General features: G+C 42.3%; 2 protein-coding genes, 1 non-coding gene and 1 pseudogene across 5 annotated transcripts; 2 read left to right on the top strand and 2 right to left on the bottom strand.

Moving 5' to 3' along the window:
• Positions 1-142,684: 142,684 nt before the first annotated feature.
• On the bottom strand, positions 142,685-696,016 carry LOC126247339 (beta-arrestin-1). 2 transcript variants are annotated; one of them, XM_049948472.1, is made up of 13 exons: positions 695,860-696,016; positions 463,497-463,624; positions 254,033-254,063; positions 209,463-209,523; positions 196,008-196,201; positions 195,742-195,920; positions 180,562-180,697; positions 175,260-175,344; positions 167,886-167,958; positions 159,491-159,631; positions 147,056-147,142; positions 145,866-146,018; positions 142,685-142,813 (listed from the first exon to the last, which is right to left on the bottom strand). In XM_049948472.1, exons 2-13 carry the CDS (start codon positions 463,529-463,531, stop codon positions 142,726-142,728), a joined length of 1,263 nt encoding a protein of 420 aa, XP_049804429.1. In that variant the 5' UTR covers positions 463,532-463,624; positions 695,860-696,016; the 3' UTR covers positions 142,685-142,725. The 2 variants fall into 2 exon arrangements, with proteins under 2 accessions (XP_049804429.1, XP_049804428.1); XM_049948471.1 differs by lacking the exon at positions 159,491-159,631 and adding an exon at positions 159,060-159,203.
• Trnas-uga (transfer RNA serine (anticodon UGA)) lies at positions 393,721-393,795 on the top strand. Its single transcript has one exon. It is a non-coding gene; the product is annotated as a tRNA-Ser (tRNA).
• Positions 696,017-767,016: 71,000 nt separating the features above from the next.
• LOC126247313 (ras-related protein Rab6) lies at positions 767,017-843,295 on the bottom strand. Of its 2 annotated transcripts, none has more exons than XM_049948470.1 (7): positions 843,071-843,295; positions 840,703-840,761; positions 819,724-819,777; positions 816,702-816,807; positions 812,175-812,380; positions 790,260-790,326; positions 767,017-768,449 (listed from the first exon to the last, which is right to left on the bottom strand). In XM_049948470.1, the coding sequence occupies exons 1-7, from the start codon at positions 843,138-843,140 to the stop codon at positions 768,379-768,381; spliced, it is 633 nt and encodes a 210-aa protein (XP_049804427.1). In that variant the 5' UTR covers positions 843,141-843,295; the 3' UTR covers positions 767,017-768,378. The 2 variants fall into 2 exon arrangements, with proteins under 2 accessions (XP_049804427.1, XP_049804426.1); XM_049948469.1 differs by lacking the exon at positions 767,017-768,449 and adding an exon at positions 771,027-772,272.
• Positions 843,296-856,623: 13,328 nt separating this feature from the next.
• On the top strand, positions 856,624-857,381 carry LOC126235292 (RNA-binding protein squid-like; annotated as a pseudogene).
• Positions 857,382-1,063,274: the final 205,893 nt, after the last annotated feature.

Raw genomic sequence — 1,063,274 nt, 5'->3', positions numbered from 1 at the left:
TTCTTTTAGCAAAAATTGAATTCTGCAATGGAACTATAAAAAAATCTCTTTTCAAGAAGTAGGGAGATCAGTAGCATTGGGTTTGAACAACTCTGAGAGCAGATGACAAGTGTGTGGGGTATTGCCAGTGTGAGGAGGTAAAAGGTTCATGCAGCAGGTTTTGGGATGGACCTAATGTTTTGAGTTGTTGGACGTCATGGTGGAGTTCTCAAATGTTATTATAATGGTAGGTTCATGGTGGAGATGTCAAAAAGTTGGCAGAAACCTGCTCAAATCTGCAGGGGTATCAAGCTTGTCAGCAGGGGGGATGTAATGTTATTCCAGTCTCTCAGTACTTCTCTACTCCCATCATTTGTCCTGCATGTCTTTGATACCTCACAGCTGCCACAACCTTCCCCTACCTCCTCCCCCCCCCCTCCCACATGCACAAAAATAATCTTATGACACTATATAGTACCGACTGGACCAGCTTGTAGTGGCCATAGTGTCAGGTGGGATGGGTAGAGGGAGATGGAGGCAGGAAGATGGAGTGGGGGTAGGTGACTAGTAGCTTAGGAGGAGGCAGCCAGTTTGCTGCCTAGGAATAAGGGAAGGAAGGGTGGCAGGTACACAGGCTACACATGTGATGCATGGCTGTCAAACCTGGTGGGTAGTGACACATGCTGAAGGTGATGTGGGTGCATGAATCAGGTTTGGGGGAGAGGGGGGGATGACAGGATGGAGGAAGAGGAAACTGTTGGGGTGAAGGGTGTGAGGGCAGTTGGCTATTGGAGATTGATGAGGCCTGGACAGTTGTGGGAGCACAGTATGTGTTGTAAGGATGACACCCATGTATGTAGTTCAGAGAAGCTAGCAGTGATAGGAAGGATCCAGATGGCCTGGGTTGCCTTCGAAACTGAGCATGTTGTGCAAAGCCCCATGTTGTGCCAGTGGGTGGTCAACTTTGTTGTTGGTAACAATTTGGTAGTGGCTATTCATGTTGGTGGGCATCTGATTAGTAGTCATACTGACATAAAAAAGGATGTGCATTGTTTGTAGCAGAGTTGGTGTATGACATAGCTGCTTTCACAGGTGGCCCAGCCTCTGATGGCTTAATGGGGTAGACCTGTAGCAGGACTAGAGAAGGAGGTACTGGGTGGGTGGATTGGGCAGGTATTGCACCTTGATCCGCCACAAGGATCATATTCCTGTGGCAAGCTGTTGGGAGTGAGAGTGAAATAGGGATGGACGATGATATGGAGTAGGTTGAGTGGGCAGTGGAACACCACTTTAGGAGTCAGAAGGATTTTGGATAGGATGCCCCACATTTCAGAGCATGATGAGAAATATTCAAAGTTCTGATAAAGATATGTTTCAGTTGCTCCAGTCCAAGATGATACTGGGTGATGAGGGGGAGGGGGAACCACTCCCTTGTAACTGATTCTTGTGGTGGTGGGAGCAGGGCAGTTGTGGCATGGCATATGCCATAGCATGGGAAATCTGTTTGTGGACTAAGTTTGCGATGTATTGCCTGTCTGTAAAGGGCATTATAAGACCTTCAGCATAATGGGCAGGAAAGTTCTAGTCACTGCAAATATGTTGTCCGTAGGTCACTAGGCTGTACAGGAGGGACATTGCGGTGTATAAGGTTCAGCAGTTGTCAAAATGAAGGGACTGTTGATAGTTGGTGGGTTTAATGTGGACAGAGGTGTGGATGGAGCCATCAGAGAGGTGGAAGTCAAAGTCCTGCAAGGTAGTGTACGGGGAAGATGTGGACCAGGTGACGTAAATGAAAGAGAAGTTGATGAGATTGTGAAGGAATGTGGATAGGGTGTCTTGGCCTTGAGTTCAGGTCATAAAAACATCATCAATGAGTCTTAACCAGACAGAAGGTTGGGAGTTTTGGAAGGCCAGGAAGATTTCCTCTAGTCGGTCGGGGTGGCCGAGTGGTTCTAGGTGCTACAGTCTGGAACCGTGCGACCGCTACGGTCGCAGGTTCGAATCCTGCCTCGGGCATGGATGTGTGTGATGTCATTAGGTTAGTTAGGTTTAAGTAGTTCTAAGTTCTAGGGGACTGATGACCTCAGAAGCTAAGTCCCACAGTGCTCAGAGCCATTTTGATGATTTCCTCTAAATGGCCCACCAACAAGTTGGCATAGGAGGGTGCCATATGGTTATTCTCCTACACTGTCCTTTCTTCTGCTGAAAGGTTTGTGTTCCATGTTTGGATTATCCTTGCCTCTCCCCATTCATAGTACCATCCAACTGTGACCCTCCACCCCCACCCCTTCCCACATAACCACACCCCAGTCCCCTTAGAGTAGTTCCTTACCTCTAGCTTGGCCTTGCCATCACTCCTCAGCTCCCTTTGTAAGAACAGAAAGCTTCACCACAAGAAAGCACAGCTGTACACATCCTGAAAACAGATCCTGACCAAATCATCCTCCCTGCAGACAAAGGACCCACTACAGTTCTGATGAATCACAGTGATTGCCTGAAAGAGGGCCTTGACCCATTGTCTGACTCCACCTGCAAGCTCTGACTTTGTCAACTGATCACAGAAGTTCAACAAAATTTCTGATCTCTACTGACATCCATAGGCACTTCCCAGAATGTCTCACCCAAATTAATCTCCCTCCTCACCCTAACACCACCTTGCAAACCCACCTTCTGCATGCTCCCTAAAGTCCACAAGCCCAACAATTATGAATGACCCATAGTAGCTGGATATTGTGCTGAAAGGATTCCCACACTTGTTGATCAGCACTTTCAATCAGCTGCCTGAAACCTATGCTTCGACGTTAAAGATGACAACCACTTCCTTCACTGACTCTCCACCATCCCTGTTCCTTTACCTCCTGGTTTCCTACTCATCACTGTTGTTGCCATCTCCCTATACACAAACATTCCTCACTTCCATGCCCTTGCCACTATCAAACACTGCCCCTACTGAACTCCTTCAGACCCACCACATCATTCCCTGTATACCTTACCACCTATATCCTGACCCACAACTACTTTTCCTTACTGCCTCCCAAGTCCATGGCACAGACATGGGACCTTCCTATACAGTACCAATCTGTTTATGGGCTATCTAGAGGAAACTTTCCTAACTCTGTTGCCCAGTATGCCGAAGGTCACAAAAAGGCTTTCAAAGACAGGTAATACTTCCAAAAACTAGTCCACAAACAGATTTCCCATGCCATTTCATCAGAAAACCGCATTTCTCCCCCCTCCCACCTATATTCAGCTACCAAGGAGTGTCCCTCTCATCATCGAATATCATCCTGGAGTGATATAACTGAACCACACCTTTTGCCAGGGTTTTGATTATCTCACTCCATGCCCTTAAGTGGAGGACATTCCACACAAAATCCCCCCCCCCCCCATCCTAAAGTCATGTTCCATTGCCCACCCAACATACACAACATCCTACTCCATCCCTGTGCCAGTCCCAACCCCTTGCCACTGGCATATGATCCCTATGGTAGACCAAATCACCCACCCAACAATTCCTGCTCCAGGTCTGTCACAAGCCTGTCCTACCCCATCAGAGATGAGGCCCACTGTGAAAGCAGCTATATCATATACCCACTCCACTACAAATATTGCACAGCTTTCAATTCCAGTATGACTACTAACCAGCTGTCCACTGTGATAATGACCACTACCAAACTGTTGCATAATATGCATCTGAGCGCAACATGCTCAGTTTCAATAGCAGCTTCTCAACTTGGGCCATCTGGATCCTTTGCTCCACCATCACCTTCTCTGAACTACACAGACTGGTGTTATCCTTACAACACATCCTCTGCTCCTATAATGATCCTGGCCTCAAACTTGTAACTGTTCCTGCTGCACCCTCCACCCAGCAGTTCCCCCTTCCTCCATCATTTCACCCCCTCCCAATTCGTATCTCAACATCACCTTTAGCATGCATCACTCCTCATCAGCTCCGACTGCCATGCATCACCTGCCTAGCCCGTATTCCTGCTATCCCTCCTTCCTGCATTCCTAGCCAACATACTGTCTGTCTCCCTCTGACTTGCTACCCAGCTACCCCTCCCCCCAAAATATCTCTCCCTGCCTCCCACCTCCAGCTCCCTCTGTCCACCCTACCCAACACTACCCCCACCACAATCTAGCTCACTTTCCAAATCCAACTGGCATGACGTAAAGGTGTAGGAGTATGTATGCTTGCGACAGTGCATTCCCACTCACATGCATGTGTGTGTGTGTGTGTGTGTGTGTGTGTGTGTGTGTGTGTGTGTGTGTGTGTGTGTGTATGTGTGTGTGTGTGTGTGTTACTTTAGCTCATAAGAGTATTACTCTGAAGCTAGACAATTCTCTTTCTTTTCATGCGTTCCTATCAACAACTCAATGCTTCTGTTTTTCAGTAACTGATCCCCATTCACCCAAAAGTGTGTACATTCTACAAAAACTTTCCTAGAACTTTGATACTGTCTAATCACATAAAATTTGTGATTTCACTGACAAACCAATCGCTTTTGCCTCAAAAATGTTGTCATTGCTCCAATTTAATTACTTCAGAAATTTTATATATGAAATGAAAATTTACCTAATGAGAGATCATAAACTACTCAAGCCTCTTTTCCTCTGTCTGAACCTGTTGAACATTTTCTTGAGCAACCACTCTACCTATTGTAGGCCCACCTCACAACATGCCACTGAAGAGGCATAACCCATGCCCAATGCGGTGATTATCATACTGACCCAAGCAGAGGAACCCTCAGCAGCAGGTGCATAAGGAAGTGTGATAAGACTGTTACCGATAACAATGTATATAAATGGTGTAGTAGATAGTTTTGGAAGCTCTTTAAGACTATTCACAGATAATGCAATCGTTTATAAGAAAGTAGTAAAGCCAGAAGATAGTACCAATTTGCAAAATGACCTGTAGAGAATTGATGAATGGTGCAGACTCTGGCAGTTGAATCTGAATGTAAATAAATGTAACATATTGCACATACATAGGAAAAGAAATCCACTACAACACATCTATACTACTGATGTCAAATTGCTGAAAAGATTATCTACCAAAAAATGTCTAGGAGTAAGTATTCAGAGTGATCTTAAGTGGAATGACGACATGAAGCAAATTGTAAGAAAGGCAAATGCTAGACTTAGATTCTGTTGTGACTCGCTGATCTTTCAAAATGCCGCCGCGCAGTTACACGCGTCCTCTATATGTGGCGCTGACTACCAGCCATGCAGCACCAGTGCCACCTAAGTGGCCAGTCAGCCAGCGGCTGCTAGACTTGGACTCAGTTATGATTTGACTGTTAAAGTGTACACACGTCTTACTCTGTTTACTTGATCTGTGACTTTCATGTATTGTGTCTTCCTTGAAATATACTTGTTCAACTTGAAGTTATTACAATTGTCGACGAGGTAGTGATTTTTCTTTTCCATCATTGACCCACATGTTTTCATGGTTACTTTAGAGCAACTATTGCAAGGTCTCATAGAACAGCAAACGCTTCTCACAAATGTGATTCGTGATTTCGTCACGGCATCAAATGCGGGGCATCTCTTGTCGTTGTCTCTACCTACTTTTCCTCCTTATGACAAGATGGCGGAAGACTTGTCTGATTACGAAAAACATCTTCAACAGCACTTCTTGGCAGTTCATGTCGCGGACGAACAAACATGTAAGTCTCTATTCCTTTCATGGATTTCACCTCAAACGTATCGATTGTTGTCGCAATTGGCTCCTTTGAAAGATCCTGCGTCTTTGTCCTTTGCTGAAATGTGCTCACTTCTGTCCATCTATTTTCAAAAGCAAATGCATGTGGTAGCCTCTCGTGTTGCCTTTTATCATTGTCAAAAACAACCAAATCAATCCTATCATGCTTGGGCTGCTGAACTTCACGACCTCAGTAGAAAGTGTCAGTTTGATACTGAAGTTCACAAAGAATCCTATGCCGATTCCATGGTACGAGATGCTATTATCCGATTGGACAAAGAAGTTAGGCAACGTGCCCTTCAGTTGGCAAATCCAACTCTAGATGAAGTCCTATCCATCGCTCAGTCTTTTGAAATTTCTTGTGCTGCTGGAGCGCAAATAGAGGCATGGGGTGACGTCAGGGAAATACAACCTCTGTGCGATGTTGACGAAGTGTGTGGAGTGTCCCCACCAGCCGACGTGGCCGCAGTACACTCCCAAGCGCAGCCTAAGCCTAACCATAAACAAACCTCTAAGAAACTGCAGCAAAACCCACGGCAACTTCCTTCATGTCCGCAGTGTCTTACGAAACACTCACGAGAAGATTGTCCACAATGTTGTGCCGTGTGTCACAAATGCAAAAAAAAGGGTCATGTGTCATCCATTTCCAAATACGATCACATCCATGATTTCATGAACATGACGCTGATTCTGATTCCGTGTTGTCTGTCAATTGTACTTCTTCCCTTTCACGAAAGTTATTCCTCACTGTCCAAATACTTGGTCGAGATGTTCGCATGCAGATGGATACTGGTTCTGCTGCCACTATCATCAATTCTCATACGTATCTTCAGTTGGGTTCTCCAATCCTGTCACCTGTCACTAGGCAATTACGGACTTACAATAAACAGAAGATTTCTCTCTTGGGACAATTTGATGCTGAGGTATCTTACAAATCTGTCGTTCGCACTGTACCCATATTTTTGGTCGCCCGTAGTAACGCGGAGAATCTTTTTGGTTTCGATGCCTTTCGCGTTTTTGGGTTCTCCATAGATGACTCTGTCAATATCGTCTCTGATGCTATTCCTTATGCTCAATTGGATTCCTTGTCGACAACATTTTCGTCCCTTTTTTCTCCTGGGTTAGGCCGTGCAAAGATGGCGTCAGTTGCGGAAGTATTGAATATAGAAGGTCGCGAAAATAGTGTTATACAGTGTCAATCTCGCAAAAAGTGCACGAAACCTGTTAAAAGTGGCTTCGTCTATGTCCAGTGTAACCATAAATTTTATTTTCATTGCGGAGAGGTTGATCCTTCCCTGAGATGCGACGATAATTGTGCGACTATGTGGAACTGTGCGGATTGTAAACAAAAGGCTGCATCCCTTAATGATCAAGAAACGTGTACGTGTGATGCAGCAAGGAAGACCGACAGTATCAAAAAGGAAAACTTATCATATATTACAATTATTGGACTCTGACAGGACGAATTAAAAAAACTGTACGAGAAATATGAATTAAATACACACAAGTCGGAGCACTCATTTGGTAAAACAAAAACCAAAGATGTGAAAATCGGTGCTTCATCCTCCGAAAATGATCTGTTGTTAATTATTGCTGAGCTACGAGAGGACACAAAAATTATGAGTGATGAAAACAGAAGACTCAAGCTTAAATTGGAAGAGAGTGGTCATCAGGTATGTCTTAATATCCCCAAACCTATGGAAGGATTGCCAGAAAGTGAAGCTACGACTAAAACGGCTCACAACAGGCCTAGCAGTAGATGGGTAACTGTAAAATCGAAGGGGAGCGCTTACAAACATATCAACAATAAACATAGGCAGGACTTTGTGTTACCATTAAATAACAAATATAATTCGCTTCAAAACACAGATGACATAGAAACTGTATCAGCACACTCATCTGATAAGGTGGTGCAGGACTCTCAAAACTTAGCGAACAGCCAAGTAAGGCATAAGAAAAAACGTAAAATCAAGATTTATTCAGACAGTTACGCCAGAGGATTAGCAGCTACGTTAACGGAAAGCGGACCTCGTGTGATTAACGAGTTTGAAATAGAAGGTACCGTTACATCAGGAGCTGGTTTACGAGATGTTTCAACATCAATCAAGAAAGAAAGCACAGTCCTCGCGGACAGAGACTTTGTAGTGGTAATGGCCGGAGCAAACGACTTCAGCAGAAACGAAAGGAAGATTGCTACCTCGACACTGAAGAAGACTCTCGGAATGTTAACCCACACCAACGTGATTGTTGTTAATGTGCCACATCGACATGATTTGCCCCAGTGGTCATGTGTGAATAAGGAAGTGGAGCAGACAAACAAGGAGTACAAAGCTATCTGTAAGCACTTTAAGAATGTTTCCTTAATTAACACCAGTAGTTGTAGCAGAGAGTGGCATACCAAGCATGGTCAACATTTCAGTTATCTAGGTAAACGTGTTTTAAGTGATACAATTATCGGAATAGTATTGGATAAGCTAGAGAAGGAAAAAAGACCAGTAATGTGTTTGGATTATGTTTCAACTGAGATGACAAAAAACTTGTATGCATAGACTAGGTTGAGTGTTCTGGTAACATAAGGACACACCCTGGTCAACTTTCATGCAGTAACAGTAGGTCATGTCAACTAAGAGGCTATGCAGAAAAAAGAAATGTCTAAAGTAGAGTTTAAAATATGCTACCTCAATATTCAGGGCATGGCAGATAAAAACTTAATTGTCAACGAATTTTCAAATGAAAACGTGATAGATATTATATGTTTAAGTGAACATTGGTGTAAAGAGGATGAGCTTGGGTACAAAGTATTGGATGATTACATACTACTTAGTTGCTATTGCAGAAAACAGCACTTACGTGGTGGGGTAGCAATGTATGCAAAAACACCTCTTGCACCAAACTATGGCAGGATAGATCTCAATACCCTTCGTGATGAAATGCACTTTGAAATGTCAGGTCTAGTAATTGAGAGCCTTAAGCTAATGGTAGTAGTAGCGTACAGGCCACCTAGTGGTGACCCCCATATCTTTCTGGAGAAACTTGAGGAACTCTTAATGTACGTATGTATACCGAAATGGAAAAAATATAATGTAGTCGTTGGAGGGGATATCAATTCAAGTTTTGATATCCTGCAGGACAGAAAAACTGTGACAGAGCTCAAAAATGTGCTTTGACAATTTAACCTGTACTATGCTAACTGCAAACCTACCAGAGGCTCATCCTGTCTAGACAATATATTCACAAATATTAAGAGAACTTGTATGTCCACTGATGTAATTAGTTTCCCTTTCTCAGACCATGATGCAGTATATCTTAGTCTTAATAATGTAACTTCAGACTGCACCAAACCAGATTCTAAAACTGTGATTACTAGACCAGTGAGCAGATAGAGGATGGATAGGTTTAGACATGCCCTTACTTATTTCAGTTGGGACACATGTTTTATTAGGCTTCAACACTGTTCAGCTGATATTGTATTCACAAAGTTTTTCTCCGTCTTTTTAAATGAATTTGAAAATAACCTCCCTCTGAAAAAATGTACAGTGAATATTAGTAGTAATTACGAGAAAAGGAAAACGAAGGAATGGTATACTCCACAGTTAGGGCAACTGAAAAATACTGTTATGCTGTATTCTAGTCTGCACAAAACCAGTAAATCAGAACTGTATAAAGACCTGTATGCTAAAGCTAAATGCAAGTATAGGAAGGCAATAAATGAAGCAAAGAAACTGCATAACATAGTAAACATTGAAAAATCTAACAATAAATGCAAGAAGGCCTGGAGTGTAATAAACTCCATTGCACACACTAAACACAAAGAGGAAATTGCCATTACCCCAGAAGAATTTAATAAATATTGCATTCAGTCCATTGAAGAAATTAGTAGTTCAATAATCAAACCACCTGAAAATGCACTTAGTATTATGGACAGCTGCTTTGAAAAGCTTCCCCCAAGCACCTTCACTTTCACATGAGCCCAAATAATATCCTAAAAATAGTGAACAATTTCAAAACCTTCTGTTAGTGTTGATTACTATGATATGTCATGTAATTTGTTGAAAGATGTTATTGATTGTGTGATTTATCCTTTAACCTTTTGTGTTAACAAATGCCTAGTTGAAAGTAAGTTACCTGAAATACTAAAAATTTCTAGAGTTGTGCCCAAAAGGGGAAAAGAACTGTCCCGCTAGTTACAGACCTATATCCATAACCCCAGTTTTTTCAAAAATTTTACAAACGATTATGTATGAGCAAGTTAGTGCCTACTTGGGTAAACTAAATATAATTAGTGATAAACAGTTTGGATTTAGGAAAGGTAAATCCACAATGGATGCAATGGACTCCCTCGTAAAATTAGTCCTAGATGTGTTCGAGGCTAGGGACTATGCCCAGGCTACATTTTGTGACCTGAGCAGAGCCTTTGACTGTGTAGAGCATGACACTGTGCTGAATAAGCTAGTTTACTATGGTTTTGATGACAACAGTATAAATATGTTCAGGTCTTTTCTAGAGAACCGTCAACAAGTTGTGTGCATTGGTAGGGAGAAATCAAATTTGGTTAATGTTAGGTACGGAGTGCCTCAAGGGTCAGTGCTTGGACCTTTACTGTTTATACTAATGATTAATGACCTGCCCTTATTCATAAATTCTCATACAATATTCTATGCTGATGACACAACTTTTCTGCATAAAAGCTCTGATCAATGTACACTGAAAACACTGACCGAAAATACCCTTGCTCAGTCCTCTTTATGGTTCAAAGCTAAAGGCTTCTTGCTAAATGAAAACAAAACCCAGACACTTTACTTTAGCCTCAAAGAGATTCCTAACTACCAGTAATTAGAAACTGCTAAATTTTTAGGTGTTACTATTGACAATAAATTGACGTGGGAACCACACATTAAAAATATATTGGCTAGGCTTTCAAGAGTTATTTATCTAATTAGAAATTTAAAAAGACATGTTCCCAATGACTATGTGAGATCAGCATATTTTGCCTTCTTCCAAAGCATAATCTCTCATGGAATTTTACTGTGGGGTAGTAGCTGTCATGTAAATGACATTTTCGTTTTACAGAAGAAAGTAATAAGAATAATAACGGATTCTGATAAAACAGAACATTATAAACCTCTGTTAATTAAATTGCAGTGTCTTACAGTAGTAAACTTATTCATCTACAATGTTTTAAAGTACATTAGAAACAATGTGTCTAATTTTGTGTTGAGAAGTGATATTCATAGCCATAATACTAGAAACAGAACATCTGTATACGTACCATATCATAGATTATCAAAATTGCATAACTCTTACCTAGTTCTTGGACTAAGGATGTTTAATAGACTAAGTGCTGACTTTAAAGAACTGCCTGTAAATATATTTAAAGCTAAATTATACAAGCTTCTAGTGAAGGAGTTATGCTTGGGGAGCAAAATAACTGATGATGGTCAAAGTAGAGAGGATATCAAATGTATACTGGCAATGGGAGGGAAAGCGTTTCTGAAGAAGAGAAATTTGTTAACATTGAGTATAGATTTAAGTGTCAGGACGTCGTTTCTGAAAGTATTTGTATGGAGTGTAGCCATGTATGGATGTGAAACATGGACGATAACCAGTTTGGACAAGAAGAGAATAGAAGCTTTCGAAATGTGGTGCTACAGAAGAATGCTGAAGATTAGATGGGTAGATCACGTAACTAATGAGGAGGTATTGAATAGGATTGGGGAGAAGAGAAGTTTGTGGCACAACTTGACTAGAAGAAGGGATCAGTTGGTAGGACATGTCCTGAGGCATCAAAGGATCACAAATTTAGTATTGAAACGCAGTGTGGAGGGTAAAAATCGTAGAGGGAGACCAAGAGATGAATACACTAAGCAGATTCAGAAGGATGTAGGTTGCAGTAGGTACTGGGAATGAAGGAGCTTGCACAGGATAGATTAGCATGGAGAGCTGCATCAAACCAGTCTCAGGACTGAAGACCACAACAACAACAACAACAACAACTAGTGAACAATCCGTTTTACACCACTGATGAATTCTTTGAAGATGAAAATACTGTATTCTAATGTGTACCTATTTTATGCAAACCAATTTACATCGATATAGTAGTTTATGTGGAAATATATGCTCTTGACTTTGTCTATTACTGTAATCAGCTGAACGACAGTAAAATTATTATTATTATTATTATTATTTGAAGGTCATATCACGCTCAATCCCACTGCTTGCTCTAAGTTTTTTGGGCTCGGTCCATTCCTGTGGCCCTTCGTGATCAGGTCAAACGGGAGCTGGATGGTCTCACTGCTGCAGGGGTCTTGCTTCCTGTCACTTCCAGTAAGTGGTCCTGTCCTGTCATTGTCGTTGCTAAGCCAAATCGTGATATTCATCTCTGCGGCGATTTCAAAGCCACTGTAAACGCTCAATGCCTTATCAACACTTACCCTATGCCTCGACCTGAAGAATTGTTCACTAAACTTGCTGGAGGCCAGTATTTTTCTAAACTTGACCTGTCAGAAGCTTATCATCAACTTCCTCTCGACACTGCTTCCCGGCAGTTTCTGGTCCTTAACACGCCTTTCGGCCTCTATCAATACCAACGCTTGCCATTCGGGGTTGCCAGCGCCCCTGCTCTCTTCAGCGATTCTTGGAACAATTATTGCTCACTGTCCATGGGTGTATCAATTACCAGGATGACATTGTTGTCACTGGCTCCACCACTGACGAACATCTTCAAAATCTCTGCACACTTATTCATATCTTATAGACTGCTGGTCTTAAGTGTAATCTTCAGAAATCAAAATTTTTTCAGGCATCTATCACGTACTTGGGGTTTCAACTCTCTCGGGATGGTATTTGTCTGCTTCAGCAAACAGTCACTGTGATTGATGCCCTTCCTCACCCTACATCTGTTAAGGAACTGCAGGCCTTCTTGGGGAAAATAACATAATAACACAAATTTTTACCATCTGCTGCTTCGGTGGCTGAGCCGTTGCATCGCCTGCTGCATAAAAACGTGCCTTTTCACTGGTACGCATCATGCGATGCGGCTTTCCAGAAATTGAAGACTATGCTGAAACAGGCCCTGTGCCTGGCTACTTATCGACCTGGCCAACATCTTGTTCTTGCCATGGACACGTCTCAGTACGGAGTCGGTGCAGTCCTTGTGCACCGTTTTTCTGACGGTTCGGAACAACCCATTGCTTATGCCTCCAAAACGCTCACGGATGCCCAATAAAAGTATTCTCAAATTGAAAAAGAAGCTTTGGCCATTATTTATGCTCTTCATAAGTTTGGTGTTTTTGTCTATGGATCCAAATTTCATCTTGTTACGAATCACAAACCACTTGTTTCCTTGTTTCATCCATCAACGTCACTTCCCAACAAGGCTGCACACCGCCTCCAGTGTTGGGCTCTTTACTTGTCTCGTTTCAATTATGAGATTCATTTCCAGCTGACGGCTCAACATGCGAATGCTGATGCACTGTCTCGCCTTCCCATGGGTCCTGATCTGATAGGGACATTCGATAGGGACGAACTTTTGTGTTTCCACCTGGATGTTGCCGAGCAGCGGGTTGTGTACGGGTTCCCCATCACCGGGACCGGCTAGCGGTTGCTACGGGTTCTGAACCTACCCTCTTCCAGGTTTTACGCTGTATTCAGAAGGGTTGGCCAGATCAGCTGTCCGCTAAGACTTCTGATCCGTTGCGGAACTACTACGCTTTGCGTTACTGCCTCACGGCTAGGGATGGTGTTATCCTCCTTTCCACTGAAAATGCTTTGCCGCATGTTATAGTACCTGCGTCTTTGCGTGCTTCAGTCTTGCGCCTCCTTCACCAAGGGCAATGGGATGTCTCTCGTACAAAATCTCTGGTGCGCTGTCATGTGTACTGGCCTGGCATGGGCTCTGAAATCGCAGACATGGTCGCCACCCTGAAGTCATCGTTGTCACCGTGGCCTTCGCCTGAGGTGCCCTGGGAGCATATTCATGCTGACTTCGCGGGACCTTTTTTAGGTACTTATTGGCTTCTCGTTATTGACACCTACTCTAACTTTCCTTTCATTGTCCGTTGCACGTCGCCTACCACCGCGACAACCACCAATGGTCTAGCTTGCATTTTCTCTTTGGAAGGCCTTCCCTCTGCTCTTGCTACTGATAAAGGTCCGCAATTTGCCTCTTCCGATTTTGCGGATTTTTGTGCCAGTCACGGTGTCATGCATGTCACGGCCCCTCCGTTCCATCCACAGCGAAACAGTGAGGCTGGATGACTGGTCCGCACATTTAAGGCTCAGATGAGGAAACTCCTGACATCTGCTGATGATGCGCTTCTCCAATTTCTGGCTTCTTACCGTTTCACCCCCATGGGTGACCACTGCCCGGCTGAGCTCTTACATGGCCGACAGCCCCGCACGCTACTTCATCTTCTGCGGCCTTCCACCTCACAGCCGCGGGTGCCTTCGCTTGGCCAGTTCACCACCGATGTCCTTGTATGGGTACGGGGATATGGCAGGCAGCCAAAATGGAGTTCTGGCCACATCTTACGACACTGTGGCCGACGTCTGTCACGGCCCCTCCGTTCCTTCCACAGTCAAATGGTGAGGCTGAATGACTGGTCCGCACATTTAAGGCTCAGATGAGGAAACTGCTGACTTCTTCTGCTGATGATGCGCTTCTCTAATTTCTGCCTTCTTACCGTTTCACCCCCATGGGCGACCATTGCCCGGCTGAGCTCTTACATGGCCGACAGCCCCGCATGCTACTTCATCTTCTGTGGCCTTCCACCTCACAGCCACGGGTGCCTTCACTTGGCCGGTTCACCACCGATGACCTTGTATGGGTACGGGGATATGGCAGGCAGTCAAAATGGAGTCCTGGCCACATCTTACAACACCGTGGCCGACGTCTGTATGAAATCCAGACGGACACAGGTGTTGCAGTGCGTCATTCGGACCAGCTTTAGCCTCGTGTGCTGGCAACGCCTATTCCAGATGCCGCTACACCACCTTCAGCTCTACCTGACGCTCGGGATACTGGAATCTCTCATTACTCACAATGCAGTCCTCTCACCATCATATCAGTGCCAGCACAAGAACTGACGCCACCAGGAGACATGCCCATGCAGGAACCAGATGACCATCATCTGTTGGAGCAACTCTACTCGCCTCCTTCTCCTACGGATGCGAACACATCACCCATGTCTCCTGTTATAACAACCAGACTTGCCGCAACGGGCAGATTGGTGCATGGGGCCCCAGCAGATTCGACCCCCATGTCTCCTGTTATCTCGACCCATTATCATAGGGGACACTTCCGTCCGTACGGGAAGCCTCCTCCTCAAGACATTATGGCCAGTCAAACAACACCTATGGACGTTATCAATCTACAGGCCACCTCCATCAAGACTTGTGCAAAAAATTCAAAGGGGGGAAAAGTGTTGTGACTCTCCGATCTTTCAAAGTGCTGCCGCGCAATTACGCACGTCCTCTACATGCAGCACCAGCGCCATCTAAGCGGCTAGCCAGCCAGCGGCCGCTAGACTTGGACTCAGTTATGATTTGACTGTTAAAGTGTACACACATCTTACTCTGTTTACTTGATCTGTGACTTTCATGTATTCCGTCTTCATTGAAATATATTTGTTCAATTAGAAGTTATTACAGATTCATAGGAAGAATCTTAAGAAAATGTAACTCATCCACAAAGGAAGTGGCATATAAGGTGTTTGTTTGACTCATTCTTGACTATTGTTCATCTGTCTGGGATCCTTACTAGGTAAGACTGGTAGAAGAGAGAGAGAAGATCCAACATAGACAATTTCTTTCACGGGATCGTTTAGCCAGCAAGAGAGCTTTTAAGAGATGCCAAATGAACTCCAGTGGCAGATGTTATAACAAAGACATTGTGCATAATGAGGAGGTTTACCATTGAATCTTCCAGAGAACACTTTCTGGAAAGAGTCATCCCACACACAACTCACGAAATGATCATGACAAGAAATTAGAGCTAACACAGAGGCTTGCTGACAACCATTCTTCCCACATTCCATTTGCAAGTGGAACAGGGGACAAGGGAACAGTTAGAGGTGCCAGAGGTGCCCTCTGATGCACACCATTAGCTGACTTGTGGAGGATGATGTAAGTGTAGATGCACCTTATATGCCTATTCAAGTGAACAATTTGACTGGCGGTAGCAGATGCTCTTTCAGATTTTCCTTGTGTGGCCTGCATCACTTAAATCACTGTGTGGATGATCTCAATACTGTCCAACATTTTGCATCCAGGGAGCACACCACATAATAATTTGTGGTAATGGACCACAAATGGTCTCCTCAGAGATTGAGGATTTCTATGAAAACTATGGTAGTTGGTATCTGTCTGCTGTTCCATTCCACCCAGTATCTAATACCAAAATGGGACAATTGGTCAGAAAGTTCAAGTAAGATGGTGCCATTGACAACAACTGAGGAGCCCTGACAAGTTTTGTCACAACATATTAGTCCACCCCCATTAATAGTGCACGCTCTCTACCTACTGAGCTACCCAAGCACGACTCATGACCCTTCCTCACAGCTCCAGTTCTGCCAGTACCTAGTTCTGCTAGGTTTTCAGAAGAGCTTCTGTGAAGTTTGGAAGGTAGGAGATGAGGTACTGGCAGAACTGAAACATCCCACAGGCTGTGGCTAAGCCATGTCTTCCTAGTATCCTTTCTTCCAGAAGTGCTAGTTCTGCTAGGTTTGCAGAAGAGCGTCTGTGAAGTTTGGAAGGTAGAAGATGAGGTACTGGCAGAATTGAAGCTGTGGGGATGGGTCTCATGCATGCTTGGGTAGCTCAGTTGGTAGAGCACTTGCCTGTGAAAGGCAAAGGTCCCGAGGTCGAGTCTCAGTCTGACACACAGTTTTAATCTGGCAGGAAGTTTGAACCATTATTGTTTTCAGTTGTTTCCATGAAAATGACACAAGTGCACTCTCTTTGAAATGTCAAAAATTAGTCTTTTGACAGCCACCAAAGAGGCTATCCATTTATTAAGTTGTGGGAAACATACGAATCATCCACTATCTCAACTGCTGCACCAATGTAATCTGAAACGTTGTAGCCACTCCACATTATGGCAATAGTTAAGTGACAGTGAATCACTTTAGTTCAAGCCAGTCAAACTGCCTAAGAGCAACTATGATCAGAATCTTCAAAGACAAACCATCGTGCAATTCCACACCTAACTATTGTACAGGCATTTCACCCTTGTTGCCTTCCCCAAATTATGCTGTCATCTCAATCTTGTTATTACCATCTATGTTTTCTGAGATCCTTGTAAAGACACTGCCATCTCCAGCACACCTGTGCCATTGGTCCTACGCTTGCCCTGACCATTACCAGCCATTCTGGCTGGCTAAAGGTGGGAAGTACTTGATATCCTCACCAGACAAAGATTAGAAACAAAATCATTCAGGATCCTGATTTTTATTTATCTACGAAACAACAGTATTGAGCTAGACTAAGAAAAATCGACACTTAAAAGGGTGTCGAGGTATTCCAGGCACTCAGTTATGTGGAACCATTATGACAATGGCCACCACAAGTAGGTCCAGTGCCTTTTCTTGCACTCGTTGTGAGATTCCAGGTGGCTCTCAAACTCCATACTCAATTTGCAGAATTATGTGAAGTCGTTAGTAATGTGCCACCCAATTGTTTATGATTAAGGCCCGTCTGTGCTTGTGGGTACTGTCTTGGTTACAGTCAAATTGCTTGTGAGTGGCTTAGGATGACTTTGGCTTTACAGTCATAATAGTTACTGGTTGAATGTTGAAATATGTTGCGTGGCGTTCAAGGCATAGATTAAGTGAACGAGGCATTGCAGCAATGATTATAACAGAGAAGACACTTGAAGGAGTTTGTGGAATTCACTGGATTTAAGTCAATTAACGAGTTCATGTTATACCACCATTGTTGATGCAGCGTCATGCCACTGTTGGCTTGCAGTAATGAAAACGGATTATTCGAGCACGCAGGTTTCACAGTCGGATTCACACACTGTCCATATTGATGCTGCATTGCATTCCTGTGAGCTTCGTCCATTGATGGAGGTAAGGTGCTGGGTGGTGTGGTGCACGACCACCACACTGTCACTATGAAGCAAGCATGATCGATTTTGGAGACGAATTTGCGCGTATTAGCGGGTGACATGGGATCACCAACGTAGGATGTGGATACAATGGCGATAGTAAGCCACCAGTAGTGACAACACAATCATCAAGTTTCCTCCGCTGGCGAATAGATACGAGATGGTAAATGCAGTGCTGTTAGAAGGACACTCACATATGACGAAACAGCAACTTCAAGAGGTAATGTGTGAGTGACAGTATACCATCACATTTCTTGCACAGCTACTGCACCTCAGCCCCCTCCCTATGGGCCCTGTGGTTGATCAAGCTACTGACAGAACTACAGGTCACCATGATCACGAATGTGACAGACCCAATCAGAGGCACTTGGCTATGGCTGACACAATGTTCACTGCCATTCGCTATAGTCAAAACGTAACAATGTCCCAAATTTCAGCCCAGCAGCGTCCTTGGTGGACCCCACCTGCCAAGCCACATGAATGCAGTTGGTCTGACTTGAAGGGCCACACTCATGGCAGATTGCAGCAGTCCTCATCATGTGTGCAGCAACATTCACCAGTGCCTGAAGCTATGCATGGCAACAAGGTCATGCAACCTACAAGAGCTCCAGGTCCTGCTCCCTGCTGCAATTTGGTGATGCTGCACACAAATGTTGGGACCCTAGCGAGTACCCAATAACTATAAGTGGGCCACAATAGCTCCTGGAGCCTCATCAAGTCACCTCCAGCACACCAGAATATAAAACACACATATCCCTGCCTCAGCCATTGCTCCTGATTGTCTCTTTGTCTTGGACGAAGCATCAAAAATGATTCCAGGAAAAAAAAAGTGACGGCACTGGCTGTTACAAAGTTCCCACATAAAAAGGTCCTCGAATAATTCTTCTGTGTTGTTGGCTCTTCCTCTGGAACAAACATATATTTAGGTGCAAGAAAAGTGGCAATATGTACCACTCGGAAATGAAAGCTGCCATTTTCAAGAAGTGGTTCATAGAAAAGTTTCTGCCATAACCTGCTCTTTAACTGGTCATTGTAATGGACAATGCCAGTTGTCACTCAGCTGTTACAGAAAAAAAAAAACACTGAATACAAACACCACGAAAACGGATAACGTCCTCTGACTAAAAAATAAAAATATTCCACACAGTATAAGCCACACCCTTGCCTTACTCCCGCAGCTAATTAATTTAAAGAAGTCATGCAAGAAAATGTACAATCTTGATTTAATTTGTAAGTGAATGTGGTCACACAATTTTCCGTTTACCACCATACCACTGCCTGTTTTGAATCACGTTCACACTTTTACTTATAAAATACTTTATTAAAATATACATATGTTCACTTTACAAAAGACACACGAAGACTATCTATTACGCCTCATCACTCACGCATATATACACAAACATAGCTGTCACCACAATCGATACTTCTCGAACATACTCGATATAACTTATTCTAGAACGATGTTCTGGAACTTTCTCATATCCGATATAAATGTATTACATAATTCCAACACACCTCCTTACATTTATATCGCGATGTTTAACATATTCCTAATTTTAATGAATTTTTCTTTACATAACGACTTTGTGAATATATCTGCAACATTTTCATTTGAATCTACTTTAACAATATCAATGAGTCCCTGTAAATAATACTCATTCACAAAATGGTAATGCACTTCTATGTATTTTGAATTCTTTGTAAAATTACCAAACTTCGCTATATTTAATGCTCCTGAATTATCTTCATATATGACAATAGGTTTTTCAAATTTAACATTAAAAATGTCTAAAATATCATGTACAAGTTTCACCTCGCTTACAGCTTCAGACAATGCTACGTATTCTGCGAAAGTTGAAGCCTTTGTAACACTCGCTTGTTTTCTTGACTTCCAAAATACAACATTACCAAATAATCTAATTACATAACCAGAAGTTGACTTTCTATCCACACTATCACCTGCCCAATCTGAATCCACAAAACAATCTAATATCTCAGCACTTTCATTCCTACAATAGTTTAATTTCAAATCTTTAGTTAAATATAAATATTTCAAAATTCTCAAAGCATATTTAAAATGAGTACTACTGTAACAACTTTGGAATCTGCTCAAGTAATTCACACTATAGCTAATATCTGGTCTAGTACCCAACTTACGTACAAGAGTGCACCTACCAAGTTTCTATATCTAACGTCATTACAATCTTCATACGCTGGTTCTATCTTTAAATTTACTTCCATTGGAGTTTTGTACAAGATCGAATCTTCAATTTTATATTTCGCAGCTAACGAATCAATATATTTTTCTTGACTCAAACTCATAACTCTTGTTTCACAATCATAATTAATATCGATGCCAAGATATCTTTTTACCTCACCTAAATCTTTTATATTAAATCGTTTTGACAATAAGTTCTTAATCTTAACAATTTTTTCTTTTCTCACACAGCAAATGAGCAAATCGTCGACAAAAATAATCAAATAAATCAAGACATCTCCATCTCGCAATACATAAAGACAATAATCGTATTTACTCCTTTTAAAACCTAAACTTCTTAAAAACTCGTCAAGACAATTGTACCAAGCTCGTGAGCTTTCTCACAAACCATACAATGCTTTATACAATTTACAGACTCTATCCGTACCATCATCATATCCTCTTGGCTGCTTTACATAAACTTCAGATAAAACTTTACAATTTAGAAATGCAGTCTCTACGTACATTTGTTCTATAACCAAACCTTCTTGACAACAGTATGACAACAAAATCTTTAATGTTTGCATATTGGTTACTGGAGAATAAATATCCTCAACGACTTCTTTTTGTTGAAACCCCCTGACAACTAATCTTGCTTTGTAAACACTTTCTGATTTCTTTGTGAAAACCCACTTTACATCAATGGCTTCTTTATCAACTGGTTTATCTACTAATTCCCATGTTTTGTTTTTGTTCAAACAATCAATTTCCTTATTCATCGCTTTTTTCCAATAATTTGATTCGGCGCTGTTAATCGCCTCCTCAAAGCTTTCCGAACTATTTGCACTGCAAAATTTTACATAAATAAAATTGCTGTAAACATAATCATTTAATATTTTTGGTTTTCTTTCTCTAGATGATCTCCTCAACTCAAGTACTTTCTCTGGTTAATGATTATCAGAAAGCTTTTCATTTTTCACAATTTCCTTCTGTTTTTCTATTAGTTCAGTTTCATTTTCTATCCTTTCGTGTTCAGAATCACTAGAATATTCACTTACTGAATCATAATCTTTAAACTCAATACATTTAACACCACTTTCAACAATGTCCACATGTCGAGCAACAACTATCTTATTATTTATTAGCACACTGTAGCCTACTTCACAATAACCCATTAAAACCCCCAAATCGGCTTTCCTATCCCATTTCGACTTCCTCAGTTGCTCAGGTACTCTTACAAAAACTCTACTCCCATACAACTTCAAATGATTAACATTAGGTCTTTTCCCCAGTAATATCTCATAAGGAGTTTTCTTTTCAATGGTGTTAGCTAAAGTTCTGTTTTTGAGGTACGCTGCTGCAGAAACCACTTCAGGCCAAAATCTCTTGTCTACTCACGCTTCGGCTAGCAGACACCGAGACATGTCCATGATGGATCTGTTATACCTTTCAGCAGTACCATTAAGCTCATGCACATAAGGTGGACAAGCATTCAATACAATTCCTTTTTGTCTCACAAATTCATAGACATTTTCATTTAAATATTCCTTCCCATTGTCGCATCTTATCTTTTTAACAGTTTTCCCAGTGAGATTCTCAACTTCATTAATATACTCTACAAAACAATTGTATACTTGATCTTTAGATTTTATGGTGTAAACACGAGCTGCCTTACTGTAATCATCAATGAAAGAAAGAAAATATCTTTCCCCATGCATTCCAGTAGTTGAGTGAGGCCCATTTAGATCTGTGTGAACAATTTCTAAGATTTCTTTTGCTTTGGTTCTATTATTTTTAAAAGGAACATTATGCATTTTGTTTTCGATACAGATTTTACATTTCATAAATTTTGATTCTAGTTCTGAAGGAACCCCATCTAACAATTGATGTTTACATAAAGTATTTAGATAATTGAAATTAACATGTCCCAAAATGCGGTGCCATTTTTCCTTTGTTGTCATATTATTGTCTTTACTCATAACATTAACATTAACTTCTCCTTTATTAATAGTACTACTCATTTTATACAACCGACTCTCTTTCCATGCAATCGCAATCAATCCATTAGCTTTATCAAAAATTTTAGCATTATTCCCTACCGATACAATTTTGTGATTATCTGTAATTTTGGCATAACTGATCAAGTTTTTGTCTATGTCTTTTACAAAGAAAACATCTCGCATATTAATTGGAACCATTTGATCATAGACAGGAAAATTACTAATTACATTACCAACTTTAGTAGCTTGCAAAATTTTTCCATCAGCAATTTTTACATTTATAGGTTGTTTTAAAGTTATACTCTTAGAAAAATATTCCTCATTATTAATAACATGATCAGTACAGCCACTGTCTAATAACCAATTGATTTGAATTTGATTGTTGTTACTTGACTCTACTGTTCTATTTTGACCTATCATAGAATTAACCTCTGTTATAAAACTACTCATACCATGATCACTCTGATGGTAACCTTGCTTGCTGTGATGCCGACCGCTGCTAAAACCATGCTGCTCTCCTCGACCACATTGCCTGCTGCCATAACCTCCACGCTGCATGTTGCCGTAATTTCCACGCTGTACATTGCTATAGCCTCCACGCTGCATATTTCCATTACCTCTGTCGCTACTTTGAAAATGTACTCCACGATGCCATGTGCCTCTATTACTTGTTCTTCCCTGGTTACAATCACGTTTGAGGTGACCTGCTTTGCCGCATCGATAACATACTTGCTCCTGATTTCTCGAATTCAATTTTCTTTCTGTGTGAAATGCATTTGATTTTACCTCTTCATTTCCAGTTTTTGCATTCAATAATTGAATCTTACTTTTAACGTATTCAACTGTCTGGTCCTCTTCCTTCAAGACGTCCACTAAGTCCCCAATATAGCTCATTGACTCAGGTAATGTTCGCAGCATATAATTTAACTTCTCCTTTTCCGTTACTTTAGCGCCTGCGGATTTCAGCTCATTTCCAGTTTTTTCAAATGCACTGAAAAATGTCCCCGTATCACTGTAATCACTTAACCTCAATTTGTCCAACTTGTTTCTGCATAATATTTGAAGGGCTGTAGACTCTTTCGAATCTAATTCATCAAATTTCTTCATAATCTCGAAAGCACTTTCTCTGTCACTCACGAATTCTAGTTGCTTATTTGTGATTGCACCATAAATATAGTTGATAGCCTTCAAGTCCTCTTCATCCCACGTTTCGTTGTCTGAGCTCACTTTTGCCCTCGTAGTCACTGTATGGCAATCCTTCATTTTTAGGTACATGATTATCCGCTGCTTCCAGTTCCCATAGTCCTCGCCATCAAATACAGGAATAGTTATATCAGCCATGTCGAACTTCCTGAATAACACGCGACGGCCACAATATAATATTTAACTTCTACTTTTCTTTTCAATAACCACGCTCTGCTACCATGTTTTGAATCACGTTCACACTTTTACTTATAAAATACTTTATTAAAATATACATATGTTCACTTTACAAAAGACACACGAAGACTATCTATTGCGCCTCATCACTCACGCATATATACACAAACATAGCTGTCACCACAATCGATACTTCTCGAACATACTCGATATAACTTATTCTAGAATGATGTTCTGGAACTTTCTCATATCCGATATAAATTTATTACATAATTCCAACACTGCCAATATAACTCCACTGAATTAATTTGAGCACAGGTTAAAAGCTGTGTGGTAGAAAAGAACAAATATAGATAAGACAGCAGATACTGTATCGTCAATGCATGATGCAGTAGACCACATCTCCCCTCCGGCGTAGGCAGACCGTGCAACAAGCCGAAAAACTTCAGAATGACGACTTTTACAGGGAAGTGAAGAAGGATACAAGGACACCAGTCTTCATCTCATCATGGTAAGTTTATATTCAGGTGATTCGGCAGAAGCCGAGCCGAGCAGAGGAGCCAGCAGCGGAAGCAGAGCAACAGTTGCCTGATGCACAGTAATTTACACTGAAGCGCCAAAGGAACTGGTATAGACATGCGTATTCAAATGCAGAGGTATGTAAACAGGCAGAAAACGACCCTGCGATTGGCAACGCCTGTATAAGACAACAAACGCCTGGTGCAGTTGTTAGATCGGTTTCTGCTGCTACAATGGCAGGTTATCAAGATTTAACTGAATTTGAACGTGGTGTTATAGTCGGCGCACAAGCGATGGCACACAATATCCGAGGTAGCGATGAAGTGGGGATTTTCCCATACTACCATTTCGCAAGTGTACCGTGAATATCAGAAATCCGGTGAAACATCAAATCTCCGAAATCGTTGCAGCCAGAAAAAGATCCTGCAAGAACGGGATCAACAACGACTGAAGAGAATCTTTCAACGTGACAGAAGTGCAACCCTTGCACAAATTGCTGCAGATTTCAATGCTGGGCTATCAACAAGTGTCAGTGTGTGAACCATTCAACGAAACATCATCGCTATGGGCTTTCAGAGCCAAAGGCACACTAGTGTATCCTTGGTGACTGCACGACACAAAGCCTTACGCCTCGTCTGGGCCCATCAACACTGACATTGGACTGTTGATGACTGGAAACATATTGCCTGGTCGGACGAGTCTCACTTCAAATTGTATTGAGCAGATGGGCATGTACAGGCGTGGAGACAACCTCATGAATCCATGGATCCTGCATGTTAGCAGGGGACTGTTCAAGCTGGTGAAGGCTCTGGAATTGTTTGGGGTGTGTGCATTTGCAGTGATATGGGGAACCTCTGATATGTCTAGATACGATACTAATAGGTGACATGTACGTAAGCATCCTGTCTGATCGCCTGCATCCATGCATGTCAATTTTGCATTCCAATGGACTTGGGCAATTCCAGCAGGACAATGCGACACTCCACACGTCCAGAATTGCTCCAGAGTGGCTCCAGGAACTCTCTTCTGAGTATAAACGCTTCCCCTGGCCACCAAAGTCCCCAGACAAGAACGTTATTGAGCATATCTGGGATGCATTGCAACGTGCCGTTCAGAAGAGATCCACCTCCTCCCCTCTTACGGATTTATGGACAGCTCTGCAGGATTCACGGCGTCAATTCCCTCCAGTGCTACTTCAGGCATTAGTCGAGTCCATGCCACGTCATATTGCAACACTTCTGCGTTCTCACTGGGGCCCTACACGATATCGGGCAGGTGTACCAGCTTTTTGGCTCTTCAGTGTAGTTTAGTTTCTGTTCTTTTTTTTCGCGTGCTTCTGGCATAAAACAATAGATGCATAATACTCAGCTTCTTTTCAGCACAAATGGTTGTGACCTACAAGAGAGAGACAGATCGTCAGTCATTGAACGAAGACTCAATGAAACAAGCTATTCAAGCTATTGAAAGAAAAGATATGGGATGGCTAAAAGGTTCAAAGACATTTGGTGTTCCAAAAGCTACGTTACGTCGAAGAGTTATGGGAAAAAACAAACGTATCAGTGGAGCAGAAAAAGGCTTGGGACGATTCATCCTTACATTTTCTAAGAGACTTGAAACATTGCTGGTCGATCACATAAAAGATTTAGAATCCCGAATGTTTGGTCTTACATGTAACGATATAGGAAAATTAGCTTTTCAGTTAGCAGAGCAAAATAGAATACCTCACAGATTCAGCAAAAAAGATGAAATGGCAGGCTGGGATTGGCTTAGGGCATTTCGAAAGAGAAATCGAGACATTTGTCTCAGAAAAACAGAGCTCACTTCAGCAGCTAGAGCCCAGTCTTTTAACAAACCGCAAGTAGAAAAGTTTTTTAACATTCTTGAACAAACATTACAGAAAAATAATATTGAGCCCGCTAGAGTATGGAATGTTGATGAATCAGCACTTTCAACAGTGCAGAAACCTCAAAAAGTGTTTGCGGCAACTGGTAAAAAACAAGTTGGAACAATCACCAGTGCAGAGAGAGGACAGCATGTTATTGTTGTATGCTGCATGAGCTCATCAAGAAACTTTATCCCGCCAACTCTACTTTTTCCAAGGAAAAGATAGAAGTACGAGCTTTAAGATGGCGCACCAACGGGATCACTAGGGCTGCCTAGTGAGTCTGGCTAGATGACGGGAGATTCATTTCTCACTTGGCTTAAACATTTTCAAAAGTATGCAAATGGAAGCAAAGAAAACAAGGTTTTATTACTATTAGATGGGCATAGTGCGCATGAAGGCCTAGAAGTAGTCACGCGAGAGAAAACTGCATAATTATGATTTCTTTTTCTCCTCATTCCACACACAAGCTGCAACATCTACACAGATGTTTCTATAGTCCCCTGAAGACTTAATATGGTCAGTCCGCCACAATGTGGTTAAAAAATCATCCTGGAAGAGTCATAACTCAATTTCAGGTAGCTGAAATATTTTGTGAGGCATATGGGAAAGCTGCTACTATTAGTAATGCCTTAAGTGGTTTCAGGAAAACCGGAATTTGGCCGTTCAACCCACAAAATTTTCCGGAGCACGAATTTTTGCCTTCTTTAGTAACAAACATTGATGAAGAGCTCAAAGAGACTGACAATGAAGAAGTTACAGAGGAGAATATAGTTGAGCGAGCACATTCAGAAGAACAACGTATCCAGAATGACTCGACTTCAAAAGAAGACGTTACACTTCCATACAGTTCTAATGAAAATAGTGAGAATAGTCCAGATACCCCTCTACCAGATCTAAGGAAAACATACTGTTCCGAGACCCAACATATCCGAGTTTCACCACAGGATATATTATCAGTCCCATCAGCTTCTGGATCTTATGTTCGAAGCAAAAGAAAACGGGATGATTCCCAAATTTTAACCAGTAGTCCATATCTATTAAATTTACAAGCAAAGGTTGCGGGAAAACGAGCATTAGAAGAGAGAAAGGCGGGAAGAAATTCAAAAAGACAGCTGACATTCAAGGATGAATGTGAAGACGAAGCAGATATTTTCGGTGGAGATGCTAACGAGGACGGTGCTCCTTGTATTTACTGCAAAGACCTTTTTAGTCATTCTAAGCCTAGGGAGACTTGACTGCGGTGTGTAAAATATGCCATGTGGGCACATGCTGAATGTGCAGGTCTTCCTAGAACAGCTAAGAAATTTGTATGTGACATATGCAAAGACTGAATACTTTATAGCATGATATTTTTACTAGGGTAAAATAACCTACACGTGTTTCATTTTACCCCAGTAACTAGGGTAAAATGAAACACTGAAGTAATTTTGCAGTGCTAATTTTCTGCAAAATATATTTTCTTTTTTAAAATATCTTGTGTACTAAAACATGTGTTTGTTAGTTACCTTTGTGTTTGCAACTTTGTACAAACAAATACACATAAATATCGAGTACAGAGTCAGTTTTGCTTAGGGGGTGTTATTTTAGGCCAGGTTCCCCTAAACTGCAGGAGCATCCAAGGAAAGGTTCCAGAATTAGTATCGCTTACTGAAACTTATAATGCACACATATTATCAGGAACAGAAAGATGTTGATGACAATGAAATCCTACGTTCAAATTGGAAATTTACTCCTAAGGATAGGTTAGTCGCCAATGGTGCTGGCATGTTTATCGTAATAAAGGATTCGACAAAATCTAGCGAGCATATCACGGATCTCGATTGTGAATTGATCTGGCTAAAGTGTCTCGCGCTCTAGTGGTACAGCGCATTGGACAGAACGTGCAGAATATCGTTAATAATTATCCTGATAATGCCGTTGTAATAGAGGGTGACTTCAACTTGCTAGGTATAGTTTGGAAGTGTCATGCTATCGAAACTGGTGCCTGAGACAGGGATTCGTATGACATTCTCCTGGATGTCTTCTCCGAAAATTAGTTTGAGCAGACAGACAACCAACACGTGAGGGTAATGTCTTAGACCTTCTGGCAGCAAAAAGGCCTAAACTTATCGAATCAGTTAACGTAGTGGAATGTATCAGTGATCATAAGGCTGTGATAGCATCTATGAGAACGTGTCTGACGAAGATTGTTAAGTTAAGAAAGATAGGAAGGTATTTTTGCTTAGCAAGAGTGGCAGGATACAAATTGCAGAGTATCTGAGCAGTCAGCATCAAATATTCGGTGAGAGGACGAAGATGTGGAAAACAAAAGGAAAAAATTCAAAGGAATCATGAAATATGCCCTAGACAAATATGTTCCTAGTAAGGTTTTAAGGGGCGGGAAAGACCTACCATAGTTAAATAGCCGCATTAAAATACTTCTATGTAAACAAAGAGAACTTCATCTCAGATTCAAGAGAAGTAAAAACCTAGCTGACAAACAAAAGATGAACGAAGCAATAATGAGCGTAAGGACAGAAACGAGAGGAGCCTTCAATGACTTCTGAAAGTAAAACATTTTCAACTGATCCGAGTAAAAATCCTAAGAGGTTTTGGTCGTATGCAAAATCAGTAAGTTAGTCAAAATCATCCATTCATTCACTCAGTGACCATAGAGGCACGGAAGCGGAAAATAACAGAGAGAAGGCCGAAATACTGGTTTCGGTCTTCTAAAGTCACTTCACCGTGGAAGATCGTTATACGGTTCCTCCTTTCAGTCTTTGTACGAACGTCGAAATGGCAGATACTGAGATAACCGACCGCGGAATAGAAAAACAGCTACAGTCGCTTAATAGTGGAAAAGCGTCTGGACCAGATGAAATATCTGTAAGATTCCACAAAGATTATGCGAAAGAACTTGCTCCATTTCTAGCAGTGATTTATCACAGATCGCTTGAGCAAAGGAAGGTAATTAGCGACTGGAAGTTCTCTCCCATTTATAAGAAGAGCCGTGGGATTGATGAATACAATTATAGTTTTATATTGTCTTATGTATCTGTTGTAGAATTATGGAGCATCTTTTATGCTCAAAATTATGACATTCGTGGAGAAGAGAAATCGCTTCTATAAAAATCAACATGGAATCTGCAAACCAGAGATCCTGCGAAACTCAGATCACTCTGTTCCTCCGTGAGGTCCACAGTGTCTAAGGCCGGTAATACACTATCAAATTTCTTTGTCAAAGATTTGATCAAAGATGTGATCCAATATTCCGTCCAATATATTTGACAAAGATCTTTGACGTAGCGCTAGAAGGGGTATTACACTGTCATCAAATTTTTCGTCAAAGTTCAAGATGGCTGACAACAACTTGTTATTAACCACAGCAGTTGTACGTACCCCAATTGCATTGTGTGCACATGCGGAAAAGAAGTGGGGGAAAAATGGAACCATACATACGAGGTTGACAGTCTTAAAAGTCCTGGGATTACAACTTGATAATAAATTCAGTTGGGAGGAGCACACCACAGAATTGCAGAAACGCCTTAACAAATCTGTATTTGCAATTCGAGTGTTAGCAGATATAGGCAACATAAAAATGAAAAAGCTTGCATACTTTGCCTACTTTCATTCCATAATGTCATATGGGATAATATTTTGGGGTAAATCTTGAAGTCAAACAAAAGTTTTCAAGAGTCCAAAAGCGAGTAATACGTATTATTTGTGGAGTAAATTCACGGACGTCCTACAGAAACCTCTTCAAAGAACTGGATATACTAACTACTGCCTCTCAGTATATTTACTTCTTAATGAAATTTGTCTTAAATAATATATCTCTTTTTCCAACAAACAACTCAGTTCATACATACAATACCAGGAACAAAAATGATCTGCACAAGGACTTAAAAGCACTTAATATAGTTCAAAAAGGGGTCCACTACTCAGGAACACTCATCTTCAATAATTTGCCAGGAAACATAAAAAATTTAGTTAGAAATAAAGATCAGTTTAAAAGGAGCCTGAAAAACTTACTACTGGCCAACTCCTTCTACTCCATTGGCGAAATTTTTAATAGAAACAAATGGTGTATTGTATTTATTCATACTATTAGTATTGTTATTTCAGCTTAAAAAAAATCGACATGTTCCACATCCACGAGGATCTCCTCAGCACGGATCTATGGAACGAAAAACTAATCTAATCTGGGTGAAGCCGTGGGTTTTACGACGACACGATAAAAGCATTCAAGAAAACTTGTTACGTGAGCTTACAGTGGAAGACGTCAAGTCGTACATCAATTACTTAAGAATGGATGAGCATACATTTCTGTATGTGCTCAATGAAGTGTATCCTCATATCACAAAGCACAATATTCACTTAAGAACTGCTACATCTTCAGAAGAAAGGCTCACTGTAACACTCCGATTCCTTGCTACAGGAGAGGGTTATGTTATGTTAAGTTAGGTTAGGTTAGGTTAGGTTAGGTTAGGTCAGGTCAGGTCAGGTCAGGTCAGGTCAGGTCAGGTCTCCAATCTTCTTAATCTATTTTTGTATTCAGGGTGCCTCACGTTGTAAAGCGCATCAGCGTCAGACATCTTTATTAATTTTGTAGTTGTCGGCACACACCAATTTTATTTACCGGCAATGGTTATAGAAACACTACAGACGACAGAACGCTGCAGCGATGCTAGCGCTCCATGTGGTAACATGTCACATTGCAGTGAACAGAAGACAATCAGTTTCTTTGATCAAATATACAGCGAGGCCCTAGATTTGATCAAATATTGGACGACATTTGACAAAGTCCCTATTACACTATGAAATATCTTTGACAAAGATATTGGACAAAGATATTGGACAAAGAAATTTGATAGTGTAATACCGGCCTAAGCAATGGCGCTCAGGCTGATACCGTGTTCCTCGACTTCAGGTAGGCATTTGACACCGTCTCCCAATGCCATTTAGTAAAAAAAAAAAATTCGAGCTTATCGAGTATCGGAGTAGATATGCGACTGAATTGAAGACATCCTTGCAGACAGAAGTCAACATGTCGCTCTTTATTTATTTATTTATTCATCTGTAAACAAATTTCTTTGTATGGATGTCGTCATTATACATACATATGTACATTATTTTGTCATATAAGGTAATGATATACAAGCTATATATAATAAATTCATAATATATATATATGTATATTACACACACAATTTATCATCGAATTATATAATGCTGAAGAACCTGCTTCAATCAAAAGAAATATATCACAAGTCTCCTGTAACACTTGTATGGGTAAATTACAATCTAGATTGTCCGCTTTATAATTGATTAACCTGATTATTTATTTATGCCAATTTTATGCTGCATGAATTCTCTAATCGAGTAAAAACTATTTTTTAATAAATATTCTTTAAGGAATGCTTTAAATTTACATAGTTCCTTTATGCTTTTGATTTCTTTTGGCAATTTATTGTATATCTTGACACCTTGGTAAAACATACTGATTTGTGTTTTAGTTTTATTCATTCTGTCTAGGTGCAAGCAGTTACTGTTTCTGGTTTGGTGATCATGTATTCAACTGTTTGCTAAGTATTGCTCAATATTTTTATGAATAAAAACTGTAGTTTCCAAGATAAATTCACTTGGGATAGTCAGAATACCCCACTTTTTAAATAGCTCACTGCAGTGTGCTCTTTTGTGACTTTTGCTCATTATTCTGATAGCTCGTTTTTGCAATCTGAACACATATTTCATATTTTGGGCATTTGCACCCCAGAATGTTATGCCGAAACTTATTATAGAATGTATGTGTGCAAAGTATGTCATTCTCTGGTATGAACTATTGCACACAGTTACTAATATTCGTAAGGCATAGCATGCTGTACTAATTTTTTCCCAAGCATCCTAATATGTTCATCCCATTTTAATTGTTGATCAACATACATACCCAAAAATTTTGTGCTGGCTACACACTCTACAGTTTCATTTTGAACTTGAAGTTTTGTCACATTCGGTTTTTTCTTTATATAGAAGTTTATGTTATTAGTCTTCTTCACATTAAGGGTTACTTTGTTGTTATTTGACCAGTTGTGAACTTCCTTAAGTGCCTTTTCAGCTTTTACATTTAACATTTCTGGTGTCCTGTCTGTAATTATTATATTGCTGTCATCAGCAAACAACACTATTTCTCCTTGCGTTACCCACCGTGGGAAGTCATTAATATAAATAAGAAATAGTACTGGGCCTAACACACTCCCTTGAGGAACTCCAATGTTCAAATATTCTTCATCTGAAAGATGTTTCACTAAATAATTTGAGCTACTTGAAATTTGAGATATCTCCATCGTCTGCACTCTGTCTGCAAGGTAAGATCTAAACCGTTTATTTACAACCCCCTTGATTCCTAGTGCTACAAGTATACCTAGTAGTATTTCATGGTCAACTGTATCAAATGCTTTGCTGAGATCTAGGAAAATGCCTGTTACTTGTTCTCCTTTATCTAGGGCTTCCAGAACTACTCTTGTAAATTTTTCTATAGCTGCTCCTGTTCCCTTCCCAGTCCTGAAACCAAACTGTTCTTTGCGTAGGAGTTGGTATTTATTTAAGTAGTCCATAAGTCTGTTTTTCATAATAGTTTCCATTCTTTTTGAAAAAGAAGACAGCAATAAAATTGGTCTGTAATTCTCTATATTTTCTGTATCACCTTTTTTGTGTATGGGAAGAATTTTTGCGTGCTTTAGATAATTAGGGGAGCAACCCGATGAGAAAGACTCATTTATAATGTCTGCTAAGGGTTCTTTTATGCTGCTAATGCAGTCTTTTAGTATACATATTGGAACTTCATCTAAACCTGTGGATGATTTACCCTTGAATTTATGTACAATGCTACTGATTTCATCTCCATTGGTGGGTAGTAGTAGCATTGTGTGAGATACATAGTTCTTTGCCATTGTGTGTTGTGTTTTAGGAAGCCCTTCTTGCAGTTTTATTGCTATATTACTAAAGTAGTTGTTTATAAAGTTAGCCAGGCCCTTAGGATTATCTATTAAACTACCTTTATTTCTAATTTTTATGTCCATCTGCTTTGATTATGAGTTACCGGTTTCTTGTTTTACTATATTCCAAATGGCTCTGCTTTTATTGTTTGAGTTCTGTATGGTCTTTTCATTTTGGATTCTCTTTGCTTCCTGCAACAGTTTTCTGTATGTCCTCTTGTACCTAAGAAAAAACTGTAAGAAGGCTGGGTCACTCTTATCATTTTTGAGAGATCTCAGATATTTGAGTGTTTCAGAGGATTTTCTGATACCTTTTGTTACCCAAGTCTTCCTACTAGATCCCCCAACAGAAAGTACTACTTTACTCAAATTTTAACTTGAATATATTCATGAATTTGTTGAACTTTTCATTTACATGTGTTCCTGACCATATCTGGCCAGTCATCTCTGTTGTAAATTCACACCTTTTTGATTTAGAAAAAACCCTTCTGTAGCTAAGCACTTTTGGTTGTAATTTTGTAGATATTTTAAGTTTTGCACTTTGACCAAAGTGGTCTGATATCCCAAGGTTTTTAACAGTTACTTCACAGCATTTATGGTTAATATCTGTTAGAATATGGTCAATTATTGAAGATGAGTGTTTGGTTACTCTTGTGGCATTTGTTACCCGTTGTGAGATACCATAACTGTACAAGATATTCAATAACCTGGTGCTGACTTCACCCATTTTCAGCGTATTGATATTTAAATCTCCACAAATAATAATATGTACTTTAGGATTACATATTTTGTCCAACACTTGTATTAATTTAGTGAGAAAGGCTTCAACATCACCATTAGGAGACCTATATAAACACAGTATATACAATTTTTAAGGGTATTTTGTTCTTTTAACTCTACTACTGAAAGTTCAAAATGTTTTTCTTCACTCAAAGAAATCATATCACTCCTAACTATGAACTGTAGTCCTTTTTTCACATAAATACATGAGCCCCCACCCCTATTTAATGTTCTGCTATAATAACATGCTAATTCATAAGAAGGTAAAACTATGTATTCAAATTCAGATCCTTTGCACCACTGTTCAGTAATGCAGACTATCAAGCTATCTATGGCTTCTATTTCAATTTCTAACTGTTGCACTTTGTTCCTTATTGACTGAACATTCTGGTGAAATATTGTTAAGTAATTATAGTTACTTATCTTGGGCGCTTCTTCTTCCTTCCTTCTATTAAAAAATCCTTTAGATGAGATGGAGGCACAGACCTTCTTTTGTTCACACTGTTACATGATATATCTTCTACTGTTGCCGCTTCTGTAGCTGTTGCTTCCTGACTTGTTTGTGGCAATGAACTGCTCCCATCACCACTGTTGTTCTTATGTTCACTTCACTGCATCCTGCATCTTCTGTTACTACTGGTTATGCATTCCTTGTTGTTAATGTTGTTGTAGTAGCTGTTGATGGTGACACTGATGCCTCTTCTGCCAATGTTATCAAAGCTTCTCCATTTGCAACTGTTTCTTCTGTGGCCTCTAAATCCTCAAAATCTTCAATGGCCAGTTGCTGTTTGAATGTTTGAGTGGAATGTCTTCTGTCTGGATGTTCTGCTGCCTCCAGTGGAATTGGGTCATGTATTTCACTGTTTATGGAAATAGTTTTCATTAATTCCCCAAGCTTTTCACATAAATAGGACTTGCCTTTCCTGTTTAAGTGCATTCCAGGTTTTGTGAAGCACATTCTTTCCATATCAGTTGTATGAAGAAAGAAAACATTGTCCATGGATCTGCAGATTTTTTTTGGTAGATCCTGTTGGCTTTCTTGATCTCTTTATTTACACATGACCATTCTGGTAGATCATGCCTGTGAGTTAACCCTATAACAATAACATTTTGATTTTTTATTCTGTTTAGGACTGTCTTTAGTAGAGGTGGGCCAAACGGTTATTCTGGAGTAACCGTTATCACAGTTCCAGTTATTCTTTGATATCCGTTATCGTTAACGGTTATTAATAACTGTCAAGTTATTTTTCTCTAGCGAATACCGAATATCCGACAGTTGAATAACGACATAGTTGAAATCCATCAGTTTAGTTAATAGTTATCGGTATAACTGCGTGTAGTGTGAAATGGCAGGAATGTCGTATGAATCGTGTCATAACCTTAGCTAATTAACTCCGGGTATATTTTAGTTGATGTTAGAACGATTATTAGTGTTTCATATTATATGTATGTAGGTTATCGGTCGCTATTAGAAATATTATCCTCGCAGCTGCAACAGAAAGTACGCGGAACTTCGCCACAGCGCTGTTTAAGTAAAATGTTAACAACGTGCGTTTTTAAATTTGAAGAAATATGTAAACTGAATACTTTAGGTTAAATTCCAAGCTTAATTTCTTGTATGTTTACTTAATAGAATAAGTGTACTGCCTTGTAATACAACACAAAAATATACTTAATATGAAAGATTCGTTTACTCCTCTACAAGATAGTCATATGGTTGAAAGTGTGAGTACGCTAGTTGGAAAACTGCTCAATTTCTCCAGCTGCAGCATGTCTATAACATAGGATGAATGGAAGCGTCCGATTCCACACGTCTGCTTTGACCCGTGACGTAAGGTTCTGTAATCCTACAACATATAAAGACATGCAGATCGAAAAGATTGACAGTGTTAAATTTCTGGGATTATAACTCGATAATAAATTCAGTTGGGAAGGGCTTACCACAGAATTGCTAAAGCTCCTAAACAAATCTGTATTTGCAGTTAGAATGGTGTCAGATGTAGGAGACACAAATGTAAAAAAGTTAACATACTTTTATTCTGTTATGTCATAAGGGATCATATTCTGGGGTAACTCATCAACGGAGCAAAAGTATTTAGCATGTAAAAGCATGTAGGCCTAATAAAAATCGTTTGTGGTATAAATTCAAGAACACCATGTAGAAACCTGTTCAAGGAACTTCATATTCTAACCACTGCTTTATAGTATATTTATTCTTTAATGAAATTTGTTGCAAGTATTTCCAACCAATAGCACAATACATATGTGGCGACTATCGACCAAGTCGCGATTAATATCTTTGTTTTTGGCAAGCTCTTTGCCTAGTCTGTGGTCGCGCGCGAAAGTGTACGGACGTGTACCGAGAATTCAGAATGTAAACAACTGTATATGTGTGCTTACGAGAAATAAAAACAGTGTTTATTACATGTGGTGTAGCGTGCATCATTGGAATCGGCAACCCTACAATGCTATCCCCATACTGGTGACCCCGAATTTTGTTCGCGAGTGCTACATCGAAATCTTATACCGTCGAACAGTACACAATGGAGCGCTTGCCGCCTGCTACACCGACCACGTGCCAACTAAGTGTTCCAACGGACGCTTCGGCATGGTTTTACAATTATCCACCGGGCGTCCGCAATAGTTCTACTAGCTGTACTCAACAGGACAGTGTTTATACAATTCCACAGCCACGTGTTCCGAGTGCTCAACAGCCGACACAATGTGCTCAAACCCCAGTGACTATGTTTACAGGTTTCCCAAGTGCAAGAGTGAATTTTCCACCCGAATCAGTGACGGTACAAATCGAGCCGGATGCTCAAGACAGGAGAGTTCATATTTCTGCCGGAACTCCGGATTTTGCACCAACCCCCCCTACACCACCAGCGTCCGCTTTACGAGTGTTTCCGACGGCACACGCCGTTCCTGCCGCGTGTGTTCCACAAACATTAGGTGATTTTAACTATTTTAATGCACCTGTAGGGGAGGGGCCCGGAAACTGTATTCTGTCGTTCGCCGCACATCGGTCGACTACGGTCGATTCTACCGCGCCGGTCCATTCTACGCCCGTCGGCGTTACTCCGTCGACCGCCCGATTCGTTGATTTCTCGACCAAGGTCGAGCCAGCCGCGCCTACCGTGCCGCGTGCCACTGACAGTGGCGGAAGCTGGTGCGCCGCTACTGCACCCGAGACAATTACGTTGCAGAACTATGGACAGGGAGAGACAGTTTCTGATAAACATTTACGTCAAGACTTTCCCACCCGTTGGCCGAAGCTACCACCCCTTCGCAAGGATCACCCACGCACATGGTTTGCCTTGGTCGACCACGTCCTGCAGCTACACGGCGTCGCCGACGACAATTCGAAGTTCCTATGCTTACTGTGTCACCTCCATGACGAACTGGATCTGATCTGCGACATTGTGGCTTCGCCCCCCGCTACGGACAAATATGCGTTCGCCCGACGCACCATCCTCGAGCGACTATCCACATCGCCAGAGGAAGCTATCCGCCTCATCAGTCAGGAATCGCTGGGATCCAGGTCCCCGTCGCAACTCTGGCGTCATCTCCGCGCTATGATTGACACGCATCACATGCCGGACATTACGCTTTGGACCATCTGGTTGCTGAAACTTCCCCAGCAAGTTCAACTTCACCTTCTACATGTAACTTCGGCCTCACTAGATGCCAAACTGAAGATCGCAGACCAGGTTTACAACATTCTGCCCCCCCCCGCATACCCCCCCAGGGTGCCCTCAGGCTTCAGGGGTTGGCACACCTGCGCGGCAGTTCCCATCCTGCAGTACAGAGTGCACACGACTCGCTCCACGCATGCGCGCGGAGCCAACGCCGCCTGGCAACCGCCGCAGTAACTCCTCTCCTATCAGCACTACTGCAGCATCGCCATCGGAGGGAACTACAAACAAGTCCCCCTCCACTGCCGCTTCGACCTCAACCAGCACGACGGGCGACGCCACGCGCCGCCACGCTTGGTGTTATTTCCACTCCCGCTTTGGCGATGCGGCTAAGAACTGTCGTTCTCCATGCGCGTTCCCAAACTAATAACGCGACCCAATTCAGGCGCTACGGGCCGCGTTGAACCGCACAGACGCCTATCACTAAATACTTCTTCTCCTCACGCGCCAGGACGCTTGTACGTGAAAGATGCAGTGTCTTGCCTTTCATTTCTAGTCGACACGGGGGCCGAGGTTAGTGTGATACCTTTGTCCGCAGGTATTAAATTCGAGCTTCAGCCTTGCCCCCCGCTTCGAGCCGCCAATAATTCCCTGATCCGCTCTCATGGAATAACGAATTTAAGCCTTAAACTGCAGGACATTAATACGCCCCTACAGTGGACTTTCGTTATCGCGGATGTGGATGAACCCGTGCTTGGGGTAGATTTTCTCTTAGCCCACGCACTGTCACCCGACCTACAACGAGGTACACTAACCTTTAACTCGGGAGACCGTACCACCGGTTCAGATATCTTACCCCTCTCATCCGAAAGCGCCATTCTGCTGTGTGAGCTAGCGGAAACTGCTGTTGCAGTGCTTTCTCTTAGATCACACAACGACGAACTTCGGGACAGCAATGGGGCCCTCCGCTTACGCATCGCCGCCGTGCAAGCCAAGCTCACGGACACGCGTAAGCGGACCGCCCAGTTGTCGCACACGGCCACGCCCCCAACCCCCGCACCACTTCCTCGCACCGGCAGCCGACGCCGCGTGACATTTCTACTGCCGGATGGAAGCTGTACCCGCGACACTACCAGGTACCCCACCGAGCTCTTCGACAAGGACTACCAGTGGATCACCGCCACCGCTGCTGAACTGCCGGCCTTGGACACACACACGTGTGCATTACAGGTTAGTCACAGTGCAACGGGTGCTGGTCCAGCATCCCCATCGGTGTTCGCGATCAATAACGGTACTGTCCACAGAATAAATACCACAGAAGGCCCACCGGTACGTGCAAAGGCTAGGCGTTTAAATCCGGAAAAACTTAAACACGCTAAAGCTATTGTTCAGGAACTTTTAGATAATAAGACTATCCGCCCTTCTTCTAGTTGTTGGTCGTCACCCATTCATTTGGTGCCTAAGAAAGATGACACTTTCCGCCTCTGCGGTGACTATCGGGCGCTTAACGCCAGAACAATTTTAGATAATTATCCCGTCCCAAATATTCAAGACTTTGCTTCCCAGCTGCATGGGGCACAAATTTTCAGTGTAGTCGATTGTCATAAGGCGTACCACCAACTGCCAATGGCACCTGAGGACGTTGAAAAGACCGCTATCATCACCCCGTTCGGGTTGTTCGAGTATTTGTTTATGCCATTTGGCCTTAAAAATGCTGCACAGACGTGGCAACGGTTCATCGACTCGCTGGTTGGAAAACTGGACTTTGCATATGCGTACCTGGACGACTTGTTAATTTTTTCTTCCTCCCTCGAGGAACATGAACAACATTTAAATACAGTGCTCCAACTATTAAAAGCAAACGGTATCGCAGTGAACAATACTAAGTCACAACTCCGCCGCACCAGTGTCACTTTTCTGGGCCACAGAGTTTCTGGCGACGGCATCCGCCCCCTAACTGAACGGGTGGAGGCCATTAGTACGGTGCCTTTGCCCAAAGATTTTCAGGGTCTCCGCCGCTTCCTTGGAACGGTAAATTACTACCGTAAACATATTCCCCTCGCCGCCGACATACAAGCCCCACTGACGGATGCCCTCGCAGGAAAAAACACATCAGGGTCTCGGGCGGTCACGTGGACTCCAGATATGCGTCGCGCATTTGATAATCTAAAGTCAGCCTTACAGACAGCTGTTACGCTTGCTCACCCCATTCCTGATGCTCCCATCTCGCTTACTACAGACGCAAGTGATACAGCAGTGGGGGCAGTACTTCAGCAATCCGTGGGTTCTGTTGTACAGCTGCTCAGATTTTTCTCCCACAAACTGACCGCTTCCCAACGTAAATGGTCGACCTTCGACCGGGAACTGTTTGCTATTTACGCTGCTATCAAATATTTCCAAGACGATATCGAAGGTCGCCATCTCGTGGTATTTACCGACCACGAGCCATTGGTTTACGCTTTCCGTAACCCAGGTAAGGACTCATCCCCGAGACGTTTTAGGCATATGGACCTTATATGTCAGTTTATGAATGACATACGTTACGTCAGAGGCGCAGACAATGTCGTCGGTGATTTTCTGTCTCGGGTGTCGGTTTTATCTTCACAACTGGACCTCAGTGAGCTCCCTAAATTGCAGACAGAGGATACTGAACTCGCAGCATTGCGTTCCGATATCAAAACAGGACTCAAACTAGAGTTACGGACACTTCCTGGGTTTTCATCACCCATCTGGTGCGACATTTCAACAGGACGCATACGCCCGGTGATTCCTGCACCTCTCCGCCGGGACATATTTAATAGTATCCACGACTTGGCACACCCTGGCATTCGCGCCTCCACACGTCTGGTATCTGAACGTTTTGTTTGGCCCGGGGTGATAAAACAGTGTCACAGTTGGGCACGAGCATGTGTGGCTTGTCAGCGCGCAAAAGTAGGACGTCATGCACAGCCCCCCATGGGTACGTTCGATGTGGCAAAAAGAAGATTCCAGCACATACACATCGATATCGTCGGGCCCTTACCCCCCTCAGGCCCCTTCCGTTACATACTGTCCGCAATTGACAGGTTTACCCGCTGGGTAGAGGTAATTCCTCTCACTAATATCACAACCGATGCAGTGGCCCGAGCCCTGCTGTTAATGTGGATCTCGCGCTTCGGCTGCCCAGTCTCTGTCACCACCGACCAGGGCCGCCAGTTCGAGTCTGCCCTCTACCGACAGCTTTGTGAACTGTGTGGGGTGAAACGATTTAGGACTACAGCATACCACCCCCAGAGCAATGGGCTTGTGGAACGCTGGCACCGAATGCTTAAAGCTTCCCTGATGTGCCACGGAGGTGAGTGGGCCGATGCCTTACCATGGGTAATGTTAGGCGTTCGGGCCGCGTACAAAGAGGACCTTGGCGCATCCCTGGCAGAGGTACTGAATGGAGAACCCCTCACACTCCCAGCAGAGTTAGTCGAGCCTTCACTTCCTCCAGATCAAATCTGCGACTCGACATTCGTCGGGCAGGTCAAGGAGCTAATTGCTAACATCCGCGTGCCGCCTCCTCGACCACACACGCCCCCTCCCGTATTTCTGCATAAGGACTTGGCATCGTGCACTCATGTCATGGTGCGAGATGACACCATCCGACCGGCACTCAGACCCCCATATACGGGCCCGCACAGAGTCATATCACGGCATACCAACACGTTCGAAGTGCTCATTAACAGCACGCCTCAAACGGTATCCGTCTGCCGCCTCAAACCTGCATGGACTCTGGGAGAACTGCCCGATACCCCACCCAGTCAGACCCCATCCCCTGCTGCACCCACCTCGCATGAGGCATCTACCGACAGTCCATGGATGAGCGACGCCCATTCCCACACGTGTGACGTTCCCCACTCCCAGTCGTGTGACAGTGCTACAGGTGCGTGTGACATTCCTATGCAGAGTGATGCGTGTGATGACTTACCCTCCTACAGGCAGCCCCTCGCCTCTCCCCTGTTAGGATTCAGTGATGTATCAGGGACCAGCCTCAGAGCGTGTGATGTCACCGATGACGACTCGTGTGGAGATTCTGTCAACCCGTATCAGGAAGTGGTAGTGAATGTCAACACTGATCTTATTTGCAGCTCTAATGTGTTTTTTGTTATACAGCCGGGTAATGTGTACATCTTCTACGAACAAGCCAGCTTCCCCAGTGACAACTTAACTCACATTCATCTCCTCCAGTCTGTCCCCTTGCCTGTTGGTACTGACCCATCAACGGTCAAAGTCCTACGTACCGCCACAGGCATTCAGATCCGCTATCCTGGCCCCTCACAACCCACCATCCCCTTCCCAGATCCCTCAACTGCTGTACGAGGATTCACCTGGTCAGGCAGGACCATCCGCCCCCCTCGCTGGCTCGAAGACTTCAATTACTAACGTAATGTAATGTAAGGTATGGTTTCTGATTAAACACCCTCTCCCTCCCCCCTGGGTGTTCCCTTTACATGTATGCCCCAATATTTATGTTTGTGCTCCACACTCTAGGGGGGGGGGGGGGGGGGGGCTAATGTGGCGACTATCGACCAAGTCGCGGTTAATATCTTTGTTTTTGGCAAGCTCTTTGCCTAGTCTGTGGTCGCGCGCGAAAGTGTACGGACGTGTACCGAGAATTCAGAATGTAAACAACTGTATATGTGTGCTTACGAGAAATAAAAACAGTGTTTATTACATGTGGTGTAGCGTGCATCATTGGAATCGGCAACCCTACAACGCTATCCCCATACATAGTATCAATACTAGGAATAAGAACAGCTATCTACATAAAGATCTAAAATCACTTACCTTGGACCAGAAAGGGGTTCAACATTCAAGAACACACATTTTCAATAAACTGCCAGCAACCATTAAAAACTTTGTTTCAGATAAAGCACGGTTTACTGAGAGTTTGAAAGACTTTTTGATAGGCAACTCCTACTTTATAGATGAATATCTTGACAGGGACTGTTAGACCAGCTTAAGTAAAAATTCTGCTACCAGCATATTTCAGTTTTGACAGCACTTGGTCACAACAGTCAAGATCAGGTATTCTGTGTGTGATACATTTATTAAAAGTGCATAACTATGTTTTGTTCCGGCAGTATATTAATACTGTACATATTATCAGCTCCAGTTTACTGCAATATACTCACATATTTTGACCATCTTGTGACAGATGATGATGGTGGTAAGTATTATATTCAAATGCTTTATGTTATACTTTGACATGTTGCACATCCATGAGAATCATCTCATTTTTGGGTCCCTGGGACAAAAACAAGTTAATCTAATCTACAGTGAGGGTTTTGATTTTGTGGTGGGAGAATGACTAATGCATATGTCCAAGCCTTCAGTTTGTTGTGTATCTGTCATGTTTGGCATTATTGTATACAGAATTCCAGTGCTGAATGATTGATTAACAACTCATAAGGCTTAATGTCTCAGATGTCATTACAATACCTTTTCACTCTTTTTATACAATTCTTCTTTGGATATCCAGATTGTGAGAGTATGAATTAATGGTATTGTGTAGGTAATACAAATTTGCAGCAAGTTTTCAGATATCTGATCTTGACTGTTGCAGTAAAGTGCTGTCGAAACTGAAATAATACTTTTTACATAAGTTACTCTACCAGTCTCTGTTAAGATATTCATCTACAGGAAATACAAAATTTCCTTTCCTGGGGAGTGCTTTACCTGTGGATTCCACGTTTTGCTTTTTTTCTGCCTCACACGAGGCAATATCACGAATCCTTTCGAAACACTTCATCTGTCAGTGCCAGCTGCCTGCTTTGATCTTTTTGCAGTTTAATATCATGACAGTTAACTGTCGGGAATAGGTAAGACTAATTCATGAACAAGACAAGATGAGCACTCAAAATGAAGGGTTACGTCTTGCATATAACAACCTCAACGTAGCAATGAGTGCACCTAACAGTTTTTCAGTATTGCTTAGCATAATAGAAAATGAACTGACTTGAACTCTTTGAAAACAAAAAAGCATATTTTATTCAAAAAAGTTCATGTAGTATGCACAAGTGCTAATAGGCCCAAATGTAAGTAAATCTATACTTTTATTTAAATACACTGACAAAGTATCTGACGTGATTATTGTTGTAAGCATATTGTATTCATGCCAAATATACCTCCGTGAAATGCTTCAATTGCAATACCTATGTTTGAAGTGTACACTGGACAATGTTCCCGCATAAAAGTGATATGCTCCAAACTATGTATAAAATGTTTCAAAGTCAATGGCCAAAAACTAATTAAATGAAAAAAAGCCTATTTGCAGTGGATGTGTACAAATTGAGAAAACTCATTTTTCTCTCGCTAATGCCACAAAGCTAAGTTTCACCAAATTACATAAGTTTCTTTGTATTCAAGTTGACCTGATACAGCACTGGCACTTTTTCATCATGATGCTACCAAGCATTAGTGATGGCGTATACTTGGAAAAGATACTCAACTATGTTCCATTTTTAGATCACCGCCAATACTCAAGGCATTTCAGTAAGTTTAAAATCCCTAGAAAGTATTAACATGTTGCATACACACTACTACACTTCATAGCTTTCGATACTATGTATGAGACAGCAAGTGTTTGTGCTCACAGTAGTCCACAAATTTTGACATTTCTTGAGAAGGTAGGAGATGTGATACATGTATCACTTGAGATGAGTTTCCTATCCTGCCCCAAAATTAAAGTATATTCTTACAAGATTACTGCACAGCTGTTTAATTTCTGTATGTTCTATGTAAGACACCTATGTTCATGAGACAGTAATATCACCTCAACAAAGACATTACCATGCCACATGGAGAGATTACCTTATTTGTACATAAAATATATCCTAAAATGGTAGTAAGTGCTCGTCTTTGAGCTCATGGGTTTTCAACAAATTACTTAAGAGTACAGGGAACAAAAGGAAGATAAGTTAAAATAAAAAATGGTAACCAACACAAATGTATGTACATGTGAGATGATCAATTTTATTCTGACTTTTCCACAATGATATGGAACACTTAAAACATTGCAGCATTATAAAGAGAATGAATAAATAGTTAACATGTCAGAGACTGAGCAGAAACTCAGATTGGAAATGGCAGGTAATCTGCCATGGCCTATTCAGTGGAACCAACAAAAGTATTTGCCTAAAGGAATTTAGGGAACCCACATAAAATGTAAATCAGGATGTTCAAAAAGGCGAAGGATCCCAATGCACCTGAATGGAAATTCGGTGCCATAACCACTCTGCAATTTTCTCAGTAATTTAACATATGACCACAAATACAAATGTATAAACTTTTTTTATTTCATCCAAGAATATCTCAACATAATACAACAAACATCAATAATTCAAAATATGGGTACACACACAATGTTTAAAGGATCTCTTTAAGGGCGGGACAGGTGGTCAGCCATGGCCTTGATGAAGGAACCATCCCGGCATTTGCCTTAGCAATCCAGGAAAACCCGAATCAGGATGGCCGGGCAGAGCGAACCCCATCCTCCCGAATGTGAGGTCAGTGCTGTTAATAGCTACACTGCCTCATTCGGTTGTTACCTATTATACAATGTTCTGATTTACATGAAAATAGATCTTACAACTAGCAAAAATAATGATTAAATATATACACAATTACATATGCAATTACACTTTAACATTTTTCTTTATCACTTTACACAAACAGACCACACAACACTTTGTTCACGGAACTTCAATAAACTGCCAGAGGCTGCTTCAGCAGTTGCTGCATATATGAGTAGTTATCTGAAACAGAAGAACAGGAAACAAACAGCAGAAATATCCTTGTCTAAAGACACTTTAGAAACAACATAAAAACTTGCAGCAACTACTTAGCTGACTCACATTAGTAGTAAACATATTCACTTAAGGCATGTCTAGCAATTAATTTAAAATGTTCTTCAAACTTCTATATGTATGCTGATAACACTACGCTGTAGAGTGTGACCACAATGAAACTAACAATGTAAGGGATATCTTCTACACAAATTCTGGGATGTTAACATCTGAATAGCTGTTCTCTGCAAAACTGTTTTTTATAGTTGGAGGGTCCAGCATGTGAAGCAAGATACTGAGACTTGTTAAAGACTTACTGAAATTTATCTTTTGATGCAGTTTTAGATTTGAAGTTAACATTTAAATACCTCAAATAATGACTGACTTTTTCAGTAAACAAAATGTCCATGAAAGCATCTAATAATAATTCCATGTCCCACAATGTAATTTTATTTTTTAAAGAGTGGAGCCCCTCCACACTGCCACTAGCAAAAGTTCTACAATCACCTCTGCATTGATTAGTTTTTTAATCAATACAGGTCCATCAGGAGATAGAAAATGGATGAAAAATGTAACAAGAATTGAGATTTTAAGGGCAGAGGGCAAAACATGTCATGGCAAGCACCAAGGGGAAAAAATCCTCCACTACTGTTGGACAGGTAGTAAGAGCAGTAGCGGATTTCTTGCTGTCTGCAGCAGATCATGCAAGGGTAGGTCACATTAGTAAGTGGGTACCATGCATTTTGATACTAGTGTTATAACCACCTGCACATCAGTACAAATGCATGTTGGAGCACATCAGACTACAGTGGGGAAGGCCAGTTGCACCCTTTCTGTACTCCAACCTACTTACATTTAATGCCCGATTTAATAAAAATTATACTCTTCCATTTCTGGCACCCTTTCTAGAATACAAACTAGCAAAATTATGAGAATTTGTTGTGTTCCACCACAAAGATAGGAAAACTTCCGTGTTTTGCAAATGAAATTTAGTATTGAGCACAAGATGTTTCACCAATTCACGTTTGGCATTTTCAGTGGTTTTCCTTTCGGTCCTATTCAAGAAACCATTTCTTCCAGTAAATATTTCTCAGCAGGTAACCTATACTGCAAGTTTGCAAAGGCTGAAGTGTTGTTATCATTACAATAAAACAATTTCAGTTAACATCTGAGGAAAATAGCAGCATACATTAACAATAATATACGGATTAGTGTTAACACACATGAAACTGATGTCAGTATCATTTTAAGAAACTTGAAATTCAAAATAATTGAATGTCAGAATGGGTGCTACAGCTAACGATTTTTAAGTAAAGCAGAAAACAAAATGCTACTGTACTTACAAACTTTGAGGTGCCACATGCCTTGACACAGGCTACCAATAACCCACAAGTATTTTTGACATCTCATGCCTCACGGGTACTTAACTGGATTGCAATCTGATGATTGCTGCTATCAACATGAAAGATAATATAGTTGTATCCAGTGACCAAATTTCAAAGCCGATACTGAAATTAAGTTCTAAGTTACAAATTCCAGTATTTACATATACATCACTGGTAATCCATTCACGTGTCATAACATTAAACTCAGTGCAAATGTACCTCCATTTTAAGCGAAAGGTCAAGTTTGCCATTGTATGCAAAACACTATTACCTTATACTTCAAGTTTGCCTCTATAGGACTGTGTAACATTTGCTGCTGCTGGAAGACTATCGGAGCCATAACTGGAACAAAGAGCTCCGAGTTACCACCTGCCAATATAAACAAACTTCAATTTTAAACTGAAGGTGAAATATGTCATATGTATCCAAACCACTACCACATTATTCTTCAAGCTTCTCGCATTATGGCTGTGTGATGTCTGCTGCTGCTTCTGCTGCTGCTGCTGCTGCTGCTGCTGCTGCTGACTTTTGGAGCTGTAACAGAAACAAAGAGCTTTGAGTTACCATTTGCCAGTATACTCTTAATGACTGTAACTGTACCTTCATTTTAAGTGAAAGGTGAAATTTCCCACACATGTATCCAAACCACTAGTACCTTATTCAAGTTTCCCATTTTATAACTGTGTGACATCTGCTGCTGGTGACTGACTTCTGGAGCTATAACTGGAACAAAGTGCTCTGACTTACTGACTGACAATATACATTAAACACTTCAACACAAAACCACTAGTACTCTTTTAATGTAGCATAACAAATATATGCTATGCCCTACAGTTATATCTCCATTTTAAGGGGGAGATCAAATCTGCCAAAAATGTACCCAGACTAGAATTACCTTACTGTTATAATATCCCAAGTATTAAACGGAGACTCATCTGCTGGTGTTGGTGTGCCTCTCGAATCCACTACTGAAACAAATATCTTAAGATAAGAAAAGCATATTTTGGGGTATAAATCACCAGTAATCTCTCATTAAATACAATAAATAACACATACCCTGTAACAGGAAATTCAGGAGTTAGTACTGTCCATATTTAGAAATATAAGTTTTTCAACTTTGGACACCTTCAGCCGTGTTCGCCTTTCATTTATAATGATACCAGTTTTAGAAAATATTCTTTCACATGGCACAGAAGTGGCCACTATGTTGAATTTTTCCCTCACCACTTTAGAAATATTTGGGAAAATATATTGATTTTCACGCCACCATGCCAGTGGATCCTCACTTCTACTAATAACTGGGCTGTCCATGTACCTTTGTACTTCCACAATAGCAGCTGACTGAGGAGTGCCCTGGGGCTGTGTTGATTTTACAATTGCATCATAGACACCCCATACTGACAAGGGATCAGTGGTGGTTGAAGTTGACACAGTTTCATGGCTCTGGCCTGTGTTTGTCAGTCTTCTGTCACCCATCTTTTGCGCTACTAGTTCAATAAGCTGTTTCTTTGCATTATCTGCTGCAACTCGGCTTTCAAACACAAGAGATTTAAAGCGTGGATCTAGTAGAGCGGCTACTCCTTTAGACTTGCTCATCTCTACATTGTGGAAACGGTCCTTCAGGCCTTTTGTTAATTCTTCAATGACAGTCCTTGTCACACTGTTAAATGGCCTTTTCAAAAGTTCTGCACACACTGATAATAATCCCCTTGTCAGAACAATAACCTGAAAATTGGAATAAGTTCTTCAATATAACACAAACAGTACAATATCTCAGAAATGATTATGCCATAATACCACAGCTAACATTTTAGCAAGAAAAAAGCTGCTTAACTTACTTGGCTGCCAGTAGGATATGACTCAGCACTAAGCTGTGTTGAAACCTGTGCAAATGGCTTCAACACAGAGCAGAGTTCTGAGCAGATGTTCCATTCCTCGTCTGTCAGTTGTTCAAAATCAACTGTGAATAGTACAAGTGAAGTATTCACTGCATATTTAATTTCAACTATTCGCTCTAACATACACAGAGTAGAGTTCCACCTTGTTGGCACCTCCTGCACCAGTTTTTTAACAGGACCTGCCCCATTATTTTGTTCATATGTCAGCAGTCTTTCTGTTGCCTTGCAGCTTCTCTTGAAGAATGCTACAATAGTTTTGACTTTCTGCTGAATTGGCACAAAATGTTTTAGTGCATTCTGCACAATAAGATTTAGTGTATGTGCATAGCACCCAAAGTGTTTCCACTGTAAAATGGATACTGCATTTTTAATATTTGGTGCATTATCCGTCACAACCAGCAAAACTTTGTCTGTCAGCCTGAAGTTATCTGTCATGCCTATTAGAGATGCCGACAGATTCGAAGCAGTATGTGCACCAGAGAATTGGGAACATCCTAATAACACAGATTGCAAGGTGAAATCTTCAGACACAAAATGCCCTGTCACCGCCATGTAACCTTCATTTGCTGCCAATGTCCAGCAATCTGTGGTCAAACAAACTGTCTTCGCAGCTGACAATTTGTCTACCATTTTCTCCTTTGCTGCTGTGTATGCTGCTTGCAGCATTACATCTGAAATATGCTTCCTGCTTGGTAACTCATAACCAGGATTAAGGGCCCGCACAAAACCCCGAATCTTCAACGACTGAAAATGGTTGGAAGTCTTTAGTGAACAGCTGAAGAAGTTGCCCACATATCTTCTTTTCTGATTCACTCCGATCCTTTTGGAGAGGTAGGATGTCATAGAACTTTGAACACCCTGCTGCATTGATGGGGCTGGAGCAGCTCGCTCCTCTTCCACACTACTGGTGCCAAGGATCACCTCTACAGGAAGGGTTTCACCTACAGAAAAATAGGTTTCATATCAGCATAAGCACCATAGAAATGCCATATTATTTTTGGTGATATATATATTACAATGTTTGTGTACAGTATTTTACATGGTACTTGCAGCTTGAATATTTACTTCATACAAGTTGACAATTGACTCAGTTTTAGTAATGACTATAGCTTCAAGTTTCTTCTTTAATCATAGCAACACCAACACATTTTCAATAATGTGTATTGGGGGAAGGGAGGGTACTGTATTTCCACCCTAAAAAAATATCTTAATTGTTGTTGATATATCATATTTTAAACAAATACTGATGTATAAGTAGGGCCCTGAACTTCAAAATATTCAATATGACTGTCACTGTGGAAAGTCACATGTACTATTAACGTGCCAAATTTTTGGGTTAAGTTTAACCACAAAATTTAAAACATTTATGGAATTCAGTTGAAGACTCCATTAAAAACAATTATCCTTTTCAAAATTTTAAAATATGAAACAGTATCTAATCCCCCCCCCCCCCCCCCCCGCCATCGTCAGGGTTAAAAACAAATGATACACAGGAATGAGCACTGATACAATCTGCTATCCGATTAGTTACTAATAATTGCGAGACGACAGTTCATATATCACACAGTGGCATTTTATTAGCACTATCGTTATTACACCTGCAACAATAACTTCGAATTAAATAATTAAGTATTCCGGCACCACATGCAACATAATTTACTGTTTGAAAATGTCAAGGCAAACAGGTGCGATGGTATTGACAGCTTAAGTAGTCACAACAAATGAAAACCCGTGTGTAAAAATGCACAAAGCACCACACTGTATAGCATGCTCTTATTTTTTAAAAAATAATAAAATAAAAAATAAATGATTATGCATGCACTGAAATAACCGTAATTGCAATAAATATATTTTTTTCATTACTCACCCAAATCTAGCTTCGAAGGTCTTTGTGAAGAGAAATTCACAATTAAATTTGATTTCTGAAGATGTTTTTTTAAATTCGTCGTCGTCGATTTGTACGATAATTTCTTACCGCACAAAGTACATTTTGCAAACTCTCGAACAAGAGTTTCGAAATATGACCACATTTCGCTTGTCCTCGACCTCTTCGTGTTGGCAACTATTGGTAGTAATATCAACAACACAAAGAAAAACAAGAACGCGGTACGAAAGCCAATACACTCTAACACAAACAAAGGCCGGAAAGAGAGTGACACCTGTTCCGGAACACCAAGAAATGCAGAGAATGAGACAGTAGATTCCCGTTATTTGCCATCCCCTCTCCCCGATGGCCCACCGTCATTTCCGTAGCAGTACGAAAATATTTGTTCGCTCCAGTTACTATCCTCTCTGGAAATATCACCTGGAACTACGACCTTTAACTGGAGTCACTGAGTCAGGAACGTCTAGACACACAGTTATTCCGTTACCAGCTTCCAGGTTATCTGTGGTGGTAGCCCGATAACTGCCAGAGAACTAGAACTACGAGCCAATAACGATAACTGCCAGAGGAGAATACAGATCTCTGACAGTTATTTCCATAGTCGCTCGAATTCCTTAGTATCTCTCCTTGTACTACCCCTCCAAGCTAAATTAACACGTAAGGCGGTGGCTCAAGGGATCGACTGTACTTGTTAATGCCTGTACTGCAGCTCCTATCAGCCACGGCTCGGACATTGTGGTCTTCAGTCAGAACATGTCCTACCAACCGATCCCTTCTTCTGGTCAAGTTGTGCCACAAACTCCTCTTCTCCCCAATCCGATTCAGTACCTCCTCATTAGTTATGTGATCTACCCATCTAATCTTCAGCATTCTTCTGTAGCACCACATTTCGAAAGCTTCTATTCTCTTCTTGTCCAAACTATTTACCGTCCATGTTTCACTTCCATACATGGCTACACTCCATACAAATACTTTCAGAAATGACTTCCTGACACTTAAATCTATATTCGATGTTAACAAATTTCTCTTCTTTGGAAACGCTTTCCTTGCCATTGCCAGTCTACATTTTATATCCTCTCTACTTCTACCATCATCAGTTATTTTGCTCCCCAAATAGCAAAACTCCTTTACTACTTTAAGTGTCTCATTTCCTAATCTAATACCCTCAACATCACCCGACTTAATTCGAATACATTCCATTATCCTCGTTTTGCTTTTGTTGATGTTCATCTTATATCCTCCCTTCAAGACACCATCCATTCCGTTCAACTGCTCTTCCAAGTCCTTTGCTGTCTCTGACAGAATTACAATGTCATCGGCGAACCTCAAGGTTTTTATTTCTTCTCCATGGATTTTAATACCTATTCTGAATTTTTCTTTTGTTTCCTTTACTGCTTGCTCAATATACAGATTGAATAACATCGGGGAGAGGCTACAACCCTGTCTTACTCCCTTCCCAACCACTGCTTCCCTTTCATGTCCCTCGACTCTTATAACTGCCATCTGGTTTCTGTACAAATTGTAAATAGCCTTTTGCTCCCTGTATTTTACCCCAGCCACCTTTAGAATTTGAAAGAGAGTATTCCAGTCAACATTGTCAAAAGCTTTCTCTAAATCTACAAATGCTAGAAACGTAGGTTTGCCTTTCCTTAATCTTTCTTCTAAGATAAGTCGTAAGATCAGTATTGCCTCACGTGTTCCAGTATTTCTACGGAATCCAAACTGATCTTCCCCGAGGTCGGCTTCTACTAGTTTTTCCATTCCTCTGTAAAGAATTCATGTTAGTATTCTGCAGCTGTGGCTTATTAAACTGATTTTTTGGTAATTCTCACATCTGTCAACACCTGCTTTCTTTGGATTTGGAATTATTATATTCTTCTTGAAGTCTGAGGGTATTTCGCCTGTTTCATACATCTTGCTCACCAGATTGTAGAGTTTTGTCAGGACTGGCTCTCCCAAGGCCATCAGTAGTTCCAATGGAATGTTGTCTACTCCGGGGGCCTTGTTTCGACTCAGGTCTTTCAGTGCTCTGTCAAACTCTTCACGCAGTATCGTATCTCCCATTTCATCTTCATCTACATCCTCTTCCATATCCATAATATTGTCCTCAAGTACATCGCCCTTGTATAGACCCTCTGTATACTCCTTCCACCTTTCTGCTTTCTCTTCTTTGCTTAGAACTGGGTTTCCATCTGAGCTCTTGATGTTCACACAAGTGGTTCTCTTATCACCAAAGGTCTCTTTAATTTTCCTGTAGGCAGTATCTATCTTACCCCTAGTGAGATAAGCCTCTACATCCTTACATTTGTCCTCTAGCCATCCCTGCTTAGCCATTTTGCACTTCCTGTCAATCTCATTTTTGAGACGTTGGTATTCCTTTTTGCCTGCTTCATTTACTGCATTTTTATATTTTCTCCTATCATCAATTAAATTCAATATTTCTTCTGTTACCCAAGGATTTCTCCTAGCCCTCGTCTTTTTACCTACTTGATCCTCTGCTGCCTTCACTACTTCATCCCTCAAAGCTACCCATTCTTCTTCTACTGTATTTCTTTCCCCCATTCCTGTCAATTGTTCCCTTATGCTCTCCCTGAAACTCTGTACAACCTCTGGTTCTTTCAGTTTATCCAGGTCCCATCTCCTTAAATTCCCACCTTTTTGCAGTTTCTTCAGTTTTAATCTACAGGTCATAACCAATAGATTGTGGTCAGAGCCCACATCTGCCCCTGGAAATGTCTTACAATTTAAAACCTGGTTCCTAAATCTCTGTCTTACCATTATATAATCTATCTGATACCTTTTAGTATCTCCAGGGTTCTTCCATGTATACAACCTTCTACACTCCTGGAAATGGAAAAAAGAACACATTGACGCCGGTGTGTCAGACCCACCATACTTGCTCCGGACACTGCGAGAGGGCTGTACAAGCAATGATCACTCGCACGGCACAGCAGACACACCAGGACCCGCGGTGTTGGCCGTCGAATGGCGCTAGCTGCGCAGCATTTGTGCACCGCCGCCGTCAGTGTCAGCCAGTTTGCTGTGGCATACGGAGCTCCATCGCAGTCTTTAACACTGGTAGCATGCCGTGACAGCGTGGACGTGAACCGTATGTGCAGTTGACGGACTTTGAGCGAGGGCGTATAGTGGGCATGCGGGAGGCCGGGTGGACGTACCGCCGAGTTGCTCAACACGTGGGGCGTGAGGTCTCCACAGTACATCGATGTTGTCGCCAGTGGTCGGCGGAAGGTGCACGTGCCCGTCGACCTGGGACTGGACCGCAGCGACGCACGGATGCACGCCAAGACCGTAGGATCCTGCGCAGTGCCGTAGGGGACCGCACCGCCACTTCCCAGCAAATTAGGGACACTGTTGCTCCTGGGGTATCGGCGAGGACCATTCGCAACCGTCTCCATGAAGCTGGGCTACGGTCCCGCACACCGTTAGGCCATCTTCCGCTCACGCCCCAACATCGTGCAGCCCGCCTCCAGTGGTGTCGTGACAGGCGTGAATGGAGGGACGAATGGAGACGTGTCGTCTTCAGCGATGAGAGTCGCTTCTGCCTTGGTGCCAATGATGGTCGTATGCGTGTTTGGCGCCGTGCAGGTGAGCGCCACAATCAGGGCTGCATACGACCGAGGCACACAGGGCCAACACCCGGCACCATGGTGTGGGGAGCGATCTCCTACACTGGCCGTACACCACTGGTGATCGTCGAGGGGACACTGAATAGTGGACGGTACATCCAAACCGTCATAGAACCCATCGTTCTACCATTCCTAGACCGGCAAGGGAACTTGCTGTTCCAACAGGACAATGCACGTCCGCATGTATCCCGTGCCACCCAACGTGCTCTAGAAGGTGTAAGTCAACTACCCTGGCCAGCAAGATCTCCGGATCTGTCCCCCATTGAGCATGTTTGGGACTGGATGAAGCGTCGTGTCACGCGGTCTGCACGTCCAGCACGAACGCTGGTCCAACTGAGGCGCCAGGTGGAAATGGCATGGCAAGCCGTTCCACAGGACTACATCCAACATCTCTACGATCATCTCCATGGGAGAATAGCAGCCTGCATTGCTGCGAAAGGTGGATATACACTGTACTAGTGCCGACATTGTGCATGCTCTGTTGCCTGTGTCTATGTGCCTGTGGTTCTGTCAGTGTGATCATGTGATGTATCTGACCCCAGGAATGTGTCAATAAAGTTTCCCCTTCCTGGGACAATGAATTCACGGTGTTCTTATTTCAATTTCCAGGAGTGTATCATGATTCTTAAACCAAGTGTTAGCTATGATTAAGTTGTGCTCTGTGCAAAATTCTACCAGGCGGCTTCCTCTTTCATTTCTTACAAGGGAACCTCCCCATCGCACCCCCCTCAGATTTAGTTATAAATTGACACAGTGGATAGGCCTTGAAAAACTAAACACAGATCAATCGAGAAAACTGGAAGAAGTTGTGTGGAACTATGAAAAAATAAGCAAAATATACAAACTGAGTAGTCTATGTGCAAGATAGGCAACATCAAGGACAAGATAAGCTGAAGAGCGCCGTGGTCCTGTGGTTAGAGTGAGCAACTGCGGAACGAGAGGTCCTTGGTTCGAGTGCTCCCTCGAGTGAAAATTTAACTTTTTTTATTTTTGCAAAGTTACGATCTGTCCGTTCGTTCATTGACGTCTCTATTAATTGTAATAAGTTTAGTGTCAGTGTTTTGCGACCGCATCCCAAAACCGTGCGATTAGTAGACAAAAGGACGTGCCTCTCCAATAGGAACCGAAAACATTTGATCGCAAGGTCGTAGGTCAACCGATTCCTCCACAGGAAAACACGTCTGATATATTCTTTACGACACTGGTGACGGCATGTGCATCACATGACAGGAATATGTTGTCGACCCACCTAACTTGCACACTTGGCGAATGGGTAAAAAGATTCTTGTACCTTGCCCGTTTTAGGTTTTCTTGCGGATGTGATAATCACTCCCAAAAAAGTGATGAAAACATAAGAGTTTGTCACATAAACTGCAACAAATGAATGCAACAGTTTCACAGTCGCACAGTTTTCCCTGTGCTCTGTCAAAACATAAGTTTTTTACGTTTTCAAATGTTTCCATGCGTAGACGGTCAAATCCTGCATATGTCCAAGCAAATCTGAACATGTCCTGGAATTTAGGAGAGCGAAGTTCATTATGTGTGAGTGCCTGAACTTTGATAATTATCTGAAAATAAAAAATTAAAGTTTTCACCCGAGGAAAGATTTGAACCAAGGACCCCTCGTTCCGCAGCTGCTCACGCTAACCACGGAACCACGGCGCTCGTATGCTAACGCTCTCCTTGATGTTGCCTAGGTTGCGCATGGACTACTCAGTTTGTATATTTTGCTTATTTTTTTCATAGTTCCACACAACTTCTTCCTGTTTTCTCGATTAATCTGTGTTCAGTTTTTCAAGGCCTATCCCTGTGCCAACTTATAACTAAATCTGAGGGGGGTGCGATGGGGAGGTTCCCTTGTTAGCCCCAATCCATATTCACCTACTACGTTTCCTTCTCTCCCTTTTCCTACACTCGAATTCCAGTCACCCATGACTATTAAATTTTCGTCTCCCTTCACTATCTGAATAATTTCTTTTATTTCATCATACATTTCTTCAATTTCTTCGTCATCTGCAGAGCTAGTTGGCATATAAACTTGTACTACTGTAGTAGGTGTGGGCTTCGTATCTATCTTGGCCACAATAATGCGTTCACTAAGCTGTTTGTAGTAGCTTACCCGCATTCCCATTTTCCTATTCATTATTAAACCTACTCCTGCATTACCCCTATTTGACTTTGTGTTTACAACCCTGTAGTCACCTGACCAAAAGTCTTGTTCCTCCTGCCACCGAACTCCACTAATTCCCACTATAAATAACTTTAACCTATCCATTTCCCTTTTCAAATTTTCTAACCTACCTGCCCGATTAACGGACCTGACATTCCACGCTCCGATCCGTAGAACGCCAGTTTTCTTTCTCCTGATAACGACATCCTCTTGAGTAGTCCCCGCCCGGAGATCCGAATGGGGGACTATTTTACCTCCGGAATATTTTACCCAAGAGGACGCCATCATCATTTAATCATACAGTTTTTTTTTTGATTGATTTCTTTATTAATCCATGTAACAATTTACATTGTGCGGATTTCGTCAGCATGCCCTCGGTAAAAATTACGGCCGTAGTTTCCCCTTGCTTTCAGCCGTTCGCAGTACCGGCACAGCAAGGCCGTTTTGGTTATTGTTACAAGGCCATTAACTTTATTTAATTGTTTATGCTAAAAGTAGCGAAGGGCCACGAAATAGTACACAGTTCCTATCAACAGATGGCGCGCAGTCTAACAGTTATTCCCATGGTCTATAGAACGCCTTCCAAATGCGCAGTACGATCTTCGGTCAACAGATAGCGCGAGGCACTGTTGACACTAAACAGTTATTGAAATAACTGCCAGAATCAGAGGAACGGTTATCGCAGTAACCGTTACTTCTCAGTTATTTCTATCAGTTACGTTATTTTTTGCCACCTCTAGTCTTTAGTGTTTGAGTAGCTTCTCTTAGCTCGTTTTTATGGATATCATTTGCACCACCGAATATTACTATGCACTGATTTTGCCATGTGTGATGACTATAATTACAGTTCTTTAAAATTTCTTTCATACAGGCACCTGGTTTGATGAAACCTGTAGCTCTGAGTCCATTCTGATATCGTATTTTTTCTGCTAATCCTCTTCCATTACTGTCTGAATATAAAACAACATCTCTTGTTTTATTCCCCACAATGTTTTGCGTTATTTGATTTCTATTACCATGCTTTTCATGTCAAATGGTCGTTTGAGAGGATTGTTTTCATCGTGAATACACTTTTCATATCGTATCACCTGCGCAAAGTTTTTGTTTACATCACATCTAGATAGACCTAATCGTCCTTTTGCACAATCCTGACGGGGAAAATCGGGTATTCCATCGTTCACTATATCACGATTTGCTATCCCGAGAATTTCACTGTCTTTGTTTAAGCAATTTACTTTGTTTTTGTACGTTAAAACGCTCTCGTTTCGTAAACGTTTCCGGTTTAAATAGTTTGTGTTACCTTAACTGCAGTGGATATATACTTTCGAGTCTGTTTCTTCACAAGTTTCTGATAAACGTTATACCATGTGATTCAGCTTTCCAGCATATGCTGTTATTCCTGCAAGGTCCTGTTGCAGTACGTCTATCACATTGACTTCCAAACCGTTACCACATTTTTGCACTGCTGTCTCGCGACCGGCGCGGTATTTTTCACAATCACAAGATACGTTTCCTAGTTCCAGACGAGCGAAACATGATGTATGATACCATCTGTGTGTTGCTGAACATAGCCTAATACCTTTTGATACAATATCACCACACATACAACATTCAACTGACGCTAAATAGTCACAATTTATAGTAAGATGGGCTAGAGTATTATTTCTCGTCCCCATGTTGTGCTCACTTTCTTCTTTATTCTATCAAATGATGTACCTTAGTTATGGATTTTGTATTAGCAGCTTCTTCTATAATGATTTATAATTTCACACACAAACACCTTTTGCAGCTTGTTTTCGACAGTAACACTTAGGAGATCTTTCTATTCATGTTTTCTCAGTAACTGAACGGAGATGCAGACACGACACACATTGTCTCTTTTGCATTATTTATCTCGCTTACGCAGATTTCTTCCTCTGGTTCATTATAACAGTAAAGAAAGCACTTCCTGACACACTCATTAACCCTCATAACGAACAAAAGCGACAGACGTCAAGGTAATTTCCGGTGTACCCCAAGGAAGTGTGATAGGACAGTCACTGCTTACAGCAAATATATAAATGATCTAGTAGAAAGCATCGGATGTTCTCTAAGGGTGTTCGCAGATAACGCGGTTGTGTATAACAAAGTAGCAACGACAGAAATATTAACGATTTGCAGAATGTCCTCCAGAGAATTGAGGAAGGTGCAGGCTCCGACAGTCGACCCCGAACGTAAATAAAAGTAACATTTTGCGCTATTGTATAGTTAAACTGTTGATGACAAACTGCTGGAAACAGTATCTGCCGTAAAATATCTAGGAGTAACTATCCAGAGCGATCTTAAGAGGAATGATCACATAAAGCATATAGTGGGAAAAGCAGATCCCAGACTCCGATTCCTAGGAAGAATCTTTAAAGGAAACTAGACTCATCCAAGAAGAAAGGGGCTTATAAGGGGCTTGTTCGATCCATTCTTGAGTAGTGTTCATCTATCGGGGATCCCTACCAGATAAGACCGATAGAAGAGACAGAGAAGATCCAACGAGGAGCGGCACATTTCCTCACTGGATCGTTTAGTCGGCACGAGAGCGTTACAGAGATGCTAAACAAACCCCAATGAAACTCCACTGGCAGACGTTACAAGAGAAGAGTTGTGCATCACGGAGAGATTTACAACTGAAATTTCGAGAGAGCACTTTCCAGGAGCCGGTCCATGTGGTCGAGCGGTTCTAGGCGCTTCAGTCTGGAATCGCGCGACCGCTACGGTCGCAGGTTCGATTCCTGCCTCGGGCATGGATGTGTGTGATGTCCTTAAGTTAGTCAGGTTTAAATAGTCCTAAGTTCTAGGGGACTGATGACTTCAGATGTTAAGTCCCATAGTCCTAAGAGCCATTTGAACCATTTTTGAACTTCACAGGAAGAGTCGGAGAACATATTACTTCGCCCCACATACGGCTCGTGTAATGGCCATAAGGAGAAAATTCGATAAATTAAGAGTCAATGCAAAGGCTTACCGACAATCGTCCTTCTCATGCTCTGTTCTTGAGCGTAACAGAGTTGAAGGGCTCAGTTCGTGGTACAGAAAGTGCCCTCCGCCACACACTATTACGTGGCTTGCAGCATATGATGTAGATGCAGATGTAGATTGGATGGCAGCGACGATAGTGTTGCCGGCCGCGGTGGTCTCGCGGTTCTAGGCGCGCAGTCCGGAACCGTGCGACTGCTACGGTCGCAGGTTCGAATCCTGCTTCGGGCATGGGTGTGTGTGATGTCCTTAGGTTAGTTAGGTTTAAGTAGTTCTAAGTTCTAGGGGACTAATGACCACAGCAGTTGAGTCCCATAGTGCTCAGAGCCATTTGAACCATTTGACGATGGTGTTACGATGTAGAGTCCGGGGCTAGGTAAGACAATAATAGTTCTTGATTTTAATGACTACTGATTTAAAAATGTTTTTCTTTGTCAAAATATCAGTGCCTTTATTGATTGGAAATTCGTATCCTAAGAAATTCACTTGTTATGAGTGACATAACTATAATTTTCGCCAGATTGCCCAAGGAGAAGCAGCTCTTTAGTTTGTTAGTTCTGAACTTTAAGTTTTTCCCAGCATTTACTATGCTATAATAACTCGCGATAAATTTGTCAATAGCTCCGATATTCCGACAGGTAACCGCCTAATTTTCAAGGCACAATTTGGGAAATTTCTTGAAACTGGCGAGGGTGAGTTCGACTAGCGCAGTGAGGGTTCCGTAGAAACCTAATCTTTAATCTCTATACAAAAAGGTAATGTCCTGTCTGACTGACTGATTAACTGAATGACTCATTGTCGCCCAGCCCGAACCACTAAGGACAGAAACTTGAAATTTGGATAAAATGTGGGTCTTATACTGTAAGAGTCGTTTAAATAGAGTTTTGGAAATTCCGACCCTAAGAGGGTGAAATACGAGATGAACTTTTTTTAAAAAAAAAAAAAATTGCCGTTATTACGGAAATTTTGAAGCTATACCTACAAAATTTGGTATCAGGTTCCTCGGTCAGAAAAAAGGAATATATGTTTCAGCATTTCTGGAAATTTAAAACTATGGGAGTGGAGTAGTGGGTGAAAGTATTTTTTGAAAACATAATATTATTAAAGAATTACTGATTTATTGATTCACCCCATAAATCTTTCCAGATTGTGAGATACAGAACAGACACACACACACACACACACACACACACACACACACACACACACACACACACTACAATACAGTAATTATTTCAGCAGATACATGAATTCCAGCAGTATCCGCAAAGGTTCTTGCCATAGCTGCACTGTCTTGTTTAAAGTCTTTCGTATCTTAAATGATTTAGAAATTTAAGCAATGATCCAATAAGAATGCCTAGGGTTTTACAAAATAGTAAGAATGATGATATGTCTTTTACTTTATACGGAAGACTATTTTAAATTTGTATAGTGCTGTTAGTAAACAGGTTTTACAGGCTGATGTCCTTATTGACTGGACATGAAATTTTTCCTTTTGTCTTGTATCATGTTCATGGATATTAAAATTTTTATTTACTTCTTTTAAATTCTTTACAGTCTATTTACTGATTTCTAGTATATACTGAAGTATATTTAAAGCTACATGACCACTGGTATTTGACTTTTCGGTTACAAATAAAAAAATACGTGTTCCAATGTTTTTGGAGACTGAACCCCTAAAGGAGTGAAATAGGATATGAGGTTTTTTATGAAAATATTTTGCTCTGAAAGCATTTTTAAAGCTAAATATATGAAAATTTAAATTTGGCTTCTCAGTTAGAAATAAAAATAAGTGTTTCACTGTCTTTGGAAATTCAGCTCCTAAGGAGGTAAAATGGAGGATGAAAGTTTCATGGAAATATTTCATTGCGCAAGCATTTTTGAAACTAAATCTACGAAAATTTTTACTTGGCATCTCTGTTAGAAATAAAACATGTCACTGTTTTTGGAAATTCAAACCCTTTGGGGGTGAAACATTTTATGGAAATATTTCATTTTGAAAGCATTTTTAAAGCTAGATCGGTTTTTGGAAATTCAACGCCTAAGGCGGTGAAAGTGGGTCATACTGATGCACTGTCCAGCCCAAACCGCTAAGGATGGCATTATGAAGTTTGGAGAGGAAGTGAAGGTTATACTATAGGCACTGTTTAATCGTGAACTATCTTAAATTTCAATCTGAAGGGGGTGAAATAGGAGATGAAAGGCATTTTGAAAGGATGTCGCTGTTAAGGGAAATTTGAAGTTAGAACTATGAGAAGCGGTATTTGGTTCTCAGTCAGAAAATAAAAACTATGTGTTTCAGAATTTTTGGAAATTTAGCATCTAAGAGGATAAAATACTGGGTGAAAGTTTTTGGAAAATAATTACTAATGAACTACTAAAGGATTTTTAAGGCTACATCTTCTAGGTCATATATAAAAAAAAATGATTCAGTATTTCTGGAAATTTAAGTCCTATCGGAGGGCAGTAGGGAATGAAAAGTTTTAAGAAAATATTGCGTTCCATCAAAAAAATTTAAAGCTAAATTTATGAAAATTGGTTCACTTCTCAGTGAAAGAAATATTTGTTATGGGATGAAATATTTGTTATGGGATGAAAGTTTCTGTTGAAATATCTCCACAAGAACAAAAAAGGCGTGATTAACAAAAACTTTGAACTCCAGCTACCAGAATCACTTTTTAGTCAGAAGTTCATTCGAAAAAGACCGTGCTTAAACGGCCTTAATTAGCATGAAAAACTTAGAAGGTGTACCGTTTGTGAACAACATAAAAATTCGATTAAATAAAAACAAAAATTCTCTGCAAGCTATACAGTCGACGCGAGTGAAGGAGTGGGCAGTAAGCTAGTTGTGTATATAGACGGTTCGTCCATTCCAGAATCGAGAGTCTCAATGACTTTTTCTTGTTATCGAGAATGATACTGTCAAGTTATCAGTCGCAGAAGTTCCAACACTTTCGAGAATGTTTTAATTTCAAGTTTGAAGTTGGATAACAAATGAAAAAGAAATACTTTTTCATGTGATATAATTACAAATTAATATTTTTTTTTTCGTTTGCTTGCACTGTGAAACGTTTCTTCTTGCCAAATATCATGATTCGGTGTCAATGGGAGGAATGCTACCCTATAGGTTTTAATGAGTGAGTTTGCAATTATCAAAATCTGTGACATAAATGGCCATGTCTATTGATTGCATCGGTTTAGAAGCCTAATTTTCTTACGTCATCAAGGCACCATAGACTTTAGTATGTGACATAAATTTGATTCATCTTCTCATTCCTGAAAAAAAGGGTTTTGAATAGTCAGACAGACCAGACAGATAGACGGACATCAGAGTGATCCTGTAAGATTTCCGTTTTTACCAACTGAAGTACAGAACTCTAAAACATAGAGAGTTAGCTGTAGAGATTGTAACGGAACATATTAAAGGCTTTACTTTAATGAAGTATGCGATCCCTTCCAAATTCAACCAGTTTAATGAGTATTTATGATTATAGAAAAGTTATTGTGTATGTTAACAATGATTGCATAACATGTCTCGATAAACAGTCAACCCATTAAATTATACTGAATAACTGACCCACACAAAAGTTAATATCACTTGATCACTGATACAGCAAATGTCATCATGTAAAAACACTAAGTTCATCTTAAATAATTAATATGAAGTACGAAAAATAGTGGCCAACTTAGGTATTTTGGATCTCCTTAAATAAAAATCACCCAGTGAAACCTATTTGTTCACTAGGAGCGTTTTCACTCAGTATTCACGTAATCAATCCTATTTTAGACGAAAACCAATGTAATTCTTCATAATTCATGTTACTTACTTATTTATGCAAATTAGATAAGTCAATTGACAAACTTCTAAAAAACAGCCTTTTTGTAACAAAGAATTATTCTGTCAAGTCAACAAATCTGTCTGTCATTTTAATAACATGTTAAATTATGTCACTCGATGCAAATTAATAACTTTTCTGCACAAATTATGATAACAGATGTACATGTGACTCATAAACTATATCTCTTTTTAGTAGTTCTTTGACAATGTTATAAATACAAGCAGCGAGAAGGGTCAAAAGAGCAGTCGGAGGCAGTCAGGGGCAGTCGGAATGTCGCTTTGGTGAAGTGTGTTTCTGTGTTATTGTTTGGCAAAACAAGGCAAAGAACATGTAAAGGAAGTACTACTTTGTGTTGTGTTATGGTCTTTGGTGGACAGTGGAATTAATATGGCCACTAAAGTAATAAATATTTGATGTTTACATACGTGTTGGTTTCGCTCGTTCTTTATCATCAAAAGCACATGAAAAACATGGGACCTCATGTTTTTTAACCCTAGACAACCAGATTTAGAGCCAGCATCAGCATCGAGACACAGCAGTAATCCAGCAAGCAGCAGCGATTACTACAATACAATACATTGTAATGGCGCCAACCTAACATCAAGTGCTAACAAGCTCCGTAAATTGGAGTGAAATAGTGCGTTTACAGCAATTAGCGATATCAACGACGACCAGGTGGACCATTACAAAAGTGGGGGCTCGTCCGGGATCTTTAAGTGCATCGATGATAATAGTGCAGCGATAAATTTCGTAAGTGCTTAGCACTCCAAAAAAAATTTTATTTGTGCATTGTGTCAACAGTGAAAATATGTCAAAAATAAATTGTGTTTGTGCGACTACGAAAAACTATCATCACACCGCTCGGAAGATTAACGTCTGGATTATGTCAATGGATTTCATCAATCAAGACTTCAGCTTCAATAAAACCGAATATAAGTGAAGAAAGCCAACAAGAACACCGACCACGACATCATAGCATAGACATAAAGCAAGGTATTTTGTTGTTGTTGTCATTTAACATAATTAATTGTTAACATGTCTCTACCTGAGAGGGATGAGATCGCAGGAAATGTAAAAATTGAACCAGGGGGTGGTGAACAATTAAACTTAACAGAGTGGCTAGCAGAGTTTGCAACTCAAATAAGCTCGCAACTTAAACAATCAAGAGAAGAAAACACAGATAGACTGAATAAGTTAAGTTTGGATTTTAAACAATCAAGAGAAGAAAACACAGATAGACTGAATAAGTTAAGTTTGGATTTTAAACAATCAAATGAACAAGTAAGTTTGAAACTTAAAGAAAACACAGACAGACTGGATAAGTTAAGTTTGGATTTTGATCTATGAAGTACTCATCTCAATAAGAAGTGTGAGGAAATTAAAACTACCCTCAGTAAGGACACTAGCGAACAGTTGATACACTTCAGAAAAGAATTTCAAGTTAAAGTTGAAAATTTAAATGAAAACATACAAGCGAACACAGACAGCATTGCTGTCATCTACAACAGAGTAGATACTGAAGCTAAAAGATTAGATCAGAGAATAGACAAAACATCAGAAAACCTTAGACAGGAATACAACCTGTACACCACTAATGTAGATACAAAAGTAGAAAATATACACACTAAATATACACAATTGGAGGACGCATTGATGTCCAAACAAACGATTTACAATCAAAATACAATGAATGGGCACATCCAAGTGAAATGCTTTCCTGGTGAAAATCTGCACCCTATTGACTTTATTCACCAATGTAAGGATATGTTTGTTGTAGGAATGTCTGATAAAATAAAACTTAAGTTAGTAAAACGGTTTCTAGAAGGGGAGGCCCTATCCTGGGCAAATGAGAATAATGATTCTTGGAATACTTTTCAAGAGTTTGAAGCTAAATTTATTTGCAAATTTTGGTCACAATCCATACAAGCCAGATTAAAGTCAGAATTTCTAAATGGACCAGTGTATAGAGGGAAAGTAGGGGGAATGCAAAAATTTTGCAGAGATCAACTGAAAAAACTTGCTCATTTAAATAACTCTTTTGATATTATGACACAAATTGATGTTTTAAAAAGAAGATTACCAGAGAGACTGCAGTGGGAATTGGTCCATGGACCAGACGATTCAATGGAAGAGTTCCTGAAATTTGTAGATAGATTAGATAGGGCCTTGGAAAGAGAAAGTAACCAAAGTTTTGGCTCTGGCAACAACCAGTATGGGGGGTGGAACAGGAATGTAAATAGAGATTATTATGGGAGGAGAGACTTTGAAAATTCTGGAAATAATGCTCCAAATAGGGGAGATAGGAGATATGAAAATGATTTCAGAAACAATACGCAGGAGGGAGGATGGAGGAGAGATAACAGGAATGATAGAAATAGGTATTGGGGAAGAGAACAAGATAGAAGGGGGTTTGTTGAAACTAGTGAACAAAACGACAGCTACAAACGGACAGACCGAGGAAACCAGCCGGGAAACGGTGGACAGTCCCACTAGATGTCCGTAGTTTTGGGGCTAGACAATATTATGACAGGACAACACATAACCGAAACTGGAAAAGGAGAGGATACAATGTAAAGAGTAATTACCATGAAAATACTGAAGTTGTTAGAATGAATAAATTAGAATTTAATAAAAGGTTTTGGGATACTATGAGTAAAAGTGATACAGTTAATAAAAACTGTGTTCAAGCACAGGTAGTTAGTGAAAGTGCAGAAGTTGAAGGTATTGCAGAGTTCCATAGTTGGGCTGAAAAGGATACTGGTGTGAATAACAAGTCAGACACACCACAAGTAGAATCTATTTTGGGGGGTTTATTTGATAAGAAGGGGGACGACGAAGTGTTTAATGGAGCCGAAGACTCAGTTGCTGAGATTCAGATACATAGGGGGGAAACTGAAGATGGGGTTGTTGTTGTTGAGGAGGAGGAAGAAGTAATAGAGGGACATTTAAATAATGATCCTAAATCAAGTGATGTTATTGATGAGAGTGTGAAGGAAGAAATAAAAGTATTTGCAGAATTGAAAAGTGATTATGTGGTAAAGGTAAGTGATGTGACAAACATGGGTAATAATGAGGTTAATTTAAGTGAAATGCAGACTAGGGAATGTGTATCTGAGGACAAGCTATTGCCTATTGGGAACTATGAAACGCTAATCTATGAGAATGGTAATAATAATAATATTAAAGAAAATATAAAGGAATTGAATGTAAATGTGTATTTTCAAGAAAAAGGGGAAAAGTTTTTAGAAGTTTTGTGGAACAACTATGGGAACTGTATAAACAAAGATGCCTTTTGGAAAGAATTAGCAAAGGTAAGTGCAACCTTGTATCCTATATGGTGGACAAAAATCCGTAGTGGACTTTATAAAAAAGGGGGTGAAAACAGTAGGTTGTTAAGTGACAACACAGTGTTAAAAGGAACAGATGAAAACAAAGGTTTATGTTTAAATGTCAATGCTTTGCAAACAGAGAGGGATGTGGCTAAATGTAGGAAAGAGACATTAGACTTAGGAACTAAAGAAATTGAAAATGATCTATTGTTTGAAAATACTGAAATAGACAAAGATGTTGATCTAGGTTGGCTATATGTTAAAGTAAACATTGACATTAGTCCATTTGAAATAAAAGAAAGCCCACATCCAAATGCGTATAGACTTATCTTTCCCAGATCAAGAAGGTTATTTGGATTAAGAAACATCACTGAATTGAAACCATATAAACATGATTAAGCACATTTCCCTGTTTAAATACAGTTACTTACCCATTTTCCATAAAGCATGTGATCAGCAAAGATTTTTACTGGATGTGTCAAGTAGCAACTACCACTCATGCTACAGACCCTGGATCTCTGAGAGAATGTTTTTATATTTTTATTGTCACTATTGAATATTAAATATTGTGATATCCTCTTTACTTGCAATGGGCAAGAAGGTGACAAACATTTATTACTTTCGTGTTGTATTGTTGAATATGGGACATACTTGCACCAAATATAAAAGACAATGTAAAAATTGTTGTGCAAGACCCATCATTTTGTTACTATTCTTTTCTTAGGCATAAGATTTGTGTACAATTTTCTACAGCCAATCAGATGTTTACCAAGTTTGATGTTTGTGTTATGTTGTGACCAAATTAAGTGTGCAATTTTGGTATTAATATGTTCTTGTACTATCTTGACTGTATCTCAATGGGAGACAAGTTTTTTAAATATTTTCTTTTTTTTTAAATGCATATTATATTCATACATGTGACTTCTCTAGTGTTTGTGTTTATATATCATGTCCATACTTATAATTATGTTCTTTGTTTTCATTTCCTTTATGTGGCTCAAAACGAGCAGACAGTTGCAAAATTTTGCTATGGACATCTGACCTGTCCATCTATGTAATATATTTATGTTCCTTCTATTATCTTGACTAATCTGTGACTCAATGAGAGCAGACTTTGAAATAATTTACATATATATTTTTTATATATCTTAAAATCGCATGTGATATATTTGTGTCTGTTTTTTGATCATTTTCCATGTGGCTCACTGGGAGCAAAGATTAACATTTTTTTTACTTTCATGTATTACTAAATATTTTTATTATGCTGTCATACTGATTGACATAACACAAAGTGGATTTGAAACAACACAACTAAAATATTTTCAGGAAAAAGTCATTTGGAAACGGTGTAACGGTTGTTGTATACATACACATTATGCATAGTAATTGACACATTTGTCCTAGTCGGCTAATATCATTAACATTCTGTAAATGATATTACCCGAGGGGGGTATTGTAACGGAACATATTAAAGGCTTTACTTTAATGAAGTATGCGATCCCTTCCAAATTCAACCAGTTTAATGAGTATTTATGATTATAGAAAAGTTATTGTGTATGTTAACAATGATTGCATAACATGTCTCGATAAACAGTCAACCCATTAAATTATACTGAATAACTGACCCACACAAAAGTTAATATCACTTGATCACTGATACAGCAAATGTCATCATGTAAAAACACTAAGTTCATCTTAAATAATTAATATGAAGTACGAAAAATAGTGGCCAACTTAGGTATTTTGGATCTCCTTAAATAAAAATCACCCAGTGAAACCTATTTGTTCACTAGGAGCGTTTTCACTCAGTATTCACGTAATCAATCCTATTTTAGACGAAAACCAATGTAATTCTTCATAATTCATGTTACTTACTTATTTATGCAAATTAGATAAGTCAATTGACAAACTTCTAAAAAACAGCCTTTTTGTAACAAAGAATTATTCTGTCAAGTCAACAAATCTGTCTGTCATTTTAATAACATGTTAAATTATGTCACTCGATGCAAATTAATAACTTTTCTGCACAAATTATGATAACAGATGTACATGTGACTCATAAACTATATCTCTTTTTAGTAGTTCTTTGACAATGTTATAAATACAAGCAGCGAGAAGGGTCAAAAGAGCAGTCGGAGGCAGTCAGGGGCAGTCGGAATGTCACTTTGGTGAAGTGTGTTTCTGTGTTATTGTTTGGCAAAACAAGGCAAAGAACATGTAAAGGAAGTACTACTTTGTGTTGTGTTATGGTCTTTGGTGGACAATGGAATTAATATGGCCACTAAAGTAATAAATATTTGATGTTTACATACGTGTTGGTTTCGCTCGTTCTTTATCATCAAAAGCACATGAAAAACACGGGACCTCATGTTTTTTAACCCTAGACAACCAGATTTAGAGCCAGCATCAGCATCGAGACACAGCAGCGATCCAGCAAGCAGCAGCGATTACTACAATACAATACATTGTAATGGCGCCAACCTAACATCAAGTGCTAACAAGCTCCGTAAATTGGAGTGAAATAGTGCGTTTACAGCAATTAGCGATATCAACGACGACCAGGTGGACCATTACAAGATATTAATGATTTGCGAAGTAGTTGTCAGGCAACATTCTCTCTAATTACTCTAGGAAGATGCAAAATGTTTTTTTGTCCCATGGATAATAAACGCGATTTCTCACTATATAGTGAAATACTCAAAATACTTTTTGTCAGCGAAAAATAAGACAACATACTGACTATTTACATTGCAGTCTTTTGCATTAACCTTTGCTACCAATAATTCCTTTTTGAGACACTGACTTACAAGTAACAACAGGCAAACACGTCCACATTCACCCATTATAACATTACACTCTTTTTTTTAAAATCGATGGAGTGGAAGAGCAGTCCACCAAATATAGTGATTTCAGTTACTGTCTGAAATTAATTTTGTAACTGTATCACTTAGATTCTTAACTTCCATGAGTAAGTTCTCAAATATTTTTGTGTTGGGATGTGTGACTCATTTCTGTGCCTAATTATGAGTGGTTTATAATTAGTATAAAGAATTTCTCTTCGTATTATTGTAACTAATGACGAATGTTATCGGTGTTTTCGAATTGCAACAGACCACTGGAAACTGAACGTCATATAGTCACAGATATGGAAAAGATAACAGTCTGTAAGTGGATATAAGCTTTCAGCACATGTAAGTAGAGACACTATGGAGAGAGGAGGATTGCCACATATGTTAAAATTTACCATAGTGTGAAAAATGTGGAAACTAAAGTATTTGTGTAGAGCAACATATAGAAGCTTGTGCATGTGAGCTTAAACTGAGTAATGACACTTTTAAAATTGTACCAAAGTATAGGCCCCCATTGGGAAGTTTTCAGCTATTTTTTGAAAACTTGGATTCTTTATTGTGTGATCTGCCAGACAGAGGAAAATAAATTACTGTTTGTATGGATTTCAATGTAGCTTCTCTGAAAGAGTCCATTAATAAGCTTGACTTTGAAGTATTACTTAGTTCTTTAAGTTTAACGTCAGTTATTGGTTTTCCTACTCGGTTGGTACAGGAAAGCAGCACACTGATAGATAATTTGCTATAGACTGAAATAAATTTAACCAAATAAAAACTTCTCCTGTTCAGAATGGTCTGTCTGATCATAATGCACAGCTAGTTATAGTATATGGCATAGCTTCTACATCTACATCGACATGAATACTCTGCAAATCACATTTAAATGCCTGGCAGAGGGTTCATCGAACCAGCTTCACAATTCTCTATTATTCCAATCTCGCAGAGCGCGCGGAGTGAATGAACACCTATATCTTTCCGTACTAGCTCTGATTTCCCTTATTTTATCTTTGTGATCGTTCCTCCCTATGTAAGTCGGTGTCAATAAAATATTTTCGCATTCGGAGGAGAAAATTGGTGACTGGAATTTCGTGAGAATATTCCGCCGCCTCGAAAAACGCCTTTCTTTTAATCATTTCCAGCCCAAATCCTGTATCATTTCTGTGACACTCTCTCCCATATTTCGCGATAATGCAAAATGTGCTGACTTTCTTTGAACTTTTTCGAAGTATTCCGTCAGTCCTATCTGGTAAGGATCCCACACTGCGGTACAGTATTCTAAGAGGATGGACAAGTGTAGTGTAGGCAGTCTCTTTAGTAGGTCTGTTACATTTTTGACGTGTCCTGCCAATAAAACGTAGTCTTTGGTTAGCCTTCCCCACAACATTTTCTGTGTGTTCCTTCCAATTTAAGTTGTTCGTAATTGTAATACCTAGATATTTAGTTGAATTTGCGGCTTTTAGATTAGACTGATTTATCATGTAATCGAGGTTTAACGAATTCCTTTTATCACTCTTGCGGATGACCTCACACTTTTCGTTATTTAAGGTCAACTGCCACTTTTCGCACCATTCAGATATCTTTTCAAAATCGTTTTGCAGATTGTTCTGATCTTCTGATGTCTTTATTAATCGATAAACAATAGCGTCAACTGCAAACAACCGAAGACGGCTGCTCAGATTGTCTCCAAAATCTTTTATATAGATAAGGAACCACAAAGGGCCTGTAACACTACCTTGGGGAACGCCAGAAATCACTTCTGTTTTAATCGACGACTTTCCGTCAATTACTACGAACTGTGACCTCTCTGACAGGAAATCACAGATCCAGTCAGATAACTGAGACGATATTCCATAAGCACGCAATTTCACTACGAGCCGCTTGTGTGGTACAGTGTCAAAAGCCTTCCTGAAATCTAGAAATACGGAATCGATCTGAAATCCTTTGTCACTAGCACTCAACACTGCATGTGAATAATGCGATAGTTGTGTTTCACAAGAACAATGTTTTCTAAACCCATGTTGACTGTGTGTCAATAGACCATTTTCTTCGAGGTAATTCATAATGTTAGAATACAATATATGTTCTAAAATCCTGCTGCATATCGACGTTAACGACATGGGCCTCTAATTTAGTGAATTACTCCTACTATCTTTCTTGAATATTCTACACAAAATGGGTTAGAACACTGTTGCAGCAACAACGAAACTAACATGCCAAATTTAAACAGACGCAAAATCCCCAAGATTGGCGATCTTTTGCAGAAGCTCGAAGTTTAGCGCGGATTTGTGTAGAGCATGTGTACAGCTTCATACAGTAATGCAAATAGTGTGTTCAATTAACGATTTAACAGTTGCAATTTTTAGGGAAATCTTGCAACAGTTAGACTGAGGTGCGGTGTACAGGGAATCTGATGCTAATTTAAAATTTAATCAGTTTCATGATACATTTATGAACAAATTTGAAAACAGTTTCCCCTAAGAAAACAGTGACACAGAACTGTAAGAAACCATCTAAGAGGCCATGCCTTACTAGAGGGATATAAATAGATTGTAAACAGAAAAGGGAAATGTATCTCACAGCTAGAATGAGTAATGATCCAGAAATAGTCAAACATTATAAAAACTACACCGCTGTAAAAAGAAAAGTTATTAAAAAGTCTAGCAGTACGTGCAATATGCCTGAGATAAGCGCTTCTGATAATGAAATTAAAACGATTTAGAATATTTTTAAAATGGAAACAGAGCAACCGAGAGCACAGGAAGAGTTTATTTCTATTGAACTCAATGAAAAGTTTCTTAACAAAAGCCAGAACTAGAAAACATTTCTAACAATCATTTTTACGTGTTGTAGAGAAGATAGACTCCAGCTTTTCATTAGAAAATGCAAGGCAGTATATGGAAGAGGCAATACCTATGCAATTCGATAACACTGAAATTCAACCCACCTTCCTACTGAAATTAGGAGAACAATAAATTCACTCAAAAGTAAAAGCTCACGTGGAACTAATGGCATTTCCAGCAGAGTACTAAAAGCTTGTTCCCAACAGATACGTAGGATTCTCAGGCACATATGCAGTAGCTCACTGAAACAGGGCATTTTTACAGGGCGACTGAAATACGCTATTATTAAACCATTGCATAATAACGGGGATAGGGCCGATGCTAAAAACTACCACTCAATCTCACTTCTGTCAGTTTCATCCAAAATTCTTGAAAAAGCAATGTATTCAAGAGAGCATCACATTATTTGTAAAAGTGATGTACTAACCAAATGTCAGTTTGGTTTTCAGGAAGGCTTTTCAACAGAAAATGGTATATATGCTTTCACTTATCAAATATTAAATGCTTTGAATTGGGATATTTTGTTACCTCTCAAAAGCATTTGACTGTGTGAATCATCAAATTCTTCTACATAAGCTTAAGTATTGTGGTATGAGTGGGACAGTGCACAAATGGTATAACTAATATTTAACTGGAAGAATGGAGAAGGCGGAAATTAACAGTACAGATAGCAAAAATCAGCAGATTTCTCTAACTGGGGAGGTATCAAGAATGGTGTCCCACAGGATTCATTCTTGGGTCCCTTATTGTTCTTAATATATATTAATAACTTGCCACTCATGTTCTTATTGTTGATGATACAAGTATAGTAATCACAGCCAACAAACAAGAATCAGCTGAAAAAAGTGTAAATAATGTCTTTCAGAGAATTATTAAGTGGTTCTCTGCAAATGGACTCTTACCAAATTTTGAGAAAACACAGTATGTGCAGTTCTGTATAGTTAATGGCATAGCACCATTGATCATTATAGGCTTTGAACAGAGCCCTGTTGCTCAAAATTTTTGGATGTAACTGTTGATGAGAAATTGAATTGGAAGAAGCACACTGATGAGCTGCTGAAACAGTTAGGTTCACCTACTTATGCTGTTAGGGTTATTGCAAATTTTGGTGATAAACATATGAGCAAATTAGCCAACTATGCCTATTTTCATTAATTGCTTTCATATGGCGTCATATTTTGGGTAATTCATCATATTCATATTCATTCATCAGAGCGTGTAATCAGAATAAGAAGTGGAGGCCACCCAAGATCACCTTGCAGACATTTATTTAAGGAACTCAGGATATTCACAGTACCTTCACAATACAGATATTTGCTTATGAAATTTGTCATTAACAACCCATCCCAGTCCCAAACCAATAGCGAAGTGCATAACTACAACACTAGAAGAGGATGATCTTTACTGTTGTGGGTTAAATCTGACTTTGGCACAGAAAGGATGAATTATGCTGCCACAAGAATCTTTGGTCATTTGCCAAATAGAATTGAAAATTAATAGATTGCCAGCCAACATTTAAAAACAAATTAAAAATTTCTGAATGACAACTCCTTCTAGTCAATAGATGAATTTTTAGATATGAAGCAGTAACTGTAAAAAAAAATTGTAATGAAAACTTATATTAAGCTGACAAGTACCATATCATTATGAAATGTCGTATTCATGATCTATGGAACAAGTATAAATGTAATGTAATGAACCAAAGTTCAAGCAGTTGTAAATGTACTGTAAGACTGTTGTCATTATGCCTAACTGCTCAACGGGCTGTTTTCAAGAGATTCTAGAGTGGACATTACATATTATCCTTACTATACACTTTTGTACAAGGAACATTTTCTTCCTGTAAGAAGACCTACGAAAGAATATGATGCCATAATAAATTATGAACTAAAATAGAAAAAGTAAGTCACCTTTTTGACATTTTCATCTACAAAGTTGCTATTATATGTAATGGAAACGTCGCGAAACTTGGACGATTAAGATCTGTAAAATGTGGAAGTCATACTTTTGTCTTCACAGAGCTGCGTCCGACACAATGCAGACTAAAGCTCTGGACTAGCTGACGTATTGTCATGAATAAATGGATTAAGATCCAGAATGAGATTTTCACTCTGCAGCCCCCAGGCTGTGGCTAAGCCATGTCTCCGCATATCCTTTCTTTCAGGAGTGCTAGTTCTGCAAGGTATGCAGGAGAGCTTCTGTAAAGTTTGGAAGGTAGGAGACGAGGTACTGGCAGAAGTAAAGCTGTGGGTACCGGGCGTGAGTCGTGCTTCGGTAGCTCAGATGGTAGAGCACTCGCCCGCGAAAGGCAAAGGTCCCGAGTTCGAGTCTCGGTCGGGTACACAGTTTTAATCTGCCAGGAAGTTTCAAATGGATTAAGATTTTTCTCATACTAACGGTTGATCAAAGAATGATTATAATTTTTTATTCACATGCTAGATCTGAAGATACAATGACCAAAAAATCCCAACACCAAGAAATAATTAATGTAGAGTAATGAACTTTTGGGATTACATTTGTCTGTGTAAAATATTTAACTGATTAACGTTGCAAAATCACAGGTTAGTGTAAGCTTGAGAAAAGTCATTGTAAACGTAAAATGCTTGTACATTAATAACTTGTGTAACTGCGAGAATGCAAGCATGCAAACTTACATGCTTTGTGTCATACAGGCGCTGGATGTCAGTTTGTGGGATGGAATTCCATGCCTGTTGCACTTACTCAGTCAACATAGGAACGATTGACACTTGTTGCGGATGATGCTGGAGTTGACATCTCGTGATGTCGCATGCACGTTTCATTGGACATAGATTGGGTGATCATACAGGCCAAGGCAACATATCAACACTCTTGTATTTATGGCACCCTTCCCAAATGAGTCAGTGCAAGCATTAAGGCCAGAAGATGAGCATCATCATACTGATAAGTGACCTCATACTGCTACGTTCTCTATAAATTTGACTAGATTTTGTTATTTCAGTCATAACAATTGATACCCTCTTAACCCATGAAGTTTTATTTCAGTTACTCCCTTCCTTCTTAGTGCTTCACCATTTTTATCAGACAGTGTATTTCATATGAAAACTTTTTAATTAGTCCACATTTTTGCATCTGTTATCATCAACTTTTATCCGTGTTACTTCTCACACTAATTGTGATGCAACCAGTATACAGATGTTGCACTTGGATGAGTCTGGTGCCCCTCTCAGCTTTGTGCCCCAAGCAGCCAATTGTGTAGCTTGGTCTGCATATAGCTGCCAACTGATACTGCATACAAATGTGTGTAAATGATTAACTTCTGTCTAGTAGAATCGAAAGCAGCTGTTAACCAGTTTGGTTTAAATATTTTTCCTTCATTTAGATTCCAAGTCAAAGATCAGATTAACCTTGCGTCGAATTCAGTAGCTTTAAATACTTTAGACAGTTTGTACAGTAAGCGACAATTCAAGTTAACATTGGGTGAGCAAAAAAATTTCCCTGTCCACTCCACTCTTAAGACATCTGCACAGCGACAGTTCTCTGGGTCACGCCCAATATATTTCATTTTAACTTGCCATTAATTAAAAATTAATTTATGAACTTGCTGTATGTTGGTAGCAGTAGTGGATGTGACTGGACATCCTGTTCTTTCCTCGTCCTTCGTCCTTATTTGGCGCTTGTGAATTGTGCAGTCCATTGGTAAAATCTTCGCTGTGATAAAACACTGCCGCTGTAATGTGCTGAAGGTCTTCTGTGGATTTCAACACCTGGCACAACTCCACATCACAAAACAACGGATTACAGGACACTGTTCTTCATCAGTGAATATGGAGAGTGTAGCACCATTGTTCTCTGTGTTAAGATTGAAAAGCAGTCTAATGCAGCTCTGCTGAAAGCTGCCTCATGATGTATATACAGCGTAGTTGGTGAAGGATGGAAGTGCCATTGTCAGCTCTCAACTGCGGCGTGCAAATGGCTGCAGGCGAAAACAATGATCGTTAAGGAGACATGGACATCTTGGCCTGTAGTGTTACCAGTATTGTGAAATTTAGCAACTCAAAAACTTTGATAGAGTTTGGAAAAAAACTGTGGAGTAGATAGTGGATCAAATATTGATTTTTATGTTATGCACTGAATTACATGCAATTTTTATTTTAGGTACACTGCACTTCCACATTATTCAAAATAAAAGGTCAAAACAACTTTTTGAAACCGTAAACCAGGAATATTTACGACTTTACGTATTTAAAAAAAATTGTTTTTTTATTCTCCTGATAATTTAAGAACATATGACATGCTTTAGCTTAAAGCATTTAATGCATTGTTCGATAATGTGGTTCACTGTGTGGGCAAGCGCTATGTTATTATTCACACAATTTTTGTTTTGTTTTTGTAGATTTAATACTGAATGAAATAATAACACCTAAGTATGCAAAAACGTTTGTGCATGTCATCTTCTTCTCAGTGATAACATGTCAAACTCAGTGATAACATGTCAAAACATTCCAGCTCCATAATCTTGTTGATTCTGAGTGTCCGTTTCATTCTCTTTAGTATTCTTTCTTTTCTTTATTATTCTGGCCTCATTTGTCATACTTCACCAGTTTTTTCAGAGCTTAGCAACATGTTGCCCATTTACTTGCAGCAGGCCACATTTCCTGTTGTCCACAGTTTTGATGCCTAGTCTGCTCACAGTCTTTAATCTGGTTGCTGCTGCATCATTAAAATGTATCATGGCATCCATCACATCAATCTGAAAAGCTGACATGCCAACAAAACAATTTTTGGCAACTGTTCACAAATGCATATTTGAAGCTGTCATTAGGATTCTATGTTTTGTCTTGTAAATATTCCTCCATGAGTTTATAATCTGAAAGATCTCAATATAATGGGTTTAGTTCTCTCTCTCTCTGTGTGTGTGTGTGTGTGTGTGTGTGTGTAGTGAGTGAAGTGTTATGAAACAATGTGCGTATAGTGTTTCCAGTGACTGATACTGAGATAAGAGTGAACAGTGTGGCATTACATTATTTAATAAGTTATTTGTAAAAAAGTATTGTATACCAGGAGTAAATCTAATGATTGTCTCTAACTAGAAGTCTGTAAATATATGTCAATACGAATTAGCTTATTTTAAATTGGTCTAAACTTGTAAATTATTTGACATGTCCTATATCCTTCTAAAAAGAGATCTATGGGTGAATAAAGCTGCTACTACTACTACTACATGACCGTTTCTGGCATGGGGTGCGCAGGTGTATATTTTCGTCGATTTGTCACTCAGGCAGCAGTAACCAACCGAGACAGACCGAGCAACAGGCAAGTAACCGCATTTGTCATTTATGAGTTCTTAACCAGGAGCAAAATTTATTGTATCATCTGTGTGCTTGAATAGTTCCGTTTCTTGAGTTTCTGCGTGTAAATTTAATATCTAATAGCCAAAGTTGTCGCGTTTTTCGTTTGCGTCGGAAAGTAAACCGATTTTGTGACATATTACAAGTTCCAAATCAGGGTCAAATTATTTAGTTTCAACTGAGTGCTTCGGTAGTTAGGTTTTTGAATATCTGCGTATTACTAGACATAATTCATGCGTTTTTGTCAGGTTCTACAGTAGAGTTGAGCAACACATGCCAATAGTCCATTTATCTGCATAGTTTAGTTTTCCACGGTCTTTAGTATGGACAGGGACTGCAATTGTTGTGTGATGCGAGCTAAGTTGGTGACAGTTCGCTCCCAGCTTCAGGCTGTGATGGCTTCGGTTACACAGCTTGAGGCTGCAGTGGATGGGCACCACTGTTGTAGGCCAGCCGTGGGGATCCAACGGACGTCCAGCACGTCAGAGTCCTCCGATCGGTGAGAGAGTGTGGGAGAGAGTGTCACAGAAGTGGTACAGGATTTGGGATGGACATCACTAAAAGAAAGGCGTTTTTCGCTGCGACGGAATCTTCTCATGAAATTCCAATCACCAACTTTCTCCTCCAAATGCGGAAATATTTTGTTGACACCGACTTACATAGGGAGGAACGATCACAAAGATAAAATAAGGGAAATCAGAGCTCGTACGGAAAGATATAGGTGTTCATTCATTCCGCGCGCTATATGAGATTGGAATAATAGAGAACTGTGAGGGTGGTTCGATGAACCCTCTGCCAGGCACTTAAATGTGATTTACAGAGTATCCATGTAGATGTAGATGTTTCACAGCTATTACACTTGCACCATTAAGTGTTTCTTTTTGTGCAGAGGCTGTAATTGGATGCTCATCAGTGGATATTCTGCGAAACAGTGTTGCCCAAATTGCTTTGCCCATCTAACTGAAATCTACACTGTGTTTCTGATGGCTAGACCATAATATTCTGTGAGGTTTTCTATTTCTGATTTGGTTAGTTTGCTTTTTTCACCAGTTGCTTTGCCAGCAGAGAGGTTTTCTTCCAGTCATGTCGTTGCTGAGTTTCCTAAATCTTGCCCCTATCCTCTTCTGCACATCTCCTATACATTCTATTTCTTTAATTTTTGTTACACCATATGGTTTAGCAGCTACAATACTCTTGAAGGCTTTAGAGTCACGATCATCAAGCATATCGCACACCACATCTAGCAACTTAACTTGATTTCCATACCACCACTAAACCCTTCACAGTTTGTGTCATATTTGTGTTCATTTACCTTATTGGCATAACCTTCACAGTGTTTTGTCAGACAGTCATAGTACAGCATCTTAACTGTATCTACAGACATAACTTTGGCAACTCCATTCAGTGACGTATGGTGTCTCTTCTGCCAGGAACCATCCAATGTAGCAATAATGTTAGTAGACTGACAGATATCCACAGTTCCTTTCATTGCCCTCTGCATAGATGCTTCACTTGCTTCTGTTATGGCATTATGCATATGTTTATAATGTTGTTGTGGTCTTCTGTCCAGACACTGGTTTGATGCAGCTCTCGATGCTACTCTATCCTGTGCAAGCTTCTTCATCTCCGAGTAACTACTGCAACCTACATCCTTCTTAAGCTGCTTATTGTATTTATCTATTGGCCTCTCTCTACAATTTTTACCCTCCACGTTTCCCTCAAATACTACGTTGGTATTCCCTTGATGCCTCAGAACGTGTCCTACCAACCAATCCCTTCATCTAGTCAAGTTGTCGCAGAAATTCCTCTTCTCCCCAATTTTATTCAGTACCTCCTCATTAGTTATATGATCTACTCATTCAATTCTCAGCATCCTTCTGTAGCACCACATTTCGAAAACTTCTATCCTCTCATGCCTAAATCATTTATCGCCCATGTTTCATTGCTGTACATGACTACACTCCATAAATATTTTCAGAAAAGACTTCCTGACACTTAATTCTATATTCAATGTTAACAAATTTATCTTCTTCAGAAACGCTGTCATTGCCATAGGCAGTCTACATTTTATATCCTCTCTACTTCAACTTTCATCAGTTATTTTGCTTCCCAAATATCAAAACTTGTCTACTACTTTAAGTGTCTCATTTCCTAATCCAATTCTCTCAGTATCACTTGACTGACTACATTACATTAGCCTCGTTTTGCATTTGTTGATATTAATCGTATGTCCTCCTTTCAAGACACTGTCCATCCCTTTCAACTGCACTTCCATGTCCTTTGCTGTCTCTGACAGAATTACAATGTCGTTGGCAAACCTCAAAACTTCTTATTCTTTCTCCATGTATTTCAATTCCTACTCTACAGTTTTCTTTTGTTTCCTTCACTGCTTGCTCAATATACAGATTTAATAACATAAGGGATAGGCTACAACCCTATCTCACTACCTTTTGAACCACTGCTTCCCTTTCATGTCCGTCACATCTTATAACTGCCATCTGGTTTCTGTACAAATTGTAAATAGTATTTCACTCCCTGTATTTTACACCTGCCACTTCCAAAATTTGAAAGAGATTATTCCAGTCAACATTGTTTAAAAGCTTTCTCTAAGTCTACAAATGCTATAAACGTAGGTTTGCCTTTCCTTAACCTACCTTATAAGATATGCTGAAGCACCAAAGAAACTGTATAGGCATGCGTATTCAAATACAGATATATGTGGTGCAGTTGTTAGATCAGTTACTGCAGCTACACCGGTAAGTTATAAAGATTTAAGTGAGTTTGAACGTAATGTTATAGTTGCCACAAGAGCAATGGCACACAGTATTTCTGAGGTAGTGATGAAGTGGGGATTTTCCCATATTTATTTATTTATTTATTTATTTATTTTTTGCCCATGGACTCCAGCTGAAAATCCAGCTGAGAGTATTGGGTGTGTCATACAATAGGCTATTAACATCAAACTTGATTTCATTATATATAAATGAAACAAATAATTAAACAGAAATAGTCCATAATCATACAAAGGTATTACATGTTTCACATTATATGTACACACAAATCCAAACAACAAACAGAAATGATAATTTTTAAAGGTACATTTCAGTAATGATATAACATATTTAAACACCATCTTAGTATTCACTCAAACTGTATATACATTTCTCTGTGAGATATAGTTTCAAATGATTTTTAAAACATTTTAGGTCTGTTTCTTTTTTAATGATTTTGGAGAGTTTATTAAAAAACCTTTTGCCTGCTTCTTCTGGGGCAGTCATAGACAGTTTTAGATTTCTGTTTATCATGTAGCAATTTTCATTTCCTCTTGTACCGTGTTTGTGTACATCTTTATTTAGGTGGTGTTTATCGCTTGACCTTACTGCCATTATGCTTTGGTATATGTACAGTGAATATACTGTGATAATATTATAGTGTACAAAAGCTTGCCTACAGGTCTGTCTTGGTGGTATTTTTGTAATGCATCTCACTGCCCTTTTCTGAATTGTGAATATTCTTTTTAGGTAGCCAGCTTGTGCACTTCCCCATATATGAACTGAATAAGACAAATGTGGGAAGACAAGTCCATAATACATTGATATGAGGACTTTATCATCCACAGTCCTAGCTGTTTTATGCATGATGAAGATCTGTTTGTTTATCTTTTTACACAGTGCATCTATGTGCTCCCCCCATGCCAAATGTTTGTGTATTATAGTTCCTAGAAAATTTGTGCTGGTTACTTCTTTAATAGTCTTTCCATTTATATTAACATTTATATTATAATTTTCAATATGCTTGGTCTGAAATACTACATTCATTGTTTTAGACTGATTCATAAACAGGTTGTTTTGTGTTAAATATTTATTTGCATTTTCGATAGTCAGGAGTGCTTCCTTCTCAAGCTCCTCCTTTGTGTCAGCTGTGCAAATGATTGTTGTGTCATCAGCATACATTATAAGTTTCTGATTTATATAGCTAGGGAAGTCATTTACGGAGAGTATAAATAGTATTGGCCCAAGCACAGACCCTTGCGGCACACCGTGTTTAATTGTTGTAATTCTGATCTGTAGTTTGTTATATTTCCCCCACTAGTATGTCTGATTTCAGTGCATTGTTTCCGATTTGTAATGTATGATTTAAGTATGTCATAGCATTTTCCTCTAATTCCATACTGATAATATTTCATCATTAATTTTGAGTGGTTCACACAATCAAATGCCTTAGATAGGTCCATAAAAATCCCACATGTCTTTTGTTGCCTGTCAAGTAAATTAAGAATGTGCTCAATTATATCTGTTGATGCTGTTTTTGTTGACTTCCCTTCTCTGAAACCATGTTGTGATGAATGCAGTATACTGTACTTTGTTATAAAACTTGCAATTCTATTCTTTATTATCATTTCATAGATTTTAGCAAATGTTGATATCAGTGATATTGGCCTGTAATTTCCTAATTCATCCCTGTTCCCGTTCTTAAATATTGGCTTCACTTTACTTACTTTCAGTGAATCTGGAAATATACCTTCTTCTATCGCAGCATTCAGCATGTGTGTCAATGGTTTTAATATACATTCTCTGCATTCCTTTATGAGATGTGATGTGACACCATCCAAACCAGATGAATGTTTAATTTTAAGTTGTTTTATTAGGTTTGACACTTCTGTATCTGATGTAGGTATGAAAACCTTAGTATGATTTGTATGTGGGGGGTTTAACAATTTAATTACTGCATTTGTTTTATTTTGTCTTATTAATTTGTCTGCTACAGTAATATAATATCTGTTAAAAGTATTGGCAATTTCTATAGGGTTTGCGTTGCTTTTCCCACTCATCAGTGGGCAGATGTCCTCTGCCCGATTTGTTACTTTTCCTCTCTCTTCATTAATGAACGACCATAAACCTTTTGAGTAGTTCTTTCCCTTATCTATAGACATCTTGATGAATGATGCTTTAGTTTCTCTGATAAAACAACAGTACTCTTTCTTTTTTATTTTATACAGTGTGTTGTAGGCCTCAGTATTTTTTTGTTTGGAGAGGTCATAATACACTCTCAGATTATTTCTGGCATGGATTACTTCTCCAGTCACCCAGCTTTTCTTTTTTTGTTGCTGTTTGACAAGCCTTTTACTAACAGGACATGTAAAATCATAATAATAATTGAATAAGGAAAAAAACTGGTTCCATTTGGTGTTTGCATCTTTAGCTGCATATATTGTTTCCCAGTCTTCTGCCTCTAACATCTTTTTTAGCAGATTTATGTTATGTGGGTAGTTCTGTCTTCTCATCTCCCATATCTTCTGCACTGAATCACTAGTCTTTATATTTATGTCTATCATGATTGCAAAATGGTTTGCTAATGTGGAGTTTATTACCTGTGTGTCACAATAGGATGTAGGAATATTTGTTATTACATGATCAATTATAGTTTCACTATGCTTTGTTACTCTGGTTGGTTTATCTATTTTTATTTTTAGATTGTATATGCACAATAAGTCCAGTAGGGTCTTGGTATTGTCTGTATTTTTATTCGTGTCTAATTTTCTGGCTACCTACAAAAACACATGCTCTTCTGGTTGTGGTAAAGGACGATCTGTGTTCACAAAAAGCTGTAGTCTACAGAGTGCTGTGTTGGTGTGGATAAGCTTATATTTGTGATACTACACATACAGTACATGAAAGTGGCGTGTAACAGTTTAAGCATACCACTGGATAACATGCTTTTTATTGCAAATATAGTCAACATTTAGTCATGAAAGTATATTGAATGCACCTGAAAATCAGAGAAAAGTGTGACCTAGTGACAAAGCTGGCTATGTTTTGGGTCACAGGAGTGGCAGTACACCCTTATGTTTAAGCCCTTAAGTAAATCAACAAATTATACTTTGTGCAAACAAATCTTTTGAAGCAGGTTTATATTGACTATTGACTTTTGTAATGCCTCAGATGATCTCTGAGGTCTCTACAACAATAAAAATCAATCAATCAATCAATCAAATTATAAATAGATAATGTAGGACTAAATCACTAAAGGTTAATAATAGTAGCCAACACCACAGAAATCTGTTATTACTGAAATATCTGGAGAGTCACTGTGGAATTGTAGCCTCACAACAAGTGCAGATTCTACACAGTTAATAATCAATACTGATACAGAGAAGTCTATATAGTTGCAAGACATGTGTGTGTCAGAAAATGTGCAAATTTTTACAGATTGATGGCACTATATTTTCACTAAACCAAAAGTAAAGCATTAAGTACTATTCATCAGCTAAAATAATTATATGACTATCCACACAAAATGCGTGTCAATGTCGATCAAGCACACCAGAAACTAACAAAGAACTGCAGCAAATAATTCATAAGTCCAGAATTGCAACTGTCCCAATATAAAAAGAGCTTGATCCAAACAAGTGCTCAGAATCAAATATGAAACTGCCTGCAAAACTACGCTGAGCTAGACATACAACGATAAAGTACAACCAAGTTACGCACTGGGGTACAATGTTAAAGTTATGAACTCACACTCGAAGGCAGTCACTTTGCTTTCAAGAGATGTGCTAAGTCTCAAACTTCCACACAAAAAGTTATGATATTGAATAACATACCCAACCCATCACTAGAAATCAAACTCCTTAACATTACTTACAATGGCACAGACCTTGCCCCTGTCTCCAGCCATTCTTGTGTACTCATCTTTAGCGCACAGACCTATGGCCTTTTATGCTTTCACTGTGAGTTGAATGATAACAAATTTACCAATTTTAATAAAACAGCCACCATTCAAATTTACCAATACTTACATATGCAAACAGCCAACAGCCTAGCCCCAGTGGTAACATTGGTCTGCATCGAAACACCAAAGTTAAGTGCTGTTGGGCTTGGCTAGCACTTTGTTGGGTGACCATCTGAGTCTGCTGAGAGCTGTTGGCAAGCAGCCCTTGAGAGGTCAATTGAGGAGCTACTTGACGTAGAAGTAGCGGCTCCAGTCACAAAACTTGATAATGGCCATGAGAGCCATGTGCTGGGCACATGCCCCTCCATATTTGCATCCAGTGATGCCTATTGACTGAAGATGACACAGCAACTGGTTGGTACCATTGGGTCTTCCAAGGCTTGTTCAGACAGAGTTTTAGTTTAGTTTTGCATATATAAACAGTATATTTAAAGGATTGCCTTTCCTTGACTGTCATTTCCACCCTCACATAATACTAGAAGTACAACAGGGTAGTAATTATTCATGAAAATTTAATACATTATGAAACAGAATTTCTGGCCACTAATTACCTTCAGGAGGCAAAATGTGTAGTACTGAGGATGGACACATTATGTTACTTTTGGAACTAATGGTTCCTTCCTTGGTTGGGAGAGGGATAGGTTTGGTTAAAGAGGAAGGGTTGGATACTCAGATCCCAGGATCAAAGACTACCACCTATAGTGTGAACAAGGATAAACAAAGATCTTTGTTCAATGTTACATTTGTTGATGTTAAGGATTACTTGTCAACCTCTACACTAAGTGCTGATCCTCTGCAAACCTTATTGCGTTCTACCACTATTTTCTCTACCTATAACAGTGTCATCAGCAAACTGCCTCATGGAGCTTCTGATGTTATCCACTGGTCATCTACAATATCTGTCTCATGTATAATTATGCCCTGTAACATTCCCTTTGGGGTATGCTTGAAACTATGAGATTCATCCACTAAATATGTTTCCCTCCAGTTGTGAACAGAAAGAAAACTCAGTTTAATAGAAAGATTTACCGGAATGGATACAGGCAGTGTTGAGCAATTTTTCAACATATTCACAACCAGAATTCACCTATCTGTTAGTCTAAAACCACTGTCTCCAACCGAATAGGAATTTATTGAGGTTCTGGAACACATGAAAATCACCGGGAATTAGGTCTGGACTGTAAGCTTGATGATCAGTCGCTTTCCAGCTGAACGTTTGCAGGAACTCTATTGTCCAGCAAGCCATGTGTGGCCAAGCATCATTGTGCAGCAAGACAACACCTGCAGTAAACATCCTGCGTTGCCTGTCCTGAATGGCCTGTCACAATTTCCTCATTGTTTTGCATTAACATTTGGCATTAATCGTCTCACTGCTGGTAGGAATGTCAATATAAAGAACTCTCTGTCTGTCCCAGAACACTGAACACAGCACTTTCCACACCTACACAGTGTCCCTAAATTTCATCTTGCAGGGAGAGCCACTATGAAGCCAATACATTGATTGCTGCTTGGGTTCTGCAGTATTGCATGCAACCAAAGTTTCATCATATTTCATGATCCAGTTAGAAACTCATCACTACTTCATGGTACCACCGTAGAAAAGTCAAAGCTGCCCCCCTGTGCTTTGCTTTGTGTTCTGGAATTAGTTGCTTTGGCACCCATCTGATATGCAGTTCCCAAAAGAACAGATGCTCCCTTAAAATTTCATGCAACAGGGAGTGGTACACCAATGGAAACTGATAGGCGAGCTCTGCAATTGTGAAGCGACGATGCTCTGTAACACATTCCTGCACGAACTCCATAAGATTGCCTATAATAATTTTGGTGACCTGCTGCCAAGTCTCTGCACCAGTGATGCACCAGCTGCTCGCTTGTGACATTAGTACCACAGAGTTGGCATAGCTTTCAATTAATTTCATTTGGCACCCTGTTCTGTGTTCAAAAACTTTGTCAACAACTGTGCTTCACATACACCCAAAGCTGCAATACCAGATTCAGTTTTCAACTCCTTCTATGAAGGTACTGTGAGATCTTGGGAAGTTCTGTTAGTGTATGTACCATGCTGTGTCATTATTTTATCATGTACATGCAGTCACTTCATACAACATATGGCTTGCTAGCTATCAGACAGGAGGGAAACTTACTTTACAGATGTGCCTCATACTTTTATGAGAGAAAATTTTTCATCATGAAGAATAACATATTGTATTCTATTTGCTACAAGCTCTTCAATCTAAAATCTAATCACAAAGCTTGTCTAGTAGTCTGTATGCTCATATGTGATTCATTAGGTAACTGCAGAATTGTTTTTCCCAAATTGTGTTTCCCGAAGTCAAGGAACAAAGTGCCAGCCATAGTGCTGCTTGAGTCTTATTGATGAACAGAGGAAAGTGGGTCTCATAGGATTGTTGTTTGTAAAGTTCATGTAAATTGAGTATAAAATTCAATCCCAAGATGTACAACAGATTGGTGGCAATGATTTTGGCCTATTACTGAGTGCATCCATTACATGATCAGCCTTAAAAACAGGAATGACCTATATGTATATGGTCCTGTCACATTAATGTAACCACCATCTCTCACAGACAGCAGGTGGCAGCACTAACAGTAGAGGGTGTATGAAGTGTGTCCAGATGATGTGGAAACAGTGCACTCATTGTAATGCAGGAACAGAGTAATTTATCTTATGTCTGAAAGGGCATGATCACTGGCTTTGGGCCACAGGTGGAAGCATTTCCAAAATGGCTAAATTTGCGAACAGTTTGTGTGCCATCATGGTTAAATTACACTGCACTTGGCAAAATGATGCTGTCCACACCCAGCAATGACACAACTGTGGCACACCATGGGCCATAGATGGCAGGGTTGACCAACTGGTCACCTAGATGAACCAAGGGGCTGCCAACAATGACTCCCAAAAGACTGTTTAGCTAATGTTGCAGTGTATGGGCCTCCTCAGCATGTGCCTGGTTCATGCACCCGTGATAACTGCTGTTTGTCAGTGACAAAGGCTGGAATGTGCACATTAATACCTTAAACTGGACATCCAGTGCATGGCAGTAGGCAGCCTTTTCAAACAAATAATCGGTGTGAAAAGACTCAAAGCAAACATGCTGAACTATTACCGGAAAAGTACAGGAGGGAGCATCATGGTCTGGGAAATGTTTTCACAGCATTCCCTGAGTAATCTCATCTTTCTGGAAGTACAATAGATTAATAAATTAACACAAGTATACATCTATCCTCGTGGACAAAGGCCACCCATAAATCCAGTTTATTTTTCCTCAGCAGTATAGCATCTACCATCAGGACAATGCAAGCATCACACAGCTTGTGGTGTATATCCATGGTTTGGAGAGCTCCAGGATGAGTAGTAGGAGAGAAGAAAGTTCTTTAGCATGTTCTATATAGAAGTTCTTCGACGTTATTTTCACTCTTTTGAGGGATTTTAGTTGGTTTTTTTATCCTGTGGTCATTTGTTTAGACATCTGTCTGTAACGAAGCAGGCTCGGATATTTTTACTTCCCCTCTTGTTTTGCCATCTTCCTCTTAATTTGTTTTTCATTTTTGACTTATTACTACTAAAATACATTAGTATAATCTGCATTTCCATAAAACAGAAAGGTTGGCCCTCAGTTTTAAAGAATATAACACCAGATCTAATTTCGTGCTTAGTTTTATGTATGTAATTGATTTTCTAATTTATTTCGATTATGCCTGGTTAGTATCTATTGTTATAGGTGAAATCAGTACTGGTTTTGTAACTTCAATTCTATTGTTGACTTATAAATAAATATAAATTCTATCATAATTATAAGCATTTGGAAGACAAAACACTAGCATTCTTAAAGTATTTATTTGGCTCTATTCGAAAACATGTTAGCAAAGCCAGCCCTTAATTAATTCCAAAGTAATTAACAGTTTTGTCATAAGTATTGTTTGTGTAACTACACTCCTGGAAATGGAAAAAAGAACACATTGACACCGGTGTGTCAGACCCACCATACTTGCTCCGGACACTGCGAGAGGGCTGTACAAGCAATGATCACACGCACGGCACAGCGGACACACCAGGAACCGCGGTGTTGGCCGTCGAATGGCGCTAGCTGCGCAGCATTTGTGCACCGCCGCCGTCAGTGTCAGCCAGTTTGCCGTGGCATACGGAGCTCCATCGCAGTCTTTAACACTGGTAGCATGCCGCGACAGCGTGGACGTGAACCGTATGTGTAGTTGACGGACTTTGAGCGAGGGCGTATAGTGGGCATGCGGGAGGCCGGGTGGACGTACCGGCGAATTGCTCAACACGTGGGGCGTGAGGTCTCCACAGTACATCGATGTTGTCGCCAGTGGTCGGCGGAAGTTGCACGTGCCCGTCGACCTGGGACCGGACCGCAGCGACGCACGGATGCACGCCAAGACCGTAGGATCCTACGCAGTGCCGTAGGGGACCGCACCGCCACTTCCCAGCAAATTAGGGACACTGTTGCTCCTGGGGTATCGGCGAGGACCATTCGCAACCGTCTCCATGAAGCTGGGCTACGGTCCCGCACACCGTTAGGCCGTCTTCCGCTCACGCCCCAACATCGTGCAGCCCGCCTCCAGTGGTGTCGCGACAGGCGTGAATGGAGGGACGAATGGAGACGTGTAGTCTTCAGCAATGAGAGTCGCTTCTGCCTTGGTGCCAATGATGGTCGTATGCGTGTTTGGCGCCGTGCAGGTGAGCGCCACAATCAGGACTGCATACGACCGAGGCACACAGGGCCAACACCCGGCATCATGGTGTGGGGAGCGATCTCATACACTGGCCGTACACCACTGGTGATCGTCGAGGGGACACTGAATAGTGCACGGTACATCCAAACCGTCATCGAACCCATCGTTCTACCATTCCTAGACCGGCAAGGGAACTTGCTGTTCCAACAGGACAATGCACGTCCGCATGTATCCCGTGCCACCCAACGTGCTCTAGAAGGTGTAAGTCAACTACCCTGGCCAGCAAGATCTCCGGATCTGTCCCCCATTGAGCATGTTTGGGACTGGATGAAGCGTCGTCTCACACGGTCTGCACGTCCAGCACGAATGCTGGTCCAACTGAGGCGCCAGGTGGAAATGGCATGGCAAGCTGTTCCACAGGACTACATCCAGCATCTCTACGATCGTCTCCATGGGAGAATAGCAGCCTGCATTGCTGCGAAAGGTGGATATACACTGTACTAGTGCCGACATTGTGCATGCTCTGTTGCCTGTGTTTATGTGCCTGTGGTTCTGTCAGTGTGATCATGTGATGTATCTCACCCCAGGAATGTGTCAATAAAGTTTCCCCTTCCTGGGACAATGAATTCACGGTGTTCTTATTTCAATTTCCAGGAGTGTATATATGTTAATTTCATGATTTAAACAAATATTACAGTTTAACCCTTGTAGTAAAAGAAACTGTTAACGACAACCAATTTTTCAGCGTATTCAGTTAATTTAATGAGTTAAGTTTTAATTGTAATTTCTGTAAATTTAACTTCAGACAATGTGTAGTTTCAGTACCTATTATTGTGAGGATATACACTCCTGGAAATTGAAATAAGAACACCGTGAATTCATTGTCCCAGGAAGGGGAAACTTTATTGACACATTCCTGGGGTCAGATACATCACATGATCACACTGACAGAACCACAGGCACGTAGACACAGGCAACAGAGCATGCACAACGTCGGCACTAGTACAGTGTATATCCACCTTTCGCAGCAATGCAGGCTGCTATTCTCCCATGGAGACGATCGTAGAGATGCTGGATGTAGTCCTGTGGAACGGCTTGCCATGCCATTTCCACCTGGCGTCTCAGTTGGACCAGCGTTCGTGCTGGACGTGCAGACCGCGTGAGACGACGCTTCATCCAGTCCCAAACATGCTCAATGGGGGACAGATCCGGAGATCTTGCTGGCCAGGGTAGTTTACTTACACCTTCTAGAGCACGTTGGGTGGCACGGGATACATGCGGACGTGCATTGTCCTGCTGGAACAGCAAGTTCCCTTGCCGGTCTAGGAATGGTAGAAAGATGGGTTCGATGACGGTTTGGATGTACCGTGCACTATTCAGTGTCCCCTCGACGATCACCAGTGGTGTACGGCCAGTGTAGGAGATTGCTCCCCACACCATGATGCCGGGTGTTGGCCCTGTGTGCCTCGGTCGTATGCAGTCCTGATTGTGGCACTCACCTGCACGGCGCCAAACACGCATACGACCATCATTGGCACCAAGGCAGAAGCGACTCTCATCGCTGAAGACGACACGTCTCCATTCGTCCCTCCATTCACGCCTGTCGCGACACCACTGGAGGCGGGCTGCACGATGTTGGGGCGTGAGCGGAAGACGGCCTAACGGTGTGCGGGACCGTAGCCCAGCTTCATGGAGACGGTTGCGAATGGTCCTCGCCGATACCCCAGGAGCAACAGTGTCCCTAATTTGCTGGGAAGTGGCGGTGCGGTCCCCTACGGCACTGCGTAGGATCCTACGGTCTTGGCGTGCATCCGTGCGTCGCTGCGGTCCGGTCCCAGGTCGACGGGCACGTGCACCTTCCGCCGACCACTGGCGACAACATCGATGTACTGTGGAGACCTCACGCCCCACGTGTTGAGCAATTCGCCGGTACGTCCACCCGGCCTCCCGCATGCCCACTATACGCCCTCGCTCAAAGTCCGTCAACTGCACATACGGTTCACGTCCACGCTGTCGTGGCATGCTACCAGTGTTAAAGACTGCGATGGAGCTCCGTATGCCACGGCAAACTGGCTGACACTGACGGCGGCGGTGCACAAATGCTGCGCAGCTAGCGCCATTCGACGGCCAACACCGCGGGTCCTGGTGTGTCCGCTGTGCCGTGCGTGTGATCATTGCTTGTACAGCCCTCTCGCAGTGTCCGGAGCAAGTATGGTGGGTCTGACACACCGGTGTCAATGTGTTCTTTTTTCCATTTCCAGGAGTGTATAAGGGCCCAATTTTTGGTCCCGAGACAGTCATTCCATGGCCGAGTTTCAGACGAGGAACCTGTATTGGTTAGATCAACAACAATGCATCCGTGAAATAAGAGTAACGCAATTAGGCCACATGTGAAAACAATGACAGTTTCTGTTCCATATGTACCTTGTTATTCTTCAAGAACTGTGTGGTAGTAAACTATTGTAGCAGGATGTGGAAGTTCGCCTGCAAACTATTAATGAGGTTTATTAAAAGTTAAACAATAGTGTACTGGCCATATTAAATGTGTATATGGGGTGGGGGCTGTAAACAGTGAAAGTGAACAACTGTGAAACACAAATGTGTATCTGTCAGCTACATCATTTAAAGTAGTCCGTGTTTGACTTCCACACCCCATTTTTCAGCCAGTATGGTAATGCAGTATGTCAACACCAAGGGGGGGGGGGGGGGGGGGGGAAGAGGGGCGGGCAAACCATCATATGTCATTTTGGCATCTGTTTGATGACTAAAATGGGGAAATGTAGTAATGGGTGGCCTACAGGAAATGGATGGTTTTAAAATGAAAAGGAGAAAGTTCATTTTTTAAAGAAAAATCTTCTACAGGGTTATTCAAAGTAATCTAGACACTTTCAAGTGATTGTAAAAAAGTTTGTATTGAGGTAATAAATATGATTAGACATATGGATAGTCCTCCCTACTAGCCTCGTGGTCTAACACGCTGCTTCTCGAGTGGGAAGGGGTGCTAGTGCCCAGCACAAATCCGCCTGGCAGATTAGTGTAGAGGTCTGGTGTGCCAGCCAGCCTGTGGATGGTTTTTAAGATGGTTCTCCATCTACCTTGGCAAATGCGGGTTGTTTTCCCCTTATTCCGCCTCAGTTACACTATGTCAGCGATTGCTGCACAAACACTGTCTCCAGGTATGCGTACACCATAATCTCTCTACCATGCAAACATTTGAGATTACACTCATCTGGTATGAGATGTTTCAGGAGTAGGGGGGAGGGGGTGGTTCACTGTGGCCGATCTACACAATAACCATGGATTTGGTGTGGGGTGGTGGTGGGATGGGTGGATTGCTGTGGCCTGTTGTGGGGTTGTGAACCACTGAGGGCTACGGCGAGTTGAAGCCTCTCTGTCATTTCTAAGTCTCCAGTTTAATTCACAACACACACACAATATGTGGGGATACAGTAGTTTTCTTGAATTTTTGTTTTCATACATATAATAATATATCAGCTTACCTCAATACAAACATTTTTACAAACAGCTGAAAGTATCTAAATCATTTTGAATAACCCAATATTTATACAAAATCAATGGTTAACATTTTCTGTTTGATTTTCGTGGTCACTTACAGAAAATTATATCATTCTAGAAGCAGATATTCTCTCAAATACAATTTTAGCTATTGACAGAAATTACTCATAACTTTGTGTGGAGAGTCAATCATTTTTTTATGTTTTGTTGTTATATGTTATGCATGGTGTTTATATATGTTTCCAATTTTTTAAAAATAATCATTCAGCTATTCTTGTGAAGTATGTTGTATGAGAATATGTTATATTAATGTGTACTTCTTTATAAAACCTGACCAATCATAAATTATCCAGTTTTAGACTTCTGTTTATCTGCACCCATAACCTCTTCAAAGAGGGTGACTTTATTAGATTAGATTAGATTAGATTTACTTTCATTCCAATTGATCCGTAGTGAGGAGGTCCTCCAGGATGTGGAACATGTCAGAAAAACAACAATAAATGACAAATATTTACAACTAAAACAAATAAGCTAATGTACCATTCCACAGGTCACAAGTGGAATGATCGTCATTTTTTAATGAACACTAAGAGTCATTTTACAAATACTAATGCACTGAATTTAAAATAAAAAACTTTTTTATTTATTTATAAGGTAATACAAATACTGTAATACTTATTTACAATGAAAACATTACTGCACTGAAATGGTGCAGAAGTTATGTTGTACTCATATACAAATCAGTCGGTTTTACTAAGAAATTCATCAATGGAGTAGAAGGAGTTGGCCACCAATAAATCCTTTAGGCTTCTCTTAAACTGAATTTCATTGGTTGTTAAACTTTTTATGGCTGCTGGCAAGTTATTGAAAATGTGTGTTCCTGAATAATGCACACCTTTTTGTACAAGACTAAGTGACTTTAAATCCTTGTGAAGATTATTCTTATTTCTAGTACTGATTCCATGAATTGAGCTGTTGATTTGAAAAAGTGATATATTTTTAATGACAAATTTCATTAAGGAATAAATATATTGGGAAGCAGTAGTTAGTATCCCTAGTTCTCTAAACAGGCTTCTGCAGGATGTTCTTGAGTTCACACTACATATAATTCTTACTGCACATTTTTGTGCCCGGAAAACTTTAGCTTGGCTTGATGAATTACCTGGAATGAAAGTAAGCATAGTATGCCAGCTTTTTCATTTTTATATCCCCTATGTCTGACAAAATTCGCATTGCAAACAGAGATTTGTTAAGACGCTTCAGCAGTTCTGTGGTGTGCTCCTCCCAGTTGAATTTATTATCAGGCTGTAATCCCAAGAATTTAACACTGTCCACTTCTTCTATCTTCTTGTCATCGTATGTTAGACATATACTCTTGGGACACCCCTTACAAGTTCTGAACTGCATGTAGTGTGTTTTTTCAAAGTTCAGTGACAAAGAATTGGCTAGGAACCAGTGATTAATGTCCACAAATATTTTATTGGCTGATCTTTCTATGACTACACTTGATTTGCTATTTATTGCAATGTTTGTATCATCGGCAAACAAAACAAACTTGGCATCTGGTAATGTTACTGATGAAAGATCATTGATATACACAAGAAAAAGTAAGGGGCCCAAAATGGAACCTAGTGGGACCCCACATGTAATTAGTTCCCAGTTGGATGATGCCTGATAGCTTGATACATGTCTCTTTCCTGATAACACCCTTTGTTTCCTGCAAGAGATATGAGATTTGAACCATTTTGCAGCATTTCCTGTTATACTATAATATTCTATTTTACTTAAAAGGATATTGTGATTTGCACAGTCAAATGCCTTTGACAGATCACAAAATATACCAGTTGCCTGCAATTTTTTGTCTAATAATTAAGCACATTTTCACTGCAAGTGTAGATAGCCTTCTCAATATCAGAACCTTTTAGAAATCCAAACTGTGACTTTGACAGTATGTTATTTGAGATAAGATGGTTATAAAGACGACTGTACATTACTTTTTCGAAAATTTTTGAGAATGCTGGCAACAGTGAAACTGGACGGAAATTTGATGCTATTTCTTTATCTCCCTTCTTAAACAGTGGCTTAACTTCAGCATATTTCAGCCATTCAGGAAATATTCCACTGATAAACGACTGGTTACACAGATAGCTTAATATGTTACTTAGCTCAGAATCACATTCTTTAATTAACTTTGTTGATATTTCATCATACCCACTAGATGTTTTTGATTTTAAAGATTTTATGATGGACATTATTTCTGTTGGGGTAGTGAGGGTCAAATTCATATTATGGAAGTTACTTGAAATGTCTGGTCTAAGGTAATCCATAGCAGCATCTACCGAACCTGACAACCCCATCTTTCCAGTAACAGTTTTAAAATGTTTGTTAAAAAGTTCTGCAACACTATACACATCTGTCACCAATGTATCATTTACTCTTAATGCTATCTGTTCCTCTTCATGTCTGGTTCTACCGGTCTCCTCCTTCACTATATCCCATATTGTCTTTATTTTGTTATCTGATATGACTATCTTTTCCTTGTAATATATTTGCTTTGACATCCGTATTACAGTCTTTAATATTTTGCAGTATTTCTTATAATACTGTTAGAACTTCTAGTTTAGCAAGTATATTTAGGAACGACACTACAACACATATATGTCACAGAGTAAGTTAACATGTGTACACGTTAGCGTTCAGATAAGCACTGAGTCTCAGTCTAGCAGCCGCTGCTCGGCTGGCCGCTTAGGTGGCGCCGCTGCTGCATGGCTGGCAGGCAGACAGCGCCGCACGTAGAGGACGTGCGTAATTGCGCGGCGGCACTTTAAATGATCGGCGAGTCACAACACTTTTCCCCCCTTTGAAATTGTTGCACTGGTCTTGATGGATGTGTCCTGGAGATGGCTGATGTCCATAGGCGTTGTGTGACTCAACATAAAGTCTCGAGGAGGAGGCTTCCCGTACGGACAGAAGTGTCCCCGATGATAACGGGTCGAGATGACAGGAGACGTAGGGGTCGAATCTGCTGGGGCCCCACGCACCAATCTGCCCGTTGCGGCAAGTCCAGTTGATATGACAGGAGACATGGGCGATGCGTCAGCGTCTGTTGGAGGAGGAGGCGAGCAGATGTACTCTGACACTGGTTGGTCCTCCGGTTCCCGCATGGGCATGTCGTCTGGTGGCATCCGTTCTGGTGCTGGCATCGCGATGACGGGTAGAGGGCGGCGTTGTGAGTATGGAGATGTGCCAAGATCCCGAGCATCAGGCAGAGTCAAGGGTGGTGTGGCGGCATTCTGAACAGGTGTTGTTGGCACCCGAGGCCGAAGCTGGTCCGAATGACGCACTGCAACACCTGTGTCCGTCTGGATTTCATACAGGCGTCTGCCACGGTGTCTTAAGATGCGGCCCGGGCTCCATTTTGGCCGCCTGCCATATCCCCGTACCCAGACGAGGTCGTCGGCGGTGAACCGGCCAAGTGACGGCACCTGCGGCCGGGAGGTGGGAGGCCGCAGAAGATGAAGTAGAGTGCGGGGCTGTCGGCCATGTAAGAGCTCAGCCGGGCTGTGATCGCCCATGGGGGTGAAACGGTAAGACGCCAGGAACTGGAGAAGCGCCTCATCAGCAGCAGAAGAAGTCAGAAGTTTCCGCATTTGAGCCTTAAACGTGCGGACCAGTCGTTCAGCCTCACCGTTGGATTGTGGATGGAACGGCGGGGCCGTGACATGCGTAACACCGTGACGAGCACAAAAATCCGCAAAGTCAGAAGAGGCAAATTGCGGACCATTATCAGTAACAAGAGTAGAGGGGAGGCCTTCCATAGAAAAAATGCGGGCGAGAGCACTGGTGGTTGCCGCGGTGGTAGGTGACGTGCAACGGACAATGAAAGGAAAGTTAGAGTAGGCGTCAATTACGAGGAGCCAATAAGTACCTAAAAAGGGTCCCGCAAAATCAGCATGAATGCGCTCCCAGGGCTTCTCAGGCGAAGGCCACGGTGACAAAGATGACTTCGGGGCAGCGGCCTGTGACGCACAAGGGCCGCAGGCAGCGACCATGTGTACGATTTCAGAGTCGATGCCAGGCCAGTACACATGACGGCGCGCCAGAGATTTGGTGCCCGACACACCCCAGTGCCCCTGGTGAAGGAGGCGCAAGACCGAAGCACGCAAAGACGCGAGGACCACAACACGCGGCGAAACATTGTCAGTGGAGAGGAGGATAACACCATCCCTAGCCGTGAGGCGGTAGCGCAAAGGGTAGTAGTTCCGCAACGGATCAGAAGTCTTAGCGGACGGGCGATCAGGCCAACCCGTCTGAATACAGCGTAAAACCCGGGAGAGGGTAGGGTCAGAACCCGTAGCAGCCGCCAGCCTGTCCCCAGTGATGGGGAACCCGTCCACAACCCGCTGCTCGGCAACATCCAGGTGGAAACACAAAAGTTCGTCCCTATCGAATGCCTGATCAGGGCCCATGGGGAGGCGAGACAAAGCATCAGCATTCGCATGTTGAGCCGTTGGCCGGAAATGAATCTCATAGTTGAAACGGGACAAGTAAAGAGCCCAACGCTGGAGGCGGTGTGCAGCCTTGTCGGGAAGTGACGTTGATGGGTGAAACAAGGAAACAAGTGGTTTGTGATCCGTAACAAGATGAAATTTTGTGCCATAGAGAAAAACACCAAACTTATGAAGAGCATAAATGATGGCCAAAGCTTCTTTCTCAAACTGAGAATACTTTTGTTGGGCATCCGTGAGCGTTTTGGAGGCATAAGCAATGGGTTGTTCCGAACCGTCAGAAAAACGGTGCGCAAGGACTGCCCCAACCCCGTAGTGAGAGGCGTCTGTAGCAAGGACAAGATGTTGGCCAGGTCGATAAGTAGCTAGGCACGGGGCCTGTATCAGCATAGTCTTCAATTTCTGGAAAGCCGCGTCACATGACGCGGACCAGTGAAAAGGCACGTTTTTATGCAACAGGCGATGCAACGGCTGAGCCACCGACGCTGCAGACGGTAAAAACTTGTGATAGTATGCTATTTTCCCCAAGAAGGCCTGCAGTTCCTTAACAGATGTAGGGTGAGGAAGGGCATCGATCGCAGCGACAGTTTGTTGAAGCGGACGAATACCATCCCGAGAGAGTTGAAACCCCAAGTACGTGATAGATGCCTGAAAAAATTGTGATTTCTGAAGGTTACACTTAAGACCTGCAGTCTGTAAGACAGTAAAAAGTGTGTGGAGATTTTGAAGATGTTCGTCAGTGGTGGAGCCCATGACAACAATGTCGTCCATGTAATTGATACACCCAGGGACAGGGAGCAATAATTGTTCCAAGAATCGCTGAAAGAGAGCAGGGGCGCTAGCAACCCCGAATGGCAGGCGTTGGTATTGATAGAGGCCGAAAGGCGTATTAAGGACCAGAAACTGCCGGGAAGCAGCGTCGAGAGGAAGTTGATGATAAGCTTCTGACAGGTCAATTTTAGAAAAATACTGCCCTCCAGCGAGTTTAGTGAACAGTTCTTCAGGACGGGGCATAGGGTAAGTGTCGATGAGGCATTGAGCATTTACCGTGGCTTTGAAATCGCCACAGAGACGAATAGCACCATTGGGCTTGGCAACTACAACGACAGGAGAGGACCACTCACTGGAAGTGACAGGAAGCAAGACCCCTGAAGTAGTGAGACGATCCAACTCCTGTTTGACCCGATCACGAAGGGCCACAGGAATGGGCCGAGCCCGAAAAAACTTAGGCCGAGCAGTGGGTTTGAGCGTGATATGAGCTTCAAAGTCGTGTGCACGGCCTAACCCAGGAGAAAAAATGGACGAAAAGGTCGTCGACAAAGAATCCAGTTTAGCATAAGGAATAGCGTCGGAGACAATATTGACAGAGTCATCTATGGAGAACCCAAAAACGCGGAAGGCATCGAAACCAAAAAGATTTTCTGCGTTGCCCTGGTCGACCACAAATATGGGAACAGTGCGAACGACGGATTTGTAAGATACCTCAGCATTAAACTGTCCCAAGAGAGAAATCTTCTGTTTATTGTACGTCCGTAATTGCCGAGTGACAGGGGACAGGAGTGGAGAACCCAGCTGAAGATACGTCTGAGAATTAATTATAGTGGCGGCAGAACCGGTATCCACTTGCATGCGAACATCGTGACCAAGGATTTGGACAGTGAGGAATAACTTCCCGGAAAGGGAAGAAGTGCAATTGACAGACAACACAGAATCAGAATCAGCGTCATGTTCATGGACGTCATTTATGCGGTCGGATTTACAAACGGAAGACACGTGACCTTTCTTTTTGCAATTGTGACACACAGCCCAACGTTGTGGACAATCCTCGCGTGAATGTTTCGTAAAACACCTTGGACATGAAGGAAGTTGCCGGGGATTTTGCTGCAGTTTCTTAGGGGTTTGTTTACGGCTTGGCCGAGGCTGCGCGTGGGAGCGCACTGCGGCCACGTCGGCCGGCGGGGACGCGCCGCGCGCGTCGTCAACAGCGCACAGAGGTTGTATTTCCCCGACGTCACCCCACGCTTCTATTTGTGCCCCAGCGGCGCGAGAAATTTCAAAAGACTGCACAATGGAGAGAACTTCATCTAAAGTCGGATTCGCCAACTGAAGGGCACGTTGCCGAACTTCTTTGTCGGGCGCCGACCGGATAATAGCATCCCGTACCATGGAATCGGCATAGGATTCTTTGTGAACATCAGTAACAAAGTGACACTTTCGACTGAGGCCGTGCAGCCCAAGCGCGATAAGATTGATTGGGTTGTTTGTGACAACGATAAAACGCAACACGAGAGGCTACCACATGCGTTTGCTTTTGAAAATAGACCGACAGAAGGGAACACATTTCAGCAAAGGACAAAGACGCAGGATCCTTCAAAGGGGCCAATTGCGACAACAACCGATACATTTGAGGCGAAATCCAGGAAAGGAACAGAGACTTACATGCTTGTTCGTCCGAGACATAAAATGCCAAGAAGTGCTGTCGAAGACGTTTTTCATAATCCGACCAGTCTTCTGCCGTCTCGTCGTAAGGAGGAAAAGGAGGTACAGCCAACGACGAGAACCGGCCCGCATTTGACGCCGCGACGAAATCGCGAATCGCCGCCATTAGAAGCGTTTGCTGTTCAAGGAGATTTTGCAAGAGTTGCTCGACAGTAGCCATGGAACCCTGTGAGTCAACGGTGAAAAGGAAAAATCCACTACCTCGTCGCCAATTGTTAGAACTTCTAGTTTAGCAAGTATATTTAGGAACGACACTACAACACATATATGTCACAGAGTAAGTTAACATGTGTACACGTTAGCGTTCAGATAAGCACTGAGTCTCAGTCTAGCGGCCGCTGCTCGGCTGGCCGCTTAGGTGGCGCCGCTGCTGCATGGCTGGCAGGCAGACAGCGCCGCACGTAGAGGACGTGCGTAATTGCGCGGCGGCACTTTAAATGATCGGCGAGTCACAACAAATACGCTATAGCATCAACATTGGAAATGTTTTGGATTGACAGATACAGTTTTCTTTTTGTTTTACAAGATACCCCTATTCCTCGAGTAATCCATGGCTTCTTTGTAGACTTTGCTCTAACCTTGGTAAGTTTTGGGGGAAAGCAGTGTTCGAATAAGGTAAGCACTTTATTAGCAAAAATGTTATATTTTTCATTCATGCCATGAGCACTGTAAACATCAGTCCAGTGAATGTCTCTGAGGAGTGTCCTAAAATAATCAATTTTTGGCTTACTGATTACCCTCTTGAGCTCAGATTTAACAGATTTTATATCCTGTTCAGTATTAACATTTAACAGAAGGAACTGCATGTCATGGTCTGAGAGGCCATTGACTATTGGTTTTGTAATATAATTTTATTCATTGGACTTTTCTATAAAGATATTATCAATGGCTGTTTGTGAGCGAGTGGCTATCCTAGTGGGGAACGTAACCATTTTTATGATGTTTAAAGGAGGAAACTTTTTATTTGATGGAGCATACAAACAGGCCAGTGATGCATTTCAAATCAGCAAATAATATGAAGTAACATCAACCCACAAGTTAGTGTCAGTAAATGAAAGAGGTGCATTCAATAAAATTGGTTACTTGCTGTAAGTTCACAGATACAAGGTGTACAACTTTGCTTCTGACGTTCGCCGATAGGTGGTGACAACGGTAAGTAGCAGTCGAAAGAAACAGATCGCAAACATCAGGCAGTTAGCTTGAACCTTGGTCAACATAACCTCATTCAAACATTAGTCAATTTGTGTTTGCATCATAAAGTTGTTCTTTATTGAAAATGTCAGTTAATGAGCCTTATTCTTGTCATTTGCAGGAGGTGCTACTGTTTTGTTTCAATATGAAGAAAACAGTGGCTAAGTCTCATCGAATGCTCTCAAGTATGTATGATAAGGATGCTATTAGTGAAAGACCGTGTCATGAGTGGTTTCAACACTTCAAGAATGGTGATTTTAACATCGTAGACCAACATAGTGGTGGAAGAGAGAATGTTTTCGAAGATGAAGAATTGGAGACATTGCTGAGTGAACACTCATGTCAAACTCAAGAAGAATTATTGGTGGGAGTGACAAAGCAAGCCATTTCAAAACGTCTCAAGGCTATGGGCATGATTCAGAAAGACGGAACTTGGGTCCCGTGTGAGCTGAAACCAAGAGACCTTGAACGGCATTTGTGTGTTTGTGAACACTTGCTTCAGAGGCAAAAATGGAAGGGATTTCTGCATCGCATTGTAGCCAGGGATGAAAAAGGGTTCATTATGATAACCCTAAACACAAAAAATCATGGGGATATCCCGGCCATGCTTCCACGTCAACGGCCAAACTGCCGCAATACAGTGAGAGGCACGATAAAGTGATTTTGCAGCACGACAATGCTCGACCCCACATTGCAAAAGAAGTCAAAACGTACTTGGAAACATTAAAATGGGAAGTCCTACCCCCACCACCATCACCACCATATTCTCCAGACATTGCTCCCTCTGACTATCACCTGTTTAGATCAATGGCGCATGGCCTGGCTGACCAATGCTTCTGATCTCATGAAGAAGTCACAAATTGGATTGATTGGTGGATCGCTTCAAAAGATGAACAATTTTTTCGACATGGGATTTGTACATTGCCCGGAAGATGGGAGAAAGTAGTGGCCAGTGATGGAAAACACTTTGAATGATACATGTGTAACCAATTTGTTTCATTAAAGCCTCAAATGTTGGGGAAAAAACAGTGGAAGCAAAGTTGTACACCTTGTAATAAGCCTTTGTCTGTTATCAATGGATTCTGTTGAATCATAACAGGAAATTAATCAGAGGATCATCACGGAAATGTTAATTATGTCTCTTGGTACCTATGAAATCTTTTGTGATTGGGTCCTCAGATAAAAAGCTCTTGATTTATTTGTCATATCAAATCTGGATAAAATAAACACAAGATTTTGTTTGAACAAATAAGATTTCTTGCTCACGTATCAAACTATTGGACTCTGTAACGAATGAAGCAGTTGAAATTAGACTACCGGTATGTGAAAACAACTTTGTTAGAGATACTGGCTACACACTTGGCATTGCATAGAAACGTGTACTTGACGATGAAAGAGCACAGAGGAAGACTTGTCATAGTTTACTACCCAGTTTACATCTATAGCTACATCTATACTCTGCAAACCACCATGAGAAGCATGGCAGAGGGTACACCTCACTGTACCAGTTATTAGGGTTTCCTCTCATTCCATTCACATTCTGAGCATGGGAAGAATAATTTTTTCAATGCCTCTGTGCATGCAGTAGTTATTCCGATCTTATCCTCTAATCCCTATGTTAGTGATACATAGGGGATTTTGATGTTGCTGAGCAACAGTCATACTATATTTTTAAATGAACACACTGCAATTTGACTGTTTTATTGTTTATTTAAGTACAATCCAGGTTTTGGTCTTTTATGACATTTTCAAGTATTTGATTTTATGTCTTTAACATATATTTAAAGATACTTAAGATGTTGTCAAGCTAAAAATTGGCCATAAATTATGAAAAATGTTGGCTCCCCACAAAATCCCTGCTGTAAAATCACCATCTTGTAACAGATCACTAAATAATCATGGGAGAACATGATATTTAGCAAAAACAGGCTTATGTTGATGAGCCTGTTTTTACCGGTGTAAGCCTGTTTTTACTAAATATGATGTATATGATGTAAATATGTACTCATCCATTACAAGATGGCATTTCATTGGGAACCAATATTGTTCTTAATTTGTGGCCAACTTTGAGCTTGACAACATGTTAAGTTTCCTCAATATATGTTAAGGACATAAAATCAAATACTTGAAAATGATGACATAAAAGGGCAAAACCTGGGTAGTATTTAAATAAACAATAAAACTATCAAATGGTGGTGTTTTCCTTTAAAAAACCTTTGAAAATTCATGCTGCCCTTCTCTGTGTATTTTCAATACCCCTGCTGGTCCTATCTGGTATGGGTCACACACTTGAGCAGTATTCTAGAACTGCACAAGTGATTTGTAAGCAATCTCTTTTGTAGACTGATTGCACTTTCCCAGTGTTCTACCAATAAACTGAAGTCTAGCACCTGCTTTAACCACAACTGAACCTATGTGACCATTCCATTTCATATCCCTACAAAGTGTTACTCCCAGGTATTTGTATCAGTTGGCCAATTCCAACAGTGACTCATTGGTATTGTAGTCATAGGATATTACATTTTTTGTTTTTTGTTTTTTTTTGTTTTGTGAAGCTCAAAATTTTACATTTCTGAACTTTAGAGCAAGCTGCCAATCTCTGCACCAGATTAAAATCTTATCAAGATGTGAGTGAATCTTTATGCAGCTCCTTTCAGACAGTACTTCATCATAGATAACTGCATCATCTGCAAAAAGTCTAAGGTTACTATTAATTTTGTCTGCAAGGTCATTAATATACAACATGAACAGCAAAGGTACCAACACACTTCCCTGGGGCACTCCTGAAGTTACTTGTACATCTGACAATGACTTTCCATCCAAAATAACATGCTGCATCCTTCCTACCAAAAAGTCCTCAATCCAGTTGAAAATTTCACTTGTTACCCCAATGTGAGCGATGGCACTGTGAATGGCACTGGATGGAGAGCAAAAACATAATTTATTGATGTAGAAGACACCACCTCAGTACGGGCAATTTCAGTGATGCCATCATGACATAATGCAGCCAATTAGATGCAATCTTCTGGCCATAAAAGTGAGAGCCTTACCAGTTTCAGGACCATTAAGCTCAGCTGCTGACAATGATGAGGGAAGCAATCATCAAAATGGTTCAAATGGCTCTGAGCACTATGGGACTCAACTGCTGAGGTCATTAGTCCCCTAGAACTAGTTAAACCTAACTAACCTAAGGACATCACAAACATCCATGCCCGAGGCAGGATTCGAACCTGCGACCGTAGCGGTCTTGCGGTTCCAGACTGCAGCGCCTTTAACCGCACGGCCACTTCGGCCGGCAGCAATCATCAAAAGCTTGGGATTTTATTTAAATTTGACATGGCAAATAAACCAAGAACTTCTTATCCATGTCTCTTGGTGATTTAGTTTCAGCTCTCTGAGACTGAAAAGACGTGTGTGCAAGTTGTGTTTGAATGAGTGTGTGTGTGTGTGTGCGCATGTGTGTGTGTGTGTGTGTGTGTGTCTACTGCTGACAAAGGCCTTAATGGTCGAAAGCTAGGAGTGTGTGAATCTTTTTATTGTGCCTATCACAACTCAGCATCTCCGCTATATGGTGAGTAGCAACTTTCCTTCTCTGGTATTGATTTAAACTAGATTTAGCATTAGAGTCAAAGACATTTCATTCAATAGCAACTGGACAGGAAATTAAATTAACAGGATGAGAAACTGAACAATGTATAAAGTCTTGGATTGAGAAAGATCTGTTGTTGTTGTGGTTTCAGTCTTGAGACTGGTTTGATGCAGTTCTCCATGCTACTCTATCCTGTGCAAGCTTCTTCATCTCCCAGTACCTACTGCAACCTACATCCTTCTGAATCTGCTTAGTGTATTCATCTCTTGGTCTCCCTCTACGATTTTTACCCTCCACACTGTCCTCCAGTACTAAATTGGTGATCCCTTGATGCCTCAGAACATGTCCTACCAACCGATTCCTTCTTCTAGTCAAGTTGTGCCACAAACTCCTCTTCTCCCCCATTCTATTCAATACCTCCTCATTAGTTATGTGATCTACCCATCTAATCTTCAGCATTCTTCTGTAGCACCACATTTCGAAAGCTTCTATTCTCTTCTTGTCCAAACTATTTATCGTCCATGTTTCACTTCCATACATGGCTACACTCCACACAAATACTTTCAGAAACGACTTCCTGACACTTAAATCAATACTCGATGTTAACAAATTTCTCTTCTTCAGGAACGCTTTCCTTGCCATTGCCAGTCTACATTTTATATCCACTCTACTTCGACCATCATCAGTTATTTTGCTCCCCAAATAGCAAAACTCATTTACTACTTTAAGGGTCTCATTTCCTAATCTAATTCCCTACGCATTGCCCGACTTAATTCGACTACATTCCATTATCCTCGTTTTGCTTTGTTGATGTTCATCATATACCATCCTTTCACGACACTGTCCATTCCGTTCAACTGCTCTTCCAAGTCCTTTGCTGTCTCTGACAGAATTACAATGTCATCGGTGAACCTCAAAGTTTTTATTTCTTCTCCATGGATTTTAATACCTACTCCAAACTTTTCCTTTGTTTCCTTTACTGCTTGCTCAATATACAGATTGAATATCATCGGGGAGAGGCTACAACCCTGTCTCACTCCCTTCCCAACCACTGCCTCCCTTTCATGTCCCTCGATTCTAATAACTGCCATCTGGTTTGTGTACAAATTGTAAATAGCCTTTCGCTCCCTGTATTTTACCCCTGCCACCTTCAGAATTTGAAAGAGAGTATTCCAGTCAACATTGTCAAAAGCTTTCTCTAAGTCTACAAATGCTAGAAACGTAGGTTTGCCTTTCCTCAATCTTTCCTCCAAGATAAGTCATAGGGTCAGTATTGCCTCACATGTTCCTACATTTCTACGGAGTCCAAACTGATCTTCCCCCGAGGTCGGCTTCTACCAGTTTTTCCATTCGTCTGTAAAGAATTCGCGTTAGTATTTTGCAGCTGTGACTTATTAAACTGATAGTTCGGTAATTTTCACATCTGTCAACACTTGCTTTATTTGGGATTGGAATTATTATATTCTTCTTGAAGTCTGAAGGAATTTTGCCTGTCTCATGCATCTTGCTCACGAGATGGTAGACTTTTGTCAGGACTGGCTCTCCCAAGGCTGTCAGTAGTTCTAATGGAATGTTGTCTACTCCCGGGGCCTTGTTTCGACTTAGGTCTTTCAGTGTTCTGTCAAACTCTTCATGGAGTATTGTATCTCCCATTTCATCTTCATCTACCCCCTCTTCCATTTCCATAATATTGTTCTCAATAACATCGCCCCTATATAGAACCTCTATATACTCCTTCCATCTTTCTGCTTTCCCTTCTTTGCTTAGAACTGGATTTCCATCTGAGCTCTTGATATTCATGCAAGTGGTTCTCTTATCTCCAAAGGTCTCTTTAATTTTCCTGTAGGCAGTATCTATCTTATCCCTAGTGAGATAAGCCTCTACATCCTTACATTTGTCCCTGCTTAGCTATTTTGCACTTCCTGTCGATCTCATTTTTTAGACATTTGTATTCCTTTTTGCCTGCTTCACTTACTGCACTTTTGTATTTTCTCCTTTCATCAATAAATTCAGTATCTCTTCCGTTGCCCAAGGATTTCTACTAGCCCTCATCTTTTTACCTACTTTATCCTCTGCTGCCTTCACTATTTCATCCCTCAAAGCTACCCATTCTTCTTCTACTGTATTTCTTTCCCCCATTCCTGTCAATTGTTCCCTTATGCTCTCCTTGAAACTCTGTACAACCTCTGGCTCTTTCAGTTTATCCAGGTCCCTTCTCCTTAAATTCCCACCTTTTCGCAGTTTCTTCAGTTTTAATCTACAGTTCATAACCAATAGAATGTGGTCAGAGTCCACATCTGCCCCTGGAAATGTCTTACAATTTAAAATCTGGTTCCTAAATCTCTGTCTTACCATTATACAATCTATCTGAAACCTTCTAGTATCTCCAGGGTTCTTCCATGTATACAGCCTTCTTTCATGGTTCTTGAACCAAGTGTTAACTATGATTAAGTTATGCTCTGTGCAAAATTCTACCAGGCGGCTTCCTCTTTCATTTCTTAGCCCCAATCCATACTCACCTACTACATTTCCTTCTCTTCCTTTTCCTACTGTCGAATTCCAGTCACCCATGACTATTAAATTTTCGTCTCCCTTCACTATCTGAATAATTTCTTTTATCTCATCATACATTTCATCAATTTCTTTATCATCTGCAGAGCTAGTTGGCACGTAAACTTGTACTACTGCAGTAGGCATGGGCTTCGTGTCTATCTTGGCCACAATAATGCGTTCACTATGCTGTTTGTAGTAGCTTACCCGCACTCCTATTTTCCTATTCATTATTAAACCTACTCCTGTATTACCCCTATTTGATTTTGTATTTATAACCCTGTATTCACCTGACCAAAAGTCTTGTTCCTCCTGCCACCGAACTTCACTAATTCCACTATATCTAACTTTAACCTATCCATTTCCCTTTTTAAATTTTCTAACCTACCTGCTCGATTAAGGGATCTGACATTCCACGCTCCGATCCATAGAACGCCAGTTTTCTTTCTCCTGATAATGACGTCCTCTTGAGTAGTCCCCGCCCGGAGATCCGAATGGGTGACTATTTTACCTCCGGAATATTTTACCCAAGAGGACGCCATCGTCATTTAATCATACAGTAAAGTTGCATGCCCTCGGGAAAAATTACGGCCGTAGTTTCCCCTTGCTTTCAGCCGTTCGCAGTACCACAACAGCAAAGCCGTTTTGGTTAGTGTTACAGGGCCAGATCAGTCAATCATCCAGACTGTTGCCCCTGCAACTACTGAAAAGGCTGCTGCCCCTCTTCAGGAACCACACGTTTGTCTGGCCTCTCAACAGATACCCCTCTGTTGTGGTTGCACCTACGGTACGGCTATCTGTATCGTTGAGGCACGCAAGCCTCCCCACCAACGGCAAGGTCCATGGTTCATGGGGGGGAGAAAGATCTAGAGGCACAAATTTTTGTAGGTTTGAATGGCAGTAGCAACATTGCCTGGAAAAAGAAGCAAATTAAAAATCGGCTAGTCAAATACTTAAAAAATGATTTATAGCAATTTTATGTTTTATAGCAAGAAACCAGATTTGAAAATTGAAGGTTTGAGGAAAAATTTCTTCAGTTACAAATATGGTACTAGTAAGTCAGCTATTCAAAAATTTATGCAGAGCCAAGAAAATGTGGAACATTTAGCAGCAGAAGGTGGAGTTGTGGCACAGAGTCCACAAATTCTTGGAATGTTACTATCAAAACTTCACCACTTTTGTTCTGCATGGCATAATGAAGTAGCAGCCAAAAAGGATCTTGAAATGTTATTGGATCTTTGTGTCTGGAAGAACCTGGATTAAAGGTGACAGAACAGTCAAACGTGACCTGAAATGCATGTATCTCAGAACAAATTAAACATTTTTTCAAAGCAATTCAGTAGAAAAAGTCTACAGTTCAGTTTTTCAAATGTGACAAAAAAGTGTGTATAAAGAAACATTGTAGAAATAAAAAATGTGCCAAATACTTTGCATATTGTAGAGACAATTATTCACATAACAACTACAAACAAAAGGATCATTTTGCCAGGGAATGTTCAAATGCAACATTAGACAGAAATGAGACAAGTGAACAATCTGATTGTAGAGAATTAAAAAGTTTCAAATGTATTAGCCACTGTTGGATTATGTATTGCTAATACAAATGACCTGATTTTTTTACCCAATCAAGAAAACATTTGGTAAAAAGGATGTGGTTGCCATGCAACACATGACATTTAGAAGTAACTGGTTAATAAATTTCATGACTTACCAAACGGGAAAGCGCTGGTAGATAGGCACAATAAAAAACACACAAACACACACACAAAATTTCGAGCTTTCGCAACCCCTGGTTGCTTCGTCAGGAAAGAGGGAAGGAGAGGGAAAGATGAAAGGATGTGGGTTTTAAGGGAGAGGGTTAATAAATTACATAAAACTGAATCAATATCCAAAAGTACTGATTGGTGATGCTACTGAAATAGAGGGAATTGGAGTAAGATACTTTGAATTAGCAGCTTTCAGTGGGGAATGATGGTATGTCATGGGTCTGAAGAACATTTTATATGCACCAGATATAACCTTTAATTTATTTTCTGTTACTGAAATTTTAAATAAAGGTTCTGTTCAAACTGCAAATGCAAACATCTCAGTTTTCAAAAGGGTTGACAGTCAGGAAACTGCAGCAATGGGCTGACATGAACAACAGCAGTATAAAATATTGTTTCATACAAAAGAGTCCAACAAATATATAACAGCAACCTCAATTAAAATGTGGCATGAAAAGTTAGCTCTTCAAAATGTCATATATGTCATACACATGCTAAAAATAAATGTCATTTGATTTTATTGATGAATGGAATGAATATACATGTGTCGGTTGTCCTTAAGGCAAACAACATCACAACCACAGCTCTCATCTAACGAATATGATGTTTGCTGAAAATACTTGGGATATAATTCATCATGACCTGTGTGAAATTAATCTCATATTGTTAAGAGCATCAAGGCATTTTTTGTTGTTTTAAGATGATTTTTCACATCTCCAAACTGTTTATTTTCTGAATGTGAAAGGTGAATCTGTTTTCCATATTTCTATCTTAATGAAAAAGGTATAAAATTAGTTTGGGATGAAAATAAAATGGGAACCATAAGACAATGAGATCAAAATCAAGAGTTATCTCATTAAGAGCTTCTAGATGAATTTGGGAGTTATTTACATCAAGACAAAACACATACACACCTCAACAAAATGAAAGAAATCAAAGAGAAATGTGCTTATTTGTAGAGTCAGCACCATCAGCAGTACATGTATGAAACCTGAATGAGATTCTGTAGGCTGAACCAACAAATTGTGCTGGCTTAATGCTAAATCAAACAGGAGAAGTTCAATAACCCTGTAGAATTGCACTTTGGACACAAAATATATATATCTCTCTAAGAGAAGTTTCAGGTGTGACTACTGTGTTCTCACTGAGGATCACAAACAGAGAAAGATTGAAAAGAAATCAATGAAAGGAACCTTTCCCAGATATGATTTGGATTTTCTCTGCTACAGACTACACCTTCCTGTTGTAAAAGACATTTATCTGATGAAAGACTAGATGATAAAGAAAAAGATATTGTAGTTAAGACTTTCACAACAGAAAAGAAGAACGAAATTGAGTATCGTAATAAAAGTCAGAACTTGAATTCATAGAAAAAAAGATACCAATGAGCACAAGGAGGGGTTAGACTACTGTATACCCACATTTACATCTACATCTATATCCATACTCTGTAAACGACAGGGAAATTCACAGCAGAGGATAAATCCTACTTTGTCAGTTATTAGGGCTTTTTTCCAGTCTATTCATATATGGAGTGCAGGAAGAATGACTGTTTAAATGCCTTGCTGTAATTAATCTGACCTTGTCCTCATAACCCCTACGGGAGTGATAAATAGGGGGCAAAGGACATGGTTTGGTTGTTGCAGTTCAGAATTATACTGGGAAACAAGATGGCACTCCTTTGTGATTGATTCTTGTGGGAGATGGGGAGATTAAAGGTGCATGAGGATACAGCATAGAAAATCTGTTTGTGAACTAGGCTTGGGGGCTAGTGCCTGTCTGTGATGATCCTTGTGACACCTTCAGCACACTGGGCAACCAAGTTCTCACTGCTGCAAAAACATTGTCCATGGATGGCTAGAATGTATGGGAGGGATTTTTTAGATTAAATTAGATTAGGGTATGTCAGGTAAATGCTTGTTCCATAGAGCATGAGCACAAAATTTCATAATGATGTGGAACATGTCAGTTTAACTGAAGTTTCTGTACATGTCATAATTCAATCCTTTTTTAAAATAATTTTGTGATTACTAATTACATTAAAATTTTATCTACTGAGTAGAAGGAGCTGTCATTCAGAATTTCTTTTAATTTATATTTAAAAGCTAGTTAGTCATCTGTCAGACTTCTGGTGCTATTTGGCATGAGATCAAAGATTTTTGTGGCAGCATAATTCACCCCTTTCTGTGCCAAAGTTAAATTTAACCCAGAACAGTGGGGATCAGAATTTATCCTGGTATTGTAGCTATGCGCATTGCTATTAGTTTTAAATTAGTGTGAATTATTAATATCAATTTTGTAAGTGAATATGTATGTATTGCAAAGGTAGTGTGATTGTCCATGGTTCCTTAAATAAATGTCTGCAAGATGATTTTGGGTGGGTTCTAGCTATTATTCTGATTTCATGCTTATGATGAGTTACCTCAAAATATGATGCCATAAGAAAGCAGTGAATGTAAACACGCATAGTAAGCTAATTTACTGTTATGTTAATCATCAGAATTTGCAGTAACCCTAATAGCATAAGTAGCTGAACTCAAATGTTTCAGTAGATCACCATTGTGTTTCTCTTTCATCAATGCACACACCTGAAACTTTGGAATATTCTGCCTTAGCTACATACTTCTGCTCAAACTCTATATTTATTGATGGTGTCATGCCATTTACTGTACAGAATTGTATGCACTGTGTTTTATTAAAATCTAATGGGAGTCCATTTGCAGAGAACCACTTTAAAATGTCTGAAAGTCATTATTTACAATTTCCTCAGTTAATTCTTCTTTGTTGGGTGTGATTACTATCATCAGCAAAAAGAGCTAGCTTTTCATCTTTATGAACTAAAGTGGCAAGTCATCAATACGTTAAGAACATTAAGGGACCCAAACTGAACCCCGTTGGACCCCATTCTTGATGTCTCCCCAGTTTGAGGAATCTGCAGATTTTTTCACATTATGTGAACTGTTTATTTCAACCTTATGCACTCTTCCAATTAAATTTGAATTTGTGGGAACTTGGGATATGGACAAGTGCAGGATATCAAATACACACTCCATACATAGAGTACACACTTTTTATTGAAGACAATTATATGAGACACTGCACACTGCACATGAACAGAGCACAGTGCTTACTCAACAGTCAGAGTGAGTCCACATAGCCACTCTCACTGGCCAGTGAGGTGGTTATGGATGATAGCCCCCCTCCCCCATGGCAGTTCGGAGCACAGGGCAGGAAATGAAGGAGCATCACTGAGGTCAATCAGGTGATGTGGCAGGCGGCTGATGTTGGGCACCCTGTATGGCCAGTTTGCCTGACCTGCTGCATCATGGCTGGCCTAGAAGGGAGGCATAGCTGGACCATTTCTTGCAGTTATGAATCTCTTCTGATCACCCATGTCTTGGCTGGGGTTGGAATCAGGCACAGCTGAACTGTTTCTCGTAGGCAACGAGCTGCATGACCAGTTGTGCCATGGCTGCCTCTTTCATGAGACACGTCTGGATCATTTCTCAAAGTCGTGGTGCTTATCATAAGACTACTGAGCATTGGTATGTCTGTGGCTGACGTGAGAAATGTCTTATGTGTCCACACGGGATGCTGGTGATTCAGCCAAAGAGAGGGGGGGCAGGCAGTGGGGTAAGGGTGTGGAGTGTCAATGGTGAGGATGTCGGCATGTGACGTCCATGTGTACCAAAGGGACTCTGATCTGATCAGAGTGATGGCGTATGTTGAGAGGGTGGTGCAATTGATGTGATACACTAATTGTGCAAACTCTGATGGGCTTGGCCTGTGCAGTGACTATCCATGATGGGTTGGAGGTTGGGAGGAGGCAAGAGTACTGGGTACCAATCTGTTTTGGGTTGTTGTTAAGTCAGTGTAGGGAGAGATGCAGTCATAGAGTCTGGTATTGTTGTGTTGAGGTCATCTCAGGAACTGGCACTGAAGTTATCAGTGACAGTTGGAGGTGAATAATGCAGTTGACAGTGGTCACACTGGCATTATGTTGTGTTTGATTCCTCTGATGTGTTCTAAATGTGACATTACAGACCATAATCAACCTGTTGTAGGTGTATGGTAATTGAATGTGGGACCAGGTGAATGTAGTCAATGAAACTGGTGATGTCATGTGGAGATTGGTAGTGGATGGTGATCGAGCTGCATTCTGGTGAGAGAGATGGTAACAGTGTGGTGTCCAGCCAGAAGGGCATGCCCAGAGATGCCAGTGCCAGAGGAGCCAGGTGGCAAGAAGAAACATTGTGTACTGTTGTGTGTGTTTTGTTGCATGTCCGGGATCAGTAACAGTGCAGATGCTGTGTGGTTCATGTGTGGTCAGACTTCGTGTAGGCATGACTGGTCGAAGGGACCGAGATTGCATGTGTGCTGCCATACTCATTGTCATGATGGTTGTTTGTTCGGCCCTTGAGCTGCTTGCAGACAATGGTAAGGGCAGTGGATGTGTCATTATTACATTGTGGGAACAATGTGATACCCATATGGAGTGTGTATGCTGACACATGGCAGTCAGTGTAGTGTTGATGGATCACCATGAACTCATCTGCTAACAAGCTACACAACTTGAATATATTGATGGATGTACAACTGTCTCAGTGCTGTCTGTCTTGAACAGTTGATGTACTAGGGAGGGGTGGAGGTGTCAGGGCAAAAGGTCCTGGGATTCAGTGACCAATATGATGTACAGGAGTGATGTACATACAAGGACAGGAGGAATTGGCATAAAAAGTCCATTTCTAGGTCTAGTTTTATGATGCCCTTACAAGAGAATGTCCATGTGAGGCTCCAAGAAGATGACACTTGTAGAGTTTGGGTCATGGATCTGTGAACTGTGATTGATGTGCTGGCATCTTCATGTGTTTGCAATGCTGTAGGTTTGTCCATTGTCAATGAGCTTTCAAACAGGGGTGAGTTTATATCAGTGCTGATGTCTGCTGGAAAATGGTTCATTGAAAGTGGAAAAAAGGAACAGGCAGTAATGGAAGCCTCTCAGAACACTCATCATAATCAAAGTTGGTGAAAAGATCCCATTCGCATGCACAGTCAGAGGTGTGAAATGCAGTAGCAATTGTTGTCACTGTAGTGAGGGAAGACTAACTGTCATGCAGAAGGATGAAGTGACTAGGATAGACTTCTCAAACAGATAAACCTGTTACGAGCACTATTGAGTAGTCACAAGCCGAGTGACAGTCGCATGTGGATGTGTCAGCACGAGAGGCTTGATCACACAGCTCATTGTTACTTGGTTTGACAGGCTGCAAGTCATTGCACTGGACTGCAGGGGGGGGGGGGGGGTAAAATGCCAGCTCATGGCCAAACCAATTCTGCTTGGGTGCGATGCAGTTGATTGCATGGAACTGCTGCGGAGGCGCAGCTTGGTTGATGATGTTCTGTGCAGTGAAGATCATAGAGTGCTCAGCAGCATTCTGCCCTGGCCTGGGTGTGACACTGATGGGGAAGTTCTGTGCAGGTGTGGGAACGACCTGCACAATGGAATTCTGTGCACTGGAGGGTGCAGAGCAGGTCACAGAGAGAAGGGGGTTTGTAGATGTGCGAAGGTTGTCGCTCCAGCCAGTTACTGTGACTTCAAAATTGGAAGCAATCAGGCATAGTTGGTTGGGCTCAGCTGCTGTGTGGAAGAAGGATACAGAGAGTGTTGCTGTGGCGCTTGGCAGTGAACAGTGCCATCAAAAATATTAATATCAAATTAGTGATTCATGAAATATTTTGTCTGGATTAACCAGTGTATGTTCTCTGGTCATTTTCAAATACTGGGCAACCAGCGGCAGCAAGGGCAGGTCGAATGACTTTTTGTGTGGTGCAGAAGACGTGTTAGATGTGCTGTCTGTGGTGGATGAAAGAGAATCCATGCAGCCAGAATGGTGCAGTCCAGTCATTGCATAGAGTTTCTCAAAGTAGGATGTGGCGATGAGGTTCCACAGTGGATCGTTTGTCGCTTTCAATTGTTTGAGACTAGTGTTGTAAGAGGAACCACAGTATTGAAACATTTCACTAGCACAATTGATGTCTAAAGATGGTGGAAGAGTCAGTTGAGAGTCACTGAACGGTCCGGAATGGGAACTATTGGTGTGGCACGCAAATTTTGGTGTTCAGCAGTTATGTGTGGGTCACATTGTCGTTAACTGTATTGGCATAAATTTTGCCTCATACACAGTTGTCTTGAGTCATCGAGGTCGAGGTCATCAATGCAGGAACTCAGGATATGGACAAGTGTAGAACATCGAATACACAAACAGTACACAGAGCGACACACTTTTTATTGAAGATGATAACATGAGGATTCAGCACACGAACAGAGCACAGTGCTTTCTCAACAGTCAGAGAGAGTCCACAAAGTCGCTGTCACTGGTCAGTGATGGTGATGGTGGTGATGATGATGATGATGATGATGATGATGATGATGATGATGATGATGATGTCATGGTCATGATGGTTGGTAGCCACCACATATTAAACCATTTGTGCACTGTCCACTCATATCACAATACTTAAGCTTATCTAGAAGAATTCTGCACTTTACACAATCAAAAGGTATGAGATAAAACAAAAAATCTCTGTGAGTGATCAGTTATTTAGAGCATTTAATATTTGATCAGTGAAAGCATATATAGCATTTTCTGTTGAAAATGCCCTTATTTCTTTTTTTCAAATAAGTGAAGCTACTATTGAATACACTACTTTTTTCAAGAATTTTGAATAAACCTGTTAGAAATGAGATTGGGCAGTAGTGGTTTGCATCAAATCTGCCTCCCCCTTTTATACACTGGTCTAACAATTGCATATTTCAGTCTATCAGGAAAAATGCTCTGTTTCAGTGAACTGTAACATATGTGGCTGAGAAGCCTAATTATATGTTGGGAATAAGCTTTTAGTACTCTGTTGGAAATGCCATCAATTTGATGTGAGATTTTAGTTTGAGCGAGTTTATTATTTTCCTAATTTCCAAAGGAGAGTTGGGTAGAATTTCAGTTTTAAAAAATTTCATAGATTTGCCTCTTCCATATATAGTTAAGAATTACATTTCACTGATTTCATAGGGAAACTTTTTCAGATATGCTTACAAACATATCATGAAATATGTTATATATTAAATTAGCATCAGGTTCCCCATACGCCTCATCCCAATCTAACTGCTGCAAGCTTTCCCAAAATTTGCAATTGTTAAATGATTAACTGAATGCATCATTTTGGAGAATTGTTTAGCTTTACTGTATGGAGCTATGTCATACACTGTAATTAGCATCATAATCAGAAAGACCATTCTTAACAGGATAAATGTTTGTTTACTTGCTTAAATTTGTCATGGTCTCTGAAAATGTTATCTATCAGTGTGCTGCTTTCCTGTACTATCCAAGTATAAAAATCAATAACTAATATCAAACTGAAAGACTTCAAGGTCAGTCTTCCTATCAGACTCTTTCAGAAAGTATAGGCTGAAACCTCACAAATAATAATTAAGTTTCCTCTGTCTTCCAGATAACGCAACAAAGAATCCAAGTTTTTCAGAAATGGCTGAAAATTTCCCAGTGGGAATTTATGCACAGTTACAGGTATAAAAGTGCCATTATTTAGTTTAAGCTCACAGACATTTGCTTCTGTATGCTGCTCTACACAAAAATTTTTTGTTTCTAAATTTTTCACACTATGATAAATTTTAACATATATTACAACTCCTCCTTTTTCCATACTGTTTCATATTGTTTCTAATTATATGTGCTGAAGGCTTTTAGCCACTTACACAAACATTTTCTGTATCTGTGACTTGTACAATGCTCAGACAGACATAGTACATAGTTTCTAAATCTTCCAAACAAACAATAAGATCATCTACTTTGTTCTTTATTCCCCCAATATTCAGAACAATATATTGACATTATTTTTCACTGTACTTTTATAAGAATCTTGCGATATGTTAACATCTTTAGTACCTGTCCATATGAACTTCTCATTAAGCCAAATTCCTTTCAATGTTGAAGCACTGTACACTGATCTTAGCCTAAAAAAGAGGTTGGTTCAAATGGCTCTGAGCACTATGGGACTTAACATCCTAGGTCATCAGTCCCCTAGAACTTAGAACTACTTAAACATAACTAACCTAAGGACATCACATACATCCATGTCCGAGGTAGGATTCGAACCTGCTACCATAGCAGTCCCGCGGTTCCGGACTGCAGCGCCTAGAACCGCACGGCCACCACGGCCGGCAAAAAAGAGGTACTCCCATAAATAATTCCTTAGGAATTTTGCTATTTAACTAGCCAATTGACCCTTCCCTTTCCTACTGAGATGAAGGCCATGCCTAGTGAAACCCATGTTTGACCCAGTAGTCACCCAAAGGAATCAGTCTAACTCCATGTTGACCCTCCTTACAGAGGTGTTCACAGCTGGGACTGATCATACAGCATGAAAGCAGACACTATTCCCACATTTCAATGGTTCGCTGTAGAAGCTATTTTTACCAAGTCACTCTCAACATTGTAACCTTGATCCCTAGTAATAGTGTTATACTGCTCCACCAAATATCACGACATGATCCTGCTTTGTAAATCTCTTGCACAAGGATCCTACATCCTCTACCACTTGCTGTACTGAGCTAGATCAAGTTTGTGACATTGTACGTGTCACCTAACTTTCCTCCTACTTTTCTTAAAACATCTGGTTTGCTAATGAAAAGTTTTATGGTATTGCCTAAACATACATCTACATGAGCCTCTTCTTATTAATTGAGGTAATGAGGCAACTCTATTTTTGTGCCACTGAAGAAACTGTCACATACTGTTCCCTTTCTGTGGCCTCTATTCTCTACTATCACTTTCCACTTATCTATATCCTTCTCCCCCTTAATGTCATCAGTTCCTCCCTTGCACTATCAAGTTCAGCCTTACATGCTCTAATCTTCCCTTCCTGTTCAACTATTTTCCTGTCTCTTGAACACACTCATGCCACTACATTCCCCCCCCCCCCCCCCCCTCCCCCATGCATGAAACCATCTGTCACAACAGCTGCATATAACACCAGAACTAACTTTCCTCCAGCAGCTCAAACACTTTGCATGCATGGTTGCTTACAAATTTCTGGTGTAGAGGTAATAGCAGCAGTTGAAAAGCAGATAGTGTTGATGGATTTAATGTGGACAGATGTGTGGATGGAGCAATCAGAGACGTAGTGGTGAACATCCAGAAAGATAGCACATTGGGTGAGGAGAACCAGGTGAAGTAGACAGGAGAGAAGGTGTTGAGTTTGTGAAGGAATGAAGAGAGGATGTCTTGGCCCCGAGTCCATGTCATGAGAATATCATCACTCAACCAGAACCAGATGGGGGTTTGACGTTTAGGGAGACTAGGAATGTTTCCTCTAGATGGATCATAAAAAAGTCAGTGTAACAGGGTGCCATACAGGTGCCCATGCCTGTGTCATGGATTTGTTTACATAGCATCCCCCCAAAGGAGAAGTTGTCGGGATATCTTTGGTAAGGTGTACAAGGGATGACGTAGTGGGTTTGGTATCTGAGGGACTTTGGGTGAGTTACTGTTTGATAGTGTCAAGGCCATGAGCATGACAGATGTTGAGTGTATGGGGGTGTAGCATCAACAGTGACGAATAGCTGTCCAGGAGGTAGAGGGATGGGGATCACAGAGAGTTGGAAAGAAAGTGCTTAGTGATCTGATGTGAGAGGCTAGGTTCCAGGCAGTTGGTTGGAGGTGTTGGCCAACAAGAGCAAAAATTCTTTCGATGGAAGCACAACAACCACCTTTAATGAACTGTTGGCTTTGTGGATTCTGGGGAGCATGTAGAAGGTGGGTGTGCAGGGTGTCATCAGTGTGAGAGATTCTGGGATGGGACTACAAATTTCAGTAGGGGATGGAAACTGTGTTGGACTCCTGGAATGCGATCACTACAGCAGAGCTTCGAGGTGGAGAAATCAGATAGTTGGCAAAAGATTTTACAAAGCAGGTGAATTCTTTCCAGCTGTTATGGAAGAGCGGGAAGCAGACTATATGCAATTAAAGAATTAATACCAGCTAGGGTGAGACATGAATGGGTGAAAAAGACATGAGAGAATAGTAAGGATAAATTAGATGACAACTGCAAGGAGATTTATGCAGAACATGAGTGGATAGTGGAGAACTGGCATGATGCTACAGAGTAGTATGAGACTGAAAGTCAGAATGAAAGAGTGTATGAATTAGTAACTAGTGACACAGATGTAAATGAAGTATAAGCAGATTAATCTGAAGTGAGTGAGGCTGAAACGGTAAGTAGGTAGATGGAGACTTAAGCTGTTGGGAAGGTAAATGATTTGGAACAGGAAGCTGACGGGAAAGGAACAGTTGAGTTATTGGTGATTATTACTGAAGTAAATGAAGAGCAGTCTATTGAGACCAAAGTAGCTGTGGTAACACGATGTGTTTATTAGTACTAAATGAAATGGTTCAGTCTCATTGATCAATTTATTGAGGAACAGATGTGGGGAAGCTTTGCCCATTAGAAATAAAATGAATGTGTTACCAGTGACTAAAATGAAAGTGAACAAAGTTGACCACTAGTGCCCATTAGAAATAAAATGAATGTGTTACCAGTGACTAAAATGAAAGTGAACAAAGTTGACCACTAGTGTAGGGATATGTGAAACTGTGAAAAAATGTGATTCTGTTGAGCACAAAGCTGCTGTTTGTGTGGACGTTGAGGGATAGTGTGTGGAAATAATGAATGATGTTCTTGACATACTAGATAATAGTGTGTGATGTCAGAATAAGAAAGAAGATGAAACTTTGATAATTAACAGTAATGTAGGTGATCTGCCACTAATTGAACCTAAAGAAAATGACACTGAAAACAAAATGTGGCAAAGTTTCAGGTAACATGCTTATCTCAGTCAATGACTTGGGCTAGTGCATACAAATATGGGTGTAAATACTGATATAAGTGGTGGTGGTGGTGGTGGTGGTGGTGGTTATGGATGCAGTGAAGTAAGTAATGTTAATATTCAGGATCTGGGGATCAATTAGAAAACTGTTGATGTAAATAATGGTACATCTGATGTTGAAACAGAATTTATACTGATAGTAAATGAAAATGTTGGCAAAGTTGATGGTCTTATCTACAAAGAATCCAAAGCCTTGATAATTAGTAATAAGGTATATGAAACACAATTGGTAAATGTCGATCGATGTAAATCATGTTGTGCTGAAATGTGAACTGAGAGGAGAAAAGTCACCAAATTAAATAAACTTGTTCACAAGTCATCAGTGATTGATATGTACAGAGTATTAGAGATACATTAAGTAGTGAACAGTTTGCAAACACTAATATTTGGTGAGAAACTGCAAGAAATTATTTTCTGTGTAAATTTGAAAAAGAAATTTTCAGTATCAAGCCCAACAATTAAATTTCAATTCTTGTGTGAGAAGAACATTTTTCAGTGAAGGTATACAGGAAGCAGTTTGTAGTAACAAGAATCAGGAATTAATCTGCAATGCAAATGAAAGGAGAATGTACATTTTCTTAAACACAAGTTTTGTTCTGAAATCAGCAATATAAAATTAGGCGGAATAGCAGAAGATCAAATTAATTGTGAACCTACCAGCAAGTAGGTGGTTCAATGCTCTGTATTGAATTCATTACATGGTGATAAAGCTTCCCTGAGCTGGGTGTCTCATACCTCCTTTTTCCTGAGGCACTCAACCTCTTCTAATATCCAGCAAGTAGCATGTAAGTTGGTCACTACATGTCTCCAACTTCTGTGTTACCTTCAGTATGGTTATATGACTGAGTGCAGAATTTATTCTGTGCTGTTGGACTGTATTGGAGAAATGATCAGAAGAAATGGAAGTACAAAAGGATGGAGGCAGGAACAGTATACAAGACATATATGGTATTTGGCAAAATTGATGAGGAGCTGTGTGTATTTTAGTTGTGAAGGTCATAATGAGAACACTTTTGTTTCATCGCTACTAAATTTCTTTCAGCCAAAAGGTAAGGTAAGTAGAAAATTAAAAGTGTGTCAGGATATGTGAGAAACGCAACAGTAGCTGAAAATCATATTTAAGATCTAAAGTAATGAGCTAATGTTTGTAGTCAGTAAGAGAGAACATCTTGAACACATGATTTAGTGCTATTTGTGGCAACATACAAAAGTTTCGTGCACAGTGAAATCATTTATGTAGAGGTTTGTCCATCTGTGTTGAAATGTGTCATGCTATAGCACTTCTGGCATTGTTAAAATAGAATAATGTTAAGATAGAGTTCCCTATAGTCATGTATGAGGAATTGAAAAGAAATGTTTGTATACGTGTTTCCCTTCAGGCCACAGTTAAAGTAATGTGATGGTATGAAGTACGTATATTGTATGTTATGTAATGAGAGTAAAGCTTGCCTATAATAATAGGGTTTGTTACTGTGAAGTGTAGTTCTGTAGATTCAGTTTTGTACATGAGGAGCAATCCAGGTGCTTATTTCTTAAATAATGGAGTAATGAGGTAAAGATGAAGGAAGGATATGAGGTATAATGATGCATCAACCAAATAATGAAGTAATAATGAGAAATGGTGTTAGGTAGGGTATTAATCATTTGGGGGAGGGGGGGGGGGGGGATCAGCCCTACAGTATGGTAATTATTGAGTATGCACTGCTCGGTATAATTTTGCTATAGCAAAATCTGCTTGAGCTAAGCAACATTTGCTAGTATTTATCTGTGTAATTTCATGACACTGAAAATGGAAAGTTGATGAAAGAGTAATATTTTGAAAAAGTACTAGTTATATATTGCTGCATGTTCCGTTCTACACACTATTGGGAAATTTTATTTTTGTTATGGGTAATGACTGACTTATGGTTACAAAGATACTTTAAAGAAAAAATAATATTGTTAAAGAACTGATAACAAGGGTTCAGAAGTAATGTGAATATTCTGACAAGAGTGGGCGATTTGGTGACGTTTGGGGAATTTAATAAGTATTTAATTTTCTGGTTGAGTGAAGGCAGTAATCTAATTTGAGTGAAGTAATTAATGATTTGCAAAGGCCTCTATCTCCTTAATTTAACTAGTGATTATGTCAGGGTATTGTGATCAGGGTTTTGTTCTCTTAGTAATATGTAAAATACATGCTTGGTTATTTGAAATATAAAATTAGATCTTTGTGTTTTGAGTCCAGAGAAATGAAACAATGATATGCCGTCAAGTATAGGACGATGTGAAACAGATTCCATTCTCTTTATATGTAAACTATTGTGACAATTTGAGAAATATTTAGCGTATATAATGGATGTCTCTAACAATGAAACATTTTCTTATAGGTTTAGTTATGACAATTGATTATATACTGAAGAGGATGTCTTGTTTTGCTTTCTGTGCACAATGGTGGATTATAGCCATCTCCAAAGACTCTGATGAAATTAGGAGACACGGGACAATTATTTGGAGCTGAAAAAGCTATGGACACAGTTTCAACTACATGTTACTGTGAAAAGTGAATTTGCAATCAAAAAGTAGTGAAGTGACTGGAAGCTGGGAAGTTTCTTTCTCTTGTAAAAAGTAATAAGTGTATTATCTTCCTAGTTTGTTTTCTCTTGCTATGCATCTTCTGATTTTCAAGGAAAAACATTTAACTACGAAACACAATTTTCTTCTGTGTTATGTTTTGACCAGTTTGTATTTTTTTTTTTGTAGGCTTATGTCCAGTTACAACAACCAAAATAATTTTGAATTTGAATGTGTGATTCCTCCCCCCCCCCCCCCCCTCCCCTCCCCATAATACGTATGAGGGCTATTCAACAAAAAATGATCATAATTTTTTTATGGTCATAATGGTCATAATTTCTCGCGCTAAAATTTAATCTTATGATATTCTGTTAGCTTAATGCACAACAAACACGCCTTAGTAGTTTCATTGTTGGGACTGCAGGCAAGGTCAGACATGTTCAGTATCACCTTCCGCTGCAATGGAGGTAAACGTGAGGAACAATACGCGGCTCTGAAATTCTGCTTTCGTCTCAACAAATCTTCAGCTGAGGCTATACAATGTTACAGGAGGCCTATGGGAAGTCTGTTCTTCCCTAAAGCACAACTCGAAGGTGGTTTAAAATGTTTAAAAAGGGGAGACAATAAATTTCAAAGGTAGGTGGATCCGGTGCTCCAGTCACTGTTCTTACGGAAGAAAACTTCAACACTGCTGCTGTCATTGTGAGAGAGAATTGATGAATTACTTTCTGCCACATGTTGGTGACAGAAAAATTACATGACACGAGTTTGTGCACGATGAGTTTCAAGGCTGTTGATTCCCAAACAAAAAGACATTTGCGTGCAGGTCTGCATGCAGTTAAAGTTGATGTCAGAGGAAGATCCAGAGTTTCTTTCAAACATAATCATGCTGATGAAACTTGGCTACATTCATTTTGATCCTGAGAGCAAACAGCAAAGCTCAGTGTGAAAATCTCCTCCATCAGCAACCCCCAAAAAAGCAAAAGTGGTTGCTTCTGCTGGGAAAGTTATGGTCATATCATTCTTTGATACTCGTAGAATGGATTATCAGAATTTGTACCTGCACACACATCAGTAACTGGACAATACTACAGGGATATCCTGAAAACATTGCAAGTCCATATCAGATGCAAAAGACCACATTTCCGTGAAGCAGGCTGGATGTTGCACCACGATAATACATGCCCACATATTGGCAATGTTGTTGCTGAATATCGTGCAAAACTCAACATGAAGTGAATCCCTCACCCTCCCTATAGTCCGGATTTAGCCCCATGTGACTTTTCTGTTCCCTAACATGAAAACAACTTCATGGGAGGCATTATCAATCATCAGGACCAATGGTGAAGGCTGCAGAGGTGATTTTGAAGCATCTCTCAAAAAATGGTTTCCAGCATGTATTTGAAGACTGGCACAAACACTGGGACAAGTGCATTGCATTCATGGGAGACTACATTGAGAAGGTCCATCAAAATTACAATGATGAGTAAAGGTATGTTGTCAAAAAACAATTATGATCATTCCTTATTGAACAGACCTCATCTATATTATATTAATTTTTTTCCAAATTTTGTGATATCTTCAATAATGGTATTTTTACGTCAAGTGAACAGTACAAAAAATCTCAAATACTGACGCAGGCCTTATCGACTTAATTCTGTTACCTATTACATTCCTTTGGTTGTAAGGAGTTATCTAGTTTGCCTAAAAGCTCTGCTTATTACAAAACATCATTACCGTATTTACTCGAATCTAATCCGCACCTGAAAAATGAGACTCAAAAGCAAGGAAAAAAAATTTTCCTGAATCTAAGCCGCACCTGAAATTTGAGACTTGAAATTCAAGGGGAGAGAAAAGTTTTAGATCACACCTACAAATCAAATCAAAGTTGGTCCATTGTAACATGAGACACAATTTGGGTTGAATGGATGAAGATACAGCTACAGTAGTTTGGTTCGAGTCGTAAGTTTAACATTTAAGTTTATTAAGTAGCCATTGTTATGTGTCAGGTGCTCTGTCCGTATTTATACAGGTACCCTTCCTTTTTCACGTGCTTCGTCTGGTTTGAATTGATTGCTTATTTTGCTTTGATCTGATGAGTGCCGTTCTCTTTGTTATAGGTGTTTACATCACTCTAAGTTGAAAATGCATTATTGTACTGTGTCATGCATTGTTTGTAGCATTCTGAAAATGAATGTTTATGACCTGTCGCTGCTCGTGGCAGGGCTTGCAAAAAGCTAGTCAGTTGCCGTGCTTCATTTCTGACTGTATCACTATACAGCATAAGAATAATACAAATATAAACATGACACAATATGTATATTCTTCCGAGTTTGCTGTTGTCTCACTCTAGTTTCGTAGTTTATTAGGCAGACAGGATTTAAATGAGATAGCAGCAAACACAAAAGAATACATGACATAATGTTTACATTCTTCTATCTTTTCTTTTAATTTATTTCCTGACGCAGAGGTTTTGGCGCCAGTATTTATCTTTGTGCCTGCAAAGCATGCCTGTGTAGCGCTACATATATTCGACGGCAGAAGTTAGTTTTGGCAGCACCTACCAACATTTTTCAGAACTTCCATTTACTCTGCACTCGATTCTAAGCCCAGGCGGTTTTTTGGATTACAAAAACCGGAAAGAAAGTGCAGCTTGGATTCGAGTAAATACGGTGATTATTGATTTGTTTGTCATCGTTTGTTGGTAAACATATACCTGATTACTAACTTCCCGATAGAGTAGACAAAAAAGGCATGTAAATGACTGTAGCATTTCTACAGCTAATGATGAAATAAGTTAGCAACTCTTGCACTTGTATAGTTTCAGAGTGAATAGCTTAGTGAAAACATTGTTACTGAAATAGAATCCTGTATTTAGGCAAATTAGCTAGTGTAATTCAACAGAAATTATTGTTCTATCTAAAACCAACCATTCAAACAAATCTTCATCCAGTATTCAGTCACTCACAAATATAAAACTTTAATTGTAATTTGTGAAAAGCTAGTAATCAACAATAAGTCAATTCAACTCTAATTATCAAAAATTTTTACAAGGTGTATGTTGGAAGCCACTTTAAATCACTCCGCAACGAGTTTGCAGGGAGCAACTTTTATGTCCAAAAATATAAGATAATTTACTGCAGATGGTGTAATATAAACTAAAAATCATAAATTGTACTGGAATTTATCTAGATTTCATACCCAGAACTTATTCAATAAACCAGTGAATAATTCAAACAATTGATTGGACAGTGAGTGTGTAACTATCAAAATGTAAAGAGCAGGTTACAACAATCAGTGTCCATGGATACAGTAGGATACAAAATCAAAGCCTCTGTGCCATTCATGCCACAGTTAGCACTGAATTGGAGAGTGCATGAGCCCTCTTTGACACTGGCGTTATTAGGTGTCGGTGACTGCTGATGGCCAGATGCCCGAGGTGGCCCCGCAAAGAAGTTATTGACGCTGTTAAAATTTTAGCTAATTAATTGTCATCTCTACTTGCATATGAACATAGTAATATTTATCTGGGGTCATCTGGCAACATTATGATAGCTGAGTCCCATTACAAGATATATCTAAGGTGTACACCTGTGGGGCAGCGCACCAAGCGTACAAGTTTGGGGCTGCAGACTGGTTCTACTAGGTCTACTACATGGCAGTAGCGCATGGAACTCTAAGGAGACTGTTTTGTTGTAAAATCTTCCATACAGACTAAAAAAAATTTGTACAAGACATCATTAAAGTGTATATTTAGAGAGGAAGCTGATTGCCATATTAAAGAAAGATACATGTTAAACAGAAAATACACTTACTTTTCTATATACCATATTCGCAGCCCACTTGGTATGCATAGTTTTTCTGAATTGACACTTTGATCCAACAACAAACAAATGCAACAATGCTCTGTGAAAGAGAGAATATAGGCAGGATCATTGTCTTATTCAGTAGTGACAGCTCTGAAACCAATCCTACCAAGAGACACTTCACTCTTTTTTTTCAAGTTATTGAACTGATACAAATGAACAAGTCATATCTGAAGGTGTGGTTGTATCAATTTCAGCCATACATACTAAAGGAACCCTATCCTATGGTAAGTCAGTATACAAATATATTTCTTGATGTATTTATTTGACTGCTGTCACACGACAGAATAAAAATATATATATTCTGCCATGTATGCTAATCGCACAGGCTATTCACTCTATATTATGCCTCTGAGTACTTGAAGTACCCAACAGTACTTATTAACGTACTTAACACAAAATGATTTTTAGATCATCATGTCAGGACACTCAAGAGACAGAGACATAGGAAGGAAATGGGAATCTGGTGCATCAAAAAGAAAAAGAAAGTCTGAGACAATTATATCCAATCAAGCTCTAAGTTTGAGTATGATGAAGTGTCTTAAGAAAACTTCCTTCAGGTGCAACTGCTCCACAGGCCTCCGATGAAGCTCTTATCCAAGTGTCTTTAGTTTCTCAAACAGAACCAGCTTCAGGGTCGAATGAATCTGTTACCCTTTCTGATACAGCATACCATTCAAGTAAGACAGTCATTTATAGAATTAGGTCCAGGAAAGTGGATATTTCTAGTCACAGATTTGCAGCATTATGATTTAATTCAAAATTGTCCCCAACACAATGTAGAGAAACCTGATGAAAGTTGCCCCAAAGATGTAAATAAAAGACATTTTACTAAATTTAATTTAACTAGAAAATTGAGTAACAGTGAAAACCAACGTCTAAGATGGTTAGCTTATGCCACATCTCAAGACAAAGTTTATTGCTTTCCATGTCGACTTTTTTCACATTTGCGGACACAGATGGTAATAGGAGGATGTTGTGACTGGAAATATCTGAGTAGGGAATTGCAAAGACATGAACAAAGTCAAGGATACATGGAGTGCACGATTAGATGGATGGAATTTTGTAAAAGAATCAAATATGGAAAAAACAATAGATAAGGGAAATGAGAGAGTGACTAGAGAATCACAAAAGTATTGGTACAGCTTGTTTGAAAGACTGATTAATGTTATAAAACACTTAGCTTCACACGAACTGGCATTTGGAAGGTATCAAGAATCCCTTAACTTGGGTAGTAGTGGAAATTTTCTAGACCTATTTAAACTGCAATCCAAATATGACCTATACTAAAAGAGCACTTGCAACATATTAATGAAAAGCAAATTTGTCAGCATTATCCGAGCCATGAGACACAAAATTAATTAATTACATTAATGTGAAATTCTGTTATCAACGAAATTACAAACAGAGTCAAACAAGCAAAATATTATGCCTTCATGCTTGACTGTACCAGGGATCTGAACTGTGTGGAACAAATGTCAATAATATTAAGATTTTGTAATTTCTCAACTGGAGAGAGAGAGGGACATTTCGCTGGGTTTATTGCCATCGCAGAAACAATGGGAGAGGATTTAACAAATGCTATTTTAAATGAAGCAGAAAATAATGCCCTAGACAGCCAAAACTGTAAGACAGGGATACGATAATGACGCCAATATGATTGGCATTAATAAAGATACTAGAACAAGAATACTCTATCTCAATCCATGAGCTTTGTTCACGCTGTGCAGATGCCATTGTTGGAATTTGCTTTTGCTAGATGCCGCTACACTTCTACAACAGCTAAAACGTTTTTCAACTTCATCAATAAAGTTTATGTCCTTTTTACACAAGCAATCATTGGGATCTTATAAAAACCAAATTGAAATTTACATTAAAACCTCTGTCTGAAACATTATGGGAAAGTAGAATCAGAGCTGTAAAAGAAATATTTTTGCAATTTAATGAACTGATGATTCCGAAACTCTTAGCAACTGTGAAGCTGTCATGAAGAAAAAGTTAACTTTTGAGATTATTGCTGCAATACATGGATGGTATGAGATTTTACTACATGTCAACAATATAAGTAAACTATGGAAATTGGTTCCAGTGAACTTGAAAGTCGCTATTGACACTTTATGTTTATTTCATGACTGGATTTAAGGAATTCCGTAAAACAGTATTTGAAACAAATGTTGCAGAAGCTCGATTGTTTGTAGAAAAATGTAGTTACAAAATCGAGTCTCAGTTAAAGAAATAAAAATAGTACAGAAAAAAACGAATGTTTGGTTATGAACAAATTCATGAACCTACACAATCTGCCGAAATGCAGTACAGAGTTAGCTTTGTTAACACAATAATAGATGCTGTAATAGTCAACATAATGTCGGTTCAAACCACTCAATGAATATTTTGACTAACTCCATTTTATTTATGATATGAATTATTTGAAATCGTCAACCAAGGATGACCTTCACAAGCATTGTAATGATTTAGGTACAATACTTCGAAAAGCTGAAAATAGTGAATATAGCCTTTCAAACTTTTAAAATCCAACATACGGGACCCAATAATGTGGTTATTTAGTGCATATTACAAAATAATTTGCAAGAATTATATCCAAATCTTTACATAACAATCAGAATGATGCTCACAGTTCCGGTAAGTACAGGTTCTGCCGAGAGAAGTTTCTCAAAGTTAAAACTGATTAAGACATACTTAAGAAGCACAATGTGCCAAGAAAGACAATCTGTGCATTGTCAGTACCATCAATTGAAGTGGCGATAGCAGTTGGTATTAACAATATCATCATCTTAAAAAAATTCAGTGATGCGAAAAGCCAGAAGTTTCGTTTATTTTAGTGTGTGTGTGTGTGTGTGTGTGTGTGTGTGTGTTTAATGTAATTTTTGTCGCTGCAATAAGCCTTGTGTAATATAATAAGTATGTGACACCACACACACACACACACACACACACACACACACACACACACACACACAAAAACTGCTGTCTCAGGCCACTGAAACCACACTCAATGTGGTTTCAGTTACTTGGTTACTTGACACTGCAGTCATTTGAGCAAATTGTGTGATTGTGTGTGTGTGTGTGTGTGTGTGTGTGTGTGTGTGTGTGTGTGTGTTCGGGTGGGGGGGTCCTTAATGGCCAAAAGCTTTCATTGTAAGAGTCTTTTTGTTGTGCCTATCTGCCACTCTGCATCTCTGCTACATGGTGAGTAGCAACTTTTCTTTGCATAATATTGTTACATTCCATGCTGGCTTTTCCATTGTTTTATTTTCAGTGTATAATTCAGCTCATTTAATTTAACATTTTCTTTCTCACTGGAAAGTGAAAGGGGCCTCACAAAGCCGATTCATTGCTGACATTCAGTTTTCGCCTAGTGCTGCCACTGCCCTTTGAGAATAGGAAACTTATGGAACCAATATGAGCACCAGTAATTGAAAACTGAGCAAGATCGAAAACTTCTTTAAACCTGTTTGTTCATACTCTTGTACCATTACATCCGCGATATTAGACTTTATGAAAGTATTAATTTATGTTCACTTCAATAAATCAGCCATCATATATATTCTTGCCTTAGTTCCAAGCACACACACGCACCTTTAAAAACAAAAAAACAAAAACACACACATTACTTCAGTAGACATCATTTTAACAGAATATTACATCTTCACATTCCCAATGCTCTTCATTGTAACTTCTTGTCAAAATAATGAAGTTACAGATTAAAGGAAGCTTATGTTTTAATGTGTCATTAGCAGTATCCTCCCATGAACCATGGACCTTGCCGTTGGTGGGGAGGCTTGCGGGCCTCAGCGATACAGATAGCCGTACTGTAGGTACAACCACAACGGAGGGGTATCTGTTGAGAGGCCAGACAAACGTGTGGTTCCTGAAGAGGGGCAGCAGCCTTTTCAGTAGTTGCAAGGGCAACAGTCTGGATGATTGACTGATCTGGCCTTGTAACAATAACCAAAACGGCCTTGCTGTGCTGGTACTGCAAACGGCTGAAAGCAAGGGGAAACTACGGCCGTAATTTTTCCCGAGGGCATGCAGCTTTACTGTATGATTAAATGATGATGGCGTCCTCTTGGGTAAAATATTCCGGAGGTAAAATAGTCACCCATTCGGATCTCCGGGCGGGGACTACTCAAGAGGATGTCGTTATCAGAAGAAAGAAAACTGGCGTTCTACGGATCGGAGCGTGGCAAGAGGATGTCGTTATCAGAAGAAAGAAAACTGGCGTTCTACGGATCGGAGCGTGGAATGTCAGGTCTCTTAATCGGGCAGGTAGGTTAGAAAATTTGAAAAGGGAAATGGATAGGTTAAAGTTAGATATAGTGGGAATTAGTGAAGTTCAGTGGCAGGAGGAACAAGACTTCTGGTCAGGTGACTACAGGGTTATAAACACAAAGCCATATAGGGGTAATGCAGGAGTAGGTTTCATAATGAATAGGAAAATAGGAGTGCGGGTAAGCTCCTACAAACAGCTTAGTGAACGCATTACTGTGGCCAAGATAGATACAAAGCCCACAACTACTAGAGTAGTACAAGTTTATATGCCAACTAGCTCTGCAGATGATGAAGAAATTGAAGAAATGTATGATGAAATAAAAGAAATTATTCAGATAGTGAAGGGAGATGAAAATTTAATAGTCATGGGTGACTGGAATTCGAGTGTAGGAAAAGGGAGAGAAGGAAACGTAGTAGGTGAATATGGATTGGGGCTAAGAAATGAAAGAGGAAGCCGCCTGGTAGAATTTTGCACAGAGCACAACTTAATCATAGCTAACACTTGGTTTAAGAACCATGATAGAAGGTTGTATACATGGAAGAACCCTGGAGATACTAAAAGGTATCAGATAGATTATATAATGGTAAGACAGAGATTTAGGAACCAGGTTTTAAATTGTAAGACATTTCCGGGGGCAGATGTGGACTCTGACCACAATCTATTGGTTATGACCTGTATATTAAAACTGAAGAAACTGCAAAAAGGTGGGAATTTAAGGAGATGGGACCTGGATAAACTGAAAGAACCAGAGGTTGTACAGAGTTTCAGGGAGAGCATAAGGGAACAATTGACAGGAATGGGGGAAAGAAATACAGTAGAAGAAGAATGGGTAGCTCTAAGAGATGAAGCAGTGAAGGCAGCAGAGGATCAAGTAGGTAAAAAGACGAGGACTAGTAGAAATCCTTGGCTAACAGAAGAAATATTGAATTTAATTGATGAAAGGAGAAAATATAAAAATGCAGTAAATGAAGCAGGCAAAAAGGAATACAAACGTCTCAAAAATGAGATCGACAGGAGGTGCAAAATGGCTAAACAGGGATGGCTAGAGGACAAATGTAAGGATGTAGAGGCTTATCTCACTAGGGGTAAGATAGATACTGCCTACAGGAAAATTAAAGAGACCTTTGGAGATAAGAGAACCACTTGTATGAACATCAAGAGCTCAGATGGAAACCCAGTTCTAAGCAAAGAAAGGAAAGCAGAAAGGTGGAAGGAGTATATAGAGGGTCTATATAGGGGCGATGTACTTGATGACAATATTATGGAAATGGAAGAGGATGTAGATGAAGATGAAATGGGAGATACGATACTGCGTGAAGAGTTTGACAGAGCACTGAAAGACCTGAGTCGAAACAAGGCCCCCGGAGTAGACAACATTCCATTGGAACTACTGACGGCCTTGGGAGAGCCAGTCCTGACAAAACTCTACCATCTGGTGAGCAAGATGTATGAGACAGGCGAAATACCCTCAGACTTCAAGAAGAATATAATAATTCCAATCCCAAAGAAAGCAGGTGTTGACAGATGTGAAAATTACCGAACTATCAGTTTAATAAGCCACGGCTGCAAAATACTAACGCGAATTCTTTACAGACGAATGGAAAAACTAGTAGAAGCCGACCTAGGGGAAGATTAGTTTGGATTCCGTAGAAATACTGGAACACGTGAGGCAATACTGACCTTACGACTTATCTTAGAAGAAAGATTAAGGAAAGGCAAACCTACATTTGTAGCATTTGTAGACTTGGAGAAAGCTTTTGACAATGTTGACTGGAATACTCTCTTTCAAATTCTAAAGGTGGCAGGGGTAAAATACAGGGAGCGAAAGGCTATTTACAATTTGTACAGAAACCAGATGGCAGTTATAAGAGTGGAGGGACATGAAAGGGAAGCAGTGGTTGGGAAGGGAGTAAGACAGGGTTGTAGCCTCTCCCCGATGTTATTCAATCTGTATATTGAGCAAGCAATAAAGGAAACAAAAGAAAAATTCGGAGTAGGTATTAAAATCCATGGAGAAGAAATAAAAACTTTGAGGTTTGCCGATGACATTGTAATTCTGTCAGAGACAGCAGAGGACTTGGAAGAGCAGTTGAACGGAATGGATGGTTTCTTGAAGGGAGGATATAAGATGAACATCAACAAAAGCAAAACGAGGATAATGGAATGTAATCGAATTAAGTCGGGTGATGCTGAGGGAATTAGATTAGGAAATGAGACACTTAAAGTAGTAAAGGAGTTTTGCTATTTCGGGAGCAAAATAACTGATGATGGTCAAAGTAGAGAGGATATAAAATGTAGACTGGCAATGGCAAGGAAAGCGTTTCTGAAGAAGAGAAATTTGTTAACATCGAGTATAGATTTAAGTGTCAGGAAGTCATTTCTGAAAGTATTTGTACGGAGTGTAGCCATGTATGGAAGTGAAACATGGACAGTAAATAGTTTGGACAAGAAGAGAATAGAAGCTTTCGAAATGTGGTGCTACAGAAGAATGCTGAAGATTAGATGGGTAGATCACATAACTAATGAGGAGGTACTGAATAGGATTGGGGAGAAGAGGAGTTTGTGGCACAGCTTGACCAGAAGAAGGGATCGGTTGGTAGGACATGTTCTGAGGCATCAAGGGATCACCAATTTAGTATTGGAGGGCAGCGTGGAGGGTAAAAATCGTAGGGGGAGACCAAGAGATGAATACACTAAGCAGATTCAGAAGGATGTAGGTTGCAGAAGGTACTGGGAGATGAAGAAGCTTGCACAGGATAGAGTAACATGGAGAGCTGCATCAAACCAGTCTCAGGACTGAAGATCACAACAACAACAACAACAACAACAACAACAACAACAACATTAGCAGTATTATTAACAACTAAGCAAAAATTCAGATACAAGACATGCTGCCATATGCTTTCTGTAGGAACCACCCCAGTATCTGCTTGAGGAAATTTTGGGAAACTACATGAAATTCAAATCATGATGGCAAATTGGGAATGCGAACCCTATTTCTCATTAACAAGACTTCACCAAAACTGTCATTGCACCATCTCACTATGTGAGGTGTAGGGAGAGTGGAGGCTACAAGATATACAACTAAAAATGTAAATGTTAGTTTAAAATCTCCTAAAGTTCTTCACAGATTGCTTTGAAATACTGACAGAACATTGCACTTGAATACTCTTTATGTACCTACTGGAATGCCAACTGGTATCTACATAATACGTATGTAATAAAAGGGAAATCATTATAGAAATTTAAATGTTGGTTTGTTCAAGATTGTTATCTCCTAAAAGTTCTTTACTGATTGCTTTTAAAGTTTGTCACAACATTGAATTCTAATACTGGTACTTAATTCTTTAATATACGTATATTTAGGGAAAACATTGTTACAAAAAACAAAACAAAAAAAAACTCAGAATGTACCTTTCCAACTTATTTACTATATTTACACATTCCTGTAATGTATTTTTAGACACAGACAGACTATACCCTTCCCCCATTAACCATGGACCTTGCCATTGGTGGGGAAGCTAGCTTGCCTCAGCAATATAGGTAGCTGTACCATAGGTGCAACCACAATGGAGGTGTATCTGTTGAAAGGCTAGACAAACATATGGTTCCTGAAGAGGGGCAGCAGCCTTTTCAGAAGTTGCAGGGGCAACAGTCTGGATGATTGATTGATCTGGCCTTGTAACATTAACCAAAACTGCCTTGCTGTACTGGTACTACAAACGGCTGAAAGCAAGGGGAAACTACAGCCATAATTTTTTCCAAGGGCATGCAGCTTTACTTTATGGTTAAATGATGGTGGTGTCCTCTGGGGTAAAATATTCCAGAGGTAGAACAGTCCCCCATTTTAATCTCCGTACAGGGACTACTCAGGAGGAATTCGTTATCAGGAGAAACAAAACTGGCGTTCTTTGGATCAGAGCGGGGAATGTCAGATCCCTTGATCGGGCAGGTAGGTTAGTTAATTTAAAAAGGGAAATGGATAGATTAAACTTACTTATAGTGGGAATTAGCGACGTTTGGTGGCAGGAGGAGCAAAACTTTTGGTCAGGTGAATACAGGGTAATAAACACAAAATCAAATAGCGGTAATGCAGGAGTAGGTTTAATAATGAATAAAAAATAGGAGAGCAGATAAGCTACTATGAACAGCATAGTGAATGCATTATTATAGCCAAGATAGACATCAAGAAAACACCTAACACAGTAGTACCAGTATATATGTCAACTAGCTCTGTAGATGACGAAGACATTGAAGACATATATGATGAGATAAAAGATATTATTCAGATAGTGTAGGGAGACAAAAATTTAATAGCCATGAGGCACTGGAATTCGATAGTAGGACTAGGAAAAGAAGGAAAAGTAGTAGGTGAATATGGAAAGGGTGTAAGGAATAAAAGAGGAACCTGCCTGGTAGAATTTTGTACAGAGCAGAACTTAATCATAGCTAACACTTGGTTTAAGAATCATGAAAGAAGGTTGTATATGTGGAAGAGGCCTGGAGACACTGTAAGGGTTCAGATAGATTATATAATGGTAAGACAGAGATTTAGGAACCAGGTTTTAAATTATGAGGCATTTCCAGGAGCAGATGTGGACTCTGACCACAATTTATTGTTTATGAACTGTAGATTCAAACTGAAGAAACTGCAAGAAGGTAGGAATGCCAGGAGATGGGACCTGGATAAATTGAAAGAACCAGAGGTAGTAGAGAGGGAGCGAAAGTAATACAACAGAACAAGAACAGGTAGCATTGAGAGATGAGATAGTGAAGGCACCAAATGATCAAGTAGGTAAAAAGACAAGGGCTAGTAGAAATCGGGGTGGGTAACACAAGCGATATTGTATATACTTGATGAAAAGAGAAATATAAAAAGGTAGTCAATGAAGCAGGCGAAAAGGAATACAAACGTCTCAAAAATGAGATTGACAGGAAGTGCAAAATGGCTAAGCAGGGATGGCTAGAGTACAAATGTAAGGGCATAGAGGCACATAGCACTGGGTGTAAGATAGATACTGCCTACAGGAAAATCAAAGAGAGCTTTCGAGAAAAGAGAACCACTTGTATGAATATCAAGAGCTCAGATGGGAAACCAGTGATAAGAGTCGAGGGGCACAAAAGGGAAGTAGTGGTTGGGAAGGGAGTGAGACAGGGTTGTAGCCTATCCCTGATGTTATTCAATCCACACATTGAGCAAACAGTAACGGAAACAAAAGAAAAATTCAGAGTAGGAATTAAAATCCATGGAGTAGAAATAAAAACTCTGAGGTTTACCGATGACATTTTAATTTTAATTCTGTCAGAGACATCAAAGGACCTGGAAGAGGAGCTGCACAGATTGGGCAGTGTCTTGAAAGGAAGATATAAGATGAACATCAACGAAAGCAAAATGAGGAAAATGGAATGTAGTCGAATTAAATCAGGTGATGCTGAGGGTATTAGTTTAGGAAATGAGACAAAGTAGTAGATGAATTTTGCTATTTGGGGAGCAAAATAACTGATGATGGTCGAAGTAGAGAGGATATAAAGTGTAGACTGGCTATGGCAAGGTAAGCGTTTCTGAAGAAGAGAAATTTCTTGGCATAGAGTATAAATTTAAGTGGCAGGAAGTCTTTTCTGAAAGTATTTGTATGGATTGTAGCCATGTAGGGAACTGAAACACGGACAATAACTAGTTTAGACAAGAAGAAAATAGAAGCTTTTGAAATGTGGTGCTACAGAAGAATGCTGAAGATGGGTGGATCACGTAACTAATGAGGAGGTAATGAACAGAATTGAGGAGAAGAGGAATTTGTGGCACAACTTGACTAGAACAAGAGGTTGGTTGGTAGGACTCATTCTAAGGCATCAAGGGGTCTCCAATTTAGTATTGGAGGGAAGCGTGGAGGGTAAAAGTCTTAGAGGGAGTCGAAGAGATGAATACACTAAGCAGATTCAGAAGGATGAAGGTTTGCAGTAGTTATTCACAGATGAAGATGCTTGCACAGGATAGAGTAGCATGGAGAGCTGCATCAAACAATTCTCTGGACTGAAGACCACCACCACCACCACCACCACCACCACCACCACCACCACCGCCGCCACCAACAGACTACATACTTTTTCATAAATAGGGATAGAGCACTACTACAGAATCTGAATTTTCAATAACAACAAACAAGGCTCAGAAAGATAGAGGAAGGAAGGAAGGAAGGGAGGGAGGAAGGAGGAGGAGGAGGAAGAGGACAAAGGAAGGGGAGGGGGAGATAGACAAAGACAGGGGAGAGAAGGAGATTAGGACTTATGTCCAATTCCCATACATATTAGAAGTATGTGCTTTCTCTTTTCTGCATTTTCCATTTAAGCAGACTGAGCCACAGCCAAGCTCGGCCGGGTAGTAGTAGTTTTATATAGAATCCAAACAATTAACATTTTTCATAAACTATTTGTCAGAAAGCTCACTGCAGGTTTTACAACCAGCAAGTTGCTTAACATACATGAGCCACAGCCAATGTTGTTATCCACAACCAACTGTTCTGCAACTGTGTTTAAAGGGTGCACAGTTTTCTTCTCAGGGCACAAGTGAATGAGTGATGCCAGACATTAGCCACAATGCATACATGTGTGTAGGCATGGGACAGGGAATGTATAGTAAATAATAAAAAATTTCAGTTGATTTGCTGTAACTGTACTTCTGTATAAAATAACTTACATTAAATTTTATTTACAAAATATGCTAAATTTATTCACATGTCACGTTTACATCTTACCCTTCTTTGTTAAAATAATCATATTAAAAAGGACCATAACATGGCAGTTTGAAATCAAATGATGAAAGTCTTTTCAAAGTTACAATTTTTTGCATACTGGGAGCTTTTAAGTTCAGTTATTATAGTGCAATCATGAGCAGTGAAATTTTGTTTTTAACACTTTCACAAAATAATTACGATACATAAATGCATAATTTAGCTACAGAATTTACCAAAAAGAAAAGATGTAAGATAACTTATCACCCTCATAATAAGAAATATATTTTACCTGAATGGACATTCACTCAAGTATTAAACAAAACACTAACAAATCTGAGGGATCAATAATCCTGCACTTCTATATACACACATGCACACACAACAAAAATACAGACACATAAACTTGCGACTATCGAACACTATGATTATACTTATGACATTTAATGTGTTTATCCAACACAACATGTGGTAATGCTGTCACTGGTACTTAGCAGTCACTTTCATTAAATAGGAACAACACACACAATGTAAAAATTTCAGGATAAATATCCTTAAAAAACATCAAGTTTCATTGTTAATACATTTTGCATTTTATATAAGTAACTGGAAAACTACGAACATAATTTTTTTTTTTTCAGAACATTGTTTCAGTTAGTTGCTTTGAGGTATGAATAAACCCGACCCAAATCATATTACACTTTGGCATGGCAGCCACAAGGGTAGCTATACATACACGCTAACACATTTAAAATACGCGAGATGATTTAAGTGTGACACAAACATACAACCATTCATTCTATCATAAGCACAAGATAAACAAAAGACTTTGAGCACTTGAAATATAACTTATGCTAAATCATTAACAAGGGATGCTACAAAATACAAAACTGCAAATTGTGCTACTAACAAAATGGAATAAATAACATGGCAAATGCCTCAGGATTAAATCATTTACACAAAATGCAAAACAATATTTCTTTGGTTGTTAGTTTAAAATGTTTACAAACATCAAAATATACATGTGTAGGCATAAAAGTAAAAAGTATAAATTAAGAATGTTGCAGCCTTATGAAACTTGTTGCAGAGAATGTTAATTCAAACAAATATTCCTTTAGAAATGAAGTATTTGACTGTATGACCACTAAGAGGTAACTTCATAGTGGCTTTTTGGTAACATTTTTGAAATCATATTCTAACTCTCTCCAAATAAAAAAAGTTAAGAGAAACCCGCACTTTCATAACAAAATCTCTCTGTATTTGTTCCTAATTAAGTGTATAAAGTATTATAAAACTGTACCAAAAATATATTGTGAAAACTGTGGCTATGATTCAGCCCATTAAAAATTATAGAAAAATGAAGAATTACCATCAAAAGCACATTGCTCAGAACATTATGTCTTCAAAATTGTGTGTATTCTGTCTATCAGAAATCACTATCTTCATTCACATACAATAAGGCAAGAAGGCATACAAACCATAAAAGCCTTAAGAATACAACAGAATCTGTCCAACAACGGGCAGAAACAACAACAGGTTAAATAAGCAATGGCAGAGAATGAAATTCATGCACTGACTAAGTAGGTAGGTACATTGTTCTAAACTGCAGTATTAAAAGAATACTTGTCATTATCCTTCCATACACTGTATCACATCAAATAAGCCTTAAAACAGAAATAAAAGAATCCAAGAATGCTCCATTCATAGTTTCACGAGATACAAAGGAAAGTGGGAAGGTTGCAACTCCCAGTTATTGTTGTAATGTTTTCCAATATTCAGGAATTACTTCAGCAGGTAATGGCAATACTTCACACAGAAATCCAACATCCTTAAACTTAAAGCTTTGTAAGTTATTTGTATTGGGCACTAATAACAAACAAAATGTAACTGACAACAGTATTATAAAAACTTTAAACCATGCCATACTAGCTGATTGAAGAGAGATGACACTACTACTATAACCTTCCAACTTATTAACCCAACATATCACACTGCCCAACGAAGTAATTAAATAGCAAGAATGGCCGACTTCATTGATCTGCTTACAAAGTTGTAGAAGTTGTCACAAAATTGTATGACTTAATCTAATAAAATTAATACATATCTTATATTTCACGAAGGCAGGCAAGTTTCTTGGCAGGATGCGCTTTGCAAAATAGATGAAAAAGGTAATGGAGAAATTGGCGCGCGCGCGCGCACACACACACACACACACACACACACACACACACACACACACACACAAAATCACTAGAATTAGTTCAAGTGTTGAAAGTCATTCAACAGTAGCCGAGTAGAATGTAATGAAGCAAATGATTAACACCAGACAGGCTACCACTGGTACGGTGAAAGTAAAGAGACAATAAAGCCATAAATAACTAGACTATACTTAAGCTTATCAAGGGAAGGAGAATATACAATAAATGTTAAGGATGATAAAGGATGATACACTAAACCAGCTGGACATTTAGCTACGAAATTAAATCAGCCTACTTGAGGAAAGACCATCTGAGTTACAAACAGTTATGGAAAGTACAGCAACTACATTAGAAGAGTGAGTGAAAATTCACAGGTGGACAAAATCTGTTTAACAGCAGACTTTTCACTTCTATGCAAAATTTTCATCACCTCACTATTAAAGGTAATATGAGAAGATAATTGTCAAAGTTAGCACATGGTCAGTCTGACATGACACTTTCAAACTGCTGAACATGGGCATGTGTAGAAAAATTGAGATGGAAATTATAAATGTGGTGGGCAAAGGTAGTTTGAATTCAAAAGGGCCTAGCGGTGCAATTTTGACACTATGCTTAGTAATGGAAGGAAGCATAAAAGAGGATGACGAAAAAGAGAAAGGAAGGAAGTTTTCAGATTTAACATCCTCTCAACAAGGTGGTCATTAGAAACTGAACACAAGCTGAGATAGGGCAAGTATAGAGAAGGAAATTGAGTATGATTTTATAGATAAAACCATCACAACATTCACCTTATGCAATTTAAGACATCTACATAATGGCAGATAAGAATTTAGCCTCCCCCCCTGCCTCCACCACCTCCAATAAATGAATGCTAATCCTCTATGCTACCAGCTGCATCTTTGCTTTCAGCAACCAAACAGAAAAGTCAGGACACTTTCACAGCATTGTATTTGTGAACCTAGAAAAATCTTCAGCAGTGTAAGTTGAAGTATGATATTTGAAATCATGGGGATCACTTACACCACCTGACTAACAATCTTTAACAACCACAAAAACCCAGTGATGAATAAAAATGTGCAAATCCTGCAAAGAAAAGTTGACGTCATAGAAGATGGAAATGCAGTATTGCAACTAACCAATGAAAGAGATTCAAGAGAAATTGACTATTAGAATAGGGAGGGAGACATAGGAGAATTACTGCACAAATAGACAGTCAGCCACACGATAACCAGCAAAAAAGAAACAAAGCATTTGATATGTGATCATACAAAATGAACATGTAGTAGACAGTGTATGTGCGAAAAGAATATATCAAAAATTCCTACCAGAGTAAGGAATAGGCTAGTGGGACATCCAGGAACAACCATCTTAAACAGTAGGAGTGGATGGGGAAGGCTTAGTGGCCTACATCTGGCAAAAAATAAAAAAATAAAAATAAAAAAACAGCAAACCTCACAGTGTATCACTTTTTGGGTATTGTGCAAAACTACTTCTACATTTCATATATACGAAGTTTCCATGGTGTTTGTGCTACAAATATTTCATAACACTGTGCTCATATTTCAGTGTATACAACTAGAACTAATTTCACCCTCTCACATACTGTAGTAGCAACCATTTTTTTCCAAAGCATTCTAAGTTGATCACCGAGTGTGAAGTCTCTCCTTGTATGTTTTACAAATGTAACCCAGACATAGAACAAACATTAACCACAATGGATTATATTCATTTTTTCCTTTCTTTGTTTCTTTAATAAAACCAAACTTCACTGAGCAATTGGTTTTCCTTTGTTTGAAATCAGAAGCTATTTCACACGTTATCAACAGATATCCACAGGTCTCCAATAAAACCCTGTCCTGGCACAGAGGGATGTTTATAATATATTAGCTTGTGAGTTTAGTATTGCCTGTGATGACCCTGGAAGGTTGTATCTGCACTTAAAGGATTTTCTCAGTTGCAGTTGGCTTGCTCTTATCTCATTTTCTTAGGTGTTACATTTACATGAACAATGTGTAAATGGTTACATTTTTTTCTGTTCAGCAAAAATGTTGCAGCACTATTATGGTGAAAGCAGTTCACAAGGATGACACTTTGGGAAAGACTGATGAGCACATTGTTTTCACAAGCCACAAATGTTTACATGTTAATGGATGACAAGTCATGTTCTGGAAATTTGTTAACTACCAAAAGAGACAAAAACATTGATTCAGTTTGTTAATTTTCTCGAGGACCAATGACTGACCACTGAAAATAAGACAGCATTAACTAGACTGTGTTGGGGCTCAGGTCAGTGAATTTTAAAAAAACTCTGGGAATGAGGATGATTGTTGCCAAAATTGTCCATTGACTTTGAATGGCCAGCCAAAAATGACATAATTTTCTTGCCACACCTATCTGACCTAGTTTTGTGCACTTACTTGTTGTTTCCATGTATGAAAAGGCAACAATATGATGACGTAATTGAGTCAAAGTTCATCATCATCATCATCATCAGAGAACAAATAATATAATTCTTGTGAGATTATGGACTGCTATACACAGTTCCAGAAGAAATGCACTAAAATGTATCGAACAGGAAAGTCAAATAAATATAAAAGGAAGAAAGTGACATCCCACAAAGAAAGTGATTGATTAAGATATTTACTGAGATATAAATTTAGGAAACATACGAATATGCCAACTGGGAGAGAGAATTTTTGTGCCTCAACCAAGAGAGCTGAGCACGAAAAACAGCATTTTCCAGGTGAAAAATAAGCTTTTTTTTTTATATAGAAGTCACAAATATTCTTTAGAATAAACACTTCCTCACACCATGGTCGGACTACACTATTACAGTGTAACACAAGCTTGTGCATGTGAGTGAGGGTTTTTTTTTTTTCTTTAGTTTTTGGAAAAAAAGATAATGTCTCTAAATATTACATCAAATGGTTCTCTCATGATTCCAATATTTTAATCTAGTTATACCCTAGTAAAAAAAAGGAAAAAAAAACAACAATGTCTCACCTAACAGATTTGATTTAAAAAGTTTAATGCGGGATGTTTACATGTGGTGCATACCATGAATACTGGCAAAATTTAAGGAACCAATATTCAATAACAACTGATAAACATTTCTACAGTTTCTTTTACATTCAAAAGTACACACAACAACAAAAAGAAATTGATCTCTGGTGACTGGATTAAAGAGGAACACAATCTATAGCAATACACAATGACCTCTATAGACTATCATGTACTGGCCTATGTGCACAGGCAAACAAGGTATTACATTATTGCAGGCTGCAGCAACTGGATTATTATTCCAGTTTAAAATAAGTCATTACCTACAGGATAAGAAATAACAACAGAATCTTGTCTATGGTTAAAAACTGTACAAACGACAAGTATCTTACAGTCCTTATCTCCTGACTAGGTCAACATATGAGAGAGAGAGAGAGAGAGAGAGAGAGAGAGAGAGAGAGAGAGAGAGAGAGAGAGAGAGTTCACTAAAAATACCAATTAAAATGCTCAGACTGATGACACGTAACTAAAATAATGTGTAGCAACATAAGGTAACGGTAGAATACGGTGAAGGGAGTGTTGTATTACTATGCAATACAAAAAATATCAAAATGAAAATGGCTATGTTGTTATTCAGTACCAATCATTCAACACCAGAAAATGCCACCCCACCTCACACGTATGCCATTATCACTTCCTCTATTGTCTGAAACCTCTGGTTACTTCAAGAAGCATATAAATTACAAGTGAAACCCCAGAGCTTCAAATGGAAGTTGCAACCTTCAAGTTAAAAGGATTCACTGCTGTGATTATTGCAGTGTCACTTATTACTCCACACAAAGTAATTTCTGTGCACAATGAAGAAGCGAAATGTTGTTTTTTTTTTTTTTTTTTTTTTCCAACGATGACCATTTTTAAGCATCTGTTTCTGCACCTTTCAATCGCAGTCTTGCAAAATCTTCAAAGATTATATCATCATCTTGATCAGGGCATATTCCTTCCCTGTGAAAATAATGACCAAATAACAGTTCAAATCATAACTACTTAACAATACAAGCAGTCAATTATAAAGTAAAACTCAAGTTATATAAGTTTTAGTTTAGATTTATGACAAAGCAGTTTGCTGCTACAAGGACCACATTATTATTTCTGTCCACTCAGTAATTCATAATTTCTAATTTCATCTCGTAATCTAATATAAAGAAGCAACTGATTTTGATATACAGTATAAGACTCTCATCAACATATTTAAGATAGTAATGGGAGAAAGGACGGAAAACGACAGGACAGATGCAGGAGAATTGAAGCTCTCTATTAAAAGCAAAAATGTAACAGTGACACACAACTAGAATGTTACTGCTTATAGTCCTAGAGACGAGTGATTGGTACTGACAGTTCCGGCGGGCAGACGACGCTGTTGCCGAATGTGGCTCACAGCACACGGCGCCCTGTCTGCTACACGCATTCTCTAGCAGCAGAAATAAAAGCGAGACAAAATACAAGTCGTATTGGTACGCGTGAATTTATTTAAAGTTGATGCTTGAAATATATTAACTCAAAAACTGATAAGAGCTATTTAGTACAAGATGCTGGAACATAATAAAGTTATTTGTTAAACTTCACAACTGAAATGAAAACTATTTTCGCAAGTTGTTGAACATTAGCAGTTTTGGTTTCCATTGTTAAGTATTAGCATTATTAATTTGTTCTACTACAAGCTACAGAATAATTGGTCAGTGTATTAAGAGTTATAATCTGAAGAAAGTACTCACAATATGATGATCTGGTTGTATATCGATAGCAAACTCCCTCCTTACATTCCTGAATACATTGTAGTTACTGTAATGGAAAAAACACCACTCACATCACTGTCAGAATCTGATTTGACATTTGCTTCCTCAGCACTACTCGAACTATCACTGCTCTCTCCCAGATGTATAATTAAATTTTCGATGCATTCTTCCACAACCCCTTCGGTTTTGGCCGCCTCTCTGATGGCACTTGCAGTGCTGTTTACAATTTTAGCCCACGTCTCGCTTGTCACTTTATTGATAGCTGCTGGAAGGAGAGTTTCCACTTCAGAGATCGTGAATTTTTTATTGTTTGCAGCAATGTAGTTTTTTATCTGCGCCCACACTCCTTCAATTGCATTGAAGTGACAGTGGTATGGAGGAAGCCGAACGATTTCATGCCCGTGCCTTTTAGCAATCTCGTCAATTACATACGTTTGAAATTGGGGTTTCTTTTGTGCCACAATTTCGAGCAGTTCCGCCTTCCTTAAATCTTCTCCGAAATCTACTTTTCGCCGTTTCAACCACTGAATGATATCGTCTTTTTTTGTTGCCAAGGTTGGTGCCTTATCGTGAACAACGGAATGATAAGACGCAATGTCCATAACAATCACTGATGGACTTGTCAGATTCGTCATAAGCGATGTCTCGAACCATTCTTGAAATACTACACTGTTCATTTCTTCATGGTAATCTCCCGTCTTTTTTGACCGAAACATTTTCAAGCAGTTTGGCACAAAACCTTTCGATGTTCCTGCATGTAAGACAATAATACGCCCTCCTTTGCCAACAGGCACTGCCATTGTCCCCTCGGGCGTTCCATCATTCCAGCCTCTACGTAAAGAATGGCTGGCATTGACCCAAGTTTCATCTAACCACACTATACTTTCGAATTCCACACCCATGATCCTGCGCAGAAATCTGCACCGCCATGCAACTACATCTGTCCTTTCCATTAATATTTTGTGTCCGTTAAACAGTGAATAGCTGAAGCCTATGTCTTTCAACACTGTACGCAATGAAAATTTGCTCCCTTTAAAAAGATCGTCTTTCTGAAGCGACACCTGTAATTTAGATAGAGTGGGATGTTCCCTTCTCTTATAATAGCTGTATATATGACGACGAATAGCGTCTTTCTGAAAATCGTCCAAAGCTGTCACCTGCTTATTTCTCGGTCGCTTCTTTCCTGGTGTGTGCAGCTTTGTTGTGCCACTCTCGTCACAACCTACACTATACTGTTCTTTCCCTATCTTTACAACAGTGTTCTTCCTTATTTTCAATGCTGCTGCAGTTCTCTTCACAACCTGAACAACAGGAATTAAGGGCTCACCTTTGTCCTTTTCTTTCTCAAAGTAATCCCTCACAGAGCACACGAATTCACGGGCCTGGGTGTGTAGCACACTCTTCTTCCTCCGTTTCACTTCTTGTGTTGGGCTGGTACTACCCGCCGCACTAGACATTGTTTACAACAAAACATAAACAAAGAAACACTAAAAACAACAAAAACGAAATAAACTGCGAATTCAACTTCAGACGAACGACCGCACCGCCTGCACGCGAGACACTGGTAAGTTTCATAAGCGCGCACGACCGGGTTTCAGAGCGGCAACGTGGCCCTTGCTACCCGCTCAAAGTCAGGCCGTCATTGGCTGCCTGCCTGCGGTCGCTAGGCAACGGAAAGATGCTACCGAGCTGTCAATACCAAAGACTCGTCTCCCAGACTATAGTCTCCATATTCAAAATTAATACTAATACATATACAAGGTTTAATCAATACCCACCACATAAATAATGAAAATTCTCACTGACACAGCAGCCAGGAGGCACAAGAGGTAGTGTGTGTGTGTGTGTGTGTGTGTGTGTGTGTGTGTGTGTGTGTGTGTTTTTTTTGGGAGGAAGGGAGGGAGGGAGGGCACGCATGCACGCACATGCATGCATCCATCCATTTGGAAAGCATTTCCACTGATCAGCATGGCTACCATATGCCTCAATATTTCTCCCGTAGTTCAACAAACAATAACACTCGTGTTCTCTTTCAGGTTATTAAAAAATATGATTATGAGGACTACAAAAAGAAAGAAGGGGGTGCATTTTTAAGCTGACCAAGTCCGCATTTGCCTTAATACATTCAAGCAAACCACAGAAAATCTAAATCTGTGTAATGGGCGAACATATGAATGATATAAAAGAAAAAAAAAAAACTTCTTTTTCTGGCCCGTTGGTGTAATTGTGCTATAAAACAAAGACCATAAGGAAATACTTACGTATCAAGTTGGATAAGGTTTGTGTCAACAGGCACAACATCTTCACCACCTTCCTTTACTGCATGTGATGGAGATGGCCGGGCTGTAGATGGTGCTGGCTCTTCTTCAGGTTTAGGATGCATCAGAATAAACGGCAGCTCGGCAATCAAGTCTCTGAAATTGAAATTTACAAAGTATATCCCATAACTGTAATGCTGTCACCCTCCCACCTGACAGACACACACACACACACACACACACACACACACACACACACACACACACACACACACAAAACGGCTGTCTAATAATTGGTACTGCCTCAGTTTTGTGATTCATTGTAAGCATTAATCTCCATTTCATCATTGCCTCAGAGTGTCACCTGTTTATCTCTCCCAAAACTAACAACTCCTCGTTGCCCAATCCCTCTTTTTGTCCCTCATCTGGCTGCAGCAGTGAGAGTGCACTTACAGAAAAGCAAATCCTCTTAACCTGCAGCAAAAATCTGTTACCAGTAATAAAATAAATTACTTATATTTCAGCAGCAAACTAAGTATACCATAAGAAGAAGAGCTATTACATGAAATTTATTTAAGCAGATATCAGACCAGGGTCTTTGGAGAATTATTTGAATTAAAATAAAACTTCAGACACCAAAAAAAATATCTTGCATTTTTTCATTAAGAAAACGTAAATCTAGTTCTGAACAGCAATATCTACTCTTATTTTAATACACTGTAACAACAACCAAACGTTGACTATGTTAGTTTTACATGACTATAAAATTTTCTGTAGATCTGAGGAATTTAAGGAACAAATGATCAGCACAAATAACAGTGATAAGAGGTTATTAACAATCTGTTTATTACATTAAAACAATACATCTGAAATTTATAAAATAAATCTGCATAGTAATGGAAACTTTAAAAAATATGCTTAAACATTTTAAGAATTACAAAGAAGGGAGAAGTGTAAAGAAAATCAAGAAAAGGAAAGCAGTTAATATCTTATTATAAACACTAGAAAATGCAGTACTTCAGTATTAAAATGACAAATTACAGGTACAGGAAACAGCACAGACTTGAGAAGCGTTGCTAGTAACAAAATGAATTTAGGATTATATACAAACAGCTAAGAACATAAGGGTGAGAGTAAGAAGTGGAAGGAAGGAATAAATGAAATTAGGAACTGTAAATTAACATTCAACGTACCCTCCAAGTGCACCCAGACAGAGCTTCACTTTGACCTTGTACTGCACAATTATTCCAAGATTCTCTCTTTGGGAAGGATCTGCAACTCTGCAATTTATGAAGGATCTTTAATGATACTACCGAAACAATCTTAGTGTAGTACAGAACTGTATTAAAATAACCCAGCAACTCATCTTTTACATTTTCTTTTAGTTCCACATCTAATCACTTAATAATATAGTGAGGAACACTGAAATTATGTGACCAGATATGAACTGGACAACAATTGAGGTTTTTGAAAGATTAACATTAAAAAAAAAATCTCTGTCCTCAATCTTTACCATGGATAATAGAGTCTTTCTACAATATTTAGAATGCTCACCACATCTTTAGCAATTTTCGGCATTAACTATTAAAAAAACAAATTAATTTTTACTACAAGGTCCATTGAGCAGACTAGCTTCATTCTTATTCCATTCAAAAACTCCATGCATCACAAAAACATGGAAAATTAGCAAAACAATTTTAATAGCAAGCAGCAACATGCAAGAAAAGAAGCAGCAATCCAAACAACAATTAAACAAACTGATTTCAAAAACAACAGTTGCAACTCAGTTTTAATGGGAACAACCTAATAAGAATTATACAGTCTATACAGGCAATGACATTCCTATAAATGTACATTACTTTGAAAATTTAACAGCAATGTCCTCAATTAAATCTTTCTTAAAAATGTCCTGAAGTCTGTTGTAAATGGTTTCTTTTGATAGTACATCTTTAGTGATGGACACATTTGATTTTTACTAACTCGATCAAAGTGAATTTCAAACTGGCGACAATACTGGAAGATTTCTCACAGACTGGTGCATTTTCACACAGTAACAATAAATGCTACACTTAAAAAACACTCAAGCAACCAACACACCCATATGGACACATACCTAATCTGATAGTGAAAATGGAACTTCTTTTGTACAAGGACTGTTCTCTAATTCTTTTCTGTAGTATAAATGAAAGAGTCTTACAGAGAAAATACTTCACAATTTTTTTTTTATTTTCTTTTTTATGCAATCAGACGAACAATGTTCTTCAATCACATTCATTATTTTGTTTCATAGAATTATTTATGCCTAGTCAGCTTATGTGGAGTACAGCTCTGAACTACGCAGGTGCTGAATATAATACTGTCCAAAACAATGGGGTTAGTTCATTTCGTTTTATGGCACAAAAACAAATAAGGTCATAGACGCCCATGTTAGAACCATAGAGCACTACAACAAAAAAGGAGTTAAAAGCGACTACACGTTACGCCCAATTGACAGAAAGAAAGAGAGCTAAGAACAAGGGCTTCCTCTTGGTGAAGAGTACACAAAAAACGCTGCATAGAAATGGATATCCCAAACTAAAGATTAAATGTCCTTTGCCATATTGCTACTCTACTTTACTCTTACTCTTCTGACCCCACAAACTGCAGTCTATTTTTGGCCTCGTCAAGGAGCCTCTTGCACAGTATTCCGTCTTCGGCATCATCTTTTCTTACTCCCAGTACCTAGAGATCCTTGGCGACCTGGTCTCTCCATCTCATTTTCAGCCTGCCTAAAGTTCTTCAGCCTTCCGTTTTATTCCTCGAGTCATCTCTCAGTAAAGATCCCTGCTCTCTTCTATAGATGTGGCTGGTCCATCTTAGTCTTCTTCTCTTGGCTCCCACAACTAAATCCGGTTCACTGTACAGCTCCCTGTTCTTTCTATCTTCACCATTCTCCTCCCTCATACATTAGTCCAAATATCTTTCACAGGATTTCATTTTCAAAAACTTATCTTTCTGTCCCTGTATTTATCTTTCTCTCCCTGCATTTATCTACTTTCCATATTTTACCCCATATAGTAATACTAGTCTGACTACAGTTTTATACATTTTTACTTCGGTTCCTCCTCAAAAAATTTTAAATGACTGTAGTTTGTTGAGTGTGTATGATGCAGAGTGTGTATGTAGCTTTTGATCCTCACCTCACTCTCTTGCTTCTCATTGTTTTCGTTGTTAACTACTACACCCAGATATTTAAACTCTCCTACTTCTTCAAACGTATAGTTATCCATCTACAGTGTTTCCCATCTTTTTGTTCTGTAATTTCATTTTAACCTCATGAATATTTTTTCTCGTCATTTACTTCTAATCCAGCTTCCTTTCCTTTTTGAAAGTCTTTTTGCTAGTATTTTAAGGTCACCAAGATATTCAGAGATTAGCGCTACGTCATATGAAAAGACCAGTAAATTTATTTTTGTTCCCATTTTAATTTCCTCTTCTGCTTCCCTTCAGCATGTAACACTTCCTGTATTACAATGATGAATGAGAGGGGTGATATTCCATCTCCTTGCCTGATTCCTGTTTTTATGTCAAAGGCCTTGAAATATTCTCCATCCATTTCCACTACCCTTTTTGAGACTTTCAGTGTCACTTTCAAAAGATTTATGATGTTCTTCGGTATTCCGAATCTCTGCATTTTCTCTCACAACTTATCTCTGCATATAGTATCACGGCTTTCTTAAAATCAACAACCTGTATTGCCATTGTTTTGTTGTACTTCCAATATTTGGATATGCCCTCTTTCAGTATTAATATATGGCCAGTGGTTGAATGATTCTTCATAAATCCCATTTGTTTCTCATTTATTATATCTCTTAAATATGGTTCTAATTTTGTCTGGAGGATATTTTGAGAACACTTTTTAGGTATTGCTAATTAATGAGATGCCTCTGTAGTTCCTGCACCGTTGTTTGTCATCCTTTTTATGAACTGGTATTTTTATCGCTTCTGTCCACTCCTCTGGCATTCTTTCTTCATTCCAGATGTTTGTAAGAACTTTGTGTATTTGTTTTGCAATTTTTATTCCTCCCTTTCTAAACAATTCAGCTGTTATATGCCATCTCTTCCTGGAGCTTTGTTGTTTTTGAGTATTTTGATTGAGTCTATTGTCTCTTTCATTGTCGATGGTTCCATGAAGGGATCTACCCTCTGATGATCATGTTGTTGCTCCATTTCTTCACTTCCATATTCAAAATTTAGAAGCTCCTCGAAATATTCCCTCCAAATTTCTATACCTTGGATCTTTCCAGTTCTGTACTGCCACTTTTATCTCTGATGCCACACATCTGTGGTATATATCTTTTTCTGAAAAATGTAACTGATCTGTAAAAACCTCTTTTATTCCCAGCCCTTTTATCCTTCTTTGGTCTTTTGATTACGCTACCCACATGTTCTCTCTTATTCCTTCTGAGAGGATTTTTAGTTTCTCTATTAACGTTTTCAGATGCTTCTTTACTTTCACTGGAATCCTCTTGTAGGTGTTTTCCTTTGTCACTCTTCTTTCTTTCACTTTTTGCTCACATTCTTCTGAAAATCTCGGATTTTTCTTCCTTCGTTTATCTAAGTACTTCTAGTACCACTTCTTCCACATTTATTTTTATCATTTCCTAGTGGTCTTCAATGCAAGGTTGCCTTCCCTTGTTAGAACATCAAATTTGTCTATGTCAATGCTGTAGTCTTTTATGCTGAGTTGCCCAGTATACTGCATGGCCTGAAACGAGGTGAGAGCTCTGCTGTAAATACTGAGCAGTGTTTCTGAAGCTGATACCAAAAATGCCAATGATGAAGGTATAGCTGACACCATGGTCAGGCTGAGAGACATGAGTGTACACAAAGGTACTATCACTAAGTTCTGTGTGAAGGTTGAGAAACTTGCACCATTAGATCGAATCTGGAGTAGTTTCCTCGGGAACAGTGAGTCCAAGACAATCAAGTGCTTGGCATTGTTCCCATCAAGATGTGTCTATGGCTAACATGGGATATCATGTATATATACATGGCAAGTAAGAATGAAGCCTTGACAAATCAGCAACCGCAGCTCAACTGACACCAAGCAGAAAACTCCTATGGATGAGCTTATTCATGCTTTGGCTGCTAATGGTTGCATCACAACAGTGTATTGACAGTTTGGAGCTTGACATCATCTGTCTCATAGTAAATGGACCTTGGTGAACAAGTTCAGACTCACCACAAGTAGGTCACTTCTTGGAAAAATGAGACCCACTTTCAAGTCAAGACAATGGCATTTTCTCCTTATGTTTCTTCCTTTCTTTCCTTCCTTTATTCTTTTTCTCTCTTGAAAATGCAATAGCAATGGGGTGAATGTTTTGGGCAAAGCACATAGTATCCTAGTCCTGAAAGAGATACCGATTGCAGATGTGCAGAGTTCACCTGACTATTTAGGCGTCTAATCTCTGTAGAGGCTTAAAAGTCCTGCTGCGCAACTCTAAAGCGGAAGCCCTAGGAGTTTGGGTTCCACAATGGTAGTCATATCAGACAACCATGCCCAAATGGCCAGTCGATTCCACAATTCAAAAACAAGTGACAACTGAAACATGGATTCTGAACATTATTAAACAGGTCAAAAAGAACAACAGACCACATAATTTATGAGCTGGCACTCCTCAACACTGATGATGCTGCCCTGGGCAAAACCATGTTACTGTATAAAGAAGATATTGTTGAGCGCAGTACAAATAATTGAAGGGAAAGGTAGAAGGAAGGTGGAGATGATGGCGTTGATTTTTCCTTTGAATAGCACTCACTTGCTCCATTTCGCAGTTCATGAACATGTAACAGTCTTTCATGCACCTCTCTCAGAAAACAACTGCAAGACATTTCTTTTCTTGTATGCCCTCCTTACATGACGACGACTTAAGATTCGTAATTATAACATCATGATACAGGACCTGAGGCCAGTTGGTGACAAAAGGGGCATTTTTTGAGTGATGAGATAAATAAATGTAATGTAATCATGAAACAAGAAAACCAATCACAGAAGACAATTACACCAACAACGACACTGCTACCAACAGACTCAGTCTTTTGCACAAATAAAAAGCATTCCACTAGACCTCTGTGATACCAAAGATAACTACCAGACAAAACAATAACAAAACGTTTTACATTATTAAATAATTTAGACAGTAATTAAATGGTGCTTCATTCTGAATTGAGTCTGAACCCATTTGGAAATTCTTAAAGACTTTTCATCCTAAACAAGACTGTGAGACAGAATGCCCTCAGAACTGAAAGAGAGTAATTCAACTCACGACTACCATTTCTCATTTATATAAAAATGAGGCACAGAAAAATATTGCTATATAAACACACACACTAAAGCAAAAACAAAATGAGGAGGAAATATTACATCCATTGAAAACACAAGGAGAGAAGTGCACTTATTATTAAGATTGGCAGTAACAGCAACGTAGCATTCCAAAATGATAATATTCATTACCAATTTTATGTACTGGTCACACACTTACTTTGCCCCTCTATGGTTATAGGAAGTTGCCCAACTTTGTGCTGCTCGGGAATGTTTATGCTCATTGCCTCACCACAGCAAAAGTGTGCGAAAAGACTGTACCTGGACCTTCTAGCACCTCACTATCCATACTCTGTCAATTCTGCGAAGTATTAATCCCTTACATCTTCATTTCTTTTATAATCTACAAGCTGGCTACTCTGGGAGAAGTGGGTGGGGCCTGTCTCAGCAACCAGTGAGCTACGAACCAATCACAAGCTTCCGCTCCCAGCATCTTTCACTCAGGGGCCAAGTAAAAGTGTGCCATCAGTATAACTGCCTACTAAAAATTTGTCAGGAGAAGGTGGTGAGGAAGCCACACTAAGATCATAATCCTATGTCAAAGCTACCACAGATCAAAAACAACAATAATGGAAAATCCTGGATGGAACAATACTAAAACAAGGCAAAGCTAACCACTAATGTGCAGTGCATAGACACACAATAGAAATAGAGCTCACAATAGCTTTTGAGTTCTTACTCTTTTTCTAGCAAAAGTACACACATTCAAATAAACAACCACACGGGCACTCAAACACTACCTTGCTTGCAGTGAGACTGATTACCGATTATCAATTAGAGCAGTTGCCTGGATGATGTACTTGGGGAAAGTGTTACAAGGAGAGTAGAGCAGGATCTTGCGAGACATGATGTCCAAACAGACAATTCAGCAGTTGTGTACCAAGACGAAATCAGTTGAAAGGGTAGAACATGTAAGGGGAAATGGCAAGGTAGGGCGGTGGCGGGGGGGGGGGGGGGGGGGGGGAACAGGGGTGTGGGCGGGAGAGAGAGAGGTGTGGGTGGGACAGAGAGGGGGCGGGAGAGAGAGGAGTGGGAGGGGTGGGAGAGTTGGCGAGAGGGGGAGGGGTGTGAGAGAGTGAGGGAGGGGTGGGAGAGTTGGCGAGAGGGGGAGGGGTGTGAGAGAGTGAGGGAGGGGGGAGGGGTGGGAGAGAGGGTGAGAGGGGGAAAGGTGGGATAGAGAGAGATGGTGGGAGGGAGGAGGGGCGGGGGAGAGAGAGAGAGAGAGAGAGAGAGAGAGAGAGAGAGAGAGAGAGATGGCGGGAAGGGGGAGGGGCGGGAGAGAGAGAGAGAGATGGCGGGAGGGGGAGGGGCGGGAGAGAGAGAGAGAGAGAGAGAGAGAGATGGCGGGAAGGGGGAAGGGCGGGAGAGAGAGAGAGAGAGAGAGAGAGAGAGAGAGAGAGAGAGAGAGAGAGAGATGGCGGGAAGGGGGAGGGGCGGGGGAGAGAGAGAGAGAGAGAGAGAGAGAGAGAGAGAGAGAGAGAGAGAGAGAGAGAGGGGTGGCGTGAGGGGGGACGGGTCGGAGAGAGAGAGAGAGAGAGAGAGAGAGAGAGAGGGGTGGCGTGAGGGGGGACGGGTCGGAGAGAGAGAGAGAGAGAGAGAGAGAGAGAGAGAGAGAGAGAGAGAGAGAGAGAGAGAGAGAGAGAGGGGGGGGGGGGAGGTGTGGGACAGGTGGCGTGATGGGGGGGAGGTGTGGGACAGGTGGCGTGATGGGGGGGAGGTGTGGGACAGGTGGCGTGATGGGGGGGAGGTGTGGGGACAGGTGGCGTTATGGGGTGGGAGGTGTGGGACAGGTGGCGTTATGGGGGGGGAGGTGTGGGACAGGTGGCGTTATGGGGGGGGAGGTGTGGGACAGGTGGCGTTATGGGGGGGGGAGGTGTGGGACAGGTGGCGTGGTGGGGGGAAGGTGTGGGACAGGTGGCGTGATGGGGGGAGGGGTGGGACAGGTGGCGTGATGGGGGGAGGTGAGAGATGGCGGGAGGGGGGAGGTGTGGGACAGATGGCGGGAGGGGGGAGGTGGTGGACAGATGGCGGGAGGGGGGAGGTGGTGGACAGATGGCGGGAGGGGGGAGGTGTGGGACAGACGGCGGGAGGGGGGAGGTGTGGGACAGACGGCGGGAGGGGGGAGGTGTGGGACAGACGGCGGGAGGGGGGAGGTGTGGGACAGACGGCGGGATGGGGGAGGTGTGGGACAGACGGCGGGAGGGGGGAGGTGTGGGACAGACGGCGGGAGGGGGGAGGTGTGGGACAGACGGCGGGAGGGGGGAGGTGTGGGACAGACGGCGGGAGGGGGGAGGTGTGGGACAGACGGCGGGAGGGGGGAGGTGTGGGACAGACGGCGGGAGGGGGGAGGTGTGGCAAAGACGGCGGGAGGGGGGAGGTGTGGCAAAGACGGCGGGAGGGGGTGTGTGGCAAAGATGGCGGGAGGGGGTGTGTGGCAAAGATGGCGGGAGGGGGTGTGTGGCAAAGATGGCGGGAGGGGGTGTGTGGCAAAGATGGCGGGAGGAGGTGTGTGGCAAAGATGGCGGGAGGGGTTTGTGTGTGGCAAAGATGGCGGGAGGGGGTTGTGTGTGGCAAAGATGGCGGGAGGGGGTTGTGTGTGGCAAAGATGGCGGGAGGGGGTTGTGTGTGGCAAAGATGGCGGGAGGGGGGTGTGTGTGGCAAAGATGGCGGGAGGGGGGTGTGTGTGGCAAAGATGGCGGGAGGGGGGTGTGTGTGGCAAAGATGGCGGGAGGGGGGTGTGTGTGGCAAAGGTGACGGGAGGGGGGTGTGTGTGGCAAAGGTGGTGGGAGGGGGGTGTGTGTGGCAAAGGTGGCGGGAGGGGGGTGTGTGTGGCAAAGGTGGCGGGAGGGGGGTGTGTGTGGCAAAGGTGGCGGGAGGGGGGTGTGTGTGGCAAAGGTGGCGGGAGGGGGGTGTGTGTGGCAAAGGTGGCGGGAGGGGGGTGTGTGTGGCAAAGGTGGCGGGAGGGGGGTGTGTGTGGCAAAGGTGGCGGGAGGGTGGTGTGTGTGGCAAAGATGGCGTGAGGGGGGGTGTGTGGCAAAGGTGGCGGGAGGGGGGTCTGTGGCAAAGAAGGCGGGAGGGGGGTCTGTGGCAAAGAAGGCGGGAGGGGGGTCTGTGGCAAAGAAGGCGGGAGGGGGGTCTGTGGCAAAGATGGCGGGAGGGGGTGTGTGGCAAAGATGGCGGGAGGGGGTGTGTGGCAAAGAAGGCGGGAGGGGGGTCTGTGGCAAAGATGGCGGGAGGGGGTGTGTGGCAAAGATAGCGGGAGGGGGGGGAGTGGCAAAGATGGCGGGAGGGGGGGAGTGGCAAAGATGGCGGGAGGGGGGGAGTGGCAAAGATGGCGGGAGGGGGGGAGTGGCAAAGATGGCGGGAGGGGGGGAGTGGCAAAGATGGCGGGAGGGGGGGAGTGGCAAAGATGGCGGGAGGGGGGGAGTGGCAAAGATGGCGGGAGGGGGGTTGGCAAAGATGGCGGGAGGGGGGTTGGCAAAGATGGCGGGAGGTGTTGGTGGCAAAGATGGCGGGAGGTGTTGGTGGCAAAGATGGCGGGAGGTGTTGGTTGCAAAGATGGCGGGAGGTGTTGGTGGCAAAGATGGCGGGAGGTGTTGGTGGCAAAGATGGCGGGAGGGGGGGGTGGTCAAGATGACTGGAGGGGGGGTGGGAAAGATGGCGGGAGGGTCCCACAGGCACTTTCACTAGAAAAAGACCACGAGCTCGAAAGGTACTGTGAATAGCCCTTTCTTTTACGCATTAATATTCTTCACACACTAGTTCGCTACAGGCAAGTGGTTTCGTTTCCTTTATTTACTTACTGGTTAGTAACACAGTTGCTACTAGACAACGAACAAACAGCAGCCATCTATAGCAAGGGAAACAGCCTCCTAAATGAGTCCTGAACTATTGTGAATGACATAAAACCAAATTTATGAAGCAATTAGTCAATGTTTTAGTAATATTTTTATGTGGTGGAAGGTCACTCAAACAGCTTGGAACTGAAAACTTATAAACAAAGAAATATATTCGCAGTTGTGAATATGGGAAACCATCAGTCGTATAATGGAAAGACGACAATGAAAATTTGTGCTGGTCAAAATTCGTACCCTGATTTCTCACTTATTGTGATCAGTTACATTGCCATTAGGCTATTCAAATTAAGTTTAAAGTTTGACATTTGAGAGCTCTTTGAAAGATGTAGTGACCTCCAGGACTTAACCAATGAAGGGGAAAGTTATACTGACGAAAGTTAATGTTGTCAACTTACACTCTCTCTCATTTTAGCGGGTAGATCATACGTAACAACCTAATTCTGATACAGCTCTCATTTTAATGTATCTTGTATTTTGGGACATAAAATTTTCATTAATATGTACATTTCCCGTATTACCAGATAAAAATTTCATGAATTTGAGGACAGCAGTTTATTAATACTGCCATTACACTTTAAGCTAACTGACAGTCATTGCTTCTCATAATGTGCTACAAAATGTGTTTAGAAGAGTAAACTTTATTATTAAGTATGCCTGCTGTTATTCCATAGTATTTTCACTTTGCCGATGTGCACTTTGAATCACAGTATTCACCCTCTGGGCTTCAGTTATCACCAAAGTAACATCATTTCAGTGTCAATGTGGCTTAAGCACTCACTTGAGGAGTTTTGAGACATTCATTATTGAAATCTTCAAATTTGTGGTGGAATACATTCCAAATATTTTCCATACAACTTCACGGGTTTCAGTTCAGAATACACTGCATATAACTTTCACAGATACTGTGTGCATTTCTGGCATGTTGACATTTCTATGAAGGTTCTTCACGATGTACCTTCGCAAACAGAAACGGAAAAGATAGCAGATGGACTTCATTATAAAATATTCCAGTCCTTTCATTGTCTCACTTTTGCCATGAATAGCTGCTATGGTTAACGTGACAAAAGAATTTAACTTCCTTGGTATCTAATGTTAGGAAAGTCAATAATTTCAACCAAACTGTTCATATTGGAGAAAAACTTGTCAGTGTCATTATTTCACAATCAAAATATTTCATTTTTAAATCATTTTGTAAGCTATGGAAGTTGTTATCTTGCTTTAATACTAATCACAGTCCATACATAGTGTCGTCAAGATTGCTTCAGGGTAGACAAAATCAACACAGTGGAATCTCAGAATCAAACTATTCTTCCACACAGTTTAAATGCTGACATTTCAAATCACTGTTAATATAATGAAGTGTCAATGTGAAGTATTCTCAGAGAGGCACTGAAAATTGTTTGGCAGTCAATTAGTAGTCACATGACCTTTAAGCTCTGTCTCGAGTTTTCCTCAGCCATGCTAACACTACTGTTCAATCATATATATCACTTCCACAATGAATTTTGACTCTGCAGCAGTGTGTGTGCTGATATGGAACTTCCTAGAAGACAAACTGTTTGCCAGACCAGAACTTGAAGCTGGGGCCATTGCCTATCACAGACTGTGAGAGCTGGCCATTAGTAATGCTTGGATAGCTCAGCCAGTAGAGCACTTGTACACAAAAGGCAAAGCTCAAACCCCGGTCCAGCACACAGTTTTAATCTGACACGAAGTTTCAAATCGAAGTACACTCTGTTGCTTAGTGGAAATTCATTCTGGAAGCAATCGCACAGGCTGAGGCTTCACCATGTCTATGCAATATTCTTTCTTCCAGGATCACTAGTCCTACAACACATACACAAGAACTTCATGAAGTTTGAAAGATAGGAGATAAGGTACTCAAGAAAGTAAATCCATGAGGGTGGGTCATAAGCTGTGCCTGGATAGCTCAATTGGTAGAGCACTTGCCTGTGAAAGTAAAATGTCCCAATTTCAAGTGTCAGACCAGCACATAGTTTTAATCTGGCAGACAGTTTCATTTAAATCACTATCCTTCCACAATTTCTGCTGTATCACATACATCCGTTTTGCAACATCTTGTTAATATTATCTCGTCAATTTTTCTCAATAATTACTTTGGCAAAAATTCAGAATCGAAAAAGGTTGTCAGAAAAGGAAACAAACATGGAGATATAACACTGAAATTTGTCTTAAAACGATTTCTCCATTTCTGTTCTTACATCTCTCTCTCTCTCTCTCTCTCTCTCTCTCTCTCTCTCTCTCTCTCACACACACACACACACACAGACACAGATATATATTAGTGATACCTTCAACATAAGTAAATGAAGATTTACATGAAATCAATGTCAATTATTTTTGCGTACTGCATCTCTACCCATTACACATTATCCTGCTGAGCAGAAGTGACAAAGTAAGCTTTATCATGCTCTAAAGTTTATATTATTTACTGACAAGACAATGACTCTAGGCACCTTTCCCTCTGTTTTAAACATGCGAAGCATGCTCAAATAAGACTTGGGAGGATCACAAATGTAACAAAAGCAAACTAATATGTCTAAAATGCCACAGTAATCATGTAGTTCTTGCCTGTCAGATGCATTAGCCAGCATTACAACACAATGTAGCAAAATGCAAGAAATGAAGCACATTAACATTAGAATCAAGCAGAGTAAACATCACAGAGGGTCTGAGGAGGCTTCAGTGTGTCTCTTATCATTCTGGTTCATTAAGAACTATGAAGGGATAGTTTCTCACTAGTTATATTCATATTCAACAGTGTGACAGTCTTTTCCAATCAATGAAGTCTACTTGAATCAACTCTTGCCATTTTTAAAGAGATTTCAGTTATGTGGAGAATCCATAGAAGCTTTCCCCGTGCAGGACGATAAACGTGATGACAAATAGCTAAGCAAAACAAAGAAAATTAAATATATGAAAGTCACATCAGACCCTGTTCAAATATTGACTTACAAAGTGCTGGAGGCAAGATTCGTGTCTTCATGTTTTAACTGTCCGTCAAGAGCTAAGCCCCACTTGTCCTTGTTATTGGCTAGGAGGGGCGTCAGCACAAACACTTTGCTCAAGGTGAACCCTGGTCCGATGGGACAGCCCTCTCTAGGCACACAGAATACAACCCATGATAAAACAATATATTTCAATCTCGGTGGGGCAGTCATGGGCATGTCAATGGGTGCAAAAAAATAAATTTCCCTGCCTGTCATTTACAGTATAAACTGAAACAGCCAACGGACATGTCTTGTGGCTTACAGTTTATATTTCAAAGGCTTCAAATGCAACTCAGTATTTTCCCAGTCCACTAGAAACAAAAATAAACAACTAATGAATAAATTCAACTCAAGAGCACCCATAAGTCATGCCCTTTCCTGCCACATCAAACTCACATGGTGGATGAGGCGAGGTTCGTGCCCTCATGCTTCAACTGTCCATCCAGCGCCAGACCACGTTTATCTTTGTTGTTGGCCAGTAATGGCTTCACCAAGAACACTTTCGACAGGGTGAAGCCTGGCCCCACCACGCATGCTCTGTAACGTCAACAAGGTCAGACCACTGTCCCCATTGAACAGATTCCAGTAACAACCATTTAGAGCATAACAGAGGAAAAAAATTATGTGCTTGACAACATAAAAAAAGTGTTTAATACATTTAATGTACAGCATATCCAGAAGTGAGGTGTTCAGAAAATAAGAACCACTTTTTATCAGTTACATTTCAACAATTTACTCAAAAGTGTGCAGAACTGCAGAAGCAAAGGAGAGTAACCTAAAAAGTAAATTTTATCACCAGATATTCAAATTTTATTTTCCAGCTTAAAAAGATTATGAAATTTTGTGTATAATTTGTTTTCTCACTCCATCTGAGAAACAGCTGATGAATAAATCCTACAAATAAAGTAATAAATAGATCGAAGGCTTTCCTACCACACCAAACTTTGTTTCTCTACGTTTTAGTGTTCATCATGGGGATTACGTACAGTATTAATCGATGACAAACAACTTGTCTCTCCAGCAAGAAGATATCAGATTTCTTCCCTAAATAAGACTTTACCACCAGGAAGTAACTGTTTCAGAAGCAAGCAAATTTAGAAACTTTATATTTAAAAAAAGAAAGAACCATCGCACCCCAGCATATATAAACACACACAGTCTAGTTCCTGCACACTCCACCAGAATGCATTCATCTCTGTCCACACCTGCACACTACTCTTCCTTCCGCTTCCTCTTCCTCTTCCCCTTCCACTCTTGCCATTTTTAAAGAGATTTCAGTTATGTGGAGAATCCACAGAAGCTTTCCTCATGCAGAACGATAAATGTGATGACAAATACACTATGTGATCAAAAGTATCCGGACATCCCCAAAATATGTTTTTCATATTAGGTGCATTGTGCTGCCACCTACTGCCAGGTACTCCATACCAGCAACCTCAGTAGTCATTAGACATCATGAGAGAACAGAATGGGGTGCTCCGCAGAGCTCAAGGACTTTGAACGTGGTCAGGTGATTGCGCGTCACTTGTATTATATGTCTGTACGTGAAATTTCCACACTCCTAAACATCCCTAGGTCCACTGTTTCTGATGTGAAAGTGAAGTGGAAATGTGAAAGTGAAGTGGGAATGTGAAGGGGGACACACACAGCACAAAAGTGTACAGGCTGACCTTATCTGTTGACTGACAGACTGCTGACAGTAGAAGAGGGTCGTAATGTGTAATAGGCAGACATCTATTCAGACCATCAGACATGAATTAAAAACTGCATCAGGATCCACTGCAAGTACTCTGACAGTTAGGCTGGAGATGTGAAAACTTGGATTTCATGGTCGAGCGGCTGCTCATAAGCCGCACAGCACACCGGTAAATGCTAAACGATGCCTCGCTTGGTGTAAGGAGTGTAAACATTCGACAATTGAACAATGGAAAAACATTGTGGGGAGCAACAAATCACGGTACACTATGTGGCAATCCGATGGCAGTGTGTGGGTATGGTGAATGCATGGTGAACGTCATCTCCCAGCGTGTGTGGTGCCAACAGTGAAATTCGGAGGGGGAGTGTTATGGCGTGGTCATGTTTATCATGGAGGCGGCTTGCACCCCTTGTTATTTTATGTGCCACTATCAGAGAACAGGCCTACGTTGATGTTTTAAGCACCTTCTTGCTTTCCACTGTCGAAGAGCAATTCGGGGATGGCGATTGCATCTTTCAACATGAATGAGCACCTGTTCATAGTGCATGGCCTGTGGTGGAGTGGTTAAATGGCAATAACATCCTTGTAATGGATTGGCCTGCATAGAATCCTGACCTGAATCCTATAGAACACCTTTGGGATGTTTTGGAACGCCAACTTCGTGCCAGGCCCCACTGACAGACATCAATACCTCTCCTCAGTGCAGCACTCCGTGAAGAATGGGCTGCCATTTCCCAAGAAATATTCCAGCACCTGATTGAATGTATGTCTGCAAGAGTGGAAGCTGTCATCAAGGCTAAGGATGGGCCAACACCATATTTAATTCCAGCATTACCAAAGGAGGGCAGCACAAACTTAAACGTCATTTTTAGCTACGTGTCTGGATACTTCCAATCACATAATGTAGCTAAGCAAAACAAAGAAAATTAAATATATGGAAGTCACATCAGACCCTGTTCAAATGTGCTGTGCTGGAGGCAAGATTGCTGCTTACATCCCATGCGATGCATTCCTGGCCCGAGGTGCAGGAGTTGGCCGTGTGTGTGTGTGTGTGTGTGTGTGTGTGTGTGTGTGTGTGTGTGTGTGAGGTGTGTTTGCTTGCGCTCTCTCTCTCTCTCTCTCTCTCTCTCTCTGTCTCTCTCGTGTGTCTGCAACTTGACATGTCTTCTTCAATGTAAATAGCGATCAGTCTTCTCCTACACTGTTGATATTCCTATCTGGTGTTTCTATTCTTTGATTTTTTCTGAACGGTATTCTTCCACCCTCCAACCCTGTGATTTTTTCCCTTCGTTGCTCTAATCTATAGCATTACTCTTCTCAGGGTCCAATTCTTTCTCTACTTTATTGTTGATGCTGCACCTAATGCCTCAGATTCTTTCCTCTGAAACTATAACCACATTTATTCCTATTGATCCCACTTCATCCCTCATCCTGACGTACTTAAGACTTTTGTTTTCCACACCTGCCCATGCCACATGAACTTTTGATCCTTGACCTAACCCATCCCCCCGCCCCCCACCCCACCCCAACCCCCACCCCCCTCCTCTCTTGGATTACCGGTCATCGTTCCTTTTCACCCATGTTTCTGCACGTTTTCAACGTATTTGTGCACAGTTTTACACGGTTTCCCACAATTTCATGTATTTTTGCATATTTGTATGTATTTTTACATATCTGTGCATATTTTTGCGTATCTGTGTGTGTTTCTGCATGTCTTTATGTATTTTTATGCACCTACATGCGTCTTTTCACTTAGCCAGATCCTATTACAATCAGCAACACCTATTTTGCCCATTTCTGCATCATTTCGATTTTTCTTTACACCATTCCTTCTACAATGGACCCTTGCTCCATCTTTCTGCACCAATTCAGAAAAGTATCCCTTACCCTAGCTGAAACGCAGTCCCACATCCTGTTTCTCAAATGCTGCCTAAACCACGAAATCCCTCCCCCCCACCCCCCCACCCCAAATAACCTAACTATAAAGATTCCTTTCTCTGGATCCCACCCCTGCTTTCACAATGCAACTTTTCAGATGCCACCAATCCCTGGTCATCACAAACCTGGTACTGCAAAAAACACATCTCCATGGCACAGGCATCCCACAACCACCTCTGCTCCCTCCACAAGATACTACATTCTGCAATCCTCACTCCATACGTCGCATCTCCAAAATTGAATCCCTTGTTCTCCAGCAGCTCGAGGAGTATTCCAGACACCACCTCCATAAATTATCTAATTTGCTAACAGCCTACTGCCATCTCAGAGCACACTATCTGACATCTATTGTACCCACAGTGTTCCTCCTCGTCTTCCCCTCATAGCGGCTAAACCCTGCCTCACTGACCTTTTCAACTTGCCACATCCCCCAAACTCCCTACCAACTCCCCACCAAATCCAGAGACAAAACATACCCATAACACTGTTGTTAACCTTCCCACCAAAGCCCTTAACTCCACAGATGTTTCAGTACTGTCCAAAGGCCTCAACTTCAGTCCTACACCAAATTTTAACCATGCTGGACTTGTCAAAAACCTACTCTCCTCCTCCCAATTCCTGCAATGAAAGCACTTCTTTGTCACCAATCCCTCCAACCAAACTCACCGTAATTCCAACACTGAACCCTGCCTCTTCCAATTCGTACCACCATCCAACCTTGATCACCCCCCCTCCCATAACCACCTGCTGGACACCTTCCATAAATTCCTTATCTCCAGCTTAGTCTCACCATCCTTCCCAAGGTCCCTTCCTCAGAACACCAACATTTCAGTAGAAGAAAGAACAGTCAAGTACAATCTCAAAACAAATCATAACCTCCTCACCTTACCTGCAGACAAGGGTTCCATCAATGTTGTTGTTAATCAATGTGACAACCTGGCAGAAGGCCTTCGCCAATTATCTGACTCTTCCAGCAACAAACTTTGCCAGAGTGATCTCATCCCAGAAGTCCAACACAAACTCCAATCCCTATTTAAAACCATAGGCCCTTCCCAGAACATCTCCCCTGAAACCATTTCCCTCCTCACTCCTATGACACTATGCACACCCACCTTCTACACGCTCCCCAAAAACCACAAACCCAAAAATCATGGACTACCCGTTGTGGCTCGTTATTGCACCCACTGAAAGAATTTCGGCTCTCACTGACCAATACCTCCTCCCAATTGCCCATAATCTAGCCTCCACATTAAAGACTCAACCAATTCCTTCATAAACTCCCCACCATCCCCACCCATTTACTTCCTTGGCCTCTAATTGTCAGTGCTGATGCCACCACCTCATACAACAACATCCCTCATGCTCATGGTATTACCGCTGTTGAACACTACCTTTCCCATCGTCTTTCAGAATCCAACCCCCACTACCCAATTCCTCATATACTTTACTAACTTTATCCTAAGTCACAACTACTTCTTATTTGAAGGTAGGGAAGGATGGGCACCTGAATGACACCCACCTTTGCCAACCTCTTTGTGCACGATCTCCAGGAGACCTTCCTAGCCAAACCCTTAGTTTCGTTCAGGTTCATTGATGATATCTTCATGATGTCACCCTATCTTTCTTCCTTCACAACCTGAAGACATTCTCTCCCATCTGCTTCACATTCTCCTCCTCAATCAAGTGTGCCACCTTCCTAGATGTTGACCATCTCCTCTCTGATGGCTCCATCCACATCTCTACCAACCTTAAACCTACCAACCACAAACAGTACCTGCATTTTAACAGCTATCATCCGTTCCACACCAAAAAATCCCTCCCATATAGCTTGGCTACTTGGGGACAGTGTATCTACGGCGACAACTACCTTGTTCAGTGTACTGAGGGCCTCACCAAGGCCTTCACTGACAGGCACTATTCTCCTAACCTAGTTTGCAAAAAAATCTCCTGTGCCATTTCCCCTCACCCTCCACCCACCACATCCAAAAACTAGCCACAAATGAGTGCTCCTTCATCACCCAGTAACACCCACACTAGAACAACTGAACCACATCCTTCACCAGGGCTTTGATTACCTATCATTGTGCCCTGAAATAAGGACATCCTACCCAAGATACTGTCCATCCCTCCTAAAGTGTTGTTCTGTCGCCCACCCAACCTCCACCACATCCTAGTCCATCCCTATACCATTCCCAATCCCAACCCCTTGCCACATGGATCATATACCTGTGGAAGACCCAGGTGCAAAACCTGTCCAATCCACTCACCAAGGACTTCCTATTCCAGTCCTGTCATAAGTTTATCCTACCCCATCAGGGGCCAGGCCACCTGTGAAAGCAGCCATGTCATTTACCAGCTCTGCTGCAATCACTGCACAGCTTTGTACACTGATATGACTACCAACCAGCTGTCCACCAGATGGATGGTCACTGTGAATCAGTGGCCAAGAGCAAAGTAGACCACTCTGTGGCACAATATGCAACTGAACGAACATCCTTCATTTCAATGGCTGCTTCACTACCCGCGCCATCTGGATCCTTCCTCCACCACCAGCTTTTGTGAAGTGAGCAGATGGGAGTTATGCATGCAACACATTCTCCATTCCTGTATTATCCTCACCTCAACCTATGGTACATACTGTCCCCACATCCTCCACCCATCAGTTTCCACCCCCTCTGTCCTATGATCTCTTCCTCATTCTCATCTCCCACCCTGCTTATTTGCCACCCTCTGCCAATGCACCCACCTGGCTTTCCACACTCCTCTCCTTTTTTGCTCCTTTTTCCCCACCTCCCTGCCCCATAACCTCCTGATGCTGCACCTGTTGGCGGTCTAGTCTCTGCACAGTCCACCAGACAGTGTTTGTCTCTCTCTCTCTCTCTCTCTCTCTCTCTCTCTCTCTCTCTCTCTCTCTCTCTCTCTCTCTCTCTCTCTCTCCACCAATAAACTATTACGTCTTCACCCCCCCCCCCCCCCCCTGCCCTTCCAGATTGCTATTTGCATCCCAAGTGATGCTGCATTCCGGCCCAAGGAGTTGGCAATCTTGTGTGCTTGAGTAGTGTGCATATGTGTTTGTCCCTTTTACTGATGAAGGTTGTGGCCAAAAGCTGTGAGTGAGTGTCTTTTAATTGTACCTGTCTGCAACTTGACGTGTCTTCTTTACAGTAAGTAGCAATCTATCTTTTTCTACATTGTTGAACACACACAGCGTGTTTCACAATTGATGTTATGCACTGCTAGAGGTTGTGGAGGGGACTTAATGGAGCAAGTTTTACACAGAAACCTATGTGCGGAAATGTCATCCAATGACACTACGGAGCATCAAAGTTATAGGCGCCAGCACCTTTAAATGTATGTACATACAGGATTATTCCGTGATGTCACGAACTTTCTAGGACAATGGAGAGGGATAAATGTGTCAATCTGAGGTAAGGGTCCCTTTACAAGAAATGAACTAGTCAAAAGTTATAAACAAAAACTGTTCCAATACTTCTGACAGTGGAATACATGTAGTGGTACTGTTGCTAAGATTGTAGGATGGGCAACTTTCAGGTGTGGTAATATGGACCAAAACAAGGAAAAAAAATATTTAGTAAACATCGGGTCTAAAATGCCTATCTTAAGAGTTATGAATACTTGTTCAACAGAGGAGATGTTTTCAAGCTAATGTTTACTGGATATTTTTACTTGTTTTGGTCCATACTACCACCTCTGAATGTTGCCCACACTACAATCTTAGCAATAACAGTCCAAGTACATGTAATCCAATGTCAGAGGTATCTGAACAGTTTTTACTAGTAACTTTCAACTCTTTTTGTTTCCAGTACAGGCTCCCTTGCCTCAAACTGATACATTTATTCTTCTCAGTAATCCTAGAAAGTTTGTAACAATATCATCATGGAATCAACCCTCGCATATGTACATTTACAGGTCCTGGCTCCTATAACTTTGAAGCTCTTTAGTATTGTCATTGGATGACATTTTTGGACATGGGTTCCTTGTAAGACTCATCTATTAAATCCCTTCTAAGGCCTCAAGAAGTGCCTAATATTAATTCTGATAGGGTGTTTCACAACCTCGAGAAGACTGTAATGTGAATTTTGAAACACATCAAGTCTTCTATAAAGAAGAAATTGGAGAGGTGTGTGTGTGTGTGTGTGTGTGTGTGTGTGTGTGTGTGTGTGTGTGTGTGTTTTCAATCTCGTTCATGCAGCTGTGAGGCACTCTGCATCTCTTCAGCTACACAGAGAGTGCTTATCTTCACTCCTTCCATTACAACTGAGACTTCCTTACCATAATCTAATATATAAGGGCTGTTGAAAACAAATTGAATTCCCCAGTATGTAAATGGGAGTTATTTTCTGAACACCTCTAGAGGAAGTAACTAATTGTTTTCAATTTAGTTAATACTAAGTGCAATTTAAATTATGTAACTAACAGATGATACATAAAAAATGGGAACATTTACAGAGTCATTTTCGAAGTTGAGCTAACTATCGCAATTGTTTTGTCATCAAAACTGGAACTTAAACACGTCTGTCACTTATAAGAAGATGAAATCATGCTTAATGTTAGCAGCATTGAGTCACTCATTTCTTTAAAGAGGTGATGTGTAAAACTGTGATGCATTCTTTACGATAATGTAGACGTATAAATTTCAGGAGGAAAAATATTTAAAACTGTCATAAAAGATATGTAGATGCATGCAACACTATCATAATTTTCAAAACTGCTAGTTCAGAGTGTGTGTGTGTGTGTGTGTGTGTGTGTGTGTGTGTGTGTGTGTGTGTGTGTGTTTACTGTTTCTCCTAGCTAACTGTTACACACATTTGAACTGTATTTCTTATTACAAAACACTTAAATGTTGAGTAAGGTGATAAATCATACTCAAAATTAACTTTAATTAAAGCATTATTTCCACCTTAAATGCCGGCACTTAGAATCAGATTCAGCATTCTGGAATTCTGAAAAAGAAATTATCTTTTATTTAAAAAAGTATTTTGTTTTAGCAAAAATAATTACTCAATGTGTCCTCCGACTACAGAGAAATGTCTCTCCATTGTAAGCATTTGTTTATCACTGCAGAAATGCTAAATATTACGTTCTACATCTTCACCTAACAGTACTATTAAGCGTAAACTAACTGTAATCACTTACTCGCTTTCTGCTTCTGCTACAGTGCATTTGTACTGTGCCGTTGAAAATAGACAGATATCTGCAAACTGCCGCACTGCAAAACAGAGACATCACTCATTTTAAAATTATGTTGCTCTAAAACACAGTTGTGTTACTAAAATTTATGGGCTGTGCAGGAGTATTAAAGAGGAATTTAAAATACAGGAAATTAAGCATAAAAATAAGTTGTGCACTCCATTCAAAATATTCAGTTAGTAATTTCCAAACGAAAAATGACAAAAAGCAGTAAATGTTTCCAGAAGTCTAACTTTTGACACCAGAGATTTATCCTCTCAAAACACTATGTAATTCATTGCAAAAACATTCAATTCTTGATGTTTTAAGTTAACGGGCGAGTTGCGCCGCCCTGAAAATATTCCAAGTTCGGAGTTGGCGTGGCCGCACGGGCCCACTTGGCAAGCCGGGGCTCGTCAGCAACCACGTGGTACCAAACATTAGCCGGAGCAAGAGGGGTAGGCCAGCACGTGGTCCAGGCCGACCGCGAGGCTGGAAATTCCATGTTGATGCTGTGTCGAGGTCTGTGCTTTGTGTCGATGAAGGGGATTTGTATGCCAGGAGTGCCAAAGATGGCAGACTTTGTGAAACCATAATGGCAGACATTTCACAGTTCATGTAAAAATTAATAATAGCAAAAGGATTCATGATACCTTAAAAAGAAACATGTATGTTACCATTATTAGCACTACGATTCTGATGGTATAATCAGATTTTCAATACCTTTATTAGTTTAAAGTTTACTATCTGACTGTAAATTAAAAAAGTAACTCCCAGACAGAAGTTCCCAAAATCTAAACAGTTCATCCAATTTTGTTGATCAGCATGTCTTTGGAAAGCTATTAGTGTAAACATGAATTGCTATGAATTACAGGCATGTAACTTGAATAGTACATGAGTTATTGGTGGTCAAAGTGGCCGATTACTATTGATCACGTCAGGCCATAAGTACTCCACAGTTACACGAAAAAATGGTAGCAGGATGCTTATAAATATATTTATTCATCTATGTCTTTGTTTATATCTGATATATACTATTCATGAAGAAATTTGTCAAATATTTACTGTGTTTTAGAAAGCACAGACACATTAGGCTACTGGCCTACTTTTGTTACTATTCCTTTGATATATGTTTATTTGTTTGTTTATGAATTTAATAATGTGTGTCAGAGCGTGTTTATGGTACAGTCATAGGAATATTTATTTAATTTCAAGCTATTTAAATGTAAATCCAGTATTTCGTATGTGTTTCAATATGTTTAAGAGAGTGCATTGGCTTGGAGACACGGTGGGAGCGCTCTGGCCAATCATAGTGCTTGTCACTATGGTAAGTGACTACCGAAGTAAATGGAAAGACTGTATGGAACTGGGGGAGGAGCATCGGGTCACAGAGGACACGAGAGGGGTGCTGGACGGGAAGGCACGACGGATAGTCGCAGGAAACACTTGGAGAGTGTTTAGCAGTTTGCGCGTAGTCACGGGAGATAGAAATATTTCGTAGTGCCAACTTGTGCACTTTTGAGATTTCCATGGCTTCTGCAGTGAAGACATAGAATGCATTTAGGAGTGAATATCTCACGAGCTATGTTGTTGCTCATAACTAATTATGTGAAGTAGGAATCTATTGTTTCCCTGTTACTCAACTTAGGGCCATCGACACCAATAGGTGTTTTGCAGTAATAAATGGCATTCTTAAAGGTACTGCTGCCATCATACTCATCATTTGAAGTTATTTCAACTCTGAGTCTGAGTGCATATAGTTGAGGACCACTGCGTTTCTTTTTAAGCCTGCGAAGTATACCATGTTTTGTGTCAATTCACAAGCATACACCATTGAATATTCAGCATATACCATTGAATAATCCTCTTGTCTTTCAAGAAAAAAAATTGGAAGATCACTACATCCTAGTGCAAGAAAAATTGTGGGCAACAATAAGTCTGTATGAGTCAGGAAGCTTTAAAACTGTGAATATGTATTACATGACATGACTGATGCAACATTCTGAACTCTCTGATGATCTCTTCCTGCAACTTCTTTTTTATTTCAGATATTTCCCTTTAGCTTTCTACCCTTGCTTCTTACATTACTCTCATTAGTAATATGTGTTCTATTTGTATACATAAATTCCTCTGTGCAGTCCACAAAATGATATTTGCACTGGTTGCCACTTCTTCATCTTAGGTCATATTTATTCTGTCACTTATCTGATGCAGTGAAACACTGTCATGAAGTAGGCTAAATGCCGTATATCAATTAGCATAATGTTGTTGAAAATCAATCTGACAAAGCATTTGCTGCATCAACATTTGGATTAAATTGTGCCAATCCAGTTTAATTTCTGACACATGTTATTGCACATTATGAAAGCAGGTGGGATTTCTCTTGGCAACAGTAGCTGACCTATTACAAAACAGTTTGTTATCCAGCTGGATGTAACGTATGATTAGGTGACAAAAGTCATTGGATAGCTAGATGCAAATACACTGATATAGTATAAGGTATGAAAGGACAGTGCATTCACAGAGCGGTCCCTTCAACACAGGCAATTCATATGAAATGGTTTCCAATGTGATTATGGTTGCACGGTGGCAATTAGATTAGATAAGATTAGATTTACTTTCATTCCAATTGATCCGTAGTGAGGAGGTCCTCCAGTATGTGGAACATGTCAGAAAAACAACAATACATGACAAATATTTACAACTAAAACAAATAAGCTAATGTACCATTCCACAGATCACAAGTGGAATGATTGTCATTTTTTAATGAACACTAAGAGTCATTTTACAAATACTAATGCACTGAATTTAAAATAAAAAACTTTTTTATTTATTTATAAGGTAATACAAATACTGTAATACTTATTTACAATGAAAACATTACTGCACTGAAATGGTGCAGAAGTTATGTTGTACTTATATACAAATCAGTTGGTTTAACTAAGAAATTCATCAATGGAGTAGGAGTTGGCCACCAATAAATCCTTTAGGCTTCTCTTAAACTGAATTTCATTGGTTGTTAAGCTTTTTATGGCTGCTGGCAAGTTATTGAAAATGTGTGTTCCTGAATAATGCACACCTTTTTGTACAAGACTAAGTGACTTTAAATCCTTGTGAAGATTATTCTTATTTCTAGTACTGATTCCATGAATTGAGCTGTTGATTTGAAAAAGTGATATATTTTTAATGACAAATTTCATTAAGGAATAAATATATTGGGAAGCAGTAGTTAGTATCCCTAGTTCCCTAAACAGGCTTCTGCAGGATGTTCTTGAGTTCACACCACATATAACTCTCACTGCACGTTTTTGTGCCCGGAAAACTTTAGCTTGGCTTGATGAATTACCCCAAAAAATAATCCCATATGACATTATGGAATGAAAGTAAGCATAGTATGCCAGCTTTTTCATTTTTATATCCCCTATGTCTGACAAAATTCGCATTGCAAACAGAGATTTGTTAAGACGCTTCAGCAGTTCTGTGGTGTGCTCCTCCCAGTTGAATTTATTATCAGGCTGTAATCCCAAGAATTTAACACTGTCCACTTCTTCTATCTTCTTGTCATCGTATGTTAGACATATACTCTTGGGACACCCCTTACAAGTTCTGAACTGCATGTAGTGTGTTTTTTCAAAGTTCAGTGACAAAGAATTGGCTAGGAACCAGTGATTAATGTCCACAAATATTTTATTGGCTGATCTTTCTAAGACTACACTTGATTTGCTATTTATTGCAATGTTTGTATCATCGGCAAACAAAACAAACTTGGCATCTGGTAATGTTACTGATGAAAGGTCATTGATATACACAAGAAAAAGTAAGGGGCCCAAAATGGAACCTAGTGGGACCCCACATGTAATTAGTTCCCAGTTGGATGATGCCTGATAGCTTGATACATGTCTCTTTCCTGATAACACCCTTTGTTTCCTGCAAGAGATATAAGATTTGAACCATTTTGCAGCATTTCCTGTTATACTATAATATTCTATTTTACTTAAAAGGATATTGTGATTTACAGAGTCAAATGCCTTTGACAGATCACAAAATATACCAGTTGCCTGCAATTTTTTTGTCTAATAATTAAGCACATTTTCACTGTAAGTGTAGATAGCCTTCTCAATATCAGAACCTTTTAGAAATCCAAACTGTGACTTTAACAGTATGTTATTTGAGATAAGATGGTTATAAAGACAACTGTACATTACTTTTTCGAAAATTTTTGAGAATGCTGGCAACAGTGAAACTGGACGGAAATTTGATGCTATTTCTTTATCTCCCTTCTTAAACAGTGGCTTAACTTCAGCATATTTCAGCCATTCAGGAAATATTCCACTGATAAACGACTGGTTACACAGATAGCTTAATATGTTACTTAGCTCAGAATCACATTCTTTAATTAACTTTGTTGATATTTCATCATACCCACTAGATGTTTTTGATTTTAAAGATTTTATGATGGACATTATTTCTGTTGGGGTAGTGAGGGTCAAATTCATATTATGGAAGTTACTTGAAATGTCTGGTCTAAGGTAATCCATAGCAGCATCTACCGAACGTGATAACCCCATCTTTTCAGTAACAGTTATAAAATGTTTGTTAAAAAGTTCTGCAACACTATACACATCTGTCACCAATGTATCATTTACTCTTAATGCTATTTGTTCCTCTTCATGTCTGGTTCTACTGGTATCCTCCTTCACTGTATCCCATATTGTCTTTATTTTGCTATCTGATATGACTATCTTTTCCTTGTAATATATTTGCTTTGACATCCGTATTACAGTCTTTAATATTTTGCAGTATTTCTTATAATGTGCTATAGCATCAACATTGGAAATGTTTCGGATTGACAGATACAGTTTTCTTTTTGTTTTACAAGATACCCCTATTCCTCGAGTAATCCATGGCTTCTTTGTAGACTTTGCTCTAACCTTGGTAAGTTTTGGGGGAAAGCAGGCGAATAAGGTAAGCACTTTATTAGCAAAAATGTTATATTTTTCATTCATGCCATGAGCACTGTATACATCAGTCCAGTGAATGTCTCTGAGGAGTGTCCTAAAATAATCAATTTTTGGCTTACTGATTACCCTCTTGAGCTCAGATTTAACAGATTTTATATCCTGTTCAGTATTAACATTTAACAGAAGGAACTGCATGTCATGGTCTGAGAGGCCATTGACTATTGGTTTCGTAATATAATTTTGTTCATTGGGCTTTTCTATAAAGATATTATCAATGGCTGTTTGTGAGCAAGTGGCTATCCTAGTGGGGAACTTTACAGTGGGAATTAAGTTGAATGATAGTGTTACTAACTCAAATAAGTTCTTATTGGGGGAGTCTTTAAGGAAATCTACATTGAAATCACCAGCAACCACTATTTCTTTGTTTTTGGTTGTTAAATGGGCCAGTACAGCTTCAAGGTGGTTGACAAACAGATTCAAGTTACCTGCAGGTGCTCGATATACACTTAATATTATGAAGGATTTTTTGTGAAATTCTAATTCTGTTGCACATGCTTCCATATGCTGTTCTAGGCAAAATTTATGAATGTCTATGTTCTTAAATTTATGACACTTCCTGATGAATGTGGCAACTCCTCCTTTCTCCATTACAAAAGTGAGATGCTAACCTAAACCCTGTAACACTTAAAAGTTCTATACCAGTGGTCACATGATGTTCAGAGAGGCAGATTATGTCAGCTGGGTTTGAAGACTCTAATTCATCTATGCAGATAGTTAATTCATTAATTTTATTTCTCAGTCCTTGAATATTTTGATGCAATAAAGATAGCTGACATTTCTCATTGACTGAGTTAAAATTGGGTGGAGTAAAAATATCTGCCGACAGTTGAAAATTCTTAACCAATGGCTGTTTATGCTGATGTAATAAGCTGGAATTGTTTTTTGATTTCTTTCTCAAAATGAAGGTTTGTCTCAGTTCTAACCTCTCTTAAAATTTGCTTTCTTTCTGTCCTCCCTACCCTAAAAAAAGACTACAAACACAGAATGGTAGTTGGAGCTAGACACATGGGACATTCCATTCTGGAAATCATTAAGGAATTCAATATGCTGAGATTCATAATGTCAAGAGCGTGCCAAGAATATCACATTTCAGGCATTTCCTCTCGCCACGGGCAATGTAGTGGCCATATCTGTTTAGAAAGTGCAGCAAAATTTGGTTTTAATGAGCTATGGCAGCAGACAGCCAACATGAGTGCTTTTGATAACAGCACAGTAATGACCTGCAGTGGCTCTCCCACAGGCATAGGCAGAGGCAGAGAGATGTTTTCCTTAGCCACTAATAAGAAAACCACGTGATTCCAGTGCTGGGTGTCTTGATTAGGTGTCTTGATTCTGACCTCCATTGCAGTGGTGTTAAAAGAAGGGATGAACTGTGGGTAAGAGGGGGGTGGGTATGACAACCTTCTGGTCATGCAACATGTACACAATGACATTGACAGAATTGTGGTGGAATGTGGTACCAATGTGACATCATCAGTAACTTATTTACATCTCCCATCAACTTCTGAGTTATAGCCTTTTTTTCGCATGTATCAACATCTTACTGCTTGAGGTGTCACAGAGCTTGAGGGTGATGTTGCAGGGTGTCATACTTTTGCACCATTACAGAGAATGTTGTAGGCATCTTCAAGCCAAATTTAGCAGTGTGTATTGTTTCAGTTTTCATGTGTCCTCACTGAGTCTCTCTTTAACTTACTTGCTATCTGAAGTAGAGATTTTCTGTTTTGTTTTTCTCACACCTTATTTCTTATTCTTGATGTTGTTGTTGTTGTTTGGCAGCATTGTCTGATCTTTTCCTATCAAGAAAAATACTCATTTTGGCAAACGGAGGTGTGCAACGACACCACAGCCTTCAACCGCTATTTGAAAATAGTTTTGTGCATTATGACAATAATAATAATAATAATAATAATAATAAACAATGAAAAGGTACTGTCTCACAAGATGATGTATGACTATGAGGAGATTAGGGTTTAACGTCCCATCAATAACAAGGTCATTAGAACTGCTGCTTAATCTTAGATTGCACAAGGATGGGAAACGAAGTTGGGCATGTCCTTCTCAAAGCAAGCATCCTAACAGAATAATGAAGATGATATGGACATGTTTCCTTATACTGCTGAATGAATAAGGGATAGTTCAGTTGTTCAATAGGCAACTGCAGTTCACAATTTTTATTTTTATACTTTGATTAAACTACAGAATATCTGATTTTCATAGTAGTTTAAACCAATCTGATATTTCTGAACCAATACAACAGAAGTGGTGCACTTTAAAAAAAGACAAGAGGGAAAACAACAACAAAAACCATGCATATTACCTGAAACCTTTATTTTCTTGACTGTTCTATTTGAGTTGTTGGCTATATGAACGTTCACGGCTATGTTTTCTCCATGATGATATAACTGAAAGAAAAGGCAATACACAACAAATAAATCAGTAATTATAGGCAGCAAAGAATAATTACATGCACACTGTGCAAATATTAGCATGAATAACACACAACATTATATAAAGAGCAAATCGCTGACTAATGATTTTGTATATTTTAAATCAACTTCTGTCAACCTTTTCCCTGTTGAGAACATGTTGCATCATACCTTCCCCAGAAGCTGTGGACATGTGTGACCATGCCAGCATGCCTTTCACAAAATGATTTAAGTGTGTTTACTTGTGCACTGCCTAGTTCCTGTGGAAACAAGTGATGTTTTAACAAGTACTGTGATATGTATAATGCAATCTAACATTTTCCAGCTGTTCAGATAGAATATCGACAAGCATTTGCTTTTGCGGTCTTGTGTTGATGTTTCAACTTCAGTTGTTTCAATATCGATATGATGAGAATGATCATTGTCCTCTTTTTCACAGGACAACACAATTTTGCTAAGAAAATGACATTTCATTGTAGCTCGTCCCATTGGGTCAAACAGGCTGCACGCAAAATAGTTCCCCATTCGGATCTCCAGGTGAAAACTAGTCAGAAGAATGTCATCAGGAAAAATAAAACTGGCATTTTATGGACCAGGGATGGAACATTTCATCCCTTAATGAGGCAGGAAGATCAGAAAATTTAAAATGGGAAATGGATTGGTTGAAATTATATGTAGTGGGAATTAGTGAAGTTCAGTGGCAGGAGGAAAAGGACTTCTGATCAGGTGAGTATATGTTTATAAATCAACATAACTATATTAAATCAAATTGGGGCAATGCAGGAGTAAGTCTAGGAAATAGGAATGCAGACAAGCTACTATGAACAGCACAGTGAACACACTGTCACAGTCAAGAGAGACATGAAGTCAACATCCACCACAACAAAAAAAATGGCTCTGAGCACTATGGGACTTGACATCTGTGGTCATCAGTCCCCTAGAACTTAGAACTACTTAAACCTAACTAACCTAAGGACATCACACACATCCATGCCCGAGGCAGGATTCGAACCTGCGACCGTAGCAGTCGCGCGGTTCCGGACTGAGCGCCTAGAGCCGCTAGACCACCGCAGCCGGCTCCACCACAACAGTACAAGTTTATATACAAACTAGCTCCACAGATGAAGAGAGTGAAGAAATGTATGATAAGATAAAAGAAATTATTCAGATAGCTAACAGAGACAAAAATTTAATTGTGATAGAGGATTGGCATTTGATAGCAGCAAAAGGAAGAAAAGAAAAAATATTAGGTGAATATTGACTGGAAGAAATGAACGAAAGAGTAAGCTGGCTGGTAGGATTTTGCACAGAGCAAATTTAATCATTGCTAACAACTAGTTTAAGAATGACGAAACAAGGCTGTACACGTGGAAGACACAGGGACACACCAGAAGTTTTCAGAGTGATTATCTGATGATGAGGCAGATTTTGGAACCGGATTGTAAACTGTAAGCTATTCCCAGGAGCAGATGTGGGCTCTGACCACAATTTTCTGGATGTGAACTGTAGATTAAAACTGAAGAAATTACAAAATTGTAGAAATAAAGGAGATAGCGCCCAGGTAAGTTTAAAGGACTCATGGTTGTGTGAGTTACAGAGGGAGCATTAGGCAACAGTTGACAAGAATAAGGGAAAGGAATAGAGTATCAGATGCATGGGTAGCTTTGATAGATGAAAACAGTGAAGACAGCTGAGGATCAAATAGGTAAAAAGACAAGGCCTAGCAGAAATTCTCAAATATCGCATGATATACTGAATTAATTGATGAAAAGCAAATATAAAAATCCAGCATACGAAGCAGGCTTAGGGAATGCAAAGGCCTAAAAAACTTACACTGACAGGAAGTGCAAAATTGCTAAGCAGGAATGGCTAGAGCACAAATGTAAAGATACAGAGGCAGGGGAAGATAGATATAGGAAAATTTAAAGAGGCCTTTGGAAAAAGGAGAAGCAATGGGAATATCATGGGCTCAAACGGAAAACCAATACTAAGCAAAGAAGTGGAAGCGCAAAAGTGGAAGGCATATATAGAGGGGTCACACAAAGAAAATGCACTTTAAGGCAATAATAATTAAAAGGAAGTGGACACACACACACACACACACACACACACACACACACACACACACACACACACACACACAAAGATGAGATGGGAGATATGACACTGCGAGAAGAATTTGACACAGCACCGAATGACCTAATTCGAAAATAGGCTCCTGGAGTAGACAACATTCTTTCACAGCTACTGACACTGCTGGGAGACCTAGCCATAACAAAACTATTCCACCAGGCATACAAGATGTATGAGATAGGCGAAATACACTCAGGCTTCAAGGAGGATGTAATAATTCCAATTCCAAAGATAGCATGTGCTTACATTTGTGAATATTACAGATCTATCAGTTTAATATGTCATGGATGCAAAATACTGACATAAGAAGAATGGAAAAACTGGTACAAGCTGATCTTAGGGGAAGATCAGTTTAGATTTCAGAGAAACGTAGAAACATGTTAGGCAATACTGCCTTTACAACTTCTCTGAGAAGATAGGTTATGGAAAGGTAAACCAACATTTATAGCAATTGTACACTTGGAGAAAGTTTTTGACATAGTTGATTGGGATACTCTCTCTGAAATTTTGAAGGTAACAGCGAAAAAATACAGGGAGTGGAATGTCATTTATAACTTGTACAGAAACCAGACTGCAGTTACAAGAGCCTAAGGACATGAAAGGAAAACAGTAATTGAGAAGGATGAGAGACAGAATTGTAGAAAATAGCTGATGTTATCTGTACATTCAGCAAGCTGTGGAAGACACGAAGTAGAAATTTGGAAAGAGAATTAAAATTCTGGCAGAAGAGCTTTGTGGTCTTCCGATGACTGTAATTCTGGTTGAAGCAGCAAAGGTGTTGGACAAGGATATGAATGGACTGGATAGTGTCTTGAAAGGAGGATACAAGATGAACATCAACAAAATCAATACGATGTTAATGGAATGTAGTCCACCTAAATAAGACAATGCTAAAAGAAGTGAGATTAGGATATGAGAACCTAGAAGTAGATGAATTTTACTATTTTGGCAGTAAAGTAACTAATGATGGCTGAAGTAGAGAAGATACAAAATGTAGACTGGCAATTGCAAGAGAAGTAGTTCTCACAAATGGATATTTGTTAACATTGGTTATACGTTTAACTTTTTAGGTACCGGGTGATCAAAAAGTCAGTATAAATTTGAAAACTGAATAAATCACGGAATAATGTAGATAGAGAGGTAAAAATTGACACGCATGCTTGGATGACATGGGGTTTTATTAGAACCAAAAAAATACAAAAGTTCAAAAAATGACTGGCAGATGGTGCTTCATCTGATCAGAATAGCAATAATTAGTATGACAAAGCAAAGATGATGTTCTTTACAGGAAATGCTCAATATGTCCACCATCATTCCTCAACAATAGCTGTAGTCGAGGAATAGTGTTGTGAACAGCACTTTAAAGCATGTCCGGAGTTATGGTGAGGCATTGGCGTCAGATGATGTCTTTCAGCATCCCTAGAGATGTCTGTCGATCATGATACACTTACGACTTCAGGTGACCCCAAAGCCAATAATCGCACGGACTGAGGTCTGGGGAGCTGGGAGGCCAAGCATGTCAATTGTCATGCACAGTCACTGACGTTTTGCTGCCCAGCGCCATCTGTCGGACATTTTGTGAACTTCATTGTTGTTGTTGTTGTTGTTGTTGTTGTTTTCTCCCCTAATAAAACCCCATGTCATTCCAAGCAAGTGTGTCAATTTTTACCTCTCTATCTACATTATTCCGTAATTTATTCAGTTTTCAAATTTATACCGACTTTTTGATCACCCGGTATTTGTCTGGGATGTAGTCTAGTATGAAAGTGGAACATGGACAATAAACAGTTTGTGCAAGAAGAAATAGAAGCTTTTAAAATGTGGTGCTATAGAAGAATGCTGACGACTAGTCAGTTAGCTAACTTAACTAATACAGAGGTACTCATTAGAATTGAGTAGAAAAGAAATTTGTGGCACAATTTGACAAAAAGAGGGGATCAGTTTATAGGACACATTCTGAGACATCTAAGGATCACCAGTCTAGTAATAGAGGGTAGAGTGAGTGAATGAATGTGTTTGTGTGTATGTGTTTGGGAGGGGAGGGAGGGGTGAAAATTGTAGAGGGAGACCAAGATGCAAATACGGTAAGCAGGTTGAAAAGAATGTAAGTTGCAGCAGTTATTCAGAGATGAAGAGGTTTGCAAGGGACAGAGCACCATAGAGAGCTGCATCAAAGAATTCTTTGGACTGAAGACTGCAACAACAAAGGAGAAATAAATTCCAAAGCGTAATTGATTTTCCAATATCAATAACTGTGACGACCCTTCTACATAAACTCGAAGTACCAGCTTATACTGTCACTCACTCATTTTTAGTGTGGCAAAGATACGAGTGAAGTCTTCAGCCATAAGCATCTCATCCTATCATTCCACCAAAGGAAACCAATTAGATGAGCAGCTTGTTTTAAAATTGTGTCTTGTTACTACATACAGTAGAGCAATCATGACGATATAAAAGTGGTCTCTCACAAATTTAGTAAACCTGTTTCTCCATTAGCTGACCAGGAGAAATGTAAGTGTGGCTGTGGGCAAAACGTCCATTTTATGCATCTTTCGAAGGCTAATTTCAAGGATGTTGTGACTTCACACCCAAAAAACTTTTACGTTAACTAAAGATAGTTGCGGAATGTTATGAATTTACATTGTGGACAATTCGCAGGCAATGTTTGTCAAACAACGCATAGGATCTTTCTGGGGAATATAGTAAGGAATGAGGTTTTCGGATGTACATAATTTTTTAGTTGGCGGAAGCTGCTGGACTGGACGTCCGCATTCGGTTCCCAGTGGTAAAACTTGTAAGTTGAGGCACTGAGCAACATAGTGTGGAGTGTGGCTGCACTGATAAGAGACCCTACCAGTGGGAAGAAGGTAATGTCAGTACAGTCTCCCACAACTTCTCTAGTCCCATCCTTTCTCCCATGTCTCTTCCCTTGTCCCAGAAGCTACAGACATCACATCACATCACATCGAAACTATTTTCATTGGCTGTAACAAAATTGTTTAATGACTTATAATAATAAAAGTGATTTTAAGTGCTTCAGTAATTAGGAACAGCAATTACCTCTTTGTCCAATGATGCTTCTAAGTGCAGTTTATTTGGGCTCATCATAAATTCTTTACTAACTTCTACAGATGGTTGTTCACCCTGTTTGCTTGGTGCATACATTATCTTCCGAATGGCAAGCCGTACTGAATTCCTGCCCAACAAAAAACACACTTTGTTAACAGCAAATCTTAATGATTCACATACTCCTGTTACTACTTTCAGTATCTGGTGTTGTTGTTATTATTATTATTATTATTATTTCCTCTTTCTCTCTCCCAAACTTAACACCAAGTAATTTCAAGTGGAACATACAGGATACTCACTTTTGGGTGGCATGCTTTGCATGTGAGAGAGGGTAGTAATACTGATTATCTGTCCGAAAAAAAAAAAAAAAAAAAAAAAAACCACACACACACACACACACACACACACACACACACACACACACACACACACACCACCACCACCACCACCACCACCAGTAATGCCAAGTCTGCTTCATATTTTTATCTACACTAACATTTTGTTCAACACATGTCCAATACTTTGAAGCCAGTTTTTTTTCCCAAATGAACTGTATATAATGCTCACACCTAGATTGCCACACAGTTTTCTATTAATGTTTGTAATTTCTCAGTTTCCTTTAATTATTCTCGAGGAACAGGTAGTCAATGAGCAAGCGTGTTGCCCATACTGTGGAGTGTCAAAAACTTTCTACAATCTGCAGAGGAACAACAGTTCGTGATGATTCTTGTTTTTACTTTTTTCAGTATCGAAAATTTCATTTTTTTCTGCAATATCACATACAAATGGAAAGGAATTCACCATCCTCTGATGCAACGGACCACAACAAGATGTGCCAAAGCCAGTCTCTGAACTTTGTTTACAAACTTTATCACTTTTGCTGTTTAATTCTGTATTGTCATTTTTTCCCCCGAATCAAATAACCCATTACTTCAGACTGCATCTTTTACCACAACAGAAATCCACCCATGTAAGCTATAATTTGAAGCGCCCAGACAGTGAGTTATCCAACTGACAATGACCACTTTCTAGCCAGTAGTCATGAAAAACTGAAGGAAACTTTATGACAAGTAACAAAAGGAATGGTGCAGTTGTTAAGTCAGAAAAATCATTCAGCAGTAGGAGATTACAAATTCATATCCAAAAGTAGGATTTCAATGTCTGGCTTAAACCATTCCAAGCAAAAGGAACAGCTCCTTAAACTCTTTCTTTCCCCAGTCCTTGCCAAAGCTCAGCTAATTCACTGCTCTAATGACTTCATTGTCAATTAGTCACTACCATCTACCTACCTTCTCTTTTGACAACCTACAAATGTGGAAAGTGAAACTAATAAATAGATAATCTAGAACGGTTGAAACTAGGCATTTCTGAACGGTTGTCTCAACAGAAGCACTGAACACAAAACCTTCCATACAGCAAATTCATGTTAAGAGTCCTCAAGCAGCCCATACACTGAAATACTGACTACACAGATAAAGGCAACGACTCACTGAAAGGAAGAAGTCCTGCATTGGCAATAGGTACACAAACAAAAAGTTACAGAGCTTGGCTAGCTTTCGCAATGCACTTCCTTTATCAAGCTTGTTGGAAAAACATGCTTGAAAAAGGAAGCGCATTCTGTAAGATAGCCAAGCTCTGTATCTTTTGTCTGTGTACCTATCGACGACACAGCGCTTCTGCCTTTCGGTGAGTCGTCTCCTTTATTCCTACATAATTTGTAATTCTCAACCAAAACTTTCCATACATTATTGTGACTACACAGGTATGTAGAAGTTGGCCAATAATGTTTTGGTTCTGATTTATCAATGTTCACAATGCATTATAATTCTTTATGTCTCCTCATCTTTTTTAAAATTTTGCCTTTCATCCAACAATTTTAAAATAGCATCATAATCGGAGAACTTTAGCACCAGGAAGTGACATCAGTATAATTAATTTATCAGCAATGAACAGTAATGTGTTTTCCTTTCAAGCCATATTTATGCCTTATGGACTGCATGAGACTACCTAGAATTAGGGTTTAACATCCTGTTGGCAAGGTGATCATTACATTACATTATCTAGGCACCAGTTAGTATATCCAACAGAAATTTAAGATTTGTCTCTCCATCCACAGCCCACCTCATGGAGTGTGGCAGAGATTACTTCGGGTACTATTACTCGAAAATTCCTTCCCCATTCCGTACATGAATGGCGTCAGTAAGTCTCTGTATGAGCTACAATGTATCTAATTTTACTACCGTGGTCATTTCTTTTCAGGAGATGTATGTGAGAGGAAACAGCATGTATGTTGTGTCATCTTTGAACAGAATACTCAAGTGGAGGATTTGTCATGAATTACACTTCCTTAGTAGTTTTCAACTGTATCTCTGGTTTCTGCTGACCTACGACGAATTCTATGTGGTCATGTCACTATAGATGTTGCATGTACCACACATGTAACACTTTTAACAATGGCGCTTCCAGAAACCACCCATCATACAGTTAAACAATATTGGGTCTTCCCCATGTTTATGCACAAACCTTAATTTTTTTTCTCTTCCACTGATGTTAACCTGGTATCCTTGCATCAAGTGCCAATCCTTTGCAGATCTTCCTACAATTTTTCGGCATTGCCACTACCCTATATACAACTACGGCCAGCCTCATGTACAGGGACCCTGTTAGTAGACACCCAAATCTGCAACTACAATGGATTTACTTATTTTAGTTCATGGAGTTTTGTCCAGGATTATAGGCCCATGGCCACATTTGTTTTTGGGGAGATACAGAGATTTTAAAGAATCAAAATTTTACAAAATGTTTGTTTAACAACAATAATCAGCAGCAACAAAAGCTTCTACTATCTGATGCCCTCCAGTACAGTTTCTATCTGTGTACAATTGTTCAAAAACGAAAATACAGTGACATCTGCAGAAATTCACAGCTGCAGCTGTCAGACTAATCACCACCATCACTCTGCTAATATTCTCTGAAACAGCTTTTTTATAATATTGTCCCTTGATGACATTTTTATGACATCAACCAAGCCATAAGTCAGAACTACTAAATGTCTTCAATTATGTTTTACAAAATTTCAAATTATGCTGAAGGCCAATTTAATGCAAGATGTAGTGCATCAAAATAAAAAATCAGAGCTCTTCACAGATTGTCGGTTCTAGTTCATGCGAATCATGCACAATATATTGATTGAATGGTGTTGACAGAGAGATACAAGGGCTAAAAACATACAAAAACAAAAATCACTATAAAAATACCAAAATAAAAATTAAACAGAATGTTGCTGAAGATTGAGTACAAATGTGAAACTTTTTTGTTTTTTGTTTTTAAGGCAACGTACACTGACAGTTACTTTTATCAATACTTTAATATTAATTAAAAAGAGTGTCTTTAAATAAAGCTTGTTATCTGAATCTATGTATTTTGACTCTCTATCTTCTCTCTGCCTCCCACCTCCACTAAACAGAGCCAACTATTGTGTTAGTTGATAATGGAAACAAACTACTCACAAGACCTATTATGTCAATGTGAATAAGGCTGGTTCTGATTTACAATAAATGTTAGTAATGATGGTTATAATTTCTAAAAAGGAAACCAAAAGCAAAAACTTGAATCAGAAGATGAAATCTGATGGAATAAATGCGGGTTAAAAGACAGATATGAAAACACACAGATGAAGTGTGAAATGTTAAGGTGGCAAGGCCTTCCCACCTGGTAAACTGGTCATCTCATTTTAAGTCCTTTTAGTTGATGCCAGTTTGACAACTTGCATCTTAATGAGGATGGAATGTTGAAGACAACACAACACCCAGTCCCTGAGTGGAGAAAATCTCTGAACCAGCCGGGAATTGAACCTGAGCCCCCCCACACGGCATTCTGCCATTCTGACCAATCAGCTATGGAGACAGACATGAGAGAGATAATTTCAAGCAATTTTATATTGTAGATGAACGCAACTGTTATGTTAGTTCTACCACATGAAAAGAGTACTCCAAACTGAAGCAACTAATTAAACTGATCAAGTGCTTACAACCGATCTTAGGTTGACAAGAAGTGTGAAAAACTGAATAGAATTATACCTGTAGCGCCAGTTGCCTTTCCTCTGCCATGGGATATTACCTTGTTTTTTACTTATTTCAATAATTATATGCCATTTTAGTGTATGTAAACCAGTTTAGAGAGAAGGAACTGTAGTACAAGAGCGAGTCAACTATAAACAGGGAAAATTTTTTATAATTTTAAATTTAAGCTTCAGAAAAATTCGTACACATGAATTTATTTTTCTACATAATCTTCTGAATGAGAAATAGATTTTTTCCCAGTGAATAGGCTGTTTATTGATCCCGTTTTTGTAAAATGAATGTGGCTGTGACAGCAGCCAGTTGGGCATGAACACTTTGACAGCACCTGCATTGCCAAATCTGTGTTGTCCTCTGACTGCTTCCTTTCGTGGTTGAAAGAAATGAAAATCTCAGGGCGATAAGTCCAGATTATGAAGCACATGGTCTGGAACAATCTCTGAATTTTCTGTCAAGTTTGGGCAGCTGTGTGGTATTGAGTGTTGGCATCCATCTTGCGGACACTTTCTGAAATCTGTTGTCAGTAACGATTATCTGAGCCCTACTATAGTTCATGTCAACCTCTGTAGAAATTTTTGCAATTGTTATTCAACGATCATCTTCAATAAGCTGGCTAACAATGCAAATATACTTTGTCATGTTGATCCACAGGTGACATGTGTTAGTTGTCAAATATTTCTCATCCTTGTAAAAACTGTTTGTGTCGTGCACACACCCTAGTCTTGCACTGGGTGGTGTCCCTGAACCGTGCCAAGAGTCTTTCCAAAATTTTGGACAATTTTACACCCTATTTTTTTTAGAAACTTTATTACAATGTGCTGCACAACAGATGACAGTACCTCTTACTCTGACACTGTGATTCTGACTAAAGAAATGGTATTACAACATTCCAGTTGTGGAGTAAGTTATTGGAAACAAGGAGCAGAGATTGCACTGCTCTGCGTTAACAAAAACGGTGTTTAAAATAAAAATTCCATCTTATATTTGATTCGCCTTGTACATTCTTCTTCAGTGAAGAAGATTTAATTATGGATTCTGGTCTTCCTTGTGGCATCCTCCATTCTGGTATAACCAATGCGTGAGTGTACAGACAATTTATCTACATACTGACTTTGAGTAAGACCAAAGTCTCTCTGGAGTTTTCTTCAGACTGGCAGATATAATTTTACTTTTCAATTCAATTAACACTTCTCAAATTGTTCGCCTTACATACATGCGAGATCAGTTCTACTTTTATTTGTCAACTAGGTTTTAGCTTTACTTAAATCTGTGAATAAGCTCTTCATTTCAGTACCAACTTTATAACATGTCTAACCCATCTCTTACATCTGCCTTAACCATATTTGTACAATAATAGTTAATTTTATCCATTGATATTCTACATTATTCTGCTACACACAGGAAATTTGATGTTAGGAAATTTGATGTTGACCCTGCAGGTAATATGTAATTCACTCCTTTTCACACTTGCTAATCAGAATTACCTTCCTCATTTCTTGATATTCTTTTTCGCACCTGTAGTTACCAATGTTATGTAATAACATTCAGTGATTCCCTCTTCTGTGTCTACTGAATTGAGAAGTTCACATATGTCTGTCATCAGGATATCCAAGACATTACCATTCAGAGTCCATTCTCTATCTGCTGAAGGTAGTTTTCAAGCAAGTACAAGATCACTTCATTCTCTGTCCCTGCCATTTGTTATATTTTTTGCACTCAGTGATGGGAAGAAAATGATGCTAAAAAACAAAGTTCGTACAATGGAAAGATGGAAGTTCACTTGAATTCTTTTCACTCTTATTTAAATTCATAAAATTATTAATGCAGGAGGAATGAAGGTTTAATTACTAGATACAAAATTGGAGCTGTCTGGTCACCAATACATGGATGAGTAAACCATTCATAACACGTTAAAATCCACTCCCCAAAAATTTAAGACCCCTTAACAATAAAGCAATGAGTGAGAGCGTAAGCTGGAGTGGACAAGGAGTAAGACATCACACTGAACATATATTACACACATCTACCGAATGTAAGTCTAGAGTATTAAACAATTCACTGAATCACTTGGTTTAAAAAGGGGGTGTCGGGGTTGGTCTCTCTCTCTCTCTCTCTCTCTCTCTCTCTCTCTCTCTCTCTCTCTCTCTCCACACACACACACACACACACACACACACACACACAAGTAAGAGAATTTTTTTCAACAGCTCTGATTTCAGGGTGTAAAATGTGAAATACTTAAATTTAAATAACATGCATCTCATACTGAGGAGTTCTGCACCTCATACTGAGGAGGTGCACAACACAGAATGTATGGTTTTCTATCAGGCATCAGATAGTAAGTGGAGATTCACCAAACATGGACGGAAGAGCAACAATCTTTTAAATTTCCTACTGCAAGGCTTATTTGCTTATATTGTACATTGGTATATCATAACTCCAATAAGTCCAAATCCAAAAGCATGGTCGTAAATGAAGAACAACATATAGCACTGAAATTATGTTTATTACAAATGCCAAAGTATGGACAGAACTGAATTCCTGTATGGAGAGTGCTGCTATTTATACCAACACTGAACTTCCAGACTAAGCAAACATTACGAACATCGTAAATTTTGAGAACTAAACAACAAATAATTCATTATGGTCACGTTTGAATTGGTGTCCCACAGCAGTCTAGCCAGCAATACTAATGGCTATGCCATGCTACATGCAGCCCATGTCATGGCACTGCTCCCTCTCCTGGAGAAATATCAAGATGCTGTTTCAGAAGCTCTCATTGGAGCCGACTACAGCACCCTTGATCTAGATCTTGTCAATGGTCCTCTGTACAGCAGTGTTGGCAGATCCTCTTCACTAAGGAGAAAAGAGAAGGTAGCCTCTCCTGTTGTTTCGCAATCATCTTTAGTTTCCTTGAATGAAAAACCCTCATCATGAGTCTGCATTTCACGATTGTAGTAGGAATTCCTGCAAGGAACAACAATATATGGTTCAAAGTTGCACAGTAGTAAGTTTTCTGATAGTCTCACTTTCCAAACAGGCATGGAAGTCCATACCAAGTCTCCCAGGTTTTATCTCACTGTCCTGTGCTTCACATTATAGTGCTATCAGTCCTCCTCCTGGGCATCCAGGGTCCATATGTGAGCTAGCTGTCTTGCTTCGTCAGTCTTGGTGATGGGGTGCTTCAAGTAGTCAACCCGCTTATAATACAGTTGAAACAAGAACAGTGTATCCACTTTCATTTTGGACTCACAGTCATGGAGCAGAAAAATGGAGTTAGGCCTGTAGTGCCTCACTCTGATGCGTCATATGAGAATGTCACGATGGGCAGCACTGCATCCTAATCTCTCTTTTGACATCAACGTGCATCAAGAGCATATCCAACAATGTCTTATTAAAGCATTGTACGAGGACATTTGCCTGTTGGTTGTAGGCAATTGTTATCTTACGGGTGATGTCACAATGTGAAATTACTTCCGTTACTAGTCTTGACAGGAAATTTGTTACACGATCGGAGATGATCAAACGTGGTGCTCCGTGCTTCAAAATAATGTCTTCTGCAATGACTCTTACAATTTCCAGAGCTTCAGCAGTGAGCGTAGATTTGGTGACAGAATGGAGAATGAGGTAGTAACTGCTGACTATTATCCACTGATTACTGTTCTCGACTTCAAGAACATCCCCAAGAGGCTGATTACACTTCAGTGAAATGGTGCTGCTGCAAACTGGTACCCGAGGTCCTGGAGGTAAGAGTGGCACATGTTTCTGTTGCTTCCATCCTTTCAATGACTCAGTGTATAATGGTTTGGTAGAGCCCTGTCCAGTGATACCTGTGTCTGGCTCTATCTCGAGTTTTCATGAATTCCATGTCATCAGATGTTGGAATGTTGTGGGAAAACTTCAGGATAGCTGGCTGTAAGTGAGCTGGGATGACAAGCAACCATTCCTGCATCACTGGATCATAGTTCCTTTTATACAATCTAGCAGTCATTGTTACGTGTGCTTGCTGGAACAGCTCTGTCAATCTGAAACCATTATTTTACACAGTCTATGACTGCTTGTGAAGCCTGAAGTAGTCTCATCAGAGAATAACATTATGGCTACATTAGACTAAAACAACAAATTCGAAAGGCTGTGTTCTGTTTTTGATAGTTATTCTTTAAATGCACGTTTGTGTTGGCTGGACGTATTGCCCATTACCAGCCATCAGTACAGTCATTTTCATATCACAAACAAAAGCCGCTGTGTCAAGTAGCACCCGGACAGGTTGGCCGTCATTAGTACATCAATTAGTTTTCTTGACGTCTTCATGACTGTTGTCCATGCAGGATTTTCTTCTGTGGTGGTCTCACATCGATAGCCTTGTTTAGTTTTCTCAATTCAGCAGCTAAGCATTAGTGGTACCTCTGTACGTCAAACGCGAACACCTTCAGCATGTTGAAGAGTGACGGCAATGAGCGTTGTCTCATAGGTTAACTACACTCCTGGAAATTGAAATAAGAACACCGTGAATTCATTGTCCCAGGAAGGGGAAACTTTATTGACACATTCCGGGGGTCAGATACATCACATGATCACACTGACAGAACCACAGGCACATAGACACAGGCAACAGAGCATGCACAATGTCGGCACTAGTACAGTGTATATCCACCTTTCGCAGCAATGCAGGCTGCTATTCTCCCATGGAGACGATCGTAGAGATGCTGGATGTAGTCCTGTGGAACGGCTTGCCATGCCATTTCCACCTGGCGCCTCAGTTGGACCAGCGTTCGTGCTGGACGTGCAGACCGCGTGAGACGACGCTTCATCCAGTCCCAAACATGCTCAATGGGGGACAGATCTGGAGATCTTGCTGGCCAGGGTAGTTGACTTACACCTTCTAGAGCACGTTGGGTGGCACGGGATACATGCGGACGTGCATTGTCCTGTTGGAACAGCAAGTTCCCTTGCCGGTCTAGGAATGGTAGAACGATGGGCTCGATGACGGTTTGGATGTACCGTGCACTATTCAGTGTCCCCTCGACGATCACCAGTGGTGTACGGCCAGTGTAGGAGATCGCTCCCCACACCATGATGCCGGGTGTTGGCCCTGTGTGCCTCGGTCGTATGCAGTCCTGATTGTGGCGCTCACCTGCACGGCGCCAAACACGCATACGACCATCATTGGCACCAAGGCAGAAGCGACTCTCATCGTTGAAGATGACACGTTTCCATTCATCCCTCCATTCACGCCTGTCGCGACACCACTGGAGGCGGGCTGCACGATGTTGGGGCGTGAGCGGAAGACGGCCTAACGGTGTGCGGGACCGTAGCCCAGCTTCATGGAGACGGTTGCGAATGGTCCTCGCCGATACCCCAGGAGCAACAGTGTCCCTAATTTGCTGGGAAGTGGCGGTGCGGTCCCCTACGGCACTGCGTAGGATCCTACGGTCTTGGCGTGCATCCGTGCGTCGCTGCGGTCCAGTCCCAGGTCGACGGGCACGTGCACCTTCCGCCGACCACTGGCGACAACATCGACGTACTGTGGAGACCTCACGCCCCACGTGTTGAGCAATTCGGCGGTACGTCCACCCGGCCTCCCGCATGCCCACTATATGCCCTCGCTCAAAGTCCGTCAACTGCACATACGGTTCACGTCCACGCTGTCGCGGCATGCTACCAGTGTTAAAGACTGCGATGGAGCTCCATATGCCACGGCAAACTGGCTGACACTGACGGCGGCGGTGCACAAATGCTGCGCAGCTAGCGCCATTCGACGGCCAACACCGCAGTTCCTGGTGTGTCCGCTGTGCCGTGCGTGTGATCATTGCTTGTACAGCCCTCTCGCAGTGTCCGGAGCAAGTATGGTGGGTCTGACACACCGGTGTCAATGTGTTCTTTTTTCCATTTCCAGGAGTGTATAATCGTCTGCAGTTGACTAGAGTGTAAAGAACAGTTGTGATGATTCAATGTCCAGTGATATAGCAGTCGTCAAACATTCATTTCAATCTGCAGTAGCATACAATGTGTCAACAGTGAGAACATATTGGCATATTGTCCTCCGTCCTCAAAATGTCTCCTCCTGCATGGCATTATACTTGGTGGAGATGGATGTATACGCACTGGTCAGATGCTGCATTGCGTGGCTGCAGCACGTGCCCAAGTTGGCCAAGTTCATTCTTATTGGTGCATTCGATTGTTGGCAGAGATTGGTCCTAAAGACTGATATATTACTTCTTCAACATTCTCTATTGCCTCCTGACATATGGGGTCGACATTCATGGCTGCTATCTCTCATTTACCAGTTACAATAGTTCTGACTGCCATAAACTTCTCCATCTCTTCTCTTACCAACTATCACGAGATATATGACATGGTGGTGATCTTACACAATTACCATAGGGACCTCATTCCTGAGGCAGTCATACTTTTTTTGTATGACTTTTTTTGTTGGATTTCCTTGATGTGCTGGCAACACTTGATGAATTCTTCAGTTCTTGTGACAGCCTCTACCAGAAGAGCTTAGTAATCATCTTCGATGACTCCTTTCATCAAGAGAGAGATTCTGTCATCTTCTGTCATATTTAGATTCGCAATGTGGCTTACAGCCAAAACATTCTGTATATAAGACTATTGTTTTCCTGTGAAATTAGGCCCTATTCTCCAATTGTTGTTCTGCTAAGCAGACTTGCTGCTGTTTGTTACCACGTTTTCTTCAGATCAGCCTGAGATTTGTCCAAGCTATTGACTATCTCTTCATTATTCTCAGACCAATGCTGGGCTGTGTCATCCAGCTGAAAGCAAACGTTTGCCAAACACTCAGGATCTCCAGTAAACTATGTCACATTGTAAACACGCAAAGTTCAGTTCTGAAAGCAGGGTCCTCAACTGAGTGCAACAATTAGAACTGAGAGCACATTTATTACAAACACCAATGTACAAACAGAACTGAATTCATGGACACAGAATGTTGCTGTTTACACAAAATCTGAATATCCCAGAATATGCAAACATTACAAACTTAATAAATTTCAAGAAACTTCCAAGAAATTATAAATAGTAAATAAACACTCCTATATTTCTGGAAGAATAAATCGACAGTAGCACGGATTACAGAAGTAAGGAAAGATCTAGAAAGAAACATCAAAGAATCAGAAATAACAGAAAGAAACGATTTTTAAAATAAAATACTGAATTTGGAAGGCTTTCAAAGCAGAAGAAATAAAAAAAAATTGGGAGCAACATGGGCAGAAGAAAGGAAGAGACTTCACGGGGAGAAAATGAGGGAATACCAGAAAAATGAAAACAACAACAAAGGAAGATGAGGAACTGAAGTTGTTAATGTGATCCTAGTTGGTCAATATGATAGTAAAAAAACTGGGTGGTGGTCAAGTTTGATGTGAAGACGGCAGCCAGCGACACTAACTGCTACACAGCAATGCATGCAGCATAGCTTGTGGCAGTGTCGTCGTGATCCTTGAACTGTGACCTTTTTGTGCATCCATAGATAATAGCGACCTCACGTACTGGCAGTCTGTGGCTGAGGAATTTTAATTTTTTCGAAGACTTTCATCTTTTCCTTTTTGGCCTACAGGTGGATGAAACATGTTAATTCAACTCTCAACTGAACAGGGCCCAAAAAGTGCATCAGAGTTTTGAAATTAAGTTTAGTCTATTTCATTAACAATGCAGATCAGTAGATCTCACATACGACAAGCATACTGCCAAATGGGGTGACATTGACTGAAAAGTTCAAAAAACATTTTCTATTAAATGACAAGGAAACTCTTATTTCTGTTATGATATTTACCATTCAAAAGTTAATTTGTGGAATGGCTAAATACATAATACTCCTTTACTCTATCTTCAAGGATTTTTTTCTTCACTTTTATAATGAGGTAAAACTTTTACTTGTGTGACCAGAATAAAACAGCTTGTATGCACTGGTCCTTCACAATGACAGATAAATCAATAACAAAAGATAATCTATTATACTTACTATTTATAGAACCATAAATTTAAATTTGAAAATTCTTGGTGAAATCAGGATGAAGCAGACAGTCTTGTCTCGAGCAGTTATTTTATGAACAAATGTCCAAAACTCATCTCTATTCTTAAGTTAAAGGTGTGTGGCAGTATGCAACCCCTAAAACAGATGGAATTATAGCTCTCTATGCAGTGTGCAACATATGTCTCAAAGGGGGGTTAAAATACAGAGCTAGCCGATTTATAATTCTATGGAAGTCTCCTGAACGATATGGAAACTAAACTGAGCTCATTACAAGCACAAATGGCATGCACTGTCATAGTGACTGCCTTAATTGGTGGCTAAAGGAAGATTATGGTTCAACATCTCAACAACACTGAGGTCATTAGAGACAAATTCTGATTTTGATGGATCCTGATCATGCCTTTTCAAAGGAACCAAGCCAGCCAATAACTTAAGTGGACTGCCAGACTGACATTTGATGGCTGTCCTCCTGAATACAAGTCCAGGATCTCAACACTGCACAACCTTTCTTGGTCCTTAATTGGTGGCACATAAGTGGGAGGTAGAATTTGTCACTTACAAATACTGCCACTCACTGGTTATTACCCCTGGCAACAGTACAGCTTCCATTTCAATGATGGACCCAACTTCTCAGCAGAGGTGGATGAAGAAGTTATGAAATAATTTCCTTGTGGAGATAGTCTAAGTGCAGAGACATAGCTCTTGGCTAAGCCCAGATAAGAAATGAGTTAGAATGAGGCTGGGAGTACTTTCATATGGTGGTGAAAGTAATATCTTAGTGCTGGTTTATCTATAGGTAATGAAAGCAGTGCAGAGCCATTGTATCCCCCAACAAAGTTAATATATCATATTAGATGTAAAAATCTTAACTCGTGCTGCAAAAATTATAGGTATCATCAATACCGAACTAAGTGTACTGTTCAGGTGAATAACATGAACGTATCAGGCAACTGATAGGATACAGTCTATAAAAATTATAGCTGTTTAAGTAAGGCATTATTTCAACAACACACATTACTTTACTCAAACAATCAAATACGTAAGGCTAAGAGGTTAAACAGAAGGTCCTTCACACATTATGCCCGGTGTATTTCTTGAGATGATCAAAGAAGTAGCTTGATTATGGCAGTGGAAATTAATGAAAAATATGCAAATTAATCCAGTATGCTCAAAATATAATATGCACACTTATTGCGGAACCAGCACCATGTATCCATCAATGACTCTTGTTACCCCACTTATCCAAAACTTAGATCTATGATTTTTTAGTTAGCAAATATATAACAATAAATGATGACTGATGTCATTCTGAAGTGGTGCACCTTATGTAAATTTTCAGAGCAGTACAACAGAAAGCATAATGTGTTGACTCTAAATAACTGGCTTGAGTATGTGTATATATCCATAAATTATTTGGAACATCAATATTTGTCACAATTAAGTCCTTCGTCATTTTTAATTTTGGAGAGCCGCAACTGATTCAGGGCCAGTAGTGGGCAGAGCATGTGCTTCTAAGTTCAACCGATGATGTCATGTGGGTCAATTTTTGCAGCTGAACTCTCAAGCAGTGCATGGTGTGACTACTTCATTTCTGCTCAAATTTTATGCTTGTTTCTGGGCACAAGTAAGCTAAGCCATTGTGGTGATTAGAAAATTTTGTAGACTGTGTTTTCATGAATCTTCAATGCTTTTTGGCCTTGTATGGGGTTTCAGCAATTAAAAAATTTGGCAGTACTGTAACATTCTTGTGGACTTTTGCATATGGAACATTCTGGTAGACTGTTGCATATGAAATACGATCCGCAGGTCATAAGGATGTGTGTGCCCCTCCCAAACCTCATCATGGTGAATTCTGAATGCAGAACCTAGAGTGGGAGGTCAACTTATTTTACCACAATTTCTACAATGAGATCGGTTGATTAGATAATTAATATTAAAACACTGAACAGAGAAGGTCACAAATAATAACCTCAGTTTTTCCCCCACAAATACAAACAAATGTGGGCCAACTCATTAGGTCAGAATGCAGTTCTAAACAAAGACCCTACTGTCTATTACGATCAAGTTATAATTCATAACCAACCAGTAAGTCCTTTATATCTCCCAGCATATAATCATTTTCTTATTTAATTATATGTCCCATACATCACAATAGCATGGACTGAGATGCATATAGGAAAGGAGAATTAGAACCTAAGAAGAAGTCAAGAGTAGTGTTTTATGAACACACAATTGAAGAAACTTTTAAAATTCGCAGGAATTTAATGTATGTTAACCTTTCAGTATCACATTTTATTGACATCAGAAAATGAATATACTTCAGAATCACAAACAGATGGAAAATATCAGTACAGCTGCATCAAAGCTAGTTTCATGGGATTTAGAAATTAAGAATTAAAAAAGGGTTTTATCCCAATAGTTGCTGCTGCGCAATTTTACTTCATACACATAAATTAACATTTCCCATACTTAATGCAAATAGTTTCACCATCATATTCAACCCTAATTCATCCTGCCACCATGTTCCCCCACCCCTCTTTTGTTGTTTAAAAAATCAAAGATAGGTGATAATTTACTATTTACTTTCTTCTGCAGGATATCATCACACACAGCATTCCACCTTAAATCATGCAGCTATGAAATTTCAAATAGCTACTTACTGAGGGCTGAGACTGAGTATTACAATAAGAAGAAAAGGATAAGAAGCTTCCCAAATGAATTTGAAACAAATCACTGTAAGAGAGTCAACCCATCATTTACTACCAAGGAAAAAGTTCTTGTTTTTAAACATTGCATTCATTTTATCACATTTGTTTCATAACATGCAGACAAAATAAAAATCCACATAAACATTAATATTAATAAACAGGAACTTAACATCACATGAAATACAAGGCAGAGTTTCTAAATGTTGGAGACTAGATAGGTTTAAAATACAGTTTTCCATCACTGCACTCACCACAGATGAAAATGACTGTACATCCCCTCAACAGTTGTCCGACTTCCAAGGAAACTTCAGTAAGAGCGAGAAAGTTCATTAAATGAAATACTACTAGAAAAAATTTAATATAGAATATTATTTCATTTTATACAACTTACCGCTTATGTGGCTTATCATCTTGAGACTCTCCGACAAAAGCTTTCAGTTCATAGTCCACGCCACAAGGTTTTCCTGTATCACCTGGTGCTGGCTGGAGAGTTACTGAAGCAGGACAGTGGGGAGGTAGTTCAAAATAAAATGGATATGCATTTGGTCCTAGTTTCTTGATTAAACGCTCCTGTAAAAGTGTAATTCTGAAGTAAGATAAGTAGCTCTTTAAAAAAAAAATTCATATAAAATCCTAAATACAGATCCACAACAATACCTGTAATCTTGTAAGTGGCCTCTTTGATGTGCTGCTATCCTGGGGATAAATCTGTTCTGATGCAAGGTACAAATCTTTCCTGAAAGTAAGTCCTAGGACATCCAGATCCTCACGACCATACCGAAAAGCAGCAAGAACATGACCAAACACCTTCCGGTCTTTAACGTAATCTGGGTCGATAAGTACCACTCCATCTAACATTAAAAAAGACATTACCAATATAAAGAGCATGAACATTGGGGTCAAGAATCAGCATGTGAGAAACACAGAAAATGAAAATACACTAAAAACATCAACACGTTAAAAGTATATGAAAGAAATTTTGGTCTTAATAACTAGTCAAAAAACACGAAAAATATAGAACAAGCATTCTATCTCAGAAACAATCCCACAATATTTGAATTCTTACACAGTGTCAATTACATACAATACTTTCAACATACTATGTGATATTTACCTAAAATATTACAACATTTGAAAGCAAATAGTGTGAAAAGAACACCGGCACTGTAATATGACAAAAGAATTCAACAAGTGGCGAATTGAAGCCCTCAGAATTTAGTAATAGAGACACACTAATTTTAATTTATTTTCCTTTAAAAATATAAAACCTAAGTACATAAGAGTTACACCTGCAATATATTCCACTAATGAGAACACAAGAAATTTATTTTAATTTATGGATGTCCATCTTATTGCATGGACCAGGGACTTCAGCTGGTGATGTATATAAGAAAGAGTACCACCACAGCTACATCTTCAGCACGTCTTTATTCTACCACATGACTAGTTTCGGTGGCACATTACCACCATCCTCAAGCTTGTTTACCAAAGGACAATAACAAAATGCCAATATTTGAAAACTAAACAACTATAAAACAACTAACATGCAATATTATGGTACGCTATTGTACTAGTTGAAGTAACCTTAAAGTAATATTCTACAAAGCACCAAAAGAGCACATATTTCAATACCTCCATTTTCTTTCTTGCACTAGTCCAGAAATGCATAAGTGTATAAAACACAAGAACAGAATAAGCCTGAACCACAGTCACAAAATAGAGGGCTGTTGTCATATGCAAAAACAATGGACATCTGAATAGGTAACTTTCGCTCCTTTCAAACCAAATCATTAAAACAACACAGTAAAAAATTTAACTAAGCGTTCCAAACATTAGACATAATCCAATGAAAAATATCCACTGAAGTTTAAAGACATATGCCAAAGGTGTATACATGATGTAAGAACCTAATGGTAAAAGCTAACCACAGACCCGTAGCAACTACACATGAACCACACAATTTTGTGACAACCTGTCTCCACGAACTATAACGTCCCTCCTCTCAAAACTCTTGATAACTGTGTACCCTTAAATAACCAAATACACTGGGCCGCAAATATTATGTTCACTACTACACCCTTGTGTGATAAACATGAACACCTAACGCCCATGAAACAAAACTAAAATATCCACTTGAAACAGTATATTCCTCCATAATAATGCCCTCCTAGAGATAAAACCTGGGAACCCGTATAGGTGCAATTCCTCCCCCTCCTCCCCCTCCTCCTCCTCCTCCACCATACCCCTACCCTCTGCACTGTAATGTTGATGTTATTTTTTGTTTGGTGTAGAGCAGATTTTTAACTATAGGATATACTAAGTCTGACATCGTATGATGATTGGTGTTTTGCTGGTAGTAGTCTAGATTTATGCAGAGATAAGATATGGAGTGCTCATAGCTAGTCCTGGTGCTGGTATGGTTTGATTTTATTTCAGTAGTGGTGTTTCTTCTATGGTTAGCATTATAGTTCATATGATCACACAGGCCCAAGTGTTTAGTGGTCATGGAACTAGTACTTTGGTACATTCCAGATATATACCTTTTTAGCTTGTGCTGTTATTTGGGTTAGCTTTTGTTTTATTACAACATGAAATTTTAACAGCGATGTCATTCTTCCACCAACCTCTTCAATATCTGTAGTTTTTGTCATTGGTTCAAGTATATAGTGTTATAAATATGGATCATGGTTTTAGACTCCAGGATGTATTGACATAACATATTGGTTCATTTGTATTGCATCATTCTCTCCCTCCATGTCTATTCCAACTTCCCTTCACTCCTGCCTTCTAACCCCTTAGTTCGTCAACATTACTTTCCCCCTCAGGTCTGCCTAGTTTTTTGTGCATAGAATTTTGTTGCTATTTGATGGTTAGGACATGGGTAGGATTGGCAGTTAAGGTGATAATCTACCATGATGCTGGCATGTGGTGAAGATGGAGGTCTATTGATGGTGAGAGGCTGCCTACTTTATGTAGGGAATGTTTGGCTTGTACCTTTGTGTAGTGATATCAGTTACTGTCACATAACTTCTGTGGTTTTAGTGTTTTTTCTTGTTTTTATGCCCTTTAGGTAGGGTCACCATGTGCTTTGATAATTGTATAAGTTAGTGTAATGTGGCATCACAACTTCTATACTAGTCCTTAGTACTTTCTACCTATGGTTGTTGCATTCTTGTGATTAGTTTTGGAAATGAAATGGTTGTTGTCATAGCAGTTCATTTTCATTATGACTATATTGGTACGGTCTTATTTCTTCTAAAGCATTGTTTATTTGTACAACAATGCTCCTTAGTCTACTTACCGCACATAAAATTTTGGGTTCTTTATCGTAATCCTAAGCTATGATTTTAGTATGCCTTTGGTGTAGTATTTACATGTTTATAGATATTTGATTTACTCTTTCGTCATCTGTGGGCAATTATGCATCAACCATGGGGTAATGCTTTGCTTTACTAGGTTTCTGTAAGTTTTTGACTGTATGGCATTTCCACTGGTTATAGCCTGTTGGCTATTGTAGGGATATGTGCTTAGGCCGACCCTCCCACATACTCATTTTTGGATATATGTATTAGCTTGCCTAATTTATTCATACTGGTCTCTGTGGTTCATAGTGTTTGGCTGTAGTAATGAGACCTGTCACATTGATACATAGGTCCACGAGTTTTTAGTAACCATGATCAATGGTGGGTTACCCACTGTTATTCCTGCTAGTGCTAATATGTCCTGCTATGTGGTTTTTCTAGATGTGTTTTTCTTTTGAAGTTATGGTATCTTCATATATAAAACTTCCTTCTAGAAACATCTTCATATATAGTTAGACATTTTAGTAACATTTGCAAGTACCAGCTGATAGGGAAAATGGACTGTTTTGTCATATATTCTGGATTTATGTTTCTTACTGACAACCCTAATTGGTTCTGGCTAGTATTTGGTTCTTATTTATCTACAAAAAATCCTATTGGAGGAACATCTGCAACTAAGCATTATACCAGAGGTTGAAAAACAATGCTACAGTTTTAAGGTTCTTTTATTTAGAACACGACCGATTTCAGGCTCAGGCATCACATCACATGTTTTACTGAAAATAGCAGGAGACTGGAGATGATGATAGCTTTTACCCGGAGTAACACACATAAAAAAGCAAAAAAGTTCCATAAACATTTTAGAAGCCACTGGTCGGGCTAGATGCTGTAAAACCTAAGTCAATGACAAAATGGCACCAGGCAGTACTACAGACGGCTGCCTTGGTAAAGAAATATGCAGTGAGTACCAGGATACTTACACTCAGTGCTGTGACCCCCAGCACCACGGTCGACGAGTACAGGACACGGTGTATGATCAGTGAACGCACAGTAAGGAGAAAGTGTACTCAAAGAGGGAAGCAAACTGGTAAACCAGAGTGGCGAAATACAGCCGTCTGTTAATATTTTCCTTTAGTGCTGTTGCTGCTAGCTATTAATTGGCATTATAGTTTCTGACAGTGTGGCTTGTAAGGTTTTGCTACCTTCCATTTTGTTCAGTACCGAGATGCCTTTAAATAGGAGCAGCACATGTGTATGCTCTTTTAACCGACTAAATTATAGACTCGCATGCCCATTGTGGAAAGAGAAAATTTTCACTGTGTTTTGCAATTTATACATAAATTTTATGTCACCAACTTCCACTCAGTTTTACTACAGTCCTGTAATGCCCTGTTCAGTATGTTCCTTTACCACTAGCAATGCACTTTTAATGTTTATCATGTAACTTTCTGTGTAATGGTCTATTTTTTATTTTCAATGTGAATCACTAATTCAAATTGTGAACGGCCTGGCTAGTCGCCCCGCGTTCTTCCCGTCAACAGATGGCAGTACTTTTGCCACTCTGGTTTAACAGTTTGCTTCCCCCTTCGCGTACACTACTCCGTGCTCTGCGTTTGCTGGTAATACGCCGTGTCCTGTACTCGTCAACCGCGGCACTTGCAGTCACAGCACAAAGTATAAGCGTACTGGTATTCGTTGCATATTTCTTTACCCAAGCAGTCGTCCATAGTACTGTCTAGTGTCACTTTGGCATTCACTTAGGTTTTACAGAACTTAGCCCAACCTGTGGTTTTTAAAATTTTTATGTATATTACAGCATGTAAAAACTATCACCACCACTCTCTTGCTGTTTGCAATATAACACTTGATGATGGGCGTATAAGAGCCCGAAACCGGTTGTGTTCTAAATAGAAGAAACTTAGAACTGTAGCAGTATTTTCAACCTCTGAGCCATGTTCTTGAGTATTTTATTGATGTGTCATGTCGCATTTTGCTAGTTCTTAGTCTTGCTGTCATGGTGTAATTCTGATAATGAGTTCAGCTGTGATTTGTATTTTACCAATCGTCGTATAATAATTACTAAGGATACTCATCCTGTGTTCCCGAGTTCAAAAAAGGTTAGCAGTTCTTATCAGGATATGCTGCACAGTTACTACAATAATGGGTTTGAACTCCCATCAAGTTGTTTGTGTCTACTTAGGCCGTAGATTTTCATTATGGGTTAGTCTTCCCATATGTTACTTCTTACAGCGTGATACTTTGTTATCTGGATTATGGAGGTAAAGGTCCAGTTTCCATTTCTCCTTTTCCCTTTGTCACCGCACACATTACATCAATATGTCAAGGCATGTGACGTTGCACATATCGTGCTCTACTGTTTTCATAATAAGTAATGGGTGTTTCAGAAGGGAATGTACCGCATTTTTTATTGTTGTTACGCCCAGCCCCGGATCTACAATATTTCCAAACCGGACCAAAAACTTCATAGAACGAACATCCCTCTCCCTCACCCGTTGAGCGCTTGAGATTTTTCAAACATATATTCATTTTGTTGCGCACATCATTCTGAAGAGATTGATATATAAAACATATATGTTCGAGGAAATGTAAGACATGTTATTATCAGTGGTCAAAATTGTGCCAAAATGCAATGCCACCCCTCTTCACACAGCATCCTTCTATCGCACTGCACTGTAGAACTCAAATGTGTATATTTTGTAATGAAAGCCATCAAACCTCTATCCAGGACAGTGGAAATTAAAATGTCCTGTGGCACCTCTCCGACTAACAGTGGACCAGTTTTGACATGCTATACCCCTAAATAAAAAAATTTAAAAAACCACAACTGATATTGGGTGGGATTATTTGTGACCAGGACAATAAGAACTCTTCAGAAAGTTTGCACTCTTTGGGATGGCCGATGTGGCCGAGTGGTTCTAGGTGCTTCAGTCTGGAATCGCGCAACCGCTATGGTCGCAGGTTCGAATCCTGCCTCGGACATGGATGTGTGTGATGTTCTTAGGTTAGGTAGGTTTCAGTAGTTCTAAGTTCTAGGGGACTGATGACCTCAAATGTTAAGTCCCATAGCGCTCAGAGCCATTTTTTTTGCACTCTTTATTGTCTGAGAGCTAATAACTCTCTGTTTCGTACGAGTTAAAATTAAATACGGGAAACACTAAACCATTAAAGACAAGAGATAAGCAAGACAGTAGACATTTCTTCATGGGAAACGATAAATGTAACGTAATGTAAGGTAATGGTTAAGTCCCAGCATTTTTTTCTCTCTAATCTTGCTACAGCTTCACACTGTGTGCTTTCCTTTACGTGAAAGAATCTATTATATCATAAAAGTTCGTCAAACATTTTGCTACATGAAAAATTTAAATGACGTTTTCTAATACTTAAAAAACTGTTCTTATTAACAGTAACCAAGACTGGTGTGGCTTCTTGATTTGATTACATCTATTTTGTCACTGTCTGGTAGATAAAACGAAATAGGCCTTTCTAATATTTCAGCAATTTTAACACACGCCAAATAAGCGAGACTGACTTGGAAAAAATGGTAATTTTTATCTACCTCATTTACATAAATAACACGACAAAACATAATTCAGGAAGTACCATTATCAAATGCCAACTAGACCTACTAAAAGCAAAAAGTTTTTTTGTTATGAAACAGTTTCATATGTCATTTGTATGCCCCAGTTTCTCAAGCATGAGATCGAAAAGTAGAAGTAGTAGTAGTAGTAGTAGTAGTAAACTTTTATATAACTCTGGAATCATAATATCCTTCCATGCAATTTGCGTGATGTCCTCATTTCTTCTCGTTACCCATTCTAACAAATAATCCTGTTATCACTAATTCTGCAAATATTCATGACGTGGTCAAAACTTAAAACTTATTCTCCGGTTAACTTCACTAACCCTGCCAGAATCACAGGTTCAGTTATCCCGCCTTTATTCTCAGGTTAGGTGTTATTACGCGTTCGTACAACCCGTTTTCCGCGCTACTCCGAGATTAGATTAGATTAGATTTACTTTCATTCCAATTGATCCGTAGTGAGGAGGTCCTCCAGGGTGTGGAACATGTCAGAAAAACAACAATACATGACAAATATTTACAACTAAAACAAATAAGCTAATGTACCATTCCACAGGTCCCAAGTGGAATGATCATCATTTTTTAATGAACACTAAGAGTCATTTTACAAATACTAATGCACTGAATTTAAAATAAAAAAGTTTTTTTATTTATTTATAAGGTAATACAACTACTATAATACTTATTTACAATGAAAACATTACTGCACTGAAATGGTGCAGAAGTTAGATTGTACTAACCCACACACACACACACACACACACACACACACACACACACACACAAATTTTCAATGAACACATTACTGCACTGAAATTGTGCAGAAGTTATGTTGTACTTATATACAAATCAGTTGGTTTAACTAAGAAATTCATCAATGGAGTAGGAGTTGGCCACCAATAAATCCTTTAGGCTTCTCTTAAACTGAATTTCATTGGTTGTTAAGCTTTTTATGGCTGCTGGCAAGTTATTGAAAATGTGTGTTCCTGAATAATGCACACCTTTTTGTACAAGACTAAGTGACTTTAAATCCTTGTGAAGATTATTCTTATTTCTAGTACTGATTCCATGAATTGAGCTGTTGATTTGAAAAAGTGATATATTTTTAATGACAAATTTCATTAAGGAATAAATATATTGGGAAGCGGTAGTTAGTATCCCTAGTTCCCTAAACAGGCTTCTGCAGGATGTTCTTGAGTTCACACCACATATAACTCTCACTGCACGTTTTTGTGCCCGGAAAACTTTAGCTTGGCTTGATGAATTACCCCAAAAAATAATCCCATATGACATTATGGAATGAAAGTAAGCATAGTATGCCAGCTTTTTCATTTTTATATCCCCTATGTCTGACAAAATTCGCATTGCAAACAGAGATTTGTTAAGACGCTTCAGCAGTTCTGTGGTGTGCTCCTCCCAGTTGAATTTATTATCAGGCTGTAATCCCAAGAATTTAACACTGTCCACTTCTTCTATCTTCTTGTCATCGTATGTTAGACATATACTCTTGGGACACCCCTTACAAGTTCTGAACTGCATGTAGTGTGTTTTTTCAAAGTTCAGTGACAAAGAATTGGCTAGGAACCAGTGATTAATGTCCACAAATATTTTATTGGCTGATCTTTCTAAGACTACACTTGATTTGCTATTTATTGCAATGTTTGTATCATCGGCAAACAAAACAAACTTGGCATCTGGTAATGTTACTGATGAAAGGTCATTGCTAATACCACCCTTTGTTTGCTGCCAGAGATATAAGATTTGAACCATTTTGCAGCATTTCCTGTTATACTATAATATTCTATTTTACTTAAAAGGATATTGTGATTTACACAGTCAAATGCCTTTGACAGATCACAAAATATACCAGTTGCCTGCAATTTTTTGTCTAATGAATTAAGCACATTTTCACTGTAAGTGTAGATAGCCTTCTCAATATCAGAATAGATTTAAGCGGCTGCTGACCGGGAACTGTACAATTGGCCTTCAGTAGCATAGCGATCTAGCAAAAATTGTCAAAATTTTCTTTCATACACCGAGAATATACGATGTAATCTTTCTTAGCTGTTTTTCTTGTTAGTGTCGTTTATTTCCACTCTGGTAGTCTGAATCTATGGATTTCACTAATAACTACACCTACAATTCCAACACCCAATCAACCACGTGAAACAAACAGTGAGTGGCATTCAGCCGCTCATGTTTATTCAGCTTCAGCCCCGTCCCCTTTTGTCTGCGGGAAAGTTTTTTCATTTCTAGATGTGACGGGGATTCCCCGGGCAGAGACATCACGTACACTATGCAAGCATTCGCATATCAACTTATGATTCATTCAGAAAGCAACTTAGAATGTGTTCAAAAAGGTTCAAAAACCAACAGTGATCCATTTCAATATCATATGAACAACCGATACACCAACGTGTGCTGGATGCTACTTGATTTGTAAATCACGGTTTTTTCTTGAAGAATATGAATTTGGTGCCCCCTTAATTTGACGCCCAAGGCAGATATCCTGCTTTGTCTTCCCTCCCCCTCCCCCGACTCAGTCATAGTTACAGCTCATCTGATGGTCTACTGGCCTACATATTTATGTATTGTGTACGATTAGAGATCAGAGAGTACCAGATTGTCTTAGGCACCCATGCCCAACCCTGAGACAATGAAGCTGTAGCAGTTAGGTTATAGGTATTTAAATCTGTTTTCGGGTTCCTTGGTTTTATTTCTAGGAGGGCTTTGTTACAGAGGAAAGTACTGTTTAAAGTGGGTATTTTAGTTTTGTTTCTTGCAATTAGGGGTCGGTGTTTATCACAGAAGAGTGTAATAGTGAAAACAATACTTGAGGTCTGGTACATCTCGTTATTGAAGGGTACATAGTTATGAAGAGTTTTCAGAGGAGGGACTTTTCAGTTTTTGAAGCTAGGTTGTCACAAAATTGTGTGGTTCATATACAGTTGCAAAGGGTCTGTGGTTAGGCTGTACCATATTAGTTTCACTTTCACCATTAGGTTCTTACAACATGTATACATTTTTGGCACACGTCTTAAACATTATTGGACTTTTTCGTTGGATCATGTCTACTATTTGGGACCTTTTGTTAAATCTATACCATGATACATTGTGTTATTTTAATGATCTAGTTAGAAAGGAGCGAAAGTTGCCATTTTAGATGTCCACTGTTTTTACATATGATGAAGCCATGCGTTTTGTGACTTTATTCAGGTTTACTCTGTGTTTACGTTTTATACATTACTGCGGGAAAAAAATGGGGGTACTGACATGTGTGCTCTATTGGTACTTCATAGATTATTACCTTAAGGTTACTTCAACTAATACATTAGAGTACCACAATTTTTTGTACTCATTATTTCATAGTTGTTTAATTTTCAAATATTGGCGTCGTGCTATTGTTTGTTTGTTGGTTGGTTGGTTGGTTGATTGATTCGGGGGAGAGGACCAACCAGTGAGATCAGTCACTGTGTTCTTATTATTTGGTAAACGTGGCCTGAGGATGGCGGTAATGTGCTGCCAAAACTTGTTGTGTGATAGAATGAAGACATTTCAAGATACAGCTATTGTGGTACTTTTTCCCATACATAACATTATTTTAGATCAAGGATACTTACTGTTTTATACACTCCTGGAAATTGAAATAAGAACACCGTGAATTCATTGTCCCAGGAAGGGGAAACTTTATTGACACATTCCTGGGGTCAGATACATCACATGATCACACTGACAGAACCACAGGCACATAGACACAGGCAACAGAGCATGCACAATGTCGGCACTAGTACAGTGTATATCAACCTTTCGCAGCAATGCAGGCTGCTGTTCTCCCATGGAGACGATCGTAGAGATGCTGGATGTAGTCCTGTGGAACGGCTTGCCATGCCATTTCCACCTGGCGCCTCAGTTGGACCAGCGTTCGTGCTGGACGTGCAGACCGCGTGAGACGACGCTTCATCCAGTCCCAAACATGCTCAATGGGGGACAGATCTGGAGATCTTGCTGGCCAGGGTAGTTGACTTACACCTTCTAGAGCACGTTGGGTGGCACGGGATACATGCGGACGTGCATTGTCCTGTTGGAACAGCAAGTTCCCTTGCCGGTCTAGGAATGGTAGAACGATGGGTTCGATGACGGTTTGGATGTACCGTGCACTATTCAGTGTCCCCTCGACGATCACCAGTGGTGTACGGCCAGTGTAGGAGATCGCTCCCCACACCATGATGCCGGGTGTTGGCCCTGTGTGCCTCGGTCGTATGCAGTCCTGATTGTGGCGCTCACCTGCACGGCGCCAAACACGCATACGACCATCATTGGCACCAAGGCAGAAGCGACTCTCATCGCTGAAGACGACACGTCTCCATTCGTCCCTCCATTCACGCTTGTCGCGACACCACTGGAGGCGGGCTGCACGATGCTGGGGCGTGAGCGGAAGACGGCCTAACGGTGTGCGGGACCGTAGCCCAGCTTCATGGAGACGGTTGCGAATGGTCCTCGCCGATACCCCAGGAGCAACAGTGTCCCTAATTTGCTGGGAAGTGGCGGTGCGGTCCCCTACGGCACTGCGTAGGATCCTACGGTCTTGGCGTGCATCCGTGCGTCGCTGCGGTCCGGTCCCAGGTCGACGGGCACGTGCACCTTCCGCCGACCACTGGCGACAACATCGATGTACTGTGGAGACCTCACGCCCCACGTGTTGAGCAATTCGGCGGTACGTCCACCCGGCCTCCCGCATGCCCACTATACGCCCTCGCTCAAAGTCCGTCAACTGCACATACGGTTCACGTCCACGCTGTCACGGCATGATACCAGTGTAAAAGACTGCGATGGAGCTCCGTATGCCACGGCAAACTGGCTGACACTGACGGCGGCGGTGCACAAATGCTGCGCAGCTAGCGCCATTCGACGGCCAACACCGCGGTTCCTGGTGTGTCCGCTGTGCCGTGCGTGTGATCATTGCTTGTACAGCCCTCTCACAGTGTCCGGAGCAAGTATGGTGGGTCTTTTTTCCATTTCCAGGAGTGTATTATGTATTAATTTCTACATATATTGCAGGGTGAAATCTTTTTTTTAACAAGTTGACAAGTAAACTTTGTATGATGGTGAACATTTGTAGCTACTATCTCTAACTTACAGTTATCTGAGAAATACATAGGTTGGATAAAAAGTGGTGACGACACCGCTACAATTCATACCAGATTTTATTGACAGATATCCACTGTATTACATGCCCTCAATATAATCGCTCAACATCTGTATCACCTTCTCCAACACATATGGAAAGCGTTTTACACTGTCAGCATGTCCATATCTATCAATGTCTCACAAAGACTGCCTGTCCTATGCCATGGATGATGTCTTCTCTTGTGTTGTAGCATGTGCCACAAAGAGGTTCCTTCATTTTGACGAACAGCTCATAGTCGTAAGGAGTCATATTGGGTGAATATGGTGGATATTCCAGTATCTCTCACTCCCATGTACGCAGGCACAGGGTTTGCCATGTGGCATCATGTATTGCCATGAGGGATGATGGGATGCAGTGCCAGAAGGTGCAGTCACTTTCCTCTTAGTATGAGATGTGGGGCATGTCTCAACAAATTTCAGTAGTAGGCTTCCAAAATATAATGTTATGGTGCTTGAACTGACCTCCATTACTATCAGACAGTATACACTGCAACTGACTGAAACACAGCCATCACACTCACTGCACTACTTCAAATGATCTGCTGCTATCAGCTACAGACAGCATGCATGTCATCTGACACACATCCTTCGTGTTACGGCAGTGTTGCTACCACTTTTCATCCAACTCTTGTACGAGGGCGGTTCAGAAAGTAACCTCCGATTGGTCACAGTGCGGGTTGTGGGGGGAGTAGCGACGCCATCTGTGCGTTCACGCACTCAACAGGTCAGTCGGCATCAAGCCGTGGTCGAGTGAACTTCGTACCTGCGCTAGTTTAGTTTTTGTGGCAGTTTGAAATGTGTGCTGCAATAGAAAACCCCGCCAAATGTGAAGTGCGTGCTGTCATAAGGTTTTTTTACAGCCAAAGGATATTCTGCAGCAGCTATTCATCGTGAGCTTTGTGCCGTGTACGGACCAAGAGTTATGAGTGAAGGAGTTGTCCGTGAATGGGTACGTTTATTTAAAAGTGGACGAGAAAACGTTCGTGATGAAGAGAGGAGTGGTAGACCATCATTGGTGACTGACGAACTCGTTCAGACTGTTGATGCAAAAGTTCGTGAAAATCGACGTTTCTCAATGTCGGAGTTGTCTACTGGTTTTCCACAGATTTCTAAGACTCTCTTGTACTAGATAGTGACAGCAAGATTGGGTTACCGTAAGTTCTGTGCACGATGGGTGCCGAAAATTCTTACCGACCACCACAAAACTCAAAGAATGGCCTCTGCATTAGACTTTCTGTCACGTTATGAGGACGAAGGAGAACCATTGTTAAACAGAATCGTGACCGGTGACGAAACCTGGATTAAGTACGTGAACCCTGAGACAAAAGAACAATCAAAGATGTGGGCACATTCAAATTCGCCTACCAAACCAAGAAAAGCCTCGCAAGATTTTTCTGCCAGAAAACTGATGGCAACGGTGTTTTGGGATGCCAAAGGGGTGTTGTTGGTTGAATTCATGGAACGTGGAACGACCATTAATCAAGACGTGTACTGTGAAACAATAAAAAAGTTACGACGGGCTATACAGAACAAACGCCGTGGTATGCTGACTTCCGGTATCGTTTTTTTGCACGATAACGCCCGTCCTCACTCTGCTCGCAGAACAACGGCCCTTCTTGAGTCCTTCAAGTGGGACGTTATCAACCATCCACCTTACAGCCCAGACCTGGCGCCAAGTGATTATCACCTCTTCATGCATTTGAAGAAATGGCTCGGGTCACAGCGGTTTGATGACGACGAAGAGCTCAAAGATGCGGTCACAGGCTGGCTCCAGGCACAAGCGGGTGATTTTTATGCAGAAGGAATTTCAAAGCTTGTGAAGAGATACGATAAGTGCCTCAATCGCTATGGAGACTATGTAGAAAAATAGTGCAAAGAGTTAGTTGTAAGATGTATATATTAAAATATTTTTATTTAACTTGGTGTATTTTTTTAAATCAACCGGAGGTTACTTTCTGAACGGCCCTCGTATATTTAATATACACATATTTAATAATATTTAATATACAAATATTTTCTCACCTATGGGATCCACGTGTGTTATATGATCAACAAAATCCCTTTTTCCCAAATATACAGTAATCTGAAAGACAAGAAAACATAACATTAGAAGAATCACATATACAATGTACACTGCAGCAACAAAATTAAATACCTATTACTAATAAATTAAAAATATAAAGCCTAACAATGGTGCAAACCACGACATTTACAATGACTACTTATAACTTTGGTTAAGCCTACTGTGACTATAAAAAATATTGAGGATGCAGTATCAATTTCACTTACAATATGGTTGCCATTTGTTTTCCTTTAATGGTCAGAGAGATATATATGAGAACATTACTGCAGAAGTTATCTTAAGAAACTTTTGATTGTAATTACTATCATGTTGATACTGGTATAATGTGGGTATAGACATAGTGGTGTACCAGAGCTAAGTGACAACCAACTATTAACTATTAATAAATCTGATATGAAAGCAAGGGCACATCAAAATGATTAAACCAATTGTATGGGAAAACAGAAGCTGAAACTAACACTTTTTCACAGTATTAGCAGCCAATTTTTTCTTTAAATCCTTATACCATTTTAAAAATCAGCTTCATTAGATGAGCAACTTTCCCAATGATTTTCTCAACTGTAATAATCTTGTTCTGACTAGTAAATCACCTTTAACCACTCACTTTTTTGTGATACTTGTATGTCAGTAATGGCAGTTTATTTCCTGTTCCCTCCAGTGAGCAATAAACAACATTTTTCTAAAATATAAATTTGTCTAGTTTTAAAACTACTAACCTTGTCAAATCATTATCAAAGGATGTCAACAACATGCTAAAAATTACAGTGAATAAGCCATGGTAATCATTTCAGTCCCATTACTTCGTTATTTTTAATTGTATTGACATAATGCTTTTTGTACACTGTTCCTAGACATCAATTTGTCATTTAGATTTCTTCCTTCAACAAAGAATTTTCGTTGACAAATATCTATCTATCTATCTATTTGTTTGTTTATTTATTGAAGTCAGAAACAATACAAAACATGGCAATTGTCAGCAAAACCAAATGAACCATTTGAACCAACCAAATGAAAGAAATGTTTATCAAGATACACTACTGATGACCAAAATTTTGCAACTTCAATTGCTCTCGGAGCTGCAAGCAAATCTTCTGTGCAAGCCGCAGCACATATTTGACATTCCAGTAGCTGTTCCATAGTGTGCGTTTCTATGCAGTAACAGTTTGCAGTATCCACAGGTAAGTGCCATTTCTGTAGAGTACTCTGGATCTTCCAATGCCAGAGCAAGTGAGTGACCTCCACATGATCGATTTCTACTCATGCCCAGGTTGGAGGGTTTCCAAAGGGAGAAGTCAGGTAGACTTACCCTCAAGTCAAAAGAATTACAATCATTTACTCACTACAGCTGCTGCTGTTTGCAGAACTGAAGTAGTGTTGAGGAAACTACTTCTGAACCTCAAGCGCTGCTGGAATGTGTCCATGTAACTGACGATTCTCCTGATGATCCTGATTTGCTATCTCCGCACTAGCAGCTACTTGATGATGAACATATGGTGGCACTATGCCTGCTAGCTGGTTCCAAACAACTTGTCAGAAGCCTCCATGTTTCATTCAGTGCCTTGTCAACTATGTTTATGTGCATACATTTGTACCAGATTGGCACACACACACACACACACACACACACACACACACACACACACACACACACACACACACGCACACACGCACACACGCACACACGCACACACGCTCACACGCACACACGCTCACACGCTCACACGCTCACTCGCTCACTCGCTCACTCGCTCACTCGCTCACTCGCTCACTCGCTCACTCGCTCACTCGCTCACTCGCTCACTCGCTCACTCGCTCACTCGCTCAGGGTTAGTGATTGAGAGCCCATTGTGCTACAACGAGTGATCTCTTGAAGGATACAATTTCTCACTTCCACCTTCATTCTTGTATTTCACAGTGCTATTTGTATGTCACATATCGACCCAGAGTGCTTCCACTTATTTTCGTTGATCGGTTGGTTGGATGTGAAGGGACTAAACAGCAAAGTCAACAGTCCTTTGATTCAGGGGTGGTTAATAAAGAATTTGTGATGTCCACAAAGCACATTATCTGATGATGGAAGTAGGTAGGCGAGGTAATACCAAGACATGGAAGGCACTGATGCCAAAGCTAGGAAAGAATTTTCAGAAAAGTGTATGGACTGGATCAGTAAGTAAGACAGAGCAGACAAGGAGTCTCTTGGGGCTCATCCAAGCACCAGACCCCCCCCCCCCACACACACACACCAGTCTGATGAAGGGCAAAGACAATTACAGAGCAAAAAACATTTTCTTGTTCACAGATTCAGAAGATGAAGTTAGAAGTCTAAAAATGTAATGAAAATCAGCTGGACCATCAGTGATAAAAACAAGAGGGGAGAAATAGGTAAGATAGTAGCTGGGCCTCTGCAAGGGAAGGGAGTTTTCCCACCCACAGCCAGCCTTCCCGTCCTTGCTCCAGTGTAGTCAAGGTGTTAATGAGCACCAACTATTTAACAGGGTGCTACCTCTAAAATATAAAATAGGGTGTGGCAGAAACAGAGAGAAACTGCAACAAAAACCAATTAAAACACATAAGACAGGGATGAAAGGGTGAGCTAGTCAAGGAGGTAGGGTCACAAGTACCCCAGACCCCACATGCAATGGGACATGCTCCAACCCCAACCATGCTGCCCCTGCCACAAAGGTAGTTTAAAACCTTGTATCTAAAATAAAAACTACTTTAGGGCTACAATGGAGAACTAGCTCAACTGGCAAAGAATCATGTCAATATTAGGAGCAAAGAGTTCGGGAGGCCACATTTACCATTGAGGGCCAGAAGAAGGGGTCATTCCACCAGGACATGAGCTACTGTCTAAGTCATCACTACAATGTGAGAGTGGCTTGTTATGCTAAATAAAACTATGGGTTAATCTAGTATGAACAACACAGAGGTGACATAGGAAGGTGGATTTCCTTGCAGGAGGAATGGAAAGGAGAGTGGCAGACTGTGTAGTCTCCCTGATGGTGAAGAGCTTATTAGAGGGGGCAGTAGCCAACCATATGTCACCCATCTCCTAGTGAGCAGGGGACTTATTTTGCACCTGCAAATCTAACGGCGACCTGCAAAGCAAACAGGGGAGGGGGTGTGCGGGGAACAGCGAATAATTGCTCCTTAAGCCAAACAATTTGCCAGTTCATTCTCTCAGATATCCATACAAACTGGGGCACAGAGGAGGACAACTGAGCAGTCAGTATGACTAAGTTCACTGAGAAGGTCATGGATAACAGAGAATACAGGGTGATGATAACATTGGTCAATGGCCTGAAGTCTGCTCACTGTGTTGCCACACATTGAAACATGGTCAAGGGAGGTCTGTTTAATAAAGTGTAGGGCTCTGCTAACGGCTATGACCTCCACTGTATAGACACTATAATGTCTTGGCAACAAATGGCGTTCCTGACCAGGTCTCACCTTATCCATAGTTTCAGAGCTATCAGTGTAGAAGTGGTAGCATCCTGATCCTGAATAACTGAATGTAACAGGCGTTGAAAGGCCATGAGGGCAATAGACCTTAGGACCTAGAAAATCAGTCCTAATTTGTTGTTTGGGCACCAATCAAAGAGGCATGCATGAAAAAACATGTGGAATACACTGCAGGGAGGAGAGGTGGACATCCTGTAAGATGGCTGCAAGATGCGTTCCAACTGCTAATTTCACCCAAAGGCAGGTATCAGAAGGTCAATGCTTCTCATATGGAAAAAGAATGGGATATGGTGGATGATCAGGGATTGTCGAATGGCAAGTGCATAGCTGACTCAAGCTGGTACTACCGGAACTGGAAAGGTAAGATCCTTGTTTTGGCAATGAGACTGTCTAATGAAGGACTTGCTCCAACAATTTTAAAGCCAAAGGTGCCACCAAGCAATAGAACTGGAACTATGGTCCAGTCAGGAGAACACCAGGACTCTGTAAATATGGAGGAGAGTAGCACGATCTGAACCCGGAGAGGTATGAACTAGAAAGCAAATAGCAGTAAGCTGCTGCATGCAACTAGTCTTTGGCTGAGCCATATTGGGTACCCAAGACAGCTTTTTATCAACAAGAAGGCCCAAAAACCGGGACTGTGCGTCAATTTCCAAGTGCTGCATACCAAGTAGAGTTATGGGTCAGAATGGACTGTGGTACAATGAAGAATGCATGACCTGTGTTTTTGCAAGAGAATTTGAAACCATGTGAAAGGGGCTGCACACAGGCCAGTCATATGGCGCCTTGGAGTTGGCGTTCAGCTGAAGCTACTGAATGTGAGCTGCACCATATGCAGAAGTCGTCACCATACAGTTCAGAGGTGACCAACGACCTTAATTCTGTCGTCACACCATTGATGGTGATGAGGAAGTGTGTGACACTCAAGACAGAGCCCTGTGAGATGCCATTCTCTTGGCTCCATGCAGATGCGAGTGAATTACCAACTCGAACCCAGAACAACCGTTGGGATAAAAACTGATGAATAAAAACTACTCTATATGCAAATCATCTGTAGCTACTGAAGGGAATCGTCATCATGAATAAAAATCGTCAGGGAGCCTCAAAATCCCCAGTCATGGCAGGAATGTTAAATGTAACGGTGCCAAGTGGTGTCTCATACGTTACATAGCTAAAAAAAAGACTGGAATGAGGTGTCAGCATTTGGAGAAAGCCTGTCAGATTGCTGTTTCCAACTACATCAGATGGCCGACTGTGGAGCGTACCTCCTGGAACTCACTATGATAGGGGGACAAAATGTTCCGGTACTCGAGAAGTGAACTTTATCTGTGGGCAACAAAGTAGTTTGTAGGGCATGTTGGTGATGCTAACTGGATAGTAGCTGTTGAGAGACACTGGGTTTTTGCCTGACTCCACAACTGGTACAATGACACTGTATCACCATTGCAAAAGGAAGACACCTTCAAGCCAAATAAGTATGACGATCTTAAGTAGGTGTAGCCTTTGAGAAGCATTCCACTGTTGAATCATCTGATTATGAATGGAATCAGGGCCTGGGGACGTATCATGAGACTAGGCAAGAGTCTGAAGCAGTTCCCTATCAGTGAAAGGTTCGTTATACAATTCAGCTGGGAGTGAAATATATGGGGGCCTTCAACTTGTTGTTTCTACAATAGAAAAGTAACCAGTTAAGAGGAGGAGGCCGATGCTCTCTCGAAGTGGGTCACAAGTTATTCAGCAAGAACTGAAGCATCAGTGCAAAGACTGTCCTCCACACCAAGACGTGGAACAATTTTTGATCATTGGCAGCCCAGAGGACCACAGAACTTCGCCCACGCCTGGACATAAGTTCCCAGGGAGAATACGCAGCATTCCCAGTATTCCTACTTAGTGAATTTAATTAGATAGTGAGCCTTAACATTAAGTCACTTAAAAGTGATATGGTTTATCTGCGAAGAATGCACTTAAAATTTTGCAGGGCTCCCCAAAAATCCTGAACAGCTATTGCAATATTTTGAGTTTACCATGGAACCAACCAGCAGTGGAGGGAGCATGTAAAAGGACAGTAACAGTTCCAGTAGCGCGCATGATGACATCAGAACCATCTGTCATAACCTCACTGATGCAACCTGACAGAGAGGAAGTGATGGTAACAATAGAGTAATACAACTGCCAACAGGCTCTTTGGAAACACCCAATGTGGTAGCTGAAAGGAGTACCACCATGGAGGAAACACAGATCATGGTCAGCACGAAGTCAGTCAACTAGAAGGCCACTACCAGAAAAAGTGGTACTTCCTAACAGGGGTGCTGCACACTGAAAACCCAAAAGAGGCAAGTGAGGGAGGGGGGGGGGGGGCAGTTGTTGGATTAATGTGGTCAACTCTAGGTAAGTAAGTAGCTTCCCTGTATGTATATAAACACTGCAAATGGTGATTACTGAAGTCATTTGCATTCCCACTGCTATTGCTCCCAATGTGATACAAAGGGGAATCCTCTAACTGACCACAGCTGTGCAGACCATGGTGGCCCTGACAGAATGCACAATTCAGTCCACATTACAGAAAAATGAGGAACATGAAGGTCAAACCCAGAAGGGGACCACAAATTATTTCAGCCAAAAGGTTGTGAACGAAAGAAAATCCAAAGAAAGGAAGGCAGAACCTATTGAATAGGCAGGCTTACATCAAAAGCTGCCAACATTAGAAAGGGAGCAAGAAGAGGGAGGATAGTTCGAGATTGCAGCACAGGCTAGGAAGTAGGTGCTGCAACAGCTTGGGGCCTGTGATAGTCACCACGTACCCACACACGTCGTAAGCTCTATGAGAGGCCCAGATATTTAGAGTGCGGTGTGTTTACTAACTGTATCCCTTGTCTGGTTGGTTGGTTTGTGGGATTTTTTCCATGAACTTTAAACCCCCACAAGGAATAAAAACAAACAATGGAGATGACAAGAGACGACCCAGGACAAGACAGACACAGAGAGAGACCAGACAAAAGAAATTAAAATCACACAGTGTGTGACAGTGGTTGGCTGACCATAGAAACAAAAAAGGAAAAGCCAACCACCAAAGAACGCACTAAAACCCCAGTCTAAAATCTTAGGCCGAAGGCCAGACTCAACACTAAAAAAAGGGACAAACACTTAGATCAAGAGATAAAAACCCCCTGCACGAATAAAACTCAAAACTAAATCATCCGTCCCAATGTCATCCAATAAAAGTGCAGGAAGCGTATCAGGCAGCACAAACGTCTGCCTGAGCAGAGTTAAAAGTGGGCAGTCCAACAAGATATGGACCACCGGCGAAGCTGACCTGCAGCCACATAAAGGTGAGTCCTTGCGGCGCAATAAATAGCTGTGTGTTATCCAGGTGTGGCCAATGCATAGGCGGCAGAGGACAACAGAGTCCTTGCGAGAGACCCACGCACAAGTAGCCTCCTTGATGGCTCGAAGTTTGTTGAGTGAAGGAAGGGTGCGCCATTCTTCACCCCAGGTGTGAAGTACCTTCTGCCGCAAAACTGAGCTGAGGTCACTCTCCGAAAGGCCAATCTCCAAGGCTGGTGCACCGACAGCCTGTTTGGCCAGCGTGTCAACACTTTCATTTCCCGGGATGCCAACATGACCCGGGGACCACACAGAGACCACAGAGCGGCCGCAACAGGCAATAGTATGGAGGGACTCCTGGATAGCCATCACCAGACGAGAGCGAGGGAAACACTGGCCGACAGCTCATCACTACAGATAAAGGACTCACCTGAGCAGGAGCAGATATACTCTAGGGCGCGAGAGATGGCGACCAGCTTGGCAGTGAAAACACTGCAACCAGCCGGCAATGAGTTGTTCATAATGACCCCCAAAGTAAGAGCATAACCGACACGACCAGCAACCATCGAACCGTCAGTATAGATAATGTCAGAGACTTGAAACGCGCCAAGGATTAAAAGAAATCGGCTGCGGAGGGCCTCAGGAGGGACTGAGTCCTTCGGGCCCTGTGCCAAATAGAGCCGAAGGCATGGGCGGGGCACACACCACGGGGGTATACGCACAGGGGCCCGCAAAAGAGGTGGAAGACAGAAAACCTCAAGCCCAGATAGAAGAGCTCTATTGTGAACCGCAATCTTACACCCTGACTGGGGTCGCCGTTCCGGAAGATGGACAACCGACTGAGGGAATAGGATACGATAATTGGGATGTCTGGGCAAGCTACAAACGTGTGTAGCATAAGCGGCCAGTAATTGTTGGCACCAGAACCGCAATGGTGGGACACCTGTCTCCAGTGGCGAGTTGGACCCCACTGTGAAGGATGGGGTCCAGCAACTGCAATGCGGAAAGGGATGCCAAACCGTAAGCTAGGCTCCCATAATCTAGATGGGACTGAATTAATGCCTGGTACAGCCGTAGAAGGGTAGACCAACTGGCACCCCCCAGCTGGTGTGACTCAAGGAACGAAGAGCGTTAAGATGCCGCCAGCACATTTGTTTAAGGATATGAGGCAACCAAGTCAACCAAGTATCGAAAACCAATCCCAAAAATCGATGCGTCTCCACCACAGCAAGAGGTTTACCGTTAAGATAAAGCCAGCACAAATGCATAACGCAGGTCTTGGCAGCCGAAAACTGAATGCCATGCGCTATAGCCCAAGAATGCGCCTTTCGGATAGCGCCATTCAGCAGCTGCAATGCCAGTGGAGCTACAGTATAGGCAGAAGTCGTCAGCATACAAGGAAGATGAGGCAGATGGTCCCACGACCGTAGCAAGCCCATTATTTGCAATCAAAAAGAGGCAATCTCTTAAGACAGATCATTGCAGTACCCCTTTCTCCTGAACTCTTGAGGAACTATGGGAGGCCGCAACTTGCACACGGAAGGAACGAAGTGAGAGAACATTTTGTATGAAAATCGGTAATGGATCCCACAGACCCCAACCATGAAGGGTAGAGAGGAAGTGATGTCACCATGTCATATCATATGCCTTCCGCATATAAAAAAAAAAGACGGCGACCAGATGCTGACGGCGGGCAAAGGCCGCACGGATGGCAGACTCCATGCACACCAGATTATCAGTGGCAGAGCAGCCCTTACGGAACCCACCCAGAGACGGAGCCAGAAGGCCCCGAGGCTCAAGTAGCCAACTCAACCTCTGGCTCACCATGCGTGCGAGCAACTTGCAGAGAACGTTGGTGAGGCTAATGGACCGGTAGCTGTCCACCTCCAGTGGGTTGTTGGCAGGTTTCAACATGAGGATTACGACGCTTTCCTGCCATTGTGACGGGAACTCACCCTCAACCCAGATATGGTTGAAAAGGTCTAGGAGGCGCTGCTGGCAGTCCACCGAGAGGTGTTGGAGCATCTGACAGTGGATGTGATCTGGCCCGGGAGCCGTATCAGGGCAAGCGGCTAGGGAACTTTGGAATTCCCACTCACTGAACGGAGTATTGTAAGATTCAAGGTGGCACCTGTGAAATGAAAGGCTCCGACGTTCCAACTGCTCTTTCAGGGAGCGGAAGACCAGTGGGTAATTCGCAAAAGCGGAACTCTGAGCAAAATGCACCGCTAAGCGGTTTGCAATTGTGTAGGAGCCAGCCAGCACAGACTGCTCCATACAGTGAAAGCGCAGGTACGCTGACGAGGTTCTGGCAGCCATAGAGTCGCCTAATCTTGGCCAAAATCTGCGATGGAGAGGTACAGAGGCCAATGGTGGAGACATACCTTTCCCAGTACTCCTGCTTGCGTTGGCAAATGAGGCGGTGGGCTTGGGCACAGAGCCGTTTAAAGGCGATGAGGTGTGCCACTGAGGGATGCTGCTTGTGACGCTGGAGTGCCTACCTGTGATCTTTAATAGCCTCAGCGATCTCGGGCGACCACCAAGGCACAGTCCTCCGCCGAGGGGACCCAGAAGAACAGGGAATGGCAGATTCTGCGGCAGTAACGATGCCAGAGTGGTGACCAAGTGAACCACCGCATCAATGGCGTCATTGGAAAGAGGCTCGATAGTGGCAGTGGAAGTGAGAAGAGTGACGCTATGGCAATGACAGAAAGATCAGAAAATGGTCAGTACCGCACAAGCCGTCATGCACACTCCATTGGACAGATGGTAATAGGCTAGGGCTGCAGATCGAAAGGTCGATGGCTGAGTATGTGCCATGCACCACACTGAAATGTGTGAAGGCACCATTATTTAAAAGAGAAAGGTCGAGCTGTGCCAATACTTGCTCAATGATGCTGCCTCGGCCTGTTGCCACTGATCCACCCCACAGAGGGTCATGGGCGTTTAAGTTGCCCAGTAACAGGAAAGGTGGCGGCAATTGGGCTATTAGTGCAGCCAGGACATGCTGCGGGTAATCACCATCCGGTGGAAGATAGAGACTGATGAGAGTAACAGGCTGAGGCATCCACACCCGACGAGAGACAGCCTTTAAAGGTGTTTGTAGAGGGAAAGACTCGCTGTTAATGGAGTGAAGGATGTAGATGCAGACGCCACCAGATACCTTCTCATAAGATGCCCGGTACCTATAATAACCCTGATAGCCATGGAGGCGGGGGTTCACATCGCCAGAAACCAAGTTTCCTGAAAAGCAATGCAGAGGAAAGGGTGAAGGCTGAGAAGTTGTCGGAGCCCAGCAAGGTGGTGGAAAAAACCACTGCAGTTCCAGTGGAGGATGACATTGTCCATGGCCGAGAAAGGAGTGAAAGGACCGAGGAGGCAGATTACGCTGCTGGGTCACCTGCTGCCACCGATTGAGTACCTATGTGAGTGACATCCATTGCGTCTGAGAGTCCGGCGAGATCTAGGTCCTCAGCGTACGCCAGAATCTCTACCTCGCCCTCAGACACAGAGCTTGTAGGTTGCGGTGGGCTGGGTGCCACCCTAAGTTCCTTCGTCTTGGACATCATCTTCCTGGACTTTTCTTGCTGCTCCTTGGGTTTCACTGGCTGGGAGGGCTTCACCGATTCAGTCTCCGGGACAGAGGAAGATTGCGAAGCCCTACGACCAGCTGCTTGTGTGCTCTTATGCCACTGCCAGGCGTCATCATTCCCACTTGTGGAAACCTGGGAAGGGAGGGACCCAAGGAACACCTTGGGAGTGAGAGGAGCCGAAGAAGTTGGATGCTTCTCCGGCTTAGAACTGGGGACAGACGTCCCTAATGGGTGGGGGGTGTTGCTCCCGAGGTAGGTGGTGCAGGAGCAACAGGGTGGGTAGTGCCCCCCCCTGGGCAAGGGCGCATGTGGTGTAGTATGGCCCAGTAAGCTGACTGGAATTCGCTGAACTGATGGGGCTATCACCGTTGTTGTAGCTGCGGCATATGAGGAAGTCATTCCAACAGGATGGAGTCGTTCATATTTCATCTGAGCCTCAGTATAGGTCATTCGGTCCAGGGTCTAATATTCCATGATTTTCCGCTCTTTCTGTAAGATACTGCAGTCTGGCGAGCAAGGTGAATGATGCTCTCCGCAGTTGACACAGATGGGAGGCGGGGCACGTGGAGTATTGGGATGTGATGGGTGTCCACAATCTCGACATGTCAGGTTGAAAGTGCAGCAGGAAGACATATGGCCGAACTTCCAGCACTTAAAGCACTGCATCGGGGGAGGGATATAGGGCTTGACATCAGAGTGGTAGACCATCACCTTGACCTTCTCCAGTAATTTATCACCCTTGAAGGCCAAGATGAAGGCACTGGCAACAATCTGATTATCCTTTGGACCCCGATGAACACGCCAGTCGAAATGAACACCTTGACGCTCTAAATTGGCGCGCAGCTCGTCATCAGACTGCAAAAGAAGGTCCCTATGGGAAATAATACCCTGGACCATATTTAAACTCTTATGGGGTGTGACGGTAACTGAAACATCCCCCAACTTGTCACAAGCAAGTAACATTCGTCACTGGGCAGAGGATGCCGTTTTTTATCAATACTTACCCAGAGCGCATTTTGGACAAGCCCTCCTCCTCCCCAAACTTGTCCTCTAAATTCTCTACGAAGAACTGAGGCTTTGTTGACATGAAAGGCTCCCCATCAGCTCTCATACAGACTAGGAACTGGGACAAATAGGTGTCACTGCCATCCTGAGCCTTACGCTTCTCCCACAGTGTGGCCAGGGAGGCGAACAATTTGGGATCTTATTTCTGAGCGTTGAATTGAGCCCAAGAACGCTTAGAGACTGCTGGCAGCTGGCCACCAGCAAGAGATGATGTACCACACTTCATTGTGGGTCATCCACCCTGATGCCACCCACTCCGACCAAGGGCCCTCCCCACCTAGCAGGATGGCCATTGCCGGGAGTCCCGATGCCCCAGGGAGATATGCAACTACTCCTTGGCATACGTGGCATCAGCGGAGCGATCCCTGTGTTGTCAGGGGGCTACAACCAACGGGGTACATGGCGGCCCCACCACAACGGACTGGCTACCGTGCTGGATATTAGGTGCAAGGAAGTCCATGGTCGTCATCTCCGCAAAAAGCAACACTGCACAGTGCATGGTGGAAATCGCACCCAGGAATGTATCCTCGCCCAAGAGATGGAGAACGAGTGGGACAGCAATGCGACAACGAGGAATGTGGCTAAAGGTCTCAATGCACGATGGACACAAAACACCATATAGGGCGCCCTTCCGCAATTGGCTTGAACTTCGGAAGAATTTGGAAATATGGAAGTCAAACCCAAGAGGGGACCATCAGCTATAAATCAAAACGTTTGAGACTCCTTTTAGTTGCCTCTTACGACAGGCAGGAATGCCGCGGGCCTATTCTAACCCCTGAACCCGCAGGGGGGCCTTATCTGGTAATGTTAAGTTTGTGACATGTCTGAACACGCCTAAGATGAAAGATACACAGTTGAAGTGGACTTCAGCATCTCCAAATGATTTGACTCGCTAATGCCAGATCACTGCCATAAAGGCAACTCCTAGTGTTTGACGGATGTGGTTGGTTAAATAACGTTAGGGGGGGAAAAAAAACACAAAAAGCCTTCCTTCTGGTACATCATTTCTGTGACATCTCTATCTACTATGCTGACCTGTAAATTGTGAGGGTTCATTTACATTTTACGTTACCCGACGGGAGGCCCTCGTCACACGCCATTATTATTATACCTTGTGATCTTCCGCTCTAAGTCTGCAAAACCCCCAACTTGTTAAATATTCTTTTTATCTGTAAAATAAGTTATTTTTACTAAAAACTAAGACTTAGCAATTCCGATATTTTAAGGTGTTTATTGTGCCTTTAAATACAACACATATTGGATGGTAGGTATCTTGTTACAGGGCACCGTCTTATGGTAGGCATCTTTTTACAGGACAGCTTCTGATGGTAGGTATCTTGTTACATACCTTCTGTGTAACAAAACAAAGAGTTTTTTTCAATACATACATACAGGGTGTTTCAAAAATGACCGGTATATTTGAAACGGCAATAAAACCTAAACGAGCAGCGATAGAAATACACCGTTTGTTGCAATATGCTTGGGACAACAGTACATTTTCAGGCGGACAAACTTTCGAAATTACAGTAGTTACAATTTTCAACAACAGATGGCGCTGCAAGTGATGTGAAAGATATAGAAGACAACGCAGTCTGTAGGTGCGCCATTCTGTACGTCGTCTTTCTGCTGTAAGCGTGTGCTGTTCACAACGTGCACGTGTGCTGTAGACAACATGGTTTATTCCTTATAACAGAGGATTTTTCTGGTGTTGGAATTCCACCGCGTAGAACACAGTGTTGTTGCAACAAGACGAAGTTTTCAACGGAGGTTTAATGTAACCAAAGGACCGAAAAGCGATACAATAAAGGATATGTTTGAAAAATTTCAATGGACTGGGAACGTGACGGATGAACGTGCTGGAAAGGTAGGGCGACCGCGTACGGCAACCACAGAGGGCAACGCGCAGCTAGTGCAGCAGGTGATCCAACAGCGGCCTCGGGTTTCCGTTCACCGTGTTGCAGCTGCGGTCCAAATGACGCCAACGTCCACGTATCGTCTCATGTGCCAGAGTTTACACCTCTATCCATACAAAATTCAAACACGGCAACCCCTCAGCGCCGCTACCATTGCTGCACGAGAGACATTCGCTAACGATATAGTGCACAGGATTGATGACGGCGATATGCAATGTGGGCAGCATTTGGTTTACTGACGAAGCTTATTTTTACCTGGACGGCTTCGTCAATAAACAGAACTGGCGCATATGGGGAACCGAAAAGCCCCATGTTGCAGTCCCATCGTCCCTGCATCCTCAAAAAGTACTGGTCTGGGCCGCCATTTCTTCCAAAGGAATCATTGGCCCATTTTTCAGATGCGAAACGATTAGTGCATCACGCTATCTGGACATTCTTCGTGAATTTGTGGCGGTACAAACTGCCTTAGACGACACTGCGAACACCTCGTGGTTTATGCAAGATGGTGCCCGGCCACATCGCACGGCCGACGTCTTTAATTTCCTGAATGAATATTTCGATGATCGTGTGATTGCTTTGGGCTATCCGAAACATACAGGAGGCGGCGTGGATTGGCCTCCCTATTCGCCAGACACGAACCCCTGTGACTTCTTTCTGTGGGGACACTTGAAAGACCAGGTGTACCGCCAGAATCCAGAAACAATTGAACAGCTGAAGCAGTACATCTCATCTGCATGTGAAGCCATTCCGCCAGACACGTTGTCAAAGGTTTCGGGTAATTTCATTCAGAGACTACGCCATATTATTGCTACGCATGGTGGATATGTGGAAAATATCGTACTATAGAGTTTCCCAGACCGCAGCGCCATCTGTTGTTGAAAATTGTAACTACTGTAATTTCGAAAGTTTGTCTGCCTGAAAATGTACGGTTGTCCCAAGCATATTGCAACAAACGGTGTATTTCTATCGCTGCTCGTTTAGTTTTTATTGCCGTTTCAAATATACCGGTCATTTTTGAAACACCCTGTATATACATATATACACATTATTGATGTAAACTTCTGGTCACTGCTATTCCTTGATAGTGTGGCTGGCGCAGAAGACTCTTTGCTGTCTTTGACAACTGTGTCCATCAAAGTTCCAAAGAGGTGTTCAATTCTCTTGTAACGGCACTGAGACAGGTGGAATACCTCATACAAATAATAAAATACACAAAACAGGATGTATCCCCTAATGAATCTTCTTATATAACAATTAAAACTTTAAAATCTAAACAATTATCCTGGATAACAAAAATTCATATAATTCTACTAATAAAGCTTGTACATTTATATTCAAAATTAGTATGAGATTTCACTTCCACTCAACGAGATTATTTACTTCCAAACTTTGGCTACAAAATGTCTAGAAAATCTCTTACCCTCACACCTGCTGTCCCTTACAACTGAACAAGTGTTTGGCTACTAAGAAGTTTTCACATTTTTTAAGGTATGTTTGTTACACATACAACTATATGCATCTCAAAAATTACAATCCATATACTGTTATGTTTGGTAAAATACTGTTCAAATCATCACTGCACACAATAAATGAAAATATGTCTTTCAAATCTTATTGCAGTACTGAATAATACACAATAGGTATCAACTAGCATTTGTACTACTATGGTTGGAAAACCTCTAGTGCTGCATTACCTTGGGCTAATCTTGTTATAAGAAGTTTTATACACCACATGTAAAGAAGGGTTCACGTGATGGAACTACTGCATGTGGAAGACCTGAGACTGTAAGGACCAAAGGAGGACAGAAGACAGACCCTCAATGATTGTTATCCTTTCCAAACAATAACTCATACAGTCCATACCATTTGAGTAAGAAAACATTACCTGTATACATTTCCCTAAAATAACCACTTACATCTACTTTCCTGTAAAAAAAGGTCGAAATTCGCCCCAGCATTCGAGAAAGAGTAAAACAATCTCTTATAAATCAAATGATTTTTACAACCCTCAAAATGACACCAAATTTTATCTTTTCTTTTGACCCAGTAATGGGTCTTGTTTAATATTCCATATTATCTGGCCCTTTAGGATAAAACTTCTATGGATCAGAGACCACAGAAAGGTTAAATTTTTATCCACCCACAAATCTTATAATCACTTTAGCATTCCGTGTAACCACGATCTATACTACATACATCATTTGTACTCTTCCCAGAAGAATGACAGATTCAAACATTTTCTACACCACAGATAGCCTCTTACCTACAAATTGCTGTCTCCATATACACTTTAACCTACACCCAAACAATACCTTTTGGATTCACCAACCCTTTAAACCAGACTTTAAAGTCAATTCGATTTGTTCACTCCCCAACACAACAGAACACAACAAAACATCTAAAAGTCGCATTGTATCTTGATTAACAAATTTTTGATGTCATAAAGTTTGCTACTTACACTAGACAATTTTGAAACCATTCTTACTGTTATTATCCTTTTATTCGCTGATGAATGGTTTTAAGTCTTGAACACTGTATATAACTTTATCCTTCCCTTTCACTGGGTCAATTAAAATAGCTGTTTTCTGGGTGTGGCATGGTAGTTATTAAGAACTGCCCCTGATATAAAGGGTGAAATTTGGTTATAACCTTCTCACATTTTTCAGTCTACTTGTGACTCTAACAAAAAACCAAATCACCCACTTTGTACTGTATGGGTGTACCTTGCTCCCATTTCTTTTTTCTTCTCTCACCCTCTCATTAGCAATTGCTCCGCAATTCCTCTGCAACTTGTGCGTGACCCTTCCTGCTGGGTTATTTTGTAGATGATATTTAGAAATTAATATACAGTTCACACTTCCCACACCAAATATTCCCTAATCTGCCTGGCTGGAAACTGTGTTCCATTATCTGACAGGAAGTTTTTTGGTTTACTCACATTTCTTAAATCATCTCTTAGTTTCATTATAACATGATGAAATGTTGCCTTCCGTAGTAATTTTATTAGTTTAGCCCAGCATTCCAACACCACACATATACACATCATTCCTCCCTACCTCTAAGCAGTGGATCGTAGAAGTCCACAGTCGAGAAGTCCCACAAATTATATGGAATGATGGGATACAATGCAGTGTGGATACTAATAGTTAGTACCTTAACTTTCCGACATATCTCACATGCTCACGATTTTCCTAACTAGGCGATTCATATTATAAAAGTAGCAAAATGTGTTCATATGAATTATAAACTTTTTTGGACCAAAATGGGCATATATCCTATGTGTGCATACCAAGATTTGTTATTTTGTGGGATGCATAGTAACCATCTATGTGAGTTGTGTTTCCTGTGAAACAGTATTCCTTTGAACAATTTCCAATAGTCCTTTGTATCACTATGACTTTCGTGTAAGGCAATATATAACTGGGAGTGGCTGTCCTTGCAAGGCTCACTTCCTAAGTTTTTACAAAAATGTTTTGTCTTTCTTGTATGTATTTACTTTTAGAAAATAAACAGCAAATTTAAATGTTTATGCACTATGATCTGCTTGTATTGCTATCTCATATCCCATTAACAGTTATTTAAATTGCTTGAATGCCCACACTACTTGTAATGTTTCCTTTCCTGTACCGATATAATTTTGTTCATGTTGTGTGAGTACTCTACTGGCAAAAACTCTTGGTTTTTGCTCTGATGCCTGATCAGTCACATATTCTTGGAATACATGACACCCCAATCCATAATTTGGTGCATCCACTGCCATATGGAAATGGCAAAATTCAAGTGAACCAATAGTTGACATGTTGCCAAGCCTGCTTTTATTTTTGAAAATTCTTATGACAAATTACATCCCATCTCCACACTGTGTTGTATTTTAATACACTTCTAAAATTTGGTGCATTAAGCACTGAACTGACGATTTTTCTGTAGAATCCTGCCATACCTAAAAATGATTTGAGTTTTTTTTATTAGTAGGTTCTGGGGACTTTGTAATCGCATCTCTGTATGGACCTGGCTGAATATCAATAGTATTTACAATGTGTCCCAAGAATTTCACCTCTTTTTCTATCAAATTGCGATTTTGGCAATTAAGTAGCGACACCTTGGCAACCTAATCTGATAAAAAATTCATCCAATGTTTGCAGGTGTTATTCCCATGTTGTGTACATTACAACTATGTTGTCAACATATACTAACACTTTATTTTTTAAGTCACTTCCCAATCCTTTATCCACATCCCCTACGAAAACTGAGACCTACATTTAGGCCGAACGGTATCACTTTGAATTGATATGACCTTCCTTCAAACACAAATTGCATGTACTTCCCTGACCCTTCATGCAGGGCAATCTGCTAGTAACCTATTGTGCTGATGTATTTTACTCCTTCAAACTTTGCAAGCAGTTCCTCTATTATAGGGGGGGTCTATCTCTCTCTCTCTCTCTCTCTCTCTCTCTCTCTATTATTCTATTTACAGTTCATGCTACCAACACTATATGTAGATTACCACATGGCTTTTTAACAATAACTAATGGATTGTTATGAGAGCCATTGGACATTTCTATAACATTCCATTGTAACATTCTATCAATTTCTTTTTGTACTATTGACTTTGTTGATACAGGTATGGAGTAGGGTTTGACACTAAATGGATTGTGTTGTTTAATCTTCAAACTACAAAGTCTTTAATAAGACCTGGGCATGTTGAAAATGCTTTTATATGTCTACATGATAAATAAATCATATCTCCCTTTTCCTTAATGCATTGATTCTTAGATTTTTTAATGTTATCAATTATGTCTGCCTCATTCAATTGTACCATGTCTGCCCCCAATTGGTGCCTGTCTCACTGTTCTAATGTTGCTTCTGTCAATAAAGCGAGTCCTAAATTTCCTGTGCTGGTTTGCTCAAAATAAATGACAGCCAAGTTATCTTGTTGTCTGCATGGGGATGGTGCAGTCCCCTGTTGGAAGTTCAACAATATGTTGTCCAACTACCAGTCTACGGCTAAAATTAATGGTAAATTTAAACCTTCCACTGCAAACATCGCTTGTTGAAATGTATGAGTGTTTAATGTACATTCAATAAACAACATATCTGTTACACCAATTATCTTTACTCCTGTGGCATGATTGAGGGAATGCATGTAATAAATTATCTAGCTGTAAAAAATAGTGATCTTCTACTGATATGTCACTACCAGAGTCTAAAATAACTTCCAGTTATTTTACTTACAATGCACGTCAGTTTTGGTTTCATATATTCTTTTGTTTGTTTGTTTGCTTCCTATAGTAAGACATCTGTTAAACTCTGCTCATAATTCTACCTAATTAAGCTAGAAAAGACTTGTTTTCTACTGCTGCAGGGCACTGAGCCTCTCGCCGGAAGAGTATTAGTTTACTGTCTCTGTATTGTTAAACGCATTATTGTAATAATTTCTATTATTGATCACATTTCTGTGTCTATTCCCTGAATGGTTATAGTAATGTCCATAGTGTTCCTGGTTTCATCCATTCATAGTATCTCTAGTGGGGTGAGGTCCTCTGTTAACATCACTCTGTTGATTATTATTGTTGGTGTTGCTGCCTGTGTGTCAAATTTCTCACTTCCTTTCCAGAGTGCCCACTTGTTCTAGATATTCCCATAAGTTTTTCACTTTCTCTCATCTTTTGGCAGGTTCATGGTTAGAGTGATGACACCTAAGTTTTCAGATCATCTGCATATCCAGTTATGCTGGCCACTCAATGAAAAATAGGGGTCGCTATGATTTTACGTATGGTGCATATTATATTATATAATATTTCGCTGCGTATGAAACCTGGAGAACGTATTGAATTTTGCTTTAGACTTGTATGATCTGTCATAAATCTCGAGAAAATTGATCTCACATAGTGCACTCATTTGGGATCACACTGCGCCAACGATAAAGCCAGAATGAAATATCCGTAACATTCCTTATACACTCCTGGAAACGGAAAAAAGAACACATTGACACCGGTGTGTCAGACCCACCATACTTGCTCCGGACACTGCGAGAGGGCTGTACGGATGCACGGATGCACGCCAAGACCGTAGGATCCTACGCAGTGCCGTAGGGGACCGCACCGCCACTTCCCAGCAAATTAGGGACACTGTTGCTCCTGGGGTATCGGCGAGGACCATTCGCAACCGTCTCCATGAAGCTGGGCTACGGTCCCGCACACCGTTAGGCCGTCTTCCGCTCACGCCCCAACATCGTGCAGCCCGCCTCCAGTGGTGTCGCGACAGACGTGAATGGAGGGACGAATGGAGACGTGTCGTCTTCAGCGATGAGAGTCGCTTCTGCCTTGGTGCCAATGATGGTCGTATGCGTGTTTGGCGCCGTGCAGGTGAGCGCCACAATCAGGACTGCATACGACCAAGGCACACAGGGCCAACACCCGGCATCATGGTGTGGGGAGCGATCTCCTACACTGGCCGTACACCACTGGTGATCGTCGAGGGGACACTGAATAGTGCACGGTACATCCAAACCGTCATCGAACCCATCGTTCTACCATTCCTAGACCGGTGCTGGGAAGGTGAAAAGTCCGCTGCAGAGGGGCTAGAAAAGGGCTGTCTAGCAAGATGTGGACGATAGTCATATGTGAGCCACAGTGACACGGAGGTGGATCCTCGCGAAGGAGGAGGTCGCCATGTGCTAGCCACGTATGGCCAATGTGGAGCCGGTAGAGAACCACAGAGTCCCTGCGAGAGGCCCGCATGGAGAACTTGCGCACATCCGTAGTCTCCTTAACGGCACGCAGTTTGTTGTGCGCACTGAGATTATGCCATTCAGTCTCACAAAGCTGAAACACCTTGTGGCGTAATAATGATCGCAGCTCAGTTACGGGGATGCCAATCTCCAGAAAAGGTTTCCGTTTAGTCTGTCGGCAAGTTCATTTCCTGGAATTCCGACGTGGCCTGGGGTCCACACAAACACCACGGAACGACTGGACCGTTCCAGGGCATAGATGGACTCCTGGATGGTCGCTACCAAAGGACGGCGGGGGTAGCACTGATTGATAGCTTATAGGCTTTTCGAGAAGTCAGTACACACAAGAAAAGACTCCCCAGGGCATGAGCGGAGGCATTCAAGAGCACGAGTAATGGCTGCCAGCTCTGCAGTGAAATCAGGAGTGCTGTTCAATATGTCCTCCATGAACATACGCTAAGCCAACGTGACCATCAGCCATCGAGCCGTCGGTGTAAATCACTTCATGGTCCCAGTATATATCAAGAATCGAGAGGAAGTGACAGCAGAGAGCCGCCAGGTTAACTGAGTCATTAGGACCATGTGAAAGGTCCAGGCGAAGTTTCGGCCTAGGTGCACACCATGGAGGTGTACGTGAATGGGATTGGATTGGATTGTTTGGGGGAAGAGACCAAACTGCGAGGTCATCGGTCTCATCGGATTAGGGAAGGACGGGGAAGGAAGCCGACCGTGTCCTTTCAAAGGAACCATCCCGGCATTTGCCTGGAGCGATTTAGGGAAATCACGGAAAACCTAAATCAGGATGGCCAGACGCGGGATTGAACCGTCGTCCACCCGAACCCGAGTCCAGTGTGCCAACCACTGCGCCACCTCGCTCGGTGTACGTGAATAGGCCTCGAGTATAGATGGTAAAGGCAACTCCACTTCACAAAGAAGAGATCGGACGCGAACCACAATCGTAAGCCCTAACCTGGGCCACCGATGCAGGAGATGAACTGCCGTGGGTGGAAAAATGAGACAGTAATTCGGGATTCTCAGGCGAACTACGAATGTGTGCAACGTAACTGGCAAGCAGTTGTGAATGCCTAACCTTCAATGGAGGGACTTCGGCCTCCACCAGGATGATGGTAACCGGACTCTTCGGAAAAGCTCCCGTTGCCAGTCGAATGCCACATTGGTACACTGGGTCGCAATGCTGAGGCCGCCGTCGAACCATAAACCAGACTGCCATAGTCACGGCGGGATTGAACAAGGGCTCTGCACCGCTGCAGCAGCGTAGAGCGATCTGCACCCCAGTTGGTGTTGCTCAGGCAGTGGAGAGCACTGAGGTGCTGCCAGCACTCCCGCTTCAGCTGACGAAGATGAGGAAGCCACGTCAATCAGGTGTCGAAAATAAGTCCTAAGAATCGATATGTCTCCACTATAGTGAGTGGATCGCCATTAAGGTAAGGTTCTGGTTCCAGATGAACGGTACGACGCCGACAGAAGTGCGTAACACACAACTTCGCGACTGAAAACTGTGGAGCGGTACGAAATGCAGAAGTCGTCTGCGTACAGAGAAGGTGAAACAGACGGCGCAACAGCTGCTGCTAGACTGTTAATGGTCACTAAAAATAGAGATGCACCCAGTACAGAGTCCTGCGGGACCCCATTCTCCTGGATATGAGGGAGAACTATGGGAGGCACCAACTTGGACACCGAAAGTACGGAGCGATGGGAAATTTTGGATAAAAATCGGGAGCAGGCCCTGGAGAACCCACTCATATACTGTGACAAGGATATGATGTCGCCAGGTCGTGTCGTAAATTTTTCGTAAATCAAAAAAGACGGCAACCAGATGTTGGCGTCCGGAATAGGCTGTTTGGATGCCAGACTCGAGGGACACAAGATTATCAGTGGTAGAGCGACCCTGTCGGAAAGCACCCTGGTAGCGAGCCAGTTGGCCACGTGACCCCAGGACCCAACACAACCGCCAACTTACCATACGTTCGAACAGCTTACAAAGAATGTTGGTGAGGCTGATGGGCCGATAGCTATCCACATCAAGCGGGTATTTGCCGGGTTTGAGCACTGGAATGATTGCGCTCTCTCGCCATTGCGATGGAAAGACGCCATCGCACCACATATGGCTGAAGATGACGAGGAGATGTCGCTTGTAGTCGGACGAGAGATGTTTGATCATCTGACTGTGGATCTGATCTGGCCCAGAAGCAATGATCGAGACGTACCTCTCCCAACATTCCTGTTTCCGTTTTTTTTATAAGCTGGCGAACGCGGGCACAGAGCTGTATAAAAGCTATTAGGTGCTCCAAGGAAGGGTACCGCTTACGTCGCTGTAGAGCTCACTGGCGCTCTTTAATGGCCTCAGGGGTTTCCGGTGACCACCAAGGTACTGACTTTCGCCGGGGCACCCTAAAGGGCAAGGGATCGTGTTTTCCGCCGCAGAAACATTCGTTCTAGTGACCCGCTCAACTACCACATCGATGGTACCCTGTGGGGTATATTCAGCGGTGACATAAGAGGTGAAAGCTTCCCAGTCTGCCTTGTTGAAAGCCCATCTTGGTGGAAGTCCGGGGGAATTGCGCTGGGAGGGGGGGGGGGGGGGGCGGTGACAGGAAGATGGGAAAGTGGTCACTACCACTCAAGTCATCGTGGTCTCTCCAATGGACAGATGGAAGGTCTGGGCTGCAGAGGGATAAATCAATGGCCGAGTAAGTGCCATGAGCCACATTGAAATGTGTGTGGGCCTTATTATTTAAGAGGCAGAGGTCGAGTTGAGACAGCAACGTTTCGACATCTCTACCTTGGCCAGTAAGCACGGTGCCACCCCACAAGAGGTGACTGTCATTAAGATCTTCCAAAAGTAGGAAAGGTTTAGGGAGCTGATGAATCAGTGCAGCCAATGCGTTCAGTGGTACTGCACCATCTGGAGGAAGATACACGTTGCAGACAGTTCTACATCTACATCCATACTCCGCAAGCCACCTGGCGGTGTGTGGCGGAGGGTACCTTGAGTACCTCTATCGGGTCTCCCTTCTATTCCAGTCTCGTATTGTTCGTGGAAAGAAGGATTGTCGGTATGCCTCTGTGTGGGCTCCAATCTCTCTGATTTTATCCTCATGATCTCTTCACGAGATATACGTAGGAGGAAGCAATATACTGCTTGACTCTTCGGTGAAGGTATGTTCTCGAAACTTAAACAAAATCCCGTACCGAGCTACTGAGCTTCTCTCTTGCAGAGTCTTCCACCGAAGTTTATGCATCATCTCCGTAACGCTTCCGCGATTACTAAATATTCCTGTAACGAAGCTCGCTGCTCTCCGCTGGATCTTCTCTATCTCGTCTATCAACCCTACCTGGTGTATCTGGTACGGATACCACACGGTTGAGCAGTATTCAAGCAGTGGGCAAACAAGTGTACTGTAACCTACTTTCTTTGTTTTCGGATTGCATTTCCTTAGGATTCTTCCAATGAATCTCAGTCTGGCATCTGCTTTACCGACCATTAATTCTATATGGTCATTCCATTTTAAATCACTCCCAATGCCTACTCCCAGATAATTTATGGAATTAACTGCTTCCAGTTGCTGACCTGCTATATTGTAGCTAAATTATGAAGGATCTTACTTTCTATGTATTCGCAGCACATTACACTTATCTACATTGAGCTTCAATTGTTATTCCCTGCACCATGCGTCAATTCGTTGCATATCCTCCTCCATTTCAGTACAATTTTCCATTGTTACAACCTCTCGATATACTACATCATCATCCGCAAAAAGCCTCAGTGAACTTCCGATGTTATCCACAAGGTCATTTATGTATATTGTGAACAGCAACGATCTTACGACACTCCCCTGCGGCACACCTGAAATCACTCTTACTTCGGAAGACTTCTCTACATTGAGAATGACATGCTGCGTTCTGTTACCTTGGAACTCTTCAATCCAATCACACAATTGGTCTGTTAGTCCACATGCTCTTACTTTGTTCATTAAACGACTTTGGGGAACTGTATCAAACGCCTTGCGGAAGTCATGAAACACGGCATCTACCTGGGAACCCGCGTCTATGGCCCTCTGAGTCTCGTGGACGAATAGCGCGAGCTGGATTTCACCGATTGTCTTTTTCGAAACCCATGCCGATTCCTACAGAATAGATTTCTAGTCTCCAGAAAAGTCATTACACTCTAAAGTAATACGTGTTCCAAAATTCTACAACTGATCGACGTTAGAGATATAGGTCTGCAGTTCTGCGCATCTGTTCGACGTCCCTTCTTGAAAACGGGTATGACCTGTGCCCTTTTCCACTCTTTTGGAACGCTACGCTCTTCTAGAGACCTACGGTACACCGCTGCAAGAAGGGGGCAAGTTACTTCGCGTACTCTGTGTAAAATCGAACTGGTATCTCATCAGGTCCAGCGGCCTTTCGTCTTTTGAGCGATTTTAACAGTTTTTCTATCCCTCTGTCATCTATTTCGATATCTACCATTTTTTCATCTGTGCGACAATCTAGAGAAGGAACTACAATGCAGTCTTCCTCTGTGAAACAGCTTTGGAAAAAGACATTTAGTATTTCGGCCTTTAGTCTGTCATCCTCTGTTTCAGTACCATTTTGGTCACAGAGTGTCTGGACATTTTGTTCTGATCCACCTACCACTTTGACATAAGACCAAAATTTCTTAAGATTTTCTGCCAAGTCAGTACATAGAATATACTTTCGAATTCGCTGAACGCCTCTCGCATAGCCCTCCTCACACTGCATTTCGCTTCGTGTAATTTTTGTTTGTCTGCAAGTCTTTGGCTATGTGTATGTCTGCTGTGAAGTTCCCTTTGCTTCCGTAGCAGTTTTCTAACTCGGTTGTTGTACCACGGTGGCTCTTTTCCATCTCTCACGATCTTGCTTGGCACATACTCATGTAATGCATATTGTACGATGATTTCGAACTTTGTCAAAAAATGGTTCAAATGGCTCTGAGCACTAAGGGACTAAACATCTATGGTCATCAGTCCCCTAGAACTTAGAACTACTTAAACCTAACTAACCTAAGGACATCACACAACACCCAGCCATCACGAGGCAGAGAAATTCCCTGACCCCGCCGGGAATCGAACCCGGGAACCCGAGTGTGGGAAGCGAGAACGCTACCGCACGACCACGAAATGCGGGCCGAACTTTGTCCACTGATCCTCAACACTATCTGTACTTGAGACAAAACTTTTGTGTTGAGCCGTGAAGTATTCTGAAATCAGCTTTTTGTCACTTTTGCTAAACAGAATAATTTTCCTACCTTTTCTAATATTTCTATTTACAGCTGAAATCACCGATGCTGTAACCGCTTTATGATCGCTAATTCCCTGTTTTGCGTTAACTGTTTCAAATAGTTCGGGTCTGTTTGTCACCAGAAGGTCTAATACGTTAACGCCACGAGTCGGGTCTCTGTTTAACTGCTCAAGGCAGTTTTTAGATAATGCACTTTAAAAAATTTCACTCGATTCTTTGTCCCTGTCATCCGTTATAAACGTTTGAGTCTCCCAGTCTACATCTGGTAAATTAAAATCTCCACACAAAACTGTAACATGGTCGGGAAATCTACTTGAAATATTTTCCAAATTTCAAAATCAGGTGTTCTGCCACAACAGCTGCTGAGCCAGGGGGCCTATAGAGACATTCAATTACCATGTTTGAGCCTGTTTTAACAGTGACCTTCACCCAAATTATTTCTCATTTCGGATCTCCAACAATTTCCTTCGGTACTATTGCACTTTTTATCGCTATAAACACGCCTCCCCCTTCACTGTCCAGCCTGTCTCTGTGGTATACATTCCAATCAAAATGGTTCAAATGGCTCTGAGCACTATGGGACTTAACATCTATGGTCATCAGTCCCCTAGAACTTAGAACTACTTAAACCTAACTAACCTAAGGACATCACACACATCCATGCCCGAGGCAGGATTCTAACCTGCGACCGTAGCAGTCGCGCGGCTCCGGACTGAGCGCCTAGAACCGCTGACCACCGCGGCCGGCTACATTCCAATCTGAGTTTAGAATTTCATTACTGTTTACATCTAGTTTCAGCTAACTTTCCGTCCCTAGTACTATGTGGGCATCGTGACCGTTTATTAATGAGAACAATTCTGGGACCTTTCTATAGACGCTCCTGCAGTTTACTATTACCACATTAACATAGTCATTCCCTGTTGCGTTTTGCCTACTGCTACCTTGCCGGGTCTCAGGAGGAGTCTTGTCGGGCCTAGGGAGGGAATTCTCTAACCTAAAAAACCTTTATGTACACTCCACACGTACTCCGCTACCCTTATAGCCGCTTCCTGCTTGTAGTGCACGCCTGACCTATTCAGGGGGGACCCTACATTTCTCCACCCGATAGCGGAGGTTTATTTCCTGTGTCGTCCTTATCCTAAGAGCCACAGCTTCAAGAGGGATTTCACGGGGCACAGGTTCACGGCATACTGAGTTCAGTACTCCACCTGACACTCTTATTATAGTCGCTACGGTTCTTGTAATATCCCCTATAGCCGTGGAGGGCATGGGTCCGCATTGCCGGGAACCAGGTTTCCTGGAGGGCAACGCAGAAAGCAGGTGTAAAGCTTAACAGCTACCGTAGCTCAGCCAGGTGGTGGAAAAAACAGCAGCGATTCCACTGGAGGATGACGTTATCATGAGGCTAGGAAGGCATGAAGCACACAAGAAGGCAGGTGACGCCTCAGGGGCACCTGTTGCCACCAATTGAGTATTTGTATCCATTCCTATTGTGGTTGAGGCATTAGTGAGATCCAGGTCCTGAAGGGACGCTAAGATCTCCACCTCATCCTCAGGGGCCACCGCAGGGTCCTTTTTCTTAGCAGACGTCTTTGTTTGCTTGCCCTCGCGCTTCTCTTTAGGGGCTTGCTGGGAAGAATCTAAAGTAGCTTCAGACACGGAGGAAGACCGTGAAGCTCTTGATCCAGCAGCGTTTGGCTCCTTTAGCCACTGGCGAGTGTCTGCCATGGCATTAGTGGAGATCTTGGGAGAGAGGGTGCCAAAGGACAACTTCTGCACAAGAGGAGCCGGAGGAGGCTGTTGTTTCTCCAGCTGGGGGGAGGGTACCTATGTCCCCTGCATCTGGAAGTATTGTCATGGGGGCGAAAGAGGCAGGAGGCAAAAGAGGAAGGTGACATACCCTGGAGAGTGTCCTTCCCAAATAGTTTAATTGCAGGTGGAGATGCAAAGCCTTGACAAAAGGTTCAGAAGATGGGCACTATGGAGGACTCATGCACCTCCTAAGGCGTTCTTCCCCTTATGGCCTGCACTTCTGTAGAATTTGCAAAATGGAAGGTCAAACCATAAAATCGTACCTGAACTTATAGGGCTGAAAAGTACGAGACTCCTTTTAGTCGCCTCTTCCGACAGGCAGGGATACCTCGGGCCTATTCTAACCCCCGGACCTGCAGAGGGGTTCACGATTCTTAAACCAAGTGTTAGCTATGATTAAGTTATTCTCTGTGCAAAATTCTACCACGCGGCTCTCTCCTACATCCCTTACCGAAGTCCAGATTCACTTACTAGCTTTCCTTCTCTTTCTTTTTACTATCAAATTCCAATTCCCCACGAGTATTAAATTTTCGTCTTCCCTAACTATCTCCATTTCTTTTATCATATCATACATTTCTTCAATCTCTTCATCATCTGCGGAACTAGTTCGCATATCAACTTTTAGTACTATGGCAGGTGTGGGCTTTGTGTCTTTCTTGGCTACAATAATGTGTTTACTATGCTGTTCACAGTATCTTATCGCGTTTTTTTTATTCATTATTAACTCTAATATATCTGATTTTGTATTTATAGTCCTGTATTCACCTGACCAGAAGTCGTCTTCCTCTTGCAACCAAACTTCACTAATTCCCACTATAACTTTATCCTATGCATTTCCCTTTTTGAATTTTCTAACCTACCTGTCCGATTAAGGGATCTGACATTCCACACTCCGATCCGTACAACGCCAGCTATGTTTCTCCTGGTAACGACGTCGTCCTGAGTAGTCCCCGCCCGGAGATCCGAATTTTACCTCCGGAATATTTTACCCAAGAGGACGCATCATCATTTAACCATACAGTGAAGGTGCATGCCATCGCGAAAAATTACAGCTGCAGTTTCCGCTTGCTCTCAGCCGTTTGCAGTACCAATTTCTCGGTTTTATTGTGAGAATTTCTATGTCGTGTTTCATTAATACTGGCGTGGAGAGAAGCTGAAAATTATGCTTGAAAAAGATGGCACTGCCATAGAGGCGGTGAGGATGTTCGATCACTAGGCTCATCCCTTTGAGAATGGAGTGGAAAAGATCATCATCATCATCATCATCATCATCTAAGACTGATTATGCCTTTCAGCGTTCAGTCTGGAGCATAACCCCCTTATAAAATTCCTCCATGATCCCCTATTCAGTGCTAACATTGGTGCCTCTTCTGATGTTAAACCTATTACTTCAAAATCATTCTTAACCGAATCCAGGTACCTTCTCCTTGGTCTGCCCCGACTCCTCCTACCCTCTACTGCTGAACCCACGAGTCTCTTGGGTAACCTTGCTTCTCCCATGCGTGTAACATGACCCCACCATCTAAGCCTGTTCGCCCTGACTGCTACATCTATAGAGTTCATTTCCAGTTTTTCTTTGATTTCCTCATTGTGGACACCCTCCTGCCATTGTTCCCGTCTACTAGTACCTGCAATCATCCTAGCTACTTTCATATCCGTAACCTCAACCTTATTGATAAGGTAACCTGAATCCACCCAGCTTTCGCTCCCATACAACAAAGTTGGTCGAAAGATTGAACGGTGCACAGATAACTTAGTCTTGGTAATGACTTCCTTCTTGCCGAAGAGAGTAGATCGTAGCTGAGCGCTCACTGCATTAGCTTTGCTACACCTCGCTTCCAGTTCTTTCACTATGTTGCCATCCTGTGAGAATATGCATCCTAAGTACTTGAAACCGTCCACCTGTTCTAACTTTGTTCCTCCTATTTGGCACTCAATCCGTTTATATTTGTTTCCCACTGACATTACTTTCGTATTGGAGATGCTAATCTTCATACCATAGTCCTTACATTTCTGATCCAGCTCTTAAATATTACTTTGCAAACTTTCAATCGAATCTGCCATCACAACTAAGTCATCAGCATACACAAGACTGCTTATTTTGTGTTCACATATCTTAATCTCACCCAGCCAGTCTATTGTTTTCAACTTATGATCCATAAATAATATGAACAACAGTGGAGACAGGTTGCAGCCTTGTCTTACTCCTGAAACTACTCTGAACCTTGAACTCAATTTACCGTCAACTAACTGCTGCCTGACTATCCATGTAAAGACCTTTAATTGCTTGCAAAAGTTTGCCTCCTATTCCATAATGTCGTAGAACAGACAACTTCCTCCTAGGAACCCGGTCATATGCCTTTTCTAGATCTATAAAGCATAGATACAATTCCCTGGTCCACTCATAACACTTCTCCATTATTTGCCGTAAGCTAAAGATCTGGTCCTGACAACCTCTAAGAGGCCTAAACCCACACTGATTTTCATCCAATTGGTCCCCAACTAATACTCGCACTTTCCTTTCAACAATACCTGAGAAGATTTTATCCACAACGCTGATTAAAGAGATACCTCTGTAGTTGTTACAATCTTTTCTGTTTCCATTTTTAAAGATTGGTGTGATTACTGCTTTTGTCCAGTCTGATGGAACCTGTCCCGACTCCCACGCCATTTCCATTATCCTGTGTAGCCATTTAAGACCTGACATTCCACTGTATTTGATGAGTTCCGACTTAATTTCATCCACCCCAGCCGCTTTATTGCACTGCAATCTATTGACCATTTTCTCCACTTCCTCAAATGTGATCCTATTTCCATCATCATTCCTATCCCATTCTACCTCGAAATCTGAAACATTACTGATCGTATTTTCACCTACATTGAGCAACTCTTCAAAATATTCCCTCCATCTGCCCAAGGCATCAACAGGATTCACCAGCAGTTTTCCTGACCCGTCCAAAATACTTGTCATTTCCTTCTTACCTCCCTTTCGAAGAGCGCTAATTACACTCCAGAATGGTTTTCCAGCAGCTTGACCCATAGTCTCCAACCTGTTTCCAAAGTCTTCCCAAGATTTCTTCTTGGATGCTGCAATTATCTGTTTGGCTTTGTTTCTTTCTTCAACATAACTTTCTCTGTCTACCTGAGTTCTAGTATGTAGCCATTTTTGATATGCATTCTTTTTCCTTTTACAGGCTGCCATGACTGTCATTCCACCAAGCTGTTTGCTTCATTCTACTTTTACACACTACTGTTCCAAGACATTCTTTAGCCACTTCTAGTACTGCGTCCCTGTACCTTGTCCATTCCTTTTCCAATGACTGTAATTGACTACATTCAACTAACTGGTACCTTTCTGAAATCGCTGTTATGTACTTGTGCGTGATTTCCTTATCCTTAAGTTTCTCCAGTCTTATCCTCCTACATATGGACCTGACCTCCTGCACTTTCGGCCTCACAATCCCAATTTCACTGCAGATTAAATAGTGATCAGTGTCATCAAAGAATCCCCTGAATACACGTGTGTCCCTCACAGCCTTCCTGAATTCCTGATCTGTTATTATATAGTCAATGACAGATCTGGTTCCCCTGCCTTCCCAAGTATACCGGTGAATGTTTTTATGTTTAAAAAAGGAGTTTGTGATTACTAAGCCCATACTGGCACAGAAATCCAAGAGTTGTTTCCCGTTCCTGTTGGCCTCCATATCCTCTCCAAATTTACCCATAACCTTTTCATACCCTTCTGTTCGATTTCCAATGCTGGCGTTAAAATCACCCATGAGCAGAACACTGTCCTTGTCCTTTACTCTAACAACTACATCACTGAGTGACTCATAAAAACTATCCATCTTATCTTGATCTGTCCCTTTACAATGCGAATATACTGACACAATCCTAATTTTCTTGCTAGACACTGTCAAATCTCTCCACATCAGTCGTTCGTTTACATACCTTATTGCAACTACGCTGGGTTCCATTTCTTTCCTGATGTAAAGCCCTACACCCCATTGTGCTATTCCTGCTGTGACTCCTGACAGGTAGACCTTGTATTCTCCCACTTCCTCTTCTTTCTCACCCCTTACCCGAACGTCACTAACAGCTAAAACGTCCAGCCCCATCTTGCTTGCAGCCTCTGCCAGCTCTACCTTCTTCCCAGAGTAGCCCCCATTGATATTAATAGCTCCCCATCTCATTACCATTTGTTTGCCAAGTCGTATCTTAGGAGTCCCTGGTTTGTCAGTTAGAGGTGGGACTCCGTCACCTCCAAAGGTCCTAGGCATTTTGCTCTGATTGTTGCCAGCATCATATTTAAAGTACCAGGGAAGCAGGCTGCTAGCCTTACTTGCCCCGAGTCCCATTGGGTATTACCCCTAACGGCTGAGGGACTAACCGGTGGATTTGGTAGTCTTTGCCGTATGAGCACAAAGGTGACCACGACTCAGAATATGTTCGAGATGCCCAGTCTTATTCCAAAGTAACTGGTATCCCGACTGTCGGGACCACTTACTTGGCCACTCATACGTTGCCCGTGGTTCATGAACTAGGACATGACTACAGGGACCCACACCATGGAAAAGGTAAAATAAAATATTATATTACTATTCTGGACATGGCACATCTGACTTAGTAATTCTCCTTTTCTACGTGTAAGACATTTAATACAGATTGAGATGAGTAGTTTGGGGTCTGAAAATAGCAGTTTTCTTTTAACCAATTTCAATTACGTGCCATTCTATCTAACACGATGTGTGATATGTCGACTTGAAAACCAAATTATGGTTCTACTCAGCTGACGGTTTCTTTCAACTGCTGGTTTACAATTTTAATATTATGCAACAACGTAAAGACTTCTTTATTCCAGCCTCACAATTATTCCATGTTTTCTCAACTGTTTGCAGCTACTACTGTAACAAGTGAGATGTTTGAAATCATATGTAGGGGCAGGTCTGTAGTACTCGTACCAACACTGTTCTCAGCCATCCTCTGCTTCCTGACTAGTTTTCTTATAACAAAATAACTACATGGGATGTAGTGAAGACAGACAGGAGGTGCCATAAAGGAAGAAGAACAGATGGCTCTAAAAATAAATGAGACTTTGGCAACAAATGCATGTAGTATTGCAAATCTCTTAAACAGGTACTTCATTTCTGTTACTGACAGCTTGGGGTTATCAGGTTTGGTGATCAGTGCAATGGAGTATCTGAGCCCATTCTTTAAAATTAACTTCAGTGAAATGGAAATGACACGTCTCCCAAAGAAGTTGCATCAATCATAAAATCCTCGAAATCTAAGCATTCTAGTGGTTATGATAATGTATCAACAAAGTTAATCAAAGAGTGCTCATGCGAGTTTTGTTCTGTCTTAAGTTATCTGTGTCATCAATCTCTTGTCAGCGGAAGATTTCCAGATGGGCTAAAATATGCTGAATTTACAAGATGGGGGATAAAGAGATACCATCAAACTATATATCAACTTCACTTTTGCCAGCTTTTTCAAAAATATCTAAAAAGGTTGTGTGTAAGTATCTCCTTATGCGTCTAACTTCGAAAAATATACTGTCCACGTCACAGTTTGGGTTTCTTAAGGACTCTGATGTAGATGTAGAGCTATTTACACGTTCAGTGAGAAAGTACTTAATTCATTAGATAGTAAATTAGAGGCTACTGCCATTTTCTGTGACCTGTCAAAAGGCTTCAACTATGTGAATCACAGCATTCTCTTAAGTAAATTAGAATATTATGGTGTCACCAGCAGTGCTGCAAAATGGTTCGAGTCTTATCTAACAGGAAATAAAGGGTGTCATTGCAAAATACCTGTGCAGTAAACAGTCAGTCTTCATATGATTGGGAATTAATTGTATGTGGTGTTCCTCAAGGATCCATCTTGGGTCCATTCCTTTTTCTTGTGTACGTTAATGACCTCCCGTCTGTTACATTGCCAGATGCTAAGATTGTTTTGTTTGCAGATCATACGAACAATGCAATAAGTAGCAAGTCAAGTACAGATTTAGAAATGGCTGCTAATAAAATTTTCACTGACATTAATTAATCTTTTAAAGCTAATTCACTGTCATTAAACTTTGCAAAGAGTCATTATATGCAGTTCAGAACCTATAAGAGATTTCCTTCCGGTATGTGTGTAACATATGAAAACATGCAGATCAAAGAGGCTGATAGCGTTAAATTTCTGGGATCACAACTCAATAATAAATTCAGTAGGGAAGGGCATACTGCAAAATTGCTGAAGGGGCCTAAGTAAGTCTGTATTTGGAAAGAGAATGATGTCAGATGTAGGAGATACAAATATAAAAAACTTGCATATTTTGCTTACTTTCATTCTATTATGTCATATGGGATCATATTCTGGGGTAACTCGCCAAACTGTGCAGACGTTTTTAGCATGCAAAAGTGTATGATGAGACACATCTGTGGTTTAAATTTAAGAGCATCATGTAGAAACCTGTTGAAGGAACTTTGTATTCTAACCGCTGCATCTCAGTATATTTATTTCAAAATGATATTTGTTGCGAGTAATAAGGTCTCTGCTTCGAACCAACAGGTCAATAAATAGAACCAATTGCGCGAATAAGAAAAATCTTTGTGAAGACTTAAAAAAATCACTTACCTTGGTCCAAAAAGGGGTCCAATATTCAGGAACACACATTTTCAATAAATTGCCAGCAGTCATAAAAAAAATAGTTTCAGATAAGGCACTGTTTTAACAGAGTTTGAAAGAGTTTTTGATAGGCAACTCCTCTTACTCTACCGGTATATATAAATATCGTAACAGAAACTGTTAGACGAGCTTAAGTAAAAACGTCTTTTAGAGTTCAATTTTGACAGCATTTGGTCACAACAGTGAACACTAGGTATTCTGTGTGCGATAAATTTATTAAAAGTGGAAAACTATCTTTCATTCTGACAGAATTCTGTAAATATTAGCAGTTCCATTTTATAGTAATGTATTAGCCTATTTTGACAATCTCTTGACAAATTATCACGGTAGTGGGTATTACATTCAGATGTTTTATGTTTTATGTTTTTTGCGTTATACTTTCTGAAGTTTTCCACACCCACGAGAATCCTCTAGTTTTTGGATCTATGTAACGAAAACTGAATCTAATCGAATAACTAACGAGCAGGCACTCAATCGAAGCGGGGAAGAAAAAAAATTTACAGCACAACTTGACTAAAAGAAGGGATCGGTTGGTAAGACACATCCTGATACACGAAGGAACAGTAAACTTAGTAATGGAAGGAAGTGGAAGGGAAGTGCAAAAATTGCAGTAGTTATTCATAGAAGGAAATGCTTGTACTGGATAGGCTATACCTGAAAGCTGCATCGAACCGATCTTCGGACTGAAGACCGCAACAACAATAATACACTCTCAGATATCTTTACAACCTGTTGCCCTAAGTAGTAAAAAATGCCAGGAAATCTGTCACAGATGTGCATAAATGGTTCACACATGACCCAAAAAGCTTAGAACTCTAGCGATGGTCTTTTTAATGTAAGTCAAGTAATTTTTAAGCAGAGAAAATCAATTATATTACACTGAAAAGAACACTCCAGATGAACGAAGCCACGAATTTGATAACATCCTGAATTTAAGTTATACTAACAGCTTTCTGGAGCAACGTCTTTCAATGGAAGGAGGTTTAAATATGTGATATCATCGCATCAGTAGCAAAGTCACGTCACTCAAAATCATAGTACCGGTACATTTATGGTCTCTCCGATTTTGTTACAATTTTTTTTTGGATATAAAAGCATATCAGCTACGTCCACTGATTTATTGGATATTTAACAGTGGCTGTTCCCTTCATCTTCAAAAAGTTACTAGTCATATCCTAATAGTTACCACCCAGTCTCTCTTGTACTCATCCTTACAAAACCAATACAGTACTGCGTCCAGCTAAAAATCTGTGAACTATCTATAAACAACTTTCTGTGAGACTTACAGTATGGTTTCAGATATCGTTTGTTCGACAGCAAAAGCAACTTACATTGTTTCATTTGTACTATCCTCATTTGAATCTCTGTTCTATGTTGATCCCACGATTATTGATCTCGACAAAACATTTGACCGTCGGCCAAATGCTTCTGATTTAAAAGCATTTATTTATTTATTTATCTGTAGTACAGCATTACATATGAACGGCGACTAGCAATCATGGATTACACAGTTTTACAAAATTTTACAAAAATATATTAATTTCATAGTTTATAATTCAAAAAATAAGTCGATTTAAAAGAAGCTCTACAGCTATGGATTTAGAAGCTCAGAGCGCTCGCTGATCAGTTCGTAAGTAATAGAAAACAAACAGTGCGGCTCAACAAAAGGAGATAAACTGTCACGCGAGGTGTGCCACACGATTCTGTGTTTGAAGCTTTACTATTCATAATCCACATTAATGACTTGCTTTTGTTAAGTCCACATTACATGCAGATGACACTATACTTGATACAACTGACAAAGACTTGTAGTTAGCACCTCTAAAGCACTAAGGTAAGAATCACCTTACAGGGAGACCATATGGCAATCGGATTTCTACGATTTTTTTTATATCCACAGTGGACCATTTTAATCCATAATGGGAAATGACTAGGGATATAAATGAGCTACAGCAAAATGTTTTGGACGAAAGATGTAGGTGGCAATGAGGGTCAGCATCATTTTCAAGGTTATTTGGAGGTTAAAGTGGTTTCTTAAAATGGGAACAGGAATATCTAAGATTTGAAAAGAGCGTAAAATTGTACATATAAAAAGATACATTGTTCAAGGTCATGGCAACGTTCAATGAAGGTCAAATAAGCAAGTATTTTTTTTAGTTCTAGTAGGGATTAACTCGAAATAGAATACAATCTATAATTGTTGTGATTATTTTGATATCTGGACTGTCCATTTTATGTTACAGGCAAAGTTAAGCAGCTGCCTTCTAGATGCCCGATGTGCTGTCATACTGACTTCAGTCCACACGTTTTGATCACTTAGAATTATTTGCAAATCGCAGTCTTAATGTCGGCAGTGTCTCTCTACCTGAAAAAAAGGGCATCTAAGAACATGATCAGTGGAACCTTCCTCTTCACATTCACGGACTGTTGTGTTACTACAACCCACTAGATGCAGATGTTTGGGATATGGAACGTGACTTGTTAATAGCTCCGTCAAGTAGGGGCAATGTCGCGCAGTTTTGAACCTGTCCCTCATGCTTGGGAATATATTGCAAACCCGCCTTGAAGTGCTTCTTGTGTCCCAGGCAGACTGCCGTTCATCTAACTTCCAGTCTCTTATATGTCTTACCAGTAACATGTGTTTCTGTGATGTCTTAAGACACGATCATAATGCTCACGCCCCAGCCAACACAGCGCCGCCCTGCAACGTGCCACGATATCCACTGGACACATCCCGAGTATTATCAGTAACCCCTCAATAGGTGTAGTGCGAAAGGCACCAGTGATCCTCAGAAGCACGCTCGATGAATTCGTCGCAATATTCTTTTGTAGGTGCCTAGCCTACGGCGATGCACCCAGAAGCTGGCAACGAAGCCCACAATGGCGTTGAAGGTATCTTCGAGGTATGACCGCACCACACGCAACGGTAATTTATAGTCAGCAGTGCCAGCACGGGCAGTCTTGTGCGTAACTTCGGCCGCTTTCTGAGCAACAGGTTTTACGTGTTCTAGAAAGTTTCTTTTCTCTTCTAGAAGAATGCCTAAATCTATAAGAACAGTGCTCCGTTTGACAGGTATTCCGTCAAGCTTCTGGAAATGCTTTCTGGTAAGAGAAAGTCTCCCTTTCAGAAGTATGTATGTGGTTTTATAAACAGCTAGAGTCAGTTTGCTGGTCTTGCACAACTGCTGAATATGAGGTAGCAAATTATTTGCCTTTTCCTCAAGTATCCCAGGAGTATACAGACGCAACTACTAGGATGCCATCTCCGTATGCGACAACACCTTGAACAGCACATGCCCCGTCTAACAAATGTAATAGGGGTTCTACACTAAGATCCCAGAACGGTGGACCATTTATGGAGCCTTGAGGACAGCCCTTGGTGACCTTTTTGATTACCTTGCTCATCCCCGCTAGCCACTGGACGCTATGTCCACTACAATAATCTACAAAGCTCTAATACAGACCTTTGGGGACCCTGACATCTCGAAGCCGTGCAGGCTACCAAAGATTGTCGAATGCGTCAGCGGCGTCAATCATGAGCGCGACTGTGTACGTCGTTGTCGGATCTTCTACAATCTGAAGAGCTCTATTAACCGCATCATCTACAGAGTTCCCTTTCTGAATTCCTATTGACACTGGTTTAGACCCAAGATCTCCATGTGCGTCTGCAACCGATCACACAGCAGACGTTAAACAACTTTGGCCAAGACGTTTAATATGCAAATAGGTCTGCAGATCTTCGGTGATGTCTGGTCTTCATCTTTTCCCTTTTTAATTACTATTGCTCTATCTGTTTTCCATATCGGCGAATCCTACCTATTCGCAAAGCCTCGTTTAGTAATGCAGTCAAATATTGCACTATCAGTCAACCTACCATTCGCACCAGTTGCCTTTCCAGTTTTGAGCTTGGAAATTGCGACAGCAACTTCTTCTTGAGCGACAGATATCACCAACGTGTATCTGTTGTATTAGTTATCTAGTTCATCTATAATTTGTGGATATATTTTCGTAACCCCCCCCCCCCCCCCCATGAACCATGGACCTTGCCGTTGGTGGGGAGGCTTGCGTGTCTCAGCGATACAGATAGCCGTACCGTAGGTGCAACCACAACGGAGGGGTATCTGTTGAGAGGCCAGACAAACGTGTGGTTCCTGAACAGGGGCAGCAGCCTTTTCAGATGTTGCAGGGGCAACAGTCTGGATGATTGACTGATCTGGCCTTGTAACACTAACCAAAACGGCCTTTCTGTGCTGGTACTGCGAACGGCTGAAAGCAAGGGGAAACTACAGCCGTAATTTTTCCCGAGGGCATGCAGCTTTACTGTATGCTTAAATGATGATGGCGTCCTCTTGGGTAAAATATTCCGGAGGTAAAATAGTCCCCCATTCGGATCTCCGGGCGGGGACTACTCAGGAGGACGTCGTTATCAGGAGAACGAAAACTGGCGTTCTACGGATCGGAGCGTGGAATGTCAGATCCCTTAATCGGGCAGGTAGGTTAGAAAATTTAAAAAGGGAAATGGATAGGTTAAAGTTAGATATAGTGGGAATTAGTGAAGTTCGGTGGCAGGAGGAACAAGACTTTAGGTCAGGCGAATACAGGGTTATAAATACAAAATCAAAACGGGGGAATGCAGGAGTAGGTTTAATAATGAATAAAAAAATAGGAGTGTGGGTAAGCTACTACAAACAGCATAGTGAACGCATTATTGTGGCCAAGATAGAGACGAAGCCCACGCCTACCACAGTAGTACAAGTTTATATGCCAACTAGCTCTGCAGATGACGAAGAAATTGAAGAAATGTATGATGAGATAAAAGAAATTGTTCAGGTAGTGAAGGGAGACGAAAATTTAATAGTCATGGGTGACTGGAATTCGGTAGTAGGAAAAAGAAGAGAAAGGAAACGTAGGAGGTGAATATGGATTGGGGGGAAGAAATGAAAGAGGAAGCCGTCTGGTAGAATTTTGCACAGAGCACAACTTAATGATAGCTAACACTTGGTTCAAGAATCATAAAAGAAGGTTGTATACATGGAAGAAGCCTGGAGATACTGGCAGGTTTCAGATAGATTATATAATGGTAAGACAGAGATTTAGGAACCAGGTTTTAAATTGTAAGACATTTCCGGGGGCAGATGTGGACTCTGACCACAATCTATTGGTTATGACCTGTATATTAAAACTGAAGAAACTGCAAAAAGGTGGGAATTTAAGGAGATGGGACCTGGATAAACTGAAAGAACCAGAGGTTGTACAGAGTTTCAGGGAGAGCATAAGGGAACAATTGACAGGAATGGGGGAAAGAAATACAGTAGAAGAAGAATGGGTAGCTCTAAGAGATGAAGCAGTGAAGGCAGCAGAGGATCAAGTAGGTAAAAAGACGAGGACTAGTAGAAATCCTTGGCTAACAGAAGAAATATTGAATTTAATTGATGAAAGGAGAAAATATAAAAATGCAGTAAATGAAACAGGCAAAAAGGAATACAAACGTCTCAAAAATGAGATCGACAGGAAGTGCAAAATGGCTAAGCAGGGATGGCTAGAGGACAACTGTAAGGATGTAGAGGCTTGTCTCACTAGGGGTAAGATAGATACTGCCTACAGGAAAATTAAAGAGACCTTTGTAGAGAAGAGAACCACTTCGATGAATATCAAGAGCTCAGATGGAAACCCAGTTCTAAGCAAAGAAGGGAAAGCAGAAAGGTGGGAGGAGTATATAGAGGGTCTATACAAGGGTGATGTACTTGAGGACAATATTATGGAAATGGAAGAGGATGTAGATGAAGATGAAATGGGAGATATGATACTGCGTGAAGAGTTTGACAGAGCACTGAGAGACCTGAGTCGAAACAAGGCCCCGGGAGTAGACAACATTCCATTAGAACTACTGACAGCCTTGGGAGAGCTTGCACAGATAGAGTAGCATGGAGAGCTGCATCAAAACAGTCTCAGGACTGAAGACAACAGCAACAACAACAACAATGCAACCCTTTCAAATCTCACCTATCGCCTCCTCCTCCGTCTAGCCCACGCTGTTTAACGATCTCTGGTACAGAGATCAACACATTATTTCCCACTCTTTTGGCTACAAAATCATTTTTTTAACATAATCTCCATTCAATGCGACGGCCTTACGCAACCTTACAGGGAGGGCTTGTGCGCCCGCAATGTCCCACTCTGCTCTTCGACGTCGGCGTCAACGTCTTGCTGCAGCAATAACCTCTTCCATCATCCAACTACTGCTGCTCGCGAAGTGCATCCTTCATTGGTCCAAGCAGATACAAGTCTGAAGGTGCGAGATCCTGGCTGTAGGGCGGATGAGGAAGAACATTCCAATAAATTTCTGTGAGCTCCTCTTGGGTGAGCAGGCTAGAATGCGGCCTTGCGTTGTTCGGATGATGACAGACGCCTCGCCCAACGATTCGCAGGGCTTTTGTTCAATGCCAGGTCTCTGTACACATTCTCATTCTGTTAGTGCCTATGAATATCAGAGATGCTCTCGTTTACCACCAAAAGAAACTCAGTGACAGTTCTCTGCTTGGAACACACCTTTGTTACAGACGCTATTTTGAAGGCTACGTATAAGGCCGCCACCTATCGGCAACTCCATGAAACTATAGGAGCTGAAGCAGGCATATTCCACCATGTCCCACAATAAATTCCGCATTGTTTCACCCGAAATTTGCCGAGAAAAAAAAGGTTGTTTAATTACTTATTGAACGCCTCTCGTGTGAACACACTGCAACGTTCACAGAACAGCTGCGTTAACTGCAGTTTCAATGACGCACTTACATCTTAGCGCGCGTTCTCTCCTACTTTTGGTAAAGTTGCTCTCCATAACAGAAACTTCGTTACCCAAACAGTAACGTGTCTACTCCAACACGCCTGACAACAGCCGTATTATCTCCTTTCCTTTGGGCGAGCTACTATTCCAAATGGCGGCGCAACTATTACAAACTGGGAGGCAGCATCACGAAACGAACATAATGGTGTAGCTGCTGCCGCACATTCGTGAAAGCTGCGATATCAAATGGGCGAGCGACGTATTCAAGTGATGAGCTCGTTGCTTATCACTGTGAGGTATAATAACTGTTCTAATTGAAACAGAAGCTCCGTCAACGTTCTCTCAGCGTCAGAACACAGACATTTATGAAAATACATGATCGAGGAAACTAAATTTAAAAAACGGGACGAGGACAAGTGGTGCAGAGACGTGCTAAACTTTGTATTTTTCTAATTCCGTAAAATTTGATGCTTATTCTGAGCGAATTCCGTAGACGGGTGGTAAAAGCCGTTTCTTCACACTATTAAGCGCTAATTAGGCGACATCTCTCGACAATTTTACCATATAAAAAAATTTGTGAAATTATTTTTTGTCGAGCAATGTTTTTCTTTAGCCCGGCTCATTGATTTTGCGGAGAACTTATAAGAATACCAGTACACACCTGTCTTTTCTTCGATATTCGAACTATCATATAACCATATGAAATTTATCCCAGTGAGTCAAGAATATTATATGGAAAGAAGATATTTTGTACAAAAGGAGGAACAGTTTCTCTTTCACCGTAGAAAGTGTCATTTTAGTAACACCCGAAACAGACATGGATAGATTCGTGGTGTGTGTGTGTGTGTGTGTGTGTGTGTGTGTGTGAGAGAGAGAGAGAGAGAGAGAGAGAGAGAGAGAGAGAGAGAGAGAGAGAGAGAGAGAGAAAGAAGGGACGGGGGGAGGAGAGCGAAAGCAAAGCTTGTCAGGCATCAATATACAGAATAGGCTCATGCGCCGGGAAACAACCTTTAGTGATTAGCGTACTGAGGCAGCTGATAGTGAAAATCGTGAAGTGTGTGTACTGTGCATTGAACCGGGGACCGAGAAACGACGTAGCCCTCAGTGGTTCACAGCCCCACAACAGGCTACAGCAGTCCACTCACCTCCACCTCGGTAACACTTACGTCTTGGTCGAACCTACTGCTAACAAATCTACCAGCCGCCTTTGAATTGCTTCGATGTCTTCCTTTAATCCAAGCTGGTAAGGATCCCGAGCACTCGAGAAGTGTTCAATCATAGATCGCATTAGCGTCCTATATGCTGCGTCTTTCACAAATGAACCTCACTTTTCCAAAATTCTTCCAGTACACCAAAGTCAACCACTCGCCTTCCTAACCACAATCCTCACATGCTCCTTGCATTTCATATCACTTTGCAATGTTACGCCCAGATTTTTAAACGACGCGACTGCATCAAGTAGGACACTGCTAAAGCTGTAACCGAACATATAGGGCTCGTTTTTCCCACTCATCTGCACTAACTTACATTTTTCTACTTTTAGAGCTAGATGCCATTCATCACACCAGCTTGGAATTTCATGTCATCTTGTATCCTCCTACAGTCACTCAACTTCGACACAATGATCAACAAACGATCCGAGATTGCTGCCCACCCTGTTCGCCAGATCATTTATGTATACAAGGTGTTCGAAAATTCCCGTTACGAACTTCTGCGAACTGTAGAGGGAAGTGAGAACATAATATTTAAATACGAAGCCATCTCCGGAAACTTACCGTTTCCGTTCTACGGCGGTTTCAATTTAGATGTGTAACGCGTCCACATCTGCTGAGGGATTGAGGAAAGTCTCAAAGCTGCTTGTGCTGGTAAGCGATAGAATGGACAGGATGAGATGTACGACGTCGGACGTTCAGCTGACGTCACTTAACGTCTGCCTTGCTGCGAGACTCCTGCACATACAAAGGAAGATCTGCTGGCACGGGTTCCGGCCGCTGCACTAGAAATTGAAGAGATACAACCTGGGACGGAAAGAGTGTACCAGGACATGCTTCGTAGATACAATGTCTGTAACAACGCTGGCGGTCGCCACATCGAGCCGCTATTGTAACGCATCAGTACTACTCTGTAAGTACAGTTCGCGCGATCCTATTTTGTCTTGGAATAATGTAAAGATGTAATGATTAAGTATTAATGCAATTAAATGTGCATATGCGTCCGCGGCTCGTAGTCTTGCGGTAGCGTTCTCGCTTCCAGCGCACGGGGTCCCGCGTTCGATTCCCGGCGGGATCAGGGATTTTCTCTGCCTCGAGATGACAGTGTTGTGTGTCTCATCATCATTTCATCCTCATTCACTCGCAAGTCCCCGTAGTGGTGTTAAAGAACTTGTGGAGCGGCGGCCGAACCGCCCCGCGAGGGGTCTCCCGGCCACCAATGCCTCCATTATCATTTAATGTGCTTATGTGATAAATTGACGTTTCGTTGTTTCCCTTCGAATTATTATCTAATAATTGTACTGTTTTACGCTTAATTCAGTTCCTCAAGCAGAAGTGGGTAAGTTAAACATCGGAACTTACACGGTCGTAGAATGGAAACGGTATGTTTCCGGACATGGGTTCCTATTTAAAATATCATGTACTCACTTCCCTCTACAAGTCTTAGAAGCTGTAACGGGAATTTCCTAACACCCTGTATCGCAGATAACAGCGGGCGTGTCACACTTCCCTGGGGCACCCCTGACGATGCTCTCGTCTCTGATGAACTCTAGCCGTATTTGGAAACCAATTCCATATGCTCGTACCTTCGTTAACAGTCTGCGATGAGGCACCATTTAAAATGATTTCCGGAAATCTAGAAATACAGAATGTGCCTGTTTCCCTTCATTCATTGTTCGAAGTATGTTAGATGAGAAAAGGGCAAGCTGAGTTTGCACAAGCGATGCTTTCTGAAACTATGCTGATGCGTGGACTAAGCTTCTTGGTCTCGAGAAAATTTATTATATTCGAACTGACAATACCTTCAAGGATTCTGCAGCAAACCGCTGTTAGGGATATTTTGGTCGCTCAGAAGTCTCGTTTTCAGATTTTCTGGGAGAAAGAGGGCTGTGGGAGCCGTTTTTTGGATAAACACCCACTCAGAAAAAATATGAACCGCCGACACTGACCTATAGTCGGGCCAGAAGCGCGGTCGCGGGCTTTGCGGGATATAACCTGAACAAAAGTATATCATGCGTGTCTTCATTGTGTCACTAATCAGTACCCTCACTTGATTTCCACGATTAGTCACTTCTGAGATCATGGCGGCTGCCAGACTGGTGAGATTCACCTGTAATGTCAGAACACAAGTAGAAGATAAAAATCTTGAATGCTTGGTCCTCCGCAGCTTTAACATATTTATTGTACGACACTATACACAATGAGCCGCACTGTAACTGTTTGTCAAGCCGGTATTCGGGGTATAGCTCCTCGTCAGAGCTTAGTCCACGCGTTTTACCCTCTACTCTGGTTCTGAAAGAAAGAAATTATGAGATCAATTTAATAAAAGAGGTATCAGAAATGAATTAATTATATAATATTTTGAACTGTTTCCACAGAAAATACATCTGCCATTAAAGACATATTTTAAAATCGCGACACTAAAGAACAATGTTGATTACGCTCAGTTGTCCGAGGACACGGTTTTTTATTTTAGAAAAGGAAACGTTCTATGGCTTTCGAATCTTTTCACTTGCCAAGAATCGTACCAATAACACGACTTCTCCACTTAACGCAATCTCACTTTACGAAATATAAATGGTTTTCATTGAACTATTATGAATGAGTGTTTGTTAATTACAGTTAATTAGGTGCTAATGGAAGTGAATTCTACTTACCTTCCCATTCGGCGAACTCTTCTTGAAAACTCTGAAACAGGAAAGAACTGCATTTCAGAAACATCTTTAAGATCTGTAACTAGTTTTACACGCACGCACGCACGCGCTCTCTCTCTCTCTCTCTCTCTCTCTCTCTCTCTCTCTAGTTTCTCTAGTTGCAAACCTTTTTCTTGGGAGCTAGGGTCTCTAGTACTGAACCGGCTTGTCTAAGGACTAGTATTTTGGATCCGCCTGAAGCCAACTTTAGTACTCACACGTAACGTTTGCAGTAGCGCTTTACTGCTGGATATAGTGTTCCATTTCGTTGCGCTTTATTCTGATTGACTGTCTAGAATGTGTGATGCAGCTGTTCCTGATCCATCGCGAAAGCTATCTGTGATTTTTGTAAACTAAAGCTCCTATCGACATAAATAGCAGTACAATGTTCGCCCCGGTAGGCGAATGGTCAGCATGACGGACTGCCGTCCTAAGGGGCCCTGGTTCGAATCCCGGCTGGATCGGGGATTTTCTACGCTCAGGGACTGGGTGTTGTGTTGTCTTCATCATCATTTCATTTCATCCCCATCCGGCGCGCAGATCGCCCAATGTGGCGTCGAATGTAATAAGACCTGCACCAAGGCGGCCGGACTTGCCCCGCAAGGGGCCTCCCGGTCAATAACGCCAAACGCTCATTTCCTTTTCCATAGCAGCACAGTAACTACTGGCAGCGACTTCAACGTGATTTAGTATTTCAGAAAAGGCTTCACAGTACTGACGACATTTGTACACTCATGAGATGTTCTCAGTCACTCTTCTGTATAAGCAAGAGTTTTGTCGTCTACGGACGGTATCGTAAGTCGTGAAAAGAGAACTCTGACTACCTTCAATGCAGAGAACGGTTGTGAGACAACCAAGTCTCGGCCTACATAATTTATGTCAGTTAAACAGAAGAATACTGAAGATAAAGTGGGTAGATCACGTAACTAATGAGGAGATTGTGAACAGAACTGGGGAGAAGCGGAATTTGTGGCACAACTTGACTAGAAGAAGGGATCGATTGGAATGACACGTTCTGAGGCATCAGGGACCACAAGTTGAGTACTGGAGGGAAGCGTGGAGGGTAAAAATCGCAGAGGGAGACCGAGAGGTGATTATACTACGCAGATTCAGAAGGATGTAAGTTGCAGTAGTTATTCTGAGATGAATAGGCTTGCACAGGATAGAATAGCATGGAGGGCTGCATCAAAGCAGTCTCTGGACTAAAGACAATTACAACAATGAGTTTTGTAACATTCCTTTTGGAGAATATAGTGATAGTTTTTAATTATAAAGCACAGTTATCTATAGATTTTCATTCGGTGCTGTACCAGGATTTAACTAACGAAATATGTTCTTAAGAAATTTCCGCCTAAATTAGTGAGGTCAGTACGACGGCGTCGACGACAAAAAGAGAGAGAGAGAGAGAGAGAGAGAGAGAGAGAGAGGAGGGGAGTGGGGGGGGGGGGGGGGCGCTCCATGGGATCAATATCTAAATCATTCATCAAAGCGTTTCCATCTAACTCTCGGTGGGTGGTAGAAAAACACTGTAAGCGTCGCACCGACTACACATCAGCGTTCATCGCAGCTTTTAGTTGTATGAAAGAAACAAGAAGCGTAGTTGCTTTTCAACACTTTCGGAACATACATAACACACAGCGTCGAAAATAACGATGATACGCCGTTGTCATAGTTGAGTGGTTCTGAAAACAGTTTTTTATTGATTGCGTGAAGTAGTACCAATTACACCAGCAACGAGGAATGTTCATTGAACAATAAACCAGGACAAGCTGATCATAATTTTAGCTCTACTGTCTTTTGTTAATTTGCTGTCGCTTTCCCAATCATTTCATGTAATTTTCAGATATTTCTTCAGTAAAACCGAAAGCATTTCTTTTTACCATCCCTTTTCTGCGCTAAAGTACTCTGGCCTTTTCAGATTGTTAAATAAGGTTACGCTGTGCCTTACTTTTTTGTTTGCTGCGTATTTATCGGTCTCAAACGATTTTAAAATCTTTGACGGGTTTTCAAGTTAAATATCTCATTGTTACACATGACATACGAGATTTAAAAAATTATTTATTAGGTGTTTTCCAAAACAAATACTGGTGTTTGAAATGTTACGTAACGTTGAAGCAAGCGTTTGTAATTGTCAGTATGTCCCATTAACGCGCCTCATGACATAGCTTTGAGAATGTTCGACTGCGAGCACTCACGAGACACGGTAGAACAGCCAAGGAATTTTACATGTCAGGTGGACTGGGACACTATCCATACAATAAAGGGTGACAATTTGTGCTTATTCAAATTTGAAGTAATAGCCCCATTGCTACAGCTAATATTAACATTCTATCACCGTCAGCTTATGACCCGTTCAGATGCACGATGCAAGTATCTATCAAAAGGTGAAATGTTCTATAGGACGATAGCGCCACCGCAATTAGCACTGTTTTACAATTTGTGGTCGCCTCCAGCTAGGAGTTAAATCGCGAAGACATAATTAATTATTTTCCTGAACATTTCACAACGTAAAAGCATGCAAATCCATTGCCCCCCCTCCCCCCCCACATACACACACAGTGAAACCCATCACCTCTACATCGTGCCACATATGCTCTGCCGTCACGACACTCAAAACAAGTTAATCCTGTTTGAAAAATCTAAAATCGTTGTGTATTTCGCTGAACCCATTTCAGTCGGAATAAGGAACGAGGATTCATGTCGCCGATAACATCATTAGCGGAGGAGCACATACTGGAACTAGGGAAAGGAATCGACCGTGTTGGTCTCGGTGGAACTATTCCAGCATTTGCATTTCAGCTGTCGTATTTTACAAAGGGAGTCTTGTTTAGACAACACTGCGTTACCTCTTTCGGTTTTAGTGGCGGCGTCTTTGGTCTCGCCCCACGAACATACACTGATGAGCGAATGACGGACACGTGACGTAAGTACACATGCGGAGCGGGTACAAATGATGATTTATTAGAGAGACGATACATACTGCAAAATAGGGAAATCCACTGACATACGCGACATGATGTCCACGCTTCATCACAGAACCTAGAGGTAAGTCACAGCAGAAAACTCTCATGTGTTTGTATTTTGCCCCACGAAATCGTCGACTGCAGTGAAACAACACATATGGGTACTACTACTACTTAAATTCCCTTAACACTCTCAAGCTCAGGGTATTCGCAATCTAGCCATTTCTTCCATTCCGCTATATTCTGGCACAATCTCTTCTTTTCCACGATTGTTTTTCCATGCCTTTGTCCCAGTTTCTCGACCCCGCCGTCCCACGTAATACAGGGTCTTCCACGCCCGGCTCCTCCCTGCATACGCATTTCAAATATGGTACTTGTTTAGCTCTTCTTTCCTCTCCCATCTCTTAACGTGCCCATACTATCTCAACTCACGCTTCTCAACCACCTCACTCACTGAGTTTTTCTGTCCAGCCTCTTCTCGTATTCTTCCATTTCTAACTCGCTCTCTCTTGGTCTTTCCTACTGCTCTCCTCATGAACTTCAGTAGCGCTACTTAGGTGTTTCTCTCGTAGTGCCAAACTCTCCATACCAGGCGCTACAATTGTTGCTATAATTGTACAGTATATTTGCATTTTTCTTTTCCGGTTGATCTCTTTCTGCCCTACTAATGTGTTATTTATCTGATACTGACAGTACGCTACGATTGTTTTCTTAAGTCTTTTTGGACCTCTTTACCTATGCTTCCATCAGTAGCTACTCAGTATGGTGCCAAGACAGTCTAATCTGTCCACTCTTCCACGAGGCTTTTCATTACAGAGTATACTGAGCTGTTCTTCCCGTCTGTTTTGAAACACACATTAATTTGCTTTTACTTGCATTCGTATCATTCCTCTCCAGTTCTTCATGCCATTCCATTACAGCTTGCTGAAGTCTTTCTAGTGTGTCAGCCACCAATATAATATCTGCGTACAGTCATGCTTGCAAGTAGACTGGTCATAGTCTCCACATTCGAACATTTGTTCTTTGGGTTCGCGTCTTCTACGTTTGTTACTTCATCTAGAACGCTGATGAAGAATAAGGGGCTGAGGCTATCACCTTGTTCGAGTACAATGGAATTCTGTTAATTTTTCACGATAAGTACGAACCACTTCCAATAATTATTCATACGCACTCTTCACAGTATTTATCAGTTTCATCGGTATCTTCTTGGCTGTCAGTGTTTCCCACCCATACTCCCCTGGCACGGAGTGAACTGTAGCTTTAAGATTGAGAAACGCGGGATAAAGATCCCTGTGCTTGGCTATGTTGTTCTCCATAAGCGTTTTTATAATTTGTAAGTGTGGTCCCGCATCTGCCGCCCTGCCGTAAAACAGCCTGCTCCTCCTCCACATCCTCTTCCACCGCCCTTCTCAGGCGCCTCTCCTGTACAGGAGTATAGACTTTATAAACTACTGACGATAGACAGATAGCCCCGTAGTTATCAAAGTCATGTATTTTCCTCTTTTTATGCAACTATATGATTAAATTGTTCTTCCATTCATTTGGGATACTATTATCCTCTCACAGTTACTGGAACAACTTAGTAATTCCTTTAACACCTCTGCATCACCATACTTCATTATATCTGGAGCTATCCCATCGGGTCCGCAGTCTCGTCTTTTCTAACTTGGTCAACCGCAGTTTCTGCCTCCTGTTCTTTTATCTCTCCTTATATTTCTTTGTTTTGCATAGTTTCATATTTTCCGACAATTCCTTCTTCGTGTACTATCTTTATTTCTTTTAACTGTTCTTCACAGTGTCTCCATCACAGCTCAAGCACTGCTGCTAACTGACATTTACTTTTCCTTGTTTGCTTCCCATCTTTCCCTCTCAGTTATTTAACGGTTTACCAGACGCTCTTTATACTTTTCTCTCGTGTCCTGCCCTCCATGTCCCCAAATTCCCTAAGATTTCCTTTTAGGTTTCTTCACTTTTCTTTTTCTTCATTCCTTCTTTCCCTACTCCATCCTGTCTTCTTCCGTATTATATGCCATGTATCTTTAACAGGTTTCCTTTCTATCCATCATCCGCTTTAGTTCCTCATTCCACAAACTAATCCTTGTCTTTCTTGTATCTGCTACTACATTCCAATAAACAATTTCTGCTCACTGCAGTGATACTAATTTCAACCTAATCCACATGGCACAAATATCTTCATCGTTACTAGTTCTACCTTGCAACTTTTTTCCTCGTTCTCCTGAAATTATTTCAGCTTGATGAATTTAATTGTTTGTTTTCAGGTTAACTGGTTTCCTGAACCTAGTGTCCGTCGCCAATAGTTCTGGTCCTTGTATAATCTTCAGATATATAGAAAACATGAAATAATTATGTTTACAGACCAACATAGCAAGCTATTCTAAAGTGCCAGATATGTACCCATGTTGAAACATAATACGAGGTGCATCCTCCATGAACGGCAATGGTGGCATTTTGGCATGAAGTCGATACAAGGCGAATACGAGGTCTGTTCAGATAATTCCAGAACTTTGCCACACAAATTTTTTCTGCGCCTACCCTTTGCTTATTGTGCGTGGTCTCCTTCGAAATACCGCTCCCAGCGCCGTTTCCACTTCTGGAAGCAGTTTTGGTAGGCCTCTTGATGGATAGCACGAAACGCCGTCTACGAATTTTCTTTTATCTCGTCTACGTTTCATATCTTCGTCTTTTCAGCGGGGTTTTCAACCTTGGAAATATAGAAGGTTCACAGGGGCCAGGTCTGGAGTGTACGGAGGATAAGGCAACACAGTGATTTAGATTTTTTTTTTTTTTTTTTTTTTTTTTTTTTTTTGCAGCAGTCACGTACAAATAGGGATGAACCTACGGGTGAGTTATCGTGATGCAAGAGACATGAATTGTTTCGCCACATTTCAAACCGCTTCCTTCTCACATTTTCTCGCAGGTGTCGCAACACGTCCCGATGGCACCCTCTAACACTTTGTCCCTGTGGCACGAATTCATGATGACTTATCCTTCAAGTCAAAGAAAACTATCAGCATGGCTTTGAAATTTGACCTGACCTCACGAGCCTTCTTTGGTCTCAACATCGTAACTGTAGACGCACGTCTCATCAACAGTTGTGATTCTCTTAAGGAACATTTAGTTCTCATTTTCCCGATCCAGAAGCTCTTCCCAGATTGCGAGGCGAAAGCCTTTCTGGTCGCGATTCATGAGCCGTGGGACGAACGTGGCGGCAACATGATGCATTCCAAGGTGCTGTGTCAGGATTACATGACATGATCCAACTGACATGTTATATTCTTCTGCAATCTCTCTGACAAAGTATTTGTAGTTTCACGAAAACACACACACACACACACACACACACACACACAGAGAGAGAGAGAGAGAGAGAGAGAGAGAGAGAGAGAGAGAGAGAGTTCTGAGCAGTGTACAGACACACAACGAGTGTGGCCGTTATGGTCCATTTTAGCATAGATCAGGTTTGCATTAAGATGTGCGGTATTAGCCTTAGAAAGCGATGACCCTGTGCAGGTCTGACTTATCAAACAACTCTTTACAGAGTAAAATCCCATTTAGGTCCATTCGTTGATTCGTTGGATGCAATACGAGGGATCGACTAAGAGTCGACGCCACTTTGCTCTAATCTGCCTTTAACGATCGTGGCGGCAGTTACCTATCAAACCGCATCTGCACGCACTTCCATGACAATTCCCAAGGGCGTAGCTCTTAATAGACTGTCGGCAGACATAGCAATATAGCATCGAACGCTCCCGTGGCGGAAGGCAATCTGGCGGTACCCGTCTGAGGCGTCTCAGTAAATGAACTTGTTAGCTTGGGCGGAAAATCAAAACACACACACACACACACACACACACACAGGGTTGACACATGGATGCTATGAGGGGTAATTAACATGTGGCTTTGGCAATAGAACGCGTCACCGCACTCCCTAAGCTATTAACTTCTGTAATACATTTGAGTCATGTAATAAGCGAACAAATAATCCATGCTGCCACGAAAAATGGAATAAAGATATTATTACATGCTGACACGAGGTCACAGAGTCCTGCAATTCATGCGGTTTTTGAACTTGCAAGTTTTACTCCCACGAAGACATTCGCATGCTGCGAATTTGTAGGACCTACGTGAGGTGGAAAATCTGCGTAAGACTTCTGTTGCCTTCTTCGACGTTTTAAATATTTTATTACAACTTCTTTCAGCCTTTTAAAGAGCACGTGGAACCACTTGTTAGCTTTAGTCTTCTTATTGCTCTTATCTTTCCAAAACTAGTTGAGGCTGTCACTCTGGATGTCTTCTTTCTGGTGTCTGTGTAATTGCCATTGGGTGTCTGTTAACTGTCGTACTTAGGTTTTCGGGGCAAAAAACGTGTCGTTCATTCGTTCGTCTTTTCCGTGCAATGAGACTACGTAGTTCCGTTAGAGAATACAACTCTTCTGAATTAAGATCATACTAACAAGAAAGGTGAAGTAAGCGCCGCTCAGTCCGTGAACGGGCTTCTGGTCGGGCTGCTGGCGGAGTACAGCATTTCCTTCGCCGCGATACGACGAGGAGTGGGGTAGCGAGCCCTTCACCACGGCCACGTATTACCCAACGGAAAAATCAGCAGTACTCAGTTTTATAAGGCTAAGTAGATCTGGGGCTGTCCTGGAGTGATAGGAATGAAGAAAATTGCTGGCTGCTACCCGAGATCTCAAGGGCCGGAACTAGTGCTTTACGTATCCCCTATACCGTCAGGATCACTAATATTAGACACTGATGTGACAAACGTCACGGGACACATCCTAATATTGTGTCGGACTATCCTTTTGCCCCGGGGTAGTGCAGCAACTCGACGTGCATGAACTCAAGAAGTCGTTGGAAGTCCCCTGCAGAAACACTGAGCCATGCTGCCTCTAAAGCCGTCTATAATTGAGAAAGTGTTTCCGGTGCACGATTTTGTGCGCGAAATGTTCGATAGCAATCATGTCAGACGATCTGGGTGGCCAAATCATTCATTCGAATTGTCAAGAACGTTCCTCCAATCTATCACGAGGAAATGTGGCCAGGTTTTACAACTATAAACATGTTGTTGTTGTTGTTGTTGTTGTTGTCTTCAGTCCTGAGACTGGTTTGATGCAGCTCTACATGCTACTCTATCCTGTGCAAGCTGCTTCATCTCCCAGTACCTACTGCAACCTACATCCTTCTGAATCTGCTTAGTGTATTCATCTCTTGGTCTCCCTCTACGATTTTTACCCTCCACGCTGCCCTCCAATACTAAATTGGTGATCCCTTGATGTCTCCGAACATATCCTACCAACCGATCCCTTCTTCTAGTCAAGTTGTGCCACAAATTTCTCTTCTCCCCAATTCTATTCAATATTTCCTCATTAGTTCTGTGCTCTACCCATCTAATCACCAGCATTCTTCTGTAGCACCACATTTCGAAAGCTTCTATTCTCTTCTTGTCCAAACTATTTATCGTCCATGTTTCACTTCCATACATGGCTACACTCCATACAAGTACTTTCAGAAACGACTTCCTGACACTTAAATCTATACTCGACGTTAACAAATTCCTCTTCTTCAGAAACGCTTTCCTTGCCATTGCCAGTCTATATTTTATATCCTCTCTACTTCGACCATCATCAGTTATTTTGCTCCCCAAATAGCAAAACTCCTTTACTACTTTAAGTGTCTCATTTCCTAATCTAATTCCCTCAGCATCATCCGATTTAATTTGACTACATTCCATCATCCTCGTTTTGCTTTTGTTGATGTTCATCTTATACCCTCCTTTCAAGACACTGTCAATTCCGTTCAACTGCTCTTCCAAGTCCTTTGCTGCCTCTGACAGAATTACAATGTCATCGGTGAACCTCAAAGTTTTTATTTTTTCTCCATGGATTTTAATACCTGCTCCGAATTTTTCTTTTGTTCCCTTCACTGCTTGCTCAATATACAGATTCAATAACATCGGAGAGAGGCTACAACCCTGTCTCACTCCCTTCCAAATCACTGCTTCCCTTTCATGTCCCTCGACTCTTGTAACTGCCATCTAGTTTCTGTACAAATTGTAAATAGCCTTTCGCTCCCTGTATTTTACCCTGCCACCTTTAGAATTTGAAAGAGAGTATTCCAGTCAACATTGTCAAAAGCTTTCTCTAAGTCTACAAATGCTAGAAACGTAGGTTTGCCTTTCCTTAATCTTTCTTCTAAGATAAGTCGTAAGGTCAGTATTGCCTCACGTGTTCTAGTATTTCTACGGAATCCAAACCGATCTTCCCCGAGGTCGGCTTCTACTAGCTTTTCCATTCGTCTGTAAAGAATTCGTGTTAGTATTTTGCAGCTGTGGCTTATTAAACTGATTGTTCGGTAATTTTCACATCTGTCAACACCTGCTTTCTTTGGGATCGGAATAATTATATTCTTCTTGAAGTCTGAGGGTATTTCGCCTGTTTCATACATCTTGCTCACCAGATGGTAGAGTTTTGTCAGGACTGGCTCTCCCAAGGCCGTCAGTAGTTCCAATGGAATGTTGTCTACTCCGGGGGCCTTGTTTCGACTCAGGTCTTTCAGTGCTCTGTCGAACTCTTCACGCAGTATCGTATCTCCCATTCCATTTCATCTTCATCTACATCCTCTTCCATTTCCATAATATTGTCCTCAAGTACAAGACCCTTGTATAGACCCTCTATATACTCCTTCCACCTTTCTGCTTTCCCTTCTCTGCTTAGAACTGGGTTTCCATCTGAGCATAACAAAAATTAAAAATGAGATTAAAATAAAGATAAGTGATGATTAGTTCTGATCAAAATAACGTCGAAACCGCCAATCATAATAAAGTGCCTACGCAATCAGTGACAAAATAATTGTATCAATAATGCACGTGTACTTCGCAGGTTACGTTTCGCACCTCCACTGGTCCTCTAAAGCAACCGATCTTAATCACATAGCAACTGTCTAAGGCTGTTTGGGACAAGGGATGAAAAGCAACGATCATCATCTCCGCAACTCTGTAGTTGTAGGAAATCTAATGGCCAGTAAGAGGCTTCAGCTGGATATGACGTAGCTTGCAAAACTTATGGATTCTCTTCCTCGCCGAATTGATGCCATTATCAATGCTAGAGCTGGTGTTGCACGGTGTTAGCGTGACGTCTCCCAGTTCCGACAAAGTTTATGTCCCATGTGCTTAGTTAACTTCGTGACAGCAAAAAAATTGGGAATAAATCTGGACAGTCATTTAGAATGGACTGAACACACAACTGCAGCCTGAAAACACGTGTCAGCATTACTTCATTCCCTGCAGAGATATAAAAAAGGTATTTCGTTTCGAGCTTAAAAAGAAGCTGGGAGAGTCACTAATGCTCTCCGTTACTTGACTATGGTGACGCTATTCTCTAAGGACTTTCGCACGGAACACACATCACCATCTGAAAAGCATAGCAGCAATTCTGTTTATCAACATAGTAAAATCCTCTGTACCATCACAAACACAGCCATGTTCTCTACATCATTTTCCGTTGAGGGAACCCGGCTTTAAACAACCTCCTTCAAAATCTCACAGAAATTAAATTCCTTCAAAACTCCAAAAGACAGCTAATGAGTCTCGTATAACAACAGCCATCTCTCCCATATAACAGTCTGCAGCTCACTCTCACCAATCCCTTCCCCATAACTACTTCGTCTTCTTATCGGCAGCTTCTACATTTAAATTCTATTCTTTCCTAACAGCCACTGTCACTTATATCATTTCCTCTTTCTATCCCTTCCGATTACGATGATACTAAACATGCTTTGAAATGTGCTAAAATAATATGTACCACTCTCAATGCCTATTACTACAATGAAGAGCCAAAGAAACTGTTACACCTGCCTAATATCGTGTAGGGTCCCCGTGAGCACGCAGAAGTGCCGCAACACGACGTAGCATGGACTCGACTAATGTTCAAAATGGTTCAAATCGCTCTGAGCACTATGGGACTTAACTTCTGAGGTCTTCAGTCCCCTAGAACTTAGAACTACTTAAACCTAACTAACCTAAGGACATCACACACATTCATGCCCGAGGCAGGATTCGAACCTGTGACCGTAGCGGTCTCGCGGTTCCAAACTGTAGCCCCTAGAACCGCTCGGCCACCCCTACTAATATCTGAAATAGTGCTGGAGGGAAATGACATCATGATTCCTGCGGGGCTGTCCATAAATCTGTAGGAGTGCGAAGGGGTGGAGATCTCTCCTGAACAGCGCGTTGCAAGGCATCCCAAATACGCCCAACAATATTCATGTCTGGGGAGTTCGGTGGCAAGCAGAAGTGTTCCTGAAGGCACACTGTAGCAATTCTGAACGTCTGGGGATACGCATTGTCCTGCTGGAATTTCCCAAGTCTATCGGAATGCAAAATGGACATAAATGGATGCAGGTGATCAGACAGGTTACTTACATTCCACATCTCTCCAACTGCACACGCACCACACAATTACAGAGCCTCCACCAGCTTGAACAGTCCCCGGCTGACATGCAAGGCCCATCGACTTATGAAGTTGTTTCTACACCGGTATAAGTCCATACGCTCGATGCGATCTGCAACGAGAGGCACTCGGCCAGGCAACATGTTTCCAGTCGTCAACAGCCCTATATCAGTGCTAACGGGCCCAGGCGAGACGTAAAGCCTTGTGTCGTGCAGTCATCAAGGGTACACCAGTGGGCCTTTGGCTCTGAAAGCCCAATCGATGATATTTTGTTGAATGGTTCGCACGCCGACACTTGTTGATGGCCCAGCATTGAAATCTGCAGCAATTTGCGGAAGGGTTGCATTTCTGTCACGTTGAACGATTATCTTCAGCCGTCGTCGATCCCGTTCTTGCAGGAACTTTTTCCGATAGCAGCAATGTCTAAGATCTGATGTTTTACTGGATTCCTGATATTCACGGAACACTCGTGAAATGGTCATATGGGAAAATCCTCATTTTATTGCTACCTCGGAGACATTGTGTCCCATCACACGTGCACCGACTATAACACCGCGTTCGGACACACTTAAATCTTGATAACCTGCCATTGTAGTAGCAGTAACCGATCTAAGAACTGCGCCAGACACTTGCTCTCCTATATAGTGGGAGGAGGACGACGGTTCAACCCCGCGTCCGTGATTTCCCTAAATCGCTCCAGGCAAATGCCGGGATGGTTCCTTTGAAGGTCACGGCCGACTTCCTCCCCCGTCCTTCCCTAATCCGATGAGACCGATGAGCTCGCTGACTGGTCTTTCCCCAAACAACCCACCCACCCCTCTTACTTAGGCGTGGCCAACCGCACCGCCGTATTCTGCCTGCTTCCATGTATCTGTATTTGAATACACATGTTTATACCAGTTTCTTCGGCGCTTCAGTGTATTGTGGTACGATTATTATTATTATTATTATTATTATTATTATTATTCTTTTCTCAGACGTTATGTCTGGTTAAAAATGGAAAGTGATGCGGACCTTGATCAAGCGTTACTTTCTTTTAAGTGTACGGTATATGTTATATTGCATTTAGGAACTTTCGGGTAACTGAACATGTATCAATAATTACAGATTTCTGTGGTTGTATTATAAGTTTGGATGCAGCTGTATTGCATTGATGTACTGGTGGATATTTTGTGGTATGACTCCTGTAGTTGATAGTATAATTGGTATGTCAACTTTATCCTGATGCCACATGTCCTTGACTTCCTCAGCCAGTTGGATGTATTTTTCAATTTTTTCTCCTGTTTTCTTCCGTATATTTGTTGTATTGAGTATGGATATTTCGATTAGTTGTGTTAATTTCTTCTTTTTATTGGTGAGTATGATGTCAGGTTTGTTATGTGGCGTTGTTTTATCTGTTATAATGGTTCTGTTCCAGTATAATTTGTATTCATCATTCTCCAGTACATTTTGTCGTGCATACTTGTATGTAGGAACGTGTTGTTTTATTAGTTTATGTTGAATAACAAGTTGTTGATGTATTATTTTTGCTACATTGTCATGTCTTCTGGGGTATTCTGTATTTGCTAGAATTGTACATCCGCTTGTGATGTGATCTACTGTTTCTATTTGTTGTTTGCAAAGTCTGCATTTATCTGTTGTGGTATTGGGATCTTTAATAATATGCTTGCTGTAATACCTGGTGTTTATTGTTTGATCCTGTATTGCAATCATGAATCCTTCCGTCTCACTGTATATATTGCCTTTTCTTAGCCATGTGTTGGATGCGTCTTGATCGATTTGTGGTTGTGTTAGATGATACGGGTGCTTGCCATGTAGTGTTTTCTTTTTCCAATTTACTTTCTTCGTATCTGTTGATGTTATGTGATCTAAAGGGTTGTATAAGTGGTTATGAAATTGCATTGGTGTAGCAGATGAATTTATATGAGTGATTGCTTTGTGTATTTTGCTGATTTCTGCTCGTTCTATAAAGAATTTTCTTAAATTGTCTACCTGTCCATAATGTAGGTTTTTTATGTCGATAAATCGCCTTCCTCCTTTCTTTCTGCTTAATGTGAATCTTTCTGTTGCTGAATGTATGTGATGTATTCTATATTTGTGGCACTGTGATCGTGTAAGTGTATTGAGTGCTTCTAGGTCTGTGTTACTCCATTTCACTACTCCAAATGAGTAGGTCAATATTGGTATAGCTTAAGTTTTTATAGCTTTTGTCTTGTTTCTTGCTGTCAATTCTGTTTTCAGTATTTTTGTTAGTCTTTGTCTAAATTTTTCTTTTAGTTCTTTTTTAATTTTTGTATTATCTATTCCTATTTTTTGTCTGTATTCTAGATATTTACAGGCATCTGCTTTTTCCATCGCTTCTATGCAGTCGCTGTGGTTATCCAATATGTAATCTCCTTGTTTAGTGTGTTTTCCCTTAACTATGCTATTTTTCTTACATTTGTCTGTTCCAAAAGCCTTATTTATATCATTGCTGAATACTTCTGTTATCTTTAGTAATTGGTTGAGTTGGTGATTTGTTGCTGCCAGTAGTTTTAGATCATCCATATATAGCAAATGTGTGATTTTGTGTGGGTATGTTCCAGTAATATTGTATCCATAATTTGTATTATTTAGCATGTTGGATAGTGGGTTCAGAGCAAGGCAGAACCAGAAAGGACTTAATGAGTCTCCTTGGTATATTCCACGCTTAATCTGTATTGGCTGTGATGTGATATTATTTGAATTTGTTTGGATATTAAGTGTGGTTTTCCAATTTTTCATTACTATGTTTAGGAACTGTATCAATTTAGGATCTACTTTGTATATTTCCAATATCTGTAGTAACCATGAGTGGGGTACACTATCAAAACCTTTTTGGTAATCAATGTATGCGTAGTGTAGCGATCTTTGTTTGGTTTTAGCTTGATATGTCACCTCTGCATCTATTATCAGTTGCTCTTTACATCCTCGTGCTCCTTTGCAACAGCCTTTTTGTTCTTCATTTATAATTTTGTTCTGTGTTGTATGTGTCATTAATTTCTGTGTAATGACTGAAGTTAATATTTTGTATATTGTTGGTAGGCATGTTATGGGGCGATATTTAGCTGGGTTTGCTGTGTCTGCTTGATCTTTAGGTTTCAGATAAGTTATTCCATGTGTAAGTGTATCAGGGAATGTGTATGGGTCTGCAATGTAACTGTTAAATAATTTAGTTAGATGTGAATGTGTTGAGGTGAACTTCTTTAGCTAGAAATTTGCTATTTTATCTTTTCCAGGGGCTTTCCAATTGTGAGTAGAATTAATAGCTTGGGTGACTTCATGTTGCAAAATTATCACTTCAGGCATTTGTGGTATCATCTTGTATGTGTCTGTTTCTGCTTGTATCCACCGTGCATGCCTGTTATGTTGTACCGGGTTTGACCATATGTTGCTCCAGAAGTGTTCCATGTCTGTTATGTTTGGTGGATTGTCTATTTTAATGTGTGTGTTATCTATTGTCTGGTAAAATTTCTTTTGGTTTGCGTTGAATGTTGTTTCCTTCTATTTTCACTTTTTTTGTATCTCCTAAGTCGTTTGGCCAATGCTTGTAATTTCTGCTTCTTCTCATCTAATTGCTCTATCGCTTCTTGTTGTGAGATTTTACCTAACGTTTTTCGTTTTTTTTCTGACATTTCATTTCTTATAAATTGCGTTAGCTGTCCGATGTCCTTTCTCAGTTTTTCTATTCTGATCTGTAGCCTGTGTTGCCATGCTGGTTTTGTGGGATTCTTCTGTGTGTTTGTTGGTTCTGATCTCTGCCTAGTGTGTATATTTAGTGCAGTGAGTGCTCCTATATAAACTAGTAGTTGTAACTCTTCCATAGTTGTATATTCATTTATTTTGTTGTGTATGATTGTGTTGATAGTTTTTATTGTTGTTTCGACTTGTGGGTTACTTGGCAGTCTATGCAAGAATGGTCTAATGTCTGTATTTGTGTCTTTGTATTCTATATATGTCAGCTGAAATTTTTCTTCTATATCTAACATGTGTGTCACTTCGTGTTCTATTTGTGCTTGTTCTGGTGGCTGTCGCAAGATTTCGTTTTCCTCTGATTGTTTAATTGATGCGTGTTGCTCTTTGTTTGTTTGCTCTGGGATGTTTGAGTCCATTACTCTATTTTCTTCTTCTGTTTGCACATTATTTTGTTCCAGTATTTGTTGTACTTGTTGTTTGATGTTTTCTAATTCTGACTGGGGTATCCTGTTATTTTTGATTATTACACGGATCTGATCAGCTAGTCGTTGTTCTGTTAAAAATTTTAATTCTGGGTATCTGGTAATAAATGTTGTGTATACTTGTGATCTGTATCCAGTTGTGTTGGTTCCTAGGTTTGTTGCTTGGTAATAACAGAACAAGAGGTGTCGATTAACTTCATCTGACCATTTCATCCTCTGTCTTTGTTTTCCTTCTAGGGTGGTTGCAGGAAGCATATCCTGCAAAATACCTCTATTTGGATTTAAATCATTTTCCAGTTGGCTAGCAGTGTCGTTACCATTGTGGGCGGGCATAGGGTTCAAGCGTCGTCCCCGACCATGACGGCGCTTGTCCGAGGCTTCTGTAGTTCTGTCCTGAACCAACTAATCACACTAAAAGGGGGGTTAGCCCTATTAGTGGTTTGTTCTTTTCGTCACCTTTTACGACTGGCAGAACATACATTATTATTATTATTATTATTATTATTATTATTATTTCTTCCTCTTTGCACTTTGTCCATCTGGGGACCACATTAATTCGTGTCAGCACATTTCTTCTGGTTATTCCCTGTGTCCAATATTCTTTCATTCTCATACTTTGCAACCTTGTTCACTATTCTGTCGAGAAATATTTTGTTCTAATTCTGTGCTCTAAGACTGAACGCCTGATTTTTTTAAATTCAAAAATCATCCTGTTGTATGTATCTGATTCCCGTATTCCCATTATTATTATTATTATTTCTTTCTTTTCTCAGACGTTATGTCTGGTCAAAAATGGAAAGTGACGCGGACCTTGATCAAGCGTGACTTCCTTTTAACTGTACGGTATATGTTATATTGCATTTAGGAACTTTCGGGTAACTGAACATGTATCAATAATTACGGATTATTATTATTATTATTATTATTATTATTATTATTATTATTACAATCACCACCGCCGTCATTACGGTATATCTCTTGAGTCTCTGACTGCGTTTCAGTTTCCTTTACTCTGTCCACATTTTCACGTTTCCTTCCTTTCCTCTACTTCAAATTTCATGCTCATAATTTTGTTTCTGAATGTGTCTCTCATTTACGATATACGTCTGATTCCTGCTTGTGTTAGGTCTTCTTCCATTTCTTGAAACCCTTCTTCCTTTTTATTAAGCGTTTATACATCACAAGTCCTCTTCGTGATTCTGTTATTGTTATTCTATGTATGTGCCGATGAAGTGTTAGTCGGCGTTTAATGTTCACGTTTGAGTTCGTACAATTCTTTGTTCGGTCTGTTCATACATATACCATCTTTGTGTACTGCTCCAAAAATTTTTCTTAGAATTTAACCTATCTTTTTCTGCGCCTGTGAAAATGGTTCAAATGGCTCTGAGCACCGTGGGACTTAACATCTGAGGTCACCAGTCCCCTAGAACTTAGTTAGGTTTAAGTAGTTCTAACCTAAGGACATCATCACACACATCCATGCCTGAGGCAGGATTCGAACCCGCGACCGTAGCGGTCGCGCGGTTCCAGATTGAAGCGCCTAGAACCGCTCGGCCACACCGGCCGGTGCGCCTGTGAAGCCTAATGCTTTGATTTATTATTATTATTATCATCATCATCATCATCATCATCATCATCATCATCATCATCGTTGTTGTTTTCGTAATCCCTTTGGCATGTGTTGTTCCACGTCAGATGTAAGAGACGGCCTTCGGGCCTTTATCTGGTCTGGCGAGACTGTCTTAATGTGTTAACAGGGAGACTGGCTCACCTACGTGTTTTGCATGTGGTCAGCTGGCCACATTTGCTTGAGCCGCTTTTTAGCTCCTCCGTCATTTATGTTTTAATCCCTTGTATGGTAGCCCTCACCCTTTCTCCGTTGTCTCAAGGCGCGTGAGATAGAGCGATTGTGTGAGTCAGCGCGAGTACGGTGGAACTGAGCACATGAGGTCGTTTTGTAGGTTTCCTCCTCACTGTATGGAACACACACACACACACACACACACACACACACACACACACACACACACACACACACACACCTGGTCAGGTTAAATAAGCAATAAACAAACAAGTAGTTATTTAAACGAATATTGCTACATCACTATCACGTAGGCGCGGCTAAGCTAATGCATAGCAATAAAAATGCACTGGGCGAGCCGCGCAACAGGCGTGACGCGTGCGTCGGACTGGGCCGGGCGGCGTGGCAGGGCAGAGGGGTACAGGAGTGCGTGTACAGCGTTCGCTTATCGATCAGCGGCGCGGCGTCTGCGGCCGGGCACCGGACTGTCTGCGGCCGACGCATAGACCAGTCAGCCGCACATCCGGCGCCCGCTGCCGCCGCCGCCGCCGCCGCCGCCGCCGCCGCCACCGCCGCCACCACTCCTGCAGGGGGGCGGCTGCTGGCCTTCCGTTATTAGCCGCACAGACCGCCAGGGAAGCCACAGCAGCTTATGAGCACGTTACCTGGTTCCGGCGCTACTGCCTGCACTACCAACACTGACCCACTTAACGCTCTTTAACAATGAGACGGTTGATGTCCGCCGCAAAGATTTCGCTATACGTGATGCTTACGGTTACAGGACACTTCCCTCTTAACTCGTCAACCTACAATTTCTGTTTCTATGGCCCGCGCCCAAACTGTAAACACGGTCGCCCAGCATTCGAGGCACTCCACGGTTCGGAATATCGGACCGGCGTTGTACCGATCGCGCACGACTTACGTAATGTAAGTACGTGAGTAAGATCCAGCTGGTTTAATTTTATAAAATAATCACTAGCTGATCTAATAATTGTGTTAGATTTATCGCCAATCAACACAATATAATACACTACTGGCCATTAAAATTGCTACACAAACAAGAAATGCAGATGATAAAAGGGTATTCATTGGACAAATATATTATACTAGAACTGACATGTGATTACATTTTCACGCAATTTGGGTGTATAGACCCTGAGAAATCAGTACCCAGAACAACCACCTCTGGCCGTAATAACGGCCTTGATACGCCCGGACATTGAGTCAAACAGAGCTTGGATGGCGTGTCCAGGTACACCTACCAATGCAGCTTCAACACGATACCACAGCTCATCAAGAGTAGTGACTGGCGTATTGTGACGAGCCAGTTGCTCGGCCACCATTGACCAGACGTTTTCAATTGGTGAGAGATCTGGAGAATGTGCTGGCCAGGGCAGCAGTCGAACATTTTCTGTATCCTGAAAGGCCCGTACAGGACCTGCAACATGCGGTCGTGCATTATCCTGCTGAAATGTAGGGTTTCGCAGGGATCGAATGAAGGGTAGAGCCACGGGTCGTAAAACCTCTGAAATGTAACGTCCACTGTTCAAAGTGCCGTCAATGCGAACAAGAGGTGACCAGACGTGCAACCAGTGGCACCCCATACCATCACGCCGGGTGATACGCCAGTATGGCGATGACGAATACACGCTTCCAGTGTTCGTTCACCGCGATGTCGCCAAACACGGATGCAACCATCATGATGCTGTAAACAGAACCTGGATTTATCCGAAAAAATGACGTTTTGCCATTCGTGCACCCAGGTTCGTCGTTCAGTACACCATTGCAGGCGCTCCTGTCTGTGATGCAGCGTCAAGGGTAACCGCAGCCATGGTCTCCGAGCTGATAGTACATGCTGCTGCAAACGTCGTCGAACTGTTCGTGGAGAAGGTTGTCGTCTTGCAAATGTCCCCATCTGTTGACTCAGGGATCAAGACGTGGCTGCACGATCCGTTACAGACATGCGGATAAGATGCCTATTATCTCGACTGCTAGTGATACGAGGCCGTGGGGATCCGGCGTTCCGCATTACCCTCCGGAACCCACCGATTCCATATTCTGCAAACAATCATTGGATCTCTACCAACGCGAGCAGCAATGTCGCGATACGATAAACCGCAATCGCGATAGGCTACAATTTGACCTTTATCAAAGTCGGAAACGTGATGGTACGTATTTCTCCTCCTTACACGAGGCATCACAACAACGTTTCACCAGGCAACGCCGGTCAACTGCTGTTTGTGTATGAGAAATCGGTTGGAAACTTTCCTCATGTCAGCACGTTGTAGGTGTCGCCACCGGCGCCAATTATGTGTGAATGCTCTGAAAATCTAATCATTTGCATATCACAGCATCTACTTCCTGTCTGTTAAATTTCGCGTCTGTAGCACATCTTCGTGGTGTAGCAATTTTAATGGCCTGTAGTGTATAAATCAATATCATTTATCTCGAATTTCTGGTATCACTAATAATTCACTTAATTAGCACTCTTACAATAGCAACAACACAAATCAGTAATCTTCAGGGGGTGTGTTATCGTTCGGAACGTACGGGTACACTATTTTTTTTCCGTGCAAACTACACTCGACCGACGTTCCACCATCCAGGACCGTGACCATCACATTTGGGTCAAATACCGGACCACGAGGCTCACAAGTCATTGTAGGTTAAGAAGGGCCCTGATAATGGTCTAACTTGTTTGTCAAAGTCGCTGTTTCCTACCCGCGGCTTTGTCAAACAAGCGCAAAGACGTATCAACAAATCTTGTCAAATTTAAGCTCACTTTTGAAGCAGCCGCCGCGAAATTACGTTGACACTAGAGGGAATGGCTATTAATGCAGAAAAGCGTTTGTTGCACTCGCTTTAACGATTCGTATAAAGCGAACAAAGAATACAAGACGTTAGTGGTGGGAGTGGTTGACATCGGGAGATGAATATACCCATGAAAATCTAACGAAACGTCTTGAAAATAACACAACGAGGAGAAAATTCACACGCGTCGACGAACTGGTCCGTTTTGCTGTTTTACTTTGTTGCATTCCAGCTTGCATGTAATGCCAAAATATTATCTTCCTCTGTCTTGCTGCATAATATATGGCTAGGAAAGAGAGAACACTTCTACCATTTTGGTAATTGCCAGTGTTCTTTCGCTTTTATCCATGTACTATACATGGTAGTTTCCAAAATTGTGGAAACATGTAAAAAAAAAAGAAAAAAAAAAAGAGTAAATGCTCAGTAATATTCATGCCTGGGGTGTTCGGTGGCCAGCCAATGTATTTAAACTCAGAAGAGTGTTCCTGAAGGCACTCTGTAGCAATTCTGGACTAGTGGGGTGTCGCGTTGTCCTGCTGGAATTGGCCAAGCCTATCGCAATGCACAATGGACAGGAATGGATGCAGGTGATCAAGCAGAATGCTGAAGTACATGTCGCCTGTCAGAGTCGTATCTAGACCTATCAGGGGTCCCATATCACTGCAACAGCGCGCGCCCCAAACCATTACAGAGCCTCACATGCTTTAACAGTCCCCTCTGACATGCAGGGTCCTTTGATTCATGAGGTTGTCTCCATTCCCGTACAAGTCCATCCGCACGATACAATTTAAAATGAGACACGTCTGACGAGGCAACATGCTTCCAGTCATCAGCAGTCCAATATCGGTGCTAACTGTTCCAGACGAGGCGCAAAGCTTCTTGTCGTGCAGTCGTCAAGGGTACACGAGCTGGCCTTCGGCTCCAAAAGCCTATATTGATCATGTTTCGTTGAATGGTTCGCACACTCACACTTGCTGATGGCACAGCATTGAAATCTATAGCAATTTGCGGAAGACTTTTACTTCTCTCACATTGGATGAATCTCTTGAGTCGTCGCTGGTCCCGTTCTTGCGGAATCATTTTCAGGCCGCAGCGATGTCTAAGACTAAGTTTTCCCGGATTCCTGCTATTCAAAGTACATTCGTGAAATGTGAAATGGTCGTATGGGAAAAACCCCACGTCATCACTACCTCGGAGATGCTATGTCCCATCGGTCGTGCGCCGACTATATCATCATGTTCAAACTCACCTATCTCTTGATAACCTGCCATTGTAGCAGTAGTAACCAACCTAACAACTGCGCCAGACACTTTTTGTCTTATGTAGGGGTTGCCTATACCAGTTTCTTTGACGCTTCTGTGTATACAAAGTGCCGGGCGACGCGGAAAACAGTGCAGTCGATGTCATAATAAAGAAACGGAGATATTTATCTCACGTCCAGAAGAGCACGATCATGGACTTTCATACCAATGGTGGAACCATTTGTGAAACTGTTCGTGTCCCGCAGTGGTTGAAATATATCGTGCGTGACAAAATGGAGCTATCCAAAATCGCTGCCGAGGCAATGGTGGTGCACTACGGGCCATAGATGACAGTGGTTAACGACGGCTGCAGAGATGTATACGGGCTAATACACATCGAACTGTTCAGAAACTGACCACCCTGTTGAATCAAATGTCTACTAATGTTGCTCCTCAACGACCGTTCAGCGAACGTTGCTGCCTATGGGTCTCTGCAGCTAGCGCCTGGTTCATGGGCCCATGCTGATTGCTTTTCATCGCTTGTTTAAACAACTGTGCAGTCCAACGTATAGAATGGACAAGGGAATTTCAGAGAAGGAAAACAGATAGTGCCTCATCAGCTGTGCGACAGATTAGACACGAAACGCGATGACGCATCGTTTAATGATGAGAACTCGAAATCAGGAAGGTGACTGTTCAAGCCCCTGTTTAGCCATCCAGACTTGGGCGTTTCGTCATTTCACCAATATCACTGAATGTCAATGGCGGGATGGGTATTTGACATCGACAAGGTTGATTTTTGTCCCCATCCTTCTCCAATACCACCCTGTACTCCCATATCTAACTACCTCGCTGTCAAGTATAAGTGCAGCCCATAACTAACTTTCTTATAAAGAACACAGCACGAAGGCATAGAAAAAAATGAAAGATCTTACCGCTTCTTTTATCTCTCTTCGGACCCCACACACTTCTCATGTAACATACGTCGTCACATTCCTAATTTCTGTCTCTCCATTTGGGACTGTCACTTTTTAAAAATCCCTGCAAGAAAGCTGGAAAATAACTCCAAATTACTTCAACAAACTGCAAGTATTTTTGTAGTAGGATTAGCCATCATTAGCATATGACCGTATCTGACTCCATATGAATAGTAATCGCTGTAGTTTTCCTGCATTTGTGACGTCCTATGACTTAAGAAACGGAGTGCCGTTCATCTTCTTCCAACGTAGGCGACGGTCCGAAGCGTCTGTTACGACAGGCGTCGCACAAACAAGCAATATCGTTAGATGATGCCTTGCTGCAATGCTAATCAGATTTCAAGCTGGTATCGGAGGGGGCGTTGCGCAACGCTAGCAGTAGCAACACGTTCGCGATAAATGTCACATTAATTAAGCGACTGAAGAGGTACAAAGAGCATACCGATAAGGCTGCAGCCTATTTTTCTCCGCCTTCGCTATCGTTTGCCGGCGGAAATACTTGGATGCAGTAATTGCCAGCAGTTATGTGGCTGTGTCACCTCGCGGCAGGCCGCGAAGGACATTCACAATAGCAGAGGCAGTTCTTTGGCTAATCGTACTACAAAAATAGTTGCAGTTTGTTGAAGTAATTTGGAGTTATTTGACAGCTCTCTTGCAGTGATTTTTAAAAAGTGACATATTCGCAAATGGAGAGACACACTAGGTACGTGACGACATAACGTACAGTTCACCGATATAATTTAGAAATCATGTTGTTCAGAAGGCATCATGACGAAACTGTTAGTGGATTAATCAAATCTGAAGATGGAAATCAACTGCCAAAACCAGAAACGGGAACACACTAATTATTAAGTGATCTTGACATAATGAATTATCATTCCTGAAAGGGAGTTCACCTGTTTACTATATCAAATTTTGGAAAAATGTATAGATTTCTCCAAGATTTACGACAACATCCTACGGCAGAGCATGAACAACACTCATAGAGAATATGTGGTTCCATGTAAGTTAATGGAGATCGTGAGAAAGGAACAAAAGCAACAGCGTTATAGTAGGTAGATTCATGTAGCTTGAGTAACATATGCACATGTTTGCACTACGATAATTCGTCTATTACGCTCAACATAATTCTTGAGAAACAAACGAAAGGGAAAATGCCAACCTGAATAGGAGCGCACTCTTCGAAGCTCATGTGGACGACATCAAGCTCCGCTTTAGTTGGAAACGAAGATAGGGAAATACGAAGAAGCCTAACCCTCAATGCTGTCAAAGTAAATCTGAAAGTCAATGTTGATAAGACGGTAGTGTCGGCGCTCTTCAGAAGGAAGAGACAGAGTGCCCTACTACAAGTTGGGGTTTGAGACTGGCTAGACAAATGGGCACCTTTTTCAACAACAGCGGCGGCGGCTGGTTACCGCGTGCTAGTGGGCTACAGCACACTGCAAATATTGCATTAAAATTAAGCCACAGCTCTCACAAAGCGAGCCGGTTAATCTCACTAAAATTACGTCATTTCTCTTTGAATGTATGAAGGTATGCAAATAAAAAGGACGAAAACCTGTTTAGTAGCGGGACCCAGTTGTCCTGTTTTCGACTGCGCATACACTAAAGCGATTTCATCCCAACTGGCACTACGAGTACGCACCAGGTCAATATTTTTCTTTGAAATTGAGTGTAACATTTTGCAAGCCTAAGAGTATGAAAGGTTTATAGTAAGAGGTGGTTGTAACGACTGCGTGGGCGAGTGGTTAACGGCACTGACTCGTAATTGGTTGCCCCAGGTTACATTCCTGCTGCTACTAAAATTTTTCTTCATTTTATTCTATTCCTCGGAATGTTAAATAATTGATTACAAAATTTAAATATATTTAAAATTTTATATTCAATGTAGTTACGATTACTAACCTTGCAAGTTAAAAGGCTGGCCAGGACAGTGTAACACATTGGTGAAATGTAGCACGATCCGCCACTGTTCAACAATCAACTTACAACAGGAGATAAACCCACATCCATATCCAGTGCAGCTTCAAAGAGTCTTTAAAAGACGTAACAGTGGAATAGTGTTATACAAAACGGAGGAAGTGGAAGCGGCGAATGGTTGTGGCTGTGCAGAAAATATTGACTTTATTGCTCTTTAATGTAACGACAACGCCCAAGCGTACATATTGATCTGGTAACGTTTACCAAGTGTTTTTTATATACGAATAGGACCGGATCACTAAAAAAACTGTAACTAAAAGATCAACCCATACAACGGGCACCCGTACTGCATAAGATGCAGAGAGAAACTAATAAATTGTTACCGTCTTATCTTCAGGAATAACCCTTATTACTTTATAGGTTCCCATCGATAAAGGAGCGTACCAATGGGCGAGAATAACGCCATCCACAGACAACACACTTTCCTGTCACCACGTGCGAAATAGCACAATTTAACGACACACGAGTCTTACTTCGCTTTTGTGTGGTTATGGCAGTGTCACAAAATGTGGACTAGGACACTCATTTTTCCCGATACAGCAACACCCGGTAATGAGAACAAATGACATGTATTTTCTATTTATTGATTTCTTTGAGAAGTAAGAACCGATGTTTCTCTTTGTTTCCTTATGTTTGGCTCAAAAATGGTTCAAATGGCTCTGAGCACTACGGGACTTAACATCTGTGGTCATCAGTCCCCTAGAACTTAGAACTACTTAAACCTAACTAACCTAAGGACATCACACACATCCATGCCCGAGGCAGGATTCGAACCTGCGACCGTAGCAGCCGCGCGGTTCCGGACTGAGCGCCTAGAACCGCTAGACCACCGCGGCAGGCTTCCTTATGTTTCAGTCCACCGATCGACACTGTGGTCGAGAGAAGTTCATCTCGCGCAACTGAAAGACAGTCCGCAAGTCTGTATTGTAATCTGAGTAAGGATAAAAAAAGTGCATTGCACGTTGTTTGTTATACTACTAATTATTACGAGGCTGATACAGGATCAATGCTGCGACGGAGTGCTGAGATTAATACATTAAGTCCATGCTGGAGTCCAACGGGCACAATATTTCGTCCGGCGACTACTTCGCACCGTCAGTTACTTTGATGAACTCATTGTCAGCGCACCTGATGATCGCAACATGGTCGCGTGCCGAAATATTGCGCTCATTGTACACTGATACCCGGCCGTTCATCCTTTAACTATTCCGTTACTGTTGGGATAGTTTCATAAAAAAAGATCACTAAAATAGCTTTCACCTCATCTTTCTGTAACGGTGCCAGTCCTTCGTGTTTCCTTTCGTTTGTTTTCCCTTTGCAAATTCTGCACTCATCTAACGTTTAGTTCCAGGTTTAGCTTTCGCCCACAACGTCAGGGTATCACAGCCGAACACTAGAAAGAACATACTCAGGTCAGAAAAAATAGTCATTTTGTCGTTTTCCGTCGTTCCTTGTTGTTGTTGTCTTCAGTCCTGAGACTGGTTAGATGCAGCTCTCCATGCAACTCTATCCCGTGCAGTATTTACTGCAGCCTACATCCTTCTGAATCTGCTTAGTGTATTCACCTCTTGGTCTCCCTCTACGATTTTTACCCTCCATGCTGCCCTCCAATGCTAAATTTGTGATCCCTTGATGCCTCAGAACATGTCCTACCAACCGATCCCTTCTTAATTGCATCTAAATTCATTAACGTATGTTCCGTCTTTGCAGCTAAATAAAAGTTACTTTTGACATTTCGCTTATTTTATTTATGAAACACCTTCAGTGGCGCATATATATGAAGAATCTAAATTCTCGAGGCCAGTCGTACCATCTGGATAACCCACTCTGCGTTCCTCAGATGTCTGGCGCAGGGTCTCGTGTGGCTTCGTGCTTCGTTTGATATTTTTCTCGAATATTGTGTTCTATTAAATGGAACAGCAAACAAACAAGGAGACCGCTTAGGACACACTATTTGACGTTAACCGGACGCCTCGTGAAGAGGTAGCCCGCGGCCGTTCCTTTGATGCTGCACGGCAGTTTGGCAGCCGCCGACTTCATTTTGGGCCGACAACAACCGCACAAACACCGCCGACCTTTGAACGGCGCGCCGCCGCAGCCTCTCCACAGCATACGCTCCGGGCACAGTGTTCTTTCTGCTTTTCATCTCCGCACCCAGGTCTTCCGTGCGGACAAACTTAATAGAACTACGTGGAGAAAGTATATGCAAATGCAGTGACGAAACGTGGCAAGCATCGCAACTCGGCTTTCCGGTCGTAAGTTAGTGTATTCACCGAAAAAGCATTTTCACGGAACTCCCAATTTTGCAACGTCTGGAATGAGACGTTTTGTAATATGAGCATTGCAGATATGAGCAACGATTTGGAGTTCAAACTATTTTGTGATAGCAGACCTGGGGGCACATTGCTACGCAGTACACATGCATGCATTCTGTCACCTTCCTCGAGGAACGGCGCCCACTGGAGGGGGGGGGGGGGGAGAGAGTGGCGGGCGAGAGAGAGAGAGAGAGAGAGAGAGAGAGAGAGAGAGAGAGTGTTCTCCTTGTCTCATTTTTTAGAAACATTCTGGACGGCCAAACGATGACTCTGAAGATAGTGAAGCTTTGTGTGAGCAATTATTGCAATGCTTTGCTATCAAGTAAAAAGAAAAAAATCATGGCTGCGTATAAAATTAAAGAGAATCCTCTCCATTTGACGAGCGCTGTTCAGTGCTATGGAATTCAAAACAGGGAATCTCACTTCCAATGTGGCTTAGACGATTTGCAAAAGCAGCCATCAAAGACTGATATCAAGTACTTGGTGCACAGAAAAATATGATCTAGTGAACCGAACATAATCAAAGCAGCGGGATTTTGCACCAGAACATAATTTTGCAAATTAACTGCGCCATGTCGCTTATTCCAAATGTTAACGATGTAATAAGAGTTTCTTATCGCGTGGTGCAGTGTTGTCTGTCATCTGAGGATGACACGGCGGTCGGTCGGTAACCGTTTGGTCTTCCGAGGCCTATTAGGAGAGAGATGAGTTTAGTTTTTAGTAGTTTTCTTATAGCGTACTTTACTGACTACAATCCTGGTATTTGCAATAATTAATAGTTAACGAACGCTAATGACGGAGATTTCAGTATGATTAAGGGGTCTTAAGATCCAATTGGTTTTATGTCAATATACCGAGAACACGTGTGGACCGAGTCCCGAACAACTCAGCTACTTTGCGTGACTGGCGCCCGCCATCCCAGCTTAGGTTAGCCAATTAACCAGGCTACGACACAAGTAACTGCCGCATTGTCCATTCTAATAATGTTTGGTGCAACAATTAGACCCTCCTTTTGCTGTAGGAATCGACAGATGAAACCTCTGCTTCATTTAACAGTTCTCCAGTGGCCAGAGCAGGTAAATTATTACTTATTTCCTCCTACGCCGGCCGCGTTGGTCGAGCGGTTCTAGGCGCTTCAATCCGGAACCACACGGCTGCTACGGTTGCAGGTTCGAATCCTGCCTCGGGCATGGATGTGTGTGATATTCTTAGGTTAGTTAGGTTTAAGTAGTTCTAAGTCTAGGGGACTGATGACCTGAGATGTTAAGTTAGTGCTTCGAGTCATTTGAACCATTTTTTCCTCCTACAGGACATACCTTCCGAGTCGTGAAAGTGTTACGCGAGGTAAAGTTTTAAACAAAACTCAGCCGTAATGCTCGTCTTATGTCGCTTGTAACGAACTTGCTCGTATTAAGAGACTTCTGTTCAACACAGGAGCAATGGTAAAATATGGTGGGGTATTGGGGCTGGACGGAATCTCTTCTTTCTGATACCGTATCTGCTTATTTTCCCCCTCTCCTTTCCGATAGTGAGACAACCCTGAAATCGAATGCTACCTTCAGAAAAGAGAGGTGTAACAAAAGCAAAGCGGAGAGTCAATAAAAACATTACGTCAGTTGACAGTGAGCTCATTGGTGACCAAATTACACTGATGCAAATTAAAACTGCAACACCAGGAGGCATAGAAAATAACTAAATGCTTACTGTGCGTATAAAGTACTATAGGAGGAATATATGGTTTAAATATGTAGGTGTTCCAGGGATACAAAAAGTGCAAAATTAGTAAAACAGCTGCCACCTCTGGCAGCCGCAGTGACTCTATCTGGGAACAGAGTCGAACAGAGATTGGAGGACAGCTATAGGTACATCATTTTAACGCTTTCGTTTACATTTTTATTGTTTAAGTTGAAAACAACATAGCAGCCTAACCTTTGACCTGTGTGGGAATAATGATTAATAAGTCTGGTTTTGGCGCAGGACAGGCTACAAAGAGTTCAAGCTGCTCAGTAACATGATATTTCTGAAATACAGGTTTTTCAATAATCAAGGCCTTTTTGAATTCGCACTCCGTAAAGTGACATCAATGGTAGGCTAAATTTTATAGGTAAAGCAGAAACGGGTTTTTAGAAAGTATATGATGTGATACACTCAAAGATCCTACGTGCGTAACTATATAGTAGAAGTCCAGTTACTGGCCGATTAGAGAAATCCATGCATTTCCAAATTTGTCAAGACATTGGAGTTACTGGTTCCTAGATTACGAGCACTCACAGCTAGAGGGAATTAATGAGATTTTCATTGCCTGCCATAGATATACATTCTCGTTAAACACAATGGGAGAAGCCACTACCTTTGTCTCCCACTTATAATCTCAACACTAATCCAATACAACGCAATATTCTCACACGCTATCATAGCAAAGGGCGCATGTGGTCCTCACTGCAATCCATTAGCTGTAGAGGTAAATGCAAATGCGTATATTCGGCACTCCGTATTTTTATATTCAATTTTTGGTGAAAATACGTTTGTCAGCTGTCGCTATCAGGCATAATTTTAATGATTTCATGAGAATTAACCCATGGCAATGGGCGGACAAACAGCCGATGGATACTTCCAGCAACAATTCCCAGACTCACTCTGAGACAACAATCTCAATTACTCGGTACTCGACAATAGATTTTTTACCTGCTCTCACCCTGTGTACGCGAAATACAGGATGTTTCAAAAAGAATATCGTGATGTCAAAACTCCATATTTATTTATTTATTTATTTATTTATTTATCTATTGATAAAAGCATACTACAAACATGGGCTGGACTGCAAAATACAGGATCTTAAAGTTTTACCTATGCAATTAAAAGAGTCTGTGTGCCGACCAGCAGCAGCGCCAACAATATCTTGACGGTAGCTACATTCGTCATAAATTTTATACAATGTACCTACATTTACAGAGGTTGTGGCGGCTGTTGCTCTGTTCTTCACTAGTATATCACGAGATAAAAAGGGTATTAACACTTTCCTTCATATATCTCCATAAAAAAAATGCTTGGGTTCATGTCTGGCGATCCTGGAGGCCAAGAGTGCAGAGCAGCATCTCGGGATCCCGTGCGCCTTATCAGGTGTTGAGGCAGAGTGTCACTGATAAACTGACGTACGTAATCGTGCCAGTGTGGTTGAGCTCCATGCTGTTGGAAATTGAAGTCATCGGAGTAGTCCTGAAGTTGTGGAAATACAAATTCTGCATCATTTGAAGATAGTTCATTCCAGTTCTGTGTTTTCCTCAAAAACGATAGGGCCGTACACTGTTTTACGAGAAATGAAAAACGTTCACGTTACGCAAGTCTGTGCTCAAAAACGTCATGAGCGTTCTGGGGTCCCCATATGCGCACGTTATGTCCGTTTACTTTACCGCAAACATGAAATATTGCTTTATCACTGAAAATTAACCGAGGTCAAAACTCATCGTCTTTTATGTCCCCTAGCAGCACACAGCTGAAATCAACCCTTTTCCTTTTGTCACCAACCCTAAGAGCTTGCACTAACTGTATGTAGTCTTTGTGGTTTACAGACCAAATGACGCCTTAATATTCGTCAAACAGTCCCATGAGGCATTGCCAGTTCTCCGCTTACGCGGCGAGTAAGCTTTCGTGGACGCCACTCAAACATTTGCCGAATTCCTTCCAGCATGTTATAAGTGCGAGGTCGACATGGAGTCTTACTTTTGCGCAAGCATCCTGTATCTTCAAATTGGCGATACCAATGACGAATGTGTTTGGGTCCCGGCCTATCGATGCCAAAGCGCCAACGAAATGCGCGCTGGACCGAAACAGCAGCACACAAAATGTCTTCTGCTGAGCGGACGCCATCTTACTTCTGACTGACTGCAAACTGAGAAGACGCATCAACTGGCATCTAAAAGCGATTTTCTGGAATTCTAGGCCACGCCCATTCAAACAACACACATTTCCTTGCCGATATGTCGCGTGTTTCTTAATTATTACCGACCAAAATCAGGTTCGTCTATCGCCTACACACTCCTTGCTGCTTTAACTCTGTACTAGAGTTTAGAAATGGTAGTGGATGGCAAGTGATGGACTGCCGGTGTCTTGGTAAGCACCACCAAATGTTTTCAATGTGCGACAGATCCGGGAAAGAATGTCAAACACATTTCAGCCGTCTCGTTTCCAAACGTATTTTATGTAGCTACCAGTTTCGGCGATTTACTTGCTCGCTAGAGCAAGCAGAAATCTACTAACAGCGGTATTGCTGGCCCCAGTTTTGATCAGAGCCGAGGTGGAATCTTCCTGCACGTCGGTCAGGGGCCTGAAGATGGCGTAGCAAATCACCGAAACTGGTAGCCAAACAAAATAAGCTTGGAAAGTAGACGGCGGAAAGGTGTTTAATTTGACATCCTGTATCGAACTGCCGAGTCCCGCAACCATCTCTGAAAAGATGGACATACAGAGATCCGAGAACCGTGTGTCCAGGGCAACATTACTGAAGTAGATAAGGACAGTAACTACACGCGGTCTTGAGCTGTCTTGCTGGAAGGCAACTTTACACAGACCTCAAAGATAGGATACAGCGACCGCCCTTTACGTGTCATAAAAGTAACGGTTGTTATCAAAACTAGCAGCTATGCGAACCAGAGTTGATCGTGTCGTGTACCAAAAAAGACGCCACACCATCAAGCTAGATGCTGGGCCCATGTGACGACTAACAACGCTATCTGGCAATGTTCGTTCGCTTCTGTGCTATCAAGCCAGGGTACGTCCACTGTGATGCTGTATGCAGAATACGCAACCATCTGGAAAGAAGACGTGGTGCCACAGAAGTCTTTTGTTCTGTTTATTTGCAAATGCTTTATTACAATATTTGTAATACTACGCGCTCGCGTATGTATGTATGTATGAATGTATGTATGTAGTCGAGTGGAGTGGAGCGTAATGTAGAAGTTGGATGATGATGATGATGATAGAAGGGACATAGTGTCGTGTACGGCTTCGTACAGATTGGTAAGGAGAGGTGGGCCACACAGTGGTGCAGCAACTGTTGCCGTAGGAAAGCTGGACAGGAGCAGAAATGATTGGCGAACAAGATAACACAAGGAACATAAGATTTAATTAAATTCAACTTCTCGAAACGTACGAAGACTTACAAGTGCCGCAGCAAGAAACAGAAAGTGCAGCTCATGCAATAGTAACTACGGTGATGTTGGAGCCGTTGCTACGACGCCCGTGGAGTGGTTTTGATGTGTGATTCCACACATAGCCTATTCCCCTCGATTATCACCAAGCGGGCCGATGAGCTTAACGTCCCCATCCGACGGAGGGATCGCCATCAACAGTGTCACGAGACACTTAGGAGAGGTTTCAAATTGAAACCAGGACACTAGAGCAAAGTCTGGTGATCAGGAACTTTACGCTTCCAGCCCTTTGTGTCCACTGTTGTTCGACGTACCAATGTCGGTGCGCCTGTCTGCTGCAGCATCTATGGAAGCCGCAACAATGGTCGCCGTTCTGGCAGTCCTTGGTGCTCCACACGCCTCACTGACCGTGTGGGTCCTTATATTGCTGCAACCACGTCCATTTCCAAATTCGATGTACTTGACTTGGCCGTACTATCCCACACGGCCAAGCGAATGTTGTGTGGGGAAGTTAAACGAATGCCTTAAATTTTTTAACTGAACAAAAGTGGAACATAAGTTTATCAGTTATCGACAATCTCACTGTCGTTCAACACACTTCCTCCAGCGCGTAGGCAGTGCACCACGTATTCCTCTGGAAAAAATTGTTTTCTCGTTTTGTGTGCAGTCACTTGTGTACCACCTGCTGCACCTCTTAATCTGAACGATATTTTTTTTACTCCCATCACCTCTTAAAAAATGGTTCAAATGGCTCTGAGCACTATGGGACTGAACTGCTGTGGTCATCAGTCCCCTAGAACTTGGAACTACTTAAACCTAACTAACCTAAGGACATTACACACACCCATGCCCGAGGCAGGATTCGAACCTGCGACCGTAGCAGCAGCGCGGCTCCGGACTGGAGCGCCTAGAACCGCACGGCCACCGCGGCCGGCATATAACCTCTTAGAGAGTGGTCTAAAACATGTATTAATCATTCAGTGCGTGACCTGGTGAGTATGGAGGAAGCAGCAGAGTATCAAAGTGCAAGTCTTTGATGGTTGCACGGGCAGTATGAGGCCAAGCATTTTCATGTTGCAAAATGACGCACGTAGGTTGCAAAAATGACGCTTGTAGGCAGAAGTCCACATCACTTCGATCTTATTGCAGGCCGAAGTCTATTTTTAACAAGTTGGAATATTACGCGCTGGTAATAGCGTTCCCCTAGTTGTGTAGAGTTGCAGGACAACGTCTCGTTAATCCCACAGGAGACAGCAAGCCTTCCCTACAGATGGCTGCATCCGAAACTACTTCAGTTTTTGTGATGAGGAATTTGATTGCTGTCTCTGTTTTATGTTTTAGTGTACTCAGTTTTCATCTCCCTTAACGATTCTGAACGAGAAGCCACCAACTTCTGCTTCAAACCGCGGCAAACTTTTTCACAGACGTCCACGTGTCGCTTTCAGCTCTGGAGCGAGCTGCTGTGGTACCCATCTTACAGACACTTCGCAAAACTTCATGCATGACGTAATGTGCTGAGCGTGCTGAGCCATGATCGATGTTCAGATTAACGGCAATTTCATTCACAGTCACACGACGATTTTCCACCACAATGGCCTCCACTCCAGCAGTAGACATTGGTGTCACGACGCGGTGTATCTGACCCGGGCACTGAATGTCTGTTACAGAAGTCACGCTATTTTCGAACTTTCTACTCCACTTATAAACGTATTGCACTGATGGTCACGCATCAGCAATGCATCACCATGTGTCACCAGTACAAAACCATCCTTCCTCAGCCCATGTATTTGAGCAGGATTCGTACGTTCAATGCTCAGGAAACTCATGACAGAACGTTGTTCTTCCTTGGTGCATGTCGCCAAGTGGGGCAGCCATTTTGAACTGCTATTGCCTGTAGTGCGCTGCCGCCTGTAAGGCATTGCTTACATTACTGGTAACAGTACTGCCAACTTAGGGAACAATTGTGCAAATGTCTATTTTTTCGTTTCGCTTCTCCCCCGTATTTGTCCTTCGGTGCTGGGGTCATATGGGACCGTTGAGATCTTTAATGGATGGAGTACGGGCATTTTTAACCCATCGATTCCATACTCTCATGACAGTCGCGTGATGCCAACAAACGGAGTAGCAACATCGCGACATGATAAACTACGATCTCGACAAGCGACAATTCTTTCGTGTCTAATTCCAACACGAGCTCTTCCTTACACGAGGCATAACACTAACTTATCACGAACAATCCACATTCAAACGCGACTTCTGAATAAGAAACCCGCTGCGTAATTTTTCCTTAAATTCAGAATTTGGGTGGCGTAACTCTTACACACTTTTTGCTGTTGCAGTACACTTTATGTCAATTTGGCGTTTGTTGTACGCAGACTTCACGGTGTTCTAATTTTAATGGCTAGCAGTGAAAGAGATGGAGGTTGTTATGAAGGGGCTACGCCTCTGTAAACAGAATCATTCGAACCTCTAATCGAACAACATAGCCAACATTTGGCCCCATTCTCGCCGAAAACCCCAAGATCCTTCGTTTCCGAAAGCATACTGGAACCTTTCATCAACTAACTAGTGTGTTCCAACAAATATTTATGTACGCAAAACTATCATAATAATGCATGTATCTTAGAGCACCATGCTGTGTGTGGCGGAGAGTACTCAGAGTAACGATATCGTAGTCCACCGGTCCAAAATCCACCCCCCCCCCCCTTTTGCAAGCAGAGGGAAGACAGCCTCTCAATACCTGTCCGCTTAAGACAAAATTTCCTTAGTTTTCGAATCGTACTCTTCGCGCTTAATTTATGTAGGAGGAAATATCATGTTTCCCGACTTGTTTTGGAACATACACTGCCTGTTCAATTAGCGGACATTAATATGGATGTGTCCTACCTTCGGCTTTTTGACGGTTTGAAGTCTGCTGCGAAAATCTTCACAGAGGTGTATGACTGTGGAGGAATGGCAGTACAATCTTCCGCAAGAGCCGAAACCAGGGAAGGTAGTGTCTTGGCCGCGGGGGTCTGCAGCGAAGTCTACGTTCTAACGCTTTCCAAAGATGTTGCATTGGGTTAGGTCAAGAATCTGTAGAGATCAGTCCATTTTAGAAATTTTATTGTCAACAAAAATTGCCTCACAGATGCTGTTTTATGACAGCGTGCATGCTGATATGGTCATCGTTTTTGAACAGAGCCTCAACTGTAAGTTGTACACAATGCTACGAAACGTGTTCACGTCCTTCCGCATTTAGCGCAATACGAGACCACACCCCAGCCACGAAAAACACTCATATACCGTATCACGACCTCCCCCGAAAATCATCGTTGTTATTACTTATGATGACAAGTAACGTTCTAGAATCTAGAAGCATCTGCAAAAACCAAACCCTCCCATCGGATTGCCACAGGGTATAGTGTCAGTCGTTACTCCAAATCACTCTTATCCCTTCATCCACCGCCTGGTGGCGGCGCTCTTTACATCACCTCAAGCGTCACTTGACTAATTAAGTATGTGCCTTATCACCACCTTCTCGAGCACTACATCCCGATATTTTCAACTCCCTAAGCATGGTCACTGTGCAAGCTGAACTGCCGCCAGAAACTTTGGAATCCATGAGGGGTTTCTTTCCACTTCACAACCACATCACCAACAGTCGACTTAAGCAGCTTTAGAAGGGTTTAAATGTCTTTTATTGATTTGTTACTTAGGTGACATTCCCCTAACCGACCAGTCCTGCTGTTATGCTTCTCTAATGACAACAGAATACTCCCCTCCTTTCTTCTATACTAGCGGGTTCGCCTCTCGGTGGTATGCAGGGGTCCATTCTGCGATATACAGGTGTATCAGGATACTTATGATCAGAATGTACGTTCAACGAGTTTCAGAATAAGGTTCTCCGCGATGCAGAACATCTCTTTCAGAGTTTCCCCCTCTGCAGTCCGCTGAACATTTCTGTTACAAAGAAGAATTGCGCACTTTGTCACGGGTTCATTTCATCAGCGGGAGAATGTATGTCCAACTCTTCCGTTAATTCATCCTGGTATGTTCCTATGCTGTCTAATGACACTAAATAATTCCTATGCTATCATTGCTCACACCGTGGAAAGTCCATTACTCCCTGGACCATTCGCAACTAAAGGCAGATTAAAATTTTGTTATTTTCCTGCTTGGCACCTTTGCCAAACCGCCTGCTGTGAATCAAGTTATCTCTCACTGTACGGAGTCAAATGCAGCGCATAAAAAGAGAAGGGAGACTCGGGTGCAAAAATAAATATCAAAGGGTCGTCGCTGGGAGGCAAGGTAAACACCTTACAAAAGAGGGCGAGAGCTTTAACGCGACAAAAAAGTACTGTGTCACGTTGAGAACGCACTTACTTCGCAATGTCGGGATAGAAAATCTCTTTCTGCTGCACGTCTGAAAAACGGAAAAAAGCCACGCTACCAATCTACAGTCAGTGTCCGGCAAGCTTATAACGTTAAATTAAAACCCTATTACCAGTGAATGATATACTCTTGTGACTCACCAATGCATTCGATACAACGCTAGGGGGATCATTACACAGATTGCAGTACAGTACGCATCTACACTGCTTTGGCTGCGTGGAGGTAATACGCATATGGTACAATGAATTGTCGCCCAGACGAATGCTATAAAGTTTGTAAAATACCGTTCAACTAGAGCGTAGACGTTTGGTAACTGGAGTGGGACGTAAGTAGTAAGGATCATTGAGCGTACACATTCTTCCCCCACATTAGACAGCGATTAATAGCGCATCCTGTCAAAGCATGACAACGCGATATCACTTGACATGGTTCCTATCCAACTCATCTGCTACGCATTCAGAAAAAAAAAAGGAAACGTTTTGAACGCCTGTAACTTTATACATTTAAATTTGTCTCAGGTGGCGTTGTCAGAACTCACATGACCGAAACTTCCCTATCTCCCTACGAAACGTCTTTTGTAGGATCCCAACAACTCTGCGCATGTCGGCAAGGTAGCAAGCGTTACGTCGAGACAAACACAGAAAATGTTTATAAAAACACTATAGTGAGGTCAATTATGTATGTGCTGGTGCTCCTACGATCATTTGGCGTTCCGAATACGCATAGCGACAACGTATATGGTTACTGTAACAATACGACCGTTACGTACGTCACTTCGGCGTGGGGCAATAATGCCAACCGTACCCTTTAAAAACCCCTTATGTTGCTGGCAAGAAAAATGAAGATCTCCCTGTCCGGATGCAAGAGCATAAACGACACACCCCCACTAGTTTGTATGTACAGTCAATTCCACCATAAAGAACTACTTTTCTGACATGTACCGGCAGTTTTTCGTCATCCAAAGAATGGTTTTCTGCACATCTCTTGATTAGCAAATATTTGCCATATAAGATCATCAGTCAAACTAATAGTGACCTCCTTTAAAACAGCACACTACTCGCTTCTGAGCGCCGTACACTGTGAAGAACCAGCAACTGGCAGTCGTGTGCCTTACCACCGCTGATCTCGCATGCAAGTCATGAGAGTGAAGTGGTGTGTTGACAACGCACGTGAATGAAGAGCTGGTGACGTCACAGGGTGGAAATCCACGTTCCACTATGTTGCGGAGCTTAATATAAAGAATTAGGATGTCAGACTTTCGCCTCGTGGAGAGGAACGTGGTCAATGAGATGCGACTTCGTTTAATTTTGGTGGATTTTCTCTCACACAGAGTACGTGGTATGAATATACGCTGTTTCAAAGCATCAGCAAATTGGGCATCTCTCGAAAACGCGTTGTTTTAGCTGCGATTTGTTGCTATAAAATATCAGGAAATTACATACTGGTAGGTAAAGGTTTCCGGTAGCTGATCTTTTAAGTGTTTAACTTGGGTGCTACGAAAGGATACCGCTTCAACGCTGCAGTATAATCTAACAAAAGCACGTTTTTTAATACAATATGCGTATTAAATATCAAATAATGACATTTGTAGATAAAGTCTTTAGACAGCGTATACCACGTACGGAGAGATGGTTGCTCTGTCGAAAGTATAGCGCAGTTGATAGCGTCGTGAGTTCTTGAGTCGTTAAGTGACAGACAGTAGGTTCGCGGTCATCTCCTTCCTAACTTCTTTTTCACCTTTTGTTTTCTGAAAGATCCTGGTTCTTTCTTATTCATTTAATAGAAGTATTATCTTAAAAGTCAAGAAATTTATTATAAGTAACATATTTGCTCAAACTCTTGTTGCAGAGCCCAGTGACTGGAGTGGTAGGTTTCTCCAGTGACCAGAAATCTTAATAGGACTGCCGGTCTACATCTGATAGAAAATACTGGATGAGTTTCGTAACTTGTCCGTAAATATCTTTTTCAATGATAGTGAGCAGCTTCGATAAAAATGTCTTCTTCCATTTGAATGAAATTACGAAAGGAATCTCGATCTTTAAATCTATGTGATGCAGTAAATGATTTCAGAATGATGGTAGTCATCATCGAAAATGTGGATACTATGCATGCGCAAACTGAAATTAACCGCTATACCTTAAACATATTGAGTTTCAAACCGAAAATGAAATGAAAGATCTTCGTTCTTCAAAGCCATCGACGAGTCCGGAATCTTTTTCGCGATTTTCTCCGCTCTTCTTCGACAAAGTTAATGCAGCTATTTTAGGCGCACCCATTTTCGAAAAGAATTTGTGGTTTGCGAGCCAAATAAAGCCGACAACGACCGCTTGAGCGCGCTGAAAGCTCATATGACGTAACCAGCTTGTTCCGTGTGCCGACAGCGCTCGCGCTCGTAAGGTCGGGTGTATAGTCCGCGTTGAAGTCAACTGTAGCTACCTCGTCTCATAAGAGATCGGCTTAAGACAGAAAAAGAGATATCGTATTTGGACATTTCCATAACCAATCCGTGAATAAAGTTATTCGGTTAGTTATTGCATCAACGCGGAAACGTGTCTACAAGGAATGATGTACCACTCGCAGCCATGTAACACTGCTAACAACAGTTGTAAAAAGATCATAACCGAAACGGACCGCAGACGATGATCACGCCTTGTTAACCACAAACGGTTGCACACCCGACCGTAATTCTGCTGTCCGCGAAGGCAGGTGCATCTTAGTCAATTTCTGAGCGAGTTTGCGAAGGTACCTGCATGCAATGGACTCCTCCAGTCTACAGCGCAGAGGCACGAAGATGGCGCATCTCAGTGGGCTTAAGAACACAGCAACTGGAAATAGCTGACGGGAATTGTGTAGTGCGGTTGGATGAGTCGCGGTTTTGCCTCTTGTTCAAAAGCTGGGACGCGTCGAGTGCACCACTGCCCAATGTGGCGCTTAACTCGCTGCGTGTAGATGGAGTTCAGGCTGGAGGTGTTTTCTGAAATGTTTTGCAGGGTGTTTTTCCTACCATGAATTGGGACCATTCATTCAGGTTAACGTGATCAGGAGCCAGGATGTATATTTCAACATTCTCGGTGACAAATGGTTGTCTCTTGTGTATCTGAGGGCAATCCCGTGTTCCTAGATTACAGTTGTGCTAAGAGGGCTGCACATGTAAGTTCTTAGTTGGAATTTTCAGTTCAATTCAATTCGAATTTATTGCCACGAATTTTTGACCTGTTATCAGGAAACGCTAAGCGGGTCGTATATACTGAACGATCATGGTGACGTACAATGATTTATTTTTGTATACAGTAAAAATTATGTTACCGTTAACGTTAGAATAAAAATAAAACAGAAAACTGAACATCAGAATCAATCAATAGAAATAGAAGGAATTAATTCGAGTTCGAAGTGAGTAACTCCCAGCTTATGATACGTTACTAGTGACCTCGGAATAATTCGAGGTTTGCCGACTAACTACAGGTATACCTGCTTCTAAAAAAAATTGTTGCTACATTATTCTATTAGCAAACTGGTATGTGCGTGCCTCGGTAATTCTGGACGCTACTAATACCTGTGTTATATATCTCGATTGATATTCAGAGCATCCACTTGATCTTGTAGACTGAAAGTTAAGCAGCTGCTTTTTAGATTATATGTGCAATCATATTAACTGTACTTCACAAGTTTTCGTCTCTCACAATTGTTTCCATATCGCAGTCAAATTGCGTGCAGTAGAGATACCTGAAAAGGAGGCATGTGAAAAACGACATGATCAGCGGAAACTACTTCTCCATATTTACAGATTGATATGTTACTACGTCCCACTCGATGCACATGTTTGAGATATGGACTGTGATCTGCTAATAGTGCACCATACCCCGAGTAGGAGCAAAGTCGCGCACTTTGAGCCCAGTCACACTGCCATTCAAATCCAGTCTAACTACCATTCATCTAACTTCCAGACTCGTAAATGTCTTATCAGTGATATGAGTTCCTGTAATCTCGTACACACGGTCATATCCAAGTCCCACGCAATACAGCGCTGTCCTATAACGTACCACGATACCCATCGGACATATGCCAAGAATCTCCAGTAATCCCTCGACAGGTGTAGTGTGAAAGGCACCAGTGAACCCCAGAAGTACGCTCCGCTGAATTCATCGTAGTATTATTTCGTAGCTGCGTAGAAGAAGGCGATGCACCCAGACGTTGGGAGCGAAGCCCACTATGGCGTTGAAGAAAGCTTCGCGATGTGACCGCACCACATGCAACGGTAGTTTATAGTTTAACTGGCGTGCTAAATCACTACCTGAAACCCCCATAAAATGTCTGACAGTTTGCAACAGCGGATGAAACGTACCAATGACGAGCCCCGTAATTTGCTAGCTCTGAGGAGTCCCGATTATCGATGAGTGAGGCGTCCCCATACCTGAGGAAACTTGTTGAGTCTCTTTCCCGCCCGTAGTGAGGCCATTATCAGGCTGAGGCGGTGCTAAACGGAATTAGCGTCATGTCTCCTGGGGTGATTGATTTTATATCCGGTATTAGACACACTTCTACACGACAGTATTTCAGTAACGGAAGTGTAACAGTTATATGAATTGCTGTGGGCAGCGTGGATCTGCATGTATTGTACGGAGTCGAGTCTTACAGAACCTTTGAGGAAACCCGCCACAGTCTATAGTGCTTTGTAATTATTTGAAGAGTGGTAAATCGAGAGGTGAGGGCAAGACAATGTTCTTTCCGAGTCAGTTAATTATCGAACATATAATTAGTATCTGCTCTTTCTCCGTCTTTCACAGCATATATTATTTTAGCAGTTCTTCATAATGGCGTACTATCAATTAATTCAGGATTGTTTTGTTTTGGTATGTATTTTACTATGTAGCATATTCTGATAGTGCTGTCAGCATTTTAGTACTAGTTCAGTTTAGTAGTTGTCCCCCTGGAGAGCAGTACAAGCAGTAGAGTCTTACGACTTTTTTTTAATTTTTTTTTTTTTAACGAAGATAGCAAACAAAAGAAAATACATGGCGCGTATAATTCAGAAGGAATGGAATTATAGGGACTGCCACTCTAATTTTTATTGCTACGTTCTACTGCGTTACGGCTAATCCAAGTGACTCTGAGTAAGGATGGCCTGGTGCACTCAGGCGGCAGATTTCCAGCAACGAGGCAACAGTGTGGTAACTCCGACGATGACCAACTCCGTCGCCAGGACGGAACTTGGCCGCTTTGAGGCGGAACAAGTTCAGCTACGGGTGAGTATCGATCGTGGACGGAGCAGTTTTATTAAAGAAAAAGCCGCTGGGAACACACAGCCCTTGATGAGGCGTTCACAGGCGACCAACTGCCAGGCTAACTGGCCTTCTGGGGAAGCTCTAGGCGGGCGAACACACTCCGTCTGTGTCCTTCCCCCTAGGAATTACGGTAATCAAAGCACGTATCCTATAAATATCAATGAAATGAGCAGAACCATTTCGTCCTAATATGAGCACTAATAACTTTACACAGACATCTGACTGCGTTTCCACTAATGAAGATTTTTGCGTACTTTCGTTCTAGCGACTACATAAATATCATAGTACGCCAATCCTGAGTGTTCCAAATTGTGTGGCTCCCGTATTACCGTCCTGAGCGAGAATGAAGTGCAAGTTATTCTGCACGAATTTTGTTTGAACTGCTGGTGATGTGCTACCATTTTCTAATTGAAGGGATGGCTAATGACTGACTGCATTATTACATTGGTAAGTAAGTCATGCTTGAATTGTTATGGTGAACGCGAGGGGAGAAGGGAGGGACAAGGAACCCGTGGCAGAACGTAAGTCTCTGGACCAGCATATCTCACAGTTCATGTAACTAAGAAAAAAGCCCAACTTCGCATTTACAGTTTCGAACCAATATACCAAGTTCAGCCTCTCACCTCTTGGAAAAATAACTGCTGAGAGTACGTACGAAACTGATACTGTGAGTATACTGCGAATGTTTTCCACTAAAGTTCCCGGAATTATGTAGCGAAATCACTATTTCTTTCTTTCAATGGCCTCTTTACAGCTTGTAACAATGTACGTAGTTCCACTGAAAAAAAGCTCTGACTTAAAAATATCAGTAGATACAGTTCATTATTAACAATGCAAAACATCCCTTCACACGTGCGATTTTCAATTTCTTACGTGATTAATGGACAGTTAACCATTTCCGATTTACTTTGGACACTGATCTTTACTGATGGTTATCGTCACGACCTGAGAAGCCATGGCAGGCCGGTGTTGATGAAGGCGCCCAAAAGACAGTAAGAAAGCAGAAGCTGGTTGCGTCCTCCGAGTATGGCATATATTAAGACGGGGAAAAGCGAGAGGATGAGAAAAGTCTGACCATCACATTAAGCGGTTTCTCTGCGCTAACGGAATGGTGGCGTCGGTCCTACCGTACGAAGTCTAATTCAAGATTTAAGGCAGCATCCGCTGTGGTCTACGTCACATGTCTGCATTTTAAGTTACCCACGAAACGCATCATTGCACTGCAATTCTCTCATACACTACTCTTTCTCCGTGATGTTCACAGTCATTTGTTGGTGGAAGTTGGTCAGCCATATGCTGAAATATTGAAAACTCTTCCTCCGCCCAACTACACCTCCCTTGGTCGCCAAACGATTCTTTGCCCAGAGGTAATATTTGTGTGTTTAACCTGATCAGATTATGGCCTTTAGGCCCTCTCTTACGTCAGACCTGGGTATCACAAATAGTTTTTTTTTCAGCGTAGTTACCTAAGAAATAAGGTAACTTTAAAACGACAAATAGTAATAAAATGATTTGAGTGTCTGTAGAGACGATGTGAATACGACGTGTGCGATAAAAGTAAGTTTATATTTTTTTTCTACCATCAATATTGTGTCCTTCAAATAGTTCCCTTCGGCAACTATAAACCGCCAGAGTAGTCGTTCCGTCTTGGTAACAACGGTGAAAGGCTTCAACTGGAAGGGCTTTTACACGTCTGTCACATTCTTTTGAATGTTCTACCGGCTACCATTTGGATATTTTTCAACTTCGAGAAAAGAAAAAAAGACAAGGACTCAGATCAGGTGAACGGTCTTTTGAACAAAAGGAATGCTTCTTGAAGTAAAAAATTCTGTGATGGAAGTGGCGGTGTGGCACGTGGCGCTGTCGTGATGCAGCATCCACTTTCTGCAATGTCCGGGCTTACTCGATTTATCGTTTCCTGAGTCTTTCAAGGACATCTTTGTAAACCGCCTGGTTGACGGGTTGTCCTGGAGGAACAAATTCTTTATCTGTGATCACACAACAGAAGCATTAGTGGTCATTAGCAGTCCTCTCAAGAAGATCAGAGGATACATTTCTTCGAGTGTCCTTCTGCTCAGTTGTGGGGTCTTTCGGCACCATTGTGACACAAACCTTTCGCATGTGCAAATCTTCAGTCAAAATTTGATGTACTGTGAAAGTGCTTAACAGGTCACCCGTTGTTACTGTTAAACGTCGGTCTAATCTCACAAGAGCACGCCTAAATCCGACGTTTTGGTCTGTTTTTGAAGTTGATAAATCCCGTGTGAGAGGTTCATCTTCAACGTGTCTTCTCAGCCTTCCAAAAACTATCTGTACCAGTAAAAAAATTGTGTTATTGATAAGGAATGTTCCCCATAGGCCTATTTCAACTTTAAAAAGGTCATACTCACGGATTCACCAGATTTAACACAAAACTTGGTTGCATAACGTTGTTCTAAATTCCGCTGTTCCACCTTCGTAACACAGAACAAAATCACACCTTTACTTATGGGACTCTCAGAAATCAGTGACGGCTGTACGTGGCTGGAACTATGAGCATCTGGAAGGGATGAACACATCTGTATATCCAAGTACAACAAATCAGCGCTGCCAGATCGCTCGCAGTGTTTGTCGGTTTCATTATTTTTCTCATACACCTCGTAGATAATACTAAGAGCTGATAAGTTAATACTAGCAGTACTTCTACTGCTGATTTCAATATAATAACAATAATGTGTCAAATATAAAAGAACTTCTAAAATCATCATGATGACTTCCGAAGAGTATCTCTTAAATCACCAGTTGGGAACTTGTAATATTCATTGACTGCCAAAACTCGAGTGCGATGAAACGCAAATGACCTGACAATATTTTCTATTTCCCTGTGCTATTCTGAAGGGTATGCTCGCGTAAGTGTCAGTTCCCCAAAGGCCAGAATAGTGGGCACTGCGTTTTGTAGCACTGAAGACTGAACGGCGTCAAAGAGCAACCATTTCAGACGAACTCTTACACCTGCCGACGTGTTTTGAGTCAACATGAATCCAAACGCACCCAAAGAGACTAACGTCATGACCTGCACGATCATGTTCCAGACTACAACCGAGTGAGATAACAGTTTCAATGTATCTATAGCATCACCAAGCAGTTCTTGCGCAGTGCTTGGTAACACTGAGAAAAATTTGCTCAGCGAGCATATTCGTGCTGGATTTGGCCGTCGCTACGCCAGCCTGCTGAAGTGGAGATCAGAAAAAAATGTACTACTACTATTGCGTTTCCTTTGGCACGCGTGAACTGCTTCCCCGCAATGCAAATGCAACTCACCAGACCAACCAATTATAGTGATATGTTAGGGTGGACTCTAGAGAACATTAAGAATCTGATTGGAGTACAGCGTTTTAGGGATTACACCCAGGTGTGTATGTCACCTTATCAGGTCGCCCTCGTTGGATTAAGTTTTTCCATCAGTGACCAAAGTGATCCACATCATCAAGAAGTTTAGCACTACACACATGCAAATATCATCGAACATATGTAACACATCTTATGAATGTTTGTTATATCACCACTGCACGAGTACACCACATTCAATTCTGCTGCCCGCATCTCGTGGTCGTGCGGTAGCGTTCTCGCTTCCCACCACCGGGTTCCCGGGTTCGATTCCCGGCGGGGTCAGGGAGTTTCTCTGCCTCGAGATGGCTGGGTGTTGTGTGCTGTCCTTAGGTTAGTTAGGTTTAAGTAGTTCTAAGTTCTAGGGGACTTATGACCACAGCAGTTGAGTCCCATAGTGCTCAGAGCCATTTGAACCATTTCAATTCTGCTGCTCACTCAGCTGTTGTGTCAGCTGCCCGTGATAACCGTCAGGACGTAAGCTCAGTCTGGTATTTAGTCAACAAACAAGAACTTATAACGGCAGTACTGGAAACTCAAACACAAATATACTCTCATCGAGCTATGAAGAGCAATCAAAAGCGCTACCAAAACTATACGTTGGCTGCCTGATCTATTAATGTTGGTGTTCATTCACGAGGGCGTTCGACAGCTCAGGATCAAGTAGAGTACGCTATTGTCAGAAATAATTTACGGGAGGACGACGGTTCAAACACGCGTCCGGCCATCCTGATTTAGGTTTTCCGTGAATACTTAAATCTCTTCAGGCTAATTCGAGATGGTTCCTTTGAAAGCGCACGGCCGACTTACTTCCCTAATCCGATGGGACATATGACGTGACTGTTTGGTCCCCAACACGAAATCAACCAAGCAATAATTTATGTCCGACTTTTGTCATATTCCGTGGCCGTGGTGGCTAGCGGAGGAGAGCCCTAGACTCCGGTCCTGGAGGTGCCGCGTTAAGTTCCATATAGGGACGGGGATTCTTCCTCGTCCCAGTCCCTCCAGGGTGGCACAGGTCCACTCAGCTTGCTATTAGTGAGTACCGACGATCTTTGCTTGGTGTAAAAGGCAGCCGGGACTATGGACACACCACCGTCCCCCACCCACTCCTAGTGCCTCAACGAGGAAAGGGTACATGTCGAAGAAACGCTACACTCTACAACGGTTGTTTGTTAAGTCTGGTAAATTTCCATGAAAGGATGGAATGTTTTTGTTGCGCCTTCGTAGTTGGTGAGTTTGATTATTCCAAGGACTGCATAGAGAATTTCCACAACGTACGGCGCGCATTTCATTCTTGATAGTCTTCTGAATTGATCAGTGTGACGAATGCGACTGATAATCGAGGAAACAGAGTTTCATGCTCTTATGAAACATTTTCATTTGAAGGGTTGGACTGGCGCACAAATCAAAACAGAATTGGATGAAGTTCACGTGGACACTGTACCATCTCTGAAGACGGTTTACTTTTGGATTAATGAATTTAAACGTGGTCGAACAAGCACCGGAAGTTCCGGACGCCCAGTTGAGGTCACCACAAAGGAAACCACTAACTGAATCATTTATATGGTAATGCAAGACCACCGAGAAAAAAAGTCATAAGATTGCTGAGACTCTAGGCAACTCAACAGAGCGAGTGCATAATATCCTGCACGGAGAACTAGCCACGAAACTGTGTGCGAGATCACCTCTATTTCTCAGAGTCGACCAAAAGCGCATCCTGCGCATATCGACACTATGGCGATGTTTAATCGCAATCCGCAAGACTTTTTGCGCCGATTTGTGGCTCTTGATGAAACCTGAATCTACCATTACACGCCAAGTCAACGCGACAGACGCAACAATAGACAAAGGCTGGTGAAAGAGCACCGAAGAAGGCGAAGACCATTTTTTTCGCTGGTAAGGTGATGGCCACTGTTTTTTTGTGATTACCAAGGAATAATCCTCATAGATCAGTAGGAAAAAGCCAGAAACCATAACTGGACCCTATTATGCTTCATTGTTGGTTCGTTTGAAACTTGCTTTGGCTTAAAAATGACCAAGGTTCGCACGCAAAGAAGTACTCTTTCGCCAGGTTAATGCAGTATCTCACACATCAGCGGCAACAAGTTTCTTCATCCATCCTATTCACCAGACTTAGCCTAAGTGACTTCTTCCTGTTCCGTAACTTGAAATTTTGGCTTCCTTGGAAGAAACATTCATCAAATGTGAAACTGATAGTTGCAGTCAACGAGTATTTTGCAAAGTTTGACAGAGCCTGTTTTTCCGAAGAGACGGAAAAGCTGGAGATTCGCTGGACCACGTGCATATACCTCAAAGGAAACTGTCGAGAAGTAAGGTGAACTGTTTACGAACAAACTTTTTCCTTGCTTTTTTACCAGACTTATCAAACCACCCTCGTATCTGCAGTCAGGCTAGCAATCCGCTCACGTACTTGCACCATAAATTTTACCTTTTTAGTGCCACGTTTCAGCCAGCAAAGTAATTCCGAAATGGATAACGTTAAACGTGGCCATTTTGCTTTGCGTGGCCACGGGTATCTTAGTCAAAGTGTGAAGGAACGTGAAGAGTGGGACAATGTTAAAAACTGCATATTCTGACACTTCGACAAGAGAAAAATCAGATTAAACGTCGAGTGACAAATGTACAGGGGACGAATATTCCGCTTGCCAATCTACGAAAAGAGAAAAAGAGAATAACGATACAACGGCTAGGCTTGTATCACGTGCAACAAAATGTTACAAACTGTCGATATCATCCCACTGATTCGAGGGAAGGAAAAGATGAGAGGAGGGGATAGTAAGAGTGCCAACCAATTCAGCTGTCATTTATTGAAATTTGTTGCCTCTCTCTCTTGTGGCTGTTTTCTGGCCATCCTCATAGCATTTAATTGGCTGCCCCAGAGATCAGCTTGTTTCCCAGCGAAGCTGTACGTCGGATTTAATGGAATTACGCCTAAATCCGCCCTCGGACAACTGCTGATTAACAGACCAAGCGTGTTCTGCGCGTCTCCTGTTTTCGTTTTCGCCGAGACCGTACCGTACAGTACTTTCTATTGACATGCCTGTCATCGAACGACGCCTCTGCCTGTATGGCGCACAATGCACAGCAACTCTTCGATACGCTCTTCTAAAATGTATACACTGAGTGCAGCTGACAACACAATTGTTCGCCACGTTAGTCGATGGCAAGTATCTATTCAGAAGTAATGCAGGCGAACTTTTGTTCATTGTGACTCTTGGAAGCGATAAACAGTATCCGTGACAAAACGTGTGATACTGTAGCATGAACTATTATTTCTGTGTGCATTAATTCATTAATATGCAGCCAATTTTCTTAAAATTTTATTCCTCCTGACTTTCTCAAACAAGTCGTCTGCTTCCAGCAGGAATAGGTAATGGAAGTAAATAGCGTTGCGTTGATCTCACGCCACCCAAAATTTTATCAACTACGCCCTGAATATTTTTTAACTATGACTATCAGATGCCCGTAATTTAAGCACAGATAACCGTATCGGCAATACCAGCTAATTTAGATACATGCACTGCAGATTAGTACCTAACACGTGCCCTCTTCCGTTTTTTTTACCGTGAGCTCGTTTTTTTTACCGTGAGCTATCACTCCGAACTAGTAGACATACTAACAACGAAAGAAACATCACCTTTTTTTTCACCCTTTTGCACAGCTCCGTGGACTACAGAGCTAAGGTCGAGGGAATGAAACCATCAGGAATGCGCTTATGGTTTGCTGAGAGATCAATACTTGATCTACATCCAATATACTTCATGTAGCATGGTAGTAGGTTAGCAAGACCTGACCAAACATAATCGCGCCCATGCCTGACTCTCAGAAGGCTGTTTCAAATGCATCATATCGAGATATGGAAAAAATTCTGCAAAATCCAATAATTTAACAAAGCAACTAGGAATAACATTTAATTTTCTGTATTTCCTATATGTCTCTTCCTTGGAGGTCGCAAAAAGTAGACCAGTTACAGCTGACATGTTCCCCTCTTCCCATGCTCTGCTTGTTAACGATAGGATGGGAATCATTTTCTACCGCCTGCTTGACAGCTTTAAATGCAGACGCAGGCTGTTAAGCGAGACGACACTGCATGAGAAACGTGACGGACATAGCAAAGATTATCGGACTATCACTCGCTCTCATTTTATCAGTGTTTTGAATTCAGAAAGATTTGAGTACATGTATGACAAGAAAGACTTCCGATGTGTTAACGTTTTCTGTCGTTCCTTAGTTGCTTCAATACCACCACCACCACCACCACCACCACCACCACCACCACCACCACCATTTTCTTGGGAATGTCGTCTGTCTATAAAACTACATGAAAGGCTGTTTGCTTTTGTGCCATATGCGCTTCGCTCCTCCTTATTTACTAAGCATCCTCAGTGGCCTATGGCAGACATTTGTTGGATGTACACAGTGTGTCATAGAAAGACTGGTCTATATTCAAGTATGTAACAGGAACGATCATTCGACGCAAGAAGTCTGGTAAACATGCACTCCAAAATTTATACCTTCATAGCTATGAGCACTCATCCAGAAGATGATGTGTGTTTCACGGTAGCGAACATGACCAACTCATAGCTCTTAAGCATGCACTTCAGAGACGATGTTATTGAACTTTTTTTTTCTTGATTTGGTCCATACTACCTCCTCCCAAAATATGTAAAGCCAAGAACTTGCTGAAGAAGAGACTTATTTAATAGTATCGAAGATTGTGAAAGCTAACAGCTCTTAACGTACTCAGTTTAGGGGCCACGTTCACTAGGCTCGTTTGCTCCGAGTGACCATTCCTACCGTATCTCTGAATATCGACCATTCCTCCTTGGACACCCTGCATGTTAAATGTGTTTTATTGTTTCCATATATGTTACTATTTTACAGTTCTTCGTTATTCTCTGTCAGTAAAGAAAACCTTTTGGAGAGCAAGGTCCATAACGTTAAATTACTGTTAAATTACTAGTATTTTTTGAGAGCGTATTATCACGAATGAATCGCGTTGGAATTGTACCTCGTTGTTCTGCATACATCAGGATGTTCAATTTTCGGTGTTTTTCAACATATTTCACTATACCACTTCACTTTCAGAGTGTTTGTTTCATTATGCTAGTCATGTTAGTGTACTGTTTGTACTGTTGTCAACTGCGAGGGTTTTTCGGTCACTTGTTTGCGTTGCAGTGTCTGTATGCAATTTGGTATTCGTTGTTCGTAGGTGCCTGTGTCATTGTGTGTGGTGTGCGATGCCATGGGAAAAGGGGAAATTTGAGTGACGACAATTGCAGTTCTCTAAATTTTATTAATTTGGTAACGTTACGAGTTTTCAGTTTCCAGCCAGTATTCATTCTAACAATTTTCATATCCTGTTCAACGTCAGGTGGTTCTTGCCCGTATTACTAGGTCTTCAGCAAATGTAGAAGCCTGTTTTGTACTTTCAGCTTCTTATGTATTCTTTGTAACTAGTTTTGAAATTTCTGGAAGTCATCCCCAGATATACCTATTTATGATCTTGGCATTCTGACTGGTAGGCCATTACACCGGCCCCTTGGTATGTGTATGGTTTATCTATTGCGGTGTGGAAATGATGTGGAAATTGTTGGGAATTTTACTGATGTCTCGAGTTTAGACTAGTGATCTGACCTTACCAGCTCTCCTCGTTCCGGAGCCACTCTTCTCTAACTGCTTCCCATGATATCGCCGCTCAGCAAACCGCATGAAAATGATTGAAGGGTAATATATATTGTAGAAAATAGAGGTTGCACGCATCCCTTCGCACGTTAACACAACCCGCTTATCATATTACAGTACAGAAGATCTGTTAGCCTCATATGATAACATTAACTTGCAGGAAGCAAAGAGATTGCGAGATACGCGAAATTTTTACGTAATTCAATAATTTATGATTGTGAATGACATCATGATCGAAGAGATACGAGATTGGTAGCTAAAAGAATGCACTGAACGAAAACTCATCTGTCGTAATCCAGAGGTTATGAGAAATAGGGCGACAGTATTCGTCATTTTCCTTTTATGGATAAGCCTATAAAGTCTTTTTCGAAGGAAGTAGTGTACAGTGACTGCAAAATAGTGCACCGAATGGCTCTTTCTGGGTTATTAAAACTTTGAAATAAAAACTAATGTTGCCTGAATGAATGCTAGTGATTGCCTGAAAACATTCCCAAGATATCCCCCACAGAGTTTATGAATTTTAAGAACCTTAAACTTAACAATGCAACGAGTTTCGGCTGAACGCTTTCTACTGCTTGACGTCAGTCATACTATTGCGTTTTGCTGCAGCTTCAATTATACACATAGTTTGTTTTTGAACTGGAGCCAGTCCAGCGTCTGGCGATGGTAGTACTGACTGTGAATGAGCAAAGTGGCGCGATATTTAGACATCAAGCCTTTCAGATCACCGGCTGATGACGTTTCCATTTGACGTCAAAATACCGTGCTATTTTGACATGTGTCCAACGTTGCGATTGTGGGAGTTTCACATTTATTTTTTTAATATCTTATCTTGTAGAGGCACGCTTTACCATCTTTGTTTTAATGATGACTGTTTTGAAACCATGTTGTCAATCAAAGCCTGCTTGAACTTTGTGCGGCCTCAGTACGTTAAAAGTAACCGAACAGGTATTGTGTTTCACATTTCTTCGAATGGCGTTTTGTGCAGGATTCTGCCTTGCCATTGGCTTATATTACTAACTCTAAGACCACAGTGCTCCAATTCCAGATGCGGGGGGAGGGGCGGTGGGGAGTCGTCTTCTGGCGACGTACTATTATCTTTTCAAGATCTCTGGACAGCATTAACTAGTAGCTTAACACGACTTATTCACGGCAATTGCATCTCCTCCTCTGACTTTCTGCAGTCCACATTTGTTCTTTTCTACCTCATCACGACTACTTTTTTTCGTTAATTCATTATTACGATTATTAATACTGAGCAGGAGGAGGAGGAGGAGATTAGTGTTTAACGTCCTGTCGACAACGAGGTCATTAGAGACGGAGCGCAAGCTCGGGTGAGGGAAGGATGGGGAAGGAAATCGGCCGTGCCCTTTCAAAGGCACCATCCCGGCATTTGCCTGAAGCGATTTAGGGAAATCACGGAAAACCTAAATCAGGATGGCCGGAGACGGGATTGAACCGTCGTCCTCCCGAGTGCGAGTCCAGTGTGCTAACCACTGCGCCACCTCGCTCGGTAATACTGAGCAGAGCAACAGCAGTGCCATTCTTCTACATGTCGGCCGATTACTTCATACCCAAATTAATAATAATAATCATTAACATTCACACAACAGTTTATCACTAATAATTACGTTATTGGCACGAAAGTAACATAAAACACAGCACGTACTTCTTTAATACCGATGGTATATTCACTGTTCAACACTTTTATATTCATGTAGAGTATTTTGTCAAGAGTAGTTGCTAATTTCACAGTATAGACGTGAATAATCAGAAACTACACATTTAAACGATCACCTGGATGATGAACGGTGGATTGTGGGGCGGTGGACGCATTTCCCACCTGCGCCCCTTTTCATTTAGTTATTTTTGTGCCAGTGTGTTACACGCAGAAACGTAAGTTTGTTCTCGGAAACAAGTTACTATATCGTCATCTGCTTATTTCGTTAGACATTGCGAAACGATTTCAGTCACTTTGAAGTATCGTGTTACATGTGCTTCGTTAAAATTGTGTGTTAGGCAACTGTTGCTTTTACAGCGGTAAGCAAATCGAAATCATCTCTTCAGTCGCTACATGATCATTTTGGCACGGAGTGGACGATGGCAGAGAGAAGGCCGAAATACTGAATTTCGTTTTTCCCAAATTCTTTCACTGCCAGAGGTTTTAATACGATTACCCATTTCAATAATCACAAGAAAGATTAAATCGCAGACATTAGATAAGTGATCGCGGAATAGAAAATTGATTGAAATTGCTGATCAATGGAAAAGCATCTAGACCGGATGAGATACCTAAGAGATTGTACATGCTCCCATTCTAGCAATAGTCTATCGAAGCTCACTAAAAAAAACGAAAGTTACCTAACGACTGGAATAAAGTGCACGTCATTCCAGTTTTCAAGAAGAGTCGTCTGACAAATGTTACTTGCCGTGTCTACATCGCGGACATCAATGAGTAGAAGAATTATGGAACTTATTTTACGCTCACGTATTATGACGCCTTTAAAGAACTAAAATCTCCTCTATAAAAATCAGCACGGGTTCCGGAAACGGAGATCTTATGAAACTCCGCTCGCTCTCTTCGTTAATGAAATTCAGACCACCGTGGACCAGGGCGCCGAGGTTGTTGCCTTGTCCCTTGCCTTCTGGAAGTAAGTTCATACGAGGAGGAGGAACTATTACCGTTATCAACGGAATACGCAGGAGATTTCAAAAAGAACTTTTTTCGAGCTTACAAAAGATACGGCAGACGGGAATTCTGATGACATTAGTAAGCCGCAAAAGAGCGCAAAGTATCACTTGTACCAATTGGAGAAGAACCTCGAAACAGTCAAAAAAAGAGCTCTATAAACTGAACCACGTGATGTAATCCAGACACCAGTGTGATCGTTTATGTGCATGATTTACAAGCAGCACCGAAAGTGGACGTCTCCGTTTTCTGTTACATACGTAAATTGTCTATTAAATCCGACAGTATTTGATTAAAATACGAAACAAGGAACTTTGAGAGCCACGAGGGAAACAGAAGTTAAGGCGGCGTCGAAATCGCCACCTATATCTACACATGAAATCACAATATTATGGTTGTACACTGGAAAGACAACTATTACATAATCGTATGTAAAAAAATAGTTTATTCGTAACTTAATTACTTAACAATTACCAAAAGCTACAACTGAAAACCAGGTTCCTGAAAGCCACTTGAGCAAGGGGGAACTCCATATTGTTTTGACGATTAATAAAAATCATACATAAGCAAATTCTGAAATGATTTTGTTTTCAGCAAATGCTTGGATACGTAGTTAAACCGCACATAGTAACGATGAAAATTTTGGTATATTCATTCAGTATCTTATTACGAAACTACACTGCTATTCAAATTTTCAAGTAAGATTTCCCACAGATGAGGCTTTTTTCCGCTACGAATATTGTCGGACACAGACCCTGCTGTCTACAGGAAGGTTGCGATGTCGTAAGAATGTCAATTTGCGCTTCGGCTGCCATTTGACACTGAACGTAAATACTTGTAAATAAATATGTGAAGACGCCCATTATAGTTCCATTTCGCTACTGGCTATAAAACACTGGAAATAACCTATTAACAGCCGTAAAATACGCAGGAGTAACCGTCTGGAGAGAGTGAGGAAGTGAAATTACCCCACTAAACAAATTGTAGCAAAACAGGTATCAGATTGAAATTTGTACGAAGAATCGTAAGTAAACGTACCCATCCACGAGAGAAATGGTTTATATAACATTTGTGAAGCCGATTTTTGGGTACTGCTTATCCGTCTGCAACCCTCATCAGGTTGGACTAATAACAAAGATACTGAAGATTGTTTTATATATTTACTAATTTATTTATTCGTTATCGTGTATAATTATAGCCGTCTGGTGATTATGATAAACCTACCAACAACTACAGATAGAGAAGATTCAAAGGGAAGTGGCACGTTTCGTCTAGTGGATAACTGTTGAAACTCCGAGATCATACGGTCCAAGAAAATTCGAGCAACACATTACTTCGTCGCACATTTGTCTAGCAAAATGACTACGAAGAGAAAATAAGAGAATTTAGAACTCATATGAAGGTTTATCGTCAGCCGTTCTTCTCTCACACCATTCGTGAATGCAACAGGGAAGGGAGAATTGGTTGCGGTACCAGAAGTACTCTCCGCCACACGCCGCATAGTGGCTCGCGTAATATGTTATACGTAAATATGCAGCATCTCAGCTTTAAGTAATGGTTTCGACATGCGTAACACGTTACTAATTGTAAGGGACACTGTTTTACAAGCTGCAACAGGTAAACACCATGGATTCAGAAAATATCTTTCTTTTAAAATAGAACTGGCTCTTCATTCACACAAATGAGTAGTAGTGCTATTGATGGATGTACCTCAAGTTGATTCCATATTTTTTACATTTCCAAAATGCTTTCGACACGGTTCTTCAAAGGTGGCTTCAAATCAAATTACTTGCTTTTGTAATATTGATTCGACTATGCTATTGTAGTCACGACTTCCTCTCAGAAAGGTCATACTTCGTAGTAACTGATGAGTTGTCCTCTTGTGAAATCCATTTTCTATCTGGGATTCCCCGACGGCCCTCTGCTATGTAAGCGATTTAAGAGATAATCTGAGCATCCATATTCTATTATTTGTAAATGATGATGTCGTTTACTGTCGAGTAAAGCCAGCAAGGTGACTCTCGCAAAGTGACTCTCGCAAAGTGACTCTCGCAAAGTGACTCTCGCAAAGTGACTCTCGCAAAGTGACTCTCGCAAAGTGACTCTCGCAAAGTGACTCTCGCAAAGTGACTCTCGCAAAGTGACTCTCGCAAAGTGACTCTCGCAAAGTGACTCTCGCAAAGTGACTCTCGCAAAGTGACTCTCGCAAAGTGACTCTCGCAAAGTGACTCTCGCAAAGTGACTCTCGCAAAGTGACTCTCGCAAAGTGACTCTCGCAAAGTGACTCTCGCAAAGTGACTCTCGCAAAGTGACTCTCGCAAAGTGACTCTCGCAAAGTGACTCTCGCAAAGTGACTCTCGCAAAGTGACTCTCGCAAAGTGACTCTCGCAAAGTGACTCTCGCAAAGTGACTCTCGCAAAGTGACTCTCGCAAAGTGACTCTCGCAAAGTGACTCTCGCAAAGTGACTCTCGCAAAGTGACTCTCGCAAAGTGACTCTCGCAAAGTGACTCTCGCAAAGTGACTCTCGCAAAGTGACTCTCGCAAAGTGACTCTCGCAAAGTGACTCTCGCAAAGTGACTCTCGCAAAGTGACTCTCGCAAAGTGACTCTCGCAAAGTGACTCTCGCAAAGTGACTCTCGCAAAGTGACTCTCGCAAAGTGACTCTCGCAAAGTGACTCTCGCAAAGTGACTCTCGCAAAGTGACTCTCGCAAAGTGACTCTCGCAAAGTGACTCTCGCAAAGTGACTCTCGCAAAGTGACTCTCGCAAAGTGACTCTCGCAAAGTGACTCTCGCAAAGTGACTCTCGCAAAGTGACTCTCGCAAAGTGACTCTCGCAAAGTGACTCTCGCAAAGTGACTCTCGCAAAGTGACTCTCGCAAAGTGACTCTCGCAAAGTGACTCTCGCAAAGTGACTCTCGCAAAGTGACTCTCGCAAAGTGACTCTCGCAAAGTGACTCTCGCAAAGTGACTCTCGCAAAGTGACTCTCGCAAAGTGACTCTCGCAAAGTGACTCTCGCAAAGTGACTCTCGCAAAGTGACTCTCGCAAAGTGACTCTCGCAAAGTGACTCTCGCAAAGTGACTCTCGCAAAGTGACTCTCGCAAAGTGACTCTCGCAAAGTGACTCTCGCAAAGTGACTCTCGCAAAGTGACTCTCGCAAAGTGACTCTCGCAAAGTGACTCTCGCAAAGTGACTCTCGCAAAGTGACTCTCGCAAAGTGACTCTCGCAAAGTGACTCTCGCAAAGTGACTCTCGCAAAGTGACTCTCGCAAAGTGACTCTCGCAAAGTGACTCTCGCAAAGTGACTCTCGCAAAGTGACTCTCGCAAAGTGACTCTCGCAAAGTGACTCTCGCAAAGTGACTCTCGCAAAGTGACTCTCGCAAAGTGACTCTCGCAAAGTGACTCTCGCAAAGTGACTCTCGCAAAGTGACTCTCGCAAAGTGACTCTCGCAAAGTGACTCTCGCAAAGTGACTCTCGCAAAGTGACTCTCGCAAAGTGACTCTCGCAAAGTGACTCTCGCAAAGTGACTCTCGCAAAGTGACTCTCGCAAAGTGACTCTCGCAAAGTGACTCTCGCAAAGTGACTCTCGCAAAGTGACTCTCGCAAAGTGACTCTCGCAAAGTGACTCTCGCAAAGTGACTCTCGCAAAGTGACTCTCGCAAAGTGACTCTCGCAAAGTGACTCTCGCAAAGTGACTCTCGCAAAGTGACTCTCGCAAAGTGACTCTCGCAAAGTGACTCTCGCAAAGTGACTCTCGCAAAGTGACTCTCGCAAAGTGACTCTCGCAAAGTGACTCTCGCAAAGTGACTCTCGCAAAGTGACTCTCGCAAAGTGACTCTCGCAAAGTGACTCTCGCAAAGTGACTCTCGCAAAGTGACTCTCGCAAAGTGACTCTCGCAAAGTGACTCTCGCAAAGTGACTCTCGCAAAGTGACTCTCGCAAAGTGACTCTCGCAAAGTGACTCTCGCAAAGTGACTCTCGCAAAGTGACTCTCGCAAAGTGACTCTCGCAAAGTGACTCTCGCAAAGTGACTCTCGCAAAGTGACTCTCGCAAAGTGACTCTCGCAAAGTGACTCTCGCAAAGTGACTCTCGCAAAGTGACTCTCGCAAAGTGACTCTCGCAAAGTGACTCTCGCAAAGTGACTCTCGCAAAGTGACTCTCGCAAAGTGACTCTCGCAAAGTGACTCTCGCAAAGTGACTCTCGCAAAGTGACTCTCGCAAAGTGACTCTCGCAAAGTGACTCTCGCAAAGTGACTCTCGCAAAGTGACTCTCGCAAAGTGACTCTCGCAAAGTGACTCTCGCAAAGTGACTCTCGCAAAGTGACTCTCGCAAAGTGACTCTCGCAAAGTGACTCTCGCAAAGTGACTCTCGCAAAGTGACTCTCGCAAAGTGACTCTCGCAAAGTGACTCTCGCAAAGTGACTCTCGCAAAGTGACTCTCGCAAAGTGACTCTCGCAAAGTGACTCTCGCAAAGTGACTCTCGCAAAGTGACTCTCGCAAAGTGACTCTCGCAAAGTGACTCTCGCAAAGTGACTCTCGCAAAGTGACTCTCGCAAAGTGACTCTCGCAAAGTGACTCTCGCAAAGTGACTCTCGCAAAGTGACTCTCGCAAAGTGACTCTCGCAAAGTGACTCTCGCAAAGTGACTCTCGCAAAGTGACTCTCGCAAAGTGACTCTCGCAAAGTGACTCTCGCAAAGTGACTCTCGCAAAGTGACTCTCGCAAAGTGACTCTCGCAAAGTGACTCTCGCAAAGTGACTCTCGCAAAGTGACTCTCGCAAAGTGACTCTCGCAAAGTGACTCTCGCAAAGTGACTCTCGCAAAGTGACTCTCGCAAAGTGACTCTCGCAAAGTGACTCTCGCAAAGTGACTCTCGCAAAGTGACTCTCGCAAAGTGACTCTCGCAAAGTGACTCTCGCAAAGTGACTCTCGCAAAGTGACTCTCGCAAAGTGACTCTCGCAAAGTGACTCTCGCAAAGTGACTCTCGCAAAGTGACTCTCGCAAAGTGACTCTCGCAAAGTGACTCTCGCAAAGTGACTCTCGCAAAGTGACTCTCGCAAAGTGACTCTCGCAAAGTGACTCTCGCAAAGTGACTCTCGCAAAGTGACTCTCGCAAAGTGACTCTCGCAAAGTGACTCTCGCAAAGTGACTCTCGCAAAGTGACTCTCGCAAAGTGACTCTCGCAAAGTGACTCTCGCAAAGTGACTCTCGCAAAGTGACTCTCGCAAAGTGACTCTCGCAAAGTGACTCTCGCAAAGTGACTCTCGCAAAGTGACTCTCGCAAAGTGACTCTCGCAAAGTGACTCTCGCAAAGTGACTCTCGCAAAGTGACTCTCGCAAAGTGACTCTCGCAAAGTGACTCTCGCAAAGTGACTCTCGCAAAGTGACTCTCGCAAAGTGACTCTCGCAAAGTGACTCTCGCAAAGTGACTCTCGCAAAGTGACTCTCGCAAAGTGACTCTCGCAAAGTGACTCTCGCAAAGTGACTCTCGCAAAGTGACTCTCGCAAAGTGACTCTCGCAAAGTGACTCTCGCAAAGTGACTCTCGCAAAGTGACTCTCGCAAAGTGACTCTCGCAAAGTGACTCTCGCAAAGTGACTCTCGCAAAGTGACTCTCGCAAAGTGACTCTCGCAAAGTGACTCTCGCAAAGTGACTCTCGCAAAGTGACTCTCGCAAAGTGACTCTCGCAAAGTGACTCTCGCAAAGTGACTCTCGCAAAGTGACTCTCGCAAAGTGACTCTCGCAAAGTGACTCTCGCAAAGTGACTCTCGCAAAGTGACTCTCGCAAAGTGACTCTCGCAAAGTGACTCTCGCAAAGTGACTCTCGCAAAGTGACTCTCGCAAAGTGACTCTCGCAAAGTGACTCTCGCAAAGTGACTCTCGCAAAGTGACTCTCGCAAAGTGACTCTCGCAAAGTGACTCTCGCAAAGTGACTCTCGCAAAGTGACTCTCGCAAAGTGACTCTCGCAAAGTGACTCTCGCAAAGTGACTCTCGCAAAGTGACTCTCGCAAAGTGACTCTCGCAAAGTGACTCTCGCAAAGTGACTCTCGCAAAGTGACTCTCGCAAAGTGACTCTCGCAAAGTGACTCTCGCAAAGTGACTCTCGCAAAGTGACTCTCGCAAAGTGACTCTCGCAAAGTGACTCTCGCAAAGTGACTCTCGCAAAGTGACTCTCGCAAAGTGACTCTCGCAAAGTGACTCTCGCAAAGTGACTCTCGCAAAGTGACTCTCGCAAAGTGACTCTCGCAAAGTGACTCTCGCAAAGTGACTCTCGCAAAGTGACTCTCGCAAAGTGACTCTCGCAAAGTGACTCTCGCAAAGTGACTCTCGCAAAGTGACTCTCGCAAAGTGACTCTCGCAAAGTGACTCTCGCAAAGTGACTCTCGCAAAGTGACTCTCGCAAAGTGACTCTCGCAAAGTGACTCTCGCAAAGTGACTCTCGCAAAGTGACTCTCGCAAAGTGACTCTCGCAAAGTGACTCTCGCAAAGTGACTCTCGCAAAGTGACTCTCGCAAAGTGACTCTCGCAAAGTGACTCTCGCAAAGTGACTCTCGCAAAGTGACTCTCGCAAAGTGACTCTCGCAAAGTGACTCTCGCAAAGTGACTCTCGCAAAGTGACTCTCGCAAAGTGACTCTCGCAAAGTGACTCTCGCAAAGTGACTCTCGCAAAGTGACTCTCGCAAAGTGACTCTCGCAAAGTGACTCTCGCAAAGTGACTCTCGCAAAGTGACTCGCAAAATGACTCGCAAAATGATTTCGACAAGGTATCTGCATGGTGTGAAAAGTAGCAATTGACTAAGTTATAAAATGTGAGGCCCTCCACTCCAGTGCTAAAAACTGAGTTAGATTTCGGTTATACGATAAATTACACGAATTTAAAGGTTCTCGATTTAACTAAATACCAAGAGACTACAATTATGGACAATGTAAATCGAAACCATGTTATTGAAAATGATGTGGGGAAGGTGAACGTTTATTGGCAGAACACTAAGAAGGTGCACCCAAAGAGACTGCGTTTATTTGCCTCCTGCAGGTGTACTGCTGTGCGGTACGGAATTCTTACCAGATAGGACTGACAGAGAGCATCGAAGAACGGCAGTTCGTTTGTTATCACGAAATATTGGAGACACGGCATGGTTATGATACGCCAGCTAGGGTGGCAATCATTAAAACAAAGGCGTTTTTCGTTACGGGAAAAATCTTTTCATAAAATTTCGAACCACAACTTTCTTCTCCGAATGTGAAAATACAACGACAGAAAAAAAAATCCCAACACCAAGGAGGAGTTGTGCGACATGAACGATAGTTGGCAGGAGTCTTATTACATCTGAAAGACGTCTATTTAAATTTCGCGTTAGTGGCATTAAAGTGGCGCTAAGAGCGTTCGTTACCTGTGAGATTGGACGTGGTGGGTTGATGTTAAGCAAGAATGTCTTTAAAGCGGTAAAAGACGCTAATATCAAAACCCCACCGAGTTTGAACGGCGTTGTGTAATAGGGCAACGAAAGGCTGTATTTTCTTTCTGTGAAATTGCAGAAAGACTTGGCAAAAATGTAGCCATTGTATATGACTGCTGGCAGCGGTGGTGACGAGAATGTGCGGTCGCAAGAAGGCCGGGCTTCGGACGGCCACATAGCACTGCCGAGAGGGAAGGGCTTCGTGTTCGGCGTATGGCTCTGGTACATCCTACTTCATCCGCAGCAGCAACTTGAGCAGCAGTTGGCACCGCAGTGGCACAACCAACTGGTAAAAATCAACTTCCGGACAGCTCCGGGAAAGACTCCCTGTAGCGTGCATTCCGCTGACCCCAAACCACCGACATTTGCTTCTTCAGTGGTGTCAAGCGAGAGCTCATTGGAAGGCAGGCAGGAAGTGTGTTGCGTCTTCTGGCCTAAGTTTGTTCTGCCTCGGTGCCAATGATGGTCATGTGTTTGTTAGGAGGCGGCCATGTGAGGATCTGCCACCAACCTGTCTGCATGCTAGACAGAGTGACCCTACACCTGGAATTATGGTCTGGGGTGCGATTTCGTAAGACAGCACGAATACACTCTTGGTTATTCCACATACCCTGACTGCAAATCTGTACGTCGATCCGGTAATCCGACCTGCTGTGCTGCCATTCATGAACAGCATTCGAGGGGGTGTTTTCCAATAGGATAACGCTCGCCCACATACTGCTTTTGTAATCCAACATGCTCTACAGAGTATCGACATGTTGTCCTGGTCTGCTCGGTCAAAAAAATGGCTCTGAGCACTATGGGACTTAACTTCTGATGTCGTAAGTCCCCTAGAACTTAGAACTACTTAAACCTAACTAACCTAAGGACATCACACACATCCATGCCCGAGGCAGGATTCGAACCTGCGACCGTAGCGGTCGCGCGGTTCCAGACTGTAGCGCCTAGAACCGCTAGGCCACTCTGGCCGGCTCGACATGAGTAACACACAATTCATATACATTTGGATTCTTGCATTCAACATCCTGGCGGTTACCAATGGCTTATCTCGCGCTTACATAAACCTGTGATCTTGCAATATTAATCACATATGATACCTAGATAAATGTGTTTGAGACATTTCATTACTCTACATTAATTATTTTTTGGTGTTGCGATTTTTTTCCATCAGCGTATTTAGTTGACTGGCACCTGCATAGGGGGAAATTGTCATCGTGAAAAGTAAAAGAAATCCGAGCTGGCACGGAAAAGTTTAGGACGCTAAATCGCACTAACGGAGTCCACGGCTCTGTCGTCGTGTGATGCTGTTGGCAGTATGTTATCATTGGTCGTAGCCAACGAGGTGATAGAACACGGTAGCCAACAAAGACACGCTATCGTATAATCTCCGTAGTCACGCATGTAGGGCCTTTTTCCGAGTACGTCGCAATTCCCGAGGTGATGGTTACAGTTCTACCTAACCGTTCACCTTACATTGTTAAGAGTGAAAAAACGAAGTATCAGATAGTTTGGTTTACGAGCCACAGGAAAATACGAATGAGCACTGTGATCGGCTATTCATCACATCCGATTCATGAATCATCGTGCTCATGCCCATCATTTATCACACAAATCGCTAGTAACAGCAAATCAGAAAATTCAAGCTTGACACCTGGAGTGCACTTTTGCCGATTTAGGTGTTCATTTATACCATGTACTATTCGAGACTGGAACGATAGAAAAATAGTCTGAAAGTGGTTTTATAAACAAGCCGCCGAGCACGTAAGTGTGAATTTGGTGGGTAATCATGTAGGCGTTGATCTCAAACGTATTTCCAGAATGAATTCTCACTCTTAAACCGAATGTTTGCCGATTTGAAATTTCCTGCCAGATTAAAAGTGTGTGCCTGATTAGATAATTAAACTGGGGCCTTTGCCTCGAATATGTTGCCAAATTTCAGAACTAAGCGTAGCAACCAAGTTAACGCTGGACCAAGTGGACCAAGTAGTGCGAAGACGAAGAAAATCCTGTCAAGGAAGAGGGGCCCGGGCTAGAAAACGACGCAGTGGAGAGACGCGTGGGTGGCTATGGCGACACAGCGCTGCTCTGTGCGGCCGTTTCCGGGAACGAATGAGCGGCCTGGAAGATGGCCGACGACTCTGCGGGCTGGGGCGCCTTGACAGTCTGACATCCAGTACTGTTTATCCCGGAGCACGAAACGCCTCGTTTCCAACGGCAACCACGCATGCGCAAGTCCACGCGTGCGTGGCCGCATTCCAACGACCGTAAAGAAGCCAGCCCACCACGAGATAAGCTCTCACTACCAACGAACAAACGAACGAATTAAATACAGCGTATGGTATGACCAGAAGTATCTCGTACGCATTAAAGAACGCACTCTTTGCGACATCACGCACACGAGAGTAATTACATGTAGGAAGGTTGCCAACTAAAAATTTTATAACACAGGACAGCTATTTTTAGTTTTTTTATGTGCCCGATTTTAGAATACAGTCAAAGCTTTACTCTTTCGTCAGAAAAGGTACCGTACATGTTGCTAGGATAGATATACATTTTGACTGTGTATTAAGGATATTTCTGCTGGAACTTATCATAAAATTTACACTCCCATTTTCCTTCCTCACTAGGTCTCATGGAAAAAAGTGTCATTTAATTGGATGTCAAGCCATTAATAACCAAATTACCAGAATTGATTTTCACTGCGGCCAAGGTTGTGCGCCGGTTTTAAACTTTTTAAGGGTACCATTACCGACACCGTTACGGAAGATCGCCAGCAACACGTAACTGCCTGCGATATCGCTGATGTACTAGTTGATTCTGGGCGTAAATTTTTCACGCCAACGGTCTGTAGACTGCGCGCGCTTCTTAAGACTGAGTCAATGGGCAGCTAGTAGTCGAGTGTTACGACCGAACTGCGGCCCGGAAGTGCGGACGAAAGATTCAAGAATAAGTTGCTTGAAAGTGATAGGAAATATCTGAACCGCGATAGTGTAAGGTTGGTGCATAAATTCGTAGCCTTTTTCTTTTGTGTGTTGGTATCCCGGTTGTTATGAGTTAATTTACCGATTGTCTTTTTATTTGTAGATCACTGTTGCTATTTGATTTTACATATCATTTTGTCATCTGGAAATTGTGGGTGTGGCAGTGGGCGCTAGAAAATGGAGTGTCTAGTGGAAGAGATTTGAACATTTCCGTAATATTCTTCTGTTAGAGTCAAGTAGAGGGACGACAGAAACGGAGGCAGCCAGAAACATTTGCGCCGTGTATGGGGATAAGGACACTGGAGAGAGCATGGCAAGAAAATGGTTTTCTTGTTTTGAGTTTTAGTGACTCTCCACATTCATGAATACATTCGGTGTTTGACGATCAAATGTCCAGATGTGTGTGAATTCCTAAGGGGCCAAGTGGCTGAGGTCATCGGTCCCTAGACTTACACACTACGTAAACTAACTTATACTAAGAACAACATAAACACCCATGCCCGAGGGAGGACTCGAACCTCCGGCGGGAGAGGGCGCGCAATCCCTGACATAGCAACTCTAACCACGCAGCCACTCCGCGCGGCTGTTTTAGATCGTTTAAACGCATTAATCCACAATTATCCACGTCATTGAAATCGATAACTGGCAAATGTGATGAACTGTGATCATTCCATCATCGTGCGACATTTGCGTGCAATGTGGAAGGTTCAAACATCGGGTGTGTGGGTAAAGCAATGTTTTAAGCCAAAATCACAAAAATTAGCGGGTGGCCAAACGTTCATCTCTGTCTGCTCGTCTTCAATTGGCTCTTGAACAACACTGACCATTCTTTTACTGTATCGTTATTGGTGACGTGAAATGGTGTGTGTGTGTGTGTGTGTGTGTGTGTGTGTGTGTGTGAGCGCGCGCGCGCGCGCGCGCGCGCGTGCGTGCGCGCGTGCGTACGGGCGCGCTTGGCTCTGTCCAAACAAAGCAACAACTTCCCATACACAAATTTGCACGCATCCACAAAAGATAATATTATGCATCTGGTGGAACAGTGACGGCGTGGTGTAGTACGAATTGCTTCCCCCAGTTGTTAAAAGTCACTGCTGACATTCACTGTCAACAGCCGAGACGTTTTGTGGACGCAGTCCAAGAACAACGACCAAGGAGACTGCGTTGAAGTAATGCTACTTCACGATAACGCCCGCTCGCATTCTGCTGGACTGACAAAACGCTATGCAGCAATTGGGTTGGAAAGTTATTCCGCACCTGATCTTCCGCCTTCAGATTTTCATCTTTTCCGCTCTATCAAAAAATCTTCAAGGAACGTCCTTTCCGGATAAAAATGCGGTCCGAACATGGCTCGGCGAGTTCTTCGCGCCTCAAAACCACGTGATTTCTACAGTCGCAGAATCTAAAAGTTACACCAGCGTTGGCAGACTGATGTAACAGTGATGGAGCACTGATGACTGTTCACATGTTTTGTTTATTGAACTTACTGAAAACTGCTAAGAACTTATGCAACAACCCAGTAACTGAATATTCATGGGAAATAATTTCATGAAGCAAATTGTGAAGAATCGTGAATTCTCAGCAGTCTGAAGATCGCTGAATGATACGTGTAGGGGCATATGGCAGCAATTAGTAGCATATGACGAACTAATATTTCTTTATAGCTTCCCGTCTAGTAAAAGACGGATATCTTGAACCATTTCGGGTAAAATAACTAAATAACTGACATTATCTTAACGTCATCAAGAGGAAAGAAACCAAGCAGGATGAGTGCTGTTGGAAAGGGAGAAACTCATCAGGGGACCAGAAACTTGCTCTATGTGATATAAAACTGTTAAAATTGAGTGACTCCTTTCAGAGAAGGGTGCAGTGGACAGGTTGGTTTTAGACACACAGTTCAATTCGATAGCCACTTGCCTGTCTGAAACAAAAGTGTTTTCAATCGCCTGACTGCCGCAAACCAGAGTGAACATTATAATTCTAGAAGCCGTTGGGGAGGGGGAGGGGGAGTTTACAAACTTTCTGGCAGATTAAACCTGAGCCAACCACGACGGGAGCCCGCCCGTAAAAGGAAGTTTCAATGATTAAATTAAATAAACAAGGTCTAAAAATGGTTCAAATGGCTCTGAGCACTATGGGACTTAACTTCTAAGGTCATCAGTCCCCTAGAACTTAGAACTACTTAAACCTAACTAACCTAAGGACATCACACACATCCATGCCCGAGGCAGGATTCGAACCTGCGACCGTAGCGGTCGCGCGGTTCCAGACTATAGCGCCTTTAACCGCTTGGCCACCACGGCCGGCATAAACAAGGTTTCTACGCTACTGCATTACTCGAAACTAAGTGCTATCTTGTTTCATCAAAACCACTAAAGGAAATGCCAATTTCCTTATCGAAAATACGTCGTCACTAATAACTACCGATTACGAACACAGAACTAAGTACAACTTTTGCAGTCAAGATTAGTGGCAATGAGACGTTTCCGGACATTTCTTGAAAAATATAAATTGCCATTCGCACGTACATTAAAATGCTGATCTTGTCACGAAAATTCCGGACGTATGGCATCCAGAAGTGCAGCGGCAATAAGTCAGCATGACAGAGATAAATAAGCGAGTTGTATAGGATGATGATCGTTTGTGTCCAAGTTTGGACGTTGAGTCAGAGATTTCACGTTAAGTGCATGATCACCGTATTCCTGAAAATTGGACATTCTGGGCACGTATAAATTCAGTCGTTACACTCAGGTAGAAATAATAAACTTAATGTTATTTCGTCTCTGTTGATCTTGTGAACTCCGCGGCAGTTAATGACAGTCGGTGAATGACGCAACCAGCCACAAATTTGTGGCTAGCTGCGTCATTCACCGAAAATAGATATAATGATAGGTGTTACCGACGTCGTACTCTACCGACCAAACCTCAGATGACATTGCAGAGGTCTTTCGTTGCAGTTCTGATGCAGAAGGCAGTACGACTAAGGGAAATAGCCGCCGAAAGGTGATGCGACTCTGACCGTGGTTGTGCCACTGATCACAAGAAAGACTGCTGTTAGAGCGGTGGAACAAGAAGTGTCCTTGATCTATGGAACACAGGACGAAGGTTCTCAGGCCATGGTAAACGCGATTAGCAAGTAGATGGGCACCGTCCTGCCGGAAGAGCCCATGTCCATGACATCATCGACACGATAACACAATAGACTTGACTGGATGAGGTATGTGCATCCTGCGTTTTCTAACGTTCTATCATTTAAAGCCGGAGCTGGAGGCATGCTTACCGTAGGCTGCGGCTTTTCAGATAATAATTCCCAGTGTTGGGTCCGCAAGAATCACATTTGAAACATTTAATATTGGTACGCATATTGATACAACACACAAAATTGTATGTCAAATTAAATCTGCCAAATTTTCCACTACAGTCCTCATGTATACACGACGGAAGTATCTATTTCCCATAGTAACTTACTCCAAAGACTGCCAAGATATGAGCACACCGTTCATTTAATTTTTTGTAATTATATATGAAAAGCGTAATATTGTTTATGTTCTACAGTATGGTTTATTTTTGCTAACCGGTTTTCGTCTTACAAAATCAAAAATTAAGTTAGTACGAGAGAAGAGTACTGAAGAATATCTTTAAGAGGTACATCTGGAAGATGGTGTAGAAAAAACGTAAAAGAATTAAAAATACAGACTATATGAAATACGCAGTCACAATAAAATAAATAAATACAGGTAAAGTGGAACAGACGCTGTGAGAAGTAATGGAAAACTGTGAGAATTAAGTGAAGTTTAGAAGAGGGGAAGGGCTGTGCTGTGTTTGGTCATTCAATATTGAAACCGGACTATGGGTTTAGTTTGTGATTTCCAGGTCTCCCAACAGATTAAGGTTTTGGTCTTTCTTTGTTGGATGGAGTATACGGGACTGTATACGCTGTGGCCCGCACTCAGTGCATACTCAACAAGTGTGGAGTCATAATTCCGCAGCCTCCAGCTGCGTTCAAGATCAGCCAACCTAGTTGCTATGTCTGTGCCTGACTGACCAGTAAAAAACTTATCACAATCAGAACAAGTAATTTTATATATACTACTGTCAGCTAGTGAATGGGTTTTATCATAGCTATTGAAAATACAGTGAGATTTGGTGTTCCTCACATGGAAATGCTATAGTTGTAAGATTTCAGTGTTTTGGCTACATTCTGTGATACATGCCATATGTGTAGGACTGTACACCACTTCCCACAGACATTGGAAGGAGTAGCAGAGAGAGCACAGAGAAAGGAGATAATTTTCAATTTTTGTTTCCTATACAAGATGTGGTCAGTTAGGACACGGTTATAGTTACTGGCAGAGGGAATAAATTTTACTGTATTTTACTCTCCTATGAAATCTTCCTTTTCTGTTGGAACAGATAAGAGACGGTGCATTACTGAGTGGAAAGTTGCAGATTTGTCTATTACTGGGTGTCTGCACTTTCGGTTTTTTTTCCCCCTGGAAGTACTGAAACAATGTGTTTGTATACTGATGCCAATGGTTAAATCTGAAATATTCAATTAGTTGTCACCAGTCACCGTCGTGAACATTGAATGTTTTTATGCTGATGTACGAAAAAGCTATGAAAAATGTGAAACGTTTATTATCACTCCCCACCACCACCACCACCACCACCACCACTATTTTGTACCGATATTTTGCTCAGTCTCGTTCTCGTAAGTGTACTATGCAATATCGTAATTTGAAATACTTATTGTTTGTTAAGAGAATGGAAGCTTTTGAAATATGGTGCTACAGAAGAGTTCTGAAGATCAGATGAGTAGATAGAATAAGTAATGAAGAGCTACTAAATTGAATTACAGTGAGAAGTTATTTATGATATAACTTGACTAAAAGAATGGGTAGTTTGATAGGACACATCCTGAGACATCAGATAATAGTTGGTTTGATAATGGAGGGAAGCATGTGTGTGAGCTAGGGGGGGACAGGCGTCAGATTGTAGGGAGAGCCCAAATTATGAATAAAGTAAGCAGTTTTAAACTGCAGCATGTAGATAGAGGGTTTACAGACGTATAGACGACACACTGACGGAAAGAAACCACACCACCACAAAACCAATTAATGTAGAGTAATGAAATTTTGGGAATACATTTGTGTACGTAGCACATTTAAGTGATTGACACTGCACGATCACAGGTTAATGTAAGCTCAAGGTAAGTCATTGAAAATGTGAAATTCTGGTACATTAATAACCGGTGTAACTGCCACAATATTGAATGCAAGCATGCAAACGTGCGCGCATTGTGTTGTACAGGTGCTGGATGTCAGTTTGTGGGATGGAGTTCCACGTCTGTTGCACTTGGGCGGTCAATACAGGGACTGTTAACGCTGTTTGTGGTTGACGCTGGAGTCATAGTCCGATGACGTCCAATACACTTCCGATTGGAGACAGATCTGGTGATCAAGTGGCCCAAGGCAACGTGTCGACACACTGTAGATCATGTTGGGCTGCAAGAGCAGTATATGGGCGAATCCTGTTGGAAAATACCCCTGGAATGCTGCTGTTGAATGAGAGCACAACAGGTCTAATCACCGGATTAACGTACTAAATGGCAGGCCCGCTGTGTCTAGCACGCAGACAGGTTGGTTGCAGGCTCTCAACCAGCCGCCTCCTAACAAACGCACTGCCACCACTGGCACCGAAGCAGAATCAGCTCTCATCACAAATACAACAGTCCTCCACTCTGCCCTCCAATGAGCTCTCGCTCGACACCACTGAAGTCGCAAATGTCTGCGAGTTGGGGTTAGTGGAAAGCACGCTACAGGGCGTCTTGCTCGGAGTTGTCCTCTAAGTAACCGACTTTTAACAGTTCGTTACACCACTCTGGTGCCAAGTACTGCTCAAGTTGCTGCAGCAGATAAAGTACGATGCGCCAGAGCCACATGCCGAACACGGTGATTTCCCTCTCGGCAGTGCCGCGTGGCCGTCTGGAGCTCGGACTTCTTGCGACCGTACATTCACGTGACCACCGTTGCCAGCAGTCATGTACGTATAGTAGCTACATTGCTACCAAGTCTTTCTGCAGTATCTATATTTACGTATATACTCCGCTAGCCACCAAGAGGTGTGTGGCGGAGGGCACAATTCGCGCCAAAGTCATATTTCCCCACTACTGTTCCACTCGCGGATCGCGCGAGGGAAAAACGTCTGTCTGAACGCCTCAGTACGAGCTCTAATTTCCCTTATCTTTGAATGATGATCATTGCGCGATTTGAAAGTTGTCTGTTTAGCGCGTCGTCTATCTGCAAGTGGGTCCCACTTCAAACTTTCTATGAGATTTGTAACGCTCTCGTGATGGGTAAATGTACCAGTCACAAATCTTGCCGCTCTTCTTTGGACCTTCTCAGTCTCTTGAATCAGACCCAACTGGTAAGGGTCCCATACAGATGAACAATACTCTAAGACTGGACGAACTAACGTATTGTAAGCAATTTCCTTGTTGAAGGACTGCATCGCTTCAGGATTCTACCAATAAACTGCAATCTAGAGTTTGACTTACCCGTTACCTGTGTAATGTGATCACTCCATTTGAGAATATTTCGAATAGTCACACCCAGACACTTTACGGATGTTACCGCTTCCAAAGACTGGGCATTTATTTTGTACTCTTACATTAATGGGGATTTTCGCCTTGTTATAAGCAGTAGGTTACACTTACTAATATTGAGAGATAACTGCCAGTCATCGCAGGAGGAACATACAGCTACTCGTAGCCCTATTACATAACCTCGTTCGAACCCAGTGAGGTGTTAATAACGGCGTCTTTGTCGCCTTAAACGCATTCTTGCTTAACATCAACGCACCACGTCCAGTCTCACAGGTAACTAACGCTCACGATCGTTACTGCGAGTACTGAACATCTTGATAGTGGCGCTACTAGCGCCACTCTTAAGCGACTGGTGCGGAATTTGGATGGACATCATCTTTCACATTTAGAAACACGTCTACCAACTTTCGTTTATGTCGCACAACTCCTCCTCGGGTGTTGAATTTTTTTCCGTCAGTGTATTTTACCTGGTGAAATGGCCTTTACAGTCAAAACTAAACAAATTAAAATATAAAAAGATCGGCTGACTACTGATGTGGGCTGGAAAATCATGGGGCCCTGCAAGACACGCGGCTTCTGTGACTTGCTCGACGCCACGCCGCCTGGTCGTGTCGGCCGTTAGGATAGGATGGGTGTGGAGGCATCCTCTCGTCGGCACAGACCGCGTCTCTTCCCAATCTGGCTAAGAGCTGGCCGGCTATTTGTGTAGAGGCAGTAGGGAGCGAGGAGCTCGTTTCCGCTCTCGTAACGGGCCAACGGCGTGCGGAAATACGCCGCGAGGAGAACCGGAGGGCGTGGGCCGACCATCTACCAGGCGGCAGACGCCGCGCCTATAACGCGACAAGGCGCAGACCCACTACCAGGCCGTGCGTCTACCTTCTGACAACGCCACCGAGTGAAAATGAGCACCAGGATGTGTTCATTGTCCTCTGAAACGGGCTCTGCAGATGTCTACATTTGTCTAAGACTGATCTCTTGTCAGGGTTGTAGGGTATGGAGTGACGAGTTTCTCGTAAGGAAGTGCACCTGAGTACAATCCGTTTCTGTACCATTCACATATTTCAATGTTCATTCGCTCCTTGTTATGTCTAGTTATGGACTGTACAGCTATCACTATCAATGTTTCCGTTAAAGTCATGCCGATAATACATCATTACATGGTATAAAGTTGCATATGCTAGCCATGAAATACATATACACATTGCCCATATGCGACTTCATAATCGTTTAAAGACTGAGATGGAAAATACCAATAAAAACATTAACACTGATATATTGGGATTTCTGTTTTGTTTTCTACGTAAAAATATATTTTATAATTAAAATCATAATAAAATAATATTGCCAGCGACATTTGCTAAAGAGGGCAAATGGAAACGAACTCTGTGTATCTTTTGCTGTAAAACGAATGATATACCATTTCGTATCTTCTCGCCATTCTATGGCGTCTCTGCTCGTCTGGCTGTTGGAGAGTAAGCACATGTTTCAATGTCTTTAGGTAAAATATATGTTTTTTTTTTCAATGTGTAAGTGGAATTTAATTATACTGTCAAACCTGATACTACCCCACCATAATAACAGTAACTTGGTGTAAAATTTAAGTGCTCTTTCGTTACCTATTCAATATTGCTAAGCAGAACCACCCTGAGAGCCTGATGGCGATCTTATGTTTCCATTCCTTATGTATATCTTTTTACGTAAGAATTATATTACGTTAATCGGTCAATCACATTAGAACAATGACGTCGGCAGTCGCTTCAGTGGCTTGATGTATTGAGTGCCTCACAATATTAATAGACAGTAAACTCATAATTACCTGAAGATTTGATTAAAATCTGTTGACAGTAACCTATAATTTCATTTATCTACGTTTTTTACTCAGATTTGCCGTCTTTGAACGTTTCACTCGCCCGTCATATTACTACATAATAGTTTTCATAATAGTAACATCCCACGCCTTTCTCTTCTGCTAAAAACTCCACAGATAAACGCGTGTCGAAGTGAGGGCCATGGAAGAGTAAGCTGCTAGAGACAGACCCAAGAGGCCAATTATGTCACTTACAGACAGGAAGTCTAGACATACGACAATGAGTTGGGGTTCGTTACATTCCAGCCACGGAAAATGTGAATCAACGATCAACGATAACAAATAAATATTCAATAAATAAATAAATACTGGAGGTATCGTGTTGCGAAGAAAAAACTGTTGTTGGAAAAGTCATTATTATAATTTTCCTTCATCTTCGCACCTTCACATATTAAACTGAGGACGCAAAACATGACCACTGCCCAACGCGAGCTTGAATACCGCCATGTGACGTTGCAGGCACTTGACGTGGCACGAGCAGTATAATGTATGAGCGGAGCAGAGATGAATGGGGAATCTTTCTGCCCACAATCCAGCAAGAAAATGGGGAACTCCTGACATAAGGGCAGATTGTTAGGGCCTGGAGCCTAGGAACGAGCATTTCGGGAAGGAGAAAATTAGTCGCCTGCTCGCTTGTTACTGTCGTGAGCATCTCTATGCAAGAGGTTGAAGGACTGTGGAACTAAGAGTAAGCGACGAAGTGTTTGACGCCCGCCCCATATCGAAGAACGTGGATGTCAATAGTACCTCTCAGCAGGATAACAGACTCTACAACACAATTTGAGAAGCATGATGGCGAACTGAGGACCATGTGCCCACGAAATTCGCCTGTGAACTTGATGGAACACCCACATGAAGCTGTTGGGCGCTAGCTCCGAGCCCATAAACCATCCGGCACTGATTTACGGGAACTGTGTTATCTTGGCGCAGACATCTGATACCAGATACATACCAACACAACTTGACAAATTCATGCCAAGCAAAATCGCTCCTGCACTGCGTTTCAAAGGCGGATCAATACGATATTAAGCATGTTATCGCAATGTTTTGGCTAATCATTGTATACTGCAACCACATCACTCGCCTCAAGTACCATTAAGCTAGTCGTTTGAAATGGGTGACTTAAATGTCTGACATCAGTTTTTTATCTACCGTTTGCTACATACAACTATTACCAACGGCCACAGTGTGAAAGTTGCAATCTCTGTAACAACTCTGTGCTAGAAATCTTAACATCACGTCTCTCAAAGTAATTCCTGAAACGTCGCCTACAACAGATGGTATTTACAGCAAAATGAAGACTATTTAAAATATCTTGGAAGCTGTTCTAGAGAAGAAAATTAAGGTGGAGGGAGAGGGACAGGGATATTGCTGTATCAGTCAGTGCTCCCTTACGAACACGCGGGTCCGTAATAAAAATCTGTCAAATACTTAGTGTAAAACGCGGTCCTCGCAAGACTATAAAATATTAAAAATAATAATCAGCTACTATTTCCGGCCCCCCATGAACCATGGACCTTGCCGTCGGTGGGGAGGCTTGCGTGCCTCAGCGATACAGATGGCCGTACCGTAGGTGCAACCACAACGGAGGGGTATCTGTTGAGAGGCCAGACAAACATGTGGTTCCTGAAGAGGGGCAGCAGACTTTTCAGTAGTTGCAGGGGCAACAGTCTGGATGATTGACTGATCTGGCCCTGTAACATTAACCAAAACGGCCTTGCTGTGCTGGTACTGCGAACGGCTGAAAGCAAGGGGAAATTACAGCCGTAATTTTTCCCAAGGACATGCAGCTTTACTGTATGATTAAATGATGATGGTGTCCTCTTGGGTAAAATATTCCGGAGGTAAAAAAGTCCCCCATTCGGATCTCCGGGCGGGGACTAAACAAGGGGACGTCATTATCAGGAGAAAGAAAACTGGCGTTCTACGGATCGGAGCGTGGAATGTCAGATCCCTTAATCGGGCAGGTAGGTTAGAAAATTTAAAATGGGAAATGGATAGGTTAAAGTTAGATATAGAGGGAATTAGTGAGGTTCGGTGGCAGGAGGAACATGACTTTTGGTCAGGTGAATACAGGGTTATAAATACAAAATCAAATAGGGGTAATGAAGGAGTAGGTTTCATAATGAATAAAAAAATAGGAGTGCGGGTTACCTACTACAAGCAGCATAGTGAACGCATTATTGTGGCCAAGATAGACACAAAGCCCATGCCTACTACAGTAGTACAAGTTTATATGCCAACTAGCTCTGCAGATGATGAACAAATTGAAGAAATGTATGACGAGATAAAAGAAATTATTCAGGTGGTGAAAGGAGACGAAAATTTAATAGTCATGGGTGACTGGAATTCGTCAGTAGGAAAAGGGAGAGAAGGAAACATAGTAGGTGAATATGGATTGGGGGGAAGAAATGAAAGAGGAAGCCGCCTTGTAGAATTTTGCACAGAGCATAACTTAATCATAGCTAACACTTGGTTCAAGAATCATAAAAGAAGGTTGTATACCTGGAAGAATCCTGGAGATACTAAAAGGTATCAGATAAATTATATAATGGTAAGACAGAGATTTAGGAACCAAGTTTTAAATTGTAAGACATTTCCAGGGGCAGATGTGGATTCTGACCACAATCTATTGGTTATGAACTGCAGATTGAAACTGAAGAAACTGCAAAAAGGTGGGAATTTAAGGAGATGGGACCTGGATAAACTGACTAAACCAGAGGTTGTACAGAGTTTCAGGGAGAGCATAAGGGAACAATTGACAGGAATGGGGGAAAGAAATACAGTAGAAGAAGAATGGGTAGCTCTGAGGGATGAAGTAGTGAAGGCAGCAGAGGATCAAGTAGGTAAAAAGACGAGGGCTAATAGAAATCCTTGGGTAACAGAAGAAATATTGAATTTAATTGATGAAAGGAGAAAATATAAAAATGCAGTAAATGAAGCAGGCAAAAAGGAATACAAACGTCTCAAAAATGAGATCGACAGGAAGTGCAAAACGGCTAAGCAGGGATGGCTAGAGGACAAATGTAAGGATGTAGAGGCTTGTCTCACTAAGGGTAAGATAGATACTGCCTACAGGAAAATTAAAGAGACCTGTGGAGAGAAGAGAACCACTTGTATGAATATCAAGAGCTCAGATGGCAACCCAGTTCTAAGCAAAGAAGGGAAAGCAGAAAGGTGGAAGGAGTATATAGAGGGTCTATACAAGGGTGATGTACTTGAGGACAATATTATGGAAATGGAAGAGGATGTAGATGAAGATGAAATTGGAGATAAGATACTGCGTGAAGAGTTTGACAGAGCACTGAAAGACCTGAGTCGAAACAAGGCCGCGGGAGTAGACAACATTCCATTAGAACTACTGATGGCCTTGGGAGAGCCAGTCATGACAAAACTCTACGATTTGGTGAGCAAGATGTATGAGTCAGGCGAAATACCCACAGGCTTCAAGAAGAATATAATAATTCCAATCCCAAAGAAAGCAGGTGTTGACGGATGTGAAAATTACCGAACTATCAGTTTAATAAGTCACAGCTGCAAAATACTAACGCGAATTCTTTACAGACGAATGGAAAAACTGGTAGAAGCGGACCTCGGGGAAGATCAGTTTGGATTCCGTAGAAAGATTAAGAAAAGGCAAACCTACGTTTCTAGCATTTGTAGACTTAGAGAAAGCTTTTGACAACGTTAACTGGAATACTCTCTTTCAAATTCTGAAGGTGGCAGGGGTAAAATACAGGGAGCGAAAGGCTATTTGCAATTTGTACAGAAACCAGATGGCAGTTATAAGAGTCGAGGGGCATGAAAGGGAAGCAGTGGTTGGGAAAGGAGTGAGACAGGGTTGTAGCCTCTCCCCGATGTTGTTCAATCTGTATATTGAGCAAGCAGTAAAGGAAACAAAAGAAAAATTCGGAGTAGGTATTAAAATTCATGGAGAAGAAGTAAAAACTTTGAGGTTTGCGGATGACATTGTAATTCTATCAGAGACAGCAATGGACTTGGAAGAGCAGTTGAACGGAATGGACAGTGTCTTGAAAGGAGGATATAAGATGAACATCAACAAAAGCAAAACGAGGATAATGGAATGTAGTCGAATTAATTCGGGTGATGCTGAAGGAATTAGATTAGGAAATGAGACACTTAAAGTAGTAAAGCAGTTCTGCTATTTAGGGAGTAAAATAACTGATGATGGTCGAAGTAGAGAGGATATAAAATGTAGACTGGCAATAGCAAGGAAATCGTTTCTGAAGAAGAGAAATTTGGTAACATCGAGTATAGATTTAAGTGTCAGGAAGTCATTTCTGAAAGTATTTGTATGGAGTGTAGCCATGTATGGAAGTGAAACATGGACGATAACCAGTTTGGACAAGAAGAGAATAGAAGCTTTCGAAATGTGGTGCTACAGAAGAATGTTGAAGATTAGATGGGTAGATCACATAACTAATGAGGAGGTACTGAATAGGATTGGGGAGAAGAGGAGTTTGTGGCACAGCTTGACCAGAAGAAGGGATCGGTTGGTAGGACATGTTTTGAGGCATCAAGGGATCACAAATTTAGCATTGGAGGGCAGCGTGGAGGGTAAAATCGTAGAGGGAGACCAAGAGATCAATACACTAAGCAGATTCAGAAGGATGTAGGTTGCAGTAGATACTGGGAGATGAAGAAGCTTGCACAGGATAGAGTAGCATGGAGAGCTGCATCAAACCAGTCTCAGGACTGAAGACCACAACAACAACAACAACAACAACAACAATGCTTAATTACGTGTATATTCCAAAGCCTCGGCTTTTTTTTTTTCCTCGGTCGACTATAGGGTATTAGGAAAAGAAGTTGGCGAAGGGTTGCGCCTCGGTACTTTTTCTGACTTTCGCCCCTAGCTTGCCCTTAACATTAGTTAAATACAATTTCTAATTCCATTTTTAAATGATTGCATTCATGTTTTATGTCTTACAGCGTCTTTCTAAAATTACAATAATTACTCTGGAAAAGTATAGTTTTTCAAAAGGTGAAGACATGTTCCACGGCACAACATGGTCATCTCACAAGAAACAAATATTCGATCGAAATTTAGAAGCTTTGCAGTCTAAAAAAGATTATCAACGCTGCCTTTAATGGTCTGTTACATTATTACTCCACTGCAAAGCAATAATCAGATAATGATAACTGAAAATACACTACAAAACACCACCTCATATCTATCAACACCGAAAACTATAGAAAATGGTGTAAACTGCTTATGGTAGATCTCTAGTGTGATTGAGAATCTGTCACTTGGGAATAAAAAAATGTGTGTTCCAAAAAATGAGCGGGAAACACACAGTAAGCAAAATGAGAATAAGCAAACATTTGCAATGCAGTGTGTGTTGATATTATCTCGTAGCTCTGGTGACAATACAATTTTTTATATATAAACAACCGTCAAAAGTCATTCCGTCTTGCTTATACAAAATAATGATTACATGATCATCATCAGAGATAACACTCAGAGAGATTATGCAGGATTGCTGTATTGTTGGAAAACTAAACCAGTCCGCTTACGTGCAAAACTGCTGATCAGTCGAACTGGGGTCATTAAAGCCACGCAGCCATATCGCTTCCCTGTAAACAATTCTGCGTAGAGAAGCGGTGATGTAACGACTACAAGGGAAACAGGTCAGCCGGGCGAACGAATATAGCGGTCAATACGAAACAGCTCGAGATCTCTATAACACGTGGGCACGTGTTACGGAAGTGTCTACGGTGTCAATCGCATTTAAAATCTACTTACAGGAAGCTATTAAAACAGAGAGAGAGAGAGAGAGAGAGAGAGAGAGAGAGAGAGAGAGAGAAGTGATTCAAATGGGAATACCCACAGAACATAAAACTTTGTACTTTCCCCTTACCTTATTGCAGCTGGAAATAAGGGCGATCCAACATTCAGCTTGCGAGAGGCGAATACCAAGAATGCGGACGACTGAATATTTAGCAATAGAAGAAAGAACTGTGCTAGCAAACAAAATTAAAGCTTGGTCTTTTTTGTTTTAAGAATTCGCAGAGGTCTAACATACTTATTTATGAAACTGCAGTTTAACTTTACATTCCAGTTACAACAGTTTGATTTAATTCGTAACACAGGTGAATCTACTAGTACCACACCATGAGGGCCTAAAAGAAATATGAAAGACGTCGTGTAATCGAGTAATACTAGGAAGGTTTATAGTAATTCTCGAAACCTCTACATAAATGAGAAACGATGACTGGATGGGTGTAGTAAAAACTGCTAAAAAAGTTATTTTAGGTGACCGTGACGCAATATTTAGATTTCGTATCTACACAGTCAGTTGAAAAATCTGTAACAACACGGAAAAAAGCCATTTAGGGAATGGGCAAAGTGGCTGCGAATATAGAAGAGGGTAATATTTGGGTGGAGGTTATCCTTCACCACTACACTCTGACATCTATGTCCATCTGTTCACTCGCAGTTGTTGAGCACAACGAACTGTATGCAATGAGAACAGTAACAGAACAGAACGACGAAAAAAAGCGGTTTTATTACCTTTTATTTCTCCAAGGCCACATGCTTTCTTCAAATACTTTTAAAAGCCTGATCAAGGAAATGACGCCATGCCAGCACCAATGAACAAGATGACGACAATTCCTAGCAATGCAGTCTCTCATTCGAGTGTGATGAGAAACTTGGACGCATTGTCATACTTGGTATAGAATCAAATTTCAAGTTCAGTTAATTTTAATGCTTTGTAATAATTCCATAATAACTATTTAGAATTCCCGACTTTCAGTATCAAAATATGTGACTTTTGCAAGCAAATATCTCACAAATAAAACTGTAGTTCATAAACAATTCTTTTTCATTTTTTAAAAATTCTACGTTTCTTCAAACTACATTTTTGGACTTCAACCTCCGTTCTGCACATCTCACCTGGTGTAGAGATACGCGACTTTAAGCAAATGTTCAAATGGTTCAAATGGCTCTGAGCACTATGGGACTTAACATCTATGGTCATCAGTCCCCTAGAACTTAGAACTACTTAAACCTAACTAACCTAAGGACATCACACAACACCCAGTCATCACGAGGCAGAGAAAATCCCTGACCCCGCCGGGAATCGAACCCGGGCGCGGGAAGAGAGTACGCTACCGCACGACCACGAGCTGCGGACTTGAAGCAAAGGAATAGAGGCTACTGGCACTAAAAATGGACTTTACGAGATGTTTTGGAATTTTATTGAAGGACCATTTGAAGAATGACGAAGCAAGACTGTAATCGATACAATAGAAACAAAACCTTCCCTGTGGTTCGCCCATCTGGGAAGGACGAATGACGGTAGGTGGACAAAACGAATTTGGAAATGGGCTCTGTAAGGCAAGAGGAAGGCAAGACATCCGCCACGAAAAGTGAAGCAAGACGTCTAAAAGACAATGATGGCCAGTGGCAGGCTGGAGATTACACACAGTATGTCGACTGCTGCTGAATATTGAGAAACAGAGTTTCGTTCTCTTATTAAACGTTTTCATTTGAATGGTTGGACTGCCGCACAAATCAAGAAAGAACTGGACGAATATCATGCAAGCTCCACGCCATCATTGAAGAGCATTTACTATTGGCCACAACCAGCTTCCACAGTGTCTTGTTGACTACTTGAGTCCATAGCTGCGCCACACTCTCGCCTTACCAAATCAAATCGGGACTCGACTGATCAGCCACGGTTTTCCAATAGTCTAGGGTTCTACCGATATGGTCACAAGTCCTGGACAGGCGCTACAGGCGACGTCGTCTTGTTAGCAAAGGCACTCGCGTCGGTCGTCTGCTGCCATAGCACAGTAACTTAAATTTCGTCGCCCTATCCTAATGGATACATTCGCCGTACGTCCACCATTGATTTCTGCAGTTATGTCATGTAGTGTCGCTTGGCTGTTAGCAGTGACAGGTCTGCGGAAACGCCGCTGTTCTCGGTCGTTAAGTGAAGGTCGTCGGCCACTCCGTTATCCGTGGCGAGGGGTAATTTCTGAAATTTAGTATTCTAAGACACCCTCTTGGCACAGTGGATCTCGGAATATTGAATTCCCCAACGAGTTCCGAAATAGAATATCCCATGTGTCTAGCCGCAACTACCACTGCGCGTTCAAAGTCTTAATTATTCCCGTGGTGCGCCCAGAATCACGTCGGACACCTTTTCACATGCGTCACCTGAGTACAAATGACAACTCCGGCAATGCACTGCCTTTTTATACCATGTTTACGCAACACTAACGCCATCTGTAAATGTGCACTAAATGTGCACATCGCTATCCCATGACTTGTCACCTCAGTGTACGTCCCTCTGATAGCAAAGGTGTTCTGTGACGTACCCGACACCAAATGCCCTTTTCACGTGGTTCCCTACATAATGTGCGCTCTGTTGGAATGAACCTGCATTCAGTGATAGCAACAGTTCCTCTCGAATTTCAAGCCGACTGTCACTGAAAGGGCTTGACACTAGCCTCTGGTCGCTGTCTCTTAGTTGTTACGCTGTTCAAAAATGGTTCAAATGGCTCTAAGCACTATGGGACTCAACTTCTAAGGTCATCAGTCCCCTAGAACTTAGAACTAATTAAACCTAACCAACCTAAGGACATCACACACATCCATGCCCGAGGCAGGATTCGAACCTGCGACCGTAGCGGTCGCGCGGTTCCAGACTGTAGCGCCTAGAACCGCTCGGCCACTTCGGCCGGCTGTTAACGCTGCCTTACATTGCTGTGAGTGGCACTCCATTCCTCATAGACAGCCCGCGTTGATACACAGCCCGTGCTGATACACCAACAAAACGGGCAACTTCATTAAAAACGTGTTCATGGGCAGGTTCTAATACGATGACTCCACGTCGACCCATCTTAATACGCTAATTCCACACAAACGACTGGCACACACGCAACGTTTGACTGCGATGACTTCCGTCAGGAGTGGAGGATCACAAGACCGCCTCCTAACATTTCTAGGTTATATTCAAGACTCCAAAGCGAACGGTGTGCTCAAATAACCGATCTTACACACCCCAACGGCTAAACTATGAAACGTATCAGTATATGTTAGAAGTGTGAAACATATTCATATCAGGATTGTTGAGATGCTGAAGTTCACCACCAGATATATTAAATATTCGTCCTGAAACACAATCACATGCACATTTAGTAACGTAGAACAGGTAACAGAAAAATTCTATGACTGACTAAACTTCAAATTTTTAAGTCTGTTGTGCCAATTACTTACATCGCAACAGTATAATAATAGGAAATCCAGAATGGAATAACGACAATATCATGGAAACAGCAGAGTGCTACTCATCACGGGTGGCAGACATGCACAACAAAAAAACTACTGAACAGGTAAGCCTTAGGCCAAAATGCCTCCTACTGGGTTAAACAACACACACACACACACACACACACACACACACACACACACACACACAATAATTCTGAAGGAGGCCTTTTGGCCGAAAGCTTACTTATTTGGCAACCTTTTTGTAAGGTGTGTCCACAACTCAACATCTTCACTATATGGTGAGTAGCAATCTGTCCTTTTCATAACATTAACAGTATAATAAATTAATTTACAGTGTAGTTATGGAATATTTTTTCATGTTCGAGTGGTTTGTCACATGAAACAATCTTACCGATCCTCGCATCGACGCTGAAGTACATTTACGTTCGTCACAAACGCTTTAATACAAGCTTGTTCACTGAGAATAAGAAATTAGCATTACTTACGATTGCTTTTTAGCATCTTCATTCTCCGAAAGCTGCCTATGTGCCCACTAACACGACAAATTGATCGTTAAACGCACGGTACTGTCTGGATTCAAGCACGCCATGACTATTTAAAAACTAAACTGTGGAACGGGGTCACGTCAGACGTGAGGACTGAGTGCCCTGTCGCCATCACATTAATTACACAGAGCGCTGGGATGCTAACAGCTAACCCGCGATTTCAGTCGCATGGCAGTAGCTACAATTTTCCATGGACCGCTGAACTGCATATACGTTTTGTGTGTACTCACTGTTCTTCAAGCACATTGACTGACGTGTAAATTCAACAGAACGGGGTGAGACGACTGCTGCGGGAGAGCGATGACGTCGTTTCAATATTAGGCTGCTTAATAATTTAAGAACGGCCTTGACATCGTAACCGTCTGTTTTAAAATTTAATATCTACAGGTAACATAATTGCAATGGGGATAATTCTGACCTCCGTCACTGGCCTATTTGTTAAATCCTGGAGTAGGCTGATAACATATATATAGGGTCAAATATGGAAGTTGCAATAAGCTACTACCATTCTTCTGCAACATTCCAGGAAGTAAAATTTCAATACGACTGTAGCGTTGTGGATATCTTACAGAAATTATTTTCTCTGGTACTGTTTAACAAGCCCATACCCCACATATATAATATGTGTGTGTGTGTGTGTGTGTGTGTGTGTGTGTGTGTGTGTGTGTGTTTGCGCGGTAAGGTCTTATGGGACCAAACTGCTGAGGTCATCGGTCCCTAAGTTTACACACTACTTAATGTAACTTACGCTAAGGACGACACACACACCCATGCCCGAGAGAGGATTCGATCCTACAACGAGGGGGGAGCTGCGCGGACCGTGACAAGACGCCCAAGACCGCGCGGTCACACATATAAACGCGAAAGTTTGTGTGTATGATTGTTATCCCTTCACGCTGAATCGGCTGAACGGATTTGGAAGAAATCTGGAATGGAATTAGCTCATACCCTCAATTAACACGCAGGCTACTTTTGAAAGTGTGTAGTGGACGATATTTATTGATTTGAAAAACGTAATGCGAAATGTGGATCAATAATTACTCTAGGAAAAAATTATTTGCTCTTTGACTTTTGAACTGTATCATATTTGTGAAAATATTTTTACAGTTTAATACGTCCTACATAACACGTTTCGACTTAATGAATACAGTGCTTATACAATCCTCAAAGTGTGTAATCCATACTTTCAAACAAGTCCGTTGCATTTCAGCCGTTGATCGTCAGCCGTGTCTTATAGCTTCAGAGACGCTTGAAGACACTTTAACAATGGTGTCATTTAAATGCTGTACGACGGAGAGACGACATGCCCTTACCTGGTAGGTTTTGAATGATGGTGGATTTGATGATGATACGCGAGCATATCCACTATTAACAGGCGCACACATGAGGGCAGATTATGTTGCAAGCACAAATAAGATGAAATATGCGCTGCACCCAAATACAAATTTATTTTCTTTCTTCGTATAGTTATTTTGTCATTCCTTCACGATGAAGCGGCTGGACCGATTTGAATGAACTTTGTAATGAAGACAACAGTCCATACACCGAATAAACACGTAGGCTAGCTTTTATTCCGAAAAACCGCTGTTCCCGTTGGATGGTCAACGTGACTACTGTTCCCGTGGGATGGGTACCGTGACCGAAAAGACATCCGTGAAAGTTGACTACGAAATGAATGCATGAAGTTCAGAGTAGATATTATTTTTTAACTGTTTTGACAAATGAAGTACGTAAGGACATAAATATAAGGCAACAAATATTCCAGTAGGATAGAATCACTTAACTCCGTAACAATGTAACGTATGCGCACTCGCTTGAAGCCTGCAAGACAATCACCGTAACCGAACGCTGGAGGGTGGAGTGGTTAACCTGCTCCCGGGCGACTTCCGACAGATGCTGTAGGTCGTCGAGAGAGACACTGCGGCAGACTAGATCATCGCGTGGCTCGTCTTCCCCACTGTGGATAAAAGCAGGAAGATTGCACCTCACAACTACTGTAAGAGTCCAACTCTACAAAGACCTAGAGTCTGGGCTCTTCGCACAGAACCACCTCAAGATCGGCGACGGCCTCATGGCAATTGATGCGGAATGCTTTACATATTTTGAAATCCGCCTCTGCAATGTTGGAAACTCGGAACCTAATTAATGAGGTTTTTCTGAGGTTACAGCAAAACTTTAGCAACGAGGTGTAGTTATATGAAAGAACAATATTGGCGCCTGAGAATGAATCGATGGGAAACAGCAATAAAGAAAATTATTGATCAAGTAACTTGTGTGGTGACCACCTACACGTCAATCGATACAGTGATGACAATAGACGGTGCTAGTACGTACCCTATAGAATTTCTAAGTTCATTAGAGCTGTTGGGGAGGGGGGGGGGGGCGGGGGAAGTTGGCGTCCCACCAACTAGTTAGATTTGAAGCTAGGTGTTGCTGTCATATGATACGTAAACCTGCATGTACTAAGACTCTGCAATGGCAGCAGCTTACCCATCACGTAGCTGAGAAAGCACATCGTGCGGATCAACATAGTCATCACCGGCGGAGCCAATGAGAGACGGTATTTCATCCCAACAAATTTGCCTTTTCAGTTCAAACGCCTGCAGTGCCCTTCGAAAACTGGTCTACTCGATCACTATAAGTAAGAGTCAAGGGCAAATGGAGACTTAAGCCAGTTCGCAGCAAGGAATAATATGATTATTAAAAGTACCTTCCTCCCATACGAAACTATTAATCTGGGTACTTGGAAGTTTGCAGTCAATAGATTAGTCAATTAGATTGACAATATTTTAGTGACTGCAAGCCACTCCACGTCAATTATAGATGTTCGGAGGTGAAGAGGACCAAACTGTGACTCAGACCACTTTGTGATAAAATCAGTTTTGAGAGAGAAACTGTCATTGACAAATGGCAACGTAGCAGAAAAGAAGATGACCTGGAATACTGAAACTAGCCAGTGATGCTAGTGAGGCAAGGAAGACAACACTGCAAGAGATTTCCCAGGCTGTGCATAAGACGAAAAACAATGGAGCCCCCTGGGGAGACAGCACAATCTCTGAATTAATAAAAATTGGTGGAGAGGCTGTAATAAACTGCTCCCATCAATATAAGATACATAGGAAACGGAAACTATGCTAGAGAATTGGAAAACTGGAGTAATGGTCAACATTTATAACAAAGGGGATAGATCGGCATGTGAAAACTACAGAGGTGAAGACCTTACAAGCTGTTCTTAGGAGTGTTACACAAATATATTAAACAGAAGGATATAGAAGTGCGCGGAAGACATACCAGGGGAATAACAGCGTGGCTTTCGACCAGGCAAAGGAACAACTGATCAAATATTTGTGATAAGACAAGTGATGGGAAAGTTTTATGAATATGATACAGATCTGCATTTCCCATTCATAGACTTCAAACAAGCCTCTTACAGCGTAAACGGGCAAGAATTATACAGAGTACTGGAAGAAGATGGCATATATGCTAAACTAGTAAGACTAATCAGAATGACGACGGCAGAGGCAAGAGCAAAAGTAAAGGTCTTTAGTAGAACAAGTGAAAGCTTTGACTTTAATAAAGACAAAGCACAGTGATGGTATTCAATACAGCTCTGCATAGTATAGTAAATAAAATCAACAGAAGAGGCATCATATTTATGAAAAATATGCAGATATGTGTATACGCTGATGATACTGCTATAGTAGGAAGAAATATCAATGCACTCCAAGAAAAATACCTGTCCGGGGATGGTTGGTTGGTTGATGTGATGTTTAAGGGGGACTAAACAGCGAAGGTCATCAGTCCCCCATTCCAAAGTCAGGCGAGCCGAAAACCTACGGAGCAGGTAAAAACCAAAGGGGGAGGAGACGTCCCCCCAGGCGCTAAAAGAACACAAATGCAGCAACAAACACTACAGACAAGAACAGGACAGAGGAACACCAGACAGAAAGAAACAGAAGAAAGGAAGATGGCCGGAGACTGGTTGACTGACCACGAGAACAAAAAAGGGAAAGAGTCAACCATCTGACGGCACACCAGAACAGCAACAGACACAAGGACAAAACACACAGAAAGGGAAAGGTGCAGGACCTCCCTAAATCGAACCATAAAAAGGACTACCACGGATAAAATGTAAAACATTGTCAGCCATGGAGGCATCGTCGGATAAAACCAAAGCCAAAGTGCCCGGGAGATTAAAAGATTGCCGGAGTGTGCGCAGTCGAGGACACTCCAGCAAAATGTGGCCGACCGTCAGCCGGGACCCACACCGACACAGGGGGGGATCCTCCTGACGCAACAGATGGCCGTGCGTCAGGTATGTATGGCCGATGCGCAGCCGACACAGGACCACCGAGTCCCTGCGAGAAGCCCGCAGGGAGGAACGCCACACATCGGTCGTCTCCTTGACAGCCCGCAGTTTATTCGGGGCTGTCACGCCTCGCCACTCAGCAGACCACACCCCAAGCACCTGACGGCGCAACACCAGCTGCTGATCTCGAGCTGGGAGGCCGATCGCCAAAGCTGGGGCGTCGATTGCCCCTTTGGCCAGCCTGTCTACACGTTCGTTCCCCGGGATGCCAACATGACCTGGCGTCCAAACCAAGACCACCGAACGACCAGAGCGGGTAATGGCGAAAACAGACTCCTGAATAGAGGACACCAGAGGAGAAGAGGGGTAGCAGCGGTCGATGGCCTGAAGGCTGCTCAGGGAGTCACTGCAGATGACGATGGACCTACCTGAGCAGAAACGCATATGCTCAAGAGCGCGCAATATGGCCACCAGCTCTGCAGTAAAAATACTGCAGCCAGCCGGCAAGGAGCGCTGCTCAACATGGGCAGCATGAGCAAAAGCGTAGGCAGTGCGACCATCAACCAGGGAACCATCAGTGTAGACAGTCTCACAGTCCGAAAATGAGGCGAGGAGCGCAAGAAAACGGCGACGGAGGGCCACAGGCGGAACCGAGTCCTTGGGTCCCTGTGCCAAGTCCAGACGGACGGACGGACGGGACAAACACCAGGGAGGCGTAGGTTCAAGGACCCGGAAGGGAGGCGGAAGAGGGAATGAACCCAAGTCCGACAGCAGGGACTGAACGCGGACAGCGACGGAAAGACCAGACCTAGGTCGCCGTTCGGGCAGATGGAGGACCATGGCAGGGAAAAGCAGGCGACGATTGGGATGGCCTGGCGAGCAATGCACGTGGACAGCATAGTCGGCGAGCAGTCGATGGCGGCGAATCCGCAGTGGGGGAACCCCGGCCTCGACCAGTAGACTATCCACGGGGCTGGTACGAAAAGCGCCAGTTGCAAGCCGGACCCCACAGTGGTGTATGGGGTCTAACAACTTCAACACTGAGGGTGATGCAGACCCATAGGACAGGCTCCCATAATCAAGCCGAGACTGCACAAGGGCTCTGTACAATCGCAGCAGCGTGCAGCGATCTGCACCCCAAGACGTGTGGCTAAGGCAGCGGAGGGCGTTGAGGTGCCGCCAGCATTTTTGCTTCAGCTGTGTAATATGAGGAACCCAAGTGAGCCGGGCATCAAACACGAGTCCCAAGAAGCGGCAAGTGTCCACCACTTCAAGCAGGTGGCCGTCGAGGTAAAGTTCAGGATGAGGGTGGACCGTCCGACGCCTGCAGAAGTGCATAACTCGAGTCTTGGCTGCAGAGAACTGAAAACCATGAGTCAGAGCCCATGATGCTGCCTTCCGAACGGCTACCTGCAGCCTGCGTTCGGCGTCTCCCGTAGTCGTGGAGCTAAATGAGATGCAGAAGTCGTCGGCATACAAAGAAGGAGACACCGACGACCCCACGGCTGCCGCCAGACCATTAATGGCCACTAGAAATAAGGACACGCTCAACACAGAGCCCTGCGGGACCCCATTTTCCTGTGTATAAGAGGAACTAGAGGAGGCACCGACTTGCACCCGGAAAGAGCGACGCAATAAAAAGGTTTGAAGAAAAGCCGGGAGCCGACCACGAAGACCCCACGCATACAACGTGGCGAGGATGTGATGCCTCCATGTGGTGTCATACGCCTTCCGCAGATCGAAAAATACAGCAACGAGATGCTGACGTCGGGCAAAGGCCGTACGGATAGCAGATTCCAGCCGCACCAAATTGTCCGTGGCAGACCGGCCCCGACGGAAGCCACCCTGGGATGGAGCGAGGAGACCGCGCGACTCAAGGACCCAACACAAACGCCGCCCCACCATACGTTCGAGCAATTTGCACAAAACGTTGGTGAGGGTAATGGGACGATAGCTGTCCACCGCCAGTGGGTCCGCACCGGGCTTCAAGATGGGGACAATAACACCCTCTCGCCATTGTGACGGGAACACGCTTTCGCACCAAATGCGGTTAAATACCGCGAGAATGTGTCTCTGGCAGTCCCGGGAGAGATGCTTCAGCATCTGCGCGTGGATGCAGTCCGGTCCTGGTGCTGTATCAGGGCAATCGGCTAGGGCAGCGAGGAATTCCCTCTCGCTGAAAGGAGCATTGTAGTTTTCAGAACGACGCGTGTGAAATGAGAACTGCGTCCGCTCGGCCCGCTCCTTGAGAGAGCGAAAGGCGGGGGGATAAGATGCAGTCGCCGAGCTCTTCGCAAAGTGCGCGGCAAGCTGTTCAGCAATGGCGGCAGCGTCCGTGCAGACAGCGCCGTCCAGGGAGATCCCAGGGACACCCATAGGGGTCTGGTATCCATAAATCCGCCGGATCCGGGACCACACGAGCGAGGGGGAGACATGGGAGCCCAGGGATGAGACGTACCTCTCCCAGCACTCCTGCTTACGCCGTGCAATAAGACGACGGGCGAAGGCATGGAGCCTCTTAAAGGCGATGAGGGTCTCGAGAGACGGGTGCCGCCTATGACGCTGGAGAGCCCGCCTACGGTCGCGAATAGCCTCAGCAATCTCCGGCGACCACCAGGGTACAGTCTTCTTCCGAGGGAGTCCAGAAGAGCGGGGGATACAAGCCTCGGCCGCCGAAATGAGTGACGTGGTGAAGACACGGACCACCTCGTCAATGTCACCCTGTGGGGGAGACGCCTGTGGGGGAGACGCAATGGTTGCCGCGGAAGTAAAAGCTGGCCAGTCAGCCCTGTGGAGAGCCCAGCGGGGCAGGCGCCCAGAAGAATGACACTGGGGCAGTGACAAATAGATGGGAAAATGGTCACTACCACACAGGTCAGGATGCACTCTCCAGTGGAGAGATGGGACAAGGCCGGGGCTGCAAAGAGAGAGATCGATGGCCGAGAACGAGCCGTGGGCCACACTGAAATGTGTGGGAGCACCGGTGTTCAGGAAGCTAAGGTCGAGCTGAGCCAACACATGCTCCACGGCCCGACCGCGGTCATCGGAGACAGTCCCACCCCATAGAGGGTTGTGGGCATTGAAATCGCCCAGAAGCAGCAAAGGTGGCGGGAGTTGAGCCAGCAGTGCAGCCACGACATGCTGGGGGAGCTCCCCATCCGGAGGAACGTAAACAGAGCAAACTGTAATAGCCGGCGAGAGCTCAACCCTGGCAGCGACTGCCTCTAAAGGCGTCTGAAGGGGTACTGGCGAGCTACAGACAGAGTGGTGAACAAAGAGGCAAACTCCACCTGATGCTCGGTGACAGGCAACACGGTTCTTATAGTATCCCCGATAACCGCGAAGGGCGGGGGTCCGCATTGCAGGAAACCAAGTTTCCTGCAGAGCAATGCAGAGAACAGGGGAATCACTCAGAAGCATCCGGAGCTCAGGCAGGTGGCGGAAATAACCGCCGCAGTTCCACTGGAGAATGGAAGCAGGAAGGGACTGGGAGGGCGTGAAGGCGACTAAGAGGCAGACGGCGCCTCAGAGTCAACTGCCGCCACCGGGGGAGAGTCAGCTGTGTCCATAGGAAAGGCCCCCAAGGGTTCCGTGAGGGCGAGATCCGCGGCAGATGCGAGGATCTCCACCTCATCCCTGGAGCCAGGACTATGGACAGCAGGCGGTACTGAAACCGCCGGAACGTCCTTCTTCTTGGACACATTCCGTTCCTTCTTCTCACGTCGGCCCTTAGGGTGAGAGGGCTGGGAGAGCTTGTCTGAGGGAGCATCAGAGGCTGACGACGACGCAGAAGCCCTACGACCAGCAGGTGGCGGAACCTTCAGCCACTGGCTGACATCCGGCTGGGTAGGAGAAGAAACGGAGGAAGGCAGAGCCCCGAGGGACCCCTTCCGCTGGAGAGGAACCGGCAGAGGCATCGCCGGTGGAGGAGGAGGGGGAGGGATCGAGCCCCCCGGTTTTGGAGGAGATGTCACTCCCAAAGTAAGTGTGGGGGGAGCGACAGAAGAGGGTTTGCCCCCAACGGCTAAGGGGGCAACAGAGGAAGGCTTGCCCCCAGGCACGAGGGGGGCAGACAGAGATGCACGGCCCCGAGGGCCCACTGAAGGCGGCACAGATGAGGCGACAACCGTCGCTCGCGTGGGCGACGATAACGTGGCTGCAGCATAAGAAGTTCGAATGGAAGCAGGATACAACCTTTCATATTTCACTTTTGCCTCTCGATAAGTAAGCCAGTCCAGGGTCTTAAATTCCATGATCTTCCGCTCCTTATGAAGAACGGGGCAATCCGGCGAGCATGGAGAGTGGTGCTCCCCACAGTTGACACATACAGGCGGAGGCGCACATGGAGAATCTGGATGAGAAGGGCGTCCGCAATCTCGACATGTAGCGCTGGATGGGCAACGGGAGGACATATGCCCAAACTTCCAGCACTGGAAGCACCGCATCGGGGGAGGGACGTATGGTTTGACGTCGCAACGGTAAACCATCACCTTGACCTTCTCGGGCAAGACATCACCTTCGAAGGCCAAGATAAAGGCACCGGTGGCCACCCTGTTAGTTTTGGGTCCCCGATGGACACGACGGACAAAATGCACTCCACGTCGTTCTAAGTCGGCTCTCAGCTCGTCATCGGATTGTAACAATAGGTCACGATGGGAAATAATCCCCTGGACCATATTTAAGCTACTGTGGGGAGTGACGGTTACAGGGACGTCACCCAGCTTATCACACAAGAGCAACGCTCGTGACTGGGATGGGGAGGACGTCTTTAGGAGGATGGACCCATTCCTCATTTTAGACAACCCCGCCACTTCCCCAAACTTATCCTCCAGGTGTTCCACAAAAAACAGAGGCTTCGTCATAAGAAAGGAATCACCATCAGTCCTGCTGCAGACAAGTTATTGCGGTACGTAAGGCTCCCGCTTGGCACTAGATCTACGGCCCTCCCATGGCGCAGCCAACGAGGGGAACGTCTGAGGGTCATACTGCGCAGCATCAAATTCTACTCTACCTCGCTTAGAGACGCTGGTGGCCGTGCGACCACCAGCTTGGTGTGATTTATTGCGCTTCATTGCGCCACATCCGCCCAGATGCCACCTACTCCGAACGAGGGCTCTCCCCAAGGGCGCCACACAGCCAAAGCGACGGGTACCTGGCCGATATCCCATTGCCTGGAGTCCCCGTGCCCCAGACAAGATGGGCACATACTCCTTGGCATGCATGGGGAGGAAACAGCTCTGGCATCTGTAGTGCGATCCCTGCATGGTCAGGGGGCTACCACCAAGAGGGTACATGACGACCCCACCACAACGGACTGGCTACCGTGCTGGATTTTAGGTGTCTAAAGGGTCCACAGTTGTCGTGGGTGCTAAGAATGGTATTGTGCACAAGGCGAGAAGGAGGCAACCCAGGAGACGTTGGGCGTAAATCCCGCCACACGACAAGAGGTAACATGCAAGATGGTGGTGCATGATGGACCAATAGGAAAACACCACGTAAGGTGTCCTTCCCCAAATGGCACGCACTAACAACGGAAATTTGGAAAAAAGGAGGTCAAACCCAAGAGGGGACCATCACAGAAGGCCGAAACGTTTGAGACTCCTTTTAGTCGCCTCTTACGACAGGCAGGAATACCGCGGGCCTGTTCTAACCCCCGAACCCGCAGGGGGGCCCGGGGATGGAAAAAGAGCAGCAAACAACCGAAAAATGTGGAGGAAAACCGCTGAAGAAGCCAAGAATCACCAGGACTGTAGCGCTACCGATGAAGAAGAAGAAGAGGAATTTTTTTTAACACAATGATTTCATCATCTTGATGTACGACGTGTTGAGGGAGAGATCTTGCAACGTAATGTATGCACGTTAGGAGTCTAAGCACAGCACATAACTTTCACACTGAGGTGACAAGTAGTGGGATATCGATATACACATGTACAGATGGCGGACACAAGGTGTAAAGGGGCAGTGCATTGGCGGAGCTGTCATTTGTACTCAGGTGATTCACGGGAAAAGGTTTCCGACGTGCCTATGGCCGCACGAGATATTAACAGACTTTGAACGCGGAATGGTAGTTTGAGCTGGATGGATGGGACACTATTTCGTAAATCGTTGGCGAATTCAGCATTCCGATATCAACAGTGTCAGAAGAGCGCTGAGAATACCAATTTTCAGGTATTGCTTCCCCCCACGGACAACACACTGGGGCAAACCGAGGTATCTTCCCCGGGTAGCAATTTCAGGGGGCGCCAAAATCATGTTCTTGAAGAGAAAACCGTGTTTCACAAAGCGCCTAGCATCCAGCGCACGTTGGTCTATCGATTGTTCATATCATTTTGAAACGTATCACTGTCAGTTTTTGAACATTTTTTTTAACACATTCTACGCTTATTTCTGAACGAATCGTAAGTTGATTTTTGAATGCGGGCATAGTGCACGTGATGTGTGTGCCAGGGGAACCCTCGTCCCTCCTAGAAATAGAAAACTTTTCCGCAGACAAAAGGGGACGGGGTTATACGACCTGAGCTAAATAAACGGGTGAACGCCAATCGCTGCTTGTTTATGTGGTTGACTGGCTGTGGGAACAATAAGCGTTGTTCTAATTATTAGCAAAATCCATAGATTGAGACTACCAGAGTGGAAATAAAAGACACTGACAAGCATAACAGGTAAGAAATATCATATTGTATCTTCCCGGTGTATCCAAGAAAATGAAACTGACAGAAAATTTTTGCCAAATCGCTACACTACTAAGGGCCAGGTGTGCAGGCCCCGGTTACCAGCCTTTTAGCCGGATTGCGGCCGGCATCCAACGATGGAGTTTTTTTATCTCGTGGTGACAGCTGCGTTGCTTGCGCCGCAAGCCTGTCACTGACAGGTCGGGATCACGAAAGAGCGTCCTGTCGTCGCCTGCTAACGATAATTGTCTATTTTTCTCTCTCTCTGTTTTCGCTACGAAGCTTTGCATGAGAGAGAGAGAGAGAGAGAGAGAGAGAGAGAGAGAGAGAGAGAGAGATAGATATTGGGAGGGACACGCTGTCGGGACGCTATCGATTGCCGTCCGGATGGCCTCCGCGCGCCTCTCGCCGAACATCAGCTGCGCCGAACGACGGCTGGCGGGTCGACATAAAGTGTCAGAAGTGGCTGGTCGGCGTGGCCAGCAATGTTAACACGCACGCCCACCGCAGAGTTACGGAATCCGAGAACGTGGCGATGCCAACGTGTTTTTGGTGCTCTGGAAATCTGATGCTTCGGGAGTGGTATTCGAATGCTGCAGAAGTCTTCCCATTTCACGTTGCCGATAAGCGCGTGCCAGCAACACTCGAGACCAGAACTATGCCTCTTGTTAGGGTTTATCGTCACGTTGACATGGAGGTCATTAGAGTAAACAGCTGTTCTTTAAAACTGCAGCGTTAGAAAGGATTACAAACAACGAAATTCGACTTATTATGCGTATACAGTGTAGTAGGACGCAGGACCGCACCGGGGCCAAGATGACGAAGGCCAGCACCAAGCGCTCAGGCATGGATAATGCTCGAAGACTAGTCGCATCACCAAGGAGGAGTTGTGCGACATAAACGAAAGATCGTAGGCGTGTTTCTACATCTGAAAGATGCTGTCTATTCAGATTTCGCGCCAGTCGCTAGTAGTGCCACTATGAGGATGCAAATCACGTTTGGTTTAAATGCACACTGCAACGGCCATGAACGTTTGTTACCTTTGAGATTGGACGTGCTGAGTCGATGTTAGTCAAGAATGCCTTCAAAGAGGCAAAGACGCCATCATCAACACACTCAGTTTGGACGAGGCGTCGGCGTATGCCTCTGGTGCAGCGTACTCCGTCTACCAGCAATCCAGTAGCAGGTAGCACCACAGTGACACAACGAACTGTTACAAATTTGTTATTTGAAGGGCAGATCCGTGTCGAACGCCCTGTAGCGTGCATTTCACTGACCCCAATCAACCTGTCAGCGTGCTAGACATTGTTGTCTTCAGTCCAGAGACTGGTTTGATGCAGCTCTCCTCTATCCTGTGCAAGGTTGTTCATCTACCAGTACCTACTGCAACCTACATCCTTCTGAATCTGCTTGGTGTATTCATCTCTTGGTCTCCCTCTGCGATTTTTACCCTCCACACTGCCCTTCAATACTAAATTGGTGATCCCATGATGCCTCAGAATATGCCCTACCAACCGATCCCTTCTTCTAGTCAAGTTGTGCCACAAATTTCTGTTCTCTCCAATTCTATTCAATACCTCATTAGTTATGTGATCTACCCATCTAATCTTCAGCATTCTTATGCAGCGCCACATTTCGAAAGGTTCTATTCTCTTCTTGTCTAAACTATTTATCATCCATGTTTCACTTCCATTCATGGCTACACTACGTACAAATACTTTCAGAAAATGACTTCCTGACACTTAAATCTATACTCGATCTCTTCTTCAGAAATGCTTTCCTTGCCATTGCCAGTCTAAATTTTATATCCTCTCTACTTCGACCATCATCAGTTATTTAGCTCCCGCCGGCCGCTGGTGGCCGAGCGGTTCTGGCGCTACAGTCTGGAACCGCGCGACCGCTACGGTCGCAGGTTCGAATCCTGCCTCGGGCACGGATGTGTGTGTTGTCCTTAGGTTAGTTAGGTTTAAGTAGTTCTAAGTACTACGGGACTTATGACCTCAGCAGTTGCGTCCCATAGTGCTCAGAGCCATTTGAACCATTTTTTATTTAGCTCCCCAAATAGCAATATTCATTTACTACTTTAAGCGTCTCATTTCCTAATCTAATTCCCGCATCACCACCCGATTTAATTCGACTACATTCCATTATTATCGTTTTGCTTTTGTTGATGTTCATCTTATATCGTCCTTTCAAGACACTGTCCATTCCATTCAGCTGCTCTTCCAGGTCCTTTGCTGTCTGTGCTAGACATATAGAACCTAAATCTGGAATTATGGTCTGGAGCGCAATTTCATATGACAGCAGGAGCACTCTACATCTACATCTACATTTATACTCCGCAAGCCACCCAACGGTGTGTGGCGGAGGGCACTTTACGTGCCACTGTCATTACCTCCCTTTCCTGTTCCAGTCGCGTATGGTTCGCGGGAAGAACGACTGTCTGAAAGCCTCCATGCGCGCTCTAATCTCTCTAATTTTACATTCGTGATCTCCTCGGGAGGTATAAGTAGGGGGAAAGCAATATATTCGATACCTCATCCAGAAACGCACCCTCTCGAAACCTGGCGAGCAAGCTACACCGCGATGCAGAGCGCCTCTCTTGCAGAGTCTGCCATTTGAGTGTATTAAACATCTCCGTAACGCTATCACGGTTACCAAATAACCCTGTGACGAAACGCGCCGCTCTTCTTTGGATCTTCTCTATCTCCTCCGTCAACCCGATCTGGTACGGATCCCACACTGATGAGCAATACTGAAGTATAGGTCGAACGAGTGTTTTGTAAGCCACCTCCTTTGTTGATGGACTACATTTTCTAAGCACTCTCCCAATGAATCTCAACCTGGTACCCGCCTTACCAACAATTAATTTTATATGATCATTCCACTTCAAATCGTTCCGCACGCATACTCCCAGATATTTTACAGAAGTAACTGCTACCAGTGTTTGTTCCGCTATCATATAATCATACAATAAAGGATCCTTCTTTCTATGTATTCGCAATACATTACATTTGTCTATGTTAAGGGACAGTTGCCACTCCCTGCACCAAGTGCCTATCCGCTGCAGATCATCCTGCATTTCGCTACAATTTTCTAACGCTGCAACTTCTCTGTATACTACTGCATCATCCGCGAAAAGCCGCATGGAACTTCCGACACTATCTACTAGGTCACTTATATATATTGTAAAAGCAATGGTCCCATAACACTCCCCTGTGGCACGCCAGAGGTTACTTTAACGTCTGTAGACGTCTCTCCATTGATAACAACATGCTGCGTTCTGTTTGCTAAAAACTCGTCAATCCAGCCACACAGCTGGTCTGATATTCCGTAGGCTCTTACTTTGTTTATCAGGCGACAGTGCGGAACTGTATCGAACGCCTTCCGGAAGTCAAGAAAAATAGCATCTACCTGGGAGCCTGTATCTAATATTTTCTGGGTCTCGTGAACAAATAAAGCGAGTTGGGTCTCACACGATCGCTGTTTACGGAATCCATGTTGATTCGTACAGAGTAGATTCTGGGTTTCCAAAAACGACATGATACTCGAGCAAAAAACATGTTCTAAAATTCTATAACAGATCGACGTCAGAGATATAGGTCTATAGTTTTGCGCATCTGCTCGACGACCCTTCTTGAAGACTGGGACTACCTGTGCTCTTTTCCAATCATTTGGAACCCTCCGTTCCTCTAGAGACTTGCGGTACACGGCTGTTAGAAGGGGGGCAAGTTCTTTCGCGTACTCTGTGTAGAGTCGAATTGGTATCCCGTCAGGTCCAGTGGACTTTCCTCTGTTGAGTGATTACAGTTGCTTTTCTATTCCTTGGACACTTATTTCGATGTCAGCCATTTTTTCGTTTGTGCGAGGATTTAGAGAAGGAACTGCAGTGCGGTCTTCCTCTGTGAAACAGCTTTGGAAAAAGGTGTTTAGTATTTCAGCTTTACGCGTGTCATCCTCTGTTTCAATGCCATCATCATCCCGGAGTGTCTGGATATGCTATTTCGAGCCACTTACTGATTTAACGTAAGACCAGAACTTCCTAGGATTTTCTGTCAAGTCGGTTCATAGAATTTTACTTTCGAATTCACTGAACGCTTCACGCATAGCCCTCCTTACGCTAACTTTGACATCGTTTAGCTTCTGTTTGTCTGAGAGGTTTTGGCTACGTTTAAACTTGGAGTGAAGCTCTCTTCGCTTTCGCAATAGTTTCCTAACTTTGTTGTTGTACCACGGTGGGTTTTTCCCGTCCCTCACAGTTTTACTCGGCACGTACCTGTCTACAACGCATTTTACGATTGCCTTGAACTTTTTCCATAAACACTCAACATTGTCAGTGTCGGAACAGAAATTTTCGTTTTGATCTGTTAGGTAGTCTGAAATCTGCCTTCTATTACTCTTGCTAAACAGATAAACCTTCCTCCCTTTTTTTGTATTCCTATTAACTTCCATATTCATGGATGCTGAAACGGCCTTATGATCACTGATTCCCTGTTCTGCACATACAGAGTCGAAAAGTTCGGGTCTGTTTGTTATCAGTAGGTCCAAGATGTTATCTCCACGAGTCGGTTCTCTGTTTAATTGCTCGAGGTAATTTTCGGATGTACACTCAGTATAATGTCACTCGATGCTCTGTCCCTACCACCCGTCCTAAACATGTGAGTGTCCCAGTCTATATCTGGTAAATTGAAATCTCCACCTAAGACTATAACATGCTGAGAAAATTTATGTGAAATGTATTCCAAATTTTCTCTCACTTGTTCTGCCACTAATGCTGCTGAGTCGGGAGGTCGGTAAAAGGAGCCAATTATGAACCTAGCTCGGTTGTTCAGTGTAACCTCCACCCATAATAATTCACAGGAACTATCCACTTCTACTTCACTACAGGATAAACTACTACTAACAGCGACGAACACCCCACCACCGGTTGCATGCAATCTATCCTTTCTAAACACCGTCTGTACCTTTGTAAAAATTTCGGCAGAATTTATCTCTGGCTTCAGCCAGCTTTCTGTACCTATAACGATTTCAGTTTCGGTGCTTTCTATCAGCGCTTGAAGTTCCGGTACTTTACCAACGCAGCTTCGACAGTTGACAATTACAATACCGATTGCTGCTTGGTCCCCGCATGTCCTGACTTTGCCCCACACCCGTTGAGGCTGTTGCCCTTTCTGTACTTGCCCGAGGCCATCTAACCTAAAAAACCGCCCAGCCCACGCCACACAACCCCTGCTACCCGTGTAGCCGCTTGTTGCGTGTAGTGGACTCCTGACCTATCCAGCGGAAGCCGAAACCCCACCACCCTATGGCGCAAGTCGAGGAATCTGCAGCCCACATGGTCGCAGAACCGTCTCAGCCTCTGATTCAGACCCTCCACTCGGCTCTGTACCAAAGGTCCGCAGTCAGTCCTGTCGACGATGCTGCAGATGGTGAGCTCTGCTTTCATCCCGCTAGCGAGACTGGCAGTCTTCACCAAATCAGATAGCCGCCGGAAGCCAGAGAGGATTTCCTCCGATCCATAGCGACACACATCATTGGTGCCGACATGAGCGACCACCTGCAGATGGGTGCACCCTGTACCCTTCATGGCATCCGGAAGGACCCTTTCCACATCTGGAATGACTCCCCCCGGTATGCACACGGAGTGCACATTGGTTTTCTTCCCCTCTCTTGCTGCCATTTCCCTAAGGGGCCCCATTACGCGCCTGACGTTGGAGCTCCCAACTACCAGTAAGCCCACCCTCTGCGACCGCCCGGATCTTGCAGACTGAGGGGCAACCTCTGGAACAGGACAAGCAGCCATGTCAGGCCGAAGATCAGTATCAGCCTGAGACAGAGCCTGAAACCGGTTCGTCAGACAAACGGGAGAGGCCTTCCGTTCAGCCCTCCGGAATGTCTTTCGCCCCCTGCCACACCTTGAGACGACCTCCCACTCTACCACAGGTGAGGGATCAGCCTCAATGCGGGCAGTATCCCGGGCAACCACAGTCGTAGTCCGATCGGGGGATGCGTGGGACGAGCTGGCCGTCCCCGACAAACCCCCATCCGGACCCCCACAGTGATGCCCATTGGCAACAGCCTCAAGCTGTGTGACCGAAGCCAACACTGCCTGAAGCTGGGAGCGAAGGGATGCCAACTCAGCCTGCATCCGAACACTGCAGTTGCAGTCCCTATCCATGCTAAAAACTGTTGTGCAAAGAACTTCTGAACTAATCTACAGAGAGCGCAAACAAATCGACAAAATTTAAACGGTTATTAAAATACAAGATTGCGTAGTAAATGCAGTAATGCTGCTACTTGCGCACTGATGACACACTGCTCGGCGGCGGAAGGAGACTACGCGATTTTACACTATTCAGGTACTAAAACGCGATGCTACAACTCTCAAATACTATAATACGCCCGAAATTTATGAAAAACAATGCAAGTACCAAAAACACGCAAAGAAATTAAGAATTAAACTATGTAACAAATGAGTGAGCTAGGATTATACGACTTGCTGCTGCAGCTGCTTATCCAACGGCGGCAGGGAGCACACTCTCGCGTTCATCCCACGCATGCTAACTGAAAATTGGTACGTCATTCTGGTGATTCGACCGTCTGTCCTGTCATTCATGGCGGTGTTTTCTTACAGGATAAAGCTCACGCACATACCGCAGTTTTAACTCAACACGCTCTATAGAGTGTTAACATTTCGCCTGTTTGCATGATTGCATTCAACATTCTGACCGTTGCACCGGTTATTTATATGAAGACAGTAACTGTTCTTGAAAGAACAGATACTGTTGATGACCTTGCAGCTTTTCCCTGGAATAAATTATGACTAACTGAAACCCTCAGCTGCCGACAGGTTTTGTTGATATACCTCGATCCGGACAGCTGAAAAGGTGTTCGAGTCCCGGTCGGGGCACACACTTTCAGCTGTCCACATCGAGGTATATCAACAACACCTGTCGGCAGCTGAGGGTTTCAGTTAGTCATCATTTGCACCGGTTATTAATTTAACAGCACGTCACATTAGCATTGGCTTATCTCGCACTTACATTACCCTGTGGTCTTGCAATTCACTTAGATATGTTACTTAGACAAATGTATTCCCGAAATTTCATTACTTTACATTAATTATATTTTAGCGTTGCAATTTTTTCCAACCATTAAAAAACGAGAAAGGCGATTTAAGAATTAACCGCTAGAGGCACGTGATTTCTCTTGCCCCACGTGTTCCTGTCTTCTGTCTGCGAGAAGAAACCTTTCCTTCGGCGCGAAACTGGAAACGCACGTCGTTCTCACAGTTGCATTTTGTCCGTGTAGCATCATAAAGAACGATCTAGGACCGAGAAGCGCGCTTTGATCATACAACTGCTACCTAGACAGTCCATTAAAAAGTAGACTATTACTTCAATACAGAATTGCACGATCACAAAAGAGGCAACCGGGTAGTGGTGCAAATAATCTGCTGTTACACTGAGGCTTCCTGTTTTAACGGATTTCCGCCAACTGGAGACAGGAATGAAATTATTTAGGCTAGATTGCTTCAAAATACCTGGTAGTAAGTAACACGCTAAGGCTTACTATTTGGAATATTCTAACATAAAATGAGACTTTCAACTATCATAGGCAAAATGCATCATTTATGTCAGACTTCATACCTATATTTTACGAAACTAACGTATTAGTCACAAATAAGAGATTCCCTTTTCATATTATCTTATTACAAAAACCATTTTAATTGTTTTAAAGTACTTATTAACTGGATAATTCCTCTCCAGCATTGTCGTAGATAATAAACTGAGATCACTGCGATAGTCCATCTCTGCCCATCGTACAAATTGCCTTTTCTAAATGAATATACTTTTCAAAACGACAAGCACATTTGTCATTGTCCCCCTGAATTGTGATTTACCTATTGCTACTACGGCCTAACGTGGTTACAGAAAGTACGAAGTGCAATTAAAATCTCAAAATACAGTTAGAGGTTACTATGGCCTTAGTGATACACCAGGTAGGAAGCGAACAATACGTTCTAACTTATACCTTTCTCATTTATTTACTTCTTTATAACTTATACTCGTACTTCTCATTAAACTTCTATTCAAATACAGGTGAATGTAAATATTATGGTCGAAAGTCAGAAATTACTAGCAGGGTGATAGTAAAATGTTGTCATGAGCGGTAAATCACATTTCTTTACTTTTGTGTTCGTATTTGCTTACAAATTATTAAGTTTTGTCAACAACGAGGTGATGTAAATACTACCGTCATAAACAATACGTAACAAGTTTACAATGCTTTAGGAAAAGAACATTAGAAGCTGTCAACGAGAAGCGTCACCATTACAGTGGTGGCTCCAACCTCAACACCTGCTCAGAGAGAAAGGCGGCATTCCCGGAACTACGCATTTTGCAACGATTAGCTTATTTCAAATACTGTCATTATTTAAAACTATAAAAGTGCAAGGTTCCACCAGCATCTGATTAAATTTTTAGGTGATCTGGGGCTATGGATGATACAAAATGTAATGCAGAAGAAGCAGCAGCAGCGGTTCCAACTTGGCTGGAACTGGTGTGGTGGACGACAGATACACCGGCCGTTTCACGCTGGTTTAACTCTGTGTCAGAGTTCATCAATCGTAGTTACTGGCGACTGGTGCTGTGCCAGTCTCTTGGCCAGTTACTAGCAATTGGGGGGGGGGGGGGGGCGCAGGATGTAGAGAACGTGCTAACGTGCTCGCCAGGGTAGGGGTCCCAACCCTCTGTACAGAAGTGGGTCTTTGCGATTCCTTATTCAAAGACAACGTCACAGACACCTCGAAGATAAAACACATCCATCGGCCATGACACGTCAGAAATCCAACGTCTGATGTCCAATATCGACTCTGCAAACAAACAGTTGCTCGTGTTGGTTGCCTAATGGCCCCCCATGCCTTCTGCGTGATGTTGAACCCATATGACAATGTTGAAAGCCATCTGGCAACGTTAGTTCACCTCAGATTACCACTCACATATGCGTCTATCTGGGCGCTGTACGCAAAAGCGGTACTCGTCTGAGCCCGGTGGCTGGCGACCGCAGTTGGCGCGCCTCTCCCTACTGCCGCGTCAAGGGACGCCACAACGATGGTCACGGTGCTGACCAACCTTGTCTCTCAAAACGTTGTCGAAAGATGCGCTACAGAAAAGAAAAATTGTACACCTGGAAAAACGACCTCAATTTTGATCCGAAGACGGCATATGCCACCTGGGAGATAGCAGATGTACTGATAATGGTTTCAACGTTATCCGCCAACACAGCGCCGTGGCATTGCTACCAGAGCGCCAGCTGTGTCTCTCCTTTAATAGTGAATGCTCACTGCCAGAAGACCCAGTGTGGTGTACACGTCTGAAGCAAGCAGGTAACCATGCCACCGAGACGCACTCTTGCTTCCCAAAGCCAACTGACCGAGTTCAAAAGGGGTCAAACTGTGGTCTTCCGAATGGCGGGATGGTCCTTTCGGAGAATTGCCACACAATCTGGACGTGCTACTTCAGTTGTGCAACGATACTAGCATCAGTAGTCACGTGAAAATTCTCACACCCGTAGACCAGGTTCTGGACGTCCACGTAGCAAAGACGCCCGCCTGGAACGTCGTATTGTAAGGGCAGCAGTGGCAAATCGCACAGCCACCACAGCACAGACTTGTGAATCCAGACGTGTCAACACGAACTGTTGGAGGCTCGGTTATTACCAAAGGGAGTAAGGGCACAGCCACAGCATTTACGCGTACGGCTCGATTGGTGCTGTCAGAGTATCACTTGAAGTCTTCAGCGATAAAAACAGATTCGCCCGCACGCAGAAAGTGATGGTCGTTTGCGTGTACGGCGTAATCCTGGTGAGCACTGTTTTGTAGAATGCATTCGTCCAAGACACACTGGTCTCATTCCAGGCCTTATGGTCTGGGGTGCGATAAGCTACAACTCTCGTTCATCTTTGCTGTTTCTGGAGGTGATAGTAACAAACAACAGATACGCGCAGAATGTTGTTAGACCCATTCTTTTGCCGTTCTTGCAACAGGAAGGTGATGTGTTCCAACAGCATAATGCTCGCCCACATACTGCCCGTGAAAGTAAACATCCTCTGCAAGATGTGCAGCAATTTCCCTGGCCAGCACGATCTCTGGACTTCTCTCCAATCGAGCACATGTGGGATATAATGACACGAGAAGTGACTTGTGGTTCATCAACCAACAACTCATACACAACTGCGTGAACAGGCAGAGCAGGTGTGACAACGTATCACAGGACAGTATTCGCCATCGGTAAGATCGACTGTATTCCAGAGTCAGTGCCTGCATTCCCTCCTGTGGAGGCTACACCACCCACTACTATGTGTGATTCAGCGTGGATCAATACTGCTTCTGCTATTGATCTGTAAATGTGATCACTTCCTGTAACCACATGCACTGCTGCAACAATAAATCTGGAGTGAATTGGAAACCTCTAAAAGGGTATACTAATTTTTTCCGACAGTGTACTTACTTGTCTTGCTGCAAACAATTCCTTTTCTGAGTCAATGTAAGTGACAGGGCATTACAATCTAGCATGGGTAATTGAACAATACGAAGTGTGTCCCAGTTCCTTTAGGAAAGCGGCGTTGGAAAGTAAACCATGAATTATGTTCACAGAATCACTGGATTTGTTCCAAATAGACTTCCCGTGAATCAATACGTAGCTAAAGTGGTTTTAAAAGTGTTTTGATACACGCACTGTAGTCCTTTCTGGAACTTCATTTAGTACTGCAGTGAAGTTATCTTGAATGTCCGTAATTATGTCGAACGCCGAGTGGTCCAGGACTGATCCGTTTGGTGGTCAAATTCTCGCCCACGATCTTCGCTTTGTGGGTCTGGGTGTTTTCGCGGAGGACAGACCAGGGGCCTGTCTCTCGGCATTCGAATTCGATGAATTCTCGACCACAAGCATAATAAAACTTTATGTTGCTTCGCTGCTCCACCGCCATTTTCCAACAAGTGTCAGAACATGCTATTACATTCCCGGGCAGGGCGTCGCCTGCAGCGACCTTCTACAAGGCTGCTGTTGCCACTTCAAGGAGCGTAATGCTGCAACTAGCCGTAAGATAGCATCGTAGTTTTGGAACTTCACACCAGAAGCCCTAACGGAACTGGGACAACCGTATATATCGGTCAACGGCGCTAGTCGGGCAGGACCGCTGGTGTAATGCAAGGAGGTTAAGTATGTCCCCCATGAAACCATTTAGTAAATATTCGCGTGACTAACACTATTTACTGTGTCAGTTTGTTGGTCTGAATGCAAACAGAGAAAGTGAGAAACTCAAGGCGGAGATACAAATGATTAATGTGAAATATTAAACACAAATTTCCAACTAGCTGAATGTAATTTCTTAATTATTTTCTTACTTTTCTCTTTAACACCTGTACTTCAGGTTAGTCATGCTTTCCGCTTGAAGACGAAGACAACGAGGAGTAACTTTCGAGAACTCAGCTTTTGGGGTGCCTTCAAAAGCCGCAATTCAGCTATATTCGACGGCTGGTCGCAAAAAGGACAGGAGACTAACTGAATCGACAGGAGATATTAACAGTAACGCGTTCAGCACCGAAAAATATCTTACTCTGCTGTGCTACATAATTAATGATATCTCGAAATAGACACGCTATTTCAGGATAACAAGTCTTGTCAACGGAGAACAAGACTGTTCGCCATAGGGTGGAACATTCACCAACTTGTACATTAGGACATCAAAGTTATGACGATTTTACTAAACGCCGCAAGAAATAATTTTCTGCGTGTGTATTTGCTACACGTTCTCAAGTCAACTCGCTAAGCTTATGAGGCTATTTAATACATCAGGCAGATAAATACCAAATATCATTTACAAGTTAACTTGTCCACACATAACACGGCGTTTATACTATCTTAAAGACACTTCTTTGTGATGTTTATTTATTAGTAAATTAGTAGCTAATGCGAAGGACGCTACACATGGACAAGAAACGTATTTCGAAATGGGGTTCCATTTAGTCTATCTACATACTGAGTAAGACATTTTATTACTCTTGAGAACATCTCAGAACCTTCGTAAGTATGTTGCAGAATTTCAAGAGTCTTTGCATATAGAACAGTTTCCCGAAAACAATACTTAGTACTTACTTTTCGCCATCCAAATATATATAAGTTTCGTTGATGTCTGCATCGTAATCACGGTTGCGTCCTTGTTTGTTCTTCGGCCTTCTGGTAACAGCAGCTATTGTTTTAACTTTAAAATGTTGCAAATGTGACAACATTCTTCCGTAAATCAGCGTTCTTGCTGTAGCGGAAATCGCAGTCAGCTCGGGAGGGTCCTGGCATGCTGGAATGAAGGGCGCACACATTTTCAAAAACTGTCTGTAGAATTCCCGTATACGAATGTTATCTCTTTAGCAATTAGAATCCGCCAATTTATACCCAAGAAACCACGTCTTACGAAACTACCTTTTTTTGGGACCAACAAATTCATCTCAAAAGATTGTTCTACGATCTTTTCATGTCACCACTTGACGCTAATGTATAGGAAAAATGAAAATTTGTTGGAAATGAAAAATATTATGAATGAAAGACAAGGAAACAATTAATAGGGGAAGTAACGACTGTGCGAAAGGTGGGAAAATTAAATAAGGAAATTGTTTTGCTTTAACCTGTGTGTCTGCGCACTCTGCAGTTACGTAATTATGAGAAAAAGTAGTTTGTTTGGCTGAAAGATAACCCGGCAAAAAATTGTATGATGTAAGGAAGTTCTTACACGTTACGCCGACTGACAGTATGAAATTCACTGCCGTATCACTTCATTAGCATTTACAACTGTAGCTTTGCGTCCACTTCAGTAGACAGATATCGAGGAACAATGATAAATTCCTAAGTAGATAAATCTTCCCGCATGTTTACGACATGGTATACAGTCGTTTCTCACACGAAGATTATACAGAATACCGAATTTGTTGCTTTCTTAGCTGATAAATAATTTTTTACTCACGCTTCAACAATAACGATCGCAGTGGCGGCCTCACACTAAGGTTTTGGTGCGCCGAAGTGACTACCGTTTATACATACAACTATTTAATCATAGAAGTACATAAGATCTACGATGTCAGAATAACTTTTACTGCGTCGCGGTACTGTCTCTGGACAGATCCTTGACGACACATTTCTCACTTAACGACAAATATTTGACACATTAACTCATTTGTAACGTAATCATATGTTTGAATCTGTTTTGTACATGAAAGTTCGATTCTATATAGAATTGGGGGTTGACAGGCTATATGACATTCGTCGTCACTCCTCTAAACTGGCGAGTAGCACGGCTTCAGTCGAAAACCAACCTCTCCGAACATTTCTAACAAATTCCACAAAAAAATTCTCAGTTTACTGCAGTAAAATGTATATAAAAATAAAGATCCAAATCACGATGTGTCGCAATATGTTAGCATAAAAAGGCTTATTTAGCCGAAACTAATTTCCAGTCTACCGCCTTCAGTCAGAAGGTAACCACTAACTAAATCTTATGTTCTATGACAGTACGTCCGTCGTCACAATTCTCTCACTACTATTCCAAAAGTCTTAAAAGCGTGGCGATTTATCTGGTAATAAATATGCAACCAGTCGCTTTTTTACGATTTATTCAACGTTGAACGTGTTTTCGAGCCACTGCAGGCTCAAAATCAGATGGAGGTGTTACACGAACATTATGTTGTGGACCAAGTGTAGTTAGACGCAGTGCTGGTGCGGAGTGCACTGCCTTGTGCACAACATAATGTTCTTTTAACACCTCCATCTGATGATGAGCCTGAAGTGGCTCGAAAACATATTCATGGTCGAATAAATCGTAAAAAAATAATGATTGGTTGCACATTTATTACCAGATAAATCGCCAGTTCAAATCGCAGTCCCAATTCGTCATCCACAATGGATATACTGATATGATATATCTTTAAGAGTCATCCAGCCGTCTTTGATTAAATAATTTAAAACTTTATTTCGTTAATTCAGAAAGATTTTGCACTTGGCCTGGCCAAGCTGTTCTGATCAGGTTTGTATACGCTCTTCTCCTTATTACTGCATCCTGTAGTTCATCACAGACTAACTGCACTGTATGTGTTCCGCACTCTGTATTGCTATTAAAACTACACTGAACTAACGGTGATTATATATATATATATATTACTCCGAATCTCTTTGGCGGTAGCCTGGAGTTGTTGACAAAATTAAGATAGCGCAAGGCCACATACAACGTTTCCTTAGTCACCGATACGCCCGACATGACATCCATGAGCGCGATTTTACTTGTACAGGAAATATCTGGGATCTTTAGCCTCAAAAGTATACAGATAATAATGAATTCTAAGCTATCTACTTTTGGACCAGCAACCAATGCTCGGAAAAGAACGTGTAGTTTTTATTGACATAAATGTATACCTTATAGTGACATCTTAAGCTGACAGCTGCCCAAAGTTACGATAATCTCTTTTCAATGCATTTTTTGAGTCTTTTAGGGTTTTATACGCCTAAAGACTCCATTAATCCACACAAGAAAAAATATTTTAAAAGTGTCATTCAGCGAGTGTGCAGGTCACAGGATAATACTCCCCAGCCAATACAATGATGAGGTGTCTGTTGTTTAGTCGCGCATGTCCACTAACGTTACCATCAAAGTTGGATGGTGTGCCGTAGTGTTCAAACCACATTCTCACAGGGACAAGAGGTTCTATCTCCAACAAGTGTTTCGGCATATCTCGATTGAGCACTAGAAAACTTATATCATTCTAACAGTGTGGTAGCAAACAAGATCCTATATTATCTATATTGCACAATTCGAGGCCATAAGTTCACAGAGAAACATTACTTGTGATCTGAAACGAGCGAGGCGTACAGATTTTTATCAGTCCAGAAATGCATGTTGCGGCAGCTGGAAACACAATCATGGTTCAAAGAAGCCTCATGTGTGAAACATACAAACTGTGTTACATTTCGGAATGTTCTGGATAACCCATTAGAAAAACTCAATTTGGGGCTAGAAATCATTTCGTCCCCACCACTTGCACACGTCATGTCTTTTATTCGATTAGTACTCTCCACGTTGTATTATTCTTAGCGTGCATTTAGCAGAGAAGTTGAATAGCAGTTATTGATGAATCTCCCCGCACGACCCAACAACATCAACTGAGCAAACAATTGCTTGTCAACAATCTTGGCCAGGTCTACGTAATTTGAACGTCCCAGCTTTCCTCGATTTTTTTATCCGTATCAATAACTTTCTTCGAATTAAGAAGACATCTCTTGTGAAACTTTTCTGAACATTCGTTCCGCTTTCCGGGATTATATTCTGCAACACAATACTATCAAATTGTTAGTATCCTACATCTCTAGGTAATGCGGAAGTACCATTAGATGTCATGAGAGGCTGACCCGCCAGTATAGGAGGAAGATAATGTTTGGTTCGTGGGGCTTTCAACTGCGCGGTTATCAGCGCCCGTACAAATTCCCAAGCTTTACTCAGTCCAGTCTCGCCACTTCCATGAATGATGATCAAATGATGAGGACAAAACAAACACCCAGTCCCCGGACGGAGAAAATCCCCAACCCGGCCGGGAATCGAACCCGGGACCCCGTGATCCAGAGGTAGCAACGCTAACCACTAGACCACGAGCTGCGGACAGTATAGAACGAGGCGCGGAGTACTGTGTTGCTAGTAGAGAAGCGGTAACAGCAAAACGCGTCGGTCGGGAGACTTCAGTGACTTCGAACATGGAGGACTTACTGGATGTCACCTGAGTAACAAATCCAACAGTGACATACCAATCCTCCTAAATCTGCCGAAGTCGACTGTTGGTAATGTGATGTGATTGTGAAGCGAAAACGCAAAAGCACGACCAAAGCTAAACCAAGGTCAGGCAGACCTCATGTAGTGACGGACAGGAAACGTCGAGCACTGTGGACGGTGAGTGTATAAAACTGCATACAATCAGTAGAAGAAAAATCGCTCTTGAGGTCCAAACTGCTAACAACTAGCACAATGACTTTGTCCATGAAGTTAAAAATAATGGGGTACAGTGGTCGAGAAGCACCTTGTAAGGCACACATTTCTGTAATCAATACTAAGCGACGCATGAAGTGATGTACACTGAAGTGACAGAAGTAACCATCCAAATATAGGTCGGAGCTCCTTTTGTAGTACAGCAACTCTACGTGACATGGAATCAGCAAATTGTTGGAAGTCCCCTGCAGAAATACTGAGCCATGCTGCCTTTATAGCCGTCCATAGCTGCGAAAGTGTTGCTGGTGCGCGATTTTGTGCACGAACCGATCTCTCGATTAATGATCGCTTCAGTTAGACGAGAGGACCCAGTCCACTCCATGTAAACACAGCCCACTCTATTATGAAGTCACCACCAGCTTCCACAGTGCCTTGTTGACAACTGGAGTCCATGACTTCGTGGGGTCTGCGCCACACACTAACCTTACCATCAGCTCTTACCCACTGAAATCGGGACTCATCCTACCAGGCCACAGTTTCCCGATCGTCTAGGGTCTAACTCAGATGCTCACGACTCCAGGAGAGGGGCGCTGCAGGTGATATGCTGCCAGCGAAGGCTCTCGCCTCAGTAGTCTACTGCCATGGCCCATTACCGCCAAATTTCGCCGCACTGCTCTAGGAAATAAGTTCGTCGTACGTGGCACATTGATTTCTGCAGTTATTTCACACAGTGTTGCTTATCTGTTAGCAGTGACTACTCTATGCAAACGCTACTGCTCTCCGTCGTTAAGTGAAGACCGTCGGCCAGTGCGCTGTCCGTGGGGGGAGGTAATGCTCAAATGTGTATCTCCTCCCACTCTTGACACTCGTAATACTGAATTCTCCAACAATTTCCGAAATGGAGTGTCCCGTCCATCCTGCTGTAATGTACATGTTGCTATTCCTTGGCTTTTGTTACCTCTGTGTTAAGAGTGATGCCATTAGACAGGGGAGAACTTGGAACGACTGATTTAGAGTGAAGAATCACGCCATACCATGTGACAATCGGATGGAAGGGTTTGGGTTTGGCGAATGTCTGGAGAACTTAACCTACAATATGTGTAAACAGTTATGTATCAAGGGGGTGGTATTACGGTATGGGATTGTTTTCAGTGGCTAACGTGTGGTCCCCTTATTGTGCTAAAGAAAACGCTAAATGCGGAAGGATATGAACACGTTTTACAGCACTGTATACTGTGTGTAGTAGAGGAACAGTTCGAAGGCTGTGATCGATTATATTAGCATGACAATGCCCCTGTCATAAGGCAACATCTGTGAGGCAATGGTTTGTGGACAATAACATTCCTGAAATGGGCTGGCCTGTCCAGAGCCCTCACCTGAATGCAATGCGACGCCTCTGGGATGAATTGGAATGTTTCACTCCACACCTCAGCTTACAACATCACTAAGTTTTCTGGTTTCGGATATCAAGAAAGAATGGAGTGTCAGTCAGTTACAGCTACATCTAAATGGATTCTCTGCAAATCACATTTAAGTGCCTGGCACAGACATTCAGCCACTTAACTGAAAGTGTCCCCAGCAGATTTCAAGTTGTCGAAGGCGAGAGGTGGACACAACGTGTTTTGATTTCCAGTAACAGGCGTCCGGATATTTTTGATCGGGTACTGTATATTAAATGTGTGTGTGTGTGTGTGTGTGTGTGTGTGTGTGTGTGTGTTCCTGTATCGAGTAATGCTCCACCTTCGAGAGCTGATCATGAAGTGTCGACGTCTTAGAGGCTAAGATTAGCTTCATCAAGAGAAACCACAGACCTTGCTGCGACTGGCAGTCGTTTGGTTTGAAACGTAAATAGTTTAAAAATATACGCACCGCTCATCAAGGATCATGTCCCGCCATAAATACTCATTTTCAATCTCCGAACACACTCTACTGCCTACATAGTTCTGACCCGAAAGGTTTGGATATCCGTGGGTCTTTATCCCGACGCTATCGTAGGAGTTCTGTTGGCAACTCACCCTGGTTACCATGTTAATTTCATGTGGGTGATGTTATATGAACACGTTCTCGCAGCAGCGTTCGCTACACGAGGATTTTCATTAGTGCCTGTTACTGACGCATTTCAGACATAGCTCTCGCTCTGATCATTCGGAACTGATCGTGTGACTGAAATACGAGATGCAACGTGTAAAATAAGTGCGACGAAAGAATCAATGCAGTGCTTTTATGGCAATAAAAAAGCCCATTCTGACCTTAATTATCCTACTAACGCTGCTTTACAGCAAAAGTAAGTGTATTCAAGGAAGAAATGTACTTACCCTGGACTGCCCATGGAAATCTCAACACACAACCCAATTCTAACTGAACGTAAAAATTAAGAACCAGCGTCGTTCTTGTTTTGGAAGCAATTATCTATAGACCGCATTAGAGGTCGTTGCTGATAAATTCAGGCCCCTCCAACCGTGTCATAAACTGTTACTCCGGAATGAGTGGCATATCAGTGCTAAAAACCAGCTACTGACGCAGATGTGTTTAAAAGGAAATATTTTACGATATCTGTGACTGCGCTACAGTTGCCAAATGGGAGCTTCCTTATTATGCGTTGGCCAAGGCCTTGCAATCATCCCTGCAATGTTTTACTGCTGAATAATTGATCTCCATGTTTCTTCTGGAGTCCTTAATTCGAAGAAAATGGGGTTCAGTATATGCTAGGCTCACTCATTACAATCCTTACTAACTGGCATTCGAAATTTTAGACTGACTATATGGTGCCAGCACCTAATGTGCCCCACCAAGCTATCGACGGAAGTGAGATGTTTTGAACTAGTCTAGTCTGAGACAACAATAAGGCACATTTCACCTGTTTGTTGACTTACTATGATTGACTATTGGGCGCTCAATATCGTGGCTATTTGAACTCTTAAACAATCCCAGACAAATATGGTTTAAATATCTGAAACGCATCTATCTCCAGTTAAACATTCCCTCACAAGGCCACTCGCCCCTTCTAGCAAATCATCCATGATTACACGAACACTGATCCTCAGCAACAGAAACTCCAAAATTTTTATGTAGTCTGTAGCACATTCTAGCCATCGTCTTGTAAATTAGAGAAATGATCAGTCCGAACATTAACTGCAATAAAAATACCATCAGTTAAAATGTTGCGCGTAGATTTCTGTATCCCACCAAAATAAGGAAATTATAAAAATCAAGAAGACTATTCGCAACAACCTTTCTTTGAACAGGACAGAGTTAAAAACCTATTGGAAGGACGGAAGATTAGGGTTCAACGTGCAAAGCAGTGTCATTAGAGACGGACGACAAGCCCAGATTGGGGAAGCGTGACGAAGGAAACTGAGCACGCTCTTTTGAAACGAACCATCCCAGCACTTGCCTTAGAGATTTCATGAAATGAAGGTGAATGTAAAGCTGTATGTCCGGGCAGAGATCTGAACTGCAACTCTCCAGAATACGAGTCGTATACGGTGTGCTACCACTGCGCTCCCTTGTGTCCAACGTAGCCAAAACATAACACCATTGGCAATCACCATAACAAAGTTCCTTACGATATGCAATGATTTTGGGAACTCAATAACCTTAATGAACTTGTTGATAATGAATTAACTATAACGTGAGATAACGCCCTGGAAGTGCGCGTTTGACCCCTCCGTTAGGGGGAGGGAAGGGGCGTGGGCGGCGGCCGAGGTTTTTTTTTTTTTCCTGCGGTGTTGTCACCTTAATATCATGCCCAATCTGTCTCTGGCTAATGGATAATTCTAGCGTGCATTCCGTCTCCCTAAACCTGATGTTACTTTCCGATAACAGACTGATTGTATCTGTTTGTGTTTCCTTTCAATACTGAGGCGTCCTATGTGTTTAGAAGTTCAAGCTGCCAGATGAAGGCAGTATGTAGAGTTAGGTGACATCTGCAACTGTAAGCAAAGCAATATCGATATTACGTCAAAACCATCCCCGCGGTGAGCTACATCCATTCACCTGCAACATGGCAATGGTACTCTGTACATTTTAGTTCCAACGCTAGCATAGGTGTCTTCCTATATAAAATCGCGCTAAAGGTTTACAGCCACGTAATTTCTGGACAGGTCAGCGTGCGACACTTAACCCCATCAGTTGAGTTCTTTGTCAAATCTGCGAAGAGGTGAACGTCACTAATTGTCAAGATCGAAAAGAGAATAGCTCAGAACAGCAGGATAATTTCGGTAACGCATTGATCCTCATTCCTTTCAACCTTCTAAGAATCACTTAGCTGGGTAGCATCGAACAGATGCAGTAGTTCAGTACGATTCCTTCACGATAGAGATTTTTTAAGTTGTTGACTTCCTTGTAGGCACCAATGCCTTTGCGAAAAGCTACAGCAATCGTTGGAACAAGGTTGATGAAGCCTCCTGGAATATTAAACCTGTGAGGCGGACCAGGACTAACGCAGAAACATACAAGGATCCGGATCCGTGTCCCCGTCCGACGCACTGTTCCAATCCAACGACAAGTTCAGAAACAGCGGACACACTGCTGCACAAAGATTGATTATGGCTGACAATGTTTAGAAGTGCTGAGTACCCGTGCCATATTTCAGTGTAACCGCTTAATGAACACTGGAAGCGAGGGCTCTTGTTGCATTACTGTCCGTAGTAAACTTACATTTCTTCACTGCAATGAATTTTTTACGACTTTACTCAGTACGAACCGCAGCCAACTTACTCTACCCGCAAAACTTGCTATCTGATTCTGCGTGCAGTTGCATATTTTTTGAAACAGGGCGGAGTGCTTCGTAATAACTGCACCTGCCGAAGTTGCAAAGGTACTACTTCAGTCTCGAAGTTTTCATACTCGGGATCGTGTAGGAACAAACCGAATGATGCCTACTATTAACCGAAGTGCCTTTTAAGGAGGTGTCACGGTTTGACGTTTCACATATACGATATATTTAGACATAACAAGAACTCCGATAGAATTTAGGGATATTTTTCACCTACCTAGCAATCACCAGTCGCGCCCCCTTAACCCGCTTTGACGCAGGTTAACTACGTCAGCTAATGAGTTCCTTCTCTTTGACGAGTTTCTATTCCAAGCAACAGCTAATGTCATGCCGCGAGTGTTGGAATAACGCGCTATGTCACAACAGAACGACGTCAACAGGCAGTACTTTCCTCCAGTGTTAGCTATGAAAAACTGTAAATCAATGCAGTATATTGGTGGCGACACAACTTCTGGCTACAAGTCTTAATTTTTTTTCCAGGATGAGATTTTCACTCTGCAGGGTAATCTGCCAGGAAGTTTCTAATTTTTTTTTCCGAACTCTTCAAAGGCCGTCTCAAAATCATGGCCACTAGGATAGAACAAATTATAAGGCATTACGGCAAAATGTATTATAAGATTCCTATAAATGCACCTCCTGTTCAATGAAGTATAGGCACCATAAATTTCTATGCTTTTCTGGTACCGATAAACACGCTTTTTTATGTTGCGCTGCATTCAACTGCCTTGGCTTTCATCTATCCCTGAGCTTACCATTTAATTGTTCTCAAAATATTGGGACGCAAGATATTTCTTGAGCCACAGAATGCGGATTCCACTGTAAGACATCCACGTTCAGCATCAGTAAAGATACCGAAAGAAAGGAAAATTCGCGCGTCACGCCTCCAATTCTGGAAGTCACACGCCACATGATTGTTTATCTTCAGTTGTTTGAATTTTGTCACAGGCAGCTGGATCAATATTACAAATTTTGCAAGAAAGGGATACCAGGGTTTGACGTAATTTGGAGGGCGATGTCATTAGAGTACTACCTCGGATCAGCCGCGGATGAGGAAGTAAGTCTGCCACGTCCTTTTTCACAAGACCCACCCCGGCATTTCCCTTCTGCGATTTTGGGGAAAAAGGCGGACTCAAGAGTACAAATTTGATCGCGAACAGTTCTTTCATCTAAAATGGCAACCGTATTTCTGCATTCGATTTAACAAATCGGCGCTCCCAACAGATAGCTTAGTAATTTACCATAAAGAATTAACCCTTTCGCTCATTGCGTCCTTACAAAAGGATATACTAAATAAATGCTTAGTATATTAAAATTCGTTAAATTATATCATTCGTGATTGTTGTTCTCATATTGTCATAAGCGTAGAGTTTATTTTAGAACAGTGTCGACATATCCTGTCAATCTGTGGTACCACAAAACAAAACAATGTGCACAGCCACATGGACGTTTCCCAGTAATATTTGTACGTCCCGTCAGCCGGTTAATATCTTCTGAGTTCAGGTAAAATAAAAAAAAAATTGTCCTTAAAAAGGTGCATTCTTGAAGGTGAAAACTAAAGGTGTCTTTAAAAACGAAAGGAAACTGACATGTTTGTAACTTTATACATGTCTCCAAATGACGACACTGTGAGTGTGAAAGGCTGTAATAGCATAGAAATTTAGGACATTATATCGTTTTGTTTTCCACGTGCTTTGCATCCGGGCATGGAAGGGTGATAACCATGCCTATTGGGCCTTTAGCTGGCTTTGGACCCGAAGACAACATGCAATCATCTGCTATTGAAACCGAACACTATTTTCGAAAGCCATTTTCGCCGGTTTACAGCTGATTTTGCAACCTGAAACATACTCTATCTTTTAGGTGCTGAAGAAAATCTATACGGCCGTGTGACCACCTCAAAATCGACATAAAATTAATTTAGCGGCTTTTTCATCTCGGCTACTCAGATGTACGTTTTTTAGGTGTTCTCTTTTGTAACAGCATTTTTTATTTGGGTTCTGGAGAGCCCCTTATCATAGGAGCACAAAACATTGATGATAATGAACAAGACCATCCTAAAATAGGTATTGCGCCAGAAAGCGATGTGGTGGACTTGTCGATCTACAGTGGTATCACAATTTTGGATAATTAACACCTAAAAAAATGTACGGTGGAGGAAAAGAGGACTGACTTATATATCTCCTTTTATCGAATGGAACAAATGTTACTCTTGAGCCATTGGATAACCTCGAAGAGTCCCTACCAATTTTTTTAAAACTATTTAACTTATGTTCTTGTGCAGAAATGTGTGGAATGCACACATATTTCGCAGCTAGGTATCTCCCAAATAGCAGACATTATGTGAATTAACCGTTTCTTAAAATTGAGACAGAACTTCCACTGTGTTGACATAACAAGTGATCCTGACGAAAATGATAGATTTTGGAAAGTCAGACCAATATACAATTCCATAAGAGAACGGTTGCTGAGTTTACCAACAGAAGAACATCTTGGTGTCGATAAGCAAATGGTGCCTTTCAAGCGATCATTGAATGTAAAACAATATGTGGAGGGTAAACCAAAACCATGGGGAATAAAAATATTTGCAGTCTGTGGAACAAGCGGTCAAATGTTTGATTTTATAAAATATCAACACTCGACGACAGAACCTGATCCAGCAATGTTAAAAATTTTTGGTGTTGGTGCATCTGTAGTGGCGAAATTAGCAGAAAGAATCAATGAAACAAATGTGCTTCTCATTTTCGATAAGTCTTTCTTAAAGCATAGTCTCCTGGAGTACCTGAGAAATAAGAATGTGTACGCAATATGTACGGTGCGTCAACAACGTGTCAAGAACCCACCATTTTCGAGGGACAAAGACATGGAGAAACGTGTAGAGGCTCTGCTGAGGGACGGATAAGTGAAGATGGAGAAGTTATAGTAACAAAGTGGTATGACGATAAGCCAGTGGCAATGGCGTCGAAGCTTGTGGGAATTGGAAACAAGGATGTGTATAGAAGAAGGGATAAAACTGTAGAGAAATATGTTGAGATCGACCGACCAGAAGTTATTCAAGTTTACAGTCAACATATGGGAGGCGTCGGCAAGATGGGTTTTCTGATCACAATTTATCGCACATTCATCAGATCGCGGAAGTGAACGATTCGCATGTTTGCTCATGCAATTGATATTGCATGTGTAAATGGATGGATTGAGTACAAGAAAAACGTATCAGAATTAGGGGTTCCTAAAAATAAGACCCTTGATTTGCTTCAGTTTAGGGCAAGTGTGGTCAAAGTACTGACAAAAATAGGTAAGTCATCTGCCAGGAAACAGGGAGGTCCCACTAGTGAGAGTCCAATGCCATCTCCAAATACTTCAAAACGAGCCAATGCGGAAGTTCGTCCAGAAGCTGATGTTCGTTTGCACAACGTTGGGCATCTTCCACTGATTAGTGACAAAAAATAGAAAATGAAAATTGTTTGTTTGATTATCATTCTTCACAAGTGTAAAACCACAGTAATGTACATAATCATTTAAGCTTTGTGTAATTTATGTATTTTGATGAAACAAAATCAAATAAAGCACTTAGATTTTTCGATTTATACTGCACCCACTTTAGCACTATGTCCTCATTTGAGAACGCGTTGTATTCCCCCTCGGGGGGGGGGAGTGGAGGGGGGGGGACATTGAATATTTTAGATATCTGAAAAATCATAATTTAATTCGAAGAACTGGATAGCAAAGCCATAATGTTTTTTCGGAAAAAATTCGTGGCCGAAAGGGTTAAATATGAAACACCGTTAAAAAAAATAGCGTTTTCCGTGTGAACTACCAAGCAGGCAAAGTGCTTACTCATCGACCAGCACAATTAAAAATGGAAATGAAGTCCCATGCTTCTTTACAGAGCGTAGGGGAACGATGCGGGAAACCCGCACCGCCTTACTAGGCAAGGTCCTAATGGAGGTGGTTTGCCGTTGCCTTCCTCCGACCGTAATGGGGATGAATGATGATGATGATGATGAAGACGACACAACAACACCCAGTCATCTCGAGGCAGGAAAAATCCCTCATTCCGCCGGGAATCGAACCCGGGACCCCGCCCCGTGCTCGGGAAGCGAGAACGCTACCCCGAGACCACAAAGGGCGGACAGCACAATTAAACAAATACATAATTTTTTGTTGAAGTATAGCGACAAAGACGCGCTCAGTGCACATTTAACCATGATGTGCGTGTCCGCATGGAAACATATCAGTTACAGCGGTGCAGTAATGACACGTAAACACACAGTTTCGCTGTAAGCTTTCATAGGAGTACACTGTTTTGTACGTATTTGAAAAAACTACACAATTTCACTCCACAACGACAAAAAATTTTCTAGTGCCACCATACCACGTACAGCGAACGCTTGTCACCAATTACTCAACGTCGGACTGGGATTCTTAAACACACACTTGTTTCCAAATGAACTCATCTTTCAACTGAGTCGAGTGCGCACTCCTATGGCACCGATTCAATGTACCCTGCTGTCACTGGTTTCTCTACATTCCTACCAGTCTTGCTGCAAATCAGTATTAAGCGGCAAAATGCGGAAGAAACTGTACTATAAATTACACCCTTCGACGATGATAAATAGATTTTTTTTAAATCATGGTCTTGTTGATGTTATTACTTTGCAAATATAAGGAACCAAACTGTATGTTACACTGGAGTGTTTAATACCGAGTGTTAAGCCTAATACTTATCACCTCATCACGCGAGAAATGTGTGTCCTTTTCTAGGGTACCAACTACACTGCCATCATCGGTAAGTAGTTTACAGGAATCATAGAAAATCTTAATCTCGATATCATGACGGGGATTTTGACCTCTGCGCATTATCATCCGCTTGCTGTTTTATGGAGCCAGTGGTTAGATGAAGACCATGTTCAAAGTTTCTTTCACTCCCTTTCCACGTGAGGAACACTTCAATCAAGAAAAGAATATTGACAAAAATCTGAAGCTCCTTAGTGAAAAATGTACACGCATGCAGTTTAAGGAGACATTCTTCCGCGATGATAAGCAATTATGTTGGTGGCAAGCTATTCAATCAAAATGAATGAATTCTCTACAACAAAACAACATATATCTAATGTAAAGCAAGAACTACAACAACATATACGCTTTCTTAGATTAATATTTCGTTATTACTATCACTGTTTCAATAGTTTTTGACATATCTGTCGTGCAACAAATGGAGATTGGCGCAGGCGTGTTTGCTAAATAATACGAGAAAAACGTCGGTTTCTTTTCTTTTTTCCAAAAAGAGGCTGTGTGCATGCGTATCATTACTTCATCCATCGTCACTATAATTGAAAAAATGCACTTGACAGGAGCTAGTAGTACAGATACTTGGCGCATGCTCACTCTGTGTTTATACGCGACATGACACGTCACCTAACATCCTGCTGCTCCTAACGGCAAGGGATAACAAATCACGTCGCTAATTCCCGCTCCTCAAGGAGCAAATATTTGCATATTCAAGCTGTGTCAACAAACTTCTCAACTGGTTTTCGGAAGCCTTTGAGCTGAGCTTCTGTTCACAGTTATGACCAACAAGTCAGCCACAAACCAAGCAGTCACAGCACCACGACATCTCTAAAGTCTCTCAGATCGCGAGAAGGAAGGAAGATTCGAGTTTAACGTCACGAAGGAGGCACCGCGGCATTCGCCAGAAGTGATTTATGGAAATCAAGGAAAACCTAAATCTGGATGACCAGGCAGGGATTTCAACCGTCGTCCTCCCGAATGCGAGTCTAATGTCCTAACAACTGCGACACCTCGCTCGGTAAGCTGAACAGGCCCTTAATACGAGCATCTCAGATAAATTTTAAGTACCAGTGCAGCATGTGACTGCTTCGTAAAATATCACAATACACTTAAGAGCGAATGAGCTTTGAAATAATGTGTAGCATATAAAGCATCGTAGTCTAACCAGTCAGTGTCTACACCATACAGCCGGTACCGGCTACGCAATGGAATAGTAGAGTCAGAGTTATTTGTTGTAACTGAGCGATTGATAGTATATTTTTGTCTTTAAAACCATGTGGATAACCTTTATGTCCCGAAGTATCCAAAGACCCGTCGAGAACGTCACCCACTACCGCGAAGCAGCTGTAGCAGACGTAGTGCAACAGCTATAAAGAATTGGATTAGGAGGAAACTTGCAATGCCAAATCTAACTTCAGAGGAAACAAACCTTACAGATTTGCTACAACCAAACTAGAAGCTACATCCAAACGCCAGCTGATATTCCGTGCACTACATTACATTGAACGGAAGTCCAACACTGACGGACTTCCTGACCTATCTTAAGGATATGCATTAAAAACTTGATAACCATCCAAAAGACGTGGTTTCAGAATTATCTTTGTGATGTTTTATCTCGAGGAGAATCATTAATTTCGAGATAGGACTTCGGTCTGCCACCGTAATTTATCTACCGCTACAGATTTCACTCCTATCACGCCAGGCAAAAACCTTGACGTAGCTGATCTTCAGGAAACTGAGCAGCTTTTCGTATTTGATTAGTAACAAAAACTTCTGTCAATTTTTATCTTCCAATGTAAAAAGTTTTACATAGATTAGAGCAAAGAAAAAAAAAGGCCGAAATTCCCCATAGAAGAAACCGTTGCGCGGCTTCTCGTTCGGACGACCTCTGACATTAAACAGTTCAAGATATCAGGTTTTTGGTAGTTTGGGTCTTTAAGTATCCATAAACGAATCTCGTTTCCTCCGCTTGCACTTCACAAAAGAGCATCAATACAACTTCGAGTTTGAACACTTCTATGCATACCTGATTCGCATTACGGTTTTAAAAATTTGGCAATTAACGCAGCCGATCTAAAAACCATTTCTTTATATTAGCAGTAGTAAAGTGGTGGCGAAACGTTCCTGATCACCAGTCTTTGCGCCAGTTCATCGATTAAAATCCGAACCTATGAGCAGTGTCTCATCAAGTGAGGGCATTTGACACTGTTGACAGTGACTCGTTCGTCTGATGAGACGCTAATCTGGGGCACCCTCTTGGTGCTGTTCGGAGGAGTAAGCAATGTGCCGGCCGGGAATTCCACCCTCTCCCATCATCATCATCATCATCATCATCATCATCATCATCATCATCTAAAATACAAACATAACTTTACAATATACAGGCATCTATTACACCACCTACACTCTACTATTACACATGCGACAAGTCTCTCACATCCTCAAAGGAAAGGGGCCAATACCGAGCGAGGTGGCGCAGTAGTTAGCAGCCTGGACTCGCATTCGGAAGGACAACGGTTCAAACCCGCTTCTGGCCATCCTCCTTCAGGTTTTTCGTGATTTCCCTAAATCGTTTCGAATGCAGGGATGGTTCCTTTGAAAGGGCACGGTCGACTTCCTTACCCATCCTTCCCTAACCTGATGACACCAATGACCTCGCTGCTCGGTACCCTCCCCCAAACCAACCAACGAAAGGGGCCAGTGTCACGGAGGAAGGGCAATGTTTCCGACAGGTGGCTGAATCCACCCCTTGGGACCAACAGTGCCATTCGACATTTACATTTATTTAAATTATAGTAGCAGCAAAAGCTATCAGTATGTTATGAAACAGACAAATATTCTCCATTCTATTTTCAAAAATCACGTTAATTCTCTATGTCTATATATTTTAGGGATTATCTATCCGCAAAACCAGGATAATGGAATGTAATCGAATCAAGTCTGGTGACGCTGAGGGAATTAGATTAGGAAATGAGACACTTAAAGTAGTAAAGGAGTTTTGCTATTTGGGGAGCAAAATAACTGACGATGGTCGAAGTAGAGAGGATATAAAATTTAGACTGGCAATGGCAAGGAAAGCATTTCTGAAGAGCAGAGAAAATTGTTAACATCGAGTATAGATATAAGTGTCAGGAAGTGTTTGTATGGAGTGTAGCCATGTGTGGAAGTGAAATATGGACGATAAAGAGTTTGGACAAGAAGAGAATAGAAGCTTTCGAAATGTGGTGCTACAGAAGAATGCTGAAGATTAGATGGGTAGATCACGTAACTAATGAGGAGGTATAGAACAGAATTGGGGAGAAGAGGAGTTTGTGGCACAACTTGACTAGAAGAAGGGATCGGTTGGTAGGACATGTTTTGAGGCATCAAGGGATCACAAATTTAGCACTGAAGGGCAGTGTGGAGGGTAAAAATCGTAGAGGTTGACCAAGAGATGAATACACTAAGCAGATTCAGAAGGATGTAGGCTGCAGTAGGTACTGGGAGATGAAGAAGATTGCACAGGATAGAGTAGCATGGAGAGTTGCATCAAACCAGTCTCAGGACTGAAGACCACAACAACAATCTCTGTTGCCGACTATTACCGTTTTTATGTATATACTGTGAGCTAATTAAACCCTTCTTCCTAGAGCCAAATGAGCATTCGGGAAATAAAACATAAATGAAGTACCAATAGACGGATTTGTTCACTTTACTGGTACTACTTCAGGGTGAAATATTTTTTTCTTCCTCTTGCAGTGTCAAATTTGATCAAGAACTTAACTTTTTGACGTCATCAGGAAGTATTCTAAGGCTCAAGTGCTTACTCAAATTAGACGCTGCAAGTGACCGCAATTTTTTTTCTAAGTCGAAAGCAATACTACTTTCATTATTTCATGTTTCTTTGCGACACGTTAAACTCAATTTTATGTGGGTGTAAATTACATAAAACTTACAATTAATCATACAACTACGTAATCTAAAATACGTGGAATTTTTTTATGGGATGCGGCTGAAGAGTGTCTGGGAGAAGGGAGCGAAAGATGGACAGAGTACATGTTGGTCACCACTTAGGACTGCGTGCTACCGCTCATTCACTGTAACTAAGAAAAGACTAGTGTACAGTAAACGTTTCTATTTCGTACTTGTTAACTTATGTCATGTTACATCATGCTGCATCGCTTCGTTGACAGCTGTTCACCGTATGAGAAAGCACAGGGCTATTACAAATGATTGAAGCGATTTCATAAATTCACTGTAGCTCCATTCATTGACGTATGGTCACGACACACTACAGATACGTAGAAAAACAAAGTTTTGTTCGGCTGAAACCGCACTTCAGGTTTCTGCCGCCAGAGCACTCGAGAGCGCAGTGAGACAAAATGGCGACAGGAGCAGAGAAAGCGTATGTCGTGCTTGAAATGCACTCACATCGGTCAGTCATAACAGTGCAACGACACTTCAGGACGAAGTTCCACAAAGATCCACCAACTGCTAACTCCATACGACGATGGTATGCGCAGTTTAAAGCTTCTGGATGCCTCTGTAAGGGGAAATCAACGGGTCGGCCTGCAGTGAGCGAAGAAACGGTTGAACGCGTGCGGCCAAGTTTCACGCGTAGCCCGTGGAAGTCGACGAATAAAGCAAGCAGGGAGCTAAACGTACCACAGCCGACGGTTTGGAAAATCTTACGGAAAAGGCTAAAGCAGAAGCCTTACTGTTTACAATTGCTGCAAGCCCTGACACCCGATGACAAAGTCAAACGCTTTGAATTTTCGGCGCGGTTGCAACAGCTCATGGAAGAGGATGCGTTCAGTGCGAAACTTGTTTTCAGTGATAAAGCAACATTTTTTCTTAATGGTGAAGTGAACAGACAATGTGCGAATCTGGGCGGTAGAGAATCCTCACGAATTCGTGCAGCAAATTCGCAATTCACCAAAAGTTAACGTGTTTTGTGCAATCTCACGGTTTAAAGTTTACGGCCCCTTTTTCTTCTGCGAAAAAACATTACAGGACACGTGTACCTGGACATGCTGTAGACCGACAGCGTCGACTTCATCTTTCAACAGGGTGGTGCTCCACCGCACTTCCATCATGATGTTCGGCATTTCTTAAACAGGAGGTTGGAAAACGGATGGATCGGTCGTGGTGGAGATCATGATCAGCAATTCATGTCATGGCCTCCACGCTCTCCCGACTTAACCCCATGCGATTTCTTTCTGTGGGGTTATGTGAAAGATTCAGTGTTTAAACCTCCTCTACCAAGAAACGTGCCAGAACTGCGAGCTCGCATCAACGATGCTTTCGAACTCATTGATGGGGACATGCTTTGCCGAGTGTGGGAGGAACTTGATTATCGGCTTGATGTCTGCCGAATCACTAAAGGGGCATATATCGAACATTTGTTAATACCTGAAAAAACTTTTTGAGGTTTTGTATGTGTGTGCAAAGCATTATGAAAATATCTCAAATAATAAAGTTATTGTAGAGCTGTGAAATCGCTTCAGTCATTTGTAATAACCCTGTATTTGCACCGTACATTAGTACTATGAAATATGACGATTTGGTCTCTCACTGGACAAAGGTTTCCGGTGTTATCTGTCTAATCAGTGATCTCCACCGTTTGCTCGCAGTGTTCTTATGAAGTTCTTTACGTAAGACTTGGTACCTCATACGTTACAATGAATTTCGGCAGTTTGTAACAAACCTGTTTAGATGTTGAGTCCATGGGTGTGTAAACGTGCTTAAATTGCAAGCTCCATTTATACGAATTTTCGTATCGATACGGCCAAAGGAGTGGATAAATGGATAGTGTCTTGAAAACATTACACAATATACGTCAGAAAAAATACATTTCATTAATGTACTCAAATCAGATATCCTGGTGGGGCGGGGGTACATTAGGAAATGAGACACTAAATGTGAAGTAGCAGAGAAGTTTGGGCAACAGAATAACTAATGATCGAAGTAGTGAGGGCAAAACACGGACCGGCTAAAGTAAGGTAATTACTCCTGAAAAAGAGGAATTTGGTGACACGTAATTTAAGTGTTGGGGAAGTCTTTTCTGCATTTATTCGCCTTGAGTTAACTCTCGTTGGGAAGTAAACCGTAGAGGATAAGCAGTTCAGACAAGAAAAGAAGCTGTGCCATTTATGCCCCCAAGCGCCCACCATTTTTAAACTAGGTTTCATCGTACAGTATAGTAAGGTTCACGCCGCTGTAAAGTCAGCAGGCAGTTACGAGTGGTAGCACTCCCTGTCCCATAAAACAGTAGACGATCAAGGAGCGTGAGAACTGTAGGGTGAGTTTAGTCGTACTGGAGCGCAAAGAGGAAGTTGTGAGGAACATTGCGAGGCTTTGCGGCAAACGTGTAACTTCGTTTATTAATATTAACTGTTTAAATACGACTCCCACTAGACTGTTGACATCATCCAAAATTGCAGCTACCTAAACGTGATGTCAGTAACTTCAAAATCAAGCTCAAGTTTTCATTAGAGTTTTATATAATGTTGTCAGTCAGTGGCTGAAGAAGCCGGCCAGTCGGAAACGCGCTCTGCGTATGCACGCGCGATACACTAAAAGTTAACTCTCTACTCAGCCTTAGACTAGTATTCAGGCCGACACTATGCATTTACTACGACTGCACATTTTGTGTAATTAAACTTAAATGAAGATATTATTAGGCCTCAGAGTACTTTTCTGTGCGATCTTGTGCGATCGTTAAAGTCGTGCAGAGATTCTTTTAAAAATTTGCAACAGTGATCGATAATAAGTGAAGATTAGGCTCCGCTAACCTCGATTCAAGTATTACCTTTACATTGGCTCTAAAGCCTGATTTTCCCTTATTTTTAGTAAAATTAGGTGGTATCCTATTTCTAGACTATCATTCAGTTAGTGTTGAGACTTTCCCCACTTGCCACTCCATCATCGACAGCCGATTGCATGCATATTCGGGCCCACGACCGGCGGGCAAGAACAATGGGGACATCGCGACAGCTTGAAACGACACGAGGTAAGCCAACCTCCTCTTAAGGAACTTGAAGGTGTGCTGGGCCTTCTCTTTACGAGTTGCTCAACGTAGCCCTCCACATGCAACAATTTGTGAGGTACAACTTGCGCAGTTAGTATGTCCGACCCAGCAATGTGTCACGGCAGTAACACTCTGTACCTCAATCTAGTTAATTAGTTAGGCATTGGGGAATTCGAAAGGAGCCGCTACAAAGCTTTTGAAGTATGGTGCTATAAAAGAAATGCTGAATATTATATGCGTGGGCCGCGTAAATGATGAGGTGGTACTGAATCTAATTCAGAAGAGGAAATTTATGGCAAATAAACTTGACTAAAAAGAAGGATCAGCGGACAGCGCACATTCTGGAGCGTAACAACTGCAGAGGGGGACCAAGAGATGATCATTGTAACCAGGTTCAAATGGACGTAGGTTGTAGTAGTTATTCTCAGATGAACTGGCTTGCTCAGTATATGCTAGCGCGGAGGGCTACATCAAACCAGACTGACTGTAGATAACAATTACAGGTGATGTAAATATATTGAGGTTTTATGCTAATGAAACATACTCTATAAATACATTATGGTAAATGTGATACCGCTCTCCACAGAATGACTATTTTCATTGTCTAGCGGAGTGCGCGGTGCACTGAAACTTTATGAGAAATTAAAACTGTGTGTCGTGCCGAGACTCGAAGCTGGAGTTTTCTTTCATTGTCTTTACACGTAGGAGGAAAGTAAAGGCACAAGTGGAGCTGTGTAGGATGGTCATGTGTCACTGTGCATAGCTCAGTCGGTAAGGACACTGCTCGTTGAAACGATGGTTCCAGGTTCGAGACCTGGCCCGGCAAGTACACTGCTGGCCACCGTAAATGCAACACCCTGAAGGAAGCATCCGAATCAAGTGAAATTTACACCATGGGTTTGCAGCGATGAGATATGCAACTGATTAGAATTTCAGCGCAGACGCACATCACGCGCGCTTGTGGCGCCACCTCATAGCGCCATTTAAGGCTTGGCGATTTCGACGAGTGTACGTTCGGCACGTGTGTTTACCTTGTGGTTGTTTCACAAGACGATCAGTTATGCCTCGTAGACAACAGCGAACATCGTTTGATCAAGTATCCGAGTTCGACAGAGCAAGGATAGTGGCTTACCGAGATTGTGGATTATCATACAGAGAAATCGCTAGTCGTGTTGGACGAAACCAAACAACTGTAATGCGGATATGTGACCGTTGGACGCAGGAGGGTACGACGGACCGACGTGGTCGATCGCATTCACCTCGGTGCACCACTGCACGTGCTGATAGGCAAATTGTGCGCATGGCAGTGACGGATCGCTCAGTGACATCCCGAACCATAGCACAGCACATTGCGTCTGTAACGCATCATCCAGTGTCTGCGCGTACCATTCGACGCCGTTTACAGCAGAGTGGTCTGTCCGCAAGGCGTCCATTGCTTCGTCTACCATTGACGCAGAACCACAGACGTCTCCGTCGCCAATGGTGTGATGACAGACGGATGTGGACGGCAGAATGGAATGACGTTGTCTTTACTGACGAGGCACGCTTCTGTCTGCAGCACCACGATGGTCGGATTCGAGTGTGGAGACACCGTGGAGAGAGGATGCTGGACAGCTGCATTATGCACCGCCACACTGGTCTTGCACCGGGTATTATGGTATGGGGCGTTATTGGATATTACTCTCGCACGCCTCTAGTACGCATTGCCGGTACTTTAAATAGCCGGCGCTACATATCCGAGGTGCTGGAGCCAGTTGTCCTTCCTTACCTTCAGGGCTCGGCCACAGCCATACTTCAACAGGATAATGCGCGACCACACGTGGCACGCATTGTCCAAGGGTTCTTCGTCAATAACCAGATTGAATTGCTTCCCTGGCCGGCTCGCTCTCCGGATCTTTCGCCGATAGAAAACATGTGGTCCATGGTTGCTCAACGAGTGACCCAGATTACATCCCCAGCTGCCACACCAGATGATCTTTGGCAACGTGTGGAAGCTGCTTTGGCTGTTGTACCCCAGGAACACAGCCAACGTCTCTTTGACTCAATGCCGAGACATGTGGCAGCGGTGATCTCCAACAATGGAGGCTACTCTGGTTACTGATTCTGGCAGGAACCACATGTCACAGACGTCTGTAAACGTAATCATTTGATACTTGGTCAACATGTTATCTACAAAATAAATTTTGTTGTGCTACCTCTTGTCTTTCTTGGTGTTGCATATACGGTGGCCAGCAGTGTAGTTATAAATTTGCCAGAAAGTTTCTATTAAAACTTATTAAAAATATTTCCACTTTCAATCGTTCAAGTAATTTCCTCTTAATTTCCTTCTGTTATGTACTCAACTTTCCATTTCTCTTAGGGTATCATTATGTGACATACTTTAATTATTGCCAACTTTCTGGATTCAGTAACACACTCTAAAACAAAGTCTAACTACCCACCGCTAAGGAATTATCCGAATGGGACGAAAATCGGCAGATGCGATGTACTTTTACTGACGAATAAATGATTACGATTTCAGAAAAATCGGACGATTTATTCAAGAGAATCACAAATTGAGTAACTCAATAACGCGATAATCCACCTCTGGCCATTGACATCGATTGAGAGAGCTGTTTGATGTGTTCCAGAGGGATATCGTGCCAAATTCTAACCAACTGCCAATTGGCATGTTGGATCGTCAAAATTCCACGCTGTTTGGACGACTATGAATCAATGCTGAGCCGAATATCTGCTAGCGTGAGGGCCACAGGTGGATCAAAGCGTTATTGACTTGCTCAACTTGTGAAGCTCTTTCACTTGAATAATTCATCCAATTTTACTGAAATTTTATTGATTTGTTTGTCCATACACGTACCTAACACCTAGTTACGATCATTTCATTTTTCGACGGCCGAACAACCCGCATGGGGTCTCCCGGCCAACAATGCCGTACGATCATTTCATTTCACACCTAGCGATTTCCGTCCCACTCAAACAATTCCTTCGTGGTGTCAGAGTGTATACCCGCTATACTTTAAGTGATCTTAACTGTATACATTATAAGGCAAAATAACCGTGAACAGTACGCAGCGCTGAGATTTCCGAGCTTCCTACTCTGATATTTTGCACGTAAGTTCGTACTCACGCGAAGTGAAAACAAATCTGTGCCAAAATGTGTAACGACTAAAAAAATATGATCTCATTATTAGTGTTGCGCCCCCCCCCCTTCCCATGCTCCCTCTCCCTCGTTTGCTTTTGTCTGTTGTTCAGTTCAAAAGCAGACATATACCAGAGTACCTCATCTTCCGTTTTTCGTGGCTCACAGGACGCTCCCCTGCCCTCTGCAACTCTCCTACACAAGTGCACTAAGCGCGGGGGATTTTCCAACCGAATTGGACGGGCGCTCACGGACAGACGGCAATTACGTCTTCAGCTGAGGGTTGCCTTTGTTTGTATGAAGCGCACTGCAAAACGCCGCCATCTCATTTCCCTGGAGAGCAGCTGTTGCTGCTGCTGAAGTGCCCACTGCTCTGTCTCTGAATGGTCTTGTGTGATGTATCTTCAGTGTGCACAGAAGCACGAAGAGAAAACTTCAAAGTGAATTTCACAAAGGATTGCCTACGACCTTTAAAGCCACTTTAATAGTTGTTGTCACTAGATGAAAAGACTAGTACGAGAGCAAGTCGCTGGAAAGTCGTGTGCTACGCCTTCATCCATGGAAGTAATTTCACTGCTAAGGTTTGAGTGTAGGGTAATTGTGATCGTTTGTTGAAGGGATCGATGGTTGTGGTGTCTAAGATCGGCCAGGTGTTATCTAACAGCTGTAGTAGATTTCATTAGCAGCCAACAATTAACAAGTCGACCACCAAGCAAGTAAATTGCCGCTTCTTTTGCCTCTATTTGCTTTAAACTTCGTTAGAAGGTAAGTATAATGACTCCCTTTTACTATCCAACAGCACAAAAGTTATCGAAATGAGACGTGAAATATTCAAGTATGTATGGACTAATGGTCCTAAAACTATGTCGCGCGCGGTAGCCGTGCGATTCCCCCGTTGGAGGTTCGACTCCTCCCTCGGGCATGAGAGGGTGTGTGTGTGTGTGTGTGTGTGTGTGTGTGTGTGTGTGTGTGTGTGTGTGTGTGTGTGGTCCTGGTTAAGTTAGGTTAAGTAGTGTGTAAGCCTAAGGACCCATGACCTCAGCAGTTTGGTCTCATAGGAGCTTACCACAAATTAAATCCTAGAACTATCTCCTCGGTGGCGTATGCACCGTTGAGACAGAGTCCACTTGAACTAATCTAAACCAATGTCTGTCTCTGATTTCCTGGACGCCCTGTAGCTGAGTCGTGTTAAGCCTCTAAGGATGAGCAGTCATACCGACGTGTTAACGTATTTATGATTTATTTATTACAGAAAAGTGTTTGTGCCACGTGCCTAACTAGCTACACATACTTCTCTGGCAGTTCAGCGTCGCATCAAGACATTATCGTTGTTTTGTGATTTTAACGAAGGGGAGAAGAAAAATCCGTAGTTATAGCTGTGATACAAAATGATTTTGTGCATACTTAAGGAAAGCCGTGAAAGAATCCTATATGGCAGGTACGCTCGGCATAGCGATAGTGTCTAGAACTTAAGCGCGAGCGTAGGCTTCCGCTGTCGTCTCAAACATTTCCGGGTATGTGACTGCATCTTCCTGTTACCAACGCTTTGGTCACTGTTTGAAGTGACTTTCATCAGGGTGCTGTATGTACTATTGGATCAGTGACACGTTCACGTCTAATATGGTGTACTTTAGTCCTACTTGTTGTAGCAGCTTTTCCGGATCTTCATTCAACTCCATTTTGGCTGGCTGGCAGAAGTGGGAAGCCAGGGACTAAAAACGATTGATAGTTTCCACTGTAATTCCTATTAGGTAATATCGGCAAATAAGCGGACCTCTATTACAACACATCAAACCAGACAAGAGCCTAATATGTAAAGATCACGTCATGACATTAGCAATATAGGGTCAGACATAATTTTTAGACCATCTTCTAATAAATGGAAATAGGTTAAACATCAGCACACAAAAACAGACTTTTCGAAACCATTCTACCAGTGATTACATACGGTTCCGAGATATGGTCGATGGCCTCTGACGTTATCACCACCAAGGTTCGGCGATTCCGAAACAGATTTATCAGAATTGCCACGGATGCTATTCAGTACCAACCAAACAGGAACTGTATGCAAATCTAAACACTGACAAAATCACAAAATCCTCCGGACCATTCAGACCAAGCTACAAAAAATTGTCAACCCAACATCATTACTGCCCTACACCCTCATGCGAATCACAGAAACAAATCAACCTGATCCTAAAGTAACGAAAGCCAGAATCGTTCATATTCCGCAAATCACCCAACCAACTATAGAACAAGTAATACGACTGACCCTTTCATGATAAAGGCACATTCCCAGTTATTAGACAGAAGGCACGGATCTAAATAAAGCCGATCCTTCGAGACAAACGGAGGATCAAGGCCCACCAGACGAGCCGCCTTGCGCGAGGAGCTGGTCGAGTCTTGCTACGGCACGACGTGGAATTTAATGTTTCAGAGGATTCTGCAACTAGAAACAACAAATGGACACATCCGATTTTTTGCTTCGTGGAAAGGAACGTCGTCATTGAGGTGCAAAATCGCGTTGTACATCAGAAGCACACTGCTTGGGAGACGCCTTATTGGTTTTCATCGTGTTTAGATGAAGCACATTTTCGGCGGGCTTTGTATTACAACGGTAGTCCTATGAACACATTCTGTTTCAGATCACCTGCGCTTGAGATCTCTCGAAAAAATTTCGTTTTCAGACGATTTGTTGTAATAAAATGACTGGAAACATTAGTGGTAATAAATTTCGTATTTAGTTGCTTTGGTATTATGACTTGCGTGTAATGAAAGTATGCCGTTTCAAGGCAACGGTGCATATAACAAATACGAGTCCTTGTTGGTGTGATCTGTTAAAATTGTCAGTTAATGACACAACGACCGTTGAAGCCAACAGCTGTTGTGTAGCAGATAGAGGCGCGGTGTTGCGAAGACAAATGTAGTTGGTTCGTTTTGTGATACAATTTTTTTTATTCGCCTTAGCGTTTTCTGAAAGGATTTTAGGAGTTTCTTGTTAATTTACTCGAAGTATGCTCGTATTTGACTTTATGTATATAGAAGAGCGCTGTTTTATCTACAAGAGTGTCTGCACTACTTGTGTATTTTGCACCTTCTCGTTTCAAGTCTTCTTTCACATGTACTAAAATGTATGCCTTTGAATAGAAGCAGTGATCCATAAAGAGTGACCTTAGAGTTTTGTTCAAAACGAGAATGATGAAATAATTTTTACGTTATGCGGAAGGCCTAATATAAATTTGCATCGTGCCATTTGCAATGTAGGTTTTAAAACTTCCACTTTCTCGTTCTCTTTATTGTTCTCACACTGGCGGTGTCTCCTCCACTCTTTCCTTAGCACTGTTCTGTCACTTACTGATTGGACGTGGAACTTCATTTTTTTTTCCTTGTATCACGTTCCTGGACGTTTACGTTTTTATTTATATATACCACGGACAGAACAACAGGATTAGCATTATGTGGAAGGGAGGAAACGAGCATTTCCATGGAGCTGCGGAAGGAACTTTGCTTGAGTCTATTTTCGTGGTTTGTGAGCCAGACAGGTCGATACCTGATCTGTCTATTGGTTGGTACTTTTTGCAATGTGTGACTGTTTATTTCTCTTTAACGAAGGACGTCTCTATAGCCTGATCCTAGTTTGACCTCCAATTACCTGTGATTTAAGTCTATATCACACTTTTTAAGATGACACTCATCTTTTGAACCAAGTAAAGTTAAATAACTTTTGTTCAGCTGGCGATTAATTTACTAGTTTTAATTTTGGAGAAAAGCTTACACAATGCCATTACGTATAATTCTTTTTCCAGTGGACCCTTCACTGACTATGTTTCTTGACACGAATCACATTTTCATCTATTTTTTGGGTCTTTTGGAAGGAGAAAGCGCACCTCTGCTTCTTTTCCGCTGCACGATAACTGCACTACGCAATGAGAAAATGTTCTAGACTATCCTTAACGTGAACTCCTGCGAGTAATATACCAAGCCGTCGTAAAACATATCTAATAACCAATCAGCTCATATCAGGAAAGTACAAAAATGCTTCTATCGGAGCACAAAAAAGCAAATATACTTCAGTTTAAAAGACTGACTGCGAAATGGGGCACCAGTTGTCTCACTCTACCTTCCTTAGTACCTTTCAAAATTTTCCCCAAAGTTTTGGCATGCGAACATATTCGCGCTCCTTTTAATATGCAGCTCACCTCTCACTCCCACGAGCTCCCGTAACTGTAGCTCATTCACACCCACTAGGCTATCACTGTAAGGCGCTCATACCCATCCACTCCCATTTGGCCGTTCTCGCTTACTCATTCATTCCAACTCATTTTGTCATTACATCTTTGTGTCTCTGCCTCACAGAGACAGTCTCCTTCGTTCTATTACTACTGTCTCCTCTCTTTGTCACTGTCTTCCCTCTTGCTCTCTCTTACTGCTGCTATATCATTCACTCCTGCTGTTGCTGACTTTTCTCACTGTCACTATCCCTCTGTCTTCCTTGTTGTCTCTTTTTATCACTGGCTCTAAACCACTTCAACTTTCTCGTTCTCTTTATTGTTCTCCCACTAGCAGTGTCTCCTTCACTCTTTCCTTAGCACTGTTCTGTCACTGACGACTACTTACCACTGCCACTGTGTCCTCCTCTTTCTCTCTCGCTGCCACTGTCACTATCGCTCTTACTAAGAATCACTGTCTAATATCGCCCCGTCCAGTATTTATCACTTTTCCGCCTCTTTCCCAGTTCCACTGTCTCCTTCGCTCTCAGCATAAAAAAGCGCAAATATGTTCGCACACCAAATTTTTTGGGATTTTTTTTATTAAAGGTGCTAATGAAGGTAGAATGAGGCAGCTGCTACTCAAATTTTCAGCGAGTTTTTTAAACAGGAGTATATCGGCCTTTTTGTGCTCCGATAGGAGCATTTTTCCGCTGTTCTTTTCCTTGCCACAGCAGGGCATGTCACTTACATGAAAAGAATTTTATAGGTTAGTAGAATTTGATAGTTTACCTACCTGAAACTGAAATAATGCAAAACTAATTCTACACCTAACATCGGAATTCACGGGCACAAAAAAGGTGTTGGAAGAGAGCAGGACCTTAGGAATATATAGTAATACTTTCAGCCATCTGCTGTGCATAGCTGTCGTGCAATCCGATGCTCGGCTTTGGTACGAAAAAAATGGTGAAAAACGCTTTTTTCAGGTTTTCTAAGGAAACACCCATGAATTAACGATGCCTCCAAGAGCCCTTTAAACTCTGCCGTCGGCCGCATCAAATGCAAGAAGAACAACCGATTTGCTACACTCGCCTAAGCAGGAAGAAGTGGGTAATATTCACACTTTGACCCTGTACTGTAGAACAGTGACACTAAAACGGTCCTCCTGTTGGGTATACAGAGGGTCCCTAGCCCAAGGGCTATCCAAAACAATTGACCCTACCTTTCCATCACGAACAGAACACGAGATATGATCCCCAGGGAAAATCAGGTTTGTATGCGTACCGATTTAACTTTACCATTAAAACTGAGCACTTTGAAAGAAACATATGTAGGTGGAACTAATTTACCGACGACACGTAGTTACCGTACAAGTCATGACGGCACCTATTGCTCGGGCGTATCCTTTGAATTTTCAGGACACTGACTCCTACTAGCCTAGTACTACACAGTTGCTGTGTTCCAACCGCTTCCTGCAGCATGTGCAAACCGCGATTTAAGGTCGTAGGTCACGAAAAGTCGGTCTGCCGCACGGCGAAAGCCGTAGTGCATGACAGAACGAAGCATGTGAATCGTGCTTGGTAGGAAGGAATTGGAGTCTAACAAATACTGCCGACTCGGCAGCCGCACACGAACTGCATGCGGGAAAGAAACATGGCGGGCGATATAATGTAGGCGGTACTCTGTGACACTACCGACTTGGCCTGCTGAGAATAAGGCACTGGAGGAATTCGATACCTACCGAGTTGGCACGAACTGCATTTGGGGAAGAAGACACGCCAGTAACTAAACGGTTCCGTCTATCGGAATCTACCGACGGTAACGAATTGTAGGGGCACGCAGTGAATGCAGCGAAGGAAGCTTGCGAGTACCGAAACTGTACTTAGAGCCATGTAGGATATTCGTTGCTCAGTTAAACGTACGTACGATATTTTGGACTATCTATATTAAATTACCTAAGTATCTACACTGACGGAAAAAAGTCGGAGCACCAAGTAATAATGTACAGGAATGAAATTTAGAGAAAACGATTGTCTACGCAACATATTTAAATGATAAATATTGCAAGATCTTAAGTTAACTGTTGAATGCAACCAAGCAAACGTGCATGCATTGTGCTGTACAGGTGCCGGATGTCAGTTTGTGGGATGGAGCTCCATGCCTGTTGCACTTGGTCGGTCAATACAGCGGACGGTTAATGTTAGTTGAGACGGACGCTGGAGTTATCGTTTGATGTGCTCGATTGGAGACAGACCTGGTCATCGAACAGGCCAAGGCAACATGTGTACACACTGTAGAGCCTGCTGGGTTACAGCAGCAATAAGTGGACGAGCGTTATCCTGTTAGAAAACACTTCCCGTAATTTTTTCACGAATGACGGCACAACAGGTCGTATTACCACACTGACGTACAAATTTCCAGTCCTGGCGCTAGGACTAACCACGGGAGTGTTCCTACGAAATCGCACCCCCAGATGATCACTCTGGGATTAGGTGCAGTGTGTCCAGCACGGAGACAGGTTGGGTGCAGGCTTTCAATTAGCCTGCTCCTAACCAGCACACGGGCACCACTGACACAGAGACCCAGCTTTCAACTGAAAACACAACAGACCTTCGCCTTGTCCTCCCATGAGCTCTCGCTTGACACCACTGAAGTCGCAATCGGCAATGGTTTGGGGTCAGCGCAATGCACACTATAGGGCGTCTGGCTCGAAGCTGTTCTTGATATATCCAATTTGTAACAGTTTGATATGTCACTGTGGTGCAAACTGTTGCTCAAATCGATCCTGCAGATGCAGCACGATGCGCCAGAGCTATACGCCGAACACGGTCTTCCCTCTCGTTAATGCCACGTGACAATCCAGAGCCCGGTCTTGCGAACGTACATATTCTTGAGTACAGTGGCTACACTCCTGCCAGGATTTTCTGCAGTAACGCAGAAGGAACATACGCCTTCTCGTAGCCCTACTACACGACCTCGTGCAAACTCAGCGAAGTGTGATAATGGTGTTTCTGTCACCTTGAAAGCATTCTTGATGAATATTCACTCACCACGTCCAATCTCAAAGGTAACTAACGATCACGACCGTTACAGCCTGTATTTTAAGCAAACACTATTTGAATCCTCGTAGTGGCGCTACTAGTGCCACTCTTGCAAGTGGCAAGAAATTAACAGACATCTTTCAGATGCAGAAACAAGTCTGCCAACTTTAGTTTATGTCGCACAACTCCTTCTTGGTCTTGCCTTTTTTTGCTTCAGTGTATTTGCATATCAATATTTATAATGCCAGCGCAACATTTTCAGTATATGAAAAACAATGCTTTAGAATCTTGCAAACGACAAGCGTCCGAAGTTGCACCAGAGAGCGAGTGAGCAGGGCCTCAGGAGATAAGGGAGCTTATACATTTAGCCGACGGCAAGACTCTCGCCAGTGTTTGTGCGGCGGCGCAGTAAATTAACGCAGCGCTGCGCTGCAGGCAGTAAACAGGTTTGCGGCGCCCATCCTCCCGACTTTTAAAAGTCCAGAGGCCCCAGGTGTCTGCTGGCTTTGGCCTCCAGCGGCTAACAGCTGCCGCCGCGCCAGCCGACGAGTTGTCGCGGCGTGTCGACAGCACACCAACTCCGTCCGCCCCCGGCCTCCCAGCGAAACTTCGAGCTCGCTGCCCTTTAATGAAGCGACACCCGAGGCAACAAATATTCGTGGGAGTCTGCCGACGCCCAATGGACGGAGAAAGCACGTCAGGAACAAGCACAAAACTTAGATTTATTCATGTTGTGTGGAATTCGTTGAGGTCAGCGACCGTATTACAAATTTATGAAATAATTTTTACTGCTTCAGTCACCTTCTACTAACATTTCTCACCACGACGCGTTTAGCCGGTATACAACCATCATAACGTGCATTACAATTTTCAATAGAGAAATGTTCGAAATTGAAATGAAAATCAAATACGTAATCCAGCAACCGAAGCAAAATTTATAGACAAAATTCCTGCAGTCTCAGATTTTTTTTACACATTAGTAGAGGGGGGGGGGAGAGTGTAATGAATAACATACTAAAAAACGCGACGGGGGGGTGGGGGGGGGGGTGCGTGTGAGCGGGCCTTTAAAGGTCACTTTTTTTTAGATTTTGTCTTAACTATCTCGGAAACCGTGGTATCAAGCGAAAATATTTCTTAGTACAAGACAAATAGATTACATTTTTGCAAGAAAGGTCCTGTTTACTTTTCCTATAAAGACCCGAAGTATCCGATAAATGGTTCGTGGAGGTAAGGAAAGACATGAACACCATGGGACTGAATCAAGATGACGCCTTTAATCGCCAAAGTTCAGATCACCTATCAACAACTGTAAGTGCTGAAACTTCCTGACAGATTGAAACTGTGTGCCGGACCGAGACTCGAACTCGGGAACTTTGCCTTTCACGGGCAAGTGCCCTACCAACTGACCTACCCAAGTACGACTCACGACCCGACCTCACAGCTATACTTCCGCCATTACTTCGTCTCTTACATTCCAAACTTCACAGAATCACTCTTGCAAAGCTTGCAAGACTAGCGCTCCTCTTCGAAGAGCACTCTCTAATGGGCCTAAACGATAATAAATAAATAAATAAATAAAGCGTCATATCTTATGTGCGCTGGTCAATAAGAAAGTGTCACGAATGTGTTTTTTCTTATGGATTTCCTGAAATTTGATATAGAGAACGACACAATGAGAGTAGCATCTAGGCCATCACATTGTTTAAATATGTAGGGATAATACTAAGAAGCGATATGAAATGGGACGTACACGTAAGAACTGTATTAAGGAAGTCTAAAGGAGGACAGCTTTTTTTGGTCGAGTTCTGGTCAATTGCAGTGCACCCGTAAAGGCAACTGCGTACAAAACGCTGCTAGGGTCGTAGCAGATCGATGTAACCCCTACAGATATGCTAAGGGAACGGAAAGGGGAATCCTGCGAAGCCGGGTCGAGTGAATTCTGAGAGCCTAAGAACGACAGAGACTGTGCGACAATTCTGCTGTCAACAACGTACAGTCTGTTAAGTAAGAGCTTGGTCGGCATTACACACAGATGGTAAAAGATATCGCCTTAGTTCTTTCGCAACCCAACAGAGGGAACCTTTGTACTTCCTACAATGTCCATAAGGCATTAGTTTACGTTGAATTCTTGACTGAGATATACAGGAAGAAACATGACTGCAGGTTGCGCGTTGCGTTTCTCAAAGATGTTTGATGCCGACTGCTAAACGTTGGTTCATCGACAAAAATGCAGATTCGATGCTATTGGAGGACAATAATCCGAAGCACCGCAGTAGGCTTTGCAGTGACTGGAAAAAGGAGAAAGGTGTGCAGGTACTTGATTCGCCTTCATAGTCGCCTGATGCTAATCCTGTTGAAAAGTATGGTCTTACGTCAAAAAAGTTGCAAAGAAAAAATATATTCCCTTTGAAACAGCTATCAACGGTAATTCGACGCGTTTGTATGTCTCTTCCAAGTGAATAAACGGAAAACACGGTTTCAAGCATGCCTCGGAGACGCCAAGCAATTATCGACGCTGCACGTGACTGGACCTATAACTAACTGTAACAGTGTTTATCTTTTGTTCATATATGGAGCACGTGTAAGTTTTCGTTTGCTGTCAAATACATTTTTCTACTGATTAACTGGACCACGATCTTACTTAACAGACTATAAATCTAGCGTACTGACAGACACGAGATTACTGCCCGCACAGAGGTACACGCAAGGTCATTTCCTGAATTGAGACGGACTGCAGGAAATGATCTCTGAAAGGATCGCGTAGACACGCCTTCCAGCAGGGTAGACAGTGTCACCGGCAGGTAGTGCTGGTTTGCCTCGCCTGTGCGGCGTTGTGGACGGATGCCTGGACCCACGAGGCGGCCGCCAATAATCCCCGCCCACACACTGAGACTGAGCCGGTACTGACGATTCGATTCAACCACGCCGTGGCGACTCATCGCAGCCATAGATGGGTGTTGTGAAGGTTGACGATGCTGCCCTTCGCTAAGGTTTCCTCACTTGGGAATAGGAAGGATGACAGTAATCCCAGCACTGTGGTGGCCTGTGCGACGAACCAACGATAACATCGTCGCCGCGGAGACACGTCCTTGGTAATAAGGCCTGCACGCGTTGTGACACGGACAATGGCAGTTGTGCAGAATGTTCCACACGATCGACTTACTTCAGGCTGGTGGGCCACCTGGCTGGTACTGATACCCGAGTCACTGTTAAAGATATTTCATTTCCACCATCAAGTGGGTCTACCTCCTTTGGAAAGAATTTCCGGCCATACATCCACATGGCTATTTTGTTCCTTATTCTCAGAAGGACCGTGTTATTGAAATTTTTCCCTGTTTAGCACAATCACCGTGTATACAGTTAAGTTTTTCCTCGCTCAATGCCAGTACGGAATACGATAGAAACACACTAATACTGGAACGACGTACCCTCCGACATCCACTGTCCAGTGTACAAAAGAAGATCGGATTTTTCAGAATGAGATTTTCACTCTGCAGCGGAGTGTGCGCTCATATGAAACTTTCTGGCAGATTGAAACTGTGTGCCGAGCCGAGACTCGATCTCGGGACCTTCGCTTTTGGAAGGAAGTTTGGAAGGTAGGAGACGAGGTACTGGCAGAAGTAAAGATGTGAGGACGGGGCGTGAGTCGTGCTTGGGTAGCTCAGTTGGTAGAGCACTTGCCCGTGAAAGGCAAAGGTCCCGAGTTCGAGTCTCGGCCCGGCACACAGTTTTAATCTGCCAGAAAGTTTCAAGATCGGATTTGACAGCTCACTCAACGAAGTGCTCTTTCCATCTCCTTTCAAAAACAGTAAGCTATTATCCGAGTACCGAAGATGAAGATCACTGCTTGGAACTCATGAACTCTCGCTTCGCCATGACTCCTGCTGCAGTCTTTCACGACCGGCCCTTATCAACAGGTGAATATGGTGAGGCACTCTGACGAAATACTGCATAGTTTCACCGATGACACTCATCGCAATGCACGAGATCGTCCAAACAAAGTTATAAATCATTTTGACGTCGCACACTAGTGTGTAGAAATGGCGTTTCATTCTGTGTTACGATCGAACACATTTTTCGCTACTGATGAAAGAATAAGGCTAGAGGCAATTGCGGATGGTACATGTCGCCGAGATTAGTCACAAAGACCTGTAATCCGGCAGAAAGGAAGGACGGACAGACAGACACGAGCAAAAGCACAATAGCCTCAAGGGCTTTGGAGCTGCGCTGGTCAGCGTCATCGCTAGAAATGTCGGCGACAGGGCAACGTGCTGGAGGCAGCGCAGCGACCGTGTCGGCGCGGCGCGGCCTCTGCACAGGAAGCGGCCGATACGCTGCGTGCGTGCGCTACGAGAGCGGCGCGGAAGGCTGGCTGCACCAGCTGTGTAGCTACCTCGTGTACCTGCGGCGCACACCGCCGCCTCTACCTTGCGCGCTGACCGTCTCTGCTCAACACTTTCACTACGCTCTGCTTTAAGGTCGGTTCACACTGGACGCCACAGGACGGAATATCTGCATTTATATATAGGCTTTGCAAACCACTGTGAAGAGCATAGTAGAGGGATACGAGTACTTGGTATAGTACCACACGCCACGTTTACTTTCTGTTCCAATAGCGTTTGGAGCGCGGTAGGAGTGACTGCTTAAATGCCTCTGTATGTTGCGATACATGGCAAATGACACTAAACAGTAAAAACTGTGAGAACTTCCACATGAATAAATGAAGTTTCGGTTACACGATAATTCACACAAATTTCAAGGTAATCGATTTAACAAAATACATATATATTACAGTTCTGTCCAACTTTAATTGGAACCAACACGCAGAAATGTTATTAGAAAGGCGAAACAAGGACTTCGTTTTATTGGCAGAACATTTAGAAGATGCAACAAATCCATTAAAGAGGCTGTCTGCACTACGCTTGTTCATCCTCGTTTTTGGTGTTGCTCGCCTTATGGGATCCTAAACCCACATAGGACAAATTCGAAGAAGGGCCGCTCGTTTTCTATTGCTGCGAAAGAGTGCTGATGCGATACGTGCGAATTCATGTGGCAAGGAAACAAAAGCGCTTTTCGTTGCATCGAGATATTTTCACAAAATTTGTATCACCAATTTTCTCCCCCGAATGCGAAAACATTGTTGACTTCCACGTGTATACTGAGAAAACAACATAAAAATAAAAATTATTGAAATGAGATCTCGCACCGAAATATTTAGGTGTTCATTTATGCCCAGGTGCTATTTGGTAGTGAAATTGTCAAAACATTGTCAAATGCAGACTAGTCATGTAGATTGTAAGGATAGGTTTTCCTTCCGTTCCAAGAGCGTATGGAGCACGGGCTGTTTAAAATGGCACTGTGCGTGCTTTTATAGTCTTCATGGTCTCTAAACAGACGATGCAGACGAGGATGAGGAATATCTTTACACTCTTCACTTAATACTGGTCCGTGAAACTTCATAAGTAGCCTTCAATGGAATAATTGGTGGTCTATACTCAATAGCCCACCAATTGAGGTTTTTACAGAATTTTTCCCTCTCGGAAGTCAAATCCGTGACCATTCGTTCCGTCCTTATTCATATACGTTTAATATCTCCGGCTAGTCTTATTTGCCATAGGTCCAACACACTGAAGTAATATTCTAAGATGCATGTGTTTCATAAGGAGTATTTTCCCAGCATCCTGCACGTGAATCGAAGTCTGCCACTTCTCTTACCTACGATTGTGCCTGTGTGATCGATCCATTTCATACCCTTACAATCGGTATTTATACGAGTCAACTCACTTCAGTTTTGTCTCACTGATGTTTTAGTCACAGGATATCACTTACCTGCGTCCTGAGTATGCTTTAAAACACGCATGCGCAGTAACAGGGGGGGGGGGGGGGGTCGTCAAATCCAAATCTCCTATTTCCTACTTCTGTTACAGTATTGGATTTTGCGCTTTTGTATCTTATTAAACTTTGTGTTGTTAAATATTGTTTTAAAATGCTTCGAAATTGTTCAAATGTGTGTGAAATCTTATGGGACTTAACTGCTAAGGTCATCAGTCCTTAAGCTTACACACTACTTAACCTAAATTATCCTACGGAAACACACACACACACACACACACACACACACACACACACACACACACACACACACACGCCCGAGGGAGGACTAACCTCCGCCGGGACCAGCAGCACAATCCATGACTGCAGCGCCATAGACCGCTCGGCTAATCCCGCGCGGCGAAATGCTTCGACAAACTTTCCTTCTTTCAATTTTCAGCAGTGTGGAGAATTTACCGCACAACCTTTCGCAATAACACACATTACGAATTTTGCTTTTGTCACTAACACACACTTATTACTGATGTTTTATAATGCTGTAACTATATGCTAACTTCTGTAACGACGGCGATCCCACAGAACTAATTTCGCACCATTGAGGTGCATAAATGTGCAGCAGACAGCACTCGCAAAACACGCAATTTTGGCGCCAACGTACAAACAAAAACCAAGCGCTCGTGTCTGTTGAATCCAGTACAAAAATAACACGCCAGGAGCGCTGCAGTAGATTCACTTGTCACGACCAGTCAACTGCGGTAAAACAGGTGCTCGTGTAAAATGTGTCTTATAAAGGAGACGGAAATTTATGCTCTTGTCTCTTGAATCATTATTGTATCACTAGCACTGTCTGTTAGACCCGTTGCGTAGGATGCATTCGACTACATTTTTTGTAAGCGTTTTTCAACAAAGAAGGATAAAAAAATCAAGAATGTGTAAACTGATTGTATGTAATTAAGACCACAGATAGGAAAAGGGTTTTCAACGGGAAATGTTTCAACAGCAAAAACGTCAAATTTTGAAGTCTACTAACGGGGGCAATTTACAATAGTTTCGCAATTAAAAAGGGAACAAGGTCTCGTAGGATGAAGTAAAAATGCCCAATAAAACTGAACTTCTGGATTTTCCGACAGAACCTGGCGAAAACATTCATGGATTTTTTGTCTTCTCCAACTATGAAGGACGGTTGTAACAGCAATCTCAGAATACTTATCAAGGTTACAGAGCGACTACAGTTACCAAGGCAGGTCGCCAAGGCGCAAATAATCATGAACGAACATGACCTGGCCATCAATGCACACCGTGCAGCTTTTTGGAATACGTGCCACACAGTGCAGGTCTCTGTTGCCGCTTTAAGTCCAAAGCAATAAGTTTTAGATCTAAATGCTCCTTTGTGTTAAGATGGCTAATTCGTTCCTGGTATTACAGGAGTGTTATCCTGGTACCCGCACTATGCAGCTCGACAGGCGTGCCAGGAATACGTGACAGCAGGCTGTTCTGTGGGCAGGACTGATCGATGGCGGCCGCAGTTCCATCGAGCAACAACACATGAACAATTCTTGCTGTTCTCTATTCGTGAGTGTTGCAGAGCCACAGTAACTCCATTCGCCTCGTAATTAAAACCATGGACACATTCCGCAAAGATCAGGCGAAACTGCAAAACCAACTCCTCAGTTAACGGTGGATGCATTTGTGTAGGTGTGTTCCAAGCTCCGTTCTTTGTCTACTAAATTCGAATTCAGTGCCGTTTTTTAAGTATTCACTGCTATCTCCCTACCCTATTAACATATGCAGATAAATTAAAAAGCCTGATTTTCACATGAGATGGCGATTCTTTCAACCACGTAACGAAACGTGCCGCTCTTCGCTAGATCATATTTGTCTCTTCCATTAATCTACCTAGTAAAAGTCCCAGAATGATGCGCAATACTCAACAATCGGTCGAACATGTATTTTGTAAGCCACTTCTTTTGTAGATGAATTAAATTTCCTTCCAAGGAGTCTCAGTCTGTCATCTGCTTTCCTACTACGTGTTTTATGTCGTCACTCCACTTAAGGTCGCTCCGGATGGTTACTTCTAGATATTTTGCAGTAAATACTGTTTCCAGCAATTTGTCACCAATAGTGTAATCGACAGTAATGGATTTCCTCTCCTTTCATTTATTTACGCTCAGCCTCAGCTGTAGGTCCTCGCATTTGTTATCACACCTCTGCATGTCTTCCTGCAGTTCGCCACACTCTTCTGACGTTGCTACTGCCTTACCGACAACCGCATCGTCTGCAAACAGCCTCGTGAGTTCCGAAGTTTTCTACTCGATCATTTATACAAGTAAACACTAACGGTTTTACCATACTCTCTTGGGATACTCCGGAATTAACTTTAGAGCTTTCGATTTTCTTTCGTACAGAGCGGAGTGTTGAGTTCTATTTGCTAGGCAGTCTTGAATCCAGTCGTAAATCTGGTATGATACTCGGTAAACTTTCTTTTTTCCAATAAACGGTACCGCAGCACTGCATCAAATGGCTTCATGAAGTCCAGGAATACAGCATGATCATGAGCGCCGTTGTCTTCGGCGTTATGAATCCCATCGAGAAACAAAGCTAGCTGAGTTTCGCAAATCTGTTTCAGGAATCCATGAAGAGGAGATTTTAGTTATCCAAAAATATATGTGAGCATAAAACATATTCCATAATTCTAAAATCGTTTGGACGCAACGACATAAGCATGTAATTATGTGCATCTGTCCTACGACCCTTCTTGCAAACTGTAATGACTTGTGCTTTTTTCCAGATGCTGGGTACCGTTAATTGCTCCAGCGTCCTAAGATAAATTGATGCTAGAAAGGGGTCATTCGCATAATCTCTGTAGGAACTTAGGATCTCATTTGATCCAATGCCTTTCAGCTACTAAGTGACTAGTTGCTTTTCTATTCCGCGATCACTTATCTCGATGTATGTCACTTCGCTTCCCCCATGAACCATGGACCTTGCCGTTGGTGGGGAGGCTTGCGTGCCTCAGCGATACAGATGGCCGTACCGTAGGTGCAACCACAACGGAGGGGTATCTGTTGAGAGGCCAGACAAACATGTGGTTCATGAAGAGGGGCAGCAGCCTTTTCAGTAGTTGCAGGGGCAACAGTCTGGATGATTGACTGATCTGGCCTTGTAACATTAACCAAAACGGCCTTGCTGTGCTGGTACTGCTAACGGCTGAAAGCAAGGGGAAACTACAGCCGTCATTTTTCCTGAGGACATGCAGCTTTACTGTATGATTAAATGATGGCGTCCTCTTGGGTAAAATATTCCGGAGGTAAAATAGTCCCCCATTCGGATCTCCGGGCGGGGACTACTCAAGAGGACGTCGTTATCAGGAGAAAGAAAACTGGCATTCTACGGATCGGAGCGTGGAATGTCAGATCCCTTAATCGGGCAGGTAGGTTAGAAAATTTAAAAAGGGAAATGGATAGGTTAAAGTTAGATATAGTGGGAATTAGTGAAGTTCGGTGGCAGGAGGAACAAGACTTTTGGTCAGGTGAATACAGGGTTATAAATACAAAATCAAATAGGGGTAATACAGGAGTAGGTTTAATAATGAATAGGAAAATAGGAGTGCGGGTTAGCTACTACAAACAGCATAGTGAACGCATTATTGTGGCCAAGATAGACACAAAACCCATACCTACTACAGTAGTACACGTTTATATGCCAACTAGCTCTGCAGATGATGAAGAAATTGATGAAATGTATGATGAAATAAAAGAAATTATTCAGATAGTGAAGGGCGATGAAAATTTTATAGTCATGGATGACTGGAATTCGTCAGTAGGAAAAGGGAGAGAAGGAAACGTAGTAGGTGAATATGGATTGGGGGTAAGAAATGAAAGAGGAAGCCGCCTGGTAGAATTTTGCACAGAGCACAACCTAATCATAGCTAACACTTGGTTCAAGAATCATAAAAGAAGGTTGTATACCTGGAAGAATCCTGGAGATACTAATAGGTATCAGATTATATAATGGTAAGACAGAGATTTAGGAACCAGGTTTTAAATTGTAAGACATTTCCAGGGGCAGATGTGGATTCTGACCACAATCTATTGGTTATGAACTGCAGATTGAAACTGAAGAAACTGCAAAAAGGTGGGAATTTAAGGAGATGGGACCTGGATAAACTGAAAGAACCAGAGGTTGTACACAGTTTCAGGGAGAGCATAAGGGAACAATTGACAGGAATGGGGGAAAGAAATACAGTAGAAGAAGAATGGGTAGCTCTCAGGGATGAAGTAGTGAAGGCAGCAGAGGATCAAGTAGGTAAAAAGACGAGGGCTAATAGAAATCCTTGGGTAACAGAAGAAATATTGAATTTAATTGATGAAAGGAGAAAATATAAAAATGCAGTAAATGAAGCAGGCAAAAGGGAATACAAACGTCTCAAAAATGAGATCGACAGAAAGTGCAAAATGGCTAAATGTAAGAATGTAGAGGCTTGTCTCACTAGGGGTTAGATAGATACTGCCTACAGGAAAATTAAAGAGACCTTTGGAGAGAAGAGAACCACTTGTATGAATATCAAGAGCTCAGATGGGAACCCAGTTCTAAGCAAAGAAGGAAAAGCAGAAAGGTGGAAGGAGTATATACATGGTCTATACAAGGACGATGTACTTGAGGACAATATTATGGAAATGGAAGAGGATGTAGATGAAGATGAAATGGGAGGTAAGATATTGCGTGAAGAGTTTGACAGAGCACTGAAAGACCTGAGTCGAAACAAGGCCCCGGGAGTAGACGACATTCCATTAGAACTACTGATGGCCTTGGGAGAGCCAGTCATGACATACCTCTACCATCTGGTGAGCAAGATGTATGAGACAGGCGAAATACCCACAGACTTCAAGAAGAATATAATAATTCCAATACCAAAGAAAGCAGGTGTTGACAGATGTGAAAATTACCGAACTATCAGTTTAATAAGTCACAGCTGCAAAATACTAACGCGAATTCTTTACAGACGAATGGAAAAACTGGTAGAAGCGGACCTCGGGGAAGATCAGTTTGGATTCCGTAGAAATGTTGGAACACGTGAGGCAATACTAACCTTACGACTTATCTTAGAAGAAAGATTAAGAAAAGGCAAACCTACGTTTCTAGCATTTGTAGACTTAGAGAAAGCTTTTGACAACGTTAACTGGAATACTCTCTTTCAAATTCTGAAGGTATCAGGGGTAAAATACAGGGAGCGAAAGGCTATTTACAATTTGTACAGAAACCAGATGGCAGTTATAAGAGTCGAGGGGCATGAAAGGGAAGCAGTGGTTGGGAAAGGAGTGAGACAGGGTTGTAGCCTCTCCCCGATGTTATTCAATCTGTATATTGAGCAAGCAGTAAAGGAAACAAAAGAAAAATTCGGAGTAGGTATTAAAATTCATGGAGCAGAAGTAAAAACTTTGAGGTTCGCCGATGACATTGTAATTCTGTCAGAGACAGCAAAGGACTTGGAAGTGCAGTTGAACGGAATGGACAATGTCTTGAAAGGAGGATATAAGATGAACATCAACAAAAGCAAAACGAGGATAATGGAATGTAGTCAAATTAAATCGGGTGATGCTGAGGGGATTAGATTAGGAAATGAGACACTTAAAGTAGTAAAGGAGTTCTGCTATTTAGGGAGTAAAATAACTGATGATGGTCGAAGTAGAGAGGATATAAAATGTAGACTGGCAATGGCAAGGAAAGCGTTTCTGAAGAAGAGAAATTTGTTAACATCGAGTATAGATTTAAGTGTCAGGAAGTCGTTTCTGAAAGTATTTGTATGGAGTGTAGCCATGTATGGAAGTGAAACATGGACGATAACCAGTTTGGACAAGAAGAGAATAGAAGCTTTCGAAATGTGGTGCTACAGAAGAATGCTGAAGATAAGGTGGGTAGATCACGTAACTAATGGGGAGGTATTGAATAGGATTGGGGAGAAGAGAAGTTTGTGGCACAACTTGACTAGAAGAAGGGATCGGTTGGTAGGACATGTTTTGAGGCATCAAGGGATCACAAATTTAGCATTGGAGGGCAGCGTGGAGGGTAAAAATCGTAGAGGGAGACCAAGAGATCAATACACTAAGCAGATTCAGAAGGATGTAGGTTGCAGTAGGTACTGGGAGATGAAGAAGCTTGCACAGGATAGAGTAGCATGGAGAGCTGCATCAAACCAGTCTCAGGACTGAAGACCACAACAACAACAACAACAACAACAACAACAACAACAACATCAACATGTCACTTCGACGTTCGTCCGATGATTGAGGGGTCGTATTACAATCTTCCATAACAAAAGAATTTCGGAAGACCGAATTCTCCATTTCGGTATGCTCTTTGTCACATCTGCTACGGTGCGACTATCAGAAAGCTAACAGTTCGTAGTAACTGAGGGAATTCATCGAGTAAAACAGAAGTGATACCTGGGGCTTCCCAAAGAAGTGTTATACGGCCTTTACTGTACCTATTCTACGTAGGTTGGAACTTAAAATAGTGGCAACTATTTATTCACAACCGATATAAAAGAGTTACATGTTCGCACCTCTTACTGTCCTTCAAAGTAGTCACGAGCGTTGTGTAGAACCCGTCGCCAGCGATGTGGAAGGCATAGTATACCGTTAGCAGAGCCTGTTCTGTTGATGGTGCGAATGGAGCGGTCTACTGCCTGCCGAATATCTGGAACAGTTCTGAAGTTAATGTCACGAAGTGGTTCCTTCATCTTCGGAATCAAATCAAAGTCACAAGGACGTAAGTCCGGGGAGTATGGTGGATGGTACAGTACTTCTTAGCCCCATCGACCGAACAGAGCAGCCACAGCTTGCTCTGTGTGCGCCCGCACATTGTCGTGCAAAATGCTGGGTGGGTTGCGCAGAAACTGTCGCCGTTTCTTTCGCAAAGCTGGTCGCAGATGATGCTCCAAAAACGAACAGTAATACTGTGCATTGACGGTCTTTGCGAAAGAAGCGGCGACACTTTCTGCGCAACCCACCCATCATTTTGCACGACATTTTGCGCGGATGCATTCAGTGCAATCTGTGGCTGCTCTGTTCGGTCTATGGGACTGGGAAGTACTGTCCCATCCTCCATACTCCGCGGACTTACATCCTTGTGACTTTGATTTGATTCCCAAGATGAAGGAACCACTTCGTGGCATTCACTTCAGAACTGTTCCAGAGATTCGACAGGCAGCAGACCGCTCCATTCGCACCATCAACTGAACAGGTTCTGCTAACGATATACTACGCCTTCCACATCGCTGGCAACGGGTTCTACACAACGCTGGTGACTACTTTGAAGGACAGTAACAAGTGCAACACGCAAATCTTTCGTATCGGTTGTGAATAAATAGTTGCCACTATTAAGTTCCAACCCTCGTATACAAACGATTTAGGTGACAATCTGAGCAGCCCTCTTCGGCATTTGCTGTCTCGCAAAGTCATCGGATGATCAAAACCAACGGAAAAATTATTTAAGAGAGGTATCTGTATGGTGCAAAATGTGGCAATTGACTCTAAATAATGAAAAGTGAGATGTCACTCATATGAGTAATGAAAGGAACATCCTACATTTCGAAGACGACAGAGTGCGCCGGCGGTCGAGGCTAACAGCAACGTAGAGGACGACTGAGTTCCGCCATTCCACCAGCGAGGGCGCTGCCGGCTGGCAGTGTGGTCCATCTACAAAGTTTTCGACGAATGCGCAGAATAGTAACAGCGTGCTATATATTGCGGAACCGAGGACGTTTTCGCCAGCCTGCGACGGCTCACTTGAAGAGATAACTGGGAGGTGTCCAGTTGAAATATCGTGCGAGATATTGAACGACGACCGCCTGCAAGCCCGAAATTTGTTTGAACAGTCAATTCGCCGTGAAGATTTTAAAATTCAGGGTTAGTTACCTTTGAGATTGGACGTGGTCAGTTGATGTTAGTCAAGAATGCCTTTGAAGTGGCAAAGATGCCATTATCAACACCTCACTGAGTTTGAACGAGGTCGTGTAGTAGGAATACAGGAAACTGGATGTTCCTTCAGCGATACTGCAGAACGACTTGGCAGGAATGTAGCCATTTTACATGACTGCTAGCAGAAGTTGTCACTAACATGTACGGTTACAAGAAGACCAGGATCTGGACGGACACGTGGCACTACAGAGAGGGAAGACCATCATCTTCAGCGTATGGCTCTGGCACATCTTACTCCATCTGCAGCAGTAGTAGCGACAGTGACAACTGTTAGAAATCTATTACCTCAAGGGCATCTCCAAGCCAGACGTCCTGTAGCGTTATTCCAGTGACCCCAAACCACCACCATTTGCGACTTCAGTAGTGTCAAGCGAAAGCTCATTGGCGGGCAGGGTGGAGATCAGTTGAGTTTTCTGGTGGCAGCTGGTTCTGCCTCGATGCCAGTGATGGCCGCGTGTTGGTAAGTAGGATGTCAGTTGAGGGCCTGCAACCAACCTGTCTGCGTGCTAGACACACTGGACTTACACCTGGAGTTATGGCCTATGGTGCGATTTCGTGTGACGGCAGGAGCATTCTCGTAGTTACCCCACGCACCCTGACAGAAAATGTGCAAATCAGTCTGATGATTCGACCTTTGTTCTGCCATTCATAAACAGCTTTGCAGATAGTGTTTTCCAACAGGAAAACGATCGCTCATATACCGCTGTTGTAAATCAACATGCTGTACAGAGTGTCGACATGTTACCCTGGCCTGCTAGATCACAAGATGTGTTTCCAATCGAGCATATATGGGATATAATCGGACGAATACTCTCACGTCATCCAGAAACATTACCCGTCCCGCATCGAACTCCATCCCACAAACCGACATCCGGCACCAGGCAACACAATGCACGCACTTTTGCGTACTTTCAGTCAACATTCTTGCGGTTACATTGATTGTTAATGTACCAGCATGTCACATTTACAATGTCTTCTCACGCTTTGCACTTGACATATTGCAATGTTTTTAAATGTGTTATTATGACGAATGTATTCCCGAAATTTAATTAATCTACATTAATTATTTTTTGGTGTTACGATTTTTTCCCGTCATTGTATTTTATGCATGACCAAAACTTCTCAGGGTTGGTTAAATTTTACTTTCAAAGTCAGTGAACGCAACTTTCATTGCTCACCTTACGCTCATTTTCGCGTCATTCAGCTTTTGTTCGTAGGTTATACCGTATTTTCTCTCTCCACATTCGCAGTTCGTGAACAGAAAAGCAGCATGACTTGACCGTACAAATCACTTACGGTTGCAACCTGAAAGACGTGACGGCCTTAGCGTATCAGCAGGCGACCGTTAACAGTGCGTCACCTGCTAGGAGCGTAGGTGGAGACGCACGCCCTCTGTCGTCACCACGAGCGCTTCTAACGTACGACGAATGATTTCGTCGGGAAAACCTCGCTTCTTACTCAGCCCGTTCCCGAGGACTCAACGCGTCATTCGTTGCGTCAAGGCTCGGTGCGCCGCTGTGGGAATTTCTACGACCGAAGCTACACTGAGGAATTCGCGTGCAAACGGACCGACAGGCAACAAAACTGGACAGTGATATACTCAGAATAGAAGCTTTCGAAATGGGGTGCTACAGAAGAATGTTGAAGATTAGGTGGGTAGATCACGTAACTAATGAGGAGGTATTGAATAGGATTGGGGAGAAGAGAAGTTTGCGGCACAACTTGACTAGAAGAAGCGATCGGTTGGTAGGACATGTCCTAAGGCAGCAAGGGGTCACAAATTTAGCATTGGAGGTCAGCGTGGAGGGTAAGAATCGTAGATGGAGACCAAGAGATGAATACACTAAGCAGATTCAGAAGGATGTAGGTTGCAGTAGGTACTGGGAGATGAAGGAGCTTGCACAGGATAGAGTAGCATGGAGAGCTGCATCAAACCAGTCTCAGGACTGAAGACCACAACAACAATATACTCACTCCGTAAACGGCGATGCTACTGATTTTCTCAGCATGACGGTGAAAAGAACTAAATTTATATTAAAAGCTTAATTTTCCCTCTTCAGTGTGCCACGACAACTTCAAGCACGACTTCGTCGGTATTTCGCTCTCTCTGCGAACGTCGGCTGCATTTTAAAGCAACCCATTTCAGTGTTTAGCCTATGTTTCTACGCTAAATATAAGAAACTCAGATCTATCACAGCAAATGTATCAGCTGATATTGCCGTGAGCTGTGTGCTGTAGGTGCTAGCAATGGTGGCTGGCATGCTGCGGACCACCAGTTCATACCAGAACACCAGCATATTTTTGTTATTTAGTATTTATCATTGCCGGAAGGTTCTAGACATTTCTTATGTTTGAGTATTTTCATATTCTGGAATATTTAATTCTTGTATAAAAAGTCGTTCTCTCCTTCCAGGAGTTCAGTTCTGCCTGTATGCTGGTGTCTGTAACAAACGTGTTTTCGGTGCAAAGTGTTATACTTCACTGACGATTTTGCTTTAGGATTTGGACTTTAAGGCAGTTACGGTGTGACACTGTTTAGTGTATATGCCGCGAACTTCAGAACGTCTACATCACCGTTGCTCCAATTAGGTAACGTAAAAGCCGTCGCCGACACGGGCAGGAACCGAAATACAAGCAGAACGTAGATTCGAAGGTCCGTATATTCAGAGAACAATGGATTCCGAAACAGTAATTCAGCTGCCCATCAGGTATCCACCAATGTTTTCCGTAGGCGCTGGTCAGGATCGACGAAATGGCTGAAAGGATTCGACCGACTTGCGAAGTACAACAGGTGGGATAACATGATGTTTTTATCAAATGTTTACTTTTACTTGGACGGCACACCTCAGCAGATCTGCTGATAACGTTAGGTGACAATCAGCAGCACGCACTTTTAGCGTAAGAGTGACTGACGAACAGAGCTCAGCGTCACGGCGAAACGACACGGTCCAACATACATCATGTTTTGGCCCTATGCCATATTGGGAATCGGAATGTGACCGAAGCAAACAAAATCGGTCACTTGATGAAAGAGGTCTCAGAAGAGGTGGACAAGTTCTTCTGGCAAAGGATGTCACAGTTACAGGGAAATTGATCAAGCGGCGTCATCGAATCAAGGTAATCAACACGAAATAAGTATGATAGAACACCAGCTGTGGTTCCTGTGGCAGTCGTCGAAAACCACTATGACCCAGCCTCTCTCATACGCCAGGTAGTACGAGAAGAGGGAGCATTTATGCTATCCAGAACTGTCGGACTAAGTAAGAGACAGCAGCCATGAATGTCCAACCCATACATCAGGAGGTAACAGATAATGCTGAAGTATTGTATCGATACTTAGCTCCAGTCTCCGCCATCAGTCGATCGCACCAGGAAGAATGGACTCCGTCATTTCGGGCTTATGCTGCGCCGTCGAAAGACAACCCAGCATCCGACCAATGCAGGTACAACCAATTCCTCTCCCAAATATAACGCCCCGCAGACGAACAGAAATTTTGAAGGCAGAGAACAACACGTAGGTGTCTTTCCATTGTGGACGTCCTGTGCACGTTGTACGCTATTGCAGAGATGTTTGGTTTGTGGGGCGCTCAACTGTGCGGTCATCAGCGCCCGTACAAAGTCCCAGTTTTTACACAGTCCAATCTTGCCACTATCACGAATGATGACGATGATGAAATGATGAGGACAACTTAAACACTAAGTCCCCGGGCAGACTATTGCAGAGAGAAGACGAGTGTTCGACGACTATCATGCCGCTGCAAGATATCAAACAGCTGAACAGTTCTCTTCACATTGAATTGCACTTGAGGAAAAGGTCGAACACGCGGATTATAATCAGAACCACAACGTTTACGCGTAAATGATACTCTGGAACTTACTCAAGGAATATTGTATGCCCTGAGGAAAAATTGGTGGGAGCATAAGCCAAGAAAAGCAGTCGACAATGATCAATAGAGACCGGATTACATGCATCAAAAAACCTTAAAATATGCATGCAAATATGCATGAAAAGTGTCGAAATATGCAAGATCAAATAATGAAAAACATGGTAGTTATTGCGTGCATTATATCCAAAAGTCGAACCTGTGCATATGAATTACGAGGAAGAGCGCCGGCCACGCGAAAAATCGGTACCTTTAGAACACTCATATCATTTTCTGAATACTTTTTGGTAGAGGTTCGGAAGGGAGCCTTTCTGGGATTATTTTCTAAAAATTTGCAAAATGAGGACGCATACCGAGTTTCAAAAATTGTTCCTTCTTTGCGTTCCTTCTTTGGTATTGTTGTCGGTAACACGGGGATAAGATGCGAGTGAGTCGCGGCGAAACAATGGACATACACAGGACCAACTTAGAGATATATTGCGCGCAGAGGGGCACGCTCAAAAACTCCGTAATATTTTATTTAAAAACATAAAATCACGATTTTTTTTGAACAGCATTAACGTTTAATTAATACTATTGGACCAAAGCATCATTTACAATTTATTTTAAATTTTTCTACTATTGTAAATATAAACGACCAAGTACTATTACAAATGTTCGGTAGTGAGATTGTGTCTTCGATCACGCAAAGCATTTTTATAAGCAGAAAGGACCGTTCTACATCAACTGAGGGAACTGGGCAGTATTTGAATTTGGGTGTTATGTTGGCATACTTGCAGGTATATGGGAAATACTTGCAGCTATATGGGAAAAATGAATGCTAATCACAGCAATGTCTTTTTTAATACCGGAATCATTAAAAGCTTCCTTGCACTGGCAAACTGCCAGTCTCTGCACTATCCAAGTCGTTTACTATCCCTCTAATGGTCTCGAAATGTTTATTGTAAAACAACACAGCTTCGACCCACGCACAACAACGAGTTAACCACTGGTACGGGAGGAAAAGGAACATTTGGTAGTTCTTTGTAGATCTAGATGCGATCAGGAGCCTTTAGAAACACTTTGTGGATGAAATCAGTTTATTTACATTCACAAACGTGGAACGTACTTTTTCAGCAAGCCGACGTACTCCATGAGCAAAGGACGCCACATAAATCGAATTGGCATAAAATATTCGGAGCGCTTTTCCTGTTTTGATCATATAGGAAGCAGCATCTGAAATGCACAAACACCCTTTCACCTCCAAAAGATCCGGTAAATATTTTTCTAATACCCTCATTTACCAATTACTTATACTTTAATAAGTTCTTTGAAGGCTGCTAAACAGGAAGAGGAAGGCTGCCCTTTTAAGGCAACAACAATTAAATGTGCAATTTAACGGCCACAAGTGTGTGTAGTTTCGCCAACTGAAATCCAGATAATGCTGCCCTTGAGTTCATTGCGTATTTCTTGCAGAACATTTATGTAAATTATCGGTGTGTAATTTTTACGCAAAATTGATGCATCTAGCATATATTTTGATTTAAGCAATATTTGCGCAGGAAGCCTTTGAGGACAGGGTTTTGCTGTTGTCAGAAGTTGTCGTGGTCCTTTCTTCTGCATTCCTACGTTATGAAGACTTGTCGTGACCTGCTGGTCAATTTGAAACTTTTTCTTTTTTTTTGTGCACGAAACGATTTTCTCGCAAACTCGACAACATACAACTTCGTCATATGTAAATATTCAGGATGGTCAGCTATACTCGAAATGAAGTTTCTTTTTTCAGGCGGCATGGCGCACAACACGTTACACACTACACGTCGTAAACACGTTCAACTGTGCATAAGTAAATACAAAGCTAAACTGAAACGATGGACATGCTACTAAAAGCTTGCGTAGTTTAACTGATGCCGACGCGTACGGTACGACAGCGGAGAGGATTAACCGGGGCATTGACTCTGCCTGCCTTTTCCTGTTCCTCTTACTCTTCTGTAACGATTTCGTCAACCTGTGGTCACTGTTAGCGACGGCACGCAGGTCTAGGTCGCGGTCAATCTGTGAGACATTGAAACTAGATCGAGCTAGAGACCGCCCGTTTAAAATTGTAAAGTACTGTAAAGAGAGCGAAAATATGCATAGTCACTAGTTTTTAGTTGAAATATGCAATAACCGGTGAAATGGAGCCAAATATGCAAATGCATATAATCTGGTATCTAGTGATCAGAACTACTGAGCAGTCTGTAGCTGGAACAAAGCACTCAGACATGACTTGTGAAGAAAAAGAAATCGCTATTCAAGGCGAGAGAAGAAGCGGTGAACAGCAGATGGAAAAGTTTACATGAAACTAACTCCGCAGCTATGGTGTGAAACAGTAACAGGAGTTTCAATTGTTCCTGGCACAGTGGGTGCAGTGCGGAAAGACCTCACTGAGAGCTTGAAAATCATTTGCATCGCTAAAATGTTCATCTGCCAACCAGAGAAAGCTACGTTACTGAGATTTGCGCGTATTGTCAGTGGATATTTCACGCAGTCCTAGGCACTTCGGCAGTGTAACACTGGAGACGGGACACGAAATCCAGCAAAAATGATCTCAACTGCTGTGTCTGGTGTTCTCTTTAATGTAGATTAATAATAATACTGGTGATATCAATCTCACTTTACTGCGTACGCACGCTGAAGCTACAGAGTTGTGTGTTCTCCAGTAGTCATATCACGTAGTGTCCGACGCCGGGCCTATCGCTGTCTGGACTGTCCCACGATAACGGACGGCAACAACGTGTCAGAGTTAACGTCCCTCTTGAAGCCTGCATCGGCGTGAGTCGATATTCTACGGCCTACCGCTGTTTGCCAGAGTCTCGCACCAGTTCACCAGTTCAGTTGCTTTGTGCTGTTTGTTTTGACGGGATACGATTCGTTTCACCCTATTGTTGCTTGGGGATGAAATGCCATCATCTTCGGCTGTCTCTGTCTGAGAACAACTGCTCCGTCTTGAATTTACGGGCTTGTATACCCAGCGTTTCTTCCGCTCACTGTCTGTCTATTCCGACCGTCGATCGCAATTTTAATATCTCAGTTAAATTACACTGCGCTAACTGAAGAGCGTCCTATCCTATCAGCTACTCTTTACTAAAGCAGCCGACAGGAAATCATCACATTTGTGACGATCTCTATTGTGCTGGCAAGTTAAGAGTATTGGTGAACTAATGGCTTAAACATGTAACGCCATTCCTAACATTGCCGGGAGAAGAACTGGTCTTGTTCCCGCCATAAATTTAAGACGAGGGAAGTGGCATTTGTACTTAGGTGTGTTCACACAAGTTCAGCACTACACGAATGCCTTGAGGACGTAGATTAACGTCCCTTCGCAAGTATTTTACTCATCCGACAACTTATTTCCCGCTTTGATATTTGTCGGGAAATAAGAACTATTTTGTCGTTTAACTAACATAAATTATGTACACTGCCAAAGGGCATGTATCACTTATCAACGAAAACTAGTAAAGGCAAATATTATGGACAAACATAGCGGAGTATTTCTTCGATGTCCTGGTTCTGCACATCTAAGGCGAAAATCCACGAGACATTTAATCACGGATCAACCAGAAGCTGTCTTCACAGATTAAATGTACGGAGTAGTCCATACTGTGAATGTAAGGGACTAACGGTACGTGATACACATTACATGTTCTTCTCATGTAGTTTGGATAATTGGCAAAGTGATTTCTAGCAACAGTTAATAAAGTATCATCAACCACTACCCTCTTACCTGGCAATTCACCTTCAAGAAAATGAATTTTAAAAATAATTATGAAATTTTTCGCCTACATGTAAGACCCAGGAAATTCCTAAACCACTTAAATGCGGTTGTATTGCCTGCACGCAAAAGGCCTCTGCTGTGGATTGGCAGTAACTTTTTGCGAAAAAGCGACTGAAGTGGCAGTTTCACATGCCCAAGACTTGTCTTTCTCAGAAGCTCTCGACCGCTGATAAACACATCACGTTCGATAACTGGAAACAGTATCATCTTCAACAACTTGATAGATACAGTCGGAAGTATTGATTATTATGAAAAATTCTTATCCCTTTGCCTGCTATAGCGTACTGAAAGGATAGCCCGAACCGCTTTTAGAGTAAAAGTGGGGCCTATGGCACCTTTTTCCTGAAGTTTAAGAGCTTTTAGATAGTTTTTATGATTACTTAGTTACGTATAAGTAATAACAGTTAATGTTTAAGCACAGTGGCTTGGATTATGTACGAACAAGGAGAAACTACATCGAAGAAACAAGTCATACCGTAACGCGAATGTCTTTTTTTCTCAAAGTTGACGTTAAGCGACGAAACAATGTAGAATCTGGAGTTAGCATTCTCATCCACGCTGCATTCCTTTGCCGACTTTGTTCTGATTGCTGTTCATTGTTGAATTAATGTAAGTGCATACTGAAAATATAATCTGGGAGTAATTGTTGTCCAAGGTCGTGAGTATTAGTTACGCAATCCCAGCCACAACCTAATTTCAAAATATTATGAGACAAGTTACATATGTTAAAAGGCGAAGTTTTTGTAGGAGAGCTCTGAGTCGGCTTCACCGACATTTAACCATACGCTACATGTCAAAAAGCAATCCGCAGTTTTCGACATTACGTTAAAAAAGCTCGATGATCTCCGTGACAGGCGACATGGTGAAATATTTTCAGCGATCTTATTCAAATCCTACAAGCGGAAATCAAAGCTTTGGCTTTCAGTGGACCTCTTTTACGAAAGACATTTATTATGAAAGCCATTTACTAACATAAATCATGAAAATTTACAGTGTTTTACCTAGTTAGCATTTCATACGAAAGACAAATTTCTCGAGAATTTATGAACCAAGGATACGAGGTCTGTTCAAAAAATTCGTAATTTCGCGCAAATGGTGTGCTGGAGCGAACTGCGCTAGGCATCCCTGCACACGCCTGCGTTATAATGTGTAACTGCTGATAATTTCATTGTTTTATGTCTGTTAGTTATTGCTCAGTGCTGTATTGAGTAGAACGTCGTGGCGCAGAGTTTGCGAATTTCGAGAGGCAGAGTTAGAGGAGAAACAAGTCTGCATTAAATTTTGCGTGAAACTCACGAAAACCTTTACAGAGACACACCACATGATGATCTGTACCCAGTGTTATGAATGGTTCACATGGTTTAAAAATGGCAGGACGGAAGTTAAAAATGACCCTCTTTCAGGACGCCCTTCGACGTTTACAGACGATACTCATGTCAGTAATATCAACGAAACTGTACGTGCCAATCTAAGAGTGACTGTCCTAGTGTCTGCAGAAGAATGTAACATTTGAGTTGGATAATGTCAAGAAATCCTGACATCATCTTCGAATGCATCGTATTGCCGCAAAGTTCGTCCCATGGCTCATGAAACAAGACCACAAAGACCTTCGCCTCGCAATCTGAAGAGCTTTTGGATCGCGCAAATGAGAACGAGATGTTCCTTAACAGAATAGTAACTGGTGATGAGACGTGGGTCTTCGGTTATGATATTGAGACCAAGGTTCAATCTTCACAAAGGGTCGGGAAAGGTTCTCCAAGGCCAAAGAAAGCTCGTTCGTTAGGTGAGGACAATGTCGAAACAATGTTTATAGTTTTCTTTGACTTTGAAGGATTAGTTCATCAGGAATTCGTGCCACAGAGACAAGGTGTTAATAGATGATTCTATCGGGACATGTTGCGACGCCTACGAGAAAATATGGGAAGGAAACGGCCTGGAATGTGGAGAGAGAATTCATGGCTCTTGGATCACGATAACGCTCTTGCACATTCATCCCTGTTGGTACGTGACTATTGCAGAAAAAAGATATCACTGTGCTTCCTCTTCCTCCGCACTCTCCAGACCTGGCCTCTGCGGACCCTTTTTATTTCCAAAGTTTAAAACCCGTTTAAAGTACGAAGACATGAAATGACAGACGAGATGAAAGAAAATTCGCAATCGGCGCTTCGCGCGATCCAGCAAGAGACGTACGAAGACTGCTTCCGGAAGTGGAAACGGCGTTGGGAGCCCGGTGTATCAATTGTGGAGAAGAGTACAGGGTGTTTATAAATTAATATCGGGGGTTTAACGCTTTATAATATTTATTACATTAAACTTGGTTATAAATGATATGTCAAATGAAAGAGCAACTCCAACAGTTTTACCAAGAACTTAATAATATTTAAAGTGAGTACCATTTATCACACGGCACACATCACGTCTATAGTTCTTCTCAAGTGCTGGATAGGCCGCATGGGGCCCAATGACAGGGTTTGTTTTGCATGGTCTCCACTTTCACCCTTGATGAAGCCCCAAAGGCATTAGGGCCATGCAATTTTTTCCTTTGGGGCTTCATCAAGGATCGTGTTTACGTGCCTCCGCTACGGGCGGACCTCCCTGAATTAAAAAAACCGGATTGAAGCAGCTGTTGCTACAATCACTGAAGACACACTTAACGTTTGGGAAGAACTCGGCTATAGACTTTATGTTTCCCGTGTGACAAATGGTGCTCACAATGAACATTTATAGAGTTCTTGGAAAAACTGTGAGTTGCTCTTTCATTTGACATTTCATTTATAACTGAGTTTAATATAATAAATGTTATGAAGCGTTAAAACCCCGATATTCATTTATTAACACCCCGTATTTCGAAGGAGACCACGCACAATAAGTAAAAGGAAAGTGTAGAAAAATTTTATGGGCGGAGTTCGGGAATTTTGTGAACAGAGCTCTTATAGCACAATCGTATTCCAGCTTCGTGTAGGATTTCATTGTTGTAGCTAAATAAAAGTAGTCAATCTCCTACCAAATATAACATTTATGCGTGAATAATAAAACTTAAAAATATAATTTATGTTTTTTATTTAGTTGGAGGCTCATGTTACGGTGTACTATCGTGTATACCCTTATCGCGTGGTTCAGAGGGGTCCTCTCCGCTGAAGCATGTGCCACTATTCTGCAATTCTAGTAATCCACGTGTCACACGGTACATTCAGTTGTTAATAATTTCTTGAAAAACTAGTTTTCATGAACAGTTGGAACGGAACCGATGATCAGGCGTGACGAAAGAATCAGAGGAATATGTTCCCTCGTTCTCAGCGTGAGAATCGACGCTCTGTTCCTCCCTCCACGTCAGCAAGCATGTCAATAGAGCTTTATCAGCTGGTGCGGCCATGCTATCAGCGCGGTTTTACGTAGCCTCAGTAGCTGGCTGCATGTAACACAGCGACAGCAGAACAAAGCGGAGAATTTGCGAGGTGCAACGCTGTACGAGCTCCAGGCGCCACTGTAACAAGATCCGAGCGAGCGTCGGTAATGGCTGCAGCAACGCGTGGGCAAGTGGTGGATGGCGTGGGGGGCAGCGCACGGCACGGCAGAGGGCAAATTAATCCGCTTATCGGCCGCGGCCAGGGGGGCGGCCAATCACGGCTCCGGCGCTTCAAAACGAGCAGGTCCACTGCGGGCAGCTCGCCCTTAAAACTACCTACGCCCACGCACGTCCTCTTGCATGCATGGCCTCAGCGCCACCCCCTGGTACCAGGATCAAATTAGAACCCACAATATTTCTTTTTCTGTACATAACATCGAACGCTAAGTGTCAGTAAAAGGAGTGAGGAAACGTAGATGGTAAATATAGCAAATTTTATTGCGTAAGAGCAGGAAACACTGTCACAATTCCCTCAAAAGATACTATTGTTTCTCGTTCTGCTTTTGGTTCCACGACTTTTTTGATGTTGCGCTCTACGCTAGTCTATCCCTTGTAATCCTCTCCACTCTACGTACCTATTGCAACCTACATCCACCAGATTCTGTTTGCTGTATTCATGCCCTTGTCTCCCTCTACGATTTTTATCTCCCCCCCCCCCCCCACACACACACTCTTCTCTCCATTATGAAAGTTATAAATCCTGAATATCACACAGTCAATCCCTTCTTTTTGCCCCAATTCTATTCACCATCTACTCAGTTATTCGATGCATCCGTCTAATCCTCAGAATTTCGCTGTAGCACCATATTTCAAAAGCTTCTATTCTCTTCTTATCTGAACTGGTTATTCTCCACGTGTCACTTCACTATTACGCTATACTTCAGACAAATACCTTCTGAAAAGGCTTCCCATCATTTAAATTTATTAGGTTGGTTATACGGTCGTAGCTTTTCTCCAGAAGTTCAATATACACAACAGATACACATAAGACAGACTTTATTCATCAATGATATGTCTCCGTTCACTATTTACAACAGTCTGTCAACGTTGTCAATTTTTCGATTCCGCGACTGTAGAAATCACGTGGTTTTGAGGCAAAGAATTCGCCTAGCCATGGTCGGAGCACATTTTCATCCGGAAAGCTAGTTCGATGAAGAGCGGAAAAAATGAAAAACTGAAGGCACAAGATCAGGTGAGTAAGGTGGCTGTGGAACGACATCCCAACCCAAGTTGTGTACAGTGTTTTGTCAGTCTAGTAGAATGCGAGCGAGTGTTATCGTCGAGTAGCATCACATCACTTGGTCGCCTTTCTTGGATTGTGTCTGCAAGACATCTCAGTTGTTGACAAATGTCAGCAGTGATGGTTACACCTCAAGGAAGCAGTTCGTAGTACACCACACCGTCGCTGTTCCATCAGATGCGTAACATCTTTTTTGGAAGCGCGCAGGTCTTTGTTCGGGGAGTTACGACTTTGTTTGGGCTCAAAAATTCCTTAATTTTCTTCATGTTGGCATAAATACAACAGTAACGATATAGGACAGGAATAGCCGCTGTTTTTCACGAGCCAATCGATGACGAGGAAGCAAACATGCACATATGGCCATCCTCTGATTTTTTTTATTTTGTCACAGAGCACGCGGTACCGAAACACCCGATTTCTGAACCTTCCCCATTGCATGCAAATGTCGCAAAATGGTGGAATGATCACAGTTCATCCCATACTGATAATTCTTAAGTACACTGATGTGGATCATTGTGGATTAATGCGTTTAAACTCTCTTCAGCAAACCCCCAAACGTCTTCCTGAACGTGGAGCCACTAATGTTAAAACAACCCTCCTCAAAACAAGAGCACCATTTTCTTGACGTGCTCTGCCCAATAGCATTATCCCCAAACAAGGCGATAATTTTTTCTGGGTGCCTCCATTGCTGTCATCCCTCTACTGAACTCTAACAGAAGAATATATCCGAAATGTTCCGATTTCTCCAATTGGCACTCCATTCTCTAGCGTACACAGCTCCGCTCACTATCTCCCGATAACATAATGACAATATGTAAACTCTAATAGCAACAGTGAACTACAAATAAAAAATAGAAAAAAAACTCCGCCCGAACAGGGCATGAGGGCCCAATGGTACTGACAGCCCGCCGTCTTATCCTCAGCCAAAAGGCGGCACTGGATGCGGATATGGATAGATAAATAAACCCATAGCTACTGGGATGCCAACATCCTAAACAAAAACGCTATGACCTTACGCACCAACTTAATATGTTCGATGTGAACACATTCATCTTTTTCACAGAGGCATTTATTGTCGTTGTCAAGCTGTTTTTTATTTCCTCTCTACTTCGGCCATCATCAGTTATTGTGTTTTCCAAATAGCTAAACCAGCCCACTACCATTAGTGTCATTTCCTAATCTAACTTCCTCCCTTAGCATCACCTGATTTAATTCGACTACATTCCACTACCCTTGTTTTCTTTTTGTTTATTTTCGTCTTATAACCCCCCTCCTTCGAAGGCCCCAATATCTGGGATCAGTAAAGAAAACCAAGGTAATAGTTGAAACGACAATTAAAGTTCAGGGTGACGAAATAAAAATTTTAAAGTGTCGTGATGTCGGTTACTCCGTCAGAGACGGCACATGACTTGGAAGAGCATCTGAATGGGATGAATAGTGGAATGTATTGTGCCAAAGAGGCTACTGTACCAATATCAACGAAAGCAAAACCAGGGTAACGGAGCGTAGTCGCATTTAATTAGGCGATGCTGACAGAATAAAATTAGGAACTGAGAAGAAAGTAGTATACGAGTTTTGGCATTTGGTCAGCAAAATAATTAACGATGGTCGAAGCTCGAGGTACACTGGATAAAAAACGCAGATTTGCCACAGCAATAAAAGCTTTTCTGAAAAAAAGAATAAGTAATCAAATGTTACGTGTGTGTGTGTGTGTGTGTGTGTGTGTGTGTGTGTGTGTGTGGAGAGAGAGAGAGAGAGAGAGAGAGAGAGAGAGAGAGAGAGAGAGAGAGAGAGAAAGGGGGGGGGGGGGGGCAGGCGTAGAATCGTAGAGGGGAAATCAAGGCTTGTCCACAGTGAGTAGGTTCAAATAGATATACTCAGCTTGCAATAGTTACGCAGAGATGTAGGGCTTGCCCAAGATAAGTGTAGCGTAGTGAGCTGCATCCAACCCATCTTAGGAGAATGTAGACCACAACAGTTTGCTAGCGTTAGCCTATCTTCAAACGGCGGCAAAATTTCGCGCGCAAATGAATTACTGTTTCTCGTGCACACGAAGTTACGTTTTGAAGAAAGTGATACAGAACAAACAACGGCTGTTACGTGCCATATTACAGTAAGTACTGAACTGTTCAGTAAGCACCTTCACAGAAGGAAATGAAGCCACGCTAACGGATTATCTTACACACGGTATCTCTTGGATCTGATCGCTTAAGGTTTCTAGAGTCACAACAGTACACCGATCACATCCTAATTCGGAACTGATTATCGTAAGAGCATGGAATTCCATGGAGCGGTTGCCCAAAACATCACACAGAAAGAAGACTTCCTCCTTTCACGCAGAATACTTCGAATTTTTTCGACTTTACCCGAGTTACAACATTCACTCTAAGAGTTCTTTAACTGCGGCTACGGCTGTAAAGATAAGGGAGTAACTGCTCGAAGACAGACACTACAACGAACAAATAAAGATTTGTATTTTCCACGGAAAGCTTCCGCCGTTATTCTCACCCTTTTAGTGAAGACAGAGTCGTAAGTCAGAATCAGTGGCCCTGTATTACCCTCTCTGCAAACATCGAATGAGTACCACATCAATAGCGCTCAGTGAACATCAAAGGTCTGGTCGCACTACTAAACCTACTGATAATCTACCTTAATTCATAGCTACTTACGGTTGATATCTCTCTCCTAATAGATATTGAAATGAAAGTCAAATTAAAAGCAGAATTATGCAGATAGAAGTGATCAAACTGGAGGCAGAGTCGTTTTTGACAGAACTGGATTTTCGTAACAGAAAGCGACTTCGTGCTGCGCCTAATGACACCATTAAGGTGACGCATGTCCTATTTACGTGTGTCACAGAACGGAGGATACAACAGTTTCCCGGAAGAGCTAATAGGAGTCGGCAAAATTTTACCTAAACAGGAATTAAGAATCGTTTCTAAAATCAAACAAGAATCCCTGAAAATACTGACAAACGAAAGAACTAGTGATGACTAAATACGGTATCCAATTTTAAAACTGTTGGGTCTGGATGAATGCTTTGTCGGTGTCAATGATTTAAAAGCTGTACTGTTTGCGGAGTGATACTGAAAATTTTACACGCGGTGGACTCAATACCATCTTAACTTCCAAATTTTATTTTATTCAATGAACACGGTGTTCATGTGTTGAAAGAAGCCGCTGAAATTCGATGCCATGGAAACAGTTGCAACGGAAATTTGGAAGAGCTTCCAAAAACAAGTGACTGAATTCCGTCATAGCGCAACGCCTCGATACCTACAGGAGGCGGATATGACGGAGACCACACACACACACACACACACACACACACACACACACACACACACACACACACACACACACTGTTATCTACTGTCAGTAAAATATAAAGAGAAAACTATGGAAATTAGCATGTTTCCTATTAAAAAATATATGATGGAGAAATGCCAATTAATATTCTCACAGATAACCACTTTATCGAAAAAATAACCAATCTGGACACCGCTTAGAAATGGGGAACTACATATTCATCAATCGCTCCTACATTACGAAGCCACTTCGACAACTACGACGACCGAAGTGAATAAAATATTGTGGAAAAAATGCCGAGCTTTAAAATTTATGACAACAATGCTCCTATAGAAGTAATCGACCGTGAGTAACTTTATTCAGATTTCTGTACGTCCATCTTTATACAATATACACTCCTGGAAATTGAAATAAGAACACCGTGAATTCATTGTCCCAGGAAGGGGAAACTTTATTGACACATTCCTGGGGTCAGATACATCACATGATCACACTGACAGAACCACAGGCACATAGACACAGGCAACAGAGCATGCACAATGTCAGCACTAGTACAGTGTGTATCCACCTTTCGCAGCAATGCAGGCTGCTATTCTCCCATGGAGACGATCGTAGAGATGCTGGATGTAGTCCTGTGGAACGGCTTGCCATGCCATTTCCACCTGGCGCCTCAGTTGGACCAGCGTTCGTGCTGGACGTGCAGACCGCGTGAGACGACGCTTCATCCAGTCCCAAACATGCTCAATGGGGGACAGATCCGGAGATCTTGCTGGCCAGGGTAGTTGACTTACACCTTCTAGAGCACGTTGGGTGGCACGGGATACATGCGGACGTGCATTGTCCTGTTGGAACAGCAAGTTCCCTTGCCGGTCTAGGAATGGTAGAACGATGGGTTCGATGACGGTTTGGATGTACCGTGCACTATTCAGTGTCCCCTCGACGATCACCAGTGGTGTACGGCCAGTGTAGGAGATCGCTCCCCACACCATGATGCCGGGTGTTGGCCCTGTGTGCCTCGGTCGTATGCAGTCCTGATTGTGGCGCTCACCTGCACGGCGCCAAACACGCATACGACCATCATTGGCACGAAGGCAGAAGCGACTCTCATTGCTGAAGACGACACGTCTCCATTCGTCCCTCCATTCACGTCTGTCGCGACACCACTGGAGGCGGGCTGCACGATGTTGGGGCGTGAGCGGAAGACGGCCTAACGGTGTGCGGGACCGTAGCCCAGCTTCATGGAGACGGTTGCGAATGGTCCTCGCCGATACCCCAGGAGCAACAGTGTCCCTAATTTGCTGGGAAGTGGCAGTGCGGTCCCCTACGGCACTACGTAGGATCCTACGGTCTTGGCGTGCATCCGTGCGTCGCTGCGGTCCGGTCCCAGGTCGACGGGCACGTGCACCTTCCGCCGACCACTGGCGACAACATCGATGTACTGTGGAGACCTCACGCGCCACGTGTTGAGCAATTCGGCGGTACGTCCACCCGGCCTCCCGCATGCCCACTATACGCCCTCGCTCAAAGTCCGTCAACTGCACATACGGTTCACGTCCACGCTGTCGCGGCATGCTACCAGTGGTAAAGACTGCGATGGAGCTCCGTATGCCACGGCAAACTGGCTGACACTGACGGCGGCGGTGCAAAAATGCTGCGCAGCTAGCGCCATTCGACGGCCAACACCGCGGTTCCTGGTGTGTCCGCTGTGCCGTGCATGTGATCATTGCTTGTACAGCCCTCTCGCAGTGTCCAGAGCAAGTATGGTGGGTCTGACACACCGGTGTCAATGTGTTCTTTTTTCCATTTCCAGGAGTGTAGTTGCAGTACCTCGGATGTTCAATATAAAATGTCTAATCAAGTTCGCAAATGAAGATCGAAGGGATTGCTTTGCTAGAAGGAAGTCTACGCATACCAGTGACTGTACGCTGGCTCGTATTTCGAATGTGTAAGAGGTAGGATTCTTCCTATACTTAGAGATCATCATCAGGGAGCCTGAAGAGGGCGTAATGTAACGCGGAAACTGGCAGCACAAATAAAATAAAACTGGGCATTTAGAAGGCTGAACGTGTCTCGATTTGACATTTTACTAAGTTTTCTTCCTATTATTTATCCCGGCCAGAAAAAATTTACGTACACTGCATTAACAGCTCCACCTGTCCGCCTGACTCCTCCAATGGCAAACATCTCATTTTTCTCTCTGTGCATTTTCAGCAACGAAATAGGATGGGGCGTTTTCTCCAGCGGACACCAAAAATCACGTCTACAAGTAAAAGCATTTAGTTTTCGTACCACCGCTGTTTATGGTTGATCTTCTAGAACGCAGTCTGCAAGGTGCTGCACAGATAATTTATAGAGCAGTATGAAATCTTTGTTTTACTACTATAGACTTCTTAGAAGTACACGAAAACTGTGGGAATTAATTAGAACGTGACTTTTGTCATCTAATTTTATTGATGGAATATTTTCGGGTAATCAGCTATTTAAGCGAGTCTTAATGGTTTTCTGAGTGAGTTTCAAACGTTTTCGCAAGATCATGCCGTTGCTCCGCTGATAATCAATGAAAATAGTGTGTCATCTGCGGTAATAACACCAAAACTCACTTTGGTGTACTGGAGATACGTTGAGAATATTTTGTAGCTGCTGTACTTTTAACACTAACTTGCCGTGGAAAAAGCTAATGTTACCCTCTGGGAGGATTTTTAAGATTGACTGCGCGTGTGGCTAATGGACAAAGGTATCCGACTATAATTTTGAATTTGGTGAAATTAACAGAAAAAACCGAACGGACTTTAACCTTGGGAGTTAATGGAAGTCATAAAATCATACGCGAATGAAAAAAATGAACTGTCACCAGCCCAATTAGGCACATCAATTTGGAAATACACGTCTAAGAAAATTGAATATGTGTTACTGAAGTTACTTGCGTTTAGATTTCCCTTTGAATAGCAAACAGGATACAAACTGACACAGTATACTCTGAACTGTGTGTAGCAGCAGTTACCAATAACGCACACATCAGAAAATTGTAAGTAGTAATTTTGCACGAAGCTCAAACCAGTAACAGCTACACAGAAGAGCATTACTTAATCAAATACTGAAATGTTAGTGCATAAAGTGCAGAACTAAATTTGGATATGAGGGGCTTTTATCTTAACTGGCATAAAAAATCAATAAAGATGAATAATCTCATAAATAACTTGTTTAAGCTCCTCTACATAAATCAGTTTTCCTCAGCAACAGTAATAGTTCAATTTTTTCCTAATAAGTGGAGAATATGATGGGGACCCACAAACCAACATAGTTTCTCTAGTCAACTCTATTACAGCAAAAAAAAGAGAGAGAACTAATTCAAAAAGATAATGATTCACTTCACTTGTAGTAGTTCATAATTTACTTTGTAAGACAATAAAACACAACACTGGGCTTAATTAGCTTCAAAAAAGTAACCATTCATGATAGAAATCAAAACGACACTATTTTTGAAAATGAGCTTATTTGCTTTTTTATCACCTGTGAAGCAGGTGTTTTAGGCAGTAATATTTACAAAATCTAGCACTGTATTCCTACAAAACTATACTTTGTAATAAACTAAGGATACTTTAGCAAAATCCTATATAACTTCACTTTTTTGGTTTTAACTTTTACTTCTCTTTTACATTAGGCAAAGAATCACTTTAAAACATTTGAATGCATGAATTGTTCATTTAAATCAGGATGCTCGGTTTTAGTAGCACTTAGGTGAGGACCCTGCATAGGTTCGTGATCAGGATGGGAAATATGGTTCTGGACACAAATCTGTTTTTGTGATTATCATTCAAACCACAAACAAATTAACTGGTCCATGCCCATATACATTACTGAATGTATGAAGTTGGTGATGCAGTGACGAAGATTGGTGGCAAGCGACATGACGGCAAACTGTGGTCACGGCTCTTGATGTTCCAATGTTCTATAAAATCACTTCTTAGCGTCGGATTTTCACCATTTTCATCCTCATCGACGCCCAAGTCGCCGAATAGGCGTCAAATCGAAAGACTTGCAGCCGGCGAACGGTCTACCCGACGGGAGGCCCTAGTCACACGACATTTACGTTTTTACCATTTTAGAGCCATTCCTTTTTGCCGAGAATACCAAATAATAGCCAGATCCACATCCGAGGCAAATCCATTGTAAAGTAGCTTCCAATTGCCTCTGTTAGCACCGTCGATGTGTGCCGTGCTATGGCTAGCCACATACTGCGTACCGTTCACACCAAGGAGTCACCAGTTCGACCGACAAAACCACATTTTACATCTTGCCATGCCACTTCCGTTGCGGGGGGACTTCCCTACATCTTTTATAAATTACAAATACAAGTGCCCTAAGCATGAACCAGCTTTCAATAAACATTTTCTTTTTATGAACACACACATGACAATTTATCATTTTAATAAATCATTTTGCTTTTTTCATATATACGTTACAAAACTAATTTTCATGTTACAAATCAAGGACTTCAAAAACACACTCCATAATTGCAGATAAACAGTTACATAATATAAACCTTCTTCTAATCTATGTAAGTGTTACGTACTGTAAAGTTGGTGAATGTATATCACTTAACATTATGTTGTTCCATAATGCTAAGGGTTACACTCTTGAACTTGTAAATCCACAACCAGGACCAAGATGAACTCCGTAACTGGTAACGGCACGAATTTTTTTAGGCAAGTGGTTCTTATGCTTAGCTATTTATTCACACACTGAAGAGCGCCATGTAATATCAATTATTACACATATTACAAATTTGTACGTCGCAACAACGTAACGGCAGGTATTACTTTAAAAGTAATTTTACTAAGTAGATTCTTATTTTGGTACAATATTACGAAAGTGCTCATCGCAAAACTAATCCTGCATAATGGAAGCACCTTTCCCAGTCGACACGGATGCGACTTCCACCCGAGATTTCATTGGGCGCAGCAGACGTTACCTGTGACCTTTTGAAGAGCAGCTGAATGAAAATTCAGTTTAGGATCTATGTCGCCCGTGGTCATACGTTTCACTGTACAAGTCAACTATCTCATACATAGAATTAGTGCGGGAAGATGAAATTTCCTTTATAAAATAATTAACCTACACTTTTTTTGCAGCCTTAAAATTTTCAATTTGGAAAATATGATCGCACGTGATTGAAATATCTTTTTATTACTCGGAAAGTCATTCCGTTATAATTTCATTCTAAAACTGGAACTAACTTTGAGAACAGTACCTGCGAAATCTGTAGAATATGTCCCTGCCAAATACCTAGATAAGCAATACTAAGCATTCGAACTGTAAATTTTGTTCTTTCCAAAGAATATAGGGTATATTTGGAGTATAGTGTCCCGTCGACAATGAGGTTACAGACCGAACATAACCTCAAATTTGAAAGCATGAGAAAGGAAATCGGCACTGTCCTTTTGAAAAGGAATCATCCTGGCATTTACCTTAAAAGATTTAGGCAAATCACGGGAAAGCCCAAACCTGGATGGCCACATGGGGATTTGAATCACTGTCCTCTCGAATTCGAGTTCAGTCGCTCACCACTGCCACATTTTAATATACAGGGTGTCCGAAAAGACTTTCCCTGATTACATAAATTGGTAACTCAGGCTAAAAGTAAGATACAAATATGAAACTTGTGTCGAATTGTTTACAACTATCAAAGGTTTTTTTTCTGTTTTACGTTCGCAGTACGTAAGTAGTGGATTAGGTGCAGTGCCCAAGAACCCATGTTAACCAATCAGGAGAAGGCACAGTGTGTCCTGTGGTACCATGAGACACGATCACCAACCACAGTGCAGAGACACTTCCAGACAACATTTGGAAGAAATCCACCTGATGTCAAGAGCATTAAAGCCTGGTATGAGAAGTTCAAGAACACAGGATCGGTTGCTGACCTTCCGAGGTCTGGTCGACCAAGAACCTCAGCAGACAGGGTGGAAGCTGTAAGGCAGTCTTTTCTGCGAAGTACGAAGAAATCTGTGCGCAGGGCCTCACGTGAATTACAGATGCCAAAAAGCCCTCTCCATGAGATTTTACGCAAACGTTTATTGTTTCGTGCATACAAAGTGCAAATCGTTCAGGCCTTGTTGCCCAATGACAGTACACGTCGATATGCGATATGACTTTGCGGTCGACATGCTATCACGTATTGAGGTCGATGATGGTTATCTCAGACGAATTGCCTTTTCCGACGAAGCGACCTTTTTTGTCAGTGGAGTAGTGGATCGCCATAACGTGCGCATTTGGGGTTCACAACCCCCTGGCGAGGTCATGGAGTGCACCAGAGGCAGTCCAAAGGTGAATGTTTGGTGCGCGCTATTGCACGATCGAATTATCGGGCCATTCTTCTTCGCTGAGGATACCATCACATATGCTGTGTATCTGGACATGTTGCAACTGTATGCTGTTCCTCAGCTGCTTCAGTATCACCCTGACGTCTTGTTTCAGCAAGGCGGTGCACCGCCTCATTGGGGTTTGGACGTCCGTGCCTATCTCGATAGGACCTTTCCTGGGCGATGGATTGGTCGTGATGGGGCAACGGTTTGGCCTCCACGCTCTCCTGACATAACCCCATTAGACTACTTTTTATGGGATTATGTCAAGGGCGAGGTCTACCGAACACGTGTACCAGATCTTGAAACCCTGCGGCAACGGATAACTACAGTCGTTGAATCGATCCCTCCAGTGATGTTGGCTAATGTGTGGACGGAAATTGAATATCGCATAGATGTGCTACGTGCTACCAAGGGTGCTCATGTGGAAGTTTACTGAAAAAAACTTTGATAGTTTGTAAACAATTAGACACCAGTTTCATATTTGTATCTTACTTCTAGCCTGAGTTATCAATTTATGTAAACAGGGAAAGACTTTTCGGACACCCTGTATACAGTCACGACACTCGCTGCTACGAAAGTTGTTACCGTTTGACAGAGGGAGCGCTCCAAGCTATGCGGAAGCAGACAGCCACATGCGTCGTAAGGATGTTTGTTTTTAATTATGTTCTACTTAATTAACGAAACAGTTATTGGCTGAGGCCCGAAACTAGTAATGGTAAAATAAAATCATTTCTAGAAAACTTATGGCTGGTTGCAGTATTTCCTACTGAGTAATTAAAGAATTTGAGATATCTCGCGTAATGCTCACATCTCTTATCAAAATAGAGGAATGCTGCCTTCAGGTTAGAGAGAAGGGTTCTTTGAATGTTTCATTTTGTACAGTTTGTTTTGGCAATTGCACTTTCAGGTGCACTTCTGTTTCTTGTTATCTAGAATGGTATGTGATTGTTGGGGTTAGGACACAAATGGCTAGTAAATGTTTTCAAGTGACAAACCATGAAACACGTTTCTCAGTGTGCAGGTCACATAATTTATCTTTCTTTATCTCCTTGTAAGTCAAATATGCAACTGTGGTCTGCGTATGTACAGCCGCACAGCGCAGTATTTTCGATTAAAATCAGGAAAATTAACACATACGGACTACAAACTGTTCTGAATACATGAAAATAAACGTTATATATACATAAATACCTAATTTAACAACTCAGTTGTGCACATGTCAATATTCTGGTGTACCCATTTCATCTTTTATCTTTGAATCCAATGTGAACAAGATTATCTGTAAGATACACAACATCTCTGACGTAACAGTGCAAACGTAATGTGCAGTGGCGAGGACATATCAGCACCAGCGTGCAGAATTTTTTTACGACTCTACCGTCTGTAAGTACAATTCAATGTCAAAGATTCATGTTTTTAACCTCAAAAGTGCCTCCTCGAAATAAATAGTTTTTATCATTAGCAAAAGGCGCAATAAAATCTACACTGCCCTTGGTCAGCTACTGAAAAAAGACGTCTGTACTCTTCACCAACACCAGTTCTTGTCTTTCTTTCCGTGTCTGCAGTTAAATTATTGGATATAGGTCCGCCTTTTATGCAAACACACAATTTTTTTCTCGTTACCCAAACAAGTTTCGGCGCCATTCTAGTGGATTTTGTTTATTTAAATCTGTAAAACGTGAAAATATTTTATGTTATAACTGATCTATACCACAAACTGACAACAGAAGAGAACTTCCATATACAGAAAGCAACAGCAGAAGGCAAACAGGTTTCGGTGAAATTAAAACACTATACTCTGTAAGGGCATATTATTTAAAACATTACAGGAACTTTACAGGAAAGGAGACACACACAAAGACAAAAAGGAAACAAAATTCGAATTCGACAACAAACTCTCTCGGCAACAAATGAATGCCGACGGGGTTAGGAAAAACAACATAGTGCTCACCTCGTTTTACGAAGTGAAAATGCGTTTGCAAGAACGAAATTACACATAGTACTTCAACATTTGTGTGCACTGCCCTCAGAACGCAGAGCACTGGCAATGCAGCAATTACTTCCTCATCATACGCAAAGTGCAAAGCAAATGGGACTAAATGGCTCTCAACCCCGAGTTTAATCGTGTCAATGTATTGTGTTATAACGCACGCCCTGAAAATGGGAATCGTCGTTCCGAGCAGCCGCTATGAGCTTGCATCTTTAACTATACAGTGTAGCTGTTTATGTCGATAAAAACCGTAATATTCATTTCCCACATCAGTTCCTGAAGTCGAAGTCTTTGATTTACTGTCATATAGATTTAGACCGTAGAGGTTTGGGAGACAAAGAATTTTAAAAAAATCATTAGAGACAGTCGTTTAAAATTGACATGACATGTCGTGTGACTAGGGCCTCCCGTAGGGTAAACCGTTCGCCGGGTGCTAGTCTTTCGATTTGACGCCACTTCGGCGACTTGCGCGTCGATGGGGATGAATTATTGATGATTAGGGTAACACAACACCCAGTCCCTGAGCGGAGGAAAATCTCCGACCCAGCCGGGAATCGAACCCAGGCCCTTAGGATTAACATTCTGTCCCGCTGCCCACTCAGCTACCGGGGGCGGACGTTTCCAAATTAACTCCACACTGATCACGTTTCGTAACTCCCATTATAAGAAAATTAATTCAGATAAAGAGACAAATCAGAAGGATAAACAGACTTTATGTCAGTCACGTCATTTCGGACGCAGCCAGAGAGATGAGAACCATGACTGCATAATTCAAGGCGTCATTACCGTAAACTAGCTAAGAAAAGATGAAATAACGGGGAAGGCATGTTGGCATGAATCATGGCAATGAATCAAAATGAAGGGGAAAACCAAGCGGGAGAGAGAGGGGGAGAGAGAGAGAGAGGGAGAGAGAGAGAGAGAGAGAGAGAGAGAGAACCTGAAAAGACAGTCTCTGTGTCCCTTAAATCTCTACAGAGTCTTGGTAGACTGCTGGTCATTAAAATTTTTAACACCAGACTTGAGACAAAGTAATGAAAATTTACTTATTGTGAATAGACAGTATAGCAGGAAGAATACACTGTTCAATTTGTAAGAGATTCTGGGGTATAAAGTGAGTGTAATTTAATACACACAGCTGCCACCTCAGGCAGCATCAACGGCTCTAACCCGGCTGGCATCGAGTCTCAACTGACGTTGGATGAGATACATGTACATCATTCCATGTTGCTTCAACTCTGCTCCAGACTTCACCAATCGTAATGGCTGTCGACGGTGCTCGGGCACTCTCTCAGCAACCCGTGACGTTTCCAATGGGTGAGAGATCAGGAGAACGTGATGGCCAGGGCTACAGTCCAACACTCTCTAAAATGTGGTAGGTCAGGACAGTACGGGCAAGTGCGCTACAGTACTGAAACATCACGCAACGGAGTTCTCTAAGACAATGCACAGCATCCGGCATTAACATGTGAAAAACATAATGGCTGCTCTGCAAATGACCGGCTATGTAAACAACGGATGATCGTGTTGTATATCCAGTAGCCCCCATTTATCATCTCGCCATATGCTTGGCCCATATGACGATGAAGACTGCAATATGCAGTGGATATAAGTAATAAATAAAATTTCGTTGACTAGGGCTCTCCTGAACTGGCTGCTTCTCGATTTTCTCTAGACAGTCGGGGGATCCGAATAGTCTCTAGCAGCAATATTATGGAACTATAAAACCCCAGCCTGTATAGGCTACCGTCCTGTCGTCGTCAAATTCCTACAGGAGCTGGTGCGCGCTTCATCACCTTATTCGAGGCGTAACAGCATTGTCTCAGAAACAATCTACGTTGAAATGCGACTTCCGGGTTAGGTGGGGACACAGGACATTCGGAACATCGAAAATTCGGAAAGTGAGAAAAAAATATAAAGACATGGCTTGTAGATTATAAAAACAGAAGTTATATTTATTTTCACGAATTACGCATTATTTTCTGGTAACTGTCCACCAGATACTGGAAAAACCGCGAATTTCTTATTTTAAGATATCGACTAAAGTTTGTTTGGAGCTAAATTCGTACGTCGTTTGTGCGTCTAAGTCCATCTTTGTACAGAGGGATTTCGGGACCTCCTCTGTTTAATATTAAAAGTCAAATCAAAATCCCTGCAGCCGTCTGAATTTCCAGTTTTATTTTGTTTTTGTTATAAGCTTCAGCGTTACACTACGCCATCTTCAAGGCCACTGGCCGACGTGCAGGATGACTCTACCTCTTATACCATAAAAACTGGGGCCACCATACGGTCACGGCAAGTGATGATCGAAAGGATCGCTTTGTTAAAAGGAAGTCTACGGATATCAGTGACTGCATGCTGGCCCCTATTTCAACTTACTGCATATCGGTCAGTAGCCCTTAAGATGGCGTAGTGTAACGCTGAAACTGGTAGAAAAAATAAAAATGGAAATTTATACGGCCAATGGCGTTTTTGCTTTGGCATTTGATATCGTTAGTGTGTGTCGCACTATCATGTAGACTTTTCACCAGCAACAGTTATGTCGACGTTGTTTCCGCCTGGCATTCTATACTAACTATTAATTTATCCGACAGCGTTTGTGACTGTGCAGGTGTCGACGTCTTCAGACTGAGCGCCAATTTTGTCAGATAATCCAACACCACTATCAGAATTGTCTGCAGACAAACAAACGGCGAAAATCTTAACAGAAAGTCAACAGCAGGCAGAGGCACCGTCGTTTCGTACACAGTCATTCATGTCTATAATACCTATGTCTCAATATCCACGATTCTTTGAAAATATTTCAACACTAAATTTGGGAGCCCTGGTTTAAAAGAATCCTGCTTTATCTATCCAACGCAGTCTTCTCCGTGGCGACTACCACCTCTTTTCTGTTTGATGTCATTTTACAATCGCAGCACACGTCGGCAATGCATTACTGTACACCAAGACGACGAAAGTCAGCTCCTTGTAACATATTGGGCCTTTTGCCCGGCGTAGTGCAGCAACTCCACGTGGCATCAACTCAACAAGTCGCTAGAAATCCCCTGCAAAAATACTGAGCCATGTTTCCTCTGCAGCCACCCATAATTGCGAAAGACTTGCCGGTGCAGGATTTGGTGCATGAACTGACTTCTCGATCGATGGGATTCATTTCGGGCGATCTGGGTGGCCAAATCATTTGCTCGAATTATGCAGAATGTTCTTCAAACCAATCGCGGACAACTGTGGTCCGGTGAAATGGCGCATAATCGTCCATAATAACTCCACAGTTGTTTGCCAACATGAAATCCATCAATGGCTGCAAATGGTATGCAAGTAGCCGAACTTAACTCTTTCCATCAATGATCGGTTCAGTTGGACCAGAGGACACAGTTCATTCGATGTAAACACAGCCCACACCATTATGGAGCCGCCACAACCAGCTTTCACAGTGCCTTGGTGACAACTTTGGTTCGTGATTTCGTGAGATCTACGCCACACTCGGACCCTACCATCAGCTCTTACCAACTGAGATCGGAACTGATCTGACCAGGCCACGCTTTTCAAGTCGTCTGCGGTCCAATCGATATGACCAGAAGTCCAGGAGAGGCGCTGGAGGCGAAGTCGTGCTGTTAGCGAAGGCACTCGCGTCGGTCGCCTGCAGCGATAACCCATTAACGCCAAATTTTGCCGCACTGTCCTAACGGAAACGTTCGTCGTACGTGCCACATTTATTTCTGCACTGCTGCTTGTCTTTTAGCACTAACAACTTTACGCTAACGTCGCTGTTCTCCGTCGTCAAGTCAAGGCAGTGTTGTCCACGGGGGTAGATGCCTGAAAATCGGTGTGCTCGGCGCACCCTCGACGCTGTGTATCTCTGAATATCGAATTCTCTAACGATTTCCGAAATGGAATGTTCCATGCGTCTGGCTCCAGCTCCCATTCCGCGTTCAAGATCTGTTAGTTTCCGTCGTGCGGCTATAATCATGTCGGAAACCTTTTCCCATGAATCACCCGAGTACAAATGACTGTTCTGTCAATACAGTGCCCTTTTATACCTTGTGAACGTGATACTATCTCAATCGGTATATGAGCATCTCGCTATCCCATTACTTTTGTGACCTCAGTATATCGCTCGATGTCGATTTTTTAGGTGATACCTTGCCAAGATTTGTTTAAATTAAAATGTAATGATTTTCTTTGTTAACTTTTGCTAGTGTACGAATATGGAATATCAAATAATGTGAAGTTATTATACAGTACTAAAAAAATTCAAAAATTTTAAAGGATCCGGATTAATGAGGTCCGGCTAAACAAGTTTCCACTCTGTAACACAGCGAGATCATCTCAAGCACAGTACCGGAGAGCGAAGACGCTTATTTTGGTTATCTTGTAAACATGTAATGTCTTTTCACAATGTGTCAGCTGTAGACAAACCGCTGAGGTATTAGTGGCTGTGAGTCGATGCTTTTTTATTTTATTTTTAATTTATTGGGTTTTAGCATTAACCATTTAATCAGAGAAGTTAGTATCTATAGATCTGGTATATAATGTGACTTATGAAACATAGACATTACAAATTACATTAATTCCATTTAGACTTCATGGTACACTTTGTACCTTCATACACTCCGTATGTCCCAACTTTTTACGCTGGAACCTTTGTGTCTGACATACCTGGATATCCGCTTCCTGCAGAAACCGGGAGATAGTGACATCGTACGTCGTGGTCAGCTGTCGAAACAAGTCCGCCACAGAAGTAGGTTGCGGAATTCCTGCTCTGATCAGAGCCTTAAGAAACTTGTGACGTCGTCTGTCTTAGCATAAACATCCCAGTATCACATGGTTGAGGTCCGCAATCTCAGTTGGGTGGACTTCGCAGTATAGAGATGGCTGAAGGCTGAACTTCCGTCCTACAAAGATGTGAAGGGTAACAGCCGTGACCTAGTCGGATGCGCGTTACAGTAGTGGTATGACGTCAGGATAACTTTATTTGGGAGAACCAAATTTTCGGCCTGTCTTTTGCACAACTGCAGTGCCGGCTGCAGGCCTGTCGCTTGCAGGGGCCTGCAGCTGCAGCGCGCCACTTGTGGTCGGGTGACTGGCAACGGGGGCACCGCCCGCCAGCGCGAGGTGCGGCGAGGCGAGGCGATGCTCCGGCGAGGGCGGGGTCCGGCCGTCCTGCCCCGCCCCGCCCCGGGTATCGATCTGCGGGCTGTTATTATTTGGTGCCGCGCTGCTCGGCGCTACCTGGTCCGGCCTGGCCTGGCCAGGAGGGCCTGGAGCGGCGCGTGCCGCACCCTCCAGTGCGGGTCCAATTAGGAGACGGCGTGTTTAGCCTCGCTTAACGAGCACGCGGCGCACAGGCACCGCAACACGCGTCGCTGTCCCCTGGACGCCCATCATGCATCTGTGCTTCAAACGTCTGCAAAAGGCCTTACACTCTTATGTATACGAAAACTTCAAGACTAAAGAGAATGTGACTCCACAAACGTCAACTACCGCCCAGGCTCACGTCTACACAGACACTCCGCAATCACCGCACGGCGCGTGGCGAAATGTACCACTATTAGCCATTTCCTCTCCTGTTCCACCCGCAAGCAGAGAGGGAAAAACTACTGTCTATATGCTTCCATACTTACTTACTGGTCATACCGGACTCTAGAGTCCATTCCCGCAGCAACGTATTTTCGCCATCTGTCCCTGTCTTGGGCTATTTCCTTCCATTCACCTTCAATACCTAGGCTCCTCAAATCAGCCTTCACATTGTCCTCCCATCTACGCCTCGGTCTCCCACAGGAGGTGCCCTACCAGAACTCTGCGCGCTGCCCTGCCCTCATCCATTCGAGCTACGTGAACCGCCCATCGCAGCCTATGTGATTTAATAATGCTGATTATGTCAGGGCTTTAATAGAGTTCGTGAACCTCTTCGTTATGCAGTTTTCGCCACTATCCGCTAATGTTATCCTTTTTGCTCCGAAAATTTTCCTCAAAATTTTGTTTTCAAATACTCGAAACGGCTTTTCATTTCGCACAGTGAGAGACCAAGTCTCACACCCATACAGCATAACTGGTAGAATTATAGTTTTGTATATTCTAATCTTTAAATTCCTAGACAATATCCGTGATGAAAGTAATCTATTCAGTGAGAAGTAGCACGCATTTTCCGCCCGTAATCTCTTCTTCAGTTCGGATTCAATCTCATTTCTCGAACTGATGTCCACGCCTGGATACTTAAATGTGTTCACTTTTTCAAACTGCATGTCTCCAACTCTTAACATTTCCTGATCTATTGCTTTGGCGTTCTAGTAGTAACCAGGTATTTAGTTTTGTCTTCACTTATCCTTAGACCTACATCTTCACTAGCCTTGATTAACGCATTCACGTTTGCTGTTACAGATTCTTTCCTATCGCTAATGATGTTTAGATCATCTGCATACCCTAATATCTTAATATTTCCATTTAACGCCACACCCTCTGAATTATCTGCTGCCATTCGTACAATATGCCTCCATATGAGCCTTAATTTCTCGTATCTTATCTTCGTGGTCCTAATGAATACTGAATGTTGGAGGCAGTAGAATCTTTCTCCCGTCAGCTCCAAATGCCGGCTCCCTAAATTTTCTCAGTAGTGTTCCTCGAAACGAATAACAAACCCAGCAACCCGCCTCTGAATTGCTTCGATGTCTTCCTTTAATCCGAGCTGGTACGGATCCTAGACATTAAAAGTACTCGACAATAGGTCGCCTTAGTGTCTTATATGCGGTCTCTCTTACAGATGAATCACATTTTCCTCGAATTCTCCTAATAAACCAAAGTCTACTACCCGCCTTCTCTGGCGGAAGCCCCACATGCCCGTTGCGTTCTATATCGCTTTGCAACGTTGAGCCTAGATATTTAAATGACGTGACTGTGCCAAGCCGGACAGTACTAATGCTGTATCCCGACATTACGAGTGTGTGTTTCCTACTCGTCCACATTAACTTACATTTTTTCCACCTTTAGACCTACGGAAGAAAGCAGACCAAAGAGATCCATAGACTGCACGAAATTTATAACGGTTCCGGTCAGCTAAACACCTAGTTATATAAAACGCTTTACCTGGTACTATTGTACAGTTCCTAGCAAAAATTGAACTTAGATTTTTCTGTAAACTTATGAAAAACATTAACACCACCCTCTTGTTTGCCACTTTTTTACGGTGTTCCAAGGGCGTGTTTCACTATGGAACAGGAAGCAGCGTCAGCCATTTCCACACTGCCTATTAAAAGCGCGACAATCTAATCACAACAGTACAGTACAGTGACTGCGGCTGTAGATGATTTTTGAAACAAAACTACAGAACTCAAGCATGATTAAGAAAAATGATGAAGGCTGTTAAATACATTAGAATATCTTAAAATTTCATGCCGTGACTTAATAACAGGATATCTTCCAAGAACGTAACACCCCAGTATACGTGTGCTACGGCTGCTGACCAGCCACTGCGTTTGTTTTTATTAAAATCAGGTTTTTTATGATGAATAAATTACAGCTGCTGCATATAAAGTATCTCAACGAGAATCTGACTGGTCGTCCACTGGCATAGTATTATTCCGTACAACTCATCTGCTGAAGATTGATCCACATAAAAGGAAATGCATTACCGCATTAGTAAGCACATCTCAGCCGATACGGCTGACTGATCTGATTGCTCCGTCAATGGCACTGATAGCAGACGGCCCAAGAGATCGGCTATGCTGCTTTTTCTGTAGTTCAAATCGAATTATGTGTTATGAATGCTAAGAGCCTTGCGGTAAAAATGAAGTTTAAAAGACACTCTCAATTTCGAATCACTATCTGTAAGATTGACTGACTTCACCCCGCCGGCCGCTGGTGGCGCTACAGTCTGGAACCGCGCGACCGCTACGGTCGCAGGTTCGAATCCTGCCTCGGGCATGGATGTGTGTGTTGTCCTTAGGTTAGTTAGGTTTAAGTAGTTCTAAGTTCTAGGGGACTTATGACCTCAGCAGTTGAGTCCCATAGTGCTCAGAGCCATTTTGACTTCACCCCTTTTCTTGAAATCGTATAAAATTATTTCAGCCTACAATGATGGAAAAAAAACCGCGCTGCCAGTTACTTTCAGTGCGTTCTTATCCATGAACAATCTCCTACCACACTGGTAGATTCTGCGACAATTATTTCTTCATATTTTTCTTACTTCTCGCTAACCACCTATTTCTTACAGTTTTTATTATTGCCTGACTCAAATTTGGTTCAGGTAATGGGGGAAACACCTAATACGAAAGACTTTCAAATCTTCCTTAAGTGATGTACACTATCAGATCAAAAGTATCCGGACACCCCCAAAAACATGTCTCTTTCATGTTAGGTACATTGTGCTGCCACCTACTGCCAGGTACTCCATACCAGCGACCTCAGTAGTCATTAGCCATCGTGAGAGAACAGAATGGGGCGCTCCGCGAAACTCACGTTGTCAGGTGATTGGTTATCACGTGTCTGTGCGAGAGATTTCCACACTCCTAAACATCCCTAGGTCCACTGTTTCCGATGTGATAGTTAAGTGGAAACTTGAAGGTAGACGTACAGCATAAAAACGTACAGGCCGACCTCGTCTGTTGACTGACACAGACCGCCGACAATTGAAGAGGGTCTTCATGTGTAATAGGCAGACATCTATCCAGACAATCACACAGGAATTCCAAACTGCATCAGGATCGACTGTAAGTACTATGACAGTTAAGCGGGAGGTGAGAAAACTTTGATTTCATGGTCGAGTGGCTGCTCATAAGCCACATTTCACGCCGGTAAATGCCAAACGACGCCTTGCTTGGTGTAAGGAGCGTAAACATTGGACGATTGAACAGTAGAAAAACTGTTGTGTGGAGTGACGAATCACGGTACACAATGGGGCGATCCGATGGCAGGGTGAGGGTATGGCGAACGCCCGTGGACATCATCTCCCAGCGTGTGTAGTACCAACAGTAAAATTCGGAGACGGTGGTGTTATGATGTGATCGTATTTTTCATGGAGGGGGCTTGCACCCCTTGTTTTGTGTGGCACTATCACAACACAGGCTTACACTGATGTTTTAAGCACCTTCTTGTTTCTCACTATTGAAGAGCAATTCGGGGATGGCGGGTGCATCTTTCAACACGATCGAGCGCCTGTTCATAATACACGGACTGTGACGGAGTGGTTACACGACAATAACACCCCTGTACTGGACTGGCCTGCACAGAGTCCTGACCTGAATCCTATAGAATACCTTCTGGGTGTTTTGGAATCTCGACTTCATGCCAGGACTCACCGACCGACATCGATGCCTCTCCTCAGTCCAGCACTGCTTGAAGAATAGGCTGCCATTCCTCAAGAAACCTTCAAGCACCTGATTGAACGTTTGCCTGCGAGAGTGGAAGCTGTCATCAAGGCTAAGGGTGGGAGAACACCGTATTGAATTCCAGCCTTACCGATGAAGGGCGCCACGAACTTTTAAGTAATTTTCAGCCAGGTGTCCGGATACTTTTGACCACATAGTGTATGTATCGGCGCAATGAAACAGTTTCTAGCACTGAAAAAACACAATCGGCGTGATGAAAGTAATTTACAAAAAATCAAGTGGAAGTGTCTATTTATTTATACTGTAAATTTTGGTATAGCTTGGTAACTACAGGGACAACGAAGAGTTCTGGCGTGATTGTCTGGTGTGCTGACGTCATCTATGGGTCACAGGATTTATTCCGTCCCCCTCTCACAAAGGCCAATGGATAAAATAGCGAGAAATTCAATTTTGGTTTCCTCTGGTAAAATAAGAGTCACTTAACAACTGCAAATAAGTACTCATTTAATAAACTGAAAATAACTCCACTATACAAACACGAATCCACTAAAGTTATTTTGTCTACTTACGTAAGAGAAATTGACAGGACGGGGGGGGGGGAGGTATAATCTATGAATCACAGTCAACATCAGATCAATCCTCGGACTGAAGACCACAATGACAAACTGAAATAGTACTCGTGGTGGAGGAAGTCTCCTTTCCCGGGAGAAAGCTGTATCTGCCGTAGGAGATGACTACGAATCAATGTCTCCTCTAGCAATGTCGATCAGTACATAGATTTATGTACAATCTGTCCATAATAATTTCTGCCATTATAATAATTAGTAACACATTTACAGTGCGGTCACAACAGCCTGGAAAGCATGTAATGGTGTTGCCCTGTAGTAACACCCTTAAAAGGTTTACAGACTGTTTCTGACCACTCTTTCAGTGTTCTGCACGCATTGTTAATGAATTTTATGGAAAATAAACACAGTAAGGGCATTTTTGCGCACTGCATCGCCAGTGGTTCTTAAGGTGTGCTGCGGTTGGTCGGTATAAGTTTACGAAACACCCTGAAGCTGCTTCTTACTATGTAGTGGGGTACAGAGGGGGAATCGCCCGCTTGTTTTTCAGTTTGCGGACATACGAAGGACGACCCTTCCTCTCGCGTCTACATCCTCCCATCCTTGCACCTTTTACATCCCCATAACAGAATTTACCCGTTCTATTTCATTTAGATGTGGTAACACATATTTGTTCTTACACTATTTCTTTTACTAACAAACAATTGTATACCATGAAAGCTATTTTTTCTTTCATTCCTTGCAATGCGGAAACTATTAGTCTAGAGAAAAAATGGACAGATCCCTTTTTTATAGGAAATTTGTACTGGGAACATTTTCACTAGAAGCCGTTCTTGAGTTTTTTTTAAGAAAAACACGAAGTTATCTTCAAACGCGCCCCTACCCCCACGCTCATAGCACACCAGCCAGGATTTTTAGCATGTTGTTCATGGCACTCTCTCTTACCACCGAACAAAAGTTTGGGACTACTGAATTTTTCCCTTAATCGACCTTTCTTGGTCTTAGTTGACTGGGGTATTACCTGCGATTAATTTTATGTGGTCGTCCCACTTGAAATCGCTCCGTGCGAGTACTCCTAGATGTTTTGCGTATGTGACCACTACCAGCGATTGTTTAAATAATGATTTTTTTCTGTCTTCTATGCTTACACTGAGGCTCAACTGTCAATCTCTATACGAAGTGTGTATTCTCTACAGATATTCATGCATTTCGCAACAGTTTTCTATGTTTGCGACTTCTCTATTTAGATCACGACCAATCCGCGAAAAACCTCATGGAATTTCGGACTTTATCCGCTACGTCATTTACACGATCGGCGATCAATAAGTAATGCAACACGTTTTTTCTGCAAACAGGTTGGTTCTATTCAGGATTTTAATACACCAAACTCTTGGCTACACAAATATTTTTCAAAGTTATCTCCGTTCAATACTACAGTCTTACGCCACCTTACTGGGAGGGCCTGAATGTCCGCATGGCACCACTCTAGTGGTCGACGTCGTGGACAACGGCTTGCTGCATCAGTTCAAAATGGTTCAAATGGCTCTGAGCACTATGGGACTCAACTGCTGAGGTCATTAGTCCCCTAGAACTTAGAACTAGTTAAACCTAACTAACCTAAGGACATCACAAACATCCATGCCCGAGGCAGGATTCGAACCTGCGACCGTAGCGGTCTTGCGGTTCCAGACTGCAGCGCCTTTAACCGCACGGCCACTTCGGCCGGCGCTGCATCAGTAACCTCCCCATAACCCACATCCCGCTTCCCGCTGAGTGAATCCTTTATTGAGCCAAAGAGATTGGAGTAGCAAGATGCGAGATCCGGGCTGCGGGGTGGAAGAAGAAGAAGAAGAAGAAGAAGAAGAAGAAAAAGAAGTCCAATGAAGACTTATGTGAGGCCTTGCGTTATCGTGGAGAAGGAGAAATTCGTTCGCATTTTTGTAACGACGAACACACTGAAGGAGTTTCTTGAATTTTCTGTGAATAGTACAATACAATTCAGAGTTGATCGCTGCACGATCAGGGAGAACATCAAACAGAACAAACCCTTCCGAAAACCAGAGGACCGTCAGCATGACTTTACCGGCTGAGAATGCGGCTTTGAACTTTTTCCTCGGAGGAGAGGTGCCGTGGTGCCACTCGACAGACTTCCGTTTTGTTTCCGGTTCGTAGTGATGAACTAATCTTTCATCCGCCTGTGACGATGTTCGGCAAAAGATTGTCGCCATCAGCTTCGTAACGCGCAAGCCATTCCGCACGGCTGGTTCTTCGTTGCTCTTTATGCCCTTCTGTTCGACGGCGAGGAACCCAGCGGGTACACGTTTCAGTATCCCAACTGGTGGACGAATGTGTCAGCACTATCAACAGAGACGTCAAGTCGTGTAACGAGGTGTTTGCACGTGATTCGTCGATCACCTCGAATGTGTGTGTTCGCACGTTCCAACATTGCAGTCACAGCTGTGTGTGGCTGACAGGTTGGCGCGATCGTGTTGCTGTGATGACAGATGCCTCGCCCAAAGACTCACAGCGATTTCGTTCACTGCCGAGTCTCCGTATACAACCTGCAAGCCCATAGAATACCTGCGATGCTCTGGTTTTGCGCCAAAAGGAACTCAAAGGCAGTTCTCCGCTCGGAACGCAACTCCGTTACAGACGACATTTTGAAGACTGCGTATAGCGCCGCCACCTACAGGAACTTCAAGAAACTGTAAGGCCTGAAGTGTGAATATTCCTCGATGTCTCACAACAAATTCCACATTTTTTCAACCGAAATTGTTCAAAAAATGGCTCTGAGCACTATGGGACTCAACATCTTAGGTCATAAGTCCCCTAGAACTTAGAACTACTTAAACCTAACTAACCTAAGGACATCACACACACCCATGCCCGAGGCAGGATTCGAACCTGCGACCGTAGCAGTCCCGCGGTTCCGGACTGCAGCGCCAGAACCGCTAGACCACCGCGGCCGGTCCAACCGAAATTGGCCAAGAAAAAAATAACATTGCATTACTTACTGAACGCCCCTCTTAGATAGTCTGAAAAGTAACAGTCCTGTAACACTTCCTTGGGGTATCCCCAAGGTTACTGGCACATCTGAAGATTCCTCTCCTTTAAGAATGACGTACTGTATTTTGTTTTCTAGTAACTCTTCAATCCAGTAAAACAGCTACTCTGATATTCAGTACATTCGTATTGTGTTCATTAGGTGGAAGTGCCGAACTGTCCGTTAGTCTATTTTAAGCTATCAGAAGATCAGGAACGTCGCGCTCTGTAACTGGCTGAAAACTTTGCGCAATTAACAGGACCAATTAATGTTGAGACGACCTACATCCGTTAGAAAATTTATAACAACGGCCTCCACTACCGTAACACCGGAAATCCAGTTCACCCTGACGCAGGTCACAGAAATTTACGATGCTCTGAGACAGCGGAGACGCGTACTGAACAAGAATTACCGTCCCAGCTGAGCTCTCGATTCGACGCTCCGAAGGGCAGATGCTTCCTCGAAGCGCGAGCTGTTGCAGTAAGAAAGAAGACGCTGCCTTGCATGGACGCCAACGGCAGGCCACGGAGCAGGCGCCTGCACCGCCGCTCTCGGGTTATAGGAATTTCCGCGAGTCGCCCGCCGCAAGCGGGTAACATGATCGGCGTGAGGAGCCCGGCTCTCCGCCTTCCGCGCGGTGCGTCCCGTTTCGCTCCGCCAAGTCGTGCCCTATACAGTGTCGCGCGGAATGCATTGTGTTTCACAGTTTCTCAGTACCCTTGACGCTCCTTATCAGATTACCGTTTCACGCTCCGTGAACAGGTTGCTCCGTTTCCTCTCCGGAAGCACCTTGATCCTCTCTGTCCCGCGTTCACCTCCACATTCACATCTCCCTTGCGTTCACTGAAACACTCACAAAAGTCGTTCTCCGCGTCCTTTAAGAAAATCACAATCAATCATTCAAAACCTATGTAGTTGTGTGTGTGTGTGTGTGTGTGTGTGTGTGTGTGTGTGTGTGTGTGTGTGTGTGTGTCAATATCGTGTAGCCTGATGCCTCCAAACTGACATTATACAGAGTTAATCAACCTGCAACTCTTATTTCGCGATCAGTTCAAGATACTGAAAAACGGTTTTTGGCATATAACAAAATAGAATGCCCTTTGCATACTATGTTTAATCCTCTCAACTCTAGTATCAACTGAAATATTTGAGCAGGTATTTTTTTTTAATGTAACGATACATTTTAACGGTGACTACAGTGATAACACTTGTTAATATTGTCGTTTAAACTTAAAGCTAAAAAAATAAAATAAAAAAGCGATAAACAAGCTACAATTTAAAGGCACGACGGCCGGAATCTGCTACTGCGGTATGGCTCTCACGCCAGGCTGTGTTACACGCTGAAAACCTTAAATATAATCTCTTTTGTTTCTACTTTATGCATCAAGGAGACAAGATCAGTTACGTTCTTGATGAAATATGACAATCACAGCGAAATGCGCAGCGACCGATTGCTTAAAAGCGCAATTTAAAACTCTGACTTAAAAAAATATTTTTTTATACATGGTTTCGATCTATAGGCCCGTCATCAGATAAACGTCGTGTTGCAGCCGCTGAAGCTCAAGGGTATCTCACCTCTCACCGGCAGTTCTATAATTACTAGCTGCTACTGTGATTTTTATCCAGTTTACTGAAGCTCGCTGCACTTGTCTCTGGTCGTACACACAGATTCGTCTTCTCTGATGAACGCCTTTGTCTCTCTCTCTCTCTCTCTCTCTCTCTCTCTCTCTCTCTCTCTCTTTGGCTGTCGATACGTTGTCTGACAATGTTATTCGGCACCATGTATCCAGTAGGAAAATAGACACTGCGTACAAACCTACTCCACACAAATTTCACTCTCCTACGTAAGTTTCACAGCAAGTCTTGGAAACAAACGAATCAATTTCCCCGACATATTTCGCGTATTTCCTCTCAAACAATGCCTTATGAATTAATTTTCTGGGGTATCTCACCACTTTTAGAAGGAAAGTATAGGTTACACGAAAGTACCTCTTCAAGAACTTAGAATTTAACTGCACCTTCACAATACATAAAATGTTCGCTAAAGAAATTCGTCATACATAACCCATCACAATTTGAGAACAGTGACGTCCATGCCTACAGGAAATAATGACCTTTATTATCCAATATTGAAGCTGTCAGAGGCTCAGAAAGGTCTTCAAAATGGAGCAACAAAAATTTTTGATAATTTGTCCAATAAACATAACAAACAAAAAAAACCTAATTTTTAAGTGTATTTGCATGAGTAGCACAAATGGTTCAAATGGCTCTGAGCACTATGGGACTTAACATCTGAGGTCATCAGTCCCCTGTTTAAACCTAACTAACCTAAGGACATCACACACATCTATGCCCCAGGCAAGATTCGAACCTGCGACCGTAGCGGTCTCGCAGTTCCAGTCTGAAGCGCCTAGAACCACTCGGCCACACCGGCCGGCTAAATCCACAACGGCCAGCTGAGTAACATAGAAATGTTATCATGTATACACAGCCTGTAAATTACGTCGATCATCATCATTTCGACAAAAGAATGATCTACGAAAGATGCAACAAACTTACTTCTGTCTGTACACTTACATCACAAATTTTAAACTGCAGAACCACAGTTCCATGATAGTTTCACAGCAGCTGATGACAACCACGCTATTCCTCGCAACCAATAGTTTGTTTGCTACGAGAAACAAGCAATCCGTGATCAACGACAAGCTCAAAAAACTTAATACAAAGGAAAGTCAAATGAAAACGAGACAGAGGAAAAAAATAAGTAAACTGTGTATTATTTCAAAAGTAATGGCCGTAATTGTCAACGCCTACAACGAAAAATGTTAGCAGTTGCGTACAGAACTAGGACTTTATCCAGGCATACACCTATTCGTTCGTAGCAAATAGAAAGCTACTAATTCCTTTCTTCAGGGCACAAGAAATATGGAAACCGCATGGGGAGAGATCGGGACTGTTTGGAGGATGTGTAAGGGCTTCTCACTGAAACTTTTGCAGTGTAGTCGAAACCGGCACGCCAACTCCAAGAAAGTCATTATGACCTTTTTCACTCACTGCAAGGGCCCGCTGCTTATTGACTTTCTGGAACACGGCGCCACAATTAAGGCACAGCGTTAGGTGGACACTTTGCAGAAATATAAGTGCGCCAGAAGTCCAAAAGTCCAGGAATGTTGACTGATGGCACCACTGTGTTGCAGGATAATGCCCCCTCCCTGACATTACAACGGTGGATTTCTTTCTATGTATGTGCGTCAAGGACAGAGAGTATCGAACCATTTGTAGAACCGAAGCGTTGCTGCCATTGCCACATCTGACGCAGATATGTTGCGCAGTCTGGATACAGCTTTAATACAGGCTGGATGTTGTGCGAGTCACCAAAGGAGCACATGCTGATACTGATTGAATGGCATACAAAACCTCGAGAGATAGTGTTCACATATGCCAGGCGTGTGTAAATGTCTTAATTAGTTTGGATGCTGCAACTAAGTTCAGCGAACCTTTTGGAGACATCCTGCACAGAAGAGGTGTGTTACGGTACAGTGTTGTTATTCATATTTAGGGCGTGGTTCCCTTATTGTGCTTAAGTAAACGCTAAATGCGAAAGGATATGAACACATTTTGCCGCTTTATGTACTGAGTACTATAAAGAAACAGTTTGGGTTGTATCAGGATGATACTGCACCCTGTCAAAAGCAAAATCTGTGACGCAACAGTTTAGGCAAGCCAGTCCGTTTCAGGAATGTTACTGTCCACATAAACTCGAGCTGAACCCAGCTGGACACCTTTGGCAGGAGTTAGAACGTCATTTCGCTAATACCCCATCGTCCAACATCTCTACCCTCTCTGATTTCGGCTCCTGAGGGAGAAAGGACAGCCATTCTACCACAGACATTCAGACAGCTCACTGAAACTGTCCCCGGAAGAGTTCAAGCCGCCAAAAAGGCGACAGGTGGACACACGCCATATTAACGTCGACTAATATGCGTGCGACTACAATTGACCAGTTGAGTTACGTAGCAGGAGGCAATATGCTGCTCGATTCTTCCTATAACGTGAGCGCTCAGAATTTAAACAGTAAACCATTTCGTGCCACACACATTTCTTGCAGCATCGGCCACTGGTATCTGAAGAACACCTTTGATTCCCAGTAAGCGAACACGCGACGAAATGCTCTGGTCTTTTTAGATCCCTTCTATATCCTCTATCAGTTCTACCAGATGAGACTCCCACACCAAGAAGCAACACTGCATTATCATTTGTATAGACTACACGTCCCGAGAATTCTTCCAATGAATCACAGCCTGACATCTGCTTCTCCAACTATCAGTTTCATGTGACTTTAAATCGCTCCGAACGCATATTCCCAACTACTTAAGAGAGACCACTTTTTAGAGTGATTGTTCAGCAATGTTTAAACAAAAATAACGGCCCTTCCACCTACTTATCGCAATCCATTACATTTGTTTATGTTCAGGGTCAACTGCCAATTCCTGCACCAAGCGTCGATCCTCTACAGGTATTCCTGCACATCGCTACAATTTTCTTGCAGTGCGATCTATCGATACGCAGTGTTTTCATCTCCGAATACCCTCATGGAGCTTCCAACGTTATCCGCAAGGTTAATTACCTATGACCGCCAAGAGTAATGGTTCTGGAGCACTCCCTGAGAGGGAGATGAACTTCTGCAATATTGGTCTCTTTCTAAGAACCTAATGTTCCGCGACACAGATTTGTGGATGCAGAGTGGGCTGCTTGATATGCTTTCCGACAGTGGTGTTTCCGATTCTTTTGTACGTGTCACAGTTACCGCGAGACTTCGACCAAGCGCTTTGTTTGAAGGTTTTTCGACCAGAGCCTCCACCACTGCTGATTTAGCCAGCCGTTCACATGCAGCGGTTGTGTTGTCACCGTCAGTCAGGCAGTGCTCGCGCTGACAGCCTTTGCTTCCGTATATTGTTGTTTCATAGGCCTAAGCCACTCGAGTTGTATACACTGAGTGATGAAAGTAATTGCAACAACGAAAGGGAAGCCGTATCTTCTCAAGGATAGTTAGCGAAGCCGTGTGCATAGAAAATACGGTGAGTATAACAAATGGATGCGCCTGATTTCCGAACGGCATGGCAAAATTACTGGTGAACAGCAACGTTCTTGTCATCCTGACGAAGCAGGTGTGCAGGTTAAGAAACCAATGCATAACTGCAGGAAAAATGTCCACATTTTTTAGGAGAGATTTCGAGATCTGAAAGATAAAGGTTCAGATTTCGGAAATATGCCACATTATGAAAACTCCTAGACCGCACTGTGAAAAACTAGTAGGAAAGGTATTGGGACGACACCGATCCCCTGCACTAGTTCAAAGATTCAACTGAACGTAGACATTTTGAAATTAACTGAATGCAATAAAAAGACTGACGATGGTTCTCCTGACCAGAGAGAGCTGTTGTCCGGTTGTGAAGAAGCAGAGAAAATACTGTGTGAAAATGAAACTTATTAAGGACGGGACATCTGACAGTTATCGAAACAATTCTACGACTGACACCATATACGTTGACACGGAAACAGAAGAAAAGTCAAAATACATATTGAAGTATATTTTCTGTATCGAAAAATAAGATACCTGGGTGGTCACCACAAACTGCAGTGTTAAGACTTCAAAATGGCTGCAATTAAAGCTATGAAAATAGTGTTCCCTGATACATCCTTTTCCGGTTGCAATTTTCACTTCAATTAATATCTGTGGAAGAAACTACAATTACTGGGAGCAACGGAGAAATACACCGTTAGAGAAGAAGAACGACTGTTTCGCCTCCTTTGCGCTGCATTGACATACTTCCACCAAAGTGCTGACGAAACTTTAATGGAAATAATGGTGGAAATAACCAGTAAAGAAAAGGTCAGGAAATTCGCAATTATATAGTCAATCAGTGGATGGAATGTCCTAGTATACCAACTGAAATGTGGGATGTTTTTAACCAGGGGAACAGGCCACGAATGCTGTCGAAGGTTGCCAAAGGAAATTACGTTCGGGAATGAATAAAAAAACATCTGAAAGTGTACTTTCTGATAAATAAGATGAAGTAGGACGTAGTAAACTCTACACTTGAAATTAAAGAAGATTACTTGGCCTCCATCTTCAAAAAAGAAGACAAAGACACACCGATCTTGACAGAAGTTTACTAGCGATTCAAAGACCACAATGATAAGCTGAAACATTATGACCTCCTGGTTGTCCGTCTTTGGAACGAAATACATCACTGGTTCTGCGTATCAGGTATCCGACAGTTAGTCTGTAGGTTTTGTGGAGGTATGTGGCATCAGATGTCTACGCACAGATCATGTAATGCACGCAAATAACGGGCCGCTGATTTGCGTACGCGGTGATGGCGCCCGATAGCGACCCAGATTGGTTCCACAGAATTCACATCACGTGAATTTGGTCGCCGAGACATCAAAATGACTTCATCATAATGCTCCTCAAAGCACTGTAGCACTGTTCTGGTTTTGAGACACGGACAGTTACACTGGTGAAAGATGACATCGCCGTAGGGGAAGACATTAAGCATGAAGCGATGCACGTGGTTTGCAGCTGTCAGCGTGTCTTCAAATCCTACCACAGGTCCCAAGCACGTGCAGAAGAATGTCTCTCCTAGAATAATACTGATCCCATCAGCCTGCATGAGTAGCGCGCTGCAAGTTTCGTGCCGCAGTTCACCTCGATGACGGCGTTTGTGCTAACGATCAGCGATCTAGTGCAGCAAGAATTCGATTGACCTGAGAGCTGACATTTCCATTGATCGACGATCGAATTCCGATGGTCCAGTGCCCACTGGAATAATAACAGATGATGTTGTTGGGTCAACAAGTGAACACGATGAGGGTGGTCTATTGCGGACTCCATGTTCAACAATGTATAATGAACGGTGTGGTCCAAAACCCTTGTGCGTGTACCAGCACTGTGCTCTTTCCGCACATATGCCACAAATCACCCCGTAGCATAGAAGCCTCCGACCCCCACGTTCTGTGAAGGGTCGCGAATGTCCAATAATTTACCGCCTAGAGGTAGTTTCACTGTCCTAAGTCTTGCCGTAGATCTTTGTGAAAGTCGCTCATCGTTATAGATTTCTCCATTTGCAGCCCATATCTTCGCTCGGGAGATCCTCAGTCCTTGTCTGCTCCGCTTACATACGTTAGTTACCGCGTCACGTGGCCGGAACGCCACCAGTCGGCGTCCAGCGTCGCGGTGGGCAGTGGTCATAATGTTTTGGTTTCTCGGTGTACACAAGAACTCGGGGGATTTAAAATGTTTAAAATCTCTTACTTCTTTACAAAAAATTGAGTAAGAAACTAAATTCATAAAATAAGAAGTTACACCGTCTAAAGCAGTAATGGTGCAGAAACAAAGAGGCGAAAATATAAAAAAAGAAAAACGTAAAAATAAAACATGTAAGCAATGCCTATGTACTAGGTGCATAGCCCGTCCCAAGCCTGAATAAAAAGTTAAGCGGTATTCTTATTACAAAACTGTTGGCAGAGCCTCCCGAACGTTGTGGTTGCCTTTGACTGTCGGCAAACCTACAGCTAAAATATTTGTGGTTGGAAACACAAAGTTTTTTGACGTCACGGGTCGGAAATTCAACGGTCGGAAACCACACCACACCGAGTAGGTCCTGTGGAACAGGCCCAGCATGGCGCTTGATATCTCTACACACTTCAGATGCGCGTAAGTAAACGTGCGCGGAGGACGAGAGGTCATAAAACGCGTTGATGGAAGGTTTCCGACCCAAACAGGCGTATTTTCGGCCTTGCTGTTCCTGATTTATGATGCTTACAGAGCTCGTGCTATTTCCAACGAAGCACAGCGCTATTTATACGCTAGAAAGAAGAACGAATTAAGGGGAAGGTGTGTTATAGTTGCGACATTTCCGAAATTGAGTTACAGGGCATGATACAGAGAAACGGTCAGGTGGCTATGGAAGAGTCATGCCCGGGTAGACACGCATCTTAGGCGCTTGAAAAACACACACACACACACACACACACACACACACACACACACACACTTGCCAGACCTGTAGATGATGAAAATACAACTTTAAGAAAGACAGCAAATAAATACAACTTCACCATAAAGGAAGACAAAATCGGCAGATCATACCTTCCTCACACATCAGGAAAAAAAAAAACGATTACCCCTATTATGTACCGGTGTGAGAAATCCACAACAGAAATGTACGTTATTCAAATCATACTTCATACGGGCAGAAGGATATGCCCAGTACGATGGCTGCAGTGGGAACAGCACCACCATCTACTTGTGTTAAAGTACATGTAACACGCTGATCTGCGATACCGATTACTTCTGCCACACTTAAAGCTAACACCACTTTCTATATGAACGTCTGAAATAACACCAATGAAAAATCTCCCTCTAGAACGGAATGTTTTTTGAGACAGACTTTTCCCAAAAACCAATACAGGGCGTCGTAGCATAAGTTAACTGAACAGTCCTCTTCCATGTATACAATGATTTATGAAAATTTAAGTGTAAAGCTGCTCATCAGTGTAACAATGATTTACAGATTTTGACAAAGCCCTCCATGTACTGCTATTATAACGGTCGGAGTCTAGCGGCTACGAAACCTAAGGGTATTTCTGGCGAAGTTTAAATGTACATTGTCCCACAAAAGAGGAAAATAGCACCTATTTCAAAGCTCAGACAGCGAAGTGTATGTATAGCTAATGTAGGCGACTGACACCTTTAGGTAGGCTCCTTGAATTTCCGCAATCCACGAAAATTTTTCATGTTAGTCCGCTGGCTGCCTTGCCGCCCCCGAAGTAACATGCAGTAACTACACTGCGCAATAAAATTAAACTATCCCTTTTTCGAAACCCTGTAATTGTCTCCCATTGGAACGCGTAAGTTTGAAATACAACTTCTAAGGTGGCCTAATAATATTGGCACCATAGTTCTGCGCAACGCGACCGTGGACGTGTCACGCAATGAGAAGGTCGTCACCGCCCCTCCTACCCATATTTCATCCTTTCTTTTGACGTCTCTGTGATGGAGTTCAGAACCGCGACACTCAGCGTCGAATTCAGGCAGTTTTCTTACGGGTGGCTGAGGAATCGTCACGAAAAGGCCTCATGGCGTAGCACAATAGGCGTCATTGGAAACACCTCTTTCCCTGGAGCGTAAATTCCCACACACTTCGCGGTTGAAAATAACAGTTCGCAGGGCGATGAGCAACAGGAAGCAGTTGGTGACAACCTGTCACACTGCTGGCGCCCTCTGACGTTTCAACAGTTCTCTAAGGACAATGTGTGGCTGCATCCACACTGGATGTCATGGCAACTCTTTGGAGTGCAGCGCGACCACAATTTTTACTCTCGTGTACAGGATAGAATCACTGAGTACCATTCAAAAACGTCAACGAAATTTGAACGTTATCCGAAGCAGCACAGGGTACTTATGCTTTTTCAGCCCTCCTGTGGCTTGAGCTCATGGAAGTGCAGCAAGCGTGCGTGAACAAAACGGCAAAGGGTCCTTCTACAACCCCCGTTCGACAACACCCTCAGTGCCACCCACGAAACTTCGATACGCACGTCACAAATGTACCTGTCAAAAACTGACACCAATTCAGTCTGGCGGATGTTCTGCCGGCTGAAGGAAGGCAAATCCCACCCAAGGGGTGTCTAAGGTGTTCCCTAAGCCCTAGACGCTGGAGCAGCCGGTGCGCACCAAAGTTGCGTGGGAGGCACCGAAAGTGTTTTGAACGGCCCCTAGTAATTCGAACCTGTAGATGACAGCAAGAATTGCGGTCGTTCCACACTCCAGATGGGTGCGACCACGTTGAGTGGGCATGCAGCCACACTCTGTCCTTACAAAAAGCTTGAGACGTCCGAAGGTACGACCAATGTCAAAGGTTGAAATTACAATGAAATCAGACCTTTAGCTGCTTAGAGGCGTTGATAAATATTAACGGGGACAGTTGAAAATCAATGCCTTTAAGCAGCTGAAGGTTTGATTTCATTGTAGTTTCATTCTTCGAGAGCTGCAAGCTCACCAGTGGTATCTGTTCTTTCGGACATGATACTATCTTCATATAGATAAGGCTAACCGGCCAATGATCTTCAGTGCGGATGCACTCACATTGCCCATACTCTTACTGGACTCGATAGATTGACTTCCGCGAGTAATGAGTATAGTGGACAGGGGCACTACAAATGCAGTGTGCGGACACTAAGTTGGAAATGTGGGTCTTACGGGGAGCGTGCCAGAGATAAGTCCCTGCAGTCGCACTATCCACTATGCCCTCGGTGGCTGAGACGGATAGAGTGTCTGCGATGTAAGCAAGAGACCCCTGGTTCGGGTCCCGGTCAGGGCACACATTTTCAACTGTCCCCGTTGATATTTAGCATCGCCTGTAAGCAGCTAAAGGTCTGATTTCATTGTAATTTCATGCTTACAGAGCTGCAAGATCACCAATGGAACCATCTGCATATATTCATAACGTCAAAGGTTGTCAAGAGCATCTTCCTCTTGATAATAGTACTGCGAACTGTCTTTTTCAACCAAGAAACGTGTGGAAATTTACGCCCAATGGAAAGGTGTGGTTCATTGACGCCCTTTATGCCATTCCCCTGAGGCCTCTGTGTAGATTCGAGCGGCGATGTGTCGAAAATATTTTCCTTGGCCACCCATGAGAAAACTGCGTTTTTTTTTTTTTTTTTAACGCGAAGTGTCGCGGTTCATGCGTTCATCGCAGAGATGTCAAAAAGAAGGGGTGAAATGCGGGTAAGAGGGTCTGTGACGAACTTCTCACCGTCTGACATGTCCACGGTGGCGATGGGCTGAACTGTGTTGAAATTGGTGCCAATATGACATCATGAACCCACCTTACAGCTCACATGAACTACCGAGCTGTGGACTTTTCTCGGATGTGTCGGCACCGAGCCCGAGGACGCCGTCGCAATGCACCACGCTTTTGCACCAAAACAGAAGAAGTAAGTAGGCACCTTTGTGTCCAATTTCAAACTTATGCGTCGCAATGGAGAGGGGGGGGGGGGGGAGGCATTTTCGGGGTTTGGAAAATTTATCCTTTATCTTCCACAGTATACTTCTCGCAAAAATTTTAATTTCATGACATCGCGCGCGCAGCAATGGCAGCGATCTCTTTCGAAGTACGCCAGCCAAAACACACACGACTGAAATGCTCACACCAGAGTTAAAACGTTTTACCGTCTGATTCTATTTTGTTTGCGTGAGATTATATATATGAGAGAGAGAGAGAGAGAGAGAGAGAGAGAGGGGGGGGGGGGCGGGGGCGGAGTCCCCGAGAACATACCAAAATCATACGCTGGGAAAGCCGACAATCACACATGCCACTGTGCTTATAACTTTAAACCCAGATGTAAACTAGGACCCATATTGAACACACAACAATTTTAGAGTTAACTGAAATATAAAGAGGATTGGCTGCCTGCAGCAGAAACGTACTTTTAATAAGTAACCAGCGTACGGCTGAAGATGAGGTTGCGGAACCTCTGAATGCCGCACCTTGTGGATGTTATTTAGAAACAGGAAACAAAGATTTTACTTGGTTTAGAGCATGATTGTATGTGCAGTAATGTACTATCTCAACGAACAGTTTTTATATCACTCATGAGGAAGCAGTCATCGGTTAGCGCAGATACCTCTTTTACAAACGACACTCATTTGTTTTTACGTGATAACCCGCTATTGAAGCTGTTTTATAAGCTCTGGCAATGGTGCAACTGGGACAAAGGAGTCTTAACTAACAGATGAGGTGACGCTAATACACAAATTAACACGATCATTGCCCGTGAAATGTGGGCGTCGACAGATTGGTCTGAATGATGGATCATACATTATAGAGGAAAGTTTTTTAAACAAAGGAATATTTTACAAATCACAGAAAACATAAAACGCAGACTATATTTCTCTTACCTTACATCCATTCAGGGCGATTTCTGCATCGACAACGGTCTACAACGGGCTGCCGTCAGACCTGTTGTTAAACCCGTCCCGTCAATGCCACTAAAGAGTAACTCTGCTGAAGATATTCTGTGGCTCGAAGAATGTAGATGTGGCATATTGTTCTGGCTGTCACAGGCTCACACGCATCTACAATTGCGTCGATGTAAGTCAATATTAGGTCGGTCATTCAACCGCAAACGGTGAGCATGTAACTACCGGGCATCTCTCTCTCTCTCTCTCTCTCTCTCTCTCTCTCTCTCTCTCCCTCCCCTACAAGCGCACGCCCCTTTTTCAAAGAGCAACAGGTAACACTACTGCTGAGTGTGCGCTGCTATGAATCACGCAGGAGAAGCTTTCTCAGTTCCGAGAAAGAGCGATGATGGGGGCGCTATGAGTCTACTTCATCGATACCACACATACCGAGTGTTATTGACGACGGACTCTCCCATTAAACTAGCGTACGGCTGACCAACAGAAAGACTGATCCGGACTTTCAGCAGATTTGGTGCCGACTTGATCATTTTCACTGCGAACATCAATTTATGGATCATCGTGCTATCAGCATTTTACACAATTTGCCTGGCGCATTTACGCGGAAAAGTAAAGTAAGGTGAACTGTACACACAGAACTTTATGATTACTCAAGATATACCGCCCACTCATTTACAAATGAATTACTTTATTTTCAAATAAAAATATGTTTCCAAGTACACAATTAGTACGTTTCAGCGTGTCACTAGTAACACCAAAAACGTTCACTAATGCGTATCGCATGCGGACGTATCTTTCCGAATGTAATGTGTCAAAGCTCCGGAAATATGATGCTCAGATACAGCTGCAAATTATTTACAAATCTTTTCATTAGATTACATTGCCGCGGAAAAGTACTGGTGTCACAATTTTAGAGCTCATAATGAAACAAGCACTTGCATGCAAGATAAAAACTAACGAGAGGAGTGACTTAACGAATCTCTTCCACAAGTGGGACGTAGTTTTAGCGAAGAAGCTATTCTGGAATCTCCAAGAGACTTCCATGCAATCTGCGGGAAACTTTTTAAGTGACCACTTAGGAGCCTAACGTAATTGATAATCCTGCTCTCTTCCCATTGTGAAGGATGTTGGAACTGCTTAGAAATTACACAAAGGCTTTGTAAAAATGATGAGCAATATTTATTGAGATCGTGTATATTGTCCGAATGTTATGGGAAATAGCGTTTCAAACTTGGGAATAAATTGTAGGTACTGAAATAGTCACCAAGAAACATTCATTACGTATTACTGTAACTGATGCAACCCCACTTACAACGCAGTAACGCTGAGGCCGAACGTTTCAAATAGATTATCCACAAATTCCATAAACAATATTTCATGACTGTACAGAAGTGAAAACAAATTCGAAATTCAAACATCTCGGGGATTATGAAGCTGCTTCTGTTCTATTTGATCTTTTTATTATACGATCATACCCGGTTTAGTGGCACTTGTAAAACCAATTCAGTCACGCCGTGACGAATATAGCTTACAGGCTGATGGAAAATGAGTGCCTGACCGGCATTACTCCATAAAAGGCAATGAATAGGGGCTTCCTCTTACGCCTTGGCCTGGCGCCTTTTATTTTACGAAACTTTTGGAACAGAAGAAATACAACTTTGACAAACTGACAGGCTTCATAGCTGTCAACCTGTTTATATTAGGATGTGAAATTTGTTGGTGGGAACTTGCCTTATGAGGCCGTGTCATATCTAAACAACTTTGCCTGTGCCATGAACGAATACTTTGTTGCTCGCTTCTAAGGGCGAAGAGAGGGCAACCAATCACGGGTGAACTAATGTAACAGTGAAACACCACCACGTACCGCCGCGCCGCCGCCGCCCACGTACAGCAGAGAGAGAGAGAGAGAGAGAGAGAGAGAGAGAGAGAGAGAGAGAGGGGGGGGGGGGGGGGGGCAGCGTGTGCAACCAAACCTTGGCCTTTCTCTGACCTTTGAACCATCCGATCAGTTATAGGGTGATAGGAGTACATCGTATAAAACAGCGCACCCGAACTCGTGTAAGTTAACTTCCGGACTGCATTAACCTAAATCGAAGTGTTGGTAGTAATTAGAAATCACATATTTTAATCCGATTTAGTTTACCAGTCACCGATTTTTTGTTCTTTACAACAACATTTTCGTCCTTACGCACATACAAAAAATTAAAGAAATCACAAATTAGAAGCAGACTGAGCGCTCTGAATCGCGTAACATCGGAACATGTTCTGCGGAACCGGGAAGTACCGCCGGAAGAGGAAAGCAGCGTAACGACGTCAGAGATACGTGTTGACGACTGACGGTCGGAGGAGATACAGGACTCCAAGAAGTAACAGGAGTAGAGTTCAACCGAAGAGAGTTCACACGTAAGAATAAAGCGAGACTGAAGTATTCAGAAGAGAGAGTTTCTTACATTTTACTGGAACTGTCACATTCATCACGGTAAAACCAGAATTCTCAAAAACTTTCTTTCGTATTTTCTGCAAATCACACGAAATAGAATTCAATAAGACGCTTATCACGACTTCAAACAACCGCAAGACACAAACGGATCGTCTTGTTTGCGCTCTCATACAGCCCAGTTGATCGATGTTCACAAATATACATTATAATTATATAGTCACACATGCGTCGGCATTGCAACGGAACTTCTTTGAAATACTCTTGCGACATTATACGTAAGGCATTATACATAAGAGATGGGTGTAGCTAAAGACATCTGTACAAACTTGTGAAGTTTGACTAACTACAAATAGCTCAAGACGACATTGCTGTGATGGAAAAAATTACGTTCTTTCATCCGGACAAAATTATTAAGGAACAAAGTTACTCATCCACTGCCCACGATGCAATCGCTTTCAGATTAACATGATCTTCATACATTCCTCGAGTCGCAGAAACTCCTCGGGACATTGCACAACTAGACGTCTATCAACAAATAAGAGTAATACCGTTCCCAAAACTAACACCACGTTGAATATATTTACTTGGTTCGTGCATACACTATCAATATTAATTAGAGGAATGGAAATGGCATTTCCGACATCAGTATTAAATACATAAAATGCATTCAACACCCGTGGTCGGCAGCTGGCCCCTGGGACTGGAATTCGAACCGAGCGGCGTTGCGCACTGCATCCTAAATGTGCACAGCTAACTGGCAACTTTAATATTTATGAAGTAGTTATTTTTTTCGAGCTACGTAACCCTGGAACAATTCTGCGCATCGCATAAACTCAGCGCGAATGCGTTTAAAATATCATTTGCGTACTGTTGAAGTCTAGCGACTATGCGCTGTTGACAGTAATATCCATACAGATGGCGTCTAATAATCTTGCTTTACCAACAAAGAATATTAGACTAGCGTAACGACGGTACAAAGTTAGTATACTCTTATTACGAGACAGGAGTTTATAAACATATTGTTTATTTGTAAATAAATGTTAGGTTATAATGGGCTGCTGAAACGGAAAAAATAGTTGCAGAAGAAGCGAAGGCTTCACCGACTAAATGCATCTGTTACCTAAACAGTTTAAACTTCTGTGTAAAAGTCTACTGCGATTTACAAACTTCTGTAGCTCATCTAATTCGGACTGGTAGATGCCGTACCACGCACGTTCATTCCAGCTATTTGTAAGTAGGTGGAAACCTTTCACTCTGCAAGTAAAATGTTCGCTGTAACGAAACTCAAAGAGAGAAATTAATAGATCATTGTGGTGTGCATCGGTTTCCATACCCGTATAACGCCGCCGAATGGTATCCATCACATACAATAAATTAATCTACAAGCTACGTCCAGTGCGAGGATAAACCCTCTTGTATTATGTAAGAAACAGCCGCCGCTGATTTCCAACTGCGTGTTGAGGAGTGCTAATAACCGGCTGTCGAGTGTTCCACAATGGCCGAAAAGGAACAGTAGGTATTCTACGTCTCTAACAAAGCTCACAAAGTCGTTACTACAGGCAGCTCACTGACGTATACAATGTTGTTGTTGTTCTTCAGTCCTGAGACTGGTTTGATGCAAGCTTCATCTCCCAGTACCTACTGCAACCCACATCCTTCTGAATCTGCTTAATGTATTCATCTCTTGGTTTCCCTCTACGATTTTTACCCTCCACGCTGCCCTCCAATGCTAAATTTGTGATCCCTTGATGCCTCAAAACATGTCCCACCAAACCGATCCCTTCTTCTAGTCAAGTTGTGCCACAAACCTATCCCCAATCCTATTCAATACCTCCTCGTTAGTTACGTGATCTACCCATCTAATCTTCAGCATTCTTCTGTAGCACCACATTTCGAAAGCTTCTATTCTCTTCTTGTCCAAACTATTTATCGTCCATGGTTCACTTCCATACATGGCTACACTCCATACAAATACTTTCAGAAACGACGTCCTGACACTTAAATCTATACTCAATGTTAACAAATTTCTCTTCTTCAGAAACGATTTCCTTGCCATTGCCATTCTACATTTTATATCCTCTCTACTTCGACCATCAGTTACTTTGCTCCCCAAATAGCAAAACTCCTTTACTACTTTAAGTGTCTCATTTCCTAATCTAATTCCTTCAGCATCACCCGACTTAATTCGACTACATTCCATTATCCTCGTTTTGCTTTGTTGATGTTCATCTTATACCCTCCTTTCAAGACACTGTCCATTCCATTCAACTGCTCTTCCAAGTCCTTTGCTGTCTCTGGCAGAATTACAATGTCATCGGCGAACCTCAAAGTTTTTATTTCTTCTCCCTGGATTTAATACGTACTCCAAATTTTTCTTTCGTTCCTTTACTGCTTGCTCAATATACAGATTGAATAACATCGGGGAGAGGCTACAACCCTGTCTCACTCCTTTCCCAACCACTGCTTCCCTTTCATGCCCCTCGACTCTTATAACTGCCATCTGGTTTCTGTACAAATTGTAAATAGCCTTTCGCTCCCTGTATTTTACCCCTGCCATCTTTAGAATTTGAAAGAGAGTATTCCAGTCAACATTGTCAAAAGCTTTCTCTAAATCTACAAATTCTAGAAACGTAGGTTTGCCTTTCCTTAATCTTTCTTCTAAGATAAGGCTTAAGGTCAGTATTGCCTCACGTGTTCCAATATTTCTACGGAATCCAAACTGATCTTCCCCGAGGTCGACTTTTACCAGTTTTTCCATTCGTCTGTAAAGAATTCGCGTTAGTATTTTGCAGCTGTGAGTTATTAAACTGATAGTTCGGTAATTTTCACATCTGTCAACACCTGCTTTCTTTGGGATTGGAATTATTATATTCTTCTTGAAGTCTGAGGGTATTTCGCCTGTCTCGTACATCTTGCTCACCAGATGGTAGAGTTTTGTCATGACTGGCTCTCCCAAGGCCATCAGTAATTCTAATGGAATGTTGTCTACTCCCGGGGCCTTGTTTCGACTCAGGTCTTTCAGTGCTCTGTCAAACTCTTCACGCAGTATCGTGTCTCCCATTTCATCTTCATCTACATCCTCTTCCATTTCCATAATATTGTCCTCAAGTACATCGTCCTTGTATAGACCATGTATATACTCCTTCCACCTTTCTGCTTTTCCTTCTTTGCTTAGAACTGGGTTGCCATCTGAGCTCTTGATATTCATACAAGTGGTTCTCTTCTCTCCAAAGGTCTCTTTAATTTTCCTGTAGGCAGTATCTATCTTGCCCCTAGTGAGACAGGCCTCTACATCCTTACATTTGTCCTCTAGCCATCCCTGCTTAGCCATTTTGCACTTCGTGTCGATCTCATTTTTGAGACGTTTGTATTCCTTTTTGCCTGCTTCATTTACTGCATTTTTATATTTTCTCCTTTCATCAATTAAATTCAATATTTCTTCTGTGTACCCAAGGATTGCTACTAGCCCTCGTCTTTTTACTTACTTGATGCTCTGCTGCCTTAATTACTTCATCCCTAAGACAAGACCACGAAAATCAACGTTGACTTCATACACGAGTTCGGCGTTTCATTTGGCACTGCACACTATCCTGTACACCGTATCCTGAAGTACAGGAAAGTTTGATGTCAGCGGATATTCATTTCTCTGATTAAACACTGCTGTATACCTATGGGGTGCCCTTTAACATTCAGATTGAGTTTTGTTACTGTCTGAATTCCGTCCTTCGGGGTAACTGAAAAAATAAATGGGGTAAGGGAGGTGGGGGGCGGGCTCAAGATTCCACTCCCTCAAATAAACATTATGGATGAACACAGCAACCGGTTGAAGTAGCAACCAATAATCTTTTTTCGTGGACAGTGGAATGCCCGTTTCCACGCTGTACTAAAATCTGAAGGATAAGAGTACGCTTTGTGAATTTCCTTTTTTTTAAAATACATCTCTGAAACTTGTTTCATTTTAGGCTGCACGTGGCGTAGGTTCCATAGCGTCCCCATTAATACTTCCTAGGAAACAGTTATTAAAACACAGCATTCACTCACTCAAGAGTGGTACCTGCTGTCACTGCGCTTTCAAACTTAGAACAGAATGCTGTTCCACAGCGAAACCATCAGATGATCGGCATTCATTCAGAGGTAACATATTAATTCAGTGCAAAACACCACTACATAATGTGTGCAATGGTAACCATGAAGACCACTTCAAGCGAGTATCCAGATACTTTCTGTAACCTAGTACACAATGAAGTACACTCGTGTTCACAGCTTATCACTTCTTACAAACAGGATGCTTGAAGCGTTACAGAACGAAGATACGATGAACCAAAACACAGTTTGCATACAATGCAGTCCAAAATATGTACTTACACAAGTTTGGAAACCAAAAATACACATTTCAGAATAAAAGCTTTAAAATACCTCGTAAAACACAATACAATGTTAGGGGATATGTTTATTCGCAGCTGTCACACATACTTAGCCATGACGTGATATGCTCCGTGATGCGGGTTAAGACCTCCCATTTCAGAGAAAAGCTATGTGGAGAGCTGTAAGATGTCTATGTTTTATGGCGACCGAAGGGCTGTAGTTTATTTTCGTGAAGCATCCTAAGCAGGACATAGGATTCAGATAGGGAGACATCGATGGCCATCCCATGCGGTGGTTATCTTCACCTACGAAAGTCCATACACCAGTACACTCGATGCGGACGGGTGTTGTCGATGATGAATAGTACACCTCGACCACTTAAACCTCTTGAAAATCTTACGTGTGGTTGGAGTGCCACATTTCTAAACGTGAACACTAGTGAGAGTTTTACCTGTAAAAAGTTCATTCCTCCATTCATTCACAGTTCACTACTGAGGAGTCGGCAACATCGATGTTTGTGTATTCAATGACGTCTGGCAGATCCCAACTGCTCTGAGGCTTCCACACTTTTTTTACTTAAAACTGCTACTTTTGAGGCAGCTGTATACTCTATGGATGTTTATCTTGCAGATATCGTTAAACTTCGTCACGCAGCGCTAGTCGATCTTTCACCTATCCACAATAAACACAACCACGAAACGTCACTTAGCAGCCAGAAGTGTGTGTATGATCTACAGAGCCCTAGGTTGAACCGGTGGTACGGGCTCTACCACAGGAAATTATGTGACAACTCTTAACAATAGCATTTTAGAGAAATTTCGAATCAAAATCCTTAATGCTGCATTAAAAATTTTATTTCACTGATTAAAAAGATTAGTTTGTCACTTTCGTTTTTAAATTCCTCTGCTTTATAGCAATTAGTTTGTATTTTAAGGTGGTCGATAATAAAAGATCACATGACCAAGTATATAAAAGCATCTAATTACAGTGTTAGCTTTAATTTGTTGTTATATTGCTGTTATTCACCTACCACGACGGATACAGCCGTTACAGTGCTGCAGAGCGGATATAGGAAAATTTGTTATTTCCATTTGAAGCTTAATTTCCCGCTGCAACACTTATGGAAGCCGCGTTACCTTGCTATGACGTCATGTGTCTAATCTGTCAGCCGCTGTGGATCTGAAGACATCTTGTACGAGTCCTGCACTATTTCGTTAATGAATATAGATATCTGAAAATGGTTTTTCGCAGCTTCAAGACTCAAGAATCGGCGTCTGATGACAGCATGGAAAAATATTTGTATACCGGACTGGATAAAGTGAGGACTGGAATAAATCAGCATTCCGCGAAATAGAACTCTGTTCGAACTGCCACAGTTTCATTACCCTTCTGTTATATGTTTTAACGACTTTAGCCAACTGAACTGCCATACCTTTGACCCAACGCTACTGGGAATTTCATGAGTAGGAGTGCTTGCTTTTGAGAAGTGAATGCTTACTTCATTCGTGTTAGCTATCAGCTGAATAATTCTGCCGAATAATCCCGCATAAAATAACTACGCCTTCGTCTTTTATGATAAGGGGGCACGCAAGATATTATTAAAGCTAAGACCATTTTTTATTTCGAATTTTTGTGGTTCCGTCTACTGGACTGGAGCCTGAACGACCCGCGGGTAAATATGGCCCTGTTTGTAGCACATCCATCGCGGCTGAGGGTGCGACCTGAGCTGGCCTGCTTGAGCGCCCCCCAACGATTCTTACCCAGCAAAATAGTTCCCAATAGCATTTTTGTGGCGATACGTTGTATGAACAACAGAAGACAACATTCCGGAGACAGTCAAAATATAGCGTTATTCCGAAGTATTTCCACGGTTTCAGAAGACGACTGCGCGAAATTTGTATGACGTGGATGAAAATTACACGTATCAGTGGATCTCTCTACGTTTCGATTCGTAACACACATTGTGGTCTACTTGCTCTGTGGGCAGTCAGAAGATGTACACTCCTGGAAATGGAAAAAAGAACACATTGACACCGGTGTGTCAGACCCACCATACTTGCTCCGGACACTGCGAGAGGGCTGTACAAGCAATGATCACACGAACGGCACAGCGGAAACACCAGGAACCGCGGTGTTGGCCGTCGAATGGCGCTAGCTGCGCAGCATTTGTGCACCGCCGCCGTCAGTGTCAGCCAGTTTGCCGTGGCATACGGAGCTCCATCGCAGTCTTTAACACTGGTAGCATGCCGCGACAGCGTGGACGTGAACCGTATGTGCAGTTGACGGACTTTGAGCGAGGGCGTATAGTGGGCATGCGGGAGGCCGGGTGGACGTACCGCCGAATTGCTCAACACGTGGGGCGTGAGGTCTCCACAGTACATCGATGTTGTCGCCAGTGGTCGGCGGAAGGTGCACGTGCCCGTCGACCTGGGACCGGACCGCAGCGACGCACGGATACATGCCAAGACCGTAGGATCCTACGCAGTGCCGTAGGGGACCGCACCGCCACTTCCCAGCAAATTAGGGACACTGTTGCTCCTGGGGTATCGGCGAGGACCATTCGCAACCGTCTCCATGAAGCTGGGCTACGGTCCCGCACACCGTTAGGCCGTCTTCCGCTCACGCCCCAACATCGTGCAGCCCGCCTCCAGTGGTGTCGCGACAGGCGTGAATGGAGGGACGAATGGAGACGTGTCGTCTTCAGCGATGAGAGTCGCTTCTGCCTTGGTGCCAATGATGGTCGTATGCGTGTTTGGCGCCGTGCAGGTGAGCGCCACAATCAGGACTGCATACGACCGAGGCACACAGGGCCAACACCCGGCATCATGGTGTGGGGAGCGATCTCCTACACTGGCCGTACACCACTGGTGATCGTCGAGGGGACACTGAATAGTGCACGGTACATCCAAACCGTCATCGAACCCATCGTTCTACCATTCCTAGACCGGCAAGGGAACTTGCTGTTCCAACAGGACAATGCACGTCCGCATGTATCCCGTGCCACCCAACGTGCTCTAGAAGGTGTAAGTCAACTACCCTGGCCAGCAAGATCTCCGGATCTGTCCCCCATTGAGCATGTTTGGGACTGGATGAAGCGTCGTCTCACGCGATCTGCACGTCCAGCACGAACGCTGGTCCAACTGAGGCGCCAGGTGGAAATGGCATGGCAAGCCGTTCCACAGGACTACATCCAGCATCTCTACGATCGTCTCCATGGGAGAATATCAGCCTGCATTGCTGCGAAAGGTGGATATACACTGTACTAGTGCCGACATTGTGCATGCTCTGTTGCCTGTGTCAATGTGCCTGTGGTTCTGTCAGTGTGATCATGTGATGTATCTGACCCCAGGAATGTGTCAATAAAGTTTCCCCTTCCTGGGACAATGAATTCACGGTGTTCTTATTTCAATTTCCAGGAGTGTAGATAATCATTCGTTCCGTACTGTCATATCGAATTAGTTCGCGCCTACATATAGGCAACCAAATGAACAGATATCCAAAGCGGGCTAATGTCGGTGTCGTACGGGGCAATTCGTGTCAGGAACTCCAATGAATTGTAAACACATATATACGTTTGGTGCGTCATTAAAGGTGCCCATACTGCGCACCTTTGAACTACAGCTTCAAGTGATGATCTAAGCACTGATATGTCTTTTAGTTTTCACGCAGTCTCCGCCTGACACTCTGGAGGTACTTGTGAATAATGCTCTACTATAATCACTGAAGCATGTCGGGTTTAATTTATCACTTTTCACAATCACATACTTTTCACAAGGAGGGGACTACCTTTTTACATAGTTTGCGCAAAGCTAGATTGCAGGGCACGTCTTTATCGTTTAGAATGGCTGTTCTTTTGCTCCCCAATGTCGTTAATTTTTGGACACGGCCGCGCCTCGGTACTTACCTGGTGGCCTGCCTTTTGCTGGAAGGGTCGTCCATGTCCGGACTGCCGGACGGCGCGTGCTGCGAGCGCGCGGGCGCCGTGGGAGACCGGGGGAGTCCCGGGGCTGTGGGCTGCCCCTCCACAACGACCTGCAACAAGCAGCACATCGTAACCAAGTGTCAATCCGCGCTCCGCTCGGCTGTATCTATACTGGGTGGAAGAGGGATACGTACAGATATTGTGATAACTAGTACCTTACTATGTACCCATTCCAATGTGTCAGTTGCTTTTATCTGCGTCTAACAATCTTCCCACAAATACATCTCAATTTATTACCTGTCATAACTGCGCCACGAAATGGATTACGCAAGCCAGTTGAGGTATAGCGCCATATACCGATCCTGCCTTGGAGGCGGTTGAATGGGAGATGTGTCTCAGAGTTGGATAGTGACAGATGGTGACGCGAGACTGCACGCGCACGTAGTTTATGTATCAGCCGATAGAGGACAATATTGGAAAGGGGGACTGTGATGTTAGTTTCGATTGTGCCCACTAGTGTGCACTAAAGTAATAGAATGTTTTTCATAAACTGTTCTAGTATTTTCATAAATTATTATTATGTCTTTTTGTGTATGTAAAATGTTATAAATGTGTTTTAGCAGTATGAATGATGCGTGAGTGTGGATTAATGTTAATATGAAGATAATTGTTTAACGAGTTGTGTAGTAGAATTTAATGTGGGAACATTTCGAGGAAGTATGGATATGGACAAAGGGGATTTTTGTAGAATAAATTTGTAAAGTAAGTTTATGGCAAAGGGACAGTTAATTCAGGTATAAATAACAATAGTAAATAACTTTATGCATAAACAAAACTTCATATTAGATATTTACGTCGGAAAAAAGTGCAGTCGTTAGGTTTACTATTTTGCGATTGGTTATTTATGAAAAGCGCGGATTGACGCGGGAGAGTGTTGTTTTGCTATTGGCTGCTGAGTAAACTGACCAATGATAGAGCAATATTCTTCGCGCGCCTCTCTTTGCTGGTAGAGAAGACAGAGTATTATACAGAGGAGTGGGAGCCTAGCCATGGAACAGTTCGGACGTGTGTAGTAGTAGTTCCGATGGAAACCATAAGTTGCCCGATCTAGCAGTGTTTCATACATCAAAAGTGTGGTAAAGTGACGGCATAATTATTCCTATGGGCGTGTAGAAATTTCGGAATTTTAAGTGAATTTTGTGACGAGAAAAAATGTATATTCCGCGTGGCGTACTGAGCAGGTCGGTGGCTAAAAACTGTGACTGCATTAGGTACCGACAGACTTAATATTTGGCGAGCATTCTCAATCAAAAACAATCCGTATTTTTGCAGCTAATACGTTTTCGGGAAATGCAACACCATGAACTTGCTAACGTGAGTGAAAGGGATTGTGAGTGACTCTGTTAAGACTAGCACGGGCTTGGCAGTGATACTTGTTCAACTATGTTTCAGAATATATTAATTGAGGACAAAATTTCCAACCTTTCATTTCGTGTGAAAATTTTCTCCCGAAACGTAGATTAGTGACTTTAATTGCAGCCTGGTTCACGTCGAAGTACAGTACGTTTCACACGACTTCCCTACTGATGATATGCTGAGACAAGGTTCACAGGTAGGTGCAGGTCCGTCGTAAAGGGACGGGAACAACCGCGATACCATTAATAACAGTTTAGACTATTCGTTTTCCTTCCACGCGTCCACACTTCAGTACCTGACATACTGCCCAGAGGAAAATGAGCATAATGGCTTGTGCGAGTCACGCGTACTTAGAGGCACTACAAAGACATACCATAAGTAAAAGCTACAATTACTTGTCTGCAAGTGAAATAAACACTTATACAACCATGTTCAGTACACTGTCCTCAGTCTTCAACAAAAGTAACTAAACTTATACCCATAACACCCTGCATAATAGAAAACTCTGAATGATAAAGATATAAGAGGCGAAAGAATGTTAATAACTCATTACATGAGTTTTCTCTATAACCAACGTTTTATAATATGTTCTGCTTCTGATCTTTATGTGGTTTTGGTATCCATATTGGACAAAGCAAATGTCAAAACAAACGCTTATTTGCTTATGGATAGAAACTAATGTCGTTTCTTAAAAATATAACAAACATTTCACATGTACTTTTGAGAAATTGTCAGAAAATTTTCCTGATGAACTGATGTCTTGTCTTCTACTCTTGTGGAAGCCGTGAAATAAAGGACTCTCAATGCAACAAATATAGTAAGTCACTGAAGAACTGCGGTTCTGTCGCTTGTAAAGAGAAAGAGCCGTCAATACGTGGTATCAAACTGTTTTGTTTCAACTGGGCAAATATAAAAACTGCAGCCATCACTTTAGAATCTAGAACTTCGAAGAAATTGTGTTAGCTGAACTAGTACATATTTAATAACAATACAAGTCGTTCAACTGTTAAAATCAGTGCTTCATTTTAAATGAGAAAAGTTCTCGGTCGCACTTCGCATAGTGCATAATGAACTATTTTTTACCCTTCATGTGACTTAGATGTTTGTTTCAAACCATAACATAGGAGAGAGAGAGAGATAGATAGAGAGAGAAAGAGAGAGAGAGAGAGAGAGAGAGAGAGAGAGAGAGGCGTGCACATCTTTGTGTGCAAAATAGCGGTTTTCAAATCCTCAACTGTTTTACGCAAATGAAATCTACAAATCAGATGTTCTGGTTTCCAATTTAGTTAGCACGATGGCAGTTTCCCTTCCATTAAATATAGGAGGCGGGCAACTTCTTATTCAGAGTCAAGTTTCTACTTTTGGGGTGCAAAAAAGTCATTCCGTTCTAAGTAACAGAAAACCAAGACGAAACCTGAAAACCCATGCAACTTACAAACGCGGGTCAGCGTTTACAAGGCAGCGAAAATCTGATGTACAAGAATAAATCGGGTAGCTATAACCTAATTTCCAAAAACAGTATTGGTATCTCTCTGAGGAATCACAGTGGTATTACGAAATTGGTTTCGAGATGAGTATTTGGGAGCCCCATGCCAGTGTAGGGGTAGTGTACTAGCTAAACGCCCTCAAAGAACATGGATATCCCGCGGTCAAAACTTGTCCTACCAAGCAAAGCTGTCCTAAACCCCAAGGTTGATTTGAGCACCGCAATTCTCTGCTAGGTGCAGTCCAATTGGCAGTAGTGTGTTCCTTCCTTACTCCAAATAGGGAATTTAAAGTCCTGATAGTTATTGAGAACCTACTGTTACACTGAAGAGACGAAGAAACTGGTACACCTACCTAATATTGTGTAAGGCCCCAGTGAGCACGCAGAAGTTCCGCAACACAACATGGCAAGGACGCGACCAATGTCTGTATTGCTGGAGGGAAATGATACCATGAATCCTTCAGGGCTGTCCATAAATCCGTAGAACTACGAGGGGGTGGAGCTCTCTTCTGAACAGCACAGTGCAAGTCATCCCAGATACGCTCACTAATGTTCATGTCTGAGGCGTTTGGTGGCCAGCGGAAGTGTTTAAACTTAGAAGAATGTTACTTGAGCCACTCTGTAATAATTCTGAACGTGTGAGGTGTCTCATTGTCCTGCTGAAATTGCCCATGACCGTCGGAATGCGCAATGGACATAAATGGATGTAGGTGATCAGACAAGATGCTTATGTACGTGTCACCTATTAGAGTCGTATCTAGAAGTATCAGGGGTCCCATATCACTCCAACTGAACACGCCCCACACCATAACAGAGCCTTCACCAGCTTGAACAGTCCCCTGCCGACATGCAGGGCCCATGGATTCATAACGTCTCCACAATCAACATGTCCATCCTCTCGATACAATTCGAAGCGAGAGTCGTATGATCAGGCAACATGTTTCCAGTCACCAACAGTCGAATGTCGCTGTTGACGTGCCTAGGCGAGACGTAAAGCTTCGTGTCGTGCAGTCATCAAGGGTACATGAGTGGTCGGCTCCGAAAGCCCATACAGATGGTGTCGTTGAATGGCTCGCACGCTGACTCTTGTTAATTGCCCAGCATCGAAATCTGCAGCTATTTGTGGAAGGGTCGCAAATGGTTCAAACGGCTCTGAGCACTATGGGACTTAACATCTGTGGTCATCAGTCCCCTAGAACTTAGAACTACTTAAACCTAACTAACCTAAGGACAGCACACACATCCATGCCCGAGGCAGGATTCCAACCTGCGACCGTAGCGGTCACGCGGTTTCAGACTGTAGCGTCTAGAACCGCACGGTCACACCGACCGGTGAAGGGTTGCACTTCTGCCATGTTGAACGATTCTCTCCAGTCGTCTTTGGTCCTGTTCTTGCAGAAACTTTTTCCGGCCGCAGCGATGTTGGAGATTTGATGGCTTACCGAATTTATGATGTTCACGGTAAACTCGTGAAATACTCGTACGGGAAAATCCCCACTTCATCACTACCTCTGAGTTTCTGTGTCCCATCACTTGTGCGCCAACTATAACACCACGTCCAAAGTCACTTAAATCTTGATAACCTGGCACTGCAGCAGCAGTAACTGATCTAACAACTGCGCCAGACACTTGTTATCTTATATAAGCGTTGACGACCACAGCGCCGCATTCTGCCTGTTCACATATCTGTATTTGAATACGCATGCCTATACCAGTTTCTTTGGTACTTCACTGTAAATGTAAACTGATGGAAGCAATCTAAATCTAAAAATGATGTCTACTGAAATTTCGCACCAGTCGCATGGGAGTGGCGCTAATAGCGTCAGTATGAGGATGCAAATCAGGTTCGCTCTAAGTACACGTTGGAACGGTCGTGAGCGTTAGTTACTTTTGACACAGGACTGGGTGAGTTGATATTAAACAGAGTGCATTTAAGGGGACGAAGACGCCATTATCAACACCTCATCAGTTTGAATGAGGTCATGTAATAGGACTACGAGAAGCTGGATGTTCCGTCAGTAATATTGTAGGAAGACGTGACAAGACTGTAGCTACTGTACATTATTTCTGGCAGCAGTGGTCACGAGAAAGTATAGTCGCAAAAAAGACCGGGCTTTGGACGGCCAGGTGGCACTACTGACAGTGACGACAGTCGTGTTCGGTGCATGGCTCCGGCGCATCGTCTTGCAACTGCAGCAGCAATTGGCACCAGAATAGCGACGAGCTGGTACAAATCCATTACTTGAGGGATAGCTCCAAGCCAGAGGCCCTGTAGGACACATTCCACTGACCGCAAACCACCGCTGTTTTCGACTTCGGTGGTGTCAGGCGAGAGCTCATTGGAGAGCAGGTTGCAGGTTAACTGCATTTTTTGATGAAATCTTGTTCTGCTTTAGTGCCAGTGATGGCCGTGAGTAGGTTAGGAGGAGGAGTTGAAGGCCTGTGAACAACCTGTATGCGTGCTAGACGTACTGGACCTACGCCTGGAGTTATGGCCTGGGGTGCGGTTTCGTATGGCAGCAGGATCACACTCGAGGTTACCCCCGCACTAGCAACAAGTTTGTACGTCAATTTGGTGATTCGACCTGTTTTGCTGTCATTCATGAACAGCATCCCAGGGGCTCTTTTCCAACATAATAACGCTCGCCCGCACACCGGTGTTGCAACCCAAACTCCTCTAAACAGTTTCGACTTACTACCCTGGTCTGTTCGATCACCACATGTCTCCACTCTTCGTCGGACAACTCCAGAGTCATCCACAAACAGGATAAACTGTCCCTGTAGTGACCGACCAAGTGGAAGAGTCAAGCAACTCCATCCCACAAGCTAACACCCGGCATCTGCACAACATAACACGGGCACGTTTGCATGCTTGCAGTGAACATTCCGGCGGTTACACCGGTTATTAATGTACCAGCATTTCACATTTGCAATGACTTCTCACGCTTACCTTCATCTGTGATCTTGCAGTGTTAATCACTTAGAAATGTTACCTAGACAAATGTATCCCCGAAATTTCGTTATTCGACATTTGTGATGTTGCGATTTTTTCCCGTCAGTGCATTTTCTCTCCCATGGTTCACGTTATTTTCCACGCATCGTCGTTGACGAAAGAATACCACCTGACGGACTATCTCCATTTGCCACAAATGCAGAAGCGCGCATCCACAGCACATTGTCACTGCTTGTTACGCTTTTCCTCGTGTTCGGCAGTAGTTATGGAGTAACGGCTTCAGTTGACGGAAGTCGACTGCGTTTCAAAAGACAATTTTTCCATCGAGAAAGAAATCTTTCATCACCCGAAAGTAGCGTATGAAAGTGGAGACTTGTTTTTGACACTGAGTGACCGCACCCCGCCACTGCGACAGTCCTCTGCAGGCATGTCTTTATTAAACTTGAGACTTCCGGCGTTGCTGAGTCATCACAGACAGCAGCCTCACTTGGCTTTAGACTTCCACTTACGCGGCATTTCATTCTTTTAAGTTACGTAGAATTTACTTCTTTCTTATATTTTTTAACTTAGCGGTGTTCTTTGATTTTTACCGAAATGAACTGAGAAGTCATTTTGGAAATATTGAACCTGCCGATACCATCAGCCTGCTTCTATCCAAAATGTCATCAAAACAGTTGGCATAAACCATTCATCGATATCCTGTTCGTGTCATGTACGAGCCAAAATCTGAATTCCAGCTATTATGACGTCACCTGCGTTGGCTTCGCGAACTCACAACCCAACTGCCACATTCTAACCTGACAACGACCTCCGACTACGTTACAGATCAGCCTGTCACCGCAACCTACCCCTAAAATATATAGAATAAAGATAGTAACTTCCAGTTCTATCTTTGTTTGCACACTTATGGCGTCATACGCCACATCAGCATGTCACCGGTCAACGTATATGTCCGGTGTCGGAAAGTTCAACCAATCCGTCAGATTTAGACATAGTTGTTCCGTAGCTTCTAAGCAACCATCAGTTTCTTTGAGTAGTTTTCAACCTCTGTTTCTCGATTCATGCTACCAAAACACTTCGTGGTACTGTTTTAGCAGCGCCGCCCCGCCCTCCTCCCCCGCCTGCCCCCTCCCCCTCTCTCTCCCTCTCTCTCACCCCCAACCCCCCCAAGTATGTTCCACAAACCCGTATCATATTGCAGACACTCATTTCCCTCACACGCCTCTGTGGCTAAGGTCGCTAACGCAAGCTTGTGCTGTGGCTCTCGACATGCGAGTAACTCTGTTCGAATCCTGGTCGTGGAAAACATTTTCACTGCCAGTATTTTCTGGGAAAGGGGAGGAAAGGTGGTCGCATAAAGTTCTTGATCATCAGACTTCCCGCAGTGCCTCACAAAGTGAGGGCATGTGACATGGTGGTCCGTCCGTAGGATGGAGACGTTAAGGTTGACGGCCCCTTTGTGCTGTTCGCGAGGGATGGGCTATGTGCCGGCTCCAGGTTTCGCCCTATCCTTCCTCTGATCATCATCATCATCATCCAAAACGAGCATTAAATTGCGCTTAACACATACAATACATACATGTTGTATTACAAATATAGTAACTGAGCATGTCGCAAATAAATAAAAAACCCTCCCTCATTCATTCATTTCATGTCTGATTCCTTGAGAGCCGATTTCATGTGCTACTTTCCTCCATCTTTCTCTAGTGGAAATGAAGGGAAGGGTAAATAATCTTAACAGTCAATGACCATTGGCAGACAAGAGGGTTGGAACTTTGATAGTGGCAACTATTTATATACAGCTCGTTCAAAATAGATACGAGTTTCAAAGTTTTACTGACCTTCAAAGTAGTCACCAGCACCGTGTATAACCCGTTGCCAGCGATGTGGAAGTCGTAGGATACTCTTAGCAGTGCCAGTTGTGTTCACCATAATTTTGCAGTATAATGCTCAAGCACGTACAGTGCAAGCTGTTACTGATCTGTTTGACTGATGGGGCTGGTAAGTGCTATACCACCTACTGCACTCCCCTGACCTAAGCCCTCGTGAGTTCAACTCTATTTCTAAAATGAAGGAAACACTTCACCGCATTCGCTTCAGAACTGCTACAAATTCATCGGGCAATAGACCGCGCCGCTCGAACTGTCAACACAACTCGCACTGCTAAGAGTATCCTACGACTTCCACATTGCTGGCAACGGGTTACACACAATGCTGGTGACCACTTTGAAGGTCAGTGAAACTCTGAAACACGTATCTATTTCGTACGAGCTGTAAATAAATAGTTGCCACTATTGAAGTTCCAATCCTCGTATTTTACTACCGTATGTGCGAAGTTTCATCACGGGCAAATGCCCTCCAATACGCTCAATACGCATATTATGCGCTTTACATTCTGTTGGTTTCTCTTCGGCTACAATCAATTTCAGCAGGCAACGCAGTTTGAGGGAATCGACGTCGGTACTGGGGCTGTACAGATGAGGACGGCAAGCTAACCACGGCGGCTAGTAAGCTCATCCCAAAGAGTTACGTTGCATCCGGGAATTTTATATATAGCGCGTAGGGGAACGACGATATTATCTGGTGAGCGAGGCTTTTAAGGATGCATGTGAGCCAGTTATTTTCGTAGACGGCGGAGAAAGCTCGTGCCGCGGCTTTGTCTACTGATTATCTTAACATTCGGCAGCGCGGAACAGCTGGATTGCGATAAGCGTGTTGGCATCTCCAGAATGCATGCTCCGCTCGCTTTTTATGTTCCCGAGGAACTGTTTCGACGATACGTAAAAATGGAACCTCCGCCCTCGGCTCGTGCGAGCAAACCATCTCGAAGTTGAGACGGAAAATAAACCCAGCCTCCATAGCGAATCAAGGTTATGAAGTACATCGGACTATCGTTAACGCCTTCGATAATTCTACAATGGAAATAACTTTGTTTCTTCCTAACAACAGACGCTGCGAAAGAACATTCATGCGCTCCATGTTCAAAGGATGTTAACGGCAAACAGCATTAGTAGCTAAATCCGTATGACAGTGGTACTTTACTCCTACTGTAAATGAGTTTTTTGAATCCTTTTAGGTAAGTGGCAGAGTAAGTTTTCGCCGCTGGAAAAAGAAATTTTTTTGCCTAAGATTGAAAAAATTACTGCAGAACATACAGTAGGTCGGTTCACCTAATACAGGATGACTACCTATGTAAGTGTAGCTACTTTATTATTGTATGCTGGCAGATCGGAAGTATTAATTTCGTATAATTGGCAGTAACAGCTATTCATTTCATACTGAAGAGCCAACGCATGCTGCAGCTGCTGCTCCTGATACAGACCATGGCCTTTATTCCTCATAGGTATCGGGAAAACTTACAACAACGTTTTCAGCATCCGCGAATTACGCAGTATTTCCCATTGTTTATTTAGAGTTCCACCATAAATTTCAGAAGGTATTGAATCGCACTCTGCCTACCACTGTCTTTGACAGCACCGCCGAACTGCAGCGTGTTTCGAATAACAACGGAATAGAAATTCCGGAATGCGGAGAATTGTGCGCTCAGTTCAATATTACTGAAAAACTGGAATTGCATGGCGTAATCTTAGCGTGTGTGTGTGTGTGTGTGTGTGAGTGTGAGTCCAGGCGACGAGTACACAAACAGAAAGGTTTTGACTTACGGTGCATATAAAGAAAAGTAATATCTGAATCGTTATAGCTTTGTAGCATTGAACAGCTAAAACGATTGTAAGTAACATTGTAAAACGGATCATAACATTAAACTATTAGTTAGGTTTAAGTAGTTCTAAGTTCTATGGGACTTATGACCACAGATGTTGAGTCCCATAGTGCTCAGAGCCATTTGAACCATTTTTTTGTAAGTTATGAGACACCATTCGTCTTCTATGTCTGGGCTAGCACCTATATTTCTAAGTTTGTGAATATTTGAATTTGAGACTTCTGCCTGATAATAAGTACTAATACTCGGAAATTTTAATCGCAGTAAATAATCAATACATTATTTGACAGCAATAAGAGGAAACAATCACGTTTCGTAATTACATGAAGGCTATGGACCCAACCCGCATCAAAATACTGTAGTTACTGAGTTTGTACGGATTTTAAATCTATTTTATACCTTGGTTACTCTAATTTCAACCCTAACAAACAACCAAAGGAATGGCGTTGCTCCAGAAAAATATATCTCTCTGCCGACTCTCACCACACGGTATATGTAAAAATTCTACATTCGTTTGGTGTTCCATTAATACAGCAGTGCAGAACGTGAGAGGAGACGGCAACTGCGACGACACACGTCATCAAATTCGGTTAGTACACTTGGAAGAACCTCAACTTAGTTACTTATTGGAAACCGTAGCTGCACACATGTGACGCATTTTCACCAAATTGATGATACGTAAACGTTCGCATCAATCTATTTCCAAAGAACCTGCGTATTTGGAAGGAGTAGATTTTCAATAGTGTCGTTACATTGCTTTTCATAAGTGAGACAGCAATTTTGTACAGTCTGTGGTGACCTCGACGTAAATGAGTTTCTGTTTCTTCCCCGAATGAATCACTCACTCTGCAACTGAGTGAGCGATGTTTCGTAACCTTGCTGGCAGATTAAAACAGTGTGCTGGATTTGGTCTCTAGTCCGGAACTTTATTTTTCGCAGGCAATGGAACAGCGCTGTCCGCGGGAGGCGAATTTCTAGGTCCGTGTACTGGTCCGACACAAAGTTTTAAACTGCCACACTTTCGTATTTTCAATTATTTCCAATGATCTTGCAGGTTATGCGCGGCTGGAAGAAAGAAAAACGAGTCCTGGGCAGACAGGTAATAGACGCCAATACAATCCCGATTACGGGAAACCCCACGCTGAAGCCGGCCGGAGTGGCCGTGCGGTTAAAGGCGCTACAGTCTGGAACCGCAAGACCGCTACGGTCGCAGGTTCGAATCCTGCCTCAGGCATGGATGTGTGTGATGTCCTTAGGTTAGTTAGGTTTAAGTAGTTCTAAGTTCTAGGGGACTTATGACCACAGCAGTTGAGTCCCATAGTGCTCAGTGCCATTTGAACCATTTGAACCCCACGCTGAAGAACAATATTCAAATTAGTGAAAGAGATTTGTAATAGCCTCTTTTCTTATCAGTGGTTTTCGTATAAATGTGTACGAAAAATGACAAAATAGTACATATAATATGGGCTTAAAAATATAATATATGGAAAAACTATGGAGTCAAAAAATATTTTCAAATGAACCAACTTTTATTATACCAAAAACAAAACAAAAAATTATGCTTCTTCAGTGTCACTGGCATTATTTGTATTGTTACAATATAGTATCACATGTATCTTTTTAAATTTTCAAACCTGACACTATTTCTGCTTGAACGGAACAACGCTTTGTACTGACAAAGATCTTTCAACGTCGCAAGATGTGACTTAAGAAAACTTAGATTTGCAGAATTCTGGAAGTGAGTATGGGACGTCAGTAAACGTAATTTTATCAGCAGATTAAAACCTTTATTTTTCTGAAGTACATAGTCCAATGTTTGCTTTAACAACTTAGCAACGGGTCGTCCTGCTTCGCTAGATTTCATTTTCGTGCCTTCGATAATCTTTACACTGTCTTTCACTTATGTTTAAAGGTTTTCCAGTACCTTAATCTGATGCGACAAAAAACAGTAATTGCTTTTGATGTACACTAAATCACTCTGTAGAGAATCATTCACAAAAAGTTGTTTTGCGTTCAAAATACAAGCAGACTCATCTTCAAACTGAAATATAATTGTTTTAACAAAATGGCTCTGAGCACTATGCGACTTCTTAGGTCATCAGTCGCCTAAAACTTAGAACTAATTAAACCTAACTAACCGAAGGGCATCACAAACATCCATGCCCGAGGCAGGATTTGAACCTGAGACCGGAGCGGTCCCTCGGTTCCAGACTGTAGCGCTTAGAAACGCACGGCCACTGCGGCCGGCAATTGTTTTAACATCACTGAAACGCTCAGCGTAGTATTCAACTGCTTCTAGCCATGTACCACAATGTGTCAGTACTGGTTCTCGTGGAGTATCGGGATTTTCTTTAAATTTTGAGATTCTACTGGAAGCGTTCAAAAATATTTTTTTCCATTTTTGACATTAAACTATCAACATTTTTGTAATTTATCCTTCTGTATTCAGCTAATCTATTTATTCCGTGTGGCAAGCACGTTAAATGGATCATTTTAGGATATAAAACATTCAGGACATTTGCAGCTTTAACAATATACGGAGCAGCATAGGTAACTAAAAAGAAAATTTTCGTATTTAACGCCAATAGGCCATAAAACACTCACAACATCCTTAAAGAGTTTTGCTGATGTTTGGTGGTTACATTTAGAAAGTTCTTCACACGCTAATGGAGAGGATTTGCTCGATTTATCTTCAAATAGCCGACCAATTACTACACTGTCAATGCACCGCCCCTGGGTGGCCGTTATCTCGTCTATTGCGACCCATATAGGACCATCCTGAATTACGTCTCGAATCGATGCCAAACAATCCTTGTAAATGCTGCTGACACAGTTGTAAGTGTAGATTCGCCAGGAATGTGTTTGCCTGAATACTTCTCTTGGAAGCTTTTATACACTGGGTTATTTGATTTCCATAATGGCATATCCGCAAAAATCATGGCATAACACACATCTTTCGAAAAGGTAGAACTTTGGGAGCCACTGGCTGTTACATCCGAAACAAATTGTTATTTGAATTTATTCTTCTTACGTTTTGTGGTACATATGTGCTGTGGTATTAGAAACCAATTCTCCGTGGACAAGGATTTTTCACAAGCTTAACAAAACAGTACTTTTTCATCTGTACTCTACGATGGGTTTGGGAAATCTTCGAAATGTTTTTGCAATTTGAAGCAACGGTGGCTTATCTTTCGGTATTTTTATGTATATATAAAAAACCACACCACAGACTGAGATACGCAACTTCTATACTTGGAAGAACGTAGATGTTTAAGTAGCACAATCACGCGTAGCGGTAAATTTCGTCGTTATCAACAGTGAATTACACGGACATGAAGTTAAACATACGGCTAGTAGACTGCTTGTGAAGGTTCGCGTCGCACGTTTCGTGTCGGACGTTGCGCGGTGAACGAAACGTTCGAGTGCAACAATGAGGAAACGCTTAATGCTGCAGCCTTATTGTTGGCATCCTGGTATGAACTAGTCCGCTTGATTGTATGGCCTAATTGTTTTGCGTTCCATGCTCATTAATACGAACAAGTATCACATTCGATAATAGCTTGTTTACAAATTTGCTTTCAAAGAAGCTTTTAACTGGAGTGAGACATTTTCACTACAGGAGATGACTGACAGGGACGGGATTGTTGACATCACTGGACGACATGTCGAAAACTGCTCACCCTCCCCACCACTCCGAAATCATTTCAATGGTTCACTCCCCGGAAGTGATTTTGCTTCTCTCTCTCTTCCCATAAAGCCTTGGAAGCAACACTAAAGGGCTTGCAGGCTGTCTGAAAGACTAGGCTGCTTCAGATGTGTTTTCGGATCGTCCATTCGGAGGTCAGGAATCGCGCTTTGAAATGTCATTTAATGATTTTTTTAATGCTGTTACGCTTTAGAAAGAGCAGTTTTATGTAACATAGCGTTGAAAATATGGATTTATGTAATTGATATAAAAATATGGACTAATCCTTGAAATACGGAAATAAATGGAAAATTAAGGTTACATTTTCAGACTCCAAATGTCATATGTAGAAAACTACAAAAAGAATGAAAATCACTTAAAACGAAGATATTATTTACATATTAACCCGGGCCCTCTGTATCAGGTACTTGATAGCGCATGACGCCTATTGCAGAAACAATGTACAACAAATCTGTGATTCCATTCCATCACCACGAGGAGGAATGGACAGAAGCTGCCTCAGTTGCTGATGACCAATAACATCATGTAGTCAGTTTCCTAGTTTAGAAATCTTCACTGACGTAGGACATTGTTGTTTGTGTGTGAACCTCAAGTTTTTCAAGACAATGGAGTATGGAGAATTTCCGTTTCCGAAGTTCTATAATGACTGTTAATTGACGTCAACTATAAATTATTACGAGGATAGTTTTTTGCTAGGATGACTGAGTATTGGTGGTGACCCTTGCGGAACTTCCCTTATAAGGAAAAATTCAAAGGAAACGTCTCTGACGATCTGCATTTACGGATCTTCCTCTTATTTTGTTAAAATTTATAGGATTTGGAGGTCATTGCTCTGATACTGATGTCCTAAAGCAACTCTAAACAACTTCTCAAAAAACTTAGAAAAAATCGTCTTTGAAGTTTTTGGAGTGCCGCCAAGTAAAAACAATTTGGGGAATTTTTAATATTGCCTGCTTGTGTGTAGATCTCTTGCCCTGTGATCACATGCTTGCTGACTACGTTCTCACACGATGATTTTTGTAATTTATTTTTATCTGAATTATATATTTATTATAAAATCCCGATGTTAAGCGACAAATATCGGTTCATAATTTTCAAAAAATATTTTTACTTTCTATTACTAACCGAACTAAAATATTAGTATTCAGAATAAATTAATATCTGATACGAAGAAGTGAAACGTCTTTGTTAAATGAAAAAAAAAAAAGAACACATTTTCAGGATGTTTAAGTTTCTGCATCAGAAGTCTAGGGGTGATGGATGACGTCACAGGGAACAACTTTTGTAAGAGGCAAAATGGTCGCCAACGATACCCGGATGCTGGATGTGATTTTGTGTTCGTTATGCACCCCATGAACCATGGACCTTGCCGTTGGTGGGGAGGCTTGCGTGCCTCAGCGATACAGATGACCGTACCGTAGGTGCAACCACAACGGAGGGGTATCTGTTGAGAGGCCAGACAAACATGTGGTTCCTGAAGAAGGGCAGCAGCCTTTTCAGTAGTTGCAGGGGCAACAGTCTGGATGATTGACTGATCTGGCCTTGTAACATTAACCAAAACGGCCTTGCTGTGCTGGTTCTGCGAACGGCTGAAAGCAAGGGGAAACTACAGCCTTAATTTTTCCCGAGGACATGCAGCTTTACTGTATGATTAAATGATGATGGCGTCCTCTTGGGTAAAATATTCCGGAGGTAAAATAGTCCCCCATTCGGATCTCCGGGCGGGGACTACTCAAGAGGACTTCGTTATCAGGAGAAAGAAAACTGGCGTTCTACGGATCGGAGCGTGGAATGTCAGATCCCTTAAAAGGGCAGGTAGATTAGAAAATCTAAAAAGGGAAATGGATAGGTTAAAGTTAGATATAGTGGGAATTAGTGAAGTTCGGTGGCAGGAGGAAAAAGACTTCTGGTCAGGTGACTACAGGGTTATAAATACAAAATCAAATAGGGGTAATGCAGGAGTAGGTTTAATAATGAATAAAAAAATAAGAGTGCGGGTTAGCTACTACAAACAGCATAGTGAACGCATTATTGTGGCCAAGATAGACACAAAGCCCATGCCTACTACAGTAGTACAAGTTTATATGCCAACTAGCTCTGCAGATGATGAAGAAATTGATGAAATGTATGACGAGATAAAAGAAATTATTCAGGTACTGAAGGGAGACGAAAATTTAATAGTCATGGGTGACTGGAATTCGTCAGTAGGAAAAGGGAGAGAAGGAAACATAGTAGGTGAATATGGATTGGGGGGAAGAAATGGAAGAGGAAGCCGCCTTGTAGAATTTTGCACAGAGCAGAACTTAATCATAGCTAACACTTGGTTCAAGAATCATAAAAGAAGGTTGTATACCTGGAAGAATCCTGGAGATACTAAAAGGTATCAGATAGATTATATAATGGTAAGACAGAGATTTAGGAACCAGGTTTTAAATTGTAAGACATTTCCAGGGGCAGATGTGGATTCTGACCACAATCTATTGGTTATGAACTGCAGATTGAAACTGAAGAAACCGCGAAAAGGTGGGAATTTAAGGAGATGGGACCTGGATAAACTGAAAGAACCAGAGGTTGTACACAGTTTCAGGGAGAGCATAAGGGAACAATTGACAGGAATGGGGGAAAGAAATACAGTAGAAGAAGAATGGGTAGCTCTGAGGGATGAAGTAGTGAAGGCAGCAGAAGATCAAGTAGGTAAAAAGACGAGGGCTAATAGAAATCCTTGGGTAACAGAAGAAATATTGAATTTAATTGATGAAAGGAGAAAATATAAAAATGCAGTAAATGAAGCAGGCAAAAAGGAATACAAACGTCTCAAAAATGAGATCGACAGGAAGTGCAAAATGGCTAAGCAGGGATGGCTAGAGGACAAATGTAAGGATGTAGAGGCCTGTCTCACTAGGGGCAAGATACACTCCTGGAAATTGAAATAAGAACACCGTGAATTCATTGTCCCAGGAAGGGGAAACTTTATTGACACATTCCTGGGGTCAGATACATCACATGATCACACTGACAGAACCACAGGCACATTGACACAGGCAACAGAGCATGCACAATGTCGGCACTAGTACAGTGTATATCCACCTTTCGCAGCAATGCAGGCTGCTATTCTCCCATGGAGACGATCGTAGAGATGCTGGATGTAGTCCTGTGGAACGGCTTGCCATGCCATTTCCACCTGGCGCCTCAGTTGGACCAGCGTTCGTGCTGGACGTGCAGACCGCGTGAGACGACGCTTCATCCAGTCCCAAACATGCTCAATGGGGGACAGATCCGGAGATCTTGCTGGCCAGGGTAGTTGACTTACACCTTCTAGAGCACGTTGGGTGGCACGGGATACATGCGGACGTGCATTGTCCTGTTGGAACAGCAAGTTCCCTTGCCGGTCTAGGAATGGTAGAACGATGGGTTCGATGACAGTTTGGATGTACCGTGCACTATTCAGTGTCCCCTCGACGATCACCAGTGGTGTACGGCCAGTGTAGGAGATCGTTCCCCACACCATGATGCCGGGTGTTGGCCCTGTGTGCCTCGGTCGTATGCAGTCCTGATTGTGGCGCTCACCTGCACGGCGCCAAACACGCATACGACCATCATTGGCACCAAGGCAGAAGCGACTCTCATCGCTGAAGACGACACGTCTCCATTCGTCCCTCCATTCACGCCTGTCGCGACACCACTGGAGGCGGGCTGCACGATGTTGGGGCGTGAGCGGAAGACGGCCTAACGGTGTGCGGGACCGTAGCCCAGCTTCATGGAGACGGTTGCGAATGGTCCTCGCCGATACCCCAGGAGCAACAGTGTCCCTAATTTGCTGGGAAGTGGCGGTGCGGTCCCCTACGGCACTGCGTAGGATCCTACGGTCTTGGCGTGCATACGTGCGTCGCTGCGGTCCGGTCCCAGGTCGACGGGCACGTGCACCTTCCGCCGACCACTGGCGACAACATCGATGTACTGTGGAGACCTCACGCCCCACGTGTTGAGCAATTCGGCGGTACGTCCACCCGGCCTCCCGCATGCCCACTATACGCCCTCGCTCAAAGTCCGTCAACTGCACATACGGTTCACGTCCACGCTGTCGCGGCATGCTACCAGTGTTAAAGACTGCGATGGAGCCACGGCAAACTGGCTGACACTGACGGCGGCGGTGCACAAATGCTGCGCAGCTAGCGCCATTCGACGGCCAACACCGCGGTTCCTGGTGTTTCCGCTGTGCCGTTCGTGTGATCATTGCTTGTACAGCCCTCTCGTAGTGTCCGGAGAAAGTATGGTGGGTCTGACACACCGGTGTCAATGTGTTCTTTTTTTCCATTTCCAGGAGTGTAGATACTGCCTACAGGAAAATTAAAGAGACCTTTGGAGAGAAGAGAACCACTTGTATGAATATCAAGAGCTCAGATGGAAACCCAGTTCTAAGCAAAGAAGGGAAGGCAGAAAGGTGGAAGGAGTATATAGAGGGTTTATACAAGGGCGACGTACTTGAGGACAATATTATGGAAATGGAAGAGGATGTAGATGAAGACGAAATGGGAGATAAGATACTGCGTGAAGAGTTTGACAGAGCACTGAAAGACCTGAGTCGAAACAAGGCCCCGGGAGTAGACAACATTCCATTAGAACTACTGATGGCCTTGGGAGAGCCAGTCATGACAAAACTCTACCATCTGGTGAGCAAGATGTATGAGACAGGCGAAATACCCTCAGACTTCAAGAAGAATATAATAATTCCAATCCCAAAGAAAGCAGGTGTTGACAGATGTGAAAATTACCGAACTATCAGTTTAATAAGTCACAGTTGCAAAATACTAACGCGAATTCTTTACAGACGAATGGAAAAACTGGTGGAAGCGGACCTCGGGGAAGATCAGTTTGGATTCCGTAGAAATGTTGGAACACGTGAGGCAATACTAACCTAACGACTTATCTTAGAAGCTAGATTAAGAAAAGGCAAACCCACGTTTCTAGCATTTGTAGACTTAGAGAAAGCTTTTGACAATGTTAACTGGAATACTCTCTTTCAAATTCTGAAGGTGGCAGGGGTAAAATACAGGGAGCGGAAGGCTATTTACAATTTGTACAGAAACCAGATGGCAGTTATAAGAGTCGAGGGACATGAAAGGGAAGCAGTGATTTGGAAGGGAGTGAGACAGGGTTGTAGCCTCTCCCCGATGTTATTCAATCTGTATATTGAGCAAGCAGTAAAGGAAACAAAAGAAAAATTCGGAGTAGGTATTAAAATTCATGGAGAAGAAGTAAAAACTTTGAGGTTTGCGGATGACATTGTAATTCTATCAGAGACAGCAATGGACTTGGAAGAGCAGTTGAACGGAATGGACAGTGTCTTGAAAGGAGGATATAAGATGAACATCAACAAAAGCAAAACGAGGATAATGGAATGTAGTCAAATTAAATCTGGTGATGCTGAGGGAATTAGATTAGGAAATGAGACACTTAAAGTAGTAAAGGAGTTTTGCTATTTAGGGAGTAAAATAACTGATGATGGTCGAAGTAGAGAGGATATAAAATGTAGACTGGCAATGGCAAGGAAATCGTTTCTGAAGAAGAGAAATTTGTTAACATCGAGTATAGATTTAAGTGTCAGGAAGTCGTTTCTGAAAGTATTTGTATGGAGTGTAGCCGTATATGGAAGTGAAACATGGACGATAACTAGTTTGGACAAGAAGAGAATAGAAGCTTTCGAAATGTGGTGCTACCGAAGAATGCTGAAGATAAGGTGGGTAGATCACGTAACTAATGAGGAGGTACTGAATAGGATTGGGGAGAAGAGAAGTTTGTGGCACAACTTGACTAGAAGAAGGGACCGGTTGGTAGGACATGTCCTGAGGCATCAAGGGATCACAAACTTAGCATTGGAGGGCAGCGTGGAGGGTAAAAATCGTAGAGGGAGACCAAGCGATGAATACACTAAGCAGATTCAGAAGGATGTAGGTTGCAGTAGGTACTGGGAGATGAAGAAGCTTGCACAGGATAGAGTAGCATGGAGAGCTGCATCAAACCAGTCTCAGGACTGAAGACCACAACAACAACATGCACCCGAGAAGAAGCAGAGCCACGGTGCAGCAAGTGTGCACTGCGCGTTGCCTATAATAGTTATATGCCCTGCGTGAAAGAGGCTGGGCTTCGCAAAATTAATGTTCCTGATTCACTTCCAAAATATATTTCTCTGCTTAAAAACACTCGTTCTTATAGTTTCCTTGGTGAAAATCACTATCACTTTACTGGAGTAGGTAGTATGCAGCTCACATGGTTAGCAGACCTTGCTAGTTAGGTGAAATCTCGTTGTCCCACGACCGGCGAATACTCAAGGACCTCTAGCTTTGCCGAGAAACGTTAGATAACGTTTTCTTACATTACAAAATCATCCTGTGTGTATATCGCTATTACTGTTACTGTTCAATTTATAGAAGTAAGTAACTTATTTTCTATTTGAGTTTTCGCACGTTATAACAAATTTTAATTCACTGTGAATTTTCATGCTAATAATAATTAAAAATAGAAACATTCTATTGATATTAAAAATTACGACTCAAACTTTGTTAATTATTTCGATTTGATAACAAATATATACTTTTATTTAAAACACAAAATCAAAGTTATTGATAGCGAGAATGTAGCTGGCGATTTCGCAATTACAAAGGCATACTATACACATTCAGTTAATGGCGGCTCTGTTAAAATGCGCTAATGGCGGCCCTGGTAAAATGGTCGAAACGTTTTTTGTTTGTCGACGCTCGGAAACCTCTAAGGCAATTTATTCCAGTTTTTTTTAGAAGTGCATCGTCTCTCTCTCTCTCTCTCTCTCTCTCTCTCTCTCTCTCTGTCTCTCGCTGGTCTAACCTAACCTTATGCAATGTTGTAGTGGCATCACGTGGTAAGCCCCCTTGACAACCTGTCTCCACGAAGTTCTATCTTGGGCATGGTGACTTGCTTGCTGCAAGCCCATCCCAGTCAAGTTCTTAAGCAGATCTATCCATCGCCTCTTTTCTTCCGACAATGCGACCAAAATATTTCAACTGTTTTTGACTGGAAAGTATCGATAGTCTTGTTCTGATACCGAGATGCCTCAATATAGCTTCATTAGTCCGATGAGCTGTCCATGGTATTCAAAGTAATTTTCTGTATCAACCCCTTTCCAGAGCATCAATCTTCCAGCGATCGCCCAAGTTTCTGCTGCATAGGTCGCGATAGGCAAGATTAGAGTTTGGACGAGGGTGACCTTTCTCTTGGCAGTGATGGAGATGTCCTTCCAGATGCGATCGAGTTCTGATGTAGAATTTCTCGCAAATCTAAACGCCCGTATGGATCTCAGGCAAGCAATCTATAGTACCAGTGACAACAGTCCCTTAATACTCGAAGCTACTGACTACGTCGTAGCCAGCAATTCTTGTGATATAAGGTCTGTTGCCATTTGAGCCGTAAATACTTTGGTAATTGTATTGTTTATTTCAAGATCATATTCTCTGCCTCGTTCGGCCCACCTACGCATGACGGTTTCCAGTTGACATTTGTCTCTTGCAATTATCAGAGCGTCAACTGCTTTGCTGATATTGTTAATTTTTCTGCCACCTACAATGATGCCGTCACGGAAGTCTTCAAGATCCTCCTTCACAATGTGTTCACCGTATGTGCTGAATATATTATACTCCATAGCCTTCTCTATGAGTTGCCGCATATTTAGGTTCTGCTCACGAGTTCCCTTGTGTGGAATAACAAAGTTTGTTCAGCTTATATTTGAGGAAGTAAAAAGGTCTTCAGCCTCGCATTCAGTACAGTAAGCATGCCTTTACTGGCATGATAAATAAGGACGATCATTCGATAGTTCACACAGTCTTTACCAGTGGTATGAAAGTGAAGAGGCACAGCTGGTCTGGCCAGTTTCCAGACATCCAAATCTTCTGACATAACCTATGCAGGACGTCCGGCCACCCTCAGTTAATCCATGTTTTTAAGACTTCAGTAATAATTCCATCCTGGCCTGGTATCTTCTGATTTTGCAGCGTTTTCAGTGGATGTTCCTCCTCTTCTCTAAGGATCGCTGATTGAGTGCGTGTTGTGTTTTGGTGCCTTGACATTGGTCGAGAGTCCTCCGCGTACAGCTTGATGCAGTGTTCTCTCCGTACTTTAGCGATGCTTTTTGCGTCTGTGATTATATTCCCCTGGTCGTCTTTAATAATCCGAGTCCTGGGTGAAAACTCTGTGCCAAGTATTTCACCTTGTCGTATAGTTCTGAGATGTGGTTCTCTGTCACATTTGCCTCTAGTTCTGTGCACATTTTCGTAATATGGTCATTCTTGTCTTTCCTGCAAGCGTGTTTAATATCATAAGTTGTTCTAGTTGTTTTGAATCTCCGAGTCTGATAAGTTTTCTTTCAAGCAAAGCCGAAGTTTCGCTAGACGTTCAGTGTGCTTCGTACTGCTTTAGAAAATTTGAAATTGATGGTCCGGCAAATATGAAGAAAATGGGAGAGGGCAGAGCAGTCCGTTAGAGGTCTCCTTATCCGATCTTCCCGGTTCTCATTTACCAGCGCAGTAGTGGTATTCTACTGCGACAACTTACCTCTGGTCTTCAACTTTCTCAGGCTTTGCTCTATGTTTTAATTAAATGCGCAGGAAGAGCAGTGCAGAATACGGAAAAGTAGCAGAGCGCTCCTGGGACAATGAAGTCTACGAGACGTGGGCCTCACAGCTTATTCGGATGAGTATAGTTACAATAAGATCTTGCATATATTTTAACACCAAGGTGGTTCCCTAACGATTTCCTCTCATACTTAACAACACATAACACTTTATAAGTAGTCATCAAGTCTCTTACACTAACAAATGATAATCGTGCCGCTCTGATGGCGTGAGACGCACGAAGAAAATGAATGTCAATGGTCACTCAGCTGCAGATTGGGAAATCTTAGTGGATTGTGCTTCTTTTAGTAAGCGTTTGCCCAAGAAATCCCACTCACAATGCGACCCGACTTTATTTAAATATTGTTGTACTACCTTTCACATGCGTGTTGTTCTGGCCGAGTCAGTCTGCGCCCTGAAGCCATTCATGGTAAACACATGTAACGATCCACTAAATATCTCCTGTGCTTCCTCTAATCCAACAAAATAATATTTCGTCACAAAATTACATAGAAATAATCTATACAGTTGATCAGGATGGAATTTCCTTTGCAAAATGTAGCCAATGCAAATGACTTATCGTTAGGGACGACTATTTTCAGGTACCAAAAATAAAAAGGCAAAAAAATAAATAAAATAAAAATAAAGATCAAAGAGGAGGACAGAGGATTGACCGGAACTGTTCATCTGTATAAGCTGTCAGGTACCGCTACCAGTCATATGCAAATAAAGCTCTTGTCTCTGAGCGAAGGCAATTTCCGCCTGTTATCCATCATGAAATTCAAAAACTTAACGCGCGACCGTATTCAGTTACATTCGTGCAATACATTTTGTATGGCCCTGATAGAAAGATGCATGCGATCTTTCATTTTCTGTACTACCGTTAACTTTTTGCACTATGACAGCCTTTAAAATTCAGCTGCTTAGATTAACAATAGAATATATCACGCTGCTTTCTACAAGACAACATATCTTCGAATAAGGTCAAATTCACTTCTACTAATACTACCAATAATAATTAATTTTAAGAACAGTAATAATAATTTATTGGTTCAGGTTTTTAACATGGTTTTGACATAATTGCAACAGTTTAAACAACAAGTTCACCAGGTTAATTATTATTTTTATTATTATTATTATTATTTCTTTACTTTCTCAGACGTTAAGTCTGGTTGAGAATGGAAATTGACGCGGACCTTGATCAAGCGTGACTTCCTTTTAACAGTACGGTGTATGTTATATTGCATTTAGGAACTTTTGGGTAATTGAACATGTATCAATAATTACAGATTTCTGTAGTTGTATTATAAGTTTGGATGTAGCTGTATTGCATTGATGTACTGGTGGATATTGTGTGGTATGACCGCTGTAGTTGATAGTATAATTGGTATAATGTCCACTTTATCCTGATGCCACATGTCCTTGACTTCCTCAGCCAGTTGGATGTATTTTTCAATTTTTTCTCCTGTTTTCTTTTGTATATTTGTTGTATTGGGTATGTATATTTCGATTAGTTGTGTTAATTTCTTCTTTTTATTGGTGAGTATGATGTTAGGTTTTTTATGTGGGAACGTGTTGTTTTATAAGTTTATGTTGTAAGGCAAGCTGTTGATGTATTATTTTTGCTACATTGTCATGTCTTCTGGGGTATTCTGTATTTGCTAGTATTGTACATCCGCTTGTGATGTGATCTACTGTTTCTATTTGTTGTTTGCAAAGTCTGCATTTATCTGTTGTGGTATTGGGATCTTTAATAATATGCTTGCTGTAATATCTGGTGTTTATTGTTTGATCCTGTATTGCAATCATGAATCCCTCAGTCTCACTGTATATATTGCCTTTTCTTAGCCATGTGTTGGATGCGTCTTGATCGATGTGTGGCTGTGTTAGATGGTACGGGTGATTGCCATGTAGTGTTTTCTTTTTCCAATTTACTTTCTTCGTACCTGTTGATGTTATGTGATCTAAAGGGTTGTAGAAGTGGTTATGAAATTGCAGTGGTGTAGCCGATGTATTTTTATGAGTGATTGCTTTGTGTATTTTGCTAGTTTCTGCTCGTTCTAGAAAGAATTTTCTTAAATTGTCTACCTGTCCATAATGTAGGTTTTTTATATCGATAAATCCCCTTCCTTTCTGCTTAATGTGAATCTTTCTGTTGCTGAATGTATGTGATGTATTCTATATTTGTGGCATTGTGATCGGGTAAGTGTATTGAGTGCTTCTAGGTCAGTGTTACTCCATTTCACAACTCCAAATGAGTAGGTCAATATTGGTATAGCATAGGTATTTATAGCTTTTGTCTTGTTTCTTGCTGTCAATTCTGTTTTCAGTATTTTTGTTAGTCTTTGTCTAAATTTTTCTTTTAGTTCTTTTTTAATATTTGTATTATCTATTCCTATTTTTTGTCTGTATTCTAGATATTTATAGGCATCTGTTTTTTCCATCGCTTCTATGCAGTCGTTGGGGTTATCCAATATGTAATCTTCTTGTTTAGTGTGTTTTCCCTTGACTATGCTATTTTTCTTACATTTGTCTGTTCCAAAAGCCTTATTTATATCATTGCTGAATACTTCTGTTATCTTTAGTAATTGGTTGAGTTGGTGATTTGTTGCTGCCAGTAGTTTTAGATCATCCATATATAGCAAATGTGTGATTTTGTGTGGGTATGTTCCAGTAATATTGTATCCATAATTTGTATTATTTAGCATGTTGGATAGTGGGTTCAGAGCAAGGCAGAACCAGAAAGGACTTAATGAGTCTCCTTGGTATATTCCACGCTTAATCTGTATTGGCTGTGATGTGATATTATTTGAATTTGTTTGGATATTAAGTGTGGTTTTCCAATTTTTCATTACTATGTTTAGGAACTGTATCAATTTAGGATCTACTTTGTATATTTCCAATATTTGTAGTAACCATGAGTGGGGTACACTATCAAAAGCTTTTTGGTAATCAATGTATGCGTAGTGTAGCGACCTTTGTTTAGTTTTAGCTTGATATGTCACCTCTGCATCTATTATCAGTTGCTCTTTACATCCTTGTGCTCCTTTGCAACAGGCTTTTTGTTCTTCATTTATAATTTTGTTCTGTGTTGTATGTGTCATTAATTTCTGTGTAATGACTGAAGTTAATATTTTGTATATTGTTCGTAGTGTGATAAACCTTTTGCATTTCCTTTATGTTTTCGTCTTCTTTAAAGGCAAAGAGACAAGATGAAGCGGTAGCCCATCATAGAGCCTATGCCTACCGTCATGTATTTTTGACTTTCAGTTGTTAATAAACAGAGGATTTTTTCTGGTACCAGTAGGAGGAAGGAGTCGCGCTCAGCTAGTGAACGAGTGAGAAGCACGCCATTTTTAGCGAGTAATTGTAGACCGCCATTTTGGGGTCGCTATGAATAAGTGAGGAGTGTGGATTTCATATGTGCACCGTTTAGAAAAAATACAGTATTGTTTTATTAACAGAAAGGTCGTGTGAGTTGTTATTTCAAATAGTTCAATAATTACAATAACTGAAGCCCACCTGTGTACTTTGGAAAAGTACGAAGATCCGATAAGCTTAATAGGAACACGGTCAAGACTTCAAAGGTGAATGCGGCGACCAAACGTAGTATTATAAAGAATGGTAAGCACAAATCTACAGCAGAGAAAGAAACTACTCCGCCCTGCAAAATAATATGAACTAATACGGACTTATTTCCAGGCATAGCTCAGCTTATTGTGCTTGTCATTCACGCTGAAAAATTAATCTCATTAATTCAATACATTTTAAAAAGCCACGCATTTTATTATCATCTATTCCATTATTTTATTATAATATAAAGTGGCGACAGGTGACAGGCACGATACGCAGTGGGCAAAACTGTGAGTACTAGTATTGTTAGGAAAATGAATATACATGTATGTTAACGATTTCTTTATGTTCCATGTACGCTGATGATGTGACGGAGACGATGATGTGGTACTGAAGAAGTACTATAAAAAGGAAATAATAAATAAATTAGAAGGAAAAAGGCGACAATATCAAGAGCACACAACAAAGCACAATAGAGGAAGTACGATTTACAAGACAACAATCAGGTAGGACCGCGCAATGCATATAGAGAATGCGTTCCCAGTAGACCTATTAGAAAATCCATCCACCTATTTCCTAAATTCCAGAACCTAAAGCTTCAGATATTAACGCTATTGTAGTGAAGTGGAGATAATGACATTTCTTTATTAGTATAGAAAATATATTGACTAAAGAACAGCTGAGACTACAATTACATACAACTGTATATGCATTTTTTCGCGTGAGAAGTAGCGCGGAAGTAAAATCTTAAAAAAGAAAATTTTTATTTTGATAACTGCAGTGGTATAAGGATTTCTATAATGGAGGGTCAAAACAATAAGGAAATGTCATTCGAAAATCATAATGCGAATGTAGTGGATGTTCATTTGCAAAATGCAACAATGAGTGGTTTGGAACTGTTTAACGGTGATTATTTGGATGCTGGGCGCGACATGCCATTGTTGCATTCGACGCCCGTGAATACAGAACATTTGATTAGAAGCAATACGTTAATTACAGTAGACGTAACTAATGGAACCTCGAGGCCAGAGAATATTTTAAATGAGAGCAGTACGCGTAGTACGGACACAGATACTGACAGGCGTAGGCCGGAAGTGAATACGGAAGATATGCAAGCCTTATTTCGAGCCTTAACAGAATCCATACAAACAAGCATGAATGCAATGAAAGCAGACATAAATTCAAAAATGTCGGGCTTAGAGACTAAAATGTCAAGTTTACAAACGATACAAGCAGACATGACTAATATGAAAGCAGACATGACCACAGTAAAGTCCGAGATCGAGAAGGTTAATACAAACATGACACACATTTCCGACGACGTAAAAAATTTGCGCATAGAACTCAATAGTCTGGACACGAAGTTCACACAGCAGATTTCACAAATCTCCACGGAGGTCGATAGTAAAATTAATGAACAAGTACAAATTTCGGTTCACGATATGGGTGAGAAATTAAAAGGCATAGTGGGCGAAAAATTTGAAACACTAACACACACGTATCGACAGGAGCTATCCGGAATTAGAGAAACCCAAGAGAATTTACAGGCAATGCAAAAGAATACACAGGTCAACTTAGACAATGTACAATCAGATGTAGCGAAACTACATTCTTTCTGTAACGACTTGCCAGAAAATGTAGAAAAAATCACATTGGAGGTAGGATTACTCAAGTTAGAACACAAGAGGATCAATTCAGACATTGTGCACCTTTATGAATCGGTAAAGAGCAATGCAAAGGACGACAATACAACGTTCGCAGAAAAATGCGTACGTGAACAGCGTACCTATGTGGAAGCGGTAAAGGAAGTAATGGGGGACAAGGAAGAAGATATCTTAAAACGCGTAGAACATGATATGAGGCAGTTAGAACAACGGTTAAGAGACGAAATAGGTAACAAACAAAGTACAGTAATATCATCGCCTGGGGCGGTAAGCGGAGCGATAAACAGCCATCCGCCAGTGGGAGGAATCAGTGGCGCGGACAACAATGCCCAACCCACGCCGCGCGACCGCATGTCGACGCGCGACGCGAGCAGCGGGCAAAACTTTGCTGAAACAAATATACCATCACCGCAGGGAAATGCTGTTCCGCCATGCTGGACAGCGTTGTTAATGGATGAGAGCTTAATAAAACATCGACAGTTTCCCGTATTCTCAAATGAGAAAAAGCGAACGCACCCAGTAGTGTTTGTCCGAGCCTTTAGAAACGTACTGCCCAGGACTTGGACAGAAGCTCAAAAAATTAAATATGTAGTAGGACACACCGAGGGTGATGCCCTTTTGTGGGCTACGGAGATGTCAGAACTTTGCGAGACATATGAGCAGTTTGAGAATGCATTTTTAGATAAATACTGGTCAACAGCTATCCAGGAGAGGTTAAGACGAGAGGTATTTAACCCAGTACCATATCATTCAAAATTCGGGGGGCTAAGAAGCTATTTTGAAAAATATCTAAACAAGACCCGTTACTGGAATAATCCGATATCTCATGTCGATGTACTGAAAATCTTAAAGAACAAGTTACCTGCAAATGTTAGGGAAAAATTAATAACTGTTCCCGAATATGATCTCGAGTATTTTCTTTCAGTGCTCGACTCAATAGATCTGATTCATGAGGATGGGCAAGCCACGCCTAGTTATCGTAACGGTAATGGGCACAACCCAAACGGGAAGAACTACGGTAACGGCAACGGCTTTGGAAATTATAACGGTCGTGTGCGTATGAATGAATGGCATCCGTATGTACCGCCGCGCCACAACGGAAATCCGTACAATCGGTCTACCTACCAGCCACAGAGTGGCCGAGGGTCGTACGAAACTAAATATCAGCCCCATAGGTACGGTAATGGCAGGGACAATAGAAACTCGAGGGAAAACTTCGACAACGGGCGACAAAGAAATGCAAATTACCAGGAACGGAATATGCAACACAGGGATCCGAGAGATAACAGGCAGCCCGTACAGTCAAATCGAAACAACCGGGACACGAACTGGCGAGCACGCGAACACACAGTAAACATAGTAGAAGTGACGGCAGAAAATGAAACAATACCTTTACCGGCCCCAGGAAATAATAATCTAGCGTGACTAGAGGAAGAGGGTAATGAACTGTCAGTGTGCCACAGTACTAATATGAGCGACTTCAACACTAAAGCGAACAGGAACGGAAAGGAGGAAGCAGACACTGAAACAAACCTACACATACAGCATATCCGGAATCTATTTTTAAGGTATGATAAGGGCGCAGAAATGAAAGAAGACTTGTTTATCGAAGAGAAAGAAACAACACGCAAGGTAAGTGAAATTATTCAAGCAATAATAAAGGTAAAGGTGGGAAACATAGATGTACTAGTTGTTTTGGATACTGGCGCGTCGACAAGCCTGATGTCTACTAGCTTGTTCAAACAGATAGCGAGGGAAGTAAATGTTCCCACACTACCTGTAGAGAACTGTAAGATCGTAACGGCGACGGGAAGTAAATCTAAAGTTATAAAATTACAGGCCAGCATACCCATTAGCATATGTGGCGTAATTTTGCAGTGTACTTTCTTGTTGGTAGACAAACTTATAGTGAACTGTATACTTGGTATGGAGGTGTTCAGAAGATATGGGATAAAAATAGATATTGGCAGCGGGGAATGCCAGTTTCATGTAGGGGAGCGCACGCTGACTATGGACTTAATAAGAACTACAATGACAAATCAGGTTAGGCCGATACCAGACATTAATGTTAAATTTGTCTACCCTCAACCCATAATGGTAAAGGAGATGGAACTTGATGACTCTGGTAGGGAGATTCTCGATGAGCAAATAGTAGACAGTAAAATAAATAAATCCACTTGTCTTAACAATGAACAGCGAAGTGAACTGACAAAATTACTCTTCAAATATCATAACATTTTTCGTAAACAACCTAGTGTTATTAAGGGATATGAATATAAAATGGAAGTATACCCGCATGAAACTTATTGTAGAACGTCTTATGGCACCCCTTGGGCAAAGAAAGAGGCAGTAAGAAAGGAAATAGAGCGTATGATTAGTTGGAGGGTTATTGAAACATCGCACTCACCTTACTGCAGTCCGATTCTCGCAGTTGGTAAAACTGACGGAACGGTGCGGTTGGTGTTAGACGCGAGGGAAATAAACAAAATCATCGTTCCTCTAAGAACAAGGCCAGAGAATCTAGAAGAGCAGTTATTAAAGTTCCATGGCGTTAAGTATTTAACATCCCTTGATTTGAAAGCTTCGTACTGGCAAATTTTATTACATGAAGAGAGTAGAAAGTATACAGCTTTCATAAATGCCGGGAGGAGCTACCAATTTAGGGTGCTGCCTTTCGGATTAAATGTGAGCGCTGGTGTATTTATTGAAGCATTAGACAGGGTTCTTGGACCGGAACTGCTTAGCCAGGTTACACTCTACGTTGATGATTTATTAATTGCAACTCAAACATGTGATGAACATGTAAGTATTTTGGAAAGTATTTTGCAAAAATTTGATGAATACAATGTCACAGTTAACTTTAGAAAGTCTGAATTCGGAAAGGAAAAAATAAAATTCTTAGGGCATATTATTTCACCAGTTGGAATTCTACCTGACCCCAGTAAACTAGATGCGATACGGAATTTCCCAACACCCTATACTAAGAAACAATTAAAAGGTTTTCTAGGTATGGCCTCGTTTTTCAGGAAGTTCCTGCCACAACAATTGTTGAACAGTAGTTCACTATTAAACTTACTGCGTAAAAACCATAGTTGGTTGTGGACTAAAGAATGTGAAAATGATTTTCAGCAGATTAAGCAGGCGCTGATTAACGCGCCTATCCTGAAACACCCAAATATGGAATTGGATTTTTGTTTAAGCACCGATGCTAGTTATCAGGGGCTCGGTGCGTGCCTGTTTCAAATAATAACAAAGGATGGTAAGGAAGAAGTCAATGTAATCAGTTTTGCCAGTAGGACCCTCACAGAATGTGAAAGATCTTATTCCGTAACTGAGCTAGAAGCATTAGCAGTAGTTTGGGCGTTTCGTAAATTTCAATATTACCTTTGGGGAAAACATACCAAAGTTTACTGTGATCATCAAGCCTTGTCTTTTCTTCTGACGTGCAAGTTGTTACATAAGAGAATAGCGAGGTGGTGCCTGTATGTCCAAGAGTTTGATTTTGAGATAGTGTACATAAAAGGGGAACAGAATGTTTTGGCAGATGCACTATCACGGTTACCACAAGGTCTTACCGATTTCCACGAGTTAGAGGAACCAACATCAGACTTCAAGGTCCTTTTAATAGAGGATGGAACTTTTAAACCATATTATATTAAAATGTGCAAAAACATGCAACGTTTACAGGAAGAAGACCCGAGATGGAGCAAGGTAAGGAAAAAATTGCAAGCTAGAACACACGAACGTTTAGAGCAGTATTACATTATACATAATGGCGTCCTCTTTCACAGAAGAGATCGACGAATGGATAAGTGGTGTGTGTGCATACCTCAGGAATACGTGGAAAACTTAATTCAACACACGCACCGCACATGGGGGCACTATGGAGTGCTGAAGTGTGCCGCCAAAATTTCTACGTATTGTTATTTCCCTAATATGAGGCGACGTATAGAGCAAGTAATCAGACGCTGTGCGGTGTGTCAAAAGGTCAAACATCAGAATAGGACCTGTCTTAACGCACTAAACCCAATAATACCAAAGCAACCAAGAGATCTTGTATCTATTGACGCCGCAGGTCCTTATCCCCAAGCCCGCGGCGGAGTTAAATACATCGTAGCCCTGTATGATGTTTTTAGTAAGTATCTCCAGCTGTACGCAGTCAAAACAGTCAGGTCAGGGCCAATTATAAGGCGAATTCTGGAAGACTACATACCACGCATCGGGAAACCACAGGCAGTCCTAACTGATAACGCCTCAAATTTTACATGTGACCAATGGAAATCATTTTTAAAATCACAAAACATACGTCATATTTTAGTATCCAAGTTCCATCCGGAAGCAAGTCCCGTCGAACGGTGCTTCCGTGAATTTAGTAGGTTTATCCGCACATATATACCACAGAACCAAAGGAAATGGATAGAATACCTGGGTCCGTTTCAGCACATAGTAAATCACCTACCACACACATCCACAGGGCACACACCGGCCGAACTAATGTTTGAAAGGATGGAGCTAGATGAATGGGCAAAACCGATACCTAAATTAAGGCGCAAAGACGTAATCTTAGAAGAGAAAGTACGGCGAGCGCTAATAACATTGGAAGAGCAAGCTCAGATAAGGAAAGGAATTTACGACAGGAAATTGAAAAACGTAACAGAATTCCAGATTGGACAGGAGGTACTACTAAGAACGCATCCGAAATCATCGAAATTAAAGGCATTGAATAGAAAATGGCAATTGTTATATGTTGGTCCGTATATCATTGTTGACAAGCCACATCCGGGGTGCTACTTGATAGGAAATATAAAAAATGGTAAAATAAAAGGCATGTATCCACATAAAGATTTGCGGAAATTTATTAAATGAAAATTCAAATCTCATTCTGTCCTTATCTGTTGCATCAGTAAAACGCAAGAAGGTAGGAGATTTGTCGCTCTTTGACGAATAAACCGGCTGGCGCTCGGTTCGTCTCCAGCTAGGGGGTACAATATTTATATTTCCGGTGCCCTCTCCCTCTTCTACTATCCTGTTTAGCCAATAAGTAATGTTCAATTTTCGTCTACTATCTAACATGCAGAGAGTGAGATGCAGTCTAGTGAAAAGAAATTTTCCTTGTGTTTTGATATTGTACTTTCTTAAGATTTAATTCACTGCGCGCGAGCTTTAGGCGAGAGGCATGAGCGATGAAGTGTACTGAGCCGTGCTGCCGCGCTTTAAGCGGAGCGTACTTCAACAATTATATACGAAGCGGCTCACAGCTGATCGTAGGGGCCGAGTAGGCAAAAAGCAAGGTTAAGTTCAGTGTCCCCTGTAAGATGCGCAAAGACACACTGCGCACCGCGACGGAAACCATCCTAGAATTTAAGCGAATCGGCACTCACGGCGCGCAGCCAACTGGACAAAATAGGAGCAATAGGAAATGGAGTATCTATCAGCTAATTACTACGACGTAAATCAAACACACAAACAAGACGAATAGAGACATTTATTCCAAAGTCGTAGGCTAGCACTAATTTTAAGAGTGTATCATTAGTTTAAGCATACGTAGCTTTAAGAAAATGAGCGCATTGACGCAAGTAAACCATAAGGAGAGTAGAATACGCAAAATTTGTGAACTTAACACGATCCATTGAACGTACATAGTTATACTTATTTCTCAGTATTCAACGTAGAAGAGAATAAACACAGGAAATGACCTATCCGACTATATACAACAGGATTAAGACAAGTTGAAAAGGGTAGTAACAACATGTACACTTGAAAGAACGCGATTGGCACATAACTTAAGAACTAAGCGACTTACATACAACACACAAGTGAGCGACGATGTGAAAGGTAGAATGAGACAAACATAGAAAAATGCGTGTGACTGAGACGTGCGTGTGACTGAGACATAAACTATAAAATAACATATCGTAGAACTACACTTCTTTACAGACAACATTAGAAGTAGTGAGCTTAATGTACAGGGAGAATACATATCCACAAATTTGTTATTACAGAGCCCACCTATGTTAGTTGCTATTAATTACACGATACCTTATAGTATAAGCAGCAAAATAAAGCTGTAAACGTGAATTGAACAACACGCGGGAGATAAGCTAAGTAAATACAAACACCAACCAATACGCACACAATGTAATTGCATAAACTTAAAACGAAAGAACTGAGGTAAGTACTGTATGTTTACAAAAGCGATATGGAGAAATAAATGAAATTTCACTGCTGGATAATATTTTGAAGTAGAGAGAGTGAAAGGTTTTATTAGATTCGGTTGAAGGTATTAATTAGTTAATCTACGTTTGTGGTGACGTACCGTGCATGGAGTGAATCTAGGAAGAGAATGAAAGTGTATTAGAGTAATACGAGTTTATTTATATTTGTGGGAAGAAATAAATAGTGCGGTGGTTCTAGTGTGAGAACCCTGTAGGTAGTACACGAGTATAAATGGCGATTTGTGTGGAACATTTTAATGAATAATTATATGGGTATACGGCGATGAATATGAAGATTAATGTTACAAGGGTACCTAGGAAAGGGCCACGAAGCTGATGTAAGAAAGAATACACTATATAGTTTTAAGTCTTAGAATGAATGGTTGTATGAGTGTGGAAAGCAAAGTATGATGATGCACGTACGGTAAGTAATTATGAAAACGAACATCACGAAGAAGCAGTGAGTAGTATAAAAGAAACAGTGAAGTCGATAGCAACAATGGTACATGATAAACATTTAAAACACACCACAGCACAGTGATTTGCTACACAGACATCAGAATGTAAAACAAACTAGTATGAAAAATATTGCCTTAGCGACTAACTGTTACAGCTCGAGAAACTATAAGGTTAATATAAATGAAAATGTGATACACGATTCGTATGAGGAATGAACAAAAAAAAAAAATGCAGTGAAACAATATTTTCTACACTGAGTTCTTGCACGCAGAAGCGAAAGCATCATTTTAACACATGCGCGTTCTTATCTATCGGTAATGAATTATGAGTGGAGCAACACATGACAAAAATACGGTAAAATTATCGGTCACACGTCACAAAGGTAAACATGTACATGTCGTCGAATCAATAAGGCAGAAATATGGCTTGAAATATGTATTCACGAATGTGGAATATTACGACGATTAACAAGCAGTGATGATAGTCAGGTTTGTCAAGGGATAAAACATCCCCCACACTCGCTCACAAACGAGCATTTGTAAATATTATACATACTATGAAGATTTATCAAATGCCAAGGATAGAATAAGTACACTAACGACGCACTACAAATAGCAATCCTAGAAGTAGCTTGATCTCTGAAGCAGACCTTAGCGATCCTGTCTTCCATGTAGTGAGTAGTACTGGAACGTATTTTCTATGTGTATTTGTGAAGGTAAAAAACGCGCAGGAGGTTGGGCCTGCAAGTCAAGAGAAAAGCAAAAATTCAGAACAAATGAGAGATTCCTTCTAATTTACTTATTAGTGTGCAAGATGGATGATGCCTAACATGGAACCCATATAGGAAATGTGAATGTGACTTGTACATTTATGTGTCAATTTTACTATTGCCAATGTCGATGTCTATGAAAATATGTATGTAGTATTTTCTATTGTAGTTGTGGATGTAAAAACGCGCAGGAGGTCGGTCCTGCAAGACAATAACAAGAAAGAGCAAACATTCAGAACAAGTGCAAGGTTCCTTCTAATTTACTTATTGCTGTGTCAGATGATGCTTAACATAGAGTCCATATACGAAATGTGAATGTGAATTGGACATTTATTTGCCAGCTATATAATTGTTAATGTCGAGGTCCATATAAAATGTATGTATGTACTCTTTTCTTCTTTTCTATGTGTATTTGTGGACGTAAAAACGCGCAGGAGGTCGGTCCTGCAAGACAAGAATAGAAAATGCGAATGTTCAGAATAAATGAAAGATACTTCCTGATTTACGTATTAGTGTGTAAGAGGGTGCATGTCATGGAGTCCGTATATGAAATGTGGATGTGAATTGTAAATTTATGTGTCAACTCTATTATTGTCAATGTTTATGTCTATGTATGTACTATTATCAATTTTATGTGAGATTTTATACTTGAAGAAGAACAACTTATGTATGTATGTGAAGTGCAACGCGACGGACGAGTAAAATACTCGCACGTGTGAAGTGATACAAAAATATTAAGGCGTAATAATATTGAAAATAACGGCTCAGCCGTAATATGAGTAAACGCTACAGTCTGGCAAAGTGAATACAGAGAGTGTGATGCGTGTGCGACGGAGATATCAGAGGAAATCAGTATAACCACGAGTTGAGGTGTGAGAACCGCTAACTATAATGCACGACGGAAGATAATGCCGTATCCTGCAGTGCGGCTCTTACCTTCAATGTCACTGGCCGAAAACCTCGCCCAGGCGCGAGATGAGGTATTGGTGTTCTTCGGTTGAGAGTTGGAGCTGAATCCGTCGTATCCAGTCTCCGGACTGGAGGGCAAATACAACACCGACTTCACGAGCCTGGAGCGACATTACAGTGTGGGCGCGGGCAGTGCTGCTGCTCACGTGGCGTTTGCGTCACTGAGTCGGGCGCGTTAAACAATGAGCTGCTGCTGGCCATAAGTGCAGCGAACAATGAGACAACGTGTGTCGAAAGGACAGCTTATCAGAATGGCTAATGAACCAAACACCAAGGAGAAAAACAATTATTAAAATATGGTGAAAGGACAATGTAAGAAATGTAACATTTTCCTCCTGATAATACTGCTTAACAAATGTAAGGAGAAATAAGAGACTACGATGTTAGCACGCCATGGACGTGCGATATGTAATATGAATATATGTGAATGTAATTACGTGATATAAGTATATGTGAATGTATTTATATGTATGAATTTGTAATGGCCAAGAAAATGAGCTTTTTAGATATATTTGTAGTAACATAAGGGTATTAAAACTCCATTGACGTGCACCAAGTGACTGAACTATGAGCCCCAAGGTTAATAAGACTACTGTATACTGTCTCCCTAAATAAAGAGACTTATTTCCGACAGTATACAGTAGGGGGGCATTTGTGATAAACCTTTTGCATTTCCTTTATGTTTTCGTCTTCTTTAAAGGCAAAGAGACAAGATGAAGCGGTAGCCCATCATAGAGCCTATGCCTACCGTCATGTATTTTTGACTTTCAGTTGTTAATAAACAGAGGATTTTTTCTGGTACCAGTAGGAGGAAGGAGTCGCGCTCAGCTAGTGAACGAGTGAGAAGCACGCCATTTTTAGCGAGTAATTGTAGACCGCCATTTTGGGGTCGCTATGAATAAGTGAGGAGTGTGGATTTCATATGTGCACCGTTTAGAAAAAATACAGTATTGTTTTATTAACAGAAAGGTCGTGTGAGTTGTTATTTCAAATAGTTCAATAATTACAATAACTGAAGCCCACCTGTGTACTTTGGAAAAGTACGAAGATCCGATAAGCTTAATAGGAACACGGTCAAGACTTCAAAGGTGAATGCGGCGACCAAACGTAGTATTATAAAGAATGGTAAGCACAAATCTACAGCAGAGAAAGAAACTACTCCGCCCTGCAAAATAATATGAACTAATACGGACTTATTTCCAGGCATAGCTCAGCTTATTGTGCTTGTCATTCACGCTGAAAAATTAATCTCATTAATTCAATACATTTTAAAAAGCCACGCATTTTATTATCATCTATTCCATTATTTTATTATAATATAGTAGGCATGTTATGGGGCGATATTTAGCTGGGTTTGCTGTGTCTGCTTGATCTTTAGGTTTCAGATAAGTTATTCCATGTGTAAGTGTATCAGGGAATGTGTATGGGTTGAGGTGTACTTCTTTAACCAGAAATTTGCTATTTTATTTTTTCCAGGGGCATTCCAATTGTGAGTAGAATTATTATTATTATTATTATTATTATTATTATTATTATTATTATTATTATTATATTATTATTATTATTATTATTATGAACAAAAAAAGAAACAGTGCGAATCGCCAAAGTTAGTCACAATGTAATCTACTGAGCACCAAAATAGATACCTGAGGTACTTCCAAGTCCAGCAGTAACTCCTAAATGATAAAAAAATTAGTATAACATCTTGCAATTAAGAATCGTAAAGTCATGTTTATGCAACAAGATTCGTTTGAGGCACAACTTTTGTAGAATTTGGAACCTAGCGTAAGTGAACTTGCCCCGTAACAAGATAATGTTTCACTCTGAAATAATGGCCCTGGCGTAGAAAGAAGGGATCTGTTCATATGCGCACATTTAACATCATTATCCCTCTCCTTTCGAGGATGAATTATTAATTCTGCACAAGTAACATAGTTGCAGTTAAGGAAACAATTCGTACGATGCACTCAGACAGCGCAAAAAAGGGAACAAGGGTAAAGTGACTGTTCACGTGTCAGATACTTAATATGATGACACATCAAGGAAAAAGTATTCTTTGTTTGTTTACAAATCACAGCTTTCGTCTTACTGCACGGAGTGGAGTTATACAATGGTTACTTCAGTCTATTCCCCTCGTAAGGAACCTGGTTAAAATCCCCAACCAGCCCACCTTGCAGAGGCTTTCTCTGTTTCCTCAAAATCTCTTCAGGTGAATACCGGGGCTGTTCTTTTGGCTAGGCCATGGCGAATTTTCTTCAAAGTTTTGGTTCACGGCGGCTCGTGCTCCGTCTCTAATGATCTAAATGTAGACGGGTGGTGCACTATGCAACCGTTCATGGAATTTGTTGTAGTTAATGTTACATCCGACACTACCTAATGATGCAACAGTTTTGAAAGCACCGATCCAACAACGAGATGTTACGGTTACATAGCATCGAACACATTCAAGATGTAACAGTTTAGAGCTACAAAAAGTTAAAATGGCTGCTTATCCACACTGAGGTTCCAATACTTTAGCACCGTTCCTACAACCCTGAAACAATTGTAAGAGTGACTTGTTCGCTTGAAAGTACGCACTAAGTATTCCTGCGGGCGCAGACTGAATGTGCTCAGTTGCCGTAGGACGAATACCAAAAATGAAAGAGGGCACACTGAATGTAGTGGATATTACTTTAAAAAGTATATTATCGTGTAAACATTTCGTAGAACGTTTTGTAAAATGCAGCCTGCTACTCTGAAGTATTTTAGAAACATACTTGTCTGTCATGGGGTATCCCTAATATTGTGTCAGACCTCTTTTGCGTGGCATAGTGCAGCAACTCGACGTGGCATGAACTAAGGAAGTCGTTGGAAGTCCACTGCATAAATACCGTGCTATGCTGCCTCTATAGCCGTCCATAATAGCGGAAGTGTTGCCTCTGGATGATATTGGACACGAACTGACCTCTCTATTATTTCGATAAATTTTCGATGGGATTCATGTCGGGCGACACGGGTGGTCAAATAATTCCCTCGAACTGTCCAGAATGTTCTTCAATCCAATAGCGAACAACTGTGGCTCTGTAACACGGCGTATTGTCATCCATAAAATTACGTCGTAGTCTGGAAACATGGCGTCCATGAATGGCTGCAAATGGCCTCCAAGTCCAGTCAATGATCGGTTCAGTTGGACCAGAGGACCCAGACCATGGAAACACAGCCCACACCAATATGGAGCCACCATCAGCTTTATTCACAACTTGGGTCCATGGCTTCTTTGCGTCTGCGTCACAATCGAATCCTACTATCCGCTGTTACCAAATGAAATCCAAATTCATCTGACCAGGTCATGGTTTTCCAGTTGTCTAGGATCCAACCGATATGGAAACGAACCTAGAAGAGGCGCTGTCGTTCTGTTAGCAATGGAATTTGCGACGGTCGTCTGCTGCCACAGTCCATTAACGCCATGTGTTCCACACTGTCTTAAAGGATACGTTCGTCATACGTCTCACACTGATTTCAGTGTCACGTTACCCCACAATTGTTCGCGACTGGTTTAAAGAACATTCTGGACAATTAGTACGAATGATTGGGCCATCCATCTAATATTTATGGGACATAATCGAGAGGTCAGTTCGTGCACAAAATCCTGCACCGGCAGCACTTCCGCAATTATCGACAGCCGTAGAGGCAGCAAGGTTATATATTTCTGCAGGGGACTTCCATCGACTTGATGAGCCCATGCTACGTCAAGTTGCTGCACTTGGCCGGGTAAAAGTAGGTCAGACACTATATTAGAACGTATCCCACGACTTCTGTCACTTTCGTGTAATGAAACAACTAAACGCCCGTGTGGCGCCCACGACGCAATAACAAGTTTTCAGGTAGCGAATCAAGACGCTGCATACGGCAGTGAAAAGAAAGCGCACTTTTCTTGCTGCAAATGAGCCCCCTTCCTAGCTGAATGTACGCGAAGTGGCCATACTACCCGCATACGTTGACTGGGTTCCTCTTCAACAATATGACAGTCGTGGTATCACGATGAATGCAACAACCTCCACTCTACAACACGGTTCTTGAAGTATATAATAGTCACTTTTTGGGTCACTGAAGTCCATTCCTCTTGATGAAGGTAATGTTTTCCCCATTTCTCCGGTATAAACGACAAAAATAAATGTTGCAACTTTTGTATAGCAGACGCAATGGATATGTTAGGGATATGGGTGAGCCAAATAATCACCACCACTTGCTTAATAGCGTGTTTGCTCGTCTTTGGAAAGAAATACTTCTGGTTGTTGAAACATCAACATGACTTCATTATAATGCTCCTCAAACCACTGTAGCACGGTTATGGTTCTGATACACGGACAATTGTACTGCTGAACGATGACATCGCCGTATGGGAAGACATATGAAGGGATGTACGTGGTTCGCAGCTGTCAGCGTGTCTTCAATTATTACCACAGGTCCCATGTAAGCGCAGACGAGTGTCTCCCATAGCGTACTACTGCTCCCACCAGCCTGCATCTGTGGCGCACTGCACGTTTCGAGCCACCGTTCCTCTCGATGGCAGCGTTTGTGGAGACGACCAGCGATCTAGTGTAGCAAAAATGTGATTTACCCGAAGAGCCGACACGTTTCTATTGATCGATGGCCCAATCCAGGTGGCCCCGTGCCCATTGCTATCATAATTGACGATACCGTTGTATCAACATGTGAACGCGCAGGGCTGTAGTCTGCTGCGGAGCTCCATGTTAAACAATGTATGCTGACTGGCGGGTTCAGAGACAACTCTGCGCGCACCAGCATTGTGCTCTTTCGACAGAGATCCACCATCTATCCTACTTTACAGAGCAGACAAGCCTCCAAACCCAATGTTCAGTGAAGAGTCGTGGACCTCCAAACATTTAGCGCCTAGAGGTGGTTTCACTGTCCTACCTCTTTCCGTAGATGCTCACGACAGTAACACGTGAATATTCGACCAGCTTCGCCGTCTTCGGGGTACTTGTTCACAGACTCTACTAATAATAATACGCCCTTTGTCGAAGCCGCTGATCTCGATGAATTTCCCCACTTGCAGCACATATCTTCGCTGGGGTGATCCCCCGTCCATGTCTGCTCCGCTTACATACTTTTTATAACTGCGTCACGTGCCCACAACGCCACCATCGGCATCCAACGTCGCGGTGGGCAGTGGTCACAATGTTTTGGCTAATCAGTGTTGTTTTGTATGAAGTCTCTATCGTCTGAATGATATGAAAGACTCGTTGAAACACTCGCTGAGAGTAGCGAGCAGTAGTAGGCGTGATTTAGTTGCGACTGGAAGAGGACGCAAGAGTGTGTGGTGCTGGCGTCGTGGCTACGCCAGCAGCAGTGCCTTGTGGCTGTGAGAGGCGCTGTTCCCGTTAGCCGCACTACAATGACTGATGAGGAGGCTTCGAGAGGATTATAAAAGAGAAGTACTGCCTGACCTAAGCAAATGGAAGATGAGAATTGCCGGCCGGAGTGGCCGAGCGGTTCTAGGCGCTACAGTCTGGAACCGCGCGACCGCTACGGTCGCAGGTTCGAATCCTGCCTCGGGCATGGATGTGTGTGATGTCCTTCAGTTAGTTAGGTTTAAGTAGTTCTAAGTTCAAGGGGACTGGTGACCTCAGAAGTTACGTCCCATAGTGCTCAGAGACATTTGAACCATTTTTGATGAGAATTACTGATACTGTTGTCTAGCGCCAGCAGCTTCGCAGAAGGTAAGGCTAACCCATTTCCGACATCTAGCTCTGGAAAGCACTTGCCAGTGTCTTGGAATTTTCTTTGGACTATGCCTTGTTTGTGTGAACCCCAATAATAATTCTATGGTGGTCATTAACCCAAGTCTATGTGACCAATAAGAGGGTCAATATCCTATTATCTGAAGTACCGTGTATCATAGCACGAATGAAAAATATTAATGTAACAGATGGCAATTTTTCCCAATAGTAAAATTCTCTCTTTAGTCACTAGTTTATTTCTTGTTGATTAATCAAAGACATTACGAATTTTTTGTAGTACAACAGACGTAATTAACTTTTGTAAGTAATATGTTATAACTGTGTAAATTACTGAACCTCGCAAACGACAGTTAATTTTAAGTTTTATTTACTGTACTAGTTACTTTCGTAAGTTTTGGTAAATTTGTGTATCGCTGTCTTGGCTACGTATTATGCGTTGTCTTGGTATTGTGTTGTGTTGTTCTAGCTGTTGTTTTTAAGTCGTTCATATGTTATCGGTGTGAATGTGACAGCATGCGTACCTAATGCGTTATATAACGCCGCGCGTAAGATCAGGATTTTTCAGTGACCATACTTCGGGCTCTACTGTTGATAAAAAGGTACGGTCAAAAGTTTTTGATGGCCCTTTGACTAGGGACGACTTGTATGCTTAACGGAAGGATCGTCTTAGTGTCACTATCCTATAGTAAAAGGTCGAAGTATTAGTATTACACACATACTCCTGGTTAGGCAAATAGGGCAGACCAGTTGCTTCTTTTTGCATTTGATGGGATCTACAATGGGTCTGATGGGACATATGGAGGCAAAATTAGTTCCTCGGAAAACCTCAGAAAAAGTTTTTTTACTGTATTTTTGTCATCAGCGGACCAAAAAACAGCCGAAGATTCCAAGACCGCTTTGCACAGCGAATGGCTGAAATTTTTACGATATATTCCTAAGATGCCTGATCTCTAACAACCTTGAAAATTTTCCTCACATCTGTATCTGTTTCCGAGATACAGATGTGCAAGGTTACCCAACTTTTACAGTAAAATACGTACGTAAAATCCTGTATGAGGCGAAAACGTAGTTTATAAAGTGATATAGCACGAAGAAAATATGCTGTGTATGCATGCCTCTGTTATCATTTGGAAACCTCGTGTTATAGAACTGAAGCACATGCAAAATTTTTTTGTACGTAATATCCCGTCTGAGGTGTAAAATTAGCTTAGCGTTATTTCAATGTCACCTAAGTAAACTACATTTCATTGACCAATACATTTCTTTTCGTACGAGTTACATGCCCTGCTGTAGCAAGGAAAAGAAGTGACCAAGCGAAAAAATGCTCCTACAGGAGCACAAGAAATACGAACTTGTTTCTATTTATTTATTTATTTATTGAATGACGAATTGAAACGTGGGGTACCAGTTGTCTCATTCTTCCTTCTTCAGCAACCTTAAAAATTTTCCGAAAAATTATGGCATGCGAACATATTCGTAATTTTTTATGCTGAGAGGGAAGTAAGTGGCACTGGCATAGGGAGGGAAAACTAATAAATATTTGAAGATAGTTGAATGTGGTGGTATTATAGAAAGAGCTAAGGAAACGATAGCAATGCAAGGGAAAGAGTGTGACACAGTGGCAGAAAAATACAAGGAAAAGTGAAGGAAACTGTGTGTGTGTGGGGGGGGGGGGGGGGGGGGGAGACGGGGAGAGCAGCAAAGGAAGGAGATATTAGCTGTAACGGGGGGCAGGGAGGAACAGTGAGAGAAGACTGTTTTAGTAGGATAGTAAAAAGGGGACTGTGGCTGTGACACAGGAGAAAATGACAGACACAAAGGGACAGCGACAATGAGGTGGGCTGGCTGAGTGACTGACAAAGGGCAACTGGGACTGGATGGGTAGTGAGCGACTTACAGCGATGACTAGAGTGTGTGGGTGAGTTACATTTAGAGGAACTTGGGGGGGGGGGGGGGGGTTCGTGATGAGTTGAATGTTTAAAAAAGCGCGAATATGTTCGCATGCCAAAATGTTTGGGAAAATATTGGAAGATGCTGAGGAAGGCAGAATGAGGCAGCTGGTATGTTACTTTTCAGTTAGAGACATAAAAAACATTAGCACTGTGCTCCGATAGTCGAATTGTTCTGCTGGTTACTATATTCTTGAGAATAAATTACAAGTATTTGGAAGGGTTGGTCAATCAAAATAACCTACAGTGAAAGATACCACGGGGTTACGCTGCGTATTTTTTTATCGAGTCGCGTCATGCAATAATTTATTCAGTTTATATTCGCTCCGTAATTTTTTTAAAAGTTTTAATTTTTTATTGTACACTTGGATTTGACGAATTTTGTCATCACCTGCCAATAAAGATTAGCTACCGCATGAATGACGAGCGCTGTCACTCATACGCGCATTACTAACCGCGACATAAGCTTGAACCCCATCAGTTCCGAATCGTATCAAGATAAAATTGTCCACTTTAGGACTGGTGACCGGCTTATTTCATTACAGCAGTAAAATTTAATTAATTTGCATTTTTGCATCGGTGAAAAATTCAAGTAATCACTCAAAACTGACCTTTGTATTTACATATAAAGTACTACCATTCAGCCGTTATTAGGGCAGTGTATCGTGTTATATTAATGTTTAGTTGTACGCTTTTCCACATCATTTTCGTTTATTTTCTTCGAAATCGTTTCCTTTGCTATAACTTAGGCGCATATAATGACTGTGGAATACAGCGTATACCGCAGAGTGTGGGATGGTTGAGCAGCAATATCGCAGAACGACAAACCGCAGCACCGGTAGGCCACGACCTTACCGCTGTCTAATGGCGACACGTGCTAGTAGACTGTTCTTCTTCTAACACTGAGCATAATATGATTTTCTCACAAAACTAACATTCAAATGCGATTTCTGAATGAGAAACGCGCTTTGCAATCTTTCCTAATTTATTTATTTATTTAATATGTTCTGATAAGGCCCTCTCTAACATAGGACCAGGGTTTCACACACACTGCGCCTTTTATGCGAGGGCTACTCGGGAAGTGAGGTCCGATCGGGCACGAAATGAAACCACAGAAAATCCAATGAAGTTTTACACACACGTGCTGGACAGTGTCTAGTACGCCTGCCGATCGCGCCATGTGGCTTTTTTTTTTTTTTTTTTTTTTTAAGTTCTGAGCGCACAGTGAGCACCTAAAGACGCCTAGGTAAATCTTGTCTCCCACGAAGTATGAGTGCCTGGTGCGAGATGTCGCCATCTCACGCAGCCCATTTAGCGTAATTATCTTGCGTTTCCTTCTTCATGACAACTCTCGGCCGCACTCTGCAGGCACAATGAAGACGCTCCAGCAGCGTTTTCGATGGGATGTGTTTGATCATCCACAATACTATCTCTAACTGGCTCCCCCTGAGCATATCTGCTCACAAGAACCGCTGGCTACAAAGGTAAGATTTTGGCACCGACAACGAGCTGCAGACCAGCTCAGAGAATTGGCGAAAAGCACAGGCGGTTGCCTTATAAGACGAGGGTATTTGAAGGATGTTGCAACGCTACGACAAATGGTCTAAAAGGAACCCCTTGAGTGTGAGGTTGCAAGTGCAGTCTTTACTAAACTCATTTGAAAGTGTTTTGTTTACAATTACGACAGGAAAAATATTAGCTGCTAATGACTCGCCATGCGGATCAGGAGAACGGCAGATGATGGGTGTCCGGGAGGTCAACCTACTATGGGATCGATGGACATCGTCGGCATTCAAGAAATGTGCAAAATAAACAATTAACCTGCAGCATGAACACCGACTGAAAATGGCACGCCACAATGATCACAAAGGTTCGCACCATTATGATCGAAAACGAACTCTGGGAGTTACAAATCGTGCAGGACGTTCAGGTAGGTATCTACTCTCAATGAATGCATGTACTGTAGAATCATATTGGTGTAATGGGATGATGAGAACTGAAGGAATGTGACGGCTTGCAACCGAAAGGGAAACAGCCTGTCCAAGAGCTGATTGGCAAACTGGCTATCCTTTAAGGCGTAGCTGCAAATAGTGGAATAATACGTTTTATAGGCCAGGAAAAAAAAACGGACATTCAGAGGCTGAATTTGTCCATCGGTTCCACGTGGTACGAACTGCACTGTCATACACTTTTCAGGAGGGATAGTTTGCTCTGAAGGGGTTTTTTTTACACACAAACCACGAATCACGCAAAAGCAAGTTCTTTTAACCAGCTACTGGCCAAAAGCAGTGCTCATACCATAGTTTTAGTTCCCTTATGCCCATTTTCCCACTCTTGCTTGCTGTGACGTAAATATTCCCTGCTGCCTTTGCAAGACCACGCACATGAGAAAGAATCGTAGGGGGGCACAGCACAGTAAATAACTCGCAGCACAGTAAATAACTTTCCAGCGAATTTACCATCCAGATTAACAGGCAGCATAACTGTATACGAATGCGTTACTTGGTCTTGATACATCTTTTGGCACTTCTAATTTCCAGGTATTCCTTTCATATGCATTTTATCTCCAGACCCCGACTGGTCGGAGCTGAAATCAAATTCTTTACTGAACGATGGGATAAGTTTATCTCATCAACAAATTTTCGGGCTGCAGCTCGCAGAACATCGTCAAGTTGACGCTTTGTTTGAAATTTGATGATCTTAGGTCTTCCAACTCTCTAGCACTATTCGAAGTTATGCTACCCGCCACTGCTTCCCTGGAAATCACCGTAATCTATGTCGCGCGAAATTAGATGTGCATAACGTAGTAGGTCAGTATTATTCACATCCTGTAAATTCTATCGAGCGTCCTTGAAACGCGCAACATGTGCACCTTATCCTCCCTTGAAAAGCCGTAGTTTTTCTTACGCACTACACGGTTGTATTGCTGTGGACTTATTCGAAATCTGTTTGTAATTCTTTTTAACTATGCTGTGGATGATCTATGTACGTAATTACGTTTAGTATCCACTCCTTCGACAACGATTGTCCTTCACTGCATTTCACTGGAGGCGGGATTTGTGGCTCCCTGTCCGACAAGGATGATGAACTACATGGCTGGACACCTTTTTCAGTATCACTTTAATATCACTTTCAGTTGTTAAACACGTATCAACAATGTACGCCTCCCGTACATAGTCGGCACAGTCGAGCTTATACGATACCACACACACTGACTCATCTCGCAGAAACGCTAATATTTCATCTGCCACTTCTTTCTCACTCTGCGAAATTCCTTGGGTTCCTTTCTCACGAAGTGCCAACTTCGGCAACTGTTGTTGTGGATATTATGCAATGCTTGCTTTGTTTATCGTTGAAATGCTCTGCTTTGTTTAAAATTACTAGCACTGTAGCACTTTTGAGTTATTCGTCGACTAAGCAGTTTGAACTACGCTCCGTAGCCTCACGCTATGTTCCCCATTTGATACCTCCAGTCCCGGCCCCTGTTGCCATTAGCAGCCAGTACTGTGGTTGCATGGTGGACAATCCGGGGTATCGAATGGCGTGATCATAATTGGCGTTTTGCTAACTGTAGCAAACAAAACACTTTATTTTCATAGTGGTTTCCATTTCGTGACCGATCGGACCTTAATTTCCGAACAGCCCTCGTACACAGAACGAAGGTGACGTGATTCCTATGTTGTGCTGAAATGCTGAACATTTGCATATGTAGTAATCTAGCACATCTCATGTCAAAATGACGTTTGTTGCGCAGTCTTCTAGGCGCTGCAATTTTAATTGCCAGAAACGTATTAGGCGTCTTTGGAGTAACTTCGTTCTGTTGGCAACGAAGAAAATTCCAGGAGCGTGCTGGTTAGTGGTCAGTTTACCTGCGGTTTCACGCGCCACTGGAGTAGAACAACGGAAGAGGGCTCGCTTGCCCTCACGGCGCACTATAGAGAGAGAACTGTGACTGTTCCTGCGAACATGTTAAACCCGCTACGGCCACCTGTCTGGCACGGAACCGGCGTTACACTCGCGCAATAGCCGCTAGCCCTCAGAATTCCGTCCGAGCGCCGACTCTGACTACAAGGGCGGGTAATTGCTGCGGCGCGACTGGGGTGAAGGAACGCGGAATGCAGCTGGCTGGCGCGAGCCGGCCGCGTGAGCTCACGAAACCAGCCGAGGCCGCGCGCGTGACGCCAGGCACGCAGCCAACTCACTCTCTCTCTCTCTCTCTCTCTCTCTCTCTCTCTCTCTCTCTCTCTCTCTCAGTAGTACGAACACCTGCCTGGACCAAATATTACCTCAGCGTCTGCCGCAACAAACTTCATACCAGATGAACCTGGCCACCAACGACATGGTTCCGCAGGTTTTATACAGACATTTTCTGAACATTTTGATATAAGAGACTGGTAGTCACCGGTGGCTAGTTACAGAACAGTAATTTAGAGGGCTATCCGGAAAGTAATAGATGTTTTGGTCCATCGCGGCGATGGGCGGGGCTGCAGCCGCCATCTTGGTGCCATATCGTTCCTACACTCACAAGGGAACCCCCCATCGCACCCCCCTTCGATTTAGTTGTAAGTTGGCACAGTGGATAGGCCACGAAAAACTGAACACAGGTCAATCGAGAAAACTGGAAGAAGTTGTTTGGAACAATGAAAAATATAAGCAAATTATACGAACTGAGCAGTCCATACGCAAGATAGGCAACATCAAGGATAGTGTGAGCTCAGGAGCGCCGTGGTCCCGTGGTTAGCGTGAGCAGCTGCGGAACGAGAGGTCCTTGGTTCAAGTCTTCCCTGGAGTGGAAAGTTTATTTTCTTTGTTTTCGCAAAGTTACGATCTGTCCGTTCGTTCATTGACGTCTCTGTTCACTGTAATAAGTGTAGTGTCTGTTTTGCGACCGCACCGCAAAACCGTGCGATTAATAGATGAAAGGACGTGCCTCTCCAATGCGAACCGAAAACATTTGATCGCAAGGTCATAGGTCAACCGATTCCTCCACAGGAAAACACGTCTGATATATTCTATACGACACTGTTGACGGCATGTGCGTCACACGACAGGAATATGTTGTCGACCCACCTAACTTGTACATTTGGCGAATGGGTAAAAAGGTTCTTTTACCTTCCCGATTTAGGTTTTCTTGTGGATGTGATAATCACTCCCAAAAAAGTGATGAAAACATAAGAGTTTGGCACATAGACTGCAACAAATGAATGCAACGGTTTCACAGTCGCACAGTTTTCCCTGTGCTCTGTCAAAACATATGTTTTTAACGTTTTAAAATTTTTCCGTGTGTAGACCGTCAAATCCTGCATATGTCCAAGCAAATCTGAACATGTCCTGGAATTTTGGAGAGCGAAGTTGATTATGTGTGAGTGCCTGAATTTTTATAATTGTCTGAAAATAAAAAATTAAACTTTTCACTCAAGGGAAGACTTTAACCAAGGACCTCTCGTTCCGCTGCTGCTCACGCTAACCACGGGACCACGGCGCTCCTGAGCTCACGTTGTCTTTGATGTTGCCTATCTTGCGCATGAACTACTCAGTTTGTATATTTTGCTTATTTTTTTTCATAGTTCCACACAACTTCTTCCTGTTTTCTCGATTGATCTGTGTTCAATTTTTGAAGGCCTATACACTGTGCCAACATAACTAAATCTGAGGGGGGTGCGATGGGGAGGTTCCCTTGTCAGTACTCAGTTTAGCACGTCAGTACTTTCTGTGACGTGCTAAAATGTGCGCTGCAACAGAAAATCCCGCCACTTTTGAGTAGAGTTCTGTGACTGGGTTTTTGTTGGCAAAGAACTGTAAACCAAATGAAATTTACCGCGATCTTTGTGATGTGTACGGAAAAGTGCTAAGGAGTGAAAACAGAGTGAGGCAATGGTGCACTGATTTCAATAATGGCCGTACCAATGTCCACGATGAGGAGCGCAGTAGTAGGCCTAGCCTTGCGACTGACGAATGTTGGTAATAATCAACGTCAAAATTCGTGAAAATTGTCGTTTCACGATTACGAAAATTTCGCAACGTTTTCCCCAAATTTCACGGAGTTTGATGTTCAAAACTGCGGCGTAGAAGCTTAGTTACCACGAATTTTGTGCTAGGTGGGTTCCCAAATCCCAACTGAACATCACAAGAAACAGCACTGACCTTCCCCGAAGATTACGAGAAATGGTGAAAGTTATCGATCGTAACGTAACTGTGGACAACACTTGGGTGAAAGAAGTCAACTGTGAAGCAAAAGTGCAGTCGATAGAATTGGGACACACAAGTTCCCCAAGGAAGTGTTTGCAAACGTTGTCAGCAAGGAAGAGCGTGGCTCCTGTGTTTTGGGACTCTTAGGCTGCGATTCTTGTTATTTCCTTGAACAACAACTAACTCAAGAGAGGTATTGACGGACACGGGCAAAGTTGAGGTGGGCGATACGAAACAAGTGACGGGGAAAACTTAGCGCAAAAGTTTTGTTTTTTCACAACGTACGTCCACACACGGCCAACCGTACGCGAGAGCACCTACGGGGTTTTAGTTGGGAGGTGTTTGATCATCCAAATACAGCCCGAATTTGGTGCCGAGCGGCTACCACTCCTTCCCAGCAGTGCCGGCCTTGTGACCGAGCGGTTCTAGGCGCTTCAGTCCGGAACCGCGCTGCTGATACGGTCGCAGGTTCGAATCCTGCCTCGGACATGGATGTGTGTGATGTCCTTAGTTTGGTTAGGTTTAAGTAGTTCTAAGTCTAGGGGACTGATGACCTCAGATGTTAAGTCCCACAGTGCTCAGAGCCATTTGAACCTTCCCAGAAATGGTAACGTCGCTCGCTACACAACGCTTGGACACTGACGCCGAACAGCGTGCCGGTATAAACCAGAGGTTGCAATCGCAGGAGGTGGATTTTTACAGACGATACTGAGACAGTTATGTCACGATATGGTAAGTGCCCCAATTTGAATGGCGATTATGTAGAAAAATGTGTTAAGAGCGTATTTTTAAAAAGTGTACAATAAAATTTGGGTTTTCCATAAAGTTAATTTTTTCTAATTTCAAAACCCCTGTTATTTTCTGGATAGTCGTAATTATGGTTTGTTCGATTTGTTGCCCAATAATGGTAAGGCTCCTATTGATGCGCCTGCTCGGTTTCTATGTGGAAACTGACAACAGACACATTCAATATTCGCCATCTGAGTGATGAGTTGTTCCACGAAGACGAAGAGCAACAATGAAAGAAGGTAAGATTTGCAGTATGTTCTTGTAATTTACTAAAATTAATCATTCAAGCGTCGTAATATACGGTAAACGTCATTAATTTCTACAGCCATCATTGGAAAGTACGATCATGCGCAACATTAAAAATTACATGCAATGGATGGAGAATTAGTGAAGTTAAGCGATGCAGTGTGAGTTGCCTTGAAACAGTCACCTCGAACCTCGTCTAATATTAGATTAAGTACGACATTATGAACAAAAGTCAAGTACTGGTTTTCATTACGTGTCTACTAATAGTGTGTGTGTGTGTGTGTGTGTGTGTGTGTGTGTGTGTGTGTGTTTTGATAGTCAAATATTTTTTTTTTCTTTTTTGCTTTCGAAGGCGACATTTCTACTTTTAACCTCCGTTATTTCGATATTCAGTTTCAGATGCCAGCAAAAAAAAACTCCTAAAAATAATTAAGATGAAATGTATTGACACTTATTTATATGTGTATAGTATTTAACAGCAAATTCACTATACCCCTGAAACACGTATGTTGTGCGGCAGCGATGCTGAGACATTGTAGAATCTCTGACCAGAGCAGTTGCGCTCGACTCGCAGTAGCGAGCAGTCAGTCAGTCTGCAGTAGTCAGTCCTCAGTAGTGCTTGGAGTCGGTTGCTAGCAGTAGCGGAGAGCAGTCGGCGGGCGTCGGCATCGCAATGGTCGAGATTCAGGACGAGGTATAATTTATTTAAATAAATAATCATGCAGCTTTGCGCTCATCAGATAATGTAACGAACACTCATTGTAATTTAACTTTCAAAAAATCGCCCCCAATAATAATTTTGATTTAAAAGCAATTTTACAAAGAATCATTCGATTTCCTTCCATTTCCTTTAAACAAAATTTTCAGTTAAATTTCAAAAAAAAAAAGGTACTTGCAATGCATTTCCTCCAAGCCGCAGCCAACAATAAGAGCAGAATTTTGACATGCAGTTTCACTAAGGTAAGAAATTTATTCTCGTTTCGCACAGGGCAAACACCGACTTTTCGGTTAAATTGAGTTTTGATTATCACTGTAGTTTCATTGTCATGGGATTATATTACTTTTTGTGTGGAGAACTTATACTTGAGTCAGATAGCGAGCTTTCATTTAATTGTCTTTGCCATTAATATTCTTGTGGGGAGTTTACACTTAGCTGTGGCTCCATTTCTAATAAATATAGTCTTTAAAATTTTTGTGGGGAGGTTACACTTGGCGACACCCAGTCCAGGATCGTATTTCGTAGAGAATCTTTTGAAAAACAGTCAGATATCTGCTCTTATTTGCTTAGATATAATTAGAATTTGCGCAACGTTTTTACTAATTTGTGACTTTCTTTCCTTAGATCATCGGCAATTCGTTGCTCTGTTGTATTTGTGTGTTATTTTTGCATTGTGCTTATTTGTTTTTGTGAATAATTTTGACTATTGTGAAAATGCCGCGAAAGACTGTGAATAGTGTATCGCGAGGTATTTTGAATGAAATTTCCGACTTAAACATGACCGATAGTAATTGTGACGCGCAGAGTAGTGATGACAATGCTGCGTTCACTAACAGTCAGTGCATTCCAACCGCTAATGACGACTTTTACCTTAATGATGAACAAACGAACTCAATTGTCTCCTCTATTAATTTGACGACAATTGATGACGCGGGGAGCTCTATTGTAATGAGCGCTGCCCAACTTAACACACCCAGTTTGGAAAATTCAAATAACGTACAGACAAATTTCTCAAATGAAAAAGAACAGGATACACAAAGTACGCCGGATTTATTTAATTCCGAAATAATGTCTGACAGTACACATCCGACTGACAAACCTTTTTGTGAATCTCAGAATAACCAAATGGTTACGGAAAATGAGACAATTCCAGATCCACCATTGAACAGCACGGAGAATAGAGTAGGTAATAATGGGTTGGAACAACTTTTGGCAAGATTGCTACAACAACAGAGTGAAAATTTCAAACAACTTAATGAACAGGTCAGACAACAGAATGAAAAACAAGACAAACTTAGTGAAAAATTAGATAACAATGATGTAAATCTCAAACAACTTAGAGAACAGAACAAACAAGATAACGAAAACCTTAAACAACACTTAAATGAAAAATTAGATAACAATTCCAGACAGTTAAGTGAACAAATTAGAGCCGTTGCCGCGCAGTGCCATGACACTAAGGAACAGTTACGCGAAGAAATTGAGGCTTGTTCACGAAAAAGTAGCGAAGAAATTAGGTCTGTTGCTCAAGAATTAAGGGAAATGCAAACAGCCACAACAGAAACACTTAGAGCGGAAATCAGTACAGTCGCTAAACAATGCTCGGAAAAGGCTACACAATTACGCGACGAATTTAAAGCAATGACAACAGAACTTTCGCGCACAATGGATGAAAAGATTGACGCGAAATTCGAACAACAGAACACACAGATTAACGAACGTCTTAGTCTTCACATACAGAACAGTGATACGCGTTTCCGCAAATTTATTGATGATCAAAATAAAGTAAAACGTCAAGTAATGGAAACAATCACTGCTCAGAGACAGGAAGACAAACGTAAAATGTTTGCGAAGGCAAAAACGTATATAGACAACAATATTGCTACAGTGTCCGACGAAATTAATTCCGTCAAACAGTTGAACGCGGAATTAGGTGATGAGATTTCGGATCTTAAATCAAAAACAGATACACACGCAGTAGATATTCAGTCAGTGACCGATAGACTCAAACAATTAGAACTAACACAGGATTCCGATGTTACAAAACTGAACGAAATTACACGTAAGTTGGAAAAACAGATTAACGCGTCCGATTCTAAAAACGATGATCAGGCAAAAATACTGACTGAAAAATATGATGAATTGGCCAGTCGTATTGATGCTATTGAAACTAATAATGACAATAAATCAGACGATACTTCACCGGTTGCATTTAATCAAACATCTGAATTTCAAAATTTACAGCAGACAATTAATGAGATCGATTCGTCTAATAACACGTTGCGTAGAAAGTTGTCAAGTTTACAACAAGAAGTAACACAGATGAAAAACATTTCAGTTAATAACACATCACAGCAGATGCCACTTTTCGAACATTTGTCAGAGTCACGCAGCGCGTATAATGTGAGCAATTTACAGAGACTACGCGACTTAAAATCCGAAAAGCTACGCGACTTAAAAGCTGAAAAGCTACGCAAGTTGAAGTACGAAGTGACACAGACAAACAGATTTTCACACAAACCTGAACGTGTTCTTAAATTCAGTGACGAGAACGCAGATTATAAGCAATTTGCATTTGTAAGAAAATCTAAGGAACATAATAATGACAGAACACAGGTACACGCATTGAACTGTATACGACAATTTATTTTTGTACTTTCACCAGCTTGGTCTGTAACAGTGAAACAAACTTTGAACCTGATACGACAATTTGCTTTTGTATTTTCATCAGCATTGAGTGTACTACAGAAACGACAATTAGCATTGAGACAGCAATTTATTTCTGAAATTTTACCGACATTGCCTGGAACGCAAAAACTAAAATTTATTTGCAGTGCGTAATAGACCTCAGGGGATTCATTACGCTTTAATGAATATGTGCCGTAGCGAGCATAGGGCCCCGAGCTGTAGTAGTGCTGTTTCATCTTTAGTTTTCTGCACTGCTGCCTTCTCTTCTACTATCCTTTATATCTATCAAAACAGCTCTTTAACTATTGCTCTACTTAGAATTAAGAAAAATGAGTAATGAGAACCCGATAAGACAAAATTTTTCCGAATGTGACAATTTTTAGTAGGCACTCCCGTAATGACCATTACCGCTGTAATTTTAATATCAGATAAAATCGTAATCATCAGTATGTGTAAAATTAACAGCAAACGCATTTTTTTGGTAACAATAGACGTTTTTCACCACAACGGCATGAAAGTCAGCCGCTTAGCATTCCTGACCAACAATGTAATGTACAAGCTTTAATGTTTCGCCGCGTGCACGTATAGTCCCAGCTACAATAAATAGTAACGCACAGCAAAGAAATAACTACGTACAGACAACACACTATTTCGACTCGTATCGCAATGCGCCGTATAGAAGTGACTATTATGACAGACGTAAAATTAACGAGCACAATTTTTCAGCGTACATTTCATTACAGTCGATCTTTTCAGCAGCAAGAATGTTAGCAACAACATATAATCATGAATGAAACAGACAATAGGTGTCATCTATAGCGTAACATGTCAGTAAGAAATAACAGAGCAGTTTAAATAGTCAAAATACCACAACATCGTCCCGTAAATAACAGCACGTATGACAGAATTTGACCAGACACAGTACAGGTAGCCTATTCCAGTAACGTAAGCAATACTTATTGACACGCAGAATTTTGTTCACGAGAATGTTATTTGAAACATGCTTTGTTGAATGCTCCACTTTTATCGCACCCAGACCTTACTAGAAATTTTTCTATTGCCACCGACAGTTCCAACACAGCTTTAGGCGTACACATTTTTCAGGAAATTGAAGAACATGGCTCAATAGTAATTAAAAACATCGCATTTGCAAGCCGCATTTTGTCACCTGCTGAACGAAATTATTCCGTTACTGAACTAGAAACATTATGTGTTGTATGGGCTTTTACGAGATTTCGGCACTTTCTTTATGGCAGACATACCACCGTTTACACAGATCACAGAGCTATTCAATTCTTACTTTCGGCTAAATTCACTCACGACAGGTTAAGTAGATGGAAACTGTATTTACAGGAATTTAATTTTACGATTGTTCACATTCCCGGCACACAAAATGTTATAGCAGACGCATTATCGCGTTCTCTCAGCAACAATCAGCAAGACGTAGCAACCAACTTCTGCAAAGCAAATTTCAGCGTCATGTACATTCAGCAAGTTGCATTTGAAAATTTTATCTCATCGTCATTACAGGACATAGCACGAGAGCAAAGCAAAGACAATGTGTGGAAAGAAATTAAACACCTTTGGCAAGATAAGAATAATGTTACGATTAGAAACCACTACACTGTACGCAATGACATTCTGTTTCGCCGCTCTCATCCAGACAGTAACAATTGGTTACTATGCATTCCTGACGAACTGGTTAACAAATTAATTTGGTACACGCATTTAAGCTACGCACATTATGGAGCAAGAAAATGTTTTCTGATACTGAGACAGAACTGTTATTTTGCCAGCATGGAAAAACGTATACGACGAGTTTTAGCGTCATGCAAAATTTGCCAGAAAGCTAAGTCTGACACCACTTCACATATTCCTCCATTATACCCCATTGTACCTGTTAAATTAAGACATATGGCCGCAGTAGACATTTTTGGTCCAATTCCGAGAACTAATAGAGGTTTTTGCTACATCTTTGTCGCTGTTGAACTCACTTCAAAATTTGTTACTTTCACTCCGTTACGCAAAGCTACTGCTAAAACTGTTTCGAAAGCATTTGTAAAGCATTTCTTATTTCATGTAGGGCATGTGAAAAAAGTAATTTCTGACAATGGATCACAATTTCGTTCTGTCATATGGACACGCATGTTACGAGCTAGAAACATTTCTCCGATTTATATATCCAAGTACCACGCCTCTTCGAACCCTTGTGAACGACTAATGAAAGAAATTGGTAAACTGTGTAGAATATACTGCCACAAAAGACATGTTAATTGGGACACACACATACACTCATTCCAAGATGTAATTAATTCCATTCCAAATGAATCCACTATGCTACCTCCGTCTGTTATACTGAAAAACGTTGAACCACCAAACAAAATCAAAGAATTAGTAACATTTCCTACATCTCGTCGATTACGACACCACGAAATAATTGATATTGCGCTGAACAACATCAAACGTGCCGCAGAGCGCCGGAGAAGACAGCAAAAACAGGTTTGTAGACACCGAGACTTTCACGTTGGACAGAAGATATTAGTACGTACACACTATTTATCCAGCAAATTAAAAGGTAAGTGCAGTAAATTTGAACTTCTATACGCAGGTCCATATCGGATTCGCAGCATTCCTCACCCCAATGTTGTACACGTCGAAACTCTGAGAACCAGAAAATCGAAAGGCAACCATCATGTGTCAAACATTAAACCCTTTATCGAATGAAACCACTTTACGATGTAACATGCTATGAGGCCGTTTACACATTTTATGACCACTTATGCAATTATATTCACATGACTAATTACTGATGATTATCGTATTTTTTCTTGGCAAGTGCCCGGCAAGGTAAGGTTAGCAGGTCGCTCTTCTTGTCGTTACACATCAGACCGTGTATATTTTCCAGATGAACTTACACATTTTGTGACCACTTATGCAATTACATTTATGTGACTATCTATTGATGATTATCGTATTTTTTTCTTGGCAAGTGCCCGGCAAGGTAAGGTTAGCAGGTCGCTCTTCTTGTCGTTACACACTAGACCGTGCATTTTTTCAGATGAACTTACGCATTTTATGAATAATTATGCAATTCTCTATAATGACGCATTAATTTTATCAAATTCTCTCTCCATTGAAGTCTTTAATTATCGCTTCTATTAACTACACTACATATAAGCTGAACACAACGAATGTCACATTTTGTCTTTCTTATGTATGTACGATTGTTTTCATGTTTTGTTTGTATGCACTGTGAACTAGTTAAGGTATAACACACACCATTTGACTTTGACATTTGCCTTGTGATATCTCAACATCGTGACTGTTTTACATTTTCCTTTTTTTTGCTGCTGCATTACGATATTCTCTGTACACTTTTTGCCTTTAAACACTGTCTGTGCTTTGAGATATTACGTTTTCTGTCATGTTATGTTGTATGCTTAATTGAGTCACCATTAACCAGTCACTATTTAATGGGTATATGATTTAAATGCAAGACATTAATCTTTGTTCATCAATTTCAGAAATAAATGATGCGTACAGGAAATGAATTAAACAGAAGTGGGAATTTCACCTATGGAATAAACGAAAGAAGATGCAATAAGCTAATGAGGACGAGTAAATGGATCAGAATTAACAAGCATTAACCAGAATATATTATACACATCGCAGAATAGCAGTCTTAACTAATTTTTTCTTTCAGAATACAAAGCGATTGATGCAAGCTGTCAGACAGAACTACACATTTTAGTTTTAAGTGATGAAATATGCTAGGGATTAGGAATAGTTGAGTGATGAATAATGAAGTGATTTTTTTGCAGATGATAATTAATGCTGACGAAGAATAATGATGAAGAATATGGTACTATGAATAATGAAGTTTTTGTTTACAGGTGATGATAATGATGGAGTTATGATGATATGAATAATGAAGTTTTTCTTTACAGATGAGGATAATGTTGAAGTTATGTATTTATGCTATGTAGTTATTTAAGTATTTGTTGCAGTTTACTTTGACAGCAGGTATTATATTGCGTAGTAGGATGACTGAAGGTTTTGGAAAGGACAGCTATGGAACACATTTTTTATACACATTTCACTACCTGTTAATTCGAAGTTCACTACTTTTCAGCATAGTCTGCGTTTCTTCTTTCAGTTCAATAATCCATTTTGTATTTTTCTTTCAGGAGAAGCTTTTTATGATAGTTACTAAACTTGTTACTTATTATACCTGTTCTAGTACTTGCATTTTTCTTACCCACTTGTGTCTATCATTTATAAATGTGATAACCTTGCTACAGCTGACTCATGACGAATGACGTTACACAATCTTTTCATTTATAGGAACAACCTAGAAGCAATTTTTCTCTTATTTCTTCTTGCTTTCCTTTATAATTACCCAAAGCAATGCATTGCTAGCAGAAAAAACAAAATGTATTAACAGTCCCAGATAATGTCACTAGTTTATGATAATTCTGAATAACACTGATCAGCTCTGAATAGTATGTCACTTGAATAATGACTTCTTAATGATACCAAAACATAATTGCCACTATCTATTGTAATGAGAGTACTTATTATGCCCATGCTTATTAATGCTACTAATGTTTTGTACTATTCAATACTTGCTGGCCACTGAGTGCCCATAATTAATGTAATTACTTATTATGCCCATGATTATTAAGGCTATGACTGTAATTAACTGATTTTTAATAATGATTTCTTAATGATATGAATAATACTGAATGATGAATAATGTTTTATACTATTCAATACTTGCTGGCCACTGAGTGCCTATAATTAATGTAATTACTTATTATGCCCATGCTTATTAATGCTATGATTGTAATTAACATTTTTCTAATAATGATTTCTTAATGATATGAATAATACTGAATGATGAATAATGTTTTATACTATTCACAATACTTGCTGGCCACTGAGTGCCCATAATTAATGTAATTACTTATTATGCCCATGATTATTAAGGCTATGACTGTAATTAACTGATTTTTCTAATAATGATTTCTTAATGATATGAATAATACTGAATGATGAATAATGTTATATACTATTCAATACTTGCTGGCCACTGAGTGCCCATAATTAATGTAACTTATAATGCCCATGCTTATTAATGCTATGACTGTAATTAACTGATTTCTAATAATGATTTCTTAATGATATGAAGAATACTGAATGATGAATAATGTTTTATACTATTCAATACTTGCTGGCCACTGAGTGCCAATAATTAATGTAACTTAACGTTTTGTTAGTGTTTTCACTGATGACTTCCCATATTAATACTGAACGATGATAAATATTTTGTACTAATCGAAAGTTGCTAGGCCACTGAATGTTAATAGTTACTTGTAAATATGTCATTTGAATGAGGAAAAATGTTTTGTAATACTCAATACTTGATGGCGATTGATTACCACTCTTGTCTTTAAATTAATTAATGAACATTTTTCTGTAATACTACATTCATGGTACAGAAATGTTCAATGACTAGAATATGGATACCGCAAACTACTTATGTAATCACTAATCAAGACTTGTGTGTTAGTTAATGTCCTTCACCTTCTGACCTAACTACCTGAAATTATTGTAACATCCATTTGTCTTGTCCATCCTCATTATCATGGAGCACTATATTTGGTTTTTGCACTAATTCTACGTTGGTGTGCCGCCTCTTAAAAGCGTGGTGTTGACACGACATGCTGTCCACCACTGTAGGCGAAGAAACTACTTATGTAATCACTAATCAAGACTTTGTTATGGAGCACTGTGTGCCGCCTCTTAAGAGCGTGGTGTTGACACGACATGCTGTCCACCACCGTAACCGATGAAGACGTTATTCTGGTCCCACTGTTTGGTGTACCTGGTATACTGCCAAATGATAGTATGGAATACTACTACGACGTTTCACTGTCTTGATAAGCTGATAAATACTTCTGGGAACGGAACTGCAGATTGTATCACTTAGTTGTGATTCTGTGGAAAGATATGGACTTTCAGTGCAGCTATGTGCAAACTAAAGTGCTACAACCATGATGCAATCCTTCCTTTCCTATCCTAATAGTGAAAATCATTTTTTTACTAACACCATTTATGTTCATGGCCTATACATTTTTTCTCGATTTGTTGAACTCTAGTGCGAGTACACTTGTGTCACTTGTCGACATGATTTTTGCCATTTGTTGTCAAAATACTAAAGACATTTTCGATTTGTTTTGAAGTGCAGTATGTGTGCACTCTTGTCATCTATATTGTATATACTTTTTGTGATTTGATGATTTTTTCTACTCTTGCGTTTATTTGTTATAAAAATGTTCAAAAGTTTTCAGTGCATGTGCACTTATGTGAATATGTTTTCAACTGAACTACAGTGCCTGTGCACTCTTCTCAATTTTCGATATGATTTGTGTTCATTCTGTATACCTTTTATGATTTATGTCATTTGTTACTCTTGTATATACATTTCGTCTTTTACTGATATGTTCTCCACTGCAGTGCATGTGCACTCATGACACTTGTCAACATGATTTTTTTTTTGCCTGTTATGAAACTGCTAAAGAATTTTTCAGTGTGTGTACACTTTGTTATCTGTCAAATAATTTGTATATACATTTTTCCTGATTTGTTTTGTACTTATATTTTGTCTTGTCTGTAATGTTTTGTAATCGGTGCATGCGCACAACATTTAATTCATGTGATACATCTAAATATTTTGTAAATGTTAATTAATTAAAAGAAAAATTTGTTACGATGGCAAGTCCAAATGACTCACCATCGCTGCCAAATTTTTGCCCCCCCAGTGGAGGGTTATGAAACACGTATGTTGTGCGGCAGCGATGCTGAGACATTGTAGAATCTCTGACCAGAGCAGTTGCGCTCGACTCGCAGTAGCGAGCAGTCAGTCAGTCTGCAGTAGTCAGTCCTCAGTAGTGCTTGGAGTCGGTTGCTAGCAGTAGCGGAGAGCAGTCGGCGGGCGTCGGCATCGCAATGGTCGAGATTCAGGACGAGGTATAATTTATTTAAATAAATAATCATGCAGCTTTGCGCTCATCAGATAATGTAACGAACACTCATTGTAATTTAACTTTCAAAAAATCGCCCCCAATAATAATTTTGATTTAAAAGCAATTTTACAAAGAATCATTCGATTTCCTTCCATTTCCTTTAAACAAAATTTTCAGTTAAATTTCAAAAAAAAAAAGGTACTTGCAATGCATTTCCTCCAAGCCGCAGCCAACAATAAGAGCAGAATTTTGACATGCAGTTTCACTAAGGTAAGAAATTTATTCTCGTTTCGCACAGGGCAAACACCGACTTTTCGGTTAAATTGAGTTTTGATTATCACTGTAGTTTCATTGTCATGGGATTATATTACTTTTTGTGTGGAGAACTTATACTTGAGTCAGATAGCGAGCTTTCATTTAATTGTCTTTGCCATTAATATTCTTGTGGGGAGTTTACACTTAGCTGTGGCTCCATTTCTAATAAATATAGTCTTTAAAATTTTTGTGGGGAGGTTACACCCCATTCAAAGAAACTGCCTGGCCAAATGAAGGAAACCAGACCCCTTGATAGGGTCGAAGACAAGTGTATTTTTCAAATATTTCATTAACAGTGAATATTTATGTCTTCTGTGCCTACTGTAGTGAAATACAAAACAATGTTTAAGTTACACTGAAAATAAAATATTTATTACAGTAGCAACTTCTCTCTACCTTTCCTTCTGTTCGAATATCTTCACAACGGTGAAAAACCTCGAAATACGCAATCAGCATACCAAGGATAGACGCAGTTTCTCGTTAGTGCGAATCCACACATGCAAAATTGTTGTGATGTTACTGCGGTCGCTGCTGGAACATAACTAACACTACCGAAGAAACTAATGCGAGACAGACACGACCATTAATGAAGACACGCTTGAGGGCGAAGAGTACAATAGGCATTACTGCTGTCAACACCAAATACCTACCGTAAGTGAATGGAACAGTTTGTTTACTGCGCGTGTTCTTCAGAACAAGACACACAATGCATAACTACATCAGTTGCACTGCTGTGCAGATATTTTGAGCAATACAGATACGATTGTGAGAAATCAAACGAAATGCAATTACTCTTAACGAAACACTGAAGACCACGGAGCACTTTTAACAAAGTTTTCAGAAAATCTTCTTGAAATACATAAGACATTTTGTCGGTACATTTCGGGTTCACTCCGCATACGCTATCTAGCTGACGTCGAGCATTTGTATGTTTACAACTTAAAATTTCATTAGAATCTATAAAAGACGGTTTATAATAATAATAATAATAATAATAATAATAAATCCCGTGGAGGCCCGGGAAAAGAATAGGCCTCCGGTATGTTCTGCCAGTCGTAAAAGGCGACGAAAAGAACAAACCACTAATAGGGCTAACCCCCCTTTTAGTGTGATTAGTTGGTTCAGGACAGAACTAAAGAAGCCTCGGACAAGCGCCGTCATGGTCGGGGACGACGCTTGAACCCTATGCCCGCCCACAATGGTAACGACACCGCTAGCCAACTGGAAAATGATTTAAATCCAAATAGAGGTGTTTTGCAGGATATGCTTCCTGCAACCACCCTAGAAGGAAAACAAAGACAGAGGATGAGATGGTCAGATGAAGTTAATCGACACCTCATGTTCTGTTATTACCAAGCAACAAACCTAGGAACCAACACAACTGGATACAGATCACAAGTATACACAACATTTATTACCAGATACCCAGAATTAAAATTTTTAACAGAACAACGACTAGCTGATCAGATCCGTGTAATAATCAAAAATAACAGGATACCCCAGTCAGAATTAGAAAACATCAAACAAGAAGTACAACAAATACTGGAACAAAATAATGTGCAATCAGAAGAAGAAGAAAATACAGTAATGGACTCAAACATCCCAGAGCAAACAAAAAAAGAACAACACGCACCAATTAAACAATCAGAGGAAAACGAAATCTTAAGACAGCCACCAGAACAAGCACAAATAGAACACAAAGTGACACAGATGCTAGATATAGAAGAAAAATTTCAGCTAACATATATAGAATACAAAGACACAAATACAGACATAAGACCATTCTTGCATAGACCACCAAATAACCCACAAGTCGAAACAACAATAAAAACTATCAACACAATCATACACAACAAAATAAATGAAAACACAACTATGGAAGAGTTACAACTACTGGTTTATATAGGAGCACTCACTACACTAAATATACACACTAGACAGAGATCAGAACCAACCAACACACAGAAGAAACCCACAAAACCAGCATGGCAACACAGGCTACAGATCAGAATAGAAAAACTGAGAAAAGACATCGGACAGCTAACACAATTTATAAGAAATGAAATCTCGGAAAAAAAACGAAAAAGGTTAGGTAAAATCTCACAACAAGAAGCGACAGAGCAATTAGACGAAAAGAAGCAGAAATTACAAGCATTAGCCAAACGACTCAGAAGATACAAAAAAAGTGAAAATAGAAGGAAACAAAACCAAACATTCAACACAAACCAAAAGAAATTTTACCAGACAATAGATAACACACATTAAAATAAACAATCCACCAAACACAACAGACATGGAACACTTCTGGAGCAACATATGGTCAAACCCGGTACAACATAACAGGCAAGCACGGTGGATACAAACAGAAACAGACATACAAGATGATACCACAAATGCCTGAAGTGATAATTTTGCAACATGAAGTCACCCAAGCAATTAATTCTACTCACAATTGGAAAGCCCCTGGAAATGATAAAATAGCAAATTTCTGGCTAAAGAAGTTCACCTCAACACATTCACATCTAACTAAATTATTTAACAGTTACATTGCAGACCCATACACATTCCCTGATACACTTACACATGGAATAACTTATCTGAAACCTAAAGATCAAGCAGACACATCAAACCCAGCTAAATATCGCCCCATAACATGCCTACCAACAATATACAAAATATTAACTTCAATCATCAAACAGAAATTAATGACACATACAACACAGAACAAAATTATAAATGAAGAACAAAAAGGCTGTTGCAAAGGAGCACGAGGATGTAAAGAGCAACTGATAATAGATGCAGAGGTGACATATCAAGCTAAAACTAAACAAAGGTCGCTACACTACGCATACATTGATTACCAAAAAGCTTTTGATAGTGTACCCCACTCATGGTTACTACAGATATTGGAAATATACAAAATAGATCCTAAATTGATACAGTTCCTAAACATAGTAATGAAAAATTGGAAAACCACACTTAATATCCAAACAAATTCAAATAATATCACATCACAGCCAATACAGATTAAGCGTGGAATATACCAAGGAGACTCATTATGTCCTTTCTGGTTCTGCCTTGCTCTGAACCCACTATCCAACATGCTAAATAATACAAATTATGGATACAATATTACTGGAACATACCCACACAAAATCACACATTTGCTATACATGGATGATCTAAAACTACTGGCAGCAACAAATCAACAACTCAACCAATTACTAAAGATAACAGAAGTATTCAGCAATGATATAAGTATGGCTTTTGGAACAGACAAATGTAAGAAAAATAGCATAGTCAAGGGAAAACACACTAAACAAGAAGATTACATATTGGATAACCACAGCGACTGCATAGAAGCAATGGAAAAAACGGATGCCTATAAATATCTAGGATACAGACAAAAAATAGGAATAGATAATACAAATATTAAAGAAGAACTAAATGAAAAATATAGACAAAGACTAACAAAACTACTGAAAACAGAATTGACAGCAAGAAACAAGACAAAAGCTATAAATACATATGCCATACCAATATTGACCTACTCATTTGGAGTAGTGAAATGGAGTAACACAGACCTAGAAGCACTCAATACACTTACACGATCACAATGCCACAAATATAGAATACATCACATACATTCAGCAATAGAAAGATTCACATTAAGCAGAAAGGAAGGAGGAAGGGGATTTATCGATATAAAAAACCTACATTATGGACAGGTAGACAATTTAAGAAAATTCTTTATAGAACGAGCAGAAACTAGCAAAATACACAAAGCAATCACTCATATAAATACATCGGCTACACCACTACAATTTCATAACCACCTCTACAACCCTTTAGACCACATAACATCAACAGATACGAAGAAAGTAAATTGGAAAAAGAAAACACTTCATGGCAAGCACCCGTATCATCTAACACAGCCACACATCGATCAAGACGCATCCAACACATGGCTAAGAAAAGGCAATATATACAGTGAGACAGAAGGATTCATGATTGCAATACAGGATCAAACAATAAACACCAGGTATTACAGCAAGCATATTATTAAAGATCCCAATGCCACAACAGATAAATGCAGACTTTGTAAACAACAAATAGAAACAGTAGATCACATCACAAGCAGATGTACAATACTAGCAAATACAGAATACCCCAGAAGACATGACAATGTCGCAAAAATAATACATCAACAGCTTGCCTTACAACATAAACTTTTAAAACAACAAGTTCCTACATACAAGTATGCACCACAAAATGTACTGGAGAATGATGAATACAAATTATACTGGAACAGAACCATTATAACAGATAAAACAACGCCACATAACAAGCCTGACATCATACTCACCAATAAAAAGAAGAAATTAACACAACTAATCGAAATATCCATACCCAATACAACAAATATACAAAAGAAAACAGGAGAAAAAATTGAAAAATACATCCAACTGGCTGAGGAAGTCAAAGACATGTGGCATCAGGATAAAGTTGACATCATACCAATTATACTATCAACTACAGGAGTCATACCACACAATATCCACCAGTACATCAATGCAATACAGCTACATCCAAACATATATATACAACTACAGAAATCCGTAATTATTGATACATGTTCAATTACCCGAAAGTTCCTAAATGCAATATAACACATACCGTACAGTTAATAGGAAGTGACGCTTGATCAAGGTCCGCGTCACTTTCCATTCTCAACCAGACTTAACGTCTGAGAAAGTAAAGAAATAATAATAATAATAACGAGGTACACATGGGCGCTGCACACGATTTAAACACTATATTCATGAATATATCGCCCACGAACAGGTCGAAACTCTATGTATTTACTATCCAATCTTTGTCGTTCCGTACACACACTGTGGTGAGCAAAGTTATGGGATACCTCCCAATATCGTCTCGGACCATCTCCTGCACGGCGTAGTGTACCAACTCTACGTGGCATGAACTGAACAAGTCGTCGGAAGACCCCAATACTGAGCCATGCTGTTTCTACAGCCGTACATAATTGCGAGAGTCTTCCCGGTGCAGGATGTTTTACACCAATTGACCTCTCGACTGTGCCCAATGCAAGTTCGATGGGATTCATGTCGGGCTATCTGGGAGGCCTAATATAAGCTCGAATTTTCCAGATAGTTCTTTAAATAATTGCGGACCAGTGACATGGTCCATTGTCATTCAAAAAGATTCTATCGTTGTTTGGGAACATTAAGTCAATGAATGGCTGCAAATGGTCACTGATCTGTTCAGTTGCACCAAAGGATCCAGTCAGTCCCATGTAAAAACACCCGTACCCTCATTAAGAAGCCACTAGCAGCTTTCACAGTGCCTTGTTGACAACTTGAGTCCATGGCTTCGTGGGGTCTGCGCCATTCTCAAACCTACCATCAGCTCTTACCATCTAATATCGGGACTCATCTGACCAGGCCATGGTGGTTTTCCAGTCGTCTAGCGTCCAACCTATATGGTCACGAGCCCAAAATAGGTGCTGCAAGCTATGTCGTGCTGTTAGCAAAGGCACTCGTGTCGCTCGTCTGCTGTCATAGCCCTCTGGCGCCAAAATTCGCCGCACTGGCCTAACGTATACGTTCGTCGTACGTCTGTCAATTTCTGGCTTGCGGCCATAATCACGTCGTAAACCTTGTGAGTACAAATGATGGCTCTGTCAATGCACTGTCCTTTTATACTTCGTGTACGCGGTACTACCGCCATCTGTATATGTTCATATCACTATCCCGTGACTTGTCACATCAGTCTACAAGGTGTATCATAATAGCGAAAACTGTCTCAGAGGAAATATACTATAACAGAAGCAAAATCGTTCCATAGGTCCGCTGGGGAGCTGTTTATACGTAGGTTGGAGTTTAAATAGTGCCAACACTGCTGTGGAGACACTATGCAATGAAATCTACTACGGTCGCTGATAGCAAACGTTGTTGACATACCTACATTACCTCCGAGCAAATGGAATCGCCTGTCCCACGTCACCCACAGGCGCACAATCGACGGAAACAGAATCACTTGTGAGCGAGCGGTCTAACGTAACGCTGTCTCTATGTTTTCGAAACAGGAACAACAGAGTTGGATCAAGATTGAATGTGCAGAGGTCGTACAGCACGACAGTGTCATCAAGGTCTTCAAGAGGCGTGCGGGGAATCGGCATTGCCGTACAGAACAGTGGCACGTTGGGTAAAAGCCTTCAACGAAGGTCGGCAAACTGTGGCAGACATGCATCGGACAGGTTGTCCTAGCGTCTCTGAAGAAGAAGTGCATGCTGTTGCCACGTTAGTGGACAGTGATCGACGCCATACGATTCGTGAGCTCGCCCACGAAACCGGATTAGGGCATACGACTGTGCTTCGCATCCTGAAGGAACGCCTGGGCATACGAAAAATTCCATCACGATGGGTTCCGTATGACTTGACGGAAATGCAGAAATGGATGCGTTACGACGCTGCTAAGACGCACTTTGAGCGCTATGAGCGCGAAGGAGAGGCATTTTTACGTCGTATCGTAACACTGGATGAGACATGGGCCACATCGTACAAGCTAAAACTGAAGCGCCACTCCAACGAATGGCGTCGTTATAGGTCGCCGTGAAAGTCTGAAGTGCGTCAGAGCCCCTGTATGGTGAAAGTTATGGTGATTCTCGTCTACGACTGTGATGGTGTTATCCTAACGCATTACGTTCCTCCACGGCAGACCGTCAACGCACAGTATTACTTTTTTTTTTTTTTTTTTTTTAGCATCACCTGCGACCAGCTTTGCGAAAGAAGCGGCGACACTTTCTGCGCAACCCACCCATCATTTTGCAAGACAATGTGCGGGCGCATACAGCGCCAGCTGTGGCTGCTCTGTTCGGTCGATGGGACTGGGAAGTACTGTACTATCCATCATACTCCCCGAACCTAAATCCTTGTGACTGATCTGATTCCGAAGATGAAGGAACCACTTCGTTGCATTCGCTTCAGAACTCTTCCAGAGATTCGACAGGCAGTAGACGCTCCATTCGCACCATCAACAGAACAGGCTCTGCTAACGGTATACTACGCCTTCCACATCGCTGGCAACGGGTTCTACACAACGCTGATGACTACTTTGAACGACAGTAACAGGTGGAAACATTTAACTCTTTTGTATCGGTTGTGAATAAATAGCTGCCACTATATAAGTTCCAACCCTCTTATTGTAACTGCGTGGTTGGGAGCCGCCGCTCATTTCAGTGTGTAATATTGTCCAAGTTACCAAAAAATGTATTTTAAATGTAAGCTTCTCCATGTAAATTGACTCAAATTTCGCCAACGGCCCGCCTCACTACTATGGCACATGTTGAAATTTATTGTGCACTCATATCTGTTAAAGGATGAGTTCCATGTGTCATCCTCTCATTTCAGTAGAATACTGGATTCGCATCTGCACTGAATTAAGAATTCCTTCAAACTTTCCCGTCTCATATAGTAAATCTTGCGAAGGCTGTGTAATTCGCAGCTTTAGCTCCGCAACCGTATCAAAGAGAGTGCTGTACACTTCACTTCTGAGATGACTCGTGTAAGGATAGGTATAAAGATATCGATACGTTTCCTACGTACCGAATCTTGCTCTTATGTACGGCCAGGCTCGACTACAGCCCACCGATGGCGCGGCGAAGAACCATCTTGCGACCATAGGGAGTGGTTTTGGCGCCAGCCGATTTGGCATAGGGGTGGTTTTGGCGCCAGCCGATTTGGCATAGGGGTGGTTTTGGCGCCAGCCGATTTGGCATAGGGGTGGTTTTGGCGCCAGCCGATTTGTCATAGGGGTGGTTTTGGCGCCAGCCGATTTGGCATAGGGGTGGTTTTGGCGCCAGCCGATTTGGCATAGGGGTGGTTTTGGCGCCAGCCGATTTGGCATAGGGGTGGTTTTGGCGCCAGCCGATTTGGCATAGGGGTGGTTTTGGCGCCAGCCGATTTGGCATAGGGGTGGTTTTGGCGCCAGACGATTTGGCATAGGGGGTGGTTTTGGCGCCTGCCGATTTGGCACGCGGCAGTTGGACTGGTGGTCTGCAGACAGAGTAGCAGACGGGCGGTGCATGCACGATCACACGATCACTGAGAATGCGCAAATTAGGTACGATCAGTGACATTTGTTGATTCAATTTAGTTTTGTATGGAATGAGGCAACGTATAATATTTTGTGCCGATCGGACTGAAGCAGTATTACAATGGCTACCTCGAGTGAAAGCTAATGTACTGTGAATGCACTTACGGACGTTTTGTAGTAAGTACAGAGTCTAGTACAAACTCCCCCTCCTCTTTTCTCTCCTACACCTTCACCCACGTCAGTTCTCGAGCGAGGTGGCGCAATGGTTAGCAGAATGGACTCGCATTCGGGAGGACGACGGTTCAAACACGCGTCGGCCATCCTGATTTAGGTTTCGCGCGATTTCCCTAAATGGCTTCAGGCAAATGTCGGGATGGTTCCTTAGAAAGGACACGGCCGACTTCTTTCCCCATCCTTCCCTAATCCGATGGGACCGATGCCCCCTCTGTCTGGTCTCTTGCCCGAAATCAACCAACCATGTCAGTTTTTGCTACAAACTGTAATACGCACACACCACAAATCTCGCACTTGGGCGCTCCTGCCGCCCGCTCGGCTCTGTACCCCAAGCGGCGCTACTATTGTGATACGTCTTGTACAGAAATGATGTGCGTGAGAAATGATGTGTGTGGCGCCTGCAGTACTCCCTCTTACTTAGGCTTAAACCGGCCCTTAATTCTTTAATGCCGAAAGTCGCGAGTTCGCATCATACCAATGCTTTGATAAAAACTGGAAGGCTAACTATTTTTGAGCGCCTGTGCCTGTAGGTCCTGCTTCTGCATGAGGCTACCAACACTTCTAACAAGTACTGTATTCTCCTGAGTGTTTCTGGTCTGTAAAACACCGCGATTTTTGATTTTTATATTTCATCTAGGAAGTTAATGAGGCATTAAGGGGCTGACAGCTGACTAAAGAATCCAGAAAGAACTTTTAATGGTTCCACGTCTTGTGACGTTTACATGTATTTACTTCATTTAATTTCGCACGATTGGCCAAATTGCAGGCTGTTCTTAAGTGTTGTTGGTGCCAACATACCGTAATGAATCACACTATTTAGCAACGGACATACACGTGCAAGCGTCAAATTTAGAACAATGTTTAATGAATACAGAAACAGGTGTTGTAGAAAGCGAGCACATATGGTGACTAAGAACATGCCAATAGTTTCTACGATGACTGTTACTGTATTCAGTAACATTCCATTTTGAATTTGACGCTTGCACGTGTATGTGCTCGGTTTCAGAACTGCCATGTCCGCTGCTAAATGGTAGGATATATTACGACTTGTTAGCAACTATGGAATTAAAGAATGGCCTAAAGTCCGAAGTAGGCCAATCGTGCAAATGTAGTAAATACGTCTAAACAATAGCAGAGGTGTAACAATCAATGTCAGCGAGGCTTCCGCAGCTGTTGTCACTATCAATACAATTCTTCAGGGTATGTAACCGCACTGTGTACCTAAGGCCACTGTCACGCGCGGGAGACCCCAGCAGCCGAAGATAAAGTACTGGCACGCCTCAGCCAGCATCCATAACTGCCGTCCGTTTCTTGTTCGCCTGTTTCCACCAATGGCAAGAAATACAGCGAACATCAATCAAGGACGTGTACCAATGACAAGAAACAAAACTAGTACCAATAAAGAACGACTCACCCCCCTCCTCCTCATCCTCAATACAGTATTAGACTACGAAAACAACTATTAGTATACAAGAACTTAAGTTTTTCCCATTCGCCACCCAGAGGAAGGCATGGCGTCACATCGGGTGAACGTAGAGGCCATGCAAAATAAGCTCTGTCATCCGACCCAAAAAATGGTTCAAATGGCTCTGAGCACTATGGGACTTAACTTCTGAGGTCATCGGTCCCCTAGAACTTAGAACTACTTAAACCTAACTAACCTAAGGACATCACAAACATCCATGCCCGAGGCAGGATTCGAACCTGCGACAGTAGCGGTCGCGCGGTTCCAGACTGAAGCGCCTAGAACCGCTCGGCCAATCCGGCCGGCTCATCCGGCCCCTTGCGGACAATGCAGCGGTCGGGTACGTCATTTAACCAATGGTGTACTGAGTTATGCTGTGCGGCAGCACACCATCTTGCTGCGAAATTAAAATCTATGGATCAGGTGCTTACCGTTGAGGAAAGAGCCATAGTTCCAGCACATCAAGATAACAAACACAATTATACTTCGTTAAAAATGAAAAGCCCACAAACTTTACGCCGGGATATGGCACAAAAAACGTTCGATGTAGGAGAGTCTCGCTGCAGTTGTGCCATATCGTGGGGATTTGCCGACACCCAGAAGAGTAAACTGCGTGTGTTCACTTTTACCATTAGGTGAAGTATCAATTCATCACTGAAGACGCCACGATCCAGAAAATATTCATCGTCATGCCGTAACATTTCGTTTGCAAATTTGGCACGTATCGACTCGATGTGTGCCGTGTGATGAATGGTGCTTACACTGAACACTTAAGAAAAACTGAGTTGCTTTTTCATTTGATGTATTACTTATAACAATAAGTTGACTGTAATAAATGCTACATAGCCTTAAAAAGCCGGATATTTCTTTTGATACACCTGTACGGTCTATTTGTGGCAATTGGGACCGTATTTCATACTAAAGTCAGGTTTGGAACGTTTTTGCTTCTAGTATCCTATACTTTCACCTGTGTCAGTTTTCACCATTAATTATGAGACACCGAATAGCACAAGTTTATTTTGATCTACTGTGGTTTCAGCGTACGTGAAGTCGTAAATCCCATGACTAAAAATTTTGCTTTAGGGCTTAAAGAACACAGTAGTTGATTATAGATCATACGAATACATTATGGTAATCGGCATAATTCCTTTATACTGCAGGAGAAAAATCCGAAGACTAGTATAAAAACATGAATTGATTCTGAAACAAAGTTGCTACATATTTTTCTAGTTATAAGGTGTATTCTTTACGGCAAAAATCAAAGTTTATGTAAATACCGCACTGTTGTCCGAACGACAGTGAGTTGGTACGCAAGCGCTCTGTGGGAATTCACATTTAATTACATGAGCAGTTTAAAATCACTTAATTTCACGATGATTCTGCAAGTTTTGCGTTTTCTGATGTGACAATATTGGTGACATTGGTGCCTCAAGTCCCTTAGTCTCCTGCATTAAGTGGCTTAATGGCTGCGATACTCTTCACACAAAAGGAATAAGTAATCTAAAATCATGAACTGAAGCTGTCGCACGAACAAAAAGGTGAGTGACGCCTATCCTGTTGAACTGGACGGGAAGTTGCGGTGACTGTAGCGCATCCTTGTCACTGAAGTTAGACAGCGGCCACCGCAAGTCCACTCAGTGAATCACAGTGTTCTGTTACGTGAAGGTTGTAGATTACACTACCGTCAGCGTAAGTTTTATCGTTTAGGTTCCTGCTCTTCTTTCTATGCATTATCTATTAGATATCGGCAAATTAAATATGCAGACGAAGTTAGTTTACTCGTATGTGGAGTAGACTGTTGGAAGTTGATAAATACCAGTTAATATTTTTGGATATTGCCTACCACCACAACTGATGTAAATGTAGTGAACAGGCATTGCTCGCAGGGAAACAGCGACTGTTGAAGTTTTCACAACAGCAACAATTTGCACTCGATACGTTTTACTGACCGGTTTCTCTCTGTAATACGAGTATTACAAGAGCATCAGCAGAATCTCTGGAATTTACGCTGTGAAATATAGGAAGTGTGACAACATGCAATCTTACATTGACACTACTGAACTTTCCATTTACATACACTTAAGGATATCGCGCTGAATAAGAATACTACTGCTGTACAGCTGGCGCCGACAATGTAACCAGCCAACTACTGTACTTCAAACATAAGTTACCACACTGCAAATGCAAAATGTTCATTGATGTCAATGGAAGACTTTGTTGTGTATTTCGCACTGTAAATTCCAGAGATTCTGATGATGCACTTTTAATATTATACTGGGACATCGGTCAATAAAACATACCGAGTGTGACTTGTGGCTGGCCTGAAAAACTTGATGTAAATGAATTCACATGTTGCACCAGAAGGCCATCCAAGATGGCGACGTAAAACATGTTGGTTCTCCGCATCCAAAAATATTCAACACGCAATATGTCGTATGAAAAACTAGCACTGGGAATCTCAAGGCGCAAGGTTTGTAAAGTTCTTTGCGCCTAAAACGCCGCAATCCGCAGAACAGCTAAATTGCCAGCAGTCATGAGAACCACAGTTGTTAAACACAATCAGGACAAAACTGCACATATCATATCCACGAACACCGTTGCTGTAATACATGTAGAACGTTAAGCATTATCTAGACCTGACTATATTTGATCTATTCAAGAATTTATAGCGAAGGAAAAGGATTCAAAGTCTAAATTACGCTAGAAAACCCTGTAATGAAGTATCACACATTCTGAATGGAGGATGTGCCATAAATGAAGATCATACTTTTGATGGCGTGCAAGTGACTGTACTATAATTTCGAGTACTATGCACGAAACAGAGTACCTAAACCTCAGTCCAGCTTTTATGGAGTGGGCGGAGTGTAATTTGTGTACCAATGTCACCCTCCCCTCTACCACTTAATTCCTGTTCCTCAATTCCTGCCGATTGGTGTGCAGCGAGAACGATTTTTGGTCTCCGTTTGAGCACCAATGACAATTTTACCTTTATGGTCTCTTCGCGGGATGTACAGAGGAGGAAGAATTATACTCATTGACTTTTATCATAAAGTACAGTAAGCCGCATTGTGATATGGAGCACCTGTTTTGTAGCATCTGCCATTGGAGTTGGCTGGGCGTCTCCATGGCGCTTTCGCGCTTACTGAACGAATCTGTGCGAACGCGCTGCTCTTCTTTGGATCTTATGTTTCTTCTCTTTTAACTCTACCTGTTAATGATCCCGACTGAAGAGCAATATTCAAGTGCCGGTAAGCTACCTCTTTTGCGGGTGGACTAGTGGACTACATTTGTTGAGAATGAATCTCATTCTCACTCTCGCCGTTCCTAAGGTTAGTTTTAAGTGATAGTTCCACTTTAAATCGTTCCCTGCGTATACTGTCGGACATTTAAATGGATGTGACTGCTCCCAGTAGTTTTTCGGCAATCGTATGATCATACAACAACGGCAATTTCCGCAAACTTAAGAGCAGTATGCTTTTTTTTTATTTTTAGGATAATTGCCAAGCCCTGCACTAAGCGTCGACCCTGTGCTTGAATTACTACATCTCGCTGCAATGTTATGCCATTGCGAGTCCTCTGTATACAATATTATTATCTGAGAACAGACTCTTAGCAGCTTCTGACATTAACCCCCAGGTCATTTCTATGTATTGTGAACAGTCCCTAGTTATTTGTACGTCTGAAGTTTCCTCTCCGTTAACAATGACGCAGTGTGTTCTATTTGAGTGTTCTCCTCAGTCCAGCCACAAAGATGGTTTGACATTCCCTACGCTCGTATTCTGTTCATCATACGATAATGTGGAACTCTATCGGATGTCCCCCGAAAGTCAGGGAACACATCATCAATGTGGGCGCCGGTATTACTGTCGAGCAAGAGCGAGAGCGAGTTGTGTTTCAGAACGGCCGTTGGTTGCAGAATCCATGAAGATTTCTGAAAAGAAGATTTATACACTCCAGGAAGGTCACAACACAGGAGCATAAAACACGTCGAAAAAATTGTACAACATACTAACATCAGCGATACAGGCATAGACTTGTTTGCAACAATTTGAACACCTTTTTTGAAAACGGGAACGCTGTGTGCATTTTATGGAACGCAAAAAGCCGCTATTCGCTGTTGCAACTAATACTGGCATTTGGCGAGAGGCAAATGGCACGTAACGTCCCCACCACATCTTACGATACTATTGGACGTTAGGAGGCGGCTGTTTGTGTGTTATGAACTGGCGCCTGATTAAGTCCCAGATGTATTTGACTGTTCAGACCAAAACGTCTGCGACATCGCATTTTGTTCGTAACTTATTGCATTAGGGCCGTGGCCACATCGCTGACGACTGCGCGGCAGCAATGTGGTGTGCCATGAAAGGTTGTGTGCAAATAAGCAGTCAAAAGCTTCGCTGATTTCATTTTTAGAACCAACGTGCCAGGCAAGCTCAGATCAATTTCTCCACATGCAATATTTTCACCACCAGTCTGCGTACGTATATGTGACCAGAAGGCGTTCTGTTGGATGACTGTTTCTTCACGTTACTATCGTGACGTTTTGCCACGAAATGAGATTCATCTGACCGGACTACTCATTCCCACGGCTCGATTCAAAACTGCATTTTTTCAGTGTCATCTGAATTAGCGTTTGAACAACAAGAGAATAAGCAAGAGCCGTCTACTTCGTTAACATTGTGAGATTAAAGCTGTGTCGCCTTTTGTCAGTTCTCCACAAAATTCACTATTCTTTGCAGAGAAAATAAGGCTCCAGCGTCCAACGGCCATTGCGCTAATCGCCGTTTCGGTGTTTGTTGTACACTTTATTGAAGGATTAATGACTGTAGCACGCGAGTGTCTGTTCCTACGTTTCGGGACACCCCAATCTGCCCATTCACAAAGTTGATTAAGACTGGAGACTATTGAAATTTCTCTCTTCATCCCCGAAGCCTACAACATTTCATTTGTACGCCACCACAAGCCTGTCTGGTAAGGATGTGCTCATTCCATAGTTTACAGAAAGCTGTAATACAGTAAAGACCAAAAAATCTGTGCGACGTTTTTTTGTCTCTTCAACTTACATTGTCTTACATTGTCATACATTTTCCATAGTTCGATCCGTTTATCCAGTCCTCTCCCGTTCCGCCGAAACGAATACCGTTACATGCTTACAACACGATCCTCCATCAATAACAAATTCACGTTTCCACTTATTTCCCCCACGCTTATTCTTTCAAAAACTGAATTAGATATGGTCACTGCATTAAAAGATGTTCCGCAAGTTTTTTTTAAAAATACGCATTTGGCATCCATGCTATTTGAAACCAATGGCAAATGTTCTTACAAGGGGAGGCCACGACGTTGGGATCACAGATTTACTTCAAAATTTATGCACCTTCAGTAGGCCATCAAAACAACAATGTGCAAGCAGTTAGGTGCACTAATCTGCAATTCCGACAAAATCGCAAGAGAAGTTTCATGCGTCTATTATGTAACTGGTGTATTTGTGCGTAGGTGACGGACGTTGGAGTCTAGTACTGCTTGAACGTAATTTTTAATCTATATTTTTTCATATTCTTTAATTTATATGACATTTGAGAATATAATTTTCAAAAACGTGTATTTGCATGAAATTTTACTGAATTTCACGTTATTTGACTACTTACTATTCTTAATTGAATTTAATTTTTAGAACAAATAGGCAAGTAGATGAAGAACTGTGTAGAGTTTTCCTGACAATATATGCCTGTCGTGATTTTCAAGATCCCTGAAACATGGAATCTGGTTAGGTACCCGAGCTACAAGCACTTTGCTCTTCAACGGTTTGAGTTGCAGACACACAGGCAGGCCCCATTTGGCAGTTAACCAAGGTAGCGGTGAGACGTTGCTGAAATAGCAAGAACGAATAGCGTAGGCGCAAATTTTTTGAATATCACAGATTTTACACTTGCGCTACAGAAAAATGGAGGTTGGAGCAGGAGTCGAACCGTCGTCTCAAACACTTTCTTCTTACGACGCTCGAAAGCTAAACACTTGATCACTACGTACTCCGACGTTGGTTGGTTGGTTGAATAATTGATTCGAGAGAGGGGACCAAACATCAGTTGCACAAAAGACGCGTAAAACTTCTCTTGCGAATTTCTAGGAATTTCCGGAGTAGTGCAACTTACTACTTGCACATCAGGTTATTCCAGTGGTCTACTAAAGGTACACGAAGTTTGAAGAAAATCAATGATCCCAACGAAGTGGCCTCCCGGTGTTGGTGTTACAGCAACTAACAACAACTTAAACTAGATAAGGTATAGTTCCGCGCTATGGCTCTAGACGGGCCAGTCGAGCCCAACCGACCGTCTCAGGTGTAAGATAGATACTGCCTACAGGAAAATTAAAGAGCTCTTTGGAGAAAAGAGAACCACTTGTATGAATATCAAGAGCTCAGATGGAAATCCAGTTCTAAGCAAAGAAGGGAAAGCAGAAAGGTGGAAGGAGTATATAGAGGGTCTATACAAGGGCGATGTTCTTGAGGACAATGTTATAGAAATGGATGAGAATGTAGATGAAGATGAAATAGGAGATATGATATTGCGTGAAGAGTTTGACAGAGCACTGAAAGACCTCAGTCGAAACAAGGCCCCGGGAGTAGACAACAGTCCATTAGAACTACTGACAGCCTTGGGAGAGCCAGTCCTGACAAAACTCTACCATCTGGTGAGCAAGATGTATGAGACAGGCGAAATACCCTCAGACTTCAAGAAGAGTATGATAATGCAATCCCAAAGAAAGCAGGTGTTGACAGATGTGAAAATTACCGAACTATCGGTTTAATAAGTCACAGCTGCAAAATATTAACGCGAATTCTTTACAGATGAATGGAAAAACTGGTAGACGCTGACCTCGGGGAAGATCAGTTTGGATTCCGTAGAAATGTTTGAACACGTGAGGCAATACTGACTGAAGGTGGCAGAGGTAAAATACAGGGAGCGAAAGGCTATTTACAATTTGTACAGAAACCAGATGGCAGTTATAAGAGTCGAGGGGCATGGAAGGGAAGCAGCGGTTGGGAAGGGAAGCAGCGGTTGGGAAGGGAGTGAGACAGGGTTGTAGCCTGTCCCCGAGGTTGTTCAATCTGTATATTGAGCAAGCAGTAAAGGAAACAAAAGAAAAATTCGGAGTAGGTATTAAAATGCACGGAGAAGAAATAAAAACTTTGAGGTTCGCCGATGACATTCTAATTCTGTCAGAGACAGCAAAGGACTTGGAAGAGCAGTTGAACGGAATGGACAGTGTCTTGAAAGGAGGGTATAAGATGAACATCAACAAAGCAAAACGAGGATAATGGAATGTAGTCGAATTAAGTCGGGCGATGCTGAGGGAATTAGATTAGGAAATGAGACAAAGTAGTAAAGGAGTTTTGCTATTTGGGGAGCAAAATAACTGATGATGGTCGAAGTAGAGAGGATATAAAATGTAGACTGGCAATGGCAAGGAAAGCGTTTCTGAAGAAGAGAAATTTGTTAACATCGAGTATAGATTTAAATGTCAGGAAGCCGTTTCTGAAAGTATTTGTATGGAGTGTAGCCATGTATGGAAGTGAAACGTGGACGATAAATAGTTTAGACAAGAAGAGAATAGAAGCTTTCGAAATGTGGTGCTACAGAAGAATGCTGAATATTAGATGGGTAGATCACATAACTAATGAGGAGGTATTGAATCGAATAGGCGAGAAGAGGAGCTTGTGGCACAACTTGACTAGAAGAAGGGATCGGTTGGTAGGACATGTTCTGAGACATCGAGGGATCACGAGTTTAGTATTGGAGCACAGCGTGGAGGGTAAAAATCGTAGAGGGAGACCAAGGGATGAATACACTAAACAGATTCAGAAGGATGTAGGTTGCAGTAGGTACCGGGAGATGAAGCTTGCACATGATAGAGTAGCATGGAGAGCTGCATCAAACCAGTCTCAGGACTGAAGACCACAACAACAACAACAACAACAAGCAACACCCGCATCCCCTCCTCACCAAAAAAAAAATTCACTAAGAAAGTCATTTTGTTCTTCACCATTGCAGTTTATTTCTAATTCGTATCATCAACGCTTGCTGACTACCGTTAAACTACGTAACGTAGTGTGTTCCAATTTATTTAAGAAACTACTGGACATTTTAGCATAAGCTTTGGTGAATGGCATTAACACTTTTTATCAACGTGGCTCTTTTTTCCTCGCCTTTTGTGGTTTCCTCCTATCATGATCTTTGCATCGAGAGATGCAGCTTAGGGAATTAGGTACAATTCTGACTGGCTTTCCAGTCAGACAAGTAGGTAACTAAACATCTCAGACAGTACCACTACCTACACTGATTTATCATATTTTATAACCTACAGTGCTTCAACGAAGTTTCAATTTAGTCTCAACAAACTGTGGCAGGTAAGCCACGGTTTTAAGAGGGGAAACCACATTAGGAGGTTCAAAAAATCCGATTGTTTTAACTGCATAAATCGTTATCTTAACTGTCCAAGAATATGCTGTCAAAATTTCGAAGCGTAAGTCTCATTATTTAAGATTTTATGAGCATAGAACCGAGAGCACATCGGGTACTGGCTCGAGCGCAGATAGGGCGGGGCACTACCTCAGGTAGGCTTGACCGGTTCAACGTCACAGTCTCTCTGTATAATCAAGTAGCCTTCAAACGGAACCCCGCCTTTGTATCTTTCTTTTCAAATGACGGTATAGAAGGAAGAAGCATCAACACAAGGGATTATTTCGATTGTATTACGTTAAAGCGTCGCTGTACGTTACTTGGAGTCAGTTCTGACTCAGCCTTCTACGAGTATGTTTGTAATTGAGACAGGAATGTCTTCGCATCCGAAAGGAGACCACGAGTCTAAAGAACGCAGCAGTAGGCCGCGTAAAAAAGTTCCACGGGAACCAGCACGACGATATACAGAGTCATGATAACGAACCTGGAAGTGCTATGAGGAAGATGGATTACTATATGCTGCTGGAATCGCAGATTAATCGGTGAACATTTTATATTATTGTTAACTTCATTGAATTTCTAGTTTCCGAGTACTTATTTTTCAAACGCGTTTATCTCGAAATGACTTTCACATCTGCGTGCTGTCTAACTCGAAACGAATAGAACGATCATTACGAAAATTGATAGTATGAATCTTTATAAAATTACGAATTATATGAACCAACTTGTGAGGTGGTATCATGATTTTAACGGTATTTTCTTTGCACAATTAAGAGAAAAAAATAATGAAAATCTAAATAAATTATTCCAACGCCTGCAATTTTTTTTTTTTAATTTTCATTATTTTCACCTGCATTGAGGTTCATATTCTTAGAAAATTCTTAGAAAATAAGTTGTTAATGTAAAATCAAAACCTTTTTGATTTCAGATGAAAATCGGAATGGCTACACTGCACACAATTGGGGAACTATACTCTCAACCTTCAGCGGACATCACACCGTAACTTTGTTATTTTTGGCTGAAATTACTCAAAAAAGGTTCACAAAAAGTGTTCGAAATATGAAATATCAAAATTTGATTGAATTCTAATTAATTCTTACCACCACAAAAAATCCCAAAATATCAGTGTAAAACAGCCTCCTAACGCCGTTTCCCCCTTGAGAAGTTCTCACTGAGCTAGGCAGAAAATTTCCTGAAGTTGGAGATAGCGGTCATTTAACATGGGAATCTTTTATTACGTGATGAGAGTCCCTGTAATGTAATAATGGTCACACTGTAACGAAATGTTATCGCACTGTTCGTTATATGAAAGCACATCCTTTTTAACTATGTATACGCTGTCACCAGATAAACCGCAGTTTCTTTTTAAGTCAAATATTCACAGCTAAAATGGAACACACTAAAGAAAGATTTACGCCTCTTCTAGTGTTACATAAAGTACTTCAAACAGCTCTGACGTTATTTGTAAGAGCACGTTGCCGCAAGCGAAGTATCTGCTTACAAAACCTCCCACACTATTTCATTCCATGCAATCTCTCGCGTACAAAGTATCCCGAGGTCGGAAAAAAATGAAGCGAGAAAGGGTGCAGTAATAACTAGACAGCGTTGTAAAACCGTCTGACTAAAAGAAACACGTTGAAAAGCCAGAGTAACAGTATCTTCTAAAAAATTTTATTCTTCTCTCCCTCCCCAATACTTTCTATTCACTGGTGTGAATTACAGAAAGCAGTATAACAAACTAAATCCTTTACTTATTCAGAGATTTTAATTCAACTTGCAGGCTTCTAAGCTGAAAGTTTCGCTTCACAACGATGTGGCTACATGGATAAGACGTCCATTTATTTCAGCCTACCAGTCCGGCTATTACGGACCCACTTGAAGGAGACATAAGCCGTCATTAATGATCAGGATAGCGACGTGCTCAGCTCTCGCGACTTCTGTAGGTACGCGCAATAATCCTAACGTAAAGGGTGACGCAGCAGTCGTTCGCAGGCAATGGCCCAACAAACTACTACAGATAGGAAATTTAATGTGTGACATAACTGACAGCATTTGGCATTCTTTATCTACGTTTTGTCTGTAGCGTTTTGAACGGAATATGGTAAGTAAAATTTGGCGTTACATTTTCTCAACAAAGCTTTAGTTTTGTTTTCGTGTAAGGCCTTTTCTAATTTAAATAGTGAATCAACGTTTCAATCTTTTACAGAAGCACAGAAGAGCCTGGGATCAAACACTCGCGCCCAACTAACTGAAAATGCCACCCATAAGGAAAACTGTCCTCTCTCCTACCCTGCTCCCCCCCCCCCCTCCTTTTACATTGACAGTTAAAGTGGAGTTCATCTGAGTAGGCGGGTGGTGGGGACATGCACAGCAGCAAGGGACAGTGTGAATCATGCCACACTCCAGCCAACAACGTTATTAGGCCGAGTCTGTCTGTCGCGTGCATTTCGTGGTACACATATAATAGTCCAGTGAAACTGTCAGAAAAAAGCCTGTTCCTTGCAAAAGGTGGGGTAGAAGATTTTATTTTTTAACTCGTTCATATTGTTGGAAAGGTTAGAAAACCAAGTTTTGCCAACAAAATTTCTCTTGGGAAAACTTTCTGCAATTAAAAAACTTCGAAAATTTCGGACTTTTTTCAGTTTTTTCAAAATATCTCAGTTTCATTTGGTCCTATCGCTTTGACGTCTATTTTCTTTTCTAAAGAGCACAAAATCCTCTACAAATTTGATTCTTACCATTTTTTTCTACTCCCAGTATCTAAGGCGCAACAGCAAGTAGAAAAATACAAATTTTTCAAATTTCGAGCTAAGTGGCAAATTACCTGATGTTTGAACACTGTTATTTCAGTTTCTATTTGTGTAGTACAAACATATTACTCATCATGTTATTCATTGGAATTTACCATCTCACTCTGCTGCAGGGCCAGGACAAACAGCATCATATTCAGTAACTACGAACACTTTCACGTCGGATTGCGTGAAGTTTATTTGTGTTACAATATGTAATACGATTGCATGCAGGTGCCGTACATTTTCTACAGTTGATTGACGTTAATGATGCGTTATGAGAAAAAGTATGTAGGAATTTTTCTTTAGTGGACAAAAGCGTATTTATTCTATGGCGGGCGGAAGGCGATTATCTCTGGTGATTGTTCACAGCGCGCTGACAGCTATTAGCACACAACAATAAGGGTCCTACAGTTTGGAGTCGCATCCATTCAATATATGTTGTGGTACTGAAAATGAGTGTCTGACATGAATGTGTGTTTCATTTGCGAATAAACTGTGGTGAGTGGTGGACGCAATGTGAAAAAGAAAGGACTGAGCACACTTAACAACTGCAGTGCTAAACGCAGGGAGTCTGCTCACACCCGTTTTTTGAAAACACTCAGTGAAGTGATGGTGCATGAAGCATGCTACAAGAAGTGCATTAATGAAAGAATGATAGCCATTTCAAGAACCAAAGATTTTGGAAGTGTTGTCATTGTAGGAGAAGATGTTGACCTGCTTGTGCTCGTTTTAATGTCAACTGTGTGGCTTTTATACACAAGAATAATTACCTACCTATTGCAGGTAATAATAGTTCAGTTTCCTGAGACAATTTAGTGTGTGTGTGTGTGTACCTGAAAGTGAGGTCGTAAAGTCCAACATATAACACGATGTATAATGTATTTATACTACACAAACAGAAACTGAAAAAAATAGTGTTAAAAATAAGGTATCTTTCCACTATGCTCAAAATTTGAAAAACTGGTATTTTTTTGAGGCGCTGTGGCGCCTTAGATATTGGGAATAGAAAAAAAATGGCACGAATCAAATTTATAGAGAATTTTGTGCTCTTAAAAAAAGAAACTAGACGTTAAAGCGATAGGAGCAAAAAAAAACATTTTGAAAAAACTGAAAAAGGCCGAAATTTTCCAAGTTTGACTGCCGAAAGTTTTCCCAAGCGAAATTTTGTTGGCAAAATTCGGTTTTCTAATCTTTCCAACCATACGAACGAGTTGAAAAAATAAACTCTTCTACCCCACCTTTTGCAAGGTATATCTGCCATTTGACTGGACTATAATATTCAGCGCTTATTTTCATGTTTGTTTAGGTGTAGTATAGGTACTCAGCCCCTGTAGTGTGCACCAGGGTTGGATTAATGCGAACACGAGGAGTATTACGTTAAGAAGCGACAGCGACAGTTTTCCGGATATGTAAACTTTTCTAGCGAGCGTCAGAAGCAGGGGCAGTGGCCAGCGCTGCAAATTACTAGGCTAGGCACGACTGAGCGTGTGACGTGGGACGGAGACGGACCACACTGGCGTCGCCCAGTCCCTGTCTGCGCAAATCGCATCACCCGTCTTCTTAATCGCTCACCACTTGTAACTGAGAACTATGTGCGACGTCAGCAGCCCTAATGTGGAAACACTTTTACGATAACACTCACTCTTGATTTGTGGAGGAGTTATAACTGTGTGACAATATGAATAGACAAAGTTTTGAAGTTTGATCATCTAACTCGCTTCCTTCACGGAGCATTTCACGTCTGTCACGAACTTTGCGCTATCCTGCGGCCTGTAACGGAGATATTGCACCAGCAGCAGTAGACGCGTTAAACGCCAAAGGCAGCGCGAAGTAAGATTTGTTCCGTTTGGTAACTACTTGCACGCCACGCCTCTGGGGAATATTTCAGGAGGCAATAAAGCTTCATTGCAGTTTTCAGCGTTTCTCAAGAGACAATTTCTTGCTATGACATAAGACTAACCTCCGCTCGAGGAATAAATTTCCATTGTCTTACACAATGCTTCTAACGGGAATTAAGGTCTTAATTTTGTCAGATAAAAGTGATGCGAACTGTTGTGCAACACACGTGTTCTACAAAGCTAGCTAAGTTTAACCTTCAGGTACTAACAGTTTGACGTTTACAATTTCACGTTGTTACACAAAGGTGCCGATGACCTAAATTGTGACACAGACGTAAGATCGAGGACAGAGAAAGCCGAGGAAGCATTAGAAAAGTAGAGGAAATTGCTATGCAACCCACTGAATAAAAATCTGAGGAACAGGTTGACGAAACGTTTATATCGAGTATAGTTTAAGTGTTGAAGATGAGAACAGCACCCATAATCTACGTAGGAGGAAGCATAAAAACCTGCCCAACTTCTTTCGCTATCGGACAATAAAAAGGATAATAAATTTTTAAGGTCTCGCTTTCATTGGAGTACTTTTTCTAAATCATGAAATAGGGTGACAGAAAAAAAAAGCTAAAAACATCTGAAGTTAATTAAAAGAGTAAAACAGGAATGACCACGGCAACTGGCAGAGGAGACAAAATAGACGATACCCAAACCCCAACCATTCTGTCCCTACCCCAATAGTAGTTTCATACGTTATAACCGAGAACAAAAACCACTTTCTCCAAGAGAACAAAAAACCTCTTAAACAGTCCGTACGCTGACCGCCAATATTACAGGCAAATAATTTGGAAGAGCTTGGTTAGCATGGAGAGGCAGTTGGATGGGACATTCCACTTGGACATGAGGTACGGTCTGTGAGGCTCCGCAATCACAACGTGGGTGCGGCTCATTACATAAAACTATGGATTAATCTGGTATAACCGACACGGGGGTGACACAGGAAGATGGATCTCTTCCGGGAGAAACGGAAGGAGCAACGTCATACAGCAATACTCTACTCGATACCGCGGGGCTTATCAGCGGAAGTTTGGGAGGGGGGGGGGGGAGGAGGGAAGGGAATGACGGTAGCCCATTAGACCTTCCATCTCCGAGTGAAGAGAGATCTTATTTGAGTTAGCAAATCCGCACCTGGGATGATCAAGGAGAATGTTGGGTGACTAATCGCTTCTCTGTTCTGCTAGTTCATATCCCGAGATATCCACATGACTTGGAACCTAGAGAATGATAACCGAGCAGGCATTACAAGAAATATAAGAGAGAACATCGTGAACTGCAGATATCACACGGTGATGTTTCAAAGGGAACAGCCAGAAATTTGCATGTAGAATTTAGGGAAATCACGGAAAACCTAAATCTTCACGGTTAGACGCGGATTTGAACCGTCGTCCTCTCGAATTTGAGTCCAATGTGCTAACCACTGCGTCGCTTCGCTCAGTACGTGCGCGCCTCCCTACTCAAGTGTTTGCATTTTTCGTCTGTCTGCAGCGTTAGGTCCTGGTTGAAAATTAAACCCTGCACCATGTTTAGGTTCTTGTGGGGTGTTGTGATAACAGGCACATCACCACGTTGTTTACGAGAGAGTAAAATTCGGAGCTGGGCAGGACTTGTTTTAAGATGATACCACTTCATAGTTCACTAAGGGAAGTGTCTGCCAAATACGTTTTCAGTGTTATCCTTAAACAACACTAGCTCAAAAGAGAAAGACACTTCATCTGTACATGTACAAACCATAAACTGAGGGAACTAAGTGTATGTAAGTAGCTTAGTTTTCTATTCTTCCCGTGGCGTGGCCAAGATGAGAAGGTACCTAGGGTCGAAACGATCTGCAAAGAACTGCGGTATGTCTGAGGAGACGGCTGAGGACCCGCGACTGCTAACTAAGGTCAGATATCCGCCACGATGCCGCTTAATCCGAACGAGGGTTCTCCCCACGCTTGCCATACAGCCAGGGCATAGGCCACTTGGTGCGATAGACAGTGTACGGAATCCCGGTGTTCCCAACGGACAGGCACCTAGTTCTCGGCATCCACGAGGGACTACAGCTGCGATGCCTGCATGATCAGGCGGACTACCACTGCACGAGATACCTGACGATCTTTGAGATTTTGCTGGCCAAAGCAGTACCTCAACTGCACGCACACATTTCATAAAGACACATACCAAGTACTGTCTTGTTGAAAAATGTCACCACGATCCTGTCGCATGAGAGGTGATACAAGGGCTGGATGTCCGTGGTCTACCGTTATGGAGCCAGAGTTCCCTCAATCACTATCAGTCGTGACCTGAAGTCATACCTGATGGTTCCACACACCATGACGCCAGCAGGTTTTCCGTGATTTCCCTAAATCCTACATGGGATCTCTCCCCAGATCGCCGCCTTACTCCACGACGATCGTCATTCGGAGAAGTGCAGAACTGTGATTCATCGCTCAACACAATGCGTTGCCACTGATCAGCAGTCCATGCTTCCCAGTCACGGCACACTACAAACGCAGCCCTCGCGTTATGTTGTGTACACGGCAGCCTACTCAGGGGTAATTGCGTAGTCCGGATGCTGCTAGTCTCCGACAGATGGTGCGGGATGACAATGTTGCAGGCATTGCTTTTTCTAAGGTGACAGACGATACGCTTGGTGCACAATTCGGCGAGCCTCCCTTGTGGTGGTAAGCAGTGGACCGAAACCTTGACTACGAGTATGTTCGCCGTCACCTCCCATGCAGTCCAACGTCGGGCCAGTGTCGAATACCCCACCAGTCTGGACGTTGCCGCACGAATTTAGACCCTCAAGAGGTCCATTTCGAATTATGTGATGCGCTGATAAGTGTCTCTCTCACGAGCACGCGGCATCCCGATGTTCTTCATAGTTATCACTCAATTTCTGACGCTGTTCACGCCCCTTATATACCCCACCAAGTCTGGTAATAACATTAAACACCAATAACATTAAACACCAACAACATTAAACACCAACAACATTAAACACCAACAACATTAAACACCAACAACATTAAACACCAACAACATTAAACACCAACAACATTAAACACCAACAACATTAAACACCAACAACATTAAACACCAACAACATTAAACACCAACAACATTAAACACCAACAACATTAAACACCAACAACATTAAACACCAACAACATTAAACACCAACAACATTAAACACCAACAACATTAAACACCAACAACATTAAACACCAACAACATTAAACACCAACAACATTAAACACCAACAACATTAAACACCAACAACATTAAACACCAACAACATTAAACACCAACAACATTAAACACCAACAACATTAAACACCAACAACATTAAAGCACTCTGGTGGCCATTCTAATCGTTATTGAGAATTGCTGTTATCGTTTACGTACCCACCAGATGTGTGAACGGGTACAAAGCTGCAGCGACATCTGACCGTGTTTTCTCAATGTTCAGTTTTGTTGTTATGCAGTGGGTATGTGGCAGGAAAAAAAAGAACTAGTCAAGATTTTGAATTAGTAGTACCAGTTTTCTGGAATGCCTATTGCAACATATAGGCTACGATGACATTCTTTGCCAAATGTAGGAGCCTGATGTCTGGCTGATTCCGTGATCAGGAATATAGTCTGTGGGAATGTGATCTGACTTTGGCCCGGTGATGGTCTGCGCGACCGCTGGTTCTGGCATAACTGAATACAGACACCAGTGCCACGCTCGACGCTCAACCTGCTGCAAGTGATCGTCATTTGTTCGACCGTAACCTAAACCTGTAACATACCAGTAAACCCCCGATTCTGTAAAGATTAAGTCCCATGTATGACAACGCAATTTCAATTTTATGATTGTTTTACAAATGAGATGATATGTTAAATATCTGGAAAAAAATTAGGAAAGGCTTGAAATTGTATTTAAAGCGTTTACAGGCCACTAAGTGCTTCCACTATCAAACTCTGGATGCGCAGGAGTATGGGTAATCCGTGCTCCGTCTAAACCGAAAGCTAATTTTTCACTCGTTTCAAATCTTTATGGCGTCATATCCCGTGAACTGTGTGTAGTACAATGATATAATTTTGCAGGTACTGTGAGTGGTATATATAAATACTGTAAAATTTATTGCGATTCAAGTTAGCTGTGAACGTCTAACAAATTAATACGTCATGCCGAAGTTTTACAATATGAACAGTGAAAATTTAGTAAGCCATAGCCTTATTTCCTTCCTATACTTTGTGCGCAGTGCCGGAGAGGGGAAAAAAAGTTTCGAAAAGGGTTGAAACTATCCGTAAAGTTTGTGCGAGTCGCCCAGTGCTCTCCCATTCTCAAATACTGGATGAATACAATCCGGGTAATTGCATCCCGTGAGTTACGCTGACTCAAACAATTTCTAATAGTTGGCTTACTGTGTCAAACGTTTAACATAAGATTGTATCTCTTAATGAGTACATTATGACATTTTAAATTTTTAAATTCAGTTAATAATCATGTAAAATATTTAAACTTTTTTTGCCCTTGGAAGCAGTGATAGCTGCAAGTGGGGCTTTGTTCCGTTTTTGCTGTTAGTAATATTGATTGCTTCACTAGTTATTTTTTTATTACTGCCATAGTTTGCATTTTTCCCTACAATACGATCAGTTTTGTACTGTCCTATAGCTTTGTCTTTTATTACATGTACGGGTCCGAGGATGACTGCACACCCATGTGACTAAAGTTTAAGGATAACGGTATGCTTATACAGATGTGGCGCTAGTATCCAGTACACAAGTTATAAATGGGCAATGCATTGGCGGTGCTGTCATTTTTGCTCAAGTGCTTCATCTGAAAAGACTTCCGACGTGATTATGGCGCACGACGGGAATTACCAGATTTTGAACGTGGAATGTTAGTTGTAGCTAGACGTGTGAGACATTCCATTTCGGAAATCGTTAGGGAATTCAATCTTTGCGATCCACAGTGTCAAGGGTGTGCCGAGAATACTAAATTTCAGGCGTTACCTCTCACCACGGACAAAACAGTTGCCGACTGTCTTCACTTAACGACAGACGGCAGCGGCGTTTGCCTACAGTTGTCAGAACTGAGAGATAAGCAACACCGCGTGAAATACCCGGAGAGACCAATACGAGACGCACAAAAAACGTACACGTTAGGGCACTGCGTCGAAATTTGGCATTAAAGGGCTATGGAAGCAGACGACAACGCGAGTGCCTTTGCTAACAGGACGACATCGCCTGCAGCGCCGCTCCTGGGCTCGTGATCACATCGGCTGGACCCTAGACTACTGGAAAACCGTGGCCTCGTCAGATGAGTCCCAGTTTCAATTGGTAACAGCTGATGGTCTAAAGTGGCGCAGACTCCACGAAGCCATGGATTCAAGTTGCCGACAACGCACTTTGCAAGCTGGTGGCGGCTCCATAAGGGTGTCGGCTGAGTTTACATGGAATGGACTGGGTCCTCTGTTACATTCGACTACTTTGAGATCATTTTCAGCCATTCATCGACTTCATGTTTGCCAACTACGATGGAATTTTTATGGATAACAATGTGCAAAGTCACCGGGCCACAACTGTTCTGGGCAATTCGAAAGAATGATCTGGCCACCCACATGACCCGACATTAATCCCATTTAACACTTAATGGGACATAATCGAGAGGTCAGTTCGTGCACAAAATCCTGCACCGGCAACACTTGCGCAATTATGGGCGGGTACAGAGACAACATGGCTCAATATTTCTACAGGGGACTTCCAGAGACTTGTTGAGTCCATGCCACGTCGAGTAGCTGGACTATGCCGGGCAAAAGGAAGTCCGACACGACATGATGTATCCCATGACTTGCCACCGCAGTGTACCGAAGGTCCAAACCGGCAATCCAAATAAATGATGCTAAGTAGCCCAGGCTGTATTTTATAGCATTACACTGTAATAAATAAGTTGAAGTTGTGTGTTATGGTACGTAGCTAGTCACGAGCGTCATATTGTGTCAGCCATACTGCGCCAGCCTCGCTGAAGAAAAACACTGTCTCAGCTTTTCACTGCAAGCTACATCTGCTACAAATAACTGACGGACTGGCAGGAAGGAAGTCAGAAAGAGCTCTAAATGGCAGATGGTAAGGTGAACAACGTACAGAGATTCCCGAGGTAGAGTAGGCCCGGCAGCGATTGGGCGTACAGGTAATTGGTGAAGGGACGGGAGAGCTGCGTTGGGAGTCAAGCGAGGGGGTGGGGGGTGGGGGGGGAGGGAGGGAAAATGGGAGTGGGGGTGAGGGGGAGGGGAGGGAAAGGGGGTGGGGGGAGGGGAGGGAAAGGGGGGCTACCCGAGATACAGCGCAGGGCCTGATTCCATTTCCTCGGCAGCCCCTCTCCGCGCGCCCCGTGTGATTGAATAAATGACCAGATGGAAAAGCTTCCTTCGCTGCCAATTACGAACTTGCGCTGCCTCTCGGCGTCCCGCCGCCATGGCTCGCAATTTGGTGCTCACCTGCGCCGCATCCGCAGACGCGGGCGAATATAAATCGATTCGCGTTTCATATCCACAGATATTTGTTTCCTTACTCTCCACCCGATTTCATTTCTACATTTCACTCGAAGTACAGACAACACTGTATTTTAAATGATTAAAACATCGCATCTGCTGGGGCACTGCTAGCCTTCGACATTTCAAAACCATGAAGACAGTGTGCAACAAATATCAAAGCGGCACGAAGCATATTACATGCTTGGATACACAGACTATAAGCATTTCAGCGCAACTGCGCAAAGGAGACACGAGTACACTATCTCCATTCTGTATTTAAGGGACGATCACGAAGTGGGTTTCTAATTCAGGAATAGCATGTGCATGTATATTTGTGAGAAGATCTTGTTATGTCTTGTGTAAAAAAGAAATGTCTACTAGCACATGTCAGGATTCGACATGGGCAGTATCTTTCCGAAACGAGATTTTGGTTTATGATTGTGGGATTGCAATTCAACGAGTATCAGGAGAATGCGAAATCGACGAGTTCAGAACGGCCACATTCAACGCCATGAAGGATTTCAGTGGCCCCGCGTGATATGCACTCAAGGGAACAGGCCATAAAGGATCATTTCTGGCCAAGAAAAGTCTACCAGTATCAGGCACAGGTCTTAACTTGGGGAAGTAATTTGTGAGAATGTACGTTCGGAGCACGGAATTGTTCTGTATGGCAGTGTGGAATTGACTGTGGGAAAACTGGAATATAAGAGAACAGAAGCATTTGAGATGTGGTGCTACAGACGAATGTTGTAAATTAGGTGGACTGATAAGGTAAGGAATGAGGTGGTTTTTCACAGAATCATCGAGAAAAGAACACTTGGAAAACACCGACCAGTAAGTATAGTGCACACATTTTTACTTGGATGATTTTAAATGGGGTTGCAGCAGTGTGCAGGTTAAGCAAGTGCCGCAACGGGGAGGAGTAATGCAGTGAAAGTATATTTTTTTAGGAGTGTCTACCATCGCCGTGGATAGTTGGCTTTCTGATCTGATAACGAATTATGGGTAGCACGTCCGATGCACGACGAATTCCTTCGTCATTCATTCTCAAAACACATACAAACTGTGTCCTTCATCTTTCATCATTTTAAAAATAAACGTGTTCCTAGAAAGGTCTTTCATTCTACAGTTAAGTTAGATGTTAAGATCTGTGATAATGTAGGGGACGCTGTGAGCAACAGACGACAGCGGGGGTTGGGGGTGGGAGGTTGGAGGGGGGAGTGAGGGCTGGGGTAATACCTAATGTCTAATTGCATTCATGGTACTCGTCTAACAAAGGCTGGCAACCACTGCCGTACAGGAAGACAGATATTGGGATGCATCTAGCAAATTACTGAGACGAGGGTTGCGAAAGTGCTATCTAAGATGGAAAGGTTAGCACGGGAGAGGAATTCGTGGAGGGCAGCATCAAACCAGTCAAAAGATAACTTAAAAAAAAACCACTAGAACCATATCACGTACCTTGCCCCAGGAAACGGACTTTGACAATCCGCCGTCTGGATCACTAATAGATTGTCAAGCAAGGCAACCATTTTGCGGCTTCCTTTGGCGCAGCTGGCACGGCGTACGACAGTAGCGGACACACAAATGGCACCACGTCGTTCAGACGAGTCCCGGCTCTGCGCACAGCATCACCATGGACGCATCAATGTGTAGTCTCGAAGGAGGATGAATGTTACCATACTACACCACCCTCCAAAGAAGAAGTATGTTCTCCATAACACTCACCCACTGAAAATTAGTCATGGGTTACAGAGAGACTGGCACATTATTTACTACCCACTACGATTAACTCTGGCAGGGGTTCAAGCAGGATCGAAAGCTCAATAGCGTTAGAGCTACTGTTGCCGCCAAAGGTGGCAGCTCTGTCTCCTGAAACTCGCACCCTCTACACCCCCATATCAACGACAAACTTAACCCTGAACCCTTCCTACTATATTGTACACGCACAGTACGTAAAATTTTCTAATTTGCTGTCGTTCTGGTGCTGCTATTTTAATGACCAGGAGTGTAGATTGTTTATCAAATTGGAATTTTCACTTTGTTGCGTCCCCTTTCTTCTAAAACATCCTAATCATCAGACTGCTGATCGAAAGGTAACGGGAGAATAGCACCCTGCCCAGTCAAGCATGCCAATTTTCACTCTGCTGGACGCCTTTTTCTCCCCGCATACCGGCTATCCGGAGTCTCAACCGCTACATATAGCAACCGTTAGGGAGCTAACTAGGACGGTTCGGGGAGCATCTTAGGCTCAGAAATGTCTTTTGTGCGATTTGTAATAAACAGGGAGCTCCTGCGGCTTAAAAGTCCGTACCGGTTCAAAAAAGATTCATCAACTTCTGAATATGGAGCTGAAATTACGACTTACAATAATCTTCATACGGTGGCTCTCGATGTTCGCGCGCTCAAATGGCTCTGAGCACTATGGGACTTAACATTTGACGTCATCAGTCCCCTAGAACTTAGAACTACATAAACCTACCTAAGCTAAGGACAACACACCCATGTATGCCCGAGGCAGGATTCGAATCTGCGACCGTAGCAATCGCGCGGTTCCAGACTGAAGAGCCTAGAACAGCTCGGCCACAGCGGCCGGCTTTTTCGCACGCTCACCAGATCTTACGCACACATTAAAAAAAGTTTTGCGTCACCCCGGTTCCCAGAACTCGGGAAGACAGACGTTGACTGTGGATACTGTATCACAGATACAGTCCCTCTGACTGTTCAGAGATGTCAGTAAACCCGCCCACAGATGTAAACAACCATGCATGAGCAGCGCCTATTAGACGGAAGGGGTACGACGGGCGATCAGTTCCAGTCATTCCACCAGGAAGGATGTACACGGCTCGTGTTGTCTGTAGTTCAACCATGCCCAGACGGACAGTACCGCTGTCCCATCGCGTCCGCATTGTTACTTTGTGCCAGGAATGGCTCTCAACAAGGTAACTGTCCAGGCGTCTGTGAGTGAACCAAAGCGATGTTGTTCTGACATGGAGGAGATACAGTAAGACAGGAACTGTCGATGACATGCCTCGCTCAGGCCGCGCAAGGGCTACTACTGCAGTGGATGACCGCTACCTATGGATTATAGCTCGGAGAAACCGCGACAACAACGCCATGTTGAATAAAGCTTTTCATGCAGCCACAGGACGTCGTGTTACGACTCAAACTGTGCGCAATAGGCTGCATGATGCGCAACTTCACTCCCGACGTCCATCTTTGCAACCACGACAACATGCCGAATGGACCGCTCAGGATTGGCATCACGTTCTCTTCACCGACGAGTGTCGCATATGCCTTCAGACAATCGTCTGAGACGTGTTTGGAGGCAAACCCGTCAGGCTGAACGCCTTGGACACCCTGTTCAGCGAGTGCAGCAAGGCGGAGGTTCCCTGCTGTTTTGGGGTGGCATTATGTGGGGCCGACGTACGGCGCTAGTGGTAATGGAAGGCGCCGGTTTTAACAGCTGTACGATACGTGAATGCCATCCTCCGACCGATAGTGCAACCATATCGGCAGCATGTTGGCGAGCCATTCGTCTTCATGGACGACAATTCGCGCTCCCATCCTGCACATCTTGTAAATGACTTCCTTCAGGATAACATCGCTCGACTAGAGTTGCCACCACGTTCTCCAGACATGAACACTATCAAACATGCCTGGGATAGATTGAAAAGAGCTGTTTATGGACGACGTGACCCACTAACCACTCCGAGGGATCTACGCCGAATCGCCGTTGAGGAGTGGGACAATCTGAACTAACAGTGCCTTGATGAACTTATGGATAGTGTGCCACGGCGAATACAGGCATCAATGCGAGAGGATGTGCTACTGGGTATTAGAGGTACCGGTGTGTATAGCAATCTGGACCACCACCTCTGAAGGTCTCTCTGTATGGTGGTACAACATGCAACGTGTGATTTTCATGAGCAATGAAAAGGGCGGAAATGATGTTTATGTTGAATGTTTATATTTATTCCAATTTTCTGTACTGCTTCCGGAACCGAGGTGATGCAAAACAGTTTTTGATACGTGTATAAAGCCCCTTCCGTTATAGTCATTTTGTTTTCAGTCTGGTACATTTCCTTTCTGTTCTGTTAAAATTGGATGCAGATTTCAATTGTTTATTACAGACAAACTCTAATGATAGAAACACATTGCGCCTGTCACTTGACAGAGGAAGGTTCAAAATTTTTATATTCCGCACAGTCACTATACCATACACTCAATGAGCACCGTGCGTTGCTCGAGAAACCTCGAAACGGTAGTCCATTTCATTCCGCACACAAATCGACAGGTCTCTGTTTATTGTATCGACATCTTCAATAATTCAGTTTCTCAGACCATTAAGGGTAGCTGCCACGCATGGGGCAAAGACTTACGTATATACCTTCACAGAAAAAAATCGCAAGGAGTGAAGTCTGGTGACATGGGAGGCCAAAAACAATGAACAAGATGATGTAGGCCACATCTTCCAATTCAACGATGTGGGATCGTGATATTAAGATAACGCAGCACCTCAAGGTAAAGGTGAGGCCCGGCGCCGTCATGCATAAAAATGATATCACTGAAATCTTCGTGAAGCTGAGAAAACAACCAATTTTTACGCATGTTCAGGTACGACATTCCTTTCAGTTTCCTCAGCAAAAAAGAAATGTTCATAAACTTTGTAAACAGAAACAACACAAAACACTTTCAGTTTCGGTGAGTCATGTTCGACGCCAAGATTTACGGCATTTCACTTTACCCGATAGATGAAACGTCGATTAGTCAGAAAACATGAGTCGTTTGGAAGAACTGCCCTCTACCATGTACTGGATAAATGAAATGCGAAGTTCGTACCTTCTGTTAAGGTCGCCGGGACGCAATTATTGCAGTAATTGCAACTTTGCTTTTATATGCAGGCGCCGTTTCAGAACACGTCACACCGTTGTTTGAGGAAGTTTAATTTCCTGGCCTGTCTGTCTTGTGAACTTCCAAGGGCTCCGTGTTAACACATGTCACATACGCTCGACATTTTCATCAGACGTGCGTGGCCGACCAGTTTCGATGCAACCAGCTTCCAAGAATTTTGTATGACACTTATAAATCTCTTTGTACACAGGCGGCTTCTTGCTGAATCGATGGCGGAAAGCACGTTGCATTTGAATAATGGATTGACTTCACGCAAATTCCAACACACACAATGATTTCTCTTGTGGTGTAGTCGTCATGTTGCGACAGTTCAAACAACAGCGCAGCTGTGTCAAAACTATCCAGTGACATGCGCAATATATTTTTATCTTTTATAGTTTGTAATGGACAATTGAAATCTGTTCTTTCTTTTTAAATCAACCGGTATATGCTCCTAAATAAGCTATCTCATTTGCAATTTATCTAAAAGAGTTTAACCGATTCGCCCTACGAACACTATCATCGACAAACGAATTCTCACGACCGATCCGTAGAGTCGTGGGGGCAGAACAAAGATTGCAAAAGTGTTCTCCCATTGAAGAGACGGTAAGTGGTGTATTTTTTGTGATGTTAGTATCTAACACCTTTTTACACTTCTTAAGACGAGATACATACTTCCGAAGAGGTAGCTACGCACACAAAAGGCATCTTTCAAAGGGACTTTACAGAGAGGCCTCCTTCGATTTTCTTCCATTACGGAATTTAAATGTATGTCACTGCACAGGAATCATTTTCCCAAAGCAATACGACGCAATTCTTTAAATTTGAAAAAAAATTGGCCTTCGAATAATTATTAATCACAAAACATTTCGACTACTTTAACACAGCCTCTTTTAGCTGAGTGTGTCGTTTATATTTCATGTAATCGCGGGGTCCCGGGTTCTAACCTCGTTAGTAGTGTTTTTACATTATTCGAATTAGGTGTGTATCACAACTGCGTAGGTCTCCACGGCCAGAGCCAGTTGACGTGGAAGTCATTACGTTAAAACCATTCTTGAGAAATCAACCTTACGGACATGATTACAGTGGTCTTTATCTGGGCGTACTCAGAAAACTTGTTTGTTTAGTATTACACGTAAATGAGATTAACAAACACTGAATTATTTTTTCGATTTGTGATTAATTTGAAGTACATGGAAGTACTCAGCATAAATAGAAAATAAAATATTTCTAGAGATTTGATGGTATTGTTCTCGTATCTAAATTTTTTTCACTTAATAAAGCATTTGCGTGTGTATCAAATTTTAATTTAGTCTCGTGACTGGAAATAAAAAAATAGAAGATTTTTGTTTACAAATATGCTTCAATATTTGTTAATTAAGAACTACATTTTACAACAATACATAATTTTAATAAAACGACAAAATGTCTATTACCAGTGCAAATCGAAACAACTTGACTTTGTGATTTTGAGACTTGTAAGATACACACTCAACCACCCGCGAATATTGTAAAATGGTGGAAATGCCTTCTACAAAACAGTGCTCCAAATTCTAATGATCTTCTAAAGTGATTTTTTCCCTGCGTAAGGTCACCTTGACAGTACTACCGGCTTAAGCAGTCGTGAGCGACTACGAATTTTACGCGCTTAGCTGCCGAGTCAGAGTTATCTGTCAAAATTTTCCACAAGACTGTCCGCGCCAGGTCTACAGACGCCAGAAGCTGAAGAACTACCACGTGGACACAATGAGAGCTGGCTGGTGTGGAAATGTTTAAACAGATTACGATCAGGAGTTGGACGATCCAGAGACAACCTGAAGAGATGGGGCTTCATAACAGAAGATACCTCCTGTGATTGTGGACAAGAACAAACCACAAGCCACATGCTCCAGTGCCTTTTGTGCCCTACATCCTGCACGAAGATTGATCTCCTATAAGCCACTCCAAGCGCCTTGGAGGTTGCAAAGTACTGGGTACAAGTAATATATATATATATATATATATATATATATATATATATATATGTGTGTGTGTGTGTGTGTGTGTGTGTGTGTGTGTGTGTGGCCACTGTAAATTTGTATGTTTCTGACTCGAGAATAAATCTTCAGTGTTATTGTTGGCTTTGCTACTACTGTCTGGGCGCAACGCCTTTGTCAGGGTCGCTACAGCAAAATCATGTGACGTAGAGCAGGGGGGTTCCACATCGCGCCTCTCGAGATCTCACTGGCGACCCTCGCGACACATCCACTGGGTATCACGGTACGTTACAGGGCAATTCCACACTGATTGGGCCACGACTGGAGATCCGAGATCACGGGAACTCAAATAAGCCAAAAAAAAAAAAAAAAAACGACGTCTCCAAATATGACGACTGCATCAATGGCAGCCAGGGATCACTGCGATGCGGGTGTAAAGCATTTTCCTCAGCATTAAAAACAGACTTAGCACGAACAACATTCCTCTACTCGAGCCGTGACTAATCTTTACAAAGCTCATGGACCATCTACCAAGAAAAATCTCAACGAAGGATGTTTACGAACACCAGTTTTTAAATGCGAAAATACGAATGTTATCACATGTTACCTCATTTTCAGGAATGTTGATAATTTGATTGTAATCTGGGAACTATCTTACATAATCCAGATCCATGGACTGAAGTCAATATTACTGCTCCTCTTTCAGTTCTTAAGATCACGTGAACGCACTGAACAGCCACCAAAAATGAGTCCTGTCATTTCAATTTTGATGAAGGATAACGCGAAGACTTACTTCCACAACAATAATATAAAACTGGTACCAGCAATATATCATCTAGATATCATCTAGAAGCGAAGTTTTAAAATGTGATATAGATTAGAACCTCCGGTTATTATGTGTACAAAATTTGCATTACCATTGGAATACTTCTACTGGATAATCGCCTGGGCGCGCACCTACCAGTGGGGAAAATGTGGAACAGATATAACTCAATAGGTTAATGTTTAAGATACGTACAGTTACATTCTGTACGAGCTTGGGAAAACTGTGGCACTTCTGAGGTAGCCAACAGCCACTTATACCTGAAAATTTGAGGTTATCGCATGTACAATGGTGTGCAAATCTTAAAGACAAAAATAATTTTCGAATGACGTGCCACCGCCGAGTAACATAGCTTGATGAAACTTTCACCTTACGCATAACTACTACAGTTCAGTACAGTATTTAACTGAAATAAGAACGTAATGAGAAACGTAAGTGACATTTATATTGAAAGATAAACATTACACTGGAGTCAATGCGATTTACGATGGTCCCCTGAACATTACAAAAGGCAGGACGTGGCTCTTAATAGAGCGTGTGATCACCATGGACAGCAAACGCATTCTGTGTTGTGTGCCCCCATCTGACCACAAGACTGGTAAGGAGTTCTTGGTGTAGGACGTTCTATTCCTCCTCTGGCTTGGTTCACAAGTGCTGGACGGTCGTTGGTGTATGTGGACGTGTTGCAACACGTCTCCCCGACGCATCCCATACGTGTTCGATGAGGTTTAAACCCGGGGAACGGGCAAGGCAGTCTATTCGCCGAATATGCTCTCGTTCCAAGAGCTCGGCCACCTGCGCAGTTCTACTTGATCGTGCACTGTCGTGCACAAAGATGAAGTAAGCGCCACTGTAAAGACGCACATGGGGATGGCGTACAATGTCATAATAGTGCTGGCCACAAAGTGTACAGAGTTCAAAAATAAGGTGGTTAGTTGGTTGGTTTGTTTGTTTGTTGGGGTTGAAGGGACCAGACTGCAAAGGTCATCAGTCCCTTTTTTCCACGACCATGAAGCACCCACAAGGGATTTAAAAAAAGAGATGACATGGGGCGACACAAAACAAGAACGACACAAAGACCAGACAAAAGGAATTAAAAGCATACAGAGTGTGACAGTGGTTGGCCGACCATGGAAACAAAAAAAGGAAAAGCCAACCACCAACAGACACATTAAAAACCCCAATCTAAAACCGTGGGCCAAAGGCCAGACTCAACACAAAAAAAGACAAACCCTTAGATCGAGCGATAAAATCCCCCCGCACGAATAAAACTCAAAACTAAGTCTGCCATTGCAGCGTCATCCGTTAAAAGTGCAGGGAGCGTATCAGGCAGCGCAAACGTCTGCCTGAGAGCAGGTAAAAACGGACAGGCCAACAAGATGTGGACCACTGACAACACTGATCCACAGCGACAGAGAGGTGGGTCCTCAAGGCGTAAGAGATGACTGTGCGTCTGTGTTGGCCAATGAGTAGCCGGCAGAGAACAACTGAGTCCTTGCGGGAGGCTCGCAAGGAGCAGTGCCAAACACCTGTAGTCTCCTTGACGACCCGAAGTTTGTTGGGTGAAGGCAGAGTGCGTCATTCATCGCCCCCAGGTGCCAAGGTGGTCAGTACGCCCATAATAGCTGGACCACAGAAATGATCGACGATGTCCCTGGGTGCATTACGCGTTCCCGTCTCTCGCCATATGGGGGTATACAACGCACTGTCGAAGATGACCGTTTTAGTGGTCCAAGTGTTATGATACGCGTACGCATAATGTTTCATAGGCGTACTAACGTCCAGATCTTTGAACACTGTACAATCACCGGTCAACGTTACTGAGACACTTTTTGTTCTTCCCCATGTGCATCCTTTCAGGGGGTGCATTCGACCCTGACTTCATTTTTGTGGATGACAATGCACGACCACACCGAACAACGCAGGTGGAGAACTCTTGAAGCAAGAGGATATTCGACCGGCCGGAGTGGCCGTGCGGTTCTAGGCGCTACAGTCAGGAGGCGAGCGACCGCTACGGTCGCAGGTTCGAATCCTGCCTCGGGCATGGATGTGTGTGATGTCCTTAGGTTAGTTAGGTTTAATTAGTTCTAAGTTCTAGGCGACTGATGACCTCAGAAGTTAAGTCGCATAGTGCTCAGAGCCATTTGAACCATTTGAAAGAGGATATTCGGCGAATGGCCCGACCTGTTTCCCCGAATTAATTCCCACCGACCACGTATAGGATGTGTTGGGGAGGCGCATTGAAGCACGTCCACGTGCGCCAACGGCCATCCGAAGCAGTCCCGTCTTTTTAATGTCCAGCGGACCATCGTACACCGCGGTCGCTTCAGTTTCAAAAGCGTCAGTTCTGTTTGTCTCATTGCGTATTTCTTTTAGTTACCTTTGGTACTTTACTGTAACTGTTATTTCTATGACGGTCCAAGTTTCATGGAGCTGGCTTGGCAGTCACCAGTCACGCAAAAGTCAAGTTTTGCACAGAATGACAAGGCTTTTCCCCAAATATTTCGTTTCCTTATTAGAAATTAATAATCTCTGCTACAGACATAAGTGAATTTAATTACTGTAATGCAGTGATCATCAAACAAAACGTTTTCATCGCCACGGTGCTTTGACGGGCATAGTCCACCAGCAGCTCGCGCTTACTATACTGCATGGCGTGAATTAACTCACTGTGTGTATGGCTGGGACAAGACATGCCAGCGAAGAATCTAAACACGTCGAAATTCTGAAATTTTTACCTACACCATGCTTTCCGTAAAGTGTAAGTCGTGTTTAGATATCAGTCAAAATTATCTGACTCTGTCCACATTCTTAAGCCTTGATATCCACTGAGCGTACAAGGCACATTAAGAATACCACTACTAACTAACTAACTCCGTCTACAGGCCGCAAGCGACCCATCGGGACCATCCGACCGCCGTATCATCCTCAGGTGAGGATGCGGATAGGAGGGGCATGGGGTCAGCACACCGCTCTCCCGGTCGTTATGACGGTTTTCTTTGACCGGAGCCGCTACTATTCGGTCGAGTAGCTCCTCAATTGGCATCACGAGGCTGAGTGCACCCCGAAAAATGGCAACAGCGCATGGCGGCTGGATGGTCACCCATCCAAGTGCCGGCCACACCCGACAGCGCTTAACTTCGGTGATCGCACGGGAACCGGTGTATCCACTGTGGCAAGGCCGTTGCCAAGAATACCACTACAGAGAAAGAATTAATCCACCTCTGAACGAAGCATGTCATGTACTGATTATATATGATAGCCGTTTGGCGGACCGAGGCTACAACGTTTTAGTGGGAAGAAGTTACTATCGCGCCTCCCGCGGGCCATTCGCAATTCAACAGAACAGGAGAGGAAGAGAGAATGGTACACAAAGTACTCAATTGCTACATACCATAAAATGGCTTGCAAATAACCGGTAAAAATAGCTTATATGTCCAACGACACAGCACAATACCACGTCGCCTCCAAATTTTATCACTCGTTTCATATGGCGACATGGGTATTTTTGTGGCCCGAAGTCAATTAGAAAGAGTGCTCTTGGGCAAATTTAGGGTGCTATCGAAAGTATGTTTCTTACTCTAATGAACATTATGGTGGTAATCTGCAACAGCATCGCAATGACACGCTTGCCATGAAATTCTGCTAAAACCATACATTAACTGCGTATTAGTCTGGCGATACAATACCAACATTATCTTTCCTGACAGATTCAGTATTACGGGTAACAGATCATGCTACTTTAAATTGCCGGCAGGACGCTTCCAGGTGTAAGATGAGTAACTACCCCAGCAATTCGACTCTGATCGCTATGATTGCGAGTCTTCTATTTATCTACTTATTAACAAAACAATTTCATTCTGTCCTATCTTTTTGTTATGTACAAGCTCTATTTGGGAACCTGACAGTAATATACTTCATTACTTCTTGCCGAAGTTTATTTACAAGTGGCGTCGTCGGCAAATTGTATTACACAAGACAAAAATGTCAAATCTACAATGTTATCTGCACAAACACGTAAATCTACATGGATGATAAGTTCCGCGTGAATTTAGCAGATGGAAGCTTGCCTGCCTCTTTAGCAGCTATGAGAATGGGACTGTGTGTATTTACTAAAGTAGTCACAAAGCTCGTTGTTTCACTACGTCTTAAAAGTTAATAGTTGTTGCATCGAAAACTGACAGTCTGGTAACACGCAGCTGTGTTAACAACAGAAATCACAGTATATTTGTTACGATGCACCGGTCCCACTGACAGAGGATGCTGAGAATTTTTTAACCAGGGTTCGAAGCACGGAGATACACTTCAATCTGCATGCCCATGAAATTTTTTAAGCTCAGCTACCAGTAAAGCTCCGCCTGTGTATAGGTATCATATGAAAACTAGGAGGTAAAAATAAGGCATCAGATAAATATTCTCCGACAGCTCAGTTGCCTCTATGGCTTGCGCGGTCATCTATTCTAGCTTCTCAGGAGTAACTTGAAATGGCCTCTGTTGAAAGGTATTATACGCAGTAAAGTACTGAGCGGGGTAGCTTCCGTAGCTTAATACGTCCGTTATTTGGCAGCTTTATATAGCTAATACATAAACTTCTCTGCCTCGAAAATTAATATCAACTACATATACAGTTACAGTTGAAATTATTGCATTCCTCGTAATAAATTTGCGCCCCTAGTTATTACGTTAGGAAAAACTGAACTCATCTATAAAACGGAAGAAAGGATACAAATCACGACTTTTTAATACCTTTTTTTTCTAATGTTGGGCACAAGTGCGTTGTTTATAATGCTTCTAAGGCTGCGAAGAAGAAAGGGCACGAGTTCTCACCACTAACGAATTTTCTGCATTAACGCGATATTGTGCAGACTAATATTAATCTCCCCCCCCCCCCTGCTAATACTGAAGTCTTACACTCGTTCTGGGTATGCGCAATATAACATTCACGTTCCTCCTCCATACTGGACAGTAAGTTCCTCCTCCATACTGGACAGTCATTTTTTACCCGCCACGTTAGCCGAGAGCGCTAATGCGCTGCTTCGTGGACTCTGGTAGGCGCGCCGGCCCCGGATCGAACCCGCCCGGCGGATTAACGATGACGGTCGGTGTGCCGGCCAGCCTGGATGTGGTTTTTAGGCGGTTTTTCACATCCACCTAGGTGAATACCGGGCTGGTCCCCACGTCCCGCCTCAGTTACATGGCTCGCAGACATCTGAACACTTTCGCATTATTCCATGGATTACACTAGTCGCAGACAATTGGGGTACACTAATTCCGTCCTGGGGGGGGGTACGGGGTGGCGGCAGGAAGGGCATCCGGCCACCCCTTAATCTAACATTGCCAAATCCGATTAACCACGCTGACCCTGCATATATGAGGGACAAAGGCACGTGCGAAACTGGACAAAGTCACTTTCCCAGGGGGGGGGGGTTACAATGGTTTTATGGCAACCTTCCCAACCATATCAATACATGCTTCCAGGAGGTGAAGAGACAAAGGAATTAAAGACACCTGCCATTGAGCACTGATTTATATCAATGGGGCAAGCTGAAAATTTGTGCCGGACTGGAATTCGAACCTGGGCCTCCTGCTTACTTGGCAGATGCGCTGACAACTACGCCATCCATATAGTGGTCACCATAACAGTACAGACTACCTTAACTACAGTCGTAATTCGTGGCCTGGGCAAATATAAGCAAATGAATTCGTATAGTTAAGGTTCTTTCACTCGGGTTGTCCCCGAAATATCTGAATAGATTCTCGAAGACTTAATGCTCGTTTTACGACTGCGAGACCAAGCAGAGCGATAATATTAAAAGCCAAGTGTATTCGGAAACCGCTGAGTGCGGCTGCTGTTAAGTGAGGCGATAAACAGCACAGGAAATACGCCAAGATCCATCTGGGGGTAAAGGCGCTGGCTCGTCGTTCTCCGGCAGCCATTCGAAGCGAACGAGCGACGGAGAACAGTCGGCGGGCTGTTAGTGCGCGCGCGCCCCAGTGGGTCGGTCCGCGAATGACGTCGCAGGGAGCGTCGTTACCGGCACGAGCAACGCGAGCCACGTTTTATTGAGGCGAGGGTGAGCCGGGCCAGTAGAGGGAGCAGCGCGCCGGATTTCCCGGTCACAGGCCAGTTGCGGCCGCCGCGCCGCGCTTCCCACTGCCCTGCCGCGGCCCACGCAGTCTGTCCGCTGCAGGGTCACACGTTCCCCAAATGCGGAGACATCGTCTTCGCATTTGATTTGAACTTTCAGGAACTGGTAGAGAAATCAGACTGCAGTTATAGCAGGTCAAGAACATGAAAGGGGACCAATAGTCCATCCCCCAAGTTATTCAAAATTGAAGCCGAGTGTGCCGTGAATGAAACCGAAGGAAATTTGTTATACGCCAGTTGCAGCCTAAAATACCGTTGTCCCGTTGGCTTACTGAGTAACACGAGCAGATTATTCATAACAACGATTACGCGCCATCGGTTAAACCATGGCAAATTCCCCACCCACCTTTTCCTTAAAGTACAGAAGAAATCTCCCTTATGTGATTTATGGAATGAAGGAGATGTGAATCACTTACTGTTCTCGTGTACCACGTACAAGACACAACAAAAATCATGTATCAGCGCATTGGGTAACGGGTTGGGTTGTTTTGGGGGAGGAGACCAGACAGCTAGGTCATCGGGCTCATGGGATTAGGGGATTAGGGAAGGACGGGGAAGGAAGTCAGCCGTGCCCTTTCAAAGGAACCACTCCAGCATTTAGGGAAATCGCGGAAAGCCTGAATCAGGATGGCCGGACGCGGGATTGAACCGTCGTCCTCCCGAATGCCAGTCCAGTGTGCTAGCCACTGCGCCATCTCGCTCGGTGCATTGGTTAGCACAAAGATTCCTCTTTTAACGTCAGCTACAGTGACGTCGTCAACACAAATAGTGCATTACTTTTAAATGTGATGTTCAACCACTTACATATGTGTGACCATACTATCTAGACGCACACATTTTGTGTCTGTATTTGTATATTGTTTTGTTTTTTATTATTGTGGTATAATCACTTGGGTAGTTTATAGCGATGATTTGCATCAATCATTTGTTCTGCGAGAAGAAATAGAAACTGAGATTTGCCGAAGTCACTGTAATTGTCAGAGATGGCAAAGGACCTTTAAGAGCAGCTGAATGGAATGTAGAAAGTCTTGGTTGGTTGGTTGGTTTGTGGGATTAAAGGGACCAGACTGCGATGGTCATCGGTCCCTTTTTCCAAAAAATTAAAACCACCCAAAGAGAATAAAAACGAACAGCAGGAATGACGTCAGACGACACAGGACAAGAAATACTCCGACAGAGATGAGACAAAACAAATTAAAATCACACAGTGTGACGGTGGTTGGCCGACCATAGAGAGAGAGAGAGAAAAAGGAAAAGCCAACCACCGAGAACTCATTAAAAACTCAGGTGAAAATCGGAGGCCACAAGCCAGAATCAACACTAAAAAACAGAATCACTGAGATTAAATGATAAAAACCCCCTGCCCGAATAAAACGTAAAAATAAGCCAGCCATAGCAGGGTCATCAGTTAAAAGGGCAGGCAGCGCATATGTCTGCCTGACCACAGCTAAAAGGGGGCAGGCCAACAAAATGTGGGCCACTGTCAAAGCCGTCCCGCAGCGACACAGAGGTGGGTCCTCACGGCGCAATAAGTGGCCGTGCGTCAGCCGAGTGTGCCCAATGCGCAGTCGGCACAGGACGACAGACTCCTTGCGAGAGACGCGCAAGGAGGAGTGCCACACAGTCGTCGTCTCCTTGACGGCACGAAGTTTGTTATGGGTGGCCAGACCGCGCCATTCAGCGTCCCAAAGCGAGGAAATGTGTCGGCGGAGGACTGCCCTCAAATCAGTCTCCGGGAGGCCGAAGTCCAGAGATGGTGTACTGGTGGCCTCTTTCGCCAGGCGGTCAACATTTTCATTTCCGGGTATCCCAACATGGCCCGGGATCCAAACAAAGACCACAGAGCGGCCGCAACGCGCAAGAGTATGCAGGGACTCCTGGGTAGCCATCACCAAACGAGAACGAGGGAAACAATGGTCGAGAGCTAGTAAACCGCTCAGGGAATCGCAACAGATAACGAAGGACTCACCTGAGCAGGAGCGGATATACTCTAGGGTAGGAAAGATGGCGACCAGCTCAGCAGTGTAAACGCTGCAGCCAGCAGGCAATGAACGTTGTTCGGAATGGTCCCCTAGAGTTAGCGCATAACCGACCCGACCAGCAACCATGGAACCGTCAGTGTAAACAACGCCAGAGCCTTGATACGTGGCCAGGATGGAATAAAAGCGGCGGCGGAAGGCCTCTGGAGGGACTGAGTCCTTCGGGCCCTGAGCCAAGTCGAGTCGAAGGCAAGGGCGAGTAACAGAACATGGGGGTGTACGCAAAGTGGCCCGGAAAGGAGGTGGAACAGGGAAAAACCCAAGCCCGAAGAGAAGTTCTTTGACGCGGACCGCAATCGTAAAACCTGACCGGGGCCGACGTTCTGGCAGATGGACGACCGATTGCGGGAACAACAGGAGACGATAGTTTGGATGCCCGGGAAAGCTAAAAATATGGGCAGCATAAGCGGCCAGTAAATTTTGGCGCCTCAATCACAGTGGAGGGACACCAGCCTCCACAGTACGCTGTCCACAGGGCTGGTCCGGAAGGCACCAGTGGCCAGTCGTATCCCGCTGTGGAGGATGGGGTCTAGCACCCGCAACGCAGATGGGGATGCTGAGCCATAAGCCAGGCTCCCATAATCCAGACGAGACTGGATTAAGGCCTGGTAGAGCCGTAACAGGGTAGATCGGTCGACGCCCCAGCGGGTGTGGCTCAAGCATCTCAGAGCATTTAGATGCCGCCAACACGTTTGTTTAAGCTGCCGAATATGAGGCAGCCAAGTCAGCAGGGCATCAAAAACGACACCCAAAAGCCTGTGGGTCTCCACCACAGCAAGGAGTTCGTCGGCAAGATAAAGCCGCGGCTCAGGAAGGACCGTTCGGCGCCGGCAGAAATGCATAACGCGGGTCTTGGCAGCCCAAAACTGAAAACCATGCGCTACAGCTCAAGACTGCGCCTTGCGGATAGCGCCCTGTAGCTGACGTTCAACAGCTGCAATGCCAGTAGAGCTGTAGTAAAGGCAGAAGTCGTCAGCATACAGGGAAGCGGAGACAGAATTTCCCACCGCTGCAGCGAGCCCGTTTATTGCGATTAAAAACAGGCAGACACTGAGGACAGATCCCTGTGGTACCCCATTCTCCTGGACTCGGGAGGAACTATAAGAGGCAGCGACTTGCACGCGGAAGGTACGATACGACAGAAAATTTCGGATAAAGAGCGGCAGAGGGCCCCGAAGACCCCATCCATGAAGCGTAGAAAGTAAGTGATTACACCATGTCGTATCGTACCCCTTCCGCATGTCGAAAAAGACTGCGACCAGGTGCTGACGGCGGGCAAAGGCAGTACGGATGGCCGACTCCACTCACCAGATTGTCGGTGGCGGAGCGGCCTTTACGGAATCCACCCTGAGACGGAGTCAGAAGGCCCCGAGACTCCAGTACCCAATTCAAGCGCCGGCTCACCATCCGTTCGAGAAGCTTGCAAAGAATGTTGGTGAGGCTAATGGGGCGGTAGCTGTCCACCTCCAAAGGGCTCTTGCCCGGTTTCAAAACGGGGATGACAATGCTTTCCCGCCATTGCGACGGAAACTCACCCTCGACCCAGGAGCGGTATCAGGGCAAGCGGCAAGGGCACTGTGAAATTCCCACTCACTGAATAGAGCATTGTAGGATTCAGAATGGTGGGTGCGAAAAGAAAGGCTCCGACGTTCCATCCGCTCTTTAATGGAGCGGAAGGCCAGTGGGTAATTGGAAGAAGCGGAACTAAGAGCAAAATGCTCTGCCAAGCTGTTGGCAATTTCGTCGGAGTCTGTACAAACCGCTCCATTCAGTGAGAGCGCAGGGACGCTGGCAGGGGTCCGATAGCCATAGAGGCGTCGGATCTTGGCCCAGACCTGCGATGGAGAGACATGGAGGCCAATGGTGGACACATACCACTCCCAGCACTCCTGCTTGCTTTGGCGGATAAGGCGGCGGGCCCGCGCACGCAGCCGTTTGAAGGTGATGATGTGTTCAATGCAGGGATGTCGCTTGTGACGCTGTAGCGCCCGCCGGCGATCTTTAATCGCCTCAGCGATCTCAGGCGACCACCAAGGCACAGTCCGCCGCCGAGGGGACCCAGAGGAACTGGGAATGGCAGATTCTGCGGCTGTAACGATGCCGGTGGTGACCGATTGAACCACCGCATCAATGTCATCATTAGAGAGAGGCTCAAGAGCGGTAGTGGAGGAGAACAAGTCCCAGTCAGCCTTATTCATAGCCCATCTGCTGGGGCGCCCAGAAGAGTGACGCCGTGGCAGTGACAGAAAGATTGGAAAATGGTCACTACCACACAGGTCGTCATGCACACTCCATTGGACAGACGGTAAGAGGCTAGGGCTACAGATCGATAGGTCAATGGCGGAGTATGTGCCATGCGCCACACTGAAGTGTGTGGAGGCACCATCATTTAAAATCGAGAGATCGAGCTGCGACAATAAATGCTCAACGGTGGCGCCTCGACCTGTTGCCACTGACCCACCCCACAGAGGGTTATGGGGGTTGAAGTCGCCCAGTAACAAGAAAGGTGGCGGCAATTGGACTATCAGAGCAGCCAGGACATGCTGCGCGACAGCACCATCCGGTGGAAGGTAAAGACTGCAGACAGTAACAGCCTGTGGCGTCCACACCCGAACAGCGAAAGCCTCTAAAGCTGTATGTAGAGGGGCAGACTCGCTGTGAAGAGAGTTAAGGACATATATGCAGACGCCACCAGACACCCTTTCATATGCAGCCCGGTTATTATAATAACCCCGATAGCCACGGAGGGCGGGTGTTCGCATTGCTGGAAATCAAGTTTCCTGAAGTGCAATGCAGAAGAAAGGGTGAAGGCTGATAAGTTGGAGGAGCTCAGCTAGATGGTGGATGAAACCGCTGCAGTTCCACTGGAGGACGGTATTGTCCATGTCTGAGAAAGGTGTGACGGGACTGGGAAGGCAGATTACGCCACTGGGTCACCTGCTGCCTCCGAATGAGCACCTGTACTAGTGCTTTCCATGGCGTCTGAGGGACCGGCGAGATCGATGTCCTCAGCGGACGCCAGAATCTCCACCTCGTCCTCAGACGCAGTGCTTGTAGGAAGCAGTGGGATGGGTGCCACTGCAATGTCGTTAGCCTTGGGGACTTTCTTCTTCTTGTTCTGTTTCTCTCGCTGTGCCTTCGGTGGTTCAGGCTTGGAGGGCTTCACTGGGTCAGTCTCACGGACGGACGACGACCGTGAGGCCCTACGACCAGGGACTGGTGGTTGTTTCAGCCACTTGCGGGTGTCTACTTTTTCACTGGTCGGAACTTGCGAAGGTAGGTCCCCAAGGGACCCCTTCCTGGCGAGAGTAGCCGAAGTAGTCTTACTCTTCTCCGGCTGGGAAGGGGGAACTGATGTCCCCGATGGTTGGGGGGGGGGGGGGGTGTTGCTCCTGAAGAAGATGGAGCAGGAGCAACAGGGAGTGAAGTGCCCCCCACAACCAAGGGGGCCGGTGGATTCTGACAGATCTTAGAGCCAACGATAAGTGACAATGGGAGAACCGTTGTTGCAGCAACGGCGTAGGTCGACTTCATTGCCACAGGATGGAGCCGCTCATAGTTCCGTTTAGCCTCGGTGTAGGTCAGGCGGTCCAGGGCCTTATATTCCATTATCTTTCGTTCCTTCTGGAATATCCTACAGTCCGGCGAGCAGAGGGAATGGTGTTCTCCACAGTTAACACAGATGGGAGGCGGAGCACATGGAGGATTGGGATGCGAAGGACGTCCACAATCTCGACATGTGATGCCGGAAGAACAGCGAGATGTCATGTGCCCGAACTTCCAGCATTTAAAACACCGCATCGGAGGAGGGATATATGGCTTCACATCACAGCGGTAAACCATCACCTTGACCTTTTCGGGTAAAACATCACCTTCGAAGGCCAAGATGAAGGCACCGGTGGCTACCTGATTATCCTCCGGACCCCGATGGACGCGCCGGACGAAGTGAACACCTCATCGTTCTAGATTGGCGCGTAGTTCATCGTCGGACTGCAGAAGAAGATCCCTGTGGAATATAATACCCTGGACCATGATTAAACTATTATGGGGAGTGATGGTGACGGAAACATCCCCCAACCTGTCGCAAGTGAGCAACCTCCATGACTGGGCAGAGGATGCTGTTTTGATGAGAACTGACCCAGAGCGCATTTTGGACAAGCCCTCCACCTCCCCGAATTTGGCCCCTAAATGCTACACAAAAAACTGGGGCTTGGTCGACATAAATGATTCCCCATCTACTCGCGTACACACGAGGTACCGGGGTGAATAATCTCCACTGCCTTCTTTGGACAAACGTTCCTTGCATGGAGTGGCCAGGGAGGGAAATAATCTCTGAACAAATTTCTTTCCAGTGAGGTTAGACCTCGATCGCTTAGAGACTGCTGGTAGAGGCCCACCAGCGAGAGATGATGTACCACGCTTCATTGCGGGTCATCCGCCCTGATGCCACCCACTCCGACCAGGGGCTCTCCCCACTGGCGCCACCCAGCCGCAGCAAAGACCACCTGGCAGGATGGCCTTTGCCGGGAGTCCCGATGCCCCAAAGGGATAGGCATCTACTCCTCGGCATAGGTGGGGAGGTAGCAGCTCAGGCATCAGCAGTGCGATCCCTGTGTAGTCAGGGGGCTACCACCAAGAGGGTACATGACGACCCCACCACAACGGACTGGCTACCGTGCTGGATGTCAGGTGTCGAAATATCATTGTACATCACGAGGGCAAAGATGGAAGTGCACAATGGAGGGAAGGGATGCTTTCCGGAACACACTGCAGCGGATGTGGCCGGAAGCTCGATGTAAGTCCAACTCCATGAAAATATCAGGTGTGCCAGATCTTAGGGCAAGATGGATTTAAGATGCACCACGTAAGGTGTCCTTCCCCAAATGGTACGCACTAACGGAAAAATTTGGAAATAGAGTGGTCAAACCCCTCAGAGGACAATCACATTAAAGGCCGAAACAGTTGAGACTCCTTTTAGTCGCCTCTTACGACAGGCAGGAATATCGCAGGCCTATTCTTACCCCCGAACCCGCAGGGGGTAAAGAGTCTTGACGAGAGATAGAAACAACAAGAAAATTAAAACGAGGGTAACTGAATATACTCGAATCAAATTTAGCTATGCTTAGGGAATTAGATGAGGGGATGAGACAATAGACTAGTATATGAATTTTGCTTTTTGGGGAGTTAGGTAACCGACGATTGTCGAAGTATTGAGTATTTAAATGCAGACTGGAAATATCAAGAAAATAGTTTCTGGAAAAAAAGAACAGTTTTTAATTTGAAAAAGCATACAGCCCCAAGTATGGGTCCAAAAAGATCATTTAAATTAAAGTAACCGGTTTCGGATTTATCAAAAAGCCTTCTCTGGATGCCTCCTACAAACTTTTTGCTTTCGTGCTGGAGCTCCGTTTTGTAGTCTTTATTGATTTTGTGCAGTACGATAAAAATGTTTCGTTCAAAATTCGGTTAACTTGCCCACAGATTTTTTTTTCTTTTCGCCTTCTTAAAAACATACGAGACATTATTTTAAACTTAATAACATATGAAATATGGCATAAACGAAACTGGTATATACAGGGTGATTCAAAAAGAATACCACAACTTTAAAAATGTGTATTTAATGAAAGAAACATAATATAACCTTCTGTTATACATCATTACAAAGAGTATTTAAAAAGGTTTTTTTTCACTCAAAAACAAGTTCAGAGATGTTCAATATGGCCCCCTCCAGACACACGAGCAATATCAACCCGATACTCCAACTCGTTCCACACTCTCTGTAACATATCAGGCGTAACAGTTTGGATAGCTGCTGTTATTTCTCGTTTCAAATCATCAATGGTGGCTGGAAGAGGTGGCCGAAACACCATATCCTTAACATACCCCCATAAGAAAAAATCGCAGGGGGTAAGATCAGGGCTTCTTGGAGGCCAGTGATGAAGTGCTCTGTCACGGGCTGCCTGGCGGCCGATCCATCGCCTCGGGTAGTTGACGTTCGAGCTGAGGGAACAGCCAATTCTCTAACACCTCCAGATACTGTAGTCCAGTTACAGTAGCACCTTCGAAGAAAAAGGGACCAAAAACTTTATTGGCTGAAATGGCACAGAAAACGTTCACCTTAGGCGAGTCACGTTCATACTGAGTTGTTTCCCGCGGATTCTCAGTGCCCCATATACAGACATTGTGACGGTTGACTTTCCCGTTAGTGTGGAAAGTTGCTTCATCACTAAACACAATCTTTGAAACGAAAGATTCATCTGTTTCCATTTGAGCAAGGATAAAATCACAGAAATCGATTCTTTTAATCTTATCAGCTGCAGACAGTGCTTGAACCAATTTCAGACGATAAGGTTTCATAACTAACCTTTTTCGTAGGACTCTCCATACAGTTGATTGTGGAATTTGCAGCTCTCTGCTAGCTCTGCGAGTCGATTTTCCTGGGCTGCTGGATGCGTGCTACATTTTCATCACTCGTTCTCGGCCGTCCAGAACTTTTCCCTTTGCACAAACACCCATTCTCTGTAAACTGTTTATACCAACGTTTAATACACCACCTATCAGGAGGTTTAACACCATACTTCGTTCGAAATGCACGCTGAACAACTGTCGTCGATTCACTTCTGCCGTACTCAATAACACAAAAAGCTTTCTGTTGAGCGGTCGCCATCTTAGCATCAACTGACGCTGACGCCTAGTCAACAGCGCCTCAAGCGAACAAATGTACAACTAAATGAAACTTTATAGCTCCCTTAATTCGCCGACAGATAGTGCTTAGCTCTGCCTTTTGTCGTTGCAGAGTTTTAAATTCCTAAAGTTGTGGTATTCTTTTTGAATCACCCTGTATTTTCGTGCGACGAATTCGTCATACACTTGTGTTACCCATTTTAAAGTTTCCACATCGTGGCACGTGCACTATCCGAGTGCTCTTAAATTCTCGGGAAACTCTTTGACCACACATCTTTCTACGTTTCATGGTAGCACACACACTCCACGTTTACAAAACGTGGACCAGCTTCACGTAAGTAACCAAACATCGCTTTCAAAGACGTTGTAATAATAAATATATACAGCGTCTGTAACTTGTTTACTACTCTAACGTCTTTGAAAATAATATTTTCGTTACTCGTTTGAAGCTGGGTCACGTTTTGCATACCGAAGTACTTGTACTGCCATAAAACGTAGGATGAGTGATCAAGCAGTTTCCAGAGAATTTAACAACTGTCACATAGTACACGGGCCAAAATGTGGCAACTTTAAAATACGTAACACAAACACGCGACGAATTGGTCGCACACAAACATACAACACGTACAATTTCGCCATATTTCATGTTTTTTAACTTCAAAATAGTTTCATTTATCTTTCTGTGAAGATCACAAGGGAAATAAATGGCCACATGCAAAATGGACCCGCGCACCGAGGGTTCTGTACAAACTTAATTATGTATTAACAGACAGTTCACCCATTATGGAACTCTATGATCTCTACGATTTTTGCCTGTTATCGACACTGGTACTGGCAAGATATCGGTTCCAGAGATCGCAAGACTTCCAAGAATGTTTCAATTTCAACTCTGAAGTTGGATAACAAATGACAAAAGAAATATTTTTCGTGTGATATAATTACAAATTAACGATTTTCTAATTTATTCCTTCACTTGTACTGTGAAACCCATCTTCTTGGCAACTTTCACGATTCTACGTCAAGGGGAAGTACCCTATGGGTTTTAATAAGTGAGTTTGCAAGTATCAAAATATATGACATAAATGGTCGTATCTTTTGATTGCGTTGACTTAGAAGATTCACTTATTTACATCGCCGAGAGACCGTAGACCTCAATATGTAACAAATTTCAGCTTTATACATTTACTCGTTCCTGGGAAATAGGGTTCTGAACAGACAGACAAGAAGACAAAGTGGTCCTATAAGGGTTCAGTTTTTACCGACTGAAAAATCTTTGGTAAGTAAACTGAATTTTCAACGAAACACTTTTTGTTTCTCTTGGTGTACAAAATCAGCGAAGACTACAAAACGAGTCCCCAGCAGTAAATACTTACGCCTGGGTGCTTTTTTAATTATGAACCTTATAATACTGCACTAAAGTCATGATTCTTCTAATGTTGACTTTAGACAAGAAATTTGCTAACATCGAATATAATTTTAGGTTTTCTGAAATCTTCAAGATATCTTGAGATTAGCCTTTTGCGGAAGTGAAAAGTGGACAACTAACAGTTCCGACTAGAGGAGAATAGAAGCTTTTGGAATGTGCTACGGACGACTCCTGGGGATTAGAGGGATAGATCAGATGACTAATGATGAGGTACTGTTTCGAATTGCGGAGGAAAAATTTATTACACAAGGAACTAATGCAAAAGATTTCACTAGTTTCCTTGTTACAGAAATAATGTTTACTGAACTAAGCCATTTATTAAAAAACAATGGGTCGTTCAAACATTACCATACATACATTTAATGCCATTAACATAACCCCACAGAATTTACTTAAAAACTGTTCCATTAGTTTTCAAAAATTAAGTAAAAAAGCGAATATATTTTGCAAAGAAGGTCTAAAGGAAATACTAATGATCTTCATTTTCATCTCAAGTCTACGGCTGTTTTCAAACTGCGACCGATCAGTTTAGGAATACAGCCGGCTAAATGGTCGAAGCATATGTCCTAGCTGTCAAGCTGTGCCCATGAAGGTTTTTAGTTTTCCGATCATCATCAGATTTCTTTTGTATGATTTTTTTCTTCGCTTAGGCTGTTATTTATTTTCACTGCCGGTTTCGGCTTATGAAACCACTGTCTAATGAACATCTTTAAATTTTCCAAATGCCTAAACTGGCAGCGCCTTCACAACCTGTGTCTCAATTCGTATTGGTTTACACAAACTGTCCTCTAGGTGTTTTTAATTTGTGCATGCAAGGCAAATTCCCGCCTTAGCTGTGGTGCCCTCCATGGGGAAGTTATGATTCTGATTGGTTATCTAGAACAGGATACTCTAATTTTTTTAAAGTTCTCGATTCTGTCCATTACAAAACTACATTCTGCATGCCACACTACGATATTTGGCAGTGCGTACTTGTGGAACCACAATCATTTCCCACTGACTGTCCCAACTGATAACTCTTGAGACGGTTTAAAGACTTCTTTGTAATTTTGTATTATTTTCTTTTCGATGTGTTGTCCATTATTTTCAGTGTAATTCATTTTCAGGCCTTCTTTCAAACTCACTCTATTACGTTCTTTCATTCGTGGCTGAAGTTTATCTACAATATTGTCTAGGGTGCGCCAGACAATTTCACAGCATAAAATAATAAATTGAATCCGATGCAACTTGTTAAACCCTACATTCTCACCAGGCTCTTTCTAATACTGAGAAAATTCCCAAAGGGTCCGCACAATGCAATGCATTTTGGCGTTATGCATAATACAGTCCCAACTCAGGTAATACGGAACAGTACAATCACAGCGCTTACGTACTGCACTGGCGTTTACGCCAACTGTGAGTATTTTCCGTGGTGCATAACCGTAACACGTGGAACTAGCTACACACATCGAAACGTTGGGGTATACTGGCAGTGGAGTGCGACCACGTGTCGATGATGACTACCGCGTCCGCGTGGGTGGCTCTAAGAAACATTCGCGCCACATCAAAACAAGTGCGTGCGTCACTGGCTGACCTGAATCTGCCAGCACGGTTCGCAGGCGCCTCCGCCAAGGTGGTCTGTATGCCACGAGACTGTTGCCATCTGTTCTGCTTGCCCAGCTCCACAGGAGAGAGCAATTAGAAAGAGCTACAGCGCACGAGACGGACCACTTGCAGTGGCTGGGTGTGCACTCCAGTCTGTATAGGTTTTCTACACTTAGAGGCTTCGTTCGATAGTACTTAAGGTGATCGAATTATTGTTGGATGACTGAGCTGGAGCAATCAGAAGAAAACAATATTCAAGTGTTTCAGTGGTTTTGAAGTATCCTATAAGCAATTGCCCTTCTGTTACATATTCGTACATCCTTTTTTTTTTTTTTTTTGGTGGGGTTTAAGGGCGCTCAACTACTGAGGTCATTAGCGCCCAGTCACAATTGTTAGAGCACATAGAATCTAGTAAAACTCAAGGGGAGGGGGGGGGACACACCAGAAAGTCCTTACAAAGATGCAGATAAAATAAGTAAAAGAGTTAGATGTCTTTGGACAAGCCAGTCAAAGTTATAAAACGAAGAACACGAGCAGCTGCTCGAGCGTCATCAGCTAAAATATCCGGTAAAGTAGATGGCAGGGATAGGACAACACGAGATTGACTAAAGCGGGGACACGACAATAAAACATGGCGCACTGTTAATGCTTGACCACAAGGGCACTGCGGGGCTGGGTCGCCGGAGAGCAGGTAGCGGTGGCTAAACCGGCAATGCCCAATCCGCAACCTGGTCAGAAGGACCTCTTCTCGCCGAGATGGTCGGGAGGAGGTTGTCCAAGCAGTTGGGAACGGTTTTACTGCCCGGAGCTTGTTTCCTTGAAGGGATGACCAAGTATCCCACCACAACGACACAAGCCTCTTACAAACATCCCCACGAACGTCAGATGACGGGACACAATGGGAGGCTGGCCGAGGCAGGAGGACTGCAGCCTTCGCTGCAGCATCAGCAGCCTCATTCCCAGGCACTCCTACATGTCCGGGAACCCACAGAAAGCTGACAGAGCCATCATCAGCGAAAGAATGGAGTGACTGCTCGATCCGTTGCACCAAGGGATGGACCGGATAGGGAGCTCCAAGGCTCTGAAGAGCACTGACTGAATCAGAGCAGAGTACATACGATGAATGGCGGTGGCGGCGGGCATACTGAACGGCCTGATGGAGAGCAAAAAGCTCGGCCGTAAAGCTGGAACATTGGTCGAGGAGCCGGTATTTAAAGGTGACGGCCCCGACGACAAAGGCACAGCCGACACCATCGTCAGTTTTGGAGCCATCGGTGTGACTGGCAAGTCGCGCACGAAGTTCGACAAACCGTGAGCAATACACTGCAGCCGGAGTACCCTTCTTCGGGAGCGAGCTGAGGTCGAGATAAATATGAACCGGAGCCTGGAGCCAAGGTGGTGTCGGGCTCTCACCCTCTCTGAAGGTGGTAGGGAGGGCAAAATCCAATTGTCGAAGCAGGCGACGGAAGCGGACTCCAGGGGGGGCAGCAGGGCAGACACATACAACCCGTACTGACGGTCGAGAGAATCGGCGAAGAATGACTGATAAGAGGGGTGGTCGGGCATTGACAACAGCCGGCAGGCATACCGACACAGCAGTACGTCGCGGCGGTAGGTCAATGGTAATTCGGCAGCTTCAGCATAAAGACTCTCGACGGGACTAGTGTAGAAGGCTCCGGTCGCAAGACGTAACCCCCGATGGTGGATGGAGTTGAGACGGCGTAAGAGGGATGGCCGAGCAGACGAGTAGACGAAGCTCCCATAATCCAGCTTCGATCGGACTATGGACCGATACAAGCGAAGCAGGGCAGTGCGATCCGCTTCCCAAGATGAACCACTAAGAACTCTGAGGACATTAAGGGAACGTGTACAACGGGCCGCCAAATAAGAGATGTGCGGAGGCCAGCAAGGTTTCCTGTCCAATGTAAGCCCTAGAAACTTAGTTGTTTCCACGAATGGGAGAACAACGGGACCGAAATGTAAGGATGGCGGAAGGAACGCTTTATATCGCCAAAAGTTGATACAAACCGTCTTCTCTTCAGAGAACCGGAAGCCATTTGCCACGCTCCATGAGTATATGCTGTCTAGACAACGCTGAAGGCAGCGCTCCAGGAGGCATGTTCTCTGGGCACTGCAGTAGAACGCGAAGTCATCGACAAAGAGAGAGCCTGAGGCATTAGGGGGAATGCAATCCATAATTGGATTGATCGCGATGGCAAAAAGGGCTACGCTCAACACGGAGCCCTGAGGCACTCCGTTCTCCTGGAGGAAGACGTCGGACAATACGGAACCCATACGTACCCTAAACTTTCGATCTGTTAAAAAGGAATCAATAAAAAGGGGCAGGCGACCGCGTAGACCCCACCTGTGCATAGTGCGGAGGATACCTCCTCTCCAACAGGTATCATAAGCCTTCTCCAAATCGAAGAACACGGCTACCGTTTGGCGCTTTCGCAAAAAGTTGTTCATGATGAATGTCGACAAGGTCACAAGGTGGTCAAACAGCGGAGCGGCGGCGACGAAAGCCGCATTGAACATTGGTAAGTAGCCGTCGAGATTCAAGAATCCAGACTAACCGAGCGTTCACCATGCGCTCCATCACCTTACAGACACAGCTTGTAAGAGAAATGGGGCGGTAACTAGAAGGAAGGTGTCTATCCTTCCCAGGTTTGGGTATAGGAACAACGACGGCGTCACGCCAACGCATGGGGACCTGACCTTCGGTCCAGACGCGATTGTAGGTACGAAGAAGGAAGCTTTCGCCAGCCGGAGAAAGGTGTGCCAGCATCTGAACGTGAATGGCATCTGGCCCCGGAGCAGAGGACCGGGACAGTGCAAGCGCACGTTCCAGTTCCCGCATAGTAAAGGGGGCATTGTAAGTTTCCAGATTCAGCGAGTGGAAGGAAGGTCGCCGAGCCTCTTCTGCCTCTTTCCTGGGAAGGAAGGCAGGGTGGTAAAGGGCGGAGCTTGAAACCTCCGCGAAAAAGCGGCCGAAGGCGTTGGAGACAGCCACAGGATCAACAAGGACCTCATTACCTGAGGTCAGGCCAGGTACCGAGGAGTGGGCCTTAATGCCCGACAGCCGGCGCAGGCCACCCCAAACGACAGAAGAGGGAGTAAAACTGTTAAAGGAGCTGGTGAAAGAGGCCCAACAAGCTTTTTTGCTGTCTTTGATGACTCTACGGCATTGCGCTCGGAGTCGTTTGTATCCAATACAATTCGCCAACGTAGGATGGCGGCGAAAGGTGCGTAAGGCACGTCGTCGAGCACGGATAGCGTCTCTACAAGCCTCATTCCACCAGGGGACGGAAACGCGACGTGAAGAAGAGGTAGTATGAGGAATGGAAAGTTCGGCAGCATTGATAACAGCCGTGAGGTATTCGACCTGACTGTCACAACTGAGAAAATCGTGGTCCATCGTGGTCCGGAAAGGTCGCCAGGGAGGAGTAAAGTCCCCAGTCAGCTTTTGGTATGTTCCAGCGCGAAGGACGTGGGGATGGAGTGTGGTGCAGGAGACGAACGACACAGGGGAAGTGGTCGCTCGAATAGGTGTCAGAAAGGACATACCACTCGAACCAACGGGCAAGAGTGGTAGAACAGATCGAAAGGTCCAAGTTGGAGTAGGTATGAGTAGAGTCCGAGAGGAAAGTCGGGGCGCCAGTATTGAGGCAGACAAGATTGAGATGGTTGAAGACATCCGCCAAGAGGGAGCCTCTTTGACAGGATGCAGGAGAGCCCCAAAGGGGATGATGGGCATTGAAGTCGCCAAACAATAAAAACGGCGGAGGAAGCTGAACAATCAGGTGCATCATGTCAGCCCGACTTACTGCGGATGACGATGGAGTGTAGACGGTACAAACGGAAAAAGGAAAGGCAGAAAGAGTAATACGGACAGCTATTGCTTGGAGTGGGGTGGTCAATGGGATGGGATGGTAATTGACATCGTCCCGAACGAGCAACATGACCCCACCATGAGCTGGAATACCGTCCACAGGGGTGAGGTCATACCGCTCCGAGGTATAGTGGGTAAAGGCAATACGGTCAGTTGGGCGCAACTTGGTTTCCTGGAGACCAAGGACGAGCGGACAGTGCAGGCGGAGGAGCAGTTGTAATTCCTCCCGATTAGATCGAATACCTCTTATGTTCCAATGTAACGAGGCCATCGCTAGTCAGAAAAAAGGGGGGAACGAGACGGGGGAAGAGCTGGTCACCTCGACGGCCGCGGAGGGCCAGGTTTCGAGGGAACAACGCTACAACCGGCGGGAGGCGGATCTTGTTCCATCAAGTCGTCGCCAGCTGCGGCCGCTGTCCCGGGTTGCGTAGGAGGGGCAGCATCATTCGCCGACGAGAGGCCAGCTGAGCGCCTGGCAGCAGAGCGTCCCGGCGAAACTGAGGACGGCCGGGAGCAGCGACTCACGGATGGAGCGTCAGACGAAACGCGCCGGGGTGGTGAGGGGGATAGAGACTTCTTCTTGGAGGCCTTCTTGGAAGTCCGAGGAGGAACAGGGATGGTGGGCTGGACCCGAAGAAGGTCCTCACGCGCGGGGTCCGTTTTGGAACGCCGGACCTCCGAAGCCGGGGTCCGGAACGTTTCCCCGATGGATGCCTGAGAAGAGGATCGCTTCTCAGGCGGGGGGGGGAGGAGGATTTGGAAGGGAGGGATTTGGGAGGCGGAGGCATAGACCCCGGATGGGGGGAGGAGGTGGAGGGGGGACAGGATAGGGGTGAGGATACTGTGGAAGGAGTGGACACGACTGAGGCAAACGAAGTTGTCAACGTCACGGGATGGAGGCGGTCAGACTTCTTCCTGGCCTCAGAATAAGAGAGACGATCCAAAGTTTTGAGTTCTTGAATCTTCTTCTCCTTCTGATATGCGGGGCAGTCTAAAGATCTAGGCGAGTGGATGCCAGGACAATCAACGCACCGAGGTGGTGGGGGTGCATGTATGTTCCTCATGAAGAGGACGTCCACAATCGCCACAAACGGGCTCAGCCTCACACCGTGACGACATGTGCCCAAAGCGCAAACACCGAAAGCAGCGCATAGGAGGCGGGACGTAAGGTCGCACGTCGCACCGGTAGCACATCACCTTTACCTTCTCCGGGAGAACGTCCCCCCTCGAAGGCGAGGATAAAGGCCCCGGTGTCGATGCGACGGTCTTTGGGGCCGCGCTGGACTCGCCGGACGAAATGCACGCCTCGGCGCTCCAGGTTGGCCCTGAGCTCCTCATCAGATTGCAGCAGGAGGTCCCGATGAAAAATAACCCCCTGCGTCCTATTCAGTGCCAGATGCGGGACAATGGACACTGGGATGTCCCCTAGTCGGTCGCACGCCTGGAGCGCCGCCGACTGTGTGGCGGAGGTGGTATTTATAAGAACGGACCCCGAACGCATTTTACTGAGAGCCTCGATTTCCCCGAAGATGTCCTCGATGTGCTGAACAAAGAACATGGGCTTGGAGGTGGCGAACGTCCCCCCATCGGTCCGAGAACAGACCAAACAGCAGGGGAAGTACTTCGCCCCAAGCCGGCGGGCCTGTCCTTCCTCCCAGGGAGTGGCCAAGGGGGAAAGGGCAGGAGAACCAGAACCAGAGACAGTACCTTTCTTTTTAAAAGACTCGGCCGCAGAGCGACTTACATCCCATTTTGCAGACAAGTAAGACTGGAAACAGTACAGCAAAATGATTTTCTGCCAGGGTTTCGGGTTTAGTTTTCCCCGTTCCTCTAACTATCGTTTCGTCTGAATAAATTTCTTTCGAGTCTTCTCTATAACAACCTTGTTGTCTACAAGGTATTCACTTATATCGAAGAACACTGATCCTATCAGTACGCGAGCCCTGCACAAGTATACACATAGCAGTGATCATTTAAGACTGATTATGCCTTTCAGCATTCAGTTTGGAGCATAGCCCCCCTTATAAAATTCCTCCATTATCCCCTATTCACTGCTAACATTGGTGCCTCTTCTGATGTTAAGCCTATTACTTCAAAATCATTCTTAACCGAATCCAGGTACCTTCTCCTTGGTCAGCCCCGACTCCTCCTATCCTCTACTGCTGAATCCATGAGTCTCTTGGGTAACCTTGCTTCTCCCATGCGTGTAACATGACCCCACCATCTAAGCCTGTTCGCCCTGACAGCTACATCTATAGAGTTCATTAGCAGTGGCCTTTTAATAACAAATTTGATACCTCCGAAAGAAATACTGATATGTAGAAAATTCATGAACACAAAAAGTTTAAAGAAGTGATGGCCCATTCAAACCCCACAATAGTACATATTAAATACATTTCTTAAACAACCGCGAAAAATTTTAATCGTTCTTGCGTTCAGCGAAGAATTAACAGTAAGTGTTCACGCATGGTACATACTGTACCTTCAGACGCATTACATGTATGCTTTCTTTGTGAAAAATTATCTAGGATCAACGATAAAGCCAATGATATGTCGAATATGAAAATTACGTGAAGGACAAAACTCTTAAGTCGAGATGACTATCTGTGAAAGCAATGACTAGTTGTGAGCGCATAACAAAAATGGTCCAGAGCATACGCCCTAAAATACGAGACCAATATGGATACATACTTTTGACATAAGATTATCAACGGAGGAAACAACAATTTCTTACAGACATTGTATTTCTGCGTAAGAAATATCACTCCATTACTGAAGCCGAAGACCGCAAAATAAGAGCAGCAAAGATATAAGTTGTCTGGAGAACGGCATTTGATTGCTGGAATTATATTAATAATTTGTTTTCCTATCTATCACTAAACCAAGAGAAAGGTAAGTGGTGTTTGGTCTGAAATTCAGATGTATATTCTATTCTGAGAAATAGTATGTGGCAACACTGAGAACGGCAATATTGAAGTGGAGCAAATACACGTTTTATTTTGGGCTGGAGGCAAATAATAATAAACCCTCGAACTTTATGGAAACGACCACGACCTAAGTATAACCGCTGAAGTTGTGGATTCCACAAGCTACTGAATGAGGGCCCTAAATTATATATAGGCTAAATAGCAAACAGGATGATCTCAATATAAGAGTAGTGTAGAAGCGTCACGAAGCGCCCAACGTACTGAACTACGTGTGATTTGTCTACTGCCACCAGTTAGACGAAATGAAAGTGAGGTTCCTCGTGACAGCGCACTGGAGCAATGCATCAATAAGTTTCATTAGCAAAACTAAGATAGGGGCGCATGCGACGTTGTAAGTGTGCATTACAGCATACGCCGACAGACAGTGTGTTTACAGTTTATTCAAACGCTTTCACAGTACGGAATGTAAAGGGCTGTTGCGTTATTTTCAGATGACCAGTCAATAAGCGTAAGACAGAAAACAAAGAAAATGCTATAGGTCGCTGGCAAAAATGAGCTACTGTCTCCCAAACAGACAGTGGTGGAATTCGGGTTCAGCAAGGGCAGTTAACGTGACCACTGACATACCTGGATAAAAAGTACGTAGCTACAAGTCTATAAGGACGAAACAACTTCGGAGTTCGACACTTGCGATAGTGTTCTACCTTTTTTTGGAATTTATCCGAGTAACGGACGGGAACTTGAACGAAAGTAGGGTGGGTAACCATAACGGTCGCTTCACGTTTCAACGGATTAAAATGACGTGTGAATTAAGTTTCGACTGCTAGTTTGTCGTCTCTAGACGCCAATGGAGATTAGTTTGTCGTCTAATACAAGTATTTTGTTTACGTCTTTTACTGCATTGCTAGCCAAATATTAATAGCGCAAATTTTATATGCGAAACACGTTAATTTTACTAGCGCGCTGGAACAGCAACGCATTACGCCACAGGCTGTCACGTAATTTACATGCACAAGAAGCTGAACATTTGTACAAAAGTAATTATATCAGGGAAATTTATGAATGTGGCCACGATTCCGCGAACATGCAAAGTAAAACCTTACTGTTCTGAAACTCTGAAGACAAGAATCTTATCGTCGCACCGGCCATGCCTTAAATGCTTGATTATTCTGAAAACCTAATTTTACCATTATTCAGATTGTAATCAGACAACGCCAGCTAATAAGAGAAAAATCAGTCCCTCCCCCTCCCCCTCCCCCCCCCCTCTCTCTCTCTCTCACACACACACACACACACACACACACACACACACACAGCTACTTGAGCCAAAGCACTCATGGCTGACGGGCAACGGGTAATTAAGGAGCTCGACTCAAATTGCAGATCGGCAGGCACCGACTATCTCCCTCATGCAACTTGATGCGGTCAGCAACAACGTGGTGAGAGGCAATGCTAATGTCATAAAAAGAGCAATTATACCAGGGTCTAAATAAGATTAAGCTTCAGGCCATTTATTCCTACAGTTATTCATACAAACTACCCTATCTTACATGTGCTGACTGCTTCTATTTCGGACAGGATATTATGTTTTATTACTGTGGCTGGTACTATAAAGTTCGTTATAAATTTATCACCAGAGTATTTTGTCTTATTCTGGTTGAAAAGAAACGGAAAGTATGTAAAGTTAAGAGTTCAGCATCTGGCCGACAGAAGTCACTAGGGACTCAACACTTGCTAAAATTGAACCCAGATGGGGTTTGGTTTTGGTTTTGTTTTGCTTTGCTTTGGAGCGCAAAAAACAACTGGGGTCACACGCGCCCAAGTAAAAACTGCAGAACACGAAGCCAGAGAGGAGTTAAAAAACGACTATACGTCACTCTCAATTGACATAATAGAAGACAGCTAAAAACCGGCACGTGGAAAAAGGGCTAAAAAAAGACACCATACAGAAACCGAAGTCCAAATCTAAAAATTAAATGGCCTTCGCCATATTGCTTTGGCGGAGAAAAAGTAAAACGCGGACGACAGCCCGCGCGTCATTTGCTAAAACGGCCGATAACTCAAGACGGCAAATCCAAGCAGCAACGTAAACGGTTAAAAAATGGACACTCCATCAGCAGGTGGCGCAATGTGTACGAAGTGGTGGGGTGGCGCCACTTATCAAATGACAATGGCTAAAAAGGCACTGCCCAATACGCAGCCTAGATAAAATGACCACCTCGCGGCGGGAGGGCCGAGAGGAGATCGTCCAGGCCGCTGGCAGAGGCTTAATAATCCTGAGCTTGTTCCCATGAAGGGAGGACCAGTGGCGATGCCAAAGGGACACCACCTACTGACAGAGGGCAACACAGAGATCACTGGAGGGAATACAGGAACTAGCGGGCTGAGGTGCGAGGACTGCAGCCTTGACAGCAGCGTCAGCAGCCTCGTTTCCTGGCAGACCAACATGGCCAGTAACCCACAAAAACATCACACTGGCTCCACCAAGAGTGAGCAAGTGACAGTTTTCCTGGACCCACTGCACTAAGAAATGGGCGGTGTACAGCGAACATAGACTTTGAAGGGCGCTGAGTGAATCTGAGCAGAGGGCACAACTGAAAAGGCTGTGTCGCCAGATTTACTCTGTGGCCTGATAAAGGCAGAAGAGCTCGGCTGTAAACACTGAGCAGTGTGCCGGAAGCCGATATCGAAAGACACGGGTGCCAATGATGAAGGCATAACCGACCCCAGGGGCAGTCCGAGAGCCGTCAGTGCATACACAGGTACTATCGCGAAGTTCCATGAGTTACGCCACCGTACCAAGTGCCGAAAGCAGATTCCAGGAGGTAACAGAAGAGGAACCCGTCTCATACTGGCGATCAAAGGAATCATCAGAGGAGGAGGCATTGGATGGGTGGCCACGCATGGCAGACAAACGGCATGCATACCTGCGGAGGAGAGAGTCACGGCAGTAGACAGCAGCTTCAGCATACAGACTGTCAACCAGGCTAGTGTAAAGGGTGCCCGTGGCCAAACGGATGCCACGATGGTGGATAGTGTTTAGACGACGCACGAGGGATGGACGTGCAGGAACATAAAGCACCCATAGTCGAGTTTCGAACGGACAAGGGACCGGTACAAGAAGGGTGGTTCGATGGGCACCCCTGAAGTACCACTGAGGACAGTAAGACATTGAGGGACCGCTTAGAGTGGGCTGCCAGGTAAGATACACGGGAGGACCACGAGAGTTTCCTATCGAACATGAGCCCCAGGAATTTCGTAGTTTCAAGGAACGGAAGTGTAACAGGCCCAAGATGTAAAGATGGGAGAAACCAACTGCGTCGCCAGGAATTCATACAGACGGTTTTGTCTTGGAAAAGAGAAATCCACTTTCGATGCTTCAGGAGTAAAGACGATCAAGACATCGCTGAAGACGCCGCACAGTGAGACAGGTCCGAGGAGAACTGCAACACGTGGCAAAATCGTCAACAAAAAGGAATCCGGAGATGCCCAGCGGGAGACAGGCCATTATAAGGTTAATGGCGATAGCAATGAGGACGACACTCAGGAAGGAACCCTAAGGCACACCGTTTTCCTGGATAAAGGTGTCCAATAAGGCAGAACCCATATACCCCTTGAAAACTTGATCTTTTAAAAATCCCTGAAGGAAACAAGGCAGGCAGCCACAGAAGCCTCACGTGTAAAAGAGTAAGTAGGATAGTAGTTACCCAGCAGGTGTCATAGGCCTTCTCCAAATCGAAAAACACGGCCACAGTCTGGGGTTTCCGCAGAAAACCATTCATGATATGGGTGCACAAAGTAACGAGATGATCAACTGCAAGAACGCCCTGCTCGAAATCCACACTGTACATTCGTCTGCTCGAAATCCACACTTTACATTCGTCAGTAAATTGCGAGACTCGAGCCACCATACCAGCTGGGCATGAATCATACGTTCCATCACCTTGCAAACGCAGCTGGTAAGAGATCTGACTGTGGCTAGAAGGAAGGTTTTGTTCCTTACCGGGCTTAGGTACGGGTATGGCTTCACGCCACCGTCCTGGAAATGTGCCCTCTGCTCAGATGAGGTTGTACGTGTTAAGCAGAAACTGCTTGCCCGCAAGAGAAAGGTGCTGCAACATCTGAACGTGGATGGCGTCTGGCCCTGGGGCCGAGGATCGGGAGGAACTGAGAGCATGATCTAGCTCCCTCATAGTAAAAGCGGCATTGTAGCACTCACGATTTGAAGAAGAGAAGGGTATCGCCCGAGCCGCCTCCGCTCGTTTCCGATGGAGGAAGGCCTGGTGATAGTGGGAATATCTCGAAACATCCGCAAAATGGTGGCCCAAGGTGTTAGAGAGAGCAATAGGGTCCACGATGACATCGTCTTCTACTGTCAGACCGGAAATTGGGGAATGGATCTTGGTCCCAGAGAGCCGTCGGAGGTTGGCCCACATGACGGAGGAAGGGGTGGAGCTGTTGTAGAAGAACTAGCGAATGAAATCCCAGCTAGCTCTTTTGCTATCTCTAAGAACGCGACGACACATTGCACACATCTGTTTATAATGAATGCAGTTTGTCATCGAAGCATGACGGTTAAAAACACAACACGTCTGTGCGCGAATTGCGTAGCGGCATGCCTCAGTCCATCAAGGGACTGGGACACGGCGTGGTAAGGAGGAAGTGCAAGGAATTTAATGTTCTGCAGCAGTGTAACGTTTTTGAGATATTCCACCTAGTCATCACAACTGGGGAAATGTTGTTCTTTAAAGGTCGCCAGGGAGGAGTAAAGCTGCTAGTCAGCCTTAGTAAGCTGTCATTTGGGCATGCAGGCGGATGGGGGAGGAATCAGCAAACGTATAGCACATGGGAAATCGTCGCTCAAGTAGGTTGTTTTTTTTTTGTTATGGTTTTAGGGCGCAAAACTGCTATAGTCATTAGCGCCCGGTCCGTGACTTCGGAAACAGTAAAACAAGAAAATGGAAACCAGCAGCAATCGGAACGAAACTCAAAAAATTGGAGAAACTAAAAGCAGAAGGAAAGCTTAAAAATGACTTGACATCTCACTGGCACTAATAAAGTCGAGAACGCGATCGGCCGAGCGAGTGTCATCTGCTAAAATGGACGATATATCAGGTGACAGCTGTAGAAGGTGCGCGTAACGGAGTAAAATAAGGGCACTCAATTAAAAGGTGTCTTACCGTCCACAGCTGAGAGCAGTGGGGACAGAGTGTGGGAGGATCGCCGCTCAAAAGATGTCAATGGCTAAAAAGACAGTGCCCTATCCGGAGTCTAGTTAAAATTACCTCCTCCCGCCGACGCGTTCGGGAGGAAGAGGCCCAAGCACAGGGAAGCGCTTTCACGTCCCACAATTTATTATGGGGAAGCGTCGACCATTGTGCGTACCATAAAAGAACAACACGACCACATAAAACGCTCCGTAGATCGCCGAAGGGAATCGATCGAATAGCTGGCCGAAGAAGAGAGACTGCAGCCATGGCTGCTATATCGGCCGTCTCATTGCCACAGATACCAACGTGTCCAGGGAGCCACAGGAGCGCCACCGAGACGCCCCCCAGGGTGGAGCAAGCGCAGACAGTCCTGAATCCGGTGGACCAGAGGATGGACAGGGTAGAGAGCTTGGAGACTGAGGAGAGAGCTGAGAGAATCTGAACAGATAACATACTGTATCCGCTGATGGCGGCGGATGTAGTGGACAGCCTGGTGAACAGCGTAAAGCTCCGCAGTATACACCGAACACTTGTCGGGAAGCCGAAATCGATTTGGGGTGTCGCCAACAATATAGGCACTCCCTACTCCTAACGATGTTTTCGAGCTATCAGTGTAAATAAATGTGGCTTCCTTCATTTGTGCACATAGAACAGCAAATGCCCGACGATAAACAAGTGAAGGGGTACCATCCTCGGGAAATTGACAAAGGTCACGGAGCAGGCAGATCCGGGGACGGAGCCAAGGCGGTGCTGTACCCCAAGTTGTCAACAAGGTTTTAGGAAAGCGGAAGGAAAGAGAATGGAGCAGTTGACGGAAGCGGACTCCCGGTGGTAGTAGGGACGAAGGGCGGCCTGCATACCCTACATCAAAGGAGGCGCCGAAAAAAATGTCATGGGCTGGATTAGCAGGCATGGAAGACAGATGGCTAGCATAACGACTCAGAAGGACTGCTCGCCGATTGGACAGCGGAGGTTCAGCAGTCTCAGCATAAAGGCTTTCCACAGGGCTGGTGTAAAAAGATCCAGACACTAAACGTAATCCACGGTGGTGGATAGAGTCGAGACGCCGAAGAATAGACGGCCGAGCAGAAGAGTAGACTATGCTTCCATAGTCCAATTTCGAGCGCACTAAGGCGCGATAGAGGCGGAGAAGGACCACTCGGTCCACTCCCCAGGAGGTACCATTCAGGACACGGAGGGTGTTGAGGGATCGCAGACAGCGAGCCCAAAGATAGGAAACGTGGGAGGACCAGCACAGTTTTCTGTCAAACATAAGACCCAAGAATTTAGCGACATCTGAAAACGGAAGGTTGACAGGTCCTAGATAAAAGGAGGGTGGAAGAAACTCCGTACGTCGCCAAAAATTAACACACACGGTCTTACTGGGAGATAAACGGAAGCCGGTTTCTATGCTCCAAGAGTGGAGGCGATCGAGACATCCTTGAAGACGTCGTTCAAGAAGGCTGGTCCGTTGAGAGCTGTAGTAGATCGCAAAATCGTCCACAAAGAGGGAGCCCGAGACATCAGGAAGCAGACAATCCATAATCGGATTTATGGCAATTGTAAACAGTTTTCTTGGGAGAAAGTACGGGAGAGAGTAGTGTTCACCCGCACTCTAAATGTGCGCTCTGCCATAAATTCGCGAAGAAAAAGGGGCAGCCGACCTCGAAAGCCCCAAGAGAACAGTGTGCGGAGGATGCCTGTCCTCCAACAGATATCGTATGCTCTCTCCAGATCAAAAAATATTGCTACTGTTTGGCGTTTCCGGAGAAAATTGTTCATGATATAAGTGGAGAGAGCAACAAGATGGTCAACTGCAGAGCGATGCTTTCGGAAACCGCATTGGGCACGTGTTAAAAGACTGCGGGACTCCAGCCACCAAGCTAAACGGAAATTCACCATACACTCCAAAAACTTACATACACTACTCGTGAGAGAAATGGGGCGGTAGCTAGATGGGAGATGTTTGTTCTTTCCAGGTTTCGGAACAGGAACGACAATAGCTTCCCGCCATCGTCTGGGAAAAGTACTGTCGGTCCAAATTCGATTATAAAGGCGAAGGAGGTAACGCAGACTATGGGTTGATAAATGCAGCAACATTTGGATGTGGATACCATCCGGTCCTGGGGCGGAGGAGCGAGAAGAAGAGAGTGCATGTTGGAGTTCCCGCATGGAGAAAACAGTATTATAGCTTTCGCGATTTTGAGAGAAGAAAGCAAGAGGTTGCACTTCCGCTTCGGGAGAAACGCTGGCGGGTAATTTGAAGAGCTCAAAATCTCAGCAAAGTGTTAACCCAATGAGTTAGAAATTGCGATGGGGTCCACTAATGTATCATGCGCGACAGTGAGCCCAGAGACCGGGGAGAAACTAGGCGCACCTGATAACCGTCGAATCCGACTCCTAACTTCCGAGGAGGGAGTGAAGGTGTTAAATGAGCTAGTAAAGAATTTCCAGCTTGCCTTCTTGCTATCGCGGATGACGCGACGGCATCGCGCACGGAACTGCTTATAGCGGATACAGTTGGCCAAAGTAGGATGGTGGCGGAAAACGCGAAGAGCACGTCGACGCTCACGTATTGCGTCACGGCATGCCTCGTTCCACCAAGGAACTGGGGGGCGCCGGGGCAATTCGGAGATGCGTGGTATTGAACGTTCCGCAGCTGTAAGAATAACGTCTGTAATATGTGTGACCTCAGCGTCGACGCTAGGAAAGTGACGGTCATCGAATGTCGCTAGAGACGAAAAAAGTGTCCAATCGGCTTGGGCAAACTTCCAGCGTCGCGGGCGCATATATGGCAGTTGAGGCTGCAGTCTAAGGACACATGGAAAGTGGTCACTCGAGTGTGTATCATCAAGGGCGAACCATTCGAAGCGCCGAGCTAGCGGAACAGTACCGACCAAAAGGTCCAAATGAGAGAAATTTGTCGTTGAGGCAGACAAAAATGTAGGGTCCCCAGTGTTGAGGCAAACTAGAGAAAAGTTATATCCAGAAAGGGAAAGACGGACAGCGACAGCTTGGAAGGAGGTGTTTAAGGGGATTGGGTGATAATGGAGAGTATCATGGAGAAGAATCATGAGTCCTCCATGGGCCGGAGTGCCTTCAACAGAGGGGAGATCAAATCGGACGGACTGAAAATGGGGGAGAACAAAGCGGTCATGGGGACGCAGCTTTGTTTCCTGAAGACAGAAGATGACCGGCGAGTAGGATCGTAAGAGGATCGACAATTCATCCCGATTGGCTCGAAAGCCGCGGATATTCCAGTGGATAATGGACATAGGGTGAACAGAAAATGGAGGAATGTGACCAAGGTTGTCGTCAATTCAACGACCGCTCAGAGCTGGTGACCAACAGCATGGAATGGCATTCAGCCGAAGGCAGAAGATCCTGATCCATAGGTTGTTCAGGAGCAGCTCCTGCCACCAGCGATCGGCCGGTTGATCGGCCACCAGCAGTGCGCCTCGGCGACACAGAAGACGGCCGAGGGCGATTACCGCCAGGTGGTGCTGTAGATGAGACACGCCTTGGCGGAGAAGGAGATGAACCGGGTTTCTTACTAGCCTTCTTGGAAACATTATGTTTAGATGAAGGAGGAACCGATGGTTGTGAAGTTGGGGTACGTAAAAAATCTTCACGAGTATGCTCTTTTTTTCGAAGTCTTGGTGTCTGACTTTTGGGCTCGAGATTTAGCAGAACCCGATTAACGGTGAGCCATGGAGTGGGCAGGCGAAAGTGGGGAGGTTGAACGGGCGATCTTTGCGCTGGCCTATCTGACGACTGTGGCACTAAAGGTGAGGTCACAAGTCTGCGTGGGCGCCTCCTTTGTTGGCCGAGGAGAAGCAAGGACAGTGCTGTATTTTCCTGTCTGAGGCACGGTGGGCTGTCGACTGGCGAATAATTTTCGAGCAGCAAAGGTCGACACCTTTTCCTTCACTCTGATTTCCTGGATGAGCTTTTCGTCTTTAAAAATGGGGCAACACTCTAGAGGAAGCAGCGTGGTCACCCATACAGTTGATGCAACGAGGGGATGGAGGTGGACAAGCACCCTCATGGGCATCCTTGCCACACGTAACACATCTGGCCGGATTGGAACAGGACTGGCTGGTGTGATTGAACCGCTGACACCAATAGCAACGCATAGGGTTTGGGACGTAAGGGCGAACGTAAATTATCTCATAGCCTGCTGAATTTCTTCGTCAGACAATCCATCGAGGGAGCATGTATAAACGACTCCACGCGAGGAATTTTAAGTGCGGTGCGCTTCAACCTGGACAGGGAAGGTGTGGAGCAGTGAAGAACGCAGCAATTTTTGTGCCTGGAGGGCACTGACTGTTTCTAACAACAAGGTGCCATTTTGTAATCTGGAACAAGACTTTACAGGACCTGCAATTGCGTCGACACCTTTCTGAATAATGTAAGGGTTGACCGTGGAGAAGTCGTGATCTTCGTCAGACCGAGAAACAACAGGGAACTTTGGCAACGATGGAAGAACTGTCTGTGGCTGAGACTCATTGAACTTACGCTTGTGAGCTGACATAGTAGAAGATGAGGAAACCATTGCGAAAGTATCCCCCATGATTACAGGCGTCTCCGATGGCGCGCTCCTTCTTTGTGGGGGCCCTCTTTAAGGGCACTCCCGCCTTAGGTGATTGTTCACACCTCCCGACAAACGGACGGAGGGACCAATTGGCACTTTCGGAAGGTATCAGCTCGGGTAATCACCCCTCCCTGTGCCTGGCCGTTACCAGGGGGTACGTACGTGTCCTACCTGTCTACCCGGGGCGAGGAATTACGCGTTACCCCGTCACCGGCTACGCACGAAAATGCGTGGGTCGGCCCTCAGACACGCACAGGGAGGAAGAAAGAGAAAGGGAAAAACAAAGAAAGGGAAAGGAAAGAGGAGAGGTCTCAAACGCCGCAGTGGAGAAAAGGGTAAAGACAAGAGGTAAGGAAAAGATAAGGACAAAGGAAGGATGACGACATACAAGCAGAGAAGGCAAAGAATGCGGTACATTTACGAGCGTCCGTCTCCGGACGTAGGCACAAACCATACTCCCAGAGGGGGAGGAAGGGAAGGAAAGAGCAGAGGTGAGGGGAGGGGGGGGGCGAAGATGGGGGATAGGGAAGGATGCGGAAAAGGAAGGTATGCAGCCCGGAAAGGAAGGGGGGCCACATTAGCTCGGGGTCCCGTGCTCGCTACGCACGTATCCACAAAAGAGTTGTGGACCCCCTGGGGGGGCTCAAGTAGGTGTCAGAAAGAACAGACCACTCAACATGATGGGCAAGCTGGGCAGAGAAGGACAGGTCCAAATGGGAATAGGTGTGTGAGGAGTCGGAAAGGAAAGTGGGGGCTCCAGTGTTAAGGCAGAAGAGGTTAAGTTGGTTAAGTTCAGACAAGAGGACACCAATCTGACAGGTACTTGCAGAACCTCAAAGGTGATGATGCACATTAAAGTCACCGAATAGCAAAAATGGAGGAGGTAGCTGCCCAATAAGCTGAATGAAGTCTGTCCTGGTGACATCGAATGACGCCGAGACATAAATGGTACAGAGGGAAAGAGTCACGTGGGGAAGGAAAAGCCGTACTTCAACAGCTTGAAGATGGGTAGTCAGGGAGAGGGGTTGACTATGAATGTCATCACGTATGAGCAGCATGACGCCCCCATGAGATGAAATGCTGACGGGGGGAAGGTCAAAACCAATCGGTAAAAAATGTGAAATCTCAAAGCAGCTGTGAGGGCGCAATTTCGTTTCCTGAAGGCAGAGTACAAGGGGACGCTGCAATGCTAAAAGCAGCCATAAATCCTCTTTGTGGTACCAAAGGGCGCGAACCTTCCATTGGAGGAGAGTCATGATGAAGATATGTAGTGGTGTCATCTTGGCAGCTGCCAATTGACAGTTGGTGAAGAGTCACTACTACAGGTCACAGAACCAGGAGAGTTCTGCTCCATGGGGTCCACAAAAGCACTGGCTTGCTTTTGCGGTCGGTCTATGGAGTCCAATGCTGAAAAACGGTTGGTGGTGCACACCAGCGACATGGAGGCCGGCTGGGCGAAGGTATCATGTGGCGACACCATCGAAGATGATCTTTGAGTTGGTAGAGGAGAAGACCGCTTGCCTTTGGTGGAATTCTTCAAGCCTTTCCAGTTAGAAGAAAATTCGGGTGTTGCTTGGCTGGAGGGATGGAGGAAGTCTTCACAGGAGTACTACTTCTGTCCTTTCCGGCCTACCAGTTGTGTAGGTGGTGGCTTCGCCCCATGAGGCGAGAGTCTGACGGCTTGTTGCACAGCTGGACGGGTTATGGGGATGCTACCTTGACACGGGGCGATTTCACAACCTCAGGACTAAATTGGAGGTCGCATATCTGTGTGGCCATGTCCTTCGTGGAGCAAGGGGTAACACGAACAGAACTATAGGTGCCAGATGGGAGAATGCAGGGTTTGTGACTAGCCAGTAAATTGGAGCGACTGGGTAAGGCTCTTTTTCCTTTACCCGGATCTCTTGGACAGCCCACTCGCTCATCAAGATACAAGGGACAATCTCGAGAGGAGGCGGCGTGGCCACCATTGCAGTTGATACAGCAGAAAGAAGGATGCAGACAATCGCCCTCGCGTGCATCCCTACCATAGGTTACATATTTGGCTGGGTGTCGGCAAGATGTCATAGTGCGGTTGAAATGATGGACACTGGTAGCAGTGTATCGGGTTCCGAATGTACGGCCAGACTATGATAAATTCATAGCCTGCTTTGATCTTGGACACAAGCATCACTCTATCAAATATGAGAGAAAGTGTGTGGGTGGGCACTAAAGAGGAATCTACCTTTTTCATTACACGATGGACGGCAATGACACCCTGATTAGAGAGGTAAGATTGGATTTCGGCCTCTGTTAGATGGTCAAGCAGCCTGGTGTAAATTACACCACAGTAAAAATACAAAGTTCTATGGGCCTCGATACAAACAGGGTAGCCATGGAGAAGTGAGGCAGCAAGCAGTTTTTGTGCTTGAGAATCAGAAGCAGTCTCCAAGACCAAAGTGCCATTCCGTAAACGAGAGCAGGATTTCACAGGGCCAGTAATTGTGTAACACCTTTCTGAATAATAAACGGATTTACTGTGGCGAAGGACTGACAGTCTTTAGTACGTGATACCACGAGGAACTGTGGTGCTGCGTGAAGGGGCCTTGAATCATTAGCCTCATTATGTTTACATTTTGTAGACGTTGATTGAGAAGATGATTGACTCATTGTGAGAAAATCCCCACTGATCGCCAGTGTCTCCGATGGCGCACTCCTTCCAACTGGGGGTCCACTTCATAAGGGGGCACACCTGCCTTAGGTGACTATTCACACCTCAGGCCACATCTCCCGAACACCTGACAGTGGGACCAATTGGCAATTTGGAGAGGTTGCAGCTCAGTCAATCACACCTCCCTGGACCTGGTCTGTACCAGGGGCTACGTGTGAACACTACCTTTCGACCTGGGACTGGGAATTACGCGTTACCCAGTCAACTGTTATGCGGCAGACGCGTGGGCTGGACTTCAAAAGCGCAAAGGAGGAAGAAGAAAAAGAGAAACCTCAAACGCCAAAGCGGAGGATCGAGAGGAGAGGGGAAACACAGAAAGGGTAAAAAAGCGAAAAACAAATGTGAGACTGTTCTTACATCAGCGACAGACAACGCAGAACATTCCCAATAACATCCCAGACATGTTTCCCAAGGGAGGGGAAAAAGAATAACAAGAGGATATACACTCCTGGAAATGGAAAAAAGAACACATTGACACCGGTGTGTCAGACCCACCATACTTGCTCCGGACACTGCGAGAGGGCTGTACAAGCAATGATCACACGCACGGCATAGCGGACACACCAGGAACCGCGGTGTTGGCCGTCGAATGGCGCTAGCTGCGCAGCATTTGTGCACCGCCGCCGTCAGTGTCAGCCTGTTTGCCGTGGCATACGGAGCTCCATCGCAGTCTTTAACACTGGTAGCATACCGCGACAGCGTGGACGTGAACCGTATGTGCAGTTGACGGACTTTGAGCGAGGGCGTATAGTGGGCATGCGGGAGGCCGGGTGGACGTACCGCCGAATTGTTCAACACGTGGGGCGTGAGGTCTCCACAGTACATCGATGTTGTCGCCAGTGGTCGGCGGAAGGTGCACGTGCCCGTCGACCTGGGACCGGACCGCAGCGACGCACGGATGCACGCCAAGACCGTAGGATCCTACGCAGTGCCGTAGGGGACCGCACCGCCACTTCCCAGCAAATTAGGGACACTGTTGCTCCTGGGGTATCGGCGAGGACCATTCGCAACCGTCTCCATGAAGCTGGGCTACGGTCCCGCACACCGTTAGGCCGTCTTCCGCTCACGCCCCAACATCGTGCAGCCCGCCTCCAGTGGTGTCGCGACAGGCGTGAATGGAGGGACGAATGGAGACGTGTCGTCTTCAGCGATGAGAGTCGCTTCTGCCTTGGTGCCAATGATGGTCGTATGCGTGTTTGGCGCCGTGCAGGTGAGCGCCACAATCAGGACTGCATACGACCGAGGCACACAGGGCCAACACCCGGCATCATGGTGTGGGGAGCGATCTCCTACACTGGCCGTACACCACTGGTGATCGTCGAGGGGACACTGAATAGTGCACGGTACATCCAAACCGTCATCGAACCCATCGTTCTACCATTCCTAGACCGGCAAGGGAACTTGCTGTTCCAACAGGACAATGCACGTCCGCATGTATCCCGTGCCACCCAACGTGCTCTAGAAGGTGTAAGTCAACTACCCTGGCCAGCAAGATCTCCGGATCTGTCCCCCATTGAGCATGTTTGGGACTGGATGAAGCGTCGTCTCACGCGGTCTGCACGTCCAGCACGAACGCTGGTCCAACTGAGGCGCCAGGTGGAAATGGCATGGCAAGCCGTTCAACAGGACTACATCCAGCATCTCTACGATCGTCTCCATGGGAGAATAGCAGCTTGCATTGCTGCGAAAGGTGGATATACACTGTACTAGTGCCGACATTGTGCATGCTCTGTTGCCTGTGTCTATGTGCCTGTGGTTCTGTCAGTGTGATCATGCGATGTATCTGACCCCAGGAATGTGTCAATAAAGTTTCCCCTTCCTGGGACAATGAATTCAGGGTGTTCTTATTTCAATTTCCAGGAGTGTACATGCAGCACAGACGGGAAAAAATGCTGCAAAGGCTGGGGCCCCGTGGCAGCCAGGCATGAACAGATGGGGGAAGGAGACAATCATCGTTTTGCCGATGTAAGAATCATTCCAGAATTCACCTGGAGTGAAACAGATAAATCAGAATGGCAAAACAGTGTTTTTCAATCCCCTTCCTAGGAAGATATTTACAGAATAGTCCTTTAGTCACTGAAAATATTAATTTAAAATAAATTAAATGGAGCAAAGTACATTGCAAACATTCATCAATAACATCACAGCCGCAAGTTTAAAAATGAACATTAATTTGTTATAGGAGTTTTACTCATTTAAAATCTACACCAATAAATGGAGTCAACAGCAACTCACTGATCTCAAAAATGATCATATAAAATATGTCTGCTCTGTGGGGAATCCGGAAGATGTTTGTACTTACTGAAGACGCATTCCAAACAGTCTTGAATAGCGAGACAAGCAATAGGTTACATATTTGGCTGGGTGTCGGCAAGATGTCATAGTGCGGTTGAAATGATGGACACTGGTAGCAGTGTATCGGGTTCCGAATGTACGGCCAGACTATGATAAATTCATAGCCTGCTTTGATCTTGGACACAAGCATCACTCTATCAAATATGAGAGAAAGTGTGTGGGTGGGCACTAAAGAGGAATCTACCTTTTTCATTACACGATGGACGGCAATGACACCCTGATTAGAGAGGTAAGATTGGATTTCGGCCTCTGTTAGATGGTCAAGCAGCCTGGTGTAAATTACACCACAGTAAAAATACAAAGTTCTATGGGCCTCGATACAAACAGGGTAGCCATGGAGAAGTGAGGCAGCAAGCAGTTTTTGTGCTTGAGAATCAGAAGCAGTCTCCAAGACCAAAGTGCCATTCCGTAAACGAGAGCAGGATTTCACAGGGCCAGTAATTGTGTAACACCTTTCTGAATAATAAACGGATTTACTGTGGCGAAGGACTGACAGTCTTTAGTACGTGATACCACGAGGAACTGTGGTGCTGCGTGAAGGGGCCTTGAATCATTAGCCTCATTATGTTTACATTTTGTAGACGTTGATTGAGAAGATGATTGACTCATTGTGAGAAAATCCCCACTGATCGCCAGTGTCTCCGATGGCGCACTCCTTCCAACTGGGGGTCCACTTCATAAGGGGGCACACCTGCCTTAGGTGACTATTCACACCTCAGGCCACATCTCCCGAACACCTGACAGTGGGACCAATTGGCAATTTGGAGAGGTTGCAGCTCAGTCAATCACACCTCCCTGGACCTGGTCTGTACCAGGGGCTACGTGTGAACACTACCTTTCGACCTGGGACTGGGAATTACGCGTTACCCAGTCAACTGTTATGCGGCAGACGCGTGGGCTGGACTTCAAAAGCGCAAAGGAGGAAGAAGAAAAAGAGAAACCTCAAACGCCAAAGCGGAGGATCGAGAGGAGAGGGGAAACACAGAAAGGGTAAAAAAGCGAAAAACAAATGTGAGACTGTTCTTACATCAGCGACAGACAACGCAGAACATTCCCAATAACATCCCAGACATGTTTCCCAAGGGAGGGGAAAAAGAATAACAAGAGGATATACACTCCTGGAAATGGAAAAAAGAACACATTGACACCGGTGTGTCAGACCCACCATACTTGCTCCGGACACTGCGAGAGGGCTGTACAAGCAATGATCACACGCACGGCATAGCGGACACACCAGGAACCGCGGTGTTGGCCGTCGAATGGCGCTAGCTGCGCAGCATTTGTGCACCGCCGCCGTCAGTGTCAGCCTGTTTGCCGTGGCATACGGAGCTCCATCGCAGTCTTTAACACTGGTAGCATACCGCGACAGCGTGGACGTGAACCGTATGTGCAGTTGACGGACTTTGAGCGAGGGCGTATAGTGGGCATGCGGGAGGCCGGGTGGACGTACCGCCGAATTGTTCAACACGTGGGGCGTGAGGTCTCCACAGTACATCGATGTTGTCGCCAGTGGTCGGCGGAAGGTGCACGTGCCCGTCGACCTGGGACCGGACCGCAGCGACGCACGGATGCACGCCAAGACCGTAGGATCCTACGCAGTGCCGTAGGGGACCGCACCGCCACTTCCCAGCAAATTAGGGACACTGTTGCTCCTGGGGTATCGGCGAGGACCATTCGCAACCGTCTCCATGAAGCTGGGCTACGGTCCCGCACACCGTTAGGCCGTCTTCCGCTCACGCCCCAACATCGTGCAGCCCGCCTCCAGTGGTGTCGCGACAGGCGTGAATGGAGGGACGAATGGAGACGTGTCGTCTTCAGCGATGAGAGTCGCTTCTGCCTTGGTGCCAATGATGGTCGTATGCGTGTTTGGCGCCGTGCAGGTGAGCGCCACAATCAGGACTGCATACGACCGAGGCACACAGGGCCAACACCCGGCATCATGGTGTGGGGAGCGATCTCCTACACTGGCCGTACACCACTGGTGATCGTCGAGGGGACACTGAATAGTGCACGGTACATCCAAACCGTCATCGAACCCATCGTTCTACCATTCCTAGACCGGCAAGGGAACTTGCTGTTCCAACAGGACAATGCACGTCCGCATGTATCCCGTGCCACCCAACGTGCTCTAGAAGGTGTAAGTCAACTACCCTGGCCAGCAAGATCTCCGGATCTGTCCCCCATTGAGCATGTTTGGGACTGGATGAAGCGTCGTCTCACGCGGTCTGCACGTCCAGCACGAACGCTGGTCCAACTGAGGCGCCAGGTGGAAATGGCATGGCAAGCCGTTCAACAGGACTACATCCAGCATCTCTACGATCGTCTCCATGGGAGAATAGCAGCTTGCATTGCTGCGAAAGGTGGATATACACTGTACTAGTGCCGACATTGTGCATGCTCTGTTGCCTGTGTCTATGTGCCTGTGGTTCTGTCAGTGTGATCATGCGATGTATCTGACCCCAGGAATGTGTCAATAAAGTTTCCCCTTCCTGGGACAATGAATTCAGGGTGTTCTTATTTCAATTTCCAGGAGTGTACATGCAGCACAGACGGGAAAAAATGCTGCAAAGGCTGGGGCCCCGTGGCAGCCAGGCATGAACAGATGGGGGAAGGAGACAATCATCGTTTTGCCGATGTAAGAATCATTCCAGAATTCACCTGGAGTGAAACAGATAAATCAGAATGGCAAAACAGTGTTTTTCAATCCCCTTCCTAGGAAGATATTTACAGAATAGTCCTTTAGTCACTGAAAATATTAATTTAAAATAAATTAAATGGAGCAAAGTACATTGCAAACATTCATCAATAACATCACAGCCGCAAGTTTAAAAATGAACATTAATTTGTTATAGGAGTTTTACTCATTTAAAATCTACACCAATAAATGGAGTCAACAGCAACTCACTGATCTCAAAAATGATCATATAAAATATGTCTGCTCTGTGGGGAATCCGGAAGATGTTTGTACTTACTGAAGACGCATTCCAAACAGTCTTGAATAGCGAGACAAGCAAGGTCGCAACCATTCTTTTCTCTGCAATGGGCACTATGATCATTTCCGCAATATCGTATTGGTCCACCTTTGGAACGCAATGGAACGGCGATTCTGAGTCGCACGGATACAAGTCCTTGGTAGGTTTTCGGAGGTATTTGGCTCCAGAAGTCAACACAAATGTCACTGAGTTCCTGTAGCTCAAGGGCTGGTGGTTTGTGGATATGGAGATGGCGAGCGATTACGTCCCTTGGGTGTTCCTTCGGTTTAAGCTCAGGTGAATTTAGCGGGCAACACATTAACGGAAGTTCACTTTCATGCTCCCCAAATCACTGTAGCACGATTCTGACCTTGTGACATGGACAGCTATTCAACTGGAAGACGTCGTTGTTGTTGGGGAAGAAATTAAGCATGAAGGGATGCAGACCAGCCTGCATCTATGATGCTGGGCATCTTCTTGAAAGTCGTTCTCCTGGATGACGGCGTATCCGCACACAATCATCGATCTGGTACAGCAAGAAACCTGATTCATCCGATCAGGCGACACGTTTCCATTGATCCACAGTTGGATCCGTATGATTCCATGCCCATTGCGATCTTAACTGATGGAGGTTGCAGAGACCTATGTTAAACCACGTGTGCTGAGCGGTGCATTCCGAAAAAAACTTGTGTCTGCACCAGTATTCTACTCTGTCATCAGATCGTCAACTATCCCGCTTTACAGAATGGGCAAGCCTCCGACCTCTAGGTTCTGTGATGTGACATGGACATCGAACACTTCGTTGGAAACCTACTCATGGTTTCACTGTCTTTCAACTAATTCCCGATGATATGACTGTAGTACGCGAGCAGCGGCCAGGTTCGACGTTTCCTTGATGAGCGTTCTCAGGCGCCGTGCCACAACAATCAGTGCTTTATAAATAAAAATCACAATACTGTGTATGTTGTATAGGATTAATTCACTTACAACAGTTTTCGGTTTACAAAGCCAGCATCAGAGTAACTGACTATCGTCGTCGAAGTAGTTATAATATTTGAAAAAAACATTGGAAAGATGTTGCTGATCTGTACTGAGACAAGAGCACCGAGTAAATCTCTTTCACACTGCTGTGGTAATGCAAAAAACAACAACTCTTCAAAGTTGAACAGTAAATAAATATAAAGAGAGCGAACAGGAAAAATGTTAACAACGAACTCTAAAAACAGTGTCTTACAATAAATTAAATTAAATTAACAAACCCAATCAAATAAAATAATTATGTGGCAGCAGTACTAAAGAAACACTAACAGGTGTTACAGATGGAAACCCATTAAAAGCTACCACTAACAATATTTTAACACTAGAATATATTGAGTACATAGGCTATCACAATAAAATAAACACACGAAAAATCGTGCAACGGAATGCAACAGACTGTGTGGAAGCACTGGAAAACTGAGGGTCAAGTTAAGATTAGAGGAGAGGAAGTATTGATCTGTGTTTCGTCATGTAAGATTACATTAAAACAGTAGGCAAGATTTTTGTTGATTTGATATGCTTTCAACAGGTAAGTTTCTCGTTTATGTTTGTTAAGTGGACATGGGACTGTGGAAGGTAGCTGTGACACTCACTCAGTAAATGATCAACAAATGTCGGGTCATTATTCTGCAACCTCCGGCTGTGTTTATGTTCAGCCAACCTGGATGGTATGTCTGTGCCTGATTAACCAATATAAAAAAAAAACATATCAGAAGCTGGACAAAATTTTGTTTACGCCACTGTAGGCTAAAAACTCGAGTCTTATTCCTTACTACTGAAAGTACACTGGGCTGTTCTTCATGTAGTAGGGAACCATACAGTTTAATTTCAGTGTTTTGGCCGAACTCTGTCATACCTGTCCTACGTATGGGATTGTACGTCACTTGCTGCAGACATCCGAAGGAACAGCAGAGGGAGCATAGGGGAGGGGATAATTTTCAATTTTTGTGTCCTATACGCGATGTGGTCAATCAGGACAGGCTTTTAGCCATTAGTTGCGGCAATAAATTTTATTGCGTCTAACTCTGCTTTGAACCTTCTTTGGACATGAGAGTAGATATGAGATGCCACACGCTTACCTGGGAGCAATAATTCAACAAAATTGATTCCCACGAAATATTTATTGGTTGCTGACCATCTGTTGCGCTGCAATACGTCAGTGTGCTCTTAGTTATCACACTGTTTAGATGTTTATGTCCTACAGATAACGCACGCATTACACACACTGATTACGTTCTGTTCCACGGAAGACAAGAGTGTTGTGCAGGCACGTTACCATAGTTCGCACTTGCGAAGAGTCTTCGCCGCGATAATTGAAGTAGGCATATGATAATTCGTCTGCTACTGTAGCCATATATAATCAAAGTGAAAATTATGTTTACAACCCTTACATTTACTGGTCACATTTTTATAAATAAATTTTCCTTAAATCAGATTTTAAGCAACACACACGTTATTTGATTATTATTAGCGATATACACTCATCTGTTCTAATACGTACATTTGTCTATTCTACTAAGAAATTCGCCAATGGAGTGAAAGGAAATGTTCACAAATCCTGTAGGTTCCTCTTAAATCGAACTTTAGTAGCAGATAAACTTTTTAAGCCAGCCGTCAGGTTAGTGAGGACGTGTGTTACTAAATAAGCGACACGTTTCTGGACCAAATTGAGCGACTTTTGATCTGTAACAAGATTATTCTTATTTCTAACATGCTCCGTGAATTGAGCTGTTGTCTGGAATAGAGATTATGTGTGACAAATTATATTAATGAACTAGCATATTGCGAAGCCGTAGTTAGCATCTCCCGTTTCTTCGACCTCTGGAAGACGTTCTTGAGGCAACACAACAAATAATTTATACTACACCTTTGTGGACACGCAAAGTTTAGTTTGGCTTGATGAGTACTAAAAAAACCGGATAAGTGGTCGTAGGACTCGTGCTCTAAAACCTCCGCACAAAATTACGTACATACATAGTTCGTCTATAGGTTTTAATGGGTGAGTTTGCGCTTATCAAAATATGGGACATGAATGGCCTATCTTTTTATTGCATTGACTTACAAGCTTCAAATTTTTACACCGCAATAGAACAGAACTTAGTATTTGACAAATTTGAACTTTATATCTCTAACAATTCTCGAAGGAAAAAAAGATGGTCTTAACATACGAACAGATAAGCAGATAGACACCAAAATGATTCCACGTGGGTTTCATTTTTACAGACTGAGATACGGAACCCTAAAAATGATCCCGTATGCCATATGGAATGGAAGTACCTGAAATATGCCAGCTATTTAAATCGTTATATTTCTTATCGCGCCTCGATTCTTCACAACCGAAGTACTATTCGCATTCATTTGAATGTGCCAGTTCTTTGAACCAGCTTGTGGAGTACAGGGGTGAAAAATTTACATCCTCGTGTGTGGCCATATGGCGCATATTGCTGGAGGACAGACGAGCAACACGCTCGAGTGCTGATAACTCTGTGTAAACGCCGCCGCTGGCGCTATAGGTCGCTGACGGCCCCGTGAGCTGATAACATGCAAACGATAGCCGTCGCCTTGGATCACAGGAGAGGAAGCTTGAAAGACCTCCGTTAAGTTCTGGTATTTTTCCTTACAAGCGCCGAGTGTAACTTCGGGTACATACCATCAATCTCTGCTGGTATTCTGTGCGTTTACTTGCCCATCTTATCTCGTTCCCAGCGTACCTACCGGCAAAGAGAATCAGACGTACATATTACCCAGAGCAAGTCCGAATTAGAAACCTGGCGAAATTTTGCTTACTTTAAACCAATACGTGAAATGTAGAACGGTATAGCCTCTGAGATTTTATTGATACTGGAATGTGGGAAACTAACAAGGATATACTCACTGAGTGGACAAGACAAATGAAATGCAACACTAATTTATACGTCTGTGACTCAAATTATCACTCATGACCTATCCGATATAGTACCGTGCTACACGCCCCGGAGATAGCTCGTTCACATTACGGGGGTACGAAATATCATCACTAGTTTATCATCAACAAGGAAGCCAGAGTTGGCGAACGTTACTAAGTGGAAACATACGAGTTTTTCTTTAAATTACAAACCTGTCCGCAGTATTATCTGAAGGATTGCCGCCGTGTGACACTGTCATCCGCCTCGCAAGCTGTGAGGACATTCCAAACACCTCTCCATCTTAGTCAACACTTGTGCACAAGGGACAGTGGGCTGAAAACGTAGAAAGGTATCGCGATCAGCGTCACAGTTTGTGTGACTATGTACGAAGCTACAAACAGGTCTTATCAGCGGCGTCACGATAGGGACCGAGATTAGTGACCATGACCTAGCGACTATGGTTACTAAAGTTAATAGACCAATCAAAAAGGTTACGAGAGTATTTCTGCTAGAAAGAGCAGATAAGCAGTTGTTAGCATCCCACTTAGACAATGAATTGACATTTAGCTCCAGTATGATGGAAATACAAGAATTATGGGCAAAGTGTAAACGGATTGAAAATCGTGCTATGGATAATCATGTAGTGAGTAAATGGATTAAAGACGGTACAGACCCACCGTGGTTTAAAACTAAATTCACAAAATGCTGAGGAAGCAAAACCTGTTGCACTCTTGGTTCAAAAGTAAACAAGCACCCGAGCGGGTCTAAGAGTTTTATCTAGTCGGTCGTCGACAGTCTGGCTAGTAAAATACAGAAAAAGGGAGGATGAATTATTAAATCTCGTATTAACACATCGTTCACACACCCCAGGAGGATGGTGGAAACATACCGTCGTTTCGCAGAGACTCCCGTGTGGACATAGTAAAAAGGACCCCTTGCATAGGGAAGCAACCGGAAGAGTTTAAAGCAAATAAGTCACCAGGTCCACATGAAATTCAAGTTTCGTTTTACAAAGAGAATCCTACGGCTTCAGCCCCTTTCATAGCTTGGATTTATCGCAAATCTCTCGCCCAGTGCGAAGTCTCAAGCGACTGGAAAAAAGCGCAATTGGCGCATTTATATCACAAGGTAAAATAACGGAGCCGCAAAATCACAGATCATAGTCCTTGCCATCGGTTGGCTGCAGAGTTCTTGAACATATTCTCAGTTCGAATGTAATAAATTCCTTGAGGCGGAGAAGCTTCTGTCCACAAATCAATACGATTTTAGAAAGCATCGCTGGTGCGAAAGTCAGCTCGCCATTTTTTCACATATCATCTTGCGAAACCATAAATGAAGGACAACAGCCAGATTCCATCTTGATTTCCGAAGAGCACTGGACACGCTGTCCCACTGTAGACTATTAACGAAGGTACTAGCATATGAAATAGATTCCCATGTGTGTGTGAGTGGCTTGAAGACTTCGTAAATAACAAAAGCCAGTACTTTGTCCTCGATGGCGAGTGCTCATTAGAGGTAAGAGTGTCACCAAGACTGTCCCAGGGAAGTTTGATAGAATCGCTCTTATTCTCTATACACACAAATACTCTGGCAACCAGGATCAGCAGCAGTCTGCGGTTGTTTTCTGATGATGATGTGATGTACGGGAAGGTGTCGTCGTTGAGTGACGGTAAGAGGAGACAAGATGACAGACAATTTATAGCTGATATGATGAATGGCAGTTAGCTCCAAATGTAGAAAAATTAAGTTCATGCGAATCAGTAGAAAAACAAACTTGCGACGTTCGAATATAGCATCAGTAGTGTGCTGCTTGACCCAGTTACTTCGTTTAAATATATGGGCGTAGCGTTTTAAAGCGATATGAAATGGTAGGATATGTAAGTAGGGAAGCGATAGGTCGCCTTCGGTTCATCGGGAAAACTCTAAGGAAGTATGGTTCACCTGTAAAGGAGACTGCATATAGGACATTAGTACGATCCATTCTTGAGGACTGCTCCAGTTATGGAATCCACTTCAGGTCGGATTGGAAGAAGACATCGAAGCTATTCGGAGGGGGACTGCTAAATTTGTTAGCGGTACTTTCGAACAACATGCAAGTAAAACGGAGGTACACTTCGGGAACTCAAACTTAAATACTGGAAGGGAGGCGACGTTCTTCTTGAGGAATACAACTGAGAAAATTTAGAGAACCGGCAATCGAAACTGACTGTAGAACGATCTTACTGCTGCCAAGTACCTTTCCCGTACTGACCACGAAGATGAGAGAAACTGGGATTCGTATCTCAGGCATTTCGTAAATTGTCTGCCACCAAGGGTTTACATACAAGTGTATGGTGATTACATCCTATGTTTAACAATGCCGGTTACATTGCTTTGTTTGCTTCGGATCCAGAAGGAATTCCGCAATGGATGGAGGAACTGCACGTGACAAGAATGGCAGTATTCCTGAATATTCATTACAGCATGAACAAAATAACCTACGATCAGTGAGACGATAGCAACACAGTTAAGATTGATGATGAAGTAATTATTAGGAAACGTGAAGAATTTTTTAAATTAGGGCAACTGCAAATAACCTGCAGGTGGGGAAGAAATGAACGTTCAAGTTTGGGAAAATCAATGCTGGACTTAGAGCATTGGACAGAAAGTCTATAACAATTGTATACTGCCAATAACAACTTACGAAAGTGATATATAATGACGTCAAATGTGCATACAGGAGAAAAGCTGAGCGTTGTCAAACTGGCAATGGAATGATACATGTTGGGCAACCGAGCGAGGCGGCACAGTGGTAAAATACTGGACTCTTGTGGGGGCTGGCAATGCAGATCAAGGTTTTCCGTGATTTCCCTAAATCACAGATGACGCATACCGAGATGGTTCCTTTCCCATTCTTGACAGTGACAATGAAAAGCGTGAGATCTTTAATATAAAAAAATTCCGTTGAATTTTGGTTGCACGATAAATCACACAAATTTTAGTACCTATTACGAACAACAAACTAGAACCATCACAAATAAAATGTTGTAGGGAATGTGCACGAAAGGCTGCATTTTATTGGCACACCACTTAGAAAGTGCAACAAAAGTGCTGAAGACACTGCCTCTGGAATACTGCTGTGAGGTATGGTATCCTTACTAGAGGATTCAAGGAGGGCATCGAAAAAGTTTAACGACGGGCAGTTCTGTTTGTATTGTCACGAAATAGGGGTGAGAGTGTCACGGATATGGAAAGCGAGTTGGAATAACAATCATTAAAACAAAGGCGGCTTTCGTTACGGCGGGATCTCTGCACCAAATTCGAATCACCAACTTTCTCCTCCAAATGCAAATGCTTTTAGACTCCCATCCACAGAGAGAGAATTGACCATCGTAATAAAATAAGTATTCTGAGCTCGTGCGCAAAGATTTAGATGTTCATATTTCCCACGCACTACGTGAGAGGAACGGTAGAGAAATAATCTGTAAGTGGTTCTAAGAATCCTATGACAAACAAGTGCGAAATGTAGAGCAATCACGTAGATGTAGGCTCTTCCCCATTCCGAGTTTGTGCTCCTGTCTAATGACCTCGTCGTTGCGAGGCGCTGAGAGAGTTTTCCTTCCATGTCGGGCGTAACAAGAATGGGGAGAGAAACCATCACATGGTTAATAGAAAGAAGAGAGTTGAGAGCGTAATGATGACATTTAAGTAAAATATAATGGAGATGGGCCGGGTACATAGGGAGACGAAATGATGTGAGATAGACGAAGGTGATTCTGTGATCGTCACAAGAAAGAAACCCAAGGACGACGTAACTGAAGCAACAGCGACTCGAGCTTTTATGTGAAAAACTGAAGACCGCAATGTATTGAGAGAAGTCTGGAAGAGGCATATAACCAGCAGTCGTGACTGGTATTTACCTGAAACCGTCCGCGAATCCGATGCCGTATTTCGTGACTACTGCTGTCACTCGCAAAAAAAACTTTTACCACTGAGCTGATTTTTACACAATGCCGATTGCATCAGTGGGAGAAAATTCATATTAGTCGTATTTTACACCTGCACATGTAGAAACCACGGCTGTGGAGCGTAGTATGGGCAACAGAGCACAGTAAATTTACAGAGTTTGGTACGGCAAGCTGCATATCAATTGGAACTGGCAACTGTGTTCCTCGAACAACTCCATCACACATCTGGCCTTGTCACATGGCAAATGCTAAGTTTATTTTCCGGGTTACACTTGAGAGAGGGGTCGTTAACACTGACAAAAGACGTGAAAGTAAATTTTCTCTGTTCATCATTTCATATGTTCGCTACAGAAGGGACTTAAATATGCAGCGACCAAAACGTCTGCGTCGTTACGCAGAGTGGAATTAATAACCAAACGTTTGCGCCATCGACTAAAGCGACAGCATTCCAATGACAGAATCCTTGGTAAGAAGTCTTACAGCAATACGAAGTTCTGGAATCATTCTGACAACTGAATAGGATGTCTTAAAATCAACCAATTACACTTCTCCAGCTATAGAAAGAAAAAATCATAATAAAGACTAATACGCAACTAAGGATAATAGTTATGAAGATAACGGCGATGACAGTAAAAATAACACCACACACGGCCTGGAAAACTTACATTTTGACAAAGATCACACACACCTGTAACTTGTAAGAGTCAGATGCTCTAATAGTGCCTGCCCAAGATCAGGCCTCAAGGACGAAGAATAAGAAAAGTATGTAATGGAAACGTCTCAAGACGATAGAGGTTGACTTCTCTGAGTATACTCTTCGACCGCTGTATCAGGCTGTCCTATCTTGTCGAAGAATTAATACCTCAACAGACAAAAGAAGTTGTGCTCCTGCCTTCCTTAGCAACTATACAAAGCTTTGGGACTACCAGATCTCTAACAAATTTTAGTACGCCAATGCACCTAAACTATCACGACAGTTAGGCGAAACAGTAATCTATGCGACCAAAAATACATACAGATTGATTGGCTGCAAGTAACAAGCATGATATAAATGTATGTCAGCCGGTAACAGATGGGTTCCTTATCGAAACTTCATCCACTTGGTCCCCTCTTCAGCCCTTGGATGCCCATAACAAGTAATTCCCTCAGCGCAATTCAATTCGACTATATTCCATTACCTTTGTTCGAATACCCCATATTATTACCCATTTTTCAACATAATCTCCGTCCAATGCGACGGCCTACTGGGAGCGCCTGTATGCCCCATAGTGCCACTCTACTGGTCGACATCGAAGCCACCGTCTTGCTCCATAAATAACCTCCCATCATCAACGTACCGCTACCCGCAGCGTGCAACCTAAACTGGGCCAAACAGATGGTAGTCGGAAGTTGCGGGATCCGGGCTGTAGGATGGATGAGATAGAACAGTCCAATGGAGCTTGAGCTCCACTATGGTGCGCAGATTGTGTGGCGCCTTGCGTTGTCATGGAGAAGGCGCAGTTAGTTTGCATTTTCCTCAATTTCCTGAGAGTAGCACAACACACTTCTGAGTTGATCGTTACACCATGAGGGAGGACATTAAACAGAAAACCCCTTGAGAGTCCCCGAAGACCGTCGCCGTGACTTTACCGGCAGAGGATGCGGTTTTGAACTTTTTCTTCGGAGGAGAGGTGATGTGGCGGCACTCCACGTATTACAGTTTCCTTTCCGGTTCGAAGTGACGAATCAATGTTTCATCGCTTGTGACTAGGTTCGTCAAAAATCTGTCACGATTAGCCTCGCAACGCGCAAGCAATTCCGTAGAGATAGTCCTTCATTTCTATCTATGGTCTTCTGTTGGCAGTGACGAACCCAGCGGGCACATACCTTTGAGTAGGACCCCTAACTGTTGCGCGAGTGAGTCAGCACTACGAACAGAGACGTCCACTTTAGCTGCGAAATGTTTGATTATGATCCATCGATCACCTCGAATGAGAGTGTCCGCACGTTCCAACGTCGCAGGACCACAGCCATGTGTGGCCGCCCAGTACGCGGGAAGTTGACAGATTTGCGCGACCTGTCGCGGTGAGAAACGACTCACCGTGCTTTTTTTTTTCACTGTCGAGTCTCCGTAGACAATCTGCAAGCGCCTATGAATATCTGCGATGTTCTGGTTTTCTGCAAAAGCATCTCAATGACAGCTCCCAGCTTGGAATTTACCTCCGTATACGCTATTTTGAAGGCTATGAATAGCGCAGCCACCTATCGGAACTACAGGGGCTGAAACCGAATATTCCACGACGTCCCACAACTCTAGAAAAAAAAAGTGTCGCATTACTTACTGAACGTCCCCCCGTATACGCTTCAATTTGTTAGGGGTGGGGCTGATGGGTGCCTCCGAAGCACATTTTTCACTGGAAGAGGAGGTATCCGTGGGAGGGAGACGGTGCCCTAGTTCGCCGAGTACCAAAATAGCGAATGCGAAGGGAGGGACGCGACGTGGAGCGGCTGCCATTAGGGCGCCGTGTCCGGCCGCCCGCGGCATTTATATTTCAGACCGGCTCCTGCTGCCGCCGCCCACGGCACTGCACGGTGCTGTGCTCTGCTCTCCACAGCGGAAGCCTGGCTGCCGGCCCGCATCTCCGGAACTGCCGCTCACCGCAGCCTGCTCGTGAATGGCACGACTTACCGTGTTCTTCACGTAGGGGGAAAGCCCTCCCCGTCGACTGCCACACTCCATCAAACCACAATGCAGTCATTCTCTGGAGACGCGCACTCAGCGTGGCACACGTAGAGGTAAATAGCACCTACGGAACTGTGCACTACAGAGGAGTTCGCGCACAATGAGATACCAGTACGTCCACTTGTTCTAGCATCTTCTACAATATTTTGAGCGCAAAGATAATGAGGGATCTCTAACAGTTTGATTTCATCCACGCCAAAATGCATGGAGTCCGCATACATCGGCCATGCGAAACCCAACGCGCGCTTTTGTCACGTGATATGAAATCCATGGTTTGAGACAACCAGGAGGACGCTATATTTCTTTACTTCTAACAAGCTTCGACTCAGTACTGCACCAACGATAATTAACAAACGTTTCTATATAATTCATACATACTTACAGTTTTATTTCGATGTGGATATTTTACACACTTTACCTTCAAGACACTGTACATAAGATTTCGTAATATGACTAAAAACATATTTGTATGTAATATATAAAAAGGGGAACGGGTTGTTACCAACATTTGGCCGATTTGCTTAAAATCTCTACGCGATTCCCTAATTAACATTTGGACGGCCATAGGGTATATATATGAACACAATCCGAGATTTCCGGAACCGTGACGGAAAGTGTTCGAACAGTTAGAGCGTGCTCAAACACACCCCTAATTCATACAGTAAAAACTGAGCTGAAACTATAGAAGACGAATTCCCCGAAAACGCAACGAGATACTTATCGCAAAATGTAACAGCATATTTTTAGAGTCAAAATATTTCTTGCACAAAATCAAGTGTACTGAAATTTTAAAAATATGTATTTGACCGTTACATTTTAGACACATGATGCATTACAGACACATTACTCTAATTTTTAATTCGTAGAGCAATCAAAACGTCATGTATGGTACAATTATTATTAACCTTTTGGTTTGAAATTTGTGTATATTTGCAAAATCAGAACCGGAAGGCTAGAACTTTATTTTAATGAATATTGAACGTGCAGACTTATTCAGTCGTCGCGTTCCATTGACACCCAGTTATCCAAACATGTCCTTCGATTTAAAGCAACTCCTTTTTCCCATGCGGCCTGCATTCGCTATGATTATCAACAAGGCACAGGGCAATTACTTTTTACGGCAGATATTAAACATCCCACGCAACGCCAGGCACTATAGCTAGTAACGTACTAAAAAACGTGTGGCTGGGTGGAGTGTATCTTGATAGGAAGCGCACAGCATGCTGATCTTGGATGGAAAGTCATCGACAGATCCAATGACTTCATGTGTGCCCCAGGGAAGTGTGTACGGCCCCTTGCAGTTCGTGCTCTATATTAATGACTCAGCAGACAATCAGTAAATCCCCTTCTCTTACCCGCAATTGGTTCAAATGGCTCTGAGCACTATGGGACTTAACTGCTGAGGTCATCAGTCCCCTAGAACTTAGAACTACTTAAACCTAACTAACCTAAGGACATCACACAGCCATGCCTGAGGCAGGATTCGAACCTGCGATCGTAGCGGTCGCCCGGCTCCAGACTGTAGCGCCTAGAACAGCTCGATACCCGCAATTCTTCCCGACCGAACTCCCATGCATAAAACAACAGTTTCACTCATCCCATTACACAATTATATAATTTTGGCGGTACACTCGATGGTATATGTAAATAATGCCTGCTGATGTATTGCCATTAGTTAGCAGTAAGTTATCCTGAATTAAAATGTCATGTCTCGTGCTGAAGTTTCACAGTATGAACAGCTAAAACGTAGGAAGTGATAATTTTTTTTTTTTTTTTAATGCTGGAGAGAAGAAATATGGAAAGGATTGAAATTATCCACAAAGTTTGCTGGAAGTCTCAGTGTTCTCATTCTCAAATACTGCATTAATATAACCTGGGTCATTTGGGCGTCGTGAGATACACTGCCCCAAGACACAATTTCTAAATGTAATAGTCTTACTGTGTTAAAATTTCAACATTAGATGATACCTCTTAATGAGTTTATTATGAAAGCATTTTAAATTGTTAAATTCTGTGAATAATTCTTCGAAATACCAAAATAAAATTTTTGCTGCCGCTGGGGCCGTCAGATAGGCAACCTTCAACAGGGATTCTGCCCCGGATTAGTCCTTTAGTGACGCAGGCATTAACTAAAACCTGAGATGCCCGCAGATAATGCCGTTATCTACATGAGATATCATCCGAAAAAAGCTGCATAAATATCCAGTTAAGTCTTGATAAATTTCAAAATGGTGCTGCGATAACCAACTTGCTTTAAATACCGATAAATACTGACTTCATCAAAAGCAGTACAGCAGTATATTTTAACGACATATGAGTCACAACTGCTATCATTCAACTCATATGAATACCTGGGCGTAACAGTTTGTAGGGATACGCAACGGAAAGATTACACAGACTTAGTAACTGGTAAGAAAGTAGCGGCCTACAGTTTATAGGGCACTGGAAACATCAGTGAGTCTACGGAGATTCCTTATATTCTAGAATATTGCTGATGTGTGTGGAGCCCACACTGGCGGAGGATACTGAACTTTTACAAGGGAGGAGACAACACAAATGGTGACCAGTTTGTTTTATCGACGCGAGAGTGGTGTGTCATGAAGATGCTGAAAACCTCAAGCGGCAGACACTAGAAGGTGGATGCCAATATCCTGCTGAAGCCGATTTACGAATACAAGGCACTGACGTAAACGACTTGGACGAAAGGCAGTTTCTTATGAACCGCCGTCTGGAAATCAGCATCTCTGAAACGGCGAAGCTAGTCGGCTGTTCGTGTATTACTATCGTGAGTATCTGTAGAAACTGGTTGAAGGACGATGAAACCACGAGTAGGCGACAAAGTGTTGGGCGTCCAGGCCTCATCACAAAACGAAGGTCACAGTCTTGCCCGGACAGTAGGCGAGCTGTGGCAGATCGGACGACAGGGTACAATGCTGGTGCAGGCACAAGTGTTTCAGAGCATACCGTTCGACGCACATTGTTATAAATATGGCGCTAAACAGCAGACGACCCCACGTGTCACCATGTAGACTCAACGACACCGTCAGTTAAAACTGCAGCAGGCTCGGGATAATAAAAACTGGACTGTGGATGAATAGATATCTGTCGCCTAGTCGGGTGAATTATGTTTTCTGCTACATCAGGTCGAGGGTCGTGTGCGGATACGCCTTATCCAGGAAAATGTGTGCTGAAAAAGTGTTCCACACCATGGTCGCAGGCCAGTGAGGGCAATGTTATCTATGGGGGACATTCACGTGGGCGTCCACGGGGTCTTATAGTAGTAATCGAAGGCGCCATGACAGCTGCGGACTGCAGGAGTATTATTGGAGACCACCTACATCCGTTCATACTTGATCCGTTCATACTTGATGTCTTCCCCACGACTTTATCTTCCAGCAGGATAACTGTCCGCGTCAGTAGGCCCGTATCGTGGTAACGCGGTTTAAGGAACATGACAGTAACCACTCGTCGAAACCTTGTCCATCAATTTCACATGATCTTGACACGATGGAATATATGTGGGACGCCATCGGGCGTCAGCTACGCGCCCTCGGAACACCGGCCTGTAATTTACGGGAACTAGTAGAATTATGCATTGCCTTCTGATGACATATCCGGAAACGTGACAAGTATTTTTCAAAACCATGTCACGCAGAATACTGTATTGTGTTCCAAATGTGGACAAACATATTATTGAGTAGTCATGTTTTGGCTGAACAATGTGTAAGGGCCGAATTAAGTTGGTGGAGCGTCAGGTTGTCGTGCTGCAGGTCATGAGTTCGAAACCCACAGATGGCGATTTTTTTTTTCAACAGATTACGCGTGAAATCGTTATATGGGAGAATATTTTTCTGCCATGTAAAAGGATGTTTCCGAGTTTGTAGTAATATTCTTTTGGCGGTCTGCTTTCGCTTTGTTAGTTGAAAGTAGCAAATCTATAGCGCACATTTGAATAGATAGGTGTGGCGGTATCTATACAAATGTACGCTACAGGTTTGCTCCTTTCAACTAACGAAGTGAAAGTAGACTACCAAAACAACATTGCTACAAACTCCGGAACATTCGTTTACATGGCAGAAAAATGTTCTCCCATATAACAATGTCACGCATAGCCTGTTAAAAAGAAAACAGTGAGTTTCAAACTCGGGACCTTTCGTACGATAATTGACGCTCTACCAACTTACCAGAGATCTCACAAATACGGGCCTAAAATTTTTTCTTGAACGAAAGTGGAACGCAAGTGAATCATCTTTCGACAGTCTCCCTGTCGTTCAACACACTTCTTTCAGCACATAGAAGTGCACGGATTCCTTTTTAAAAAACATACATTGTTTTTGTCTTGTGCACAGCCACACGTGCACACCCTGCTGCATCTATTCATCTGAACGAAATTTCTTTCCTCCCTTTGCCTCTTTGGGTGGTCCAAACACATGGTAATCACTCGGTGCGAGGTCTAGTGAGTATTGCGGATGTGGTCCAGTATAAATGTTTCATTTATGGAGTGAACTGTGGCACCCATTTTGCAGACACTTTGCGTAATTGAAGCACTTCAGAACTGATGTGATGCGCTGAGCCGTGACTAATGTTCAGATTTTCGGCTATTTCACCCACCATCTTGGACTTTTTTCCCATCACAATGGTTTTAACTGCTGTAGCAGACTCTGGCGTCACAACGGGGTGCACCTACGCCGGCCTCTAAGCGTCTATCACAGAAGTCAGGCCATTTACGAACTTCCTGCTCCGCTCATTCACTTGCTGCAGTGATAGACATGGATCACCATAACGGACCTACATTCGCTTACGTATTTCAGTAAGTTTCGTACCTTCACTGCTCAAAAAACGTGAAACAGAACGCTGTTCTCCCTTGGTGCACGTCGCAATCGGGGCAGCCATTTCGAACTGGTATGGCGGCCACGTTTCGCTAATCTGTAATATCCTGCCGCCTGTAGGGTATTCTTTAGATCATTAGTAACAGTACTTCCACCTTACAGAACAATGACACGAAATGTCTATTTTTAATCACATTTTTAAGGTTTCCGTTTGACTCCTGGTATTTTTCAGTGCGGTCCCAGTTAAATGTTATACTTAAGTACCGATCCGAAGACCTCCCCCCTTCCCCAGCACCTGGAGAAAAATTTGCAGCAGTAGACTAGGTGTCATATGTACAATACAAACTTTTCGAAAATTTTAGGGCGGCAGGAAGCATAAAATATAACTCGAGCACTCTGAAATTTGTGGGAAAACCTGAAAACCTTTTCACATTATAAACCGTTTACACTCTAATGCACCACACACCTAGTTCGTATGAGCGAAAATAGTTTGAAGTTCCAGTTACCACAAACAACCAATAATTCCAAGAAGTAGCGCCGGAATGCAGACACGCATACTTACGCATGCGTCCTACACAATTAGCATTTTACACGCGTTAAAATTTTGTACTGTTACATTACGTAAGTGTCTTTCAATGTGGAGAACGACTGTGCCGGTTTTAAGGCCTACAAAATTAAAGTCAAAACAATTTTTCTCTTATCACCCTATCAGTAGGACGTTGCGAAAGCGCCTCCGTGTACCAGTTCACACGCGGAAGTCTTTTGCGATATGCGCGCTCCCGTTACGCCACGGAATATCCATTGTTAATCGAATGGCGCGGATCACGCCTCTGCACTGCCGTATCATTTGAACAGTTTTTGACAAGTGTCACTACACTCGCATTAATAGCTCTAACAACCTACCACTACTTTACAGCAAACATTCTCTACTTTCTTTTCAAGATCCAACCACTGGACTGGAAATATACAAAGCTGACGTCTCAGCTTGATTTCCAATTGGCTGTTGTTGACTTGCTCGCCTAACTTAGCAAACAAAAATATCTCAGAATAACAGTTCAAAAATAGGGAGATGGGGAAATGTCGCTAGAATCCAACTCTGTAGTTTCCGCTAAAGCAATCCAATTTATTCGCTCTTTAACTCTACGAAGTCAGTCTGTTTGATGAGCTGGTCTTCCAGCTAACTACTAGGTCCCTAATCTACCAGAAAACTGCCGCTAAATAATGACACCAATTTGGGCTTAAAATGCGGAGCTGTTCATCTGCTATTCCTGCAGCACAGCCGCAACTTCAAAATCAAGCGTGCCTGCGCTCAAATGATTACGCCTATACAAATTCTGAAATGGAGGTAACATTCCGCGTCCAAGTGCCGCTGGTCCGGCCGGCTTTTTTCCCTTGATCAGAGTCCGAGACAGACATCCCAAGGTCAAGAGTTCAGTACAGAAATCTGTTAAATGTTTAGGCTTATTAGCCAATCAGCGCTGAAGCTGTACAATGCTTGGTTTGTATCTCGCTCACCGGCATTCTCCTTCGTACAGTCCTTTCTACGACTAGCAACAACAGACGTGAACAAATGTGGCACACTAACGACAGGCGAAGTACAGTGACAAACACGGGCAACAGTCAGTACCACGCGACCAGAATGCATTCTCGAGTGCCATGCCATGCACGGCTTTGGATAATTCCCCCTCCCACGGCTCTCAGGCTAGCAATAAAGAAGTACCCAATCTGCCCTGCCGTTTGGAACGCCGTCCGAAACACCACTACAGCTCACACCCGGCTAAGTGACCATGACCATGTGCTGCATCGCAATTTGAGGACGTGAAATTACTCACCGGATTTAAAATCCGGATCGAATAACAACTCGTCCGACGACCAATTCCCATCCAAACGGAAAAATATTACAATATTTCTGATCATGTCATTACGAAGCAGCGAAAATCGAACAAATAGTAGCGAATAATGTTTCCGGTTTCTCCTATTTTAAATTCGTACAAAAAAAAAATTAGAATGTATGGTAGCTATCTGGTATTTACACTGCTAGATATACAACAACTTTATAATTCTGTCTGAGCACCCTGCTCTGAACAGTAGGGCAATTCTGATTTGACTACACTGTCTGGCATTTGACTCTTAGGATTCGTAGAGAATACCGCGCGTGTGGCGGAATCGCACAAACCAATGAAGCTCAACATGTAACAACTGCAAGCCTTGAAGATCCGACTCCCAACTTCGTAAGCTGGCTTTATATGCCCTCCGCGTAACATATGCTTGTCAGTAACTAAAACTAGTGTTGTAAACATGCAGAGCATAACTAGACACCTTTTATGCGTCTGTACGGCCTAAATTTTTTGGAGACAAAGTATTTAAGGTGCAGTCCCTGTGATATACAAATTGGGCTGAAGTGGACCGACGGTGTCCGCGGCTCTCCCGTTGCGTACTGCTGTTGACAGTTCGGTATTGCTTTTCGAAGCCAGTGACGCGATGACATACGGAAACCGACGACACTCGCTCAATCTTATCTTGGTTATTACAAGTACTTGGCTGTTTTTCCCCGAATATGCCACTATTTCCGAGATTGTGCTTAGGTTGGTACCTAATAGTTCAGCTTAAGTTGGTGCGGGTCAATCACAGGAAGCTGTGGACGATCAATGTAATTGGCAAACCATATCTAACTCACGATTCGTCGTGTTTACTACATATTGTTTATCAGGCGAATTGTTACCCACCGCAGCACGTAACGCAAAAGCCGTGGACATCGTACGTGCATTTCTACCAAAAGGGACAGAGACGAGCTCAAATCTTAACACGTTTTTGTGAAGGCAGCTGCTGGCTGAAAACGTGTATGTAGCCTAGGTAGTTTTATGAGAATTCGGGCGTGGGGGTGGCGGCTTGAGGGAAGGTCGGCGGAGGAGGTGCTAACTGTGAACCCCCAGCTGAACACGGATTTCACTGTCCACTTTATCCGTTTTATTCTTGAATGCACTACAGCTGCTGCCAGGTAGTTTTACATGTAAGCTTGAATGCACTGCCGATTATGTAAATTGTCTTACTGCCTCTATGTCCTTATCTTCGAGTTTAGCCAAACATAAATATAATCTGCAGTATCTCAAAATACCCCATTTCGGATTAGCACTTTCTTCCGTTGACTTCATCGGTATGTTAGAAAGCACGAGTGATTTAAAATTCGAGTCGCCATTTTCTTGGGTTCGCTTTGAGTGACGTATCCAGGTTTGAACAGGTTCCGCTACAATTCGTAACACGTTGGAAACCGGTGCGAAGTTCGACAGCAGAAATGATGGATGGAGTACTAAAATTCAAGAATGCCAAGATACAGATAACCGTGCCAATACCTTTTTTTCTTTTGTTGTGACACTGCCGAGCTTGACATAGAATGCCCTCGTAGCACTGGGAACGACTGTTGCAAGAAAAGTGTAGGTCATCAGTATTAAGCATTAATATTAGCACTCTTAGCACATTATTACAAAAGCGCAGATCCCCGTTTTTAAGGAGAGACACCGAACCAGATGCACAAAACGATAGGCCTATTTCTAACATCAGGATGTTGACTTTTGGACACCGGAAATCTCCTCTGAATGAATCATCAAGGATTCTGCCAAAACCCGAACTCGTTTTGTTCGTCCACGAGACTCATAAAGCACTAGATACCGACGGCCGGGTTAGTGACGTGCCCCTTTACTTCCAAAAAGCGTTCGATATTGTTCCGTACTGTCGCATAATGAACAAAACACGAAAGTACGAAATATCAGAACAGTTGTGTCACTGGACTGAAGATTGATTGGTTAGTTGGTTGGTTGGTTTGTGGGACTGAAGGGACCAGACTACTAGGGCAATCGGTCCCTTTTCCCATGAACTTGAACCCCGCCCCCCCCCCCCCAAGGAAAAAAAAACAAACAATGGAGATGATAAGAGACGTCACTGGACAAGAAAGACACAGAGACCAGACAAAAGGAATTAAAATCACATCGAGTGTGACAGTGATTGGCCGACACTGGACTGAAGAATTTCAAACAAACAGAACATAGCATATCACAACTGACGAAAAATATCGAGACGCAGGCCTACATGTAACTTCGTACATACCCTAAGGGAATGTTATATCACTATTACTTATCATAATATGTATAAATGATACAGCTGGCAAAGTCTCTTGTTCCACGAGTTTTTTCACGGATGACGATGATGTAAACAGAAAAGTCGCTAAGCTAGAATACTGTAATGCATGAAGATCTGCAGAGAATCGACGCCTGTTGCAGGGAGTGGCAGTTGACCCACAGCATAAGCAAATTTAACGTATTGTGCATAAATAGATACGAAGATCCTTTTACTGTACGATTACACGATTGTAGAACGATCACTGGAAGCGGTCAACATCCATTAAATATCTAGGAGTATGCGTATGGAGCGACTTTAAGTGGATCGACCACATGAAACTAATCTTAGTACGGCACATGCCAGACAGATTCATCGGAAGGATCCTCAGCAAGGGTAGTCCATCCACGAAGGAAGCAGCTTACAAAACTTCAATATTGCTTGTCAGATAGGACTGGTAAAGGAAACAGGAATAGCAGCGCGTTTCTTTACAGGTTCATTTTGTAAGCGCGAAAGCGTCACGTAGATGCTCAGCCAACTCCTCTTGTCTTGCACCACGGTGTGGTTTACTGTTAATATTCCGAGAGTGTTATTTTCCCAGAAGATTCAACCAATATATTGCTTCCTTTTACGTATATCTCGAGAAAAGAGCTTCGTGATCACACAGAGGCTTACCAGCAATCATTCGTCCCGTGAACCATTCGTGACTAACAGGGAAAGGGGTAAGTGGTAGGTGTACGCGAAGCAGCCATCGTCACCAACCATTAGGTGGTTTGCGGAGTATATATGTAGATTATGAATCTGAAGCGTAAAAGGATCACGCAGGTTGTTCAGCGCACTTGCTCTGTGCCATTACAGGCTGCGTCTAAATACACAGGTTGTTCCAAAACTTTAGGGGTAAAACTATACTGATGGTTCAAGTTTTAAATAAGGAGTATATGGGCAGAAATGAATATTTCAGTTGGTATAAGATCATGACTGAGCGATGAGTGCTAGGTACTTCTGTGGGATTATATTAATAATGCTGCATGAAACCTCAGACGAAACTGAAGAGGAATTAGTTGCCAGCTGCCTGTCTTATTCGCCGAAAGATAGCAGTGGTTTTAATGCGTGCACTGAGACTGCCGTTCTTTACTGTAACCACTTGCTATACGCTTCAGCTGTTGCTTAAAGTTTTTATGTGAATAAAAAACCTATACGCTCTTTTACAGCCGTTAATTCCTTATCTCAAATTACTCCGCTTTGAACCCTCTTATTTGGACGGTCTATTACCCCCTTTTAAAAGCTCCATCCTCTTCCCCCTCCCCCTCTCTTCCCCCCTCTCTCTCTCTTCCCCCGTTTCTCTCCCCGCCCTCCTCTCCCCCCCCCCCCCCCGCAGATAAAATAATTAAAAGAGTTAGACGTCTTTGGACAAGTCCGTCAAAGAAATAAAACGAAGAACACGAGCAGCTGCTCGAGCGTCATCAGCTAAAATTTCCTGTAGGGTAGATGGCAGAGACAGGACAACAAGAGATTGATTAAAACGGGCACACGACAATAAAACATGGCGCACTGTCAATGCATGACCACAAGGGCACTGCGGGGCGGGGTCACCGGATAGCAGGTAGCGTTGGCTAAACCAGCAATGCCCAATCCACAACCTGGCCAAAATGACCTCCGCTCGCCGAGAGGGTCGGGATGAGGTTGTCCAAGCTGTTGGGAACGGTTTTATGGCCCGAAGCTTATTTTCTGGCGTTAACTCTGTGACAGGTTGGCTGAAAAGTCCAGTGTATCTCGCACTACACAATCCTGTGACCGACATCATCGGATTTTGATAGCAATGAAAGGAGAGGGCACACGTGCACAAGTCACACCTGTCATAGCTGACCACTAGGAATTATAAACGAGAGAGAACTGGCGTTGTACGACAAGCGTTAACAGTTCCAGTAACCACGACTGCTGTTATTCAAACAGCATTCTGTGAATGTCCTTACCGCAAGTGAACGGCCACGCAATGAAGGACCAGCTAGATACAGACTTAAAACGACTGCTACTGTAACAGTGGTATCATCGCACATTAATGGTGGACGTGAACGACTGCGTTGCATAATGGCGGTGGGTGACCTTCAGTGATGAGTCACGATTTTGTCTATGTGGCAACAGGCAGCATGCCCTTACCGAAGGCAATATGGCCAATGCCAAAATGAGCGGCTTGTTGTCACATGTCCCAAATCCCGACAGCTTAGGGTCGCAGTAGAGGACGCAATATGCCTATCACCGCCGTTTATCACGGACGCTAACAACTGAAAGCGCCCGATAGAGGAAAGGAAACAAGAACCAGCCAGCTGTAGATGTCCGTTAAATTACATATCAAATTTGTAAAGGACCTGTCGCTATTCTGACAACAGCATATCGCAAATCGCTGGGATAACGAAGTACCATGTGAATGGAGAGACGCGATCGTCGTTCAGTACTTTAAGCAGAATCTGAGGACAGATGCGCAGAAAACAGATTTCTTACAGGCGTCGATCTGGAAAATCTTTAGTGTTAACCTGTGAGAACTTTTTCGATTCTAAAAAAATAAATAACAGTTTCTATAGGAATCAAACTGGATACATGAACACCATAGGTATGAAACAGATTGCTCTGCTCATTTGCGAAATTCAGAATACTGTGGGTTGCGAAATCCAACTGTTTCGCCCCCTTGCCATTGTACTTCCTACTCTACAAAACTTAGTACACCGGAGACATCGTCAGAAGAGAAAATTACGTCTGGTGAAACTCAGCTAAGTAACAGAATCTTCACTACGTATCGGGTTACTCTCCAAATAGCCCTAAAACACATTTCCTCTGGTTTTTCGGCAAATATTTCCAACGCGGCTTTGCAGATGAGTAGATTGAGTCAGCCCAAACCAGCAGCACGTATGATGTGTTTCCGGTGAAACTCAATTTCCACGAAAAACGTTGGTTCCTGTCTCGTTAATGACATCATGTGAGCAGCGAGTCTGCCATTAGGCAAAACCCGCGCAACTGCTCTTATTTCGTATCCCGCCCCTCCAGATGTAGCACTGCACCTGCGGATACACTGTCAGAGCAACCCGCATCAACACCTAACCATCCCCCTCCGCCCTCAAAAAATCGACTGTGTAGTGCTATTGGCTCTGGTGTGAGAAATGCAGCCCTGCACGAATTTGTAGCAGCTAGGCGCGAAAATTCAAGCGGCGTGTCACGGAGTATTCCAGGGTAACATCCATAACGTCCCGGAGAACCACCACACCACTATTCAAGTATTCTGAGATCAAGAGAAATTTGCGATACTGTCGGCTCTGACTAGTGACGTAATGGTAATCGCTGCTTTGACGTCACATTTTGATTTGCAATTCTGTATAGCACTACACGTCATATTTTCTTTAGTTACGAAAGAAATTATATTTTTAATCTCTGCTGCGTATAAAAAAATACTGCCCCTTCTGTTTCGGAGGGAATAATAATATTTAGTAGATTTTCCAGTCTTCTCCTTTATGACAATTTTTTAAAATTCTTACTATTTATCGTTGTCCATACGACAGCTGAAGTGTGTTCTTACGATACTCGGTGCGTTTTCATTCCGATAAATGAAGTTTTATGTGATAACCGATTCGGTTTGCTACTGGTACATGCATGTAATTGTAACTCCACATCTTAGTCTACACTTGAGGTGCATAGCTGAAAAGTGTTTTCGATACCAGCGTCGATTTATTTAAGTTAATTTTTTTACTGTATATTGTAATTTTCGTTACAGCTATAAAGCTGTTTTGCAATATTCGATTCGTTTTCTTCCCATTGTACAGTTGATTTACCCAGTAAAAGTACATATACTTTCAACTGCGTATTGCAGTCACCGCTTGAGCCACATAGCTAGAGCGTCTTTTCCCAATACTAGCTCCGACTTAATTACGATAAATATTTTATTAGTTCATAGTACGTATCCCTCTGTCTACTACAGCTGTAGAGCTCTTTTTACGCTATTTGGTTTAGTGTCTTTTCGACAAACAATTAACTTTCTTTTTGTTCAAATGGCTCTAAGCACTATGGGACTTAACATCTGAGGTCATCAGTCCCCTGGACTTAGAACTACTTAAACCTAACTAACCTAAGGGCATCACACACATCCAGGCCCGAGGCAGGATTCGAATCTGCGACCGTAGCAGCAGCGCGGTTCCAGACTGAAGCGCCTAGAACCGCTCGACCACAGCGGCCGGCGTACTTTTTGTCACCAATGTTTCAAATTACTCCTCAAACGTACATATATTGTCGGCGTATTCTTTACAAGCTTTGTAGCATGTTTACGTCGTCACTGGTCAAAACCGACGTCCAGTATCGCAAATTCTCTTTATCCGTACAGTGTGCACTCTAATGTCAAATCGTCGTCAACAATCAGAGCGCAAAAATGTTCAGTTTCTGAGCTCCCCTCTGGGCCTGTTTAGTTGATTAGTTACTATGTAGGGCATTCAGACATGTTTGTTAATGCAGGGAAGTTAATTTGTGTTCCTCGTATTTTACTATCCCCTTTTCATTCTTTTCAAACATATCATTCGATGATGGCAAGGCAGTAAGTCGAAATAGACAGTGATACGGGGCGCCGAGGGCCGTAAGGGCATGAACCACATCATCGTCGATTGTGAGATTGCAGCATTTATTCAAGCTTCCGGAATCTGTTGATCTTATGGTGATTCAGGTTTACCTGTGCTGTAGGCCCGCACTGTATTTATGAACATTCACGAAAAGCTGTCTCAGCGATTTCTGATATCGACTTCAATGCAGCCTCGACGGCGGTTTACGCCTTTATCGCTCGGAACGATTCACATCATTTGTGTGATACGTGAGCGAAAATGTATAATTAAAAAAATTTCCAAGATCGCCACTGTATTCACTATGTGGTATGCCTCGTCTGGAGAAGTTTCTCGACAGTACCGCTAAGTCCGGCATATTCGCTATAACCTGTCGTTAAACATGTGATTTGAATGCTTAATAGTATGCCTGAAAATTTTTGGTGTTCTAGGAGATTCAGCTTTCGGCTACTGGTTTGTTTTTGCGTGATATACAGGGTAATTTAGCTGCCCCTAACGCTGTCGATTTATGCAACGCGCCGTGTTACAGATGATGTTCATTAGGGCATGCGAGATATTATCTTATTCTCTCGCTCGCTACGTGCAAAATGTTTGTCTGCAGAAAAATGAACAGGACCTTTTGTAGGAAATTTACTGTAGTTAAATGTTTTACTCGGACCCATTTTCGCTATGCGGCCGTAATATTTCGAGTTATTCAAGAAAAATTAACAAAAATGACCTTCAGACACACCCCCTCTCCCGTACTCAGCCCCCACCAGTCAGGATTTCTAGTGTGTTATTCATGGCACTCACTCCCTACCATTGTACAAATATATGCGACTATAGTCGACCTTTTTTTTAGTCTTAAGTGACTGGCCTTATTACGCTCCCTGCTTAGTCGAGAACTTACAAACTGTAAAATTTATCTAACTGTTTTGTGAATGTTTAGAGCACAATATAAACAGTTTCATCGCTGTATTCTTCAGGCTTTAAATTAGCAATGTTAACGAAATAGCCGACTATACTCTGGGCATAATAGGCCAGTCAAGAGAGACCGAAATCCGGCCGGTGTGGCAGTGCGGTTCTAGGCGCTTCAGTCTGGAACCGTGTGACCGCTACGGTCGCAGGTTCGAATCCTGCCTCGGGCATGGATGTGATGTCCTTAGGTTAGTTAGGTTTAATTAGTTCTAAGTTCTAGGAGACTGATGACCTCAGAAGTTAAGTCGCATACTGCTCAGAGCCATCTGAAGCATTTTTTGAGAGACCGAAAACGGTAGACAATCTGGAAATATTCGTACAGTGTGAAATGTTGGTAACGTGATTGGAGGGAATGCCACGAGCAACATACTACAAATCCTGACTGCTGAGAGGTGAGTGTGAGGTGAATGTGAATCTGAAGGCCAGTTTTGCAAGTTTTTCTTGAACATCTCGGAAATCGTGGCCTCCAATGAAAATGCATCCCTATAAAATTTTACTCTATTACATTTCATACAAAAGGGCCTCACTATTTTTTTTCTGTAGGACTAATAATTAGCGCGTAGCTAGCGAGAAAATATGAAGATCTTGTTCTTGGTTTATGAAGAACAGCTTTCACGTTGCGGGCTGCATAAAACAACAGCGGTGGGTATAGGTAGTTATCAATACTGTGAACTGCGTGTCCAGTTTCGAGTAAATGAGCAACTACTGTTGGTTTACGAAGCTGCTGGAGGCTTATTTATGTTCAGTACTGGTGCGAACACAGCTTGAAGAAGTACTACTAGAACAATGCGCTGTCTGCTCCTGCTACCAATCGCGTCGTTTAGGAAGCAGCAATACGCAGCGGCGCCAGCGCGCAGCGGAAGCTACGGCGGACATTAAGCGAGGACTTGAGTAAGCGCCGCACGAGCCGCTCCATCTCTTAATTAGACGACGCGAGGAATGACTCCAGCAATTAGGAACTGAAGTGAGAAAGCGATTAAGCGCTGGCTAGCTCGGGGAAACCAATTTCGGACGTGCCTCTTCCGGCGGGGCCCACTTCGTCACGACCGCTATCGACCCTTTAAACGCAACTTGACACACACACACACACACACACACACACACACACACACACACACACACACACACGTACGTACGCACGCACGCACGCCTGCCGACGACTGACCGCTCGCGCTCGTCTGTCGCACAATGCCGCCGTTCTGCCGTTTTTAATTGGCGAACACAGACTGCCGCCGCGCAGCCGCGCACAATGCCCGTCACGCAATATGACAGCAATCTATAGCGGCCGCTGCAAAACGGGGGTGGGCCCCGTGAAGGGGTGTCTGTGCACGCAGTCGAACGCGGAGGGGGCAGAACGAGCGAGGCCGTAAGCAGGGGTTTTGTGAGTCAAGGGGGAAAGCGCCGCTCGCACGCACACTACGCTACGCCACGCCACGAGGGCGCGCTTTCGCAGACAACCCGACAGCCGCGCCTCGGCGAGGGCGCGCGATCGATAGCGCAGGGGCGGCGCCCGGCCGCGCTGGCTGGATGGCGTTCACTCAGCGCGCCGACGGCCGCTGTTCTGCCTCCCTGGCCCTATCCCGACGGGTCGCCCAATTGCGCCGGCCGGCTGCTGTCTGCTGCGTCCAGCCGGCGACGGGCGCGCACCGCACCGCCGGTTCCCCACAAAAGGCTCCACTCATACAACTGCTACTACCTGCCTGGTCAATCTGACAGGAAATATTTAAATGTCAGCAAGCATTCTCTGAAGCTTCCCCACAAATATCAAACTACTGCCCTACACCGCACTCAAAGCACACAACAGGTACGTTAAAAAATTCTTCGGGTCGTCTGGTATATTACATCCGAATGAAATGAATATCCTCAGGAAACACACCTAATTCTACAATACACAATTTTGTTTTGGGATTACAGTCTTCTTTTTTATAATGAACACACTGCAGCTATAAGATTCGATGGAGATGAAAGAAAAGTCATAGTCGAGAAGGGAACGAGAAAGTCGTACTGATAACCCTTTCGTGAGCCGTGGGAAACATGCTTCCCACTACAATGAACTCGCTCCTAGTCCCGTGGGATTCACAGTTTCCACCTCTGTACGGTGCTACCACCTAGTGAACAGTATAGGGTACTACTTCCAATCTGATGTTCCCGCCGTTTTTGCTGTAGCTTCGAGCAGAGGCATTGTATAGCTGAGTGTTGCTCTGTAGAGGAGCCTTTCAGTGCTGTTTGTGTGACATTTTGTGATTTTTTCCTCAAAGCTCTAGTATATGGTAAATACTTTTAATTTACCCAAATTTATGAAGGAAAACGTAAAATTGGAACGAGAATTCCAGTTTGAAACAAAAGGAGCCATTTCTGCAGTAAAATGGATGGATAACCGTTCAGTCACTTTCCTGTCCTCAATTCATGACCCATGAAAAACAGCCACAGTGAAAAGGAAAAACAAGGATGGTACTACGAGGGCAGTTCAATAAGTAATGCAACACACTTTTTTTCTCGGCCAATTTTGGTTGAAAAAACCGGAAATTTCTTGTGGAATATTTTCAAACATTCCCGCTTCGTCTCGTATAGTTTCATTGACTTCCGACAGGTGGCAGCCCTGAACGGAGCTGTTAAAATGGCGTCTGTAACGGATGTGCGTTGCAAACAACGGGCAGTGATCGAGTTTCTTTTGGCGGAAAACCAGGGCATCTCAGATATTCATAGGCGCTTGCAGAATGTCTACGGTGATCTGGCAGTGGACAAAAGCACGGTGAGTCGTTGGGCAAAGCGTGTGTCATCATCGCCGCAAGGTCAAGCAAGACTGTCTGATCTCCCGCGTGCGGGCCGGCCGTGCACAGCTGTGACTCCTGCAATGGCGGAGCGTGCGAACACACTCGTTCGAAATGATCGACGGATCACCATCAAACAACTCAGTGCTCAACTTGACATCTCTGTTGGTAGTGCTGTCACAATTGTTCACCAGTTGGGATATTCAAAGGTTTGTTCCCGCTGGGTCCCTCGTTGTCTAACCGAACACCATAAAGAGCAAAGGAGAACCATCTGTGCGGAATTGCTTGCTCGTCATGTGGCTGAGGGTGACAATTTCTTGTCAAAGATTGTTACAGGCGATGAAACATGGGTTCATCACTTCGAACCTGAAACAAAACGGCAATCAATGGAGTGGCGCCACACCCACTCCCCTACCAAGAAAAAGTTTAAAGCCATACCTTCAGCCGGTAAAGTCATGGTTACAGTCTTCTGGGACGCTGAAGGGGTTATTCTGTTCGATGTCCTTCCCCATGGTCAAACGATCAACTCTGAAGTGTATTGTGCTACTCTTCAGAAATTGAAGAAACGACTTCAGCGCGTTCGTAGGCACAAAAATCAGAACGAACTTCTCCTTCTTCATGACAACGCAAGACTTCACACAAGTCTTCGTACCCGAGAGGAGCTCACAAAACTTCAGTGGACTGTTCTTCCTCATGCACCCTACAGCCCAGATCTCGCACCGTCGGATTTCCATATGTTTGGCCCAATGAAGGACGCAATCCGTGGGACGCACTACGCGGATGATGAAGTTATTGATGCAGTACGACGTTGGCTCCGACATCGACCAGTGGAATGGTACCGTGCAGGCATACAGGCCCTCATTTCAAGGTGGCGTAAGGCCGTAGCATTGAATGGAGATTACGTTGAAAAATAGTGTTGTGTAGCTAAAAGATTGGGGAATAACCTGGTGTATTTCAATGCTGAATAAAACTACCCCTGTTTCAGAAAAAAATGTGTTGCATTACTTATTGAACTGCCCTCGTAGTACAGAGATTTCTTGTCCCGAAGTTGTGGCAGAATACAACAAAATAATGGGTGGTGTCGATAAGTTTGATCAATTACGAGAAAGGTATGCTATTGACAGACATTCTGTAAAATGGTGGCACAGAATATTTTATTTCCTGGTGGACGTTGCTGCAGTGAGCAGTTTTATCCCGTAGAAAATAAGTAAAAGAGAAAGTGGACAGCATGATCAGCTCACATAGAGAATCCATCTAGCCGGACAATTGAATCGCTGGCTTCTCATCCCAAAAAAGGCGTGGACAAAAACCTGTCTTTCTGGCAGAAAGGAGTAAAGTACCTGAAGATTTTAGTCATGTGGCTGTAGGGGAGCATCAACCCATTTTAGGAGAAACCTACTGGACGTGCCGTCATTGTAGTACCAAATCTGCGGAAAAGAGCACTCGCTGTGTTTGTACATATTGTCAAATACCACTTTGCAAAGACCCATGTTTCAGAAAATTTCATGGCAAATAATTGCGAAAATGGTTCAAATGGCTCTGAACACTATGGGACTAAACATCTGTGGTCATCAGTCCCCTTTAACTTAGAACTACTTAAACCTAACTAACCTAAGGACATCACACACATCCATGCCCGAGGCAGGATTCGAACCTGCGACCGTAGCAATCGCGCGGTTCCGGATTGAAGCGCCAAGAACCGCTCGCCACCGCGGCCGGCAGTATAGGGTGTTCAGACTGTCTGGGTACATAGGGAATTCCAATAATTTGTAATAAATACTCTATAGCCTATAAATATTAACAAATAAATGGCAACAAAAATTCAACTAATTCTCAATTTTTTTTTTCCAGATTGAATGACGGCTCTGTCTAAAGACGAACGAGTGGAGTTGGTGTAATTAAGCGGCCGAGGATGATGGTCGTATCGCAAAACTGTAGAAGAATTTAACCTTCGACATCCTCAGCGTCAACCTATTTGTTTTGCTGTCGGATAATTAATCACCAAGTTTAAAGAAACAGGCGATATGTTGGAAAAGTCTCACTCTGGGCGACCAAAGGCTTCTGACGAAACGAAAGAGGTTCTCTCAGCAGAGATTTATGCTAGTCCAAAGAAATCGCTTCGTCGGACATCCACAGAGTTGGGTGTTCCCAAAAATCCTGGCTGAGGAGAGGTTTCATCCGTACACGTCACAGATACTGCATCACCTAAATGAAGATGGCCTTGATAGACGCATGCAGATGTGTGAATGGTCAGCAGATAAAATGGCTGAAAATATAAATTTTACTGAAGACTATGTGTTGTTCACTGATGAAGATGAACAGATAAAATGATCGATACTGGTCTCAAGGCAATCCACATTGGATCAGTCCATCCAACGTCAGGGATGCCATAAGGTGATGCTGTGGTTTATGGAAAGCTCATGTGCAAGGACCTTTCTTCTTTGATAAACATGTAATGGATGAGACTTATCTGACCATGCTGAGAGAAATTGATGCCTCAAACTGAGCGTTTGGATGAGGGACTTCTAGATTGGTTTCAGCAGGATGGAAAGGGGGGAGGGGCTGCCTATTTTACTGCAGCTGCTAGAGATACGTTGAATGACAGTTTTTCTCACTGGATCGGGAGGTCATGCGCAGTGATCCCCCCGTTCGCCAGACCTTCCTACCGTTTCTCCTTTTCCTGGAATATGCTGAAAGAGAAAGTTTACCCGAAGATTATAGATTTAAACAAATGACAGACGCATTACCAGTCAGTGTGCTACAATCGACGGCAATTCAGACTTGTTCCATCGAGTTCACCTAAATCTTGCAAAACGACTTATATTATGCATTGAAAATCACGGAGATCATGTTGAAAATATTATTTATTAACAATAAAGTGACTAAAATGTGCTTTGTACTACTGATTAGATTTCTCTATATACCCATACTTTATAGACACCCTGTAGATGAGTTGTTACTTGGGCAACTAAGTAAATGATGACCGGAGTAGAGAGGATATACAGTGAAATAGCGATATGCACATGTACAGATGGAGGTAGTATCGCGTACACACGGTATGTAACGGCAGTGCATTGGCGGAGCTGTCATTTGTTCTCATATGATTCTTGTTAAAAGGTCTCCGACGTTATTATGGCTGCACGGCGGGAATTAACTGACGTAGAACAGCGAATGACAGTTGGAGCTAGAAGCATGCGACATTCGATTTCGGAAATCGCTAGGGAATTCAGTATTTCGAGATCCACAGGGTCAAGAACGTGCCGAGAATACCAAATTCCATGCATTGCCTCTCACAACGGACAATGCAATGGCCGGCGGTCTACATCTAACGACCGATAGCTGTGGCGTTTGCGTAGAGTTGTCATTGCTAACGGACAAGCAGAAACCAATGTGGGACGTACAACGAACATTGCGGCGAAATTTGGCGTTAATGGGCTATGGCAGCACACAACCGACGCGAGTGCCTTTGCTACCAGCACCTCATTGCCTGCAGCACCTCTCCTATGCCCGTGACCATATCGGCTGGAACGTAGACGATTGAAAAACAGTGGTCTTGTCGTATTAGTCCCGATTTCAGCTGTCACGAGCTGATAGTAGGATTCGAATGTGACGCAGACTTCACGAGGTCATGGACTCAATTTGTCAGCAAGGCACAGAGCAAGCAGGTGGTGGCTCCTTAACGGTGTGGGCAGTGTTTATGTGGAATGGAATGGGTTCTCTGGATGTTCGGCTACTTTGAGACCATTTTGAGCCATTCATGGTACTTTGTTTCGAAACGACGAAGGAACTTTTATGGATGACAACGTGCCATGCCACCGGACCACTACTGTTCACAACTGGTTTGAAGAACACTCTGGACAATTTGAGCGAATGACTTGGCCACCCAGATCGCCCGACATGAGTCTCGTCGAACATGTATGGGGCATCATCGACAGGTCAGTCACTGCACAATCCTGCACCAACAAAACTTTTGCAATTATGAACAGCCATACAGGCAGCATGGCTCAGTATTTCTGCAGGGGACCCCAACAACTTGTTGAGTCCATGTCAAAACGAGATGCTGCAACATGAAGGGCAAACGGAGGGGCAACACGATTTTAGGAAGTATACCATAACTTTTCGTGTAAATGCAGACTGGCAACAGCAAGAAAAATATTTCTGAAAACGAGGATTCTGATTTCAATTTCAGTGTACGGGAGTCCTATCTGAAAGTATCTGCTGGAATGAAACTGTGGCGGCGGAGGGGGGGGGGGGGGGGGGGTGACTGTAGTGGGGGTTCAGAGGTTGAATACAGTAAGCAGGTTCAAAGGGATGTAGGCTGCGGTAATTATTCAGGGGTCAAGAAGAATGCACAGGATAGGGCTGAAGACCACACCAACAACGTTCGCCATCGAAAATACTATTTATCATAATTTCCGCAATCCAAATTTCGACTTTAAGCAGAGCTTCAGGCGCTGAGAACACGCCAATTGACAATGTCAATGAAATTGATAAAAAGGATGTGAGCCTGAAATACCTAACGTCAGCATTCGTCACACGCACCATCGGTTTGCAACAGATGGAAATAAAATCCACGAAACTGTACGCATTGTTTCTACACATGTCTACACCGCACGCTACGTATCGCCGAATGAGCACATGACGAATGGTGACACGAACCTTATAGACCCACACGCATTTAATCATTTTATTAATGTTGACAACTGCCCTGTTTTCACCGCCTTAACCACTTGGAAGTGATTTACGGTCAAAATTGCTATTGTGTACATCACAATAGTACAGTCGATGGCAGACATGCCATTTAAAAGAATTTACAATAAAGCTATTGTTGGACTGCTCATATAGTGGATCTTCGTTTATCCGGCTCTCATTAATCCCGATCTCTGTGTTAATCCGCATCGCACTTTTTTTTGCACTTAACACAATAACTATACAGTACTCAGGACGTAAAACAGCCAATAATCGACTACGACTGATTTTAAATTCGGCCAACCGCCATAAACAGATTTTGGCGCGGTGTCATCAAGTTAACTTTAAGTAGTACTGTATTCTATTACCCCTGTTTGCTGTGAGGGTCATACTACAAGGGGACTGGGAGGGAGTGGGTGCGGCGGTAGTGTCCATGAGTAGAAATTTGGATGCACTGTATAGAATTGTTGAAAAACATTGCTGCTGAATTTGATATTTTTTTTCGTTCTTACGGGTTTTCCATGACCAGTATGAACTGAGGTTCCACCTATCCCGGACCGCCATTATTTCGACAGGAAACCATCAGTCATTTTTAAAGCACAAATAAAATGAGAGATCTTGGACGTTAGCATGCACCACGATCACTCGTTTCATTTGTACCTTGAGAATGATTGGATGTTAACCTAGCAAAATCCTCTGTCTAGGAAGTTATTCGGCTGCAATCCCGTACGAGTCACTATAGTTTTTACAAAATCGAGATTATTGAACTGTTTTGACTTCACACCAAGTGGCATCGCAGAGAGATAAAATTTAGAAAAAAAAGGCGACAGTGGTCGTAGTGGTCGGCCTTAGTCTATCAAAACACCTGCCCAGCGTGGCTCGGCGCCTTGTTTCTTACCTCAGAAGTACAGGGCAGAGACGGGTAGAATTTTCTTTCACATTCTATTACAACTCATCCTAAGCTATAGGCCCCATGTCAGAAGTTCCTGAATAACGCCGAATATGTAACTTTTTTGCTAATCTCCGGTAAAAAAATTTTACGTCTACATCTATACTCTGCAAATCACATTTAAGTGCCTGGCAGAGGGTTCATCGAATCACCTTCACAATTCTCTATTATTCCAATCTCGCATAGCGCGCGGAAAGAACGAACACCTATATCTTTCCGTACGAGCTCTGATTTCCCTTATTTCATCGCGGTGATCGTTCCGCCCTATGAAGGTCGGTGTCAACAAAATATTTTCGCATTCGGAGGAGAAAGTTGGTGATTGGAATTTCGTGAGAAGATTCCGTCGCAACGAAAAACGCCTTTCTTTTAATGATTTCCAGCCCGAATCCTGTATCATTTCTGCGAGTCTCTCCCATATTTCGCGATAATACAGAACGTGCTACCTTTCTTTGAACTTTTTCGATGTACTCCGTCAGTCCTATCTGGTAAGGATCCCACACCGCGCAGCAGTATTTTAAAAGAGGACGGACAAGCCTAGTGTAGGCAGTCTCCTTAGTAGGTCTGTTACATTTTCCAAGTGACCTGCGAATAAAACGCAGCCTTTGGTTAGCCTACCCCCACAACATTTTCTGTGTGTTCTTTCCAATGTAAGTTGTCCGTAATTGTAATACCTAAGTATTTAGTTGAATTTACGGGTTTTAGATTAGACTGATTTATCGTGTAACCGAAGTTTAACAACGAGTTCCTTTTAGCACTCATGTGGATGACCTCACACGTTTCGTTATTTAGGGTCAAAAGCCACTTTTCGCACCATTCAGATATTTTTTCTAAATGGTTTTGCAGTTTCTTTTGATCTTCTGATGACTTTATTAGTCGATAAACAACAGCGCCATGTGCAAACAATCGAAGACGGCTGCTCAGATTGTCTCCGAAATCGTTTATATAGATAAGGAACAGCAAAGGGCCTATAACACTACCTTGGTGAACGCCTGAAATAACTTCTGTTTTACTCGATGACTTTCCGTCCGTTACTACGAACTGTGACCTCTCTGACAGGAAATCGCAAATCTAGTCACATAAATGAAACGATATTCCATAAGCACGCAATTTTACTACGAGTCACTTGTGTGGTGGTACAGTGTCAAAGGCCTTCTGGAAATCTGTGTGTGTGTGTGTGTGTGTGTTTTTTTTTTTTGGATTGGGTTTAAGGGCGCTCAACTACTGAGGTCATTAGCGCCCAGTCACAGATGTTAGAGCACAAGGGATCTAGTAAAACTCAAGGGGGACACCAGAAAGACCTGACAAAGATGCAGATAAAATAAGTAAAAAGGTTAGATGTCTTTGGACAAGCCAGTCAAAGTTATAAAACGCAGAACACGAGCAGCTGCTCGAGCGTCATCAGCTAAAATATCCGGTAAGGTAGACGGCAGGGACAGGACAACACGAAATTGACTAAAACGGGGACACGACAATAAAACATGGCGCACTGTTAAGGCCTGTCCACAAGGGCACTGCGGGGCTGGGTCACCGGATAGCAGGTAGCGGTGGCTAAACCGGCAATGCCCAATTCTCAACCTGGTCAGAAGGACCTCCTCGCGCCGAGATGGTCGGGAGGATGTTGTCCAAGGAGTTGGGAGCGGTTTTACTGCCCGGAGCTTGTTTCCTTGGAGGGATGACCAAGCATCCCACCACAACGACACAAGCCTCTTACATACAACCCCCCGAACGTCCGATGACGGGACAGAATGGGAGGCTGGCCGAGGCAGGAGGACTGCAGCCTTGGCTGCAGCATCCGCAGCCTCATTCCCAGGCACTCCTACATGTCCGGGAACCCACAGAAAGCTGACAGAACCACCATTATCAGTGAAAGAATGGAGGGACTGCTGTATCCGTTGAATGAAGGGATGGACCGGATAGGGAGCTCCAAGGCTCTGAAGAGCACTGAGTGAGTCAGAGCAGAGTACATACGATGAATGGCGGTGGCGGCGGGCATACTGAACGGCCTGATGGAGAGCAAAAAGCTCGGCCGTAAAGCTGGAACATTGGTCGATGAGCCGGTATTTGAAGGTGGCGGCCCCGACGACAAAGGCACAGCCGACACCATCGTCGGTTTTGGAGCCATCGGTGTAAATAAAGGTGTGTCCGGCAAGTCGAGCACGAAGTTCGACAAACCGTGAGCAATACACTACAGCCGGAGTACCCTCCTTCGGGAGTGAGCTGAGGTCGAGATAAAGATGAACCGGAGCCTGGAGCCAAGGTGGTGTCGGGCTCTCACCCTCTCTAAAGGTGGTAGGGAGGGCAAAATCCAATTGTCGAAGCAAGCGACGGAAGCGGACTCCGGGGGGCAGCAGGGCAGACACATACAACCCGTACTGACGATCGAGAGAATCGGCGAAGAAGGACTGGTAAGAAGGGTTGTCGGGCATAGACAACAGCCGGCAAGCATACCGACACAGCAGTACGTCGCGCCGGTAGGTCAACGGTAACTCGGCAGCTTCAGCATAACGACTCTCGACAGGACTAGTGTAGAAGGCTCCGGTCGCAAGACGTAACCCCCGATGGTGGATGGAGTTGAGCCGGCGTAAGAGGGATGGCCGAGCGGACGAGTAGACGAAGCTCCCATAATCCAGCTTCGATCGGACTATGGACCGATACAAGCGAAGCAGGACAGTGCGATCCGCTCCCCAAGATGAACCACTAAGAACTCTGAGGACATTAAGGGAACGTGTACAACGGGCCGCCAAATAAGTGACATGTGGAGACCAACACAGTTTCCTGTCCAACGTGAGCCCTAGAAACTTAGTTGTGTCCACGAATGGGAGAACTACGGGACCTAGATGTAAGGATGGCGGAAGGAACGCTTTATATCGCCAAAAGTTAATACAAACCGTCTTCTCTTCAGAGAACCGGAAGCCATTTGCCACGCTCCATGAGTATAGGCTGTCGAGACAACGCTGAAGGCAGCGCTCCAGGAGGCATGTTCTCTGGGCACTGCAGTAGATCGCGAAGTCATCGACAAAGAGAGAGCCCGAGACATTAGGTGGAATGCAATCCATAATTGGATTGATCGCGATGGCAAAAAGGGCTACGCTCAAGACGGAGCCCTGAGGCACTCCGTTCTCCTGGAGAAAGACGTCGGACAATACGGAACCCACACGTACCCTAAACGTTCGATCCGTTAAAAATGAATCAATAAAAAGGGGCAGGCGACCGCGTAGGCCCCACCTGTGCATAGTGCGGAGGATACCTCCCCTCCAACAGGTATCATAAGCCTTTTCCAAGTCGAAGAACACGGCTACCGTTTGGCGCCTTCGCAAAAAGTTGCTCATGATGAATGTCGACAAGGTCACAAGGTGGTCAACAGCAGAGCGGCGGCGACGAAAGCCGCATTGGACATTAGTAAGTAGTCGTCGAGATTCAAGAATCCAGACTAACCGAGCATTAACCATGCGCTCCATCACCTTACAGACACAGCTTGTAAGAGAAATGGGGCGGTAACTAGAAGGAAGGTGTCTATCCTTCCCGGGTTTGGGTATAGGAACAACGACGGCGTCACGCCAACGCATGGGGACTTTACCTTCGGTCCAGACGCGATTGTAGGTACGAAGAAGGAAGCTTTTGCCCGCCGGAGAAAGGTGTGCCAGCATCTGAACGTGAATGGCATCTGGCCCCGGAGCAGAGGACCGGGACAGCGCAAGCGCACGTTCGAGTTCCCGCATAGTAAAGGGGGCATTATAAGTTTCCAGATTCAGCGAGTGGAAGGAAGGTCGCCGAGCCTCTTCTGCCTCTTTCCTGGGAAGGAAGGCAGGATGGTAATGGGCGGAGCTTGAAACCTCCGCGAAAAAGCGGCCAAAGGCGTTGGAGACAGCCACAGGATCAACAAGGACCTCATTACCTGAGGTCAGGCCAGGTACCGAGGAGTGGGCCTTAATGCCCGACAGCCGGCGCAGGCTACCCCAAACGACGGAAGAGGGAGTAAAACTGTTGAAGGAGCTGGTGAAAGAGGCCCAACAAGCTTTTTTGCTGTCTTTGATGACTCGACGGCATTGCGCTCGGAGTCGTTTGTATTCAATACAATTCGCCAACGTAGGATGGCGGCGAAAGGTGCGTAAAGCACGTCGCCGAGCACGGATAGCGTCCCTACAAGCCTCGTTCCACCAGGGGACGGAAACGCGACGTGAAGAAGAAGTTGTACGAGGAATGGAACGTTCGGCAGCATTGATGATAACGGCCGTGAGGTATTCGACCTGACTGTCACAACTAGGAAAATCGTGGTCCGGAAAGGTCGCCAGGGAGGAGTAAAGTCCCCAGTCAGACTTCAGTATGTTCCAGCTCGAAGGACGTGGGGATGGGGTGTGGTGCAGGAGACGAACGACACAGGGGAAGTGGTCGCTCGAATAGGTGTCAGAAAGGACATACCACTCGAACCGATGGGCAAGTGTGGTAGAACAGATCGAGAGGTCCAAGTGGGAGTAGGTATGAGTAGAGTCCGAGAGGAAAGTCGGGGCGCCGGTATTGAGGCAGACAAGATTGAGATGGTTGAAGACATCCGCCAAGAGTGAGCCTCTTTGACAGGATGCAGGAGAGCCCCAAAGGGGATGATGGGCATTGAAGTCGCCAAACAATAAGAACGGCGGAGGGAGCTGAACGATCAGGTGCATCATGTCAGCCCGACTAACAACAGATGACGGTGGAGTGTAGATGGTACATACTGAAAAAGTAAAAGCAGAAAGAGTAATGCGGACAGCTATTGCTTGGAGTAGGGTGGTCAATGGGATAGGATGGTAATAGACATCGTCCCGAACGAGCAACATGACCCCACCATGAGCTGGGATACCGTCCACAGGGGTGAGGTCATACCGCTCCGAGGTATAGTGGGTAAAGGCAATACGGTCAGTCGGGCGCAACTTGGTTTCCTGGAGACCAAGGACGAGCGGACAGTGCAGGCGGAGGAGCAGTTGTAATTCCTCCCGATTAGATCGAATACCTCGTATGTTCCAGTGTAACAAGGCCATCGCTAGTCAAAAAAGAGGGGGAACGAGACGGGGGAAGAGCTGGTCACCTCGACGGCCGCGGAGGGCCAGGTTTCGAGGGAACAACGCTACAACCGGCGGGAGGCGGATCCTGTTCCATCGAGTCGTCGCCAGCTGCGGCCGCTGTCCCGGGTTGTGTAATTTGGGCAGCATCATTTGCCGGCGAGGGGCCAGCTGAGCGCCTGGCAGCTGAGCGTCCCGGCGAAACTGAGGACGGCCGGGAGCGGCGACTTACGGATGGAGCGTCAGACGAAACGCGCCGGGGTGGAGAGGGGGATAGAGATTTCTTCTTGGAGGCCTTCTTAGGAGGCCGAGGAGGCACAGGGATGGTGGGCTGGACCCGAAGAAGGTCCTCACGCGCGGGGTCCGTTTTGGAACGCCGGACCTCAGAAGCTGGGGTCCGGGACGTTTCCCCGATGGACGCCTGAGAAGAGGAACGCTTCTCAGGTGGCGTGGGGGGAGGAGGAGGAGGAAGGGTGGCCCCTGGGGCAGAGGGGGTGGGGGCCACGGGGGAGGAGGATTTGGAAGGGAGGGATTTGGGAGGCGGAGGCGGAGCCCCCTGATGGGCGGAGGAGGCGTAGGGGGGACAGGATAAGGGTGAGGATACCGCGGAAGGAGTGGACACAACTGAGGCAAAAGAAGTAGTCAATGGCACGGGATGGAGACGGTCATACTTCTTCTTGGCCTCAGTATAGGAGAGCCGATCCAAAGTTTTGATTTCTTGTATCTTCTTCTCCTTCTGATAGGCAGGGCAGTCTGAGGATCTAGGCGAGTGGACGCCAGGACAATTAATGCACCGAGGTGGTGGGGTGCATGTATGTTCCTCACGAAGAGGGCGGCCACAATCGCCACAAAGGGGCTCAGCCTCACACCGTGACGACATGTGCCCAAAACGCAAACACCTAAAACATCGCATAGGAGGCGGGACGTAGGGTCGCACGTCACACCGGTAGCACATCACCTTTACCTTCTCTGGGAGAACGTCCCCCTCGAAGGCGAGGATAAAGGCCCCAGTGTCAATGCGACGGTCTTTGGGACCGCGCTGGACTCGCCGGACGAAATGCACGCCTCGGCGCTCCAGGTTGGCCCTGAGCTCCTCATCAGATTGTAGCAGGAGGTCACGATGAAAAATCACCCCCTGCGTCCTATTTAGTGCCAGATGTGGGACAATGGATACTGGGATGTCCCCTAGGCGGTCGCACGCCTGGAGCGCCGCCGACTGTGTGGCGGAGGTGGTCTTGATAAGAACGGACCCCGAACGCATCTTGCTGAGAGCCTCGATTTCCCCAAAGACGTCCTCAATGTGCTGAACAAAGAACATCGGCTTGGAGGTGGCGAATGTCCCCCCATCGGTTCGAGAACAGACCAAATAGCGGGGGAAGTACTTCGCCCCAAGCCGGCGGGCCTGTCCCTCCTCCCATGGAGTGGCCAAGGGGGAAAGGGCAGGAGAACCAGGACTTGAAACGGTACCTTTTCTTTTGAAAGACTCGGCCGCAGAGCGACCTGATACATGTTGACGTTTCATCTGCGAAACGTCCGCCCCGATACCACCCACTCCGACCAGGGGCTCTCCCCACGGGCGCCACCCAGCCGCAGCAAGGGCCACCTGGCAGGATGACCATTGCCGGGAGTCCTGATGCCCCAAGGAGACGGGCATCTATTCCTTGGCCGACGTGGGGAGGGTGCAGCTCAGGTATCGGCAGTACGATCCCTGTGTTGTCAGGGGGCTACAACCTAGAGGGTACATGACGACCCCACCACAACGGGCTGGCTACCGTGCTGGATTTCTGGTGCCATGGTAAGTCCATCATGATCGCTGGTGCAGATGGAAATGCATTATGGGCGTAACTTGGACAACCCATCAGGCGTTTAGGCCCAATTGGAGGAATAGTGGGTATGGTTACAACACCGGTGCAATACTGAGTGCCAAGGTCTAAGAGCACTTAGGACCAATGGTACACCACGTAAGGTGTCCTTCCCCAAAAGGCTCGTACTTCAGAAGAATTTTGAAAAATGTAGGTCAAACCCCAAGGGGGAGCATCACATGAAAGGTCGAAACGGTTGAAACTCCTTTTAGTCGCCTCTTACGACAGGCAGGAATACCTCAGGCCTATTCTTACCCCGGACCCGCAGGTGTGTGTGTGTGTGTGTGTGTGTGTGTGTGTGTGTGTGTGTGTGAGCGCGCGCGCGCGCGCGCGCGCATCAGCAGATATTGGCAACAATTTTGTTTTTGCAATGTGTCGATGGAGTCGCGCGAATACCGCTCACCATGTGTTCCAAGCGGAAAAAAAACCAATGCTCCCAGCTGGTGAAGGCTAACAGAGGAATAGCTTCGAGGAAAGGTTCAATAAAAATACATTCTTTAATTCTGCATCCATTTAGTGCAACAGCTTCCACAGGAATGATAAAACACGCATGGTTCGCATCGAAGTTGATGGAATAGACAACAATCTTTTTGAATATAAACTAATTATGTTTTTCGGTGTCGGTTCTGGAAACTCCATGTGTCTGCGAGACTTTCATTATATGTTCGTAGTGTTCTATGAATTTGTGTTTCGGTTGCTTCTACGACGAATACCATACGTAATTCTGTTGTAGGACAGAAAGCGATGCAAGCGATAGCGATTACGTCGATTCTGTAATCTCTGTAACAAATGAAGTACGCATTTGAAGAAAGTTTGCTGTAACGATGTATTTATAATTGAAGTTACTAGTACGAAACTGACTACTTTGTATAATTTTGCAGAACATATACGAGGTGTAGCTAGAAAAAAACCGGACTAGTACTGGTGAAACAATAAAACGAATGCAATAAGGCTGAAACTCGCGTGGCCTGTCACGTGACTCTCGCTCCGCCTACTGCTCGAGTTTCATCTGCCTCCTGCACTCAGTCTGCCCGTGGCGTCTGTTTTAAGTAGTTGACGTTTTGTCTGTGCGTCGGAAAATGTTGAGTGTACAGAAAGAACAGCGTGTTATCATCAAATTTTGTTTCAAACTAGGAAAATCTGCAAGTGAAACGTTTGTAATGTTACAACAAGTGTACGGCGATGATTGTTTATCGCGAACACAAGTGTTTGAGTGGTTTAAACGATTTAAAGATGGCCGCGAAGACACCAGTGATGACACTCGCACTGGCAGACCATTGTCAGCAAAAACTGATGCAAACATTGAAAAAATCGGTAAACTTGTTCGACAAGATCGCCGTTTAACAATCAGAGCAGTGTCTGAGTTAACAGGAGTTGACAAGGAAAGTGTTAGGCAGATTCTTCATGAAAGTTTCAACATGAACAAAGTGTGTTCAAAAATGGTTCCAAAGTGTCTCACAATTGAACAGAAGGAACGCCGAAGAATGATTTGTTCTGACATCCTGGAAAACATTGAAAGTGATCCCACCTTCTTACAAAATGTTATTACTTGCGATGAATCGTAGTTGTTTACTTACGATCCCGAAACTAAACGCCAATCGATACATTGGAAAACTCCTGGTTCTCCACGACAAAAAAAAGCACGAATGTCAAAATCGAAATTCAAGGCAATGATGATTGTTATTTTTTTTTTTGACATCAAAGGGATTGTGCACATTGATTGGGTACCATAGGGACAAACAGTGAATCAGCATTACTACATTAGCGTCCTGGCTACCCTACGTGAGCGAGTACGGAGAAAACGGAACGATTTGTGGAGAAAAAAGTCATGGATCCTTCACCAAGACAATGCCCCAGCTCACAGTGCGTTGTCAGTGAAGACGTTTTTGGCAAAACACAAAATTCCCATCTTAGATCATCCACCCTACTCACCTGATTTGGCCCCCTGTGACTTTTTTCTTTTCCCTAAAGTCAAGTCAGCTTTGAAAGGAACTAGATTTTAGACTGTTGAAGCAGTAAAAGAAAAAGCGACGGAAGTAATGTATGGACTTACCGAAAATGATCTGCAGCATTGCTATGAACAGTGGAAAATTCGTATGGAGCGGTGTAGAGACCGAGGAGGAGAGTACATTGAAGGAGATAACATGAAATTGTAAATAAATGTTTTTTCCAGCATCAGTCCGGGTTTCTTCTAGCCGCACCTCGTCCTATTAAATGACAAACTGTAGATTAAATTGGAAGAGAATTACAGGGTCAATATTTCACGCCGTACCCTTTGCTAGCTTGGTCGAAACAGCAACAACGTTACGAGTACAGAAGATACGTCTAAAACTTCAACGTCGATATTCTCGGAAACTAGCGCCCTTCGCACGAAAAGCTGCCAGCCATGTACTCGACACAGTTCCACTACAACACACCCAAGACTCTTCGAAATCCGTGATTAACAAACAGGTCTGATGGTCCCATTGTCGATAGTGTTACCGCATGGCCGCTTACCGATCCACAGCCATCTGTTTTGTTACAGTCAGCACTCGAGACGGATCGAGAGTTAAGTCATGTGGGCGCAGTATTAACACAGCCCGGTACAGTGTCACTATCAACAAATTTCAGCGAAACTAGCCTCTTGCTTCAGTTTCCGTTTATTCTTCGTGCTTCGCCCTTTCTCCTAATACACATCGTTAAATCGAATATTGGTACGGAGTAACTGAATTCACATACAAAATTTCACCAAAAAACATCTTGTCTGTAACGAGAAAAAGTTACTTTTTCGGCGAGACTAGTCTTCGCATGGAAGACGTGATGAGCTATATTTGTTTGATAGCTCTTGGATACCTGCAGAAATTTCAATCTAACACTGTACACACACGGTTTATTCTAAACGAAAAAAAATGCAATGAAGGTGAGACACCCCTAGCACCACTAGGGGGTGAGGATCAAGGGACGAAGGAGACTTGTAAAAAATATCGAGAACGACAGATACTATCGATAAATCCATGGTTTTCGGTGTTATTACGTGGACCGGTGTGGAGTCCCGACGGCACTTTCACACCTGGGAGTATGAGGAGGAGAGGACACACGACAATGATCGAGGACAACAGAACGTGAAATTCACCACTTTGGGAGTAGCGAAGCAGACTGGCGATAGTGTTATGACATTTCCGGCTTGTGTAACTTTGGGATTTAGCAACTTGGCAACGGCGGGAAATCCCAAAATTACAATGAATCTACTGCTACAGCTACCATGTAGGAGTATAACTTGAAAATGTGCAGTCAGTACATTTTGAGGCACTATGTCTTCAAGCATCAGGCCAGCGGGTAACTTCATATCCTGAGTCTATCATAGGTAATCTTTATAGGGCCAGCTCCTTCATTTCTACTTGAGTGCGGCCTCCATTTATTGAGTCTATAGAATAACAATTTTGGTTGCTCTTCCTTCGTTTTCCCTGATCTTTCCTTCCATCAGATTCGTGCACCATAATGAATGTCTTGCCAACTGTTCCGTTACTCTACTTTTTCTTTCCTCTACCACTGCATTCAACTGATCTGTTTATTCTGCTCTTCATAGCACATCTTCACTGATTACTTTTTCAGTCCATAACATACGTAGCATGTTTCACCAGCACCACATTTTGATTCTTCAGCTTTTGCGAGGGTCAGGCTACGAGACGCATGTGTTTCCGTACGCCAGAGACTTGTTTCCAAACGTGCTTTTCCGTCTGCTTCCAGATACTTTTTGACGTTAGAAACCGTAACTTGGTTACGAATTATGCATTAGCATGTGCTATCCTTCCTCTAATATCTTACTAACTCGTTTCATTTGACTCACTGAGACTTCCTAGGTAGCAGACGACCAAAGAAATTAATATTACTTAACAGGGTGATATACTTTGATACGCATTATGGTCTGAGAGTTTATATTTTTGCTCGTCATTCTGTGGTGTATTCATTACTATTTCCTTAGTTCTGTTATAAACAAAAGAACTTAAATACTACAATATAGCAAAGGCCCACTGCTTTCCTAAAATTCTGAACATGATATATATAACGCACATGGCTTTCATAAATACAAACATACAAGGTCGAAAAACGTTTTTCAAGTGTTTGATATTTCCTCTCATAAAAAGCTCACATAATTAAATATGTCACTGAGAAAAACGTCAGGAAAGCTCGTCATCTTGGCGCCGATCTGTAAACAGCTACGTCTTGTGGGCTGGATGCGCCCTGGGAGAGAGATTGTCACCATCAATACTTTAGGGCTGCGGTGCGAGACGCTGCAGGTATCAATTTCTCACAAGCTCCTTTCATTATTTTAGGTGGTTTTCTCCTTACGCGAGGCGCTAGAAACTACTTGCGAAAGTCCAAGGTCCCAAGTTCCCAAGTTCGACTTTTGGTACAACAAACAGTTTTCTTCTGCAAGAAAGTCTCATACTAAATTGTTATTAGGAACGACCTTTGTAGTACCTCAGTTGCGCTCAGGAACTTCATTTTCAGTTTTTTTTCCCAGTTCACTGCAGCGGAAACTACGTAAGTAACAGGTTAATCGCTTGCTTGTTAAACAAGGAGCTTAAAAGAAAAACTGTACGATTCATCAGTGATCGATAGTCACGAACGATGGCTATTCCACAGAAATTTAAAGCGGTTTTACGACGGCAGTTCAATAAGTAATGCAACACATTTTTTTTCTCGGCCAATTTTGGTTGAAAAAACCGGAAATTTCTTGTGGAACATTTTCCAACATTCCCGCTTCGTCTCGTATAGTTTCATTGACTTCCGACAGGTGGCAGCCCTGTACGGAGCTGTTAAAATGGCGTCTGTAACGGATGTGCGTTGCAAACAACGGGCAGTGATCGAGTTTCTTTTGGCGGAAAACCAGGGCATCTCAGATATTCATAGGCGCTTGCAGAATGTCTACGGTGATCTGGCAGTGGACAAAAGCATGGTGAGTCGTTGGGCAAAGCGTGTGTCATCATCGCCGCAAGGTCAAGCAAGACTGTCTGATCTCCCGCGTGCGGGCCGGCCGTGCACAGCTGTCACAATTGTTCACCAGTTGGGATATTCAAAGGTTTGTTCCTGCTGGGTCCCTCGTTGTCTAACCGAACACCATAAAGAGCAAAGGAGAACCATCTGTGCGGAATTGCTTGCTCGTCATGTGGCTGAGGGTGACACTTTCTTGTCAAAGATTGTTACAGGCGATGAAACATGGGTTCATCACTTCGAACCTGAAACAAAACGGCAATCAATGGAGTGGCGCCACACCCACTCCCCTACCAAGAAAAAGTTTAAAGCCATACCTTCAGCCGGTAAAGTCATGGTTACAGTCTTCTGGGACGCTGAAGGGGTTATTCTGTTCGATGTCCTTCCCCATGGTCAAACGATCAACTCTGAAGTGTATTGTGCTACTCTTCAGAAATTGAAGAAACGACTTCAGCGTGTTCGTAGGCACAAAAATCAGAACGAACTTCTCCTTCTTCATGACAACGCAAGACCTCACACAAGTCTTCGCACCCGAGAGGAGCTCACAAAACTTCAGTGGACTGTTCTTCCTCATGCACCCTACAGCCCCGATCTCGCACCGTCGGATTTCCATATGTTTGGCCCAATGAAGGACGCAATCCGTGGGACGCACTACGCGGATGATGAAGTTATTGATGCAGTACGACGTTGGCTCCGACATCGACCAGTGGAATGGTACCGTGCAGGCATACAGGCCCTCATTTCAAGGTGGCGTAAGGCCGTAGCATTGAATGGAGATTACGTTGAAAAATAGTGTTGTGTAGCTAAAAGATTGGGGAATAACCTCGTGTATTTCAATGCTGAATAAAACAACCCCTGTTTCAGAAAAAAAAATGTGTTGCATTACTTATTGAACTGCCCTCGTACATACGTCTTTGGGTGAAAGATGGCTTGGAACGCATTACCGCCATTGAAGAATTCAATTAGATTAGATTAGATTAGATTAGATTAATACTAGTTCCATGGATCATGAATACGATATTTCGTAATGATGTGGAACGAGTCGAATTTTCCAATACATGACATAATTAGGTTAATTTAACAACATACTTAAGTTAATATAACAACTTTATTTTTTTGTGTTTTTTGTTTTTCTTTATTTTTATTTTTATTTTTTTAATATTTTTTTCTTTTTTTTCTTAATTTATATCTAAAAATTCCTCTATGGAGTAGAAGGAGTTGTCATTCAGAAATTCTTTTAATTTCTTCTTAAATACTTGTTGGTTATCTGTCAGACGTTTGATACTATTTGGTAAGTGACCAAAGACTTTAGTGCCAGTATAATTCACCCCTTTCTGTGCCAAAGTTAGATTTAATCTTGAATAGTGAAGATCATCCTTTCTCCTAGTATTGTAGTTATGCACACTGCTATTACTTTTGAATTGGGTTTGGTTGTTAATAACAAATTTCATAAGAGAGTATATATACTGAGAAGCTACTGTGAATATCCCTAGATCCTTAAATAAATGTCTGCAGGATGATCTTGGGTGGACTCCAGCTATTATTCTGATTACACGCTTTTGTGCAATAAATACTTTATTCCTCAGTGATGAATTACCCCAAAATATGATGCCATATGAAAGCAATGAGTGAAAATAGGCGTAGTAAGCTAATTTACTAAGATGTTTATCACCAAAATTTGCAATGACCCTTATTGCATAAGTAGCTGAACTCAAACGTTTCAGCAGATCATCAATGTGTTTCTTCCAATTTAATCTCTCATCAATGGACACACCTAAAAATTTGGAATATTCTACCTTAGCTATATGCTTCTGATTAAGGTCTATATTTATTAATGGCGTCATACCATTCACTGTACGGAACTGTATGTACTGTGTCTTATCAAAATTCAGTGAGAGTCCGTTTACAAGGAACCACTTAGTAATTTTCTGAAAGACAGTATTGACAATTTCATCAGTTAATTCTTGTTTGTCAGGTGTGATTACTATACTTGTATCATCAGCAAAGAGAACTAACTTTGCCTCTTCATGAATATAGAATGGCAAGTCATTAATATATAATAAGAACAACAAAGGACCCAAGACTGACCCTTGTGGAACCCCATTCTTGATAGTTCCCCAGTTTGAGGAATGTGCTGATCTTTGCATGTTACGAGAACTACTTATTTCAACTTTCTGCACTCTTCCAGTTAGGTACGAATTAAACCATTTGTGCACTGTCCCACTCATGCCACAATACTTGAGCTTGTCTAGCAGAATTTCATGATTTACACAATCAAAAGCCTTTGAGAGATCACAAAAAATCCCAATGGGTGGTGTTCGGTTATTCAGATCATTCAAAATTTTACTGGTGAAAGCATATATGGCATTTTCTGTTGAAAAACCTTTCTGAAAACCAAACTGACATTTTGTTAGTACTTCATTTTTACAGATGTGTGAAGCTACTCTTGAATACATTACTTTCTCAAAAATTTTGGATAAAGCTGTTAGAAGGGAGATTGGACGGTAATTGTTGACATCAGATCTATCCCCCTTTTTATGCAAAGGTATAACAATAGCATATTTCAGTCTATCAGGGAAAATGCCCTGTTCCAGAGAGCTATTACACAGGTGGCTGAGAATCTTACTTATCTGTTGAGAACAAGCTTTTAGTATTTTGCTGGAAATGCCATCAATTCCATGTGAGTTTTTGCTTTTAAGCAAGTTTATTATTTTCCTAATTTCAAAGGGAGAAGTGGGTGAGATTTCAATTGTATCAAATTGCATAGGTATGGCCTCTTCCATTAACAGCCTAGCGTCTTCTAATGAACACCTGGATCCTACTATATCCACAACATTTAGAAAATGATTATTAAAAATATTTTCAACTTCTGACTTTTTGTTCGTAAAGTTTTCATTCAATTTGATGGTAATACTGTCTTCCTCTGCTCTTGGTTGACCTGTTTCTCTTTTAATAATATTCCAAATTGTTTTAATTTTATTATCAGAGTTGCTGATTTCAGACATGATACCCATACTCCTGGATTTTTTAATAACTTTTCTTAATATAACACAGTAGTTTTTATAATTTTTGATAGTTTCTGGGTCACTACTCTTTCTTGCTGTCAGATACATTTCCCTTTTGCGGTTACAAGATATTTTTATACCCTTAGTAAGCCATGGTTTCTTACAAGGTTTCTTACGAGTATATTTAACTATTTTCTTGGGGAAGCAGTTTTCAAATGCATTTACAAAAATGTCATGAAATAAATTATATTTTAAATTGGCATCAGGTTCACGGTACACCTCATCCCAGTCTAACTGCTGTAGGCTTTCCCTGAAATTTGCAATTGTTAAATCGTTGACTGAACGTACCACTTTGGAGGACTGTTTAGTATTGCTGAATGGAGCTATGTCATATATTGTAACTAGCTGTGCACCATGATCAGAAAGACCATTCTCAACAGGCTGAGCATTTATCTGGTTAAACTTATCTTGGTCTATAAAGAAGTTATCTATCAGTGAGCTGCTATCCTTTACCACCCGAGTAGGAAAATCAATAACGGGTGTCAAATTGAAAGAACCGAGTAATACTTCAAGGTCATTTTTCCTATTACCCTCTTTCAGAGAATCTACATTGAAGTCCCCACAAATAATAATTTGCTTCCCCCTGTCTGACAGATAGCACAACAAGGAGTCCAAATTTTTCAGAAATAGATGAAAATTTCCTGATGGGGACCTATATACAGTTACAATTATAAATGTGCCTTTATTTAATTTAAGCTCACAGGCACATGCTTCTATATGTTTCTCTACACAAAACTTTTTTGTTTCTATACTTTTTGCACAATGATAACTTTTGACATATATGGCAACTCCTCCTTTCTCCATATTTTCTCTCATTACATGTGCAGAGAGCTTATATCCACTTACATTTACCTTATCCATATCAGTAACAATGTGATGCTCAGACAGGCATAGTATATCTATTTCATTCTCAGCTTCTAAATCTTCTAAACAAACCAGAAGCTCATCTACTTTATTCTTTAAACTCCCAATATTTTGATGAAATATACTTACATTATTTTTAATTATACCTTTATGAGAACCTTTCCTTATTCTAACATTTGCAGTACTCTCCTGTCTGAGTTTCTCATTGTGCTTAGGCCTAGTTCCTATACCAGTGGTCACACGGTGTTCAGAGAGGCAGATTATGTCAACTGGGTTGGGTGACTTTAATTCATCAATGCAATTACCTAGGACTGAGCTACAACTTGGTGGAAATAAAATTTCTGGTGATTGGTGAAAATTTATAATTGATAGCTGTGATTGGTGATCCAATGTGCTAGAATTGTGCTGTTTAATTTCTTTCCTAAACTGAAGATTTGTTTCAATCCTGACCTCTCGTAGAACTTGACATCTTTCTGTCTTACCTATCCTAAAAAAGGTGCTGCTCCAACACCTGTAACCACTGGTATTTTACCATTCATGGCAGTGCCTCCCCCCCTTAAATTTCCTGCTATTACCCCAGCCAGTTTCCCCTTCCCTTTCCTGTTGAGATGTAGGCCGTGCCTGCAAATTCGAAGCCGCGTAGCCGCAAAGCACATTTTCGATTACAGATATCCACATCAAACTTAATAGTTTCCAGCTGACATGATTGCGGGTGAGTTGCTAACCCATCGCCGCAATGCGCATTCTGCATCTCATTGACGTAATGTTAAGACCCTCAGGTGGAGACAGTAGATTGCTTCCTCCCAGTCTGTCACAGGAACATGATGTGTAGAAGTACTAGCTACGCGTTAACTTGTAGCGTTCGAATGATCATTTAGGATTTAAAAAAGCCATCGGATGTAGATGGCGTAGTGCTAAAGTTCTTCAGTTTGCATACATTATCTAATATTATTAGATCTATGATGACATGTGACATCTCTTAATTCAAGAAAGTGGTAGTGTGTGTGTGTGTGTGTGTGTGTGTGTGTGTGTGTGTGTGTGTGTGTGTTGGGGCTTATGGGCGCTCAACGTCGAGGTCATCAGCGCCGAAAGTGGTAGAGGCGAGCCAGCTACTACATTCGCGATTACAGTCTATGTACCTCTGTTTCATCCTGAAAATGCCTGTTTTATGAAAATCTGAAGTCTCTGAAACGCCATTGCAAATGGCTGATACTGATGAGTAATGTAAAGTTCTCGGAGCTAGTAAAGCTCTTTTTTCCTTTTGTAAGAGTCTTCTAGCGCCTTTCACTAAGTTTTTGTCTTGTCGTTGATGACCAGCTTCGTCAATACATTTCTGTAAAACTGTAACGTCTGGTCTCCAGCAGTGAGCCGTGGCTATAGCTTTTCTTCCCCCCGCTCGGTTCGTTCCGTAAGCTTGTTTACAAACCGCATAAGATGGATGGTCCTGTCTTACAAGGTGTCAGTTTCCAGTGCACCTCCTACCATAAGCTATGCCTAACGACGCAACAGATTATATTAAAAGACAGTTTAGAACACACTATCGAATGCACGTGGGCATTATCTTCACAATAAAAGCTGAAATAGAGAGACCAATTTCTGAGAAACGATGCTCTCCATAAGAAGGGACAACTACAGTCTAATGAAAAATGAATAGTGGGGCATGTGTTGGATAAATACATCTTATCGTAACTCTGTTACATGCACTAGCACCTCTGACAGTATCCAGAGATTTACGGACAATACACTTTACGAAAGTCGCAAATTTGGAACTCACGATCTTCTTATTGTGACGCTTTTAGTTCGTTTAGGAATGTTCAAACTATGTTGGGGTGATAGGGGACAGTCTACGAGGCAACTTGGTAATATGGAGACATATCCATGGTAGGCATATGTATTTTCTTATTTATACTTGTGTAAACAGTAACATGCTAATGATAAGCCATATGCGCTTCAGGCAGTACGAGAAAATAGAAGATTTCAGTACAGTAAAGGATAGCATACATTCATTCATAATGTTACTAAAGATCGTAGAAGACTAGTCAAGCACCTCAGATTTATGCGAAGAATGTTTTCGAAGTAACGCACATTCAGTTTTGATCGATGGTGACGTTGGAGAACCCCATTCGTGGTTAAGTGTAACCATTCGTCAGATTCAGGCAAAGTAAATTGTTATCTGTAATCGGCAAATCTACGAAACCAAGAGCCATCAAAAACAAACACGTCGGCACTTTCCGTTCATTACAAAGTTAAAAGAAGTGCTTGGATGAATGGTACTTTTTTTAAAGAATAGTGTTTTGATGCATTTGTTTTGACGGTTAAAAAACACTTGAAATCAATAAACCTACAACTCCGTGAATTGTTACTGCTAGGCAACGCTCCGAGCCATCCCTGAGTGTCTGAACTTCCACAAGATGACATGAAAGCTGCTTTTGCGCACCCATATGACTGCAATAATCCAACCATTGTACCAAGGTGTTACTGACTGGTTAAAATCATGTTACAGGAGGAAATAAACGTTTTGGTAGAGAAATATAAGAGGCCTGTGATCTCTATGAAGCAACAAAAAGCCTCAACATAAAAGACGAAATTTACACAGTCGCTCCATCTTGGGAAAAACTAAGAAAATCACCCTGCAAAAATCGGGGAATAAAAGTTTATCGCTGCCTAAACCACGAGCAAGAACTTCCAAAATCTAGTGAGAGACGCTGCAGCTTCAGTCGCTGATTTGCAAACTCTTCGGAGTGACATCTAGCACACTGATTTAGAGGAATACGTACCAGAGGGCGTTTTGCTGCTGTTACCAATGAAGAACTTTAAGATGATTACATTATTGATCTTGCCTTGCAACAGTATAGTGTTGAGCAAGAGGAATCAGATGATTGTGATAAGGAAGAAGATGACTGCACTCACATATTTGGAACAGCAGCAAACCGTTACAGCTACAGAGTACTGTGGGCAAAGAAGTGGTGTGATGCAGCCGCAAAGTAATGGTTTAAGAAACTGAAACAAAAAATTAAGCCTTTTAAAACGATTTTCAATTTAAAAAACTGTCTCCCTCTTTATTAAAAACGTAACTGTGTTTAATTTTTTTTACTACGTCTTTTTGAGCTCTGTAAATGACTTGTTTCTTCATTCTCCTCGAACTAACTGATCTTTTTAGCGTTCCGACCACGGTCTGGTCCCAAAAGCGACTATTAATCGATGTTCTACTGTATGACACAACCAGTATACAGGTAGCTCCTCATGCGGCTGTGTGTGTGTGTGTGTGTGTGTGTGTGTGTGTGTGTGTGTGTCGCTTGGGGCTAAAACCAGCCATAGTACGAGATTGCACGTATTCCTAGATTTTTTTTAGTAAATAGTGCAGTCAACAGTAGCGTTTTGACCTAGGGCTTGGACGCACTGTATATGTACTTAAGATTAGTACAGTGATTGGTTTCTTCAAGCAAAATACGGGGAATGCCATGGTGTTACTGCTACAGAAAAAGTGACGCATCCTGTTAATTGCGACTGGAGCAGCGTGGCGGCTGGAGCCTCGCCAGTAGCACATGTCCAGTAGCTGAAGCCGTACCCGTGGGAAGCAGCTGGCAACCCCTGGGAACGGCCGCTGCATCCGGCGCCGGCCTTTTCTGACTACCTGCTCGCCGTTCTCTGCTCTCTATCGCTGCGCCTCATATTCAATACCACGCGACGTTACCGGTAATCTTACGATACACATGGTGTTACAGGAGGAAAAGAACATTTTAGGTGCTGCTGTTATGGATGAATTCGATTAAAATATCCCATATAACATGTGCCTTATTTATTTATTTATTTATGTTAGGAACTGAAAACCCATGAAGCCAAGATAGCACAGGAAATCATATTTTCTAGACTCATTAGTTTCAGCTAAAAATCTAGCCATCTCCAGATCTAAGATATAGAACTTTTTTTCCATGTTAGCTACATACAACAGCTTTTGACAATGTTGATTAGAATACTCTCTTTTAAATTCTGAAGGTGGTAGGGGTAAAAAACAGGGAGCGAAAGGCTATTTACAATTTGTACAGAAACCAGATGGCAGTTATAAGAGTCGAGGGACACGAAAGGGAAGCAGTGGTTGGGAATGGAGTGTGACAGGGTTGTAGCCTATCCCCCATGTTATTCAATCTGTATACTGAGCAAGCAATGAAGGAAACAAAAGAAAAGTTCGGAGTAGGTATTAAAATCCATGGAGAAGAAATTAAAACTTTGAGGTTCGCCGATGACATTGTAATTCTGTCAGAGACAGCAAAGGACTTGGAAGAGCAGTTGAATGGAATGGACAGTGTCTTGAAAGGAGGATATAAGATGAACATCAACAAAAGCAAAACAAGGATAATGGAATGTAGTCGAATTAATTCGGGTGATGCTGAGGGAATTATATTAGGAAATGAGACACTTGAAGTAGTAAAGGAGTTCTGCTATTTGGGGAGCAAAATAACTGATGATGGTCGAAGTAGAGAGGATATAAAATGTAGACTGGCAATGGCAAGGAAATCGTTTCTGAAGAAGAGAAATTTGTTAACGTCGAGTACAGATTTAAGTGTCAGGGAGTCGTTTCTGAAAGTATTTGTATGGAGTGTAGCCATGTATGGAAGTGAAACATGGACGATAAATAGTTTGGACAAGAAGAGAATAGAAGCTTTCGAAATGTGGTGCTACAGAAGAATGCTGAAGATTAGATGGGCAGATCACATAATTAATTAGGAGGTATTGAATAGAATTGGGGAGAAGAAGAGCTTGTGGCACAACTTGACTAGAAGAAGGGATCGGTTGGTAGGACATGTTCTGAGGCATCGAGGGATCACCAATTTAGAATTGGAGGGCAGCGTGGAGGGTAAAAATCGTAGAGGGAGACCAAGAGATGAATACACTAAGCAGATTCAGAAGGATGTAGGTTGCAGTAGGTACTGGGAGATGATGAAGCTTGCACAGAATAGAGTAGCATGGAGAGCTGCATCAAACCAGTCTCAGGACTGAAGACAACAACAACAACATACAACAGCTTACAGGACTTCGCATAATGCAGTGCAGTTCTGTAAACTGTTGTGTGTAAATCTGCTGTCAACACAAAATGATTGCGATTTACTCCACAATTATTAAAAAAAATTGGCCAGGCACGAGCAGGACTCGCGCAGACTATTTTGCGAATGCGTACTTCATATACAACTTGAAACGCCATATCTAAGTGCAGTAATCGCTCCTGGATATCTGATGATGGATACATTCCGAAACGCGTCATATGAACAATAATGTCATTCTTTGCGTGATGTTTTACTTCACCACTACGACCAAATCAGCGTGAATACAGAACTACTGATTGTTTTAATTTACAATTCGTCATCGGATGATAAATGACAAAAAATTGTGTGTGATATAATTACAAATTAACCCTTTTCAGATTTTTTTCCCCTTTACTTGTATTATGAAACTTTGCTTCTTTCCAATTTTCACGATTCAATGTCTGCGGGAGGCACCTTATAGGTTTTGATGAGTGAGTAAGCGAGTATCAAAATATGTGACTCAAATCTCTACGTCTATTGGCTGCATTGACTTACAAGCTTACATTTATTACACCGCCATGGGTCAATAGACCTTATAATGCAACAATTTTCAACATGAAACATCTACCCGTTCCAGAGAAAAAGCATTATAACAAAGTGATTCTATAAGTTTCGTTTTTAACCTAAAAATATTCCATGGAAGTATTTGCAAAATCTTCAACAGCATGTATGAAACAATGCTTTTTTATTACGCGTCATACACGAACCAAGCTTACGAAAATTAACTTCACTGCAGACTTCAGAAAAGAAACAATGTCCTGGATGTAGGTAGGAAAAGAACCTATTTAAATGTTTTTCGTTGGTAAGAAACACGCACTATACTCAATTCTCATTTCGTTGATCATTTCTGGTCTCAATGGAAGTTAAACAACATCTATAGTATGGAGCTTCAAGAAACGTCTGCGAAAACCACAGCAAAAAGACTATCATCACTGCAAAGTAATTCCCATTCCTATTCCCCTCCATAAGTTATGCTCAAAATATAGGCTACTTCTCCGTAGCATCAAATGTGCTCTTCAAGCAGCAATACGGAAGTCACCCATGGCGCAGAACGTTAACTGTTGCAACAAAGAATGCAAAATACTCAATGTTAACGTTCACAGCCCCCCCTGGAACCATGGACCTTGCCGTTGGTGGGGAGGCTTGCGTGCCTCAGCGATACAGATGGCAGTACCGTAGGTGCAACCACAACGGATGGGTATCTGTTGAGAGGCCAGACAAACGTGTGGTTCCTGAAGAGGGGCAGCAGCCTTTTCAGATGTTGCAGGGGCAACAGTCTGGATGATTGACTGATCTGGCCTTGTAACATTAACCAAAACGGCCTTGCTGTTGTAGTACTGCGAACGGCTGAAAGCAAGGGGAAACTACAGCCGTAAGTTTTCCCGAGGACATGCAGCTTTACTGTATGGTTAAATGATGATGGCGTCCTCTTGGGTAAAATATTCCGGAGGTAAAATAGTCCCCCATTCGGATCTCCGGGCGGGGACTACTCAAGAGGACGTCGTTATCAGGAGAAAGAAAACAGGCGTTCTACGGATCGGAGCGTGGAATGTCAGATCCCTTAATCGGGCAGGTAGGTTAGAAAATTTAAAAAGGGAAATGGATAGGTTAAAGTTAGATATAGTGGGAATTAGTGAAGTTCGGTGGCAGGAGGAACAAGACTTCTGGTCAGGTGACTACAGGGTTATAAATACAAGATCAAATAAGGGGTAATGCAGGAGTAGGTTTCATAATGAATAGGAAAATAGGAATGCGGGTAAGCTACTACAAACAGCATAGTGAATGCATTGTTGTGGCCAAGATAGATATGAAGCCCACGCCTACCACAGTAGTACAAGTTTATATGCCAACCAGCTCTGCAGATGTGAAGAAATTGATGAAACGTATGACGAGATAAAAGAAATTATTCAGGTAGTGAAGGGAGATGAAAATTTAAGTCATGGGTGACTGGAATTCGTCAGTAGGAAAAGGGAGAGAAGGAAACATATTAGGTGAATATGGATTGGGGGGAAGAAATGAAAGAGGAAGCCGCCTTGTAGAATTTTGCACAGAGCATAACTTAATCATAGCTAACACTTGGTTCAAGAATCATAAAAGAAGGTTGTATACCTGGAAGAATCCTGGAGATACTAAAAGGTATCAGATAGATTATATAATGGTAAGACAGAGATTTAGGAACCAGGTTTTAAATTTTAAGACATTTCCAGGGGCAGATGTGGATTCTGACCACAATCTATTGGTTATGAACTGCAGATTGAAACTGAAGAAACTACAAACAGGTGGGAATTTAAGGAGATGGGACCTGGATAAACTGAAAGAACCAGAAGTTGTAGAGAGTTTCAGGGAGAGCATAAGGGAACAATCAACAGGAATGCGGGAAAGAAATACAGTAGAAGAAGAATGGGTAGCTCTGAGGGATGAAGTAGTGAAGGCAGCAGGCGATCAAGTAGGTAAAAAGACGAGGGCTAATAGAAATCCTTGGGTAACAGAAGAAATATTGAATTTAATTGATGAAAGGAGAAAATATAAAAATGCAGTAAATGAAGCAGGCAAAAAGGAATACAAACGTCTCAAAAATGAGATCGACAGGAAGTGCAAAATGGCTAAGCAGGGATGGCTAGAGGACAAATGTAAGGATGTAGAGGCCTGTCTCACTAGGGGGTAAGATAGATACTGCCTACAGGAAAATTAAAGAGACCTGTGGAGAGAAGAGAACCACTTGTATGACTATCAAGAGCTCAGATGGCAACCCAGTTCTAAGCAAAGAAGGGAAAGCAGAAAGGTGGAAGGAGTATATAGAGGGTTTATACAAGGGCGATGTACTTGAGGACAATATTATGGAAATGGAAGAGGATGTAGATGAAGACGAAATGGGAGATAAGATACTGCGTGAAGAGTTTGACAGAGCACTGAAAGACCTGAGTCGAAACAAGGCCCCGGGAGTAGACAACATTCCATTGGAACTACTGATGGCCTTGGGAGAGCCAGTCCTGACAAAACTCTACCATCTGGTGAGCAAGATGTATGAGACAGGCGAAATACCGTCAGACTTCAAGAAGAATATAATAATTCCAATCCCAAAGAAAGCAGGTGTTGACAGGTGTGAAAATTACCGAACTATCAGTTTAATAAGTCACAGCTGCAAAATACTAACGCGAATTCTTTACAGACGAATGGAAAAACTGGTAGAAGCCGACCTCGGGGAAGATCAGTTTGGATTCCGTAGAAATGTTGGAACACGTGAGGCAATATTAACCTTACGACTTATCTTAGAAGGAAGATTAAGAAAAGGAAAACCTACGTTTCTAGCATTTGTAGACTTAGAGAAAGCTTTTGACTATGTTAACTGGAATACTCTCTTTCAAATTCTGAAGGTGGCAGGGTTAAAATACAGGGAGCGAAAGGCTATTTACAATTTGTACAGAAACCAGATGGCAGTTATAAGAGTCGAGGGGCATGAAAGGGAAGCAGTGGTTGGGAAAGGAGTGAGACAGGGTTGTAGCCTCTCCCCGATGTTATTCAATCTGTATATTGAGCAAGCAGTAAAGGAAACAAAAGAAAAATTTGGAGTAGGTATTAAAATTCATGGAGAAGAAGTAAAAACTTTGAGGTTCGCCGATGACATTGTAATTCTGTCAGAGACAGCAAAAGACTTGGAAGAGCAGTTGAATGGAATGGACAGTGTCTTGAAAGGAGGATATAAGATGAACATCAACAAAAGCAAAACGAGGATAATGGAATGTAGTCAAATTAAATCGGGTGATGCTGAGGGAATTAGATTAGGAAATGAGACACTTAAAGTAGTAAAGGAGTTTTACTATTTGGGGAGTAAAATAACTGATGATGGTCGAAGTAGAGAGGATATAAAATGTAGACTGGCAATGGCAAGGAAATCGTTTCTGAAGAAGAGAAATTTGTTGACATCGAGTATAGATTTAAGTGTCAGGAAATCGTTTCTGAAAGTATTTGTATGGAGTGTAGCCATGTATGGAAGTGAAACATGGACGATAAATAGTTTGGACAAGAAGAGAATAGAAGCTTTCGAAATGTGGTGCTACAGAAGAATGCTGAAGATAAGGTGGGTAGATCACGTAACTAATGAGGAGGTATTGAATAGGACTGGGGAGAAGCGAAGTTTGTGGCACAACTTGACTAGAAGAAAGGATCGGTTGGTAGGACATGTTTTGAGGCATCAAGGGATCACAAATTTAGCATTGGAGGGCAGCGTGGAGGGTAAAAATCGTAGAGGGAGACCAAGAGATGAATACACCAAGCGGATTCAGAAGGATGTAGGTTGCAGTAGGTACTGGGAGATGATGAAGCTTGCACAGAATAGAGTAGCATGGAGAGCTGCATCAAACCAGTCCAGGACTGAAGACAACAACAACAACAACAACAACAACAACAACAACGTTCACAGTTTCAGGCGACTATCTGGTTTCTTTTTTTATTATTTAACAATACATACTCTCTTAATGGTCGCTGCCAGTATCATTTTGTTTTTATCTTTCTGTCAAATCCTCACGCTTTTGAAACATTCTCACTAGATGTCATGTCACACAGAAACATTAGGCAATTTGTTTCATAAGCTGAGACTTAAGATTACCAGTAACCACTAAGACAATTTTTGTCACTAAGGATTGTGTGGAAGTTTTGACGCTGAGGGACGGTCGTATCACAACTGATCTCGCGCAGTTTCGTCGTCTTGACATCTTCATTGTACCTATTCTGGTTCACGTTGGTCAGTTTGCGCTTTTGAGGCTTCTTAACCTCTCTTACTGCTTGCCGCGTTTTCGTGACAAATTCCGAAGGCTTCTTGAGAACATGTGTCCTACGAGTATTCCTACCACGAAGGACACCGAATATCTGGAAGTAAAATTTAATTTATATTTTCCAGCACACGGGTACAAAACCCTATTTCGACAATTAATAAGAACTTAAATAAACGTTTAGGATAGTGTTCATGAAAACTGCTTCAGCAGTGGAATAACGGCTATTTCGAGGGGAAAATATATCTGTTTGGCGTGATTCTCCAACTGGAAAGGAAACAAGATGCACAGCATAAAGCAAAGAGCTTACTGCCATCTAAATACTATTAATCCGTTGCAGAGTAAACGTTCGAGCTCTCAGATGAATGGAGCGACGTCTTTATAAGCAACGTTTTAACAAGGTGCCTAATTAGTCACCTTCAGGCAAAAGCAACAGGTTCCAGTGTAATGCGATCTTCTATAATTACTGAACTGCAGCCTCCTCTGCCGAGTGAGTATCGGGCGAAGCATTAAGACGACCCGCACCCATTCCTACTCAATATCGAATATGTACACTAAACTGATGCTGTGTTCCGCCCTACAAACTTTTCTGCCTGGCGGGACGACGGTCGTTTTCAACCAAATACCGCAAGCATGCTACTTTAACAAAACCAGTGACGCCTGCGAGCGGCGCAGGCAACAGATAGAATGTATAGGCAGCACCAGCACTCTGACGGAGCGTACCACCACCGGCCGGGACGCTCCCGGAGACACGCAATGGGACCTTCTGGTGCATAGGCTGCTCCGGTACACTAGCTATCACAGATCACACCCCACAACAACCCACACTTCACCCGAAGATGGGGAGTAAGAAACTCGTTGAAACGCTGCTTCAAGTCGACGCTGCTACTCGGTTCAGCACCCGACAAAATGTCATCCGTGAAATTCCCAACAACATCTATATTCCCATCTATTAAAATGTTTGTACGACACTTCTTTTGCTTTCACTTTAGCCCAGTGTGAACAACTTACCATCTGACCTATGACATGGACACCGCTTATGAGATTTTTTGTGGTTCTTCGTAAGCTTAATGCTACTCCCTAAACACTTTCACCGCCGAGTACATTTACAAATACATACAACGCAAGCCGCTCCACAGTGCGTGGCGTAGGATACATCGTACCACAACCTCGACATTTCCTTTCCTGTCCCATTCGCAAATACAGCGAGGGAAAAACTATTATTTATATGCTTCTCTAAGAGTCCTAATATCCCTCACCTTCGAGGTCCTTACGAGAAATGAACGTTGACAATAGAATCGGTTAGCAATAAGCCTGAAATTCCCGTTCTATAAATTTCCTCAGTAGTAGTGCTCGCAAAGAACGTCGTCTTCCCTCCAGGGATTCTTATTTGAGTTCTTGAAGGACCTTTGTAACACTCGCCTGATGATCGAATCTACGGTAACAAATCTAGCATCCCACCTCCGAATTGCTTCGATGTCTTGCCTTAATCAAACACTGTGCGAATCTCAAACACTCTAGCAGTACTGGAGGACGATTTTTACTGGTATTCTATACGCCGTGACCTTTATAGATGAGCTACAACTAAACTAAAGGTTTCCCAACAAACAGAAGTCAACCACTCGTCTTTCCTACCACTATCCTTACGTGTTCACACCATTTCATATCGCTTACACCTAGATATTTAATCACCGTGACTGTGTTGAGCAGCACACTGCTTATGTTGTATTCGAACATTATGTGACTGATTTTCCTACACAGCTGCATAAACTTACATTTTTCTACATTTAGAGCTAGCTGCCATTCATCTCACCCCGTATTCTCCTACAATCAGACAACTTCAACACCTTACCATACGCCACAGCGTCATCAGCAAACTACCGCAAATTGCTGCCCAGCCAGTCCGCCAAATCATTTATGTATATAGATAATAATAGCGATGCTATTACACTTCCCTTGGGCACTCCTGAGAATGTCCTTGTCTCTGACGATCTAACGCCGTCGAGGACAACGTACTGGATTCTGTTACTTGCGAAGTCTCCGTGCCACTCACACATCTGGGAACCTCTTCTGTATGCTCGTACTTCCGTTAACATGCTGCAACGAGGCACCGTGTCAAACGCTTTTAGGAACTCTAGAATTACGGCGTTTGCCTGTTCCCCTTCATCCATAACTCAAAGGTACCTTGTGAGGAAAAGAGGACGCTGAGTTTCGCAAGAGCGATACTTTCTAAATCAGTGTTAATTTGTGGATAGAAGCTTTTCTGTCTAAAACAAATTTATCACATTCTAACTGAGAATATGTTCAAGACTTCTGGAGCAAATCGATGGTAAGTATACTGGTCTGTAATTTTGTGCGCTTTTTTCCAGTCGCTTGGGACTGCGTTGGGCGAAAGATTCGGGATAAATGCACGCTAAGTAAGGGGTTAACGCAATGCAGCAGTCTGTAAAACGGAATTGGGATTCCATACTGACCTGGCGACTTTTTTTATTTTCAACTCTTTCAGGTGCTTCTCTGCGCCCTGGGTGCCTATTACTACGTCTTCCATACGGGATAGTGTGGAGTAATGTGACGCTTGCACTACGTGTAGTGTGCCTACATTATTTAATGGAACGTTGCCTTGACGAGACGACACGTTGGTGGCGGTTTGAACGGACATTTATTACTCTCAATAATAGTTTGATTTTCAGAGCAGCATTAAGAGTAATAAAAGGAGAAAATATATTCCCTATATTTATAGTGGATTACCTTGAAGCAATGTAAGGAAACTGAAGGCGTTATCATAATTACATACCATACAAAAATATTGCGCCATATGGTGTTAATGATGCAGCTCCCTGCAGAAAACGCTCCGTATAGGAAAAATAAATGAAGTTTCAAGTAAGCGGCGGTGCGGAAGAGCGCTAAGGAGATGCTACGCCCAGCCCAGCGTGCAACCCCGAAGTATCGATCACGTCGCACCTCCACCTCAGACTGCGAAGACAGGTCGCGCTCCGCGGGCGCGATTCGCCCACCTACACACTTGGCACCCCGTGTTCTCTACGCAGCCGATGACATCTGGAACTAAACGCGCCTTTTTTCCTGCCACCAATGACCTGTAGATGGTAAGGCGCTGCACTAGTATTTTAACAGCCTGAACCACTTTCATAAATAGCGCAGTGTAAGAAACTGTACCACTTAAATTCTCTTGGAATACAGCTCATCTTCAACAGTCTTAGACAGCAGCGGGGATATACATAAAAATTGTTAGATTTTTGACTGCAGATTGTTCTAGTTCTTACTGAATCAAACGCATACGACGCCAACACACTGTAAAATGGAATCCACGGCTTCGAAGTGCCAAAGGTCTCACAAAGTGTAGATACCAGACTACTCCTTTCTTAATTTTTTTAGTTTTCTGTGCTTCAATTGGTAGAAACGGAACACACAGGACCACTTTGTTGTACAACCATTCGTCCGTCCGTCCGTGTGTGTGTGTGTGTGTGTGTGTGTGTGTGTGTGTGTGTGTGTGTAGGGGGGAGGGGGCGGGGCGCCTGTCCATCCGCCAAAAACCGTTTTACTCAGGAACGGGTAGACGTATCACGTTGAAGTTCATGTCACGTACTAAGGTATAAATATGTTACGCTTCTAAGCCAATGCAACCAAAAGATACGGTCATTTATGTGACATATTTTGATACACGCAAACTCACCAATTAAAACCTATAGGGTGCTTCCCGTTTGCCTAGAATCATGAAATTTGGGATGAAGCAAGGTTTCAAAGTACAAGTGAAGGAGAAAAAAAATCATAAAATTGTTAATTTGTAATATCACACGAAAAAATATATTTCTCTTGTCATTTTTTATCCATCTTAAAACATTCTTGAAAGTCTTGGAATTTGTGGGACCGATACCTTCCCAGCATCAATGTCGATAACAGCCAAAACTCTGCGATATTCTCAATCCCCCAGACGGATGAACTGTCTGTATGCATAAATAGCTCAGCGCAGCCTTTTATTCTTCTGCGCCATTCTGACAAAGTCAGTTTGCCATGGCGACTTAAATAGTTTTCTTTGATTCAGTTCACGAACTGCAACACCTAAACTTGTCACGCTAATTAAGGCTTCTAAATCATGGTGTGATTTCGAATGTATGATACTTTTGACCAAAAAGTAGTGCATGGTTTTTGTTAATCACGCTTTTTGTGTCCCTGTGGTGATATTTCCATACACACTTTCATCCCCAAAACACACACTTATTTGTATCTAACTCACAAGGTAAATATCAGTTTTCGCGGATTCAGATTTTTTAAAAAATATAATGAAACATTTTCTTAAAAAATGTCATCCCCTATCTACCGCCTTGGAGTTTAATTACGAGAAACAATGAAAAGTTTTGTTTTTATTTCTAACAGAGATGACAAACACAAATTTCCATAGATTTAGTTTTGAAAAGGCTTTCATAACGAATAATTTCATAAAACTATTCATCCCCTATTTCACTCCTTTAAGAGATTGAATGTCCAAAAGCACTGAAAAACTTTTTTTTTAATTTTTAACAGAGAAGTCAAATACCAATTTTCATAGACGTAGCTTTAAAATGCTTCAATAGTTCTTTACTAATGTTTTATTTTCAAAAAATACTTTCAGCCATTATTCCCCTTAGTAGCTGAATTTCCAGTAATGCTGAAACATGTATTTTTTTTACTTCTGACAGAGAAACCGAATACTAATTTTCATATGGATTAGACATCAACCTCAGCAAATTCAAACTCATGATAATTGATCGAAAAGGAGATCCAGCTCACAGGTCGATTAAAGGAACTGCAAGCTGTGCATTCCTTCATCTGTCTTGGGTCAACCATATGCAGCACGGGAAGTTGTGAAGATGAGATAAGAAGACGGATCACGCTAGGGCGAATGGCTATGAAGAAGCTCACCAAGATCTGGCAGAGCAGAGAAATAACAAATAGCACGAAGATCCGGCTAGTTGAAACACTCGTGTTTTCTGTCGTCTTTTATGGTTTCGAAACATGGACACTCAAGGCCCGAGACAAATAGCGCATTGGTGCGTTTGAGCTATGGTGCTGGCCTAGGATGCTACGCATAAAATGGACCGAAAGAAGAACAAATGTGTCCATTATTGAGCAACTCGATATCTCCAGACGCCTTTCTTCTCGAGTCAACGAAAAAATTGTCAGTCCTTTGGCCATGAGAGAGAAAATTTAGAGAAAATGATCTTGCAAGGAAAGATCGAGGGCACGAGACCAAGAGGAAGAGCAGCGAGGAGATGGATAGATCAAATCAAGAACCACCGGGTACTTATGATGATTTTTTTTGTTTTGGTTTTGGAGCGTAAAACTTCTATGGTCATTAGCGCCCGGTCTGTGACTTAGGAAACGGTAAAAAACGAAAATGGAAAGCAGCAGCAATGGGAACGAAACTCAAAAAATTGGAGAAACTAAAAGCAGAAGGAAAGCTTAAAAATCCACTACCGAAAGGGGTTGGTTGTCCCCAAAAAGAGCTTCAAATGACTGACGTCATCTCACTGGCACTAATGAACTCGAGAACGCGATCGGCCGAGCGCGTGTCATCTGCTAAAATGGACGATACATCAGGCGACAGCTGTAGACGGGCGCGTAACGGAGTAAAATAGGGGCACTCAAAAGGTGTCTTACCGTCCACAGCTGAGAGCAGTGGGGACACAGTGGGGGAGGATCGCCGCTTAAAAGATGTCAATGGCTAAAAAGACAGTGCCCTATCCGGAGTCTAGTTAAAATTACCTCCTCCCGACGACGCGTTCGGGAGGAAGAGGTCCAAGCACAGGGAAGAGCATTCACGTCCCACAATTTATTATGGGGAAGCGTCGACCAATGTGCGTACCATAAAAGAACAACACGACCACATAAAACGCTCCGTAGATCGGTGAAGGGAATCGATCGAATAGCTGGCCGAAGAAGAGAGACTGCAGCCTTGGCCGCTATATCGGCCGCCTCATTTCCACAGATACCAACGAGTCCTGGGAGCCACAGGAACGCCACCGAGACGTCCCCCAGGTGGAGCAAGCGCAGACAGTCCTGAATCCGGTGGACCAGAGGATGGACAGGGTAGAGAGCTTGGAGACTGAGGAGAGAGCTGAGAGAATCTGAACAGATAACATACTGTATCCGCTGATGGCGGCGGATGTAGTGGACAGCCTGGAGAACAGCGTAAAGCTCCGCAGTATACACCGAACACTTGTCGGGAAGCCGAAATCGATTTGGGGTGTCGCCAACAATATAGGCACTCCCTACTCCTAACGATGTTTTCCAGCTATCAGTGTAAATAAATGTGGCTCCCTTCATTTGTGCACATAGAACAGCAAATGCCCGACGATAAACAAGTGAAGGGGTACCATCCTTGGGAAACTGACAAAGGTCACGGCGCAGGCAGATCCGGGGACGGAGCCAAGGCGGTGCTGTACCCCAAGTTGTCAACAAGGTTTTAGGAAAGCGGAAGGAAAGAGTATGGAGCAGTTGACGGAAGCGGACTCCCGGTGGTAGTAGGGACGAAGGGCGGCCTGCATACCCTACATCAAAGGAGGCGCCGAAAAAAATGTCATGGGCTGGATTAGCAGGCATGGAAGACAGATGGCTAGCATAACGACTCAGAAGGGCTGCTCGCCGATTGGACAGCGGAGGTTCAGCAGTCTCAGCATAAAGGCTTTCCACAGGGCTGGTGTAAAAAGCTCCAGACACTAAACGTAATCCACGGTGGTGGATAGAGTCGAGACGCCGAAGAATAGACGGCCGAGCAGAAGAGTAGACTATGCTTCCATAGTCCAATTTCGAGCGCACTAAGGCGCGATAGAGGCGGAGAAGGACCACTCGGTCCACTCCCCAGGAGGTACCATTCAGGACACGGAGGGTGTTGAGGGATCGCAGACAGCGAGCCCAAAGATAGGAAACGTGGGAGGACCAGCACAGTTTTCTGTCAAACATAAGACCCAAGAATTTAGCGACATCTGAAAACGGAAGGTTGACAGGTCCTAGATAAAAGGAGGGTGGAAGAAACTCCGTACGTCGCCAAAAATTAACACACACGGTCTTACTGGGAGATAAACGGAAGCCGGTTTCTATGCTCCAAGAGTGGAGGCGATCGAGACATCCTTGAAGACGTCGTTCAAGAAGGCTGGTCCGTTGAGAGCTGTAGTAGATCGCAAAATCGTCCACAAAGAGGGAGCCCGAGACATCAGGAAGCAGACAATCCATAATCGAATTTATGGCAATGGCAAACAGTACAACACTCAGCACGGAGCCCTGGGGTACCCCGTTTTCTTGGGAGAAAGTACGGGAGAGAGTGGTGTTCACCCGCACTCTAAATGTGCGCTCTGCCATAAATTCGCGAAGAAAAAGGGGCAGCCGACCTCGAAAGCCCCAAGAGAACAGTGTGCGGAGGATGCCTGTCCTCCAACAGATATCGTATGCTCTCTCCAGATCAAAAAATATTGTTACTGTTTGGCGTTTCCGGAGAAAATTGTTCATGATATAAGTGGAGAGAGCAACACGATGGTCAACCGCAGAGCGATGCTTTCGGAAATCGTATTGGGCAGGTGTTAAAAGACTGCGGGACTCCAGCCACCAAGATAAACGGAAATTCACCATACGCTCCAAAACCTTACATACACTACTCGTGAGAGAAATGGGGCGATAGCTAGAGGGGAGATGTTTGTCCTTTCCAGGTTTCGGAACAGCAACGACGATAGCTTCCCGCCATCGTCTGGGAAAAGTACTGTCGGTCCAAATTCGATTATAAAGGCGAAGGAGGTAACGCAGACTATGGGTTGATAAATGCAGCAACATTTGGATGTGGATACCATCCGGTCCTGGGGCGGAGGAGCAAGAAGAAGAGAGTGCATGTTGGAGTTCCCGCATGGAGAAAACAGTATTATAGCTTTCGCGATTTTGAGAGAAGAAAGCAAGAGGTTGCACTTCCGCTGCACATTTCTTCGGGATAAACGCTGGCGGGTAATTTGAAGAGCTCGAAATCCCAGTAAAGTGTTGACCCAATGAGTTAGAAATTGCGATGGGGTCCACTAACGTATCACGCGCGACGGTGAGCCCAGAGACCGGGGAGAAACTAGGCGCACCTGATAACCGTCGAATCCGACTCCAAACTTCCGAGGAGGGAGAGAAGGTGTTAAATGAGCTAATAAAGAATTTCCAGCTTGCCTTCTTGCTATCGCGGATGACGCGACGGCATCGCGCACGGAACTGTTTATAGCGGATACAGTTGGCCAAAGTAGGATGGTGGCGGAAAACGCGAAGAGCACGTCGACGCTCACGTATTGCGTCACGGCATGCCTTGTTCAACCAAGGAACTGGGGGGGGGGGGGGGGGGGGGGCGCCGGGGCAATTCGGAGGTGCGTGGTATTGAACGTTCCGCAGCTGTAAGAATAACGTCTGTAATATGTTTTTTTTTTTGTTTTGGTTTTGGGGCGCAAAACTTCTATGGTCATTAGCGCCCGGTCCGTGACTTAGGAAACAGTAAAAAACCGAAATTTAAAACCAGCAGCAATGAGCACGAAAGTCATAAAATTGGAGAAACTAAAAGCAGAAGGAAGGCTTAAAAATCAACTACAGAAAGGGGTTGGTTGTCCCCAAAAAAAGCTTCAAATGACTGACGTCATTTCACTGGCACTAATGAACTTGAGAACGCGGTCGGCGGAGCGCGTGTCATCTGCTAAAATCGACGATATATCAGGCGATAGCTGTAGACGGGAGCGTAACGGATTAAAATAGGGGCACTCAATTAAAAGGTGTCTTACCGTCCACAGCTGAGAGCAGTGGGGACAGAGTGGGGGAGGATCGCCGCTTAAAAGATGTCAATGGCTAAAAAGACAGTGCCCTATCCGGAGTCTAGTTAAAATTACCTCCTCCCGACGACGCGTTCGGGAGGAAGAGGTCCAAGCACAAGGAAGAGCTTTCACGTCCCGCAATTTATTATGGGTAAGTGTCGACCAATGCGTGTCCCATAAATGAACAACACGACGACATAGAACGCTCCGTAGATCGGCGAAGGGAAGCGATTGAATAGCTGGCCGAGGAAGTGAGACTGCAGCCTTGGCTGCAATATCGGCCGCCTCATTTCCACAGATACCAACGTGTCCCGGGAGCCACAGGAACGCCACCGAGACGCCCCCCAGGTGGAGCAAGCGCAGACAGTCCTGAATCCGGTGGACCAGAGGGTGCACGGGATAAAGAGCGTGGAGACTGAGGAGAGAGCTGAGAGAATCTGAGCAGATAACGTACTGTATCCGCTGATGGCGGCGGATGTAGTGGACAGCCTGGAGAACAGCGTAAAGCTCCGCAGTATACACCGAACACTGGTCGGGAAGCCGAAAGTGATTTGGGGTGTCGCCAACAATATAGGCACTCCCTACACCTAACGATGTTTTCGAGCCGTCGGTGTAAATAAATGTGGCGTCCGTCATTTGTGCACATAAAGCAGCAAATGCCCGACGATAAACAAGTGAAGGGGTACCATCCTTGGGAAATCAACAAAGGTCACGGAGCAGGCAGATCCGGGGACGGAGCCAAGGCGGTGCTGTACCCCAAGTTGTCAACAAGGTTTTGAAAGCGGAAGGGAAGAGAATAGAGCAGTTGACGGAATCGGACTCCCGGTGGTAGTAGGGACGAAGGGCGCCTGCATACCCTACATCAAAGGAGGCGTCGAAAAAATTGTCATGGGCTGGATTAGCAGGCATGGAAGACAGATGGCTAGCATAACGACTCAGAAGGACTGCTCGCCGATTGGACAGCGGAGGTTCAGCAGTCTCAGCATAAAGGCTTTTCACAGGGCTGGTGTAAAAAGCTCCAGACACTAAACGTAATCCACGGTGGTGGATAGAGTCGAGACGCCGAAGAATAGACGGCCGAGCAGAGGAGTAGACTATGCTTCCATAGTCCAATTTCGAGCGCACTAAGGCGCGATAGAGGCGGAGAAGGACCACTCGGTCCGCTCCCCAGGAGGTACCATTCAGGACACGGAGGGTGTTAAGGGATCGCAGACAGCGAGCCGAAAGATAGGAAACGTGGGAGGACCAGCACAGTTTTCTGTCAATCATAAGACCCAAGAATTTAGCGATGTTGGAAAACGGAAGGTTGACAGGACCTAGATGTAAGGAGGGCGGAAGAAACTCCTTACGCCGCCAAAAATTAACGCAAACGGTCTTACTGGGAGAAAAACAGAAGCCGGTCTGTAATATGTGTGACCTCAGCGTCGACGCTAGGAAAGTCGCGGTCATCGAATATCGCTAGAGACGAAAAAAGTGTCCAATCGGCTTGGGCAAACTTCCAGCGTCGCGGGCGCATATATGGCAGTTGAGGCTGCAGTCTAAGGACACATGGAAAGTGGTCACTCGAGTGTGTATCATCAAGGGCGAACCATTCGAAGCGCCGAGCTAGCGGAACAGTACCGACCAAAAGGTCCAAATGAGAGAAATTTGTCGTGGAGGCAGACAAAAATGTAGGGTCCCCAGTGTTGAGGCAAACTAGATCCGCTGGGTGGAAGACGTCTAGCAATAGTGAGCCACGCGGACAAGGATGTGGAGATCCCCAAACCGGGTGGTGGGCATTGAAGTCCCCAATCAGATTAGGGGGGTGGAAGCTGACCAAGAAGATGAAGGAGATCAGCTCGTGCCATTGGCGTGGACGATGGAATGTATACAGTACAAAGAGAAAAGGTATATCTAGAAAGGGAAAGACAGACAGCGACAGCTTGGAAGGAAGTGTGTAAGGTGATTGGGTGATAATGGAGAGTATCATTGAGAAGAATCATGAGTCCTCCATGTGCTGCAGTGCCTTCAACAGAGGGGAGATCAAATCGGACGGACTGAAAATGGGGGAGAACAAAGAGGTCATGGGGATGCAGCTTTGTTTCCTGAAGACAGAAGATGACCGGCGAGTAGGATCGTAAGAGGAACGACAATTCATCCCGATTGGCTCGAAAGCCGCGGATATTCCAGTGGATAATGGACATAGGGTGAACAGAAAATGGAGTAATGTGACCAAGGTTGCCGTCAACTCAGCGACTGCTCAGAGCTTGCGACCGACAGCATGGAATGGCATTCAGCCAAAGGCAGAAGATCCTGATCCATAGATTTTTCAGGAGCAGCTCCTGCCACCAGCAATCGGCCGGTTGATCGGCCGCCAGCAGTGCGCCTCGGCGACACAGAAGACGGTCGAGGGCGATTACCGCCAGGTGGTGCTGTAGATGAGACACGCCTTGGCAGAGAAGGAGATGAACTGGGTTTCTTACTAGTCTTCTTGGAAAGATTATGTTTAGATGAAGGAGGAACCGATGGTTGTGAAGTTGGGGTACGTAAAAAATCTTCACGAGTATGCTCTTTTTTTCGAAGTCTTGGTGTCTGACTTCTGTGGCTCGAGATTTAGCAGAACCCGATTAAGGGTGAGCCATGGAGTGGGCAGGCGAAAGTGGGGAGGTTGAACGGGCGATCTTTGCGCTGGCCTATCTGACGACTGTGGCACTAAAGGTGAGGTCACAAGTCTGCGTGGGCGCCTCCTTTGTTGGCCGAGGAGAGGCAAGGACAGTGCTGTATTTTCCTGTCTGAGGCACGGTGGGCTGTCGACTGGCGAATAATTTTCGAGCAGCAAAGGTCGACACCTTTTCCTTCACTCTGATTTCCTGAATGAGATTTTCGTCTTAAAAAATGGGGCAATCTCGAGAGGAAGCAGCGTGGTCACCCATACAGTTGATGCAACGAGGGGATGGAGGTGGACAAGCACTCTCATGGGCATCCATGCCACACGTAACACATTTGGCCGGATTGGAACAAGACTGGCTGGTGTGATTGAACCGCTGACACCAATAGCAACGTGTAGGGTTTGGGACGTAATGGCGAACGGAAATTATCTTATAGCCTGCTTTGATTTTCGATGGGAGTTGAACTTTGTCAAATGTCAAGAAGACAGTACGGGTTGGAATGATGTTCGTGTCAACCCTTTTCATGACTCTCTGAACAGCCGTTACGCCCTGGTCAGACAGGTAGTGTTGAATTTCCTCGTCGGACAATCCGTCGAGGGAGCGTGTATAAACGACCCCACGAGATGAATTTAAAGTACGGTGTGGTTCCACCTGGACAGGGAAGGTGTGGAGCAGTGAAGAACGCAGCAATTTTTGTGCCTGGAGGGCACTGACTGTTTCTAACAACAAGGTGCCATTCCGTAATCTGGAACAAGACTTTACAGGACCTGCAATTGCGTCGACACCTTTCTGAATAATGAAAGGGTTGACCGTGGAGAAGTCGTGACCTTCGTCAGACCGAGAAACAACAAGGAACTGTGGCAACGATGGAAGGACTGTCTGTGGCTGAGACTCATTGAACTTACGCTTGTGAGCTGACATAGTAGAAGATGAGGAAACCATTGCGAAAGTATCCCCCATGATTACAGGCGTCTCCGATGGCGCGCTCCTTCTTTGTGGGGGCCCTCTTTAAGGGCACTCCCGCCTTAGTTGATTGTTCAACACCTCAGGTCACACATACCGACAAACGGACGGAGGGACCAATCGGCACTTTCAGAAGGTATCAGCTCGGGTAATCACCCCTCCCTGGGCCTGGCCGTTACCAGGGGGTACATACGTGTCCACCTGTCTACCCGGGGCGGGGAATTACGCGTTACCCCGTCACCGGCTACGCATGGAAATGCGTGGGCCGGCCTTCAGACACGCACAGGGAGGAAAAAAAGAGAAAGGGAAGGAAAGAAGAGGTTTCAAACGCCGCAGCGGAGAAAAGGGTGAACAGAAGGGGTAAGGAAAAGAGAAGGACAAAGGAAGGACGAAGACTTGCAAGCGGAGAAAGAAAAGAATTTGTTACAGTTTCGAGCGTCCGTCTCCGGACGTAGGCACAAACCATACTCCCAGAGGGGGAGAAATGGAAGGAAAGAGGCGGAGGTGAGGGGGGGGGGGCGAAGATGGGGATGGGGAAGGATGCGGAAAGGGAAGGTATGCAGCCCGGAATGGAAGGAAGACCACATTAGCTCGGGGTCCCGTGCTTGCTACGCACGTATCCACAAAAGAGTTGTGGACCCCCTGGGAATGATGATGATGATGATGATGATGATGATGGTGGTGAGCTTCTAAATTGTCTTCAGAGCGACATATTTTTAAAAATACTTTCATCCCCTATTTCATTCTCTGAGAAGTTCAATTTCGAACAATCCCTTCTTAAAAGATGTCTACAGTTTAAGATCAACACCCTCTGCAAATTTCAAGCTTCTATCCTTATTGGTTTGGGCTGGGAGATGAGTCAGTCCGACACTGCCTTCTATATACAGACATTAAGTTTGCACGGAGCCCTCAAATCGCGAGTCCTATTCGCACTTGGTCAATTCTTTTTTTAATCAAACGTCGCAAAGCGGTGTGCCCACACATTAAGACCTCTGCCCAACGAGAGACTGAATGCTGCCTTGTTGCGTTGTAAGCAAGTGACACGGTACGCGAAGTATGTAAACGGAGCAGTGACAAAAGGACAACCATTTTAATGACGATACGGGCAGTGAATAAGGAAACTGACATAAGCATCTTGACATAAGGTAGACTCATGTCTCAACGGATGTGAACCAACATCTCGGAAACGCAAGGCTGTTCGGCTGTTTTGAGGGCTGTTGTGAGCATCTATAGCAAGTTGTTAAACGGTGAAACCTCGCGTAGGCAACAGCTGTAGTTCTGCGCTTCATCACAGATCGTGGAGGCCGGAGGCTTGCCCGCTCTGCAAAAAAAGAAAGGAGGGATAGGCGGCGATCTGTACGAGATCTGACGACAGATTAAAATACTGGGTGCATGCACACGTTCCGGAGCACGCTGTTCAGTGCACATTGACATAGAACTCCGCAGAAAACAACATCTACATCGTGTCATGTTGACCCAACGATTTCGTCTGTTAGGATTGCAGTGAACACGGGATCACGATACTGGACCGTCGATCACTGGAAACGTGTCGCTTGGCTGGATCAGTCATGTGTCTAGTTACACTAGGTCTACAATCATGTCCTGATACGTCGCCATCTTCCGAACGACTGCTCGAAACACGCACCGCGCCATGGTCGCTGGCAGTGGCTATAAGAGGTTGATATGGTCATTTCAAATATACATGGTGATTCAAAAAGGAAGAACAGATTTCGATTGTTTATTACGAAATATGAAAGATAGAAAAATTCACAAATATCACTGGATAGAAGAAGGTTCAAAGTTTTATGTTCTCATAAACACTATATAATACACTCTTCATGAGCGCCATGCGTTGCTGGAGAATCAACAGAACACTTTATTGAGTCGACAGCTTCAACAATTCTATTTCTCAGATCTTTAAAAGTAGCTGCCATAGGTAGGACAAGGACTCTTATGTACCCCACATAAAAAGTTTCAAGGTGTGATTTCTGGTGACTTGGGGGCAAAATGGAATGAACACGATCTTGTTGTCCAGTTGTGGTGTTTTCGCCTTCTTGCTTCAAACAAAAAACATCGCGTAAGTGCCAAAATTCTGAACATCTATCAAGTGGCATGCGCAGTGTGTTTCTATCTTTCATAATTTGTCTGTGATAAATATTGAAATCTGTTCTTTCTCTTTGAATCACCTGGTAGTTGGATACCCAAAGAGTCGAGCCAGCTGACTGCTGCAGGTGTTATGTCTGCAAAGCCTTTCCGGGTACCCATTAATTTTCTTTTTAGGCAGTCGTGTATAATGGTCGGATCTATTTTACTATCTTCTCCTGATCATGGAGGGACACACATTGGTTTCTCCGTTCTCTTCTTAGATCACAGCTTTCTGGAGCTAGTTGCCCATTCTTTACCCAGATCTGTTCTCTAGAGTTTAGCCTGTGAGCGGTCAATTTTTCAATGTTTCATGAACTGGAAATTCTAGATCTTTTGAGTTCCACTTGTTGCTTTTTGTAGTCGGAGGTTTGGTGGGTCAGTCCATTAGCGAGAACTGACAGCCATGACAATGGTGTGGATTGAACAGTTCTTTGCCCGATCCTCACTGCATCGTGTAGACGTATGTTTTGTTGATATGGCTACTTTTCCAAACAGAAGAGTATTCGACGACAGGATACACATGCTTGTGCTGTAGTTCTCGAGGTGTTTTCATTACAGCCCCAGATAGCAACGGAAGGACAAACTAGCAACTGACTGTAATCTTTCGCAACAAAAAAATATTACATAGGCGACATCCTAAATATTTAGATGTAACTCTCGACAGCCCCCTGGCATCTAGGAAACACTGAGAACTAACATGTACATGATAGTGGATACACACATCTTGTTCACCAACTGCATGTGATCTGAACCCGATTCAACGCATCTGAAATCCTATTGGTCCGCGATTTTGGGTAATTTCATGACCTGTGCGACGACATCTGGAGCCACATACCTACCATGACCTTGTCGAAGAATCGCTGTTGTATGGCATTTCAATGGTACACTAACATGCTAACAACCACTTAATGCCATGCGTCGCGAATACGCATCATACCAGAGCCTCGTTAATAAATGGAAGGTTAATTGTTTCAGAGTGCCAGTGACGATAGATGCAGATTTTACACGAAGATACCAATGCCTCTGACAGGTGTTTCCGCCTCCCGAATGTTTAAGATACTTTTAGAGCGACTTGCTGTTCGCACTTTAGTTCATGACACACGCACGAGAAGTTAGTGTCCTTGTCTGCACAATTACAGCTACATACTTAGATGAGTACAGTTGTGAAAATGGTGTGTTTTTTCTATAGTACCTGTGACGTGACGTAAATCACATTTCGATGTAATAAACTAGTTGCGTGTGCAAGTGAAGTAAAAATATTGTTCGTGAAAATACGCATCATTAGGCGTTTGAGTACCTTTAGGGGTTCGTGTATGAAAATTAAGTGAAGCGAGAGTAAATATCTCCGTTGATTTATAGCACCAGAGCTCTTCACTGACCAACTGTGCTCATTATTTACGTTTTATACTTTAATTTATTGCAAAATTACCAATAATTCATATGAACATCCAACCTGAACATTGTTCTGCCTGATTACATTTAACTTCTATTATAATGTGGAATTTCTAATGGAACTGCTAATACTCTGCCGGTTTTATTTTATAGGAAATGGATCCATGGGATTTTATGCTCCACCAAATACAAATTGAGATTTCGAAGCTCGTGTAAGGGACTGAGTTTCAAAAATTCCCGTAATTACCAGAATGCTCTATCATTCAGATTCAGAATAGAAGACCCACTCCGCAAAAAGGGAAAAGACGTTACAAATAAAAGAGAAAGGCCTTCAGCTATTATAGAGGCAGAACTACTATGTAAGAAGCATCGGGGTCCAACAAAACAGGTTCAAGTTAAGTTTACCCGAAACGATTTAGCAAGTCATTGGCCTCGCGTAAACACAAGGTAAAACTATAAAAGACCAAATTGTAAAGGACAAATAGTTCAAATGGCTCTGAGCACTATGGGACTCAACTGCTGTGGTCATAAGTCCCCTAGAACTTAGAACTACTTAAACCTAACTAACCTAAGGACAGCACACAACACCCAGCCATCACGAGGCAGAGAAAATCCCTGACCCCGCCGGGAATCGAACCCGGGAACCCGGGCGTGGGAAGCGAGAACGCTACCGCACGACCACGAGATGCGGGCGGACAAATAGTATTCATGTCTATTAAGTGTACGTTCATGTGTGTCGAAACAAGAGAAACTGTTTCCAAGGATTTCATGAATAAGGGTAATTTTATTACATACAATTATTTAAAATTTATGCCACCACGTTGTTCTCATTTTTATCACGTAAACCTACTAACGTATCATTAAAATGTTAAATAAAAATCTTTTACTAAATGAAATGTTGACAGTGTTCAATTTCTAAATTTGCCTGTTATCGCAAATATGCGACACAGCCAATTATACCGGACAGCCATAACAGATTTGTCTTTACTCAAACTTCATTACTGTTACGAAATATAACTTTATTTGGCTCATTAATGTGTACGGAGTTCGCGTAATTACGAAATTGTTGAGAACCTGACAACGACCAGATGGTGACCACCGATAAATGCTAAGACTGGCAGCTGATTCACACAGTAAGACTTAATGTAATGCATGTAGATAATCGGAAAAAAACACATACTGCTTGTGCAAAAAACAGCTAGTTTTTCTATTTTCCTTGAGACGCAATATACTACAAGGCGTAGACGCAAGTGAAGAAGGAAGTCCATTTTTCTAGACTTCCGGTTGGTGGTCGACACTATATCGTTATATACAAGAAGTATCTTCACACATGATAGATCCTGAATGTTACAACAGATGGCGAATATTCAACATAGGCTCTAGTACCATTGGGTGCCCCACAAATACTCGTAAAAGTCGCAGAAATGCCAATATTTTCGACACACTTAAACGACTTTGCAACTAAAGACCGCAACACCTTTAGACTGTTCGCTTGTGATACTGCTTTCAACAGGAAATTATACTCACTGGATGATCGTAAGAAAGTACAGAACGATCTGACATTTCTACTTTGTGAACAGAGTGCAAGTTCTGGTTAAATGTGGACCAAAGTGTGACAGCAGGTACCCAATTCATTCAAAAAACCTTAGTTAGGGTCTTAAAAGGCAGAGAGGCCTAAACGAAAAATCTAACGGAGATGTATTTAGAGAGTTTGAGTACGGATATTTGAAAGAAAATCATTATTTCAGAAAAACGGTGCAAGAGCAGCTTGCATTGTATTAGAAGCGTCGATATCATGAAAATAGGATTAGACATTAGGACAAGAACAGAGCTACACAAAGACTTTTCTGCTCCCGCCATACGTGAATGGAATAACGACGGAGCCGTTAACGCTGACACGGAATAACCTCCGGCGTGCATTGTATAGCTACTTGCAGAATATAGAAGATTATTTAGCTACAAGGGTATGAAAGAGCCACAGTAGCAGCTTTTGTCTGCTGCGTTTTAACAGCGGCAGTAGCGGGATGATTTGTCTCTGTGGGATAATAAGGTAGGATAACGCTGATGGATCGAACGTATTCTTTTACTTAGTATTCCTACACACACACACACACACACACACACACACACACACACACACACACACACGTGTACGTATTCAGCTCACATGTTCATCATGCACGCGATGCGAACGTATTAACCATGCCCCTTTCCTGCTCGGGTGCGCAACAGCACCTTGCGCGGCACCTAGAAGGCGCACGGGGTACTCCAGCAGTTGCATAAGAAGAGTCACGAAGCTAACATCAAGCGTTGTCACAAGTCGAAAGAAGATATGTCGAGCATGGTCTTTCTACCACACATCCTCAGGGTGACGGACAGATATTGTCGTATACTGCGAGAATTCGGCGTAAAGAATGTTTCAAAACGGACCAAAGAAATCAGTGTCTCGGAACGGCAAAGGGCAAATAGAACACATACGCAGTGTTGAGTGTGTACTGTATACCGTCTGTATGTGGAAAAGTATGTTAGAATGACCGGAAGATCTGTCAATGCCAGCATTATCGAACAAACGGTATTGCAGGTACGCGGAGCACAGAAGAGTGGAAGAGGCTCTGCCAACAGTTTTGTAATAACATCCCTTCACATATTATCCAGGCTTAGGACAGGCTATGCGCATAGTACGTACTCAAATTCCTTATTTTTGCCTTTTCCTTTCTACATCATTACTGCAGCAAATGATAATTCCTCCGACTCGTTGTAATTCGTATGTCTTAACCTTTTGTCCCAATGGAATAATGTTTAGTTTCAAATATGGCATTTACTGCTTTCTCCTCCTGCTTATTTATTAAAAAATATACGTCATGCAGGGTACAGCGTGATTCATCACTTCAAAGCACTGGTTTCCTGTCATCCCTGTCCTGTGGAGCCGCTCTTTGCACCACCTCAAGCGTCACTTAGAACCGACTGCAGAAATGTGTGGCTTACTAGGATCTGTTTGACCATGCATCCCGTTCTTTTTAGCTCCCTGCGCACAGACATGGTCCTAGCTGAACTGCTGCTAGCCATTTGGAACTCGCGACTGATTTCTTCTATTGATTTCACGCATTTTTTTAACAACAGCCCTCCGCAATGCGCGACAATCATCCGTCAGTACATCAGGTTCGCCCGGTTTTGTTTTAGCTGTGGTTGGTCCCTCGCGTTTCCACTTTTCAATCAAACCAAAAGTCGACTCGGGCAGTTGTAGGAGGGTTGAAATGTCTAATGGATCTGTTACTCAGGTGATACCCAATGACTAGTCCACATCACTGAGTTCTGCTGACCGATCCATTCTGCTTTACTGCCTCTTTATTGACAACACAGTATTCCCTGCCTCCTTTTAAGTTGGTAGACCCGGCTCTCGTAACATGTAATGGTCAATTCCGCCTTACATAGGCGTGTCCAGATACTTTTGATCAGACATTGGATATCACCCATTTGTCTTCTCTACTAATGACAAGTGCACACTGAAGCATGCAGACATTTTTCCTGGCTCCGTGGGAAAATGAATGCCTGAAGTCGCTAATGTTGTTGTGAATTATCCCCCGACACAGAATGTGCAGTGGGTTCATTACAATGTCTGTCTGCTAATATTTAGCTGTCGTTTAACACTCTTCAACCATCACTTAGACCTGACGTACTTATTTAAAACAAAGTCTAATATAAAAAAAGTTACGATGCACGACTGACCAACTTCGTGTTCAAACCGTAGGTTGCTTGCATTAGTAATTCCAATTTGTTAACAACTGCGAATGTGCATGCATTTGCGGACAGCGGGGATTCCACAACAATGAGCCCGGACGTAGATTTGCCCATGCTTGTCGCTCAGTAAAGACGGAAGTACTTGGCAGCCACGATAGTATTCATATTCTCACGCACCAAATCTGCATCTGTACTCCGCAAGACACTTTGCGGTGTGTTGCGGAGGGTACTTTGTGTACCACTGTCATTTCTTTTCTGTTCCAGTCGCGAATAGTTCACGGGAAAAACGATTGCCGGTAAGCCTCCGGGTGAGCTCGAGTCTAATTTTATCTTCATGATCTTTCCGCGGGATATACGTAAGAGGAATCAATATACTGGTTGACTCTTCTAGGAACATACGCTCTCTGAAGACCACACTGTGATGCAGACCGCCTGCCACTGCAGTTAGCTGAGCATCTCTGTGATGCTTTCGCGCTAACTGAACCTGTAACGAAAAACACTGCTCTCGGGATCTTCTCAATTTTCTCTATCAATCCTGTCTGGTACGGTTCCCAGGCTGACGAGCAATATTCAAATATTGGTCGAACGCGAGTTTTGTAAGCTACTTCCTTTGCTGATGGAGAACATTTTCTGAAAATTCTTCCAATGAGCATCTGGCGTATCCGTGATTCATTCTATGTAGTCGTTTCCCCATCAAATAGCTCCGCACCCTTACTCCTAGTATTTTATGGAACTAACTGCTTCTAGTGATTGTTCTGAAATTTTATAATCATACAATAAAGAGTCGTGCCGTCTATGTATACGCGATATGTCACATTTGTTAATGTTGAGAGTCAACTGCCAGTCCATGCATCAAGCATTGATCCCCTGCACGTCGTCCTGCATTTCGCTACAATTTTCTAACGTCGCGACTTCTCTGTATATAACAGCAACGCCCGCGAAATGCGTTATGGAAGTTCTGACGTTATCTAGTAGGTCACTTCGACACTTATTGTGAACATTAATGGTCCTCTAACACTCCGCTGGGGCACACCCGAAGTTAGTGGTACGTCTGAACACTTCTCTCCGGTCAGAATAACATGTGTTGTTTTTGCTAGAAACTCTTCAGTCCGATCGTACAGTTGCTCTGTTATTTTGTACTCTCGTATTTTGTTCGCTAGGCGGCAGTGCAAACTGTATCGAACGCCTTCCGGAAGTCACGGAGCACGGTATCTACCTGGGCGCCTTTATCTTCACACGATCGTTGTATTCGGAAACCAAGCTGATTCTTATAAAGATCTTTGGTCTCTTGAAGTGGAACAGTAGGAGAGCTTAAAACATGTTCCAAAACTCAGTCAGACGTCAGAGATATACATCCATATTTTTGTGCGTCTGTTCGATGACCCTGCTTGGAAACGGCAGTGACCTGTGCTTTTTCCCAACCATTAAGAACGCTTCGTTCCTCAACTGGCCTACGGTAAACTGCTGTTAGAAGAAGCGCAAGTTCTTTCGCTTACTCTGTGCAGAATATAACTGGTATCCCGTCAGGTACAATGGCCTTTCCTCTGTTGAACGATGCCAGCTGCTTTTCTATCCCTTAGTCACTTAGTATGTCATCGTTACCGCGACGATTTGAAGGAGGAACTACGGTGCCATATTCCTCAGTGAACATGTTTGGAAAAAGACTTACTGTGCCACTGTGTTTCAATTTCATTATGGTCGCAGACAGTGTGCCAAATAGCCGGAATTCGTTTACTGATTTAACGTAAGCCAAGAATTACCTAGGATAGGTAGTCGATAGAAAGAATTTTACTTTCGAATTCATTGAACGCTAACGGATTGAAGCTTTCTTTGCTTTTGTAGCGAATTTCTAACAAGGTTGTTAGTAAAGGTAGACTCAAATTACCACACTGTTCAACAAAATCTATTTTAGGATTAATTATATGGCTTAAATCTTGGCAACAATCAGCAATGATCCTCTGAGTAATTGGAACGTGGCAGGATAATATTTCTTGTCGTCGCTGATTCGACTATCACCTCAGTTCTGGAGGCAACTGGAGAAATACACGACCATCCTTGACATGTCCGCAAAAGAAAAAGGAGAGGAACAAAGCGTCGACTGTCAGAGGGATGCCCTAGCTCCGCAACAGGTTCTCCTCCACCCGTTCGCCTTACCGAAAGGTGGACACACAGGTGTGTTCGCAACAGTGTGAAATATGTTGCGGTTATATTATGATAAACATTCAGGGATGTGGCCAGGGTTCGAATCCCGTCCTGCAAACCATATTTATCCGCCGTTTACCCAAAATTGCTGGAAGTAAATGCCGGAATAATTTGTCTGAAAAGAACACTGCTGATTCCCTCCCCCCCCCCTTTTTTCATATCCTTGAGTGTCCGGAACTACTGCAGCGCTAATGGCCATTAGTCACCGATTTTGTGAAAGAGCTTTACCAGAAGTGCGCGATCCTTCTTGGAGACTGTCATGTTGGAGGTATCGGGTGCAAACTGAAGAAAAGCCGTGAGCAGCGCGTCAGGTGGTGTGCATATTCTGACGCTTACAGCGCCATCTATTGGTCAAAATTTCGTTAATTTTTTTTCCCATGACTCCCCACTCCGAGTGTCAGCTTAAGATGCCTAAATTTGACGTCATTCTGAGCTGTGGTTCTTTTTACAGCGTTTTGAAACTGGAACTTTAACTGTGGACACCATATATTCCTTGCCCCTTCACTTAAGACTTCTTCTTGGGACTTTGTAAGTAGTCTTTCGTGGAACCACTGGCGTCTGTCTCCAAGTGTCTGCCAGTTCTCGCTCTCCGGCATTCCACTCACTCTCTCCCACGGGACAAACAAACCTGTCACCATTCGTGCTGTCCTCTTCTGGACTCGCAGAATCCATCGTCACAATTATTTTTTATAGGTCTCACACGCTTCAGTAATATTCTAGGACGCGTCCCTCGAGTGTTTAGTATGCAGTCTCCTTTGTAGATTTAATTCTTTCCGGTGTCCTGCCAATGAACCGAAGTTTATCTGCTTTACCTACGACTTCCACTTCATATCCGCACAAACTGCTACGTCCAGGTATTTGTATGAATTTACTGATTCTAATTATGACTCATAATAGTCACAGCGTACTATGTTTTTGCGTCTCGTGAACTGTACGAGAACCTTGTCCATCCGCTCTAGGTACGACCAGATGCAATACGGTTTACACAAAATTCGGAAATATTCTACTACACACAAAAACTCTAAAAGTGCAACAGTACATAAAATTATTTTTGGGACAAACGAGAAACATTTTTGACACTTTATATTTACTATAGTATATTCACTTTTATTCAGCGATAAAGTGTGTAAGTTTCTTTTGTTTCGAACCTGTGTGGCGTTCGAGAGCATCGCGATCGCTTAGACGTTACAATAACTTCAGTTCGGCTGGAGTTGCAACTTTTCCTGCAGGTTTGGACAGGATATCTTAACACCACCCTCTCCTCTCACTGAACCAAACGAATACGGCTTCATCTAGTGTCATTTTCTTCTTTCTTTATTGTGCTGCAGTTCTGCAAACTGTCTTTAGTCACTTTGAAGCAGGAGTCTTCAGTGCCTTTTCGATTCTTCTACCAGTCTGACACTGCCGATAATCAGTTTTCTTGTCTATTCTGTATAGTGCTGCCAACTATTTTGTTAACAGAAACAACCACTTTCTTTCGCAGCGAAGCCATTTCACTCACGGACACACAAAACACCCGAACAAAAGAATACCGGTACTGCTTCTTAACTCTGTAAGGAACAGATCCACACTGAGGCAGCTGGAGGGTTGGGACCAAGAAACTGGAAACAGGGATTACGAGGTCCTGATAAACGAGGTCCTACGCAAATCTTTGCACCGCTTTGAAATTTTATCTAGACAGGCTGAATATCTGTGCAGTTTCTTTTTCACAGTACTTCATTACAGATAACAGCATCATCTGGAAAAAGATCTGAGGTTACTATTAACAGTGTGTGTTAAGTGATTAACGCCTAACATGTCCAAAATTGGCCTCAACACACTTCGCTGGGATACGCCTTCAGTTATGTACAACAGAAGATTATCTGTTTGTAGTCTATTTTATCGTACGTTAGCCTCGAGCTCCCGAAACATGTAGTAGAAAATCGACAAAAATCAAAACACAGTTGGCACCTGTAAAATGATATTCGAAGTAGTCTAAAGACTTGAATGATCTAAAAAATCGTAAGTTGATGTCAGATTACGTTAATTAATATGGTCAAATGTCCCTTCGAATATAATTCGTCAGAGGGGACGTAGTCGTTCAAAAACTATAAAAAGAAAAAACTATCTTGGGTTTTCGTATCGTCGAATCTAGTCGCTAATCTGAAAATGGTTCAAATGGCTCTGAGCACTATGGGACTCAACTGCTGTGGTCATCAGTCCCCTAGAACTTAGAACTACTTAAACCTAACTAACCTAGGAACATCACACACATCCATGCCCGAGGCAGGATTCGAACCTGCGACCGTAGCAGTCGCACGGTTCCGGACTGCGCGCTAATCTGAGTCAAGTAATCAGTATAAGAGACGTAACTACCACAGAAAAAAACTATTGTAGACCTAAAGGAAAGAACATTAACGGATTAACGTCCAGTAGACGAAGAAGTGATTGGTGACCGTTGTTACAAAAAGAGCCCACTTTCGACTGAGACCTGGGAAGAGGCGCAGGGTTGTGGGAGAGCGGAGGGGAAGGAACCAGGCTCGCTTCGCATTGAATGGCTCTTGTGTAAAGAAGCCGAACGTTGCCGGAACGGCTGAAAGGGCTCGTTCGCGGGAAACATACTGGCCCTATGGGAAGGGTCTGCCCTCGGCAGCCGATTCACACGGTGCGGGAGCGAATGTTCAGCGCTACCACTCTTTTCTTTCGGAACCGCTGCATATTGCTCTTCGTTCACCACTACTCTTTTACTCATGCTAGGGATAACAATGACAATAAGCAAACACCTCCGCCGTCCACTTAACTTGCCAAGGGTGTCAAACTTTTATAGCTCTACTTACCACGCGGTCACACAAAACAACGTGAAAAAATTCTATGGGGCTATGGATGCGTGCAGTTTATACGTGGCGACAAATTTTATGAACTTCTCCGTAGGAAAAGAATTCTTGGAACAAAAGCAACAGATCTCTTTGAAATACTATCTTTCTGGGAGAAAACTATGTTAATTGGGAAAACTGTGTAGGTGTATGTGCAGATGGAGTTCGCGGTACAGCTGCCTGTTACGCTGGATTGCAGGCTCTGATCCCTAAAACGGCTCTCATGCTATTTCGACACACACTTATTCACCGAGCATGACCCTTGTCCTTCATGGTGGTGTACAAACTCCATTACAAGTCGGCCTGTTACGTCGAGATGTTTTCAACAAATGTGCGTTGATATGGGAATGAGCATATATCACTATTTTTTTTCAGTAACTCTCGCTGGCTTTCACGTGGGAGTGTCTTGGAAAGGACGTATGAAATCACGAATGAGCTTTACTCATTGTCTTGTTCAGGAGAAACATTTGAATTCAGAGACGTACGTTGACAGTGTGTTTCGATGTCTGTGTATATTTGTGGCACCTTTGAAAAGTTCTTTCACTGAAAATGTTCCTTCAAGGTAACAAGGCCAACATCCTGCAATTGTTAGACAAAACTTCAGTCTTCAGAAAGAACCTACCATTATGGAGGAAAACGTTGGATGTCCATATATGTGCCTTATTACGTTTTCCCTGCTCTTCATGAGGTTTTAGAAGACAATGACTTTCTCTTGAATGAAGACACCTATGGATTATTTAACTGTGCTTGGTGATTACTTTCTGAAGTATTTACCAGAAACGTTAATCAAGAAACAGATCAAAGATCCTTTCAGTATAGAACTTCCATCATGCTGCACTGTGAAATGGTTATACATTGGGAAGAAGGAAGTGTAGCTCAAAGGACAACATTTGGTCATCGATAACATTGAAATAAACATCCTTGTTCATAGATTTTTGGACAACATGGTTGTGGAGAGAAGCAGCGATTAGTATGATTAATCAATAATTCAAGAACAATATTAATCGCATTTATTATTGTTATAATACCACCAACCAGTTTCAACCCGACGTAGGGGTCATGGTCTGGGCGTTTACACCATTGGGTGACTGCTGGTGGTGTCACTACCATAGTTTCCTGCCGTTATGTAGACAGGAGTGACACCACCAGCAGTCTACCAATGGTGTAAACGCCCAGAAGATGACCCCTACGTAGGGTTGAAACCGGTTGGCGGTATTATAACAATAATAAATGCGATTAAGACTGTTCTTGAATTATTGATCCTTGTTCATGTCTACCGCAGTCTCATGGAGTGGACCAAAGTTATGCTTCGAAAAACCTACAAAACATCACAGAACCACCTCGTTTGAAACTGTCCTTACTGCTCAGTATCTTATGTCCACTGTCACTACTTGGTATTCCACTGCTGCGAGTGGTACATCACTCACTGTGGAGAGTCGACTGGGATGCGTTGACAAACAAATCAGGCAACTTCATTCGAAATGTGGTGATGGGATGTCCACACACTATAGCTACTTTCTGCACTCTGTCACTTCTTCACGACGACCCATCTTACTGAGTTAATTCCATGGAATCGACAGGCACCTACACACCACTGACATGACTTGGGTCAGCAGTTTACGATCACGTGACCACGTGGTACCACCTATACACCATCTATAGTGCTGCAGAGAGACCACTGTTTTCTTGTACGGAAATAACTAATAACTTAACAATGAATTTACAGACAAGACTGTGCCAAGGGCTTTCGCCACAGCCACTGGCACAATGTTCCCGACCGTCACAATAGCAGCCTCGTGAAACAAGTTGGCTTCCCATCAGCCCCTTCGTATAGTTTTGTTCCCTTATGATAGAATCTGGAATGTCATTTTTTCACAACGAAAATCAGTGTCTGCAGAACAGCGTGCATATCTGTTAGGATTAGCACGGTAATGCAGTGGTACATGTTGTAAGGTTATAAACTACCCAGACGAATAATTACCTACAGCAGCACGGATACTGTCAGAAGTGCAGAAAGAGAGTCAATAAGGTCCTAGAACGTACCGCAGGGATGTCAAGCCATGCCATGGCCAGCTACGCTAGGTTTCTCAGTTGAGGACCCATGGTGCGAACAGCCTCATCAAGGTGGCCCAACAGATTGTCTATTGGGTTTTAATCTGATGAGTTTGGAGGCCAGGGAAGAACGATAAACTCATCCTGGGGCTCTTCAAACCACGCACGTACGCTCTGAGCTGTGTGGCATTTTTCACTGTCCTGCTAGTAGATGCCATTGTGGCGAGAAAAGAAACTACATTTAGGGGAGAAAATGGTCCCAACAGATTTATACATTTGTTGATTTAGTGTACCTTTGAAAAAGATAAGATCACTCAGGGAATGCCACAAAAACATTCTCCAAACCATAACGAATGCATGATGTTTGCTTTCAGACGTTTCACGCTGCACACGCAGCATCTGATGGAGCATTAAACGTCGAACACAGGCGGTGGTCACATTGACTGGACCGTGTGAGAAGTGTGACTGAAAACGTCCAGTTCGTAGTATCAGCATACTGTCTGTTTCAGTCGTGTCGCTCATGGCATGGACTGCAAGCTATTCCAATTGATACCACCTGAGCGGTTGCGTGTCTAGTGTATCCATTGTAACTACTCTTATAGGCAACTGATGAGTGCGTAGTATTTTTTGTATTAATGTTGTTGAGAGGAGGAACACACCATTTGCTGGCGCGCACACACACCATTTCCCTCGAAAAGCAACAAAGACCTGCTGAGCTTAATATACAGATCACCCGGACTGATCACCACCAGCATTTTCACATACTCTCTCGCCATTTTTCTTTTTAAATTTAACACGGGGCTTCGGCGTAAAGTCTGACGGATCAAGCGGTTTCCACCTCCACCACTTGCCGTTAAGCAACATTTGATGAAAAATTTTCCACAGCCATGACTCGATTCGGCTACCGACATGAGTGCCATCGCGCAAGTGTGCAATAGCGACCTCTGTTACAGGCATATAATGCTGATATTTTTAAATTTATTCTTGCTGTTCACATGCCATCCATCCAACCAGTCTTTGACACAAGAATATAGGAAAAAAACACTGTATAACACAAATTATTATACTTAATATAATTATTATATAATTTAATATGTAAGCCCCCTACCTGCTCGCATGTCCGAACAACTCACTGAGTACCATTATTTGCCCAGAGGCAAAAAGTTGAATATACCATATAATAATAAATTACTAAGTTTTCACACTCTGATTACTGTCCAAGTTTCAATAAACAGCCGCAAACAAGTTCGTGACTGCAGAGGATAGCCAATCATATTGTTTAATGTCTTCTGTTACGTAATGGCACAGGGGTGATCCAATCCACTGTCATCGACGAAGCTGCTGTCTACATCTTCAGTGGTTGAAGCAGAGGCAGAGTATTGTCATGAGAAACTTTTATGACGCGTTAGGTACGCAACGATCGTGACGGAATATTCAGGCCTATTTTCGCATAGTGCTTTGCCTTGTATTTGTATTAAACAGTTTGCTGTTCCAACTGGTTCTCATTTGGACCCTGACATGATGGAGACAGTGTACGAGGTGTGATCAAAAAGGAACGGGAATTCAATTTTGCGGAGTTTATGTATCCGATTTCTATTTTTTTTATTTTGTTGGTACACATTTTCCTGATCTATGTTTGCATTTTCAGCTGTTTTGAATACCTAGTTCATTGTTGAGAGTTACACGTGTTTTCGAGTGCTCGCCGAATTTTTTTTCTTTCAAAGAAGATGGATATAAAGAATCTGCATTAAACTTTGCTTGAAAAATTGGAATGAAGTGCAGCACCGCCGACTAAGGCTGCAATTTGCACGCTAATACCGCAACTGGACGTCCACCGAGGCCTTTTCAGATTAATCACGTTTATTGCTCCATCCGACACGTGGCCATTTGCGTATACTGCGTCAAAACGTCTGAAAGCAAACAGGCTGCATCAATCGACGAAAGGGTCCAGGCCGGAGAAGACGGCGTTATGGTCTAGGAATGTTTTCGCGGCATTCCCCAGATGATTCCGTCATTTTCGAAGGCACAATGGATCAACTCACGTACGCAACTATCCTTGGCGACCACGTCCACCCTATACGCAGTTTGTTTTTCCTCGGCATGATGGCATCTACCAATATGGCAATGAAACGTGACACAGCTCCATTGTGAGTGTATGGTCCGGAGAGCACAAGGATAAGTTTGCCATACTCCCCTTGCCACCAAACTCTCCTGATTTAAATCCAATCAACAATCTGCGGAGCCATCTCGATCGGGATGTATGCGCCATGGGTCCTCAGCCGAGAAACCTACCACAGGTAGCCACGGCACTGCAATCGGCAAGGCTGCACATTCTTGTCGGTACCTTCCAGAATCTCACACACCCTCTTCCAGCACGTCTCTAAGCTGTCTGTGCTGTAAAAGGTGGTTAATCTGGCTTCTCACAGGTGGTCACAATGTGACTGGACAGTGCAATATGCACTACCCACGCCTTCTGTCATACGCGAGCGACCTGCAGAGAGATGCCGAGCGTTTTTCCATCCTATAATTAATTGCCTGAACAGCACCTGTATTAGCTTCCCGCATACAGCGTTTCCCGAACGTAGCTACTTCATAAGAGGCAAGACTACTGGTTATGTTTTCCAATGTTACCCTCTCCTGAGGAAAGGGTGTCCTCTGGTATCGCAAATGACCCTCTATGCGCTGTAGATTTTCATATTTGACAAAGGTGTTAATTATCCGGAAGCTGTCTTTACGCAATTGTGGAAAACAGTATGATCTAGCCTTGTGCTGCAGGCCCTCTACATTCAGCAGCTTCTGGCTGATAACAAATGCCAATTAAAGATTCGGTTTGTACAGTTTACAATATGGAGGTGCCGAACTGGTATGTCTAATAATATAGAGAATTTGGTTTGCTTTTTCAGTGAACAGATCTGAAAATTACTATTCAAACCTAATGTCAACAAAGGCTGACTTCGCTTCAATAAAAATGAGCGTTAGTTATGTATTTCATAGACGGTAACTAGCAAAAGCCACATATTCAAAGAGTTAGCTTTCAGTAAGGTTCTAAATCATCAAAACTAAATGGTGTGATAAGCAGTGTCAATGGGATCAGTATGAAGTAAACTGAACTTTATCTTAAGCCATACCTTCTTGACTCTTGGGGGAGGTGGTTAGTTCAAATTTCAAACGCTGGAAAAGGTGTGCACAGTGTTGAGATGGACAGGACCATCTAAGAAATAAAGACCTAAGGTCAGTAACATCTGCGGCAATGTAGGAAGCACACACGTGTTTCCACATATACGCATCCAAGACTTTAAGAACAATAGCAGAAACAAAAGGGAAGCGTGTTTCTTTGCAGGAAAGACTACTATGATTCTTCAAACACTACATACAGTGATGTTTGCAAACACACACACACACAACGGAAGTAGTAAGTACGGCAATGAGAGCGAGGCTGATAATCAGTACCCTCCTGTCGTAGAACAATCGGAAGTTCACATTCAATGAAACCATAACAGACTAGTCGATGGAACACACTAAACACTGGGCGTAGTGACTGGTTTCTTGGGGATTATAATTGCGGGCTGGGGCATGATAAACCGAATAATTTTACTTATTGCTTGATACAACACTTAAAATGATTGTCATTTTAGGGATTAGGTCATTTTATCACCTTTTCAATGGACGCATTACAGCTTTTGATTTTACATAACTTTGAAAACCATGAAAAGTTAAATATGAATAGCCCGGCAGGATTTGAACTCCGCCCCTCCCGAATGAGAATCCACCTCGCCGGAAAGACAGCCATACACACGACGCAAAGAGAGCCATCAGCACTGTGATCGTTATTCTTGTTGAACCATTGATTACCTGGTAATGGCAGTGGCACAGAATATTCGTCTGCTCTTGAGTACTGCATTTTCACCTAAAATTAACACATTAACCTGCCAATACAGGGTGCAATTAACAGGCGTTTTAAGTGCAAATGAAATAGAAGTTCCATCGACATATTCTTTCGATTCACTTTAAAGGCCAGTCCATCAGTTACATAATGTTACTGGGCAAGGTACTAACCACACCACCACTAGATCTTTACAGCATCAAGGGAGCGTGTATCCCGGCACGTGGTTTGGTGTGACATGACAGCTATGATCACTGCAGCCTTCTCGGAGAGACGCAAAATGCGTCAGAGTTGTAAAATTCGTGTGTCGGATGCAGATTTCTTCATATTTCATCAAGCAGTTGGTACAAGAATCTGATTACAGCATACGTGATATAAAACTTATGCTGCTTGGGTTGGGTAATATTCGTAATATCGATATTTCAAAATCTGGATTATATCTGTGTCACAAAATTTTAGAACCCCTCTGGGAAAAGCACTGATGCTTAGATGTGGAACTGTATGTCCATTGCCTACTTTTGACACTAGGTTTCGTAATAACTTCTATGTAAAAACAACACATATACTACCGGTATTTAGAAACAAGCATTTCACAGGTTACAATGAAACAGTAAGAATGAAAAATCACGTCGTGTCGTCTTTAGTCAGTAAACCTGACAGATACATTCTGAACACCTATGGACCACCAAATACCCTATCAAAAAGATTACATACGCTCCCCCCCCCCCTTTCCGTCCCCTCCCGGCTTTGCCTCGTGCCTGACAAAGTACTTACGCAGCAGTGACATAAATTCAGCTTCAATATCTAAACAAGCCCCCTTCTTACTTCTTCCCAGAATTTTCTGCTCTCCTACCCATAAAGTACCGACATTATTAGGGCTAAGAAAGACTGCAGCAAGCCTTACTGAGAGCTTGCGAATTGTGGAAAAAGCTAAGCGTACTGGGAATTTTCAATTTTATAAGCAGTTAGTATCAAAGTAAATATAAAGATGCCACTAAACATTAAAGTTGGCTCAGATACACTTTAAGTAGAAGTAAACTAACACAGTAATCAACATGCTTGTTGAATATTATAGAGAGCTCAGATTAATAAACTTCACTGAAGTTCAGTGTCTGAACCAAAATGTTCAAGGAAAATACAGTGATTCCAAATTGAATAACCAAGTAATAGGAATAGCTGAAATCGAAAACGTTTCCATACAATATTATTAGAGCTTTATTTCGAAATTAAATCACAGAGCAAGGTTACGTTTTATCTTTTCGCATATATTTATGAAGATGTTTAACAGTACACGTCTGTAGATGGGAATAAATCACTGTCAACATCGGTTGGTAAAAAGCTGTCACTAAACGACAGCTACCGTATGTACATGACGTTTTCCTTACGTAAACAATACATAAACTGGGCATACAAAATATGTAAACAAAACGACCACCTTCGGAAAAGTGCAGTGATAAATATTGTTGTTGCGACGCCAAGCACCATTAATGTTACAATAAACAAACTACCATCGATAATAAACAAATAATTGTGATATTTAAATATTTTGAACATCTCCCAGCTTATCTATATTATGAGAGGTATTACTCACCTTTAAATTTAATGCACGGAGTTCACGAAGTTAAAAGCGCACAACGTAATTCGACAGTTTCATACTACGCTCCACGATACGTAATCACTGTGTACGCAATACGACACAGACGTCACACACCATAGCACCCACACAGCGTTGAACACTATCTGACATACACACCTCTCTGCTTCTTGGCTGATCTCCAAATGTAAGCACAAATTAGTTCTTTGACATCATTTCCTGTTCCTGCGTTCACAGCCTTCTCGATGTATCCTGAATTTGTTCAGCAATCGAAAAGTAATCCTGAGAATCTCGCGTCAGTCGATAACTGACAGTACAATCATAGTAACAATAAAAAAGCGAGAAGAATTTAAAAAATAAGGTCACTGCAGGAAAAAAATAAGCCATGCAAAACAGTTTTTCTCCGATTTAGTTACATTTGTGGACTTCGCAAGAAAATCATACTACATGTATAGGTTTCAGAACGTAGAAACAGATATTCTTAAATAGGCGATACTGGTAAGGTATTATTTCTGCCGTCAATAATTTCCATGATATTTGCTATGATTCGTTGTATAGCTCGTATCCAAATGAACGCTTTGGAATGCTGTTCTAATCTCAATTTTGGAGAAACACTAATAGAATACCAAAGAAAAACGTTAAAGTGAAGTACATAACTACAAGAAGAGAACACCTTCGCCATTTCCCGTGCTTTTCTCAGTTATTGTTTCATGAAGTACCGGTACGTTAAATCCACGTTATTATTTAATGATTTCATATTTGGCGCAAAGTACTGGAAAAAATGGCGAAAGATGACTTTCCTCAGTCAATACATTTATCGATATCGTACTTTGCTCCACGTATGGACAGATTTTTCAAACCAAATCATATAATACATAGTAGTTTTGCAGAAAGATTTTTGAAACGATGTTATATAAGCAATGCATAGTTAGCCTAGTACTATAAACAGAGACATCTGTGAAATTTAATTGTTTTATAAACTGGTGCAAAGTAGCCCTTAGGAGAGCGTTACCGGTATTTATATATTTATTTTCCATCATTAAGCATAAAAATACTATATATATATATATATATATATATATATATATATATATATATATATATATATATATATATATATATATATATAATAAAAGTTGATCGTACAACTTTATTATTTTACATGAAAGAAAAGTAACAAATATGAAATAAATTTTGTATTGTTCTGTCGACAAACAAAAGACCAGTTCATCAGTACACATGGTGGTGTGTCAATATGGCAGTGGCTACACCAGAAAAATACACTCCTGGAAATGGAAAAAAGAACACATTGTACCGGTGTGTCAGACCCACCATACTTGCTCCGGACACTGCGAGAGGGCTGTACAAGCAATGATCACACGCACGGCACAGCGGACACACCAGGAACCGCGGTGTTGGCCGTCGAATGGCGCTAGCTGCGCAGCATTTGTGCACCGCCGCCGTCAGTGTCAGCCAGTTTGCCGTGGCATACGGAGCTCCATCGCAGTCTTTAACACTGGTAGCATGCCGCGACAGCGTGGACGTGAACCGTATGTGCAGTTGACGGACTTTGAGCGAGGGCGTATAGTGGGCATGCGGGAGGCCGGGTGGACGTACCGCCGAATTGCTCAACACGTGGGGCGTGAGGTCTCCACAGTACATCGATGTTGTCGCCAGTGGTCGGCGGAAGGTGCACGTGCCCGTTGACCTGGGACCAGACCGCAGCGACGCACGGATGCACGCCAAGACCGTAGGATCCTACGCAGTGCCGTAGGGGACCGCACCGCCACTTCCCAGCAAATTAGGGACACTGTTGCTCCTGGGGTATCGGCGAGGACCATTCGCAACCGTCTCCATGAAGCTGGGCTACGGTCCCGCACACCGTTAGGCCGTCTTCCGCTCACGCCCCAACATCGTGCAGCCCGCCTCCAGTGGTGTCGCGACAGGCGTGAATGGAGGGACGAATGGAGACGTGTCGTCTTCAGCGATGAGAGTCGCTTCTGCCTTGGTGCCAATGATGGTCGTATGCGTGTTTGGCGCCGTGCAGGTGAGCGCCACAATCAGGACTGCATACGACCGAGGCACACAGGGCCAACACCCGGCATCATGGTGTGGGGAGCAATCTCCTACACTGGCCGTACACCACTGGTGATCGTCGAGGGGACACTGAATAGTGCACGGTACATCCAAACCGTCATCGAACCCATCGTTCTACCATTCCTAGACCGGCAAGGGAACTTGCTGTTCCAACAGGACAATGCACGTCCGCATGTATCCCGTGCCACCCAACGTGCTCTAGAAGGTGTAAGTCAACTACCCTGGCCAGCAAGATCTCCGGATCTGTCCCCCATTGAGCTTGTTTGGGACTGGATGAAGCGTCGTCTCACACGGTCTGCACGTCCAGCACGAACGCTGGTCCAACTGAGGCGCCAGGTGGAAATGGCATGGCAAGCCATTCCACAGGACTACATCCAGCATCTCTACGATTGTCTCCATGGGAGAATAGCAGCCTGCATTGCTGCGAAAGGTGGATATACACTATACTAGTGCCGACATTGTGCATGCTCTGTTGCCTGTGTCTATGTGCCTGTGGTTCTGTCAGTGTGATCATGTGATGTATCTGACCCCAGGAATGTGTCAATAAAGTTTCCCCTTCCTGTGACAATGAATTCACGGTGTTCTTATTTCAATTTCCAGGAGTGTATTTTAACATGCTGGTAGTCAAACCCATCAACCAATTCTGGGACTGAGAAAATGCCTCATTCCCTCATTACTTTTTTGTTTTTTTGGAGGGGACAGGGGGTGAGGGTTTATATTCCAATTATATCCTCAGACTTGTAAAATGTATAATTTTAGTTTATTTAGAACTCATTTCATGATATTTGCTGCTTCACTTAAAATTGAGTAATGGTTGGGGTGATATTCATAATTTAGACTTGCTGCTCTTATATTTTCCATGTTTGTAGTAAAAGTTATTGGATGTGGAATTTACATGTCAAGCAAAACTTTTTTTTATACTAACACGTTTCAACACCTCTGTGCCCTAAACAGTTTGTTTCCTTTATTGAAATCTGTGAAATGTGATCATATTTTAAGTGATAACTGGCCTACAAAAATTTTGCCTAAAGCACAGTTTTTGTTTAATTTTATCATTATCATAATTTTACATTATACACTTCTACATTATCTTGTAGGTCTTGTTGTTGTTTTTTCAGTGATTTTGGATTTGTCAGCTTAATACAAGGAGAAACATAATCAATATAATATGTTTAATTAGAATATGACAGGTGGAAAACCATGACATAGTTGAAAGAACCATCAGAGCATAATTACATGGAGAAAAGCAGGAACGTCAGTCCCCCCACATCTGAAGTCAGTGTCTCCACTGATTCACTAAGGTGCCATCACATTTGCTTTCTAAATAGTGTGCAATGCTCCTATGTTTACACATACTTGGAACAAGGTATCTTGATACACTGTTCACTGCTTCTCTCGACAATTATCGCTACGCAAATGCTTGAATACATACAAAAAGAAACATGTGACAATAAACTTACACCTCTATGAATTGTATTAAAGTATTAAAATGATGACACACATAAACAAATATGTGTTTATTTTGATGGAAACAAAACACTGAAAGAAAATCAGTATGGTTTTGATCACAGAGATCAGCATTAGAGGTAAATGTAATCTTGATAAAAACATGTGTGGAATGAAAAGAAGGCTCATTGTATTTGCTTCATTAATAAATCTCAGTTAATTATATACAGCACAATATGAGATTGTGATACAGAAGCTGACAAATTATGAAAGTCTGCTACGTACTTTACCCACTGACTGCACCACTGTGGTTCTTTAATTTCATAGCCAACAAACTGTTATATCCAGGTATTTGTACAAGTCTGCTGATTTCAGTTGTAATTCATTGGCATTTTAGCAAGGGAACCCATACAATAGTTTGTTGGGGGTATGGAATATTTTTAATATTTTGTAAGATAAATGGCAACTTGTTAGTAGCTATAAAAAAATTTCATTTTTGACCCTGTTAAAAACCTGCATAATACTTTTAAATAATTTTCTTGAAAGAAATACACCTGATTTCACTATATTTTTTGCCATCCTTGAGGGGGGAGGGGTGGGGGAGAAGAGGATGCAGTTGCCCTCTTGCCCCTGAGAATGGGTGCCCTTGCATTGTGGTCCTAGAGACTACGTTTCTGAACATTTAGAACAAGTTTCCAGTCTTTGCAACACTTTGAAATCTTATCAAGATGTGACTCGATATCGGTGCATCACTATAGAAAACTGCATCATCTTAAAAAAGTCTGATGTTACTATCAATATTCTGCCACATCATTAATATAAAGGGTGTAAGAACAATGTATATAAGATTTTAGAGTGTTTAGAAGAGACAAAAGAAATACTTTATGTAAAAAAAAGTGTCATAGTGCACAGTTTCACTGCTAGGGGTCCACGAGGTTTTTGATGCTACTGATCTTCAGAGATGGTGTTCAAGCTGCCATCTGATGAATATTGTTTTAGAGAGATTGCTAAAAATGTCTTCTGCATACATTAATGCACAATTGGCATCTGCACGCTAATTATTGTCTAACACACTCAAAACAAAAAGTTGTTTCACACATAATGGCAGCAGCTTCAGCTGAACGGGCAGTCATCTCTTCTGGTGTGTCCATCGATATTTTGTACATTATCAAAAGCTCCAGCTTCTCTCATAAAAAGAAATCCATAGGACGTTAACAACCTCTCTAAAACAATATTTGTCGCTCAGCAGTTTGAAAACCATCTCTGGATAGCACTAGCATCTAAACATCCATTGATCCCTATGGGGAAACAATGCATCCATGACATTAATGTATAAAAAAAGTGTTGCTTTCTGTCTCCTCCAAACACTCTAAAGGTTTTGTGTGTGTAGCTCCTTTTCCACTCTATATAATATGAACAAGAAGAGTTCCAACACACTTTCCTACGCCACGCCTAAAGTGATTTAGGAAAATCTTAATTGTTGATGACTTACCATTCAAGATGATATGCTCCATTCTCTCTCCCAGTAAATCCTGAATCCAATCAAATTTTGTTTCATACTACACATCATTGTTATTTCGTTAATAATTGTTGGTTTGGTATCAAGTCAAACACTTTTTGGAAGTCAAAAAGTATTGCATCTACCTGATTCCTTTGATTCATGGCTTTCTGATGTTGCACTAATGCTCCACAGAAAAATCCTATGACCAACTTAGTAGGAAATATCACAGCAGGCTGACACAAGAAACCACAGTACAGGAGCTGGTTAAGGTTTTTTGTGTAATAAGTTGTAAGTGGATTATACTGAAATCACAGAAACTGCTTCCAAAAGGCAAGATTGGTACTCTGACATGCCACAGCCAGGGCTGTAAAACTGCTGACACAACATAAAGGCTAGGGCAGTGAAGTCATGGTTGCCCAACAGCCACCTGTGTTCTGTTGTGACTTACGGGAGAGAAGTGCTACTGTTTAAGAAACAATAGCAGACCCATTTTAGATAAATATTATCCATTTTATACAGGGAGAATACGTTGCCACCAGCAGCCAGATATGAAGGAAGATTTATGCCAGTCACCTTCAAGAAATGTATGATCAGGCTGCCAAAACCAGCTGCTGTCTCCTCTAGTTGTGGGCGTGCTGTTTGCACTAAAACCAAATGTCACTGACTTGGTGCATTCCAATTAACAGGCTACGCGCTGGCTAACTTCCATCCATTGCTGACTACCTGACCTTGGGTCCCAGGTTCATGTGAGGCTAGCCACCCAGCTGCCATCACCTGTGCAAGAAGATTAAATTAGATTACATTAGTTTTCCGTTCCATAGATCCATGCTGAGGAGATCCTCGTGGATGTGGAACATGTATTTTTTTTAAGCTGAAATAACAATACTAATAGTATGAGTATATACAATACATCATTTTTTTAAAGCTGAAATAACAATACTAATAGTATGAGTATATACAATACATCATTTGTTTCTATTAAAAAATTCGTCAATGGAGTAGAAGGAGTTGGCCACTAGTAAGCCTTTCAGGCTCCTTTTAAACTGATCTTTATTTGTAACTAAATTTTTTATGTTTGCAGGCAAATTATTGAAGATAAGTGTTCCTGAGTATTGGACCCCTTTTTGAACTAAAGTAAGTGCTTTTAAGTCCTTGTGCAGATCATTTTTGTTCCTGGTATTGTATGTATGAACTGAGCTGTTTGTTGGAAAAAGAAATATATTATTTAGGACAAATTTCATTAAGGAGTAAATATACTGAGAGGCAGTAGTTAGTATACCCAGTTCTTTGAAGAGGTTTCTACAGGATGTCCGTGAATTTACTCCACAAATAATATGTATTACAGGCTTTTGGACTCTGAAAACTTTTGTTTGACTTGAAGAGTTACCCCAAAATATTATACCATATGACATTATGGAATGAAAGTAGGCAAATTATGCAAACTTTTTCATTTTCATGTCGCTTATATCTGCTAACACTCGAATTGCAAATACAGATTTGTAAAGGTGTTTCTGCAGTTCTGTGGTGTGCTCCTCCCAACTGAATTTATTATGAAGTTGTAATCCCAGGAATTTAAGACTGTCAACCTCTTCTATCTGCTCTTCTTCATACTTTATGCATATGCTGGGTGGAAACCTCTTACAGGTTCTGAATTGCATATAGCGAGTCTTTTCAAAGTTTAATGTCAATGAGGTGGCTTTAAGCCATTTATTAATATCCATGAAAAATCATTAGCAGATCTTTCTGGAACTACACTTGACATACTATTTATTGCAATACTTGTTTCATCTGCAAACAAAATGAACTCTGCTTCTGGCAGTGTAACTGATTAGTGATCATTAATGTTCACAAGAAAAAGCAATGGCCCTAAGATAGATCCTTGTGGGACACCGCATGTAATTTCTTCCCATTCTGATGATGACTGATGACTTAATTCACTAGTCCCTTGCACTGACACCCTTTGGTTCCTGTTAGCAAGATATGACTTGAACCATTTTGCAGCACTGCCCGTGACACAATAGAATTCTAATTTATTTAAAAGGATTTTGTGGTTGACACAATCAAATGCCTTTGACAAATCACAGAAAATACCTGCTGCTTGTAATTTGTTATTTAATGAATTAAGTACATTTTCACTGTAGGTATAAATAGCCTTCTCGATATCAGAACCCTTCAGAAATCCAAACTGTGTTCTTGATAATATGTTATTTGTGGTCAGATGGTTGAGAAGGTGCCTGTACATTACTTTTTCTAAAATTTTTGAGAATGCTGCCAAAAGTGTAGTTTGATGGTAGCTCTTTATCCCCTTTCTTGAATAGAAGCTTAACATCTGCATATTTTAGCGTCGGGAAATGTCCCAGTTATAATTGACTGGTTACTCAAGTAACCTAGAATTGTACTAAATTCACAAAAACATGCCTTAATTAACTGTGTTATGTTATTGTAACCACTAGAATGCTTTGTTTTTAAAGATTTTATTATGGAAGTTATTTCTTTTGGTGAAGTGAGTGACATATTCATGTACCTGAAGTTATTTGTAAAGGCTAGTTTCAGATGTTCAGGGGCATTATTTACTGATTCTGACAATCCCATTCTATCAATAACGGATATAAAGTACTTGTTCAATAGATTTGCCACACTATGCCCATCGGTTACTAATGTGTCATCTACCCTTAATGCTATTTGCTCCTGTTCCTTTCTGGTTCTACCAGTCTCCTCTTTCACTATATCCCATATTGTTGTTATTTTGTTCCCTGACATTGCTACCTTCTTCTCGTAGTGCATTTGTGTAGATGGCTGAATTACTTTTTTTAATATTTTACAGTATTCCTTGTATTTAGCTAATTCATCAGCATTGGAGCTATTCTTGGTCGACAGATACATTTTCCTTTTTGTCTTACAGGAAATCTTTATTCCTTGTGTAATCCATGGTTTTATTATAGATTTCTGTTTAATTTGAGTAACTTTTAGAGGAAAACAGTTAGCATGGTACTGACATTGTTCATGAATGTGTTATATTTTTCATTCATGTCATGAGCACTATAAACATCTTTCCAGTTCATGTCTTTGAGCAGTTTTCTAAAACACTCAATTTTTGGTTGATTGACTACTTTCCTGTACTCAGATGTAGCAGTCTTGATAATCTGCTTAGAATTTACGTCTGACACAAGGGGTTGCATGTCATGATCTGATAGTCCATTTATGACAGGTTTTATGATATGATTTTGTTCCTTTGATTTGTCTATAAAAATGTTATCAATGGCTGTCCTTGAGGATTTAGTGATCCTAGTTGGAAAGTTTACAGTGTGAGTTAGATTGAAAGACAACATTACTAACTGCAGTAAATTTTTACTGGAAGATTGCATTAGAAAATCTGTATTAAAGTCACCAGCAATCAAAATTTCTTTGTTTCTTCCTGTTAAATAACCCAAAAGAGCTTCTAGATGATTTATTAATAGATTATAATTTACTGCAGATGCTCAGTAAATAGTTACTATTATATAGGATATGTTGGCTGTTCATCGTCTGGTGCGAGCAAACTTTGTTGCTGTCCATCATCACTTGTGTGGACACACAAGTCACTGCTGTGAGCCACCTCCATCTGCACTGGGATCTATGGTTTGATTCTGCACACTCCGGTGCATCCTGCACTGAGCTGTGTGGCTGACTACTCCTGTTGCTGCATACCACTCTGCTTTGAGGTCTGAGTTAGTGTCACCCAGCTGGAGTGATGGCCATGTCACCCAGCTTAGAGGCTACTTGCTAGGCGATGCCAACTGCTGCTCACAGCTATGCTGCCCAGTGGCCATGACATGAGGCTGCTTGCTGATCCAAGCATGTTTCAGCCAACTAGTCTGGCCTGTGGCTTGAGGGCATTGAGTACCACCTAGCACCACCACAACTGAAACATTTTGGTGTGGAATAACAGATTACATGTAAATGCTGTATTTATGATGGGATGTTGGACATCCACCTGGTATCTACTCGCCATACTGCTGCAGCCACAGCCAGAGTGGTGAACTACAGGCTTTTATGACCACTAGTAGTCTAGCTCCAATACCCACTGTAGAGGTTATTCACCTGTGGGCTTTGCAAGTGGTGTCAGAGTTGGTCTTGCCGTAGATAACTGCATCAAGGGTGACATCGGCAGCCGCAGCAGGCTGCATCAAGTATGCAGTGGGCTGAGTGGACTAACTGCCTTCTCTCTCCCTTTCATGTTTCATGCGCAAGAGTTATGACTGGGAGATGGGACTGCCACAGGAACCTGAGGATGGAATTTATTAGGCTTGAGGAACCTGTCGACATTTTCACAGTTTTTTGGAAATGGAACTATCTGTCAAGGTATTGCGTATGGTATAACCACTAGAGGAGAATGATGAATTAGTTGTAGGCCTATCACAATGTTTTAGATGTAAGAGTGTCATATGCACACAGAAAGTGGATCATGAGTGAGTGGTTTTCATCAAATGTGGATAATTTCAGTGCTGATATAGACAGATCAAGTGTGGACTTCAGCCACAAACAAACTGCCAGAATAACTACACTGAGAAGTGGAGTGTTTGAAGAGAGCATAGTGTGTAGGCATGGAAAAGCTACATCACCTGTGTATCGAAAACCATATAGGATACTCCACTGTTTATAACCATTAATGGAAGAATTTATTAACCAGCAATTGAACAATGGCATAACGGAGGAAAGTACAAGTTTCTGGTGAGGATCAGTTGTTGCAGTACCAAAAAAATCATCATACAGTACAAAGAAATATAGATTCTGTTGTGCCTATCACTACTTGAATAGTAGAATGATTACAGATGTGTATCCATTATCAGATATTATGGAGAGCATGGATAACTCTGGACAATTTAAATTATTTTCCACAACAACCCTGAAAAATGGATACTAACAATTGGAAGTAGTGCCAGAGAACTGATCATAGGCTACATTTACAATTCCATGGTGTCATTATCAGTATCAACAAGTGCCATTAGGTTTAAAAAATGCACCAGCCACGTTTCACCAGTTGATGAATAGACTCTTAAGGTGTTTGTAGGCGAGACAGTGTTCTTAAGCATCAAGAAGTGTCACTTTACATTAAGAGAAGTAATCTACTTAGGGCAGGTAATTGGTCAAGATGCATTAAAATGGATCCAACATTGATACATGCAATGCAAAGTTTTCTGGCACAAGTAAGCTTTGTCCAATTATCATCTAGTTGCACCACTGGGACACGTCCTCACTTTAAAGTGCTTCAATACCCATGAAAATGTACGAAAATGGCTCACTGACTGGTTAGCAAGTCATAAGAAGAAGTGTTTTTTTTTTTTTTTTTTGGCATGGAATTCATAGCATATCAGAGAGGTGGGAAAAATGTATAAATAGCAATGGAGATTATTTTGAATAAAATATTGTTTATCAGTTTCAAACAACATATGTAATTATTGCAACCAAATTCTGGTTTCATACTTCTTCACCTGGTACGTTACCTACAGTTAGTTTTATTTTGTCATTCCAATTTAAAATGCTCTATACACATACTCCTACATATTTTATGTAAGCAACTGCTCCAGTGATTGTTCTGCAATCATGTGACCATACAATAAAGGCTTTTTATGTCTATTTATAAGCAACTCATTACATTTGTTTATGTTTAGGACCAATAGCCAGTCCCTGCACCAAACGTCAATCCTAAACAGGTTATCCTGTATTTTGCTACAATTTTCTGGTCTTGTGACTTCCCTGCATATAACAGCTTCATCCACAAAAAGTCGCCTAGAATTTCTGGCATTGCATGCTAGGTCCTTTATGTATATAATGTGAAAAGTAATGATCCTGCAACCCTCCCTTGGGGCATGCCTAAGTTATTTTTATGTCTGAAGTCTTCTTTCCACTGAGAATGACAAGCTGTGTTCTGTTTACTAGAAACTCACTAATACAGTCATGCAGTTGGTCTGACATTCTATATGCTCATAGTTTGTTCATTAGGCAGCAGTGCAGAACTCTAATGAACACCTTCCAGAAGTCAAGGGAGACAGAATTTTATTTGGGCTATGGGTCATAGCCTTGTGGAATGGCAGAAGGCACAAGTTGCAAGCTATTCACAACACAGTTGCAGTTAGCAGCTCACAGTGGTGTGCTCGGTAGGACAAGGAGGCTTGGGACATGTGTGGTAGTGCCTGCTGCACTGCAGGAATAACTATTGAAGGAAGCACATGATCATGTTTTATCTGGTCATAGAAGGCATAGGACAACAAATTGGAGTGTAGTTGATCATTTTTGGTGGAGAACACAGAAAAAAGATGTAAATCAGTATGTTAAGAACAGTATGCCGTGAGTGCAACATTTAGATTTAATTCATCAAGTGCTGCTACAGAGGTTGCCAGAGGTACCTAAATCCTTTGAGATGATTGGACCTTTTAGCCAGACATCAATAGGAGACCACTACATTCTGACTACTACAGATCAAATTTAAGTTTTTCAGGAAGCCATAAGTCACACTCAGTATTTTTTATTGACCAGTTTTGCTCAGTTTAACAAGAGCACCGTCAGAAACTGTGGAATTTACTGTTCAGAGTAAACAGCCAACTACTCTGAACTGTAAATTTCATGGTTGAAGATGATGCTCATGTTAAATAGATTGAAACAGGTCAGTAAAAAAATATTGGTGCCACTTGTGACTGTTCTGGAAAATTTAACTTTAACTGTTGCAGTTTCCCATCGGACAATACCTGCTGTTGCTACATTATAGATCATTTCTCACAGTATGTTAGGTATGTATGGTTAAATGATGATGGTCCTCTTGGGTAAAATATTCCGGAGGTAAAATAGTCCCCCAGTCGGATCTCCGGGCGGGGACTACTCAAGAGGACGCCGTTATCAGGAGAAAGAAAACTGGCGTTCCAGGGATCGGAGCGTGGAATGTCAGATCCCTTAATCAGGCAGGTAGGTTAGAAAATTTAAAAAGGGAAATGGATAGATTAAAGTTAGATATAGTGGGAATTAGTGAAGTTCGGTGGCAGGAGGAACAAGACTTTTGGTCAGGTGAATACAGGGTTATAAATACAAAATCAAATAGGGGTAATGCAGGAGTAGGTTAAATAATGAATAAAAAAATAGGAGTGCGGGTAAGCTACTACAAACAGCATAGTGAACGCATTATTGTGGCCAAGATAGACACGAAGCCCATGCCTACTACAGTAGTACAAATTTATATGCCAACCAGCTCTGCAGATGTGAAGAAATTGATGAAATGTATGATGAGATAAAAGAAATTATTCAGGTAGTGAAGGGAGACAAAAATTTAATAGTCATGGGTGACTGGAATTCGACAGTAGGAAAAGGGAGAGAAGGAAACATAGTGGGTGAATATGGATTGGGGGAGAGAAATGAAAGAGGAAGCCGTCTGGTAGAATTTTGCATAGAGCATAACTTAATCATAGCTAACACTTGGTTCAAGAATCATAAAAGAAGGTTGTATATATGGAAGATCCTGGAGATACTAGAAGGTATCAGATAGATTATATAATGGTAAGACAGAGATTTAGGAACCAGGTTTTAAATTGTAAGACATTTCCAGGGGCAGATGTGGATTCTGACCACAATCTATTGGTTATGAACTGCAGATTAAAACTGAAGAAACTGCAAAAAGGTGGGAATTTAAGGAGATGGGACCTGGATAAACTGAAAGAACCAGAGGTTGTACAGAGTTTCAGGGAGAGCATAAGGGAACAACTGACAGGAATGGGGGAAAGAAATACAGTAGAAGATGAATGGGTAGCTCTGAGGGATGAAGTAGTGAAGGCAGCAGAGGATCAAGTAGGTAAAAAGACAAGGGCGAGTAGAAATCCTTGGGTAACAGAAGAAATATTGAATTAAATTGATGAAAGGAGAAAATATAAAAACGCAGTAAATTAAGCAGGCAAAAAGGAATACAAACGTCTCAAAAATGAGATCGACAGGAAGTGCAAAACTGCTAAGCAGGGATGGCTAGAGGACAAATGTAAGGATGTAGAGGCTTGTCTCACTAGGGGTAAGATAGATACTGCCTACAGGAAAATTAAAGAGACCTTTGGAGAAAAGAGAGCCACTTGTATGAATATCAAGAGCTCAGATGGAAACTCAGTTCTAAGCAAAGAAGGGAAAGCAGAAAGGTGGAAGGAGTATATAGAGGGTCTATACAAGGGTGATGTACTTGAGGACAATATTATGGAAATGGAAGAGGATGTAGGTGAAGATGAAATGGGAGATACGATACTGCGTGAAGAGTTTGACAGAGCACTGAAAGACCTGAGTCGAAACAAGGTCCCGGGAGTAGACAACATTCCATTGGAACTACTGATGGCCTTGGGAGAGCCAGTCCTGACAAAACTCTACCATCTGGTGAGCAAGATGTATGAGACAGGCGAAATACCCTCAGACTTCAAGAAGAATATAATAATTCCAATCCCAAAGAAAGCAGGTGTTGACAGATATGAAAATTACAGAACTATCAGTTTAATAAGTCACAGCTGCAAAATACTAACGCGAATTCTTTACAGACGAATGGAAAAACTGGTAGAAGCTGACCTCGGGGAAGATCAGTTTGGATTCCGCAGAAATGTTGGAACACGTGAGGCAATACTGACCCTACGACTTATCTTAGAAAATAGATTAAGGAAAGGAAAACCTACATTTCTAGCATTTGTGGACTTAGAGAAAGCTTTTGACAATGTTGACTGGAATACTCTCTTTCAAATTCTAAAGGTGGCAGGGGTAAAATACAGGGAGCGAAAGGCTATTTACAATTTGTACAGAAACCAGATGGCAGTTGTAAGAGTCGAGGGGCATGAAAGGGAAGCAGCGGTTGGGAAGGGAGTGAGACAGGGTTGTAGCCTGTCACCGATATTATTCAATCTGTAAAGGAAACAAAAGAAAAATTCGGAGTAGGTATTAAAGTCCATGGAGAAGAAATAAAAACTTTGAGGTTCTCCGATGACATTGTAATTCTGTCAGAGACAGCAAAGGACTTGGAAGAGAGGTTGAACGGAATGGACAGTGTCTTGAAAGGAGGATATAAGCTGAACATCAACAAAAGCAAAATTAGGATAATGGAATGTAGTCGAATTAAGTTGGGTGATGCTGAGGGAATTAGATTAGGAAATGAGACACTTAAAGTAGTAAAGGAGTTTTGCTATTTGGGGAGCAAAATAACTGATTATGTAGAGAGGATATAAAATGTAGACTGGCAATGGCAAGGAAAGCTTTTTAAAAGAAGAGAAATTTGTTAACATCAAGTATAGATTTAAGTGTCAGGAAGTCGTTTCTGAAAGTATTTGTATGGAGTGTAGCCATGTATGGAAGTGAAACATGGATGATAAATAGTTTAGACAAGAAGAGAATAGAAGCTTTCGAAATGTGGTGCTACAGAAGAATGCTGAAGATTAGATGGGTAGATCACATAACTAATGAGGAGGTATTGAATAGAATTGGGGAGAAGAGGAGTTTGTGGCACAACTTGACAAGAAGAAGGGACTGGTTGGTAGGACATGTTCTGAGGCATCAAGGGATCACAAATTTAGCATTGGAGGGCAGCGTGGAGGGTAAAAATCGTAGAGGGAGACCAATAGATGAATACACTAAGCAGATTCAGAAGGATGTAGGTTGCAGTAAGTAATGGGAGATGAAGAAGCTTGCACAGGATAGAGTAGCATGGAGAGCTGCACCAAACCAGTCTCAGGACTGAAGACAACAACAACAGCATGTTAGGATCCAATCAACAGGCAGACACTCATGCGCATTCAATGGTAAATAACTGGTTGCCAAAGTTCAGCATCCCTGAGACAATAATCATGGATCAGGTCACCAACTTCATGTTAGAGTTGGTGAAGCAATTGTATCAGTTTTTACATATTTGTAACCTAAGAACTAACATCCATAGGGTAATAAAAAGAAAAAATGCATTCATCAGATGATTGATAAGATGCTGAGGTATTTGTCAGTAGCTATCATAACAGCTGAGAAGTTTTCTTATTGTGTGGTGGCAGCAAGTAATTTGAAAACAATAACAGCACAGATATGTTGCCATGCGTGTAGGTATATGATAGGAAAATGCCTGTGCCATTTGACATAGTCATGCTAAAGATGGGGAAGAGTGGAGGATTGGTACAGAATTTTTGAAGGATGTGCAAAAGCGGGTACAAAAGGCGAATGTCAGGGGAGAATGGGAAAGTGTAGTAGTAAATTACCAGAGTATTAGGTAGATCAGTGGGCGATGCTAACAAGCCTGTATATCCCAAAGGATAAGACAAAGAAGGTGGTCACTCGGTACAAGGAGTCATACCAAGATGTTGAAATGACATTGCCTGTGAAAGCCCAAGTTACAATTACCTAAGCATACAACTGTTGTGTATATGGAGCACCTTCATCCTTTTCAAGGGACACTGGATGCATTGGCACAGGTAGTGGCACCAATCTGTGAGAAGAACGTACAGTAAGAGGAATACTGTGGAGCCAGAAGCACTTGTGCAAGCTGCACATGAAATGCCATATGCATTAAGATCATGATGGTAAGGAGGACACACTAGCATGTTTTGTTTCAAATGCTTTCTTTGTGACAGTTTTTTTTTTGGTTATCATATTGGTTTGTTAATGTAGAGAGTTGGAGCCTTGTTCATTATGATTTGTTTTGTTAGCAGTATATATGAGGTGAAATTTATTTTTGTATTTGATGGGATATGACTAGAATATGACGATGTAACAGGAGTTTATCATGTAATTGATAGTATATTTATGGGTATGGATCACAGACGACAGATCTTCCAAGAGGAGGAGAGACAGTGTTGCAGCCTCTTTTCCCCTGGTAGCATTACTACCAAGGATGACCATGATGAGTGGAAGGAGTAGTACTGTTCTCCAGACAGGAAGATGGCATCCTAATCAACCACCATAAGATGCTAAAATTAACACACAATGCATGGGTAGTGAGAAATGAAGTACAAAGGCTGGAGGAAGCATTCTTGGAACCTCATCTCGAGGCTGAGAGATGAGAGTGTTGGAAGAAGTGCAGGGGGAGTAGCAAGGGCTATGTCCGTCCTATGAATGTTTACAGGAACAATTAAAGCAATTGGTGGATATGGGATGATGCATGTTGCAGCAACATAAGAGAGCATGGTTGGATGAAGGAGGTAGGTTGTTGAAAATGGTATTTGGGACTGCAGATACTGACAATATACAGGGACTGAATGATACTCTGAGACAGATGAAAGAAATATTGGATGGTAATAAAGCTTTAACTGTGTGGTACACTACACAGTTGACTAACCTGTAACATGGCATACTGAGCAAAAATGAAATGCTGTGAAAGCTAACACATTCCACAGAGTATGTGAAAATGGCCATTGGTCTGGTGAATTGGGACGTGAATGTTGTATACACCCATTTAATTTTCTTGATGTTGGGAATAGCTGCAGCAAGACTACTGCGATAACTAGCACACAATATAGGGCTTCTCAACTAGAGGTAATGGGGTTGCAGGAGGCCATACTGCATGCAGTGTGTAGGCAGTTGAGATACACACTGCTGCCTCCGGAATGATTCCTGGTTGGCTATGGAAGGTCCAGGAGGTACTGTTGGCTGAGTTAGAGCTCATTGCCACACTAACCAAACAAACCTTGTCATTATTTTACCATGTCACAATGGCAGGAGCACGCTCGACTCTATGTGCTGGTCCGATTTCTGGTAGAGAGAACCAGCACATTATATGAATGTTTCACAGTCCAATCCTTCCCAGTGAAATGGTTATCCTTAGGATAGTACACACAAATAAAAATGAAAGAGATAATTCCAAGAAAAGGAAGAATTATGTGCTCATGCCAGCAGATAAACTCCATCATTGTCAGAGAGAGCAGATTATGATATGCCCATCCCAAGTTGTCCAGACCAACAAAGAGGCTTGCAAGGTGCAATTATTTATAGGCAAAACAATAGCAGAAGGTTGCTCATGAGATACCCTGGAACCACAATCTTATTTTCAAAGGGGACGTGTACATTGAATATATTCCAAGTACGAATCTGAAGTGAATGCTGCCAATTGCTTTGAGCTAGGCCACCCTAGGTGTGTGATATGAGTGGAGCAGCTAGGTAGCCATTTGCTAATTAACTGCATAATTTGTAACTAATTTGTAACATATCAGGACTAACTTTTTATCTCCCAGATACCATATAAGGTACTACCATTGTGAATGTGACACAAATGTTTGTTGTACTGGCCAGGTATACCACTGAAAATATTCCCAGTCTAGAACCTAACTTACCTCAATGAAGCCTTGGAACCCAACCCTCTCCATTCACTGCATGAGCTATTGACCCAAGAAGGCTGCATTACTGAGGAGCAGATGCTCCAGCAATAATAACTAATTAAGTAAGCAGTCAATGAACATTGTGTTTCATGCTGGATTAGTATAAGGAGAATCAAAATATATTGTACATACTTGACAAGCTATGAGATGTGTTATTGAGACCTTTTACAGAGTTATAGACAGTCTACAATCTGGTGGAACAGATTTTCCGAGGAGGGTAGACATGTTGCGCCATAGTTCTGCCTTCCCCATGGCCAACCTAGCAGGAGACACCATTAGCAGGCTGATGTAAGAAACGACACTACAGGGACTGGGTAAGTCTTTCTGCATAAGATGCTGTAAGTAGATTATGCTGACACCACAGAAACTGCTTCTGAAAGACAACATTGCTACACTGGTATGACACAGGCATGGTTGTGTAATTGCTGACACTACAGAAAGGCTGGGACAATGATGTCATGGTTGCCCAATGACCATGCCTTGCAGCATTGTTCTGTTGTGACTTAGGGAGGGAAGCAGTACAATTTATTAAATAATAGTGAACTGGGTGTATAAATATTACCCATTCTAGACAGACAGTATCAATTGCCCCCAGTAGCCAGCTATGATGGGAGGTGAATGCTAGTCTGCATTCAGAAATGGGTCACAAAGTTGTCACTGCCAGATGCTGTAACTACTAGCTGGAGGACTGCTATTCACACTAAGTCTGAACACCACTGATTTGGTGCCTTCCAACCAGTGGGCCACCCACTGGCTAACTTCCATCCACTGCTGGCTGTCTACCCTGGAAGTTTACTTTTTGCACCTGAGCCATCCTAACCACCCAGCTGGCATCACCTGTTTGGGCAAAATTTATTGCTGTCCAACATTGCCCATGCAGGCACATGTCGCCACTGTGAGCCACTGCCATCTGCACTGGGGTCATAGTTTGATTATTTATGCAACAGTGCATCCCACACTGACCTGTGTAGTCATACCATGTGGTGTGGCTGACTATCCACCCATCGCTTTGGGGCCTGAGTCAGTGCAATGCTGCTGGAGTGCTGACCTTGCCACCTGTGTGATGCTGCCCACTGCCCACAAGGAAAGGCTGCTTGCTGATCAAAGCACAATTCACAAACTGAGTGTGGCCTGCAACATGAGAGCGTTGACCACTTTCTGACACAACTGTGAATGATATGTTTTGGCATGGAATAAAAGATCATATGTAAATGCTGTTTTTATGATAGGACTTCAGACATCCACCTGGATCTACCCACCACACTGCTGCAGTCACGTCTGGCCTGGTGAACTGCAGGCCTCCCTGACCACTAGCACCTTGCTCCACCACCAAAAATGTAGCAAGTTGGAACCTAATCCATTTGTCATGTTTTCTGGTCCCAATACTAAATTTTTTTGCTTTTCATTCTAAATCTAATACTGGCTGCTTTACTTTACCGTGTCAATCATCTCTCTGACTTTCGTCTTAATGGTTAGTGGCTGTCTGGCTAATATGTGGTTTTGTGTAACACACTTGTCTTCATATTTGACCACCAGAGATTCAATATGCTGACTAAGCTATATAAGCACAACAAAAAAAAAGAAGAAGAGAAATAGTCACCTCCAGGAGGCATCATACTAACACTGCGTAACATTAGATCCCATACGGCTATCCAATTACAGGGCTGTTGATCACTATGTTTTGCCTACTCTTTCAAATAGTCACACACAGTTCCCAGGCAATTAAGATCGGGTGATGAAATGGGCCATCCAAGACATAATTTAGTTTAGGTAATTTTTGTCGATATACACTCCTGGAAATTGAAATAAGAACACCGTGAATTCATTGTCCCAGGAAGGGGAAACTTTATTGACACATTCCTGGGGTCAGATACATCACATGATCACACTGACAGAACCACAGGCACATAGACACAGGCAACAGAGCATGCACAATGTCGGCACTAGTACAGTGTATATCCACCTTTCGCAGCAATGCAGGCTGCTATTCTCCCATGGAGACGATCGTAGAGATGCTGGATGTAGTCCTGTGGAACGGCTTGCCATGCCATTTCCACCTGGCGCCTCAGTTGGACCAGCGTTCGTGCTGGACGTGCAGACCGCGTGAGACGGCGCTTCATCCAGTCCCAAACATGCTCAATGGGGGACAGATCCGGAGATCTTGCTGGCCAGGGTAGTTGACTTACACCTTCTAGAGCACGTTGGGTGGCACGGGATACATGCGGACGTGCATTGTCCTGTTGGAACAGCAAGTTCCCTTGCCGGTCTAGGAATGGTAGAACGATGGGTTCGATGACAGTTTGGATGTACCGTGCACTATTCAGTGTCCCCTCGACGATCACCAGTGGTGTACGGCCAGTGTAGGAGATCGCTCCCCACACCATGATGCCGGGTGTTGGCCCTGTGTGCCTCGGTCGTATGCAGTCCTGATTGTGGCGCTCACCTGCACGGCGCCAAACACGCATACGACCATCATTGGCACCAAGGAAGAAGCGACTCTCATCGCTGAAGACGACACGTCTCCATTCGTCCCTCCATTCACGCCTGTCGCGACACCACTGGAGGCGGGCTGCACGATGTTGGGGCGTGAGCGGAAGACGGCCTAACGGTGTGCGGGACCGTAGCCCAGCTTCACGGAGACGGTTCCGAATGGTCCTCGCCGATACCCCAGGAGCAACAGTGTCCCTAATTTGCTGGGAAGTGGCGGTGCGGTCCCCTACGGCACTGCGTAGGATCCTACGGCCTTGGCGTGCATCCGTGCGTCGCTGCGGTCCGGTCCCAGGTCGACGGGCACGTGCACCTTCCGCCGATCACTGGCGACAACATCGATGTACTGTGGAGACCTCACGCCCCACGTGTTGAGCAATTCGGTGGTACGTCCACCCGGCCTCCCGCATGCCCACTATACGCCCTCGCTCAAAGTCCGTCAACTGCACATACGGTTCACGTCCACGCTGTCACGGCATGCTACCAGTGTTAAAGACTGCGATGGAGCTCCGTATGCCACGGCAAACTGGCTGACACTGACGGCGGCGGTGCACAAATGCTGCGCAGCTAGCGCCATTCGACGGCCAACACCGCGGTTCCTGGTGTGTCCGCTGTGCCGTGCGTGTGATCATTGCTTGTACAGCCCTCTCGCAGTGTCCGGAGCAAGTATGGTGGGTCTGACACACCGGTGTCAATGTGTTCTTTTTTCCATTTCCAGGAGTGTATTTTATAATGATATTACAGGTGTCACATTGCAAGATTAATACAGAGTAAACAAAATTGCCTACAAATTTCTCATTGATTTTAACTAATAATATTGATAAAAGATAAGCAATAGGAGCCAGATATTGAAGCTACAGCAGAAACACAGAGAAAACAAGTATGCACTGCAGGGAACAGAGGGCATGCTGTTGCATAGTGGTTATGCAGCATCTTAAATAATCCAGTGGGAGGAATACCAAGAGGTGTCACATCATGTGGGGACACACATCATGTGATGTGTGGATGAATCGTAGTGCCATGCTCGCAGCACCACAATCAGACATGTGCGCTGCTGGCATGAGGTGCTGGTGCCTCTTATGGGAGCCATTGGAGTCTGGCATGTACACAGAGTGACTTTTTGCTCTTCTCATATGACATGAATAAAGATCAGCAGGTTGCTGTTGTGGTCTGCCACGTTATTAAGCACATGGTATTCGGCTGCATGTGTCTGTCTTCGACAGTCGTACCTGGATTCTAGCAGCCAGTCAACTGTAGCTGTACTTGCAGTCAGCATTAGTGGCCAGCAACTGGCTTGGCTGCTGTTAATCTGGAGGTGGTTGGGTACTGCAGCACCTGTCAGGTAACCAGTCCCATGGGTTAAGTAACATGATGGATTATTAATATTTTGGGCCAAATTTTGGGTGTCCATCAAAGGCTGTACAGTGTCATGATAGGATCCTGCAACTTATTTGAAGATGATAATGCATGAGAAACCAGATTCAACCTTACAAAATAACTTTGCCTTAAGAAGCAGGCATTAACTCAATGGACCCGTGATGTTGCCTGACATCTCTGATTGAGCATGCTTGAGGACAGTTGAAACTTGCAGTGCATTGTTGCGGGATACCAACTCACACACTGCATGGCCTCAGGAAGGCTGCTGCTGAAGGGAGAGAGAGCCTTGAGAATTGTAATACTTTTTGCATGGTATTGATCCCTTCACTTTATAATCAGATGGTCGCTGAACAGCTGAACTTGTCAGGCTTGTTTTCAAAAAGTTCACTTGATATTTTTTCACTATGATTCAAAGATTAACACTTGTAATTAGAATAATAACTTTCTTTATGCTATACAGGATGCAAACACATACCTACTGACATAAAAGATGAATTAATCTCTCCCAGTTAGTGAAACTTGATAACAAACTAAAATTCCTAACATGTTTGTAACTACATAACAAAATGGTACTAATTAATAACAAAGAAATTTAATGTGCTTTGATTGTCAGCCTAGTCCATTACAAACCAGAAATCATAAACAACCTTCAAAATTACCAAAATGTGGAAAAATGTAATTTAAAAAATTTCACCTTACAAAAACTGTTTACCTATTTTTAAGTTATATCTCACCAGAAAGCTCAGGTGAAGCATAATCCAGAAAAACTTCTACTTTCCACCAAACTTGCTAGGTTGAGGATTATGTGAAATGAGTGAGAATTGTACAATGTTTCATCCCTCTATCTTCAACTGATTGTTCCCCTGGAGTCTGTCATACTAGTCACAAAGTGACCTCAATTTCACATTTGGTTTTCCGAGGAGCTGTCTCAGTGATGTGCATGAAGTCATATCTATCTACGTCCATACTCTCCAAAGTACCATGAAGTGCCTGACAAAGGATATTTCTGACTGTATAACATATTATAGTTTTTGCTGTTCCATACCTGTACGAAGTGTAGGAGTAGTAGCTGCTTCAGTGCCTTTTATTTATTTATTCATTTATTTATTTATGTCCTGAATCTTTGTGGTACATATACCATACCTTAGATGTTGGACAAAATGATATTACATTAATATACTGTTACATTGGTGTATACATTACATTTATAAATTGTTACATTTTTATATTGCTATATTGTTACATTACATTTTATTATTATTATTATTATTATTATTATTATTATACAAATTTGGCCGTTAAAGACCGTGAAAACAGTTATTTCTTGCGCTTCTGGGAAGTCTTCTTTCTCTCAGTCCACACTTCTTTCATTCTTGCGCTGAAGGCGGCTTTTCTCTCTTCAGACCATTTAGTTCCACAAGTCTTCTTAATTTTCACACCGAAACCCGTGAATGAATTCAGTTTTTTTCTAAAAAGGTTTCTGTTAAATATTGTTTCCTGATCTATGTCCATTTCTTTTAGATCTCTTTCTGTGTTGATAAACCATAAATTTTTATTTTTTAGATTTGTGATGTACGAAAATATTTGTTTTGTAAGCCTATTCGGGTTCATCTTCATGATGTGAGCATAAAAGGAGCATCTTCTTTTTCTAATTTCGTCTGTAATTTTGCTGCACTTCATATACACTTCTTTGTTGCTTTTTAGTCTGTATACAGGCTTGCCTTGATCATCTGTTATTTTCCTGTGTCCAAGAATTGTCCTCACAATTCTTCTTTCACGATTTTCTAACTGTTCTGCGTATGTAAAATTTGCCAGTGTTTCTGATGCATATAGTATCTGCGGTCTAATGACAGTCTGGTAGTGTCTGAGTTTAATGTTTTTGGATATACATTTTTTTTTAATACATTTGTCTGCAGTAGTGAGTTGCTGTCTCTAGTTTTTGTATTCTAGCCCTGCAGGCTGGATGACCTTTTGCCACAGGCTGAATTAGTTCACCAAGATATTTAAAATGTTTAGATACCTGTATTTTCCCGTATTTCGTAGTTATTTTCTTTGGTGGATTTTTGATATTTGTAATGATTTCTGTCTTTTCAAATGAAATTTGCAAGCCTGCTTTTTCAGCAGTTTCTTTAAGTAATTCTATTTGTTTTATTGTGTCTTTTTGTGTGTAAGCTAAACAGGCAAGATCGTCAGCGAAGGCAAAACAGTTGGTTTCAATGGCTTTGTAGCACTTCCCTCCAATGTGGACTTTCTCAACTCCATGTTTTTGCGTGAGTTTTCTCCATTCTGCTATGACTTTATCCAGAACACAGTTGAAGAGTACCAGGGACAGTGCATCTCCTTGTCTGACGCCGGTTTTGACCTCGAAATGCCGTGAAATTTCTCCTTGGAATTTTACTTTTGATATTGTATTTGTTAATGTTTCTTTGATTATGGTGATTGTTGTTTCATCTATTTCATATTCTCGAAGTGTTTTGATGAGTGTGTCCCTATCGATTGAGTCATAAGCTTTTTTGAAATCAATGAATGTTATGAAATATTTCTTGCTTCTTGTAGATAAATAGTTCATTGTTGTTTTGAGGTTAAAAATTTGTTCGGCACAGGATCTTCCTGGTCTGAAGCCAGCTTGATATTCTCCAAGTTTTCCCTCTATAATTGGTGATACACGATTGAGCAGGGCTTTTGATAGAATTTTGTATGGGACTGGGAGAAGCGGTATTCCACGATAGTTGTTAACATCCCTTTTGTCACCTTTTTTAAACAAAGGGTGAATTAGGGCAGTTTTCCAGTGACTTGGGATTTTCTTGGTTTCCCATACTTGTTCAAGTTCTTTGTGTAGTGCTTCTACTGATGTTTCTCCCCCAAGCTTGAGCATTTCTGCTGTAATTGTGTCTTCTCCACATGCTTTCCTGTTTTTGAGATTTTTGATTATGTTTGTGATTTCCTCTCGTGTCGGAGGTGTTGAATGTGTTGGTAATGTTTCTGGTTGCGTAAAACTGAGAGTCTGGATGGGTGTTTGGCAGTTTAGGAGTATCTCAGAATATTCAGCCAGGATTTCACAGTTTTCAGTATTGTTGGTGGCGAGAGTCTTATTATTTCTCATAAGGTTTAGGCAAGGGGACTGGTATCCTCAGAGTTTCTGGTTGAATGTTTTGTACCAAGCTGCCATGTTGCATTTCTTGAAATTCTCTTCGATTGAGTCCAGTTGTTGTTTTTCATATTGTCTCTTGGTGTTGCGAATAGTTTTCGAGGCATTCTTTCTGGCTTGCTTAAATTCATCAAAGTTGTTTTCAGTTTTATGTGAGTTCCACTTTTTCCAGGCTTTAAGTCTTTCATGCAGAACTTCATTACAGTTGCTGTCCCACCATGGGTGTCTTGGTTTGCTCTTTTTTGGAAAGGTTGTTTCTGTTGCCTCAATCAAGTTGTTCTGAAATTCTTGGAGGTTTTGTGAAGGGGAGGATGTCTTTAGTTTTTTCTGAAAATCCTTGAGGTTAGAGTTGGACTTAAGGTTGTAAATTCTCAGGGTTGTAAGATCAAAATTTATTTTATTTCTGTTTTTATATTCACCGTTTCTGCTTTTCTGTTTGTTTTTTGGGATCAGTTTAGTTTTTATTTTCATGAGATAGTGATCGGAGTCAAGGTTTAGAGATTTTCGGACACGTTTGTTCAATATTTCTTTTTCACATTTGGAGGAGATGGCAACGTGATCTATTTGAAATTCTCCGATACTCTTTATCGGAGATACCCAGGTTTTTTGTTTTCTGGGAAGATGTTTAAAACGTGTTGACATTAGCTTGAGTTTAAACTGCTTACAGAGCATAATTAACCTTTCTCCATTTTTGTTGGTTCGTTTGTGTGCGGGAAAGTTGCCGACAATATCGTGGAATTTCTTTTCTTTTCCAATCTGAGCGTTAAAATCTCCTAGAAGTATTTTTGGATTGTTTTCTGGGATTTCTGATATATGATCCTTAAGGTTTTCCCAGAATTCATCTGTTTCTTCCCTATTTTTAGCATTATTTTTGTCATTTGTGAGAGCGTGAACATTGATTAATGTGTATTTTTTATTTGCACATCGAAAAGTGAGGAAAGATGTTCTCGATGATGTTGACCAAAAATGTTCGACAGAGTTCAGAATTTTTGTGTTTACAGCAAAAGCTGTGCCAAGCTGAGGGCATTTCTTCATTACAATTTTTCCAGGTTTTCCTTTAAATATTCTGAATTTGTTTGATTCAAATGTGTTTTCATCAGTGAAGCGAGTTTCTTGTAGCGCCACAATTTGTATGTCTTCCGTGTGTAACTGGTCTGTAAGGTGCTTAAGTTTTCCCACTTTGAGAAGGGAGTTTATGTTGAGAGTTGCTATGTTGAAGATTTTTCTGGGTTTAATCTTGTTGGATTTGCATGGTGTTGCAGACTCCCCAGAATCCATGGGTCTGCTTGCGTCGTTGCCGACGGTGGATTGGCCACCTGGGGTAGTTACGTTATTGAAAGACATTTCCATCATGCGTTAAGATTGTAACTGTTGAAATTCTTCAAAGTTGGGGAGATTACTTGAGTAACCTACCAGGAATACAACTAACGTTGTTAGCGTTAGAAGGTTTTCTTGAAACAGCCGCCTCTAACATGAGGAACAGACGCTGCCCACAAGCCGCCCAATCTGGGTACAGACGCTTGCAGTTATAGATTTTTGGTTCCTCCGCTCTCTCAGCCGTTGGGAGTTAAAAATTCCTCATCCGCCTATGAGACCGTTGACCGGTTTTCACCCGTAACCCTAGGCAGGGGCCCTCACAGGGTGCTACCATCCGGAGCCAGATGGACCCAGGTTTTTTTATGAGGTTGTTACTCCTCCCCCTCCTCCTCCCTCATCACTTGTAAGATGTTGTTACAACCAACTTATTTTTCAAGATAATGTGTTACTGAGTAAAAACAGTTTTCCAAGAGATATGATGTTACAGATTTTTTTAAAGCTATGGATTTTGTTCATGGCCTTTAGGTTACTTGGCAGCTTATTAAACAAATGTGAACCTGAGTGATATACACCTTTCTTGCACAGTGTGGTATAACAATGATATCTGTGTATGTCACTATTTGCCCTTGTATGGCGTTCATGTACAGATTTATTTTGAATAAATACATTTCCATTTTTTAGCATGCTTTTTTTTAGAAACATTACAACTTCTAGTATATAGATACATGGTAGGGGTAGAATCCCCAGTTCTTTAAAGAATGGTTTGCATGATTTTCGGCTGTTGGCATTTTTCATTACCCTCATAATCTTTTTTTGTTTCTGGAATGTGGTTATGCAATGAGGAGAATTTCCCCAGAATATGATGCCATATCTTAATAGGGAGTGTATGCAAGCGTAATACACTGCTCTAACTGTTTCAGGACTTGTGTTGTTCCACATAATCCTCATCGCATAAGTCATTTTGGATAGTTTAGAATTTAATGAAGTGATGTGGAAATTCCATTTAAGATTGTCTTGTAAGTAGATGCCAAGAAATTTTGCTTCAGTGACACTGTTAATTCTTTGGTTTTCCATTGACATGTTTGGTTTTAATGGGTTTTTATTTTGTTGTGTATGGAAGTGTAAGACGACTGTTTTTTTGAGAGTTTATCAGTAATTTATTCCTCACAAACCACTCTGAGACATTTTCACTTGTGACTTTAGCATTTAAAGTTAGAGCCATTTCATTTTCACCTTCAATTAATATGCTTGTGTCATCTGCAAATAGCACTGGTTCGGAGTGTTGAATGTGCCTCTGTGTATTGTATTTAGTCCAATTCATTTCTACAATCCCTGCAGGAACAGTACACAAGAGGTTGTTGTGGTTATTGTGTATTCCTAAATCCCTCAGTTAATACTATTTCTTGAAACTCTTGTGAGTAGGCTTTCATGGATATCAAATGTAACAACAAGTTTACTGTTGCCAGGCAAAATTTATTTATGTTTTAAATGAACACGCTGCCATTTGACCGCATTGTTGTTTATTTAATTACAACTCGGGTTTCGACCTTTTATGCGATTTTCAAGTGATTGAGCTTATGTCCTGCAATGTATCTGGTTAATGACATAAGTTCAATCACTTGAAAATGGCATAAAAGGCCGAAACCTGGGTTCTAATTAAATAAAAAACAATTCAGTCAAATGGCACTGTGTGCATAAAAAATTATTGTATGACTGTTGCTCAGCAACATCAAAAACAATTTATTTAGTTCCATAACACATTTCAAAAGTTTAAATCACCTTCATCGGGTGGATTTATGTGAATTAAAATGACTTATCTGTTTTGTTGTGCCTTTGGAATACCTGTAGCACTGTCTAATAGAGGACATAAACAAAGCACTATTTCAATACATGGTTCAAGATTTGTGCAGGTCTGTGATTGAAAGGATGAATGGAAACATAAATGCAAAAGTAGAAATACCTCCAGGTTGCCACCATTGAAGCTTTTTTTTTACTTTTACTTTTATATTTTTGTTCATCCTTTCAAAGGCCTCCAGCAAACTAGAACCTTAAACTGACATATTGTTTTCAAACTATGGAAACTTCAGGTAGGAATGACCAGTGGTGTACCTTAGGTATGTGGCGCTCCTGGCAAGAATTTAAAATGGCGCCCTCTAATGAACCCCCCAGGAAGCGAAGAATGCACCCCCTTATCAATACAGAGAGATTGATATTTTCCCTTGTCCCAAGAAAAAAAAAATATACACTCGCACACACACACATATCCATCCACACATATACAGACCCAAGCAGACATATGTCTGCTTGGGTCTGTATATGTGTGGATGGATATGTGTGTGTGTGCGAGTGTATACCTGTCCTTTTTCCCCCTAAGGTAAGTCTTTCCCCTCCCGGGATTGGAATGACTCCTTACCCTCTCCCTTAAAACCCACATCCTCTCGTCTTTCCCTCTCCTTCCCTCTTTCCTGATGAAGCAACAGTTTGTTGCGAAAGCTTGAATTTTGTGTGTATGTTTGTGTGTCTGTCGACCTGCCAGCACTTCCATTTGGTAAGTCACATCATCTTTGTTTTTAGATATATTTTTCCTACGTGGAATGTTTCCCTCTATATATATATATATATATATATATATATATATATATATATATATATATATATATATATATATATATATATATATATATAAAGATGATGTGACTTACCAAATGAAAGTGCTGGCAGGTCGACAGACACACAAACAAACACAAACATACACACAGAATTCAAGCTTTCGCAACAAACTGTTGTGTCATCAGGAAAGAGGGAAGGAGGAGGGAAAGACGAAAGGATGTGGGTTTTAAGGTAGAGGGTAAGGAGTCATTCCAATCCCGGGAGCGGAAAGACTTACCTTAGGGGAAAAAAAGGACGGGTATACACTCGCGCACACGCACACACATATCCATCCACACATATACAGACACAAGCAGACATATTTAAAGACAAAGAGTTTGGGCAGAGATCTCTGCCACAGGGTGATCTACTTTGCTATTGGCCACAGTTTGGTGGTTTCTATTCATCCTGGTGGTCAGCTGGTTGGTAGTCATACCAATATAAAAAGCTGTGCAATGATTGCAGCAGTGCTGGTAAATGACATGGCTCCTGTCAAAGGTGGGCTGGCCATTAATGGGGTAGGATAAACCTGTGACAGGACAGGAATAGGAACTGGTGGATGGGTGGATTGGGCAGATCTTGCACCTGGGTCTTTCACAGGAATGTGGTCCTTGTGACAAGGGGTTGGGATTAGGAGTGGGATAGGGATCGTCTAGGATATTGTAGAGGTTGGGTGGGCAATGGAACACCACTTTAGGAGGGATGGGAAGAATCTCAGGTGGCATGATGAAAGGTAATCAAAACCCTGGTGAAGATTGTGGTTCAGTTGTTCCAGTCTGCAGTGTATTGGGTGATGAAGGGGACACTCCTTTGTGGTTAGCTCTTAGGGGTGGTGGGAGAATTGAGGGTGTGAGGGGAAATGGCATGGGAGATCAGTTTGTGGACTACCGTATTTACTCGAATCTAAGCCGCACTTTTTTTCCAGTTTTTGTAATCCAAAAAACCGCCTGCGGCTTAGAATCGAGTGCAAAGCAAGCGGGAGTTCTGAAAAATGTTGGTGGGTGCCGCCACAACTAACTTCTGCTGTCGAATATATGTAGCGCCACACAGGCATGCTTTGTAGGCACAAAGATAAATACTGGCACCAAAATCTCTGCGTCAGTAAATAAATTTTTAAAAAAAGTGGAAGACGAGCCTTTTTCCTCCGCCCAGAATTTCGACCACTGCATTTTGGTACATTATCCAACGAAGTAAATACAAATTCTGTATTGTTGATCTTCGAATGTAGCAGCATTTCAATGTACTACGAAAATCCGACTGGCAAGACTGTTTGGGATGTTTGTCAATATGGCCAACTTTACGTTCTGAATTTTTTCCTACCTGTAAGAAGAGATGGTTGCTATTAGGAGCTTTTATGAATTGTGAATCACATGTAGTATTCTCTTCATCATAAGATTAATACGAATATAAACATTTTGCCATGTATTGTTTCGTGTTTGCTACTATCTCATTTAAATCCTGTCTGCCTAATAAACTACGAAACTAGAGTGAGACAACAGCAAACGCGCAAGAATATACACATCATGTCATGTTTATATTCGTATTATTCTTATGCCTGATAGTGATACAGTCAGAAATGAAGCACGGCAACTGAATAGATTTTTAAATCTAAGATGACTCTAATTTCTGTGCAGAATGTAATGAACTAAAGAGGCGCCAGCAAAGATTTTGGAACGGAGAAAAATTTTCGCTAAAATTTCGTTCAGAACATCATCTATCATACGCAGTCTGTTATTTGGTTCTTGTTGATCATTATCAAAGAAAGCAGTAGTGTAAGTAACAACAAATGTTTCGCTAATGAGACGACTCCTCTCTATTTTTTATTTGTAAGCGGCGGTAGCACGCACAAAAGCAAGCCACGCCGAAGGCGGCGACAGGCCGTAAACACGCACTATCAGAATGCGACAAACAATGCATGACACAGTGCAGTAATGCATTTTCAGCTTGGAGTGACGTAAACACCTATAACAAAGAGAACGGCACTTATCAGATCAAAGAAAAATAAGCAATCAATTCAAACCAGACGAAGCACGTGAAAAAGGAAGGATATCCGTATAAATACGGACGGAGCGCGTGACGCGTAGCAATGGCTACCTGGTAAACCGTAACTGCTAAGCTTACGACTCGAACCAAACTACTGCGGCTGTATCGTCATTCATTCGACCTAAATTGTGTCTCATATTACAACTAGACGAACTTTGTTTCGATTTGGAGGTGCGACCTAAAACTTTTCTCTCCCCTTGAATTTCGAGTCTCAAATTTCAGGTGCGGCTTAGATTCGGGAAAAATTTTTTTCCTTGATTTCGAGTCTCATTTTTCAGGTGCGGCTTAGATTCGAGTGCGGCTTAGATTCGAGTAAATACGGTAGGTAGGGGGGATAGTGTGTGTCTGTGAAGGCCTTGGTGAGACCTTCAGCATACTGGGCAATGGCAGTTTGTCAATGCAGATGCATTATCCCATGGTTGTCTGGTCTGTATGCGAGGGACTTATTTGTGTGAAATGGATGACAGCTGTCAAAATGCTGGAACTGTTGGTGGTTGGTAGGTTTAATTTTGACAGAGGTGTGTATGGAGCCATTAGAGAGGACAAGGTTGATGTCTAGGAAGGTGGCACACTGGATGGAGGAGGACCAGGTGAAGTGGATGGGAGAGAAGGTGTTGAGGTTGAGAAGGAATGAAGATAGAGTGTCTTGGCTCTGAGTCTAGATCATGAAGAAATCATCAGTGAACCAGAACTAGGCTAGGGGTTTGGTGTTTTGGGAGGCATGGAAGGTCGTCTCCTCTAGATGGTCCATAAACAGTTTGACATAGAAGGGTGCCCATGGGGTGCCCACGGCTATGCTGTGGATTTGTTTGTATACCTCACCTTCAAAGGAGAAGTAGTTGTGGGTTAGGACAAAGTTAGTAAAGAGAATGAGGAATGGGGTAGTTGGTTTGCAGTCTGACGGATGTTGGAAAAGAGAGAGTTCAACAGCAGTGGTGTATAGGGAGGTGGCAACAACCGTGGCAATTAGGGATCCACAAAGTAAAGGGGTGAGAACAGTGGAGAGTCGGTGAAGGAACTGGTTGATGTTTTTGACCTGGGAGGCTAGATTACAGGCATTTGGTTGGAGGTGTCACTCAATGAGGTTCAAAATTCTTTCAGTGGGAGCTCAATAACTAGCCTCAGTGGGGTTTCCAGGATTGTTGGGTTTGTGGATTTTGGGGAGCATGTAGTAGGTGGGTGTACATGGTGTCATAAGGGTGAGGTGGGAAATGGATTCAGGGGAGAGGTTCTGGGAAGGGCCTAAGGCTTTAAGTAGGGACTGCAATTGGAGGTTATGCTGGACTTCTGGGATGGGATGACAATGGCAGAGTTTATTGGCACAGGAGTCAGATAATTGGCAGAGGCCTTCCACCAGGTAGTAACTGCAATTCATAACAACAATGATGGAACCTTTGTCTGCAGGTAGGATGGTCAGGTCAGGATTTGTTTTGAGGTTTTGTATGGCTGCTCTTCCTTCTACTGAAAGGTTGGTGCTCTGAGGAAGGGGACTGGGGAAGGAATATGAGGCTAAGTTGGAGGTAAGGAATTCCTGGAAGGTGATCAACAGGTAGTTGGCTTTGAATTAGGTGGAGTGTTAATAGAGTTTTGAGGTATGTGACAAGTTCAAAAGTTCAGCTACACAGGGTTTAGATGCTATAAGCAGAGGATGAGGAGGAACAGTATGGGTAGGGTTTGGTTTGGGTAGTGGTGCCCTGAGTTGGCAGTAGGATGTCAGCAGGTTGGATAACATATGGAGGTGGTGTCTTGAATGCTCCTCCAGGTGCTGGAGAGTGAAGGATTCAATTTCAGATATGTGATGTATGAAGCAGGAATTGCATAGTACGAGGGCAGTTCAATAAGTAATGCAACACATTTTTTTTCTCGGCCAATTTTGGTTGAAAAAACCGGAAATTTCTTGTGGAATATTTTCAAACATTCCCGCTTCGTCTCGTATAGTTTCATTGACTTCCGACAGGTGGCAGCGCTGTACGGAGCTGTTAAAATGGCGTCTCTAACGGATGTGCGTTGCAAACAACGGGCAGTGATCGAGTTTCTTTTGGCGGAAAACCAGGGCATCTCAGATATTCATAGGCGCTTGCAGAATGTCTACGGTGATCTGGCAGTGGACAAAAGCATGGTGAGTCGTTGGGCAAAGCGTGTGTCATCATCGCCGCAAGGTCAAGCAAGACTGTCTGATCTCCCGCGTGCGGGCCGGCCGTGCACAGCTGTCACAATTGTTCACCAGTTGGGATATTCAAAGGTTTGTTCCCGCTGGGTCCCTCGTCTAACCGAACACCATAAAGAGCAAAGGAGAACCATCTGTGCGGAATTGCTTGCTCGTCATGTGGCTGAGGGTGACAATTTCTTGTCAAAGATTGTTACAGGCGATGAAACATGGGTTCATCACTTCAAACCTGAAACAAAACGGCAATCAATGGAGTGGCGCCACACCCACTCCCCTACCAAGAAAAAGTTTAAAGCCATACCCTCAGCCGGTAAAGTCATGGTTACAATCTTCTGGGACGCTGAAGGGGTTATTCTGTTCGATGTCCTTCCCCATGGTCAAACGATCAACTCTGAAGTGTATTGTGCTACTCTTCAGAAATTGAAGAAACGACTTCAGCGTGTTCGTAGGCACAAAAATCTGAACGAACTTCTCCTTCTTCATGACAACACAAGACCTCACACAAGTCTTCGCACCCAAGAGGAGCTCACAAAACTTCAGTGGACTGTTCTTCCTCATGCACCCTACAGCCCCGATCTCGCACCGTTGGATTTCCATATGTTTGGCCCAATGAAGGACGCAATCTGTGGGAGGCACTACGCAGTTGATGAAGAAGTTATTGATGCAGTATGACGTTGGCTCCGACATCGACCAGTGGAATGGTACCGTGCAGGCATACAGGCCCTCATTTCAAGGTGGCGTAAGGTCGTAGCATTGAATGGAGATTACGTTGAAAAATAGTGTTGTGTAGCTAAAAGATTGGGGAATAACCTGATGTATTTCAATGCTGAATAAAACAACCCCTGTTTCAGAAAAAAAAATGTGTTGCATTACTTATTGAACTGCCCTCATATCAGTATCTTGCTTAGGGAACAGAGTGGTTCTGGAATGCTTGTGACATGGCGATGTGTTTTGGCAGTACCAGGTTTGTGATGGCCAGGGACTGGCAGAATGAGAAAATGTGAAGGTCATTGTAAAAGGTGGAGTTCTGCCCAGAAAAAGGAATTTTTGTGGTTAGGCCGTTTTGGGGGATTTCATGGTTTAGGTGACATTTGAGAAATAGGATGTGGGTTTAGCCAAGGAAAGGGATACTTTTCTGATCTGGTAACAGAAAGATGGAGTATGGGTCCATTGTGGCAGGAATTATGTAAAGAAAATGGGAGTGATGGTTGTGAGAGGAGTTGGATAAGAGCAAAGATGAGTGAAAAATAATGTAAAAAGATGCAAAAACATGCACAGATATCCAAAAATATTCACAGATACTAAAAAATACGTGAAACAGAGTGAAACTACGTAAAGAAATGCACAAATATGTTTAAAATGTACAGAAAGGTAGGAGAAAAGGAATAGATGAGGTATAGGAGTGTGTGCGTATTGCAATAAGGGAAGAGAGGGAGAAGGGGAATGAGCTAGGTTGATGATCCAAGTATGTGTGGCATAGACAGCTGTGGAAAGTAAAACACTGAAGTACGTGAGGGATGACGTGGGATCAGCATGAATACAATCAGGTTCAACTATCAGAGGAAGTAATCTGAGGCATCAGATGCTGCATCAACAATCTGCATGGTCATGAAGCCTGTGTTGTGCATGGAAGTCGTTGGTACAGTGTGGCACATAAGTAGATGTCATTTGGAGGGCAGTGACAGAGACACCAACAATACCTGGATTTCGACAGCTGTCATTCCTTTCATTCCAAGAAATCCCTCCAACCAGGGATGGCATATCTGCAGTGACAAGAACTTCCTTGTCCAGTATGCTGAGGGTCTCACCAAGGCCTTCACAGATAGGCACTATCCCCCAGACCTAGTCCGCAAACAGATCTTCTGTGCCATTTCCCCCTCACACCCCCAATCCTCCGATCACCCCAAAAAATCAGCCACAATGGAGTGTCCCCTTCATCACCAAATACCACCCTGAACTGGAACAACAGAACCACATCCATCACTAGGGTTTTGATTACCTACATCATGGCCTGAAGTGAGGGACATCCTACCTGAGATCCTTGCCACCCATCCTAAAGTGATGTTCAATTGCCCAGTCAACCTCCAAAACAGCCTGTGTTATTAATAATCCAACCCAGTTCAAAAGTATAGCAGTGTGCATAGCTATAACACCAGGAGAAAGGATGATCTTCACTATGCAGGGTTAAATCTGACTTTGGCACAGAAAGGGGTAAATTATGCTGCCACAAAAGTCTTTGGTCACCTACCAAACAGCATCAAAAGCCTGAGATAGCCAACCAACATTTAAAAATAAATTAAAAGAATTTCTAGATGACAACTCCTTCTACTCATTGGCTGAATTTTTAGATATAACCTAAGGGAGGGAAAAAAACCCAACTTTAACATTAGTGTCATGCAATATTTTGTGTAATGTAATATCTTGTACAAACATCTTTTATTAACCTGACACATTCCACATCATTACGAAGTGTCGTATTCATGATCTATGGAACAAGTATTAATCTAATCTAATCTAATCTAATCTAATCTAATCCTAGTCCATCCCTATACCATTCCCAATACCAACCCCTCGCCGCAAGGATCATATCACTGTGAAACACCCAGGTGCAAGATCTGCCAAATCCACCCACCCATGACTCACTATTCCAGTCCTGTCAGAGGTTTATCATAGCCCATCAGGGACCTAGCCACCTATCAAAGCAGCCATGTCATTTATCAGCTCTGCTGCTGTCATTGCACAGCTTTTATATTGGTATCCTGTCCACCAGGCTGGATGGCCACCATCAAACTGTAGCCAAGTGCAAAGTGGTACAACAATGCAGCTGAACATAATGTAGCAGCACTACTGTGTGGGATAGGAAACGTCAGTTTTGGTGCAATATTTCTGAGTGCGCAAGTCACAGCCAGGCACTGGCCTGTTTACAGTGAGTTATGCTCACCAGCAGTTCCAAAGTGAAAAAGAGGCCATAGGAGTGTAGAATTGCCAGAAAAAGAAACAGCGGTTTGCATGGCGCAAGTCACAGGCAGAAGGGGCCCATTGGCCAACCTACGTGTTATGAGTACGTGACGCGGAGCAACATGTTTCGCAAAACAGAGACACACAGCTGCCTATAAATAGCTGCCAGTTCACTAACAAAGCATTCAAGTGTGACATCTCTCCTGGGTGGCGGGGCATGTCACACCACCGGCTACTCACAGCAGCAGATGTGGCGCCAGCGTTCCAGTCTACAATGGGTCACTGGTTCGACCCTCTGAGGCCGGCATGGGATCCATAGCCAGCCAGCAGTGCGCCGCACCACGGCTCGCTACCGTGGGCAGTCGTCTTGTCTCCCAACACACACCGGAGGCATCCCGAGGCAAGAGCCACAGATTCGGATGTCGGAGCGCAGGCACTTGTCGCCCGCAATCTGAACCACGGCGGTGAAGAAGCGTGCAGTACGCTGCCTGTGGCTCCTGGCGATTGGCGCTGAGGCAGCAGGGGCAAAGACCACTGAGTCGACTGTCGGCGCATCCTGACGTTGCGGCCATACAAGGCCAACACACAGCAGTGTGGGCATGGGTCGCTGAGGCAGCCATTCTGTGCCAAGCAGTTTTGCAGTCAGCAAATTGGTGTCCTCAGCATTGCGGGACCCGGTGACACAGACTGAGGGGTACGCGGCACTGTAGTTGGAAACAATAAATCACTTGGAAAGCTTTGATGAGTCTCAATACAGTGCCTTCTACATCTTCTTGCTACATTTGGTGTTGCTGTTACATTCGGTGTCAGAAGTTGCCACTGCATTTGGTGTCAGAATAGCGGAAGTCGTATGTACAATACGATGTTCGAGCCCACTGCCTGCATTACAGTCACAAGATGTGGTGAGTTTTGAAAAGTTTTCTTTTGAGTGTTGGATGTTTTCTTTCTTTTTTGAGTTTTTGAGTATGGCTCATGGCAGGCCATTTTAGATGTTTTGCATAGGCATATTGTTTTTGACAGAATAAATGTTAGTGTGTTTGGGGCAGTAAGATCTATTTTTTTTCAGGGCATTTAATTACTTTTTTATTGGTTTCAGTATGATGTTACTGAGTATGATGATACTGAGGTGTAGGGAGTTGGCTTATTTTTGTACTTGATTGTTTTGTTTCGGGATTAATGGGGAATGAAAGCAACACAATGACAGAGTCATGGATAAAAGGTGTGTCGGTACCAGAAGCGGTATGGATTTTATTGGAAAAGGTAGCACAATTGACAACGGACAATATGCAGTTGAGAAGTGAATTAACATCTAGAAGTGAGTGGGAAACCACATTGGATCAGTCGTTTTTGCCTAGGGTGCCGCAGCAGGAGATTGATCCAGCTGCCACAAGTTTGATTATTCTGTTTTCTGACAAGGTGTCTGAGGATGTGCGTTCGTTTGTGGAGGACTTGTAAACTTCAGCTGTGATGAATGGTTGGTCGGATGAACAGTTGTTACATGTAGCTAAGATTAGATTAACGGGTGAAGCGAAGACATATGCAAGGTGTTCTGAGGCCATAAGGAAGGCAGAGCAGTTTAAGCAGTTGAAGGAGGGGCTTTTACAAAGGTACAAGCGCTCGGTACTTTAGGGAGAGGTCGATTACAATGACAAAGAGACAGGGGGAGATAGTAGAGAAATTTGTAGACAGAATAAGAGACATTATTGAGTACACTTATGAGTTGGGTCAGAGTGATGAGGTGAATGGTATTCTGTTACAGGAAACTGAGCAAAGGGCACTCGATGTATTAATTAGGGGGTTACCGGCGCATATGTCGCGCAATGTGCGTGAAGGGAATCCAAAAGATTTGTATTCGGACATTCAGCTGGCAATCCAATGTGAGGAAACAGACATAGCAACAGGGGTACGTGATAGACAAATAGTGTTTACAGCAAGAATAAAATGTCACAAGTGTGGTCGTATGGGGCATGTGCAGAAGCAATGTACCCAGTCACCGAGGAATAGAGGAAGAGGTGGAAATCAGCAGTGTGGAGAATGAAGAAGTGGAGTTAGTAGAGGTGGACAATTGTTAAAGGCATAGGGGGCCTAAGACCCACCTAAGGGATCTCCCGTTTAATTTAAATGCTACAAATATGTATGCAGAGGTGGAATGTTCAGTGGTAGGATCCATGGGAACTAAAACACTTAAAATTTTGTTGGACACAGGGTTGCAAGTGTCAGTAGCTACTAAGAGTTTAATGGGATGAAGGAAGTTAGACCCACCACGTTATAGGTTGCGTGGAATGGGGGATAGGGAGGTCACACCTTTGGGGTCAGTGACAGTTGAATTTCACATAGGGAAAGTCCAATTTTATGCATGAATGGAGGTGGTACCATGGGTAAGTGAGGGCTATGACATGATCCTAGGAGTAGATTTCTTGCGTCAACATCATGCCAAAATTACATTGGACAAACTGTGGAACTTCGTGGAATGTTATTTCAGCTAGGGGAAGCTGTTGTCAATGCAGAGTGTCACGAGTAGTGTTCAACGTAATGAACAAACCAATTGAACTGTGTACATTAGCATTAAGGCTTAATTCACATGAGTGTGTGTCTGGCGGCACCGGGAAGTCTGTTTCGGTAAGTGTGGAGTCAAATCTACCTGTGGGTACAGTATGTGTTATTGAATCATTGGAGGATAATAAAGTTTTGGTCCATTGGGTTGTTTTGTGAAATGTAGTATTTTACGTGTACAGGAGGGGAACAGCAGGTAGTAGTTCCCGTGAACATGGATAATTTTAGCGCTGTAGATGCGAATCTGAGAAAAGGGGTTTTAGTAGCAAATTTGGATGTACCAGATGATGAAAACTGGTGTTCAAGAGGTAGGCGAAGTGATTAATCACTAACTGCTGATAGAACTGCATTGTGTAGCAAAATTAAGCATTTGAAAGGAGGAGAAAGAGAGCATATGGAAGAATTCTTGTGGGAATTTAAGGATTTGTTTTTTCCGCAAGGGCCGTTGCCAGCAATTCCATTAGTTCAACATAGGATATGAACAGGGAGTGAAGCACCTGTTTACTGTAAACCATACAGAATATCGAGGTATTTGCAGCTGATTTTGGAGGATTTCATTGATCAGCAGCTTGTGGACGGTATTATAGAGCATAGTAATAGTTTCTGGGGAGCGGGCATTGTCATTGTGCCTAAAATATCTATGGATGGAACTGAGAAATACCGGTTCTGTAGTGACTACTGATACCTCAGTAATAAGACAGTAATGGTCGCATACCCCATTCCAGACATAATGGAGACTCTGGATCACTTAGGACAGTGTCCGTACTTTTCTGTGATGGGTTTCACAAGTGATTATCATCAGTTAGAGGTAGCTCCAGAGGATCGTCCAAAAACTGCTTTCTCTACTCCTGGAGGCCATTAACAGTACATCAGAATTCCATTCAGTTTGAAAAATGCTCTGGCAATGTTTCAGAGGTTGCTAGACAGTGTGTTGTGGGGTTTGAAACCACGACACTGTCTTGTCTATTTGGATGACATTATAGTGTTTTCAAGTAGTATGGAGCAACATAGAAAGCAATTAAGGGAAGTCTTTATGAGGTTAAGAGTGGTTCGTTTGACATTGTTGACATTGAGCCTGGAAAAAGAGTCATTTTGCATTAAAAGAAGTAATATATTTGGGTCATATTATCAGTGAGGATGGAGTGCAAACAGATCTGAGGTTGGTACGGCTGTAAGGGATTTTTGGAAGCTGAAAACAGTTAAGGAAGTGCAGTCATTCATTGGAATTTGCAATTTCTATCAAAAGTTCGTGAAGGGTTTTGCAAATTTAGCACAGCCATTGACATGATTGTTATGGAAGGGTGTGAAAAGTGAGTGGACAGTAGACTGTCAGAAAGCATTTGACAAACTGAAAGAAGTGTTAACATGAAGTCCAGTTCTTGTGTTTCCAGATTTTGAAAAGGAGTTTATACTAGCATGTGATGCACCAAATCAAGCATTAGGGTGTGTTCTTAGTCAGGAAATTAATGGGAAAGAACATCCTGTAGCCTATGCGTCCAGGCAGTTGAATGCAACAGAGAGGAATTACTCAACAAGAGAGAGGGAGATGCTTAGCAAAATCCATGGAATCACATATTTTAAATGTAATTTATATGGGAGAAGATTTTGATTAGTGACAGATGCTGCATTGAAGTGGTTGTTGGGGATGAAGGATCTGTCCACTAGACCCACTAGATGGGCTGTGAGACTTAGTGAATTCGACTACGAGGTGGTGCACAAGCCTGGGAAGAAGCATGGTAATGCAGATGCACTAAGTAGGAAGGTGTCAAAATTAGAAGTCATAGGTTATGACATAGCGGTATGGCAAGAATTACAGTATGTGGACAACGATTGTAAATTGTATCGGGCACAGCCACAATTTAATGTGTACGATGGTCTTCTGTGCAGGGAAACGAAGTTAGGACCAAGGGTAGTAGTGCCAGTGAAGCTGAGGGATGAGGTTTTAAAGGAAGCACATGATCATGGGTTATCTGGTCATGGAGGGTGTAGAGCGATGAATAGAAGAGTGGTGGAGAGGTATTGGTGGAGAGGTAGGAAAGTAGATGTGGATCAGTATGTCAAGAATTGTATACCACTTGTGCAGAGAGCAGATTTGAGTCAGAAATAGATACAGGCACAATGATTGCCAAAAGTGACATCTCCATTTTCTTTGTTAGGGATTGATGTCTTAGGACCTTTCAGGTGAACACCATCAGGGAACAGATTTGTTCTGACAATAATAGACCATTTCTTGAGGTATGTGGAGATGGTGGCTATGCCAAATCAACAGGCAGCAATGGTCGCACAAGCGTTAGTAAACAACTGAATTTTGAAGTTTAGTGTACCGGAGACCATAATTACTGACCAAGGGACCAACTTCATGTCAGATTTAATGAAGGAACTATGTAACTTGTTGAATGTAAAGAAGTTGAGGACGAGCACATTGCACCCACAGGTGAACGGAAGCATGGAATGGCTACACAGAACAATTGGGAAGATGCTGAGGTTTTATGTGGATTCTCATCAGTGTCAGTGGGACGAGTATTTGAAGCATATTGTATGTGCATACAATGCAAAAGTCCACACCAATACCGGTTTGTCTCCATATGAGGTAGTGTATGGGCAAAAAATGCCATACTGTTTGGTTTGGTGAGTCTACAGAAAGGAAGTATAGAGTGGGGCAATGGGCAATGCTGTCCAGCCCTTATGCAAAAAGGGAAAATGAAGAAGTTCCTCATGAGGTATCAAGAGCCATACCAAGTAGTTGAAACCACATCCCCCGTTAATGTTAAGCTTTAACTGCCAAATAGAACAACAATAGTACACATTGGGCAGTTGCGGCCGTTTAAGGGTTGTCCCGATGTTGTTCCAGGCATGTTACAGGAAGGGAGGAGGAAGAGAGAGACAGTGAAGAGAAGTGTTCAGTGCAGAGAAAACCAGGGAGATAGAGTACAGCATGAAGTACCGTATGCTTTGCGATCCAGAAAGTAGTAAAGCCTTTGTATTTTTTGTGTTATGTGTCATTGGATTTGCATAGATTAATTAGGCATTGTATTTTCATATGTTGTATGCGTTTTCGAGTATTGTGAGCCTACTGGGGACAGCAGTCTGTTGGAAGAGGGAGGAAGGGTGATGGTGATCACTGACCTCAGGTCACTGAAAAGGGGAGCATTGAGCAAGCTGGTAGAAGTAAAAAACTGAGGAGGTATTGCTAATCTCGGCAGTTAACAGCCGGTACGCCGAGATGATAAGGGAGGAATTATGGAGCTGCCATAGAGGGAAGGTAACAGTATGTCCAGCCAGGATGGTAAGCACCGATCTGGACACATGCATGGTGGAGCTATTTTTAGCTAGGGGGAAAGGAATAGACTGTCCAAGGGACATTGTGGAGCCAAACTTAAGCTTGCAATGGGTCGGGATGCATTGGATCTTCTCCACCTACAGGAGTTTGGTAATAGCAGCAAGTTGTTTTGAGCAGGGAGTATTTGCCAAAGTGAAATGCATAGAGCTCGAGGGAAGCGGAATTTTAATCAATGGAACTGCGTGTAACATAATAGGACCACCTTTCCACCTGCCAGCATCAATTTCAGGTGTCTCACAATTGAATGTTACACAGCCACAGATGTATTGGCCAGAAGCCACTTTACAATTTTGCCAAGGCAGAATCTGACCTTGTTAAACCAAACTCTGTTGATGTCCATAAACCAGTCATTTTATGGCAAGAGGGGGTTCGTATCAGTGGAACAGCTTGTGTAGCATGTCACTTAGTATAGGGAAAGGCAACAGCAAATACTGATCATTTTGAGCATCTCTGTGCCAAGTGTCTTCACAGCCTTAACTTTGTTATGTGTTGTTTTCATTCTGATCAGGCAGAGAGCCAATTCCAAGAGGGAACCAAGGGTAGTCCAAGTCCTAGTGGATTGGATACCGAGGGCGTGAGATGAGTAGGCAAGGGGTTGATTGAGCAGTGGTCGTCTAGTAAGGAATTTTTACTTTTTGTTTCATGTCATGTGTTTTAAGGGGCACTAGACCACATTTAAGTTTTCTAAAAGTAAGGAAATATGTCATAGGTGTCGACCCAAACAAGTTAAGAGTTAGTTAAAGATTGACCTGGGGACCGGGTCTTTCCAAATGGGGGAATAATGTAGCGGTACTACCGTTTGGGATAGGAAAAGTCAGTTTTGGTGTAATATGTCACAAGTTACAGCCAGGTCTGTGCCTGTTTACAGTGAGTTACACTCACCAGCAGTTGCGACGTAAAAAAGAGGCCACAGGGGCATAGAACCGCTGGAAAAAATACACGCAGTGGTTTGCATGGCGCAAGTCACAGGCAGAAGGGGCCCACAGGCCAACCTAAGTGTTAGGAGTATGTGACACGGAGCGGCACGTTTAGCAAAACAAAGGCGCACAGCCACAAATGGGTGCTGGTTCACTAACAAAGCATTCAAGTGTGACAGCTTTCCTGGATGGCGGGGCATGTTGCACCACCGGCTACTCGCAGCAGCAGATGGGGCACCAGTGTTCCAGTCCACGGTGATGCGCTGGTTCGACCCTCTGAGGCCAACGCAGGGCATTCAAGTGTGGCAGCTCTCCTTAATGGCGGTGCGTGTCACGCCACCGGCTACACACAGCAGCAGATGGGGCACCAGCATTCCAGTCCATGGCAGGTCGCTGGTTAGACCCACTGAGGCCAACATGGGGTCCGTAGCCAGCCAGCGGCGGGTCACTCCACGGATCGCTACCGTGGGCAGTTGTCTTGGCTCCCAACACACACCACTACAATAACAAGCTTGATCTCAATGGCTGCTTCACTACAAGCGCCATGTGAATCTTTCACTCCACCAGCAGATGGGAGCTATCCTTACATGACATTCTCCATTCCCGTAAGTATCCTAGCCCCAACGTATGGTAACATAGTGTCCCCACACCCTCTGCTCAACAGTTTCCACCCCAACTGTCATACCACTTCCTCCTCATTCTTGTCTCCCACTCTCTTTGTTCATTTTCCCCATCTCGCTGCCCCACAACCTCCTCATGCTGCACCTGTTAGTACTCTAGTCCCTGCACACACTGCCAGATAGTGCTCTTTCCTCCCCCCCCCCCCCCCCAAATACCATACACAGCTATCCCTTCCACTTCCCCTTCCTTGCCTCCTCCAGGCTCCTGCTTCCATACCACATGATGGTGATATTCTGGCCCAAGCTGTTGGAGTTTTTGGTCATGTGTGCATGAGGTGTGCTTGCTTGGATGTATGAATGGTATGTGTTTCTCTTTTTTCGATGAAGGCTGTGGCCAAAAGGTTACGTGTAGTAGTAGTATCCGGATCCCGCTCCAGCTACTTCAGGGTCTGGGTGCTGACGAGTCCTCCCACCACTTTTCTTCCTCCACTTGCTGCCATGTCACACCTCTCCTTTCCACAGATATTTTCACTCCAATTTTCCACTGTGTTCTTGGGTGCCCTCTAGGTCTTTTACCATCAGTCTTTAGTTCTTCCATAATTTTGGGAAGTCTCTGCCCACGCACCCTCTAAACATGCCCATACCATCTTTATCTCCTTTTTTAAAATTTCTTCTCTCATACTTTCTTGTTTAAGTTCCCTTCTAATATCTACATTCCTTACTCTGCCCATTCTTGTTTCTTCCCTAACTGCTCTGGGAAATTTCGTTTCCCCTGCTTGCAGTCTGCTCCAGTCTCTTTCTGTCATTGTCCATGTTTCTCCTCCATAGGTAATAACTCTTATACATAAGGAGTTTTGCTTTTTCTGAAACTTCCTTATTCCAAACTAGGTGTTTTATTGTTTGGTAGAAATTGCCTCCCTTCTGTAACCTCCTATTAATTTCATTGGTTATTCTTCCATCACTAGACATTTCACTCCCTAAATAGGTGAAAATGTTTATCACTTTGAGGGGTTCTCCATTCAAAGTAATAGTCCTGATGATTGCTTTGTTTCTTCCAAAGACCATTTCTTCACTCTTATCTTGATTTATTTTTAATCCATACCTTTTCATTATTTCCTTCCATGCATCAAGCTGTAACTGCACATCTACCTCTTTGTCATCCCATATTACCATATCATCTTCAAAAATAATCTTTTTGTCTTTTTCTTTTACTATACCTTTAACTGCGCTATTCATTACCTCCACCACAACATTAAAAAGTGCAGGAAACAGAATATTTCCTTGTTTAAGTCTTTGTCTTATTTCGAAGTATTCAGAGTTCCCCAGTGGTGTTCTAATTCTACAGTTGTGCCCTCTGTACATTGTCTTTATTACATTAATGTATCCATCTTCTATACGTACCTTCTTAATTTCTTCCCAGAGTCTTTCCCTGTTAACTGAGTCATATGCCTTTTCTACATCTATAAAAACCATTATCACCCTTTTGTTATACTTCTAACTTTTTTCCATCATTTGACAGATAGAAAATATCAGGTCAATTGGGCTTCTTCCTTTCTTAAACCCATGCTGTTCTTCACTGAGGTCCTTTTCTATCTTTTCACTTATTCGATTTAGTAAAATTCTTTCAAAAATCTTGGCTGTATGACTCATAAGGTTTATTCCTCTGTAGTTTTTACAAAGTCTTTTATTGCCTTTTCTGAAGATGGGAACAGTGTCTCCTCTTCTCCAATCGTCAGGTATTTCTCCACACACCTGACAGTACTCTATACAGCCACTGCATTCCCCCTGGACCTGCTGCTCTTATCATGTCCACTGATACTTCATCAGGTCCTGGGGCTTCCCCCCATTCACCTTCTTCACAGCTATTTCCATTTCTTCCAATGTAATTTGTCCTAATTTATGTAACAGCACACAGACATGGCAATATGGATGAGGAAAAAAAAAGCCCTGAATGTTTTTTCTGAGATATCACAGGGGATCAGATAGGCCATGCCCAGAATAGGCTAAAGTTTGTGGAAGTCATGGAGAGGAGTCTGTGACAGTTGGTCTTGCTGTCATGCTTCCATGTACTAGACATAGTAGAAGTGGAATGACATGGCATTGATGCGTGAGAAGTTATCTGGCATGACATTTACTGTGTGCTTCATATAATAGATGTTGATGGTGGACAATGTGACATAAGCTAAGTGCCGAAATGGTCAGTGGCAGATGTCCTTGGATGCATTTATAGAGTCTGCGAGTGGTTGATGGTCTGTATAAATAATCAGAGGCTGTCCTTGATGTCTTTCCAGAAGAAACACACTGCTTCATAAACTGTTAGTAGCTCTTGATACAACACTGATCACTTGCACTGTGAATGCAAGATCTTGCACAAGAAAAATGATGTGGTTATTGAACATCCCCACCTACTGCTGCATGACAGCACCAAAAGTAGAGCTGTATGTGTCTGCCATTAAGATGAGTTGGATAGCAGGGAGAGGGTACACCAAAGTAATGGGTCAGACAAGGCAGTCTTTAATACATTTGAAAGCAGATTGCATCTCTGAAGTCCATGTGAGTCTACCAGTAGTGTTCTTGCTGATGAGGGCTTGAGTGAGTGATGCCTGAAGAGAAGCTGCCTGCGGAATGTGCCAATGGTAAAAATTAACCATGCCTGAAAAGTGATATTGTTCACAACAGTCCTGCATGGGTGGCAGTTGTTGAATGATCTCTGTCCACTGTGTTTTAGGGCAAATGCTGGAGGCGTTAACTATGTTTGCTGAGGAAAACTTCTTTCTTTTTCAGAGTTGGCATTTTTCTTTCTTGATCACAACTCCACTGTCAGAGAGTGTGTTGCAAACTTGTTTCAGCTATATGTTGTGGGAGACTTCATCTAGTGAGAAAATAAGAATATCATCAGGGTAAGCATAACAGAATGGGAACTTGAATAGTACACTGTAAATAAAGAGCTGCCATGTTTGAGGGGCATTCTTGAATCTGCAAGGCATAAACATAAACTCCAGCAAGCCCAAAGGTGCAGTAGCAGCCATTTTGTGGATATCTTCTGGGTGTTTAGGGCTTTGCAGGTATGCTTTCTTGCAGTGAGTGACCCTAAACACAGAGGCGTCTGCCAGACAGTGATTGAAGTTCTGGATGTTTGGAATTGGATAGCTGTTCAATATATGGCAGCAATGAGATCTCTAATCACCACACAACCTAAGAGATCCATCTTTTTTGGGAACTAATTTGATGGGTGAAGCCCAGAAACTATCATGGGGCTGCACGATGGCAACCTATAGGAGTTTGTCAACTGCTACCTTAACAACCCTGAGTAGCTCCAGCTGTAGTCTACAGGGTCTGTGATGTACTGAGGGGCCAGGCTTAGAGCTAATTTTAAGAATCATTCTGTTTTTAATGCCACACTGCACAAACAGTCTTGTGGGGAAGAGCACAAAAGCACATCAGCAGAAGGACAATTGAAAAGCACAGTATTGACCTTTATGTCTGCAGGTGGTGACAATGCTGTAGGTAAATCCACAGATGGTAAAAGAGCTTCAAGGTCAGATCTGTGCAGGGAGACAGTGGGTATGTACGAATCAGGCAGAGGGGTTCGATGAAGCTGGTTGAGATGGTGCATTGCCACATGGAGTTACTCCTCAACTTCGTGAATTCTGTGCTGGATGGCATCATTTTCATGTTGCAAATGGATATTTATTGCATGTGAGTCAAAATAGAGCTACTGTAGTTTCTGAATTCTATCAGTGGTGTGTAGGCAGTCCGAAGGTACCACTGGCTGTTGGGCATTTGGGTAAGTTGGTGCAAGCTGTTGCATATAGTGGGTGACTCCACTGTGCTGGGCTGCTGTGGGAGCATGGCTGATGGCAACTGTGACAGAGCATTTTGAGTCAAACCACCACTGCACAGACCAGGAACCAAGTGAAATCTTCGAAGGAAGTCTGCACCGAGTACTGTCTTACTAACATCCCTGACGGTGAATGTCCAGTTGAAAATGTCATCAAAACTCAGTTCAAGCATGCAGATCTGAGATCCATCATCTCAGGCTTTTGAATCATTTGCTGTGCAAAGCTGGAGGGCTAAAAAGCCAGGCATCAGGCATTGGAGAAGAAGTCAGCTACGTACTAGGTTCTGAACTGGAGTCAACAAGGAAGCATCCGCTCCTGATGCAGCCAAGAATGAAGAGCCTGTTGTCATGATGAGGGCGAGGTAGGTGAGAGCTGGCATCGTTGTTGCGAATGACTAGGTGATATAGATATCCTGCATGGTTTGGTGCACCTCCTGCAAGCCATGCATCGAATTTGGGTAGTCATGTGGGTGACGACAACGGCAAGCAGAGTCACAGAATCATGTATGGTGCCAGCTGAAGCAGGTGCAGGTGCAACGTGATTGTTGAATAGATGGGGGTTTGTTTTGATGGTACATAGGCCATCACTATGGCTGGTGGTGGTGACATTAGATTTGGTAGAGGTCAAGTAAGATCAGCTCAGGTTGTTGTAGGTGAGAGGTTGGCTGTGCTCTCACTGTGGTTGTGAGTCATGTCCAATGCCACTGTTGTCTGTGTCACGCAATTAATATAGTGTCAGTGGTGAATGATAGAAAATATTCTGTCCACAGTTTTGAAGCATGCATGTAGAGGCTCTTGCTCATGGGCAGCCATGGTCAGTTGACCTTGCGGGGGAATTTTGATGACCCATAATGTCGATAGTGTATGGTTGGGAATAATGTCCAAATCTATTTCAGTGCATAACTGACGCCCTAGTTGGGATGGTGTCCTGTCCTTTAAATCTTCACCATAGATAGTGTGATGTAACGGCTCTTCTGGTGAGTGGAAGAGGGAGCAGAGTAGTTCTGTTTTAGCAGCCTCCTATTTATTTGCCAATGGGAGGTGAGGATGATATCGATGATTGTATCTGCATGTTTACCAAGTGTCTAAGCAGAGTGAGGACTTTTGTGCTGCCACTGATGATGCCACTCAAAGCAAAAATGCTCTCCAAGATGAGGAAACACAGGCTTGGTTGATTGGCCAAAAAGGTGGCAACGTAAGATGAGTCCTCAGTCCAGTAGGTTGCTATGGTGACATCCATAGAGAAAAAACAGCTGTCCAGTTTGACTCCATATGTGGCACAATTTGATGTGCAGTGGACAGGTCAGAATACAGTGCAGCTGCTTGCATGAGGCCCAGAACAAATGAATTCATGCATGGCATGGGTGACACCTTGGCTAAAGCGAGTGAAAACCAATCCCACAAGCTGGTTTAGTGTGGCTCAAAAGTAGCCCAGTTTGTGAGTGGAGCAGAGTCCATTCCAAAACCACAGAGTAGGTTATCTGACACACTCCATTGCTCGGCAACATTGTTCATTGTTGAAGCAGCGTTATGAAGAATGTCACTATCATTTTTAATAACCTGAGATGTGTGAATGATGTTATCTGTAACCCTGGATATCATAGCAGGAGAAGTGCTGTCTCGATGCATGAAATGCTCAGCACAGTGGAGGCAAGATGGCAGTACTGTAGCTGTAGAATAACCATAGATGTCCTGAAATGAACGCAAAAACGGTTGTCGTAGGTCACTAACCTAGTACTATACTATAGGTTAGATGTAACACAACTCATATCTGAATAAGCACAAGTTTGATTATAATGGAGTTGATACAATCAAGCGATGCCTGCACTGTTTGAAGCCATTCATCACATTATTTCTCTGGTATCACTCACACATGGTCTCAGTTGACTGCCACTAACATTGTTTATTGCCATGGAGTACACAAAGCCATAACACAACACTTAATATCATTCTAATCCACAAAAATTCATCTGATGAAGGAGGTTTAAACTTCCAAAATGCATTGTGAAAATAAATTCTGGCTGGCAACAGTAAATATGTTGTTTGATTTGACTTTCATCACAGTGAAGGCAAAGCCGAACTAAAAATGTTCATATTTAAAGTTTCATGGGATAGTCAGCATCTGTCTTCAAGCATACGCCAGGGCAGGTTTTTTGAGTTTCTGGTATGTGCTCTCAAGGGTCAAACAAACCTGCGATCATTTGTTCTGCTCTATTCTAAATGTATTCAGTATCCCCTGAGATACTGGTTTTGGGATTTGGTTTGGGTTTCACAAACTAAAGCAATATTCTAGTATGAATCACAAGAGTTACTGTAAGAGCAACCACCCTTGTAGACTCTACATTCCAGTGTCCTGCCAATGAATCAAAGTCTGTCACCTGCTTAGCCTATGACTGAGCTTATGTGACCATTCCATTTCACATCCTCACAAGTGTTACACCCAGGTATTTGTATGAGCTGACTAGCTCTATTTGTGACTCATTGATATTATTCTCACAGGATAGGCCTGATTACGTTCTTTCTTGTTTTGTCATGTGCACAAATTAACATGTACACTACTAAGGTAACAAAAGTCATGGAATAGCAGATGCAGATATACAGATGGCAATAGTATCTGTACGCAAGGTATAAAAGGCAGTACATTGCAGTGCAGTCAGTTGTACACAATGATTCATGAAGAAAGGTTTCCAACATGATTATGGCTCATGGTGGGATTTAACAGAGTTTGAAAGCAGAATGGTAGTTGGAGCTAAACACAGGGGACATTCAATTTCAGAAGTTGTTATGTGGTTCAATATTCTGAGAGACACATTGTCAAGAGTGTGCCAAGAACACCAAATTTCAGGCATTATCTCTCACCATGGACAACAGTGGCTGACAGCCTTTACTCAGTGACTGAGAGAAGTGGCTTTTGTGTAGAGTTATCATTGCTAACAGATAAGAAACACTGCATGAAATAACCACTGAAATCAATGTGGGAGGTATGATGAATGTATCCGTTAGGACAGGGTGGTGAACTTTGGCATTAATGGTATATGGCAGCAAACAATCAGCACAAGTGCTTTTGGTAACAGTGTGACATTGCCTGCAGCACCCCCCATGGGCTCATGACCTTATTTGTTGGACCCTAGAATGGCTGTAAAACTGTGACTTGGTCAGATGAATCCCGATTTCAGTTGGTAAGAGCTGATAGTAGTATTTGAGCATGGTGTAAACCCCACGAAGTTATGGATGCAAGTTGCCGACAACACACTATGCAAGCTGGTAGCAGCTCCATAATGGTGTAGGCAGTGTTCACATTGTATTGACTGGGGCTTCAGTTATGTTCAGCTACTTGAAGACCATTTTCAGCCATTCATGGACTTCATGTTCCTAAACAACTGTGGATTTTTTATGGATAATGATGAGCCATGTCTCTGGTCTACAATTGTTTGAGATTGGTTTGAAGAACATTCTGGACAGTTCAAGCAAACGATTTGGCCACCCAGATTGCCTGACATTAATCCCATTGTACATTTATGAGACACAATGGAAAGATCACTTTGGTCACAAAATCTTGCACCAGCAACACTTTTGCAATTATGGACAGCTATAAAGGCACCATGGCTCAATATTTCTGCAGGGGACTTCCAGTGACTGTGGCCCTCACGGCGTGTTCAGGCAGAGTTTAGTTGAGTCCATGCACCGTCAAGCTGCTGCACTACAGTAAGCAAAAGGAGGTCCAACATGATATCAGCAAGTATCCCATGACTTTTGTCATGCCAGTGCACATTTCTGAACTTTTAAAACAACACTAGAAAAGAGAAAAACCCATACCAAACAAGATGAAACCGCCATTCTGCAATTCTACCACACTGAGACCCACAACAGTAAAGAACAATGTATTCTAATCAAACCTCGTCCTGCATATAATCGACATATTGTTAAATAACTCATGAAATAAAGTTCAGATACAATTCTGTCAACACCCTTTTCAGAGAGGGCAAGAGAGCACTCTCTTGCCCTTAATGCGGGAAACTGTCCGTGCCGCATCGTGTGTTCTGTCTGCGGTCCGTGCCTGCCAGACGCGGCTACATTGGCCCTCTCTGGTTGCCGTTATTCCGACCACTGTCCGCACCTGGCCTGGCCGTCTTCTGAAGTTGAGTTCATGATCTGGGGTGTGTCAAATTTGGTCTCTAATGTCCGACACCTTGTCTCACGGCTGTTCTCTCGGTCTCCACTTCTATTTCTTGTAGAATCCCGGGAATGTAGAATCCCGGGAATGTCCTGCATTGAGTTTTCACAAGCTCAAGTGCCGGATTCCAGGCAGTGCTGATTTGGTATCCTGAATCACAGTTGATTAGATTATCTGTGACCTTAATCTCAATGGTTTCTTTAATGACACTGTCCCGAAATCTTGAGGTCTGTGTCACTATCTTGGTGTCATTGTAATCCATTGAATGACCAAGTTCCAGACAATGCTCTGCAATGGCTGATTTATTGCCTGTCTGAGTCTGGTGTTCTTTACACCTGATGTCCACAGTTCTGGTGGTCTGGCCAATGTATGACATCCCACACTGGCATGGTATGTTGTAAATACCTGGCTTGCTTAGCCCCAGGTCATCTTTTACATTCCCCAGCATAGCCCCAATTTTGGTGGGTGGGCAAAATATGCTCTTGATGTCATATTTCTGGAGAACCCTGCTGATTTTGGCAGAGAGAGGTGTGGCGTATGGCAGGTATGCCATCTTCTTTGTCTCTTCTGGTTCTTCTTCTGAATCCTTTGGCTGACTGGCAGGTTGAAGTGCCTTCTGGATATCTCTAGAGGAATACCCATTCCTGATGAATACTGACCGTAAGTGTTCTATTTATGTGGCCCAACTATCAGGATCTGAAAGAGTTTGTACTCTGTGGACCAGTGTTTTGAGCACTCCATTCTTCTGTGCCGGATGGTGGCAACTGCTGGCTTGTAGATATAAGTCAGTGTGCGCAGGTTTGTGGTACACACTGTGTCCAAATGTCTAGTGAAGAGAAAGGAAAAATCAGCAGGATTCTCCAGAAATATGACATCAAGATCATATTTTGCCCACCCACCAAAATTGGGGTTGCTGGTGCAGGGACAGTAGTTACTGTAGGTTGAGGCTGAGATAATTATAGGAGCAGAGAATGTGTCGCAAGTATAACTCCCATCTGCACAGTTCAGTAAAGATGGTAGTGGAGGGGAGGATCCAGATGGCTCAGGTAATGAAGCAACCATAGAAATCAAGTGTGTTATGTTCAGCTGCATGTTGTGCCACAGGGTGGTCTATTTTGCTCTTTGCCACAGTTTGGTGGTGGCCGTTCATCCTCGTCAAAAGCTGGTTGGTAGTCATACCAATATACTCATAAAAAAAACTGAGCAATGATTGCAGCAGAGCTGGTAGATAACATGGCTAGCTGGGGTGGATTGAGCAGGGTTTGCACCTGGCTCTTCCACAGGGATATGATCCTTGCAGCAAATGGTTGGGATTGGGATAGGGATGGACTAGGATGTTGTGGAGGTTGGATGGGTGGTGGAACACCACTTTAGGAGGGGTGGGAAGTATCTCAGGTAGGACGTCTTCTTTCAGAGCATGGTGGTAGGTAATCAAATAATCAAACCCCTGGTGTAGGATGTGGTTCAATTGTTCCAGTCTAGGGAGGATTGGTAATGTGAGGGGAAATGGCACAGGAGATCTGTTTACAGACTTGGTTTGGGGGATAGTGCCTATCAGTGAAGGCCTTGGTGAGAACCTCAGCATACTGAGCATGGGAGCTTCTGTCACTGCAGATAAGCCATCCCTGGGTGGCCAGGTTATATGGGAGGACTTTTTGGTGTGAAAGGGATGACAGCTGTCAAAATGCAGGTACTGTTGGCAGGTTTAATGTGGACATAGCCATCAGAGAGGAGGAGGTCAACATCTAGGAAGGTGGCACGTTGGGTTGAGGAGGACCACGTAAAGTGGATTTGAGAGAAGGTGTTGAGGTTGTGAAGGAACAAAGATAGGGTGTCTTGGCCCAGATTATGAAGATATCATCGATGAACCTGAACCCGACTAGGGGTTTGGTGTTTCAGGAGGCTAGGAAGGTCTCCTCTGTATGGTCCACAAAAATGTTGACATAAGAGAGTGCCAGCAGGTGCCCATGGCTGTGCTGCAGATTTGTTTATATACCTTCTCTTCAAAGCAGAAGTAGCTGTGGGTTAGGATGAAGTTACGAATGTGGTAGTGGGTTTAGAGTCTGAGGGACGTTGGGAAAGATAAGGTTCAACAGCAGTAAGACTACGGCATGAGGGATGTTGGTATATAAGGAGGTGGCATCAACAGTGAGAATAGGAATCCAGGAGGTAAAGGAGTGGGGATGATGGACAGTCATTGAAGGAAGTGGTTGGTGTCTTTTATGAGGCTAGATTAGGGGCAATTGGTTGGAGGTGTTGATCAATGAGGGCTGAAATTCTTTCAATAGAGGCACAATAACCAGCCAGAATAGGGTGTCCAGGATTGATAGGTTTGGGGAGCATGTAGAAGATGAGTGTGCAGGGTTGAGGAGGGAAATGGATGCAGGGAAGATGTTCTGAGAAGGACCTAAGGTGTAAGCAGGGATTGGAGGTTGTGTTGGACTTCTGACATGGGATTACTCTGGCAGAGTTAATTGGTAGAGTAGTCAGGTAACTGGCGGAGGCCTTATGCCAGATAGTCATTGTGATTCATAACAACAGTGATGGAACTTTTGTCTGCAGGTAGGATGGTTAGGTCAGGGTTTGTTTTGAGGTTGTTTATGGCTGTTCTTTCTTCTACTGAAAGGTTGGTGTTCTGAGGAAGGGACCTGGGGAAGGAAAGTGAGGCTAAGTTGGAGGTAAGGAGTTCCTAGGAGGTGACCAGTGGGTGGTTAGGAGGTGACCAGTGGGTGGTTAGGAGGTTGAGGGGGGGGGGGGGGTCATGCTTGGAGGTGGGTGAACTGGAAGAGGCAGGTTCAGTGTTGAAATTAGGATGGTTTTGGTTGGAGGAATTGGCGGCAGGAGATTAGATCTTTGACAAGTACAGCATGGTTAAATTTGGGTAGGACTGAAACTTCTGTGGAGCTGAGGGTTTTGGTAGAAAGGTTAAAAACAGTGTTACAGGAATGTTTTGGCTCTGGATTTGGTGCAGAGTTGTCAGAGAGTTTTGGGGGATGTGGCAAGCTGAAGAGGCTCAGGTAGACAGGACTTGGCTGTTATGAGGGGTGGATGAGGAAGAACACAGTGGGTATGATAAGGGATGGATAGTGGTGTCCTGAGGTGGCAGTAGTATGTCAGCAGATTGGATAACATATGGAAGTGGTGTCCGAAATGTTCCTCCAGGTGCTGAAGAGCGAGGGATTCAATGCCAGAGATTTGATGTATGAAGCAGGGATTGCACAGTATCAGTACCTTGCATAGGCAGCAGAGTGCTGCCCTCTGCCAGTGCATCCACCTGTCTTTCCCTGCTTCTCTCCTTTTTTCCCCACCTCCCTGCCACACCTCCTCCTGACGGTGCATCTGCTGGCATTCTAGTCCCTGCACAATACACTGGACTCGCATTCGGAAGGACGACGATTCAATCCCGCGTCCGACCATCCTGATTTAGGTTTTCCGTGATTTCCCTAAATCGCTCCAGGCAAATGCCGGGATGGTTCCTTTGAAAGGGCACGGCCGACTTCCTTCCCCATCCTTCCCTAACCCTATGAGACCGATAACCTCGCTGTTTGGTCTCTTCCCCCAAACAACCAACCATCCCTGCACACTCCAAAGGACAGTGTTCGTCTCTCTCCCCACCCATACACTACAACCCTTTTCCTTCCTTGCCCCCTCCAGATTGCTGTTTGCATTCCATGTGATAGTTTCATTCTGGCCAAAGATGCTGGAGTATAAAGGCAGTGACTGAATGCTTTATGTAAGTGGCTTTTACCTGTGCTTGTCTGCAACGTAAAGTGTCTTCTTTACTGTAAGCAGCTTTCCCTACATTGTTTATTTTCCTACCTGGAGTTTTTGTTATATGATGTCATACAATAGGGCACAAGAGAAGCTGCCTCCCACAAGATTAGAGTGAAATGAGAGGTCATGAAACAAAAAGGGGAAACAAGGACCAGACACAGTCACCCTCCCCCCCCCCCTGCCCCCCCCCCCCCCCCATCAGAACTATCCCAGACAAGCCCCACCAGATTATGGATGCTTTCCATAAAAACAAGAATAACCATAAAGTTACTGTCCAGCAAAAGCAGACAGGAAATAAAATGGTGACAGTGCCTGTCCACAGCTGAGCTGCCAAACAGTAAAATACACTTTGTTGAGGATACAGCCAATCCACCCTGTTCCTACTCATGGCATACAAATGGAAAATATAGTTCAATGAGGCAGCTAAGATCATTATCATCAGTGAAGAAATGTTCTGACGAAGTGGAGTTCCACAAGATGACAAAATAATGAAAACTGTAGAGTCCAATGGTGACTTTATGAAACATGAAGCACAAGCTGAATCCTCAAGGCCAGGCTTTGGATGTAGACACGATGATGGCATGGTGATTCCAAAAATGATGCAACTGCTGTCCTTAGCAAGATCCCAACCTGTGCCCCGTAATGCATTTGATATTATTCTTGTTAGAAGTACATAAATACACTCCTGGAAATGGGAAAAAGAACACATTGACACCGGTGTGTCAGACCCACCATACTTGCTCCGGACACTGCGAGAGGGCTGTACAAGCAATGATCACACGCACGGCACAGCGGACACACCAGGAACTGCGGTGTTGGCCGTCGAATGGCGCTAGCTGCGCAGCATTTGTGCACCGCCGCCGTCAGTGTCAGCCAGTTTGCCGTGGCATACGGAGCTCCATCGCAGTCTTTAACACTGGTAGCATGCCGCGACAGCGTGGACGTGAACCGTATGTGCAGTTGACGGACTTTGAGCGAGGGCGTATAGTGGGCATGCGGGAGGCCGGGTGGACGTACCGCCGAATTGCTCAACACGTGGGGCGTGAGGTCTCCACAGTACATCGATGTTGTCGCCAGTGGTCGGCGGAAGGTGCACGTGCCCGTTGACCTGGGACCGGACCGCAGTGACGCACGGATGCATGCCAAGACCGTAGGATCCTACGCAGTGCCGTAGGGGACCGCACCGCCACTTCCCAGCAAATTAGGGACACTGTTGCTCCTGGGGTATCGGCGAGGACCATTCGCAACGGTCTCCATGAAGCTGGGCTACGGTCCCGCACACCGTTAGGCCGTCTTCCGCTCACGCCCCAACATCGTGCAGCCCGCCTCCAGTGGTGTCGCGACAGGCGTGAATGGAGGGACGAATGGAGACGTGTCGTCTTCAGCGATGAGAGTCGCTTCTGCCTTGGTGCCAATGATGGTCGTATGCGTGTTTGGCGCCGTGCAGGTGAGCGCCACAATCAGGACTGCATACGATCGAGGCACACAGGGCCAACACCCGGCATCATGGTGTGGGGAGCGATCTCCTACACTGGCTGTACACCACTGGTGATCGTCGAGGGGACACTGAATAGTGCACGGTACATCCAAACTGTCATCGAACCCATCGTTCTACCATTCCTAGACCGGCAAGGGAACTTGCTGTTCCAACAGGACAATGCACGTCCGCATGTATCCCGTGCCACCCAACGTGCTCTAGAAGGTGTAAGTCAACTACCCTGGCCAGCAAGATCTCCGGATCTGTCCCCCATTGAGCATGTTTGGGACTGGATGAAGCGTCGTCTCACGCGGTCTGCACATCCAGCACGAACGCTGGTCCAACTGAGGCGCCAGGTGGAAATGGCATGGCAAGCCATTCCACAGGACTACATCCAGCATCTCTACGATCGTCTCCATGGGAGAATAGCAGCCTGCATTGCTGCGAAAGGTGGATATACACTGTACTAGTGCCGACATTGTGCATGCTCTGTTGCCTGTGTCTATGTGCCTGTGGTTCTGTCAGTGTGATCATGTGATGTATCTGACCCCAGGAATGTGTCAATAAAGTTTCCCCTTCCTGGGACAATGAATTCACGGTGTTCTTATTTCAATTTCCAGGAGTGTATTTCTTATACAATATTACATAAAAACAAAAAGAAGCAAAATCCATAATTACCAGTGGGAGTAGGTTGGTACTAGTCATAACTGGTTACCAATACAATTTACAGAAGTAGTCTGCAGTGGGTGCTCCCATCAGTTAATGCATAACTTACCTCACTTCACATCCCTGAGGGCTCTCTTTCATGATGAGATTTACAGAAAGTCTATGTGTGGGATAATGAAAATGATGCCTACCCTGTCTACGTCTGTACTATATAAGTCACTGTATGGTATGTGGCAAAAGGTACATGATATACCAGAACTATCCCACTCCTCCATCCTATTCCATGAAAGAATGATGCACAGGGGAGGGGGGGGGGGGGGGGACAACTGTTGGTTTAATGAAGTGACTTTCCTATCATCTTCCCTGCATCATCCTTGAACAGCCTTAGTGGGCTTAAAAACATGTCTGCTAGGATTTTTAAATAAGATCACAAGGAGACTTAATGGTTGACCAGTACTTACCTTCAGGCTACTGCTGACTTAGACACATATAAAAGTAAAAACAACTCTTTTAGCTATTGAAACTTGTAGTTCCTTCCTTTGGGAGAAAGAAGGGATAGCGTATAGTATAGTATGGCAAAGGTAGAAAAGGAGGGCAGGACATTCACATCTTAGGCTGAGATGCGAGGGCAAGGGGAGACAAAGATGAAGGGAGGGGCATCAGAGAGAGAGAGAGAGAGAGAGAGAGAGAGAGAGAGAGAGAGAGAGTAGGTCACAAAAGTATATTGATATTGAGGGGTAAAGACGGGGTAAGAAAAAGAGGGAAAGGAGATGGGGATAAACCATAGAGAGGGTTGGGTTGTTTGGGGAAGGAGACCAGACAGCAACGTCATCGGTCTCATCGGATTAGGGAAGGACGAGGAAGGAAGTAAGCCGTGCCCTTTCAAAGGAACCAAGAAGGTAAAAAAGTAAAAAGTAGCAGACTTACTTATTGTGTAAATAAATAAACAAATACTACCAAGAAAAAGAAACAAAGGGGTATATTGATGAGGGTTAAGCCCAGGAGGATTGCAGGATACAAGGATATCCTGGAGAGAAACTTGTTAGGAAAAAAACTTTATAAAAAGTGTGAAAGAGATAACATTGACAATTACTGGCCAACTTTCTTGCTAGCAGTTTTTTCAAAACTTTGTAAGAAAGCAATGTATAGAACAATATTGGCATATCCCTGTAGTCATAACTCTGGTTCAGGGGAGCTGATAGCACATAAGTGGATCCAATTGGTCTCTGTGGCACTTATGGTCCTTTGAACCATCTTTACCCAGCAACTGAATATAGGACGTCCCCAAAGTGGACAGTTCTTCAATATCCAATTATGTCCTCAGCAAGTATAGTGGCAGCCATTCCTGTATGAAAAGCAGTGCATTGAATACATGTCAGTTGGTGCTGAGGAATGTCATCAGGCTAAAACACTGTATTACACATAGAGATTAGAAAGTCTCTGAACAAAGCGAAAATTACATGGCCAATTGTGAAAGAGGTATCAGGGCAGAATGTGGGTGCTCAACATATTACAACTCTCTTGTGTGAGAGTGAAACTGGGTGAATCATTTCTTGTCAATAACTGGTTAGTTAAATCAAAATATTATCAGTCTAGGTAAATATACATAATTCTTGAAAGTATGTTCTGAGACAACACATCACATGCAGCAATAGGGAACAACCAAAGATGAAACTCAATTAAGTACTACATCATTAAAGAGCAATGACTCAGATGGGTATGTCAAAATGCCAGTTAAAATTATGATCAGTGGACCACGATTTAATTTTGCACTCACTCATCTGTGAAACATGTGGTTAATTTGCTAGCAGGTTGAAAATTTGTTGGTAAAACCACTTTATAAAAAGTGTGAAAGAGATTAAACTGACAATTACTGGCCAATTTCTTTGCTACCAGTGTTTTCAAAGGTTTATAAGAAAGCAATTTATAGGAAATGGAAATGAGTATTTGGCATCATTGGCCGGGAGGCCCCTTGCAGGGCAGGTCCGGCTGCCTTGGCGCAGGTCTTATTACATTCGACACCACATTGGGCGACCTGTGCATTGGATGGCGATGAAATGATGATGAAGACAGCACAACACCCAATTCCTGAGCGAAGAAAATCCCCGACCCAGCTGGGAATCGAACACGGGTCCATAGGACGGCAATCCGTCACGCTGACCACTCAGCTAACAGGGCGGACAATTTATGGGAGAGTATTGGCATGTCTCAGTTCACATAACTTGCTGTCGACTCTCAATCTGGGGTAAGAAATGGAGTATCCACAAAATATGTGATTAATTCTTTTGTGTGTGAGGAACTTGCAGGTCTACACAATAAGCTGAGGCCAGCAGGTATTTCCTTTGATTTAACGGAGGCATTTGATTGTGTGAATCATACAATACTTTTGCATAAGTTGGAACACCGCGAAAGAAAAGAGCTCAACAATGTTTCACTTAATATCTGGAAAGTAGAGTGGTTGGTCCTTCTAGTGTCAACAAACAGGGAGGAGGCTTCAATCTGACAGCAGTAATGAAAAGTGTTGGTTACCACATGATTCTGTTCTGGGTCCACACATAATGTTCGGACATATACGCGGCCTCCTATATTTTTTTCTTTTTCTTCCTTTCCTTTTTATTCATTTGATTCCACTTGGTATAACCCTACATAATTGTATAGGACTTATACGTAGGGAGATAGACATTTTTTGATATACAGATATTGAGAATCTTCTTTGTAACTATGACTATATGACGTAGCTACTGTCGTTGCATTAATCCACTAAGCACAGTGTGAGGTGGTCTTACATATGGGTTCTAATGAAGTGCCTACGATGACCAGGTGTTTGATGATTTTTATAGACGATTGCCTTCGTTTAATTCGTGAATGCAATTGGGTTTTAAGACAAACTCTTTTATGCTTTTTATCGTTAATATTGCGGCAGCTATTTGTTGTAGCACACACAATACGACCTAGGCTACACATATGTAACTTATGTATTCTGACATGGTTATGTCACATTTTCTTTTAATTTATTTTGTATATAATAGAGGGAAACAATCCACGTGGGAAAAATATATATAAAAAACAAAGATTCTGTGACTTACCAAACGAGAAAGTGCTGGTAGATAGACACAATAAAAAACACACAAATTTCAAGCTTTCGCAACCCAAGGTTGCTTCATCAGGAAAGAGGGAAGGAGAGGGAAAGACGAAAGGATGTGGGTTTTAAGGGGGAGGGTAAGGAGTCATTCCAATCCCGGGAGTGGAAAGACTTACCTTAGGGGGGAAAAAAGGGCAGGTATACACACACACACACACACACACACACACACACACACACACACACACACACACACACACACATATCCATCCACACATATACAGACACAGGCAGAGGTTGGGCAGAGATGTCAATCGAGGCAGAAGTACAGAGGCAAAGATGTTGTTGAATGACAGGTGATGTACAAGGGGCGGCTATGTGCGGATGGATGCGTGTGCGTGTGCGCGCGCAAGTGTGTACCTGTCCTTCTTTCCGCCAAGGTAAGTCTTTCCGCTCCCGGGATTGGAATGACTCCTTACCCTCTCCCTTAAAACCCACATCCTTTCGTCTTTCCCTCTCCTTCCCTCTTTCCTGATGAGGCAACAGTTTGTTGCGAAAGCTTGAATTTTGTGTGTATATTTGTGTTTGTTTGTGTGTCTATCGACCTGCCAGCGCTTTTGTTTGGTAAGTCTCATCATCTCTATATATATATATATATATATATATATATATATATATATATATATATATATATATATTCTTCCACTGGACATATGATTGTATGCAGTACATTTGATACGTTGCATGGCCTATTACAACTGTGTAGTACAGACAGAAGAATGGGTAGCTCTGAGGGATGAAGTAGTGAAGGCAGCAGAGGATCAAGTAGGTAAAAAGATGAGGGCTAGTAGAATTCCTTGGGTAACAGAAGAAATATTGAATTTAATTGATGAAAGGAGAAAATATAAAAATGCAGTAAATGAAGCAGGCAAAAATGAATACAAACGTCTCAAAAATGAGATCGACAGGAAGTGCAAAATGGCTAAGCAGGGATGGCTAGAGGACAAATGTAAGGATGTAGAGGCTTGTCTCACTAGGGGTAAGACAGATACTGCCTACAGGAAAATTAAAGAGACCTTTGGAGAAAAGAGAACCACTTGTATGAATATCAAGAGCTCAGATGGCAACCCAGTTCTAAGCAAAGAAGGGAAAGCAGAAAGGTGGAAGGAGTATATAGAGGGTCTATACAAGGGTGATGTACTTGAGGACAATATTATGGAAATGTAAGAGGATGTAGATGAAGGTGAAATGGGAGATACGATACTGCATGAAGAGTTTGACAGAGCACTGAAAGACCTAAGTCTAAACAAGGCCCCGGGAGTAGACAACATTCCATTAGAACTACTGACGGCCCTGGGAGAGCCAGTCCTGACAAAACTATACCATATGGTGAGCAGGATATATGACACAGGCGAAATACCCTCAGACTTCAAGAAGAATATGATAATGCAATCCCAAAGAAAGCAGGTGTTGACAGATGTGAAAATTACAGAACTATCAGTTTAATACGTCACACCTGCAAAATACTAACACGAATTCTTTACAGACGAATGGAAAAATTGGTAGAAGCCGACCTCGGGGAGATCAGTTTGGATTCCGTAGAAATATTGGAACACGTGAGGCAATACTGACCTACGGCTTATCTTAGAAGCTAGATTAAGGAAAGGCAAACCTATGTTTCTAGCATTTGTAGACTTAGAGAAAGCTTTTGACAATGTTGACTGGAATACTCTCTTTCAAATTCTAAAGGTGGTAAGGGTAAATTACAGGGAGCGAAAGGCTATTTACAATTTGTACAGAAACCAGATGGCAGTTATAAGAGTCGAGGGGCATGAAAGGGAAGCAGTGGTTGGGAAGGGAGTGAGACAGGGTTGTAGCCTCTCCCCAATGTTGTTCAATCTGTATATTGAGCAAGCAGTAAAGGAAACAAACGAAAAATTTGGAGTAGGTATTAAAATCCATGGAGAAGAAATAAAAATTTTGAGGTTCACCGATGACATTGTAATTGTGCCAGAGACAGCAAAGGACTTGGAAGAGTAGTTGAACGGAATGGACAGTGTCTTGAAAGGAGGATATAAGATGTACATCAACAAAAGCAAAACGAGGATAATGGAATGTGGTCGAATTAAGTCGGGTGATGCTGAGGGAATTAGATTAGGAAATGAGACACTTAAAGTAGTAAAGGAGTTTTGCTATTTGGGGAGCAAAGTAACTGATGATGGTCGAAGTAGAGAGGATATAAAATGTAGACTGGCAATGGGAAGGAAAGCGTTTCTGAAGAAGAGTAATTTGTTAACATTGAGTATAGATTTAAGTGTCAGGAAGTCGTTTCTGAAAGTATTCGTATGGAGTGTAGCCATGTATGGAAGTGAAACATGGACAATAAATAGTTTGGACAAGAAGAGAATAGAAGCATTCGAAATGTGGTGCTACAGAAGAATGCTGAAGATTAGACGGGTAGATCGCATAACTAATGAGGAGGTATTGAATAGAATTGGGGAGAAGAGGAGTTTGTAGCACAACTTGACAAGAAGAAGGGACCGGTTGGTAGGACATGTTCTGAGGCATCAAGGGATCACAAATTTAGCATTGGAGGGCAAAAATAGAGGGAGACCAAGAGATGAATACACTAAGCAGATTCAGAAGGTTGCAGTAGGTACTGGGAGATGAAGAAACTTGCACAGGATAGGGTAGCATGGAGAGCTGCATCAAACCAGTCTCAGGACTGAAGACGACGACAACAACAACAACAACAACAACAACAACAACAACAACAGTACAGATTTATGAATAATAGCGTATACATATGTCCAGCTATCATGCAGTATTCAAGTATAACAATGTAAACTATTAACAGCATGACATAGGCAGAAGCATATTTGCCCTAATGTTACGTATAGTTTTAATAATATACAATATGTCTTTTTGAGACACTCACGGAGTTAACATGATACCTGTCAATTGTTAACATATGTTGTATATTTTTTATAATAGTACATTTGTTCTACTCACTGTAGAGGGGCCTGAATATGGCATCAATGTAATGCCGAAACTGGTAGCACATAAAAGTTCATAAAATAAATTTCTACAATACATGCGGCTGTTGGTAAATTATAAATTATTGCACCAAGGAAAAAAAATTCTCTCTGTCTGTGTTACGTTCATTTCATCAGGTTGGACCTTCTCATTTTGCTCCACATCCCTATAAAAAGATTTGTTACTTCATTGTGTTATACAGTCGGACACTGAAGTCTACTTACACCCCCATTTTGTAGCATGCTGTGTACAGCCTGGATGCACAGAGGTAGATGTGCAACTCTGTGCCTGTGTCCATATCCACAGTAACATAAACCACGGTCTTCAGATCGGTATCATGCACTGAAAGCATGGTAGATGCAACAGTGTTTGCTTACTGCGGTACAGAAGTCAACACACACTTTGAGTCTGTTGTTAGTTGCAAGAGATGTTGCAGTGAACACAGTGCAAGTGGTGTGGATTGTTTTTATAAAAGACGTGTATTGGAATACATAATTCGATCATGTGACATGGATTCAAAAAGAACTGAAATACCAATGGAGGTGACGAAAAATATTATTGAGCTCAGTGGAGAGGGCTTTTCACTGTGGAAATTGTTAGGAGCCATGCAAGTGTCCAAACCACAATAAGAAAATACAGTGATCAAGGATGTGTAGAAAACAAAGCCAGATGTGGACAATCACCAGGGAGTGCCGACACATCATTAGAAAAGTGAATGCAGATCCCAGAATTACAGCTAGGGAGTTGACATTAGATGTTGCAAATACTAGTGGAAATAATGTTCATCCCACAACAGTACAAAGACTGCTGCACAATCATGGATTTGAAAGTAGAACAGCAAGGAAGTAACCGTTCATAAGCAGGGTAAATGAACAGAAGTGCCTAGAATTTGCAACTATGCACTGAAATAAAGATTCCACATTATGGAATACAGTATTTTTCACAGATGAGAGTAACTTTAACCTCTTCCAGTGTGACGGACAGCAAAAGGTGTGGAGAAAAAGGAATGAAAGAGAAATCTTGTCCCATCAGTGAAGTATGGTGGTGGAAATATTCTTGTTTGGGGTTGCATGGCTGGAGCTGGAGTTGGGAATTTAGCATTTATTGAAGGTATTACGAAAAATGGAAGTATATCACCATCTTAAAGGAGAATCTGAAGCTATCTGCGGAGAAACTGGGACTAAAAACAGACTGGGTGTTTTAGCAAGACAATGACCCCAAGCATATGGCCATTGTTGTAAAAGAATGGCTACTTTACAATGCACCAAAACAGTTGCATTCACCTCCCCAGTCAACAGATATTAATGCAATTGAACAGCTTTGGGGAGAACTGAAGTGCAGGATAAAAGAATACAACATCAAAAGCAAAGATGATTCAAAAGCAGCCTTAGTGAAAGAGTGGAGTAACTTTACACCTGTGTACACAAAAAAATTTGTGAAAACTATGCCTCGACGTTTGGAAGCTGTGATTGAAGCGGTGGCAATACAAAATATTAAATTTGGCCTGAAAGTGAAGATCATCACAGTATATTTTTACTTCTGTATATGACTGCTGTTCCATTTATATGCTCAAGATGTCATATTAATTATGTGATGTATATGTTGTTTTTCAATTCCTAACATGTCTGTTTATGTCACAGAAAGTGAATACATAATATTTTCTTGATTGATTTTAACTTAGTGTTATTTTTAGGGTGTATGTAGACTTCAGTATCCAACTGTAGTTTGCTACTTCACCCTCCATTTTTTAAATTCTTTAGCGCCACTCATAGCCAGTCATTTTTTCCAAATTTAGTTTCTATCTTTGTACTATTATTCCAAACCCATTATTATTACAACTCTGAAATGCAATTTTAAGGTGCCAGTTTATTGCTACTCCCATTAACATACATTTATTATATTTAAAAGTGACGATACATTAATATGGCCAAAAATCTTACAAGTTTTTACGATGAGAGATCTCTGTCAAGAGTGAGAGGTGTTGCGGGAAGAAATATGATTAATGAAAATATATAAAGCAATGATCTGTACTTAGAAAGGAATTCATCTGTCTCTGCACAGTCAAAGGGAGACAAAGGGCCCAATGAACTGAAATTTGAACATTTCCCAGATTTGGTTTTCCTTTTGTTTTTTTGTAGTCTTCAACTCATTTGTCTACGTTGTCGCCACTGCCAATCTGTATCTTGTGTCTCTACAATTGTCCTCACTTGCATTTTCCACAATTACATGGAAATTATTCTTACCATAAATCAGTGTATTTTCATCTTTAAGCTAGAATTACAGGATACAAAAACATTGTGTGGCTCACTAGTTACAAAACTAGCAGCTTTAAAAGGATTACTACTGACTGATAAGTATTGAAAAGTAACTAACAATGAGAAAAATAATTATATGAAGACTATTATGTCCATAAAACTTAGGGTGAATAAAATAGTGTGGCAAAGCAATTTCATTGTGTGCGTGAAAAAACCTTAAAAATAAAAGATTTTGAATGTCCCAAAGAATAAAATATCTAGCTTCCAACTATGACTAAAAAGTAGTCTACATTTCCTTGTAGCTCAAATGACAGGCATCACACATTTTCCCTTTTGCATAATGGGTCATAAACTACCTTCTGAGCAACATCAAAACAGTACAATCCATACTAAAAAAAATCATCCAGGTATTTTCACAGGAAATGCCCTGTGCAATTATAATTATTCACTATTTCAAATATGTCTTACATCTATCTAACAATGCAGTAGGAAAACTCCTTATATTCTTGTAACTATTCCACTGAAGAGTGATATCAAGTGATAAAACTTTAGTCTATTTTTTTTCTATTACTGACACTTTCTGGAGGGTACATGGGAGTTATATTTCGTTAGTTTTAGATGTATATGGCTGCAAAAGGTGACTACTTAGAACTGGGAGTGAATGCCCTTAATTACATCTTGGTGAACCCAGCAGGGTGGACCCAAATGTCCAGTCCAGGTAATCACACTGTGCAGTTGTTAGCACCAGTAGGGTGTTGCATCACTTTATGTAGAGCAAATATAGATGAGCTATTCACCAACCAACCAACCCACAGTAGCTCACCAATATCTGCTACAATCTCAACTAAATGCATTATTTCTGACACAAAAACCAACTATTCAGTGATGTAGACAGTTAACATCCCTGTTTGCATGTGATTTGCAAACAGACTGGTATTCATCAAAGGCTTCGACATTTATAGGCACTTAGGCCCAATATGAGACTGCTTGGCCAAAATTTAACGTAGTTTGCACATCATACTGAACTGGCTGGCTCTGAGCACTATGGGACTCAACTGCTGTGGTTATCAGTCCCCTAGAACTTAGAACTACTTAAACCTAACTAACCTAAGGACACCACACACATCCATGCCCGAGGCAGGATTCGAACCTGCGACCGTAGCAGTCGCACGGTTCCGGACTGCGCGCCTAGAACCGCGAGACCACCGCGGCCGGCCATACTGAACTCTTCACTCCCTGGTATGCTAGTGTAACATTGGTAGGGTTGTTGGAGGCCGTTCTACATGTTCTAGTTTCAGGGTTGTTTGCATTCCGAGATAAATGGCTCCAGGCCATGAGGCATGCCTAGCTACTATTTTAACTCTACTTTGCTATAGGATGGTGGGCCAAATAGGTACAAGCATTGACCTTGGAACCACAACTGTAACAACTTTTCTTGTTCAGGGACAAAAACTTCAGAAGCCTTACATCTGAGGAGAGGTTTGTGATGTTGAAAGGAATTATACATCATCAAACTGTATACAATCTTGGATTAATAGTCTGCCACTTAAATAGCCTCTGATGCACACAAATGATGATGTATCCGATTACAAGGTGATAACCGATTTTAATATGGACATAGAACAAGAACTAAAGACTAATTTGTCAGTGAGAAACTCTGGATACATTAACAGAAAGTATTTTCTTGCAGAAAAAAAAAACAATAAAAAAATGGACTTGACAAGTACCAAACAAAAGTAAATATTAACCTGACCACATTTTATCACATAGTAGAGATATGTACAGCATGCAACATTCCTAAATCATTTCCACATTTCAAGTGGCCTTAGATTCATAAGCTAGAAAGAAACAGACTAGTGAAGCCCAAAGACAGAAACATCATCATGAGAACCGTTTCAAATAATATGGTGGTATATAAGGAAACAAAAGAAAAATTTGGAATAGGAATTAAAATCCATGGAGAAGAAACAAAAACTTCGAGGTTTGCCGATGACATTGTAATTCTGTCAGACAGCGAAGGACCTGGAAGAATAGTTGAACAGAATGGGCAAGGCCTTGAGAGGAGGATATAAAATGAACATCAACAAAAGAAAGACAACGATAATGGAATGTAGTCGAATTAAAGAAGAGAAATCTAGTATAGATTAAAGTGTCAGGAAGGCATTTCTGAAAGTATTTGTATGGAGTGTAGCCATGTATGGAAGTGAAACGTGGAAGATGAATAGTTTAGACAAGAAGAGAATAGAAGTTTTCGAAATGTGGTGCTACAGAAGACTGCTGAAGATTAGAAGGGTAGATCATGTAACTAATGAGGGAGTACTGAATGGAGTTGGGGAGATGAGGAATCTGTGGCACAACTTCACAAAATGAAGGAATCGGTTGGTAGGACATGTTCTGTGGCATCAACGGATCACCAGTTTAGTATTGGAGGGAAGTGTGGATAGTAAAAATTGTAGAGGGAGACAAAGAGATAATACACTAAGCAGATTCAGAAGGATGTAGGTTGCAGTAGGTACTGGGAGATGATGAAGCTTGCACAGGATAGAGTAGTGTGGGGAGCTGCATCAAACCGGTCTCTGGACTTAAGACCAAACAACAACAACAACAACAACAACAACATTCAACTAAGCAACTTGTTTGGCATTTCAGAAAATGAAGATTATTCGAAGTTGAAGGGAATTATTGCAGGTGGGAAAAAAAAACCAAAATAGAATGAAAAAGAGAACCTACATACAATTTTATGAGTTAAATGAAATTATTGCTAATTACACTTGAGGATGTCAGGAGTTACAATGTAAACATGGCAAAAGAAGCAGTGGAAAACAACATGTATGAAGCATAAAACATAGGAATTAAAAAACAGGAAGATACTACATTTTGTTAGTTAAGATATCAGATGATAGAATACCAACAGAGAGAAACGATGATATTCTATCAACAGAGAGAAACTTCCTTAAATGTTTGTAGAGTTAAAGAGTGACTCATCGGACATATGATCTGCTGGACTACAATTAAAAAAAGTTTCATTCGCCCGCTGGTCCTTGGATTTTTTCTGTCACTTATTACTTCTTTCACCTACGGTGGTGTGAAAAATATGAAATGCACTGTGGTTGGAAGTCTACAAATTGTAGGTCCCCCTATAACTGGCTAAGCCAGTTGAACGGTTGGAGAATGGCAACTGTACACCATCTCCAGTGGCACTGTGATGTTCAGTTCAAACTCTATGATAACAGCTTCATGTAACAAACTTCGAGAGATGAATCGTAAGCACAGATACATAATAATAAAACAAGACATTCTGCAAGTAATTAGTAATACCAGATGGTGAGTACTAAGCTATTCAGGGAGAACGACAGTAGGGTGCCTAGAGACAATGGTGTTTCCAATACAAAAGGTTTAAAGCCAGAGGCAAATTACTTCAAAATGAAACTGAAAAACTACAGGAAGTCTGAGGACAAGAATTGTTTACAGAACTGGAAGAATGTAATAATTAATATCATTCACAAGAACATACAGAAGAAAACTACAGAATAGACAAGACATTCATTACTTTTCACATAGGAGAAAGAATAAATTTTATTCAGGCAAAGGAACAGCATGTCTTTAGTAATTGTTACAGCACAATGGACCTTTAGCATGTGTTGAGCAGAATTATAAAATGGAGCAATAATTATGGGTTACTGCTTGTCTGGGATTGGAAGATTTTAAGAGATCTTTTGAGTAACTTTAAAACATCTGATCCAGTGCCACTTGAGAAAAGCTTTGTTCTACATATGTTAGTATACTTAAGAATATCTATGTCAGTGCTACAGCTTCCATTAAACTGACGTTGAAAAGTTAGGAATTGGAAGAAGAGTTGTGCAGGATGATTCTGTGTCACCAAAATTACTCTCAGCAGTACTACAGGTAAGTTTCCAGGTCCTTAAATGGGGGGAATGAGAATGGAATACATATTAAAGGAATACAGCTGAATCATCTTAGTTTGTTATGAACTATGAAATTCAAAAAATGGCTCTGAGCACTATGGGACTCAACTGCTGAGGTCATTAGTCCCCTAGAACTTAGAACTACTTAAACCTAACTAACCTAAGGACATCACAAACATCCATGCCCGAGGCAGGATTCGAACCTGCGACCGTAGCGGTGTTGCGGTTCCACACTGCAGCGCCTTTAACCGCACGGCCACTACGGCCGGCGCTATGAAATTCACAAACAAGCAGCATATAATGTTTTCTGTAGAATATGCATCCTTGTCTAAGGTTTACAATAGAGTTGTAAAAGTGTAACAGCTTATTGGTGACAACAGGCAGGAGACTGGAAAACCTAAATTTAAAAAAATTATACAAATACCTTTCCAGCCAATCTTCCTATAATTTATCACAATATTCCAACTGTGTGATGTAAATTCTGATCAGCAGTAATGTTTATATCACGTAAGTACTGAACTTTTCTGGTATAGACAGCTTGTTTGTTTTATCTACAATGGCTAACAATCTCCACATACTCAACAGAAGTTGCCTGCAGTGGCTACTAATGTATAACTTTACTCATTCCACATCCCTGGTGGCCTCCTCCTCAACCTGGAATTTGCAGAGCACTAAGCCTGCATGAGTTGCTAATAACATTGTACTGTTTGTTTTTAGTATAGATAAACTTCAACAACTAATATAACTCAATAGAGTGAAACTGGTGGATAAAATGAAAATCAATTCTAACACCACTTAACTGATGTACAATATAACAAATATTAAAAAGAAAATAGTGTACAAATTACCAAGCAAGTTGTAGAAGTTGACAAGCTTCTAAATGAGCAGCAGCTGAAAACACTAGACTGACAGAGTATAAACAGAAGTGTTAAATGCCATGGGGTGCTTTTGATAATCTAAACAGGGTTTCAAATTCTGATGTGTCTGAAAAACAAAGCTTACTGTTAGTGAGTTTATCAATCTTGACTTGTGGCAAGAAATACAGACTTTCAATATAAAAATTATTAAAAAACTGAGGGTTTAGTGTAACGGCAATACAAAAATGGCACAACAAAACCTAAAGAATTTGTTATAGCTGAATGTATGTTCTGCAACAAAGTTGAGAGTGAAACCTCAGCAACTACCATTTTCTTTTAATGCTCTTTACAGTATCAATAGAATCAACTCAAACAAAGCTGCTAGCCATCAGAACCAGGCACTCTTATTGGTAGACAAGATGTAATAGTTGAAGAATAAAGCTGGTGAAGCTTCAGGATATAGGAAAGGTGACAATGTATTCTGGGTCAAGGGAAATTTTATGACTGGAAAGAAAGGGCCATTGAATAAGCCCTCAATGACAAATTCTGGCACGAGGGGGCTGCTGGTTCTAAAAGCACTTTAGATCTTCCTCGTGTTTTCCACTTCAAATATTTAAAAAAATATTTAAAAAGTTACCAATCATAAATTGGTAACTTTTTAAATATTTGAAGTTAATGGGTGTTCGTAACTATCTTACAACCTTGTACTGTTGACAGTTAAGTATTCTACATGAGTTTCCAACAAAATCAAATACCAGCTTATTGTTGATAACTCCACGATCAAAATTTTGGGTGCAGGTTAATTGAAAAATTGCAAACGCAGTTACAAGATGTGGTAGTTCTCGGTTTTCATATTGACATCTAACAAATTATGTGACAATCTCAGAACTGACAAAAATTACTAAATTCACAAACACCCCCAGTGAAATGAAGCTACTACTATTATTCCTTATTACATGGCATGATATGTAATACTTAAACTTACAGTATAAAATAAAAGAAATTAGTAATTCTAGATTGTTATTTACAGAATCACAATTACAAAATTTGTTAATACTGTTTCAAATGTGCATTTTCAAGCAACATGCTGCTATATATTTATAAAGACAAACCATTTAACATGTTCAATGATTTTTATTTTTAAATAAGCATTCCACTATGGAATTCATAATAAATTAATCTCACCAACTTTGAGCCAATAATGCACAGGGAAGCTGCACAAAAGCCAAACACAGTTTAACTGGTGCAAAAACATTCAACCAGTAAACATTAAAGCATCTCACTTAATACATCACTTTTCAACAGACAGATTTATTTATCTTATATAAACCAAACAATTACACAAATAAAAGTATCGAGATTCTCAAAGTGCTCACAATTTAAAATAAAGAGCGACTTTGATACCACACGAGATAAGTTAGCCATCTGAGGTGACAGTGATTCCTTTTGCAAGACTTCAGTTTCTCTCCATAATGAATTGTTATGAACTGCATAAATGAATCATGATGTCTGCTATAACTTAACACCTTAAATATTTATACGATTTGTAACGGATATAATTATTTTTTGCAAGTTCCCACAGAAATTCATGAACAACATCTCCAAAATTCAACCCTATACTTTAATTTTCATATGTTAATAGAATTATATTGCAGCATCCCATCTTAAAAGTTATTTTCTGATTAAATTCTATCTTATATGCAGAATTGCTTTATAAAACTCTCACAAAATGATGCAACTAGAACTCTGGTTGATAGTGCACTAACAGGTATTAGCTTTAACTTTTTACTGATGGGTACAAGCCTTTACTCTCTGAACAATGCTTGGTTTTTTTTTTTTTTTTTTTTTTTTTTTCCCAAGCTGAATTTAGGACTGTTGTAATGAAAGTAAAGGAACACAAAAAGTGAAAAAACATGAAAACAGGACCTTCTATGTACACATTCTGAAACACATGTCTATTACAAATGGGACAAAATTGAGCTAACTTTAAAAACTGAATTTTACAGAATTGTGTAGGCATTACAACACAGTACAATTCTTGCCTCACAATAACCAATTAAAACAAGCTATCCGACTACTCAGAACTACTTATTTTATGGGAAATTAACAGTCTGTGTTCAGTTTCTGTTTTTATGTTAACATTGTGCTCTTTATGTAAATATCTTATACGTAAAGCATAAATATAAGTAACATGTGAATCCGAAGTCCTAGATCCAAGTTGATGAATGACAGTTTCAGTAACAGCATTTTTAAAAAGGTAAGTATGATTATGAAATACAATGAAGACCTTATCAACTGACGGTGTTCAGTAAAAAAATTTAGGCATCTTACAGCAACTCAATATCCTACATTACTTCGTTTGAAATAAGCAAGAATTAACCTCAGTCTTTGCAACAATCACAATGACAACGAGCTTGTTCCCAGATTTGTTGCAAATATAACTGATTTTCTTCCATTTTTCATTCACTTTCAAGATTTAACACATACAGCCACCTTCAGAATCCTGTTGGTCATTTTGCTGGGGTGTCTGTGTTTGAAGATCAACAGCTACAGAAAAGTGGTTAAGGGAAAATATGAGTAACTAGATTAAACAAATTACAGTAGAAAAATCCCATCAACAAATCAACTCATTTATATCAACCATAAGTAAAAGTTATTCAGAGAAACCTAACATTTTTGTAAACTGAAGAGCAATTAGAAAAAGTTATTTTTAAGACGTGCATTACATTATTCATATATAACCATATAAGCATGCTGATTAGTCCACAAAGAATTAGATTCAAATGTTTTAACGTCACAAACAGCTTACAAACTACAATTTTCCTTTCATCATCCTCTTGGTCCATGTTTGATCATAGTTTAAGACACTTAATTCTGACAGAACAACCTTTTCCAATCTAAAGCACAAAATGCATGCAGGCAGCACAAATTCTTTTCATTAGTCATTCACTAGCCACAAAATGTAATGCAGCATTGAATGACAGTTCCACAGATAAGTTATATCAGTATGGATTGCTATTTAATTTTTTAAAAGAATTCTCTCTTTATTGCTACATTATGTTCTGAAGGCAAGACAACTGATGATTCCTGCAATTAAAATACATTTTTGAACGAATACAATTCTATGTTTATTCATTTACCACTGGCATCCTTACCCAGGAATCAGCCAAAAATTAAAGGGCAGTTTTGCAATTTAATTCTTGTTAGGATTGAAGAAAATGTAGAAACTGTATGAATTCTGTTGCAACTGTGGGTGTAATAGGTCTTATAGCATTGGGGAAGGAACATACATGTTTGGAGTCCAGTACCTGGATTCCTTTAAAAGTTTGTAGCTATTTTTGATCAGTTAGAACAGGTACATGAAACTATTCAATCAGCAATCATGCTTCTGTATGAATAATATGCTAGAGTTCCGCAGCTGAATCAAATGCTACACCTGCTTCCGCGACGTTCACAAGACTTTCAGATTATGTGACAGGCCAAATTTTGCACATCAAACAGTGAATTTAAGTGCCTCTACATTGTGTAATACAGGTAATCTACAAAAATTTCATTATGCAAATTAAGCATTGCCTATACCACTAAGTATTTCCTGAGCAAGGTGAAAGTGAAAATTTGCAACAGAGGTACCAAAGCCAAATACTGTGGCTTCCCATAACCCCGCCCCCTTTGGCACTCTTACCATTGACACTAATTGCTTATTTTTACTTACTAGTTTATCTTTCAGAAGGAATAATCAGGAACGTGAACAACTTAAGGGAAGTAGCACCATAACAACTGACTTCATTTTCGCATGTCTCCCAAAAATGACTCACATTTTACCTTCATTCTAGACAGTTAAATTTGTTGAAAAGACTTTGATATTTTAACTTAAATCACTTTGAAGTTCATATCAATGCAGCAGAATACTGCACTGCTTTGTTGGTTTCTCTGTAGGCATTATGAAACTAATGCCTTGTCTAGCACAAATCAGCAGTAAAGTGAAGACATTATTTGGGGGGGGGGGGGGAATAGTACCAACAGATGAAATGCTGTATCAGGCTGATTTGCTTCATTCAAAGTCACATAATAGGCAGAGTTTACTAATTTGTTGTGACCACTGGATTTTTTTTTTTTTTTGGTTTCATTCTAGCTGGGACACTTAATATGTAAGTGCTTCACTTGTGAATGGATAATAAATAATTTTCCAATTTATATTTTCAGAGATGATCACTCACCTGTCTGATGAAGCAGGAACCAATTGACAGAAAAACAACTAACAGATGCAAATTCATTATCTCTTAATATATCATATCATAGTTCTTTGGATACAAAATCAGAAGAAAAATACATTACGATTGAGAAGTGACTGATCTAATTCTTTTGCCTTGCAGTCATGGAGTTGCTGGGCACATACCTGGTGTGGATACTGCAATGGAATTTCTATATGAAATTAATGTGCTCTCCAAATTTTTTTTTAATGTACTCCAGAATGTAGCAGCAGAATTTGTGCAATAGGTTTGTAACTCAGTCATGAGGTCTATTAGTACATTAGCATTTCAATATAGGAACTAATACTTAGAGAAAAATAATTATAAACAAAATAGATATTGAAAATGTTTTAATTATTCAATTCACAGATGACATTTAAATGCTTTTAGCTTCTGCAGCAGAGAATCTCAAAGTAATGAAACTTCCATTGGAAGAACAAAGCAAAGCCAAATATTACCCAGTAGGTATTACTGTCACTAACAGGAGTTAAATTACTGACTATGCAGTGTATGTGACACTTGACATTTTGTACCACAAACATCTCAATGGCACGGACAGAGAGGGAGAGTAAGAATAGGGTAGGAAAGAGGGGGGGAAAAGGATATATGTTGAGTTGACTTTCTCAATATTTTCATCTCTTACATGGATGTATAACTAGCACGCAAATATGTAGTTTTCAATGCTTAAAGCAACAGTAGTTATTTGTATAACATCAAATCTTCTGCAACTGATTTCATACAGCAGGTTCAAATTAATCATAGCCACATTTGGTATTGTAACAAAGTCTATTTGATGAGCCATGATATGATAAAAATTTCATTGTAAAATATTGAAATAAGGACAATTTGTGACACATGGACAAAAACACAAATATAAAAATAAATTAAGTCTCACATTTTTATTTCCATCTACCTTTACAATTTTTTTTTTTTAGTTTTCAATTCTGAAAAACTATATACAGACATCTCCAAACATCATTAATCTACCTACCTACTGTTTAAATTGTTTTAGACAGTCAGGTAAGATTGAAATGCTAAATGAATTAATAGAATTGCTTTGTAAAATTGGGTAAAAAGTAAAAATTACATTAATTGAACTACTATAAACAGTAGTCACAAAATTCATGCAGATTTCTACACATGAAGCATAAAATTTCCAGAAGTGAAATCAATTCTGCAAAGAAGATTCATCTTAAAATGGACTTCACAAGACATTCTATGGCAACATACTGTTCTCTGCAGGTACTATATAAATAAAAATATCTCAGCTCTCAAATGAAGCCAAGTCAGATTAGGTAACACTGAGTTATTAAGCAAAACTTTTAGTTTAATATAATGGAATGATTTGTATACTACTGAAGGCTTCACAGATTTACTATTTTTATTTACACATGAAATAATTACTACAATTCGAGCTGAAGACTAAAAATAACTTATGTACAATGCGCATTCATCTTAATAAATGGCAAGTCATATACAAAACAAATGATGAAAGCCATTGATAATGACAGGTTACTGTTTTTAATGAAGACACAATACAGTTTGATGAACTGACATCAACGTACAAGTTCTGCAACATACCCAAATGAAATGTGACGCTTGTATATTGTCTGCATAGAATTTCTTTCCTTAAAGAAATTTTTCTACGCCATTTACGCACAAATTATGCGGATATGCACAGATGCCACTGCACACCACACAATTTTATTTGTCTGCATCTTTCCAATATTTTTATGGAAGTACTTGCCATTGATCACTAAAAAAACCTGCATGACAATCAGCTTTAACCCTCAGTGGATAAGAAAACACCACCTTCCTTAATTCCACAGTTCCTCAAGCTGCCGATGCCCACGAACAAATTAGTTCTGAAAGCATTTTTCTGCTGGCACACAGCAAAACAATTACACACAATTCACGTAAATCTCATTTGAGGAGCACTGACTTTAATACCTGATCATGTTGTGTTAATGTACTGCAACCATGTGTTTTTGCTCCCATGTAAATTATAACAAACCAGTCTTCCAGCAAACGGAGACTTCAGTAACCTTTCCTTAAGCATGAGCACCCTCCCTCTTGGTTTTTCACTTCATTGGGTGTATCCTTTAACACAACCTCTTGCACTAAAAAAAATATTAAGGAAAATAATACAAAACTACACAAAATAATTATGAAGTCACAAAAATTAACATAAAGAAATGAAACTGAACAATGAGAAGAATAAACTAAAGTTTTTCAACAGGCAGCGTGACGTATGAAGCGTTCTTTTCAAAGTGCATTAAAACAAATCAATAAAAATCAAAGTTTTACTGGCCAACTTCAGGGCTACTTTGAGATTCAAGCACAGATCTGTTAAACTGAGGATTTAAGAAACTATCTACTGCTATTAGATTATTAAAAATGTTGCCACTGAAAACACGCACGCACACACACACGCGCCCACACACACACACACACACACACACACACACACGAGAGAGAGAGAGAGAGAGAGAGAGAGAGAGAGAGAGAGATCCTTCACATGGCAGTGACAGGCATCATCGTTGTAGGCAAGGCAAGAGAGAGTCTCTTTCAATATATGATACTGCAAGGACACTTAACTAAACTGCAACTTACATCTTTACAAGCCAATATGAAAATTAATGGCACTTGTATCCTGAACCAAGTACGTACTACTACAAAAGCAACTGTTGTTCATTTCCTTCTTCATAGAAACGGACGTTCACAATCCGCCAACAGATGGATTAGCCTGAATGTCATACAAGTATAGCGGAATGCTCAAAACTGCCATTTTCATCTGGAATCTACATCAAATCTTTTATTTCTGCTTTATTAACAGTTGTGTGAAACATACAGGTTTCTTACATTCTGCGTGATAGAATGGCCACCAGGCCATTCTGTATGCAGGCAGGGACATACGTACAAGAAGAAAATTATACTGCATATAATACTGTCTCAGTTGTTTTAAGAATACTGCTGTAGGAAAGAGGACATCCATAATCCCTAGCATGCAAATAAATGAAACATTTGAACACATTCAAAATCAACGAATTATTGCCACTTAAATATTTAAATGTTGACTAATATAATGCTGCAACTATCGGAATTATGAAGATGAAAAATGAATTATAATTATAAAGCCAAAACATATAACTTGTTATAGAAATTTGAATAGCACACAAAATTCTGAACTAAAACTACACATAACAAACAAACTAAATAAAGTTGAATATGTACTTGGGTAATAATACAATTACCCCTACAGCTGTAAGACCTCTGATCATCTCATAACACCTACACAAACTTTGACTACAAGGAAAGGATTTTCTGAAAGTGAAGTATCATCTAAAACAAAGTCATTTACTTGTGAGTTCCAAATTTATCAGAATGATATTTAAGAAAGACAAGATTCATAACAATTAAGATGGGGGGGGGGGGGGGGGGGAAGAAGAGAGAGAGAGAGAGAGAGAGAGAGAGAGAGAGATATTCACAGTCTTCCACAGTGATCAGACACAGAAACTTCTGATGTTATGGCTCACCACTTTGATATTTCATTTCGTCTGGGGGACAAAAGGGTCTGTGAGGACAAAATTATGTTCTCTCCACCCATAAGGGAGAAAACAGCTTTTGGATGTTGAAAAGGTGGGCTGGTAATTTTAATATTTGTGAAAAGAGCTGCTGAAAGACTGTGCCACACCTACCGTATGTTCTGTCAAACAAGAGCCAAATGATGTGGACACTGACAACAGTGCCACTGCTGTTGCTTTTGCTGCCACACACTAGTCAGTTCTATTTGTCTATCCATGCATATCACCACCTTGCATGCTTTGACCAGTAAGTTATCCTGCCTCTGATAAAACAACTGTAGCAAAGTTTTAACACTTTTTCCTCTCGTATCTCTATTCAGACTTACCTGCTGTAAGTGACATTACTTTATAACAACATAATGCGTTTGAAAAGCTCTCAGCACTAGATCATGGAAACTTCTTGTGTTTACCTGCAAGCTCTTTAGTGTATTTTTCCAATGCAGAGAATACAAAAAGGGTACTTCCCTGTCTCTCTCTCTGCCTCCACAGTAGATATAATTTTTATATGGCCACTGTATGATCTAGAAACTTTTATACTATTACTTCACCGAGGATACATATTACTGAAGTATTGGCCATGAACTGGTAAGAGTCTGTCAGTTTGACGCCAACTGACTGCAGCCTTATTCAGGGTGTATACATGGACAGCAACAAAAATTCCCGGATATCTCGTTTAAAAAATATACTTTTTCTGGGGCGAAAATACACTTTTTCCGTTGTAAGTGGCATTAGGTTTTCTGTAAATTTTTCCTTTGGAACTGTAAAACTTATCACTCCTCTGAATGATTAACATTTTATACACTAGTGTAGAACTTCTGAGGAAAAAAAAAAGGGGGGAGAGAAGTTTTGGAGAGACTTTTGATAAAAAAAGGAATTGCACCAAACACAGCACGTTAGTTTCCGGAGCGTTTAAACAGTGATTGCGTTGTCCTTTTGTAAGCCAATCATATCTCATGCCACATATTCTCACCAGCCGACGACAGCAGATATTCAGAGCATAGGACATGTGATGTAGTCAGCCAATAGCAAGATCACTGTTACGTAGCGCTAACACACAAGGAGGAAAAGTTAATGGTTTACATTAATATACATAGTATAGTTACAAGAAAAGCTAAGCTTTCAGATGTAATATTGACCTATTTTGCGTGTGTTATACTTTAAGATATATCACACAAATGTGCCAGTACATTTAAAATAATGACATAAATGTCTGGTCTTCTGGACTCTAAATTCTTGTAAGTGGCTGGTCCACAAAGTGTTCAGTTTTAAACACTCTGTGATTCAAGAAATTCATCCCACTTTCTAACACATAACATAATTTATCTTGAGTAAAAAGAAATTTACTTTGAAAGTAGCTCTTTTTGAATCACCATTCGCAATACTATCCCGAGACTGATAGAAATATGTTCGATTTAGCAATTGCCAGAGAGCACCAGAAAACAAGCATTATTGCGGGTGCGCAGCTGCAGTGGTGTAGGAAGTCTGCATGTATAAAGCACTACAAGAGCTTACATTATGCCATAAAAGATACAGGACATCAGAGGATACTCCAAAAGCATCGGAATTTCGTGAACCATACTTAAACGCATAATTCGGCTTTAAGTGCACATGGTTGTTTTCCAGATTCACAATGAAGCAGGTCCCATTTGATATTAACTTTTCAGTGTGGTTTTTGGGACGTAAATTTTCTTGGAGTACCAATACTGTACTATCTCATATTTGGTTCTTTATTATGACATAATGCCATACATGGCATAAGATGAAAACGTACACTTGAAATTCAGTGAACAGTTGAACAATCCAATACTGTGGAACGAAACACTGTTTCAAATAAATTGATTGCCTCAGCAGAAAGATTGATACAGCAAAATTCGTTGGCAAACTGATAAAAATAACTTCATTGTTCTGCAAGGCGATTAATGCGTGACTGCTAATAATTTCGGAATAAAATAAAATCAGAAAACTGAAATTAATAATATATTTTTGCCCTCCGTAATTATGTGAATTTATTATAATTCACTTGATAGCTCCCGGCCACAGAAATCCGTTTTGTTTTCATTTGACGTGGGAGCTGTATATGCCGAGGAAATAACGAAATCACTTTATGCAAACAGGGGTCAGGTGGGGAAAACCCCCTCCCCACTAATTTTTCTCGTTAGCACCTGGCTGCTTGCTGCCAACACAACTAACAGCCACACTTCAAGTAGCGGGAAGCAGGAGAAGGTATGAGCCAACTGCGCATGTGCATGAGCCCGCTGGCAACGGTTCAAACAGACCTAATGTAAACAGTTGTGATGTCACGCTCATAGAAAATAGTTTATTGCTATGAAGTATTACATAGTCTTCGCCCTAAGGCCTTTGACATATTTTTGCTGTTTGTAGACGCTTGTGCGTGCACGGTGGTTTTATTGTTGTAAATGGCGCATTCCGTTTGCCAGTAAAGTTTTATTTTTTTCCCTCTTCTTTATATTTTACTGCTGCAGTAGCATCCTCCAGTAGCAGGACACAGTAACATTCTTCGCTTGAAAATAAATTCTTGCCAGTCAAAATTACAAAAATTTAACTGAAAGCTAGAACAATGAAAAATTACCCGGAATTCCGAAAAAAATTACCCGGAATTCCGAAAAAAATTACCCGGAATTCCGAAAAAAATTACCAGGTTTTTCCCCCGTTTTCTCCCGGATGAAAAAATTCCCAGGTTTTTCCTGGATTTCCCGGATGTCCCTGGTCGTACACACCCTGTTAGTCTTTAAAAATATTGCATACACAAATTTTCCAGTACTGGCAATAGTCAGTAATCCATTGCTGTGCCACTTATCAGTTCATACGCTTCACTGTCATATAGAGATTACACGTCTTAAGGCTTAGGTAAAACTGACTAATAGAAGTAACGAGTGTAAATTTTTCATGCAACAGAATTTCAGTCTGTCTTAATTCGTACCTCCATGAGTAAAGAGACAACTGAAGTAACATAACAGTTATAAAATAAGTGTCTATGAAGTCCCTGAAGTAACATGAGACCCTCATATTGACTGGACGTATAGTAAGGTGCAGATTATGACATTTGTTAATTAAAACTCATTTAACTTACAAGACAATTACCATCACAGTCAAACAGCACAGACTGCAAATGGACACACTGCAATTGCACCCAGAGACAACCCATGTAATGGCATGAAATGTTCATATTTACTTATTGCAGCATCCGATACTTTTCAAAGTTCACCTGCAACAGTGACGGTGTTGTCACTTTGATTTTTGTTGTTGTTTTAGGGCACAAAACTGCTACGGTCATTAGCACCCAGTCTGTGGCTTAGGAAAAGGTAAAAAAACCAACTGGATATCAGCAGCAATGGGAGCGAAACTCAAAGTGGGGGAAACTAAAAACAGAAGGAAAGCTTAAAAAACCACTATAGAAGGGGGTTGTTTGTCCCCAAAAAGAGCTTCAAATGACTGACATCATCTCACTGGCACTAATAAACTCGAGAACGCGATCGGCTGAGCGCGTCATCTGCTAAAATGGAAGATATCAGGCAACAGTTGTAGACAGGCACATAACTGAGTAAAATAGGGGCACTCAAGTAAAAGGTATCTCATCGTCCACAGTTGAGAGCAGTGGTGACAAAGCGGGGGGAGGATCGCCACTTAAAAAATGTCGATGACTAAAAAGACAGTGCCCTATCCGGAGTCTAGTTAAAATTACCTCCTCCCAACGACAAGGTCGTGAGGAAGACGGCCAAGCACAGGGAAGAGCTTTCACATCCCGCAATTTATTATTGGGAAGTGTAGACCAATGTGCGTGCCATAAAAGAGCAACACGACGACATAAAACACACTGTAGATCGGCGAAGAGAACCATGTTAACAGCAGGCTGAAGAAGAGAGACTGCAGCCTTGGCAGCTATATCGGCTGCCTCATTTCCAAGGACACCAACGTGTCCTGGGATCCAGAGGAACGCCACAGAGACGTCCCCAAGTGGAGCAATTGGAGGCAGTCCTGACTCCGGTGGACCTGAGGGTGGACAGTAGAGAGCTTGGAGACTGAGGAGAGAGCTGAGCATATTATATACTGTATCCACTGATTGCGACAGATGAATTGGACAGCCTGGAGGACAGAGTAAAGCTCCACAGTAAACACCGAACACTGATCGGGAAGCCGAAATCTATTAGGTGTGTCACCAACAATACAGGCACTCCCTACACCAAATGATGTTTTTGAGCAGTCAGTGTAAATAAATGTGGCATCCGTCATTTGTGCACATAGAGCAGCAAATGCCTGATGATAAACGAGAGAAGGGGTACCATCCTTGGGAAACTGACGAAGTTCATGGAACAGGTAGGTCTGGGGGCAGAGCCAAGGTGGTGCTGTATCCCAAGTTGCCAAGAAAGTTATAGGAAAGTGGAAGGAAAGAGAATGTAGCAATTGACGGAAGCCGACTCCTGGTCATAGGAGAGAGGAAGGGCGGCCTGCATACCCTAAATCCAAGGTGGTGTCGAAAAAAATGTCATGAGCTGGATTAGCAGGCATGGAAGACAGACGGATAGCATAACGACTCAGGACAGCTCGCTGATTGGATGGTGGAGATTCAGCAGTCTCAGCATAAAGGCTTTCCACAGGGCTGGTGTAAAAAGCTCTAGACGCTAAACACAATCCACGGTTGTGGACATAGTCGAAATGCCAAAGAATAGACGGCCGAGCAGAGGAGTAAACTATGCTTCCATAGTCCAATTTCAAGCGCACTAAAGTGTGATAGAGGCAGAGAAACACCACTCTGTCCGCTCCCCAGGAGGTACCATTCAGAACACGAAGGTGATTGAGGGATCGCAGACAGCGAGCCGAAAGATAGGAGACATGGGTGGACCAGCACAGTTTTCTGTCACACATAAGTCCCAAGAATTTAGTGACATACGCGAATGGAAGGTTGACAGGGCCTAGATGTAGGGAAGGCAGAAGAAACTCTGTACGATGCCAAAAATTGACACAAACGGTCTTACTGGGAGAAAAGCGGAAGCCAGTTTCAATGCTCCAAGAGTGGAGGCGATCAAGACATCCTTGAAGACGTCGTTCAAGAAGGCTGGTCTGTTGAGAGCTGCAGCAGATCGCAAAATCATCCACAAAGATGGAGCTCGAGAAATCGGGAAGGAGACAATCCACAATTGGATTTATGGCAATGGCAAACAGTACAACACTTAGCACGGAGCCCTGGGGTACCCCGTTTTCTTGGGAGAAAGTACGGGAGAGACTAGTGTTCACCCGCACTTTAAATGTGCACTCTGCCATAAATTCATGAATAAAAAGGGGCAGCCGACCTCGAAAGCCCCAAGAGAACAGTGTGCGGAGGATGCCTGTCCTCCAACAGGTACTGCATGCTCTCTCCAGACCAAAAAATATTGCTACTGTTTGGTGTTTCCTGAGAAAATTGTTCATGATACAAGTGGAGAGAGCAACAAGATGGTCAACTGCAGAACGATGGTTTCAGAAACCACACTGGGCAGGTGTTAAAAGGCTTCGGGACTCCAGTCACCAGGCTAAACGGCAATTCACCATACGCTCCAAAACCTTACATACACTACTCGTGAGAGAAATGGGGCAATAGCTGAAGGGAAAATGTTTGTCCTTTCCAGGTTTCGGGACAGGAACGACTTCCCGCCATCTTCTGGGAAAAGTACTGTCGGCCCAAATTCGATTATACAGGCGAAGGAGGTAGTGGAGACTATGGTATGATAAATGCAGCAACATTTGCATGTGGATACCATCTGGTCCTGGGGCAGAAGAGCGAGAAGAATAGAGTGTGTGTTGGCATTTCCGCATGGAGAAAACAGTATTATAGCTTTCACTATTTTGAGAGGACGAAGCAAGAGGTTGCGCTTCCACTGCACGTTCTTCGGAAGAATGGCTGGCGGGTAATTTGAAGAGCTCGAAATCTCAGCAAAATGTTGATCCAATGAGTTAAAAATTGCGACAGGGTATCATGCTTGACAAGTGAGCCCAGAGATTGGGGAGAAACTAGGTGCTCCAGATAACTGTCTAATTCGACTCCAAACTTCAGAGGAGGGAGTGAAGGTGTTAAATGAGCTAGTAAAGGAGTCCCAGCTTGCCTTCTTGCTATTGCGGATAATGCACCGGCGTTGCACACTTAACTGCTTATAGCGGATACAGTTGGCCAAAGTAGGATGGTGGCGGAAAACGTGAAGAGCACGTTGCTGCTCATGTATTGCGTCATGGTATGCCTTGATCCACCAAGGAACTGGGTGGCACCGGGGTAAATTGGAGGTGCGAGGTATTGAACATTCCACAGCTCTAAAAATAACTTCTGTAATATGAGTGACCTGATCGTCGACGCTAGGAAAGTGACTGTCATCGAGTGTTGCTAGAGATGAAAAAAGTGTCCAATCGGCTTAAACTTCCAGTATCTCGGGCGCATAGATGGCAGTTATGGCTGCTATCTAAGGACACATGGAAAATGGTCACACGGGTGTTTATCAGCAAGAGTGAACCATTCAAAGCACCTAGCTGTACAGTACCAACCGAAAGGTCCAAATGAGAAAAATTTGTCGTAGAGGCAGACAAAAATGTAGGGTCCCCAGTGTTGAGGCAAAGAGGATCTGCTTGGTGGAAGACCTCAACCAATAGGGTGCCTCAGGGACAAGGTCACGGAGATCCCCAAAGCAGGTGGTGGACATGCAAGTCCCCAACCAGCAAATAGGGGGAAATAGGGGGTGGGAGCTGACCAAGGAGATGAAGGAGATCAGTTCTTGCCATTGGTGTGGACAACGGAATGTATACAGTACAAAGAGATAGAGTGTATCCAGAAAGGGAAAGACAGAAAGCAACTGCTTGGAAGAAACTGTTTAAGGGGATTGGGTGATAATGGACAGTATCACGAAGAAGAATCATGAGTCCTCCATGTGCTGGAGTGCCATCAACAGAGGGGAGATCAAACAAAACTGACTGAAAATGAGGGAAAATAAAGCGGTCGTGGGGACGCAGCTTTGTTTCCTGAAGACAAAAGACTACCAGCGAGTAGGATCGTAAAAGGCTCAACAATTCATCCCGATTGGCTCTAATGCTGCAGATATTCCAATGGATAATTGACATAGGGTGGACAGGAAAGGGAAGAATCTTACCACGGTTGCCCTTGACTCAATGACGGCCGAGAGCCGGCGGCCGACAGCGTGGAACAGCATTCAGCCAAAGGCAGAAGATCCTGCTCCATAGGTTGTTCGGGAGCAGCTCCTGCCACCAGCGATCGGCCGCCAGCAGTGCGCCTTGGCGACACAGAAGACGGTCGAGGGCGACACAGAAGACGGTCGAGGGCGGTTACCACCAGGTGGTGCTGTAGATGAGACTCGCCCTGGCGGAGAAGGAGAGGAACTGGGTTTCTTATGAGCCTTCTTGGAAACAGGATGTTGAGATGAGGGACAAATAGATGGTTGAGAAGTCGGGGTACATAAAAACTCTTTGCGAGTATGCTCTTTTTTGGAAGTCCGGGTGTCTGATTTTGGGGCTCGTGATTTAGCAGAAGCCGAAGAAGGGTGAGCCGTAGAGTGAAAAGGTGATAGTGGGGAGGTTGAATGGGTGATCTTTGCGCTGGCCTATCTGATGACCTTGGCACTAAAGTTGAGATCACAAGTCTGCTTGGCTGCCTGCTTAGTAAGCCGAGAAGATGCCAGGACAGTGCTGTATTTACCTGTAGGAGGCACAGTGGGCTTTTGACTGGCGAATAACTTACGAGCAGCAAAGGTCGACACCTTTTCCTTCACCCTGATTTGATTTCTTGAATAAGCCGTTCATCTTTGAAAATGGGGCAATCTCGAGAGGAAGCAGCGTGGTCACCCATACAGTTGATGCAACGAGGGGATGGAGGTGGACAAGCACCCTCATGGGCATCCTTGCCACACAACACATTTGGCCGGATTGGAACACGACTGGCTGGTGTGATTGAACCGCTGACACCGATAGCAACATTTAGGATTGGGGATGTAAGGGTGAACTGAAATTATCTCATAGCCCACTTTTATGTTCGATGGAAGTTGAACTCTGTCAAATGTGAAGAAGATAGTACGGGTTTGAACCAAGTTCTTGTCAACCCTTTTCATGACTATGAACAGCTGTTACGTCCTGGTCAGACAGGTAGTTTTGAATTTCCTCATCGGGCAATCTCTCAAGGGAGTGTGTATTAATCACCCCGCGTGATGAATTTAAAGTGCGGTGCACTTCCATCCGGACAGTGAAGGTGTGTAGTAGTGAAGTTCGCAGCAATTTTTGTGCCTGTAGGGCACTGACTGCTTCTAACAACAAGGTGCCCTTTCGTAATCGGGAACAAGACTTTATAGGACCTTCAATTGTGTCCACACCTTTCTGAATAATGAAAGGGTTGACTGTGGAGAAGTCTTGACCTTCGTCCGACTGAGAAACAACAAGGAACTGTGGTCCTGATGGAGAAATTGTCCGTGGCTGAGACTCATTTAACTTTCGCTTGTGAGCAGACATACTAGATGATGAGGAAACCATTGCAGAAGTATCGCCCACAATTACCAGTGTCTCCAATGGCGCACTCCTTCCTTGTGGGGGCCCTCTGTGGGCATGCCCGCCTTAGGTGATTGTTCACACCTCAGCACCTCAGGTGACACCTTCCGAGAAATGGACGGAGGGACCAATCGGCATATTCGGAAGGTACCAGCTTGGGTAATCCCCCCTGCCTGGGCATAGCCACTACCAGGGGGTACGTACATGACCTACCTGTCTACGCGGGGCAGGGAATTATGCGTTACCCCGTCACCGTCTACACATGGGAATGCGTGGGTCAGCTTTCAGACACACACAGGAAGGAAAAAAAAAGACAAAGGGAGAAACAAAGAAAAGTCGAGGAAACAAGAGAGGTCTTAAATGCCACAGCGGAGAAGAGTGTAAAGGGAAGAGGCAAGGAAGAGGGTAGAGGCAAGGAAGAGGGTAGAGGCAAGGAAGAGGGTAGAGGCAAGGAAGAGGGTAGAGGCAAGGAAGAGGGTAGAGGCAAGGAAGAGGGTAGAGGCAAGGAAGAGGGTAGAGGCAAGGAAGAGGGTAGAGGCAAGGAAGAGGGTAGAGGCAAGGAAGAGGGTAGAGGCAAGGAAGAGGGTAGAGGCAAGGAAGAGGGTAGAGGCAAGGAAGAGGGTAGAGGCAAGGAAGAGGGTAGAGGCAAGGAAGAGGGTAGAGGCAAGGAAGAGGGTAGAGGCAAGGAAGAGGGTAGAGGCAAGGAAGAGGGTAGAGGCAAGGAAGAGGGTAGAGGCAAGGAAGAGGGTAGAGGCAAGGAAGAGGGTAGAGGCAAGGAAGAGGGTAGAGGCAAGGAAGAGGGTAGAGGCAAGGAAGAGGGTAGAGGCAAGGAAGAGGGTAGAGGCAAGGAAGAGGGTAGAGGCAAGGAAGAGGGTAGAGGCAAGGAAGAGGGTAGAGGCAAGGAAGAGGGTAGAGGCAAGGAAGAGGGTAGAGGCAAGGAAGAGGGTAGAGGCAAGGAAGAGGGTAGAGGCAAGGAAGAGGGTAGAGGCAAGGAAGAGGGTAGAGGCAAGGAAGAGGGTAGAGGCAAGGAAGAGGGTAGAGGCAAGGAAGAGGGTAGAGGCAAGGAAGAGGGTAGAGGCAAGGAAGAGGGTAGAGGCAAGGAAGAGGGTAGAGGCAAGGAAGAGGGTAGAGGCAAGGAAGAGGGTAGAGGCAAGGAAGAGGGTAGAGGCAAGGAAGAGGGTAGAGGCAAGGAAGAGGGTAGAGGCAAGGAAGAGGGTAGAGGCAAGGAAGAGGGTAGAGGCAAGGAAGAGGGTAGAGGCAAGGAAGAGGGTAGAGGCAAGGAAGAGGGTAGAGGCAAGGAAGAGGGTAGAGGCAAGGAAGAGGGTAGAGGCAAGGAAGAGGGTAGAGGCAAGGAAGAGGGTAGAGGCAAGGAAGAGGGTAGAGGCAAGGAAGAGGGTAGAGGCAAGGAAGAGGGTAGAGGCAAGGAAGAGGGTAGAGGCAAGGAAGAGGGTAGAGGCAAGGAAGAGGGTAGAGGCAAGGAAGAGGGTAGAGGCAAGGAAGAGGGTAGAGGCAAGGAAGAGGGTAGAGGCAAGGAAGAGGGTAGAGGCAAGGAAGAGGGTAGAGGCAAGGAAGAGGGTAGAGGCAAGGAAGAGGGTAGAGGCAAGGAAGAGGGTAGAGGCAAGGAAGAGGGTAGAGGCAAGGAAGAGGGTAGAGGCAAGGAAGAGGGTAGAGGCAAGGAAGAGGGTAGAGGCAAGGAAGAGGGTAGAGGCAAGGAAGAGGGTAGAGGCAAGGAAGAGGGTAGAGGCAAGGAAGAGGGTAGAGGCAAGGAAGAGGGTAGAGGCAAGGAAGAGGGTAGAGGCAAGGAAGAGGGTAGAGGCAAGGAAGAGGGTAGAGGCAAGGAAGAGGGTAGAGGCAAGGAAGAGGGTAGAGGCAAGGAAGAGGGTAGAGGCAAGGAAGAGGGTAGAGGCAAGGAAGAGGGTAGAGGCAAGGAAGAGGGTAGAGGCAAGGAAGAGGGTAGAGGCAAGGAAGAGGGTAGAGGCAAGGAAGAGGGTAGAGGCAAGGAAGAGGGTAGAGGCAAGGAAGAGGGTAGAGGCAAGGAAGAGGGTAGAGGCAAGGAAGAGGGTAGAGGCAAGGAAGAGGGTAGAGGCAAGGAAGAGGGTAGAGGCAAGGAAGAGGGTAGAGGCAAGGAAGAGGGTAGAGGCAAGGAAGAGGGTAGAGGCAAGGAAGAGGGTAGAGGCAAGGAAGAGGGTAGAGGCAAGGAAGAGGTTAGAGGCAAGGAAGAGGTTAGAGGCAAGGAAGAGGTTAGAGGCAAGGAAGAGGTTAGAGGCAAGGAAGAGGTTAGAGGCAAGGAAGAGGTTAGAGGCAAGGAAGAGGTTAGAGGCAAGGAAGAGGTTAGAGGCAAGGAAGAGGTTAGAGGCAAGGAAGAGGTTAGAGGCAAGGAAGAGGGTAGAGGCAAGGAAGAGGGTAGAGGCAAGGAAGAGGGTAGAGGCAAGGAAGAGGGTAGAGGCAAGGAAGAGGGTAGAGGCAAGGAAGAGGGTAGAGGCAAGGAAGAGGGTAGAGGCAAGGAAGAGGGTAGAGGCAAGGAAGAGAGTAGAGGCAAGGAAGAGAGTAGAGGCAAGGAAGAGAGTAGAGGCAAGGAAGAGAGTAGAGGCAAGGAAGAGAGTAGAGGCAAGGAAGAGAGTAGAGGCAAGGAAGAGAGTAGAGGCAAGGAAGAGAGTAGAGGCAAGGAAGAGAGTAGAGGCAAGGAAGAGAGTAGAGGCAAGGAAGAGAGTAGAGGCAAGGAAGAGAGTAGAGGCAAGGAAGAGAGTAGAGGCAAGGAAGAGAGTAGAGGCAAGGAAGAGAGTAGAGGCAAGGAAGAGAGTAGAGGCAAGGAAGAGAGTAGAGGCAAGGAAGAGAGTAGAGGCAAGGAAGAGAGTAGAGGCAAGGAAGAGAGTAGAGGCAAGGAAGAGAGTAGAGGCAAGGAAGAGAGTAGAGGCAAGGAAGAGAGTAGAGGCAAGGAAGAGAGTAGAGGCAAGGAAGAGAGTAGAGGCAAGGAAGAGAGTAGAGGCAAGGAAGAGAGTAGAGGCAAGGAAGAGAGTAGAGGCAAGGAAGAGAGTAGAGGCAAGGAAGAGAGTAGAGGCAAGGAAGAGAGTAGAGGCAAGGAAGAGAGTAGAGGCAAGGAAGAGAGTAGAGGCAAGGAAGAGAGTAGAGGCAAGGAAGAGAGTAGAGGCAAGGAAGAGAGTAGAGGCAAGGAAGAGAGTAGAGGCAAGGAAGAGAGTAGAGGCAAGGAAGAGAGTAGAGGCAAGGAAGAGAGTAGAGGCAAGGAAGAGAGTAGAGGCAAGGAAGAGAGTAGAGGCAAGGAAGAGAGTAGAGGCAAGGAAGAGAGTAGAGGCAAGGAAGAGAGTAGAGGCAAGGAAGAGAGTAGAGGCAAGGAAGAGAGTAGAGGCAAGGAAGAGAGTAGAGGCAAGGAAGAGAGTAGAGGCAAGGAAGAGAGTAGAGGCAAGGAAGAGAGTAGAGGCAAGGAAGAGAGTAGAGGCAAGGAAGAGAGTAGAGGCAAGGAAGAGAGTAGAGGCAAGGAAGAGAGTAGAGGCAAGGAAGAGAGTAGAGGCAAGGAAGAGAGTAGAGGCAAGGAAGAGAGTAGAGGCAAGGAAGAGAGTAGAGGCAAGGAAGAGAGTAGAGGCAAGGAAGAGAGTAGAGGCAAGGAAGAGAGTAGAGGCAAGGAAGAGAGTAGAGGCAAGGAAGAGAGTAGAGGCAAGGAAGAGAGTAGAGGCAAGGAAGAGAGTAGAGGCAAGGAAGAGAGTAGAGGCAAGGAAGAGAGTAGAGGCAAGGAAGAGAGTAGAGGCAAGGAAGAGAGTAGAGGCAAGGAAGAGAGTAGAGGCAAGGAAGAGAGTAGAGGCAAGGAAGAGAGTAGAGGCAAGGAAGAGAGTAGAGGCAAGGAAGAGAGTAGAGGCAAGGAAGAGAGTAGAGGCAAGGAAGAGAGTAGAGGCAAGGAAGAGAGTAGAGGCAAGGAAGAGAGTAGAGGCAAGGAAGAGAGTAGAGGCAAGGAAGAGAGTAGAGGCAAGGAAGAGAGAAGAGGCAAGGAAGAGAGAAGAGGCAAGGAAGAGAGAAGAGGCAAGGAAGAGAGAAGAGGCAAGGAAGAGAGAAGAGGCAAGGAAGAGAGAAGAGGCAAGGAAGAGAGAAGAGGCAAGGAAGAGAGAAGAGGCAAGGAAGAGAGAAGAGGCAAGGAAGAGAGAAGAGGCAAGGAAGAGAGAAGAGGCAAGGAAGAGAGAAGAGGCAAGGAAAAGAGAAGAGGCAAGGAAAAGAGAAGACAAAGGAAGGACAGAGACTTTCCAGCAGAGAAAGGGAAGATGGGAGTGTCTTACAGTTACAGGCGTCCTTATCCGAACGTAGGCACAAAACATACTCCCAGAGGGGGAGAAGGGGAAGGGAGGAGGGGGGGATGGGGGTGGGGAGGAGGATGGGGGATGGGGAAGGATGTGGAAAAGAAAGGTATGCAGCCCAGAAAGGTAAGAGGGCCGCACTAGCTCGGGGTCCCGTGCTCCCCATGCACGTATCTGCAAAAGAGTTGGGGACCCCCTGGGGATTATCTCTTTGATGATGGCAACTAGCCATCTCTATGCCTGGATGCCACCTTCCACCGACTCATGGCAGTTTCTAGGCCTTATTGTTTCGTACCTCTATGCTGTGACCTCATAAATTTTCACATGGTTGTAGGAGACTGTCTGCAGCTCTACCCTACAGTGACTATATCCATCAAAATAGGATACATACCAGTAAAGCATGGGATGGAACTAGTTTCCTGGCTGTTATGAAGGTCACTCTTAACCAACAACAAGCGAAACAGAATCTCTATCTCAACACACCTGGAGTGCAATAAATTTTTTGTGGTTTACCATCATTCAGGACAGAGAGCTACGTACTCCATAATTATGTCGAGAAATACGTAGAATATTCTAGATTTGCTACCAGCACCATTTCACATGAAAGACCAAGTAACGCTGTGAGTCTAGCAGAAACACTGGCATGGTGGACATGCCTCTCTTCTGGTCAATCGAACTATCATTACAAAACATTTTTGTGCAAGAAAATAAGCCAATGGGGTCAATAAGTATGTTCTCTTATGTTTGGTAAGTAAAGGAGTTCCACAGAGAAATGAACTGCCGCACACAGACTGTAGCCCAGTGTACACACTCTACATGTGCAAGAATATGGCACATCTTTTGAGATTTGAGTCAGGGACTGCCTCTGCTGCCAGTCAATGAACACATTGTTTTATGTTGGCAGTAAGGTTGCTTTTTCTGGGTTTATAAGTTACCTTCAGCTTGTTGACACCAGGCTCGTGGTGAAGAGTATCAGCATTGCATGTAGGCTGTAGGTGTGACTTCTTGTTTGTAGCCTTCTACCCAGAAGTGATCATGGCACTCTGGTTTGAAAAAAGATCCTGTGTAGATCTCTAACAACAGTTCTTGATGTGAACTGCTGGTAAAGGGGTGAACTGCTGGTAAAGGGGATAGAGAGGGAAGGAAAAGGAGAGAAAGCGTGTTAAATAATTCTGAAGTTCGTTTCCACTGAATGCTGTGTGTTTCTTCGCAAGTCAGTTTGGTCATTATTAGCCAAGAGACATTCAACCAATTAAAACAGCACACACTATCAGAGAGGTACAGTATATCGCACAGATGCTTAATGTTAAAAATCATAGCATGCACATTACATGAGGAGTAAAACATATTACTTCACTTCATATGTTGTTCACAAAATGTGTGTGCAAGTTAAAATTTCTCTGATTTTAGAACAAAGGCTAACAATTTGTAACTGGAGTGGAAGAGAAGGGGAAATGGGGAAAGATAATTAAAAAACACACACACTGCCATGTAATGTATGGCCACACACTGAAATGGGTCATCATTATCACCTTACAGAGAGCTGTCCCTTTGCTGAAATATGACTTAGTAGCCTGTATTAGTAAGTGCATGGTGTGATTTAAATGATTAGTTTTACAGTTTGAGCAATCACAAGCATAAGATATTCTGCAGTTTACCTCACTTTCAATAACTGTTTTCAATGATTTTCCTTTCTTATCCACTAGTCACATTTCAGAAGTTCCCACATATATTCTGAGCTGTTTGTTTCCAGTATCCCATCCACAGCCAACTGTACTATCACTTCACTTCACAGGTTTATGGGCACAATGTGTTTCTACCATTTAAATATTAATTTCCCTTTTGTGCTGCTCAGTTATTTTTCCCTTGATCCAATATCCTCTGTGTAATTCCTAATTAATATACAATTCATTCTGTTTCCCATACCCCTTTCTTTTGCCAGATAATTAACCTTCAGCTCCAGAAGCAAGCACACATTCTTGATTATAAGTAAACTAAGCTATCCTGTGGCTTTTTCCCCCCAAGTAGAAATTTCTACCTATATTCATTTAAATCTTGCTATTTTATCTTTGATTTCTGAAGAATTTTTTATTCATTACCCTATTTACCTAACATTTCTGTTCTGCTGTAATGTAATTATTTTCACTTCAACTTTTAGTGATCTATTCTCAGCCCCACTGCTGTTATTTCAGTTAAAAACTTCAGGTTCACCAATCAATTCAGTACCCATTTTAAATACTTCCATCTTCAATTTACCCAGTGATGTGTAACAAACTAGTGTACCGTATCTACTGTGGCTAACTTCTTTGAGAGCCAGGTGGACATTCATTAGGCACCACTGTTTCTGACGTTGAGTTTTTCATTCAGGTGCACATGCATTTTTTGTAGGGAGCAATCATTTGTGTTGGGTGGGGTCAGAGTTACAGTAGCAGCATTATGTGCGAGTGTAATCCACGATATATGAGATTAATGTTAACATTCGTAAAGCAGGGAAAACATGGTGGAGAGAAGAACATTCATTAGTAGTACAGGTGAAGAGATGTGGAACTCTTAAAATAGCCTGATAGTGACTCAATGAGTTAATAATCATGAACAAATAAAATCATGGGCAACAATCCACAAAGCTACTAATGATTGTGAAAGTGAAGAGTGGGAGTGTAAAATTTAACTATCCAGGATGTGTTAGTCAAACTGATTTCTTCAGATATTTTGCTTGTTCTGAACTATTGAATAAATGCTATTCTACTTTCAATGAATGGGAGGGGTACTAAGTCAATAGTCACATTTCAAAATTTACTTGTATGTGAGCTCTAACCTACAAAACAAATTCCGATTGCCTTAATTTATAACTAATAATATCCCTGAAACAAGGAAAAAAGTGAGGGTTAGTAGCTAACACTCCTAAGCACCTCTCTCAACACTTCACTTCAGGTTACTTTTCACTAAGTCCTATGCATAAGTTACTATTTCTGCTGCAAATATACATAAAAAATAATATTTACATAAATAAGCAATGTTTAGATAATGCATATTTTTGAAAGCATGTACCTAAAATTTAGAAAAATTACATGTTATAAAGAAAACATGGACACGAAGGAGAGTGACTGTGGAATCATATCATTACTATATGCACACTGAAACGTGACACTTCACATATGGGAAATGCCAGGAGTGGAGTTACAAATAGTGTCTTACATTCACCTACAGAAACTTTCGTATGAAAAGCCAAGTTACATTTAAATACAGTGCACTACTTCCATTATAAGACTGGATAATGCTTCATTCAATTACGTAATGGGAAAACCAGGAAATGTTCACAACAAACTGAGACTTTTCTTAAAGTGCATTTACAAATACTGCCATATTCCACTGTCATTGTGGAAAACATATAAGCTACCATATTAACTATGCGGCTGTCTTAATTATAATAATAATAATAATAATAATAATAACTAAGATAATTTAAAATGCCTTAATGAACAAAAGCAAAACACTCAGAAAAACAACATTGTCAAAATATGCCACATTAATCACTGAAAACTAGTGTCTTAAAAAGGAGGGTGGTGGGTAGTAAATGAAGTTAACTTTCCACTGTTCTATTAGGAACTACCACAACCTTGAGACACACACACAATTTAAAATATATAGAGAACCAAAATTATTAAAAATATATATATTTCTTGTATTTAAGGATACTGTCTTCTGGTGGTTTGTTTTCAGTAGAGTCCATGCCAGGAAGGGCTGCAGCGACACGTCGGAAAAGCTAGAGAACATTGGAAATATTTTGCATTATTTTCAACAATACAACGTCCAGCATAAATGATGCTTTTAACGTCTTTCCAATTTATATTTTTAAGCAAATCAGTGCAACAGTAAATGCCGCAATGGCTTACTGAGGAACTTAGAACTATAAATAAAATGTATGCTTCTCTTTATTGTGATCATGGTAAATAGCTTCTACAAAATTCCCCACAGCAGTGAAAATGAGGAAGTACTTGAATCAATGATGCTACATGAATGAAGTACTGCACTGTAGATAAGTACATCACGATGGTCCCAATGGTTACAGATTGTTCTGTACAACAATTTCAGTGTCTTTCACTACATGATGCTCTGTAATCCTGCACTGACTCATCTTCAGAGGTGATAGATGAAACCTTGGTTAGGTGCCTATACTATGTGACATCAGAACTGGTTGAAGGAAGAACATGGTAACTCAAACCAAATCTGACAATACATCCAGTCCTGTATATACTCAGTGGAGGACACTTCTGTAAATAACATTGGCAACAGAAATTTGAGTGTGTACTGGAACCAGAGTGGCCATCAAATCTTAAGTTTCAAATTCAAGGTTTTTTCCCTGGTTTTCCAGGTTGCCACGTAACTTATTTTTATCTACATGAGGTTAGCAAACACAATGTGCTGGAAATAACAAGTAACATATTTTTAAAGTGTGTGTCATACAAAGTAAACCAAGTCATGTTATGACGTGCAACACATAGCCTACAATATAATCTACCAAGAGCTACATTCATTTATATAAAACTGTCTGTTCATTTAAGCTACATGTCTTATAATCATTTGATGGATTGAACAGCCAGTGCGTGACAGGAGCAACAAAGGGTAAACTCACTAAAATACAGAATCATTTCCCACAAACTAATGGCTGTAGAATGTTGCATTTCATTCTGAAAGAATACTTTAGTTTCTTCTAGAACTTTCTCGTTGAAGTTTATAGAGGCAACAATAACTTAAAATTGGTTTCTTTATTTCTTGTATTAGAGGTGGCAAAAAATAATGTAACTGATAGAAAAATAACAAGTTACTGAGAAGTAAAGGTTACTGTGATAACCACTCATCTGATACTGGCAGTTATTTCAATAACTACCAACAGTGCCTTGCGCCATCTGTTGACAGAAGATTGTATTATGCTTTTGCGTCAACTCATTGGAGATCTGGCTACGAAGAAGATGATTAGACCATTTGGAAGGCATTCTATTGGTCGTGGGAATAAGAGACTGTGTGCCATCTGTTGATAGAACTGTGTACTATTTCATATGCCTTTGCTACTTTCAGCACAAACAATTAAATAAAGTTAATATCAGAGTGGTGGCTGATAGGAGCTGCAGTACAGGCATTGACATGTATTGTCGTCCCCTTGAGCCACCGCCTTATTTGTCAATTTAGTTTAGGTGGGTAGTACAAAGAGTTACCACAAGAAAGTCGAGCGACTATGGAAGTAACTGTCAGAGGTCAGTATTGTTCTCTGGCAGTTATCGTTATTTGCTCACGGTTCTTGTTCTCTGGCAGTTAATGGGCAACCACTACAGGTAACCTGGAAATTGGTAACTGAGTAACTATGTTCCTGATTCCAGTTAGACCCCGGTGATATTCCCAGAGAGTATAGTTACCGGAGTTAACAAATATTTTTCGTACTGCTACGGAAATAGCCTCTGGCCATCAGGGAGGAAGGGGGGGGGGAGGAGGAGGAATGACAAATAACATGTCAGAAAACATAAAATAAAACATTTGAATATAATACTTATTATCCTCATCTGTCAGGAGATTGTCAGAGTATGTGAATATATTACAGTAAACTGGAGCTGCTAATATTTGCAGGATTAATACACTGCCAGAATAAAACATAGTTATGCACTTTTAATAAATGTATCATACACAGAATATCTGATCTTGACTGTTGTGACCAAGTGCTCAAAACTGGAATATAGCAGAATGTTTACTTAAGCTGGTCTAACAGTCCCTGTTAAAATTTTCATCTATAGAGTAGAAGGAGTTGCCTATCAAAAGTCCCTGTAAACCGTCCTTTATCTGAAACTTAAGTTTTTAATGGTTGCTGACTTGCTAGCAATTGATTGAAAATGTGTGTTCCTTTCTGAAAGGTAAGTGATTTTAGGTCTTTATGTAGATTATTGTTCTTATTCCCAGTATTTATATTACGTATTGAGCTACAGATTGGAAATACTTGCAACAAATTTCATGAAGGAATAAAATATACTAGGAAGCAGTGGTTAGAATAGAAGTTCCTTAACAGGTTTCTACATGATGATCTTGAATTTATACCACAAATGATTTTTTATTACACACTTTTACATGCTAAAAGCTTTTGCTTGGTTTGATGAGTTACTCCAGAATGTGATCCCTTATGATTTAATACAGTAAAAGTATGTAAGCTTTTTTTATATTTACGTCTCCTACATCTGACATCATTCTCACTGCAAATACAGACTTGTTTAGGCGCTTCAGCAATTCTGTGGTATGCCCTTCCCAACTGAATTTATTATCGAGTTGTAATCCCACAAATGTTAATCTGCATGTCTTCATGTTATACACATGCTGTTTCTGGAGAGACCTAGCAGTTTTCCAAATCTCAAATAAAACTTGGATTGGCGTACTCACACTTTCCCCCAATAGGGATATCTTGTACGAGAGTAAACGAATCTATCACATTATGTATATTTACAAGGCCATACACTTATTCTATTAAGTGAACAGCACAAGAAATTAAGCTTCGAATTTGACCTGCAGTTTTCAGCTTACATAGCACTTAATACTTAAAAACACACGTTGTTAACATTTTACTTAAACAATACCGTGGCGAAGTTCTGAGTACTTTCTGTTACAGCTGCGAGGATAATATTTCTCATAGCGACCGATAACCTATGTACGTGTAATATGAAACACTAATAATTGTTCGAACATCCACTGAAATGTACCCGCAGTTAATTAGCTAAGGTTATGGCACGATTCATACGACATACCTGCCATTTCACACTACTAGCAGTTATACTGGTAACTAAAATGATGGATTCCACCTAAGTCGTTATTCAACTGTAACCCCATCAGAGTATTCAGTATTCGGCACTGAAAAATAACTTGACAGTTATTTATAACTGTTAAAAGTAACAGTAATAAAAAAACTGGAACCGCAATAACGATTCCTTCAGAATAACCATTTAGCCCATCTCTAACTTGTATGATTCTCTAACAAATACTTTGCAATATGAAGTGACAGATCAGTGCAAGTCCTATTTCTGAGGAAACATTGCAGCGGGGGGGGGGCACCTCAATTATGTATCTCTCCTCCCCCAATTGTGTGCTAACACACGGTAGCGAGTCAGGAATTAAGAGTCCATCACAGAGGCTAGGTTAGGACTGTCCAGCAAACTGCGAACCAATGTCAAACAGGCACCACAATGACAGTGGGGCATATGCTTGCAAAGGAGGAGACGACCATGAGTTAGCGAAGTATAGCTGATGTGGAGCTGGCCAAGGAAAATGGAGTCCTTGCAAAAGGGCTGCACAGGACCTCCACAAACTTGTGGTCTCCTTTATCGCGTGTAGTTTGTTCAGCAAAGTCAGAGTACGCTATTCCTTATTTCAAATCCTTATAAGTTGACATCGTAATATCATCGAAGGTCTGATTACAGAATACTGATCTCAAGAGGTAGCTTATTGGTAGCCAATTCAGTCAGCTTGTCAGCAGGTTTATTCCTCTGGATCACAATGTTACCTGGGGTCCAGATTAGAACCACGAAGACTCCATACTGTTCAAGAGCAAAAAGGGAATTCTGAACAGTCATGTCCAAGGGATGGTGATGGTAACATGGGTCAAGACCTTGTAAACTGCTCACAGAGTCTCTCCAGATGAGGGAGGACTCGCCAATGAAGGAACGGATATGGTCAAGAGCATAAGAGATGGCTACCAATTCTGCAGCAAAAACATTGCAGCCTTCTGGCAAGCAGCAGATTTCATTACAGCCCGCATGCATGTAAGCATAGCCAACATGACTGACAACCACTGAGCCACCAGTATAGGCTACTTCTGAACACCAAAACATGCCGAGATTGGAGAAGAATTGGCAGCGGAGGGCCTCAGGATGAGCTGAGTCTTTTGGACCATGTGATAGCTCAAGACAAGAGTTGTGGATAGGGGTTGCACCAAGGAGATGTGCGTGGCTAGGCCAGGAGAAGAGGAGGTAGAGGGGTACAGAAAAAAAAGGGACTGAATGTGGATGGCAGGGACTGGATGTGGATGGCAATCATAGTTCCCAGGCCGCCATTGCGAGAGGTGAATCTCTGTATCTGGAAAAAGGAAACAGTAGTTCGGGAGGTCCGGGGAGCAATGGATATGCAACGCATAAGCTGTCACTGTTGTTGGCGCAGAACCGACAGTGGTGTAATCCCTGCCTTGGCTAGAAGGCTTGCCAAGGGCTAGTCCAAAAGGTGGCAGTTGCCAGCCTTATCCCACAATGGTGTATCTGGTCTAGAACCTGTACCACTGAAGGTGCTGCTGAGCCATATGCGAGACTCCTGAAATCTAGAAAGGATTGGACCAATGCTGTGTAGAGCCATATCAGAGCAGAGAAGTCCACACCCCAATTTGTGTTGCTGAGGCATTTAAAACCAGTCCCAGAAAACAATCAGAGTTAACCAAAGTGAGTGATTGGCCATAAGGATACAGGTCTGGATGGGGATGGACTGTGCGGGGCAACAGAAATGCTTAATGCAGGTCTTGGCAGCCAAAAAATGGAAGCCATGAGTAAGAGCCCAAGACTGTGTTCGTGTCCAGCAGCTACCTGCAGCCTGCATTGATCAATGCCCATTGTGGACAAACAAAAGAACGCAATGATAAGAATACAGTGGGAATGTATTCACATCTGTTGGACGAAAACTATGAAAACAAATACTCCAAACAGACACTTCATGTAAGTCACATACAATGCAAATCTGTAACGCAACTATCTGCGTGGCGTGCTTATAATAATGTATTATTTATATTTTAGGACAATTAATCTGTAAAAAACGCAGCACATGTTCTAATGAAAACACGAAAACCATCTGAAGATGAATTGTAATGATTCGAAAACTGTAACGGTACCTTTTGAATATAGGAATTGAAAATAATTTGTGGCTGGTTGCTGTCTCAACACTATCAACATTTGTCTAGAGAGAACAATGCTGACAGTACAAGGAAACAATGTACTTTTACGCACGCGCATGCGCATGCGCACACACACACACACACACACGCGAGAATGTCCTTTGTATCCCATTTTAAGACACACTGCCCACTGGCACCTGAATGTGCATGTGCATGACACTGTGTTCATACAGTGCATGGGGCTAGGTCAGACTGAGGTGACGTTTACCGGCCCAGCCCGGGCCTAGCTGGCTCAAACTGCCACCCTGGGTGTTCACATTGTGCGCCAGGCCAGAAGGAAGGAAAAGGGGAAAATCTACTTCATCTACATCTACATTTATACTCCGCAAGCCACCCAACGGTGTGTGGCGGAGGGCACCCTACGTGCCACTGTCATTACCTCCCTTTCCTGTTCCAGTCGCGTATGGTTCGCGGGAAGAACGACTGTCTGAAAGCCTCCGTGCGCGCTCGAATCTCTCTAATTTTACATTCGTGATCTCCTCGGGAGGTATAAGTAGGGGGAAGCAATATATTCGATACCTCATCCAGAAACGCACCCTCTCGAAACCTGGCGAGCAAGCTACACCGCGATGCAGAGCGCCTCTCTTGCAGAGTCTGCCACTTGAGTGTATTAAACATCTCCGTAATGCTATCACGGTTACCAAATAACCCTGTGACGAAACGCGCCGCTCTTCTTTGGATCTTCTCTATCTCCTCCGTCAACCCGATCTGGTACGGATCCCACACTGATGAGCAATACTGAAGTATAGGTCGAACGAGTGTTTTGTAAGCCATCTCCTTTGTTGATGGACTACATTTTCTAAGCACTCTCCCAATGAATCTCAACCTGGTACCCGCCTTACCAACAATTAATTTTATATGATCATTCCACTTCAAATCGTTCCGCACACATACTCCCAGATATTTTACAGAAGTAACTGCTACCAGTGTTTGTTCCGCTACCATATAATCATACTTCCTGATTTTCATGTTGTAAAACTTTTGGCAGTGTGTAAGACTGCACCACACTGTTTTATGAACTTATTTTACCATACAAGCTTTACTTTCCTTGTAGTAAATCACCTTTCACTTCGTGTGGTTTTTTAGTTCAGTTACATTTCTCAATCGATTACGGAAAGTGCGTAGTTAAAAAAATCTGGGTTTTACACATCTGGTAGGGTAGCATCTTAGTTTCTTAAAAATCATTTACCTTTTCATGATTTGTAACAGTCACTAAGAAATGACGCTATTTCTCAACCAAGTGTACTGGATTCACAAATCTGCCATGAAAAAGTTTCATAGCAGGTAGCTCACTGTTACACACATTTTAATCCATCCATTACTATAAGTGAAATATACTTCTCTGTATACACACTTCTCTGCAGAAAACATAAAACCTGAACTGCCTGAACAACTGATACCCCAGAAGGAAGCTGCTGTAGTGCTAAAATGTGTAGCATGTGTGTCCTGCATTCAAGAGACTACTACTATATACCTAAGCAAGGTGTAACTAGAGGCATAAAGAACATTAAGAATATCTGTGTCCCAAATTGGGGGGAAAAATATATATATGTGTGGGGGGGGGGAGAGGGGGGGAGGGGGGGGGGACTCCCAGTCTCGGGCTTCAAGCAGGGGAAGTGAGGAGTGTAATGGCACAAATACAAAAACCCATCTATTCCTTAGATCTGTTCACTAATCTTTTTACATGGAAGATGTAGCCCATCCACATTGTAACTTTAAGGATTTCAGTTAATTTAGTGGAACTAAATACAGTGAAACCCCACTTTTACACATTTCAAGGGACTTAACAAAAAAAAGTGTAAAATGTGGAAAAATGTAAAATGTGGGAAACAATGTTTTATGCTGGAAAAGTTATGTATAGGATACCCCCTTGCAATTTATGTATGATGTACGTACATAACAGGCATCAAAAGACTAGTCAGTAACTTTTTTATTATCTAATAAAGGTCTATTAGCTAATGTAACTGGGATTGATAACTATCTGGGCAGTTTTACTCAATATCAAATGTCATAATCTATGTTTTTCAAAGCCTGCAGCTGTCATTCATTTTTTAAATTATGAAATACTGCACTAGTTACGTATTTTTTCATGCTTAGCAAGACGCGTTTCAAGAATGTTCTTCTCATTGTCAAGTGCAAATATGTAAGGAAGTATTTTGTATGGTGTTTGAACGTGTGTTATTATGCGTCTTTGAGGTTATCAGGTACTGTGCCTCATCAGTTATGCAGAAAACCACACACACACACACACACACACACACACACACAAACTATCACTGACATTGTTGTTTGTGTAACATCACAAAAAATACATACGTAAATACAGCACTTGACAATGAGAATAAATTCTCGAAACACATTGCTCAGCCTGAATACAATACATAACCGGCGCTGTGTTTACACTAAAAATGTTTGAGTAACACAAAGTGAATGATTGTGTCAATTAGCGCTCCACGTGGCCATACGCCGAAACACGGTAAATATGTTTCGACAAACGTGTCATGATCACAAGAATCACGAATCTGCATTTGCACAGTAGACACAGTTTGGAAATGCTTGTGATTGGTCATGATATCTTCATTCGAATGAACTTAAGTTATATACTCTCATCAGCCACAATGCCATGCAGAGCTGGGCAGTGGCGGGAGATACAGCACGAATTGTTTCAATCTTTACTCATTTACCCCTTCAAATCTGCTAAATAGAGTGCCCTGGTGTCAAGAAACTTAACAACTTAATATTTGTAAACACTACTGGATGGCCAACATTATGCCAGCATCACATTTTCTCCACAAACATTTTTTCATAATTCGTAAATCGAAGGAAAATTATAAATATATTGATGCAAAATCAGGTGCAAATTAATATTGTGGGCATAGGAAATTTGATGGGACTGATAAAAAAAATGTCGTAAACAGAGCGAAAAAGTTAATTCCGGGAACGTATAAGTGGAGTTATACTGTAAAGGAAGGCTTGCCTTGAGGTATGCTTGTAAGTTCCTTCACATGTCTGAGCTGTCTTCTACTGCAGTGGGAATGTTATTCAAAGAAGGATTTTTCTTTCTTGCCTTTTTCTATCTGCTGCAGGAGGAGGAGGAACAGGGTTTAGCCTCCTATCAATCACTAAGTGTTTTGAGACAGAACACTGGCTCAGGTGGGATGAGGGGACAGAAGAAAAACAGTGTCCTTTCCAAAATAATGATCTCAGCATTTGGCTTCTGAAATTTAGGGAAACTATGGAACACCCAAATCTGGAATGCTGAATGAAGATTTGAAACATTTCTTGCAAAAGCAAGTGCTATGTCAAACTGCTACAACACCTCACTTAATCAATATAGTGGAAGAAAACCTGCAACAGATAAGCCTATAATAGACAGTCAGTGGTAAACTGATTTGAGAGCACAGCAGCTAGATATTTAGTGTCTTTATAAAAGATAGGCTGTTTGTTGAAGGTCTATGAAGAACTCCTGAGTAGTCTCTAAGACCATACACTCTTCAAGTATGTCACCTGATCCTTAAAATGGGAGTCATAAAGCATAATTAGAACACTTCAGTAATGTCTTTATTTATGTCAGTAGATTGCAACAATCCAAGGCTGATAAACACTGATCTAGCAATGCTGAGTTTCTTTACCAATGTTTCTGATGTTTTTGTTTATAATTGCAAAATTTCTGGGTTTGTGTAGGGAGTTTGGCGTGTCATATTCAGAATGCAAGTGTACGAAAACTCTGGAAAGCTAGTCATCCTGGTACTTCTATGGTTAAATTCAACAAAGTATAAAAAATGTAAGTATAATAATTAATGTAAATTATGTGATTCTTCAATTTCTCCTGGTATATTATTTGATTAAAGTCTGTGGGTGTACTGCCAGTTCATAGTGCCTGTTGGACATTATGAACCAGCAGTACACCCATTGACAGTACATTAAACATAAATTACATTTTACAATAACTAATCTCTCCATTGTGCACAATGCACATTACTATTAATATTTAAATCTATGTACCTTTTTTAACACTTAACCTTTGAGTATTATTGTTTTTGGGGTTGAAACGGCATCAAGTGAGGTGATCAGTCTGTTCAGGAGTCATGGCATAGGAACAGTTATGCATGCGGCTTGATGTAACTGTTGTGAAACTGAGTGAACAGAAGTGCACTTTTATCAAAAAACTGTTTTATCAATGTGTTAATACAAGAAAGGATTGTAATAAATCAACAAGAACAAATAATTCGTTTTCAGTTATTTCAAGAAACATATCTGGACTTGTACAGAGTGTCCCAGGACGAATGATAAATATTTCAGGCTTTTAACAAGAACAATCATTCAAAGCAAGAAAGTATAATAAACAGGGGCTGTAAAAAGCATACCTCAACAGCTATGAGCACTACATCTTCGATATTGTGAAACAAATATCTTCTTCTGCAAGCTCTTTGCTTTCCCTAGTTTGAGATGTGGTAGTATGGATCGAAACGAGAAAAAGTCCAGTTAACATGGGCTTTAATATGTGCACGTTGAGAGCCTATTTTACACTCCAAACTGTGTATACCAGCACTATTATTTTAGTTTTGTTGTTATATAGTGAGTGGATTCAAAACTTGCTATTGTCATTGTTTTGACATATTATTACTTCGATGTCTTTTTCTTAACAAACTCCATTTCTCTTTCATTTTCGTAGCTATGGTGTGTGTGTGTGTGTTGGGCAATATACTTCAACATGTGTGTGCAGTGGTTATGTTAGGCAATTTTATGTATTTAAATGCTGTATGTGGTAAACTGCTTGACCTGTGCATCTTCCTCTACTTTCTGGGCTCTGACCAACAGCAATAAATTAAGTATTTCTTACTGGTGCAAGTTGCAGATACAGTTGACACAATGAGTCTGCCAGCTGTAGAACTAAAGGAACTATGTTTTCATTCTGAAAATTTTCATATTACAGCATTCTCATAGCTAAGAGTTATCTTTTTTCCTTCTGTCGATACATGTGACCCTTTTTCTTGTTTAGAAGTTTTCATGAGGTTTTTTTTTTTTCATTTCTATTCTTCTAAGGTTTTGCCTTTTAATTTCTATGGTGGTAACTACAGTAACTTTGGTTGTAAACTGAATTCTGAACCTAGAATCATTACATTTCACTTCCTTATGTTGCAGTTTACATATTTAGACAATTCACAATCAAAATTTGATATTTAAATCTTTTCAGATATAGTTTCGTTATACGATCCCTGAAAACAATTTACCAGGGAATTTTCAAATTAAAACTAAATCTCTCTCTCTCTCTCTCTCTCAAAAAAAAAAAAAAAAAAAAAAAAAAAAAAAAAAAAAAAAAAAAAAAAAAAAAGAAAAAAAAAGCCTGTATTCACTCAAATTTTAAAGCGGCAAATGTAATATGAACTGAATACACAAAATCTGCCGACGATAGTAAAATCCGCCAATACCACATGACACTTCAAAGTGTATAGGGCTTCGGAGAGACCATCTATATCCCTTGGCTTAGATTGGAACACAGAGCTCAAAATTACCACAAACTTTTCAGAGTGCCCTTCTGGTTTAAGATAGTTAATAACAGATGCATAGTTACACATGGGAAAGATATTCATTGATTAGTCAGCCTTGCAATATAGGTGATTAAGCCTTAATGCTGAAGTGTACATACAGTCAGTAGTCTTTCTGAGGGAATGCGGTGGGATGCGTACCTCTAAACTTTTGTACCTGCAAAGTGGCATCTTTACGATGAACTTAAAAGTTTACCGATGAGGGATTTTTACGGACATAAATCCGATTCCTCATTTATCATGTCAGTAATTAAAGCCAGTGCAGTAAGTGGTTGGAAAAAACACACATTCAACTGTTTAGAATATTTTGATGCAGCATGCAACTATTCTCGACAATGGAGTTGCTGGAAGCCACTACTATTTTCTTCCATGAATGCACCAACACACAGGACACGGCACACTTTGTTATTCACTTACTGCTCCCTTCTTGTTGGTTGTTTGCTCAATTGCACCGTGTGTCCTACCTTTTATTGCAAGTTATCTTACAGGTTAAGGTAAGATGAGCAGCGAAACAGCAAACTATTTTACCTGGTATCATCCATTAAGACATGCCAGTAATTCTTGTGTGAATGGAGAGTCAAGAATTTTAACTCTGCCGGTGGGAGCTGCACCATATGAAATATTGTTGATATACAGCACTGGGCTAACCAGAGGACCAACAAAGGTTACAAGCCCATTGACAGCGATGAGGAAGAGAGTTGACACTTAACACAGAACCCTCTGGAATTCTGTTCTGGATCAGAGCGGTGCGGAGATCTATCCTGGAAGAGCTTGTGGGGTAAAGACAGGTGGATAAAAATTGGAAGGCCACCACGAAAGCCACAGTCATGGAAGGTAACTAAAATTGACAGTGCCAAGACATGCTGTATGCCTTATATAGGCCAAAGAAGACCAAACAAGGTGTTTGCATTCAGGAAAAGCCTGTCAGTCTTCTGTTTCCAATCTGAGTATATAATCAGCTGTAGACTGCCACAGTGATACAGGAATGACAGGCCCCGAGATTCGAATACCCAACATAATCTGAAGCTAAACATCCTCTCAAGTAATTTACAAAGTATGTTGGTCAGGTTAAACAGTCAGCAGCTATCAAGAGACGTTGGGTTCCTCCCGGGCTTAAGTATGGGGATAACAATGCTGTCTTTCCTTCACGAGGGGAAGACACCTACGAGGAAAATGCGTTTGAAGATCCAGAGTAGATGTTACCTCTGGGTAATGTCCAAATGTTGGATCATCTGGTTGTGGATGGAATCTAGGTCTGGGGTAGCATCATATGAAGTAAGAGCATGCAAGAATTCAGTGAAAAGCGTCATTACAGACTTCAGCTTGGTGGGGGTTGAAAAACAGGAGGGGGCGGGGGGAGGGGGTGGTTTGTTCAACTTATTGTTTCTGCCAGATAAAGGGGGGCAAGATAGTAAGGTGATGCCTATGCTGTCACAAAGTGTGTTGTGAGGTTTTGCACGGACCAATGGATCAGTACACAGAGCACCCTTTAGGATAATACCCTGGACAGTTGATTGTCACTGAGGGCCCAGAAGGCTATGGAGCTTAGACCAACCCTGAGATGATGAGGCATAGGTACCCATGGAGGTAACATAGCACTCCCAGATTTCCTTTTTACTCTGCTTATTAAGATACCGAGCTTTAGCATGGAGATGCTTAAAAATCAGTAAGGTTGGTCTGTAAAGGGTGTTGTTTAAATTTTTGTAGTGCCCTGTTGTGCCCATCGGCAGTCCCGTACAGCGACTGCTACGTCCGTGGTCCACCATGGTACTGGTTGATGACGACGGGGATTAGTGGATAGGGGGATAGCAGCATGAAAAATAGGATTAGTGATGTTTTGAAAAACTGCATCAATGCAATCAGAGAGGTGTCCAAGCGCAGAGCTGATGTATATAAAGGCCAACTGCGGAATGTCGAATGTGGGAGCCTGCCTGCATGGCAGCGGCAGGGGCACAATAAAATCACCGGAAAGTGATCACAAAGATCATAATGGGGTGGCCAATGTAATCAAGATGTGAGAACGGGAGGGGATCAGGAGATCGATATCAGTAAAGGTGCCATGAGTGGCACTGAAGTGGTAGGAGTACCTTCATTGAGGAGACACAAATCAAAGTCTCTTATGAACTGGTCAATTAGAAGACCCCCGTCACACTGAAGTGGCACTCCCCTACAGGGGTAGTGTGCATTGAAGTCCCCGAGGAGGAGATATGCGAGTGGGAGTTGCTGTATTAATGTAGGCAGTTCAACATAAGGAAGTGGCCTACCTGGAGGGAGGTAGACATTGCAAATGGTGACTGCTGGAGTCGTTCACATTTTTACTGCTATTGCTTCCATGTTGGTATGGAGGAAGATCCAGTCACTAATGACACCGGTGGGCCCTCCAAGATGCTACCTCAGGGCCAGTACGATTCTGACAGAATGCCCGATAACCACAAAATATTGGAAAGTGGTCATCACAGAAATGCTTTTCTTGAAGAGCAAGAACACAGAATAAGAGGAAACAAGCTGTTGTGTTTCCGGTAGTTGGCTGTAATATCCATTGCAATTTCACTGGATTACTGTGTGACAAGAGTCCAACTTAAGACATAAAGAAGCAGAGGGGAGGTCACGTCACAGGGTTAGTGGTCATTACAAAAGATGATGGGGGGTGACATCCATAAAAACTGAGGCTAATTTGGAGTGAGGAGAAGGGGTCAAAGCCCCCCCCCCCCTTTATATCATATGAAGTGCCTTTGGACAGTTACAGCATGTGGTGGATGGGGGGTTGGAACAGGTCTTGCAGCAGGGCCAACTGCAAGGGAAAGATCAATGAAGTGCAGGATTGGAACTGGATGGACTAGGATATTCTGTAGGTGGGGGATGAGGGTTTGGAGTGGACCAATACTTTGGGTGATGTAGGTAGGATTACTCGTAGGAATCCCTCATCTCAAGGCATGACAAGAGGTAATGAAAGACCTGGTGAATGACATGGTTGAGCTTTTCAAGGCCAGGCGTGATCAGAAGAATGTTGTCCAGAGGCTAGTTAAAGGGGTTTACTGGTGTCGGGAGGGGAGAGCTTGGGAGATCTGTTCACGAATGAGATGGCTAGCATACTGCCTGAGAATAATGTCTCAGGCAAGGTTATCGGTCATTTCGGCAATGTCCATGAATGGTGAGGCTGGAAAGAACATACTTTTTGACATGGAATGGATGACAGCTGTCAAAGTGGAGGTACTGTTGGTGCACTTGATGTGAACAGATGTATTTAAGGAGCCATCAGAGATGTCAAGATCGAGATCTCTAATATGACATGTTGAGATGTTCCACGTGAATCATACTTTGGGTAAGTTTTGATAGGAGTAACAAAGATGGCTTACTCAGACCATGCTGGAAATGCTGTTCCAACTGTTTAAGGGTAACAGTGTATACGGCAGTTATATCAAGTTGACTGCATCGGAAGGTTTCCTGCAGATGGCATATAAGTATGTTTTCACAGGATGGTGATATGCAAGTACCTGTGACAGTACCACATATTTGTTTATAGATCTGCCCTTCAGAAGTGAAGTAACTGTGGGTCAGGATAAGGTACAAGATTGGCTAGGAGGACTAGGAAACAGTTGGTGGGTTTAGTATCAGCGTTCAGTTGCTGCAAAGCCATGGGCATGGGGCACGACATTTGTATACAGGGTATTCCATTGATAGTGACTGGGCCAAATATCCCACGAAATAAGCATCAAACAAAAAAACCACAAAGAACAAAACTCGTCTAGCTTGAAGGGGGAAACCAGATGGTGCTCTGGCCCGCCAGATGATAGGTCAAACGGATATCAACTGTGTTTTTTTAAATATGAACCCTCATTTTTTATTACATACTCATGTAGTATGTAAAGAAATATAAATGTTTTAGTTGGACCACTTTTTTCGCTTTGTGACAGATGGCGCTGTAATAGTCACGAACATATAAGTACATGGTATCACGTAACACTCTGCCGGTGTGGACAGTATTTGCTACGTGATACATTACCCGTGTTAAATTGGACCACTTACCAATTGCGGAAAAGGTCGATATCATAGAACGAGATTTTCACTGCAGCGGAGTGTGCGCTGATATGAAACTTCCTGGCAGATTAAAACTGTGTGCCGAACCGAGACTTGAACTCGGGACCTTTGCCTTTCGCGGGCAAGTGCTCTACATTGAGCTACCCAAGCACAACTCACGCCCCGTCCTCAGAACTTTACTTCTGCCAGTACCTCGTCTCCAACCTTCCAAACTTTACAGAAGCTCTCCTGCGAACCTTGCAGAACTAGCCCTCCTGAAAGAAAGGATAACAGCACTTGCCCGCGAAAGGCAAAGGTCCCGAGTTCGAGTCTTGGTCCGGCACACAGTTTTAATCTGCCAGGAAGTTTCAAGGTCAATATCATGTTGTTGTATGGCTATTGTGATCAAAATGCCCAACGGGCGTGTGCTATGTATGCTACTCAGTATCCTGGACAACATCATCCAAGTGTCCGGACCGTCCGCCAGATAGCTACGTTATTTAAGGAAACGGGGAAATGTTCAATCACATGTGAAACATCAACCACAACCTGCAACAAATGATGATGCCCAAGTAGGTGTTTTAGCTGCTATCGTGGCTAATCCACACATCAGCAGCAGACAAATTGCGTGAGAATCGGAAATCTCAAAAAGTCGGTGTTGAGAATGCTACATCAACATCGATTGCACCTGTACCATATTTTCTCTGCACCTGGAATTGCATGGCGATGACTTTGAACGTCGTGTACAGTTCTGCCACTGGGCACAAGGGAAATTACGGGATGATGACAGATTTTTCGCACGCATTCTATTTAGCGACAAAGCGTCATTCACCAACAGCGGTAATGTAAACCGGCATAATATGCACTATTGGGCAACGGAAAATCCACGATGGCTGCGACAAGTGGAACATCAGCGACCTGGGTGGTTAATGTATGGTGTGGCATTATGGGAGGAAGGATAACTGGCCCAAATTTTATCGATGGCAATCTAAATGATGCAATGTATGCTGATTTCCTACGTAATGTTCTACCGATTTCACTACAAAATGTTTCACTGCATGACAGAATGGCAATTTACTTCCAACATGATGGATGTCCGGCACATAGCTCGCGTGCACCTGAAGCGATATTGAATAGCATATTTCATGACAGGTGGATTGGTCGTCGAAGCACCATACCACGGCCCGCACGTTCACCGGATCTGACATCCCCGGATTTCTTTCTATGGGAAAAGTTGAAGGATATTTGCTATCGTGATCCACCGACAATGCCTGACAACATGCGCGTGCAAATATTATGGAAGGCGAACTACGCGCTGTTGAGAGGAATGTCGTTACACGTATTGCCAAATGCATTGAGGTTGACTGACATCATTTTGAGCATTTATTGCATTAACGTGGTATTTACAGGTAATCACACTGTAACACCATGTGTTCTCAGAAATGATAAGTTCACAAAGGTACATGTATCACATTGGAACAACCAAAATAAAATGTTCAAACATCCCTATGTTCTGTATTTTAATTTTAAAAACCTGTTACCAACTGTTCATCTAAAATTGTGACCCATATGTTTGTGACTATTACAGCACCATCTATCACAAAGCGAAAAAAATGGTCCAACTAAAACATTCATATTTCTTTACATACTACATGAATATGCAATAAAAAATGGGGGTTCCTATTTAAGAAAAAGCAGTTGATATCCGTTTGACCTATGGCAGCACCATCTAGCAGGCCAACCATAGCACCATCTGGTTTCCCCCTTCAAGCTAGCAAGTTTCGTTCTTTGTAGTTTTTTCGTTTGACGCTTATTTCATGAGGTATTTGGCCCAGTCACGATCAATGAACCAGCCTGTATATGGAAGTCGCATTCACAGTGACCAGCAGGGCATCTGGGGTAATTGCACAGGAACTGTGGAAAGGTGGTGAAGGAAGCGAGTGGTATCTTGAATGTACGATGGGAGGTTATGAACAGTAGTTTGGAGGTGTTGGCCAACAAAGGCAGAGGTTTGTTCTGTGGGAGCAATGTACCCAGCCAAAACGGGACAATCAGCAGGGAAATCTGTGAGTGGGGTTGTGAGATTAGGTAAAAGGTGGGAGTGTGTGGAGCAGCTAGTATGAGGAGGGAGATGGATTGGAATGTCAGGTTCTGGGATGGACCGAAGGCCTTGAGGAGCTGTTGGACGTTCTGTTGGACGTTCTGTTGGACTTCTGGGACATGATCTTGGCCGTAAGGATTGTATAGAGAGGTGTCAAACTTGGTGGAAGACATTCAGCGACAGTCACTATGATTCATGACCACTGTGGTGGAACCTTTGTCTGCAGGAAGGATGATAAAGGCTGGATTGGTTTTCAGGTTACAGATAGCTGTCTATTCCATAAGAGTGTAGTGGGACTCTTACAAGAGGAATTTAGGAGAGCAAGAAGAGGCCAGATTATAAGTGAGGCAGTCCTCTAAAGTTTCCTGGAGATGACGATGGAAGTGGAGGAAGCTCACAGTTGGAAGAATGCAACTGTTAAGCAAGATTCTACATGTGGTTTTGGTCAGTTGTTGTCAGTGGAGTGTGTGGCTGAGAAATGTTTCCACTGAAGAGAACGAGTAAAAGGAAGAAGATCCTTTACCAATCCACTATGGATGAACTTGGGATCTGGTCTAAAGGTGAGGCCTTTAGAAAGTACCGATACTTCTGCAGGGGTCGGAATTTTGGAAAACAGGTTGATGACAGTGTTACACGATGGGTGTTCAGGAGCACTGTGTGTGATGGAGGAGGGAGGAAATTTTTGGTATGTGGAAGGTAGAAAGTTAGCCAGGCACGGTTGGGGAGCTATGAAGGGTTCACACAGAAGTTAGAGCATAACGACAGGCTCTCTCTTGGCTGTAGGTAATCCTGTGCAAGCATATAACAGGAGTAACAGGGATACGCTTCCTCAGATGGCACCAGAAATACTGTTTTAACTGTTTAAGGGCAGGTGCTTCTATAGCAGTGATAGCACCCACAAAGTTTAGGTCACAGAGCAAAATTAGTAGAGGCTGTCAAGATTGGTTTGAGCTTGAATTTAATGATTATGATGGATCAGAATGATGAAGGTGAGGGACTGATGGAATTGGAGAAGATTGACATTCTTGCGATAGGACAGGTGACAGGCTGAGATACCAATTTTAATGGTAAGCCCATGACCTAAAGCCCACGTCACCTAGGCTGGCACTTCTGCTCAAATGCAGAGCGAAAAGGAAGCATGGGGGGATAAAAGCTGTACATGCGCGCCAACAGAGAGAGGGCAAACAAAGACCACGTTGACGAACTGCATCGTTGCGGATAACAGTCAGGCTCTTTTGCCTACGGTACATTATATCATATGTTCAAACCTATGAGGGGAATAATAAATATTAAAACCAATTTCGATCAGTCGTCATGAGAGAAATATTAATTCACGTTCACTGCTCCACAGATTTACTCTGCATGATGTCAGGAGGCGTGAACAGTTGATACACTTTGTGAAGACATGAAGAACAATTTTTCTCAAAACGATGTTGAAACTGCTTGCAACAATTACTGTTTATTAGTATTTGAACTGCATTATAAGTCAAAATTTAATATACAACAATAACTTCAAGCACAAACTGAAATCATTACATTTGCTTGACAACTGCTTCTGCTAAATAGAATTTTTTAAAATGTGTGAGGTGTGGGTGTGCGAGACCATAGTTAAGTGTAATCACTGTGTGTAAGTAAGAAAGTGTTGGAGAAGACATGTAAAAGACTATCGTAAGAACGGTCAATAAGTTGTCATTTTTCATTGTTAAAGGGCATTATGAGTGTAAACTAACATGTTCGATATTACAGTGAAAGACTGTATTTATAATCCATTGAACAAGCAAACAATTAACCATCATCTGTGCATAACTCCAGGGTATCTGACCGACAACATCGAAAACCACCAATATCTTGACAAATAACAGTTACTGTCATTTTAGGGCCTTATCTAGTTCGTGCCTTGAAAATGACAGGTTTACAACATAGTGGAAGAAGCTTAACTTCTCCTTGGGCAATATGTTGAACATTATAGTCGCATCATCAAAAGGATACAAAGTCCTAATAAAAAAGGCTAGGAAGTTCTCATTATTATGCATGCAACTGATATGTTTACAAACATTTTTTAAACTACGAGTCTTTAAAACTAAGAAATATTATTACTTTGTACCAAAGTCTACATTGTAATACCACTGTCACTTCTATGGGTGTTTCCGAACAATCTGATTTTAGAATTACGATGCTAGGTTCAAGGTTTATATCCATCATCACTTCCCTGTCAAATTCTTCTTTCTGAAGCTTTTCAGCATGCCACACAGAGGTGGGATGTTGTCTGTTGCCTCACTGTCTATTGCCTCATGCACAAGCGATTCACTGTGTGTCATCTTGAATGTTTTGTTTTTTCTCCCACATAGCCTTAAAACATTTTACCCAAATTAATTCCATGGGGCTACAATGACTGTGACACAGGTATACGATGACAGCAGCACAGGGGTAAATGCAAACTGTGTGATCCCATTCACGTGCAAGGAAGTCAAGTTTGTATGTTCTGTCACGTGACTTTAACAGTATAAATTAACGACCTGCAGCAGATCGGTACGAGTCTGGTTCATGTGGTGTTTAATGTTTTTATTTTTAAGCCAGAGAAAAATATCAGCTTTTCTGGTGTTTGTACTTGATATTTTCTCTGTAACAGTTGGATTATAACTGGTGATGACTGACTTTGAAGCAAGGTATGACAATAATTGTGGATCACGTCACGAAACTGACAGTGTTAATTGTCGAATTGTTATCACTGCCATTTTTCTTGCACGTAAATACAAATTTATTCTCGGAAATAAAACCAGAAGAAGAGTCAGCAAGCAGAATAATTATCTGGGAACTTATCCCTATGAGAACATTAAAACCGCCAGTACCATCACTCATTTCCCAACAGATCATCTTGGAATGATTATAATTGACCCATGTTTAATGAACCTAATACACTGTTGAACTACCTCCTCCTCTTGAATCGTGATTCTGTATATGGGATATAGTTCATACTGCACCTAGGTCACTTCTTTGAACTAAAAACTCTTAACATATCTGGAACAAACAACATTTAAAATTCTTTACCTTCATGAAGCGCTTACCACTGAAGCCTGCATAACTGTAACACTTTTTGTTATGTTGGGCATTCATCATTCACGTGAAGCACTTTGAAACTTCAATCTTAAAACTATCTATTTGTGTTACAGGTTCCTTGTGATTTCGACGCTTTCCAGGCAACATGAAACCAACTGTTTCTACAGTTCCTACAGCTCCGACACTTTCCTTTACATATGAATATATGATATCATTAGTGATCCTGCAGCTCTCTAAGAATGAAATTACAATGAAATCCAGACCATTAGCTACTTACAGGTGTTTATAAATATCATGGGCGACAGTTGAAAATGTCTGCCCCGACTGGGACTTGAACCCGAGATCTCCTGCTTACATGGCAGACACACTGACAACCATCGAGGATACAGAAGATAGTACGACTGCAGGGACTTATCTTTGGCACACTCGCCGTGAGACCCACATTTCCAACTTACTGTCCACAAACTACATTTGGAGTGCCCCTGCCCACTATACTCATTACTCACGGCAGTCAATCTACTGATTCCCGTAAGAGTCTGAGCAATATGAGTGCATCCGCACCGAAGAAGATCATTGGCCGGTACGCCTTGTACATATGAAGATGGTATCTGTTCTTTCATACAAATTCACAGCTGTACCGCTGCAAGAAAAAAAGGAAACAGAAGAATTGATAGTTGAATGAATAATTCTGTTGTTGTGAAATGCAGCAACAGTGCAGCATGTAGGAGCGAGATTCTCACTCTCTAGCTGTAACTCTGCTAGCTGCTCGGAAAGAGAACGAATATTATTGGCTACCAGTGACTAGCAGAGGGGGATGTGCAGAATGGCTGAAAATTTGGCTGCCTTCTTACATTATGCGAACAATAGTGTAAATAATGTTTTTTCTGTGTCTTATGTACCACAAACCAGTCAGCTATATATTAGTGATTGCTTTTCCTCTATTTTACATATTATTCCATACAGGAATTTCCATTATTGATATGAAATATTTTTGTGATCATTTGTCTCTCCCTACTTCTTGAATTATGTTTGTGCTAACAATAACTAGACATCGAATATGTTTACGGGAAAATTTAGTGCACTGCTTTGATAAACATTGTTATTGCAACACTTTTATCAAGGCTGCTTCTCACGTACCGCCCAACTTCCATTGAAATAAACCAATGAAAACACAGAAGAATGACAAACAAGCATCTTTTATGATTCAACAATGTCTTTTCAAGCATTATACTGTCATCTTCAGATGGAGCGAATTATTTTTAGAATAATAATTCAATTGAATTGACGGAGATTTAGTACAAATTGCATACATGAGTTCTAAAATAAAAATTTGTACATTTCTGTGTTTCGGGTGATATTCATAGATGATACACATATCAAACAAGAAAGATTTACATTTTTAGTAAGTAATGTGTAATTGAAAAAGGGCTTAGCACTACCATTATAATTCGAAGCAACACCTTGAAAACTCAAGAAGGCTTAAGTATGCACGAGAAACCATTTTACTTCGAATTTTCTTTCACATTTTGCAAAACTTTGTTGCTTTTTAATTGTAGTTACTTTGATATGGTGCTACAGAACTTTAACATCATGATGACCCTCTAGTTTCAATGCACTTTTAGCACGGATAAAAACATCAGCAGCCACCAAATCCAACAGATGCTACAGTATATTACTTAGCAACAATGGACATTGCTTAAGTACATTTCTGTAAATTACGAAGGCACTAAAGATGGAAGCAGCAATTTTACAGTTTATACAAATAACTGGTAACAGGTATTTTCAACAATACTCCTTCATTCATGCAAGACAAAATTTTAAGCTTGCTTCCAAGCGTAAATTAATTTAACAAAATGTTAATTTATATGTTACACATTGCAAAATTACTATAAGCCATGTCAAGACAAAAATTAAGTTTACTTTACCTGCTTAACATTGTAGCCAGCTTTTGCACTAGTTTCTATAAACATGACATTTAGTTCCTTGGCTTTCCGTTCTCCTTCTTCAGTGGAGACCTGTCGTTTATCTGAGAGATCAGTCTTGTTGCCAACAAGCATAATTATTACGTCACTACCACGTTCTGTCCGAACATCGTCAATCCATTTAGATGTCTGATGAAAGGAATTTGCATCTGCAAATGGAAACAATTAGATGTAATTGTGCTAATGACAACACACTAAATTATGCCTAATGTGTGGTTTGGATTTTATTTAACTCTCAATACCAAAGAGAAAATTTTCTTCCATTAAAAAAGGCCTTTTCTTCTGCATAATTTTAAACATTTAAAACATCATATTTAATACTTTTTCCAATGTTCATTTTTAATGGTTTTAAGTATCATTGGTCAGGTAAACTATACATATCCAAACAATTATTTGACAGGTAGTACTCAGCATCCAAATTAACAGTAACTAGAACTGAATATGTTTCCTTATTAACTCTATACAAAAATGTTACATGAATGAAATTTTCACTCTGCAGCAGAGTGTGAGCCGATATGAAACTTCCTGGCAGATTAAAACTGTGTGCCGGACCAAGACTTGAATTCGGGACCTTTGCCTTTCGCAGGCAAGTACTCTACCAACTGAGCTAACCAAGCACGACTCACGACCCTTTCGTAGGAGAGCTTCTGTGAAGTTTGGAAGGTAGGAGACATTGTACTGGCAGAATTGAAGCTGCGAGTACTGGATAAATTGAAAAATCAGAGGTTGCTGACTGTTTCAAAGATAACATTAGGCAATGATCGACTGACACATGAAAAAGAAATACATTAAATGAGGAATGGGTGGCTTTGAGATATGAAAAAAGGCAGCAGAGGATCAAGTAGGCAAAATAAAACAAGACACAGTAGAAATCTGAGTAACTTGTGAGGGACTGAATTTAATTGACAAAGGAAAAAGTACAACAATTCAGAAAATTAAGTAGGGAAAGGGAATACAGGCTTATAAAAATTAGTGACAAAGTGTAAAACAGCAAAGCCGGAATGACCCAAAGAAAAACTGGAAGGCTGTGAAAGCGTGCTTGAGTAAGGGAAAGATAGATGCCATCCATAGGAATATTAAGGAGACCTGCTGAGTGTGGAGAAGTAAATACTCCAACTTTAAGAGCTGAGCTCACAGTAAAGAAAGGAGAGATGAAAGGTAGAAGGAATACACAGAAGCTCTACATAAGAGACATTTTACAACCTATTATAAAAAGAATAGAGGAAAGATGAAGATGAGATGGGTGAACACTGTGTGAACAATCCGACAGAGCACTGAAAGACTTAGTTAAAACACAGCTCCTGCATTGAATGACATTTCCTCAAATCCTTGGGAGAACTGGCAATGACAGAACTATTCCACCTGGTGTGCAGAATTTATCAGACGGGGAATACCCTTAGACTTTAAGGAGAATGTCTCAAACAAGGTAGATGTTGACAAGTATGAATGTTAGAGAACTATCAATTTACTAAGCCATAGTTGCAAAATCTAGACAAACTACTTACAGAAGAATAGAAAAAAAAATAGTTGAAGCTGATCTCCGGGAGGATCAGTTTGAGTTCCACTGGAATGTAGGTGCACATGATGCAATACTGACCCTACAATGTATCTTAGACGATGGACTGAAGAAAGGTAAACTTAAAACATTTGTAGATTTAGAGAACAGTTTTGGCACTCTCGATTGGAATACACTCGCTGAAATTCTGAAGATAGCAGGGATAAGATACAGACAGCAAAAAGTTATCTGCAACTTTAATGGAAACCAGACTGACTTTATAGGAGTCAAAGGACATGAAGGGGAAGTAAAGTTGAGAAAGGAGTGAAATAGGATTGCAGCCTACCTCTGACATTATTCAATCTGTAAATGAAACCCAGGAAAAATTAGTAAGGAGATTAAAGTCAGGGAGAAGAAATAAAAACAACAAGGTTTGTCAATGTCTTAATACTGTCAGACCTGTTAAAGGACTTGAAAGATCAGGTGAATGAAAAGAATAATGCTTTGAACTGAAGGTATGACATGAACAAAAAAAGTGAAACAAGGTAAATAGAATGTAGTCAAATTAAGTCAAGTCATGCTGACAGCATTGAATTAGAAAAAGAGAGAATATAAGCTGTAAAAATTTTGCTATTTGGGCAGCAAAACAAGTGCCGAAGGCCTAATTAAAAAGGATATAAATTGGAGACTGCCAATGGTAAGAAAATCATCTCTCATAAGATAACTTTGTTAACAGTGAATATAAATTCAAGTGTCATGAAGTCTTTTAAAGGTATTTGTCTGGAGTGTAGCCTTGTAGGAAAGTGAAATGCCGGTGACAGTGTCCTGACGAGAAGGGAACAGAAACTTTTTAAAAAGCGAGTTCCTACAGACGAATACAGAAAATTAGAGTGATATATACGAAAACTAATGAATACCTGAAATGAAGTGGGGGGGGGGGGGAGGAGGAGTTTATAGCTAAATCTAACAACATGAAGGGATAGTTCAACACAACATTCCAAGGCATCAAGGAATGATCAATTTGGTTATGCAAGCAAGTGTGCATGGTGGAAATTCTACAGGGAGACCAAAGCTTGACTATAGTAAGCAGGTTTGAAGAGATGTAAAATTTTAGAATGCATTAAGTAAATGGAGCAAAGCAGAGATTGGTATAAAATGCTAAAAATCAAATAACAACAGTCTTTATAGTATTTTCAGATTTTTATTTGTTAGCAAATGGTTTCGGCCCTTTCCTCAGGCCATGGGACCATAATAAAACTGTGGGAAAAAGCCTGAAGATTGAGGAAAGAGCTGAAATCGGCTGCTGAGGTGTATTTTCCCTTCTTTTCCTGCTGTTGTTTATTTTGTGAGATTGTGGTGGGTCTTATACCAGCACTAGCGGAAGTTGCATCCCTGGCTGATATAACAGGGCAATATTTTTCTGACCCCCCCAATACACCGCCAGATGAAAGTAGTATTACCTTTATCCTCTCTTCTCAAAGAAGTTTTTCTTTTTTTTTTTTGTGGTCTGGATCCTTCCGTGCCACCTCCCTGCCAATCCAACTGTGGTGAAGGTCCCTGAAATGCTTCTGCAAGTTCTCTCTATTGTGCTCTAGATAAATGCCACACTTCTCACAGACAGGGGTATATTTTGCTCAACATTTTTGTTATTACTTTTCACAACACAACTAACAATTGCTACGGTAATACCACTCTCTTGAGTACATTCAAACATCCGTACATGCGTACTGTAGGATCTGAGAGATAGAAACCAGAAAAACAATTACCACTTTTCAATTGTTCATTATGCCCTGTTGGTGCGTCATTTAGTCCATGGCTCTGATTCAGGCACTTGCTGCACCATGGCAAAAATGACTCCCAGATGACCAGTGGTTGTAATATAATTTTTACTCGTCCCCTTCTTGCTGACTCCACCACTGCTCCACATTCACTGCATACAAGAAAGGAAAACACACAGTTTCCCTTTCCCACTACATTTATCCTTATTCGATTTACTCATGAGCACCTCTTGTCAACAGCTTTCCAATGGTGTGTTGGGATGTTCACAAATATCCCGGAACACTACATTGCTTAGCAAGCAAATATCCGAAAACGTGATCAAGACTGTTTTTATTTGATTTTTGAAGAGATGAGTTGCAGAAGTTATCTAGACACAAAGAGGCTTGCGCAGTGTAAGGCTAACATGGAGACCTGCATCAAACCATTCATTAGACTGAAGAGAACAGCAACAGTCAAAGGAAATTTTTAAATATCAACTGCTTACGATAGGTGAGTAACATTGTTAAGTCACTTCTTTGCACTGATATATAGGTTACGAAATTAGCAGTACTTTATTTCGAGTTTTTTTACTCAACCCACATTTTTCATTATTCAGAACTGTGACATACTTCAAGCAGTGTATCAGAAGCCCAGAAAATAAATTTTATTCTTACAATTGTCTATTGGGAATACTAATGCAAAAATGTACCCAATTCGATATCACAGTGATAAAAATCAACTCCATAAAACACAAGACATCCATGGTGAGTGGAATGAAAGTGCTGTCTCATAGTGCCACCACAAGAAATGCAATAGGTGCTTTGAGCTTTGTGCCACACACACACGTGGCAAATAGTAACATGCAGTGGCTAACTTCCGTACTGAAATCTATGCGTAGAAGTTATTGATTGTATCCATGGTAAAGCAACACCCACCTCAGTCATTTCAACATCAAACACTTCAAGTCTGGAAAATAAATGCACTGAGCACCATTATGGCTGCTATGAGGTAGCAATAAACTTTTATAAAAGTTGTTTGTCAGCAAGTTACTAGTTCACAGTCTTATCAATACTTGTAATTCAAACACAGAGCCCAGAAGAAAAAAAATAATTTAAAAAGCAATTTTTAATTTTTTGTTAATATTAAGTTAATCAATGAATGATCAAAAACTCGTGCAACATTTTTAAAAGATAGTATAATTAAGTGATTTTACTTACTTGTGATATCGTAAACTACCACAGCAACTGTTGAGTCACGTATATATGAAGGAATCAGACTCCGGAACCTTTCCTGTCCTGCAGTATCCCAAAGTTGCAGGCGTACCTAAACATACAAGTTCCATTAATTTCTAGACTGTAGAATGAAATTGTGGTCATGTGTCCTCAGAGAATGCAGCACTCTAATTTATGAGATTTCTGTAAGGAAGAGGAGTTTGTCCAAAGTTGAACAGATTCCAGTCCAAGATCTTTAGCTTTGTTACATTTTCAGCCTACCACACATAGCCCTAGCGAAGGTTCTGGCTGAGCTTGAAAATTATTTTTGTTTCATGGAAAGGCAAATATATGGTGGCAGCTTCTGGAGAATATGTAATTCAAGATAAGTTGTCAGTAATTTCAAGATCCAATGGAAGCAATATATATCTAGCACACAATTGCCATGGCAAGAGATATCAATTTCGTTTGCAGCGTTGTTGACAACACAGCTTTTTCTAATATCAGTAGTGTTATAGAGATGAATGAAGCCTGAGCTTTTTCTAATATCAGTAGTGTTATAGAGATGAATGAAGCCTGTGCAGTGTTGACTTGCACTACTCTTACTTAATGAGAATTATTTCTGAGAGTGTGTACTAGAGAAAGTGCTTTGGAGTTCTGTAGTACCATTTATTGCCAAATCACAATTTTGGGAAATGTGTGGATTGTCATGGGGAGATTCGTGTGTGTGTGTGTGTGTGGGGGGGGGGGGGGGGGGGGGGGGGAAGAGGAGCAGCAATGTTGACTTCCCATTCCAATTATATTGCACAAAATATTGCAAAATAATTGCAATCTGGGAAAACACATCGGTCGATCCATGTAAATTACAGATACAGCAGGGTACTATTTTAGTGCTTTGACAGGTTGATGAATATACGCCAGAAACCATTGAGTCAGAAACTGGGTTATCTAAAAACACTGTTTATGATTACTATGGTTTTTGTTGAAAAGTATGTTATTTGATTGTGATAAATGACAGACTTGCTGTAGGCGGTGAAAAGGTTGTTGAAGTAGGCAGATTACATGTCACAACTCATAAGCACTTTTTGCTAACATAACATTTAAGCAAATCATTACATCCACCTTTTGATGTAAGTAACACTGGGGGGGGGGGGTGGGGGGGGGGGGAACAAACATTTAAGTCCTGGAACACTCAACTATTTATTGCACAAGAACCAAACACTGTACAGATATAATACATATGTCACTTTGAAGAGAAAACCTGAGAATTTTTTTTTCATGCATACTGCCACAGCGTAGTTTGGTAATCTGCTGATAATCGCACACATGGAGTTTTTGATTTGAGTTCAGGTGCGGAGCAAGCTTTCTGTGTGTTGGAGTTGGACAAAAACAAGTGTGTTACAGCTGTTCAATAGATGTTTAGAACCAAGTACAGTAAGAAGCCACTAACAAGGAATGCCATTTACCACTGGCACAACAAATTCATTACGGCAGATTGCTTGTGACTGGCAAGGAGAAGCGGACGTCCCAGTGTGAGAGAAGTGAATGTGGAGCACGTATGAGAAACATTCATAAGGAGTCCAAAGAAACAGATACGCCATGCGTCCCATGAACGCAAAATGGCTCCAATGACAATGTGGAAAGTCCTGTGACAGAAGCTGCCTATGAACCCATTGAAATTGGAGCTAGTGCAGATGCTCAATGACGACAACGACGACGAGCATTTTGAGTTTTGTTCACAGTTGCAACAATTAAATGAGGATGGGGATGGCATTTGTGATCACTTAATTTTTAGTGACAAAGCCAGTTTTCACACTAATGAGAAAGTGAACAGGCAAAATTGTCGAATCTGGAGTACAAAGCATCCACGTGAATGGATTGAATTTGAGCTTGATTCCCCAAAGCTGTTTCATGAAATGGCCTCCCTGATCACCGTATCTCACTCCATGTGACTTTTCTGTGGGGACAGATTAAAGATCAGGTGTACATACCGCCTCTACCACGTGATTTAGCAGAAATCCGAAAGAGAATACGGGAAGTGACTGCCACAGTCGACGATGGCATCCTGGGACAGGTATGGCAAGAATTCAATTACCTTATTGACATCTGCCGGGTCACTCACGGTTCGCATATCGAATGTTTGTAAAAAAAACTTTCAGAGTTTCTCTTCAAAATGCAGTATGTATGACATCTGTACAATGGTTAGTTCTGAAGCAATAAATGAAAGTGTTCCCAAACTTTATGTACACCCTGTAAGTTGATTGCAATGCATCTTGGAAACTACCGAGTTATCTTGAAGGGGAACAAGAGTGTGGTAGGAAAATGGGGTGGGGGGAATTACAGAAAGAAATATGTTATAGAAAAATCAGGTGATACATTACATCACTAGTTTCTGTTCCTAAGTTCAAGCGCATCAGTAGGCCTACAGATGAGACTTTTTGTCAATTATTTATGCGCTCTTTTTAAGACAGGGTCCCTGATGCAGTGTGCATAGAAATACAACTCGCAGCTCGAGGTTAAAACAATAGGTTGAAATTTTTTAATATAAAGAACAGTTGGTCCAGAAGTTCTGTGAATCTACGACATTTTTGTATGTGAAAACAGACCATTATGCCTATTCCAGACTGGGACTTTAACCTGAAACCTTTGCCTTTCACAGCCAAGTGATTATCTAATTTAGTTACCCAGACATTACTCACAACCCATACTCATACACACTCACTTCCTCAGTACCATCTATTCTACATTCTAAACTTCATAGAAGTTTCCCTGCATACCTTGTGACACTAGCACTCCTGGAAGAAGTGCTAGGAAGTTTCGAAACAGCACACACACTAGTGCCAAGTGAAAAGTCATTGTGGATAAAACGAAGTACTTGGTGTGGCCAAGAGTATTGTTTTAAAGTGATCCGATGAGTCCTGCGAAATCTTCCGTTTTATTTTCCTATTTAAGAAGTAGCTCCTTAACTGTGGCTTTAAGTTTTAAATTAAACTTAAGGAAGTAAACACATATCTGTTGCTTTACATACCGTTCTGTCTTCTAAATACATAGTCTTCGACAGGAAATCAATTCCAATTGTAGCCTGTAAAGAAAGAAAAAAAGAAATGTAACAAATGAAACAACTAAGATGAAACTGTTGTAAGTGTAATAAAATCAGGAAAATACTAAATTTAAATTCTGTCCATTTTATAACTGGCCTCCATGTGTACGCATCTGCTAATGTTATAAAGAAACACTGTTAACCGAGTTTCCTATGTTTTTCCAACTATCAGCTCACCTTGCCTTTATATGTGTGTGTATACTCCATGTAAAATATGTGTTGAAATATTTGCTCACTGTATTTTATAAATTTTATTCTTGGTTGAAGCTGCTGTTCTGTTGACAACCACTGAAAGCTTGAACAGTAGGGAAATTGTTTCGGGTAAGTTAGTTTTTTATAATATCAGTATTTTTAATATCTGCTTCCCTTTGTTTAAAAATATATACTGATCATCTATGGCTTATTTTCAGTAGTTCCATTATTTCTCAAATATGTTTCATAAACATTTATCCCCTTTTACTTTTTCAATCAAAGACATGGATTGGAAATGTGTGTATTTTACAACAGCGTTCAACAGATGAGTCTCCCCACAACTTCAAATAATAAACATACTTCAAGTTTCTCTCATCTCAACTGAGACTGATTAAACTGAAAATATCAAAATCAAACCCGATGAATTATTACTGTCCAATGTATCTGGACAATATTAAAAATGTTTGCCTTCCACAAAGTATGGTTGAAATACAAGTTCAGTGTTGTAGATTTCAGTCAAGCTACAGATATTATTCACACACTAATGTGTACACAAAATTGTTAGAAATAAAATATTAAAATTAAACTGAAGTATTAGTCTTGCAGACATTAAGGTCGCATCCATAAACTGAAACAGACAAAACTGATGTACACATGCTTCAGTAGCCCAACAAAGTTTATAGAGTAACCAAAAGGCATTTCAAGATGGGGGAAAAAAACACTGAAGTTCACACATATATTTTGCGAAAATTGCTGCCTAGCAGGCGAAGTATGTAATACTGCACTGAAGTTCAGCAGTCATCAATTCAATGGTTTGAACACCACAGTGCTCGAGAACACATGGTTCTGTTGGACATGGTATGCTGTTGGCTTGCTACATCCTTTGAACTGACTTATCCAGCTATTGGGGGGAGGCCTAAAGTTTAACACTGATTCAGAACCACAGCAGAACTCAGCGTTTTTTGTACCAACAATCATTCGCACAGGTGAAGGAGGAGGTAAGTGGCAGATAAAAATCCGAAGATCGACTGGGGATTGAACCTAAGACCTCTACCTCTGCTCTCGTGCGCACACACACACACACACACACACACACACACACACACACACACACACACACACACACAAACCATATTACCAACATGCACACACAAAAATGAAAGCAACAAACTTAATAGATATTTTAAAACCTCAGGGAGGAGAGAAGGATTCATTGGGGAAGACTCAAAGGGAAGGAAATGCCACGAAGATCCCAGGGTTAGAGGGTTCCCAGCCCTGGGATCCTCTCTTCCTGGGGTCTCAGTAACCAATGCCTTACAGATCTTCCGTCTATTGCAGAAAGCAAATCAATAACAGCATATTCTGCAGTCAAACATTACGATATACCTCGAGGAATGGAATCACCTTTCAAAGAACCAGCATGGGTTCGGAAAGAAACCACTCTTGTGAAATGCAGCTTGCTTTACTGATACAAAATATTTTGTGAAAAGTCGATGGGCAATGAATGGTAGTTTTATTCTTCAAGATTTATGAAAAGCGTATGACAGCACCACAATGTCAACTAATAACCAAAATACAATCAATCATACTGAGTATCTTTGCAGATATGCCATTTTCCAGCTGCATTTTGACTAACTGAAACCAGATGTGATACTGGGTGGTGGATGTTCGAAAGAAAAAAGTAGCATTGGGAGCGTTTCTAAGAAACAGAACAGGACCTCTGATGGTCTCTATACGAATAATCAGTTTATCAAATACAATAAGCAGAACTACAAGACTGTTTGCTAACAATGCAATGACCAGAAAATATTGTTGTTTGGCTATTTTAACAAACTCCAACCAAACTTTGATGAAAGTTTCATTTAGTGCAAGGAATAGCTTGGTAATGTCCGTAACAAACAGAAAGAACCCAATAGTACATAATTAGAAAATCAGTAGCGAACATTTGGGTTCTATGTCGTCATTTAAATATTTACGGGTAATAGAAACAATTTGTACAAAAAGGGGATAAGCTTGATTTTACCATCAGGATTACAGAAGGTGAATGGGAGACATTTGCTGGAAAGGTTCCAGAGAAGTGCAAGGGACTCCAGCATCTGGAAGCCTTATCAGTGTGGCAATGGCAGCAGACATAAAATAAATTCAGAAACATGAAGCTAAGAATGAAAGATTGATATGCCCCATACAAAATGACAGAGGTGCTCAGTGTAAGGTCACAAAAATGAAGTTCAGCACTCATTTCTCCCACTTCAGCAACACCCAGTAATGAGAATCTATTTATTGTATTTTGTTACGTGAAAGAGCAGTGTGATCATGAGTCAAATTCAACCAACTGTGCCACCACTGGACATTATTCAATCACTGAAAAATTAATAGAAATTGCTGATTTGTTTACAATATTATGAAAAGGAAAGTTGCTACTCACCACATAGAGATGCTGAGTCGCAGATAGTCACAACAAAAAGAACGTCACAAATAAGCTTTCGGTCAACAATGCTTTTGTCAAAAACAGACCGTACGTGCACACACACACGCATGACTGCAGTCTCTGACAGCCAAAGACACACTGAACAGCAGCAGCAGCAGTTCAACTGGGTGGGGTAAGGGTAGTAGGGTAGCGGTGGGGGACAGTGACTTGCTGCTGGGGAGCCCACAGGGACAAAGTGGAGAGGGGTAGAGCAGCTAGGTGCAGTCGGGAGGTTAGATGGAGGGCAGGCAAGAGATGGGGGTAGTAGATAAGTGGAGAAGTAAAACGACTGGGTGAATTGGTGGAACAGAGGGCTTTGTAGTGCTGGAATGGGAACAGGGAAGGGGCTGAATGGGTGAGGACAATGACTAACAAAGGATGAGGCCAGGAGGGTTACAGGAATGAAGGATATATTGCAGAGAGAGTTCCCACATTCGCAATTCAGGAAAGCTGGTGTTAGTGGGAAGGATCCAAATTGCACACGCTGTAACGCAGTCATTGAAATGAAGAATGTGGTGGGCAGCGTGCTCAGCAACAGGGTGGTCCACTTGTTTCTTGGCCACAGTTTGTCAGTAGCCATTCATGCCGCATACAATGCACAACATTGGTTGCAGTTTAGCTTGTAGATCACATGACAGGTTTCACAGGCAGCCCTGCCTCTGATAGGATAGGTGACGTTTGTGACGGGACTGGAGTAGATGGTGGGAGGTTGTATGGGACAGGTCTTGCATCTAGGTCTTTTACAGGGATATGAGCCGCAAGTTAAGGGGGGTGGGAGGAGCATGGGTTGTTAGGCATGTATGAGTATATTGTGTAGGTTCAGTGGACAGCAGAATATCACTGTGGAAGGGGTGGGAAAGATAGTGGACAGGACATTTCTCATTTGAGATAGTCGAAACCCTGGTGGGGAATGTAATTTCCTTTTCATAATATTGTTACGTTCCATCCTGGGTTTTCCATTTTTGAGTCTTTAAGTAAATTTGCCATTTTGTGGCATTTGAATTGCAATTGAGAAGCTGTTCAGTCGTACTTGAGATTTTGATTTAATTCTTTTGCAACTACTGTTGAAATTTTATTCAGTAAAATTGATTTAATTATCTAGCAAAAATGTATACCTATAATACAGAGGTAAAGTGTGTTTGGAGGCAAGGAGTAATAGTATTTATTTACAAAATAAAATTTATGTATTATTTTGCAGAAAGACAATGGAGGGGGTAATAAAAACTTCTTCACCCCTGTTTAAGCAGCAAAATAATTGTCAGCTTTGTCATCTATTTTGATGCACCAATCTGTACAAACAAAATAAATTAAAAAATTGTCCTATCTATATTACTAAACAGTCAATCTGGTGCAAGGATTAGTTGCAGGTTGCCTATCTAACAGCTTTAAGGAGCAACACAAATTTCATTTGCAATGTTTCATGTAATTACTGACCAAAATTTAAAATGTGTCAATCATTAAAGAGGTAGGCCTACAATTTTAAAGACTTAACACTGTAAGAAAAACATTACAGTTAGAAAGTGAATATTATTCCTCCAATAATTAAGAACGCGGGCACTAGGTGGCATCCAAAAAACTTTAAACATAATTTCAAACCTTTTTTAAACTTCTCACTTACATGATTAATCAAATATTTAACACATTAATTAATTTGTAAAGTAATCAGTTGAAGTTCTTTTATATTAGGTTTGTACAAAAGTACATAGCACTCTTCCGTAAGTTTAATGAACACAACAGATACGCCTAACAGACACTCTAGTAATCAGTAATATATTTTCCTTTATTGTATACAACTATCTGCCAATGCTGGGGTAACTTTTTGATTCTGCGACTCTAAAAACCACATGATTGTGAGGTGAACAACTCGTTGAGTCGTGTTCAAGGCAATATTTTTAATCCAGAAAGGAAGTTCCTTGAAGGTTGTTCGATAGAGCGGAAGATGTGAAAAGCCAAGAGTGCATGGTGAATAAAAGTGGGTGCAGAATGACTTCCCAACCCAGCTCTTGTAAAGTGACTTTTTTGTCTGTCTTGCAGTTTGGATGCACATTGATTTTCTAAAGCCATGTTGCCGATTGCTGACAGGTGCTTGGTTGTGAAACTTATGTCTGTCATAAAAAAGTTGTTCCAGGGCTTTTGGTAAAATGCTTAATATAGACAAGGGTCGATTATTGGATACTAAATCAGATGAACCTTTTTAATAATGGTGAGACTTAAGCTATTTTGAGAGCTGGAAAAAATGCTAATTTTTTGTGAATGGTTGAAGAGGGTTGATAATGGCTTTACTATGAGGGGAGCACACACTTAATATGGAGTCAGGTACTTCATCATAGCCACTAGATGTGTTATTGCTCAATGATTTTATTATGTTCATAATTTTGTTGGGGTTTGTTTCATTAACTAACATTAAAATGTCAGTAGTGTGTGGTAGATTGGTGGAACTTGAGATTGGTACCTTGCAGTTAGCCTGAATAATATCTGGCTACTGAGTTGAAATATTCACTGAATTTGTTGACAACTGTATGTCTATCTATGACCTTAGAATCTTTAAGTAACATATATATTCTCTTTTTTAGGCGTTACAAGTTTCTTTTTTAATAGCTTTCCACATGGCTTTCATTTTGTTTGAAGAGTTACTTATGAAATTGTCATTCCATAAAAGTTTTGCCTGTCTATTAATTCTAAGATGTGTTTTTGTAGGCTTTACAACAATCGGAAAAATCTTTAGAGACTGTATTTAAGAAATATTGTAGAAATCTGTTCCTCTCACTAGACATTTACATTCCTTTTTGTTACCCATGACTTTCTATTTTTATTGCTTGAAATTTTTGTTTCAAGAGGAAATCCTGTATTAAAATAAGATGTAATGAAAACTTAAGAACCTTCTGCCATCAGCAATTTGCATGTAAATACTTTTCCAATTTTCACTGGCTAACAGGAAATTAAACTCTTAATACTGTCTTCAGAAAAGCTTCTTTGAATTACTTTTTCCCATATCAATGCTCAGTAGCAGAGCATCATGGTCACTAACCAATGCTCAGTATTTCATCAGTAAATACAGAGCTAGTATCAGTTATGAAGATTTGGTCAATTATTGAACCTGTGTGCTCAGTTGATCTTGTTGGGGAGAGTATTGTAGGGATAATATTGAATAATTTGCATACATTTATCGCAGCATGTGAAGTATTACAGCTTTTTTGGAAAATCACTTAAAAATCACCATGAAGTATTATTTTCATATTTAATGAGCTGACACTAATGAACAGAACTTCTAATAATGATTGGAATACTAAAACTTGCTGCTCTATTAACATTTCTAATTATATAGTTTAGATCAGGCAGTTTCATCACACAAAACTCAAAGTCCTTATCTACTGACAGTTCAGATCAAACCACTCTGAATTTTTTTGGTCCCTTTCAAAGATGGCAGTACCACCATGAGTGAAGAACTGCCTACAATAGTGGCTTTTTAGTGAGTACCTTGGAATAGACGTTGACTGAATTTCTTCTTTACACAGCCACTGTTCAGTAATACACATTACTTCTGAATCTGAGACTTAAGAAATACTCCCACTCCCAGCAATGGAATTTTGTTTCTGATCAACTGGACATTATGACGTAATACAACAAATGTTGGGCTTTGTGGTTTCTGAGATGAAGGTGTAATTAACTTTTTCTAAAAGCATTTATGACAAAGCACTTACCTAAAAAATTTGCAGATAAGTTGTTTCTGTGTGTGGTTTCTTGCAGGAAATTTTCAGTAGATGAGATGATTTTGCATGGTTGCCACTGTTCTGCTTGAGCCCATGCTACTGTTATATTTGGTCTAAACCACTCTGTAATTTGTGTTTGTCTGGCTATTTTGAATCTTCGGGTTCTTCTCTTCAGGATATGATTTTATTGATTTCCTGTTAGTTGGTCTTTTCCCAATATATTCAAATGTAGCCCATGAGCTGTATCAAAATCATCTTCCTAAACTGTATGTATCTATCTTTACATTATTTCTGACATTAGTTTGTTTGTAATGCAAATTTCTCAGTCAACACAGGACCAGGAAGAGAAATCATCATGAGGAAGAACATTTACAATGAGTATATTTGTATGTAATAAATTTTTGAAACTTTTCTTCATTTCTGTTGTAAACTTAACGATTTCTATATAAGTATCATTCGAACCACCAAGAAGTACACCAAAATCGCCTTTACTGATGCCAGATTTTTAAGAATAGTTTGTTAGTTTATTTCATAAAACTGCACTACTGGCTTTACAAAATCTGTTATCATGAAATTACATTTATCTCTCAATAATGCACCAATTACACATTCATGACTGTCACTGAGTACACCAATGTTTTTGCTTATCATTGCTTTTGGGCTAGCTGATTTTGAAACATGTATTTGCTGAGTAGATATATTCAGTTTTTGCATGTTTGCTAACTTTTTTGAACAAAAATGAACCAGTATTAGATCAGCTGCCTTAGGAGCAAATTTATGACAAGCACCAGAAATTTATTTCCAATTGCGATCGTCCTTTTTGAGGTAAGATGTCTGAATTGTTCATATGAACTGATGCCCAAGAGGAAACACTATTTATGATATCTGTAAATATTTTATGTAGGCACCACTGCGCCGACGATTCAGAGTTGCCGACAGGAGTTACTAAATTTTCTTCTTGGGCAACTTGAGAAGCAAAACTATCAGCCTAATCTGAATTTTTTCGTATTTTGCGGAGAACTTTTTTATTTCTTCTGCAAGACTAATTATTGTTAGATACTTTTTTTCATTCATGGTGCTGTCAATCATCATTTCTGTGTCATGAGTGCATATTGGTTGTTCCATAGCACTCACTGCTTTATGTTTATGTCCATGCCATCACAAAGTTCATGTCACTTGACACAGATGCGTCAACCTTTCCACAATGAATACTGCTGTTGGATATTTTTTCACTTGGCATTCCAATTTCAAGCATCCACGGCACCATTCACTATCTCCAGATGACAAAATGTAAACTCATGTGGAACAGTCAACTACAAGTAACAAAATGACCCATTAATAAATCCTTAGCAACGGGAATATCAGCATGCAAAATGAAAAATGCTACAAACTTAGGTGCCAACCTAAAACATAGGAGTTCGATTCTTTAAAGAATCAGGGATGGAACTTTACTGATTACGAAAAAATGTGATTACAGTAGGTCTACAACCTTTAACAGGGCCAAAATCAAATCATAATAAAATAGACATTTACTTTAGGCTAGTGTATCAGCATTGTGTGTGTGGTTTATGGTCACTTTGTCACTGCAGAAAAAGCAACTTCAATAATTTTAAAAGTACTTAGTATCTCTATTGATGCCACAATGAACTGAACAAGTAAAAATTTTGGAGGAATTTGTTGAGGAAATGTTGTTGAATACTGCAGCTCTGTAATATTATTCAGCATTTTAACACCTGAATTAGGATGCAACAAAGGCACTGCTTATTGCTTGTTAAATGACATGAAGTATTATGATGCTGACTCAGGACCAACTGTTTGACGAACTGCAGAAGTTAATACATTATACCAAGATAGTACATTCTGAGGAGGAGCATGTATCATCACATCTGGAATTGAAATGGGAAAGTTTGAAATAAAGATGGTGACACTCTTGCAAAACCCTGTTGGTAAATGTACAGAATTATTTTCATTACACTAAGTGACAATTCAGCCGCCACTCCTGATTATCTCACTTAAGGATCACGAGAATAGGGTAAGAAACAAGAATTTTGATGACACGAATAATTTCAAGTGTGCTCTTTGGAATTATTATAGCTCCGAAATAAGTCATACTAACAGATTATATTAGATGTAATCTCAGTACATGATGTGGTTGTGTGTGATGCTTAAGAGAAAGAATATGTAGTCAGTCTTTAACAAGCATACTGTTTATATTGCCAACTAGTGTTAAAGAATTCATGTACTTAACTAATATTCTCAGTTGACTGGTTTCTAAGACAAATTCCTGTTGCTATTACTTGGGCAATACTTTGTGGAACAGGCTTCAGGCCACTGCTGTTTATTGGGAATCCCCAGGAGACATTACTTACAAAATGCTTGTGGCTTCTATACAAATGTGTGGTAGCAATATTCAGTTAGACTACATGAATACAACAATGTGCAAACAGCAACACAACTGGTCACAAATTTGACTCGTGTAATAAAAACGGCAGGAAAAATTTTAAATATGCCCAATTTCATGCAAATTCTATGAAGAAAAACTTAGAAAAGTCATTCTGATACCCACAGAGCATGCATGGACACAGTAATAACAACACCCAAGAAACAGCTCGTACAGAGATATTCCCCAACACACGATTCACAAAACAAATTTAGAAGTAATAGTACTAATCTACCTGTGAAACTGTTACAATAGGGAAAAAAGTTTTTAAAAATTTCATTTTTTGTTGGAACAATACAACCCTTATATTTGCTAATTAAGGTACATTAAATTTTAAGTATACAGCTGTTTATGTGTATATAAATTTACGAATGTCAGTATTTGATATGTCAGGGATTTATATCTGCTCCTTGCTGGTAAGGTGCTCTGATAATTTTTTGGCTGTTCTGACACACCGTTTTCATATTTTTTCATCACATTGATGACAAAAACGGCAATTAACAAGATTGGTTTCAAGGGGACCTGAATGTTATTGTTTGATTCATGCAGCTGCCAAATTTTCTGACAATGTTAAATTTACTGATAATACACAAATGGGGCCAAGTTCTAAGGTGTAGTACTTCGATCACAGAATGCACGCTTATTCCGGTCATTAAAAAATGTCAGAGCACTGCACTTCAATGCATTCAAGGCCTAGTTTCCCAGGCACCAAGAATGTGTTTGTAGCTGTTTAACCAGTTTACAGTCAGCTGTCAACAGTCACAAGGTTAGCTTTACAGTTCCAATTATGCACCTACGAATATTTACTGATTTCTAAGCCACTATTACTCTGTACCACACATATCAGATTGCCTCTTTTAAAAGAGCTTTAGTTTTCAACCTATTAAAAAGTTTGCCAAAAGTTCTCACATACAGAAGACACTTCTCTAAGGCTGCATTCACATTGGCACCAACAACTGTCATCAGACACCATTGGCAGAGGTCGCCCAATAACATCGGCTGATAGAATGGTCAGTCAAGGAGGTTAGGCTACGTTAGAATCTCTTATGTATGTAGTAGGTTAGATTTTAACCTACTAATGTGAGGTGGAAACCACGATGCCTCTGCACTTGGATGCCAGTGCTGCATAGCCACTTCTGCTAGTTAAAGAGACACTGAATGCATGTGAATGAGCTTTCTTGTCTTGTAAACAAAATGGTGAGTACTATACACTGTTATCAGAATAAGCAGACCAATTTTACAAACGAGATGATGGGAGAAACGTTCTGTTATATACTTGAGATAATTTGTGGTGATCTGGAAAAGCAAGCTATAAACTTCATTTTATTTATGTAAAGTTGTGCAGACTTACGTCAATTAACATTCAATGACTGTCATTTAGCATTCGAGTGAAAGACAAGCATAAATTGTAGCATTAAATACTCTGAAAATCTAAAGCACTTAAAAGTGAAGATACATACTATACAACACATTTCCAAACCACTTCATACTAAATCAGTACCCTACTGGCATAAAACACCAGTAAGAAGTAATAAATTTGTGGACAACTAATGACAACCTATCACAAAAGATTCAGTACACTAGCTATAAGCATCTAAGATACACCCTTTTCATTTGAACAAATTATTTTTGCGGTTATAATCTATGGCTAAAATCTCTAATAAAGATTTTGCCTATTTGAAGTTTCGACTAAACCTGCGATTTCAGTCCACAGATTCTGACCTATATCCTGATTATAATACTTTCATCCTCAGGATACCACAAGCTCAGTCTTTCTTGAACTAATCTTGTCAGTTTCTCACACTCCATATTTTGTGTGCGAGAACAGGGGTCGATTCGACCGAAGAAAAACTGATTTTAATTTCACCGATCGTCGTCCGAGGTCTGTACTTTCGGGCAATAAGATCGGCTGTAGTGCGACCGCGGACGTCGTGATTGGATAAGATCGGTCGTCCCCGCCCACGCGGGCCGTCGGCGAAATCCACTGATATCGGAGCCACTGTGGCCGCAGCCGAAGGCTTCATCCGCCGTCTTCGGCCGATGTCGGTCGTCGGCGGTATCTACGGATACCACTGCCACTTCGACCGCGCTCATTGGCCAATGACGGCAGATCTTTTCCAATAATTACGCCACAACATGCGCTGTCTCAATGCAGCATATCTCATCGCCTGAACGTAAGGATTTCTGACGAAGATAGGTGAAATTCAAATCAGCTTATTTTTGGGTCATAATGCCCAATACGACACTAAAAATGGACTGTTGGAAACTGAAGTGCAGTCAGAGAAGTCTGTGGCGTCCTGGGGGATGAAAAATATAATAGGGATTCAGTGCGGACTTAATGGACTGAAATCAAAGTTTATTGGAAACAACAAGTTAGCAAAGTCTTTATTGGAAATTTAAGGAACAGATTATAACCTCTAAAAAAATTAGTTAACGTGACAAGTATGGCGTATCTTATGGTTAAAGTTACTGCAAAGGATCTTTTTGGGCAGTGATGGGTGGACGTCAGCTGCCTATAATTTATTATTACTGCTTACTGCCGTTTTTACTCCAGTAGAATTGTGATTCTGTCACATGAAGTGGTTTGCAAATTTTATGTACGTACATGTTTCCACTTTTCAGTACTTTAGGTGTTCAGGATATCTTATTCTAAACGTTGTCATTCACACGTAATCCGAATGACAGCCATTGAAGGTTAGTTGGCGTATATCTGCCCATCATCAAATAAATTCATCAAAGCAGATTTCGAGTACTTGTAGAGGTGTGATTCGAATTCTATTAAACAATCCGATACTCACATTAAAGATACAGTTCTGGCTCAAGTAAAACTAGAAGTGTCACTTTGTTATTGGACGTACAACTATTACATCTTTCCAATCATTCGGCATACCAGTATACTAAGTTCTGAAAAGTAAAGTTTCAAAGTTCTGTGTGATATGTTTGACGCTATTTACGATGCCCTAAATTACTAATCTAAAGGCTAATATTTTCTTTATTAAAAGCTATACTCAATCTGAAGAAACACTGGCACCAGCGATATTGTTACCTCATTTCTCAAATCCACTTGGCAAGTTTTTACAGTGGAGCGAAGTTTACAGTACTCATCATGTTCTTTTCGTGACAGTCCTATAGCTCGTTTACATGCATTCGGCATCATCTTAATAGCAAACGCCGCGTTGCAGTACTCGTATCCAAGTACAGAAGTGTCATGTTATCCACTTTGAGGTTAAAATCTTCATACACAGAATAGATTTTAACCTAACCACCACTACCCCGCCAAAAACTGAGGAATGAGGTCGGGAACACTGTGACCATGATGTCAGCTGCTGTTACTGGACGACTTCTGATTACAGAGTTTGACGACCGTTGTCGGTGCCACTGTGAACGTAACCCAAAATTCTGACAATCTTTTTTTTTTCTAACTCTGCTATCAGAAACAGATTAACTGTACTTCAGAGAGCAGCCTCAGTCTCAGGCAATACTTCTCCTACAAAATTCTCACATTAACGCGTTCAGTACTTTCTTACGTCTGCAAGTCTGCCCAAAACTAGTACCTGTACTTGTCGCTCTGAATGCTGTTTTACCACCCAAAATACTTTTCTTCTCAGTAAAATAGTTAACACGCAAGGTGTGAAGCTACTCTGCAGAGTATGAGATAATCAGCACCAACCACGATTTCATTTGTACCAATCGTTTTCGACTGGGTCAAACAGGCCTTTCTAACAAAGAGCCAAGAAAAATCTCTAAACAATGTGTACTGACGCGCACACTGCAGCATGTCCCGCCGCTGAAGCGCTTGGTTCAACACAGCCAGCCCGGCGCCTGTTAACAGCGACACGGGGGAAAAAATCAATACTCCCTCCTAAGACGATCGTTCTCCTACCTTCCACTGTGGTACCGAGCAGGTCGGTGACACTGCTCTATGCTGACATTTACCTAGAGAAACAAATCGTAACTGCGTCTACTTTTGAAAGAGGTTACTGTTCACACCTGTGACTAACGAAAAATGACGAACTCTAACTACGAATAATAGGAAGGCGAACAAAGAAGAGTAGGCCTAACAATAGAAATTAAATATGTAATCTGGGAATTTTCATTTATTTTACGTCAAAAATTTTAATGATACTTCTCCAGACTCAAAGTCAATCTTCTACCGATACTTGAGTTCATTTTCGACAAATGCAAAATATTTACATAATTAACAGATCTGTCTGTGGATGGTTATTTCTTTATGGTTAACGTAATAATAATAAATTATATCCGTAAATTAAACACATCCACGGAAATCTGGCGGGTTTCTAACGTAAAATGTACGTCTCCGTCCATATTCGACGCAAGTGTTTCTCTAAACCCTATAAAAAGGCATCGAAATTTCAGTTTGTTAACAAAACGCACCGGACACAGAGAAACTAGTAAATACGCTATTTCAATGCGCTTTGTTACTAAATGCCTTATCAAAATATTAAATTCTTCATGGCTTCATACCAAACAACAATAACACACTGAATGGTCCTAAACGTGCCAGGTCAAATAATACTGTCATCGCGTAACAGCAGCTAAAACGAAATAATCTAGAGATCAGAGCCTTATTATCTTCCTTTAACTTTTTTAGGACGATGTATATATTTTGGAAACCTTTTTTATTTTCTCAAAACCTACAAGTGCCGTCTTTTCATGCATTATTAAAATAAATGCCTTTTACTTCTATAGTAACAACCATGACAGCACAGTGCCTCAAATCAATGTGATGTCACATGAACTTTAGAAGAGTGACATAATGGGTTTCAATTATATTATCTCCCATTTTATCTACCACTGTTTCATATGAACGAACTCTGGTGATGCACCTACTTACAACTGTTGGGCAGCCAGACAGACACTAAATGATGTCATAACTCTACCAAATGGCTTCAGGTATAATAAAGTTTATACAACCAGAAGTAAATATCAGAAATTGGTATGTTCAAAAAACATAAAAATTTAGGGCTTTATGTTGTCCTGGAGCATGATGTACCACATAGTCAAACATAACCTAATTCATGATGAATAAGAATACATGTACACACACAAATGTTTATGTTGTGTACAGAAGAGGATTCTGCAGGATTGAAGTCCAACATATCTGGTTTCAAACAATTTGCAACTTTTGGGTAGTGGCACCAACTACTGGAAGTACACGTGGATAAATTGGTAACTTTATGTGGGAAACAATGAGCCTTGGCAGAATATGAGATTTTGTATATGAAACAGTGTAAAAACAATCTCCCATGTAGCAATTTAACAATAACTGAGAAGTACATGCCTCATGTCGAAGTACAGAAAGCATGGAGATCAATATTCTTCATATGCATACCCCCTAATTTGTGTTCATTTTATTTTTTTTATTTTTTCAGATGAAAATATTATTAAACTCTAGCTTTCTGGGCATGGTGCAAAAAATCTCTACCTTCTATTCATTTCACATTTCCTGCTTCTGAACTTTAACTCCTCTCAAACCACTTCTGTCTTGACCATTCCTAACCACTACATGCCTAGTACCAGCTTGCTTCCTCCGCATCAAATCATTGTGCTTGCCGTCTATATTTTTCATTGCTAGAACATGGCCATACCAGTTTCCAGCCGCTGATTTCTTATACAGCAGGTAGTTCACCATCGACTTGTTCCTGTTTTGAGTAATATTATAGTTACTGCTCCACTGGTTAACAGTACTGCCTACTTTTAGTCCTGGTACTTCGATTTTACTCCGTCTGTCTATTTTGTAAATACCAACTGGCACGACAGGTAATTATTTAAGCATTTCTTGGTATTATGTAGCTCCATATGAATGATAAGCTTCACTGTTTTTGAGTTCTACTGAGCCTCTTCTGCCTCTTAAAGCTGTCTTCAATATGACAGTAAATATTCAAAATGTGAGTCAATCTAGTTGCTAATTTGTAGGAAACAGTTTTGAACTTGTCACACACAGGTTTATGAACTTTTATTCCTCCTCTCCTATTAAATTTTTGCAGATGAATTGCTGTTTACTGCATAGTTATCGGTTACATCTTTCTTTTCTGGAACAATTCTAATCTGACAATTTTTTTGATTCTTGTTAATTCTAACTTTTTTTTCACTCCATTTCCTTCATTGTGAGGCACTTCCAAAGTCACTAATAGTATTTTGTCAGTAACACTGCAGCAAATTTGAGGTCTGTAGACCTTTTGTCTTACTAAAAATATAATACTCAAGCTCAATAACTTGTTTCTCTACCTTTACCATTTCTGGCACCTTAACCTTCACTTTATTGTGGCTCATGTAAAACTGTACACTTCTGCTTATCCTCTTTATAATCCTTGAGCAAGCACACCAATTATCATAACGGGAGTGGGTGCATGGCGTACTTTACATACATGTAGAGGATACCTATATTTGTTACCAAGGTAAACATGTATGAGTAGAATCACAGTTTAATCTCAGTTTAATTAAACAATGAAATGAACTTTCATCATATGACAGTTGCCACATTCAAGTGTTACTGCACAGTAATAATCCACTCGGAACATTGAACAGTACAGTTCCATCAGATCCCTGCCAAACACTTATTCGATTACTAATTATCTCGCGGGCAACTGCCTCATTATGGGGTTATTCGACTAGCATGGAATGTAAATTTTTTCTCACTTGGCTTGCTGTTTATTTTATATTACTATTGCTTACTTGGGTGCATAGCAACACACCTTATCACTGTTAGCTGAAGCAATAATAAAGGAATAAAAGGGGGTTTGCAATTGAAAACAATGGAACACTACAAAACAATGTTATTTATGGCTGGAACAGTTTACACACAGGCGCACTTGCTCAAGGGTTGAGAGAGAGAGAGAGAGAGAGAGAGAGAGAGAGAGAGAGAGAGAGAGAGAGGCTCCTTTTTAGGTACATGGAATATTGTTTTCACCATAAATAACAGTTTGTGCAACTGGTTCAGCCTTCATCCACAAACTTGCTTGTTATGTTATTGGTTTTTGTTCCATCTCTTCTACTCTTCAGTTCTCTTTCTACTTCCAGCCACGTCTGATGCTGATGTTCTCCAGATTTTTAAAACACGTTTTCCTTCGAAAATAGGCCCGAAAACTGGGTGTATCATACACTGGTAGCAAGTTAAGGTATGTACCTAAAAGCTCAAAATTTCTGCATTTGGGCTTGAGGCAATTCACTGTTAGCTTCCTTGGAAATTTTGAACACTGTTCAGAGTTTAGTAGATGCACATGCGCAGCTGCTAACAGTTTATATATTGTTCGTTCAAGCTTCAGTTATTGTGTCCCGTGCAGAGACCCACTTGAGTCATATCTTTATTATGGTTTTGCTTGCAAACTATGGTGGCTGGAAAATGGTATTGCTATACTACTGCATTTAAGGTGCAAGTGATTGCATACACTAAAGAACATGAAAACAGGGCTGTAGAAAGCCATTTCGGACCACCACCAATTGAAAAAAAATCTTAAGACATTGGTGGGATCAGGTAGACATTTTAAAGAAAGTACCTTACAGTAAACATAATATGAGTAGTGGAACTGTTAAATGGCCAAAACTTGAAGCAGAGCTCAATACTTGGATTTTAGAGAACAGACAAGCAGGAATTTCAGTTTTTACAAAATTTATCCTCGAGCAAAAGCAATGCCAAGCTTCACAACATCAACATCGTAATGTTCAAGATTTATGAAGTGGTCTCAACTTTGTATGCAGACCAAGGCAAAAATATCGCAGATGATGAGTATGAAGAACAAATTGTTGAATTTCATTGATTTGTCATTAATGCAAGGAAAAGAGGAAAGTTTGAACTTCTGCAAATTTGATAGAGGGGCAAGACTCTGCTAACTTTCAATGTAACTTCAAACAGAACTTAATTCCAAGGGCACAAAAGACATTACTGTTAGAACTGGGTGCATCCCAGGAAAACACTTATTCGATCCCTTACTGTTAAGACTTCACACATCACGACAAGACCCATTGCACAGTCACTTGCCAATTACATTTGGAATAGTCAATGTGGAGACCAATTTAAGAAGTCTGCCCTGTTAGTAAGGGATCAGACTTGGTCTCTCACAATAAGACAACAAAAAAAGACGAATTGAATTTAAGACACGTTATCTGTAATTCCAGGTGGCTACTAGTTTACTTCAGTTGTTAGATGCATGTATCAATGCGCTAGTTAAGGGACGAATGTAGGAGGTTTGAAACAGATTTTGAAACTACACCATCAGAAAGAAGGAAGATACAGCATTTCTCATGTGAGAGTGTCAGAGCTTCATGGGACTCCTATAGAAACTGAAACAGTGATTAATCCATCTTTGAAGTTTGGAATCAATATTGGAGTGTAATGTACAGAGAATAATTTATGGTATGAGGATCCAGACACTGACATAACAGCTTCAAGTATTTCCTCCTTTGTTTCTGAGAATAAAAATTAAAAGGTGAGCAATCTTTCTTACTTACACTGCCTAGATGGCGGCTCTGAGCACTATGGGACTTAACATCTATGGTCATCAGTCCCCTAGAACTTAGAACTACTTAAACCTAACTAACCTAAGGACAGCACACAACACCCAGCCATCACGAGGCAGAGAAAATCCCTGACCCCGCCAGGAATCGAACCCGGGAACCCGGGCGTGGGAAGCGAGAACGCTACCACACGACCACGAGATGCAGGCACACTGTCTAGACATTTGACATACATTCAAATACATGTTATAGTTGTTTTACAGTAGATGTATTAGGTGAGAAATTTTTTTCCCTAAAAAAGATCTTAAAAAGAAGAGCAAGTCTTTTATACTGATGCGTCTTTTACACTGACAAATATGAACAGGTGTTTGTGTGTCCTTAACATGTTGCAATATGTCAAACAATATTGTGGGGCGTGTGTGTGTATATGAATCAGCTGGTTCTACATTTGTGGATATTCAGATAAGCCAATGGAATCTTGGAATGCTGACACAGTTGTTAAGGATCAGTATCTACATTCATTTGTCCAAGGATCATTTTACATACACAGAAGCCGTCAGATTAGTGCAAGGAAAATTACTACACTACAATCTCACCAGCAAGCCTTGGCATACATCCCACAAAGCACCTAGAAAAGTCAATAAAAGCTACTCATTTTACAGTATACAATGTTAAAGTTTGGTGCAACTATACAAAAGAAATCAGTTTATTCAACTCTGTTACTGGCCACTTCTATCACATTTGCTTATCACATAATTGTCTGCACGATGTAAGTAAATGCGTGAAAATGTACTTAAGATATTTGCAGATTTTCTGTTAGTAACGGTTTGCTTAACAAATGACGAGAAGTGATCACGATGAATTGTTTTGGACGTGGAGTCAGTCAAATTGTTCATCCATAATTTTCTTTCCCTCATAAATCAAATTATCTGTTATTCTGTTTCACTCTAAAACAGTCAAATATTTGTGATAATCCAGATTAGAAATGTTATTTCATTTGGAGCAATGTAAACTGTACTATTAGGTCTCAGCCTAACCACAACCACAGAAATCTTGCAATATCTTGTACAAAATTGCCACTTATACATGCCGAAAAAGATTGCAAATTTCACTGCTGCTCACTTCATTAGCAGCAATTTAAGCTGCATTACTAGGTACCAACCTGACCACAACACCATAAATTGGGACATGTTTGGAAATATCAGCCAAATATTTGTGATGACCAAGACTTGACAAGTGAGTGATTCTAATTGAAGGTTCAAAACTGGAAAGGCAGAAAGTGTCAAAATTGGATACTTTCACTTGTTTCCTGTAAACCATTGAATGTGCCAAGGCTAATAACTTGAGATACGTTGAAAGTACCCAAATGACTTCCCTGGCACTTCAAAACATTACACTAGATTATGCAGTGTCTAAGTTCCTATGTCTGAGGCATAAGGAATACTGAATGCCCCAAATGTATGTGACTGTGGTGGTAAGCACGATACAACCTATTTCTCATTAACTTTGCTGCAAGCGACAAGCAACAGCATATGTTACTTAATTTCAGTGTCCTGTGCTTTATGATGGAAAGGAACAACAAGATTAAAAATGAAGAAGAATACTCAGCAAAGTGTTCAAGGAAAGTGTCTGAAGCAAAGTGGCAGCTGTTGTCCAGTAAAAAGAACTACCGAGACATAAGTTGAAATCACTAGAATTTAGCTGCGCATTGTACAGCATAATAAAACAAAACAAAACTCGCTGTAATTTTGGGGTTCAAACTGCATGATCTACTTGTCCTAGGAAATGTTCACTACCTCCCATTGATCAACATATTAAGTGCTGAAAACGAAAGAGACAGTGTCCACTGTCTTTAAGTGAAACACAGGGAATTTTATTTCCTATTGTACCAGTGATTTCAGTTACTGTATTCTTTGTAACTGATCTGAAATAAGAGCTTTATACATTCAGTGACTCCTCAGAAGTGAACCATGGCACTTACATTTTTACCTTAAATTTGGTTTTCATAATTTTTTTAATTCTGAACTTTTTACGCTTCCGTAAAATTTTTCTGTTAGGCACTGCAAATGATATGAAATTATAATTTGCATCCTTTCAAATAATATGATTTTTAATGTGAATATATCTTTGTTACTTTGTTTTCTTAGTTTGACATTTGGCACTTTCAGCATTTCCCGCATCAGTCTACAATTGGCTACGCTATATTACCACCAGATTGGCTATGGCCAATGATAATGTCATGTCAACTGCTGCACAAAATGGAAGAACTGTGGACACTATGCTTACTTTAGCCAGTAAATTTTCAGAATTTGTTGAGCAATTTCTTTTACACAATCTGCAAATGTTACATTGCTGACTTGTACTACAACGAAGCAATGAGGTTTGAAAAAGGGCTGGTTAATTTCAATTTTAAGTGTTGACACTGCATTCTAGCAGAATCTTTCAGGTAAGAAGTCTGGGATTTGACCAATCTTCTGCTAGGCAGATGCACAACCCCTAAGCCACCCTTGCATAGTGGCTTTGCACAACTGCATGGACTACACCAGCACACCTCCTTTTACATTACCACAACATGCACCTGCAAACATTACAATGCTACAACAGCCATTGTAATTTATAAATCTATATTACCTACCTCAAACCTTTTAATTATAGTGTGATACTACTTCCCTTCATCCCAGGGTAAAAGAATAATGGATAATAACGTAAGAAGGAATGAATGTAACTATGTGTAAGGAATAATCATATTCATGGCCTAATAAATATACAATGAAGTAAAGTCACAGCAATTACATGTTGAAAAATTGAGTGTTTATATTTGATAGTAAACAAATTCCAAAACATTGAGACTAGGGTGTATAATTCTCATTTACAAATACTGGTATAACTAATCAGTTTTTCATTTTAAGCACTGCACTAATACAACTGCTCTGCAATATTTTTATGTTTATATTGGACAAGTAATAACAAAAATGAAAGTAGATAAACAGTGGCACATTGTTGATGTGCAACAATTCACTGGCACAACAGTACACTGACAACCCTTATTCAGCGTGAGAGACCTTACAAAAGAAAAAACACTGACGGATCAGAAACTAGTTAAGTGTTTATGTCAACATCAATCCACAGTAAGTGACATTCATTTTCTCCATTTTATTTACTATTTTTATCGTGAAATTTTTGTCCCTGTAATGTGAGTAGGCCAATATATTTTTTTGACAGATGTGATTCATATGATATTTCAAACATAGGCAACTTCAATTTAACAAGCTGTCCATAGAATGCAGAAAATATATAGGGAAATTCATAATAATAACCATACATACCCCCCATTTAACAATTAACCATGCTTAACACGCATTAACAACTAGCACGACCAATGCCTTACAACTGCAGTTATAGCAGTAACCATTTTCAACCATTGAAGTGGAATTCATTTTCTGGCACATAAAATGCTAGTCCGAATAGTTATTGTAACCAATGCAGAAATTCATCAAGTGTGAGCGAGCGAGCAAATGAATGTCATCTACGCCATGTGGATTTAGGGTACATCAGACATTATTGTAAAATGTCTGAAGCAGGTTGAAATATTTCACATACCAAAATAAGGATGAGTTCATTACCTGATATGTGTTGTCGAAGCTGTCATACATAAACCTTGTGATGAGAGACGTTTTCCCAACTGCAAAAAGAAAATTGTTAATTACAAGCATTTTTGATAAAACGATTTAACAATGCGTGTTAAATTATGCCATCAAGTTCTTAAATTGTTTTAGGCAGCTTTCAAAATTCAGCACCAGAAAGCAACAAGCAAACTAGGTCTTACCACCATGTAAAAGAAACACTCCATAAATATTAACCAAGACTAGAGTGTGACACTGGTCCCCCCCCCCTCCCTCCAAAGACTTTATTGTCTTGACACTGAACTGTAGCATAACCAAAAGTGTAGGTTACGTTGGAAGGTAATTTGGTTGAGAGTTGGCAAAGCCAACAAATGTGAGTGCCAAACGAAGGTTGTGGTACTACATTTATCTGTTGTACACCCTCCTGTTTATGCTCGTGCACTATTTAATACACTTCTCACCATGAAAGATAAAACTCAAAGATGAATTTAGAAAACCTACATCAGATAATGGATGAGTATTTTGATGCACATTATGTACATAGATCATACATAAACTACAAAAATACAAGCACAGTCCACTATGCAACTTTTACCCTTGTCACCTGTATGTGCAATGTATGTCCTACTTAGCTGGCAGCTGTAATTATTAATTCATTTGATATACTTGTTCTTTCTAATTGCTATCTTCTGATTGTCTGTTCCTATCACATTCATAGATGAAACTGCAAGAACTTCTGGCAGGAAAAAGGAGTTTAATACCCTGTCAAAACTGCTATCATCAGAGACCAAGCAAAAGCTCTGATTACAAAAGGATGGCAAAGGAAATTGGCCATACTCTTTTCAAAGGAACCATCTTTGCTTTCACCTGGAGTGATTTAAAGAAAACACAGAAAACCTAAATCTGGTTGGCCAGATGAGAATTTGATCATCATTCTCCTGAACAAGAGTCCAGTGTTCTAACTACGGCATCAATTCACTTGGTATGAACTGATTGTATCAGTGCCAGATGTAAGGAAGAATTTAGGGCACAACATTCCACCAATGACAAGGCCATTACAGATGGAGCACAATCTCATGTAGGGCAACAATGGGGGACAAAACCAATGGAACTGTTTAAATACTTGCTTTAAACTACTTAGGAAAACCACAAGACAGACCTAAATCAGGATGATTTGAAGGGAGTGTGATGCCCACTATTTCCAAACGGGATCAAATCAATAGATGTCTAATGCAGGACACAGTAGTGACCATGTAACACTGTGCTGCTCGCAGTTGTCATATTGACTTTCAAAGATGTACATATATGAGCCAGATTTACTCATGATATCAATGGAGCAGAAGGTTCTATACAGCAGCAGCACCACTGAAACATGTCGCTGAAGATTTACATGCACCTACAAGCATATGACTGACAACTGCCTACTTCTCCATTTCACGTACATTGTAAGAGAAAGCAATTCATTTCCATCACTTCTAATTCTTAACCATTTGTGAGTGATGTTATTTACATATTATTAAGAAATAATTGAAAAGATCAATACCAATAGCAGTGAATGAGGGAAGTAATGAAGAAACAACACGAGGATTGGAGTACATTGACAAGACAGAGGGATGTCTTGCTATCATTACATACCGCTCAATATTCGGACAGACAAACCGAAGTATCATTAAATATTACATTCTAAGTTTCAACTTCCCACATTCTGAGCCTGACTGTCTCCTTAATCGTGAAAAATGTACGTTGCTGATACATAAAAACGTCACGTACATTATGGAAATTGATGAAAGTTCCTAACATAAAAAACAATGACATTTAATACAGGGCATGTACTATTTACAGAAAAACAACAAATTATATCTCTCTTCAGTGAACTTTGCATCAACATATTACAAGCACAGAAGAATTTAAAATAGTCATTCGGATTTTTGCACTTTTGTCTCATTTAGAAAGTTGGTAATTTTTATGGCCTTTCCGCGATCTTTTATAATACAATTTATGAGTAAAATACGGAATTATATTTGCTGAATTTTATGGGTTAATTGGTAATACGCAATAACTTCGATGAAAGTTTGTTCTCTATTAAGTAAAGGAACCCGTCACTACCGCAGAAAGTAAATATGTTGTATGACGCCCGTTATTTACATCTAGGCAAAGCAACAGCAATGTAAAAATAGGTTCACAATAGTACTAACAAACTTAAATTACGGTATGACAGTAGTTGACAGCCGGATATGAACAATGCTCGTCATGTTTCGAAAGTACATAGTCTAGTTGCCAATAAAATAATCACAGCATGATCACGATATATTGCTCGTAATATTTATAGAGAATACTTTTATACTGAAAACTGTAAAGCACAACTTACCGCTTTGCTCTCCTAAGAAAACTAATTTAAACTTGCGTAATGGGTTGCCGAAATCGCCCGATGATGACATTTTTCGGCTCGTTTATCTAAATTAGTACGTATATTAATTGTAACTTTTATGCAAACAGTTTCACAGAAATCATTAAACCACGAAAAATTGACAGCCCCTCCTATTAATCACTAATCCGCCACGTTACGACGTTACAGGCCGTGACGTCACTACAATCCCACTTCTGTCATAGATAACAATAGGTGGACTATTCCAGAGACGTACAATATAGTTCGATAACTATGGATCCGATAAAACAGGCGATCAATGATTATTTTTGGAATGATCATATAAGAGGTAGTACACGGCTCTCAAATTAGTTATAATAATATATATAATCAGAGTTTTTAAGGATATCAATAAAAGCGTTAATCCACTTCAAAGCTTTTCATGTTTTATATAATTACATCGTAATTGCCAATAAGTTATATCTTTTTTCGTATAAACAGAAAAAGAGCTTAGCAAATTATCACAACAAAATCTTAAATGTTCGATCACACAGAATATCAGCAAGCATCTCCGCCTTTTATCAGACGCTGTCAGAAATTTCAGATAACATGTGAAGCTTTATCAAAGTGCTTGTATTTGTGCCTCTTTTTCGTCTTTTACTTTCCGTTCTTTCTACTCCCCGAAATTATTTCAATGTCTTCATCATATATGATGATATGATGGACAAGACAGAGTTCAACAGTCACTTACAGTGTGCATAGCGTTAAGCCACTTATTCCTAACTAAAGCTGTAGTTGTGTTTACACTTCCCTGATAAAATAAAACGTGGTAGTTTAGTTTACTTTAAAATTTGCAGGAAATGAGAAAACAATGGTTCTCACGACAAATGTAATTTTCTTGCAGTCAGATTTCACTTGTAATATCAGACAGTGTCAGAATATTGGGAGATGTTTTTAGTTTGATATGGATATTATCTGCCAACGCTGACAGCCCTTTTTAGTAACGCAGAGGATTCAGAGACATGTAATTTTGACACAGCACATTTCGGTTGCATATATCGAGTAAAAATTTGAAACAAATCACCGAGAAATCGAGTCTTAGAAATCCAGTCAGTCTGTACTGGTACTAGTGAGTGGCAATAACAGGTCCAAAAGAGAAACGTTGTACTGAACATTTCTTCGAAAAATTGTACAATATAGAACAGTTTTATTGAAAAATACATAAACCAAAATACTCTTCCTATGGAGAAAATTTAGGCATGACAATAGCTTGTAAAAATACGGGATTATCACTGAATTTACACAAATCCGAACTTTAGAATGAAGTCTGTAATGGAGAGACATTCATGCTTTAATATCCACTCAGATACAGAGCGAAATAACCTAGTGAAGGTCAGCAGCTGATAGCAAGCTCCTAATTGTCTCCAATGAGTAGAGTAGAATAGAGTTTTATTGGTCCTGGTAATCATATTGTACACAAATAGTACATTCTTATGTAGGACAAGGCGATGTATAACAAAATATAATGTTAAATTTGCATTAATTTCATGATTTCTACATTAAATGAGCTCTGAGTTACAATATACAGAGCAAATATTGTACAAAAATAAAGAGTAGATATTTTAAAGCAGAAAGAGCATATACTGTACTGGCATATTAACATTTGTATTACAGGAACATTTACATGGTAAATCATTAAAGTTCTAGTAACATTTATATGATATGTCATTGAGGCAAAGACACATATTGTTACTGAGCTTCCTGAAGGGTCTCGTGGAGGCTATAGAAGCAGTGATGAGTCAAATATGCCTTAGCAGTTGACTTGAAATTTGCCTGTTCATTTATTGATTTAATTTGTGGGGGAAGTTTATTATAAATAACTTTCCCATAATAAAGGGTTCCTTTTTTATTCAGGGTGGTATTGGAGGGCTCTAAATGAAATTTTGCTTTTTGGCTGGTGTGGGATTTTCCATTGAATGTTTTTTCACAAAAATGGTTGTCTTATACACATATATACATGGAAGTGGGAGGATTACTAGCTTTTTAATGAGTGGTCTACAGGTTTTGTTCCATTTTTACACCTTCCATTATTCTTATAGTTATTTTTTGTAGCTTAAAGAGCTTTTGGCTAGGAGAAGAGTTACCCCAGAAAATAATTCCATATTTCAATTATGCGTATATACAGCCATAATACACAGGTTTCAGAGAATCTTTGTTGCAACATCCTTCTAATATTCTCATTAAGTAGCATGTAGTGATTAGTTTCTTACAGACTTTTTCAATATGCATTCCTCATTTGATATTATCTTGGAGCCATACTCCCAAGAACTTAATGTTCTCTACATACTGAAGGTCTTTGTCAAATAACTGAATCTGAAGAGTTTGCTCGCCTTTTTTCACATTATAGAAATTTAGTACCACTGTTTTTCTCGCATTTATTACAAATTTGTTGTGACTGAACCAGTTTTCAATATTGTTCAGTGTCTCTGTTGAAGACTTCTGAAGCATTTCCATTTCTTTCCCACTCACAACACACTTGTATCGTCAGCAAGCTGGATGTTGTTCTCACAGATTTTGTTTAGGTCATTCACATATAAAAGAAATAAAAGATATCCCAGAACTGAACCTTGTGGCACTCCATATTTAATGGTTTCATAGATTGAATAGAGTTGAGTGAGTTTGGTGAAATTTTGAAGTAACAGTTCAACCACTTGTTTTCGATCGCTTAGGCATGGCTTTATCCAGTTGTTAGATGTTCCTCTAATCCCTATGTTGCCAAGCTTAGGCAATAGTTTTGTGTGATCTATGATACGAAATGATGGACATATTCCAATGACATTTTCGCCATTATCTAGTTTCTGAAGTTCTTCGTTTAATAGTTCTAAAACTGCTGTATCAGGTGATCAGCCTTTCCTGAAACCATGTTGTGCTGTGGATGGTATTTTGTGCTCTTCCAGAAAATCTACTACTCTTTTTTGAAAATTTTTTTCAATGATTTTTGAGAATACAGATAGTAGAGCAATGGGGCTGTAGTTAGACACTTCATTCTTTTTATCTTTTTTGAATAGTGGTTTGAGCTTAGATGCTTTTAGGCATGATGGGAAAATTCCGGTTTGAAAGGAACTATTATAAAGGTGAGCTAATAGTTCAGTAATGAGATCTCCACATTTTTTAATATGGCTGTTTGGAATGCTATCTATTCCAGTGGAATGATTCACTTTCAAAGTTCTGATAACTGACAGGACTTCTTTCTGGGTTGCTGGAAACAGAAATGGCAAAGTACAATTTATGTTGGTATTTACAGAGGATACTGGGTAGATTGTATTGCAAGATTTGATTTCAGCAGTTAATTGCTCACTTATATTGCTAAATAAGTATTGAACACATTTGCTATTTCTTTAGGATCATTAATTTCGTTGCCATTACAATTCAATTTAATATTGGAATTTTGTGGAGAAACAGTGTCAGTTTGCTGTTGCACTATACTCCATACAGCTTTCATTTTGTTATTGGTGTTATTTATATAAGTCATTTGCCATTACATTACCTTCTTTGATTACTTTTTTAAGTATCATTTTATAATTCTTGGAATATGCAACGAATTCATTGGATACCATGAATGACTTGGAGATCTCATATAATCTTCGTTTTTCAGCACATGATTTTTTTATACCTGTTGTCAACCAGCAATTTTTTCTTTTAAGTGTGTGATTTTCTGATTTTTAACTGGAAATGACATGGTAAAATAGTGTGTAAATATGTCCATAAATATGTTGAACTTCTCATCTGTGTTTTCATATCTACATTTCAGTCCATGTTTCCTTCTTCAGTAAATTCCCAAAATATTCAATGTTTTAGTGGCTGAACGTTCTTCTTGTAATTAAGTTTTGCATTGAAGGTATTTCAAGAAGCTGTGCATAGTGGTCACTGAAACCTGTGCTGAAGTTTCTAGCTGCATTTTCATGGCTTTCCTTGTTTATCAGTATCATATCAATAGTGGTGCTGGTTACACTTGTAACTCAGGTAGGGGAATTTATAATTGAGAGCAGGTTGTATGTTGGACAAATAACCATAAGATCATCTCTATTTTTTGAAACTTTGTTAAAGCCAGTGTTACAGTCTCCACATATTATAATTGTTTTGTTTAGGCTCCTGATACTGTCAAGACTACCTTCAAGGTAGTTAAAGAATATTTTTAATTTTGAGTCCAGAGGCCAAGTCCCAGTGATGGTGAAGGCAGACACTAGCAGCTCCCTTAGTCGTTGGTGATGATGTGACATGGCATCGAACATTGTGAAGGCTCTGATTGAGACTCTTGTTGAACTGCAAATGCAGTCAGCATTTGGCCCAAAGCATTAATGGAAGATGCTACAGAGAGGTTTTGCTCTGCCCTCTGCTCTAAATACCTAGGCCAAGTAGAGATGCTGGCGGAACTATTTGTGATCATGTGGCCAGTGAAGGGAAACAGCACCACATGGCCAGGGATCTCTAGTGATGCGTGATCTGTCACCTGTAGGCCGAGGCAGTGTGCATTATTCATGCACTGTCATCTGATGATGTAGCTCCTTCGAGGTTAGGTCGCCACCACACCACTGCTGTGAGAAGGGTTGCCTGTCTGTATGGCATACAGCTCATACACAGCATCCCTCCTCCACTCAAAGGACGAGAGGGTGCAGTACATCACAATGTCCTACGAACCTGGTGCCTCTTCATTAGCTGCCTATGGAACTGGTGACCCCACAGGGCTGAGGATGATGCCCATCAAAGCTGGTGTCCATATTGTGGGGGGGGGGATGTTCTCATCATAGGCTGAATCCACCTTAGTAGCTGTTGCCTTAGCATGACTGAATGCCAGCCAAAAGGGCACAGGTTCGATTCCCAGCTGGCTCGGAGATTTTCTCCACTTGGGAACTGGGTGTTGTATTGCCCTCATCGTCAATGACGCACAAGTCGCCTAAATGTCATCACATAAAAAGACTTGCACCTGGCAGCGAGCTGCCACACGACAAAGAGAGACAGAAGGAGACAAGTGGACAAAGAATGTGGACCCTTTGGCTGCTGTGATTGTGCTGTTGTCCAAGATTCTGGAAGGAGGGATGTCCAACTCTGGGACAAAAGATTGTGTTAATTCACAGCTAGGAGGCATCTCTGTTTGCTGAGGGTGCAAGTGGTTGACATGGCATCAGATATTGTGAAGGTTCCGATTGAGACTCCTGTTGAACTGCAAATGCAGTCGGAATTTGGGCCAAAGCATTAATGGATGATGCGACAGAGAGGTTTTGCTCCGCCCTCTGCTCTAAATACCTAGACCAAATAGAGATGCTGGCAGAACTATTTGTGATCATGTGGCCAGTGAAGGGAAACAGCACCACATGGCCAGGGATCTCTAGTGATGCTTGATCTGTCACATGCAGGCCGAGGCAGTGTGAAAAATGAAACCATCGTGCAGTCGTACTTGCACCATGATCTACTCCAGCTAATGGGTGATCACTGCTGGTGACCACTGGCGGCGAATTTCGGAGAAAATAATGCCTAGACATCATCTTTTTTCGTACTAACGGTGGCGTCGACACCTCAGTTGGGACAGAGTTCTCATAGTATAGTTGATGACATGTTTGAACTGCTACTGCCATCCAGGGAGATCTCCATCTGAGATGACGCCATCCTGATGGGTGATGCGATAAGACGCCAAAACTAGAGTGAGGGCTTCATTTCATAACAGCAGTGCAGCTTTGCCCAGTGTGACTTGAAATGTGGACAAAACATTCCAATAATCCATTGGATAAGTGTTGGAAAGATGCTATGTACACCAGGGTGATTCTGTTGGTGATGTAAAGGTAATTTTGGAAAATGTGAACTGAGACCCATTGTTAGTTACCATGGTTTCCAGGAATTCTTCTACAGTGAAGATCCATACCTGTGTCTGGATAGTCTGTGCTGAGAAAGCTGAAGACATCCGAAAAACATGGGGAATTTGGTCCCTGGACCATCCATAGTAACTCATGACTAGCCAATGAAGGGACCTGCAAAATCTAAATGGCGTCGTGAGCACATTGCTGAATCATATGGCCAAAGAAAGCGTGTGCTGCCTGTTTGCTTTGGTAGGTCTCACATGAAACCACTTTGTTGGCAATATTTGCATTGATCTCTCACCAATACACATTTTGACAGACCAGCCTGTTTGTGCGCACAATTCCCCAGTGGCCCTGATGTAGGAGGGATAGGATATGGTGTTATAAAGTGGAAGCCAGAAGGGATCATGATGCATTTTCTACTTGCAACAAGAGGACTCTGTGGAGGGTGGAAATGTGGGTGTTCGAGAATGCTTGGACTTATGGGTGATCCAATTGTTTCGAATCCGTGAGTCACCCTTGGTGAACCAGATAGAGTGTTTCCCAGATAACTGGGTCCACCAAGGAGTGGCATGTGATGAGCCTTGCATTCAAGGATAGGGTTGCTATAGCTTCATCAGCTTCCGTGTCCATGTTGCAACAGCCTTCTTGTTACAAATCAGAATGCATGTCCTGTCCTAATGGTAACTTAGAGAGAATGTTATGTAGAGCTGTTGAGCATATCTGACATCATATGGGTAGCTAGACAAAAACAGTGGCCACCTCCAGAGAGAATATGTTGATTTGATCAGAACACTGGATTCTGCCTATAATAATAGCAAAAGAGTTTTTCTAGCCTGTTAATAACATAAAACGTCGACTGTATGTATAATCGCGGAATTTCTTTATTGCAGACACGATAGCCAGGGCCTCCTTTTCTATTTGGCTGTAGTTGTGTTACATCTGTGTAAGAGTCGATATGAATGCAATAGGACGTTCCACATCATTTATCTCATGAGATAACACCAAAGTCAAACCATAATCAGAGGCATCAGTTGCTATCACTAAAGGTTTTAATGGTTCACAGGCCATAGGGCATGTAAGGCTTAGCAGGGCTCACTTGAGATCTTGGATGACTCTGTGACAGACACGATTGTAATTCTATATTTTTCCATAACAACTAATGGAGCAGGTGTGCTATGGCCACAGGATACGAGATGAACTTGCGATAATAATTGAATTGGCAGATGACAAATTACAGTTGTTTAATGTCCTTTGCGACTGGGAGTTGATGGAAGGGTTGAATATATTGTGGTGTGGGTCGTATTCCTGAAGCACTGAGAACATGTTCAAGACATTCCACCTGAGGGGCAAATAAGCGGCATTTGTCTGCGTTAAACTTGAGATTGGCTTCTTCAAGAACAGCAAAAAGACCGTCAAGGTTGGCACCAACTCCTGGACGTTGTTACCAGTGGGCAGAATGTCATCCAGATAGTTTGTTGCGCCAGGTACGTCCCACATCAGTTGTTCCAAGTACCACTGAAAAAACAGGCAAATCACAGAGAGTATCTAAAGCAAGCCTGTTGTAGCAGAATAGTCCAAACAGAGTGTTAATGGCCAGAATGCTCTGTGAAGCCTCGTCCAGAGGGAGCTGAACATAAACATCTCGCAAAGCATTTTTGGTAAAAACTTTGCCTCTTGCAAGTCGTGCTATAATGTAGGCCACTTTTGGAATTGGGTAGGCTTGAATGACGGACTGTGCGTTGATTGTGACCTTGAAGTCATCATAGATTCGAAGTGACTCATTGAGCTGTTCCACAATAACGATGTGGTAGCCCACTGACTGCTGGTGGCTAAGTGAAAATGCCTTTATCTTGCAGGTGCTGTAGTTCTGATTGTAGCTTGCCCCCAGAGTGAATAGAACATTCTATACTTTGATGAAGGGGGGGAGTGGCTGTCGGAAGGAGGATGACATGCCGCTCAAAACCAGTGACACCAGTTGTAGGATGAGAAAAAACTGACTTGTACCTGCAGCATAGGTCATATAAGTAGCAGCTAATCACTGACAGTTGAATGCTACTGGTGGAGTCATGTACATGTAAGCCCAAAGTATTAAAAAGCTTCAAACCAAGGATGTTTGTGGCTTCATCAGTATAAACTGCCAAGATGCATGCTATGAACATAGTAGAATGATACCAAATGCAAGCCATGAAATGTCGTTTCACTTCGATTGTATCAGTGCCATAGCTATGCAGACATCTGCAGAATCCCTGTAGCGGAGGTGAGCCCAAACGTTGATAAGTCTCCAAATCTCAGTAGCTATTGAAGAATCTATATCAGTCTTAACTCCAGTGGGGCTGTACTGACTTTCACCATTAGCTTTCAGAGTTTATCAGATACTGGGAGCACAGCATGGACATTTAAAACCTCTGGAACACAGGTGTTACCCACCTCCTCAACTCCAGGGGAAGAGGGGTCCATGTGGACACAGTCTACATTCATCTTGAGGGAAGATTGGCAGACTTCTGCCTTGCATCCTGTCTTGCCACATGAAAATCATATAGCCCAGTGATAATAACACTGTTGCTGTGGATGAGTGACAAAATAGATGCTGCATGAGGATAACTGCTGTGGGCGCTGCACATTGGCTGAGGACTTGTCGGCCAGAGGTGAATCAGAGTGTTGTAAAGGCCATGTCTGGGATTGGAGTCAGTGAGTCGGGCTGGCTACAAACACTTGCAGAGTGTTACATAATGTTGCTGATGACAGTAGAGACTGTTCAAAAGCCCTAAGGATGGGGAGGCAATTTTCTAACTTGGGATCCTTGAGTTTGAGGGAGTCGTTACGAATTCCTTCCCCTGGTGAATGCACAAGAATCATGTCTCTGACAGAAGAAGTCACGTGGAACTGTTTACATTGAGGCTTATAACAATGGCACCGACAATCACCAGTTAAATCAGGCAGGTCTATTCAATCTCTGTAGAATTGCCCACTATGCTTGTGGCAGTTAAAATTCCTATGGAAGGCCACTTCAAGCTCCACGAGAGTCGAAATACTCTAATAAACAAGTGGTGGTAGTAAGTTTCTATGGGACCAAACTGCTGAGGTCATCGGTCTAATAAACAATTCTTCAAGGGATTGTATGGGAGGGCATTGGGATCCACTTCAGAGTAAATGATAAATTTCCAGGACTGCATAGGTCAAGAAGAAGATGTGCTGCTGGGGTTCACTGACACTGTCTACCTGCAGTGCTGGATTAGCCACATAGCAAGAGTTAACAAGTGCTGCAAACCCCATGCATTAAGGGGGCCGCGCATCTGGGTGTAAAAAAAGTCCACCAAGTTAAATATGAATGGTATTTTATCTACTGTCCAATGGGAAGACGGTGGTGTCCAAATCTACAATGAGAAGTAACAATTTTAGCTCATTTCCAAAAGTGAGTGCTGGTCACACTGCACATTGTCATTAATTGACGCCTCTGCAAAAGTTATAGAGGAATTTCCTAGTATTTTCCGAGATACTCATAGTAACTCAATCTATTACCAATAAAAAGTAATGAATGGATACTGTATTAATTTTTGTAAGTCTGCTATTACATGCGATCATTCCTCATATAGTGAATTTACTTTTGTTACAGTACTTTTGATATGAGCCATCTAGAATGGTGGTTTCATCTAGCTAGTGGACTGTTGTACAATATGTGCAACTCGACCAAAGTTTACTAAATTTTTAAATGAGAATAGCATTGACATCAAAGACTGTCATGGGCAAAGCTATTACAATGCCAGAAACATGAGAGGAAAGTACAGTGGCTTAGAAGAACGAATAAATAAGATAAATAAATATGCAGAATACAATCCCTGCTTTGCACATGCATTATATTTGGTTCGAAGTGCGCTGCAGAATGATGTGTAGAAACATCCTTTTTATTGAAAGAAACTAGTTGAAAAATTCCGGTTTTGAAAAGGTTGCGTCGACACTGGATGGTCGGCCCGAGCAGATACTATGAAGGCGCTTGTATGTAGTTTTACCACTATCAAGCACATCTTGGATGACATACCTAATAACAAAAATCGAAAGATAATGTCATAATCAGGATTATGGACTAGCTTCGAAGATAGAAAAGCTGGAAATGGCAATAATGACTATCGGTTGTAACGAATTCCTGGATGCATGCAAACGACTAGTGCTTCTCTGCAGTCACCTGATCAAGACCTTAATACAGGATAAATAGTTACACGAGTACGTCCAAGCAATGTGGTCCATATTTTCAAATATTGAAGCAAAAGCCAAAGTGCTGACTAGCTGTGAAGAATATAAGTGATACATTTCAAGACGACACAAGTAAAATACAAAGTGAGACAATTTCAACGGCTCTATTACACTCTATGAAGTTGGAGAAAGTCAAACACCTGGACAACATTTCGAAATTCAGGAGTTTATTGTCCTACTTGATAATGTGCTGTATGCATTAGCTAAACACATAGAAAAGTACCATGAAGCGGCAAGTGTATTTGGAGTACATCGACAGTTTAAGTCTTTAAAAGCAAAATAGATCTTAAAAAGAAAATCCAGTTATTATCGTCGATGTTTACCCATACGATTTGGAAGAAAGTCTAGGTGACGAACTGGTGCAGTTTGCGAAGCTGTGCAAAACAGATGTGGCTGCTGCTATTCACAGCAAAAAGCACGAGCCCCTTGAACTGGAGTTTTACAAAATTTTAATAGAAAATTCATTAGAATCGTGTTTCCCAAATGTAGAAACAGTTTTATTTGTTTACCAATGTTTGATGATCACTAGCTGCAGTGGATAACATTCTTTTGCAACATTAAAGTGCATTAAAATGAGTTAAGGAACGCCAAGGGACATCTAAACGACCTCGTCTTAATCAACATAAAATGTGATTTGCTTAGAGGCACTGATTTGAATAGTGTTGTCCTAAACTTTGAAGCCTAAAGCAAACAAGGACATCTTCTTAGAAATTGCTAATCTGGCAATATCTACCTAGGCGTAAAACACACAGGACAATATTGGGTCAAAAAAAATTCCTCATTGCCTCTTGCCGAGTCTTGCGTCGGTTGAGAACACCGCCCAGGTAGACAATGTAGAACACTTTAAGCGAAAAGTACACAAACCAGAAACTCCTTCTTTGGAGGAAAGTTAGTTACTACAATAGTTTGTGAAAATTATGGATTAGCACAGCGTTTACACAAGGCCATAATGAAGAAACAGGCGAATTTAATATCCACTCAGAGGTACGAAACAATGTAGTGAAGATCATTGTCCGATACCAAGTTCCTAATCGTCTTGGACGCAGAGTCCAAGTACTGGTGATGGTAAAGGCAGACACTGGCGGCTCCCTCAGTCTGAAGTGGCTGGTGCAGCATCGCGTCATACATAGCAAAGGTTCTGATCGAGACTCTGATTGAAGAATTGCAAGTGCAGTCGGCGGCTGGCCCAGAACTTGACTCAAGATGCCTCGGAGTGGCTCTGTGCCGCTCTGAATAACCACATGGCATAGAGATACTAGAGAACTGTTTGTAACCACGTGGCCCATGAAGGGAAACAAGGCCGCACGGCCAGCGACCTCTGGTGGCGCTCGCTGTGCCGCCTGATGGCCAAGGCAGTGTGCGTGATTGAACCTCTGTCATCTGATGATGGAACCCCTTCAAGGTTAGGCTACTGCTACACAACTGCTGTAGGAAGGGTAGCTAGTCTGTAGAGAGTACAGTCCATACACAGCAGAAACCTTTCATGAAATTATTATATCCTCCATGCCAATTATAAATTCTGCTGATAAGCACATTTTGTTGTCATGGTCTTCAGTCTGAAGACTTGTTTCATGCATCTCTCCAGGGTGGTCTAGCCTGTGCAAGCCTCTGCATAAATACTGTAACTGATATCCCCTTGAAGTCGCCTACTGCAGTCAAGCCTTGATATCCCTCTACAATTTTACCCCACCCCTCCCTCCCTACCTCCAACCCACCACACACTTTCCTCCATTACCAATTTGAGCACCTGTGTTCTTCAATGCCTAAGCATCTCTTCTTATTCTCAAGTTGTGCCCTTAAGTTATTTTCTCTCCATTTGATACAGTATCCCTTTATTGGTTGTGTTATCTACATACCTAACCTTCAATATTTCTCTGAAACATCACATTATAAAATCTCTTCTCCCTCATTATCCTTAGTGTATATTCTCTACATTTCAATTCTATATGAGTCAAAACTCCAAACGAATTCGTTAAGGAAAGACTTCCTGACACTTAACTTTATTCTCGGTTGTAACATATTTGTCTTTTTGCTATTGTTAGTCTTCATTCAATATCATCTGCAATTTTATCATCAGGTATTTTCCTATAGAAATAGCAAAACTCATTTTTGCGTCTTATCTCCTGATCTAATTCCCTCAGCATGGCACACACAACAAATTTTGTCTATTCTTCAATGAATTTCTGTTCATATAACTTTTTGGTCATTCTACATGTTGTAGTTTTAGATCCTTTGTTAGTGGTGCCTAAGGTGGAAGAGTTTCCCACTTACATTGAGCTCTAATTGTGAAAGATGATGGACTTAAATTGGCAGTCTTTGTGAACACTTTCTCTTTTATGGATGAGCTTCAATGCACTACTAAATCCTTCCGCCAGACAGCACAATTATGCACGATTAATCCATAAAAGTGCTGTAACCTACTTCTGATATATTAAAAATAACTTCGTGGAGGGGGGGGGGAGGAACACTTACACTTTCATAGCTGTGGTTTCTGAGCCGTCTATTGTAACAAAAAATAGTTAATTTCAGATGTCACATTTGTTGGTTAATCTTCAAAAGTAAACAACGAAGTGTAGGGATGACTACTCGAATTTTCCCGTGAGGATAGTCATCAACTAAACATGCAAAAAAATTATAATATCAGATTTTAATATCAGTTGACATGCACTATAATTACATAAAAAAATGTCTGCTTTCTGTAATGTCATTGACTGTGTAGATTATCTGTGTGATGTGTATCGAAAGAGGCGATGAGGTTGCAACTGGTGTATGCATAATTTCCTTTCTTGTGTCCAAATGAAGTTATAGTGGGTATAAATTTTCTTTTGTCAGTAAAGTTAGGTTTCGTAAGGAGGACTCGTTGGAAAATTTACTCTGCAGTGAAGCAAGACAGGTTTCTGCTTAGTAAATTGAAGAACTAGAAGGATCACATGAATCGTCATTATTATCACAAACTGCAGGCGCACCAGTATATACACCAGATGCCTTACCATGGCGCTTTTACAAATGTGTGGTGTCCAGGAAAAGTGGTATATGTCAGAAAATGAGTGAAATGCAATTAATTGCACCACCAGTCAGCTACATCTCAATAAAGGAAAAAGAATTTATTGTATCTTGGTTTCAATTATTATAATTCAGTTACATAACAGGATATACATTACAGTGTGATAGGCAAATTTTGGGCAAAGGAGGCTATGCAGCTTCTAGCCATGGGGTCAAAACTGACGTTTATCTCTTTACTCTAGGGCCACATTCTCTGTGTTTCAGTTACTATGTGTGGCTTGCTACCTTTTTGGGGTACGTTGTATGGGATATTGCATGCGAAAGGGAGATCTGGGAGGCTTCTGTATCAGATGTGCTGATAGTAATGGCAACTGAGAACAATACAGTCAAAGCTACCAACTCATCAACTGCAGTTAGAGTTAAGTCGTGTGAGAGAATCGGAGATTAGATATGGTTGAAAATCGCGACTATGAGGTTGGAAACGGCGAGTATCAGCAGGACAGTGGTGAAAAGAGAAGCCAATCTGACGAACAGCAACAGCAGCAGCAACAATAAGTTAATGCTGAAGGGAAAGAAACAAATGAAGCTGATGGTGGAGGTGATGGTGATGTGCCAACAGACAGCACTAGAGCAGAAGCATAAGGAGGGACAGTGACAGGAAACTGTTTGTTGGTGGCATCAGCTGAAAAACGACAGTCAAGGAAGGGAACACTTCCAAACATCTGGCGAGACTGAATCCATTACTGTCAAGATTGACTTAAATACTGGTAGGTCAAGGTGGTTTGCCTTGGTTTTTCTCACAGGGAGACTCAATTGACAAGGTGATGAGTGCAGGGGACCACATAATAAACGACAGAATGGTTGAGCCAAAGATAGAGAAGGCCAGGTATGGGAAGACTCTGGTTCAGGCCTGTCAGTTGATGACATAAAGAACTACTTTTCACAATGAGGAACAATACTGGAGGTAGAAATGACAGTTGTAAAGTCAAAGAACGAGTGGAAAAGTGTCTGATGTATCACATTTGAACCTGAACATGTTGTACAGGAGTTTCTGTGATCGGCAAAACGAAGCATCAATGGAAAAGCAATGCAAAAGCTAGATGGAATGGCTGGATCTATAATAGCAGAGGCAGAAGTGGAAGAGGAGGTTACGGTAGTCAAGACACAGGTAACGAGCGAGGTTATGGAGGTTATGGTGGTATGACTAAGGAGTCTGTGGAGACAGTACAGGTGATGGTCACGGTGGCAGAAAGCAGAGAGGTGAGAGCTGCCAGGCACATACGCCTTTGCTCCATTAAATTTCTTGCTCACACTCGCATTTTGTGTTTGTCCTGCTGCAGATTAGTCCTGTGTGTGATCTCATCTTCATTTTATGTTATTCCACGAGAAGTTCTGTAGCTGTGCATTGAAAGTATGTGTGAAGGTGAATGGACTCGTGAATGTAAGTGCAGCTTTTAAATAAAGGGTCAGAAGATGTGTTAACGTATTTAATTTGAATTTTGGAAGACAAAAATCATAACCATGTCCTTATATTGTCACTGTCATCTTCATTTAAAACGGGACAAATTTTAATTCATTACGTGGTGTATTTGATATGTCAGCCTGTCCTTTGATGGGACTACTTTTTTTTAGTGTGGACAGCAACTGTTTGGATAAAGCATCACGTACAAATTTATGAATAAAGAGTGCCCTGATTCCTCAGCCTTCTCCTTATCATCTTGTATTATGAGTTGGACAAGGATCACATATGGTGATATAATGTATCAAGCTTTTACTCTACTTGACATATTACATTTTTAATCACTTCCAGCTGTGAGGAAAGAATGTGTATACTGATCACCCATATCACTACTGTTCTGCTCCCACTGACATGTATTCCCCCATGCAGTTAATCAACTGGATATTACTATCTATCATCCCAATGGTAATCATAATTATTTGTACTATATCCTGGTTTTCTCTACACAGCCAATACCAAGTGTAAGCTATCATCCCTCTAATTTTAAGCTTTCTGACCGTGATTCCTAATGGTTAGCAGTCGGGTTATGAGAAGAGAGGCTTACTTCAGCCACAATTGCATAAAAATGATACTGCAGCCTGCCTACTTGGCATAACTGTAATTATTTACAATTCATTATGAAACATGTCAAGGTTCTTCTGGAATAAAAGATAACATCTCTAATATTAACGTACTCGTCTTCAAACATTGGGAAACACGCCGAACTATATCCCATTCATTCACTTTGATAATATCTACAAATTTTAAGGTCCATACAAAAAAAAAAAAAAAAGAATCCACTGACGATCCAACATCCCTGTTCAAACTAAATGCACTCTAAGAAAAATAAAAGACGCACCACAAAGGAATTATCCGAGTAGGACGCAAATCGGTAGATTTCATGTACAGGCAAACAGACGATTACAAATTCAAGAAAAATTGGTGATTTATTCAATAGGAAGAGCTTTACAAATTGAGCAAGTCAATTATGCATCAGTCCCTTAGGCAAGCAGTTATTCGACTTGTCACTGATTGATAGAGTTGTTGAACGTCCTGCTGAGGGACATCGTGCCAAATTCTGTCCAATTGGCGCTCTACATCGTTAAAATCCCGAAATGGTTGGAGGGTCCTGCCCATAAGGCTCCAAACGTTCTCAATTTGGGAGAGATCTGGGGACCTGGTTGGCCAAGGTAGGGCTTGGCAAACACAAAGACAAGAATCAGAAAAACTTGCTGTGTGTGGACGGGCATTATCTTGCTAAAATATAGGCCCAAAAAACTTACCATGAAGGTCAACAAAACAGAGCGTAGGATATCGTCGATATAATGCTGTGCTGTAAGGGTGCCACGGATGACAACAAAAGGCGTCCTATTATGAAATTAAATGGCAACCCAGACCCTTACTCACGGCTGTCAGACTGTATGGCAAGTGACAATTAGACTGATAATCCACCACTGTCCGAGGGGGTCTCTAGACACGTCTTCACCTGGAATCTAACTGACTGGAGTAGAATTGTCTTCAGTGATGTGTCCTGCTGGTGAATGAGCCCCGACGAACGCCGAAGACGAGCCTCTAAAAGACCTGGACAGTGGTGGGATACCAACCTGACTGTCGCCCACCATACAGCCCGACAACAAGGAGTGGTAGTCTAGGGCGCTATTTCTTTTCATAGTAGGTTCTCTTTGGTTGTCATCCGTGGCAGTCTTACAGGACAGCGGTACATCAACAATCTTCTACGCCCCGGTTTGTTGCCCTTTATGGCAAGCCATCCTGGGCTCACATTTCAGCAAGATAACGCCCGTCCACACACGACGAGAGTTCCTACTGCTTGTCTTCGTGCTTTCCAAACCCTACCTTGACCAATAAGCTCGTCGGATCTCTCCCCAATTGAGAACATTTGGGGCCTTATGGGCAGGCTCCTCCACCCAACTCGGGATTTTGACGATGTAACGGGCAGTTGGGCAGATATGGTACGTCATCCCTCAGGAGGAAATCCAACAACTTTATCAATCAACACCAAGCCAAATAATTGCTTACGTAAGGGCCAGAGGTGGACTAGAGTGTTATTGACTTGTTTAATATGTGAAACCCTTTCTCTTGAATAAATCATCCAGTTTTTCTGAAATTGTGATCATTTGTTTGTCTGTGTATGTACTGTAAATGAGCTCGTGCCAGGAAGGGGGGATATAATTGTTACATCCCACTTCGGAAACCAATTGTAAAAAGAGTACGTGGTTTGGGGATGGGGAGAGAAACTTCTGACACCAGTGTTAATGTATAAAATGGCAGGGAAGGGGGAAGAAGGTTGTTAAATATGCCTCGTGGCGGCAGTGTGCAGGAGGTCGAGCAGTCAGGATTTGATAGTGGGCATCCAGGGCTGCCGTTAAATGACAAAACAGGGAATTAAGTACAATAAAGAGGATGTATTTGGATATACGGTGTACAAAAGGCGCGCGTACGGTCGGAAGTTAGCAGGTTTAGGTCAGTCTAGGAGGTCGAACAATTACATGAAATGGGCAACGGAAAGGGAAGCGGTCCATGTTGACTTACGTTGGTGTCCGGTCGCGAAGAGCAGAGCCAAAAGCTCTGCCTTCCAAAAAGACGTCTGTTCTGCTTGAGATCTGGATTACAAGGGAGAGAAGTAACTGTGTTCGGCACCGCAGAAGACTAGAGGGTTCACAAACGTGATCAGTATCCCGTGCACGCTATTGGCTAAAACCAATGGCGTGAATTCGCTAGCAGTTTCAGCAGAGGGCTCAGGGCATCTAGTGTCAGCAGCTTTAACTGGACAGAACCGCCTCGATTTTGAAAGACAAGCGATTTGTGTCACGTAGACACGGCGTGAATTACTCTGGGAGAAAACTTGTAAAGATTCCACTGGGCCTTTGAAATAATTTTTTGAACTAATTCCCGAAAATATTCCTTGACTGGCTGCCATCCTGTACAGTACATCACATCTACCGATTTCCGAAAACTGTAAGCATTTGTTTGTCTGTAGATGTACATCACAACTACTTATTTCCATCCCATTCGGATAATTCCTTCGTGGTGCGTCTCTCTCTCTCTCTCTCTCTCTCTCTTTTTGGCTTAAATTATAGTTCACTGGAAAGGATATGATTAGGGTATCGTTATAAAAGGAGCTGTATAGCCTATTAAAATGAGATGGTTGATCAAAACATCCGAAAGTGATTTTACTGGGGTTGCTTGGAAAGTATCAACGACTCACAGCAGTACACCTGTTTGTTCTCTCTTCAGGATTCCCCTTAAATGAACAACAGAGAGCTGAAAACGTCGACGTGCTAGTTACGAAGTTTATAATCCCCGTAAATGTGGCATTACAGTATTTCCTTAAGGCTGCATGTATTGGTGCCTGCCTGTGTAATTTCATGGATGAGTTGGATTGCTTTCACTGCTGCAATGTCTAGGAAGACTCTTAGGTAGGCACAGACTGTACGTCTGTTCATCGTTAAATTCCAAGTCTTACCACCGAGCTACTGCTGAACTGATGAGCACTCTTCACATATTTAGACAGAAGCTGTAGCAGTAATCTGTGCGCAAAGAACTTCCATACTTCTTCTTGGATCCAAATTTCATCTAATCGAAGACGAGAGACCATTGATTTCCCCATTTGGATTTCATTCCTAACTGTCCTGTAAAATGTCGCTACAATTACGGCACAAACAAAGTGCAGCTCGTTCACAGTTACGTAGCCCGCTCCAACATCGGCGACCAGATTGTTTCCACATCAGTGAGGACCGGGACTGTACCACACACTCTTTTCCTACTACGTCTCATCACATCGCAAAAGCATTCTATATAGATCCTACAGTACAGAATGTAGGTTATGACAATAAACAGGGCTGACGTAATCTTGCGAACAGAATACAATATTTGCACACAGATTTCTCTACGCCGTTGACTATCAGTGAGCCACAAAGGCTCTCCTACAGGACATATAAAACCGCGAACGCTGCGTTGTTATTCCTCTTACTTTGAGATTCCCTGTATTTCTTATTCTCTTCAAGGCTATTGAAGGATCAATCACATGAAGGCAATGACATATCAAAATGCATACTGCTCAAAGACTGACAATACTGAGCAATTGGTGAACCATTATCAATGGTTGCAAATTGGCAAACTCATTTCTATTCCTGTTCTCTGGCTCAAAATAAATGATGGTGTGCCCCACTATGCACACTAAGTGGATACATTATAGCCCTCAGCTCTCAAGGAACGACCTCATTCCCACAACGGTGTTCTGACGCCATCCCCTCAGGCCTCTCACAAAGATGATTGGCATCTGAATGCAGACTTCATATACAAATGGATGACGTCACTGCCACCATCTCACACAATGGAGCACAGGAAATGTATTCACAGTTTCAAAAATGGGCAACCTCTAACTGTAGAATGGAATGATGACACTGAAAACCTGCCAAGAATTGAACCTGGATTTCCCAAGCATCACGAGTGGTCACCTTGACCACCGTCCACCCCGGTCAGCATGACGGAATGTCATGCCCAGGAGCCCATGTTCGATTCCTGACTGGATTGGAGATTTTCTCCGCTCAGGGACTGGGTATTGTGTTGTCTTCATCATCATCATCTCATCCCCATCGACACGCAAGTCACCAAAGTGGTGTCAACTCAAAAGACTTCCACCAGACGAATGGTCTACCGGACAGGAGGCCCTAGCCACACGACATTTCATTTTCATCTTGACCATTAAGGCTATCTGACCATGTCATGGCCAGATCCAAACTTCCATATGTCTTCATCCATTGTCATTAACCTGCACTCGTATACTTCCCATCATTCTCATATGGGGGATACATTTAATCGAAAGTCGCTAGCCTGGTATCGGCAGATAAATACGATATTGCAGTGCCTGTGTTTGTAAGAAGTACAATGCAATGCTCCTTCGCACTGACACTGTAATACCGTATTACACAATGGAGATTAACATGCAAGCTATCCTATACACAATGGAGATTAACATGCAAGCTATCCTATGGGTGCCTCACAAGTTTCCAGAAGATTCAACTGATGTTTCCCTGATGTCGACCTCAAGAACACTAGCTGCTTCTATGTGCCAGCTTGAAGAATGGGGTTGAAGAGCGAGAGAGGAGGATCTTATGCCACAGCTCTAAAGCACTCCACCTGATTAATGTCTGATCTCAAACATCCTGCAGATGATGGTACTCATGTGGTCACACTCATGGAAGAGAGTTATGTGTATGTCTCCTAGCACATGGACTGAAATACGCCATCCCTGTCACTGTCTTCCTTCGTATGCTGCTGCTACACTTAGCGTCTTCTAGTGCTAAAATCCTCTTCTTTCTCTGTATTATAGGCGGTGGGTGCGAGGACTTCTGACACCAAATCTGTAGGCGCTCCGGTGGTCCCGGTCGCCTATGGTGGACTGGAGGCTGGGCGGTGACCTCTCCAGTTGTCAGGATGCTAGGAAATGACTGTAGACGCGTCAGAAACGCCAAAGAAACATTATTATTTCATAACACCTTTACTCCTGCCGAGTACAATGTGGTCCGCGTAATACAGGCTGGCTAAACTTGGTGATATCAACGACCTTCCCCGAGTCCTCGCTGACTCGTAGCGATGACACCAGCTCCGGGCTGCACCAGTCTTGCTAGCGCAGCGCCGCGTGCTGTGATGTAGCGAAGGAATGTCCTTACTTCGTACTTCGGCCGCGCGTGGCTGGTGATGTCCGGCTGGCCGGCCGGCTCGGCGGCGAGAGAGCAGCGGTGGACGGGCGGAACAGGCTGCAGTCCCCCAGCGTCGTCGGCTCATCCGGTTGTGACGGCGGATGCACAGGGCCTAGGCCCCGCACGATCTCGACGATGGCTCACTGATGTGGTCAGCATTGGCGGCGTGCGAGTCTGCCGCGATGTCTGCTAATCCGGGGTTGATGATTGACAGCGGCAGCAGAGAGGACCAGAGCTGGTACTGTCCCCTCACGTCTGCTGCTGGATGGGCCGCCCTTAATGCAACATCTCCTTAATAAAGATTAACATGTCGATCACCGAGCTGAGCGCTACGCCGCGACCTAGTACACATCTAACTGCAAGTCTGACTGCGAGTGCCTTGTTGCTATCAAAGCTGGCGTATTTAAAGGAAGCACGAGCGACGTCCTGACGTCATGTTCGTTTGTAATGAACGCATTCGTTCCACTTATACTGCTGATTTATCTGTCGTACTCGTCCCTTAGGTGTTCTTGCGACACAGTTACGTGTTGTTATGGCAGACTTATGCGAAGTTGTGAAATGCAGTACAGCTGACGCTATACCTCTGTCTTACACTCTACGAAAGTCTCCGTCTAACTCAAACCCGCGTGCTAAGCAATTCTCTCTCGCCTGTTGTGTGTAACCCGGCCATTGCCCCTGCGTGACGACACATTCCGATATATGCGCAATGCTCCTACCTCTTGGCTAACCTACTGCCTCTAGCTCTCGGTATAGGCAACGAAACTTTGACAATATTCCACGTTTCCAACTCTTTACTATTCCGCGACACTACAGTATGATGATTATACACTTTGTCCCAAAACACGAGTGAATAATTATTTTCTAAACTTTTACACTTGCTATTGATGTCAACTGGGCTCTACTTTGCTGTCAACATTTGTAATGTGTGTCTGTATCTTTAATTTCTTTGATCTAGAAGTAAAAAAATAGCAGTTTTGGAAAAGTGCAGAACATTCTGACTGTTTCTATCTCATTAGATTTTACTGAATAAGTCGCCACTGAGCTCAGGCTACATGTGTATTGATTTTGATATGAACAATGATTTACCACTGGTTCTACTAAGTGCATTCAACAACTGCCAGCAGTGTCATCTCCTCCACGTCTTGGACGAGATCTCTTGGCAGAAATATTGAGTCCAGACTGGTCTTCGTTCATCAGCTTATTGCTAGGTTCATGGGAGATCCATTAAAAATTGTTCAGACATACTAATAAAATTCAAAATTCCTTTTAATGTTAGCGAAGTTCACAAGAAAAGGTACAAATATGCCGTTCGTGGAGTTGGACTGTAACATATAATGCCCCAATGTATTTTCTTCTTTGGTCCGGAGTGAGATGTCACAGATATATAGCCATGTCTGAGGAGCACATGAGGCGCAACATAACGACTGCCAGCAGCTGAGGCCTCAGCCAGCCATCGGTCATTTCTGTGTCTGTAAGTTTAGACCGTTGGCTAAGCGTCGTGTAGCAACACCATTGTCAGAAAAAGGAACAGCGAACCAAGTCATCAGTGCATTCCCCCAACAAGCTCTTCTGTCGTGTCCATACTGCTTTTATGTCAATGAATGGTACGATTGTCCTTTCTTCCATGTTCCTGCAGGATTTGTAACAAATGCGACCACATTGGGAAAGTAGCGGTAGAGAGTCTGAAGCAGTGAACCAGGACTTTCGCCCATTCAACTCATATCATCTCCGAGGGACGTAAACGATTTAGAAATACAGTGTTTTCCGGGCTGAAGCAGACCGTTAACATTGACCATAGATCAGCAATGTTTCTTCCATGTCACTTTTGTAATTTGGAAATCTTTCAACAAATTAGTGTCGCTCTATTGTCTTATGCATTCCATCAATTAGTATCTGATAGCAAGCGCGATGTCCTGGCCAAAAGCACTTTCAGTGCTGAAGCAATGAACAAACAAGTTGCTTGCGAAATTCGCATTCTAGCAGTGTTACAGCAACCGCTGTTGTAGGTTGTCGCGTCGTAACCACACTCAGATCTAAAATGGAAAGTAAGGCTGTCAATGAAGTAGAACGTTTAGCACTGAAACTCAGTTTATTGGCTACACTAATGTACGGCCTTAACAGAAATAAATACCTAGATAGAGTGTGGAGCTTTGCGTCAGAATACTCTAAAAGGAACATAACTGGTATACAATCCAGCCCGGAAGACTTGCTTTTATTAAGTAATTTAAGTTGCTTCACTCCTCCGAGGATATCTGCTTTGAAATTAGCCATGTTGGCAGCTGTCCGTGATTCAAATTCTGGAATATCTGCTTCGTCTTCTTGGATGAAGAAATTTCGGAAGGCTGTGTTTGGTAACTCTGCTTTACCAACACTGTCATCGACAGTATTTCCATTGTTATTGCGCTAGCATAATTTACGTACGACCAGAATCTCTTTGGATTTTCTGCCAGGTTTTGAGACTAAGTTTCGTTGTGGAAACTATTATAAACATCTTGCATTAAAGTCCGCGCTAAACTTCGATCTTGTGTAAAATATCACCAATCTCGGGGGTTTTGCTTTCGATTAAGTTTGGCCTGCTTTTTTCGTTGTTACTGCAACAGTGTTCTGACCTGTTTTGCGTAATATGAGGGATAGCTCCGCCGTTTGTTAACTTATTTGGTACAAATCTCTCAATTACTAACGATACTATTTCTTAGAATTCAAGCCACGTCTGGTCTACACTTACTTTGTTAATATGTAAGGAGTGGAGATTCTCTCTCAGGAAGGCGTCAAGCAAATTTTTATCTGCTTATTTATTTTGGGGGTATTTGGGAGTTAACGGTATTCAGTCTCGCTACGACAACCGTGAGTTCACTAATCCCTGTATCCGCTTTGATGCTCGGTATTAGCTTAGGATTATTTTTTTGCTAAGAGGTCAAGTGTGTTTCCATATCCGTTTACTACTCGAGTGCGCTCAAGAACTAATTGGTCGAAAAAATTTTCAGAGAATGCGGTTAGTACAACTTCGGATGATGTTTTATACGTATCTCCGGATTTAAACACGTATTTTCGCCAACATATCGAGGATAAATTGAAGTCGTCACCAATTACAACTGTAAGAGTTGGCTACGTGTTTAAAATTAGACTCGAGTTTTCTTTAAACCTCTCAGTAACTATATCATCTGAGTTGGGAGGTAGATAAAGGGATCCAATCATTATTCCTGTTGCCAAGAATGAGCTCTATTCTTGATTACTCACAGGAACTACCTACTTCAATTTCGTTAAAAGATAGATTACTTCTAACAGCAACAAACACGCCTCCACCTATCCTTTCTAATCACCGTTGAATCATTTGCGAACATTTTGACTGGATTTATCTTCGGCTTTAGCCGATTTTCAGCGCTTGGAGTCCTGGTACTTTCCCAAGACAGTTATGACAGTTTACAACTGCTATACTGATGGTTCCTAGATCTACATTCATCCTATGTTCGACCTGCACTCTTTGAGACTGAAGCCCTTATTGTGTTTGCCCGAGGCCCTCTAATCTAAAAAAAACCTCGCAGTCCACGCTACACAGCCCCCGCTAGCCGTGTAGCAGCCTCCTGCGTGTAATGGGCTCCTGACCTACAGGGCTATTACAAATGATTGAAGCGATTTCATAAATTCACTGTAGCTCCATTCATTGACATCTGGTCACGACACACTACAGATACGTAGAAAAACTCATAAAGTTTTGTTCGGCTGAAGCCGCACTTCAGGTTTCTGCCGCCAGAGCGCTCGAGAGCGCAGTGAGACAAAATGGCGACAGGAGCCGAGAAAGCGTATGTCTTGTTTGAAATGCACTCACATCAGTCAGTCATAACAGTGCAACGACACTTCAGGACGAAGTTCAACAAAGATCCACCAACTGCTAACTCCATTCGGCGATGCTATGCGCAGTTTAAAGCTTCTGGATGCCTCTGTAAGGGGAAATCAACGGGTCGGCCTGCAGTGAGCGAAGAAACGGTTGAACGCATGCGGGCAAGTTTCACGCGTAGCCCGCGGAAGTCGACGAATAAAGCAAGCATGGAGCTAAACGTACCACAGCCGACGGTTTGGAAAATCTTACGGAAAAGGTTAAAGCAGAAGCCTTACCGTTTACAATTGCTACAAGCCCTAACACCCGATGACAAAGTCAAACTCTTTGAATTTTCGGCGCGGTTGCCACAGCTCATGGAAGAGGATGCGTTCAGTGCGAAACTTGTTTTCAGTGATGAAGCAACATTTTTTCTTAATGGTGAAGTGAACAGACACAATGTGCGAATCTGGGCGGTAGAGAATCCTCACGCATTCGTGCAGCAAATTCGCAATTCACCAAAAGTTAACGTGTTTTGTGCAATCTCACGGTTTAAAGTTTACGGCCCCTTTTTCTTCTGCGCAAAAAACGTTACAGGACACGTGTATCTGGACATGCTGGAAAATTGGCTCATGCCACAACTGGAGACTGACAGCGCCTACTTCATCTTTCAATAGGATGGTGCTCCACCACACTTCCATCATGATGTTCGGCATTTCTTAAACAGGAGATTGGAAAACCGATGGATCGGTCGTGGTGGAGATCATGATCAGCAATGCATGTCATGGCCTCCACGCTCTCCCGACTTAACCCAATGCGATTTCTTTCTGTGGGGTTATGTGAAAGATTCAGTGTTTAAACCTCCTCTACCAAGAAACGTGCCAGAACTGCGAGCTCGCATCAATGATGCTTTCGAACTCATTGATGGGGACATGCTGCGCCGAGTGTGGGAGGAACTTGATTATCGGCTTGATGTCTGCCGAATCACTAAAGGGGCATATATCGAACATTTGTGAATACCTAAAAAAACTTTTTGAGGTTTTGTATGTGTGTGCAAAGCATTGTGAAAATATCTCAAATAATAAAGTTATTGTAGAGCTGTGAAATCGCTTCAATCATTTGTAATAACCCTGTATTTACCGGAACCCGAAAACCCACCACCCTATATCGCAAGTCGAGGAATCTGCAACCTACACTGTCGCAGAACAATCGGAGCCTCTGATTCAAACTCTGTTCTCGGCTCAGTACTAGAGGTCAGCAATCAGTGCTGTCAACTATACTGTGACGACCTCCCGCCCGACCACAGGTGAGGGACTGAACTCCAATGCGAGCAGTAACTGGGCTGACCGCCGGCGTAGATCAGTCGGCGGACTCTTGGGTCGTGCTGGACGTCCGTTGGATCGCCATAGCCAGTCCACAACAGTAGTGCCCATCCACTGCAGCCTCAAGCTATGTAACGGAAACCAACACAGCCTGGAGCTGAGAGCGAAGTGTCATCAACTCAGCGCATGTCCGCACACAGCAATCACAATCTGTATCCATTCCAAAGATGGTGGAAAACTGCACTATACTGACAAACAAGCGACTATAGACACTGTGCAAGAACTGTGTCTATTATTAATTTGGTTAACATACAGACGTTCAAAACTAAACTACCAAAGCACACAGGTGAGACAAAATAATTCGCTCCTGTTCAGGTTACAGTTTCAGAAAAATTGGATCATTTATTCAAGAGAAAGAGCGTAAGAAACTGAGCAAGTTAATAATGTGTTTGTCCACCTCTGGCCTTTGCGCAAGTAGTTATTCAGCTGTGTCCTCACAAACAGTACTGTGTCCTAATTTCTCTATTCAACATCAACGTATACATCGGAAGCATATCTGCTAGTGTCTTATTAAAATATTTGGTGAAGAGTCCATTTGTATGTGGGTGATAGCAGTTGTCATCTTGTGAGTGTGACTGCCCCTCCCAACTCGGATATCATGTCCGTGGCAATCTTTCCCCTACTTCGCGATAATGCAAAACTAGCCACCCTTCTTTCAACTTTTTCGGCGTCCTCCGTCAATCCTATTCGGTAAGGACCTCATTCCTCGCAACAGTACTTCACAAAAGGCTGGACAAGGTTGGCAATCTCTTTAGTAGACCTGTTGTATCATCTCAGTGATGTGCCAGTATAACTCTGTCTTCAGTTCGTCTTCTCTGCAACATTATCTGTGTAATCGTTCCAATTTAAGTTGTTCGTAATTGTAATTCCTAAGTATTTAGTTGAATTGACAACCCTTAAATCTGCGTGATTTATGCTGTAAACGATATTTAATGGATTCTTTTTAGTACTCATGTGGATGAGCTCACACTCTCAATTATTTAGTGGGAATTGTTAATTATCTCACCACACAGATATCGTGCCTAAGTCGTTTCGAAATTTCTGTTGATGTTCTGATTAATTACGAGACGATAAATGAAACATCACCTGCAAACAATCCAAAGGGACTGCTCGGATTGTCTCCTAAATCATTTATATAGATTAGTAACAGCAGAGGCCCTGTAATACTTTCTTGGGGAACGCCAGAAATCACTTGTGTTTTACACGGTGGCTTCAAGTCAGTTACTACGAATTGTGATCTCCTTGAAGGGAAATCATGAATCCAGTTGCACAACTGAGCCGATACTCCAGGTGGTCGCTCATGTCGGCACCAATGATGTGTGTCGCTATGGATCGGAGGAAATCCTCTCTGGCTTCCGGCGGCTATCTGATTTGGTGAAGACTGCCAGTCTCGCTAGCGGGATGAAAGCAGAGCTCACCATCTGCAGCATCGTCGACAGGACTGACTGCGGACCTTTGGTACAGAGCCGAGTGGAGGGTCTGAATCAGAGGCTGAGACGGTTCTGCGACCGTGTGGGCTGCAGATTCCTCGACTTGCGCCATAGGGTGGCGGGGTTTCGGGTTCCGCTGGATAGGTCAGGAGTCCACTACACGCAACAAGCGGCTACACGGGTAGCAGGGGTTGTGTGGCATGGGCTGGGCGGTTTTTTAGGTTAGATGGCCTTGGGCAAGTACAGAAAGGGCAACAGCCTCAACGGGTGCGGGGCAAAGTCAGGACATGCAGGGACCAAGCAGCAATCGGTATTGTAATTGTAAACTGTCGGAGCTGCGTTGGTAAAGTACCGGAACTTCAAGCGCTGATAGAAAGCACCGAAGCTGAAATCGTTATAGGTACAGAAAGCTGGCTGAAGCCAGAGATAAATTCTGCCGAAATTTTTACAAAGGTACAGACGGTGTTTAGAAAGGATAGATTGCATGCAACCGGTGGTGGAGTGTTCGTCGCTGTTAGTAGTAGTTTATCCTGTAGTGAAGTAGAAGTGGTTAGTTCCTGTGAATTATTATGGGTGGAGATTACACTCAACAACCGAGCTAGGTTACTAATTGGCTCCTTTTACCGACGTCCCGACTCAGCAGCATTAGTGGCAGAACAACTGAGAGAAAATTTGGAATACATTTCACATAAATTTTCTCAGTATGTTATAGTCTTAGGTGGAGATTTCAATTTACCAGATATAGACTGGGACACTCAGATGTTTAGGACGGGTGGTAGGGACAGAGCATCGAGTGACATTATACTGAGTGTACATCCGAAAATTACCTCGAGCAATTAAACAGAGAACCGACTCGTGGAGATAACATCTTGGACCTACTGATAACAAACAGACCCGAACTTTTCGACTCTGTATGTGCAGAACAGGGAATCAGTGATCATAAGGCCGTTGCAGCATCCCTGAATATGGAAGTTAACAGGAATATAAAAAAAGGGAGGAAGGTTTATCTATTTAGCAAGAGTAATAGAAGGCAGATTTCAGACTACCTAACAGATCAAAACGAAAATTTCTGTTCCGACACTGACAATGTTGAGTGTTTACGGAAAAAGTTCAAGGCAATCGTAAAATGCGTTTTAGACAGGTACGTGCCGAGTAAAACTGTGAGGGACGGGAAAAACCCACCGTGGTACAACAACAAAGTTAGGAAACTACTGCGAAAGCAAAGAGAGTTTCACTCCAAGTTTAAACGCAGCCAAAAGCTCTCAGACAAACAGAAGCTAAACGATGTCAAAGTTAGCGTAAGGAGGGCTATGCGTGAAGCGTTCAGTGAATTCGAAAGTAAAATTCTATGTACCAACTTGACAGAAAATCCTAGGAAGTTCTGGTCTTACGTTAAATCAGTAAGTGGCTCGAAACAGCATATCCAGACACTCCGGGATGATTATGGCATTGAAACAGAGGATGACACGCGTAAAGCTGAAATACTAAACACCTTTTTCCAAAGCTGTTTCACAGAGGAAGACCACACTGCAGTTCCTTCTCTAAATCCTCGCACAAACGAAAAAATGGCTGACATCGAAATAAGTGTCCAAGGAATAGAAAAGCAACTGGAATCACTCAACAGAGAAAAGTCCACTGGACCTGACGGGATACCAATTCGATTCTTCACAGAGTACGCGAAAGAACTTGCCCCCCTTCTAACAGCCGTGTACCGCAAGTCTCTAGAGGAATAGAAGGTTCCAAATGATTGGAAAAGAGCACAGGTAGTCCCAGTCTTCAAGAAGGGTCGTCGAGCAGATGCGCAAAACTATAGATCTATATCTCTGACGTCGATCTGTTGTAGAATTATAGAACATGTTTTTTGCTCGAGTATCATGTCGTTTTTGGAAACCCAGAATCTACTATGTAGGAATCAACATGGATTCCGGAAACAGCGATCGTGTGAGACCCAACTCGCTTTATTTGTTCATGAGACCCAGAAAATATTAGATACAGACTCCCAGGTAGATGCTATTTTTCTTGACTTCCGGAAGGCGTTCGATACAGTTCCGCACTGTCGCCTGATAAACAAAGTAAGAGCCTACGGAATATCAGACCAGCTGTGTGGCTGGATTGAAGGGTTTTTAGCAAACAGAACAGAGCATGTTGTTATCAATGGAGAGACGTCTACAGACGTTAAAGTAACCTATGGCGTGCCATAGGGGAGTGTTATGGGACTATTGCTTTTCACAATATATATAAATGACCTAGTAGATAGTGTCGGAAGTTCCATGCGGCTTTTCGCGGATGATGCTGTAGTATACAGAGAAGTTGCAGCATTAGAAAATTGTAGCGAAATGCAGGAAGATCTGCAGCGGATAGGCACTTGGTGCAGGGAGTGGCAACTGACCCTTAACATAGACAAATGTAATGTATTGCGAATACATAGAAAGAAGGATCCTTTATTGTATGATTATATGATAGCGGAACAAACACTGGTAGCAGTTATTTCTGTAAAATATCTGGGAGTATGCGTGCGGAACGAATTGAAGTGGAATGATAATATAAAATTAATTGTTGGTAAGGCGGGTACCAGGTTGAGATTCATTGGGAGAGTGCTTAGAAAATGTAGTCCATCAGCAAAGGAGGTGGCTTACAAAACACTCGTTCAACCTATACTTGAGTATTGCTCATCAGTGTGGGATCCGTACCAGATCGGGTTGACGGAGGAGATAGAGAAGATCCAAAGAAGAGCGGCGCGTTTCGTCACAGGGTTATTTGGTAACCGTGATAGCGTTACGGAGATGTTTAACAAACTCAAGTGGCAGACTCTGCAAGAGAGGCGCTCTGCATTGCGGTGTAGCTTGCTCGCCAGGTTTCGAGAGGGTGCGTTTCTGGATGAGGTATCGAATATATTGCTTCCCCCTACTTATAGCTCCCGAGGAGATCACGAATGTAAAATTAGAGAGATTAGAGCGCGCACGGAGGCTTTCCAGCAGTCGTTCTTCCCGCGAACCATACGCGACTGGAACAGGAAAGGGAGGTAATGACAGTGGCACGTAAAGTGCCCTCCGCCACACACCGTTGGGTGGCTTGCGGAGTATAAATGTAGATGTAGATGTAGACGCACGCAATTTGATTAGAAGTCGCTTGTGAGATACGGTGTCAAAAGCTAACTGGGACTATAGATATATGGAATTAATCTGAGGACCCCTGTCGACAGCACTCAGTACTTCGTGTGAATAAAGAGCTGGTTCTGTTTCACAAGAACGACTTTTTTCTGAATTCGTGGTGACTGTGTGTCAATAGACCGTTTTCTTAGAGATAAATCATAATGTCCAGACTGTATATGTTCCAAAATCATACTGCAGAGCGACGTCAGTGATAATTCAGCGGGTTACTATTATTTCCTGTGCAACTTTCCAGTCTTCAGGAATGGATCTTTCGTAGAGCGAGCGGTTGTATATGAGTGCTAAGTATGCAGCCATTGTATCAGAATACTCTGAAATGAACCTAACTGGTACACAATCTTGACTGGAAGACCTGTCTTTATTAAGTAATTTAAATTGTTTCGCTACAATGAGGACATTTACTTATATGTTTCTCTTATTGCTAGTTGTTATTGATTCGAATTGTGGAATATTTTCTTCGCGTTCTTTGATGAAGGGGTTTAGGAAATCTGTGTTTAGTACGGGTAATTCCTCTTGGTTGTCACCGTCATCGACAACGCTACGATTGCTATCACACAGTGAAGGTATTGATTGCGTCTTGTTGGTGGGCTACTTTACATACGACTAGAATGTATTAGGATTTTCTGCCGTAATTTGAGACAGAATTTTTTTGTGGATACAATTAAAAGCAACTCGCATTGACGTTCGGTCTAAGTTTTGAGCTTCTGTGAAACATTGCCCTAGGCATTACAGTCTGGAACCGCGTGACCACTACGGTCGCAGGTTCGAATCCTGCCTCGGGCATCGATGTGTGTGCTGTCCTTAGGTTAGTTAGGTTTAAGTCGTTCTAAGTTCTAGGGGACTGATGACCTTAGAAGTTAAGTCCCATAGTTCTCACAGCCATTTGAACCATTTTTTTGAAACATTGCCACTGTTGGAAATTCTATGTTCTTTTAAATATGGCATGCTTTTTTCGTCGCTTCTGCAGCAGTGATCTGACATCTTTTGTGTATCATGGTGGATCAGTTCAATTTCTTATTAATTTATCTGGTACAAATATCTCAGTTGTCATCGATCCTATTCTTCGAATTTATGCTTCCTTAGATTGGAAGGAGTGGAGACTGACTCTTGCGAAGGGGCCAAGCGAATTTTTATCTGCTTTTTAAAAAAGATATATTTTGTATTTATTCCCTACAGTGGTTCACATAGTGTCTAACGGATCGTTGGAGAGCTTACCAGTGATATCTGCGTTTGGTCCTATTTCAAGACTTGTATCCTCCCCACAAAAATTTTAAAAGTCAATATTAGTGAAATTGTAACCTCCCAGCAAGAATATGAAAGTCAATGTTAAGTGAAATGTTGTCTTCCCACAAAAGTGAATAATAAAAATGAGTCAAGCGTAACTTCCTTGCAAAATTAAAGAATAACAATGGCCCGAATGCAAACTCCCCACAAAATACCGTTAAGGGATGAAGATTGATCACAAACCCACAATAACATTAATTAAATAATGAACCATGAACTGAATGTAACAACTCAACAGGAATAATTAAACCTGACAAATTTTATAAGGACAGCAACGCTGACCTTCGGCCCTGTGAAATAATTGTTGTTGTTGTTGTGGTCTTCAGTCCTGAGACTGGTTTGATGCAGCTCTCCATGCTACTCTATCCTGTGCAAGCTCCTTCATCTCCCAGTACCTACTGCAACCTACATCCTTCTGAATCTGCTTAGTGTATTCATCTCTTGGTCTACCTCTACGATTTTTACCCTCCACGCTGCCCTCCAATGCTAAATTTGCGATCCCTTGATGCCTCAAAACATGTCCTACCAACCGGTCCCTTCTTCTAGTCAAGTTGTGCCACAAACTTCTCTTCTCCCCAATTCTATTCAATACCTCCTCATTAGTTACGTGATCTACCCACCTTATATTCAGCATTCTTCTGTAGCACCACATTTCGAAAGCTTCTATTCTCTTCTTGTCCAAACTGGTTATCGTCCATGTTTCACTTCCATCCATGACTACACTCCATACAAATACTTTCAGAAACGACTTCCTGACACTTAAATCTATACTCGATGTTAACAAATTTCTCTTCTTCAGAAACGATTTCCTTGCCATTGCCAGTCTACATTTTATATCCTCTCTACTTCGACCATCATCAATTATTTTACTCCCTAAATAGCAAAACTCCTTTACTACTTTAAGTGTCTCATTTCCTAATCTAATCCCCTCAGCATCACCCGATTTAATTTGACTACATTCCATTATCCTCGTTTTGCTTTTGTTAATGTTCATCTTATATCCTCCGTTCAAGACACTGTCCATTCCGTTCAGCTGCTCTTCCAAGTCCTTTGCTGTCTCTGACAGAATTACAATGTCATTGGCGAACCTCAAAGTTTTTACTTCTTCTCCATGAATTTTAGTACCTACTCCAAATTTTTCTTTTGTTTCCTTTACTGCTTACTCAATATACAGATTGAATAACATCAGGGAGAGGCTACAACCCTGTCTCACTCCTTTCCCAACCACTGCTTCCCTTTCATGCCCCTCGACTCTTATAACTGCCATCTGGTTTCTGTACAAATTGTAAATAGCCTTTCGCTCCCTGTATTTTACCCCTGCCACCTTCAGAATTTGAAAGAGAGTATTCCAGATAACATTGTCAAAAGTTTTCTCTAAGTCTGCAAATGCTAGACACGTAGGTTTGCCTTTTCTTAATCTTTCTTCTAAGATAAGTCGTAAGGTTAGAATTGCCTCACGTGTTCCAACATTTCTACAGAATCCAAACTGATCTTCCCCGATGTCCGCTTCTACCAGTTTTCCCATTCGTCTGTAAAGAATTCGTGTTAGTATTTTGCAGCTGTGACTTATTAAACTGATAGTTCGGTAATTTTCACATCTGTCAACACCTGCTTTCTTTGGGATTGGAATTATTATATTCTTCTTGAAGTCTGAGGGTATTTCGCCTGTCTCATACATCTTGCTCACCAGATGCTAGAGTTTTGTCATGACTGGCTCTCCCAAGGCCATCAGTAGTTCTAATGGAATGTTGTCTACTCCCGGGGCCTTGTTTCGACTCAGGTCTTTCAGTGCTCTGTCAAACTCTTCACGCAGTATCTTATCTCCCATTTCGTCTTCATCTACATCCTCTTCCATTTCCATAATATTGTCCTCAAGTACATCGGCCTTGTATAAACCCTCTATATACTCCTTCCACCTTTCTGCCTTCCCTTCTTTGCTTAGAACTGGGTTGCCATCTGAGCTCTTGATATTCATACAAGTGGTTCTCTTCTCTCCAAAGGTCTCTTTAATTTTCCTGTAGGCAGTATCTATCTTACCCCTAGTGAGACAGGCCTCTACATCCTTACATTTGTCCTCTAGCCATCCCTGCTTAGCCATTTTGCACTTCCTGTCGATCTCATTTTTGAGACGTTTGTATTCCTTTTTGCCTGCTTCATTTACTGCATTTTTATATTTTCTCCTTTCATCAATTAAATTCAATATTTCTTCTGTTACCCAAGGATTTCTATTAGACTTCGTCTTTTTACCTACTTGACCGTCTGCCGCCTTCACTACTTCATCCCTCAGAGCTACCCATTCTTCTTCTACTGTATTTCTTTCCCCCATTCCTGTCAATTGTTCCCTTATGCTCTCCCTGAAACTCTCTACAACCTCTGGTTCTTTCAGTTTATCCAGGTCCCATCTCCTTAAATTCCCACCTTTTTGCAGTTTCTTCAGTTTTAATCTGCAGTTCATAACCAATAGATTGTGGTCAGAATCCACATCTGCCCCTGGAAATGTCTTACAATTTAAAACCTGGTTCCTAAATCTCTGTCTTACCATTACATAATCTATCTGATACCTTTTAGTATCTCCAGGGTTCTTCCATGTATACAACCTTCTTTTATGATTCTTGAACCAAGTGTTAGCTATGATTAAGTTATGCTCTGTGCAAAATTCTACCAGAGAGCTTCCTCTTTCATTTCCAAGCCCCAATAAATATTCACCTACTATGTTTCCTTCTCTCCCTTTTCCTACTGTCGAATTCCAGTCACCCATGACTATTAAATTTTCGTCTCCCTTCACTACCTGAATAATTTCTTTTATCTCATCATACATTTCACCAATCTCTTCGTCATCTACGGAGCTAGTTGGCATATAAACTTGTACTACTGTAGTAGGCATGGGCTTCGTGTCTATCTTGGCCACAATAATGCATTCACTATGCTGTTTGTAGTAGCTTATCCGCACTCCTATTTTCCTATTCGTTATTAAACCTACTTCAGCATTACCCCTGTTTGATTTTGTATTTATAACCCTGTAATCACCTGACCAAAAGTCTTGTTCCTCCTGCCACTGAACTTCACTAATTCCCATTATATCTAACTTTAACCTATCCATTTCCCTTTTTAAATTTTCTAATCTACCTGCCCGATTAAGGGATCTGACATTCCACGCTCCGATCCATAGAACGCCAGTTTTCTTTCTCCTGATAACGACGTCCTCCTGAGTAGTCCCCGCCCGGAGATCCGAATGGGGGACTATTTTACCTCCGGAATATTTTACCCAAGAGGACACCATCATCATTTAATCATACAGTAAAGCTGCATGTCCTCGGGAAAAATTACGGCTGTAGTTTCCCCTTGCTTTCAGCTGTTCGCAGTACCAGCACAGCAGGGCCGTTTTGGTTAATGTTACAAGGCCAGATCAGTCGATCATCCAGGCTGTTGCCCCTGCAACTATTGAAAAGGCTGCTGCCCCTCTTCAGGAACCACATGTTTGTCTGGCCTCTCAACAGACACCCCTCCGTTGTGGTTGCACCTTCGGTAGGGCCATCTGTATCGCTGAGACACGCAAGCCTCCCCACCAATGGCAAGGTCCATGGTTCATGGGGGGGGGGGGTGAAATAATTAAACCTGATAAATTCTTACCTCAGTAAAACTGCGTCTATATCTGCTCTTATTTTTCGGCACTGCTCTGTGCAATGCTGGCGTATATTTAATTTTGATTCTTGGAGGAAATGCATAGGAAATATTGTTTAAATTGAAATCAATGCTTTTTCTTCAAAAAAGTGGAAAAATTCTTTAAATTGAAATGATTACTTTTCTTTAAAAGATTTACTTTATAGAAAAATTATTATTGGGGCATTTTTTGAACAAATTAATTACAATTAACATACATTATAATGGCCCAAATGTAAACTCCCCACAAAATATCGTTAAGGGATGAAAATTGATAACAACCCCACAATAACATTCATTAAATAATGAACCATGAACTGAATGTAACAACTCAACAGCAATAATTAAACCTGACAAATTTTGTAAGGACAGCAGCGCTGACCTACGGCCCTGTGTAATAATTAAACCTGATAAATTCTTACCTCAGCAACACTGCATCTATATCTGCTCTTATTTTTCGGCACAGCTCTGTGCAACGCTGCCGTATATTTAATTTTGATTCTTGGAGGAAATGCATAGGAAATATTCTTTAAGTTGAAATCAATGCTTTTTCTTCAAAAAAGTGGAAAAATTCTTTAAATTGAAATGATTACTTTTCTTTAAAAGATTTACTTTATAGAAAAATTATTATTGGGGCATTTTTTGAACAAATTAATTACAATTAACATACGTTATTAGCTGAGCGCAATGCTGCTTCATTACCTTCTACAATAATACACATCGTCCACCACAGTCATGACCAGATTCGGAAGAACAGCACGCCATCGACGCATGCGGACTCCCGCAGAGTAACACCGACTACTACACCAGACTGCTACTACTCTCCAACTGTCTACTCTCTCTGCCCACTCGCCACACACTACTGTATCCGACTTCTACTGCAGACAGAGTGCAACTCGCAACTGAACACTTGCGCGGTCAAGCGCAGACTAGCAACGATAAATAACTCTCTGGTCAGAGATTCTGTCATGCCTCGCCATCGCTGGTAATGAATACAGATGAAACGTACGCGTTTCATAACCCTCCACTGGGGGGGGCAAAAATTTTTCAGCGATGGTGAGTCGTTTGGACTTGCCATGAGCAACAAATTTTTTCTTAACTAATTAACTTTACAATTAAGGAATATACAGATATATATGTGTAGAACATGAAGTAAATATAGTGCACATGCACTGAGTACAGAACATATCAGGTAATGACAAAATATATATACAATGAGTACAGAACATATCACAAATGGCAAAAGTGCACACGTACAGTAGTACAGAACATATCAGCAAATCACAAAAAATGTATATGCAATGAGTAGAAAACATGTTAACAAAATGACAAAAGTGCACATGTGCTGTAGTTCAGAACATATCAGCAAATCACAAAATGTATAGGCCATGAATACAAATCATGAGAACAAAATGATTTTTTAATATGTTACAGGAATTAGGATAGGAAAGGGAAGGATTGTGTCATGGTTGTAGCACTTTAGGTTGCACGCAGCTGCACTGAAAGTCCATATCTTTCTACAGAAGCACAACACCAAGTGAGGCAATCGGAAGTTCTTTTCCCAGAAGTATTAATCAGCGTAGCCAAGACACTGAAATACCGTAGTAATATTCCATGTTATCCTTTTGGTAGTACATTAGGTACACCAAACAGTGGGACCATAATATCATCTTCATCTCTCATGCTGGTGGACAGCATGTCATGTCAACACTTCGTCCTTGTCTGTTACAACAATGTAGAATTGGTGCAAAAACCAATATAGTGCTCCATGATCATGAGGATATACAGGACAAACGGATATTGCAGTAATTCCAGGTAATTAGGTTAGAAGGTGAAGGACATTAAGTCACATACTAGTCTTCATTGAGAGTTACACTAGAAATGGGTGGCACTCATTGCCCAGTCATTGAACATTTCTGTACCATGTACGTAGTATTACAGAATAAAGTTCATGAGTAACTTTACAGAGAACATTGGCACTCATTGCCTAATTACAAACCATCAGAAGTCATTTACAGAGAACATTGGCACTCATTGTCTAATTACAAACCATCAGAAATCATTTACAGAGAACATTGGCACTCATTGACTAATTTAAACCATCAGAAGTCTTTTACAGAGAACATTGGCACTCATTGCCTAATTACAAACTATCAGAAGTCATTTACAGAGAACATTGGCACTCATTGCCTAATTACAAACAATCAGAAGGCATTTACAGAGAACATTGGCATTCATTGCCTAATTACAAACCATCAGAAGTCATCATTGAAAATGAGTTAATAAATGGCATAATTAATCTAATTATAGTAAACATTGTCCTCATAGTTGATCTTATTACATTAATCAGTGGCATTCATTTGCCAGTTACAAAGCATTTTTTGTGCTAGCAATGCATTGAGTTGGGTTCGATAATTAATAACAATATTTGCTTTTGAGTTACTGCTGCAAATGAAGATGTGTAACGTCATTCGTCATGAGTCAGCTGTATCAAGATTATGAAACAAGTAGAGTATATGTAATCACATTAATAAATGATATGGGTTTAAAGAACAACTCCTTATAGTACATTAATTTTATGAATAATTTCTCCTGCAAAATATACAAAAATGGATTATTAGACTGAAAGAAGAAACGCATTTTATGCTGAAAAGTAGTGAACTTCGAATTAACAGGCAGTGAAATGTGTATAAAATGTGTTCCCTAGCTGTCCTTTCCAAAACCTTCAGTCATCATACTATGCAATACAACACATACTGTCAAAACGAACTGCAACAAATACTTAAATAACTACAGAGCATAAATACATAAACTTCAACATCATCCTCATCTGTAAAGAAAAAACTTCATTATCCATCACTTCATTATCATAACTCCATTATTATCATCACCTGTAAAGAAAAACTTCATTATTCATATCTGCATATTCTTCATCATTATTCATCACCATTCATTTTCATCTGCAAAAAAAAATCACTTCATTATTCATTACACAACTATTCCTTATTTCTAGCATATCTCCTCACTAAAACTAAGATGTGAAGTTCTGTCTGACAGCCTGCATCAATCGCTTCGTATTCTGAAAGAAAAAATTAGTTAAGACTGCTATTCTACGATGTGTATAGTATATTCTTGTTAATGCTTGTTAATTCTGATCCATTTACTCTTCCTCATAAGGTTTTTGCATCTTCTTTCGTTTATTCCGTAGGTGAAATTCCCATTTCTGTTTAATTTATTTCCTTTACACGTTATTTCTTTCTGAAAATGATGAACAAAGATTAACGTCTTGCATTTAATTCATATACCCATTAGATGAAAACTGGTTTATAGTGATATAACTAAGCATACAGCATAGCATGACAGAAAACGTAATATGTCACAAACATAGACAGTGTGCAGGTGCAAAAAATGTACACAGAGTATCACAATGTAGTAGCAAAAAATGTAAAAATAGTCACGATGTTGAGATATCGTAGGGCAAAAATGTCAAAGTCAACTGGTGTTTGCTATATCTTAACCATTTCATAATGCATACAGACGAACAGGAAAACAATTATACATACATAAAAAATGATGACAAGAAATGTGACTTTTTTGTGTTCAGCTTGTATGTTGTGTAGTTAATAGAGGCGAGAATTGTAGACTTTAATGGAGAGAGAATTTAATAAAATTAATATGTCATTAGATAAAATTGCATAACTATTCATAAGATACGTAAGTTTATCTGGAAAAATATGCATGGTCTGATGTGTAACGACAAGAAGAGCGACCTGCTAACCTTACCTTGCCGGGCACTTGCCAAGAAAAATACGACAATCATCAGTAAGTATTCACACGAATATAATTGTATAAGTGGTCATAAAAATTAGGAAATGGTATTACAGTGTGATAAATCATAAAGTATGTTCATTCAATAAAGGGTTTGATGTTGGAGACGTGGTGGTTTCCTTTCGATTTTCTGGTTCTCAAAGTTTCGACGTGCACAACATTGGGGTGAGGAATGCTGCGAATCCGATATGGACCTGCGTATAAAAGTTCAAATTTACTGCACCTAACTTTTATTTTGTTGGATAAATAGTGTGTACGTACTAATATTTTCTGTCCAACGTGAAAGTCACGGCGTGTACAAACCTGTTTTTGCTGTCTTCTCCGGCGCTCTGCGGCACGTTTGATGTTGTTCAGCGCAATGTCAATTATTTCATGGTATCGTAGTCGACGAGATGTAGGAAATGTTACTAATTCTTTAATTTTGTTAGGTGGTTCAACATTTTTCAGTATAACAGACGGAGATAGCATAGTAGATTCATTTCGTATGGAATTAATTACATCTTGGAATGAGAGTATGTGTGTGTCCCAATCAATATGTTTTTTATGGCAGTAAATTCTACACAGTTTACCAATTTCTTTCATTAATCGTTCACAAGGGTTCGAAGAAGCATGGTACCTGGATTTATAGATCGGAGAAATGTTTCTAGCTCGTAACATACGTGTCCATATAGCAGATCGAAACTGTGGTCCATTGTCGGAAATTACTTTCAACACATGCCCTACATGAAATAGAAAATGTTTTACAAATGCCTTCGAAACAGTTTTAGCAGTAGCTTTGCGTAACGGAGTGAAGGTAACAATAGAGCGGCGAAACAGAATATTATTGCGTACAGTGTAATGGTTTCTAATCGTAACGTTATTCCTATCTTCCCAGAGGTGTTTAATCTCTTTCCACACGTTGTCTTTACTTTGCTCTTGTGCTATGTCCTGTAATGACGACGAAATGAAATTTTCAAATGCAACTTGTTGAATGTACATGACGCTGAAATTTGCTTTGCAGAAGTTGGTTGCGATGTCTTGCTGATTGTTGCCGAGAGAACGAGACAGTGCGTCTGCTACAACATTTTGTGTGCCGGGAATGTGAACAATTGTAAAATTAAATTCCTGTAGATAAAGTTTCCATCTGCTTAACCTGTCGTGTGTAAATTTAGCCGAAAGTAAAAATTGTATCGCTCTATGGTCTGTGTAAACGGTGGTATGTCTTCCATAAAGAAAATGCCGAAATCTGGTAAAAGCCCATACAACACATAATGTTTCAAGTTCTGTAACAGAATAATTACGTTCAGCAGGTGACAGAATGCGACTTGCAAAAGCGATGTTTTTAATTACTGTACAACCATCTTCTTCAATTTCCTGAAAACTATGTACATCTAAAGCGGTGTTAGAACTGTCGGTGGCAATGGAAAAGTTTCTGGTAAGATCTGGGTGCGATAAAATTGGTGCATTCAACAAAGCATGTTTCAGATTCACAAATTCAGAATGTGCTTGCTTATCCCAGGACCAAATAGTGTTTTTACCTGTCAATTGACATAATCTGGGGGTGTCTAAAGCAGAGTAATGAATAAATTTACGAAAAAAGTTAATTAAACCCAAAAAGCTGCGTAGTTGTTTTTTCGTCGTAGGAACAGTAATGTCACGTAAAGTTTAAAGCTTTTCCGGGTCAGGCGTAATGCCTTCTGCTGAAATTACGTGTCCAAGAAATTTTATAGAAGTTTTACCAAAGTGCGATTTACTGAGATTAACTGTGAGTCCTTGTGCACGAAAAGTTTGCAACAGTTATTCAAGAATCAGATTCTGTTCAGACCAGTTAGCTTCTGCAATAAGAATGTCGTCTACGTACGTTGTAATTCTGTCTTTAAGTTCTGTCGGAAGTATTGTGTTCAAACCGCGAGTAAAAGCTGCAGAAGAAATAGTTAAACCGAATGGTAATTTACAAAATTGATAACAGTCACCAAAACAGAGAAAAGCTGTGTACTTCCTGCAGTTCGGATGGAGCTGAATTTGCCAAAATCACGATTTCAGATCTAATGTAGAATAAATAGCAGTACCGTGAAATTTCTGTAGCAGTTCTTCTAGTATCTGTGGTCGATCTGTTTCATTAATAATTATGTCATTGATGTGACGCGAAACAAGTACGAGGCGAAGTGAACCATCTTTTTTCTTAACAATATGGAGCGGGTTTATGTACGGACTAACTGCCGGTTCAATAATTCCTTGCTCGAGCATATCTTGCAATTCTTTCTTAACTTGCTCTCTATGAATATACGGAATAGGATAATGTTTGGCTTTAAATGTGTCGTGCTGTTTAACTTGAAATTCATACATAAAACCGGACATAGTACCAGGAATGTTGTCAAAAACTGGAGCTTGCTGTAAAAGAATTTTGTGTAGTTGCGTGCGTTCGTCGTCTGTATTTGCACTACTCTGTTTAACTTTATCACAAATCATTTGCATAACGTAGTAGTCAGCTTCGTCTGGAGTATTATAGTTATGTACGTATGTATCTGTGAACAATGTGGAATTACAGTCTATGTTACGTGATACGTAAATGACCTCAGTACAATTAATTGTTTGTCCTTCCGCAGATAAAGAGTGCTGAAATTCTAAAGCCAGTTGTACATTTTCATCCTTTAACATTAAATAGGAATTTTGAAAGTCAATAATTGCGTCGTTGCACCAGAAAATTCGTACCTAAAATAACGTCTGTTGTCAATAAGGGAACAATCCAAAAATTTGAGTGAAATGTATGACCTGCAATAAAAAATGATAAATGTGTCTGTAATTTAACGTCTACTCCTTTACTCCATACTGCTCCTTTCACTTTCGTTTTGCCTAATGGTAATGTAGGATAGGTATTCTCTTTGTTACACTCGTCGAAAGTTTCTTCATTTATAACTGACATAGGTGATACAGAATCGATTACTGCTGAAAATTTCGATGATCCAATTTTAATTTCGATGACAGGATGTGAAATGGTTTTCTGAACAATTGGACTTTCCTGCAAAAGAGTGCCTCGGATGTCGTCAAAAGTAATAACATTTTCGTGAACAACATTCTGCGTGTCTAAAGTAGTGCTTGTGTTACTGGAAGATGCGACCTGTACAGTATCTAGTCAAATTCTATCTGGCGTGTTATTATTTTCGGGAGGATGCTGTGGCATTTCCACTATTTGAACTGTTCCGTTATTTCTTCCAGACGTATTACGATCTGGATGATACCTCCTGTCTGGTTCATTCACGAGAATATGTTCCTGTGGATGATTTCGCTGTTCGTAAGATCGACTGTTATTAAATGTACGTTGAAAATTGTGCTCATTATTTTTACGTCTGTCGTGATAGTCATTCCTATACGGTGCATTGCGATAGGAATTGAAATATTGTGTTTTCTGTACGTAGTTATTTCCTTGCTGGCGTTCGTTACTATTTATTGTAGCTGGGACCATACGTGCACGCGGCGAAACATTAAAGTTTGGTTGACCTTGTAGACTGCATTGTTGGTTAGGTATGCTAACCGGCTGGCTTTGATGCTATTGCGGAGAAAAACCTCTATTGTTACCAAAATGTGTTTGCTACTGCTGAAAATTTTGCACATACTGATGATTAAAAATTTTATCTGACATCAAAATTACGCTGGTAGTTCTGGAGTGCCTAATGAAAATTGTCACTTTCGGTAAAATTTGTCATATCGGGTTTTCTTGACTCATTCTTAATCCTAGATAGGGCGATAGTTGAAGAGCTGTTTTGATAGATATAAAGGATAGTAGAAGAGAAGGCAGCAGTGCAGAAAACTGAAGATGAAACAGCACTACTACGGCTCGGGGCCCTGTGCACGCTACGGCACATACTCATTAAAGCGTAATGAATCCCCTGAGGTTTATTATGCGCTGCAAATACTTTTTAGCTTTTGCGTTACAGGCAATGCCGGTGAAAATTCAAAAATAAATTGCTGTATCCATGCTAGTTGTAGTTTCTGCATTACAGGTAATGGCAGTGAAGGTACAAAAATAAATTGTCGAATACGGTTCAAAGCGTGTACCTGTGCTCCATCATTTACAAATACCTTAGATTTTTTTACACATACAAATTGCTTATAATCAACGTTATCGTCTCTGACTTTGTGAACAGGTTCAGCATTACATAAGAATCCTTTTGTCTGTATCTTTTCGGATTTTAAGTCGCGTAGTTTTTCAGATTTTAAGTCGCGTACTCTCTGTAAATTACTTAAATTATACTGGCTGTGTGATTGTGAGAAATGTTCGGAATGTGCCGTACCTTGTGACGTGTTAAACGTTGAAATATTTTTCATCTCTGTTACTTCTGGCTGTAAGGTTGACAATTATCTACGCAATGTATTATTAGACGAGTCTATCTCACTGATTGTCTGTTGTAGATTTTGGAATTCAGGTGTTTGGTTAAACGAGATCGGTGCAGTATCGTCTGATTTACTGTCATTATTATTTTCTATAACGTCAATACGACTGGCCAATTCATCATATTTTTCAGTCAGTATTTTTACCTGATCATCGTTTTTAGTGTCAGAAGCATTAATTTGTCTTTGTATTTTACGTGTGGTTTCGCTCAATTTTTTAACGACAGCTTTGATAACATCAGAATTCTGTGTTAGTTCTAATTGTTCGAGTCTGTCTGTCACTGTCTGAAAGTCTGTTGTGTGTGTGTCTGTTTTCGATTTAAGATCGGAAATTTCATCACGTAATTCTGTGTTCAACTGCTTGATGGTATTAATTTCGTCGGATACTGTAGCAATATTGTTGTCTACGTATGTTTTTGCTTTCGCAATCAATTTACGTTTATCTTCCTGCCTCTGTGCGGTGATTGTTTCCATTACTTGTCGTTTTACTGCATTCTGATCCTGTATAAGTTTACGGAAACGCGTATCACTGTTTTGTAGGTGTTGATTAAAACGTTCGTCAATTTGACTGTTCTGTTGTTCGAATTTCGCGTCTATCTTTGCATCCATTGTGCTCGAAAGTTCTGCTGTCATTAATTTAAACTCTTCACGTAATTGTGTTGCTTTTTCAGAGCATTGTTTACCGACTGCACTAATTTCGTCTCTAAGTGATTCTGTTGCAGCTGCATCTGTATTACTTAATTCACGTGCAACAGATTTAATTTCTTCACTACCGTTCCTAGCATGAGCCTTACTTTCTTCACATGATTGTTCTTTTGTGTCGTGCACGGTAACAGCTGTAATCTGTTCACTAACTTGTTTGTTCTGTTCATTAAGGTTGTCGTGTTTTTTGTCCGATTGTTTCAAACTTTCATTAATTATTTCGATCGACCTGTCATATTTTTCATTGAGTTGTTTGCACGATTCAATAAGTTGTTTGAAATTGTTGTCTAATTTTTTACTAAGGTTGTCTTGTTTTTCATTCTGTTGTTTGAAATCTTCCTTAAGGTTGTCTTGTTTTTCATTAATTTCATTAACTTGTTGTAGCAATAGTGCCATAATTTGATCCAAGCCAATATTACCTACCCTATTCTCTGTGCTGTTTGATAGCGTACCTGCAATTGTCACGTTTTGTGTGACCATTTGGTCATTCTGTAATTTACAAAAAGGTTTGCCAATCGAATGTACACTGTTAGTCACTAAATCGGAATTAAATAAATCCGTCGTACTCTGATTACTCTGTTCATTTTCATTAGAAAAATTTATTTGTTCATCACGTAAATTCTGCAAACCGGGTGTGTTAATCTGGGCAGCGCTCATTGCAACAGAACGCCCCTCGTCATCAATTGTCATCAAATTAACAGAGGACACAATTGAATTCGTTTGTTCATCATTAAGATAACAATCATTATTAGTGGTCGGTACACACTGATTGTCTGCAAATGGAGGATTGTCATCATTACACTGCGTGTCACAAGTACTATCGGTCAAGTTGTTTAAGTCGGTTATTTCACTCATTATACTTCGCGATTTACTACAAACAGTTTTTCGCGGCATTTTTACACTAATCACAATTATTCACAAATGAAACAAAGCAAATGCAAAATCCAACAAACACTATTACAACAAAGAGCAACAAATTGCCGATGATCTATGGAAGAAAGTGACAAAATTAGTAAAAGCGTTGCGCTAATTATATTTAAGTAAATAAGAGCAGATATCTGACTACTTATCAGAAGATTCACAAAGAAATACGATCCTGGTCCGAATGTCGCCAAGTGTAACCTCCCCACAAAAATTTTAAAAGTCAATATTAGTGAAATTGTAACCTCCCAGCAAGAATATGAAAGTCAATGTTAAGTGAAATGTTGTCTTCCCACAAAAGTGAATAATAAAAATGAGTCAAGCGTAACCTCCTTGCAAAATTAAAGAATAACAATGGCCCAAATGTAAACTCCACACAAAATATCGTTAAGGGCTGAAGATTGATCACAAACCCACAATAACATTAATTAAATAATGAACCATGAACTGAATGTAACAACTCAACAGCAATAATTAAACCTGACAAATTTTATAAGGACAGCAACGCTGACCTTCAGCCCTGTGAAACAATTAAACCTGATAAATTCTTACCTCAGTAAAACTGCGTCTATATCTGCTCTTATTTTTCGGCACAGCTCTGTGCAATGCTGGCGTATATTTAATTTTGATTCTTGGAGGAAATGCATAGGAAATATTCTTTAAATTGAAATCAATGCTTTTTCTTCAAAAAAGTGGAAAAATTCTTTAAATTGAAATGATTACTTTTCTTTAAAAGACTTACTTTATAGAAAAATTATTATTGTGGCATTTTTTGAACAAATTAATTACAATTAACATACGTTATTAGCTGAGCGCAATGCTGCTTCATTACCTTCTACAATAATACACATCGTCCACCACAATCCTGACCAGATTCGGAAGAACAGCACGCCGTCGGCGCATGCCGACTCCCGCAGACTAGCACCGACTACTACACCAGACTGCTACTACTCTCCAACTGTCTACTCTCTCTGCCCACTCGCCACACACTACTGTATCCGACTTCTACTGCAGACAGAGTACAACTCGCAACTGAACACTAGCGCGGTCAAGCGCAGACTAGCAACGATAAATAACTCTCTGGTCAGAGATTCTGTCATGCCTCGCCATCGCTGGTAATGAATACATATGAAACGTACGCGTTTCAGACTTCACGAATCCGAGGTGACCAGATGTTGGAGCGTCGTGGAAATACTTCATGATAGCTGGCCGTAGATGAGCTGGGATTACGAGCAATCGTTTCTGCCCCGTCGGATCACAGTTCCTGTGATACAATGTACCGTCTATTAATTCGAGTTCTTTGGTCTGTTCCTCCTTCAACGCCTCTATGGCTTACAGCAATGCTGGATCTTCCATCTGTTCAGCAGCAACGTCATTTAATGCAGCGACTAGTGAGATTTTGTCCATGCTGCTGCGTTCTGACAAAAGATTCCTTGAAAAACAGTTGCCGTCCTTGTGTCTGCGTCCATTTTTGTATACCACTGTGCCTTGTACTACTGAAGCTTCAGCGCGTATCACATCAGTCGACCTGACGGATTGTTCAGGCTGGTCTGACAATACAGAGATTGGTGGTTTGTCACAGCGGTGAAAGGTCTGTCAAATAAATACGTCTGGAACTTTTTGATGACCTTAACAACTGCATGGCACCCTTTCTCGGTTGTAGCGTAGCTCATCTCGGACTTCGAGAGTACTCTGGTAGCATGAGCTATCACATTTTCTGCACCTTCCTGAATTTGTGCTATAACTACACCTTGGCATTCTCATCACATAATGCACTGGGGAAGATGTTAGCGTCTCCTTACGGACGAAGAAATGTTTTTTCGCCTCGTTCCAGGAAAAATTCGCGTTTCTCTGCAGTTGTTCTTGCAATGGACGGCGACGGTACAGAAGGCGTTTACATGAATCGTCATTAGTAGGCTACAACCGCATTCCGACAAAACTTCTGACATCACAAACGTGCCAAGAAGTCGGAAAGCAGGTGACTGCTCTAATTTTCTCTGGATCAGGACAGACTGTATCATCGTTAACTAGAAGCTCCGAGATTTTCGTTTTTTGGGCGATGAAGAGTCCCTTTTTTGGATTCAGGCGGAGGTCTGCGGTGTGAACAAACTTCAGCACATTTATCAGGGAACTTAGATATTCTTCAAATACATTCAGAAAAAACGACAATGTCACCACAAAGCAAAGGTACGTCATACATTTAAGGCGTCAGAGACGGATGTCCATGTTATACTCGAAGGTGGTTGGAGCATTACCTAGTCCAACCGTCGTAACTTTGGACGCATAGACGCCGTCAGGTATTGTAAAGTTAGTCTTTTCCCGATCAGCTTCGTCAGCCTCGATTTCTCAGTAATCTGTCTGCATGTCCATAGTTGACAAACACTTTGCCCCTTTCAAACAGTCTAGGATGTCTTCCTCGTGCGGCAAGTGGTAGACATATTTTTTTCGTAATTTTGTTCAGTTGTCGGTAGTCGATGCAGTAATACCGACTTTCTTGTTCACAAGCAATACTGAATGGGAGTCTCTGAAGCTTAAATGATGTCGTTTTGCAGTATCTTCTACCATTCCTCCCAAAATATGCTTCGTTCAGACAGTGACACTCTAAACGAACACTGGCTGGTCGGTGGGTGGTCCAAGGGGGAATAGTGAGAGTGGAAGGTGAAGAACGAAGTGCATGGATTAAAAAGAGTATAAGACAAGGATGTAGTCTTTCTTTCCTACTATTCAATCTATACATCGAAGAAGCAGTTACGAAAATAAAAGAAACGTTCAAGAGTGGAATTAAACACAAGGTGAAAGGATATATATGAAAAGATTCACTGATGACATTGCTATCCTGGGTGAAAGTGAAGGAGAATTAAAGGATCTGCTGAATGGAATGGACATTCTAATGAGTACACAGTATGAATTCAGAGTAGATCCAAGAAAGGCAAAAGTAATGAGAAGTAGCAAAAATGAGGACAGCGAGAAACTTAACTTCAGGATTGGTGATCACGAAGTACACTCCTGGAAATGGAAAAAAGAACACATTGACACCGGTGTGTCAGACCCACCATACTTGCTCCGGACACTGCGAGAGGGCTGTACAAGCATTGATCACACGCACGGCACAGCGGACACACCAGGAACCGCGGTGTTGGCCGTCGAATGGCGCTAGCTGCGCAGCATTTGTGCACCGCCGCCGTCAGTGTCAGCCAGTTTGCCGTGGCATACGGAGCTCCATCGCAGTCTTTAACACTGGTAGCATGCCGCGACAGTGCGGACGTGAACCGTATGTGCAGTTGACGGACTTTGAGCGAGGGCGTATAGTGGGCATGCGGGAGGCCGGGTGGACGTACCGCCGAATTGCTCAACACGTGGGGCGTGAGGTCTCCACAGTACATCGATGTTGTCGCCAGTGGTCGGCGGAAGGTGCACGTGCCCGTCGACCTGGGACCGGACCGCAGCGACGCACGGATGCACGCCAAGACCGTAGGATCCTACGCAGTGCCTTAGGGGACCGCACCGCCACTTCCCAGCAAATTAGGGACACTGTTGCTCCTGGGGTATCGGCGAGGACCATTCGCAACCGTCTCCATGAAGCTGGGCTACGGTCCCACACACCGTTAGGCCGTCTTCCGCTCACGCCCCAACATCGTGCAGCCCGCCTCCAGTGGTGTCGCGACAGACGTGAATGGAGGGACGAATGGAGACGTTTCGTCTTCAGCGATGAGAGTCGCTTCTGCCTTGGTGCCAATGATGGTCGTATGCGTGTTTGGCGCCGTGCAGGTGAGCGCCACAATCAGGACTGCATACGACCGAGGCACACAGGGCCAACACCCGGCATCATGGTGAGGGGAGCGATCTCCTACACTGGCCGTACACCACTGGTGATCGTCGAGGGGACACTGAATAGTGCACGGTACATCCAAACCGTCATCGATCCCATCGTTCTACCATTCCTAGACCGGCAAGGGAACTTGCTGTTCCAACAGGACAATGCACGTCCGCATGTATCCCGTGCCACCCAACGTGCTCTAGAAGGTGTAAGTCAACTATCCTGGCCAGCAAGATCTCCGGATCTGTCCCCCATTGAGCATGTTTGGGACTGGATGAAGCGTCGTCTCACGCGGTCTGCACGTCCAGCACGAACGCTGGTCCAACTGAGGCGCCAGGTGGAAATGGCATGGCAAGCCGTTCCACAGGACTACATCCAGCATCTCTACGATCGTCTCCATGGGAGAATAGCAGCCTGCATTGCTGCGAAAGGTGGATATACACTGTACTAGTGCCGACATTGTGCATGCTCTGTTGCCTGTGTCTATGTGCCTGTGGTTCTGTCAGTGTGATCATGTGATGTATCTGACCCCAGGAATGTGTCAATAAAGTTTCCCCTTCCTGGGACAATGAATTCACGGTGTTCTTATTTCAATTTCCAGGAGTGTAGATGAAGTTAAGGAATTCTTGTACCTAGACAGCAAGACAACCCATGAGGGCATAAAAAGCAGAGTATTCCTGACCCGCCGGCCGGGGTGGCCGAGCGGTTCTAGGCGCTACAGTCTGGAACCGCGCGATCGCTACGGTCGGAGGCTCGAATCCTGCCTCGGGCATGGATGTGTATGATGTCCTTAGGTTAGTTAGGTTTAAGTAGTTCTAAGTTCTAGGGGACTGATGACCTCAGAGCCAAGTATTCCTGACCCGAGATGTCTACTAATATCAAACATGGACCGTAACTTGAGGAAGAAATTTGTGAGATGTACGTTTGGTGCACAGCATTGTACGGCAGTGAAACGCGGAGGTTCTGCGCAAAATCGGAGAGGAAAGGAATATATAGAAAACACTGACAGTAAGGAGAGCAGGATAATAGGATACCAGTTGAGACATCAGGGCATAAGGATATTAGAGGGAGCTGCTGAGGCTAAAAACTGTAGAGGAAAACAGAGATTGGAATACATCCTGCAAGTAATTGAGGAGATACATTACAAGTGCTACTCTGAGATGAGGAGATTGATACAGTAGAGGAATCTGTGGCAGGCCACAATAAACCAGTCATAAGACTGATGACTTAGAAAAAAAAATATCTCCTCGACCTCCTGTTGTGCATATGATTATTGCTGGTATGTGAAGTACTTTTGTGAGTTTGAGTACCTTTTTGCTATCGACAAAAATTTCACAGTTCAGGTGAGTATCTATATTGACTACTGGAGTTCGTCTCGTTGCTAACGGCAGGATAACAGTGTCTTCGCCGGAAAACAACCGCTAAGAGCAAGCTTCCTTATGTGTGCTTGTTAGAATAGCTTCGTCAATATGAAGCTCTGATTTTCCACAGTCTAAGACTGCTTTTGATGTCTGTACTAGAGACGGGTAGTTAGCGAACGAACGGGTCCAAAGGAACGATTCACCAAGATGAACGAAAGGACAGAGGCACGAATTCCACGGAACTGTCTTTCATAATTCACTTCGATCGCGGCGGTCTACTTATAGTTCCCGGGAACGAGGAACGATCGGTTCATAGTTCACTATAGTTCCATTCTTTCATCTTGGCGGTTCGCGAATGCCCGCCCAGACGCGGGAGATTGCTGCGTTGCCAGTTGCACGCGCCAAGAGAAGCAAAGCAATAGTATAGTTCGCAAACTTAGTCGTTTAGGGGGGAGCGTGCAGTTTATGAAGTAAAGCCACCAGGCCACATTAACCCTTTCGCTGCAGACGTGCGATTTTGTCATCACTGCACTGCTCGGCTGTGCACACACATGGTGTTTCGACTGCTTTGACACACTTTATCATTCGATTTCACAAAAACTATTTGGCCCAAAAATTTGTTTTTTACACATCTTCTTGACTGATACCTTCCCCCCATAAATGACATGTTTCGATGTTCAACGCAGTTATTGTGCAGCATTAGATGTAACAAACCACTGCACGAAATTTTGAAGAGTTTGCAAAGGTAAAAGTCCATAGCGTATATTTTCCATATGGTCGATTTTAGTTGCCACTAGAAATTTCAAAAAAATTACATTCAAATGAATAAAATTCATGAAGTAAGACACTTCGATATTGTTTTAAATAAAGAAAATATTAAGTACCGAACAAGGTTTGAATTCAGAACCTTTTGCATAGCAGCGAGACACACAATTACGCTAACGCAGCTCGTCATTCAATATGTCTCCCGGAAGACTTTAAAATGCCACGCAAAATACCGACAAACACTGTTGGTATTACTATGAATCACTCACGTTTCGTCAAAGTACAGTAGGAAATAAACAATTACCGCTGTTCTTTATTGCGAAAAAGCGTTTAGTGAGAATGATACAAACACCTTTCCCTGCTATCGCCTGAATTAGGAGGCTTATTGCTTGTTTGGTTTAATTAATTAATATAATATGAAGCAATTGGTATAAAGAATGTTTTTTCCAAACTTTCAATAAAACAAAGTCTGCTATCAAGACATTGCTTTTGTTCAATTACTTTATTTATGACTGAACGTTTCTGAAACTGAAGACACTCGTTCGTTCTCAGCACTGCAGTTAGCTCTGGCAACGTCGTTCTCTGTTCATTGGCTGATTGTGTTCTGTGACGTCAGATGCGCAGAACAAACCTAAAGTAGGCCACCGTCGTAAATGTTGCACACTTCAGTTCACTTGGCGATCGCGGCGGTCATTTCGGCAGTTCTCGTTCCAGCGTCGGTCCCGTGCTCGTCTCAGTCTCGGTCTCCCTCGGCCGCACCCGTCGTCCTTCTCATGACCACCTGTCTCAGTTCCACTGCCGACTGCTCCTAGTTAGTTCAGTATCCAGTTGTTCGTTTCGTTCACTGCGCTCGCCCATTTTACATGTGTTTCAAACTGTTCTTGCACTTGGTTCTGGCTATTCAGTGTCCATGACCGGTAATGAAAAATTATTTTATAGTTACGTAAATTACATAAAAATTACGTTGTATGTAATAGATACGTCTTTTCAGGTAACAAAAGGGCGTATCAGCTCACTTCATTATATCGATGAACAGCGGAAGATATACTTATAACAAGGCAAGTTTTTTTTGTTTTTCATATATTTTTTGGTTTCAACGACTTGATTTAGCAACTAACTTTCAATAATTTCTTAATTTGTAGTGTAAGAAAATTCATATAAAACGATTTTCGTGTATCCTTCATATACAAAACATTACATTGAAGAAGGCTTTAATTATTTTTAAGTTTGGTTGTTTCCAATTTGCATTACCTGCAAGTTTGGTTTCTTTGAAAAGAAAAAAAAGAAAAAGAAATCGGTTGTGAGTCATTTTGGCTCAGTAGGTAAAGGGGTGCCTCTCCATTTAAAAGACATAGATTGCCATAAAATCGTATTTACTTATTATCTCAAAAACATTTGCTCAGATGGAGCTTTTATAACCAAAAACTTTATTACTGCGAATTTAATTATAATTATTGCTGCATTAACTTTAATAATGCACCACAAAAACCTAATTTTTACTAAGCGTGTATGGCAAGTGTGATGAGAAAACCATATTTTATTTTAAAACTATTTATTCTTCCATAAAGTCTCTACTTCGCATACAAGACACTTGTGGTCTATTAAGTTGGGAAACAGCCACCAAGAGGTTTACAAGACTACATGAGCTATAGCCCATGCGCGTCGCGTGGGATTTTCATGTTCTCCTCTCTAGCTCTCTACACGCAAATTATTAATGCTATAACAATGAATAGGACCTTTTTGTAGGAAATTTAATGTAGTTAAGTATTATATCGGGATACGTTTTCGCTAGAGGCCATGGTTTTTCACTCATTAAAGAAAAACATAGAGAAGTGACTTTGAAACCTTTTCCATATTACGTTAGACACAATTATCAGAATTGAACTAGTAATAGATTTCGCTTTTATTTTATTTTTATATACATTCGTGTAAAGTTTATATTAAGTACAGTAAAACGTAATTTCTGTTAATGGCAGCCTGACTGCCCTTACGCGCTCAGAAGTTCTCTTCCTCAAATAACTGATGACTGATTCCATTCACGAACACTCCCCCCCCCCCCCCCCCCCATCTTCTTTCTTTTCACGATATCTTAAGACGATATTCCAGCATCCTTATGTAGTTGTCGCTGTTGCTGATACAAAGCTTTTGATTTTAGTATGCCTTTTCTCAGCTCCTGGTCGGAAGTTATGATTTATATAAATAAATCTTCAGTTCCCGCCGCACAGTTAGTATGACTGTTTGATGCGCAGACAATGTGATGTAGACACCAGCAAATAGCAAAAGAAAACTATTAATGTTGGTTTGATAGACGACACTTTACTGGCCAGTTATTTAATGCGAGTAATTCCTTTGCGAATGTGAATTATTTTACGTAAACGAATAGAAAACAAAGACGTTGCACTTGAAAGATCTTCCCTCGAAAAGGAAAGGCGACTGTGTTCTGGGGTGGCTGTGCTGGGTCGTAAACAGGTTTTAGTTCCATAAATCCGTACTTCCGTTCGCGCTGAGCCCGCCGGCCTATATGTTAGTCTTTACCTGACCATGTGGCCACCGAGTAACATCTTTGTCTGCTTGTAGTCACTGGCTCGTCACACGAATATTGCGATGCGAAAAACGCATTCAGCTAAGAAAGTCTCAGTAAACAATCTGTCTACATAAGGCAATTAATGAATTTATCATTCAGTCGTACAGAAGTAATACTTGGGTGGACTTAATATTTTTTCAAGGTTTTCAAATTTTTATGCTCAAGAGGCCTTATCTCACTGAGCTCAAATTTCACAGCTCGTTTTTACATGGAATGGAGCCCAGTTGGGGAAAGGAGAAGGAGGGTTGGTAGCCCAAAAAAAGAAAGCATAACTGTCATAAGAGCAACCATAATTATTCTTCGAATCTTATATCATTGACTTTATCAACACCATTCCATGCTATTCAATTTCCAACTATTTTAATCATGTTTAATTTTACGTATCAATATTTATTTGTGGTTATTTGTACAATGCATACAGAGATTCTCTTTAAAACTTTTGTAACTTTTTAAGGCGAGTTAGTAATGAAATTATACTAATATTACAGATGCCAAGATTTTCAACGTCTGTATTGTGGTATCACTACAAGAAAATAGAAGTGGATAGAGGAGAGTGCAAATATTGCAAAGCCATCATCAGTATTGCTGGAGGCTCCATGGCTGATTTAAAAAGGCATCTTATAAAGAAACACCCCACAGTGCCACTGGAGAGGACGGATTTTCGATCTAGGTTTCCATCGTCAACATCTGCAGAAACAAGTGCTACGATGTCAACTGCGTCTTGCCAGCGATTCACCCCAGCCTCTACCTCCTCAGCCCCTGTGAGCGAATCTGTCAGCGATGTTGATTCGCTATCGTCGAACAATCTGGTCAGCAGGATGCCTGATTTGCCACCTTTGAACCTGTTTCAATAGGAGGAGAACAGTCATCTTTGACAAATTTTGTCAGTATTATTAAGCCCCTCCCAATTTATAAAAGCAAAGAAATCGACTGTGGAAGACAAAGAATTTAGGAAGTTTGGTTCCTTGCTCTGCCCCATTACCAGCTTCCAAGTAGGAAAACCCTTTCGACCAGCTTGCTGCCGCAACTCAACTGCGGGATAATTTACGTGAAAACTGAATTCGACGACAGCAGTCGCTCTGACAACTGACGGGTGGACTTCCTCGAACAGTCAAAGTTTTATTGCGATTACTGCACACTATTTGGATGGTAACACGAGACTTCATTCGAATGTATTGGGTTGCCTGGAATTTTCACCTCGACACACTGCAGAAAACATAGGCAATTTTCTACAAAGAGAAGCGACCAGCTGGGGAATAAGGAACAAAATAATGGCAGTTGTAACCGACAATGCAGCTAACATGGTTGCTGCGATCAAAATTGGTAAATGGGCTCACATCCCCTACAAATTTAATTGTCAAATCCGGTATAAAACCAATTGAGAGTGTGGTCGAAAAAATTAAATGTCTCGTTCAATTTTTCAAAAAAAGTTCACTTGCAATGAATAAACTAAAGGAAACGCAAACTAGGAAACGCAAACTAAAGGAAACGCCGATACTAAAACTAAAAGGTTTGCCCCCCGTAACGGTTGCAGTGCCTGAGACGATGACAAAGGTTGCCAAAGAGCGGCTTGTTAATACGTCGTATGTTGTTGGCCAAGCGACGTTACTTAATGCACGATTAAAAAAAAAAAAAAAAAGAAACGGGTTCACAACAGGAAGCACGAAGTATATGCAGGCATACGATGAAATCGTGAGTGAAGTTCATCAACTATTAGCACAAGAAAAATCTAATGAACCCACTTCAGTAGCTTCCTCTTCAAAGGGACTTCCATCATTATCATCTTTTCCAACATTCACAAATTTTAATTTGTAGAAAGCCTTTGACAACAAGTGGCAAAAACAACACAAACTTATGATTCTAAGGCTATGGCTGTAACTGAAATGGACAAATACATTTCTGTGATGTTGCCCCCGAGGGATGGTGATCCTCTGTTGTGGTGGGAACAAAGGAAACTTCTTTACCCACGTTTATATTCATTGCTCCTAAATAGGCTGTGCGTACCAACGACTTCAGTAGCTTCAGAGAGGATATTTTCGAAAGCAGGACAAACACTGACTGAAAAAAAGAAGTCGACTGGGGCCATCAAAAATTTCAGAAATTATATTTATCAACGGCAATGTTTAAGCTTGTGCATATGTGTTCTAGAAGCTGTTAAATAAAGCTTTACAATGAAGTGAAATGAATTTATCTAAATAGTCCTCTGTACCATTTTAACATTTCAAATTCGGTTGGTAATCCTTTGGAGGAATTACAGGGCAGTCTGACTGCTTTAGTTCATTCTAATCTCCTATACATTCCTCAAGTCATTAATTTTTTTAATAGCACGCGTTTCGAAAATGTCTGATCCCACTTGAGTTGATAAAATGTGTATTATTTATTCAAATACTACAACTTTTATATTACCTGTAACACTTTTTTGTTGGAAATGAGTCTGTGTCATGAAAGAAAGATTTATGAATCGTAATTTTAAAAAAACTGTTTCTACAATTTTTATCCAACACTGTAAAACGTAGTGTTTGTAGGGTACAATACTGCTAGTCGTGAGTGTCCGCAGAAATTTTTCCAAGGAGAAGGGCAAGGCTCTAAAATAACCATTTTTAATATAAATTAATTATCACTTTTGAGATGTGCCATGCCACCAGAACTCTCGGCGAAATGATGGACATCGACTCAATATTCGTATTTATTATGGGTAGATTACTTTGATACTTATAAGACAGACATGATTCACGATTATCTTCTTTGAAGTAAACCTTTCTGTGTTACTAATATGATTCTGGAAATGACACACCCGGGTTCCCGGGTTCGATTCCCGGCGGGGTCAGGGATTTTCTCTGCCTCGTGATGGCTGGGTGTTGTGTGCTGTCCTTAGGTTAGTTAGGTTTAAGTAGTTCTAAGTTCTAGGGGACTTATGACCACAGCAGTTGAGTCCCATAGTGCTCAGAGCCATTTGAACCATTTTTTTTGGAAATGACACATTTCTCAAGTTGACGATCTAACATTACATCATTTTACTATAGCATTTAACATGTATTCAAGAAAATGACCCGTAAGTTAGGAAATAAAACAGCAAAATATTTAGAAAACATATTTTTATCAAGTAATAGTAACGTCAAACTGATACTGAAAGCGAAAAATCTGAAGTATGAAACGATCAGAAATGAGAATACTATTGGTTATAAACAAAAATGAACCAGTCATAAAGAACCTTTGACTAATCTTTCTCGAAAGTGATGAAGCAGAAATTTTTTTTTAAGGCATAGCGCAATGCACACGGCAATCTGTTAAACAAAACATTGCTCTAGGGAGCGCTATCTTTAGCTATTGCTGATTAAGTTAAGAAAACTATGACGGGGAATTAGGTTCCACGACAGCGGTGAAACGCCTCATACGCAACTCGACAACAATATTTCGAAGAAGGCAGTGAAGGAAGTCGGTACGTCACAGACGAGCGGCTATTTTCCGTATATCTTTGATCCAAGGTAAAACGGCATGTTCATAGTTATGGAAGGCAGGCCGACTTACAACCGAATGAAGCCTGCGCTCCGTAATCGGGTGTCTGCTGCTACAGTATTATTTCAGTGGTACAGGCTGACACACGAAAAATCGGCCCGAGTACCAGACTGCCCATTGTCCCCCAATAATCGTCATCTATTGTTTCGCAGTTGTTGCTTGCATTAGCTTATTTGCTATTTTTTCACTTCATGATTATTATATGTTTATCTGTTTGTTGTATCTGCTCGTAACGGGCAACAAATCGTGCATAATTGGCGAGCAATCTGTATTCGGGGCCGGTTTTCCGTGCGCCACCCTATATTATTTCCCTGCGATCAGCCACACAACGCTACCGTTGGCTAAACGAGTGCTTCTGCAGAATCACGGAAATTACTTCTCCAGGTGTGTGAGAATTCTATAATAAAAAAAAAACTCTGTACTCCAGGGAGGGAGGCAAGTGCCCCTCTTGGTGCCCTCCATCCTTCAGTCACCCACACTCCAATTTTTTAGTTTTTCATAAGATCCATATGCCAAGCACAAATGAAAGGTGAACGAATAAAAATGAACGGTTCCCAAAAAAGAACGATCACCAGGGAACTAGTTCCCAAGGATGAATGCGTTTGCCCATCTCTAGTCTGTACAAAGTCCCATCCGAGAATAATATCGTGACTGCATTCTGTGAAAAGGACAAATTCGATAGGCTGTGTTCGACCATATATATATTCTTACAATACATGTTCCTGTCAGCTGGATTTATTTTCCATTTGAAACCTTCTGCACAATCACTCTCGTATCACATAGTTTCTTTAGCTGGTAACGACAAGTATTCGAAATTACAGAAAAAGAAGCCTTCAAGGTATGCAGCACAGCTTGTAGCAATGTTGACAGATGCCTGTACCACATTCGGACTCATTGTCAAGGATTTTCCATATCTGATCAGGTATGATATTCTCTTTCAAATGTTGCAAGACGTATGCCAAGAATTTTCATCGTTGTTCACACTTGGCCTACGATGTGCCAGCGATTTTGGGGCGCATCAGATGTTGAGACTTTAGCAGTTACAAAATTTTGTGGGGCTAAACCATTACATACTCCACACTACAACCAAATAAACTGAGTGAACTATAGGCAGTTTTAGGAAAGGTCAACTATTATGCTAAATTTATAACTCATGCTGTGGACATCAACATTCCGAACAGTTTACACCATGAAGGAGTCTCTTTACTTGGCCCGAAGGAGGCAAACACGTTCTACAGACATTAACACGAAAAACCGAATACTGTATGCTGCCGGGCTATCTATACTTCAGGAGCAGATGCCTCCCATAATGGTTTAGGCGTACTGTCAGCCCAAAGAAACCCAGACGGTCAGGTAAAGGCAATAGCTCATGTATATACTGGTGCAGAAGGAAGCAAACGAGCATTCACAGAATGTTGTTGTTGTGGTCTTTAGTTAGAAGACTGCTTTGATGCAGCTGACGATGCTACATCTACATCTACATCGATACTCCGCAAGCCACAAAACCGTTCATGGTGGGTGGTGCTCTGTACCCTATTGGTCATTTCCTTTCCTGTTCCACTCGCAAATAGAGCTCCGTATGAGCCCTAATTTCTCGTATTTTATCTTCTACTCTATTCTCCCAGAACGTTATAAACAACTCTACATCTACATTTACATTTATACTCCGCAAGCCACCCAACGGTGTGTGGCGGAGGGCACCCTACGTGCCACTGTCATTACCTCCCTTTTCTGTTCCAGTCGCGTATGGTTCGCGGGAAGAACGACTGTCTGAAAGCCTCCGTGCGCGCTCGAATCTCTCTAATTTTACATTCGTGATCTCCTCGGGAGGTATAAGTAGGGGGAAGCAATATATTCGATACCTCATCCAGAAACGCACCTTCTCGAAACCTGGCGAGCAAGCTACACCGCGATGCAGAGCGCCTCTCTTGCAGAGTCTGCCACTTGAGTTTGCTAAACATCTCCGTAACGCTATCACGGTTACCAAATAACCCTGTGACGAAACGCGCCGCTCTTCTTTGGATCTTCTCTATCTCCTCCGTCAACCCGATCTGGTACGGATCCCACACTGTTGAGCAATACTCAAGTATAGGTCGAACGAGTGTTTTGTAAGCCACCTCCTTTGTTGATGGACTACATCTTCTAAGGACTCTCCCAATGAATCTCAGCGTGGTACCTGCCTTACCAACAATTAATTTTATATGATCATTCCACTTCAAATCGTTCCGCACGCATACTCCCAGATATTTTACAGAACTCTAGCGGTTTACATTGAAACTTCAGGTTCTCGTTTGATTTTGTCTTCTTTATTGTCCTCTGTCATTCCTCTTAAAACCTATGAAAGTGAATTCTTTTATACCCCCTTACATATAATCCATGCTTCGTTCTGAAAATATTCCTTCTTTTCTCTCCATACACAGATAACACGAACTATGCCACACGCCTAAGTAAGGAATACATTGCAAGCTTTTCACTCTTTATTTCTGCACTCCTATCCATTCCTAGATACATCCCTTCTTCCTGCTTACCCTCCATTGACATCTGCATCCACATCTACATGAATACTCTGCAGTTCACAATGAGGTGCTTGGCAGGGGGTCTTTGAACTATTGTCACATTATTTCTCTACCGTTCCACTCTCAAAAAGCGCGTCGAAATAATGAACAACTAAACTTTAACGTGCAAGCAGTGATGTCTCTTATCGAAATGATCATGTCTGCTACGTATGTTGAGGCAAACAAAATATGGCCGCATTCAACGGAGGTGGCTGGCGATTGGAATTTACTGACAACACCTCGCTGCAATGTAATACGCCTACGCTTCAATGATTTCCAATCTAACTCGTTTACTATATCCGTGACACACTCTCCCCTGCTTCGTGATAATCCAAAACAACCTACCCTTCTTTGAACTTTTCCCACCTCGTAGAGAGCCGATACTACAAGGAACACTCAGAAAGTGGACGCATAAGTGCGTTGTAGGCGGGCACGTTAATTGATTTGATGCATCTTCTATGTATTATACCAATAAAACGTGGTCTTTGGGTTTCTTTTCCCACAATATTTTCCGTATAGCGGTTCCAGTTTAAGTTGCTCATGACTGTAGATCCTAGATATTTAGTTCAATCGACATCCTTTAAATGGGACTGATTTATCGTGTAAGCGAACATTAACGGAATAGTTTTTGTGTTCATGTGGAGCACCTCATACATTTTATTGTTTCGAGTCAATTGTCACGTTTTCCACTATGAAGATATATTTTCAACATAATTTTGCAATTCACTTTACTATTCTGAGGAGTTTGCTTTACAGTAGCATTACCTGCCACAATCTAAGAGAAATGTTCTGTAAGACGGCTAAATAGTTTATAAATATATTAGAAGTAGCAGAGGGCCTACATCACTTTACTTGTGGAAACACTTCCGTTTCACTAGATGATGTTCCGTCAGTTACTGTGAACTGTGATCTTTCAGACAGAAAATCACGAATCCAGTAGCACAACTACAGGGTGGTGCACGAAATGTTACCATTTTGTTTTTGAATATAAACTTTATTATCAATACAATCTGAAAGGAACATATACTACAATGAAGAGCCGTCCATGGAGATTTGTTCTAACTAAGCACATGCTCAATATGTCCACCATTTCGTTTCCTAACTTCCTTCAAACGAACACTGAAGTTAGTGATTACCCTATGGCACATGTCTTCTCTAATTTCACTGCAAGCTTGAAGAATAAGTCTTCTGAGCTCCATTAAATCGCGTGGACGTTTCGGGGAAATTTTTTCCTTTAGGTACCCCCATAGAAAAAAGTCACATGGATTGAGGTCTGGACTATCGGGGGGCCAATTTTGTCCGTCATTGAAGCGATCTGGAAACCTGAGTGAAATGATTCGCATGTCGAAATGCTCGTGTAAAAACTCCAACACAGAGTTTGCAGTATGTGGCCTTGATCCATCTTGCATGAACCACTGCGTGTTGAAGGGCAAGGCAGTAGCAAGAAGCTGTGGAATGAAGCTATTGCGAAGCATGCTAAAATAAAGCTCGCTGTTCACAGTTTATTCAAAGAAAAAGGGTCCAATAAGTCTGTGACTGTAAATTGCTGCCCATGCTGTAATCCTCGGAGCATAATGTTGTCGTTCATGAAGCACTTGTGGGTTTTCAGTGGCCCAAAAGCGTACATTTTGTTTGTTAACCACACTGTCTAAATGAAAATGCGCCTCGTCTGCAAACCAAACGTTGTTGAGAGTTTCTGCCTATCCTCCTCCCACTGAGCAGACAGTAGTCTGCTCTTGTGTTCTTCAGTGAGCTTCTGTGCACAGGTCATCTTGTATGGGTACATACGGAGGTCACTTTTAAGAATGCGTTGAACGCAGCGTCTGGATATTCCCAGTTGCACTGCTGCCTTTCTAAACGATTTCCAGGGACTTCTCTGTACAGCAACTCGTACCGCTTCAATATTCTCCGGCAAACAGACAGGCTTAGACCGAGGTCGCTTCGCTTCCAATACTGTTCCTTCCTGTACAAATTTATCGTACAACCTGTGGATAGTCTTCTTGCAAGGGACCCATAGTGTGTTAAACTGTTGTCGAAAACGCCTCTGAGTCACAACAAGGCTTTTCGTTTCATGAAAAAGTAACACAATTGCCGATCGTTGCTGTGTCGTCAGTCTTCCATTGTCAGCCATTGCTGCTTACTAGTCTCCTAGCGGCAGTATCGTGAATTACACGTAATTTCGTAACTCATTTGTTTTTCCAAGTTCTGCTGGTACTATTGTAGAGATCCAGCGAGATATCTAATGTGCGTTGTAAATTGTGAAAGAAACAATTGGTAACACATTTCGTGCGCCACCCTGTAAGATGATAGTGCGTAGGAAAGCAATGTGATTGTAAGCCGCTTATGAGAAATGATATCAAAAGCCTTTTAGGAACTCTGTAAATACGAATCAATCTGCAAGCCTATGTACGCAGTACGTCGTGAGAATAAAGTGCCAGCTGTGTCTAACAAGAGTGCTGCTTTCGAAATCCATACTGGTTTGATGTCAATAGGTACAAAGTATTTGTCCACACGTCCTGCTGCATGTCGATATCAATTAAATGGATCTGTAACTCAGTGGATTACGTTTGTTTTCTTTCATATGTATTGCAGTGATCTATGCAACTTCCCATTTCTCTCCCTCACCCTAAATACTAGAATACTCCTCATGACGTCGTAGGAAAAGTAATTAAGCCGCTGCGTCGTTGATGCGTAAGATGCGCCCCTTAACAGTTAGCCCATTCAAGAAAGACATTGTCTGTAGAAACATATTCGTCCTGCTACAACTATAAAATCATGACAACTTTGTGGAACATGTCTGGTGACGCTGTGATTGTTTTGTTACTTCCTGGCATGACAGAGAATTGTCGTGCAAGATTCGCTTGATATATTCGTGGTATACCAATCAAAGATTCTGAATGAATTCCATTTTGTTGTGTCATCGACTTATCAAATATATGTTTACAGACCAGAGGAGATTACTTTCGTGCAGCAGCTGCAACTAATATCGTTGTCTACATTACGAAGTATCTGTATCAGCCATCACAAGGGGAATGAGGAGGCGATGAACGCTGCTCCATGTAAATCTCGACGCACTGTAAAGAGTAAGAGGCAGTAGCTCTCAGTTCCAAACTGACGCGAGAGTAACACTTCACCTCCTCTGTGACAGCTACAAACAACTATGTCGAATTCAGAACGACATCGTTAGAAAGTTTATCATCATAAGACGTCTCGCCACGTTCGGTAACCAGTAGATCTACAGGTAAGAAACAAAATACTGCGGAACTGCTACTTATAATACACAAATCTGTTGCTGAAATCATATCACTGAGCACTCTGTTAACTGTGTTTCATTCAGCAAGTCCTCTCACACCCACATTGTCGTATTTACGTTACAGTCTGGTGAAGCTTCTTGAGTGTGACTAAAGACTTCAGCTTTAATTAAGATAACCATTCGTTGTGTGATATTATGACGTGACACCAGCTGTGTTAGTGTAGTGCATATTAACAGCGTTTCCCGTTAGGTTATTGAACAAATTAGACATAAATTTCGGAGAAATTTTCAACAATATTTTCCACCTCGTTATCGGAAACCATCTGCTAATGCGCAGGTAGTTGTTCGATCCCAAGCATGTAGCGATTTGCTGATTCTGACTTTAAAGCCACGTTTAAAGCGCAATCGCGAAAACAAAACAAACCAAAGAAAACAAAAACTAAATTCCTTGGCGTCTGATCGATATGGGGGCGAGAAAGGTAAACACATGAATGTGCCAGGTAACAAGATGTGCAGTTGGTGTTTTTGCGTACCAAGAAATTTGGTGTTGTCTTCCAGATCGCGACTAAAGGGATCTCATTTTCCTTTAACAACGAATATCAGTTGCGAAGGGGACATCCCTGTGGAACAGTTAGTAACACAAAACACCTTCTCGTGCCACCAGACGTATATCAATAACATTACAATTTGTGGACGTATACAGGCCGTCGTTTGCGATAATATTTGTCATGGTTTCCCACTTTTTCTCCTTATGAAGTTACCATACTGTACTTCAAATCGCCGTCAGGCTGAACTGATTTAGGTTTACGGGGACCTCTTTCAATCTTTTATGGAAAATACCAGGATCAATCCTTTAAAAGGACACAGACGGCTTCCTTCGGCATCCTTTCCAGTCTGAGATTCTGCCTCGCATCTAATCTCGTTTTCAAAGAGATGGTGTACCATAATCCTCCTTCCTTCCTTTTAATCTCAATATGACTACTGAAGGCAACTGTCACACCAAGGTTAACTGGCCTTCACACTTTCCAATTATCAGATACTCTCTCATTGACCATAGTAGTAAATTGCAGCGCCGGCCGGTGTGGCCGAGCGGTTCTGGGCGCTTCAGTCCGGAACCGTGCGACTTCAACGGTAGCAGGTTCGAATCCTGCCTCGGGCATGGATGTGTGTGATGTCCTTAGGTTAGTTAGGTTTAAGTAGTTCTAAGTTCTAGGGGACTGATGACCTCAGATGTTAAGTCCCATAGTGCTCAGATCCATTTGAAGTAAATTGCAGAAACATCCTTAATCCACGACTGCCTGTCTTCCTGAATGTGGTGAGTAATTTATCTCAAGACAATCGTATCTGAAACGATACAACTTGACTTTATCGACAACACCCACTCCACACAGGACACAGGTGTTTCGAATCGTCTCCACTGCTTTCACTCTTTCAAAAAACAAACAGAACACAATGCCACAAACGTTAGAATTTACTCAATTTTAAACTTCGTTTTCTAATGCACAAACTATGCTCCTCAAACTTTAAAATGAGAAACATTTAAGTTGTCAAAGCATGAGCTATACTACAAATTTGAACAAAACATGACCACAGTTAAGGATGCTTATAGCAACTAGCCAGACAGAATCACCATGGAACATGATGCGTCGTGATCACTTGGGTGGCTGCCGGTCTATACCAAGCGGCTGCTGGCTGATGGACCCGAAATTGATCTTACCGTGAGAAACACCCATGAGCTCTTTCACAAACATGTTTCCGCAAGACTGGCTGGCTAGAAAATGAACGAAACTGTCTCTGACCTTCTGTCAGACTGATGGAATACTGCTTGTAAAAGAAAGGAAAAGAATAGGTTTGATATCATGGCTTTGTGTTAGCACTGCATGACGTTGACCACTAGACTGCGAACAGGTTACTCACATGATTACGCTGATACAATAGCTCCCTACTTAGCAATCGTATACAACCGCTCGCTCACCGATAGATCTGTACCTACAGATTGGAAAATTGCGCATGTCGCACCAGTGTTTAAGAAGGGTAGTAGGAGTAATCCATCGAACTACAGACCTATATCACTGACGTCGGTTTGCAGTAGGGTTTTGGAACATGTACTGTATTCAAACATTATGAATCACCTCGAAGGGAACGATCTATTGATACGTAATCAGCATGGTTTCAGAAAACATCGTTCTTGTGCAACGCAGCTAGCTCTTTATTCGCACGAAGTAATGGCCGCTATCGACAGGGGATCTCAAGTTGATTCCGTATTTCTAGATTTCCGGAAAGCTTTTGACACCGTTCCTCACAAGCGACTTCTAATCAAGCTGCGGGCCTACGGGGTATCGTCTAAGTTGTGCGACTGGATTCGTGATTTCCTGTCAGGAAGGTCGCAGTTCGTAGTAATAGACGGAAAATCATCGAGTAAAACTGAAGTGATATCAGGTGTTCCCCAGGGAAGCGTCCTGGGACCTCTGCTGTTCCTGATCTATATAAACCGAGCGAGGTGGCGCAGTGGTTAGACACTGGACTCGCATTCGGAAGGACGACGGTTCAATCCCGCGTCCGGCCATCCTGATTTAGGTTTTCCGTGATTTCCCTAAATCACTCCAGGCAAATGCCGGGATGGTTCCTCTGAAAGGGCACGGCCGACTTCCTTCCCCATCCTTCCCTAATCCGATGAGACCGATGACCACGCTGTCTGGTCTCCTTCTCCCCCAAAAAACAACAACAACCTGATCTATATAAATGACCTGGGTGACAAACTGAGCAGTTCTCTTAGGTTGTTCGCAGATGATGCTGTAATTTAACGTCTAGTAAGGTCATCCGAAGACCAGTATCAGTTGCAAAGCGATTTAGAAAAGATTGCTGTATGGTGTGGCAGGTGGCAGTTGACGCTAAATAACGAAAAGTGTGAGGTGATCCACATGAGTTCTAAAAGAAATCCGTTGGAATTCGATTACTCGATAAATAGTAGAATTTTCAAGGCTGTCAAATCAACTAAGTACCTGGGTGTTAAAATTACGAACAACTTCAGTTGGAAAGACCACATAGATAATATTGTGGGGAAGGCGAGCCAAAGGTTGCGTTTCATTGGCAGGACACTTAGAAGATGCAACAAGTCCACTAAAGAGACAGCTTACACTACACTCGTTCGTCCTCTGTTAGAATATTGCTGCGCGGTGTGGGATCCTTACCAGGTGGGATTGACGGAGGACATCGAAAGGGTGCAAAAAAGGGCAGCTCGTTTTGTACTCGTATTATCACGTAATAGGGAAGAGAGTGTGGCAGATATGATACATGAATTGGGATAAAAGTCATTAAAGCAAAGACGTTTTTCGTCTCGGCGAGATCTATTTATGAAATTTCAGTCACCAATTTTCTCTTCCGAATGCGAAAATATTTTCTTAATCCCAACCTACATAGGTAGGAATGATCATCAAAATAAAATAAGAGAAATCAGAGCTAGAACAGAAAGGTTTACGTGTTCGTTTTTCCCGCGCGCTGTTCGGGAGTGGAATGGTAGAGAGACAGTATGATTGTGGTTCGATTAACCCCCTGCCAAGCACTTAAATGTGAATTGCAGAGTAGTCATGTAGATGTAGAACTACACATGTGGAAGTCAACACTTCTGGTACTGTATACTGCGTATCCCCTTATGACAAAAAACATGATGCTAGTGCGTATGAAATTCGCTAGTTGGTTGCACTGAGGCTATCTTGTGACGGCTAAGGTGTGCATTCGATTCCCGCTGGGGGTACCAGACTGTTCACCTCCAGTACCTCCAAGTGAAGAACGCAGGACTGTGCCATGGTTCCAAATCAACACTGAACATGTCCATTCGCTACTGACTGGAACAGAGTTGGATTAGTTTTGGCTGTCAGAGGTGGGAGTCGCTGCTTGCAGAAACTCTGTCTCAAGTAAGCTTTCTTGCACTAGAAAAGTTATTTTAGTTCACGATCCAGTCGTCATGTATGATCATAGGATCTTCATTTCTTATTTTAAGTAACCTCGAGATTCTGAAAATATTGGCACTGGAATGGGGTTCGAGCTCCGATTCCAATTTTTCTCTGGATTGGAACCCTTCGAGATGACATTGTCCCAACATTTCGTTCTTTCCTCACGATGCCAGACTCCTCCAGATCTCTACGAATGGCGCAATCCTAACTACTAGTGAAAGAGAATTTGATAGTTGACACCTCTTCGTGTGGGGTCAACAACGACATTATGCGCAGGGTTGGAGTCTCAGGCAGCACAGAACTATTCGTTGCGTTACCTCTAGCCGAACAAGTACACATCTCGCTACTGGTGAAGAAACAATAAATATGTCATGTCAGTTTGTAGCCATAGGACAATAGCGAATCCCTGCAAAAATCATTTGTATCGTCGTTTCAGCTTCCAGTATCACGCTATTGGTGAATACATTTAATATCTAGCATCTGACTGTGCTTAGTTAACTATTCGCATAGGTACTAGGTTTTACTGCTCATCCACCACCACAACATTAATTCATGGTATTTCACACTTGTGCATTGCATTTTATTACATAAATTTCGTGGTTACCACACAGGGGCTATACAATCTTCGTGGGGTTGCCGGTGCAGTACTAAACGTATCATCATTTATTTCCAGGTTCGGACATTTGGCCTTGTAAACTAATACTGGTGAACTTCTTCTATATGTTACGTCTCTTTATGCCTAGTCGAGTCTCGATCAGACATGCAAGCTTCCGCAATTTTAGATGAGCATTAAGGACTGTCTCATCTGTAATAATGTGTTTTATAAAATTTCTTGTACGACGGTATTAGTTTACATCTGAATTGACTGCCACAATGAGCAATGTTCTCTATTGATAACTTGTATCCATTGCTTATAGTCAAACGACAGTACTCCACAGGGCTTGCGAGGTGCCGGGGCTAGCAGTATATTTAACACTAAATTCTTCTAGAATCTACATATGTAAATGATGCTCTAAGCCCCCCCCCCCCCCCCCTATTCTAACTCCGACTTTTGCTGTTGCACATGGATTAAAAAGATACGCGAACTGACTGTAATCAACCCTGCAAGTGGAGTAGAAAAGAGTTTGGCACCTGCAATAATTTAATTTGATAAATAAGTTAAATAAAGGAAGGTTTCATTAACCTAGTGAGAAATGATAGGGTTGCTCTACCAATTAACAGAATGAAAGTTCTGTCCAAAATAACGATATGATTTATTAAGACTAAACACAAAATAATAAACAAAAACACATGAAACATTTACAATACATCAAATTGGCTCAAATTGGATACTCAAATAAACGCTGTGAAGGTGAAGTTGTCCCTAAACTAGATTGTGACGTTTATGACGAAGTGGTATGTGGAGCCAATTCCTTGCCACTCAAATCTTAAGAGAGACACACAGCTAACCCAACATTAATTGCTGCTACATTAGTGAGAACTCAGACAATGAACACCCAAGATAGAACAAAGTTAGAAAAGACGAACAGGCACGCTCTGCTGAGCTCTGATTATCGCCTAGCAAAAATGGCTGCTTTGCCGGTGCTGCAGACGTACATTTCCAAGCTGTATTCTGAGCTGCAAGGACACGATCTGGCGTACTGGAAGCGATGGCTGGTTGCTTCGACGTCCCGTCGTGGTGATGATAATGTCACGAGTATAGCCCGAAACAAATTGTCCTGATCTGGTTGTTCCAGACTAAAGACTTCCTATCAATACAAACGCGCCTCTGAGGGAGACGAAGAAGGCTCCCCACATAATCACTGACGGTACAGTGATTGATTTTCACAAGCAAAGTCACCCAGTAACTCCGATACAGTCAACTTTAGCCAAAACTGCCCAAGTCAGACAACATAGGCCGCTTGTACGCAGAATGCTCAATTGCCAACTGTACTCGGAAAGTTACGTTGAAGTCGAAACTTCAGCAACTTCGTTAAACAGTTACAATCAAATAAAAGTATATTAGACAGCCAACAGAAGGCAGGCTGTCCAGAGCAGCGAGAGCTCAGTGTTGTAACCTACTCCGACTGAAAGGCGAGAGCCGACTCCCCACAAGAGCACCCGTACAAACCGAACGCAGAACATTCCCGCCCCCACGACAGTGGCCGTGGTTAACCGTTCCAATCAGCAACTCGAAAACCGGCGGAAAATTCCACTCTATTGCCGGAGCACTACCATTCCACCAATAGAGATTCTTGGCGCCAATTTCTGCGCCGATTTTGCTACTTCACGTAGCTATGCCCTGAGCAAGCCAATCACTGTTACGATTTTGCAGAAAGCGCGGGAATTTGCCCGCCACAACTGCCTGGGTACACAAGTCATGCCCACGCCTCGCTGGTAGCCCGCCAGAAAGTGTTTTTGCTAAGTTTCTGCGAAGTAACGGAACCTCTAGCCCAGCCGCTACTTCAGGCCCCTCCGAGCGTGTCTGCCGCTATTCTACAATGTCGGCGTCTGGAAAGCAATCACTCGACTCCCTCACACCCGTCGGCTTACCCTTTCAAGATCAGCAGTGCCCGCCTGTCACTGGACCACCCGGGTGACGAGAGACGCTGTGTGGGAAGCCCGCGTGTGAAGGAATAGCAACTTTTCACTGCATGCAATTAGAGAGGAAAATCGTAAGATAGAAATATGAAAGGGAGCTCATGCCACCTCTCATAGCCCCTACGCCATTTTAGATTGTAATTGGTGAGCGGTTGGCTCACGTACGAGCAAGGTAATGAGTCAATCGCCCAAGAACAATCTTGCAAACTGACTCCACATGCCGCACTCTATAACAAAAATCACTGCAACTGAAAAATGCAGCTCATAGAGGGAGAATTATTTATGATGTAGCCAACTTCACCTTCTTAATATGGAACTCTAACACTCACATTACACATCCATACCCAGGGAGCCCCTTCCAAACACCGATTCACACAGTAATTCACGCTCTAAATATGGCCCGGGCATGTGAGCCAAATATGGAGCAGTTTATTCTTTTCAATCAGAGTTGGAGTGCTCCGCAATTAAATGCCCAAGATGTTACAACAATTTGAATCATTAAACTAACCTGAACTCACTCACACATGATACTATTTAAGTTAACAATCTCTTTGTGAGCTTTCAGAATCTAATCACAACCTCCGATTCATTCTGTCTCCCTGAAGCAAGAATAACCTTTGCAAAAAGTTCCCTGAACTGATGGTCCATTCACAATGACAGTGGTGGTATCTGCTTCAGTTTATGGGGACTTCAGGCACACTGTTTGCATACACACAACAGTAAATACAAAATGCAAAAAAAACAACATGGTGTGGAGAACAATACAGTAATTTGTAATTTGTGCGCTCTACTCTATCACTTACATAAGAATTACAGTGTAAAACACAAACACACACAAGGTATAACATACATTACAAAAACAACACTAGAGAAAGAAATTTAAGAAAAAAAACAAGGTTCATGGGGCGTCAAGTTGTGCTTGCACATTGCACAATGTTCATGACTGTGCTGAGAATGAGGCACTAAATCACATTGTTAGAAATATTCGAAGCACTTCACAAATTCGTTAGTTTCTCTGAGGGGGTTGGTATGTTGAGTCATATGCATTGATGCACGTGGGTCCATGTATTGAGCATCGGAGGGGGGCTTTTGGGAGGGGGGCCACAGTACTGACATCACATAGGGCTAAACGTCGGGTGTTGTTGCTATGTTGTTGCAACAGCAATATGGAGTGCTGGAGCATCTGCAGTACGCTGTTTAGATTGCAGTCAGACCCACGCATATGATAACGGCAGTATGATAGGAAGACATAGTGATAGGCTCTCCTCATGTCGATTAAATGTCTCTGAGGCCTACTAGTTGGGATGCATCACTAGTCCAGATCTCTTCTCTCCCTGGACAGTACTTTACGTTTCCCAATATTGAAGTTCGACGGGGAATGATGGCATGTGGAGTGACTCCACAAGTGTGTGAGGTCATCCAGACAGGATCGAACTAGGAGCGACGATTGCTACAACTGCTCTCTAATAGAGAGGAGAAGTTAGAAATGAGACAATTCATTTGTTAGAGTTTGTGGCACGATACTGCTTTGTGTATGCAGATCGGCCAATGCTAGTGAGTTGTAAAAACCCAAACAGGTGAGTACATAGCGTCCCTTTCTGTCCTGAGGTACATGAGGCGCAGGTTCTGACACCATATGTGATCTTCTTCGTGTACTCACAACAACGTGGTCTGCCGCAGGGAATCCCTCCAAACGGCTGCCACGTCCGGAGAGCTAGCTGGCTGTTGCGTGCTGGTCGCGTGTCAGTGTCAACGGCAAGCGACACTTTCGCTTGTGGCCCGGCGAGGGCTGTCTGCCGCCTAATCCCTCAGGTATACGACCCGGTGACTGTCAGCTTGTAGGACCGGACGCTGCCGCACCCTTCTCGTCAGGTGGCGCGCTGACGATCCCCTTCTTGCAGATAGCCGATGACCTCTTGTGTTTTTGCTCCGGCCGGCCTCTGCATTGCCACGATTCCCATCATCTGCACAGTTCTGACAAAAATCTTATGCCTAACTTTTTCCCATGACCTTCTATGTTATAATAAATTTACATAATGACACATTGATGGTCTGTCATTTCAGACACTCTTATTTTAATTTTATAGTTATTAATCTATGGCTATCATTATAACAAAATCTTGGTGTATCTAATCTAGACATGGAAATAATTTGTCTGTATATTTGTGTAAAGCACGATCTCCATACTGTACATGATGTGTGACAACTGATGCTATGTATTGGATGAACAACAAAAAGTGCGGGCCCGCACTAATATTACTATTAATTATATAGATCGACAGTAGACATGCTCAAGAATTAACTACCATTTGCCAGCGATCTACATTCTATGTCTTTTAATTAAATTATGTTGTTATGCAGGTCTAAGTTTTACTGTGCTATAAAGGACATGCAACTATTCTACTTTCGCTCGCCTGTCGTTCCTCCATCTCGGGTCTGTGGTTTGGTGACTTGAAAAATAGCATCCCAACAGGCGCGCGCCAAACACTTGTGGTAGAAAACCACCACAATATTAAGGATCTAGTTATTGTTAAATCCTAAAGTTTAACTTATCCTAGTATATGGTACTCTCTCTCTCTCTTTTCTCTCTCTCTCTCTTTTATTTTATTTTATGTTATTTTATTTTATTTACTTATTTATTTATTTATTTTTTACCTTATACAACACTCTTACATAATTCCTGTTACGCTGAGATGTCTCGCTGCTCGCCGCTGTTGACGACAGTGATGTGCGCGCCGTACGACATGGCCTCCGAGTTCTCACTACGCCTCACTGAAACTCCAGAGACTGGGTTAGCCATGGCTATACAAGACAATAAATTTATAGTTGCATCTTCTTTTTCTATGTTATGTGGTATTCGGGATCCAAGCACACCTTTCCAGAGGCAATGTAATATGACCAAGCCAGGACTGGTTCCTGTTGAGGATTCCGTCGCCCACCACACACCAGCTACACAGTATGTCACGAATCTCCAAGTATAATTCCTTGGTTATTCATCTGTGACAGTCACAAGCAGCACGCTAAATCCCCAACCAGCACATTGGCATGGTAGGCTTTATGCCCGCATTTCTACCGTCTAGGGCACCATTGGAGTCAAACGCTCACAGGTTCACCCCGACTTGCAAGACAACGATGCTGGCGCATCACTGTAAAAACTATACTGCCCATGTTCATCCTCGAAATCACGCAATATACCACAATCTTGGAGTGCACTGACGCGTGCCTGCAAGCATTGGTATGGACGTCTCACGAACTGGTTGTGGCCGCTATGGAGCGTATCACGACTTCTCAGAACGCTTCTAAGAGCACGTTCTTGTATGCGCCCGTTTGTGCGACATCTCCTCACTCATCATTATCCCTCAACATGGACACCAGACAGGAAAGGACTAAAACATTGCTCATGGAAAGATAGTGTCTCCTACTCCATCGACATTGGAAGTCGCGAACAGAAACAAAAAAAGGATAGCAGCAGTAAATTCTTATGCGAGACAATGCAGCGTGTTAATACTTTAGCAATCTTAATCTATTAATGCAACGATTATTGTTCCCCGAAGAAAGGTTCATATATTTGCCTATTCTACTGTGTACACCACTTACACTACTACTATAGCAAGGTTCATGTATTTGCCCGTTCTACTATGTACACCACTTACTATTCCACGAACTCCTTTATGTGAGAGATGTGGTGGAGTCCTATGGACTTCTTTCCTTTCAGCGTCTCCAATTCATAAGCATTGTGGTGAGCTGCTCTCCTTATACGGTACGGACCGTTCGTTCTAACAGAATAGAATTTTTGGCATTTCATTTTTTGTTTGTTAGAGAGTCGGAAAGACTTCACGAGCACCATTTGTCCAATTTGGAAGTGTCGTAGACGAGCTCCCCTGTCGGCACGTCTCTTCCTGACCTCTGCTGCAGCCCGTATCCTCTTGAGAGCCAAATCCACTATGGCTCGGTGCTGCGTTCGCGCCCTTGGTGGGAAGTTTACGACTTCGGTTATCAAGTCCTTAGGAATCCGGTGTTTCAGTACTGTAATGGGTGCCAATTTTGTTATCCCATGGGGTGCCTCATTGATCACCTGCTGGAAGTCTTTAAGGAAAAAGTCTCATGTCGTGTGCTGTTTGTTACAGTACAACCGGCACATGTTTCCGAGTTCCTTAATAACCCGGTCTGCAGTATTCGAGCTCGGATGGTGTGAAGATATAAAAATGGGATCAATTTTACATCCACGCAACGTCTCCTTCCATGTTTTTGACTTAAACTGTAGCCCGTTATCAGAAATAATTCTACTCACATGACCAACCTGTGGTAGGAAATCCCGGATTAGGGCTCATGATACAGTTCGTCCTGTCGCCCTCTTCAGTGGCGTAAAGGTAACGTATTTGGACGTTAGTTCAACAAACACTAATACGTAAGTATATCCTCTTCTTGTTCTTGGCAAAGGCCCCATCAAATCTGTTGCCGCTATTTGTCTTAATTTGGTCGGTACGATTGGGTACAATGGTGCCTGCATGCTCACAGTGGTGTGCTTAGCCTTTTGGCAGTCTTTACACACCGACAGTACCCTCCGAATTCGACGCTCCGTGTTTCGAAAGTAACACATGGTCCTTAGCTTGAGATTGCACTTGCGTGGTCCGAAGTGTCCATAGCTGAGGTGAGTATGCCATATAACCTTGTTTATTAGGTGTTCAGGGATGCATACCCCCCATTCAGTGTCATTGGCATAATTTCGGTGGAAAATTATGCCTTTCCGCAAGAGGTAGTACTGCCTGATGGTGGCGTGTCTTCTGTCTATCCATTTCTGTTTCAATAACACTAGGGCAGGGTCCTTGTCTTGCTCCTTCTTGATGTCCTGCATACTACAGGTAATAAAATTTTCAAAGGCTACTTTCTGCGTATAGAAAAGGCAGTAGTGATTTTCCTCCAGATCTTCTTCCATGTTGTGCTCAAATCAGATCGGTGACCGTGATAAGGCGTCTGCAATAATGTTCTGACTGCCGGGGATATATTCTATCGAAAAGTTGTACTGCTGCAGATATGATGCCCACCTAATGAGCCGCCTGTGATTAAGCTTTGCAGTCATCAGGAACTCGAGTGCCTTGTGGTTTGTGTAGACCCTCGTCTTGCGACCAAACAGAAGGTATCTGAATTTTTCAAACGCCCATACAATGGCCAGCGCCTCTAACTCGGTTACTGAGTAATTCCTCTCACTCTTGGCTAGTACTCTGCTACCAAACGCAATTGTCTTCCACACCCTGTTTCCTTCATGTACATAGTCTTGGAACACAATGACACCCAGACCTGAGTATGAACTGTCCGTGACTATGCAAAGCTCTTCTGCTAAATTAGGGTGTGAGAGGATGGGTGCTTGTAATAATGCGAATTTTAATGCTTTCCATTCGGATTCGGCCGCCTCATCCCATTCCCAAGGAATCTTCTTTCCTGTAAGTTGATGCAACCCAGGACTGCTCTGAGTTTTGACATGTATAAAGCGGTTGTAAAAATTTATGATCCCCAAGAACCCCCTTAACTGCTTCTTTGTCATAGGAATGGGAAACTTTTCAATCGCTTCGATCTTTTCGGGATTTGGCGCAATGCCCTCACCCGTCATGATATGTCCTAGAAATTTGACAGAGGACGTCCCAAAATTCGATTTTTCGATATTGATAGTCACTCCGTATTCCTTGAATGTCGCAAGGAGTTCACCGAGGACCGCGTTGTGCTCTCCCCAAGATTTCTCCGCGATCAGCAAATCGTCCACATAGCTGGAGACATGACGTTTCAAATTATCGCTTAGTATGCCGTCCAGCCCCCGAATGAATGCGGCAGACGAAATGTTCAAACCAAATGGTAGACGACGAAACCGGTAACATCTTCCAAATGCTAAAAAGGCTATGTACTGTCTGCAATTTGGATGGAGCTCGATCTGCCAGAAACTCGATTTTAGATCAACTGATGAGAAGATTGATATTCCATGGAAGTTTTGTAAGAGTTCCTCTAATCGTTCCGGTCTGTCTGTTCGGGTTCTATTATGGTATTAATTTTTCGGGAGTCCAAGACTAAACGAATACTACCATCTGCCTTCTCGACTACTCTTAACGGGTTATTATAGGCTGAAGCCGTAGGTTCTATTATTCCTTCACTCAGCATTCGCGTAATTTCAGCTGCTACTTTCTGTCGATATGCCAGGGGGATTGGATAGGGTGGCACACGAAACTGGTTGTGCGGACGTACACAGAATTCATATTGGAAGTTCTTTATTGATCCTGTCTTGGGAATGAAGACCTCCGCATGTTCTACTAGTAATTTATGAAGTTCTTTGCGGTGGTCGCACCTTATATTCTTTATTGCTTCCACTTCTTCTCCTATTTTCTCCTTTATTTCTCCCATTATTCCGACTTCATTCTCATCCATGTCCTCTCCCCTGCCCGCAACGTCGACCTGTTCTTCCTTTCTGTCTTTCAGACACACATAGTTTATCCGTACACAGTCAGACGGTAGTTGAGCTGGGATCAGCTGGTCGTCGAACTTAATGTGGACGGGATTCCCTTTCCTCAAAACCACTTCACCTCGTCCTAGATCAACTATCGCTTCATGTTCATTTAGGAAGTCCGTTCCTATTATCATGTCGATCGCCAGATTTGGCACGATCCAGAAGTTAGACTCTATTTTGTGTCCTTGGCAGGAGAATTCCAGTCTTGTTTGTTGGGTGACCTCCGTACATTTACCCGCTAATGCCCCTTTTATTTTGGTTTTCTTAACCGATAGGACAGGCCAGTCCATCTCCTGAGAGCACCTCTTGTATGCTGCCTCAGATATTGCTGTTATGTAGCTTACACTATCTATTATCGAATGGCTCTGAGCACTATGGGACTCAACTGCTGAGGTCATTAGTCCCCTAGAACTTAGAACTAGTTAAACCTAACTAACCTAAGGACATCACAAACATCCATGCCCGAGGCAGGATTCGAACCTGCGACCGTAGCGGTCTTGCGGTTCCAGACTGCAGCGCCTTTAACCGCACGGCCACTTCGGCCGGCTATCTATTATCGCATTCATACTCTTTTCAGCTATTGCTACTGTGATAAGAGGCTGCCGAACCTGTCGAGGAGTTGTTTTATGTTCTTCGAGCAGGATTTCTGATAACTCTTCGTAATGTATCATCCGTAGTTGGCCAGGTCCGAGATTACGTGCGAAATTCCGGCGGCCTGTGTTCGCACTAGTCTGGCGTCAATCCCTTGTTAAGCTCCCCCTCCTCTGACGTGCATTAGGATTTGCGGGTCTAGTTTCAATCTCCTGGTTCCACTGTTGTCCTTGGTTTCGCTCTCTCCAATTACGGTCGCTTTGCCGTTCGTTATTCCTCCTATCCCAGATTCCTTGTCTAGACTGACCCTGCTCCCTGACGTTCTGGTTTCCGTGTCTTTGGTTTCCATAACCTTGAATAGCGTAACCTTGACTTCCGTAACCCTGGTTTCCTAACTGACCAGTGCGATTATGCGATCTGTTGTCGTCTTCCCTTCCTGGCCCGTGGTATTTGTTACTTTGCCCCTTCTTCCTGTCCTTTGCGTCTTGTTTATCAAAGACTACTTCGAGTTCGCGCAATAGACTCTTGAATGCTTCTATGTCAGATCCACACTTCCCGACAAGTGTCTGTTGGTACCTAACTGGCAATTTGGAAAAGCAAAATTTAATGATTTCTCCGTTGCTATATGGACTATCTAAAAATTGATTCTTCTTGAGTAAATCATCAAGAAATTTGGTTGCGCTCCTATGCCCGTACACTTCCAGTTCAGGACAAAATATTATTTCCTCTTTAATCCTGTCTTGCGTTTCCTTTGACCAGTAGGTCCGCAGGAATGCACCAACAAATTCCTGATAAGTCCGACACGTCGCTGCCACACCTCGCATCTTTTCTGCGGCTTGGCCTTCGATGTGTCCACACATGAATTCTAATTTTGCCTGGGTTGGTCATGATGCCGGTAATTAATTTGTAAACTGCATCACCCAGCTCTACGGATGCATCGACCCTCCATTTTCTTTGAACTTCTGGAATTTTAGTATCGACAGGAAGTGATTGTGATCAAAATCCTGTCTGATCCTCGCACTGGTGTTGTCACTCGTTTCCGATACTTGCACGTCTGCTGAGTGTCCTGTTCTATCTTGCTGATAACTGTGATGTGCTACCTCTGTATCACAGTGGAAGTGGCACTCAGAATTCACTCTCCTAAGTGGGCTACAATTATTGGAGCTATTACTCGCTGTTTCTGCGTGTGCATTGTTAGTTCCGCACTCGGTCATTGGGCTAGAGCACGGCGGGCTTTTCCTTGGAGACACAATTCTGTGTAATCCATCATTGGTATCCGAACGCGCAGTGCTCGTGTGCCCGTTTTGCTCTAGTTTTGCTATCCGACTCTCTACTTCTTCCATTCGTTTCGTACTGTTCGCAACCGCGATATTACCCTGAGTTTTTAAGAACGCTAGGGATTTTGAGTGGGATTGTATTGTACGTCGCAAGCGCCCTGCGAGTTTAGAAGTTGCTTCCGCGACTTTCATTGCCCCTATTGCCGCCGTTTTGGCCAGGCCTGCTACTTTTTGTGCAGCCATTGACATTTGTTTTACTTCTCCACATTCTTTCTTTATTGTTAGTAATTCCCCTCGAATTTCTCCTATATGCGAAATTATTGCCTGAGTGTCCTTCTTACGCTGTTCGTCAGCTTCTTCCTTCTCCTTCTTACGCTGTTCGTCAGCTTCTTCTTTCATTGATCGTAGGAAGCTCAGTATTGGGTTAATGTCATCATTTTGATCCTCGTCTCACATGGGTGATGTAACTCTGGACACCTGGGCGCTAGAGCTCTGACGTGATTATAAACTTCTGCTGCCGTCTCGACCTGTGTGCCTGTCTCTGTTTCATCCTCTACCTCACAATCATGGTCGCGACGTTGCTCTAAGATCGCGACCAAATCACTTTCCTCATCAATGACCCTGTCGTCCTGTGCTGCTAAAAATGTGCCCATCTCATCTCCGAACCTATCCTCGTCAGTAACCTGCCTCTTATCCATTATGCTATTCTCTTTTGTTTTAGTTTCGCTCGTTAATAGTCGTGCCTTACTTCTCGTGATCATTCATGAAAAAACAAATTAATCTAAAAATTCACAATAAAAATCATCTACTCCCAATATTTTTTCACATAGACATAAAATTTCAACAACGCCGTTCCAACGCTGTAACTACAAGCACGATTTGTTGTGGTACAGAAACTGCACACAAACCCGACAAAGTGTGATGTGGTACGGACACCACATCAAAGAAACAAAAAACAATGAACAAACAAAAAAATATATACACTGAAAACAAAAACTGAAATCATGCGTCGCTAATAAAAACTAATCTCGGAATTACAAGAAAAAGAACTTGGGTACTAATCATTAAAAAAAAAGCAGAGAAAAATAATTTGAATGTTCCTACTAAGAACACTGTTAGCTTATCAGTGATTCACAGGAAAGATCCGAGGCTAAGGGTCGCCATTTTATGCGAGGTGCCGGGGCTAGCAGTGTATTTAACACTAAATTCTTCTAGAATCTACATATGTAAATGATGCTCTAAGCCCCCCCCCCCCCTATTCTAACTCCGACTTTTGCTGTTGCACATGGATTAAAAAGATACGCGAACTGACTGTAATCAACCCTGCAAGTGGAGTAGAAAAGAGTTTGGCACCTGCAATAATTTAATTTGATAAATAAGTTAAATAAAGGAAGGTTTCATTAACCTAGTGAGAAATGATAGGGTTGCTCTACCGATTAACAGAATGAAAGTTCTGTCCAAAATAACGATATGATTTATTAAGACTAAACACAAAATAATAAACAAAAACACATGAAACATTTACAATACATCAATTTGGCTCAAATTGGATACTCAAATAAACGCTGTGAAGGTGAAGTTGTCCCTAAACTAGATTGTGACGTTTATGACGAAGTGGTATGTGGAGCCAATTCCTTGCCACTCAAATCTTAAGAGAGACACACAGCTAACCCAACATTAATTGCTGCTACATTAGTGAGAACTCAGACAATGAACACCCCAGATAGAACAAAGTTAGTGTTGTGAATTGGCAGGAGCCAATCCACGGGGTTTGGAGGAAGCCGAAAGGCACGCGTTAAGCTCACGCAGGCTGGCGTGAGGTCTGGAACAGGACAAGTAATGGATACTAGCAAATAAAGTACGTAGCTTCTGGAATACTTAACTTTAATCCATAATTGGTGAACATCGGTCTGACGGTACAGGCTTCACAAGATAAATAGCAAATGATAATGGCGCCTTGCTAGGTCGTAGCAATTGACGTAGCTGAAGGCTATGCTAACTATCGACTCGGCAAATGAGAGCGTAATTTGTCAGTGAACCATCGCTAGCAAAGTCGGCTGTACAACTGGGGCGAGTGCTAGGACGTCTCTCTAGACCTGCCGTGTGGCGGCGCTCGGTCTGCAATCACTGACAGTGGCGACACGCGGGTCCGACGTATACTACCGGACCGCGGCCGATTTAAAGGCTACCACCTAGCAAGTGTGGTGTCTGGCGGTGACACCACATTCCTCCCCCGCAAATCGGCGTACGGTTGTGTTATAAGGCTTCCGCCCGTCGTGGGGAGGACCCCATGTTGACGTATGCGACGAGGTGGGGAGCCTAACAACAGGCGAGGCTGTGCCACCCGCACCCTGCCATTCGGTCCGAGGGGAGCTAGGAAACGTCTGAAAACCTAGTCCAGGGTGCACGCCAACATGCGGTGTATGCGCCCGTAGAGAGACAGGAGGGGCCGAAGGGTCGACCTCCATCGGGTCAGGGCACCCGACGGGCGAAGACGCCATGTGGTCCGGAGCGGGCAAGAGTTCCATGTCGGAGGACAGCTGGTCACGGGAAGCGATCGGCGGCCCGTGACCCAGGGAGGCGCCCGGCAGTTGCAGCGACGCGTCCACTGCGGGCGTCGCCGGCGGGAGAACAGGCGGCGGCGGCGGCGCGTCGCCATGGGGCAAAATGGAAGGCAGCGTCGGTAACACCTGGGGATGAGGCGAGCCAGTAGATGGGTCCCCATGGCGCTGACCGGACGGCACCGTCGCTGAAAGCAGACGGGGAGCGGCAGAACCCGTGCGACGACAGAGGCGCAGCTGATTGAGATGCCGATGCACCTCACCAGAGGCCCCCAAAACCAGATACATAGCGCGGCCGAGGCAGCGAAGAATGCGCCCTGCGAGCCAACGCCGTGAACCTCGATAGGTGCGGTAGTAGACAAGATCGCGTGGGGCAAAAGCAGGTGTCTGCCGCTGCACAGGAACCTGATGCGGCGGATGTAGCAAAGACATCAAGGTGCGATGAGGGCGACCGTGAAGCAACTCAGCTGGCGAGCGACCATCTCGGGGCTGAGAGCGATACGTGGACAAAAAGAGCAATAACGCGTTCTCCCGAGAATGAGACTCTTTCAACTTCAACATCTGTGACTCGAAAGTCCCGACCAAACGTTCAGCGGCACCGTTTGACTGCGGCGAAAACGGCGCGGACGTCAGATGTTGAATACCATTGGCCTTGCAGAATGACTGAAATTCTGCGGACATGAATTGTGGGCCATTGTCGGAAACAATAGTCTGTGGAAGACCTTCAATGCAAAAGATCGCAGATAACGCTTGGATGGTGGCAGATGACGTCGTGGAAGACATCCGGACACCAAAAGGAAAATTACTGAATGAATCTACCACAACCAACCATCGAGCATTCCAGAATGGACCAGCAAAATCGATGTGTAAGCGTTGCCAAGGGAAAGTGGCTGTCGGCCATGCAAAGAATTTCCGCGGTGGTGCGGATTGTTGTTCGGCACACGCCATGCAAGAAGAGCACATATTCGTAATCGCAGCATCGATTCCGAACCAAGTACAGTGTTGACGAGCAAGTTGTTTCGTTCTCACTATACCCCAATGTCCTTGGTGGAGAAGCCGTAAGACAGAGGACTGTAACGAACGTGGGACCACGACCCTGGACTGATCATTATCAGAATGCAACAGCAAAATACCACGTCGTACAAAAAGTCTCTCCTTGTGAGCAAAAAATCGGCGAACCAGCGGATCCCCGATCCGTGACTTTGACAAGGGCCACTGCGTAGCAACAAAACGCAGAACGGTAGCAAGGACAGGGTCGACAGCTGTGGCCGTAGCTACACGACGAAAATCAATCGGAAACGATTCGACCACTTCATCGGTTTCCGAATCAATGAACATGCAAGCAAGTTCGGAGGAATCGAATGCTCTATCCTCAGCAACAGGCAAACGGGACAACGCATCGGCATTTCCGTGCTTAGCAGTGGACCGATACAAGATATCGTAGCGGTACTGCGAGAGGAAAATAGACCAGCGAATGAATTTCTGCGCTGTACGTGGAGGTACAGGCTTGTTCGGATGAAAAAGCGATGTCAAAGGTTTGTGGTCTGTGATGATGGTAAAGTGACGACCATACAAGAAATCATGAAACTTTGTTAACACCAAATACGAGAGCCAAAGCTTCTTTCTCGATCTGTGAATAATTTCTTTGTGCAGACGAGAACAATTTGCACGCAAAGGCAATAGGGAGATCGTGCGAACCATCTTTGTGCGCAAGCACAGCACCGATCCCGAAATCCGATGCATCCACCATCAACAAAAGGGGCTTCCGGGGATCGAATGGCATAAGGCAAGTATTGGAAAGCAACGCCGATTTCAACTGGCGAAAGGCGCGTTCGCATTCCGTCGTCCAGACGAACGGAACACCTTTACGGCGTAAGCGATGAAGCGGAGCTGAAATGGAAGAGGCGTGGCGCACATATTTATGGTAGTAATTGATTTTTCCCAGCACACTCTGTAGCTGCTTCAAATTCTGCGGGGAAGGCAAGTCTTGTATGGCACGGAGGTGCTCTGGACTGGGATGTATGCCTTGGGCATTGAGTACATGGCCCAGATAGGGTAAGTCCCGAGCAAAAAACACACATCTGTCCTTCCGCAAGCGAAGACCATTTTGTCGAAGACCTGAAATAATGTTCTGAGATTGGCTAAATGTTCTTCTTCCGTCTTTCCGGAGATCACAATATCGTCCAGATAGTTTGCTGCAGTAGGGACCGACGCACAAACAGTTTGTAAATATTGCTGAAACAATGCAGGGGCGGATGCACACCCGAATGGCAGTCGTTTGAATCGGTACAAACCAAGATGCGTGTTAACCACCAAAACGCGCTGGGAGTCTTCGTCCACCGGTATTTGCAAGTACGCATCTGCTAGGTCCAACATCGAAAAATATTTACCTGGGCACAGTTTGTCAAAAAGATCTTCCGGGTGGGGTAAAGGAAAAGTTGCAGTCACTAGTTGTGGATTCACTGTGGCCTTGAAGTCCACACAAAGTCTCAATTTTCCGGAAGGTTTATGCAAAATTACTAAGGGTGAGGCCCAGAGAGAAGCCTGCACACGTTCAATTACACCTTGTGATTCCAAATCGATTAATGTTCTTGCGACCTCATCACGCAATGCGTGGGGAACATTGCGCGCTCTGGAAAATTTCGGTTGCGTGTTTACTTTCAGTTCCAAATGTGCTTTATAGTTCTTAGCGCAACCAAGGCCCGGTGCAAAAATGTCTGCAAATTCTTCACAGAGACGAGAAACACTGTCCGAAGGCACAGTCTGGTTCACTGATAGGACCTGATTGACTATAGACAAGTTAAACAACTGAAATAAATCTAAATCAAACAAGTTCACTGCAGCAGAAGAACGAAGTACGTAAAATGACACAAGTTTTGTTTGTCCCTTGTATGTTGCAAGAAGGCTGCACTGTCCTAACACAGGCATTGCTTATCCTGAATAACTACTTAACATTTGTGGCACGCAACGGAGGTGTGCCCAGCTGTTTGTATGTGACTTGCTTGATCAGTGAGCCCACAGCTCGTGGTCGTGCGGTAGTGTTCTCACTTCCCACGTCCGGGTTCCCGGGTTCGATTCCCGGAGGGGTCAGGGATTTTCTCTGCCTCGTGATGGCTGGGCGTTGTGTGATGTCCTTAGGTTAGTTAGGTTTAAGTAGTTCTAAGTTCTAGGGGACTGATGACCACAGATGTTAAGTCCCATAGTGCTCAGAGCCATTTGAACCATTGATCAGTGAAACTGCAGCTCCGGTATCGAGCTGGAATACTATCACTTTGCCGTTTATGTCCAAATCTACAAAAAGTTTATTGTCCTGCTGACGACAAGAGCGACTGTCTCGTGAAACGTGAACTGACACTGGTACAGAATCACTTGCGACTTGACGTGATTTCCAGCGACGTCAACGCACACTATTTGTGGGACCAACACAGTCACTGTTAGAGAGAGTGGCACTGGGCGGACTGGCATGAACTACATGAATTTCCATAGGCGAATTGTCGCGAGCCTGAGTATCCTTGGTTCGATCCCGATTCCAGCACGAACCAAAGGGCCTGGAATGGTTTGGAGCATCCGATCGGAGCTTTTTCTGGCAAACACTTTGAACATGTCCTTTTTTATTACAGAAAAAGCAAATAGTCTGGCGTGACGGGCAATTCTCACGCGAATGTCTAGTAGCACACCGCAGGCATGATTTCGCTGCATTTGCTTGCCGACGCGGGACACGTGGCGGAGAGCCAGGCGACTTTGGCGCGGCCGGGCGTGAGGACTGTTTACTGTTCCGTGCAGCTCGCCCGGCGGGCCGGTTAACCTGACGCACAGGTGGCGAAGTTTCAAATGATTCCTGAGCAAAGTCAAGTGTGTCCTGCCGATCCAATATGTCCATCACTTGTTGAAGGGAGGGATTGACTAGTTTCAAAATCTGTTCCCTTATACGAACATCAGAAACATTCTGTGCAATTGCATCACGTACCATAGTATCTGAATAACGGAGGCCACATTGACACTCAAAAGCACAATCCCTACTAAGGCCTTGCAAGGTTGCAACCCACTCCCTATTAGTCTGACCGGCCGTACGTTTTGTACGAAAGAAGCTATACCTTTCTGCAACTACATTGACTGATTCCTTGAAATACGCATCTAATGCAGACAAAATGTCGTCGTAGGACAGAGTTGCTACGTCGCATCAGGGAAATAATTTCACTATCACTCGGTACGTCTGGACGCCTACGAGTGCTAACAAAAAAGGCTGCCGCTCATTACCTTGAATTCTGTAGGTGTCGAGATGGAATTCAAATTGGCGTGACCACTCCGTCCAGCTTTCCAGTGCAGCATCAAAAGGACGAAAAGGTGGTGCAACAGCGTGTTGTGGCAGCGGTAGCGGTGGAACGGCGGCTGCCGCACCGTTTTGCATCGCACGTTGACCCTGGACAAGCTGTCCAAGGGCATCCAATAAGGCCTGCGTCTACTGATTCTGCAAGTGATAAAATTCGGACAGTACATCTGGAGATTGTGGCAAAGCCATGACACAAGTAAATCAGGGCCAGAGCAAGACAAACGCAAAATCCTCGGCGCCAACTGTTGTGAATTGGCAGGAGCCAATGCACGGGGTTTGGAGGAAGCCGAAAGGCACGAGTTAAGCTCACGCAGGCTGACGTGAGGTCTGGAACAGGACAAGTAATGGATACTAGCAAATAAAGTACGTAGCTTCTGGAATACTTAACTTTAATCCATAATTGGGGAACATCGGTCTGACGGTACAGGCTTCACAAGATAAATAGCAAATGATAATGGCGCCTTGCTAGGTCGTAGCAATTGACATAGCTGAAGGCTATGCTAACTATCGTCTCGGCAAATGAGAGCGTAATTTGTCAGTGAACCATCGCTAGCAAAGTCGGCTGTACAACTGGGGCGAGTGCTAGGACGTCTCTCTAGACCTGCCGTGTGGCGGCGCTCGGTCTGCAATCACTGACAGTGGCGACACGCGGGTCCGACGTATACTACCGGACCGCGGCCGATTTAAAGGCTACCACCTAGCAAGTGTGGTGTTTGGCGGTGACACCACAGTTAGAAAAGACAAACAGGCGTGCTCTGCTGAGCTCTGATTATCGCTTAGCAAAAATGCCTGCTTTGCCGGTGCTGCAGACGTACATTACCAAGCTGTCTTCTTAGCTGCAAGGACACGATCTGGCGTACTGGAAGCGATGGCTGGTTGCTTCGACGTCCCGTCGTGGTGATGATAATGTCGCGAGTATAGCCCGAAACAAATTGTCCTGGTCTGGTTGTTCCAGACTAAAGACTTCCTATCAATACAAACGCGCCTCTGAGGGAGATGAAGAAGGCTCCCCACACAATCACTGACGGTACAGTGATTGATTTTCACAAGCAAAGTCACCCCGTAACTTCGATACAGTCAAGTTTAGGCAAAACTGCCCAAGTCAGACAACATAGGCCGCTTGTACGCAGAATGCTCAATTGCCAACTGTACTCGGAAAGTTACGTTGATGTCGAAACTTCAGCAACTTCGTTAAACAGTTACAATCAAATAAAAGTATATTAGACAGCCAACGGAAAGCAGGCTGTCCAGAGCAGCGAGAGCTCAGTGTTGTAACCTACTCCGACTGAAAGGCGAGAGCCGACTCCCCACAAGAGCACCTGTACAAACCGAACACAGAACATTCCCGCCCCCACGACAGTGGCCGTGGTTAACTGTTCCAATCAGCAACTCGAAAACCGGCGGAAAATTCCACTCTATTGCCGGAGCACTACCATTCCACCAATGGAGATTCTTGGCGCCAATTTCTGCGCCGATTTTGCTACGTCACGTAGCTATGCCCTGAGCAAGCCAATCACAGTTACGATTTTGCAGAAAGCGCGGGAATTTGCCCGCCACAACTGCCTGGGTAGACAAGTCATGCCCACGCCTCGCTGGTAGCCTGCCAGAAAGTGTTTTCGCTAAGTTTCTGCGAAGTAACGGAACCTCTAGCCCAGCCGCTACTTCAGGCCCCTCTGGGCATGTCTTTTGACAATGTCGGCGTCTGGAAAGCATTCACTCGACTCCCTCACACCCGTCGGCTTACCCTATCAAGATGAGCAGTGCCCGCCTGTCACCGGACCACCCGGGTGACGAGAGACACTGCATGGGAAGCCCGCGTGTGAAGGAATAGCAACTTTTCACTGCATGCAATTAGAGAGGAAAATCGTAAGATAGAAATATGAGAGGGGGCTCATGCCACCTCTCAGGCTTCACTGTTTCGAGGACCTTCGACACAGCTACATTATGTTGGTTGCATTTGACAGTACCCCACTTTTTTTGCTGACAAGCGTACCATTCGCCGAATGAAATTTTTTTTTCACACGAATGGAGTATTGTTTATATCACCTGCACGTCTTATACATTGAATGTATTCACCGTTGCGAATATGGGCAACCACAGCTGTGTAGTGGAATGATGACAATGAAAATTTGCGTCGGACTGAGACGACATTCTTGTATAAAATACTCTCGGACTTACTGTCGCGTTAATACAGGCTAAACCATTACCACTATCGCCTTCATCAGTTTTGGGTTTGTTTTTGAAAGTGAAGCTCACCGAAGCCCGCACTTGCATGGTGTCCAACACAAAAAGCTCTACTCTCACCTCTGATAAAAATAAGGGATTAGTATGCTAATCAAGGAGTCACACGATGCAGATCTGAGATGTCATCAGTATGTCTGGGTACGACTATCCCCCAATATGGTCCTACCGAGAAGATAGTAGACAGAAAGCGATTGAAGGGTAGCGGTTTTTAAGGGCCGTGGATATAGAAAGTGCTTCGTCAAACGCCGAGGAGAAAAAAAAAAAACTGCGGCAGTGGGGACGGGTAACAGAACTGTTGCTCCAGAGACGGTTCATGCTTGGTTGTAGAGAAATGTTAATAGAGGGGGCTACCACTGTAGCTGGGTAGCGACGACATCTCCCAGGCTGGCTGCAGCGCCAGCGTACGCCTACCTATAAAAGGCCCAAAGTCGTCATCAGAGAGGGCAATTTGATTTCAAAATCGTTCGCTCGTTATGCTGAGTCGTGTGGAGTTTGTCTTTCGGTGTTCGGCTTCCTTATTTTCTTTGGTTAGTAGGCTGTATGGGTGCAGCGGCCAGTGCCACTCAAATTTGCTGTAGTACAGGCACTCGCTGATATTTCGTTGTTGGTGTGCCCAATAAAGGTTTAACATAGCTTGTTAATGGTCCCTAACGAAACGGATATCCCTGGCCAAGAGAAGTGTGCTAGTATCAAACATAGGCCGTAATTTGAAGAAGAACCTTCTGACAATGTACGTTTCGAGCACAGTATTGTATGGTAGTGAAACATGGACTATGGGGAAAATAAGTAAAGAATAGAATGGAGGCATTTGAGATATGGTGCTACAGGAGAAAAGTAGGTGGACTGATATGGTAAGAAATGAGGAGGGTCTCCGGAGAATTGGCGAGCAAAGGAATATATGGAAAACACTGACAAGAAGAAGGGACAGAATGGCAAACATCTGTTAAAATTTCACAGAACAACTACCACTGTTCTAGCGGGATATGTAGAGGGTAAGAACTGTAGAGAAGAACTGAGATCGGAATATATGCACCAAGTAATTGAGGACATAGGTTGCAAGTGCTGCACTGAGATGAAGAGGTTGGCACTGGAGAGGAATTCGTGGCAGGCCGCATTAAACCAGTCAGAAGTCTGAGAACTCAAGAAAAAAAGAAGGAAAAGTGTTTTTGGATCACTAAGCTTGCACCTATGTTTGTGGTCGTAGTTCCCCAGACTTAGGTTGAAGGGGTAGTTTGAATGTCTCGAGTTCTTGTGCAGTTGTGTGGCGAATTTTTTGAATACCCCCACGAGAGTCTCGAGGTGTGATTCATAATACGTCTGCGGTGCATACGTATCTTGGTGCATTGCTTGTGATTCGTACGAGGGCTATTCAGAAAGTTGGGAACGTTTCCGCCTGACGCCGCTAGGCGCGCGCCGATCGCGTATATTTTGGTATGTGCATGCTCGGCAGCTCAGTCGGCATCCATCCGTGACAGCAGGAACATCTCTGCACGTCTGGTTTTTTCGATATTCCAATTTGAAATGTGCGCTACAATCGAAAATCCCGCCAATTGTGAGGTGCGGTCTGTGATACGGTTTTCGTTGGCAAAAAACCTACAACCTATATAAATTTATCGTGAACTATGCAAAGTGTACGGAACCAATGTAATGAGTGAATGTTCCGTCCGGAAATGGTGCATTCGGTTTAAAAATGGCCGAACCAACGTTCATGATAAAGAGAAGAGTGGACGCTCGAGCATTGTGACTGACGATCTTGTCGTTAAAGTTGATGAAACGATTTGTGAAAACCGTCGCTTCACAATAACAGAGCTTTCGCTTTCTTTTGCCACAAGTTTCACGGAGTTTGTTGTTTGAAATTGTCACTCAAAAGCTAGGCTACCCCAAATTTTGTGCATGATGGGTGCACAAAATGCTTACACAGCACAATAAAGAACAATGGATAGGGGCAACGTTGACATTTCTGGAGGCCTACCACAAACATGGTGATTCGTTACTGGATCGAATCGTAACCAGTGACGAGACTTGGGTGAAACACGTCAATTGCGAGACGAAATTACAGTCCATGGAGTGGGGGCACACAAGGTCCCACCAAAAACCAAGAAAATGTTTGCAAATCTTGTCAGCAAGGAAGTTGATGGCGACAGTGTTTTGGGATAGGCAAGGAGCGCTTCTTATTGATTTACTCGAATGTGGAGCAACAATAAATTTTGCCCGGTCCTGTCAAACTTTGCACAGCCTTAGAAGAGCATTTCAAAACAAACGCCGAGGAAAGCTGACGTCCAAAATTTTGTTTTTGCATGACAATGCCCGACCTCACATGGCAAACCGCACTAAAGAACTCCTTAATTCATTCAAATGGGAAATTTTCCCTCATCCGCCCTGCAGCCCCGATCTTGCACCAAGCGAGTTGCACTTGTTTCCCAAGATGAAGAACTGGCTTGCAGCGCAGAACCTTGGTGACGACGCGGAACTCCAGGCGGGCGTGAATCACTTGGCTGAAGTCTCAGGCGGCAGAATTTTATGACGAAGGTCTTTCAAAGCTTGTCCACCGCTATGATAAGTACCTCAATGTGTTTGGTGACTATGTGGGAAAGTAGTATGTCAGTCGCTCTTTCAGATGAATATAATAAAATGAATTTCTTGCACTTTAATTTTTTAATGCCAAAACGTTCCCTACTTTCTGAATAGCCCTCATAATAACTTCGTATGTTTCATCTGCAGGCTGTGCAGACGTGTTGGAGCTGTGTAACCCCAGACTGTATATGACATCAGCTGGCCTAATAAATGTCATGTACATGGACAATGACATTCTGCTACTCAGTGTGATTTACCCATTAAGCATAGCATAAATTTGCTGAAGCCTCGAGTGTGCTTTATTGGTGATGTTTTGTATATGGTTCCCCCCACGAGAGTTTTCAATCCAGTCATACACCAAGTATCCTACTTTCTCACGGAAACGTGTTCCTACCTCTCGCCACATGAGGGCACGCACCCAAGAATTTTGTCGAGCAAGACCGTTTTGGTGGTCCAGCTGTTACAGTATGGGGAAGCATAATGTTGTGTGGATGTACTGACCTCCAAATCTTTGAACACTCTTCAGTCAATGTTATTATTATTCCCCATATTCATCATTTCAAGTGTGCATTCGGTCCTGCTTTCATCTTTATGGATGACAATCCACGACCGATCGAACTGAATGGTTAGAGGAGCTCCTGGAATGGGGGATATTCAGCGAATGGACAGGCCTGCCCATGCCTCGACTTCATTCCCATCGAGCCCATGTGTGATGCTTTGAGGAGACGTATTGTAGAATGTCCATGTACACTAACGACAATCAAGCTGTTGCCATTATTTCGCGATAGTGGGGGAATGGAACGCCCTACCATAAGAACTCCTTACCATCCTTCTGGCTAGCATGGGAGCACGTTTCAGAGCATGCACTGCTGTCAGTGAGGATCACACACCCTATTAAGAACCATGTCCTGCCTTCAGGGGACCATCACAAATCGTTGTGACTTTAGTGTATTGGGAATAAAAGTGTCATTTTTGTGAGTCCTGTTGAGTATTTCACTCAGTTACCTTCTCTACTGTATTGCAGCAGTTCTTTCTGTGTATGGTACAGGTTTTATCGAGCAGTATCACATGGCAATGATACACAATACAAAAGTTGCTTTCGTCCATAAGTTATGCACACCAGTGTTTTATCATTTCTTGTTCTTACATTCTGTTATCATATTTCGATTATTGTGTAAAAAGAATAATTCCTCATAAGATCACTTTCACCGTTCAGGTGCCAAACTGTGCAGCTGACATTCTCACAACACACAAAGTTTAGGCGCTGACTTGTGTACGAAAACGACCACTCATGACAGGTGAGATTCGGTACAGGAATAAAACGTCACAGGCGCTGCAGTAGACTTAATTGTCACTAGTAGTCAGTTGAGGTAAGAAAGTCAACTGTGTAAAATGGGTTTAAAGAAAACACAAGTGGCGGCTCGAGCAAAATTTTACCAATGTGCTACAACATAGTGCGTGTAGCCTTTTGGCTTACAAGGGTCGTAATCGTAAACAAACTGAAGATAAAAGTATTACATATATAAATGGAAATGTTTAAATGTATTTAAATTTTATAATTAATCGTTTAAAAATGCGGGAAATAAAATAAAATGTAAAAAAGGTAGTAGCAGAGGGATTCAAGCCCAAACTGACAAATTTCTTGTTGGTGCACCTTACTACTCTTTTTCCTTGAAACATTCAGATTTTAATTTACCATCTGTAAAAGAGTATTTTCCTCCTTTCCAAAGTAGCTACAAGAGTGCACACATGGACAGATAACATACTACAAGTACAATCTGAAATACTACTCTTATCTACATTATACACAATTATGGCTATAAATAAGGAATTAATATTTTGTACTGTATAGAGTCATGTTCTTCCACATGTCACTGTTGTGCAAATGATTTATATTTAACAGAAAAACCTACTTTCTTCTCTAACAACCCTATATCCTGTTCCTAAATCTTCTTCTTTGGTTACATAGTATGGTGTGTCGTAATCAATGAACAGTATTAATAAAAACTTGCGGCTGCAGAATGTACAAGAAACATAACTTATAATTCATTCTCATGTAAAATATTCTATTCCAAATTTTGTTTGCACCTATTTCAACCAAATGCAGTTCTTGTATATGTCAATATATCCAAACATACTTTTCACTTGGATAATAATCATTAAATATCACTTAACATTAAAATCCTCAGAAACAAAGGGCGCATAACCACAATTTACTTCTGCCAGATTTAATCTTCTTCATTACCATACCTGTTCTCATACTCCTCTTTTAATTTGTTAAGATAAGCATCACACATCTTTTTTTGAATCTTGAAGCAACACTGGTGTTGTTGGATTGTAGGAAGTTGGGTTGTCAAAAGCAGTATGCCCCACACCAAGTGATAACTTCATGACAACAACCTGGTCAACTTTCCACACTCTCAAGACAGGTGTGCCAACAATTATAGAATTTGGATCATCTTCAACTGCACTGTTCGTGGTATCATTGTCACCCATGAGAAGTACTAGATTAGCCTCCAGAAAATCCTAATTTATCTCCACCTCTATTCTGTCATCTTATGGCACACCAGTCTCTGCCAAAAGCACATTTAACTGACCTGGAATATGACTTGTTCTGTGTATATACAGCAGGATGGAGTTATCATAGCTGTCACGACCACTGGGTTACCCTGCCAATACACAATCTGTTCTTCAAAAATCCCTCAAATTCTACATGCAAATCCTTAGCATTTTATCTTTGTTTACAGCCCACTCAGATGAGATATTCTGGGAATGTGAAGGGAGCATCTACGTTCTTCTGTTCATATAGTTTGAGCCAAACAATGAGCCTCATACATCGCCCTCCTGTTGTTAGATTTTCATTTGGAGTGGACCTGCCTAGCTCAAATCTCAGTTTTTCCTCCATAGATCTAACAGAAAAGGGCCTCTTTAGCATATAATCCGCAGAAAACACTTTCATATTAAATTTCGTACACTGATTTACCACCATCTACAGCTTTCTGATATACAAGGATAGAGGTCATAACTAAATTGAATATTTTAAGTTTATGTAAATAATTGGTTCAAATGATTCTGAGCACTATGGGACTTAACATCGGTGGTCATCAGTCCCCTAGAACTTAGAACTACTTAAACCTAACTAACCTAAGGACATCACACACATCCATGCCCGAGGCAGGATTCGAACTTGTGACCGTAGCGGTCACCCGGTTCCAGACTGAAGCGCCTAGAACCGCTCGGCCACAACAACCGGCTATGTAAATAAATTGAACTGTTGAAACATAATTAAATTTTATAATTAATAATTTAACATTACAAGGAATAAAATAATATGAAAAGAATAGTAATGAAAACAGCAAGAATTGAACCCAAGCCAATCAATCGCCAATCAGTGCTCTTTACCACTTTTTTCCCAATGCTTTATTTAAGATTTAACACTTTTACATAATCATCTGAAAACAAAATTCAATTTATAAATAGTTATATACTCTAAAACATGTTCATATTTAAGTCTTTCAGTATTGAGATCTGTAACAAATTTTCAGTTGCGTAAATTCTAATGTGACATTTGCGCAGAATTCACATTACAGTACTTTTGCCAGGTAAAATAAATGCACAAATAAATAAATAAATAAATACAGTACTTTTGAGGAAGAATGCACGTTTTTCATAATAATTGTTAATTTGTTGTAGAAATCCTCCTCACTCCTGTCCCTTTTTGAGAATGAGTAATATATTATATGTCGCTTTAACCAGTAAGTTTCTTATTTTGGATGTAGAAGGCTCATTGGTGTTATCATGTTGCATGGTATCCTTTTCGAGACAGCCTAATTTTTTTTCTCTTAGCAATATATTGTTTGCATTGCCACAAACAAACTAATGTTCTTCGGTGTCAATTAGATTGCAGGTGGCATACGGAGAATAATCTGCCACATGAAAGGTATGCAGTCTCAAGTTTGTTGGAAATTTTCTGTTGACAACGTAGTATCACACTGCCCTTACACTAGTGGGTACTAGCAGTTCATGTACATTATTCTATTCATAGCGTGTAGGCTTTCACGGCCGGCGTCTTCAGTAATTAAAACTTCCGGCTAACAGGCTGTGGTCCAATAGTAGAAATACTTCTCCCTGACGTTTCGTTGCCAGCTGCGGGCAACATCATCTGAGGTGAGTCTACGACTTTCGTAGATGATGTTGGACCACGGCCTCTTAGCCCGGAAGTTTTAATTACTATATTATTCTATGTTTTGTGCCAGTTGAAGGATTTTTTACATTTGTTCTATGACATTACTAGTTGGAATATGCATCAAATTCTTCTACACCTCATTCACTTTGGCCATAATTTTCTCATGAGCTCTCCTTTTAGTATAAAAATATTCTAAGAGGGAGTGTTTCAGGTGGTATGATTCGTCTGGGATGTGATGGAGAGGGAGGGGTAGAGGGGTCAAGGGTGGCCAGCGCTATTTCAATTGATAGTGATGCCATCGTGTTACTAGGTGACTTCTTCTAGTGTTTGTAAGTTTTACAAATGTAGAATAGTGCCTTACCTGAGCAGTAATACTATCCTTAGCAAATCACAGTTTGAGTTTCAGAAGAATTGCTCTACTGAGAATGCCATTCACATGTTTACTAACCAGATTTTACAAGTATTAAATAATAAAATAACATCAGTTGATATTTCCTGCGACATCTCTAAGGCATTTGATGTGTGAATCACAGTATTCTCCTACTTAAATTATCATTTTGTGATACTGATGCTATAGCCAACCAATTGATAATGTCATATCTAACTAAAAAATGCAGAAAGTTGTACTTAGTAATTCAAACAACATAGTCCAGGGACATAATTATGACCGTGGAGAAATCACATAAGGGGTTCCCCACAGTTCAATCTTAGGTCCACCGCTGTTCCTCATGTATGTAAATGATCTCCTGTCTAGTACACAACAAGCAGAATTACTTCCTTTTGCAGATGCACTAGTAATACAACCAATCCAAGCATACATACAGAAACAGAAGAAATGCTAAACAAAGTTCTTAAAAGTGTCATTGACTGGTTTTCTATGAATGGTCTCACTCTCAGTTATAGAAAGACCCAATATATTCAGTTCTGCACATCTAGAGGTACAACTTCAACGATACATATAACACATGATGAGGAAATAATAAATAGGGTGGGAACTTCAAAATTCTTACGGGTCCACATTGATGAGAATTTAAATTGCAAAAAAACATATTTTTGAACTCCTGAAACAACTTAGTTCATCCACACTTGTGCTTAGAATCATTGCAGATCTTGGGGAGAGATAAATCAATAAGTTGACATATTTTTCATATTTTCATTCAATAATGTGGTACAGAATAATGTTCTGGGTTACGTTATCTCTAAGAAAGGAAGTCCTCATTGCGCGAAAATGTGCTACGACAATAATATGTGGCGCTCTTCCACGATTATCTTGTAGACATCTGTTTAAGGAGCTTGGAACTCTGACTATTGCTTCACAGTATATTTATTTCCTCATGAAGTCTGCTGTAAATAATCCGCTACAGTTCAAGAGGAGCACTGAGATACATAATTATAATACCAGAAGGAAAAATGACATTCATTAGTCCATATTTCTGATCATTTACCCAGGGATATAAAATGTCTGACAGGCAGCAAAGAAAAATTTGATAACGAACTGAGAAAGTTTCTCCTTGACAACTCCTTCTAGTCTGTAGAAGAATTTCTATTATTGTAATGTTTAAAAAGTGGTGGGTAGGAATTTCTAACCCACATCTGTTTATCTTCTCTTTCTTTTTGTAAAAAAAATAGAAATTTTCAGAATGTAACCGCGTGTACAAATTAATTTGCGCTGTGAATGCGTAATCTCTCATTCCACATCATTACGATCTATTGTACAAAATGATCCATGGAAAATGTTATTAACTAACTAATGACAGTGCTTATGCTTTATCGTATATGTCAGTAAGACTTAAACTTCCATTGTCTGTTGACAATTTCAGTGTTTCATATTTCACTTCAAATATACGTCCATGGCTAACGTAGTGACTGATAGCAGATGAAATTCTTTTGATCACATCTTTTGGCAATGGCAGAACTTGTGCCAAATAATTTATTATGGATGTTATGTAATGTTCACCACATCCCACTTTGTACGTATATCATTAAGAATTCTTTAGTTGTGTTGATGTATAATGGCTCATACTTTAGTAAATATTTTTCCATGGTTTATAGCAATTAAGTGCCTTATATTATAAATGAAATCTATCCCGAAACATTTCATATGGGTAATTTCTTTAATTTGTCCTTGGGTGAGAGCTTCTAATCCATGACCAATATTCACCATTCCCGACATATTTTTGTTCGTTCCATGCCTGATGCAAGTTTGTAATTCTTCATTATTTGTAATGCATCTTCCGTTTCGCTGGCGTCCATTCTTGGAAACCTCATGGCTCGCATAGTGTGAAAGAGGTAGGAGTTGTTTAGTGTATCGAAAGCTTTTTCGAAATCCAGTGATACCAGTGTACATTTTTCTTTACAAGCCGTAGTGGTTGATTTGGTACCCTTGTTGTCACATAGTGTCTGGTGGATGGTTCTGTCTATGCCCACACTCGATTGATGTGACGCTGTTATGTTGCCCATTACTAATTTTAGTCTTTCATTTATAGTCACAGTTTAGGAGTGTTATAGGTCTTAAACTTGCTATTGTTTTGTCTAACGGATGTTTCGACATTAAAATCATTGTTTCTTCCTTGAATTCATTTGGAATGTTCGTTTCAGTGTTGACTAATTCATAACAGACGCACATTAGCTTGGCTGTCATTTGATCTTCTAAATGTTTGGTATAGGTATATCTGGATAACGTCAAGTCCTGTCGACTTATTATTGGTGCTTTTTTTTGTATAGACCTACTTTTCTTCCGATATCTGCGTTAATAGGCTGTTGGCTTCTTCTGGATCAAGTCTTCCTGTCACTTCAGATGCGAAGAAATTTGCTCTGTTAAATCAGTTACTTTACTCGCAAATGATTCTTTAAAGTGGTTAGGCAGCCGATACTTCTTATCTCGTTTGTTGTTGTTCTATTCTTGCTCTTGCTTCCGTGTATCACATGATATATTGCAGTTTGTTCTCTTGTCACTCCATTTTGAAATCCAGTTTTAATTTTCCAGTCTTCCAGCTGTTGCCGCTTTAATGCCAAGATTTTGGCTTACATTCGTTTGATTTTCACGTAATTTTAATTACCGCCATGAAGTTTGTATAGATCTCTTAAGCATTCACAATAAAAGTGAGTTGTCCGTTTTTGACAAATATTTTTCTCATTTGAATAATTTATCATCGATCTTCTTATCGCTGGTTTGGCACATTTTAACCACCATGTGACTGCCGAATTGTATAAGGAGAAGTTTTTCCTGCACTCTTTCCGTATATTGTTAAAAGCTTCATGAGATCTGGGGTCCTTTAAATATTCTATGTGCAGCTTCTACTGTCATCTGCTTCTGTAAGTTTCTTACTTTTCTAAGTTTATGGTGCATGTATATGCCACGTGATCTGAAAATATGGTCAGCCATATTTCAGTTTGAAGGTAATGGTTTTTCAGGTTTGCTGTTATGTATATTCGATCTGTACGAATCACTGAGTGATGAGAGTACATCCAGGCAGTGCATCATTCTTGTTCTCCTACGAGTCAATCAAGTTTAGGTCTTTAACTGTGTACTCGAGTTCTATACAATTACTAAAATGTGATGTTTGATCTTTAAGGGGACACACACATCGCCAAAAACTTGAGCCGAAGAGAGGGACTATTTCGTTGTTAAAGAATTCACCTCTTCGTCTCCTACTGTTCGCATCAGAAAGAGCGTGTCGTGTCTCTGGCGTAAAGTGCAGTATCTTTGGACTCTAGCATCTTTGTATTACCATTGTTCTATGCTCTCTCGGGCACAACTTAAGTACTGCCATGTTGATCTCGCTTACTTCAGTGCTAAATAAATGTATAAACGACATATAAAGTGTGTTCTTACGGCCCTATGATACGTGATAACCACAAGGGTATTTATGAAGTGGGTACTGTGAATGGTGCCTCCACCGAGCGAGGTGGCGCAGTGGTTAGACACTGGACTCGCATTCGGGAGGACGACGGTTCAATCCCGCGTCCGGCCATCCTGATTTAGGTTTTCCGTGATTTCCCTAAATCGCTCCAGGCAAATGCCGGGATGGTTCCTTTGAAAGGGCACGGCCGACTTCCTTCCCCATCCTTCCCTAATCCGATGAGACCGATGACCTCGCTGTCTGGTCTCCTTCCCCAAACAACCCAACCTAACCCAATGGTGCCTCCTGTGACACTAGCTGCCAATTTATCTACATCCTTTACAAGTATCCCATCTTTGGTAAGTATCGCCACTCCGAATCCATTGTTCATTGCCGTTTCCAGGATTTCTAATCGCATTGTTTCCTGTTATCATATCTAGTCTGTTCTAGTTCTAACCAAACTGCATGCCTATGGAGTATCGCCTCAGTTGTACGACTGGATTCGTGATTTCCTGTCAGAAAGGTCACAGTTCGTAGTAACAGACAGAAAGTCATCGAGTAAAACAGAAGTAATATCTGGCGTTCCCTAAGGAAGTGTTATAGCCCCTCTATTGTTCCTGATCTATATTAACGACATAGGAGACAATCTGAGTAGCCGTCTTAGGTTGTTTGTAGATGATGCTGTCATTTATTGTCTTGTAAAGTCATCAGATGATTAAAACGACTTGCAAAATGATTTAGTTAAGATATCTGTATGGTGCGAAAAGTGGCAATTGACCCTGAATAAGGAAAAGTGTGAAGTTATTCACATGAGTAGTAAAATAAATCAGCTAAATTTCGATTACGCGATAAGTCAGACAAATCTGAAGGTTGTAAATTCAGCTAAATACTTAGGGATTACAATTACAAATAACCTAAATTGGAACGATCACATAAATAATATAAGGTGCAACAGGTCTGCTAAAGAGAGTGCTTACACTACATTTGTCCGCCCTATTCTGGAGTATTGCTGTGCGGTGTGGGATCCGCATCAGGTGGGACTGACGGATGACATCGAAAAAGTACAAAGAAGGGCAGCTCCTTTTGTATTATCGCGAAATAGCGGAGATAGTGTCACAGACATGATATGTGAATTTGAGTGGCAATCATTAAAACAAAGGCGTTTTTCGTTGCGACGGGATATTCTCAAGAAATTTCAATCACCAGTTTTCTCCTATTGCGAAAACATTCTGTTGGCACCTACCTACATAGGGAGAAATGATCATCACGATAAAATAAGAGAAACCAGGGCTCTCACAGAAAAATTTAAGTGCTCGTTTTTCCCGCGTGCCGTCCGAGAGTGGAACAGCAGAGAGACACTTTGAAGGTGGTTCATTCAACCCTCTGCCAGGCACTTTATTGTGAATACCAGAGTAATCACGTAGATGTAGATGAACTTCTTGTAGCGTATGTCGACTACATGTAGCATGTCTTGCATGTTTTTTAAGTATGGTTGACTGAGGGTCTTGTTTATATTTAATGTAACGATTCTACAAGCTCACAGTGAATCATGATCAGTTATGTATGTTCACTCTTTCAGTTGTTTTTGTACGTTCATTGTTACAGTTTGTTCACGATTTATTAGATGTGGACGACGTCTCACCTTCAATGTTTTCGTCCCACAGAGCCGATGAAAAGTCTTTTAGGTATCAGATTTGTAGTCTCCTTCATCTGGGCATCTGTTCGGGATTCGTTGAGATCATCTGCGCAGTTCCTTGGAGGACTGTGTTCGGACATCTCTTTGTTCTGTCTGTCTTGTCTTTTTTGGTAGTCTTTCCACTTTCATATTTCTGTTGGTTAATCATTTCTGCATCAGACAAATTCCATACGATGATCACTCTATCATGGATCCTATGAATCAAGTCCTCTTTCTCAAGCACTTTGTAGCTTATTTTGCTTCACGCATTGTTTACGTTTCACGTCGGCAGCCGAAGGAACTATCCTTTTTTTATTGTGCTTTTTTAAAGACGGTCCGCCTTGTTTATATTCCTCATTTTCTGAAGCTGTACTTGAATCTTGTACAAAAGCTTCTTCCTCATCACTTCGTATGGTATTTGCACTAGGTTGTTCATGTTCTGTGTCGCTGTTTATATCTAGACTTTTTGCGGGGAGCTGGACTGATATTTCCCATACTGGTGATTTCAGTTACTGTGCCATGATCAGTACCATTTATCTCACTGTCTGTGTCTATCGCAACACTTGATTCCATGACCGTGTTCGTGGGAGTTACCGCTGCATGTGTCACTGGTATCGTTGTTCAAATGGTTCAAATGGCTCTGAGCACTATGGGACTCAACTGCTGAGGTCATAAGTCCCCTAGAACTTAGAACTACTTAAACCTAACTAACCTAAGGACAACACACACATCCATGCCCGAGGCAGGATTCGAACCTGCGACCGTAGCGGTCGCGCGGTTCCAGACTGTAGCGCCAGAACCGCTCGGCCACCAGCGGCCGGCTGGTATCGTTGTCATTTGCATTGGAATGACTGCTTCTTCTACTGGTAACTATGTCAGCCTTTGTTGTATACACTTTGAACATACAAGTCCAGTTAACCAACAGTCGCCGAGCGGTCTAAGGCGCTGCAGTCATGGACTGTGCGGCTGGTCCTGGCGGAGGTTCGAATCCTCCCTCGGGCATGGGTGGGTGTGTTTGTTCTTAGGATAATTTAAGTAGTGTGTAAGCTTAGGGACTGATGACCTTAGCAGTTAAGTCCCATAAGATTTCACACACATTTAACCAACAGCCTGAGCACATACACAGCTGTTTGACATGCATTACTATAGTCCTATACCCCCATATATATATATATATATATATATATATATATATATATATATATATATATATATAAAAGACCATTTAGGACAGGGTACTCTGCAATGTTACTTAATGCTTTCCCATGTCCTTTTGTAGTTGAATTAATTTCAGCTGCTGAATTTTCAAATGATATTTCAAAAGTCCTGACGGTTCTAATCCCAAAACCTGTGTGAGTGACCTTCACGTCTCCTCTATTTCCGTCACAATGTTTAAACTTAAATGTTCACCCACATGATTCGATGACTGTCTCATAACATTCTGAGTTCGTCAATTTTGTGTTCACCGTACTATTTTCACTCGACAGATGGATTCGAACTGCATCTTCAGTATTTAGCTTTACTACTTCCTCTATGAAGGTTTCTACTTCGTATGGTTTAGGGTGTGCAAAATTTCCATAAGATTCAAACTTTAAGGTATATTTCCGGTTGGTTGTGTCATCTTTATAATCGAAACATTTCGACGCGACAAAAACGAGTATTCTGAAGCGTTGCAGTGGCATCTAACTCACCACACACTGGTCAGTGTGGACCAGTTCGCAGTGACGGTGTAGACATGGCTGCTACACAGACGGACTGGAACGTATCTCGGAAACTGCGTTATTTAGACGTACTGCAAGTCAATAACACAATTTTCACTGATCTCTTACTAGATGTTTCGTATTTTTCAATATTACTGCAGAAAGATCATAAGTTAGATGAATATTTACGTTGCTATCCAGAGATATTTCACCACCTGGCCACAGTACATTTACAGCTCCTCCCTGAAAATCCCTCAAGCTCTACACTTGTACAGTATGTTACACGCAGTTTCAAGGAAAATACTGACTTGATGCTTGAGCAACGTAGCACTTGTAGTGAAAGAAACGATGGCGTCACATCATAGCGAGAGCAGTCGACAATTGTGTTCCTTCTCTGAGTCGACAGTAGCGCGTCCGGCCTTCATTTCAGTGCGTGACTTCTTGTCATCGCTGAGAGGGCGCAACAAAACATGCTTTCGTCCGTTTTATTTGCATACCAGCACGCATTTGATGAGAACTGGGTAATTTTAGTGCAGTTTCCAGGTCTCATTCAAAGAGAAGTGGTGTAATTTTAGTGCAATTTCTGACTTGCATTCAAAGAGAAATGGCATAATTTGAGTGTGATATTTACATTATGCTGAACCACGTTTACAGATAATAACCAACCAAACCTGGGAAACCCTCACCTAGAATACAGGAGAGTCCACCTGAAATTCACGCCCGAGCTCTCAATTTCCTCTACTGCAAGAAATACCTCTGTTGACTGTGAAGGATCACGCCCTTCCAACTTCCAGAATTAAGAAAACTCCACCCCCAACCCACGAGGGCCGCAAGTCGTTTACTCGGTTTCGCGAGCCGCAGACTGCTCTAAGAAATTAATTAACGTTTAGGCCTTTCAGCCAATTCAAAAGCAGGATATAGGCATTTTCGTTGACCATTTTCCGCTCCCACATATAGTACTTCTGTAAGGTGCTGCTTCCTGGCAGCATTTTTAGAAATTTGTCTGCCACATATTTTGGAAAAGAACTGGATGTCCTGGGGAAAAGCTGTCTGTGGTCTAACCCTACGCGAATGTGCAGTGGCATCACGTGGTAAGCTCCTTGACGACCTGTCTCCATGAAGCATGGTGACTTGCTTACTGCAAGTACATCCCGGTCAAGTTCTCAATCTGGTATATCCACTGTAATGATGCTCGTCCTCTAGATCTTCGACTGTCGACTTTTTTTCCCTCTATCATTATTCTTTCGATTGCCTCTTGCCCTCTGGCAAGTGACTAAAATATTTCAACTGATATTGATTGACAACAGTCGACAGTTTTTTTCTGATGCCGAGTAGCCTCAGGATCGATTTATTAGCTTGATGTGCTGTCCATGGCATTCGAAGCTATCTTCTGCAGCACCATGTTTCCAGAGTATCAATCCTGCGACGATCCGCCGTCTTCATCGTCCGAGTTTCTGGTGCATATGCCACGATAGGGAAAATTAGAGTTCGGACGACAGCGAACTTTGTCTTGGCATTGATGGAGGCGTCCTTCCACATGCGAGCAAGTTTTGCTGTAGAATTTCTCGCAATAGAAATGCGCCCAGGCTCGCAAATCCAAGTATCAGTGACAATAGAACCCAAATACTCGAAGAGGCTGACATCTTCATAGGCAGCAACAGTTGTAATGTCAGGTCCGTTCTCATTAGGACGATCTACAATCATCACGTTGATCTTTGTATTGTTGATTTCAAGACCATAGTCTCTGCATCGTTCAGCCAACCTTTGCATGATGGCTTCCAGTTGTTGATAGTCTGTTGGATTTATCAGTGTCGACTGCATAGCTGAGATTGTTGATTTGTCTGTCACCTACAACGATGCTGTCATATCAGTTTTCAGAAACACTATATGCATTGAACAATCCTGGAGAGAGATTGCAATCTTGTCTCATGCCGGCATTAGTAGAAAACATGTCTGAGAAGGTGTTATCGATTCTTACAGTAGTTGTGTTCGAAAAATACAATAACTGGGTCAGATATACCAGGTTTCTCTGCGTACTCATCTCGATAAGGATAGTCCACCTTGTCGAAAGTTTTCTTGTAATGCACGAAGCACATGAACATCTTGATATTGTATTCTCTTGCCTTCTCTGTGAGCTGCAGGATGTTTAGGATCTGGTCAAGCATTTCCTTTCTTGGAATAAACCCAGTTTGCTTATCTGATATTTGTTGAAATAATGTCTTCAGCCTCTCAGTCAATACAGTGAGCATGATTTTACTGGGATGGGAGATAAGAGCTGTCGTTTGATAGTTCGCACAGTCAAGCCTAGTCAGCTCCGGCCACAATCCATTATGGAGGATTAGGGGGAGACCAGCCCATCATCTGCAGCTAGAACAAAATCCCTTTACTCCCTAGCACCATAAACTGGCAGGGACGAGCACAACAGCGAAAAGATTTAACACACATGGGCGATTAGGAAACAGTACGTTACAACACGTCTGCCCCGGTAGCTACCGCTCACTGTCTGTATTAATGTGCATTGAACAAGCAAGGGGGGGGGGGGGGGGGCATGGTGGAACAATGGTATGAAGACCAAAAACATAATTCGTAAAAAAAAAAAAAAAAAAACATAAGACATTAGCTCGCCAGTACAGCAAGCACAGCGTCTGTTGTGAATGGTGCACTTCTTAACTAATGGAACTTAGTATGTTTTCTTCGACGGCGAGATCTTTTTACGAAATTTCAATCCCCAACTTTCTCTTCCGAATGCGAAAATATTTTGTTGACACCCACCTACGTAAGGAGAAATGATCATCATAATAAAAAAAGAGAAATCAGATCTAGAACTGATTGATTTTTCCCACGCGCCATTCGAGAGTGTAATGGTAGAGAAGTAGTATGAAAATGGTTCGATGAACCCTCTGCCAGACACTGAAGTGTAAATTTCAGAGTAACCATGTAGATGCAGAATGTTCATCAAAGACAAGAGTATAGCCAGGAGTGCTTCAGGAAAGAGTGACAGGACCGCTACTATTCTCTACACACATAAATGACCTGACGAACAGGGTGAGCAGGAATCTGCGGCTGTTTGTTGATGATGCTGTGATACGGGAAGGTATCGTCATTGGGTGACTGTATGAGGACAAGATGATTTAGACAAAATTTTTAGTTGGTATGATGGATGTCAGCTTGCTCTGCATGTATAAAAAAGTCACGACGACTAAATGTTTAGGCATAACTTTGAAAAGCAGTATGGAATGGAACATGTACATAAGGATCGTAGCACGAAAGACGAGTGGTCGACATCGATTTATTGGGACAATTTTAGCAAAGTGTGGTTTATCTGTAAAGGAGGTCGCGTATAGAACACTAGTGCGATCCGTTTTTGAGTGGAGCGAGAGTGTAAGGGATCCCCACGACGTAGCATTAAAGGAAGACATCGAAGCAATACAGAAGAATGTTGGTAGATTTGCTAGCGGTAGATACGATCATCACGACAATGTTGCCAGAGACAGTTGATGAACTCAAACGGAAATGCGGGGAGGGAAGGCGACGTTCCTCTCACGAGGTACTATTGAGAGAAAATTTAGAGATTCAAAAGGTGACTGCGGAACGATTCTATTGTCGCTAACGTACAATTCGCGGAATGACAACGAAGATAAGAGAAGAGATGTTAGAGTTCGTATGGAGGAATATAGACAGTCGTTTTTCCCTCGGTCTGTTTGTGAGTGCACAGGAAGGGAAATAATTAGTGGTTCAAAATGGTTCAAATGGCTCTAAGCACTATGGGACTTAACATCTGAAATCATCAGTCCCCTAGACTTACAACTACTTAAAACTAACTAACCTAAGGACATCACACACATCCATGCCCGAGGCAGGATTCGAACCTGCGACCGTAGCAACCGCGTGGCTCCGGACTGAAGAGCCTAGAACCGCTCGACCACCGCGGCCGGCTAATTAGTAGTGGTACCAGGTTTCCTCCACCATGCACCATACGGAGGCCTGCGGATTTTGTGCATTGAAGTATATTTCCGTTGGTATCTCTCATCTTAGTACTATTCCGTCAACATAAATTTAGTCTATTAAGCTGTAAAACTTCTTGGCAATTGTAAATCTGTGCCGGACCGAGACTCGAACTCGGGACCTTTGCAATTTGCGTACAAGTGCTCTAACGACTGAGATATCCAAACGCGACTCAGAACCCGTCCTCGAAGCTTCACGTCTACTAGTATCTTATCCTCTACATTCGAGACTTCAAAGGAGTTCTCCTCGGAAACTTACGGAACTAGCACTCCTGGAAGAGAGAGTATAGACGAGACATGGCTTAGCCACAACGTGGAGGATGTTTCCAGAACGAATATTTCACGCTGCAGCGGAGTGTGCGCTGATATGAAACTTCTTGGTAGGTCACGAGTTCGACTCCCGGTTCGTCATACAGCTTTAATCTGCCAGGAAGTTTCATTTCAACATACGCCATGATGCAAAGCGAAAAATTCGTTCTGGAACCATACCCCAGGCTGTGACTAAGTCACGACACTGCAATATCGTTTCTCCCAGGAGTGCTAGTCCCACAAGTTTCACAGGAGAATTGTGTAGATTTGAGATTGTGAAGACGGGTTGTTGGCCGTGCTTGGGTAGCTCAGTTGTTAAGCACTTGCCTGCTAAAGCCAAATGTCCCGAGTTCGACTCTCGGTTCGCCACAGAGATTTAATCTTCCAATAAGTTTCCTATCAGCACACACTCCGCTGCGGAATGAAAAATTCATCCTGGTATCATGCTGTATGTTGGACTAGCAGGCAATACTACTAATTTATCAGACTACCATTTTTTCATTTTTTCTTCTGCTTGAATGAAAATCAACGATAGAGATTCGACGTGCTGCCTTTTCGGAGCTGCATCGTGAGTGGGGAGAACAACTGGTGTGTTTTGTATCGGGGTGCGAACAATGCAGCGTGAGGTGCTGTGCGGTAGCGTCGCATTCACCAGCTCTGTCTTTTGTGTATTGCCAACTAGCTGGCTGCCAGCTACCGACTGCTCAAGAGAAACCGTGTGTCAGTGGAATAGTCAGGCTAGCACATTGCAGGCAAGCAGATCCCGTCTCCATCATGTACATTTTCAGCAACAGCTTCACCACCCAAAAGACGTGGACTTCCGAAAGCCAGTGCATACATCACACAAATGATACTTTTCACTCTTGAAGTGACAATTCCAAAACTTACAAAGTATCACGAAACAACAATACGCTTATCAAAACGGTAATGCAGAAATAATGTGGTAACAGCGTGATAAGTGCCATCTAGGCAAAAGGTCATTCCAGTTACTTGTCTCGACGATATTTACTAATACAGCTAACGAGTCTGAAGCAAATTAAGCAATTAAGCCAAGATCCACATTTCTTGTGATAATTAATGTTTGACGCCGCACCGCACTGTGGTCACTGAAGTACACACACAGCTTACGTTTAAATCCAACTGGCAGTGCTCAACAGCACTCAGCTCAGATGTCCAGCCAAAAGCACCGTTTCGTTCCACCCTTTGGAAGGCTTATTGAACGCCAGTGGCGGCGATTCCATATAATTGCAAGCATGATGGCCAGCACATGCAAAAAATTAAGTAGGAAAATTAATATAGGAAACCGAAAATACCTAGTATTCAGCGAAGTGAAAACGAGAACATTTTTGTGTAAGCTAACACGTCAAAATCAAACACCTAGTCGATTCCACCATTCTTGCTCGTCATTTCGACAAAAATCGAAACTTATAAATTCCTTGTGCCTATGGAAGCCCTCATTTATGGAACTCGGAACCCCTGAGCATCGCGCAAGACAAGCATACAGGGTGGAGGTTCACAACCCGATGATAAGGTCAGAGTAGGACGGGAGACATTAAATGAAGCAAAATTTTCTCCAGCCTTGTGATGGAGCTATGACCAAAAAATGACAACCAAGCAGCGATGAGCACACAGAAGTGTGTGCATTTAACTACCTTTCTACAGATAACACAAATTAAATTAGCTGAGAATAATAGCTTCAACTAAACAGTCGAAACTAGGCAAACTTTATATTTATTGCTGGTTACGTTAATCGTGAATTTTGCGATATGTTTTCCGGATAAAGCTTGACTATTAAATCACAAATCAACTACACGCTAATCTACACAGACCGTGAAGGAGCTTTTTTTCTACTGTAGATTAGCAGGTGTGAACTAAGACGCTGATGAACAAATAAAACAGAAATTCAATTTTAGACACTCATTTTCTTGTCAAATAATATTTTTGAAGCAAATTCCCATAATTCCTGCCTCCAAATTCACTTCAAAATTGTGGAAAAAATTATTGGTGTAATCTCACGAGAAGGTATGACCTGTTGCGAATGACTGTCGCAGCGTCAAAAATTGAAGTTTGCTCTATTCGACATCCTCTATGCTATTCTAACAATATTATCAAGCAAATTTTAAGTTAAAGAACAGGTTGGTCGAGATGCAACAAATTTCAGAACCACGAGGATTGTGCTAGGATGAAGTATTGAATGTAATTCTTCAAAAGAAGGATGGAGTGTGTTAATGAAGGGAGTAATTAGGAACGAAAGACAAAAGAGAAAACCTTTGTATTGATAAATGAGGCGCTGCAGTATAAAGCGAAAGGTCCAGTCTAGGTAAACAAGGAGCGAATGTAACTCACACTGACTACAGAAAAACAAAAACAAGCGAAGACATATATAAATCATTTGGTGCGAGGGACTTACGCAGATTTCGAAATAGTTGAGTAAAATTATTGAGAAGTATGCTTTCTGTTGTTGATCTCACAGCTGGAAAATTGTTCGAGTTTCTTCCGAAAACTTCTTTATTTACTTTCTTTATTATAATTCCAGTCTTAGATCACTAAGTTTATTTGAAATCAGGTACTTAGTTTCGGTCGGTAATGACCATTTCGGAAAAGTAGAAACGCGTTGCAATCTATGTATACAGGCGAAAGCGTTGCCATAAGAGAGGCATTGAAGTTTATGAGAATTCCAAATCAAACAAATTGCTGTTAACATGCTCGATGTCTGCAGTGAAAGCCCTGGAAACCAAGAGCTGGTTTAAGAAAAAGATTACTTCATTATTAAGAAAAATAGTGGAACTTGTACAGCAGTCTGTGGCAACTGCAACCTGTCTGGATTAAAAGTTACACTGAAATATTCGATTATGAGAAGGGTAACAAGTTGGCAAAAGAAGTAATGTCTAAACGGTTGTCTTGATACTAAACTTTCACAGAAAGAGTTTTAAATTTTGCTAGCGTCGAGAATTGCTACCGAGTGGCAAAGAGAATGGAACACGTCAAAACTAAGTCGGGGAAGACACTGTTCGGTGATACAACCCATCCTCACGGCCTGTAGTTCTCTTGCAGAAGGTATTAAGTTGTGTCGAAAACGTTTATGCAGCAGTTCATTACATATCCAGTTCTCACAAATAATTATTTCAATTTTCAACGAGAAGATTTGTTATAAGTTATTATGGACAATTTTTCAGTAAAAATAAATAAATAAAAATAAAATTTTGTTATATATTAAACATTAAATATGTATACGCATATGTTTGTACCCTTTCCTCGATTAGGTGAAAAACGATGCATACTAAAATCCTGACGTGCTAGACCAGCCGTCTCGCCAAACATAGTACGGCGACGGATCGGGCCGCAAGGAAGGAAGGTGTTTTGGGGATGGGGAGTGGGGGAGGGTGGGTGTTGCGGGGGGGAGGGAATAGGTACTCAATGAGAAATTCAGTTTTCACCAAACCATAGTCATTCACAGAAGCTGACCACTTATGCATATCGCAAGGCGCCACACCAATTATTTTTAAGTGAAAAAGAAAACGATGTATTGGAACGATATGCATTTTTCTGGAGCCTCACATAGTGACCAGTTGTTCGTACCTAAGCGGATATTGCGCCCAGTGTCATCGCAATGTTTATTTTTCAAATTCCCAGCTACATTTTCTAGGCATCTTCAAGGCCTAGTATATGAAAGAACACCAGACGGCTGCAGCAGACATTTTACAGTCACATTTTGTATTAGGCCAAATAGAACAGCGACGGTTTTAAATATTGTAACTTAATTCATTCAAAATTATTTCAAATGGATAGAATGTTGGGTGGTAGCTGTATATATAAAAGGGATGAGAAGTCGGTCTTATCTGTTGTCTATTATGCGTGTTTTTTGGGAATAAGTAACTCTTACTGGGCTGAACACAATGGCCACTTTTCCCGATGTGTAGTGTGGCCACGTTTCACGACTGGATGCCATGACGCACTAGCGATGGACAAAGTATCAAACTGAAATAAATAATGAAGAACTACATTTGTAGGCCAAAAGCGTTGTTTGAACATTGATGATTTAAAGAAAGATATTACTCTCCATATGAGTGAAGTAACAAGAATAATATATTGACATGACTCAAAACAACAAAAATTTTTACTAAAAAAAACGGATGAAGTTTCCTCTGTAATCTCACTTACGAAAATTGCGACGTACGTATATTAAAACTAACCTGACCATCTTTCGGCAGGCAGCAGCGCTGTTCAGGGCAAAAAACATGCAATGACCACTTTTCTCGTGCTGGCCACTTTATCTCACCGTTCTTACTCTTAATTGGCAGTCCACTTAAATTAGTATGTTGTATTAAGTAATAACAGTGCGCCTAATTTCAATATGAGACACGATCACAAATGTTTACTAATTGTTTGGATGTCATTTTTATTGTAGTCACTGCATTTTATCACAACAGCCTTAATTTTATTTCATAGTACTAGCTACAGACATGTACTACGACATTTGAACATGACGCTCTCTGCAATGCGCACTCAGGAACCCAAGTAACTTCCGTTTGGTATTTATACCATAGCAGCTGACCCGTGGTATAGTGCGCGCAAAAATACCGTGGCCGCTAGATGCGTAGTCGGCTGGGGAAGCGTGCGGAGAGCGGCAGTGGTGGTGGGTCGCTCCGAGTGATGAAGGGGAAGTGTCTTTCTAAACCGAAGCCAACGCTCACATTTTTTGTAAATATTAAGTGGGGCCCCGCCACGCCCACACTTGCATGGTGACCATTCAGAAAGATCTACTGTCACCTCTGCTTTCATTAGTATCTAAAAAGAATTCCGCCGAAAATGCAGCGATTTATTTTCACCTGGCTTGTTACCCATTTGTAACTTCCAGAGAAGAGTTATGAGTGGCGAATTTTGAGTAAAACCTATTCATTTCTCTAGTTGCCATATCAAAATTTGCTTCTTTTGCCAAAACACAGCGGAATTTACATTGTCTCACCTCATTAACGTCTTATACAGACACAGTTGCGAGAGAATTCTGAAACAGTGGTTTATTAAGTGAGGTCTGAGGAAAAGTAAAATCAGTAGCTTATGAAAAAGCATATCCTCGGCAATAAAAGTCTAATGTCTTCAAATACGTTGTTCCAAAACCTATAGCATTTCTCATTTCAGCAGCCATCGATGTCCCTTAAAAATTACATTCTTTCACAGAAAAAGTCTGTAGTTATTGGAATAACACAGTATATAATGAAGTTTTACATAATAACGATATGGTAAAATACTCTCCTCTTTGCATGCTATCATTTGCCAAAATCTCATTTCAATATTTGAAACCGTTCATGAAATATGAGGAATGTTGTGGATATTTAACTCTGGCTTTATCGCTGGCAAGGCGCGATCGCAGATGAGTGAGCTGCATCAGATAAATTTTCTCGAGATTGGTGACAGATAGCTACCTTTACCCAAGTCTAAAGAAAAATGCAATATGTTACCTAACTTTCATACGCAACAATATATTATGTAATATGCACCAAACGCTAAATCATAGCGACCTTTATTTGTCATTGCACACTTTTCCGAGTTTCACGCATCGCTATGGGCTTCCGGAGCCGAAGTCCCACTCGTGCACCCTTGATGACTACACGAGACAAAGACTTATGCCTCTCATGGACCCGTCAACACCGACATTGGACACTTGATGACTGGAAACATGTTGTCTGGTCGGACAAGCCTCGTTTCAAATTGTATTGAACGGATGGGAGTGTACGGGTATGGAGACAACCACATGCTACTGCAGGTCAGCAAGGGACTTTTCAAGATGGTGGAGGCTCTGTAATGGTGTGGGGCATGTGCAGTTGGAGTGATATGGGACCCCTGATACGTCTAGATACGACTCTGACAGGTGACACGTACTACGTAAGCATCCTGTCTGATCACCTGCATCCATTCATGTTCATTGTGCATGCTGTCGGACTTGGGCAATTCCAGCAGGACAATACGACATCCCACACTTCCAGAATTGCCACAGAGTGGCTCCAGGAACACTCTCCTGGGTTTAAACACTTCCGTTGCCCACCAAACTCCTCGTAATGAACATTACTGAGCATATCTGGGATGTCTTGCAATGTTCTGTTTAGAAGAGATCTCCACCCCATGGTACTCTTACGGATTTATGGACAGCCCTGCAGGATACATGGTGTCAATTCCCTCCAACACTACTTCAGACATTAGTCGAGTCCATGCCACATTGTGTTGCAGCACTTCTGTGTGCTCGTTGGGGCCCTACACGATATTACGCAGGTTTACCAGTTTCTTTGGCTCTTCAGTGTATAACAATAAATATGACCATTAACGAAATGATGGGCACATAATAATGAATCTGACATATAAAACTAAAACTAAAACAAAAGTGAAATTTTTTTATTGAATAGTTTTTGTAAAATTGTTTGAGAAATATTGCAGGTTGCACGCCTCGATTCTGTTTTCGCAGACTGGCCGAAAGGTGGAAAATACTTACCGGCCTCCCCTTCCAAATAAACGAATGAACGCGACCAGCGCTTTGGGCGAAAAGTGATCTTGCACATCGGCCACCGTATTCTGCATGAGCTAAAGTTGCGCACGCTCGACAGTCGTCAGCACTGGAAGGCAAACAATAAAATCTGCCCCCTTTCACTTCTGCTAACCCTGCAATGGCCGCGCTAAATATCACTCTGTCCCTGACGTAAACGACAAACTTTATTTAGTCCACGGCCGAATTCACAAGTGTCAATTAAAATTAAGCATATCTTAATATATTACCGTCTCTGTTATTCTTGTTTATTCAAAAACAAATGGCTCCAAGCACTGTGGGACTTAACATCTGCGGTCATCAGTCCCCTAGATTTAGAACTACCTAAACCTAATTAACCTAAGGACATCACATACATCCATGCCCGAGGCAGGATTCAAATCTGCGACCGTAGCAGCAGCGCGGTTTCGGACTGAAGCGCCTAGAACCGCTCGGCCACAGCGGCCGGCTCTCGTTTATTATTGATCAAGAAAAATGCACCCTTCAGAAGCTTTTAACGTTAGTTCTGCTGTTAGTTGCTAGCGGCATATTTTATAAAATACAGTTTGAGAACATCAGGCCCCATGAACACATGATTCGGGCACATGTGTCCAGCAGGACAAAGTTTGACGACTACTGTGCCATACTCTCAGGTGCAAAAACTGGCATATTGATGGTGTTCCTAGCTCATGCATTTTTTAGTTTTACTAAGATGGCAGAAAGCATATTAAATGATTTTTCTGCTCAAATTGGTCTTCACCTTCGTCAGACTCTGGTATATACAAAAAAATCGCTTTCTGGTCGTCATGCGCCTCTAGAAAGCTCCAGAATCACTTGATCATCACAAAAAGAAAGAGCATTGTCATTTACACTGGCTCCAAGTAATGGTGGGATCACACTATATCTTTCCTCTTCACAAAAAAAAAAAAAAAAAAAAAAAAAAACGATGCACAGGTTGAAAGGTGGCTGTCCTGTTTGCTGCGATAATTCTGAGTACGTCATGGACCACAAACATGAATTAAACGTTCTCAAGCCTTGTAATATCACTTTAACAGTGCCTTTATAATTATATACTTTGGAACTACGTTCGAGACATGGAGGTTAGAATGAGGGGAGACAGCTATACCCACGCCGAGCATGGCCATCAACCAAAGCCAGGGGTACCCATCTTGGGCAGCCCAGGAAACAAATTTCTCGCGTTAAATACTGTGTGATGCTTGCCCTATTAGCTTTTGTATGTTTAAATACCAGGCATTCCTAAGTATGCAGTTTGATACAGGATAAAGTATCACTTCAATGCAGCATGAACGCAAGTTGTAGGGCAAGGGTGGCGTCACCCCACGTTGCATTATTGCCAAATTTATTCAAGGTGGCGGATGCAAAATGGCCGTGATACATGTGGCAATGTCACAATGACCTCATGATGGGAAGTTAAATTTTTGGCAGGAAAAAAGGTCCATTGGACTACCTCCACTAATCTAACCCCTCCTTCCTCTACCCCCTCCCTCCCACCTCCCCTCCACTCCCCCCATCCCCAAGAAAATGACAGAAAGTTCACATTTTGGCGGAAAAAAGATCACTTGGGCTACCTCCACTTATGTAAGTCATCCAACCACAGACTCTTCCTTGGAATTGGCGGGGAAAGGACTCAGCCTGTGCTGAGCTGCTGGATGGGATGGACGTAAGTCTTTATTTTGCATGCAGTAAGTCTGCATTCAGTCTTTATTTAAACAGTTACAGTGGTCATAGGCAGTAGCACTAAATGGTGTGTTCACCATGAGGTCTAGAGTCCAACTGACGTAATACAAAGTACCACTATCAGAAGCTGCTGTCGTCCCATAGGGGTCTAGGAAGAAAATGGCGGGAAAAGGACACAGTTTGTGTCCAGCTGCTAGAGAGAGGAAGTGGCTTTATTTTCTGTGGGAAGTTGGAACAGTTTATTAAGGAACATCTACATATATACTCCGCTAGCCACCAAGCGGCGTGTGGCGGAAGGCACAATTCGCGCCAAAGTCATATTCCCCCCTCCCCCCCCCCCCCTGTTACATTCGCGGATCGCGCGAGGGAAAAACGACTGTCTGAACGCCTCAGTACGAGTTCTAATCTCCCTTATTTTTGAATGGTGATCATTGCGCGATTTGAAACTTGGTGGTAATAATATATGCTCTAGATCCTCAGTGAAAATCGAATTTCGTAATTTAGTGAGCAGCCCCTTCCGTTTAGCGCGTCGTCTATCTGCAAGTGTGTCCCACTTCAAACTTTCTATGAGATTTGTAACGCTCTCACGATGGCTAAATGTACCATTCACGAATCTTCCCGCTCTTCTTTGGACCCTCTCAATCTCTTGAATTAGACCCAACTGATAAGGGTCCCATACAGACGAACAGTACTCCAAGACTGGACGAACTAATGTACTGTAAACAATTTTCTTTGTTGAAGGACTGTATCGCTTCAGGATTCTAACAATAAACCGCAATCTACAGTTCGCCTTGCGCGTCACTTGTGTAATCTGATCATTCAATTTGACATCATTTCGAATCGTCACACCCATATACTTGACGGATGTTACCGCTTCCAACGACTGGGCATTTATTTTGTACTCATACATTGACAGGGATTTTCGCCTTGGTATACGCAGTAGGTTACACTTACTAATATTGAGAGATAACTGCCAGCGCCGTGCGGGATTAGCCGAGCGGTCTGAGACGTAGCAGTCATGGACTGTGCGGCTGGTCCCGGCGGAGGTTCGAGTCCTCCCTCGTGCATGGGTGTGTGTGTTTGTCCTTAGGATAATTTAGGTTAAGTAGTGTGTAAGCTTAGGGACTGATAACCTTAGCAGTTAAGTCCCATAAGATTTCACACACATTTGAACATTTTGAACATAACTGACAGTCATTACACCACACATTTATTTTCTGCAAATCCTCATTGATTTGTTCACAACTTTCGTGTGATACTACTTTGCTGTAAACTACAGCATCATCGGCAAACAGTCTAATGCAGCTGTCAATACCATCAACCAGATCGTTTATGTAAATCGTAAAAAGCAGTGGACCTATTACGCTGCCCTAGGGCACACCTGACGTTACGCTTGTTTCTGTTGAAGTCACCCCATTCAGGACGACATACTGCTCTCTGTCTGTTAGAAAACTTTCTATCCAACCGCATATGTCATCGGATAGACCGTAAGCCCGCACTTTTTGGAGCAAGCGTCAGTGCGGAGCTGAGTCGAACGCCTTTCGAAAGTCGAAAAATATGGCATCAGCCTGGAAGCCGGTATCTAGAGCCTGTTGTATATCATGCACAAAGAGGACCAGCATTGTCTCGTATGACCGCTGTTTCCTAAAAACGTGCTGGTTTTTGCAGATGAGCTTCTCAGTGTCTAGAAAGGTCATTATGTTTGAACACAAAATATGTTTCATGATTCTACAAGAAATCGATGTCAGTGAAATTGGCCGGTAATTATGTGCATCCGATTTTCTACCCTTTTTATAGATTGCTATGACATGGGCCTTCTTCCATTCCAATGGAATTTTCCACTGTTTCAATGATTTCTGATAGATGTTGGATAAGAATAGTGCTATATTTGTAGCATAGTCAACATATAATCTTACGGAGATACCATCTGGGCCAGATGCCTTCCTGACGTCTAAGGATCTTAACTGTTTTACAATCCCAGATACACTAAACACTATGTCAGCCATCCTTGCGTTTGTTCGATAAATGAAAGGGGAAATGGTGCTGCGGTCCTCTACAGTAAACGAGTTTTGGAAAGCTAGGTTTAGAATTTCGGCCTTATGTTTATCATCATCCGATACATTACCCATACTGCCAGCAAGGGAAGGTATTGAATTATTTGTAGCGTTCATAGATTTTACATACGACCAAAATTTTTTGGGGTTATTTTTAGAATCTGCAGATAAAATATTGCTTTCAAATTCGTTAAAAGAATCTCTCATTGACCTCTTGACAGTTACTTTCATTTCGCATAATTTCTGTTTGTCAGCGGGGCAGTGATTACGTTTAAAACGGCTGTGCAAAATTCTCTGCTTTCTCAGCAACTTCCTAATATGTTTGTTGTACCAAGGTGGATCCTTTCCCTCCCCTATATTTTTGCTAGGCACATACTTCTCTAGCACATGGTGGACAATACCTTTAAAGTCCGACCAAAGATGCTCAATATCTTTGTGTCTCGCGGTGAATGCTTGATGCTTGGAGCTGACTATGAAGATATTCATTAATGACACTTTCATTTGCTTTCTCAAACAAGAAAACTCTACGCTGTTTTTTTTTTTTTTTTTTTTTTTTTTTTTTTTTTTTTTTTTTTGCAATTTCCACTGACATAGAAGTCACAACGACATTAAGGTCGCTAATACTTTCTTCTAGATTAACTTCCTCAAAAAGATCAGGTCTGTTTGTCACCAAGATATCTAATGTGTTCCCATTTCGTAGTTTATTTATTACGCTGATACAAAACACTCGCCCTGACGTGCGTGGGGTCATAATAAATAGCCTACAAGCCTGCAAACTACTCGTAAATTACCGAAACAATGCAGTACACCAATGTACAGACACGTAAGTAACTCGTAAATTATCAAAATAATGCATCTAAAACGCTCTGCAAACGTGCTCACTAATTTTAAATTATCGAAATAATGCATTGCACAGCCTACATACCTGCAAACTACTCGTAAATTACCGAAATAATGCAGTAGACTGATGTACAGACACGCAAACAACTCGTTAATTATCAAAATAATGCATGTAAAACGCTCTGCAAACACGATCACTAACTGCAAGCTGTAGAAATAATGCATTGCAAAGCCCACAGACATATTCACAAATAATTCAGTACACTGATGCACAGATACATTAACTAGATGTAAACCTGGCATAATAATGCATGTATAATCCTCTGCAAACAAGCTCACAATGCTTAAACAGCCAAAATAATGCAGTGCACAAACACTCATTACATGTAAAAATACTTTCAGACTATTGTTAATAAATTCTACGGAGACGAAACAGTGAACTGTTCCCTACAGAGTTCCTTGGTGGAATGCTGACTGGATGCATTCTTCCTAGCGGTCCTGTCAGGACAGCACATCCCACATGTGATATGCCTGTGGCCGTGCTTGTGTTTACCTAGCCACCATGGCTGACGTATAGCTTTCAAAGCTGTGGGTCCAGTGCTGAGTGAGATGTTTGCATAGCGGCTCACCCTTGCAGGCGCAGTAAAAGGTTGTCAGTGTTATATTGAAGTCACATGTCTATGTAAATAAGAACCAAATCTCCCTCTGGGAAATTGTGAAGTGTCGCAGAAATAGTTAACGGTCGCTTTTGATGTTGTAGGAGCTTTCGTGATGTCTCCGCTTGTCTGGATGGAAATTATTGTCCTAACAGGACCTGCTTACGAAAATAGCCCAGAATAACACCGAATGCACTCATCCTGATGTTCCTAACGAGGCATCTCGTGTTACCCTTCCTGGATCGTGACGTCCTGCTTTCAACAAACGTCTCAGAAATGCTAAACATTCTCATCGCTTAAAGCCTTCATCATGTCTGTGCATACTTGCGGAAACACCATTAATCATAAAAGCATTCTTGCTGTTTGGAAAGCGAACACTGTCTAAGCACAGATGTGAAAATCAGAACAATTATGCAAACTGAATTCAATGCACTGTCATACAGAAGAGAAAAATGGCTGGAATTTTCGGTGTCCTACAGCTGCTGGCCTGGAGATGTCCTAATGCCACGATGGCAGATGAGGGACAGCATCCTACTATAGATGGACGGTCTGCTGTCTTAAAACTTCATTAACTAAGACCCTTTATATCAAACAGTAATCAACTAATTCCGAAAATTAGTCACCTGGCGACAGCGTACTTCCCGGAGCCACGATGGATCTGCGACTCTCGCACACGGCTTTTCAGGTCCCAAAACTGCAACTAGAACACCTCCAGCTCTCCCTCGATATCTTTTAACACGTGAGCATAGAACTTACTCTCGGAACTTTCCATAGATACCTTGTCCCCATCTTGTTTGAACCGATCTGTGGAGACTCCTGTGCCACATCGCAAAGGATGTCTTGTGAATGAATGGAGCATTCTGATTGGCTCTTACTGAATTTATCTATCTGCTGACACTCAGCGCTGTAGCTGATGGGAGTGACCGTAAAGACATTACTGATGCTGCCTGTGTGGGAGCACTGTCCGCCATTTTTCTCTGCAGACGAGAATTTCAGCGGCAAAACTCTTTTGTACAGATCGCCATATCGCACTGACAGTAAAACCTTGCAAAAGTGGGTGGTTTATAGACCATGAAATACGGAAAGACACTCCCTCATTTCTCTGCAACTATCGAGGAAAACTTGAATATTTCAGCATGAAATCGCTCTCCAACACGGCTATATATCACCAAATACCGTATCGAAGTAGTAAACACACAATTAGAATTCTGTACCATACAAAATTCACTTTTGCATCCTGAATATAGCTATCGACCTTGAGACACTCGTACATATACCACAAAGACAGACAGCATAAGTGCATGCAGCTGTATACATGCACAAACGAAGTTGACCCTCAGCGCAGTAGCTGATGGAAGCGACCATAAAGACTGTCAACTTTGTCTGCACGAATATTATAGTCCTCGCAGCACTAGATATTTCCCGTGAGCTTGGTAGGTCATCCACCGTAGTCGACGGTCATAAGACATCTACCCCTGCACAGACACTGGCCCAACACGTGACCACAGCGCCCTCAGTGGACCGAGGTCACTCTCCAAACTGTTGTACAAATGCTGGGTTGGTTCACCTCGGCACAAAAGCATTATTGTTTCTGGTCCCGACCAGCTTGCTTGCTTTCCACATCCATCTCCAAACTCTGGGATTACAAGAACACATGTATTTTCACATCGTTTGACAGAATATCATACCAATTACGCGATACTTTTCGATATCAAGCACATAGCAATATCACTTGCTTAGCAGTATCGCTTGCGCAGTATAATTCCGAAGTTATAGACTGGAAATTATTACTACAGAAACGCGAATCTTTAGCGAGGTAAAGCTTGCTGTAAAGCACTGAGTAACTAGAAACTTATTTTGTCTGCGAAGACCTTTATGTGAGAACTCGAAACAAATACAGGAAACTGATATTTCCACTCGTGAATACTGATGTCGGTGATGTAACAAATTTCAAATCATCCCTATAATTTACAAAGTCATCTAAGGTGCTTCTCATGTCTAGAAAACCAGCAAACGTGTCTTCCACCCGTCTTTCACCTGCTAGATGCACACAACACAAACCACAATCGATGGTCTCTCAACCAGATAAGGCCGGGAAATGTGCAGAAGCAGTAAACTGGACAACTTATGTGGGAGGGACTAATGGTACAGTGCAAACACACATCCACATTGAATCTTCTCAAATTTCCACGGAGAACACACGTGGTCACAAAGGCTGTCCAACACATAGAGAGTATTAGTTCACTATTCAGCTGTCTAGAGGGCAACATGGTCAGGTCAGCTACATTCCTGTACCTCAACCAGTCTTTCCATTCGGACAACTCCTGCCGTTAGCGGGAAATGTGAATCATTCCCGTCACAGGTCACCGCCGCCACGTACTCCTCGCACACCAGGCAGAATCGTCCTAAGAAACCGGCCACATATGTTTTATCAGTGTACTGACAATTAAATATTACTATCACAGTCTCAATTGAACAACATTCGACAATGAGCAAAGTACCGGAAAAACCATCTGCTGACAGAAATGGCTCTGGAAATAGAAATATCTAAACCATTCTTATGACTGCATGTACCTTTCCAATTAAAAAAAAAAATCTTTCATTTCCTTTGCAGCTATCGCAGTGTTCCATGTCAAATCCATACCTTAATTACGTTTGGACACAGTCATTTTCTTTGCACTTGTCGGATCATACACATGCACATGCTTTATAAACCTGATGTCAAGGCAAACCTATCGCGCATCCCCAACTACTAAGTATAATACCTCACCAATAACTGATTGCTGGCGATACGAAACAACAAAGAGCAAAAATCAGCGGTGGGTGGATGTGTCTCATAAATTTTTCTTGAGAGTGGTACCACAGTGTCTTAAAAAGAGAAACGTAGCCATCGTACAAGACGCCAGATGTTAAAAACTCGTTTGCAAAGACTATGCTACTGTCAGAATCGGTTTTGGTTCTACAGCTGCTAAAAAGTATCGCTAACTACATCCATATTAAAATCTATATAAGCCTTATAAATCGAGGTATGGAATTATCTCCAAATGAAGTGGTTTTTCGAGACAAATGCTGCGACACTGAATAAACATGGTGATCATCAGAGTGTATATTATCAGACCCACAGTGCGGTTACACGTCGCCGATGGTGTAAGCTCGTAAAAATAAATGACCGAATGTAGAAAGTGCTTCGGCTAAACAACATGGTATGAAACCGATATTTGTAACTCTCTCATGCCGCCGCTAGATATTTCTCCAGTATTCGTAAAACATTCTGTCTCGATGTCACGTCAGAGGTCCTGGGATATATCCACTGGGTTATAGGTGATGGTTGATTGAGAATGAACACAAACAGTAGATGGTGTGCTGATTGAGGTCATAAGAAATGTACACAAGCTTTTCAGATCTCTGGTGCTACACTTTCCTGTAGAACTGTTGTCTGCGATTTGGAATCACGTCTATCCATTCAAACACATACCTGCATTAGATCCTATGGAGGAGTCTTTTAATGATTACAGCCTCTAATGAATCATTCTCATATCTCGAAATGAGTCACCTTTTCCAAACCTATCAGCCACAATTAAGTTCCAATGTGGTTTTAGATAGTCCCTATGCATCTTGCAACTGCTCCTCAGACTCTGCGCTGCCACCCCTGCAGCTTCGTGCATGTGAGCATTCCAATTTAAGAGGGGACTGAGCAGAAGTCGGAGAGGCCTATATCTACGACATTTTGGAGACCATGTAGAAACAGGCAAGGCTGAGTTAGTGCGACAGGACCGTGTTTTGACCATTCGATGGAAATAGGAACACGTTGTCAGAGAGTGAGCTCAGTCCACTGAGGGCACTCTGGTCACATGTTGGGCAAGTGTGTGTGTGCAGAAGCAGATGACTTGTAACTAGGGCTGCGAGGACTATAATATTCATGCAGTTGAAGTTGACACTTGGCACGGTGGCTGATGGGAGCGATTGTAAATGGGAAATGCCTCTACGGTCGCTCCGATCAGCCACTGTGCCGAGTGTCAACTTCATTTGTGTGTGTAGTATACACGTCTGCTCTTATGCTGTCTGTCTGTCTTCATGGTATATGTACCAGTGTCTGATGGTTGATAGCTATATGCAGGATGCAGAAGTGATGATTCTGTATGGAACAGGATACGAATTGTGTGTTTACTACATCGATACGATATGTGGTGTATGTGGTGAGATATAGGCGTGATGGAGAGAGGTTTCATGCTGAAGTATTCAAGATTTCCTCGAAAGTGGCAGAGCAATGTAATTGAGGGAGTGTCTTTCCGTAATTAATGATCTTGTAGACCACTTGTGCAAGGTTTAACTGTCAGTGTGATATGGCGATCTGCACAAAGAATTTTGCTGAAAGTCTTGTCTGCAGAGAAAAATCGCGGATAGTGCTCCCACATCTGCAGCATCAGTAATTTGGTGGGTAAATTATGAACCAGAATGCTCCATTCATTCACAACAATCCTTTGTGCTGGGGCATAGGAGCCTCTACAGACTGGTTCAAACATGATGGGGACGAGGTATCTACGGAAAGTTCTGAGAGTAAGTTCTTTGTTCAAGTGTTCAAAGACAAATTGAAGCAGACCATCCATCTCTGGCGGGATGCTGACCTTCATCAGATATGACCAACTGTCAGAGTCTAGTGGAGAGGAATCTCTAGTAGCTGTAGATGTAGGAAGTATGCAGCAGACCTCAGTAGTTACGGTGGCTAGAACAGTTGCAAAGTCGAAGAGGAAGAAGATGGTTCTGCTGTTAGGTAATTCTCATGGCAGAGGTGTAGGCCAGCAGTTGCAGGAAGTGCTGGGGAGTGAGTACCAGATCACCAGCATTGTGAAGCCTAATGCAGGATTGGCTCAGGTGACTGTTAACATAGGGGGGTTATGTAGGGATTTTACTAAAGAGGATCAGGCAGTGATTGTGGGTGGGGCTGGTAATAGTATTGATAGGGATGGGGAGTATAACATAGATGGTGACCTGGAAAAGATTGCCACTCAGACTGGCAACACAAATGTGCATTTCGTGGAACTGTTTCAGCGTCACGATCGGCCTCATCTTAATACAGCCGTCAGGCGTAATAACATGAGACTTGGGGGGGGGGGGGGGGGGGCGCTAATGACAGAAAGCATGGGTCACATTTCAGTGGTGTCGGTGGAGTCTATCAGCAGGATGGGTTTCACTAGACATGGCCTGCACCTCAACAGGTATGGGAAGGGGAGGTTGGCAAAGCTTACAGGTGACAACATAGGTGGGGTTGTTGGGATTACAGATGGGAAAATTCCTGCAGTAGTGGGTGTTAGAGCTGCACCTTTTTTAGATTGAAGTCAGCTGATAGGTATTACTGCTTAAGGGTAGTCTCTCTAACAAAGGAACCACTTTTGACAAAGCTTGGGTATCCGAGTAATGAGCAAATTAGTATATTTCATCAAAATATTCAAGGTATTAGAGATAAAGTTAGTGAACTGCTTATAGATGTTGACTCTGAAATTATTGGTATATCTGAACACTTCTTAAATAAGGAGATAATTCAGAGGCTTCCTTTACCAGGATACAGGTTGGCTGGCAGCTTTTCGAGGAGCTCTTTGCGGTGTGGGGCAGTAGCCATGTATGTGAAAAACGGAATCCCATTTGAGTCAACTGATGTTTCAAAGTACTGCACTGAAAAGGTGTTTGAATGTTGTGCAGGTGTGGTTAAATTTAACGGAGCTAAACTTCTAACTGTTGTTATTTATAGATCCCCAGACACCGATTTCACAACATTTTTGCTAAAGGTTCACTTTATAGGAAATACAAAACGTTAGTTATATGTGGTGACTTCAATATTAATTGTATAAGTGATTGTGCAAGGAAGAGGATGCTGGTAGACCTCCTTAATTCATATAATCTTATGCAAACCGTATTCTTTCCAACGAGAGTGCAAGGGATCAGTAGAACAACCATAGAAAACATTTTTGTTCATTCCTCATTACTACGAGGGCAGTTCAATAAGTAATGCAACACATTTTTTTTCTGAAACAGGGGTTGTTTTATTCAGCATTGAAATACACCAGGTTATTCCCCAATCTTTTAGCTACACAACACTATTTTTCAACGTAATCTCCATTCAATGCTACGGCCTTACGCCACCTTGAAATGAGGGCCTGTATGCCTGCACGGTACCATTCCGCTGGTCGATGTCGGAGCCAACGTCGTACTGCATCAATAACTTCTTCATCATGCGCGTAGTGCCTCCCACGGATTGCGTCCTTCATTGGGCCAAACCTATGGAATCCGACGGTGCGAGATCGGGGCTGTAGGGTGCATGAGGAAGAACAGTCCACTGAAGTTTTGTGAGCTCCTCTCGGGTGCGAAGACTTGTGTGAGGTCTTGCGTTGTCATGAAGAAGGAGAAGTTCGTTCAGATTTTTGTGCCTACGAACACGCTGAAGTCGTTTCTTCAATTTCTGAAGAGTAGCACAATACACTTCAGAGTTGATCGTTTGACCATGGGGAAGGACATCGAACAGAATAACCCCTTCAGCGTCCCAGAAGACTGTAACCATGACTTTACCGGCTGAGGGTATGGCTTTAAACTTTTTCTTGGTAGGGGAGTGGGTGTGGCGCCACTCCATTGATTGCCGTTTTGTTTCAGGTTCGAAGTGATGAACCCATGTTTCATCGCCTGTAAATATCTTTGACAAGAAATTGTCACCCTCAGTCACATGACGAGCAAGCAATTCCGCACAGATGGTTCTCCTTTGCTCTTTATGGTGTTCGGTTAGACAACGAGGGACCCAGCGGGAACAAACCTTTGAATATCCCAACTGGTGAACAATTGTGACAGCACTACCAACAGAGATGTCAAGTTGAGCACTGAGTTGTTTGATGGTGATCCGTCGATCATCTCGAACGAGTGTGTTCGCACGTTCCGCTATTGCAGGAGTCACAGCTGTGCACGGCCGGCCCGCACACGGGAGATCAGTCTTGCTTGACCTTGCGGCGATGATGACACACGCTTTGCCCAACGACTCACCGTGCTTTTGTCCACTGCCAGATCACCGTAGACATTCTGCAAGCGCCTATGAATATCTGGGATGTCCTGGTTTTCCGCCAAAAGAAACTCGATCACTGCCCGTTGTTTGCAACGCACATCAGTTACAGACGCCATTTGAACAGCTCCGTACAGCGCTGCCACCTGTCGGAAGTCAATGAAACTATACGAGACGAAGCGGGAATGTTTGAAAATATTCCACAAGAAATTTCCGGTTTTTTCAACCAAAATTGGCCGAGAAAAAAAATGTGTTGCATTACTTATTGAACTGCCCTCGTAGAAGGGCATTCTGTTAGCAAAAAGGTGAATGGCCTTTCAGATTATGATGCACAAATTTTAACTCTAAAAGATTTTTGTGCTGCAACACGTGTTAAATATAGTCGTCAGCTATTTAGGAAAGCTGATCCAGTTGCTGTAGAGACCTTTGTAAACCTTATCAAGGAACAAGAGTGGCGAGATGTTTATAGCGCTGATACAGTAGACGATAAATATAATGCTTTTCTCAAGACTTTTCTCATGCTCTCTGAAAGTTGCTTTCCGTTAGAACGTTCAAAACAGGGTACTAGCACAAACAGGCAGCCTGGGTGGCTGACTAGATGGATAAGAACATCTTGTAGAACAAAGTGCCAATTATATCAAAACGTTAGAAACAGTCAAAATCTAAATGCAGCAGCCCATTACAAACAGTATTGTAAGGTGCTTAAAAATGTTATTAGGAAGGCAAAAAGTATGTGGTATGCAGATAGAATAGCTAAGTCTCAGGATTAAATTAAAACCATATGGTCACTCGTAAAGGAAGTGGCTGGTCTGCAGAGACAGGTCGAGGATATAGAATCAGTGCGTAGTGGGAATGTCCGTGTTACTGATAAGTCGCATATATGTACAGTATTTAATAATCACTTTCTGAATATAGCAGGTGAACTAAATAGAAACCTAGTCCCAACAGGGAATCATATAGCGCTCTTAGAAAAAAGTGTTCCGAGACTGTTACCTGAAATGCTCCTCCATGATACTGACAAGAGGGAGATTGAGTTAATAATTAAATCACTAAAGACCAAGAACTCTCATGGATATGACGTGGTATCTAGCAGAATACTGAAGTATTGTTCTATGTATGTTAGCCCAGTACTTAGCCATATCTGTAAATTTTCCTTTAGGAGTGGTCGGTTTCCTGACCGATTAAAGTACTCGGTAGTGAAGCCACTTTATAAAAAGGGAGACATTGATAATGTTGACAATTTTAGACCTATTTCTATGCCATCGGTGTTTGCTAAAGTTATCGAGAAGGGTGTATATACAAGGTTACTGCAGCATTTAAATTCACATAATTTGCTGTCAAATGTTCAGTTTGGTTTTAGAAATGGTTTAACAACTGAAAATGCTACATTCTCTTTTCTCTGTGAGGTTTTGGACGGATTAAATAAAAGGTTGCGAACGCTAGGTGTTTTCTTTGATTTAACGAAGGCTTTTGACTGTGTTGACCACAAAATATTACTGCAGAAGTTGGACCATTATGGACAAAGGGGAGTAGCTTACAATTGGTTCGCCTCTTACTTTAAGAACAGAAAGCAGAAGGTAATTCTCCGCAATATTGAGAGTGGTAGTGATGTTCAGTCCCAATGGGGCACTGTTAAGTGGGGCGTTCCCCAAGGGTCGGTGCTGGGGCCACTGCTGTTTCTTATTTACATAAATGATATGCCTTCTAGTATTACAGGTGATTCAAAAATATTTCTGTTTGCTGATGACACCAGCTTGATAGTGAAGGATCTTGTGTGTAATATTGAAACAGTATCAAATAATGTAGTTCATGAAATAAGTTCGTGGCTTGTGGAAAATAATTTGATGCTAAATCACAGTAAGACTCAGCTTTTACAGTTTCTAACTCACAATTCAACAAGAACCGATATTTTGATCAGACAGAATGGGCATATTCGAAGTGAGACGGAACAGTTCAAGTTCCTAGGCGTTTGGATAGATAGTAAGCTGTTGTGGAAAGCCCATGTCCAGGATCTTGTTCAGAAACTAAATGCTGCTTTATTTACCATTAGAACAGTATCTGAAATAAGTGACACTTCAACACGAAAAGTAGTCTACTTCGCCTATTTTCATACGTTTATGTCGTATGGTATTATTTTTTGGGGTAATTCTTCTGATTCAAAAAGGGTATTTTTGGCTCAAAAACGGGCTGTTCGAGCTATATGTGGTGTAAGTTCGAGAACGTCTTGTCGACCCCTATTCAATAGTCTGGGAATTCTGACATTGCCCTCACAGTATATATTTTCTTTAATGTCGCCTGTTGTTAGCAATATTAGCCTATTCCCAAGAGTTAGCAGCTTTCAGTCAATTAATACTAGGCAGAAATCCAATCTGCATGTGGAATGCACTTCCTTGACTCTTGTGCAGAAAGGAGTGCAGTATTCTGCTGCATCCATTTTCAATAAGCTACCACAAGAACTCAAAAATCTTAGCAGTAGCCCAAACTGAAGAGTTTCCTCATGGCTCACTCCTTCTATTCTGTCGAGGAGCTCCTGGAAGAGCAAATTCCAGTGTTACATTGTTGACTTTCTTTATTTAAACTTACGACTTGTCACCTAAATATGTTTTTTTATATTTCATTTTATCTGTTTCTAATATCGTGTTATAATTTCATGTATTGACTCGTTCCATGACCATGGAGACTTCTCCTTAATTTGGTCCCACGGAACAATAAATAAATAAATTAAAAAAATTGTGGCATTAGAACATCTTCAGACCAACAGCTGTAGGACACCGAAAATTCCATGCGTTTTTCTCTTCTGTAGGATTGTGCATTGAATTCTGTTTGCATAATTGTTCTGATTTAGACAGTGCTCGCTTTCCAACAACAAGAATGCTTTTATGATTAACGGTGTTTCCGCAAGTCTGCACAGACATGATGAAGGCTTTTAGCGATGAGAACGTTTAGCGTTTCTGAGACGTTTTTGAAAGCAGGACGTCACGATTTCCAGGAAGGGTAACAACGGATGCCTCGTTGGGACCATCACAAAGAATGCATTTGGTGTTATTCTTGGCTATTTTCGTAAACAGGTCCTGTTAGGACAAGAATTACCATTCAAACAAGCGGAGACATCACGAAAGCTCCTACAACAAAAGCGACTGTTAACTTTTTCTGCGACAGTTTACTATTTCCCAGAGGGAGACTTGGCTCTTATTTACATAGACAAGTGACGTCAGTATAACTTTGACAACCCTTTAGCTGCACCTGCGAGGGTGAGCCGCTCTGCAAACATCTCGCTTGGCACTGGACCCACAGCTTTTAAAGGTGTGTGTCAACCACAATGACTAGGTAAACACGTGCACGGCCCGAGGCATCTCACATGTGGGACGGGCTGACCCAATAGGATCGTTAGGAAGAATGCATCCAGTCGTCATTCCATTTTGGAACTCTGTAGGGAACAGTCACCGGCGAATTTCCTAACTATACTCTGAACGTATTTTTACATGCTACGGGTGTTTGTGCACTGCATTATTTTGACGGTTTAAGTGTTGTGCATTATTCTGCCAGTTTTACATGTAGTTAATGTATCTGTTCATCAGTGTACAGCATTATTTTGTGAACATGTCTATGGGCTTTGCAATGCCTTATATCGACAATTTACAATTAGTGATCATGTTTGCAGAGCGTTTTACATGCATTATTTTAGTAATTTACGAGTAGTATGCGTGTCTGTACATTGGTGTACTGCATTAATTCGTTAATTTACGAGTAGTTTGCAGGTCTGTAGGCTATTAACTGTGACCTCAAGCACGTCAGGGCGAGTATTTTGTATCGGTGTAGTATATAAACTACGTCAAGTCCATTCATAAATAAATTTTTCCACACTTCCCACTGAAAATAAATAAAGTGCACTCCTTCCTCTCTCCAGCAGCTGGACACACACTGAGTTCTTCCCACAATTTTCCCCCTGACCACTATGGGACGACACCACCCTTTGGTAGCGGTACTGTGCTATGTCAGTTGGTCTCCAGGCCTCTTGGTGAACACACTGGATTGGGTTACTGCCTATGACAACTCAAATTGTTTAAATAAACACTGAATGCAAAATAAACACTTATGTCCATCCTATCCAGCAGCCCAGCACATGCTGAGTCTTTTTCCCACCAATTCCAAGAAAGAGGTGGTGGTTGGATGACTTAGGTTAGTGGAGGTACCCCATGTGATCTTTACTCCTGCCAAAATTTTCCCTCCGTTTTGTATGGTTAGTGGAGGTAGCCCAAGTGTCCTTTTTTCTGCCAAAATTTGACCTACTGTCATTTTCTTGGGGAGGGGTGGAAGGGAGGGGAGGGGTGGAAGGGAGGGGAGGGGGAGGGAGAGAGGAGGGAGGGGTTAGGTTAGTGGAGGTAGCCCAATTGACATATTTTACCACCAAAATTTTAACTTCTCGCCATGAGGTCATTGTGACGTTGCCACATTTATTGCCGCCATCTTGAATAAATTTGGCTACAGTGCAATGTGGGGTGATGTTTCCCTTGCCCTACTATTAATGCACACTCGACATCAAATGTTATAGACACATCAATATGGTGGCATCTCCCCTTTGGTTCAAGACCAGAGATTTTGGCCCGAGAAGTTAGCGTTACTCTGTCTGAGCAGAGTCAGAGTGTGCTAGTAGCAACTGTGTGGTAATTAGGTTTGCCATCTGTCGTGATACATCAGGACCATCATCGTTATGGACCTTCTTGCCTGGACATACCAACAAGACCCGATTTTGTCCGATTTTGCAAACCTGTTACTTTGATTTTGAAATTTGAGGAAGAGCCAATGACTTTCTACAACATAGCATTTGATTATGTAGAGAAATGGGTTATTTCTTTTAATAAATATCAAGATTTGATTGGATGACACTACCTGAAGCCCCAGATTGGATGACGATTGAAAACGCTATTATATACCTGACTAAAAATGGTGCGAAGAATTCAGGCGACGGTTGTTTCCAGGAATATACGTATCTGAAGAGCTATTTAGAAACTAAGCGTGACTCGGAAGAACTGAAGTCTAAACACTCTGTGTAAGAAAAGTGGATTTACTTTCTTAAGGAACGGAAAATCCAGAACGCAGATGCCATCTGCTAAAATTATGCTAGTATTTGTTTTCTATTCCCGCACACAACGCCAGTGTCGAAAGAGTAGTTTCGCTGATGTCGGCCCAGTGGACTGATGAAAGAAATCGACTGCTGCCAGGGACTGTGGAATCGATCTTAGGGTGTCAGTTTAACTACAAGTTGTCCCGCATGGAATTTTATAAATATGTAAAAGGGAAAAAGACTTGCTGAAAAAGGTGAAATCTTCCGAAAAACATGTTGTAGCAACTACTTCCTCCGCAACAAGTTCCATATAATTGTGTTCTAAATAAAAAGTAATTATGTTAAATAAATATTTACTTCAATTCTACACCCCCACCTCAAAGTGTGCCTACGAGGTCTCAGCTAGATGTGACAACCCTAGTGGTAATATACTTGGTTCGAAATGGACGGAAGCCTCCCTGCGCTGGAGTGGAGCCACCATTGTTAGAAGTAATTTTTGTCATATGAAGAGATATTTAGTAGAAGGATTATATTGTTGTATGAATGAGAAAAATTAACATTTAAAGGTAAAGCAGTTTGTTAGATTTGTAATTACGTAGTGTGCTGATTGTTTTTACAGTGGTTCACATTTTCTGTAAGATTTCTGTAATGAAGTTATGTGGTTCTCTTTTTCACTGCAGTGATAAAGGCTAAAGAGGCGTTTTGCGAATTCGTTCATGAGTATGAAGTGTGGAAAACTGTATTTGTGCTATGATCGAATGAAGCTCAGTCAATACCTAAAATGCCGATTCAATTATTTCTTTGTTGTTGAGATTATTACCCGATTTTTCATTTGCATTCATGGGTTTATTGACTGCACAATCACAGTGCCCATCGCGAGTTGTGTGTTGTGTAAAATTTTTGAGTGCTGATGAAATCCCGTCTCGCATTGCACATGGCGAGTACGGTGAGACAAACTCAATTTTGACAGTCCGATAATTATTTTATTAAAAAAAGGTTACAGAGCACACGAGCGGTCCAATGTGCACAAATAAGCCATAAAGTTCATTAACATTGTAGCTCACATTCAGGATCAGGCACAGTGATTGTCAGAGTACATTTACAAGGGCAGTATCTGTATAAATTCAGAGGTTTAGTCCAAGTGAGATATTTTTATGAAAGAGGTACAGTGTGATTTAAACATATTTAACAGATAAAGTCAGATGCTTTTATTCAGTGCTCATCTGTTGTGTAATTATGATAATAGTTCCGGTACAGCAACTGTTTTCTAAACCAACAAAGATTCGTAACATTCAGGGCCAACATTTATCAGAAAGTCGTTCTGTCACAGTGTCAGATAGTTTACGTACATTTTATTCAGACCAGATTTCTTTCTCGCAGTTGTATTGTTTGATCGACTGGTTACTCCGGATTTCACATCGTGTAGCGCGAGCTTCACACATTTCCATCGCAAATAAGCTTCGGATATTTTCAGTCAACATTTCTCACTTTGCATATTTTACCATCTGACTTCACAGTTATAAGAGTGTTAAGGAGAAAGAAAACCGGCGTTCTACGGATCGGAGCGTGGAATGTCAGATCCCTTAATCGGGCAAGTAGATTAGAAAATTTAAAAAGGGAAATGGATAGGTTAAATTTAGATATAGTGGGAATTAGCGATGTTCAGTGGCAGGAGGAACAAGACTTTTGGTCAGGTGAATACAGGGTTATAAATACAAAATCAAATAGGGGTAATGCAGGAGTAGGTTTAATAATGAATAAAAAAATAGGAGTTCGGGTAAGCTACTACAAACAACATGTTGTTGTTGTGGTCTTCAGTCCTGAGACTGGTTTGATGCAGCTCTCCATGCTACTCTATCCTGTGCAAGCTTCTTCATCTCCCAGTACCTACTGCAACCAACATCCTTCTGAATCTGCTTAGTGTATTCATCTCTTGGTCTCCCTCTACGATTTTTACCTTCCACGCTGCCCTCCAATGCTAAATTTGTGATCCCTTGATGCCTCAAAACATGTCCTACCAACCGATCCCTTCTTCTAGTCAAGTTGTGCCACAAACTTCTCTTCTCCCCAATCCTATTCAATACCGCCTCATTAGTTACGTGATCTACCCATCTTATCTTCAGCATTCTTCTGTAGCACCACATTTCGAAAGCTTCTATTCTCTTCTTGTCCAAACTAGTTATCGTCCATGTTTCACTTCCATACATGGCTACACTCCATACAAATACTTTCAGAAATGACTTCCTGACACTTAAATCTATACTTAATGTTAACAAATTTCTCTTCTTGAGAAACGCTTTCCTTGCCATTGCCAGTCTACATTTTATATCCTCTCTACTTCGACCATCATTAGTTATTTTACTCCCTAAATAGCAAAACTCCTTTACTACTTTAAGTGTCTCATTTCCTAGTTTAATCCCCTCAGCATCACCCGATTTAATTTGACTACATTCCATTATCCTCGTTTTGCTTTTGTTGATGTTCATCTTATATCCCCCTTTCAAGACACTGTCCATTCCGTTCAACTGCTCTTCCAAGTCCTTTGCTGTCTCTGACAGAATTACAATGTCATCGGCGAACCTCAAAGTTTTTACTTCTTCTCCATGAATTTTAATACCTACTCCGAATTTTTCTTTTGTTTCCTTTACTGCTTGCTCAATATACAGATTGAATAACATCGGGGAGAGGCTACAACCCTGTCTCACTCCTTTCCCAACCACTGCTTCCCTTTCATGCCCCTCGACTCTTATAACTGCCATCTGGTTTCTGTACAAATTGTAAATAGCCTTTCGCTCCCTGTATTTTACCCCTGCCACCTCCAGAATTTGAAAGAGAGTAGTCCAGTTAACGTTGTCAAAAGCTTTCTCTAAGTCTACAAATGCTAGAAACGTAGGTTTGCCTTTTCTTAATCTTTCTTCTAAGATAAGTCGTAAGGTTAGTATTGCCTCACGTGTTCCAACATTTCTACGGAATCCAAACTGATCTTCCCCGAGGTCCGCTTCTACCAGTTTTTCCATTCGTCTGTAAAGAATTCGCGTTAGTATTTTGCAGCTGTGACTTATTAAACTGATAGTTCGGTAATTTTCACATCTGTCAACACCTGCTTTCTTTGGTATTGGAATTATTATATTCTTCTTGAAGTCTGTGGGTATTTCGCCTGTCTCATACATCTTGCTCACCAGATGGTAGAGTTTTGTCATGACTGGCTCTCCCAAGGCCATCAGTAGTTCTAATGGAATGTTGTCTACTCCCGGGGCCTTGTTTCGACTCAGGTCTTTCAGTGCTCTGTCAAACTCTTCACGCAGTATCTTATCTCCCATTTCATCTTCATCTACATCCTCTTCCATTTCCATAATATTGTCCTCAAGTACATCGCCCTTGTATAAACCCTCTATATACTCCTTCCACCTTTCTGCCTTCCCTTCTTTGCTTAGAACTGGGTTGCCATCTGCGCTCTTGATATTCATACAAGTGGTTCTCTTCTCTCCAAAGGTCTCTTTAATTTTCCTGTAGGCAGTATCTATCTTACCCCTAGTGAGACAAGCCTCTACATCCTTACATTTGTCCTCTAGCCATCCCTGCTTAGCCATTTTGCACTTTCTGTCGATCTCATTTTTAAGACGTTTGTATTCCCTTTTGCCTGCTTCATTTACTGCATTTTTATATTTTCTCCTTTCATCAATTAAATTCAATATTTCTTCTGTTACCCAAGGATTTCTATTAGCCCTCGTCTTTTTACCTACTTGATCCTCTGCTGCCTTCACTACTTCATCCCTCAGAGCTACCCATTGTTCTTCTACTGTATTTCTTTCCCCCATTCCTGTCAATTGTTCCCTTATGCTCTCCCTGAAACTCTCTACAACCTCTGGTTCTTTCAGTTTATCCAAGTCCCATCTCCTTAAATTCCCACCTTTTTGCAGTTTCTTCAGTTTCAATCTGCAGTTCATAACCAATAGATTGTGGTCAGAATCCACATCTGCCCCTGGAAATGTCTTACAATTTAAAACCTGGTTCCTAAATCTCTGTCTTACCATTATATAATCTATCTGATACCTATTAGTATCTCCAGGATTCTTCCAGGTATACAACCTTCTTTTATGATTCTTGAACCAAGTGTTAGCTATGATTAAGTTATGCTCTGTGCAAAATTCTACTAGGCGGCTTCCTCTTTCATTTCTTCCCCCCAATCCATATTCACCTACTATGTTTCCTTCTCTCCCTTTTCCTACTGACGAATTCCAGTCACCCATGACTATTAAATTTTCGTCTCCCTTCACTAGCTTAATAATTTCTTTTATCTCGTCATACATTTCATCAATTTCTTCATCATCTGCAGAGCTAGTTGGCATATAAACTTGTACTACTGTAGTAGGCATGGGCTTTGTGTCTATCTTGGCCACAATAATGCGTTCACTATGCTGTTTGTAGTAGCTAACCCGCACTCCTATTTTTTTATTCATTATTAAACCTACTCCTGCATTACCCCTATTTCATTTTGTATTTATAACCCTGTAATCACCTGACCAAAAGTCTTGTTCCTCCTGCCACCGAACTTCACTAATTCCCACTATATCTAACTTTAACCTATCCATTTCCCTTTTTAAATTTTCTAACCTTCCTGCCCGATTAAGGGATCTGACATTCCACGCTCCGATCCGTAGAATGCCAGTTTTCTTTCTCCTGATAAGGACGTCCTCTTGAGTAGTCCCCGCCCGGAGATCCGAATGGGGGACTATTTTACCTCCGGAATATTTTACCCAAGAGGACGCCATCATCATTTAATCATACAGTAAAGCTGCATGCCCTCGGGAAAAATTACGGCTGTAGTTTCCCCTTGCTTTCAGCCGTTCGCAGTACCAGCACAGCAAGGCCGTTTTGGTTAATGTTACAAGGCCAGATCAGTCAATCATCCAGACTGTTGCCCCTGCAACTACTGAAAAGGCTGCTGCCCCTCTTCAGGAACCACATGTTTGTCTGGCCTCTCAACAGATACCCCTCCGTTGTGGTTGCACCTACGGTACGGCCATCTGTATCGCTGAGGCACGCAAGCCTCCCCACCAACGGCAAGGTCCATGGTTCATGGGGGAAGATAGTGAACATAGTGAACGCATTATTGTGGCCAAGATAGACACGAAGCCCACGCCTACTACAGTAGTACAAGTCTATATGCCAACTAGCTCTGCAGACGACGAAGAAATTGAAGAAATGTATGATGAGATAAAAGAAATTATTCAGGTAGTGAAGGGAGTGAAAATTTAATAGTCATGGGTGACTGGAATGCGAGAGTAGGAAAAGGGAGAGAAGGAAACATAGTAGGTGAATATGGATTGGGGCTAAGAAATGAAAGAGGAAGCCGCCTAGTAGAATTTTGCGCAGAGCATAACTTAATCATAGCTAACACTTGGTTTAAGAATCATGAAAGAAGGTTGTATACATGGAAGAACCCTGGAGATACTAAAAGGTATCAGATAGATTATATAATGGTAAGACAGAGATTCAGGAACCAGGTTTTAAATTGTAAGACATTTCCAGGGGCAGATGTGGACTCCGACCACAATCTATTGGTTATGAACTGTAGATTAAAACTGAAGAAACTGCAAAAAGGTGGGAATTTAAGGAGATGGGACCTGGATAAAATGAAAGAACCAGAGGTTGTAGAGAGTTTCAGGGAGAGCATAAGGGAGCAATTGACAAGAATGGGGGAAAGAAATACAGTAGAAGAAGAACGAGTAGCTTTGAGGGATGAAGTAGTGAAGGCAGCAGAGGATCAAGTAGGTAAAAAGACGAGGGCTAGTAGAAATCCTTGGGTGACAGAAGAAATACTGAATTTAATTGATGAAAGGAGAAAATATAAAAACGCAGTAAATGAAGCAGGCAAAAAGGAATACAAACGTCTCAAAAATGAGATCGACAGGAAGTGCAAAATGGCTAAGCAGGCATGGCTAGAGGACACATGTAAGGATGTAGAGGCTTATCTCACTAGGGGTAAGATAGATACTGCCTACAGGAAAATTAGAGAGACCTTTGGAGAAAAGAGAACCACTTGCATGAATATCAAGAGCTCAGATGGAAACCCAGTCCTAAGCAAAGAAGGGAAAGCAAAAAGGTGGAAGGAGTATATAGAGGGACTATACAAAGACGTTGTACTTGAAGGCAATGTTATAGAAAGGGAAGAGGATGTAGATGAAGATGAAATGGGAGATATGATACTGCGTGAAGAATTTGATAGAGCACTGAAAGACGTAAGTCGAAAGAAGGCCCCAAGAGTAGACAACATTCCATTAGAACTACTGACAGCCCTGGGAGAGCCAGTCCTGACAAAACTCTACCATCTGGTGAGCAAAATGTATGAGACAGGCGAAATACCCTCAGACATCAAGAAGAATATAATAATTCAATCCCAAAGAAAGCAGGCGTTGACAGATGTGAAAATTACCGAACTATCAGTTTAATAAGTCACGGCTGCAAAATACTAACGATAATTCTTTACAGACGAATGGAAAAACTGATAGAAGCTGACCTCGGGGAAGATCAGTTTGGATTCCGCAGAAATGCTGGAACACGTGAGGCAACGCTGACCCTACGACTTATCTTAGAAGTTGGATTAAGAAAAGGCAAACCTACGTTTCTAGCATTTGTAGACTTAGAGAAAGCGTTTGACAATGTTGACTGGAATACTCTCTTACAAAATCTGAAAGTGGCAGGGGCAAAATACAGGGAGCGAAAGGCTATTTACAATTTGTACAGAAACCAGATGGCAGTTATAAGAGTCGAGGGACATGAAAGGGAAGCAATGGTTGCGAAGGGAGTGAGACAGGGTTGTAGCCTCTCCCCGATGTTATTCAATCTGTATATTGAGCAAGCAGTAAAAGAAACAAAAGAAAAATTCGGAGTAGGTATTAAAATCCATGGAGAAGAAATAAAAACTTTGAGGTTCGCCGATGACATTGTAATTCTGTCAGAGACAGCAAAGGACTTGGAAGAGCAGTTGAACGGAATGGACAGTGTCTTGAAGGGAGGATATAAGATGAACATCAACAAAAGCAAAACGAGGATAATGGAGTGTAGTCGAATTAAGTCGGGTGATGCTGAGGGAATTAGATTAGGAAATGAGACTCTTAAAGTAGTAAAGGAGTTTTGCTACTTGGGGAGCAAAATAACTGATGATGGTCGAAGTAGAGAGGATATAAAATGTAGACCGGCAATGGCAAGGAAAGCGTTTCTGAAGAAGAGAAATTTGTTAACATCGAGTATAGATTTAAGTGTCAGGAAGTCATTTCTGAAAGTATTTGTATGGAGTGTAGCCATGTATGGAAGTGTAACATGGACGATAAATAGTTTGGACAAGAAGAGAATAGATGCTTTTGAAATGTGGTGCTACAGAAGAATGCTGAAGATTAGATGGGTAGATCACATAACTAATGAGGAGGTATTGAATAGGATTGGGGAGAAGAGGAGTTTGTGGCACAACTTGACCAGAAGAAGGGATCGGTTGGTAGGACATGTTCTGAGGCATCAAGGGATCACCAATTTAGTATTGGAGGGCAGCGTGGAGGGTAAAAATCGTAGAGGGAGACCAAGAGATGAATACACTAAACAGATTCAGAAGGATGTAGGCTGCAGTACGTATTGGGAGATGAAGCAGCTTGAACAGGATAGAGTAGCATGGAGATCTGCATCAAACCAGTCTCAGGACTGAAGACCGCAACAACAAGAAGGTATTTTAAAGGATACTTGCAAGGTTATAGCCTTCAAACAGTTCGTAGCTGCGCCCTCGTCATTCCATTGTCATTATTCAGTCGAGTTTTACATAGTCTGTCGCTTGCCAGCAAGTTAACATTTGCAACGCGTGGAAGGAGCTTTCATGATATTAAAAGGTAAGCTAGTTACCGCTGAATCTCCCGTCTCAGTCATCAGATCGTATCCTGCAGCTTTCTTCCTCGATATTAACTGAGTTTCCTTTATTTCTGACCATCTGGTGGCAGAGGGCAGAGACCTACTGCCTGTTTCGTATGTGTCCACTTATGGTTAGTAGCATTAATTCAACAGTGCAGTAAGCGAATTCGAAATTTAATTATTTTTATTCGAGGTACTTTATGCAACAGTTTTTATGGTGGAGTTATGTTATTTCATTCATGGCCATGCACAGAGATTATCGTGGCCATTTTATGTAAAATATAGTGAATGTATTAATACAATAAAGAAGTATCATTCTTTGAATAATTTCTCGAGTGCAGTATTAAGGGGGGGTAGAACGTCAAACGGGCCGACTTGGAGCAGGAGAGGCACCACAGGACAATTTAATTTCCACTGTCTATACTTTTACAAATAAATTCATAAAACTTTGTCAGCATGACCAGGAAGGATTCAGAATTTACATTCATAGGAGTGGAAGTTCGAAAACATAACAAAATGATTTTTTTTACATGTGAAATTTCATCATTTTTTTCACTTACTAATGGCAGTTTTTGTTGCTATAGGTACATTTTTCTTCATAAGTAAGAGAGATTGGTCGATGAATTTTGCACAGCATACAAAACATACTTAAAGGTATATGAAACTCTAGAATTTTCCAAATCTATTTGAAACTGTGGTAAAAATTGAGGTAATTAACTATAAAATTTGTGTTTTTTCTAAACATGAAGTTTAAAACATAACAGTTCATTCGTTTTTTCATAAATTAAATAAATTCTAGAGTTTCATACACCTGTGAGTATGGTATGTATGCTGTGCAAAATTCATCGAAGAATCTCTCTAACTTATGAAGAAAAGTGCACCTATAGCAACAAATGCAGCCATTAGTAAGTCGAAAAATGTTGAAATTTCGCACGTAAAAAAAATAATTTTGTTATGTTTTTGAACTTCCACTGCAATGAGTGTGAATCCTGAATCTTTCCTGGTGTTGCTGACCAAGTTTTATGAATTTATTTGTAAAATTATAGACACTGGAAATTAAAATGTCCTGTGATGCCTCTCCTGCTCCGAGTTGGCCCGTTTGACGTCCTACCCCCTTAAGAAAGCTGGGAGTAACGGTCCCTGGTAGCAAAGGCGAAATATGTCACATAATCTTTCGGAATGTGAATTTAATGGCTTATCACTCCCCTGTTTTGTTAAGCGTAAAAAGGAGGTGCAATAATGTTGGTGTACAGGAAACGCAAGTGGTAGATTATAAACGTTAGCAAGAAATTTGCATGAACCAAAGTAGCATATATAGAAAGGGAATATTGCTCCATACCAGATAGGTTTGATGTATTAAATACAGGAGATCCAAAACATAGCAGCTCGTTTTGTTACAGGCTTATTTAGTAGGGACGAAAACGTCACGGAGATGCTCGGGCAACTCCAATGGCAGACGTTACAAGAGAGGCTTTCTGAATCATTCTAGGGTTTACCGTTGAAATTCCGAGTGCGCAAGTTCCTAGAACAGTCAACTGAGATAATGCTTCCACCTCCATAGATCTCGAGAGAAGAAAATGCAGACAAATTTAGAGGATTTCGAGCTCACACCGAGTCCTACCAGCAAGTTTCTCCCGTGGTTAGCTTAGCGGTAACATTCTTGCCTATCATGCAGCGGGGCGGGGTTCGATTCCTAGCTCCGCCTGTGGGGGTGGGTGTTGTGTTTTCATCATCACCGACGCCCAATGTGATGTCACCTGAAATAAGACTTGCATTCGGCGACCGAATTTCCCCGGATGGGACCTCCCGTCCAACACGGTCATTTCATTTCATTTTTCACCTGTGGACCACTCGTCACTGGATCAGGAAAAGCGGGAGTAACAGTTTTGCACAAAGTGCCCTCCGCCACACACAAGAAGGTACCTTGTGAATTATAGCTGTAGACATAGTTTTCTGATACAACAGGAATAAGTTCCAAATGTCAGTTTAGTCCGTATCAGTATTGAAAAGATTCTTGAATTATGTCCTTCTACCGTACTCCTAAGTGAATAAAAGCAAGAGAAGAAAAGACATAGTACAGGCTTCCAGACGTATCTGAAATTGTTATGCTGTCGAAGGGTGTAAGAAGTAATACAGTTTCGGAAAAAGCAGTTTTGGGTATATTTCATAAGAATAATCGCAATGTGCAAATCATGCATCTCAAGAGACATCATGTTATTTGATTTCGTGATGGAGTGTAACTATTCTTGAAGACAAAGAGCAAAACTAATTACCATGGAAAGAGTCGGCACAATTGTTAAAACACCGTGATTTGACAAAAGTCACGGGACAACTATATGCACATATACAGATGGGGGTAGTACCGTATACATGAGGGTAGAAAAGCGGCAGTGCGTTGGCGGAGCTGTCATTTGTTCTGAGTTGATTCAAGTGAAAAGGTTTCCGGCGTGACTGTGACGATTGGAATTAACAGACTTTGGAAGCGGAATGGTAGCTGGAGTTAGACAACGGGACATTCCATTTCAGAAATCGTTAGAGAATTCCATATTCCAAGATCCACAGTATCAAGAGAGTGCCGAGAATACCAAATTTCAGGCATTACTTCTCACAACAGACAACGCCGTGCCCGACGGCCTTCACTTCACGACTGATGGCTCAGATGGATCTGAGCACTATGGGACTTAACATCTGAGGTCATCAGTCCCCTGGAACTTAGAACTACATAAACCTAACTAACCTAAGGACATCACACACATCCACGCCCGAGGCAGGATTCGAACCTGCGACCGTAGCGGTCGCGCTGTTCCAGACTGAAGCGCCTATAACCGCACGGCCACACCAGTCGGCTTCACGACTGAGAGCAGCAGCGTTTGCAAAGAGTTGTCAGTGCTAACAGACAAGCAACATTGCGTTAAATAACCGCAGAAATCAATGTGGAACGTACGACGAACGTATCTCTTAGGACTGTGCGATGAAATTTGACTTTAAAGGTCTATGACAGCAGACAATCGACGCGAATGTCTGTACTAGCAGCACAACATCGCCTCTCCTGGGCTTGTGACCTTATCGGTTGGATCCTAGACGCCTGGAAAACAGTGGGATTGTCAGACGAGCCCCAGTTTCAGTTTACAAGATCTGATCATAGAGTTCGAGTGTGATTCAGACACCACGAAGCTATGGACTCAAACTGTCAGCAAGGCACTGTGTATGCTGGTGATGGTTCCATAATTGTGTGGGCTGTGGTTGCATGGAATGAACTAGCTCCTCTGGTGCAACTGATCCGATCATTGACTAGAAATGAATATGTTCGGCTACTTGGAGACCATTTGCAGCCGTTCTTGGACTTTGTTCCCAATCAGCGATGGAATTTTTATGGATGGCAATGTACCATGTCACTGGACCACTATTGTTTGCGACTGGTTTGAAGAACATTCTCGACAATTTGAGCTAATGATTTGGTCACCCAGATCGCCAGACATGAATCCCATCAAACATTCATGGGACATAATCGAGAGGTCATTTCATGAGTAAAATCCTGCACAGGCACACTTCCGCAGTTATGAACGGCTATAGAGGCATCACGGCTCAGTGTTTCTTCATAGGACTTCCAACGACTTGTTGCGTCCATTCCGCGTTGAGTTGCTGCTCAAAGTCGGGCGAAAGGAAGTCCAACAGGATATTAGGAGATGTCACATGACTTTCGTCACTTCAGTGCATTGTATTCGTGAAGAGCTGAGCTTGAACCTCCATTGCGATTTGCGTAAATCTCTTTGGCCGAATGTCAGTATGGTATATAGAAAATGGTACAGTCAGTACCATCAGTCATTTCCTCCATTCCGAGCTTGTACCCTGTCCCAAACATCCTGGCTGTCGTTGGAACGTTCAGCTCTGACTTGCCCATAACTCAATAGTACGACATTCAGGATGCATAGTTAAAGACACAACCGCAAAAAGGAAAATAATCATCTGCAATTGGTCGTAGCACTTTTGAACCCGCCATCAATTTACCCAGCTACAAAATAACTTTAAATATTGGAAGAAAATCAAACAAGAAGTAGATGACGGTTTTATCTGCAATAGGAGACGATACGCTGTGGAAAACTAAGTATAAAAAAGCCCAAAGTGAATATTACATCCAGGAGAATTGACGTTGAAACAGATATAGCTTAAGAACTCTTGTAAAAAGTACAAGTGGCTGAGATCGTTGTTCTAGTTTTGTGAAACTACGTGGTGTGTGAGAAAAGCAATGAGACTGATTTATCTACCAAAGTTTTCATTTTTTCAAACAATAGTACTGTCCCCTTCAAAGTAGTTCCCTTCTGTAGTTAGACACCGGGGAAGTCATTGGTCCCAGTCTTGGTAGCAGTGTTGAAAACCTTCAACTGACAGAGCGTTTAACATGTCGGTCATATTCATTTGAATGTTCTCCATAGTCCCAAAAGGACACCTCTTTAAGACATTTTTCAATTTCGGGTCAGTTCAGGTGAACAGGAGGGCTGTGGAACAACATTAATGCCTTTTTAGGGCCAAAATTCCGTGATGGAAGTGGCCGTGTGATATGGGGCGTTGTCATGTTGCAGCTTCACTTGTTTACAATGTCTTTTTCTTAGCCCTTCATTGACTTCTTTGTAAAGCACTTGGTTTAAAATTTGTCGTGGAGGAGCAGTCTCACAAGAGCATGCATATGTTCGACGTTTCGTCGGTTTTTAAAGTTGAAGGTCTCTTTGAGAGAGGTTCATCTTCAACTGTTCTCGGCCTTTTAAAAGTGATTAACGTCTATGAAAAACTTGTACTTATGATAAAGAATGTTCTCCACAGGCCTGTTTCAACTTTTCAAGGGTCAGACTCGTAGATTCCCGAAGTTTACAACAAAACTTCATGGCGTAACGTTGATCTAAATTCCGCTGTTCAAGTTTCGTTAACACATACCAAAAACACAACTTCACAGATGGAGCTCTCAAAAATCGCGAAAGCTGAAACTCAGAATCTTGAAGGGATGAATACGCCTGTCTACGCAAGTAGAACAACACAGCGTTGCCAGATCATTCACAGTGTTGTCAGTCTTATTAATTTTCTCACGCACCTTTGTAATTGCGCTTGTATTAAGTTTTCAAATAACTGAACCTGGTCAAGCAGGTAACCGAAAATCAACCTGAGACGAAATGCTAGTCTATAGCCGCGCAAAATACGAAGTAAGTCCATCATAGGAGTACTGTTGTTTTGAATGTATCCATGCTTGGAAGTGAAACGTGAACGATAAGCAGTTGAGACAAGAACAGAAAAGAGGATTTGGAAATGTGGTGCTACAGAAGATTGCATGGCTACATCTAATAACTCTTGAAACTCAGAGTACGAACATCTATGCCATTCAAGTATTTAATTGTCATACACTTAGTATCCAATAGCTAATTTAATAGGTTCACCTAAGGCAACACTTTAAGATTGCAAATCTAAACATTCTATGTAACAGGCAAAATAAATATTTTTGTAGATCATTTACAGCTCATACCGTCGACAAATTAAGTTGCATAAGCATAACCAAAACAATAATTTTATATCTGACTTAGACTTGTATTGGACTTTTCCTCAATCTTTCCGCATTAGGTACTTTATAACTTTCTTACCAAACGATATTACTACCACAGAGTCGCAGGTTCGAATCCTGCCTCGGGCATGGATGTGTGTGATGTCCTTAGGTTAGTTAGGTTTAAGTAGTTCTAAGTTCTAGGGGACTAATGACCACAGCAGTTGAGTCCCATAGTGCTCAGAGCCATCTGAACCATCTACTACCACAGAGAAAAGCTTGACATGGTAATTACCTCGTTACTTAATTTTCCTCTTTCATGTACAAAGGGCGTTCAAAAAGTTTTGCACACTCGTCTCTAATTTTTTTTATTTTGTGCAGGAGGAGAATGACATTTTTTGTGAACATACTTGTAACATTTAGCTATATATTGAGCCTACTCACAAGGGAACCTCCCCATCGCACCCCCCTCAGATTTAGTTAAAGTTGGCACAGTGGATAGGCCTTGAAAAACTGAACACAAATCAATCAAGAAAACAGGAAGAAGTCGTGTGGAACTATGAAAAAAATAAGCAAAATATAAAAACTGAGTAGTCCATGCGCAAGATAGGCAACATCAAGGAAACTCCCAGCACAGGCGCGCCGTGGTCCGGTGGTTAGCGTGAGTAGCTGCGAACGAGAGGTCCTTGGTTCAAGCCTTCCCTGGAGTGAGAAGTTTGCTTTCCGTATTTTCGCAAAGTTATGATCTGTCCGTTCGTTCATTGACGTCTCTGTTCACTGTAATACGTTTAGTGTCTGTGTTTTGCGACCGCACCGCAAAACCGTGCGATTAGTAGACGAAAGGACGTGCCTCCAATGGGAACCGAAAACATTTGATAGCAAGGTCATAGGTCAACCGATTCCTCCACAGGAAAACACGTCTTATATATTCTATACGACAATGGTGACGGCATGTGCGTCACATGACAGGAATATGTTGTAGACCCACCTAACTTGCACACTTGGCGAATGGGTAAAAAGATTCTTCTACCTTGCCCGATTTAGGTTTTCTTGTGGATGTGATAATCACTCCCAAAAAAGTGATGAAAACATAAGAGTTTGTCACATAAACTGCAACAAATGAATGCAACAGTTTCACAGTCGCACAGTTTTCCCTGTGCTCTGTCAAAACATATGTTTTTAACGTTTTCAAATTTTTCCGTTTAGGTGTAGTGTCCCCATACTACGGCGCAGTTACCTCGCATCGGACGGACAGATAATAATTGTCTGAAAATAAAAAAATTAAACTTTCCACTGGAGGGAAGACTTGAACAAAGGAAATCTCGCTCCGGAGCTAACCACCGGACCACAGCGCGCCTGTGCTCAGAGTCTCCTTGATGTTGCCTATCTTGCGCATGAACTACTCAGTTTGTATATTTTGCTTACTTTTCTCATAGTTCCACACAACTTCTTCCTGTTTTCTCGATTGATCTGTGTTCAGTTTTTGAAGGCCTATCCACTGTGCCAACTTCTAACTAAATCTGAGGGGGGGTGCGATGGGGAGGTTCCCTTGTGAGTATAGCCTCCATCTGCTATGACGCATCTGGTCCAACGTTATTTCCAAGACGTAAATGCACTTTGGTAAAATTCTGGGGACTGACTTTTACACCATCGCTTGACACAGGAAATAGGGTCTTTCTCACTATCAAATGTTTTACCGCGCAGGTGGGCCTTCAGACGACCAAAGAGGCAAAAATCAGACGGAGCCAAATCCGGACTGTAGGGAGGATGAGGAACAATTTTCCAACCCATTTTCCTGATTTTCTCCTGCGTCATAAGGGCTGTTTCGGGTTGGCATTGTCATGGTGTAGTCTGATGAGCTGACCCTGAACTGTGGTCTGTGGATCTTGATGGCACATCGCAGCTTCTTAAATGACAAACAGTAAATATCTCGGTTAATTGTGGAGCCAGGTTCCAAAAAGTCAATGAAAATGACACCACACTGATCCCAGAAGAAGGAGGCCATCACCTTTCAGCCTGCTGTTCGTGAAAGTCTTGGTTTCTTCTTCCAAGGGGAACCCAGATGACGCCACTCCAAGGATTGGGTTTTGCTCTCAGGTTCGGACAAAAAAAAACATGTTTCATCCTTGGTAACGACGCCGTCAAAACATTGTTTCCACTCTTCAGTAAAGGTCTTCATGAGACCCTCACACACATTCTTCCTCATCGTTTTCATTTCTCTTGTCAATAATATAGGCACCCAACGTGCACAGATTTTTCTGTATGCTAGTGACTGTACCAGTGATACCACACTACCCAATTGCAAATGAGTCATTTCAGCATGTTGTCGTGTCGTCACACATCTGTCATTTTGGATGGTTTGATCGAAGGTCTCCTTATTCACATCACTCACTGCCGTCGATGGTCTATTGCATCGTGGATTGTCCAGTAGAGAGAAATCACCTTCTTTAAACCTCTGCAACGACCGCTGGATACTGCTGCGATCCACTGTGTCCTCCTCATAAACAGGGAGTAACTTCCTGTGAATCGATGTGGCAGGGTCTTGAAGAGGAGCTCCATCACCGACCGTTGTCGCAACCTGACATCTACTTCACGGCCCATTATGGCTCACCTGTAAATAAAAGAAAATACTTTTAAATACCAACTTACAGCTTAATGGTCCAAGTACGTTCACAAAAAAATTCATTCTCCTCCTGCAAAAAATAAAAAAATTAGAGACGACTGTGCAAAACTTTTTGAACGTCCTTTGTACATTTTGTTCCACGATTTTGCTATCAAAAAAATCATAGATCAATCTACTTGCAAAGTCAGCGATATGATTTGTGCACGCGATTAATATTGCAAAATATGATAAATATATTTTTATATCTCGTTTTTCTTATGCTTCATTATATTTGATAATTATTTCTATTATAGAGAAAGTCTCAAACTATTCAATGTATTTCTTTCTTTAATATTCCTTTGAACGACAACTACGTCAGTATTTCCTGATTTGACTATAAAGATAATTCCTATCTTTGAAACATTATTTACCGAAGTGGGTCTCTGTGGTGTCACCGCCAGACACCACACTTGCTAGGTGGTAGCCTTTAAATCGGCCGCGGTCCGTTAGTATACGTCGGACCCGCGTGTCGCCACTATCAGTGATTGCAGACCGAGCGCCGCCACACGCAGCTCTAGTCTAGAGAGACTCCCTAGCACTCGCCCCAGTTGTACAGCCGACTTTGCTAGCGATGGTTCACTGTCTACATACGCTCTCATTTGCAGAGACGACAGTTTAGCATAGCCTTCAGCTACGTCATTTGCTACGACCTAGCAAGGCACCATATTCAGTTACCATAATTACTTCAAGAACGTATTCTGAACAGATAATATTGTGAATCATGTACCGTCAAGAGCGACGTTCATCATTAATGGATTAACATTAAGTATGAAACTAATTACGTCCGCTTTCTGAATTCTCATTCCTTGTCATGTTCCAGACCTCACGTCAGTATGGTTCTTCCCTTCTCACGCCAGCCTGCGTAAGCTAAAACGCGTGCATGTCGGCCTCCACTCGTAGCACGGTGTTCGCTCTTCTGCTAACACAACAGTCTCTACAGAAATTTCTAATACTTTTCACTTTAACTCTTTAGGCAGAAAACTTCAAAGAAAAGATTTTTAAATTTTTTTTTTCCTTTAACGATCATATGACCTTTCCTTTGTTAGAGATCGTAAGAAATTAATTTAGTCGAAGCAAAATAACGAGAGTCATGATCTTAAATTTTCTTTTTAAGGAAGGTTTATTCACAAAGGTTTTAATACACGCCCAGCTGCGGTTGTGATCGAAAGAGTGCCCATGTAACCCGATCTACCAAAAATCTATCCTACAACAGAAATAGCTGTTGACATCACCACTTTTATGCTACCATTTAAATTTGCAAACAAAACTCTTCCACTTCAGACGTAGGCGGCTAATTCTGGCTTTATCACATTATGTGTTAGACACTTGACGCAGTCATCCGTTAAGTGAGTAATAGCACTGAACCTAATTCAAATTAATGGTTCGTTTTGGCGAGTGAACTATCTAGAATTCGAATAAGGGATCGTGTCATGTTAGGGCAAACAACATTGTATCACAAATCTCAGATTCCAGAATTCACTACAAGTGTCTGTTATTGCAGTATTCCGTACTTGATACGTACCTACAAACTCAATAAAACTCAACAATCAATTACACACAAAAATAGAAACCACTCTTCCTCACGAGATGGGTCTGTACTAATATAATAAACCAAAGCAAAATCGGTGCCAACGCCTACCCCAGATAATAGTCAAATCAAAATGCTATTCAACAAAGGTGTAAATTTTTGTAAGCCATCAAAATGAACAAACGAACACCCACGAACCACCACCTTTAATAATTAACATATTTTGCTCACTGTTCGTTCTATATCTTCTTAGCAGAAGGCTGTGGCGTGATGTCACTCATGTCGCAGTGTGACTGGAAACACCAGACACACAACAATTTGCAGCATCTTTCTGTTCTCCTTCTGTCTACAACACGTTTGCATAACAATTTATGAAAAATAATCACAGGTAGGCTAAATAACAAAAAACAGGTTTTAGTTAATTTTTAACGTACAGTTGATGCGTGAATAAGTTAAGGCAAACACCACATATTTTGACACGTCACAGATGCTAAACTTTTCATTGCCTACCCAAAGATAGGCAGACTATTTTAGATCAAGTTCCACTGAAAAAAGACAGACCATTTCAGCCAAATCCCGCTTTGGGGTTATACTCGAACAGAAGTGCAGAATGTCTGAGATCTCTTCTTTCGAGTACAGATCTTGCACCCCTGGCAGAAACGCCAAAAATTAGGTTAAAATTTGGCAAAGAAGACGGAGATATTGGAAGTCTCAAGGCTCCTGTAAAATCGACCTACCAAGAAATATAGCAGAGACATCTTGTTCTTCTGAGAGGAGCGTGTCTACGGTAGTAACTTGGTTGGCAACATGAGCGGAGCCAGTGAAGCATATTGCATGAAACCGACAGTCGAAAAGAGGCCAACGGTTTTTAAGTTGGAACAGGAGCTTGTCTCCATGAAGGGTGAATCTGTTTCCGACATCAAGGCTATGCGGCATGCAGGTCTCTGTCGCCGCAGCAACACACTGCAATATGAAGGTAAGCTCTTCGTGAACAGCAAAACCATGATGTAGTTGTTCCTCTGATCGCTTGCACACTCATGGGATTTCTGTGCGTTTTTATCGTGCATTAAATGCATTAAGAATATATGCATTTCTTACCAGCATTTCTGTGCTCACAACTTCTTTGCAAGACCAGTTCAAATAGTAGATTGAGTGTTGCTGCCCCCAACCTACCTCCCATCTCTGGAACTGATCTATCGTCGCCAATATTTCAATTAAACCTAGAAAATAGGATCAGGACGATGGTGTTTGATCCAGAGCACTTCCATTTCAATTAATGTACGCAGTTACTCTTTCAGAGGAATCGTTGAGTAACATGAAAGTGGGATTCAGCTAGTCACCGTTAAAGTTAGTTGAAATAATAAACGGGTTATGGACAATTAATTAATCTCAGATGGAGACTGACAGAGGGGTACTAGAGCAGCCAGAACATCTCAGGTTGGCTTTTGCGACCCTTCACCTTTCAGAGTATCAGTTTATCGCAAGTATGGTGAGTTCACATACGACAGAAACTCTCTCGAAGACGACGAGGCTATGATTGTTTTGGTTGCGAGTGAAGAACCACTGGGCTGTGCCTGTCTGACGTCAGAAAGCGCTAGGGGTTTATATGAAATTGAGGGATTGAGGCTGAGTGCATGTTATCTGCGCGTAAATTTGTGTGATGTTTAATATATGTTTTATTGATTCCTAAAGAGGTGTGTAAGCGTTAATTTTGGGCGTTTGTGGGAAGCTTCTGGTGTTCGTTTCCTAAATTATAAATGAGAAACTGGGGCGAAGTTTGTGTTGTTTCGTAAAATTTTGTGGATTTGTCTTGAATAAGTGTGTAAATGGTGGGTTGGCCTAGGTAGTCTCTTATGTGTGTGTTGGGGACGTATCTGCCAGTGCCGGAGATAACACGGAAAACCTTGTTCTAAGACGAAAGTCAGTTGGGACAGTTGTTCATGGCCGCTACCGAGGGAAACAAGGTTCAAGACGGGATGATGATTGAAGACGATACCTGTTGCACCTATCAACAAAATGAGTATGCTCTTGGGTTCAGATCGATAGCAGACTTCTTTTATTTTTATTTTTTTTTAAAGACACTGCGTGAAAATTATCGGGTTATAAGGACATGCAGTCGTTGGATAGCTCAATCCACAACCGTTGCTTGGTATCCAGGCACTTCCTTATTCTCACTACAGCCCTGATTCAACCCTTTACACTTATTTTCAGTTACCCAGCACGAAATAAACCATGCCCACTTGTTGATTTGAGTCTCGGGGCGTCAAGTAGAAAGACATGCAGCAGGAAGTCGAACAATGCCAGATGGGTTGGGATCTTCAGCCACAATGCCATACAATGATTTCATTTTCCATTTTCTTCATGTGTCTCTAAAGGACCTTCCAAAGGAAGCCCACTACGAGGCCTTTGTCGACGGACTCATATGGGTGCAGCATTGTGTAGACTATCATGGTTAACGTTAAATGCGTGAAGATGTGAAGCTACGAGTTTCGAAAGGTGGTAATCAAGATAAAAATGTCAAAGCTTTCAAAGTGTGCCTCATACAATACACCATATGGTACTAAACTACTGCCAGAAACTCAGCCACAGAGTGAAAGAAGTGTGTCTTTCTTGTTAGACCTGACGTGTGTCACACTGTTCCTCCCTCGAGCAAAAACAGACGAACCTTTGCCTTTTTACGAAAAGTCAATAGAGATGGATTTATTGTATCTTTTGAATGTCTGTTGAAAATAGAAAATGAAGATTTGTGGTTACCTCTCTGCAGAATAGTTACGGAGTATTAACGCCGTGCAAACTGTTTTTTGTCTGGTCTTCATTGCGTGAATAATGCGATACCATTACTAACCACAAGTCTCACGATTGACATGCCGACCGGACCTAAAATTTCGATGTGCTTGACGTAGTCCCTAAACTGACTTCCTAGAGGAGCAAAATTTACGATTTTTTCCCTAGCTACTATTCTGAGGCTACTCTGAAAATCAGATTCTCCTATGAATCCGTTCTCCCGGTGGTAGTGATATAGTGAGTGAGTGAGTGTATGTGTGTGTGTGTGTGTGTGTGTGTGTGTGAGAGAGAGAGAGAGAGAGAGAGAGAGAGGAGGAAGAATAAAAAATAGCACAAGCGGAAGAACTGCCATTTGAGAGAGATAGATGTCCGTCTTCAACTGCTGATCGACGTACAGTTTTAACTTGCGAATGATGACCAATTCGGTGAACTAAACGTGTTTCATAATATGAAGAGGAATTTCTATGAAAGCCAGTAGGCACTCACCGTGTCAGCGTTTTCAATGCGTTTCAGTATTTTTAGGAAAGTAACGCGATGCAACAAAGACTTTCTAGTCCTTGCAGACAGGCATCCGTCTTATCAGTTAGATATAACTTAGAGAGGTGACAGGTAACAAAGTTTCAGTCTCGCGGCAACGACTACTTCGTAGTATTTGTCTTAATGCTGTCATAGACATTTTAATGATTAGCAAATCTTTTTTTATGCATAAGCGGCACTGTCAGATCGGCACTTCATCAGGGTGTTGGAAATGTACGTATGGATACCCTATTGCTAAGATCTATTTTTTGTCGTCATTCAGAATTTGATATCTTTCTATTTCATATACTTCCGTCTTCTGTGCATCAGGTGCGCGTTAACCCGATCTGATAAGGGAATTGTACACTTGAAAAATATTCAGTTGTGGGCCATACAAATGTTTTATGTTCTTACAGTGTAGGGAGATATTTTCGTGCTTGCTGTGTTTGGTTATATGAGCATTAAGCCGAGGATTAAAGCCTGCTTTTGTGTCTAACGTTTCGTTTCCTAACCCAGTAAGTAGAGACAGGCCACAAAAATTCATAAGCACAAGAACAACATTAACAGAAAAGAAGGACTGAAATGAAACAAACTGTGGCGTTGGTGCTAAACAAAGCAGACTGCGCCAATTCTTCAGCAGTACAAGCTCCACAACACACGTCGACTCCACGAACGGAAGCGGTTGGATGACATCTCGATCCAACCGTTGTGCCATTCAGTATAAGCAGTTCGATTTGATGAAATTGTTTACGTTAGAAAACACTACTTGCCTCTTTATAGCCACTGGTGCGGTCTCCAACAGTAGTGGACGAAACGTTACTCACAGAAACGTGCCTCAGACCACAGCCGAATGCCCATATAAAAAATATCGCCAAGTATGTTTTGTATACAGTCTCTTTTGCAGATGAACTGCCGCTTCATGGAACCTTTCGAAAGAATCTTGCCTGCCATTTGCTTTACCTACAACTGTCCCAAGCAAGGAAAACTGACAGGGAAATGTGAGAAGCGGCATTCATGCTGCTGGAGACATGACGGAGCTGAACAAGATCTATCACGGCTTATCAGTCATTAGCAAACTTCCTTGTCTGTTTCCCTTTAAATGGTTCTAATGGCTCTGAGCACTATGGGACTCAACTGCTGAGGTTATTAGTCCCCTAGAACTTAGAACTAGTTAAACCTAACTAACCTAAGGACATCACAAACATCCATGCCCGAGGCAGGATTCGAACCTGCGACCGTAGCGGTCTCGCGGTTCCAGACTGCAGCGCCTTTAACCGCATGGCCACTTCGGCCGGCTTTCCCTTTAAGGGGAGCCGGAGGTGCCTATGCTGCCCATGTTAAAATCACTAAGTTTGAGGAACATTTATGAATAAACTACCAAATAGAAAAATTTGAATTTTTTTACATATAGAGTGGTTTAGTATTGCAGTTATGACAAAGGGATTTTGGAGTATCTTTTCTAGTTTCCTTCCAATTCTTTTTTTTTATTAATGACCCAAATTTTTTTATAAATAATTGCTTTATAATTAAACTGAAATGAAACTACAGAACATATTGCCAAATGGCTGTGTTACAATGTAAGTTTGACCACTAGGAGTGCTGTATAAAAATTTCATCTCTCTAGCTTGAGTGGATTTTGAGAAAATGTTCCCTATATTCGAAAAATTTTAATTTACGGGAAATGGCTATCAAAGTTTCTCAATACATTCCTGCACTATAGGATGGATTATCAGGGTCTTAGTCTTCATCCTCCAAAAGCTTCCTCTTCTGTCTTCTTTTCTGGCCTGTTGTTCCATCATACTTCATATGCCTTTCTCTTCTTTCTGCTCCTCTTATCCTTTCTCTGTCAATATTTCTTAGTGCTCGTACAGTGTTCACCCCAGCTGTAAATCCTAATGCCTTCAGAACTTCACACTTCACACTGTTCCCTTGGTTGTAGGTTGCTATTGCATAATAAATGCCAAAGTGCAGTGTTTTTATGCTTACAAACACCCTTTTAGGAATCACTTTCCAAATCAAATTGTTTACGCTCTCATTAGGATTCTGCGTCTTTCCGTGTAGACATTTGTGTAACAATTCTGGCTGTGCTAAGTCATGAAAAATTGGTTTTATTGTTCCCTCCTGATTCTTGTACATACTGCATATTACCCGATTTACACAAGAAGTATAATACTACCAACAACAGGCGCAACATTGAACTAATTCGAAACTGTAAACAGCAAAGAGACGATGTTCCGCGCTCTTATTCATTGTAGTATCGCAACTTGGTATTAGTCTTAATTTTGTTTTCCCTACGTTCTTCCTCTTCTTATATACACGGTTACTAAAACGTGGCATCGTAACCAGAACAAAACTGTACGACAATATTAAATCGAGCAAGATGTTCGAAATTCTGAGGAAAATAGGAGTAAGCTGTAAGGTTCAAATGGTTCAAATGGCTCTGAGCACTATGGGACTCAACTGCTGAGGTCATTAGTCCCCTAGAACTTAGAACTAGTTAAACCTAACTAACCTAAGGACATCACAAACATCCATGCCCGAGGCAGGATTCGAACCTGCGACCGTAGCGGTCTTGCGGTTCCAGACTGCAGCGCCTTTAACCGCACGGCCACTTCGGCCGGCTGAGCTGTAAGGAAATACGGGTAATATTTGTCACAGAAAACAATGTAGCCAACCCTTGCACACTCGCTGTATGCGTAACATTAGGCGCTGTATGCGTAACAGGCCGAGAAAATCCCAAGCAGTTCGCCAGGAAGTCACGAGAGGTTGTTAGATGCATTCAGCGGCCGCCCATTTCCTCTGCAGGCGTGGGGAAAATGGTAATAACTCCACTTCTAGGGCGAGTAGAACAATAATTCAAAGTTTATCAATCTGTAGTGTGTACTCCTAATGGGCAGTAGAGGCACCGTTCTTATCTCTGTTATGCTCTGAATCGACGATGTATCAACCAAAAAAGATATAACACCGGTATTAGTCATGCTGCTGGTGCTAAAACTGAAGTTCTGTAGCCACTAAAATCTGTTCAGTGAGCTACATTTCAATGATAGAAAACGGTTTCCAGTATTACCTAGTAGATGAAGACACATAGCTGCAAATGCGAAAAACGCACCCATTTTTAGAGAAACAAGATATGAAATTAAGGTAAGTCGTAAGTTGTCATGAAAAACAAAGTGCTCCGGTTTTTAGCTGGAGCAAGTAGTAAAGAAAGCTTCAGATATTTTTGTGTTATTTTACCTCAAGATCTTGGCCGCATAATGCCTACTGAATGGACGATGGTCATCTAAGACAAAAAGATTACTGTTTGGTGGCAAAAATGCAAACGGAGGAGCTCAAATTCGACAAATGCAGAACAATTGTGGTTGTAGCACAAAGACATCATAAACCGCAGTTACGTTAAAAAAATGTCAAGTAAAATCAACAAGATCAATAGGGTATCAGAAATTGCTGAAAAAGTTGGACTCCAGATCTCTATTCGAAAGAAACAACATATGACGAACGTCTGTGAGGGACCTGAATGGATTATCACCAATCTGGGAAAAATTTCAGGTATCTCGGTGAATTCATCCAGGAGAATGGATTAGAAGAAGAAGCAATCAATGTCAGGATGCGGAAGTTAGACCAAGCATACGAACTGACAAAGAAACAAAAAGTCCATGAGTATAGGGGCCAAGTTCCGACATTGTAATACTGCTGTAAAACCAGAGGGCTTATATGTGGCCGAAACTTTGACCATGAATAGACAAGGTCAAACTTAGTGGCTGGAAAACCGAGAGGGTCGGATATTAATGAAAATCCTAGGTCAAAATTTTAAACATGGCTGAAGCAGCAACTGTTGAAAATCTTTACGGTAAATGATAATAGCCAAACAGTTGCAGGATAAAGATTTACTGAAATCCTTGACCGCGGTTTCGGTATATCTAAATACACCTTCATCAGAAGCAAAAATACACTAAAATCACATCCTGCAGTGGAGATACATAAAACAATCGTGCCAAAGACGTCGTCAGTAGTTAAAATTAAAAAGCGTGTTCGCATCGACCGTCTCTTCATAATTATGCTGTACAGATGGAGGTGATATTTTAACTACTGACGACGCCTTTGGCACGATTGTTTTATGTATCTCCACTGCAGGATGTGATTTTAGTGTATTTTTGCATCTGATGAAGGTATATTTAGATATACCGAAAACGTGGTCAACGATTTCAATAAATCTTTATCCTGCAACTGTTGACTGTTATCATTTACCGTGAAAATCCTGGGTAATAAATGGGTTGATGGACAATGACGAATGAGAGCAAATGAGGACTTATATAGCAAGACAGAACCTATCACAGCATCCATTAAGAAGAGACGATTGCTATTTTACGGTCATCTCATGAGGATGGACGATGATCGACTAACAAAAAGAATATGTCATCCAATCTAAGAAAGCAAGGCCAAGATGGTTCGAAGAATGTGAAAATGAGCTTAGGCAGATTGGTATCTCAGAGGGAGAAATTTCTGACAGGAACAAATTTAGAAGATTGGTGAACAACTACCAAGGTTTTAAAATGGCATCAACGTCCAAAAGACTGAGAGGATCATTATCCGAAGAGCATAAACAGGCTCTTCTTGGTGGGCTCCGAAGATACTGGCAGGAAGTCAAAGCAGGATCAAGAACAAGACCTAGACACTAAAATGAAATTGGTTGTTACCACGCAGTCCATAGAGGCTCAACTCGATAGTAAAAAAAAAAAAAAAAAAAAAAAAAAAAAAAAAAAAAAAAAGACAGTAAAGACATTTATTAGTACCACTCGCAGAATGTTGCGAAAGCAGACATTGTAATAGCCTCATTAGAAAATAAATACAAAGAAACTGACAGGGAACCATAAGGATCTAAAGCACATCGTCGTGACATTCACTTCCATATGGCCCCAAAGCACAAATCTGCATTGCTGGATACAGACAAGCCCATTTCTTCATAAAAATGGGAAGTTCTTGAAGGAATGCCTCACCATAGCGCCACGTTCCATGGTTTCAACATCCAAGTCTGCAAAATGGATGCTGAGGATTTCAGAATCTTAAGAGTGTTACCGACCTCACTGCCAAACCGAAAGTGGATATATATATATATATATATATATATATATATATATATATATATATATATATATATATATATATAATAACAACATACATTTAAGAGATTTTACAATGATAAAGTTTTCAACAGGTTGCTACGAACTGCTATTTATAATAACACATTCATTGGAGCCCCGGGGAGCCACAGTTGTCTCCAAGTCACATCGAGGGAGACCACAGTTTGTTATTTTTCCACATTTTATAGATGCCTTGCAAAATCTAATACCCAAATACTTAAATGGAAGGCAAATATCAACCTTGAAAGACAAAGACTTAACAAAAAATTTGAAACACGCAGACTTAACAAAACTACCAGATTTCATGCCTGAAGTGAACAGATAGTTTTAGCTGAACATTGAGTCAGAGAATGTGCTTAATGAAAATGATGATAACAAGGATCATCAAATATTGATATAGGTTGTAATTGTGCGGGTGGTGCATTTGGTATCTGTTCCTCATGTTCTGATTCTAGTTTCACATTGATTAGAAACAATACAACAGTCAAAGATAAACTATTTACACTAGCCTAAATATGAAAATTTTGTGGATTAACATTAATAATAATAGTAATCTTAAGCGAAGAAAGAAAAGCTGAATTCTCGCAAAGAATGAAGACCTGGTGGGCAAACAAGAAGAATAAGAAGCCCCAGAAGTGAACCATCTTTACTTAGCGTCTTCCATGTTGGGAGCTTTACGACTAATAATAATAATAATAATCTTAAATATTAATTAAAATTTCATAATATGAAGTAGGTACACGATTTTTTGTAGGAAATATGAGATGTTGAGACATGGTTAGAAACGAATCAAACCTATGAAACTGACAGTTTGCACACATATTTGATTTACACAAATATCTATTTTTCTCAAAACATTGTACCTGTGTTTTGGGCGCTTTTGGTTCACAATGTCTCATTTCCATTATTCGAGGTTTGAGAGGAAATTACTGGAGATTCAATGAGAAGATGCTGAAGCCCTATCATGTCTTTAAACCCACAAGAAAAACTATGAGTGAGTGCCCCCTTTAGGTCTGTCGACTGCAGCTATTCATGCTTTGGACTCTATGGCTTGCTGTGACTCAAGTGATGTTCTTGAAAAGAAGCCTTTGCGCTCCAATCTTCCTCTCTCCGATCTGAATCTCATCATAACAGACCTTCAGCAACTTCCACGTTCGGACCACATGTATCACCCATCTAATTTCATTTTTCAGAAGGAAATATTAAACATTAATAGTCCATCTTTCTTTGTACATTTAAATTCTTCACATGGTCACCCAGCTTTATATCAATTATCGCCCAGAGACGTTTCAAGTTGAAAGGTTCCAGTTTTTGACATGAGTCCTGTTTGTATACCACGATTCTCAGACTATCATATGAGTAGGGAGAGCAATAGACTACTGCAGAGAGACCTGTATATGTAAATGTAAATCACGAGAGAATATTCGTGTTAACGAACGCGACAGGTGCTTGTCCAGTGTGACGAATATCAAGCTTCTTTTTTACATCGAAATACTCCTCAGGTACTGAAATGCACCCATACATTTTACTTTTTATTTAATTTAAACAGGGAAACAAAACAAACTCTACCTTACTCCCTGTTGCCCGCACCGAAATTAAGTTTATTATGAGGTTTCTCTTCCTGTCATTCTAGTAAAGCCAGCCAGTACCCTTGAAGAACAGTCTAGCAGGGGGAACCTTTACTAGGTCTTTGTTACATGCAATCCTTTAATCTTTTGACAAATTATTGACTCACATATTTTGTGTCTTTTGGTCTCCGGCGCCTCGCATTGGAATGCATTTTTTTTTCTCGCCGTCAATGTGGGCGTCTACAGGCTAATGATTTTCTGGGAAAGCTTCAAAATCCAACACTTCAGTTTTTATCAATTTCAGTTGAGTCCAAATTACACGGTTTGCTGAGTCTGGTCAAAGTATCGTGATACGTCGTCCTCGTACCTGTTACTATTGCCAAACACTTTCTTCTCTGCAAACGACGAGAAGCCCGTCATATGGAGAAATAGGTAACATAATTGCAAACACAGACCCACTTAGCAAGATGAATGGTTTTTTTTCTGGATTTCTGTTGGAATTCAATTTTCAATCAAGGCCCTTCTCTCAACTAATCGGATTCCGCTAAGGTGATAAAATCTAGGAGGAGAGCATCTCTCACTATATTGTCCTTGCTGTTACAGTTTTGGCTTTATGCATGTTTCTCACTACTTCAGGTAAAGGCAAAGTTGGCGATGTAGTATAGTTCTGCATTCTTATACTATCACTCTGACCTTAAAAAGTATCATGCTACAAAATAAGTCAAGAGAAAGATTTATAATGGCAAAAGAATGTTAGCCGCTAGTAACTAAGTGAAAACTGATTTGACTTTTCTTGGAATAAACTACACGACAGTGAGCCTGTCTTGCTATACAGCAGAGAATTTAAAATATGTTATCTTGAGCCATAATTTATGTACAGACAAGTTGATGAAATATTCTTGTTTAATAAAGAAAATGATCAACTCCGAGAACTCTAGTTTTAAGATTTAGTTTTAAGCATATAATATTTATGAGAGAAAAATGAAATATAAAGCGAAGTACGTGCCTAACAAGCCGGCTTCTGCGATATGAAATAGTAAAGAAATGAAAATAAAATGCAGTATGTAAGAAATATTTTTTTGTTCAAGGAGCAATAACCGAAAAAGGAAATTTAGTTTCGTCAAGGACAAGGGTCGCTTGACTATTAATGGTTCATGATACCACTAAAAGGAAAATAAGTAACTAATTTCTAAGTCAGCGGTGTCTAGATTAAGTTCTAATGTACATAGAAAACTGGAACAAGTTCATCTCTGCATTAAAATAACGTAATGCTTATGAAGCATGTGAGTTATTTGTAAGTACCAACATGACAACGAAAGCGCTATCCTTCAGCTAGATAAACAGAGTAGCATTAATTGTAGCTGCAAAACGCAGGTCAGATACATTTAAAGCCATAAGCGAAATAAAATATCAAACATAAGAGCGTAAGTGACAAGGACAAAGCAATGATGACTTAAGGTCATATACAGAGGTTAATGCAGCGCAACGCAAGCAGGCGTCAAAGCGAAAATAAAATGAGAATGAAACCGCCAGTAAAACAAAGCAGTTAGTTCTTAATTACAGCGCGTACGCAGACGTACGACGGAAAGAAAAATTAATTTCTAAGTCATAAGGAACAAGGAGTTGTTTGCTATATTTCTTCTTCTATATACTATTATACCTATGTCTTTCTCCTGAATATGTGTAAATATCCTAACCCGCCTAAACCCGTCCCGTAGATTGAGAAATGCGGTTGACGTGGAAGGCTGGTTTGGCAAACGATTTTCAAATGAAACGCGTGTACGAAACCGGGAAAAGCTAGTTTTGAAATGTCTTTACTTTTTCTTTTAAAGTCAGTCGGAGACGCGAACCGCGATCGCGATAAGGAATTTGAATATTTTCTTGAATGGCGTTCTGTTCTCATGTGAGAGGGCGATCAAGTGTGACTGATCCTAGCATCTAGTAAAAAGGAAATTTTTGTCGGAATCACAGTGATAATTTAAATGAATCTTATGAATAGAAAGAACGATTCAAATGAATCCAAAAAAATAATTGATAACAAATCGGAGAAAGTAATGTATTGTGACTGTGAACTGCAAGCGTAATTAGTCTTAGAGAAAGATGATGAATAATGTAAAGCGAAATGTTAAGGTGGTTACCAACAAAGCAACAGAAATTGAAATTGACATAATAATCGAAGTTCTCAAGTAGCAAGCTCCAAAGTGAGACAAACTATTTGATTATAAACTGTAAAAAAAAAAAAGAAAATTGTGTACATAGTAGCGTATAAGTGAAGCCTTAAAATGCTGTGGAAGCCTGCCACAGACATGAAGCAATACGTCGTTGTTATAAATAAGTGATAATTTCATTCACGATGAAAATAATAAGTGTTAAACGTGCAGATATACCGACGGACAGTGATACTCCGGTTACTGAAGGCAGTGATGTGATTAAGTGTAGTGCATCAGAAATCAGGTGTGAGTGTTAACTGATTTGCGAAGTACCTTAAAATCTTCAGAATCGGCTGGAAAATGTGGAGGCAGGGATGGTTTCAATTGAGTCTCTGTCCCTGGTAATCGTCGTCCCTCCGCACCAGCTCAGCAAACCACAAAATACCATAACACCATCGACGCAACGTGTTCACTGAACCGTGCGCGGGAAAGCTGAAATACCACGTGGCAGCTAGTGAACGCCTGTAGTTGCGATTCAGTACTAACAATCAGCCTGTACCAATGGCCATTGACGCAGCAAACGCGTTAAATTTAAAGTGATGTACCAGCACAGCACTCACGCTGTAGTTCAACGAAACGGACTTTCCTTGAAAGCCGCTCCCAAAATAAAAGACTCTCATATGGGTTCACAACATATCACATACTATGCTAATGTTACATCCCGTGAATGAAATGCTAACAGCCAAACCACACGCGAATAGTGACGAAGTCAAATTCCTATGAATCCCAAGTCCTAAAATTAGATTTAAGCTTAGTTCTTAGACTACTGGGTATTTATATTTTTTGTTACATGTAACGTGTGTACCTAACGTGCGAGCGAGACTCGGTCAACAGTGCTGATGAAAAGTTTTCTTCTCGGAGAATTCAAAGTAGCGATCAAACTTCTCAAGGGATAAGCTTCATCTGGAGAAGAATCAGTTTTAACTTACCTGTCAAGTACACAAATAATGAAAGCGTAAAAATCATGACAACTAGTGAGCAGTGGAAGATGGACACGTGTGAGAAATTCCATGTGTGAGAATTATATGTGTATAAAAATATGAACGTCTACGTGTTTTCTTTCAGGAGCGGACAATAACTTGTGGCCACAAAGATGGTCCTTATGAACTCTGTAAAAAGGAATACAATGAGGATAATGTATAATATCGACTGTAAACTTTGTAGATTTACTGTCTTAGTTTTTAAATTTTTTCTATGTATCTTTACCTTAAGAATTGTCTTTTGTCTCAGAATGAGAGATCACCATATTTGTGTAATCCTAATAATCAAATGACAGAAATACTATGTTTGATCCATGTAAATCAGTAAAGTGCTCAATCCCATAATGTTAACGGCGACATGTGAATCTTGGTAATCTCCTTGATTTCCAAGATTCCCATGGAAGGCAATGTAACATTATGTGATTGCCCTACCATTTTAAATCATTCACTAACCGAGAAGTCGCTCGGAAACAGCTACAGTTAGCAAATAACGTTGCGAGAATGTAAAAAACGAACGTCCCGTGACGTGACGCATTTATTGTGGAAGTGCCGTCAGAGGAGCCGCTGCACGAAAGGCGGACAAAAGAAGAGCACTTCTACACTTTTTTTTCTGTCTCTTGTAATTTGTGTCGGACACGCATGTCTTGCCACCGTATTATTACTGTTCAAAAATATTATTTTAGTGTAATGTGAAAGTGCCATACTGCATAGCAGTAGATGTATTTGAGAAGCTATATTGTGCGACGTGTATCTGGAAATGTCAAAGGATTTATTTTCATTATGAGAAGTGTCAATCAAAACGGCATCCATGTTAAATTCTTCAGAGCATTGTAAGTTCGTTATCTATTGATTGCCATAAATTCAAAGTTAAATGGAACTTATGTATGGACTATTTATTTAGTATAGAACCTATGTCTCACTACTTCATGACCATATGTATCTGATTTACTTTTATGTTTCTGCAAAGTTTGATGGTTCACAGTCACGAATTGTTTCGTCGAAATCGGACGGAAGTTACATGCGGCGAAATATTTTCTCCGCACCTTATTCTACTGGTAAATGCATGATAAACTTCGGTTCTTTAGGAAATTCAGGTTGAGCTATACAAAAATATGTCATTTACCCTCCTCTGCAAAGCAACTTCCGACTGATCAGACGATTCAACAAAAAACAGTCGCACACAGTCGGCGTAAAATTCCTGACCAGTAAAGGTATTCAGAACTACTACAATAACTGGTTATGACTATTGGCCCAAAATACAATATATATAATTATGTGCTTTTCTCTGCAAATATATTTCCACTGCCGATTATAGCTGTATGTTAATGCACAAAAGTAAACATATTGTTATAATGGACACTGTCCGCCGAGAACTCCATAAAGCGAACATTCATGGACGAGGAGCTACGCTGAAACCATTAGTGACGACAACCAATGCAAAGAAGCGTAAAACATGACGTCAGGAGTATAAATCCTGAATGGCTGATCAGTGGAAACACGTCATATGGTCCGACGAGTCAACGTTTCCGTTATTTCCAACATCGGGCGGGCTTTACGTTTGGAGAATGCCAAAAGAACCCTGCAATCCTGATTGCTTGATTCCAACTGTTAAGCATGGAGGCGGAGGAGTGATGGTGTGGGCAGCCATATCATGATATTCTGCTGGTCCCATCATTACTCTCAGAGGCTGTGTTACAGCCAACGATTATGTGAACATTTTAGGTGACCAGGTATACCCCATGATTCAAATGTTGTTCCCTAACAATGATGCCGTATTTCAGGATGATAATGCACCCATTCACACAGCCAGGACAGTACAATCGTGGTATGAGGAGCACGCAACTGAACTGTAGCGTCTTCCCTGGCCTGCAGAGTGCCCAGACTTTTAACATTATCGAACGCTTGTGGGCGGTATTGGAGCGCAGACTCTGGAGAAGATTTCCGCCTCCCTCGTCACTACAGGCGTTAGAAGAGGCTCTGAGCGAAGTGTGGCATAACATTCCACTGTAGACTACACAATCATTCTTTGTCAGTAATCCAAGAAGAATCGCAGATGTATTACGGGCAAATGGGGGTCCAAACCCTTATTAATAAACCATTCCCAAATAAGTACAGGTGTTCACATTATTTTGCCTACCCCTGTATGTGCTGAGTGAAGCTGTGAAGGATGGAAAGGAGCCGCCGTGGTTCGACCTCTTAGAAAGCTGCTACAAAAGCTTCACTGCGAAGTTAAAAGTAGCCAAGGCTTTATAGACAAATAAAAACCAAAAGAAACTAAAATTAGTGTAAGGAGGGCCATGTATAAAGCGTTCGACGAATTCGATAGTAAAATTCTATCTACCGACTTGGCACAAAATCTTAAGAAGTTTTGGTCTTACATTAAATCATTAGCGGATGGAATCCATATATCCAGATACTGTGACCATAAGGACTCTGAAATGGAGAATGAGAGGAAAGGCTGAAATACTAAACGCCTTGATCCAAAACTGTTTCGCGGAGGAAGCTCTCACCGTAATTCCTCCTTTAAATCGTCGCACAAACGACAAAATGACAGATACTGAAATAAGTGACCAAGTTATAGAAAATCGAGTGAAATCACTCGACAGAGGAAAGACCACTTGACCCTTTGGGAAACCAATTCGATTCTACTTTGAATATGGGAAAGAACTTCCCTCTCTTCTGGCAGCAGCGTACCGTAGGTCTTTGATTGAAAAAAAACAACAACAAAAAAAAACAATGCGCGGGTAATTCCCGACTTAAAAAAGGGTAGTCGAACAGACGTGCAAAACTATAGATCTATATTTTTGACGTCGGCCTGTTGTCGAATTTTGGAACATGTTCTATCTTCGCGTATTATGGCATTTCTAGAGACCAATCTCTGTAGGAACAAAATGCGTTCCGAAAACAATGATCGAGTGAAACCCAGCTCGCTCTGTTCGTCCACGAGACTTAGAACACAACAGATATAAACACTCAGGTAGATGCCATGTTCTTTGACTTCCGGCAGGCGTTCGATACAGTTCCTCACTGGTCTCTGATGAACAAAATACAAACGAATGGAATATCAGTCCAACTGTAAGACTGGTGTGATGAGTTTCTAGCAAACAGAACATAGCATATCACTCTCAACGGAGAGACGTCTTCAGACTAAAAGTAACTTTGGCTTTGCCCCAAGAGAGTGTTATAGCACCATTACTATTCATAATACAGGGTGTACATAAAGTCCGGGAACACTTTCAATTATTTATTGCACGAGAACCAAATATTGTATAGATATTATACATATGTCATTTTGAAGAGAAACCCTGAAAGTTTTTTTCATGTACACTGTCTCAGTGTAGTTTGGCAATTTGCCGATAGTCAGCGCTAGTCGCAAATATGGCGAGTTTAGGTGCAGAGCGAGCTTTCTGTGTGTTGGAGTTGGACGAAAACAAGTGTGCTACAGCTGTTCAACGGATGTTTAGAACCAAGTACGGTAAGAAGCCACCAACAATGAAGGCCATTTACCACTGGCACAACAAATTCGTTACGACGGGTTGCTTGTGCCTAGCAAAGAGAAGCGGACATCCCAGTGTGAGTGAAGTGAATGTGGAGCGCGTACGAGAGACATTCGAAAGGAGTCCAAAGAAACGGGTGCGTCGTGCATCATGTGAACTCTAAATAGCTCCAATGACAGTGTGGAAAGTTCCGCCACAGAACCTGTCTATGAAACCATTCAAATTGGAGCTAGTGCAGAAGCTCAATGGCGACGACAAAGACAAGCGGCCATGCTACAGAATGGGACAGCTGTTTCATGAAATGGCCTCCCCGATCACCAGATTTCACTCAGTGTGACTTTTTTCTTTGGGGACACATTAAAAATCTGGTGTATGTACCGCATCTACCACGTGATGTAGCAGAGCTCCTGGAGAGAATACGGGAAGCGACTGCCACAGTTGACGAGGCCATGCTGGGACGGGTATGGCAAGAATACGATTACCGTACTGACATCTGCCGGGTCACTCATGGTTCGCATATCGAATGTTTCTAAAAAAAACTTTCAGAGTTTCTCTTCAAAATGTAATATGTATACATCTGTACAATATTTAGTTCTTGTGCAATAAATAATTGAAAGTGTTCCCGGCCTTTATGTACACACTGTATATGTACGAGGGCAGTTCAATAAGTAATGCAACACATTTTTTTTCTCGGCCAATTTTGGTTGAAAAAACCGGAAATTTCTTGTGGAATATTTTCAAACATTCCCGCTTCGTCTCGTATAGTTTCATTGACTTCCGACAGGTGGCAGCCCTGTACGGAGCTGTTAAAATGGCGTCTGTAACGGATGTGCGTTGCAAACAACGGGCAGTGATCGAGTTTCTTTTGGCGGAAAACCAGGGCATCTCACATATTCATAGGCGCTTGCAGAATGTCTACGGTGATCTGGCAGTGGACAAAAGCACGGTGAGTCGTTGGGCAAAGCGTGTGTCATCATCGCCGCAAGGTCAAGCAAGACTGTCTGATCTCCCGCGTGCGGGCCGGCCGTGCACAGCTGTGACTCCTGCAATGGCGGAGCGTGCGAACACACTCGTTCGAGATGCTCGACGGATCACCATCAAACAACTCAGTGCTCAACTTGACATCTCTGTTGGTAGTGCTGTCACAATTGTTCACTAGTTGGGATATTCAAAGGTTTGTTCCCGCTGGGTCCCTCGTTGTCTAACCGAACACCATAAAGAGCAAAGGAGAACCATCTGTGCGGAATTGCTTGCTCGTCATGTGGCTGAGGGTGACAATTTCTTGTCAAAGATTGTTACAGGCGATGAAACATGGGTTCATCACTTCGAACCTGAAACAAAACGGCAATCAATGGAGTGGCGCCACACCCACTCCCCTACCAAGAAAAAGTTTAAAGCCATACCCTCAGCCGGTAAAGTCATGGTTACAGTCTTCTGGGACGCTGAAGGGGTTATTGTGTTCGATGTCCTTCCCTATGGTCAAACGATCAACTCTGAAGTGTATTGTGCTACCCTTCAGAAATTGAAGAAACAACTTCAGCGCGTTCGTAGGCACAAAAATCAGAACGAACTTCTCCTTCTTCATGACAACGCAAGACCTCACACAAGTCTTCGCACCCGAGAGGAGCTCACAAAACTTCAGTGGACTGTTCTTCCTCATGCACCCTACAGCCCCGATCTCGCACCGTCGGATTTCCATATGTTTGGCCCAATGAAGGACGCAATCCGTGGGACGCACTACGCGGATGATGAAGAAGTTATTGATGCAGTACGACGTTGGCTCCGACATCGACCAGTGGAATGGTACCGTGCAGGCATACAGGCCCTCATTTCAAGGTGGCGTAAGGCCGTAGCATTGAACGGAGATTACGTTGAAAAATAGTGTTGTGTAGCTAAAAGATTGAGGAATAACCTGGTGTATTTCAATGCTGAATAAAAAAACCCCCGTTTCAGAAAAAAAAATGTGTTGCATTACTTATTGAACTGCCCTCGTACATGCCAAGTTGATAAGGTCGGAAGCTCACTGAGGCTTTTCGCGGATGGTGCTGTTGTATACAAAAAAGTCACAATGCTAGAAAATCTTAGTGACATGCAGGAAGACCTGCAGATGATAAACTCATGGTGCAGGGAGTGTTAAATGATCCTCAACATAAACAACTACGACGTACTGCGAATACATAGACAAAAAGGAGTTACTTTCGTAACATATCTAGGAGTAAGCGTGGGGAGCGGTTTAAAGTGGAACGACCACATGAATTTAATCGCTGGTATGGTAGATGCCATACTGAGATTCACTGGAAGAACACTCACAAAAAAAAAAGGATAGGACTGATAGAGGAAATAGAGAAGATCCAAAGTACAGCAGCAAGTTTCGTTACAGGTTCATTTAGTAAGCACGAAGGCGTCACGGAGATGTCCAGCCAACTCCTGTGGCAGACACTGAAAGAGAGGCGTTCAGCATCGTGGTGTGGTTTATTGTTGAAGTTTCGAGAGTATAAGTTCTTAGAAGAGTCAACCAATACATTACTTCCTCCTCCGAGTATCTCGTGAAAAAATTATAAAATTAGAGAGCTTTGAGCCCACCCGAAGGCCTGCCAACAATCGTTCTCCCCACAATCCATTCGAGACTGGAACGAAAAATGGGGAAGTGCCACTGGTACACAAAGTGCCATCCGCCAAACTCTTTAAGGTGGCTTCCGCAGTATGTATGTAGGTGTATTAATGGACAAAGCAATATTCGTAACGGTTATATAATTTCATAGTCGAGAGCTGCGATTCTGTGAGATACTGCACTGTATTAAGAAAAGTTATTAAAAACTCCAGAAGTATGTGCATTAGCACAGGAAGACTGTATTTCTATCAAACACAATGAAAAGTTTGTTAACAACCAGTCAGAAGAAGAAAACATTTTTAATAATCATTTTTAAGCGTTGTAGAGAAAATAGGATCCAGCCATTCATTAGAAAATGTAAGGTAGTATATGGAAGAGGCAGTACGTATGCAATTTGATAAAATTAAAATTCAACCCACCTCTCCTACTAAAATTAGGAAAATAATAAATTCACTCAAAAGTAAAAGCTCACATGGAATTGATGGCATTTCCAACAGAGTACTAAAAGTTTGTTCACAACAAATAAGTTGGATTCTCAGCCACATATGTATTAGCTCATTGAAACAGGGCATTTTTTCAGATATACTGAAATACGCTATTGTTATAACATTGCATAAAATAGGGGATACGTCTGATGCTAACAACTGCTGCCCAATCTCACTTCTGGCTGCTTTATCCAAAATTCTTTAAAAAGCAATGTATTCAAGAGTAGCATCACATATTTGTAAAAATGAAGTACTAACAAAATGTCAGTTTGGTTTTCAGAAAGAGTTTTCAACAGAAAATGTTATATATGCTTTCACTGATCAAATATTAAATGCATTGAATAACCAAACATCACCCATTGAGATATTTTGTGAACTCTCAAAGGCTTTTGACTATGTGAAGCATGAAGTTCTTCTAGATAAGCTTAAGTATTGTGGTATGAGTGGGACAGTGCACAAATGGTTTAATTCATATTTAACTGAAAGATTGCAGAAGGTTGAAATTAACAGTACAGATAGTCTGCAAAAATCAGCAGAGTCCTCTAACTGGAGAGGTATCAAGAATGGTGTCCCAGATGGTTCAGTCTTGGGTCCCTTATTGTTCTTAGAAATTTTAACGACTTGCCACTCTATATTCACGAAGATGCAAAGCTAGAACTTTTTGATGATGTTATAAGTATAGAAATCACACCCAACAAGCAAGAATCAGCTGTGGAAACTGTAAATACTGTCTTCAGAAAATTATTAAGTGGTTCTCTGCAAATGGACTCTCACTAAATTTTGAGAAAACACAGTTTATACAATTCTGTACAGTAAATGGCATAACACCATTGATAAATATAGACTATGAACAGAAGTCTGTTGCTCAAAATTTCTGGGTGTGTGCATTGATGAGAAATTGAAATGGAAGAAACACATTGATGATCTGCTGAAACGGTTAGGTTCAGCTACTTATGATTTTAGGGTTCTTGCAAATTTTGGTGATAAACATATCAGTAAATTAGCCTACTATGCCTATTTTCATTCACTACTTTCATATGGCATCACATTTTGGGGCAATTCGTCACTAAGAGTGAAAGTATTCATTGCACAAAAGCGTGTAATCAGAATAATAGCTGGAGCCCACCCAAGGTCATCTTGCAGTCATTTACTTAAGGAACTTGGGTTATTCACGGTACATTCGCAATACATACATTCTCTTATGAAGTTGGTCATTAATAATCCATCCCAATTCAAAAATAACAGCGAAGTGCATAGCTACAACACTAGAAGAAAGGATGATCTTCACTATTCTGGATTAAATCTCACTTTGGCATAGGAAGTGGTGAATTATGCTGCCACAAAAATCTTTGGTCATTTGTCATATAGTATTAAAAGTCTGACAGATAGCCAACCAACATTTAAAAGCAAATTAAAAGAATTTCTAAATGACAACTCCTTCTACTCAATAGATGTTTCTTAGATATGAAGTAGTAACTGTAAAAAAATTAATTAATTAATTATTTTGTGTAAAGAAAACTTATGTTAAAGTGACACCTTACACATCATCATGAAATGTCGTATTCATGATCTATGGAACAAGAATTAATGTATGTATGACTAGAGAATTAATGTTCCTTGCATAGGCTGCTCTTAGCACCAGAACAGAAACGGGTGAGTTTGGAGTATTGTCAGATCCGGGAAATGTGGACTGCTGATAAATGGGTTGATTTTGTTGAACAATGAATCGCGGCGCTGCACTACCATGGATGTTTATTGTTGGCCAGTATAGCGGTGACCTTGGGAGAGGTCCTATTCTTCCAATGTATCGGAAGGGCACAGTAAAGATACTTCCATGGTCATAGTGTTGGAAGGCAACAATTACGACTTCATGACTGGTAGTGATAGAGAGAACTCTGACAGTACGATGTTATGTCACAACTTCCTCTGTCCTTGTGTGCTACCTCCCATGACACAGATTTCCTTTGTCCTTATGTGCTACCTCCCATGACAGCATCGTGGAGCCATTTTTCAGTGGGATAATGTTCGTAGACACGTGGCACATATCTCTAAGCATTGTCTGCGAGATATTGAGGTACTCCTGTGGCCAGCAAGATCCCCAGAACTGTTCCCAGTAGAACGTGATGTGACCAGGTAGGATGCCGACTCTATCCCAATGCCAATATCAAGGATGTCAAGGACCAGTTACAGCACTTGTCGACCAGCTTGCCTCAGAAGGGGGGTACTACATCTTTATGACACGCTTCCCAACTAAATAAGTGAATGCCATGCCACATGGGGTGTAGTGTCACAGTGATAAGTGGGGTCATATTGCTAAGTTCTTTATAAATTTGATTCGATTTTGTAACCACTATTAAAACGTAACATACTCTCTCAGGACGTGGAATTTCATTTTGTTTCCTCCTCCCCTTCTGGGTGCCATACAGTTCTTATTTATGCAAGCTTTTTCTTCGTCTGGACATAGTGAAATATAAATCTTTTTCACTTTAATATGTAAGGCCGCTTCTGTAGTAGAATACTCGTAGGAGCTTTAGGAAACTTATGGTGGTTCGGATTCCACGTTAAACTGTAGATCTAACTACACTATCAGATAAAAAGCATCCGGACAACCATGTGTAATGCGGAATTGACCACCAGATATCACGAGAGGCGGAGTCGTCAGTATAAAAGAACGCGGGGAGTACTGTGTTGTCTGTAGAGAAGTAGTAATAGCAGGATGTGTTGGTCAGTTGAGCTCAGTGGCCTCGAACGTGGAGTGGTCACAGGATGTTACCTGAGTAAAACATTGATCAGGGATGTTTCAACGCGAAGGAACAATCACAGTAAAAAATCGCATGATATCAACAGAAGGAATCGCTCGTCAGTTCGAAAGGGCTACCATCAATCAAGTTAACGTAATGACTGTGCATAGTGAGTTAAAAAGAGTGGTGTACATTAGGCGAGCTGCTCCTCATAAACCACTCACTTCTGTAGTTAATACTACATCTTCATCTACATACATACTCCGCAATCCACCATACCGCGCGTGGCGGAGGGTACCTCGTACCACAACTACCATCTTCTATCCCTGTTCCACTCCCAAACAGAACGAGGGAAAAATGACTGCCTATATGCCTCTGTACGAGCCCTAATCTCTCTTATCTTATCTTTGTGGTCTTTCCGCGAAATATAAGTTGGCGGCAGTAAAATTGTACAGCATTCAGCCTCAAATTCTGGTTCTCTAAATTCCCTCAGTAGCGATTCACGAAAAGAACGCCTCCTTTCCTCTAGAGACTCCCACCCGAGTTCCTGAAGCATTTCCGTAACACTCGCGTGATGATCAAACCTACCAGTAACAAATCTAGCAGCCCGCCTCTGAATGGCTCCTATGTCCTCCCTCAATCCGACCTGATAGGGATCCCAAACACTCGAACAGTACTCAAGAATAGGTCGTATTAGTGTTTTATAAGCGGTCTCCTTTACAGATGAACCACATCTTCCCAAAATTCTACCGATGAACCGAAGACGACTATCCGCCTTCCCCACAACTGCCATTACATGCTTGTCCCACTTCATATCGCTCTGCAATGTTACACCCAAATATTTAATTGACGTGACTGTGTCAAGCGCTACACTACTAATGGAGTATTCAAACATTACGGGATTCTTATTCCTATTCATCTGCATTAATTTACATTTATCTATATTTAGAGTTAGCTGCCATTCCTTATACCAATCACAAATCCTGTCCAAGTCATCTTGTATCCTCCGAAAGTCACTCAACGACGACACCTTCCCGTACACCACAGCATCATCAGCAAACAGCCGCACATTGCTATCCACCCTATCCAAAAGATCATTTATGTAGATAGAAAACAACAGCGGACCTACCACACTTCCCTGGGGCACTCCAGATGATACCCTCACCTCCGATGAACACTCACCATCGAGGACAACGTACTGGGTTATATTACTTAAGAAGTCTTCGAGCCACTCACATATTTGGGAACCAATCCCGTGTGCTTGTACCTTAGTTAGGAGTCTGCAGCGGGGCACCGAGTCAAACGCTTTCCGGAAGTCAAGGAATATGGCATCCGTCTGATACCCTTCATCCATGGTTCGCAAGATATCATGTGAAAAAAGGGCGAGTTGCGTTTCGCAGGAGCGATGCTTTCTAAAGCCGTGCTGATGCATGGACAGCAACTTCTCTGACTCAAGGAAATTCATTATATTCGAACTGAGAATATTTTCGAGAATCCTGCAACAAACCGATGTTAAGGATATTGGTCTGTAATTTTGAGGATCCGTCCTTCTACCCTTCTTATATACAGACGTCACCTGCGCTTTTTTCCAGTCGCTCGGGACTTTACGTTGGGCAAGAGATTCGCGATAAATGCAAGCTAAGTAAGGTGCCAATGCAGTAGGATACTCTCTGTAAAACCGAATTGGAATCCCATCAGGACCTGGCGATTTATTTATTTTCAACCCATTCAGCTGCTTCACAACCCCAGGGATGTCTATCACTATGTCCTCCATACGGGAATCTGTACGAGACTCAAACGGCGGTATGTCTGTACGATTCTCCTAAGCGACAACTGAAGTGGAGTAAAGGGCGACGTCACAGGACAGTGATCTGGAGTGATGAACCTCGCCTGGTGAATCCCTCGAGTACGTTAACTGCCATCGTGTGTTGTTACAACATTGAAGTACAGAGGGCGTGAAGTTACGGTGTGGAAGTGTTTTTCGTGGTTAGGTCCCCTTACTGCGTTTAAGAAAACTCTAAATGAGGAAGGATATGAATACAGTTTACAATCATTGTGTACTGCGTACAGCAGAGGAACAATACGGAGGCGATGTTTATTTGCATCAGTATGATAATGCAGCCAGTGATACAGCACCATCTGTGAGACAATGGTTTGCGGACAACATTCCTGGAAAAGACTAGCCTGCCTGGAGTCCCATCCGAACATAATGGGATACCTCTGCGAAGAGTTTGAACATCAACTTGGCTCCACACCCCAGCATCCAATATCACTATCTTCTCTGGTTTAGGATCGAGAGTAATAGCGGGCTGCCACTCCTCCACAGGCGTTCAGACGCCTCACTGATAGAATCTCCAGGAAAATTCAACCCGTCATAAAGGCCAATGGTGCACATACTCCATATTAATGTCCACCAACTGGTGTCGGGATACTTGTGATCCTACAGTGTACATAACAGGCTATGTGATGCAGTTTTCATGTTGTGGTACGGCAAGTGCGTGCCATTTACAATAGGACGAAAATAAGGAAGGAAGAAAGAGTGTTAAAGCCTCTTCAGCGTTGAATTTATTAGAGACGGAGCAACCTAACAAGGTGGCGCACCGATAAGACGCCTGACTCGCATTTGAGAGGGCGGTCATTCAAATCGCCATCTGGCCAACCAGATTTATGTTTTCCAATGTTTCTATAAACTGCTTAAGACAAATGCTGGGATGGTTTCTTTGAAATGACGGTAGTTTTCTCTCCCCATTCTTTCCCCTATCCTAGCTTGTGCTCTGTGTCTAGTCACCTCCTCGTAGAAGGGACGTCAATCCCTGGCCTTGATTCCTTCTAGAATTTGAGCACAAACTCGTACTGGACTAGCACGAAGAAGTAAACTGGTCTTGGTCTTTCGAAAGGAATTATTCGCCTCAGTTGTTTCAGGAAAACCACAGAAAAACCTAAATCTGTATGACAGATGAGAATTGTCCAAAGAATTCCATGATTTTTAAAGCTCTGCTGTTTCTTTTCTCCAAAAAAGGCCATGCCTTTTAAAGTACTGTGGTCTCTTACCAACCAATGGACTGATAATTTGTTTAATTTTTAACATTCTTTTATTAGGTCGCTGTCTTGTCTGTCTGGTACATATTTTGCAACCTATTTTAAACTAACTGCCCAATGAGCTACAGACTTGAAATTTTAAACATAGCTCAGAACTGGATGACATTGAAATATTAACTCATATTTACTATTAAAAACAGTCTTGATCACGTTTTATTTATCAAGGTGACCGGTTTCGACCACTACTGTGGTCATCTTCAGACCTACAAGTTGTATACAAAGCTTTAATTAGAAGGCTACATACATTAAAGAAATTACATAAAGTTATAAAGCTATAAAACGATGAATTACCATTGAGTAGGAAACTCTTTCTGTTGGAGAATCACTACTGGAGAAAGCAGTGCACGTCTTACTGTATATAGTGGAGGCTCCGCCCTCTTCAGACGACATGATGTCATTACTAACCAATGAGTTATAAGTCGAACAACAATTTAAAATTTCTTAGTTAAAAGAACATTGTCAAGAATTAAAAATAAATACACACTAAACTTAGCTTATTATGCTAAGACTGTTTTTATTAGTAAATATTTGTAAGACATTGATCACTGCCACTCCCATAATGTATTCAAAAGTAAATATTAACTCACTTTCTTGTCTGGTGTGTGACGGAGGGTACTTCATTTTTCTGTCTGGCTGTTCGGTACAAATTTTGCAATTGATTTTAAACTAACTTTGCGATGAGTTACAGACTTGAAACTTTCAACATAGCTCGTAATTAGGTGCAATGCTCTGTTAAATCGGTTCCGTGTCAGGTGTTTGGAGGACATACTTTGTGTGCCACTGCTATTTTGCCCTTTTCCCATTCCAGTTGCGAATGTTTCACGGCAAGAACGACTGTCGATAAGCTTCTATGTCAGCTCGATTCTCTCTAATTTTTACCTGGGTGATCTATTCGCGAGATATACGTAGGAGCATGCAACATTTTCGTTCACTCAGGCGAAGAAAAACTGAAAGAAATCTGAAATTTTCCACACGTCTAATGTAATCTCATCAAAACTTTGGAAGCAGATTGAAAAATTTCACATATAAAAGACTAAAAAGCAAAAAACATTTTTTAATAAACATTTTTAATATAATATGTTTTAAAACGAATTAAAATGTATAAAATGATATCGCAGCCTCATTTAGATTTCTAACCCCAGACGCATAGTCCTGAAAATTTGTGCTTGTGGATTTTTTAATAGCTATGACAATACTAGTAAAATCTAAAACGAGTAACATGGGGCGCATGCAACAGATAATAGTAAAGAGTGTAGAAAGTAGCTGACTTCGAAAAAAATCACACCTCAGTTCATATCTTTTGCAGTGCAATGCATTTTTTAATAACTTATGTGAACTATTCATGAAGCAGCTATCTATTGCATGCATTCAACGCTCTTCGTTTTAAATGTTACAGCAAGAACTCCCAAGCACAAGTTTTCAGGACTATCTCTATGGGGCTCTGAATCTGTGTGTGGTAGCAGAAAGTATTTTATACTTTTTAATTCATTTTAAAAACTTGTTACATTACAAAACTTTTTTCATTCAAATACATATTAATGTCTCTTCATGCTTGTTCAGTCTGAATTCATTGTAGAAATCTTCTGCGTGAACATTTTGTGAATTGCCATATTTTCTGGATACACCAGTGAATATGACAACTACTTTCGTGCATGCTTATTGTGTAAAAGATAGAGAAGTGCGCGGATTAGGAAGAGTATAGGACAGGGATGCAGTCCTTTATCCCTACTGTTCAATATGTGTATGTATTAATGAAGCAAGGACAGAAATAAAGGAAAGTTTCAGACGTGGAATTAAAATTCAGGATTAAAGGATATCAGTTGTAAGATTCATTGATGACATTGCTATCCAGAATGAAAGTGAGAATGATTTGCAGATCTGTTGCAAGGAAGATCAGTGTAATAAGCACACCCTATGGAATGGGAACAACTCGAGAAAAGATGAAAGTAATGAGTAGCGATGAACTGAATAACAAAATTGTGGACAACGAAACTGACGAGTTGTTGGAGTTCAGCCTCTTTCGAAACAAAATAACAAACACATGACAGCCGAATGAAGGAAGACATAAAATGCAGACTAGCACATTTAAAGAGGACATCCATGGCCAAAACATTTCTTCTAGTATCAAACATTGGCATTAATTTGAGGAAGAAATTTTTGAGAATGTACGTTAGGAGAACAGCATTGTGTGGTAGTGAATCGTGGACTCTGGAAAAACTGGAAAAAAGAGAATCAAAGCGTCTGGGATGTGATGTTACAGAAGGATGTTGAAAATTAGGTGGACATATAAGATAAATGAAGAAGTCTCCATAAAATCGTCACGGAGAGGAACATGCGGTAAACATTAACAGAAAGTAAAGACAGAATGGAAAATGTGTTAAGACATAAAGGAATAATTTCCATGGTACTTGAAGGAGCTGTAGAGGATAAAACTAGACGAGACAAATCAATCACCACTCAGGGTGCAAGAACTAACCTGAAATAAGAGGTCGGCACAGAATAGGAATTCGCGGAGCGCTGCCTCAAACCATGATCCAAAAAATAATAAAGAAATACTGTACTGCTGCTACATATTATGAGATTAAAGCTTTCGTGTTGTATACGATTTCAAAACATAATCGTACATGTTGTGGCACATCAAATAGTATGAGTCAAAGACAGGAGGAAGTCACGAATGGCTGATTCCTGGCCCTCTGTAGTCAAAATAAGGATTTAGGGAGCAAAATCAGACGTTTGATAGCTATAGTTCCTCAGTTACTGAACAAACGAAGCAACCAGTACAAGGGTTGAGCGTGAAGGTCCTATAACCCGCGAAGTTCCAGGCGTTCTGAAAGCAGATTTCCACCAGTTATGAGGGATCACCGAAAACATAAAGTTGACTTTCTCGGCTGCTGGCTTGGCCGTGAGAAGATATGCTGAAGAGGCTTAACGGAGATGTCATCCATTGTGAGAACCGGCGCGGAGCCGTGAGCCGTGCAAATGTTGGGAAACATTCCCAAGAGAATGACTGTGAGAGTCCGAGCCGTCTTTCTTCGAGACGTAGAAGTATCGAAACCTAGACAAAGTTAGGTACACTAATATGAAATAAAGAATTCGCTGAATTTTGAAAACTTTTATTTCGGGTTAATGTAAATAATTTTACTATATTACTGCTTGCTCATATACGTCTACATATATACTCCGCAAACCACTGTAAAGTGCATGGCGGAGCGTACATCGTACTAGTATTCTCGATTTTCTGTTCTGTGCTATGAGGGTATAAAGCGAGACAAAAATCTATGACTATATGCTGGTTAATCCTTCTTATCTTACTCTCATGAACCCTACGTGATATACGCGACAGTGTAAACAAATCGTGTTCATTTAGTAGGGGATCTATAAATTCACTCAACAGGGCTTCCCAAGAACTGGATGGCTTTCTCCCAAAGATTCCATACAAGTTCCTCGAGTATTTGTGTTATTTACATCTACATATATACTCCGCTAGCCACCAAGCGGTGTGTGGCGGAAGGCACAATTTGAGCCAAAGTCATATTCCCCCCCCCCCCCCCCCCCCACTTTCTGTTACACTCGCGAAACGCGGTAGGGAAAAACTATTGTCTGAACGCCTCAGTTCGAGCTCTAATTTCCGTTATCTTTGAATGGTGATCATAGCGCGATTTGAAAGTTAGTGGTAATAATACATGCTATAAATCCTCGGTGAAGATCGGATTTCGGAATTTAGTGAGCAGCCCCTTCCATTTAGCGCGTCGATATCTACAAGTGTGTCCCACTTCAAACTTCCTATGGGATTTGTAACGGTCTTGCGATGGCTAAATGTACCAGTCACGAATCTCGCCGCTCTTCTTTGGACCTTCTCAGTCTCTTGAATCAGACCCAACTGGTAAAGGTCCCACACAGACGAACAATACTCTAATACTGGACGAACTAACGTATTCTAAGCAATTTCCTTTGTTGAAGGGCTGCATCGCTTCAGGATTCTACCAGTAAACCGCAATCTAGAGTTCGCCTTGCCCGTTACTTGTGTAATCTGATCATTCCATTTGAGATCATTTCGAATAGTCACATCCAGATACTTGACGGATGTTACTGCTTCCAAAGACTGGGCATTTATTTTGTACTCGTACATTAATGGGGATTTTCGTCTTGTAGGTTACACTTACTAATACTGAGAGATAACTGCCAGTCATTACACCATGCATTTATTTTCTGCAAATCCTCATTGATTCGTTCACAACTTTCGTGTGATACTACTTTCCTGTAGACTGCAGCATCATCGGCAAACAGTCTAATGCCGCTGTCAATACCATCAACCAGATCGTTTATGTAAATCGTAAAAAGCAGTGGACCTATTACTCTGCCCCGAGGCACTCCTGAAGTTACGCTTGTTTCTGTTGAAGTCACCCCATTCAGGACGACATACTGCTCTCTGTCTGTTAGAAAACTTTCTATCCAACCGCAAGCGCGCACTTTTTGGAGCAAGCGACAGTGCGAAACTGAGTCGAACGCCTTTCGAAACTCGAGAAATATGGCATTAACCCGGGAGCCGGTATCTAGAGCCTGTTGTATATCATGTACAAAGAGGGCCAGCTGTGCCTCGCATGACCGCTGTTTCCTAAAACCGTGCTGGTTTCTGCAGATGAGCTTCTCAGGGTCTTATGGGCTATAGCGACGTGTTGTAATCTTAACAATGCGTCTCTGAATTCGTTCGATATTTGTTGTCATGTCTACTTGATGAGGACAGCAAATCACCGGAAGAATACTCTAAAATAGGTCGCATTACGTTCAAATGGATGTAGGTTACAGCGGTTACGCTGAGATGAAAAGACTTCTATGGGATAGACTAGTGTGGACACTTTCATCCAGCAGTCTTCGTACCGAAGATCACAACAACGACAACAACATCGTCTTTTTCTTACAACGCACTGAATTTTCCCAGAACCCTTCGAACAAATCTAAGTCTTATATAATACTGACATTATGTGATCGTTCTCCTTCATACCGGTTCTTAGTATTACCCAAAATACCCATAAACATGACGTTGTCATGATGTTCACCAGTAGTCTTGTAATTAGATGGTATATGGTTTTTTTTCTCTTCTTGGAGGCAATATCGTACATTTACCCACATTTAAAAAGAACTGGCGATCGTTACATCAAGTGTAAATGCTGTCCAGGCGTTCCTACATTTCCTCACGATCGTCCAAAGTCGATAGTCCCTTGTAGGCAACAGGATAACCAGTGAACAGTCTTACATTGTTGTACATCTTACCTGATAAATAGTTTATAAATAATAGTAACTTATGTACATTCGTGATCCTATCACGTTTACTTGGGATACAATCGCTGTCATTTTCATTTCTACTGAACCTTCAGCGTCCAGTATAACGTACTGAGTTCCTTTGACCAAATGTCCATCGATCGAATTACACATTTGGCAAAATAACCCTCTCGATAGTAGGATAGCAATGAGATACCAAGCGCCTGATTCACGGTCACGGTGTAACATGATACGCTGCCCAGAACTCTGGTGATGGGCGCCCATCCACTGTGCAGATTCTAAGATCAAAATCAAGGTCATTTTTTTATGTGTGTGTTCTCCTGCCGCCGCTTGGTGAGTAGAAATTTTATCTATGCAGTTACATTATATTGTCAAAAATTGATTATATTCGTTGTTGTATTAGCTCACGTGGCCGTCATTCCTTCTTATGTTATCTTCTTGACAGTCTTTCGTGTCGTCTGTATTGTCCAAACTGTCGTCTATTTTCTACCTTATGTGCTAGTCCGTTCGTTTATTTACGCCCAAAGACCTGACACTGAAAGTCCCTGTTTAAACATTTTTCTATGTATATGTTATTCTGCCGCCGCATGGTGAGTAGATTTTTTTATCCATCCAATTACACTAATGGCCATTAAAATTGCTACACCAAGAAGAAATGCAGGTGATAAACGGGCATTCATTGGACAAACATACACTCCTGGAAATTGAAATAAGAACACCGTGAATTCATTGTCCCAGGAAGGGGAAACTTTATTGACACATTCCTGGGGTCAGATACATCACATGATCACACTGACAGAACCACAGGCACATAGACACAGGCAACAGAGCATGCACAATGTCGGCACTAGTACAGTGTATATCCACCTTTCGCAGCAATGCAGGCTGCTATTCTCCCATGGAGACGATCGTAGAGGTGCTGGATGTAGTCCTGTGGAACGGCTTGCCATGCCATTTCCACCTGGCGCCTCAGTTGGACCAGCGTTCGTGCTGGACGTGCAGACCGCGTGAGACGACGCTTCATCCAGTCCCAAACATGCTCAATGGGGGACAGATCCAGAGATCTTGCTGGCCAGGGTAGTTGACTTACACCTTCTAGAGCACGTTGGGTGGCACGGGATACATGCGGACGTGCATTGTCCTGTTGGAACAGCAAGTTCCCTTGCCGGTCTAGGAATGGTAGAACGATGGGTTCGATGACGGTTTGGATGTACCGTGCACTATTCAGTGTCCCCTCGACGATCACCAGTGGTGTACGGCCAGTGTAGGAGATCGCTCCCCACACCATGATGCCGGGTGTTGGCCCTGTGTGCCTCGGTCGTATGCAGTCCTGATTGTGGCGCTCACCTGCACGGCGCCAAACACGCATACGACCATCATTGGCACCAAGGCAGAAGCGACTCTCATCGCTGAAGACGACACGTCTCCATTCGTCCCTCCATTCACGCCTGTCGCGACACCACTGGAGGTGGGCTGCACGATGTTGGGGCGTGAGCGGAAGACGGCCTAACGGTGTGCGGGACCGTAGCCCAGCTTCATGGAGAGGGTTGCGAATGGTCCTCGCCGATACTCCAGGAGCAACAGTGTCCCTAATTTGCTGGGAAGTGGCGGTGCGGTCCCCTACGGCACTGCATAGGATCCTACGGTCTTGGCGTGCATCCGTGCGTCGCTGCGGTCCGGTCCCAGGTCGACGGGCACGTGCACCTTCCGCCGACCACTGGCGACAACATCGATGTACTGTGGAGACCTCACGCCCCACGTGTTGAGCAATTCGGCGGTACGTCCACCCGGCCTCCCGCATGCCCACTATACGCCCTCGCTCAAAGTCCGTCAACTGCACATACGGTTCACGTCCACGCTGTCGCGGCATGCTACCAGTGTTAAAGACTGCGATGGAGCTCCGTATGCCACGGCAAACTGGCTGACACTGACGGCGGCGGTGCACAAATGCTGCGCAGCTAGCGCCATTCGACGGCCAACACCGCGGTTCCTGGTGTGTCCGCTGTGCCGTGCGTGTGATCATTGCTTGTACAGCCCTCTCGCAGTGTCCGGAGCAAGTATGGTGGGTCTGACACACCGGTGTCAATGTGTTCTTTTTTCCATTTCCAGGAGTGTATTATACTAGAACTGACATGTCATTACATTTTCACGCAATTTGGGTGCATAGATCCTGAGAAATAAGTACCCAGAACAACCACCCCTGGCCGTAATAACGGCCTTGATACGCCTGGGCATTGAGTCAAACAGAGCTTCAACACGATACCACAGTTCATGAAGAGTAGTAACTGGCGTATTGTGACGAGCCAGTTGCTCGGCCGCCATTGACCAGACGTTTTCAATTGGTGAGAGATCTGGAGAACGTGCTGGCCAGGGCAGCAGTCGAACATTTTCTGTATCCGGGAAGGCCCGTACAGGACCTGCAACATGCGGTCGTGCATTATCCTGCTGAAATGTAGGGTTTCGCAGGGATCGAATGAAGGGTAGAGCCACGGGTCGTAACACATCTGAAATGTAACATCCACTGTTCAAAGTGCCGTCAATGCGAACAAGAGGTGACCGAGACATATAACCGATGGCACCCCATACCATCACGCCGGGTGATACGCCAGTATGGTGATGACGAATACACGCTTCCAGTGTGCGTTCACCGCGATGTCGCAAAACACGGATGCGACCATCATGATGCTGTAAACAGAACCTGGATTCATCCGAAAAAATGACGTTTTGCCATTCGTGTAGCCAGGTTCGTCGTTGAGTACACCACCGGAGGCGCTCCTGTCTGTGATGCAACGTTAAGGGTAACCGCAGCCATGGTCTCCGAGCTGATAGTCCATGCTGCTCCAAACATCGTCGAACTGTTCGTGGAGATGGTTGTTGTCTTGCAAACGTCCCCATCTGTTGACTCAGGGATCGAGACGTGGCTGCACGATCCGTTACAGCCATGCGGATAAGATGCCTGTCATCTCGACTGCTAGTGATACGAGGCCGTTTGGATCCAGCACGACGTTCCGTATTACCCTCCTGAACCCACCGATTCCATATTCTGCTAACAGTCATTGGAACTCGACCAACGCGAGCAGCTATGTCGCGATACGATAAACCTCAATCGCGATAGGCTACAATCCGACGCTTATCAAAGTCGGAAACGTGATAGTACGTATTTCCCCTCCTTACACGAGGCATCACAACAACGTTTCACCAGGCAACGCCGGTCAACTGCTGTTTGTGTATGAGAAATCGGTTGGAAACTTTCCTCATGTCAGCACGTTGTAGGTGTCGCCACCGGCGCCAACCTTGTGTGAAAAGCTCTGGAAAGCTAATCATTTGCATATCACAGCATCTTCTTCCTGTAGGTTAAATTTCGCGTCTGTAGCACTTCATCTTCGTGGTGTAGCAATTTCAATGGCCAGCAGTGTACATTACATTTGAAAGTGAGTATTAATCCATCCACCTCGCTCATTATTATTGTTCTTTTATTAATATATTCTTTGTGTTTTACTTACGATTTTTTTCCAAGAGTCAATGGGTCCCTGATGTAGCACTAACAGATATATTGCAGCAGGACACGCTGTTAGAGTATCTGGCACCACCACCACAGCAGATACCTGGATTATGGGATCAGGAAATGCAGCCAGCTTATACGTCCAGCTGCAGCACAGCGACAGCCTATCTGACATTATTATAACAACTATTTCCAAACATGGAGTTTCGACTGTCGTCGCCACAAACAATGCTCATCAGACAGCTACCATGTCACAGATCAGCTATAAAAGTGATGTTATTCTCTGTAAGACGCAATCTAAATGCGAGTGATAGTAAATGTTTGGTTGTAGGTTTATACTCAGATCGTGGGTTCATTGCAGTGATTGAAAATACCCAATACAGTGGTATGGATGTAACATTTTCACACTACAAATGGTGTGTATTATATTAGAACTTCTCCGACATGCTATGTTCAATGTTCACACTTCCCCTATGTTACTGGATTACCGTTCAGTATGTGTTGACATGTGCCCAAGAACAGTTAAGGCATATAACAACCGATATTCTATGAGTGCACTCGCTTTCAGGAGTCATCATTCAGAATATTGATGAGTGCTAGCACAACTATTCAGAGTTCTGTGAAAAAGCGTCTCAGGTGATGTATGGGAGTATGTGCTTGGAATTTTAGGAGAAGTATGGTACACGATTACTGAGCTTATATGTCACAATACCTCAGAGGGCGTTTTCTCATAGAATTGCAAGGGTTGTTGTTCTTATATACGCAGCATGTATGGTACATTATCATTACGTGACATTGCCAAAGAAGGATGTGCATATTAGAATATACAAGTGGTGTTCAATAAGTAATGCAACCTCTTCGGAGGAGAGGTAATGCAGTGCCACCCCATGGATTGTCGTTTTATATTCGATTCGAAGTGATGAACCCATATTTTGTCGGCTGTGACGATGTTCTACAAAATTTGTCACGGTCAGTCTTGTAACATGCAAGCAATTGCACTCTGGTAGTTCTTTGTTGCTCTTTATGTTCTTCTGTTAGGTGGCGAGAAATCCAGCGGGCACACACCTCCACACGCTCCAACATCACCGGAGTGATAGCTGTGTGCAGCCAGCTAGCTCACGGAAGATCGCACAGGCTTGGGCGACCTTGTTGCAGTGATGACAGACGCCTTGACCAACGAGTCGCCATGCTTTCGTTCATTGACAGGTCTCCGTAGACATTATGCAAGCGCCTCTGAATATGTGTGATGCTCTGGTTTTCCACCGAAAGAAACTCATGACATGTTCCTCCTTGGAACGCACCTCCATTACAGACGCCATTTTGTAAGGTTACGTATAGCGCCACCACCTATCAGAGATTTATGAAACTATAGACGCTGAAGCGGGAGTATTCCATAGACGACTCAACAAATTCCGCATTCTTCCAACCGAAATTGGCCAAGAAAGAAAAAGTGTCACAGTACTTAGTGAACGCCCCTCATATGTACACCCCACGTTGTTAGCTGAAATTACATACAAAAAAAGAAAATGAATGTATTTCTCCAATCTGCACTGCATTGTTAATTAGACTTCTGCTGTGTACTAAGTCTATGAGGAACTTGTCCCTGCATTATTAATGCGTGAAGAAATAATTTATTAAAAAGAACGAATTTGCTGTAAGCACTCCACCATAAGACCACCAACATTACATTTTCTTATTAAATCTCTCCAAATCCTGAGACTATTTCCCATAATGGATCGTGAAATAAAAGCAAGTCTAGTTTCACATCCAGCAGATGGCTGCACTGGAAAACTGAGTGTAGTTCGACCTTTGTACCATACCAACAGATTATTCCACTGTTAAAATCGTCCATAATTTGTTGGTTTTACCATGAATGAGAAGTTCTAACTGCTAGCAGCAGACAGTTCTACGGTAAAAAACACTACAGAATCGTGAATTAACTATTTTCCACAGCTAAAATAATGCAATATTCTAAAAGTCTTCAAAATTAGTCGGTAGCGCAAAAAATGCAATGTTCACACCGAGTATTGAGGGCTTAGTTGAGATTAAGATATTAAAAACGCTATCAGACTCAAATTAATTAATGGGATGTCACAATATTGGAAAAATATGTGTGCAATATAAAAGAAAGTGCGAGTTAATTTCCACATTTCCACATATTCACCAAATTACCCCCAAAATTCTGAAGTATGTGCACCAGTGTTTGACTTCTATGTCTAATAACACCTGACATTTAGAAGTTAGACACCACAATCTGAAGTCATAAAACTACTGTAGTTATGCTTATAATTGCAGAAAAAGAAACTTGTTATCTAAATACTACACTAATCGGGGAGTAGACAAACTGAATACAACTAATGTGGCCTACTGTAAGCACACACTGCCAAAGTATATATTCCCGCATTCAAATGTTCTCAGAGACCATTTTAGGAGGGACAAAGATAATGCGTCATGTTATTCACTAAAAAATTATAATCGATGAAACTGACTGAAAATTATTGCTGTTATTACAAATGACACAGGCCTACAGGAGGCGATGTAAATAACTGAAGTTTGCAATCATAAGGTTTTCTACAAGCTTTATAGACTGTATTTATCTTGTATTACTGCTAACATTTTCAAAGTACATCAGCAACATGAAAAGTGCGATGTTCACTTTGCAGCTGTATCTAAATAATTAAATTATGTATTTAGTTTATGCAGTTGCATTTCTGGAAACTATAGCTCTCAAAAATAAAGCCTGTAAACAACTACACTACCACAAACACACACACAAAACAGATGTCTTATTAGGGAAGGAAGGACACAATACTCAGACTTCTGAAGAGTATGTAATATGTGTAAACACACAGCCAAAGATGATAACATTAAGAGATGTGGCATTTCCAAAGACAATGTCAGAGTCTATATTTCGGAAAACAAATAAAACTAATAGTCATATGTTCAAATGTGTGTGAAATATTATGGGACTTAACTGCTAAGGTCATCAGTCCCTAAGCTTACACACTACTTAACCTAAGTTATCCGAAGGACAAACACACACACCCATGCCCGCGGCAGGACTCGAACCTCCGCCGGGACCAGCCGCACAGACTACGACTGCAGCGCCCCAGACCGCTCGGATAATCCCGCACGGCAACTAATAGTCGTATATTGTGAGATGCCTCACACTTTACAAGCAGAAATTAAGTATTGCCATTTGTAATTGCTTTACATATTGCCATACATGTGTAGATGTTTGCCATATGTAATAGTTTTAACATGTTCAATTAAGTATTGTCATGTGTAACTGTTGATATAGTGTGGGTCAGTGGAGTGAAATGGAAAGAAGATAAGGAATCCTGGTCAGACGAGTATAGGATAATATCAACAGCAGCAGAAAGTGTTAAAACGGAAGTAGGATTTGTTATGAATAGGAAGGTAGGGTAGAGAATGAGTTACTGTGAACAGTTCAGTGATAGGCTTGTTCTCATCAGCAAACCAAAACCAACAACAACAGTTCAGGTGTACAAGCCCATGTTACAAGCAACGGCTGAAGAGCTGAAGAAATAGAGGAAATATATGAGGATATCAAACGGGTAATGCAGTATGTAAAGGGAGAAGAAAATATAATAGTCATTTGGGATTGGAATGCCGTTGTAGGGGAGGGAGTAGAAGAAATGATTACGGGGGAGTATGGGCTTCGTAGTAGGAATGAGAGAGGAGAAAGACTAATTGAGTTCTGCAATAAATATCAGTTAGTAATAGAGAATGATCTGTTCAAGAATCGCGAAAAAGGTCATACACTCGGAAAAGGCCGGTAGATAAGGGAAGATTTCAGTTCGATCACATCATGGTCATGCAGAGATTCTGAAATCAGATACTGGAGCGTAAGTCATACCTAGGACCAGACATACACCCCGACCACAATTTGGTAATGATGAAGTGCAGGTTGAAGTATAAGAGACTAGTCAGAAAGCATCAATGTGCAAGGAAGTGGGCTGCGGAAGTACTAAAAAATGAAGAGAAACATTGAAGTTCTCTGAGGCTATAGATACTGCGATAGTGAATAGCTCAGTAGGCAGTAGGCAGTTCGGTTGAAGAGGAATGGACATTTCTAAAAAGGACAATCACAGAAGTTGGAAAGAAAATATTACATACAAGGAAGGTAAGTGCGAAGAAACCATGGAACAATAGAAATCCTTCAGTTGATCGACGAAAGAAAAAAGTATAAAAATATTCAGGGAAACTCAGGTAACACAAACACAAGTCATTTAGGACTTGAACGTTCCTCAGGGCGACGATGGCGGCGCTAGCCATCGAAAGCTTGAGCATTTTATTGGAATTGACGCGGCTTGAAAACCAAGAAGATTTTATCGAGTCCTGCTGCCGCGAAAGACTCCGAGGACACAGTGAAACGTGAATTCCACTGTTAAATGAAGAGGAGGGAGCAGATAAGTGCAACGAGTGCATTTAAAGCCTATACGAGGGGAAGACTCAAGAAGAAACAGGAATCGACAGGGAAGAGATAGGGCATCCAACATCAGCATCCGAATTGAAAAAAAGCATGGAACGACCTAAAATCAAATAAGGCAGAAGGGATGGATAACATTTCATCGGAATTGCTAAAATCATTTAGGGAAGTGTCAACAACACGACTATTCACGTTGCTGTGTAGAATGTATCAGACTGCCGACATACCATCAAACTTCGGAGACACAGCTACACAATTCCAAAGACAGCCAGAGCCGACAAGTGCTTGAATTATCGCACCATCAGCTTCATAGTTCGTGAATTCAACCAACTATCAAGAATAATATACAGCGGAATGGAAAATAAAACTAAGGATCTATTAGATGACGATCAGTTTGGCTTTTCTAAAGGTAAAGACACCAAAGAGGCAGTTCTGAAGTTGCGGTTGAGTATGGAAGCAAGACTGAAGAAAAATCAAGACACGTTGATTTGTCGTTCTAGAAAAAGTGTCAACAACGAAAAAGGTGCAAGATGTTCGAAATTCTGAAAAAAATAGGGGTAAGCTATAGAGAAATGCGGGTAATATACAAGATATACAAGAGCCAAGAAGAAACAGACCAAGAACGTAGAGCTCGCATTAAAAAAGAATGTAAGGGAAGGGTGTAGTCTTTCACCCCTACTGTTCAATCTAGACATCAAAGAAGAGATGAGACAAATAAGAGAAACGTTCACGTGTGGGTTTAAAATTGAGAGTAAAAGGATATTAATGAAACTATTCGCTGATGCCATTCTAATTCTCATTGAAAATGAAGAGGAAGTGCAGGGTTTGCTGAATGGAATGAACAGTCTAATAAGTACAGAATATGGACTAAGAGTCAATCGAAAGAAGGTGAAGGTAAAGAGAAGTGTCACAAATGAGGACAGCGAGAAACCTACCATCAGAATTTGAGATTACGAAGTAGATGAAATTAAGGAATTCTACTAGGGACCAAAATAAAGCATGATGGATGGAGGGAGGAGGACATAAAAAACAGACGAGCACTGGCAAATAGAGAGTTCCTAGCCAAGAGAAGTCGGCTGTTATTTAACATAGTTCTTAATGTGAGGAAGAAATTTCTGAGCATTTACGCCTGGAGCAGAGCACTGTGTGGTAATGAGACATGGACTGTGGGAAAAACCGGAACAGAAGAGAATCGAAGAGTTTGAGATGTGGAGCTACAAAAGAATGCTGAAAATTAGATGGGCTGCTAAGGTAAGGAATGAGGAGGGTCTTCGCAAGAATCGGCGAGGAAAGGAACATACGGAAAACACTGACCATAAGAAGGGACAGGATGATAGGACATCAGGAAATAACTTCCATGTATTAAAGGGAGCTGTAGAAGATAAAAACTGTAGAGGAACGCAGAGATTGCAACACATGCAGCAAATAATTGAGAGTGCAGGTTGCAGTTGCTACTCTGAAATGGAAAGATTGGCACAGAAGAGGAATTCGTGGCGGGTAGTATCAAAATAGTCAGAAGACTTTTTCTATGAGTGAAAAAAGGCTCATTAAAATACATGTTTATCGTGATACAAGCTAAATCGCTTCGAAAATTCAATTTCATATGCCTAGCAAACACAAAAAGCCATCACTACGCTTAATGCAAGTCATTTTATGAACGCCCTCCATTGCTGTAAATACCAATCGAACGCCGCAACATGTATTAGAGTGATGCTATTCTCTATAACGTAATAATATGTAGACGTCGATGTGGAAGTCGTCATGTTCTAAAAATTAGTGGATCACAACTGGAAATGATGTTAGAGATTCTACTAACCCTTGATGCTGCTGAAATATACGCTTAATATCAGGCCCCCATCCACATCGTTCATTTTCGGATGTCCAATAATCGAAGTTTAAACGAAATGACCATAAATATTATGAGGTATGAAATTTCAACATTGTAGTGCGACGGCATGACATTACCGGTTTGCAGCGACGAAGAAATCTACGTCGTAGTATAAGGAAAAAAGAGACGAACAGCGGGAAGAATTATCAGTAATTGCCAAAATGGCATAATTACATTCAATAAGAGGGTAGCTGAAAAGTAAGGTACGAGCCATCGCGTACATACCTAAAATAGTCTTGCACGGTCCATAACCTGGTGGTCTCCAAGCTGGTCATACCATGTTCTATAGCCAAGGAGAACGTAAAAAGTTTCCAATAGTCACATGCCTGGATACTTTATAAAATCTATAAGGTGGTTACCAATAACTTTTCTCATTCCTGGTCTTGTGATTTGGCATATAATGCGTTATATAGCTTCTACTCTACAGCTGAAAGTCATCCATATCAAGCAGTGAAGCACAGCTGTCTTATTGTATAGTATAACATACCCTAGATATCACTGTACATGCGAAATGTCAAAGAAAAATTTACGCTCCACCTAGGAAAAACTTTATAGAGCTACCAAAGAAATTGGTTCCATTGACGTAGATTTATAGCGCAGTATCATGAGGTAGAATAGCATGTGAATCTCACGTGAGCTGTGTATAAATTAATGGAGACATAACATAATCCGCGAAAAAAGGGCGGCGAATAATAACGCAATGGGTAAATTAATGGAGTATTTCGTGATTCGTGATGATGGAGTACCGAATAGCGACTTAGAGACTTTACTGCTGACGGTACTATGGAGAACAATGCTTCCCTAGTTTTAACATAGCACTTCTGCACCATACTTACATGTACACCTATGCAGAATGAACATATTAATGGTCAACCCAGACATCAGAAGAAGTGTTGTTAAACATCATACAGCAACTGTTGTTTGGTTGGTTGTTTTGGGGAAGGAGACCAGACAGCGAGGTCATCGGTCTCATCGGATTAGGGAAGGACGGGGAAGGAAGTCGGCCGTGCCCTTTGAAAGGAACCATCCCGGCATTTGCCTGGAGCGATTTAGGGTAATCGCGGAAAACCTAAATCAGGATGGCCGGACGCGGGATTGAACCGTCGTCCTCCCGAGTGCGGGTCCAGTGTCTGACCACCAGCAACTGTTCAGTAAGTTATTCGCTAATTGACACCACACAGAAGCAACTGGCACAGAGTAGTGGTACGACTACTGATCAGTTGCCCGTATCAATTTGCAACGTAGTATTGCCTGAACCATCATAGCGCAAGGGGCTTCCGATCCATTTCCAGACAGAACTGACAGAATCACAACACAGGTGTAGGAGACACATTACCAGATTGGATGCTTGAATACAATGACTGGAAACTACTGTAATTGAGTGATAGTAAGTAAACTGTCATCTGTCAGTCAGTTCTCATGTGCTGTAAGCGATTTGACTTAAGGCTCAGTGTGATGGAAATATGTGAAGCAAGCAGGCAGCCATGCCACAGAAACACTTCCAAGTGGCGGGATGTTCCTTCAGAGAATTGCCACACAAGTTGGACATGCTATATCAGGTGTGCAACGATACTGATATCAGTTATCAAGCGAACATTCTCTATAGACGAGGTTCTGGAGATCCACACAGCTCAGACAGCCACCAGGATCATCTTATTGTAAGGGCAGCAGTGGCAGGTCGTACAGCTACCAAAGCACAGGTAAGAGGGCTTGTGAGCCCACACATGTCAACTCGAATTGTTACAAACTAGTTATTATTTGTGTGAATATGGGCACGCACACCTGTAGTCTGTCTTCACTCACGCCGCAGGATCGACATGCACGGCTCGACTGGTACCGTCAGAGGATCATTTGGAAAATCGAATGAGGCATGGTAGTCTTGAGTGATGAAAGCACAATCTGCTCGCACACTGAGGCGACAAAAATCAGGGTACAGGGATAAGCACAGATGCAGATGGCGGTAGTATCTCGTAGACAAGGTATAAAAGGGCAGAGTTTTGGGAGAGCTGTCATTTTGTGTTCAGGTGATTCTTGTGGAACGGTTTCTGACGTGACTGCAGATGCAAGACAGGAATTAACAGACTCTGAACGCAGAATGGTAGTTGGAGTTAAGCACATGGGACATTCCATTTTGGAAATCGTTAGGAAATTTAATATTCAGAGATCTATAGCGTCAAGAGTGTCCTAAGACTACCACATTTCAGGTATTACCCCCTCACCGCAGACAATGCAGTTACTGAGCAGCAGCAATTACATAGAGCTGTGTGTGCAAATGGACAAACTACACTGCGTCAAATAACCGCAGAAATAAAATCTGGTACATATGATGGACGTATCTGTTAGTACAGTGTGGCGAAATCTGGCGTTAATGGGCTATGGCAGCAGACGCGAGTGCTTTTGCTAGCGGCACGGCATCTCATGCAACACCTCTCTTGGGTTCGTGTGCATTTCAGTTGGACCCTAGACGACTGGAAAACCATGGCCTGGTCAGATGAGTCCCAATTGCTGTTGGTAAGCATTAACGGTAGGTTTCGAATGAGATGCTGACTCCATGAAGCCATGGACCCAAATCGTGAACAAGATGCTGTGCAAGATGGTGGTGGCTCTATAATGGCGTGGGCTGTGTTTACATGGGATGGACTGGGTGCTCTGGTCTAAATGAACCTATTATTGACTGGAAATGGTTATTCATGGACTTTGTGTTCCCAAACAACTACAGAATTTTTATGGATGAGAATGTGCCATGTCACCAGGCCACAGTTGTTTGCAATTGGTTTGAAGAATATTCTAGACAGTTGGAGCAAATGATCTGGCCACCCAGATCATCTGACATGAATCCCATCGAAGTTTTATGAGACATAATCGAGAGGTCAGTTCGTACACCAAATCCTGCACTGACAACACTTCCGCAATTAGGTATGGCTGTAGAGGCAGCAAGGCTCAATATTTCTAGGTGAATCCAGGCCACATCGAATTGCCCCACTATGTCGAACAAAATAAGGTCTGGCATGAGATATGTCTGTTCTACCAAGCCTACCAGTTTAAGTCACGATAGTAGCATGTACCAGTGGTGATGTAAATACTGTTTGCTAAAGCGAATTTCCAAATAATCTGAACGTCTGAACGTTGCTGTAAAGGAGTCAGAAACTCACTACTAACAGAATTGTTTAACACTTAATAAAGTTCTTGGGTGAGGTTGTGAATTGCATTTGCTACATATGTGAACTTGCATACAAAAAAGACGTTTATTGTGCTTCAGAACATATCTGTATATATATTAATTTGTGAACTATGGAGTTTTACATGTTTCAGAGGCAAAAATACACACTTTTTCTGACACTGTCTTAATTAAGTCGAATGAAAAGCCTAACTGTAGATGTTACAGGCTCCCAATATGCAACACATGAGGAAATGGAGGGTGCACATTTAATACAGGTCATACTGTGTCCAAATGGATGGAACATTGCATCCACCGTCCTAGAAGCAAATTTTACATAGATGAGTACACTCAATCAACGCTGTTCGGATGACACTGTTTTACTCAGAACATCTGCCTCAGGTTTAAAATTTGACACATTGCTGCTGTAATTATAGCGTTTTTCTTTTGACAGATGGTACCCAGAATATCAGTGCCCTTTGCACGAATCAGAAACATAAATTTGGAGAACCACAGAGGGTGTGCTGTTCATGGATAATCCTTTTCATACCAGTGCTTCAAATTACCATCCCAATGAAAACACACTGTTTCGACACCATACCAGTGTATAAGTATTCCAGTTCACCTTGCTCATCTGTCGCTGCTTACACATGTTAGCAGCAAAAGGCCACTCACTGAATGATTCTAATGTAGCCTCCTGCAACCTGTATGTGAGCCTCAATGGTCCCGGCATGATTTCAGTTGAACTGTACAAATGTATTGGGGCATCGGTACTAGAAAGGAGCCGGCGGTGTGGCCCGAAAGGTTGTAGGCGCTTCAGTCTGGAACCGCACGACCGCTACGGTCGCAGGTTCGAATGCTGCCTCGGGCATGGATGTGTGTGATGTCCTTAGGTTAGTTAGGTTTAAGTAGTTCTAAGTTCTAGGGAACTGATGATCTCAGATATTAAGTCCCGTAGTGCTCAGAGCCATTTGAACTAGAAAGGAATTGGGTGTTACAAAAAGGTACGACAAAACTTTCAGGAAATAAAGAAAGAAAATATGTTATGTGGACATGTGTCCGGAAACGCTTACTTTCCATGTTAGAGCTCATTTTATTACTTCTCTTCAAATCACATTAATCATGGAATGGAAACACACAGCAACAGAACGTACCAGCGTGACTTCAAACACTTTGTTACAGGAAATGTTCAAAATGTCCTCCGTTAGTGAGGATACATGCATCCACCCTCCGTCGCATGGAATCCCTGATGCGCTGATGCAGCCCTGGAAAATGGCGTGTTGTACCACAGCCGTCCACAATACGAGCACGAAGAGTCTCTACATTTGGTACCGGGGTTGCGTAGACAAGAGCTTTCAAATGCCCCCATAAATGAAAGTCAAGAGGGTTGAGGTCAGGAGAGCGTGGAGGCCATGGAATTGGTCCGCCTCTACCAATCCATCGGTCACCGAATCTGTTGTTGAGAAGCGTACGAACACTTCGACTGAAATGTGCAGGAGTTCCATCGTGCATGAACCACATGTTGTGTTGTACTTGTAAAGGCACATGTTCTAGCAGCACAGGTAGAGTATCCCGTATGAAATCATGATAACGTGCTCCATTGAGCGTAGGTCGAAGAACATGGGGCCCAATCAAGACATCACCAACAATGCCTGCCCAAACGTTCACAGAAAATCTGTGTTGATGACGTGATTGCACAATTGCGTGCGGACTCTCGTCAGCCCACACATGTTGATTGTGAAAATTTACAATTTGATCACGTTGGAATGAAGTCTCATCCGTAAAGAGAACATTTGCACTGAAATGAGGATTGACACATTTTTAGATGAACCATTCGCAGAAGTGTATCCGTGGAGGCCAATCAGCTGCTGATAGTGCCTGCACACGCTGTACATGGTACGGAAACAACTGGTTCTCCCGTAGCACTCTCCATACAGTGACGTGGTCAAAGTTACCTTGTACAGCAACAACTTCTCTGACGCTGACATTAGGGTTATCGTCAACTGCACGAAGAATTGTCTCGTCCATTGCAGGTGTCCTCGTCGTTCTAGGTCTTCCCCAGTCGCGAGTCATAGGCTGGAATGTTCCGTGCTCCCTAAGACGCCGATCAATTGCTTCGAACGTCTACCTGTCGGGACACCTTCGTTCTGGAAATCTGTCTCGATACAAACGTACCGCGCCACGGCTATTGCCCCGTGCTAATCCATACATCAAATGGGCATCTGCCAACTCCGCATTTGTAAACATTGCACTGACTGCAAAACCACGTTCGTGATGAACACTAACCTGTTGATGCTACGTACTGATGTGCTTGATGCTAGTACTGTAGAGCAATGAGTCGCATGTCAACACAAGGACCGAAGTCAACATTACCTTTCTTCAATTGGGCCAACTGGCGGTGAATCGAGGAAGTACAGTACATACTGACGAAACTAAAATGAGCTCTAACATGGAAATTAAGCGTTTCCGGACACATGTCCACATAACATCTTTTCTTTATTTGTGTGTGAGGAATGTTTCCTGAAAGTTTGGTCTTACCTTTTTGTAACACCATATATAGTCTTACCTTTTTGTAACACCATATATATATATATATATATATATATATATATATATATATATATATATATATATATATATATATCGGATACCCCCAAAATCATACGTTTTTCATATTAAGTGCATTGTGCCAGGTACCTCATATCAGCGACCTCAGTAGTCATTAGACATCGTGAGAGAGCAGAATGGGGCGCTCCGCAGAACTCACGGATTTCGAACGTAGTCAGGTGATTAGGTGTCACCTGTTTCATACGCCTGTACGCGAGATTTCCACACTCCTAAACATCCCTAGGTCCACTGTTTCCGATGTGATAGTGAGGTGGAAACGTGAAGGAACACGTACAGCACAAAATCGTACAGACCGACCTCCTCTGTTGACTGACAGAGACTGCCGACAGTTGAAGAGGGTCGTAATGTGTAATAGGCAGACATCTATCCAGACCATCACACAGGAATTCCAAACTGCATCAGGATCCACTGTAAGTACTGTGACAGTTAGACAGGAGGTGAGAATACTTGGATTTCATGGTCGAGCGGCTGCTCATAAGCCACACATCACGCCAGTAAATGCCAAACGACGCTTTTCTTGGTGTAAGTAAGGTAAATATTGGACGAATGAACAGTGGAAAAACTTTGTGTGGAGTGACGAATCTCGGTACACGATGTGTCGATCCAATGGCAGAGTATGAGTATGGCGAATGCCCAGTGAACGTCATCTGCCCCTGTGTGTAGTGCCAACATTAAAATTCCGAGGCGGTGGTGTTATGGTGTGGTCGTGTTTTTCATGGAGGAGGCTTGCACCTCTTGTTGTTTTGCATGGCACTATCACAGCACAGGCCTACATTGTTGTTTTAAGCACCTTCTTTCCTCCCACTGTGGAAGAGCAATTCGGAGATGGCGATTACATCTTTCAACACAATCGAGCACCTGTTCATAATGCGCAGCCTGTGGCAGAGTGGTTACACGACAATAACACCGCTGTAATAGACTGGCCTGCAGAGAGTCCTGATCTGAAACCTACAGAACACCTTTGGGATGTTTTGGAACACCGATTTCGTGCCAGGCCTCACCAACCGACATCGATACCTCTCCTCAGTGCTTCACTCCGTGAAGAATGGGCTGCCATTCCCCAAGAAACCTTCCAGCACCTGATTGAACGTATGCCTGCTAGAGTGGAAGCTGTCATCAAGGCTAAGAGTGGGCCAACACCTTACTGAATTCCAACATTACCGATGGAGGGCGCCACGAAATTGTAAGTCATTTTCAGCAAAGTGTCTGGATAGTTTTGATCACATAGTGTCTAACATTCTGCGTGGTGTCTGTTTGTTCTAAGTCGTGTCTCACTACCACTTTCGCGCAACGACGCTCTGAGCGTGTTTTTTAGGGAATTGACTAGTTTGAACCTGGGACCTGTTGCTGGAAAGGAGACGCCAGACCACACATGACATGTAGAGTTCAGAAGAGTTCAGTGAGACTAGCGATGATATAATCAAATACTTAATGATTTCAGCGTCAGCTCCACTGCACTCCCTGTAAAAGAATCTTAATACTAACTAAATTTAGTGGAAGGTGTTCAAGGCTTTCCTATTTTTAGTTAGCTGGTAAAATAATGTCGAAAAAGCAGTTAAGTTTACCATTGGAAATTTTATTCTACTCACAAAACATTGTTTATAAATTGCACTATTGATAAAAGGAAATATTTTAATACAGGATGATAAAAACCAACTGCGTTCAACAAAAATGTGAACGAATATTCCCTGAATGGGTTTCGAAGTTCTACAATGGATCGAAGGATGACCTATGCCATATCACATCTATAATCTAGATTTAAGTTGAGTTTCATAAAAGAGAAAACTATCAAAATGGTCTACAGTGACCCTCAATTATCTTTAATTACTTATCTAACTTGTCGTAAATTACAGTGGCTGATGTGGCTTCTCAATAATTATATAACAGAAAAATCATCGCATTTCAAATTTTTACTTCAAGTAGCAAATGTGAACACCATGAGATTTAATTGACGATCGACGCTAGTATTACGTAAGAAGGGGATGTAACAGATGAGAGTTTTGCAGTTCTGAGCGAAGCCTAATGCGCTCAAAAATGCGGCAATGCGTGCGTTCATTACCTTGTCGGTGTTTAGGCAGCGTCAGGGGGCGGCGGAAGGCACAGCTCCACGCACCTCGCCGTCTCAGAAGCAACTCTTCTAACTTCTCCTTACTACAATTTACCGAAGCTGGTTTAAGAAAAGCTATCTGGCTGTTTTAAGCTGACCAGTCAGGGTCTCAATGTTAACCTTAAGCTCCGCCTACAAAAATTCTGTCTATCCAATGAGAAACGTTATGCTTTTCGTGGTGGGGCAATGTTTTTAATGTTTGCTACGTCACAGAGACATAAAAAAGAATCACGTTAAAACCTGCAGCTGGTGTGGCCCTTTTAGTGTTATCGTAAGATCTATACTGTTCTTCTGGAGGGCTCTATCTTTTAACATGGGCTGGGGGGGGGGGGGGGGGCTGGTTTTGGCGGTCGGCTGGCGACGTGGGTGTCCTTCCCTTATCGTAGGGCCTCCTAGCCTTCACGATTCTGCTCTCGGCTTCTGTTCTCGTTTCTCCCCTCAGAACTGCGTCTGCTTCACGGTGGGAAGGTATGACATGCATTTAGGCGTTCTTGTGTTAGTCTGTGGTATTCCATTTGCTCGCTCGTTGATCGTACTACTTTGGTTAATTTAATGTCAGGATTTATTCGGAACTATGTGACATACTGTCGGATTTGCTATCATGTCCGGGTTTTCACGGAAGGTGTTGGATTTGCCTGACACCTTATAAGTGTATATGGTTACATGACGATTATCAGTCTACAGCTGTCATGAACTGGAACCACAGCGCACATCTCTGCACCATGTGCAGCTGTGTGGGATAGAAGAAAGGAAAACTGACGATTCAGCACGGCAATACCATGCTTGCTGGTGCAATTTGAGAGTCAGGTCGGGTCTTCAAGGCCTATCTTGGTCTCAACCAAGGCTGTGCACCTGATAACCGACGACTCAGCACCATGCCTGCCTGTTGGGACCTGCACGTGCAGCTAGAAAACAAACGGGTCTCCAGGTTAGCCGCAACGGCTGAGTCGCATCTGCTGGAGAGGTGAACGTCAGGAAGCAAGTTCACTTTCTGGATCCTGTGTGCACATCAGCTTATGTACTGTATGGTTTGGGATTTTACCATATACAGAGTGGCTTGCTTGGACGAAAGCTGCAATCGACCACAGCTACTTGATGTTAGTATTGATGATGTCTCCAAAATTATTTCTCCAATTCTACAAGAGGAGCACAGATGACTTATTTTCAGTACTTAACTAAAGCCCAAAGGTAATGAGTTGGAAAATAGGAAGTGAATGCATATATAAATACAAAATTCTGTTCATAAAAAAAAACATTTTCTTTGTTGGTGAACTATGTGATGGTAATTTTGTGGAAGCAACCAGCCTAGTGTATACGCTCTCGCCACAGCCAGTCACATTCATTTTCACACGATAGCGGCCCCCAGACAGCGTTGACGCTAAGCACAATACAAGAATGCCTGACACCTCACACATGATACCTGATATCTGACAACTGTTGCCTCATACCTGTCACCTAATGCCCAACCCCTGACGCCTGACATCCCTGCGTGACATTGACACACTTGCACACACGGTAGTGCAGTTGATCCAGGAGTTTCCAGTTAGACTGCAAGAGCACGCAAATTCAGAAGGAATGAGCGGAAGATCAAATGATCAGAAGTACCACCATGTTTGAGCGTTAGAGAGTAAAAGCAGTCTTCTATGGTAGCAGAAGGTATCATCACTCTTTTTTGAATGTGCTAAACATCCCTCAGCCATAAGTGAGGAAGACGACACCTACCTATGAACGCATTGGTTTGTGGTTATTGTTGGAGAACCTGGACAATCTGGTTACTGATATTGGTAGTCTAAATTGCAGTAAAAATACACGCTCTTTGGCAGTAAGAATTGAAGTGTGCTTGCACCAATTGCAGAACCGTTTTACGATAAGATGATGGTTGTTAAAGTCTGTGGTCAAGTGGACTGTCAGGAACAATTAGAGAAGGGGCAGTCTGTAACGTTAAAGAAAGAGCTGTATGTATCATTTAACTAATATCTACATATTAAATTCTCCGAGTTCGTCGCTGTGAGATATGGTGTCTCGTTTGAGAATAATAGTGTCACTGCAAAAGCAATAGTGGAAAAAATCGGCAAGCAAGCACTGGAATCCATTTCCAGGAAATATAAATATCCTGCGGATATAACATATAAAGTGGAATTAACTGATGTTCAACTGGATGCTCTAATTAAAAAGCTGCGTGTTGTACAGGACAGTAGCAGCTTTGTCCGCACGACTATTGCCTTTTGGGTTTGGACGAACGGCAAGAATCTGCCGGAATTTTTAATGAAATGCAAATGTGCGACTGCCTAATTTCAGACCACGACTTCTGAATAGACGAAGACTGCCAGGAAAATAGCAAAGCAACTGTGGACAGTGATAAGATGTTGGCACTGACTATTTAACGTTGATGATCTCCCACTGTAGAGAAATAATGTGTGATAAATTTATATGTCAAATTACAAGCTCAGTCATGAACAAAGTTATCAGTAACCACCTTACAGATTTTATAACACATCCAGATAAGCAACTATGAAAAGCTTTTACGTCACTTTGGCTAAAGAACATGGCATTACCAGGCTGGAGGCTACAATTTACCATCACTTACGTGCAGGCAGATTCTGATTTCATCGCTCAAGACCACGGTGCGTCATTCCATCTTCCAAATGATCCTCTGACAGCACCAGGCGAGGCGTGCACGTCAGTGAGTGAAAGACGGGCTAGAGGTGTGTGTGCCCATAGTCACATTGCTAATAACTGGTTCGCAACAACTTGCGTTGAAATATGTGGGCCTACAAGCATTCTTACCTGTGCTGTGGTAGCTGTATGATCTGCCACTGCTACCCTTACAATACGATGATGCTGGAGCCATCTGTGCTGTGTAGATGTCCGGAACCTCATCTACGGGTGTGAGAATGTTCGAGTGACCACTGATACCAGCATCGATGCACAACTGGCACAGCACGCCCAACTTATGTGGCAGTTCTCTGAAAAGACCATGTCGCTACTCGGAAGGCCACAATTTGACCCCTTTCAAACTCGGTCAGTTGGCTGTAGGAAGCACATGGCATGATTGCCTGCTTGCTTCACAAGTTTCCATCACACTGAGCCTTCTGGCTGTGAGCATTAACTAGCAAAGCGTAGACACAGAAGGCGCACTGTGTAATACCTAAACAACTAGACCCCGAAATCAATTGCTATGAATGCGCTTGGGCGCAATAATGAAAGAGACTTGACCAGGCGTTGTTGAATACGAATAGTATTTGATATTTGTACCCATTTTTAATAACTTGTTTTTCTTTTAATTATCTGTATTAGTATATTTAGATACAATAAGGTAAAGCTGACATATCCACTTAGCATGAAGTAAGTCTGTCCAAAAAATCGATAAATAAAGAGCTTTGACCAGCTCACATGGATAATAGGTACCAACTGATTAATCACATGATACTGTCTAACACTGTATACTACCATACAATGTCAGTGTCAGCAGTGTGCAACTGTGTAATACCAAAAAAAACTAGCTCCCAATATTAATTTCTATGAATGTTTTCTTTTCCTCATTAGTAATAAGAAATTTATACAGTGCTGCAAAACACGGTAAAGATAGGCTTTCAAGATTATCTTTGTAACAAAAGAGCAATGTGCGGAGAATATTCAGTTTTTTTAACAACTTCTGTTTCAAGCTCTCTTGAGAGTAGTTATGTTTTAGATCTTACACAAGAAGGACGTGTAATTTTTACTCGTGCATCAACAATATGTGTAGTAAATGATAGGTGTCACAAAAAATGCAAGAAAATACTTATATTAAGAGTTATCCTAAACGCAAGAATATTTTTATTTATTACGGCAATGTTCCTTCACAAGCATGACTTTCGCCTGCAGTCATAAGAAGAGGCAGTAATTTCTTCCGTCCTGCTAGACATCTCCCAATTTATATGTGCTAATTATCAAGATTCAATGGATGGATTGTATGATCGGCAACCGCAGAAAATTAGATATAACTTAATGACGGCAGCTTAACTTAATAATGACTTCTATTAAATACATATATGTGTAATAATCGAACAATTTACTTTTTGTTAAGCGCCAAGATGGCTGCAAAATACGGTTTGTGTGATTTCAGTATTGGTACATTGCATTGTATTTTTCTTAAGCTGCGAGTAAGACTGTTCATAGCACCAATTTAGTTACAACAAGAATTCATGCTTTAATTCCAGTACCGCAAATAGTAATTATCTCTCATTAGATAAATTTCATGCCGATTCATACTCTATGTATTAGCTGTTGGGCTGCCTCCCAGCACGGTTATTCCAAAAATCGAAAAACAGGCCAAACATAATTGGCGACCGACTTTCCAGGACGAAGTCATAGCTAAAAATGAACAGACTTTTTCTAGTGAAATTTAAATGAGCATACGCAAAAATTTTGTCATTATTGTGTAAAAGAAAAACTAATTTTTGTCTATTTTCTTTTTGCGTGGATACGAGTGCAACAAGAGCCATATTATATGAAAACGAGGAGCAGAGAATTAAGAGGACCAATTTATCCACCAATGGGAGACGTAAGTGAGCTGCTTGACTACGCAGAGTGTATAGGAAATTTGCGCAATATCTTGCATGATTGTGCTTAGTAGCGCCTCTCTTGTCGCAGTAAGCTTTGTTTCCTTTTTCCTCACCGTTTCCCTCATAGAAAATTTATTAATCGAAAGGACTCAAAAATGATACCAAATTTTGATTTATTATGATAATGTCAATCATTTGTGTTGTAATACTTTTCGGCAAATTGACAGGAATTTATCTAAGCGCGATTTCAGAGAAAATTGCAGGTTTCAGGTGCAAGATTTATTTACATAAAATTTTTTCTACTAGTTTTTATTAATTTTTTGGTAATTGCTAGCACGATGTAAATGACTGACCGAAAATTACCCATTGTTGATCGTAATACAGACGGTGCAATCGGCCAAGATGGCGGTGATTTTCACGAATAGATAAATGAAAACGAAGCACCAACCGCGCAGCTAGCAAAAAGCCAACATTAATCAGAGGTAGGGATCACAGATGTAACAAATAATAGCACAGATACACAGACAAATTATGACGATACCATGATGACTATTGATGAGACTGTTTCACGCTTCACCTGAAGTCATACATCACTGCTATACGAAACAGAAGAACGTGAAACAGCAATGTACGTATTTTGACAACATAGGACGGAAACTGATTACTGGTAATTCGAATATTAACATGCAAAGTACAGCTGATAGCAATCATAATAGTACCACCAATGCGCTGTTAGAGCAATTGCTATTGACTGTGAACACTAAATTTCGTGATATGAATATGAAATTCAATATAGTTACACAACAGCTTAGTAACTTGAATACGAAATGTAGCGATTTGTCACAAGGTTTTCACATTTCAAAACAGAACAAAAGCAGGTGTGGAAAGATTTAGAAAACAGGTGTCACACAAAAGTCCAATTATCTGACAGAAAATCTACACACAGAGATATCTGAAAATTTAAAAGAAATGAAAAAACAGTTAAGAAAAGGAGGTTATTTCTGACATAAAAGGAAGTATTGGTGTTTTGAGCGAAAAGGTAGGTTCAGTTAGTGACAATCAAGAACAAGTAGAAAGTGAACAAAAGAAAATCACGGACATAATAATAGTATTAGGGCAAATCAAAACAAAGTGTGTAATACTGTAAAGAAAGTGACCACTACTGTCAAAAAGCTACACAAGGACTATGAAGGTCTACCATTGGCTGTAGAGGAGCTATCATTAAGAGTAGAACGCTTGGGATTAGACTCTGAATGCACCAAAAGAGAAAGAACTCAGATAGGGAAAAATTTAGACTATATAACCAAAAGAGCAGAAGCAGGTACCTTAGATCAAAGTAGTGCATTAGCGCAGAAGGTAGTATCTGAATGCAAAGTATATGTAGGCGCGATAGAAGAGGCCATGAAGAAAAGGGAAACCGAATCATCAAATGAAGTATGTCAGGTTGCTAATATTCAACTACCTGTGACCAAGACGGATGCGAGTAATAATTATCCAAATTTTGTCACGATCCCGATAGCGAGGGCGAGTGTAGATTGTATTTACCTACAGCACTACCTACAACAAATGCACAATTGCCACACAGTGTTCGACACACTTGTAACAACACGCCGATGTCTGATAATGCCGTATGTTTAACATCCACCTTCGCTGTTGAAGGGTTGCTTGGACAATGGCAATTTTCCACGTATTCGACAGATGGAAGGCGGATGAACCCGGTACTTTTTATCAGTGTGTTCCGCAACGTATTTCTGCATGGACAGAGGCTCAAAAGATAAGATTTGTTGTTGGTTACACCCAAGGTGACGTTCTTTTATGAGCCACTGAAATGGCAGAACATTGTCACAGTTACGAGCAATTTGAACATGCTTTCGTAGACACATGCCGATCGGAAGCAGTTGAAGAGGGATTAAGACGCGAAGTCTTCAAAGCAGCTTCGTTTAACAGCAAGCATAGAAGCTTGGGGGGTTATTTCGAAAAGTATTTAAATAAGACCAGATATTGGACCAATCCCATGTCACAGGTGGATGTACGGAAGTTATTAAAGAGCCGACTTCCGCCACACATAAGGGTTCAAATGGCTCCTGGCACTATGGGACTTAACTTCTGAGGTCATCAGTCCCCTAGAACTTAGAACTACTTAAACCTAACCAACCTAAGGACATCACACACATCCATGCCCGAGGCAGGATTCGAACCTGCGCCGTAGCGGTCTCGCGGTTCCAGACTGTAGCGCCTAGAACCGCTCGGCCACTTCGGCCTGCACCATAAGGGAAAACTTAGTAAACACTAGAATGCGACACTGAGTACTTTTTGTCAGTTTTGGATTCCATTGACCTGATTTATGAAGAGGCACCATGGCAACATAAAGCAGCAGGTAAACAAACACCTCAACCAGTCTTTGCAAACCAACCTGTAAATAACAATGTTACTACACAACAAGCATGGCAACCATATCCAACACAGTATATACAAAAAACGAATGGATATGGTAAAGGCAATGGGAAAAACAAAAGATTTAAGAGAGGTTATCAGAACAACAGGAACAATTGCAACGGACAAGTTAACTACGGTGCGCCAGTACATGGCTAATTGGCTATCCGCCGCCCGTAAGTGGTAACAGCCAGCCGATGCAGTGGCAAGCGGTCGGTAACAGTCAAATGCCGTGCGCTGTGCCGCAGCCAACCTTTGACCAACACAATAACGCGAACTATAATTTCGCAACTACCAACACGAATCCGCGCGAAGATGGGTCACGCGCAGTCAGTGGCACGGATTGGAGTAACACAACATACAGCTCGCTGAAATTACTCCGGTCAGAGGTCAATGCTCTTGCACCGCCGGAAAAATTCCAACTGGTCGCAGTGAGGCTGCCGAACAGGCAGGGAGTGGGAGCAAAACACTTATAAATACATATTTTGTGAGACACGACAAACAAGGTGACATGAAAGATGATTTATACTGACGTGAGGAGGAAGTTCAGGAAAACTTATACGAAGAGCAGGTGCAGGCAGTTATAAAAATAACGATATTTGACATGGAAGTACCCTTAGTTCTAGACACAGATGCAACAAGTAACTTAGTGTTAACTGAATTTTTACAAGAGTTAAAGAAAAGAGGTAAAATTCCGACGTTCCCAGTCCGACTTGTAGAATACAGACGACCACTGGAAACAAATAAAAAGTAGTGTAGTTACAAGCAATTATTCCATTGAAAATAGGCCACTTTAGTGTCCTCATCATTGACATACTAACAGTAAATTTTCTGACTGGTATGGACATATTTAGACCTTATAAGACGCAAATTGACATAGGAAGTGGGAAATGCTGCTTCAGTGTAAACGAACAGGTATTTTCTGTCGATTTCATAAAAACATCAGACAAGAAGGTCAAGCAGAATGAGTAGTCTGATGTGACAGTTCAATTTGTATTCCCTACTGTATTACTTGCAAACAAGTGCCAGAATCAGCTGTAAACTATGAAATGATAGAGCAACACGTATGTGAGTCCAGCACCTTAAATGAACAGGAAATTACAGATCTGTTATTTACGTATGCACATGTATTTGGAAGACAACCCGAAGTTATCAAGGATTATCAGTACGAAATGGATGTTTACCCGCGCGAATATCCCATTTGTTGGACGAAAAAAGAGGCATTAATGATGAAAATATGCTTAGTCACACCGATATGGAGAAGGACTTCTGTCTGTGCACGGACGCCTCCTCGCAGGGTTTGGGGGCATGTCTGTTCCAGATGAGAGAGGAAATGACTGCACATAGTGTACATAATAGTAATTTAATTTCTGTTTTCTTTTGAATACTAGTATTAAGGAAACATGTTTAGATGTAAGAGATTTTGCTTGTATTTTGAGATACGAGTATAAATTAGCAGGTAAGTGAAATTGAGAGGGATATCAAACGATGCAGCACTTCGCTTGAGGCCGGCCGAAGTGGCCGTGCGGTTAAAGGCGCTGCAGTCTGGAACCGCAAGACCGCTACGGTCGTAGGTTCGAATCCTGCCTCGGGCATGGATGTTTGTGATGTCCTTAGGTTAGTTAGGTTTAACTAGTTCTAAGTTCTAGGGGACTAATGACCTCAGCAGTTGAGTCCCATAGTGCTCAGAGCCATTTGAACCATTTTGAACTTCGCTTGACGCAAAGAGCGGTCAAGCAGAGCAGAACTTGGGACGCACACTGTGGTGTAATCACAACGGGTAACTATGTCAGCAGGTGAGGTAAAAACAACAACTCGCGCGCATGCGCCTGAAAACACGGCTGCAGGAGAATTAATTATTAGACAGCGGATATGATAAGCGACCGCCAGCTAACGCAGTTAAACGAAACTCACCCAAACACATATTTATATGAATCGTATACATTTAGGAAGAAAGAAGGAGTAACTATATTATAACTAAAAACTTAAAGTGGACTATATATATATATATATATATATATAAGGAAATGTACAAGAGACTACAAGTAATGTCTACATAAAATGATAATGTTAACCTACTGCATACAGATATGTACAAACGTTTACAGAAAGTGAGCTACAGGACGTGTAACATACATTTAAGGATATGAACGATGGCAGCTAAGTTGAAAGTAGGATACAGGGATGAGGAGCACGAATATCTCGCTCTTTATAGAATATTGTAGATTTATTTCTTTATAGGGTAAAAGTAAGTGAAGCTGGTGATGTACTGAGCAGAACAGGTGAATAAAACTGCGCCGCGGCCGGTGTGGCCGAACGGTTCTAGGCGCTTCAGTCTGGAACCGCGTGACCGCTACTGTCGCAGGTTCGAATCCTGCCTCGGGCATGGATGTGTGTGATGTCCTTAGGTTGGTTAGGTATAAGTAGTTCTAAGTTCTAGGGGACTGATGACCTCAGATGTTAAGTCCCGTAGTTCTCAGAGCCATTTGAACCATTTACATAAAACTGCTGCATACTGACGTAAAAGAGTGACTGAATCAGTGGCCACTGAGCTACTAAACATTTAGTTTTAAGTTTCCTCTTTTCAGCGACCAATGCATCTACACAGCATGAAAGAAGAAATGATAAGCTTTGAGAGTGGTATGGTACCACACAAATTTAATAGGCCACACCTCAGGCAAATGAAATGTAGTTGTAAGAAATATTACATGTATTAGTGATATGAATGAATGATTCAAAGAATACGCAGTAGTAGTCCAGTAAGTGACGTCGTAATGATATTGGTTTGATGCTACCGAACAAGGAATAGGCCGACCTACACACAGGGTACAGTCGCTGCTTCAGAAACTCCGAACACCCACTTTTCTCTTTACAATATGTATGTGGCGTCTCTGGCGCGAAGCAACAGTTCTTTGCTTATGCTCTTTGGTTTTGTCTTTCGTTCTTCGTGTTCTCGCACCATGTACGACATCCATTTCTGTATTCTCTCTGTTCAGTGCCGAAATAAATGTTCATCTTGATTCTAAAAGTGTGTTATTACGGTTCTACACCACGTAAAACCCACAGTGGTGATCCCGACTTCAACGTCGTGAGTTCGGGAATTATTTTGTACTTATTTTCATCGTTAACGAACTTCGTGTGCCAGTCCAAATTGTCTTTGGAACAATGGATCTACCAGTGTCATTTTGTGCTAGTGCCACGTACCCTTTTAACTGTGCTTGCGTATATACAAGTTTTCCTAATGTATAGTTGGTTAAAACTGAACAATTTACTGGCCCCTGCCATGCCAGCAGCCACTTAACCATTGCTGGCCCAACATGCCCACCGTTAAATGCTACTACGCAGCAAGGCCTGCCGCCAGGACAGTGCATGCCACTCACTAGTATTGTGAACGATAATCGTGTGAAGGACGTTGTGTTTCACCCTCTGGTTAAGCAGTTGCGTTCCGGTTGGTTTGGTGTGCTGACACAGTTCGAGAACTATACTTCGAACAATCATGCCCACAGGGCTGTTTCTTCCGTGCCAGCTTCTACATCAGCACCCCCTTGGCTGCTTCATGATTGCCTTCTGCCTGCTGTTGAAGTGGCACCGGCCGTTACACTTGCACAATGCCCACCTCCTAGCCTGCAGTTCAAACCCATTGCACTGTCAGTTACACCGGCTCACTCCACATCATGCGCTGCTTGCGGCCGCCCCCTCACTCTCACCTCGGCGACATACCATTCACCACTACCGCACTTCTGGCGCTGGGGGCTCCCACCACTGCCGACACAGATCTACGTCTACCAGTGCTACGTCAACATGTGTTACCCAGCAGATTTCCTAAGCTGCCTGTGTTGTAAAAGGACAACCCTAGGACTTGGTTCGCACTGGCCACCCATCTGCTGGATATCCATGGAATTTTGGATGATGATGCACGTTTTGTCTGTCTGGTGAGCCACCTCCAAGCCCATCCGGACCTCATCAGTGATCTCCTACCCTCGCCGCCAGCCTCGCCCCAGTATTTAAAGGCAAAAATGTTACGTATCAAACGCCTTTCCCACTCTCTGGCAGAGGCTATCCACCATGTCATCCATGACGAGCACCTCAACGACCGCACAACTTCACAGCTTTCGTGGCACATTTGTGCATTAATTGATGATCAAACACTACTAGACGCTGTGCTTTGGACTTTGTGGTTGGTCAAACTGCCATCGGACCTGCAGCTTCACCTGTTATTTCCTTCATCAACCCTCTTAAGGTTTGCCTATGCATGGCCGATTGGGCATATGCAGTCATTCATCACTGACACTGACTGTCACAGACGACATGCCCGTCACCACCAGTTGGCATGCCTGTATCTTCTGTGCTGCGCTCTGCCAACAGAGACCAGCGCGCTCACTTCAGCACCTTAGCTGCCTGTCAGGAGCTGCCACCTAGTGGACTACAGGAGGTAGTGCCTGCACCCCCACGACACTCGCCAACCTCGCCCAAGCAGCAACCCAATCAGCTTCCTGCCCCAATGCAGTCAGCTGCACTGTGCTAGTTACAATCTACTTACAGGGATGCCTCTCGCAACTGTTGCGCACCTTGCGCCTTTCCCAACCGAGATTGGACACCCTTAGGCACCATGTCCCGCCATGATTCTTCACTGTGCCTACCATCTGATGCCGCACAACTTGCTCTAGCGGTGCGATACCTCTACGTCACTGACTTATTATCAGGCCCCCGCTTTCTCGTCGACACGGGCGCTGATGTCAGCGTTATTCCGGCAAAGCACATGGTCAAAATACTTTCTCCTGCTAACCTCGACTTGCTCGCTGCAAATCACTCTCCTATCATGGTCCTTGGCTCCATCAAGATGTCGCTTTGTCTGTCACCAAGCACAACATTTCCTTGGACTTTCCATGCCGCTAACATGGACTAACCTGTGCTTGGGTTGGACTTTCTACACCATTACAAAGTTTCGCCAGACCTGCAGGCCGCTACACTCTGCCGTGCATCTGGTTCTACCATTCCGTTCTTGAATGAACTCGACACATCTCTGCTCTCCGCCTCCATGGCTACACCCTCCACACATGCATCTCTGCTCGAAGGTATTATGGCACATCTCTCTGATTTACCGGCCATCCGCAAACAGATCCAGAGGCTCTGCCCACATAACATGGAGTTACACTCCCACATTGCTACTGCCTCTACTCAATTGGCTTATGCATGGAGTACCTTATTCAGTCCCGCTGCAGAGCTGCTTCTTTTGAGGCTGCCTCCCTTTCCTGCTGTGTCTGCACTCTGCTTCACTCCTGTGTCAAGCTGCACTTTCCCTGCGGCCAGTTCCGTGTCGACGTAATTGGACTGGCAGGCCACTCTTGTTCTCGCTTTGCAGGACCCTTCACATCACGTGGCTGCCGCGCCACGCCCTCTGTCGTCGTCTGCCGCCGATGCCCTGCCCACTTCACTCCAGCCCGGCATGGAGACTCATGTTCTCGCTTTGCGGGATCCCTCGCATTTCTTGGCTACCACGTCGCATCCTCAGTCATCGCCTGCTACCGACACTCCGCACACGCCATCCTGGCACTCCAAGGTGGCCGCTGCTCGTACCCCCCCCCCCTCACGCCCCTCCACGCATGCCTCCCTTCCCGGGTCTCGGCAGTCAGTAACAGTACTGGTCATGGAATCTGCACCATGGATGGTCTGCCCATACGTCACAAAGCTTGATGTTTTAACCCTTCGATATTACTACGAGCAAGTATGGTTTCTGTTCAATGAGTAAAGCCTGTGTGGTTCCTCTCAGAGCCACTCCACACCGCTCCCTGTTGGCCTGCCTCCGCCGACCCCTCGCCCGCCACCGTCTCCACCCACCGAGGCCCCCTTCGACTGTCCGACATGCGGGACCCTGACGACGACATGCCCGAGATGCATACTCACGTGTCACATGCCACCCACACTTAGCACATTGGCATGAGGATTTTGTTGTGGACGTGTGCTAGCTCCGCCCCGCCGTGCTCCGAACTGCCCGGGGGGGGGGGGGGGGGGAGTGGGGGGGTGCTATGTGGCATCTTTGATGCAAAGTGACAGTTCTTTCCTTTTGCTCTTTGATTTTGTCTTTAGTTATTTGTGTCCTCGCGCCAATATGACATCCATTTCTGCATTTACTCTGTTCAGTGCCGAAATAAATCTTCATCTTGACTCTGAAAGTGTGTTATTACGGTTCTACACCACATAAAACCCACAACCCACATGTATATATGTATATGTACATGATCATTATAAACAGGCTTATTATTTCTACATGATGAATGACAACAAAATTTATGGAAATGAAACACATGTGATAAGTGCTTAAGTTACATGTCGTCTGAAGTAAACAATGTCTATTTCTTGTGGTAGGAACATAACAAGAATCTGCCATGAATAATGCTGATTGAGAGTCTCCTTGTAACATGATATATGAGTTATACGTCCTTTCCTTAGTAATCCGAGGGCCTGTAGTCAAATAGATTCCTTCCTTCATTCTTAGAGCTGACGCTAAGCGTAGTTTGGCATGCAGTGCGTAATGTATTTCCAGTAGTTGCCGATGGTTTCCCACCTGCTCCATAAATAAATAACAAGCTCCCATAATTAATGCGGAAGGTATTATGTGTAATATTTCTTATGTAAAGATTTTTGATACCAAAGCACACGGATATACAGGGTGTTTAAAACAGAATATACGTTTTACAAAGTATTATTTTGTCCAAACTATCGATCTCTGTGCGCCACAGCTCGGCTATTGGAGAAACGAATGCATAGTCTAGTTTATATTAATAGCCGCTAGATGTCAGTTGCCTTCTGTTTCTTGGTACCTGTCATATGTTTAAAATGGCTACTCTGCAGCAGATATCATTTTGCTCGCGAAGTGCAATTCCGTGATAATAGTGAAGAGACGTTTCAGGTTGAGGCACCAAATTGATCCTCCAAATTGGTGAAACGTTCGCAGATGGTATCGACAGTTTCTAGATACAGGATGTGTATGTAAAGGAAAGAGTCCTGGCCGCCCTCGTGTTCCTGAAGAAAATATTGCACAAATTTTCCAACATAGTCCTTCAAAATCAACTCTTCGTGCCAGTCGGGAGTTACAACTATTTGTTTTGAGACGTCGGTTGGTTATGAAGCTGTAGAAGTTACAGCTGTTACAAGCTCTGTGTCCTGATGACAAACGCAAACGTGTGGCATTTTGTAACGAGATTCTTGATGCTATTGACAATTACAGCACTTTCGCTGAACGCATCTTTTCAGTGATGAAGCGACTTTCCATGTTAGTGATGAGGTAAACAAACACAATGTTCGAATTTGGGGCCTACAGAACACACATGCAGCCATTGATCATGTACAAGATTCCCCCAAAGTCAATGTGTTTTGTGTGATATCCTGATCATCGGTTTACAGCCCATTCTTCTTTGATAGAAACACGGTTAACGGTCAGCAATATCTCGCTATGTTACAATACTAGTTGTTTCCGAGGCTGCACGAAGACGAACTTCATTTTTCAACAGGACGGAGCACCCTCTCAATGGAGTCACCAAGTGTGTGAATATCTAAATGAAAAACTACTGAACAGTTAGACTGATCATCAAGGAGCTGGCGACTTAGCATGTGTCAGCTGGGCTCCATGGTCACCGGATTTGACACCCTCTGACTTCTTCCTGTGGGGTTTCGTTAAAGACAACATTTATGAACCATCACTCCCACAGAACCTGGAAGAGTTGAAGAAACAGATCCATACTGCCATATCATCAGTGATGAAGGACATGCTTGCCCGAGTATCGTAGGAATTTGGGAATCGATGTGATATTGTCTGTGTCACTGATGGAGGATATATTGAACATCTGTAATCTGAGCTTGAGAGGTTCGTAAATATGTGTGTAAAGTTTCATATTCGTATTTCTTAAAGTTTAATAAATATATGCATTCTAAATATGTATATTCTTTTCGAAACACCCCGTATATATATGTGTGTGTGTACAAGGATGATCGATGTAACTGGGGTTACACATGTTTTTTTTTTCTTTTAAATGGTTCAAATGGCTCTGAGCACTATGGGACTTAACTTCTGAGGTCATCAGTCCCCCAGAACTTAGTACTACTCAAACCTAACTAACCTAAGTACATCACACACATCCATGCCCGAGGCAGGATTCGAACCTGCGACCGTAGCAGTCACGCGGTTCCAGACTGTAGCGCCTAGAGCTGCACGGCCACCCCGGCCGGCTACACATGTTTATTCTATAATATGAAAGTAAATGAATCTATTATTTACAAACGAAAGTGATATGACTGTTTATAAAAATAATCATATTGAAATTCAATATGAAGTAAGTGCGAGTGGAATGTTAGCAATAATATGTAATATATGATGTATTGAAATTGTAACTATGTAAGTAACAGTTCGTTTAAAGAGTAGCAGCATACGAAAGGAGACACTTTATGCAAAATAAGTGATTAATAGAGTTGGATGGCAAGGAACCTATGTTAAAACGACTTTTATTTTTCAAACGTGAAGTTTGTTCATGCTTAGTACACGTGGGCAAATCTACAAAAATTTTTACTGAACTACATTCAACTCTGAATAAAGGGAGAAGTGTTTCATAAGGAACTTACCTTATAAGCAGGTGCTGATCGACAAATTTCCGCTCCGTTGAATAAGCGCGTTACGACAGGTAAACAATGGGCCCCAGACCATAAAATTGGAGGACTTGTGTCACAGTATCGAAATTACCGCAAACACGCACACCATTTACGAGAAATGAACAAATATTTGTGGGGGAATCCACGGTGCAACACACGACCACTTCGCTGTTTCACTCCACTTGAAATGGACATGCACAAAGATGCAACCGTTGAAGTCCCACTGCCAGGCTGCCAACTACTTGCCAAGGGCGTGGCCGCAATAATGAAAGAGACTTGACCAGGCATTGTTGAATACGCATAGTATTTGATGTTTATACCCCTTTTTTATAACTTGGTTTTCTTTTAATTATCTGTATTAGTATATTTAGATGTAATAAGGAGGTGCTGACATCTCCACTTAACATGACGTAAGTCTGTCTAAAAGATCGAGAAATAAAGGGCTTTGACCCACTCACATGGGCAATAGGCAGCAACTGATTAATAATATGTTACTGCCTAACACTGTACAATACCATACAGTGTCAATGTATAGTGGGGGGCAATTGTATAATACCTAAAAAATTAGCTCCCAATATTAATTTTTATGAATGTTTTCTTTTCCTCATTAGTAATAAGAAATTTATACATTGCTGTAGAACATGGTAAAGATAGTCTTTTAAGTTTATCTTTTTAACAAAAGAGAATTTTCAGGAGAACATTCAATTTTTTAACTACTTTTGTTTCAAGCTCGCTTGATAGTTGTTAAGTTTTAGATCTTACACAAGAAGGATGTGTAATTTTTACTTGTGCATCAACAATATGTGCAGTAAATGATATGTGTGATACAAAAATGCAAGAAACTGTATATATTAAGAGTTATACTAATGCAAGAATATTTTTATCTATTACTCCAATGTTCCTTCACAAGCATGACTTTCGCCTGCAATCATAAGAAGAGGCAATAATTTCTTCCATACTGCAAGACATCATACAATTTATATGTGCCAATTATCAAGATTCAGTGGATGGACTGTATGATCGGCAACCACAGAAAATTAGAGGTAATTTAATGATGTCAGCTTAACTCAATAGCGACTTCTGTTAAATATATATATATATATATATATATATATATATATATATATATATATATATATATGTGTGTGTGTGTGTGTGTGTGTGTGTGTGTGTGTGTGTGTGTAATAATTGAACAATTTACTTTTTGCTAAGCACCAAGTTTTCTGCAAAATACGGTTTGTGTGACATCAGTATTGGTATGTTGTGTTGCATTTTTCTTACGCTGCGAGGAAGACTGTTCATGGCACCAGTTTAGTTACAAAAAGAATTCATGCTTTAATTCCAGTACTGCAAATAATAATTATCTCTCATTACATAAATTTCATGTCGATTCATACTCTTTGTGTTAGCGGTTGGGCTGCCTCCCAGCATGGTTATTCCAAAAAACGACCAACAGAACTAACACAGCCCTTGTAGCTGTGCCACTACGCTATCTGTTTGTGAAATACTTTTAATTCATTATCAGTACATCTATTGTCTCCCAGGTGGCACATGTCGTCATTGGATTAAAATCGACATCGTCTTTCCAGATGTACTATTTTTTTTGTGGGAGTGTGCCTGTATAACAGCTTGCGAGTACGTATTCAGTTTGCATAGATTGAGAAATACTGGCTCTTTACTACCTTGCGCGGAAGGCAGAAGTCCACAACATGAAGAACGTACGTCGGAAGCTGAGGAACAAATTCTGGACCACATCGACGAAGATCCTACTCAGAGTAGTAGAAGCATCAGCCGTCAAGTGTGTCTATCGCACACTGCCGTTCATCACACTTTGAAAGAGGAGCTTCTGCAGCCTTGCCACATTCAACCATGCAAACGTTGGAGAACGAGATTTCCCTCTGGGACGAGAATTCCCAGAGTGGTTTTTGTTACAAAGTGTACAGCATGAGTTCGTAAACAAAATACTCGTCATTGATAAAACGTGTTTCACTCGAGACAGAATAACCAATTTCGATAACACACACATGTGGAGTGTACAAAATCCTCTCCAAGTAGTAGCAACACATTTTCAGCGCCGCTTTTCCGTAAATATATGGGCGGTTATAATCGATGACTACAGTATGGGGCCTTACGTTTTACTTGCACGATTGACTGTAACAATTATCCACCCTTTCTAGAGGAAATATTGGTACCAAAACTTTATTAGAAAATATTCTGTTAGCCGTACGTCACAACATGTGCTTGCTCCACGATGGTGCTCCGCCCCACGTTGATCACAGAGAACGAAGATCTTTGAACAGACGATTTCCAAGATGGGGATAGGACGTTTTGGTTCATGTCGCTGGCGAGCCCTGATTTAACTCAACTGGATTTTTACTTTTGGAGCCATATGAAGGAACTTGTTTATGCTCAGTAAGTAAATAATGTGGACGAACTCACGCAGAAGATTTTCTATGCTGCCAATACCTAAAGGCAAATATGCGTGTGTGTGAATGAGTGCGACGAAACTGGGTTAGCCGTAATGAAGCATATGTCGAAATGAATGGTAGCCATTTTCAACAGTTACTGTAGTACTGGTGTAACAAGAAACAAATCAATGTTGGTTTCATTTTCGTTACTGTACTGTTGTAAAAAAGGAAAATTAATTTTCGTTATGGTATTGTTGTAAAAAGAGGAAACAGATGATTGTAATTAAGCACAACAAAGTACGTATTAATTGATTGATTTTGTGCTGCGAGAACACATTTTATTTGATGTTAACTTCTCTTTATTACCACGACCATCGTTATGGTAATGTTGTAAACGAGAAAACGTCTGATTGTGCTTAATCCACTGTTTACGTAAAACGAATTACACGTTCTTGACAGTCCAGTGACTGTTTACATTGTTTATGTCGGTAGTACCTAGCCAACGCACCACATCGTTGTACATATGTAATGTTTACATTTCTCTGGTCCATCCGTTGCCTTTCTCTGACCGCCGCGTCGATATCGATAATACGCAAGCAAGGTTGTGTGCCAACAGCTGACAATGTAAACAGAAATGCTTTTACTATCAAACCTACAAATATCTGTCTTTTAGGAATACAAAAATAAAGGACGAGATTCAACGACATTTCATCAGACTTTTATTGTAAAGCACCCCGAGATGTGCCATCTGTATAATTTTGGCAGGTTACTCCATTTACGCCCTGTTTATTATATATGGAATGGCATAGACTGAGAGCACTCATAAGCAAATTTCGTGTTGTTGTTGATCATTAGCACTGCTGCAAATCCACCTTCCTTCTACAGTTCCTCCTACAGTCAAGATTAGATTAGGTTAGATTAGTACTTGTTCCATAGATCATGAATACGACACTTTGTAATGATGTGGAATGCGTCAGGTTGATAAAAGGTGTCTATACAGGATATTAGATTACACAAAATATTACATGACACTTAATATTTTTTGGGGTGGGGGTGGGGAAATTACCCACTTACTATATCCAAAAATTCATCTAATGAGTAGAATGCGTTGCCATTCAGAAATGCTATATCTATCTGTCAGACTTATAGCATATGAGAACAAGTTGACAGATGATAATTTACTATCACTCAATTATAGTAGTTTGTAATAACTCTATTCGAGTACCCAATCCAGTAAAGTCTCGCCTACAGCTGTATATTGTGACTCCATCGGTTCTGCTAGGAAATGGGTCGGAAGCCCCTTGCTCTATGATGGTTCAGGCAATACTATTTTGCAACTTGATAGGGGCGAGTACTCAATAGTAGTACCACTACTCTGTGCCAATTGCTTCCCCGTGGTGTCAATCAACGAATAACTTACTGAACGATCGCTGTATGATGTTTAACAACATTTCTGCTGCTTGTCTACTACGACTCTAATGAGCTAAATACGGCGCAGAAGTGCTATATTACAACAGGGGAAGCATTGTTCTCCACAGTACAGTCAGCAGTACAGTCTCCAAATCGCTATTTGGTACACTGTTACACACAAATCGCAAAATTTGCCATTAAATTACAATTATATGCTAGGACACCACTGTTTTATATACAGCTCACGTGGGATTCAAATACGACTCTTCCTCACATAGCTACACTGTAAATCTATATTAACAGAATCAGCTGCTTTGGTAGTTCTATGAAGTTTCTCCTAGGTGGAGCTTAAAGCTAGCTTTGAGGTAACATTCCGCATACACAATGACACTTAGGTTACGGTATACTGTACTATACGATAGTTGGGGTTGACTGGTTAACCTGGATGACCTCTAATTGTAAAGTAAAACCTATACGACATATTATACACTTATGAGCTAAAACATAATGTAAGTGAAGTATGTGAGCAACCAGAGACGAATGGGGAATCATTCTAGTGACGATAAGCGGCACAAACGCCGACTTAAGTGACTCTGACAAAAGCCAGATTGTTGCGATCCAGCGCCTCGGAGCGAGCACTTTGGAAACGGCGAAACTAGTCGCCCGTTCGCTTGCTACTGCCGTGAGCATCTATGGAAAGAGGTTGAAGAATGCTGAGACCACGAGTAGTCTACAAAAGTTGGATATCCATACCTCATCACAGAACGTAGGGATCGGAGGTTTGCCCGATCTCTCAAGCAGGATAGCTGGCGACCTATGGCAGATCTGACGATATAAACTATGTGATCAAAAGTATCAAGACAACCCCAAAAATATACGTTTTTCACATTAGGTGCAGTGTGCTGCCACCTACTGCCAGTTACTCCATAACAGCGACCTCAGTAGTCATTAGACATCGTGAGAGTGCAGAATGGGGTGCTCCGCAGAACTCACGGACTTCGAATGTGATCAGGTGATTGAGTGTCACTTGTGTCATATGACTGTACACGAGATTTCCACACTCCTACACATCATAGGTCCACTGTTTCCGATGTGATAGTGAAGTGGAAACGTGAAGAAACACGTACAGCACAAAAGCGTACAGGCTGACCTCGTCTGTTGATTGATAGAGACCGCCGACAGTTAAAGAGGGTCGTCATGTGTAATAGCCAGACATCTATCCAGACCATCACACAGGAATTCCAAACTTCATCAGGATCCACTGTAAGTACTATGACAGTTAGGTGGGAGGTGAGAAAACTTGGATTTCATTGTCGAGCGACTGCTCATAAGCCACACATCACGCCAGTAAATACCAAACGATGCCTCGCTTGGTGTAAGGAGTGTATACATTGGACGATTGAACAGTGGAAAAACGTTGTGTGGACTGACGAATCACGGTACACAATGTAGCGATCCGATGGCAGGGTGTGTGGTATGGCGAATGCCCGGTGGTTGTCATCTGCCAGTGTGTGTAGTGCTAACAGTAAAATTCAGAGGCTGTGGTGTTATGGTGTGGTCTGGTTTTTCATGGAGGGGGCTTGCACCCCTTGTTCTTGTGCATGGCACTATCACAGCACAGGCCTACATTGTTGTTTTAAGGTTCGAATCCTGCCTCGGGCATGGATGTGTGTGATGTCCTTAGGTTAGTTAGGTTTAAGTAGTTCTACGTTCTAGGGGACTGATGACCTCAGAAGTTAAATCCCATAATGCTCAGAGCCATTTTTTGTTGTTTTAAGCACCTTCTTGCTTCCCACTGTTGAAGAGCAATTCTGGCATGGCGATTGCATCTTTCAACGAGACCGAGCGCCTGTTCATAATGCACAGCCTGTGGCAGAGTACTTACACGATATTATCATCCCTGTAGTAGATTGGCCTGCACAGAGTCCTGACCTGAATCCTACAGAACACCTTTGGGATGTTTTGGAACGCCGACTTCATGCCAGGCCTCACTGACCAACATCGATACCTCCCCTCAATGCAGCACTCCGTGAAGAATCGGCTGCCATTCCCACAAGAAACCTTGCAGCACCTGATTGAAGGTATGCCTGCGAGAGTAGAAGCTGTCGTCAACGCTGCAAAATATTGTAGAAGGTTATCCAGAAATCTAAACACCAGCATTATGAGAAGAAGATAAATATATCCAGCAATAAAATAAAAACAATATGGGATATAGCTAAGTCAGAGACAGGTATGACCAGAAATGAGGAGGAACAAATAGCTCTAAAAATAAATGCAACCCTGGTAACAAACGCATGTTGTGTTGCAATCCATTTAAACAAATATTTTGTCTCTGTTACTGATAGCATGAGGTTGTCAGGTTCAGTAAATAATGCAATGGAATATCTGAGACCAGTGCACACAAGCAATCTCAGTAAAATGGAATTGACACTTACTTCACCCAAAGAAATAGAATCCATCATAAAGTCCTTGAAATCAAAGCATTCTAGTGGTTATGATAACATATCATAAAAATTAATAAAAGAGTGTTCATGTGAGCTTAGTCATATCTCGTGTAATCAATCACTTGTCACAGGAACATTCCCGGACTGGCTTAAATATGCTGAAGTTATACCTCTCCACAAGAAAAGGGACAAAAAAATGCCATCAAATTACTGACCGATCTCACTTTTGCCAGCTTTTTCAAAAATATTTGAAAAGGTTATGTTCAAGTATCTACTTAAGCACTTCAGTGAAAGTAACATACTGCCATACTATCAAAGTCACAGTTTGGATTTCTTAAAGGTTCTGATAGAGAGTAAGCTATTTACACTTGCAGCGAAAATGTCCTTAATTCATTGGACAACAAATTAGAGGCAACTGGCATGTTCTGTGACCTGTCAAAGGCGTTTGACTGTGTGAATCACAGCATTCTTTTAAGTAAATTAAAATATTATGGCGTCACTGGTAGTGTTGCAAAGTGGTTTCAGTCATTTCTTACTAACAGAAAACAAAGGGTGTCATTACGTAACACTTCAGCAGTAGGCAATCAGATATCATCTGACTGGGAAGAAATTACATGTGGTGTTCCCCAAGGTTCCATACTAGGTCCACTACTGTTTTTTGTGTATATTAATGACCTGTCATCTGTTACATTACCAGATGCAAAGTTTGTCTTATTTACAGATGATACAAACATTGCAATAAATAGTAAATCAAATATAAATTTAGGAAGGGCAGCAAATCAAATTTTTACTGACATTAATAAGTGATTCTAGCCAATCCACTGTCATTAAACTTAGAAAATACCCACTACATGCAGTTCAGAACTTCCAAGAGATTTTCTTCTGGTGTGTGTATAAAATATGATGACATGAAAATAGGAGAAGTTGAGAGTGTAAAATTCTTGGGATTACAACTTGATAATAAATTCAGTTGGGAGCAACATACTAACGAACTGCTAAAGCGCCTGAATAAGTCTGTGTTTGCAATGCGTGTGATGTCAGATATAGGAGATATAAATATAAAAAAACGGACATATTTCGCTTATTTTCGCTCCATTGTGTAATATGGTATCATATTCTCGCGTAACTCCACCAACAGAGAAAAAATTTTTAGAGTGCAGAAGCGTATAATAGGAGTAATGAGTAGTGTAAATCCAAGAACATCATGTCGAAACCTATTCAAAGAATTGGGCATATTAACCACAGATTCTTAGTATATTTATTCCTTAGTAAAGTTTGTTGTAAATAATACATATCTTTTTCCAACTAACTGCTTAGTACACAGTATCAATACTAGAAATAAGAACAATATACATAAAGGTTTAAAATCACTTACCCTTTCCCAGAAAGGAGTCCAGTATTCAGCAACACATATTTTCAATACCACCAACCATTAAGACTTTAGTTTCAGACAAGGCACAATTTAAACATAATTTAAAAGAATTTTTGGGGGGCAACTCCTTCTATTCCATCCATGAGTTTCTCAACAAGTGCAGTAGACCATTTTAATGAAAATTTATTATACTTTAATTTTTGACAATACAAGGTTGTAACAGCTGAGTAATTAGCTACTGTGTGAATGATGGGTGTATAGAAAGCAGCTGTAAGTCTTAAGTCTGTAAATACTGGAAGTTTAATTTTAAATCTTGTACATAATCTGACTCTTCTTAACTGAGGATCACTGAAATGAATAATTTACTTCAATTTTTGACAGTACTTGGTTGTAATGGCCAAGAAACGAGCAAATGTCTGAATGATGGATTTAATGAAAGCAGATGTAAGTATTAAACCTGTAAATATTAGAAGTTTAAATTTTATTCATGTACATAATTTTACTGTTTATTGACTCAGGATCATTAAAATTAATGAAACTCAAGTTTTTCTAATTACTTTTTTGTAATGTGTTTATCTGGCATGCTCCACACCCAGGAGGATTCCCTCTTTTATGGGTCTATGGAATGAATAATGAATCTAATCTAATCTAATCTAATCTGAGTGTGGACCAACACCATATTGAATTGCAGCATTACCAATGGATGGCGCCATGAACTTGTAAGTCATTTTCAGCCAGGTGTCCAGATACTTTTGACCACATAGTGTAGCACAATGCTTCTGCAGGCACTAATGTTTTTGAGCACATTATTCAGCACACAGCGTTGAACATGGTGTTCCACAGCAGAGGACCCCTATGAGTCCCCATGTTGACCTAACAGCGTCGTTACTTGTGATTACAGGGCACACAGGATCATCGACATTGGACCGCATATCAATGAACTCGTGTCGCCTGGTCGGATGAATCTTATTTATTGTTAAACCATGTTGATGGTCGTGTACATGCCATCATAACAGAAAAACGGCTGCTCGCATCATGCAGTGCGCCAAGGACGTATGCCGATGGGGCAGTATTATGTTATGGAGGACATTCATCTGGGCTTCCGTGGGACCTCCGGTAGTAGTTGAAAGCATCATGACAGCTGTGGTCTACGTGAACATTATTAGGGACCGCCTATAATCGGTTATACCTGATGTCTTTCTCAACAGCAATGGGCATCTTCCAGCAGGATGACTGTCCGTGCCACAAGGCCAGAAACGTGCGGCAGTGGTTAGAGAAGTATGATAGTGAAATCACGTTAATGTCTTGGCCACCAAATTAGGCTTATTGTATCCGATGAAACCCTACTGTTACGATACCGGGCGCCAGCACAACGCCCACAAACCAAGCGCCCATAAATTGCAGAAAGTGTGTGACGTGTTCTCAGGTATCTGGTGCCACAAACCTCTGGAAAGCTATCAAGTGCTTATCGAATCCATGACACGCAAAATTGCTGCTGAATTTCGTTCCAGAATGGTCCAACACGCTTTTAAGTGTGTGGTCACGTAGTTTTGGCTCAGTCGTGTATATTTCAAATCACAGGCCCTGGAGTGGGCAAAGTTATTGGTAACCACCTTATAGATATTATAGAGCATCCAGACATGTGATTACTGGAAACTCTTTACGTCTACCTCGCCTGGAGACCATCAGATAATAGATTGTGTGTATGCTGCCTGTGCAAGAATGTTTTTGGTATGTACACAAAGATTCGTATCTTTCTTTTCAACTACTCCGTTATGGA

This window comes from Schistocerca nitens, chromosome 1, assembly GCF_023898315.1.
Source record: "Schistocerca nitens isolate TAMUIC-IGC-003100 chromosome 1, iqSchNite1.1, whole genome shotgun sequence".
Lineage (NCBI taxonomy): Eukaryota > Metazoa > Arthropoda > Insecta > Orthoptera > Acrididae > Schistocerca > Schistocerca nitens.
The sequence above is the reverse complement of the archived record's forward strand: the minus strand, read 5'-3'. Positions and strand labels throughout refer to the sequence as shown.

What these genes read in the sequence shown, in the direction of transcription:
- LOC126247339 (XM_049948471.1), bottom strand. Translation starts at nt 463,531, where the DNA reads ATGGACGACCCTTCCAGCAAAAGGCAGGCCACCAG. An exon ending in GATGATAAGCCACATAAGCG is followed by an intron (nt 180,698 to 195,741) that starts GTAAGTTGTATA and finishes TTTGTTGGGCAG; the next exon opens with GAATTCAGTACGGCTTGCCA. An exon ending in GTAGCAGAAGCAGAAAGCGA is followed by an intron (nt 159,204 to 167,885) that starts GTAAGTGATTAC and finishes CTGTGTGCCTAG; the next exon opens with AGAGGGCTGTCCCATCGGAC.
- LOC126247313 (XM_049948469.1), bottom strand. Translation starts at nt 843,140, where the DNA reads ATGTCATCATCGGGCGATTTCGGCAACCCATTACGCAAGTTTAAATTA. An exon ending in TGTATTTAGAAGACAGAACG is followed by an intron (nt 816,808 to 819,723) that starts GTATGTAAAGCA and finishes TTGTATGTTTAG; the next exon opens with GTACGCCTGCAACTTTGGGA. An exon ending in AAACAAACCACCAGAAGACA is followed by an intron (nt 772,273 to 790,259) that starts GTATCCTTAAAT and finishes TATTTTTTTTAG; the next exon opens with TGCAAGAGGTTGTGTTAAAG.